A 1,153,433-nucleotide genomic window follows, 5' to 3' on the forward strand; every position below is an offset into this window, starting at 1 on the left:
ATTTGGACACCTCCCGAGCACTCACAGTCCCTGTGTTTCTCTTTTCCAGCAGTAGACAGTCACTCTCATGCAGTTTAAGTGATTTATTGATGTCTCAGCTAAACTTGCTATTGTTTCAGGACATTTCAGTCACCAAGGTTTTTAAAGAAGAGCATTCTGTACCAGAGGAGCCGTGCTGCTTCCTTGTGTCTGCTAATGTGTGCTTAGCCAGCCTCATTCTTCTTCAGCTTTTCCACTTTGGCAACATAGATCCTCATGGTGTCCATCTTAAACATCCCTTTGTTCACATTCCATGCCTCCTACTTGGCCTTGGCTTTCACATCTGAGGCTGAAGGGGCAGGAATGTTGCAGTCGCTCTGGGTGGGCTGTTTGTAGAAGCTATACACCAGCAGTTTTCTCCTGATGGCACACAGTACCCTTCAGCTGCTTGAGGGCGGTGCAGGCCAGCTCAAACTCCACTTGGCACATTGTGGGAGGGAAGGCCAGGCCCCTCTGTCCTTTCTAGGTGAAACCTGGTGCTAGAAGGTTCATCAGGTTTCTTCATCGATAGAGTGGGGATGATGATGATGATATATCTTCCTCACTGAATTTTGGGGGACTTTTCATTGAGAATCCCTATGTACAGTGTCTGGTACAGGGCTATGTGTGTTGTAGCACTGATCAAACTCTCAGTAGAGAGTGGTATAATTTAACTCCTTAACAAACATTTCAAAATAGTAAGAAGAAAGTATAATACCAAGTTTTGGTTACATAGCCTTTTAACGAAGCAAAAACTTTTAGACATTAGCATTCCAAACAAAGTTTATTCTAGCAATAAGACACAATGTGATAGTGAATATAAATTACTGTGGAAATTACTTCAGATCTGAGAAATGTGGAAAATAGTTGAAAGAGCTCATGGGTCTCTTCCTGAAGGACAACCTGTGAACCTGTCAGTGCTAGGAGAGATACTACCTAGCTGTTCCTGCCTATACCACTCTTTTTACTTTATAGCTATGGTAGCCCCTTCATAATCCTTTCAGGTTCTGGCAAAGCAGGAATATCAATTTACTGTAATGTTTAATAAACATTCTCAGATTTACAACATCTGGGAAATAACAACACTTATAAATCATGGACATTATCAAAGATCATTCATAATATATTCTTACTATCTAAACTTGGTTTTCTGTACATTTAATTTTTCTAGAGGTATGTGAAGTGGGGAAAATGGGTACTTTAAGAACTATGATTTGTTTAATTTTCACCTAGATAATTGACAAACATTTATTAATATTATGTAGAACAACATAGATGTATCAGTATCCATATTTTACCTTTAATATCTCACAGGCATGGTATTTTGGGTTAATGACTATTTACCCAGAAAATCTGGAGAAAATTTTGCAATCTCGATAACACCCTATATTTTTAAATACAATTTTTTCTCTAAAAACTAGTTAACTTTTGATTATCTGTGTGATAAAGAAGGTTGGGAATAGGAGAATGAAAATTTGCTGGTAACTCAGTTTGGCTTACATGTTATACATTATTAAAATTTTTTCAGCGCAATAACAAAATGAAAAATCTAATTTGAGTTTCACCTTTTTTTGTCATATCCTCTGGAAGATGTACAGATAAATGGGGAGTAGAAAGAGAAATTTGAAGTATAAAAGCCTTAAGTCTGATTAACTTTGAACTTTAAGATTTAATTATATAATGTAATTATTGTTTAATGTTAAACAATGTTGATTATTATAGATATCTATAATTTTTTTTTTTTTTTTGAGACTAAGTCTCACTGTGTCGCCCAGACTGGAGTGTAGTGGCATGATCTCGGCTCACTGCAACCTCTGCCCTCCGGGTTCATGCCATTCTCCTGCCTCAACCTCCCAAGTAGTTGGGACTACAGGTGCATGCCGCCACGCCTGGCAAATTTTTTTATTTTTTATTTTTATAGAGATGGGGTTTTACCGTGTTGTCTAGGATAGTCTCGATCTCCTGACCTCGTGATCAGCCCACCTCGGCCTCCCAAAGTGCTGGGATTACAGGCATAAGCCACCGCGCCTGGCCTACAGATGTCCGTAATTGTGAAATATCAGTGATCTGCTAAAGAATGGGTGTCGATAACTGTGAAGGGTATGAGATTTTACCCTACTTACTAGCTAACAAGTTACCACACTATAGTTTCATGGATGCTGTTAGAAGACATGAGACTCCTAAGTCAGAGACAAATGATAGTAACTGGGGTATAGGCATTTTTTTCTTTTCTTTTTTTTCATGGATTCTCTGAGCCCTATTCCTATAGAGCAATGTTAAGAGGGCTAGATGACACCTGCACACTCAATGGGCAGTGTAAAGGAGAGGCATTCTGAGCTTAAAGAACTCAAATTTCATATAATAGTTGATTAGCATGCCTGCCCCTTTCTCCAGAGGGAAACGGTATCTGTGTTCTAAGGGGCAGTCAGGGCAAATTACTCATAGCAGTAATTTGAGAGAACCATGGAGAATTGTCTTCTAACAATGGGTCTGGGCTGAAAATTTGCATAATAAGTACTATATTTGTAATGTAAATTAATAATGTAAACAAGAGCAGAAGAGGACTTTCTTTCTTTCTTTCTTTTTTTTTTGGAGACAGGGTCACTCTCTGTTGCCCAGGTTAGTGTAGTGGCGTGATCACGGCTCACTGTAGCCTTGAACTCCTGGGCTCAAGCAGTTCTCCTGCCTCAGCTCCACAAGCATGTACCACCATGCCTGGCTAATTTTTAAAATATTTTCTAGAGACAGCGTTTCACTATGTTGCACAGGCTATTCTTGAACTCCTGGCTCAAGCAGTTCTCCTGCCTCAGCTCCACAAGCATGTACCACCATGCCTGGCTAATTTTTAAAATATTTTCTAGAGACAGCGTTTCACTATGTTGCACAGGCTATTCTTGAACTCCTGGGCTCAAGTGATCCTTCAGCCTTGGCCTCCTAAAGCACTGGGACTACAGACGTGAGCACTATGCCTGCCCCCTACTGCCCCTTTTTTAAAGTACCTGGGAGAACAAAGTTTAAATATTCTACTTTTGTAGCACCTAATTAATGTACAATTTAAGACACTTTCAAAATTTTACATTATTGAAAATAAGTAGGTTAAGGACTTTTACTTAGGATCACTTTGCTGTTATGCTGCATGTTTTTGAAATAATAAAACTTTATTTTGAAAACACTCAAAACTCTTAACTAATTTATACAATTCATACTGTCTCTTATTAAAAATCCACATGGGGGATTTTAAGTCTGTATCAGGCCATGAAAAAGTTTAGGTATGAAGAAGGCAGGTTTCTTTTTTTCTTAATGTTTACACCAGACCAAAGTGAATCATTCTTAGAGAACCACCATCTCTGATTTCCTGCAAATAAACAAATAAAAATAATTAAAATAATGTTTAAGCAGAGTAAGAAGTAATTGACTTAACATTTGTATCTTTATTATTTTTAAGTACTTAAAAAGAGTGAAACAAAATAGTTTAAAATGTACTGCACATAGATACATAAGAGAACTGTATCTCACCTGACTTGATCATCAAAATTTTGATATGATATTCATAAAAACTAATCAAGCAATAATAAGCATTAAGAGGCAAAGAAAGGACAGGATAGTAATTGAAATTTAGAAGCATCTGAGGATTCCTCCAATGAAAAATTGCAAACTGTGGGTCATCATTTGGATTCTACAGTGTGATTTTAAAATACTGTGTATTCTAAAAGGTATTATATAACATATTTCCTAATTTTGGGTGTTTTACTGAGTATTTGATAGTGGCTCTTGAGGTAATGGCTTATAAAATAGAAAAGACTGTGGTTTTATAAGACTTTCATAAAATTTTATGAAGCTTCAAAGAAATATTGACAACAACTTCATCTATTTCCCATTTATTATTCTTTCTTTTGCACTTTCCGCCCAACCCTATCAGTTACAGAAAAACAGAAGATTTTATGGGCTTCTGAAGTTGGATGATGTGTGAAGATAAGACTAAAGATGAGTAATATTATGTGAAAAATAATACAGTGGGGACATTTTTTAAAATTTGAAGATAACCTACTTAGAGTTGAAATGGTAAAAGTAAAAGGTAAAGAGAGTAGGGATAATAGCACTTACACTATCATGTCATAATTGGAGACATTTTACTTAAAGTATAGGTGAAAATAATTTTTAAAAATAAATTTATTCTGTAAGTTATATCTTAAAAGTTATTTTTACTAAGAGAAGCCTTTCAGAAAGTCTGCATTTATACTATTTTAAGTAGTCACATCTCAAAGGAAACAGATATGGGGCTAAAAAATAAGGGCAACACATGTATGTAGGTATGTGCCTGTAGATCTTGAATGTACACAAAATTGAAAAAAAAAAAAAAAACCTGGAAAAACAGGTAGCAAGAAGAATGCGTAATTTAATAGTGCCTGGGGCTTGAGTGTGTGCTGGCAAGTTTCAGGCTTTTAGGTAGCTTTCAATTTAAAAAGAAAACTAAGCACTGTCATTTTAAAAACATAAGCTTCAACTCTTGGCTTATAAACTACCATATCAAAGTCTAGTTTCTATACCATGAGAATGGTCATTGAGAAAATGAGTTAAGTTTTGGCCTTGTTCATCAACTGACAGAGATCCCAGGTAAATTATTTTATTTTCCTAATATCTAAATATACTTGTTGCTAGAAGTATCATGTCGTTCAGCCATGTTGTTGATGTTATGTAGTGTCTTCTATCCATGATTTAATCCTCTTTTACCTTAGGAATTTAATTACATTTTAAAAAGTAAGAATCATAGAATTAACTTCTCAAGATCCTCCAGGATTTAAAAAAACAAAAAATATTCCTTTGGAGGATTTCCTTTAAAATCTATTGCATTTTAAAAAGACTTCAGGGCATTTCCAAGGTTTCCAATGCTATATAACCTTGACTTATACTCTGTGTACCTTAGAGGGATATTTTGAAGATTTATAAAAGAATTTATTTTACATTCAATTTTTTAAACATTATTTGAAGTAAAACATAATCATTAAATAAAATTTGGAAAACAGAAAAGTATGAAACTTTACCCATAGTCCTACCAGTTATACAAAACTAAAGTTAACATGAATTTACTTCTAGTCTCTTTTTCTCCACGTTTTATTTATTTTAAACACAGCTCGAATTATATTGTATATGTAATTCTGTATCTTTTTTCTTTTTTTGGCCTCACAACACTTCAAAACTTCAATGTTCCTACATAGTCTGTTTTTAATAGCTGAATTTTATTATTCCATTAAATACTATAGCTTTATTTAACCACTCCTTTTTTGGTTAAATTTATATTGTTTCCAATTTCTTCTTTTTCATAAATAACCCTATGATAGATTTTCTTAGGCATGAAGTTTTTTTTTTTCCTGTTTGTAGGATTATTTCCTTGGTATAGAACTGTAGAAATAGAATTATTGGACCAAAAGCTTATGAAATTTTAAGCTTCTGGATAAACACTGTAGAATTGGTAGCTTTGCTTTGTTTGTTTCCTAGTTTGGGAGGAGGTGATTTTGTTCAATAATAGAAAGTTGTGGTTCCAAGGAAGACTGATCTTCATTTTCTTGTTAATGTGTTGAAATTGTGCTCAGCCTTGACTGAATGAAACTACATGTTAATTCTTGTAGTAATTTTACAGCAACAAAAGGGTTTTCCCCAGTCCCTCATTGCTTTCTACATATGGTTAAGTGCATTTTCTGAGCCACACCCTTTTGCTGTTACCTAATGTTGGGTGATATCAGGTCACTTTCCTTTAAATGTGCACAGACTTTTGTAAGTAAATTCAGCAGACAGGTTAAGCTTTGCTTTGCTATAAACTGGATTTTGACATGTTGCTCACTTAATACAAATTTTTAAATTTTAATACAGGAAGTGATCATCTCACAGTTTATTATGTTCGGTTTCCTCTCTGTTACTAATGGTCTCTCTTGAAGTTTCTGATTTGGTTTAATAATGATTAAATCCCAGAAGTGTAATATTTTAGAGATGGAAGAAATCTTAAAACTCCCTAATCTGAAATTCTTCTATTTTATAGATGAACAAGTTGAGGCTCATATGGGTTAAGTGTTTCATCCAAAGTTAGTTCGTGGCAGAGTTGGGATTATAATTTTGTTCTTATTTCTCTGTGAAGTGTTTTTTTTTTTTTTCCACTATAGTTTTTTAATGTACTAACAATACTAGTTCCACAGGCTGCTTTATGATTAACTCCTCTGATTCTCTATTCCTATCATTTAAGGCTTTTGCTTGTAAGCATGCTAGCTAGTGGTCCACCCTATGTGGCAGGAGATGCTTTTCTGAGTAAGCTGACCAGCTATTCAAGTTTCACTACTGAACATTGTGAAATTGAACTCTGCTTCTTGCATATTTGGTATCGTATATAGGCTTCTTTTTCGTCAACATTGCAGTTTGGTACTTGACATTTTTGTAGAAAATGCAGTCTCCAACTGACTACAGTCTAGCACTTGCCAAAGGTTGGCTTGAGGCTTCTGGTACGTAAGAGAGACAAGTTGATAGATAAGCTAACTAACTTTCTAACTTCTGTGTTAAGTAAGCCATCAGAAAGGAATGTACTTAGAACTTGTCATTTCACCTTTCCACAGGAATGCCTTTAGTGAATTATGCTTTAATATAAGTATTTCACCTTGTAAAGAGGAGTTATAAGAAACATCTATGTGACTAGAATGTCTATCCTTTTCAAAACTCCAAGACATGTTTAGTTTGTTTTTCAGTTAAAAATTTAGAGATTGGGTCTTGCTAGGTTCTCAGTGCTGGCCTAAAACTCCTGGGCTCAAGCAGTTCCCCGACCTCAGCCTCCAGAGGAGTTGGGACTATAAAGATACACTACCACACCCAGCTTGCTTTTCAGTTTTTAATTTTTGTTTTTTTATACATACACACACACACATATATACGTATATATGTATATATACGCACATACACATACATGATATTTACATGTTGACAATTACATTAATAGAGCATCTTGAAGTATAAGTGTGTAACTTCTAAAAATGATAAAGTAGCACAATTTACTACTCTGGAGGCTGCGGCAGGAGAATCACTTGAACCCAGGAGACAGAGGTTGCAGTAAGCTGAGATCACACCTCTGCACTCCAGCCTGGGTGACAGAATGATACTCCACCTCAAAAAAAAAAAAAAAAAAATAAGATTTCTTTCAGACAATATGCCAATGAGTAGTACAAACAAGACAACATAGGTATGTAACTATATGATTTATTACCCTTGACTAAGAGCAAAGTCAGTGGGAGGAAACAAGAGGTATGCCCCATACCTAGAAACTCACTCAAACGTGTAGCCCCAAGATAACCTCTAAATTTACCTATTAAAGTTTAAAGGAGAATTAAAACTTTTTCCTTCCGTTTCTGTCGTTAGCACAAATTTTTTCCAGAATGTTCCCAAGAGGTAACTAGACCACTAGTGGTTTCATTTCTTTCTTTTCCCTTTCCTTTGTTTTGTATTGTGGTAAAATATATGCAACATAAAATTTACTACTTTATTTTTTAAGTGTATACTTTAGTGGGATTAGGCACATTCACGTCATCGTGTAACCATCACCACTCTCCATCTCCAGAACTTTGTAATCATTCCAAGCTGAAATTCTGTACTCATTAAATAACAGTTTCCCATTTTGTACTTCCTTAAGCCTCTGATAACCACTGTTCTACTTTTTTGAGATGGAATTTCACTCTTGTTGCCCAAGCTGGAGTACAGTGGCACAATCTCAGCTCACCGCAACCTCCGCCTTCTGGGTTCAAATGATTATCCTGCCTCAACCTCCTGAGTAGTTGGGATTACAGGCATGTGCCACCATGCCCTGCTAAATTTGTATTTTTATTAGAGATGGGGTTTCTCCATGTTGGTCAGGCTGGTCTCGAACTCCTGACCTCAGGTGATCCACCCACGTTGGCCTCTGAAAGTGCTGGGATTATAGGCATGAGCCACTGTGCCTGGTATTCTACATTATGTCTCTAAGAATTTGACTATTCCAGGTGCTTCATATAAGTGGAGTAATACAATATTTGTCCTTTTGAGCCTTTACTTATTTCAGGTCTTTACTTATTTCGCTTAGCGTAATGTCTGCAAAGTTCATCCATGCCGTAGCGGGTATCAGAATTTCATTCTCTTTTTAGGGCTGAATAATATTTCATTATATGTATATACCACCTTTTGTTTGTTCATTCATCTGTCAGTGACCATTTTGGTTGTTTTCACCTTTTGGGTATTGCGACTAATGTTGCTATGAACGTGGGTGTAAAAATATCTGTTCTTGTCCCTGCTTTCAATTCTTTGGGTGTATACCAGAAGTAAAATTGCTGGATCATATAATGGTTTTATGTTTATTTTTTTTAGGAACTACCATACTGTTTTCCACGGCAGTACCATTTTATATTCCCACTGGCAATGTACAAATGTTCTAGTTTCTCCACATCCTTATCAACATTTTTTGCTTTCTGTTTTTTGATAATGGCCATCTTACTGCTTCTCAGCCTTTTGACTAAAATCAAATAATGGCCTTCCCAATGTATGTAAAGTAGTTTCTCATTGTGGTTTGATCTGCATTTTCCTAACAATTAGTGATGTTGAACATCATTTCATGTACTTTTTGTCCATTTGTTTATCTTGGAAGTTCTTTGTACATTAAATTTTTTTACTGGGTTATAGTTCTTTCTATATTCTGGTTATTTGTCACTTATTATATATGTGATTTGCAAATATAGTTGTCCCTCAGTATTTGTGGGGGTTGGTTCCAGGACCCCCTACAGATACTAAAATCTGCAGATGCTTATGTCCCTGTTATTAAATGCGTAGTAGTTGCATATAATCTATACACATCCTCACATATACTTTAATCTCTGCATTACTTATAATACCTAATACAATGTAATTATGATGTAAATCACTATTATACTGTATTATTTACAGAATAATTTACAAGAAAAAGTCTGTACGTGTTCAGTACAGACAGTTTTTTCCCAAATGTTTTCAATCTGTTGTTGGTGGAATCCACAGATGAGAAGCCCATGGATACAGAGGGCCAACTGTATTTTCTCCTGTTGTGTGGGTTGCCTTTTTACTCTGTTGATAGTATCCTTTGATGGACAAACAATAATTTTAATGAAGTCTAATTCATCTGTTTTTTTGTTGTTGTTTTTATTGCCTGTACTTTTGGTGCCTTACCTGTGAAATCATTGCCAAATTCAATGTTACAACGTTTTCTCCTATGTTTTCTACCAAGAGAATTATAGTTTTAGGCCTGTGTGTAGATCTTTGATACATTTTGAGTTGATTTTTGTATACGGTGTAAGGTAAGAGTCTAACTTCATACTTTTGCATATGGACATCCTGTTTTTCCAGCAACATTTGATGAAAAGAATGTCTTTTCCCCCATTAAATGGTCTTGGCACCCTTGTCAGAAATCATTTATCCACATATACAAAGGTTTTATTTAGGTTCTCAATTCTGTTCCATGGTTCTATATGTCTGTCTTTATGCTAGTACTATATTTTGATTCCTGTAGCTTTGTAGTAAATTTTGAAGTCAGAAAGTGTGAGTTCTTCAACTTTATTGTTTGTTTTCAAGATTGATTTGGCTTTTCAAGGTCCCTTGATTTTCTGTATTAATTTAAGGATGAGTGGTTTTTTTTTTTTTTCTGTTTCTGCAAAGATATATTGAGATTTTGATAGGAATTGAGTGGAGAGTTCTGTATGTGTCTTTTCCATCTAATTGGTCTGTAGTGTTATTCAGGTCTTCTGTTGTCCTTATTGATCTTCTGTCTGGTTGTCCTATTGATTATTGAAAGCAGATTATTGAAGTCTCCTAATATTACTGCACTGCTATTTCTTCAATTGTTAATGTTTGCTTTGTATATTTAAGAGTTCTGATGTTTGGTGCATACATATTTATAATCATCATATCTTGGTGAATTGACTCTTTAATCATTATATATTATCCTTCCTAGTCTCTTGTGATGATTTTTCATTGAAAGTCTATTTTATCTGATACCATTATAGGTACCCCTGCTCTCTTGTGGTTACTATTTACATGAAATATTTTTTCCATCCTTTCCATTTCAGCTTATGTGTTGGATCTAAAATGAGTCTCTTGTGTGCAGCAGAGTGTTAGATTTTTTTAAAAAATTCATTCAGTCAATATGTCTTTTGACTAGTGAGTTGGATTATTCATATTTAAAGTAATTATTGATATGGAAGGATGTACTATTGCTGATTTGTCATCTGTTTTCTGTATGTCTTGTGGCTTTTTGGTCCCTCATTTCTTTTCTTACAGCCCTCCCTTTGTAATCCATTGATTATTTTTTTATAGTGACATACTTTGATTCCCTTTTCATTTCCTTTTGTGTGCACTATATAGATATTTTTCTTGGTGGCTAACATTGTGATTACATAACAGATTTCAAATTTATGCAATTTATGTTACACTGATAACAACTAATCTTCATTAGCATACAAAAATTCTCCTTTACAGTTCCTCCTTTTGTTATTGTTAAAACTTACATTTATATATTGTGTACCCATTAACTTAGATTTATAGTTTTTTGTGTAATTTTATAGATTATATACAAGAATTAAAAGTGGATTTATGCACCAGAATTACAATAATACAGGATTCTATAGTTGCCCATATGTTTACCTTTAATGGAGAACATTATAATTTTATGTGACTTTGTATAGCTGTCTAGTATCTTTTTGTTTCAATTTGAAGGACTCTCTTTAGCATTTCTTGTAGGGAACATCTAGTGGTGTTGACGATACATCTTTTATTAGGAATGTCATAATTTCTTCACATTTGAAGGACAGTTTTGCTAGATACAGTATTATTATTATTATTATTTTTTGAGATGGGGTCTTGCTCTGTCTCCCAGGTTGGAGTACAGTGGTGCGATCTTGGCTCACTGCAACCTCCACCTCCCAGGTTCCAGCGATTCTCCTGTCTCAGCCTCCCAAGTAGCTGGGATTACAGGTGTGTGCCACCATGCCCAGCTAATATTTTGTATTTTTAGTAGACATGGAGTTTCACCATGTTGGCCAGGCTTGAACTCCTTATCTCAAGTGGTATGCCTGCCTCGGCCTCCCAAAGTGCTGGAATTACAAGCGTGAGCCACCATGCCCAGCCCGGTTGATGTTTTTGAATATACTTTCCCATCCTTTTTAGCCTGCAAGATTCATACTAAGAAATTAGCTGATAATCTTATTAGGCTCCCTTGTATGTGATGAGTCATTTTTCTCTTCTAACTCTCAAGATTATCTCTTTGTCTTTGACTTTCAGCAGTTTGATTGTAATGTGTCTTGTTGTGTGTCTCTTTGGGTTTATTATACTTAGAGTTTGTTGAGCTTCTTGAGTTTATATGTCTCTGTCCTCAGATTGGGTAAGTTTTTGGCCATTATATTTCAAATAAGTTCCCTACATTTTTCTTATTGTGTTCCCCTTCTGGGATCTTCATAATGGATATATTGTCTTGCTCGATAGTGTCTTTTAAGCTCTATTCACTTTTTTATTCTTTTGTTCTTTTTGTACCTCATATTAGATCATTTCAAATAAGTTATCTTTAAGCTTGTTTAGTCTTTCTTCTGTCCAAGCCTGCTGTTGAATCCCTCTAGTGAATTTTTAAGTTTGACTATCCCCAATGTGCCCATTATATTTTTTATTTCCAGAATTTCTGGTTGGTTCTTGTAATAATGTCTATCTCTGTTGAAATTCCCCTTTGTTCATATAGTTCACCTGATTTCCTTTAGGTCTCTGTATATGTTGTTCTTTACTGTTTGGATGTGTTTAAAACAATTGTTTGAAAATCTTTTTCTAGTAAGTCTGATACTTCTATTTTTTCAGGGATAGTTTCTGCCAATTTATTATTATTATTATTGAATGGTCCGTGTTTCCCTGTTTCTTTTTATGCATTGTGATTTTGGGATTTTAAATTCACAATAATTATGTTGGGGATTTGAGAACAAAAACAAAACCAAAAACAGCTACTTCTCCCATTCTCTGTAGACTGGCTCTTTGCCGTGGAAGTCCTTTCCTAATTATCTTGGCCTTACTTCTGAATTTTGAGATCACATCAAAGAGAAAACTAAAGGTCTTCTCAGGTCTTTACTGAGCATGCATCTTGCCTGGACCTGTTTGTAGTTTTTTGAATCTCTGTATAGATGGCTGCTTTTAATTGTCTTAAATTTCCCAAGAGATCTTTGTGGGGTCTTGATGGTCTGTCATATGTCTCCACCTATAATCTTGTGCCCCAGGCATCTGTAGGTTCAGTCTCTCTGCAGCTTTCCTGAGCCATGACTACTGCTTCTCCTCATCTGAGATTAAGGCCATGCTTGTCTCCTAGCAGAGATCTGAGTTAGGTGAATCAGGGATCAGTTCTTCAGGCAGCCTGTAGACAAGTTAGAATTTTGCAAATAAGGCCAGCTTTGTTCCTTTTGATTCAAGGGATGGTGATATGATTTGGCTCTGTGTCCCCACTCAAATCTCACGTTGAATTATAATAATCCTCGTGTGTCAAGGGTGGGACCAAGTGGAGGTAATTGAATCATGGGGGCAGTTTTTTCCATGCCATTCTCATGATAGTGATGAGTTCTCACAAGATTTGATGGTTTTATAAGCATCTGGCATTTCCCCTGCTGACATTCACTCTGTCCTGCTGCCCTGTATAGAAGGTGTCTGCTTCTCCTTTGCCTTTTGCCATGATTATAAGGTTCCTGAGGTCTCCCCAGCTATGCAGAACTGAAAGTCAACTAAACCTCTTTCCTTTATAAATTACCCAGTCTTGGATATTTATTCATAGCAGCATGAGAATGGACTAATACAGGTGGAATTGGGAACTGCCATCTCCTCCAAACCAAGACAATGGCTGGGAAGGGGTGGAACAAGGGTGAGCAAAAATGCCATGATGTGTCCTACTGTTCGGAATGTAGCTTGTTCTTGATTGTTTGTTTACTTGGTTTCTGTAGACCTTTGACTGTTTTCCAGGGTTCCTATAAAGTTATTTAGCCACTGTATAGTTGTTTCTCTAATGTTTATTAAGGAGAATGAGGGTCTGAAGCTTCTTAATCACATTTTGCTGATGTCATTCTTCCTAGGAGTTTTCTAATCATTGTTTCCTCTGGTTGTATGTGGTTTCCTTACTGCATGGGAAGGGGACTCCATTGTGAATGCAACCCTGAATAATATATGCAGTGTGAGAACTTCAGTGAAATTCTAATCCCACCTGGTCAAATCCTTGTTATTTTGCCCACCCCACTTCTGTAGTTATAGAATATAATTTCCCTGTAGTATCTCTCTTCCCCAGTTTTATTTTGTCTTCCTCCAAAATTCATATTTTATTTCTATGATTTAACTCATATCCTTTCCTGCTCCAATATAATAGATCACAATTATGATCAATAATACCCACTTGACATGTAAATAAAGAAAATAAAAATTAAATTCTGGCTAAGTTTTACAGAATGCAAGAAAAGTATTTAGTAAATTTATATATATGCATATACACACACCCACACACATACATGTACACATATTGTTTTCATAGAATGCTGTGTTTTCAAAGGTTTTAGATACTTGGCTTATAATATGAACACTTTGAACACTGGTGTTTTAAATGTGAAATTCTGAGAACCTTTTGTTCTTGGTATAAAATATGAAACTTGTGAAATTCACATATGCAAATTGCTTCATTTATTAGTGACCTCTGACGGCTTCTGATTAAATCAGTATTGTGTCCATCTTTGAAGTATATATTTAAAAAATTATGAACTTCCTAATTTTTTCTTCGTTGTGGCTGACTATAGGGGGATTGCTGTGTATCTAAGTTAAGGTCCATTTAAATGTGTTTTTCAAAGCTCAAGATGGGGAGGGGGACTGTGGCTCACACCTGTAACCCCAGCACTTTGGGAGGCCAATGCAGGTGGATTGCTTGAGCTCAAGAGTTTGAGACTAGCCTGAGCAAGAAAGTGAAACCCTATCTCTACAAAAAATACAAAAATTACAGGCGCAGTGGCACGAGCCTGTAGTCCTAGCTACCTGGGAGGCTCAGGTGGGAGGATCACTTAAAGCCATGAGGTAGAAGTTGCAGTGCACTGAGATTGCACCACTGCACTCCAGCCTGGGTAACAGAGCCAGACCCTGTCTCAAAACAAAACAAAAAACTCTGGATAAAGTGTGCAAAAATCTTAAAATGGACCCCATCCATCAGAGAATAGTCTACTAAATTCAGGGCACGTGATATTTTTAAGATCTCTGAACGTGTTCATAAACTTAAAGGAGGAATTAGCCAAGCACTGTCAGAACATTTTTTTGTTTTCACAAAGGCTAATTTAATCGTTCTTCAAATGTCATTATTTCTTTTGTTTTGAGATGGAGTCTTGCTCTGTTGTCCTGGCTGGAGTACAGTGGCGTGATCTTGGCTCACTGCCCTCGGCCTCCCGGATTCAAGAGATTCTCCTGCCTCAGCCTTTCGAGTAGCTGGGATTACAGGTGTGTGTCACTGTGTCCAGCTAATTATTTGTATTTTTAGTAGAGACAGGGTTTCACCACGTTGGCCAGGCTGGTCTTGAACTCCTGACCTCAGGTGATCCACCCACCTCAGCCTCCCAAAGTGTTATGATTATAGGTGTGAGCCACTGTGCCCAGCGAAATGTTGTTATTTCAAGTTAATAAAATTCTCATAATTATGGCAACAAAATCCTCTCTTTATGTTTTTCCACAAAAGAGAATATGAACAAGGAAATTAAGTTTTTTTGTTTGTTTGTTTTGAGACAGGGTCTCACTCTGTCATCCAGGCTGGAGGGCAGAGGTGTGATTATGGCTCACTGCAGCCTCTAACTCCTGGACTCAGGCAATGCTCCTGCCTCAGCCTTCTGAGTAGCTGGGACTACAGGCACGTGTACCATGTCTGGCTAATTAAAAAAAAATTTTTTTAGAGATGGGCTCCAACTATGTTGCCCAAGCTGGTTCAAACACCAGGCCTTAAGTGATCCATCCACCTTGGCCTCCCTAAGTGCTAGGATTACAGGTGTGAGCCACTGCACTGAACTAGGAAATTTGAGGGACATACTTTTTCTTGAGAAGTAAACAGGCAGTAATGTATTCTATTAAAGATGTAGCCATTGTAGCATCAAAGGTTTAGTAAACTAATTCAAAGTGTCAGAGAACTTTATACTTGAATTACTATTATATATATATTCCCCAGAGGACTTTTACCCAAACGGTTTTCTTGGAATTAAAGTTTATAGTCATGGTTAAAATAAGTAGTGATTTAAAAATAGTTCACTGCTTACTTTAACCATAAACTAACTTCAGGTCTGAGGAGAATGTAAAATTTAAGAAAATTGTTCGGGAAAAAAGTTGTGCAGGGATTGATGGAGAGAGTGAGAGAGAGAGAGAGAGGAAGAGAAAAAGACAATCTATTATAATATGGGTATAATAAAATATATATTATGTATTATATTCAGACACATAATGGAACACTTAAGATGCATGCATTTCACTTACGTGCATTTTATGGGGGAGGGGAAGAAGTATAAACAAATATATTTTTAACTTTTCGGTTCAGGAATACACATGTAGGTTTGTTACATAGGTATACTTGTGTTATGGGGATTTGAGGTTTTTGTACATATTATTTCATCATCCAGGTATTAAGCCTAGTACCCATTAGTTATTTTTACTGATCCTCTCCTTTCTCCCACCCTCTAATACCCTCCAATAGGCCTCATGGTCTGTTGTTTTCCCTCTATGTGTCCATGTGTTCTCATCATTTAGCTCCCACTTGTAAGTGAGAACATGCAAAATTTGGTTTTCTGTTCCTGTATTAGTTTGCTAAGGGTAATGGCCTCCAGCTCCATCCATGTCCCTGCATGGCACATGATCTTGTTCTTTTTCATGGCTGCATAGTATTCCATGTTATATGTGTACCACATTTTCTTTATCCAGTCTATTATTGATGGGCATTTAGGTTGACTCCATGTCTTTGCTATTGTGAATAGTGCTGCAATGAACATACGCATGCATGTCTTTATAACAGAATGATCTATATGTCTTAGAGTATATACTCAGTAATGGGATTGCTGGGTCAAATGGCATTTCTGTCTTTAGGACTCTGAGGAATCACCACACTGTCTTCCACAATGGTTGAACTAATTTACACACCCACCAACAATGTATAAACATTCCTTTTTCTCCACAAACTGCCAACATCTGTTTTTTGTTTGTTTGTTTGTTTGTTTGTTTACTTTTTAATAGTCACCCTGACTGGTGTGAGGTGGTATCTCATTGTGGTTTTGATTTGCATTTCTCTGATGATCAAAGATGTTGAGCATTTTTTCATGATTGTTGGGTGTATGTATGATTCTCTTGAAAAGTATATGCTTGTGTCTGCTGCCTACTTTTAATAGATTTTTTTTCTTCTTGTATATTTGTTTAAGTTCCTTATAGATGCTGGACATTTGTCAGATGCATAGTTTACAAACATTTTCTCCCCTTCTGCAGGTTATCTGTTTACTCTGTTGATAGCTTCTTTTGCTGTGCAGAAGCTCTTTAGTTTAATTGGATCCCATTAGTCAATTTTGCTTTTGTTGCAATTATTTTTGGCATCTTCATCATGAAATCTGTGCCTGTGCCTGTGTCCTGAATGGTATTACCTAGGTTTTCTTCTAGGGTTTTTATAGTTTTGGGTTTTACATTTAAGTCTTTAATCCTTCTTGAGTTAATTTTTGTATATGATCTAATGAAGGGGTCCAGTTTCAATTTTCTACATCCAGCTAGTTAATTATCCCAGCACCATTTATTGAATAGGGATTCATTTCTCCATTGCTTGTTTTTGCCAGGTTTTTTGAAGATCAGATAGTTGTAGGTGTGCAGTCTTATTTCTGCATTCTCTATTCTGTTCCATTGGTCCATGTGTCTGTTTTTGTATAGGTACCATGCTGTTTTGGTTACTGTAGTTCTGTAGTATAGTTTGAAATTGGGTAGCATTGATGCCTCCAGCTTTTTTTTTGCTAGGATTTCCTTGGCCTCTTGGACTCTTTTTTGGTTCCATATGATTTTTTTTTTTTTTTTTTTTTTGGTGCACATAGTTTATTTAACACTCCTCTGTTTGGTGATTTAGATTATTTCCACCTTTTATTTGTAATAAAATATTGTGCTGCAGTGAGCATCCTTATGATTAAATTTTTGAACTCATCCTTAATTATCTTTTTATGATGAATTTCCAGAGGGTGAATTACAGTTCACATTTAACTCTTTCAATGCATAGTGTCAAGCTACCCTGTGGAGAGGTTGTGCTGATGTGTGCACGCTCAGCAGTGTATTCCAATGCCCATTTCCTTGCAACCTTGGCAACACCAGATATTGCTATTTTATTTTTTATTTTAATTAATTAATTTTTCCATAAGTTATTGGGTACAGGTGGTATTTGGTTACATGAGTTAAGTTCTTTAGTGATGATTTGGGAAATTTTGGTGCACCCATCAAATATGGGTATACACTGTGCCATATTAGTACTCTTTTATCCCTCACCCCCTTCCCACTCTTCCCCGCAAGTCCCCAAAGTCCTCTGTATCATTCTTATACCTTTGTGTCCTCATAGCTTAGCTCCCACATATTAGTGAGAACATACGATGTTTGGTTTCCATTCCTGAGTTACTTCACATAGAATAATGGTCTCTAATCTCATCCAGGTCACTACAAATGCTATTAATTCACTCCTTTTTATGGCTGCATAGTATTCCACTGTGTATGCATGTATATGTGTGTGTGTATAGACACATATACATGTATATAAACGTATATACACGTGTATATATACATATATATGTAGGTATATACACACCACAGTTTCTTTAGCCACTCGTTGATTGATGGGAATTTGGGTTGGTTCCATGATTTTGCAATTGTGAATTGCTCCACTATAAAAATGCATGTACAAGTATCTTTTCTGAGTAATCACTTCTTTTCCTCTGTGTAGACACCCAACAGTGGGGATTGCTGGATCAAATGGTAGTTCTACTTTTAGTTCTTTAAGGACTCTCCACACTGTTTTCCATAGTGGCTGTACGAGTTTACATTCCCACCAGCAGTATAGAAGTGTTCCCTGTTCACCACATCCATGCCAGCATCTACTGTTTGATTTTTTTATTATAGCCATTCTTGCAGGAGTAAGGTGGTAGCACATTGTGGTTTTGATTTGCATTTTCCTGATCATTAGTGATGTTGAGCATTTTTTCATGTTTGTTGGCCATTTGTATATGTTCTTTTGAGACTTGTCCATTCATGTCCTTAGCCTACTTTTTTATGGGGTTGTTTGTTTTTTTTCTTGCTGATTTGAGTTCTTTGTAGATTCTGGATATTAGTCTTTTGTTAGATGTATAGGTTGTGAAGATTTTCTCCCACTCTGTGGGCTGTCTGTTTACTCTGCTGACTGTTTCTTTTGCTGTGAAAAAGCTCTTTAGTTTAATTAGGTCCCAGATATTTATCTTTGTTTTTATTGCATTCGCTTTTGGGTTCTTGGTAATGAAATCTTTGCCTAAGCCAATGTCTACAAGGGTTTTTCCAATGTTATCTTCTAAAATTTTTATAGTTTCACGTCTTAGGTTTAAGTACTTAATCCATCTTGAGTTGATTTTTGTATAAAGTGAGAGATGAGGATCCAGTTTCATTCTCCTACATGTGGCTAGCCAATTATCCCAGCACCATTTGTTGAAAAGGGTGTCCTTTCCCTACTTTATGTTTTTGTTTGCTTTGTCGAAGCTGTAAGTATTTGCATTTATTTCTGGGTTCTCTATTCTGTTCCATTGATCTGTGTGCCTATTTTTATATCAGTACCATGCTGTTTTGGTGTCTATGGCCTTATAGTTTGAAATCAGATAGTGTGATTCCTCTAGATTTGTTCTTTTTGCTTAGTCTTGCTTTGGCTATTTGGCTCTTTTTTGGTTCCATGTGAATTTTAGAATTGTTTTTTCTAATTCTGTGAAGAATGATGGTGGTATTTTGATGGGGACTACAATGAATATGTAGATTGCTTTTGGCAGTATGGTCATTTTTACAATATTGATTCTACCCATTCATGAGCATGGGATGTGTTTCCATTTGTTTGTGTCATCTGTGATTTCTTTCAGCAGTGTTTTGTAGTTTTCCTTGTAGAGGTCTTTCAACTCCTTGGTTAGGTATATTCCTAAGTATTTTATTTTATTTTTTGCAGCTATTATAAAAGGGTTTGAGTTCTTGATCTGATTCTCCACTTGGTTGTTGTTGGTGTATAGAAGAGCTACTGATTTGTGTATATTAATTTTGTATCCAGAAACTTTGCTGAATTCTTTTATCAGTTCTAGGAGCTTTCTGGAGGAGTCCTTAGGGTTTTCAAGGTAAACAATTGTATCATCAGCAAATAGTGACAGTTTGACTTTCTCTTTACCAATTTGGATGCCCTTTATTTCTCTCTTGTCTTATTGCTCTGGCTAGGACTTCCAGTACTATGTTGAAGAGGAGTGGTGAGAGTAGACATTCTTGTCTTGTTCCAGTTCTCAGAGGGAATGCTTTCAACTTTTCCCCATTCAGTATCATGTTTGCTGTGGGTTTGTCGTAGATGGAGTTTATTACATTAAGTTATGTCCTTTGTATGCTGATTTTGCTGAGAGTTTTAATCATAAAGGGATGCTGGATTTTGTCGAATGCTTTTTCTGCATCTATTGAGATGATCATGTGATTTTTACTTTTTTCTTTTTTTTTTGAGAGTTTCACTCTGTTGCCCAGGCTGGAGTGCAATGGCACAATCTCAGCTCCTGCAGCCTCCACCTCCTGGGTTAAGTGATTCTCCTGTCTCAGCCTCCCGAGTAGCTGGGATTACAGGCATGCGCCACCAGGCCTGGCTAATTTTTGTGTTTTTAGTAGAGACGGGGTTTCACCATGTTGGTCAGGCTGGTCTCGAACTCCTGACCTTGTGATCTGCCCACCTCAGCCTCCCAAAGTCCTGGGATTACAGACGTGAGCCGCCGTGCCTGGCTGATTTTTACTTTTGTTTATGTGGTGTATCACATTTATTGACTTGCATATGTTAAACCATCCCTACATCCCTGGTATGAAACCCACTTGATCATGGTGGATCTTTTTGCTATGTTGTTGGATTCAGTTAGCTTGTACTTTGTTAAGGAGTTTAGCATCAGTGTTCATCAAGGATATCAGTCTGTAGTTTTCTTTTTTGGTTATGTCCTTTCCTGGTTTTGGTATTAGGGTGATGCTGGCTTCATAAAATGAATTACGGAGGGTTCCTTCTTTCTCTATCTTGTGGAATAGTATCAAAAGGATTGGTATGAATTCTTCTTTGCATGTCTGATAGAAATCTGCTGTGAATCCATCTGGCCTGGACTTTTTTTGTTGTTGGTAATTTTGAAAATTACCATTTCAATCTTACTACTTGTTATTGGTCTGTTCAGGGTATCTAATTTAAGCTAGAAGGGCTGTACTTTTCCAGGAATTTATCCATCTCTTCTAGGTTTTCTAGTTTATGTGCATAAAGGTGTTCATAGTAGCCTTGAATGATCTTTTGTATTTCAGTGATATCAGTTGTAATATCTCCTGTTTTGTTTCTTAGTGAGGTTATTTGGCTTTTCTCTCTTCTTCTCTTGGTTAATCTTGCTAATGGTCTATCAATTTTATTTATCTTTTCAAAGAACCAGCTTTTTGTCTCATTTATCTTTTGTATTTTTTGTTTGTTTCAATTTCATTTAGTTCTGCTCAGACCTTGGCAGTTTTCTTATTTCTGCTGGGTATGGGTTTGGTTTCGTCTTGTTTCTGTAGTTCCTTGAGGTATGACCTTAGAATGTCAGTTTGTGCCCTTTCAGTCTTTTTGATGTAGGTGCTTAGGGCTACGAACTTTCATCTTAGCACCACCTTTGCTGTATCCCACAGGTTTTGATAGGTTGTGTCATTATTGTCATTCAGTTCAAAGAATTTTTTAATTTCCATCTTGATTTCATTTTTGACTCAGTGCTCATTCAGGAGCATGTTATTTAATTTCCATGTATTTACATGATTCTGAAGGTTCCTTTTGGAGTTGATTTCCAGTTTTATTCCACTGTGGTCTGAGAGAGTGCTTGATATCATTTCATTTTTAAAAAATTTATTGAGGCTCGTTTTATGGGCTATTACATGGTCTATGGAGAAGGTTGGAGAACCTTGGAGAAGGTTCCATGTGCTGTGTGTTCTGTGGTTGTTGGATGAAATGTTCTGTTTATATCTGTTAAGTCTGTTTGTTCTAAAGTATAGTTTAAATCCATTGTTTCTTTGTTGAGTTTCTGTCTTGATGACCTGTCTAGTGCTGTCAGTGGAGTAGTGTAGGTCTTAGGTCTATTCTTAGGTCTATTAGTAAGTAATTGTTTCTTAGGTCTATTAGTAATTGTTTTATAAATTTGGGAGGTGCAGTGTTAGGGGTGTGTGTGTGTGTGTGTGTGTGTATACACACGTGCATCTATATATATTTTTTGAGACAGAGTTTTGCTGTCACCCAGGCTGGAGTGCAGTGGTGTGATCTTGGCTCACTACAACTTCTGCCTCCTGAGTTCAAGCGATTCTCCTGCCCCAGCCTCCTGGAGTAGCTAGGACTACAGGCACATGCCACCGCAGGTGCCTCTGTTTTTAGGATTGTAATATTTCCTGTTGGACAAGGTTTTTACCATTATATAATGTCCTTCTTGGTCTCTTTTAACTGCTGTTACTTTAAAATTTGTTTTGTCTGATATAAGAATAGCTGCCCCTGCTTGCTTTTGGTGTCCATTTGCATGAAATGCCTTTTTCTGCCCTTTTAAGTTTGTGTGAGTCCTTATGTGTTAGGTGAGTCTTCTGAAGGCAGCAGAGAGTTGGTTGGTGAGTTCTTATCCATTCTGCGGTTCTGTATCTTTTAAGAGGAGCTAGGCCATTTACATTCAGTGTTAGTATCGAAATGCGAGGTGCCGTTGCATTCATTGTGCTTTCTGTTGCCTTGTACTTTGGTTTTTTTGTTGTTTTTGCTTTTTAGCATGTAGTTTTGTTTTATAGGTCCTGTGTGATTTATGCTTTAAAGAGGTATCTGTTCTGATGTGTTTCCAGAATTTGTTTCAAGATTTAGAGCTCCTTCTAGCAGTTCTTATAGTGGTAGCTTGGTAATGGCAAATTCTCTCAGCATTTGTTTGTCTGAAAGTGACTATCTTTGCTTCATATATGATGCTTACTTTTGCTGGATACTAAATTATTGGCTGATAATTGTTTTGCTTGAGGAGGCTGAAGATTGGGCACCAATCTCTTCTAGCTTGTAGGGTTTCTGCTGAGATATCTGCTGTTAATCTGATAGGTTTTCCTTTATAGGTTACCTGGTGCTTCTGTCTTACAGGTCTTAAGCTTCTTTCTTTTGTCTTAACTTTGGATAACCTGATGACAATGTGCCTAGGTGAAGATCTTTTTGCAATGAATTTTCCAGGTGTTCTTTGTGCTTCTTGTATTTGGATGTCTAGGTCTCTAGCAAGGCTGGGGAAATTTTCCTTGATTATTCCCCTGAATATGTTTTCCAAGCTTTTAGAATTCTCTTCTTCCTCAGGAACACCAATTATTTTTAAGTTTGGTCATTTAACATAATCCCAGACTTCTTGATGACTTTGTTCATATTTTCTTATTCTTTTTTCTTTGACCTTGTTGGATTGGGTTAGTTCAGAGACCTTGTTTTTGAGCTCTGAATTTCTTTCTTCTACTTGTTCAATTCTATTAGTGAGACTTTCCAGAGCATTCACCCATTTTATTTTATTTTATTTTATTTTGAGACAGAGTCTCGCCCTGTCACCCGTGGCACAGCTCAATGCAACTTCCGCCTCCTGGGTTCGAGTGATTCCCTGGCTAATTTGTCCAGCTAGTTTTTGTATTTTTACTAGAGATGGGTTTCGCTATGTTGGCTAGACTGGTCTCAAAATCTTGGCCTTATGATCTGCCTGCCTCACCCTCCCAAAGTACTGGGATTAGAGATGTGAGCCACCATGCCCGGGTGGCATTTCACATTTCTAAAAGTGTGTCCAAAGTTTCCTGAGTTTTTGGTTGTTTTTTCTTTAAGCTATCTATTTCCTTGAACATTTCTCCCTTCACTTCTTGCATCATTTTTTGGATTTCCTCACGTTAAAATTGGGCTTCACCTTTCTCTGGTTCATCCCTCTTTAGTTTAATAACTAACCTCCTAAATTCTTTTTCAGGTAAATCAGGGATTTCTTCTTCGTTTGGATCCACTGCTGGTGAACTAGTGTGATTTTTTGGGGGTGTTGAAGAGCCTTGTTTTGTCATATTACCAGGGTTTGTTTTCTGGTTCCTTCTCATTTGGGTAGGCTCTATCAGAGGGAAGGTTTAGGGCTGAAGGCTGCTGTTTAGGTTCTTTTGTCCCACAGGGTGCTCCTTTGATGTAGTGCTCTCCCCCTTTTCCTATGGATGTGGCTTCCTGTAAGCCGTACTACAGTGATTGTTGTTTCTCTTCTGGGTCTAGCCGCCCAGCAAGTTTATCCGGCTCCAGGCTGGTACTGGGGGTTGTCTGCAGAGTCCTGTGATATGAAGCATCTATGGGTCTCTCAGTTGTAAATACCAGTGTCTGTTTCAGTGGAGGTGGCAGGGCTGTGCAATGGATTCCGTGAGGGTTCTTGGCTTTGGTGGTTTAATGCTTTATTTTTGGGCTGGTTGAGCTCCTGTCAGGAGGTGCGCTTTCCAGAAAGCATCAGCTGTAGTAATATAGAGAGGGACCGGTGGTGGGCGGGGCCCCGGCACTCCCAAGATTATATGCCGTTTGTCTTCTGCTCCAGGGTGGATAGGGAAGGACCATCAGGTCGGGGTGGGGCTATGCACGTCTGAGCTCAGACTCTCTTTGGGCAGGTCTTGCTGTGACTGCTGTGGGGGATGGGAGTGAGATTCCCAGGTCACTGGAGTTGGGTACCTAGGAGGATTATGGCTGCCTCTGCAGAGAAATGTAGCTTGTCAGGGAAGTGGGGGAAAGCTGGAAGTCACTGGCCTCACCCAGCTTCCATGCAAACTGAAGGGCCTGTCTCACTCCCACCATGACCCCCAACAACAGCCCTGAGTCTCTTTCCAGGCAGAGGGCATGATGGGCTTGAAAACTTGTCCTGGGCTACCTGCCTTCCAGCTGCAAAAGAAAAGGGCCTGAATTTTAAAATAGTTTTTATCTAGTTTTGTGAAGAATCTCAATAGTAGTTGAATAGGAATAGCATTGAATCTATACATTGCTTTGGGTAGTATGGCCATTTTAACAATATTGATTCTTCCTATTCATGAGCATGGAATGTTTTTCCATTTGTGTCATCTCTGATTTCTTGGAGCAGTGTTTTGTAGTTCTCATTGTAGAGATCTTTCACCTCTTGGATTAGCTGCATTCTTAGGTATTTTATTCTTTTTGTAACAATTGTGAATGGGATTGTGTTCCTGATTTGGCTCTTGGCTTGGCTATTGTTGGTGTATAGGAATGCTGGTGATTTTTGTACATTGATTTTGTATCCTGAAACTTTGCTGAAGTTGTTTATCAGCTGAAGGAGCTTCTGGGCTGAGACTATGGGGTTCTCTAGATATAGGACCATATTGTCTATAAACAGGGATAGTTTGACTTCCTCTCATCCTATTTGGATGCCCTTGATTTCCTTCTCTTGTCTGATTGCTCTGGCTGTAACTTCCAATACTCTGTTGAATAGGAGTGGTGAGAGAGGGCATCCTTGTTTTGTGTCAGTTTTCTAGGGGAATGTTTCCAGCTTTTGCCCATTCAGTATGATTTTGGTTATGGTTTGTCATATATGGCTCTTATTATTTTGAGGTATGTTCCTTCGGAACCTAGTTTATTGAGAGCTGTTTTGTTTTGTTTTGTTTTTGAGACAGAGTCTTGCTATATTGCCCAGGCTGGAGTGCAGTCGTGCAATCTTAGCTCACTGCAATCTCTGCCTCCGCCTCCTGATTAGCTGGGACTATAGGCACACACCACCATGCCCAGCTAATTTTTGTATTTTTAGTAGAGATGGGGTTTCACCATGTTGGCCACTATGGCCTTGATCTCCTGACCTTGTGATCCACCCGCCTCAGCCTCCCAAAGTGCTGGGATTATAGGCATGAGCCACCGCTCCCAGCTGAGAGTTTTTAACATGTTAATGATATGTATGCTAAAGTGGCTAAAGAGGCTCAGTGTATAGATATCTGCAACTTACTTTGAAATGTATAAAAAATAAGATGTTTCAATATAATAAAAGTTGAAAAAAATAAGATGGATTGATAAAGGGACAGGTTAATGGACAGTTATGTGATAACACAATTATTGTAAGACATTAATGGTCAAATCCAAATAGTGGGCATATGGATGTTTACTGTACATTCTTAGAACTTTTCTGTATATTTAAAACTTTTCATAATAAAATTTTGGTAAAACGTGTTACTGAGAAGGTACATAAGTCTACATAGGTCTAGTTTGGTTCGGTCAACATTTATTGACACCTGTAGTGTTCAAAGTGATATAATAAGTATTAGGGATATAAGAATGAAGTAACTTAGATTCTTTGAGGTAGAAAGTGGCAGGAAATAAAACTGGAAAGCACAGGTTAGTTAATGGAGAGTCCATGATAAAGAGCTTGGACTTTATCCTGTGGGGTTTTAGGGAGGGGAATGGTACTTAGGTAGATTACTTTAGTAGCATTGTGGAGGCTAGATTTCAGGAGGTGGTGGTAGTGGTAGTGGGTATAGACTAAAGACAAGATAATAATTAGGAAGCAGTACTCCAAATGAAGATGATTGATTAACCTAAATTCCAGTGGTTATAGGGCTAGATTCTAGAAATATGTAGGAGCAATAATCAATTGAATTTGATTGGTTGAATTAATTGTAAGTGGGTTATAGAGAATCAAGAATGACAAAGACCACACATGAAGGAGCAAGTTTGGAGTGTGAGGGGAAAATGATGAGTTTGGTTTAAGATATCTTATGTTTTGGATATCATCTAGTCAAGGACTTCTTTATTCATACATTTTTTGCCTATATTATTTTATAAACATTCCCTATAGAATTCCATGTCTGTTGCTAACAGTAAGATGTTGAGCAAAATGCATGCAGATACTGCCTTTCAGAAAGTTACAGCCTAATAGGCTGGGTGCAGTGGCTCATGTCTGTAATCCGAGCACTTTGGGGGACCAAGGTGGGCAGATCAGTTGAGCTCAGTAGTTCGAGACCAACATGGGTAACATGGTGAAACCTCATCTGTACTAAAAATGCAAAAATTAGCTGGGAGTGGTGGCACATGCCTGTAATCTCAGCTGCTTGGGAGGCTGAGGCAGGAGAAGTGCTTGAACCCGGAGGCGGAGGTTGCAGTGAGCCAAGATCGTGCCACTGCACTGCAATCTGGGTGACAGAGTAAGACTCTGTCTCAAAAAAAAAAAAAAAAAAAAAGTTACAGCCTAGTGAAGGAGATAATTAAACCAGAGTTAGAATAAAAAGTGATATTTATGGTGATAGGAAAAGTACAAGATGGTATGGAACTTCATAGAAGGGACAGTTATCTTAACAATGGCTTGTAGGTATTATCAGTTTGAAGCCTGGGATGAAGCCTGGACTGGGGATACCAATTAATGTCTTTCTGCTGCTGATTCCTGAGAGTTGATAAAAATGTCCCAGCAACTCAGGAGGCTGAGGTGGGAGGATGGCTTGAGATTGGGAGGTCAAGGCTGCAGTAAGCTGTGATCACGCCACTGCACTCCAGTGTGGGTGACGGAGCGAGACACTGCATCTAGAAAAAAAAGTTGTTAATTTTTTCTTTTGAAACAGAGTCTCACTCTGTCGCCCAGGCTGGAGTGTGGTGGCATGACCTTGGCTCACTGCAACCACTGCCTCCTGTGTTCAAATGATTCTTGTGTCTCAGCCTGCCGAGTAGCTGGGATTACAGGCGTTTACCACCACGCCAGCTAATATTTGTTATTTTTTTATTTTTATTTTTTTTAAGTAGAGACGGGTTTTCACCATGTTGACCAGGCTGGTCTTGAATTTCTGGCCTCACGTGATCCACCCACCCCCCAGAGTGCTGGGATTACAGGTATGAACCACTAGTCCTGGCTGACAGAAAAAAAAAAAAAAGCAATTTCTTATCTGTCCACTAAAAAAGTCTAAAAGCCAAGATAAATCCAGAGAAAACAAAAGAAATGGAGAAATAGTAGATTCTAGGTGTAAGACAGGGAATTTACAAGATGAGTCTGGGACATCTCATGCCATAAAAGTTAAGCTGCTGCCAAAGACTAATAGGGTTAAAAGGACACAGGAGCCAACACATACACACAACACACACACACACACACACACACACACACACACCCCCCAAACCCCAATGGATTAAAGACAAATGTGAAAGGTAAAAACTTTAATAAAAGGAGATTATCTGTATGAGATTGGAAATAAAGAAGGACATCTTAAACAAGATATAAAAGCACACCATAAAGGTATAATGGTGCATTCTTGTCTTTAATATAGTCAAAAATTTTTTTCATCAGCCACAAAGACAGGAAAGAGATAAGCAACAACCTAGGAGGAGTTATTTGTAATACTGACAAAGGATTAGTTTCTAAAATATATAAAGACTACTGCAAATCAGTGAGAGAAAGGCAAAGAACTCAGTGGAAAATGAGTAAAACATAGGAATAGGCATTTCAAGGAAGAAGAAACAAGATCACAAGAAACATATGAAAAGATGTTCAACCTCATTATTAATCAGGCAGATACAAATTAAAACCTCAATAAGAAACCAATACACAGCTACTAGGGATGATAAACATTTAAAAACCTGAGTGTTTAAGTATTAGCAAGATGTGGAGAAATGGAAACTCTTATACTTGTTTAGTGGAAATATAAATTGGCAAAACTACTATGGGAAATATTTGAATTATTTATTAAAATTAAAGGTGTGTATTGCCTGTGACCAGAAATTTCACTCCTAAGTACATACCCTAGGAATATATAGAAGAATGTTTATAGTTGCCCTGTTCATAATAGAGAAAGCTAGAATCAACATAAATGTCCATTCCCAGAAGAATGAATAAACTGAGTAGTGGATGAATAAGTTGTATTCAGTTGGTGAAATACTATAGGCAGTGAAAATGAATATACTTACATCTATACATGTCAGCATGGCTATATTCAAAAATAATATTTAGTGAAAAAAGTGAGTAACAGGAAGAATGCACTATGTTTCCACTTCTATAAAGTTCAGAAAGAAGTAAAACTAAACAAGTTGTTAAATGAGTTTGAGACCAACAATATAGCAAGACGCTGTCTCTACAAAAAGCCCAAAATTAACTAGGTATGGTGGCATGCACCCATGGTTCTAGCTACTTAGGGGGCTGAGGTAGGATGATTGCTTATGCACAGGAGTTTGAGGTTACAGTGAGCTGTGTTCATGCCACTGCACTCCAGCCTGGGTGACAGAGTGAGACTCTTTCTCTTAAAAAAAAAAAAAAAGATTTTATTTATGGAACTTGCCTCATATGGGAAAACCATAAAGACAAGCAAAGGAATGGTTAAGACAAAATTTAAGACTGAGAGTAGATGGAAGAAGAAATGTAATTGAGGAGGGGCACCCCGGGGACTTCAAAGGTACTGCTAATGTTAATGATTTTTCTCTCAATGGTGGGATGAAGGTGATTTTTATTTTGTTTTCTGGCTTTCCATATTTCTGTATATGTGGCTTTCAGAGAGGTGATGTCATGTAGGGGTTTCTCTAGGGTTGTGGTTCTTAACCAGGGATAACTTTTTACTATCTTCCTCCTCCAAGGAGACATTTGGCAATGTCTGGAGAGTTATTTGGTTGTCGTGACTGGGGTGGGGAAACTACTGGCATTCAGTAGACAGAGGCCAGGGATTGCTGCTAAACATCTTACAATGCACAGGACAGCCCAACAGCAAATAATTATTTGGCCCAAAATGTCAACAGCACCAAGGTTCAGAAACCCTGGTCTAAGGGCCAGACTCTTTGGGTATGAATTCCAGCTCTGCACTTTACAAGCTGGGAGACAATGGGGAATTACTTAATCTCTGTGTCTCAGTATCATTGTTTATATGAGGCTAATAGTAGTATCTGTCTCATAAGTTTGTTGTGAGAATTAACTGAAATAAAACAGAAGGTATTGAGTCCAGAACCAGACAAATAATAAGTACTTGATAAATACTAACAATAATGTTTTGTTATTATTTTTGTTGAATATATTCAATTGGTTGAGAAAAAAAGAGTTGATTAAGATAAATATGTTGAAAAATATTTATTATAGCAATAGAAAATTATGCAAAGACACACATATGCACAAACCCTACTTTAAAATGTAGCATGTGGAAATTTCACATGAGAAGACCTTTGCAACCAATAATGACAGCCTGTTATAATCTATATCTTATCTGTACATAATAGCAATTTCTAAATAAGAAACCAGAGCCCTGAACATAAAGTGTGTATGAGTTAGTGCTAATCTGAATTTAAGCTATATTAGCAACTGACCTCAAAGTCTTCTGACAGATTACATTACAAAAACCATCCTGTACTTTAGTACACAAACTGATATTTCCCTTGTTCTCTGTAAAAACCCTTCCAGAAAGATCCTTGGGAAGTCAGTTTCTTGACTGGATTTCATGTACACTTGTTTATCCAAGTGGATGTGTCTGTAAAGTTGTGACAGGATGCTGTTTGCTTGTTTGTTTGCTTATTTCAAGACAGGGTCTCACTCAGTTGTTGCTCAGGGTGGAGTGCAGTGGTGTGATCTCAGCTCACTACAATCTCCAGCTTCTGGGCTCAAGTGATCTTCCCACCTTAGCCTCCTGAGTAGCTGTGACTACAGGTACACACTACTGTGCCCGGCTACTTTTTGTATTTTTAGTAGATATGGGGTTTTGCCATGTTGCCCAAGCTGGTCTCGAACTCCTGGGCTTATGCAATCCACCTTCCTTAGCTTTGCAAAGTACTTGGGTGTGAGCCACTGCACCTGGCCAGGATGTTGTTGTTGTTGTTTTAAAACAAGTATTCTAAAAGAATAAGCTATTTAAAATATATACAATTTATGGTAAAGTTTCTTGAAGCTTTAGCTAATTACACAAATTTTTAGGCATGTATATTCATCTGGCCAGGATGTTGTTGTTGTTGTTGTTGTTTTAAAACAAGTATTCTAAAAAAATAAGCTATTTAAAATATATACAATTTATGGTAAAGTTTCTTGAAGCTGTAGCGAATTAAACAAATTTTTAGGCATGTATATTCAACCGTAATATGGCGTAGTTCCCTCCAAGCAAATGAAGATTATTATTTTTATTTTTAATGCAGGTGTGTCCAGAAAGAAGTATATCGAAGCAATGATATTGATCATTACTATATATTGATCAATACTATCATACTATATAGTTCCATATAATTAGCAAAGTCCTACCACATTTGTGTTCACATTTTATGAATCACGGGATTCATAAAAATCCCGTGGAGTGTGTGGCATTATTTCTATTTTAGGAATGAAGAAGTTGAGGCTTAGAGAGATGAAATGACTTGCCCAAAGTATTAATGCTAGAAATTGTGTGACTATCATTCAGACTCAAGTTTCACAATACATCCTAGCCTTACTGAAATTGGTATAACAGGGAATTGCTATTTCCTCTCAAAACGAACTGAGATGTGGTATCAGGGACAGACATGGAGAGGGGCTCAGAACTACTTGTTAGATGTGCTATTTTACATGCATTATTTATAAAAATTATATGTAATAAAATATTTTGAATAATTTAATCATTATTATACACCTTTTATTTTTAAACTTTTTACTTTGGATAATTTCAAACATATAACAAAGAGAGAATGACATTTGCAAGCTGCTATATTACCCGCTACCCAGTTTCATCAGTTATCAACTCCTGGCTATTCTTTTTTTTTTTTCTGTGACACAGAGTCTTGCTCTGTCACCCAGGCTGGAGTGCACTGGCATGATCTTGGCTCACTGCAATTTCTGCCTCCCAGGTTCAAGTAATTCTCATGCCTCAGCCTCCCAAGCAGCTGAGATTACAGGTGCAGCCATGACACCTGGCTAATTTTTGTATTTTTAGTAGAGACGGGGTTTTGCCATGTTGGCCAGGCTAGTCTCAAACTCCTGACCTCAAGGCCAACTCCTGGTTACTCTTAATTCACCTATATCCCTTCTACTTTCTCCCTACTGAATTATTCTGAGTCAACTTGAAGATGTGTAATTTCATTTGTACATATTCTGTTATGCACAATTTTATTTTAAAATAGCTTTTAAATAATAATTACAACTTGGGAATACTGAAAAGCTGAATAGTTTTTTAGAAGCTGTTAGTATAGTTAATATAGACCAGTTAATGCAGTTAATGTAGTCCAGTTAATGTAGACCAATAGATAGCATTTCTTGAGTTCAAAATGATCATATACATTATGCTTTTCTCTTAGAATTTAAATGTCTAGTAATAAAAGGGGAAAGTGTTTTACCTGTTCTCTGCAGTCTTCTCTCAGTTCTCTGTCTAAAGTAAAAGATTAAAACATTAATTATATTAAAAATCTAATAAAGGACCTTAAGAAAAATTTTTTACAACATTAAAAACAGAAATGCTTAAAACAATAACAAGTTAAAATGCTGAAAACTCTAGAGAAATAAAAAAGCAAACCTTAACATAGTATGAAAGTACCAATCATTTTCATACATATGTGTATGGCTACCTTGGGTTACAGTATTTACTATGTATAGTATATACTATAGTATATACTAGCAGCATATCACTTGAGAGCTTATTAGAAATGCAGAGCCATAGGCTCCAGCCCAGATCTACTGAATCAGAATCAACTTTTTAACAAGATCTCCAAATTTATATATATTTATTTGTATGACCATTGAAATTTCACCTTTGTAATAATCAGGCAACTTGGTATTTTATATCAGTCACAAGCAGTCTTATACCGACTAGAAATGCTCAGAGTTTTCTTATTTTTATTAATTTACTGAAAGTTCTTACAAGCTATAACATAGTTTTTCTGTTATACTTTGAATACTTGGGTGTCTTGAATACCATTACCTTCTGCATTACAGGTATTAGTCATCAAAAATCCAGAACAGATGTCTTTTTCAAGTTCATTCCTTCTGTCAATTATTTGTCTGCAGTATATGGGTGTTTTTAATTGGGAAAAGAATTAAAAAAGAAAATTTTAAGATTAAGTATAAGTTATAGATTTTAAAGTATTAAAATATTGTAAAATTTCTGGGTTAAAAAATGTAATTAAAAAATTTCTTTGGAAACTTTCAACAATATAGTAATCATTTAAATACCATTATATTTAAAAACATAGAAAGCCACTTTTAATTTTTCCACCATTAAATATTTTACAGGACATCGAGCAGTTAAATTAAACTTTAACATACAAATAATGTATTTTACATATGAAGTTTTAAGAGAAACAATCATGGAAACCAAATGTGATGCTCTGAACTCATGGTTATTAGAAAATTAAAATGAATGATAAAGTTTTATAAACTTGTAAAAGTAATTCACTTTTGATGTAGAAACTCCCCCGCCAAAACATAGAAAAAGAATAATATAAATATCCAGAACTGTTCTCTGGATATTTAGCTCCACTACTTATTATTATGTATCTTTTAAAAAATAAAACTGAGATAATGTGGTCTTGTGAAATTTCATGTCATCTTTCACTTATTATATATTTTTGTTTTAAAATTTTTACTGTTTATATGTTACAATTGACTTTCTTAAGGTATAGAGTTTTGTGAATGTTAACAGATGTTTAGATTCTTATTACCATTACAAACAATATAGAACAGTTTCATCATGCCAAAAAAACCTCCCTTATATACTTTATAGTCACACCCCCCTCAACCTATACATCCTGGCAACCACAGAAATGTTCTTCATAACTATAGTTTTGACTTTACGAATGTCATATAATTGGAATTATACCATATAAACTTTTGTGACTGGCTTCTGTCATTCAGTATAATGCCCTGATATTCATCCAAGTTGTTAAATATGTATCAGTGGTTCACTGCTTTTTATTGCTGAGCCGTATTCCATTACAGATGCGTGTACCAGTTTATTTATTCACCTGTTGAAGGGCGTTTTTCTCAGTTTTTGAAAATTATGAATAAAACTGCCACAAGCATTCATGTACAGATTGTTGCGTGAACCTGATTTTAGTTTTCTAGTGTAAATACTTAATGGGATTGTTGAATCATATGGTAAATACATGTTTAACTTTATAAGAAACTGCAAAACTGTTTCCCAGAAGAGTTGTACCATTTTATATTACATCTCATGCAACAATGAATGAGAGTTCAGTTACTTTGCATCATCCTCACCAGCACTTGAAATTGTCAGTATTTTAAAAAATTATTCAGATTCTAATAGGTATACAGAGGTATCTCATCATAGTTTTAATTTCAGTTTCCCAAATAGCTAATGATATTAAATTTGTTTGCTATTCATGTATTTCCTTATTGAAATGTTCATCCAAGTCTTTTGACCACTGTAATTGGGCTGTTTTCTTACTGTTGAGCTTTGAGAGTTCTTTATATATTCTGGATACAACACCTTTGCTGGATATGTGACTTGCAAATATTTGCTCCCATCATACAGCTTGTCTTTTCAGGGTCCTAATAGTGCCTTCTGAGGAACAACAGTTGATGAAGTTACCAAGTTTTAAAAAATGGATCATGCTTTTAGTGTGTAGTTGGAGAATTCTTTGTTAATCCAGGTCACAAATATTTCCTCCTATGCTTTCTTCTAAAAGTTTGATAAAAGTTTTACATTTTATATTTAGATCTATGATTTATTTTTAGTTAATTTTTGAGAGTAATGTATGAGGTTTAGTTTGAGATTCTTTGTGTGTCTGTGTGTTCATAGATGTCCATTGTGCCAATACCATTTGTTGAAAAACTATCCTTTCTCCATTGAATTACCTTTGTACTTTTGTCAAAAATCAGCTGGGCATATTTATATGGGTCTATTTCTGGGTTATATGTTCTGTTTCATTAATCTGTGTGTCTGTCCTTTTACTAATACCATAATTTCTTGATTAGTTATAGCTTTGGGGATGGCAAACCACAGTCCCTAGGCCAAATCCAGTTCATACATATTTTATTAAATAAAGTTTTATTGGAATACATTCATTTTATATTATCTATGGCTGCTTCCTTGCTATGATGACAGAGTTAAGTAGTTGTGACACACTATGTGACCTGCAAAATCAAAAATCTTTACTAAATGACCCTTTACAGAAAATGTTTGTCAGCTCCTGCTTTAGCAGAAGTCCTAAGATCATGTTTGATTCTTCCAACATTATTTCCCTTTTTCAAAATGTTTTTTGTTATTCTAGCTTCTTTGTCTCTTTGTATAAATTTTAGAATCAGCTTGTTGATATCTTTAAAAAATTCTTCTGGGATTTTGATCAGAATTTTATCAAATCTTTAGATTAATCAGAAATCTTTAGATTAGTCAGGAGACAGCTGACATCTTTACTATATTGAGTCTTCAAACCATAAACACGTCTCTCCATTTATTTATTTATTTATTTGACAGAGTCTCACTCTGTCGCTCAGGCTGGAGTGCAGTGGCAGGATCTTGCCTCACTGCAACCTCTGCCCCCTGGATTCCAGGGATTCTCCTGCCTCAGCCTCCTGAGTAGCTGGGACTACAGGCACGTGCCACCGCACCTGGCTAATTTTTTTTATTTTGTATTTTTAATAGAGACAGGGTTTCATCATGTTGCCCAGGCTGGTCTCAAACTCCTGACCTCAGGTGATCCGCCCGCCTTGGCCTCCTAAAGTGCTGGGATTACAGGCATGAGCCACCATGCCCGGCCCATTTATTTTAATCTTCTTAAGTTTTTAGCATACAGATGGAATGTTTTCTTAGATTTATAATATTTCATTTATTTTGGAGCTACTGTAATTTAAAAAGCTTTTTTGGTTTTCAATTGTACATTACTAGTATATAGAAATACAACTGGGCCGGGGCGGTGGCTCATGCCTGTAATCCCAGCACTTTGGGCGGCTGAGGCAGGCAGATTGCCTGAGGTCAGGAGTTCGAGACCAGTCTGGCCAACATGGTAAAACCCCATCTCTATTAAAAATACAAAAAAAATAAGACGGGTGTGGTGGCATGCACCTGTAATCCCATCTACTAGGGAGGCTGAGGCAGGGGAATTGCTTGAACCAGGGAGGTGGAGGTTGCAGTGAGCCAAGGTCATGCCATTGCACTCTAGCTGGGCGACAGAGTGAGATTCTGTCTCAAAAAAAAAAAAAAAAAAAAGAAATACAATTGATTTTTATGTGTTGACCATATATCTTGTGACCTTGCTAAATGCACTTACTTGTTGTAGGAACCTTTTTGTCTGCAAAAAGGGATGGTTTCATTTCTTGTTTAGTGCAGTGTTGCATAAGAGTGGTAAAAGTGGACATTTTTACCATGTTTCCAATCTTACAAGGAAAACATTCAATCTTTCTCTATCAAGTAGGATAATAGCTCTAGTATTCTTTTTTTCCTTCTTGGTAGAAACTCTCTATAGTTTGAGGAAGCCCCCTTCTACTCCTAGTTTTCTGTTTTTTTTTTTTTTTAAATCATGAATGGGTATGGAATTTTGTCAGACATGCTTTTTATACTAGTTGATTTGATCAGTTGATTTTTCTGATTTATACTTTTAAAATTGTGGATTCCATTAATTTTTGAATATTGAATAAGCTGTGCATTCCCAAGATAAATCCCACTTAATTCTGGTATATTATTATTTTTATATATTGCTAAATTCTTAATTCTTGTTGAGGATTTTTACTTCTATATTTATGAGAGACAGTAGTCTATAGTTTTTTTGTACTGTCTTTTTTTTTTTCTCTTTTTAAAAAAATTCCATGGGACTGCTTGATATCTTTTTTTGTACTGTCTTTGGGTAGTAGCCTCAAAATGAGCTGGGGTGTGTTGAGTCATCATCTTATATTTTCTGAAAGAAATGTGCACAATTGATAGTATATTTTTCTCAACGAATTCACCAGTGAAACCATAGGGACCTGGAGATATCTTTTACAGAGTTTTTTGTTTTGTTTTAAACTACAAATTTAATTCCTTTAATAGCCATAGGATTCAGATGATCTCTTTCATTTTCTGCCAGTTTGGCAGTTTGTGGCTTTCAAGGAATTATTCCATTCAAACTATGTTGTTAAGCTTATTTGCATACAGTAGTTCATGACATTATGTTTTATCTACTTAATGTCGGTAAAGTTTAAGATAATATACCGTCTTTCATTCCTGATATCAATAATCTATGTCTTCTTTTTCTCTTTGTCTGACTAGAGTTTTATCAATGTTGTTGATCTTTTCAAACAGGCTTTTGACTTCATTAATTTTTCTGTTTTCAACTTCAATAATATATGCTCTTTATTATTTACTTTCTTCTGCTTCCGTTGAGTTTACTTTGCTTTTCTTCCTCCAGTCCCTTTATATGGAAGTTTAGATTGTTGACTGAGGCATTTCTTCTTTTCTAATATAAGCATTTAATTGAATAAAATTCTTATTTTAAGCTGTGATTTTTTTTTTCCAGTTTATAATCTTTTCTGATTTCATTAAGACCACCTCTTTGACCTAGGGATTATTTAGAAGTGTGTTAATTTCTAAGTGTTTGGAGAATTTTCTCTATTTCTGTTATTTATTTCTAATCTATTCCCATTATGGTCAGAGGACATACTTTGTGTATTCTTTTAGGTTTGTTTTATGACCCAGGATATGGTTCGTCTTGGTAAATGTTCACATACACTGCAAAAGGATGTGTGTTCTACTGTTGTTGGGTGGAATGATTTTCTGTCACTAGTTCTATCAGTTGTTGAGAAAGGACTGATGCAGTCTACAAATGCAAATGTAGATTTGTCTGTTCCCATTGTGATCTCTATCATTTTTTCTTATATATTATGTCATTCTCTTGTCAGATGCAAACACATTTAGAATTGTTATGCTTTCTTGATAAATTGACTTTTATTATCTTTTCCTTCTTTCCTAGTGTCCCAAGTTTCCCTCTGGTACAATTTACCTTATGTCTCAAGAACTTCCTTTAGTAATTCTTTAATAACAAATCTACTGGAAACATATTTGCTTAGTTTTCCTTCACCAAATTTGAAGTTTTCAGGTATTCTTTGTATATCTATTTTTTCAGCATTGCGTTCTTTATCCTCTCCTTCTAGGGCTCTGATGTCATGAATGTTAGACCTTTTGGCATTGCCTCACAGGTCCCTCGGTTCATTTAAAAAAAAAAAATGTTTTCTTTGTCATTCAGTGGATGCTTTTGATTGATCTGTCTTCAAGTTCATTGACTTTCCTGTGTTACCTCTATTCTGCTATTAACAAATCTATCAATGAGTTAAAAAATTTTGTGGGGGCTAGGCATGGTGGCTCATGCCTGTAATCCCAGCACTCTGGCAGGCTGAGGTGGTTGGATCATTTGAGTTCAGGAGTTCGAGACCAAACATGGTAAAACCTCATCTCTACAAAAAAAAAAAAAAAAAAGCAAAAATTAGCAGGGCATGGTGGCATGCACCTGTAGTCCCAGCTCCTTGGGTGGCTGAGGCGGGAGGGTTGCTTGAGCCCAGGAGGTTAAGACTGCAGTGAGCTGTGATTGCTCCATTGCAATCTAGCTTGTGAGAGAGAATGAGACCCTGTCTCAAAAAAAAACTTTTTTTTTTTTGGTTAATTTACTTTTGAATTCTTTGTTTCTTCTTTGTACCTTCTATTTCTTTTCGATACTTGTTTTTTTGTTGTTGTTGTTGGTGGTGGTGGTGGTTGTTTTCTTTTAAAGAGATGAGGTCTCACTAGTTGCCTAGGCTACCCTCCAACTCCTGGGCTGAAGTGATCTTCCTGCCTCAGTCTCCCAAGTAGCTGGGACTACAGGTGCATGCCACCATGCCTGGCTGGTTTCAGTAATTTTAATGATTGTTGGAGCTCCTTAAAGTTTGTCAGATAATTCCAACATTTGTCATCTCAGCGTTACTGTCTTTTGATAGTCTTTTCTCATGTGAGTTGAGATTTTCTTGCCGCTTTATATATCAAGTAATTTTTGGTATCCTGGACATTTTGAATATTTTAAGACTTGGTCTTGTTAAAATTCTGTGATGAATGTTATTTTTGTTTTAGCAAGCACTTATTATGTTTAGCTTCAAGTTACAGTGTTCCTTTGTGAGCTATGGTATGTCAGTTTACTTTTCAAAGCCTCTTTGCAGGGCTGTTTGTTGTGCTATTTGGTGATATTTGCAGTGCTCTCAGTGTGTGTACCATCCAGCAGCAAACATATAACCTGGGTGATAGTTTATCTATCAGTTTAGATCTCAAAGTCTTTTATATACTGGTTAGAATCAGATCCACACATGCATACCTTGGGGTAAGCCCCGGAGTTTATAAACAATTTAATGGGGTTGTTTTCACAAGCTTTCATGTCTGCAATCTCCTTTGGTGCTTTCTGGATCCAGGAAGCTGCATCTTTCGTTACCTTATGCTTCCATGTATACCTCCATGGTTGCACTTGACTCTAGGCCCAACTGGTGGTGAACTAAAGGAAAAGACACTAGTAAACTCGCCACAGGTTCAGAGGCACCTCAAGTTCTTTTCTTCTTCCTCATTTCTTCTGTGTTATTTACTTTTCAGAGTCCCCAAATAGCTGCTCCAATATATTCTACCTAGGATTTTTAGCTGCATTTCAATGGGTGAGACAGGAGGAATGTGCTTACTCCATCTTACCTGGAACCAGAACCTGATAATCATGATTTTAAGTGAGTATACAGTATCTGTTATTTAGATATACTGTAATTTAGTCATTAATTCGCCATATATATCTTTAGGTCATTCACTCATATAATAACAATGCGATTAACATTTTTATGTTTGTATTACAAAAATGAAATTTAAAGTTATAGCATTTTTAGGCTTTTGTTATATGTTGCTAAAATTAGTTTCTGAAAGATTGATGGTGATTTACAAATTTGACCATCAAAAAGAATATTAACCACAATTGATTAAAACACATCAAATGATATTTAAAAATCCATATGAACTTCCCCTCCCCTACTACCCAAAATAGTGGCCACTACTGGGGGTTACTGGGTTAATTTATTATCTTAAAAACTGATAAATCTAGGGAGGTTATCAAGCATTTACTCTGCCTTTCGAGGTAATTGAATCGTTGATAAGGAAACTTTTATTATGTATAGAAGTACTCAAACTTACAAATGCAGAAGGAGTCACAAAATTAGAAAATCATCATTTCACAACCCCTAATAAAATAATCTAGGCAATGTTTATCAGTGATTTCAAAAACATCAGGTGAAAGGTTGATGGGGAAGTTTATAATGGAGAATTCCATTAATCAGTCTTTGTTTCCCTAAAAGACATTATATACCTCATGTTGTGATGTAATAAGAAGCCCACAGCTCCATCTACTATATATTACTTGGGACACAAAGCAACAATTTCCCCAAATTTGCTTATAGAACCATAAGTAAGAAAACAAAATAATAAAAATGTATAAATATAGGGGATTTGCAGATGACATGTTCTCTTCTTCCTTGTTCCAGATATGCAGTGTATCTCTGGGAGGAAGCATACAAAGCTTGATGTACTTTGAACCATAGTTAATAGATATGGTCTGTAAGGAAAGTATTACATGATGGTGTGAAAGTGTGTCAGGGCATACTTAAGGAATTTTCTGGGGCTCTATCATATCTGCAGAAGGCATTTCAGTACCCTTGTCTAGCTCTATTTTCAGTTGTGCATGAAACAGCAAGACAAAAGCATCTATTATTTACTTATAATTTTTGCATGTATATATACATGACACCATATTCCTTATGTTGCTTTTCACTTTCCATAATTCCCTCTCTGAAAGTTTTAATTTCTTAACCTTTTTGTAACTCCTCCTTGACACAGAAAGGTATATGAACCTAGATTCAAAGAATATGGCACAGAGATAATAAATAGACTCAAAGAAATAGTGAAAAATAGTAAAAGCAGATAGACATTTCTGGCTGTTCTGCAATAGCAGTATTTCATGATTTTGAAACACGTATTTCAGTATTTCATTATTCACTAGCAAAGCTGCAGGAGGTCCATATCTGAGGATAACTGCTTTCAGAAAGTAAAATTAAAAAAAGTCCCTTAAAGTGAATCAATTTAAAATGGGGTTGAAAACCACAGTAAATGGTGACAATGTAATTTGACTAAAAATAACAGGTAAAAATATATAGATAAGCTTATTTTATCTTGTATTAATAAAATATTATGTTACAATTTCAACTGTTCATAAATTCATTTTTTTTTCTTTTTTTTTGGACATGGAGTCTTGCACTGTTGTCCAGGCTGGAGTGCAATGGCATGATCTTGATTCACTGCAACCTCCACCTCCTGTGTTCAAGCGGTTCTCCTGCCTCAGCCTCCTGAGTAGCTAGGACTACAGGCGTGTGTCACCACACTCAGCTAAGTTTTGTATTTTTATTTTTAGTAGAGATGGGGTTTCACCATGTTGGCCAGGCTGGTCTTGAACTCCTGACCTCAAGTGATCTGCCTGCCTCAGCCTCCCAAAATGCTGGGATTATAGGCGTGAGCTGCTGTGCCCAGCCATCTGTGCATAAATTCTTAGATGGAACAAAGAGTCAGTTTGATTTGGAGAGTGGGGAATGGTTCTACTTTTTCAGACCAAATTGTCTTACAGTATGATATGGCATGTTTGACTTCATATTCAACTTGCAACAGCATACAAGTTCAGAAAGAGGGCCATTTTTTTTCAAAAAATATTTGAGGACTTAATTTTTCTGAGGGATTCTATTAATACTTTGATAAATTCATCTGCAGTTTTATTATTATTGTTGAATTTCTCTTTTTAAGTTAATTGGTCTCAGTGCCTTTTCCTGATTTACCAATAGTTTTACACGAGATCTGAACATTTAACATCTCTTTCATTGACTTCATGAATTTTAACATCTCTTTCATTGACTTCATGAAATACTGTTTTTGCAAGAATTTTAGTAGTTTTAAAATATGTTTGTATTGCTGTGTTGGGTATTTAAAGAGCTGACAGTCAGTGAAAATACTGATAAACTAATATTTCATAGGTGGAGATAAATGCTAGTCTTCACTGGGGAGGGATATTTGAATGGGGAGAGGACTGAGTTTACAAGTAGTTAACTTATTATTAAATATTTCATGTTATAAGGACTATTGTTCTATGTAAATTCATAACTACAGGGTCTCAGATAATGAATATTTGGGTAAATACGAACCCCTATAGCTAAAAAATTATATCTTTGAATGCAGCTTATGAAGTTTGAATGCTCTGAGCTTTGTGGGATAAAAGTACTATGCAAATAGTAAATGTCACATGAAGTCCACTAAAAAAGGTTAAGGATTTCAAAACATGTAATATAGATAAGGCTTTATACATGAAATTATACCTCATTTGACTTAGTTACTAAAAATAAAATGAAACATTCCAAGTGAAAACACTTCTTAAAATACATAAAATTTGGTGCTTTAGATTTTCTAAGGTTTTCATTTGTCTAGTTCTGGTGCTGGAGAACTAACTGCAGTTCCATAAAAGAGCTGTACATCTATAAAGCAGCTCATTTCCTTCCAGCTTTTCTTCAGACATATTAAAGCCACAATAAAATATAACTTCTCCTTCTCAATAAGCTTTAGTGGATCAGAAAAAGAAACTAAGAAAATAGGCCAGATTAAGCTGGAGAGAAAATGGAAATCTTTTTGTTCTTCAACTCCCATTGTCTTTCTCACATTATCAGTTTTCTTAAAAATAGCTATAGAGTCATTGAAAACGTGTAAACATCTTTAGATTGCCAAATTGATTATACCCTTTCATTTTTACGTTTTAAAAGAGCTTAAGATTATCTTCTTTGAAAAGATGTTTAAAATTAGACACATTTAATCATATACCAAGGCTTAGAAAAGGATATCTCTAGTGAGTTTCTGGTTTTATAGGCAGTAAACATAAAGCACCTGATGGGCACAATATGAACTTACAGTTTTATGTAATATACATTAAAGCTACCTTAAGAGCTCAACACACTGGAAATGCTTAGTATATTCTACATTTATTTCAGTTTAAGATACAGAAATGGACTTCCTAGACATACGCCATATGTTCTCCTCTCATGCCAAGTTAACAAGAATTAAAAGACTGAGATGAATAAACAAGGTCAACTTAGGCTGAGCCAAATTAGACAACAGAAGAATTGTCAGATTTACTGTTGGCAGAGACAGTTTGTTTTGAGCCAATCTTCATGAATTATAGGCTGTAATTTTTTTTTTTTTCTGGTAAATCTACTGCCAGGCATTCTGTTGACAATTTCTTTGTTTTGTAAACACTGAAAATTTTCATCCATTATATTGTTTATAGGCACACACCAGGATTCTGAATAGATGAGTATTTTTGGTTTGTTCCAACTTAAAGGAAAACTGCTTAGACATGAATCAAATAAAATCACACCAAAATTTAACAACTTTTAACAAGATAGTATTTCATTTGGAGTTTCTTATGTATGAATTCAATACTGGTTCATTATAATAGCAGGAAACCAACCAATATTGTAGTTAATTTCTAACTGTAAATATCAAAGTAGATATATTTACTACAATACAAGGTTTATTTGTTCTACAATAAATAACTTTAGACCTTGGAAAGGATAATGTAATACAAATGAGAAAATTGAGGCAACCAGAGAAGTTGACTTATTTGAAATGTAAGAACTAGTTTAGGGCTGTACCTAATCTAATTATTTTTAATTTAGTCCTAGGATCATCCATTTTGTTTATACACTGTCTGACATGGTTTAGATCTGTGTCCTCACCAAATCAAATTTGACATATGTCAAATTGTAATCCCCAGAGTTGGAGGTGGGACCTAGTGGGAGGTGATTGGATCCTAGGAGTGGTTTCTCATGAATGGCCTAGCACTGTCCCCTTGGTGCTGTTCTTGTGATAGCAAGTAAGTTCTCATGAGATCTGGTGGTTTACAAGTGTGTGGCACCTCCTCCCAAACCCCTCTATTCCTCCTGCTCTGACCATGTGAAGTACTGGCTCCCCCTTTGCCTTCTGCCATGATTGTAAATTTCCTGAGGCCTCCCCAGAAACCGAGTAGATGCTACTATCATGCCTCCTGTACAGTCTGAGGAACAATGAGCCAATTAAACCTCTTTTCTTTATAAATTACCCAGTCTCAGGTATTTCTTTATAAGAATGCGAGGTCAGACCAATATAATGTTTAAGATTTTAATTTGTTACACACAAATGTGTATGTATAAAGATATAATTTATAACAAAGGATCTAGAGAGAGGAATGGAGCAATACAGGAGCAAAGGTTTTGTATACTATTTTTGTTAAATTGATATTAAAACAAACTCAATGGTTATAAATTAAGATTTATAATCATCAAGTAAACCACAAAGAAAAAGCCTCCAAAGAAACTACAAGGATATTAAAATACCTACTTAACACAAGAGAAGGCAGTAAGTGAGGAATAAAGGAATAAAAAGCTACAAGAAATGTAGAAAATGACAGCAAAATGACTGATGTGAATCCTGACTTATTAGTAATTACATTAATAATAAATGGATTAAATCCTCCAATTAAAAGGCAGAGATTGGAACAATGAATTTAAAAATAATCACTTTTGAATCTTTTAAGATATGTGACAGTATGTAAGAGACAAAGTGGGAAACTTTAAAAGAGAATTAAAAAAATATTGTTTTTCTTATGTAAAGTAAGTGTCCCTCAATTCCTGTTGTGTTTTAGTCAGGAATGGGAGCTGAATTTTGTCAAAGGCTTTTTCAACATCTATATAAATAATTGTATGATTTTTATCAACCTTAGATCTATTTATATGGTATATGATATTTCATGGATTTGGTAACACTAAAACAACCTTGTATTTTCAGGGTGGATCCAAGTGTTGGATTTTTTTCACTAATATTTTACTTAGTATTTTTTACATGGATGATATTGGCTTGTCATTTTTCTGTGGAAAAGTTTTATTTTCAGTGCTTTGGAATAATTTATACAGCATTGGGAATATCTGATTTTTGAAGGTTTGGTAGAATTCTAGCCGGTCATCTGGGCCTTTTGCTCTTTTACAGGGTAATTTCTTAATAACCTTGTCTATTTCTTTTGTGAAAACTGGTGTGCTTCAGATTTCTAAATTGAATGGCGGACACTTCTGGCAATCTGTATTTAACTAGTATATTATCTATTGTTTTCTAAGTTTTCAAATTCATTTGCACAGAAATTTGCAAAGTAGTCTGTTATGATTAGAAAGAAAAAACCCTCTCGTTTAAATAGTTAATTTCTCCCTCCTTCCTTCTGCCATTTCTTATTTTGTATGTTTGTGTTTTCTCTCTCTTTTTTTGATCAAGCTGTTCTATTTTGTTGTTTCAAAAACATTTGGATTTGATATCTTAATTACATCTATGGTTTTTTGTTTGTTTTGTTTTTTGTCTTCTACCTGAGGTGTCAGTAATCTATGGCTTATGGACTGGTTGCCTGTTTTTGTAAATAAAGTTTTTTGTTTTGCTTTGGAAATTTCTTTTTTTATTTTAATTTTAACTTTTTTATTTTGAGACAGAGTCTTGCTCTGTCACCCAGGCTGGAGTACAATGGAGCAGTCTAGGCTCAGTGCAACCTCTGCCTCTTGGGTCCAAGCAATTTTCCTGCCTCAGCCTCCCAAAGTAGCTGGGATGACAGGTGTGCGCCACCACACCCGGCTAATTTTTGTATTTTTAGTAGAGATGGGGTTTCACTACGTTGGCCAGGCTGGTCTCAAACTTGACCCTGACCTCGTGATTCGCCTGCCTCAGCCTCCCAAAGTGCTGGGATTACAGGAATGAGCCACCGCGCCTGGCTAATTTTTAATTTGTTGGATACGTAGTAGGTGTATACATTTATGGGGTACATGAAATTTTGAGACAGGGTCTTGCTTTGTCACCCAGGCTGGATTGCAGGGGCGCAATCAGCTCACTGAAACTTCTGCCTCCCGGGTTTCAGTGTGTCATGCCTCAGCCTTCCTGAGGTGTGTGTCACCACGACTGGCTAAATTTTTTGCATTTTTAGTAGAGATAGGGTTTTGCCGTGTTTGCCGACTTGGTTTCGAACTCCTGGCCTCAAGTGATCCACCTGCCTCAGTCTCCCTAAATGCTGGGATTACAGGCGTTAGCCACCGTGCCTGGCTGTACATGAGATATTTTGATATAGGTATACAATGTGCAATAAGCACATCAGGGCAAATGAGGTGTCCATCACCTAAAGCATTTATCATTTCCTTGTGTTACAAACATTCCAGTTATACTCATTTATTTATTTTTATTAAAATATACAATAAATTACTGTTGACTGTAATTACCCTGTTGTGCTATCAAATACTAGATCTCACTCATTCTATCTGACTGCATTTTTGTACCCATTAACCATCCCCGCCACCGTCAATTACCTTTCACAGCCTCTGGTAACCACTATTATATTCACTATCTCTATGAGATCAAGTGTTTTAATTTTTAGCTTCCCACAGATGAGTGAGAACATGTGAAGTTTGTCATTTTGTGCCTGGCTTATTTCACTTAACATAATGTTTTCCAGTTCCATGTAAATAAAGTTTTATTGGACCACAGCCATATCCATTCATTTATGTATTGTCTATGACTGTTTTTGTGCTACAACAGAGTTAAATAGTTGCAGCAGAGAACATATGGTCCATCAGCCTAAAATATTTACACTGAAGCCATTTAGGAAAAAAGTTTGCCAATCGCTTCTCTGCCTCATTAATTTCTGGTTTTATCTTTATTATTTCTTTCCTTGTGCTTTATTTTGGTTTAGTTTCTTGTTATTTTTTAAAGCTTTTGAGTTAGAATTGTTCTCTTTTTTCATTTTTTTTCCTTGTAAAAGTGCTTAGTGGTATCAATTTTCCTCTGATTATTATTTAAATACATCCCATATATTCTGATATGTAGTGTTTTATTATAATTACTTCTTAGAAATTTCATGTTGTATTTCTTCTTTAATCCAAAAGTTGTTTAATAAAAAGTCTTAAAATTTCTACAAGGAAGGGCATGTTGGTTCTTGTTAAACATTGCTGGTTTTATTACACTGTGGATGGAGAGTGTTTGTAATATTTAGTGAAATTTAATGATATATTTTGGCAAGTAACATACTTTTTTTGTAAATAGTCCATGAATTCTTAGGAAGAAAACTTATTCTCTTATCAAGGAATAGAATTTGATGAATATTCATAATATCTACATTATTATGTTTAGGTATTATTTCTTGTTACTTTTTGCCTACTTGATCTATTCTGTAGTAAGCATAGTGAGTTAGGCTGGGTGTGGTGGCTCACGCCTGTAATCCCAGCACTTTGGGAGGCCAAGGCAGGTGGATCACTTGAACCCAGAAGTTCAAGACTAGCCTCGGCAACATGGCAAAACCCCATCTCTGCAAAAAATACAAAAAATTAGCTGCATGTGGTGACACATGCCTGTAGTCCCAGCCACCCAGGAGGCTGAGATGGATCACCTCAGCCCAGGAGGTCAAGACTGTGGTGAGCCATGATCACGCCACTGTACTTGAGGCTGGGCAAGAGTGAGACCCTGCCAAAAAAAAAAAAAAAAAGTAAGTTAAAATCTCCTATTATTCATATCTCTCTATATCTCCTTGCATCTTTTATAGATTTTCCTTTATAAAGGTGGCTTCTATATTATTTGTTGTACAAATATTCTTAAGTGTTTTATCTCTGTAAAATTTGCATTAATTTATTTGTTGGATTTTATGCTTTTGGCCTTGAATTCTGTAATTGGTATGGTTACTATTGGTTTATTATTTTCATTTGCCTGAATATCTTTTCCCATTCCTTTATTTTTACCCTTTCTGAATCATTTTATTTAGATGTATGTCTTTCTTGTAGTACATAGCTGGATCTTGCTTTATGAGCACATTGAAAATCTTTTTTTTTTAAATAGGTGAGGTGAGTCCGTTTACATTAATTGATATGACTGATATGCTAGGTTTCAACTCTTTTACTAATATTTTATAATTTTGTGAATTTTGATATATTTGCTATGTTTCTTTCTGACGTGTGTGTTTCCTTTCTTCTCACTTATTTATCACTTAAGCCCACGAGTTCTGGGCTGCAGAATGCCCATTGGGTGCCACACTAAGTTTGGCATCAACATGGTGACCTCCTGGGAGCAGAGGACCACCAGGTTGCCTAACGTGGGGTCAACTGGGCCAGGCTGGAAATGGAGTGGGTCAATCAGTAGTGGGATTGTGTCTGTGAATAACCATTGTACTCTAGCCTGGGCAATACAGTGAGACTCCATCTCTTAAAAAATATAAATAAAAGTAAATGGTAGGTAGTAAAGTTTGTGGTTTTGTTTTAGTGGTTACCTTTGTACTTGTATCTTTTCTAATGCCCTTAGTCTCTTCTTTTCTTAGTTAACTTTTATTATGTGACATATGAGTTTTTATTGTATCTTTTAACTCCCACCTATTGGCTACACAACAATCAGTGAGCTTATTCTATCTTACTCTTTCACTCTCTGTTCCACTCCCATTTTCTAAAGCTGTATTACTTCTACTTGGTCACAACATACAGTATTTGTATATGGGTCTTCCACCCCTTTTATCTTCTGTCTACATTTATATTTATTAAAATACAGTCAGTCCTTGTACTGACACTTTCTTACTCATCTTATGGTTAGATGAAACTCTTCCTCTAGTATTCCTCAAGAAAGGTTCATGGGTACAGAATTCCCTATATTGAAAACTGTTTCTTTTAGCGTTCATACTTGAAGGAGATCGTGGATGACTATACTATCCTTGGTTCACGCTTTCAGTCACTGAGTTTTTGAAAACTGTAGTTCTGCTTTTGCCTTGCCTTATATTTTATTTTTTTTGAGAAGTTTGATACTTGTTTGAAAAGTTCAATACTTTTTTCCTGAAAGTGCACTTTGGGTGTCTGAGAAAAATTAGAACCATCAGCTCCAAGAAATATCCTAGCTATACTCTTATATTTCAATGATTAAATGTTTAAGGCCTTCTGGTAAAAAGATCAAATAACTTACATAAGCAAAAGTACATGAATACATTTTGCAACATTCTCTTGGATTTTTAGTATCGGGTATTCTGTTACATTGTTTTATTTTTTCATTTTCATGGAATCCAATTATACAAGTGCTGTTGCTTCTTTGTCTTATCTCCCATTCCATTACTTTGTCTTTTTACTTCTCATTTTCTTTTGTTTTCTGCCATTTTCAATGTTTTTAATTAAGTTTTATAATGAGTTTATTCTCATTTGGGTACCCTGTAACTTATTTTTCATTTTTGGATAATATTATGCTTTTTTTTTTTCATTTATTTGTTTCAGTGGACTTTTTTGTTTTTGTTTTTGTTTGAGACAGGATATCACTCTGCAACCCAGGCTGGAGTGCACTGGCATAATCAGGACTCATTGAAGCCTTAATGTTCAGGGCCCGAAGCGATCCTCCCACCTCAGTCTCCCAAGTAGCTGGGACTGCAGGCATGGACCACCATGCCAGGCTAATTTTTTTTTTCTTTTTTTAGTAGAGATGAGGTCTCGCTATGTTGCCCAGGCTGGTCTTGAGCCCTTGGGCTCGAGGGATCCTCTCACCTTGGCCTCCCAAAGTGTTGGGATTACAGGTGCAAGCCACCACACCCGGCCAATTTTCTTGGTGTCTTTTTTCATCCCTCCCTCCTTCTCTCCTGTCCATTTCTATTTTTCATTTTTGCCTTTTTCTTTTTTTCTTTTTCTTTTCTTTTTTTTCTGAGATGGAGTCTCACTCTGTCACCCAGGCTGGAGTGCAATGATGCGACCTCAGTTCACTGCAACCTCTGCCTCCCGGGTTCAAGCGATTCCCCTGCCTCAGCCTCCCAAGGAGCTGGGATTACAGACATGTGCCATCACGCCAGGCTAATTTTTGTATTTTTAGTAGAGATGGGGTTTCACCATGTTGGCCAGGCTAGTCTTGAACTCCTGACCTCAGGTGATCCACCTCAGCCTCCCAAAGTGCTGGAATTACAGGCGTGAACCACCATGCCTGGCCTCATTTTGTTTTTATAATTCAGAGTGGGTTTCAGTATACCCAGTTGCTTATTCCAATGTATCTAATTCTGCCTGGTGTGTTGTTGTACAGTTTTCTTTGACATCATGATTGTTTTGGGGGAAGATAATTTTCCTTAATTGATGTGTGTAGTTTTCATTTTCTGTTACTTTGACGTAAATTTGTATGAAACTGTTCATCTTTATCTTGTTTATTTTTGTGGTATTGGCTATGTTTTGTGAGATCCTAGTTCAGTATGGTCCTCAGTAGAGCAAAGTCTAGGCACTTGTTACTGTATGAATAGACATATAGATGAATGGAGCAGAATGACAAATCCAGAAATAAACACTTAACACCTATAGTCAGTTGATTTTTGATGAAGGGGCAAAGGCAATTCAGTGGGTAAAATGAGTTTTTTTCCCTCAAAAAAAAGTACTGGGAAAATGTGTATTTCTATGTTCTAAATAATGAACTTAGACCCTTATTCACATCCTACATAAAAATTAACTTGAAATGGACTTAAATTTAAGAGCAGAAGCTATAAAACTTCTAGAAGAAAACATGATAAAATATCCTCATTCTCAGATTAGAAAGAAATTTAAGTACAACACATAAAAGACAATCAAAAAAAGAAAAAATTGCACTCCTGGGCTTCACCAACATTTGGGAACGTTTGCACTTCAAAAGACACTACTGGAAAATGAAAAGGCAAGCCACAGACAAGGAGAAAATACTTGCATATCACGTATTTAATAAGGACCCTGTATTCAGAATATATAAAAGTATCTTACAATTCAATAACAAGACAACTCAACTAAAGAATGGACAACAAATTTGAATAGTTATAACAACAAAGAATGGTAATGAGCAAATAAGAAATGTTCAACATCATTAGTTGTTAGGGAAATGCAAATTAAAGCTACAATTAGATATCATTCTTCACCCACCAGAATAGTTGTAATAAAAAAAGATCAACAATATTAAATGTTGGTGAGGATACTGAGAAACTGGAACCCTTATATATTGCTGGTGAGTATGTAAAATGTTACAGGCATTTTGGAAAACAATTTGGCAGTTTCTTAAAACTAGCAAATTAAATACAAACTTAGACCCAGCAATTCAATTCCTAGATACCTGCCCAAGGGAAATGAAAATATATGTCCACTTAGAAACTTCAATGTGAATGTTTACAGCAACATTATTCATAATAACCCCAAAATGGAAATAACCCAGATATCCATCAGCTGGTGAGTGAATAAGCAAAATGTGGCACATCCATGTAATAGAACACTATTCAGCAATTAAGAAGGAATAAACTATATATTACAACATGAGCCTCAGTAACATAATGCTAAGTGAAAGACGCCAGATACAAAAGACAATATATTGTATGACTGTATTTATATGAAATGTCCAGATTATATGATTTCATTTATATAAAATTTCTCTAGAGACAGAAAGCAGAGCAATGTTTGCCTCAGGCTGGGTTAGGAGAGTGGAAATTAGGTATAATGGAACTATTTGGGGGTGATGGAAATGCTCTAAACCTGAACTGTGGTGGTGGTCATACAGCTTTATAAATTTACCAAATATCATTGTCTTGTATACTTACAATGGGTGAATTTTATGGTATATGTAAGTTATATCTCAGTAAAATTGTTTTTAAAGAAGTATCCAGACATGGTGGCTCACGCCTGTAATCCCAGCACTTTGAAAGGCCGAGGCAAAAGGATCACTTGAGCCCAGGAGTCTGAGACCTGCCTGGGCAACATGGTGAAACCTTGTTTCTACAAAAAATACAAAAATTAGCCCGGCATGGTGGCACGTGCCTGTAGTTGCAGTTGCTCGGGACACTGAGGTGGGAGAATCACCTGAGCCTGGGAGGTCGAGGCTGCAGTAAGCCATGATCACACCACTGCACTCCAGCTTGGGTGACAGAGTGAGACCCTGGCCCCAAAATAAAAAAATAAAGAGGTAGGACTTCTAGGTAGCTGAAGATAATAGCAGTCTCCTATGTTCTATCTCCCAATACTTCTTTTATAAACAATACAGAACATTATAGAAGGAAAAATGAAACTACATGACAATCATGTTCTTAGCATAACTTGAAGACAGAGAATGTTCAAACTTCAAAATAATTGTAAATAAAATGGAAAAAAACACCAAATGCTAATGCATGATCTCCCTAGCGCCTGATATTCTGGTACATTGGAGCATGAACTACAAGGAAGATGCTATAAAGTACCATGCAATCTGAAGAGGCAGTTTTCAAAAAGGATAGCTTCTCAGGGAAAAGGCAGAAAGAGAGGGGCACTTTTGGCATTTGGGTGTGAAGGAAGAAAGAAGCATAAGGTGGAAAATACCAGACAAGAGAAAGCCAAAAAATGAGAGGTCATACAATCCCATCAAGAATTTGTGGGCTGGGCATGGTGGCTCGTGCCTGTAATCCTAGCACTTTAGGAGGCCAAGGCGGGTGGATCACCTGAGGTCAGGAGTTTGAGACCAGTCTGGCCAACATGGTGAAACCCTGTCACTACTAAAAATACAAATAAATAAATAAATTAGCAGGGCACAGTGGTGGGCACCTGTAATCCCAGCTACTATGGAGGGTGAAGCAAGAGAGTCGTGTGAACCAGGGAGGTGGGGGGTTGCAGTGAGCTGAGGTCGTGCCATTGCACTCCAGCCTGGGCAACTAGAGCGAAACTCTGTCTCAAAAAAAAAAAAAAACAACAAAAAAAGAATTGGTGGAGAGTTTAATTAGCACCTCTTTGGTTTTCTCATTTCCAGGATCTCCCTGTTGAATTTTTGGCTAGTTTCCCATTCAGTCACTTGCCCTAATCAGACGAGCAGAACTGGCATTTGCTATCAAGTTTGTCACTTTTACTGACAATAGTTTGCTACTTTTATTAGACAATGCTGCTAGGTAGAGTTTTTCCACCCTCAGCTCCAAATCAAGTCAGCTGTTGGTTTTTAAAGCCAGCCCTACCCTGGTAGAACTAGTCTGGGGATGGGCAGGATGATGGAAGCAGCTTCAGGCAAGAAAATAAAAGACTTCTACTTTATTACTAGAAGTTCAGCAATTTTTCATCAATAAATGCTTCTCAATTTGTTGTTTGCCTTTGTTTGATTTCCAACGCCCAGAAATGATGGTTTTTGTCTAGTTTTATATTAGTTTATTGGGGAGAGGATTTGCCAATATCCAAATAAACTTTCATACTTGGAAATCCTCCCCCTCTTTATTTGCTATTAATGTGTATAGTTTGAGGCATTTTTCTTGAGGGTATTGTAGGTGGGTATATATAATTGATATATACATATTTTTTTTAAATTTGGCCTCTTTACAATTACTGAAAATAGTCAGGATCCTCAAAAGCAGAATGTTATGCATAAACCAGGGACCAAATCTGACCCACTGCCTATTTTTATAAATAACGTTTTATTGTAACACCCCCATTCTGATTCATTTATATATTGTCTGTAGCCACTTTTTTACTGTAACAGCAGGACTGAGTAGTTGCAAAAGTTTGTGTGACCTGCAAAGCCTAAAATATTTGCTGTCTGGCCCTTTACACAAAAAGCTTGCTGACCCTTGCTTGAGAGAATCTTTATCATCATAATTAATATTATCATTATCACTGTAAATAACATTATTACTTTTTTAAAATTTCATATTCTTTATCTTCTCAATAACCCCATGCAGCAAACTAGACAGATATCAGATATTTAAACTATCATTTATCAGATTTCAAGAACTAATGGTAAACTTGCATTAAAAGAAATATTATATAAATTATAATTCAAACTACATATTCTAAAAGTTAATATTTATTAAAGGCAGTCCAACAATCCTAGAATTTAACAGCAGAATGCAGACAATATGTTATAGTAATTTCATTTTGGCCTAGAATAACATTTATTGTAGCAATATTATTTTTACATTCACTTCTGCCATTCATTATGCCTGCTCTGAATAACCAAACTCCTGCAAAGTCTGAGCCACGAGAAATGCAAATTTTTCTCCTTGACATTTTGAAATATTCTTGCTTTGCTATTAGTTCGCATTTGAACAGGTAATACTAAATACTTTATGGAGCAATTTCGTCAGTCAACATTTCTTACCTGTTAGAAGAGCCATTCAGTATTCTTTGTTGTACAATATGTCTGTGGGTTGGGCCAGAGGGAGGGCGGTTATCTGGAAATGAGTCTTCCCCTTGAGGTGCTAAAGACAGGCCAATAAAAGCTTCATTTAGCATATCCCCTCTGTCCAAGGGCCCCAGGAATTCTGTTAAAAATGATTAATATATGAGTGAAATACTAAGTACAATTTCTGCTAACTCCCTCATAAGTAAGATTATAGAACAACTTTCACGTATCCCAGTGGAACTTTTTTCTTTATTTTGTCAATTTGAAAATCTTGTTGTCCTAGTTCCCTATGACTTCTGTCATTCTTATACTTACTTCGGCAGTTTGATAACAGAATAGTGAATATTTTCAAATACTGATTTTTAAAAATTCATTTATATCTTTCTTATATATAGTGTTTTTAACCAGCATATTATTTATATATTTTTTGTTTTTGTTAGCCAATTACTGGAATATTTTATCTTGGAATATTGCAAGAAGTGATTTTACTCTTTCACGTATAGCACGTAATTTGAAAAGAAAAGGAAAATAACTTACCTAATATTTGCTTTCAATTAGCATTTTAAACATTATAGGGAGATATATACCCCCATATCTTAGAGCTGTACAGAGGTGTATAGAGAGATATTGGCAACTTTGACAGGGCATTGTTTAAAAATATTGTTTGAAACATAATGAAGCTGTGTAAACTAGTTCAACCATTATGGAAAACAGTATGGCGATTCCTCAAGGATCTAGAACTAGATGTACCATATGACCCAGCCATCCCACTACTGGGTATATACCCAAAGGATTATAAATTACTCTACTACAAAGACACATGCACACGTATGTTTATTGCGGCACTATTCACAATAGCAAAGACTTGGAATCAACCCAAATGTCCATCTGTGACAGACTGGATTAAGAAAATGTGGCACATATACACCATGGAATACTATGCAGCCATAAAAAAGGATGAGTTTGCGTCCTTTGTCGGGACATGGATGCAGCTGGAAACCATCATTCTTAGCAAACTATCACAAGAACAGAAAACCAAACACCGCATGTTCTCACTCATAGGTGGGAACTGAACAATGAGATCACCTGGACTCGGGAAGGGGAACATCACACACTGGGGCCTATCAGGGGGAGGGGGGAGGAGGGAGGGATTGCACTGGGGAGTTATACATGATATAAACGTTATGCACATGTACCCTAGAACTTAAAGTATAATAAAAAAAAAATTAATAAAAAAAAGAAGCCACTCCATAAAAAAAAAAAAGAAAAATATATTTTTTGTAAGAAACATAAACCTTATTAAAAACCAAAAAAAAAAAAAAAAAACAACCTCTTAGGACCACCGTGTATGGCAAAACGTAATTTTTACCATCTTAAACATTTTAAAGCATACAGTTCAATAGTGTTAAGTATCTTCACATTGTTGTGAAGCAAATCTCCAGAACTTTTTTGTCTTGTAAAACTGAAACTGCACCCATTGTACAATTCCCCATTTGCCCCTCTCCCAGTTCGATAACCAACATTTTATTTTCTGTTTATATGAATTTGATAACTTTAGATCTTATAAAAGTGGTATCATACAGTATTTGTGTTTTTGTCACTGGCTTATTTCACTTAGCATAATGTCCTTAAGGTTTATGCGTGTTGTAGTATGTGACACAATTTCTTCCTTTTTAAGACTGAGTAGTAAGCTATTGTATGTATATACCATGCGTTGTTTTTCCATTTTCTATTTATTGACATTTGGGTTGCTTCCACCTCCTGGCTATTGTGAATAATGCTGCTATGAACATGGATGTGCAGATATCTCCAAAACCCTGCTATCAGTGCTTTTGGACATATACTCAGAAGGAGGATTGCCATATCATACAGTGAATCAATTTTTAAATTTTTGAGGAAACACCATACTGTTTTCATTGTGGTTCACCATTTTACAATCCTACCAACAGTGCACAAAGATTCTAATTTCTCCAAATCCTTGACAAACTTGTTATTTTCTGTTTTTTTTTTTTTTTTTAAACTAGTCATCCTAATGAATGTGACGTGCTACCTTATGGTTTTGATTTGCGTTTGTCTAATAAGTGATACTGAGCATCTTTTTATATGCTTGTTGGTCATTTGTATACCTTCATTGAAGAAATGTAGATTCAAGTCACTTGTCCTTTTTTTCTTTGAGACAGAGTCTCACTCTGTTGCCCAGGCTGGAGTGCAGTATCACAATCATGGCTCACTAAAGTCTTGACCTCTCAGGCTCAAGTGATCCTCCCACCTCAGCCCTTTGAGTAGCTGGAACTACAGGTGTGTGCCACAATGCATGACTCATTTTTAAAAAACATTATTGTAGAGAGGGGCTTTCACTAGGTTGCCTAGGCTGGTCTTGAACTCCTGGGCTCAGGCAATCTTCCTGCTTCCTGTGGTGGCTCATGACTCTCAAAGTGCTAGGATTACAGGCATGAGCCATGGCACCCAGCCCCCTTGCCCATTTTTAATTAGGTTGTTTTTGTTCTTAAGTTGTAGGAGCTTTTATGTAGTCTAGATATTAAGGATTTGTCAGATCTGCAAATATTTTCTCCCATTCCTTAGGCTGTCTGTTCACTTTATTGGTACTATAATGTGTCCTTTAATGCATAAAAGTTTTTGAGTTGGATTAAACCCCATTTGTAGTACCATTTGTCTATTTTGCTTTTGTTGCTTTTGCTTTTGGTGTCATACACAAGAAATCATTGTCATATCCAATATCATGAAGCTTTTCTCTAATGTTTTCTTCTAGTAGTTTTATACTTTTGTTTCTTATGTTTAGGTCTTTAATTCATTTTGAGTTAATTTCTGTTTATGGTGTAACAAAAGGGCCCAACTTGCTCTTTTGCATGGGGATATTCAGTTTCCCAGCAACGTTTGTTGAAGAGATAGTTCCTGTTGCATTGAATGGTGTCGACATCTGTCAAAAATTGTTTGACCATATGGTTAATGGTTTATATCTGGGCTCTCAATTCTGTTCATTTTTGTTGGTCTGTATGTCTGCGTTTATGCCAGTCCTAACGTTTAGATTACTGTAGCCTTGTAATATGTTTTGAAATCAGAAAGACCTCTTTTTCCTTTTTCAAGATTGTTCTGGCTATTCAGCATCCCTTGTGATTCCATATGAATCTTTAAATGGATTTTTCTATATTTCCAAAGATCCCATTGGGATTTTGATAGGGATTGCACTGAATTGGTAGATTACCTTGGGCAATACTGACATTTTAACAACATAAGTCTTCCAGTACATGAATATTGGATGTCTTTCAATTTATTTGTGTCTTTAATACCTATCAGCAGTGTTTTCTAGTTTTAAGTCTTTTACCTCCTTGGTTAGGTTTATTCCAAAGTATTTTATTCTTTTTGATGCTATTGTAAATGAAATTGTTTTCTTACTGTCCTTTGCAGATTGCTCATTTTTAGTGTATAGAAATGCAATGGATTTTTGTATGTTGACTTGTATCTTGCAACTTTGCTGAATTAAATTATTCTAAAGTTTTTAAATGGGATCTTTAGGGCTTTCTGCATAGGAGATTAAGACATCTGTAACCAGAGACAATTTCACTTCCTTTCTGATTTTGGTGCCTTTTATTTCACTTGCATAATTGCTTTGACTAGGACATTCCACTACTATGTTAAATAGAAGGGGTGCAGGCATCTTTGTCTTGATCTTGATCCTAGAGTAAGGGCTTTCCGTTTTTCACCATTGAGATTGATGTTAGCTGTGGTCTTTTCATGTATAGCCTTTATTATATTGCGGTATTAATAGTTTCCTTACATCCTAGTTTGTTGAGCATTTTTAGCATGAAAGAACATCAAATTTTGTCAAATGCTATTTTTGTGTGTATCAATTGAGATGATTATGTAGTTCTCATCTTTCATTCTGTTAATGTGATTAAAATGATTTTTTTATGTTGAACCATCCTTACTTTACATCAATAAATTTTACTTGATCATGGTATATTATCTTTTTACTATGCCTAAGAATTTGGTTGGCTAGTATTTTGTTAATGACTTTTGCTCCAATATCTATCAAGAATGTTGGTCTGTAGTTTTCTTTGTCTTCATCTGGCTTTATTATTAGGGTAATGCTGGCCTTATATAATGAATTTGGGACTTTACCTTCTTTTAATTTTTTTGAAGAGTTTGAGGAGAATGGGTGTTCATTCTTCTTTAAATATTTGCTGAAATATTCTAATGAAGGAATGAGGTCTTGGGCTTTTCTTTGTGTGGAGTGTTGGTTACTGATGCAATCTCTTTAATAGTTGTAAGTCTGTCCAGATTATGTAATTCTTCATTATCCATCTTGGTTGGCTGTGTGTTTAAAATATTTTGTCCATTTATGTAAGTTTTCCAGTTTGTTGGCATATGACTGTTTGTATATTCTCTTACAACCCTCTTTATTTTATGTCGTACTGGCTGTAATATCCCCTCTTTCACTCTTGATTTTAGTTACTTGAGTCTTCTCTTTTTTTAAATTAGTATACCTAATAATTGGCCAGTTTTGCAGGTATTTTGGAAAAACCACCTCAAGTTTTGTTGATGATTTTTTTTCTATTGCTTTTGTATTCTCTATTTCATTGATCTTTGCTCTAAACTTTATTTTCTTCTGTTAGCTTTGGGTTTAGTTTGTTTTTCTTTTTTCAGTTTCTTAAGGTACAAAGTTAGATTGTTAGTTTTCAATCTTTCTTCTTTTTTAATGTAAACATAGCCATAAACTTCTCTATTAGTACTGTTTTCACTGCATCTCACAAGTTTGGGCACTGATATGGCTTGAATGTTCCCTCCAAATCTCATGTTGAGATGTAATACCCAGTGTAGGAGGTGGGACCTTGTATTAGGCTGTTCTTGCATCACTATAAAGAAATATCACACAACCTGAGCAACATGTCAAAACCGCATTTCTACAAAAAGTACAAAAATTACCTAGGCATGGTAGCTCATGCCTATTATTGCAGTTACTCAAGAATTTGAGGCTGGAGAATCGCTTGACCAAGGAAACGGAGGTTGCAGTGAGCTGAGACTGCACCACTGCACTCCAGCCTGGGTGACAGAGTGAGACCCTGTCTCTGGAGGGAAAAAAAAAAAGAAATATCAGAGACTGGGTAATTTATAAAGAAAAGGGGTTTAATTGACTCATTGTTCTGCAGGCTGTACATGCATGGTGCTGGCATCTGCTCAGCTTCTGGGGAGGACTCAGGGTGCCTTTCCTCATGGAGGAAGGTGAAATGGAAGGTGACTGGATCATGGGAGCAGATTTCTCATGAATGGTTTGGCACCATCCCCTTGGTGATGTCTTTGCAGTAGTGAGTTCTCATGAGATCTGGCTATTTAAAAGTGTGTGGCACCTCCCCCTTCTCTTTCTCCTTCTCCAGACTTCCCTTGCTCTTCCCATTTCACCTTCTGCCATCAGGAAAAGCTCCCTGAGGCCTCCTCAGAAGCTGAGTAGATGCCAGCACTGTGCTTGTAGAGCCTGCAGAACTGTCAATAAAACTTCTTTTCTTTAAAAATTACCCAGTCTTGAGTATTCCTTTATAGCAATCCAAGAATGGCCTAACACAGGAACACTGTGTTTTCATTTTCATTTGTCTCAAGAGGTTTTCCAATTTCCCTTGTGATTTCTTCTTTGACCTGTTGTTTAAGAGTGCATTGCTTAATTTTCATGTATTTGTGGATTTTCCAGTTTTCCTTCTGTTGTTGATGTCTAGTGTCATTTCACTGTAACCAGAGAATATATTTTCTGTGATTGCTGTCTTTTAAAATTTGTTAAGATTTGTTTTGTGGCCTTCATGTGGTGTATTTTGGAGAATGTTCCATGTGCACTTGAAAAGAATGTTCTTTTTTTTGCAGTTGATGGGTGAGTGTTCTGTATATGTTCTGTTCATTATATAGACCTGGAGGTCATTATCTTAAGTGAAATAACTCAGAAAACAGAAAGTCAAATACCATACGTTCTCATTTATAAATAGGAGCTAAATACTGTGAACACATGGAAATAGAGTGTAGAATGATAGACACTGGAGCCTCAGAACAGTGGGAGGGTGGCAATTGTTGTTGAAGACCTCTATTACTTTCTTTTGGTATGCATTTAAGGGGTGCAAGTGCAGTTTTGTTACATGGCTGTACCATGTAGTGGTAAAGTCTGGCTATTTAGTGTATCCACCACCTGAATAATGTACATAGTACCCATTTATTTATTTCTCATCCTTTACCCACCTCCTATAGTACTGAATCTCCAGTGTCTATTATTCCATACTTTATGTCCATGTATACACAATATTTAGCTCTCACTCGTAAGTGAGAACATGTGGTGTTCGACTTTCTGTTTCTGGGTTATTTAAGAATATAGCCTCCAGTTCTATCAATGTTACTGCAAAAGATAATTTTGGCTGAGTGGTATTCTACTGCACATATACACTGCATTTTCTGTATCCAGTCGTTCACTGATGTAAACATAGGTGATTCCATCTCTTTGCTGTTGTGAATAGTGCAGTGATAAACACATGAGTGTGGGTATCTTTTAGATCTAATTATTTATTTTCCTTTGGGTAGATAGCCAGTAGCGGGATTGCTACCTCAAATGGCAGTTCTATTTTCAGTTCTATGAGAAATCTCCATATGAATTTTCATACAGGTTATACTAATTTACATTCCCACTAACAGCGTGTAAGTGTTCCATTTTCTCTGCATCCTTACCAACATCTGTTTTTTATTTATTTATTTATTTATTTATTTATTTTTGAGACGGAGTCTTGCTGTGTCGCCCAGGCTGGAGTGCAGTGGCCGGGTCTCAGCTCACTGCAAGCTCCGCCTCCCTTTACGCCATTCTCCTGCCTCAGCCTCCCGAGTAGCTGGGACTACAGGCGCCCGCCACCTCGCCCAGCTAGTTTTTTTGTATTTTTTAGTAGAGACGGAGTTTCACCGAACATCTGTTATTTTTTGAATTTTTAGTAATAGCCATTATGACTTCTGTGAAATATGTCATTGTGGTTTTAATTTGCATTTCTCTGATGGTTAGTGATGTTAAGCGTTTTTTCATATGCAGGTTAGATATTTGTATGTTTTCTTTTGAAAAAATGTTCATGTTCTTTGCCCATTCGGTAGTGTAGGAGGTGGGTAAAGGATGAGGAGATATTTATGTTCTTTGATTTGTTTATGTCGTTGTTGAGTTGTTTGAGTTCGTTGTATATTAGTCCCTTGTTGTATCCATAGTTTGTAAATGTTTTCTTCCATTCTGCACGTTGTCTGTTGTCTTACTTCTTTTGCTTTGCAGAAGCTCTTTGGTTTAATTAAGTCCCATTTGTCTATTTGTGTTTTTGTTGCATTTGCTTTTGAGGCCTTAGTCATAAATTGTTCATCTAGGCCAATGTCCAGAGGAGTTTTCCCTAGGTTTTCTTCTAATATTTTTATAGTTTCAGGTCTTACATTTAAGCCTTTAATTGATCTTGAGTTGGCTTATAGATGGTAAGAGACAGAAGTCCAGTTTCATTCTTCCACACAGGTAATCCAGTTTTCCCGGCACCACTTATTGTAAAGGATGTCCTTCCTTCAGGGTATGTTTGTGTTGATATTGTCAAAGATCAGTTGTCTATAGGTATGTGGCTTTATTTCTGAGTTCTCTATTGTGTTACATTGATCTATGTGTCTGTTTTTATACAAGTACCATGCTGTTTTGGTTACTATAGCCTCGTAGTATAATTTGAAGTCAGGTAATGTGATGCCTCCAGCTTTGTTCTTTCTGCTTACAATTGCTTTGGATATTCAGGCTCTTTTTTCATTCCATATGAATTTGAGGATTATTTTTTCTAATTCTGTGAAAAATTACATTTTAAAAATAGGAATTATATTCAATCTGCACATCTGTATGGTTGTTTTAATGATATTGATTTTTCTGATCCATGAACATGGGAGGTTTTTCCATTTGTGTCATGTATGATTTCTATCATCAGTGTTTTGTAGTTTTCCTTGTAAAGATCTTTTAACCCCTTGTTTAAAATATATTCCTAAATATTTTACTTTTTTTGTAGCTATTGTACTTCTTGATTTGGTTCTCAGTTTGTTGTTCATGTATAGAAATGACACTGATTTTTGTACACTCATTTCATTCTGAAACTTTACAGAATTTATGAAATCTAGGAGTCTTTGGGATTTTCTAGGTATAAGATCATATCATGAGCAAAGAGATAAGCTGACTTCATCTTTTCCAAATTTGGGTGCCTTTTATTTCTTCTCTTGCCTGATTGCTCTGGCTTGGGCTTCTAGTATGTTGAACAGGAGTGGTGAAAGTGGTCATCAATGTCTTGTTCCAGTTCTTCGGGAGACTGCTTTCAAATTTTCCCTGTTTAGTATAATGTTTTCTGTGGTCTTATCATATATTGCTTTTATTACTTTGCAGTATGTTCCTTTTATGCCTAGTTTGTTGAGGATTTTATCACAAAAGGATCCCTAATTTTATCAAATGCTTTTTCTATATCTATTGAGATATTTATATAGTTTGTTTTTAATTCTCCTTATATAATGAATCAAATTTATTTACTTGAGTATGTTGAACTACACTTGCATCTTTGGAATAAAACCATTTGATTGTGGTGTATTACATTTTTGTTGTGCTGTTGTATTGGGTTTGTACTTTGTTGCAAATTTTTGCATCTGTGTTCATCAGAGATTTTGGTCTATAGTTTTCATTTTTTGTTGTGTGCTAGTCTGGCTTTAGTATCAGAATAATACTGGTTCTGGGCCGGGCGCGGTGGCTCAAGCCTGTAATCCCAGCACTTTGGGAGGGCGAGACGGACGGATCACGAGGTCAGGAGATGGAGACCATCCTGGCTAACACGGTGAAACCCCATCTGTACTAAAAATACAAAAAAACTAGCTGGGCGAGGTGGTGGGCGCCTGTAGTCCCAGCTACTCGGGAGGCTGAGGCAGGAGAATGGCGTAAACCCGGGAGGCGGAGCTTGCAGTGAGATCTGGCCACTGCACTCCAGTCCGGGCAGCAGAGCGAGACTCCGCCTCAAAAAAAAAAAAAAAAAAAAAACAGAATAATACTGGTTCTGTACAATGAGTCAGGGAGGCTTCCCTCATTGAAGTTTTGGAAGCGTTTCAGGGGGCATTGGCACCAGTTCTTTGTAGATTTGGTAGAATTTGGCTGTGAATCCATTTGCCCCTGGACTTTTTTTTTTTTTTTCCCTTAGGAGACTTTTTTTTATTACTGATTAAGTGTCACTACTTGTTACTGGTTTGCTTAGGATTTCTATGTGTTCAATCTCGGGTGGTTTTCTGTTTCCAGGAATTTATATGTCTTCTAGATTTTCTAGTTTGTGAGTGCAGAGATGTTCATTGTAGTCTCTGATGATCACTTGTATTTCTGTAGTATCAGTTCTAATGTCTCCTTTTAAATTTCTGATTGTTTATTGGATCTTCTGTCTTTTCTTGATTAGCTAGCAGTTTGTCAACTTCATTTTATCAAAGAACAAACTTTCTGTTTATTTGATCCTTTATAATGTTCTTTTGTTCACAATTTGATTTAGTTCTTCCCTGATTTGTTGTTTTCTGTTAGCTTTGGGTTTTCTTTGTTCTTTTTTTTTCTACTTTCTTGAGGTGTGACGTTAGGTTGTTAATTGATTTTTCTATTCTTTGGATGTAAGCATTTAATGTTATAAACTTCCCTCTTAGCACTGCTTTTGCTGTATCCCAGAGGTTTTGGTATGTTGTTTCCATTTTCATTCATTTCTAAAAATTTTTAAATTTCCATCTTAATTTTGTCATTTACCCAAAGACTATTCAGGAATATGTTGTCCAATTTCCATGTGTTTATGTAGTTTCAGCAGTTCCTCCTGGTATTGATTTATAGTTTTATTTTTCTATGGGCTGAGAAAATACTTGGTATAATTTCAATTTTTAAATATTTATTGAGATTTGTTTTGTGACCTAATGTATGGTCTATGTTTGAGAATGCTGCATGCACTAATGAGAAGAATCTATATTCTGCTGTTGTTGGGTAGAATGTTCTGTAAATGTCTGTTAGGTATATTTGGTCTCAAGATCAATTTAAGCCCAGTGTTTCCTTGTTGTTTTTCTGTCTCAATGATCTGTGAACTGCTGTGAGTGCAGTGTTGAAGTCTCCCACCATTATTATATTGCTGTCTATCTCTTTATGTCCAGTAATATTTGTTTTGTGACTCTGACTGCTGAAAGAGACCAAATGAAATCTACAGGCAGGCAGCCCGGGCGGCGCCTTGAGCCTAGTTAGAAGTTGACCCTACAGGCAGACAGCCCGGGCGGCGCCTTGAGCCTAGTTAAAAGTTGACGCCGGACCTAACCGATAATGTTATCTATAGATTTCAGATGTTGTATAGACAAGCAATGTGAAAGTCCCTGTCTTGTTCTTTTTCTGTTCTAATTACTAGTGCTTGCCATATATCTCTCAACTTCCTGAGCCCAGTATAAACATATCCCACCATATGTCTCCCCTCCATATATCCCTCAACTTCCTGGGCTCATCCCACCATATGTCTCCCTACCATATATCTTTCAATTCAAAGACTACCATATATCTCAACTTTAGAAGGACACCACCTGGAAAATCCCCGATAAGAACACAGCCGTTTGTGAGAGCGCGGGAACCAATAAAAAAACTGCTAAATGTATAAACTTAAAATGTTAACCAATTGTAATGCTGTAACCTAGAGAATTCCCTCGTTCCTCTGCAACTTTACAAGTCCTGTTTACATTAGGCTATAAAAGGCAAGCACACGCATTGTTCAGGGCCCTCCTGTATGTTGTGGAACAGAGGGACCAAGTTCGAACTTGCATTAAAGATCCTTGCCGCTTGGCTTTGACTCTGGACTCTGGTGGTCTTTTTCGGGGAACAAACGGTCTGGGCATAACACTGCTCCAGTGTTTTGTGTGTATATGTTCAGGATTTTTATATCCCCTCATTGAATTGATTCCTTTGACATTATATAATGACTGACTTTGTCTTTTTTTTTTACTTTTGTTGATTCAAAGTCTGTTTTATCTGATATAAGCATAGATACTCCTGCTCACTTTTAGTTTCTGTTTGTGTGGGAGATCTGTTTCTAGCCCTTTACCTTCAAGCTATAAGAATGTTTAACAATATGGGGAGTTTCTTATAGTTCTTATGAAAATATGGTTCATATTTTAAAAAACCTATCTGCCAATCTATACCTTTAAATGAAGGATTTTATCTGTTTATGTACAGTGTTCATAGTTATATGTGAGGTTTGTTTCTGTCATAATGTTATCAAATTGCTTTGTACATTATATGCATCTTCCCCACCCCCCCCGCTTTGTTTGTCTTTGTGGTTTGGCGGAGTTCTGTCCTGTTGTAATTTGATTTCTTTCTCTTCCTCCTTTGTATAACTGTTTTCATAAGACCTGTGAGTTTTATACTTTTGTGTATTTTTATGATGGCAAACATTGACCATTTTGTTCCATGTTTAGAACTCCTTTGAATATTTTTATAGGGTTCGTCTAGTGGTGATACATTCCCTCAGTGTTTGGAAAATACCTTATTTCTCCTTTAGTTATGAAACTTATTTTAGCAGAATACAAAATTTGTGGTTGATAATTTTTTTTTCCTTTAAGCACATTGAAAATAGAATCCCAATCTCTTACTGGCTTATAAAGTTTCCACTGAGAAGTCCACTGTTAGTCTGATGGAGTTTCCTTTACAGGTGACTAGATTATTTCCTCTTGCTGATTTTAGGATTTCTTCCTTTATATTGATTTTAGACAATTTAATGACTATATGTTGTGGTGAAATCCATCTGGCAGTGTGTTCTCTTAGTATTCATTTGGCCCCTAGTATTTGCATGTCCAAATCTCTTATAAAACTAGGGAAATTTTCATCCATTGTTTCCTTAAATGATTTTCAAAACTATGTTTTTCCTTCTCCCTCAGGAACACCAATGATTCATAAGTTTAGATTCTTTATATAATTCCATGCTTTTCAAAATGTTCATTCTACTTTATTCTTTTTTCTTTATCTTTGTCTAACTAGATTAATTCAAAGCACTTGTCTTCAAACTTTGAGATTCTGTCTTCTGCTTTATCTAGTCAGTTATTGACCCTTTCAGCTGTATTTTGTAATTCCTTCAGTGAATTTTTCATTTCCAGAAGTTATGTTTGTTCATTTTTAGATAAGAAAAAATTGGTAAAGTTCTCTGTGATAAATTTCTCATTTATATCCAGAATTAATTTTCTGATTTCTTTCTATTGGTGTTCAGATTTCTTTTGGATCTCATTGAGCTTCTATAAAATCAATATTTTGAATTCTTTTTCTGGCATTTCAGAAATTTCCTTTTGGTCAGCATCCATTGCTAGAGAGTTAGTGTAATCCTTTGAGGGGTGTCATAACCCCCTGACTTTTCATGCTTCCAGTATTATGCAGATTTTTTTTCTCATTTGGAGAAATAGTCACTTCTTATTGAATTACCAGGGTTTGGACAGGACGTCCCCCCCCCACCACTAAGTCCTTGAGGATGTGACTGTAATATATGTTGTGCAGGGCTGTTTGGCTTTGCTACCAGGTGCATTCAGTGGCAAAGACTATGTATGAATTCCTTGGTTGTAAATTACCACCATGTGGTGGCTTTTTCAAATGCTGGTTGTAGTAGTGGTATACCAGGCAGGTGAGTATGCTCATGACCTCCTGTGAAGCAAGGGTTATAGGTCACAAGGAGCTTATCTCATTCCTAAGTGCTGTGGGCTTGTGCTACCAGATTTTGTCCTGTGTTGTGCAGGTTGACCTCCAGGCCAGTCAGTGGCACTTGTAGGTAAGAGCTGGCTGTGGTGGTAGTAAAGTTCATGCTTGATCTTTGTTTACCAAGAGAAACTCTCCAATGTTCCAGGCAATGGGCTGGATTGTGGAATGCTCAGTGGTTTGGGTTTTATCCTCAGCCTCAGAGAGTGTGTGAAGCTGGGCAGAGCTGGACCAGGCAACCCTGTACTTGCACTGGTCCCGCCCACGGCCCACCACCCCCGCCCCCCACCTCCCGAACAGTGAATGCAAGCACTATCTCTGAGGAGAGTTTAGGGAGCAGTCACCAAATGCCTGGATATACGCCCAATAAAGGGTAGAAACACTGCTGCTGCACCAAGTTCCTCACATGTGAAGACCAGGGCAGCCAAAGCTCCTAGACCAGGTAAGCTGGTGTGGGAATCTGCCTCCCTCTCACTCCTCAGAACCAATGGAGTTCCCACCCTGGCATGAGCTACAGCACTTAGGAAAGTCAATGCAGATTGGCTTTAGATCGCAGTCCCATCCCTGTCCACAAATCTTGTCACTTGGGGAAAACCATGGCTGTCTAACAAATCTTCTCCCCCTCTGGTTCCACAAAGGGGAAAAGCCCAATTTCAGAACCCATGGCTTGAATGCACTCCACAATCACCACTCAGTTCTGGATGTGGGAGGCCTTCCCCAACTCCAGTCCCAGCACTCCATTCTCCAGCCCAAGAATCTCTGATGCCCATGGATACTGCTGCTAAGTTACTGAATCCTGCCCAGTGAGCCAGAATTGAGAAGGGCATCTTCCTGTTAGATCCCAGGTCTGGGAAAATGTCTGGAGCATTTCCCAGTATTTTTCTTTCTCACTCTCCTGGCCGCTCACCATGTTAGCCCCAGGGCTTAGAAGGGCCGAAGTAGTTTCCCATGGCGTGGGGGGCATGGTTTCTCAGAGGAAAGGTAGATCACAGAGGTACACTCTTGGCTCCTCTACCATATCGGGGGCTTCACTCACAGTTCTCAGCCAGATGCTGCTACTCAGGGTGCTTTCTCACCTTTTCTTTTCTGGGATTTGAATTTCTGTGCTCGTTCTTGAATAAAAGAGCACTATGTGACTATACACTGTTTTTTTTTTTTTTTTTTTTGCTTCCAAATAGGTGAAGCATGCTGGAAAAGTCTCTGATCTGCCACCTTGGGGAAAAAAAAGAGAAGTCCTTTATTTCTTTATTGATCTTATATCTGGTGGTCCTATCCATTACTGAAATCTCCTACTATTACTGTGTTGATATGTATTTATCCCTTCAATTCTGTCAATGTTTGCCTCACATATTTAAGAGCTCTGATATTTAGTGCATAAATATTTATAATTACTATATCATCCTGGTGAATTGACCCTTTAATCATTATATAGTATCCTTCTTAGTCTCTTGTGACAGTTTTTGACTTAAAGTCTATTTTGCCTCATATTAGTACAGATATCCCTGCTCTCTTTTGGTTACTGTCTGCATTGAATATCTTTTTTCATCCTTCACGTTTAGCCTTTATGTGTTATTAGATCTAAATGGCATCTATGCAGCATATCACTGGATCCTATTTTTATTTTTTTTATCCACTTGGCCAATATCTCTTTGGCAGAGGAGTTTAATTTCCTCACTTTAAAGTAATTACTGATATGGAAAGATTTTCTATTGCCATTTTGTTACCTGTTTCCTGTATATCTTGTGGCTTTTTGGACCCTCATTGTTCTCTTACTGTCTGTCTTTGACTCCCTTCTCATTTCCTTTTGTGTGCATTGTATGAATATTTTCTTGTGGTTACCACTGCAATTGCAGAAAGTATCTTAAAGTTATAACAAATCTATTTTAGGCTAATAAGAACTTAATTTCAATTGCGTACACAAATTCTCCTTTACAGCCATCATTTCCCCCCTTATGTTATTGTCATAAATTACCTATTGTATATATTGTGTATCAATTAACATAGATTTATAATTTTGTGTGTCTGATTTACTTGGTTAGACTTGTATACACAAGAATTAAAAGTGGATTTATGCACCAGAATTACAATATAGGATTCCATATTTATTTAAATGTTTATCATTAGTGGAGAACTTTATAATTTCATATTACTATGTTGGTGTTTACCATCCTTTGTTTAATTTGAAGGACTCTCTTTAGTGTTTATTGTCTAGTAATATTGACTAAACAGCTTTTGTTTATCTGGAAAGGTCTTAATTTCTTTTTTATTTCTGAAGGACGGTTTTGCTGGATACAGTATTCTTGATTTTTTTTTTTTCTTTTAGCACTTTAATCATTCCATTTGTTTTTAGCCTTCAAGGTTTCTATTGAGAAATCTGCTGATAAATCTTAGTTGGCTCACTTATACGTGATGAGTTGTTTTTCTCTGGCTGCTTTCAAGATTCTTTGACTCATAACAATTTGATTATAACATGTCTTGGTATGGGTCTCTTCAGGTGTATCACAGTTGGAGTTCATTGAGTTCTTGAGTTTGTAGGTCCATTTCTTTTATCAGCCTTGGGAAGTTTGTCACCACTTTTTGTTCAAATAAGCTCTTTGTCCCTTTTTCTTTCTCTCCTCCTTTTGAGACTCCCATACTACATGTATTATTCTGCTCAGGTTCTGTTAATTTATCTTCATTTTTTTTTTTCTCCTCAGTCTCAATAATTTCAAATGTGTTGACTTCAAGAACACTGATTCTTCTGCTTGCTTAAGTCTGCTGTTGAACCCCTCTAGTGAATTATTTAGTTCACTTGTATTTTTCAGGTCCATAGTTTGTTTTTGTTTTTTCAAGGGACAGGGTCTTGCTATGTTGCCCAGGCTAGTCTTGAACTCCTGGACTCAAGCAATCCTCCCTCCTCAGCCTCCCAAAGTGTTAGGATTAGAGGCTTGAGGCATCATGCCTGGCTTTATAATTTTTTGAAAATAGTTTCTCTTTGTTGATATTCTTACTTTGTTCATGCGCTGTTTTCCTGATTTCTGTGTAGTTCTGTGTTCTCTTGAAGGTCTTGATCATCTTTATGAGAGTTATTATAAATTGTTTTTTAGGAAGCGTATAGATCTGCATTTCTTTAAGGCAAATTTCTGGAGCTTAATTTTGTTCCTTTGTTCCGGCCATGGTCCCATTTCTTTGTATGCCTTGTGGTCTTTTGTTGGGATTTGAGCATTTGAAGAAATAGCCAACTTTCTCAATCTTTATGAACTACCTTTATTTGGGGGAAAACTGTGACCAGTCAATCTGGCTAGAGGTTCTGAGACCTCTCAGATTTTTCCTGGGGATGCATTTTCTTTGGGGTTGTATGTTTACTTTTAATATATCTGGGTGCTTCTGTCTTCCTTTCTTGTGTCTTCGCGGGAGCTGTTTCTGTTTTAGTCCTCTGCCCTTAATCTCCTGCTCCCCTCTAGAGCCTGTCTGCAGAACTGCAGAGTCTCTGCTGTCTAACATGCTAAGGCATTAACCTGTTTTCAGTGGCTTCTAATCTTGTATCCACGCTATGGAACTGCCATTCTCATCTGTTCCCTGAGCAAAGTAATGCAGCCCGCAAGGAAGTTAGCATGCTGGACTTAAGTTTCACTCTATTTCTTCTGTTCCACGGGAGGGGTCAGGCAAGCAAAATACAATGAACTCTCTTACCCTCTCAGGTACCATCCATTCTCTTGTTTTTGCACTTGCCTGAGTCCTGTAGTTCATTAACTAATTTCTAGGTTTATCACAAAGCTATTTTTATGTATATGTTGCGGATAATTTGTCTCCATAGAAAAACGAGGGCCTGGAGCTTCCTAATCTACCATCTTGCTAATGTCATTTCTGTATATTATTTCCACAGTGTGTATATAGATCTACATAGATATATAGATTTGAAAACTGTAGCAGATAAGGACTAAATGCTTTTTCCTTGACAGACAAACATTATATTTATTCTCACCTTGAGTCCTTTTCCCAATCCTTACTGTTATTGAATTTCTTTTTATATTCCATTAGAAAATACATATAGCATATGGACTGTCTCCTCCCAAAACTTTCTGTAATACATTCTGCTTGGATATGCTAGTACTATTTTAAGGATGAAAAGTGTAGTAGGTCCTTCTATTAACATACTTATTTTCCAGAATATCATTACATGGACCAGTTGTACTCTTTGCTATTCATTAAGATAAAATGAAAATGTATCTCTACCAGTAAATGGAGTTCTTAGATGGTTTCATTTTCAAATGTGAAAATTAGGTTTGATTGTTCATTCTTAAAAGCAAACATTTATTGAAGGTCTATTCTGCGCAGATATCTTTACTGATTGGGGGATATAAAGACGAAGCGGACATAATCCCATCCTTAATGAGCTTACAGTGTGATTGCAGGGTGGGGAGGGGGGCAGAAAAAAATAAACAGTAGTGACAACATAGAAGTAGAGAAGAGTCCGGGTGCTGTGGCTCATGCCGTAATCCCAGCAATTTGGGAGGCTGAGGCAGGCAGATTGCTTGAGCCAAGCAGTTCAAGACCAGCCTGGGCAACATGGCAAAACTCCATCTCTTAAAAAAAAAAAAAAAAAAAAAAAAAGAAATACAAAAATTAGCCAGGCATGGTGGCACACACATGTACTCCCAGCTACTTGGGAGGCTGAGTGGGAGAAGCACCTGACCTGGGGAGGTTGAGGCTGTTGAGGCTGCAGTGAGCCGTGATCATTGCCACTGCACTCCAGCCTGGGTGACAGAGTGAGACCTTATCTCAAAAAAAAAAAAAAAAAAAAAAAAAAACGTAGAGGAGAAAAGTTTTTGGAGGATGCTAACGGACATATTTTGGGTCCTTTATATTTGTAAACATGTTTAAATTGTATTTTCCTGAATATAAAATGAAAGTAAGATCCATAGTGGCAGCAATTTAATATGGTTATAACTTTGAGAAAGGACAAGAGTTAGAAAAAAAATTTATATTCACTATTTTAAGTCTGATAGTCTTAGATTATAGTTATAATATGTGATTATATTTTTGAAATATAATATTGAGTGTACTCAATTCCAGGAAAGGTTCTAGATGTGACTAGTACTTTGCCACCACCTACTAAACAAAGCTTAATGTCTTAAAGTAATAAACTACAAAGAGGCAGAATTTTGATGGGGGTGGGATACAGGATGGTATAGGGAGTGGTTATAGCCCGAGTGACCTATTACTTTATAATCACTGTGTTCAGTTTGTGGAAAGGTTAAAGGTTTGGTCTGAAAGACCCTGAATTGGGTAAATTTGAATTATTGCTAGGAAGCATGAATTACCTAGAATTTTGCTTTGACTTCCTAGAACACAGATTTTTAAACTGGGAGTCCATGTGCCAAATTCACTTTACAGATGTTTGATCTACAGTATTTAACAACTATTTTGAATTATCTACCACCACTTAAAAGTTGGCACATTTAGGTGAGCTTTCATTCTGTTTTGTGCAATGGAAGCTACCCTAATTCATAAAAAAAAATGGAGAGATTTAGCATAAAAATCCAGCGTTCCGGCTTTTTGAAAAGTCAGAAGATTTTGCAGTGTTTGGCCTCCATTTCCTAAGAGCTACAGTCTGCTTAATCAGAATGGTTAATGGCCACTTTCGTGGGGGCAGGCACAGTCCACTTCATCCCAGTCCCCATTAAACTCTATTATTTCTGTGACATCAAGGCTGAATATCTGTTCTACTTATCAGGCTTATACTTCTAAAGACATCAAACTACAGATCACAAGGGCCAAATGCAGCCCTACATCTATTTTTTTATGGCCCACAATCTAAGAATGGTTTTTATATTTTCAAATGGTTGAAAAAAGATAAGAAAGATATATTTTTAGGTGTGAAAATTATATGAAATTAAAATTTCAGTGTCCAAATAAAGTTTTATTGGAGCATAGCCATGCTTGTTTGTTTACATATTGTCTAAGGCCGCTTTTGTGCTATAGTGTTGGAGTTGGGTAGTTGAGATAGAGGCCATATGACTGGAGAAGCCTAAACTATTTACTATCTGGCCCTTTAAAAAATTTGCTGAGCCTTGATGCAGAACAAAAGGAAAAGCTCTCCTTACCCCCCTTTTAATTTTTTCCTTTTCTTGTCTCTTTCACTGTTTTTTTGCTATCCTATCTTAACATGTTCCTTTAGATCCACGCTAGAATTACCTTATCAAATTCCATTTCACAGCAAGAATGAAAACAGTGAAAAACTCAGGAGACCAGGGTTCTGATCTCTGTGTTTAACTATCTGTGATCTTAGACAAGTCATTTAATCTCTCAGAGCTTCTATTTCCTCATTTGTTCAACAAAAGTGCTAAATTAGATCATCTCTAAAGTATTTCTTATTTTCAATTCCATGAAGTAGACAAAAAAGAAAGAAGAGATAAGCTGGGTGAATAAAAATGTAAAGGACAAAGACTAAAGAATGATTGGGAGACTCCTGGTTGCTAGGTAGGTAGGATAGAATAATAATTGCCACCTTTATTCAGTTAGCCCATTTACATATATTATCTTGAATTCTCATAATGACCCTTTAAGGTAGGTATCATTACCCCATTTGCAGATGCAGAAACTGAGGGTCAAAGAGGTTAAATTGGCTTGCTCTAAACCAATATCTATTAAGTGGCAAAAGAATCAAGGTTCATACCTGAAATGTCTGGCACAAAGCCAGTGCTCTTCCATTTCAACAGACTGCTAAAGTCAAAAGAAGAGAAGTGAGCTAAGAGAACTTATTGCTGTTATACATTTGTCTTCTGAAATAAATGGCACTGTTTCTCTGGTGATCTTATACATTATTCTTTAAACCTATCTATTCTTTTGTTGGTTTTGTGCCTTCAAAGGAGATACCCTTTCCAGTCTAAAATCTCCAAAGGATTTTCAAGGTAAAACACTTTTCAAGATGTTCAATCACATGGAAGAATGAAAATCTTTTATAATATTGTTTGTTAAACTGACAGCTCTACTTAACAGAAACCATTAAAATATTTACAAAGTAGCAGCTGCCCTTGTAAAAAAGTACAGCTTTTTGGAGGCATAAAAATGAACAAGTTGATAAGTGTAAGATAAGCCATTTGGTGACTTCTTTATGTACATTGCACAATATGTGGAAAATTCCGATATTTACACAGCAATTATACTACAAAGCCTTTTAAGTTAAAAGGACACAGACTGAGTAAGAACTGAACTGTTTACAAGAATTTTCCATACTGATCTTGGAAACAATTTAGGGAACCCCCAAACATAATCCTTTAATAAGCTTTAGGTTTTTTAGGTGTTTTTTTTTTTCCCCCAAAAAAGCTTTGTTCTTAGAAGATAGTTATATATGAATGAATCTCTATTGAACTCACTTGTGTTTTATATTCTACTACAATTACAGCCAAGTTTCTTATATAAATAATTAGAAGTTGTGGGAAAGAGATCAAGAGAGCAAACCAATATATGTTAGCAAAAATGTTTAAAAGTAACTGAACATTTGCATTTTATGCCTTCATCTGTTGATATGACATTATTTCTTTATTTAGAAACAAGGCCTTGCTCTGTTGTCCAGGCTAGAGTGCAGTGGCATGATCATAGCTCACTGCAGCCTCTAACTGCTAGGCTTAAGCAATCCTCCCTAGCTCAGCCTCCTAGGTACAAGCATGAACCATCATGCCTGGCTAATTTTTAAATTACTTTTGTAGAGATGGGGTCTAACTATGTTGCCTAGGCCTGTAATTTGACATTTTATATATAAGCTAAGTGATTTTTTTTAAAGTAAACAATTATTAAAATTTTGCATTGTTGGGTAAAATTAATTTTATCAAAATACAGCAGTCATATGTAACTTTTACAACCCAAGGTTATTTATAAGGAAAAAAATGTATATGTATGTGAAGATGGCTTTTTGCAAAATTTGAGATAATGGAAGAATGTTACTGGTCATGATCCTGTGATAACATGAGCCTGCTGATTTCTTTAATGACTTCTACTTACTGGTAAGAACATTAGATTGAAAAGAAAGAAAACCTTCTGGTAGTGATTTATAAATCTGCGATATACTAATAGCTTGAGAAAACCACATACTTTCATTTTTAAATATCCCTATAAATTATGGAATTATTACAAACCTTTAAAAATGTTTTGATATTATTCTTTTTCTACCTTCAAGTTCACTTAGTTCACACTTTGTTGTCCTTCCAAATACAATATTTTCCATGCTGTTCTTAAGGAAAATAATATTTTTCCATTTTTTAAAACTAGAAAAAGGCAGGAGACTAAGATGATGATGGAGGAAGTGTTAGGATATTCACTAAGTGTCAGCAGCTTATCAAAAGAAAGAAAGAAAGAAAAAAATAGTGTTACCTTGACCCAAAAGGGTGATAACAGGCAACTTATCTTTTAGGGTAAATGTTATGAAGTCCCACACTGTTCGCCTTAGTTACTTCAAAATGTTGATGTGATCTCTATGGAAGTTATGCTTTCCTGTTTAAGAAATACCTGCATGGTCAGGAGATCGAGACCATCCTGGCTAACACGGTGAAACCCTGTCTCTACTAAAAAATACAAAAACTAGCCAGGCGAGGTGGCGGGCGCCTGTAGTCCCAGCTACTCGGGAGGCTGAGGCAGGAGAATGGCGTAAACCCGGGAGGCGGAGCTTGCAGTGAGCTGAGATCAGGCCATTGCACTCCAGCCTGGGCGACAGAGCGAGACTCCGCCTCAAAAAAAAAAAAAAAAAAAAAGAAATACCTGCATATATATTGTTGACAGTTCTTTTCATTAGAAAAATAAGTAAGCAAAACAGGAAAAATATGCAATTAATGACAATGTGTTATATTATGTATAAAAGTTTGTTTTTAACATTGAGTTTTCCCTTCTCATCTTAGAAATCTTTGATATGAGTTGATGTGCCTATATGGAAATAAGCAGTCATTCTTTGGGGAGATATAAATATATTGAGACCAAAGTACTTTCTAAAAATTTCATTTTCAATTATCATTTTTATGTGTTGATCAATACATTGAGTTTCAGTGTCTATATATTATCAAAGCATATACAGGAAAAAGCAGATATTTGAACCAGTTTATTCCAGCATAACTTGGTAGGAAAAGAAATTTTATTAAACAAGATCAGATTTCAGTTTTCATTGCTTGTTGCAGGTAGAAAATATAATAAATATCAGGAATCACAAAATCTGTTTATTGTATTTCAATAGTAGTCAGTTGGTTTTCTATGAGTAAAATGTACTGGTAGGATACTAGTTATTACTGTTTTATTTTTATATATTTTCTCAAAAATGTATGGTAATTTTATTGTTAAATATAGGGCTAGGAAATATATAAACGACTGACTAGTCTTAATTAAATGACTTAATAGTCTTTACATTTCAAAAATCTTTTAGAGTTAGTATTTAATTTATTTTGTATTTATTCTTTACATTTTTATTGACTCAAAACTAAGATGACATTTTTATAATTGGTAGAGGAGTTAAAGGCCGATGAGCCTTTTTATTCAGTGTTTCATAGACGCAAATTTACAGACTGTTCAAATAAACTGTACTGAGTCAGGCAACAATAATTACTGATAATTATGAGATTTATTCTAGATTCTGCCATGTGATCTTAAGCAGGTCACGTAATCTCTCAGATTGTTGCAAGTGGCATTTAGAAGTGGGCATCTTACATATTATTGGTAAATCAATACAGTTTACCCTTGACAACATGGGTTTGAACTGCATGGGTCCACTTATACATGGATTTTTTTTTCTTTTTACTTTTTTTTGATTTGATTTTTTTTGAGACAGGACCTCATTCTGGCATCCAGGCTAGAGTGCAGTGATCACAGATCACTGCAGCCTCAAACTCCTGGGCTTAAGTGATCCTCCTGCCTCAGCCTCCCAAAGGGTTACAGGCGTGAGCCACCATGCCAGGACAGACATAGATTTTTTTCAACAAATATATCAAAAAAAAGTTTTTGGAGGTTTGTGACAATTTGAAAAACTCACAAGATGAACCACATAGGCTAAAAATATCCAACAAAATTAAGAAAAAGGTATTTCATGAATTCAAAAAAGAAAAGTAGATACTAGTCTAAGATAAATACAAATCTATTATAAAAAAGTTAAAATTTATCAAAATGTATACACACACTTATAGACTATACATGGAACCATTCAATCAAAAGAAATGTTAACAAACATAAAGATTGAATATTAAATCATAATCACATAAAATTAATTGTAGTACACATGCTATACTACTGTAATAATTATATAGCCACCTCCTCTTGCTGTTGTTGTGGATTTGAGGTTTTTGAGTCTCTGCTTAAAATGCTTCATGATGCTAATCATCTATCCACGAGTAGTCTGTCTCTTAAGTAAATTGTGTATCATAGTAAAAAGTGATCATTTGTGATTCTTGTGTATTTTTCATTATTTTTAGTGCAATACCAGAAACCTTGAGTAACACTATCAATCCCCTATGAAGTGCCACTAGTGATGCTGGAAGTTCTGCCAAGAAGTAGAGAAAAGTCCTGACATTACAAGAAAATGGTGAATTGCTTGATATGTACGATAGATTGGGGACCTGCAGCTGTGGTTGCTCACCATTTCAAGATAAATGAATCCAGCATAAGGACCATTTGCCAGCAAGTGCTAAAATCTTGCACTTTTTGCAAAATATCCTTTTATCTTGTTTTGAAAATACAGCTTTCATGTGGGTACAGGATTCCTATGACAAAGACATATCTATAGACTATAATGATTTGAGAAAAAGTGAAGTCATTATATGACAACTTAAAGCAAAAGGAAGGTGAAGGATCTAAAGCTGGAGAATTTAATGCCAGCAAAGGATGGTCTGATAATTTTAGAAAGGTGTTTGGCTTGAAAAATATCAAGATAACAGGAGAAGCAGCTTCTGCTGACCAAGAAGCAGCAGAGAAGTTCTCAGGCACCATTAAGAAAATCATTGAGGAGAAAGGATATCAACCTGAGGTGTTTAATGCAGATAAAAGTGCTTGATTCTTGGGGAAAAAAATGCTACAAAGGACATTTATTAGTAAGGAAGACATGAGTGCCTCTGCATATGAGTAGTCAGACCATGAGGAAGAAGACACAGAAGAACCAGTGCCAGAAAACAAATTGACAGACAATCTGGCAGAAGGGTTCTGACTGTTCAAGACTGCTTTTGACTACTTCTGACACAGACTCTTCTATGAAACAGGCACTGAAACTAAAGCAAACAATGGAGGAAGGATTGGTACAATATAGAAACATCTTCAGAGAAATGAAAAAGAAACAGAAATTATGGTGTATTTCCATAAAGTTACACCAAGTATGCCTACCTCTCTTGCCTCTCCTTCAACCTCCTTCACGTATTCTGCCTCTGCCACCCCAAGATAGCAATACCCACCCCTCCTCTTCCTCCTTCTCAGCCTACTCAACACGAAGACAACACGGATGAAGACCTTTATAATTCACTTCCATTTAATGGTAAATATATTTTTCCTTCCTTATGATTTTTGTAATAAAATTTTCTTTCTTCTAGCTTACTTTATTGTAAGAAGATAGTATATGATATAACATATAAAACATATGTTAATTGATTGTTTACGCTATTGGTAAGGCTTCCAATCAACAGTTGGCTACTAGTAGTTAAGTTCTGGGAAAGTCAAAAGTTATACATGGATTTTCTACTTCATAGGGGTGCCCCTAAGCCCCCACCTTGTTCAAGGGTTACTTGTACTTTTAAAAGGGCAATTTGGCAGTATTAATAAAAATATTCATATTATTTGGCCTAGAAAGCCTACCTATTGAAATATATCCTGTAAAAAATATCAATAGAATGAGCATGAAGATATGTATAAGGGTACTTATGCAAGCTTGTGATTAAACGTACATAATTTATTAAGGAAATTTCAACATGTCTGAAACCAGTCATTATTTAGCTCCCACTTATAAGTGAGAACATGCCATATTTGTCGTTCTGTGTTTGACTTGTTTCACTTAATGGCCTCCAGTTCTATCCATGTTGCTGCAAGACCTCCTTTTCTGACTAGCCAAAGACAGTTCTCTGGTTCTTTTCGTTAGATTGGGCCCACATGGATAATACAGAATAATTTCTCTGTAATCTTAGTTAAATCTGCAAAGTCCCTTTTGCCATGTAATGTTGCATATTCACAAGTTCTAGGGAGTAGAATGTGAACATCTCTCAGGGGAGATATTTTGTCTACTATTCATTTTTAGGAAGGGTTCTCCCATTTACGCTTTATACCAGATTTCACCCATGTTTTCTTCTAGTACTTACATGGTTTCATTTGTTTACATTTAAATCCCTCATCCTTCTGGAATTTATCATAGTGTGAGGAGTGAATCCAATTTTATCATTAAAAAATCTAATATACTTACAGAAATTCCATTTATTAAAAAGCTGAAGTTCATCTTTTCTTCACTGATTTGAACTGCCTTTATTTTACACTAAATTTCCATATGGATTTTCTGCTCATTTCCATTGGGATAACAATATACTTGGTAATTTTAATTAAATAGTTTTTACAGTATGTTTAAATGTCCATAGGGCTAGGTTCTTGTTACTATTCTTTTGTAGGATATTCCCAGATTTTTTTTTAATTGGCTTTCCAAATAAATTTTACAATTAACTTGTGGACCCCAGGGAAAAATAGTCTGATGGTATTTTTATATGCATAATGTTAAATTTGTAAGTTAACTTAGGGAGGGGTGATCTGCTGTGTCGAAGGAAGAGCCTGGTGGGAGGTGATTGTATCATGGAGGCAGATTTCCCTCCCTTGCTGTTCTACTAATAGTGAGTGAGTTCTCATGAGATCGGGTTGTTTAAAAGTGTGTGGCACCTTCACCTTCAATCTCTTCCTCCTGCTCGCCCTTCGCCTTTTGCCATGACTATAAGTTTCCTGAGGCCTCTTATCTTTGTAAATTACCCAGTCTCAGTTCTTTATAGCAATGTGAGAAAGGACTAACACAGAAAAGTGGTACTGGGAGAGGGGCATTGATATAAAGGTACCTGAAAATGTGGAAGCAACTTTGGAACTGGGTAGTGAGCAGAAGTTGGAACAGTTTGGAGGGCTCAGAAAAGACAGGAAGATGAGGGAAAGTTTGGAGCTTCTTAGAGACTGGTTAAATTATTGAAGTCCAGGCTAAGGTGGTCTCAGATGGAGATGAGAAACTTACTGGGAACTGGAGTAAAGTCACTCTTGCTATGCTTTAGCAGAGACTGACAGCATTGTGCCCCTGCTCTGGGGATCTGTGGAACTTTCAACTTGAGAGTCATGATTTAGGGTACATGGTGGAAGAATTTCTAAGCAGCACACCATTCAAGGTTTGGCCCAGCTGTTTCTAACAACGTGTGGTCATATGAGTGAGTAGAGATGATCTGAAACTGGAACTTATATTTAAAGGGGAAGCAAAGTGTAAAAGTATGGAAAATTTGCAGCCTGACCATGTGGTAGAAAATAAAAATCTACTTTCTGGGGAGGAATTCAAGGTGGCTGCAGAAATTTGCATAAGAGGAGCTGAATGTTAGTAAAGACAATAAGGAAAATGCCTCCAAGGCATTTCAGAGACCTTTGCAGCAGCCCCTCCTATCACAAGCCTGGAGGCCTAGGAGGAAAGAATAGTTTTGTGGGCAAAGCCTGGGGCCCTACTGCTCTGTGCAGCCTCCAGACATGGCACCCTTCATCGGGGCTGCCGCAACTCCAGCCATGGCTAAAATGAGCCAAGGTATAGCTTGCGCCATTGCTTCAGAGGGTGCAAGCCCTAAGCCTTGGTGGGTTGCATGTAGTATTAAGGCGGCAGGTGCACAGTGTAAAAGTTGAGGCTTGGGAACTTCAGCCTAGATATCAGAGGATGTATGGACACACCTGGATGTCCAGGCAGAAGTCTGCTGCAGGGGCAGGACCCTCATCGAGAACTTCTACTACAGCAGTGCAGACGGGAACTGTGGGGTTGGAGGACCCCCTTTCCCCCTCCAGAGTCCCCATGGGGCACTGCCTAGTGGAGCTGTGAGAAGAGGGCCACCATCCCCCAGACCCCAGAATGGTAGATACACCAACAGCTTGTACTATGCACCTGGAAAAACCAGAGGCACTCAACAGCAGCTCATGAAAGCAGCCACGGGAGCAGAGCCCTGCAGAGCCAAAGGGGCAGAACTATCCAGGGCCTTGGGAGCCCACTGCTTGTATCAGCATGTGCTTGATGTGAGACATGGAGTGAAGGGAGATTATTTTGGAGCTTTAAAACCTAATGACTGCTCTGGTGGGTTTCAGACTTGCATGGGGCCTGTAGTCCCTTTATTTTGGCTGATTTATCCCTTTTGGAATGGGTGTATTTATCCAATACCTGTACCCACATTGTATCTTGAAAGTAACTAACTTGTTTTTGATTTTACAGGTTCATAGGTGGAAAGGACTTGCCTTTTTTAAGATGCGAAAAGGGAAAACTCATACACTGTTGGTGGGAATGTAATTTAGTACAACCACTATGGAGAATAGGTTGGAGGTTCCTCAAAAAACTAAAACTAGAGCTATCATATGATTCAACAATCCCACTGCTGGATATCTACTCAAAAGAAGGTAAATTAGTCTATCAAAGAGATATCTGCACTCCCATGTTTGTTGCAGTGTGGTTCACAGTAACCAAGACTTGGAAGCAACCTAAGTGTCCATCAGCAGATAAATGGATAAAGAAAATGTATATACACACAGTGGCGTACTATTCAGCTATAAAAAAGAATGAGATCCTGTTATCTGCAACAACGCGGATGGAACTGGATGAAATAAGCCAGGCACAGAAAGACAAACTTATCATGTTCTCACTTATTTATAAGAGCTAAAAATTAAAATAACTGAACTCAGACTAGAAGGATGGTTACCAGAGGCTGGGAAGGGTAGTGGGGGAGAGTGAGGAAGGTTATTGGGTACAACAAAATGGAAAGAATGACTAAGACCTAGTATTTGCTAGCACAACAGAGTGTCTACAGTAAAAAATAATTGTACATTTAAAAATAACTAAAGGAGTATAATTGGATTGTTTGTAAGATAGAGAGTAGAAGGATGGTTACCAGAGCTGGGAAGGGTTATGGGGAGGTGGGGATGAGTTAAGACTTTGGGGGACTATTAGGAAGGCATGATTGTGTTTTGAAATGTGAGAAGGACATACGATATGGGAGGGACCAGGGGTTAAATGATATGGTTTGAGTCTTTGTCCTCACCCAAATCTAATGTCAAACTGTATTTCCCAATGTTAGAGGAGGAGCCTGGTGGGAGGTAATTGGATCATGGGGGAAGATTTCCCCCTTGCTGTTCTCATAATAGAGAGTGAATTCTCATGAGATCTGGTTGTTTAAAAGTGTGTGGCACCTTCACCTTCACTCTCTTCCTCCTGCTCCAGACATGTAGGACATGCCTGCTTCCTCTTTGCCTTCCACCATGATTTAAGTTTCCTGAGGGCTCTCCAGCCATGCTTCCTGTACAGCCTGCAGAACTGTGAGTCAATTAAACCTATTTTCTTTATAAATTACCCAGTCTCAGAAGGTAGTGCCTTATAGCAATGTGAGAATGGACTAATACAAAAATCATACTTGCAAACTGGAATAACCCCTCTTGGTCATGATATAGTATTTTAAAAATATGCTTTGGATTCCACATGCTAATACTTAAAAAGTTTTTACACTGATACTCAGAGTGAGAATGATCTGCAGTACAACAGGTTTTAAGGTTTTAGATCAATGTTATACTTTATTTATAACATCAGTTTTGACAATTTCCTCTCTTTTAATGCTCTAGTAAAGTTTAAGAATGATTGGGTAATCTGATTTTTACAGGTTGGTATAATTTCGTCACTAAACTTTTTGAGCCAGGACTGTTACTGTGGAGGGAGCACTTGAAGTTTCCTATTCTCTTCTAAGGTAAATTGTCATTTAAGACTTAATATTAGTCAGGTAAACTGTAATTTTCTGAGAAATTATCCATCCAATGTAACTCTTCAAATTTATTTGCATAGAGTTGTATGAAATATTCTCTTATAATACTTAAAATTTTCTGTTTGGTAATTATTTATCATTTCTATTTTGTATATTTGTGCCTTTTCCCTTCCTCCAACAGCTGATTATTTTTGTGATTTATTTTTCAAGTGGCCAGATTTGGGATTTGTTAGTTCTGTTGTCTATTTTCTAGATTTAATTTGTAAAAATTCTAGCATTAATTTCTGCTTTTTAAATTCAGTCCTTCCTTCTGCCATTTTTTTGAGGAGGGGACTGCTCTATTTCACAGCTTCTAAGGTTTTCTGATTTTCTTAAATTTCATTTTTATTGATATAAACATTAAGTACTATACATTTTACCCTAATAACTCAATCATTTTTTATATATATAGGATTTTCTTTAGTTTTATTTTCAAGAAATTCTGCAATTTAAGAATTACTCAACAGTATGTTTTTAAGATGCCAAATAGCAGGCCTTTTGATTATATTTTATTAATCATTTCTCATTTTATTGCTTCCAGATCAGAGTGCATTTTTCTCTATTGTTCCTGTTCTTTGAAACTGACTTATGATTGAAGTTTCGTTTGTTGCCTAAGATATGGCCAACTTTTCCTGAATGTTCCCATAAGCACTTAAAAAAAGGCATATCCTCCATTATGAGAATTCAGAGTTTACGACAGATCTAAAAGATCTACCTCATTGATTATGTTGTTTAGATTTTCTATTTCCTCCTTTTTTGTGCACTTGATTTTTCTTAAATTGAGAGAGGTATGTTAAAGTTTCCTTTTATAGTGCAGTTCTTTCTGTCTCTACTTGCAGCCCTGTAACTTCTGCTTAATGAAACCTGTTGCTGTGTTATTAGGAGATTCCATAAAGCGTTACATCTTCATTGCGAATTGTAGTATTTAGCATTATGAAAGCCCTCCTTCTGTCTGTTTTTGATCTGAATTATATACCTTTCTCAGATACCAAGACTAGGTGTCACATTTCATTTGTCTGCATCTTTGTTTATCCTTTATTTTCAACCATTCTAAATCAATCTCTCATTCTTCCTCTTCCTCCTTCCTTCCCTTGTCTGTGTATCTATCTGTGTATCTGATATTCAGCATAGTTTTAGATTTTGCTTTGCTACTAATCTGAACTTTTTATAAGTGAGTTCAGCCCATTTACATTCATTGATAAGATCTTTATATCTGGTCTCAAATTTGTCATATTGTTTCACTGTACACACATACAGAGTCTGTACTGTCTGCCTTATTTGGGGTGCATGCGTGTGTGTGTGTATAAACTTTTAATATTTAGTAAAGTTTGTATTTATTCCAATAATTGCATTTATATCGATATCTTTATTACTGTTGGCACCTGTCATTTTTTTTATTAATTTGTTTTTAATTTTTGTGAGTATATAGTATGTATAGATCTTTATGGAGTATATGAGCTATTCTGAAACAGGCATGCAATGTATAATAATCACATTGTGGAAATGGGTATCCATCAACTCAGGCATTTATCCTTTCTGTTACAAACAATCTAGTTATACCCTTTTAGTCATTTTAAAGTGTACAATTAAATTATTGACTAAAGTCACCCTGTTGTGCTATCAAATACTATGTCTTATTCATTATTTCTAACTATCTTTTTTTGGTATCTGTTAACCATCTCCACCTCCCCAGCTCTGGTAACCATCCTTCTACTCTCTATTTTACAAACAGTCCAATTATACTCTTTTAGTTATTTTAAAATGTACAACTTTTTTTTTTTTTTACCATAGACACCCTGTTGTGCTAGCAAATACTAGGTCTTATTCATTCTATGTTGTTGTACCCAGCAACCGCCCTCACTTCCCCGCTACCTCCCCCATTACTCTTCCCAGCTTCTGGTAGCCATCCTTCTATGCTGAGTTCAATTATTTTAATTTTTAGCTCTTATAAATGAGAACATGAGAAGTTTGTCTTTCTGTGCCTGGCTTATTTCATCCAGTTTCATCTGTGTTGTTGCAGATAACAGGATCTCATTCTTTTTTATGGCTGAATAGTACGCCACTGGGTGTATATACATTTTCTTTATCCATTTATCTGCTGATGGACACTTAGGTTACTTCCAAGTCTTGGCTACTGTGAACCACACTGCAACAAACATGGGAGTGCAGATATCTCTTTGATAGACTAATTTACCTTCTTTTGAGTAGATACCCAGCAGCGGGATTGTTGAATCAGATGGTAGCTCTAGTTTTTTGAGGAACCTCCAACCTGTTCTCCACAGTGGTTGTATTAAATTACATTCCCACCAACAGTGTATGAGTTTTCCCTTTTCTCCACATCCTCACCAGCTTTTCTTATTACCTGTCTTTTGGATAATAGCCATTTTAATTGGGGTGAGATGATATCCCATTGTAGTTTTCATTTGTATTTCTCTGGTGATCAGTGATGTTGAGCACATTTTTATATGCCTGTTTGCGATTTGTATATATATTTTTTTTCTCAGACAGAGTCTCGCTCTTGTCACCCAGGCTGGAGTGCAATGGCACAGTCTCGGCTCACTGCAACCTCCACCTCCCAGGTTCAAGCAATTTTCTTGTCTCAGCCTCCCGAGTAGCTGGGATTACAGGCACCTGCCACCATGCCTGGCTAATTTTTGTGTTTTTAGTTGACACAGGGTTTCACCATGTTGGCCAGGCTGGTATCAAACTCCTGACCTCAGGTAATCTGCCCACCTCAGCCTCCCAAAGTGTTGGGATTAAAGGCATGAGCCACTGCGCCTGGCTTCTATGTCTTCTTTTGAGAAATGTCTATTTAAGTCTTCAGCTCATTTTAAAATAGGATTATTACATGTTTTATCCCTACAGATTTGTTTAAATTCCTTATATATTCTGGTTATTAATCTCTTGTCAGGTGGCTAGTTTGCGGTATTTCCCCCATTCTCTGGCTTGTCTCTTCACTTTGTGGATTGTTTCCTTTGCTGTGTAGAAGCTTTTAAACCTGATATGATCCCATTTGTCCATTTTTGCTTTAGTTACCTGTGCTTGTGGGGTATTACTTAAGAAGTTTCTACCCAGACCAATGCCCTGGAGCATTTCCCCAATATTTTCTTGTATTAGTTTGAGGTTGTAGATTTAAGTCTTTAGTCATTTCAATTTGATTTTTGTATATGGCAAGAGATATGGGTGTAGTTTCATTCTTCTACATATGGATATCCAGTTTTCCCAGTACCGTTTATTGAAGAGATTATCTTTTCCCCAGTGTTATGTTCTTGTCACTTTTGTTGAAAATGAGTTCACTGGAGGTGTGTGGATTTGTTTCTGGTTAGCTATTTTGTTCCATTGGTCTGCATGTCTATTTTTATGCCGGTACCATGTTGTTTTGGTTACTACTGCTCTGTAGTATAATTTTAAGTAAGGTAATATGATACTTTTTGCTTAGGATTGCTTTGGCTACTCTATGTCTTTTGTGGTTCCATGTAAATTTTAGGGTGTTTTTTTCTATTTCTTTTTTTTTTTTTTGAGACGGAGTCTTGCTCTGTCGCCCGGGCTGGAGTGCAGTGGCGAGATCTCAGCTCACTGCAAGCTCCGCCTCCCGGGTTTACGCCATTCTCCTGCCTCAGCCTCCCGAGTAGCTGGGACTACAGATGCCCGCCACCTCGCCCGGCTAGTTTTTTGTATTTTTTTTTAGTAGAGACGGGGTTTCACCGTGTTAGCCAGGATGGTCTCGATCTCCTGACCTCGTGATCCACCCGTCTCGGCCTCCCAAAGTGCTGGGATTACAGGCTAGAGCCACCGCGCCCGGCCTGTTTTTTTCTATTTCTATGAAGAATGTCAGTGGTATTTTGATATGGATTGCATTGAATATGTAGATTGTTTTGGTAGTATGGACATTTTATCAATATTGATTCTTCCAATCCATGAACATGGAATATCTTTCCACTTTTTGGTGTTCTCTTCAGTTTCTTTCATCAGCGTTTTATAGTTTTCATTATACAGAATTTTCACTTCTTTGGTTAAGTTAATTCCTAGGTATTTTATTTTATTTGTGGCTATTGTAAATGGGATTACTTTTAAAATTTCTTCTTCACATTGTTCACTGTTGGTATATAGAAATGCTACTGATTTTTGTAGGTTGATTTTGTAACCCACAGCCCCACTGAATTTATCAGTTCTCACAGTTCTTTTGTGTGGATTCTTAACATTTTTTCAAGTATAAGATTATAGTATCTGCAAACCAGGACAGTTTGACTTCTTCCTTTCCAATATGGATGCCCTTTCTTTCTTTCTTTTGTCTAATTGCTCTTGCTAAGACCTCCAGTACTATGTTAAATAACAGTGGTGAAAGTGGGCATCCTTACTGTGTCCCTATTCTTAGAGGAAATGCTTTCAGTTTTTTCTCATTCAGTATGTTACCAGCTGTGGGTCTGTCATATATGGCTTTTATTAAGCTGAGGTATATTCTTTCTACACCATTTTTGATGGTTTTTAATCCTGAAGTGATGTTGAATTTTATCAAATGCTTTCTTAGCATCAAATGAAAATGATCATATGGTTTTTGTCTTTCATTCTGTTGCTATGATATATCACATTCATTGATCTGCATATTTTGAACCATCCTTTCCTCCCAGGAATAAATTTCACTAGGTCATGATGAATGCTATTTTTAATGTATTGTTGAATTCGGTTTGCTAGTATTTTGTTGAGGATTTTTGCATCAACATTCATCAGAGATATTTACCAGTCATTTTCTTTTTTTCCTGTCATTTTTAGAGGAGTACTGTCTGTTGGTTCTCTACTGTGAGCATTACAGGAATTAGTAACCAATTTGCCCCTTTATCCTTCTTCTCTCCCAGTGTCAGATATGAATATACTTTTCATTTCTAGCCAGCACCTGTAAGACAGTCCTTTATTTATTTTATTTTTTTCCTTTTCTTGGAGACAGGGTCACACTCTGTCATCCAGACTGGAGCACAGTGGCTCATGGTTCACTGCAGCCTTGACCTTCTGGACTCAAGCAATCCTCCCACATCAGCCTCCTGAGAAGCTAGGAGTATAGGAGTGTGCCACCATGCCTGGCTAATTTTTGTACTTTCTGTAGAGGTGGAGTTTTGCCATGTTACCCAGGCTGGGCTCAAGTGATCCTCCTGTCTTAGCATCCCAGTTACTATATTTTTATTCTACTCTTCTTCTTCTCCCTATATTTTTATTTGTTTTGGGTTGTGTCATTATCTCACTTTAACTATCATTTAGGGTTTTTTTAAAACTTACTTACAAGCTAATAGTTTTTTATTTATTGTGGTAAAAAACACATAAGAAAACTTACTATCTTAACCATTTTTAAGTGAATATTTCAGTAGTGCTGAGTATACTCACGTTAATGGGCAACAGATTGCTTGAACTTTTCAATCTTCCAAAACTGAAACCCATTAAACACTAATTCTCCTCTTCCCTTTTCTCCAGCTCTTGACAACCACCACTTTGTTTGTATGTGTTATGACCACTTTAGCTACTTCATATGAGTGGAATCATATAGTATTTACCCTTTTGTGACTGGCTTCATCAGTTAGTTTTAAATGTAGATATATTTATTATGCTTATCACTAGTCCTTACATAGAAGTCTCAAGTCATGTTGGCTGTTCAAATCTCATTATCCAATAGATTTCCTACTAGTGGCTCATGGAAATAATAGTGATATGGTTTGGCTCTGTGTCCTCACCCAAATCTCATGTCAAACTCATGACAGTGAGTTCTCACAAGATTTGGTTGTTTCTGTAGCACCTCCCCCTTCACTCTCTTTCTCCCTCTCCACCATGTGAAGACGGTGCTTGCCTCCCTTTCACCCTTCCACCCTGATGTAAGTTTCCTGAGGCCTCCCCGGCAGTGCCTCCTGTACAGCCTGCAGAACTATGATTCAATTAAACCTCTTTTCTTAATAAATTACCCAGTCTCCAATAGTTCTTTATAGCAATGTGAGAATGGACCTAATGCAAATAGGTCGTTTTGGCTCACCTTTTTCTTGAGTATCTTAAATATATATTGTGTTCTGACATAAAGTGTTGCTGAGAAAAAGTGATCATAATCGATTTTCATTCATTTATGAGAACCTGGTATTTTCATCTAAATGCTCAACGGATTTCATTAGAACATGTCTTGATGTTGACCAGCTTGGGCTGGTGTTTCCAGGTCATGATGTGCTCTTTGATTACTACTATAAAGTATTTTTCTATTTCAGGAAATTTTTCTTAAGAGTTTTTCAGGACGCTGCTGTATTGCATTGGTTTTTCTTCTCTAGGAATTCTTATTTTATGTATGTTGGATCTTCTTTGCCTATGATCTTTCTCTAGCACTTCTTCTTGAGTCAATTTTCATTTATCTTTGATTTTTAAGTATTTCCTCTTTTAAATTCTCTAGTTATCATAAACAATTGTGTTTAGTCTTGTGATCCTTCGAAGTTAATGTTCATTTCTAAAATGATTTTTTCTTTTGTTTCTTATTCTTTCATTCTCTAAAAAATCTTCTTTAATCACCTCTGAGTTTATTATCCTTATTTACATTATTCTTTCATAACTTATATCACTGTATTTAAGATTATTTTAAAATATTGGGGTCAATTCTCATCTATTTGTGGGCATGTCTTTCTAGAGTGCTTTCACTGTTGATAGGGAAATTATTCTGTTTTTCAAATGCTGCTTTGTATGGGATGTGATTGCAACCCTTTGTTCTTGTTCATTTTTATGGAAAACTGGCTTTTCTGTAGTTTTAAGGGGGTGAGTGTGCCAAGAAAGCTTTCTTATCTGCATAGGTCTGGAGCTTCTGAGTTTGTTGTGTTCATCACGTAGACAAAAATATGGTCTTCTATTTTACCCTTTTAATTTCTACATTCTTTTTCCTATGCCCCCATTGTGCCTGGTGTGCTCAATTTGGGCTCTACTCTCAACTGTTTCTCCTAAGTTTTGGGATTTATCTAGAAAGATTATTTTGATTTGTTAGTCTTATGCATTTATAGGATCCAGAATCTAGATCATCCCATCACCACCATACCTTCTACAGTTTTCTTGTATCCACAAATTGGAATCTATAGAATCATCTCTGTTTTCTGCTGCGGTTCTGAGAGTGACTTCAAAAATCTTCCAATTAGTAGTTGAATTTTTCATCTGTCTGGACCATTAGAAGTCCCCCTACCTTCCATGTGTTTCTCCCATGAAAGTGGTGGTGGTGTTATTTTTGTTTGTGTGAGGCTCTGCTTTCATGGTCTATATTTATACTGAAAATCAAGATCAAGTCAGCTTTTCCCTTCTGCTCCATAGGAGGTTTATACCCTACCTGAGCTTGCCATGGGACACCTACATTATTCTTTCATAGGTATACCCACCCCCACGATCCCCCCAAGTTTAACTCCCAATTTGGCTATGGCAAGGGTTGCGTCTGGCTAGTGTGACTGGGTGCTTACAGCTGGAAGTAACAGCCCATTAGAGCTCACTTTCTACTCTCCCCATACTGGGCCAGTAAAAAACAAAAACAAAAACAGTAAGAATAGTGATATATTTCACAGGCAGCCCACAAGGCTGCCTGCATCCCACTCCCTCACAGGGGTGCCTCTAATTATTTTACTTTTTGTGATTGTAGAATTGCCTAACACTTTATTCCATAAAATATAATAGAATAAGTGCTCCCCCGCCTACTTATTGTTCACCTTTCATAGCTGCTTCTGCCATACTTATTCCCTTGGCTGGGGTTTCACTAGATAGTAGGTAGGGACAGTGGGGATCTTGGTCATCCATTCATGTGTGTCACTAATTAAATGACCAAGCTTTTGAGTTCCTTAAGAGATTTATAGTTGTTACTGCCACTTACCTGAGCCTCACTGAATATTTTCATATTGACCTTCAGAGGACTGCAAAGAAATCACATTGCCTCAACATCCACTGTGGACCCTCTAGACCTCATGAAGTTTTTAGTGGATCCTGTAGCTGTTGGTGATTTATCCCTATCCACTTATGTTTTGGGGTTTATAAGAATATGTTGTCACTAAAGTTTGCTGTAGATGCTGTCCATGGATATTGGCATTCATTATTGTAGTTGCTCTTTCTGTTAAGAGAGGTTCCAGGGGATTAAAATACTTCAATGACAGCATTTTCTTAGAATTATCTAGCAGCACTGATTTTACTAAAAACAGGGAATAACTCAAACACCCACTAATTGGGTACTGATAAAATTGTAATATATTCATACAATTGAATAATATAGCTATAAAAAAGAGAAGGGGGTCAGTCCACATATACTGATATATAGCTTTCCAAAATGTTTGTTAAATATTTTAAAAGTCATGTTGCAAAACTGGAAGCCTGATTATATTTTGTTAAAAATATGTGAAAGGGGAAAAGCTAGAAAACACGTACTATGTTAAGATTTCTTTTCTGGTTGGTGGCATGATACAGATCTCTTAATTTCTAAATGTTTCAGTTTTATGTAATGTGAATGTATTAACATGTCATTAGAAAGAAGAGTACATTTTGAAAACAATGGCTGGCCGGGCGCGGTGGCTCAAGCCTGTAATCCCAGCACTTTGGGAGGCCGAGACGGGCGGATCACGAGGTCAGGAGATCGAGACCATCCTGGCTAATACGGTGAAACCCCGTCTCTACTAAAAAATACAAAAAACTAGCCGGGCGACGAGGCGGGCGCCTGTAGTCCCAGCTACTCGGGAGGCTGAGACAGGAGAATGGTGTGAACCCGGGAGGCGGAGCTTGCAGTGAGCTGAGAGCCGGCCACTGCACTCCAGCCTGGGTGGCAGAGCAAGACTCCGTCTCAAAAAAAAAAAAAAAAAAAAAAAAAAAGAAAACAATGGCTATGCTATAAAATTAAGATAAAAGTAATACACATATAAAATTATAAATGTTATATATTTACAGAATATACATAAGTAATTGCAACCATCATTCTCAGCAAACTATTGCAAGGCAGAAAACCAAACACCGCATGTTCTCACTCATAGGTGGGAATTGAACAGTGAGAACACTTGGATACAGGAAGGGGAACATCATACACCGGGACCTGTCATGGGGTGGGAGGAGGTGAGAGGAATAGCATTAGGAGACATACCTTATGTAAATGACGAGTCAATGGGTGCAGCACATCAACATGGCACATGCATACATATGTAACAAACCTGCACGTTGTGCACATGTACCCTAGAACTTAAAGTATAATAAAAAAAAAAAAACTGAAAAAAAATAGTTAATGTAGAACATGGCCAAAGTTAATTTGTTTTCCTAGAAATTTATTAGGATAGGAAATTTTTAAATGAAGTCAATGGAACAAAAGATTTTTTTACTGAAAACTGATGTTTTCTACTAAGGAGTATTATAATGAGAATATGGTCTATAGACACTGAATTGGGTTCACCTGAGGGAAATATTTTAAATGGCATTACTTCCAATAATTATTCTGGCAATTGGAGGTTTCTTGAACCTATCAAATACTTTAAACAAAATTTAAAAAAATACTTCAGTGACATGTTTTTCCTTTGAAGCATAGGTACAGTCTATAAAACAAGAACCAAAACAATCTTTTAGAACAGGGGTCACCAAACTATGTTCAGGCAAAATCCAGGCTGATGCCTGTTATTCTGTAACCTATAAGCTAAGAATGGTTTTTACTTTTTTATGGTCGGACAAACATCAAAAGAATAATCTGAGACCTGTCAACATTATATAGAATATTTATGTCCATAAATTCAGTTTTATTGAATTCAGCCTTGATTATTCATTTACATATCATCTGTGGCTGCTTTTGGACTACAAGGGCAGTATCAAGTAGTTGTGACAGAAACTGTGTGACCCACAAAACCTAAAATACTTACTATCTGGTCCTTTACAGAAAAAAAATCGCTGATCTCTGCTTTAAAATATTTAATTAATCTGGAAAAGCCGGGTCTATTAGAATCATGAGTTTTAAATCCTTGCGCTTAATATTATTTAGGTTCTAACAGAGTGATCAAAGAAATAATTGGTTTGATCCTCAATAGGAAAATTTTTCATTTTCATTCATGATTTAGGTACATTCTTGAGACCAACAAATAAAGTATTTCAAATAGCTTCCTTTCTCCTGAACTAAAACCTTACCTCTCAGCTGTCATCTTAGAGTAAAAGGGAAGACTAACATATCATTTTGTGCTGAGCCACATAATTAATGGACCAGTGCACACATTGATGGGTTTAGATGAAAAGCGACTGAAATTTGAACTATTAGCTTTCTCTTTCTTGTTACTTCAAAACTAGTTTGGGCTTTAAACATCAACTTACAGGTGTTTATCTTTTCTTAGTTGTCACTCAGACATCATTTTGCAGTTTGGTCTACCTCAAAAAGAAAAACCCAAGAATCCCACAGTTGAAATCTTTGATAAAGATTAGACTACCTAATGTCCCTTAGGTATCTCTGTGGAGATATCCTTCAGAAGTGAAAAATTAGAAGTATCATTATTGAGTACTAATTTACTGAGCAGTTACACAGAATGCTCTTTACCTTCAAGTTTGAGTACTAATGAGAATTGAATTTTATAATTTATGGTAAATGGACTAAAACCTTTAATACTTATCTAAAAGCTACATTTGAATTACTACCCTTATTGAAATTTAGACCACAAAAATTAATTTGTTCTAAATAAAGTTTTTGGTCAGTGAAGGAGGGGATTATGGGGCATTTTTATTGAATATATTATACTTTCCTATTCTGTATGAATTTTACAAATGAATATATATTACTTTTATTAGAAATAGGATAGAGTTATCTTATATTCAGGAAGGGATAGTAGCACTATTAATAAAAGTCAAATTGTAATTTTTTTTCATGCCTTAGTTCAGAACTGTACAGTTGTAAGAAAAGTATGATGGGAACATATATTTGTTTCTGTTTAGTATCTTAAAGTTAAATTGGATGTTTCTCATAAAATACAGTATGCTTTAAAATACAGATTGCTTATTTATTTATTTATTTATTTTTATTTTATTTTATTTTATTGTATTGTATTATTTTTTTGAGACAAAGCCTCGCTCTGTCATCCTGGCTGGAGTGCAGTGACCCTATCTTGGCTCACTGCAGCCTCTGCCTCCTGGGTTCAAGTGATTCTCCTGCCTCAGCCTCCCAAGTAGCTGGGACTACAGGGATGCACCACTACACCCAGCTAATTTTTGTATTTTTTTTAGTAGAGACGGGGTTTCACCATGTTGGTGAAGCATGGTCTTTTATCTCTTGACCTCATGATCCACCCGCCTCAGCCTTCCAAAGTGCTGGGATTACAGGCGTGAGCCACCGCACTCGGCCAAGAAGCAGATTGTTCTATAGTTCTTTTTAGATAGTAAAAATCTCCAATAAAGTTTTTGTTATTAATTGCAATTTTAATGCAGTATATATGGTTAATAGTATGTTTTAAAATATGGCTTAAAACCTGACACAAGGCTGGGCGCGGTGGCTCAAGCCTGTAATCCCAGCACTTTGGGAGGCCGAGACGGGCAGATCACGAGGTCAGGAGATCAAGACCATCCTGGCTAATACGGTGAAACCCCGTCTCTAATAAAAAATATAAAAAACTAGCCGGGCGAGGTGGCGGGCGCTTGTAGTCCCAGCTACTCGGGAGGCTGAGGCAGGAGAATGGCGTAAACCCAGGAGGCGGAGCTTGCAGTGAGCTGAGATCTCGCCACTGCACTCCAGCCTGGGCGACAGAGCGAGACTCTGTCTCAAAAAAAAAAAAAAAAAAAAAACCTGACACAAAACAATAGAATGATTTTCTTTGTCCTCAATCTGAAATACGTTATGAAGTATAATGAAGGCCGAGTTAGCTAATTGTGATGGTTAAATATACCATTTACATGTATGCATAGTGTCATAAATCTTTGCATTGCTCTTTACTATTAGGGTTTGTTATTTAGTATTTTCCAGATGGATGCTTTTATGAGCCAAAACATAGGAACATTTTCTGAATTCACCTCTGGGCATTAGACAAAAGAAGTAGAGGTATTATAACCTGACTTGTTTGAAACATCACTATGCTACTCTGAATGACAGTTTACAATTTACAAGTAGGGTGTGGCTAAAAAAGTCACTGAAGCAGACATAAGCATAGGTTTTCCCTCATACATACTTCTGGCCTGTCAGTCATGCCTCTCTAATGCTTTGTTGCACAGGCATGCCAATAAGTAAAACCACATTTTATCAGTTTGGTGCCCAAAGGCTTTTAAAAGGCCATGCAACCATATCAGTGTTTGAAAACCCCAGATTAAAGTTGAAGTCCTCAAGCAGGGACTTTTCTTCCATTTAAAAGAGTAGTCTTGTATTTTCTTAAAGTGATTGATGTAAGAATGATAAAAATTTAATATTTTAACAAAATTGTTAAAACTTTGGTTATTTTATCTTGCTTCCAACATTTTCTATATAATAATTTTTACACATCTAAAAAATTCTATCAATTAAAATATATATCATTTTCAGGGATTGTATGTGTATTAAGATATAGTAAAAACAGGCCGGACATGATGGTTCATGCCTGTAATCCCAGCACTTTGGGAGGCTAAGGTGGGCAGATCATGAGGTCAGCAGAGTTCGAGAGCAGCCTGGCTAACCAATATGATGAAACCCCGTCTCTACTAAAAATACAAAAATTGGCCGGGTGTGGTGGTGGCACCTATAGTCCCAGCTACTCAGGAGGCTGAGGCAGAAAAATCTCATGAACCCAGGAGGTAGAGGTTGCAGTGAGCCAAGGTCGGGCCACTGCACTCCGGCCTGGGTGACAGAGTGAGACTCTGTCTCCCAACAAAAGGAAAAAAAGAAAAAAAAGACACAGTAAAAACAAACAACAAAAGCCTTTGGCTACACTGACCACACCTCCTTCTTCTGCTACCTGAAATATGTCATCCTTAAGTTTTAACTTAAAGGCATAGATTTGGGTAGCTGAAGCCAGAGTTTAAGCCAATAAAAATTGCACATGTATTTATCACTTTCTGGTTTTAGAAAGCTGATTCCCATTATCATCAATTTCAGAGCTGGCCATGGAGCTGTTGAGTATTTGTTAGCTTCTGGGATTGGAGAATGGGGAGAGAACTTAATGAGAGAAGTAGGGATCAGCAGAAAAAGAGAAGTAGGGTAAATCTGACTGAACATAAACAACTCTAGGCTGAATATTAGATGGTTGGTTAAATCTGTGACCCTGAATGGCTCTAGGAAATGTTTAGCTAAAATTGGTAGTATGGATATGTTCTGAAGGAAAATGGTATCTCCAACTTGGATTATGTCTTCTGATAACTACTGTTTAAGCTTGGCGTATTAGAAGGTTTACTGTGAGTCTTTTTAGTGTTTTTTTTTTTTTGTCTGAAGTTCTTTCTAGCTGTTGATTGGCAAGGGTTGGTGAAATTACCCAGTAGTACAGACAAAATGCAGGTAAGGAAGTTAAAGTTACTATACAGTGATCTGTAAATGAATGTAGTACCTTATTATATGCATATTTTTCTTTTTTAAAATTTAAAGTTCCAGGATACACGTGCAGGATGTGCAGGTTTGTTACATAGGTAAACATGTGCCATGGTGGTTTGCCTATCACCATCACCTAGGTACTAAGCCCTGCACGCATTAGCTATATTTATCCTGATGCTCTCCCTCCCCCTGCCCACCAACAGGCCCCAGTGTGTGTTGCTCCCCTCCTTGTGTCCATGTGTTCTCACTGTGCAGCTCCCACTTATAAGTGATAACATGCAGTATTTGGTTTTCTGTTCCTGCATTAGTTTGCTAAGGATAATGGCTTTCAGCTCCATCCCTGTCCCACAAAGGACATGATCTCATTCTTTTTATGGCTATATAGTATTCCATGGTGTGTATGTACCACATTTTCTTTATCCAGTCTATCACTGATGGGCATTTGGGTTGATTCCATGTCTTTGCTATTGTGAATAGTATATGCCTATTTTTCAACAATGAGATAAGAGAACCAGGAGTGTTGTCTATATCACATGTAGCTGTAGAACTATTTTTCCAGGATTCATGTAGTATTAGTTTTCTCTTCCCTTCATTTGAATGGTGAATAGAAGAGTATGAATTGTTTCAGCTAAAGCAGCTGTTTCGTAATGCTTTCCACAGTCGCATATGTAAACTGTGGGATAAGGAAATAGGCTGTGGGGAAGTTAACAGTGGTAGAAAACTTTGATGAATGACATACTAATAGAACAGAGGAGCCAATAGGCCCAAAGAAGGTAATAGAGCCCTTCTTGGACATTCTGGGTCTTTGCTGGAGGTATATATATCACAAAAGTAAAGCTTTGCTGGAGCTTTTAAAAGATACATAGAACCAGGTGTATTGGTAGATAACTTCCCCTCCATTTCCTGGCCTGCATTCCTTATCTTCAGGGGCTTGACTCTAAAAGGTTCTCGATTAGGTCAGGCATTGCTATATGTAGGTGTCCACTTGTTGTTTCCTCCTAATTATCTCAGTTAATTAAAATTATGTTGAGAATTTATGACCAGAACTCAAGCAAAACCTTGTATTTTTTTGAGAAGGTTCATTAGGTAGGGCAATGACATTAGAAAAATGGGTGATGAAATAACCTGCACATCCTAGTAACATTTAAATATCTTTGATGAGAGGTGCAGGCTGTCCCATTCTGGGTTGGATCCTTTCCCATAGTTGGATAGAACATTGCTTAGAAAAGTCACCATCAGGCTCTCAAAGATACAACTTTAGGGATTGGTCCAGTGGTAGTACTCTTGCAGGCAATTCACCTTTGCCTTGACAGAGACTCATATGCAGTTGAAGCAAGAGAGAAAGCAAAGTTTCATCTATATATATATGTTTACTCCTAATATTACAGACCAACTTTTGTAATGTGCCTATAGTATTTTATGGACTTAAGAACATCACCAGTTACTTTAAGTAACAGACACTTTTAACAGTGTCTGGAAGGCTTCCTCACTTATAATTCTACTGTTTAAGGTCAGCTCTTTAAGACTTCTACCATCAGACTTGTGGGGATTTAGCACAACAGGATTCCCTCAACTCCCAACTTTTGAAAAACAAGACACTGGCATGGACATAGATCAGGAATGTGGGAGCAAGGGCCTTTGGCTTAGATAATAAATACACTGTTTATCATGTCAAGCACCAAGTCTTTCACCTGCAGTTCTGATGACAATGTAAATCCTTTGTCTCCTCATCTGAGAAGACCTATGAGAAGCAGTACATTTGGTCAGAATTTTAGGAGTAGATAGAGCAGATGGCACATCTAGGTAGGTAGTTTGCAGACTATGCTTAAGGCAGTGCCTGGAGGTGAAGCTTATAATCATTTAAGTCAGCACTACAACATGGCTGTATCAGCTGCATTTGTAGCTGTAACATTTACTGTGATTTTATGTACAGGTATAAGCAACTAAATAATTATGTCTTTTAGTACCGAATTGTTACATGAATCTATTTTTTAACTTATAAATTATTTTCCATTTATTTCTTCTCTATAAAGTTATAACATGGTATTGTCATTATAATATGTGTATATGTACATGTATTCATTATGAGTTTGAGTAAAGTAAAATTGATCTTCTTTGAAATATGTTTTAAAAGGGGGAAAAGGTCTAAGAGGGTTAAGAACACCTGATTGATACAAAACATAAGAAAAAATAGGAAAATGATCCTAACAAACCAATTATCTATAACCAGATAAAATGGGTATAATCTTTTAGTCCTTAATTAAACAAAATATTACTATATCAGTACTAAATAAATATAAATATGTCCATATGTAGGATGTCTTAAATTTTAATTGAGAAAGCTAGCAATTCCTATTTGACGAAAATAACTCATCTGCTATTGAATATGCTTATGAATTCTATTCATACCTGAATGTTGGGTGAGTTTTTACTAAATTGGGCAATGCATTTGCAACTATTCAGATAACTTCTGATAGACAGATGGCAATCAGCAAAGACCTAGATTCTTCATTAACCTAATGATATTATCAGAGAATGTTTTACCACCCTCACATGTGAGAATCCCTACATAGCATATTGTTTGGTTGAGAAAATCCGATTGGCACTCACAAACTAGCCATTATAAAGGCAATATTCCTACAGTTAGGAATATTGTAGGAATTTCTCTTTTCCAGGGGAGCCTTTAAGGCTCCCCTGGAAAAAGAGAAACTAAATTGTAATAATCCAATCTGTGCTTTTCTGTGGAGCTTACAAGAGGCCTTATTCCAGGGCAGTAAGCGGGCAAGGATTGAGTGAATTCTGCGAAACATAAGACGCACTACAATTGTGGCATATGGTGGCAGGGCCAGGTAAATACCTAGCAGCAGTATGTTTCAGGAGATTGGCCCTCTGCTTTTAAACTATTTAATCCATAAGGAATTGCTTTGCGTGTATACTATTAGGCAGGGTTTAAAAAACTTACATTTTAATCACATATTTAATCTAAATAACCTAGCACCATTTATTTAAAAGATTATCCTTTCTCTTCTGCACTACAGTGTCACCTTTGTCATAAAACATATGGCCATACTATATATGGGGTGTGTTTCTGGCTTATTTGCTTCCATTGGTCTGTTTGTCTATTCTTCCATCAGTATCACTACTCAGTTACTATAGACTTGTAAAAGTTCTTGATTTCTAGCACTGTGTAAGTCTTCCAGCTTTGTTGTTCTTCAGAATTGCCTTTGTTATTCTTGGTCCTTTGCATTTCCATTTTCATCTTATAATCAGTTGTCAGTTTACACCAAAAATACTGTTATAGACCTAAAGAGACATCTTACCAAAGAAGATATACATATGGCAAATAAGCATAGGAAAAGATACACCACATCATATGTCATTAAGGAAATGCAATTTTAAAAAAGCAGATATGACTACACACCTATGAGGATGGCCAAAATCTAGCGCACTCACGACATAAAATGCTGATGGAACAACAAGGGTTCTTATTCATCAATGGCGGGAATGGAAAATGGTACAGTCACTTTGGAGGAAAGTTTGGTGCTTTCTTACAAAACTTAACATACTCATACTGTATGACCCAATACTTGCACTCCTTGATATTTACCCAAGGGAACTGAAAACTTACGTCCACACAAAATCCTGCACACAGATATATAGCTTTATTCATAACTACCACAATTCAGAAGTAACCAAGTTGTCCTTCAGTCGATGACTAGATAAACTGTGGTACATTTAGATAATGGAGTATTATTCAACACTAAAAGTAAATGAGCTATCAAGCGATGAAGAAACATGAGGAAACCTTAAATGCATATCACCAAGTGAAAGAAACCAATCCGAAAAGGCTGTATGATTCCAACTATGTGACATTCTAGAAAAGAGAAAACTATAGAAGCATCAGTGGTTACCAGGGACTAGGGAGGAGAGAGGGGTGAACACGCAGAATACAGAGGATTCTCAGGACAGTGAAACTAGTCTATATGATATTATATGGTGGATGTATGTCATTGTACATTTATTTGTCTAAACCTATAGAATATGCAACAAAAACAGTAAACACTAATGTAAATTATTATTCTGGGGGACAATGATGTGTTAATACAGGCTCACCAACTGTAACAGATGTACCATTCTAGAAAGGGATGTTGATATAGGGGAACACTGTAACATGTGTGGGAGCTGAGGGTATAGGGGAAATTTCTGTACCTTCAGCTTAATTTGCTGCGAACCTACAATGACTGAAAAAAAACCTATTAAAATAATTTTTATAAAGATAGGAATGAAAAAATACTTTTCAGACTTTGGGCTTGTTTTGCAGTACATATATCTAACAAAAGATTTGGATAAGGAATATATGAAGAACTCCCGGAAAGTGTTAAGAATAGGGATGATAACTATATAGAACAATAGGCAGAAGGCAAAAGTCTTGAAAGCGCACCTCACAAAAGATATATCCCAATTCCCAATAAACATAAAAAAGAAACTTTATGAATCATCAGAAAAATGCAAATTAAGTAAAATGCTAGTGGCTGTTGGGGGTTGGTGATACCAAGTGTTAGCAAGGATGGGAATGTAAGAGAATTCTCACCTATTGGCAGTGAGAACATAAATTGCTACAGTTACTCTGGAATAATCCTAAGAGGTATCTAGTAAAGCTGAAAAAACACATGCCCTAAGACCCAACAACTCAAGTCCCAGATATTATACCCAAAAGAAATGGGTATATACATTCACAAAAGGCATGCAGAATAATATTTATAATAGCCTCAAACTGGAGACAACCCAAATATTTCCTTTTTTTTATTATACTGTAAGTTCTAGGGTACATGTGCACAACGTGCAGGTTTGTTACATATGTATGCATGTGCCATGTTGATGTGCTGCACCCATTGACTCATCATTTACATAAGGTATGTCTCCTAATGCTATTCCTCTCACCTCCTCCCACCCCATGACAGGCCCCGGTGTATGATGTTCCCCTTCCTGTATCCAAGTGTTCTCACTGTTCAATTCCCACCTATGAGTGAGAACATGCGGTGTTTGGTTTTCTGTCCTTGCAATAGTTTGCTGAGAATGATGGTTTCCAGCTTCATTAGTGTCCCTACTGAGGACATGAACTTATCCTTTTTTTATGGCTGCATAGTATTCCATGGTGTATATGTGCCACATTTTCTTAATACAGTCTATCACTGATGGACATTTGGGTTGTTTCCAAGTCTTTGCTATTGTGAATAGTGCCACAATACACATAGGTGTGCATGTGTCTTTATAGCAGCATGATTTATAATCCTTTGGGTATATACCCAGTAATGGGATGGCTGGGTCAAATGGTACTTCTAGTTCTAGATCCTTGAGGAATCGCCACACTGTCTTCCACAATGGTTGAACTAGTTTACAATCCCACCAACAGTGTAAAAGTGTTCCTATTTCTCCACATCCTCTCCAGCACGTGTTGTTTCCTGACTTTTTAATGATCGCCATTCTAACTGGTGTGAGATGGTATCCCATTGTGGTTTTGTATGCATTTCTCTGATGGCCAGTGACGATGAGCATTTTTTCATGTGTCTGTTGGCTGCATAAACGTCTTCTTTTGAGAAATGTCTGTTCATATCCTTTGCCCACTTTTTGATGGGGTTGTTTTTTTCTTGTAAATTTGTTTAAGTTCTTTGTAGATTCTGGATATTAGCCCTTTGTCAGATAAGTAGATTGCAAAACTTTTCTCCCATTCTGTAGGTTGCCTGTTCACTCTGATGGTAGTTTCTTTTGCTGTGCAGAAGCTCTTTAGTTTAATTAGATCCCATTTGTCAATTTTGGCTTTTGTTGCTGTTGCTTTTGGTGTTTTAGACATGAAGTCCTTGCCCATGCCTATGTCCTGAATGGTATTGCCTAGGTTTTCTTCTAGGGTTTTTATGGTTTAAGGTCTAACATTTAAGTCTCTAATCCATCTTGAATTAATTTTTGTATAAGGTGTAAGGAAGGGATCCAGTTTCAGCTTTCTACATATGGCTAGCCAGTTTTCCCAGCACCACTTATTAAATAGCGAATCCTGTCCCCATTTCTTGTTTTTGTCAGGCTTGTCAAAGATCAGGTGGTTGTAGATGTGTGGTATTATTTCCGGGGGCTCTGTTCTGTTCCATTGGTCTATATCTGTGTTTTGGTACCAGTACCATGCTGTTTTGGTTACTGTAGCATCGTAGTATAGTTTGAAGTCAGGTAGCATGACGCCTCCAGCTTTGTTCTTTTGGCTTAGGTTGTCTTGGCAATGCGGGGTCTTTTTTGTTTCCATGTGAACTTAAAAGTAGTTTTTTCCAATTCTGTGAAGAAAGTCATTGGTAGCTTAATGGGGATGGCACTGAATCAATAAATTACCTTGGGCAGTATGGCCATTTTCATGATATTGATTCTTCCTATCCATGAGCATGGAATGTTCTCTTCCATTTGTTTGCGTCCTCTTTTATTTTGTTGAGCAGTGGTTTGTCATTCTCCTTGAAGAGGTCCTTCACATCCCTTGTAAGCTGGATTCCTACGTCTTTTATTCTCCTTGAAGCAATTGTGAATGGGAGTTCACTCATGATTTGGCTCTCTGTTAGTCTGTTATTGGTGTATAAGAATGCTTGTGATTTTTGCACACTGATTTTGTATCCTGAGACTTTGCTGAAGTTGCTTATCAGCTGAAGGAGATTTGGGGCTGAGACGATGGGGTTTTCTAAATATACAATCATGTCATCTGCAAACAGGGACAATTTGACTTCCTCTTTTCCTAAGTGAATACCCTTAATTTCTTTCTCCTGCCTGATTGCCCTGGCAAGAACTTCCAGCACTATGTTGAATAGGAGTGGTGGGAGAGGGCATCCCTGTCTTGTGCCAGTTTTCAAAGGGAATGCTTCCAGTTTTTGCCCATTCAGGATGTGGGTTTGTCATAAATAGCTCTTATTATTTTGAGATACGTCCCATCACTACCTAGTTTACTGAGAGTTTTTAGCATGAAGCGCTGTTGAATTTTGTCAAAGGCCTTTTCTGCATCTATTGAGATAATCATGTGGTTTTTGTCTTTGGTTCTGTTTATACGATGGATTACATTTATTGATTTGCGTATGTTGAACCAGCCTTGCATCCCAGGGACGAAGCCCAGTTGATCATGGTGGATAAGCTTTTTGATGTGCTGCTGGATTCGGTTTGCCAGTATTTTATTGAGGATTTTTGCATGAATGTTCATCTGGGATATTGGTCTAAAATTCTTTTGTGTGTGTGTGTGTCTCTGCCAGGCTTTGGTATCAGGATGATGCTGGACTCACAAAACGAGTTAGGGAGGATTCCCTCTTTTTCTATTGATTGGAATAGTTTCAGAAGGAATGGTACCAGCTCCTCTTTGTACCTCTGGTAGAATTCGGCTGTGAATCCATCTGGTCCTGGACTTTTTTTGGTTGGTAGGCTATTAATTATTTCCTCAATTTAAGATCCTGTTATTGGTCTATTCAGGGATTCAACTTCTTCCTGGTTTAATCTTGGGAGGGTGTATGTGTCCATGAATTTATCCATTTCTTCTAGATTTTCTAGTTTATTTGTGTAGAGGTGTTTATAGTATTCTCTGACGGTAGTTTGTATCTCTGTGGGATCGGTGGTGATATCCCCTTTATCATTTTTTATTGTGTCTATTTGATTCTTCTCTCTTTTCCTCCTTATTAGTCTTGCTAGCGGTCTATCAATTTTGTTGATCTTTTCAAAAAACCAGCTCCTGGATTCATGGATTTTTTGAAGGGTTGTTTTGTGTCTCTATCTCCTTCAGTTCTGCTCTGATCTTAGTTGATTCTTGCCTTCTGCTAGCTTTTGAATGTGTTTGCTCTTGCTTCTCTAGTTCTTTTAATTGTGATGTTAGGGTGTGAATTTTAGATCTTTCCTGCCTTCTCTTGTGGGCATTTAGTGCTGTAAGTTTCCCTCTACACACTGCTTTAAATGTGTCCCAGAGATTCTGGTATGTTTTGTCTTTGTCCTCATTGGTTCCAAAGAACATCTTTATTTCTGCCTTCATTTCGTTATGTACCCAGTAGTCATTCAGGAGCAGGTTGTTCAGTTTCCATGTAGCTGAGCGGTTTTGAGTGATTTTCTTAATCCTGAGTTCTAGTCGGATTGCACTGTGGTCTGAGAGACAGTTTGTTATAATTTCTGTTCTTTTACATTTGCTGAGGAGTGCTTTACCTCCAAGTATGTGGTCAATTTTGGAATAAGTGCGATGTGGTGCTGAGAAGAATGTATATTCTGTTGATTTGGGGTGGAGAGTTCTGTAGATGCCTATTAGGTCCGCTTGGTGCAGAGCTGAGTTCAATTCCTGGATATCCTTGTTAACTTTCTGTCTCGTGGCTCTGTCTAATGTTGACAGTGGGGTGTTAAAATCTCCCATTATTATTGTATGGGAGTCTAAGTCTCTTTGTAGGTCTCTAAGGACTTCCTTTATGAATCTGGGTGCTCCTGTGTCGGGTGCATATATATTTAGGATAGTTAGCTCTTCTTGTTGCATTGATCCATTTACCATTATGTAATGGCCTTCTTTGTCTCTTCTGATCTTTGTTGGTTTAAAGTCTGTTTTATCAGAGAGTAGGATTGCAACCCCTGCTTTTTGTTTGTTTTCCATTTGCTTGGTAGATCTTCCTCCATCCCTTTATTTTGAGCCTATGTATGTCTCTGCATGTGAGATGGGTCTCCCTGAATACAGCACACTGATGGGTCTTGACTGTATCCAATTTGCCAGTCTGTGTCTTTTAATTGGACCATTTAGCCCATTTACATTTAAGGTTAATATTGTTATGTGTGAATTTGATCCTGTCATTATGATGTTATCTGGTTATTTTGCTCGTTAGTTGATGCAGTTTCTTCCTAGTATCGAAGGTCTTTACAATTTGGCATGTTTTTGCAATGGCTGGTACTGGTTGTTCCTTTCCACGTTTAGTGCTTCCTTCAGGAGCTCTTGTCAGGCAGACAAAATCTCTCAGCATTTGCTTGTCTGTAAAGGATTTTATTTCTCCTTCACTTATTAGGAAGCTTAGTTTGGCTGGATATGAAATTCTGGGTTGAAAATTCTTTTCTTTAAGAATGTTGAATATGGGCCCCCAGTCTCTTCTGACTTGTAGGGTTTCTGCTGAGAGATCTGCTGTTAGTCTGATGGGCTTCCCTTTGTGAGTAACCCGACCTTTCTCTCTGGCTGCCCTTAACATTTTTTCCTTCGTTTCAACTTTGGTGAATCTGACAAGTATGTGTCTTGGAGTTGTTCTTCTCGAGGAGTATCTTTGTGGTGTTCTGTGTATTTCCTGAATTTGAATGTTGGCCTGCCTTGCTAGCTTGGGGAAGTTCTCCTGGATAATATCCTGAAGGGCGTTTTCCAACTTGGTTCCATTCTCCCCGTCACTTTCAGGTACACCAATCAGATGTAGGTTTAGTCTTTTCACACAGTGCCGTATTTCTTGGAGGCTTTGTTCATTTCTTTTTACTCTTTTTTCTCTAAACTTCTCTTCTTGCTTCATTTCATCCATTTGATCTTCAGTCACTGATACCCTTTCTTCCAGTTGATCAAATCAGCTACTGAAGCTCGTGCATGCGTCACGTAGTTCTCGTGCCATGGTTTTCAGCTCCATCAGGTCATTTAAGGTCTTCTCCATGCTGTTTATTCTAGTTAGCCATTCCTACAATGTTCTTTCAAGGTTTTTAGTTTCTTTGCAATGGGTTCAAACATCCTCCTTTAGCTTGGGGAAGTTTGTTATTACCAATCGTCTGAAGCCTTCTTCTCTCAACTCGTCAAAGTCATTCTCTGTCCAGCTTTGTTCCATTGCTGGCAAGGAGCTGCCTTCCCATGGAGGGGGAGAGGCACTCTGATTTTTAGAATTTTCAGCTTTTCTGGTCTGAAATTTTCTGGTCTGAAACCCCATCTTTGTGGTTTTATTTACCTTTGGTCTTTGATGATGGTGACGTACAGATGGGGTTTTGGTGTGGATGTCCTTTCTGTTTGTCAGTTTTCCTTCTAACAGTCAGGACCCTCAGCTGCAGGTCTGCTGGAGTTTGCTGGAGGTCCACTCCAGACCCTGTTTGCCTGGGTATCACCAGTGGAGGCTGCAGAACAGCACATATTGCTGAACAGCAAATGCTGCTGCCTGATCGTTCCTCTGGAAGCTTCGTCTCAGAGGGGTACCCGGCCGTGTGAGGTGTCAGTCGGCCCCTACTGGAGGGTGCTTCCCAGTTAGGCTACTCGGGGGTCAGGGACCCACTTGAGGAGGCAGTCTGTCCGTTTTCAGATCTCAAACTCCTTGCTGGGAGAACCACTACTCTCTTCAAAGCTGTCAGACATGGACATTGAAGTCTGCAGAAGTTTCTGCTGCCATTTGTTCAGTTATGCCCTTCCCCCAGAGGTGGAGTCTACAGAGGCAGGCAGGCCTCCTCGAGTGGCGGTGGGCTCCATCCAGTTCGAGCTTCCTAGTGGCTTTGTTTACCTACTCAAGCCTCAACAATGGTGGGCACCCCTCCCCCAGCCTCATTGCCACCTTGCAGTTTGATCTCAGACTGCTGTGCTAGCAGTGAGCGAGGCTCCGTGGACGAGGGACCCTCCGGGCCAGGCGCTGGATATAGTCTCCTCATGTGCCATTTGCTAAGACTGTTAGAAAAGCGCAGTATTAGGGTGGGAGTGATCTGATATTCCAGGTACCATCTGTGACAGCTTCCCTTGGCTAGGAAAGGGATTTCCCCGATCCCTTGCGCTTCCAGGGTGAGGCGATGCCTCGCCCTGCTTCAGCTCACGGTCGGTCGGCTGCACCCACTGTCGTGCCCCCACTGTCTGACAAGCCCCCGTGAGATGAACCCGGTACCTCAGTTGGAAATGCAGAAATCACCCGTCTTGTGCGTCGCTCACGCTGAGAGCTGTAGACTGGAGCTGTTCCTATTCGGTCATCTTGGACGTGAAGCTCAACCCAAATGTTTCTTAATGGTGAAATGAATAAACAAATTGTTCTATACAGTGGGATAACATACATAACAATATGGGTACATTTCACAAACATAATAGTAGTAAAATTATATTTTCCTCATCTATCTCCGCCAACACACAAAAAGACGCAAATAGTCATCTCTGTATATTACTGCAGTATATATATTTACAAATGCACTTGTTTCTGGATAAGGATGTGTAATTCTCTTCCAAAACCAGGTGAAACTGATTTATAGTATTAGAAGGCAGGAAATTTAATCCTTTGCAGTATAAGAAGATTGCACAAAGGAACCTTTCGGAGTGCTGGTAAAATTTAGTGTTGTGGTCTAGATGCCAATTATATGTGTGTGTTCACTTAGTCAAAATTCTTTGAGTTGAACACTTACAATATGTATATTCACTATGATAGAATCAAAATTTGGCTCTTTCAAAGCAAATCTTGTGATCAACTCATCTACCCATTCTCTATGTTGAAATCCTGTGCTTTGGAACAGGAGTTTGTGATGACAGCTAAATATACTGCAGAAGCTTTAGAAAAAGGCAGATGAGGAAAACATAATTTTATTACTAGAATGGTTTGGTCAACAGTGGAATGTGTAAACTCTAACTAAATACCTGTGTCTGCTGGAAGAGACTCTAACCCAGAGAAACCCAGGGATTTCCTGCCTTACCTCAACTGCCATATAGTTTCCTTTTTTTTGAGTAAAAGACTTTCCTAAACATTTGAACTAAATTATTTGATAGACAGGAAAAAAATACTATATATTCTGTATAACCTTAAAATATTATTTATTTAAATCATTTTAAGATACGGTTTTCAAGATTTCTTGAAATTCCTGACCTGAGTCATCTTTGTGATGTGTCACACCCTGTCACATTAAGTTACCTTATGTCGAATAAACAGAAGAAAGGTTATAAAAACCTAGCATGCATACCACCTGACATGAAAATATTTGCCAGCTATTCCTTCCGCTTAAATGAATTCATCCCAAATATCTAGATTATTAGCATGGAAAAATTATACACTTTATAAAATAATGAAAAAGTAATCTCTCTACATTACTATAGTACATATATTTATGAGTATATTTAATTCTAGATAAGGGTAGAGTTTTACTAGAAATATTATGTTTCTCTTTCACATTTTGTCTTTTCATAGGAATGTACATGTACAAACTTGTTTTACTTCTTTCTTGGAAGCAGTCTTATGCACAACATGGTAACTATCTAGTACAAGTGGAATTTAGCCAGAAAATAAAGAAGAAAGAACTAATTGAAAGTTAACAGAAAATTTGGCCAGGAAGTGTTTATGGAACTTAACATACCATTTGTTATGGAAAACATTATTATGAACATCTAAGTAACCTAGAATAGCTCCAAACACTTTTATTTTTGATTAATAAGGCAAAATAAAGTGAGGCTCTCAGAAGGATATTCAGGTAATGTAGAAAAAAAAATTTTCCTAAGGAAAAGGAATCACTCTATGCACATAATCAACAGTCAGTCCCCATTAATATAAATTATTTAGCTATGATAAGCAATGTTTTATCCTCTATCTCATATTTTATTATAAATATAGTTTTAAAATACCCATTGAATGAACAACTTCCTTTAGTTCTAGAGGAATTGTGGAAGTTTCCGTTTCATAAATGAAGGACCTACTTAGCTCAAGCTAAAAGCTCTAAGGTAAAAACCTCCAGTTCCACAGTAGTATTATAACCTGTCAGTATAATACCATGCAAAGGTGTTATAGAGATTGTATGATTCAATGCTCAAAGCTACTTTCCTGCACTGTGCTATGTAAGTGGCATAAGCACTTGCTTGTAGCACTGTTAATATAATATGGTAAACAAAGAAGACAAAGAAAACCTTTCTTGCTATCTTTTCGATGCCAAAATTAAAAAAAGAACCACACAACTAATCTTTAACATGCAACACTGTGGTGGTAAAAAATATGGGAAATGGCAGTGGACTTAAAAAGCAGAACAGCAAAGTGATTTAGAGTATGAGATTTGTAGTCAAATAGGCATGGTTTCAAAATCTGCCACTGACAGGCTGAGTCTCTGTGTCCTTATTTGTAAATAGGGAAAGTAATATTTAACTCTGTAGTTGTAAATATGAAATAGGATAGTAATTACAGAGCTTAGCATTATGGCTTACAAATAGCATGTGCGAATACATAGTAGTTATATTTAATGAAGATTGGTTCCTTTATTCTCAAACCTTGATAATATTTCATTTTTATTTATTTCAAGTTCAAAAGGTACATTTATTTTGCACTCAGTTTAACAAAGGAACAGAGTATAAATATAACAGGGAACAAAGGAAACAAAAATGACAGGCATACATATTTACTACCAAGTATAGCAATATTTGTTGAGAAGAGTCTTGAAATATTACTAGTTGAAGCATTTAATAGTCGAAATCAGTTGCTAAGAATAATTTATCATCTCAGGAAGAAATTTTAGAAGGCTCAACATGTATGACTCCAACTCTGACTTTCTTAATGAAAAAAGTTTACTTTTATCTTCTGAAAATCTCCCAAGTTGCTGGAGGTCATGTACACGAGATCACTGCCAATTTTTAAAAGATTCAAAAGCTCTTAAATTAGCAAGTCACAATTGCTTAGGAAAACTATTTGAAGTGTATATCAACTTTCAGTAATATTAACACATGAAAAAAATCCATAAACCTATCATCAGTAAAATGTTGCTGGATCTTCCAAAACCAGAAACAAGGTATTCTTTTTGTTTTGTTTTATTTTTTAAATTATACTTTAAGTTCTAGGGTACATGTGCACAATGTGCAGGTTTGTTACATATGTATACATGTGCCATGTTGGTGTGCTGCACCCGTTAACTCGTCATTTACATTAGGTATATCTCCTAATGCTATCCCTCCTCCCTCCCCCCCACCCCATGAAAGGCCCCAGTGCATGATATTCCGCACCCTGTGTCCAAGTATTCTCATTGTTCAATTCCCACCTATGAGTGAGAACATGCGGTGTTTGGTTCTTCTGTCCTTGCGGTAGTTTGCTCAGAATGATGGTTTCCAGCTGCATCCATGTCCCTACAAAGGACATGAACTCATCGTTTTTTATGGTTGCATAGTATTCCTTATAGTATATATGCTCTTAATCTTTTCTTAATCCAGTCTATCATTGATGAACATTTGGGTTGGTTCCAAGTCTTTGCTATTGTGAATAGTGCCGCAATAAACATACATGTTTATGTGTCTTTATAGCAGCATGATTTATAATCCTTTGGGTATATGCCCAGTAATGGGATGGCTGGGTCAAATGGTATTTCTAGTTCTAGATCCTTGAGGAATCGCCACACTGTCTTCCACAATGGTTGCACTAGTTTACAGTACCACCAACAGTGTTGTGTTGGTACTCTGATGGTAGTTTATTTTGCTCTGCAGAAACTTTAGTTTAATTAGATCCCACTTGTCAGTTTTGGCTTTTGTTGCCATTGCTTTTGGTGTTTTAATCCTCAATAAAATACCGGCAAACTGAATCCAGCAGCACATCAAAAAGCTTATACATCAAGTTGACTTCATCCCTGGGATGCAATGCTGGTTCAATATATGCACATCAATAAATGTAATCCATCATATAAACAGAACTAAAGACAAAAACCACATAATTATCTCAATAAATGCAGCAAAGGCCTTCAACAAAATTCAACAGACTAGGTATTCATGGGACGTATCTCAAAATAAGAACTATTTATGACAAACCCACAGCCAATATCATACTGAATGGGCAAAAGCTGGAAGCATTCCCTTTGAAACCTGGCACAAGACAGGGATGCCCTCTCCCACCACTGCTATTCAACATAGTATTGGAAGTTCTTGCCAGGGCAATCAGGCAGGAGAAAGAAATAAAGGGTATTCAATTAGGAAAAGAGGAAGTCAAATTGTACCTGTTTGCAGATGACTTGATTGTATATTTAGAAAACCCCATCGTCTCAGCCTCAAATCTCCTTCAGCTGATAAGCAACTTCGGCAAAGTCTCAGGATACAAAATCAGTGTGCAAAAATCACAAGCATTCTTAAACACCAGTAACAGACTAATAGAGAGCCAAATAATGAGTGAACTCCCATTCACAATTGCTTCAAAGAGAATAAAATATGTAAGAATCCAGCTTACAAGGGATGTGAAGGACCTCTTCAAGGAGAACTACAAACCACTGCTCAAGGAAATAAGAGGACACAAACAAATGTAAGAACATTCCGTGCTCAGGGATAGGAAGAATCAATATTGTGAAAATGGCCATATTGTCCAAGGTAATTTATAGATTCAATGCCATCCGCATCAAACGACAAATGACTTTCTTCACAGAGTAGGAAAAAACTACTTTGAAGTTCATATGGAACCAAAAAAGATCCCACATCGCCAAGACAATCCTAAGCCAAAAGAACAAAGCTGGAGGCGTCATGCTACCTGACTTCAAACTATACTATGAGGCTACAGTAATCAAAACAGCATGGTACTGGTACCAACACAAAGATATAGACCAATGAAACAGAATAGAGCCCCCGGAAATAATACCACAGATCTGCAGCCATCTGATCTTTGACAAACCTGACAAAAACAAGAAATGGGGCAAAGATTCCCTATTTAATAAATAGTGCTGGGAAAACTGGCTAGCCATATGTAGAAAGCTGAAACTGGATCCCTTCCTTATATCTTAAACAAAAATTAATTCAAGATGGATTAAAGACTTAAATGTTAGACCTTAAACCATAAAAACCCTAGAAGAAAACCTTGGCAGTATCATTCAAGCCATAGGCATGGCCAAGGATTTCAAGACAAGTATTCTTAAGGGTCCAGACTTTTTAGACCTCTACACTAGCATATTCCAGCATACAGACTTTATTTGACTTTATTTAACAGAAGAGAAGATCCTGTAAAACGTAGTGAAAGACAGGCTGGTGTATTTTTGTAATCTTTCCTTCTAAGTTTAGACACACATTTCGTTGCTGATACCTTGGCCAGCAGCTGCTGTGTTTATCAGTTTTGCTTAAGATCACTGTCCTTACTGTGAAATGTGATGTCCAAACCTTGACGTTATTGGACTAGAAAATGCGGACTCTCAAGATGTATTTGCTTTCTCAAAAGAATCTTGAAATGCAGATTTCTGCATAAGTGCATGAGATATTAAAGACATTGGGTCCTATTATGAATTTTGTATTTTCCTTTTATGAATGGGTTTACTTCCAGGTGACCATTAATTACATTAAGCTTAACCTTTTTCATATCCTTTAGAACATCAAATATGTTTGGAATATATTTCTCTGGCTTTTTGAATGATAATTATAATTGGTCTTACTAGCACTTGCATGTTGTTCGTTCATTTCAGTAGCTGGATTATCTGAGTTACAAATATTAGATCCTGGTTGTACAGGAGGAATATGGAGGCTGGAGAGAAGAAAACTGAGGAGGAGGTGGTGGTGGAGGAGAAGGAAGCAAGGAGGAGAAGAAAGCATTGAATTTGGAAACTGATCTGACTCCAAGTTGGAACCTCATCTGAGTAGCCCCCAATGCTGGCATTTGTCTCAAACTAATAGGCCTGTCGTTCAAGCCAAAGGAGCTAGAATTTGTACTCCTTTTAAATTCCTGCATTTCCACAATTGCAGCAATCCAACAGCAAAAACAAAACAAAACAAAACTTCAAGGACAACTACTTTTTAAAATTGCAGCTTCATTTGCAGGCAGATCTTTTTTTGCTGGTTTGTTATATCTTAGGGCAGGTGACAATGGATCCCAAATTAGTTGCAAAATACGGAATAATTCAATTTTGTTGTTTTCTTTTTTCTGTATACTATTAAAAAATCAGAGCTAGCTGGCTTCTACATCATTTGCCACACAGAAAATATCAGCAAAAGGCCGGGTGCGGTGGCTCAAGCCTGTAATCCCAGCACTTTGGGAGGCCGAGACGGGCGGATCATGAGGTCAGGAGATCGAGACCATCCTGGCTAACCTGGTGAAACCCCATCTCTACTAAAAAAAATACAAAAACAGTAGCCGGGCGAGGTGGCGGCGCCTGTAGTCCCAGCTACTCGAGAGGCTGAGGCAGGAGAATGGCGGGAGCCCGGGAGGCGGAGCTTGCAGTGAGCCGAGATCCGGCCACTGCACTGCAGCCTGGGCGACAGAGCGAGACTCCGTCTCAAAAAAAAAAAAAAAAAAAAAAAAAGAAAATATCAGCAAAAGATGGAACCATAAATCCACAGTCTACACAGTTCAAGAGTGGGAACAACTCAAAATTAAGTCCTCTATAAAGTTCTAATGGAAGCATTTTCCCGATAATACAAATGATATTCCTACTTGATCCACATTCTTTATTTTCTCAAACCAGTAAAACTTTGTCTACAGGAATGTCAAAATATTCCAGCATCTCTTAAGATGTTCACTATGACAGACATCGACGAAGCAAATACAAAAGCCAATTTAGGGAAAGTATCAGTTTGTTGGTACCTTCCTCTGAATGTGAAGCCAAGCCTCCCGGCAACCACCAGCACATCAAGCAGAGGGCATTAGGAATCCCTGTCTTAGAATCCTCAATTCAAGAATTCTGGAATGCCCTGGTTCTGGTCCAGGAGTGCTCAGATGTTGACCCAGTGATTGCCTGCATACCTCGACTTGCAGGCCACAGACATTAATGATGCCCTCACTTAGGGGTATGTGGTCGATCTGGTGTCCAACCCTGAAGCCCCTTGCTCAGCCAAGGTTAACTCTGCAGGAGGTGCAGCCACCTCCTCCTGTGCCCAAACAGCCTACCCAGTATTCCATTTAAAGATTCAGCATAGTATTATAAAAGTTAAGAACATATGCTTAGGGTAAAAAGGACCTATATGTAACAATCTCTCGGCATCATAATTTTTACTCATGGGTAAAATAGATATGTTGTGAGGTGGTTGTGACCATAAAATGAGATAATGTATGAACAGTGTTCAACACATTCTCCAACATATAGTAAATACTAGATAAGGTTGGCTAAAATCACAAGACCTAGATTCTGGCTCTAGTTCTTGCACCAATCAGTATGTTAACTTTGAGCAAGTCACTTAGCCTGAGTTTCATCAAAAAGAGTAAATGGGTATAACAGCACCTGTTACCATCTATCTTTTAGTGTTGTTGAGGTAACAATATTAAATGAGGTGGGCACTGTGGCTTGCACCTGTAATCCCAGCTACTTGGGAAAATAAGGTAGGATGATTGCTTAAGCCTACGAGTTTGAGGCTGCAGTGAGCTATGACCATGCCATTGCACTCCAGCCTGGGTGACAGAGCAAGATTTCATCTCTTAAAAAAATGATGCAAGTAATCCCTTTGAAAGCTGGAATGCCTATAAAATGGATGATACAACAATTTGGATGGCAGTTGAGAGGATAAATAACATAAAAATGGCATTTTAAAGTCTATATAATCAAGAAAGCTGTGGCTAGCTTTTGTTAATTTTGTAGACAATACACAGGTGATAAACATTAAAGAAGAATCATTTTTCTCTGTGATTAGTTTATTGTACTTAGAATCAGAAAACTTAGTTAATATGAATATTTTGTCTTATTCAGGAATAAGGTATTAACACAAGTTTATGTACATTGTAATACAGAATGTATGACAAGCATACTGGTTTTTGTTGAGACGAAATGCCTTCTTTGGCCCTATAATTCACTTCTAACAGAAATCATATATTATTATGTTATCAGATTAGTAACTATTTGTAAAGCCCTTCAAAGATGAAAAGCACTCCATAAATGCTTAGCATTTATTACCACTAACATAAACATCATTAAGCTCTTCTCCAAAATGCTGTGAAAACAGAAGATAAATAACTAAAATTAGAGCAGAACTAAAGAAACTGACACCAAAAATAATATAAAGGATAAATGAAAAGTTGGTTCTCTGAAAGGACAAACAGGATTAATAGACCACTAGCTACATTAACAAAGAAAAAGAGAAGATCCAAATAAGCACAATCAGAAGGGACAAAGGAGACATTACAACAGATCCCACTGATATACATAAGATCCTCAGAAACTAATACAAACACCTCAATGTACACGAAGTAGAAAATATAGAGGAAACAGATAAACTCCTGGAAATACACAGCCACCCAAGATTGAGCCAGATAGAAGGTGAAACCCTGAACAGAAAAGTAAACAAGAAGTTATGAAAGTGAATCAGTAATAAAAAGGCTACCAATCAAAAACAGCCCTGGCCCAGATGGATTCACAGGTGAATTAAACCAGATGTACAAAGAACTTGTACCAATCCTACTGAAACTATCCCAGAAATTGAGTAGAAGGGAACGCCTTCTTAACTCATTCTATGAAGCCAGAACCACCCTGATACCAAAACCTGGCAAAGGTGCAATGAAAATAGAAAACCACAGGCCAGTATCCCTGATGAACATATATGCAAAACTCTGCAACAAAATTCTAACACATCAAATCCAGCAGCAAATTAAAAAGGTAATTCACCATGATCAAGCAGGCTTTATTCCTAGGATGCAAGTTTGGTTCAACATACACAATTGAATAAATGTGATTCACCACATAAACAGAATTAAAAAACCCATATGATCATTTCAATAGACACAGAAAAAGCCTTTGATAAAATCCAACATCCTTCTTGATAAAAACCCTCAACAAACTAGGCATAGAAAGAACAAACCTCAAAATAATAAGAGCCATCTATGACAAACCCACAGCCAACATCGTACTGCATGGGCAAAAGCTGGAAGCATTCCCCGTAAGAACAGGAACAACACAAAGATGCCCACACTCCCATTCAAAAAAGTATTGGAAGTTCTAGCCAGAGAAGTCAGGAGAAGAGAAAGACATGAAAGGCATCCAAATAGGAAAAGAGAAAGTCAAATTATCTCTCTTTGCTGATGATATGATTCTGTACATAGGAAACCCTAAATATTTCACCAGGAGACTCCTAGACCTGATAAATGACTTCTGTAAGGTTTTGGATACAAAATCAACATAGAAAAATCAGTGCCTTTTCTATATACCAATAACGTTCAAGCTGAGAGCCAAGTCAAGAACATAATCCCACTTACAGTAGCCACACACAAAATAAAATACTTAAGAATACACCTAACCAAGAAAGTGCAAGATCTCCACAAGAACTACAAAACACTGCTGAAAGAAATCATAGATGACACAAACAAATGGAAAAACTTCCACGTGCATGGATTGGAAGAATTATTAATATCATTAAAATGTCCATACTGCCCAAAGCAATCTACAGATTACATGCTATACCTAGCCAGTTACCAAGGTCATTTTTCACAGAATTAGAAAAACCTTAACTAAAATTCATATAGAATTTAAAAAAGAGCCTGAATAGCCAAAGCAATCCTAAGCAAAAAGAATAAAGTTGGAGGCATCAGACTATCCGACTTCAAACTATATAACAAGACTGCAGTAACCAAAACAGCATGGTATTGGTACAAAAACAGACATACAGAAAAGAGTGGAACAGAATAGAGAATGCTGAAATAAAGCTGTACGCCTATAACCAACTGATCTTCAACAAATTCAACAAAAATAAGCAATGGGGAAAGGACTCCCTATACAATAAATGATGCTGGGAAAATAGGCTAGCCATATGCAGAAGAATGAAGCTGGACCCCTACCTCTCAACATATACAGAAATTAAGTCAAGATGGATAAGACTTAAATGTTAAACCCCAAAATATAAAAATCCTAGAATAAAACCTAAGAAATACTCTTGTGGAAATCGACATAGTCAAAGAATTTATGACTTGATAGACATCCTCAAAAGCAATTGCAACAATACAAAAATGGAAAATTGGGACCTGCTTAAACTAAAGAGCTTCTGCACAGCAAAAGAAACTATCAACAGAATAAACAGATAATCTACAGAATGGTAGAAAATATTTGCAAACTACACACCTCCAACAAAGGACTAATATCCGGAATCTAGAAGGAACTTAAATCATTAAGAGAAAAAAAAAAAACCATTAAAATGTGGGTAAAGGACGTGAAAAGACACTTCTCAAAAGAAGACATACAAGTGGCCAAACATTAAAAAAATGCTCAGTATCATTAATCGTCAGAGGAATGCAAATCAAAACCACAATGAGATACCATCTCACACCAATCAGATTGACTTTTGTTAAAAAATTAAAAAACAACAGATGCTGGCAAGGCTACAGAGAAAAGGGAATGCTTATACAGTGGGAATGTAAAAATTAGTTCAGCCCCAGTAGAAAGCAGTTTGGAGATTTCTAAAAAAAAAAACAAAAAACAAAAACAAAAAACAAAAAAACTGAGTTGAACTACAATTACATCCAGTAATCCCACTGCTGCGTTTATACCCAAAGGAAAACAGTGCTACCAAAGATACCTGGACTTGTAAGCTTGTTGTAGCACTACTCACAAGTGCAAAGATATGGAAACAACCTTAGTGCTCATCAGTGGTGAACTGGATAATGAAAATGTGGTACACATACACCATGGAATACTATGTAGCCATAAAAAATCATGTCCTGTGCAGCAACATGGATGCAACTGTGGAGGCATTATCATAAGTGAAATAATGCAGAAACAGAAAATGAAATATCCTATATTTTCTTATAAAGTAGGAGCAGCTAAACCCTGGGTACACACAGATGTAAATATGGGAACAACACACACTGGTGGCTCCAAAAGGAGAGAGGGAAAGAGAGGGGCAAGGGCTGAGAAACTTGTTAGGTACTATATTCACTCTCTGGGTGATAGGGTCAATAGAAGCTGAAACCTCAGCATTAGGCAATATACCCTTGTAACAAACCTGCACATGCATTCCCCTAATCTCAAATAAAAATTAAATATTTTCTAAAAAAAACAAAAAAAACAAAATGCAGCTACAGCTTCATGAGTTGTTAAATAAGATGATATGCCCAAAATGGCAGGTGGTATATCACGTGAATCTTGTCATGATTATAGCAATAATACAAATTTCTTTTGTTAAACAGCTATTAATAACTATTAGCACCTCATTCTTCAAAGGTTATTTTTGTCTCAGGTAATTACGGCACTGAAAAGTGAAATAATTCATTTTTGATTCTACAATTTAAGCTAGCACAGAAAAAGGCCTAAGCTTCTGGGAAATTCCTGAATTATTGATGTAAAGCTGCAGTTTCCAATATGGTAGACACTACTGCATGTGACTACTGAATCTTGAAACATGGCTCATGTGACTGGGGAACTACATTTTAAGATTTTATTTAATTTCAATTAAATTTAAAAATTGATATTCCATTCAGTAATTATGACATTTTAAATAATGTGTACAACAACTTGGGTAACAAACTACTTCAACTGTAAATTTTATAAAATTTGAATATAGATAATGTATTTCCAATGAAAATTTAACATCTGATTTGAGATGTACCCTAAGATGTAGTAGATAATTTAAAATTCTGTCTGTGGCTTGCATTATACTTCTATTGGACATCATTGCTACATAGGTTTAAAGACACATGACAAATCATATATGATATGGACCTTACTCCCCTTTTTATCCTTCTAGTTCAAACCTAGGAAGTTGGAAGAGTATATGCGAAAGTAGAACATTTCAGTTCTTGTATTTGTAGAATAGGGGAGTAATAGGTCTTTTCTGTTATAGGTGAAGACATGGCCTTCAGGAACTATGACCTGGCATTACTTCAGTTATGCACTATTAAATGATTAACAACTAGCTCTCCACAAACCAAACCAGAACCCAAACCAAAAACCAACCAATTTGTAGAGTTTACCAATTTCCATGACATAAATATTCCTACCAGGGTTAATTTTGAGCTACCAGCATGGTCACTGAACATGCAGTTGGGAAGAGATGCACATAATTGGCACCCATGAGGCCGTAGAGTCCAGCCTCAGTGCACCACTGGAATACTTTGAGTTGCTGACATCTATATTCTTGAAGGATGTGTGTGTATATGTGTATGTATGTGGGAGCTGAAATAGATCAGCTTTAAATTAAATTCTGCCCTATAGCAAAAAGTATTATAGGATTATTATTTCTAGGAAAGTAGGGCATTTTATTTTCTTTAAGCCTTTGGAAACTAAATGACTATAAAAACTCTGATTCTTTCCAAATTCCCCTAGAGAATATAGATTTATGGTTATATGAAGCCATTTTGTAAACTGTAAAATGGTAAAAACAGGTGAAGACATTTAATTTTGATAAAACAAGATACATGATTGTAACTTAGAAACTTAGTAGGCCAACTACATAACAAAGATTTGTGAACAGAGATTTCCTAGGGACATAATAAGGGCATAGAAAGATTACCTTCAGAATTGATATAAATTCTGACATATTGAGAATTTTATACATGTAAAATATCTGTAAGAGGTCCAAATTTTAGCTCTAAAGTTCGATAATTTTATGAGTTTTGTTAGCTAATATATGTTAAATCATTCTGTTTATTTAGAAATTCTTGTTTCTATAATAGCTCCTCTGCTTGGGCACCTTAATGTTATGCTTTTTGCTACACTTTTAAATTTAGTATAACGTCTTTTAAAGGCAGTATCTAAGAGGATTTAATTTAAAAGTATCTTTTGAATAAAGCAATTTCCCCTCTAAGGAAATCCTCTAAGAGAATATTCAAGCTTATTATTTTAGTATGGGTTTGTTTGTACTATTAAATGTATATGAATAAATGATTTTTTCACAGAGTTATATATTGGCTAGAATTTTATAGTGCCTGAGTTTGGATTCCATTTTGTCATATCTAATCACACGCATAAAATCTTACTGCTGGAAAAGACAGACTCTTCTATATCCTTATTTTACAATAGAGCAAACTGAGACCCCAAAAGGGGACTGTATAAGTGTTATTTGGCTAGTCTTTACTAGTTTAGCCAAGACTAGACCTCAGCTTTCCTATCACTCTTTTTTTTTTTGAGACGGAGTCTTGCTCTGCCACCCAGGCTGGAGTGCAGTGGCCGGATCTCAGCTCACTGCAAGCTCCGCCTCCCGGGTTTACGCCATTCTCCTGCCTCAGCCTCCCAAGTAGCCGGGACTACAGGCGCCCGCCTCGTCGCCCGGCTAGTTTTTTGTATTTTTTAAGTAGAGACAGGGTTTCACCGTATTAGCCAGGATGGTCTCGATCTCCTGACCTCGTGATCCGCCCGTCTCGGCCTCCCAAAGTGCTGGGATTACAGGCTTGAGCCACCGTGCCCGGCCTCCTATCACTCTTAGTATTCTTTGTTTTTTAGAGACAGGGTCTCTCTCTGTTGCCCACGCTGGAGTACAGTGGCATGATCACAACTCACTGTAACCTCAAACTCTTGGTCCAACTGATCCTCCTACCTCAGCCTCTCAAGTAGCTAGGGCTGCAGATGTGCGCCACCACCTCGAGCTAGCTTTAAAATTTTTGGTAGAGTTGAGGTCTTGATATATTGCCCAAGCTGGTCTCAAACTCCTGGCCTCAAGCTATCCTCCCACCTTGGCCTCTTGAGTTTTTGGGATTACAGGCATGAACCACCATGACTCGCCCATCCTTAGTATTTAGTTTGTACCATATAACTGCATAAATCTACTTGTCCATCCACATTTGGGATTATTGATAGAAGATATTTTTGTTATACTCCACACTAGCTACACTGGGCATGTATTGTGCTTATTCTTTAACTACATAGTTTCATTAGTTACCCTTAATGTTATATACCAATCCTTGAGCAAAAATTCTTTCATTATTTTCTTATAGAAAATGTGAATATGGGTTATTGTGCCCCAGATTGGCATAATTTGCTAGTCTAATAAGTAAAGCAGAGAAAGAGGTTTGAGACATTCAACTTCTGTCTCAGAAAGAAAAATGGAAGGGCTAAAGCATAACAGTTTAACATTTGTACCTTTCTCCACAGGGAAAGACCACTACCTTTTGCTTAGTAACTGTCAATTTATGACTAGGTAAGTTCTGAAGAGTTGACAGCTTGTTTTGGAATATAGTAATGTCGTATTTCAGAATTCAAAAATATGTTAAATAACATTTAAATTATGGAAAGTTTCCATCTGAAAATAACTAATTTAGAGAAAATCCATACTTATTCAATAACACCAATTCTTAATTACCATATGTCACATTCTGTGATTGACAACATTATGTCACCACAAAGAAAGGAACAAAGGTTTGATAATCATAGCATACTTAAGTTTACTCAAAACTGTACATCTCTTAAGATATACAAGTAATACAGTCTTGTATAGACCTCTGCAGCCAACCAAGAGTTAGTCTTTGATGTGCTCATAATTATGAAATATTTAGGATGTCTTTAGGGAAAGATACCTATAGGTAGAAAGGTTTAGATCAAAACTGACATCATTACATAATAAAGGAGGAAGGGTGAAGTGAAGCCAAAAGTAGATTGGCAGGAATATACCTAAGTCAAACAAAGAATATAATGCACCCTGTAATGCACAGTATATAGGAATTTAAGCAGTTGGCCACAGTTTCAGTTGGTTATAGAATGAAAAACTACTTTTGTGCTTCATTTTAGAAGAATTTTGTATTTATAATAAGATATTTAAAGTATAAGAGCAAATCTTTACCTTCATCCATGTATCACCTCTTGGATAGAATTTTTATATATGTTTACAATGGTACCATGATTTTTAAATTTTAAAGTATTTTTAGAGACAGTCTTGCTCTGTGGTCGAGGCTAGTGTATAGTGGCCTGATCATAACTCCCTGTGACCTCAAACTCCTGGGCTCAAATGACATTCTCACCTAAGCTGTTAAAGTAGCTAGATTACAGGTGTTTGCCACCATGCCCAGCTAAATTTTTAATTTTTTGTAGACACGAGGTCTCACTGTGATGTCCAGAGTGGTCTCAAACTTCTGGGCTCAAGTAATTCAATCCTCCAGCCTCTGCCTCTGCAAGTGCTAGGATGACATGCGTGAGTCACTGCACCTAGGCTCATGACTTTAATGCCATTTTAGGAAGAAGATAACATAAAAAACCAAGCTTTTGAGTGATTTTTTAAATGACATGGTAATGTGGTGATGACATATCTCTGGTAACAAAAAGGAAGATAAATAATGATTCCAATTTTGTTAAATATATGCATAGAAAAAAGGGAATTAAATACACTAAAATAACTCTTTTTATCAGTTATCCCCAGGTAATAATATGAGTGATCTTTTTTTTACATTCTCTATATTACATTCTCTAAAGTTACCCATTTAAGCATGAATAAGCTTTTATATCAGAATTTTTAAATACATTTTAAAAGGAGATGGCAACTTATAATGCTACAGCTTTTTTATAGCATAGTATCTGCAAGATCATATATGATAAATGTATTTGGAAATATAATGCATTTGGAAGGATTTCATAATATGCAAATTTGTAGACAGCCACATTAAGTACAGCTGGGATGTCTTTGAATAGGATTTATTTTATATTTTCATTTCTCTGCATATGAGGATTATATAAAAGAAGTTGTTTCTCCATGTTTTTCTTTTTCTAAATAACATTCTTCAAATAAGAAGTTAACCAGGCATAGTGTTGCATTCCTATAGTCCCAGCTACACAGGAAGCTGAGGCAGGAGGATTATTTATACCCAGAAGTTTGAGGCTGCAGTGAGCTATGATTGCACCACTGCACTCTAGCCATGGCAACAGAGTGAGACATTGTCTCTAAACAATAAATAAATGCTATTCTTCAAATCTCGGTGTAACAGATGAACTGCTAGCTGTCCCCAAACGACTTTTGCTTTTATAGTAACTGGTGTTTTGCTGGGTGCATAATCACCCCACTAAAAATGCTTTCCAGACTTTCTTACAGTTAGTGTATCCTTATGAACAGGTTCTGTCCAATGGGATATATGGGATATCGACCATAGATATGTCCAGAAGTGATAACAACTCCTGGCTTGTAGCCTGAACAAGATAGGACTATGCCTGCCTCCTTTTTCCTCCTTTTGTAGACTGGGATGCAAATCTTCAGTGATGTAGAACTAGGCTTTACCCTAGAGATGACAAAGTAACATAATAGATAAGGCCTGGTACTATAATACTAGCATGCCTTACCAGTCCTGGAACATGTCCCAGGATTGTTATACAAGAAGGTAAGAAAATCCTCTTCCTGAAGTTACTGGGTTTCATGGTCTCTTGTTTTACAGTAGCTTAGACTATTTCACTTCATAACTGTATTGTACTATAGACAGATGTCAATCTGACTTCTCAGGCTTATGCTAGAAATGACACAATATAAAAATACAGTCTTATTTAAGAGAAAACTTTACTGAATGGCCATCTCTATTACTTTCCTCACACAAATGGCTGGTGTGAGAGAGTATTTCATTGTGGTTTTGATTTGCATCTCTCTGATGATTAGTGATGATTAGCAGTTTTTTCATGTTTCTTGGGGACTTGTATGTCTTCTTTTGCATAGTTCGTGTCCATTGCCCACTTTTAATTGGGTTATTTTTTTCTTGTTATTTATTTAATTTTCTTATAGATTCTGGATATTAGGCCTTTGTTGTATGTATAGTTTGTGAACATCTTCTCCCATTTCGTAGACTGCCTGTTTACTTCATTGATAGTTTCTATTGCTGTGCTGAAGCTCTTTCATGAAAACAGAAAACAAAAAAGAGCAGGAGTTGCTATTCTTAGATCAGAGAAAACAGACTTTAAACCAGCAAGCATCAGAAAGGACAAAGAAGGGTATCACATAATGATAAAGTGTCAAATTTATCAAGAAGACTTAACTATCCTAAATGTATATACACTCAACATTGGAGCTCCCAAATTCATAAAACGAGTACTTCTAGACCTATGAAAAGACTAAGACAGCCATACAATGATAATGGGGGACATCAACAGCACACTGACGGCATTAGATGGGTCATCAAAGCAGAAAAGTAACAAAGAACTTCTAGACTTCAACTCGACACTTGGCCAATTAGACCTAATAAACATCTACAGAATGCTCCATGCAACAACCAAAGAATATACATTCTTCTCGTCTGCCCACAGAACATATTCTAGGATTGACCACATGCTTGGCCATAAAGCAAGTCTCAATAAATGAAAAAAAAAAAAATTAAAATCATACCAAACAACACTCTTAGAAATCAGTATCAAAGGTCTCTCAAAACCACACAATTACATGGAAATTAAAAAATTTACTCTTGAATTACTTTGGGCATTAAGGCAGAAATCAAATAATTTCTTGAAATTAATGAAAACAGAGACACAACTTACTGAAATCTCTGGGTGCAGTAAAAACAGTATTAAGAGGAAAGTTTATAGTTAGACACCTACATCAAGAAGGTAGAAAAAGTTTAAATTAACAATCTAACATCACACATAAAGGAACAAACAAAACAACCCCAAAGACAGCAGAAGAAAAGAAATAATATCAGAGCAAAACTGAACAAAATTGAGAAGCAAAAATCCATACAAAAGATCAATGAAACCAAAAAGTTGGTTCTTTTAAAGGATAAACAATATTAGTGGACTGCTAGCTTAGCTAGATTAACAATGAAAAAAAGAGATCCAAATAATCACAATCTGAAATAACAAACATGACATTACAACTGATCCCATAAAAATATAAAATATCCTTAGAGATTGTGATGAACACCTCTATGCACACAAACTGGAAAATCTAGAGGAAATGGATAAATTCCTGTAAACACACAACCTCCCACTGCTGAGCCAGGAAGAAATTAAAACCCTAAACAGACCAATAACAAATTCCAAAATCAAATACGTAATTCTTAATAAGTCCAGCTATTTCTGAGATACAGCCACATTTCTACTCTTTGTTGCTAGTATATATCCCATGATTGCAGTGACATATTCCCATTTTCATTTATTTTGAGATGGGTGTCTGTAAGTTGTCCTTTTTCACATAACTCACAGGCCAAGTCCTATCTGCAACTTTTATCAGTGTGAAGTTGACTGGAGAATTTAATCCATTACATTTAAAGCATAGGTTGAGCACCCTCAATCCAAAAATCCAAAATCTGAAATGCTCCAAAATCTGAAATTTTTTGAGTGCCTATATTGATGGCATAAGTGGAAATTCTACATCTGACCGCCTGTGACAAATGGCAATAAAAATGCATGTGCACACAGTTTATTAAATGTTCCCAAGGAAGAAAGACCTTCCCCCACCCCCTCAGCTGTCATATCTTTTCCAGACACAGTTAGATGCCCTCACACAAGCACACCCACAAAGGTTAATAAAATGGCACAAGTGCAAGCCAGGTGTGCCAATGTCAGGTTCCCCATGATGCCCTGCATGAGGCTAAGACCTATGTGTATTACTGTGTTGTTTTGCATAATCTCTGCTCTTTGTAAAGATATTCATGAAATGTCCAAACAGTCTATATTAAATAATTGTATGAGTAACAGTGATAAGAAAAAGAAGAAGCATTTATATTTATTGCACAGAAAGTCGACCTTTTTGAGAAACAGGACAGTGGTGTAAGTATAAAACATCTTAGAGAGCAGAAGGGTGTTGGAATGACCACCATAAATGACTTGTATAAACAGGAGGACAAACTATTGTTTTATGCTAAAAGTGATTAAGTTAATGAAAAACAGAAAAACAATGCATGCCATAAAGCTAAAAATGAAGATTTTGATCATGTATTGACTGGATTCATCAGTATTGCAGTGAACACATGCCACTTAATGGTATACTGATCATGAAACACACAAAGATCATGATGAACTAAAAATTGAAGGGAACTGTGGATATTCAATAAGCTGGTTGCAGAAATTTAAGAAAAGATATGGCATTAAATTTTTATTATTTTCAATTATGGACACATAATAGTTTTATGTATTTATGGGTATATGTGATGTTCGATATAGGGATAAAATGTATAATAAATCAGGATAACTGGGGTATCCATCACCTTAGCACTTACTATTTTCATGTTAGAAACATTACAATTCTACTCTCTTAGTTGTTTTAAACATGTGTGGTGGTAAAGCATCTTCTGATTATAAAGCAGTGGTCAAATTCACTGACGAGTTCACTAAGGTCATCAGAAATAAAAATCTGACACCAGAACAAGTCTATAATATTGATGAAACATCACTGTTTTTGATGTTACTGCCCCAGATGAGACAGCCCCTATATGATTAAGGATGCTAATGACGGAAGAACTCTGCTGAGATATGTTAATACAGCACGCCTGCATAATTATGAACTTGCTATGATAGGCAAAAGTTTGCATCCTTGCTATTTTCCAGGAGTGAATCTCTCACCAGTCCATTATTATGCTAACAAAAAGGCACGGATCACCAGGGACATCTTTCCTGGTTGGTTTCTCAAACATTTTATACCAGTAGCTTGTGCTCACTGCAGGAAAGCTGGCCTGGGTGATGACTGCAAGATTTTGTTATTCCTTAATAACTTCTGCTCATCTTCCAGCTGAAATTCTCATTAAAAAATGTTTATGCCATGTATTTTCCCCCAAGTGTGACTTCATTAATTCAGCCATGTGACCAGGGTGGGTATCCTTAGATCATTGAAGAGTAAATATAAAAACACTTTCTTAAAGAGTATCCTATCAGCAGTGAGCTGAGGCATGGGTGCACAAGGTTTTAAAAGGATGTTTAGCATGAAGGATGCCACATATGCTTTTGCCAGCACTTTGAACACATGACTGAAGACACAGTTGTGCATGACTGGCACAATCTCTGGCCTGTGATTATGTTCACCGATGATGACAAACAAGGTGATGACTTTAAGGATCTGTATATCAAGTGAGAGAAAAATGTCTGACCTCCTTACATATGCAACAAATATACCTTCAGAGTCTATCAGTAAGCTGGAAGAGGTGGATATTGAAGAGGTTTTTAACATCAATAATGAACCTCCAGTTGTTCATTCATTGACCAATGGTGGAATAGCCAAAACAGTTCTGAATCAAGGTGATTACGATAATAGTGATGCTGAAACTGTTAACACTGCAGAAAAACTGCCTGGAAGTGACATTGTGAAAATGTGTGATGGGTTTATTGAAAGACTAGAGCAGCACGAACAAGAAATCATGTCAGTTTATAAAACCAAAAAGAAATCTGTAAGACAAAAACCTTTGTTATGAGGCAGATAACTCTAAAGGAAACACTTTAAAATGCCATCGAACAGGATTCCTTCTTATCCCTATAGGACCCACTTCCGGACTCTTTAACTGCTGCTGATGTTTTTCTTACCCAGAAAAATAAAATGCCCTATGCAGTAATCTTTTACTCAAAACACAGCATTGTAAGTAGAGGCAGAAAGCTTGCCATTGTTTGTTGTTGCTGTTGTGTAACTGCTGATAACAGGTATCCTGATGATGCTACTGTACTACTTAGTTATCCTGAACACATTGTTTTACTGTATTAATGGTATGTCATATGTTTACTCTTAAGTACTTACGAATGAATGTGTAAGAAAATGACTGCTTATTGGTAGCATACAAATTCAGTCAGGAATGATGGTGATACCAAACAATCACAGCTTGTCCACATGGGTGGCTGAGACAGTGACACCTTTGCATTCTAATGGTTCAAAGTAGACAGCTTTGTTGCATGCACAAAATTATCAAAAATATTATATAAAATTGCCTTCAGGCTATGTGTGTAAGGTGTATATAAAACGTAAGTGAATTTTGTTTTTAGACCTGGGTACCATCCTCAAGATATCTCAGTATGTACCTGCAAATATTCCAAAATTGAAAAAAAAAAAAAAACACCAAACCAACCCCAAATCCAAAACACTTCTGGTCACAAGCATTTCAGACAGTGAACACTTAGCCTGTAATTAATTACTGATAGAGAAGGACTTGTGTCTTAGGGCTGTTCTTTATTTGTTTGGTTTTGTTTTTCACATATAGGCTTTTTGTTACTCATTTCCTCCATTGCTGCCTTCTTTTGTTTTTAGTTGTGACATGTTTTGATTCCCTTCTCATTTCCTTTTGTACATATTCGATAGTTATTTTCTTTGTGGTTATCATGGGAATTATGTATAACATTCTAAAGTTACAATCAATTTAAATTGATACCAAGTTAACCTCAAGCGTATACAAAAACTCTTATAAAGCATTGTCACTGTTCCCCTACTTTGTTATTGATGTCACAAATTACATCTTTATATATTGTGTACCTACTAAAGAGATTTATAACTATTTTTATGCCTTTGTGTTTTAATTCAGGTTGATAATAAGAAGTAGAGTTACAAATTAAAATTATAATAATACTGGTTTTTATATTTGACTGCCCAGTCCTGGACATATAATTCTTGGTTAATCTTTATTTTTCTTCTAGCACTTTAATTATACCTTCTGGCCGCCAAAGCTTCTACTGAGAAGTCAGAATCACCTATTATTGAGAATCAATTGTATATGATGAGTTTATTCTCTCTTGCTGCTTGCAGATTTTCTTTCAACAATTTGATTATAAGGTATCCTTTGGGTTGATTCTACTTGAAGTTCACTGAGCATCTTAGATTTGTGGATCCATGTATTTCCTCAAATTTGGGAGGGTTTTGGTCATTATTTCTTCAAATCATCTTTCTGATCCTTTCTCTGTTCACTGAGCATCTTGGATTTGTGGATCCCTGTATTTCCTCAAATTTAGGAGGGTTTTGGTCATTATTTCTTCATAATCTTTCTGATCCTTTCTCTCTTCCCCTTCTGGGATTCCTGTAATGTATATATTGGTATATTTGATGATGTCCCATAAATCTCGTAGGTTTAGTTCACTTTTCTTAATTCTTCTGGGTCCTTAGAATTGATAATTTCAAATATTGTATCATGAAGTTGGCTGATTTTTTTTCTTCTGCCTACTCAAACCTTGAACTTCTTTAGTAAATTTTTAAACTCAGTTATAAGGACTTTTCAGTTGCTTCAGAATTTGGTTCCTTTTTTTTTTTTTTTTGAGACGAAGTCTCGCTCTGTCACCCAGGCTGGAGTGCTGTGGCTGGATCTCAGCTCACTGCAAGCTCTGCCTCACGGGTTCATGCCATTCTCCTGCCTCAGCCTCCCAAGTAGCTGGGACTACAGGCGGCTGCCACCTTGCCCGGCTAGTTTTTTGTAGCTTTTAGTAGAGACGGGGTTTCACCGTGTTAGCCAGGATGGTCTCGATCTCCTGACCTCGTGATCCGCCCGTCTCGGCCTCCCAAAGTGCTGGGATTACAGGCTTGAGCCGCTGCGCCCGGCTGGTTCCTTTTTATAATTTCTCTTTTTTGATATTTTCATTTTGTTCTTATGTTTTTTTAAAATACTCTTTAGTTCTTTGTATGGTTTCCTTTTGCTCTTTGAACATATTTAAGGCAGTTGTTTTAAAGACTTTGCCTAGTTAGCAAGATGTCTGTGCTTTCTCAGGTTTAATTTCTACCAATTAATTTTGCTCCTTTGAATAGGCCATGTTTTCCTGTTTCTTTGTATGCCTTGTGGGTTGTGTGTGTGTGAAACTGGGCATTTGAAAAAGCCATCTCTCCCAGTCTTTGCAGACTAGCTGTGTGCTGGGACAGTCTCACTAATTAGCTAGGTTTGCTCTGAGCACTGGAATTGGCCTGAGGTAAAAGCTTATGGTGTTCTCAGGTCTTTTCTGAAATGTGTGTTGACTGGGCCTGTGTGTGGCTTTCCCAATTCCCCTGTATACATGGCTGCTTTTGAATGCCTTAATTTCTGTAAGAAAATAGCCTGTTGCATGGCAACAGTGATGTCATCTTGAAGCAAAACTGACATGATGACAGATGTTTGACTCCTACATACCAAGGTGTTCTGCAGCAAGTTCTTTAGACAATGCCTGTAGCATAGCTAATCCCTAATAAAGATGTTTTATCCAGCCTCTACAGTGATCATGAGTTTTGGCAATATAACCCCTCATGAAAACGCTCTCTCCAGTTTTGTCAAGAAAGTCTGAGACATTACCAGCTGCACATGTCTTTACCTCTGATTTTTTTATGTAACTGTGGGGTAACAAGGACAAAGAACTTCCTATTCTGAAATTTTGCTGTATGTCACTCAGAGTGTGGAAGTGAAAGGAGGAAGAAGCTGAGGGGAGAGGAATTTTCCAGGTATGGTAGTCTTCCTTTATCCATGGGGTATATGTTCAAAGACCCCCAGTGGATGCTTGAAATAGCAGATACTATCGAATCTGATGGCTGTCAATTCGAACACCTGTTTGTGTCTTTCACCTGCAAATTTAATGACTTTTCCATTATAACTAAGCACTTACCACACACTGTGGCTGAAACTTTTGCAGTTTGAGGTGCAGCAGCACAACTCATGAATTTGTTTCCTTCTTCACAATTTCATGGATAGAGGATTCATATGTACCATAGATCTTAGCAAGCTCTGCATATGATATCTTTCCTTATTAAGTTGAGAACTTTCACCTTTTTACTCACTGAGAGCACCATAAAGTGCATCTCTTTGGTATATCTGAATTGCCAACATCACTACTCTTGTGCTTTGGAGTCATTATTAAGTAAAATACAGGTTGCTTCAATACAAGCACTGCTACACCATTATGGTCCATCTGATAACCAGGATGGCTGCTACGTGACTTATGGGCAGGTGGCATATACAGTATGGGTACACTGGACAAAGGGATTCACATTCTGGACAAAACAAAACAGGACAGTATGAGATTTCATCACACTACTCAACAGTGCACGATTTAAAAATTATGAATTATTTATTTCTGGAATTTTCCATATAATATTTTTGGGCTGTGGTTGACTGCAGGTAATTCACCCACAGAAAGGAAATTAGCAGATAAGGGAGGACTACTATAATAACAGTATAAATGTTTGAGTTCTTTACCTCTATGAATGATGATTACTATTTTAATAGCTAGTACCTCATGCTAAGCCTGTTAGCAAGGATAAAGATTTACAGCTGTGCAATTAATCTGTAAGTTTCCCCAAGTGAATTATAAAAATCTCAAGTTCAATGAATTTATAGCTCTTGCCTGGAACGAGGACAAAGATGAGGGCTGTATGGTCAAAATTTTTGGAAATGTTCAGATAAACAAATAAATTTGTGATTCTGAGAACATTTCATGTACCCCAGGAAATTTTTAAAGAAATCAGTTTGTCTTAATACATCTTTTAAGTATTTAGCCATATATATTTTATTTTACTGAGTGTTTTATGGCACTATTGTATTAGGGAGTTCAATCCAGGAACTATATCCATAGAAAACTGATTAGAATTGCTATAGAACAGTGGCTCTCAAGTTTTTTGCAATTTACGGAGCACTTCCACTGTAACCTCATTTCACTGCCTATACAAAAAAGATCTCTCCAAAGTTTATAGAACTAAAGGCCTACAACAAAAAGTTAGCAAGATCTCAAATTAACAATCTAACATCACACCTAGAAGAACTAGAAAAACAAGAATAAACTAACCCCAAAGATAGCAGGAGAACTGAAGTAACTAATATCAGAGCAGAATTAAATGAACTTGAGATCCAAAAATCCATACAAAGAATGAACAAAACCAAAAGTTTATACTTTGAAAGGATAAACAGGTATGAAGGACCACTAGTTCAATAACAAAGGAAAAAAGGATGATCTAAATAAGCACAATCAGAAATGACAAAGATAACATTATCAGTGATCCCACAGGTATACTAAAGATCCTCAGAAACTAATACAAACATCTCAGTGCACACAAACTAGAAAATGTAGAGGAAATAGATAAATTCCTGGAAACACACAACCTCCCAAGACTGAGACAGAAGGAAAGTGAAACCCTGAACAGAACAATAAACAGTAAGTTATGAAATTCAATCAATAAAAAGCCTACCCATTTTTTTTTTTTTGAGACAGAGTCTCGCTCTGTCGTCGAGGCTGGAGTGCAGTGGCATGATCTCGGCTCACGGCCAGCTCCACCTCCTGGGTTCACGCTATTCTCCTGCCTCAGCCTCCCAAGTAGCTGGGACTACAGGTGCTCGCCATCATGCCTGGCTAATTTTTTGTATTTTTAGTAGAGACGAGGTTTCACCATGTTAGCCAGGATGGTCTCAATCTCCCGACCTCATGATCCACCCACCTCGGCCTCCCAAAGTGCTGGGATTACAGGCGTGAGCCACCGTGCCTGGCCAAAAAGTCTACCAATTTAAAAAAAGCCCCGGACCAGATGGATTTGCAGCTGAATTATAGTAGATGTACAAAGAAGAAGTTGTACCAATCCTGCTGAAACTATTCAAAAAATCAGGCAGGTAGGAACTCCTTCCGTAACTCATTCTGTGAAGCCAGAACCACCCTGATACCAAAACCTGGCAAAAACACAATGAAAATAGAAAACCACAGGCCAATAAGCCTGATGAACATATATGCAAAAATGCTCAACAAAATTCCAACACATCAAATCCAGCAGCAAATCAAAAAGTTAATTCACCATGATCGAGCAGGCTTTAATCCTGGGATGCATGGTTGGTTCAACATATGCAGATCAACAAGCATGATTCACCACATAAACAGAAATAGAAACAAAAACCATATGATCATCTCAATAGACATGGAAAAAGCCTTTGATAAAATCCAACATCCTTCTTGATAAAAAACCCTCAACAAACTAGGTGTAGAAGGAACAGAGCTCAAAGTAAGAGTCATCTATGACAAACCCATAGCCAACATCATACTGAATGGGCAAAAGCTGGAAGCATTCCCCTTAAGAACAGGAACAAGACAAAGATGCCCACACTCATCATTCCCGTTCAAAGTAGTACCGGAAGTCCTAGCCAGAGAAATGAGGAGAAGAGAAAGAAATGAAAGGCATCCAAATAGGAAAAGAGGAAATCAAATTATCTCTCTTTGCTAATGATATGATTCTGTAAATAGAAAACCCTAAAGACTTCACCAGAAGACTCCTAGACCTGATAAATGACTTCTGTAAAGTTTTGGATACAAAATCAACATAGAAAAATCAGTGCCATTTCTATATAACAATAACATTCAAGCTGAGAGCCAAGTCAAGAACATAATCCCACTTACAATATCCATACACAAAATAAAGTATGTAGGAATACATCTAACCAAGGAAGTGAATGAACTACAAATACTGCTGAAAGAAATCACATATGACACAAACAAATGGAAAAACTTCCACGTGCATGGACTGGAAGAATCAGTATCATTAAAATGTCCATATTGCCCAAAGCAATCTATGGATTCAACTCTGTATCTATCAAACTACCAAGGTCATTTTTCATAGAAATACAACAAAAACCATTCTAAAATTCATATGGAACCAAAAAAGAGCCCAGATAACCAAAGCAATCCTAAGCATAAAGAACAAAGCTTGAGGGATCACCATTACCTAACTTCAAACTATACTACAAGTCTTCAGTAACCAAAACAACATGGTACTAGTACAGAAACAGATGCAGAGACCAATGTAACAAAATAGAGGACACTGAAATAAAGCCACACACCTACAGGCATCTGATCTTTGACAGTCAAGAAAAGAAACTGGGAAAGGATTCCCTATCCAATAAATGGTGCTGGAATAGCTTGCTAGCCATATGTGGAAGAATGAAATTAGATCCCTACCTTTTACCATATACAAAAATTAACTTAAGACTGATTAAATAATTAAATGTATGACCTCATACCATATAAGAATCCTAGAAGAAAACCTAGGAAATGTCCTTCTGGACATTGGCCTTGATAAAAAATTTATGATTAAGTCCTCAAAAATAAATGCAGCAATAACAAAAATTGACAAGTGGGGCCTAATTAAACCAAAGAGCTTCTGCACAGCAAAAAAAAAAACAAAAAACTATGAACAAAGTAAACAGACAGCCTACAGAATGGGAGAAAATATTTGCAAACTATGCTATGCATTTAACAAAGAACTAATAAGCAGAATCTATGAAGAACTTAAAATCAAGATAAAAACAAGTCCATTAAAAAGCATGCAAATAACATGAAGAATCATTTCTCAAAAGCAGACATATAAGCAGTCAACAAACATGAAAAAATGCTCAATGTCACTAATCAAAGAGATGCAGATCAAAACCACAATGAGATACCATCTCACACCAGTCAGAATGGCTTTTGTTAAAAAGTCAGAAAATAACACATGCTGTGAGGTTGTGGAGAAAAGGGAATGCTTATATACTGCTGGTGGGAATGCAAATTAATTCAACCACTGTGGAAAACAGGAGATTTCTCAAAAACTGAGAACTATCATTCATTTATGGGTATATACCCAAAGGAAAATAAATTGTTTTGCCAAAAAGACACATGCACTTGTATGTTCATCACAGCACTACTCACAATAGCAAAGACATGGAATCAACCTAGGAACCCATCAGTGATGGATTGAATAAAGAAAATGTAGTATATATACACCATGGAAAACTATATAGCCATAAAAAAGACTGAAATCACATCTTTTGCAGCAACATAGTTGTAGCTGGAAGACATTACTGTAAGTGAATTAACTCATGAATAGAAAACCAAATACCACATATTCTCATATGTAAGTGGGAGTAAAGCATTAGGTACACATGGACATAAAGAGGGGAATAATAAACACTGGGGACTAATAGAAGGGCAAGGAGCAAGGGCTGAAAAACTACCTCTTGTGTACTGTTGCTTACCACCTGGGTGATGGGGATCATTCATACCCCAAATCTTGGCATCATGCAATATACCCATGTAACAAACCTGCACATATGCCCCCTGAATCTAAAATAAAAGTTGAAATTATTAAAGAAAAAAGCTTCTAAAAAAATTCACCAAGAGTAGTTTATCCTTTAGAGATAATTTGGGAGGACCAAATAAGGTAATGTTTATTACAGTACTTAACATAGGACACTATATTAATATAAACTTTAAAAATTAAACATTTAAAGATAATTGTATATTAATATGCAGTTGTAAGAAATAATGGAGAGGTCCCATGTCTCTTTTACCCAGTTTCCTCCAATGATAGTATTTCACAAAAATTTAATACAATGTTACAACCAAAATGTTCACATCAATACAGTCAAGATTAATGTAAAATTTTTAAGTTGTAGGACGTGTTACATAAGCCATATATAAATAACTGGACATAAAGTACTACTACATGTTCAAATGTATCCTTTCTAGAATGCTTGACATTTAGGCATTAGGTCAAAATAATCTAGCTATCAAAACTAGGCAGAGATACTGAAGTAAAACCATTTACAGACTGATCCCTCATGAATGTAAATGCCAACATTTAAAAATAGTAAATGAAATCCAGGAATATGTAAAAATACATCATCACAATTAAGAAGTATTTATTCTGGAATGTAAGATTAGTTTGCCATTTGAAAATCAATGCAATTCACTATATTAATAGAACAAAGGAGAAAGATCATGATAATCTTGATAAGCACAGGAAAAGTATTTGATAAAATTTAATACCTATTCATGATAGAAACTCTTAGCAAACTAGTTTATTGAAGGGAACTTTATTAATATGTATGAAAGTTTTATTAAAAACCTGGGGAAAATTTTATGCTAACTGGTGAATTACTGAAAGCTTTCCCTAAGAATCAAGAAACAGAAAATAATGCCGGTCACAACTTCTACTTATCTTTACACTAGAGCTTCTACTCAGTACAGTAACAAGGAAAGAGAAGTAAAAGGCATAAGAACTAGAAAGGAAGGAATTAAAATGTCCTTGTTTGCTGATATGGTTTGGATGTTTGTCCCCTCCAACTCTCATATTGAAATGTAATCCCCATGTTGGAGGTGGGGCCTAGTGGGAGGTGTTTGGGTCATGGAAGCAGATCCCTCTTACATGGCTTGGTGCCCTCCCCATAGTAAGAAGTGAGTTCTTGCTCTGTTAGTTCACATGAGAGCTAGTTGTTTAAAGGAGCCTGAGTCCTCCTCTCTCTCTTTCTCCCTCTCTCACCATGTGATACGGCATCTCCCCCTTTACCTTCTGCCATGATTTGAAGCTTCCTGAGGCCTCACCAGGTGCAGATGTCAGCACTATACTTCTCACATAGCCTGAAGAACCTTGGGCCAAAATAAACCTTTTTTCTTTATAAATTACTCAGTCTCAGGTATTCCTTTATAGCAATGCAAAGAGACTAACATATTTCCAGATGACATGATTGGGATGTAGAAAATTCAAAAGAATTTACAAACTGTTGGCATTAATAAGTGAATTTAGCACTTATTGCTGGATATAAGGTCAATATATATAATAGTCAATCATATATATACCAGAAATAAAACAGAAAATGAAATTTTAAAATAAGATTACCACATACAAAGGAGAAAAAGAAATACTTAAATCTAAAGGAAGATGTGGAAGACCACTACTATGAAAACTACAAAACATTTTTCATAAGAAATAGAGAAGACCTAAATAAATGGAGGGATAGATCGTATTAATGGATTGGAAAACAATATTATAAAGAAATACATTCAGCCTAAATATATCTATGAGTTAAATGAGATTCTAACTAGAATTTCAGCCCCCACTTTTTTTTTTTTTTTCCCTTGAGTCAGGGTATAAGCTGATTTTGCAATTTATATGGAAAGATAGACAAGTCCATCTTAAAGAACAAAGCTGGGCAATCTGCACTACTAAATAATAATATTGACAGCCAGAGTTGCTTAAAGCAGTGAGATATCTGTGCAAGTACAGACAAACAGTAATAAAATAGAACATGGTCCAGAAACAGCCTATATATTATACTGTCACATATACAAAATTACAATACCTTTTCCACCGGAATGGCTAAAATGAAAAAGAGAGACAGTATCAAGCATCAGTGAGGATGGCCAAAACTGGAACTCTGACGCACTACTGGTGAGAAGGGAAATTGTTAACAACTACTTTGGAATACTGGAAGTAGGTACTAAGGCTGCATATCCTATGTCACAGGAATTCCACTTCTAAGCACAGTTGAACAGATCTGCGTACCTATGTCCATTAAAAGACATACACAAGAATGTTCATAGCAGCACTATTCACATTAGCCCCAAACTTGAAACAACCCAAATATCCATCTAAAGCAGAATAAATTGAAGTACATTCATGCATTGGAATACTGTTATACAGCAGTAAGAGTGGAAGAATTATAACTATATGCAACAATATGAAATATTCTCAGATTTGTAATGTTGAATAAAAGGAGCCAAATACAAAAGAATATAGGTTTGAATCCATTTAAAGTTTGAAAAAAGGCAAAACTAGTCGATAATGTTACAAATCTGGACAGTTGGGCTGAGATTATAGCATCTTGAAGTGGGTATAGGAAGGCTTCTGGGGTCCTGGTAACATATATTACTTGGTCGGGATACTCTTTACAAGGATGTGTTCCCTTTGTGAAATTCATTGAGTCACATGCTTATGTTTTGTGCACTTTTCTGTATGCATGTTAGACTTAAATAAAAAGTTTAAAAAATTACCAAATTGTTCAGATTATCATCATCCAGCTTTTCCTTTGGCAACTCTTGCTTTTAACTATGGTGACAGTATTTATGTCTGATGCTTTTTTACAGACTCTCCCATGTAAATGGAACTACTCTTTCGCTGTCTTACATAATTTGGCTCCTTGCTTGCATCAAAGAACCACTTTGAAAGCCAAAAATTTAATAACTTTCAGCTTTGGGATAAGTTTAAGAGAATAATTGAATTAAATTGAGGGAATTTGAGAGAAAATTAGCTTTCCCCAGCATGATGTGGGCTGCAAAAAAGAACTAGGCAGAGACCATGATGAGGAAACCAGAAATTCTTTGCTAATTCCATTTGGAATTATGAGTGAGAATCACCCAGTTTTCTGCAGCAAAACTAGAGTAGAACATTCATGTAATAGGGCAACGTCTTGAAAGTTACTAATGTTATTTAATAGTATCTTTGTCAAAACATAGTAATCTAGGTCAAAGTCTGAGGCCTGAGACAAGACTGAGAAAAGACAAGTCACAGGGTATCACTGAAAATATATTTGCTAGAAATGACGCAGGGCTCAAAGTGGGTACACTAAGCTTTCTGGCTAGGAATTATCCGCTGGCCACAGTAACCTCATCAGAGAATATACAGGAAATGAGATGCATTTTGGTGAATCGGGGAGTTTCTTTGTTTTGCTGAAATGTTGTGATAATCTCTTCACATTCTCTTTCACTGTTACTGTTTTTAGATAGCTTTAAAATGCAAAGATGGCCTTCATGATATCTGATATACTGGAAGAAAAGGCAGGGTACAGGACAGCTAAGGAAACTTCCCAGAAAACTGGCTATGACTTAACTTCCTACTGTGTTTTCCTAAATGGCTAGAGGGATGGGGATGGAGGATATTTCCCCATCATATAACATCATCATTTCTATAAACATGGTGTGCTTTCATCATTTAGTTAGAAGTGACTTCTCATAGCAAATATAAATTGTACTTACTTCACAGAGTTGTGGTGAAAATTAGTTATCTGTAACTTAGCATTCAATAAATATTAGGTGCTATTAGTAGTAGTAGTACACACATTAATATCCCTCCCTAGCAAGTAACAAGATATAGTGATAGGTCAATTACAGTTATTCTTATCCAATACTGCATTAATAGTGAGTATTCCTTATCCATTAGAAACAGAGATATGAAAGTGGTCTAATCAATTTGGAACTCTTTCAGGATGGGGGAAGGAGAATGGAATTATCTTGCTAGTACCTGTTGGCCCTGGTATTCAGGTTTAGAGCTACCCTGCTGGAATGGCTTTGAGTCCTTCAGTACCACCTTGAAGATTAGATCTATGTGGTGGTGTCAGAAAGAAGCTGACAATTGGTCCCTTTGGCTGCAAACAGCATTACAAAAACAATGCACAAGATCTGTCAATGGAGAGGCTTGTATAAGATTTTTTCAAGCATTTACAAAATGGAAATCTTTTTAAAACTTGTTTCAGAGGAGTTCCACAGAAGAATGAATTCTAGTACAATCCTGAGGGTTCTTTGCCTAATTTAAGAATAATAAATACTCAGGAAGAAAAGGAATTGGATTTCTAAGTATCAATATTGCTCAATTTAGTGGCATTAGATAAACTGAGGTGAAAAAAAGATGTTAGTGTTAATATTACAATACTTTTTATAAACTTTCATTTTTTATGTTATAAAATTTAAAGGAACTTTTAAATTCATTCTAAGGCTTCTGATCTGTCTTCTTTAGAATACTACAGTTTAAAATGATTCTAGCAGCTTCTAAACAAAAACAGATCACCCATCAAACCCAAAATCCCATATGAAATACTTTGCCTGATATAGAGAGAATTCTTTTGAGAAATGACATGTCTGTGTATAAAGGATTATATAAATTTCTGTGTTGGGAAATTTTAATAACAACAGTATGATAATACTCACAAAATCTTATGAAAATAATATCCTTTTGACTTTTTGCTAAATGACTAGAAATTTTCACATAAACACAATTCCAACTTGTGTATCAATACTGTGCTGTTTGTCAAGGCTTAATTCTTCTATTTATAAGGCACTGTCTTTATAAACAAAGTAATTCAAATTAACCAACCATGTCCTCCAAACATAAATAGAAATGATACTAACTATTGATTAAAATAAAAAGCACTTAAAAATAGCATTCGTTCTTACCAACTCCAGAGGTTATTGATTCTGCATCAATGTCACTAGCTCTTTTTCTTGCCACTTCAGCTAGTGCCAATTCACCTTTATCTAGTGCAAGGTAATGAATATCCTGAGGAAAAAAAGCAAAATAAAAGATTGATTCAAAATGAATCTTGCTCAAATTACAAAGAGGATTTTGAAAGAAACTTATTGTTCAGATTACAAAAGAGAAAGTTTGTAAATATTCTTTTCTGTATTTTAAGTTTCTTAGTTTTCTAGTATAAGCAAATTTTTCTGAATTGGAGATCACAGCTATAACTAAAGGCAAGTATTTAAATAAATTATTTTAAGCTGTGAGGGAAAATACAAGTTTTTAATAAAGTCTATGACATACTCAGTTTTGTCAGGGGATAAAAAATGTTAATTGCTATTTTTCTTTTGTAAGACATTAATATTCGAGGGTGTGTCTTCAGATTTTAATTGTATATTATGCTAAGCACAATACAAGGGATACTAAATAGATTGGTTGCTGTGTCTGACATATATTTGTTATTATTAATATTACTAGTATTTTGAAATAAAGTAATTAGTACCGACTAAGTGCTGGGCACTGTTTTGGAGTATGGCGGTCAATTATAATACCATATCTCAAAAAGCTGTATGCCCAGTGGGGAGAGAGACCACTGTAAACCAATAGTTAATTACAAAAAAGTATGATAGATTTTATAGCAGGTACGTGCAGGGTGCTGTGGAACCAAAGAGGAGGAACTGATCTCTGATGGTAGTCTTGAAGAGTGAATAAGAGTTACTATAAGAGGGGGAAAATGGAGAAAAGGTGACGGAATGAATGACGTCTGGTGCAGATATGCAGAGAAGCCTGAGAAAACACAACTCTCAGACAATGGCAGATCTTTAGATATGGAAGGAGTGTTGGATGTGTAGGAGAAAGCAGTGAAAAGTAATACTGAACAAGTGGAGTCACGAAAAAGGATTTAGATCTCTTTTTGCTATGCAGAATGATTGTTGGAATGAAAATTTTACTGAAATAAACTTGGGGAAAGAATATGAACAACCACTTACAGTGAAGAAATAAATATAAATGGCTTATAATCATTAAAAGATATGTGACCTTATGTAAATAAATGCAAGCTGAAAAATGTAATTTCAAATTGGATAAATCTTTAAAAGTAAATAATAATTACAGGTTGCAAAGTTTTGGGAAAACAGGCATGTAACACTTACTGGGAATATAATTAGTTAAGATTTTATTTACTTTTTGAGACAGAGCCTCACTCTGTTGCCAGGCTGGAGTGCAGTGGCATGATCTCGGCTCACTGAAACCTCTGCCTTCCCAGTTCAAGTGATTCTCTTGCCTCTGTCTCTTGAGTAACCAGGATTACAGGCATGCACCACCATGCCTGGCTAGCTTTTGTATTTTTAGTAGAGACAGGGTTTCACCATGTTGATCAGGCTGGTCTTGAACTCCTGACCTTGTGATCTGCCCACCTCGGCCTCCGAAAGTGCTGGGATTACAGGTGTGAGCCACTGCACTAGCCAACGGTCAGTAAGCTATGGCCCATGGGCCAAATCTAGCCTGCTTTTGATGCAGTCCTCAAGAATGGTTTTTACATTTTTAACGGTTGGAAGAACTGTGCTCAATCACTGCTATTGAACACTGAGTGGCTTTGAAATTAGCTTTTGCTGCAAATTTGAAAAGGTTTCAAGCTAAAGTTACAAAGTAAAACAGTGCTTATATGTCAAACTTATATGTGAAACATAATGTGATAAAGTCATTTCAATGAGAACATTGTTTGAATTGCAAGTAATGTCAGGCTGCACCACATACTTCCTGCACTGTCGAAAGGTTTTTTTTTTTTTTTTTTTTAAATCATCTCCATTCCTACACAAATTTTCAGCAATATATTTTCTGATTTCAAATTACAGCAGTGTTTTTCAGACCTTGGTGCAAGTGCAAAGGAAATTTACATATTCCAAAATCTATTTAACTGTGCAATTGAGGAACTTTAATTGGAAGTGATTTGCAATGTAATGACATGCTAAAAGGCATTCTAGCCTTTTAGCTAATAGAATTCTAAAAATGCCTGCCAGTCTGTTGAATATACTCAATTAAAAGCATATACTCATGGATTGATATCAGTATTTGGCAGTACTTATATATGTGGAAAGACATTTTCAAAGGTGAAATATGTAAAATCTCATTGTAGATAAGCATTAACAGATGAACGTTAGCTAAAGATTTTGATAGGAAACACCAGCTTTCAAACCCAATTAAGTGAAATGTTACCTCCTCTGAAAAGGATTCCATTCTTCACATATGTAGAGCTATATCACAAAAATTGTACTCTTTTAATTTCATCAATAAAGATTTATGGAAATTTTCTGTCTTGTTATATAAGTACCTACATAATAACTTCAGTTTTGCCTCTTGGCTCACAAATCTCTAATATTTGCTATCTGGCCCTTTGTAAAAAAGTTTGCTGGACCTGTATTTTAACAATGTATCATAATTTAAAATATACTTTTGGTAAATCTTCCTAAGGAAATGATGGGACAGTATCCAAGATTGGTAATTAAAGCATTGTTTATAACAGTGAAAAACTGGAGGCAACTTAAATGTACAATCAAAATATTATGTGATTTTTAATTTTTAATCCAAGAATAGCATGATACTTTAATAATTCTTACATTCAGAGAAGAATTTGGTAAGTTGAAAATATATACTTTTTTCAACTTTGCTAATATTTAAGATTTTTACATCTACGCTCTTAAGAATAGTCTGTGACTTTGTTTACTTGAACTGCCCTTGACTGGTATCAAGATTACACTGGCCTTATAAAATGAGCTAGGTGGCTTTCCCTGTTTTCTGTTCTTTGATAAAATTTTTATTTATTATTGAAAGCAAAAAATATGCAATACATTTGAGAAGACATTACCAACCATTACTAAAGAACATAAATGAACATCTGAGTAAAATACAGACATACACGTGCTTATATCTAGGAAGACCATACATTTATAAAGATTTCAATTCTGACCCCATATATTCTGTAAAACTCAGTGGAGTTCTAATCAAAATCCCCTCAACTTGATAAATTGATCTTAAAATTAATATGTCAAAACAAATGGTGAAGAATATCTAAAACTTATTCTAGTTAATTTTAAAACTATAGAACACTGATATACAGCCATATAAACAAACAAAAAAACATACTCATATATAGATGGTTCTATTTGTGATACCATTATGAGTACTTTATGTTTAGAAGTAAGTGTGGGCTATAAGATCTGTGGTCAACAAATTATTTCTGGAACATTTTCTGTTTCTCATTTATGCATTCTTCCTTAATTCTCTGATTTCTCCCCTGTATTAAAAAAAATAGTTCTAGGGAATTGGGGTCATCGATTTGAAGAAGGCAAATTAAAACATAAAAATAAAAGAGATCGTGTTTTACTTTGCCCAGGCTAGATTCAAACTCCTGGGCTCAAGTGAACCTTCTGCTTCAGTCTCCTGAGTAGGTGGGACTACAGGTGCTGGCTAAGAGGGCAAACATTAATAGTTCTTAAATTGATATTATATCTCTCCCATGAAAGTTTTAATTTCATAATCTGTTTGGAAACATGCTATGCAGTCCATTTATTTGCTCATTCACCTGTGGACCTCCTCATTATTCATGTATTTGAATGTGGACTTAAGCAAAATGCATTCAAGAGTATATCTCTATAATTCCATGCCCCTTAGTCTGACAGAGTTAATTAAGCTTTAGGATCTGGTGAAAGACATATCTAGTATCTATATCACCTCTCAAGTGGCTATCTTCTGACTTTGTTTAATAATTTTTGACAGATTTAGCCTAGGAATTTAATTTAAATGTTGGATTTACACAATTAAATGCTATCGTATGAATGTCCCACCAAAACACATGTTGAAACTTAATTGCCAGTGCAATGGTATTGGAAGGTGGGGCCCTTAAGAGAGGATTAGGTCATGAGGGCTCTGCCATCATGAATAGATTAATGCTGTTATCACAGGAGTGGGTTAGTTATCAAAAGAATGGGTTTGTTGTAAAAGTGAGTTTGGCCCAATTTCCTTTCTCTGTCTCATGTGTTTACTCTGACTTCCACCCTTCACCATGGGATCACTCTTACCAGATCCCAGCACCAAGCTCTTGGACTTCCCAGCCTCTAGAGCTGTTAACTGAATAAATCTGTTTTCTTTATAAGTTACCCAGGCTGTGGTATGCTGTTGTAGCAGCAGAAAATGGATTAAGACAACAAATATCTGGGAAATGGTTATAGTCTAAATGAATCAATAAAATAAAACCCATTTGGCTGTATATTTCATTTTTATGTCCTTTACCTGGGTAGGCTAGCACATACAGGAATAATGGACATGGAGTAAGCTCATTGAGACTAATGCTAAGGTACTGTTAAGTCTAAATATACTGAAGAAATTGCAAGCAAGTGGCCCACAAGCAGGGTAGTCATACTCATTGTAACATTAGTTTTAATCAACAGATATTAGCTAATCAAAAATCATTCCGCAAATAACTATGCAACATGTACTGTGTGCCAGATACAGAGATGAATTTTCCATGAAGCTAATGAAGCTTAAGCTTCATTACCTCTTACTTGTAGAAGTCCTTTGTGGTATCTAATTTTGTATCTGAAAATTTAAATTCTTTTTCTTAAAAAAAAATTCCTCAAATTATATCAGCTTCAGGCCCTGTAAAAAACATGGATGTACCCCTGGCCAGATGCCTAGCTATCATGGTTCTAACAGACTAGTGGACTATGTTGCTATATGTTACTTGTTTAGAATCACTTGTCTGGAAGACCCAACTATATGCTGTGCATACGAGGCTCACTTCACCTCTGAGGACACACAGACTCAAAGTAAATGGATGGAAAAAGATATTCCATTCAAATAGAAACGGAAAGATTGGAGATAGGTATACTTCCATCAGACAGGATATACTTTTAGTAAAAAGGCTGGGTACGGTGGCTCACACCTGTAATCCCAGCACTTTGGGAGGCCGAGGTGGGTGGATCACGAGGTCAGGAGATCGAGACCATCCTGGCTAACATGGTGAAACCCCACTATGAAAAGAGAAAAAGAGGCCGGGCGCGGTGGCTCAAGCCTGTAATCCCAGCACTTTGGGAGGCCGAGACGGGCGGATCACGAGGTCAGGAGATCGAGACCATCCTGGCTAGCATGGTGAAACCCCGTCTCTACTAAAAATACAAAAACTAGCCGGGCGAGGTGGCGGGCGCCTGTAGTCCCAGCTACTTGGGAGGCTGAGGCAGGAGAATGGCGTAAACCCGGGAGGTGGAGCTTGCAGTGAGCTGAGATCCGGCCACTGCACTCCAGTCCGGGCGACAAAGCGAGACTCCGCCTCAAAAAAAAAAAAAAAAAAAAAAAAGAAAAGAGAAAAAGAAGGTCATCTTGTAGTGATAAAGGGTTCAGTTCATCAAGAAGTTATAACAATGGTAAATATATTTGCAGTAAACATTGGAGCCCATGAATATATGAAGCAAATATTAATAAGTCTGAAGGGAGAGAGAGATTGCAATACAATAATAGTAGACTTCATTAACCCCACTTTCAACACTGGATCATCTAAAGAAGAGAAAATCAATGAGGAGACATCAATTTAAACTACAATTAAAAAAAGGGACCTAACAGATATTTTACAGCATTAGCATCCAACAGAAATAGAATATAAATTCTTTTCCAGTGTACATTGAACATTCTTCAGAACATATTATATGCTGGGCCACAAAACAAGTCTTAACAAATTTAGGAAGACTGAAATCATGTATTTTCTGACCACAATGGCATGAAACTATAAATTGGTAATAGGAACAATCTTGGAAAACTCACAAATAGGTATAAATGAAGCATCTTTCTGAACAACCAATTGGCCAAAGATGAAATTTAAAAATACCTTGTGACAAACAAAAATGAAAACACAATATACCAAAACGTATAAGATGCAGCAAAAGTAGTCCTAAGAGAGTGAGTATATGGTAAAAAGTGCCTACTTCAGAAAAGAACATCTCAAATAAACAATCTAACATTACACCTCAAGGAACTAGAAAAAGAAGAATAAGCCCAAACTTGGAAGGAAATAATAAAGAGAAAAAAGAAACAAAATAGATACTAGAAAAATAATAGAAGAGATCAAGAAAACTAAAAGTTGGTTTTTGAAAAGATAAACAAAACTGACTAACCTTTCAGTAGACTAACAAAGAGAAAAAGAGAAGATTCAAATAAAATCAGAAATGAAAGAGGAGACATTATAAGTGTATGCCACAGAAATACAAATAATCACAACATACTACTAGTACTATGAACAACTATACACCAACAACTTGGATAACCTAGAAGAAATGAATGAGCTCAAAGAAACATGCAGTCTACTAAGAATAAGTCAGGAAAAAAAGAAATAGAAAATCCGAACGGACCAATAATGAGTAAGGAGACTGAATAAATAAACAGATACGCCTAGGATCTGATGGTTTCACTGCTGAATTATATCAAACACTGAAAGAAAAAGTAAAAGCAATCCTTTTCAAGCCCTTCCAACAAACCAAAGAGGACGTACTTCCAAACTCACTGTGAGGCCAGCATTACACTGATACCAGCCAGACAGAGACACTACAATAAAAGAAAATTACAGCCCGATGTCCCTGATGAACACAGATGCAAAAATACTCAACAAAATACTATCAAACCAAATTCAATGGCACATTAAAAAAGATCATTCACCATGATGAAGTGGTATTCATCCCAGAAATGCAAGTATGGTTCAACATATATAAATCAATGTGTGATACATGTATTAACAAGATAAAGGACTAAAACTGCATGACCATCTCAATAGATACAGAAAAAGCATCTGACAAAATTCAACATCTGGTCACGATAAAAACTAAAAAAAATATGGAAGGAATATACCTCAACACAATAAAGGCCATATATGATAAGCCCACAGCTAACATCATACTCATTTGTTAAAAGTTGAAAATTTTTCCTCTAAGATCAGGAATAAGACAAGGATATCTACTCTTATCACTTGTATTCAACACAGTACTGGAAATCCTAGCCAGTGCAATTGTACATGGAAAAGAAATTAAAAGTATCCTTATAGGAAAGGAAAATGTGAAATTCTGTTTGCTGATGACACAGTCTTACAGAAAAAACAAAAAATTGGCCGGGTGCAGTGGCTCACGCCTGTAATCCCAGCACTTTGGGAGGCCGAGGTGGGTGGATCACAAGGTCAGGAGCTCGAGACCATCCTGGCTAACACGGTGAAACCCCGTCTCTACTAAAAACGGAAAAAATTAGCCGGACCTGGTGGCGGGCGCCTGTAGTCCCAGCTACTCGGGAGGCTGAGGCAGGAGAATGGCGTGAACCCGGGAGGTGGAGCTTGCAGTGAGCCGAAATCGCGGCCACTGCACTCCAGCCTGGGCGACAGAGGGAGACTCGGTCTCAAAAAAACAAAAACAAAAACAAAAACAAAAAATTGTTCGAACTGATAAATTTGCAGGTTGCAAAACCAACATGTGGTTGATTTTGCAGCTTATAAAATCAGTAAAGTTGCAGGTTATAAAATCAACATACAAAAATCAGTACTCGTTCAATAGACTAACAATGAATTATCCAAAAAATAAATTAAGAAAACAATTCCATTTGTACTAGCACCAAAAAAGAAAACACGTAGGAGCAAATTTAACCAAACAGATGAAAAACCTATACACTGAAAACTATAAAACACTGATGAAAGAAATTAAAGAAGACACAAATAAATGGAAAGATATTGACTGGGCGCAGTGGCTCACACGTGTAATCCCAGCACTTTGGGACACTGAGGCAGGTGGATCACGAGGTCAGGAGTTCAAGACCAGCCTGGCCAAGATGGTGAAACCCCGTCTCTACTAAAAATACAAAAATTAGCTGGGTGCGGTGGCAGGCGCCTGTAATCCCAGTACTCAGGAGGATGAGGCAGGAAAATCATTTGATCAGTGGGTGGAGGTTGCAGTGAGCCCGAGATCACTCCACTGCACTCCAGCCTGGGCAACAGAGTGAGACTCTGTCTCAATACACACACACACACACACATATACACACATACATAAATTTAAAAATAAATAAATGGAAAGATATCCCATATTCATGGATTAGTAGAAACAATAGTGTTAAAATGTTCATACTACCCAAAGTAATTTACTAATTAAATGCAATTCCTATCAAAATTCCAGTCTTTTTTTTTTAAGCAAAAGAGAAAAAACAGTCCTAAAATTAATATGGAACCAGATAATACCCTAGAGAGCCAACAATCTTGCATAAAAGGAACAAAGCTGGAGGCAACACAATAACTTCAAAATATATTATAAAGCTGTTGAAACAAAGCAGCATGGTACTGGTATAAAAACAGACACTCTGAAGAATGGTACAGGATAGAAAGCCCAGATATAAATCCAAGTATTTATGGTCAGTTGATTTTCAACAAAGTGGCCAAGAACATGCAATGTTGGGAAAGAACAATTTATTGTCCTTTCCAATGTATTTAATAAATGGTGTTGGGAAAACTGGATATTCATGTGCAGAATAATAAAATTGGACCCTTACATCAAACCACATATAAAAATCAACTCAAGGTCAGTCCCTTCTGTGGCCCCTCTGCCAGCAGCTCCGGCGCCACCTCGCGCCAGCGTCTCAGGCCGGCGGGAGCCAGGCGCTGACGGGCGCGACGGGGGCGGCGGAGCGCTCCTGTGGCTGCGGCTCAGACTCCAGCGTCTGCGCTTCCCCATGGGGCTGGCCCGCGGCGCCCGGGCGCTCCGAGATTGTCACTACTGCTCCAAGGGCACACGCAGAGGGATTTGGAATTCCTGGAGAGTTGCCTTTGTGAGAAGCTGGAAATATTTCTTTCAATTCCATCTCTTAGTTTTCCATAGGAACATCAAGAAATCATGAACAACTTTGGTAATGAAGAATTTAACTGCCACTTCCTCGATGAAGATTTTACTGCCAAGGACATTCTGGATCAAAAAATTAATGAAGTTTGTTTTTCTGATGATAAGGATGCCTTCTATGTGGCAGACCTGGGAGACATTCTAAAGAAACATCTGAGGTGGTTAAAAGCTCTCCCTCATGTCACCCCCTTTTATGCAGTCAAATGTAATGATAGCAAAGCCATCGTGAAGACCCTTGCTGCTGTGGGGACAGGATTTGACTGTGCTAGCAAGACTGAAATACAGTTGGTGCAGAGTCTGAGGGTGCCTCCAGAGAGGATTATCTATGCAAATCCATGTAAACAAGTATCTCAAACTAAGTATGCTGCTAATAATGGAGTCCAGATGATGACTTTTGATAGTGAATTTGAGTTGATGAAAGTTGCCAGAGCACATCCAAAAGCAAAGTTGGTTTTGTGGATTGCCACTGATGATTCCAAAGCAGTCTGTCGTCTCAGTGTTAAATTCGGTGCCACACTCAGAAATAGCAGGCTCCTTTTGGAATGGGCAAAAGAGCTGAATATCGATGTTGTTGGTGTCAGCTTCCACGTAGGAAGCGGCTGTACCGATACTGAGACCTTGGTGCAGGCAATCCCTGATGCCCGCTGTGTTTTTGACATGGGGGCTAAGGTTGGTTTCAGCATGTATCCGCTTGATATCGGCGGTGGCTTTCCTGGATCTGAGGATTGAAGCTTAAATTTGAAGAGATCACCAGCATAATCAACCCAGACTCTGGAGTGAGAATCATAGCTGAGCCTGGCAGATACTATGTTGCATCAGCTTTCACACTTGCGGTTAATATCTCCAAGAAAATTGTATTAAAGGAACAGACTGGCTCTGATGATGAAGATGAGTCGAGTGAACAGACCTTTATGTATTATGTGAATGATGGCGTCTATGGATCATTTAATTGCATACTATATGATCACGCACATGTAAAGCCCCTTCTGCAAGAGAGACCTAAACCAGATGAGAAGTATTATTTATCCAGCATATGGGGACCAACATGTGATGGCCTTGATCAGATTGTGGAGCGCTGTGACCTGCCCGAAATGCATGTGGGTGATTGGATGCTCTTTGAAAACATGGGCGCTTACACTGTTGCTGCTGCCTCTACGTTCAATGGGTTCCAGAGGTCGGTGATCTACTATGTGATGTCAGGGCCTGCGTGGCAACTCATGCAGCAATTCCAGAACCCTGACTTCCCACCTGAAGTAGAGGAATAGGACACCAGCACCCTGCCTGTGTCTTGTGCCTGGGAGAGTGGGAAGAAACGCCACCCAGCAGCCTGTGCTTCAGCTGGTATTAATGTGTAGATATCACTCTGGTAGCTGTTAACTACAAGTTTAGCTTGAATTAAGGGATTTGTGGGGACCACGTAACTTAATTACTGCTAGTTTTGAAACGTCTTTGTAAGAGCAGGGCCGGCACGATGCAGCCATATGGAAGACTAGGATATGGGTCACACTTATCTGTGTTCCTATGGAAACTATTTGAATATTTGTTTTATATGGATTTTTATTCACTCTTTAGACACGCTACTCAAGAGTGCCCCTCAGCTGCTGAACAAGTGTTTGTAGCTTGTACAATGGCAGAATGGGCCAAAAGCTTAGTGTTGTGACCTGTTTTTAAAATAAAATATCTTGAAATAATTAGGCAAAAAAAAAAAAAAAAAACCTCAAAATTGATAAAATTTCCATTTTGAAATTTAAGCACAAGGTGTGAAACTTGTGGAGGAGGGAAAAGCTCTTCGACATTTGCCTGGGCAATGATTTATTGGCTAGGACTCCAAAAGGACAAGCAGTAAAAGCAAAAATAGATAAATGAGACTGCAATGAATGAAAAAGATTATGGACAGCAAAAGAAAGAAATAACAGTGAAGAGATAAACCATGTGTTAGGAGAAGGTATTTACAAACCATACATCTGATAAGGGGCCAATATCCAAAATATATAAAGAATTCAAACAACTCAATAGTAAGAAAACTCGAAGTATCTGAGCAGACATTTCTCAAAGTAAGAGAGATAGATGGTATGAGATAGAGATAGATGATAGATAGATGGTAAAAGTATCTGAGCAGACCTTTCTCAAAATAAGAGAGATAGATGCCAAAGATATATGAAAAACACTCAACATCTTTAGTCACCAAGGAAATGAAAATTTAAACCACAGTGAGATATCACCTCATGCCTGTTAGAATAGCTACTAATGTCAAAAAAGAGAAAAAGAGTAAGTGTTGGTGAGGATATGAAGAGAAGGGAACCTGTGTATACTGCTGGTGGGAATGCAAATTAGTATAGCCATTTTGGAAAATAGCATGGAGGTTTCTTAAAAAAACTAAAAATACTATATGATCTAGCAACCGCACTTCTGGGTATATATTCAAAGGAATTGAAATTGATACGTCAAGCAGACGTTGGTACTCCCATATATTTCAAGATTTTTCACAATAGCCAAGTTATGGAGCAACCTAAGTGTCCATCAGTGGATGAATCGATAAAGGCAATGTGGTATATCTGCACAATGAGATATTATATACAGCCTTTAAAAATAAAAGTTTTTCATTTGTGACAATATGGATGGAACTAGAGGACATTATGCTAAGTGAAAGAAGCCAGGTACAGAAAGACGGATACTGTATGATCTCACTTGTTATATATAGAATTTTTAAAAAGTTGACTTCAGAAAAACAGGAAGGTGATGACAGAGGCTGGAGGTAATGGTGGCGGGGAAAGGGAAGATGCTGATCAAAACATACAAAGTTTCAGCTAGACTGTAGGAATAAGTTTAGTGATCTTTAACACTATATGATGACCACCGTTAATAACAATGAATTGTATATTTCAAAATAGATTTTTATTTTTTATCTTTTTATTTTGTGAAACAGGATCTCACTCTGTCACCCAGGCTGCAGTACAGTGGCACGACCATGGCTCACTGCAACCTCGACCACAGGGCTCAAGGTGATCCTCCCATCTCAGCCTCCCAAGCAGTAGGACTACAGGCACATGCCACCCCACTTGGCTAGTTTTGTATGTATGTATGTATGTATTTATTTATTTATTTATTTTTTGTAGAGACAAATTTGTCATGCTGCCCAGGCTGGTTTCAAACTCCTGGGTTCAAGTAATCCTCCCACCTCAGCCTCCCAAAGTGATGGGATTACAGATATAAGTCACTGCTCCTGGCCTTCAAAAAAGATTTCTAATGTTATGATCACAAAAAATAAATTGGTAAGGTAACAATATGTTAATTAGCTCAAGGGAATCTTTCTGCAATGTATACATAGATCAGAATGTCACATTGTACCCCACAAATATACACACATCACATTGTACCCCATAAATATACACAATTGTTATCTGTCAATTAAAAATGTAAAAGAATCAGCCGGGCGAGGTGGCGGGCGCCTGTAGTCCCAGCTACTCGGGAGGCTGAGGCAGGAGAATGGCGTGAACCCGGGAGGCGGAGCTTGCAGTGAGCTGAGATCCGGCCACTGCACTCCAGCCCGGGCGACAGAGAGAGACTCCGTCTCAAAAAAAAAAAAAAAAAAAAAAAAAAAAAAAAAGTAAAAGAATCATGCATCTTGGAGAAAGGCACAATAAAACATTGTAAGATGTTTAGTGTATTTTTTTTTTATTTGTTGGCCCTTTTTTGGAGTCACTGTATAAAATTAAAATGTCATATCACAAGTCTAAATGGACAATATACATAATTGATTTGAAAAGTGTCATATTGACAATTTTCAACTTTTACCTCAACCCAACCAGTGTTACTTAGTTGATAGATGGTTAAGTTATAAAAGTGTTACTAACTTGGAATCAAGTTTTCAGAAAGATATTCAGAAGAATGAACACTACTTAGTTTCTGTCATTCTCAATGACAATTTTATAATTTATCATTTGCCAATTTGACTTATATTAGCATCATCATTTAGCACTATTAAATGAAATTGGCTTCCAGTCAACAAAAGATGACAAACTGACAGTCTCTGGACATGATCCAGATTTCAAAATTTACACATATTCTGCCTATACATGTAAGATCTAAAATAAAAAACTTGCTGTTCCTGGGACTTCATTACCTTTCACAGAAGACTTTTGAATGTGCTACCAGAATGAATATGCAAATTTACAGCAAAAAAGTTTTAAAACTAAAAAAATATTGAATGGAGTTTCATCTTAAATCATACTTTGGATCAGTTATTGACAGATAATTATAAGTACTATAATATATTGATGTTGTTATAACCTTTTCTAATTTGTGAAATGTTCCTAAGATTGATAGGTTTCTATGAGATATGGAAGCACTAACAAAGACATGCAACAGCTTATACATATTTATAATTACTGTGTTCTTGTCCTGTATGATGCTTTGATTAGTTCAAATCCATTGATAATTGAACATTTTTATTCATATTCTACAGTTTTACAGGTTTAAACCTTGGTCAAAGTTGCCTTCAACACATTCAAATTCATGCTATTTCACCTAAACATAAATGTGTAAAATATTGATACAATCCTCTTTGTGCTTATTTTAAAATAACGTTACCCTTTGGACAAATCTGATCAACAAGCAGCTTTAAGAACTGGGGGAAAATATTGTTTCTAATACTGTGTTTATATTTTAGAAGCATCATATTTTGTAGCTTTGAGGAGAATGAATGTAACTTTCAAGATAAGGAAGTATGTTAAATAACTTATCTCAGAGTTACATTAATAGAAATAAAAATTTTAGTAATCAATTGTTAACGTCCATATAAATGTTCCACAGTCTTTTTTATATTAGGTCAGAACAATGAATTATCACTTTAAAAGTGAAAATATATGGAAAGAATCGATATTTTATTTTACCAAATTAAGAATTTACTTGTCGGCCAGGCGCGGTGGCTCAAGCCTGTTAATCCCAGCACTTTGGGAGGCCGAGACGGGCGGATCACAAGGTCAGGAGATCGAGACCATCCTGGCTAATACGGTGAAACCCTGTCTCTACTTAAAAATACAAAAAACTAGCTGGGCGACGAGGCAGGCGCCTGTAGTCCCAGCTACTCAGGAGGCTGAGGCAGGAGAATGGCGTAAAAAACCCAGGAGGCGGAGCTTGCAGTGAGCTGAGATCTGGCCACTGCACTCCAGCCTGGGTGGCAGAGCAAGACTCCGTCTCAAAAAAAAAAAAAAAAAAAAAAAAGAATTTACTTGTCATATATTCTCATGTTAGAATAAGCTTGTAGGAATTACAAGTTTTTGAAGGTTTTGTAGAACTCATAAATAAAACCAAGTGCTTCCTTTCAGGAGTTCTATTTTTGACTACTTTTTGAATTTTCTCTGTGGGGTTACTGAACTAATTTTTTTTTATTATTTCTTATGTCAATTTCAGCCATTTATATTTTTCTGGAAATTATTCAGTGGGAAGGAGGCTTTCAAGATGGCTAACCAGAGGTACCAGCACTCACCTCCTCCACAAAGAATGACCAGAATATCAAGTAGATAATCACATACTGAATACAGGATTTAAGAGAGAACACTAGAATTCAGAGGGAAGTGACAGGGAACCTCTGAGTCACAGAAGGAGAGGGAAGAAAAGTTGCCAGCCAGCCAGGATTGGCACAGAGCCAGGAGAAACTCCCCAGTGAAGGGAAAAGGTTAAAGTGAGAGGTCCATAGCAGTCTACTCTCCCAGGATGGACTCCTACAGTCTTAGCCACAGGAGAGCTCCTCAGTCCTTATGGACCCTGAGACTAGTATAGGGACTTCTTGAAGTCCATGCAGTGGCATTGTTCCAGACAGGTAGTTTGCACTGCAAACCACATCTCCCAAGACTCAAGCAGCTGTAGCATGACATCATTTTGAGAGCCCAGTCACAATAAATGATATCCTTCCCTGGGGCACAAGAGCTCCTGAATGTCCACATCACTGGAGCCTTGCTGACATTTCCCCTAACATCAGCCCAGAGGGCTGTAGCATTGAGGCACTGGCTAGACTCAGTGGTATGCCCAGGTTTGCAGCACTCTAGCCCACATACTGTCCTGCACCTGGGAAATGGGCAGTGATGTGTAATGGGGAGGCTGCCTCTGGGACAATGGGAGCCAGAACCAAAGTGTGTGCTCACCAGAGCCAACTTCCTGGGTCCATTGTCACTGATAGCAGCCCTTCCTTGCTCCCAGCAGCAAAGCCAATGTGCACTTGCACATACCTTTGAGCAGCCCAGAAACCAGCCAACCTGGGCACCATCCTAAGGCCTAAGGACAGGCCCACCCTACCCACTGCTGCAATGAGTGCACTGTCCAGGGTCCTGAGGATTGATCTGCTTGTCTGCCACAGCCTGTGGTTGAGTGAAATATTAAGGAGCTTCAGGACAGACCTATCTGGCCACCACTGGTGGTGCCCACATGTACCACTGAGGGGCCTCTGAATAGGTCTCCCCTGGTCACTGGCATCTGAGTATACTATCTGGGGTCCTGGGGACTGACTCATCCCATCACCGTCACTGGTGCCTACATGCACCATTGTGGTGGGGGGAAAGGGGGACTTGGAAACAGGCCTGCCCTGCCCACTGCCAGTGACTGCATGTACCATAAAGAAACCTGAAGATAAGGTCTACTCTGCCCACTGCCACTGCTTCCACTGCCCAAGCACACCATTTGGGGACGTGGGGATCAACTCATCCCACCCACCAACACTAGCACCTGCACATGCCTTTTGAGAGCATGACATCAGGCCCACTCAGCCTGCTGCCACTACTGCTGCCAACATCAGCGTACATGTGCCACCTGGGAGACAGCAAACTGGCTTGCCAAGACTGCCACAACCACTGGTGCCAGAATGTACTGCTTAGGGGCCTTTAGGTTGTCCCAACACTGCTACCGTCATTGCTAACATCATACATGCTGCCCAAGGACCCACCCACCCACCAACCACTGCCACTGCTGGTCCCTGAACAAGCAACTGGGAGGTCCAAGGGTCAGCCTGCATGCACTTACCACCAGTGCCTGCATATGTGGTGCACATCCAGCCCACTACCACCACTATTGCTGCCTGAAGACCAGCCCTCCTGACATTCCCATCCTCAGCAAAGCCTCACTATAGCTTTCGCTAACAACTGCAGCCCAAGCAACTGTGGAATTAACAAGCACCACTAATTCTGATGACAGCCAATGAAATCAAATGATGACTACATGAGTGTGCCCAACCAGAATCAAAGCCAAATCAACCTACCCAACCAACACTATAGATACATCTTTAGGAAAAAGTCTTACCCTATGAAAACCAATCTATAAAACTGGAAGAAACAACTGTTACACAGGTGTCAACAGAAAGACACAAGAAACATGAAAAGGAAAGGAAACACGATACTGCCAAAAGAACATAATAGTTCTCCAGCAACAGATTCCAATGAAAAAGAAATCTGTAAAATGCCTAAAAAAGGATTCAAAATAATAATATTAAAGAAGCTAAATGGGATACAGATAAAAATCTTAAAACAATCAGAAACACAATTCATGATCTGAATGAGAAATTCAACAGAGACATCATTTTAAAAATTCTGAAACTGAAGAATTCAATGAATGAAATAAAAAATACAACTGAGGGTTTAAACAACAGATTAGATCAAATACAAGAAATAATCTAAGAACTGGAAGACAGGTTTTGACACCATAAATCTACCAAATATTTGAATTTTCAGAGTCCCAGAAGGAGACAATATGGGCAAAGGTATAGAAAACCGATTTAACAAAATAATACCTGAATACTTCCCAAATCTTTTTTTTTTTTTTGAGACGGAGTCTCGCTCTGTCACCCAGGCTGGAGTGCCGGGGAGGGATCTCAGCTCACTGCAAGCTCCGCCTCCTGGGTTTACACCATTCTCCTGCCTCAGCCTCCCAAGTAGCTGGGACTACAGGCGCCCACCACCTCGCCCAGCTAATTTTTTGTATTTTTAGTAGAGATGGGGTTTCACCGGGTTAGCCAGGATAGTCTCGATTTCCTGACCTCGTGATCCGCCCATCTTGGCCTCCCAAAGTGCTGGGATTACAGGCTTGAGCCACCGCGCCCAGCCAATACTTCCCAAATCTTACAAGAGACATGGACATTCAGATACAGGAATCTCAAAAGGTTCTTAAATAGATACAATCCAAAAAGGTTTTCAAGCCACGTTATAGTCACTGTTAAGAGTCAAAGAAAGAATTCTAAAAACAGCAAAAGTGTCAAGTCACATATAAGGGAATCCCATCAGACTAACACTGGATTTCTCTTTTTACAAGATGGGAGAGAATGGGATGATACATTCAAACTACTGAAAGAAAAAAAACACTGTCCGCCAAGAGTACTGTACCCAGAAAAGCTTCTTTACAAAAATGAAGGCAAAATAAAGAAATAAAGTGCTTCCCAGATAAGCAAAAACCGAGGGAATTCATCACCACTAGATTGGTCCTACAAGAAATATTTAAGGAAGTCCTAGATCTGGAAGCAAAAGGATGATATCTACCATCATGAAAACACATAAAGTGTAAAACTCATTGGTAGAGCAGACACACAGTAAGAGAAAGAGAAAGGAGTCAAATGTTACTACTATAGAAACCCAACAAACTACAATGATAAACAGGAAGAGAGGAAGAAAAGAATAAAGGATATACAAAACAAATTTAAAACATGTAACAAAAAAAAAAAAAAAAAAAACCGAAATAAGTCCTCATCTAACAATAACCGTGAATGTAAATGGATTAAATTCCCCATTTAAAAGATACAGACAGCTTGAATGTATTAAAAAGACATGACCCAACTATATGCTTCCTATAAGACTGACTTCACCTGTAAAGGTACAATAAACAAAGTAAAGGGATAGAAAAATATTTGCTGCACAAATGGAAACCAACAGTGAATAGGAGTAACTATATTTATATCAGGTAAAATAGAATTTAAATACAAAACTAAAAAGATACAAGGAAGGTAATTATATAATGATGAAGGGATCAGTTCAGCAAGAGGGTCTAACAGCTCTAAATATGTATGCACCCAACACTGAAACACACACACACACACACAGAGCAAATATTATTATATATAAATGGAGAGACAGACTTAAATACAGTAATAGTTGGAGACTTCAACACTTTTCATTCTCAGCATTGGACAGATAATCTAGATAGAAAATCAACAAAGAAACATTGGATTTAAACTGCACTGCAGACCAAATGGACCTAACAGCCATTTACAGAACATTTTATTCAACAGTTACAAAATATGTACTCTTCTCATCAGCACATGGAATATTCTCCAGGATTGACCATATGCATTAGGCCACAAAACAACTCTCAACAAATTTTTTAAAAATCATATCAAGTATCTTCTCAGACCACAAAGGAAGAAAACTAGAAGTTAATACCAAGAGGTACTATGGATAATGTACACATACAGGGAAATTAAACAATATGTTCCTCAATGACCCCTGAATCAAAGAAGAAATTAAGAAGGAAATAAAAAAATAGAAACAAATGAAAATGGAAATAAAACATACTAAAACCAATGGGATACAGCCAAAGCAGTGCTAAGAAGTACTTTTTTGTACATCAGAAAAGTAAGAAGATTTCAAATAAACAACAATGCACCTGAAGGAACTAGAAAAGCAACAAACAAAACCCAAAATTAGTAGAAAAAGAAAAATAATAAAGATCAGAGCAGAACTAAACAAGATAGAGACTAATAAATAACACAAGAAAATTGGTTCACTGGAAAGATAAAAATCTATAGATAAAGATAAAACATAGATAAAAACATATTGTTTAATTTCTAGTTAGACTAACAAGAAAAAAGGAGAAAAACTGAAATAAGATCAGAAAGGTAAAGGAGACATTACAACTGATATCAAAGAAACAAAGGATCATCTGAGACTTTTATGAACAACTATACATCAACAAATTGGAAAACCTACAGGAAATGCATAAGTTCCTGGACATATACAACCTACCAAGATTATACCAGGAAGAAATAGAAAACCTGAAGAGAACAAGCCAACTGCTTTATTATTGAATTCTACCAAACTTAGAAATGAATACCAATTCCTCTCAAACTATTTCAGAAGATTGAAGAGCAAAAATTCTCCTAACTCATTCTATGAGGTCAGCATTACCTCAATACCAAAACCAGACAAGGATATGACAAAGAAAAAAAAAACCTATAGGCCAAAAACCTATGGGCCAATACGCCTGATAAACACAGTTGCAAAAATCCTCAACAAAATACTAGCAAACTGAATCCAACAAGACATCAATAAGACAATACACCATGATCAAATGGGATTTATCCCAGGGATGCAAGGATGCTTCAACATATGCAAATTGATAAAAGAACAGAATGAAGGACAAAAACCATTTGATCATCAAATAGATGCAGAACAAATGTGATAAAATTCAACATCCATTCCTGGTAAAAACAAAACAAAACAAAAAAACAAAACTCTCAAGTTAGGCCAAAAAGGAACCTACCTCAATATAATAAAGGCCATATATGAAAAACTGACAGTTAGCATCATACTGAATAGGTAATAGCTGAAAGCATTTCTTCTAAGACCTGAAACAAGAAAAGGATACCCACTTTCACCACTCCTGATCAATACAGTACTGTAAGTCCTAGCCAGAACAATCAAGCAAGAGAAAGAAAGCTGGAAAAGACAAAGTCAGATTTGCAGACAGCATGATCTTATACCTAGAAAGTTATTAGAAATGACAAATGAACTCAGTAAAATTTCAGTTTACAAAATTAACATATAAAAATCAGCAGAGTTTCTATATATCAATAAGGAACTAGCTGAAAAATAAATCAAGAAAGAAATCCCATTTGCAATGGCTACAAAAAAATACATAAGAAGTGTTTAACCAAGAAGGTGAAAGACCTGTATGAGGAAAATGAAATAACACCAGTAAAAAAAACCAAAGAGGACACAAACAAATGGAAAGACATCCCATGCTCATGGATCAGAAGACTTAGTCTCATTAAAATGAATTAGGGAGAACCAGGAAGATGGTGCATAGGAGGCAGGACTAGCTTGCAGCTCCTGCTTGGACAGACGAAAGAGTGTATAGAAACTCACATCATGAACTTTTGTTTCAAAAAGTACTGCAGGAACATATCAAGAAAGCTGAGAGAATCCATAGACTCTCTGAAGGAACTTGATCACCGTGCAGGCTCCCTCACACACTGAAAAACTGTGCGGAATACTGGCTGAAAGATATGAAGACAAATCACATCAAAGGATTCTTTGCAGACATTCCCCAGTACCAGCCCAGAGCCCAGCAGCTCCACTGGGTGGCTCAACCCAGAAGAGCAAAAACAATCACTGCAGTTCCGCTCTCAGGAAACCCCATCCCTAGGGGGTAGGGGGAGAACACCACATCAAGGGAGCACTCCATGGGACAAAAGAATCTGAATAGCAGTCCTTGAGTTCCAGATCTTCCCTCTGATATAGTCCACCAAATGAGAAGGAACCAGAACAATTCTGGTAATATGATAAAACAAGGTTCTTTAACACCCTCAAAAGATCATACTAGCTCACCAGCAATGGAGCCAAACCAAGATTAAATCTTTGAATTGCCAGAAAAAGAATTCAGAAGGTTAATTATTAAGCTAATCAAGCAGGCATCAGAAAAAGGTGAAGTCCAACTTAAAGAAATAAAAAACATGATACAGGATATGAAAGGAAAAATCTTCATTGAAATAGTTAGCATAAATAAAAACAATCACAACTTCCGAAAATCAAGGACACACTTAGAGAAATGCAAAATGCACTGGAAAGTCTCAGCAATAGAATTGAACAAAGAGAAGAAAGAACTTCAGAGCTTGAGGACAAGGCTTTCAAATTAACCCAATCCATCAAAGACAAAGAAAAAATAATATATAAAAGTGAAGAAAGCCTATAAGAAGTTTGGGATTATGTTAAGTGTTCAAACCTAAGAATAATTGGTGTACCCAAGGAAGAAGAGAAATCTAAAAGTCTGGAAAACATATTTGAGGGAAAAATCGAGGAAAACTTCCTTAGCCTTGCTAGAGATCTAGACATGCAAATACAAGAAGCTCAAAGAACACCTGGGAAATTTATCACAAAAAGATCATTGTTTAGGCACATAGTCATCAAGTTATCTAAAGTTAAGATGAAGGAAAGAACCTTAAGAGCTGTGAGGCAAAGGCATCAGGTAACTTACAAAGGAAAACCTACCAGAGTAACAGCAGATTTCTCAGCAGAAACCCTACAAGCTAAAAGGAATTAGGGTCCTATTTTTAGCCTCCTTAAACAAATCAATTATCAGCCAAGAATTTTGTATCCACTATGCTTCATAAATGAAGAAAAGATACAGTCTTTTCCAGACATACAAATACTGAGAGAATTCGCCACTACTATGCCAGTACTACAGGAACTGCTAAAAAGAGCTAAATCTTGAAACAAATCCTCAAAACACACCAAAATCGAACTTCCTTAAAGCATGATTGTCACAGGGCCTACATAACAATAACACAAAGAAGAAAAAAAAAAAAACACCACAAGGTATTCAGGCTACAAATAGCAGGATGAATAGAATAGGACCTCACACCTCAGTACTAATGTTGAATGTAAATGGCCTAAATGCTTCACTTAAAAGATACAGAATGGCAGAATGCATAAGAATTCACCAACCAAGTTTCTCTTGTCTTCAGGAAACTCAGCCTATAAGAACTCCCATAAATTTAAGGTAAAGGGGTGGAAAAAGATATTCCATGCAAATGGACAACAAAAGTGAGCAGGAGTAGCTATTTATATATCAGATAAAACAAACTTTAAGACAACAACAGTTTAAAAAGAGAGACATTACATAATGATAAAAGAGCTAGTCCAAGAGGGAAATATCACAGTCTTAAATATATATGTACCTAACACTGGAGCTCCCAGATTTATAAAACAATTACTACTAGACCTAAGAAATGAGATAGATGGCAACACAACAATAGTGGGGGCCTTTAATACTTTACTGACAGTACTAAACAGGTCATCAAGACAGAAAGTCAACAAAGAAACCATAGACTTAAACTATACTCCAGAGCAAATGAACATAACAGATATTTACAGAACATTCTACCCAACAACTGCAGAATATACATTCTGTTCATCAGCCATGGAACATTCTCCAAGACAGAGCATACGAAGACCATATGACAGGCCAGAAAACAAATCTCAGTAAATTTAAGAAAAACCTAAATTGTATCAAGTACTTTCAGACAACAGTGGAATAAAATTGGAAATCAACTCCAAAAGGAATCCTCAAAACCATGTAAATACATGGAAATTAAATAACCTGTTCCTGTGAGAATAGTAACACAACCTATCAAAACCTCTGGGATACAGCAAAAGTGGTGCTAAGAGGAAAGTTCATAGCCTTAAATACCTACATCAAAAAGTCTGAAAGAGCACAAAGAGACAACCTAAGGTCATACCTCATGGAACTGTACAAACAAGGACAATCCAAACTCAAACCCAGTAGAAGAAAAGAAATACTGAAGATCAGAGCAGAACTAAATGAAATTGATTGAAACAACACACCAAAAAAATACAAAAGTGAAACAAAAAGCTCGTTCTTTGAAAAAATAAAATTGATAGACTTTAGTGAGATTAACCAAGCAAAGGAGAAGATCTAAATAAGCTCAATTAGAAACAAAATGGGAGATATTACTACAGATACCATAGAAATACAAAAGATTATTCAAGGCTGCTATGAACACCTTTTTGTGTGTAAACTAGAAAACCTAGAGGAGATGGATAAATTCCTAGAAATATACAACCCTCCTAGATTAAACCAGGGAGATACATAAACTCTGAACAGACCAATAACAAGCAGTGAGATTGAAATGGTTATAAGACTGCCAACAAAAAAAAAAGTCCAGGTACCAGATGGATTCACAGCTGAATTCTATCAGACATTCAAGGAAGAACTGGTACTATTCCTACTGACATTCTTCCAGAGGAGAAAGAGGGAATCCTCCTTAAATCATTCTATGAAACCAGTATCACCATAATACCAAAACCAGAGAAGGGCATAACAAAAAAAGAAAACTACAGACAAATATCCTTGATGAACATAGATGCAAAAATCCTCAATAAAATACTAACTAATTGAATCCAACAGCCTATCAAAAAGATAATCCACCATGATCAAGTGGGTTTCATACCAGGGATGCAGAGATGGTTTAATATACCACATAAACACAAAAACAAAAATCACATGATCATCTCAATAGATGCAGAAAAAGGATTAGACAAAATTCGGCATCCCAGTAGGATTAAACCTTCAATAAAGTCAGCATAGAAGGGACAGACCTTAATATAATGAAAGCCATCTATGACAAACCCACATACAACATATTACTGAATGGGGAAAAGTTGAAAGCATTCCCCCTGAGAACTAGAACAAGACAAGAATGCTCACTTTCACCACTTCTCTTCAACACAGTACTGGAAGTCCTAGTCAGAGCAATCAGACAAGAGAAAGAAATCAAGAGCATCCAAATTGGTAAAGAGGAAGTCAGACTGTTGCTGTTTGCTGATGTTATGATCATATATCTAGAAAACCTTAAAGACTCTCCAGAAAGCTCCTAGAACTGGTAAATGAATTCAGCAAGGTTTCAGGATACAAAATTAATGCACACAAATCAGTGGCTCTGCTATACACCAAGAGCGACCAAGCTGAGAATGCAATCAACAACTCAACCCCTTTTACGATAGCTGCAAAAAAAGAAAAAAAGAAAGAAAAAAAAAGAAAAGAAAGTAAAATACTTAGGAATATATCTAACCAAGGAGGTGAAAGACCTCCACAAGGAAAACTACAAAATACTGCTGAAAGAAATCATACACAACACAAATAAATGGAAACACATCCCATGCTCATGGATGGGTAGAATCAATATTGTGGAAATGGCCATACTGCCAAAAGCAATTTACAAATACCACCATCATTCTTCACAAAACTAGAAGAAACAATCCTAGAATTCACATGGAACCAAAAAAGAGTCCTATATTAGTTCATTTGCATGTTGCTGATAAAGACATAACCAAAAGTGGGAAGAAAAAGAAGTTTAATTAGACTTACAATTCCATATGGCCAGGGAGGCCTCAGAATCATGACGGGAGGTGAAAGGCACTTCTTACATGGCTGAGGCAAGAGAAAAAAATGAGGATGAAGCAAAAACAGAAACCCCTGATAAACCTATCAGATCTCATGAGACTTATTCACTATCACAAGAATAGCATGAGAAAGACCGACCCCCATGATTCAATTACCTCCCCATGGGTCCCTCCCACAATATGTGGGAATTCTGGGAGATACAATTCAAGTTGAGATTTGGGTGGGGACACAGCCAAACCATATCAAGCCCACAGAGCCAAAGCAAGACTAAGAACAAATCTGGAAGCATCACATTACCCAACTTCAAACCATACCCTAAGAACACAGTCACCAAAACAGCATGGTACTGGTATAAAAATAGGCACATAGGACCAATGGAACAGAATATATAACCCAGAAATAAGGCAAATGTTTACAGCCAACTGATCTTTGACAAAGCAAACAAAAACATAAAGTGAGGAAAGGACACCCTTTTCAATAAATGGTGCTAGGATAATTGGCTAGCCACATGTAGAAAATGAAACTGGATTATCATCTCTTACTTTATACAAAAATCAGCTCAAGATGGATCAAAGTCTTAAATCTAAGACCTGAAACCATAAAACTTCTAGAAGATAACATCAGAGAAACCCTTCTAGACATATGTCTTAGGCAAAGACTTCATGACCAAAAAACTAAAAGCAAATGCAACAAAAACAAAGATAAGTAGATGGTATTTAAACTTAAAAAGTTTTTCTGCACTGGAAATGAAATAATCAGCAGAGTTAACAGACAACCCACAGAATAGGAGAAGATCTTCACAATCTATACATCTAATGAAGGACTAATATTCAGAATCTACAAATAAATCAGCAAGAAAAAAAGCCAACAATCCCATAAAAAAGTAGGCTAAGGACATGAATAGATAATTCTCAAAAGAAGATAAACAAATGGTCAACAAGCATATGGGAAAATGCTCAACATCACTAATTATCAGGGCAATGCAAATCAAAACCACAATGTGATACCACCTTACTCCTACAAGATTGGCCATAATAAAAGAATTAAAAAAAATAATGTTGGTGCAGATGTGTTGAAAAGGGAACACTTTTACACTTGGTGGGAATGTAAACTAGTACAACCACTGTGGAAAACAGTGTGGAGATTCCGTGAAGAACTAAAAGTAGCATTACCATTTGATCCAGCAATCCAACTACTGGGATCTACCCAGAGGAAAAAAGTCATTATACAAAAAAGATACTTGCACGTGCATGTTTATGGTAGCAAAATTTGCAATTGCAAAAATACGGAACCAGTCCAAATACCCATCAATCAACGAGCTGATAAAGAAAATGTGGTACATAAATGTACTATGGAATACTATTCAGCCATAAAAAGGAATTGAATAATGGCATTTGCAGCAACCTGGATGGAATTGGAGACTATTATTGTAAGTGAAGTAACTCAGGAATGGAAAATTAAACATCGTATGTTCTCACAAGTGGGAGCTAAGCTATGAGGATGCAATATTGTAAGAATGCTACAATGGACTTTGGAGACTCAGAGAAAATGGTAGGGGTGGGGTGAAAGATAAAAGACTTTAAATTGGGTATACTGGACACTACTTGAGTGATGGGTGCACCAAAATCTCAGAAATCACCACTAAAGAACTCATTCATGTAACCAAACACAACTTGTTTCCCTAAAACCTATTGAAATAAAAAATAAAATGAACCATACCACCCAAAGCAATCTACAGATTCACTGCAATCCTTACAAAAATATTAATAACATTCTTCACAGAAAAAGAAAAAATAATCCTAAAAGTATTATGGAACCACAAATAACTCTAAACAGCCAAAGCAATGTGAGCAAAAAGAGTAAAGCAGAAGACACTCTATTAAAATATAATACAAAGTTATGGTAACCCAAAAAGCATGGAACTGGTATGAAAACAGACACAGGTGCCTGGGCGCAGTGGCTCACGCCAGCAATCCCAGCACTTTGGGAGGTTGAGGCAGATGGATCATGAGGATAGGAGTTCAAGACCAGCCTGGCCAACATGGTGAAACCCCATCTCTACTAAAAATACAAAAATTAGCCAGGCGTGGTGATGCGCACCTGTATTCCCAGCTACTCAGGAGGCTGAAGCAAGGCAATTGCTTGAACCTGGGAGACAGAGGTTGCAGTGAGCAGAGATCGTGCCACTGCACTCCAGCCTGGGAGACAGAGCGAGACTCTGTCTCATAAATAAATAAACAGACAGACACATAGACCAATGGAACAGAATAGAGAACCCAGAAAGAAATCTACATATTTACAGCCAACTGATGTATAAAACATGGATTTAAATTGGATCTCTCTGAATGTATTTTTTTGATGATGTTACTTTACAGCCATATACATTTTTACATAATTATAAAATAAATAAGAGTGAAAGGCAGTTCTCAAGAATCAAAAGCAAAATTAACTAAATGAACTTAGTAGTATAGTGGTCCCTCAGTATTAATGAGGGATTTGTCTCATGACTCCCCCCACCCCCAAGTATACCAAAATCTACAGATATTCATGTCCTTTATATAAAATAGCCTGGTATCTCCACATAACCTACATACATATTCCCAAAACACTTTAAATCATCTCTTGATTACTTATAATAGTTACTATAATTCCTACACATTATTAATGTGGACTCAAAATAGTGTTTGGCTTGGGCAAAATTGAAGTTTTGCTTTTTGGAATTTTTTTTTTCTGAATGTTTTTGATCCATGGTTGGTGGAATCCATGGATGGGGAACTAACAGATATGGTGGGCTGACTTTATATCAAATTCGTGGCATAACTTCATGAAGAAAATGATTTCAAGTCACTTTAAAATATAAATGTCTTTTATCCCTTGTGGGATGTATTTACAAAGAAAGGAACTGCAAAGAAATCTTAGAATTTTTTTTTAAGTGGTCTTGCTATATTGCCCAGGCTGGCCTCAAAGGCTCAAGCAATCCGCCTGCCTCAACCCCCTTGAGTCACTAGGATTACAGGTGCATGGCACCACACTCAACTTTTGGAATGTTTTTATAATTTTACAAGTAGGATTAATATTTGTATAATTATTCAAAAACCATTTTCTATAAACATTGTATATATGTTGATAAAGCATAGTATATATGTACTGTGAGCCAAATACAGCCTATTACAAGTTCTTGTAAATAAAGTTTTATTAGAACATAGCCATACTTATTTGTTTACATATTGCCTATGGCTGTTTCTGAGCTGCAGTGGCAGAGTTTAATAGTTGTGATAGAGACTGTGTGGCCTGCAAAGACTGAAGTATTTACTATCTTGGCCTTTACAAAAAAAGTTTGCCATCCCCTATTCTAGCTCTCTCTCCAATACAATTACACACTTAGGACAAGCAGAACATCCCAAATCTAAAAATCCGAAGTGCTTCAAAATCTGTAACATTTTGAGTACTTTGGAATTAGGGGTTGTGACTTTTTGTCTCTAATTCCTTATACCCAGCACTATTTAGAACCTTATACCCAAGAAAATATATCGGATACTTGGAATGATATAAAGGAATGAAGAGTACCAAAATGGTAAATACATGGGTACACATAAGACTTTTTTTTTTTACATTAAAAACTAGGAGCAAAAACAGTTTCAATGTATTATGGCATGTATTATATATAAAAGTGAAATGAGTAACAATAGCACAGAAGATAGAAGGAATGAATATATACTGTTGTCATGTTCTTACACTATCCATTAAGTGGTATATTATTTGAAAGCAGATGGTTATAACTTAAACATGTATACAGTAGTCCCCCCTTACCTGTTCCCAGTGGATGCCTGAATGCATGGATAATACTGAATCCTATATATACTGTGCATGGTTTTATTTTTCTTTCTTCACCATTTCATGGACAGAAAATGTTCTAAACATATATCTTAGCAACCTCAGCATATGATTTTTAATCTTTCCTTATTATGTTGAGAACTTGCGCACTTTCATTTAAATGAAGCACTTTAAAAAGGTTTCTCTTTGGTATATCTGAATTGTCAGAATTGTTACTTTTGTGCTTTGGGGCCATAATTTGGTAAAGTAAAGGTAACCTGAACACAAGTACTATAATAGTTTAACAGTTGATATAGTAACCATGATGGCTACTAAGTGACAAATGGGCAGGTAGCTGTATAAAGTATGAATACGCTAGAGAAGGGGATGATTTTTATCCTGGGCAGGATGGGGCAGGACAACACAAGATTTCATCATGCTACTCAAAATGGCACACAATTTAAAATGAATTGTTGATTTTTGGAATTTTCTTTTCCATTTAGTATTTTTGGACTGCAGTTGACTGTGGGTAACTGAAACCATGGAAGGTGAAGCTGCTGGTAATAAGAGGGGACCACTATATTTTAAGCCCTAGAACAAGCATTTGCACATGGACATACACAAACATAAAAATTTTAAAATGAAGTATAGCTAATAAAACAAACTAGAAGGTAAATTGGAATACCCCCCCCAAAAAAAATTAATTCAAAAGTACCAAAAAAGGAAAAAAGAGGAAAAGGCAAAGAACAGGTATGACAAAAAAACGAGATGACAGGTTTAAATCAAAATACATAATAACATTAAATGAAAATGGCCTACAGAGTCCAAAAATAAGGCCGGGCACAGTGGCTCATGCCTGTAATCCCAGAATTTTGGGAGGCCGAGGTGGGCGGATCACGAGGTAAGGAGATCGAGACCATCTCCTTAGCCACCATGGCTAACATGCTGAAACCCCATCTCTACTAAAAATGCAAAAACAAAATTAGCCGGGCATGGTGGCGGGTGCCTGTAGTCCCAGCTACTCAGGAGGCTGATATGGGAAAATGGTGTGAACCCGGGAGGTGGAGCTTGCAGTGAGCTGAGATCGTGCAACTGCACTCCAGCCTCAGTGACAGAGCGAGACTCCGTCTCAAAAACAAAAAAGTCCAAAAATAAAACCCCAGAGAGTATTGTACTAGATGAAAAAGCAGGAATCAACTACATTTTGTCTATGGGAGACCTACTCTAAAGACAAAGATAGGTTAGAAATAATAGAATGAAAAAAGATATATAATGCAAACACCAATCAAAATAATGCTGAAATGCCTATATTAATAAAGGACCAGTAAACTTCAGAACAATAACTATTATTAGGGGAAAAAGTCATTTCATGAAAAAGAAGGTCAATGGCTTTAGAATATTTGATGCAAACTCTGAAAGAACTGAAAGTAGAAGTAGTGAAATCCACAATTCTAAGATAAAGTGCATTTAAACACTCCTCTCTAAGTAGTTGAGGGAACAAACAGAAAGTCAGTGGATATAAAGACTTAACACTGTTAACAAATTGACCTAATTATCATTTAAAGAGCAACACCCAGCAAGAGCAAAATACACATTCTTTTCAGTACACATGGAACATTCAATAATAACACAAGGTCATAAAACAAGTTTCTCTTTCTCTTTCTCTCTTTGTTTTTTTTTAGATAGGATCTTTCTGTCACCCAAGCTGAGGGGCAGTGACAATCATCGCTCACCCAATCATCGCTCACTGCAGCCCCAAACTCTTCAGCTCGAGCAATCCTCCCACCTCAGCCACCCAAGTAGCTAGGATTACAGGCGCACGCCACCACACTCAGCTAATTTTTAAATTTTTTAAATGTAATATATATCTGGATTGTCAGGCCTCTGAGCCCAAGCTAAGCCATCATATTCCTTGTGACCTGCACGTATACATCCAGATGGATTGCAGCAACTGAAGATCCACAAAAGTGAAAATAGCCTTAACTGATGACATTCCACCATTGTGATTTGTTTCTTCCCCACCCTAACTGATCAATGTACTTTATAATCTCCCCCAACCTTAAGCAGGTTCTTTGTAATTCTCCCCACCCTTGAGAATGTACTTTGTGAGATCCACTCCCTGCCGGCAAAACATTGCTCCTAACTCTACCGCTTATCCCAAAACTTATAAGAACTAATGATAATCCCACCACCCTTTGCGGACTCTCTCTTTGTACTCAGCCCACCTGCACCCAGGTGAAATAGGAACAGCCCTGTTGCTCACACAAAGCCTGTTGGGTGGTCTCTTCACACGGACACGTGTGACATGGATATTTTAAAAATCTAATCTTGTGGTCACTGATTTTCAACAAGTGAATTTAATTCATTTACATTTATTATAATTAATGATGTTTAGACATTCTAGCAAGCTTATTCTGTGGTTTCTTACCATACCTTTAACTATTTCCTTTTGATTATTTTCTATTTGCTTCTACATTTTTTATCAAATTTTCTTTGTTGTGTTTTTCCTATTTACTAGTTATAAAGTTATACCATGTATGTAGTTGGCTAAGGCTGTCATAACAAAATACTACAGAGTGGGTGGCCTAAACAACATAAATTTATTTTCTCACAGTTCCAGAAGCTGGAAATTCATTGTCAAACTGGCAGATTTGGTTTCTCCCTGAACCTCTCTCCTTGGCTTGCAGATGGCCACCTTCTTGCTGTGTCCTCACATGGTCTTACCTCTGTGCACACACATTGCTGGTGTCTCTTCTACTTCTTGTAAGGGCACCAGTCATACTGGATGAGGGGCCCATCCTCATGGCCTCATTTAACCTTAATTACCTCCTTTAAAGGTTTTGTCTCCAAATATAGTCACACTGAAGGTCAGGGCTTCAACATATGAACTGAGGAAGGGTGAATATAATTAGTCCATGACACCATCCATTCTTTTTTTTTTTTTTTGGCTGAATATCCTTAAGTTTTCAACATACTCATATCAACTTGTTTTTCTAAAAATACCTAGGGTTTAATCAGTATCCACTTATTCTGACTTGTCTCCACTCACTCACCCTACTCTTCCTGTTGTAACACCCTAATTATTCATCCTTGCTTGCCCAGGAACACTTTCCTATTCCTAATATCCCTTTCCTCAGGGCATGAAGAACTTTTTGGTGCTCCTCCCAATTTTGGTAGCAGTCTTCACCTCTTGACATTTTGGTTTATGCTTTGTTCTTCTATTTCATTCCGTTTTACAGTTTTCAATAGATTCCTCAGAAACTGTGGTCCATAGAATTTCTTGTCTTGGATTCCAGTTATAAATTTTTAAAAACACACACACATACACATGCATCTTCCATCATTTCCGGAGATTTGGCACAGAAGTAGAAGAGATTTATGTGTACACTCAATCTAATATCTTAAAACAGAAGTACATTTCATTTAGTAGTTAATTCTTCTGAAGGGAGAGTTCCAATTGGGAGAATTTAAACTTGAAAGTCCAAGCTAGGTTTGAGTCAACAGAGGCAAAAACGAGTTTATAATCATAATATTTAAAATTGCAATTATAAGGTATGTAATAAATGGTAAGTCTTGTTTCAGAAGTTAGCAGGTACAAAACTCCTCTATATAAAAACAGTGCCAACAAAGCAATTCTATGTCAACTTGATCACCAAGCAAGTGCCTAGGAGTGGCAGATGTAAGCCATCCTACAAAAATCATGCCAATGAAAGACAAACTACCCAACAGTATCATGCCAAGGGAAGGCACAGATGGCTGGAGAGCAGCAGCTATAGGTCTTTTTATAGCATTATCAGATGGCACAGTTGACATTCCAACTGGACCTGCGCCAATGGCCAAGGTAATTAGGGATGCCAACATAAGAATGTTCAGAAGGCATACTCATCCTCATGCCATCCAACAAGAAGCCAGAGAGGCAATCTTGGGTGGCTTTTATGCCACAATGAGTAAGTAAAATGAGTAGCTTTTATGGCACAGTAATAATGAGTTTGGAGAGGTTACCTGAATTTTCAAAAGCAGAATAATGTCCTAAAGACAAAGAATTAAAAGCAGCATTTCTGTGGCCAAATCGACTTCCAAACCACACAGCATCTATTGAGAGAACGCATGTAATAGTAGAGTCTAGATCTGTGATAAGTGAAAATTTATATTTTTAAAGTAATCTCAAAGATACAGAAAAGTTTCAAGTACAGTACAAAGATCACTTTTTCTCTGAACCATTTCAGAGTAAGTTGCCAACACATTCTTGAATACTTCAGTGTTTATTTTCCACAAATTAGGACATTTGCTTATATAACCACAATCAAACCAATAAAATCATGAAATTAACACTGATATAATTACTCAAACTTAATCACTGAAGTTTCAACAGTTGTTCGAATAATGTCCTTCCTATCACAAAGATCCATTTCTTGATGCATTTAGTTGTAATGTTTCTTTAGTCTCCTTTAATCCAGAATACTTCTTTGATCTTACTTTCTCTTATATGAACTTAGCATTTTTGAAGACTATAGGCGGGTTATTAGAATGTCTCTCAATTTAGGTTCAATCGATATTCCCCATGACCAGATTCAGGTTATGCCTTTTTTTTTTTTTTTTTTTTTTCAAGAATACCATGGAAAGGATGTTGTGTTCTTATTGCAATATATGAGGTGACAAATTACTTTTATTTCTTCCATTATTGGTGATATAAATATAAATTTTGATTACTTGATTCACAGGGCATCTGCCAGCCTTCTCCACTGCAAAGTTATTCCTTTTCCCTTTGTAAATCATAGATATTTCATGAGAAAATATTTTGAGGCTATGTAAATATCCTGTTTTTCATGAAACTTTTTCTCACCAGTTATAGCATCCATTATGGATTCTTGTCTTAGAAAATTATCACTATGATGTTTGCCAAATTGTCATTTTCTAATTCTATCTTTACTTTTATATTTATTAGTTGGATTTATTTACTTGTATCATTATGAAGTCATGGTGCCTTATTTTATGCTACATGTTATAATCATCCTACACATTTTGATATATTATGTTCTCATTTTAAAATTCAATTCAAAATATTTCCCATTTTCTCTTGTGATTCCTTCTTTAATCCGTGATCTTTTTAGAGAAGTATTATTTACTTTGTATTTGGGAACTTCATATATATTTGGATGTAATTGACTTGTAATTTAATTCCTTTGTTGTCATATTTCAATCTCCCAGAATTTATTGAGCTTTATTTTATGAACCAGGATACAGTTTATATTTAGGGAATATGCCATGTAGATTTGAAAAGAATGTGTATTCTGCAGTTGTTGGATACAGGTTCAAAAAATGTCAGATCAAGTTGGTTCACATATTTTATATATTCATGATTTTTTGACATGTTCTATGAATTATTATATTTATCTATTTCTTTTTTGGTTTGTCGGCTTTTGCTTCATGCATTTGAAGCTCAGTTATCTTCTTTAGGATTGTCATGTCTGCCTAATTAAACTTTTGTCATTATAATGTCTCTCTTTATTTCTGGTGATACTTTCTTTCTTTTTGAAGTCACTTTGTCTTATATTTACTGTGTGCAGTATATGTATTTTTCACATTTTTACTTTCAATGTATTTGTGTCATAATAATTAAAGTGTTTCCCTTATACACTGAACATAATTAGGTCTTGCTTTTTATCCAGTCTGACAAACTCCAACTTTAAGAAAAACTTCGTGTCTGCTTTTTGAGTATCCATCCAGTTTGAACTTAAAGTCGTTATTTATTAATATATTTGGGGTTAAGTGTAACATCTTATTATTTGTTTTCTATTTGTCCTCCTTTTCTGTCTTCTTTTGGATTGAATATTTTAAAAGTATTTTAAAATTTCCTCTTTTGACTTTTTAAAACAACATACCTATTTACATTTTTTAAAAAATCCTCTAGGCACCATAATATGCAATTTTAACTTATCACAGTCTACCTAGAATTAATACTGTACTACTTCAGTTAAAAGGCACAAGTCTTACAATAATATAATTCCATTTACCCCCTCCTCTGATGTTGCTGTTATTCATTTCATGTAGACATAATTATCACAATGTATTACTTTTGCTTTAAATAATTATATTCTGAAGAAATTTTAAAATAAGGAGGAAAGACTTAATATTAGTCCACATGCTTATGATTTTTAGGACTCTTCATTCTTTCATGTAGAGCCAAGTTTTCACCTGGTATCATTTTTGTCCTATCTGAAAAACTTCCTTCAGCTTTTCTGGTAGTGCTGCTGCTAATTTCAATTTAATTTCAATAATTTAAAAGTATCTTTATTTCACCCTCACTTAAGGATGATTTTTACTGGATATAACATTTTGAGTTGAGAGTTTTAGTTTTGTTTATCATGTTGATGATGCTGTTCCATTATCTTTTGGCATCACTGTTTCTGATTTGAAGTCAGTCATAATTCATATTAGCAGTTGCTCTTTGTTGTTTCCTGGGCATTTTAAAGATATAACTTTTTGTTTCCTGGGTATTTTAAAGATTTATCCCTCATCACTAGTTTTAAGTAATTTGTCTATGCTGTGCCAAGATATGGTATGCTTAGGTATTGATTTCTTATATTTGGAATTCACTGAGATTTTTGCATCTGTAGGCCAATGCTTTTCACCAAGCTCCAATTACATGTATTTTAGACGATTTGATTTTGTTCCATAAGTCACTGAGACTCTGCTCACTTTCTGAAATATTTTTGTTTTCTTTAGATTGGATACTTTCTACTGATCTATCTTTAAGTTCACTGACCCTTAATTATGTCCAATCTTCTACGAAATAAATGTTTCATTGCAGATTTTATATTTCTTACTTCTAGAATTTCTATTTTGCTTTTAAAAAAACGTACAGTTTCTATGTTTCTCCTGAGAAACCCTATCTTTTCAGTCATTATGTTGATCATTCCTTGAAAATCCTTGAACATTTCTGATGACTTATTACCCAGAACACATTAAAAGGAAGGCTAATGTAATTTCTTATGAGAAAGACCCAATGGCAGCTGCACAAGAGTGTCAATTACAGTTTTATGTGTGCTACACAGACTTATTTTTCATTGTCAAACAGAAGGAAGAATAAAGCAAATTAATGTCTCCATAGTGATGGTGTTTTTGTGTCTCTGACTTTTGGATTACAAATCTAGGGAAATGAAAAGCAAAGAGGAGTCTGGGCATGGTCATTCACACCTGTAATTCAAGCACTTTGGGAGGCTAAGGTGGGCAGATCTCTTAAGGCCTGGAGTTTGAGACAAGCCTGGCTGACATGGTGAAACCCCATCTCTACTAAAAATACAAAAATTAGCTGGGCATGGTGTCTCATGCCTGTAATCCCAGGTAATTGGGAGGGAGAGGTAGGAGAATCACTTGAACCCAGGAGGCAGAGGTTGCAGCGAGCTGAGATTGCGCCATTGCACTCCATCCTGGGCAACAGAGTGAGATTCTGTTAAGAAAGAAAGAGAGAGAGAGAGAAAGAGAGAAAGAAAGAAAGAAAGAGAGAGAGAGAGAGAGAGAGAGAAAGAGAGAGGGAGGGAGGGAGGGAAGGAAGGAAGAAAGGAAGGAAGGAAGGAAGGAAGGAAGGAAGGAAGGAAGGAAGGGGAAGGGAAGGGAAGGGAAGGGAAGGAAAGGGAAGGGAAGGGAAAGGAAAGAAAGAGAGAGAGAGAGGAGACAGAAAGAGAGAGAGAGGGAGGGAGGGAAGAGAAGGAGAGAGGAGGGGAGGGGAGGGGAAGGGAGGGGAGGGGAGGGAAGGGACCAAAGAGGAAATGGAAAGATCTTGTTAGCAATTTGAAAGTTGGCTCTTTTAGTTTCCATAATGAATTTATGAGAAGGTTTAAAAAGACCACAAAATAACCCTGTAATAGAATTATCAGGATGAGGATTATGGAGAAGGATATCAACATTATCATCATTTAATGCAGCTGGATTTTCTGTCGTAACAGTTTTATTTTTTTAAAAACTCTCACAACAGAACAATAAATTGCTGAATTTGTTGTTTTTAGTCAATATAAGACATGTTGAATGTGGGATTTTATATAAATGCCCAGTGAGGTTGCTTAAGTTTGGATGAGTCAGAATTCCAGTGTTTCTCAGAACTGTGAAAACTCTAGCATCTCCATTTAGCCCTTAATCTCACAGCAGTGACTTTTTGCTATGCCTTGTCTACCTGTAGTCTAGCTCTCCATTAAGGACCCAAAGGGGACAACAATAAAGACTTCTGGGTCTCACCTCTTCACACAGATTCCCCCTTTCTGATATATCACAAATTTTAGATCCCTTATCATCCCTGAATTCTGAACACTGATCTCTGGGAAGATGACAGAGTAGGAAGCACGAGGAATCTGGAACCTAAATAATAATTACATTGGCAGAATCTGTCTGATGTAATTGTTTTGGAACTATGGGGTCTATTGAGGCTTGCAACATTTAGGGAAAGGCTTGGATGGTAAATTGCAGTTAATTTTCATCAATTTCAGCTCTTAGCACAGTATCTGTCACCCATCCACCTCCCCAGCTGTATGGTGGGCAACTGTGCACACCTTCCAGAGCAGCTGGCAGTCAGCTGGCTGGAACGAGCGGGGGGCAAAATATAGGGGTTCTGTGCTCTGTGAATTGATGCTTTTGACTGCAGAGGTGCAGACAGGGAGACAGGGTACCTCACCCCTCATTGCACCTCACTCCTCATTGTTGCAAACCCTTCCTCCTTGCCTGAAGTGACTTAGAGATTTAAAGAGCTGTACTCTCATTACCCCCTTCATTTTTCTTTGTTGCCCTTTTGGGAACCAAACATTAAAGACTAGGACACTTAAATGCAACTGCATATATGGGGAAAATTACAAAGTTACCACACATTCCAAGTGCAGGAAAAGTATAGTTTTGGACAAGGCCTGAGAAGACCTTAACATTCACCTTAGTATAATCTTTGGCCCACAGTCAGCCTAAAACAATTATAAAAACCCTAAAACAATAATAAAAAACAGCAAACTCTGGAGAAGGATGTGAATCTGATTCTCAGTTACCATGTTATTAGATTCCAATGTCCAGTTTTCAGCAACAAAAAATCATGAGGCATATAATGAAATAGGAAAGTATGGTCTATTTTAAGAGGAAAAAATAAACAGAAACTGTCCCTCAAAAAAAAAAAAAAAAAAAAAAGACCTGATGGCAGACCTACTAGACTGCAAAACAACTGTCTAAAATATGCTTAAAGACTTAAAGGAAGATATGGGGAAAGTCAAAATTGTGAATGAACAAAATGAAAACATCAATAAAAAGAAAAGCTAAAAGCAAACCAAAAAGAAATTCTTGAGCTGGAAAATATAATGACAAGATGATTTGAAAGCCAGATTTGAGCAGACAGAAACAGAATCAGGAACTTTGAAGACAGGACAATAAACATTATCAACCGAAGGAACAAAAAGAAAAAAGATTGAAGAAAAGTGAATAGACAAGGGACCTGAGGGTTACCATCAAGCTGATCAACATATGCATTGTGGGAGTTCCAGAAGGAAAAGAGAAAGTGCCAGAGAAAATATTAAAAGAAATAATGGCTAAAAACTCCCCAAATTTGATGAGAGATATGAATACAAACATCCAAGAAGCTCAATGAACTCCAAGTAAGATGAACTCAAATAAACCCACTGTGAGACACACTATAATTAAATGTTCAAAAGACAAAGACAAAGGGAATGTTGAAAGCAGAAAGAGAGAAGTGATCTTTCACATAAAAGGGCCCCTAAGTAATACTACTAGAAGATTTCACATCAAAAGCTTTGGAGGTAAGAAAGCACCAGGCTGATAAAAGTGCCAAAAGAGGTCAGGTGTGGTGGCTCATGCCTGTAATCTCTGCACTTTGGGAGGCCGAGGCAGGCGGACCACTTGGGGTCAGGAGTTCAGGACTAGTCTGGCCAACAGGGGGAAACCCCTTCTCTACTAAAAACACACACACACAATTCGCTGGGCATGATGGCAGGCCCCTGTGATCCCAGCTACCTGGGAAACTGAGGGAGGAGAATCACTTGAACCTGGGAGGTGGAGGTTGCAGTGAGCTGAAATCACACCACTCCACTCCAGCCTGGGCGACAGAGCAAGACTGTCTCAAAAAAAAAAAAAAAAAAAAAAAAAGTGCTGAAAGAAAAAAAATGTCAACCAAGAATCCCATATGTGGCAAACTGTCCTTCAAAAGTGAAGAAGAAATTGAGAAATTCTCAGATAAACCTAAGCTGAGGGAGTTCATTACCACTAGACCTTGCCTGCAAGAAATGTGCAAGGGAGTCCTGTAGGGTGAAACAAAAGGGCACTAGACAGCTACTCAAAGCCATATAAAGAAAAAAAAATCTCAATAAAAGTAACTACCAGGTATATTATAAAAGCTAGCATTATTGTAACAGTGGTTCAAAATTCCACTTTTTGCTCTCTATACAAATTAAGATACTAATACATTTAAAAAATTATTAGTCTAAAAGCTAGCATTACTGTAACTTTGGTTGGTAATACCACATTTTATATTTTATATGATACAGACACATTTAAAAGAATTATTAGTTTATATTATAGAGTAAACAACTTGTAACAAAGTAGTTTTGTGACATTAAAAACCGAAAAGGGCATAGAGGAGCAGAGTTTTTGCGTGTTACTAAAAATTAAGCAAGCGTAAATCCAAATTATAGCCTTATAATTTTAGGATATTTAAATGTAATCCCCATGATAACCACAAAGAAAACAGCTATAGAATATACACAAATTGAAGAGAGAAAAAAAATATTTCACTACAAAAACAATCAACCAAACATGAAAAAGACAGTAATCCAAGAAATGAGGGACAAAAAAAGCTGTATGGTATGAAAAACGACAGGCAAAATAACAGAAGGCCCTCTGTATTAGTAATTTTAATGCAAATGGATCAAACTTCCAATGAAAAGACATATTAACAGAATAGATAACAACTGACTCAACCATATGCTGTCTGTACGACATTTACTATAGATCCAAAGACTTTAATAGATTACAAATGAAAAGACGAAAAAAAAGATATTCCATGCAAATAGTAACCAAAATTACAGGTATGGTAATACTAATATTCAGAAAAAAAAACAGACTTTAAATTTAAAAAGGTTACAAGAGATCAAAATAAGAATGTTATATAAGTACAATCAGAAATGATAACAGTGAAATTGCAACTGATAATAAAGAAATATAAAAGGTCATCAGAGATTACTATGAACATATATACACACATAAACCAGAAAACCTTGAGGAAATATATTAATTCCTATACATCCTCCCAAGACTGAACCAGGAAGAAATAGAAATCCTGAACAGATCAATAATGAGTACTGAAATTGAATCAGTAATAAAAAAATCATCCAACAGCAACAGCAACAACAACAAAGAAGTCCAGGACCAGATGAACTCATGGACTACTTTTATCAGATATACAAAGGAGAGCTGGTACCAATCTTACTGAAATTATCTCAAAAAAAAAAAAAAAATCAAGTTGGAAGGATTCTTCCCTAATTCATTCTACAAAACCAGTATCATCCTGATACCAAAATCATACAAAGACACAACAAATATTCCTAATAATACAAGCCAGTATTCCTAATAAATACAGATGTAAATATCATCAACAAAATATTAGCAAACCAAATCCAACAGCATATTAAAAAGGTAATTCACAATTAAGTGGGCTTTATTCCAGGGATACAAGGATGGTTCAACATTCACAAATCAATAAATATGATTCACCACATAAACAGAATTAAAAACAAAAACCATATGATCATCTAATAGATGCAAAAATAAAAATAAAAAAGCATTTGATAAAATCCAGCATCCTTTCATGATAAAAACCCTTGGCAAACTATGCATTGAGGGAACATACCTGAAAATAATAACGGCCATCTATGACAAGCTCACAGCAAACATCATACTGAATGGAGAAGCCTTGCAAGCATTCCCTGTTAAAACAGGAACAAGACAAGGATTTCCACTCTCAGCACTACTATTCAACATAATACTGGAAGTCCTAGCTGGAGCAATCAAGCCAGAGAAAGAAATAAAATGTATCCAGCTAGGAAAAGAGGAGTCAAACTATCTCTATTCACTGATTACATGATCTTATACCAAGAAAATCCTAAAGACTCCTCCAACAGACTTCTAGACTTGAAAAATGACTTCAGTAAATTTCCGAATACAAAATCAACATACAGAAATCAGGAGCACTTCTATAAACCAATAACATTCAGGCTAAGAGTCAAATCAGGAAATCAATCCCATTTACAATAGCCATAAAAATTAAAATGCCTGGTAATATATTTAACCAAGGATGTGAAAGAACTCTACAAAGAGAGCTAGAAATGCTGATAAAAGAAATCACAGATGATAAAAAAAAAAAAAGGAAACCATTCCATGCTCATGGATTTGAAAAATCAATACTGTTAAAATGACCATAAAGCCCAAAGCAATCTACAGATTCAATGGAATTCCTATCAAAGTACCAATGTCATTTCACAAAATTAGAAAAAACAATCCTAAAGTTCATATCGAATAAAAAACGAGCCCAAATAGCCAAAGCAATCCTAAGGAAAAAGAACAAAGCTGAAGGCATCACATTATCTGACTGCTGTTGTTCTGGATGCCTACTGACTCCACTAAGGATGGCACCATGTCTGAGAGGCTGAAGAAGAGATCCAGAGTCAGCAAACGAGGCATAGCATTTAGTGAGGGAACTTACATAAAAGGATGGTCCAGAGGTGGTGAGTTGGACAGGAGAACTATTACCGTTTGTAAAAAGCATGTGGTTTATATAGCATTTTCACTTAGCAGCCTCCAATTGGCCAAAACAAAGGGCATTAATTCCCTGTATGGCCTGCATTCCAAGGGATGGGCTGGGGGTTCAGATGTCCTCCGTAAATATGGAATAGATCCTCAAGTTGTTCACTCTTGGATTCCTTAGCTTAGGACTCCAGACACACATTCTCGTAAGACAATAGGATCATTCTCAGGGTATGCTTAAATTATTGCTGTCAGGTGTGTGTGCCATACACTCCACCCTAACATACTCTTGAATGGCCCTCACATTCTTATCATGCCATTTCTTCTATCATTCTCCTAGGGTCAGGTATGTGGAGGAGCATTTCAGCCAGATGCTACGGCAGCAATACAAACAACAACAACAAAAAATAGTAACAAATATAATAACAATCTCACTGGATACAAAGTTCTACTAAGTTCTTGGAAGTTGATTTAACCATGTTGTTATAGGGGTGTAAGACAGAGATTCTATAGTGTTATTATAATATACACTATATAATATAATGCACAGGGTAGACCTAAATACTGGTATTTAGGACCCACAGGGCCTAGTTACATTGTGAGAGTAATCAGGGATATATACACAACATTCAGTTTTTAACTAATGCACAGGTTCTACCCTCAGCAGCAGTTAAGATGTCCAGGGCCATGCCATTTTGCAAAGTAATGTGTCTGATTTGGGTGGTCTCTTCAGTAAGAAGAAGAATAGCATGGTTGGTATCATTAATGGCTGCAGCCATATGTTTAGCCTCAACTTGTGGCTCTATCTATATCTATTGTTGCCACTTGGGGAGAAAAAATGGCCAAAGGGTAAAACCGCCAGGATGCATGCTCCTGGCAGTACCTGAAGTTTACACTCTTCCAGTGAATAGGAATGCATGTATCTAAACGGGACACAATGCATACGGACAAGGATGCCACCAGGTGCATATACCCATCCAATAAGAGCATAAGTAAGGCCAGCTGTGGGTACCATGACCCATAACAATCCCCAAGGGGAGGAGTAGGCCCCCATGTGGAGAGAGTTATACTGCCACCCAGCCATATATCTTTGGTTATTTGAAGGGATCAGTTACATTGCTGTGGGGATAGCCATCTGTGATGGTTAATATTGACAACTTGATTGGATTGAAGTATGCAAAGTATTGTTTCTGGGTGTTGCCAGAAGAGATTATTATTTGAATTAGTGGACTGGGAGAGGAAGAACCACCTTCAGGAAGACCCACCCACAATGTGGGTGGGCACCATCCCATTGGCTCCCAGCATGGCTAGAGAAAGCAAGCAGACGAAGGTGGAAGAAGCTGACTTGCTGAGTCTTCTTGCCTTTATCTTTCTCCCATGCTGGATGCTTCCCACTCTCAAGACTCCAAGTTCTTCGGCTTTTGGACTCTTGGACTTACATCAGTGGTTTGCCAGGGGCTCTTGGGCCTTCAGCCACAGATGGGAGGCTACACTCTTGGCTTCCTTACTTTTGAGGTTTTGGGATTTGGGCTGAGCCATTACTGGCTTCCTTGGCAGCCATTACATAGAGGCAAAGGTCCTATGTAGTCTACCTGCCACCGTTGCACTTGGGTCCAGCCCTGGCCTATCTGTTCAGTATTGTGTGGAAAGGGCCTGGGGTGTTTCTGTGCACAGGTAGGACATTGCTTATAGATGAGTACCATATCTTTATATCATAGTGGTAGTCCTCAATTTTCACTATGGCCCAAAAGGTATGTTGTCCCCAGTGTCCTGTCTTTTTATGTACCCAGTAAGCCACATCTTCTTGTGGGTACTTCCTTGAGGAAGTGAATATAGGGTAGGCTTGTCTGCCTGTTGATTTCCAGGTGGTGTAGATGAAATGTGGGCATCCACATGGTAGACTGTTACATGCATCCTCTGGATGCGTGGAGAACGCCATTCCACATGTCAGCATCTGAAAGGGCGCAGGCTGCTATTGACCAATCCTGTGTTTTGCACTATAGTAGCCACATTGTGAGTCCCTTAAAGACAGCCCAGCTGTCAGTGCATAGGACTGCTGGATCCAGCTTATGAAGGAGGACCATCCAAGCTGCCCACAGCTCAACGCATTGGCTACTATGTCCTTCACCTGTATCAAACCAGATACTATCAGTGGATGGCTGAGTGGCCACAACTGTCCAGGTGCAAGGCCTGCATCATGATGAGCCATCTGTGTACCAGGCCTGGTTAGGAATTGGACCTTGGCCCTACTGTATAAAGGAAGGGATTTGTGGAGGCCCAGCATTCTCCACTGAAGACTGTTTTCAGCTGTAACATAGGTGACAGGTCCAAGCATCACATGGAGCTCTGCAACCAAGGGGCAATTAGTTCATGGTGCTCCTCTGTTGCAGGTAGGCCTGCCATTTGGCCAGTCTGTGTCTGGGCATTCCTAGACTTTGGTTTCTGGAAGGTACCCTTCAGCCAACCTGCTGTGAGGTACGGGGTGTATACTAGCATTGAGACCCTCTTTGTAATGTCCTCAACTCACAAGGCGTAATATGTAGCACAGAGTTGTTGCTCTGTGACATTACATTTAACTCCAGTTCCCTTCCATAGTGACACAGGAGTTCAAAAGAAATCACTTAGGCAGATAGCAAGGACATGGGAATCCTTGGAAAGGCTTTTCTGTTTAATAAAAAGCAGCCTCAAATCATTTTCTAACAAAGAACAGCCTGCAAAGCTGGGAGCTTACATGGATGAATGCCGGCAGGAACTAAGGACTAGACATTTTCAAGATGGCGGCTCCATCTTCCCTTCTCTACCAGGCACGTGTGCTGTTAAGGAACAGATAAGATGGCACGGATCAACTGGAAAGCCCTGGGAGGACCAGCCTTCCCAGCTTGCTATGTAAACATCATACCTGATGGAACCAATCTATAAGCCCTTTATAAATCAGACACCACCTCCTCAAACTGGACTATAAAACTTGGTGCATTGACCACCAGCTGGCCCTTTCCACTTGGAGACCTCTTCCTCTATGGAGGTAGCTGTTTCTCTCTTCTGTTCTACCTATTAAACCTCCATTCCTAAACTCCTCATGTATGTCTGTGTCCTAAATTTTCCTGGCGCATGACAATGAGCCCCAGGGTTTATAACGCAGACAACGTAGCCACTTCATAATGGGCACCTTGTCTGGGATACCAAGTACAACATTCAACAAAATGGTGAGTAGAGGGGAGCGAACTCCAACTCTGTCCTTTCATTCTGAGACTCTCAGCCTCCATTTTAGACCTTTCATGGAGGACTTAGTTGTCACATGGGACTGGGAGAAGTCCTGGGGCAACTGAAGATTTCTGGCCAGGGCTGCCACCCGGTATTACCCAAAGGCTTCTGGACTGACCTCAGCCTCTAACTGCCCTGTGATGGGGTATCAGCAACAGGATCCCCAACTTTCCTATCATAATTTCCTCCTTTCCTGTTTGCAACCCTTATATCTCTTATCCTGTGTATGAAATATGCGAGAAGTTTTACAGTTCAGGGAAGTAATCTTGTTTGGCAAGATCAGAGAATGTCTAGTAACTGGGGATGTAGCTTCAAGGGAAGATGTCTTTGTGATTTTCTAGGAACAGAGGGTTTCCCCCACCACAGTGAATGTCTCTCTCTTAGCCTTTGGTCTGGAGAGCACATGTCATTTCCAGGTCTCTGCCCTTGGTCTGGAGAGTACATGGCATTTCCAGGTCTCTCTCTGCCCTTGGTCTGGAGAGTACATGGCATTTCCAGGTCTCTCTCTGCCCTTGGTCTGGAGAGTACATGGCATTTCCAGGTCTCTCTCTGCCCTTGGTCTGGAGAGCATGTGGCATTTCCAGGTCTCTCTCTGTCCTTGGTCTGAAGAGCACATGGCATGTAAAGGTCACTCTGCCCTTGGTCTAGAGAGCAAATGGTGTTTCAAGGTCAACAGTGCCACCTAGTGGAACAAGGATCCATGAGTCACATTGTCAGTCCTTCACCAAAATATCCTAGCCTCCCAATTATCTTCCCTTTTTGAGCCTCTCTACTAGAAACCAGGCTTTATGCCACTTTGCTAATTGGGAAAATTCTGCCTTCAACAATTGGGTTAAAATATCCTCCAAAGCCAAATTTTAGTATTGATCCTGTCCCATCGGCAGGAAAATGGCCATTCGGTCCCTACGTTCTTTTAAGGCACCTATTCTGCCTCCAATTAGAGTGGTACTTAATTAGTAAGGGGATTTTAAGTTTAGAAGTTAACAGGAACCATTCAGTATGGGTAAACGCTTCAGCATGGGCCATAATAGCAGGATACGAAGTTCAATCTAGCAGACCGCCTCCATTAAAGTGGCCTTGCCCAACTATTATGTAGTTTTTCTGGAGATCAATTTTTCAGGGAGCCAGGCAGGTCACACAAATCTAGGAAGTCAAAGGGAAATCACAGGCAGAGAACTAGAGCCACCTGGGTGAGCATGACTAATCCCAATCTCTTAGTTCCTCCGGTCCCATGGCTGGGGGTCACACCTGCAACCATGGGCAGCATGTTCAACAAGGTGTCAGGACCCAGGAACCATAGAGGGAAAACAGCAGGGGGGGACGCCCCCACTGTCTTCCTCTCTATCCTGAGTAACACCAAAAGGAAGGAGACAAAGGGATACCTTTTTTTTTTCTTTCACTTTTCTTTCTAGATGGGTACTATCTTAAGCCTGCACTCCCTTGGAGTGAATTCTGAAGCACTGGGGCTTCTTTCACCCTGAGATTTTAAAGAAAAAGCAGCTTATTTTCTTTTGCACAAGGGCATGGCCTTTTTACTAGATCTTTGCAAGTATTACAAAATCAACCTAGTGCTTTTAGCAATCATATCAGGCAGGCCCAAAGAGAATAATTCTCCAAAATCAGAGAAGCAACTTCCAAGGGAACCACCTGATGATCCCCCTCATTTGGGGCCCCTTCAAGTTCCCTTGTCATTACAGGACCTTAGGCAAATAAAGGGAGACTTAGGTCAATTTTCTGACGACTCTGATAGGTATATAGAAGCTTTCCAAAATTTTAACTCAGGTATTTGACCTCTCATAGAAGGATGTTATGCAGCTCCTAAGCCAAACTCTAACCACAGCTGAGAAGCAGGCAGCTCTGCAAGCATCAGAGAATATCAAAGATGAGCAGTATGTCACTTATAGTAGGCCAAAAGAGAAAATAGGAAAGGGGAAGAAATAGGGAAACACCATTTCCCGTAGGAATAGAAAATAACTGTTCACAACCCTAATTGAAACTACCAAACTTTTCTATGGTGTTTTTCCTTCTTTCATGGTTTAAAATGGCTTCTCTTTTATAATGTTCTTCCAACTTGGGAAAAATTAATTTGCCAACCGTTAATATGCTTGGTTTAGACTTAAGCTAGAAGGAAGGGAACCCAGAAGCCTGATATGCCAACAAAAGGGTAAAAATTTCTTACCAGTTGGGCTTTTGGCGTCTTTCTCCATGTGCAAACTGGTAAAAGGGATAAATAAGGATAGTTGCTAATATTCTCTGTAAAGTTTTAATGAAAAAGGATTTGTGAGGTTGGTCTCAAGTTGTAGACAATCTGGTGTGCTTTGTGTGTCTTTCTGTATGGTTCTGTCAGAAGAAAGGGTACCTTAGGTTAGGATGCAGACCTAGGACCCCATAAGACTGCTGTTCAAGCCAGCCCAACAAAATGATCAGTAACAAACTTGGCTACAGGCCTCCATCTTGTTTCATGTCCTTGGGAACATGACCTGTAAACATATGGCAATATTTTGTTTTAGTCTCCGCCATTTTACAACGGTGGCTGTCTTCTTGTTCTAAGTCAGTTCCTGGGTGAGGGCCACAAAATCAGAAGCCAGTTTTCTGAGTGGGGTCAGGGTATACACCCCAAAGTAGTCACTTCAATAGATGGGACCAGAATCCTAGAGGCACATGTATATGTCCGTGTGTTTCCCACAGGCCCTACCCAAGCCCCTCAGAGTAACTGGCTACCTCCAATTCACAAGTCTATCCCTGCACTAGAACTTCCAAGGCCTGCATTTATTTCACTGCGATTTTAGCTTGTTCAAGGCCACATCCTCTCTTGTGGACCAGTTCCAGTGTTCCTCCTTCTTGATTAAGCCATCTAGGGGCCTAAGGAATTGTACCAAATGCGGAAATAAAAGGAAACCAATACCCTAGAAGGCCTAAGAAGGTTTGCTACTGCTCTGGTGTGGTAGGATATGGGTTGGCCTGTACCTTATTCTATAATAGTAGACTGAATAAATTTAGTCTCACCCCACTAGATGACACCCAGGCATTTGATACACCCGGACCCTGGACTTTGTATTGACCACCCACTGTCCCTCTGTAGGTCAAGTGAGACAGCAAGGTGGGGGCGGCAGTTTCTAAGCTACAAAAAGACTCAGAAGTTAGCATGTTATCATCAGTATAATGGAAAATACATACCCCTCTGGAGTGGTCCACTGACTGAGGCTGGAGGGCCTTTGGCCACAGCAGACAGTGGGGCTAAGAAAACACTGTGGGCAAGACAGTAAAGATGCATTGTTGTCTTTTCCCAGATGAATGCAAATTGATCTTGACTCTCTGGGGCAATGGGGATGCTAAAGAAGGCCTTGGTAAACAACCCCGCAAGAGAAAAGAACAAACAATCCCATTAAAAGTGGGCAAAAGACATAGACATTTCTCAAAAGAAGACATATAAGCAGTCAACAAACATATGAAAAAATGCTCAACATCACTAATTATCAGAGAAATTCAAATTAAAACAACACATTTCATCTTACATGACTCAGAATGGCTATTAGTAAAAAGTCAAAAACAAACAAACAAAAAAACAAAACCAGATACAGGCAAGGATATGGAGTAAAGGGAGCCCTTGTACACTGTTGGTGGGAATGTGAATTAGTACCACCTCTATAAAAAACACTATAGATGTTTTACAAAGAAATAAAAATGAAACTACCATTCAACCCAGCAATCCCGCAACTGGGGATGTACCCAAAGGAAAAGAAATTATTATATAAAAAAGACACTTGCACTCATATGTTTATTGCAGTATTATTCACAATAGTAAAGTCATGGAATCAACCTAAGTCTTCATCAGTGGTCGACTGTATTTAAAAAATGTGATATATGGTTGGCTGGCAAGATGGCTGAATAGGAACAGCTCCAGCCTGCAGCTCCCAGTGAGATCAACACAGAAGGCGGGTGATTTCTGCATTTCTAACTGAGGTAGCTGGCTCATCAAATTGAGACTGGTTAGATGGTGGGTGAAGCCCACGGAAGGCGAGCAGAAGCAGGGTGGGGCATCACCTCACCCAGGAAGCACAAGGGGTTGGGGAACTCCCTCCCCTAGCCAAGGGAAGTCGTGAGGGACTGTGCTATGAGGGACTATACTGTGAGGAAGGGTGCATTTCGGCCCAGATACTACGCTTTTCCCATGGTTTTCGCAACCTGCAGATCAGGAGATTCCCTTGGGTGCCTACACCACCAGGGCCCTGGGTTTCAAGTACAAAACCGGGCGGTTGTTTGGGAAGACACCAAGCTAGCTGCAGGAGTTTTTTTTTTTTTTTCATACTGCAGTGGCGCCTGGAATGCCATGAGACACAACCGTTTACTTCCCTGGAAAGGGGGCTGAAGTCAAGGAGCCAGGCGGTCTAGCTCAGCGGATCCCACCGCCATGGAGCCTAGCAAGCTAAGATCCACTAGCTTGAAATTCTTGCTGCCAGCACAGCAGTTTGAAGTCCACCTGGTACACTCGATCCTGGTGGGAGGAGCGGCATCCACAATTACTAAGGCTTGATTAGGCAGTTTTCCCCTCACAGTGTAAACAAAGCTGCCTGGAAGTTCAAAATGGGCAGAGCCCACCGCAGCTCAGCAAAGCTGCTGTAGCGAGACTGCCTCCCTAGATTTCTCCTCTCTGGGCAGGGCGTCTCTGAAAGAAAGGCAGCAGCCACAGTCAGGGGCTTATAGATAAAATTCCCATCTCCCTGGGACAGAGCACCTGGGGGAAAGGGTGGCTTTGGGCACAGCTTCAGCAGACTTAAACATTTCTTCCTGCCAACTCTGAAGAGAGCAGTGGAGCTCCCAGCATAGCGCTTGAGCTCTAAGGGACAGACTGCCTCCTCAAGTGCGTCCCTGACCCCCGTGCCTCCTGACAGGGAGATACCTCCCAACAGGGGTTAATAGCCACCTCATACAAGAGAGCTCCGGCTGGCATCTGATGGATGCCCCTCTGGGACGAAGTATCCAGAGGAAGGAACAGGCAATAATCTTTGCTGTTCTGCAGCCTCTGCTGGTGACACTCAGGCAAACTCCAGCAGACCTGCAGTAGGACCTATTAGAAAGAAAACTAACAGAAAGGAATAGCATCAACATCAACAAAAAAGATGTCCACACAAAAACCCCATCCGAAGGTCACCAGCATCCAAGACCAAAGGTAGATAAATCCACAAAGATGAGGAAAAACCAGAGCAAAAAGGCTGAACATTCCAAAAACCAGAATGCCTCTTCTCCTCCAAAGGATCACAACTCACCAGCAAGGGGAACAAAGTGGATGGAGAATGAGTGTGACGAATTGACAGAAGTAGGCTTCAGAAGGTGGGTAATAACAAACTCCACTGCACTAAAGGAGCATGTTCTCACCCAATGCAAGGAAGCTAAGAACCTTGAAAAAAAGGTTAGAGGAATTGCTAACTAGAATAACCAGTTTTGAGAAGAACATAAATGACCTGATAGAGATGAAAAACATAGCACAAGAACTTCATAAAGCATACTGAAGGAGATAGACACACAAACGACCCTTCAAAAATCAATGAATTCAGGAACTGGATTTTTTTTGAAAAGATTAACAAAATAGATATACTGCTAGCCAGACTAATAAAGAAAAGAGAGAAGAATCAAATAGATATAATAAAAAATGATAAAGGAGATATCTTCACTAATCCCACAGAAATACAAACTACCATCAGAGAATACTATAAACACCTCTACTCAAATAAACTAGAAAATCTAGAAGAAATGGATAAATTCCTGGATACACCCTCCCAAGACTAAACCAGGAAGAAGTCAAATCCCTGAATAGACCAATAACAAGTTCTGAAATTGAGGCAATACTTAATAGCCTACCAACCAAAAAAGGCCCAGGACCAGACAGATTCACAGCTGAATTCTACCAGAGGTACAAAGAGGAGCTGGTACCATTCCTTCTGAAATGATTCCAAACAATAGAAAAAGAGGGACTCCCCCCTAACTCATTTTATGAGGCAGGCCAGCATCAACCTGATTCCAAAACCTGGCAGAGTCACAACAAAAAAAGAAAATTTCAGTCCAATATCCTTTGATGAATATCAGTGTAAAAATCCTCAATAAAATACTGGCAAACCGAATCCAGCAGCACATCAAAAAGCTTATCCACCATGATCAAGTCAGCTTTATCCCTGGGATGAAAGGCTGGTTCCACATATGCAAACCAGTAAACGTAATGCATCAGATAAACAGAACCAATGAAAAAACCCACATGATTATCTCAATAGATGCAGAAAAGGCCTTCCATAGAATTCAACATCACTTCATGCTAAAAACTTTCAGTGAACTAGGTATTACTGTAACATATCTCAAAATAAAAAGACCTATTTGTGACAAACCCACAGCCAGTACCATACTAAATGGGCAAAAGCTGGAAGCATTCCCTTTGAAACCCAGCACAAGACAAGGATGCCCTCTCTCACCACTCCTATTCAACATAGTGTTAGAAGTTCTGGTGAGGGCAATCAGACAAGAGAGAAAGAAAGGACAATCGAATAGGAAGAGAGGAAGTCAAATTGTCCATGTTTGCAGATGACATGATTGTATATTTAGAAAACCCCATCATCTCAACCCAAAATCTCCTTAAGCTGATAAGCAACTTCAGCAAAGTCTTGGGATACAAAACAAATGTGTAAAAATCACAAGCATTCCCATACACCAATAATAGACAGAGAGCTAAATCATGAGTGAACTCCCATTCACAATTGCTACAAAGAGAATAAAATACCTAGCAGTACAACTTACAAGGAATGTGAAGGACCTCTTCAAGGAGAACTACAAACCACTGCTCAAGGAAATAAGAGAGGACACAAAGGGAAAACATTCAATGCTCATGGATAGGAAGAATCAGTATCAAGAAAATGGCCATAATGCCCAAGGGAATTTATAGATTCAATGCTATCCCCATCAAGCTACCAATGACTTTTGTCACAGAATTAGAAAAAAACTACTTTAAATTTTACGTGGAATCAAAAAAGAGCCCTCATTGCCAAGACAATCCTAAGCAAAAAGAACAAAGTTGGAGGCATCATGCTACCTGACTTCAAACTATACTACAAGGTTACAGTAACCAAAACAGCATGGTACTGGTACCAACACAAAGATATAGACCAATGACAAAGAATAGAGACCCCGGAAATAATACCACAGATCTACAGCCATCTGATCTTTGACAAATCTGACAAAAACAAGCAGTGGAGAAAGGATCCCCTGTTTAATAAATGGTGTTGGGAAAATTGGCTAGCCATATGCGAAAAACTGAAACTGGACCCCTTCCTTATACAAAAATTAACTCAAGATGGATTAACGATTTAAATGTAAGACCTAAAACCATAAAACCCTAGAAGAAAACCTAGGCAATACCATTCAGGACATAGGCATGGGCAAAGACTTCATGACTGAAACACCAAAAGCAACAGCAACAGAAGCCAAAATTGACAAATGGGATCTAACTGAACTAAAGAGCTTCTCCACAGCAAAAGCTACTATCATCAGAGTAAACAGGTAAGCTACAGAATGGGAGAAAATTTTTGCAATCTATCCATCTGACAAAGGGCTAATATCCAGAATCTACAAAGAACTTAAATAAATTTACCAGAAAAAAAAAACAACCCCATCAAAAAGTGGGCAAAGGATATGAACAGACACTTCTCAAAAGAAGACATTTATGCAGCCAACAATATGAAAAAAAGCTCATCATCACTGGGTCATTAGAGAAATGCAAATCAAACCCACAATGAGATACCATCTCACACCATTTAGAATGGTGATCATTAAAAACTCAGGAAACAACAGATGCTGGAGAGGATATGGAGAAAAAGAAATGTTTTAACACTGTTGGTGAGAGCATAAATTAGTTCAACCATTGTGGAAGACAGTGTGGCACTTCCTCAAGGATCTAGAACTCGAAGTAACATGTGATCCAGCAATCCCATTACTGGGTATATATCCCATTTGGATATAACCCAAAGGATTATAAATCATTCTACTATAAAGACATATGCACATGTATGTTTACTGTAACACTATTCACAATAGCAAAGACTTGGAACCAACCCAAATGCCTATCAGTGATAGACTGGATAAAGAAACTGTGGCATATATACTCCATGGAATACTATGCAGCCATAAAAAAGGATGAGTTTATGTCCTTTGCAGGGACATGGATGAAGCTGGAAACCATCATTCTCAGCAAGCTAACACAGGAACAAAAAACCAAACAGCACATGTTCTCACTCATAAGTGAGAGCTGAACAGTCAGAACATATGGACACAGGGAGTGGAACATCATACACTGGGGCCTGTCGGGGGGTGAGGGACGAGAGGAGAGATAGCATTAGGAGAAATAACTAATGTAGATGACGGGTTGATGGGTGCAGAAAACCAACATGGCACGTGTATACCTATGTAACAAACCTGCATGTTCTGCACTTGTATCCAAGAACTTAAAGTATAATCAAACAAAATGTGGTATATATACACCATGAAATACTGTTCATCTATAAAAAGGAATGACATCATGTCCTTTGTAGCAACATGGATGAAGTTTGAGAACATTATCCTACGTGTAATAACTGAGGTAATCAAACACCACATGTTCTCTAAGTGTGAGCTAACTATTGGGTACACATGGACATAAAGATGGAAATAACAGACACTGGGGACTCCAAAGTTGGTAGAGGAGTAAGGGTTAGAAATTTACCTATTGGATACAATGTTTATTATTTGGATAATGGGTACACCACAAGCCCAATCCTCACCGTTACTCAGTGTATCCATGTAACAAACCTGCCCATGTACTTCTGAATGTAAAATTTAAAAACATTAAAAAATGGCATATATTAATGCAAATTTAAATATGGCAAGAAAAATGACAATAATTAATATTTATGTACGTAATACCATATCATCAAATATATGAAGCAAAAACTGACAGGTGGGGTACGGTGGTGGATGCCTGTAATCCCAGCTACTTGGGAGGCTGATGTGGCAGGATTGCACAAAACCAGGGGTTCAAGTCCAGTCTGAGCAACATAGTGAGACCCTGTCTCTTAAAATAAGCCAAACAGAATTGAAGTGAGAAATACTCTTCAATAGTAGTTGAAGACTTCAATACCCATTCTTAATAATTGCAAGAAAACCAGACAGAAGGAAATGGAAGACTTAATAAATCAACTACTTGTACAAATACAAGTAGTACAAATATTCTTCTTCAAAACATACACATTATTCTCATGTCTATATAAGACATTTTCTAGGATAAACTAAGTTTCAATAGATTTAAAAAGATAGATATCAAAGTATCTTCTCCCATCACAATGGGATGAAGTTACAAATCAATAACACAAGTAAAACTTAAAAACCCCCAAATTTCTGGAAATTATGTAAATAACACTCTCAGACAACTAACACATTTAAAAAGAAACCACAAGAGAAATTAGAAAATGCTGAGACAAATAAAAATAAAAACACAACATATCAAAACTTATCTGACACAGTGAAAGTAATGGTAAAGAGATATTTATACTTATAAAGGATTACATTAAAAAGCAAGATCTGAAACCAACTACCTAGGATTACAATTTAAGGAACTAGAAAAAGGAAAAAAAAACTACACCCAAAGCTAGAAAAGGAAATAATAAATATTGGAGCAGAGATCAACAAAATAGACAGTAGAAAAACAGTAGAAAAAAATTAGTAAACCAAAAATTATTTGAAAAGTGTCAACAAAATTGACAAACCTGTATCTAATTACCTAAAAAACAAACAAACAAACAAACAAAAAACTAGAAAAATCTCAAATTACTAAAATCAAAACTGAAAGTAGGGACATTATTACTGATTCTATAGAAATAAAAAGGATAAGATAGTACAATGAACAATTTTATGCCAACAAATTGGCTAACTAGGTGAAATGGACAAATTACTAAAAACAGAAAGCCTATTAGAAATAAATCAGAAAGTAGTAGACAATCTAAATAGACTGAGAAATAATGAGATTGAGTCAGTAATCAAACATGTCCTGACAAAGAAAAGCCCTACCCCTGATACCTTCACTGGTAAATTCTACCAAACACTTACAGAGAAAATAATACTAATTCCTAACTCATTCCAGAAGGCAAGTATTACCATACTACAAAAGTTGAACAAAAACAATACAAAAAAAAAAATAACAAAACCATAGACCAATATCCCTCATCAACATTAATGCACAAATCTTCAACAAAATACTAGCAAACTGAACTCAGTAGCATATTAATAGGATTATACATTATGACCAAGTAAGATTTATTCTTGGAAGGCAAGAATGGTTCAACATATGAAAATTAATTTATGTGATATAACATGAATAAAGGTAGAAAAACCCACATAACCATCTCAATTGAGGTAGAAAAAGCATTTGACAAAAATTCAACATCCTTTCATGATAAAAACACTCAACAAACTAGGGTAGAAGAAAACTAACTCAACAATAAAATCTATATACGAAAAACCCACCATTCATCATACTCAGTGGTGAAATACTCAAAACTTTTCCTCTAAGATCAGCAACAAGACAAATATACCCACTTTTACCACATCTATTCAACATAGTACTGAAGTTGGATTGGAGGATTTAATATTGTTAGGATGTCAATATTACCCAAAGTGACCAACAGACTCAATGCAATTATATCAAAATTCCAGTATCTGTTTTTGCAGAAATAGAAAACCATCCTAAAATTTACATGGGTCCGAAGGGACCCCAGATATCCAAAATAGTCTGGAAAAAGAAGAACAGTGTTGGAGGACTCATACTTTCTGATTTCAAAACTTAATATAAAGGTACTGTAAACAAAACAATGTGTGGCACAAAGACAGACATGTAGACCACTGGAATAAAACAGAAAGTCCACAAATAAACGCTCCTATATATGGTCACATGATTTTTGATAAGGCTATCAAGAAAAGCTTACCAATGTACCCTCCTATGAACTGCTTAAGACTGCCTGTTTCTGGATACCTTAGCCCAAACTATTCTTTCACTCACAGAGAAAGAGATTAACATTTTTCTGTGTGTTTAATTGTCATCTGTATTTCTTATTTTGTAACTTGCCTGATTGTGAATTTGCTAGCTTTTTTTTTTTTTTTTTCCCCCTGAGATGGAGTCGTGCTCTGTCGCCCAGGCTGGAGTACAGTGGCTCGATCTCGGCTCACTGCAACCTACGCCTCCTGGGTTCAAGTGATTCTCCTGCCTCAGTCTCCCAAGTAGCTGGGATTACAGCCTGCCACCACGCCCAGCTAATTTTTTGTGTGTGTGTGTCTATATATATATATATATATATAATATAAAAAAATATATATTTTTTTTAGTAGAGATGGGGGTTTCACCATGTTGGCCAGGCTGGTCTCGAACTCCTGACCTCAGGTGATCCGCCCACCGAGGCCACCCAAAGTTCTGGGATTACAGGTATGAGCCACTGCACCTGGCCTGACTTTTGCTAGCTTTTCACTGGGGTGTTTTACTTTTTACCAATTATTGGTTTTGTATATTAGGTGTATTAACCCTTTGTATGGCATATGTTGAGTCTGTTGGACCAATGCAACTTATTGAAGCTTTCCCCCACTGATATGAAATGCTACCTCTACTGTATACTAAATTAATATATATGCATATGAATCTATTTCTAGGCTATATACCACAGTGATTGAGTATGTAGTCTGAAATAGGCTGCCTTGATTCAATTCCAATCTCTCAGGTAGAGACTACTTAGTTTTAAACACCTAAATATCAATAGTTACCTAAATTCCAGCATTGTTAATCTGACAAATGTATAAATAATGTAAAATGTAGTACTACCTAAATATCTGAAAAGTGAGTAATATAAAATATATACTAGAACTGTAGTTCTTAAGTCATTACAATATGCCAGGCACTTCATATATATATATATATATATTTTTTTTTATTATTATACTTTAAGTTCTAGGGTACATGTGCATAACGTTTATATCATGTATAACTCCCGAATGCAATCCCTCCCTCCTCCCCCCTCCCCATGATAGGCCCCAGTGTGTGATGTTCCCCTTCCCGAGTCCAAGTGATCTCATTGTTCAGTTCCCACCTATGAGTGAGAACATGCGGTGTTTGGTTTTCTCTTCTTGTGATAGTTTGCTAAGAATGATGGTTTCCAGCTGCATCCATGTCCCTACAAAGGACGCAAACTCATCCTTTTTTATGGCTGCATAGTATTCCATGGTGTATATGTGCCACATTTTCTTAATCCAGTCTGTCACTGATGGACATTTGGGTTGATTCCAAGTCTTTGCTATTGTGAATAGTGCCGCAATAAACATACGTGTGCATGTGTCTTTGTAGTAGAGTAATTTATAATCCTTTGGGTATATACCCAGTAGTGGGATGGCTGGGTCATATGGTACATCTAGTTCTAGATCCTTGAGGAATCGCCATACTGTTTTCCATAATGGTTGAACTAGTTTACAATCCCACCAACAGTGTAAAAGTGTTCCTATTTCTCCACATCCTCTCCAACATCTGTTGTTTCCTGACTTCTTAATGATTGCCATTCTAACTGGTGTGAGATGGTATCTCATTGTGGTTTTGATTTGCATTTCTCTGATGGCGAGTGATGATGAGCATTTTTTCATGTGTCTGTTGGCTGTATGGATGTCTTCGAGAAATGTCTGTTCATATCCTTTCCCCACTTTTTGATGGGGTTGTTTGTTTTTTTCTTGTATATTTGTTTGAATTCTTTGTAGATTCTGGATATTAGCCCTTTGTCAGATGAGTAGGTTGCAAAAATTTTCTCCCATTCTGTAGGTTGCCTGTTCACTCTGATGGTAGTTTCTTTTGCTGTGCACAAGCTCTTTAGTTTAATTAGATCCCATTTGTCAATTTTGGCTTTTGCTGTCGTTGCTTTTGGTGTTTTAGACATGAACTCCTTGCCCATGCCTATGTCCTGAATGGTATTACCTAGATTTTCTTCTAGGGTTTTTATGGTATTAGATCTAACATTTAAGTCTCTAATTCATCTTGAATTAATTTTCGTATAAGGGGTAAGGAAAGGATTCAGTTTCAGCTTTCTACTTATGGCTAGCCAATTTTCCCAGCACCATTTATTAAATAGGGAATCCTTTCCCCATTTCTTGTTTCTCTCAGGTTTGTCAAAGATCAGATGGCTGTAGATGTGTGGTATTATTTCTGAGGACTGTGTTCTGCTCCATTGGTCGATTTCTCTGTTGTGGTACCAGTACCATGCTGTTTTGGTTACTGTAGCCTTGTAGTATAGTTTGAAGTCAGGTAGCGTGATGCCTCCAGCTTTGTCCTTTTGACCTAGGATTGTCTTGGCAATGCGGGCTCTTTTTTGGTTCCATATGAACTTTAAAGCAGTTTTTTCCAATTCTGTGAAGAAAGTCATTGGTAGCTTGATGGGGATGGCATTGAATCTATAAATAACCTTGGGCAGTATGGCCATTTTCACGATATTGATTCTTCCTATCCATGAGCATGGTATGTTCTTCCATTTGTTTGTGTCCTCTTTGATTTCACTGAGCAGTGGTTTGTAGTTCTCCTTGAAGAGGTCCTTTACATCCTTGTAAGTTGGATTCCTAGGTATTTTATTCTCTTTGAAGCAATTGTGAATGGAAGTTCATTCATGATTTGGCTCTCTGCTTGTCTGTTACTGGTGTATAAGAATGCTTGGGATTTTTGCACATTAATTTTGTATCCTGAGACTTTGCTGAAGTTGCTTATCAGCTTAAGGAGATTTGGGGCTGAGACAATGGGGTTTTCTAAATATACAATCATGTCATCTGCAAACAGGGACAATTGACTTCTTCTTTTCCTAACTGGATACCCTTGATTTCTTTCTCTTGCCTGATTGCCCTAGCCAGAACTTCCAACACTATGTTGAATAGGAGTGGTGAGAGAGGGCATCCCTGTCTTGTGCCAGTTTTCAAAGGGAATTTTTCCAGTTTTTGCCCATTCAGTATGATATTAGCTGTGGGTTTGTCGTAAATAGCTCTTATTATTTTGAGGTACGTTCCATCAATACCGAATTTATTGAGCGTTTTTAGCATAAAGGGCTGTTGAATTTTGTCAAAAGCCTTTTCTGCATCTATTGAGATAATGATGTGGTTCTTATCTTTGGTTCTGTTTATATGCTGGATTACGTTTATTGATTTGCCTATGTTGAACCAGCCTTGCATCCCAGGGATGAAGCCCACTTGATCATGGTGGATAAGATTTTTGATGTGCTGCTGAATCTGATTTGCCAGTATTTTATTGAGGATTTTTGCATCGATGTTCATCAGGGATATTGGTCTAAAATTCTCTTTTTTTGTTGTGTCTCTGCCAGGCTTTGGTATCAGGATGATGTTGGCCTCATAAAATGAGTTAGGGAGGATTCCCTCTTTTTCTATTGATTGGAATAGTTTCAGAAGGAATGGTACCAGCTCCTCCTTGTACCTCTGGTAGAATTCAGCTGTGAATCCATCTGGTCCTGGACTTTTTTTCGTGGGTAGGCTATTAATTGTTGCCTCAATTTCAGAGCCTGCTATTGGTCTATTCAGGGATTCAACTTCTTCCCGGTTCAGTCTTGGGAGAGTGTAAGTGTCCAGGAAATTATCCATTTCTTCTAGATTTTCTAGTTGATTTGCGTAGAGGCATTTATAGTATTCTCTGATGGTTGTTTGTATTTCTGTGGGGTCGGTGGTGATATCCCCTTTATCATTTTTATTGCGTCTATTTGATTCCTCTCTCTTTTCTTCTTTATTAGTCTTGCTAGCGGTCTGTCAATTTTGTTGATCTTTTCAAAAAACCAACTCCTGGATTCATTGATTTTTGGAGGGTTTTTTGTGTCTCTATCTCCTTCAGTTCTGCTCTGATCTTAGTTATTTCTTGGCTTCTGCTAGCTTTTGAATGTGTTTGCTCTTGCCTCTCTAGTTCTTTTAACTGTGATGTTAGAGTGTCAATTTTAGATCTTTCCTGCTTTCTCTTGTGGGCATTTAGTGCTATAAATTTCCCTCTACACACTGCTTTAAATGTGTCCCAGAGATTCTGGTATGTTGTATCTTTGTTCTCATTGGTTTCAAAGAACATCTTTATTTCTGCTTTCATTTCGTTATGTACCCAGTAGTCATTCAGGAGCAGGTTGTTCAGTTTCCATGTAGTTGAGCGGTTTTGATTGAGTTTCTTAGTCCTGAGTTCTAGTTTGATTGCACTGTGGTCTGAGAGACAGTTTGTTATAATTTCTGTTCTTGTACATTTCCTGAGGAGTGCTTTACTTCCAATTATGTGGTCAATTTTGGAATAAGTGCAATGTGGTGCTGAGAAGAATGTATATTCTGTTGATTTGGGGTGGAGAGTTCTACAGATGTCTATTAGGTCCGCTTGGTGCAGAGATGACTTCAATTCCTGGATATCCTTGTTAACTTTCTGTCTCGTTCATCTGTCTAATGTTGACAGTGGAGTGTTGAAGTCTCCCATTATTATTGTATGGGAGTCTAAGTCTCTTTGTAGGTCTCTAAGGACTTGCTTTATGAATCTGGGTGCTCCTGTATTGGGTGCATATATATTTAGGATAGTTAGCTCTTCCTGTTGAATTGATCCCTTTACCATTATGTAATGGCCTTCTTTGTCTCTTTTGATCTTTGAGTGTTTAAAATCTGTTTTATCAGAGACTAGGATTTCAACCCCTGCTTTTTTTTGTTCTCCATTTGCTTGGTAGATCTTCCTCCATCCCTTTATTTTGAGCCTATGTATGTCTCTGCATGTGAGATGGGTCTCCTCAATACAGCAGACTGATGGGTCTTGACTCTTTATCCAGTTTGCCAGTCTGTGTCTTTTAATTGGAGCATTTAGTCCATTTACATTTAAGGTTAATATTGTTATGTGTGAATTTGATCCTGTCATTATGATATTAACTGGTTATTTTGCTCGTTAGTTGATGCAGATTCTTCCTAGCCTCGATGGTCTTTACATTTTGGCATGTTTTTGCAATGGCTGGTACCGGTTGTTCCTTTCCATGTTTAGGGCTTCCTTCAGGGTCTCTTGTAAGGCAGGCCTGGTGGTGACAAAATCTCTAAGCATTTGCTTATCTGTAAAGGATTTTATTTCTCCTTCACTGATGAAACTTAGTTTGGCTGGATATGAAATTCTGGGTTGAAAATTCTTTTCTTTAAGAACGTTGAATATTGGCCCCCACGCTCTTCTGGCTTGTAGAGTTTCTGCCGAGAGATCTGCTGTTAGTCTGATGGGCTTCCCTTTGTGGGTAACCCGACCTTTCTCTCTGGCTGCCCTTAAGATTTTTTCCTTCATTTCAACTTTGGTGAATCTGGCAATTATGTGTCTTGGAGTTGCTCTTCTGGAGGAGTATCTTTGTGGCGTTCTCTGTATTTCCTGAATTTGAATGTTGGCCTGCCCTACTAGGTTGGGGAAGTTCTCCTGGATGATATCCTGAAGAGTGTTTTCCAACTTGGTTCCATTTTCCCCCTCACTTTCAGGGACCCCAATCAGACGTAGATTTGGTCTTTTTACATAATCCCATACTTCTTGCAGGCTTTGTTCATTTCTTTTTCTTCTTTTTTCTTTTGGTTTCTCTTCTTGCTTCATTTCATTCATTTGATCCTCAATCGCTGATACTCTTTCTTCCAGTTGATCGAGTCGGTTACTGAAGCTTGTGCATTTGTCACGTATTTCTCGTGTCATGGTTTTCATCTCTGTCATTTCGTTTATGATCTTCTCTGCATTAATTAGTCTAGCTGTCAATTCTTCCACTCTTTTTTCAAGATTTTTAGTTTCTTTGCGCTGGGTACGTAATTCCTCCTTTAGCTCTGAGAAGTTTGATGGACTGAAGCCTTCTTCTCTCATCTCATCAAAGTCATTCTCTGACCAGCTTTGATCCGTTGCTGGCGATGGGCTGCGCTCCTTTGCAGGGGGAGATGCGCTCTTATTTTTTGTATTTCCAGCTTTTCTGCCCTGCTTCTTCCCCATCTTTGTGGTTTTATCTGTCTCTGGTCTTTGATGACGGTGATGTACTGATGGGGTTTTGGTATAGGTGTCCTTCCTGTTTGATAGTTTTCCGTCTGACAGTCAGAAGGACTGTCTGTTGGTCTATTGTAGATTGCTTGAGGTCCACTCCAGACCCTGTTTGCCTGGGTATCAGCAGCAGAGGTTGCCGCAGATAGAATATTGCTGAACAGCGAGTGTACCTGTCTGATTCTTCCTTTGGAAGTTTCCTGTCAGGGATGACTCCACCCTGTGAGGTGTGGGGTGTCAGACTGCCCCTAGTGGGGGATGTCTCCCAGCTAGGCTACTCAGGGGTCAGGGACCCACCTGAGCAGGCAGTCTGTCCGTTCTCAGATCTCAACCTCCGCATTGGGAGATCCACGGCTCTCCCCAAAGCTGTCAGACAGAGTCCTTCGCGTCTGCACCGGCCCCCGCTGCTTCCCCTATTGGACCTCTGCTGTGGGCTGTCCCCAGAGGTGGAGTCTACAGAGACAGGCAGGCTTCCTTGAGCTGCTGTGAGCTCCACCCAGTTCGAGCTTCCCAGCGGCTTTGTTTACCTACTTAAGCCTCAGCAATGGCGGGCGCCCCTCCCCCAGCCTCGCTGCTGCCTTGCAGATAGATCGCTGCAGACTGCTGTGTTAGCAGTGAGGGAGGCTCAGTGGGCGTGGGACCCTCCCAGCCAGGTGTGGGATATATTCTCCTGGTGTGCCTGTTTCCTTAAAGTGCAGTATTGGGGTGGGAGTTACCCGATTTTCCAGGTGTTGTGTGTCTCAGTTCCCCTGGCTAGGAAAACAGATTTCCTTCCCCCTTGCGCTTCCAGGTGAGGCGATGCCTCGCCCTGCTTCAGCTCACGCTGGTCAGGCTGCAGCAGCTGACCCGCACCGATTGTCCGGCACTCCCTAGAGAGATGACCCCAGTACCTCAGTTGAAAATGCAGAAATCACCGGTCTTCTGTGTCACTCGCGCTGGGAGTTGGAGACTGGAGCTGTTCCTATTCGGCCATCTTGCTCCGCCCTATATTATTAATTCATTTGGTACTTAAAGCACACTAGGGATTTATGCATTATCATCACCACAGGTAAGAAAATGAAAGCAAACAGTTAGGTAAATTATACAAAATTATGCAGCTAATAACTGAGAGAGCTTGGAGTTGAATCAACAGGACTTAAATATAAGAAAATTACTATGAGGGTGCTGGACCTGAGGAAATGGATCTGAAAGAACCCACCTCTTTGTTTACTTCACACTTGTACCTAGAAGCCTTGTCTCTTTTCAGTTCATTTTCTACAGTGCAGACTTACATGATCATACTCTAAACAAGGAATCAGCAAACTGTGACCCGCCATCCAAGTCTAACCCAAACTAAGAATGGTTTTTGGAAACAAAAAAATCACAGGAACAGTTTTATGTGACATCAAATTTCAGTGTCCATATATGAACTTTTTTTGGAACACAGCCAAACTTATTTGTGTATGTATTGACTGTGCCTGCTTTTGCTCTATAATGGCAGAGTTAAGTAGATGCAACAGAGCCCATATGGCTTGTAAAAAGCTAAAATATTTACAAAACGTAACCAAGCATGGTGGCACATGCCTATAGTCTTAGCTCCTTCGGAGGCTAAGAGAGGAGGATTGCTTGAGCCCAGGAGTTCAAGGTTATACTGAGCTATGATCACACCACTGCATTCCAACCTAGGTGAAAAACCAAGACCCTGACTCAATCAATCAGTCAGTCAGTCAGTCAGTCAGTCAGTCAATAAAGCCTGCAAGAAACAAGCCTAAACTATTTGCTAACTGGCCCTTTATAGGAAAAGTTTCCTAGCCAAAATACTGATAATATCATTCTTCTGTTTAAAATGATTTAGTAACTTCTTATTGCTTTTGAGATAAATTCTAACTCCTTTATATGGAATGTAAGTCCCTTTAGTCTCTCTGCTTTCCAGCCATATCAACTTTCTTATGTTGTATGTCTTGTAACGTTTTACCACTGATAATATGCTAATGCAAAAGGACTATTTTCAGGTTAACTGATACACTTTTGTGTGATCGCATTGTGATTCACGTGTTATTATTTTTAGTCTTTTACCAAGAGATAACTCAAGGGTAGAAAATCATGTATAAGTAGGAATAATCCTGTTTATTTTACAAGCTTTTAATTTCAAAAGAGGTAACATTTTTCAGTCTATAGGCTACAGACCTCTGGCTAGATGAAATTTAGATAGTAAGAATCAATCTATTAAAAAAATAAATTCTTTTAGGCAATTTCTACATGGAACTTTAAATGTATATAGTAGATTCATGAGCTTAAATAGAACTTTGAGGCTTTAATGCCCTTAATATTTTGAGCTTCTTTAAAGCAGACCATAGGCTATAAATAAAGTTATGCATGAAGAGTAACAATGCAGCATTCTGAATAATGACTGTTTGCTTTTGCAAATAAAAGACAGTAAAACGACTTCTATACTTTCCTTATTTTATATTTTCATCTTTTTTGTGTAAAAATCCTCATAGGTTAGGGTTAGCCTATCAGTAGAAAGGCTATTGGATGAAGGTGATTTGAACTAACCTGGATACTTCATATTGTCATTGGCTAAACTGAGACTGAAAGCTGAAACAGGTATGATTTGAGAAAAGTTTAGAAGGTGCCTTTCATAATGTATGTAATTATTACAATATTAGAAATTACAGAACATAATACCTTGAGAGAGAAATTTTACCAGGCACCAAACATTTAAATATACATCTCTTTAGTTCTTATCGTGGCTAGAAAAAAGACTGAAACTATAGACATAAAAAATAAAGAAATATGGGGAAAATCTACCATTATTGAGGTAAGTGGCAAAGGTAAAAAGGTGGAGATAAGGAAAAAAGTCAATGGGGCTGAAAAATCTAAAAGGTGTAATTACTTTTCTGACACTGTGATCTCTGCATGTACAGATTTTGATGAAAATAATAAAACCTTCCCTCAATGTAATATGCCTGCTCAGTTAGACATCACAAAATGCAGATGACGAATAAAAGAATGTTCACACTTTTGAAATTAGATTTTTAATGATCAATAAAAGTATAATTAATTGAATGACATACAACTAGAATTTAAATATCAAACTCAATCCAAAGAGGATTGATTTAATGTGATGAATCCATAATATTATCTAAAACATCAAAGCTTAATTTAAACTACAGAATGACTTCACTGTGCAAAAGATTCTGGAAAAGCACCTTCTAGAAATATTTCTTGCTTTCAAGAGGCTTTTGCTCTATTGTTTCTGTGACAGCAATGTAATTGCTATATAACAGAATATCTGAAACATCAAAGCTTAAACTATAAAATGTCTTAATTCTGCAAAAGATTCAGGCAAAAGCACCTTCTAGAACTATTTCTTCTTTCAAGAACCTTTTGCTCTGTTGTTTCTGTGAAAACAATGAAATTGCTGTCTAACAGAATATGCTGGGAAACCAGGAAAGGACTTTTCCTTTGTTCATTTGATCTCAATGTGGCACTGTGGTGCAAGATCTTATAAAACAGAGACCTGATACAGAGTATAAGGATTTGTAAGAAACTGGTCAGTTTTACTGTTCTGTAGCTAACAAATGGGAGAGCCAGAGTATATGTGAATTTAACCTCTTGGATCCACTTTGTACTATAGTTGCTTAAAACATACATGTGAGAACATTCCTACTTTGTTACTCTACACTAAAATCTAAGGGACAAACTGAGCACATTCAAGATCTGTGGGATATGTTTTGCCCTATGTCCTGGATTCTATAGCTTTTCTTCAGAGAATGGATTAGAAAGACATTTAAGATTATTAGATAGATAGGTGTCATCTCCTTGCATCAAGATACATGAGGAGAAAAGTTCAAGAATTATAAATTCTTAGAAAACATAAAAGATCCATTGGAGCCAGCAAAGAAAATGTCAACAAATCAAAAGATACTAGATGGCTAATGACCAGTTTCACGAAAGCAAACCTGCAAGTCAAGATGGAATAATGCTTTCCTGCCATGTGTCTAAGCCTGCAAAATGACACTAATCCTTTTTAATGGTCACAAAAGCTGACAACTTACTCAGCCTTAGAACTGAAGGTACAAAATCATCTCCGAAAATGACTCACCATAAAGAGGTCACGAGCACCAATGTCAACAGCTAGGAGAAATGCCTTTTCAAATCTCTGGTACCTACAAGGCAGAAAAAAATGTTATGTTAGTTGTGAACAAGAATATATAAATGAAAAGAGCTGTTTATTTAACATATTTACATGATACTGTTTTTGTCCTTTTAATTGGAAAAATATTTTCAGACAGAAGGGATCTGGCCTACTAGGATCTTCCATATATGAAAAGTTACTACATTTAGGAGGGGCTGAGGCTCAGAGCCTGGGGAGGCCTTAAGTATAACATTTAAGAATAAACATAAACCCAAGTAGACACTGCTGACTATGATAGCTTAGAAAATATGTTGCCTCTTCTTGTTAGTACCTCCTGTATTTGCCTGAATCCCTCTGAGATATAGAAATAAAAAGGCAATTGTGTTTATTTTTGTGAATGAAGACTGTCTTTTACTAGGAAGCTTATTGATTCATTATATATTCAGTGGAGGTGAGATATACTAAGGAAGAGGTCAGAAGATTAGCAAATTGTACTATTTGTCCATGCATTCACTACAATTTTGCATTTGTCCCCATTCCATTGTAACTATTTGGCAATACTAATTATCCATATATATAAAAATATATATATATATATATATTTATATTTTGAGACAGAGTCTCGCTCTCTCGCCAGGCTGGAGTGCAGTGGCGTGATCTCGGCTCACTGCATCCTCCACCTCACTGGTTCAAGCGATTCTCCTGCCTCAGCCTCCTGAGTAGCTGGGAGTAGGTGTGCACCACCATGCCCAGATAATTTTTGTATTTTTAGTAGAGATGGGGTTTCACCATGTTGGCCAGGATGGTCTCGATCTCTTGACCTCGTGATCTGCCTGCCTCAGCCACCCAAAATGCTGGGACTACAGGTGTGAGCCACTGTGCTCAGTCAATTTGACACATTTGAAGAAAGAATTGGTGAAATAAAAGTGCATAAATTATGTATAAGTCAGGAATTACACAGAATGTTGCAGACTAAAAAGAAATTAAAAATATAAAGAGAGGCTAAGCAAATTAGAAAATATGAAAAGTCTAATATGACTACACAGAGAATTAAGTTAATGGTTAAGAATTTCCAGAGATGAGACACGATACGAGACAATCAACACAAAAGAAACAAGGTATACCAGCCAGGAGATATAAAAAGGTAATTTAAAATATTCACATTTGTAATGGAAATGCAGAACTGAACAAAAAAAGAAAATTAGGCTGGGTGCGGTAGCTCACGCCTGTAATCCCAGCACTGTGGGAGGCTGAGATGGTTTTACCACTTGAGGCCAAAAGTTCAAGACCAGGCTAGGCAACACAGTGAAACCCCAACTCTACTAAAAACACAAAAATGAGCCAGGTGTAGTGGTGGATGCCTGTATTCCCAGCTACTCAGGAGGCTGAGGCACAAGAATTGCTTGAACTCACGAGGCAGAGGTTGCAGTGAGCTGAGATCGTGCCACTGCATTCCAGCCTGGGCAACAGAGTGAGACTGCCAAAAAAAAAAAAAAAAAGAAAGAAAATTAAAAGCTTCCAGACAAGAAAGAAATAAAAGGCATCTATTAATAAATAGGAAGAGAGGAAGTCAAACTATCTCCCTTCTCAGATGATATGATTCTATACCTACAAAATCCCGTAGTCTCTGCCCAAAGCCTCCTAGATCTGATAAACAGCTTTGGCAAAGTTGCAGGATACAAAATTAGTGCAAAAATGAGTTGCATTTCTGTGCACCAATAATGTCCAAGCTGAGAGTCAAATCAAGAATACAATTCCATTCACAATAGCCACAAAAAGAATAAAATACTCAGGAATACTTTGGGAGGCTGAGGTGGGTGGATCACCTTAGGTCAAGAGTTCGAGACCAGCCTGGCCAACATGGTGAAACCCCATCTCTACTTAAAAAAAAAACAAAACAAAACATTAGCTGGGCATGGTGGCAGGTGCCTGTAATCCCAGCTACCTGGGAAGCTGAGGCAGAAGAATCGCTTGAATATGGGAGGCAGAGGTTGCAGTGAGCCGAGATCGCATCATTGCACTCCAGCCTGGGCAACAAAAGTGAAACTGCAACTCAAAATTAAAAAAAAAAAAAAGAAAGAAAGAAAAATAAAAAGAAAACTTATATGGAACCCAAAAAAAACCTGAATACCCAAAGCAATTCTAAACAAAAAGAACAAAGTTGGAGGCATCAGGTTATGCACTTCAAATTCCTACAAAGCTACAGTAAACAAAACAGCATGGTACTGGTACAAAAACAGACACATAAACCAATGGAACAGATTAGAGAATATTGGGGGAAAACCCCACCCCGGATATTTATTGTGGGCTCTTTTCTATTCCCTAAGCATCACGGCTGGTTTGATAAATAAAGGGAAAGAGTACAAGAGAGAGAAATTTTAAAGCTGGGTGTCCAGGAGAGACATCACACATCAGCAGGTTCCATGATGCTTCCTGAGCCGAAAAACCAGCAAGTTTTTATTAGCGATTTTCAAAAGGGGAGGGAGTGCACAAATAGGGTGTGGGTCACAGAGATCACATACTTCACAAGGTAATAAAATATCACAAAGCAGGGCGAGATCCCAGGACCACCAGATGGGGCGAAATTAAAATTGCTAATGAAGTTTCAGGCACGCATTGTCATTGATAACATCTTATCACGAAACAGGGTTTGAGAGCAGACAACCTAACTGACCAAAATTTATTAGGTGGGAATTTCCTCGTCCTAATAAGCCTGGAAGCGCTACGGGAGACCGGGACTTATTTCATCCCTTTGGCTTTGACCGTAAAAGGCGGCTGCCTTAAGGGGGCCATCTATAGACCTACCTTCAGGGTGCATTCTCTTTCTCAGGGATGATCCTTGCTGAGAAAAAGAATTCAGTGATATTTCTATTTGCCTTTGAAACAAGAGAAATATGGCTCTGTTCCGTCCAGCTCACTGGTAGTCAGAAGTCTTATCTCTCTTGTTCCCTGAACATTGCTGTTATCCTGTTCTTTTTTCAAGATGCCCAGATTTCATATCATTCAAACACACATGCTTTACAACTTGTGCACTTAACACAATCATCACAGGGTCCTGAGGTGACATATATCCTCCTCAGCTTACAAAGACTACGGGATTAAGAGATTAAAGTAAAGACAGGCACAGGAAATCACAAGGGTATTGACTGGCGAAGTGATAAGTGTCCATGAAATGTTCACAATTTATGTTCAGAGATTGCAGTAAAGACAGGCGTCAGAAATTATAAAAGTATTCATTTGGGGAACTAATAAATGTGCATGAAATCTTCACAATTTAAGTTCTTCTGCTGCAGCTTTAGCCGGTCCCTCCATTCGGAGTCCCTGACTTCCTACAACAAGAGAACTTAGAAATAAAGCCAAACACCTGCAACCAACCATCTGATCTTTGACAAGATAGACAATAGCAGTAATGGGGAAATGACTTCCTATTTAATAAATGATACTGGAATAACTGGACAGTCATATACAGATGATTTAAACTAGACCCCTTCCTTTCACTGTATACAAAAATCAACTCAAGATGAATTACAGACTTAAATGTAAAATCTAAAACTATAAAAACCTTAGAAGAAAACCTAGGAAATATCATTATGGACATCGGCCCTGGCAAAGATGTCATGACACAGACTCCACAAGCAATTGCAACAAAAACAAAAAATTGACAAATAGGAAGACCAATTAAACTAAAGAGTTTCTGCATAGCAAAAGAAACTATCAAAAAAGTAAACAGATAACCTACAGAATATAAGAAAATATTGAAACTGTGCATTTGGCAAAGGTCTAATATCCAGAATCTATAAAGAATCTAAACAAATTAACAGGCAAAAAACTTAAAATCCCACTAAAAAAATGGGGAAAGGATATGAACAGACACTTCTCAAAATAAGACAAACACTCAGCGAACAAGCATATCGAAAAATCCTCAGCTTCACTAATCGTTAGGGAAATGTGAATCAAAACCACAATGAGATACCATCTCATACCAGTCAGAATGGCTATTATTAAAAAGTCAAAAAACAAAAGATGCTGGCAAGGGTGCAGAGAAAAGGGAACACTTATACACTGCTGGTGGCAATGTAAATTAGTTCAGCCACTGTGGAAGGAAGTTTGGAAATTTCTCAAAGAACTTAAAACAGTACTACTATTCAACCCAGCAATCCCATTACTGGATACATACCAAAAGGAATATAAATTGTTCTAACATAAAGATATGTGATGTGTATGTTCATCACAGCAGTATTCACAATAGAAAAGACACGGAATCAACCTAGATGCCCACCAATGGTTGACAGGATAAAGAAAATGTGGCATATATACACCATGGAATACTATGCAGTCATATAAAAGAAAGAGATTAAGTCCTTTGCAGCAACATGGATGGAGTTGGTGGCCACTATCCTAAGAGAATTAATGCAGGAACAAACGTCCAAATACCACATGTTGTCTCTTATAAGTGGGAGCTAAACACTCAGTACACAGGGACACAAAGAAGGGAACAGTAGATACCAGGGCCTAATTAAGGCTGGAGTGTGGGAGGAGGGTGAATTAAAAAAGTACCTATCGTATACTGTGCTCATCTGTAGCACAGTTATCGTGGGTGATGAAATAAGCTGTACACCAGACCCCCATGACATGCAATTTACCCTTGTAACAAACCAGCTGATGTACCCTTGAACATAAAAGTGCAAAAAAATAAATAAAATAATAATAATAATATATACATAAAGTTTAAAAAAAGAAAAAGTTTAAAAAAAAAACAGAGAGAAGACATATCATCTATAAAGGAACTACAGATACTGACCCTAGACTTCTCATTGGCAACAATGGGAGGTAGAAGACAGTGAGAAAATGTCTTCAAATTATGGAGGAAAAATGAGCATCAAATCTCTGAGCAGAGACTCCTCCAATTTGTCAATTTTTGTTTCTGTTGCAATTGCTTGTGGAGGCTTTGTCATGACGTCTTTGCCAGAGCCTATGTCGAGAACAATATTTCCTAGGTTTTCTTCTGAGAGATTTATAGTTTTAGGTTTTACATTTAAGTCTCTAATTCATCTTCAGTTAATTTTTGTATACAGTGAAAGGAAGGGGCCTAGTTTCAATCTTCAGTGCATACAAAAATTCTAAACTTGAATGTACTTAATAAAATACACTCGAAAATCTATAAAGCAAAACATGAATAGAATTAAAACAAATGATCAGCCTACCATCACTGTGTGAGACTTTAAGGGTTATCTCTAAATTTTTGCTAGTCTAAGCAGTGAAAAAATTAGAAAGAAATAGGAGACTTAACATAATTACAAAGTTATATTTATTGAATACACAGGACTTAAATCAGAGAACCTTACATCTTTTTTTTCTTTTTTTTTTTTTTGAGATGGCGTCTTGCTCTGTTGCCCAGGCTGGACTGCAGTGGCATGATCTCAGCTCACTGCAAACTCTGCCTCCCGTGATCACGCCATTCTCCTGCCTCAGCTTCCCGAATAGCTGGGACTATAGGCACCCGCCACCACACCTGGCTAATATTTTGTATTTTTAGTAGAGACGGGGTTTCACCATGTTAGCCAGGATGGTCTTGATCTCTTGACCTCATGATTCACCCGCCTCAGCCTTGCAAAGTCCTGGGATTACAGGTGTGAGCCACCACGCTAAGCCCAGAGAACCTTAAATCAGAGAATACACATTCTTCTCAAGCCCAAATGGGATATCTACAAGATTATATTATGTAGTAAGTAAAGAAGCACATGTCTCAATATATTTTAAAGATTATAATTAATCCATCAACAATGTACTTAAGTTTGACAAAAAGGCAATATATTCATATGTACTTAGAAATGAAGTCATTAGTCAAAGAAATTATAATACAGGGGGCGGAGCAAGATGGCCGAATAGGAACAGCTCCAGTCTCCAACTCCCAGCGCGAGCGACACAGAAGACCGGTGATTTCTGCATTTTCAACTGAGGTACTGGGGTCATCTCACTAGGGAGTGCCGGACAATCGGTGCTGGTCAGCTGCTGCAGCCCGACCAGCGAGAGCTGAAGCAGGGTGAGGCATCGCCTTACCTGGGAAGCGCAAGGGGGAAGGGAATCCCTTTTCCTAGCCAGGGGAACTGAGACACACAACACCTGGAAAATCGGGTGACTCCCACCCCAATACTGCACTTTAAGCAAACGGGCACACCAGAAGAATATATCCCACACCTGGTCAGGAGGGTCCCATGCCCATGGAGCCTCCCTCATTGCTAACATAGCAGTCTGCGATCTAACTGCAAGGCAGTAGCGAGGCTGGGGGAGGGGTGCCTGCCATTGCTGAGACTTAAGTAGGTAAACAAAGCCGCTGGGAAGCTCGAACTGGGTGGAGCTCACAGCAGCTCAAGGAAACCTGCCTGTCTCTGTAGACTCCACTTCTGGGGACAGGGCACAGTTAAGAACAACAACAACAGAAACAGCAGGAACCTCTGCAGACGCAAACGACTCTGTCTGACGGCTTTGAAGAGAGCAGTGGATCTCCCAACGCGGAGGTTGAGATCCGAGAACGGAAAGACTGCCTGCTCAAGTGGGTCCCTGACCCCTGAGTAGCCTAACTGGGAGACATCCCCCACTAGGGGCAGTCTGACACCCCACACCTCACAGGGTGGAGTACACCCTTGAGAGGAAGCTTCCAAAGGAAGAATCAGACAGGTACACTCGCTGTTCAGCAATATTCTATCTTCTGCAACCTCTGCTGCTGATACCCAGGCAAACAGGGTCGGGAGTGGATCTCAAGAAATCTCCAACAGACCTACAGCTGAGGGTCCTGACTGTTAGAAGGAAAACTATCAAACAGGAAGGACACCTATACCAAAACCCCATCAGTACGTCACCATCATCAAAGACCAGAGACAGATAAAAACAAAGATGGGGAAAAAGCAGGGCAGAAAAGCTGGAAATTCAAAAAATAAGAGCGCATCTCCCCCTGCAAAGGAGCGCAGCCCATCGCGCAGCAACGGATCAAAGCTGGTCAGAGAATGACTTTGACGACATGAGAGAAGGCTTCAGTCCATCAAACTTCTCAGAGCTAAAGGAGGAATTACGTACCCAGCGCAAAGAAACTAAAAATCTTGAAAAAAGAGTGGAAGATTGACAGCTAGACTAATTAATGCAGAGAAGGTCATAAACGAAATGACAGAGATGAAAACCATGACACGAGAAATACGTGACAAATGCACAAGCTTCAGTAACCGACTCGATCAACTGGAAGAAAGAGTATCAGCGATTGAGGATCAAATGAATGAATGAAGCGAGAAGAGAAACCAAAAGAAAAAAGAAGAAAAAGAAATGAACAAAGCCTGCAAGAAGTATGGGATTATGTAAAAAGACCAAATCTATGTCTGATTGGGGTGCCGGAAAGTGAGGGAGAAAATGGAACCAAGTTGGAAAACACTCTTCAGGATATCATCCAGGAGAACTTCCCCAACCTACCAGGGCAGGCCAACATTCAAATTCAGGAAATACAGAGAACGCCACAAAGATACTCCTCCAGAAGAGCAACTCCAAGACACATAATTGCCAGATTCACCAAAGTTGAAATGAAGGAAAGAATCTTAAGGGCAGCCAGAGAGAAACGTCGGGTTACCCACAAAGGGAAGCCCATCAGACTAACAGCAGATCTCTCGGCAGAAACTCTACAAGCCAGAAGAGAGGGGGCCAATATTCAACGTTCTTAAGAAAAGAATTTTCAACCCAGAATTTCATATCCAGCCAAACTAAGTTTCATAAGTGAAGGAGAAATAAACTCCTTTACAGATAAGGAAATGCTTAGAGATTTTGTCACTACCAGGCCTGCCTTACAAGAGACCCTGAAGGAAGCCCTAAACATGGAAAGAAACAACCGGTAGCAGCCATTGCAAAAACATGCCAAAATGTAAAGACCATCGAGGCTAGAAAGAAACTGCATCAACTAACGAGCAAAATAACCAGTTAATATCATAATGGCAGGATCAAGTTCACACATAATAATATTACCCTTAAATGTAAATAGACTAAATGCTCCAATTAAAAGACACAGACTGGCAAACTGGATAAAGAGTCAAGACCCATCAGTCTGCTGTATTCAGGAGACCCATCTCACATGCAGAGGCATATATAGTCTCAAAATAAAGGGATGGAGGAAGATCTACCAAGCAAATGGAGAACAAAAAAAAGCAGGGGTAGCAATACTAGTCTCTGATAAAACAGACTTTAAACCCTCAAAGATCAAAAGAGACAAAGAAGGCCATTACATAATGGTAAAGGGATCAATTCAACAGGAAGAGCTAACTCTCCTAAATATATATGCACCCAATACAGGAGCACCCAGATTCATAAAGCAAGTCCTTAGAGACTTACAAAGAGACTTAGACTCCCATACAATAATAATGGGAGACTTCAACACTCCACTGTCAACATTAGACAGATCAATGAGACAGAAAGTTAACAAGGATATCCAGGAATTGAAGTCATCTCTGCACCAAGCGAACCTAATAGACATCTATAGGACTCTCCACCCCAAATCAACAGAATATACATTCTTCTCAGCACCACATCGCATTTATTCCAAAACTGACCACATAATTGGAAGTAAAGCAGTCCTCAGCAAATGTACAAGAACAGAAATTATAACAAACTGTCTCTCAGACCACAGTGCCATCAGACTAGAACTCAGGATTAAGAAAATCACTCAAAACCACTCAACTACATGGAAACTGAACAACCTGCTCCTGAATGACTACTGGGTACATAACGAAATGAAGGCAGAACTAAAGATGTTCTTTGAAGCCAGTGAGAACAAAGATACAACATACCAGAATCTCTGGGACACATTTGAAGCAGTGTGTAGAGGGAAATTTATAGCACTAAATGCCCACAAGAGAAAGCAGGAAAGATCTAAAATTGACACTCTAACATCAGAATTAAAAGAACTACAGAGGCAAGAGCAAACACATTCAAAAGCTGGCAGAAGGCAAGAAATAACTAAGATCAGAGCAGAACTGAAGGAGATAGAGACACAAAAAACCCTCCAAAAAATCAATGAATCCAGGAGTTGGTTTTTTGAAAAGATCAACAAAATTGACAGCCGCTAGCAAGACTAATAAAGAAGAAAAGAGAGAGGAATCAAATAGACGCAATAAAAAATGATAAAGGGGATATCACCACCGACCCCGCAGAAATACAAACTACCATCAGAGAATACTATAAACACCTCTACGCAAATCAACTAGAAAATCTAGAAGAAATGGATAATTTCCTGGACATTTACACTCTTCCAAGACTAAACCGGGAAGAAGATAAATCCCTGAAGAGACCAATAGCAGGCTCTGAAATTGAGGCAATAATTAATAGCCTACCAACCAAAAAAAGTCCAGGACCAGATGGATTCACAACCGAATTCTACCAGAGGTACAAGGAGGAGCTGGTACCATTCCTTCTGAAACTATTCCAATCAATAGAAAAAGAGGGAATCCTCCCTAACTCATTTTATGAGGCCAACATCATCCTGATACCAAAGCCTGGCAGAGACACAACAAAAAAAGAGAATTTTAGACCAATATCCCTGATGAACATCAATGCAAAAATCCTCAATAAAATACTGGCAAATCGGATTCAGCAGCACATCAAAAAGCTTATCCACCATGATCAAGTGGGCTTCATCCCTGGGATGCAAGGCTGGTTCAACATAGGCAAATCAATAAACGTAATCCAGCATATAAACAGAACCAAAGACAAGAACCACATGATTATTTCAATAGATGCAAAAAAGGCTTTTGACAAAATTCAACAGCCCTTTATGCTAAAAACGCTCAATAAATTCGGTATTGATGGAACATACCTCAAAATAATAAGAGCTATTTATGACAAACCCAAGGCCAATATCATACTGAATGGGCAAAAACTGGAAAAATTCCCTTTGAAAACTGGCACAAGACAGGGATGCCCTCTCTCACCACTCCTATTCAACATAGTGTTGGAAGTTCTGGCTAGGGCAATCAGGCAAGAGAAAGAAATCAAGGGTATTCAGTTAGGAAAAGAAGAAGTCAAATTGTTCCTGTTTGCAGATGACATGATTGTATATTTAGAAAACCCCATTGTCTCAGCCCCAAATCTCCTTAAGCTGATAAGCAACTTCAGCAAAGTCTCAGGATACAAAATCAATGTGCAAAAATCCCAAGCATTCTTATACACCAGTAACAGACAAACAGAGCCAAATCAAGAATGAACTTCCATTCACAATTGCTTCAAAGAGAATAAAATACCTAGGAATCCAACTTACAAGGGATGTAAAGGACCTCTTCAAGGAGAACTACAAACCACTGCTCAGTGAAATCAAAGAGGACACAAACAAATGGAAGAACATACCATGCTCATAGATAGGAAGAATCAATATCGTGAAAATGGCAATACTGCCCAAGGTTATTTATAGATTCAGTGCCGTCCCCATCAAGCTACCAATGAGTTTCTTCACAGAATAGGAAAAAACTGCTTTAAAGTTCATATGGAACCAAAAAAGAGCCTGCATTGCCACGACAATCCTAAGTCAAAAGGACAAAGCTGGAGGTGTCACGCTACCTGACTTCAAACTATACTAAAAGGGTACCGTAACCAAAACAGCATGGTACTGGTACCAAAACAGAGCTATAGACCAATGGAACAGAACAGAGTCCTCAGAAATAATACCACACATCTACAGCCATCTGATCTTTGACAAACCTGAGAGAAACAAGAAATGGGGAAAGGATTCCCTATTTAATAAATGGTGCTGGGAAAATTGGCTAGCCGTAGTAGAAAGCTGAAACTGGATCCTTTCCTTACTCCTTATACGAAGATTAATTGAAGATGGATTAGAGACTTAAATGTTCGACCTAATACCATAAAAACCCTAGAAGAAAACCTAGGTAATACCATTCAGGACATGGGCATGGGCAAGGACTTCATGTCTAAAACACCAAAAGCAACGGCAGCAAAAGCAAAAATTGACAAATGGGATCTAATTAAACTAAGGAGCTTCTGCACAGCAAAAGAACCTACCATCAGAGTGAACAGGCAACCTACAGAATGGGAGAAAATTTTTGCAATCTACTCATCTGAAAAAGGGCTAATATCCAGAATCTACAAAGAACTCAAACAAATATACAAGAAAAAAACAAACAACCCCATCAAAAAGTGGGGAAAGGATATGAACAGACATTTCTCAAAAGAAGACATTCATATAGCCAACAGACACCTGAAAAAATGCTCATCATCACTCACCATCAGAGAAATGCAAATCAAAACCACAATGAGATACCATCTCACACCAGTTAGAATGGCAATCATTAAAAAGTCAGGAAACAACAGGTGCTGGAGAGGATGTGGAGAAATAGGAACATTTTTACACTGTTGGTGGGATTGTAAACTAGTTCAACCATTATGGAAAACAGTATGGCGATTCCTCAAGGATCTAGAACTAGATGTTCCATATGACCCAGCCATCCCACGACTGGGTATATACCCAAAGGATTATAAATCATGCTGCTATAAAGACACATGCACACGTATGTTTATTGCGGCACTATTCACAATAGCAAAGACTTGGAATCAACCCAAATGTCCATCTGTGACAGACTGGATTAAGAAAATGTGGCACATATACACCATGGGATACTATGCAGCCATAAAAAAGGATGAGTTCATGTCCTTTGTAGGGACATGGATGCAGCTGGAAACCATCATTCTTAGCAAACTATCAGAAGAACAGAAAACCAAACACCGCATGTTCTCACTCATAGGTGGGAACTGAACAATGAGATCACTTGGACTCGGGAAGGGGAACATCACACACCAGGGCCTATCATGGGGAGGGGGGAGTGGGGAGGGATTGCATTGGGAGTTATACCTGATATAAATGATGAATTGATGGGTGCTGACGAGTTGATGGGTGCAGCACACCAACATGGCACAAGTATACATATGTAACAAACCTGCACGTTATGCACATGTACCCTAGAACTTGAAGTATAATAATAAAAAAAAAAATAAAAAAAAAAAATAGAGCATACATTTCAATTTATCACCACAATATACTTAAGGAAAAAAGTGTGCTGTTTTGCAATTAACAGCACCCCCACACAATTCCATGTATGTTAATATCTTGTAAATCTCAATATAATTTAAAAATGTAACTGAGATAGATTAATTACTATAAAAATAAACTATATTCAAAAATTAAAAAAAGAAATCATAATAGAAATTTTAAAATACTTAAATAAACGCTAATACTATAAAAAACACTTGAACAAATGAGGCATTTGAAGGGAAATCTATAGCCTTAAGTGCTTGTGTTGAGAATAAATTTAAACATTGATAATCTAAATATCCAACTTAATAATTTAGAAAAATAGCAGAATAATCTCAAGAAGGCAGTGGAATAACATGTTTGAAGTACTGAAAGGAAGAAACACACACAAAATTTTGTATGCAGCAAAGACTTACAAATGAAGGTATAATAAAGATATTTTCAGGAAGAAACTAAGAAAATTTATCACAAGTAGAATTACACCATAAGAAAGACTAGAAGAAGTTCTTTAGGCTAAATTAAATGCTAGATGGAAATGCAGATCTCCAAGAAAGAATGAAAAGTAGGAGAAATGGCATTTATTTAATATACACTTGTCTGTTGAAAGCAAAAATTATAACATTTTGTGAGGGTTATAACATGTAGGTAATGTATATGGCAACAGTAGCATAAAGGATGGGGTAAGGTGGGTAAATGAACCGATTCAGTTCATTTCAAGATTTCTACATTTTACATGAAGTGGACTATGTGAAGATTTCTACCTTTTAATTCTAAGTGGACTGTAGAACAGTAAGGATATAAATGTAACCCTTACAGCAACCATTAAAAAAAAGTACAAGTAGGTATGACTAAAAAAGCAAATAAATAAAAAATCTGGAAAATATTCAAATAATCCAAAGGAGAAAGAAAAGGATGAGTGAAGAAACAAAAATTAGTAAAAATTAGTACAAACAGAAAGCAAAATGGCAGACTGAATTCCAGCTACATCCATAATTACATTAAATGTTAATGAACTTAACATTCCAATCAAGAGACAAAGACTTTCACAAAAGAGCAAGCATCAAATATATGCTGCTTGTAAGAAATCCACTATAAATGTACAAACACAGATAGTTTGAAAGTACATAAATAGAAAAGTATAAATATGAAAAGGCTAGAATGGCTATAACTATGACATAATATAATTTAAAAAACAGTATTAAAGGAGAGACATTTCATAATGATAAAAACACCAGTTCATCAGGAAGACCTAACAATCATGAGTGTGAATGTCTCAAATATATGAAACAAAAAAAGGTAACAGAATTAAAGAAGACAATTATATTAACAGTTGCTTTGGCCGGGCGCGGTGGCTCAAGCCTGTAATCCCAGCACTTTGGGAGGCCGAGACGGGTGGATCACGAGGTCAGGAGATCGAGACCATCCTGGCTAACACGGTGAAACCCCGTCTCTACTAAAAAAATACAAAAAACTAGCCGGGCGAGGTGGTGGGCGCCTGTAGTCCCAGCTACTCGGGAGGCTGAGGCAGGAGAATGGCGTAAACCCAGGAGGCTGAGCTTGCAGTGAGCTGAGATCCGGCCACTGCACTCCAGCCTGGGCAGCAGAGCGAGACTCCATCTCAAAAAAAAAAAAAAAAGTTGCTTTAGCACTCCTCAATCAGCAAGTTAAACAAATGGAAAGTAAAACAAATAAAGAAATAGATGATCTCTATCTTCATGTAACTGATATTATAGAACACTATCAGTCTGAAGTACCGAAAAGCGTGTCTCTATTATTAGAGTGTATATATAGGTATATATATATACTTTGTGTGTGTATAAACTCAGTGTGTGTGTGTGTGTGTGTGTATCCATCTACATGAGAGCTCCTTATCGATTCTGCTACTTTGCTCATTTATTTCTTCATTTTGGTCTCTTTGACCAGTCTTAGACTGAAAGTGTTATGTGCAAATTAACTACTGGTTTGCTTTTGTCTGTTTCTTCTGATATCTCCTACAATTTCTGCTTTATGAAGATTCCTATCATTTTATTTGGTACACAGATATAACTTTTATTATTATGAAAGGTAGTCCACAGTCCGGGTGCGGTGGCTGAAGCCTGTAATCTCAGCACTTTGGGAGGCCCAGACGGGAGGTCAGGAGATCAAGACCATTCTGGCTAATACGGTGAAACCCCGTCTCTACTAAAAAATACAAAAAACTAGCCGGGCGACATGGCGGGCACCTGTAGTCCCGGCTGCTCAGGACGCTGAGGCAGGAGAATGGCGTAAACCTGGGAGGCAGAGCTTGCAGTGAGCTGAGATCCGGCCACTGCACTCCAGCCTGGGCGACAGAACAAGACTCCGTCTCAAAAAAAAAAAAAAAGAAAGGTAGCCCACAGCATTGTAGAGTGACTTCTTTGTTCTGTTTAATAACCTGTGGCATAATTCTGTCTTGTTATTCAGTATATAACAATCCCTGCTTAGTTTGTATTTTTTACCACGTGGCAACTTTGCTTTACTTTGTAAAAAATTGTTTTGGTGTCGTATTTGTTTTGTATTTAGGAATGTTTACATTTTTATAAACTCAAATATGTGTAATTATTGTAATTCTCTTGAGCTCCCTTTTCTTTTTGTCTTCTTTTTACATATCACTTAGACATTATTGACACAAAAAGCTGTACATATTTAATGTATACAATTTGATTCATTTGGAGGGAAGTAGACACCAGTAAAGCTATTACTGAGAGGTTAAGCCAGCTGGGCTTCTGGGTCGGGTGGGGACTTGGAGAACTTTCCTGTCTAGCTAAAGGACTGGAAATGCACCAATCAGCGCTCTAGGACCAGCTAATCGGGTAGGGCTAAAGGTTTGTAAACACACCAATCAGCACTCTGCCAAAACGGACCAATCAGTTCTCTGTAGGATGGACCAATCAGCAGGATGTGGGTGGGGCCAGATGAGGGAATAAAAGCAGGCCACCGGACCCAGCACCAGCAACTCCCACTGGACCCCTTCAGTGGTGTGGAAGCTTTGTTCTTTTGCTCTTGGCAATAAATCCTGCTGCTGCTGCTCACTCTTTGGGCCCCGTCGCCTTTATGAGCTGTAACACTCACCACAAAGGTCTGCGGCTTCACTCCTCAAGTCAGCAAGACCATGAACCCAGCAGGAGGAATGAACAACTCCGGATGCCTCGCCTTTAAGAGCTGTAATACTCACCGCAAAGGTCTGCGGCTTCACAGCTGAAGTCAGCGAGACCACAAACGCACTAGAAGGAACAAAGTCCAGACACATCCAAACATCACAAGGAACAAACTCTGGACACACCATCTTTAAGAACTGTAACACTTACTGCGGGGGTCCGCAGCTTCATTCTTGAAGTCAATGAGAACAAGAAACCACCAATTCTGGACACATTACTACACTCAATGCCATAAACATATCTTATCACTTTCAAAAATTTCCTCTTACTCTGTTTTTAAATTTTTACTTTTTCTTTTTGACACAGGGTCTCACTCTGTAACCCAGGCAGGAGTACAGTGGTGCAATCATGGCTCACTACAGCCTGAACTCACTCCCAGGCTCAGGTGATTTTCCCACCTCAGCCTCATAAGTAGACTGGGGCTACAGGTACGTACCACCATGCCTGGCCGAATTTTTGTATGTTTTGTAGAGAGGGGGTTTCGACAGGTTTCCAGGCTGGTCTCAAACTCCTGCGTCAAGCCATCTGCTGGTCTCGGCCTCCCAAACTGCTACAGGCATGAGCTATCATGCCCGGCCCCCTCAACGTGTTTCCTTTTGTGATAAGAACACTTAAGATGTACCCTGTTAGCAAATTTTTAGGTATACAGTACAGTATATGTTCCTGGCTTATTTTACTCAGCAAAATGTGCTCTGGGTTCATTCATGTTGTAATTTTCTTTACTTTATAAGGCAAAATGATATTGTATTTATGTAAATACCACACTTTTTTTTGCAAGTAAATAGCTTTTATTGATTGTACTGCAATACAAGTGAATGATATAGATGATATTAATAGAATTTTGTAAGTATTTGAATTCTATTTAATTCTGCTAAGAATTCGAGATTGACTGATCCTCACAGAACTTCCCAATTTGCCTTGTAAATGAAGTTGATACTGTGAATTTTATTATTCTGGTTTTGGATATCAATGTTTCTCAATTTTTTTCATTATTACCCTTCAACCAAAGGTCTTTTCCTTTTTAAAAATGTTAAACGTGAAATATCCAAATTTTTCCAGGGCTGACTGAATTTTCTTTGTATCCTTTGCCTGACAACTCTCCTTTTCCAGAATGCCTAATTTCCCTAACTTTCTGGTAACCACCATCCTATTCTGTATCACTGTGAGTGCAACTTTTTTTCATTACACATATAAGTAAAATCATGCAGTTTTTTGTGTCTGGCTTAGTCACTTAAAAATGTCCTCCAGGTTCATTCACATTGTTGTAAAGAGCAGGATTTCCCTCTTTTTAAAGGCTGAATAATATTCCATGATATAGATATTTATCTCATTTCTTTATCCATTCAACTTTTGAGGGAAAACTAGGTTGTTTCCATATCTCGACTGCTGTGAATAATGCTGCAATAAGCATGAGAGTATAGATTTCTCTTCAAGACAGTGATTTCATTTCCTTTAGACATATACCTAGAAGTAGGATTTCTGGAACATATGATAGTTTTAGTTTTATTTTTTATTAAAATTTATGTTCTAGGGTACATGTGCACAACGTGCAGGTATCTTACATACATATACATGTGCCATGTAGGTGTGCTCCACCCATTAACTCATCATTTACATTAGGTATATCTCCTAATGCTAACCCTCCCCTCTCCCCCCACCCAACAACAGGCCCCGGTGTGTGACGTTCCCCATCCTGTGGCAAGTGTTCTCACTGTTCAATTCCCACCTATGAATGAGAGCATGTGGTGTTTGGTTTTCTGTTCTTGTGATAGTTTGCTGAGAATGATGGTTTCCAGCTGCATCCATGTCCCTAAAAAGGACACAAACTCATCCTTTTTAATGGCTGCATAGTATTCCATGGTGTATATGTGCCACATTTTCTTAATCCAGTCTGTCATTGATGGGCATTTGGGTTGGTTCCAAGTCTTTGCCATTGTGAATAGTGCCACAGTAAACATTCGTGTTTGTGTGTCTTTATAGCAGCATGATTTATAATCCTTTAGGTATATACCCAGTAGTGGGATGGCTGGGTCAAATGGTATTTCTAGTTCTAGATCCTTGAGGAATCGCCACACTGTCTTCCACAATGGTTGAACTAGTTTACAGTCTCACCAATAATGAAAAAGTGTTCCTATTTCTCCACATCCTCTCCAGTACCTGTTGTTTCCTGACTTTTTAATGACTGCCATTCTAACTAGTGTGAGATGGTAACTCATTCTGGTTTTGATTTGCATTTCTCTGATCGCGAGTGATCATGAGCATTTTTTCATGTGTCTGTTGGCTGCATAATTGTCTTCTTTTGAGAAGTGTCTGTTCATAACCTTTGCACACTTTTTCATGGGGTTGTTTTTTTCTTGTAAATTTGTTTGAGTTCTTTGTAGGTTCTGGATATTAGCCCTTTGTCAGATGAGAAGATTGCAAACATTTTCTCTCATTGTGTCGGTTGCCTGTTCACTCTGATGGTAGTTTCTTTTGCTGTGCAGAAGCTCTTTAGTTTAATTAGATCCCATTTGTCAATTTTGGATTTTGTTGCCATTGCTTTTGGTGTTTCAGACATGAAGCCCTTGCCCATGCCTATGTCCTGAATGGTATTGCCTAAGTTTTCTTCTAGGGTTTTTATGGTTTTAGGTCTAACATTTAAGTCTCTAATCCAGCTTGAAATAATTTTTATATAAGGTCTAAGGAAGGGATCCAGTTTCAGCTTTCTACTTATGGCTAGCCAGTTTTCCCAGAACCATTTCTTAAATAGGGAATCCTTTCCCCATTTCTTGTTTTTGTCAGGTTTGTCAAAGATCAGATGGTTGTAGATGTGTGGTATTATTTCTGAGGGCTCTGTTCTGTTCCATTGGTCTGTATCTCTGTTTTGGTACCAGCACCATGCTGTTTTGGTTACTGTAGCCTTGTAGTATAGCTTGAAGTCAGGTAGCATGATGCCTCTAGCTTTGTACTTTTGGCATAGGACTGTCTTGGCAATGCAGGCTCTTTTTTGGTTCCATATGTACTTTAAAGTAGTTTCTTCCAATTCTGTGAAAATAGTCATTGGTAGCTTGATGGGGATGGCACTGAATCTATAAATAACCTTGGGCAGTATGGCCATTTTCACGATATTGATTCTTCCTATCCATGAGCGTGGAATATTCTTCCATTTGTTTGTGTTCTCTTTCATTTCACTGAGCAGTGGTTTGTACTTCTCCTTGAAGAGGTCCTTCACATCCCTTATAAGTTGTATTCCTAGATATTTTATTCTCTTTGAACCAACTATGAATGGGAGTTCATTCATGATTTGGCTCTCTGTTTGTCTGTTATTGGTGTATAAGAATGCTTGTGATTTTCACACATTGATTTTGTATCCTGAGACATTGCAGAAGTTGCTTATCAGCTTAAGGAGATTTGGGGCTGAGACAGTGGGGTTTTCTAAACATACAATCATGTCATCTGCAAACAGGGACAATTTGACTTCCTCGTTTCCTAATTGAATACCCTTTATTTCTTTCTCTTGCCTGACTGCCATGGCAAGAACTTCCAACACTATGTTCAATAGGAGTGGTCAGAGAAGGCATCCCTGTCTTGTGCCAGTTTTCAAGGGGAATGCTTCCAGTTTTTGCCCATTTAGTATGATATTTGCTGTGGGTTTGTCATAAATAGCTCTTATTATTTTGAGATACGTTCCATCAATACCAAATTTATTGAGAGTTTTTAGCATGAAGGGCTGCTGAATTTTGTCAAAGGCCTTTTCTGCATCTATTAAGATAACATGTGGCTTTTGTCTTTGGTTCTGTTTATATGCTGGATTATGTTTATTGATTTGCGAATGTTGAACCAGCCTTGCATCCCAGGGATGAAGCCCACTTGATCGTGGTGGATAAGCTTTTTGATGTGCTGCTGGATTCAGATTGCCAGTATTTTATTGAGGATTTTTGCATCGATGTTCATAAGGGATATTTGTCTAAAATTCTCTTTTTTTGTTGTGTCTCTGCCAGGCTTTGGTATCAGGATGATGTTGGCCTCATCAAATGAGTTAGGGAAGATTCCTTGTTTTTCTATTAATTGGAATAGTTTCAGAAGGAATGGTACCAGCTCCTCTTTGTACCTCTGGTAGAATTCGGTTGTGAATCCATGTGGTCCTGGACTTTTTTGGTTGGTAGGGTATTAATTATTGCCTCAATTTCAGAACCTGTTATTGGTCTATTCAGGGATTCAACATCTTCCTTGTTTAGTCTTGAGAGAGTGTATGTGTCCAGGAATTTATCCATTTCTTCTAGGTTTTCTAGTTTATTTGCGTAGAGGTGTTTATAGTACTCTCTGATGGTAGCTTGTGTTTCTGTGGGGTCAGTGGTGATATCCCCTTTATGATTTTTTATTGCATCTATTTGATTCTTCTCTGTTTTCTTATTAGTCTTGCTAGTGGTCTATCAATTTTGTCGATCTTCTCAAAAAACCAGCTCCTGGATTCATGGATTTTTTTGAAGGGATTTTGTGTCTGTATCTCCTTCAGTCCTGCTCTGATCTTAGTTATTTCTTGCCTTCTGCTAGCTTTTGAATGTGTTTGCTCTTGCTTGTCTAGTTCTTTTAATCGTGATGTTAGGGTGTCAATTTTAGATCTTTCCTGCTTTCTCTTGTGGGCATTTAGTGCTATAAATTTCCCTCTACACACTGCTTTAAATGTGTCCCAGAGATTCTGGTATGTTGTATCTTTGTTCTCACTGGCTTCAAAGAACATCTTTAGTTCTGCCTTCATTTCGTTATGTACCCAGTAGTCATTCAGGAGCAGGTTGTTCAGTTTCCATGTAGTTGAATGGTTTTGAGTGATTTTCTTAATCCTGAGTTCTAGTCTGATGGCACTGTGGTCTGAGAGACAGTTTGTTATAATTTCTGTTCTTGTACATTTGCTGAGGAATGCTTTACTTCCAATTATGTGGTCAATTTTGGAATAAGTGCGATGTGGTGCTGAGAAGAATGTATATTCTGTTCATTTGGGATGGAGAGTTCTGTAGATGTGTATTAGGTCCACTTGGTGCAGAGTTGAGTTCAATTCCTGGATATCCTTGTTAACTTTCTGTCTCATGGCTCTGTCTAATGTTGACAGTGGGGTGTTAAAGTCTCCCATTATTATTGTGTGGGAGACTAAGTCTCTTTGTAGGTCTCTAAGGACTTGCTTTATGAATCTGGGTGCTCCTGTATTGGGTGCATATATATGTAGGATAGTTAGCTCTTCTTGTTGCATTGATCCCTTTACCATTATGTAATGGCCTTCTTTGTCTCTTTTGATCTTTGTTGGTTTAAAGTCTGTTTTATCGGAGACTAGGATTGCAACCCCTGCCTCTTTTTGTTTTCCATTTGCTTGTTAGATCTGCCTCCATCCCTTTATTTTGAGCCTATGTGTGTCTCTTCACGTGAGATGGGTCTCCTGAATACAGCAAACTGATAGGTCTTGACTCTATCCAATTTTCCAGTCTGTGTCTTTTAATTAGAGCATTTAGCCCGTTTACATTTAAGGTTAATATTGTTATGTATGAACTTGATCGTGTCATTATGATGTTAGCTGGTTATTTTGCTCGTTAGCTGATGCAGTTTCTTCCTAGTATCAAAGGTCTTTACATTTTGGCATGTTTTTTCATTGGCTGGTACCGGTTTTCCTTTCCATGTTTAGTGCTTCCTTCAGGAGCCTGTGTAGGGCAGGTCTGGTGGTGACAAAATCTCTCAGCATTTGTTTGTATAGGATTTTGTTTCTCCTTCACTTATGAAACTTAGTTTGGTTGGATATGAAATTCTGGGTTGAAAATTCTTTTCTTTAAGAATGTTGAATATTGGCGTCCACTCTTCTGGCTTGTAGAGTTTCTGCAGGGAGATCTGCTGTTAGTCTGATGGGCTTCCCTTTGTGGGTAACCCGCCTTTTCTCTCTGGCTGCCCGTAACATTTTTTACTTTGTTTCAACTTTGGTGAATCTGACAATTACGTGTCTTGGAGTTGCTCTTCTCAAGGAGTATCTTTGTGGCATTCTCTGTATTTCCTGAATTTGAATGTTGGCCTGCCTTGCTAGGCTGGGGAAGTCCTCCCGGATAATATCCTGCAGAGTGTTTTCCAACTTGGTTCCATTCTCCCTGTCACTTTCAGGTACACCAATTAGACATAGATTTGGTCTTTTCACATAGTCCCAAATTTCCTGGAGGCTTTGTTCATTTCTTTTTACTCTTTTTTCTCTAAACTTCTCTTCCCACTTCATTTCATTCATTTGATCTTCAGTCACTGATATCCTTTCTTCCAGTTGATCGAGTTGGTTACTGAAGCTTGTGCATTTGTCACGTAGTTCTCGTGTCATGGTTTTCAGCTCTATCATGTCATTTAAGGACTTCTCTACATTGGTTATTCTATTTAGCCATTCATCCAGTCTTTTCTCAAGGTTTTTAGCTTCTTTGTGATGGGTTCGAACTTCCTCCTTTAGCTCGGAGAAGTTTGATCGTCTGAAACCTTCTCTCAACTTGTCGAAGTCATTCTCCATCCAGCCTTGTCCCATTGCTGGCAAGGTGCTGCATTCCTTTGGAGCGGGAGAGGCACTCTGATTTTTAGAATTTTCAGCTTTTCTGCACTGCTTTTTCCCCACCTTTGTGGTTTTATCTACCTTTTGTCTTTGATGATGGTAACGTACTGATGGGGTTTCGGTGTGGGTGTCCTTTCTGTTTGTTAGTTTTCCTTCTAACAGTCAGGACCCTCAGCTGCAGGTCTGTTGGAGTTTGCTCGAGGTCCACTCCAGACCCTGTCTGCCTTGGTATCAGCAGTGGAGGCTCCAGAAGAGTGGATACTGCTCAACAGCAAATGTTGCTCCCTCATTGTTCCTCTGGAAGCTTCGTCTCAGAGGGGTACCCGGCTGTGTGAGGTGTCAGTCTGCCTGTAGTGGGGGATGTCTCCCAGTTAGGCTACTCGGGAGTCAGGGACCCAGTTAAGCAGGCAGTCTGTCTGTTCTTAGATCTCAAACTCCATGCTGGGAGAACCACTACTCTCTTCAAAGCTGTCTGACAGGGACATTTAAATCTGCAGAGGTTTCTGCTGCCTTTTGTTTGGGTATGCCTTGTCCCCAGAAGTGGAGTCTACAGAGAGAGGCAGGCCTCCTTGAGCTGCAGTGAGCTCCACCCAGTTTGAGCTTCCTGGCTGCTTTGTTTACCTACTCAAGCCTCAGCAATGGCAGGCACCTTTCCCTCAGCCTCGCTGCCGCCTTGCCGTCAGATCTCAGACTGCTGTGCTTACTAATGAGGGAGGCTCCGTAGGCGTGGGACCCTCTGAGCCAGACACGGGATATAATCTCCTGGTGTGCCATTTGCTAAGACCTTTGGTAAAGCACAGTATTGGGGTGGGAATGACCTGATTTTCCAGGTGTTGTGTGTCGCAGCTTCCCTTGGCTAGGAAAGGGAATTCCCTTCCTCCTTGTGCTTCCTGGGTGAGGCGATGCCTCACCCTGCTTCAGCTGTCACCAGGTGGGCTGCATCCACTGTCCTGCACCCACTGTCTGACATGTCCCAGTGAGATGAACCCAGTACCTCAGTTGGAAATGCAGAAATCACCCATCTTCTGTGTTGCTGAGGCTGGGAGCTGGAGGCTGGAGCTGTTCCTATTCAGCCATCTTGGTGCCGCTCGATAGTTTTATTTTTAATATTTTGAGAAACCTTTATACTCTTTTCCACAGGGGTATACCAGCTTACATTCTCATCAAGTGATGTCCTTTTATGTACATTCTTGCCAGCCAGTTGTTACCTTTTGACTTTTTGGTTAGGAGGTACCATAACAGATATAAGGTGTTATCTCTTTGTACTTTGATTTTCTTTTCCCTGATGATTAGGAATGTCAAGTATCTTTTCACATACCTTTTGGACATCTGTGTATCTTCTTTGGAAAGATGTTTATTCAGGTCCCTTGCCCATTTTAAAATTTGGTGGTTTATTTGCTATGGAGTTGTATGAGTTCCTTATATATTTTGGATATTGACCCCCTTCCCGACTATATGGTTTGCAAATATTTTCTCTCATTCAGTTGGTTGCCTTTCATTTTGCTGATTTTTTTTCTTTGCAGTACAGAAACTTTTTAGTTTCATGTGGTTTCATTTCTTTATTTTTCCTTTTGTTGCCTATGATTCTGATATCAAATCTAAAAACTCATTGCCAAGACCAATGGCAAGGAACTTTACCTCTTTGTTTTCTTCTAGCAGTTTTAATTTCAAGGTTTTATGTTTAAGTCTTTAATCCATTTTAAGTTAACTTGCTTGTATGGTGTAAGAGAAGCATGCCTCTTAGAACTGTTTTGCTGCATCTAGTTACGTTTTGGTATATTGTGTGTTTCATCCTTAGGAAGCATATGTTCACTGTTCCCCAAGGCCTTTTTTTTTGAGACAAGGTCTTGCTCTGACCCGAGGTGGGAATGCAGAGGCACTATCATGGCTCACTGCAGCCTCGACCTTCCAGGTTCAAGGATCCTCCCACCTCAGTCTCCCAAGTAACTAGGACTACAGGTATGTACCACCACATCAAGCTAGTTTTTCTGTTTTTAGTAGAGGCAGGGTTTTGCTCTGTTGCCCAAGCTGATCTTGAGCTCAAGCAATTCACCCGCCTTGGCCTCCCAAAGTGTTGGGATTACAGGCATAAGCCATCATGCCTAATTTTTTTAAAGCCATCGGCCATATTTTTTTAAAGACAGATTTGACACCATGTAGATTAGGTTGGGAAGATATAAAATCCTTGGCCCATCCCCTTTTTCCTTGAGTATTTTGTAGTCACTGCACCAGTGTTCTCTTGTTGGTACAAAATCCCATGTTAACTTGATTATTTTTACCCTTTCAAAATGATTTAATGTTTGGCCTGCAGACTGGGAGGATATATTATCTTTAAAGTCTGTTTTACTAAGATATTTCATGGAACAGTCTGACTGTTTGGATTAATTTTCCAGGTACACGGTGAGTTCTTTCAGTATGTACATTCAAGTCATCTGTTTCAGGAAAGATATCTCGAATGTTTTAAATCACCTACTGAAGTATGATTCATTTGTAATAAAATTCACCAATTTAAGTAAATAGTGCAAGGGGTTTAGATGAATGTATAGTTATGTTATAATAACTACAATCAAGATAAATATTTTTTAAATCATCTCAAAATTAAGTTTCCATGTGCTATTTTGCAGCAAATGCCCTTAGTCCAACCACGTCAGGCTTTGAGAAACAATTCATCCATCTTGTTTCTGTCACTATACCTCTGCTTTTTTCCCTAGCATGTCATATGTGTGATATCAAACAGAAGAAAGTCTAAATTGTATCAGGCTTTGCTTTTCTTTTTCAAGAATATCATAAATGAAATAATGCAGAATGTATTGATTTTAACTTTCTTTTCATAAATCTTTAGAGATTCATCCATCTTGTTCAGGCAGCTAGTTTTTAAAAATTGAGTAGCATTAATCAACATTTTTTTTTTATACATTTACCAATTGGTAGTCATTTGAGATGTTCCCATTTGGGCCTGTTATGAATAATGGTGATTTAAGTATTCATGTACAAGTTCTTGTGTGGAGACGTATTTTTAGTTCTCTTAGAGGGGAGATATATATATATATATATGTGTGTGTGTATATATACACACACACACACACACACGTTTACTTATATTTGTACATTCTTACCATTCTAATCATATTCTAATAATTCTATTCATATGATTAGAATGGTTAGAATGTATAAATATATCTCCTCCCTAAGAGAAATACGTATATATGTATGACTAGAATGGTTAGAATTATTGGGTAATATGGTAAATGTATTCTTAAAAGGAACTGCTGAACAATGCTCCAGTATGGTTATAACATCTTATATATCCAAGAGCAACACAGAAAATTTCCAGTATATCCACATCCTCCCCAATACTTGGTATTATTTGTCTTCTAAATTTTATCCTTCTAATGGTTCCTGACGTACTGGCTTCTTATTTTTATGTAAAACTTATATTTCTCTGATGACTAATGATGTTGAACATTGTTCATGTGCTACCTAGACATCCACATTTTTTCTTTGGTAATGTGTCGCTTCAAATCTTCTGTCCATTTTTTACTGAGCTATCTTACTGTTAAGTGTAAGAATTCTTTATATACGCTGGATACAATAATCAGATACTGTTTTATCAAACACATATACTGAGAATATTCTCAGTTTGTGGCTTGCGTTTTCATTTTCTTAATGGTGTCTTTTGAAGAGCAGAAGCTTCCAATTTTGATGAAGATCTGTCTATTTTATTCTTTATTTTTTCCTCATTTGATTTTGTAGAGACGGGATCTCACTATGCTGCCCAGACTGATCTGGAACTCCTGGCCTCCCGCTTAGCTTCCCAAAGCACTGAGATTACAGGTACAACCACACTCGACCTATTTTTCCCACGTTATATCTAAGAAATCTGTACACCAAAATCATTAATGTTTATCTTCTATCCACTTTTCCTGAAGGTGTACAGTTTTACCTCTTGTATTTAGGCTTTACTCATTTCAAGTATATTTTGTATTGGCATGAGAACCGATTTTTTTTTTTCTGGCCCACAAAGATATCCAATTGTTTTAGCACCATTTATTGAAAAGATTATTCATTTGATGATTAAGCTCTGATTTTTTTTTTTATCTTGCCCAAATTCCTATAAAAGGGGTCTGGGGAGTCCTGCCCTACAAACCAAAAATTCTCATCAGATGGGTTTTACTTAACCCTGTATATCATGACTTACTTTCCAATCTGACTCTGGCATAACGAGGAAGAAAATCAAAATGTTTTACTCCAAAATATATTTCCTTGCCATACCTTGAAACTGCCATGTGAAGTCTCTTGTAGGAAAAATCCACATTCTGTAGAGAATCCCCTTTCCCCTTTGTTTTCCTTCCTTCCTTTTCAGATCCAGGAGATAATCAACTAAGAGCTAGGAACACTTTTAAGTCCACTAAGAAACATTTTACAACCTGCTCTCTCTGAGGTCCGCTGAGAACTTCCGCTACGCAATAAAACTTGGTCACCACAATTCTTTATCTTAACCTGAACGTTTCCTTTCTGTTGATCCCAGGTCTTCAGATAAACTCAACCAATTGCCAACTATAAAATGTTTAAATTTACCTATAGCCTGGAAGCCCCTGCTTTGAGTTGTTCCGCCTTTCTGAACCAAACCCATGTGTTTCTTAAATGTATTTGATTAATTCTCATGCCTCCCTAAAATATATAAAACCAAGCTGCACTCTGACCACTTTGGGCACATGTCCGCAGGACCTCCCGAGGGGTGTGTCATGGGCCATGTTCACTCATATTTGGCTGAGAATAAATCTCTTAAAATATTTTACAGAGTTTGACTCTTTTCGACAACACATTCCACATAGAATTATCTTGACAAGTTAATAAAAACCCACTTGTAATAAGTTTTGAAATCAGGGAGGGTAAATATACAAACGTTGTTCTTTTTCAGGATTGTTGGGGGCACTTTGTAATTTCATATGAATTCATAGATTGGCTTTCCCTATTTCTGAGAAAACAAAAAACATATCCGTTGGAATTCTGGGAGGGGTACCATAGAATTTGTACATTACTTTGTTCACAATTGCCGGCTTAACAATACCAAGTCTTTTAATCCATGAACATGGGGTGTCTTTACATTTATTTAAGTCTTAATTTCAGGAATGTTTTATAGCTTTCAGTGTTTATTTCTTTCACCTTGCGAACCCCGAATATCTAACTGAGACAGGTCTCAGTTAATTTACAAAGTTTATTCTGCCGAAGTTGAGGATGCGCGCCTGTGACACAGCATCAGGGGGTCCTGATATGTGCCCAAGGTGGTCAGAGCACAGTTTGGTTTCATACATTTTAGGGAGACACGAGACATCAATCAACATATGCAAGATGAACATTGGTTCAGTCCAGAAAGGCAGGACAACTTGAAGGAAAGGTGGGACAACTGGAGATGAGAGCCGACATTCAGGTCATAGGTAGACAAGAGACAAATGGTTGCATTCTTTTGAGCCTCTGATTGGCCTCACCAAAGGAGGCAATCAGATATGCATTTATCTTAGTGAGTAGAGGGAGCAGTAGGAGGCTGGTTTGCCCTAAGCAGTTCCCAGCTTAACTTTTCCCTTTAGCTTAGTGAGTTTGGGGCCCCAAGATTTATTTTCCTTTCAAAATCTCCTTGGTTATAGTTATTGCTAGTGTGAAATGAAAGTAAATCTTGGGACCCAAACTCACTAAGGCAAAGGGAAAAGTCAAGTTGGAAATTGAGTCACACGAACCTGCCTCCAATTTTATTCCTAAATAGGACAGCTACAAAGATTTTTAAAAGTGATAGACCTCCTTCACCATTTGCCCTCGAGGAAATTTCTTGTGGGCCTCAAGATCTTTACCCTAAAACAGTACTGTTGAGTTTCACCCTGACAATGTAAATTGATAGCTTATCTTCACAGGTAAGGGACAAAGGACAGAACTCAAAAGTCATCCCTCTGCCCACCTGAGACAAATGCATATCTGATTGCTTCCTCTGCTCTATGTTTATCTTATATAAAAAATGCACATGTAATGAGCTGGATGCATAAGTGACTATTCTTCTACCGCTTTCACATGTATATGAGTAATCAAAGACTCAAAAGAATGCAACCCCTTGCCTCTTATCTACCCATGCCCTTTCAAAATTTATTCTTTCACCAATACCTGCCCTTTTCCCTTTAAATACTGAAGTCCCCAGACCCTCTTTGGAAAAAGCGTGGACCACAATTTTTCCTGTGAATCTCTGTTCTTTCCTGGGCATGTCCTTAACTGTGGCAAATAAACCTCCTAAAATGATTGAGACTCTCCTTGCTCATTTGATTTACACTAGGTATTTTATTCTTTTGGATGCTATTGTAAATAGAATGAAGTTTTGGTTTTTTTGTTTTGTTTTGTTTTGTTTTTGAAACAGGGTCTAGCTCTGTCACCCAGGCTGGAGCGCAGTGGCACGATCTCAGATCAGTTCAGCCTCTGCCTCCCGGGTTCAAGAGATCTTCCCACATCAGCCTCCCAAATAGCCGTGATTACAATCATGTACTACACCTGGCCAGGATTTCTTAATTTCCTTTTTAAACTGTTCATTGCTGGTGTAGAAAAATGCTACTGTTTTTGTATGTTGATCTTGTGTCCTGCAACCTTGATGAATTCATTTATTATGTCTAATTGTCAGAGGCGTGTGAACCGGAGCAACTCCATCTTAAATAGGAGCTGGGTAAAAATGAGGCTGAAACCTACTGGGCTGCATCCCAGAAAGTTGAGACATTCTAAATCACAAGATGAGATAGGAGGTTAGCACAAAATACAGGTCATAAAGACCTTGCTGATCAACAGGTTGCAGTAAAGGAGTCAGACAAAACCCACCAAAACCAAAATGGCAATGAGAGTGACCTCTGGTCGTCCTCACTGTTACACTCCCACCAGAGCCATGACAGTTTACACATGCCATGGCAACATCAGGAAGCTTACCCTATAAGCTCTAAAAAGGGGAGGCATGAATAATCCACCCCTTGTTTAGCATTTCATCAAGAAATAACCATAAAAATGGGCAATCAGCAGCACTCAAGGCTGCTCTATGGAGTAGCCATTCTTTTATTCCTTTACTTTTTTAATAAACTTGCTTTTACTTTGCATTGCAGACTCACCCTGAATTCTTTCTTGCACAAGATCCAAGAACCCTCTCTTGGGGTCTGGATTGGGACCCCTTTCCTGTAACATAACATGGTTTTTATGTGGACCCTCTGGAATTTTCAAAATAGAATCATGTCATTTGCAAATATTGTTTTTCTTCTCTTTTTCCAATTTAGGTGCTATTTATTTCTTTTGTTTTACCTAATTGCTCTGACTAGCAATTCTAGAACAATATTGACTAGTAGTGGTGAAAGCGAACATCCTTATTTTGTTCCCCATCTTAGGCGGAAAGCACTCAGCCATTGAATATAGGGTTAGCTGTGTGTTTTCCATAATGTGTTTTCCATAAATGGCCTTTATCACGTTGAGGCAGTTCACCTCTATTCTTAGTTTTCTGAGTGTTTTTTAACATGAATGGGTATTGAATGTGGTCACTCTTCCTGCATCAATTAAGATTATTGTATGGCTTTCCCTCTTGCTTCCACTTATGATTGACAGATTTTCTTATGTTGAAATGCCCTTGTATTCCTGTGGTAAATCTACCCATTAGGTTACTGATTTCAGATCTCTTTTTTAATTCTTATTGAGGTAAAATATACACATAAAGTTACCACCTTTACTATTTTTACATGTACAGTTCACTGCTAATAAATATATTTATATATATTTCTTCCCCTTTTATCCTCCTCCTTACCCTTCCTGGCCTCTGGTAACCACCAGTCTATGCTCTATCTTCATGAGTCACTTTTTTTTTTGAGCTACAGTCTCGCTCTGTCACCAGGCTGGAGTGCAGTGGCACGATCTCAGCTCACTGCAACCTCCGCCTCCCAGGTTCAAGTGATTCTCCTGCCTCAGCCTCCCAAGTGGCTGAGATTACAGTCCTGCGCCACAATGCCCAGCTAATTTTTGTAGTTTTAGTAGAGATGGGGTTTCACCATGTTGGCCAGGATGGGCTCGATCTCTTGACTTCGTGATCCACCCACCTCGGCCTCCCAAAGTGCTGGGATTTACAGGCGTGAGCCACCACGCACGACCCATGAGAGTCACTTTTTAAGATTCCACTTATGAGTGAGAATATACAAAATTTGTCTTTCTGTGCTTGGGGTCACTTAACATAATGACCTTCATTTCCATCTATGTTGTAGCAAATGACATGATTTCATTTTTTGATGGCTGAATAACATTCCATTGTGTATATATACCACATTTTCTTTATCCGTTCATCCATTAATGGGCACTTAGGTTGCTTCTATATTTTGGCTATTGTGAATAGTTCTGTAATAAACCTGGGCAGGCAAAAATCTGTTGGGTATAGTGATTTCATTTCTTTTGGATATATATGCAGTAGTATATACTTAAAGCAGTAATAAAATGGCTGAATTATATAGTTCTGTTTTTAGTTTTTTGAGGAACCTCCATGCTGTTCTTCATGGTGGCTGTACTTGAAAGAGATCAAATGAAGAGACTAAGAGGCAGAAATGAAGTCCACAGGCAAACAGCCCGGGTGGCGCCCTGACAGCCCGGGCGGCGCCCTGAGCCTAGTTAAAGATCGACCCAGGACCTAACCGATTAAGGTTATCCATAGACTCCAGACATTGTAAGGACAAACGTTGTGAAAGTCTCTGTCCTGCTCTAATTACCAGTGTCTGCCACATATCTTAGTCCTGGGCCCAGTACAAACAATCCTCTATTTTGTCCCAACTTCCTGAGCCCCATATGCCTGCCCGACACAAACACATGAAGAAAAACAACACCTGGGGAAGCTCCAATAAGGTTACAACCGTTTGTAAAAGCGCAGGAACCGATAAGAAGGCTGCTAAAAGCATAACTTAACATTAACATGTAAACCAATTGTAATGCTGTAGCCTAGAGAAATGCCTTGTTCCTCTGTAACCTGACAAGTCCTGTTTACCTCGAGCTATAAATAGCAAGCGCACGCATTGTTTGGGGCCCTCTTGTATGTTGTAGAACGGAGGGACCAAGTTCGAACTTGCATTAAAGATCCTTGCCGCTTGGCTTTGACTCTGGACTCTGGTGGTCTTCTTCGGGGAACAAATGGTCTGGGCATAACATACTAATTTACATTCTCACCAACAGTGTATAAGAACTCTCCTTTATCCACATTCTCACCAGCATCTGTTATTGTTTATCTTTTGGATACAAGTCGTTTTAAGATAAGATGATAGGTAATTGTGGTTTTGATTTGCATTTCTCTGATTAGTGATGTTGAACAGTTTTTCCATATATGTGTTGGCCATTCTGAAAAATGTCTATTCAGATCTTTTGCCCATTTAAAAAAATAGGATTTTTTTTTTTTTTTGCTATTGAGTTATTTGAGCTCCTTATATATTCTGATTATTAATCTCTTGTCAAATGAATAATTTGCAGATATTTTCTCCCATTCTGTGGTTTGGCTATTCACTTTGTTGATAATCTATTTTGCTGTGCAGAAACTTTTTTGCTTGAGGTAATCTCATTTGTCTATTTTTGTTTTGGTTACCTGTGCTTTTCAGGTCTTACACAAAATGTCTTCTCAAAAACCAGTATCCCAGAGTCTTTCCCTAATGATACCTTCTAGTAGTTTCATACTTTCAGGTCTTGGGTTTAAGTATTTAATCCATTTTAATTTAATTTTTGTGTATGGTGAGATATGGGGTCTACCTTCATTGTTCTTCAAAGAGTAATCCAGTCTTCCCAGCATCATTTATTGAAAAGACTTTCCTAGGGCCAGGCACAGTGGCTCATGCCCATAATCCCAGCATTTTGGGAGGCCAAGGCAGGCGGATCGCCTGAGGTCAGGAGTTTGAGACCAGCCTGGCCAACATGGTGAAGCCCTGTCTCTACTAAAAATACAAAAATTAGCCAAGCATGATGGCGGGCGCCTGTAATTCCAGCTACTCAGGAGGCTGAGGCAGGAGAACTGCTTGAACCCAGGAGGTGAGGTTGCAGTGAGCCTGGAAAACAAGAGCAAAACTCCATCTCCAAAAAAAAAAAGAAACTATACATATATATGTATGTGGATTAGAAAAGACCGTCCTTTCCCCATTGTATGTCCTTGGTGTCCGTATCGCAAATGAATTGTCTATAAATGTATGAATTTATATCAGCGTTCTCTATTCTGTTCCATTGGTTTATGTGTCTGTTTTTATACCAGTGCTATGCTGTTTCAGTTACTATGACTTTGTAGTAAATTTTGAAGTCAGTAGTGTAATGCCTCCAGCTTTGTTCTTTTTGTTCAGGATTGCTTTGGCTATTCAGGGTCTTGTGTGGTTCCATATAAATTTTATAGTTTTTTTCTATTTTTGTGAAAAATGTCATTGGTATTTTGATAGGGATAATTTTGATAGGGTAGTATTGTGATTTTAACTATATTAATTCTTCCAATTTACAAGCATGGAATATCCATTTTGTATGTGTGTCTCTTCAATCTCTTTCATCAGAGTTTTATAGTTCTCCTTGTACAGAACTTTCACTTCTTTGGTTATATTGACTCCTAGGTACTTAATATTTTTTGTAGCTATTATAAATGGGATTGCCTTCCTGATTTCTTATTTTTTTAATTTTTATTTTTTGAGATGGAGTCTCACTCTGTTGCCCAGGCTAGAGGGCTGTGGTGCAATCTCAGCTCACTTCAACCTCTGCTTCCCCGGTTCAAGCAATTCTTTTGCCTCAGCTTCCCGAATAGCTGGACTACAGGCACATGCCACCACGCCCAGCTAATTTTTGTATTTTTAGTAGAGACAGGGTTTCACTGTGTTGGCCAGGCTGGTCTCAAACTCCTGACCTCAAGTGATCCGCCCACCTCTGTCTCCCAGAGTGTTGGGATTACAGGCGTGAGCCACTGTGAACAGTCTGATTTATTTTTTAGATTGTTTGCTGTTGGTATATGTAAGTGCTGCTGATTTTTGTATGTTAATTTTATGTTCTGCAACTTACTGAATTCGTTTATCAGTTCTAACAGCTTTTTGGTGGGGTCTTTAGGTTCTTCTACATATCGGACCATGTCATCTGCAAAACAGGGCTAATTTGACTTCTCCTTTTCCAGTTTGGATGCCTTTTATTTCTTTTTTTCTCTTGCCTAATTGCTCTCACCAGGAGTTTCCATATAATGTTGAATAAAAGTGGTGAAAAGTGGGTATCCTTGTCTTGTCCAATCCTTAGAGGAAAAGTCTTCAATTCTTCCCCATTCAGTATGATTTTAGCTGTGGGTTTGTCATAGATGGCCTTTATTATTTTGAGGTATGTTTCTTCTATACTTATTTTGATGAGGGTTTTCAATCATAAAGGTATATTGAATTTCATCAAATGCTTTTTTTTTTGCCATCTATTGAAATAATCATATGGTTTTTGTTCTTTATTCTGTTAATGTGATATACCATGTTTAGCGTCAGTCACTGGATTTTTACTTAGTCCTTTTGGGAAGCTTATCGTTCTCTTTGTTGGTGTTTCTTACGGGTATACATCTACGTCTTTGCATTGAAGAATTATTCATTCCAGTTTTCTCTGTCCAGCTTTTTCATTTTTTATTGAATATATATTTCCTAAGCCTATCTTTACTGTAGGTCACTGCCTCCTTTTTGGCTCAAGGTAGCTCTTTAAGCGCAGGTTCTCCTCAGCTATAGTAAATGATCAGAGTTCTGCCTGTCCCAAATGGTACAGTCCTAAAGGGATTATCCCAGTAGTATGTGAAGGCTGGCTAGAAGTTCCTGTCCAAGGGACCTGTGAAACATACCTCCTAAAGTGTGGTGCTGCTGAACAAACACTGTGATTTGGCATCTCCTTTGGCCAAGTTACAGAGCAGAGTTTCCAGGGTGGAGGATAGTAGTCCTGCCTACCTACTCTTTGTCTCTGCCTCTCCTAAGAGATATTTCTTCACTCAGGCAGTCATGATGCTTCCTGTGGATTAACACAAGAGCAAGTCTCCTGCCAGGGACCCCAATGTAGTGTGACTGCTGGTCGACCACCTCAATCTCACTTTTTCCAGTATAGAAACTGTGAACTGAAGGGAAGATTTTCCATTCACTTGTTGCGAGGCAGAATGGGAGTGACAGGTATGATGGATGGGAAAGTCCAATTCTCCTACCATCTGCTCAGAATTTTTTCACTTCTCTGTGGCCCTGGGATCTGTATTATCCTCATATGTGAGTTCTGGGTGGTTGTTGTAGAAATCTCAGTGTTGTATATTTATTTCTGGTTTTCAGTGGGAGGGGGAATTAATTTAAGCCAGCTTGCATTTACACTGCCATTTTAAAACCAGAAGTTCCTCCTTTTTAAAAATGTAGGCATTTACCACTATAAATTTCCCTGTGCGCGTGAATTTTGCTGTACCCCATACGTTTCATTATGTTTTCATTTTTTATTTCTGTCAAGTTTGACGATGTGATTTCTTCTGGGATCTCTTGGTTAAGAGTCTTTTGTTTAATTTCAACATATTTTTGAATTTTTTGGTTTTCCTTCATTAATTTCTAGGTTCATTCTACTCTGATAGAAACTGTTTTGTATGATTTGTCAATTTAAATTTATTCAGACTTTTTTTAAAAAATTTTTTTAAGATACTCTGTTGCTCAGACTGGAGTGCAGTGGCATGATCTCGGCTCACTGCAACCTCTGCCTCCTGGGTTCAAGTAATTCTGCTGCCTCAGCCTCCTGAGTAGCTGGGACTACAGGTGCGCGCCACCATGCCCGGCTAATTTTTGTATTTTTAGTTGAGACAGGGTTTCGCCATGTTGGCCAGGCTGGTCTCGAACTCCTGACCTCAGGTGATCCACCCACCTGGCCTCCCAAAGTGCTGGGATTACAGGCGTGAGCCACCATGCCCAGCCCCAGACTTGTTTTGTGACCTAACATAGGATCTATCCTGCAGAATGCCCTTGAGAAAAATGTATATTCTGCTGGTGTGGGTAGTGGGTAGTGTATTCTATTTATGTATCTATTGGGTGTCATTAGTTTATAGTATTGTTCAAACTCTCAATTTCCTTACTGATTTTCTCTCTAGATGTGCTATCCATTATTGGGACAGGGCTATTGAAGTCATCAACTATTAGTATACAACTTTCTATTCCTTTCAATTCCATCAATGTTTGCTTCATATATCTTGGGTCTCTGCTGTTTGGTGCACACACGTTAAATATGTAGTATCTTCTTGATGCATTTTCTCTTTCATTAAATGTATGATGTTCTTCTTTGACTCATGTAATAATTTTTGTCTTAGCACCTATTTTATTTGTTATTAGCCACCCCACATCTCTTTTGGTTACCGTTACATAGAATATATTTTTTCATCCCTTCACTTTTAACCTGTTTGTGCCTTTGGATATTGAGTCTCTTCAAGAACACATATGGTTGGATCATGTTATTTAATCCAGCGGTTCCCAACCTTTTTGACAATTTTTCCATGGACAGGGTGGGGAGGGGGTGATAGTTTTGGAATGAAACCATTCCACCTGAGATCATCAGGAATTAGATTCTCATAAGGAACATGCAACCTAGATCCCTCACATGTACAGTTCACAATAAGGTTCATTGTCTTATGAGAATCTAATGCTGCCACTGATCTGACTGGAGATAGAGCTCAGGTTGTAATGCTCGATTTCCCACCACTCACTTCCTGCTGTGTGGCCTGGTTCCTAACAGGTCATGGTAACCTGGGGATTGGGGACCCTAACCAGGTCCATGGCCTGGGGATTGGGGACCCCTGATTTAATCCATTGTTTCAATCTTTGCCTTTTAAGTATCAAATTTAATCTATTTACATTTAAATTGATTACTGATAAGAAAGTACATCTACCATTTGCTATTCTGCTATGTTTTCCATAACTCATGTGTTTTGTTATATAATTCTTCCAATACTGCCTTCTTTTGCACATTTTTTTCCAGTGTACCATTTTAATCTTCATTTCCTTTTCTGTATATATTTTTGGTTATTTTCTTAGCGGTTACCCTAAGGATTATAATTAATTTACTAAATTTGTAACAATCTAATTTCAATTCACACCATCGTGGCTTCAATAACATACAAATAATTTGCTTTTCTATAGCTCTATCTACCCTATGTTATTATTGTCACAAATTACATGTATATATATATATATAGTATCCCCATTTACATAGGTTTTAATTATTGTTTCATGTATTAATTTTTAAATCATGAAGAAAAGTTACAATCTAAAAATACAGTAGTATTGTCTTTTATATTTACCTATGTAGTTAGCTTTACAGGTTCTTTATTTCTTTCTATGGCTTTGAGTTATTGTCCAGTGTCTTTTCATTTTAGTCTGAAGAACTCCTTTTAGCGTTTCTTGTAAGAGAGGTATACTAGCAAAAACTCCCTCATCTTTTATCTACAATGTCTTAATTCTCCCTCATTTTTAAGAGATAATTTTGCTAGACATAAACATCTTCGTTGTTAGTTTTTTTCTTTGAGACAGAGTCTTGCTCTGTCACCCAGGCTGGAGTGCAGCCGTGCCATCTCAGCTCACTGAAGCCTCTGCCTCCCAGGTTCAATTCTCCTGCCTCAGCCTTCCAAATAGCTGGGATTACAGGCTTGTGCCACCACATCTGGCTTTTTTTCTTTTCTTCTTTTTTCGCATTTTTAGTAGAGACGGGGTTTTGCCATGTTGGCCAGGCTAGTCTCAAACTCCTGACCTCAAGTGATCTGCCCACCTTGGCCTCCCAAAGCACTGGGATTACAGGCGATTTTTTTTTTTCTTTAAACAGTTTGCATATGTCTTCTCACTGCCTTCTGGCCTCAATGATTACTAATGAGAAAAGTATCTGTTAATATACTGAGGATCCCTTCTACATGGATTACTAATGAGAAAATTATCTGTTAATATATTGAGGATCCTTTCTACATGACAAAATACTTCTTGCTTTCTGTTTAAGATTCTCTCTTTGTCATTTGGTTTTGATTATAATATGTTTTGATATTGATCTTTGAGTTGATTCTACTTGAATTTTGTTGAGCTTCTTGCATGTACAGATGCATGTCTTCAATCAAATTTGGGATTTTTCTACCATAATTTCTTCTGACAGTCTTTCTTCTTTTTCTAGGGCTTCCATAATATATATGCTGCTATGCTGCATATACAGATTCTGTTCATTTTTCTTCATTTTAAAATTTTTGTTCCTCAGAGTTTATCATTTCAATTGTCCTATTTTCATGTCCCATTTTAATGCTTCTTCTGCCAGGTCAAACTCGATGAATGTCTAGCAAATTCATCATTTTGGTTCTTATATTTTCCAGCTCCAACTTTTCTATTTGGTTTGTTTTTATAATTTCTATCTCTTCATTGATATTCGCTATTTGGTAAGGCATCATTCTCCTGGTTTCCCTTAGTTTGTTGTCCATGGTTTCCTTTAGCTTTCTGAGTTTAAAGGAAGACAGTTGATTTTAAGTCTTTGTCTAGTAATTTCAGTGTCTGGGCTTCCCTAGGGGTACTTTCTATTTTTTTTTCTTTTTCATGTGAATGGGCCATACTTTCCTGCTTTTAAACTTTTGTTGACTAAATTTCAAATATTTTAATGTTATAACTCTGGAAATCAGATTATTTCCCTCTCCATGGTTTGCTATTGTTAGTGCTGAGGGCTGCAGTCATCCATTTTATTAGTGACATTCCCAAACTAATCTTGCAAAGCCTGTATTCCTTGCCATTTGTGGTCAGTGAAGTCTCTGTTTCATTATCTCTGTCATTAGCCAGTGACCTAACCCAGAGCCTTTAAATCCTGAAGCTCAACAAATGAACAAAAACAAAAATTTTCCGAGAACTAGGGCACTGTCTTCACTGCTTAGCCAGACTGCCTGACGTTCTACCTTACCATTTCTTTCTTACTTGTGCAGACTCTGAAAGTCCTCCAGAGGTGTAAACCCGGGGTGCATCTCATTATTTCTGAGCCTGTGTCCAGCTCTGGGCATGTGTGTTGTACACAATTCACTGACATATGCAAGTAGTCATTCATGGCTCCTATTCACCCAAATATCTTTCTCCTCATCCTTTTCTTTCCCAGGTTTTTTTGGTCTGTCTGCTGCTTTCCCCATTTGCCATTCCTTGACTGAGAAAGCTAGGTATTTTCTCAGACATAAAGGTATTACATGTCTTTACATGCTTTAGACAGACACTGCCAGAAATGCTATTCCAGCCTGAGGGAGGTGAAAAAACCGAGCCTCTGTATCAGTTCCTCTGGAAACCACCAGACTGGTCAAAATACACAACCACAATTTTTGAGAACAAGGTTTGTAATGGCCCTCTGGCACCAACTAACCATACCAGAAATGTCCTCATGGCCACTATCACACTGGGAAATGGGGGTGATAGACAGATAATCAAATACCACCATGCTTTCTAACCAAAATTTAGCAGCTTCTATCTTCATTAAGCACTCACGTGATTGCTCTATTAGATTCTTTATAATCTAATTTTCAAAAAATCGATTCTGTCAGTTTTTGCCTCCTTAATAGTTGCTTCAGTGGAGGCATTAATTCTTGGAGCTTCTTACTCTGCTGTGTTTAATGATATCACTCCTGCTTCTATTTATAAACCCCAATGTGGCATCTACTAACATATATCTCTCCAATTTCCTATTACACAGAAAATAATTTACTACAGCACCAGTTGCTGCATTCTGAAGTTTATCATTGTATTTTCATGTTAAGACTGCACTTTCCATAAGCTGCTCCTAGGCAATGGGTGATTATTCAGAAACAGCAATACTAAGGCAGTCTGTTTCTAGGTGACATAAGGCACTTTAGTTGGGCAACTTTGGCTTGAAGACTTCCAGTGCCCGAAAGAACTGCTCTGCAGTACATGCGGTTGGCAGGGCACAGATTGGCAAGGCTCACTAAGTCAGTGGAATTTGCTGATTACTACTAAGCTGTATAGCTTTCAGGAAGGCTAATGAAAGACTGAGTGCTATTTACAGGTAATGATTAAATGTAACAGAGAATCTCTCTGGTAGCTCACAGACGTTCTTATCTTCTTAATTTGAAGGGCAGACATAGTAGACAGGTAAAAGATCTAATTGTTGATCAGAACTCCAGAGATGTTAAGATGCAACATTAAGGCAGGTCTGCTTTACTAAGTCAGGGCACTGCTTAATAACACTTGGAATCCTGAAATATGAAATGGGTACCTCTGAATAGATGCCCTTGAGGATTCTGATACTGCAGAACTCTTGAATCTGAGCCAGCACTCCACTGTACTAGAAGAAGCTCAGAGACCTCTCCCCACAATGTAGTACATACTCCCCGCTCTCAGGAAATGCCTCTACCTTTGTCCTGGCTGCCAGGATGGTAACTATGGTTAAATCTCAGCACAATCCAGCTGGGGACATGATGAACCTGATAAGGTAAGAGACTATAGAACTAAAGAGTTGCAAGAATTCCACACTATGTGCCAGCAAAAATAGAGGAGCACACCTCGGATTGGATTAAGACGACGCTTAAACATGGGAGCTGGAATGGAAAACTGGGTAAGAGTCTATTGATGTGGAGGTACTTTTTCAGGACACAAGATTTAACATCTTATTGAGGAGCCCAAGAGATGGAGCAAATTGCTGCTGGAATGGCTCTAAGATGCCTGGAAAAGGTAATGCCCAATACTCAATGAAGTGTAAATACCCCGATTGTTATGGCCCAAGAAAAAATGGAACAGCATAGGAGGGAGAGTAAGAATCACTGGAAGTCATGAGATGAGCTGCAGTGACAGTGGGTTCAGTTTATGTTATGAACCTCCCATTTCACCTCCCTTCAGTTACTATGGAATAGTTGAGTCTATGTGGAAAAGTAGACCTATTCAGCCAAAAGGTGGATAGTGGAGATCTTGAGAATGCACCTCTCAGATTTCTGACTTCAGGCAACAAAATAGACCAGCAGCCCAGGCTGCTATGGTCTGAAATCCATTAGTGCATCTGCACTGAGGATATAATTCCCACACGCTGCTACCAGCCAATCCCCAGCAGGGATTCTAGGGCAGCTCCCTTCCTGAGAGACATGGAACTGTCCTGTCATTGTTCTTTGCCCAGCCTCATGTCATCTCACTCTATGAATGCATAGCTTAGAGTTCAGCCAACGACTCAAGGTGACTCTTATGTAGATTTACGGAGTTCTTTCTCCACATAGCACCTGCCTCTCCAGTACACAAACCTGCAAATTCAAGCTGCCTCAGCTTCCCTGAACTCCAACTAACTAAAAAAACTGCCATGCTCTGCTTGCATTCCCTCTCTTTGCTCTCTGGTCTAGAAAGTGCCTCTCATTATAAAACCAGAGGATCATAAGGTTGACCTCATTTGTTTTTAATTCTCAGGGATCAGAGTCCTAAACTGTCAATCATTTAATATCTAAAGACAAATTTTCAATGAATTTTATCCAGTTTAATAATTGCCTACGGCTTAGGCATGGGCAAGGACTTCATGTCTAAAACACCAAAAGCAATGGTAACAAAAGCCAAAATTGACAAATGGGATCTAATTAAACTAAAGAGCTTCTGCACAGCAAAAGAATCTACCATCAGAGTGAACAGGCAACCTACAGAATGGGAGAAAATTTTTGCAATTTACTCATCTGACAAAGGGCTAATATCCAGAACCTACAAAGAACTCAAATTTACAAGAAAAAAACAACCCCATCAAAAAGTGGGCAAAGGATATAACAGACATTTCTCAAAAGAAGACATGCATATAGCCAACAGACACATGAAAAAATGCTCATCATCACTGGCCATCAGAGAAATGCAAATCAAAACCACAATGAGATACCATCTCACACCAGTTAGAATGGCAGTCATTAAAAAGTCAGGAAACAACAGGTGCTAGAGAGGATGTGGAGAAATAGGAACACTTTTACACTGTTGGTGGGACTGTAAACTAGTTCAACCATTATGGAAAACAGTATGGCGATTCCTCAAGGATCTAGAACTAGAAATACCATATGACCCACCCATCCCATTACTGGGTATATACCCAAAGGATTATAACTCATGCTGCTGTAAAGACACATGCACACGTATGTTCATTGCGGCACTATTCACAATAGCAGAGACTTGGAATCAACCCAAATGTCCATCAGTGACAGACTGGATTAAGAAAATGTGGCACATATACACCATGGAATACTATGCAGCCATAAAAAAGGATGAGTTTGTGTCCTTTGTAGGGACATGGATGCGGCTGGAAACCATCATTCTCAGCAAACTATCACAAGAACAGAAAACCAAACAAACACCGCATGTTCTCACTCATAGGTGGGAACTGAAAAATGAGATCACTTGGACTCAGGAAGGGGAACATCACACACCGGGGCCTATTATGGGGAGGGGGTAGGGGGGAGGGTTTGCATTGGGAGTTATACCTGATATAAATGACAAGTTGATGGGTGCTGACGAGTTGATGGGTGCAGCACACCAACATGGCACAAGTATACATATGTAACAAACTGCACGTTGTGCACATGTACCCTAGAACTTAAAAAGTATAATAATAATAATAATAATTGCCTATGGCAATAGGATCAGTCTGTTTCCAAATAATTATCATTGCTGACACAGGGAACTCTCAAATAATATTTTCATTAAATATTACAACCCTAACAACAATAGCCACAGTAACAACAGGTAATATTTATTAGGATGTTCTGTGTACTAGTTACTATTTTAAGTACCTTAGATATATTAATTCATTTAATCTTCACAACAGCCCTATTAAGTTGGAAGTACTATTATCCCCATTCAACTGATGAGAAAAGGCAAGTACAGAGATGTTAAATAACAGTTGCCAGGTGAAACAAAAGACACCTAGTTAAATTTGAACTTCAGATGAATAATAATTTCCGATTATCAGTATATCTGATACAGTATTTGGGACATAACTTATATGAAACAATTATTTATTATCTGAAATTCAAACTTAACTGGGCATTCTGTATTTTTGCTAAATCTGGCAACCCTTAACTTGTCCAAGCTCCCATAGCTACTCAATTGCATAGTAGGACATGAAGCCTGGCAGTCTGGCTCTAAAACTCACTCTTTACCATAGTGCTGCTCTACTGTCATTGGAAAAGAATTAACTATTTGCCCCAGGCTTATAGATCCTTCTTCAGATCTGGTTCTTTGGTTTTCAGAATTCAAGATTAGAAATGCCATGTTGTAGTCATTGAAAAGGAATGATCAAGTAGCTCCCATGTTGGGCTGTTTTGGGGGGGTCACTGGGTGTTGGAGAAATAACTTCTGAGAGGGGGAGTTGCCCCCGACACTGGGTATTCGTCTCAGCTTTATTCAGTCCCAGCCATGGCCCTGACTTTTTATTGTGCCCCTCCCTAATGCCAGCCCCCTCTTTGACTTATATGTTAGGGACCTAAAATTCTGTCATTTTGGACCTTGCAAGTTTTAAAATTAGTATTATTCAAAAGTTATCATCAGCTAGATGTCAGCTATAACTACATTTGCCTTTATGAGGTATTTTCAAAATCCTCTAATGCTTGATGTCCTGTGGTAGGACTAAAAAGGTTAGAAAAACTAATGACATTAGTCTTTCTCACCTTAAGAAACTCAGTCTAGTAGGTGAGATAGCCACAAACACAATGATAATAGCTATCACTTACAAAGTACTTAATACATGCTAGTCACTTTATCATTTATTATTTATAATCTTGGCATTTAAAGTTTGGTAAGTTCTTCATCTATAAAAATGAAAATAATAGGCCGGGCGCGGTGGCTCAAGCCTGTAATCCCAGCACTTTGGGAGGCCGAGATGGGTGGATCACGAGGTCAGGAGATCGAGACCATCCTGGCTAACACGGTGAAACCCCGTCTCTACTAAAAATACAAAAGACTAGCCGGGCGAGGTGGCGGGCGCCTGTAGTCCCAGCTACTCGAGGCTGAGGCAGGAGAATGGCGTAAACCCGGGAGGCGGAGCTTGCAGTGAGCTGAGATCCGGCCACTGCACTCCAGCCTGGAGACAGAGCAAGACTCCGTCTCAAAAAAAAAAAAAAGGAAATAAGTAACTCACCCAAAATTACCCATCCAATAAATTAGAAAGCTGGGATTCAAACTTAGTTGTGTTTGACTCCAAGGCTTGAACTGTTCAAAAATTACTGCATGCTATCTCTACAAATGACTTAACCCTCAGAGTATAAGTGCTGTAGCAAAGCTGTCAATGAAGAATTAGGGAAGCATTCATAACTAGTGCATCCTCCTCAATACCAAGTAGAGGGGCTATTCATAATTATAATTGCTGTTGATTATTGAGATGACATGTACTAATTAATCTTATTGTTGGTGTTATATTTATAAAGACATTATTTCTAAGACTTTTTTTCTGACAGCAATGATGAGTAAACTGATAACAGACTAACCCTATTACCATATAATAATGGTAGAAGATATCATGTATATTTATTGTGCTTATATGTGTATTGATGATATGTTACAAAATGACTAGACATTATAATTACATGAAAAATAATACTAAGCTGAAGAATAATTCCATTACAGTAAATCAGTCTAAAATAAAATAGAAAACTCCAAATTAATAGCAAGTATATTTAAAAAATAAGAATATGAGTAAAAAGATAAGACCTGACAAAGGAGAGTTTCAGCACTACTGTTTAACCAATGATATGCCTCTGGAGAAAACTGTTAAGGATTTCTGAGGAATAACAAGTGTGAACATATTCTGGCTCTTCAGACATCAAGGATATTTAGAAAAGCCGAGTCAATAAAAATAGCAGTATAAATTGTGGACCCGAAAACATGTTGAGACAGTGAGATGTCCACAGAAGTTTTCAGAAATGTTTCTCATGGCCACTTCATGGAAACTACAACTGAGTTCTCCTGTTGAAGTAGGAGAGGTCTGTGCCTGTATGTTGAGTATAGGGATGGAAATTTGTGATTAATAAATCTGTAAAAAATTTACTGGATTGGTTGTTCATGTTAAATTCTGTCTGTTGAAGTATGAATAGAAGTAACGATTTAGCCAAAGTTCTTGTTTTTTTTTTTTCTAGAAATATGAGGTTGTTGAAAGTACCTGTTTCTTTACTAGAAATGTTAACTCATTGTTTTTATATGTATAGGGTATAAATTTCAAAAATAAAATAATTCAGATCTTAGCTTAAATATATAGAAGTGCAATTTTATTATTCTAAGTCATAAAGTACTAAACATTTATTTTAATTTTATTTTAGTTAATTTAAAACCCATCCAAAATTTCCCTCTATTCTAAGCTATATGAAATTAACCACTACTCATGACTATTTTGTACCTCTAGACTATCTCTTTCTATATGAATTACTTTCAAAGATAAATCATTTCTGATTAAATTATAACATTATACAAAAATTAAAGGTTTATTAGCATTTTCATTAATCAATTAATAATGAATGCTAGTCAGAATCCTCTGGGGAAAAAAAACCCAAGTTGGTTTCTTTCCTTTTAGCCTCCATATAAAAAAGGTATATAAACCTACATTAAAATGACACATTTGAAGTTGAAGTCATTTGGCTTAGGAACAGTCTTATTTTCATCCTTTGAAGAGGAAAGTACCTTTAGGAAGAGGGAAGCTTATAAAAACTAACTTACTAGACTGCCTCGACCCCCTGGTTTCTTATAGCACTGCTCATCTCTGCTGAATAAAAAAATAGCAGGATTATTCCAATTTAGTTGCAGGCTCTCTCAGATCACATTCAGGGAATAGGCTAGATTCCAGCCCTCCTTTTCCAAAAGACTGAAATGGAAGAAATCATGGGGTATAGGATTTCCTCTCCTTGATACTGTGTGCTTCTCCGTATGTTTACTGTGGCACTATTCACAATAGCAAAGACTTGGAACCAACACAAATGTCCATCAATGATAGATGGATTAAGAAAATGTGGCACATATACACCATGGAATACTATGCAGCCATAAAAAAAGGTGAGTTCATGTCCTTTGCAGGGACATGGATGAAGTTGGAAACCATCATTATTAGCAAACTATCACAAGATCAGAAAACCAAACACCACATATTCTCTCTCACTCATAGGTGGGAATCGAACAATGGGAACACTTGGACACAGGGCAGGGAACATCGCACACCAGGGCCTGTCAAGGGGTGGGGGACTGGGGGAGGGATAGCATTAGGAGAAATACCTAATGTAAATGAGTTGATGGGTGCAGCAAACCAACATGGCACATGTATACCTATATATCAAACCTGCACATTGTGAACATGTATCCTAGAACTTAGAGTATAAAAAAAAAAAATAGGAAATAGAGAAAATCAACAAAACAAAAATATTGTTTTGTTGTGCTTCTCTTTTGCACACACCCTCCTCTCTCTTACAGGCATATCTGAGCTAACCCATTGTGAGTCCCTGGAAGTTGTGGGTTTAAGGCTTACTACTGTCCGTTTGATCTGAGGTCTAAGCCCTTTCTTTGCAGGGCACAGTACAGGGTATGCTGAAAGAGGAAAGACTGTAATAGAATGGCTATTAACTCTTCCTTCCCACTCCATTCTGGCTCCAAATTGTATTCTTGCTTAGTGTAGGGATTATGTAAAGCTTTGGGTGTCTACTAGCAATTTGCAAGCATTTATGTGGCACAGCAAGGCAAATTATAAGCTTCTATGATGCTTTGTTTACCTACTAAATGCAAATAGCCAATTTATATACTTTTTAGACCTTTCCTCCCTCCCTTGCTTTCTATCCTGAAATCTGATTGAATAATAAACTATTTTGAAACAATGAAAATTTCTAAATATTTGTCTCTAATTTTATTATTTTAAATATCAACATTTATTATTATTATTATTATTATTATTGAGATGGAGTCCCACTCTGTTGCCCAGGCTAGAGTGCAATGGCTCGATTTCAGCTCACTGCAACCTCCACCTCCTGGGTTCAAGTGATTCTCGTGCCTCAGCCTCTCAAGTAGCTGGGATTACAGGTGTGTGCCAGCACATCTGGCTAATTTTTGTATGTTTAGAAGAAATGGGGTTTTATCAGGTTGTCAGGCTGGTCTTGAACTCCTGATCTCAAGTGGTCCATCCACCTCGGCCTCCCAAAATGCTGGGATTACAGGTGTGAGCTACTGTGCTCGGCTCAACTTTTATTTTAGATAAAGGACGTACATGTGCAGGTTTGCTACATGGGAATATTGTGTGATGCTAAGATTTGGGGTATGGATCCCATTACCCATGTAATGTACCTAATACCTGATATGTAGTTTTTCAACCAATGACCCTGTCCTTTCCTCCCCCATCTAGTAGTCCGCAGTGTCTATTGTTCCCATATTTATGTCCATGTATGCTCAATGTTTAGCTCTAATTTATAAATCAGAATATGTGGCACTTGGTTTTTGTTCCTGTGTTAATTCACTTAGGATTATGGCCTTCAGCTGCATCCACGTTGCTACAAAGAATATGATTTCTTTATTTACAGATGCATAGTATTCCATGGTATATATGTACCACATTTGTCTTTATCGAATCCACCACTGATAGGCACATGAGTGGATTCCATGTCACTGCTGTTGTGAATAGTGCAGCGATGAACATAGGAGTGCATGTGTCTTTTTGGTAGAATGATTTATATTCTTTTGGGTATATACCCAGTAATGGGATTGCTGGGTTGAAGGGTGACTCCATTTTCAGTTCTTTGAGAAGTCTCCAGACTGCTTTCCACAGTGGCTGGACTAATTTACATTCCCACCAACAGTGTAAAAGCATAACGTTTTCTCTGCAGCCTCACCAGCGTCTGTTGTTTTCTGGCTTTTTAATGCCAGCCATTCTGATTGGTGTGAGATGGTATCTTACAATAGTTCTGATTTGCATTTCTCTAATGATTAGCGATGTTGAACTTTTTTTCATGTTTGTTGACTGCTTGTATGTCTTCCTTCTTTTGAGAAGTGTCTGTTCATGTTCTTTGCCCACTTTTTAATGGAGTTGTTTTTTCTTGTTGATTTGTTTAATTTCCTTATAGATTCTGGGTGGACCTCTGTTGGATGCATAGTCTGTAAATATTGTCTCCCATTCTGTAGATTGTCTGTTTACTCTGTTGATAGTTTCTTTTGCTGTGCAGAAGCTCTTTCATGTTATCAAGATCTACTTGTTTATTTTTGTTTTTTTAAAAGTTGAAAATGTTTTTAAAAAGTGTTAAGTTGCAATACTTTCCTGCGCTTCATATTCTTATCTAAAAGGCAAGAATGATATAATTTCTGCTCCCAACAAACTCAAGAGATTACAGTGATAAATTAATGGCATAAATATGCTTCAGAAATCAATGTGAAATCATTCTCAATGTTTAATGCTGATACTTTATAACTAGTAGTATGACAAAATGTAAACTGAATGGATATTTAACTGAATCATGGGATGAATACATTCAGGGAATCATAGAAAGTTGTACTTGAAAAGACAACATCCAGAAGCCTGAATACAGTTCAAAATTCTTAATTCAATCTGGGTTCAAAAGCAAAGAGGAGAAGAACGTGGAGCTAGTGTCTCTTACAGTGTAAGGGCAGCTGTTGAGCATATGATCTTGGTGCCAGACACCTTCCCTGGCCTCCATTAAGGCTACGAACATACATAAAGGGATGACACATTCTCTAGCTTGAGGGTGCAAGCTCTGTGCCTTGGATGCTGGTATTCATTCTTCACAAATAATGTGAATATGACATGAATTTACTGACTCCTGCTATGTCCTATTGGTGTGTAATGATAGTTATGCTAATAAAAAAAACTAGTAAGGTAGTAGCCCATTCTAATGAAAATTAGTAAAGTCCTTTTTAAAAAAAAAATCATGGTTGTGTACTCACATTGGGACTAATCAGGGAAACAACCTGACCCACAGAGAACAAAGAAAAGCACAACAGGATGACGGCCCACCCAGAAGCAACCCAGAGCTAGGGAAGCAGTAAATCAATGTGTGACCCCAGGGAACCACGATTCTCCTACAGATCTTTGCAACCCTCGGGTCAAGAGATCTCTTTGCGAACCTACTCCACCGGGGCCTTCAGTCTGACAGACAGAGCTACCTGGAGTCTCTGTAGAATAGTCCCTAAAGCACACGTAGAGACCATGGAAGCTTAGATACTCGGGCTTTCTGGAAAAGTAGCTGTGGCTCCAGCAAAGTGGGAGGTTAGACATCCGAACATACCCCTAAGAAAGAGACTGAATCCAAGGGACTGAGCAAAAACAGCCTGCAAGCCCCACTTCCACAGCACCTCAAAAGATAAGACCCACTGGCTTGGAATTCCTGCCAGTCCCTGGTAGTAGCATTGCACCTCTCTGAGAAGGAGCTCCTGGTGGGAGGGGCAGGCCACAGTCTTTGCTGTTTGGGTGCCTTAGCTGCTCCAGTCAGGCTTCGGAGAGTCTGAGCTGACCGGGGTGGAACGGATCCCCAGCACAGCACAGCTGCTCTACCAAAACGTGGCCAGGCTGCTTTTTAAAGCAGTTTCCCAATCCTGTTCCTTCTCACTGGGGCAGGACCTCCCAAATGGGCAGGTCACTCCCAAGTGACAAGGGACTGGAGCAGGCCACCAGAACACCGCAGCAGCCCTATAGAAAAGTGGCCAGACTTATGTGGTTGCCCATTCCCATATCTCCTCACTGAGCAGGTCCTCCAGCTCTGAGCCTCCAGCAATCGCCTGCCAGAGCTACCAAGCCAGTAGCAAGTCAGCAAGTCCCTGAACAGAGCCTGCAGAGGCAACTGAAAGCCTCTCTGCCATTGCCTCTACTGTGAAACCGCCCTTGCCACCTTCAGACTAACAAAGGGGCAAAGACCCTAAATGCCTTATCCACACCTCTTACAAACTGCAGTAGACCCAAGAAGAGGCCATTCCATCTCCCATCAATCCCACACATCCCCCACTGCTTGTCACCAGACAAGGAACCCCTGGCTTAGGCCCACAGCACAGACTTTCCATCCTGGGCTGATTGCACTGAGTGATTGCTGACCCATATCTCTGGAGAAGAGCCTCCAGGAGACAAGCAAACAACACTTGGCCGTAACTGCTACTGAGGTCCCTTCCTCTGCTGCCTCCAAGTTGGGGAAGGAACATAAACACTGAGATCTCTCCAGAGCTTAAGTAGGCATCCCAGGAGTGCCAAGTCATGATCTACAGCCAGCACTCAAGGGGAAAAGGAACCCACATATTCAGAGCACTGAGAGGGAAAATGGCTGCAACTGGGAGCAAACATAGGGGAGTCACACTCATTAAGCAAGAGTCTACCAACTGACCAATAAGTCTAAGTGCCATCAGCTGGATCACATCCCAAAGCTGCAACATCAAAAATATATATACACACACACATACATACATATATACATACGTGTGTGTGTGTATGTATAACCTAACAGGTCTGACAGAGCTGAATAATACAAGAATTTCACAATGCAATTACAAGTATTAATAGCAGAAGAAACTAAGCTTAGGAAAGAATCTCAGAACTTGAAGACAGATTATCTGAAATGACAGACAAAAATAAAAAGAATAAATAGGAATGAACAAAACCTTGAAGAAGTATGGGATTATGCAAAGAGGCCAAATATATAAATCACTAACATCCCTGAAAGAGAGGGGGAGAAAGCAAACAACGTGGAAAACATATTTCAGGATATCGTGCATGAAAACCTCCCCATCCTTGCTAGAGGGGCCAACAGTTGAACTCAGGAAATACAGAGAACTCCTCCAAGATTCCACACAAGAAGAACATCCACACAATCATCAGATTTTCCAAGGTCAAAATGAAGGAAAAAATGTTAAAGACAGCTAAAGAGAAAGGGTAGGTCATCTTCAAAGCAAATCCCATCAGGCTGAGTGGACCTCTCAGCTGAAACCTCAGAAGAGACTGGGCACCTATATTCAACATTCTTAAAGAAAAAAAATATTCAACCAAGAATTTCATATTGAGCCAAGCTAAGCTTCCAAAGTGAACGAGAAATCTTTCCTTTTCAGATAGGCAAATGTTGAGGTAGTTTATTACCACCAGGCCTGCCTTACAAGAGATCTTGAAAGGAGCATTAAATATAGAAAGAAAAGGCTGCTACCAGCTAATACAAAAACACACTTAAACACACAGACCAGTGTCACTATCAAGCAACCACACAAACAAGCCAACATAATAACCAGCTAACAGCACAATGACAGGATCAAACCCACCTATCAGCCAGTCATGGTGGCTCATGCCTATAATCCTAGCACTTTGGGAGTCTGAGGCAGGTGCATCACTTGAGGTCAGGAGTTCAAGACCAGCCTGGCCAACATGGTGAGACCCCCCCCCCCATCTCTACTGAAATACAAAAGTTAGCTGGGCATGGTGGTGGACACCTATAATCTCAGCTACCTGGGAGGCTGAGGCAGGAGAATTGCTTGAACCCAGGAGGTAGAGGTAGCAGTGAGCTGAGATTGTGCCACTACACTCCAGCCTGGGTGACAAAGTGAGACTCTGTCTCAAAACAAAAAAACAAACAAACAAACAAAAAAACCCCACATATATCAATACTAACTTTGAATGTAACCAAGCCAAATGCCCCACTTAAAAGGTACAGCGTGGCAAGCTGGATTAAAAAAGCAAGACCCAATGGTATGCTGTCTTCAAGTGACCCAACTCACAGGTAATAACACTCATAGACTCAAAATAAAGGGATGGAGGAAAATCTACCAAACAAATAGAAAACAGAAAGAAGCAGGGGTTGCAATCCTAATTTCAGATAAAACAGATTTCAAACCAACAATGATCAAAAAAGATAAAGAAGGACACTACATAATGGTAAAGGATTCAATTCCACAAGGAGACCTAACTATCCTAGATATATATGACCCCAACACCAGGAGCCTTCAGATTCATAAAGCAAGCTCTTAGATACCTACAAAGAGAAATAGACTCCCACACAATAATAATGGGACACTTCAGTACTCCACTAACAGTATTAGATAGATCATCAAGGCAGAAGATTAACAAAGATATTCAGGACCTGAACTCAGCATTGAACCAAATGGATGTGATAGACCTTTAAAGAACTCTCCACCCAAAAACAATAGGAATATACATTATTCTCATTGCCACATGGCACATATTCTAAAATCAACCACATAATTGGACATAACCCTCAAAAAATGTAAAAAAACTGAAAGCATACCAAACACACTCTTGGACCACAGCACAATAAAAATAGAAGTCAAAATTATGAGTATTGCTCAAAACCATGCAATTACATGGAAATTAAAAAACATGCTCCTGAATGACTTTTGGATAGATAATGAAATTAAGGCAGAAATCTAGAAGTTCTTTGAAAATAATGAGAACAAAGATACAGCACACCAGAATCTCTGGGACATAGCTAAGGCAGTGTTAAGAAGGAATTTCATAGCACTAAATGCCCACATTGAAAGGCAACCCTAAGTAAAAAGAACAAAGCTGGAGACATCATGTTATCCAACTTCAAAGTATACTACAAGGCTATAGTAACTAAAACAGCATGGTACTGGTACAAAAACAGGCACATAGACCAATGAAACAGAAGAGAGAGCCCAGAAATAAGGCCACACATCCACAACCATCTGACCTTTAACAAAGGATAAATACAAGCAATGGGGAAGAGAGTCTCTATTCAATAAATGGTGCTGGAATAGATAACTGGCTAGCCATATGCAGAAGATTGAAGCTGGAGGTCTTCTTTACATCATACAAAAATCAACTCAAGATAGACTAAAGACTTAAATGTAAAACCCAAAACTATAAAAACCATGGAAGACAGCCTAGGCAATACCATTCTAGACATAAGAACAGGCAAAGATTTCATGACAAAGACATCGAAAGCAACTGCAACAAAAGCAAAAATTGACAAATAGGATCTAATTAAACTTAGGAGCTTCTAAACAGCAAAAGAAACCGTCAGCAGAGTAAACAGACAACCCACACAATAGGAGAAAATATTTGCAAACTATGCATCTGACAAAGGTCTAATATCCAGCATCTATAAGGAACTTAAATTTACAAGAGAAAAACAACCTCATTAAAAAGTGGGCAAAGGACATCAACAGACACTCCTCAAAAGAAGACATACATGCAGCCAAGAAGCATATGGAAAAAAGCTCAGTATCACTGACCAGAGAAATGGAAATCAAAAGGACAGTGAGATCATCTCACAGTCAGAATGGCTATTATTAAAAAGTCAAGAAACGGCCGGGTGCGGTGGCTCACGCCTATAATTCCAGTACTTTGGGAGGCCAAGGCGGGCAGATCACAGGGTCAGGAGATCGAGACCATCCTGGCTAACATGGTGAAACCCCATCTCTACTAAAAATACAAAAAATTAGCTAGGCGTGGTGGCGGGCAACTTTAGTCCCAGCTACTTGGGAGGCTGAGGCAGGAGAATGGCATGAACCCAGGAGATGGAGCTTGCAGTGAGCCGAGATCACACCACTGCACTCCAACCTGGGCAACAGAGCGAGACTCCGTCTCAAAAAAAAAAAAGTCAAGAAACAACAGATGCTGGCAAGGTTGCAGAGAAAAGAGAATGCTTATACACTGTGAGAGGAAGTGTAACTTAGTCAACCACTGTGGAAAGCAGTTTGGCAATTCCTCCAAGAGTTAAAAGCAGAACTACCATTTGACGACCCAGCAATCTCATTACTGGGTATATACTCAGAGGAATATAAATCATTCTACCATAAAGACACATGCCTGCAAATGTTCACTGCATCACTATTCATAGCAGCAAAGACATAGAAACAACCTAAATGCCAGTCAGTGACAGACTGGATAAAGAAAATGTGGTACATATACACCATGGAATACTATGCAGCCATAAAAAAGAACGAGATCATGTCTTTTGCAGTGATATGGATGGAGCTGGAGTCTATTATCCTTAGCAAACTAACATAGTAACAGAAAATCAAATACTGCATGTTCTCACCTGTAAGTGAGAGCTAAATGATACAAATATATGAACTGGGGTCTACTTGAAGGTGGAGGTGGCAGGAAGGAGAGGAGCAGAAAAGCTAATTATTCAGTACTAGACCGAATACCTGGGCAATGAAATAATCTGTACAACAAACCTCATGACACGTGTTTATGTACGTAACAAACCTTCACATGTATCCTGAACCTAATTTAAAAAAAAAAAAAAATCATGGTTGTATTTGCATTCTTATAATATTTCAGTCCTGTTACTATATTCCTTTTTTTTTTTTTTTAAACTAGCACTCACGGCTTTTATTTACAGTACACCTTACAGATTTAAAAATGTTTTCTAGTAATTGTCTTATTGGATAAAACACTCCAGAAATATAGGAGATTCAGATGATTTGATTTCCCAGTATATCGATAAGTAGCTTGTCAAAGATCTCTTACTCTTTGATAGAGACAGGGTCTTGCTCTGTTACCCAAGCTGCAGTGCAGATGCAGTCACAGCTCAGTGCAGCCTCATACTCAAGCAACCCTCCCACCTCAGCCTCCTGAGCAGCTGGGACTGCAGGTGTGTACCATCACACCTGGCTAATTATTTTATTTTTTGTAGAGACGGGGTCTCACTTTGTTGCATCAGCTGGTCTTGAACGAGTTGCCTCAAGCAATCTTCCCACCTTGGCTTCCAAAGTTCTGGGATTGCAGGTGTGAGCCACCAGGATGGCCTCTAATGCTCACTTAACTCTACCATTAACAATCAGCATAGATGCAATTTAAGGGAAGTCAAATTCTTTTCCACTATCACAGGTTATAACTCATTTTTTAAATCCCCAAAATTTCTATACAGTCTACCCAGTCTCACTGCCCATTAGTCCCATATTTTCTAGTCCCTGACAAAAACCTTTGTTTCTAGGTTATACTTAGACTTGACATATTTCATTTTTTTCCCTAGAGCCACTCTCTCCCTTACTTATCCCCTTTCTTATTTCTATGTATACCTATCTCTTCTCCCTGTTCTTGTACTCTCTCTTTCCTTCCCTCCCTTCCTTCCTCTTTCCACTTTCCCTCATTCCCTTCCCTTCTTTTTCCTTCTCCCTCCCTTGTATGTTCGAATGTCAATACTACTTTGCCAATATTTGAGTCTTACCATAATCCAATCACAACATTTTGGTTCCTACATCTACACTTAGACATCTATAATATCATCAAATTGTCTTGCAATATTTCTCTCATGCTTAAGACATGCAACCTTGCATTTCCGAAGAAAAATCCATAAATCTTTTTAGAAGCATATGTTCAAACAATTAGAAAATAGCTAATGGACATCAAAAGGTATTTCACTAGAGCATAAAGATAGAACATAAGTACGTGAAAAGATATACAATATCATCAGCCATCAGGAAAAAGCAAATGAAAACCCCAATGAGATATCATTACACATCTATTATAATAGCTAAAATAAAAAATAATGGCAATGCAAGGAGAAACCAGATCTCTCACACATTGTTGGCAGGAATGCAAAATAACACAGACATTCTGGAAAACAGTATGGCAGTTTCCTATAGAACTAACCATACATGGCCTAGCACCAAACTTAGAAATCACCCTCTTAGGTATTTACTCCAGAGAAATGAAGTCACATCCATACAAAAACCTGTACCTAAATGTTCACAAAAGTTTTTTTATTTTTGTAATAGCCCCAAACTGGCCACAACCATAATACCCCTTGACAAATGAATTCCATGATTTTTAAAAATTGTACTTTATGGCTGGGCACGGTGGCTCACGCTTGTAATCCCAGCACTTTGGGGGGCAGAGGTGGGTGGATCACAAGGTCAGGAGTTCAACACCAGCCTGGCCAACATGGTGAAATCCCGTCTCTACTAAAAACTACAAAAATTAGCCACACCTGTGGTCCTGGCTACTCGGGAGGCTGAGGCAGAAGAATTGCTTGAACCCAGGAGGTGGAGGTGGCCGTGAGCTGCCATCATGTCACTGCACTCCAGCCTGGGCGACAAGGTGAGACTCTGTCTCAAAAAAAAAAAATTGTACTTTATAAAATAACATTTCTTAGGAGAGCCAGACTAGCAGCTTTATATATACGTTAAAAAGAAGTATCTATGAAAACATTTCTAAGAATTATTTTTCCTCAAAACAGTACAAACCAAACCAAACCTTAGCTTTGAATTAGATTTTAGGCTGAATAATGGAAGTCTGTGTCTTGTTATAACTTCAGTTATGCAGTGGTTATGCAAAGAAACTTAAGCACCAATATTGTACAGTTAGCCTCAACTAGTACATAATTCTCTATCTGACAAAACCTAATGAAGAAGACTACTTTGACTCCTTTCCACAAACACTTGTTGGCTTTTTCAATTCTCTAGATTCTTTCAACTGTCAAAACATGAAAAAATTCTTAAACTGCTACCATACCTTATGCCAAACATAGGTTTAACAGAGATTTGCCTTAGACATCTATATCCAGTGAGTAATCTCCATTATTCTTTCCTCCCAAGGAAAATCTTTATATTTTACTAACCCCTTACTACTTAGCTGTGTCTCAGGAGTCAGTGTTTAGCTCTTAATAAAGGCACGTGGTGCATTCAATGCAAATTGCTTTCAGCTAAAAAGAGATGTTAATTTAAAAACGTAGATAACATCCCATGGCACCTGTTGTTTCACACTTCTTTTGCTCAAGCCCCAGTGGTCAAAATCCCATCTTTTATTTCAATAATTTTCTGCAGCTTTTCTTCCATTCCAGCTGTAGGTCTTTCACTGTGATGATCATTTAAACTTAACAGAAAAGCCATGTTTTACTGAGCAAAACTATCAGGATGACTACACAGAATCAATGCAGGCAGCCCTAAGTCACTGCTCTAATTTAAGAATGAAATATGTTCTAGCCAAAATTGACAAATGGGATCTAATTAAACTAAAGAGCTTCTGCACAGCAAAAGAAACTACCATCACAGTGAACAGACAACCTACAGAATGGGAGAAAATTGTTGCAATCTACTCATCTGACAAAGGGCTAATATCCAGAATCTACAAATAAACAAATTTACAAGAAAAAAAACAAATAACCCCATCAAAAAGTAGGTGAAGGATATGAACAGACAATTCTCAAAGAAGACATTTATGCAGCCAACAGACACATGAAAAAAATGCTCATCATCACTGGCCATCAGAGAAATACAAATCAAAACCACAATGCGATACCATCTCACACCAGTTAGAATGGCAATCATTAAAAAGTCAGGAAACAACAGGTGCTGGAGAGGATGTGGAAAAATAGGAACACTTTTACACTGTTGGTGGGACTGTAAACTAGTTCAACCATTGTGCAAGACAGTGTGGCGATTCCTCAAGGATCTGGAACTAGAAAACCATTTGACCCAGCCATCCCATTACTGGGTATATACCCAAAGGATTATAAATCATGCTGCTATAAAGACACATGCACATGTATGTTTACTGCATCACTATTCACAATAGCAAGGACTTGGAACCAACACAAATATCCATCAGTGACAGACTGGATTAAGAAAATGTGGCACATATACACCTTGGAATACTATGCAGCCATAAAAAAGGATGAGTTCATGTCCTATGTAGGGACATGGATGAAGTTGGAAACCATCATTCTCAGCAAACTATCGCAAGGACAAAAAAACAAACACTGCATGTTCTCACTCATAGGTGGGAATTGAACAATGAGAGCACTTGGACACGGGGCAGGGAACATCACACACCAGGGCCTGTCGTGGGGTGGGGGGAATGGGGAGGGATAGCATTAGGAGATATACCTAATGTAAATGACGAGTTAATGGGTGCAGCACACCAACATGGCACATATATACATATGTAACAAACCTGCATGTTGTGCACATGTACCCTAGAACTTACAGTATAATAATAATAAAAAAAGAAAACCAAGAGAGCAAATGGACTCTCTTTGAATATATAACCTAAAATTTGAAACTGTAAAATTTAATCTATTATACAGAATTTTTTTTCATAGTTGTTTAAATTTTATTGTTTGCAATTCTAGAAAAATATCATGTTGGAAAAGTAAGCAGTAACTTAAGTAACCTTTTATTTTGAAAAATGTAGAAAAATGACAGGAATTCTAAATTTTTGTGAATATTTTACCCAAGAAGTGTGTTTTAGAATCTTTTGAGATTTGAATTCAAAAATATTGTTGGTCAAATTCTTTCACTGTTTAAAGCCAACAATAAAAGAATAGGAAAAGAAAGTAGTTATTTCCAACTCTGTGCTATATATATTAATATATAGCATTATATATATCTTACTGTTATATATAACAGTAAGATAACATCTAGAAATTATATCTTAAAACCTTCAGAGTAAATTAATAAAAATTCAACATACTTCAACAACAACAAAAAAGAATGAAATATGTTCTAATGATAAATGTCAGTTATCTGGATGCAGTGTCTGAATAATTTTAACTACAAGAACAGGAACTTGGGAAATTAACTAAATGTATGTCTGTCTTCCAGCTGTGTTGCAGATCTTAGTAGAGTGTTTTCATGACAGGACAAGATGGAAGAAAAGAGAAGGACCAGGTCAGAATTCATAGTGACCTTAATCACCTAGTACATGTAGTCAGAAAAGATTAAAGTTCTTTAATAGTAACTGTGAGTCACTGGAAATAAAATTCATAAAATTGATAAGATGGTGAGGGACTAGATGAGAATATTCAGAAACATTTACAGAGTGGATCATACAAAGAAATCAAGACTAAACAGTGTAATATTGTGGCCAAAATAGCTACTGAGATAATACATGTGTAAATTGGACTATCCTGATACTGATCACAGGCTCCTAATCCTAAATTACACCAAGCATGGGGTTACAGCCTCAATAACTACAACAAAGTAGACTTTTGAGCTCTATTCTTCACTCTTGGCATAGTGCAAGGCATATGGTAGACAAGTACTTATTGAGTTAATGATGTTTGCAAAATCTAAAGAAAAATTTGTAGAAGATTATGAGGAAAGAAACAATAAAGTGGGGAACATGAAAATAAAGCCAGTTAAATCTAGTGCCATTTAAACTATGCACATGTGTCACCATTTAGGGTAGAACACTCTCCCTACTTAATTTTATGTTGGTAGCACATGACCTGCTCCAAGCACTAGCCTGATTCTTTAATTTATTTGTTGTTGTTGTTGTTGTTGTTGTTTTGTTTGGTTTTTGCAAACGGTGCAAGTGAGGGGGTGAAAAGAGATAGGAGCAGTGAGGACAAGGCTGACAAAGGTTAAAGCTGTGCTTCTCAGAGCGAGAGTGGTGAGGCATTCAAGCTCCAAGATTCACAGTATCTCAGGGCATAGAAGCGTCACCTAAAAATGTGGGCTTGGGGAGGAAGGTTTTGAGCTTTTCCTTTTTTCCCATGTTTTAAAAATTGATATATCATACTTGCATCTATTTTGGAGGTACATGTGATATTTTGACACCTGTGTACAATGTGTAAGGATCAAATTAGGGTAACTGGGATATCTGTCACCTCATTTATCTTTTCTTTGTGTTGGAAATGTTACACTTCTCTTCTAGCTATTAATTATTTTGAAATATACAAGTTACTGCTGACTATAATTTTCTTACTGTACTATTGAATAAGATAACTTATTTTTGAGGGATTGCATTGGGGAGTTATACATGATATAAACGTTATGCACATGTACCCTAGAACTTAAAGTATAATAAAAAAAATAAAAAATTAAAAAAATTTTAAAAAAAGATAACTTATTTTTTCCATCTAACTATTTTTTGCAACCAATTTTTTCCTCTTTAATGAGGTATTGTTACATGCATATCCTGGTAAAATCAGTAGAATCCCTCCCCCACCCCCCTTTTTTTTTGGTCAGGTGTATGTGTGGGTGTGTAGAAAAGAAGTCGGGGGTGAGGGGAGGGGAAGGGAGAGACAGAGAGAGAGATTATCTGGAAATAGAAAGTAAAACAATATTCTGCTCAGAGTGACTAGAAAAAGTGTTATTCTTCTTTGGGTCATCAGTGGTGTTTATTAATACTGTAGTCACCAAGACTATGAATAGTACCGAGTACTGCCAGGAGAACAAATTGTGCTAATAATACTGATCTTCTTAGCTCTGCTTGTCCCCTGTGGTCTGAGTGAGCCCAATGTATGAAACTCTAAGGTGATCCCATAGATTTGAAAAATGAGCTGGCTCCCTCAGAAATTAATTTACTTTACATGAACGTGAAACTTTTTGCTTCTATAAATTAAATCAATTTTCTTTTCTTTTTTTTCAGAGATGAGGTCTCGCTCTGTCACCCAGGCTGGAGGGCAGTGGTGCAATCATAGCTCACTGCAGCCTCAAACTCCTAGGGTCAAGTGATCCTCCTACTTCAGCCCCCTAAGTAGCTGGAACTACAGGTGTGAACTACCATACCCTGCTAAAAATTGGTTTTCTTAACAAGTATGATAAAATGTTTTATTTACAAACTAGATTACTCTTAGGCATACTTACTGCTTCAGTTTCCCTATAACATGAAAGTCCTTAAGACTATAGTTCAGGTACAATTTTAGTACTATTATTCATTTGTAATTAAACAACTTAAGAATTTTGAAAATAAGAAAATAAAAGAACTTAATTACCACTGTTCACATCTGGATAGATATACTTCCACCTATTTAGTTAGTTTTTTTTAATATGGACAAAATAATCACTCTTGTTTTCGTTAAATGTATCTGTGTTCATAAAAATAATTCAAACAATACAAGAAGCACAAAGATGGAAATATATATCACTTGCACTTTGCAATACCCAGAAATTAACATGGTTCACATTAGATATGCATCACCCTCCATATCTTTTATGAGTATATAACAAATAGATGGAGGGATACGAAGGGATTCTTCTATGTTAATAGGTTTATGTTATACGTCCTATTATTAATAAAGAGTATTATGGCTGGGTGCAGTGGATCACACCTGTAATCCCAGCACTTTGGGAGGCTGAGTTAGGCAGAATGCTTGAGCCCAGGAGTTTGAGACCAGCCTGGGCAACATGGTAAAACCCTATCTCTACAAAAAATTTAAAAATTAGCCAAGTGTGGTGGAGTGAGCCTGTAGTCCCAGCTACTCGGCAGGCTGAAGTGGAAGGACTGATTGAGCCTCAGAGGTTGAGGCTGCAGTGAGTCGTGAACAGGCCACTGCACTCCAGAGTGGGCAACAGAGACCCTGTCTCAAAAAAAAAAAATAAAGAAAATAAAGAGTATTAAATTTAATTTTACTTAAAAAAGAAAAGCAAAATTTTATAGGAATTATTAACCTTCAAATACATGTTTCCTGATCATACATTATTTTCTAAAAGATCATACATGTTTCCTGATCATACATTATTTTCTAAAGTTAAGAAATTATGAAGAATTTTTTTTTAACTACTCATATGACTTTTAAACAGTATTCTGGACTCTTTGTTTTGAAAGTGATAACTGATATTTTCTCCATTTCTCTTTTCTCCAAATTCCAATTTTTATCATATAGTTGTATTTTTACATTAACCAAGATAATACCCAATTTTTGCCAGGCACAGTGTCCTGTGCCTTAGTCCCAGCTGCTCTGGAGGCAGAGCAAGGAGGATTGCTTGAGGCCAGGAGTTCAAGGCAGACATGCACTATGATCATGCCTGTGAACAGCAACTGCACTCCACCTCCAGCAACACAGCAAGTGCCTGTCTTTAAAAACAATACTCAATTTCTTTTCTAATCATAATATCTATGGTTGTTTAGCATTAGTTACTCATAAGTGGATTGCTCGCCACCATGACTCTTTGTTTTTTCATTCAGATTCTCCATTTCTGATAAGTCTTCTATTAACATTTGTTGTTAAGCAGTTTTTTCATGAAGGACTCACAGATGCTATTATTCTCTGAAGACTTACATGATTGAGAATATTTGCCTGTTGCCTCTAAACGTGACAAAAATCTCAACTGGGTATAATATTCTTGGGTCATACTTCTAGATTTCTTTTTTCATTTCAGAGACTTTTTATTGCATTATATATTTGAGTAATCTTCTATTCCTATTAGTTTAATGCTGAGTCATCTGTCTTCTATATCAAATACATATTTCTAATTGCCTTAATCTCTTTGTGTTTCATGTGCATTCACTGTGATCATTTCAAGTCTGTCTTGATTTTCATGGTTGTTTGTCTTTTTTTTTTTTTTTTTTTTTTGAGACGGAGTCTCGCTCTGCCACCCAGGCTGGAGTGCAATGGCCGGATCTCAGCTCACTGCAAGCTCCGCCTCCCGGGTTTACGCTATTCTCCTGCCTCAGCCTCCCGAGTAGCTGGGACTACAGGCGCCCGCTACCTCGCCCGGCTAGTTTTTTTGTATTCTTTTAGTAGAGACGAGGTTTCACCGTGTTAGCCAGGATGGTCTCGATCTCCTGACCTCGTGATCCGCCCGTCTCGGCCTCCCAAAGTGCTGGGATTACAGGCTTGAGCCACCGCGCCCGGCCGGTTGTTTGTCTTTATTCCCTGCCTGTCACCTGTCCTACCTCTTCCCCAACTGACACATAGCTCAATGCTACTATATGTGGACCCAAACCCACCACTGCGATAGCACACCTAGGTTGGTCCATGTCTGTAGTGTTTCGTGTGTCAAAATTACCTCTTAATCTATTCTCACAATAAAACTCTCCACTAAGTGCTAGGACCTATGAAATCATTTATTCAATAACCTCTTGCTTATGAAAAAATTAACACAATATTACAAATGGAACTCTTCTTACATCTTCCTTCTCTTTCCTTTCGTATTCAGACTGCATGTTCCAAAAAACTATCTCTTGCTGTTTAGTTTATAACAGGTTGGCAAACTTTTTATGTAAAGGGACAAACAGTAATACACTTTGAGGGATATATGAACCCTGTCACAAGTAAACCCTGCCACTATAGTGTGAAAGCAGCCATTGGCAATATGCAAACAAATGGGCTTGGCTGTGTTCCAATAGAACTGTATTTACAAAGATGAGAGGCAGGTTGTAATTTGCTGACTCTTGTTTTATACAATCAACTTTGGCAACTGCAGTCAAAGTAAAGGTCCCTGGCCATGTACTGACTTGGAATGGGTGGACTGAAATAGCATTGCTGTAAGGATTATATTAATAGCCAACTAGCACAAATTTGAACTCAGCACCTCATGGCCCATGTGGAAGAATGAGTCAGTGTAGGTAATGTGCTGACCTAGCAAGGTCTCTTCAGTGCCAGCATTCTAACCAGTGGTATGCTCTACTAAAGCGATTCAGAAGGCTTTTCTGCTGTATGTAACCCCAAAGAATGGCAGGAATTTACTACAGCTATAACAAAAACGGTAATAATATTCAGTTACCTTTTGTTAAGAACTTTCAAATATTTCATTTGAGCTCAATAACTACTGTAGAAGTATGCATGGTAGGTGTTCTCTCCATGACAAAGTTAAGAAAAGTGGTAACTACAAAAAAATTTAAATTCCCATTCTTTTTTTTTTTTTTTTTGAGGCGGAGTCTCGCTCTGTTGCCCGGACTGGAGTGCAGTGGCCGGATCTCAGCTCACTGCAAGCTCCGCCTCCCGGGTTTACGCCATTCTCCTGCCTCAGCCTCCCGAGTAGCTGGGACTACAGGCGCTCGCCATCTCGCCCGGCTAGTTTTTGTATTTTTAGTAGAGACGGGGTTTCACTGTGTTAGCCAGGATGGTCTCGATCTCCTGACCTCGCGATCCGCCCGTCTCGGCCTCCCAAAGTGCTGGGATTACAGGCTTGAGCCACCGCGCCCGGCCTAAATTCCCATTCTTATAGCAGATTAGAAGTAGACTATGACCTCTAAAACCATTGATCTCTTAGGACTGGCATTTTTGGGGTAGCCCTTCTTTTTTCCTAATGGTAAGACTAATCAGAGCACCAGTATTTTTTGAAAGCTCCTCATTACAGCTTCGCTCAGCCCGAAGTAAGAGAAAATGGCTCTATGCAGACATTAGACAACTGCACAATGGCTCAATGCAGAGCAGCACCCTCAACTGACATCACATGGTCCCATTTGCCTAACCACTCCCAGAACTAAGTTTCATTGTAAAAAATGTAAGCTCATTTAGTAGCATGTAGCCAAGCTATGGTTGTAAATATTACTGGACGTCTCAGATAAACACTCGTAAATTTATTTGAACCTACAGTAAACTATTTGTGTGGCATTCTTCATGACTTATTACAGATATTCCTTAATTGTTCACTGAGAACTTGGAAAATTTTGAACCCACTAGATAGGAGAAGCTTAGCTTAGGACACTGAGACTTGACTTTTGTACTCAAAGGAGCCTGATAAATAGGATCACAGAATCTCATGTTGGAAAGAACCTTAAAAGTATGAGGAAATCTCACATACCTCCACTAATTCTCCCAAATCCAGGATGACTCTCCTACTAGTTTGATGGTGTGGGGTTCTGTTTAATTTTTAAAAGGAGGCATTTTGTTTCAAAATATATACTGTCAATGAAGGGCAGCATCACCTTCAAGGGGGCAAAAGTTGGTGCTTAAGGACTGAAAAAACTCTTAGCTAATAACAGTGATTTGTGTCCCTCCAAAGCTCAGCCCTACATGAAAAGTCTTATTCCTTAGCATTTAATTGATCTTGTTAGAAAGAAATTAAAATCACTTATTTTAAATTTAACTTAAATATATTTTTCCTCCTTTAGGGGGCAATAATGAAAAAAGGTTGAGAAATGCTGTTCTAAAGATCATTTAGTCTATCTTTATCTAATTCATATATCTCTAGAACACTGTCATCAATAATAGTTAGCATTCATTGTGCCCTTATTATCTGCCAGATTATACCCTAAATTCTTGTTACATGAATTATTATATTAGTTCTCACAACACCCCAGTGTGACAAGTACCATGATTGTCCTTACAAATTAAGAAACTGAAGCTAAGATATATTAAGAATGTCCTCATATTCAAACTTTCGTGTTGTTATCCTCTATACCATACTGCCCTCTACACCAATATGTATCTCCCTTTTTATCAAATACCTCTAGAAGAAAATTCGTTGTATCCTGAAGTGGTTTATTTCATAGTATGAAGGTGAAAGGTATAGACTCTGAGGTCACACAAAACATACACACATCACACACATGGACTGAAGTTCTAATTCTAGTCTATCACATATTGTGGTTATTGAGCAAGTTATTTAATCTGTGTACTAATCTATAAAATAGGAATAATATATGGTTACCTAGTGGAATGTGAGGTTTAAATGAGATCATGTTTATAAAGCCCTTAGCTTTGACCAGCACACATTAAATAGTAGTCATTCAATCCATATATTTATATGAATATATATATTCATTTATATATATGAAATGTATGCAATCATCATTCGTAAAAAAAATAAAGTTAAAGCAGGTGGTAACAGGGAGTACATGGGAATTATCTGTTCTTTCTGGTTAATACTGCTGTGAAACTAAAGTTACTCTAAAAATAAAGTTTATAATTATTTAAAAATCAATAAAAAAGAATTTCATACATAAAAAAATAAAACAACAAGATGCCAAAGTGTTGCCAAATGTCAACACTTTAAAATACTGATTATTTCAACTGTGGGTGTAGTAAGTAAACTTCACAAAAAAATAGTGACAGGAATATATGACAATATGTATCAAGATTCCTTAAAATGTATACACACTTCTGACTCAGTAATTCCATTTATAGAAATTTATTTTCAGGAAATAATCAGATAAATGTACAGAGAAATGTGTGATGTGTGTATGTTTTATACACACACAAATAATGTGTGTGACTTTTCTACTCAAAGGAGCCTGATAAATAGGATCACAAAATCTCATGTTGGAAAGAATCTTAAAAGTATGAGGAAATCTCACATACCTCCACTAATTCTCCCAAATCCAGGATGACTCTCCTACTAGTTTGATGATGTGGGGTTGTTTAATTTTCAAAAGGAGGCATTTTGTTTCAAAATATATATTGTCAATGAAGGGCAGCATCACCTTCAAGGGGGCAAAAGTTGGTGCTTATTTTTGTTTATTGCAGCACTGTTTATAGTAGCAAAACACTGGAAATTGTTCATGTCTATATATAGCAGGATGGTTGAATAAATTATGGTAGTCTATCCTTAATAATGTGTGATGTAGATCTATGTTTATTAACATAAATAGAAGGCCATAATATTTATGTCTTGAAAAAAAAATCATGTGTTATTCCTGTAATCAGAAAGCTATTTTTGCTTTAGAAAAAACATAAGTGTTCCAAAGAACTATAGTGGCTGGGCAGTCTATGGATCAGGAAAACCTGAATTAATGGGAGGGCTTTAGTTTTAAACAACTTTTATTTATTAAACCTATGAACCAAAAGACAAATACATACCCTTCCATAGCAATAACCACATGTGATCAGAGTGTTCATTAAAGATTTCACAAAAGTGGCCGGGCACGGTGGCTCAAGCCTGTAATCCCAGCACTTTGGGAGGCCGAGATGGGCAGATCACAAGGTCAGGAGATCAAGACCATCCTGGCTAACACGGTGAAACCCCGTCTCTACTAAAAAAATACAAAAAACTAGCTGGGCAAGGTGGCGGCGCCTGTAGTCCCAGCTACTCGGGAGGCTGAGGCAGGAGAATGGCCTAAAACTCGGGAGGCGGAGCTTGCAGTGAGCTGAGATCCAGCCACTGCACTCCAACCTGGGTGACAGAGCGAGACTCCATCTCAAAAAAAAAAAAAAAAAAAGATTTCACAAAAGTGATGTATTTTTTCAACTAATTCAACACTGCTGAGGCCCATAAACATGTGATCTTTGAGGAATGCTAATATTTGTTACCTCATTATAATTTAGACAGGTGACCTTCAGTTTCCAGGTATTGACAAAACTTAAATACCTTTTTTAATAAAATGTAATGAGATAGAGAATAAGGACAAGAATCTATAGCAAGCTGAATATTTTATTAGTTAAACATGCATATCTATGGAGAAGGAAAATGAAAGGGGGAGAATTCAAAACAAAAGAAATGAGTTGTACTTATCCTTGTCTCCTCTAGGAGACAGATGCTTGAGAGCACTTACTAGAAATAAAAAAAGATTATATCACCTGTCCATAGTTTTTTGAGTTCTACTAAGTTTATTTTTATTTTATTTTATTTTATCTCTTTCTTTATTTTTTTATTTTTATTTTTTGAGGCAGTGTCTCACTCTGTCGCCCAGGCTAGAGTGCAGTGGCGCAATTTCGGCTCACTGCAGCTTCTACCTCCCAGGTTCAAGTGATTCTCCTGCCTCAACCTCCTGAGTAGCTGGGATTACAAGTGCCTGCCACCACGCCTGGCTAATTTTTCTATTTTTAGTAGAGATGGGGTTTCACCATGTTGGCCAGGCTGCTCTTGAACTCCCAACCTCAGGTGATCCACTCACCTCGGCCTCTCAAAATGCTGGGATTATAGGTGTGAGCCACCATGCCCAGCCTTTTTTTTTTTTTAATTAAAAAATAAAACGGACTCGAGCAATCCTCTTGCCTCAGCCTCCCAAGTAGCTGGAACCACAGGCATACACCCGGCAAGTTCAGTTAAGTTTAAATATGTAATAATAGTGTAGAGGATTATTAAGGTTGTGTCTACATTGTATTAAACAGAAAGGAAATACAAATATATTTCACATCCAGTGACACATTCTGAACATTTACTGATGTTCATATTTTAAGTGTTACGGCCTTTCCTAGAGCTATGAGCTCTGCAGATGTTATAAATCTGCCAAATAAATTCTTGATTATATTTTCTCTGCATGTTTCTTTTCAGACTTCAATAGAGTAGAATATCTAACTATAAAATTCTAGATTGTATAAAGTATTCATGAATGTAAACAGCCAAAAATCATCGTATCTCTCTTAATAGCTGCAGTTTGCACATACTATGTATGCCTTTCACTACACAGTAAAAAAAAAAAAAAAAAAAAAGTTTTTGATTTTGACCATGTTGGTAAAGGCTGTCCTCATCCCACAGCTTTAATACAACTGTAGCTTTGTAATAGAAGTGTCTGTAGCCATCTCTAGTATATACTAATTTCTGCTGGTGCTATAATCAAATGTCCTTAAAGGCCAGTTACTTAATAGAGTGAATGTAGGCACTGTATGTCTTTTAATCCTCACCAAACTAAAGAGAGCCAAGCTTGCTGACAAGAAGCATGATGAGGTCATCAGCAGGGGACAGTCTGGAGTTTGAGGTCAACAACTGTCTTCATCAAGAGTATGGTGGGTCTGCAGATGCAGTTCACTCACTTATAAAAGTGGTCTTCTACCCAGGCCCTCACTCACTGAATAAAAGTACCAGAGAAGACAGCAAGGAGTTACAAGCAAAACAAAATGAGAGCAATAAACAGTTCTGAACAGATACCTCAACTAGAATTTGAGCAGAAAATACATTTTGTACATCCCAAATGCAAAAAATAACTAATGTCTAGAATGAAGAAAAGTCTTAAGATTCATTCATTCAACGTCACGCCTAGTAAGTAGACTATCTGCACTCTTACCTCTATCTGTACAATGAATCCAGTCTATTTCTCTCACACCAGAAAAAAGAGTTGTTAAAGTTATCACAGCAATGCAAATGGAACAGAGTGGGTATTAGGGTAGCTTCTTACATAATCATGATATTCCCTTTTTAACACTGCAGTTTTTACCCATTTGATTTTTAGACAAAATATCATTCATAATTTAGAACATGAACAACATAAGCAAAATGTAAGGACTTCTTTTACTGCTATTGCTACATATAGGAGGCAATGCTGTTAAAGGAAACCAGACTGCCAGATGAAAAACAGCATGGTTGCTTTGGGCCACACCCCTCACTCACACACCCAATTAGCTATGAAAGGGGAGCTTTAAGGAAGAAAAGCAAGGTATACAAAATTTGTTCATGTAATGACCATCCAGTTATTTATACCTATATTATGTCAATTTTGTTTGGTATCCTAATTTACTGATTAGTATAATAACTTTTCTTCGTATTGCCATTATGGTAAAAGAACCCTCATCCCTTGGCAGGAATCTAAAGAGCCCTTATACCCATGGTATTCCTTCCTAAATGGCCCTAACTGTGCCCACATAAAAACCAGCTCCTTCATCTATAAAATCACATTTTTTAGGTGCTTTCAGTTAAAAGACTTGAGGTTTTGCTGTTGTTCCCTCCTGCTTATTTCTCCTTTTGCCTTTTCATCCTTTCCCTAACCAAGAGTCTGTTCAGATGTGTGCAGACCACTCTAGGCTTAAACAACCTTTAAATCCAACTACCATACCGTACAAAGTCTCCTGGAATGCCATCATAATGAATCAAACTTCTTAGAATTTTTTAAAAATGTTAAAATTTCACGTTATTCAATGATTACAACTATGTAAAAAAAGCATTTGATAAAAAGGACTGAAAAAAACAACAACAACATAGAAAAGAGTTGTGTGAATATAGCAACGGAACCTCACTTGCCAAAAACATCTTGGGACTGTGGTTTATTTTATAGGAGAAACATTAATTAACAATTTATTTCATGTGTATAGGACTATTTAGATCTTCTGTTTCTTTTTTGGTCAGTTTTGGTTTTTATGTACCTAGGAAATTTTCAGTTTTCCCCATTTTTCAAGTTTGCTGTCATAAATTGTTCATGGTATTCCCTTTACTTTTTTTTCTGTTTGACTAATCTTGAGTCAAAGAAGAAATTTTTAGCTTTATTAATCCTATTTTATAATTTTGGTTTTTGTTACTTTATTTCTAAACATATCTTTATTTCCTTCCTTCTTTCTTCAGATTTATTTTACTGGTATTTTTTGCAAGTTTTAAAAATTTCATGGCTCATTAATTTTGAGTCTTTCTTCTTTTCCAAGAAAAACATTTTAAATATATATATTTCCCTTCATAGCCCTGTCTGAGAACTCACTTCTGAATTTCTCACTCAAACTCAACATTTCCAAAACCAAACTACTACTCTTTCCCCACATACCTGTTCTTTCTGGAGCCTTATCAATCTTGTCAAAAACAATTCCCAGGTCAAAACACTTGAAGTCATGCTTCACTTCTCTATTATATTCTTTATCCAATCTGTTAGAAAATCCTGTTGTCAAAACCTTTAATATGTTCAAAATCCAACACTCTATCTTCATTCCCTTTGCTACCAATCTGTAATTGGCCACTATTGCTTACTCAATTACTGCAGTAGCCTCCCAATAGGTCTCCTTCTCCTTGACCTTCTAAGGACAATTCTCAACACAGGATCTGAGTTATCCATTCAATAGATAGTTTCAAATCATCTACTGAGATCCCCTATTATTCAAGAGAATACTCTCAATTCCTTACAATAATCTACAAAGTCCTGTATGACCTGGCCACTTGCTGCTCTCTGACCCATTGTCTGATTCCTCTCCTTCTCATTCACTGCTCCAGCCACACTGCTGGGATTTAACTAATATTTTAACTTGTTAGTGAGGCCTTCCCTGGCAATCTTTTTTTTTTTAATAGTATGATTCTTTATTTTGTAAAACAAGCCTCCACTCCCCCAAAAAAGCCTTTTTCATAACAATTTGTATTTTCCAGGGCCAAGGCTAAGGCTAAGGTGAGATGAATGAGGGAGAACAAGATAATTTACCTCAGGAGTAAAATTTAAGAAATCTGGCAATCTTATTTAAAACTGCAGTCCACTCACCCATTATCCAGTACTTCCTAGCCCTGTCCCTGCATGTTCGCTTTCATGGCATATATCATTACCTGACATATTATGTATTTTACCCACTTACTTATTGTATTAGGCCATTCTTGCATTGCTATAAATACCTGACGCTGGGAAATTTATAAAGAAAAGAGATTTAACTGGCTCATGGTTCTGCAGCCTGTATAGGTAGCATGGTGCTAGCATCTGCTCAGCTTCTGGTGAGGCCTCAGGAAGCTTTCCCTCGTGGCGGAAGGCAAACGGGGAGCCAGCATCTCACATGGCAAGAACGGGAGCAAGAGGAGGGAGAGCCACCCATGTTTAATCAACCAAATATGGTCATTTGGGTCATGAGAGTAGAACCCTTATGGTTTGGTGCTGTCCTTGTGAACTCACTATCACAGGGAGCACCAAGCCATAAATAATCCACCCCCATGATCCAAATACCTCCTACCAAGCCCCACCTCCAACACTGGGGATTACATTTCAACTTGAGATTTAGGCAGGGGCAAATATACAAACTTTTTTCTTTTTTTGATCTGTTTTGCCCTTTGCCATATTCTTAGCTAAGTGCCTGGCATGTGGTACTCAGTAATTAATTGTGGAGTAAATAAAAATTAATCCTTGAAATTTTCATATATTGCCGGGCGCGGTGGCTTACACCTGTAATCCCAGCACTTTGGGAGGCTGAGGCAGGTGGATCACCTGAGGTTGGGAGTTCAAGACCAGCCTGACCAACATGGAGAAACCCCGTCTCTACTAAAAATACAAAATTAGCCGGGGTGGTGGCACATGCCTGTAATCCCAGCTACTCGGGAGGCTGAGGCAGGAGAATCGCCTGAACCCGGGAGGCGGACGTTGCAGTGAGCCGAGGTTTGCACTCCAGCCTGGGCAAAAAGAGCGAAACTCTGTCTCAAAAAAAAAAAAAAAAGAAAGAAAGAAAGAAAGAAATTTATGACCTAGAATATGATCAACTTATATGAATGTTTATTCATGGGAAAAAAGCATAGTCTTCACTTGTTGGACTCTACACATGTCCATTAAGTCAAGATTTCAATTATACAGTATTGTTCAAATCACCTATTTCCTGACACTTTGTTTGCTTAATCTATCAATTACTAAATGAAAGGAGTTAAAATTCTTTAACTATTGACAGTGGACTTTTGTGTACACTGAAGCTATGTTACACACATTTAGAATTGTTATATCTTCCTGGTGAATTGATTTTTCTGTCAATATTGATCTCTAGTAATCTCTACTAAAGATTTTGCTTTAAAGACTATTTGTATAACATTACCACTATAGGCTGGGCACTGTAGCTCATGCCTATAATCCCAGCACTTTGGGAGGCCGAGGCGGGTGGATCACCTGATGTTGGGAGTTTGAGACCAGCCTGACCAACATGGAGAAACCCCGTCTCTACTAAAAATACAAAATTAGCTGGGCGTGGTGGCACATTCCTGTAATCCTAGCTACCTGGGAGGCTGAGGCAGGAGAACTGCTTGAACCCAGAAGGCGGAGGTTGCAGGGGTCCATGATCACTCCATTGTACTACAGCCTGGACAACAAGAGTGAAACGCCATCTCAAAACAAACAAACAAACAAACCAACCCATTACTACTATATTAGTTCTCTTTGGAGTATTTATCTGGTATAAATTTTTTTACATTCTCTGACATTTAAACTTTCTTTGTTTGAGGAGTTTTTTTTTTTGTTTGTATTTGGTGTTTACTTAAATGACATATGGTCTTGCTCTGTCACCCAATGCAGTTGCAAGAACAAGGCTCACTGCAGATGTGAACACCCAGACTCAAGCGATCCTCCCATCTCAGACTTCCAAGTAGCTGGGACTACAGGCATGCACCACCATGCGCCTGGCTAATTTTTTTAAAAATGTTTTGTAGAGACAGCACTGCTCGTGCTGGTCTCAAACTCCTGGGCTCAAGCGATTCTCCTGCTTTGGCCTCCCATAAATGCTGGGATTACAGGTGTGAGGCACAGCACCCAGCTACCTTCTCTGTTTTAGATGTCTTTTTAAAAAAAAAAAAAAAACTGAGGAAAAAAGTCTGTTTTACATTAACAATGATTATTGATTTTTTGATTCATTGCTAGTATCTCATCGTGAGTTTTCTATTTTCCATCTTTTTTCCCATGTTTCTTCCCCGGCATGCTGCACTTTCTCCTAATTCTTGCCATCTTTGGGGTTTTTTTCTTTATCCAACATTTTTCCTCTCCCTGCTTGAAAATTATATACTCTATTTCTTTCCTTTTAGTGATTACCCTAGAAATTCTGTATTTCACTTACTAAAATCTAGAATTAATAAATATCTTTATCTTCCTCTTGAAAAGTATAAGGACCTTAGAATGCTTTAACTGTCTTCACTCCTCTTCTGATTTATATGTAGTTTTTGTCCAAGATTTTAATTTTTAACCCCCTGAATTAGACATTGGTGTATATGCTTTATAGGATCCATTTTTGTCAGGTTTCCACAAGTTTATGACTTTTTTTTTTTTTTTGACTACCATTCCTTTTGCATCTCATGACTTCCTTCATTCTAGTTCTCTCAGGAAGGATGTTGTCCCATTCAAGGGTTCTAGATTTATGTATGGACGTCTGATGCAACCTCCCATTCTGCATGAGCTCTCAGTTATGTCTCCTATCCTCTGAGTACCCAACCTTTGTAAACCAAGCACCTATCTTACTGAGAGCCAGAAGATGCCCTCCAGGAGAACGTTGAGTTTGCTTACTCTTGTGGAATCAAGCATCCTTGTCATTTCAGTCTATTTCCCTTACTTTACTGCCAGCTCAACTATGCTTTCAATAAATATTTTGAATATACTATTTAGCATTTTTTGGATGATCTAACTAGGAGCTTTTCTCTAAAAATCATTCTATCTTGTTGCCTTGAATGTTCTTAGGTTAACTTTTTTAGTATTCATGTTCTTTAAAATGATTTCATACAGATGTTGTATTTACTATATATGTTCCATCAGTGAAAAGTATAACTGAAAAAGCCATGTATACATGGAATTGCTTAAGAACTGTTTTAGTCACAAAATGATTTTTGTTTTGCCTATCATATATATTTTTATATAAGCTAAAAGCCATTTCCAAAAGATGGTCCTTTTTTTCTGAATTCTAAGTGTAAATATTGACTCCAATATATTATCCCCAACATCTTATAAAAATTTCCAACACAGAGCAATGTTAAAAGATTACCTACCATGTGTATTCTGACTTTATCATTTTATAATATTGCTTATCACATATCTACCTATCTATCCCTCTATTTATCCATCAATTCATATTACTTTTTGTTGTTACATTACAAAGGTAAATGCTGACATCAATACATTTCCCCACCAATATTTCATAAACAAAAAAAATTTATTTCTAGGCAATAAATCTCACATTCCCCAAATTTTGCTTATCAGTTTTATAAGCATTCAAAAAGCACAACTCTTTGTGCCACAATCACATAACAACATTTGAGTCAGAAAACAACAGTCTCACAGTTAACAAGGGGGAAAAGTTAAAAATAAATTATTAACTTTTTATAATACATTATATTTCCATGTTAGTAATAAGCCTCATATGTGGCACATTCATTTGAAATGTTTGCCCTTTCATTTCATCAATATTTACGGGTCCCTATTATAGTTTCTATTTGTTTATGATGAAAAGCTCTCACTTGCCATCACTTCCCTGTTCAGTACTTGTGGAAGACTACTCAATTTCATGGAGGCAGCTGACTAATTACCTTTTAAACTTAGTTTAGGCAAAGTTGCATTTACCTTCTGTAGGTAAGTGTCTTCCAGTTTAATGATTTTAGAAATTAGATTCTATCATCTCTTTAAAAATTTATGTGTTATAATAAACACTTTATTAGCTACCATATTAAGACTGTGCTTCTACTGTTTTCTCTTCCTATCTTTAACATTAGGAGCATAATTTACATTTCTAGGGAGCATTTCTTTATGAAAATTGATCACTTTGAATGCATACAAAAAGACAAGAAGTGAGTTTTCAAGTTTAGATTTGTTTCAATTTGGAAAAAGGCTTTCAGGTAGTTTTTTATATTTGTTAAAGACAAAAAAGACCAAAAAGTGTAAAGCAATGTCTATAGAATTCCTCTCCTCTCAAGAGAAAAACAAAATTCTATATAAAATATTTATTTTAATAATCTACATGGTATACTTGTGTATTATCACAAATTCGTACTATGACCTTACCCTTCATATGCTGGATTAAATTAAAACCAATTTAGTATTTTACTCTTTATCAAAATAATCCAATCCAGATACAGGCAATCTGAGTCCCATGTGAGTAATTTTAGGCACGCCCCTAATCTCTGTGGGGCTACTTTTCCTCATCTTTAATTTAAAATTCCCTATGATGGTCTTTTGTTTAGAGTTTATTCCATTATCTAATAAGGTTTCTTTTTTCAGAGTACTAAAATATTGACTAACCAAAGGACAGGGAGTAATGTAATTCTAGCACTTCACAAATACGAAAAGGTATCTGGCCTGTTTCTCTTCCCCTAAGCATGAGAACTTCTTGGTAGCACATTAAACAAAAGAATGGTTCCAACTTAAGCTATCTCATTTAATTTCTTCAAAACTTTTGTTTCTTTTTTCATAATACTGTATAGCCTACTATCAAAAGAAGAACTAATAAAACACTCATTATAATTGAAATAGTAGCAAAGTATGCAAAGGAAGAAACATGAAAAAGCTAGTATACCCCAAGGGAAAACATCCAGTTCCAGATGTAACCACATAGAAAAGCTAGAGAATAATAATAATAACAATAATAGTGACCTTATCAAAGTATGTCCAAAAAATAATTAGAAAACCATTTGAGAAAAACCAATGAACAAAAAATTGCACATTAGTAGAATAGAGCATCCTAGAGCCAGCAGGATGGTTACAAATATGATGCTTATGCAAAAACTAAATCACTATATATAGTCTCAGAGGCCAGAGACAGTGAGGACACAAAGAATATGCTTCCAAAACTTCTGTTTTATTCACTTTCATCTTTTTGGGCTCTTTAGGCAGGAAGATAATTAATTAATTTTCCCCAGACACAGAGAAACAAATATTAGCAATGAGAGCAAAGAACAAAGCTCTAAGTCCAAATAAATGTGACGTTAACCCCAGCACTTTCACCATATGTTCATTCATAGAAGACAGCCTCATTTATATGAAGAGTCTTGGAATATGCTAACGTCATTCAGATGAAAAGGCAAGATTCAATTACATATCATAACCCTTGCAATATTTTAACATTTCTCAGTTTCTAAAACTGCTATTTTCCAGACGCTTCACTGCTTGGTAGACTTCAAAATGCCGCTTTATATATAAAAATCTAATTATAGAACATGAATATCTACACAACAATGCAACTTCTCAAATCTTGACCAATCTGAAGTATCCCCCTTCTTTTTGGGCAGTCAAAAATAGTTATCAGTCTACTCTTAGGTGAATAAAAATTTCCAGTTATTTTATAAGCTAGGATCTAAAAAATACACAACCAATAATAGATAAATGGTTTTAAGGGAAGAGTAAGGAACAGGGAATCAAAATCAGTTCAAAGATCTGGCACCACCAAAAACTTGTTATTCGATCTAAGCAAGCCACTTATCTATGCCTCAGTTTACTCATTTGTCAAATGATACTACTGCTTTAACAGGGATTTCTGAGAACAAAATAAGAGAATATACATCAAAGCCCTTGAAAGAGTGAAAACACTATAACAGATTATATTTTAGTAAAATTAAAAGTCTAAAATCAACTCCGTGATGTAATCCTCCTTTTTGGTACAAAGTTGAAAACTCTGTTACTTTCCATTATACAACATATCATATACAAAAGTATACTATACATATATGTATACATACATGCAAAAATACACAGACATACCTATATGTATGTGTATATATACACATAGTTAAAAAATAATTTTTAATATACCCTGATATTTACCACTCATCTTAAGAAATACAACATTAACTAATACCTTGGAGACTATTATATGCTTATTTTATCATATTTCTTTTCCTTCACTCCAGACTGCTTTAAATTGTGTGCTAATTGCTTGCTTGCTTTTACTTACAGTATTGCCACATTTATGTATGTATCCCTAAATTATCCATGCATTCATCTTCCTTCTTTCCATCCATTAGTCCTGATTTCTGAACTTCATATATATATATATATATACTATATTTTTCCTTCAACTTCTGTAATACTTAGAGAAATTTCTTGACATTACTTTTCACATTATTTTCTAAGGTTAACAAAATTTGTTATACCCATTTGAAGCAGAGAAAATGGGGTACAGTGAAGCTAGAAACTTGCCACATTATGAGCAGGCAACGGACAAGTTTTTCTACAGTAATTCTGAAAGAAAAACAAACCAATGACGGTCTCAGAGCTTTACAGAACATTCATATCATTAGCTTCAATTAAAAAGAAAATATTTACTTAGTGCTAGTAGCACAATTCCAGTTAATATTTCTACATTGACTTTACATAGCTGATATTTGTTCTTTCATATTAAAGGGGAAGGTATATTAAAAAGTACTGATGATATAAAACCCCCAAATAATATTCAACTATTTCCTTAAAATGAAAACAATAACAAATTAAATAAGATCAAAAGAAGATGTATATTTCTTTGAAGAGATGGACTGTTAGGAAACATGTAGCCTTACTATGGAGTATTTTAATTAAAGAGGGTGTCTCCTGAAATAAGTAATTAGTCTGACACTAATCAATCCAAACATATCATTCACCTGAGCAAGTGGTGGAAGAATCTCCTTGCATATTTGCTGATTTGGTCTCTATATTCCAATATAGTGGTATCCAGAAGTGGTCTTGTTGGAGCATAGAAGGTTCCAAGGCTTGCCTCAAGCTGTGCTGTGGAATTCAAACATAGCAGCACTAAAACAAGTGAAACTCCATCAATTACAACAAAATACTCATGTTTGCAGTCAGTCAGGTTTTGCAAACTTGGATGAAACGTGAGCTTGCAGGAAAGATGAAATTAAAATATGACAGATGGTACAAAAACAAACCTGTGTATAAACTTTCACTTGAGGCAAAGCTGACAATGACTCTGAGCAACAAAAAGCTGTCAAAACTGAAGAAATCCATAATGAACCAACCTCTCACCACAAATGGGTAATTAAAACAGTGACTCATCAAAGTAACACAGTTTGAACTAGTACTTCCAGTAAAATCAACTCACAGTGTGCTAAACATTTACTCTCTTTGGCTAAAAGGAGAAAACTGACCTTTCTTCATTGGGAATTGGAATCGATATAGCAGAAATGTTTTTTAAAATAATACAAATAAACAGCCATATTGGAGTAGAAATATGTCTCTATTGCAATTTTAAGACAACCGTGAATGTCCCTATATCTTCCCTAAGTTCTGCCCTAAACAGCAAAAGTCTTGGTTTTATCCAAGTGTGAAAGCTAAGACCTCTGGGAGAGGAAAGAAGGACTGGAGAGGCAGGTTTTAATAAACTAGAGGGCTAATATTGGGGGAAAGGGCACATTTTGCCTGTTTCACAATTTTACAAAGACATGCTCATGGGACTAGGTTTTTTTCCCAGAAATATCTGGAAGTTAAATAATTACCATAATGGTGAGAGTAAGAGTATGTATGAGAACACGACAGTTCACAGTAAGACTCCTCTGATTTTTATGCTACTAGCACTGAGTTGAATAAACAATTCCTTATTTAGCAAAACTCTTTAGTTTTAGGCATATTTGGGTTTGAAAGTATTAAATGCCTCATCAGAATAATTACTATGGACTTGGCTAAGCTGTTAGTAATTTCTTTTTTTAATCTCAAATCTAGACAGTAAAGTAAGATGAACTTTAGGGGTATTTTCTTTCAAAGCAGCAGTCAATTTAGATTAAAATTGAATACAGCAATGCTATTGTAAAAACAAGCCAGATTCTCTTCCCATTGCTTGTTTTCTTGACAGCATGTTTTGTACATCTGAAATGTTCGAACCTACACGGAATACTCATAACTCCCAGCACAGTTATAGATTCATTAGCTAGCCCAGCTTGATGTTTAAGGCAGAAATGAAGATCTCAAAGATAACTACAATACGGCTACAAATAAAAGAGCTCACTGGGTTCCGCTAATAAAAGGAAACATATTACCATGTCAAATTTGTTAGATTCAGATAGAATAAGTCTCAAGAGAGAAAAAAAATTCTGAATGTTTTAGAAATATGTTTTACAGTTACTTGGGGGAAAATGCACATACCTACTTAAAATGTACATATTCTGATAACCCAGCATCATGCAAAAATTTTATTTTAATAGCCTAGTATCATACAAGCTTTTTATTTCCCTATCTCCCCAATATGGTTCCTTGAAAATATCAAGAATCTGATAATGCCCATTTGTATATTCCCTAATAATCTTTCCTATAACACAGTAATCTTACAAGACAAATTCGCTAAGGTGCTAGCAATTTTTCAGTGTGCTGAGAGTCAATATTTTATCTTTTCCATATTTCTTCTTGAACTGTAAATTTATGATCTCTTATACAGATTGTGTATAACATAAGCATTCTTTAGGGACCTTGCTTTTTAAAATTTTTTCTTTCTTTTTTTTTAAGTATACACTCAGTCATTACAGTATATCAATACTAAGAAATAATTAGTTAAGATAACTCTGCAGGCCGAGCGCGGTGGCTCAAGCCTGTAATCCCAGCACTTTGGGAGGCCGAGACGGGTGGATCACGAGGTCAGGAGATCGAGACCATCCTGGCTAATACGGTGAAACCCCGTCTCTACTAAAAAATACAAAAAACTAGCCGGGCGAGGTGGCGGCCGCCTGTAATCCCAGCTACTCGGGAGCCTGAGGCAGGAGAATGGCGTGAACCTGAGAGGCAGAGTTTGCAGTGAGCTGAGATCCGGCCACTGCGCTCCAGCCTGGGCAACAGAGCCAGACTCTGTCTCAAAAAAAAAAAAAAAAAAAAAAAGATAACTCTGCAGGCAGCAATATTATAGAGTACCTTGTACCCTAAAATTATGGAGTTATACTCTTCTTTTTATTTTTAGCTAATACTCATTGAATACCTAAGTAGTGGGCCATACACTAGGCATTTTCTCATTGTAAAAATAATGCAATTTCTTGGCCAGGCGCAGTACGGGCTCATGCCTGTAATCCCAGCACTTTGGGAGGCTGAGGCAGGAAGATCACTTGAGGCCAACCTGGGCAACATAGTGAAACCCCTCTACTAAAAACAGAAAAATTAGCCAGGCATGGTGGTGCACATCTGTAATCCCAGCTACTCAGGAGGCTAAGGCAGGAGAATTGCTTGAACCCAGGAGGCAGGCATTGCAGTGAGACGAGATCATGCCACGGCATGCCAGCCTAAGCAACAGAGTGATACTCTGTCTCTAAATATATAAGGAAAAATATTGGAATTTCCCTAGATAAATTTTGACTACCTCCAAAAAGAACATTCAATTAATATTAAATAAATATTTATTGTGGGCCATGTGTGACTTGGGCCAAGACCCATGATATAGATTTCCTGGAAGAGCATGTGCTTACTAATTATTCTTCTCTAAAATTAATAAAATGAAGGTTACCTACAAAATTCTCTCCAAACAACTTGTTTATTTTGGCAATGTAATAAGGTGGGATAAGAAAAATCTATAAAAATGCAAAGAAATAGAAAAGAAAAGCTCTCCAAGTAAAGACCTTTTGACATATTTCCTGTTCCTCCTATCTTGTAAATTACCTAGGGACAGTTTCTCATTGGCCGTGATTTTCCGCCATTAATGTCAGTGCTTACTACAAAGATATGAAAGATGCAAATGTTAGAATGTTTAGGTGCACTGTACATTAAGTAAATAACTTACAAGAAAAATAATACTGGATAATTGGCAAATATAAAGATTTATTTCATTATTGTATGTGTCACAGCATTCCCCACTGCCCAACCCCTGACCTTAGCTTTTTTAACTTCTCTTTTAAAATTAAACATCTTAGATCCTGATCGACAAAATTACTTATTGGGCAAAGGTAAGGAAATTCAAGCAGGCAGAAGAGAGTGTCACAACTAGAAGTCAGAAGGAAAACAAGAAGAAGCAGCCTGGGCTACAATTCAGATATACAAAAAAGTAAGTGTTAAGGACTATTGTCTGGACAGAGGACTTGGGTGTGAGAAAAAAATATTGATGTCTAATGTGAGGGAGGAATAAAGACCTTTGTTTGGTGCTCTTTGTCTAGCAGACCCCACGGAGTACATGAAATTTTTGATCAAAGTTTGAAATCTGAGCACGTTCCATCTGTGAGCTTAGACTGAGTTGTACAATTACTGCAGTATAAGTTCCAACATAAGCATATACAGAAAAGTTGTTCTTTATGTTGACAAATACTATACAGTAAGTACCACATGGGAGCAATTATTTGATATCTGATCCTTTCAGTTTTAATAGAGCACTAACATTTTTATCATTTATTCTCCAATGCCATGACTCAAAAACAACCTCAAAAAATAACTCAATAAAATAGATTTCATGTATATACAAAACCCATCTATGAAAAATATTTCAAGTCTGACCTTCTCTCTCTGGAGTGAGCTTCTGTCTAAGAAGATGGTTTACAATGGCGCTCATGCTGATAAAGCACTGATGGCCTAGAGTGTCCCAGTTCATGCTGCTCAGGATGTTTATTGCCTCACAGATCTCATCACAGTGAATGTACTGGAAGATGATGTCTACCAGGCCCAGCTGTCCTTGAGTGAAGACACCTATCACAAAACGTGGAAAACCAGGTGAATCTTTTAAAATAAAAGTAGAATAACAAAAAGAGTTAACTTTTCCATAAAGAAAAAAACCTATATTGCTTGCATAAGTACTAGAAAGGTGGGACTGATCTCCTTCTCAACTAATATTTGCTGTAAGACACACTGGTACAACAAAAACACATCTGTTGATCCTTTTAAAATGAAAGAAAACTCACTTTTACTCTTAGGACCAAGAGCATAAAACAAAGACCGGGGGGTGGTATTCTGTTGTGGTTTTATTGTCTTTTAAATATGGCTGACCTCATTTGAAATTAATAATTTCTGTGTATTAAATGACAATAAGTACTAGAGCTGTTAAACAAGATTTTTTGCTTGTTTGTTTTATGTAACTTTTTTAATCTTTTCAAAATGGTAGGTTACAAAATCTTTTTTTCTTCAATGTTTACTGATTAAAGTCTAAAAAACTTCCTCTCAGTACAAATAATCATGAAAGAAAATGAAAAAACATGTGAAATTACTTTCTAAGCCACAAAGTATTATAAAATATTACTGTAATTCTTTTTATTACTATCATCGTCATTTAACTAGAGTAGTTATAGGCTTCAGGATTTTAAAAAATGTATTAGGACGAGAAAGATGCTAAAATTCTTCATACTAACTTCAAATCACATCAAAATGAAAACTTGTGCTATTAACAGGACTCAACTTGATAGGGAATCTAGGGAATTGCCCTGACTATACTAAGCAGTAAAACTTTACTATTCCTTTTGTGTTGGTAAAATCAAAGAATGTGACTGTCCAAAAGCCTTCATGAGCCTGCAGTCAAGCATTGGAAGTCCTCATAAATCAAGGTGATTCCTCAGCAGTAGATATTAATCCATAGGAACTTTGCAGGAAACCAAAAATATCTGAAGTCTGTTAACTCCACCTATACCCTATTAATACTTCTACTAGTAACAAGAGAAAGAACTCATCTATTGAGAAGAAAAGCTAACATATAATCATAATAAAATCATTGAAAAGTGATAAAGAGAAAACTTCAAAAGGCAACCATAGGAAAAACAAATACACTGGATATACAAAAAAGCAAAGATATGAATGATTACAGACTTTGCATCTAAAATTATGTAATCTAGAAAACAATAACAAGACATTTTAAAAGTACTGAGAGGTAAAAAGTAAATTAATCTAGAATTCTACACCTTTACAAAAACGATCCAAAATTCATGAAGATAACAATCCTTAAATTCACCTAATAACAGAGCTGTGAAATAATAAAGCAAAAATGGACAGAACTAAAAGGAGAAAAACTCAGATCTAAAATCATAATTGGTGCCTAGGGGTGGTGGCTCATGCCAGTAATCTGAGCACTTTGGGAGGCCAAGGCAGGCAGATCACTTGAGGTCAGGAGTTCAAGACAGGCATGGCAAACATGGCAAAAAAGTCTTTACAAAAAAACACAAAAATTAGCCAGGTGTGGTGGCAAGGGCCAGTAATCACAGCTACTCAGGAGGCTGCAGCAGGAGAACCGCTTGCATCTGGGAGGTGGAGGTTGCGTTGAACCGAGATCACACCACTGCACTCCAGCCTGGGTGACAGAGTGAGACTCTGTCTCAGTTAATCAATCAATCAATCAATCATCAATCAATCAAATTATAATTGGAGATTTCAGCACTTTTACTAATCAAGAGAATATATAAGCAAAAAATTCATAAGTATAGGAAATACTTGAAAAACACTATCAATGAATTTGACCTAACTGACATTTATAAAATACTGCACCCAACCACAGTAAAATACATTCTTTTTAAGTGCACAGAGAACATTGAACAAGATAGAACATATTCTGGGTAATATAATGAAGCTAAATACATTTAAAAGTTTTAAAATCACAAGAGCATTTTCTCTGACCACAACAGAATTAAATATCAGTAAGAAAAATTATCTGGAAAATCTCCAAATATTTAGAAGTTAAGCAACATCCTTCTAAATAACCTATGGGTCAAAGAAAAAAATGTCACAAAGTATATGAGAAAATATTTTAATTGAATTAAAGTAAGACCCAAAGTAAACAGAAGGAAATAATAAAGACAATAGGAAATAACAAATACAGAAAAATCAATGAATTCAATAGCTTGTTCTTTCAAAAGATCAGTAAAATTGACAAACTTCTGTCTCAGCTGAGAAGAAAAGAGAGATGATACAATTACCAAAATAAGAATGATCACTACAGAACTACTGACATTTAAAATCAGTGAATAATTAGTTTTTATATGAATAAATATAACCTAAATGAAATGGATTCCTTGAAAGACCCAAACTATCAAAGTTCACTCAAGAAGGAATAAACTTGAATGGCTCTATATTATTTAAATTTGAAGTCACTGTTAAAAAAAAACCTTTACACATACACACACACACACACACGTGCACCAATGCACACACATAATTAAACACGACCTGCATATTAAGATGTCTTCACTGGTGAATTCCCTCAAACATTAATGGAAGAAATAATAAAGCCAGGAACAGTGGCGCACACCTATTGTTCCAGCCTCACAGGAGGCGAAGGCGGAAGGACTGCTTGAGCCCAAGAGTTTTAAGTCCAACCTGGGCAAGATAGCAAGACTGTGTCTCTAAAAAAATAGTAATACGTAAAAAAAAAAAAAAAAAAAATTAACAAAAGAAGAAATAACATAAATTCAATACAACTCAAATTATAAGAGAGAATACTTCCCAACTCATTTCATGTGGTTAGAATTACACTGACACCGAAAATGAAGATATTACAATAAAAAGAAAACTATAGACCAATATTTCCCATAAACAAACACAAAAACCCTTAACATAATATTAGCAAATCCAGCAATATATTAAAAAGATAATATATCATGAACAAGCAAGATTACTCCCACAAATGCAAGGTTGCTTAAACATGTGAAAGCCAATCAATATAATTTACCTTATGATGAGAAGAAAGAGAAAAAAACCTATAATCATTTCAATTGCTGCAGAAAAAGCACTTGAAAAAAATTCAACATCCACTCAAGATAATATATATCAGCAGACTGGGAATGGAAAGGGACTTCCTCAATGTAATACCATCATACTTATAGTGAAAGATTGAACGTTTTCCAACAAAGACTGGAAACAAAGCAAGGATGTCCTCTCTTACCATGTCTATTTAATATTGTACCAGATGTCCTAGCTGTAAGAAGTAAAGAGAATAAATAAAAAGCACACAGTTTAGATAAGATGATGTAAAACTTCTAAATCCAGTTGTCATGATCATCTATGTAGAAAATCCTAAGGATTCCAAGTCACTTCAGCTAAGAATGAGTTTAACAGGATTGCAGGATATATGGTCAATATTTTAAAATTTTATTTCTACATAATCCCAATGAACAATAAAAATTGTAATTAAAAATATTTACAATATAATCCAAAAACATGAAATACTTAGGGATAAATATGACAAAGCATGTACAAGACCTTTACACTTAAAATTATAAAACTATGCGGAGAAAACTAATGAAAACCTAAATAATGGAGAGAGGTACTACTTTTATGGATTAGGATACTCAATATTGTTAAGAATCATTCCTCCCTAAAATGATCTATAGATCCAACACAATCTCAGTCAAAATCCCATCAGGTGAAACAAGCCAGTTTCAAAACTATATAGAAATGGAAGGGATCTAGAATAGTCAAAATAATAGGAAAAAGAAGAATTAAGTTGAAGGACTAACAGTACCTGATTTCAAGACTTACTGTAAAACCACTTACTGTAAAGCCACGGGAATTAAGTCAGAATGGTACTTGCTTAAGTACAGACATTTAATTCACTAAAAGACAATACAGTTATTGATAGGTCAAAGTAATTCAATGGGAGAAAGAATACTCTTTCTGACAATTGGTGCTGGAACAATAAATATTCATATTAAAAATTAATCTCAACCCATACCTCATACCATATGCAAAAAATTAACATGAAATAGACCATAAACCTAAATGTAAGAGCTAAACCCACAAAACTTCTAGAAGAAAATCCTTGTGACCCTACATTAAACAGTTTTCTTAGGACATGAAAAGCAAAAGCCATAAAACAAAGAACATTATGAATTGAATTTCATTAAAATTAAAAACTTCTGCTACTTTATACACAATGGTAAAATAATGAAAGGGTAAACTACAGGCTGAAAGAAGATATTCACAATACAAGTATCTTACAAAGGCCTTGTATTCATAAAATATACATTAAAAACCTCTTACAACTCAAGAATAAGTAAACAAAAAATTCAATTAAATTTGGGCAAAAGATTTGAAGACACTTCATCAGACAAGACATACAACAAATAAGCACATGAAAAGATGCTCAATTCCAACAGTCACCACAGAAATGCAAATTAATACCATGACACACTTACTAGAATGGGTAAAATTAAAATGACCATTAATTTCAAGTGTTAGAACTTGGAGCAACTAGAGTTCCCATAAATTGCTGATATGCTAAATGACACAATCATTTTAGAAAACAGTTTCTTCTAAAGTTAAACAAACACTTAGCATATGGCCCAGTCATTTTAAACTTGTAGGTTTTTGACAAATGAAAATATATGTTCATACAAAGATTTATAGATGAAAGTACATAGTATTTTTAATCTGTTAGCAAAAACCTGGAAACAAACCAAATGTCCATCAATATGTGAAAGGATTAAAAAACTGTGGTACAGAAATACAAAAAAACCCTTAGAGGATATTAGAAACACCTCTATGCACTCAAGCTAGAAGACCTAGAAGATATGAATAAATTTCTGGGAATGTACACCCTGTCAAGATTGAATCAGGAAGAAACTGAATCCCTGAACAGACCAATAACAAGCTCCAAAACTGAATCACTAATAAAAAGGCTACCACCAGAAAAAGCTTACGACCAAACAATTCACAGCCAAATTCTACCACGTGTATAAAGAAGAGCTGGTACCATTCCTACTGAAACTATTCCAAAAAAATGAAGAGGAAGGACTCCCTAACTCATTCTATGAGGCCAGCATCATCTTGATACCAAACTCTAGCAGAGAGACAACAAAGAAAGGAAACTTATGACCAATATCCTTGATAAACATAGATGTAAAAATCCTCAACAAATACTAGCAAACCAAATCCAGCAGCACATCAAAATGAAAATCTACCACGAATAAGTAGGTTTTATCCTTAGATATAAGGTTAGGTCAACATACGCAAATCACTAAATGTGATTCATTATATAAACAGAATGAAAAACGAAAACCACATGATCATCTCAATAGACACAGAAAAGGCTTTCAATAAAATCCAACATCCCTTCATGTTTAAAAAAAAAAAAAAAACCTCAACAAACTAGGCATTGAAGGAATATACGTAAGAATAATAATCTATGACAGATCCACAGTCAACATCATACTGAATGGGCAAAAGCTGGAAAACTGGAACAAGCCAATCCTGTTCAATATAGAACTGGAAGTCCTAGCCAGAGCAATCAAGTGAGAGAAAGAAATAAAATACATCCAAATAGAAGACAGGAAGTCAAACTATCTCTGTTTGTAGAAAATATGATTCTATACCTGGAAACCCCATAGTCTCTACCCAGAAGCTCCTAGATCTGAGAAACAATTTCAGCAAAATTTCACGATACAAAACTAAAGTATACAAATCAGTAATATTTCCATACACCAACGACATCCAAGCTGAGCGCCAAATAAGCAACACAATCCCATTCACAATAGCAACAGAATAAAACACCTGGAAATACAGCTAACCAGAGAGGTAAAAGATCTCTACAACAGGAATTACAAAACACTGCTCAAAGAAATCAGAGATGACACAAACAAATAGAAAAACATTCAAAGCTCATGGATAGGTAGAACTGATATCATTAAAATGGCTTTACTGCCCAAAGCAATTTACAGATCCAATGCTATTCCTATCAAACTACCAATGACATTCTTCACAAAATTAGAAAAAAAAAAACTAATTTGAGATCCGTTCCCAGATGGCCGAATACAAACAGCTCTGGTCTGCAGCTCCCAGAGTGACTGACACAGAAGACGGGTGATTTCTGCACACGTATGTTTATTGCGGCACTATTCACAATAGCAAAGACTTGGAACCAACCCAAATGTCCACGAGTGATAGACTGGATTAAGAAAATGTGGCACATATACACCATGGAATACTATGCAGCCATAAAAAAGGATGAGTTCATGTCCTTTGCAAGGACATGGATGAAGTTGGAAACCATCATTCTCAGCAAACTATCACAGGGACAGAAAACCAAACTCTCACTCATAGGTGGGAATCGAACAATGAGAACACTTGGACACAGGGTGGGGAACATCATACACTGTGGCCTGTAGGGGGTGGGGGTCTGGGGAAGGGATAGCATTAGGAGAAATACCTAATGTAAATGACTAGCTGATGGGTGCAGCAAACCAACATATCACATGTATACCTATTTATCAAACCTGCACATTGTGCACATGTACCCTAGAACTTAAAGTATAATAAAAATAAATAAATAAATAAATAAATAAATAAGGGAAAAAAGATAAACTAATTTAAAATTCATATGGAACCAAAAAAAGAGCCTGAATAGCTAATGCAATCCTAAACAAAAAGAACAAATCTGGAGGCAAAACAACATACCCGACTTCAAACTATACCACAATGCTACAGTGACCAAAACACCATGGCACTGGTACAAAAACAGACACAGAGACCAGTGAAACAGAATAGAGAGCCCAGAAATAATGCTACACACCTACAACCATCTGATCTTTGACAAAGTCAACAAAAACAAGTAGCAAAAGGACTTCTTTTTCAATATATTGTACTGGGATAACTGGCTAGCCATATATAGAAGATTGAAACTGAACCCTATCTTTACACCATATACAAAAATCAAATCAAGATAGATTAAAGACTTAAATGTAAAATCTAACACTATGAAAACCCTGAAAGGTAACCTAGGAAATACCATTTGGGCACAGGCCCTGGCAAAGATTTCATGACAAAGGCGCCACAAACAATTGCAACAAAACCAAAAATTGACAAATGAGACCTAATTAAACTAAAGAGCTTCTGCACAGCAAAAGAAACAATCAACAGAGTAAACAGACAACCTACAGAATGGGAGAAGATATTTGCAAATTATGCATCTGACAAAGGTTTAGTATCCAGGATCTATAAGGAACTGAAACAAATGAACAACCAAAACACAAACAACCCCATTAACAAGTAGGCAAAGAACATAGTTCAAAAGAAGACACACATGCAGACTACAACCATGTGAAAAAATGCTCAACATCACTAATTATCAGAGAAATGCAAATCAAAACCACAATGAGATACCATCTCATATCAGTCAGAATGGCTATTATTAAGTTAAAAAAAAAAAAAAACAGATGCTGGTGAGGGTGCAGAGAAAAGAGAACGCTTATACACTGCTAGTGGGAATGCAAATTAGTTCAAACATCGTGGAAACCAGTTTGGTCATTTCTCAAAGAACTTGAAACAGAGTTGCCATTCAATCCAACAATCTCATTACTGGGTATATACTCAAAGAAATATAAATTGTTCTACTATAAAGACACATGCACACGTATGTTTGTCACAGCACTATTCACAATAGCAAAAACTTGGAATCAAACCAAATACCCATCAACAGTAGACTGGATAAAGAAAATGTGGTACATATACACCATGTAATACTACATAGCCATAAAACAGAATGAGATCATATGCTTTGCAGCAAGATGGATGCAGCTGGAGGCCATTATCCTGAATGAAATAACACAGGAATAGAAAACCAAATACCACATTTCTCACTTATAAGTGGGAACTAAACCTTGAGCACTTACAGACACTAAGAAGGGAACAATAGACAACAGGGCCTAGTTGAGGGTGGAGGGTGGGAGGATGGTAAGTATCGAAAAACTGCCTATCGAATACTGTACTTATTACTTGGGTGATGAAATAATCAAAACACCAAACCCCCAAGACACGAAATGTACCTATAAAACAAACCTGTACATGTACCTCTGAACCTAAAAATAAAAGTTAAAAAAATTGTGGTGTATTGACATAATGAACTACTGCTCAGTAAGATAACAAACAAACAAACAAAATACAAAAATACTAACATCGAAGATTCTCACAGAATAATGCCGAGTGAAAGTACCAAGGCACAAGAGTACCTACTACATGATCCCATTTCTATGAAACTCTAGAAAAGGCAAATCTAATCTATTTTTTAATCTAAAAAAATGTTTTTTATAGATTTAGGGATACAAGTGCAGTTGTGTTACATAGATATACTGCATTGATGAAGTTGAGGCTTTTACTGTACCGATCACCCAAATAGTGAACATTGTACTCAATAGGCAGTATTTCATCCCCCACCCCTCTCCCACCCTCCCACCTTTTGGAGTCTCCAGTGTCTATTATGCTACTCTGTATGTCCATGTGTACCCACTGTTTAGCTCCCACCTATAAATGAGAATGTGTAGTTTTTGACTTTGTTTTACAGGCCATTTCACTTAGGATAATGGCCTCTAGATCCATCCATGTTGCTGCAAAGGACATGAGCAAATATAATCTATAATAATGGAAAGCATATCAATGCTCATCAGCTTCCAGAGAGGTGGGAATTAACTGAAAAGGGCCTTGAGAGAATTTTTTGGGATAATGGAAATGTTCTATATTATGATTGGGGTGGTAATCATGAGGGTATATACATTTGCCGAAACTCATTGAACTGTAGTTTTTTTTTTTTTTTTTTTTTTTTTTTTGGAGAAGGAGTTTCACTCTTACTGCCCAGGCTGGAGGGGCAATGGTGCAATTTTGGCTCACTGCATCCTCTGCTTCCTGGGTTCAAACGGTTCTCCTGTCTCAGCCTTCTGAGTAGCTGGGATTACAGGCATGTGCCACCGTACCCAGGTAATTTTTTTTGTATTTTTAGTAGAGACGGGGTTTCACCATGTTGGTAAGTCTGGTCTCGAACTCCTGACCTCAGGTGATCCACCCACCTCGGCCTCCTAAAGTGCTGGGATTACAGGTGTAAGCCACCGCGCCTGGCCTTCACTGTACATTTTAAATGTTTGCATTTTATTTATGTAAATTATACCTCAATGAACTTGATTTAAAAATTCATCATCACTCTAGTTTGAAGAAAGTAGAATGTTGTCTAGAATACAAGTTCATTTTAAATGATACGAGATCCAATTTTAAGATGACTAGGCATCTAACAAAGTGTCTAGCATTTTCAGCAATAAATTACCTAATACCACTTGGGTAAAGTATAATGTTAAAATAACTATTTGAAAATAACTCTTGAGGAAAATTGCTTTGTACAAAATGTCTAAGAGAAAAATCATACTGTTTATTTTTTAGAAAGAGAGACAGACAGACATACACACACATACACAGGTTGCCTGTAATTTTCAAAATTCTATGAGAGTGAAGATGTTAGCTTTACCTCTTGTTTAACATCATCACTTGAACATTTAACCTTTTCCCAACTTTGCAGACTCTATGAGGGCATCATGGGGATACTCCAAGCAAATGGAATACTATCATCACAACATGGAAGGAGTGAGTGTGAGAGCACACAATATAGCTGGGACGCTACACCAGTGCAACTCAGCTGGGGACATAAAGACCAAGTGGCAGGAAAGGGCTTATCAACCACTGAAGTATTTCTTTCTTTCTTTTTTTTTTTTTTTTAACTTTTATTTTAGCTTTGGGGATACATGTGAAGGTTTGTTACATAGGTAAACTCATATCATAGGGGCTTGTTGGACAGACTATTTCATCACCCAGGTATTAGGTTCAGTACCCAGTAGTTACCTTTTCTGCTTCTCTCCCTCCTCCCAAACTCCACTCTCAAGTAGACCCCAGTGTTTGCTGTTCATTTGTTTGTGCTCATCAGTTATCAGCATTTAGCTCCTACTTATAAGTAAGAACATGCAGTATTTGGTTTTCTGTTCCTGCATTTGTTTGCTAAGTATAACAGCTTCCAGCTCCATCCATGTTCCCACAAAAGACATTAAGTATTTCAAACTGGAGAATCCATGACCAAATCTGTACTATTAGAAGGATCACTAGGAGAGCACTCAGGGGATTAACTGGGGAGTAGGATGAGAAGACTGGAAGGCAGAAGAATATAGATACAGGGCCTCTGCTTGATCATGGTAAAACAGAGAAGGTCTAGATTAAAGCAATGACAGTGAGGCTGAATTGAATGAGATATTTCGGCTGTATTTAGAAGGCCAAATTGATAGGATTTGGTCACTAATTGGATGTGGCATTAGGAGTGAGGGAGGATTCTAGAACGACTTTTGACTTGGATGTTCCATCTGAATAATTATACCATTCACCAAAAACAAGAATACAAGAGGAAAAGCAGGTCTGGAGAGAAAAAGGATGACTTCATGTCTGCACATAATGATTCTGAGGCACACATGTACATCCAAGAGAAGGTGTTCAGCAAGCCAGATGAATATGTGGATGTGGAGTCAGGAATGGTCTAGGCTGGAGTCAGAGATCAGATAACAAAACTGAAACTAAAGTCTCAACCTGCACAAAGTGAAGGCTAAAAATGGAACCCTGGATGGCCCCAACATTTTCTTAAGTAAGCAGAAGAGTATAAAAAAGTCATAGAAAGTTGCATTTGGGATCATAGAAGGCTGTTTGATGAGGGTTCTGTGATAGTGGAAGTGGTTAGCAACCATCAAATGCTGCAAAGTCATCAAACAACGTAAGACAAATGTATTTATCAAGTATGAAGTCACTGGGGACTTTTCCAAGAGCAGTTCCAAGAGACTGCTGAAGATACAGCCAGAGCACAGTGTTCTGAGGAGAAGTGAAGAAGCAGAAAAAAGGCAATGTTCAGTATTATTTCAGTGAGTTTGGCTATGAAACAAAGGTGAAGATTAGATCAGTAACAGAGGGGAAACCATTTTAAGGAAGAGTTTTGTCAGTCTGTTTTTATGGTGTAGCTTGGGCCTGTTTATCTGCTGCTGTTCCAAGATACATGGGGCCGGGGAGGGTGACAAAGTAAAGGTGTCAAAGGGAATGTTATGGGATCCACAGAGAAAATAGTGGTGGCACTAGTCTTGGACAAGAGGAAGGGATCCTTTTTCACTGAACTGAGAGGGAAAGATTCATGTGCATATTGATAAATGGTTGGATGGGTACATGGTAAGAAGCAGATAAACTTAATGAACTGACAAAATTTTGGTGAGATGCTCTGTTGAGAGGAATAGGGAGCTGATAATGTGAGTTTAAGGAGAGCAGTGAAGCTTGGAAAAGGTACCAATGAGAATGGAAAAGCTTTAATATCTTAATAGTATAATTAGGGCCTCCACTTTTTAAAATTAATCTCAGTCTATATATGAAGAAATATGTTATAATTATTGTCACATAAAGAGATTCTGAATACATATTCTTTCTATAAAACATTTCTTGGCTTCCATGTAATGACACTTCTAATTACCTCCTAAGGATGACATAATCTTTGAATTCTTCTAATAACAAGAATGATGGACTTTCAATGCCCAACACATTTGTGTGATCATTGTAAGGATTAAGAAATGGAAGCTCTAGCCTTCGAGCAGTGTTCCTTCAACATTACACTAACTGACCTAATCTAAGAGTCTAACTCCAAATATCTTAGCATATTGGCATTAGGCACTGTCACGTTTACATATGAAAGCATTCTATTTTAAACTACGATCCATGATCTATCTTTACAATTTTAAATTGTAAGCTACACCTTTCATGTCAAATTTTCCAAAGGCTTGCATAACAAGCATCTGAAAAAAAATCTCATAAATGCTCCCTAGTGGGGAAACTGCACATGCAACTACCTGTTTATATATGCAGTAACTTGAATTATACATGAAAACTCCACATGGATGCCCAGAATCAGCACTGACAAATTCAAGAAGTATATTAATTTTTTTGGATGTATTTAGTAGCAGATCATAAGAAAAATCTGTTCTTTATACTGGGTTTTCTTTAAAAAATCTGCTAGTTGGAATCTTCTATTTCAAGGAATCTACTCTTCCCAGGAAAAATAATTTGTAATAAATATTAATCTTATAAATTAAAAATGAGAAACAAAACTTTTAAAAATCCTTGGAAATTCCACATTTCGATCTTTTAAAGAGCCTACAAGACTCTACAATTTCCCTATTCTATAAAACTTAAGAATCATATTGAAAGTAAAATTTAAATGATAAATGTCAGTTGCAAAAGTTATCACCTTTTCATTTGAATGCTTGACTTCTATTGGATAATTCTCTTCCAAGAGACCTTCTTGGGAAAAAGAGGTGACAGCCAACTCATTGCCTAATTGATTTAGGAACAGTGCCCAGGGAGACAGTCCAATTAAGTTTACAAGCTGGCAATTAGCAGGAAGCCCTCTAAATCCCTACACTGAGAGCCTGTTTACTTTAGTAAGAAGGCAAATGTGCTAGAGATAGGAAGAGAAAGCTGTGCTTTTTGCAAAGCTGTTGTGAGTAGGCCCACAAGGGAGGGCTGAAGAAAAGCTAGGTGTACATGGGCAGAAAGCCTTCTGTTTGACAGGTAACTGGGTAATTTAGAGGGTGAAAGGAGAGATTGAGAGAGAGAGAGGAAGAAGGGCGGGGGGCAGGAAGAGAGAGAGAGTGCGTGAGAAAGAGAGAGCATGAGTGCATGCGTGTGTGTGTGTTTTAACAGACACGCAAAACATCAAACATCCACTTTAATTAGTGTTGTGTATGGAGACATACAACTGTTAAACATGTAGTTGGGCAAAGTATAACTGGATTATCTCATAATAAATGAGACTCCAAACATTTTTTTCTTGAACAATATTAACATTATGAATAGATTTAGCTGCATTTTTATTATGTGAAAAGAACATAGGTCTCACATTATATGCATTATATCTTTCAGGTTAATCAAATCATGTTCACTAGATTTATTTCATGTATTGAATTTCAGAGACAAGCAGATTCATGAAAAAACAAAGTAAATTGAAAGCTATTTAACAAACACTACAATGTCTTTAAAAACCTAACTTTGTACCACAGAGCCAAATTCCATAAAAGATTTTAAAATGTATTTACCTTTCTATGTTTTCAAGTAGCCATAATGTATATTAATTAAAATTTTTTTTTTTACACCTAAGTGCGGTTCTCTCAAGAATGTTAAATTGTAGAAATCTACCTAAAGTATATCATATATTTCAGGGCTTAGCTAGTAACGCAAAGCTACAATAGGCAAGTGAATCATCATAATAAAATTTTATTTTAAAGTCTCTTGGTTGATACATAAAAATCAACTTGAAATGGATTAAAGACTTAAATGTAAAACCCAAAAGTATAGAAACCCTGGAAGACAGCTAGGCAATACCATCCTGGACAACAGGCAAAGATTTCATGACAAGAATGCCAAAAGTAATTGCAACAAAATAAACTATGAAGAGAGTAAACAGACAACCTACAGAACGTGAGAAAATATTTGCAAACTGTGTATCTGACAAAGGTCTAATATCCAGCATCAATAAGGAACTTAAACAAATTTACAAGAGAAAAACAAACAAACCCATTAAAAAGTGGGCAAAGCCAAAGTAATTTATAGAGTTAATGCTATTCCCATAAAACTACCATTGACATTCTTCACAGAATTAGAAAACATTACTTTAAATTTCATATGGAACCCAAAAGGAACCCAGCAAAAAGAACACACTGTAGGCATCACACTACCTGACTTCAAACTTTACTACAAGGCTACAGTAACCATAACAACATGGTACTGGTACCAAAACAGAGATATAGACCAATGGAACAGAAAGAACAGACACCTCAGAAATAACACCACACGTCTACAACCATCTGACCTTCAACAAACCTGAGACAAAAACAAGCAATGGGGAAAGGATCCCCTATTTAATAAATGGTGCTGGGAAAACTGGCTAGCCGTATGCAGAAAACTGAAACTGACCCCTTCCTTACACCTTACACAAAAATTAACTCAAGATGGATAAAGGACTTAAATGTAAAACCCAAAATCATAAAAATCCAAGAAGAAAACCTACGTAATACCATTCAGGACACAGGCATCAGCAAAGACTTCATGATGAAAACACCAAAAGCAATTGCAACAAAAGCCAAATTTGACAAGTGGGATCTAATTAAACTCAACGGCCTTTGCACAGCAAAAAAAACTACCATCAGAGTGAACAGGCAACCTACAGAATGGGAGAAAATTTTTGAAATCTACCCATCTGACAAAGGGCTAATATCCAGAATCTACAAGGAACTTAAACAAATTTACAAGAACAAGACAAACAACCCCATCAAAAAGTGGGCAAAGGATAAGAACAGACATTTCTCAAAAGAAGACATTTATGCGGCCAACAAACATATGAAAAAAAGCTCATCATCACTGATCATTAGAGAAATGCAAATCAAAACCACAATGAGATACATCTCACACCAGTCAGAATGGCGATTATTTAGAAAGTCAAGAGGCCAGATGCGGTGGCTCACACCTATAATCCCAGTACTTTGGGAGACTGAGGCAGGCAGATCACTTGAGGTCAGGATTTGAGACTAGCTCAAGACCACTTGAGGCTGGTTTGAGACCAGCCTGGGCAACATGGTGAAACTCTGTCTCTGCTAAAAATACAAAAATTAGCCAGGCATGGTGGCACATGCCTGTAAAACCAGCTACTCAGGGGGCTGAGGCAGGAGAATCGCTTGAACCCAGGAGGTGGAGATTGCCATGAGCTGAGATGATGCCACTGCACTCCAGCCTGGGTGACAGAGTGAGACTCCGCCTTAAAAAAAAAAAAAAGTCAAGAAACAATAGATTCTGGCTAGGCTGTGGAGAAATAGGAACTCCTTTACACTGTTGGTGGGCATGTAAATTAATTCAACCATTGTGGAAGACAGTGTGGCCATTCCTCAAGGATCTAGAACCAGAAATACCATTTTACCCAGCAATCCCATTACTGAGTATATACCCAGAGGAATATAAATCATTCTACTATAAAGACACATGTACATGTATGTTTATTAGAGAACTATTTATGATAGCAAAGACATGGAACCAACAAAATGCCCATCAATAATAGACTGAATAAAGAAAATGTGGTACATATACACCATGGAATACTATGCAGCCATAAAAAAGAATGAGATCGTGTCCTTTGCCAGGACATGGATGAAGCTGGAGGCCATCATCCTCAGCAAACTAACACAGGAACACAAAACCAAACATCACATTTTCTCATTCATAAGTGCGAGTTGAACAATGAGAATACATGGACACAGGGAGGGGAACAACACACACAAGGGCCTGCTAGGGGTGGGGGGCAAGGAGAGGGAGAGCATTAGGACAAATACCTAATGCACACAGGGCTTACAACCTAGATGACAGGTTGATAGGTGTAGCAGACCGCCATGGCACATATATACCTACGTAACAAACTTGCACGTTCTGCACATGTATCCTGAAACTTAAAGTAAAATAAAAATAAAAATAAAAGTGGGCAAAGGACATGAACAGACACTTCTCAAAAGAAGACATATATGCACCCAAGAAGCATATGAAAAAAAGTTAAGTATCACTGATTATTAGAGAAATGCAAACCAAAACCACAATGAGATACCATCTCACACCAGTCAGAATGGCTATTACTCAAGAGTAAAAAAAATAACAGATGCTGGCAAGATTGTGGAGAAAAGGGAACGCTTATGCACTGTGAAGGGGGAGTGTAAATTAGTTCAATCATTGTGGAAAACAATATAGCAATTCCTCAAAGAGCTAAAAGCAGAATTACTACTTGACCTAGGAATCCCATTATTGGATATATACCCAGAGGAATATAAATCGTTCTGCCATAAAGATACATGCGAGGGGGGCGGAGCAAGATGGCCGAATAGGAGCAGCTCCAGTCTCCAACTCCCAGCGCGAGTGACACAGAAGACCGGTGATTTCTGCGTTTTCAACTGAGGTACTGGGGTCATCTCGCTAGGGAGTGCCGGACAATCGGTGCTGGTCAGCTGCTGCAGCCTGACCAGCGTGAGCTGAAGCAGGGCGAGGCATCGCCTCACCTGGAAGCGCAAGGGGGAAAGGAATCCCTTTTTCCTAGCCAGGGGAACTGAGACACACAACACCTGGAAAATCGGGTAACTCCCACCCCAATACTGCGCTTTAAGGAAACAGGCACACCAGGAGAATATATCCCACACCTGGCCGGGAGGGTCCCACGCCCACGGAGCCTCCCTCACTGCTAACACATCCGTCTGCGGCGATCTATCCGCAAGGCAGCAGCGAGGCTGGGGGAGGGGCGCCCGCCATTGCTGAGGCTTAAGTAGGTAAACAAAGCCGCTGGGAAGCTCGAACTGGGTGGAGCTCACAGCAGCTCAAGGAAGCCTGCCTGTCTCTGTAGACTCTACCTCTGCGGACAGCGCACAGCTGCAGTCCATTAGGGGAAAGAGCGGGGGCGGGGCAGACGCGAACGACTCTGTCTGACAGCTTTGGGGAGAGCCATGGATCTCCTAAGCAGGAGGTTGAGATCCGAGAACGGACAGACTGCCTGCTCAGGTGGGTCCCTGACCCCTGAGTAGCCTAGCTGGGAGACATCCCCCACTAGGGGCAGTCTGACACCCCACACCTCACAGGGTGGCTTCACCCCTGAGAGGAAACTTCCAAAGAAAGAATCAGACAGGTACACTCGCTGTTCAGCAATATTCTATCTTCGGCAACCTCTGCTGCTGATACCCAGGCAAACAGGGTCTGGAGTGGACCTCAAGCAATCTCCAACAGACCAACAGACAGTCCTTCTGACTGTCAGACGGAAAACTATCAAACAGGAAGGACACCTATACCAAAACCCCATCCGTACGTCACCATCATCAAAGTCCAGAGACAGATAAAACCACAAAGATGGGGAAGAAGCAGGGCAGAAAAGCTGGAAATACAAAAATAAGAGCGCATCTCCCCCTGCAAAGGAGCGCAGCCCATCGCCAGCAACGGATCAAAGCTGGTCAGAGAATGACTTTGACGAGATGAGAGAAGAAGGCTTCAGTCCATCAAACCTCTCAGAGCTAAAGGAGGAATTACGTACCCAGCGCAAAGAAACTAAAAATCTTGAAAAAAAAGTGGAAGAATTGACAGCTAGATTAATTAATGCAGAGAAGATCATAAACGAAATGACAGAGATGAAAACCATGACACGAGAAATACGTGACAAATGCACAAGCTTCAGTAACCGACTCGATCAACTGGAAGAAAGAGTATCAGCGATTGAGGATCAAATGAATGAAATGAAGCGAGAAGAGAAACCAAAAGAAAAAAGAAGAAAAAGAAATGAACAAAGCCTGCAAGAAGTATGGGATTATGTAAAAAGACCAAATCTACGTCTGATTGGGTGCCGGAAAGTGAGGGGGAAAATGGAACCAAGTTGGAAAACACTCTTCAGGATATCATCCAGGAGAACTTCCCCAACCTAGTAGGGCAGGCCAACATTCAAATTCAGGAAATACAGAGAACGCCACAAAGATACTCCTCCAGAAGAGCAACTCCAAGACACATAATTGCCAGATTCACCAAAGTTGAAATGAAGGAAAAAATCTTAAGGGCAGCCAGAGAGAAAGGTCGGGTTACCCACAAAGGGAAGCCCATCAGAATAACAGCAGACCTCTCGGCAGAAACTCTACAAGCCAGAAGAGAGTGGGGGCCAATATTCAACGTTCTTAAAGAAAAGAATTTTAAACCAGAATTTCATATCCAGCCAAACTAAGCTTCATCAGTGAAGGAGAAATAAAATCCTTTACAGATAAGCAAATGCTTAGAGATTTTGTCACCACCAGGCCTGCCTTACAAGAGACCCTGAAGGAAGCCCTAAACATGGAAAAGAACAACCGGTATCAGCCATTGCAAAAACATGCCAAAATGTAAAGACCATCGAGGCTAGGAATAAACTGCATCAACTAACGAGCAAAATAACCAGTTAATATCATAATGACAGGATCAAGTTCACACATAACAATATTAACCTTAAATGTCAATGGACTAAATGCTCCAATTAAAAGACACAGACTGGCAAACTGGATCAAGAGTCAAGACCCATCAGTCTGCTGTATTCAGGAGACCCATCTCACATGCAGAGACATACATAGGCTCAAAATAAAGGGATGGAGGAAGATCTACCAAGCAAATGGAGAACAAAAAAAAGCAGGGGTTGCAATCCTAGTCTCTGATAAAACAGACTTTAAACCATCAAAGATCAAAAGAGACAAAGAAGGCCATTACATCATGGTAAAGGGATCAATTCAACAGGAAGAGCTAACTCTCCTAAATATATATGCACCCAATACAGGAGCACCCAGATTCATAAAGCAAGTCCTTAGAGACCTACAAAGAGACTTAGACTCCCATACAATAATAATGGGAGACTTCAACACTCCACTGTCAACATTAGACAGATCAACGAGACAGAAAGTTAACAAGGATATCCAGGAATTGAACTCATCTCTGCACCAAGCGGACCTAATAGACATCTATAGAACTCTCCACCCCAAATCAACAGAATATACATTCTTCTCAGCACCACATCGCACTTATTCCAAATTGACCACATAATTGGAAGTAAAGCACTCCTCAGCAAATGTACAAGAACAGAAATTATAACAAACTGTCTCTCAGACCACAGTGCAATCAAACTAGAACTCAGGACTAAGAAACTCAATCAAAACCGCTCAACTATGGAAACTGAACAACCTGCTCCTGAATGACTACTGGGTACATAACGAAATGAAAGCAGAAATAAAGATGTTCTTTGAAACCAATGAGAACAAAGATACAACATACCAGAATCTCTGGGACACATTTAAAGCAGTGTGTAGAGGGAAATTTATAGCACTAAATGCCCACAAGAGAAAGCAGGAGAGATCTAAAATTGACACTCTAACATCACAATTAAAAGAACTAGAGAGGCAAGAGCAAACACATTCAAAAGCTAGCAGAAGGCAAGAAATAACTAAGATCAGAGCAGAACTGAAGGAGATAGAGACACAAAAACCCTCCAAAAAATCAATGAATCCAGGAGTTGGTTTTTTGAAAAGATCAACAAAATGACAGACCGCTAGCTAGACTAATAAAGAAGAAAAGAGAGAGGAATCAAATAGACGCAATAAAAAATGATAAAGGGGATATCACCACCGACCCCACAGAAATACAAACAACCATCAGAGAATACTATAAATGCCTCTACGCAAATCAACTAGAAAATCTAGAAGAAATGGATAATTTCCTGGACACTTACACTCTCCCAAGACTAAACCAGGAAGAAGTTGAATCCCTGAATAGACCAATAGCAGGCTCTGAAATTGAGGCAACAATTAATAGCCTACCCACCAAAAAAAGTCCAGGACCAGATGGATTCACAGCTGAATTCTACCAGAGGTACAAGGAGGAGCTGGTACCATTCCTTCTGAAACTATTTCAATCAATAGAAAAAGAGGGAATCCTCCCTAACTCTTTTTATGAGGCCAACATCATCCTGATACCAAAGCCTGGCAGAGACACAACAAAAAAAGAGAATTTTAGACCAATATCCCTGATGAACATCGATGCAAAAATCCTCAAAAATACTGGCAAACCGGATTCAGCAGCACATCAAAAAGCTTATCCCCATGATCAAGTGGGCTTCATCCCTGGGATGCAAGGCTGGTTCAACATTCGCAAATCAATAAATGTAATCCAGCATAAACAGAACCAAAGACAAGAACCACATGATTATCTCAATAGATGCAGAAAAGGCTTTTGACAAAATTCAACAGCCCTTTATGCTAAAAACGCTCAATAAATTCGGTATTGATGGAACGTACCTCAAAATAATAAGAGCTATTTATGACAAACCCACAGCTAATATCATACTGAATGGGCAAAAACTGGAAAAATTCCCTTTGAAAACTGGCACAAGACAGGGATGCCCCCTCTCACCACTCCTATTCAACATAGTGTTGGAAGTTCTGGCTAGGGCAATCAGGCAAGAGAAAGAAATCAAGGGTATCCAGTTAGGAAAAGAAGAAGTCAAATTGTCCCTGTTTGCAGATGACATGATTGTATATTTAGAAAACCCCATTGTCTCAGCCCAAAATCTCCTTAAGCTGATAAGCAACTTCAGCAAAGTCTCAGGATACAAAATTAATGTGCAAAAATCACAAGCATTCTTATACACCAGTAACAGACAAGCAGAGAGCCAAATCAGGAATCAACTTCCATTCACAATTGCTTCAAAGAGAATCAAATACCTAGGAATCCAGCTTACAAGGGATGTAAAGGACCTCTTCAAGGAGAACTACAAACCACTGCTCAGTGAAATCAAAGAGGACACAAACAAATGGAAGAACATACCATGCTCATGGATAGGAAGAATCAATATCGTGAAAATGGCCATACTGCCCAAGGTGATTTATAGATTCAATGCCATCCCCATCAAGCTACCAATGACTTTCTTCACAGAATTGGAAAAAACGGCTTTAAAGTTCATATGGAACCAAAAAGAGCCCGCATTGCCAAGACAATCCTAAGTCAAAAGGACAAAGCTGGAGGCGTCACGCTACCTGACTTCAAACTATACTACAAGGCTACAGTAACCAAAACAGCATGGTACTGGTACCACAACAGAGATATAGACCAATGGAACAGAACAGAGTCCTCAGAAATAATACCACACATCTACAGCCATCTGATCTTTGACAAACCTGAGAGAAACAAGAAATGGGGAAAAGATTCCCTATTTAATAAATGGTGCTGGGAAAATTGGCTAGCCATAAGTAGAAAGCTGAAACTGGATCCTTTCCTTACCCCTTATACGAAGATTAATTCAAGATGGATTAGAGACTTAAATGTTAGACCTAATACCATAAAAACCCTAGAAGAAAATCTAGGTAGTACCATTCAGGACATAGGCATGGGCAAGGACTTCATGTCTAAAACACCAAAAGCAACGGCAGCAAAAGCAAAAATTGACACATGGGATCTAATTAAACTAAAGAGCTTTTGCACAGCTAAAGAAACTACCATCAGAGTGAACAGGCAACCTACAGAATGGGAAAAAATTTTTGCAACCTACTCATCTGACAAAGGGCTAATATCCAGAATCTACCAAGAACTCAAACAAATATACAAGAAAAAAACAAACAACCCCATCAAAAAGTGGGGAAAGTACATGAACAGACATTTCTCAAAAGAAGACATCCATACAGCCAACAGACACATGAAAAAATGCTCATCATCACTGGCCATCAGAGAAATGCAAATCAAAACCACAATGAGATACCATCTCACACCAGTTAGAATGGCAATCATTAAGAAGTCAGGAAACAACAGGTGTTGGAGAGGATGTGGAGAAATAGGAACACTTTTACACTGTTGGTGGGATTGTAAACTAGTTCAACCATTATGGAAAACAGTATGGCGATTCCTCAAGGATCTAGAACTAGATGTACCATATGACCCAGCCATCCCACTACTGGGTATATACCCAAAGGATTATAAATTACTCTACTACAAAGATACATGCACACGTATGTTTATTGCGGCACTATTCACAATAGCAAAGACTTGGAATCAACCCAAATGTCCATCTGTGACAGACTGGATTAAGAAAATGTGGCACATATACACCATGGAATACTATGCAGCCATCAAAAAGGATGAGTTTGCGTCCTTTGTAGGGACATGGATGCAGCTGGAAACCATCATTCTTAGCAAACTATCACAAGAAGAGAAAACCAAACACCGCATGTTCTCACTCATAGGTGGGAACTGAACAATGAGATCACTTGGACTCGGGAAGGGGAACATCACACACTGGGGCCTATCATGGGGAGGGGGGAGGAGGGAGGGATTGCATTGGGGAGTTATACATGATATAAACGTCATGCACATGTACCCTAGAACTTAAAGTATAATAAAAAAAAAAAAGAAATTCCAGAAGCAAATTTTAAAGCAGTTTCTCTGCCAAAACATTTTAATCCTCCCTATTGCCCACTGAGCCCTGGCTTCTCTCTATCCTAATGCAGACAACATATCACATATATTAAAACAACCTTAAATTGGACACTTATCAGTGTTTCTCATAAATACTATTATTTTACTTTGAAGAGTTTTTCTGGGGAAAGGGGATTACAGACTCTAAGACTTAGAAGTGTCTGCAGAAACTACTATTGTCCACTTTCCAATATTAATTCTTGTTAAAATGTATATTATATATCATACTAAGTATGGTATGCATAAACCCTTATCTTAACATAACGTGATGTTAAATGTTGGATCTTTAATGTCTCCAAAAAGGAAATGCTAAAAATTCTTTAGATTTATCCTTTATAAATAAAATTTTTTGATAACAATTAAAAAAAAAAAAAAGATGCAGATGACATGATTGTATATTTAGAAAACCCCATTGACATGCACACAAATGTCTGTTGCAGCACCATTCACAATAGTAAAGACATGGAATCAACCTAAATGCTCATCAATCACAGATTGGATAAGAAAATGTGGTACACTGTGGAATACTATGCAGTCATTAAAAAGAATGAGATAATGTCTTTTGCAGGAACATGGACGGTGCTGAAGGCCATTATCCTTAGCAAACTAACGCAGAAACAGAAAACCAAATACCGCATGTTCTCACTTATAAGTGGGAGCTAAATGATAAGAACTTATGAACACAAGGAAGAAAAAAAACAGACACTGGGGTCTACTTGAGGGAGGAGGATGAGAGGAGGGAGAGGAGCAGAAAAGATAACTATTGGGTACTGGGCTTAATACCTGTGTGATGAAATAATATGTACAACAAACCCCCATGACACGTTTACCTATATAACAAACTTGCATGTGTACCCACAAACCTAAATAAAAGTTTTAAAAAAAGTTTCTTGGTTGAAACGGGCTACATTAATATATAATTTTATAGATATTAACTTAACATCTATAAAAATATCTATCCTTCTGAATATTTTTATCCAAAAGAGAAACTAAAACAAAGTTATAGAGGTATCTTCCGCAAATTCTAACTAAATATCTGCTTTCTTTTCTTTTAAAACACTTGCTTCACACAATTCCAGTCTGGGAAGCAACAGACACCAATAATCTAAAATAATTTTTATAGAAAAATTATTCCATTCCTACAAACACAGAATTTTTCAATGGACAAAGTAAGTCCTTTAAAAATATTCACATGTCTGTTTCTTAAGGAATTATTTAGTAGTGTAGTTTATTTGAGAGAGTATCAAATGTAAAAGTTAGGGCTTTTGAAGCATCATGATGGACAATTAGTGCAATTTCCAAATTATTCAATATCCATTGTTCCTTTGGCAGTTAGAAAGTCATCCACAAAAGGAAACTATATGGATATTTGAAACGCAACCATATTTATGGGATGACAAATAGAAAAATCTACGTTCTAAGAATAGTTTTATTGCCTTAATTATGTCACTATCATAAACACTTTAATTTACTTACTCATCACTTTCCTTGACTTACCTAATTTAAACAACAGCACACCCAAAGGTCCTCTTTCAAACCTGAGGAAGAGGAGATCATAGATATCACTACCTTCACCCTTCTGAGAAACAACCTGAGGAGCTATCCATTGCATTTGAACAAGACTGCTGGAGGCATCAAATAATTTATTGAATTGCAGAGTCTCCCTGGGTAAGCGGTCTTCAGCCAGTAGTTGGATGTTAATAGGTGATAGAGCCATATCAAAAATTTGCAACTCCCCTTGGTTGCTGCCAGCTAGTAGAATGGCACCACTTGGGTGGCAGCTTATTAATGAAGGCAAAAGTTCAGTCTGTGCTAAGAGAGTCACTCTACGGTGAGTTTCATACAGAATTAGTGAAGAATCTTCACAGCCCAGAATCAGTTTGTCTTCAGTAACATTCCTGCAGCAGCTGATGGCCTTTGATTTCAGTGGTATTCTGGTGACTGACACACACTGGATTTTATTCCGAATGCATTCATAGATGCAGCTGTCAGCCATTGGCTCTTTGTCTACACTAATGGAGTGCTCCACTGTGAACACCTGATAAGGCTGTTTGGTGCCAAAGCAAACATCCAGTGGGTCCCATTCTGTGCGGACAGAACTCAGAACCTGTTAAGAAATATATGAAGTACATTCAGATAGACTTTGATTTTTCTTCAACTTCACACCTAGGCCTGCATATTTATTCAGAAACCTATAAAGAACATAAATTACTATCTTAAACATCAGCAACATATAAATATATAAAGTATATATAGCACGTCTATCTCATATGCAGCATGTATATATAGTGACACAGTGAGATGCTGTCTTAAAAAAATAAAAATATACATATAGCACAGTTGCAAGAATTAAACTATAAGATTTTAACTTTAACAATTTGTTTTGGAAGGCCTGCAAATCACTTTAAATATGTCCCACAGTATATAAAAACTAAGAAAGTCAGCTTTTAGTAAAATAATATGGTTAGCAGAATATCTTAAAAAGAATGAACAAGAACTTACCCACACAAAGTTGGACTTTAAAATTATTAATCTCCTTCAACCTACCACCCTTGTCAATTCTGAAATTATTGGTAAATTACTAATAAGAAATATATTTCTAATTAGTAGGGCTGAGTAGACAAAGGAAAAAACTTTAGAACCCTGTTAACAATCTTGTAGAAATATTTTACTATCAGAAAGGATATAAAGGAATTCTAAGTAGACAAGTGACCAATAGAAAGAAATACTGTAATGTACTAGTTTTAAAATAAACATTAAAAAATTAAGACCTAGAATATATAGTCGGTCCTTGAACAACATGAGTTTGAACTGTAGGGTCCACTTACAAGTGGATGTTTTACAAACAATGCAGATTTTGGTATAGTGTGTGTGTGTGTGTATGTGTGTGTGTGTTGGGGGTTGGTCCTGGAAAACCAATCATCCACATATATCAAGAGACAACTGCAATATGATTTGTCAGTCCTGGTGGAGTAAAATTTTAAAAGCATCTTTGGTGTAGAAAGGAAAGGCTATCTACCAACATGGAACACAATGCAGAAGAACATCAAAGAAAACAATAGGCCGTTCACTTTATTCATATGTAAATGATGGGAGTGCAAGAACCAGGAGAGTGGTATTAAAGAAGGTCAGACCCAGAAATATTAAATAACATATATCTACACATGTTAAAATTTTATAGAACTGTACATCCCCCAAAAAAGGTGCACTAAAATCTGATGAAATCTGTCTAAGGTCTGCACCTGAATTAACAGAATAGTAACAAGGTCATTTTCCTGTATTTGACAGTGTATTGCAGTAATATAAATGTCACTGGGGAAACTGCAGGGAAAGAACGGAAAGAGCATTTACTGTACTGTTTAGAAATTTCATGTGAGTCAAACTATTTCAAGATTAAAAATCATTTCTTAAAAAAGCACATACAGCTGTGTGGCAGAGTGCTGGATTGGGGAGGGGTGGGGAGTTGACGTGACTTAAAAAAAAATCCATCCTACACCTTATCACCAAATTAATCTTCCTAAACGAAATGCTTTTGCCTTCACTCCCATCCTTCAATGGCTACCCACTGACTAGTATGTTAAATTTGTTTTCCTTTGCCTGGAACTAAACCACCATAGGATCCATATCCAACTCCTTCCCTCCCTCACTCTCTTTCTGCTGCAGTCATTTTCTTTTTTGTCCAATAAATATTTGAATACGAGCCATGTGCCAGGCACTGGTTCTGGGGGCTAGGGATGTGGCAGTACATAAAATCCCCTCAATCAGGAGCATACACTTGTAAGGGAGAAAAAGTAATATATTTTCCTCCTGTCACAAGGTTCATAGCTGACACCCCATATCTAAAGACAGATTAATAAAAGAAAAGCTTAACAATTTTATGTAACCAAAGTTTTACACAACACAGGTGCCTTCAGAAATGAAGACCCAAAGAACCAGGGAAAACTATTTTATGCTTAGGTTTGATGAAGAATGGATAGTCATATAGAAGTATGAGTGGACAAAAAGCAGGTATGACCTAATGTACTGAGGGGAACTTAGCAAGTTCTATTTGTTCGGATTTTTCTCTGGATCTCTGTGTACTCATTCCTTTCCACCAGGTATAGGGGAGACACTTACCACATGAGGGTCTTATGATCTACTTTTAGGTCAGAGAATTATTTTCATGGCTTCAGGGAAGAAAGGTGGAAGGAGGTCAGAGAAAGAGAATGACAAAGACAAAGGGACCTTTCTGCCTCTGTGGTTTTCTCAATTTCCTTCAGCTTTAAATATTCAGCATGCCAAAAATGCCGTATTTGGGGGTAGCACTTTCCACATACCATTATACCCTAATAGCAGAAACAAAGGCAATAATAATAAAAGCATATAGATATCCTAAACACTACGAAATAAAATAAAGCAAAGTACAGGGAATAGGGAGTGGCAGGAGTGGGGCTCAGGGTGTGATACAGAGAGATCAAGAAAGACCTCTCTGATAAAGGTGACCTGAAAGAGACGTGAGCCATGCAGCCATGTGGGAAAGGAGAGCTTCAAGCAGAGGAAACAAGCCCTGAGGTGGAATCTCTATTGGCCAGATCAAGGAGACTAATACAGCTAGAGAAGGAGAAGTAAGGAAGAAAGTCATGGGAAATGGGAATTGAGGCACAGGGAGGATATTGTGTGGTAGCTTGTAGGCCACTAGGGACTTTGACTTTTTCTCTAAATAAGATGAGAAGCTGTACGTTTTGAACAAAGGAGGGACATGATCTGCTTTGCAAATTCCAATATTATCTCCTACGGTCTCCCCTCCGGGACTCCTACTCCAAGTTCAAACTAAAACCTGTCCCAATTTTCCCTGCTATATAACTTCATTCATGTCTTTTGCCTGAATTCCACAATCTTCACCTACACACTCTGTTTGTCCTACCAACCATACTTAACTAACCATACTTACATATATGCTACACCAAAAGTATCCTCGTTTCTTGGATTCCTTCTAGCTTGATGGCATCTTTAAAAAAAAAAAATCTGTCTTATATATTTTATACTTTTTTGTACCTGCGTAGCAGCTAGCCAAAAACTGGGCTGGTAGGAAGTTTCTTAAACTATGAATTAAAAGAAAATTGTAATGCTGGTTGGAATACAATACTTCCAGAAAGCTTAAAGATTTGCAAAGAAAGCCTTAGGGCAGATGATTGAGAGGCCAGGTGATGTTGAGTAGAGCCTGTACTCACAAAGGGGCAGCCTAAAAGAAGGGGCCCAAACAGATGGCGGTCTTGGACTTGAACAAGTTATGTTCATGATCCAGAAAAAAGGGTCCTAGGCCTCCTTGTTTCCAGTTTGTGTGAAGTTCTCTAATAGGCTCTGTAATTTCACCAAGAAAAAAGGTAAAAAGTGGAGGTGGATGGGAGGCAGGTCTAGAGTGCAGCTCCAGACAGAGCAGTGTGTGGAGGCTCGCACTGTGAATTTTAGCACAGATAGACTGCAAGAACAAACCAGTAATCCCAAGAAGAGCCATAGACTCTCTGAAGGAAGCAGACTGTTCCTGCAGGACCCAGGAGACACCCCAAATACTGTGAGTGCCCCAGCTGCGGAAGTGGGAAAGGGAGAGCCTCCTCTCCTGAACACACCCGCCAAATGGAGAAACTGAAGGTTTGCAGGAGAGGTTTCTGACCTTAACTGGAGCTGAGACAATTTAGAGAGCAGAGCAAAATACAGGGGTAGTGGAAACAGCAGAAAGGCCCTGGGAGCTCACTGTGTCCCCAAGCAGACCATTCCTACCTGGCACCACAGGGATCCATTGAGGCGGTGGCCAGAAGAAAGGGGGGTAAAACTCCACAGGGAGAAGGAAATCTGTAGCTGGACTGTGTAACAATTTGAATGGGACAAGAAGCTTCCTGGACAGAACTTGGGGGAGGGTGCAAATCCAGGATGCAAACTCCACGGGCAAGGGAAAGGCACAAGCCCTTTTCTTTCGCAGCTAGGAGGCAGGTAGCCTAGGGCAAGTTTTCAAGCCCTGCTCGCCCACTGCCTGGACACAGACTTGGGACTGTTGTGTGGGGCACAGTGAGAGTGAGACGGGCCCTTTGGTTTGTGTGGGTACTGGGTAAGGCCTGTGATTGCCCGGTCTCCCCCACTTCCCTGACAACCTGTATGACTCAGCAGAAGCAGTCATAATCCTAGGTACACAAATCCAGTGACCTGGGAATCTTACCCCCATCCCCCACAGCAGCCACAGCAACACCCACCCAAGGAGAGTCTGAGCTCAGACACACCTAGCCCTGCTCCCACCTGATGGTCCATCCCTACCCACCCTGGTAGTGGAAGACAAAGGGCATATAATCTTGGGAGTTCTAGGGCCCTGCTCACCGCCAGTCCCTCTCTATACTACCACAGCTGATGCTCTCTGGAAAGCGCCACCTCCCCGCAGGAGGCCAATGACCACAAAAATAAAGCATTAAACCACCAAAGCTAAGAACTCTCACAAAGTCCACTGCATCCCCCATCACCTCCACCAGAACAGGCACTGGTATTCACAGCTGAGAGACCCACAGATAGTTCACATCATAGGACTCTATGCAGACAACCCCCAGTACCAGACTGGAGCCAGGTAGACTTCCTGGGTGGCTAGACCCAGAAGAGAGACAACAATCACTGCAGTGTGGCTCACAGGAAGCCACATCCATAGGAAAAGGGGAAGAGTTCTACATCAAGAGAACACCCAGAGGGACAAAAGAATCTGAACAACAGGCTTCAACCCTAGACCTTCCCTCTGACAGAGCCTACCTAAATGAGAAGAAACCAGAAAACGAACTCTGATAACAGGACAAAACAAGGCTCTTTAATACCCCCAAAAGATCACACTAGTTCACCAGCAATGGATCCAAACCAAGAAGAAATCCCCGATTTACCTGAAAAAGAATTCAGGAAGTTAGTTATTCAGCTAATCAGGGAGGGACCAGAGAAAGGTGAATCCCAATGCAAGGAAATATAAAAAATGATAGAAGTGAAAGCAGAAATACTCCAGGAAATAGATAGCTTAAAGAAAAAAAAACAATGAAAAATTCAGGAAACATTGGAAACACTGACAGAAATGCCGAATGCTCTGGAAAGTCTCAGCAATAGCATTGAACAAGTAGACGAAAGAAATTCAGAGCTCGAAGACAAGGTCTTCCAACAAAGAGAAAGAAAAAAGAATAAGAAAATATGAACAAAGCCTCCAAGAAGTCTGGGATCGTGTTAAACGACCAAACCTAAGAATAATTGGTGTTCCTGAAGAAGAAGAGAATTCGAAAAGTTTGGAAAACATAATTGGGGGAATAATCAAGGAAAACTTCCCCAGTCTTGCTAGAGACCTAGACATTCAAATACAAGAAGCACAGAAAACACCTTGGAAATTCATCGCAAAAAGATCATTGCCTGGGCACATTGTCATCAGGTTATCCAAAGTTAAGAAAAAGGAAAGAATTTTAAGAGCTGTGAGACAGAAGCACCAGGTAACCTAAAAAGGAAAACTTACCAGATTAACAGCAGATTTCTCAGCAGAAACCCTATAAGCTAGAAGGGACTGGGGTCCTATCTTCAGCCTCCTTGAACAAAACAATTATCAGTCAAGAATTTTGTATCCATTGAAACTAAGCATCATATACGAACGAAAGATACAGTGTTTTTCAGACTGCTTTCAAACAAATGCTTAAGAGAATTTGCCACTACCAAGCAACCACTACAAGAACTGCTAAAAGGAGCTCTACATCTTGAAACAAATCCTAGAAACACATCAAAACAGAACACCTTTAAACCATAAATGACACAGGACCTATAAAACAAAAATACAACTTATAAAGCAAAACAATAAGCAAAAAACCAAAAGTACACAGGCAACAAATAGCACTATGAATGCAAGGGCACCTCACATTTCAGTACTAACATTGACTGTAAACGGACTAAATGCTCCACTTAAAAGATACAGAACTACAAAATGGGTAAGAACTTACCTACCAACTACCTGCTGCCTTCAGGAGACTCACTTAACACATAAGGACTCACATAAACTTAAAGTAAAGGGTGGAAAAAGGCATTTCAAGCAAATGTACACCAAAAGCGAGTAGGGGTAGCTATTCTTATATTAAACAAAACAAACTTTAAAGCAACAGCAGTTAAAAAAGACAAAGAGGGACATTATATAAAGGTAAAAGGCCTTGTGCAACAGGAAAATATCACAATCCTAAACATATATGCACCTAACACTGGAGCTCTCAAATTTATAAAACAATTACTAACAGACCTAAGAAATGAGATAGATAGCAACACAATAATGGGAGGGACTTCAATACTCCACTGACAGCACTAGACAGGTCATCAAGACAGAAAGTCAACGAAGAAAAAATGGATTTAAACTATACCTTGGAACAAATGGACTTAACATACAGAACATTTCATCCAACAACCGCATAATACACATTCTATTCAACAGCACATGGAACCTTCTCCAAGGTAAACCATATGATAGTCCATAAAATTAACCTCAATAAATTGAAGAAAATTAAAATGGTATCAAACACTCTCTCAGACAAGGAATACTACACAGCCATAAAAAGGAATGAATTAACAGCATTTGCAGTGACCTGGATGAGACTGGAGACTATTATTCTAAGTGAAGCAACTCAGGAATGGAAAACCAAAAATCATATGTTCTCACTGATATGTGGGAACTAAGCTATAAAGATGCAAAGGCCTAAGAATGATACAAAGGACTTTGGGGACTTGGGGGAAAGAGTGGGAAGGGGGTAAGGGGTAAAAGACTATAAATATGGTGAAGTGTATACTGCTTGGGTGATGTGTGCACCAAAATCTCCCAAATCATCACTAAAGAACTTACTGATATAACCAAATATCACCTTTACCCCAATAAGTTACGGGAAAATAATAAAAAGGGGAGTAAGGCCATGGACTTATAGCCCCCCTTTCCCCAGCTGCCAATCCCAGATTACCCTTAAAAACCAGTGAAGGCTAGAGGATCACTTGCTGTCTTCTCAACTAACTGTCCACGTAATGATAGATGGGTAACACTCATTTAAGGGTGGAAAATGTCTTGCACAGCATAAAGATACCATAAAAGTTTGAGGATTAAAAAAGTACTTTAGTATAATCCCAGTGCTTAGTAACACCAAGGCGGGAGGATTACTTGAGCCCAAGGGTTTGAGACCCACCTGGGCAACTTAGCAAGACCTCGTCTCTACAAAAAAATTTAAAAAATTAGCCAGACATGGTGGCATGTGCCTATAATCCTAGTACTCAGGAGGCTGAGGTGGGAGGATCACTTGAGCACAGGAGTTTGAGGCTACAGTGAGCTAGTATCATGGCACTGCACTCCAGGCTGGGTGACAGAGCAAGACTGTCTATAACAAAACAAAGCAAAATACTTGAGTGTGCATGAGTTTCCATAAAGAGTAATCTCATCAATAATAGTAGTAAGCAAGACAATAGGACACTGTGTGACTTTTCATGCATTGTCTTATTTAATATTTTCAATACACCAAAGTTAGGTATTGTAATCTGCATTCTAAAGATAAGGAAAGTGAGGGTCAGAAAGATGGTATAAATTGCACCTGGTCCCCACTAATAAGTGATAGAGTTGCAGTTTGAATCCAGGTCTGTCTGACTCTAAAAAACAAGATCTCTGCAAGACATGCTGCATGTTGTCAAGCATAGGTAATTAGTAAGCTTACATGACTATATCAGTTTTTCCTTTATACAATCAGAAAGAGGAAATGGGAAACACAGGGCACTGGGAACCTTAATTGAGGTTGAGGGAGACCCACAGAAGAAAGAAGAGTGAGAAAAAGGTGAAGGACTGAGGAGAGGGCAAATGACAGTACAGCCTGTTAACTTTGGAGTGAAAAAGAAAAAAGCTGGTGCTTTTTGTCAAGTAGCTAATAATATAGGTAACTTTGCTCTGAATGGTTGAAAAAGTTTGGAAGGGGAAGTTCTTAATAAGCTGACTTCTCATAAAGATACTTCATTCTTTCATGATTGATTTGCACTAAAAATAAAGATAATGCTTTGTAAATGTAAATGAAAAAAATTTCTAAAATGAACCAAATAAAAACTAAATTATCTCCTCAAAACAAAAATTATACAAATACAAAACATTATTGCTAGTTTTGCATCTGTTTATATAGAAGATAAAAAGGAAAACCAAGTTTCTCCTATGCTGTTGCGTGGAACCTTTTCTTCCTTTTTTTCTTTCTTTTTTTTTTTATTTTGAGACAGAGTCTTGCTGTGTCGCCAGGCTGGAGTGCAGTGGTACAATCTCGATTCACTGCAACCTCCGCCTCCCGGGTTCAAGTGATTCTCCTGCCTCAGCCTCCCGAGCAGATGGGATTACAGGTGCACACCACCACACCCAGCTAATTTTTGTATTTTTAATAGAGACAGGTTTTTGCCATGTTGACCCAGCTGGTCTCGAACTCCCGACCTCAAGTGATCCACCTGCCTCGGCCTCCCAAAGTGCTGGGATTACAGGCACAAGCCACCACACTTGGCTGGAATCTTTTAAAGGTAGTAGAATGTCAAGAACAAACAGGGTCAAGTTCATATGACCCTTATAATGATATGACATTAGCATTAACACCCAAAATACTTTTTTTTTTGAGACGGAGTTTCACCGTCACCTAGGCTGGAGTGCAATGGTACAATCTCGGCTCACTGCAACCTCTGCCTCCCGGGTTCAAACGATTCTCATGTCTCAGCCTCCCAAGTAGCTGGGATTCCAGGCCCCTGCTACCACGTCCAGCTAATTTTTGTATTTTTAGTAGAGACGGATTTTCACCATGTTAGCCAGGCTGGTCTCGAACTCCTGACCTCGTGATCCAACCACCTTGGCCTCCCAAAGTGCTGGGATTACAGGTGTGGGCCACTGTGCCTGGCCCAAAATACTTTTATGTTTAAAGTAGTTTAAATACCTGGGTTCAGAATATAATTCTGAGTTGGACCTGACCCTCTCTAATAGCCACAGACAACACTGTACAGTTAAAAAGGCAAATAACAGGGCCTGATCCCTTGTTTTGACAATAGAGAATGCTGGGCTCTTGAGCAAGATCACCTCTTAGAACTGCAGTTTTCTCATCTGAAAATAAGGATTTATTCACTTGTGTTACAGGATTACTGCACAAATTAAAAATAATGTAACTAAATGCAGGGGACAGAGGAGCACTCAGTAAATAGCGGCTGTTATTGTAGTTTCTAATGAGAAAGCCCAGGATTATGTGGCAAGAATAGCAGAATGAAACAACAAAAATAATGAAAAACATGGACACTATATAAAATCCATATTTGGTTGTTTAGAATTTATGGCTGATGTTTATATAGTGCAAACTGTTTTAAACATAGTGAGGATGTCACCTGAAAGTCAATATTAAACTCATGTAATTGATTTATGAAATTTAACCCTGTAGTTGGCATATGGTAGTGGCTCAATAAACACTATTGGTGGAATACGTTTCAAATAAAATATACATTTCATATTTAATTTCATAATTTTAAATTACTTTTATTCATACCTACGTGATTTTTAAGGATAACCAATATTATTAGAATGAAACATTTCTGTTTCTATGTCTATGAAATAATGAAAATAATGTCTATGAAAATAATAAATTTGTATACTGCTATGATAAAAGTATCATGTACTATGATAAACAAGAAACAAGAATAAGCATGTAGAGACAACAAATCTGCACAGGGAAATGTTTATAAGTAATTTGATTCACACGGCACAGACCCTTACTGCAGAAGTTTAAGTCGATCAAGAAGAGTGAAACAACATTAAATGTTATATTAATATTTTTAATTGAAAGAAAAAGTAGATTGGAATTTCAATTAGAATTTTGAAGTAAGACATTTTGTATTTAAAAAGTAGGGAGAAATGGACAATCATTAATAAAAATGGGCTCAGATAAAATAAGGCAATCAGTAGAAGAAAATTTCATTCAGTTCTTCTAGGAAAATGCTAATGTGATAGACCAAGATGATGAAGTGCAAATACCTGCATTTTAGCAGCTTTAAAGTTATTAGAGTGTACTCTGTTGACTAAAGAACTATATAAAGACAAAAATATGTTAATGTATTTTCTACCTATAAGATGTTCTGTTCGCAGATCCGTGCAAATAAGAAGGTGCAAACACCAAATAGAATTATGTAGTTATTGAAAATACCTAGAAAAAAAACAGACTTTTAAAAATCCAAACTTGTCCATACTAAGACATCTCTCATCCTATATTCATGCAGCTGGTTTCTCTCCCAAAATCAGCTTAGGTTGAATTACTAGTCAAGAGATGACCAAGTCCAAGATATGATGCTAAGAAAAAAGAACAAAATATATGGCATGTAATGAAGGGAGAAATGTTAAATGACAATGCCCTGAAGAAAAGTACAAAGGAGACAGAAGAATCCAAAAAGACAGGATAGTGGTTAGTGACATTAGTGTAATCTATCAAGATTAATTTGAAGTCTACTCCCATCTTCCATGAGGCATGCTTATTGTTATCAACAAACTTCATGATCAAGAATTTCTTCACTTACTGGGTTCTTGGTCTTAATCCTGTCTTCAGGTACTTCCTAGACGTGGTGAATTCTGAAATCTAATAACTAAAGATTCTTAAAATACATGTCAGAGATTTCAGGAACTGGTCATTAGAATTCAAAAGGGAATGCCTGTGATAACAAACAGGATAAAAGTTCTAACAAAGGCATGGTGAAAAGGCAAACAATGAGAAGGGGAAAAACAGTACAGATAATTAGGGGATGAAGAAAAAACTTTTATGAGGTGAAAAGTCTGATGAAAGTCTAAAAATCTAAAGAAAAATATCTCTGCTTTAATTCTAAGGCAATAGGGTAGTACAAAGAAGAAAAGCACAGAAACACAGGCAGTATGTTAGCTAAACCACAGGCTATGCAGTGTTAAAAATGGCCAGGGAGGGAAGACTGTTACAGAAGAAATGGATGGCCAATGTCCAGTGTATTGTTTTTCTTGTTCTTTTTGCTTTTAAAGAAAACTGTGTGGTAAAGAAAGAAATGATAAGAACTGAAAAATTCCAACTAAGAAAGAGTAGAAAAGATAAAGAGTCCCTAAAAGTCCTGGGATTTCCCAGTTTCAAAGATGAACAAGGTAGTAGTTTATTCGTTAGTGTATCTTTTGTTTTTTTGTTTTTGTTTTTTGAGATGGAGTCTCACTCTGTCATCCAGGCTGGGGTGCAGTGGTGCAATCTTGGCTCACTGCAACCTCCACCTCCCAGGTTCAAGCAATTCTCTGTCTCAGCCTCCTGAGTAGCTGGGATTACAGGAACCTGCCAGCATGCCCGGCTAATTTTTGTATTTTTAGTAGAGATGGGGTTTCACCATCTTGGCCAGGCTGGTCTTGAACTCCTGACCTCGTGATCCACCCGCCTTGGCCTCCCAAAGTGCTGGGATTACAGGCTTGAGCCACTGCGCCCAGCCCCTTTAGTGTATCTTAAAGTGATTGTTTTAGCCAGCTATCAATCAGTCATACATTGTCTTATTTAAGGTTGAAACCTGCTGAAAAATACCTCACTGAAATGATTCATTTTAATTTTTAAAAAGCTACATTTGAAAAATGTAGATAGAATTGATCCAAATGCCATCAAAGATGGAAGAAAAATAATCAGTCAATATGATTAATGCCAATCTCTGCAAGATATTTAAAATCACAAAAACACAAACAGCAGAAAAACAATAGTCAGAGATAGGCTTAAGATCCTCATGTTTCATGTTTCAGGTATGGAACATATCTATTATAATCCTTTTAAGGTCACCCGATACATAAATCAGGAAAAAAATTACTTAGAGTGGCCTTTTCTGGAACTGAAAACTTTCACCGGTAAGCGCCATCAAGTAACCTAGATGTTTCATTTTCCTGTAGGTAAACATTTAATGTTTCAATTATTTTTTGCTATTACAATCATTTACAATATTATGCAGCAACCAAAAGTTCTTAGCTTATCAGCAGAATTTTTTTCTGAAATCTTTACTTCCCTCCTTACTTTGTAGAAATCTTTAGAAACAGGAGATCAAAGGCACACTTTATTTTTACTTTTTAAAAATGTACACTTTATTTTTACTTTTTTACCATGACGGATTCAAAAAACACACAAAATTAGAATAATATGATAAATGTGAAAACCAGTTTCATGAAATACTATCCTTTTGCTTCATTTCTTTTAAAGAAATAAATATTGGCCAGGTGCGGTGGCTCACACCTGTAATCCCAACACTTTGGGAGGCCAAGATGGGCGGATCACCTGAGGTCAGGAGTTCGAGACCAGCCTGACCAACATAGAGACACCCTGTCTTTACTAAAACAAACAAACAAAAAACAACAAAAACAGAAAAATTAGCCGGCTCTGGTGGCACATGCCTGCAATCCCAGCTATTCAGGAGGCTGAGGCAGTAGAATCGCTTAAACCCAGGAGGCGGAGGTTGTGGTGAGCCAACATGGCACCATTGCATTCCAGCCTGGGCAACAGGAGTGAAACTCCATCTCAAAAAAAAAAAAAAGAAAGAAAGAATGTCATAGATAAATTTAAGGCCTGCCAAATCCCATTCCCTTGCCTCCTTCCCCAGATGCAACACTATTATGAATTTGATATTTAATCCTATGTATACTACTACTTCATCATCAATCAAGAACAATGTGTTATAGCATTATCCTGAATGTTTTAAAATTTTATGCAAATGTTACTGTATTTTGTCATACTGTAATTTCTTTTTGCTCAACTTATTCTTTTCAGATTTCATATGATCACATAGCCCTAGTTCAGTCATTTAAACTCCGTAGAGCATTCCACCCTCTGAATTCACCACAAGATGTTTTCATTTTCCTGTTGGTAGACATTTAAGTTGTTTCTAATGTATTTTTACTATTACAATGATGCTATGAACACTATTGTACATGCCTCTTTGTGCACATGGGCCAGTTTTTCTTAGTGTAGGATACTCACCTTCAATTATATTACCTATTGCTAAATTGCTCGCCTTAGAGTTTACTAATTTACTCTACAATAATAGTGAATGAGACTTCCCTATTGCTCTACATCTTTACTTATTCAAATTATCAATTAAAAACAAAATAATAGCAATTGTTTTCAAATGGATGCCCCTCTTATTTGTAATAGTTTTCAATGAAATCTGTCATCTGTATACAGGATAAATATATAAATGTCTTACAAGCATAAAAAGAAAAGTTTAGAAAAACATACATATTTACTAGTAAGTAAAAGCATTTCTTTATGCATATTTTTGGGTATGTGAAAGTTACAAATTATGTTTATGTTAATAAAATCCTCCAATCCACAGAACTACTTGTTATAACAGTCAACACAATATATTAAAAACTTTATTTCATTTTAAAAACAGGCAAATAGATCAATGGGACAGAATAGAAAGACCAGAAATAGACCCACACAAATATAATCAACTGATATTTGACAAAGTAGCAAAGGCAATTCAATGGAGAAAGGATAGTCTTTTAAAGAAATAGTGCTGGAACAACTGGACATCTACATGCAAAAATGTGAATCTAAACACAGGCCTTAAGCTTTCACAAAAAGTTGGTTCAAACTAAAGGTGTTCATCATTATCATGAACATGGCATCTGTAATCCTGGAGAGCTGTCACGGGGAGTACCACAGATTTTTAATTTCTGTAAGTCCCCACATAAAACAGACAGTTAAACTAAAGGGCAAAACCCAAAACCCACGGACAACTAGATGAAGATTAAAAGAAAGAGAACATTATATGTAGTGGTAGTATTAACATGATTATCCTGAGACTGTTAAGTGTGTACTGTGAGTCAAAGTAAGTGAGAAATTATAGGACATTCTTATTCATCCTGTGTCCCTACAAACTAGGACTTTTGATACAGAAAGAAGGAGATATAAATGTAATACAGAAGAGGTTAAACTAAAAACTCTGTAGTCCTGAATCTGAGTTGTAAGTATTGGCATGGACTCATTACGAATATGTATATATATAAAATCTCCAACTCTTTCTACTGAAGAAACATAGAAACAACGATCAACCCAAAAACAACAGCCTAATATCCCTAACACCCTGACTTGGGCGTAAAATACCATTTTCCATTAAAAAGGAAACCACATTATCTTGGAGAAATGACTAATTCCAGGTGTGGGGCAGAAAATATACAAGATAAACAAGGAATATACTGTCATACCAGATAGAAAGAAGCTACTCAAGACTGCTGAGGCCCTACAAAAAGAACAGTCAACCTGAAGAGCCTCCCACTGGCCTAAGATGGGACAATCTGAGCTTCCAAAGGATAACAGTTATAATTTAGGACCCCATGAAATCAAATCTATTAAAATTCATGAATTAATAATGCTACTTTAAAAACAAATGCTAACAGGGCACATTCAGAGAGTACTAGCGAATCAATTCATTATCTCAAAAACTGGTAAACAGAAAATAACCAGACATTTGTTCTGTTTATCCTATATAAGTACAACCATTGGGAAACATATAGGAGTTGAGTAGAAGTGTGTCTTTATAAAAGTATCCCAAGTAATCAATGAAAAATAAATAATATAATTACAATATTACCATTTTGCAACCCTAATGAATTAATGGATCTAGGCATTGAACATCGAATAGCTGCTAACATCAAAAAAGAGAAAGAACTGAGAAAATATGAAATTATGTGCCTCCTGACGAAAAACACACTATCTCATATAGTCTTGCCAAAACTGACTACTAACTTGAGGAATTTTCAAATAACAGAGAAACATTGAACCAAACATGAATATGCAAGCAACAAAATCCAGACTGTGGGACACTACAGTTTCAACACACAAATTTTACAGAAAAAGAAAGGATGGATGGGGGACTTGTACATTAAAAGAGATTTAAGATATACATTAAAATGTCTTAAATGGCTAATACTAAACTATGGTTTCTGGGGATGCACACTCGGTGATAAAAGCTATATGGGTATACAAAAAAGTGACAAAAAGTCATGATAGTAGTTACTTTGGGGGACAGGGAAGAGGTTAAGATCACAACAGAGCACATAGAGGTACTTCTGGGTGCCTGCACTGTTCTATTTCCTCGCTTGGATGGTGGTTTCAGGAGTGTTTCCTTTGTAATAGCTCATTAAACTATGCATTTATTTTGTGTGGTTTTACGTGTGCTTTATTTTTATAATAAAGAGGTTTCTTTAAAAATTGCCATCCCTAAAGCAGAATATCTTTGTCACTGGTTGAAAGCTAACACAGTATATGCATTTTGGGGGAAGATAGGCGTCTTAAGTATTTTGTCTTTTCAATTGGATGCATTTAAAATGCCTTTGGAATGCCTACTGTATCAAATTACATTAATAGTTGGTTACATTATTACTTTCCCATCAGTTACTGCTCCTGAAAATCCTCGGAAAAATAGTTTTTTCTCCTTATGGGAAAATTGTTTCCATGATGTTATGTTTTACCATATTTAAAATATGTTTATGACAACATATTTTAAGGTTTAATAGCTCTGCTTATACATTTTTGGTTAATTTGGTAAACAAATTCAAGGACCTGTTCTGAGTAAGAGATCATGAAATTACCAACATACTCAGAAAGCATTATCAAGTCTATACATCTGAAAAGTTAAAGGACTTGCTTAGATACTAAAGTAAGGGCAGAATAGATTGTCATCACATGATTGATACTGGTTCACATTACTGATAAAAGTTGGTTCAAGCTAAAGGTATTTGTTGACAAATGAATTATGTGACAAAGCAAATGAATACAATGCTAGTTCTAGGAGGATGGTAATAACTTTCCAAAAAGAAATATTAAAAGTATGTGGAGATTAATGAGGGACAAGATGGCCAACTAGACACAGCCAGGACGTACCTCTGCCACTAAGAGAGACCAAAATATTGAGTAAGCCAAGGTACTTGGAACAGATCTTCAGAGAAAAAACACTGACATTCAATAGAGAGGGATACAGACACGAAGCTAAAGATGGAGGAAGCTAGGAACCCTGCATGGGATTGCTGAGCACCAGGACTAGATCCTGGCCCTGAACATCTCCTCAGGAAAGGGTGTGTGAAGTGATGGCAGGGGAACGGCTCTCTTGCCGCTTACCTCTGGGATCCTAGCTACAAGAGATCCCACAACCCCCATACACCTTTGAATTGGCAGGGGTATCTGCCCAGAGTGTAAGCAGAGACAGAGATTCAGCCAGCATGGAGCCCAGGGAGGCGCGCAGTGTATGTGGGGGTGCAGGGGTCGGGGGGGCGTGTGTCTAAGTGGGGCAGCTGCAGCAAAATGTGGTCATAGGTTCTCCATTTTCCTCCAAGTAGTCCTATTCCCAATTGACCACTGAGCCAGGAGAGAAGAGGACTGTCTTTCTCATAGCACTGAGGCATGACTGTTCTTCACACCCTCTCTGTCCACCAGCCCCTCCCAAAGCCCCTGCTTGGCCACTCTTGCAAGAGTGTGTACATAGCACAGCTTCCACTGCCCAGCCTGAGTGTTTTGCTGGTGGCCTTAGAGCACTTTGACTGCCCCAGCAGGGCCGGCACCCAAACCAGGGGCCAGAGAGCAAAGCTGCAGGCCCAGTCCCAATCCCCCAGGGTTACAGCACACAGATCAGGGGAGCCAAGCTGAGATCTGTGGCCAGCATGTAAGCGGGGGAAGAGTTCCCACTTTCAGAACACTCAGAAGAATGAAACATGGGTATTCGTGGGCTGGTGGGGGCCTGGGGCATGCCTCCCTCCACAGGATTATCTGGGAAGGGTATAGCCTGCCAGCCACAGCCCCTATCTAAGAAAGTCTGAGGCCTAGAACACCTAACAAAGGTATTGAGCGCGGTGGGAGTGATCAGAGGGGGATCCCCTAAGGCCCGGGAATGGATCTGGAGAGAGGGTTATCTTTCCCCCTACACCACAGAGAGATGCTGCGAATGTGCTGAAACACAGGAGCCACGTGGCTAAGAACTTATCTGCCAGTCATTACTCTTAAGCGCCATCTACTGGATTGCAGCCTAAATTACAACACCAAAAATACTCTTCCAGTATGCATAGCTTGTGAAACCGAGGACAAGAATCTAGCCACAAATGAAGATCCTGTGCAGACGCTTGGCCTTCTGAAAGTATCCAGAAACAAAGCCTATTGACTATACTCAACTTGGACCACAGTTAAAAGCTCAAGGGAAACAAATTATAAAACAAAAAGCCCCGTTCAACGACAGCAAATCCAAAAACACAAAAGAATACCAGCCCACTCAGATGAGAAAGGATCCGCATAAGAACTTTGGTGATTCAAAAGTCTGAGTGTCCCCTTACCTCCAAACAAGTGCACTAGCTCCCTAGCAATGGTTCTTTACCAGATTGAAGCGACAGAAATGGCAGACATAGAATTCAGAATCTGGGTGGCAATGAAGCTCATCAAGATTCAGCAGAAAGCTGAAACCCAACAGAACGCAGTGAATCCAGTAAAATGATTCAAGAGTAGAAAGATGAAATAGCCATTTTAAAAAACAACCAAACTCAACTTCTGAAACTGAAAAATTCACTACAAGAATTTCAAAATACAGTTGGAAGCATTAACAACATAATAGACTAAACTAGGAAAGGAATCTCAGAACTCAAAGACCAGTTCTTCAAATCAACTCAGTAAGACAACAATTTTTTAAAGAATTTTTAAAAATGAGTAAAACCTCTGCAAAATATGGGATTACGTAAAGAAACCAAACCTATGACTCACTGGCATTTCTGAAAGGGAAGAAGAGAGAGTAAGCAACTTGGAAAACATATTTAAGAATACAGTCCAAGAAAACATTCCCAATCTTCCTAGAGAGACTGATATGCAAATTCAAGAAATACAGAGAACCCATGCAAGATACTATAAAAGACAACCATTCCCAAGGCACATACTCTTCAGATTGCCCAAAGTCAACCTCAAGAAAAAATCTTAAAGGGAGCTACACAGAAGGGTCAGGTCACTTACAAAGGGAACTACATCAGGCTAGCAGCAGACCTCTCAGCAGAAACTTAAAAGGCAAAAAAGGTGGCCGGACACGGTGGCTCATGCCTGTAATCTCAGCACTCTTGGGAGGCCAAGGCAGGCGGATCATGAGGTCAGGGGTTCGAGACTAGCCTGGCCAATATGATGAAACCCCGTTTCTACTAAAAAATACAAAAAATAGCTGGGCATGGTGGTGCACACCTGTAGTCCCAGCTACTCAGGAGGCTGAGGCAGGGGAATCACTTGAACCCGGAGGCGGAGGTTGCAGTGAGCCGAGATCACACCACTGCCCTCCAACCTGGGTGACAGAGTGAGACTCTGTCTCAAAAAAAAGGAGGGGGGCACCTATTTTCAGTATCTTTAAAGAAAAGAAATTCCAACAAAGAATTTCATATCTTGCCAAACTAAGCTTCATAAGTGAAGAAGAAATAAAATCCTTTTCAAACAGGCAATGCTAAAGGAATTCATTACCAGTACACCAGTCTTACAAGTGGTCCTTAAGAGAGTGCTAAACCTGGAAACAAAAGAACAATACCTGCTACCACAAAAACACAAGTAAGCACATAGCCCACAAATACTATAAAGCAACTACACATCAAAAGCAACTACACATCATCTACAAAACAACCAGCTAGTAGCACAATGACAGCATCAAAATCTCACATATCAGTATTAACTCTGAATGTAAATGGTCCTGACATCCCACTTAAAAGTCATGGAGTTGCAAGTTGAATAAGACAAGGTCCAAGTGTCTATTGTCTTTAAGAGAGCCAATTCACATTTAACAACATCCAGAAGCTCAAACTGAGGGATGCAGAAAGATCTATCATGCAGATAGAAATCAAAAAAGAGCGGGGGCCACTATTCTCATCATCAGATAAAACAGACTTTAACAATAGTCGAGGATAAAGAAGGGTATTACATAATAAAAAAAGATTCAATTCAACAAGAAGATCTAACTATCCTAAATATATATGCACCCAACACTGGAGCACCGACATTCATAAAACAAGTTCTTCTTGACCTATGTGAAAGACTTAGCCACACAATAATAGAGAGAGACTTCAACAACCCACTGATAGCATGTGACAGATCATCAAGGCAGAAAACTGAAAATGAAGTTCTGGACTAAATTGCGACACTTGACCAATTGGACCTGATAGACACGTAAGAGAATACTCCACCCAATAACCACAGAATATACATTCTTCTCATCTGCACAAGGGACACACTCAAAAACTGACAACCTCCTTGGCCATAGAGCAAGTCTCAATAAATTTAAAAACATCAAAATCATACCAACTGTACTATTGGACGACATTGCAATAAAAATAGAAATCAATACCAAAAGTTCTCCCAAAACCACAAAATTACATGGAAATTAAACAACTTATTCCTGAATGACTGTTGAGTAAACAATGAAATTAAGGCAGAAATTTTAAAATTCTTAAAATTAATGAAAACAGAGACAAGACATACAAAATCTCTGGGTGAAAGGAGTGTTAAGAGGAAAATTTACCACAGTAAATGCCTACATCAAGAAGTTAGAAAGCTCTCAAATTAACAATCTAACATTGCACCTAGAGGAACTAGGAAAAAAATAACAAATGAACCCCAAAGGTAGCAGTAGAAAAGAAATAGCCAAAATCAGAGAACCAAACAAAATTGAAACACAAAAATCCATACAAAAGATCAATGAGACCAAAAGTTGTTTTCTGAGAGAATAAACAAGATTAATAGAGTGCTAGCTAGATTAACAAAGACAGAAAGAAGATCCAAATAAGCACAATCAGAAATGACGAAGATGACATTACAACTGATTCCACAGGAATGCAAAAGATCCTTAGAGACTATTATGAACATCACCATGCACAAAACTTAGAAAATCTATAGGAAATAGATACATTCCTGGAAACACACAACCCCCACCCCCGCCAAGATTGAACCGGGAAGAAAGCGAAAACCTGAACAGACCAATAATGAATTCCGAAATTGAATCAGTAATAAAAATCCTACCAACCAAAAAGAGCCCTGGACCAGATGGATTCACAGCCGAATTCTACCAGACGTAAAAAGAAGAACTGCTACCAATCCTACTGAAACTATTCAAAAAAAAAAAAATCGAGGAGGAGGGACTCCTCCCTAACTCATTCCATGAAGCCAGCATCATCCCGATACCAAAATCTGGCAGAGACACAACAAAAAAAGAAAACTTCAGGCCAATATCCCTAATGAACATAGATGTAAAAATCTTCAACAAAACCCTAGCAAACCAAATCCAGCAGCACATCAAAAAGTTAATTCACCACAATCAAGTAGGTTTTATCCATGGGATGCAAGGTTGGTTCAACATACACAAATCAATAAATGTGATTTATCACATAAATAGAACTAAAGACAAAAACCACACGATTATATCAATAGATGCAGAAAAGGCTTCCGGTAAAATCCAACATCCTTTAACAACCCCCAACAAAATAGGTGTCGAAGGAACATACGTCAACATAATAAAAGCCATCTATTTCAAACCCACAGCCAACATCATACTGAATGAGCGAAAGTTGGGAGCATTCTCCATGAAAACTGGGACAAGACAAGGATGCCCACTCTCACCATTCCTATTCAATATAGTACTGGAAGTCCTTGCCAGGGTAATCATGCAAGATTTTTCTACACCAATAATGTCCAAATCAAGAATGCAATCCCATTCACAATAGCCACAAAAAGAATAAAATGCCTAGGAAGACAGCTAACTAGGGAGGTAAAAGATATCTGCAATAAGAACTACAAAATACTGTTGAAAGAAATCAGAGACAACACAAATAAATGGAAAAACATTCCATGCTCAGAAATTGGAAGAATCATTCTTGTTAAAATGGCCATAATTCCCAAAGCAACGTAGAGATGGAACAGAATAGAGAACCCAGAAAAAAAGTCACACACCTACAACCATCTTGATCTTCAACAAACTTGAAAAAAATAAGCAATGGGGAAAATACTCTCTATTCAATAAATAGTGTTAGGATAGCTGGCTATTCATGTGCAGAAGAATGAAACTGGAACCCTACCTATCAGCATAAATAAAAATTAATTCATGATTAAATTAAATTAAACAAAAATTAATTCATTTAAAAACTTAAATGTAAGACCTCAAACTATAAATATACGACAAGGAAACCTAGGAAAATACCCTTCTCAATATCAGTCTTAGCAAAGAATTTATGGTAAAGTCCTCAAAAGCAAATGCAAGAAAAACACAAATTAAGTGGGGCCTAATTAAACTAAAGAGCTTCTACACAGCAAGAGAAACTATAAAAAGAGTAAACAGACAACCTACAGAATGAGAGAAAATATTTGTAAACTGTGCATCCAACAAAGGTCTAATACATACTATCTATAAGGAACATAAACAAATCAAAAAGCAAAAAACCACCTCTATAAAAAGTAGGCATAGGAGATGAATTTCTCAAAAGACATACAAATCACCAATAAACATATGAAAGAATGCTCATAATCACTAATCATCAGAGAAATGGAAATCAAAACCAAAATGAGATACCATCTAACACCAGTTAGAATGGCTTTCATTAAAAAGTCAAAAAATACCAGAAATTGGTGACGCTGCAGAAAAAAGGGGATACTTACACACTGTTGGTGGGTATGTAAATTAGTCCAGCCACTGTGGAGTGCAGTCTGGAAATTTCTCAAAGAACTAAGAGCTGAACTACCATTCGACCCAGCCATCCTATTACTGGGTATACACCGAAAAGAAACTAAATCATTCTACCAAAAGGACATATGCACCTGTAAATTCATTGCAGTGCTATTCACAATAGCAAAATCATGGAATCCACCCAGGTGCCCATCGAATGGTGGACTGTCTAAAGAAAATGTGATACACACACACACACACACACACACACACACACACACACACACACCATGAAATACAATGCAGCCATAAAAAAGAACGAAAGTCTGTCCTTTGCAGCAACAGGGATACAGCTGGAGGCCATTATCCTAAGTGAATTAATGCAGGGACAGAAAAGTAAATACAACAGTTCTCACTTATAAGTGGGAGCTAAACACTGGTTATACACGGACATAAAGAGGGGAACAATACACAGTGGGGACTAATAGAGCAGGGAGAGAGGGAGGAGAACAAGGACTAAAAACTACCTACTGGGTACTATGCTCAGTACCTGGGTGATGGTTTCAATCATACCCCAAACCACAGCCACCTGCACTATACCTTTGTAACAAGCCTGCACAAGTACCTCCCAATTCTAAAATAAGTTGAAAAATAAAACAAAAAGAGTATGTGGAAATTCAAATGAAAACAACTACCATGTTATATGTGATAATCTACATATAGAACATTAAGATATATTAATATTTTAAATGAATTTACTGATAAAATTTTTTTCTGTACTATTTACTGTATATTTTTCAAAAGAAGTTTTTCTTAAACTACGTAATTCTCTCTGTTGTGTTCTTCTAATTAAGATACGGACTGTTGGGCTGGGCACAGTGGCTCACACCTGTAATCCCAGCACTTTGGGAGGCCGAGGCAGGCAGATCACGAGGTCAAGAGATCGAGACCATCCTGGCCAACATGTTGAAACCCTGCCTCTACTAAAAATACAAAAATTAGCTGGGCGTGGTGGTGCATGCCTGTAGTCTCAGCTACTTGGGAGGCTGAGGCAGGATAATCACTTGAACCTGGGAGGCAGAGATTGCAGCGAGCCAAGATCTTGAGATCCAGCCTGGAGACAAAGCGAGACTCATCTTAAAAAAAAAAAAAAAAAAGATATGGACTGTTGCTTAGAGTTCTGTGGTGTGAAATTAGACCAGCAGTTTTTTAATATCCATAAAATAATTTTAAAATGTTTCTCCTCTGAAAGTCACATAATTCAGTCACAGAGAGTGTATTTCTGTGTTTCCTTTGTTTGTTTTGTTTTGTTTTGTTTTTAGCTGCTTGGTAAGCCAATTTTCTACTTAGAATCTACTGTTAAAACTCTCATTTGGTTCAGTATATGGGCTTTATCCTTTTCATGGTCTGTTATGTAAAAAAGATGGCTTAGAAACATTTTTTAAGTTTGCTGTTTAGCAGTGTTTCTCAACTTGGATGCACATGAGAATCGCCTAGCGAACCCATAAAAGATACTGATACTCCCTCCCCTCCAGAGATTCTGATGTAACTGGTCTGGGTGGGCCTCTTTTAAAAGCCCCGTAGGTGATTTTAATGTGTTGTCAAAGCTAGAAACTACTGCTCGAGGATCCTGCCATTGTCCAAATAAAAGCTATTATCTTTTCTGATTGAACCTAGATGATAAATGCTTTTTAAAAATTCTATAGTTCAATAGATCCAATGATTAAATTTCTTCTCTACAAGGCTGCTAATTTTTTAGTTTGAATTTTAGGATTTAAGAGCATATTCTATTTTTATTCTGATGATTAGTCCAAGAAGTCCCTTGGCTGCTACTGAAAAAAAAAAATTAAAGGAATATGCCTGAATACTACTTTAATAAACTGGTACTTTCGGTTCCTGATATTCTAAAAAAAATTCTCTACTTCATATTTAAAGATTATGGCTTCACACACACAGAAGAAAAACAATTAGTGCCCTAGACATTTCTTCTACAAGATTATACTTTTTGCATAATGAATTTCACATGAAGCTCTAAAAAAGAAATCTTTACAAATTTTACCAGTAGATAGAATAACTGAAAGGGCCAATTCCTAAAACAAAAGCTCTTGACAAAAAATGAATTATATATCTTAATAAGATCAAAAGGGAGGAAATTATACAATCAGTGGTGAATAAAGAATCATGTACAAATTTGCATACAACTTTATGAAAAAATATTCAAATACATAAAATGAATAATTTTCTAGAAACACCAATTATGGAAACAAAAGGAAAAAAACCCTTTAAAAATGGAATCAATAACAAAAAAAATCTACCCTCCTTGAAAGATATCACACCCAGGAAGTTTTACAGGTAAGTTTTACCAAACTTTCAAGTATCAATTCCTTTTGATACTGTTACAGAGACGAGAAAAGGAAAAAGCTAGCCAGATTGTTCCACAGAGCTAGTAAAACTTTGATATCAACTCTAGAAAGGTTAGATAATAAAGGATAATAAAAAAAGTAAAACTGTGTGCCAAGCTCATATTGAAGCACATTGGGAAGCCTCTTCAATTTTCCCTACTTAACATCTAAGTAGAATCGATCACCACTTTTCATTGGGTCCCACTATAGCTTACACATACTCTACCCACAGCACCATTAACACTTTAATGCACTTATACATTTTCATATTTGTCTCTTACTGGCAGACACTAAGATCCTTGAAGGCAGGGACAGTTTCTTATTCATATCCCCTAGTATGAAATACAGTGCTTACCCCATGGTCATGTTCAGTAATTGCTAAATGATATGGCTATTTCAAGTAGAAATACCATTAATGTGCACATGCAGAGGTAGGAAATAATGAGTCAGCAAGTAAATTCATTTGACTAAGACATGGAAGGAAACAACACTGGAAAGGCAGGCCAAGCTCAATCAGGGTAGGTTTTTTTAGTACTGAGGCTGAGTTTGGTTTTAGCATCTACAGAAGAATTTTGGGCAGGCAATGTCTAAATCAGATCTGTGCTTCAGGATCCATAGAAGCACTTTTTAGAGCTGTAAAAGACCTAGAGGTGACCTATCTGAATTAAATCTATTGTTTTAAAAGTAAGAAAACTAAAGTCAGACAGGGTAGGTGATCTACTCAGCCACAGAACACAGAATTAGCTAGAAGCAGGCAGAAGTTTAGAGGCAGTAAACTTGATTAAGGTGACATAGTTAGTATATGGTGCAACCAACAGGCAACCCCAAGTTTGTTCAACTCCAAAGTCCATGATCTAGATGACACCAGGCAATGAGGTATGTAGACTATGTATATCCTTTTAGGACAGTCCTAATTTCATATAAGGACTCATTTCAAAGAAAAGTAATTTGTAAAATATATAACTAAAAGCTAATTTAATTATTTTTACTTTTATTGTAAGACACCCATTTAATTGAATTCTAATTATCTTAATTACATTAAGTCATTTTAACAAAGTCTTTTACTCAATGAACTTCTGAACTCAAGATCAAGAAAATACTGATCATGAACAGGAAGTGAGTAGGAATAGAGCACTTATTTAGCCTCATAAAATCCACACCTTTATCACTACAAGTGATTTTAGTCACTGTAACAGAATTAGAAAAGTTCTAGAAAAAGGAAACTAAAAAATCTATAGGTGATTAAGAGGAATTTTACAGAAGACATATATACATACATACATATATATTACACATCAAATTTTAGGACTCTTCGGTCTTAAAAAGACAGCCTGAAAGTTTATAAAACCAGGAGAGGTAGGTAGGGATAGAGAAAACTTAAACTTACTCATCTTATCTCAAATGCTGACTCTGGGAAATACTCCCTAAAAGTCTAAAAGATAATTGATTTAGAGGCAAATACAGGAACATACTATTTTACCTACATAAGAAGAGTGGGGGAGAGGGAGCTTGTTTTTTTACAGTTATAATACAACAAAAACAGAGAATTTTGTAACCAAAGTACTAGTACAAACTGAAAATACACATAGGTTCACATATATGAATGAATGATCAAACCATTATCATGAATTGATAGAGGATACTGTCCTCACCTTATAATCTATAGCTCTCCTTACATATCCTTGCCCCAAATGTGGTCTGGCACGACAGGGACTTACACAGTATAGACATTTAACTAATGTTTGTTAACTGACAGAGGTTTGAAGAGAGTAAGTGGTAATAAAAGCTTTCACAGGCATGATATCATGAGTAAACAGTAACAATAGAACTAATAATGATAATAACAAGAGTCATAATAGTGAACAGTGAATCAGGGCTTACTATATATTGATATTGCTCTAAATGCATGTATTAACTCATTTATCATCACTAACCATATTTTTCAAATAATGAAACTATAGCACATACAAATTAGTAACTTGGTCAAGGACAGGAAGTTACATAGTGGCAGAGCTAGCATTTGAACCTGGAAGCCTAGATTCTTAATTACTATACTATTCTAGCCAGCCCTCGAATTGTCTGGGTATCTTCTAGATACGATACTTTTTAGGATCTCATTTCATATGTAATTTCCTTTTTTGAATATTTGAAAAAACAAATTATAGGTAAAAAATAATTCACATTTATTTCAGAATAGAAAATCTAATAATCCTATTTTATTTACACTTTATTACAATGTACATATTTGTTTTAGATTTACCTCTAGTCTTCCTTGAGCATAACCCAGGAGGAGTAGATTGGCTCTGTCCTTCTCAGAAGAAATGGGGGCCCAAGGCCAAGCATCATCATTGACCAGTGGCCACCAGCAAACAACTCTGTCATGAACACAGTTGATAGCTAGATGTCGCTCTGTTGTCTTGTTTATTGGGCCAGGTATTTCATAATAGAAAATCTAATGATTAAAAAAAAAAAAGCATACATGAAACATTTCTTTAAAAGATGCAAAATCCTCAAGTATTACAAAAATTAAAGCATCTGGAAATGTAGTTACATGCAAGTAAATATGCATGTTAAACATGTGCTTAAGAAGGTGTCAGAATTTACCAAATTCTTCTGACACATATATAAAAAAGACATATGTTCAAAATTCTCCCCATTTTTAGCAAAGGAAGGAAAAGAAGAAATGTGAGTTAGGAAGGAATTGAATGTAGCAATTTCAATCAATACCAAAATGTACAGTCATGGTTGCTTGACAGCATCGACCTACACATAAGATTTAGGACCAGCTGTATAAAATGACAAGTTCAGTACTGCTGACCAAGAGTGTCTCACTACTGTTTAAGACATAATATGTTAACAATGACTGACAACAAAAAAAGGAAAAACAACTTGAGGCAAATATCTCTTTAAAGAATATATGCGACGTATACACATATATTCTGCATAAAAGGGATAAGCCATAGCATCATGCATAAAAGTTTATGCAGCTTCTGAGAATTATGCTTCTCTTTCTTAGGCAGGATTTGTATAATTTATTATTCAAACTATGTTATTTTGGAACATGGTTATTTGAAAACATAAGCACGGCACCATCTGTGTGACACATGCCAAGGAAATATAGATTGCACCGTATTTCTGCTTAAGGAATTAATGGAAGGTTGATAGCTTGGAAGAAAAAAAAAAAACTATCTTGCCATTGCTGGTCAGCAATAATCGAACCACTTTCTGGGGATTAAGCGCATGGCTAAGCCTACTGGACCAGACACTAGCAAAGGGCAGGGGGTCTTCTTATCAGAGAAATGCTTCTGGAGCCAGTCTCACTACATGACAGATTGCTTTCATATTCCTGTCTGCAAGGCAACAAAGGATGGCAGTAATGCGATAATGCCAGAGTGCAATGGGTGTTAAGAACCCGTTGCATTTATGTATTGTATTTAGTAAATAATCAGGCTCATCCAAATTGTGATCTCACCACTCAACCAAGGCCATTAAAACCAAGGTTAATGCTTTAATAATCCTCTGCTATTTTTTTTCAAGATGGTCAAAAGGAACCCTTTTCTATTTGCATGGCCATAATATTATTGACCTCTTCATCCTCTGAATGCACATCAAAAGGAACCGAAATCAAAGTAATTACCAGTGTTGTTCTCTCATGGTAAACATTTAACTCCTCGCAGTGTCCCTTCACTGTTAAATAAATTGAATCGGATTTTTCAGATGTAGACAGGAAAACTTGTTAAAGGTCAATAGTTTAAGGATGTTTACCCTGCAATTTTCTTTGCCAAAATTATGTCAATCTGAAAGAATTAAACTATGGTACAGCTGTAAAGAAAAGCAAAAGTACAATACTCTATACCACTTCCTTGTTTTAAAATCCAAATGGGCAATGACAGACAACACAGATGTACTTTATGCTATTAAGTATAATTTCTTATATTTAAGCTCTCAATATCATTGTTTTAAGTCTTCTTATTTGAGAGAAATACCACAATGAAATTGCTAAGTACTTAAAAATACATATACATTATTTTGACATCTGATTTGCCGCATAAGTATGTTACCTATGAATTTCTAGATGACGAAATTGAGTTACAATGAGTGACTGACATTTTCAGTTGTCACATAATGCAAATCACTTACGTTATGAAATGTTAGGAAATTTCATGTTTCCTATGAGTTTAATATTATCAGTACTCTGTCACGATGACCAAGAGGGAATGTAAAATAAACAAATTTCTTAAAATATCCTTCCAATGGACAAATAGCAGATTTGACTAAATATTAAAAATATACTTTTAAAATATTAAACCAGGAAATGAAATTAATGAGCTTTCCAAAGGGAAACAGATTACTTCTCTAATGTATAGAAATGACATGGAGTGCCAGTGTTCCTATTTTCCTAAATCCAAAGGCATATTCAAATAAGCAAGTAAGTAATTCCCTTACTTAAGGTTTAAGGACCCAAATGCTAGATCTGTTTTCCACATCTTTTCATAAGAAAATATGACATCTTTACACTTTCTCTCTGTTCTCAGGTAGCTACTACTCTTCAGTTGAGAAGATTTTATCAAGCTATCACACCTAAGATAAAGAAACTAGTCATCCAAAATTTTATATACAGTTACTTTAAATGGTTTGAGTTAATGCACACTAGTGCATTTTAAAGACCAATCGATTTTAGTAAGTAAACAGTATTTCAAGTAAATCTGGAGTTAGCCGTTCTAGAACTAACATCCTTTTAAGAATGCTAATACTATTTTTGTTTTGGCTAACCACATATAATAAGTAGCACTAATTGCCAGTTTTTAAAAATCTATATTAAGGTTTTACAGAAGTTTCACAAAGCTGGCAAACAAAACTAGATGGTAGTTTATTACCACAATGAAAAACTCATTTATTTTATTCTACATTAAAAATCTTTTTTTCAGAATAAATGTTTCTACTAAATAAAACTAAATCCTCCCACACTACCACCATCTCATTCATAAGTAATAATCCCAAAAGGCAAAGGGTTAGGTTAAATACTAGTTTGCCAAAAACACACACACATCTCAAGCTACAGAGCTAGCTTCTCAAACTCTTTGCTCTTGCTGTAGATGCTCCAGGTATGGCATAAGTGTGCATCTTTTTTAAGGAAGCTGTGTATCAGCTCTGTTCCCAGTGAACAGTGAACTGTCTCAAATCCACATCACAGAGGTTGGATCAATCTTGCAAACACAAGTCACTGCTGAAAAGAGGCCTTGAACTGAAACAGCCTGGAAAATGTATTAGATACTCATCCTAGCAGAGAATATGCCTTCCCGGCAGTTAAAATGTAATGTGGCAAAACTTAAACACATCACTTAAAATAAGAATTCTGCCTTAACAGATGTAAAGCCCCTGATACAGGAAGGAAACAAATTACCTGGAGTTAGTGAAGGGAGAGATACTAACACATGAAGGAGATTTCTTTTTGCATTTGTCCAGTTATAGTTGGAAGGGGAGGGTTCTTCCCCCTCCTTATTTATTACACTTTTCTATTAACCTTTGAAAGTGCCTTCTTCTTTCTTTCTTTTCTTGTGAAGTGGAAACCGGAGCAGCTATCCTACCCTAGAAAGATGATATGGGGTCTTAGGGGAAAATGAGAATGGTATATATACTACCACTAGCACGAAAACCATTTTCAAAGTGTAACTTGCCTCTATTATCTGTCTTTGACGTCTATAAATACTATATAAATTGCTCCAAACATGCCATTGTTAGACATCCCCCCATAGTGAGAGTATAAAAGAAAACTTAGAATGGCCACTGTTTGCAGTTAATTAAGCTTAATCCTGTAATATTTCCAGTGTTTCTGAAATCCAGAATGTTTAAGAATAATGAGCAGCATACCAACTTATGAGATACTTTCATATACCTTAATAATTAATAATATGACTACATAAATCAAAATATCTACCTTATAATCCAAGGCTGAGAGTTTTTCCAGTCTTTTGTTTACATCAGAAGAATCCATCTTCTTGGTAAACTGAATAAAACATAGCTTGTTTTGTGCCAAAAATGATAAGATGATAAAACTGTCTGTGAGGAGAGCTAAAAACCATAATTAGATAATACCAAGTTAGAATAAAATAATGGATAGATTTTTTCCACTGAAATGTTACAAAAAGCTATTTTCAAACATACATATTAATTGAAATCACTAAAGTCTCCTGATTATAGCATTTTATAAAAATATTAAAGATATTAGGAATAAACAATAATTATCAATCTAATCATGTATGATTTTTTTTCCTATGACTATTTCAATATACACTGATGTTTGGGGACCACCACCGGATGAGATGTATTTAGAACCAGGGCTATAAAGGTATTTTTAAAAAACTATTTCACACCTGAATGTAGAGATGAAAACATTCCATTTTATTCGTGCTAAGACTTTAATCCTATGTTTATATGATAGAAACCATCTGAGGATAAAGTGGATTTATTAGGGGATACTGATCAGTGTTCTCAACCAGTCTCTTTAAAAAATTTTCATCAATGAATCTTCTTTTAGGGGTATACAAGCTGGATGAAATAAAGCACATTATACCCAATATGTACATTACATAAATTAATATTTAATAATGAAAATTAGCAATTTCTACAGCTTTGTCATTAAGCACACAAGTAGGTAAATAACTAACATTTGTGGATTATATAAAGGGCTATTGATGTTACATAAAATTATTGATAAAAACATGTTACAGGAATTTGAGAAATGCTTTGCATTGTTCCTAGCATAAAGAAATTATTAAATGTTTTATACATTTTCCTTTACTTTCACACCCCTGACCATGCAAACAGTGACCAACAGTGGATCTACACAATTACAAGAGAATCTGGAGAACTGCCAACAAATCACATTGTTACCATGTTCCCATGAGAGTGTATTATTTTGGGTACAAATAAAAGAAATATGTGAAAAGGGATAACTCAGAGACACAAATTATGCTGAAAAGTCTCCTTTTATTTCTCATTGAGGAGCATCAATATAACAAAATCATCACAGCCAGCATTTTATTTGCAGTACCAACGAAGGGGTCAATAATTAGACATATGAAAATGGAACCTCTTCTACAGGGAAGCTTCCTCAGCACCTTACTCCTGTAAGGAAGGGGAAATGGCATGCTTACAATCCTACCCCCAGCTTATTACTATCAGTAATGTTGCTAATTATGGCCATCCTGCAGAGTTCTTTTCCTCAAGATGACATGATTGTGTCTGATTTATTCAGAGGTAGCTAGTGAGAGAACACAGCAGACGGACGATTTCTTTATTCTCACCTCTGTCCTTTCCACTAGGACATACTTCCTTTGATTACTAAATTTAAGATACTGACCATTTTCAATCTATTATGATAATACAATGTTTCTCAACCTTTTTACCTTGGAAAAAAAGAATATAATTTTTAAAAATTCAGGAGTCAGCACAGTATAGTGAAAAGAAAATGGGCTTCGCAGCCAGAACCTGTATTCAAATCTCATCTCAGTCACTTTCTAGTTATATGACTCTGGACATGTTCCTTAGTAGCTCAGCTTCAGTTTCCTTATGTGTAAAAATGGAAACAACTATACCTTATACAATTGTTTTCTTGTATTAAATAGGTAGGTTAGGAACCCAGCATACAGAGCCTTTTGGCTCAGTAAATATCAGTATCCTTCCTATTCAATAACTGGCTTAATATCTTTTTCTTATGTGCTTTGTACCAATTACAGACTGATTGTGATGTCACTTAATAGGACCTGATTATCCAGTATATTAGGCATTGATCTTTACTATTTAGAAAATATAGCCCAAAATCTCTCAAAAGTTAGTGTTCATAAGATTTTAGTAACAAAGAATCTTCCTATGAGAGCCAAAGCATCAACTGCTTACTGGTGGCTGTGTTGGTATATTTGTGTTATTTATTCAAAATTCATTTGGAAATGAAATATATATTTGAAGTACCAGTTCTAGAGAACTAACTTTGAAAGAATGAAAACAAAACCCTATTCTGAAAACAATCCTCACTCCTTTTAAGGAAAAAGTAAAAAACAACTCAGAACATAAGCTTAACACTTGACAAGAAGAAAAAAAACTTGGATATTAAATATTAGTCAAAACTTGTATTGGTCCCAGGGGGTGTAAGTATGCTATTACAAGCAATTACTTATTTTGTTTGCAAGTCCCCGGTGGTAATAATTAGTCTACCTGTTGACACACTATTTCTCCTGCCCCACTGTTAATGTAGGCAATTGATTTGCACATGGGGGTAATTACCATCACTGATGGTGTCTGAGATGAGCTTCCCCACCAGGCTTCTGTCAATCACCACTTTCTCCAGCTGCAGCCCAGAAAGGCTTAGAGACACCAGCACACCTGAACCAAAGAGGAGCTAAAACCAGGTAAGCGGGGGAGATGGGAAGGAAGACATGCTGTGATTTAGAATCTTTAAAAAACCTCTCTCCAAATGTACAACTTATACAGATATTTTACACATGCATCTACACTATGAAATTATAAAGAATTTTCTTCACTGAAAAACAATTATTGACATTGTGGTAAAAAGAGAAAGGTGGCTAAAAGATGCAACACAATAAGTGCACTGATTAAAGCTACATGAAGAAACCTAATTTAGTCCATGTTTATTAGAAATCTAATCTGCTAAATACTTAGAAAGCACATAAGCTGAAATAACTGCTTTGTTTTGGATTCAGAAAATGTAATGTATTCTATTGAGATATTTTGAAAAATTACTATTATAAAACATTTCTTGAGGTTTGAATAGTCACTGCTACACATTAAATATAGAAGATATGCCACTATTACAATATAAACAGCTAATGTTATGCATTTATTTGGAAGTTAAACACTACTTCTAAAAATAAAGATCTTGTCAGTCTAAAATATTAAAATACATGTAAATCAAAGCAATTAAGTAAAATGTTAAATTTTTAAAATCATAAACAAATACATATCAGAAACAATTTCACAAGGAGAGATAAAGGAATATAGTAGAGCATCCAGGCTTTATCAATATCAGTGTTCACAAAACCACACAACAAAAGATGACTGGATATCACCATTATAATTTTATACTGCTCCTTTCCATTTGTGGCAGCATAATTCATTCATCTCCAAATGTTTAAAACTTCTGAAAGGACTATGCATATGCGTATGCTTGTTATCTATGAGATTATGAAATATCAACATTGGAAGAAATTGTTTCACCTTCAAGGCAACAGACTCAAAGCTGATGAATCATGGAATAACATATGGTATAAGAAGAAAAAAACCAATTGTCAGTAAACTAATCACAAACATGCTAGCCAAATTCAAAGACAACTTTGATTTTAAACAAAACAGGGGAATCCCCCACCCACCTAGGCATCATGTCCCAGCTAGAGAGGATGATTCTGTGTTGAGACATATTTGGACATGTGTGAAAGATAAGCAGCATGAGGGACCAGGGTAATATAAAGACAGACCACCATTCCTCACTGCCTAACAGATTCCAGGCACATGATTCAGAAAAGAAACTGAAGAATCACTTTGCATTTCTGTTAGAACTCTTGTCCTAGTCACCAGAAAGCTAACCTTTATTTGACTTAACAGATTATTCCATTTTGCATTAATACCTCTACAGGGGCAGAAAGTGAGGGGAAGGGACTTAATCATCTTTGTGGGTCTTGGAGACTACTAAGAGAAGGCACATTTGTTTTAAGAAATTTACAATGCTTCACAAATTAATATCTACTGAATTACACCCAGCCCTACCACATACCTTAATGGCAAATAGTGATATTTCCCTTTTGAAGAATCCCCCCATAACAACACAACATGTGGTCTTAACTCCCCAAATTCATTCTCAGACAGGCAATTTTAGGCACATCTTTCATATCTACTTCTCCCCTTCCACCTTTATTCAAAACATCTCTAAAATCTATCCTTTTCTATTTATTTTTATCTACTAAAGCTTTACACCTATACTCTTAAGCACTTCTTTTCCTAATTACTCATTGACTACCAGCTCCTTATGTATGTTGGCTTGGCCACATTTATCTTTGTAGTGTCAGAAATACAGCAGGTACTCAACAAATGTTTGGAGAAAGAATCACAACTAACTCAATGGAACATCAGATAATTCAGAGTTACAAAAAAAAAAAATCTTGGTCTAATTTTCCATTTCCATATGACATGGATGTTCCTTCTGCAGCATCCCTTCAAGCATCTAGCCCATGCTTGAATATTGCCAGTGATCAGGAGCTCACTACTTCACAGGAAAACTGTTCTACCATGGGTCAGTTGTAATCAACTAAAAGAACCTTCATTCATTTTTTTAATTCAGCAAAAACTGAATATTCATTATATGGCAAGCATTAAATTAAATTTAAGGGCTCAAAAAGAAATCAAATATAATTCTTAAAGTAGGTTAAATAAAGTAGGTTAACAGAAAAAGATCGAGATCAAAGCAAATAACTAATAAAGTGCCAGTTTACCAGACCTATGATAGAGATATATAGTGGGTAGACTCAGAGAACTGAAAAGGAGGTGGTGACTCTTGAGATTGAGGGTAAGGATACAACTGACTCCCTACAACTTTGACAGTCACCCCAATTATTTTCAGTAGCACCCACCTCAAATATTCAAGGATAGTAATACAGTGGTTAAGAACACAGACTCTGAAATCAGAATAAAGCCAGTATTGGCTACTTGTTACTAGCTGTGTGACATTGACAGTGTAATTTAACCTCTCTGTCCTTTTATTTCCTCATCTGAAAATAAACATGATAGTATCTACTTCATAGGATGAAGATTAAATAGCTTTTTACAAAAAAAATTTAGAATAATGCCTAGCACATAGTATTTGCAATTATTATTATTATTCAACCATTAATTGTAGGATGCTGTCTATAGTCTCCAAATCACTGCTCCTGCCTCCAGGCATAGAGTAGTTATCTAACCAACGTATGCATGCTCTTGGCTCCATGACACTCACCCCTTTGAATCCCATATCAAATAACAAATATCCTCACCACATTGTTAACCAACTCTGTCTTTTTTTTTTTTTTTTTTTTGAGACGGAGTCTCGCTCTGCTGCCCAGGCTGGAGTGCAGTGGCTGGATCTCAGCTCACTGCAAGCTCCGCCTCCTGGGTTTACACCATTCTCCTGCCTCAGCCTCCCGAGTAGCTGGGACTACAGGTGCCCGCCACCTCACCCGGCTAGTTTTTTGTATTTTTTAGTAGAGACGGGGTTTCACCATGTTAGCCAGGATGGTCTCGATCTCCTGACCTCGTGATCCGCCCGTCTCGGCCTCCCAAAGTGCTGGGATTACAGGTTTGAGCCACCGCGCCTGGCCTACTAACTCTGTCCTTTTAAAGACATTTTGTCTTTTTAAAAACCTTGTAACTCAGGTTGGACTGAATGTTAGACGTGTGACACTCAGGTGAGTTATAACTAGTAAAAAATGCAATCTTTTATTGCCTTTTCCATTTGTTATGATTTCACAAAGATATTCTCTCCAAAATATTTGCAAGTTCCTTCAGAACTCTGGAAATTTTTCCAAGTGTCTAATTTCTTTTATCTTGTTTTCTGTTCTCACCACTGCTGTCATGAAATAACTCTCATATCCTAACAAAAACTGCTTTTTCTATGTATGAGCATTTGTTATAAAATTCTTTTAAAAACCCACTTTTATGGGATGAAGAAGGAAAGTACAGCCTGTGAGATGAAGTAAATGAGGGACCTGATGCCAGAAAAGATTCAGAGGAGTGAATGTCATGGAGCCAAAAGCATGCATACATTGGTTAGATAACTGATCTATGCATGGAGGCAGGAGCAGTGATTTGGAGACTATGGATCCACTGTTGAGGTTGGACATTCCTTCACAATCCTTCTCAAAGAATAAGTGCAGCCACTTTTTCATAAATTCACTCATTTACCACTATATATATATATAGTATATCATATGAGTCAGGCACTATTCCAAGTGCTGAGAATATAGCAGTGAACAAAGCAGACAATGCCCTTGCCCTGCCTGGCCTCATGGAGACTGCATTCAAGTGTGGACACAGATAATAAAACAAATAGTTTTAATATAATGTACAACAGCAATAAAAACTATAGAGCAAATTTAGGAGGGTGCTACTTGAAGCAAGATGACTAATAAAGAAATAAGCCTCTCTGAGGAAATAACATTTGAATACAGACCCAAATGAAGTAAAAGAACAAGCCACATAAATATCTGGAGAAAAGGAGTTCGAGGCAGACAGAAGAGCAAATGCAGAAACTCTGAGGTGGGAATGTTCCTAGGCTGATTGAAGAAAGCTAGGCCAGTGTGGCTGGAGGGGAGTGAGTGAAAGGGATATTCATAGAGGATGAAGAGAGAGAGGCAGTCAAGAGCCAGGTTAGGTTAGACCTTGTTGATGGGAAGTCACTGAGTTTTAAGCAGCACAGAACTATAATATAATTTATGTTTTAAAGCGGGGGGTCAGGGCAAGTGAAGCAAGGAGACCATTATGAGCTTATTGCAGTGGTCAAGGTGAGAGAAGATGATGGCTTGGAACTAGAATGGTAATGCTGAAGGAAATGGTAAGTGGGCAGACTTGAGATATATTTTAAAAAGTATCTATTAGCACTTGCTGAAAAATTGAATGTGGCATATGAGAGAAAGACTCAAAGGTTTTTGACCTGAGCAACAGTTTACTGTGATTGGGAATGCTACAGGAAAAGCAAATGCAGATTATGGAGAATAAAGAGTTTGATTTTGACACGTTAAGTTTAAAGTATTTATGGACATACCAGTGGAGAGATCTAGTACATAATCAGAAATGAGTCTGAACTTCATGGGGGACTACAGATGTATATTTGGGAGTCATCAACAATACAAAGGTAGTATTTAAAGCCATGGTACTGGACATGCTCTCCTTTAAAAAATGAGTGGAAAGACAGAAAGAGATCTAAGGTCTGAGCTCTGGGACATTCTAACCCAAAAGATCAGTTTAGCCCTCTATTGAACCAAGTTTGGATACTTGAAAGATCAAGTATGTCCACCATTTCATATCTCCAAATGCCCTATGGACTAGAGGCATCCCTGACACCAGATTTTGGAATAAGAAGGTATAAATCAATTAATCAGCTAATTAATGCATTTTTATAAAACAGCCTATGGGGAAGCATAGAGTTGCCAAGTACTGGTGCCAAAGATACTGCTGGATATTGTAAAGGAGATAACTAGAGTTAGAAAAATATAGTCAAGGAAAGAATATTCCAGCCCAGACAGGAAAGTGCTGTTCTTACCTCTGCCTGTTTCCCCAAAGTGGTTAGTCCTTAAGACCTCCAAAATGGAAAGGGTCTATGTAAGATTTGGTAGTACAAAAAGGAAAAAGAGCACCAAGACAGTGTCCTATTCCATTGCAAGGGGTTGGAGGGAGGATTCTGGTAGCTCAGAAAATAAAAAAGAGCAGGCAGTAGTAACGGGAGGCATCTGTGAAGCAGATCTGAACTGAAAAGGCCCGCAGGATGAAGCAATGAGAAGGCCAGTGGCATCTCCCAACATTGTCCCAATTTGAATGTTGTTTAAATGTTGTGCAGGAGATAACTGAGGCAAACAGAAACCGAAACTCTTCTTTTTCTCTAACACCCCTCCCGACAAAAAGTACCTTCCTTATTATTCCTGCTCCGACCATGTCTCTTTATGTTGCCTTTCTCATTTTCTCCTTTTCATTTTCTTCAATAAGCTCATACTGGAAAGGTAAGCTTTCTCTTTAAGAAACTCAGAAATGATTTCCACAATCTCCAGATGGCTCTTCAAATTGGCTTCTCTTAACCCTAAAGTCTACAGTACTTAGATTGAGGATTAAATTGGAAGTGAAATGGTACTTTGAGGAGAATGAGAAAATTGTATCAGATGACATCCTTAATTGAAACAAAACATAAATAACATCTGAGTTTTGCTCATTCAGTAGATTAAAAAAAGAAAAACATGTGAGTGCCTCCTACATGTCAGGAGACTAAAGTGAATATAGTTAAGGATAAAAAAATTAGTTGATTTACTACAGAGAATTGACTTAAGGAGGAAAAACAAAAGAACAAGAAATAAACAGGTATTTTCCTGGATAGAGAAGTGAGGTTCCTCACTGGGGTCTCCCAGCGAGATTTCCCAAAAATTTGTATGGTGTTATTCAATATATGGAATACATACATACCTAGAAATCTGCCTGCAAAGTCTATTTCAATTTAATAAATCTAATTTTCTCACTTATTCTTATTACAAAACAAATGATGCCATATTTTAATCCCTAATGTAACTTTAAAATCCTGCTAACTATATTTGCATAAAAGAAAAGTGATCATTCCTAGAAAGTATTTATAACCATGGTCAAATTTGGTAGAACAAAAAGGAAAAAGAGCAACAAGATAGTGTCCTTTCCATTGCAAGGGGTTGGAGGGAGGCTTCTGGTAGCTCAGAAAATAAAGAGCAGGCAAGGTGGTAAAGGGAGGCATATCAAAATAAAACAAGGTCTGAAAGTAGATTTTGTATTTGTCAGTAGTTTTAAAGATCTAAAGAGTTAAAAGCAGTGGTGAGAAGTAAAGAGAAAGGCAAATCAGATAACACTTTTTTTATAGTATTTTATAATTTATAGAAGACTTTTACATACACCATAATGCATGTAAAATGCCAGTATAACTGATACAAAATAAGTATGCAAGTTTTAAAAACAATAGTAATATGGTTAATCTCATCCTCATACTAATTCCCAATCAGAAAGGTAAGGCAATAAATCAAAGGTCTCATAATTAGTGGGAAAGTAGAGACCAAGACCGGTCGATTAATGACAAATCCTATATGCTCCTTCACCACTGTTGAGGAACTAATATCCTTAACTCTCACTTCTCAGTTGACTTCCATGCAATATCCCATCTGGTTTTCCTCTCTCCAGCTCTTTTCTTCATTCAAACCAGTCTCTCTCTAAACCAGGGGTCCCCAACGCCCAGGCCACTGACCAGTACCCATTTGTGGCCTGTTAGGAACCGGGCCACACAGCAGGAAGTAAGTCGTGGGTGGGCAAGCATTACCGCCTGAGCTCCACCTCCTGTTAGATCAGCTGCAGCACTACATTCTCATAGGAGGCAAACCCTCCTGGGAACTGTGCATGTGAGGGATTTAGGTTGTGTGCTCCTTATGAGAATCTAATGCCTGATGATCTGAGATCTGTGAAAAAAATTGTCTTCCATGAAACCACTCCCTGGTGCCACCAGAGGACCACTGTTCTAAACTGCTGCTCCCCAGTTCTCAACTGGGGATGATTTTGGCCACCAGGAGAGATGACATCTAGCAACATGTATGGAGACACTGTACTTGTCACCACCTTTATATATTAGCCATCTTCACAGAGCCTCTCTTTAAAAGAGTGCTTGTAAATGAGTTGCTGTGGAAACAAAGATGTTTTCCATGTCTTCATTAGGCAGATTTGGAAACTTCTCAAATTTCAATCAACCCTCTTCTCACATAAAGAAAGGGTAATGTGATAAGCTACCCTCTCTCATGTATTATAGCCTGGTCAGCTATCTCAAATGGAGTGGTGGGCAATGCACAGTTCAGGTCAGGAGTCCACAGGAAACCCACCCTGTGAGTCTCTAACCATGTTCAGGGCTATCAGTTTGATGACTAATGCTACTTTTCAAGACTGAAAGTGCCCCACAGCAAGTAATCGAGCTACCTTAGCTTGAAAGAAATATCTTGTTAGAACACCTCCTTGCCGTTGTTCTCATTCTCTTCTTACCAATCAGCCTTCTTATCTATACTTCAGTCTCTTGAATAACTCATCCATGAGGTAATGCCCCAAGGAAATGAGCAATGTCTATGATGCCAAATATATCTCACATAGTAAGGCATTCCACGTGATAAATCACTCACTTCTGAATTTGGCTATTGTTAATGTTGTTAGTACAAGAAAAGAAATGGAGATAACATAAAAGATAGATAAGTTTAATTAATCAGAAATTTTTTTCCCAACAGCATGATACCTTCTTGAAGGTAGGGGGAGGCATTTTTAAAAGTTACAGACCTACACAAGTAGCACCATTCCGTTTTACCAGGAAAAAAACAAGAGTAGTATGGGTATACATATACACATAAAGAAACTGTAGGGGAGGTTCCAAGATGGCCAAATAGGAACACCTGGAGTCTGCCACGCCCAGTGTGAGCAACGCAGAAGACAGGTGATTTCTGCATTTCAAACTGAGGTATCAGGTTCACCTCACTGGGACTTGTCAGACAGTGGGTGCAGCTCATACAGCAGGGAGGGGCATCGCCAAATCCAGGAAGTGCAAGGGGTCAGGGAATTCCCTTTCCTAGCAAAGGGAAGCCTTGACAGACAATACCTGGAAAATCGGGACGCTCCCACCGTAATACTGCGCTTTTCCAACGACTTTAGCAAATGGCACACCAGGAGATTATATCCTGGGGGTGGCTCGGAGGCTCCCACGCCCATGGAGCCTCCCTCACTGCAAGCACAGCAGTCTGAGATGGAACTGCAAGGCGGCAGCGAGGCTGGGGGAGGGAAATCCATCATTGCTGAGGCTTGAGTAGGTAAAAAAAAAAAAAAAAAAAGCGGCCAGGAAGCTCAAACTGGGTGGAGCCCACCACAGCTCAAGGAGGCCTGCCCGCCTCTGTAGACTCCACTTCTGGGGGCAGGGCATAGCTGAACAAAAGGCAGCAGAAACTTCTGCAGACTTAAACGTCCCTGTCTGACAACTTTTAAGAGAGTAGTGGTTTTCCCAGCACAGAGTTTAAGATCTGAGAACAGACAGACTGCCTCCTCAAGTGGGTCCCTGACGTCTGAGTAGCCTAACTGGGAGACACCTCCCAGTAGGGGCTGACTGGCACCTCATACAGCCGGGTGCCCCTCTGAGACAAAGCTTCCAGAGGAACGATCAGACAGCAACATCTGCCATTGTGCAATATTTGCTGTTCTGCAGCCTCTGCTGCTGATACCCAGACAAATAGGGTCTGGAGTGGACCTCCAGCAAACTCCATCAGACCTGCAGCTGAGGGTCCTGACTGTTAGAAGGAAAACTAACAAACAGAAAGGACATCCACACCAAAACCCCATCTGTACGTCACCATCGTCAAAGACCAAAGGTAGATAAAACCACAAAGATGGAGAGAAACCAGAGCAGAAAAGCTGAAAATTCTAAAACTCGGAGTTCCTCCTCTTCTCCAAAAGAACACAGCTCCTTGCCAGCAACAGAACAAAGCTGGACGGAGAATGACTTTGATGAGTTGAGAGAAGAAAGCTTCAGACAACTGCCAATAACAAACATCTCCGAGCTAGAGGATGTTTGAACCCATAGTAAAGAAGCTAAAAACCTTAAAAAAAGATTAGATGAATGGCTAACTAGAATAAACAGTCTAAAGAAGTCCATAAATGACCTGAGGGAGCTGAAAACCATGGTACGAGAACTATGTGATGCATGCACAAGCTTCACTAGCCGATTCGATCAAGTGTAAGAAAGGGGATCAGTGATTGAAGATCAAATGAATGAAATGAAGCAAGAAGTTTAGAGAAAAAAGAATAAAAAGAAATGAACAAACCCTCCAAGAAATATGGGACTATGTGAAAAGACCAAATCTATGTTGGATTGGTATACCTGAGAGTGATGGGGAGAATGAAACCCAGTTGGAAAACACTCTTCAGGATATTATCCAGGAGAACTTCCCCAACCTAGCAAGGCAGGTCAACATTCAAATTCAGGAAATACAGAGAATGCCACAAAGATACTCCTCGAGAAGAGCAACTCCAAGACACATAATTGTCAGATTCACCAAAGTTAAAATAAAGGAAAAAATGTTAAGGGCAGCCAGAGAGAAAGGCTGGGTTACCCACAAAGGGAACAGCAGATCTCCCTGCAGAAACTCTACAAGCCAGAAGAGAGTGGGCACCAATATTCAACATTCTTAAGGAAAATAATTTTCAACCCACAATTTGATATCCAGCCAAACTAAGCTTCATAAGTCAAGGAGAAATAAAATCCTTTACAGACAAACAAATGCAGAGAGACTTTGTCACCACCAGGCCTGACTTACAAGAGCTCCTGAAGGAAGCACTAAACATGCAAAGGAACAACTGGTACCAACCACTGCAAAAACATGCCAGATTGTAAAGACCATCGATGGTAGGAAGAAACTGCATCAACTACCAAGCAAAACAGCCAGCTAACATCATAATGACAGGATCAAATTCACACATTACAATATAAACCTTAAATGTAAATGGGCTAAATGCTCCAATTAAAAGACACAGACTGGCAAATTGGATAAAGAGTCAAGACCCATCAGTGTGCTGTATTCAGGAGACCCATCTCAAACACAGAGACAAACACAGGCTAAAAATAAAGAGATGGAGGAAGATCTGCCAAGCAAATGGAAAACAACAAAAAAAAGCAGAGATTGCAATCCTAGTCTCTGATAAAACAGACTTTAAACCAACAAAGATAAAAAGATACAAAGAAGGCTATTACATAATGGTAAAGGGATCAATTCAACAAGAAGAGCTAACTATGCTAAATATATATGCACCCAATACAGCAGCACTTAGACTCATAAAGCAAGTCTGTAGAGACGTACAAAGAGACTTAGACTCCCACAGAATAATAATGGGAGACTTTAACACCCCACTGTCAACGTGAGACAGATCAACAAGACAGAAAGTTAACAAGGATATCCAGGAACTGAACTAAGCTCTGCACCAAGCAGACCTAATAGACATCTACAGAACACTCCACCCAAAATCAACAAAATACACATTCTTCTCAGCACCACATCGCACTTATTCCAAAATTACCACATAGTTGGAAGTAAAGCACTCCTCAGCAAATATAAAAGAACAGAAATTATAACCAACTGTCTCTCAGACCACAGTGCAATCAAACTAGAACTCAGGATTAAGAAACTCACTCAAAACCACTCAACTACATGGAAACTGAACAACCTGCTCCTGAATGACTACTGGGCAAATAATGAAATGAAGACAGAAATAAAGATGTTCTTTGAAACCAATGAGAACAAAGATACAACATACCAGAAACTCTGGGACACATTTAAAGCAGTGTGTAGAGGGAAATTAATAGCACTAAATGCCCACAAGAGAAAGCAGGAAAGATCTAAAATCAACACCCTAACATCACAATAAAAAGAACTAGAGAAGCAAGAGCAAACACATTCAAAAGCTAGCAGAAGGCAATAAATAATTAAGATCAGAGCACAACTGAAGGAGACAGACACACAAAAAAAACCCTTAAAAAAATCAATGAATCCAGGAGATGGTTTTTTGAAAAGATCAACAAAATTGACAGACCGCTAGCAAGACTAATAAAGAAGAAAAGAGAGAAGAATCAGACACAATAAAAAATGATAAAGGGGATATCACCACCAATCCCACAGAAATACAAACTACCCTCAGAGAATACTATAAACACCTCTACGCAAATAAACTAGAAAATCTAGAAGAAATGGATAAATTCCTGGACACATACACTCTCCCAAGACTAAACCAGGAAGAAGCTGAATCCCTGAACAGACCAATAACAGGTTCTGAAATTGAGGCAATAATTAATAGCCTACCAACTAAAAGAAGTCCAGGACCAGATGTATTCAAACCGAATTCTACCAGAGGTACAAAGAGGAGCCGGTACCATTCTTTCTGAGACTATTCCAATCAATAGAAAAAGAGGGAATCCTCCCTAATTCATTTTATGAGGCCAACATCATCTTGATACCAAAGCCTGGCAGAGACACAACCAAAAAAGAGAACTTTAGACCAATATCCCTGATGAACATCGATGCAAAAATCCTCAATAAAATATTGGCAAACCGAATCTAGCAGCACATCAAAAAGCTTATCCACCACGATCAAGTTGGCTTTATCCCTGGGACGCAAGGCTGGTTCAAACGCATATGCAAATCAATAAAAACAATCCATCAATATAAACAGAACCAAAGACAAAAACCACATGATTAGCGCAATAGATGCAGAAAAGGCCTTCAATAAAATTCAACAGCCCTTCATGCTAAAAACTCTCAATAAACTAGGTACTGACGGGACGCATCTCAAAATAATAACAGCTATTTATAACAAACTCACTGCCAATATCATACTGAATGGGCAAAAACTGGAAGCATTCCCTTTGAAACCCGGCACAAGACAGGGATGCCCTCTCTTATCACACCTATTCAACATAGTGTTGGAAGTTCTCGCCAGGGCAATCAGGCAAGAGAAATAAATAAAGCGTATTCAGTTAGGAAAAGAGGAAGTCAAATTCCCTGTTTGCAGATGACCTGATTGTATATTTAGAAAATCCCATCGTCTCAGCCCCAAATCTCCTTAAGCTGATAAGCAACTTCAGCAAAGTCTCAGGATACAAAATCAATGTGCAAAAATCACAAGCATTCTTATACAACAATAACAGACAAACAGAGAGCCAAATCATGAGTGAACTCCCATTCACAATTGCTTCAAAGAGAATAAAATACCTAGGAATCCAACTTACAAGGGATGTGAAGGACCTCTTCAAGGAGAACTACAAATCACTGATCAATGAAATAAAAGAGGACACAAAAAAATGGAAGAACAGACCATGCGCATGGATAAGAAGAATCAATATTGTGAAAATGACCATACTGCCCAAGGTAATTTATAGATTCAATGCCATCCCCATCAAACTACAAATTACTTTCTTCACAGAATTGGAAGAAACTACTTTAAAGTTCATATGGAACCAAAAAAGAGCCTGCATTGGCAAGACAATCCTAAGCCAAAAGAACAAAGCTGGAAGCATCACGCTATCTGACTTCAAACTATACTACAAGGCTACAGTAATCAAAACAGCATGGTACTGGTACCAAAACAAAGATATAGACCAATGGAACAGAACAGAGCCCTCAGAAATAATACCACACATCTACAACCATCTGATCTTTGACAAACCTGACAAAAACAAGAAATGGGGAAAGGATTCCCTATTTAATAAATGAGGCTGGGAAAACTGGCTCGCCATCTGTAGAAAGCTGAAACTGGATCGCTTCCTTACAGCTTATACAAAAATTAATTCAAGATGGATTAAAGACTTAAATGTAAGACCTAAAACCATAAAAACCCTAGAAGAAAACCTAGGCAATACCATTCAGGACATAGGCATGGGCAAGGACTTCATGACTAAAACACCAAAAGCAATGGCAACAAAAGCCAAAACTGACAAATGGGCTCTAATTAAACTAAAAAGCTTCTGCACAGCAAAAAAACTACCATCAGAGTGAACAGACAACCTACAGAATGGGAGAAAATTTTTGCAATCTACTCATCTGACAAAGGGCTAATATCCAGAATCTACAAAGACCTTAAACAAATTTACAAAAAAAAATCAAACTCCCCTTCAAAAAGTGAGCAAAGGATATGCACAGACACTTCTCAAAAGAAGACATTTATGGCCGGGCGCGGTGGCTCAAGCCTGTAATCCCAGCACTTTGGGAGGCCGAGACGGGCGGATCACGAGGTCAGGAGATCGAGACCATCCTGGCTAACACGGTGAAACCCCGTCTCTACTAAAATATACAAAAAATTAGCCGGGCGAGATGGCGGACGCCTGTAGTCCCAGCTACTCGGGAGGCTGAGGCGAGAGAATGGCGTAAACCCGGGAGGCGGAGCTTGCAGTGAGCTGAGATCCGGCCACTGCACTCCAGCCTGGGCGACAGAGCGAGACTCCGTCTCAAAAAAAAAAAGAAGACATTTATGCAGCCAACAGACACTTGAAAAAATGCTCATCATCACTCGCCATCAGAGAAATGCAAATCAAAACCACATGAGATACCATCTCACACCAGTTAGAATGGTGATCATTAAAAAGTTAGGAAACAACAGGTCCTGGAGAGGATGTGGAGAAATAGGAGCACTTTTATACTGTTGGTGGGACTGTAAACTAGTTCAGCCTTTGTGGAAGACAGTGTGGTGATTCCTCAAGGATCTAGAACTAGAAATACCATTTGACCCAGCCATCCCATTACTGGGCATATACCTAAAGGATCAGAAATCATGCTGCTATAAAGACACATGCACACGTATGTTTATAGCGGCACTATTCACAATAGCAAAGACTTGGAACCAACCCAAATGTCCATCAATGATAGGCTGGATTAAGAAAATGTGGCACACATACACCATGGAATACTATGCAGCCATAAAAAAGGATGAGTTCATGTCCTTTGTAGGGACATGGATGAAGCTAGATACCATCATTCTGAGCAAACTGTCGCAAGGACAGAAAACCAAACACCACACGTTTTCACTCATAGGTAGGAAATGAACAATGAGAACACTTGGACACAGGGCGGGGAACATCACACACAGGGGTCTGTCATGGGGTGGGGGGAGTGGGGAGGGATAGCATTAGGAGATATATCTAATGTAAATGACGAGTTAACAGGTGCAGCACACCAACATGGCACATGCATACATATGTAACAAACCTGCACATTGTGCACATGTACCCTAGAACTTAAAGTATAATAATAATAATAATAATTTAAAAAAAGAAGAAATTGTAGAAACACAAGAAAATGTCAGAAAAAATAAAACCAAAGCTGTTGATAGCAGGCATCTCACAGAGATAAAATTGGTACCCAGAGGGCACAAACTTCAACTTCTTGCCTTATAAAATTTTTTTAAAATGATATTAGGGATGATTTTTTAAACCTTTTATGTGTTATTCAGTATTTTTCTATAAAAATTTTCAAAAGAAGGAAACGCTTAAAATATCTGGCCACAAATATATTTCTTATGGTTTTAAGGAGATGCTAGAAATGTGTTTCTCAAAAGCCAGAATACTGAAAATGCACTAAGAGTTGTTCCTCACTAGAAGAATCAAATAGGAACCTGAAAGGAGTCCCTTGTCTGATTGTAAGCTATTTAACTTATTAAAAATTTTTAAGACCATTTTGTTCTTATTACATTGCCTTGATTACTCATCTATGTCCAATTTCCATATTTACTAAAATGATTTTGACATTAATAATTGTAAAGTATGTTATATCCAAATTATGGATTACTGTGTATCTAGTAAAAATAGGGAGGTAGATATAGATCAATGACAGATGTGTCATATATTGTTATGTAAAGAAAGTTAGAGAAAAATATGTATACAGTGATTCCATTTTTTTAATGTGTGTACACATACACATACACAGGTGAGTGTTTGAAAAACTATATAAGCTAAATTGCTGAACACAGTTACTACTGGAGTAGGGAATGAGTTTGGGGTAGGCATATAGTTTTTATTATGTATCTATTTGTATACTATGCCATTTTATGATTACCAGAAATCATTTTATTATTTTAAATTTAAAAACATTAAAAGAAGGAATAAAGATCTCCACTAAATCTCTTTTTAGTTCATTTGGTATGAGATCGCCCTTTTTAATCTCTCACCTTTAGCTAACAAACTTCAAATTGACCAGTAAATTCTGCTGATTCTCTTTGTTCCATTTATCTCAGATCTACCACTTTTAATATATCTCCTTGTCCATTCTCTTTTACTAGGACCAAACTCAATGGTTGCCTTTTACAACTTCCAGTTCTTCTCCATAATCCACACTAATGTAGCATAAATGAAAAAAGACCATTTCTCAAAGCAGAGTCCATGAAATAATAATCTTTGAATAATGTTTCAAGAAAGTAAGCTTGGCAACTTTTCATATAATAGGCTCCTCTCAAAGACTTACAACCTTGCTTCCTGAGTTAATTTAAATATACACACACAACACACACAAACACAACCCCTTAATATGCAATGAGATATGCTTCCTAATTTATCAGCAAAGAGTATTATGGTGAGTTTAAGCACAGCAGAAATCTCTTAGGGTAAGTATTGTTAAATTGTTACCATTATGTTTTGTTTAGTTAGAAATATGAAACCCCAAAATCTTTGAGAATAAAATGATCACTGAAAGAAAATGTGGTGTATATACTCAAGGGAATACTATTCAGCCTTAAAAAATGGAAATTCTGTCATTTGTGACAACATGGATGAACCTGTGGGACATTATGCTAAGGGAAATAAGCTAGGCACAGAAAGACAAATACTGCATGTTCAATACTGCATGATCTCACTTATACGTGGAATTCAAAAAAGTCAAACCCATAGCAGTAGAGAGTATGATGGCAGTTACCATGCTAGGGGTAGGGGAAATGGGGAGATACTGGTCAAAAGTACAAAGTTTTTGTTAGACAGGAGAAATACATTTTAAAGATCTATAGTACAACATAGTGGCTAAAGTTAATGTGTCCTATATTTCAAAATTGCTATTAGATTTTAAATGTTCTCACCACAGAAAAAAATGGTATGTGAGATGACGGGTATGTTAACTAGTTTGATTTAATTATACCACTATGTATACATACAGCAAAATATCACATTGTACCCCATAAATATATGCAATTATTATTTATCAATTAAAAACTTGAATAAAAGTGAAAAAATCCATCGCAAAATATTTGCAGGGAGTTTTACAACTTCTCCTCCCAAATATTTGAAAACCTCTCTTCTGCCAGGTGCGGTGGCTCACACCTGTAATCCCAGCACTTTGAGAGGCCGAGGCGGGCGGATCACAAGGTCAGGAGATCGAGACCACGGTGAAACCTCGTCTCTACTAAAAATACAAAAAAAATTAGCCGGGCGCGGTGGCAGGCGCCTGTAGTCCCAGCTACTCAGGAGGCTGAGGCAGGAGAATGGCATGATCCCGGGAGGCGGAGCTTGCAGTGAGCCGAGATCACGCCACTGCACTCCAGCCTGGGGAACAGAGGGAGACTCCGTCACAAAAAAAAAAAACCTCTCTTCTGAAACTTTCAGTCAAGTCTGTGAGGTAGTTAGTAATTAGATGGTCACACAATAAATGTCCAGCTGGAACTGCAATAAGTGTCAAGAAGTACATAGTGAAATGCAGTTCAATATGGCTGATTAGTGACATCAGACACCACCTTTCCAGAAAGAAGGACCAAAATTATGAATAGATAATTACACCTAGGATAGAAAATCTAGGAGAGAACTAAAGTCTAACAGAGAAGTCATGGGAAACACCTGAGGTACAGAAGAAAAAGAAAGCAAGTGCCCACCTCATCCAAGATTGACTGGGAGCCCCGAGGGGCTTGGTATTGCCAGTAAAGAGTAAATCACAGAACTTCAGTCCACATCCCCACCACGGACTGCTGCAATCTAAACCACAAGAGACCTCCTCTACCCACACAAACCCCAACACTAGCATGGGTGTGATTTGGAGACCCTGAGAGGGCAATACACCAGATAGAAAACTTGTACTGGGTCATGGACCCTACCCCTGAGACCTAAGTGGCTACAGCTGGGCACCATTGCACAGCTGTCACAGGACTGCATCCTGCCCTGAAAACCACAACCCCCATGTCTCCACATCCTAAGAGCTTCCACTGACATCCCAGTGTCCACCCAGAAGGCTACAGCAGTACAGCATTTATTGGCCCCAAAGGTGCTATGGGGTCTCCAGTACTTTAGCCTATAGAGAGTAGTGATCCTCGGGGAAAAGAACGGTGCAGTGCACCAAAAAGGGAGCCTCTAGGACAAAGGAAAGCAAAGTGCATGCTTTCCAGAGCCTCAGAGCTCCCTCTCTAGGGATGTGACAAGTGAACCTGCCTCGAGCAGTAGCACAAACTCTGTGCTCCTGGGCTCGCACACGGAGACCAGGACTCCTTCTTCTTTTCCACACACCACTGCAGGCATAGCCACTGCTGCTGCCCCTGGAGGCTAGGGCAAGTGAGTTGGAGGGCTGCCTGTCTGGGGCTATGAGTGGTGACTGAGCCCCAACTAATGGCATGGCCTCCATGCCTAGGCTTACATGTGAGAAGCAGGGTTCCTCCTCCAATGCTGAGCAGCGCTGTGGTGCTGCTGCCTGTCTGGGGCTTTGGGTGGCAACCCTGCACTGCAGTCACAGTCAACAACAGTATGCACCACCCAGGACCAAAAGAGTCATCACACCACTGCTACTGGCATCACCCATACCATGTCAGCTGCCCAGGGACTCACGAACCCACTCACACACCTGGCCCACCACTGCCACTACTAACATTTCAACAAGCCACCTGAAGGTCCAGTAACTGGCCTGCCTGGTACTGCTAACACCAGTGCCACTGCACACAGCCCCAGGAACTAAGACCAGGAACACTCAGCCCACCACTGCTACCACTGAGGCCTGAAGACTGGCCCAACTGGCACCCCTTTCCTCAGGAAAACTTCACCATAGTCTCCATAAATAACCACACTCTAAACCACTGAGGAAATCACAGATACCACTGATGCTGTTTACAGATGAAGAAATTATACAGAGACTACACTACTGAACACACTCAGAATCAAAGCCAAAAGACCCCATCCAACAGAATTGATATATCTTCAGGAAAGAGTCATCCCCTACAAAAACAAATTGAAAAAACTGGAAGAAACAACTATTATACCAGATGTGCAGATATCAGTGTAAGAGCACAGGAAGTATGAAAAATCAAGGAAATATAAAACCTCCGAAGAAATACAATAATCCCCCAACACCGGATTCTGATCAAAAAGAATTCACAAGAATTTCCAGAAAAAGATTTCAAAAGTATGATACTATATGATACTAAAGAAGCTCAGTAAGATACAAGAGAATCCTGAAAAATAATACAAGGAAATAAGAAAAAGAATTCAGGATATGAATGAGAAATTTACCAGAGAGAGAAATATCATAGAAAAGAACCAAAGAGAAATTCTGAAACTGAAGAATTCCTTCTATGAAATACAAAATACAGTCAAAAGCATCAGTAATGAACTAGACCAAGCAGAAGAGACAATCTCAGAACTTGAAGACGGGACTTTTAAAACACCCCAGTCACACAAAAATAAAGAAAAACGAATAAAAAAGAATGAGCAAAGTCTCTGTGATAAATAGGATACCATAAAGCAACCAAATACAGGAGTTACTGGTATTTCTGAAGGTGTGGAGATAATGAAAAAGTTCAAAAAGTTACTTAAAAAAAAAGATGAAAACTTCCCAAGTCTAGCAAGAGATTTAGACATCCAGACACTGGCGATCCAGTGACCCCAGTCAGATACAATGCAAAAAGGCCTTAGGCAAACTTAGGCAAACTGTCTAAAGTCAATAACAAAGAGAAAATTCTAAAAACAGTAACAGAAAATCATCTAGTCGTAAAGGAGCCCCTATCAGACTAACAGCAAACTTCTCAGCAGAAACCTTACAGGCCAGGAGAGAATGAAAAAATATAGTCAAGTTGCTGAAAGAAAAATATCACCACCCAAAGATACTATTAAAATTACCCTTCATAAATGAGAAAGAAATACTTTCCCAGACAAGCAAATGCTGAGGCAATTCATCACTACAAGACCTGCCTTACAAGAAAGGCTCAAGGGAGTCCTAAACATGGAAGTGAAAGAATGATAATTCCCATCATCAAAACACATGAAAATATAAAAATCACTGGTAATACAAATACACAAATGAGAAAGGAAAGACTCAAATGGTATCACCACAGAAAATCAGCAATCCAAAAAGACAGTCAGTAAGGAAAAAAACAAAGGAACGAGTATTATACAAAGCAACCAAAAGACAATTAACAATATTCTCTTTTGTGACAATATTGATATGTGAGGAACAAAACCTCACATATCAGCAATAAACCTGAATGTAAACAGATTAGATTCTCCACTTAAAAAGATATAGACTGTTTGAATGGATTTTTTAAAACCGTGATCCAACAATATTCTGCCTATAAGAAATGCACTTTACTTATAAAGATATATATATGTCTGTGTGTGTGTCTATATATATATATCCAGAAAGTAAATGGATGGAAAAAGATATTCCACACAAATGGAAAACAAAACACACCAGGAATAGTTACACTTATATCAGATAAAACAGACTTTAATTCAAAAACTGTAAAAAAATAAAATAAAAACAAAGGTCATTATACAATGATAAAGGGATCAATCCAGCAAGAGGATATAGCAATTCTAAATATATATGCAACCAACACTAGTGCACCCAGATTCATAAAGCAAATATTGCCAGATCTAAAGAAAGAGACAGACCCCAACACAATAATAGTAGGAGGCCTCAACAGTCCACTCTCAGCATTAGCCAGATCATCTAGACAGAAAACCAACAAAGAAACACTGGACTTAAACCAGACTTTAGACCAAATGAACCTAACAGACATTTACAGAACATTTTATACAAAAACTACAGAATACACATTCTTCTCTTCCCGTACATGGAACAGTCTCCAGGATTAGACATTTTAGGTCACAAAAAAAGTCTCAACAAAATTTTAAAAATGGAAATCGTATCACATATCTTCGCAGACAGTGAAATAAAATGAGGAATCATTACCAAGAGAAACTTTAAAAAGTATACAAATACATGGAAATTAAATAACATACTCCTAAATAACCATTGGATCAATGAAGAAATTAAGATGGAAGTTGAAAAATATATCAAATGCAAATGGAGGCAAGGCGAGGTGGCTCATGCCTGTAATCTCAGCACTTTGGGAGGGCAAGGCAGGTAGATCACTTGAGGTCAGGAATTCAAGACCAGACTGACCAACACGGTAAAACCCCACCTCTACTAAAAATAAAAAAATTAGCCAGGCATGGTGGTGCATGCTTGTAATCCCAGCTACTTGGGAGGCTGAGGTGGGAGGATCACTTGAACCCGGGAGGCAGTGGTTGCAGTGAACCAAGATCGCGCCACTGCACTCCAGCCTGGGCAACAGAGTGAGTGAGATTCCATCTAAAATAAATAATAAATAAATAAATAAATGCAAATAGAAACACAATATACCCAAACCTGTGCTGTGTTTTTGGGACACAGTGAAAGCAGTGCTAAGAGGGAAATTTATAGCAATAAACACCTGCATTAAAAAAACAGAAATATTTCAAAGAAACAATCTAATGATACACCTCAAGGAACAAGAAAAGCAAGAATAAATCAAACCCCAAATTAGCAGAAAGAAGAAAATAATAAAGATCAGAGCAAAACCAAAGAAAATAGACTAAAAAAAATTATAAAGGATCAATAAAATGAAAAGTTGGTTCTTCAGGCCAGGCACGGTGGCTCACTATTGTAATCCCAGCACTTGGGGAGGCTGAGGCAGGAGGATCACTTGATGTCAGGAGTTTGAGACCAGCGTGGGCAACATGGCAAAAGCCCGTCTCTACTATAAATACAAAAACTTGCCAGGCATGGTGGCATATGCCTGTAATCCCAGCTACTAGGGAGGTTGAGGCATGAGAATCACTTAAACCTGGGAGGTGGAGGTTGCAGTGAGCCAAGGTTGCTCCACTGTATTCCAACCTGGATGACAGAGCAAGACTCTGTCTCAAAAAAAAAAGAAAAGAAAAGTTGGTTCTTCAAAAGACAAACAAAATGGAGAAACTACTAGCTAGAATAACCAAGAACAAAAGAGAACACCCAAATAAATAAAATTATAAGTGAAAAAGGAAACATTACAACTGATGCCACAGAAATATAAAAGATCATCAGGGACTAATAGGTACAATTATATGCTAACGAACTAGAAAGTATAGAGGAAATGGATAAAGTGCTGAATGCATACAACCCACCAAGACTGAATCAGGAAGAAATAGAAAACCTGAGCATACCAATAACAAGACTGAATCAATATAAAAAGTCTCCCTACAAAGAAAAGCCAAGGACCAGCTGGATTCCCTGCAGAATTCTACCACATGTATAAAGAACTAACCCTTCTCAAACTATTGAAGAGGAGTGAATTCTCCCTAACTCATTCTATGAGTCCAGCATTACCATGATACCGAAACCAGAAAAGGATACAACAAAAAAATAAAACTGCAGGCCAATATCCCTAAATAAAAATAGATGCAAAAATCATCAACAAAATACTAGCAAACCAAATCCAACAGCACATCAAATGATAATATAACATGATCAAGAAGAATGTATCCCAGGGGTGCAAGGATGGTTCAGCCTGTGCACATCAATAAACATGATACATCACATTAACAGAATGAAAGACAAAAATTATATGATCATCTCAAAAGATGCATAAAAAGCATGTAATAAAATTCAACACTCCTTCATGATAAAAACTCTCAACAAACTAGGCATAGGAAGACAATCCATCATACTGAATAAGGAAAGGTTGAAAGCTTTTACTCTAAAAACTGGAATACGGTGGCTCACGCCTGTAACCCCAGCACTTTGGGAGGCCAAGGCAGGCAGATCATGAGGTCAAGAGATGGAGACCATCCTGGCCAACATGGTGAAACCCCATCTCTACTAAAAATACAAAAATTAGCTGGGTGTGGCGGTGTGCACCTGTAGTCCCAGTTACTCAGGAAGCTGAGGCAGGAGAATCTCTTGAACGCAGGAGGCCAAAGTTGCAGTAAGCCGAGATCGCACCACCGCACTCCAGCCTGGCAACAGTGCGAGACTCCGTCTCAAAAAAAAAAAAAAAAACACAAAAAACTGTAATAAGACAAAAATGCCTATTTTCACCATTCCTAATTGACATAGTACTAGAAGTCCTAGATAGAGCAGTCAGGCAAGGGAAAAAAAAAAAAAAATCAAAGGCATTAGAATTGGAAAACAGAATTTCAAACTGTCCCTCTTTGCAGATGACATAATTTTATATCTAGAAAAACCAAAACACTCCACCAGAAAACTCTTAGAACTGATAAGCAAATTCAGTTGCAGTATACAAAAATCAGCATATAAAAATCAATAGTACACTGATCAGCATACAAGTAAAAATCAGTATACAACAATAATGAATTAGCTGAGAAAGAAATCAGGAAGACAATCTCATTTACAGTAACTACAAAAATTAAAATAGGAATAAATTTAACCAATTTAGTGAAAGATCTCTACCAAAAAAAACTGTAAAACATTGATGAAAGAAATTGAAGAGGACACAAACAAGTGAAAAGAAAATACCATGCTCATGGATTAAAAGAATTAACATAGTTAAAATGACCATACTATCCAAAGCAATCTAGAGATTGAATGTAATACCTATCAAAATACCAATGCCACTTTTCACAGACATAGAAAAAATAATCCTAAAATTTGTATGGAGCCAAAAAAGAATCCAAACAGCTGAAGCAATCCTGACCAAAAAGAACAAAACTGAAAGCATCACACTACCTGACTTCAAAACATATTACAAGGATATAGAAATCAAAACAGCATGATATTCGTATAAAAACAGACACACAGATCAATGAAACATACTAGAGACATAGAGATAAATCCACATATTTACAGCCAACTGATCTTCTCCAAAGCCCTCAAGAACATACACTGGGGAAAGAAAACCCTCTTCAATAAATGATAACCACTTATTCTTCTAGAAGAATGAAACTGGACCCCTATCTCTCACAATATACAGAAGTCAACTCAAGATGGATTAAACCCAAAAGTGTAAAACTACTAGAAGTAGTAGTAGTTCTAGGGAAAACTCTTCAGGACATTGGTTTAGGCAAAGATATTATGGCTAAGACCTCAAAAGCACAGAAAACAAAAACAAAAATAGACAAATGAGAGTATATTACATTTAAATGCTTCTGCACAGCAAAAGAAACAATCAACAGAGTGAAGAAACAACCTCTTACACGGGAAAAAATGTTTGCAAATTATTCATCCAATAGGGGACTAATACCTACCATATACAAGGAATTCAGACATCTCAACAGTAAAAAAAGAAAAAAAAAAATCTCATTTAAAAAAATGAGCAAAGTCCATGAACAGACATTTCTCAAAAGACACACATATAGCCAACAGGTATATGACTAAAACACTGTGATTTCATCTCACCCCAGTTAGAATGGCTATTATTTAAAAGAAAAAAAAAAATAACATGCTGGCAAGAAAGCAAAGGAAACTCTTACATACTGTTGGTTGGAATGTAAATTAGTACAACCACTATGGAAAATAGTATAGAGATTTATCAAAAACCTAAAGGAGGCCTGGCATGGTGGCTCACACCTGTAATCCCAGCACTTTGGGAGGCTGAGGAGGGCAGATCACTGGGGGTCAGGAGTTTGAGAACAGCTTGGCCAACATGGTGAAACACTGTGTCTACAAAAAGACAAAAAATTAGCCAGAAGTGGTGCCATGCACCTGTAGTCCCAGCTACTCAGGAGGCTGAGGCAAGAGAATGGCTCGAACTCGGGAGAGGGGGGTTCCAGTGAGGTGAGATTGCACCACTGTACTCCAGCCTGAGCAATAGAGCAAGATTCTGTTGCAAAAAAAAGAAGAAAAACAAAACAAAAGGAGATCTACCATACAATCCAGAAATCCTACTACTTGGTATCTATCCAAAGGAAAAGAAATATATTTATATCAAAGGGATATCTGCACTCACATGTTTATCATAGCACTATTCATAACAGCAAAGATATGGAATCAGTCAATCTAAATGCCTATCAACAGATCAATGAATAAAGAAAATGTGGTGTAAAAAACCAATGGAATATTATTCAGCCATAAAAAAGAATGAAATCATCCATTTTGTAGCAACATGAATGGAACTGGAGGTCAATATGTTAAAAAGATTTTTATTTCATTCCTAAATAACTACAATTACTTACTAACAAGTTGTATGTACTAACAGAAGACAGGCACCACAAAACTTGTCAAATTTTGAAATCAAATTAGACATCCTCACCCTAATGCCTGTTCTATGCTAATTATTGTGTAGTAGTTGCTTTTTATCACAGCAAGCCCTGAAAGCCCAGCTTCAAATAGCTATGACAACCTGAAAAGGAATGTAACATAAACTAACATTGAAACTCTGAACTATCTGGAGCTAATAGTTTGTATCTTCGACAGTAGTCTCTGTGTTTTCCTTGAGACTTTAAAAAATATCCTGCAGCATGCCTGTGAATTCACTGTAGTATCCAGGGTGCCTCGGTGCATAGTTTTGGAACTTTAGGTCTAGGTGGAAGACTTGGCATCAGATAAAACAAGGGACTGTTCTATTATGGGAGAATGATGAACACAAAACTAGAGCAATTTATATGCTTAGTGGGGCCTCACAATTCAACCTAGGATTCCACTAAGACCAATGGGACTACCAAAGGACAGGTACTTCTTCACTGTGGACAGCCACTGTGAACATTTTATATACAATACTATTTTATGAGTAGTTATAACTGCTTTTCATTTCACAGTCACTTGTTAAGTAGCTTATCTGCTAAGTTAATATTTTTATTTTAAAACAACACTTTATTAAAAAAACTAAGGGACATACATACAAGTAACAATTTAGCAAAAGTACCTAATGTGTTTTCTCTATTAGTTACATTGACATATATGTAACGTAATATTCTCAAATATCATGAATATAAATTTGCTGTGTTTTCCCACTTAACCTTAGATGCTTAGTTTATACATACACTTATATCACATTCTAACTTGTACATTTAATACAAAGTTATAAATTTAAAATAAGTCACTTTTTAAGTTTCTACAAAAGTGATAAAACCTGATTAAAAAATCAGTACCAGTATTTAAATATAATATATTTAAAGTCTTCTCATTAGCTAACTATGGAAGTACAACTTTACCCTCCCTTTAAAAACTAGATAAATATTTGGTATGTGTTTGTAAAAGACATGTGAAAAACAACAAGAGAGGAGTTAGATTATTCAGATTTTGAACTCATTTAGCTTGACAAATATGATTAACTATAACTGAATAAATATGAGAAAAAGTAATAGTCCTGAACTGGCTTCCTTTGTAGCAAAATACGTGGAAGCTTCCGAGACATTATTAGTCATGAATGCCAATAGTGGAACCAGGAAAGTAAGAGTTTCTTTAAAGAAATATTTTAAAATGAAAACAATTAATAAAAGCAAAGAAAGAACCATTTATGAAGAGAACAGGAAGGAAATGTTGGTTGATGATACAAAGATATATTATTAAAAAGAAGACCAAGAGTTTCTTTGTATCATAACCATGTTGCAAAATCGGGTAAATATTCTACTGTATTCTTAAGCATAAACAATGTATCAGTCAATTATCATAGGTCATTGAATTTTGGATTGAAGTAGTCAAGATACAATGTAAATTTCCTGTTTTTCTTGGGAAGGAATAAAATTTTTGCCCAAGGCCCAGCGGTGGCTCACACCCGTAATCCCAGCACTTTGGGAGGCAGAGGAGGACAGATCACCCGAGGTCAGGAGTTCGAGACCAGCCTGGCCAGCATGATGAAACCCTGTCTCTACTAAAAATACACAAATAAGTCGGGCGTGGTGGCACACACTGATAATCCCAGCTGCTCAGGAGACTGAGGCAGGAGAATAACTTGAACCTGGGAGGCAGAGGTTGCAGTGAGCTGAGATTGCACTCCATCCTGGGCAACAGAGGGAGACCCCATCTCAAACAAACAAACAAACAAACAAAAGAAAATACCAGGCATGGTGGCTCAGGCCTGTAATCCCAGCACTTTGGGAGGCCAAGGCAGGTGGATCATGAGGTCAGGAGTTCAAGACCACCCTGGCCAACATGGAGAAACCCCGTCTCTAGTAAAAATAAAAAATTAGATGTGGTGGTGCATGCCTGTAGTCCCAGCTACTCGGGAGGCTGAGGCAAGAGAACTGCTTGAACCCAGGAGACAGAGGTTGCATTGAGCAGAGATTGCGCCACTGCACTCCAGCCTGGGTGACAGAGCGAGAATCCATCTCCAAAAAAAAAAAAAAAATTTTGCCCAAGACAGACTAATTATCAAGGGTATGATATTAAACTCACTAGCTGAACATTTAAGATTCCTCGGGTACAATGTTGTGTGTATACACAAACATACACACATCCTTTATTTTAATGTAAATCTTCATGAGTATAATGGCTATGGCTGCGTACCACTCAGAACTCCTTCAAGAGGAACTGAGGCTGGCAGTATAGTTGACAGAGAGAAGCCACACTTTCCCTGGGTGGCTACCAGCCAACGACTGAGCATCACGGGGTACTAGGGACAGCCCAATCCTGTCCAACAGGGGATTCCTCTAATGAGTAACATTTGGCCTGGCTGAAACTTTCTCAGCACCATGCTTCAGCCTGCACCTCTTTCTATCCAACCCTCCTTCCTTCTCTCTCCTTTCACATGTTTCAGACTAGCATCATAGTCTAAAAGCTCTCCCCACCTACTCCTGCTCCCTTCTTCATCATCTTTCACATCTCCCCCACAAATCTCTCACATGGCTAGTACTATCTTGCCATCTGCTTCTTAGAAGACCTAAACTGACACTGAGCATGATTGAAAAGGATTTCAATTAAAGGAATGCATGTATAAACTGTTAAAATGTCAGAGAATACTTGGAATTAAAACAGCTGTTTACTGTCTTACCTCTACCCCACAGCCTGTCATCCCAGTCTCAAAGATAATCAGTTTCAATTCTCTTAGCAGCTTCTTCTGTTGCTACCTCACACTTCTAAATAACATGATACGTTAGTTAGAAATGCATTCTTGCATATGTAACACAAACCTGAAAACTCATTAGTTAACCAAATGGGGGTTGTTCTCACTTAGGAAGAAATATGAAGTTGAGTAGTCTAGGACTATAAAGCATCTCCACGATGTCATCAGATACCAGGCACCTACTTTCTATTCTCTTCCCCCTTAGCAGGTATGTTTTTCTTTCTTTCTGTCTCTCTCCTTCTTTCTTGCTAACAGCTCCAGCAATTAATGCTACCCTTTCTCTGCACTGATTTCCCCCTTTCCATTGGATTATTCCCATTAGCATACCAACATCTGTTATTTCTCTCATCTAAAAAAGAAAGAAAAAATTAAAACCTCTTTTGACTCCATTTCTCTGTCAAGCTCCTACCCTATTTCTCCATTTTCCTTTACAACATTAACCCTTTGTTATAAGCCCCTAATTTCTCTCCTCCCATTTTCTCTTAAATATAACAAAAAAAAAAAATCCCCATTAAAAAGTCGGCAAAGGACATGAGCTGACACTTTTCAAAAAAAAAAAAAAAAAAAAGATATACATGCAGCCAACAACCATATGAGAAAAAGCTCAGTATCACTGAGCTCTAGAGAAATGCAAATCAAAACCACAATGAGATATCATCCCACACCAGTCAGAATGGCGATTACTAAAAAGTCAAAACGTAACAGATGCTGGTGAGGTTGCAGAGAAAAGGAATGCTTATACACTGTTGGTGGGAGTATAAATTAGTTCAACCACTGGGAAATCAGCATGGAGATTCCTCAAAGTCCTAAAGACAGAAATACCATTTGACCCAGCAATCCCATTACTGGGATATACCCAAAGGAATATAAATAGTTCCATCATAAAGACACATGCATGCATATATTCATTGCAGCACTATTCATAATAGCAAAGACATGGAATCAACCTAGATGCCCATCAGTGGGAGACCGGATAAAGAAAAAATGGTACATACACATCATGGAATACTATGCAGCCATAAAAAGTAATAAGACCATGTTCTTTCCAGGAACATGGATGGTGCTGGAGGCCATTATCCTTAGCAAACCAATGCAGGAACAGAAAACCAAATACCACATGTTCTCACTTGTAAGTGGGAGCTAAATGATGAGAACACATGGACACAAAGAGGGGAACAATAGACACTGGGGCCTACCTGAGGATGGAGTGTGAGACGTGGGAGAGGAGCAAAAGAAATCACTACTGGGTACTCAGCTTAGTACCAGGATGACAAAATAATCTGTACAACAAACCCCCATGACACATGTTTACCTATATAACAAATCTGCACATGTACTCTTAAACCTAAAATTAAAGTTTTTTAAAAAATACTTTCCAATCAGGCATCTACCATCACCTTCCATTGAAACTGCTTTTATCCAGATCATGAATGACCTGTATGCTCCTCCCATGCAGTGGCCAATGACCAGCATCTTGTTACAGGTATCTTGGCATTCTAGTAACACTCCACTTTATTCTTGAAACTTGGTTTCCAGGACACCACACTCCCTTCATTGTGCTCTACTTCTCTAGCTACTCCATTCTGTCTCCTTTCTTCATCTTCCCTTTTCTCCATCTCTCCAATCTTAAAATGTTGGTAGAATCCAGGGCTCAGCTCTTCAGTCTCCTCTGTTTCTCTGTCTACACCCACTCCTTTGGTGATCTTCACCAGTCTTTTGGCTTTTAATGCTATCTGTGTTGCTGCCACTCAAATTTATACATCTGGGCCAAATCTTTCCCTGAACTACAAATTCCAATAATCAACAATCTATTTTACTTCTCCAATTGGCTATCTAATGGGCATTTCAAACATATCATGTCCAAAATTGGATATGTCCCTCAAAAATATCTCTTCCCAATCTTCCCCACATCAGTAAATGACAACTCCATTCTTCCAGTTCCTCAGAAATTTCCTCTATACTCCACATTTGACTCATCGGCAAATTCTGATGCCTCAACACTCAAAATATAGTCAGAATCTGGCCATTTCTCACCACTCCACTGCTATCATCCAGTCAAAGCCACCATCACACCTTACCTTGGACTATGGCAACAGTCTTCTAAGTCATCTCCCTGCTTTCTCACTCTCTTCAATCTATTCCCATCAATAGCTACAGTGATCCAATTAAAAAATAAATTGAATCATACTTCTCCACTCGAAGGTCTTCAAGAGCTTCTCTTCTCATTTACAGTAAAAGCCAAGCCCTCTGGATGGCCTAGAAGACATATAACTAGTGTCATATTTCCTTTCTGACCTCAGTTCCTACTACTCTTCTTGCTCATTTCACCCCACTCATATCAACTCCATGTTCTTCAAACATGCCAGGTATACATACTCCCATCGCAGGGCCTTTGTACCTGTTGTTCCCTGTACCTGGAACGCTCTTCCCCAGTATCTTCCATGGCTTACTCCCTCACTTCCTTCATATCTTAATCTCAATTTGGGGATACTTCATTAAGGCCTTTCCTGGCCACCAAATATGAGGCCCATCCTGCCCTACCATCCCCCATCACGCTTTCTTTCTTGCTTTTATTTTTCTCTAGCAGTTTCACTCTCTTACATACTATTTATTTCCCTTATTCATCTTTTCTTGACTCTCTCCTCTTTTAGAACATAAGCTACATGAGAACAGGGATATTGGTCACTTTTGTCCCTTCTGTTCACTGCTATCCCCAGCACCTAGAATACTATCTGGCATATTGTTGGTACTAAAAAAACACGCATTAGCAAAGCAAGAAGTGCTTTCATATCAAATTTCATAAAATTTTCTTTTATTATTTCTTTGATTCTTCCCTTCTGTTTTCTATTATTAGTTAGATATTAAATCTTCTGGCCTAATACTCTAATTTCTTTTTTTATCTCCTATCACCTTTGTCATTCTGTTCCACATTATAGGGATATTTCAACTTTATCTTTCAAATTTATTAATTTTTCTATTTATGCTGTCATGTTCTTAACTTGGCAAGAATTCCTTTCCCTTTTTCCTGATTATTACTTTTTTTTTTTTTTTTTTTTGAGAGGTAGTCTCGCTCTGTCTCCCAGGCTGGAGTACAGTGGTGGGATCTTGGCTTACTACAACCTTCGCCTCCTGGATTCAAGCAATTCTCCTACCTCAGCCTCCCAAATAGCTGGGATTACAGGTGCGTGCCACCACACCTGGCTGATTTTTGCATTTTCAGTAGAGACAGGGTTTTGCCATGTTGGCCAGACTGGTCTGGAACTCCTGACCTCAGGTGATCCAACCGCCTCGGCCCCTCAAAGTGCTAGGATTACAGGCATGAGCCGCTGTGCCAGGCCAATTATTCCTTGTTAAAAACAGCATACCATTCTTCTTTATAGGATGCAACATCTTCTCTTATTTTTTTGTGGATATGCATTTTAATTCTCTGAATTTAGTTCCGTTTACGGCACTGTCCCTGATTCTATTTTCTGAAGCCTTAGACTTATAGATCTGAGATTACAGATGGAGAATTTCCACAAAAGTATGGTGATCTCTGGCTCTCTGGTTATATTTAAAAGTGGTTAGGAAGTTGGTTTACGTGGGTAGGCTTGTTAACTTGGGCCTCACTGTAAGGAGGTTAGTTGGCACAGCTACCTTTTCAGAGAGAACTGCCACGTACCACTATGTCTACGTTTTACTCTGGGAAGCATAATCTATTTTTCCAGAGGAGGATCCTCTAAGCAAGTAACATGGAGACATAAGCCCAGCTTCTGGAGCAGGAAAGGAGGTGGGAAAAACCTCACTATTCTGGTACAGAATCAATTAATCACCTTATTTTCAGTCTAGCCACCTCATGTTTACTTTTGAATGTGCTTAGTGTTTTCAAGTCCAGAAACCATGTGGGTTGGTGTCTCCCAAAAATTATTCCATCTCATTTTCTCTTTATACAAACTTTCAACATATCCCCTTATTTTAAGTTCTACCTCCTAATGCACCTGGTCATCCCAGTATTTGTGCCTTTCTGGGGTTCTATAGTACAAAGCTTTTACTCCCCATTGGTGTCTTTTGCTGCAACCACTGATATTTCAGGAAAGCCTGTGGTCTGCAAAGTCAGGTACCACATAGCCATCTGGTTTGCAACTTCCAAATACTGATATCTCCTATTTTCACAGCCTTTTTATTCTCTTTGTCCTCATGACTTTATATCTTTTTTCCCATTCCATTACTATAATTTAGTGAAGTTATAAGAGGATGTGAGAATAATCATATAGCTTTAATTACCCACGTTTAATGGGAAGACCTATGTGTGTTCCATATCTCACTGTGATTGAGGGTATTTTTATTTGAATATTTTTTCTATAATTATGTTTGCTGAAAAACAGTATGATATACAGTCACTAAGGGCATGAACTTTGAAGCCACCTTGTTTAAGTTTGAATCCTGGTATGACTTACTAGTTGTGTAATTAATCTGTATTTCTGTTTTCTCATCTATTAAATGGAGATATAATAACTATCTCATAGGGCTGTGAGGAGTACAATGAGTTAATATTTGTTCTATGAGAAATGAAAACGAGTTAATATTTATAAAATACTTAAAGATTGCCTGGCACATGGAAAATGCTATATAAATTTTAAATAAAAAATGTATATTCAGGTAATATAGAACTTAAATAAATACATACAGAATTGAAGAATATCCAATCACAAGATATCAGAGGTAACTAGAATTCCAGTGCATTTTTGAATAATTTCACACACATAAATACATATCCATGGCAAATTAGAAAATGTATGTTACATAAATGGAATCACAGTATACATAAAAGGTTCTGCACTAATTGGCAGACATAAGATAGTTCTCAATTGTAAACATTTACTTTAATTGGACATTTATGTGAATGTTTCTCTAGTATACATATCTAACAATAGAATTGCCCTCCAATTGGCAATTGTACACTCTAACCAGTGATTTATGAAAATACTCATTTTCCTATAAACTTACCACTAATATCTGAGGCTGTTAAATATTTGCTTATCTGTTGAGTGGAAAAAATAGTATCTCACTGCTATTTTAATTTGCACATTTTAATGCTTGGTAGGAAAAGCTCTTTAAAACCATCTGTATCTGAGAGGGATGGGGGAACTGGGTGGAGGAAGAATAATAAGCAGATCAACAATATTGGTAATAATCTAATTCATTAGTTCAGTGTTGGGTTCATGTGTTTATTTTATGACACATGAAAAAGAATATATGTAATGTAGAAATGTAAGTTCAAATACTATGTATTAAAATAATTAGGCCATATGTACATTATATGTATATCAAGTATATAATCTTTTAAGCAAATACTTGTAAGTAAATGTCTGCACAGTAAAAGGATAAATATCAAATGGTGAATAGTGGGTAATACTGAGTGGCTGAATTAGATGATTTATGTCCCTTTGGGCTTTTCTGTGTTTTCAAAATTTTCTGCCTTAAGCATGTCTGTTATTTTTGTAATTTTAAAGAAAACCAGTAAATACTTTTTTTTTTTAAGTGGGAAAATATAAAGTGCTAAGCTGCCACATACTGGCTAAGTTCAGTAGCCCCAAGACAGTATTATTTATTTGTTTATCATAATAGTGAACCTAGCCCAACCCTGCAACAAAACAGTTTTAGAGTACGTCAAAAGAGGAAATCAAATACACATCTGTGGAGCAATCTTTTCAGACTACCTTTCTAGCCCTTAATTTGTACTTATTGAAAGACAGTTTTTCTTTGATGGTACATTTCCCCTGACTAGGAGAGTTGTCCTTTCCCTTTCTACTTGCCTGAAGTATGTCCTTCCTTCAAAGTCCAGCTATGTCCAGTCTCCTTTATGAAATCTTAATCAACTACTTTAATCAGCAACAATCTCTGAACTTAAGATACTGTACTTTAGATATTAAACTTTAGATACTGTATCAACAAATATAACATTTAATATCTAATTATCCTTTAATATTTTATACATTAGTTTCATTTCCCAAATATATTTCAAATTTCCATCTAATATTTTCACTAGTCCCTAACATAAAGATGGGTTTCTTGTTGAGCCTCAACAAATGCCTGTTGATAGACAGCTTAATAATAACAACATTGAGACTTGTAAGTAGTTAAATATTAAAACAGGAATCAAAATATAAGTTAAGCCTTTTTTCAAGCCCTCTGACTTCTAAACCCTCTAATTTTTAGGGAAATAAACTTCTCCACAGTTCCTCATTACTCTAATTGCTCTTTCTGTTTCTTCTGTTGGCTTAATTTTCCTCTCTTGTTCTCCAAATGAGAAGATCCTTGGCTCTAGCTCTTCTCCCAAGATATTCACCTCCTCCTTCTTGAGGGCACCCTCTTAGATGATTTTAATATCACCTCCTCTTAGGTGATTTGGGAGGTTGTCTCCTCCCAAATTTTCAACTCCAACCTTTCACTCCAGTTCAATACTTCCAATAATACCATCATTTGATTATCTCTGGTCACTTCACATGTAACAGAGTCAAAACTAGCTTTTTTACCTGTCATTCTAAATGTTTCTGGCTTTCAAAACCCTCTGCACCTTAACGTCACTGTACTTATCATTTGAAATGATTTCAGGGCCTCTGGTTCTCATGTGTTACCCTACATCCCACTGCCAGTCTAATCCTTCTATAAGTCTAAATCCTTCTATAAGTCTAATCCTTCTATAAGTCCTTCTATAAGTGAAAGTATTTATACTGTTACAGGACAATGTGTCAATTCCTTAATATAACATTCAAAGTCCCCGACAAGGAAGTTCCAAGGTGCCTTTCTAGCTCTTTCATTCTTCAATATGAACCACGTATTTCTAAATGGGCTCACCTCCTCACTACTATGTACACACCCTATTTAAGTCTCAGTTAATATAATTCCCTTTTTCTGGAATACTTTTCCTTTTGGCTTAACCAACTTTTACACAGCTTTTCAGGTCTAAATTCTCCACAACTTTTTTCTTATTTTATGCTATACTTTCTCTAAACTTCTATCGTCTTTTTACTCAGTGTCATACAATTTAGCACTCATTAGTGTCCTAGTGATTTCATGTGTCTATTTTCCTTGACTAGGTTATGCTGTGGACCCAGCCCATGACTTACATTTCTTTAGTGACTCCCACAGTTCTTCCCACAATGCTTGAAATCAATAAATACTGTGTGATGAGTTCTGTATAAATAATATGCTACTATTAATAGTTATAACTTGAAAACATGGTTTGTCTATTATTATTTTATGAGAAAAGTAAATTGAGTTTCGCATAATTTGACAAAAAGAAAAATCAAGTTCTACAATTAAGGGAGTTGTGATCAAATGAGTTTCATAAGGTCACAATTTATCTGTGATAAGCTTGGAAAATAATTCATACTTTTACATAGCCTGTCAAATAATTTACCACAGGCATTTAAAAAGGAAACAATCTTTTGTTGGCCTTTTAAGATTGTGCCTGAAAATGCAGAATTGTTATGGATGGAAACCATGGTACAGCTGATTATGTTATATACTTTTATAGCTAAATTTACATGCACAATTCAAATAATTTAATCCAAAATGAGCATATATGAAGTTACATCTACAGTTAATAATACTGTTTTAAACTAATTGCATAATAATCTACAAACATGAATGTGACTTAAACCATAATACTTTATTAAATTCAAAAATTCCACCAGACTGATGAACAATTTAATAGTATATTACTGTTAAAACTATTATTCTCTAGGAACAGATTTATAATGGTTTAAGAAATTCAAAGCAGAAAATTATTAAACACTTTTAGTGAAATGATTTTAGGAGACCAAAAAAATAAAAGTGAGAAATACATTGAATAGCTGGTAAAACTAAAACTGTATATCTCATACCTTTTAATTTATCCCAAACTAGAGATAGGCATTGTCTGAAAAAAACTTTAAAAGACAATCTTTATCCTAAACATATGTATAGATTAAGTCTTGATTTGAAAATCATTCTGGGAGGTAGAAGGAAAATGGTGGATAGGAGGCAGGACTAAACTAAAGCTCCCACTCAGACAGACAGAGCAGCACGTGGGGACACACATCATGAACTTTTGCTCCAAGAACTACCACAGGAACTTAACAGAAAAGCCAAAAGAATCCACAGACCCTCTGAATGAAGCAGATTGCTCCTGCAGGCCCTGGGAAACAGCCCCAAAACTGTGAGTGCCCAAAGTGTGAAAGTGGGAAAGGGGGATCATCCACCCCTGAACACACACCCTCAATGGGGAACCTGAATGTCCAGATCACAGGAGAAGGACCTCACCTTACCTGGAGCTGAGAAAATTTTAGAGAGCCAGGTGAAACACAAGGGTAGAAGAAGCAGTGGGAAGAGAACTATGGGCTCTCAGTCCCCATGGAAGCCATTTCTGACTTTTGTCTTGCAGAGGTCCTTGGGAAGGGTTCCCTGGGAAAAGACAACAGGGAGAAAGAAACTTCCAGCTCAACTTTGTAACAATTTCAACCGAATCTGAATGTGAAGTTTGCTGGACAGAACTCAAGGGAAGGGGTGAATTGGGAGTGCAGACACAGCACAGAAGAGACAAAGAGTGACATTATATAATGATAAAATGACTTGTCCAAGAGGAAAATATCACAATCCTAAACATATATGCACCTAACACTGGAGCTCCCAAATTTATAAAACAACTACTATTAGACGTAAGAAATGAGATAGACAGCAACAGAGTAATAGCAGGGGACTTCAATACTCCACTGACAGCACTAGACAGGTCATCAAGACCAAGTCAACAAAGAAACAATGGATTTAAGCTACACCCTAGAAAAAATGGATTTAACAGATATTTACAAAACATTCCATCCAACAACTGCAGTATATACATTCTATTCATCAGCATATGGAACTTTCTCCAAGACAGACCATAGGATAGTCCACAAAACATGTCTCAGTAAATTTAAGAAAACTGAAATTATATCAAGTACTCTCTCAGACCACAGTAGAATAAAACTCCAAAAGGAACCCTCAGAACCACGCAAATACATGGAAATTAAATAACCTGCTCCTGAATGATTGTTGGGTCAACAATGAAATCAAGATGGAAATGTAAAAATTATTTGAACTGAACCATAATAGTGACACAGCCTATCAAAACCTCTGGGATACAGCAAAGATGGTGCTAAGAGGAAAGTTCACAGCCTTAAATGCATACATCAAAATGTCTGAAAGAGCACAGACAGTCTAAGGTCACACCTCAAGGAACTAGAGAAACAAGAACAAACCAAACCCAAACCCAGCAGAAGAAAAGAAATAACAAAGATCAGAGCAGAACTAAATGAAATTGAAACAAACCACAACAACAAAAACACACAAGATAAATGAAACAAAAAGCCAGTTCTTTGAAAAGTTAAATAAAATTGACAGACCGTTAGCAAGATTAACCAAGAAGAGAGATGATCAAAATAAGTTCAAAATGGGAGATATTACAACCAATACCACAGAAATAACAAAAAAAAAAAAAAATCATTCAAGCTACTGTGAACACCTTTATGCCCATAAACTAGAAAACCTAGAAGAGATGGATAAATTCCTGGAAATACACAACCTTCCTAGATAAAACCAGGAAGAAACAGAAACTCTGAACAGACCAGTAACAGGCAGCAAGATTGAAATGATAATATAAAAAGTTGCCAACAAAAAAAGTCCAGGACCAGACAAACTCACAGCTGAATTCTATCAGATATTCAAAGAGAATTGGTACCAATCCTATTGACACTATTTCACAAGATAAAGAGGAAATCCTCCCTAAATCATTCTATGAAGCCAGTATCACCCTAATACCAAAACCAGGTAAGGACATAACAAAAAAAAGAAAACTACCGACCAATATCCCTGATGAATATAGATGCAAAAATGTTTAACAAAATACTAGCTAACTGAATCCAACAACATATAACAAGATAATCCACCATGATCAAGTGGGTTTCATACCAGGCATGCAGGAATAATTTAACATTCTAAATTCAATAAATGTGATACACCGCATAAACAGAATTAAAAACAAAAATCACATGATCATCTCAATAGATGCAGAAAAAGCATTTGACAAAACCCTCAGCAAAATTGGCATAGAAGGAACACACCTTAATGTAATAAAAGCCATCTATGACAAACCCACAGCCAACATAATACTGAATGGGGAAAGGTTGAAAGCATTTCCCCTAAGAAGTGGAACAAGACAAGGATGCTGACCCTCAACACTTTTATTGAACATAGTACTGGAAGTCCCAGTCAGAACTGGAACAAGACAAGGATGCTGACTCTCAACACTTCTATTCAACATAGTACTGGAAGTCCCAGTCAGAGCAATCAGACAAGAGCAATATATCAAGGGCATCCAAATGGGTAAAGAGGAAGTCAAGGTGTCACTGTTTGCTGACAATACAATCGTTTACCTTGAAAACCCTAAAGACTCCTCCAAAAAGCTCCTAGAACTGATAAACTAATTCAGCAAAGCTTCAGGATACAAAATTAATGTACACAAATCAGTAGCCCTGCCATTATCAGTAGCCTAACAGCTACCAAGCTGAGAATAAAATCAAGAACTCAACCCCTTTTACAATAGCTGCAAAAGAAAAAAAAAAATACTTAGAAATATACCTAACCAAGGAGGTGACAGATCTCTACAAGGAAAACTACAAAACACTGCTTAAAGAAATCAAAGATCACACAAACAAATGGAAACACATCCTATGCTTATGGATGAGTAGAATCAATATTGTGAAAATGGCCACACTGCCAAAAGCAGTCTACAAATTCAATGTAATTCCCATCAAATACCATCATCATTCTTCATAGAACTAGAAAAAACAATCCTAAAATTCATATGGAACCAAAAAAGAGCTCACATAGCCAAAGCAAGACTAAGCAAAAAGAACAAATCTGGGGGCATCACATTTCCCAACTTCAAATTATAGTACAAGGCCATAGTTACCAAAACAGCATAGTGCTGGTATAAAAATAGGCACATAGGCCAATGGAACAGAATAGAGAGCCTAGAAATAAACCCAAATACTTACAGCCCACCGATCTCTGACAAAGCAAACAAAAACATACAGTGGAGAAAGGACACCCTATTCAACAAATGGTGCTGGGATAATTGGCAAGCCACATGTAGAATGAAACTGGATCCTCATATCTCACCTTATACAAAAATCAACTTAAGATGGATTAAGGACTTATACCTAAGATCTGAAACTATAAAAATTCTAGAAGACAACATTGGAAAAATCCCTCTAGACACTGGCTTAGGCAAGGATTTCATGACTAAGAACCCAAAAGCAAATGCAATAAAAACAGATAAATACCTGGGACCTAATTAAACTAAAGAGCGTTTGCACAGCAAAAGGAACAGTCAGCAGAGTAAACAGACAACCCACAGAGTGAGAGAAAATCTTCACAATCTATACATGTGACAAAGGACTAATATCCAGAATCAACAATGAACTCAAACAAATCAGTAAGAAAAAAACAAACAATCCCATAAAAAAAGTGGGCTAAGGACATGAAGGGACAATTTTCAAAAGAAGATATACAAATGGCCAACAAACATGAAAAAATGCTCAACCTCACTAATGATCAGGGAAATGCAAATCAAAACCACAATGTGATACCACCTTACTCCTGCAAGAATGGCCATAATCAAAAAATTTAAAAAATAATAGATTTGGCCAGGGATGTGGTGAAAAGGCAACACTTTTACACTGCTGGTGAGAATGTAAACTAGTATAACTACTATGGAAAGCAGTGTGGAGATTCCTTAAAGAACTAAAAGTAGAACTACCATTTGATCCAGCAATCCCACTACTGGGTATCTACCCAGATGAAAAGAAGTCATTATACGAAAAAAAATACTTGCTCATGCATGTTTGCAGCAGCACAGTTCGCAATTGCAAAAATATGGAACCAGCCCAAATGCCCATCAATCAACAAGTGAATAAAGAAACTGTGGTAAATATATACCATAGAACACTACTCAGCCATAAAAAAGGAATGAAATAATGGCATTCACAGCAATTTGGATGAATTGCAGACCATTATTCTAAGTGAAGTAACTCAGGAATGGAAAACCAGACACTGTATGTTCTCACTCATAAGTGGGAGTTTGCTGTGAGGATGCAAAGGCATAAGAATGATACAATGGACTTTGGGGACTCAGAGGAAAGGGTGGGAGGTGGGTGAGGGATAAAAGACTACAAATAGGATACAGTGAATACTGCTCGGGTGATGAGTGCACCAAAATCTCAGAAATCACCACTAAAGAACTTATTCATGTAACCAACCACCACCTGTTCCCCCAAAAACCTATGGAAATAAAAAAACAAAAATAAAATTAAAAAATAAAAACAGGAGAAAAAATAAGTAAAGATCTTGAAAAATAAAATAAACTACTATCCTCCAAAGTAAGAAAGAAAATTATTCTGAATTTATAGGTGGGGGGAATTAGTTTCTAAATGGTACAATGTGCAGATCATTGGACTGACAACATCAACTAAGCTTCAGTAAATGATGAAAACCTACAAATCCTCATTGTTTGACACATAGAAAGATCCAACCTCAGATTGCATCCTCTGAAATCTTACGTTGCTGTGGTTGCCTGGCTCATTTTTAAACAACTGCACTTTCTAAAGCAGTAAGGGATGACAACTAAAATAAATTCGCAAATCCTAAATTTACCATTTCTTGGGAGGAAATAATATACATTAGCAGAAGAGTAGCCAAATTAAAAGACTGAGAGTCCAAATGTGTTAGCATGAAGATGTTGATGAACTTTTTCACTCCTTTTCTAAGAGTTATAGAGCATTATGTTGCGGTCAGCTGACACGTTATCTCTGGAACCACCATACTGGATATGTGCACAAAAGGAGGTCCCTTGGGGAGCCTGTTGAAGTGGTTTACTTACTTTATAACTAAGAAAAATTTAACAAAAAATTAACTGAAAGGGCTAAGGGGGTCATTTCCTTATGCTAATAATGTAGCTTGAACATCAACATTTTAATTTATTGTTATAACAGAGATCTTTTGAAATAGAACACACACAGATTTTTAGAAGAACTAGCTAACAGTCTTAACTAGAAACTGAAGAAGTAGAGGGATAATGTTAGGTGGTCTCTCAAAGACTTTAAATATGTGAAGACTAACCTAGACCTGTGGGCAGTGTGGAGGTGAAGTTATCTTGTGAAAATATATCACATCAAGAATGTGCTGAGAGTATAAGGTCTATTTTAGAAATATCTTTATAATCATAGAAATGAAGCACAGAATATAATAGAACAACCAAAAAAGATAAGTCCTGTTAGAAATGTTAAAAGCAGACTCGGGCCGGGCGCAGTGGCTCACGCCTGTAATCCCAGCCCTTTGGGAGGCCAAAGTGGGCAGATCACGAGGTCAGGAGTTCGAGACCAGCCTGACCAACAAGGTGAAACTCCGTCTCTACTGAAAATACAAAAATTAGCCAGGTGTGGTGACGTGCACTTGTGATCCCAGCTCCTTGGGAGGCTGAGGCACGAGAATTGCTTCAACCCAGGAGGCGGAGGTTGCAGTGAGCAGAGATCGCGCCATTGCACTCCAGCCTGGGTGACAGAGCAAGACTCCATCTCAAAAAAAAAAAAAAAAGCAGACTCATTAGTACACCAGCCTAATTAACCAATTAGATTACTGTAAATTACAAAAGTAATTTTACATATATTTTATCATGAAAACTCCCTTTCTGAGTTGAATTAATATAATAGTGAGGGACATTCTTCTCCAGACATCCCTTCATCAGACACACACACACAAAATTACTATTAAATTAGGCCAGGTGCGGTGGCTCAAGCCTGTAATCCCAGCACTTTGGGAGGCCGAGACGGGCGGATCACGAGGTCAGGAGATCAAGACCATCCTGGCTAACATGGTGAAACCCCGTCTCTACTAAAAAAATACAAAAATCTAGCCGGGCGAGGTGGCGGGCGAGTAGTCCCAGCTACTTGGGAGGCTGAGGCAGGAGAATGGCGGGAACCCGGGAGGCGGAGCTTGCAGTGAGCTGAGATCCGGCCACTGCACTCCAGCCTGGGTGACAGAGCGAGACTCTGTCTCAAAAAAAAAAAAAAAAAAAAAATTACTATTAAAATGATTAAACCCTATCTAAAAAGGATTGTCTATTGGGATGCTCCACTGCATATTTTAAGATGCCCAGCATGTTGCAATTTACCCTGTGTGATGGGTAAGGGTGGAGGCCACGAGACATGCCTCTTACTATAGGTGGCAGGCTTGCCCTCCAGTCAAATAATTCTGAGCCTGTTTTTAACGTGAGTAATGGCATTGAAAACTACAAGTTTGAGTTGTAGTAAGTCTGAAACTTTCTGGAGCGTATTTTGCATTCAAGTTTTAAAATCTGATTGAAATGTACTATTATGCAAATAAGCTAATTTTGTAAAATTCCATCCTTTTTAATAGTATCCTAAGGCAAATTTAAGAAGTACTATGATTCTAAAAATGCTAATTCACCCTTGTAAAAGATCTCTGAAAAATAAAAATTTATGCCAGTTGAGAAGGTAACTAGTTGCATCCATGAGTAAAGGTAGACTAGTTTAGACAAAAAACGAGGAAAAACTAGAATCCACAAAAATGATAGTATATATTCAAGTAGTAGATTAAGATCTGTTTATAATTGCTACAAATTTGATGTTGTAGCTTTATGAATAGAACTATGGGCCTAAACTACAAACAAGAATGATTACACAAAATAAATCACATTGTAAAAAATAATTTAAATTAATATAGGAATATTTGATTCAATATATCAGTTACAATTATTATTAGAGCTAATGCAACTTCAATTCCACAGATGACTAATAATTATTCTTTTTATCACAAGTATATTAAATTTTTCTAGACATATAGTACTTTTCAAGCCTATCAGAAAAGCTAAAGCATTTGTCATTATCTTGTAATCAGTGTACACCAATTATTATGTTCTGAATCTGCCCATTCAATACTTAGATCATTTGTCCAGGCCTTAACACTACTGTCCAATAGAACTGTCTGAGATGGAAATGTTCTGTATCTGTACTGTCCAATATGGTAACATGTGGCTATTGAACACTTAAATGTGGGTAGTGCAACTGAAGAACTGATTTTTTTATTTTATTTAATTATTCAGTCACATATGACTAGTGGCTACCATAGTAAACAGCACAGCTTAGAGGGTTCAAAAAGTAGGACCAAATGTCTTGTTATCATAGGTCTAACTGTGTGTAGTTGGGTTGCTGATTTGCATAAGCAATGATATTCACAAATGCTTACAAGAATAGTATGCCAAAAAGTCTTTTGCCCTGTGGTTTCATCTTCACTCAAAAATATATTAAATCTATGCCAGCAAACATCTACTACAACATTCAGACAACTTCAAACAAAAAAATACAATATGAAAAGTTTTTTATTAGTGTTTGTATGTCAGTACAACTATACTGATTAATACTGATTAATGGGCCTGGTGGCCTGTGTCAATCTGTCTAATGTTAGCTCTAGAACAAGTAGAACTCAAACTATGAAATAACCACTGCTAAAAAAGTTTTTGTCCATTACCTAACATAACACAAGAATACCAATTACTACATAGTTTTCAGCTCCATTGGTTAAACACTGCAAAGGCTTGTCAAACCATTTTACCTGACAGACATATTTGTTCTTCCATTTGCTCAGCACACAGTGACTGTTTTGCATCAGCTCCTGAAGTACAACAGAAAAAGAGAGAGCATAGTTGGCTATACACATTGTCATTATCAGTTAAAGTGCCTCCGATTTGCAAGCAAAAAAAGATCAACATGCCACACAAAGATGCAACTGTTTTGGAACTCATCACTGGACAAAAGCAAAGCTATCATCACCATGAGAGTTGATCCTTTATGAAAATTAAAGCTGTTGAAAGATGTTTTAAAAACAGATTTGTTTGTTGCCATTTTTGAAACTTTTTGAAAGATACCTCCAACTCTTTGAGTGAGTCTCGGAGTTTTTCTGGGCGTCTGTTTTTGAGCGTCCAAGGATAATCTCGTGCTGGCAAATAAAACATGTACTACAGTTAGTTAAACAAGATTTAAAAAGGAAATTCTGCTTAGCAGTGTGCCTTAGGAAGATTAAAATAAAACACCTCTATAATTGAGAGGAAGTGGGCTTCATTTCCATCATCAAATGACAAGCCTTTTGAAAGGCTTTGTCATAGGAACAGGATTTTTACCACAAAACAATCTCCCTAATCATAATTTTACGATGACAACCAACAAGGCTTGGAGAATCCCAGGGAAAGTTTGCTAGGCTTGTGAATCAAGTAATTCATGGTAAATGATGTACTCTTTACTAACTTTTTCATGTAAATAATTAAATGTTGAATCCAAAAGAAATTCTAAATTCTACAAGTAACCTACTCAGACCTAAAAACAAACAAAAAAAAATTATCATGAGTAAATGAATATGAGCAAAGAAATAAAATAAAATGAAAAGAAATAAAAAATAAAACTGTACATAAAAATATATGAAGTTAGGCATTAAAGCTTCACCTTTTAAAACTATGGAAAAATCTGAGGGAAATCCAAGTTTTAACAAATTAGGCCCTAATAGTGCTCTTTTTAATTTAAAACAGTTCTCTTTAAAGTATACACCACAATCGAATAATGATAAGCCTTTGTTTTGCTTTAAATAAATTTAATTGAAAGATAAAATTATTTAGTAGTCATCATGTTAGCCTAACATAAATTAAAAATAGTTCTGTTTAAAATAATTTAAAAATGTTAAACTCATATCTATTTTATCAGAAAAATGAATTCATCTTTGGATTCTCCTCATTAATAATTCCAAACAAGAGTTACATGTATATTTGTGCTTATGTGTGTGTTGCATGTACATATACATATGTAGTATACATAGATACTTAAATTTGAGAGTAGAATTGCTATATTTCTTATTTCAGCAAATGAATTTGGGCCTCTAAACAATTTTGATGTAGAACGTATGTGCAAATTTTTAAATCTGTGTTGCAGCTACTAATACATTATTTTTTTAAATTAAATGTCAGTTCAACCATTTAAAAAACAAGAGAACAAATGGGATTTTCAGCTCTAGCTATAATCCAAAAAAATCTTAATGTATGTTTAATTTATGTCATTGAAACCATATTACATTGTCACCATAATATATATAACATATACTGGAGATCAGAAAAGACTAGAGTGAATAAAATGCTAATACTGATATTACAAATATTATTTTCTTAAAATGGGTAAGACATGTTAACAATTTAGGCAAAGTATGAATAATTAAATGTTACTATCAGAATTTAAGCTTGGTATAATTATCTTAAATATACTAATATATAGTTCATTATGAAAGTTTATGTTTATATAAACATACATTTTATCAAAACTGAATAGAGATTTCAATGGTCTAAATTAGAAAGGCCTGACAAATACAATTGTTACTCATATGTTTATATTCCTAACTAATGGGAATTTAAGAAATTTGGAGGGAATAATGTTTCCTCTTTGTTCCAGATGAATATTTTATAATACTGAACTTTCCAGTTTTATAATAATTCCAAAAAATATAAAGTAAGCTTACACTCTGCCAGCTTCTGCTTTTCTTCTAAGTTACCATGCTCTGTCGCTGATATTGTAGCAGAAGGGATAGAAAGAAAAAAACAAAAGTAGAATTTATTTTTACTATAATGCCTTACATTTTAATATGTACACGTATAATGTATTATTAACATTACATGCATTATTGAGATTAATAAATTATGCTTAGATTCTAAAAAGACAGTTGAAAAAAAGGCTATAATTTGGATGTTTTCATTTCATAGAGATATTTCCTAAATTTGCAGTGAAAGGGCACAATAGCTGGACCAATATCCTGAGCTTCCAATCTCATCAGATAGGAAAGAGAACTGCAACAGAGCCCAGAACAGAAGCTGCTTCAGTCTGTCATCAGAACCATGAAGTCAGCCTATTAACCACTAAGCTAAGCACACAGGATGCTCACACAAGCCCACTTCAACGGAGACCAAAACAGGAAGTAACTCTAGCTAGAAAGACCTTTTGGCCCATCATAAAACTTCTGGGATTAACAGGATTAATCAGATAAAGAAAATTGATCATTCACTCAGAAATGCCTATTTCAGATATCAGGTGAGGATCCAGGAGGCCAGCATCAGTAGGACCCATGCATTAACAATGCCCTCTACTGGGACACTGATAAATAAACGTGAATAGACTGCCCTGTTATCAGCCTGATCAGCCGGAAAATGAAAATTTTCATGTCCTTCTACAGCATTTTTTCGATACTACTTTATTTTATATAGAACAGATAGATATCAACCTCAGCATTTTTCTAAAGAACTGACGGGACTTTTCTTAAAATTCTAGAATTTATCTAAAGCTCATAAGAAGAGCGTTTTTAATGGTCAGTATTTCATGGTTTAGAATATTTAGTTAATAAAAATTAATTGCACAGAATGGGTATTTTACCTGGTGGATCTTTCTTGTCATAATACTGGTAAATCCCAATGTTTCTATCTATAGAAAGGAAGAAATAACATTAAATTATGATTAAAAAGTCCCCAAGAATAAGAAGCCAAGCCATACTATATTAGGGGAAGGGTAGGGAGAAAAGCAGCAACAGTCTCCTTATGTTACTAGAAATAAAATGGCTCAAAAGCATCTGGAGATGAGTTCATGTATTCTAGGGATATGCAGAAACTGGAAAGTTTATCAATCTAATGAGAAAAGATTTACACAAAACTAGAATGGCATGAGAAAAAGATTAGTAAAGAACTGAAATCAAGAAAGACCAAGTTTTCTCTTTCACACATCCTCTGATATTTTTCACAGGGCGCTACCAAAAGGAACTGCCACTAAGCAATGCCAAATGAAATCAGTGGATGGAAGAAAATGCCCTGTTGGATTCTGAGCTGTGGTTTTCTTTTCTCTAATTTAGCTCAAGAGTCTAGTTCTTATCCTATGGCATTTGGGAGAAATCCGCAGAGGAGAAAGGGAAGATTAGAGGAAGGTTTGGATAAATTATTATCTGAAACTTGTTTAGGCAGGGAAAATCCCTTCTAAACCTAAATTCGGACACTTTGCTGGGGCTACCTAAGAAGCAAAGTTGGGCTTCCCAGATGTCAAGATTCATTTAACCAAGGAATTATTCCAATTTAAATATAAGATAACAAAATAATTTTGTCCATTTTCTTCATATCTATGAATAATAAAATATTTCTTTCATTGAAGGAACGTTTGTTTTCTTCCATACAAAATAATTCTCAGTTACTAACATAAGGATAAAGAGTATAGGTGGAAGCAGTACAGGCTGCCCTCTAGTGACTGACTGCTCCAGACTTTCTGAAACTGAATAAGACTTCAAAAAAAAAAGTATTACTGCTATAATTAACTTTTCAAATATAGTCTTTCAAAATAGTCAATTGCATGTACTTGTTAAAGCTCTATTTTATTCATCATGCCATTAGTAGAGGCATACAATTTTAAAGAATGCAGTTTATGTCTACTATTAGACTGAATATATCTAATAAGGATTTATTGTGAAAAATCATGAGTAGGACTTCTTGGATACTGATATTTTAACTGTTGTCCTGGATGGTGATTTTATGGGTGTTTTCACATTCTGATGGTTCACAACATAATCTTATGATCTTTACACTTTTCAGTACATACATTATACTTCAATAAAAAGGCTTTTTTAAAATCTAAGAACCATAGGCACTATATATGCAGACAATATCTCTATTAAAATATTCCACCCTATAATTATACCCATCATTCCATACATCCAAATATATGCCACAACTCTAGAACAGAACTATGAAGATCATAAAGAATCCTGAATTATTTGCACAAGTCTGACCTACTGCATCTGGCCCAGAGTGGGATTGTCAAAACGCAAGCAGAATAAAGAGAGCATCCAGTTAAGAAAACCTGCCCTACAATGGGTGCCAGAGCTGGATGAGGAAGGTGTCCATTCAGAGAGTCAGCCTGACACGGTGTGTTGGAACTCCAGCAGGGTAAGAACATTCTCATGAAGCAACGGCCTGGTGTGGGTATTAGAGGCTAAACAAGGTAAGGAGAACATTTACATATGGGGGCAGCCCAACATGGTATATCAAATCCACATGGGGTGAGAAGGGTATCCATACAGGGGAGGGAGCAGCCACAGAGATAGTGGATTGACTGCAAATAGGGTGACTGATTAAGTAAATAAATAAAAAATAAGGGAGCTCCAGGTTTCCCATTGTCTGAGAAGAAAAATACAAATATAGAAAGGGAGAAAATTAGAATGAACCCTATGGTGGTAGATAGGAATGAGATGTACCAGTGTGAACTCATGGTTTCAACATAGAGAGATAGACAGATATAGAAATAAATGTGGATGTAAATATGTGTGTATACATACACACATACATTCTGCAAGCTCTGTCCACCGAGAGGGCCTGGGAGCAGCAATACTCCAATAATGAGTGCACCTAAAGCAGAACTTGGCTTCTAGACACCCTTACCCTCTAAAAGGAATAAAGCTCCTTAGAGAAGTGACTGATTCCTAGGCTAGGAAGAAGAAATTACAACATGAGTCTGGAACATTTGTTGTACCAGAAAGAATTAAAGTGCTCAGATTTTGACAGGGACATGTCAAAAAGACACAGAAGCCAGTCTGAAGAGGGTCCCTCTGGCCACATCAGGGACAATTTAAACATCAAAATAAATAATGAAATAAAATAAAATAATGATATGACTATATTATTACAACTGCATAAAGTGGAAAACTTGAATCCACAGAGATAAAATAAATTGATCATATATAATAATATATTTAAAGTGTGATGAGGAACAGAATATTTACATAATTTCAAGGTGCTTCCCTATGAAATACTTACCACAAAGAAAAAACTAACTTTGCAGTGGAGAAGCCTAGCAGACACTATCTTATCAGGTAATCATGAATATCATCAGGAAAGGGACAAATTGAAATTATGCACCACCTGATAGGATGCACTGAAATGTATAACCTGAATCTAATTGTGAGGAAATTTCAAATACAACCAAATTTAGGATCATCCTACACAATAACTGGCCTAACATCTTCAAAAATGTTAAGGTCATGAAAGTTTAAATAAAAAAAAAAAAAAGAAGGATGAAGGATAACCCAGAATGAAGGATACTAAAGAAACATGGTAACAATGCAATGTGTTACTGTAACAAAAATCCTTTTCCTAACAAAAGAACAATGATGGGACAACTGGTGAACTGGTTCATTTAGACTGAAGTACATCATTATTAATTTCCTGATTTCAGTGGCTATACAGTAATGCAGGACAAAATCCTTTTTGTAGGACATACACATGAATGTATTTGGGGTGATAAAGCATCAGGCTACAACTCTCAAATGGTTCAAGAAAAAAAATTCTCTGTACTGACAATTTTTCTGTAAGTTTGTGATTATTTCAAACATTTTAAAAATAAACATCGAGCATAATGACAGCACATTAACAGGGTTACTAATTTAGTCTAGATAGCAGGAAAGGCTTCTCTAAGTGACTTAATAAACCTGAGCCCTAAAGAAGTAGGATTCACAAAAGGTTAAATAGAAGAATGTCCCAATAGAGAGAATGGGTAGGTCCTGCAAAAATGCAGTTGGGGTTGAAGACTATTCCCATGGGGCTACTGTGCACCACTGTGTGATTCTTCTCTAAAAACCATTCACTGACTCAGAATAGAAGGAACAGGGATAGAAAACTTGAGGACACACGGAGGGGTAGGGAAGGCATTTGCTGGGCATGAACAGAAGACGAGGGGTAAAAGGGGATCAAGATGGAATAGCTCAGACTTCCAACTATGGCGTCCAAGATGGGTAGGAAGATATGTGAAGAAGTCCCAATGGACTAGAAGAATGTCAAGCAATTAAAAGACTGACCATCTCGAAGAAGCATAAAACCTAGATATATGAGAATAAGGGAATAAGATGAAAAATGGGGAATTATGATTAGAAAAGAAAACATTTCAATTAAAGATTTCCGCCAGCAGTAAAATAAGTTCACTTTGGGATTTCTTTTTTCTGTTTTCTGAGATTTCTTTACACTTTTGAATTTTGAATTTTTTCTGCAACACATTTTTAATTTCCAAGAGATTTGTATAATTTCAAATGTTTTCTGAAGCTTCTGTTTTTGTTTCTTGCTTCACGGATTTAGTATTTTTCCTTAGGTCCCTGTTGTACTTTTTTCCCCCTTCCTACATTATCTCTGTTTCTTCAGAGATCCATTCACCTATTCATTTTGTTTTCTTTCCTGTTGAAGATATTCCTCAAATATCTGGTGATCCTTAGTTCTCTGTTTGTATTTACAAGTGAGGCACTAAAAAACTGATTGGAAGCCCTGTGTAGACAAATAGAGCTTGCCAACTGGTGAGCTTCACCGATCAGGCAAGGACCCGGGTATTTCACCAAAGAATTCCCTCAAACATCTATGTACAAAGGTCTTCTTTCTAGGGTCATTCAGTCATTCCAGAGAGGAATACCTCAAGCCCCTTCTTTCTTGGAAAGTATACAAACAGGTATGACATTCTCAGAACCAACTGTGATTAAGAAGACCTCACCCATCAGTATGTAGGCTTCCTTCCATTTCATGCCTGTTTTCTGTTCAGCAGGTCTTCCACTGCCCCTGGTGTTCCCAACTTTAGAGCCTCCTTAATTAAGTATTTCCACAGCATGAAAGGTATCTCACAAGTTCTTCTGCAAACTTTCACGTCCCTTTACTGTCACTCTCATGATACATACCATCTTCTACAATATCTGGCTCCTCAAATTCCTGTATCTTTCCAGAATTTTGAGTCCTAAATTGGCTGTCACCGGAACTCTCCTCTGCAGGCAATTTATATTCAGGTTTTACAGCTCTGCTAATTCCTCTTTCCCTCCCATCTTCCAAAATTTATCCAATTTCAGTTGTCCCCTCTCTCGAAAGGGTTTATGCCTTCTTTATTTTTATTCCTTTATTGGCATTTTAGAAGAGTTTTAGGAGGAAGCAAACGAATGTTAAATCTACTTTAACTGAAATTTCAATCTATTTACATTTTAAAGCAGATAAACTTGATGAAACTATCACAATCATCCTTAATTCTATATTTGATATGAAGGAACAAGACTTTGTAAGGTAAACCATTTTCTTAATAATGATGCTTAAGTGATATAAATAATATTCTTCTCCTAAATACAAGTGTTACTTTGTATAATTAAAGATTTTTAAAAGATATTTCTTATAAAGTATACTACATCCTATGTTAATAAGCATTGTTAAAACATACATATTATTCTCCCCCCAAAAAATGTGAAAAACAAAGAACATGAAAATAATTGTACATCTTAGCTATAAGTTTGAAATGTTATTTTAATATCAAATAGAAATGCCTTTACCATTAGCTATCCTGTACATATTTATAAATATAAATGTTATTATGAAGAATCCCAGAAAAAAAATTGAACATGTGTATATCTTAAGAGAGAACAAACATTAAGCCAATAAGATTAATTTTCAAAACTGAAAAACTAACTCAAGCTGTAAATATTAAGTTAGTAAGAGTAATTAAAAGGAATTATTTTCCATTAACCAGTTTTTCATTAAGCATAAAGAATGCAACTCCAGCTGGAGAATTCAGGCTCTAACCTTTGCTAGTACTTATTTATAATGGTGTAACATATTTGAAAAATATTGAAATTAATCCAGAGCTCATTTACCCGCAATGTGTAAGGTATTCTTCAAAGACCACAGGTGCAGTTCAGTCAAGCAGAAAGACATCTGATGGCAGAAGGAATCTCTGTCCTGTTTAAAAAATAATTAAAAAGAAGTGCCAATTAATTATCTTCTATTGCCAATAAAACCAAGATACCTTAAAAAACAGTAAAAAGAATCATTCGCCACAACTGTTATTTGAAATATGGTCCATTAGAATAAACATGCTCTAGTGTATCCTTGGTTAACCATCCAGAAATAAACTCTAGAAAGAGGAAAAATACACTCCTTTTCCTGGATTTAGTATGTCATCACATTGAGAAATGTGGTAAGAAGAATATATATAGTATTTGGGTTTTCAATAGCATATGTTTGGTTAAGGCTCTGAGTATATTTAGAATTATTTAGTATTTAAGCATTTTTTTTAAGTTTATTTTTAAGGAAAGGAAACATCTGTTGGTAGTTATTAAGTACAAGCACATTTTGTGGTGCATCTTTGGTATATAAAGCAAGTATTTACAATATCCTACATACAAACAGGCTAATTAAAGTGAAATTTGCAAGGTAAATGGTATATAGTTACTATTATAAGAAACATAATTACTTAAACGTAAACTCTGAAACCACATTAGCATTCAGCTTAGTATGTTAATCTGCATGTCATGATGGATCCAGATATTTTATTCTGTGGGTTTTTTTAAAAAAAACAAGATGGTAATAATATACATCTTGTATTCCCCCTAGCAGGGGCTAGGGATGGACACTATCAATACTTTTCTTTTTAATCAAATACTACCTCATCGATTTGGACTGATTGGGAGAGGGCTAGTCTGCATTAGAAAAAAGGTCAACATTTTACAAATGTTTGAAAGGAATTTATGTAATTTTCAAATGTTTGCTTGGAAATCCATATAGTACTAGACTGTATTTATGTTATACTACATATTAGAAATACATACAATAATTTAAACTATAGACATTTTATTTATAGAATCATGAAAGAAATGTTCTTTCTAGTAAACTTCTGAATGATGAAGTTTGAAAAATATTTTAAGACATTTTAATGGAGGAAAAATCTTTTGGCTTCTTTAACATTAGGAGTGACTAAAAATATTTCCCATAGTATCCATATGGGTGATAATCCAAAATAATTTCAGACATAGTACAAACTTCCTTGGCCTGCCCTTCCTCCTTACATTTATGTGACCTCAGTGCACTTACAATCAAGAAACAGATGCATGTTGAACTAATGCGATACAGTATGCTACGGACTGAAACGGCAGAATGAAAAATGTGGCAGCACAGAAGAGGGGCCCAATCTTGACTGAACAGCTGGGCTGTGAGAAAGCTCAGAGAAGTTGTGAAATGTTAGTGGGTCCTCAAAGAAGGATAGGATTTCACCAGATGATGATGATGATGATGATGATGATGATGATGATGGAGAAAAAGATGAGGAAGAAAATGATGGTGATAACAACAGACAACACTTGTTTCGAACATTTTACATGTATTAACTCTCTTAATCCTCATAGCTACTCTTTGAGGTAGTACCATCAGTATTCCTATAATGAGGAAACTGAGGCACAGAGTGGTCACATAACAAGCAGGTGGTGGAGGCTTTGGATCTACCATAACAAGCAGGTGGTGGAGGCTTTGGATCTACACAGACTAGCTCCAGAGTCTGTTTGCAACCACAGTATTCTACTGTATTGGGGTAGACAGAGTTATGGGAGGGAGTATATATAGTATATACAGCATGACCCGGTCAGGTGCCGTGGCTCATGCCTGTAATCCCAGCACTTTGGGAGGCCGAGGTGGATGGGTCACGAGGTCAGGAGATCAAGACCATCGTGGCTAACACGGTGAAACCCCGTCTCTACTAAAAATACAAAAAGTTAGCCGGGCATGGTGGCGGGCGCCTGTAATTCCAGCTACTGGGGAGGCTGAGGCAGGAGAATGGCGTGAACCCGGGAGGCAGAGCTTGCTGTGAGACGAGATCGCGCCACTGCACTCTAGCCTGGGCAACAGAGAAAGACTCCATTTCCAAAAAAAAAAAAAAGAGAGAGATGGCATGACCCAAGGATGACAGTAGATTAAGGTGCACCGTGGATAGTGATAGAAAGGTGAAGTTAGAAAGCGTAAAGAGGAAACAGGCTACAATAGTAAAATTTGGGTTGATCTGAATTTACTTTCTTCCATGCATTAAATGCCTTTAAAGGTAAGAGATGAAATAAGGAATCCCTCAATCCCCAGATCTGCTGTGCCTAGATGCTGGCTGCCATTGTATACAGGTATGGAGTTGGAAAGCTAGTGGACTGCATTACTAACTGAAAGAATGCAGTTCATTATCAGCAAGCAGTAGAGAAAAAGGGATACTAAGCTAGTTACTAATTTTTCAGTTAAACTGAGTATTATCTTTCAGAGTTGTCACTTTGGAAGTGACTCTAGTGAGCTTACTATTACTGAAAATGTTTCCAATGCAGTGTTCTTTGGAATTGCTTTCAGTTCGTTTTATGAGGCTAATTTTAGAATTGTCATCTTACAGTTAAGCTTTCTTCTTAACTAAAATACTTACTGTATTAGAATATGTAAACTGCAGCCTTTTCATTTGGAAATGTGAGGTCTGGAATGTTTGTTTTAAAATATCAGCTAATGAATTAAATATTTATTTTTCATCTATTTAGCTTAATGTGTGGATTCTAGAATCTGCCTGCCTGTTTTCTTATTCTAATTTCTCAGCTTAGTAGCTAACTTGGACAAATTACCTAACTTCTCTATTTCTAAGAGTCCCTAGCTATAAAATGGGTATAATAAAGTACCTACATCAGGACTGCTTTCAGGATACACTTACTCAATTACCTTAACACTGCAGTTGCTGCTTTCTGTTACTCAGTATATCTATCACTACGCAAATTTGTATGGAAAAAAATAAAACAATAAATATGATCTCTGACCTTATGTGGTAATCTCACAGTATGAAATAAATAACTACTAAGCACAATAGGCGGTTTATGAAGGAAAAACATCCAGATGTGGAGAATTACGATACAAGAGAAGGTATTTGAATTAGGACATGCAAATGGGTTAATATTCCATTGCAAGTAAGAAAGAAAAAAGATGGTAAAACAGGTGTATACTTCCTCTGACATTCAGCATCAAAAGTCACCAACTTCTATACTATACTAGAAAAATAAAAGTTATATTCCTCAATTTAGTTTTTATTCAGATACCAGTAATACTAATTTATGACAACTTGCATAAGACAAGGCTGAAGTTTAGCTGTTTGTTGCTATATAAAAAGTCTTATCATGTAAATTAAATACAGATAAAATTTTATAGATAAAACCAAAAGACTGCACCTTTACTTACATATCAAAAGAAGATAACACTTGAAATTTTGTATTTCAGTTTAAATCAATTGAGTAATAATTTGTCAAAACTTTCTCCTTATGACAGAAATGGAGAATGTAGTGTAGTTTTCATTATAATCTACACTGGCTATTTCTAAGAGGCAGAAAAACACCTTTTACTTGAAAAACTGATAGGTCCACTCCCCATATCTTCATTAAGTTTGAAAGTCCTAAATTAATAAAAAATTATACTGTTTCATGGAGAATAAGCAAAATGAGATCTGTGAAGAGCTTCAAAGCCAAGAGTCAAGCCATTAATTCTCTACATTTGAACACGGGAAATCCTGAGCATAGTACAGTACAGAGTATGACCTGGACTTGTCTTCCAGCTCAGCACCCACGATCCATATCTAGGTCCAATGCTGGTGGGAAGACTGAGAAAAATATACAAGATATTTCTCAAAATGCTCTGATGTACAAACAACGCTGCTCTAGTTTCCCATTAAAAAGCACAGGACAAAAGAAGGAGAGAGACATTCTCCTCCTACTTAATAAAGGATCCCTTTGTGGCCCCACAAGGGACCTATCATATAAGGATGGAGAAGCTGGCCAGGCGCAGTGGCTCACACCTGCAGTCCCAGCACTTTGGGAGGCCGAGGCAGACGGATCACTTGAGGCCAAAAGTTTGAGACCAGCCCGGCCAACATGGCAAAACCCAATCTCTACTAAAAATACAAAAATTAGCTGGGCATGGTGGCACACACCTGTAATCCCAGCTACTTGGGAGGCTGAGGCAGGAGAATCTCTGGAACCCGGGAGGCGAAGGTTGCAGTGAGTCAAGATCATGCTGTAATGCCCAGACCCGCGATGACCCAAAAGCAACCACCAGAGTCCAGAGACAAAGCCAAGCGGCAGGGATCGCTTTATTTCGAGTTCGAACTCGGTTCCCTCCAGCTAGGTATCAGATCCTAGGGAGAGACCCCGAGCTCGGTGTTCAGCCGTCTTTTATAGTCAGACACAAACGAGTTACAGCAAGTTACAGAGTCACTGGGGATTTTTACAGTTGTAGGTTACAATTGGCTAACATTTAAACATTAGTCATTTGTTCATTGGTTCCCGCCCTTTGACCAAACCACAAACGGCCGCTTGCCCTGCTAGGGTCTTTCCAGATAACCTTGTTGTTTTAGCATTAAGGGGAGTTTCCTGACTTTTCTGGCCTCTGATATTCAGTATTTTTCCACTCCTCATTCCAACCTTGTTGTTTTAGCATTAAGGGGAGTTTCCTGACTTTTCTGACCTCTGATATTCAGTATTTTTCCACTCCTCAATGCCACTGCACTCCAGCCTAGGCGACAGAGTGAGACTCCATCTCAAAAAAAAAAAAAAGAATGGAGAAGTGGCTGCAGGAAGTGGTGCGCAGCAGAAAGTAAGCAGGAATGGTGAATGTGGTGGTATCTAGACAAAGCAGAATCTGTATCCAGCAAAAGCAGACATGGGTGGTCAAGGAGTGGCCTGTATCATCTGAAGAAATAGCAGCAATAATTAGCAAGTAGTGGGTACATGGATGAGAAGAAAATGGCCAATGTCCATTAGTAGATGACTGGACTGGTTTAAGAACAAAATGTCACAACTCGTGTGGATTCCCCAAGATCTGTGTCATTAAGGAGGGAGCTTTGCAAGTGGTCATGCATTAGCGGGGGAGCGGGGGGAAGACAGTCAAATGTGGGTTATTCATCCTCCTTTTTTCCTTAACTTCAAATATCTCCCAAGAAGATCAGGTAAAACTAAAGAAAATTAATGGAGTAAATAAAACAAGTTTGTAAAAATCTATAATAAGTAGATGAGCAAGGTGGGAGGACCAAATCAATATCCTTTTTAGTCTTCAAGCTTTGTATGTCCTGCAGGTTTTTTAAAGGACTCAAGTTTTTTAAAGACCTCTAAACATCTTGAATCTTACTCAAGTGTGCCACCAGTTAAAAACAATGCTGGTAATTTCCTGGTTTGAAAAATCTGCCTGGAGGAAGTAGTCAAGACTAAGCTTGTATTATTCAAATATTGTATTTGTGTATAAATAGTTGTTTTGAAGGAGAGAAGAAAAGAATTTCAGAAGAATGCCGGGTTCTGCATTTTCAGAAGGGGGTGTGGGCAGGGATTAAAAAGGTAGTGAAATAGTCGGGGCATCTACCAAAGTAAGCTGAGCAATGCTGTCCCACTTAGTGCCCTTGTACATTTCTCTGATCAATAAAACCCAATGTACATGGCATAGAACTGTAATAGAAGTAGCTGTATTGGGAGAAATGAATGAAAGAATGAATGAATAAAATATATAGCAAGTTGTCCAACTATTTAATATTGAATAGGAAAAAAGAATTATCCAAATGAAAACAGTAGAATGAAAAACCCAAACAAAAAAATCACCCATAATGTAACTTCATTTATTTTTAAACACCTTTTTAACTTTTACAGTTTGCTCTTTAATTATATAAGGCGGTTGATGACAGTCTCAGAAGGCCACTTTGAATCCAAGCTTCCTACATGAGACAATAAATAGCATGATTTAAATTAAGCCTCACATACGTTTAGGACGGCTGCTCTTTTTTATATAGGGGGCAATCTATGATTGCCCAAATTTTGAGGACAGAAATGTGAGAATCCTAGAAAGCCCCTTTTCACTTTCTACTTACAACCTGAAAACTTTTCAGTGTTTAATACCTTCACTCCAATTTGGGTTACATTAGAGTAAATTAATGTTTATTTGTTTTAAGAATAATTTTACCATACAGACTAAATTTTGAGAAAGTAATATGCAAAATAGAAATAGTTTCACTACTATACTGTTGATAATCTCCTTTTGAAAAATAAAATATACGTTTTAGAAGTAGAGATTACTTGCCACTGAATAAATCTGCAAAATACCTGTACTCTCCCCAGGGTAAAGTATGTTATGCAGTTCCCCAGTTTAAGTCAGCTATTTTGGTAGACATGGGAAGGACAGGAAGCTTGAGGGCAAAGAAAATCCAAATGTGAAACATGATAGCAAAGAAAGAATTAAGAAATAGAAGACATTGCTGTAGTTATAACAAGGACAAATGATAGCATGGCATCAATAAGACATTTAACATGGATGTATATTAGCAGAAGACTGCAAAGAACCTAAGGTAAATAAGGAGACCTCAAGCTCAGACTAACCTATTGTACCCAAAGAACGGAGTACTAGAAACAATGGCTCATTTGTACCTCACAGGACCTTATGAGATTTAAATACCAATTAAATATCACAAACACTTTGAGCACTTTATGTATATGTCTACTGAGTCACAGATACAAAGTTTTACAGAATGGGCCTCTACTATCAAACACCATATAATCAGGGTAGCAGATAAAATAATCACAAAAACAATATGAAGTGTGTGGTAAGTGCTAATTTGGTAACATAAACAAAGGGCTAGGGGGGTTCAAAGGGCATTTGAGGATTGTCAGATTTTGCTAGAGGGAGACAGATAAAAAGGAGGGAATAATACCCAAAAGTATAAATTAGAAAGATGCAAGGCTTATTTGAGGAATAATAAACAATCTGATTTGGTGCACAGGTAGAAGAGATAAATCAGGGCCATCATAAGGAAGTGTTTGCCCACCTCAGGAATTAGGACTTTATATTTGCTAGGTAGCTAACTAGGAGTAAGGAAGTTTCTGATCTGGGAAGGTATTTTTAAAAAGAATAATCAATAGATCAGAAATGTTGTTGGAAGATTAACTGGTAGGTAAAATATTGGAGGAGTGAAGGAAAGTTTGATACAAGTGACCTGTTAGAAAGGTATTAAAGGAACAGATAACACTAATATTCAGTAACAAAGACCTGAATTGGGATGGTGGCAGCTGGAATATAACGAAAGAAAGGGATGTAAGTGATCTTTTGAAGAAAGAATCAACAGCATATGGGCACCGATGATTTGTAAGAGACAGTGTAAGGGAGTAAGAGAGAAGAATTTGGAGTGACCATCAATAGATGGGGATCTGGTGACTGCCCATATAGTGCCCCTCGTGTTGACCATGCCTTCACTGAACAGGCATGCCTGCATCATCATGTGCCCAGTAAATGGGTGCCAGTGCATTCCATCTGTTCACAATGACTGCCTCAACTACTCAAACCACACACCTCAATGTTCCTAGCTACTAACCTGGCTACGTGGTCTCCTGTTTTACTTCTACCTTGCCCCTCAGTTTGTAACTCTGGCTCTTCTTCTTAAACTGTGATTCAACTTCTTCATCCTGTCAAAGAACCCATGAACACTATTCTTCTTTGTCATACCTAGTTCCCAGGAACCCCTTACCCAGACTTGTTCCCACCTAGTTGATCCTAGTTTCAAGGGCAGGACTTGGATTGAAAAACACATAGAAACAGGTTAGTCTAGAAGAAGAGCAAGTTTTGTTAATAAGTTGAATTTTAGACTCAGTGGGAGATTAAGGTACAAGGAAGTGCTCTGCGTAGATATGTCTAGCTGGTAGCTAGAAATACAGAAGAGAGGCCTGGACTACATAAAAACTACTTTGGAATTTTCTAAATAGAGAGTAAAGCCATTGAGTAAGATCACAGAAGAAACATAAAGTCAAAGATAGATAGTCTGGTAATTCTCCAATAAAGAGTCAATTTAAAAGGCAGACTAAGATAATACAGTGTCAAGAAAGCCTCGAAAGAGAAAATGGTGTGTGTGTGAAGTGATCAAACTTGTTGGTTCTGAATTTTAATGTAGAGATGACCTCAATATGATTTAATGAGAAGTAATGTTTTATCAAGTACATAGAAATTAAGTCTGCTAAAGGTGTGGTTCTACTGTTCTGAATGCTGGGCTCTAAGCCAAAAATGCCTTCATTCTAATCCTGCTATGACAAACTGACTCCAAATCATTTAACCTCTACCTCAATTTCCCCACCTGCAAAAATAGGGATAATGATATTGACCTACATTTGTAAGGGTGTTGTAAGGATTAACTAGTATTGTATAATGCTTTGAAGATGAAAAGTGCTCAGCATTATTAGTGAGTATTACATAACTACTTGTCTATAATACCAAAAATGTTATCCTTTAATTTTAGGCAAATAGCAGTTATCAAATAAATGTTCTAACTCCCTTAGTGATATTTACCTTCTAATGTTATTATTAAATTTATTATTAAATGTGTATCTAGATCTCTTTTACAAGTGTCATCTCATGGTAAGCCTAGGACACTTTTTCAACCTAAATATTAAGTCTAAGTATTCAGTACATATTTATTTGAAAATGAGCACCCACTGCAAGTATTCAATAAATACCAAAGGTAATATTTTTAATTATAAAATTTCAGATTTCACAAATAACACTAAGCAACTAAACAGAAGCAAAATGCAAAAGCACAAAGCATTCTGTTAAAAATACTATGTAAGTCCCTATTTTTAAAACAAGCTTTATAACCTCAAAGTGTGCAAAAAATGAAGAGAGAAAGCCGTGCAGAGGCTCACATCTATAATCCAAGGACTTCAGGAGGCCAAGGTAGAAGGATTGCTCTAAGTCAGGAGTTCAAGATCAGCCTGAGCAACATAGTAAGACCCTGTCTCTACAAAAAATAAATAAAAATTAGGCAGGTATGGTGGCACTTGCCTGTACACCTAGCTACTCAGGAGGTTGAGAGAGGAGAATGGCTCAAGCCTAGGAGATGGAGACTGCAATGAGCTATGGTTCTGCCACTGCACTCCAGCCTAGGTGACAGAGCAAGACCAAGTCTCAAAAATAAATAAATAAATAAATAAATAAACTTTTACATGCATTAGGCCTCTGTGTGGTCTTTTGTTTGTTTCTTTCTTTTTTGGAGATGGAGTTTCACTCTTGTCAGCCAGGCAGGAGTGTAGTGGCGCGATCTCAGCTCACTGCAACTTCCACCTCCCAGTTTCAAGTGATGCTCCTGCCTCAGTCTCCCAAGTAGCTGGGATTACAGGTGTGAGCCACCACATCAGGTTAATTTTGTATTTTTAATACAGACAGCATTTCACCATGTTGGCCAGGCTAGTCTCAAACTCCTGACCTCAGGTAATCTGCCAGCCTCAGCTTCCCAAAGTGCTGGAATTACAGGTGTGAGCCACCAGGCCCAACGGGTCTTTTGTTTCTTCTCAGGTTTTAAAATTACAATAGTAACACATACTTATTGTTTTTTAAAAAATGCAAACATACAGAAGTATTTGATGTAAAAATTAATGTGTTCTCCTCCAAGCTGCCCTCCTCACTCTGAAGGAAGCCACTGCACAGTGTGGCATGTGGCCTTCCAGACTTTCTAAATGTACTTACAACACGTGCATACCCATACTGACTTGTTTGTTTTGTGTTTTCATAAAGATAAAATTTTTTTTAGAAATGCAATTTGCTTTGTTCACTGAACACCACATCATGGATACTCAGTTAGCATAAACAGATAGATCTACCTAAGTTTTTAATAGCCACAATATGTTCAATTGAATAGTGACCATAATTGACTTATCCATTCTCTTAATAAACAATCTGTTTCTAATTTTTGCCTTATAAATAATATAACCATGAAAATATACATGCACACTTTACATTTTGATAGGTATTGCCAAATTAGCCTCCAAAATGATTGGTAAATTTACATTTCCACCCATAACATGACTGTACTTTTTCCTATATCCTCAACAGCATGCAGCATTATCCAAGTTTTAAGTTGTTGCCAACCTGGTAGGTGAAAATTTATCTTGTAATTTTAAGTTTCATTTCTCCATTCATTAATGAAACCAAATATCTTTTTATGGATTTTTAAAACAATTTGTTCCCTCTATAAATTACCTGTTCCTATATTTTGCTCATCTTTCTATTAAGTTCTTTATCCCTATGTGTGTATGAATAATATTAATTCTTTGTTATGAAGTTTGTGCATGTTTAGTCATTTAAAATTTTTTTCACTAACATTATATATGAAGAAAATAAGAGAATGTAGAAACTGATATAAAAAAAAAAAAAACTGAGCATAACATAAAAAGCGCTTTAAACTCAATTAAGCTAGTGCTGTGCAAAGTGCCAAAGAGATTTAGACCCCAGCCAGACTGTGGTTCTTCACAGCTGCTAACCACTGGTCAGACGATGCTATTTCAACATGAAGCAAAAGGTGACAGATTTCTATGTTCCAAGATAATCTGTGCATCGTTCTTACTAAAAGAGGTTAGAACAAATTCTATGCCTAGAAAGAAAAGTAGGAATCCCTTCACTTTCCTCAAAGAAATTGTGGCAAAAATCTTTAAAAATCTTCTGTTATAGTTAAATTTGGAAAATATTTCTCTAGGGCATTGTTCAAACAGTTTAATTCACTTAGTTAAATAGATCTTGTCAATTTAACATTTTCCGTATTATAAGCAGTTTTGACATTTAGACAATTTATCAATGGCTTCTTCATTGTGGTCTGCTTCCTCTTCTTTCTACTCATTACATGCAACAAATTAAATTTCACTAATATTTAAAGATCGGTGCTGACCTTTGCATAGTCATTTTCTAGGTTCCTATTAATACAAACATCTTGTTTGCTAACGCTCATTTTAAATATTTTGCTGCACACAATTTTCCATTATCCCAAAGAGACTTGTATCTAGTTGAAGTGCATTTTTTCCATGACCTCAAAAAATAATTGCAATAGTTTATATCAGGCATTGGGGGGAAGTATGCCTGCATAAGCAAATAACAATAATCATCATCATCATCTCTCACCACCTCCACTCAACACAGATACCTACTTTTCTGATCTTCAAAAATACGAACGTCATTCTTTTTAGGATGTACCTCAACCACAACAATATAAGGACAAAGAAAACATAACTGTTAGCAATGTAACAATGATAATTAATTCTAGATTAAAACTCTGTAAGTATAATTTTATGCTACACTTGAATAAATAGAAAAAAATGTAACTTTGAAGAGAAAATAAACTGAATTTCAGGAATAACTCCTAAGTGGCTAAAATAAAGGCAAGAGAATACTGAAATGCCCTTATCTAAACCAATGCTTAAATATCAAAATAATTTGTCAATTCAGGGTTATTGTTTTGAAAAGCATAGAAATAAAAGACTGTTATGAAGTGAGCTAGAATGAAAAAAATAAAAGAAATCCTTTGTCTACACATAGAAAAGATAGTGGAAAATTTTGGAGTGGCCCGCAGCTATACCACCTCTACCTTGTCAGATTTCACTTGTCAACACTTTGATGACAGATTGCTACCCACTCCTCTGAAAAACAAACTCTAGTAAGTGCTGAAAGAAATGGCTTCTTATAAAAAGTGAAATATCTCATGCAACTTGATAGTTGTATACTTTTAAATATTTCTTTTCCAAAAGAGACCTGAAAAACTGTTTTCTATGGCTTCTAGAAAAACTTAGAAGCTAAAGAACCCTCCTAACATGGGGAAGAGAAAGGTGGATAACATTTTAAACTACCTACTAAATGCACTTTATATTCATTACTTCATTTAATCCTCACAAGAGTCTTCTGAAATTATGTACCAAATTTTCTGTGTGTGTGTGTGTTTGTGTGTGTTACGTATTTTTTCATGTATTCTTAAAACCATTTTTCTGGGCAGGGAATAGCAGTTTCTCCAAAGAGTCCATGTGCCTCCTCTCCCATAAATCAACTCTGACAGACCCTAAACCCCTTAATTTACAAATATGGAAACTGAAATCTATGAGGGTAATTTGCACAAATTCAATCATCTTGTTAGAGAAACAATTAGGACTAAAATTTCTGTCCACAGATTATCTGTGCAGTGCTCTTTAAACTCTCTCTCCCTCTGCCTAAGTGCTATGCTAAATGGAGCCTTTTGACCCCTAAGACAAATGTCAGTTTAGACTTGTATAATTAATCCATGGAAAGGGATATCTATGGAAACTATCTTCTGACAAACTTTTATTTTAATTTACTTTGCTTAGAAAGCTCTTGAAGAAAGTTAACTGAATGACTAAAGAGTATTTTAAATTAGTATATCAATAGTTTATAAGTAAATTGATGTATCTAAATATTGGATTAAATTTGATGTTTATTATGCCCTAAAGAATCTTCCCACTATTGCCTAGCAAACTTCACAGATGATATAAAAGTAAGTTCCGATATGAATCATTAATATTTATGGCTGATTGGTAAATAAAGTCTTCCTGTTAAGTTACTGTGTTATATCGCAGAAGATTTATTTCTATTTTGACTACCCTTATTTGGTAGTGGCACCCATTAAGTTCTCAGCCCCTTAGTCTTTATGGCAAGTTCTTAATGAAATGTAAACAAGCCCTAAATAGTCACAATTTATAAGAATTCTTCAGTGAATTCTTTAATATTGTAACTGGATCTTCCTTCACTTTCTTCCCTGATTGTTTGCTTTCAACTTTACTAACAGTTTGTCACAGTGTTCTCAGTTATATAAAATTTTTAGTATTTTGTTTCAATGGCTGAATAGAGAACCAAAGTAGATAACTTAGGAAAGAACAGCCTTTTCTTATTGAAATGAAAGCCTGTGAATAAACCACCAAGGTCCCCTGAGAATGGATCAACTTCACCATAATATATTTAACACAGGCATACATCATCACAGCTTAAAATGTTAATGCACTAATATAGTAGGAAATTATTACCTGATATTTAAAAATCAGTAGAATAAAATAAGGAAGATTCTAGATTATGATCATGTTTTGCCCTAAAGCCCAAACAAGTTACAGGTTAATAAAAATGTTTCCTATGCTTTTTTAGTTCTATATTAAGACATAGAAGAGTACATGGAAAAACATATTTGAAAATTTGTAGCAAATAATTGTTCAATAAATGTGTTTCTCTTTCATGAATATTCAATATCCTTAAAATAATGAGTCTGATCTCAAAAATACCTATGTGAAAAAAAAGAAGTTTCACTGGATATCATTTTATCTTCTAATTATTTTTAGTGTGGTTCAACCTACATTTCCAAAGCATCTACTAAGTGCAACCACTGAGCGGCACCATGCTAGGCATTCACAATATGAAGTTAACAAGCCAAAGAACTTGTTCTTGAGGAGATCAAAACTTAGTGCGGAGCTCAGGGATGGAGGAGAAAAATAATGAATACAATTACATCAGAGTATGGCAAATAAAATAGAACCATGTCCAGGAATTTAGTACAAAGAAGAGAGTTATAATTTCTAGCATCTAACAAAATCTCTATCGCAATAAAAGTAGAAATCATATATTCATTTTCAGAACCTGAAACTTCTTTAAAGAAAATAAATATCAAGCATGTGATCCACACAAATTTACTAATTCTAAAGTCACTGTAATTCACACTTGACAGTTCCTGAAATTTTATGTATCTTATAATCAATGTGTACATTTAATATAGTGTTGTTTTCATCAAACTTGCACCTAAATGAACAGTACCTTACAACCAATGGTAAATTAGAAACAAGGAAACACAGTATATATGCCAGTGCTTGATTTCCTTTGGCAGCAAGACCAGCTCCAAATGACTTGGCAACATATACAAAGTCCTACATAGAGGACCATCCAAACAAAGATGGGGGATTGAGCACATGTAGTTATTTGCATGCCCTTCCAAATTCTCACAAAAATGACAAAGGAGAGAAAAAAAAAACCTTACAAGGCAAAGGAATTAGTGGCAAGGTAACCACAAAACAGATGTCATCAAAATTTTGGAAGGTAAAAGGCAGTTGGGCAAGAGATAACTGACAATAAATCTGAGAAAGCAGAAAGCAAGTACCAATGGCAGGGTGGATGAAGTCAAAAAGCACATGTACTGGAACCCTAGAGAAGCTCAGAAACTGGAAGCACCAAGTACTTCTGAAGAAATGGCTGTGCTTAGAACTGAAAACAAGAGAACTGTTTGAAACTCTATGGATATAATACTTAGAATTCTAAGTGCTCTTCCCTGCCATCACAGTTGGCTAATGATCTCTCCCTACCGCAGAATAAAATTGAAAATGGACTCTTGAGAGGTTATATCAAAGCAACATCTTAAGAAGTAAAACATTGCTGAGAGTGGGAAGGCTATGCTGAAAACAGGGAGAAAAGGAACTCCTGGAAATAAAAATATGAGAGTCAAAACAAAATCAAACAAAAGAAGACTTGAAAGATACTTTTGAGGAAGTAGAAAAAAAAGAAAGAAAAAAAGAAACACACAGAGAAAGAAAGAGAAAAGGAGTTGGGGTGATCAGTCACAGTGATTCTTAGACATCAGACTAGTACAAAAAACAGACACAATGGAAGAAAAGAAATTATGAAGAAATAATGCAAGAAAATTCCCCAGAACTGAAGTACATGACCTTCTCTGTTGAAAGAAATCGCTAAGTACCTAATACAATGAATTACAAAAGATACAATCCCTATGCATATAATTGTGAAATCTCAAAACACTGGAGATAAATCAAATATACTAAAAGTTTGCAGAGAAGGAAAAAAAATAGGTCACATAAAAAGGATCAGGGCAACAGACTTTCTCAATCGCAACACTGGCAGTTGTTAGAAGACAAAGCAGTTGCACTTTCAATTTCTGAAAGAAAATTATTTCCTACCTATAATTCTATATCTAGCCAAATTGTCACTTGAGTGTGAGGTTAGAAAAAAACATTCAGAGGGCCAAAGTCTCAAAAATTAACAATCATGTATTATTTTTAAGGAAGTTACTGGAGGATGTGTCTCGCCAAAGGATGAAATAAATCCAAGAAGGAGGATGATATAGAATCCAGGAAGGGAACAAAACTGGATGGAGAATGGGTTTGACGAATTGACAGAAGTAGGCTTCAGAAGGTGGGTACTAACAAACTCCACCGAGCTAAAGGAGCATGTTCTAACACAATGCAAGGAAGCTGAGAACCTTGAAAACAGATTAGAGGAATTGCTAACTAGAATAACCAGTTTAGAGAAGACCATAAATGACCTAATGGAGCTGAAAAACACAGCACAAGAACTTCATGAAGCATACACAAGTATAAATAGCCGAATTGATCAAGCGGAAGAAAGGATTTCAGAGACTGAAGATCAACTTAATGAAATAAAGTGTGAAGACAAGACTTCAGAAAAAAAAATGAAAAGGAACAAACAAAGCCTGCAAGAAATATGGGACTATGTGAAAAGACCAAGCCTACATTTGATTGGTGTACCTGAAAGTGACGGGGAAAATGGGACCGAGTTGGAAAACACTCTTCAGGGTATTATCCAGGAGAATTTCCCTAACCTAGACAGGCCAACATTCAAATTCAGGAAATACAGAGAACACCATAAAGATGCTCCTCAAGAAAAGCAACCCCAAGACAACTGATCATCAGATTCACCAAGGTTGAAATGAGGGAAAAAATGTTAAGGGAAGCCAGAGAGAAAGGTCAGGTTACCCACAAAGGAAAGCCCATCAGGCTAACAGCGGATCTCTCCGCAGAAATCCTACAAGCCAGAAGAGATTGGGGGCTAATAATCAACTTTCTTAAAGAAAAGAATTTTCAACCTGGAATTTCATATGCAACCAAACTAAGCGTCATAAGCGAAGGAGAAATAAAGTCCTTTACAGACAAGCAAATGCTGAGGGATTGTGTCACCACCAGGCCCACCTTATAAGAGGCCTGAAGGAAGCACTAAATATGGAAAGGAAAAACCAGTACCAGCCACTGCAAAAACAAAGCAAAATCTAGAAACCATCAACACTATCAAGAAACTGCATCAACTAATAGGTAAAATAACCAGCTAACATCATAATGACAGGATCAAATTCACACATAACAATATTACCCTTAAATGTAAACTGGCGAAATGCCCCAACTAAAGGGCACAGACGGACAAACAGAATAGAGACAAGACGCATCGGTGTGCTGTGTTCAGGAGACCCATCTCACATGCAAAGACACACACATAGGCTCAAAATAAAGGGATACAGGAATATTTATCAAGCAAATGGAAAGGAAAAAAAGCAGGGATTGCAATCCTAGTCTCTGACAAAACAGACTTTAAACCAACAAAGATCAAAAAAGACAAAGAAGGACATTACATAATGGTAAAGGGTTGAATTCAACAAGAAGAGCTAACTATCCTAAATATATATGCACCCAATACAGGAGCACTTTGATTCATAAAGCAAGTTCTTAAAGACCTACAAAGAGACTTAGACTCCCACACAATCATAGTGGGAGACTTTAACATCCCACTGTCAATATTAGGCATATCAACAAGACAGAAAATTAACAAGGATATACAGGACTTGAACACAGTTCTGGACCAAGCAGACCTAATAGACGTCTATGGAACTCTCCACTCCAAGTCGACAGAATACACATTCTTCTCAGCATCACAAAGCACTTATTCTAAAATCAACCACATAATTGGAAGTAAAACACTCCTCAGCAAATGTAAAACAATGGAAATCAAAACAGTTTCTTACACCACAGTGCAATCAAATTAGAACTCAAGATTAAGAAACTCACTTAAAACCGCACAACTACATGGAAACTGAACAACCTGCTCCTGAATGACTGCTGGGTAAATAACAAAATTAAGGCAGAAATAAGTAAGTTCTTTGAAACCAATAAGAACAAAGACACAATGTACCAGAATCTCTGGGACACAGCTAAAGCAGTGTTTAGAGGAAAAGTTATAGCACTAAATGCCCACAGGAGAAAGCAGGAAATATCTAAAATTGACACCCTACCATCACAATTAAAATAATTAGAGAAGAGCAAACAAATTCAAAAGCTAGCACAAGACAAGAAATAACTAAGATCAGAGCAGAACTGAAGTAGATAGAGACACAAAAACCCCTACAAAAATCAGTGAATCCAGGAGCCGGTTTTTTTTTTGAAAGAATTAACAAAATAGATAGACCACTAGAGAGAATAATAAAGAAGAAAAGAGAGATGAATCAAATAGACACAATAAAAAAAGATAAAGGGAGATCACCACTGATCCCACAGAAATACAAACTACCATCAGAGAATACTATAAATACCTCTACACAAATAAACTAGAAAATCTAGAAGAAATGGATAAGTTCCTGGACACATATACCCTCCCAAGACTAAACCAGGAAGAAGTTGAACCCTGAATAGACCAAAAACAAGTTCTGAAATTGAGGCAGTAATTAATAGCCTACTAACCAAGAAAAGTCCAGGACCAGACGGATTCACAGCCGAATTCTACCAGAGGTACAAAGAGGAGCTGGCACCATTCCTTCTGAAACTATTCCAAACGACAGAAAAAAAAGCAACTCCTCCCTAACTCATTTCATGAGGCCAGCATCATCCTCATACCAAAACCTGGCAAAGACACAACAAAAAAAGAAAATTTCAGGCCAATATCCCTGATGAACATCAATGCGAAAATCCTTATACAAATACTGGCAAACCAAACCCAGCAGCACATTAAAAAGATTAAAAGATTATACCACGATCAAGTCGGCTTCCTCCCTGGGATGCAAGGCTGGTTCAACATACACAAATCAATAAGCATAATTCATCACATAAACAAAACCAATGACAACAACCACACGATTATCTCAATAGATACAGAAAAGGCCTTTGATAAAATTCAACACTCCTCCATGCTAAAAACACTCAGTAAACTAGGTATTGGTGGAACATATCTCAAAATAACAAGAGCTATTTATGACAGATCCACAGCCAGTACATCCTGAATGGCCAAAAGCTGGATGCATTCCCTTTGAAAACCGGCGCAAGACAAGGATGCCCTCTCTCACCACTCCTACTCAACACTGTATTGGAAGTTCTGGCCAGGGCAATCAGGAAAGAGAAAGAAATAAAGGGTATTCCATTAGGAAGAGAGGAAGTCAATTATCTCTGTTGGTAGATGACATGATTGTATATTTAGAAAACTCCATCATCTGGCTTGGCGTGGTGGCGCACGCCTGTACTCCCAACACTTTGGGAGGCCAAAGCAGGTGGATCACGAGTTCAGGCATTCAAGACCAGCCTGACCAACGTGGCAAACCCTGTCTCTACTAAAAAATACCAAAAAAAATTTCACCAGGTGTGGTGGTGGTGCCTGTAGTCCCAGCTACTCAGGAGGCTGAGGCAGGAGAATCGCTTGAACCTGGGAGGCGGAGGTTACAGTGAGCTGAGATCATGCCACTGCACTCCATCCTGGAGACAGAGTAAGACTCCGTCTGAAAAAATAAATAAATAAATAAAACCCCATCGTCTCAGCCCAAAATCTCCTTAAGCTGATAAGCAACCTCAGCAAAGTCTCAGGATACAAAATCAATGTGCAAAAGTCACAAGCATTCCTAAACAGCAATAGACAAACAGCCAAATCATGAGCAAAACCCCATTCACAATTGCTACAAAGAGAATAAAATACCTAGGAATACAACTTACAAGGAATGCGAAGGACCTCCTCAAGGACAACTACAAATCACTGCTCAAGGAAATCAGAGAGGACACAAACAAATTGAAAAACATTCCATGCTCATGGATAGAAAGAATCAATATCATGAAAATGGCCATACTTCCCAAAGTAATTTATAGATTCAATGCTATTCCCATCAAGCTTCCACAGACTTTCTTCACAGAATCAGAAAAAAGTACTTTAAATTTCATATGGAACCAAAAAAGAGCCCGTACACCCAAGACAATCCTAAGTAAAAAGAACAAAGCTGGAGGCATCATGCTACCTGACTTCAAACTATACTACAAGGCTACAGTAACCAAAACAGCATGGTACTAGTACCAAAGCAGATATATAGACCTATGCAACAGAACAGAGGCCTCAGAAAAAACACCACACATCTACAACTATCTGGTCTTTGACAAGCCTGACAAAAACAAGCAACGAGGAAAGGATTCCCTATTTAATAAATGGTGTTGGGAAAACTGGCTAGCCACATGCAGAAAACTGAAACTGGACCCCTTCCTTACATCTTATACAAAAATTAACTCATGATGGATTAAAGATTCAAATGTAAGACCTAAAACTATAAAAACCCTAGAAGAAAACCTAGGTAATACCATTCAGGACATAGGCATGGGCAAAGACTTCATGACTAAAACACTACAAGCAATTGCAACAAAAGTCAAAATTGACAAATGGCATCTAATTAAACTAAAGAGTTTCTGCACAGCAAAAGAAACTATCATCAGAGTGAACAGGCAACCTACAGAATGGGGGGAAAATTTTGCAATGTATCCATCTGACAAAGGGCTAATATCCAGAATCTACAAAGAACTTAAATTTACAAGAAAAAAACAACCCCATCAAAAAGAGGGCAAATGATATAAACAGACACTTTTCAAAAGAAGACATTTATGCAGCCAACAAACATATGAAAAAAAAGCTCATCATCACTGGTCATTAGAGAAACGCAAATCAAAACCACAATGAGATACCATCTCACGCCAGTTAGGATAGTGATCATTAAAAAGTCAGGAAACAACAGATGCTGGAGAGGATGTGGAGAAACAAGAACGCTTTTACACTGCTGGTGGGAGTATAAATTAATTCAGCCATTGTGTCAGACAATGTGGCGATCCCTCAAGGATCTAGAACTAGAAATACCATGTGATCCAGCAATCCCATTACTGGATATATAACCAAAGGATTATAAATCATTCTACTATAAAGACATATGCACATGTATGTTTGTTGCAGCACTATTCACAATAGCAAAGACTTAGAACCAATCCAAATGCCCATCAGTGTTAGACTGGATAAAGAAAATGTGGCACATATACACCATGGAATACTACGCAGTCATAAAAAATGAATGAGTTTATATCCTTTGCAGGGGCATGGATGAAACTGGAAACCATCGTTCTCAGCAAACTAACACAGCAACAGAAAACCAAACACCTCATGTTCCCACTCGTCAGTGGGAGTTGAACAATGAGAACATATGGGCACAAGGAGGGGAATGTCACATACTGGGGCCTGTTGGGAGTTGGGGGGAAAGGGGAGGGATAGCATTAGGAGAAACACCTAATGTAGATGTTGGGTTGATGGGTTCAGCAAACCACCATGGCACATGTATACCTATGTAACAACCCGCACATTCTGCACATGTATCCCAGAACTTAAAATATAATTTTTTAAAATTTGAAAAAAAAAGAATCCAGGAAATAAGGGATTCAACACAAGAACAAAGAAAAAAGAATTTCCAGAATAATGATGAAAGGAAATCCTACAAGGATATCTGTGTCTCATGAGGAAGACAGTAAATTCAGGTTTAAGCAGGAGAACAAAGAAGTTTCAGAGGGATAGCTTCAACAAAAAATAAAATTTATAGAGTAATAGAGGCCTGAGCCTTCTGAACTTACTTAAAGAAGACTTATACTTCTGGGGAAGTTGGGAATGAAGAATAATAGGTCTATTTTAAAAAAGCATATTTAAAAAGTAAAGGCAATTATTTACTGCAGAGAAAAAAGTTGTACAAAATACATTGTATGCTACATAATTATATGGGCTTTGCTTTGAATACATCATTAGAAAAATGTAAACATACAATATTGATTAACCAAAAATGGTGGTAGAACCATGTTGGATGGGAGAAAGGAAGTATGTTGGGGAGAGGATGAGTGCTGAAGTAGGGTTGTTGAGTCTCAGATCACTAGACCTCAGAGTATGGCACTCTGGCATGCAGAGCACTTTAAAGGGGATTTGAAGGCCTCTGAAGCAAGGTATCTCAGATGTTCTACTGCTCTCCTGTCTCCCTCCTCTTTTTCCCCCAAAAGTGATTCACAGAAACCACAATTTCTCTTCCTCAAGTGTCACAGACACTAGAACTCCTCTCCCTCAAAGCAAGCCATAAAACCTAGCGAGGTTACTCTCTCCTTTCTCTCTTGAAGACCCTCATTCCACAGGGGTCCTGCCCCATACTTCTGAGGAAGGAATGCTACACAGAGAGGCCAAGATGAATCTGGACAAGCCCTGCTGGGTTTCCCCTCTCAGTCTATTACCATTATTCCCCACTATGTCCAGTCACATTTCTACACAACTGTCCATTCTTCATTGAACCTAAGCATGAAAATAGACAGTTTTCCCTGAATCTTTGGGTCTTCATTTCTGAAAGCTTTTGTGTCACATAAGACTTTTGGTTAAATAAATTTACTATGCTTTTATCTTGTTAACCTGTCCTTTGTTAAAGGAGTGTTGGCTGTAACTCTTACAATGGGTGAGGAAAAGTATCACCCCTTGCTACCCCTCCAGAGTTAAGTTCTCTTCTTTCAAAGTAAGAAGGTAATAGGTTAAAAATTAAAATTTTTAAAATGATGAAATAAGTACATGCATGTTGTTTATAAACATGGAAGCAAATACCAGAAGAAATAACTAAAGAATTGAAATTGGTTGCCTCTGGAGAGAGCTGGGAAAGATGAATGCTGTTGCTAGTAATGAGCCTTGTAGAATTCTTTGGCCTTGTATACTAATATCTGGGCTATTTATACTATATATATGGGCTACATTGATTTTTTTAAGTGCCCCATCTCCTACCAAGTTCACTCAGAACACATTTGAAGATGGGAATAACAGTGAACACTGAGTAAATGCATCATCCCAGGTGCTTTGCTCTCTCCTGTGCTAATGCCTTTAATGTCTTGGTGAGCATCCTTTATTCTTCCTTCAAATTGATGGTCCGTTTAACTACATGGGTTGCACCATTGATACAGCTAATCATATTACCTTGACAGGCACTTTCCATGAAAGAATATTCTCTATTAGAAGTGCAACTAGGATTTTTTCCAGGATAATTCAGCACTTTGGCTTTGCAACATTCCATGATGTCACCTGGCATTTAAAAATAGGTACAAAACTGCTGGGCTGCCCACAGTTAGCATTTATTATTTAGGAGTTACATGCTCTGTAAAACGGCAGGATAAGTTATAGCGCTAGATAGACGTTAAACACCTAAATACAGATATAGAGCTCAGGAGTTAGATCTGGAATGAAAATACAAGTTTAGGAGCCAACCCTGCAATTGAAGCCACAGATGTGGATAGAGAGAGAGTGGTAGCTAGAGGATTCTCAAGACAAAGAGAGGGTTTATATTTTAAGACAGAATAGATATGAACTATCAATTATTCTTACCACTCACTCCTGTATTTGCAACCTCTCTTCCCATACCCTGCTTTCAAGAGAAATTAGCCAGGGCCAGGGCTGCAAATAACACAGCATCAGTAATTGGTTTTGGTGCCAATTCAGGCTGCAGCTGTGTGTCTGTAAATCAACACAGTCAGTTCCAGCCAACGAGAAGATGCCTAGGTATTCAAAGGACGGTCTGCCATTTTTTCAATAGGTAATAAATACTGTGTGTCAGTTATTTTCTAATGAAAATTAGATGATATACATATTTTAACTGTAAAATATTTTAACATATTTATAAATTAAAAGCTTTATAGTAAGCTATACCAGAGGAGTATTAATTTCTTCTGGTACAGCTTAATACACATGAGTGTGTGGTAGATTTGGCATAAGCACTGATAACTATATATTCTCTTTTGATGAACATTCCAATTCATACTTATGTAAAGTACCTAATTTACAAAATTGTTATCTGAACATGATTTAGGTATCTCAAATATAAACTTCACAGTGTGGCTTGCAGGTTATCCAATATGTGGCACACTCAAAAGTACTTTCCATTAAAGATGCTCAATAAAAGGTTTAATGCTGTTACAAAGAAATGATCAATTCCTAAAAACTGCATTTGTGTGAGGTGTTGTTAACCTCTCACTTATAATTTAAATAACTTATTATGCTAGGAAAAGTGCAGTTTGCCTTTAGTGGTTGCATTTATTTGTTTCTAAATCTTGGCAAATTTGGAAAATCGCCAAAAGTTTTAATGTTACTCATTTTATGTTTGATCAAGAAGAAAGTTCTCTTCTCAGTTATTTATAGAGTGCCTACTATGTGCTGAATGCTTTATGTGCATTTTCTCATTTAGACTTTATAATCACTCCTGGGCGCAGTGGCTCAATAATCCCAGCACTTTGGGACACCGAGGCAGGCAGATCACGTGAGGCCAGGAGTTAGAGACCAGCCTGGTCAACATGGTGAAACCTCATCTCTACTAAAAATACAAAAATTAGCTGGGCGTGGTGGTGCACGCCTGTAATCCCAGCTACTTGGGAGGCTGAGGCAGGAGAAGCACTTGAACCCAGGATGTGGAGGTTGCAGTGAGCCAAGATCACGCTACTGCACTCCAGCCTGTGCGACAGAGCCAGACTCCATCTCAAAAAAAAAAAGATTTTCTAATCACCATATAAGGTAGTATTTCCCTACTTTATATAGTGGAAAAGTGATGTAGTTATAGTTTTAACACAAATCTGTCTAACTCCAAAGCCCATCATTTTGTCACTATATGCTTCCTTCATTGTAAGGTATTTAGAACAATTTTTTGATATATAACAGACATGTTTGGGGTACATGTGATATTTCAATACATTCATTAATGTGTAATAATCAAGTCAGGGTTAATGGGATACCCATCACCCTCAAAATTTATCTTTTCTTTATGCTGAGACCATTCAAATTATTCTCTACTAGCTATTTTGAAACATACAATAGATTATTGTTTAGTCACTCTACTGATTTATTAAACACTAGTCTTATTTCTTCTACCTACTTTTATTTTTAAAGTTCTGACTACTTTGCCTCATGATGGGGCTGCTACAGCCCTCGGTGAGGCTCAGAGCCTTCATTCACAGACATCTCTCACCTCTGACCAGAGTGAGAGGGGTAGCCAGACACTGTGTTGTGAAAACACTCAAAGAGCCTGTGGAGAAGCCCATGTGAAGAGGAGGGGACGCTGGACACTTGCCAATGACCAGCACATCTTTGTCAGCCATGTGAATGAACCACCTTGGATGGAAATCCACCAGCTCCAGGTCAGCGTTCAGATGACTGCCACCTCATGGGAAATCATGAGCCAGAGTGGCCTATCAGGTCCATTCTCAAGTATCTGATGCACAGAAACTATGAGGATAATCGTTTTTTTTTTTTTTAAGTTCTGATATTCTTTTTTAAAATATGAGCAATGCATTTTAAATGTGAGCAACCTTCCCACTCTTAATACAAACTCTTTTTCCTTTCCCAGCAACATAGTGGCTACATAAAATTGCTCACTCTTTTATTAAGGGGGATGAGAAACAGGGAGGTGGGGAAGAAGACGGGAGAAAGAAGTGAAAGAGAAAAAAAGAAAAAGAAAAACCCAGCCTTTGAGTCTATCTCACTCTCTATCACCACTTCATGTCCTCTTTTCCCTTCTTGGCTCATCTTCTTCTAAACTACATCCTCATCTTTCTATTTCTTCATCTCTACTATTACCACTGCAGTTTATGCTCTCATCTTATCTTGCTTAGAGCACCTCAATAGCTTTCTGACTAGACTCCCATTTTGACTTTTGAGTCCCTATAACCCATTTCCTATAAAGATATGACACTATTTTACATGTTCATATAGTATATATAATATTAATAAAAAGTGTATTTTAAATATATGAATTAGATCATTTTGTTTGTCTAATGCCCTTCAAAAGATTTTCATTGCCTATGTTTCAAAGTTCTTATACTGGCTTATACACACATGTGAGATTGCCTCTGCCTGTCTCTTCTACATAATCTCCCTTTATTACCCTAAAAAAGACAAATTGGGGTGAAATTATAAAGAATCTAGGATAAAATGCAACAAGTCTAAATGTATCCCATAGATGAATAGTTTTCAAACATTTTTTCTGGCAGAACACTTTTTCTTACAATAAAACATTATATAAGACTCCAATATATAAAACTTGTACAAGTAGAGTCTGGTTGAAGCAAGGTCCAGGGCCCCATTCCAATCACTAATATGAATAGTTCCCTAAGGCCAGAGGTTAGATGCAGGGAGCCATCCTTTATTTCTTAATTTCTAGTTGTATTGCATTTACAGGATGGCCCTTCTATGTCTCAACTTCCCTGTCACATTTTGTCTTTTAGCTTTAAATCTGTAAATCTTTCTTTGTTTTATATGTCATATTACTATTTCAATCTGTAGTTAGACTTGTAACATTGCTTTGCTCTCTATGTACACACACATACACACATACACACAGCGCATTATTTTTCCTTTCTTTCCTTTCTTTCTCTCTTTCTTCTCTTTCTTTCTCTCTCTCTCTCTCTCTCTTTCTTTTTTAGATGAGTCTCACTCTATCTTGCCCAGGCTGGAGTGCAGTGGTGCGATCTCAGCTCACTATAACCTCCGCCTCCCGAGTTCAAGCGATTCTCCTGTCTCAGCCTCCCAAGTAGCTGGGACTACAGGCATATGCCACCACACCCAGCTAATTTTGTACTTTTAGTAGAGATGGGGTTTCACCACATTGGCCAGGCTGGTCTGAAACTCCTGACCTCAAGTGATCCACAAACCTCGGCCTCCCAAAGTGCTGGGATTATGAGTATGAGCCACCACGCCTGGCCTAGTTTCATATTTTTAAAAATTACATTTTTAATTTCAAAGACCTCTTTCTGATCTTCAGAGGGAAGGCATTGGGTGGATGAAGGGAAAGCACTGGGAATGGACAGAGGGAAGACACAAATCCTGACCTGAAGGGGAAGGAAGCTGGGAACACTGCACATGGCTACAAACATCAGGACTTGTTCCCAGTCCCCAGTGACTCCTAGAGACAGGGTGAGTTGAGCAGGTGGAATGGCCATCTGCTCTCACCAGGAACCTCTGGAATTCTGGTAGCAGGGAGATTCCATAACCCCTACAGACACTTGAGCTGGCAGGGAGAGCTGCTTAGAGGAGTGGTAGGGGCAGAACTAAAGCCAGTGGGGAGCCCAGAGGGTTTGGTGTGGGAGCATCTGTAGTGGAGGATGGCCATGGATGCCCATACCCGACAAAGCTCACCAGGCACCCCTAGGAGACTTTGGCCTTAGGGGAACTGTCAGACCTGAACAGTGCAGGACAATCTTGCCCATGAGACAGGGCCAGTCCAACCTGAGCACCCCCTTCACCTGGCCTCTCCTGGGGCCCCAGCCTGACCATGCCTGCTTACAGTGTAGCCTTGGATACCCAACTAGGGTACCACATAGGGTCGCATCATAGTTCTTGCAGGGACAAGCTGGATCTGACCATAAGAGCATTCTAGCAGAGTGGCCCCCACAAATGCACACGAACCTGCTCATGCCCACCTCCCACCACAGACTCCCCTTTGCCCATGGCCACCCGCATATCACTTTGCTGGTGCACGTGCACCTGGGCATACCTCACTTCCCATTCACTGCCAGTGCACAGTACGCATGCACCCCACTGTGCCACCGCTGTCAGCATATGCACATCCTGCCACTCCCCCTCCATGCTGTTATTCCCAACCTGAAGGCACACAAGGAGACCAGTTGCCCCGGCCCCCAAACTGCACCATCATTGATCCCAGCACGTTCATGCACAAAGAGATCACCAGCCTCTTTTTCACTAGCGCCCCACCCCATACCAACCATTACTGTAAACCTACACAGAGACCAGTAGTCCTGCCCTCTGCCCTGCAGAGCCACTGCCACCCACATGAACATGGGCATAGAGAATGCCAACCCGACACCTGCCAGTGCCCCACCCCCATGCCAAACCACCACTGTTGCAAATGCCCACAGAGAGGCTGGCACTCCTGCACCCACCAGTGCCCTGCCACAGCCTATGAGAGTACACTCTGCCATGTGGCCGGCAAATGCAAACGGGCATGGAGCCCACTGCCCAATGAAGAGGTTTGGCCGGCACCACCATTAGTGACCAGTAGTCTGGAACACCTCAGTCCCTCCAGCATAGAAGTTTCCTAACCTCAAGAGGTGAGAGAACAAATCTGGGGACCTGATATCAGCTCCCCAGAGTCAGAGCATGCAGCCCAGGCATCATGAGCGGAGCCTTGGGCCCCTAAAATTATCCAGAAGTCAACTGAACCTACCTTACACCACAAGACAAACCCCCAAGGACATCAAGGAGGATAAAAGAAAAAAAATATATCAAAAGGCAGGAGCTTCAAAGACTGAAGGAACATCAGCCCACAAAGATGAGAAAGAATCAGCACAAAAACTCTGGCAACTCAAAAAAAACAGTCCCTTCTCACCTCCAATTCACCGTACTAGTTCCCCAGCAACGGTTCTTAACCAAGCTGAACTAGCTGAAATGACAGATACAGAATTCAGAATATGGATAGGAATAAAGATCATTAACATTCAGGAGAAAGTAAAAACCCAATCCAAGGAATATAAAGATTACAATAAAACAATACAGGAGCTGATGGGTGAAATGGCCATTGGAAGAAAGACCAAACTGATCTCCAGAGCTAAAAAACACACTACAGGAATTGCATAATTAAATCACAAATATTAACAGAAGAATCTACCAAGCTGAGGAAAGAATCTCAGGGCTTGAAGACTGGTTCTCCAAAATAACTCAGGCAGACAAAAATAAAGAAAAAACCAATAAAAAAGAATGAACAAAACCTCCAAGAAATATGAGATTATGTAAAGAGACCAAATCTACAACTCACTGATATCTCTGAAAGGGAGGAAGAGAAACCTAGCAACTTGGAAAACATATTTCAAGATATCCTCCAAGAAAATTTCCCCAACCTCACTAGAGAGGCCAACATTCAAATTCAGGAAATGCACAGAACTCCTGCAAAATACTACCCAAGAAGATCATCCCAAAGACAAATAGTCATCAGATTCTCCAAGGTCAAAATGAAAGAAAAAATGCTAAAGGTAGCTAGAGAGAAGGAGCAGGTCACTTAGAAAGGGAACCCATTCAGGCTAACTGCAGATCTGTCAGCAAAGGCCCTACAAGCCAGAAGAGATTGCATGCCTACATTAAGCATTTTTTAAAAAAAAGAATTTTCATCCAGGCGTGGTGGCTCACACCTGTAATCCCAGCACTTTGGGAGGCCAAGATGGATGGATCGCTTTAGCCCAGGAGTTTGAGATCAGCCTGGGCAACATGGCGAAATCCCATCTCTATTTTAAAAAATACAAAAATTAGCCAGGTATATGGTGGGGTGCACCTGTGGGTCCCAGCTACTTGGAAGGCTGAGGTGGGAGGATCACGTGAGCCTGGGGAGGTTGAGGCTGCAGTGAGCCATGATTGTGCCACTGCACATCAGCCTGGGCAATAGAGTGAGAACCTATCTCAAAAAAAAAAAAAAAAGAATTTTCAACCAAGACTTTTATATCCAGCCAAAGTAAGTTTCATACTCAAAAGACAAATAAGAACCTCTTCAGACAAGCAAACACCAAGGGAATTTGGAATTCGTTACCCCTAGACCTGCCTTACAAGAGGTCCTGAAGGGAGCACTAAAAATGGAAAGGAAAGACTGTCACCGGCCACTACAAAACCACATTTAAACACTTAGACCAGTGATACCATAAGGCAACCACACAAACAAATCTGCATAATAACCAGCTAACAACATGACAGAATCAAATCCACACATATCTATACCAACCTTGAACGTAAACATGCTAAATGCCCTAATTAAAAGGCACGGAGTGGCAGCTTGGATAAGAAGCAAAACCCAATGATATGCTGTCTTCAAGAAACTCATCTCACATGCAAAGAGACCCATAGGCTCAAAGTAAAGGAATGGAGAAAAATCTATCAAGCAAATGGAAAACAGAAGAAAGCAGGGGGTTGCTATTCTAATTTCAGACAAAACAAACTTTAAACCAACAAAAATCAAAAAAGACAAAGAAGGGCATTACATAATGGTAAAAGGCTCAATACACACCCCATACAGGAGCACCCAGATTCATAAAGTAAAGTTCTTAGAAATCTACAAAGAGACTTAGATAACCACACAATAATACTGAGAGACTTCAACACCCCATTGACAGTATTAGACAGATCATCAAGGCAGAAAACTAACAAAGATATTTGGGACCTGAACTCAACACTGGACCAAATGGACCTAATAGACATCTACAGAACTCTCCACCCAAAACGGATAGAATGAATATACATTCCTCTCCTCTGGACATAGCACACACTCTAAAACTGACCACCCAATTGGGCATAAAACAACTCTCAGCAAATTAAAAAAAATCAAAATTATAGCAACCACACTCTCGGGCCACAGTGCAATAAAAATAGACATTATTGCTAAGAAAATCACTCAAAACCATACAATTATATGGAAATTAACCTATTCCTGAATGACTTCTTGGCAAACAGTGAAATTAAGGCAGAAATCAGGGGAAGTCTTTGAAACTAATGCGAACAAAGATATAACATACCAAAAATCTCTGGGATACAGCCAAAGCAATGTTTTTTGTTTGTTTGTTTGTTTTTTTAGTACTTTAAGTTTTGGGATTCATGTACAGAATGTGCAGGCTTGTTACATAGGTACACACATGCCATGGCGGTTTGCTGCACCCATCAACCTGTCATCTACATTAGATATTTCTCTGAATGCTATCCCTCCTCTAGCCTCCTATGCCCCGGCCGGCCCCGGTGTGTGATGTTCCTCTCCCTGTGTCCATGTGTTCTCATTGTTCAACTTCCACTTATGAGTGAGAACACACTAAATGAGAAGTTTATAAGACTAAACACCCACATCAAAAAGTTAAAAAGATCTCAAATTAACAACCTAACATTACACCTAGAGGAACTAGAGAAACAAGAGCAAACAAACCCCAAAGCTAGCAGAAGACAACAAATAACCAAAATCAGAGCTGAACTAAAGGAAATACACACACAGACACACACACACACACACACACACACACACACACACACACACAAAAAACATACAAAAGATCAATCAATCCAGGAGCTGGTTCCTTGAAAGAATTAATAAGATAGACCACTAGCTAGACTAATAAAGAAAAAGAGAGAAGATCTAAATAAACACAACCACGAATGACAAAGAGGATGTTACCACTTGCCCCACAGAAATACCAAAAACCCTCAGAGACTATTATGAACACCTCTATAAACACAGCTAGGAAATCTACAAGAAATGAGTAAATTCTTGAGAATATGCAACCTCCGAAGGCTGAACCAGGAAGTAACTAAATCCCTGGAAAGACCAATAAGTAGTTCCAAAATTGAATCAGTAATAAAAAAAACCTACCCACCAGAAAAGACCCTAGACCAGACAGATTCACTGCTAAATTCTACTAAATGTACAAAAAAGGGCTAGTACCATTCCTACTGAAATTTCTCCAAAAACTGAGAAGGGATTCTTCTTTAAGTCATTCTATGAGGCCAGCATCATCCTGATACCAACACCTGGCAGAGACACACACAAAAAAGAAAACTTCAGGCCAATATCCTCGATGAACACAGACACAAAAATCCTCAACAAAATACCAGCACACAAAATCCAGCAGTACATTATAAAGCTAATCCACCACAATCAAGTAGGCATTATCCCTAGGATGCAAGATTGGTTCAACATATGTAAATTCACTAAACGTGATTAATCACATTAACAGCTAACAACAAAAACCACACGATCATCTCAATAAATGCAGAAAAGGCTCTCCATAAAATTCAACATACCTTCATGTTAAAAACCCTCAACAAACTAGGCATCAAAAGAATGTATCTCACAATAATAAGGGCCATTTATGACAAACCCACAGCCAGCATCATACTGAATGGGCAAAAGCTGGAAGCATTCTCCTTGAAAACCAGAAGGAGACAAGGATGTCATCTGTCACCACTCCTATTAAACACAGTAATGGAAGTCATAGCCAGAGCAATCAGACAAGAGAAAGAAATAAAATGCATCCAAATAGGAAGAGAGGAAGTCAAACTATTCCTGTTGGCAGATGATATGATTCTATACCTAGAAAACTCTGTGGTCCCTGCCCAAAAGCTCCTTGATCTGATAAACAACTTGGGCAAGTTTCAGGATACAAAGGCAATGAACAGGCCGTGCATGGTGACTCACACCTGCAATCCCAGCACTTTGAAAGGCCGAGGCGGGCAGATCACCTGAGGTCAACAGTTAAAGACCAGCTTGGCCAACATAGCAAAACGCCATCTCTACTGAAAATACAAAATTCGCTGGGCACGGTGGGACAGGTCTGTAATCTCAGCTACTCAGGAGGTTGAGGCAGGAGAATTGCTTGAACCCAGGAGGTGGAGGTTGTGGTGAGCCAAGATCACACTACTGCACTCCAGTCTGGGCAACAAGAGCGAAACTCCATCTCAAAAAAAAAAAAAAGCAACGTACAAAAATCAGTAGCATTTCTATACAGCAACAACATCCAACCTGAGAGCCAAATCAAAAATGCAATCCCATTCACAATAGCCACAAAAAGAATAAAATACCTAGTAATAAAGCTAAACAGAGAGGTGGAACACCTCCACAATGAGAATTGCAAAACACTTCTCAAATAAATCAGAGATGACACAAACAAATGAAAAAATATTCCATGCTCATGGATAGGAAATATTGTTAAAATGGCCATATTGCCCATAAGCAATGTACAGATTCAGTGCTATTCCTATCAAACTACCAATGACAATTTTTTACAGAACTAGGAAAAGCTATTCTAAAATTCATATGGAACCAAAAAAGAATAGCCAAAGCAATCCTAAGCAAAAAGAACAAAGGCAGAAGCATCACAGTACCTGACCTCCAACTACAATACAAGGCTACAGTAACCAAAACAGCACGGTACTAACACAAAAACAGAGAGACCGATGGAACAGAACAGAGAACCCAGAAATAAAGCCATACACCCACAACTCTCTGATCTTCAGCAAGGTCAACAAAAACAAGCAATGGGGAAAGGACTCCCTATTGAATAAATGGTGTTGGGATAACTGGCTAGCCATACGCAGAAGATTGAAACTTGGCCCCTTCCTTTTACCACATACAAAAATCAACTCAAGATGGATTAAAGATTTAAATGTAAAACTTAAAACTATGAAAATCACAGAAGATAATCTAGGAAATACCATTCTAGACATAGGACTTCGCAAAGATTTCATGATAAAGATGCCAAAAGCAATGCAATAAAAGCAAAAATTAACAAATGGGATCCAATTAAACTAAAGAACTTCTGCACAGCAACATAAACTATCAACAGAGTAAATGGACAACCTACACAATGGGAGATAATGATTTCTCAAAGAACTTAAAACAGAATTACCATTCAACCTAGCAATCCCACAATTGGGTATATACCCAAAGGAATATTAAGTTATTCTACCACCACAAAGACACATGCATGCTTATCTTCATCACAGCATTATTCACAATAGTAAAGACAGAGAATCAACCTAAAAGTTCATGAACGGTAGACTGGATAAAGAAAATGTGGTATAGATACACAAAGTAATACTACTCAGACCAAAAAAAGAATAAGGTTGTGTCCTTTGCAGCAATGTGGATGAAGCTGGAGGTCATTACCTTAAGCAAACTAACAAAGGGACAGAAAACCAAATACCACATATTCTTGCTTATAAGTGGGAGCTAAACACTGACTACATATGGACACAAAGAAGGGAACAACAGACCCAAGGCCTACCTAAGGGTGGAGGGTGGAAAGAGGGTGAGGACAGAAAAACTACCTGTTGGGTACTACACTTATTTCCTAGGTGACAAAATAATCTATACACCAAACCCCTGTGACATACAATTTACCTATATAACAAACCTGCACATGTACTCCTGAACCTAAAATAAAATTTTAAAAACTAAAAAAAAAAAAAAAAAAAAAAAAGGCTCTTTCTCTCATTGCTTCTTTTGGATAGTGATCTGTTCTTATTTTATTAACTTCTGGAATCACTGATTAAAATACATTTTAATTAATAAGGATACTCTTCTATTCTTTAAATTCTATGTTTCATCCAAATCTATTGTCTGTTCATCTTGGTTCTTCCTTTTCCGGCCATTGGTTTTCTTAAGTGTCTGATGAGCCTGAACTATCATTCATATTTATAAATGAAGATCTAAGTTGATGAGTGCACACAGCTCAGCTTCCTCCACCTGGTGTCTTTCCTAGAGAGAAGGGCTGACTGCCGTTATGTTAGTGGCCGTGGCCACATTAACATGTGTGGGCCCAGGGAGGCAAGTTGAGGGCACCCTAACCGCAAAAAAGAAGAGCTTTACACTGGTAAGGTACACTGGAGTACTTTAATGTATTTTCCTCCTGGGCAAGGCTGCCTTTCCTTTTCATTTTTTCCTCCCGTCCGTGTCTGTAACATAGGTAAGTCCCAAGTCACTTCAGGTTCTGTTCTTTCCTCAGGCTGCAACAGCCACACTGGAAGCCTTTCGCAGATAAGTGGCTTACCTTATGTATGCACGGCTTTTGAATTTCAGGAAAGGGCAAGTACTACTGTTGGTTGCTGTTGCTACTGTGTGTATGCGTGTATGTATGTGTGTATACATGTGCTCTCCCACGCATGCACATATCTTGAGAAGAGATGAGGAATGGGGAAAAAAGACATACCAGCCCTTCTAGTTAAGGCACAGATCCCTACAACCAAGTCTTGAAGTTTTTGAGGCTCTACTTTCACACACAGTTGTTTTTTCTCGTGTGCCATTTTGAGTACTTGTTTTCCAGCCTTCTGCTTCTGTCTCTCAGGAATTCCTTACAATTTTTGATGGCACTATTTCTTGTTGTCCACTACTGTTATGTTTATATTTTTATTCTCCTCTATTTTAAAATATTTGAGGGAAAAAGGAGAAGCACTGGCAACTGTTTGAAAAGGAATTTTTTAAAGGGAAAATGCCTAAAATATTTGTAAGTTAAGAAGAAAGATACAGGGAAGTAACAAAGGTTAAAGATACCAGAATAAATTTCAAACCTCTTGCCATGACTTACCTTTCCAAATTCATCTTCTACCATTTTCCTCCATACCTGACTATCCTCCAGAAACCTGTGCTTTCTATTCCTCAAAAAATACCAAGCTCATTCCTGCTTCAGAGCCTTTGTATCTGATGTTCTTTTAGGTAGAAATCTCTTCCCTGTGTTTTTTACAAGATTGGCTGCTTCTCGTGATTCAGATCTCCATGCAAACGTTATTTCTTCCTAAAAGTCTTCTCCAATAACTCCCATACTTCAATCCCAGTTTTTTATCACTTTCTGTTTTGGTTTTAACTTTATTGAGCTTATCCTAGTCCAGGATTATCTGATTATTTCTTTGCTTACTCATTTGAGTACCTGAACCAGAATGAATGCCACATAAATTTGCTCTATAATATTCCCCAATGTATCAAAGTATTCAAAAAATATTCGATGAATGCAGATTAGGGAAGACAACACACAGCTCATGAAACAAGGTTTCCTCATAAACTTGGAGTGTCAGCCATGAAAAGAAATAACTGTTATTTTTAGAATATGAGTGAAATAAGGATAAAAATTATGTTTTCAGGTGCTGGACAATAATTCTCTAGAGGTCTCTCACATTTCTGCCAGCAAGGCACTGCTTTGTTGTTGACTATTTTTTCAAAGATAGCAAGCAGCCTTAGAAAATCAAGCTAGTTTCTCTAATGGAGCAAAAGGCAGGCATGCTTTATGTCCAGTATAAAAGAATTGGGTTTCTTAAGCTTGGAGTTCCTCTCCTATAATGCAACAACACACTGTATGTACATGTGTCATCTGGCCCTCTTCATGTCACCCTAAGGTAATTAAGGTTCAGAGAGCCAGTGCAAAAATGTTGATACCTCAGCAACTCTGTTACCATGAGTAATAAACTGTCCATCTCTGACCCAAGGTCATATTTTCTAACAGGATCCATGCAACTGGCAGTCCAACTTGTTATTTTGAAAACATGGTCAGTTACGGTTCCAAGATGGCCAAATAGGAACAGATCCACTCTACGGCTCCCAGTGTGAGCGACGCAGAAGACAGGTGATTCCTGCATTTCCAACTGATGTACTGGGTTCATCTCACTGGGACTTATTGGACAGTGGGTGCAGCCCACAGAGTGTGAGCCAAAGCAAGGTGATGCATCACCTCACCCAGGAAGTACAAGGGGTCGGGGAATTCCCTTTCCTAGCCAAGCAAAGCCGTGACAGACGGTACCTGGAAAATCGGGACAATCCTGCCCTCATACTGTGCTTTTCCAACAGTCTTGGCAAACCGCACACCTGGAGATTATATCCCGTGCCTAGCTCACCAGGTCCCACGCCCATGGAGCCTTGCTCACTGCTAGCACAGCAGTCTGACAACTTCGAGGTGGCAGCGAAGCTGGGGGGGGGCGTCCGCAATTGCTGAGGCTTGACTAGGTAAACGAAGTAGCTGGGAAGCTCAAACTGGGTGAAGCCCACCACAGTTCAATGAGGCCTGCCCGCCTCTATAGACTCCACATTGGGGGCAGGGTGTAGCTGAACAAAAGGCAGCAGAAACTTCTGCAGACTTAAACATCCCTGTCTGACAGATTTGAAGGGAGCAGTGGTTCTCCCAGCAGGGAGTTTGAGATCTGAGAACAAACAGACTGCCTCCTCAAGTGGGTCCCTGACCTCCAAGTAGCCTAACTGGGAGACACCGCCCAGTAGGGGCCGACTGACACCTCATACAGCCGAGTGCCCCTCTGAGACGAAGCTTCCAGAGGAAGGTTCAGGCAGCACCATTTGCTGTTCTGCAATATTTGCTGTTCTGCAGCCACCGCTGGTCATACCCAGGCAAACAGGGTCTGGAGTGGACCTCCAGCAAACTCCAACAGACCTGCAGCTCAGGGTCCTGAGTGGTAGAAGGAAAACTATCAAACAAACAAGAATAACATCAACGAAAAGGACATCCACACCAAAACCCCATCTGTATGTCACCATCGTCAAAGACCACAGGTAGATAAAACCACAAAGATGGGGAGAAGCCAGAGAAGAAAAGCTAAAAATTCTAAAAATCAGAGTGCCTCTTCTCCACCAAAGGATCGCAGCTCGTTGTCAGCAACAGAACAAAGCTGGATGGAGAATGACTTTCATGAGTTGACAGAAGTAGGCTTCAGAAGATCGGTAATAACAAACTTCTCCGAGCTAAAGGAGGATGTTCAAACCCATTGCAAGGAAGCTAAAAACCATGAAAAAAGATTCGACAAATGGCTAACTAGAATAAACAGTGTAGACAAGACCTTAAATGACCTGATGGAGCTGAAAACCATGGCATAAGAACTACATGACGCATGCACCAGTTTCAGTAGCCAATTCAATTAAGTGGAAGAAAGCAGATCAGTAACTGAAAATTGAATAAATGAAATGAAGCCAGAAGAGAAGTTGAGAGAAAAAGGAGTAAAAAGAAACAAACAAAGCCTCCAAGAAATATGGGACTATGTGAAAAAAACAAACCTACATTTGATTGATGTACCTGAAAGTGAAGGGGAGAATGAAATCCAGTTGGACAACACTCTTCAGGATATTCCAGGAGAACATTCCCAACCTAACAAGGCAGGCCAACATTCAAATTCAGGAAATACAGAGAATGCTACAAAGATACTCGTAGAGAAGAGCAACCCCAAGACACATAATTATCAGATTCACCAAGGTTGAAACGAAGGAAAAAATGTTAAGGGCAGTCAGAGAGAAAGGTGGGGTTACCTACAAAGGGAAGCCCATCAGACTAACAGCAGATCTCTCTGCAGAAACTCTACAAGCCAGAGGAGAGTGGGGGCCAATATTGAAGATTCTCAAAGAAAAGAACTTTCAACCCAGAATTTTATATCCAGCCAAACTAAGCTTCATAAGTGAAGGAGGAATAAAAGCCTTTACAGACAAGAAAATGCTGAGAGATTATGTCACCACCAGGCTTGCCTACAAGAGCTCCTATAGGAAGCACTAAACATGGAAAGGAACAAAGGGTAACAGCAACTGCAAAAACATGCCAAATTGTAAAGACCATCAATGTTAGGAAGAAACTACATCAACTAATGAGCACAATAACCAGCTAATATCATAAGGACAGGATCGAATTCACACATAAAAATATTAACGTTAAATGTAAATGGGCTAAATGCTCTAACTAAAAGACACAGACTGGCAAATTAGATAAAGAGTCAAGACTCATCAGTGTGCTGTACTCAGGAAACCCATCTCATGTGCAGAGACACACACAGGGTCAAAATAAAGGGATGGAGGAAGAGCTATCAAGCAAATGGAAAACAAACAAACAAAAAAGCAGAGGTTGCAATCTCAGTCTCTGATAAAACAGACTTTAAACTAACAAAGATCAAAAGAGACAAAGAAGGCCATTACATAATGGTAAAGGGATCAATTCAACAAGAAGAGCTAAATATCTTAAATTTTTATGTACCCAATGCAGGAGCACCTAGATTCATAAAGCAAATCCTTACAGACCTACAAAGAGACTTAGACCCCCACACAATAATAATGGGAGACTTTAACACCCCACTGACAGCATTAGACATATGAACGAGACAGAAAGTTAACAAGGATATCCAGGACTTGAACTCAGCTCTGCACCAAGCAAACCTAATAGACATCTACAGAACTCTCCCAAGACTAAACCAGGAAGAAGTTGAATCCTTGAATAGACCAATAACAGGTTCTGAAATTGAGGCAATAATTAATAGCCTACCAACCAAAAAGGTCCAGGACCAGATGGATTTACAGCCAAATTGTACCAGAGGTACAAAGAGGAGCTGGTACCATACCTTCTGAAACTATTCCAATCAATAGAAAAAGAGGGAATCCTCTCTAACTCACTTTATGAGGCCAGCATCATCCTGATACCAAAGCCTGGCAGAGACACAACAGAAAAAAGAGAATTTTTAGCCCAATATCCGTGATGAACATTGATGCAAAATCCTCAATAAAATACTGGCAAACCGAATCCATCAGCACGTCAAAAAGCTCATCCACCACAATCAAGCTGGCTTCATCCCTGGGATGAAAGGCTGGTTCGACATATGGAAATCAATAAACGTAATCCAGCGTATAAACAGAACCAAAGATAAAAACCACGTGATTATCTCAATAGATGCAGAAAAGGCCTTCAACAAAATTCAACAGCCCTTCATGCTAAAAACACTGAATACACTAGGTATTGATGGGATGTATCTCAAAATAATAAAAGCCGTTTATGATAAACCCACAGCCAATATCATACTGAATGGGCAAAAACTGGAAGCATTCCCTTTGAAAACCGGCACAAGACAGGGATACCCTCTCGTACCACTCTTATTCAACATAGTGTTGGAAGTTCTGGCCTGGGAAATCAGGCAGGAGAAAGAAATAAAAGGTATTCAATTAGGAAAAGAGGAAGTCAGATTGTCCCTGTTTGCAGATGACATGATTGTATATTTAGAAAACCCATCGTCTCAGCCCCAAATCTCCTTCAGCTGATAAGCAACTTCAGCAAAGTCTCAGGATACAAAATCAATGTGCAAAAATCACAAGCATTCTTATACACCAATAACAGACAAACAGGGAGCCAAGTCATGAGTGAACTCCCATTCATAATTGCTTCAGAGAGAATAAAATACCTAGGAATCCAACTTACAAGGGATGTGAAGGACCTCAAGGAGAATGACAAACCACTGCTCAACAAAATAAAAGAGGACACAAAAAAATGGAAGAATATTCCAAGCTCATGGATAGGAAGAATCAATACTGTGAAAATGGCCATACTGCCCAAGGTAATTTATAGATTCAATGCCAACCCCATCAAGCTATCAATGATTTTCTTCACAAAATTGGAAAAAACTACTTTAAAGTTCATATGGAACCAAAAAAGAGCCTGCATTGCCAAGACAATCCTAAGTCAAAAGAACAAAGCTGGAGGCATCATGCTACCTGACTTCAAACTATACTACAAGGCTACAGTAATCAAAACAGCATGGTACTGGTACCAAAACAAAGATATAGACCAATGGAACAGAACAGAGACCTCAAAAATAATACCGCACATCTACAACCATCTGATCTTTGACAAATTTGACAAAAACAAGAAATGGGGGCCGGGCGCGGTGGCTCAAGCCTGTAATCCCAGCACTTTGGGAGGCCGAGGCGGGCGGATCACGAGGTCAGGAGATCAAGACCATCCTGGCTAACACTGTGAAACCCCGTCTCTACTAAAAAATACAAAAAACTAGCCGGGCAAGGTGGCTGACGCCTGTAGTCCCAGCTACTCGGAGGCTGAGGCAAGAGAATGGTGGTAAACCCGGGAGGTGGAGCTTGCCGTGAGCTGAGATCCGGCCACTGCACTCCAGCCCGGCGACAGAGCGAGACTCTGTCTCCAAAAAAAAAAAAAAAAAAACAAGAAATGGGGAAAGGATTCCCTATTTAATAATGGTGCTGGGAAAATTGGCAAGCCTTAAGTAGAAAGCTGAAACTGGATCCCTTCCTTACAGCTTATACAAAAATTAATTCAAGACAGACTAAAGACTTAAATGTTAGGCCTAAAACCATGAACAGTCTAGAAGAAAACCTAGGCAATATCATTCAGGACATAGCCATGGGCAAGGACTTCATGACTAAAACACCAAAAGCAATGGCAACAAAAGCCAAAATTGACAAATGGGATCTAATTAAACTAAAGAGCTTCTGCACAGCAAAAGAAACTACCATCAGAGTGAACAGGCAACCTACAGAATGAGAGAAAATTTTTGCAATCTACCCATCTGACAAAGGGCTAATATCCAGAATCTACAAGCCTAAATAAATTTACAAGAAAAAGTCAAACAACCCCATCAAAAAGTGGGCAAAGGATATGAACAGACACTTCTCAAAAGAAGACATCTATGCAGCCAACAGACACATGAAAAAATACTCATCATCACTCGCCATCAGAGAAATGCAAATCAAAACCACAATGAGATACCATCTCACACCAGTTAGAATGGCAATCATTAAAAAGTCAGGAAACAACTGGAGAGGATGTGGAGAAATAGGAACGCTTTTACACTAGTTTATGCTGTAAACTAGTTCAACCATTGTGAAAGATGGTGTGGCGATTCCTCAAGGATCTAAAACTAGAAACATCATTTGACCCATTAGCCATCCCATTACCATTACCCATTACTGGGTACATAGCCAAAGGATTATAAATCATGCTGCTATAAAGACACATAAACACGTATGTTTACAGTGGCACTATTCACAATAGCAAAGACTTGGAACCAATCTAAATGTCCATCAATGACAGACTGGATTAAGAAAATGTGGCACATATACACCATGGAATACTATGCAGCCATAAAAAAGAATGAGTTCATGTCCTTTGTAGGGACATGGATGAAGCTGGAAACCATCATTCTCAGCAAACTATCGCAAGGACAGAAATAGAAATCCAAACACCGCATGCTCTCACTCATAGGTGGGAAATGAACAATGAGAACACTTGGACATAGAGCGGGGAACATCACACAACAGGACCTGGTGTGGGGTGGGGGTAGGGGGAGGGATAGCATGAGGAAATATACCTAATGTAAATGATGAGTTAATGGGTGCAGCACACAAACATGGCCCATATGTTTGTTACATACGTTGTGCACATGTACCCTAGAACTTAACGTATAATTTTTTTAAAAAAGCAAAGGTAAATTATCCGTAACATACTCTGAAGTGCATCAGAAAATAAGATGGATTAATGGATAGGTGGAAGATAAATGGAAAGATAAAAAAACAAACAAACAAAAAACATGGTAATAATCTCAGATTCTTCATGATTTTTTTTTTTTTTTTAAGATGGAATCTCTCTGTTATCCAGGCTAGAGTGCAGTGGCGCAATCTTGGCTCACTGCAACCTTCACCTCCCAAGTTCAAACGACTCTTGTGCCTCACCCTCCCAAGTAGCTGGGACTACAGGCGTGCACCACCACACCTAGCCAATCTTTTTGTATTTTTAAGAAAGACGAGGTTTTGCCATATTGGCCAGGCTGGCCTCAAACTCTGGGCCTCAAGTGATCTGCCCACCTCAGCCTCCCATTGTGCTGGAATTAGGAGCCTGAGCCATGGAGCCCAGCTCACCATTTCTAAAGCTGAATTCACATTTTTTGCTTTCAGACTCCTTCCATGGTTCCAATCACATTGAATGGAAGCACCAATCACGTAGTTATCTTTGCCAAAAACTTGTGCCACCTTTACTACTGTTTCTTCCACAAACCTCCACATGTAGTAAATCAACTCTGTTGTTGTTACTAGTTCAATATTTCACAAATTCATCTAGTTTTTTTCATCGCTACTGCTACCATCATAGTTTATGCTGCTAATAATGCCTCTCAAGTAATTGCTCAGAAAGTCCTCGCTTTGTATCCCTGCCTCTAATTTGACTCCTTCCAATCCATTCTCCACATTGTTGCCAGGGCAATTTTTCCAAAAAACAATTATGTCACTTTTCTGAAAAGCCTTAATGAATACTCATTGCACCAAGGATGAAATTGGGATGATACACAAGACCATGCATGAAATGATCCTTACTCACAGCTCTGGCCTCACCTCTGAACACTAAAGTCTTAGGGTCCTATGAGTCATACCATGTTCCCTAGACTCTTTGCCTTTATACATATCATTTCATCTGAAATGCACTTACCTATCAGTGCTTTCCTCTCTCTTCCAACCCTTCACCTGACTAATGCTTATACATGCTAGGCCTCAGATTAGCCAAAACTTTCTCCAGGGAGCTTTCCCCAACATCAGGCCCCACTAGGATTCAGTTAGATGGGCAAACCCAGTTTCACCATAGGTACTTTCAGAGTTCCTTGTGCTTTCCTCAATCATAACTCATCTTACACACTTAGATTTTAACTACCTATTTACTTGTCTCCTCCACAAAACTGTACAACTTGAGCCATACCAGGTAACTTACTATTTTATACCCAGGTTCTTAAACATAGTAAATGTTCTACAAATATTTGCTGTCAGATAAATTAATCAATGAATGAATAAACGAATGCCATCTCTGCTGAACAAGAACATAAGTCCCACATGACAAAATCTGAATCTGATAAATTTGCAATCATCATATAATATGCTCTAAAAAATGAGGTTTTGGAGGTTTTTTAAAATTTCAGATAGGTCAAAATAAACCTTAAACTTCAAAGAACATTATGTATAATAGAAAAGTATATTTATAAGGTTGAGAAAGGGATCTCAAGAATAACACAATTCAAGCCCCTGCCTTTAAACAAATAAAAGATAATCAATCCCTCAGCTTTGTTTTTTGTTGTTTTTTTTTTTTTGAGACTGAGTCTCGCTCTGTCGCCCAGGCTGGAGTGCAGTGGCTGGATCTCAGCTCACTGCAAGCTCCACCTCCTGGGTTTAGGCCATTCTCCTGCCTCAGCCTCCCAAGTAGCTGGGACTACAGGTGCCCGCCACCTCATCTGGCTAGTTTTTTGTATTTTTTTTAGTACAGACGGGGTTTCACCGTGTTAGCCAGGATGGTCTCGATCTGCTGACCTTGTGATCTGCCTGTCTCGGCCTCCCAAACTGCTGGGATTACAGGCTTGAGCCACCGCGCCTGGCCAATCCCTCAGCTTTAATCAAGTATTTATAAATTACTGTCAGCAATATTATTAAAAATAACATGTAAAATTACAAAATTAGATGTACAGAATCCCAAATGATATTAAAATAAAAATGAACTTACTATATATGAATTCAATAATATGCTAGCATAGAAAAAGAAGAAACACTGAGAAACGTGAATATCCCACTGAATTAGAATGCTGAAATCTACTTGAGTTTAGAGCTTTCATAATTTTAAAATATTTGAAGCCATCACTTTATAATAAAAAAATTGCCTTTGACAAATTGTTTTGCGCATTCTATGGGAGAGAAATTCATACAAGCAAGGTTGCCCAGCTATAAAGATGATTTCCATATCCTAACAATTTTAGCATATACTAACATAAATCTGCTTTAAATATACTGCATCACTCTGTATATTTTCTTTATAGCTTAATATCAACCATCAAAATCACTAGTGTCAACACCTCCTTTAAAAACATTCATGCATCATTCAAGGAAAATATTTTTAAAGCATATATATTTTGACATGTATTTTCAAACTGACAAGAACTCAGCAGTTATAAGGATTTATATTTTTCAGAGTAATAAAGTAGCAGAAAAGATAAAACTAGCCTGATAGAATTTCATTGTATAATAGCTCTGAGAGTCAGTATCCTATCAACAGAAATCAGTCACTTTTATTCTTTTCTGAAAAATTATGTAAGGTGACTTGCAAAATAACTGTGGTTAGTAAAAATATTTTCAAAACAATATAATGCCAGTCATTAAAATTCACAGCTAGTATCTATTTCTCAGACTTTTCTCAATTTTCTCCTTTGCAATTCTTGAACCCAAGTCTCCTAGACCTTTAACATACCATTAAAGAATATTGTTTAAATGTTTGTTGCTCAAATATTTATAGGAAACATATTTTATCAAAAATAGTATTTGATAAAAAGTGAAACTTTCCCCAATATGCAATTAGATTAGTTTTTTAAAATTTCTATTTTCTACTAAGACAGCTAACCCATAATTTACATTTATGTGAAAAACCGCATTATCTTATCGTAATCTGGCTTTTGATAGCTGAAGCCCCTGTTTCATTTGAAGGAGAAATTGTACAGATATTACAAGGTGAAAGTAGACAGAAATTATTTTGCATTGCCAATGCTTCTGTAACATGTAGTAAAACTAAACCGAATTCACTGAATAAGATCTGTCCCACAAATGATGGTTTAAAAAATATTCAGCTCGGCCGGGCGCGGTGGCTCAAGCCTGTAATCCCAGCACTTTGGGAGGCCGAGACGGGCGGATCACGAGGTCAGGAGATCGAGACCATCCTGGCTAACACGGTGAAACCCCGTCTCTACTAAAAATCCAAAAAATGAGCCGGGCGAGATGGCGGGTGCCTGTAATCCCAGCTACTTGGGAGGCTGAGGCAGGAGAATGGCGGGAACCCGGGAGGCGGAGCTTGCAGTGAGCTGAGATCCGGCCACTGTGCTCCAGCCTGGGCGACAGAGCGAGACTCCGTCTCAAAAAAATAAATAAATAAATAAATAAATAAATAAATAAATAAAAAATAAATAAATAAATAAAAAATATTCAGCTCACAACTGTAATCCCAGAACTTTGGGAGGCCAAGGAGGGTGGATCACTTGAGGCCAGGAGTTTGAAACCAGCCTGGTCAATGTGGTGAAACCCTGTCTCTAGTAAAAATACAAAAATTAGCCAGGTGTGGTGGTGCATGCCTGTAATCCCAGCTACTCGGGAAGCTAATTCTTGAGAAACATTTCAACTTGGGAGGAGGAGGTTGTAGTGAGCTCAGATCACACCACTGCACTCCAGCCTGGGCGACACAGCAAGACTCTGTCTAAAAAAAAAATTAAAAAATAAAACTCAGGTAAAACTTTGATCATGTATCAAATTAAGTTTTTAGTACTATATTTCTTTCCAGTAAACTATTCTATCATCTATAGATAATTAGAGAATGTTAACCAATAATTCCATTGAGTATTGCCATTTATTTATAGATAGATGGATGAGTAGATAAATAATAATTAGTCATCTCTTGAGTTATTCAGGACATGTTTTGCATTCTTTAGTACTTAATTTAATAATTTCACCATTCTCATTGGAATGTTAAATAAAAGCAGGATATTCTATGAAAAGGTTATGTTCCAAGAGCTATCTAACGAATAGTCTCTTGAGAATTAAATTTTAAAAACAATTACTTTTGTTAACTACATACAAACTTTTTGGTATCACTATTTAAAGGTGACTTAAAGATGGTATGTATAAGTACATTCAAGACAAAAACAAGTTTTCTACATTAGAAATAGTATCTAATTTACTAATTATTTTTATAAACAATAGACAAATATTGATTTGGCCTCAGCATTCTAAAACATCAAAATATATCTGTTTTATGACTAGGTTATTTAAACTCATATAAAGTCAGAGTATAAACAATTAGTACAAACACAATTATTCTAATGAATTAAGAGTTATGGAATTCTGAAAATTCATTACACAAAATGTTCACCTTCAGAGTAGATAATTATGTACAAACTGTTCAAATAGAGCAGCTTGTTGGTATAAAGACCTCCTTTCATGGTGGGATAAGGAGAGTAATGAGAGCAACTTGTTGACATAAAAGATCTCCCTTATGGTTGTCTAAGGAAAGGACTCAGTGTTCACCAAGAAGCATCCCTAAACCTTAAGACATGAGGAGATACTAATGATGTGCCAGAAAATACATGAGACTGTTTCATACGTGCTTATAATCGTGTCTCTGTATGTAACTGCTTATGTTAAATATGAAATGCAAAAAGTAGCAAACTAGAACTATGCTATACATTTTCATAATTAAAACATGATTAAATTCTGTATTTCAGTTTTTAATTGGACCCATTTTGGTATAGTGGTTTGTTTGTTTGGTTGGTTGGTTGGTGTTTTGTTTTTTTTTTGAGAGTCTCACTTTGTTGCCCAGGCTGGAGTGCAGTGGGGTAATCTCGGTTCACTGCAGCCACAACGTCTCAGGCTCAAGTGATCCTCCCTCCTCAGCCTCCCAAGAAGCTGGGACTACACATGCACACCACCATACCTGGCTAATTTTTGTGTTTTCTTTTTGGTTTTGTAGAGATGGGGTTTTACCATGTTCCCCAGGCTGGTTGTTTGTTTGTTTTCTGGTAGACTCTCCCTCTGTGGCCCAAGCTAGAGTGCAGTAGCATGATCTCGGCTCATTGCAACCTTGTCTCCCAGGTTCAAGTGATTCTTCTCCCTCAGCCTCTCGAGTGGCTGGGACTATAGGCATGTGCCATCACATCTGGCTAATTTTGTGTTTTTAGTAGAGATGGGGTTTTGCCGTGTTGGTCAGGCTAGTCTCGAACTCCTGGCCTCAAGTGATCCACCCACCTTGGTCTCCCAAAGTGCTGGTATTACAGACATGAGCCACCATGCCCAGCCTAATAAGCATTTTAGCCCAAATGGGCTTCAGTAGTACTTTTTTTTTCCCAAAACTGCATGCAAACAAATGGTTTGTTACTATCAAGATTTATAATGCAATACAGTGTATAATAAAATAAGTTAAAATTACACATTTTTTCATTTCACATTATTCTTAATTGTGTAATGTTGAAAAAGAAGTGTACTTCAGATTACTGTCATAAATACTGTTTTTTCCACCATAACATCCTTTCGTGTTTTTTCAAAACCATTTATCAAAATGAAAAGTAGAATAACAAATATTAAAATATATAGCAAATGTTTCGATTTTCCCCCATTTGTTATTAAACCAGCAAATGCTGGGTTTCTGTCCTTATTTCCCTCTTCTCTGATCAATAAATGCATTATTTAATGTTAAAGGTAAGGGGATAAGAGTCACATAAAAGCCAGTGCCATACCAACTAGTTAATAACGTCAAACTAGTAAGACCACAGACCAACTTGCTTTTTTGACAACACTTCCAAATCTCTTTGGGCTAAATTTTCGGTCAGCATGTGAGAATTATTCACAGTAATCCCATTACATTAATGAGTATTCTATGTGTAACTCTCTATGCACCCAACTAAAGCCTTCACAGTTTATACATAGTTTATCTTTCAAATCTCTAAATAATTTTTACAAGTATTAAAAAAATCCAAATTCTTTATAAAGCCTAAACATATTTACCTAATGTATATATACACATATACATATTTATATATTAATTCATACATACACACATACACACACACACCACACACTCTCTCTCTCTACCAGTTCCTTACATAGCTAAGAAGTTAAGTTATAGTCATTAAAAGGATTATCCAAAATAAGTGACTGCATAGCAATATCTTGGATGGGGTTTGAATGAACTATGTATATTTAACAGAGCGTGTCAAATGTGAGGACTCCCATTCTTGAGACTATATGTATTACCTAAATGAAACTATTTGAAGCCTGAATACTGCATTCAATAATACAGGCCTGGGAAGGAAGCATTTTTTTTTTCTTCCTGAAGTGAATTTGATGCTTCTGAAAGACTGACAGATTTGGAAGAGAAAGTATAGCTCTAAACTAAATTAAGTATTCACAGAACAAACACTGCAGCTGCAAGAGCAATTCAAATTTCCTATCACCAATGTTTCAATCCTCTTTTAAAAGAACAATTTCTGAGGTCAGAGGTTACTCCCATTTTCATGGCTATTCAGCCCCCTGGGTAATGTAGCTACTATGGGTGCCATTAAATAGTGGCAATTGCGATAATGGATATATCTGTAAAGCAGCAAGTCACTTTATAAAGGCTCCCAACAATTATAAAAAATAGTGATTTTTCAATTCCACAAATTATTTCTATAATATTTCGTCTAAAACTGGCTTGCATTACTCAAATACTAAATATGTATTTTTAAAATATTAATTACATGTTTCATTCCAAAAGTTTCAAAGGAGACTTAAAATAAATTTAAAATGAAAATATGTATCATCAAAAAAGCCATGAGCAATGGCCCAGCCACCTGGACTTACAGTAATCCCAAGCAGTCTCTGATGCATATGTGTATCCGTGAGTCTGTGCACATATACATCTGTTTCACAAACAGAAGGTAAACAACTCTTCCCTTCAAACCTCCTCTGCTAATTACTAGTAAAAAATCAAATTATTCTTATATATAAGGAAACTTGAACATATTCTGAAATAAATGTGTAATAATTTATTCATAAGCAATGAAACATTACCTCAAAATAAAAATATCAAATATTCAAAAGAAAAATACTAAAGGTGGTAATCTTGAAGAGAAGTAGTATAACATTATAGGGAAAGAATTTCATAAAACATAAATCTAGATTTCCAAAAATGCTATAATTTTTGTACAGTTGTTTGTTAATAGAAAATAAGTTTTAAAAGAAAATCATTTATATCCTATATTGTTTCACTACATTAGTGAAGTATAAAAATCAGTTTTGTATGACTCTGTATCTGAGAGAGCATTATCTTATTCACAGGAAAATAACATATACAAATACACATATAGTTTGTGTAATTCTGTCTGTTATAAATAGCCTACTGAAGTACTTAAATTGATCCTGATTTTCTGTGATTACCAACAAATGCTTTGAAATGGTAACACAGCCTAATTTTGTGCTTCAAAAATATTGAAAAATATTTAAATACAAATGTAACAAAAACATTACTCACAAAATCACTGGAAAACACAGATGGCTTTTCTTTTTAATTCCCAAAAAGTATTGTATCTCAAATTGGAAAAGAACTTAAAAGGAAAATAAAACCTCTCCGAATTAAGACTTAAGGCTTTAAATTATTCTCCATATAAAACTTTTTTACTTTATTTCAACATATAAATAAAACAATAATAATTATTTTTCATTTCAGAAACTAATAATTTAACAACTTGAGCTTACATAGGAATGCAAGGGTTTTTTCAGTGAATAAAAGAAGACACATATGCCAAAAGGAAAGCTACTTTTCAAGTTTTAACTGATCAACAATTACTTGATGAGATATATTACAGAAAATTACTCAAATCCTAGGGCATTTTAGAATAATTTGAAATAGTAGAAGGTAAGCCTCTTTAATTGCAGTCAGAGAGCAATTTAATATTTAAATTTTACAGAAAACCAAATTGGATCAGTTTTTTCTCGTCATATTTTCTTTTATATTTTATGTACTTTATTTGTACATTGGGGAGGGTGGTATGGTTAGTTGAGCTTAAAATGCAATACAAACTATATACCAATAGCTTGAGACCTATAATGTAAATCACAAGATAGGTCCCCATTTAAATCCCAGACCAATTAATAGCAAAGCAAGATTCACTCAATTTTAATATTTTGAGAATTCTTATTTCCAAAGAGTTTCTTCAAACCATAATTTTAATTTCATCCTGACACTTTTCAAAAAATGCATACTTCATTATATAGTCCTTGCACAATTGCACCACCTAGTGTTTACTCAATAATTCCACAAATCTATAAAGTTTTCTCAGCATTTAAAACAAAACAAAAACCCCTACCATCACCACCATGATACCACCATACTACATCAACCATATAAACTTTGTTATCTTTAACTTATAAAAGTTTAACTTTGTTTGACTCATTAAAGACTTATAAACTATTAAGTTTGGGACATATTAAAATTTTAGATTTTAATTATAATCTATTTAAAATATTCTAACTATACACTGAAATACATATTTCAAATGTGTTCAAACTGATTATTATTTCAAAAAGACTCACTTTAAAAAATCTAGAATGTATTTCAATGTCAAAATTAATAGACAAAAACGAGAATAGTAGGTGGCCTCTTCATGGGCAAAAGCGATAATGGTGTACATCTCCTCTTCTCTCTACTCATTTGGCTTCCTGAGGACAACAGAGTAGTAGGCAGAGTAGGCTCCTTTTCCTGTTCTTCACTCAGAATCATATTTTAAAAGCTGTATATAAGGAAAAGTATGCTACTATAGTTTCATCAAGTTATTAGATTTTTTAAAATTAATGTTCCTGTTACAGTGTTACACAATAACTTATTCAAATGTGCATCTGTGAATGATAAATTACCATATTATATCAAATTTAAAATATTAACCTGACAGTTATTTAATAACGTACCTGATGATTACAAATCATTATTACAGTTGTACATGTTAATCAGGCATAAGTGATGAACTATTCATGTGAATTACTAGAATCAACATTGACTTTACATAGTTAAAACCAAGAATTCATAAAGTAAGCTGGAAGGAGAAAAAGAGGAACTCAGGCAGAACAGAAAGGTACTCTAAGGCCTTTCCAAAGACTTTATAATCCATTATCTACACTTGGGAGAGCCAATCCTATTCCTTTTCTAGCAGCAGGGTGCCACGGCCATGGATTACAGAATTCCCTGGCTGGTAAGTATACCAGTTCTCCAACTTGCCAACCTCCAGTGTTGAAAGCCAGGAGAGAGCCAAATACAATTTGGCTTAGAGTAGTAGTCCTAAGTGTTAAAGTGTGTGAGTAGAATGTGTGTGTGTATGTGTGTGTGTGTGTGTGTGTGTGTGAGAGAGAGAGAGAGAGAGAGAGGAGAGAGAGAGAAAGAGAAAGAAAAAAAGAGAGAGAGAAATGAAAATGGAGGGCTTCAATCCAAATTGAAAACTAGTCCAGGCTCCTCATTTAAACTGCAAAGGTATGCAATCAAATCTTCTTTGGATAGTGTCTATTATCCTTTGTTCTCTAGCATCAGGCTTCTATAATGATACATTTTCTTATCCACTCTGTGATAAGCTACCTGAACATTTTATTTTTCACCTTCTGTCTACTCGAGGTATGATTTATATAATTTGTTTCTCTAAAGCAGGATATAAAAAAATCCAAGTGATTTCCTTGGTGCCACGATGTCAAGTAGAGCTCAGATCCACCTAGAAACATTCAAGTGATCATGGACCACGGTGTATTCTCTAGAGGCTGAAGGTACACAAGAATATGATACCTCCTTAGCAAAAAACGGAACAATGGTCTACAAAGGCTTGCTCTTCCAGCCCCTCCAGTTTCTTCTGACAGGTTCTTATTAGTCATCCTGAGAACCAAGTTTTATAGTGATATGAGGAGTTCAGATTAAAAAAAAAAAAAAAAAAAGTACTGTGAAATGTGCCTGTGGATTGAAGGCTTTTCCTGACTTACATAAAACTTACCAAAAACTTTCCCTTTGCTAGACTGATGCAGGGTCTTGCTCCCATGATCCTAGAGGCCAAATGTAACAAATACAGTCTCCTAAGATCTCACAGTCATGCCTCTCAGGATCCTAAATCTAACCCAGCACACCAAGGAACTATACCTACGAAAATGTTGCGGGATACTGTATTCACTGAAGCAGAAAAATGAGACCCATGCTTGGGAGGGCCTTAGCCTGTGTGGGGAAAAGAAAGAAAGATCAGCCTGTTACTGTGTCTATATAGAAAGAAGTAGACCTAAGAGACTCCATTTTGTTCTGTATTTGAGATGCTGTTAATCTGTGACTCTACCCCCAACCTCCTCCTTGCAAGATACATGTGCTGTGGTGAATCAAGGTTTAATGGATTTTGGGCTGTGCAGGATGCACTTTGTTAAACAAGTGCCTGAAGGTAGTATGCTGGTTAAAAGTCATCACCATTCTCTTAATCTCAAGTACCCAGGGACACGTACACTGCCAAAGGTCTCCCAGGTACCTCTGCCTAGAAAGCTAGGTATTGTCCAAGGTTTCTCCCCATGTGATAGTCTGAAATATGGCCTCGTGGGAAGGGAAAAACCTGATTGTCCACCAGTCTGACACCCACAAAGGGTCTGTGCTGAGGAGGACTAGTACAAGAGGAAAGAAGGCTTCTTGGTGGTTGTTGGCAGTTCAGATAGAGAAAAGCATCTGTCTCCTGCCCGTCCCTGGGCAATGGAACATCTCATGTAAAACTGAGTGTATGTCTGTTTACTGAGAAAAGACAAAACCGCCTCAGGGCGAAAGGTGGGACTTGCTAGTGAAATGCTGCTCTTTCAGCACTAAGAAGGTTTATGAAGATGTTTGCATATGCATATGAAGGCACAGCACTTTTCCTTAAACTTATTCATGTCACAGAGATCTTTATTCATATGTCTTACTGCTGACCTTCTCCCTACGATGATCCTATTATCCTGTCACTTCTCTTTTTCTAAGATGGTAAAGATAATTATCAATAAATACTAAGGGAACTCAGAGACCCGGCCGGTATGGGTCCTCTATATGCTGAGCACCAGTACCCTGGTGGGCCCACTTTTTCTTTCTCTATACTTTGTCTCTGTGTCTCATTTCTTTTCTCAAGTCTCTCTTTCCACCTAATGGGAAACACCCACAGGTGTGGAGGGGCAGGCCACCACTTCAGCCTCTAATTAGCTCCTCTGATCAGCAAAATGGAGAAATGGAGAAATTAGCTCCTCAGATCAGCAAAATGGAGAAATGGAGAAATGTTCCTCCTAAAGAATAAAATGGGCTGGGCACAGTGGCTCACGCCTGTAATTCCAGGACTTTGGGAGGCCAAGGCGGACAGACCACGAGGTCAGGAGATCAAGACCATCCTGGCTAACATGGTGAAACCTCGTCTCTACTAAAAATATAAAAAATTAGCCAGGCATAGTGGTGGGCGCCTGTAGTCCCAGCTACTCAGGAGGCTGAGGCAGGAAATGGTGTGAACCTGGGAGGCGGAGCTTGCAGTGAGCCAAGATCACGCCATTGCACTCCAGCCTGGGAGACAGAGTGAGACTCCGTCTCAAAAAAAAAAAAAAAAAGAATAAAATGAAGTGAAAATGGTAAAAGGAGATTAGATAACTCAGAGACTTTAATATGAACTCAGAGCAAAACAGTAATGTAGCTTTTAAATTCAAGAGGAAAGAAGACAGAGTCCAGGCCTGCCCAAGATAGGGGATCTAATAGACAATCCAACTCTAACAACGAGTTTGAATTCTCAACATAAAAGAGAAAGAAAAGTAAACTCACCCAATCTTTCCTACCTCTAGAGAACGCCAACGAAATTTAACTTGGCACTGAAAGGAGGCCAAGGGATTCTGTACCTGAGACACTATAGCCTGAAGCAAGCCACTGCATAGAGTTACAGTCCAAATTCTCTTGACTGGTGTATTCAAAGCATTTTAAATCTTGATTTAGCCCAAACTGGTGCCAGGCTTGTAAGTGACCTCAAATGCACAGCATAAGCAAACAAAGTTCCTCTTGGGAGAATAATTATATTATCATTAAAGAGACCAAACCCTTATTTAATTTTTCAAATTTAAAAAATGACATTAAAACAAGCTATCATGAAAAAGAACCAGTAAAAGCATTAGAAAGCAGAAACAAACTCAAAAACTTAATATATTGGAATCAGGCACAGATAATAAACAAACTCTATTTATATCTACAGACATAAAAAACAAGGTTCAAAATACTGCAGAAAAAAGAAAATATTTTTAAAAAAAAGACAAAAGAGGGGGCGCGCCCAAGGTAGCCGAATAGGAACAGCTCCAGCCTCCAGCTCCCAGCGTGAGTGACACAGAAGACAGGTGATTTCTGCACTTTCAGCTGAGGTATCGGGTTCATCTCACTAGGGAGTGCTGGACAATCGGTGCTGGTCAGCTGCTGCAGCCCGACCAGCGAGAGCTGAAGCAGGGCGAGGCATCGCCTCACCTGGGAAGCGAAAGGGGGAAGGGAATCCCTTTTCATAGCTAAGGGAAACTGAGACACACAACACCTGGAAAATCGGGTAACTCCCACCCTAATACTGCACTTTACCAAGGGTCTTAGCAAATGGCACACTAGGAGATTATATCCCACACCTGGCCTGGAGGGTCCGACGCCCACAGAGCCTCCCTCATTGCTAGCACAGCAGTCTGAGATCTAACTGCAAGGTGGCAGCGAGGCTTGGGGAGGGGCGCCCGCCATTGCAGAGGCTTAAGTGGGTAAACAAAGCCACCGGGAAGCTCGAATTGGGTGGTGCCCACCACAACTCAAGGAGGCTGGCCTGCCTCTGTAGACTCGTCCTCTGTGGACAGGGCATAGTTAAACAAAAAGCAGAAGAAACCTCGGCAGAGGTAAATGCCCCTGTCTGATAGCTTTGAAGAGAGCAGTGGATCTTCCAGCACAGAGGTTGAGATCTGAGAATGGACAGACTGCCTGCTCAAGTGGGTCCCTGACCCCTGAGTAGCCTAACTGGGAGACAGCCCCCACTAGGTATAGACCAACAACTCACACCTCACATGGAGGGGACCCTGAGACGAAGCTTCCAGAGCAAGAATCAGACAGCAACACTCACTGTGCAGCAATATTCTATCTTCTGCAGCCTCTGCTGCTGATACCCAGGCAAACAGGGTCTGGAGTGGACCTCAAGCAAACTCTAACAGACCTACACCTGAGGGTCCTGACTGTTAGAAGGAAAACTAACAAACAGAAAGGACACCCACACCAAAACCCCATCAGTACGTGACCATCATCAAAGACCAAAGGCACATAAAACCACAAAGATGGGGGAAAAGCAGTGCAGAAAAGCTGGAAATTCAAAAAATCAGAGCACATCTCCCACTCCAAAGGAACGCAGCTCATCGCCAGCAACAGAACAAAGGTGGATGGAGAATGACTTTGACAAGCTGAGAGAAGGCTTCAGTCAATCAAACTTCTCAGAGCTAAAGTAGGAACTACGTAACCAGTGCAAAGAAACTAAAAACCTTGAAAAAAGAATGGATCAATCGATAACTAGAATAATCAATGCAGAGAAGACCTTAAAAGAACTGATAGAGAGGAAAACCATAACACGAGAACTACATAACAAATGCACAAGCTTCAGTAACTGACTCGATCAACTGGAAGAAGCAGTATCAGCCATTGAAGATCAAATGAATGAAATGAAGCAAGAAGAGAAGTGTGGAGAAAAAAGAGTAAAAAGAAATGAACAAAACCTCCAAGAAGTATGGGAATATGTGAAAAGACCAAATCTACGTCTGATTGGTGTGCCTGAAAGTGACGGGGAAAATGGAACCAAGTTGGAAAACACTCTTCAGGATATCATCCAGGAGAACTTCCCCAACCTAGTAAGGCAGGCCAACATTCAAATTCAGGAAATACAGAGAACGCCACAAAGATACTCCTCCAGAAGAGCAACTCCAAGACACATAATTGTCAGATTCACCAAAGTTGAAATGAAGGAAAAAATGTTAAGGGCAGCCAGAGAGAAAGGTCGGGTTACCCACAAAGGGAAGCCCATCAGACTAACAGCAGATCTCTCGGCAGATACTCTCCAAGCCAGAAGAGAGTGGGGGCCAATATTCAACATTCTTAAAGAAAATAATTTTCAACCCAGAATTTCATATCCAGCCAAACTAAGTTTCATAAGTGAAGGAGAAATAAAATCCTTTACAGATAAGCAAATACTTAGAGATTTTGTCACCACCAGGCCTGCCCTACAAGAGATCCTGAAGGAAGCCCTAAACATGGAAAGGAACGTCAGGTACCAGCCACTGCAAAAACATGTCAAAATGTAAAGTTGATGTATGCTAAGAAGAAACTGCATCAACTAGCAAGCAAAATAACCAGCTAATATCACAATGACAGGATCAAGTTCACACATAACAATATTAACCTTAAATGTAAATGGACTAAATGGTCCAATTAAAAGACACAGACAGACAAATCGGATAGAGTCAAGACCCATCAGTTTGCTGTATTCAGGAGACCCATCTCACATGCAGAGACACATATAAAGGGATGGAGGAATATCTACCAAGCTAATGGAAAACAAAAAAAGCAGGGGTTGCAATCCTAGTCCCTGATAAAACAGATTTTAAAACATCAAAGATCAAAAGAGACAAAGAAAAAGAAGCAGGGGTTGCAATCCTAGTCCCTGATAAAACAGATTTTAAACCAACAAAGATCAAAAGAGACAAAGAAGGTCATTACATAATGGTGAAGGGATCAATTCATCAGGAAGAGCTAAGTATCCTAAATATATATGCACCCAATACAGGAGCACCGAGATTCATAAAGCAAGTCCTTAGAGACTTAGACTCCCATAGGATAATAATGGGAGACTTTAACACCCCACTCTCAACATTAGACACATCAACGAGACAGAAAGTTAACAAGAATATCCAGGAATTGAACTCAACTCTGCACCAAGCGGACCTAATAGACATCTATAGAACTCTCCACCCCAAATCAACAGAATATACATTCTTCTCAGCACTACATCGTACTTATTCCAAAATTGACCACATACTTGGAGGTAAAGCAGTCCTCAACAAATGTAAAAGAACAGAAATTATAACAAAGTAGTGTGCCCGCTGAAAACTGGCACAAGACAGGGATGCCCTCTCTCACCACTCCTATTCAACATAGTGTTGGAAGTTCTGGCTAGGGCAATCAGGCAAGAGAAAGAAATCAAGGGTATTCAGTTAGGAAAAGAAGAAGTCAAATTGTCCCTGTTTGCAGATGACATGATTGTATATTTAGAAAACCCCATTGTCTCAGCCCAAAATCTCCTTAAGCTGATAAGCAACTTCAGCAAAGTCTCAGGATACAAAATCAATGGGCAAAAATCACAAGCATTCATATACACCAGTAACAAACAGAGAGCCAAATCATGAATGAACTCTCATTCACAATAGCTTCAAAGAGAATAAAATACCTAGGAATCCAACTTACAAGAGACATAAAGGACCTCTTCAAAGAGAACTACAAACCACTGCTCAGTGAAATAAAAGAAGACACAAACAAATGGAAGAACATACCATGCTCATGGATAGGAAGAATCAATATTGTAAAAATGGCCATACTGCCTAAGGTAATTTATAGATTCAATGCCATCCCCATTGAGCTACCAATGACTTTCTTCACAGAATTGGAAAAAACTGCTTTAAAGTTCATATGGAACCAAAAAAGACCCCACATTGCCAATACAATCCTAAGCCAAAAGAACAAAGCTGGAGGCATCATGCTACCTGACTTCAAACTATACTACAAGGCTACAGTAAAGAAAACAGCATGGTACTGGTACCAAAACAGAGATATAGACCAGTGGAACAGAATAAAGCCCACATCTACAGCCATCTGATCTTTGATAAACCTGACAAAAACAAGAAATGGGGAAAGGATTCCCTATTTAATAAATGGTGCTGGGGAAATTGGCTAGCCGTAAGTAGAAAGCTGAAACTGGATCCTTTCCTTACTCCTTATATGAAAATTAATTCAAGATGGATTCAAGACTTAAATGTTAGACCTAAAACCATAAAAACCCTAGAAGAAAACCTAGGCAATACCATTCAGGACATAGGCATGGGCAAGGACTTCATGACTAAAACACCAAAAGCTACGGCAACAAAAGCCAAAATTGACAAATGGGATCTAATTAAACTAAAGAGCTTCTGCACAGCAAAAGAAACTACCATCAGAGTGAACAGGCAACCTACAGAATGGGACAAAATTTTTGCAATCTACTCATCAGACAAAGGGCTAATATCCAGAACCTACAAAGAACTCAATCAAATTTATAAGAAAAAAACAAACAACCCCATCAAAAAGTGGGCAAAGGATATGAACAGACACTTCTCAAAAAAAGACATTCATACAGCCAACAGACACATGAAAAAATGCTCATCATCACTCGCCATCAGAGAAATGCAAATCAAAACCACAATGAGATACCATCTCACACCAGTTAGAATGGCAATCATTAAAAAATCAGGAAACAACAGGTGCTGGAGAGGATGTGGAGAAATAGGAACACTTTTACACTGTTGGTGGCACTGTAAATTAGTTCAACCATTGTGAAAGATGGTGTGGCAATTCCTCAAGTATCTAGAACTAGAAATACCATTTGACCCAGCTATCCCATTACTAGGGATATACCCAAAGGATTGTAAGTCATGCTGCTGTAAAGACACATACACGCGTATGTTTATTGTGGCACTATTCACAATAGCAAAGACTTGGAATCAACCCAAATGTCCATCAGTGACAGACTGGATTAAGAAAATGTGGTACACATACACCGTGGAATACTATGCAGCCATAAAAAAGGATGAGTCCGTGTCCTTTGTAGGGACATGGATGAAGCTGGAAACCATCATTCTCAGCAAACTATCGCAAGAACAGAAAACCAAATGCCGCATGTTCTCACTCATAGGTGGGAATTGAACAATGCGATCACTTGGACACAGGAAGGGGAGCATCACACGCAGGGTGCTATTGTGGGGAGGGGGTAGCGGGGAGGGATAGCGTTATGAGATATACCTAATGTAAATGACAAGTTAATGGGCGCAGCACACCAACATGGCACATGTATACATATGTAACAAATCTGCACGTTGTGCACATGTACCCTAGAACTTAAAGTATAATAAAAAAGAAAAAGACAAAAGATTTCTGAGAAAGTAAATAAACTAGAAATGAAAAATATAATACTTGAAATTAGAAACTCAATAGAAATAATTAATTTCAGATTAGAGATCTGGGAAACATGAAAGAGTGACCTAGTTTAAAAGACAGTTTAACAAATCATTCTATTAAAAAGCAGGCAAATGATGAAAAGACATATCTCAAAAAAGACATACAAATGATCAAGAAATATATTTAAAATGCTCAACATCACTCATTATCAATAAAATGTAAATCAAAACCACAGAGACATCATCTTATCCCAGTTAGAATGGCTATTATCAAGAAGACCAAAAAAAAAAAATAGATGCTGACACAGATGTAGAGAAAAAGGAGAGTAAGCTCAACTATTAAACACTATTGGTGGGAACATAAATCAATACAGCCATTATGTAAAACAGTATGGAGATTTCTCAAAAACTAAAAGTAGAACTACCATATGATCCAGCAATTCCACTACTGCGCATATATCCAAAAGAAAGGAAATCAATATATCAAAGAGATATTTGCACTCCCATTTTATTGCAGCACTATTCAAAATTTGCTGAAGTATGGAATAAACCCAAGTGCCCAACAATGGATAAACAGATAAAGAAAATGTGGTGTGTATACACCCATACACACACACACATTGAAATATTATTCAGCCATTGTAAAGAATGAAATTCTGTCATTTGCAGCAACATAGATGGAACTGGAGGTCATCATGTTAAGTAAGCCAAGCAGAGAAAGACAAATATCACAGGTTCTCATTCATATGTAGAAGGTAGAAAAAGAGAGAAAAGAAAAGGTGGCTCTCATGAAGACAGAGAGCAGACTGGTGGGTACCAGAGGCTGGGAAGGTGGAGTGGGGGATGATGAAGAGCAGTTTATTAAAAGATACAAATGGTGTTTCACAGACCAGTAGAATGACTATACTTAACAGTAATCTATTATAAATTTCAAAATAGCTAGAAGAGAATAATTCAAATCTTTCTACCATAAAGATAAATATTTAAGGTGAGAGATTCTACATACCCTGATTTGATGACTGTATCAAAATTATCACATAGGCCGGGCGCGGTGGCTCAAGCCTGTAATCCCAGCACTTTGGGAGGCCGAGACAGGTGGATCACAAGGTCAGGAGATCGAGACCATCCTGGCTAATACAGTGAAACCCCGTCTCTACTAAAAAATACAAAAAACTAGCCGGGCGACGAGGCAGGCGCCTGTAGTCCCAGATACTCGGGAGGCTGAGGCAGGAGAATGGCATGAACCCAGGAGGCGGAGCTTGCAGTGAGCTGAGATCCGGCCACTGCACTCCAGCCTGGGCGATAGAGCAAGACTCCGTCTCAAAAAAAAAAAAAAAAAATTATCACATATACTCTGAAAATACGTACATCTATTATGTATCAACAAAAAATATTAATTAAAAACTTAAGACATATAATTCAAAAGAAACATAATACTAGAAGCAATCCCAATTTTTTTTAAAAAAGCAAACATAGGCCAGGCGCGGTGGCTCAAGCCTGTAATCTCAGCACTTTGGGAGGCTGAGACGGGCGGATCACGAGGTCAGGAGATCGAGACCATCCTGGCTAACACGGTGAAACCCCATCTCTACTAAAAAAAAAAAAATACCAAAAACTAGCCAGGCGAGGTGGCGGGCGCCTGTAGTCCCAGCTACTCGGGAGACTGAGGCAGGAGAATGGCGTAAACCCAGGAGGCGGAGCTTGCAGTGAGTTGAGATCCAGCCACTGCACTCCAGCCTGGGTGACAGAGCGAGACTCTGTCGCAACAAAAATAAAAGCAAACATAATTATTACATAATACTTATAAGAGACACATCTAAAATATAAGGAAACACAAAGATGGAAAGTAAGAAGAAAGAAAAATGATTTTTCATGAAAATACTAACAAAAAGATAACTGGTACAGTTATATTAATATAAAGCAAAAAAAGCTTTTAAAATTATTTCTAAAGATAAAGAGAGTCAGTTTATAATGACAGAGGTTCAACTCACCATGAAAAAACAATTTATAATTAATATGCATCCAATAACGTATCTTCAAAATACATAAAACAAAAACTAACATTAGTAAATCTTCTCTTAGTTTCCTGAATGGCAATCAGAAAAAAAAAAAAAATCAGAACAGATACAGATTTTAGAACAGCATTAACCAATCTGTCACAATTCGCATGTAGAGAATACTACACTCAAAAGCTACAGAATACGTACTCTTTTAAAACTCAATTTGGACATTAAAAAATCAAATGGACCATATCTTGACAAATGTTAGGTACTTTGATCATAAAGAATACATTTTCTTTCCGTTTTTTTTTTTTGAGACTGGGGTCTCGCCACGTTGCCTAGGCTGATCTCAAACTCCTGGCCTCAAACAATCTTCCAGCCTCAGTCTCTCGAGTAGCAAGGATTACAGGCATGAGCCATCATGCCCAGTAAAACACATTTTCTAACTAATTCAGCTAGAACTCAACAAAAAAAGAATAAAAATAAATGTCCATATATTAAGAATCAGGAAACACACTTCTAAACAACCATGGGTGAAAGAAACGTATCAGCAGAAAAAGTTTTAAGTATGTATGTTAAACAGTGATGAAAATACCATTTGTTGGCCGGGCATGGTGGCTCACACCTGTAATCCCAGCATTTTGGGAGGCAGAGGTGGGTGAATCACCTGAGGTCAGGAGTTCGAGATCAGCCTGGCCAACATGGTGAAACCCAGTCTCTACTAAAAAAAAATTAGCTGGGCATGGTGGTGGATGCCTGTAATCCCAGCTACTCAGGAGGCTGAGGCAGGGAGAATCGCTTGAATCTGGGAGGCAGAGGTTGCAGTGAACCAGGATCCTGCCATTGTACTTCAACCTGGACAACAGAGCAAGACTCTGTCTCAAAAAAAAAAAAATCATTTGTGCTAAGCATCCACCTAAAGGAATTAAAAATAAAAAGAGCCTCAATGGAAATTTGAATTAAAGGGAAAGAATAAAATTAGCAGAATTAATGATTCAGAAACAAAAACACCATAGTCAAGAAAGTGTTTTATACTTTAATGGAAACCAGAAAAAAAAGTTACCAGGTCATTAGCATAAAAGATATTTTAAAACTATTCTCAGCAAATCGCGGTGGCTCACGCCTGTAATCCCAACACTTTGGGAGGCCGAGGCAGGTAGATCACAAGGTCAGGAGTTCAAGACCAGCTTGGCCAAGATGGTAAAACCCCATCTCTACTAAAAATACAAAAATTAGCCGGGCATGGTGGCAGAAGCCTGTAATCCCAGCTACTCGAGAGGCTGAGGCAGGAAAATCGCTTGAACCAGGGCGACAGAGGTTGCAGTTACCTGAGATCGAGCCACTGCAACTCCAACCTGGATGAGAGTGAGACTCCATCTCAAAAAACAAAAAAAAAACTATTCTCATAAACAGGAATTAGGAAGATGGACATAAGAACACACCTACATCAGTGGCTACTTCCACTCAAGGTTCTGATCTTGTTGCTCCAAATAGTAAGAAAGGGAGATCTGAAATTTAGTTGTTTACACAATAAAAATGTGCTCACTCCCTGTCTTTCCTATGCCATCTCCCACTGCTTCCCTCCAGGCCAGACCTGTCTGCAGTACCCTCTGAACTTCCTTCCATTCTGTCTTAAACATCTTCAAATGCATCATCCAATGCTTTCTCTCTCCTTATCTTCTGTAAAACTTGGTTCTGCCATAATTATACTGGCTTCTCCTATGTTCTCATGCGTAGATTCTTTATCTCACAGATTCCCAACAGTATTAACTATATTTAAGTGTCTCCCATCTTAAGAAACACACACACCCCTTCCTCTAATTCCAATGACCACCATTCTCCTTGGTTTAAAAACCAACTCTTGAAAGAGTTTTCTTCATGTATTCACAATCCCTGCACTATGGTTTCTATTTTCACCACAAAAGGAAACTGTTTTCGCTAAGATCACCAATGATTTCCTTGTTCCTAAAGCTAATGGACCTTTCTCAGGCCTTATCTCACTTGAGGTTTCTCCTATTATTTGACACTGTTAACATCTCCTCTTTCTAGTAATATTTTCTTCTCTTTGCTCCCAAACTAGTTTACTTCCTATCTTTCTGCCCACTTTTCCTTAAGTATCATTTTTCTGCTTGTGTCTAATATTTCTCAAAATTCTGTCCTAGGTCCTCTTCTATCTGCTATCCTTGGGTGATCATATCTGCTTCCACAGCTTCAATTTCCATCTACAAAATTAATCTCAAGCATACATATATAATATATATAACAAAAACTAACATGGGTGTGTGCGTGTATATATATATACACACACACACAAACACACCCATAGAAAGGTATGCTGTTTCCCTTTCACCTACCCCCAACTCCTGAAATAAGAATTCCTTATAATGTTACTTACCAAGGACCAAATTGAACTTCTCTTCACCAGGCAAATCTATTTTCCTGTGATTCCAGTTTTAGTAAATAATACTATCATTCATTCAATTGCTCAAGGTAGAAACATATATATATGTCTTTTCTCCTCCTTTTCCCTTGCTACTCACATCCAGTCAACCACTATCCACTAAAGCCTACTTTATAAATCTTTCAAAATGATCTAAATCTCTTCTCTGAAACATCAGCATTTATTCTAAGATTTCAAAAACTAAGACCCTCAAATTCATCATTTCTTATGTACAATATAAACTTTCCTAATCCACAAGAAAAATTAGCTTTCATTTATAAATAAATACAAAAAAATCCACTAGTAAAAAATATGACTGTAATATAGTTTGAATGTGTGTCCCCTCCAAATCTCACGTTGAAATGTAACCCCTAGTGTTAGAGATGGGGCCTGGTGGGAGTTGTCTGGGTCATGGGGGCAGGTCTCTCATGAATGGCTTGGTGCCCTCCTCCAGATAGTGAGTTCTCACTCTAAGTTCAAGTGAGATCTGGTTATTTAAAGTCTGGAATCTCCCCCTCTTACGATACAATGACAATGACTCCTTTGCCTTCTACCATGATTGAAAGCTTCCTGAGGCCTCACCAGGAGCAGATGCCAGTGTCATGCTTTCTGTACAGCCTGCAGAACCATGAACCAAAATAACACTCTTTTCTTTATAAATTACCTGGCCTCAGATATTTCTTTATAGCAATGTAAATGGACTAATATAGACCTCTTATCATGACAAGGACGTGTTGGACACACTGATCTTAGATAATATTAAGGCAATTAAGACTCAAAATATGTTAAAAGCAAAATGCTGGTATAAATGCTTTTGTTTTCTAAAACCAAAGACACACGTGAATTATTTGTTATATAAAAGGCACCCATTTGAAAAGGATGATATTTTTATAATGTGTTAAGATTTCTCATTGCCTTTTTTTAACCTATCCCCATCAGTCTTTCCTTCTTATATCTTCTTATCCTAGTATAGACCTAAATATGTATATTCTGTTTTGCTTTTGTTTACTTTTTCTTTTTTTTTTTTTTTTTTTTTTAAAGACAAGGTCTCGCTATGTTGCCCAGGCTCGTCTCAACTCCTAGGCTCAAGTGATCTTCCCACCTCAGCTTCCTAAGGTGCTGGGTTTACAGGTGTGAGCCACCACACATGGCCATGCTTTCTTTAAAACAATATTTTATATTCTATATTCTATTTAAAATCCAAGTATTCTATTATTGTAACCCAAAAAAGTTGTGAAAAGTTATTTCACTAATATCAACATTTAATCTGTATTTAGGCACTGTTAAATTGAGCAGAATGAAGACTTATAAAAAATAAATTTTCTCTTTCTCTTTTATATTGTTTATTCCAGTTATTCCCAGAGATGTATATACCTACTCTAATGCATAAAAAATTATTTTAAATAGATTCCAGAAAGCAATAATAAAATGCCAATTTTTAAAGATTTATTCTCATATTAAGTAAAAAGTGTTTAAAAGATATCTGCATTTTAAAAAGTAATAAAGAAGTAATTCAATTTAAAAAAATAGCTAGACAGTGTCAGGAAGATCATAAGGTATAAACATAGTATCTCCTCTGTTTTTATTTCAACTTTCAAATGCGGGGGTACATGTGTGGGTGTTATATGGGTACATTGCATGATGCTGGGTATCCCTTTTTTTAGAGTTTACAAATTAGTTGAGACGACAAAGGACACAGACACAAACAGCAAAACAAAAATACAGAATATTTAATAGGAAATATGTGACTATATGCCAAATAAAAAGCACTAACAAGAAAGCTATAAATTACTTAATACAGAGAAATCACTATGGACCAACAGTGATTAGATACAGCTTCTTGGAAGAAATAGAACCTGTGCTTTGTCAGATGAGTAGCAAACATTTAGAAAATAACAGAGGTAAGAGAATCACACATAATAAAAACCAAAGATTGTTTTCAGCATAAAATAAATACAAGTGTGTCTGCAGGTGATTTCTACTAAGCAGTAAAGTTAAGAAAAGTTAGTTAGGTTACCACTAAACTACAGAAGGCCTTGCATGCCAAACTAAGAATTATGAAATGAAATTTAACCTCTCTAGGCCTGATGGCACTGAAAGAAAAGCATCCAACAGACTCACTGACACTTGGGTAAAGCAACAGTATTTTTTAAGTGTTTAGTTCTCCCCACACCACTGTAAGGGGGAGAAAGGAAGAATTGATATAAAAATAAGCTTGATTTAATTTTACAAGCATTTGCCAAGTAATAATAAAATTACAAATGAGTGATGCGAACTCTTCAACAGTTAAATTCCATTTATGAAATACGATACAACTTTTTATTTTATTCTCCTTAAGAACTAATCATTTATTTCAAGGTTGTGGGAAGTATTTCCCGCCCATCCTCCCAATCTTGGTACATGTCAGAGCCAGTTATTTTTGCAGCTTTGAAGCTGCTTCAAGATCTGTCATTTGGTTAGGTCAGGGGATGAATGCCTGAGGTGTTTTGTCCTTCAGGATGCTATTTTTCCTAAATTCATTTCTGTTTGGAAATGACTTATGCATTTTGGAGTGTAGGGTATTTTTTTTAAAGATTTAAAATATCAACATGTCTCACATTGACCTCGACATATTCAAGACGTAATTTTCCATTCTTCTATTTTGTATAAATATTTAAGCCCACCTTTACATCAATCTGATCCTTTCAAAAAAAAAAAAAAAAAAGTTTTTCTTGGTAAGTAGAGCATTCAATGTGAATTGGGTCATAGGAATATTCAATTTTAGAAGAAAAGAGGATTGTTTTTCTAGCTTTGCTGTGAAATAATTTCAAGTTAATGGAAAGGTTGCAAAAATAATTTTTTTTAAAAAACTCCTACATACCCTTGACCCAGATTCCCCAATTAACGTTTTTCCTCATTAAATTTAGCGTTCTCCTATACACACAAACACACACAAATTTCTTTCAAGACATTTGAAGTTAAGCTGCAGACACAATGCTCCATTACCCCTTGGTATGTCAGTGTGTATTTCCTAAAACCAGGGACACTCTTTCACATAACCACAGTACAACCATCAAAATTAATAATTTACTATCAACACAATTTTACCATTTAAACCAGAGACCAAATTCCAGTTTCAGCCATTGTTCCAATAACGTTTAGATCCAATCCAGGATTATGCTTTGCATTTCACTGCTATGTCTCTTTGGTTCACTTCAATTTGGAACACTTTCTGCTGTCTCTTGATTTTGACATTTCTGATGCATAAAGGCTGGTTACTTCATAGAAGGTTCTTCACTTTGTATTTTTCTTATGTTTCCTTGGAATTACATGTGGCTTATGTATTTTTGGCGAGAATACTGCAGAACTGATGCCATGCTCTTCTAGGTTCATTATATCAGGAGGCACACAATGTCAATTTGTCCCATTATTGGGGTTGGCAACTTACGTCACTTGATTAATTGGTGTCTACCATGATTTCCCCCAGTTAATAAATATTTTGTACTGGATCACCTGAGGTCAGGAGTTCGAGACCAGCCTGGCCAACGTGGTGAAATCTCGTCTATACTAAAAATACAAAAAATTAGCTGGGCGTGATGGCAGGCACCTGTAATACTGGCTACTCTGGAGGCTGAGGCAGGAAAATCGCTTGAACCCAGGAGGCAGAGGTTGCAGTGGGCCAAGATCGCACCATCGCTCTCCAGCCTGGGTAACAAGAGCGAAACTCCATCTCAAAAAAAAAAAAAGATTTGTAATACATATTTTTTGAGCAAATACTATGAAATTATGCGAGTATCCTCCTCATAAAAATTTCACCTACTACTGAGAAGAATAACAACGGTGATTGAATCCCAAAACAACAACTGTGGTATCCAGGTTGTCTCACTGGGACTGAGTAGGCGGTTGGTGAGACCCATGGAGAGTGAGGAAAAGCAGGGTGGTGTGACAGCCCACCTGGGAGCCACATGGGGGAAAGGACGCTCCCACCCTCAGCCAAGGGAGGGGGTCAGAAATTGTGCTACTCTGCCCAAGAAACCACACTTTTTCCACAGATCTGAACAGCCCACAGATTAGGAACCACACTTTTTCCACAGATCTGAGCAGCCCACAGATTAGGAGATCCCCTCATGAGCCCATGCCAGCAGGGCCTTAGTCTAAAGCACAGAGCTGTGCAGATTCTCTACAGCCACTTGGCTGGAGACTGCCTAAGTCTACCAAGTTCCCAGGGAGACACGCGACAGCCATCATTGCAGCTCCAGTCTGTTATTTTTCCCCTGCCAGTGCCAAGGAGACTGGGCGGTTTGGACACAGGAGGAATTCCTCACAGCGTAGCACAGTAGCTGTGGCAGACTGTGGCCAGACTGCCTCTTTAGGCCGGACCCTGACCCATCCCTCCTCACCAGTTGGGGGGACCTCCCTGAGGGAATTTCAGCAACTGTAGCCAGGGGTTTATGGACAGAACTCTGGTCTCCCTGGGACTGTGTCCCTGAGGGAAGGCGCAGCAGTGATCTCTGTAGATCAGCAGACTTAGTCTTTCCCCCTGCTGGCTCTAGGGAATCCAGGCGGTCCAGGCCAGTGGGATTCCCCGCAGTACAGCACACCCCCTCTGCCAAGGGGCAGCCAGAGTGCTTCGTTAAGCAGGTCCCGGATGCCGAGCCTCCTGACTGGGTGAGACACTCCCAACAGGTGTTGCAGGACACCTTATACAGGAGCATTCCCACTGGATCAGGCCGGTGCCCCTCTGGGATGGAAATCCCAGAGGATGGAGCAGGCAGCCATCTTTGTTGTTCTGCAGCCTCCACTGGTGACATCTCCAGTGTGGGAGGGACCCAGGTGAATAGAGTCTGGAGTGGACCCCCAGCAATCTGCAGCAGCCCTACAGAAGAGGGGTCTGACTATTAAAAGAAAAAACAGAAAGGAACAACAACAGCATCAACAAAAAAGTCCCCAAAAAAGCCCCATGCAAAGGTCAGCAGCCTCAAAGATTGAAGCTAGACAAACTCACAAAGATGAGAAAGAATCAATGAAAAAAACGCGGAAAACTAAAAAAGCCAGAGTGCCTCGCTCATCTCCAAATAATCATCTCCAGCAAGGGTACAGAACTGGGTGGAGGCTGAGATGAATGAATGGACAGAAGTAAGCTTCAGAAGGTGGGTAATAACAAACTTCTCAGAGCTGGCCGGGCGCGGTGGCTCAAGCCTGTAATCCCAGCACTTTGGGAGGCCGAGACTGGCGGATCACGAGGTCAGGAGATCGAGACCATCCTGGCTAACACGGTGAAACCCCGTCTCTACTAAAAAAATACAAAAAACTAGCCGGGCGCAGTGGCGGGCGCCTGTAGTCCCAGCTACCCGGAGGCTGAGGCAGGAGAATGGCGTAAACCCGGGAGGCGGAGCTTGCAGTGAGCTGAGATCCGGCCACTGCATTCCAGCCTGGGCGACAGAGCGAGACTCTGTCTCAAGGAAAAAAAAAAAAAAACTTCTCAGAGCTAAAGGAGCATGTTCTAAACCACTGCAAAGAAGCTAAGAGCCATGAGAAAACATCACAGCAGTTGTTAACCAGAATAACCAGTTTAGAGAGGAAGATCAATGACCTGATGAAGCTGAAAAACATAACACAAGAACTTCACAAATCAACCACAAGTATTAACAACCAAACAGACCAAGTGGAGGAAAGAATATCAGAGCTTGAAGACTATCTTGGTAAAATAAGAAAGGCAGACAAGATTAGAGATAAAAGAATGAAAAGGAATGAACAAAACCTCTAAGAACCATGGGACTATGTAAAAAGACCGAATCTGCGATTGGGGTACCTGAAACAGATAAGGAGAATGGAACCAAGTTGGAAAACATACGTCAGGATATCATCCAGGAGAACGTCCCCAGATTAACAAAACAGGCCAACATTCAAATTTAGTTTCTTTGCATTGGGTTGGAACATGCTCCTTTAGCTCAGCGAGGTTTGTTATTACCCACCTTCTGAAGTCTATTTCTGTCAATTCATTCATCTCAGCCTCCATCCAGTTCTGTGCCCTTGCTGAAGAGGTGTTGAAATCATCTGGAAGAGAAGAGGCACTCTGGCTTTTTTAGTTTTCAGAATACCAGTAAGATACTCCATGAAAAGATCAACTGCAAGACACATAAGCATCAGATTCTCCAAGGTCAAAATGAAGGAAAAAATGTTAAGGACAACCAGAGAGAAAGGTCAGGTCAACTACAAAGGGAAGCCCATTGGACTAAGAGCAGACCTCTCAGCATAAAACTCTACAAGCCAGAAGAGAGTGGGGACCAATATTCAACATTCTTAAAGAAAAGAATTTCCAACCCAGAATTTTATATCCAGCCAAACTAAGCTTCATAAGTGAAGGGGAAATAAAATCCTTTTTGGACAAGCAAATGCTGAGGGAATTCATCACCACCAGGCCTTCCTTGCAAGAGCTCCTAAAGGAAGCACTAACTATGGAAAGGAAAAAATGTTATCGGCCACTACAAAAACAAACTGAAGTACAAAGACCAATGACACTATGAAGCAACTACAACAAGTCTGCAAAATAACTAGCTAGCATCACAATGGCAGAATCAAATGCAATCATTTAATCTTAAATGTAAATGGGCTAAATGCCCCCAATTAAAAGACACAGAATGACAAGCTAGATAAAGAATCAAGACCCCATCAGTGTGTTATATTCAAGAGACCCATCTCACGCGCAAACACACACAAAGGTTAAAAATAAAAGGATGAAGGAAAATTTACCAAGTAAATGGAAAGCCAAAAAAGCAGAGGTTGCAATTCTAGTTTCTGACAAAACAGACTTTAAACCAACAAAGATAAAAAAAGACAAAGAAGGGCATTACATAATGGTAAAGGGTTGAATTCAACAAGAAAAGTTAACTATCCTAAATATATATGTACCCAATACAGGAGCACCCAGATTCATAAAACAAGCTCTTAGAAACCTACAAAGAGACTTAGATTCCCATACAATAATAGCAGGAGACTTTAACACTCCACTGTCAATATTAGACAGAAAATTAACACGGATATTCAGGACTTGAACTCAGCTCTGGATCAAGTGGACTTGACAAACATCTACAGAACACCCCACCCAAAAACAACAGAATATACATTCTTCTCAGCGCCACACGTCACTTACTCTAAAATCTATCACATAATTGAAAGTAAAACACTTCTCAGCAAATGCAAAAGAACGGAAATTATAAAAAGTCTCTAAGACCACAGTGCAATCAAATCAGAACTCAAGATTAAGAAACTCACTCAAAACCATACAACTACATGGAAATTGTACAACCTCCTCCTGAAAGACTCCTGGGTAAATAATGAAATTAAGACAGAAATCAAGAAGTTCTTTGAAACCCAAGAGAACAAAGAGAAAACATAACAGAATCTCTGGGGCGCAGCTAAAGCAGTGTCATAAGGGAAATTTATAGTACTAAGTGCCCACATCAAAAAGCTAGAAAGATCTCAAATCAACACCATAACATCACAACTAAAAGAGCCAGAGAATCAAAGCTAGCAGAAGACAAGAAATAATCAAGTTCAGAACAGAACTGAAGGAGATGAGAGACATAAAAACCTCTTCAAAAAAAAAAAAAAAAAATGAATGAATCCAGTAGCTAGTTTTTGAAAATTAACAAAATAGACTGCTAGCTAAACCAATAAAGAAGAAAAGAGGGCCGGGCGCGGTGGCTCAAGCCTGTAATCCCAGCACTTTGGGAGGCCGAGACGGGCGGATCACGAGGTCAGGAGATCGAGACCATCCTGGCTAACACGGTTAAACCCCGTCTCTACTAAAAATACAAAAAACTAGCCGGGCGAGGTGGCGGCGCCTGTAGTCCCAGCTACTCGGGAGGCTGAGGCAGGAGAATGGCGTGAACCCGGGAGGCGGAGCTTGCAGTGAGCTGAGATCTGGCCACTGCACTCCAGCCTGGGTGACAGAGCGAGACTCCGTCTCAAAAAAAAAAAAAGAAGAAGAAAAGAGGCTGGGAGCGGTGGCTCATGCCTGTAATCCCAGCACTTTGGGAGGCTGAGGCAGGCGGATCACGAGGTCAGGAGTTTGAGACCAGCCTGGCCAACATAGTGAAACCTTGTCTCTACTAAAAATACAAAAATTAGCCAGGCATGGTGGTGCATGCCTGTAATCACAGCTACTTGGGAGCCTTGAGGCAGGAGAACTGCTTGAACCAGGGAGTCGGAGGTTGCAGTGAGCCAAGACCGGGCCACTGCACTCCAGCCTGGCAACAGAGTGAGACTCCGTGTCAAAAAAAAGAAAGAAAGAAAAGAGGGAATAATCAAATAGAATTAAAAAATGATAAAGGGGAGATCACCACTGACCCCACAAAAATACAAACAACATCAGAGAATACTATAAACACCTCTATGCAAATAAATTAGAAAATCTAGAAGAGGCCGGGCGCGGTGGCTCAAGCCTGTAATCCCAGCACTTTGGGAGGCCGAGACGGGCGGATCACGAGGTCAGGAGATCGAGACCATCCTGGCTAACACGGTGAAACCCCGTCTCTACTAAAAATACAAAAAAAAAAAACTAGCCGGGCGAGGTGGTGGGCGCCTGTAGTCCCAGCTACTCGGGAGGCTGAGGCAGGAGAATGGCGTAAACCCAGGAGGCGGAGCTTGCAGTGAGCTGAGATCCGGCCACTGCACTCCAGTCCGGGCGACAGAGCGAGACTCCGCCTCAAAAAAAAAAAAAAAGAAAATCTAGAAGAAATTGATAAATTCCTGGACACATACACCCTTCCAAGACTGAACCAGGAAGAAGTTGAATCCCTAAATGGACCAATAACAAGTTCTGAAATTAAGGCAGCAATAAATGGCCTACCAACTAAGAAAAGGCCAGGACCAAATGAATTTACAGCTGAATTCTTCCACAAGTACAAAGAGGAACTAGTACCATTTCTTTTAAAACTATTCCAAACAACTGAAAAGGAGGGACTCCTCCCTAACTCATTTTATAAGGCCAGCATCATCCTGATAACCAAAACCTGGCAGAGATACAACAAAAAAAGAAAATTTCAGGCCAATATCCCTGATGAACCTCAATGCAAAAATCCTCAATAAAATACTGGCAAATAAAATCCAGCAGCACATCAAAAAGCTTATCCACCATGATTAAGTTGGTTTCATTCCTGGGATGCAAGCCTGGTTCAACATACGCAAATCAGTAAGTATAATTCATCACATAAACAGAACTAAAGACAAAAACCACATGATTATCTCAATAGATGCAGAAAAGGCCTTTGATAAAATTCAACATCGCTTCATGTTAAAAACTCTCAATAAACTAGGTATTGATGGAATCTATCTCAAAATAGTAAGAGCCATTTATGACAAACCCACAGCCAGCATCACACTGAATGGGCAAAAGCTGGATGCATTCCCTTTGAAAACCAGCACAAGACAAGGATGCGGTCTCTCATTATTCCTATTCAACACAGTATTGGAAGTTCTGGTCAGGGCAATCAGGCAAGAGAAAGAAATAAAGGGTATTCAATAGGAAGAGAGGAAGTCAAACTGTCTCTGTTTGCAGATGACATGATCCTATATCTAGAAAATCCCATCACCTCAGCCCAAAAGTGTCTTAGGCTGATAAGTAACTTCTGCAAAGTTTCAAGATACAAAATCAATGTGCAAAAATCACAACCATTCCTATACATTAACAATAGACAAGCAGAGAGCCAAATCATGAGTGAACTCCCATTCACAATTGCTATAAAGGGAGTAAAATATCTAGGAATACAGTTAACAAGGGAAGAGAAGGACCTCTTCAAGAACTACAACTCACTGCCTAAGGAAATCAGAGAGGACACAAACAAATGGAAAAACATTCCATGCTCATGGATAGTAAGAATCAACATCGTGAAAATGATCATAATGCCTAATTTATAGATTCGATGTTATTCCCATTAAACTGCCATTGACATTCTTCACAGAACTAGAAAAAACGACTTTAAAATTCATATGGGGCCAGGCATGGTGGCTCATACCTGTAATCCCAGCACTTTGGGAGGCCGAGGCAGGTGGATCACCTGAGGCCAGGTGTTCGAGACCAACCTGACCAACAAGGTGAAACCCTATCTCTTAAAAGTACAAAAAAAAAATTAGCCAGGCATGGTATTGCATGCCTGTAATCCCAGCTATTTGGGAGGCTGAGGCAAGAGCATTGCTTGAAGCTGGGAGGTGGAAGTTGCAGTGAGCCAAGATCGCACCATTTAATTCCAGCCTGGGTGACAAGAGCAAAAATCTGTCACAAAAAAATAAAATAAAATAAAATTCATATGGAACCAAAAAAGTGTGTATAGCCAAGACAATTCTTTTATTATTATTATTATTATACTTTAAGTTCTAGGGTACATGTGCACAACGTGCAGGTTTGTTACATATGTATACTTGTGCCGTGTTGGTGTGCTGCACCCATCAACTCGTCAGCACCCATCACCTCGTCATTTACATCAGGTATAACTCCCAATGCCACACCTCCCCCCTCCCCACTCCCCATAATAGGCCCCGGTGTGTGATGTTCCCCTTCCCGTGTACAAGTGATCTCATTATTCAGTTCCCACCTGTGAGTGAGAACGTGAGGTGTTTTAGCCAAGACAATTCTAAGCAAAAAGAACAAAGCTGGAGGTATCATGCTACCCAACCTCAAACTATACTACAAGGCTACAATAACCAAAACAGCATTGTACTGGTACAAAAACAGACACAAAGACCAATGGAACAGAATAGAGATCTCAGAAATAAGACCACATATCTACAACCATCTGATCTTCAACAAACCTGACAAAAATAAGCAATGGGAAAAGGTTCCCTATTTAATAAACAGTGTTGACGTGCACACATATGTTTATCGCGGCACTATTCACAATAGCAAAGACTTGGAACCAACCCAAATGTCCATCAATGATAGACTGGATTAAGAAAATGTGGCACATATACACCATGGAATACAATGCAGCCATAAAAAGGGATGAGTTCATGTCCTTTGCAGGGACGTGGATGGAGCTGGAAACCATCATTCTCAGCAAACTATCACAAGATCAGAAAACCAAACACTACATGTTCTCACTCATAAGTGGGAGTTGAACAATGAGAACACATGGACACAGGGAGGGGAACATCACACACTGGGGCCTGTTGGGAGGTGGGGGCCTGGGGGAGGAATAGCATTAGGAGAAATACCTAATGTAAATGACGAGCTGATGGGTGCAGCAAACCAACATGGCACATGTATACCTATGTAACAAACCTGAACGTTGTGCACATGTACCCTAGAACTTAAAGTACAATAAAATAAATGGTGCTGACAGAACTGACTAACCACATGCAGAAAAACTGAAACTGGACCCCTTCCTTACTCCTTATGCAAAATTTAACTCAAGATGGATTAAAAACTTAAATGTAAAACCCAAAACTACAGAAACCCTAGAAGAAAATCTAGGCAAAACCATTCAGGACATAGGCATGGACAAAGATTTCACAATGAAGAAGTTGTTGCAGGCTGGGCACAGTGGCTCACGCCTGTAATCCCAGCACTTTGGGAGGCTAAGGCAGGCAGATCACGAGGTCAGGAGATCGAGACCATTCTGGCTAACACGGTGAAACACTGTCTCTACTAAAAATACAAAAAAACCCAGCTGGATGTGGTGGCATGCACCTGTAGTCCCAGCTACTCGGGAGGCTGAGGCAGGAGAATCGCTTGAATCCGGGAGGCGGAGGTTACAGTGAGCCGAGATCATGCCACTGCACTCCAACCTGGGCAACAGAGCCAGACTCTGTCTCAAATAATAATTAAAAAAAAAAAAAGCAATTGCAATAAAAGCAAAAATTGACAAATGGGATCTAATTAAACCAAAGAGCTTCTGCATAGCAAAAGAAACTATCATCTGAGTGAACAAACAACCTACAGAATGGGTGAAAATTTTTGCAATCTATCCATCTGACAAAGGTCTAATATGTAGAATTTACAAGGAATGTAAATTTACAAGAAAACAAACAAACAACCCCATTAAGAAGTGGGCAAAAGACATGAGCAGACACTTCTCAAAAGAAGACATTTATGCAGCCAACAAACAAGTGAAAAAAAAAGCTAGACTCACTAATCATTGAGAAATGCAAATCAAAACCACAATGAGACACCATCTCATGCCACTCAGAATGGCAGTTATTAAAAAGTCAAGAAACAACAGATGCTGGCAAGGCTGTGGAGAAACAGGAACGCTTTTCCATTGTTGGTCGAAATGTACATTGGTTCAACCATTGCGAAAAACAGTGTGATGATTCCTCTAAGATCTAGAACCAGAAATACCATATGACCTAGCAATCCCATTATTGGGTACATACCCAAAGGAATATAAATCATTCTGTTATAAAGATACATGCAGGCCAGGCGCGGTGGCTCAAGCCTGTAATCCCAGCACTTTGGGAGGCCGAGACGGGCAGATCACAAGGTCAGGAGATCGAGACCATCCTGGCTAACATGGTGAAACCCCATCTCTACTAAAAAATACCAAAAAACTAGCCGGGCGAGGTGGCAGGCGCCTGTAGTCCCAGCTTACTCGGGAGGCTGAGGCAGGAGAATGGCGTAAACCCGGGAGGTGGAGCAAGTGAGCTGAGATCCGGCCACTACACTCCAGCCTGGGCGACAGAGTGAGACTCCGTCTCAAGAAAAAAAAAAAAAAAAAGGATACATGCAAATATATTTCCACTGCAGCACTATTCACAATAGCAAAAACATGGAATTAGTCCAAATGCCCATCAATAATAGACTGGATAAGGCCGGGCGCGGTGGCTCAAGCCTGTAATCCCAGCACTTTGGGAGGCCGAGATGGGCGGATCACGAGGTCAGGAGATCGAGACCATCCTGGCTAACATGGTGAAACCCCGTCTCTACTAAAAAATACAAAAAACTAGCCGGGTGAGGTGGCGGGCACCTGTAGTCCCAGCTACTCGGGAGGCTGAGGCAGGAGAATGGCGTAAACCTGGGAGGTGGAGCTTGCAGTGAGCTGAGATCTGGCCACTGCACTCCAGCCTGGGTGACAGAGCGAGACTCCGTCTCAAAAAAAAAAAAAAATAGACTGGATAAAGAAAATGTGGCACATATATGCTGTGGAATAGTATGAAGCCATAAAAAGAAACGAGATCATGTTCTTTGCAGGGACAGGGATGGAGCTGGAAGCCATTATCCTCAGCAAACTAACACAGGAACAGAAAACCAAACACCACATATTCTCACTTAAAAGTGGGAACTGAACAATGAGAACACAGGGACACAGGGAACATTACACACTGGGTAGAGCCTGTCAGAGGTTGTGGCAGGAGGGAGTGCACCAGGATAAATAACTAATGCATGTGGGGCTTAATACCTAGGTGATGGGTTCATAGGTGCAACCATGGCACACGTTTGTAACAAAGCTGCACATCCTGCATATGTATCCTGGAACTTAAAATAAAACTTTAAAAAGAATAAAATTTTTAAAAATAAAAAATTTCCACAAAAAATTTCACCTACCAGTTATAGAATCCACTGATGATTTTGTCCAAATAAATTATTACTATGAGAATTACCAAAGATGATTTTCTAATTCCAACATTTTTCTACATAAGTTGGTATTATACTGTAAAGTAGAGCTTTCCGTTTGACACTTACTGATTTCATGTATATACTTGTGAATTTCAACTTACTCAGTGAGTTAAATATATCATTATTTATTCTGACATTCAAAATGTCCCAGATTTGGCCAGTGGAGTTCCTTCAAGCTTCCTCCTGTGTGCTTTTGACATGGTTTAATTGTTCTTTCAACATTTCATTGTTTTCTGGCACAGCAAGCTATTTCTCTAAGAGGCCCTGAACCCTTTTAGTAGAAAATGATAGTTAAAAATAGAGATGTGGACACTAGTGTGCTCACTCCTACTAGGTAATCATTGCTTCATAAGTCCTCTCAGAGATCAGAGGTAGGAAATATATGTAGGTATACACACAAATACACACATACATACATACAGCCCACTGCTGGTGCAATGATTGAAAGGATTGCATTTCTAATTCTAGTCTTAAGATCATCCAAAGAACAAGGTTTTGATGCATATATGACATTTGTAACGTAACTCCATCAAAAAAGTATAATGTTAATAGAACAAGTGAGACAGAGAACAGCAAGCAAGATGATCTCTTCTACTACTAATCCACTAGTCTGAAAAAGTGTCATCCAAAATATGCCACATATGCAATGTATAACGAGTCCTCTGATTGTTGAAAAATATCATCATTTAATGGAATAACCACTGTAGTATGGAAATGAAAAAATACTGAAGCACTGCCAAGTAAAATTTGTCATTGATTATAGGTTCTTCAAAAAGAAGAAGCCAATAGACACATAAAGCCACATATTGTATAATTTCATATATATAAAATGTGTAGATGGGGCAAATCCATACAGACACAAAGTAGACTACTTGCCGGGGCTGGAGGGAGGAAGAAATGGGGAATGACTTCTAATGTATATAGGATTGCTTTTTGTGTTGATAAAAATGTTCTCAATTAGATAGTGGTTGCTATGATTTCAATGTATCCCTTAAGACAGGTTATTAGGAGCCAATTAAGGTTAAATTGAGTTCATAAGGGTAGATCCCATGTGCAAAAGGACTGTGGCCTTATAAAAAGAGAAAGATGAAGAGCCCTCTAACACACTCCTCTCTCTCACCATCTGATGCCTTCTGCCACACAGCAAGAAGGACTTCATCCCATGCAGCCCCTCGAAATTGGACTTGTCAGCCTCCAAAACTGTAAGGAACAAATTTCTTCGCTTTATAAATTACCCACTCTCAGGTATTCTGTTATAGCAACAGAAAATGGGCTAAGACAGCGGCGATGGTGGCAGACTTTTGAGTATACTAAAAACCATTAAATTGTATACTTTAAAAGGGTGGATTTTAGGGTATGTGAATTATATCTCAATAAAAATGGAGGGCTGGTAATGCAAGACTCCCTAATGGCTCACCAAACATTAACTTTTGGGGATTCTCATGTTGCCAAACTTTGGTGGCTTCTCTGTACATGGAACAAAGCAATTTTGACAGACAACATTGTCACTTAGGTGGAAAGGTGCTTCATTGTATGGGTCAACTTGTCAAGAATATTTTTTGGAAATTTCATTAGATGACAGAAGCCAAGTTCAGCCTGGTTAACTTGTAGCATTTATACATTTAGGTATGCTTTGGAACTTCACTGTTAGAATTCTGTAACCTGTGGTTTTGGAATATTCAATTCAGCAAATGTGCAGTGCATGCTTTTGGGACTCTGCTAACAATGCCTCAATTTCAGCCACAGTTTTTCTGCTTGCTGGCATCTCCCAGATCTAGGCTTGTTGTGAACTATAAACCCAGTTTCCTTGAAGTTTTCATCCAGTTGTTAATTCAGTGTCTGTGGGGAGCCTCCTCCTTACGACAGGAAGTGAGTTTTCTTCTTTCTGTCATGGTTAGCTTGAGTTCAGCTAACCAGATAGCACAATTAACTTTTTCAATGTTTGCTGATCTTCAATCAACTGAAATGAAAAAATCAAAGTTAAAATTTTGTTATTCAAAATTAACAAAGATAAACGACTATAAAACAAATGTAAATAAAGTTTCAAATGACGTTCTTTCTAAATCTATGGTACTTATACTTGTGATGTTATTAAAGCTTAAAACTGCACTTTTTTTTTTTTTTTTTCTGAGACAGAGTCTCACTCTGTTACCCAGGCTGAAGTGCAGTGGCACGATCTCTTGGCTCACTGCAACCTCCACCTCCCAGGTTCAAGTGATTCTCCTGCCTCAGCCTCCCAAGTAGCCAGTATTACAGGTGCGTGCCACCATGCCCAGATAATTTTTTATATTTTTAGTAGAGACCAGATTTCACTGTGTTAGCCAGGATAGTCTCGATCTCCTGACCTCATGATCCGCCCACCTTGGCCTCCCAAAGTGCTGGGATTACAGGTGTGAGCCACTGTGCCCGGCCAAAACTGCACTTTTTAAAAAGACCAGACTACTGTCCAGAATGACAAAAGCAAAACGAGATTTATCCTAAAGCATGAAGGTCATGAAAAGGTTGAACACAGAATGATTATCAAATCCCAGATTATTAGGCTTAAAATTTTCAACCTTCAAAGTTTGCAGGATATTGTTTTAAGACCAAAAAAAGTAATGTGTTATTTTTTATAAAACTTATGAATTTGTTATGAATACATAGGCTGAAAATTCAATTCGCTTCAATAAGAGTTTGAATCAATGTATGCATGACTGTTGGTCAGAACCAACAGAGAATAAACTGGAGATATACACCTTGAAAATACACAGTTAAATATGTATTTTAAATAACCTTAGAAAATTAAAGAAATACTTAAACTCTATAGGATATGAATTATAGTATAATAAAACATCAAGGAGTCACTGAGAAAAATAAGGTGTCATTGGCTTAGCATTGTGCTTGCACTCAATTCACTTCTGAATCACTGTATCTTACCAATGCCTTCCTAAATGTAAATTCTCAAGGAATTAATAAATAAATTACTATACTGAAAGATAATCTAAAAAGCAAGCAGGAAATCAGTATATATAACCTGGAATCCCACATTAGTTAAGACTCTATTTTTGAAAAAATACTGAATTCTACTATAGGTTATATAACTAAAGAGAAAAGTTGTAAACCTGAGCAGATTGAATAAAAAAATCACAAACACAATTTAAAACTTTGCAAAGGAGATTGATTAGCCAAAACTCTTATCCTTAACATCTCCCTCTCTCTTACCATCTGCAGGTACATACACAGCCATCGCCCAGTCCTGTCTATTCTATATCCTAAATATTTCTGAATGTCTAGTTTTATATCCACTCCCACCATCATCTTCTACCTCAACAATCTATTACAGTCTCCTAACTCATCTATATTCGGTACTTTCTCTATGCTACAGACAGATCCTTTAAGATATAAAAATGGATCCTTCTCCTCTCCAACCTCAAATTCTTCAAGAATTCCCATCCGTTTCCCTTTACTTGGTTTGCACGACCCTGAATGTACCACTCTGATCTGTTTTTACTCACAATACGTCTATGAAAAGAAAATATCTTGGGCCCCCAAAATCACTAAAGAAAACTGAAGCTGGAAACTGTTTAAGGCAAACCTGCCTCTCATTCTATTCAAAGTCACTCCTCTGCTCACTGAGATAGATGGATATCTGACTGCCTCCTTTGGAAAGGCTAATTAGAAACTCAAAAGAATGCCGGGTGCGGTGGCTCAAGCCTGTAATCCCAGCACTTTGGGAGGCCGAGACAGGCGGATCACGAGGTCAGGAGATCGAGACCATCCTGGCTAACACGGTGAAACCCCGTCTCTACTAAAAAATACAAAAAAAAACTAGCTGGGCGAGGTGGTGGGCGCCTGTAGTCCCAGCTATTGGGAGGCTGAGGCAGGAGAATGGCGTAAACCCGGGAGGCGGAGCTTGCAGTGAGCTGAGATCCGGCCACTGCACTCCAGCCCGGGCGACAGAGCGAGACTCCGTCTCAAAAAAGAAAGAAACTCAAAAGAATGTAACCATTTGTGTCTTACCTATCTGTGACCTGGAAGCTCTCCCGGCTTCTAGTCTTCCTGCCTTAGATTCAAATTGTCCTGCCTTTCCAGACTGAGCCAATGTACTTCTTACTTGTATTGATTGATGTGTCATGTCTCCCTAAATGTGTAAAACCAAGCTGTGCTGTGACCACCTTGGGCACATGTCGTCAGGACTTCCTGAGGCTGTGTCACAGGCACATCCTCAACCTTGGCAAAATAAACTTTCTAAATTAACTGAGACCTGTCTCAGATTTTCTGGGTTCACACTTCTGACACCAAAGGTGTGGAAGTTTTCCACACCAAGCAATTCTGCAACTCTCTGGACACCAACTGGATGTCTTACAATTCAGTTCAATCATGACAATATCCAGAATTAGCAACAGACTCTACAGGCTTAAGAGCTCAGTCCCACAAGATTGTCCTCACTTCAGATATTGGTTGCAGGTCCCATGTTGTTGCTGATACTTATGACTGACTAGCTATATATTCATGGGTTCCCATGACCCCCTCCTCAGGTTCTGGAATTTGCTAGAATGGCTCATAGAACTCAGAAAGGAACCTTACTTACTGTTACCAGTTTGTCATAAAGAATACAATCTAGCAACAGCCAAATGCAAGAGATGCATAGAGCAAATGGCAGCAGGGGTCGGGTGGAGTTGGGGTCGGGGGTGGTGTGGTTATGGGGAGAATGGTTATGACGGGGCTTCCATGCCTTCTACTGGCTTGCCACCCTCCCAGCACCTCAATGTGTTTACCAACCCAGAAGCTCTGAACTCTGTTATTTAGTGGCGTTAAAGGTTCCATTAATACGTGTGATTAATTAAAACTCTGGACATTGCTTACTGAACTCAACTTCTAGCCCCTCTCCCCTCCCCTAGAGGTCACGGTGTGGGCTGAAAATTCAAACCCTATACTTCCCGGGGATCTTTCTGGCTACCAGCCCCTATTCTGAAACTATCTAAGGACCCTCAGCCAGCAGTCATCTTAGCATACAAAAGACATTCTTATCAACTCCAGAGATTCCAAGGGTTTTAGAAGCTGTGTGCTAAAAACCAGGAACAAAGACCAAGTATATATTTCATTTTCCATTATACACACTCTCCAATTTAACTTCATGCAGCTCCCACTTTGTTCACTAAGCTCTGGCCTCTCTGGCTTCTTCTGAGCACCCAATACACCAGGCTCTTTCCCACCTGAGGAGCTGGGCATATGCTGATCCTTCTGTAGGTCTATAAGAAGCATTTTTCCCCCTACTCAGCTACAGTTACAGCTTAAATATCAGTTGCTAAAATAGGCTTTCCCCAGTCCTTCCCTCTAAAGTAGCCATCCCTTGTTTTTTTTCCCCTTCATAGTCCATATTGTTTATTTTCATAGCGCTAACAACAGTTTGAAATTCAGTATTTGTGTATTTTTTTCTCTTTGTTCTCTATTAGACTCTGATGTTTCCTAAGGGCAGAAACCATGTCAATTTAGTTGATCATTGTTTGCCCCCTGCCTTGCACAATGCCACGCATCCAGTAGATGTTAAACTCATTGAATAAATAATTTTTATATACCTCATTTTGACATAATTTGAATTAAAATCTGATAAGTATGCCTTTGAATTTAGAACAGGGTTGAGGAGTACTGAATTTAAGTGTATCAATGGGTATCCCATAAAAGATAATGACAGCTTTCTCCACTTCCATTATGGGTAGATTAAGAATAATAAGAGCTAACATTTGCTGAATGTTTGCCATGTTTCAGGCACTTTACATGTATTAATTCAATGATCCTTATGACAGCCATATGAGGTTGTTTGCAGGTGAAGACACAAAGTCAGAGAGATTAATTAGCTTGCCCTAGACTAAACAAACATGAGAGAGGTGGGAATTTTTAACCCAAGCAATCTAGTTCAACTACTATGCCTTCTAGGATAAAAGGAAACAAGTTTAAGTGTAATACAACTACTTTAGGTTAGAAAGAAGGAAGAAGTCTCTGACTATAAACGTTGAATAAATTCTTAAAATTAAAAAAAAACCATTTCTCTAAAGAGCTCTAAAAATTCCATGACAGCCTCTCATTTGTAATGACAGACATTTACAAAAGTTCACATAGTACTATTTGAAATGCTTGTTTGCCGGTGCCATAAAGAAATAGCACTTGAACATAAATTTAATTTACTCAGCAAGGCCATTTTTACTTCCTGCAGAAAGGGTACTGTCGCCAGCAGTTTTGCCATGAGAGTACACCAAACAAAGGAGACTGGGTCATTTATAACTTGAGGCGTCCACCCTACTGCTGTGTCCGCTTTCCACCGGCTGGAATGGGACCTCACATTTTGTATTTGTCCCAACTGGCTAGCAACTTAGAACTTTTTAAAAGAGGCAAAGGCAGAGGAGAACAAAGGAAGGAGGAAGTGACTTGTGGAATGCTGAGAAAGGTAAAAACACCTTCAAATAAGGAAGAGGAGCAGGCTATGACCTAATGCTTGCTTGGACCAGTAGAAGCACGCCAGGGCAAATATCGCGGCTAAATTGTGAGACGTAAGAACATAAAGTACACTGATGTCTTTATCATGGCTAGCAGATATTTAATAATGTTAGCACAGGTCTTTGAATAAATTTTGCTTCTAAGAGAAGTTACTGTTCATTTCTAATTAAATGGGGAGGGAGGAAAGTCTTTGAAGAGGAATCTCTACTTTTTATAGTACCAATGTTAGAAATAGTTAAAAACTGGAAACAACCTAAATGTCATTAAATGGAAAATGGAGAACAAATAAAGTATAAGGTAGAAAACAACATAGATGACTCTCAAAACGATGTTGAACAAAGAAACAAGTTGCAGAAAAATGCTAATTTCTATAAAATTCAAAAATGATCAAAATGAAACCTACTTTTTAGAATATAAATGAAAAGTCTATAAAGAAAACCAAAAGAATAATTAACTAAAAGCTTGAGACAATGGTTATCACTGGTGAGGAAAAAGAAGAATGCAATTGGGAAGGGATCTGTAGGTGACTTCAAAAGCACTGTTAATGTTCTATTTCTTAAGCTGGAGAGCAGGTACACACATTAATTTATTTTTCCTTTGGCCTCATATATGTTATGTGTTGTTTCACATATATGTAGCTAAAGCTATACTATGTTACCAATGCAGAAAGAAAGATCCAGCAGAATGGGAAAGCCCAAGGAAGCAATGTCATGTCTAAAAAAAGATGGGAAGGTCCAAAGATTATAAGCGCCATCCTACCTGATATTGAACACCTGGCTTTCTTCCTTCTATAGCTTTAGTGCTAGGAGCCTGTACTCAATTTCTTCACAAACATTTGCTAACTCACGTGGTCAAGGGCTCAGTGGGTCAGAGCTATCACTGACATGCAGAAGCAAGTAGCCAGTTAATAACGTGTTGATGACTACTTCCCCCCAAATTCCCCACCTACATGAAATTTGCTGTATCCTGGCAAATGGGGCTAGCAAGCATATTTTCAGTTTACTTAGAAGCCCTCACATTTCACAAAAAAGGCTATCTGACTATATATAGCAGTACCTCCAATGGGTAGTTTTAAAACACCTTCGGACTCTCTCATATGCTTTGAACCCCGAGTACCTATATATAGTTATAATCACAAAAGATAGCGCAAGGAAAGGGGTTAAGGATGTGGTTGAATGACTGGCTCCCTGCTCCTCTGTTAGTAGGGCCATTTTCACCACTTATCTCAATACTTTTTCACTGAAACTACAGAAATAACTGGGTACTGAGACTAAGATCACAACTGTCATCCACAACTCTCATTTTCAAATTTTGCCTTTTTCAGAAAATGATTAATCCCATTAACTTGATGCAAATATTTATAAATGTAAAAGTACAAAAGCATCTGTGTAAATATTTGTTTTATACACTGCAATAAAATGAAATATTTAACTTGGAAAAAGGGTTCTTTGCTACTTAAAAAAGGTCTGAAAACATATGCGTATCATGTATTCTCAAACTGGACAAAATGTGGAGAATTTTTATGAACTTGATGGATGTTTATGTCCTTCCCCACTGAAGAATAGCCTGATTTTTCTATCCTCCCCTTACCCTTCACCTCATCAACTTTTCCCTTAGCTTTCCTACTCTAGGCTGTCAGCTCTTGTTTTCCAGTCAAATATATTAAAATAGGGGTTGTAAGAGCAAAGGAAGGGCTAAGTGACAAAATAAAGCCAAGGGATGATGAACTTGGGATAGGTATTAACTGCCCTAGGGGTTAACCATGGGATACATCTAGGTAGATGATCATTATCATGTTTACAGGGGAGAAAGTGAAGTGTATATATTATATGTGGGAAAAACAGAATGCCAATCCCACTAGAAATGGGAATTAAAGGTTTCTCATATTTCATATTTTTGACAAATACTTTAATTTAGTTTATTCATATATTGTATTTTATTTGCAATATGCTAGTCATGAAGTTTAATTCAGTTTTCATTTTCTGAGGTGGTATAATATAGCAGCTTGGAGCATAAACTGTGAAGTTAGACACGCTGTGTTCAAATCCTTGCTCTGCCACTTACACTTCATGAAACTCTGGGTAAAATTTTATTTTATTTTATTTTTTTGAGACAGAGTCTCACCCTGTCACCCAGGATGGAGTGCAGTGGCACGATCTCGGCTCACTGCAACCTCTGGTTCAAGCAATTCTCCTGCCTCAGCCTCCTGAATAGCTGGGCCTATAGGTGTGTGCCACCACATCCAGCTAATTTTTTGTATTTTGTTAGTAGAGACGGGGTTTCACCATGTTAGCCAGGATGGTCTCGATTTCCTGACCTCGTGATTCGCCTACCTTGGCCTCCCAAAGTGCTGGGATTACAGGCGTGAGCCACTGCGCCCGGTCTGGGTAAATTATTTAACATTACCATGTGTCACTTTCCTCATGTGTAAAATAAATCAGTGTACTATATTTACATATGCCACAAACTTCACAGAACAATGTTATAATTTTTAACCTTAGTCATTTTTTTAATTGAGAGAAATAAATATATTTACCTATATACTTACCATTTCTGGAGTTCTCCATTCCTCAGATCCAAATTTCCATCTGGTATCATTTCCTTTCAGCCTGAAGAATTTCCTTTAGCATTTCTTGTAGTGAAGGTCTGCTGGCAACAAAACCTCATTTTTGTTTATTCAGTGATACTCCCTCTTTCCAAGTATAGACTCCCTTTCAGTTTATGCCTGCTATGGTCACTCTCCAGTGCCTTCAGAGAGTTGTGGGTTTTCTGTATTTTGTCCGGAATTTATCATGGTTTTCTGCAAAAGACTAGTTCAATATGACCCACTCCACCATTACTAGAAGTGGCTCATATTTTAAGATGCCAGAAAAGTTTTAAATATTCAAACATTATTCTTGGACATGTGACCATCGGTTGAAAGATGAACTACAATGCTTCAACATGATATATTCATAGTTATTGGCATCATACCATAAATTAATTCATGCAGTCTATTGAGTTACAATTCAGCAACCTAATTATTTCACCATTGTTTCCATTTCTTCCACATATAAAATAAAACATTTTACTATCTCTCATGTAAACTTGATAATGATCATCTACCCAGACACATAATCATGTACTTGGTTGTTTCTTCTTCTAGCTTTGTTTGATAAACAACAGAAACCAACTCCAGTAAACTTTAACTCCAGTAAACTTTAACAGAAAAGAAAATTATTGCAAAGAAATCAGGCAAATCACAGAAGCAGTGGACGTGTAGACAATCAGGCTCTAGAGGAAACCAAAGGAGGCAAGGAATGGCAAAATCCTATATCGTGTATTCCAGTCCCACATCCCTTAACCCACTTATCGGGGGAAAACCCCACCCCCGATATTTATCGTGGCTTCTTTTCTATTTCCTAAGCATCTCGGCTGGTTTGAGAAATAAAGGAAAAGAGGACAAGAGAGAGAAATGTTAAAGCTGGGTGCCCAGGAGAGACATCACACATCGGCAGGTTCCGTGATGCTCGCCGAGCTATAAAACCAGCAAGTTTTTATTTGCGATTTTCAAAAGGAGAGGGAGTGTACGAATAGGATGTGGGTCACAGAGATCACATACTTCACAAGGTAATAAAATATCACAAAGCAAGTGGAGGCAGGGCAAGATCACAGGACCACCGGATGGGGCGAAATTAAAATTGCTAATGAAGTTTTGGGCACACATTGTCATTGATAACATCTTATCAGGAAACAGGGTTTGAGAGCAGACAACCTGTCTGACCAAAATTTATTAGGCGGAAATTTCCTCGTCCTAATAAGCCTGGGAGGAGCTACAGGCGACTGGGGCTTATTTCATCCCTTCGGCTTCGACCATAAAACGCGGCCACCTTAAGGGGGGCGTGTAGAGTTCTACCCTCAGGGTGCATTCTCTTTCTCAGGGATGTTCCTTGCTGAGAAAAAGAATTCAGCCATATTTCTCGTATTTGCCTTTGAAACAAGAGAAATATGGCTCTGTTCCATTCGGCTCACCAGTGGCCAGAAGTCTTATCTCTCTTATTCCCTGAACATTGCTGTTATCCTGTTCCTTTTTCAACATGCCCAGATTTCATACTGTTCAAACACACATGCTCTACAAACACTTTGTACAGTTAACGCAATCATCACAGGGTCCTGAGGCGACACATCTTCTTCTCAGCTTACAAAGAAGATGACGGGGCTGGGCCCGGTGGCTCAAGCCTGTAATCCCAGCACTTTGGGAGGCCGAGACGGGCGGATCACGAGGTCAGGAGATCGAGACCATCCTGGCTAACACAGTGAAACCCCGTCTCTACTAAAAAATACAAAAAAACTAGCCGGGCGAGGTGGCGGGCGCCTGTAGTCCCAGCTACTTGGGAGGCTGAGGCAGGAGAATGGTGTAAACCCGGGGGGCGGAGCTTGCAGTGAGCTGAGATCCGGCCATTGCACTCCAGCCTGGGCGACAGAGCGAGACTCCGTCTCAAAAAAAAAAAAAAAAAAAGAAGATGACAGGATTAAGAGATTAAAGACAGGCATAGGAAATCACAAGGGTATTGATTAGGGAAGTGATAAGTGTCCATGAAACCTTCACAATTTATGTTCAGAGACTGCAGTAAAGATAAGCGTAAGAAATTATAAAAGTATTAATTTGGGGAACTAATAAATGTCCATATAATCTTCACAATTTATGTACTTCTGCCATGGCTTCAGCCGGTCCCTCCATTTGGGGTTCCTGACTTCCCACAACACCCACTGAATACTTTTCTTCACTCCCTACCCCCATACTGCTAGATTCATCTCAAATATTCCACAGCTACTTCATCTAATCTAACTAATCTAACACCAATAGTTTCCCTAAGAGTAAGCGCCTTGGGCAGGACTATCTGATTGGCTCAGTCTAACTGCCAGGAGGAGATAGGTAGAACCTACTTTATCATGTGTAGTATTTGCCCCAAATAAAAAGGGTATTCCAGCTGTAAGTTATTTCTAATATGTTACTATTAATTATAAATTGGACAGTAGGCTGGGCATGGTGGCTCAGGCCTATAATCCCAGCACTTTGGGAGGCCGAGGTGGGCAGATCACCTGAAATCAGGAGCTTGAGACCAGCCTGGCCAACATTGCAAAACCCCATCTCTACTAAAAATAGAAAAATTAGCCAGGCGTGGTGGCGGGCACCTGTAATCCCAGCTACTTGGGAGGCCGAGGCAGAAGAATCACTTGAACCTGGGAGGTGGAGGTTGCAGTGAACCGAGATAGCACCACTGTACTCCAGCTGGGCAACAGAGTGAGACTCTGTCTCAATTAAAAAAAAAAAAAAAAAAAAAAAACTTGGACAGCATAAATCACTAGCAAGAGAGTAAAGAGGGCAAAATCATACAATATGAGAAATTTGTAAAAATAACTTGTCATGCTTGCTTTTTCCTTGGTTCAGTGCTTCTAATTATTTTGGAGTTAAAAGTTACGCCCAACTTAGTGGATCACAAGGTCAGGAGATAGAGACCATGCTGGCTAACATTGTGAAACCCCGTCTCTACTAAAAATAGAAAATAAATTAGCCGGGCGTGGTGGCGGGCACCTGTAATGCCAGCTACTCAGGAGGCTGAAGCAGGAGAATGGCGTGAACCCAGGAGGCGGAGCTTGCAGTGAGCCGAGATCCACACCACTGCACTCCAGCCTGGGCGAACACTCCGTCTCAAAATAAAACAAATAAAGGTATGCCTAACTTAAGAGCTGATATACAAAGCTCTCATTTTTTAAACACATAAAGCAAGAAATAACTTCAGTTAGAAGAGGATTTCTGCTCTTCAAAAGTATTCATTGGCCAGGCATGGTGGCTCACACCTAAAATCCCAGCACTTTTGGAGGCCAAGGCAGGTGGACTGACTGGGACCAAGAGTCTGAGACCAGCCAGGGCAAAATAGCAAGACCCCTTCTCTACAAAAAAAAAAAAAAAATTTTTAACTGGCTGGTGGCATGGGCCTGTACTCCTAGCTACTCAAGAGACTGAGGCCAGGATCACCTGTGCCCAGGAAGTGGAGGCAGCAGTGAGCCATGATCGTGCCACTGAACTTCAGCCTGAGCGACAGAGCAAGACTTGTCTCAAAAAAAAAAAAAGGATTCATTGCTGGATTCCTTTATATAACTGGCTCCCTCATTACAACTGAAATAAAACTTAGAAAAACCCTATTTTCTTCTCCTTTCTGAATCAGGACACAGGTTTTAACCGATCAATTTCTGCTTTTATATCAAGAACATCATTTTATTCATTTATAGATTCATGCATTTTAAGGTGCCTACCCTCACAGAATTTCCATCTTGGGTAGACACGAATAAATTTAAAACATGGGTAGACATGAATCAATTATTCTACTGAAGCTACTAAAATCAAGCTAATATGAAGTCCCGGGGTAACAGTATTGAACAATAAGAAAAAAAATGTAAAAGACTGAACTTCAGTGAGTGTTTTGGCTAGCTTGTCCATTTGACTGTCATTGACTAGGCCATGCTACAACTCTGTGGAGAGAAAAGTTGTAGAAAACTGATAATAATACAAATAATTCCCATCTATAGAAATGCAAATTATATCCTGTAGAATGGTACTGATTATTGCTCAGTGGATATTCTTCAGTTTTGCCAGTTTTGCATTCAATATGTGGTACTTCAACTGGCAATAGTATCATTATTTAGTTAAATATAATCTTTGACAAATTATCATTTTATATTTTTTTGAGAATCATGATAACATTCACTTTTTAACTTCATCCTTTAAAAACGGTCTGCTTGGTAGAGGGTTAAAACAGAAAGATAAACCTACAGATCTGTCATCAATAATTCTGTAATGCAACCTTGAAAAATACGGCAAAGGAGGGCTGCCTAGGGGACAACTGCTATAACTAAACAGACTTGGGATCAATACAAAGATTATTTCTCTATATTACATAATAGAAATACTCTAGAAATGTATTGTTCTCTACTATAAATAGTATGTCTACATATAAAACATATATATTATATACACATATATATATGTACATATATACATACACAGTATATATGGTATATATGGTATATACTGTATACATTGTATATACAGTATATATACTGTATAACTAAAGATATCTTATTTACTATACTATATATAGTATACTACTAAAGATATTTCCTATACTATATATACTGTATACTACTAAATATATCTTATTTACTATACAATATAGAGACTTACACATATAAAGTATACAGCATTCAGTATATACAAACACACGTGTGCATGTATGTATATGATAGACAATACAGAAAATAACTGTGCCAATATTTAAATGGGAGACAATTTATATTATTTAGAATAGGAATCCAGTAAATAACATGAATCCTAGACTAACTCTGGCATTTTAACTCTTCATCCAGTTGTACACTATTTTAATACAATAAGAGCACAATTCATAATTTGGCATCAAGAGTTTATTTCCTTTTTACAGGCACACAGTTAAGTAATTTTATCTTTTCAATTAGATACAGTATAGAGACAGGACAAACCAAAGTGTTTTTCCTATCCTCACACACCACTCAACACATTTCTCATACCAGATGTATGTGTGTTTCTCTGCACACTACAAACAATTCTCTAATAGATACCAAATGCGTTGTCCTATAATTTAAATCAATTCTGACATTATCTACCTGGAGATAGCATCGGATCCCACAGGTAAGGACTCAGTCCCACAAGATTGTCCCCCACCCCCCACTTCTGATGCCAATCACAAACCCCATGTTGTGACCTGTGCTTCTGACCAACTGGCTATATATCAGGGTTCCCATGAACCCCTTTTTGGGTTCAATTAATTTGCTAGAGTGGCTCCCAGAACTCAGAGAAACACTTTACTTATACTTATCCATTTATCATAAAAGTTACTACAAAGGATACAGATGAACAGGCAGATGGAAGAGATGCATAAGACAAGACACGTGGGAAGGGGCAGAGAATGCCATGTCCTCTTTGGGCATGCCACTCTGCAGGCACCGCCAGCTGTTCAACTATCCAGAAGCTCTCTGAACCCTGTCCTTTTGGGTTTTTATGGAGGTTTCTTTATGTAGGCATGACTGATTAGATCAATAGTCAAAGGGGAATCTATCCAACCTTCAGCTTCTAGAGGATGTGGGGTTCAGCTGAAAGAGGCAACCCTCTAATCACAAAGTTGGTTCCTCTGGCAATCAGCCCCCGGCTATCCAGGAGCCTCCAGCTACCAGTCATCTCATTAGCATACAAAAAACACTTATCACTTTAGAGATTCCAAGGGTTTGGGTTGTTGTGTGCCAGGAACCAGGGGCAGAGACCAAACATACACTTCTAATTATATCATAAATCATATCTAAATATCCATCATTAATAGCTTTCTCATAGGTAACTTAATAATAAAATCAGATTTTCCTAGCCAGAAAAGACCATGTTCTTTTGAAGTCTTCACTATAAGGTAGTTCCACAACGCAGTTTCAAACATTCTGAATGTAATTTCAAATAACAGTAACAAAAATGCTTTTTAAAAATCCCTTTGCAATCAAGAAGTTCTAGTCAATATGGTAACTTAATTCATTTTAGATGCATATTTCAACTTTTTATATTTAATCCGACCTAAAGTGTAATTTCCAAAGTGATATTTCCTGAAGCCAAAAACCCAGACTTCGTGTCTCTAGAGTAATCTTGCCTTATATTAGTAAGTCTATATCCCCCTTCTCAAAGTAGTTCTGGCTGGCCTGGGCTTGTTGTAAATAATTGGTTCAGTCAGACAGTTTTTTAACTGTCAACACCCTTAACAATTCACACAATGTACACAGAAAGTATTGTACCTTAAATTAAACATATGTTTCCTCTAAATAAAGTTTATTGTTTGGGAGAGTCTGCTGAACGGAAATGCAGTTTTATGTTCTCTAGAAAAGAAGTGAAAAGGCATCTCATCTCACTTTTCCCTTCCTTTATCCCATTTCAAGCATGACCCAGAAATTAAATATTTTATGTAGACAGAAAAAGTAACATATCTTTAAAGGATGCAAACCTGCAAAATCTAATAGTCATGTAAGCCTGTGAGATTGCCAAAAACTATTCTACATTTTTAATATCTGAAAATAATCAAATAATTTTATGTCAAATACAAATTTTCCAAGCTCCCTGGTCTATCCCCTTTAAAATTTTAAACAAATATACTTGATATGAAAAATAGCAGTTTATCCAAATATCAAATATTATACTGAGTATTTGAACAGCAAACACAAACAGTCCTAATCCCAATCATAGACTATGTTGTGAAATGTTAATGTATTTAAATTTTTTAATTATACATGGAATTAACTTAAATACTACACTTTAAATAATTAATTATTAATATTTTATTCATATTAAATAACAAGAACACACGAACAAGTGATATCCAACACAGGAAATCTTCAAAGGTAAATTAGACATTGTGAGAAGTCTAGTTTTGGCTTCTGGAAAATATTAACTGCAAATAATATACACAGATGTTCACAGAAATACTGAATAGCTCTTTTAAGGAAATACTAAATGACGTGGTAATAACAGAAAAGTTTTTAAAAAATACACTGTGTTATATTTATAACTCTTAATCAGGTCAAATTAATAAGGCAGACTCAATTAACAGTTATGGTTTCACAGTAATTTTAGTGAATAATACAAGGTATCAAATTACTGGAAATTCTTGTCCCAGTTTTATACCAATTTTCAGCATTATTATTTAAAATAAATTTAAGGCTGGGCACGGTGGCTCAAACCTGTAATCCCAGCACTTTGGGAGGCTGAGACGGGCGGATCACGAGGTCAGGAGATCGAGACCATCCTGGCTAACACGGTGAAACCCCGTCTCTACTAAAAAATACAAAAAACTCTGTAATCCCAGCACTTTGGGAGGCCGAGACGGGCGGATCACGAGGTCAGAGATCGAGACCATCCTGGCTACATGGTGAAACCCCGTCTCTACTAAAAATACAAAAAACTAGCCGGGCGAGGTGGCGGGCGCCTGTAGTCCCAGCTACTTGGGAGGCTGAGGCAGAGAATGGCGTAAACCCGGGAGGTGGAGCTTGCAGTGAGCTGAGATCCGGCCACTGCACTCCAGTCCGGGCGACAAAGCGAGACTCCGCCTCAAAAAAAAAAAAAAAAAAAAAAAAAAAAAAAAAAAAAAAAAATACAAAAAACTAGCCGGGCGAGGTGGCGGGCGCCTGTAGTTCCAGCTACTCGGGAGGCTGAGGCAGGAGAATGGCGTAAACCCAGGAGGCGGAGCTTGCAGTGAGCTGAGATCTGGCCACTGCACCCCAGCCTGGGCGACAGAGCCAGACTCCGTCTCAAAAAAAATAATAATAAAATAAAATAAAATAAATTTAAATAAATCTCACCATATCAGTATTCTGAAAATAACTCAAAAAGTAAACCACTTAGCTTATATTACCTACAGGCAGAGTAGAGCTCTGAGTAGGACTCTGTCTCTAGGATGAAGAACAGGATGCAAATCCATATTGCCAATTAATATCTATAATTGCAACTTACGAAAACTGCCCTTTCCACCAACCCTACCACAAGGGGAGCCACAAGATATTCCATGAAAAGAAATATGTGTTCTAAACATCATGATTCCTCTCCAACCACGCCCACACCTGAGTGGACTGGGAATGGGCACCTGACATAGCCTGGAGGTTGGTAAGTAAAACATGAGAAACTTAAGAGGGGAAGCTCTGCCAAAACAACAGCAGCGATGAACTCCTAGGCCAATCCATCCTTGTCTCTCTAAGGAACTATGGACACCCAGACAAGAGCAAGAAGAAAAGCAGAAAGATTTTAAAAGTTAAGTTAGGTTATTGATAAAACACTAGAATTAAGATCTGTGGACTGCTGAAGCTAGGACAGGTAACACAGAACCCATAACTTTTGGAGATTCTAGAATGGCATATCGATTCTATTCTCCATGAGATTCACTTATTCTTAATGAGGCTCAAATAACGGCCCTATTTGTTCCTATGTAGGAGAGGAGAGAATAGGATTGGAATCTCACAGTTTGGCTTTCCCTGGGTTCCCCTGAGGTCTTCCTAAGTGGTCAAGATTTGTCTCTTCTTATTATCATGCATATCCTTACACTATAGCATCCTATGACAAAGCATCTGAGGTGGTCTCTGTTCCTTATGTTCTCCAGAAAATAACTGAAAGCGCATCTTATATCACTTTTCACTAAAAGTGCTAAATAGAAGATCATGTGTGCTGTAAACATAATTCTTCTCCAACTGTGCCCCACACATAAACCTGAGTGGACTAGGAATGGGCACCTCACACAGTCTGGAGGCTGGTAAATAAGTGTTAAATAAAAGATGCTAAATCAAAGATCATCTGTGTTGATGTTTAGTTCATTTCTTGTTATTAAGTCATGCCAAATTAGAAAAAAGTCATCAACTGGTTGGACGCAGTGGTTCATGCCTGTAATCCCAGCACTTTGGGAGACCAAGGTGGGTGGATGACTGGAGGTCAGGAGTTCGAGACCAGCCTGGCCAACATGGTGAAACCCTATCTCTACTAAAAGTACAAAACATAGGTGGGTGTGGTGGCACACACCTGTAAACCCAGCTACTCAGGAGGCTGAGGCAGGAGAATCACTTGAACCCAGGAGGCAGAGGTTGTGGTGAGTCAAGATCACTCCACTGCACTCCAGCCTGGGCAACAGAGCTAGACTCCATCTCAAAAAAAAAAAAATCAACAATCACTTAAAGAAAAACAAAGCCTTTAGTACTGATGCAATCCACTAAATAAAATGAGAAGTCATGAATCCAAACGGAGTAGATAGATCAGATAGGTAGGTAGGTAGATACACAGATAGACAGACAGACAGACAGAAAAGATAGATAATGCTAGTTTGGATGTCTCCACCAAATATCAAGTTGAAATTTGACTGCTATTGTAATAGTATTAAAAGGTGGGGACTTTAAGAGGCGATTAGGCCATGAGGGCTCTGTCCTCATAAACTGGTTAATGTTGTTATCATGAGGATGGGTTAATTACTGTGGGAGTGGGCTCCCAATATGTTCAGCCCCCTCCCTCTCTCTGTCTCTCACATTTGCTTGCCATGTGATGCCTTCTGCCATGAGATGACCCTCACCAGAAGCCAATGCCACACTCTTGGACTTCCTAGCCTCCAGAACTACGAGCCAAATAAACTTCTATTCTTTATAAATCACTCAGTCTGTGGTATTTGTTATAGGAGCAGCAAACAAAGGCAGATGAGAAGGAAAAACCCAAACTTACGGTAGAATGCCATTTATTAAGTGGTGAAAAAATGACAGACTTTGAAAACCTTTTTACAACCATAGTAATAACTGATCCAGGCAAAAATCATCAATGAGTGCTAAAACTATGAGTAAAAGTTTGGTGAGAAACAGGATATTAATGTGTCTCAACGTTTGTCCCCACTGATTATTAATTACAAGGGGAAGAAATGGTAATTCTATAGTAAAGAAAACTGTGGAATACCTTAACCAAATGATTAAAATCAACATCATAAATAATAACACATACTGATTTAATGCCCTGATAAGGCCACAACATAACCTACGTAATCTTACTCCCAAAAATACAAACCTGAATTTAATCACAAAAAAAAATCAAACAAACACAAATTGAGGGACAGTCTCCAAAAAACTAGCCTATACTCTTCAGAAATGTTAATGTCATGAAAGACAAAGAGGGCTGTTAAACTGTTCCAGATTACAGGAGATTAAAGAGATATGACATCTAAATCAAATGCACAATCCTGTATGAGGGGAAAAACATTATGGGACATTACTGAGACAACTGGCAGCGGGTCAACAGGAGAGTATATTAGATAACTGTATACATCAAAGTTAAGTTTCCTAACTGTATAGTGGTTAAGCAAAAGAATGCCCTTGTCCTTGGAATATATTCACTGAAGAATATAGGAATATAAAAGGACACATTGTCTGCAACTTACTCTCGAATGATTCAGAAAAAATCATTTGAAAGTAATGTGTGGCAAGGGGATAGTGTGGTGGGAACATGTGATAAAGCAAATGTGACAACATGTTTAAAATGGTAAATCTAGCTGAGGGGGCCTTAGAAGTTCTTTTTACTATTCTTACAACTCTTCAGTAAATTTGAAATTATTTCAAAATAAAAGACTAAAAAAAATAGCTGAGTTTGTAAGAGAGAGCACTTCTCTTCACCAAAAAGTAGGAACTGAAAACCAACGTGGTAGGCATACAAAGCTGTGTTAGAGCTTAGTTCCTTACGACATATTTCCATATGTCTTTGTGTGAGAGAATGTACAGTGCAAGGAAGGGGAAACCAGGAGTAGCCCAGCAACAACTTGAGTTGAGGAGACAGAACTGAAAAACTGGAGAAGACAAGGTAGGTAGTTCCCTGGAGAGGGAGAATCATACAGAGAGAACTCCAGAGATTTTCAGAGGGATCCCCTTGAGAATTCAGCTGAGTACTGACAGCACATGCATATGATAAAACCATGAGGCTGGAGAAAGAGCAACTAGAAATGATTACAGATAACAGTGCTTGGCACTCATATCGGGCTGGGAATAGTGCCTGTTCTCACCAGCCCGACAGAAAAACTTTGTGATTCACAGTCATTGGGTAGAGTATATAGAAAAGTCTTGGCTCAGGAGTAGGAAATTATTAGCCCTAGTAGCTAAGCACTACTCAGATCCTGACTAATATTTAATAAATCTTAAAAGCAAGTTTTGAAAAAATTAAACTAATTTCAAATATTTAACTGCATCACAGAATAAAGCTCAAAGCTATTTATAGAAAGATAAAATCATTCAGGCTGGGCATGGTGGCTCAGGCCTGTAATCCCAGCACTTTGGCAGGCTGAAACGGGTGGATCGTGTGAGTCCTGGAGTTCGAGACCAGCCTTGGAAACACGGCAAAACCTTCTATCTGCAAAAAACTACAAGAAATTAGCCAGGCATGGTGGTGCACACCTGAAGTCCCAGCTATTTGGGAGCTGAGGCTGGAGGATTGCTTGTGCCTGGGAGGTTGAGGCTGCACTGGCCACGCACTCTAGCTTGGGCAACTGAGCAAAACCCTATCATTAAAAAAGAAAAAGAAAAAGAAATGTAAGATTCGCAATCTGACATTTAATTTTAAAAATTATCAAACTTCCAAAGAAGTATAAAAATACGGCCCATAGCTGGGCGCGGTGGCTCAAGTCTGTAATCCCAGCACTTTGGGAGGCCGAGACAGGCGGATCACGAGGTCAGGAGATTTGAGACCATCCTGGCTAACCCGGTGTAACCCCATCTCTACTAAAAAATACAAAAAACTAGCCGGGCGAGGTGGCGGGCGCCTGTAGTCCCAGTTGCTCGGGAGGCTGAGGCAGGAGAATGGCGTAAACTCGGGAGGCGGAGCTTGCAGTGAGCTAAGATCCGGCCACTGCACTCTAGCCTGGGCGACAGAGGGAGACACCGTCTCAAAAAAAAAAAAAAAAAAATGGCCCATAATAGAAATAAAAATTAATTAAAACCAAACCAGGACTGGCAGACATTTATAATCCGGAGACTAGAATATTAAAACAATGATTATAACTGTATTCCACATGTTAAACAAACGTAGTAGACATGAAAGATATTTTTTAAAAGACCCAAATCCAACTTCTACACAAAAGTGTGTGAAATGAAAAATATATATGAAAAATATATTGAATAGAATGCACAGCATTATTAGACATTGCAAAATAAAAAATTGGTGTCCTTGAAGACCTAGCAACAGAAACTTTACAAAATGAAACCTGGAAAGAAAAGAGAATTTTAAAAATAAACAGAGCACCAATGAGCTGTGACAACTTCAGTCAGCTCACAATACTTTTAACTGTCATCCCCAAAACAGTGCAAGAATCAAAGGGCAGACAGAAAAAAATAGAAAAAAATATTTCAAGAAACAAGGTCAAAATTTCCCCAAATTCATTGAAAACTACAAACCTTTGGATCCAAGAAGCTCCATAAACCCCAACCATAAGAAACACGAAAAAGACTACACTTGCAAGGCACATCATAATGAAATTACTCAAAACCAGTAATAAAGAGAAAAATGTTAAAACAGCCAGAGAAAAACAGAAACGTAAGTACAAATACAGAAAGATAAAGATAGCAGATTTTTCATCAGAAACAAGGCAAATGAAAAAAAACAGTGGATCAAGATCTTCAAAGTACTGAAAGAAAAAACTGTCAACCTAGAACTCTATACCCGGTGAAAACATCTTTCAAACAAACATTTTTCCATACAAAAGCTGACAGAATTTTTCAGTAGCCAATCCTAACCTCAAGAAATACTTTTAAAAAGGAACTAGATTAGACAGAAGAAAAATCATACTATATTAGAAATATAGATCTATAAAAAGATATTAAAGGACTGAAAATAGTAACTATTGATGAATATTTAAGATATTGTTCTCATTATTTAAATCTCTAAAAAATAACTGACTAAGCAAAAATAACAATGATGTTGTATGGGGCTCATAACATGTAAAAGTAAAGCAGTCAGAAAGAGAGAAATGGAAGTAAATTATTGAAAGGTTTTTATACATGAAGTGGTATAATATTACTTGAAAATACACTATGATAAAAGGATGTATGCTATAAAACCTACAGCAGTCACTAAAATAAAGTTACTATCAATAAGCCAACAAAGGAGATAAAATGGAATTGTAAAAAATTTCAATTAATCAAAAAGAAGAGAAAAGAAGAGAGAACAAAGAACAAATGGGACAAATGGAAGACTATAAATAGCAAGACGACATTTAAATTTAACCTCGAAATTTTGAAAACCTGGCAGGGCGCAGTGGCTCATGCTTGTAATCCCAGCACTTTGCGAGGCAGAGGCGGGTGGATCACGAAGTCAAGAGATGGAGATCATCTAACATGGTGAAAACCCATCTCTACTAAAAATACAAAAATTAGCTACGCATGGTGGCACATGCCTGTAGTCCCAGCTACTCGGGAGGCTGAGGCAGAATTGCTTGAACCCGGGAGGTGGAGCTTGCAGTGAGCCCAGATTGCACCACAGCACTCCAGCCTGGCGACAGAGCAAGACTCCATCTCAAAAAAAAAAAAAAAAAATTTTTTTTTGAAAAACGTAAATAGTTATTTTAGGGTACGAGTTTCATGACTGACTTTATTCTTTCTCAAATGTGCTGTTCAATAATAAAAGATAAAGTTCTAAGTCACCATGTTTTATATAAAATCGAATACATATGAGTGGTCAGTGCCTGTAGTCCCAGCTACCTGGGAGGCTGAGGCAGGAGGATCATTCAAGCCCAGGTGTTAGACCAGCCTCAGCAACCTAGCGAGACCACATCTCAAAGCAGAAGAAGAAGAAAAAAGAGTGGTCAGAGGTATATCTGTAACTTAAATTAAAAGAAACAATAAAACCAGACTATATGCAGTGGCTCATGCCTATAATACCAGCACTTTGGGTGGCCAAGGCAGGAGAATCACTTGATCCCAGGAATTCAAGGCTACAGTGATATGATCATACCACTGCACTCCAGCCTGGGAAAGAGAGTGAGACGACCTCAAAATAAATGAATGAATAAATATCCACATACTAACACAGCTTAAAAAGAAGTAGATTACCAACATTTTGAAGACACCAGTACCCCATCTCCTACTCTCCTCCCCAAGCAACCACTATCCTGAATTCTGAATTAATCATTCCTCTGCTCTTATTTATGGTTTTACCAGATATGTGTGAAATCCTGAATGGTATTTGTTGCTAATTTTTAATTTTTATAAAAATTAAATCATACTGTATATATTCTTATATGGTTTGCTTTTTTCAATCAACACTGTATTTTTGATGCTCATCCATGTTGGTGTGTAGCTCTGTTCTATTCATTTTCAATAGATTTTTACATTTTCCTATTGATGGCCATATGGGTAATTTCTAGAGCTGTGCTCTTAGAAACAGTGCTTATGAACATCTTGTACATCTCTTGATTTAAGTGGGTATGTAAAGGAATGGAATTGCTATATTATGTTTCCAGATATAATGATCACTCTGTGTTATTAGCCTCATTTTATTAATAAATGAAGGCTTATAGAGACCAGGAAACTTGTTCAAGGTCACACAGCTAGGTAGTAAAGTTAAGACCAATAAATTCTGCTCCTTCCACTTGAAAAAAACTCAAGGTTAGGTAGCTCATACTTCTGGAAACATGTAACTATCAAACAGAATCCTGATGTTTTATCTTGTTTTACCTAAAGTTAAAAGAGGAAGTCCTAGCAAATTATTCCACTCAATTCTACCACTTGACCACTCGAAGCAACTTGACTACATAATGATCATGACTAAAACTTTTATTCTATTAAAATATCCCATATTTCACCATTCCTGAAAATTCTAGTCAAATGTTATAGTTTAAAACGTGTACAAATTGTGTAAGTATAAAATTATAAGACACAGTAATAAAGTGGTTCTCATTGTGACTAGTTTTAAATTAAATTACAAGCACTTTTATTTTTGCCATAACTAAATTTGGAATTACTACGTTTAAGATTCACTGAAGTGAATGTAATAATTATTTTTTAAATACTACATATTCATTTTAGAAATTACTTGAGAATACTTTCAAAAATGTCCTGCATGTCATTTAAGCCAACCAAATAATTTCCAAGATACCTAGCATTAAATTTTTTTTTTTTTTTTTTTGAGGCAGAGTCTCGCTCTGTCGCCCAGGCTGGAGTGCAGTGGCCAGATCTCAGCTCACTGCAAGCTCCGCCTCCCGGGTTTATTACGCCATTCTCCTGCCTCAGCCTCCCGAGTAGCTGGGACTACAGGCGCCCGCCATCACGCCCGGCTAGTTTTTTGTATTTTTTAGTAGAGACGGGGTTTCACCGTGTTAGCCAGGATGGTCTCGATCTCCTGACCTCGTGATCCACCCGTCTCGGCCTCCCAAAGTGCTGGGATTACAGGCTTGAGCCACCGCACCCGGCCCTAACTGAAATTTTAAAAAGCGTAAAAAGTCAACTTTTTTTTTCAGCTAAGGTCAACTATTTAGCTCTGCAATCTTTCCTTTAAAAAATATTTGTAATAATTTGGTCTCTGATTTATTTCATAAGTCTTAATCTTGCTTTATAAATAATCCTATTTTCAATCACACTTTATTATCTAACATGGCTGTTTATTAATTACATGATCCTATGGTAAAGCACATATTTCTAAAAATGTAACTACTGAGACCTACAGCAGTGTAAAGGCATCTTCACATTATAGTACTCTGTAAATATTACATTGTTACTTTTAACAAAAAGGAACCAGATTATAATAAAATTGTTATAAAATAGCTTAAAACTGTAATAGAACTTCATTAAGGAAAACATTAAAATGAATGAGTTTTAACTAGATCTATAACAATTTTATATATGCTAGAGATAAAATTAATATGAGGTTACATAATTTTTTTTTTTTTTTTTGAGACAGGATCTCACCTTGTCACCCAGGCTGGGGTGCAAGTGGTGCCAGTGCAACCTCTGTTTCCTGGGCTCAAGCAACCCTCCCACCTCAGGCTCCTGAGGAGCTGGGACTATAGGTGCAGGACACCATACTCAGCTAATTTTTAAAAAATGTTTTGTAGAGATAAGGTCTCAGTATATTGCCCAGGCTGGTCTCAAACTCTTGGACTCAAGCAATCCTCTGGCCTTAGCCTCTCAAAGAGCTGAGATTACAAGTGTGAGCCACCACACCTACCTGAGGTTAAATAATTTTATAATATAAAAAAGCGTAAGATCTTGTGAGTTCCAAAGTGCCTTGGGTATCATTGTGAGTTCCAAAGTCCCTTCGGTATCAGGAGCCAACATTCTATTTCAGGGATTTTAACTTAATGCTCCTTTAATATCTTTGCTGGATGTTGTTAGAATAGTATTGAACATTTTCTACAATTTGAATTAAATATTACCTTACTAGGCCGGGCGCGGTGGCTCAAGCCTGTAATCCCAGCATTTTGGGAGGCCGAGACGGGCGGATCACGAGGTCGGGAGATCAAGACCATCCTGGCTAACACGATGAAACCCTGTCTCTACTAAAAAATACAAAAAACTAGCCGGGCGAGGTGGCGGGCGCCTGTAGTCCCAGCTACTCGGGAGGCTGAGGCAGGAGAATGGCGTAAACCCGGGAGGCGGAGCTTGCAGTGAGCTGAGATCCGCCCACTGTACTCCAGCCTGGGCGACTGAGCGAGACCCCATCTCAAAAAAAAAAAAAAAAAATTTACCTTACTAAATAATGAGAGGCTGGGCAAAAAAAAAAAAAATGTTAAGTATATCTCCAAATATAGCACAACAGTTTAATGCTCTGTTTGTTGCCTTAACAAAATATGAAAGTCTGCAACACATTCACAAACCACCTGGAGATTCAAACTCACAAGGAACATGCAATGACATATTGTGCTACTTGACATTAGCTATTACCAAAGACAGTTCAAAAGGAAGAGAACACAGACAATCTTATTAGTATAATTGGAAATGTGCTGACATATCCACCTGACCAAACATCTTCTCTTGCAGTGTATTACATTACCTGAGAAAGGTAACTTATAATCAGTGCTAATATGCTCCTTAACCTGATTTACAAGGTCAACTAGCTATAAACAGAACAAGGCCCATGAGCTACCATACAGGTGACTTCAATTCTGTATGTCTGGACTGGATAGGAATACGGGGGCTTACATGTTTGTGGTCTTGTTGGAGTATGGGAATTGGAATGCAGTGAGAATTCTGATTATAAAAACTCTCCCTTGTAAAATTCACTGTAAATCAAGGACAAAAATCACGGGATTGTTTGTTTTATTATACTTTAAGTTCTAAGGTACATATGCACAACGTGCAAGTTTGTTACATATGTATACCTGACATGTTGGTGTGCTGCACCCATTAACTCGTCATTTACATTAGGTAAAATCATGAGAGCTTTAAGGACAACAACATGGAAAAATCTTTCTGTTAGCAGCTAGTGGAATACTTCATTTAGGAGGAAAATGGGAGAAATTTTTCGTAACTGCTCAGAGTAAAAACTCGGAGAACCTAGGCTTGAGAATAATGTACATCTACTAATTCAGGACTAGACACATAAATTAGAGAGCTTTTGACATAAAAGTAGCATTTGAAGTGATGCAACGCATGAAATCAGCTCACTGAGGGATTGAGTATAGACAGAGAATACAGGCACCCCAATGTTAAGAGACCACAACTAAAAAAAATTTTTAAAACTCGAAAGGACTGAGAACCAGTAATAAAAAAGGAAAACCAGTAAAGTATGTTGGCTGAGAGCCAAATTAATAAACAGATACAAGGAGAGTCATTCAGGTATATTAATAAATGCTAAAAGTAAAGCATTACATTCCTTTCCAAAAACAGCAAATCCTCAAACTGAAATAGAGAAAAATTGAAAGATATTACTTGGCATTCATTTATCAGTGACAGAGAAAAAACGGAAGTTCTAACAATGTTATCTAATCGAGATGTTTTATTCATTTTCATTACGTATATGCTGTGTATGGTACTGCCGAGCATCATATCTTCCTTTTAACATCCACATGAAACAAGCTTTTAAAGAGCACAGCAATTCTCTTGGAAGCATTAATTTTAAAGAGAACCTCTTAAGTTGTTTTACCAGATGAGACTGAATGACTAAACAACCAGCGTCTCCCATTCAGCTGCCAGTCTTTCCTCAGAAATGCCGGTTTGGCATAACTTTAAGAATCAAGATGGTATAAGGCGCATCCTGTTTCTTCCAAAAGAGAATGGGCAAAACTCAACATTCACGGAGGGCTTAGAGCAAACTAGATCCGTATACTGTGACGTCCTGGAAGGAAGACGCTCACCTCCTACAAAGTAGATACTCAATAAATATTTTTGATGTAATTCTGGAAGAGCTCCATTTGGGATCGGGAGTGTACCTACTCCAGGGCACCACCCCCTGCAGAACAGTTGCATTCCCACGCCCCTCGTACTCCGCTCAGTAAAGAGACCCGCGAGCTAGCAGGAATCCGCCCAGTGGATAAAAGCAAAGTGGGACGGCGCACCACCGCATTCCGGACTCTTAAGGTTAAAAGAAAACCCCTTGCCCTCGGGCCAGGGCTCACCTGCCTCGGGAGGGGGAAGCGCGACTCCCAGCCGCTTCGGAGTAGGCGTCCCGGCAAAACTCTCGCCTCATCACCAGACACTACCCTGGCAGAAGGTTCCTGGGCTAGGTCCTTGGACTCGAGAGGGAGCGACAAGCTCACTTGGTCTCGTGGGTCTCCAGGCCGCCGCCGCCACCACAGTTCCCTCAGGTGCTATAAAGCGTCCTGGGTGTGCGCGCGCTCCCGCATCGTCGCTTAGCAACCTGAGAAGCTGTCCGGTAGTCCCAACTTATCAATTCCCCCGCCCTTCCAGAGTGTGAATCGTTTTTTAAACGATTTTGTTTCCGGGTCGATCCAGCTTTACGCAGCGGAAGGTCTCTTTACCTCCCACGTTTATCCTCACGGAAGGACGAAGTCTCAGTCACGCGCGTGGGGGTGATGTCGCTAAGGGGTCATTCTCTCCTCCCTAGAATTACAAACGAAATCTCTCCCGCCAAATGCCGGGCGCCTTCAGGCAGGTCCCTTCCTCCTGAGCCCAAACCATCCGCTTGTCGTCGTCCTCCAATCACAGCGGCTCATCCTCAGGGACTACTTTGCAATCGGAGCAGAGCGCAGTGAGAAGGAAGTGAGAGTACCCTCTCGGGTCCGGAAGTGTAGTTCAACACTTGAAGGAAACGCTTTGGAGATTGCGCCAGAAGCAGGACAGCATAAACTACAGTTCCCAGAGAGCGCCGCGTCGGGAGCGGAGCGTTTTCTCGCTAACACCGCTCGCCCTCTCCGAGTCAGTTCCGCCGTAGAGGTGACCTGACTCTCTGAGGCTCATTTTGCAGTTGTTGAAATTGTCCCCGCAGTTTTCAGTCATGGTGAGTGTGGGCCCCGGGTTCCTGCCTACCTCCGGCCCTCGCGCCCTTCTGTGGGGTTTCTTGCACTTTAGGGATTTTTGGGAGGCAGCTGTGCAAGGTGCTGTCCTTCGCGCCCTTTGACAAGCTCGGACTCATCTTCTTGGGATTGTCGCAGTGACCCAGTAATTGGGAAGGGATTGATTCCCACCTTGCGGGGCATAGGGCGCTCTTAGGAGGACTCTGGAGAAGTAGTTGTCCTGGGAGAGGCGCGATCTTAATCCTGCTGCTTAGCAGGAGGACAGAATACGACGCTGCAGCTATTTTCCAAAGGATGTTTGTTTGTTTGATAAGGACAATAAGGTTTGCGATGGGAGGGAAAGGTTGGGTGCTAACCCCTTTTTCTCCTCATTAGCCCACAGTGTTTATAAGAGCTTTTGTCACAGGGCCCTTGAAAGCAAAAAGCTGGAAAGGTAGTATTTACCTGGTGGTCCAGATTACGATCTGCGTTTGCAGGATACGTGTTTCCGCCATGTCTGATTTCTCAAAATGTTATTTGGAACCCGTTCATTGACCTGTTTTGTAATGCCAGGACATGTTGAAGTGACGGCATCACTAGCCAGATAACTACTGCGGATAGTCTTTGTTGAACTGTATGTTATGAATTCCAGAAGCACCTCTTTTAAATGTAACAGAGTAACCATTTTGTCATGGAATACCTGGATAACCTAGATCTCCATCGCTTGTCTCTGCAGAAGGAGAGGGGGAGGGGGAAGGTTGGTGAAGGAACTCTGACGTAGGAATACTCTGCGTACTGCTTGAAGGTGACATTTGTCATCAAACTCAGAGAAATCGCTTCCTACTATCAATACAATGGCTTGTATTTATAGTTGCGACTGTTTTTCCTACTTTATGTCCAAAATACTAAAATGGCTGGAGAATGTGGAGAAATGTTTGAATGAATTGGAAATTTCCCAGAACCTGAAAAGACAACGTTTTCAAGGCAAGGGCATTACTCTCTCTGCCTGTGTAACGGGCCAGTGGAGACAGCTACTAATGTCCAGTAGGTGTTAAACCTGGGTTTCCTATATATTTTGTCACATAATTAGTCATTTAAATTGTGGTTTCAGTGGTTTCTGTCCTAATAATCTTAGCTAGAAAGCAGCGGTACTTATTATGTGAGAACCTTGGACTTTTTGCTTTTAGAACTGAATGGGATCTTTTAAAGGTAATCTTGACGAATCTCCCCCGACTTCACATCTTAAAATTGAGTTTATCGAGACCCAGAGAGAATGTGATTTGCCCCAAGAGTCTCACACTCTTGCCATTTTTCTATATTGTGTCTTACACTTATCAAGCCTTTCTGAATTTTTATTTTTATAGGGACCACCGCAGTGAGGTCTTGCAGCGGGGGAGAGACGTGTACTTAACTCCCTGAAAACTTAATTTTTACTAACTGAGATTCTGGATGAAGTTACCAGTTCATACTGCATATACAAACTCAACTATGTTATCAGCATGTAGATTACTTGATAGCTTTATTCCTTGCAATTCAAAATATTGGAATTAAAGAATTAAAAGAGGATTTGGAGATTATATTATCTACTCTTATAATGTAGTCTGGTGAGGTCAGATAATTTTCTCAAGGTCACAGAGAGATTTTGGGCCACAGATTCTTAGCTGGTTTTCCCTAGTAAGGCCCCACCGCTGGAAGGTCACTGGGGTGCCAGATAACACAGAGACAGAACATGAGGAAGAATTTGTCTGGCAGTTTGCTGGAACTGACAGCAAACTCACACATGACTCAATTTCCCTGCCCCCCTCAGGGGAGTGTGTGAATGGACAGAGTTAGAAAAGAGCCTTCTTTTGTAAGCTTATTCAAAGGGGAATGAGCTTGTTGTCTATAGGGAGTGACAGCAAAATAAACTGTATGAAGGAATCTAAACGGTACTGCTTAGTTTTTTGTGTTATAGAAATGCATGTAATTTAGAAATATATATAAATTTGAAAGTGAAAAAGGAATATGTGGATCTGTCTGTGGAATAACAGAGACACTTAAATTCAATCTTCACAGCTGAGAAGTTAGCACAGAGCCTGCATCTGCAGGAAAGTCATTGGTGCCCTGCTAAGAGCAAAGACATTCCTTCTTTGGATCTTGGCAGACTGCCCAGATATCTGAGCAAAGAATAGTAACCTATGTTCACACTGTAACATAGTGAAAGTCAGCAGGACTCTCCCACCCTCCTGCTTTTCAGCTGCAGTGTTGCAGAGGAGCAGAAAGAACCATACGTGGACTTTTCTTTCTCTGTTTCATCTTCAAACATTCAAACACTAACTAAGCCTCATACTACCATTAATAAGATGGAATTACCTACCTGTGAAAGTAATTTCCCCAAAAATACAGAAGAAAACTGCTGAGGTGGAATTAACTGTTCATTAGATGGCCACAACCCCTTCACTAAGGACTGTGATACTGTGAACATGTTTTTAAGTAACTACTAAAATTGACTGCATTATTCTAACCATATAGGTGACCTTATGGGAGGTTAAACTTTATAGATAGTGATCTTCCATCTCTCCAGCCCCCCTTTTCTTATCCTAGTTTGCTATACATTGAAGTAGTATGTGTTGGTACTTTATACCCTAACCCTCCTTCATTCAACAAATACTGGTTGAACACTATATGGAAATGCAAATCCGTATCAAAGGCAGACTGTTCTTAAGGGGGCTTCATGGCCTAATACAGAGCAACAGAAATGCAAATAGAAAACCACAGGCTATTAAAGTCTTTAGAGGAAAATTCTCCGATGATAATTGTAAATACTTAAAACTACTGTGTTCGTTAGGTAATTGCTATTATTATCTCCATATTACTATGGGGAAATAATACAGAGAGGTTAAGTAACTTGTCCTAGAGCATGCAGTTAATGAGTTGTGGAGCCAGGACTTGAACCCAGAAAGTCTGGCTCCAGAGTCCATCTCTTTAATTACGACTCTCTACTGCCTCTCTAGCCCCCTGTTTTAGAAAATTGGTGTATCCTTTTGTTTCCTTAACGTAATTCACCAATGGATTCCCTGGCCCAAAATAGTACCAACTACATGATAGGAACTTAATGCTGTTTTGTTTAATGAATGAATTAAATGAGACAACAGCTCATCAGTGGATTTATAAGGTAATATCATTAGTACTAATGACATAAATAATTTTGTTAACTATAGTTGAAACTATTGTGGTCACTAAGTTTCTAGCCTTCTCAATACATAGTATATATGAATAAAATACCTTTTGTTTTCATGGTACATATGAATAAGTTTTTGTTTGAGTCAGGATCTCACTCTGTCACCAAGGCTGAAGTGCACTGACACAGTAATGGCTCACTGTAGCCTTAACTTCCAAGGCTCAAGTGATTCTCCTGCCTCAGCCTCCTGAGTGGCTGGAACTACAGCATGTGCCACCATACCCAGCTAAATTGTTTTTTTAAGAGACAGGGTCTCACCGTTTTGCCCAAGCTGGTCTCGAACTCCTGGGCTCAAGTGATCCAGCCACCCCGGCCCCCGGCGCAGTGTGCCGGGATCATAGGCGTGAGCCACTGCACTCAGCCTGAAATATCTTAAATAAAGAAAATACCTTTTAAAAAATGTTAAAGCATACTACATATGTTCCCAAACAGTTCTTTTACATTTCCATCTTTTTGGTAGTTTTATAGGATCCAGCTATTCCTTCAAGCAAATATCGGAGTTCCAACTACAGGCCAGGTGTTGTTCTAGGCAATTGAGATACAGCAGTAAATAAAATAGACAAAGTCCATGTTCTTAAGGATCTTGCATTCTAAAGGAAAAGGGAGTAATAATTTCTTCCTGTATTCCCTTTTCCTCACCTACTCTACTTGACTTCAAGGAAAGAAGGGAAAATGACAGAATGAAACATGTGTAGGCCATTAAAGATTTTTCTATAAATAGCAATAAATTGGAAAACAAATATTGTGTAGTATATAGCTGTTATGATCAAATTCATTTCTCTACACCAGTTGACATTTATTTATTATTTATTTATTTATTTATTTATTTATTTTTGAGATGGAGTTTCGCTCTTGTTGCCCAGGCTGGAATGTAATGGCACTATCTTGGCTCACTGCAACCTCTGCCTCCCAGGTTCAAGCCATTCACCTGCCTCAGCCTTCCAAATAGCTGGGAGGCACCTGCCACCACACCCAGCTAATTTTGTATTTTTAGTAGAGACGGGGGTTTCTCCATGTTGGTCAGGCTGGTCTCAAACTCCCAACCTCAGGTGATCTGCCTGCCTCGGCCTCCCAGAGTGCTGGGATTACAGGCATGAGCCACCGTGCCTGGCCTGACACTTCTTTTTTGAATTTTATTTTTTCTTTGACTTCTGTGAGTGAGTACCAAATTGCTGAGTTCTGCTGACCTTCAGAGCTTAGAGTTAGAAGCTTAAAAGAAGCCTTCGAGACTATCCATCCATGTTTCGTCTCAGAGCCATGACTCTCATCTGGAGGAAGGATCTTAAAAAGAAACCAAATACTTCTAGGCTTAGTCACATCAGTGGACCATTTCTCCATGCAGGTAGGGGTAAAGGTAACAGTGAAAGTACATTTACCCAGCATTGTCAGGGAAAGGAATGGTTCACCTTAATTGAATTTTTCTGTCTAATTAAACTTACCCATTATGTTTCTAAACATTGTTTTGTTCTTAATAGAAATATTTCTATTTTTTAAAATTCTGTCAGCTTAGTCTTTTTTTTACTCAGTCATCACCTTGAATATCAGTTATCTTTGTTTCTTTTTTTTTTTTTTTTTTGAGGCGGAGTCTCGCTCTGTCGCCCGGACTAGAGTGCAGTGGCCGGATCTCAGCTCACTGCAAGCTCCGTCTCCCAGGTTTACGCCATTCTCCTGCCTCAGCCTCCCGAGTAGCTGGGACTACAGGCGCCCGCCACCTCGCCCGGCTAGTTTTTGTATTTTTAGTAGAGACGGGGTTTCACCGTGTTCGCCAGGATGGTCTCGATCTCCTGACCTCGTGATCCGCCCGTCTCGGCCTCCCAAAGTGCTGGGATTACAGGCTTGAGCCACCGCGCCCGGCCCATCTTTGTTTCTATGTCTGTAGTTTGTTCAGGATCTGTTGAAATTTCTGTTTGTATGTCTTCCCTCCTTGCTTTTAAAAATAATTTTCCCTTGGAATCAGGTTGTCAGCTGTCTGTCACTACATGTTACTGTTGTTTCTCCTGAAATAAAAAATCTTGTTTTTCCTCCTCCAGACAATAAAGTTGAATAGCAATTAATTGTCCTTTTTTTTTTTTTTGAGACAGAGTCTTGCTCTGTTGCCAGGCTGGAGTGCAGTGGCACAGTCTCAGCTCACTGCAACTTCCACCTCCTGGGTTCAAGCGATTCTCCAGCCTCAGCCTCCCAAGTAGCTGGGATTACAGGCACGCACCACCACACCCGGCTAATTTTTGTATTTTTAGTAGAGATGGGGTTTCACCATGTTAGCCAGGCTGGTCTTGAACTCCTCCTGACCGCGTGATCCACCCGCCTCAGCCTCCCAATATGCTGGGATTACAGGCATGAGCCACCACGCCCTGCCGATTAATTGTCTTATTTAAATGTATTGGCTCAATGTAAATGGAAAGTTTTAGCCTCGTTTACTCCTTTTCTTGGTTTGAAGATTCTATTGAGCAGATGGGAGTGGGGGCTTTGCATAATAAGGATTTGTGTGGCTCTAGTGGCTGCCAGGGTTTGGATCACCACATACTGAACACATCAACATTGTTGAGCCTATTTTAGTGGTAAAATACCCCAAAAAAGTTGATAAGATTATGTAAGTAAATCCAGGATAACACTTTTAGCTCCCTATATGGTGAGAGTTAAATAACACCATGTAAATATGCAGCACATTCATTTTCTACTAAGCCAGATGCAAAAGGACTTTAAAATTTTACATTCACTTTTAAAGTATGTGGATTTCTTACTATAGATAAAAATCCTGGATATTTTTAAGGTACAGTAGTACTTAAAGATGTTAATGGGTCTTTTTCATTACAGTCTGAACCAATCAGAGTCCTTGTGACTGGAGCAGCTGGTCAAATTGCATATTCACTGCTGTATAGTATTGGAAATGGATCTGTCTTTGGTAAAGATCAGGTAGGAACAGGTGTCTATAAATCTTGTTATTAGAGTAAGAATATGGTTAGTAAAATTCTGTATTTGTACACAAATTGTAAAACAATGAAGGAATGTGTAATCTCAGTAAATGTAATAGGCACATTGCTATAATTGGAAGCAAGTAAATTTGTATGTATGCCTCCAGGCACTGAAAACACTTTGGAAATGAGAACTCTTCCATATATTGTACTTAGTTGACTTGGTGCAACCAGCAGGTGTCAGTCAATGGGAGATATCACTAATGACAGTAACTTACAGTCATGTGGGAGAGTTACTCAATAAGCACTCCCTTGTTAATAAATGGCCTTTAGAACCAAAAGAGTCAGGAAATCTGCTTCCCAGTTGAAGCAGGCACTCTGACTTTCAGCAAGCCTGATTAATATACACTAAAATCCTTTTCTAAGGTATTCATTTATTCAGTTTCTTGACCCATGGATACTGAATTATTCTTTCATGAACTGAAATCAAACATACAGCTATTAACAATAAGAGCAAACTATGGCATGTCACTCAGTTTAATGTTTTTTTTCATGTACTCTTAAAAAACTGAGTAGTGGTGATTCCTCTCACTGTGTTTGTTAGCAAACCAATGCTGGTTTTATAGCATCCTTCTTTCTGAAAGTGGCATAGTGCCACATACCTGACCTCCTGAAATAATGATCATGACTAATTAATGGGAATTACATGCATGTACATACCAAATAAAAAGTATGTGAAAAAACTTTCTTGTGTCTAAGTGAAATAGCCTACACTAACAGATGCTGTCCTTGCTTTTTGGTAGCCTATAATTCTTGTGCTGTTGGATATCACCCCCATGATGGGTGTCCTTGACGGTGTCCTAATGGAACTGCAAGACTGTGCCCTTCCCCTCCTGAAAGGTGAGTTGGGGAGTAGAGAAGGGATTTTATAGTATTTGATTTCTTACAAAATACAGGTTTTTAGGGCCAGGCGCGGTGGTTTACACCTGTAATCTCAACACTTTGGGAGGCCGAGGCAGGCGGATCACAAGGTCAGGAGATCAAGACCAACCTGGCTAACACGATGCAACCCCATCTCTACTAAAAATACAAAAAAATTAGCCGGGTGTGGTGGCAGGCGCCTATAGTCTCAGCTGCTGGGGAGACTGAGGCAGGAGAATGGCGTGAACCCGGGAGGCGGAGCTTGCAGTGAGCCGAGATTGCGCCACTGCACTCCAGCCTGGGAAGCAGAGCGAGACTCTGTCTAGAAAAAAAAAAAAAAAAAACACAGGTTTTAGGTTTTTGTTAAAGGCTCTTAATTAGAAATTATTCATAAGAGGATTTTTTTATTTTGAACTACCACTACTTATTAACTACTTATGTATACCAAGGATAAATAAGGGTAAAAAATGAGAAACAATCAATGTCAGGTAAAGGACTATCATTTTTTCCCCCAATGTGTGTGTGTGTATATAATTTATTATACCAGTTAAGTGTAATATTGCACAAGGGTTATACACCTGACATTGTCTACACACACATATTATAGACAACGTAGGAATTGTCTATGTTGTGTTGTTATGGAGTCTCCTTAAATGGTAATAGTAGCATCCTGTAATGGAAAACTTGTCTCAGTTTTGAAGGATGTCCTTCATAGCTATACATTGCTCTGGAAGTTGATTGGTTCCTTATATGGTCCCCATCCCATCTACCAATCATCAGGTTGAGACATAGTATAAATTGTCCTTACCATATGCTCTATAGTTTGAAAAAACCCAGAAGAGCTCAGCTAAGGGCCTTTGCAGATCGTTGAACTATAACATGAATATAATAAGGAAGCCTTAAATTTGATTGAAAATTTATTAAAATATTCTAAATTAATTTGAATATATTTCTTCAGCTATATCTTCATCATAGTCTTTCTTTTGGTAAGGATTAATTAATGAAACTCTCCTAGAAGTTTGCACAAAGCAAAATAATATATACCTTCCAAGAAAAACTTTCCTTAAAATTCTTCATCTGTTGAATAAACATTTGCTAGAAGGGATAATCTGCCATCTAAGTCTTTTGGTTACAAAGTTCTGTAGAAGAATACGTGACTGCCCACACTATTTTGTTGGTTCCCTTTTCTCACCCACAGCTCCTTCCAAATCAACTTTGCTGCTTTTTCCCATTTGTATTCCTTTCTTTGCTGAATTCCCTGTGCTTTCTCTAAAGGCCCAGATTGCACTTGGTTTGTCCTCTGCCAGATGTGAATATGAGAGGGAAGGGAAAGTTCAGCAAATAAGGATGTGTTTTTTTTAAGGAAGATAATTTTTTTTTCCTCCAACTGGTGTTCCTGTCTATGCCCATTTTCAGACTTATGGCAGCCTTGACTATGATGCAACTAGCCAATATTCCAGTGAAAATGCTGAATGTTGGTCATAGCTTTTTTAATACAATCAACAAAGAAGTGTGCCCGGCCGGGCGCGGTGGCTCAAGCCTGTAATCCCAGCACTTTGGGAGGCCGAGACGGGCGGATCACGAGGTCAGGAGATCGAGACCATCCTGGCTAACATGGTGAAACCCCGTCTCTACTAAAAAATACAAAAAAAACTAGCCGGGCGACATGGCGGGCGCCTGTAGTCCCAGCTGCTTGGGAGGCTGAGGCAGGAGAATGGCGTAAACCCAGGAGGCGGAGCTTGCAGTGAGCTGAGACCCGGCCACTGCACTCCAGCCTGGGCGGCAGAGCAAGACTCCGTCTCAAAAAAAAAAAAAAAAAAAAAAAAAAAGAAGTGTGATGACGTATGTTCTTCAAAAAGCAAGTGATGTTTGCTTATTGTACTAACACTGGAGCATAGTGGCTGAACTCTGGAGCAACCTAGGCTGGAATTACAACTCCATTATCCTTTGATGGTGGCGAGTTAAACTCTAAATCTCAGTGTCTCCATCTATAAAATAGGAAGATTAAATTTGATAATAATATAAATCTCAGCATTATCCCTGGCACAAAACTCCTCAATAAACATTTATTATTTTTAAATTTGTGATTGGTGTCTTAGACCTTAAAGTAATTGTAATTTAAAGGTTGGGTGAATTAGTTGCTCTTTTGTGTTGTGTGGTAATTAGTGTGAATAACAAGTGTTGCTTCAAAAGTCATCATTATACCTTGCATCATATATGATTATAAAAGATAAAAGCTATGGAGTTTTTGACATTTAAGATAATTACTGAAATAGGAAAAGCAAAATAAATATATTGACATTTCTGATGTTATGATTGTTAAATTAATATATTATCTTTCTTTTGTTAGGCTCCTGAAATGCATATCATTGTGATATATAAACACTTGCAACAAGTGAAAGAATTAATGGGTAGATTCAATATGAAAAAGAAAACTTCAAAACTTTGGTGTTTAAGTAGCTCTGCATATTTATTGCCATGTCCACAGATGTCATCGCAACAGATAAAGAAGAGGTTGCCTTCAAAGACCTGGATGTGGCCATTCTCGTGGGCTCCATGCCAAGAAGGGAAGGCATGGAGAGAAAAGATTTACTGAAAGCAAATGTGAAAATCTTCAAATCCCAGGGTGCAGCCTTAGACAAATACGCCAAGAAGTCAGTTAAGGTGACCAACACTGTATTTTAGGGATTTTTCATTATTAGCATTTGAAACGTACGCTTTTAACATGTAAGCAAAACCAAAATTATTTGTCCTTTTTTCTAGTTCTGTGCAATCATCAGTAAATATGGCTATAGAGTTTTGCTTCATAAGCTCTCCCTTTCTGGGTTTTTTGTTACAGTGTAGAAATCTATATTGAGAGTGTTCAAAAATACTTTTCCTATTAGTATAACGTGAAAATTTAATATTAGTTCTTTTTTTTTTTTTTTTTTTTTTTTTTTTGAGACGGAGTCTTGCTCTGTCACCCAGGCTGGAGTGCAGTGGCCAGATCTCAGCTCACTGCAAGCTCTGCCTCCCGGGTTCACGCCATTCTCCTATCTCAGCCTCCCGAGTAGCTGGGACTACAGGCGCCGCCACCTCGCCCGGCTAGTTTTTTGTATTTTTAGTAGAGACGGGGTTTCACCGTGTTAGCCAGGATGGTCTCGATCTCCTGACCTCGTGATCCGCCCGTCTCGGCCTCCCAAAGTGCTGGGATTACAGGCTTGAGCCACCGCGCCCGGCCTTAATATTAGTTCTTAAACCTATAGAGAAGGCATAGGACCTTCTGGTGCATTTTTGCTGAGTGGGAATATTTATTTAGACATTAAAATTTGTGTGTGATTGTGAAAAGAGCTAGCTGTAAGGTAAGTTTATTCTCAGGAGTAGAAGATAGTGGTTTCTGAATGCTCAGATTTTCTGAATGCAGAGGAATTTTCATATGCTTGTCTCTTGAAGAATTGAGTCAGTATGACTTATAGTTCTGTCTCTTTGGGTTAAAACTATTTAGATTCTAAATATGTCTTAATAATGCAATAAGCCCTTTTATTTATTTATTTATTTATTTTTATTTTTTTTGAGATGGAGTCTTGCTCTGTCACCCAGGCTGGAGTGCAGTGGTGCAATCTTGGCTCACTGCAACCTCCACCTCCCGGGTTCAAGCATTTCTCCTGTCTCAGCCTCCTGAGTAGCTGGGACTACAGGCGCGCGCCACCACACCTGGCTAATTTTTGTATTTTTAGTAGAGATGGGGTTTCACCATGTTGGCCAAGGCTGGTCTCGAACTTGTGACCTCAGGTGATCCACCTGCCTTTGCCTCCCAAAGTGCTGGGATTACAGGTGTGAGCCACGACACCCAGCCAAACCTTCTTTTATTTGTGAACTATCAATTAACTAGAACTTAATTGTCATACAGCAAATAGGCTTGCCGGTTAAAGGTTTAACTGATTTCCGTATACTTTCCTATTTTAAAAAAAAAAAAAGTGAAAGAAAATTTTTATAAAATTTTTTAAGTTGCCCATTATAATGTTCTATCAGTAACATTTCATAGATGTCTGCATTTTTTGCTTTCTGTGGACTTCATTTTCAATAGTTAACTTACTTTCTGTCATCACAGAAAATAATATAAATGAGTTGAATAGAAATCCACAAGTGCCAGTAAAAGATTAGAAGGTTGTTCAAACTGCTAAATTGCAGGCTGTTTGGAGGTAAAGTACTCCTTGCGCAGTAATTCCACCTCTGCAAAGCGTCCTTGTTTGTGAGAAATATTTGCCAGCACTGCAGTACTTAGAGACAATGAAGTATCTTGTCTGCAGCTTGTCAAAAGAGGTACCAAAAAAAAAAAAAACAAAGACTAAAGATATATGGGAGTCAGTCTCTGTAATATGATTGTAACTTTTCTATAAATCTGATATTATTTCAAAAATTTTATTACCATTTTATTAAAGATTTTTATAACTTAAAATGTATTTTCCTATGCTATATTGTATTTGGTGTTTCCCAAGCCTCCCCTGTACCGCTACCTGTTAGACATTTTCAGTCAAATTTTAACATGGTTAGTAAGTATATAGTCTGTAAGTCTTCAGTGCTTTCCATTCCTCCCAGGTTATTGTTGTGGGTAACCCAGCCAATACCAACTGCCTGACTGCGTCCAAGTCAGCTCCATCCATCCCCAAGGAGAACTTCAGTTGCTTGACTCGTTTGGATCACAACCGAGCTAAAGCTCAAGTAAGAAAAATGTCCTTTAAATCTTGTGATTGTTCAACTTTAAAACATTTTTCTCTCACTTTTAAAATAACTGAATCTGAGTTTGTGCTTTTTTCTTGTTTTTGTTTAGTAGGAACCTATTACTTTTATTAAATTAAAAGTAAATTATTATTAATTTGTTAGGGAGTCTTTAAATGTATTCTCGTAAAGGACCAGAGGCTTTACTTCCTACTTGATTTTGTCTTTAACTATATTTCAGTTGCTAACTATAATGAAATGCAGTTACTAATGTTCTCTTGTTACAGTGGTTAAAAATTAGTATACATGATGGTACATAATTTAGTTTTAATTTTTTCAGATACATAGGAGATTATATAAACAAAGACTTGAGCTTTGCGTGATTGTGTGGTTCTGCTTCTGTTTTACCTGCAGCTAAGCAATCAAATTCAGATTTTGCAATTTTATATTTAATTTTCAGTTTATGTCTTTTTAATATTCTATGTGTATCTGTGAAATTTGCTACTTTCACTACTTAGGAGCTAAACTCTGTTGCTAATTTTCTTTACCCTTGGAGCCATAGATAAGTATTCCAAGGAGCCAGTGACCAAGGAATTAACAATAGCTTTTCAAAAAATTAGAAGCCAAGCAACTGATCTGAGCTAGTTTCCTAGGCTTTTTCAGATCTAACTGGTCCTGGTGCCCGTTCCTGGACAGAACCTCTGTCCGTTGCCCTAATGCTTTTCTGGCCATCCCTTCTTGTCTGTAGGTCATCACTGCTAGATAGGTCTATGAGTTCAGTGCTTTCTCTTCTAGAGAAAGATAACTTTAGTTTCTTTTTTTTTTTTTTTTTTTTTTTTTTATTTTGAGACAGAGTCTCGCTCTGTCGCCCAGGCTGGAGTGCAGTGGCCGGATCTCAGCTCACTGCATGCTTCGCCTCCCGGGTTTACGCCATTCTCTCGCCTCAGCCTCCCGAGTAGCTGGGACTACAGGCGCCCGCCATCTCGCCCGGCTAATTTTTTGTATATTTTAGTAGAGACGGGGTTTCACCGTGTTAGCCAGGATGGTCTCGATCTCCTGACCTCGTGATCCGCCCGTCTCGGCCTCCCAAAGTGCTGGGATTACAGGCTTGAGCCACCGCGCCCGGCCGAGAAAGATAACTTTAGTTTCAAAAAAAATTGTTAACCGGAAGATGCTGTGAGGTCTAAGTTGAAGCACTGCTGCCCTAACCTAAGAATTAATAATCCTTCAGCACTGGAATGCCTAGTGAAAGAGAAAAGAATATACATTTGTTAAGCATCTACTGTAGATTGAATGCTATACATGTAATTTTCCATTTAATTTTTATAGTAACTATATGAAGTATCTCATATTATCCCTGCTTTAGGTAAGAAACCTGAGGCCCAGGGAAGTCAGAGAACCTGCTCAGAGTCATACAGCTCATAAATTATGGAGCCACTTGATTTGCCTGACTCGAAACCCTTATGTATGGTCTTACCTAATGGTATCAACTGACCTTAGTCCACTTACTAGCTCTGTGAATTTGAGAAAGTACATTCAATGATTAAAATGTAATATATCTGTGGGGAAAAGAAAGAGAGATCAGCCCGTTACTGTGTCTATATAGAAGGAAGCAGACATAAGAGACTCCATTTTGTTCTGTATTTGAGATGCTATTAATCTGTGACCCTACCCCCAACTTTGTCCTTGCAAGAGACATGTGCTGTGGTAACTCAAGGTTTAAGGGATTTTGGGCTGTGCAGGGTGTGCTTTGTTAAACAAGTGCCTGAAGGCAGCTTGCTGGTTAAAGGTCATCACCATTCTCTTAATCTCAAGTAAGAGAAAAGCATCTGTCTCCTGCCGGTCCCTGGGCAATGGTCCCTGGGCAATGGAACATCTCCGTGTAGATTGTATGCTCTGTTTACTGAGATAGGAGAAAACCGCCTTACGGCAAAAGGTGGGACTTGCTGAAACAATGCTGCTAAAAGGTTTATGGAGATGTTTGCATATGCATATCAAGGCACAGCATTTTTCTTTAAACTTATTCATGTCACAGAGATCTTTCGTGGGGCACGGTGGCTCATGCCTGTAATCCCAGCTCTCAGGGAGGCAGAGGCGGGAGGATAGCTTGAGCCCAGGAGTTCGAGACCTGCCTGGGTAATACAGCGAGACCCCGTTCTCCACAAAAAGGAAAAAAAAAAAAGAGAGAGATCTTTGTTCATATGTCTTACTGCTGATTTTCTCCCTACAATGATCCTATTATCCTGCCACTCCCTTATCTTTAGGATGGTAAAGATAATTATCAGTAAATACTAAGGGAACTCAGAGACCTGTGCGGGCCAATATCTAACTCAGAGAGTTCTTATGAGGATTAAATAAGATCCATTTTAAGCCCTTAGCATGGTGCCTGCACATAGTAAATGCAAGAAAGGTTGGCTGCTATTATTATTAGTTGATTTCTTCTTTCTAAGAAGCATACAGCCTAAACATTCCTAACTTAAAGGGTTGTTGGGTAACAACCCTTAAATTTTTAGCTTAAAGCGCAGATATGCTGGGTGCGGTGGCTCAAGCCTGTAATCCCAGCACTTTGGGAGGCCGAGACGGGCGGATCACGAGGTCAGGAGATCGAGACCATCCTGGCTAATACGGTGAAACCCTGTCTCTACTTAAAAATACAAAAAACTAGCCGGGCGACGAGGCGGGCGCCTGTAGTCCCAGCTACTCGGGAGGCTGAGGCAGGAGAATGGCATAAACCCGGGAGGCGGAGCTTGCAGTGAGCTGAGATCCAGCCACTGCACTCCAGCCTGGGTGGCAGAGCAAGACTCCGTCTCAAAAAAAAAAAAAAAAAAAAAAGCGCAGATATTCCCTGAGAGGCTTTAAGCTATGGGCTGGGTCTGATGGTAGCTGAGAACAAATAGGAGTTTGTTTGAATGACTGGAGGCAGGCAGTTTGAGTACTGTGGGACAGTTGTAAAGGAAGAGATATTATACGCCTTACAGTTGTAAACTCTGGATTGCCAGAAATTGACTTATTTAGTTCCTGCAACAAGAAAGAGGTAACACGATGACACTAACAACCACTTGTTGTTGTTTCACCTGAGGCTTTGGTGGAGACAGGCATTGGAATATTCTCCTTCCAAAGGTACTGCTAAGAGATACTTTGTCCTAATGCCCAAAACAGTTTTCACTGCAGGGCTAAAGTCTGAGCAAAGAGGAAAGAAAGTGCTCTCCTCAGACTTTAACCTGCACTTTGGGACATGTTCTTTGTTACTCCTGCGACCTTGGCTTGGCACTGTTTCAGCATGTCAATCTGGCATAGTGAGAGCTTTTAAGGAGTCATTGAAGAAGCACTTTCTTCCTCTAAAAGAAGTTGTTTATCCAGTGAGAAAAATAACAAACCCAAAGATAAGTTTTTCTTACAGGAATGGTTGCTAGATATTTTGTCTTGGAATTCAGAGGCCTTAGCTACTTAGGGACTGTTTAACATCTGCAGAACTTCCCTGTGTATTTGCAAACCAGTGCTATATTTACGTCTGCTGACAAGGTAATTTGACAGTGATACCAGATAAGGTAATTTGACAGTAATACCAGTTAGCTGGTGAGAAAATTACTAGGGCTGGAGAATTAATCAAAAACTTTTCACAGACCTCTATGACAGACATGAGTGTCTAGGGGAGTAAAGAACTGTTATCCCGGGTACGTATAAATTTAGACTAATTGTGACTTGAATCATATTAAGAAATTATATCTGCTGGGTACAAAGTACCTGGCCTTTGCTGTCCAGACAGAACTGGATTAGCTCAAGAGATCAAAGGAGCAAGAGGAGGAGGGCAACAAGAACAAAGGAAGGCAGGGGAGCCCAGGAAGACTGAGGGCAGAGAGGCCTAGAGGCATTTTTTCTTCACTGTACTTGGGAGCATTGAAGCTGACATTCAGGGAAGGTACAGGCTCTAACTTCCTGGTGATATATATCTTGAGTTAATTGTTCAAGGTATAAATCTTTTTCTATACCATACCAGCTAAATTTAAGTATAAATATAAGTAAGAGCAGTTTTTTTCCCAGTTCTTTCAGGTCATGGCACCCATAAAAAATGGTACTCATTGAACAGCGTGCCACTCTACCCTACCCCACAGGCTAAGCAGATCAATAGCTGGGTACCCCAGAAACCAACCATCAACGAATTTGTGGAGACTAATGCAAATATTGTAGATAATAGCCCTGATACTTGCAAGACTTGCAGGGATTCGATCGGTCAAAAGTGATTTACAATATCACAAACAAATTTTTAAGTAAACTTTTAACTATTTTAGGATTTCAGAAAGCAGTCTCAACTAGTTTAAGAGTGAGAGTGAAAGTAAAGACGGTTTACTTCTTACTTAACTGAATAAATTAGTGTGAAGACCAGTCAAGTCATTGCAGACATTTTAGATAATGGCCTTTTTTTTCATCTTTATCCTTTTTGGTTGGTTGGTTGGTTGGTTTTTTTTGTTTTGTTTTGTTTTTTTACTTTTTATTTTGAAATAATTTTAGACTCAGAAGTCGCAAAAAAAAAATAGTACAGAGAAGTCCCTTGTACCCATCACTCATTGATAGTATCTTACATAACTACAGAGTATTATGAAAACCAAGAAGTTGATGAACTGCACACAATACTATTAACTAGACTTACTGAAGTTTCACTAGTTTTATATTCATTTTTTTATGTGTCTTTATGAATGATTCTATGACATTTGATTACAAGTGTAGATTCCTATAACTGCCCCCATAGTCATGGTACAGAATTTCTTCATCACTCACAAAAGAACTCCTTCATACTCTCCCTTATGGTCACACCTCCCTCTGTCTCTGACATCATTTATCTGTACTCCACGTCTATAATTTTGTCATTTTGAAAATTTACAAAAATGGAATCATGCAGTAAGGAACCTTTTGAAACTGTCTCTTTTTCATTCAGTTTAATGCCTTTAAGATCCATCCAGGTTGTTGCTTGTTCCTTTTTGTTGTTTTTCCACTTACCCTTTTTTTTTTTTTTTTTTTGAGACGGAGTCTCGCTTTGCTGCCCTGGAGTGCAGTGGAGTGCAGGCTCCACCTCCTGGGTTCATGCCATTCTCCTGCCTCAGCCTCCGAGTAGCTGGGACTACAGGCACGCACCACCACGCCCGGCTAATTTTTTATATTTTTAGTAGAGACGAGGTTTCACCGTGTTAGCCAGGGTGGTCTCAATCTCCTGACCTCGTGATCCGCCTGCCTCGGCCTCCCAAAGTGCTGGGATTACAGGCGTGGGCCACCGCGCCCGGCAAGTTTTTTGTATTTTTTAGTAGAGACAGAGTGCACCGTGTTAGCCAGGATGGTCTCGATCTCCTGACCTCGTGATCCACCCGTCTTGGCCTCCCAAAGTGCTGGGATTACAGGCCTGAGCCACCGCGCCGGGCCCCACTTAGCCTTTTTATTTATTCTATTGCATATGTAAGACATAATACAGTTTATTTAACCATTCTTTTTTTCTTTTTTTTTTTGAGACGGAGTCTCACTCTGTCGCAGGGGCTGGAGTGCAGTGGCCGGATCTCAGATCACTGCAAGCTCCGCCTCCCGGGTTCACGCCATTCTCCTGCCTCAGCCTCCCGAGTAGCTGGGACTACAGGCGCCCGCCACCTCGCCCAGCTAGTTTTTTGTATTTTTTAGTAGAGACGGGGTTTCACCGTGTTAGCCAGGATGGTCTCGATCTCCTGACCTCGTGATCCGCCCGTCTCGCCTCCCAAAGTGCTGGGATTACAGGCTTGAGCCACCGTGCCCGGCTATTTAACCATTCCTGAAGGACATTTGAGTTGTTTCAGTTTGGAGTTGTTATTACCCTTGTTTTAAAATTTTCCTTAAAATATCAAAGTGTATTCCTTTTATTACATGGAAATACTCAAATGTTTTATTTATGTGCTAAAGCTACAGACTCTGGCACAACTAATTTTCTCTCCCATTCTTACTGGGACACAGAGGAAGGAAGAATTGCCCACCATGTCACCAAAACAGATCTGCTTCTTAAAATATTTTTCCACATTCCCTTCTGCTTCATCATAAATTCTGTTGTCTAGTTAGGAACAAATTATACATACACCTGATCACAATTTATTTTCTGCACATAAACTTATCAGACAAATAACAAACAGGCTGATTTTATTTAAATCTACCAAGACATGTCTTTTTTTTTTTTTTTTTTTTTTTGAGACAGTCTCACTCTGTCGCCCAGGCTGAAGTGCAGTTGTGCAATGTCGGCTCATCACAACCTCCACCTCCCAGGTTCAAGCGATTTTCCTGCCTCAGCCTCCCGAGTAGCTGGGATTACAGACATGCACCACAAAGCCGGCTAACTTTGTATTTTTAGTAGAGATAGGGTTTCTCCACGTTGGTCAGGCTGGTCTCAAACTGCCAATCTTAGGTGATCTGCCCGCCTTGGCCTCCCAAAGTGCTGGGATTATAGGCGTGAGCCACCATGCCCAGCTCAAGACATAACTTTTTAACCCTTTTTGTGGCTATTATACTATATGTGATTGCAAGGCATTGCAGGACCCTAAAGTGCTTTCTGGAGTTATAGCTAGAGATTGTTACATATGTTAGAATTTTAGTGGGTATATATGTGTATACACACACACACACACACACACACACACACACACACAGACACAGACACATATAAAATCTCTTTCCTTCAGTTTCCTGATATATAAAATGAGGACAGTCGGCCGGGCGCGGTGGCTCAAGCCTGTAATCCCAGCACTTTGGGAGGCCGAGACGGGCGGATCGCGAGGTCAGGAGATCGAGACCATCCTGGCTAACACGGTGAAACCCCGTCTCTACTAAAAACTACAAAAAACTAGCTGGGCGAGGTGGCGGTGCCTGTAGTCCCAGCTACCTGGGAGGCTGAGGCAGGAGAATGGCGTGAGCCCGGGAGGCGGAGCTTGCAGTGAGCTGAGATCCGGCCACTGCACTCCAGCCTGGGTGACAGAGTGAGACTCCGTCTCAAAAAATAAAATAAAATAAAATGAGGACAGTCATATCTTGGTAATTTCAGTCCTATCCAACTCTAAAATTTCATATTTAGGGTTATTTGAAAATTAATTTGTATATGGTATATAATAAAAATTTTACCTAAAGTGCCTAAATACCTGATTACTCAGAAGCACTGAGAAGACATCTCCAGGTAAACATTAAAAGTGAAACAAAAGATCACATTTACATATTCAAGAAACAGTAAATTGATTAATAAATAATAGTTACTTGATTAATGGTTTTTGTTTGATACACCTACTGTACTAATAACCACAAACTATGGGATGCTTCACACCCTTAAACATTGTACTCCATAAGCTTCAAGTCCACAGTTGTTACCACTGTTAATCTGTTGTAGGAAATTGCCAAGCAATAAATTTACATTTTTTACAAGTCAATATAACTCTTGTGTTCTCTTGACATTTCAGAAGGTTTTTATTTAAGGGCGTTTGTCAAAACAGGTCCCAACTGGAAATAAAAAGCATTTGCCTCAGTAATATATTTGTTTTCAATTTAACTAGATTGCTCTTAAACTTGGTGTGACTGCTAATGATGTAAAGAATGTCATTATCTGGGGAAACCATTCCTCGACTCAGTATCCAGATGTCAACCATGCCAAGGTGAAACTGCAAGGAAAGGAAGTTGGTGTTTACGAAGCTCTGAAAGATGACAGCTGGCTCAAGGGAGAATTTGTCACGGTGAGAAAAATCTGTGAGCCTTCTTAACGCTGAGCATAAAGAACTCTTGAGAGACTCTTAGGACAGGAAACCTTCAAGGAGGGCAAGTCTTTCACAGTTGCTCTGATGACTGCATACTGTTGGGATCTTAGTAAGCCAGTCATGATCCAGTCTGATCTGATGTGATCTGTAGCACAGCAGTTGCGACTTATACCAAGACCCATGTCTTTGACATATGATAAACTTTGTATGGGAAGATACAGTTTTCTTTTTCCAGAAGGATTGGTAAGGCTAACATCAGGTTGTTGCATGATTTTGGAGGGGACACATTAAACTCTGGTCATAGCCTTTCACCCCAAGTTTGACTTGGAATCAATGAAAATGTTGCTTTCATGACCAAGTAACACTGCTGCTTTCGCCTGCCCCTTTCCCAGACTGTGCAGCAGCGTGGCGCTGCTGTCATCAAGGCTCGAAAACTATCCAGTGCAATGTCTGCTGCAAAAGCCATCTGTGACCACGTCAGGGACATCTGGTTTGGAACCCCAGAGGTAAGGATTTAGTGATTTGCACAGGTCACTCTGTTTTATTTTTGTTGCCTGGTGATATAATATAAAAAGGATATAGCCTTTAGGTTATCGTCAGGTTAGGTTGATTTCTCAGCTCAGCTGCCTATTAACTAATTAAACTTTGGAGTTTCTTAGCCTTGACCTTTCTGAGCTGTTTTGTCATCTTTTACATGACATTACTATTATACACAGGGTTGCGAGGGTTAAAGGAGATTGTATATGGAAAACACGTAGCACAATGCCTGATACATAGTAGGGGTGAAATTTTTTCTTCTAGGCCACAGCTTCCTCATCTGTGAGGATTAGGAAATGAGGATTAGGTTTCCCTGGCCTACTTCACATATGATACGGAAGCATGAAATGAAATAACATCCATGAAAGTTATCTTGTCGTGGAAGTACCTGGTGCTGATGATAGTTCCTTACACAGTAATGATGTTATGAACATACTAAGAAAGGGTCACCTGGTTTAATTTTATTAGTTCATGTGTCAGTTGTGTAAATTAATCACCATGAGTATGTGAAACATTGTTATGTCCAGGGAGAGTTCGTGTCCATGGGTGTTATCTCTGATGGCAACTCGTATGGTGTTCCTGATGATCTGCTCTACTCATTCCCTGTTGTAATCAAGGTAAGGTATTTTGGAGCTATTTCCCTTCTTTGAGAAAGTAGTTATATGTTTCCCTTAAGAATGGTATTATTGGCCAGGCACAGTGGCTCATGCCTATAATCCCAACACTTTGGAAGGCCAAGGTGGCAAGATTGCTTGAGCCCAGGAGTTCAAGACCAGCCCGGGCAACATACTGAGACCCCCATCTCTGCAAAAATAAAATAATTAGCCGGGCATGGTGGCACACACCTGTGGTCCCACATCCTCGGCAACAGAGCAGGACCCTGTCCCCCCAAAAATAAAACAGAATGGTATAACTTCATCTAGAAAATTGTTCCTTTACTAAAATAGACATGTTTCTCAGCTTTAAAACTATATGGGGGGGGGGATTGCATTGGGAGTTATACCTGATGTAAATGACGAGTTGATGGGTGCTGACGAGTTGACGGGTGCAGCACACCAACATGGCACAGGTATACATATGTAACAAACCTGCACATTATGCACATGTACCCTAGAACTTGAAGTATAATAATAATTTTTTTAAAAAACTCTAAAAAAATTAAAAAAATAAAACTATGTATTTCAACTTCAGGTCATTAAAAATTTTTGTGATTGAAATTAATCTGGAAAGGAAAATTAATCTCTTCCTACTAGACACAGTATGTTATTATGCCTCTAGTATTAGAGACCTACAAATAGTATATTTCTAAATGAAGCAATGGTTTTCAGTGTTGTTGCTGTTTATTATAAACGTGCTAAAGTCAATCTTTTTTTTTTTTTTTTTTTTTTTTTTTTTTGAGGCGGAGTCTCGCTCTGTCGCCCGGACTGGAGTGCAGTGGCCGGATCTCAGCTCACTGCAAGCTCCGCCTCCCGGGTTTACGCCATTCTCCTGCCTCAGCCTCCCGAGTAGCTGGGACTACAGGCACCCGCCACCTCGCCCGGCTAGTTTTTGTATTTTTTAGTAGAGACGGGGTTTCACTGTGTTAGCCAGGATGGTCTCGATCTCCTGACCTCGTGATCCGCCCGTCTCGGCCTCCCAAAGTGCTGGGATTACAGGCTTGAGCCACCATGCCCGGCCAAGTCAATCATTTTAAAGATTTTTTTTTTTTTAGATTCAAGAGGTTTAAAATTCAAGTGTTGAGTTTTTATTAGAATTATCTATTAATTAAAATCTGGATTTTGATTTACTTCTTTAGAATCAGACTTTAAAACAGATATACCTCTAAATATAAGTTCAAACTAGGTTGTTGCTTATTAAAAGATCAGTTCCACTTTAAATCTCTTATTTGCATTATTTTCAAACAGAATAAGACCTGGAAGTTTGTTGAAGGTCTCCCTATTAATGATTTCTCACGTGAGAAGATGGATCTTACTGCAAAGGAACTGACAGAAGAAAAAGAAACTGCTTTTGAATTTCTTTCCTCTGCCTGACTAAACAAGGATGTTACTAAATGCTTCAAAGCTGAAGAATCTAAATGTCGTCTTTGACTCAAGTACCAAATAATAGTAATGCTCACTTAAATTACTTGTGAAAAACAACACATTTTAAAGATTATGTGCTTCTTGGTACAGGTTTGTGAATGACAGTTTATCATCATGCTGTTAGTATGCATTCTAAATAAATATATACCCAAATGAAAGTGACTCAGACTCTGTTTCTAGCTAATATTTAGTGTCTATTCAGGAAACAAACTTGCGGCCAGGCACAGTGGCTGACACCTGTAATCCCAGGACTTTGGGAGGCCGAGGTGGGTGGATCACTAGGTCAGGAGATCGAGACCATCCTTGATAACACAGTGAAACCCCGTTTCTACTAAAAATACAAAAAATTAGACAGGCGTGGTGGTAGGCGCCTGTAGTCCCAACTACTGGGGAAGCTGAGGCAGGAGAATGGTGTGAACCCGGGAGGCGGAGCTTCCGGTGAGCAGATGGCGCCACTGCACTTCAGCCTGGGTGAGAGAGCGAGACTCTGTCTCAAAAAAAAGAAAAGAAAACAAACTTGGATGTTTCCCAGCTTGCCTAAAGAATTTATATATATATATATATATATATTTTTTTTTTCTAACCAGAGGAAGGCAGTAAGGCTAGAAAGATAAAGCATAAAACTCACCTTGTGATGATGAATCAGTCTATTTCAGTATATATTTGTAAACATTACCTACATTGAACACATACCGTATTTTTAAAATCTTAAAGGTTCACGCATTGTAGATAATTCAATTTTAAGTCTCGCTACTAATATTAAATAAGTTGCAGATAATATTGTTTTTTGGTTTTTTTGTTTTTTTTGAGACGGATTCTTGCTCTGTCGCCCGGGCTGGAGTGCAGTGGCCGGATCTCAGCTCACTGTAAGCTCCGCCTCCCGGGTTTACGCCATTCTCCTGCCTCAGCCTCCCGAGTAGCTGGGACTACAAGCGCCTGCCACCTCGCCCGGCTAGTTTTTGTTTTTGTATTTTTTAGTAGAGACAGGGTTTCACCGTGTTAGCCAGGATGGTCTTGATCTCCTGACCTCGTGATCCGCCCGTCTCGGCCTCCCAAAGTGCTGGGATTACAGGCTTGAGCCACTGGGCCCGGCCCACAGATAATATTGTTAACAGTGTTATGCCATTGGATGAAATTAGAACATTTTCATTATATTAAAAAAAGGATAATAGGTTTTCACTGGAAGTGTTAACTTTTTTAGCTGATAAGGAATCATTTATATTTCAAAACCACTAAATGCCACAGAAGTTTATGCTAATGTTAGGAGTTTTCAATCTAAGCTTATTACTAGAAAAATAGTGGAGTTTTTTTAATAGTCTTGCTTTTTCCCCAAACCTATCATGGCAGAAGGCATTTTCTATCTTTTCGTCCTCATGCTTAACACACTGTCCACATGTAATAGACAATATTGTATTAATAAGTATCTCCAGGCCTAATGTAGTACTCTTCATGGATACTCAAATATGTGTTGGTTGGATGTATTTAAAATTACAACTTTGGGAGGCCAAGGCAGGAGGATTGCTTGAAGCCAGGAGTTAAAGGCTAGCCTGGGCAACCAAACGACCCCATCTCTACAAAAAATTTTAAAAATTAGCTGAGTGCAGTGGTGGATTCCTGTAATCCCAGCTACTCAGGAAAGTAAGGCAAGAGGATCACCTAGGCACAAGAATTCAAGGCTGCAGTGAGCTAGGATTGCACCACTGCACTCCAGCCTGGGCAACAGAGCGAGACGATCTCCTTTTTAAAAAATTAAAAATCACCTAGATCATTATCTCATATGATGTAGAAAAGAAAAAGCAAGTGAGTAAAACTACGTTTGGTACTACTATTAATTGGAAGCAAAAAAACAGAATTTCCTATAGAAGGAACAAAATTTTGTATAAAGTAAGTATGAATTGGACCAGTTGTTATTTTCTTTCGGTTCCAAACACTCCATTCTATATTCTTGTGATATTAGGACTGGAACTTGGCAAGCCACATTTCTTTACCTGCTGCTCCTTGTTAAAAATGTACTGGCTGGGCGCGGTGGCTCAAGCCTGTAATCCCAGCGCTTTGGGAGGCCGAGACGGGTGGATCACAAGGTCAGGAGATCGAGACCATCCTGGCTAACATGGTGAAACTCCGTCGCTACTAAAAAATAAAAAAAAAACTAGCCGGGCGAGGTAGCGGGTACCTGTAGTTCCAGCTACTTGGGAGGCTGAGGCGAGAGAATGGCGTGAACCCGGGAGGCAGCGGAGCTTGCAGTGAGCTGAGATCTGGCCACTACACTCCAGCCCAGGCGACACAGCAGGACTCCGTCTCAAAAAAAAAAAAAAAATGTACTAATAGGCCAGGCGTGGTGCCTCATGCCTGTAATCCCAGTACTTTGGGAGGCTGAGAAAGGCGGATCATTTGAGGTCAGGAGTTCGATACTAGCCTGGCCAACATGGTGAAACCCCGTCATTACTAAAAATACAAAAATTAGTCGGACACGGTGGTGCATGCCTGTAATCCAAGCTACACGGGAGGCTGAGGCAGGAGAATCGCTTGAACCTGGGAGGTTGCATTGAGCTGAGATCATGCCACTGTATTCCAGCCTGGGTGACAGCAAGACTCCATTTCAAAAAAAAAAATTAATATATATATGTATATATATACACACACACATAAAAGTAAATATATATACACATACACTAATAATATGTATACACACACACACTGATAAAGAAAACATGCTCTTACTCCTTCCTGTTGATTTTCTCTATCATTACCTTCTATCCACTTTATATAAGCCAGAAAAGAAGAAAACAAACGAATCAAACATATCTTTAGAAGAGCAATTACTTGGAAGCATGAAAACTCATTTCATGTAGAATTAAAAAGAAAATCTTGGCTGGGTGCAGTGACTCATGCCTGTAATCCCAACACTTTGGGAAGCTAAATGGGAGGATCGCAGACCAGCCTGAGCAACGTAGTGAGACGCCATCTCTACTAAAAATAAAAAATTAGCCAGGCATGGTGGGAGGGTCGCTTGAGCCCAGGATGTCAAGGTTGCAGTGAGCCATGATCATGCCACTGCACTTTAGTCTGGGTGACAGAGCAAGACTGTCTTTAAAGGCCGGGCGCGGTGGCTCAAGCCTGTAATCCCAGCACTTTGGGAGGCCGAGACGGGCGGATCACGAGGTCAGGAGATCGATACCATCCTGGCTAATACGGTGAAACCCCGTCTCTACTTAAAAATACAAAAAACTAGCCGGGCGACGAGGCGGGCGCCTGTAGTCCCAGCTACTCGGGAGGCTGAGGCAGGAGAATGGCGTAAACCCGGGAGGCGGAGCTTGCAGTGAGCTGAGATCCGGCCACTGCACTCCAGCCTGGGTGGCAGAGCAAGACTCCGTCTCAAAAAAAAAAAAAAAAAAAAAAAAAAAAAAAAAAAAAAAAAAAAAAAGACTGTCTTTAAAAAAAAAAAGAAAGAAAATGTTACATGAAGAAGTATGGGCCGGGCGCGGTGGCTCAAGCCTGTAATCCCAGCACTTTGGGAGGCCGAGACGCGCGGATCACGAGGTCAGGAGATCGAGACCATCCTGGCGAACACGGTGAAACCCTGTCTCTACTAAAAAGTACAAAGAACTAGCCGGGCGAGGTGGCGGGCACCTGTAGTCCCAGCTACTCGGAGGCTGAGGCAGGAGAATGGCATAAACCCGGGAGGCGGAGCTTGCAGTGAGCTGAGAACCGGCCACTGCACTCCAGCCCGGCGACAGAGCGAGACTCCGTCTCAAAAAAAAAAAAAAAAAAAAAAGTATGTATATATGAAAGTTATTGGAGAGATCTAGATTACTTGTAGAGACAAGTAATTTTTCACTAACTGTGCCTTTGAAGCATGGATTTCAGTTTGAATATTCACATTGTGAAACTGATTACCACTTTATGCCATTTTTTTTAATGCTCTTCACTTTCGTCACCTTCACCAAGAGAACGAAGCATTTTGTTGCCCCGTCTCTTAATGGAGTCCAGGCCCAGGAAAATTGTCTTTAAGCAGCATGATAATATGTGAAAAGTCTATGTCTTTCCTAAGCATTTTTACTAGTATTTGAAGAAATGATACATGGGTGCATTACAGGGCAAAAGACATTACATTTTAAGCCAATAAAGTTAGATTAAGAAGCTTTCCAAAAGAGGTACAATCTGTATAAACCTAAACCTTAAGGGAATATTGACCTCTGCAGATCATGACCCTGGTAATGTTTCCTGAACAACAGAAGTGGACGGCCAGTGCAGCTTTATTTAATTCTAATAAAGCATAAAGAAGGAGAGGGGGAAAAACCCTATAATTCCACTGCCAGTTAATCATAATTTAAATAAAAGTTATAAATACATTAGAAAATCAATAAAATGATGTTAAATGAAACCAAGTTTTTGTTTATCCTTACAGGAAAAAAAATACACATATTTATTTTGAGAGTTAAAAAAAAAAAACAAAGGAATAGTGAAAAGAAATGTTCTTTGCTCACCCGACTCCCACCCATTTAAGCCTCGTTTTTGTCCCATGGCCTATAGCTCGGAAATATTCAATGCATAACCAAAGTATGTATGTAAATATATGTGTGTGCATGTAACCATCGCCTTTTGTACATAAATTATAACACACTGTTCTGCACTCTGTGTTTTTCCTTTAGTAATACATCTTAAAACTATATAGATACTTAGCGTCAGGCACGGTGGCTCATGCCTGTAATCCCAGCACTTTCGGAGGCCAAGGTAGGCAGATCACTTTGAGCTCGGGAGTTCGAGACCAACCTGGGCAACATGGCAAGACCCCATCTTACAAAAACAAAACAAAACAGCCTAGTGTGGTGGCTCACACCTATGGTTCCAGCTACTTGGGAGGCTGAGGTGGGAGGATTGCTTGAGCCCCAGAAGCAGAGGTTGCAGAGAACTGAGATCATGCCACAGCACTTCAGCTTGGGTGACAGTGCGAGACCCTGTCTCAAAAAAAAACAAAAGCTATATAGATACCTGCAGAGCCACCCCATTCATTTTTAAAGCTATATTGTACTCCATTGAATGGATATACCAAACTTTATTTAGCCAGTCTCCTATTGATGGACTTTTAGATTCTTGTCAATCTTCTACTACTATAAAGATGCTGGACCATTTTTGTAAGTTGGTTATTTCATACATGTGCAAGTGTATCTGCAGGATAAATTCCTAAAACACAACAGATTTTTTTTTTAAACACTGTTGAATCTAGTTTGTTATGAAAGCAGCAGCGGCCGGGCGCGGTGGCTCAAGCTTGTAATCCCAGCACTTTGGGAGGCCGAGACGGGCGGATCACAAGGTCAGGAGATCGAGACCATCCTGGCTAACACGGTGAAACCCCATCTCTACTAAAAATACAAAAACTAGCCGGGCGAGGTGGCGGGCGCCTGTAGTCCCAGCTACTCAGGAGGCTGAGGCAGGAGAATGGCGTAAACCCGGGAGGTGGAGCTTGCAGTGAGCTGAGATCTGGCCACTGCACTCCAGCCTGGGAGACAGAGCCAGACTCCGTCTGAAAAAAAAAAAAAAAAAAGAAAGCAGCAGCCTCTGGATTCGATATTATATGTACATTTAATATCATTTTAACTGTCCTTTCTAACCCCCCACTTTTTTTTTTAAACAATACCTTGATTAAACCAGCCATAATATTTCTCAAGAAACGTTGACCAGGGGAAAAATCTATTAGAAAGTACCTTTTTGGCATGTAAGCTTAAGAATTTGACTATGAAAAACAAAAAGCAACAAAAATAGGTTCCTAGTTGTCCCTGTGAAATTGGTATGAGAACTCATTATCTTTATGATCGTTATGGCTTTAAACAAAACTCAAAACAATAAACATATCTGTTTTGATTTCTGAATATTGATGGGTTCTTAGACAACCTAAAATGGTTATTGACTCATTAGAAACATATAAGCTTTTGGCCGGGCACGGTGGCTCAAGCCTGTAATCCCAGCACTTTGGGAGGCCGAGACGGGCAGATCACTAGGTCAGGAGATCGAGACCATCCTGGCTAACACGGTGAAACCCCATCTCTACCAAGAAATAAAGAAAACTAGCCGGGCGAGTGGCGGGCACCTATGGCCCCAGCTACTCGGGAGGCTGAGGCAGGAGAATGGCGTGAATCCGGGAGGCGGAGCTTGCAGTGAGCTGAGATCTGGCCACTGCACTCCAGGCTGGGCGACAGAGCGAGACTCCATCTCAGAAAAAAAAAAAAAAAACATATAAGCTTTCATTCTAGTAATGTCACCATTGGCATCACCCAGCACAATACAGTGAGAGTTCAATACACAATGTTGAATAAATGGGTCCTTGTCAATTTGCCCTCTAACTCTGCTGGGAATAGACATGTATTCTAAATCAAACTCATAGCCTGACCTGGGTAGCACAATTCAGTAAAGCACTTTTAAGCAGAATAGACATCTCTAAATCCGTCCAGTTTTCTCATGTCCTTACCACCATCACCCTGGTCCAAGCCATCATTATTTCTTCATAAAAGACGTCTGCAATAACAATGGGAAGGGGAGCTCAGTTTGGAGTCTATGCCTCCCCTCTCTCCCTAGTCCAATCCAGACTTGCACCAGAGTTACTGATTAGCGATGATATTTTGCTTCACATTTTTTGAAGAATAGACCAACTCATGGGCTTGGAAGTCAGACAAGCTTGGATTCCAGCTCTGACTCTTTTTAGGTGTCCTTAAACAACCTTTCTATGTTTTGATTCCCTCAGATACAAAATGGGGATATTAATAGTATCTCCTTTATAATGTTTTTATGAGGATTATTTAAATGGAAAGCACATGGTAAGGGCTCAATTTCCTTATTGGGTTTTTAGGGGATCAAAATACGCCACCCCAAAATATGCCACGTTAGCATAAGAAGTAGTTTGAGCTGAAGTTATTTCAGATTCAACAGATACAGAAGCAGCCCTCCCAGTGCCTCCCTTGTCTGACTAAAAGCAGAAACTTCTGAAAGTGAGGACTGCCATAAATCCTCTCTCGTAGGGAAGTTTCATGACCATGAAGAAGACAGAAAGTTGGCACTGACATGGACACAAGAAAACAAACCTTATTCCTTTAGTTTCCCCCATACACTTACCTTTCCACAGTTTACCACCCTTGAAAGCTTGAAGCCTTTTCCTTTGTCTTGTCACATCTAAGTGGGCTGGTTTTTTGTGAAGATGCTATATAAACTCAAATTCTAACCATTGTTTTTAGTTACTCATCACTGAGTTTCTCCCACATGTATGTGTACTACATGTGTTAGTAAATTCTGTTTTTCTTTTGTTAATCTGTCTTTTGTCAGTTAGATTTCCAGGGCCCAAGATGGAGGCTAGGACCTAGGCAGGTAGGGGGAAAATGTTATTTTTTCTCCCCATAGGTTTTTGGCTTTTCTTTTCCTTTTTTTTAAAAAAAAAAAAAAAAAACTTCTTAGCATCACTTCAAAGTCTATTCCAATGTGGCCTCAAGTGACACCTTCCAGCCCCGTCTTTGACTATTATTCTCTGTACCTTACATACCGTCCACGCTGGCCATGTTAAAGTACTTGGACAGTTAGTCATGTGCATGGCTCCATGCCTTTGTTTGGCTATTCTCTTTGCTTAGAATGCTCTTCTCTGCTTCTCTAGACTGCCTTACACATAGGTAGTCAATCTGTGCATATTGATTAAGGGGGGAAAAAATCCCAAGAACTTTTGTCCCACTGTCTTAAGACTAGTCCTCTACTAGTAGACCCTAAAATTAGGTTTTTGAGGATTCAAGTGCATGTGATTTACTAAGGCAGTGCTCCCAGGAGAAATCTCTAAGGAAGAAGAGCAGTATCAGGGAAAAGGAGGAAGCCAAGCAATGGTGAATCTAGCCAAGGATGGCTCCAGCCTGATGAAATCAGGGAACTTCTGTTCTGAGGCAAGGAGCCTAGGGCTTTTATTTCATGCTCCCAATCCTCCTAATCATGGAATGGGGGTGGATAATGTAATTCCCAGCCATTGCCTGCTCTCTATGCTGCCAGCAAAGCAGGCTGTAGCAGTACAGGCACAGTCCTCCAAAAAGAACCCCAGATGCTAGCTGTTAGAAGCAAAGGAAAGTCCAAGGGAACGGCAGCATGGGTGCTAAAAGGGATCTGGGCAGAAGCGTCAACATTATTCACCATTTCCACTGTTGGAGTGCAGAGAACAATACCCCAAACTGTGATGCTTTGTCATGCTGAACACTTCTGAATTGAAGGAACTTGGAAAGCCTTAGAACCTGCCTAGCCTTCTCTTATTTCTACCCCAAACTCCAAGCACAAGGAGAGGTTGTCTCTGGAATTTCCCTTGTCTGACTGAGGAAAACTTCTTTCAAAAGAAATGCAATTGTCTTAAGACCCCCTCCCTAGGAATCTCATCAAACAACTAGGCAAGTTTAACCACTGGAGAAAAGACTACACATCATCACCATGCTTGGACAGACTTTTTATTCATTTTTCTGAGAGCAGCTCCAAGAGATTACCTGGGAGACTTTATTTACATAATATAGGAACTTTCATTCACAGGGAAGTTCTGCCCCTCACTATCCCACCACCTCCCCTAGTGCTCAGAATGAAGTTTTGTTCCAGGCCAATGTCTGTTCTTTGGGCTCATTCAATTATCCTGAAAATCATTTACTATCCCTCAAAATTGCCTACATCCCCCATTCCCTCTCCCCTATGAAGAAGATTTTTAAACCTTAACCATCTGACCCTTCTTTGAGTTTCATATTTTGTATGGCTTCTGTACACACTTGCATGTTAATAAATTTGTATGCCTCTTTTTCCTGTTAATGTCTCTACTGTCAGTTCATTTCAGCAAACCTTCAGAAGGCAAATGGCAAACTTTCCCTCCACTCCTATGTCTACCCACTCAGTCTTACTCCTAATGAAGCCTAGATGAACTCTACCATTTTATACATAAAGGGAGATGGCACTGTTAGGGCTCAGAACACAATAGTCCAAAGTATGATGTCTTTGGCACGCTGAGTACTTTGAAATGAAAGAGACTGCAAGAACCACAGAAGCAAAGTCTCTCTCTGACCTTCTCTCATCCTCTTGTCTCCCATCCCTTTTCCTCCCCAAAAGCAGGCCTATATACTAGTATTTCTCTTCCCCAAGGTGAGTCATAGCAACTAAAACTCCTGTTCCCCAAAATAAGTAATAAAACCTAGAAAGACCACTTTCTCCCTTTCACTTGAAGAACCTCGTTCCATAGGGATTCTGCCCCATATCTTGGAGGATGAAATGCTTCCCACAGAGGCGTTTCAAGAATCTGAACAGACAGGCCTTGCTGGGTTTCTCCCCTCAGTTGATTACCATTAGATCATACCCTGTATACAATCACATTTCTACACAACTGTCTATTCTTCCTTGAACCTAAGTATAAAAACAGACAATTTTCCCTAGGTCTTGGGATTTTCATTCTGAAGCCTCCCGTATCACACCAAACTTTGATAAAATAAGTTTGTTATGCTTTTCTCTTGTTAATCTGTTTTTGTTATAGTGAAAGAGGAGGTAGAAAGAAACTAGCAGCCGGGCGCGGTGGCTCAAGCCTGTAATCCCAGCACTTTGGGAGGCTGAGATGGGCGGATCACGAGGTCAGGAGATCGAGACCATCCTGGCGAACACGGTGAAACCCCGTCTCTACTAAAAAAAATACAAAAACTAGCCGGGCGAGGTGGCGGGCGCCTGTAGTCCCAGCTACTCGGGAGGCTGAGGCAGGAGAATGGCGTGAACCCGGGAGGCGGAGCTTGCAGTGAGCTGAGATCCGGCCACTGCACTCCAGTCCGGGCGACAGAGCGAGACTCCGCCTCAAAAAAAAAAAAAAAAAAAAGAAACTAGCTAGGCAGACAGTTAGGGCAAAGAGTTCTCAGCAGAACTTCCCTTCTAACAAAAAGCAGCCCAAGAAATCACTTCTCTTTTAACAAAGAGCAGCCTGGAAGATCAGGCTGCAAAAATAGATAAGGAAGCAGCTATGACACAGAGGTGGAGTTTCCTGGGTAATCAGCAAGTTTCACATACATACAGTGGGTCCCAGTAAACACAATGGGCCTTAGTGAGCATATTCCTTTCCTTTTTTAGACATACTCATGGGGGGATGCCTGCAGCTGCACCAACGGAAAGGAGTACCTGGGGCCAGGCTTGTCTACCATGCAGGCTCCACCTCCCCTTTTTTAGCACATGCACAGTAGGAAAGAAATAAGCAAGGCAAAGAAGCTCAGGCCAAGAAGCCATCTGCATAATAAAAGGAAGGGGTGGGGGCTGCCAGAGATTCGTGCTCTATGCAGATGGCACACCTGGTTCTAACCTGTTTTTCACGCCCTAGGTAAATAAGATACCCCCTCCCCACTAACTCATTTATAAAAACCCTTGCATTTCCCTGCAGAATGGCAACCCTTTTGGGGACCCCACTCTGCAGCAGAGAGCTGTTTCTTTTGCCTATTAAACTTCTGCTCTAACCTCATCCTTGGTGTGATTGTGTCCTTGATTTCTTGGCTACGAGACCAAGAACTTCAGGTGGCACCCCAGGCAATGAGGCCATTTCAAGAGGGGTGTCAGCCACAACCCTTAGGATTACACCTGGGTTCTGCACATGATTTATGTCTGCGTGATTTTCTTCTCATGCTGCTTCTCTTACTTTGTGGCCCTGAGAATAAGCTTTCTTGTTTCACCATAGAGCTAAATTCATAGCACTACTTATTCTGGCTGGAAGTTACCTTGATAGTAATAATATTATCAGGCTTGAGCTGGGGCATTTCCAGAATAAACTTGCTCAGAGTTAATGCTCTCCTGTTCATTTATTTTTTCAATAGAGAGATTACTCTGTGCATGACACTGTGCTAATTCCAGGTACATTGATGAATTCTATCTTTATGGAACATACTATAAATAACATACATATGTTACAATAAGTTCTTTGCAGGAAATAGTACAATGTTAAGAAACGTACAGAGGTGAGAATCTACTTAGATTGGGATGGTTCTCTAAATCTTTCTGAGGCATTGATATTTAAGGCCAAGATCTGAAGAATAAGAAGGGAGAGGGGGAGTTCCTTCCTTACCTCACAAAGGGAATTATAAATGGAAAAGCCTTGAACCTGGAAAAAACTCCTCCTGTTTTAGGAAAGAAAAGGTCTGTTTAGGCCTAAAACAAACTGGGAGGAATTAAGGCAGGGAGGGTAAAGGGGCTCAAAAGGGAATGGAGAGGTAAGTAGGAGCCAATCCATGCTAGACCCTCACCTTAGCCTAATAGGCTAGATTTCTTTTTAACATGCAAAAGTAAGTCTAATGTACACATTTGAGTCTTTTATGTATCCTTTATAGCATATAATAAGAACTATAAAACAAAAATAGAAATAATTTTAAGATTCTAGTGGCTTTAGTATTGCCAATAATGTTGATTAGTGGACAACTTTGCTTATATGGAAAGAGACCTTATTACTCTCCTCCCTTCCTCCTATATTAGAATGCACATAAGTAGCATTTTTAAACACAGCAACCCACATGGAGAAGAAAAAAAGTATATGCAAATAAGGATATTAGTGATAATGTGGAAAGGACTAAATGAAATTACAATCCATAGAAGGATTTTAAAACTGGAAGAAACCTTTGAGATTATCCAGCAAAATATTTTTTTTTTAATTGAAGTAATGACAAGAATATTTAAGGTTTAAGGACTTTTTGTTTGTAAAAACAAAATGCCTTTCTCTAACATCCCCAAAAATAAAAATAGAGCTGGAGTAAGTGGAAAAACAAATTTAGAAGTGGATGCAAACCAGGAGCTTTTGCCTTGTCTCTGATCTAGCAGTAGGTCTTCTGGGGCAGAACTGAGCACTTGTAATTAGCACCTCACCACAGGAGAAATTTGTAATAACTATCAAGAAAGCCATTCAAGACCCAGAATAAATTCTGCATTTGCCATGCTCTTGCAACCATAAGAGATAATTAATCATATTTTAATGTATTTGTTGGAGTGATAATGTAGACCAGCTGCCTTTCAATTCAGCTATGAAATTCAAAATGAAAATTATCAGAATTATCTTGAACTTAGAGATGGGTTGAAAGTAAGATTAAAATGATTACATTGTACTTTCAAATGAAATTGTAACCTCATATCTTCCTTATTTCATTTGTGTTTAGTAGGAAAAATTGCTTTCTTATACCCTTCTAGGTTCTGTGGCTGGTCTAAGAATTAAACTAACATAGATTAATAGGAGAAAAATAATTACATATGGACACATAGGAGTCCCACAGAAATATGAAACTAAGCAGCCAGATGATTGAGACTTTCATATCATCCGGAGTTACAGAAAGGAATAGGGGTTTAGGGCTGCTCAGGGGTGGTGGAGGCAAATTGTGGGAAGGCTAGAGGAGGAAATGTATAGTGAATAAAGGTTGCCTGCCTTGTTATACAGATAAGAGTCTCTCAGGTGATAAAAGTTGTCATCAGGGATGGCTGTCTTCCTGGAACAAATACCTTGACTAATGAAAATTTCCTTTATAAAAGAGGAAATTTATACTTCATTTTAGGCAGTTGAGATAAAGAGTTAGTTCTCAATTTCTTCTTTAGCTCAAAATAATCAGCATGCCAAAGCAACATATTTTGGAGTGGCATGTTCTGAACCCCTTCATATGCATATATGTACACATTTGTTTTCAACCCAGATCAGGAAAATACAAACAATTATCTTGAAACCACACTGCTTTTAGGCAAGACAACATGAAAATAAAAATGAAAATGGTTTTTAAAAATTCTTCATCTGTACTGTTTGTTTTCTCTTATGGTTTTTTTTCATTGACAAAAAATGCATTTTGCATTTCAATTACTAAATCCTTGAGGATTAAGACAGATTTAAATGAAAGAGGGGCTTATGTAAATATACCACCTTTGAGTCAGAAATGAGAACAATTTTCTTTTCTGCTCAAATATCAGCACCCTGTTGAGAAGAAGATTCCCCAAAATGCTCAGGCAAGTGCTTAGAATGAAAACTCAGCCAGCACAGAGTGGAATGAAGAACTTGGAAAGCTTTATCTGGAAGGCTGTATTTCCCGGAGGGAAACTGCACCTTTGAACCTAATAGCTCCAGGGGAAGTACAATCAGCAACTAAGGTAGAAATGGACTTCATTGTTGTCCTTCAACACACAGAGTACATTTGAGTCTGATCACCAATTTATTATTAAGAATTTAATTGCCCAGGTGTTAAGCATTTTCTCTTTTTTTCCTGAATTAATTGACTGCAATTGTGAAATGATCAGTGATTATCCCCTATGTTCCTCCTTTAGATATGATAGCACCACACTGGAACAATTTCTTATTCAACACTCTTGGGCTCTAGGTGACAATTCTGCATGCCCTTGCTTCACTTCTTGAAGCATGGGTACTGTGGGCCTTTTAAAATGTGTTAACTTTTGATAGAAGGATAGAAGTGGGATAGTAATTTTTTTCTTTTCTTTTTTTTTTTTTTTTTGAGATGGAGTTTCGCACTTGTTGCCCAGGCTGGAGTGCAATGGTGCAATCTCGGCTCACCGCAACCTCTGCCTCCCAGGTTCAAGCAATTCTCCTGCCTCAGCCTCCTGAGTAGCTGGGATTACAGGCATGAGCCACCACGCCTGGCTAATTTAGTATTTTTAGTAGAGACGGGGTTTCTCCATATTGGTCAGGCTGGTCTCAAACTGCTGACCTCAGGTGATCCACCCACCTCACCCTCCCAAAGTGCTGGGATTACAGGTGTGAGCCACAGCACCCGGCCTGGATAATCATTTTTTGTTTTAAATGGGTTGTAAATTGCATGGTGTGAAAAGGATGTATTTCATCCTGATTCATGTTAAAACGTAAAATTAAACACAACCACTATCAGGTCTCCCAGGAGGACTTTATTCTCTCATCTTCTTTGTTTCTTGACCACCACTCCCTTCCTCCAATCCCTGTTAGTTGGCTGGCCATTTAGGGAGCATGAAAAAATAGTGAAGGGCAGAGAAGAGTTTTAAACTGGTATCAGTATGTTGGGTCATGGGTAACAGATCATCAGAGAAAATTTTAACGGAAGAGATTTCAAGACTTGGAATACCCAACCTTCTTTACCTTCATATATCCACATCCTTCTGAAAGAAATCAGGCACATTCCTCAGTCCTGGGCCCAGTACAAATAACATATATCTCTCAATTTCCTGGGCCCAGTACAAACAACATATATCTCTCAATTTCCTGGGCCCAGTACAAACAACATATATCTCTCATACCTCTCAACTTCCTGAGCCCAGTACAAACACGTCCCACCATATATCTCAACTTTAGAAAAACACCACCTGGAAACATCCTGATAACGACACAGCTGTTTGTAGTTTTACTGAAAGCACAGGAACCAACAGATCACCGCTAAATGTATAACTTAATATGTTAACCAATGTAATGCTGTAACCTAAAGAATTCCCTTGTTCCTCTGTAACCTTACAAGTCCTATTTACATCGGGCTATAAAAAGCGAGCGCACGCATTGTTCGGGGCCCTCTTGTATGTTGTGGAACGGAGGGACCAAGTTCGAACTTGCAGTAAAGATCCTTGCCGCTTGGCTTTGACTCTGGACTCTGGTGGTCTTCTTCGGGGAATAAACGGTCTGGGCATAACACTTCCTACCCTTGATGACTTGATTCAATTGTCATCTTCTCTATGTTTGGGTGAGGGAGAAAGGACAAGATGGAGGAAGGTGAACAAGATGGAGCAGTCTTTGTTGTTTCTAGGTTCTTCATCACAGATTTTCTTGCGCCTGGGAAAAATTCTTGTGCCTGGGAAAAGAACTAAATCAACTGAGCATGCGCAGAGTGACGTCAAGCCGGGGACACCGAAATTCAAGAAGCCACTCCTACACACACGCCTTAAACTCCTCTTTTTCTAGCTCTTAGGCATAAAAGTCCGCCACCGGTAAGCGCGGGTGTGACTTCTTCGGCCTCTCTTACTTGTGGACTGGAGAACTTCACCTGAGAGCGCTGGCGCGACTTCCTTGGCCTCCTACACCTGAGGACTAGAGAACTTCGCCTGAGAGTGTGCGCATATTTGCAATAAAAGACTGCCACTTTCTTATGTACTTTGGCCTCATGTTTAATTATTTAGCTCTTTTAAATTAAATTAAACAAAACAGTTGGTGCCGAAACCCGACACCGGAGGAGACCCTTCCTCAACATCCCCTAGGGGTCTGAAGAACCTCCTCCCCAGCACACTGGCTCCCAACCCAACCAGCCGCCAACACCGAACAAGTGTTCCAGCTTTCCACTAGTGCCACTCTGAGAATTTCTTCTTCAGTGAGTACTCCCCTTTGTTAACCATCTCCGTCCGTTTCCGTGTCCTTGGCCTAGAGTCCTATGTATGCCCAAGGACGTAGCCACCCTGTGGCGCAGTGAGGTCTTCAACCCGGAGACGTCTGTCTTGAAGTTCCTCAATTCTCCGTTAGTGGCTCCAGGAGCCCCCAGTCTCCAGTAGCGGCAAAGTACGCTTTGCCACTGCGTGAAGTCTTTCCATTTCTGGTGGTTAAACAATAAGAACCTCACAATCGAAAATCCCTAAGAACACCCCCTTAGGGTGTCTCCTCCAAAACTTGGAAGCCTTCCTCTCCACTGTGGCATGGCCGCAGTATAAATTAGACAACCAATCTCAATGGCCACCAGACGGCACACTTGACTATAACATTCTATTAGATCTCTCTAATTTCTGTCCAAGGCTTAGAAAGTGGTCAGAAATTATCTATGTCCAAGGCTTTTCAGACTTGCACTCTCACCCAGACCTGTGCGCCCAATGTTCAATGGCCCAGGTCTTGTTAGCCAAAACCGGGCCCTCGGCCCCTACCTCAACATCAGAGGAGGACTCCACCTCCATTTCAGATAAGGCCTACTGGCAAGGCACCTCCCTCCCGATCTACCAACCCCCCTCCCTATGCTCCTCCTACCGCCCCTCCCTTAGCCACTCCTCTTACCTCTCCCATTTCCACCCACACTCGCTCCAAGACCGCGGTAGCGGCCCCCACTAGTCAGCCCTCTACCAGTCAGCCTGCCCCAACGCCCCCTACCGGTCAGCCAGTCTCAACCTACCCGACTGGTCAGTCTGTTTCAACCTCCCCTGTTAGTTTGTTGGCCCCCCTCCGAGAGGTCGCTGGAGCCGAAGGACTAGTTAGAGTCCATGTCCCTTTTTCCTTGGCAGACCTTTCCAAGATTAAAAAACGGCTCGGCGATTTCTCTGCTAACCCCACCCTATATTCGATACCTATGTCAGGCATATGATCTAACCTGGCATGACTCAGAGTCTCACCCCCCCCATCTAACGGAGAAAAATTCCTATCTTTCTTAAGTCTTGTAGGATTCTTCCGACACTGGATCCCAAATTTTGGAGTCTTGGCCAAACCCCTCTACCAAGCTGCCAAGGAATCCCCAACAGGACCCCTATCAGACCCAAAATTAATAGCTACTTCACACGCCTTAAATTATGTCTCCTGTCCGCCCCTACTCTCTCCTTACCCAACCCCCTGTACCCATTCTACCTCTTCACTGATGAACGTCACAAGATAGCTACAGGTCTCCTGGCCCAGCCAATAGGCACAACCTTCAGACCGGTCGCTTATCTCTCCAAACAACTAGACACCACAGTACAGGGATGGCAGCTCTGCCTACGCCCTCTTGCTGCAGCGGCAGAACTAACCAAAGAAGCTTTAAAACTTACCTTAGGAGGCCCCCTTACGGTCCACTCCACACATCATCTTCAAGACTTAATTTCCCACAAATGCATCAGTCATCTCAATCCTTCCCGCATACAGTTATTCCATGTCCTATTTTTAGAAAATCCTGACATTAAAATAGCCATCTGTTCTTCTCTCAATCCTGCTACTCTCCTGCCTACCCCAAATACCTCACACACCCCAGAACACTCATGCCCAGAGATTATCCAGTTAGCTCTCCCAACCCATCTCCACTTACGGGATCAACCCCTCCCAGACCCACAACTGACATTCTTTGTGGACAGGAGTTCATTCGTTGACCCCCATGGAAACAGACACGCGGGATATGCAGTAGTCACTAACACACAGGTAATAGAAGCCAAGCCTCTACCATTAAGCACAACCTCACAAAAGGCAGAACTCACTGCCTTAACCTGGGCACTCCATCTCTCTGAAGGAAAAACAGTTAATATATATACTGATTCCAAGTATGCATACATGATAGCACACACACACTCCGTCCTCTGGCAAGAACGTGGGTTTTTAACCACCAAAGGAATCCCTATCATAAATGGGAAACATATCCAACCGTTGCTAGAAGCTCTAACCTCCCCTAAAGAGGTAGCTATAGTTCACTGTAGAGGACATCAAAAACCTACCAACCCCATTGCCCAAGGCAACAACTTGGCCGATGCCACTGCAAAATCCATAGCACTATCTACAGAAAACCCTCGATCCCTATGTTTCTTAACTCCTCAATACACCCCTTTTTATTCCTCAGAAGAAAAAAACAAGCTTTTACAGAACCCACATGCAACTATTACCCCCGACCAATGGATCTTTATCCATAACCGTGTCGTCCTCCCTGAAGCTCAAACACAACACATCTTAAGAGATATTCACAACTCTTTACACATCAGACACCAGGCCCTATACAACTTTTTAAACCCCATCATTGAGTGTCCATCCCTTCTTTCTCACCTCAAGAGAATTAGCCAACAGTGTTTAATCTGCCTAAAGGCAAATGCTCAAGGGGGAATACACAACGCCCATCCAAGTCATCAGCTTAGAGGACATCAACCCGGAGAGGATTGGCAGATTGATTTCACCCACATGCCTAGGCACAAAAAGCTTCGTTACCTACTCACCCTGGTAGATAACTTTTCAGGATGGATAGAAGCCTACCCCACCACAGGAGAAAGTGCATCCATTGTAGCCTCCATTCTCATAGAACAAATCATTCCTCGTTTTGGGCTTCCCCAGCCCATCCAATCTGATAACGGCCCAGCTTTTATTTCCAGAGTGATCCAGCTAGTGACAGATTCTCTCAACATTACTTGGAAGCTACATATTCCATACCATCCCCAGTCATCTGGAAAGGTTGAACGGGCAAATGGACTCATCAAGCAACAACTAACCAAACTTTCCATAGAGACACGTCACTCGTGGGTAACCTTGCTTCCCCTTGCACTTACCGGGCTACGAGCTACACCTAGAGGCCCCACAGGCCTCAGTCCTTTTGAATTAGTATACGGACGCCCCCTCGCACTACAAGAACTCTCTACCCTCCCCACGCCATTAGCACCCTACCTTCCATACCTTTCTCTCTTAAGACAATTACTTAGAGAACACGCTGAGAGGTCACTTCCCCACCCTACACAAAGAAATTCGGAAGCCCCCTCAGCCCTTTCTCTAGGCGACCAGGTTTTACTCAAGGACCTGCACGCAAAAGGCCTTACCCCTAAGTGGAAAGGTCCATACACAGTAATTCTTACCACTTCCACAGCAGCCAAACTCTTAGGCCACAGTTCTTAGGTCCACCTTACTCAACTGAAAAAAGCCCCGCCCCCTGAGGCTCAGTGGCAGTCCACTGAACTGTCACCCACCCGTCTGAGAATAACCAGACTAAATACAAACTGCAGGTGCTGCTCTGGGATGAAGCTTCCAGAGGTAGGAAAAGGCAGCAATCTTTGCTGTCCTGCAGCCTCTGACAGTGATACTCAGGCAAATAGAGTCTGCAGTGGACCTCCAGCAAACTCCAGCAGACCTGCAGCAGAGGGGCCTGACTGTTAGAGGGAAAACTAACAAACAGAAAACAATAGCATCAACATCAACAAAAAGGACACCTACACAAAAACCCCATCCAAAGGTCACCAAAATCAAAGACCAAAGGTAGATAAATCCACGAAGATGAGGAAAAACCAGCACAGAAAGGCTGAAAATACCAGAAACCAGAACACCTCTTTTCCTCCAAAGGACCACAACTCCTCACCAGCAAGGGAAGAAAACTGGATGAAAAATGAGTTTGATGAATTAACTGAAGTAGGCTTCAGAAAGGTGGGTAATAACAAACTCCTCTGAGCTAGAGGGAGCATGTTCTAACCCAATGCAAGAAAGCTAAGAACATTGAAAAAATGTTAGAGGAATTGCTAACTAGAATAACCAGTTTAGAGAAGAACATAAATGACCTGATGGAGCTGAAAAACACAGCACAAGAACTTCATGAAGCATACACAAGTATCAATAGCTGAACTGATCAAGTGGAAGAAAGGATATCAGAGATTGAAGATCAACTTAATGAAATAAAATGTGAAGATAAGATTAGAGAAAAAAGGATGAAAAGGAACAAACAAAGCCTCCAAGAAATATGGGACTATGCAAAACGACCAAACTTACGTTTGACTGGTGTACCTGAAAGTGAAGGAGAGAATGGAACCAAGTTGGAAAATACTCTTCAGGATATTATCCAGGAGAACTTCCCCAACCTAGGAAGACAGGCCAACATTCAAATTCAGGAAATACAGAGCACACCACGAAGATACTCCTCAAGAAGAGCAACCCCAAGACACATAATCATCAGATTCACCAAGGTTGAAATGAAGGAAAAAATGTTAAGCGCAGGCAGAAAGAAAGGTCGGGTTACCCACAAAGGGAAGCCTATCAGACTACCAGTGGATCTGCTTGCAGAAACTCTACAAGCCAGAAGAGGTTGGGGGCCAATATTCAACATTCTTAAAGAAAATAATTTTCAACCCAGAATCTCATATCCAGCCAAACTAAGCTTCATAAGTGGAAAAGAAAGAAAATCTTTTTTTTTTTTTTTTTTTTGAGGCGGAGTCTCGCTCTGTCGCCCAGGCTGGAGTGCAGTGGCTGGATCTCAGCTCACTGCAAGCTCCGCCTCCCGGGTTTACGCCATTCTCCTGCCTCAGCCTCCCGAGTAGCTGGGACTACAGGCGCCCGCCACCTCGCCCGGCTAGTTTTTGTATTTTTAGTAGAGACGGGGTTTCACCGTGTTCGCCAGGATGGTCTCGATCTCCTGAACTCGTGATCCGCCCGTCTCGGCCTCCCAAAGTGCTGGGATTACAGGCTTGAGCCACCGCGCCCGGCCAAGAAAATCTTTTATAGACAAACAAATGCTGAGAGATTTTGTTAGCACCAGGCCTGCCTTACAAGAGCTCCTGAAGGAAGCACTAAATATAGAAAGGGAAAACTGGTACCTGCCACTGCAAAAACATACCAAATTGTAAAGACCATCGACACTATGAAGAAATTGCATCAACTAATGGGCAAAATAACCAGCTAGCATCATAATGACAGGATCAATTTCACACATAACAATATTAAACTTAAAAGTAAATAGTCTAAAAGCCCCAATTAAAAGACACAGACTGACAAATTGGAGACAGTCAAGACCTGTCAGTGTGCGGTATTCAGGAGATGACCTCACGTGCAACGACACATACAGTCTCAAAATAAAGGGATGGAGGAATATTTACCAAGCAAATGGAAAGCAGAAAAAACACAGCAGGAGTTGCAATCCTAGACTCTGTAAAACAGACTTTAAACCAACAAAGATAAAAAAAGACAAGAACATTATGTTATTGTAAAGGGATCAATGCAACAAGAAGAGCTAACTATCCTAAATATATATGCACCCAATACAGGAGCACCGAGATTCATAAAGCAAGTTCTTAGAGACCTACAAAGAGACTTAGACTCCCACAAAATAATAATGGGAGTCTTTAACACCCTACTGTCAATATTAGACAGATCAACGAGACAGAAAATTAACAAGGATATTCAGGACTTGAACTCAGCTCTGGACCAAGCAGACCCAATAGACATGTACAGAACTCTCCACCCCAGATTAACAGAATATACATTCTTCTCAGCACCACATCACACTTACTCCAAAATTGACCACATAATTGGAAGTAAAACATTCCTCAGCAAATGCAAAAGAACGGAAATCATAACAAACCGTCTCTCAGACCACAGTGCAATCAAATTAGACCTCAGGAATAAGAAACTCACTCAAAACTGCACAACTACATGGACACTGAACAACCTGCTCCTGAATGACTACTGGGTAAATAATGAAATTAAGGCAGAAATAAATAAATTCTCTGAAACCAAAGAGAACAAAGACACAATATGCCAGAATCTCTGGGGCACTGCTAAAGTAGTGCTTAGAGGGAAATTTATAGCACTAAATGCCCACAGGAGAAAGTGGGAAAGATCTAAAATTGACACCCTAACATCACAATTAAAAGAACTAGAGAAGCAAGAGCAAACAAATTCAAAAGCTAGCAGAAGACAAGAAATAAACTAAGATTAGGGCAGAACTAAAGGAGATAGAGACACGAAAAACCCTTCAAGGAATCAATGAATCCAGGAGCTGGTTTTTTTAAAAGATTAACAAAATAGATAGACCTCTAGCCAGACTAATATAGAAGAAAAGAGAGAAGAATCAAATAGACACAATAAAAAAAGATAAAGGGGATATCACCGCTTATCCCACAGAAATACAAACTACCATCAGAGAATACTATAAACATCTCTGTGCAAATAAACTAGAAAATCTAGAAGAAATGGATACATTCCTGCACATATACACCGTCCCAAGACTAAACCAGGAAGAAGTCGAACCCTGAATAGACCAATAATAAATTCTGAAATTGAGGCAGTAATTAATAGCCTACCAACCAAAAAAAGCCCAGGACCAGATGGATTCATAGCCGAATTCTACCAGAGGTACAAAGAGGAACTGATACCATTCCTTCTGAAACTATTCCAAACAATAGAAAAAGAGGGAATCCTCCCTAACTCATTTTATGAGGCCAGCATCATCCTGATACCAAAACCTGGCAGAGACAGAACAAAAAAAGAAAATTTCATGCCAATATCCCTGATGAACACTGATGTGAAAAATCCTTAAAAAAATACTAGCAAACCAAATCCAGCAGCACATCAAAAAGCTTATCCACCACAATCAAGTGAGCTTCATCTCTGGGACACATGGCTGGCTCAACATATGCAAATCAATAAACGTAATCCATCACATAAACAGAACCAATGACAAAAACCACATGAATATCTCAATAGATGCAAAAAAGGCCTTTGATAAAATTCAACACCCCTTCATGCTAAAAACTCTCAATAATCTAGGTATTGATGGAATGTATCTCAAAATAGTAAGTGCTATTTATGACAAACCCAGTCAGTATTATACTGAATGGGCAAAAGCCGGAAGCATTCGCTTTGAAAACCGGCACAAGAGAAGGATGCCGTCTCTCACCATGTAGGAATTCAACATAGTATTGGAAGTTCTGGTCAGGGCAATCAGGCAAGAGAAAGAAATAAAGCGTATTCAAATAGGAAGAGAGTAAGTCAAATTGTCTCTGTTTGAAGATAACATCATTGTGTATTTAGAAAACCCCATCATCTGAGCCCGAAAGCTCCTTAAGCTGATAAGCAACTTCAGCAAAGTCTCAGGATACAAAATCAATGTGCAAAAATCGCAAGCATTCTTATACACCGATAATAGACAAACAGAGAGCCAAATCATGAGTGAACTCCCATTCACAATTGCTACAAAGAGAATAAAATGTCTAGGAATACAACTTACAAGGGATGTGATGAGGGATGTGGAGGACCTCTTCAAGCAGAACTACAAACCATGCTCAAGGAAATAAGGGAGGACACAAACAAATGGAAAAGCATTCCATGCTCACAAATAGGAAGAATCAATATCGTGAAAATGGCCATACTGCCTGAAGTAATTTATAGATTCAATGCTATCCCCATCAAGCTACCATTGACTTTCTTCACAGAATTAGAAAAAAGTACTTTAAATTTCATATGGAACCAAAAAAGAGTCCATATAGCCAAGGCAATCCTAAGCAAAAAGAACAAAGCTGAAGGCATCATGCTACCTGACTTCAAACTATACTACAAGGCTACAGTAACCAAAACAGCATGGTACTGGTACTAAAACAGATATATACACCTACAGAACAGAACAGAGGCCTCAGAAATAAGGCCACACATCTACAACTATCTGATCTTTGACAAACCTGAAAAAAACAAGCAAAGGGGAAAGGATTCCCTATTTAATAAATGGTGCTGGGAAAATTGGCTAGCCATATGCAGAAGACTGAAACTGGACCCCTTCCTTACACTTTATACAAAAATTAATTCAAGATGTATTAAAGACTTAAATGTAAGACCTAAAACCATAAAAACCCTGGAAGAAAACCTAGGCAATACCATTCAGGACATAGGCATGGGCAAAGACTTCATGACCAAAACACCAAAAGCAATGGCAACAAAAGCTAAAATTGACAAATGTGATCTAATGAAACTAAAGAGCCTCTGCACAGCAAAAGAAACTATCATTAGAGTGAACAGGCAATCTACAGAATGGGAGAAAATGTTTGCAATCTATCCATCTGACGGAGGGCTAATACTCAGAATCTACAAAGAACTTAAACAAATTTACAAGAAAAAATAAACAACCCCATCAAAAAATGATATGAACAGACACTTCTCAAAAGAAGACATTTATGAGGCCAATAAACATACCAAAAAAAAACTCATCATCACTGGTCATTAGAGAAATGCAAATCAAAACCACGTTGAGATACCATCTCATGACAGTTAGAATGGCAGTCATTAAACAGTCAGGAAACAACAGATACTGGAGAGGATGTGGAGAAATAGGAATGATTTTACACTGTTGTTGGGAGTGTAAATTAGTTCAACCATTATAGCAGACTGTGTGGCAATTCCTCAAGGATCTAGAACCAGAAATACAATACATCACATGCTGGGGTCTGCCATGGGGTGCAAGGATAGGGGAGGGATAGCATTAGGAAAAATATCTAATGTAGATGACGGGTTGATGGGTGCAGCAAACCACCATGGCACATGTCATGCCATGTAACAAACCTGCATGTTCTGCACATGTATCCCAGAACTTAAAGTATAATTAAAAAAAAAAAAGATAAACCCCAAGAGAATAAAATATATAAACAAAAAAAAAAAATCCAAGGATTAAATGACACATTTGGTGACTACTTTCATTAAAAAGTAATTTTTCTACTTTGACCTTAGTTATTTTGTTATCTAAAACATTAATCTCTTTTTTTTTTTTTGAGACTAGAGTCTTGCTCTGTCGCCCAGGTTAGAGTGCAGTGGCACATTCTCAGCTCACTGCAACCTCCGCCTCCCTGGTTCAAGCGATTCTCCTGTCTCAGCCTCCCGAGTAGCTGGGATTACAGGCACCTGCCACCGTGCCCAGATACTTTTTGTATTTTTAGTAGAGACAGGGTTTCACCATCTTGGCCTGGCTGGCCTCGAACTCCTGACCTCATGATCCACCCACCTCAGCCTCCCACTGCTGGGATTACAGGCATGAGCCACGGTGCCCAGCCTGACATTAATCTCAAATGCTATAATTTTTGTTCTCAGTTTTCCAATAACAGGATTACTAGAAGACAACATTTAGTTGAAAAGACAAAGCTCATGTATTGTCAACCTCCCCCCACAAGATTGTCATGATCTGGAGTTATAATATTCAAGGAGTATTTAACTGACAATTTTTACACCCTAGTCAATTTTTACACTCTCTAGTGACTAGACTAGAGAGACACAGAGATTAGAGAGACATAGAGAAACTTATTTTCGTTCTTTAAAAATATTGAAAATCGCCGGGCGCGGTGGCTCAAGCCTGTAATCCCAGCACTTTGGGAGGCCGAGACGGGCGGATCACGAGGTCAGGAGATCAAGACCATCCTGGCTAACACGGTGAAACCCCGTCTCTACTAAAAAATACAAAAAAAAAAAAAAAAAACTAGCCGGGCGAGGTGGCGGGCGCCTGTAGTCCCAGCTACTCGGAGGCTGAGGCAGGAGAATGGCATAAACCCAGGAGGCGGAGTTTGCAGTGAGCTGAGATCCGGCCACTGCACTCCAGCCTGGGCGACAGAGCGAGACTCTGTCTCAAAAAAAAAAAAAAAATATTGAAAATCGTATCTGTAATGATAGAGACAGGAGGCAGAGAAATTCTAGGCAGAAAAGGGTGGGTTCCCTTGCGAGGCTTCACTTTCAAGCCTGGAACCACAGCCCAAAGTGAGAACATGCATTCCCATTTTCCCACTCCAACATTGCCTTTTCCAAAACCACCCATGGCCCGACCTGCCCCCCATCTTGTAACCCATAAAAACCCCAGGCTCCACTGAAAGATAGCAGAGAAGGGGAAAAGAGAAGGAGTAGTTGAACATTGGAGAGAAGCAGCTTAACTTCAACGGGATGGCTTGACAGCGGAACTTTGGAGCAGAGTCCCTCCAGAGACTGCCAGACTTCAGGGGAAGAATACCTTCGCGTTCCACTCCTTTTCCAGCTGAGCACCACTTCCATCGGCAATAAAATCCTCTGCATTCACCACCCTTCAATTTGTTCCTGGGACCTGATTTTTCCTGGACACCGAACAAGAGCTTGGGTGCCATGGCTGCAAATGATAAAGGCTGTCACACTGACCCTCTGCCCTCCTGGTGGAGAGCAACTGCCTCATGCAAAAACGCAGAGGGCCCATTGAGCTGTTTAACACTTGAGCTGTCCTCGGATAGCAAAGCTAAAAGAGCGTACTGTAACGCACACCCTCTGGGGCTTTAGGGGTCATGGGTACCCCCGGACTAGATCCTGCTGCCAGGACTCCTGGCACCCACTCACCTGCGTGCTCCCCTTCCTGCTAGGGGTTGAGAGCTGTGGGTTGAGTAAGCGAGGCACCCTTGTCGCTGAGGCCCACAAAGGGGTCAGGAAAATCTCTTGTTTCAGTAATGTTATACATAGTCTATATACCAGCTTTCTGCTCTGCAAAATAGGATGATGGTAACTACTATTTTTCTATTTTATAACGATAAAAATTGTTGTTTTTTCAATTAAAAAACATGCTATTTCCCCCTTTTTAACTTTCAAAACAAAATGAATATCATAAAGATAATTACATTCACTCAGTGAGAGAGGAAAATAATATATACAGATATCATCTTCTTTGTATAATATCAAATATAATATAAAATATTTTGCTAATGAACATACCTTCTGACAATTCTATTTGTGACTTTATAAACAGAAACCACGACAGAGCTTATCTTAAAATAATCTATCTAAAAAGCATAAGTTTTAACTGAGGAAAAACTAAGACAGAGTGATCTTAAAATAGAGAGGGTTCAGTTTAAGATTCAAAACAGACAATTTTGTAAGCTTCTGTTCTATGAGGAAATTCACAGTTGTGAGTTTAGATACCATCTGGTTTAGGAGGCCTCAGTTTTTCCATACAGAGGACCAGCTCCCAATTTGACATCCTGGTATGTGGCCTAAGGGAGTTGGTAACAATATCCTTTACAGCAGCTGCTCAGCTTTTTAATAGAAAATCACAGGGGTCTGAGAGAAGGGTACATCCTATGGCAACTGGCTTAGCAACCAGTTGACCTAATGCCTGCAAGGTGCCTCCTAAAGAACCCAGATCCAGGCCGGGTGCGATGGCTCAAGCCTGTAATCCCAGCACTTTGGGAGGCCGAGACGGGCGGATCACGAGGTCAGGAGATCAAGACCATCCTGGCTAACACGGTGAAACCCCATCTCTACTAAAAATACAAAAACTAGCCGGGCGAGGTGGCGGGCGCCTGTAGTCCCAGCTACTCAGGAGGCTGAGGCAGGAGAATGGTGTAAACCCGGGAGGCGGAGCTTGCAGTGAGCTGAGATCTGGCCACTGCACTCCAGTCCGGGCGACAGAGCGAGACTCCGCCTCAAAAAAAAAAAAAAAAAAAAAAAAAGAACCCAGATCCAGGACCACAATACAGAAAACCAACTTGGAGCTGGAATGGGCTTCACAGTTACCTAGTCTAGTGGTCCCACACTTGGACTGAACAATGAGTTTCCAAAACAAAACAACAACAACCCAACAAAACAAAAAGTTTCACAGGGCTTTAGCTTCTAGAAAGGTAGAGTAGATATTCTTTCATCTATTCTTTCCTCTAAGTATAACTAAAGGAATAAGATGGCGGTGAGTTCTCTGGGCTTTATTTTTACTTTGTATAGATCCCAGAAGCCAGCAAACTGGAAACACCAACAGGCATAGACAAACAAAGAAAAAAGCCCATGATAAGCCTGCTCTCTCTAGCCAAAGGACCAAGAAAGGGGGTAGTTTTGCAAGAGAAAAAACTTCTAGGCAATAATTTGCTCTACTCCACCACAGAAAAGAACTGTAACCCCACCCTACCTATGCTAGCAAATGTCAGATGGGGAGCCCAAAGTTCCCTTCAGGCCATGCTGTATAAGGGCATCCTAACCCCACCACTGGGGAAGCATCAGAGAAGGCCAAGTAGAATTCTATGACTTTCATCCCACTGGGAAATTTGAGAAATTTTATGGTATCAGTGGAGACTACATGGGAAGTCTGGATTTCCACCATACTCAGTATTAATGAGGCACTCCTCTCCTACCTACATGCTATGTGGTGTCAGAGGAGAGCCAGTGGACAGTAAGGACTTATATCAGCAAAGAAGGCCACCTCCCTCCTGGTGGCAGTAGAGGCCATGTGGGAAGCAATGATGACACACTCCTACTCCTCTCAGTCAGGCAGTATCAGTAAAGGCTTAGCGGAGAGTTGGAACTTCCACTCCCACCTGGCAGTAACAAGGAGGCCTCAACTCCACTTGGGTATCAGTGGAGATTGAGTGAGGGACCTAAATGTCTACCCTCAGCTGGCAATAAAGAGGTGGTACCCAACCCCCCTCCTGCCATAGTAGTGTCAGAGAAAGGCATGTAAAACAAAACATGTAACTAAGATCTGGAGTTTCATAATGTAATACTCAAAATGTCCAGATTTCCATTGAAAATTACTTGTCACACCATGAACTAAAAAATTTCAAACTGAATGAAAATAGACAATGAATAGATGCCAATACTGAGATGACAGCAACATTAGGATTTAAATCCAACAAAAATTTAAAGGCAGTTATTATATATGCTTCAATGAGAAATTACGAACATGCTTGGAACAAATGAAAAATCATAAAATCTAAGCATAAGTGATGTGCAAAATCATAGCAACCATGAAAAAATTATAACGAAAAGATATACTCAAAAAACCATATCTAAATAAATAGAATTCACAAACATATTCGAGTAACCCACAAGAAGTAAGGAAAAAGAAAATGGAAACAAAACTCAGAGGAAACAAATAGAAAGCAAAAATGAAGTGACAAATATAAACTCTAATACATCAATAATTACTTTAAAGGCAAATGGCCTGAAGGCATCCGTTAAAAGACAGATAGACAGAAGGGATTTAAAAAGATGACCTAATTGCATACTGTCTAAAAGAAACTTACTTCGGCAGGGTGCCGTGGCTCAAGCCTGTAATCCCAGCACTTTGGGAGGCCGAGACGGGCAGATCACGAGGTCAGGAGATCGAGACCATCCTGGCTAACATGGTGAAACCCCATCTCTACTAAAAAAAAAAAAAAAAAACTAGCCGGGCAAGGTGGCAGGCACCTGTAGTCCCGAGGCTGAGGCAGGAGAATGGCGTAAACCCGGGAGGCGGAGCTTGCAGTGAGCTGAGATCCGGCCACTGCACTCCAGCCTGGGCAACAGAGCGAGACTCCGTCTCAAAATAAATAAATAAATAAATAAACTTACTTCAAGTATAATGATAGAAACAGGGTTGAAAGTAAAAGAATGAAAAAAGATATGATGCAAACATTAATCAAAAAGAAAGCAAGTGTGTCTATATTAATACTGGATAAAGAGAAAAAAACTACCAGGGACAGAGAGGGCCTTTAACATAATGACAAAATGATCATTCCACCAAGAAGACATAGCAATCCCACATATGTACGCACCAAACAACAGAGATGGAAAATATGTGAAGCAAAAACTGACAGGATTAATGACATAGACAAATACACAATTATAGTCGGAGATGTCAGCACCTCTCTCTCAACAATGGATAGATCAATGAGACAGAAAGATCTACAAGCTATAGAAGAACTCAACAACATCAAACAACAGAATTCTACCCCCAAACAGCAGAGTAGGTATTCTTTTCAAGTTTTCCTGAATATGTACTAAGATAGACCTTATTCTAGGCAATAAAACAAACCTCAACAAATGTAAAAGAACTGAAATAATATAGAGTAAGTTCTCTGATCACAATGAAATCAAATTAGAAATCAACAATAGAAAGACAATAGGAAAATCACTAAACACTTGGAAAGTAAACAAGTAATGAAAATATAATATATCAAAAATTGTGGGCTGGGCATAGTGGCTCACACCTATAATCTCAGCACTTTGGGAGGCCTAGGCAGATGGAACACCTGAGGTCAGGAGTTCGAGACCAGCCTGGCCAAATGGTGAAACCCCATCTCTACTAAAAATACAAAAAATTAGCTGGGTGTGGCAGTGCACACCTGTAATCCCAGCTACTAAGGAGGCTGAGGCAAGAGAATCACTTGAACCCAAGAGGCAGAGGTTGCAGTGAGTGATATTGCGCCACTGCACTCCAGTCTGGGCAACAGAGTGAGACTCCATCTCAAATAAATTAAAGAAAAATTGTGAGACACAGCTGAAGCAGTGCTGAGAAAATAATTCATATCACTAAATGCATACAGTAGAAAAGAAGAGTTTCAAATTAATGATCTAAGTTTTCACCTAAGGAAGCTAGAAAAAGAAGAGAGAAAAAAGCAAGCAGAAGGGAAAAATGAACATAAAAGTGGAACCAATAAAATTGAAAATAGGAAAACAATAGGGAGAGGAGTGATGTCAGCAAGATGGAGGAGTAAGAGATAGCAGCCTTCCTCTTCTAACAAAAAATAATAATTAAACAGCTATCCAAGGATAAAAATAGCCCTGAGAGGACTCAAATGTCCATTTAAAAACTACAGCAACACAGTGGAGCAAAAAAAGATAATAACCATACAGAAAAGATTGCTAAGGAGATTGGCTAATTAGAGACATCTGGAGATAGCTGGGAGTAAAGGCAAGGCATGGGGGCTACCTTTATCAGCCATGCAGCAGGTGCCATTGTAACTCCAAGTGGCCTGCTCAATGGAGGACTCTAGCAACCTTCTTCTTTGCTGCTCAGGACCTCAATAGCCCTGATGACAGCCACAGACTATGGAGCTTTCACTGTGGAGAACCCTGTAGTGTTCATTGGTGCCAGCCCCAGAATCCTGCTCTGCAGAGGACACTGGCTTCTTTCATTACTGAGATAATGAACAGTCATTGCTGCCACAGACTCCCCAGAAAGAGAGATACTGCTGAGCATCCCCAGAAAAGGATAGGCTGTTGTGCGTGTTGAGGACCCCTGCAATCCTTACTGATGATGACCTCAGCTGACGGAGCTGCACAGATATTACAACACTATTCCTTCTATAGAGCTGAAACTATCACCCAATTCTTCCAGTTCCCTTGCACCAGCCCAGCACCACCTTGCTGAAAGTCTTTCCCCACAAAAATCAGTTTGTAAAATCTGGAAGAAAGGCTTGCTCCATAAAATACACAGACATCAACATGGGAACAAAAAAAAAATAGAGGAAACATACACAGACATCAACATGAGAACAAAAAAAAAATAGAGGAAACACAATACCACCAGAGGAACACAATAATTTTATAATAACCAACCCCAAGGAAATAAAGATCTCTAAACTGCTGAACAAAGAATACAAAATACTTGTTTAAAAGAAGTTCAGTAAGCTATAACAGAAGAAAAGAATACAAAATACTTGCTTAAAAGAAGTTCAGTAAGCTATAACAGAACACAGATAGACAACTCAATGCAATCAGGAAAACAATGCAAGAGCAAAACGAGAAGCTCAACAGACAGATAGGAATTATAAAAAAGAAACAAATACTGGAGTTGAAGATTACAATGAATAAAATGCAAAATGAAATAGAGAGCATCAACAGCAGACTTGAACAAGTGAAGGGGAAAAACTATAAACTCAACAATAGGTCATTTGAAATTATCCAGTTAGGGAAATAGAAAAAGGAAATTTTTTAAAGTGAAGAAAATATATGTGAATTATAGGACACCAAAAAGCAGCCCAATGTGTACATTATGGGAGTTTCAGAAGAAGAGAGAGAGTAAAGCAGGCAGAAAGCTTATTGAAAGAAACAATGTCAGAAAACTTCCCAAATCTGGGGATATGTATGGATATCTAGGAATATGAAGCTCACAGATCCCCATACAGATTCAATCCAAAGAGGACTTCACCAAAACAAATTGTAATAAAACTGTCAAAAATCAAAGACAAAATTTTCAAAGTAGCACAAGAAAAGAAAAGAAAAGAAACTCATCTCATACAAGGGAGTCTTCATAAGGCTACCAGCAGACTTCTCAGCAGAAACCCTATAGGCCAGGAGAGAGTAAGATATATTCAAAATCCTGAAAAAAAAAATATGCCAACCAAAAATATTTTACCCAGCAAAGCTGTCCTTCAGCAATGAATGAGAAAGACATTCCCAGACAAACAAAAGCTGAGAGAGTTCATTACCACTAGAACTTCCATATAAGAAATACAGAAGGGAGTTATTCAAATGAGAAGACACTAATAGAAACATGAAAACATATGAAAGTATGAAATTCACTGGTAAAGGTAAATATATAATCAAATTCAGAATGCACTAATTACTGTAATAGTATAAAAGTTTAAAGACAAAAGCATTCAAAATAACTATAGCTACAATAATTTGTTCATTGATACATAATATAAAAAGAAAAAATGTAAATTATGACATCAAAATATAAAATGGAATAAAATAAAATGGAGGTGAGTAAAAGAGTAGAGTTTTGTATGCAGTTGAAGTTCAGTTAATATCAACTTAAAATAGATTGTTATAATTATAAAATATTTTATGGAGGCCTAATGGTAACAACAAAGTACAAACTATAGTAGATACACAAAAGATAAACAGAAAAAAATCAAAGCATACCACTGTGGAAAACCATCACATCACAAAAGAAGACAGGAAAGAAGGAAGAAAGGAACAAAGGAACTAAAAACAGCCAGGAAACAATTAACAAGATGGTAATAGTAAGTCTTTACCTATAAACAATTATTATTATTATTATTATTATTTATTTATTTTTTTTGAGACGGAGTCTTGCTCTGTCTCCCGGGCTGGAGTGCAGTGGCCAGATCTCAGCTCACTGCAAGCTCCGCCTCCCGGGTTTTACGCCATTCTCCTGCCTCAGCCTCCCGAGTAGCTGGGACTACAGGCGCCCGCCACCTCGCCCGGCTAGTTTTTTTTTTTTGTATTTTTTAGTAGAGACGGGGTTTCACCATGTTAGCCAGGATGGTCTTGATCTCCTGACCTCGTGATCCGCCCATCTCGGCCTCCCAAAGTGCTGGGATTACAGGCTTGAGCCACCGCGCCCGGCCTAAACAATTATTTTTTATTTAAATGGGTTAAATTCAGTTAGATGCAGTGGCTCATGCCTGAAATCCTAGCATTTTGGGAGGCCAAGGCAGGTGGATCACTTGTGTTAAGGAGTTCCAGACCAGCCTGGCCAACATGGTGAAACCCTGTCTCTACCAAAAATACAAAAATTAGCCGGATGTGGTGGTTCATGCCTGTAATCCCAGCTACTCGGGAGGCTGAGGCAGGGGAATTGCTTGAACCTGGGGGGTGGAGGTTGCAGTGAGCCGAGATCACACCACTGCACTCCGGCAAAAAAGTGAGATTCCATCTCAAAAAAAGGGGGAGTTAAATCCCCCAATCAGCAAACAAACATAGAGTGCCTGAATAGACAAAAACAAAAACAAAAAAGATACAACTATATGCTACCTACAAGAGCCTCACTTCAACTTTAAGAAAACACATAGGCTGAAAGTGAAGGAATTGAAAAAGATAGTCCATGCAAATGGAAACCAAAAGAGAGCAGGGATAGCTATACTTACATCAAACAAAATAAACTATAAGTCAAAATAATGATAAAGGGGTCAATTCATCAAGAGGATATAGCAATTGTAAATATGCACCCAGTATTGGAACCCACAAATACATTAAGCCAATATTAAAGGACTTAAGGGAGAAATCTATAGCAATACAATAATAGTAGAAACTTTAACATCTCATTTTCAAAATGGACAGTCATCCAAGCAGAAAATCCATAAGGAAATATTGTACTTGAACTACAATTTAGATCAAATGGACCTAACAGACATATCCAGAACATTTAATCCAATGGCAGCAGAATATACATTCATCTCAAGCACACATGGAACATTATCCAGGATAGATCATAGGTTAGGCTACAAAACAAGTCTTAACAAATTTAAGAAGCTGGAAAATTTACAAATATGTTAAAATTAAACCACACACTCCAGAACAATCAATGGATGAAGGAAGAAATCAAAAGGGAAATTTAACAATATCTTGAGAAAAATAAAACTGAAAACACAACATACCAAAACTTATGGAATGTAACAAAATAAATAACCTAATGTTATACCTTAAGGAACCAAAAAAGGGTAACTAAGTGCAAAGTTATCAGAAGAAAGGAAACAACAAGATCAGAGCAGAAACAAGTGAAATAGAGAGTAGAAAAACAGCAGAAAAGATCAGTGAAACTAAGAGCTGGTTTCTTGAGAAGATAAAACTGACACACATTTAGCCAAATTAAGTAAGAAAAACAGAGAAGACTTGAATAAAGAAAATCATAAACAGGGGACATTACAACTGCAACTCCATAAATACAAAGGATCATAGGCAACTACTATACATAATTATATACCAGTAAATTAGATAACCTAGAAGAAATGTATACATTCCTAGAAACATACAACCTACCAAGACTGAAACATGAAGAAACAGAAAATCTGAATAGACTTATAACTAATAAGAAGTAATAAGAACATTGAATCAGATCAAAAATCTCCCAAAAAAGAAAAGACCAGGAACATAAGGCTTTACTGGCAAATTCTACCAAATGTTGAAAGAAGAATTAATGCCAATCTTTCTCAAACTCTTCCAGAAAATTGAAGAGGGGAGAACACTTCCAACCCCATTTTATGAAGCCAGCATTACCTTGATACCTAAACCAGATGAGGATACTGTAAGAAAAGAAAATCACCCCGTCTCTACTAAAAATACAAAAACTAGCCGGGCGAGGTGGCGGGCGCCTGTAGTCCCAGCTACTCGGGAGGCTGAGGCAGGAGAATGGCGTAAACCCGGGAGGCGGAGCTTGCAGTGAGCTGAGATCCGGCCACTGCACTCCAGTCCGGGCGACAGAGCGAGACTCCGCCTCAAAAAAAAAAAAAAAAAAAAAAAAGAAATTTAGAGGTCAATATCCCTGATGAACATAGATGCAAAAATTCTCAGCAAAATACTAGCAAATTGAATTCAATAGCACATTAAAAGAAACACCATAATCAAGTGAGATGCAAGGATGGTTCAACAGACACAAAACAATAAAGATGATACACCAGATTAACAGAATAAAGGATAAAAATTATATGATCATTTCAATAGATGCAGAAAAAGCATTTTAAAAAATCAACGTTTCATGATAAAAATTCTTTTTTTTTTTTTTTTTTGAGGTGGAGTCTCGCTCTGTCGCCGGGACTGGAGTGCAGTGGCCAGATCTCAGCTCACTGCAAGCTCCGCCTCCCGGGTTCACGCCATTCTCCTGCCTCAGCCTCCCAAGTAGCTGAGACTACAGGTGCCCACCACCTCGCCCGGCTAGTTTTTGTATTTTTAGTAGAGACGGGGTTTCACCGTGTTAGCCAGGATGGTCTCGATCTCCTGACCTCGTGATCCGCCCGTCTCGGCCTCCCAAAGTGCTGGGATTACAGGCTTGAGCCACCGCGCCCGGCCAAAAATTCTTAACAAATTAGGCATAGAAGTAATGTATTTCAACATAATAAAGCCGTATATGACAAGCTCCAAACCAACAACATATCAATGGTGAAAAGCTGAAAGGTTTTCCTCTAAGAAGCAGAACAAGACAGACAAGGATGTCCTCTCTTGCCTCTTCTATTTAACATTGCTCTGGAAGTCCTAGCCAGAGCAATTAGGGAAGAAAAAGAGATAAAAGGAATCTACATTGAAAAGGAAGAAGTGGGCCAGGCGCGGTGGCTCAAGCCTGTAATCCCAGCACTTTGGGAGGCCGAGACGGGCGGATCACGAGGTCAGGAGATCGAGACCCTCCTGGCTAATACAGTGAAACCCCGTCTCTAGTAAAAATACAAAAACTAGCCAGGCGAGGTGGCGGGCGCCTGTAGTCCCAGCTACTCGGTAGGCTGAGGCAGGAGAATGGCGTAAACCCGGGAGGCGGAGCTTCCAGTGAGCTGAGATCCGGCCACTGCACTCCAGCCTGGGCGACAGAGCGAGACTCCGCCTCAAAAAAAAAAAAAAGAAAAGAAAAGGAAGAAGTAAAATTGCTGTTTGCAGATGATATGGTCTTGTACATATAAAATCCTAAAGACTTCACCTAAAATTGATTAGAAGTAATCAACAAATTAAATATAATACCAGGATAGAAAATCAACATATTAATATCAGTTGTATCAGTTTCTACATTTCAACAAGGAACTATCCAAAAAACAAATCAAGAGAACAATCTCATTTAAAATAGCATGAAAAATATTAATGTATTTGGGAATAAATTAAACTATGGAGGTAAAAGGGGTCTGTATACTGAAAACTACAAAGCGTTGATGATGAAATTGAATACATAAACAAATGGAAAGATATCACATGTTCATGGATTGGAAGAGTATTGTTAAAATGTCCATACTATCCAAAGTGATCAATAGATTCAACATAATCTTTGTCAAAATTGTATCATCATTTTTCATAGAAATAGTAAAAACAATACTAAAATTTGGACGGAATCACAAAGGATCCCAAACACCCAAAGCAATCATGAGAAAAAACAAAGCTGGTGGCATCACCCTTCCTTCATTTTTTTGAGACAGATTCTCATTCTGTCACCTAGGCTGGAGTGCAATGTGCAATGGTGCAATCATGGCTCACTGCAGCCTCAATCTCTGTGCTCAAGACATCCTCCTATCTCAGCCTCCCATGTATCTGGGACTACAGGTACATACTACACCCCTGGCTAATCTTTTTTCACTTTTTATAGGGATAGGGTCTCAATACGTCATCCAGGCTGGCATCACACTTCTTTTTTTTTTTTTTTTTTTTTTTTGAGACAGAGTCTTGCTCTGTTGCCCAGGCTGGAGTGCAGTGGCCGGATCTCAGCTCACTGCAAGCTCCGCCTCCCGGGTTCACGCCATTCTGCTGCCTCAGCCTCCCAAGTAGCTGGGACTACAGGCACCCGCCACCTCGCCCGGCTAGGTTTTTGTATGTTTTTAGTAGAGATGGGGTTTCACCGTGTTAGCCAGGATGGTCTCGATCTCCTGACCTCGTGATCCACCCGTCTCGGCCTCCCAAAGTGCTGGGATTACAGGCTTGAGCCACCGCGCCCGGCCAGCATCACACTTCTTAATTTCAAATTACATTGCAAATAAATAGTAATAAAACAGTATGACACTGGCCTAAAAACAGACACACTAAGCAATTGAACAGAATACAGAGCCCAGAAATAAACCCACACATGCACAGTCAACCAGTCTTTGACAAGGGCTTCAAGAATACACAATGAAGAAGGGTGATATCTTCAAAAAAACAGTGTTGGGAAACTGGATATTCACATGCAAGGAAATGAAACTGTATCCCCACTTTACATCACATCCAAAAAGTAACCCAAATTGAATTTAAGATGTAAGTGTAAAACTCGAAATTGTAAAACTCCTAGAAGAAAGAGAAAAGCTCCTTGACATTAGTCGTGGCAGTGATATTTTGGCTATGACACGAAAGGCACAGGCAATAAAAGCAAAAACAAACAAGAGTGGTGGCTGGGTGCGGTGGCACACGCCTGTAATCCCAGCACTTTGGGAGGTTGAGGAGGGTGGATCATGAGGTCAGGAGTTCAAGACCAGTCTGGCCAAGATGGTGAAACCCCATCTCTACTAAAAATACAAAAAATTAGCTGGGTATGGTGGCACATGCCCGTAATCCCAGCTACTCAGGAGACTGAGGCAGAGAATTGCTTAAACCTGGGAGATGGAGGTTGCAGTGAACCGAGATCATGCCACTGCACTCCAGCCTGGGTGACAGAGCAAGACTCTGTCTCAAAAAAAAAAAAGAAAAAGAAAAAACAAAAACAAAGAAACAAACAAACAAAAAAAAGGGCTACATTGGAAAAAAAAAAAAAGCTTTTGCACAGCAAACTAAACAATCAACAAAGTAGAAAGGCAACCTACAGAATGGGAGAAAATATATCTGATGTAAGGGGCTAACAACTAGAATGTATAAGGAACTAATACAGTTCAATAGCAAAACAAACAAACAAACAAAAAACAACAACAAAACACAAATAATCTGGTTTCAAAATGGGTGAAAGACTTGAATGGATACTTTTCCAAAGAAGATACACAAATGGCCAGCAGATACAGGAAAGGGTACTATACATCACTAACCATCCTGGAAATGCAAATCAAAACCACAATCAGAGATAATCTCACATCTGTTAGGATGTCTGTAATAAAAAATGTCATGGCCAGGCGCGGTGGCTCAAGCCTGTAATCCCAGCACTTTGGGAGGCCGAGACGGGCGGATCACGAGGTCAGGAGATCGAGACCATCCTGGCTAATACGGTGAAACCCCGTCTCTACTAAAAAAATACAAAAAACTAGCCGGGCGCGTTGGCGGGCGCCTGTAGTCCCAGCTACTTGGGAGGCTGAGGCAGGAGAATGGCGTCAAACCAGGAGGCGGAGCTTGCAGTGAGCTGAGATCCGGCCATTGCACTCCAGCCTGGGAGACAAAGCGAGACTCCGTCTCAACAACAACAACAAAAAATGTCAAAAGATACCAAATGTTGGCAATAATGTGGATAAATGAAAACCATCTCAAACTTTTGGTGGGAATGTAAATTGGTATAGCTACTATAGAAAACAGTATGGAAGTTCCTTACAAAATTAAAAATAAAACTTTTTTATAATCCAGCAATCCCAAGTCTGGGTATATCTCTGAAGTCACAGAAATCAGTATCTTAAAGAGATATCTACACTCCCATGTTCATTGGATGGATGAACATTGGATTGGATTTTATCAGTGGATAAAAAATATGTTATGTATGTATAATAGAATATTATTGAGCCTTAAAATGAAGGAAATACTACCATTGTGATCTCACAGAGAGTACAATGGTGGTTGCCACGGACTGGGGCTGTGGGAAAATGAAGAGATGGTGGGCAAAGGATACAAGCCTTCAGCAGTAAGATGAATAAAATTTGAGGTTCTAATGTACAGTGTGAGAATTATACTTAAAAATATTGTTCTGGGCCGGGCGCGGTGGCTCAAGCCTGTAATCCCAGCACTTTGGGAGGCCGAGACGGGCGGATCACGAGGTCAGGAGATCGAGACCATCCTGGCTAACACTGTGAAACCCCGTCTCTACTAAAAAATAGAAAAAAATAGGCCGGGCGCGGTGGCTCAAGCCTGTAATCCCAGCACTTTGGGAGGCCGAGACGGGCGGATCACGAGGTCAGGAGATGGAGACCATCCTGGCTAACATGGTGAAACCCCGTCTCTACTAAAAATACAAAAAAAAAACTAGCCGGGCGAGGTGGCGGGCGCCTGTAGTCCCAGCTACTCCGGAGGCTGAGGCAGGAGAATGGCGTAAACCCGGGAGGCGGAGCTTGCAGTGAGCTGAGATCCGGCCACTGCACTCCAGCCTGGGCGACAGAGCGAGACTCCGTCTCAACAAAAAAAAAAAAAAAAAAAAAAGAAAAAAATAGCCGGGCGAGGTGGCGGGCGCCTGTAGTCCCAGCTACTCGGGAGGTTGAGGCAGGAGAATGGCGGTAAACCCGGGAGGCGGAGCTTGCAGTGAGCTGAGATCCGGCCACTGCACTCCAGGCCGGGCGACAGAGCGAGACTCCGTCTCAAAAAAAAAAAAAAAATATTGTTCTGTATACTTGAAATTTGCTCTGAGAGTACATCTTAAGCATTCTCTCTCTCTCATTCTCTCTCTCTCACATACACACACACACACACACATTAGCTGGCCAAGGTATCTGTATGAAGTGATGATTATGTTAATTAACTTGATTGTGGTAATCAGTTCACAATGTATACATATATCAAATCATCATCTTGTACACTTTAAATATATACAATTTTATCAATTATACCTCAATAAAGCTTTTAGAAAATGAAAAAATGGGTTGGGTGCAGTGACTCTCAGTTGTAATCCCAATACTTTGGAAGGCAGAGGCAGGAGGATTGCTTGAGGCCAGGATTATGAGACTAGTCTGGGCAACATAGTGAGACTCTATCTCTATAAAATTTTAAAAAATTGACTAGGTATGGTTGTACATGCCTGTAGTCCTAGCCACTCAGGAGGTTGAGGTGGGAGAATCACTTGAGCCCAGGAGTTTGAGGTTACAGTGAGCTGTGATTATACCATTACACTCCAGCCAGGGTGACAGAGGGAGCTTCTGTCTCGAAAAAAAAAAAAAAAGGAAAAAATCAATGAAACAAAGAACTGTTTCCTTGAAAACATCAATAATGTTGACAAACCTCTAGCGTGGCTGAAAAGCAAAAACAGAGAGAAGACACAAATTACTAATATCAAGAAGAAAACAGGGATATCATTATAGAACCTGCATATGCTAAAATAATAATAAGGGAATATGAAGAACAATTCTATGTTCAGAAATTCGGCAACTTAGGTGAAATGAATCAAGTTCTTTTTTTTTTTTTTGAGGCGGAGTCTCGCTCTGTCGCCCAGGCTGGAGTGCAGTGGCCAGATCTCGGCTCACTGCAAACTCCACCTCCCGGGTTCACGCCATTCTCCTGCCTCAGCCTCCCGAGTAGCTGGGACTACAGGTGCCCACCACCTCGTCCGGCTAGTTTTTTGTATTTTTTAGTAGAGACGGGGTTTCACTGTGTTAGCCAGGATGGTCTCGATCTCCTGACCTCGTGATCCGCCCGTCTCGGCCTCCCAAAGTGCTGGGATTACAGGCTTGAGCCACCGCGCCCGGCCGAATCAAGTTCTTAAAAAGCACAATTCATCCAATATGAAATAAAGAATTTGAAACATTGTATAGGTACTAAGTAAACTGAATTCATAATTCAAAATCCTCTTTTGCCCAGGCTGGAGTGCAGTGGAGTGAACCTAGGAGGCGGAGGTTGCACTGAGCTGAGATTGCACCACTGCACTCCAGCTTGGGTGACAGAATGAGACTCCATCTCAAAAAAAAAGAGATCCTCCTGCTTCAGCCTTTCAAGTAGCTATGATTACAAACATGCGCCATCATGCTTGGCTAATTTAAAAAATAATTTTGTAGACAGGGTCTACTATGTTGCCCAGTCTGATCTATCAAACTCCTGACCTCAAGCAACTCTCCTGCCTCAGCCTCCCAAAGTGCCGGAATAATAGGTGTGAGCAACCTAACCTGGCCTAGAAATTTATTTATTATAGTTCTAGAGGCTGGAGAGTCTAAGATCAAGGTGAGAGGGGCACACTGAGAGTCAAACTGGTTTTTATAACAGACCCATTCTTATGTTAACTAACCCACTACCATGGTAACTCATTAATCCTTGGAAAGTCCTCACTTCTTTATTATTATTATTATTATTATTATTACACTTTAAGTTCTAGGGTACATGTGCATAACGTGCAGGTTTGTGACATATGTATACTTGTGCCATGTTGGTGTGCTGCACCCATCAACTCGTCAGCACCCATCAATTCGTCATTTATATCAGGTATAACTCCCAATGCAATCCCTCCCCCCTCCTCCCTCCCTATGAAGTCCTCACTTCTTAATACTGTTACATTGGGGATTAAATTTCAACATGAGTTTCACAGGACAAAAGCATTTAAATCATAGCAGAAGACATGCAGGTGTCAAGTAAGAACATATCAAGAAATTTAACATCATTAGCCATTAGAGATACAAATTAAAACCATGATGAGCTATTACTACAAATGTAACAAAACAGCTTAAATAAAAAATAGTGACAAAACCAGATGCTGTCAAAAATGTGGAGAAACTAGATCACTCACACATTGCTGGGAGGAAAGTAAAATGGTACAGTTATTATGGAAAACATTATGGAAACAATATTGCAGTTTCTTGAAAAATTAAACATGCAACTACCATATCACCCTGAAGTTGCATTCTTGGGTGCTTATTCCAGAGAGATCAAGATTTAATGTTAATATACAAACTTGCACATGAAAAATTAGCTGCATGTAGCAATGTTTCCCTGTACTCCCAGCTATTCAGGCAGCAGTGGCAGAAGGATTGCTTAAGCCTGGCGGGTTGAAGCAGCAGTGAGCTGTGATCACATCACTGCACTCCACCCTGGGCAAAAGAGTGAGACTCTCTGAAAAACACAAAACAAAACCAAACAAAACCCTGCAAATGAGTGTTTATATATTTTTATTTATAATGATCTAAAACTTGAACAAACTTAGATGTCCTTCACCAGGTGAATAATTGGTTAAACATATTGTAGCACATCCATGCCATGGAATACTACTTGACAATAAAAAGAAATAAAATATTTCTTTTTTTGTGTGTGTGTGGGTACATAGTAAGTGTATATATTCATAAGGACCATGAGATGTTTTGATACAGGAATGCAATGTGTAATAATCACATCATGGAAAGTAGGGTATCCATCCCCTCAAGGATTCATTCTTTGTGTTACAAACAATCCAATTATACTTTTTCAGTTATTTTTAGATGTACAATTAAATTATTATTGACTTGTCAACCTGCTGTGCAATCAAATGCTAGGTCTTATTCATGCTTTCGAACTATTTTTTGTACCCATTAACCATCCCCATCTTCCTCCTAACCTCCCACTAACCTTCCCAGCCCCTAGTAACCATCTTTCTACTCTATCTCCATGAATTCAGTTGATTTGATTTTTAGATCCCACAAATAAATGAGAGCACGGGATGGTTGTCTTTCCATGCCTGCCTTTTTCCGCTTAGCATAATGATCTTTGGTTCCATCCATGTTGTTACAAATGACAGGATTTCATTTTTTATAGCTAAATAGTACTCCATTGTGTATATGTACCACATTTTATTTATCCATTCATCTGTTGAGGGACACTCGGGTTGCTTCCAAATCTTGGCTATTGTGAACAGTGCTACAATAAACATGAGAGTGCAGATATCTCTTCAATATGCTGATTTCCTTTCTTTTGAGTATATACCCAGCTCTATATTTAGATTTTTAAGGAACCTCCAAATTGTTCTCCATAGTGGTTGTACTAATTTCATTTTCATCAATGGTGTATGAGGGTTCCATTTTCTCTACATCCTTGGCAGCATTTCTTATTGCCTGTCTTTTGGATATAAACCATTTTAACTGGGGTGAGATGATATCTCATTATAGTTTTGATTTGCATTTTGATCAATGATATTGGGCACTTTTTCATATGCCTGTTTGTTGTTTGCATGTCTTCTTTTGAGAAATGTCTGCACATCTTTTGCCCATTTTTTGGATTGGATTATTAGATTTTTCCCTATAGAGTTGTTTGAGCTGCTTACATATTCTGGTTATTAATCCCTTGTCAGATGGGCAGCTTGCAAATATTTTCTCCCATTCTGGTAGTTGTCTCTTCACTTTGTTGACTGTTTCCATTTCTGTGCAAAGTCTTTTTAACTTGACGTGATTTCCCTCTCAGTAATGCTTTTGCTGTATCACAAAGGTTTTGGTATGTTGTGTTGCCATTATAACTTGTCTCAAGAAATGTTTTATTTTATTCCTAATTTCTTCATTCACACACTCATCACTCAGGAGCATATTGTTTAATTTCCATGTATTTGCATAGTTTCCAAAATTCCTCATTATTAGTTTTTAGTTGTATTCCACTGTGATCAGAAAAAATGCTGGATAGTATTTCAATTTTTTTTGCATGTTTTCAGGCTTGTTTTATGACCTAACATATGGTCTACCCTTGAGAATGATCCAAGTGCTGAAAAAAAGAATGCGTATTCTGCAGTCATTGGATGAAATGTTCTGAAAATATCTATTCGGTCCATTTGGTTTATAATGCAGATTAAGTCTGGTGTAACTTTGTTAATTTTCTCTCCGGAAGATCTGTCCAATGTTGAAAGTGGAGAGTTGAAGTCTCCAGCTATTATTATATTGGAGTCTATCTCTCTCTTTAGCTCTAATAATGTTTGCTTTATATATCTGGGTGCTCCAGTGTTGGGCACATATATATTTACAATTGTTATATTCTCTTGCTGAATTAACTCCTTTATCATTATTTAGTGACCTTTGTCTCGTCTTTTAGTTTTTGTCTTAAAATTTATTTTGTCTGATATAAGTATAGCTACTCCTGCTCTTTTTTGGTTTCCACTAGCATGGACTATCATTTTCCATCCCTTTACATTCAGTCTATGTGTGTCTTTATAGGTGACGTGTGTTTCTTGTAGGCAAGAGATCACTGGTTCTTGTTTTTTATCCATTCAGCCATGTCTTTTGATTGGAGAGTTTAGTTCACTTACATTCATTGTTATTACTGATAAGAACTTACTCCTACCATTTTGTTATTTGTTTTCTGGATGTTTAGCAGTTTTCTCTTCCTTCTTTCTTTCCTTCCTGTCTTCCTGTTAGTGAAGATAATTTTCTCTGATGATATGATCTAGTTTCTTGCTTTTTATATTTTGTGTATTCATTGTATGGTTTATGGTTTGCATTTACCATGAAGTTTGCAAATACTATCTTATAATTTATTATTTTAAGGTGATAACAACTCTGCATAAACAAACAAATGAGCAAAAAGAAAACTAATAAAATTTCTATGCCTTAACTTCACCTTTCCTCCCATGCTTTTTAACGTTTTGTTGTTTCCATTTGTATCTTACTGTACTCTCTGTCTTGAAAAGTTGTCCCAGGCCGGGCGCGGTGGCTCAAGCCTGTAATCCCAGCACTTTGGGAGGCCGAGACGGGCGGATCGCGAGGTCAGGAGATCGAGACCATCCTGGCTAACACGGTGAAACCCCGTCCTCTACTAAAAACTACAAAAAACTAGCCGGGCGAGGTGGCGGCGCCTGTAGTCCCAGCTACCTGGGAGGCTGAGGTAGGAGAATGGCCTGAACCCGGGAGGCGGAGCTTGCAGTGAGCTGAGAGATGGCCACAGCACTCCAGCCTGGGTGACAGAGCGAGACTCTGTCTCAAAAAAAAAAAAAGAAAAGTTGTCCTAGTTATTATTTTTTATTGATTTATCATTTAATGTTTTTACTTAAGAGTAGTTTACACACCACAGTTACATTATTATAATATTCTGTGTTTTTCTGTGTACTTACTATTACCAGCAAGTTTGTACCTTGAGGTGATTACCTACTGCTTGTTCACATCTTTGTTCTTTCTGATTTAAGTCCTTCCATTAGCATTTCTTGTAGGACAGGTCTGATGTTAATGAAATCCCTCAGCTTTTGTTTGCTTGGTAACGTTTTTATTTCTCCTTCATGTTTGAAGGATGTTTTCACCAGATATACTATTCCAAAGTAAAACTTTGTTTTTCCTTCAGCATTTTAAATATATCAAGCCTCTCTCTCCTGCCTGTAAGGTTTCCACTGAAAAGTCTGCTTCCAGACATATTGGAGCTCTGTTGCATGCTATTTGTTTCTTTTCTTTTGCTGCTTTTAGGATCCTTTCTTTATTCTTGATTTTTGGGAGTTTGATTATTAAATGCCTTGAGGTAGTCTTCGTTGGGTTAAATCTGCTTGGTGTTCTATAATCTTCTTGTACTTGGATATTGATATCTTTCTCTAGGTTTGGGAACTTCTCTTATTATACCTTTGAATAAACTTTCTACTCCTATCTCTTCCTCTACCCCCTCTTTAAGGCCATTAATTCTGAGATTTGCCCTTTTGAGACTATCTTCTATATCCTGTAAGTGTGCTTCATTGTTTTTTCTTCTTTTTTCTTTCATCTCCTCTGACCATGCATTTTGTTGTTGTTGTTGTTGTTGTTGTTGTTATTGTTGTTTTGAGATGGAGTCTCACCCTGTCACCCAGGCTGGAGTGCAATGGCCTACTGAAACCTCCACCTTCTGGGTTCAAATGATTCTCCTGCCTCAGCCTCCTGAGTAGCTGGGATTACAGGTGCCCGCTAGGACTCATGATGTTTTGGGCCCAAGTACAATATTTAACACAACTTTTTTTTCTTTTATAGCATTTTAAAATTGAGATATATACTTCATATAACATAGAATTCACCATTTTGTATGTACACTTCAGTATATTGACTATGGTGAGCAATTATCATAACTACCTACTTCTAGAACATTCCCATCACCCCAGAAAGAAACCCCATACCTATTAGCACCTAGTCCCTATTCTCCCCTTCCCCATCCCTTGGTAACTACTAAACTACTTTCTGTATCTATTTGTGTATTCTGGACATTTCATTTAAATGGAATCATACAATATGTGGTCTTTTGTGTCTGGTTTCTTTCTTTTTTTTTTTTTTTTTTGAGACGGAGTCTTGCTCTGTCACCCAGGCTGGAGTGCAGTGGCCGGATCTCAGCTCACTGCAAGCTCCGCCTCCCGGGTTCACGCCATTCTCCTGCCTCAGCCTCCTGAGTAGCTGGGACTACAGGCGCCCACCACCACGCCCGGCTAGTTTTTTGTATCTTTTAGTAGAGACGGGGTTTCACCGTATTAGCCAGAGATGGTCTCGATCTCCTGACCTCATGATCCGCCCGTCTCGGCCTCCCAAAGTGCTGGGATTACAGGCTTGAGCCACCGCGCCCGGCCTTGTGTCTGGTTTCTTTCACTTAGCATGCTTTCAAGGTTCATTATATGGTAACATGTAACAACTGCACTTCTTTTATAACTGAATAATATTTCGTTGTATGTATATGCCATATTTTGTTTACTCATTCATTAGGTGATAGTCACTTAGATTTTTTCCCCACCTTTTGGTTATTTTGAATAGTGATGCTATAAACACATTTGTGTACAAGATTTTGTGGGAATATGTTTTCAAACACCTTGGGTATATATAGCTATGGCAAAATTATTAGGTCATAAGATAACTGTTTAATTTTCTAAGGAACTGAATAACTGTTTTCCATAGAAATACCTAATATTTGTCCTTCTTACATTTTATCATTCAACAAATATCATTACCCTGCTCAGCCAGCCTATTGTTTTGTTTTTTTAAAGGAAAAAATTAATTTGGTACTCTGACTCCTTTTCCCAGAAAGAGGGACTTGCGGGGAGGGGTCTGGAGTAAAGCAGAAATGATCGATGGCTACAGGACTTGGAGTAAAAGGGAAACAGATACAGGATCCAAGGGAAAGGTTTGTTCAGAAACCAAAGAGAGAGACCAGATAAAGCAACAGATACAGTATTTGGCCAGAGAGGCTTAAACCAAGTCTGACAGACAACCTCTGGGATCGGGAATGAGAACCAAAGGCAGTAAGAGAAGACCGGTTGATGTGTTACAGAGAGATCCCCTGAGACAGTGTTGTGTACAGCCAAGAATCCAGCAGAGGCTATGCCTTCTTCTCTGGGTCTGGAATGAGATAATGGCATAACCAGTTTGGATGTTACGTCCAAGAAATCTGCTCAAGATGGAATGACATGAAGTTTCCCAAGATTTGTTCAGTAGAGTAGTTTTCAAACTTTAGCTTAAGTCAGTCACCTGGAGGGCTTATTAAAACACAGATTGCTGGACCCCACTCCCTGAGTTTATGACTCAAACTCAGGACACTGTTGGGGCCTGAGAATTGGTATTTCTAGCAAGTTCCCCAATGATGCCTATGCTGCTGGTCTAGGGACCACGCATACTTTGAGAACTTCTGCCTTAGTGAATTACTTTATCCCACTGAAAAACATTTTGAAGGGAGGTGGTCCCTACTATCACTCCTTCAGGACTTGCCCCGCCCAGTGACGTGAGTACCGGAGTTTGCCATGGCTTCTTTACTTGTCTTTTATGACCCATATGTTCACCCTACTTAAGTTTCTTTTAGGGAGATAACTGGGATAAAGAAGAAAAAATATGTTCTTAGTATGACTCAGGAAGCTGCGAGTAAAAATTGGATGAAGGTAAGTGAAGTGAAAAGGATCCTGAATTGATGCTGTTACTTCTTATAGTGATCCTTGGGCAATCTGAGGTTTCCTGGAGGTCCTTCTTGGTAACCATCAGGTAGTTTTCTTAGTAACTGACCAGCTGGCATGGACTTCGTGGTGTTGGAAGGTGAGAGAATAGAACAGGAGCCATCATTCACACGCAATGAGAGGTGCAATGCATTGGGGTTGGCAAAGTCTGTGGTGGAAAGACATGATTACAATTGTAGTATTGTTAGTAGGAGGTAAAACAACATAAGTACTTTTCAAACACTTTGCCAGATGCCTTGCCAAGAAGGCTGAAAGATGGAGTGTGGGGAGCTGGCAGTAGCCCAGTGGACTTGGATGTACAGAGCTTTGGAAATTTGTCTCCCTCAAATACAAAGAGACAAACTTGAGACCATTATCAAATAAAGACAACACCCGTGGAGGTAACAGAACAACAATATTGTTCCTAGGTTACTTTCTGCCCATGTAGAGCAGAGCCACCCTGTCAGCCTGGACTGCTCATCCTCTGGAATGTTTAGAGAAGAAAATTCTATTTTTTTAAAAGCCACTATACTTTTGAATTTAATTATAGCAGTTTAGTCTGTCCTTTAACAAGTATGGGTATATTATAAATACACACCATAAATATTTGGGGATAGAAGACATGAAATTATAAAAATAAAGGTAGTGTACAGTTAGGTGCTAAGTCAGAAGAAGGGGAAATCACTCTGGTCTAGAGATGTCAGAAAAGGCTTCTGTTTCAATTAGGGTTTTCCAGAGAAACAAACTCTATTTTATATGTGTGTACAACACACACACACACACACACACACACACACACACATACGAGTCAGAGACTTATTTTAAGAAATAAGAAATTGGCTCATGCAATGCGCAATGTGGGGGCTGGCAAGTCTGAAATCCATTGGGTAGGCAGGCAGGCTGGAAACTCAGGAGGAGTTAATATTGCAGGTTTGAGACAGAATTTCTTCTTGGGTAAACCTCAGTTTTTGCTCTTAAGGCCTTCAACTGATTTGATGAGGTCTACGGCCTAACTGAGGGTAATCTTTACTTAAAGTCAACTGATTGCAGATGTTAACCACATCTACAAAATACCTTCACAGCAACATCTAGATTAGTGTTCAATCTAGTAACTCAGTACTATAGCCTAACTCAGCTGACATGCAAAACTACCCATCACAACTTCTCATAAAGAGTGGTATTTGAGCTTAACCCTGAAGAATGAATAAAATTTCAATAAGCACATGACTTATATCAGGCTGATTTTTGCATGCTTCTTATCTGGCCATGTGTTCCTGGAGCTATAATAACTTTCCTCAAGGATATAAACAGCCTAATTTAAGCCGTGGCTCCATATGGAGAAAAAGATTAATTTAAACCCACAGTCTGGTTCAATCAGTGAGTTAAATGCTGCAATTGTGAAGGGCCATTTGTTCAGATAATGCAATATTGAATGATGCAAGTGGCCCTGATGGTTCCACACATGGACACTGGCATGATGCATTTGCAGAAGGCTTCTGTGAAGCTCTGGCAAGAACAGAACATTAGCCCAGTATAAGTTCCCTGGCCACCCACACAGACACAGACACAATGTCCAGTTAACTTTGGAGGCTTGCATATGGTTTCCAGCAACTTGGATAGCACAACCTGTAGGTGAAGGTGGGTCACAACACTCACAAATTTTTGTGAAATTCAAGTACTTGAACTTATTGCTGAGAAACAGGAAAGCCCTCAGCTGAAGCAGATCTCAACACAAGCAAAGGTGTGCTTTTATTTGAGAAGAGAAAGAAAGAATTCACTTGCTTGAAATCAGGACTGCCACTGGGTCTACAAGGAGGCAACTGTGTGGAAGGATCCCACCAGATGGCTTCCTTGCCTGCCACAAAGTCTCTACCATCTGCTGCAATGTATCAGCACTGGAGCTTCATTTTCTTCTGCTAAGGCTTGATCACTTCTAAAATGTTTTGGGCTTTCTGAGGAGAGATTTGATCAAAAGAATAGAGACCACAGGAACCTGAGGATAAAAGGATTCAGAAATGAAATGCAGTTGGCTCTGAAGATAAAATTTGCCAAATTTACTACAAGTTAAACTGCTCTTAGTACCTGGTTGGAAAACTTAAGTCCAACTCAGTGTGGGCTATTGATCTTGGTCCTATTTGTTCTCAGCAAAAGTGTAAAGCATATAGATGGATATAATCCCTGATAAGGGAGTTTAAATGTAAGACTGTGGCCTTTAAGGGGTAACAACTAAAAGTTTGCACTCTTCCCCAACTGCCAGTAAAAAACCTAGATAACTAGACAAAAAAGAAATAACCAGGCCGGGCGCGGTGGCTCAAGCCTGTAATCCCAGCACTTTGGGAGGCCGAGACGGGCGGATCACGAGGTCAGGAGATCGAGACCATCCTGGCTAATACGGTGAAACCCCGTCTCTACTTAAAAATACAAAAAACTAGCCGGGCGACGAGGCGGGCGCCTGTAGTCCCAGCTACTCGGAGGCTGAGGCAGGAGAATGGCGTGAACCCGGGAGGCGGAGCTTGCAGTGAGCTGAGATCCGGCCACTGCACTCCAGCCTGGGTGGCAGAGCAAGACTCCGTCTCAAAAAAAAAAAAAAAAAAAAAAGAAATAACCATTCTCGGATATTGGATAATAGGCAGGGCAGCACTATAATGGTCAAGAGAAAATAGTAAAATAAGACAAATCCTTCAGTTGCTCTGGCTTTCTTCCTGGAAGCAATTTCCTGGCAGTAGCTCAGGAAGAGGGAATCCAAATAGAGCCTGGTGATCTTGCTGAGTGGAGACAGAGATCATAAATAGTGGACAGAAGAGAGCTTTACAGTGAAAAGGGATCCAGAAATCTATATAGAGGTCTTTTTGAGACTTTGACTGACTATCAATTTGTACATGCAAAGGATGAAACTTTATGAGGTGGAACAAAGAGCTGGGAAAGGGTAATTATTGGGACACTGTAAGCCAAATAACTCTCAAAGCTTGCACTGGATTGGGACTGAATCAGGTTCCCACAAACCAGAGTAAAGAGACTTTGCTGAATACATGGAAAATTCAGTAGACACCTCAGATAGGTCAAACTTTAATAGGGAGACTAAACTAGATCTAGAGTAAGGCTACTCCAGATATACTCCCTGACAAAAAACCTTAAAAGCAAGTCTGGAAAATATTAGCTAATCTGCAAAAAACTTTCTGCTAGAGTAAAGATAATCTTTAAAGGAATACAATAATATTTGGCACTCAGCAATGTAAAATTTAAGTCCAATATCCAATAAAAATTACTAGAGGCCAGGTACATTGGCTCATGCCTGTAATCCCAGCACTTTGGGAAGCTGAGGCAGGCAGATCATTTGAAGTCAGGAGTTTTGGACCAGCCTAGCACATGGCAAAACCCCGTCTCTACTAAAAATACAGCACTTTGGGAGGCCGAGGCGGGCGGATCACAAGGTCAGGAGATCGAGACCATCCTGGCTAATACGGTGAAACCCCGTCTCTACTAAAAAAATACAAAAAACTAGCCGGGCGAGGTGGCGGGCACCTGTAGTCCCAGCTACTCGGGAGGCTGAGGCAGGAGAATGGCGTGAACTCTAGTCGGGAGGCGGAGCTTGCAGTGAGCTGAGATCTGGCCAGTGCACTCCAGCTTGGGTGACAGAGTGAGACTCCGTCTCAAAAAAAAAAAAAAAAAATACAAAAATTAGCCACGTGTTAATGGCGGGTGCCTGTAATCCCAGTTATTCGGGAGGCTGAGGCACGATAATCACTTGAAGCTGGAAGACAAAGGTTGCAGTGAGCTGAGATCGTGCCACTGCACTCCAGACTGTGCAACAGAGCAAGACTCCATCTCAAAAAAAAAAAAAATTACTAGACATGCAAAGACACAAGCAAGTGTGGCTCATAACCCAGAGAAAAATCAGTTGATAGACCCAGAAATGACAGATGATGAAATTATTTAGACAAGAACTTTAAAAGACTTATCAGAAATAATATAAATAAGCTCAAGGATTTAAAAGAATACATGAGCACAATAAAGAGATAAATGGAAGACATAGAAACCTTGGGGTAAAAAAACCCAGAAATTTTTAGAGATGAAAAATAAAATATCTGAAGTGAAAATTTTACTTGACAGAATTAAATAGCCAGGTTATATATTGCAAAAGAATAAACCATGAAGCTAAAGAGAAGACAATAAAAATAATCTAAAACGAGGCACAGAGAGAGAAAAGATTGTAAGATTATGGTACAAGCAGTGGCAGAATAGAGGTTCTTGGGGCTAGAATAGTTAAAATTATGTCTCTCCCCTTAAAAAATGACTGTAGGTCTAGATGGGCAAGGCATTTGTCACTAATTGGAAGATGAAAATGTGGACAATCAGGCTGAGATGTCCACTGATCAGAGGATGTATTTTTTCATGTTGCTGAATATTTGGATGCCTTCTTCCTTCCTCACTCTCTTGTCTGTTCCTTTCAGAGGAAAAGCTTGATGTGAAAGGACAAACTTTTCACAATAAGGAACATCTTCTTTAGCCACATATGCACAGTTGTCCCTCAGTATCTGTGGGAGATTGGTTCCAGGACCCCCCAGGGATAGCAGAATCTACGGATGGGTTAGGTCCTTATATAAAATGTTGTAATACTTACATATAACTTATGCAAATTCCCCTACATACTTTAAATCATCTCTGGATTACCTATAACACTTAGTACAAGGTAAATGCCATGCAAATAATTGTTATACTGTATTGGTCTTACATTTTATATATCTGCATTTTCTTTTTCAAATATTTTCAATCCATGGTTGGTTGAATCTATGAATGTGGAACAACAGACACGGAGGACTGACTATACTGGGATTAGGCTTTGCCTTTTGCTCTCAGCTCCTCCTGCCTGAGCCCACTCATCTTCCATAGAATATTCAGCCCCTTTCTAGTAACCAGAACAGGCCAGAGGTTAGAGATTAGAGAATCACTCATAGACTTTCACCATCTCAGCTCAGAAATGGCACATATCATTTGTACTCATGTTTCATTGGCCAAAACCATGCACGTGGGTCTGCCCAATTGCAAAAGGGCCAGGAAATGTTAAGAAGCAAATGGGGGATACAAAGAAAATGTGTCTCATAACCCACAGAAAGTGTGACTCATAACTCATACTTTCACACGTTTTGGCTCATCACCAAATGAGAACTTGGTGAGCATTGCTGTCTCTTCATATTATCCCTTCCCTTTCTCCAGCCGTCTGGTTTACTTTTCCAGAGGGAAGCCCATTAACAGTGTCTTCTGCCACAGACATTCTAGTATTACAAACACATATATACATGCTACATATGTGTATATACATGTGTGTATATATACACACATATGTATACATATTTAAATAACACCTTGCTATACACTCTTCTACACTTTTTTCACTTAATCTTATGTCTTAGAGATCTTTCCATATCAGTACATGATAATTTTCTTATTTTTCATTTTTAAGAGGGGTTAATTTTTATATTTTAATACATTCACATGATTCAAAAGAGAAACTACTTCTGTCCTCTATCTGTTCACATACCTCCCTCTTAGGTGATCACTGTTATTAGGTTTTGTGCATTCTTCCAGAGGTTCTTGATGCACATAGAAGCAAAATCTATATATGTCCTTGTTTACTACCTTTTTACACAAAAGGTATCATACTATATATGCTGTTCTAAACCATTTTTAAAGTTTAACAATATATCTTGAAGATATTTCCCCATTAATACATGGAGAACTTTCTCATTCTTTCTTTACAGTTATATAGTATTCCATTGTATGTATGTACCATATTATTTATTTCCCCAGTTTCTTATGAACTACAATGTGTAACCTTGTATATACACCAATTCACATGGTGCAAATGACTCTGTAGGATGTATTCTCAGAAACAGGATTTCCTACCCATTAATATAAATTAATCTCATGAAGGAGGGGGGATTATTGTGCTGGTTCTGCTGAAAAGAACCTCTTTGCAAGTCCTGTGGGGAACTGGCTGGCATCACAGCTCCTATTTCTCTGAACTTAGAATGGGGATGCTTGGTGCCTTTTTTTCTCAACTGTGAGTTCCAGTTGCCAGTTCTGGGAAAACATGAAGATCCCAAGTAGCACTTTTGACTATTGTGTATCAGTATCTTAAGATCTTGCTCCAACAACCTGTCTACTTCCCCAACTCCAGTGAAGAGGGAGACCACACCCTGCTTGCCTCTCTGCCTCAGACCTGGAGCCCTACAGTGGGTCAGGCTTGGTTGGCCCCAGATGCAGACTGGATTGGTGGCTTGGAAGTCACAGAGATTCACAATTCTTGAGATTCATGGAGAATGACTGGCATTAGCATCAGGAAGTGCCAAAGCCAAATACCTGGGCAACAAGAGGGTTGAGAGGGCCATGGAACCTGACTGGAAGCCAGAAATGGGCCAAAGCCAAGGAGACACACAAACATTGGGATATAGTTCACAAGCTAAGAGCAGCTAGCCAGAAATTACTCAGGAGCCATGTATAGAATGGACACTGAGAAAACATAGTCAAGATTAAAAGCCGACTTGAGGCCAGGCGCGGTGGCTCAAGCCTGTAATCCCAGCACTTTGGGAGGCCGAGACGGGCGGATCATGAGGTCAGGAGATCGAGACCATCCTGGCTAACACAGTGAAACCCCGTCTCTACTAAAAGTACAAAAACTAGCTGGGCGAGGTGGCGGGCGCCTGTAGTCCCAGCTACTCGGGAGGCTGAGGCAGGAGAATGGCGTAAATCCGGGAGGCGGAGCTTGCAGTGAGCTGAGATCTGGCCACTGCACTCCAGTCCGGGTGACAGAGCGAGACTCCACCTCAAAAAAAAAAAAAAAAAAAAAAGCCGACTTGAACAACTAAAACAACAACCTCAAAAACAACGTCCTGAGTACCTACTATAGCGCCAAGCACTATTCAAGGTGCTGAAGATAGAGCAATAAATGAAATAGACTGTGACTGTCCTCATGGGCTTACACTCAATGTAGGGACAGACAATAAAATAATAAACAAAGGCTATCAAGGTAGTAAAGTTCAATGAAGGAAAGTGAAGCATAGTAAGGGGGCTGAGGAATGAAAGGTGTCCGCTTTTTAAGACAGAGAAGTCAGGAAAGCCTTCTACAAGATGGCATTTGGTGAAATGAACAAAGTTGGGGAAACAACCATGAGGCTATTTAGGGAAGGGAATTTCAAGTAAGTGCCAAAGACCTGATGTTGAAGCATGCTTCACAAAGTAAAGGAAAAGCTTGAAGTCCTGGATGGCTGGAGTGGAGTTAGTGACAGAGTGCTAAGAGCTGAAGCTGGGGAGGTTGGCAAGGGCCAGGTTGTGTGGGACTTTCAAGCCATGGTAAGGGCTACTTTATTTTAATTATGGCTGTGAATTATTGGGGAGGGTTTTGAGTACAGATGAGACTGGTTCTGAGTGATATTTTTAAAAAGTCACTCTGGTTGTTCTGTGAAGAGACTGGGGCAGAGGAATATTTAAAGGCAACTGCAATCATCTAGGCAAGAAATTATGACAGACTAAAATGTAGGTGGTGCAGGTGGTGATAAGCGGGCGGATTTGAGATATACTGACATTTCCCACTTACTGTCATTAATTTGTTCCTGAAAACATTCTGCACAAAAACACTTAGTGTATTTCTCATTGTTTGTAAATAGAAAAAAGTTATAAAAGTATTGTGAAGATAGCTACTTTCAGAACTCACAGGCCCATCCTTACAGTAGAGTCCCTCAGTCTGTCTAGCTGGCCTCTGCTTGGCAGGGACCTGTCCACCCCTCACCACCTACAACACCCAGGCATCTCTAGGTTTGTGGAGCACAAACCTTGCTTTGCATCTGCTTAATTAAAAAGGTTCCATCAGAGTTGCCTTCCTAACTGGTTTTCCTCCAAGACAAATTCTAGTTTCCTTCTAGAAGATACAAGGACAATCTATAATTTTTTTTTTTTTTTTTTTTTTTTTTTGAGATGGAGTCTCGCTCTGTCGCCCAGGCTGGAGTGCTGTGGCCGGATCTCAGCTCACTGCAAGCTCCGCCTCCCGGGTTTAGGCCATTCTCCTGCCTCAGCCTCCCGAGTAGCTGGGACTACAGGCGCCCGCCACCTCACCCGGCTAATTTTTTTTTTTGTATTTTTAGTAGAGACGGGGTTTCACCCTGTTAGCCAGGATGGTCTCGATCTCCTGACCTCATGATCCGCCCGTCTCGGCCTCCCAAAGTGCTGGGATTACAGGCTTGAGCCACCGCGCCCGGCTATAACTTTTTTTTAATGGCATCTTTTTAGCTTCAAAAAACTGAAGTTCCGCCCTCTATGGACATCACATTGTTCCCTATGGGTCTGAGTAGTGTTCTACAACTCCATTGCCCTAATCTTGCCTCACATTATGACTTTGATTCTGATTCTTGGTTTTAAGAAAAGTCCCAGTGTGGGCCGGGGGCGGTGGCTCAAACCTGTAATCCCAGCACTTTGGGAGGCCGAGATGGGCGGATCACGAGGTCAAGAGATCCAGACCATCCTGGCTAACACGGTGAAACCCCGTCTCTACTAAAAAAAATACAAAAAACCGGGCGAGGTGGCGGGCGCCTGTAGTCCCAGCTGCTCGGGAGGCTGAGGCAGGAGAATGGCGTAAACCTGGGAGGCGGAGCTTGCAGTGAGCTGAGATCCGGCCACTGCGCTCCAGCCTGGGCCGCGATAGAGCGAGACTCCGTCTCAAAAAAAAAAAAGAAAAGTCCCAGTGTGTGTTTTATATGGCTTGAATAGAGTTGCTTCATATATACCCTGACACAGTGAAAGGAGAGTATACAAGGTCCAGATAATCTCTGCCCTGGGTGATCTCCGTCTAATGTCAAAATGCATCCCTGGAAAAAGAGTAAAATGGTTTCAGAAAGTCCTTATGGGGATGTGATAGCTGTTTTTCAGTCAGGTGCTTTTCCTCTCCATTTCTGTGATGGGGTAATCAGACCTATGTACCAACTATGCAGAAAGGTCAGTAGTTAGTGAAAATAGCTGTATAGGACAAACAGCAGAGAATACCAAAGAAGAAACCACTCAAAAAAGCACTGAGTGTGGTATTTCGATCAAACAAGACCCTCAAATTTATATTTATTCTTATTTATCAGAAAATCAAAACATTATGAAAAATGTAGGAAATACATATAACTTAGCAATTCCCAAAGTCAGGAGCTACCCTGGCCTTTAATGCTCAAATAACAATAGTTTGCACCCCCATCCTGTGTAATGGCAGGAAGTCCTGTGATTTATTGGGTTGCTGGATCCAAGTGTTTCTGGGAATTCCTGAGAAATGCTGACATGTTCCACAAACATGAGCCACTTTTTGTTGATCATCTCAGCTGGCCAATAGGCTCTGATCCACTGCTTTTGTTTCCTCAGGTCTCCGCTCACTAACTTGACCTTGACCTTGAATCCTAACTTAGAGCTATAGCTGTCATCATATTGCTGGAGATAAAAGGTTATATTCACCTTTGGAAACCAGAACTTGTGTTTTGTAAATAATGCTTTAGTGGATCTTTGGCTGTGAAAAAGTAAATCTAACAAAAGGTAGGGGTAAATATAGTGTATCTGTGACAGACTGGATTAAGAAAATGTGGCACATATACACCATGGAATACTATGCAGCCATAAAAAAGGATGAGTTTGCGTCCTTTGTAGGGACATGGATGCAGCTGGAAACCATCATTCTTAGCAAACTATCACAAGAAGAGAAAACCAAACACAGCATGTTCTCACTCATAGGTGGGAACTGAACAATGAGATCACTTGGACTCGGGAAGGGGAACATCACACACTGGGGCCTATCATGGGGAGGGGGGAGGAGGGAGGGATTGCATTGGGGAGTTATACATGATATAAACGTCATGCACATGTACCCTAGAACTTAAAGTATAATAAAAAAAAAAAAAAGCTAAATTGTGGCTAGAAATGAGCTAAAAGAGTTAAGTGAGCTCTTCTGTCAAAATAAGACTAGGTCTAACCACGTTTAACTGGAAGTTTCAGGATGTCAGAAATACTTTATAATAATGGTGGAGAGAAAAACATTAAAACTAGATATTGTGAGCTGCACAGTGGTCCCCTAAATGACACATCCTAATCCCTGAAACTTGTGATGCTACCTTATTTGGAAAACAGGACTTTATAGATGTGATTTTAAGTTAAGGATCTTAAAAGGAGAAGTTTACCCTGGATTAGCCAGGTGGGCCCTAAATGCAATTGTGTGTATCCTTATAAAAAAGAGGGATATTATATCAAAAAAGCACAGGAGACAGACACACAAATAAGAGGAGGAGGCAATGTGACCATGAAGGCAGAGGTTAGAGTATTGCAGCCACAAGCCAAAGAAGGCCTATACCCACTAGAAGCTGGAAGAGGCAAGCTATGGATTCTCCTCTAGAGCCTTGGGAGGGAGGACACCTTGATTTTGGACTTCCGGCCTCCAGACTGTGAGAGAATGCATTTCTGTTGTTTTAAGTCATCTAATGTGTGGCAATTTGTTAGAGTAGCCCTAGAGGAACTAATACAGCAGCTACAACTATATATGAGGCCGTGAGCTTCCACAGAGTATCCTCTAATGGCCACCTCCATCCTTAGCCCCTGGTCTGTGGCAAGGTTGTAGGACCAGCTTGTTCTGTCATGTTCTAGGATCCCAACTTGTCTTTTACTCTGAAGAACAGAGAAAAATTTTCATTTTAATAATCTAATCATTTTAATAATCTTTGCAAAGATGCAACTCTGGCCACAGTTTGGCTTTTAAATAATATGCTGTATATTATATTTATCCTTATCTCTTTTTAGATTATTTTTTCACAGTCAAAGATCCACTAAAGTATTTTTCACAAAACCAAGAGTTCTGGTTCCCAAAGGTAAATATAGCCTTTTATCTTTGGCAATATAATGATAAGCTGTAACTTAGATATTTTGGAGTTGATTTGTTTACTTTTCTTTTTTTTTAATTCATTATTAATTAATTTACCAGGACTACAAGCCCTAGATCAATTTCTAAGTTGGGACTCAAGGTCAAAGTCCCTGGGATGCCCCTACTTCCACACTGGTAAATCTAAGCTCCACCCTTAAAATTCACAAACCAAGGAGAAAGAAAAAATTCCTTTCCCAGTTTCAAGGCAAAGAATTCCAGGGAAGAACTCTGATAAGCCTTGCTTGAATTGTAATTGGTAGTTGCAGCAAAATTACAGGGAGTAGGAGAAGAGTAGTTGTCCTAAGAACGTGGATGTAAGAAAGGGATGGGCTACAGGCCGATGAAAACAAGAGTCCATTCCAACAGGCTTCCTGCTTCCCAGTCCAATTTCTCTCCTCTGCTCTATATCGTTATTCTGTTACCTCAAAACTAAAGCTCCATGTCACAAACCTGTGCATGTACCCCCACCCCGTATCTAAAATAAAAGTTGAAATATAGGTCGGGCGCGGTGGCTCAAGCCTGTAATCCCAGCACTTTGGGAGGCCGAGGCGGGCGGATCACGAGGTCAGGAGATCGAGACCATCCTGACTAACCTGGTAAAACTCCGTCTCTACTAAAAAAATGCAAAAAACTAGCCGGGCGAGGTGGCAGGCGCCTGTAGTCCCAGCTACTTGGGAGGCTGAGCCAGGAGAACAGCGTGAACCCGGGAGGCGGAGCTTGCAGTGAGCTGAGATCCGGCCACTGCACTCCAGCCCGGGCGACAGAGCGAGACTCCGTCTCAAAAAAAAAAAAAAAAAAGTTGAAATATAAAAAAACTACAGCTTCTTGAATAGTCCCAAAATGAAATATCGAATTCTAAACTATCCTTAATTTTTGTGTTTAAGTAACATGTTTGTATTATTAGACAATGAAAATTTCAGGGACACAGAAGTATGGTTAATTTTGAATAACATTTCCGTAACACAGTATTATTTTCAAAAGATTTAGTAGTGGAGTTTAGTGAGAACTCTTCATGTAAGAGTTAAAGTATAAATTATTATTGCAAATATTTTTTCCATATCACTAAACACGACCATTTAATGACATTATTTGATAAAGTTTAACTCCCTTTAGTGGAGATCTAAACCTAAATTTAAGTTAGGAAATCCTGGTATAATCTCTCATTCCATTCTTCACTTTTGTTTCATAGCACTTACTTAACATCATCTGTGGTTCCTTTGTGTGAATGTTTGAGTTATCTATTGCTGTGCAACAAATCTCCCCAAAACTTAGTGACTTAAAACAACACACAATTATAATCTCACAGTTTCTACAGGTTCTGTGAGTACAGCTTAGCTGGGTCTTTTGCTTTAGGATCTCTCACAAGGCTGCAATGAAAGTGTCATCTGGGAACATCTCATTTAAAGACTCAACTAGGGAGGATTTACTTCTAAGCCTACTCAAATAGTTGTTGGTAGTATTCACTTCCTCTCAGACTACAGAATTGAGGCTTCAATTCCTTATAAGCTATTGGGTTCTTGCCACATGCTGTTTCCTTAGTGAGTATTAAGTTAATGTCTGTCCTCCATACCCTACTCATTAGACTGTAAACTTTTTGAAGGCTAGGACCACATCTATTTTTCAGGACAACGTTCTTATCACCTAGTACAATGCATGGCAAAAAGTGGGACTTGATACATGCTTGTCAAAATAATGGTAGAATGAACATACTTGCTATAATTATTGATGCTTGAACAAGATAAAAGGATATTTAAGTATCATTCATGACATGTATTGCTTGAATCATCTTTGATACACACACAATTTCTGTTACAATGTTCTGTTGTCAATCTATGGAGAAATAGCTATACACTGAGGTTGCGTTTTGAAGTTATCTATGAAACAAATAAAATAGTAGGTGACATAACAGATGCTAAATACAATACAAGGCAAATGAATATTGCAGACAGTGGCTGCTATAGGGAGAGCCATCACCAAGGCTGTCTCAATGATTCCTGTCCCTTGATTGATGAACAGAACCTTGATGAGTGGAAGTCAGAAAGGGGAGATTCCGGATGGCAAAAATCACTGGGACAAAGATGTGAAGGCAGAGGTGTATATGTTGTGCACAGGGATCCATAATAGAATGGCTGGCAAGAAAGAAATTGCCTCTAGGGAGAACTTAGAGACAAGGTAAGAGGGGAAGCATAAAATCTTAAAATGATGAAATTGGAATGGATTACGATGGTCACATAATCTAATCTTTTCATGTTAAATACAGGGAATATGAGGCACAAAGAGGTCAAATGACTTGCCCTATGTGCCGCAACAAGCCAGTACAGAGTAGAAAGTACTAGAGTATAAACAGCACATACTTTGGTGGTAAATAGCTGGATTTGAAACATAGCTCTGCCACCTATCAGATTGACCTTAGGCAAACAGCTACCTCCCTGAACTTTGGTTTCCTCATCTGTAAATGGTAATAATAGTTTACACCACTTGCAGGGTTTTTTGAGGATTAAATTAGATAGTACTAGGTTTGCCACATGGTCTGTTTGTGTATGTATGTATATGTATGTATGCATACACACACAAATTCATATTTCTGACAGAAAACATGAGATCTCTGGATCAGAGAACATATCATTCATTTTTCACACAGTATCTTAGCACTGGTTCCCCAAGCCCTGCAGAGCAACATGGTAAGAGCTTACCATGTTAAGCCCATGATAAAAGCCAGGATTGCAGCACAGGAGAGGAACACCAAAGTCATGAGACTTGGAGCTTATATACGGGCTGCTGATGTATCTGCCCATCATCTCTTCCAGAGAGAGAGAGAGAGAGAGAGAGAGTTTATCTTTGCTCTGGAATTTAAGCAAATGTCTCCTGGACAGAGGGGTAGGTGGCTCCAGGAAAGACAAGCGTCTAAATCTCTCCAGAACAGTACTATATCTCTGATTTCCTAGGTATGTTAAATCTCTCCAGAACAGTACTATATCTCTGATTTCCTAGGTATGTTTGCCATTCATTCTTTAACCGAGTTTGCCATTATTCTTTGTTCAGAAAGCCCAAACGGTGCAGAAATGTGAAAATATTCATGGAGAATTGCATCCCAACAGTAGGTAGTCAGTAAATGTTATCTCCTTTCATGAGTCTGAAAACAGTGCTCTTTACTTTCAAACCTTTCCCCACAGATGCCACTGTTGTTGAGAGACCAAAAGCTCACCAGCCATGAGATATCTCAAGGTGAACAGCCTGACCATATTAGGTCATACCTGCTTCCAATTGGTCATTTCCGGCCTTACAACTCAACAATCTGTTGGCTTTTTTGGGCTTCTTTCACACATACAATTTCTGTGGACTAGAGATTCTGGAGAGTATCTTGTGTTTGGAGGGCTAACCATTTTAACTACTAATTGGTAGCTTCCCTGTACCCTGCCCCTTGTCCTCTGCTACTATTGGCAGCTACAATGCAGGATGACTATTATTTTGGGAAATTTTATTATAAGGGAACTGGAGAACAAAGAGGCCAACTTCTTCAAGATCTCTGGTTCACACTTGAAGCACATATTTGGAACTTTATAAAACCAGTTGCATAATGTACTCCTTCTCTATCTTAGGACTAGATACAGATAAATAGAAGGAAACACGAGAGAGGACAGCAATTGTGAACGTGGGTGTGGGTTGGCTCCCAGCCTGGCTCAGTCTGAGTAGAGAGAGAGGAAGCAGAGATGGAAACTCCTATAAAGTGGCAATTGCAGATTATAGATGAGATATGATCATTTGAACCCTGGCAATAGAAATGGAGAAAGGACACAGGAGGATTTAAGATTTTGTAGGTGTGATTTATGAAACTTGGTGACTGAATACAGTTTGAGAAACAGGGCAGAGTTCACGGTGAATTCAGTTTCTAAGCTGAGTATTGTGTGACTAAAACATTTGGACGGAATTATAGATTAATTGGATGTTGTAATATTGCGCTTTCACTATTTAGATAAAAATATTTGATCATGCTGTCATGGAACAACTAGAATGGGAATTTTAAAATTTGATAATTGATGTTCATTTCATGTATTTGTGGATTTTTAAAAAATGTTTTCAATAGAAACATACGTCACAGTTTGAGAAGTCAAGAGGACATTTTTCCTCATATATCAACAACCACCCCACCTTTGTTTTTTTTTTTTTTTTTTTTGAGACAGAGTCTCGCTGTGTCACCCAGGCTGGAGGGCAGTGGCCGGATCTCAGCTCACTGCAAGCTCCACCTCCTGGGTTCACGCCATTCTCCTGCCTCAGCCTCCCAAGTAGCTGGGACTACAGGCGCCCGCCATCACACCCAGCTAATTTTTTTGTATTTTTTTTAGTAGAGACGGGGTTTCACCGCGTTAGTCAGGATGGTATTTTTTTTAGTAGAGACGGGGTTTCACCGCGTTGGTCAGGATGGTCTCGATCTCCTGACCTCGTGATCTGCCCATCTCGGCCTCCCAAAGTGCTGGGATTACAGGCTTGAGCCACCGCGCCCGGCCAACAACCACCCCACCTTTAACCCAGGCAGTACTGAAGGGCATTTGAGCATCTAGCAATTTCATTAAATTGAGAAAATACAGTTTAGGGAAATTTGAGATAATTAAATAATTTCTTTTGGTTATGCACATGTTTGTCTCAAGGTCATTTTTAGAACATGCAGATAGAGAGGCCCAGATGGAATTCCAAGTGGGAAGTAGAAGCTGACAATCTCAGTTTAGGCATTATTTGTACATAAGTGGTCATTAAAACCAAAGTTGTGACCATCAGAGTTCTTGGTTTCAAACAACAGAAACCAACCCTGGTTAGTTTAAGTAGGCAAATAATTTTTTTTTTTTTTTTTTTTTGAGATGGAGTCTGGCTCTGTTGCCCAGGCTGGAGTGCAGTGGCCCGATCTCAGCTCACTGCAAGCTCCACCTCCCGAGTTTACGCCATTCTCCTGCCTCAGCCTCCCAAGTAGCTGGGACTACAGGCGCCCACCACCTCGCCCGGCTAGTTTTTTGTGTTTTTTTTAGTAGAGACAGGGTTTCACCGTGTTAGCCTGACCTCGTGATCCGCCCGTCTCGGCCTCCCAAAGTGCTGGGATTATAGGCTTGAGCCACCGCGCCCGGCAAGTAGGAAAATTATTTATTAGTGAAAATGGGTGGCTGGAAGAATGTCCAGGAAAATAGAGAACCAAGATTAGACTATATGACACGAAACAATTCTCAAATCACATTGCAGGGCTGGGCTCTGTCTCTGCAGCTGGTGCCATCGACACTGCCAATATGTGCGATTGGACACTACCATCAGCTCTGCTGCAACTGCCCCTAGGTACTGGAGGTGCTGTTTCCATCCCTGGCAAAAGAGCTCCATGAGGGACTCCTTCTTTCTGCACAGGCTCCCAACTCAGTTTATTGTGGGTACAACTGAAATGCTTGCATCATAGCTGTAAGTGAGGCTGGAAACATGACTAGCAATCTGTCCTCTATTATAGGAGGCAGAAGCTGTTAATGCAGGGAAAGGGGTGAAATGTGCAGTGTAGCCAAAAGATATAACAAATGTCCACTACCAGAATAGAAGCCAAGATTATGAGAGAGAAAATGTGAAAATAAGAAGAGAAGATAATAATTATAGCAAGTTCGCTAAGCACTTATATGTTCAGCACTTTATTATATATATTATATATATATATATATAATAGTTTATTTCTTAGAATAACCCTTTCAATTAGGAATTATTCGTTTGCATGTAGGGAAACTGAATCAACAGAGTGATCAAACACATCGCCCAAGGTCACCCAACAAGATGTGATGCCAGAACTTACACTCTTACCACAACACTACACTGCCTCTGCATGGAGAGGATGAAAATGGCATTCTAGGAAATATACATTTAGGGAGCAGATAGAGAAAATGAGATGCACTGAGAAGAAATAAATGATTGTAGAGCTGGATGGAATCTCTTAATGGAATCTCTTAGGAGAGTGCTCTCTCTATCAGAAGCCTAGCATAAGAGAGTTTAAAGGAATGATGGTTCTATTAGCTCACTAGGGCTGCTGTAACCAACTATCACAAACTGGGTGGCTTAAACACCACAAATGTGTTGTCTCATGGTTCTCAAGGTTAGAAGTCCAAGGTCAAGGTGTTAGTAGGGTTGGTTCCTTCTGAGGGCTGCGAGGGAAGAATCTGTTCTAGGCTTCTTTCCTAGCTTCTGGTCATTTGTTGGCAATCTGATGTTCCTTGGCCTGTAAATGCATCATCCCAAACTCTGCCTTCACAAGGCATCCTCCCTGTGCCTCTTCACACGATCTTCACTCTGTGTATGTCTGTCTCAAAATTTCTCCTTTTTATAAGGACGCCAGTCATATTGAATTGGGGGTCCACCATATTCCAGTATGACCTCATCATAACTAATTACATCTATTATACAATGATCCTGCTTCCAAATAAGATCACACACTGAAATACTAGGAGTCAGGACTTCAACATATGAATTTTGGGGGACCCAATTCAACCCACAGCAGTGGTCAACTACACAAATGTGACAGAAAGGTCAAGAAGGATATTGGCTGCAAATTAACTACTGAATTTGACAACTAGGAGGTGGCTAGAGATTTGGCAAGAACAATTTCAGTAGCATGGTGCTGGTACATATATATTATAGAAGTTGACATGGAGGAAGGGCTTGGGGAGGACATGAGGGAATAAACATAGACAATTCTCTATAGGAGTTTGATGTGTCAAGAAAGGTTGACTTTCTCTACACGGGAAGGCAGATCCCTGCATAGCCTTTACCAAGATACTTGATACTATAAACAGAAATTTTATGGTTTGGTGGTGTCATTTCCTATGTGTGAATCCAAATTTTTAGGAATTGTGATTTAAGTCAACAACTGATTTTGGGCAGACATCTGTACAACATGTGGTGGTGTTGCCATAGTGATTCATAGTGAGGAATTCAGGGTAGGATATTTACACTGAAGCTTCTGTGTTCCAAAATGAAGACATAATTTTAGATACTAAGGACCTTTACATATATTCCTCCTGAATGCTAATGTTATTTAAATGAGTAATAGAGCACTTCAGACATTTTTTCATTCCTTGAAAATGAAATGCCTTTCATTTCCTGAAAATGAAACAGGTCCTCTACCTGGAGATACTCTTCTGAAATGCAAGAGCTCAAATAGAGCAAATCCAAATAGTTTTTGAGCTGTACTGCTAGCAGGAAGGAGTTAGGATTTAGAAGCCTGATTTCAGTGCTTGCTGTGTGTTTCCATTTCTCTTTGCTAGGGCCAGTTGCTGTATTTCAGAAACAGAGAATCTCTGAAAGCAAAGATGTGTGACTGAGAATTTTGGTTCTCCATGTATGTTTAAAACTCCAGTTTGAAAGAAACACTTTATTCCTTTTCAAACGTCCCTACTGTTTTGGTGAATTCATTTTGCACATGATCCTGCTGAACTGAATTTTGTGCAGCGGCCTTCGGGCTGGAAACAGTTTAGTACTGTTTGCTAATGACTGATTCTCCCAGAGTGTGACTACCTGGCTGCCAGGATCTTTTGAAGTTCCTGCTATGGCCAAGATTTCTCAGTGCTGGGCATTTTTCACTTCCTTCTCTTTCTACCCTACCATTTTCATCTGCTTAACATGGGGAGCTGCAATCCTGAACGTGTCGGAACCTCACCACGAATCCCACCCCATGTCAGTATGTCCACACCACACTCTCAATTCCACAGACATTTTTTGCTGGAGAATCAAGGAAATCAACATTGGAACCTTGTCAAATTTCCCACCAATATAGCCCAACAGACCCATAAAAAGAGCAGCTTAGGTAATCACAATGCAGATGCTTTTTGTTAAATATTTTTGGGGAAGTTTATTTCACCTAATGAGATACTTGGCTAAATAGAACCATCTTCTGGAAACACCCATAAACGTTTTTTAAAGTGGTGGGCCCCTATCTTGGTTGTAGTGATGATTTCAGGGATGCATACATTAAAACTTAAATTGTATGCATTCAATAAGTGCAGTTTATGTCAAGTGTACGCCAAGAAAAGTGTTATGAAAATGTGTGGGCCCCTGAACAAACTTGTCTGTTGTTTTTGTGTGTGGTCTCTCACTGACATGGTTGTATTTCAGAATTTGGCAAGTGATGTTCACACACCCATTTATTCACCATGGGGTGAGGCTGGCATGGGCTTGGGCTTGTCCTTTTGGGCAGAACAGGGCTGGCAGAGATCTTGGGGATAGGTATGAACTTCACACCACACGCAAAGTCATTACAAAAACCTGAACAAGTAATCCAGTGACTTCTGGATGGAACTCTAAAATGATGTTTTGCTAGCATTTTAACAGTAATAGCTAATTGCTTGTGGATTTAGTTGTCTTCTTGTTGCCAGTTTTTGTTTGTTCAGTTTTTTTTGGCTACTTTTCAAGGTGGAGTTATGTTATACACATTCAAAAGCAGTTCAAAACATTTCTGGTGTTTTTCTCCCTGTTATCATGTTTTCTTCTCCTCTTTCCTTCTTCTTCTAGAGCTACATTAAACTCTAGAGAGCCTCTGTGGGTCTCTTTTGCAGGGTAGGTTGGAGAATGCAGAGGAACAGGGAACATATGGGGATAGGGTCCCACAATAACCCAGGAAGAAGAGCTGCTGGCTTTAGCTAATATTTGCTGCACCCTCTGGATTCGGGCTAGGGAAACCCAAGTAGTCTTCATGTTATCCAGGTTTCCTTCCTTTAATATTCAAATAAAGTAACTCAAGCCCCACGCTCCAGTCCCTTCTCATATGTTTCCTAGGGCTGCCAGGGAATGTTCACACACTCTGGACTCCTTCCTACTCCCCACTTTTCTCTATCTGATTAGTGCTTCTCCAGGATGCTGGGCCCTTTCTCCAGTTCTCTTTGTTCTAAAACTTGAATTCCCTAAGGCAATGTTAATCCAAATCTCATACTAAATTGTGATGATTAACAAAAGCCTTTTAAAGGGTTTTGGTGGGTGGAATGGCAACAGATAGGTAGATAGGTGGCCACTATACGGCAGAACAGGACACAAAGTGCGATGTCAGATATCTCTGTTCCTAGAGCCCACTGGCTACCCTCCTTTGTAGGAGTCCCTGGCTGTCCCTGGCCATCTCTCCCTGGCTGGCGTCATCTCTCACTCTCTCCTGCATCCCCTCTCCCACCACTCCCCAAGCCTCAAAACTGTAACTTCAATGTTCCCAGAAAACTGGAGAAGACAACACAAAAAGATTCCACCAAAATAAACCAATTGTTTTACAATAACCAGCAGGAAAGTTTTAGCTCACATTGTTCTATACCTGTTTTTTCTGGATTAGGTTTTAGCATAACTAAAGAACCATTCAGAGTATTCCTAACCCAACCCCAATAGAACTGTCTATCCCAAAAGAAAATCCAGATCTGTACTTTTAGTAAAACAGGGTACTGACCAAAACTGTGAAATTATACTTTTTATTTATAATGTAAATATATATTCATGGGCAGGACACAAGACCAAGGTCTGTGCTTCCCTCCCATGCTGGCAATCCCACAAATGCGGTGAGAATAGGATGGTAGATTTATCACCCACCCTACTCTCTGCCCCCACTTTCCAGGGTAAACTGAAGACTTTGGTTCTTTCCTCTTCTGTTTCTACATGTCTTTCTCCCTCTCTCCCCTCCTCCTTTCTGTACACTCCTGTTTCTCTTCTAGGTTTATATCTTTTCTTATTTTATGGCAGATTCTAATAGGCAGGAATTAGATCTAAATCTGATTTTGGCATATCACCCATAAATTAGTGCTTGGTGTAATTTTAGGGACACTAAATTGCTTTCTAGAATAACCCTCCTTTCCCAGGAGAGAAAGCACAGGCTTTGGGAACTGCTGCCAGCATGCTTTTGGCTAGACCCTGGTCAAAAGCACCAAGTTACACAAAACACTCCAAACTTGGCATTGCTAGGTAAACTTCTGCTGAATGCTTAGGTCAGTAACACATCTGTTCTTTTCTGATATGAAGTAGATAGTGATGTCCCAAGATCCATACTCAGGCAAAACATTAGGGAGAAAGAGTCGTCATTAGCTTCTCTGAACTCTACCCATTTTCTTTAGAAATCCAGAAGGTAAAACTATGAAATCTGGCAGGATATAAATAGCAGCTAAAGTCTGCAGAGTACAAAGTAGTAAAATGTCTAAGCACGACATGGATATGTGCTTAAATGCAATCTAAGCAACCTGATTCTTCTACAATGTCTAATTTTTAGTTTAATTTAATTTAATTTAATTTTTTTGAGACAAAGTCTCGCTCTGTCACCTAGGATGGAGTGCAGTGGTACAATTTTGGCTCACTGCAACCTCCGCCTCCTGGGTTCAAGCGATTCTTGTGCCTCAGCCTCCCAAGCAGATGAAACTACAGGCACACGCCACCATGCCCAGCTAATTTTTATATTTTTAGTAGAGATGGGGTTTTGCCATGATGGCCAGGCTGGTCTTGAACTCCTGACCTCAGGTGATCCACCTGCCTCAGCCTCCCAAAGTGCTAGGATTACAAGTGTGAGCAACCGTGCCCAGCCTAATTTTTAATTTAAAGAGTATGTCTCTTGTTAGACACATTTAAAAAGCTCTTCTCTTGTTACATGCATTTTCTCAAAACCCCAGTGTTGTGCTTAAGCATTCTTGCTTGGTCAGGGCTGCTGCACTATACAACTCCAAGAGGCACCATTCACATCATGGTCTGTGACTAGCAACCTCAGGAGTTGTCCAGTGCAAGCCTGCAGGACAGTACATGGAGCTCCTGGTTTGAGTCCTGGTCTGCTACTTACCAGCTGTGTGAACTCGGGGACGTTCTTTATTTTCTATAAGCCTCATATTCTTCAACTGTAGAAAGGGTGTGATGATGGTATCTACCCCTTAGGATTGCTGTGAGGATTAAATGAGGTAGTTAAGAATATGGTAATAATTGTTAGGTATTATTGACAAAAATAACAAATAAGCTTCCCATTTCTCTGATATCTCAGCCACATAGAGCACAATTTGTAATGTTGATAAAATGGAACATTTGCATAGGGCAGGAAAGCTTTTCAAAGGCTCTAACATGATATAATTTTATGAATCTTGACTTCCAAAGAGCTCTTTCAAGGTGCCAGGCTTTTATATTACCAGGTCTTCCCTCAGTTCTGCTGCAGTCCTGGCATTGCTACATAGCCAGTGCTGTCTGGTATACTTTGGCTCTGGCTACACGGCCCCTTTTCCTCTGTTCTCCCAGCCCAGTGACTGCCCACCCTAGAGAATTTATATGCATCTTGAACAGAGTTAGAACCTAAGGAAAGTGTGATCCTGGGATCTAATGTAGGGAGCTACAAGTATCAGGACTAAGTACACTGGGAAAGGTGGCTTCTGGATTTTTAAATTTCTTGCCCTTGAATGCCAGGTCTGGGACCATGAGGGAAAATTATAGAGAGAGCAAAATAGCAATGCAGCAGGAAGATTATAGGAATGTGAGTGCCCAAGGGTGAGTGTGTGTAGAGGTAGAGTGGATATGGTATAAAAAACAGGGAAGAAGAGAGAAAATGAGATGGAGGAAAGTGGTGATGAGAGCCTAACAGTTACTGGAGACCATGTTCCCATCTGCCCTTTGTCAACTTGCCTCAAGGTCTGGGACCTGGTCAGAAATGGCATCTGAGGTTATTAATCACACTCACTTTTGGACCAAGTTAACATCGTAAATAACAAGGGTAGCAATCTCTTGTTACCTTGGGGTAGTGGGAGCACATCTAAGGCACAAATATGAAATGAAAGAGAGGCATAAAGAAGTAGAAAAAAAATTAGAGAAAAGGAAAGGGAAAAGGGAAGGCTAAATAAAAAGTTCGGCTTTTGGAGAACCAGTAACATGCACAGTTGCCACTGCTACACATAAAGTATTGTGCAGAGAAAAGAATGAAAGAGGGGAATCCCACTGCACAGTTCAAACCTTTAATTCTGACCCTACTCAGCTTCAGTTTTGAGATTTTTAGAGAGACTAGAGTAATTCCTAGACTGCCCAGGAGGGTAGCTGGGGCCCTCTTTCTTCTGCTCTCATGATTCTCTCCTATCCCAGTGACTGCCATGAGTATGTGCCTACTAGACCTCCAACTACATAGAGTGTAATTGATTAAGGGTCCAGCTCCTGACTCTGAAATTCATCATCACATTTGTTCCCAGGCCATGCTTCCCATAGGCTGCTCCTAGCCGATGACAAAGTGCAGGAGGGATACTAACAGTCCCATATCTCAGAGGCACAGGAGTCTTCTGATGGCTACTTTGGCTTAGGGACTCCCAAACAGCCTAACTGAAGTTTTCTTAGACTCCAGCAGTGTAGGATGCTTCTACTCAACCTACCTTCTCTCTCTCCTTCACCTAGTGTCAGACTTCCTTCATTAGCTGATGCTAACCCAGCCTTGTCTGGCTCCCTCTTCATTTTCTTTCACAAATGGTGAAAGAAATATAATCTTTGCATTTTTTTTGAGACAGAGTCCCACTCTGTCACCCAGGCTCTGGAGTGCAGTGGCGCAATCTCAGCTCACTGCAACCTCTGCCTCCCAGGTTCAAGCAATTCTCGTGCCTCAGCTTCCCTAGTAGCTGGGACTACAGGTGCACGCCACCATACCCCACCAATCTTTGCATATTTAATCCCAAATTGGCACCTGCTTTTCAGACTAACATAATATCCAAGAACTAGCAGAAACATAAAATCCCAGCTCTCAATACACGTCATATACAATGCAAGGCCCTAAATCAGTGCTTGCTCAATTATACTAAGAGACCCTTACCATGCTCTGAGTGTGACGTAAACACTTCAGTGACTTGGCTAGTCACTCCCATGCTCAAATAAACCCATTTTTCTGGCTTTGTCAGTGGGCACTCTCTCAGTCCATCTCTGTGGGGAGGCGGGATATCCATTTTTCCAGGTAAAAGGCTTGATTTTACTCCTCAAACCCCACTAGAAAGAAGTCAACTGTGGCATTAACATGTATGCTCTCTACATTATCGGGGGTCTAACCTAAGTAAGACATAGAGTACTCGCCCTCTAGTACTTTTTAGAGACCTTGACATTGAACTGCCCCATTAGAGAGGAAGCCTATTTAGAATGACACATGGGAGTCTTGTTTGTCCAGCCAATCCTGCAGATTCTAAAATTTATCATTAGATCTATCAGAAAGCTGAATACTTGTGCAGCTCATCTTGGATCAAAAAGAAAGAACTGAGTTTAGTCTAAGGCTATATCCTCAGTTTTGTTTTGTTTTCCTGAGAAGCATTACTTTAATGAGCTTATAATTACTATATGAATCAGAGGATGTGAACACAATAAACACACATTTGGGGAAATTGTCATAGAAATATTTGCATAGAAAACATGCAAACTATAGCATTTTCTCTTTTTTAAAGAAAATTTCCAACAATATAAACGTCTAAATAAGAAGACATTTTATTTTCTTGAGACACCAAGATTTTCTACTTTTTAAAATTGTGATAAAATATGTATAACCTAAAATTTGCCATTTTAACTGCTTTTTTATTTTATTTTTATTTTTTATTTTGAGATAGAGTCTCACTCCGTTGTCCAGGCTGGAGGGCATTAGCATGATCCTGGCTCACTGAAGCCTTTATTCTATTTTATTTTATTTTTTGAGATAGGGTCTCACTCTGTTGTCCAGGCTGAGGGCAGTAGCATGATCCTGGCTGACTGAAGCCTTCTGGATTCAAGTGATCCTCCTACCTCTGCCTCCTGAGTAGTTGGAACCATAGGCATGCGCTGCCATGCCAGGCTAATTTAAAACATTTTTTTGTAGGTACAGGGTGGGGGTCTCCCTATGTTGCCCAGGTTGGTCTCTAACTCCTGGGCTCGAGTAATCCTTCTGCCTCAGTCTCCCGAGGTGCTGGGATTACAGGTGTGAGCCATTGCTCTTGGCCTATTTTAACCATTTTAAACTGTGCACTTCTTTACAAGGATTAAATACAATAATAAATATGTGTTAATCAGCATAATACCTTAAGTGCATAAGGTAGCTAAGTGCTTGATAAATGTACAGGTATGCAGATGTGTGTGGGTAGGAGTAGATTACAGAGGAGATACTAAACCACTTAGACAATTGTGTCAAATTGACTCCTCTAAACAGAGGCCAAGGTGGGATTAGATATACAGGAGACTTATTGGGAAAATGCCTGTGAAGGATAAAGTGTAGGGAGCTGAAGTAGGAATCATTTTCAGACCACAATATCAGCTTGACATATGTGAAAGCAGAGAGAGAAGGAAAGAAGATTGGGTAGGAAGAGTCTCAAATACTGCAATTCTGAGCAAGTTTTGTCCAGGCTGATGGGAGTCCCTGAGCCAGAGCGGCCCATTAAAGGAATCCCCATCAGGCAGGAATGGCCTGATTTGAGTATCCCCACTGTGCCACCAGTCATTGGTGGGAAAGGCTGGAGACTATTGGTCAGCTACACTCTCCACAACAGGTTCTTCTAACAGGACACCTGAAAAGCACATCTCCATGCCCCTTCCCCATAATGACCTATCAAAAACCCATTACTCATTTACTGCATTTGCTGTGAGGATAAGAAACATTTCCATCATATGTCTGTACAATCTATAAAAAGTCTTATTTGAGAAAGTCTTCCTGAGCATCTCAACAAACTTGGTCCCTATAACAACTTCTTCCCCAAGTACAGGCAAAATTTCATAAGGGCTTGGCACTCTGCATGCCCATCTGAGGCGATCTTACCAATGTCTTTCTTTTTTTTTTTTTTTTTTTTTTTTTTTTGAGACGGAGTCTCGCTCTGCCGCCAGGCTGGAGTGCAGTGGCCGGTCTCAGCTCACTGCAAGCTCCGCCTCCCGGGTTTACGCCATTCTCCTGCCTCAGCCTCCCGAGCAGCTGGGACTACAGGCGCCCGCCATGTCGCCCGGCTAGTTTTTTTTGTATTTTTTAGTAGAGACGGGGTTTCACCGTGTTAGCCAGGATGGTCTCGATCTCCTGACCTCGTGATCCGCCCGTCTCGGCCTCCCAAAGTGCTGGGATTACAGGCTTGAGCCACCGCGCCCGGCCCCAAATGTCTTTCTAATTGTCCTTAGGAACCTGTTCCATTTTTCCAGTTCCAGTTGCTATGGAATTTGCCTTTCTACCTAGTTCCTGCTGGATGTGAAGCTGGGTATGCTTTATTGGTTCCCAGTTCTGACTTTTCTGCATAATACTGCCATTGCTTCTGTATTTGTCTCATGTTTCCAAAGCCTCAGGCCAGCCCTGCCCTGTTCTTGATCCCAACTCTGGTTTCCAGGAACCAAACCCACATCAGAGTCCCAAGGCCACACTGGGCTTGGGAAAACAAATATTTTCTCCTCATGTATAAAAACAAAAATGCAATTGATTTTACATATTTCCTCTTTCCTTTGGCTGCAACTTTAACAGGTTAAACTTTTTTTTTTTAATTTAAATAATTCCCAAAATTACTGTATAGACCTATGTAGAGTAATCAAAGCTTGCCACGGGTTTTTGGAAAATTTAACAAAGTGATTCAAAGTTTATCAGGTAGAATGAAAAAGGAACAAGAGTCAAAACATTCCTGAAAAAGAAAAGCTACAGAGGGGTAAAGCTAGAGGATATTATGCTAAGTGAAATAAGCCAGTCACAGCAGGATAAATACTGCATGATTCCACTTATATTAGGTATCTAAAATAGTCAGACGCATAAGAAGCAGAGAGTAGAATGATAATTTTGTTTGGGGGCAGGGAGAAATAGGGAGTTGCTGTTCAATATGTATAAAGTTTCAGTTATGCAGGATGAATAAGTTCCAGAGATCTGCTGTGTAATATCGAGCCTATAGTTAACAATACTGTATTCTATGTACCCTTAGGAACTTGTTAAGGGGTAGATCTCATGTTAAGTGTTCTTGACACTAAAAAAAAAAAAAAGAAAAGCAGTCAGTGGTTTAAAATTTGTACAACATATGTGTTATAAACGAATTCAATTTTTGACTCTCATTTTCTTTGATGCTGGAAAATACTAAATGTTCCCTCATATTTTAACTCAGTAAGTTTGGTTTAAAATGTAGTTCCTTGTAAGTAAATATCTAGTCCACCCTAAGATCTGAGAATACCCACCTTCTTGACAGGTATGTATGTGTGTGTGTGATCTAAGTTACCCTGGGGACATAGCAGATGTCCTGGCATGGGGCAGCAGCCTCTTGTTCTCATGCCAGCCTATGTCTACATGAGAGTATAACTGGTTCTCACCTGCCCTGGTCTTGGGGATCCTTTTGAACCCCATCCCAAACTTCCTTTTGTCATCTGGTTCTCTTATCACTTTTTTTTAACCTCCACTGGGAGCTCAGGAATTTTCAGCGCCTTCTGGAACTACCCAGGATTGTGAGACTCTGCCAAGTGCCTCTTAGGCCCATCTGCCTACACGTCTCCTTCAGTGGGGCTCTTCTACCACCCAGGCAGTGAGTTTCTCAGAATCCTGGCTGAACTCACTTAACTCTAGGCTTCCCTATGAGTTCTGCAGTCTCCTTGGCTGGGATTCCCTCAAAGCTCTCTAGATGTTTCTATGATACTCTCTCCATCTGGGCTTTATTTAACTCCAGGTGGGTGGCATGTATATAATGGAGCAGGTAAGGGGAATGGTTCTAAGGTAAAAAGTCTATGCTTTATTTGGTTCCCTCCAAAATATCCTCTAACTGCTGTTCAAGCTCTCTCATTTCCTTTCTTCAGGGGGTGCGGGGGTGGCAAGGGCAGAAAAATCTCCATTATATGTTGTCATGCACTCCTTTCAACTCCAGTTTTATATAAATTATGCTTAGTCCTCCAAATTTGGCATTTTCTATTTAAATCTAGTGTGGAATGATAAGAAAATTGTTTTCTCTTTTAACAAATACTAAGTTTTGCAAATAAAAATGTTTTCAGCCTATTGTTTCAATCTGTTTAATAATTTGTTTGGGAATTCAGTTGCCATTTTGTCTTAAGAGATAGCCGTCTTCCCCTTGAAGACCAAATATATGAAATAATATCGTTTATTTAAGTGTAATGTAGTAATAAAATGAATAGAAACGATAATATCAAAGCATTGCCAAATACAACACAGACAAATTTATGGTTTAGTTATACCGAGTATTAAAACCTTATGATCAGATACTCTATGACCAATTCTTCCTCATAGTTTACGATTACCTTCCCTTTAGTCTATACATTTTCTCTAGGACTAATCTTTTTTACTTTTACTTAGATATTATTCGATAGAGTTCTACCTTTGACAATAGCTGGCTAGGTTATTTTGGAGTAATCCTGGCATTGATAAGAATCACATAAAATGGACATAATATAAAATAAACATCTGTTCAAAGACATCAGAAAGCCACTGAGAGAGTGAGAATTTACAGGGCCAAGAATCCAAAAGAAGAAGGCGGTTTACAGAGGGGAGCTGGGCATTTGGTCTCCATTTCTTTTTTTTTTTTTTTTTTGAGGTGGAGTCTCACTCTGTCGCCCAGGCTGGAGTGCAGTGGCCAGATCTCAGCTCACTGCAAGCTCTGCTTCCCGGGTTCACACCATTCTCCTGCCTCAGCCTCCCGAGTAGCTGGGACTACAGGCGCCCGCCACCTCGCCCGGCTAGTTTTTTTTGTATTTTTTAGTGGAGATGGGGTTTCACCATGTTAGCCAGGATGGTATCGATCTGCTGACCTAGTGATCCGCCCATCTCGGCCTCCCAAAGTGCTGGGATTACAGGCTTGAGCCACCACGCCCGGCCCTGGTCTCCATTTCTTTCAAGGCAATTGCTAATTCTGAGAGTGAAAGGTATCTAAGTGCACGAGAAGTTGAGCAGAACTTTTGGCAAGATTCTTGAGCTAGGAAAAGCCCACAAAGGAGGAGTGACCCTGGAAAACACCTCAGCCTTTTCTTTGGGACTTCTAAAGGCTATGCTCTAAGAGTATAACAGTGAACCGGAAACAGACCAACCCTTATAGCAGTGGTTCTCAATCATGAATAAACATGAGAATTACCTACAAAGATTAAAAAATTTATCAATGTCCCATAGTTCAAAAAATCTCTACAAAATTATGCTGAGTGAAAAGAACCAAAATCAAAGGATACATATTACATGATTCCTTTTGTCTAACAATCATGGAACAATTACAGGAATGGAGAACAGATCAGTGGTTGCTAGGGGTTAGAAAAGAGAGAGGATGGGTGTGGCTATAAAGGAATAACACAGGGAGTGATGGTACAGTTGAGTATCTCATTTGTGGTAGTTTTTAGGGAGGCTACAGATGTGAAAAAATTGCATAGAGCTACACACACACACACACACGTACACAAGTCCATGTATAACTGGTAAAATCTGAATAGGCTCTATGGACTGTGCCAATGTTAGTTTTTTGGTGTTGACACTGTACTACAGTTGTATGAAATGTTTGCATTCAATGGGGTAAGCTTTAGGGAAGGGCTGGCTACATGAGCTTTTCAGTGCATTTTTTGTAACCTCCTGTGAATCCATAATTATTTCAAAAAATGTTTTTAAAAACTACTCTCCCCCAAAAAATCAATGCCTCATTCCAGATCAGTTGAGTCAGATCTCTGAAGTGGAGTCCAGGCACATGCATATTTTTTAAGCTTCCTGTGTAGTTCTAATGTGCATCCAGCATTGAGAATCACTGACTTACAGGGACTGAAGCCACTTTTAATAATTTCAATACTTGAATAGATTAAGTGTAGCACTAGGCCCATTCCCTCCAGAGCAAAAGTAAATCCTCTATGAAATAAGATAACATCATTCAGGATCACAAATTATCTCTTTGGTTTTTCATACTCAGTATACATCAAGACAAGACTTCGTCCAAAACTAAGAATAAAAACAGATAATAGAGACCGATCCACAGAAGATCCAGATATTGAAGTTATCAGCCAATGATTTAAAATATAACCATGCTTAAAATAGCTATACAAACAGAAAAGCCACAAAGAAAAAAGTTCAAAGCAGAGAAAAGTACAAAGAAAACCATGCCTATGCACGCGACGACAAAAATACTAAAAATCAATGACAAAAAGTCTTAAAAGCAGCCACAGAATAAAAATATAAAGGAACAGTCCTAAGATTAAACTTACAGCTGAATTCCTAACAGAAATAGGAAAGTCAGAATAAATGCAGTGATATCTTCAAAATGCTAAAAGAAAATTACTACCGACCTAGAATTCTATGCCCAATGAAGATATCCCTCAAAAATGAAGTAAAATAAGAGCATTTTCAGACTACTATACATTGACAGAATTTGTCACTAAAGGAAATACGGAAGAGTGTTCTCCGGCAGAAGGAAGACAATCCCAGATGAAACTTGGGAAAAGCAATGGATACAGTAAATATGTGGCTAAATCTACATGAATATTGCCTGTATATATTCTATTAAATATATTTTTGGTAGATGCTTCAAAATATTTGTTTATGTAACAACACTTCAAAAAAGTAGTCTCCTATAAGATATATCATCTTCATAATCTTTCTATGACAGGAAAGTCTGTGTATCATTTAGGAATGTAGGTTGCAAGTATTTGAAAACTAAATAAAGCTTGAAAATAGGGGTTCACTTTTCTAATATAACAAGAAATTAATGCAAATGCCAATCTATGGTATTTGCAGTTGCTGAATGTAATCAAGGACTCAGGCTTTTTCTTTTTGCTCCACTGTTCTCAGTTTGTTGGCTTTCAGTATTATGGTCAACAGATGGTTGTACATCCAGGCATCACAGTCTCATCCTAGGCAGGAAGAAAAGGGAAGAGCAAAAGCCTGCATCAGGTAGTTTGTTCTCCATTTAGGGAAGAAACAATACTTTCCCAAAACCACATATCAAACTTCTGCTCGCATCCTCTTGGTCAGACTGTTTCACAGGGCACCTCCAGTTGCAAAAGAGGTGGGAGAATTGATTAAGAATTGATTGATTTATCTTTTCAGCCTCTAATGTACAGGAAGGCAAAAGGGAATGGGGCAGGGAATTAATTTGAAGTAAGCCAGCCTACAGTACATGCATGGGGGATAAGGTCAACTAGCTCACTAAACATTGACTCTACCCTCCTTTTAGTGTACCTTTTTGTACTGCAGAGGCTAAGGAGCTAAAAATTACTTTTCCCAACTAGGTTCCTGTGTGATTTAGCTTTTGCTAATCAGATGCACTTGTGCAAGATTTGGGACCTGGAAGTGATGGGATGAAAGCAATTCTGCTATTTCTTTCGATTCTTTCTTCTGGCAGGCACAGTCAGGCAGAGAAGCACTGGCTTTTTCTGTGCCAGCATTTCAGTGGCAACTCGCTAGCTTCATGGGTAAGGATGTGCCTGATGTAGAGCATGCACATCTAAGAGAGTCAGCATAGTTCTAGAGCTAGCAGTAGTGGCAGTGGTGGCAGCAGCTACCTGATCCCTGGTACATGCTTCTGAAGCCAACAGTTCCAATTATGGTGGCAGAAATGATATCTCTGGTGGTTACTTCTGCAGAGTCATTCTGGGAGTTATTTTTGAAGACCTAGCCTGGAGCTTGCCCCTACCTAAAATGTTGTACATTTCTAATCCCATGCATTAAATAAATACCTTTGCTTAAAATAGCTAGTTTATGTTTCTGCAGTTGACTCTGGCTTTTATCATCTGCCTCAATTCATCTCTTTAGGTTCCCAGTACCCCTACTCAATCAAATATATACTTGGTTTAGACGAAGTTATTCCTTCCCTCAGGTTAAACTCAATTCTTGCAATCAGCTTGAGTGATTTTTATTCCTGTCAAGTTCCTATATGGGGTCCCCATGGAGTCATGGAATTAATCTGCCTTCTACATTCTTGGTGTACAGTGTGTGGAGAAGTAGAATGACTACACTATGAACATGACACACAGAGCTGTCAGTGGTCATGGCACATGCAGAATCCTGTTGGGCAGGAGTGGTGAGTACTCTATGCTGACAGTGGAGTCACTTCCTTGGTTGAGCCATCTGTCTGTCAGTCCTGGTTCTGCCCTATAGGAGAATCTTCTCATTATCCCCCAAAGCCACATCTTATGAATATTTGGTCAGTGGAGAGCATGCCATTCCTATACAGATTTTATAAACTATCTCCTTTTGAGGTGGATTAAGGAGCCTGAAGGCTGAGAAGTTAGCAACTGGCTGACAGCAAGCGAGGCCAGCATGTGTTTGCAGCTTCCACGAACCTCCTTAGTAGGTTTCTAGTTAGTTGGATTCTTGTAGATCCCAGATATGAGTAGCCATAGTCAGAAGCTTATTTTTAAATAGACTTTAAGCCTGAAGTTTTTCTTTTTTTTTTTTTTCCTGCAGGCCTGAGTTCTCTGTTCTCTCTGTCCCTAAGCTTCACGGCCACTGCATGGGGCACTTTGAATCAATAGCCCTCTATGGAAAGATATCACCTTTAATCAATTTTTTCCCCTAGGGACTAGCATCTCTTTCTGCTCACTGCTAGAGAGCTTTTAAGGGAAAACACTTGAGAAAGGCCTAAAGCCCCTGCTACAAGGTTCTAAACGGTAACATTTGCAGGCAATTTAGAGTGTAGGCAACAGGCAGAGATCACTTCTCTCAGCAAAACTATGTTTTCATTCATCTTTTCTACACTGGCTACTTCCAGGCCAAGTTCATCCCTTGCTAGAGTCTGAATATCCCCATCAGAACTCATAGTGAGAGAGGGTGGAGAAAGCTGGTAAAATAGAAGCCTTCACTGACCATCTCCCACAGAGGAACACCAAATTGAACAACTATCTATACAAAAAAGCATTTTCGTAAGAACCAAAAATCAGGTGAGAAATCACAGTACCTGGTTTTAACTTAACATAACTGAAAGTTAACTTTACATAGCTGAAAGAGGCACTTAAGAGGGTAGGAAAGATAGTCTTGAATAGCTGATGCCACCCCCTCCCCCATTTAGCAGCGGCTGCACAGCATGGAGAATCTGTGTGCTTAGGGGAGACTCAGCACAACAACTGTGGGACCCTGCATTGAACTCAGTGCTGCCCTGTCACAGTGGAAAGCAAAACCAGGCTGAGGTCAGCCAACACTCATCCACAGAGGGAGCATTTGGACCAGCCCTAGCCGGAAGGGAATCACCCATCCCAGAGGTCAGAATTTGAGTTTCCACAAGCCTTGCCACCACAGGCTGAATTCTCTGGGGTCCTAAATAAACATGAAAGGCTATCTAGGCCACAAGGACTGCAATTCCCAGTGCTGTTCTGGGACTTGGGGGACCTGTGACCCAATGAGACACCACCCAGGGTGGCTAAGAAAGGGCTTGCGCCACCTCTCCCCAACCCTAGGCAGCAAAGCTCACAGCAACAAAAGCAACTCCTTCTTCTTTCTACTTGAGAAGAGGAGAGGGAATAGTCAAGAGGACTCTTGTCTTGAATCTTGGATATCAGCTCAGCCACAGTATAGCACACTGGGCAGAGTTGTGAGGCATCCATTCCAGGCCCTAGCTCCTGGACAACATATCTAGACACACCCTGGGCCAGCAGGGAACCTACTGCCTTGAAAGGAAGGACCCAGTCCTAGCAGGATTCATCACCTGCTGACCAAAGAAACCTTGGGTACCCTGAAACCAGCAGTGATACTCTGGTAGTACAGCATGGGCCTTGGGTGAGACTGAGATGTGCTGGCTTCAGGTGAGACCCAGCACATTCCCAGTTGCATTCGCTATGGTGAGAGACTCCTTCTGCTTGAGAAAAGCAGAAGGAAAACTGAGAGGGACTTTGTCTTGCACTTTAACTACAGCTCAGCCACAGGGACATACAGCCCTTAGCTACCAGCTCAGCCACAGGGACGTATAGCACCAAGAGGGTTCTTAGAGTCCCCAATTCCAGGACTTGTCTCTTGGATGGCATTTCTGGATCTGCTGTGGACCAGAGGGGAGCCCACTGCTCTGAAGGGTGAGTCACAGGCCTGTCAGCATTCACCACAAGCTGACTGAAGAGCTCTTGGGCTTTAAGGAAATACCAGTGATAGTCTGGTAGTACTCCCCATGGGCCTATGGTAGTGGTGGTCATGGAGTAGGGCTCCTCTTCCTTTGGAAAGGGGTAGGAAGAGTGGGAAGGACTGCATCTTGTGGTTTGAGTACCAGTTCAGCTGCAAACAATAGAACACCAACAGATTTCTAAGGTTTTTGTCTCTAGTCCCTGACACCTCTACGGTACCTATGGATTTCCCTGGGGCAACTCACCACCTTGAAGGGAAGGACACAGGCCTGGCTGGTTTTGCCATCTGCTGATTGTAGAGCCCCAAGGCCTTGAGTGAACACAGGCGGTAGTGAGGCAGTAGCTACAGAGGGCCTTGGACAAGATTCAATACTATGCTGGCTTCTCGTCTGACCAAGCACAGTCCCAGCAGTGGTGGCCACAGTGGTGCTTGTATCACTGCACCATCAGCTCCAGGTGGCTTTCCACAGAGAGAGACCCTCCCTTTGTTTGGGAGAAAGTAAGGGAAGAAAGCAAGAGTCCCTGCCTGGTAATCCAGAGAATTCTTCCAGATCTTACCCAAGACCACAAAGGTGATATCTCCACAAGTCTGCATGAACCACAGTGTTACTGGGTTTGGGGTGACCCCAATGCAGATACCACATAGATCACAACATTTAAGTCCTTTTGAATACATGGAAAGCCTTCCCAAGAAGGACAGGTACAAACAAGCCCAGACTGCGAAGACGAAACAAATACCTAACTCTTCAAAACACACTGACAGATATCCACAAGCATCAAGATCATCCAGGAAAATATGACCTCACCAAATGAACTAAATAAGGTACCAAGGACCAATCATGGAGAAAGAGGGATATGTGATTTTTCAGACAGAGAATTCAAAATAACTATTTTGGGGAAACTCAAAGAAATTAATTTAACAAAGAGATTGAAATAATTAAAAAGAATCAAACAAATTTTGGAGCTAAAAAATGCACTGAAGAATACATCAGAATCTTTTAATAGCAGAATCTGATGAAGAATACATCAGAATCTTTTAATTGATCAGGAAGAAGAAAGAATTAGTGAGCTTGAAGACAGGTTATTCAGAGGAGACAGGTCAGTCAGAGGAGACAAAAGAAAAGAGAATAAAAAACAATGAAGCATGCCTACAGGATATAGTAAATAGTCTCAAAAGGGAAAATCTAAGAGTTATTGGCCTTAGAGAGGAGGCAGAGAAAGAGATACAGATAGAAAGTTTATTCAAAGGGACAATAACAGAGAACTTTCTTTTTTTTTTTTTTTGAGACGGAGTCTCGCTCTGTCGCCCAGGCTGGAGTACAGTGGCGCGATCTCGGCTCACTGCAAGTACCGCCTCCCAGGTTTATGCCATTCTCCTGCCTCAACCTCCCGAGTAACTGGGACTACAGGCGCCCGCCACATTGCCTGGCTAGTTTTTTTTGTATTTTTTTAGTAGAGACGGGGTTTCACCGTGTTAGCCAGGATGGTCTTGATCTCCTGACCTCGCAGAACTTTCTAAACCTAGAGAAAGATATAAATATCCAAGTACAAGAAGCTTATAGAACACCAAGCAAATTTAAGAACCTCAAGGCACCCAAAGATCAAAGATCAAAGACCCAAAGATCAAAGGGATCCCAAACGCAGCAAGAGAAAAGAAACAAAAAACATACAGAATATTATAACACTGTAATTGTGTTGGGTAAATTATTCATATTATGAGTAGAAAGACGAAAAGATGAACCAATCAAAAACAATAACTATAACAACTCTTCAAGACATAGATGCTGCACTAAGCTATAAATAGAAACAACAAAAGTTAAAAAGCAGAGAAATGAATGCCCAATCTTTTGGGTTTCCCGGGCCACATCAGAAGAATTGTCTTGGACCACACATAAAATACACTAACACTAATGATAGCTGATGAGCTAAAAAAAAAAAAATTGCACAAATACTCATAATTTTTAACAAAGTTTACAAATTTCTTTTGGGCCATATTCAAAGCCATCTTGGGCTTCATGCAGCCCAAGGCCATGGGTTGGACAAGCTTGACTTAAATGTAAGACCTCAAATTACAAAACTACTAAAAGAAAACATTGAGGAAACTCTTCAAGACATGGGAGTGGGCAAAGATTTCTCGAATAATATCCCACAAGCACAGGCAACCAAAGCAAAAATGGACAAATGAGATTACATCAAGTTAAAAAGCTTTCTGCCCAGCAATGGGAACAAGCAACAAAGTGAAGAGACAACTAGCGGAATGGGAGAAAATATTTGCAAGCTGCCCATCTGACAAGGGATTAATAACCAGAATAATCAACAAAGTGAAGAGACAACTAGCGGAATGGGAGAAAATATTTGCAAGCTGCCCATCTGACAAGGGATTAATAACCAGAATATGTAAGGAGTTAAAATATCTCAATAGGAAAAAATCTAATAATCCCACCAAAGAAAATGGGCAAAAGATGTGCATACACATTTCTCAAAAGAAGACATACAAACAACAAACCAGGCATATGAAAATGTGCTCAATATCACTGATCATCAGCAAAATGCAAATCAAAACTACAATGAGATATCATCTCACCCCAGTTAAAAGGACTTTTATCCAAAAGACAAGCAATAAGAAATGCTGATGAGAATGTGGAGAAAAAAGAACTCCCGTGCACTGTTGGTGAGAATGTAAATTAGTACAACCACTATGGAAAACAGTTTGGAGGTTCCTCAAAAAAAAAAAAAATAAAGCTACTCTATGATCCAGCAATCCCACCACTCGGTATATACCTAAATGAAAGGAAATCATAATATTGAAGATGTATCTGTGCTCCCATGTTGATTGCAGCACTGCTCAAAATAGCCGAGATTTTGGAAGCATCCCAAGTGTCCATCAACAAATGAATGGTAAAGAAAATGTGGTACTTAGATATAATTACTATTCAGCCATAAAAAGGATGAGATCCTGTCATTTGCAACGACATGGATGGAACTGGAGGTCATTATAGCTAAGTGCAAGGAAAGTCAGGCAAAGAAACACAAGCATCACATGCTCTCATTTATTTGTGGGAGCTGAAAGTTAAAACGATTGGCCTGGCGCGGTGGCTCATGCCTGTAATCCCAGCACTTTGGGTGGCCTAGGCGGGCGGATCATGAGGTCAGGAGATCAAGACCATCCTGGCTAACACGATGAAACCCTGTCTCTACTAAAAATACAAAAAAAATTAGCCAGGTATGGTGGCGGGCACCTGTAGTTCCAGTTACTCGGGAGGCTGAGTCAGGAGAATGGCATGAACCCAGGAGGCGGAACTTGCAGTGAGCCAAGATCAGGCCACTGCACTCCAGCTTGGGTGACAGCAAGACTCCACCTCAAAAAAAAAAAAAAAAAGTTAAAACTATTGAACTCATGGAGATAGAGAGTAGAAGGACAGTTACTAGAGGCTGGAAAGGGTTATTGCGGGGGTGGGGAGAGTGGGGATGATTAATGGGTGCAAAAAATAGAAAGAATGAATAAGAACTAGTATTTGCTAGCATTACAGGGTGACTATAGTAAAAAATAAATTTAATTGTACATTTAAAATAACTAAAAGAGTGTAATTGGATTGTTTGTAACACAAAGGATAAATGCTTGAGGTGATGGATACCCACATTACCCTGATAGGATTATTATGTATTGCATGCCTGAGATATCAAAATATCTCACATACCCCATAAATATATATACCTACTATGTACTCACAAAAATTAAAAATAAAAAAAAATTCATGTTGAAATTTGATTGCCAGTGTAATGATGTTGGGAGGTGGGGCCTTTAAAAGGTGATTAGGTCATGAGGGGTCTGTCCTCATGAATGGATTAATGCCATTATTGTGGGAGTGGATTAGCTATCTCAGGAGTTGGGCCCTCTTTTTTCTGTCTCATGAACTCTTGCCCTCTCTCTCTTGCCCTCTTTCACTATATGATGCCTTCTGCCATGGGATGAAGGCTATGTTCTCGAACTTCCCGGCCTCCAGAACTGTAAGCCAACTACACTTCTCTTCTTTATAAATTATCCAATCTGTGGTATTCTGTTTTAACAACAGAAAATGAGCTAAGACATCCCTCTTGCAGGACTTTGGGGAAAGTGGCAAAGGATTATTACTAAGGTCTGCGTTGGGATGGCGAGGGGAAATATAATTTTAATAGATCAAATTGTTTTTTTAAAAAAAATGGGCCGGGCGCGGTGGCTCAAGCCTGTAATCCCAGCACTTTGGGAGGCCGAGACGGGCGGATCACAAGGTCAGGAGATCGAGACCATCCTGGCGAACACGGTGAAACCCCGTTTCTACTAAAAAAATACAAAAAACTAGCCGGGCGAGGTGGCGGGCGCCTGTAGTCCCAGCCACTCGGGAGGCTGTGGCAGGAGAATGGCGTAAACCCAGGAGGCGGAGCTTGCAGTGAGCTGAGATCCGGCCACTGCACTCCAGCCTGGGCGACAGAGCAAGACTCCGTCTCAAAAAAAAAAAAAAAAAAAAAAAAAAAAATGGTCCAGGGTATTCTCAGCAACTAGTTTATTCTCCTCTATAAATTTTTCTTCAAAGAGCAGAAGAATTCACAAATTTAGATAATCAGGTCAAACCCTCTAACTTCAGAAAAGAAACTAGGCATCAGAATCAATGATACCGTTTTCTCCACTGAAAAGCTTTTCAGTGGAGTAAAGGGGGCCTTGAAATATTCTGAGATTTGTAGGAGGGTGAAGTAAATACCTAAGGTAATTGTGATGGATAGTTCTTGAATTAATTGCTTTCGACTAACTACTGTCAGGCTGTGGTGAACCCAAGTAACTGAAACTCCTGATGCAAGTAATACAGATGTATTCAGGAGGGATACTTCTAAGGGGTTGAAGGGAAAAATGCCTGTTGGGGGTTAACCTTACTCAGTGGAGAAAACAGCATCATCGATTCTGATGCCTAGTTTCTTACTTTCAAAGTAGGCCTGATCCAACATTTTCTCAGCATTCTCTCTTATTTCTTCAGATATAAGATTTCTGAAATAGAAATGAATTTTATTCTTATTTATACAGAGTGAATAATTCAGGTGCTCAATATCATATGAAATAAAGACCTCCAGAAACTTCCAGGGCCTATTCAACCTTCCTTGCCAAGGACTCAACTTGATGTTATTAGCACAGTGTACTGCACAGAAGCAATAATAAAAGCCATAAAACATCATTGCAAAGTGACTAGCACAGACTTCAAAGAGGAGCTAAGAAAGATGTAAGCAATACCCTATAATGTATGTACTTATCACCTTTATATTCAGATGGTGGTGGATACCCCTGAATGAGTGTTTAAAGAGGTCAAGAATGAGGGCATGAGGAGAAACCAAGCAGCTATGGCTAAGTGGACCCATGCACAAAGGACAGTCATGAGGTGAACCATCTGTCTCTTCCAGTCTATTCTACCCTGTTCAAAGCACTTCTAACAGGTTATTTTAATTAACCTGTAAAACAATTTCCTGTGAAGTAGATTGAAGAGAAATTATTGTAAACCCTTATTTAAAACTGTTAAATTCAACTGGAAAGTCTAATTATCATTATCATACTTTTACAAATGAGGAAACTGAGACACAATGAAGTTAAGTGATTTATGTAGAGCTAGATATTTAATCCCTATTTAACTCCTGATTCTGTGCTTTTTTCACACCATCCCAGCAAGTCCCACTTAGGAACATCCTGGCCTTCTGTAGTTCAGCAGTAACATCAAAAACTTGCCTTCTTGTATAGATCAGGAGCAGGCCAGGAGCTGTGACCCATGCCTCTAATCCCAGCACTTTGGGAGGCTGAAATGGGCAGATTGCTTGAGCCTAGGAGTTTGAGACCAGCCTGGGCAACATGGCAAGATCTCCTCTCTATGAAAAATGCAAAAACAAGGCAGGTGTGGCGGGGGCATGCTTATAGGAGGCTGAGGTGGGAGGATCATTTGAGCCCAGGAGGCAGAGGCTGCAGTGAACCATGATCGTGCCACTTCACTCCAGCCTGGGTGACAGAGTGAGATCCTGTCTCAAAAAAACAAAACAAAACAAACAAACAAAAATCCACAAAAAACTTCAAGCAGATTCCTCTGAGGTAATAATTATGAATATGTGTAAAGTTTACCTGTAATGATTCCATTGCATAGTTGTTAAAAGCAAAAGATTGGAATTAATATAAATATCTACCAAAGGTGGCACATTAAATTACATAGCAGAATGCCATGGTGATAGGAAAAAATCCCACATAATTCAAGAAAAGTAGGATAGGGAAATGTAATACAAATGTATATCAGTGGGAAAAAAATCAATGTACATGCATAACCTTAAAACATATATTTATCTAGCTCTGTTATAAGCAACAATAACATCAATGATAGCATTTTTGCTCTCAACTAAATCTCATGTGGGCACCTTAGCATCCAGCTTTTAGTCTCTAATACTATTATCCACTAATATGAACCAGGAAATTTGGAGGATGGTTTACTCCATAGTTTGAGGGCAGGAAAAAATTATGTTGGATCTGACACATCAGGATGTTTGGATAGGATACAAGGATAGAAGTGCTTGGAGGACAGAAGGCACTATATAAGGGGGCCTCCCCTGAACAGGTTATGAACATTTGTGTATCAGAAAAGAAGTAGTAGGCTGGGCGCAGTGGCTCATGCCTATAATCCCAACACTTGGGAGGCTGAGGCGGGCAGATCACTTGAGGTCAGGAGTTGGAGACCAGCCTGGCCAACAAGTTGAAACCCCATCTCCACTAAAAACACAAAAATTAGCCGGGCATGGTGGTGGGCACCTGTAATTCCAGCTACTCAGGAGGCTGAGGTGAAAGAATCGCTTGAATCTGGGGGGCAGAGGTTGCAGTGAGCCAAGATTGTGCCACTGCATTCCAGCCTGGGCAACAAAAGCGAAACTCCATCTCAAAAAAAGAAAAAATGAAAAAGAAGTAGTAATATCAATAATAATGAGTAATTGAAACCAGCTGAAACTGTAAAAGGCTGTATGTTCATACTGATGCTGAAGGAGGAATGCTAAATATTAAGTGATAAAAATTTAATTGCCATATGAAAGGAGAATAAAAATGTTTTGGTTTATTTTATTAACTTTAATAAGTAGAAAGGTATGATCTATACAAGATTTTAAAAAATTATATACCACAAAGTGTGTGTGTGTGTATTTTTCTATTCTATTAGCAAGAAGAAGCTTACAAATATTTACTGAATGAGTGAAACAATTATCCAAAATCTAGGACCTACTCATTGTCTATAAATGATTATTTTCTCCATTATACTATTACAAGTTACTCTCAATATTTATTCCGGGAAGGACACTTTCTTCAAGTTTTGTTTGAGCCACAGATTTCTAGCTCTACTCTTACTGGGAGTGCATGATTTTGTTAGAGCCTTACATTACACAGAGAAAACTTAAATATAAGTATATAAAACACATCATTGACCAGCAGATGGCTCTACAGAGCAACAACAAAAAAATCACGACATCATTTAAAGTTGATGTATGTGTAAATCATTATTACAGGAAATCTTTTTTACATTCTCTGTGTGTATGTGTGTGTATGAGAGAAATTGGAATGGTAAAAATGAAAACATTTAACTTGTTAAATTAACTTAGGCAAGCTAAATGTTTTGGTAAAATTTTAGAAGAAAATAGTTTTCAAGAAGTTCATCATGAAATTATTACTGTCAACTTCTACATCAAAATTTACCCATAATATATGCAAAAGTAGTTCAACACAGATACCAAGAGCAAATTGTCCGGAATTAATTGCTGCTTTTAAGTGTCATCTTCTAAATAGTGTAAACCAAGGTCAAGAATATTCAGCAATCATTATTTATTCAGATCTAAAAGTAATGTGATGTTTAGAAAAGTGACTGTACTAAAATCTCTTTTAGATACACCTGAAATGATTTTTGAAATTTAAAAAGTACAAATTAGGTAAATACAGAATATAAACTTCCTTCTGAAAAATATCTCTAGGAATAAATATATACGTAATGGCTTATACCTCAAACAGAAATACTGATTTCCTTTGATATTCTTTTTTTTTTTTTTTTTTTTTGAGACGGAGTCTCGCTCTGTCGCCCAGGCTGCAGTGCAGTGGCGCGATCTCAGCTCAGTGTAAGCTCCGCCTCCCGAGTTTAGGCCATTCTCCTGCCTCAGCCTCCTGAGTAGCTGGGACTACAGGCGCCCACCACCTCACCTGGCTAGTTTTTTGTATTTTTTTAGTAGAGACGGGGTTTCACCGGGTTAGCCAGGAAGGTCTCGATCTCCTGACCTCGTGATCCGCCTGTCTTGGCCTCCCAAAGTGCTGGGATTACAGCCTTGAGCCACCGCGCCCGGCCTTAGGATGGAATATTCTTATGTATTATGTGTTATTTTATAATCACTGTTCCAGGATAATAAAATAAAACATTGCTGTTTCTAGATTTTAATTGAAATGCATTCTGTCTCATTCATTCATTCAACCAACATTTATAGAGCACTGGCTATGTGCTAAGCAAGCTGTTTTAGGCACTTAAAATGTATAAATTCATTTAATTCTCAACTTTATGAGGTAGATACCATTATTATCCCCATTCTACAGAAAAAAAACTGAGGTATGGAGATTAAATAACTAGATCAAAGTCAGAGAGGGGACAAGTGGCAAATGCAAACGCTGGTTGGTTTAGCTCCAATTCCAGTGGTCTTCCATGCATTCACTCATCAGAAAATATTAATTGGAGTATACTCTGCTCTCCTAGATGTCATATAAAAATGTATGCACAAGGGGACTATAATCTATGGAATAAACTTTACATTGGTAGGATGTTTTATAGTTACAAAAGTATGTTCATATACCCATGAATATTAAGTAACTTCAAGAAAACAGTGCAGAAGATGGTATAAGCTGGTATGTATAATAAAATACCATATTAGTGGTACAGACAGTAATTTAATAATATAACCAACCAAAAGAAAAGATGGCTATAGACTACAGTAAGCAGATATAATTTAATGGAGGTGGTGGGAGTTAAATGGAGCTAGGCCTGAACAGTGGGGAGGATTTGAGGGCACAGGGAGGACGTAGGAAAGGTACTATTCTGGCAGCCCCAGGAGTACAGAGATTAGAAACCAATAAGACCTGATCAGAACAGACCCCCAAGGCGGGTTGTGGAAAATAAGGTTGGACAAGTAGGAGGGAGCAGATTTTGGAGATCTTTGAATATTAGGAATGCTAGAGACTACAAGGGCAAGTAATTGATAAGTCATTGCTAACAACCCAGCACATTCCTGGGAGCTCATTTAGCTGCTAAAGTCATTATTGCATTTGCTGTAGAATATTAGAGTTGAAAATACTGTTAGAGTTGTTAAGGATTCTGCAATTGTATACATCATTTATTGATTAACGGACCATTCACTAATGCTTATGGAGTGTTCTGAAAAATCCAGAGCTACTTGATTTAAGTATTTCTGCTAATACTGTTTCATGAAAATTAATGTTGTTTTTCTACCTTATTTATATGCTTTCATACTAATTTGTCTTTGTATATTTTTTTTTTTTTTTTTTTTTTGAGGCGGAGTCTCGCTGTGTCCCCGGGCTGGAGTGCAGTGGCATCTCAGCTCACTGCAAGCTCCGCCTCCCGGGTTCACGCCATTCTCCTGCCTCAGCCTCCCGAGTAGCTGGGACTACAGGCCCCGCCACCTCGCCCGGTAGTTTTTGTATTTTTAGTAGAGACGGGGTTTCACCGTGTTAGCCAGGATGGTCTCGATCTCCTGACCTCGTGATCCGCCGTCTCGGCCTCCCAAAGTGCTGGATTACAGGCTTGAGCCACCGCGCCCGGCCGTCTTTGTATATTTTTAAATTCTTCTCTGCACATATTAAACCTTTATCATTCTTCCCTCCTCTTCTCTACTGTATTCTCTTTTTTTTTTTTTTTTTTGAGGCGGAGTCTCGCTCTGTCCCAGGCTGGAGTGCAGTGGCCGGATCTCAGCTCACTGCAAGCTCCGCCTCCCGGGTTACGCCATTCTCCTGCCTCAGCCTCCCGAGTAGCTGGGACTACAGGCGCCCGCCACCTCGCCCGGCTAGTTTTTGTATTTTTAGTAGAGACGGGTTTCACTGTATTAGCCAGGAGGTCTCGATCTCCTGACCTCGTGATCCGCCCGTCTCGGCCTCCCAAAGTGCTGGGATTACAGGCTTGAGCCACCGCGCCCGGCCTCTACTGTATTCTCACAGCAAAACTTATGAACACAGGGTTTAAGGTTAAATATGTCTCTTTTATGGTATAGAAAAAGAGTTGTCTCCATGGCAAGATAATCAGTTGATTTAATCAATTGTGTCTAAGATAATAAAGGAAAAATATTGTCTGAAGTCATTTAGAGTAGATCAATGATTGGTGAAGTAACTCAACCAAAAAATATACTTTTAGCTGACAATATTGCAGAAAACTACTAACTTGAAAAGACTAGGATGGTCAGCCTTTAAATGGTTAGGATTCCAAATATGCGTTGTTGAGAGGCACCTTATAACATTTCTTTGATGTTGATGCAGCTTCCCTCTTTTCCCCTTCCTCATCTCCTCAAGTATTGTAGGACATGTATTTATTGTTTAAATGAAAAAAAAAATAATTATTGAGTATTTTACTCTGAATAAAGTGGATGACACTCTTGGTGACAAAGTCACAATGTAGGAGCCTTTTCAAGCAGGAAATAATTTTATTTTATTACCACCCATCAATATATACTGAAAATGTATCAAAGCACAAAATCTTGGGGACTCAATTCCATGTACTGATAGAGCCTAGTTGTACCAAATAATTTGTACCAGAATTTCTTCATCTTTGAGAGTAGGAAGCATACAAAAGGAAATGAAATGGAATTCTGACTTCAGTTCATATTTGTTTAAGAAACACAGTTGAAATGTAGCAGGTGTGTATAAGTTAACATTGTTGGAGAGGAAAACGTGGCCTTTCTGAGATCAATAACAAATAGACTTTTCACATTTAGCCTATGAAACCTAAAGATAAAAAACACTGATTAGACTGAGAAGGGTTCAACTTCCATCTGGTCAAAGGTTGCAGGCCAAGTTCTGAAAGACAGTGAAATAGGGAGGAAATAGTTCAGTCAAAAATAAGAAACAAAAACACAGACAAATACAGGAACAATATTTTCAGAAACATTGACCAACGGAGTTGTGAATTCAAACTTACTAAATGAAAGTGTGAAGTATGTGGCGTTATCTTATTTCTTTTACTTATCTTATTTCCCTTATTTTCATTGACATGAATGTGGGAATGAGAAAACAAGGAACAACAGAAGAGAAATATGAAATGAATAAGGAATGGATAAAACAGAAAATTAAAACATTTATTTTCTCATTTCTTTGTCTCCTATATTTTATTTACAGATTTTAGTATGCCCTTCCAAGGCTATATATCCTTCATATATATCATTCAATAGACATCCTTTTTTTACTTTGTTATATTGATGATGAGACATATTTAGAAGATGTAAGATTAGAGTTGCGAGATCAAATCCTGCCATGCAGGACAACCAGTTAAATTTGAATTTCAGGTAAGCAATGAATACTTTTTTAGCATAAACATGTCCCATATATTGCATGGAACATAGTTAAACTAAAAATTATTCATTGTTTAACTGAAATTCAAATTTAACTGCCTGTCTTGTATTTTTATTTGCTAAATCTGGTAGCCCTACTAGGAAACAGCCACTAGTCTTAAGAGAGGTGGATCTCCTTGGGCTCTTTATTTTAATGCATTTACTCTGGTTTATCAATATCTCCTACTTAAAATTTTTTAATTGAAAAAAGTATACTTATCATGAGTGTACAGTTCATTGAACTTTCACAAACTGAACACACCCATGTAACCAGCATCCAAGTCAAAACCCAAAATGTTATCTACCCCCTAGAAGCCTCCCTTGTACCCTCTTCCAGCAACATGGTTTCCCAGAGCTTGACCTTTCCACTAAGGGTAACCATTATACTGATTTCTAAAAGTATAGACTAGTTTTGCTTATTTCACAATTGTTTTTATCTAGTGTCAGTGGCCTCATCCTTGTAATCTAAAAGAATATCCACTCACTTGGTAGATACAAAGACCCCCTGGCACAACGTTAAATGACCAGTTGACTGGAGATGGTTGAGGTTGGGGGACAGCTCTCCCACCTCCATGTATTAAGGGAATTCTCTAGGGAGTGGTATTTATCTAGAACTCCACAGTGGGTAGCACGTGGGTAGATCCTTCCAGTGGACCTAAGAGATAATAAAGGCAGAAATCTAGAAGTTGTGGGTCTTCCAGGATGTGGTCAGGTTATGAATTTTGGCTGGGAGGGGCTGAGAACCAAGCTGGTGGTTTGGTCGATGACACCTGAGAGACTGTAAGAACTAGGCATTTGACACACTCCCCCATGCACATCTTCATGGAAGTGATCTGTTCAGTTGCTGATCCCCCAGCAAGGTTTCTTCTTGGCGGTGTTTGTCTGCAATGGCACAGCTTTGTTGTATAAAGTTGTTTCATGAAACCACGAAATTTTTCTATCATTTCCTCAGTTTGTAGACAGATAACTGCACCCATTCTACAAGAATGCATCACAACCATTCCCATAACTAAGGACAGAAACCAGAAGGGGTCCAGAAACCAGAAGGGGTCCCTTCCCCTTCTCTCCAGTAGTATTGAGGGGGAGGACCACAGAAATAGAGCTCCAAGAGAAGGCAGAGCAGGACCTTCATCTCCACCAGCTTGGAAAAGGAGGCTCCAGGGGCCCACTACAGTTCACTGGGTACCCACCAATGCTTCCTTGGAGCAGAGCCCACATGGCTGAGACACCATGGCAGCAACTGAGTAATTGGGTAAAGAGCCGGAGTATATGACGTGGGTGGTTAAGGATGCTTTTCTGACCAGAATCTTACGTTAGGAATCCTGGTGATTCAATTTGCAAGGACCACCAAATATTTGACTGGCTGGTGCCAGAAAGTCTGAATGGTTTCTCTGTAGCAGCCTTCCAGGCAAAAGTGAGACATCAAAATATTTGCCTCTCCACCAAGTTCAAAACAAAGAAGGCAAAACATAGTTCTTCCATCTCCCATCACTGCATTCCTCCCCTACCTGATACATAGTCTGTCCTGTTACAGAAGAGGATATTTGTTGCAGTATTGTTCATAATACCAAAAAAGCAGAACACTCTATTCAAGAATGGAACTTTGACCAAATACATTACGCTACAACCAAACAATGTAATCCTATTCAGTCTTAAAATGATGTTGTAGAAGAAAATGTAGTAGTAGTAGTAGTAGTTATAGTAGTTGTAGTAGTGTGGGCCCCATAAAGCCCACACTACCTGCCAGCATTGTTCTAAGTACTGGACAAATGTTGACTCACTTAAATATTCACAACACTTTGTGAAGCAGGAACCATTATTATCCCCATTTTACAGATGAGGAATTTGCAGAAACTATTTCAGTTAAAGGACACACCCAAGGGTCACAGAGTAAGTGACAGAGCCAAGATTCAAATTCAGATAGGCTAGATCCAGAGTCCAGTCTATGAACTGTTGCATAATAACAAATGAAATGTTAATCATTTATAATTACAGGAGAAAAGCAGGCTAAAAAATAGTTTGAAAAGTGTGATTCCAGTTCTGTATCAAACACTAAAAAATCATATGATTATATACACACAGAAAAATTGTTGTGTTGCCTGCCATAGTGTTAATAGTATTACCTCTGAGAAGCTGCATTTAAGTGATTCTTATTTCCTTTTTAATGATTTTCTATAATGTCTATATTTTCTATAATAAACCTTTATGATTCCTTCTTTTGAAACAGGGTCTCACTCTGTCACCCAGGCTGGAGTGCAGTGGCGTGATCTTGGCTCACTGCAGCCTAGACTTCCTGGACTGAGGTGATTCTCCCACCTCAGCCTCTGGAGTAGCGGGGACTACAGGGGTGTACCACCATGCCAGGCTAATTTTTGTATTTTTTGTAGAGATGGGGTTTTGCCATGTTGCCCAGGCTGGTCTTGAACTCCTGAGTTCAAAAGTGATCCTCCTGCCTTGGCCTCCCAAAGTTCTGGGACTACAGGTGTGAGTCACCATGCCCAGCCTATGACTTTTTTTTTTAGATAGAGTCTCGCTCTGTCACCTGTCGCCCAGTCTGGAGTACAGTGGCGCGATCTTGGTTCACTGCAACCTCCACTTCCTGGATTCAAGCAATTCTCGTGCCTCAGCCTCCTGAGTAGCTGGGATTACGGACGTGCAGCACCATGCCTGGCTAACTTTTGTATTTTTAATAGAGATGAGGTTTCACCATGTTGGCCAGGCTGGTCTCAAACTCCTGACCTCAGGTGATCTGCCACCTTGGTCTCCCAAAGTGCTTGACTTTTTTAATGAGGAAAAAATTCTAAGACAACATGATTTCTTGTGGTTAAATCAGCTCAACAATTGTGACCTTAAGGCAGAGTCTTCTGGTGTGAAGATGTGGAGAGAAGTCACATCCTATGGAAAGCTTTCAAAGGACATCCACAGATCACATCATGCCAACCAATTTGCCTCAGAGGAAAATGAGCTTCAAACTCATTAATGCATAAACTCAGTGCCTGGAAGGCAAGCTATATTGAGCATCAAGCAGGTATTAGAATATTGAAGCTGGCAGGGACCTGGAGCCTCTAGAGTCTAATCCCTCTGTTGGCAGAGACTGAGGCTGGAGGGGATGCCTATAGAAAGTCAAGTCAGGTAACAAGGGAGGCCCTTACAGAAAATGGAACTTGCCCTAGGAAGCAGAACTAAGCAGAAAATTTCACAAGTCATTTAAAATTTAGTCACAGAATATCCTGGCTAGCAAGACAGCACCTGAGATGACTTTTATCTTCTCGTGGCCACAGAAGTTTACTGAGAAAAAGAGGGAGAGGGGAATAAAATTTTGTGAATGTATTGCAGTAAAGATGTATGCTTGGGAGAGTTTAACATTAGCTGTGATGGAGAAGAATCCTGTTGCAGACAATGACGTGGACATGTAGCCCTTTTTTCCCAGATTACACCCTCTGACAGGATGGGGTTATGCTCAATATCTCCCTGGAAAAACGACCCAGAGTTCCTGGACTTCCAGCCCAGTCTGGATTTCCTGAGGGATTACTTAGTCAGGCCCCACCCTTCCAAGACATCACAGTGACTCATCTGAGCAAAGTGGAGAGGGCTGGCAATCTCCAAGCAACACTGTTTCCCAGAGCTTGACCTTTCCAACAGCTCCTCCCACAAACAGGGCCAATTAGGGAGTCCTGCTGATGAAGAAACACTCTCAGCAGCTCCCCTTCTCAGCTGGTTAGCAGCCGTTCTTTCACCCATCCGTGGTTGTAGGTCTCTCTCTGGCTCACTGATAATGTACTACCCCTAGAGGGCAGTTAAAGCAGGATTCTCACTGAGTTCTGGAATGGTAGTACTTCACAGATTGTAATGAAATTATTCAAAATGTCCTCGTGAAACAAACCCATGTTCTTTCATAGAATGTCACAATTTTAGCTGTCCTCTCAAGCAATTTGCAGGACTGAATCTGGATGCAAGTGTTTAACTAAAAAGAACTATGTGATACCAGATGCTAGACTTAGAAAGAAGGGACTGAGAGGATTCAGAGGGATGGTTGTTCCCACTAGGGTGGTGGATAAAGTATTCTTTGAGGCGGTGGCCTTTGAGCTGGGCCTTATTAAAGATGAGCTGATTTTTACAGGGAGATATGTTAATGGAGGCAGAGGAAGAGGGATACCCAGACAGAGGGAGATGTCTACATAAAAGTTTGGAGCTATAAAAGAATGAGTCATGGCATAACAAAGAGAGAAGTCTTGTTTTCTAGCACAGAGGTATCCTGTAGCCAAGGCAAACTGGGAAAAGAACCATTGAATCTAAGACACCATGATTGCCATCGACTATAACATGCACTCTGATTTCAGAGATGTTTCAAAGGTCTTTTTAAAAAAATGCGTCTAAGAATTGACAAAACACAGCGAAATGGGATCATCTTATACAAGGTCTCAAAAACCAGCTAAGAGGGTAGATGGTGAGAAATAAGGAGCTCCTGAAGGCTTCTGAGCAGGGGTGTGAGGTTATGTTTTATGAATATTGCTCATTGCTGTGGGTAAGGCCGAGGCAGAATATGCTGTGGGCTGGGAATGGTGGCTCACACTTGTAATCCTAGCATGGTGAGAGGCTGAGGCATGTAGATAGGTTGAGCCCAGGAGTTCGAGACCAGCCTGGGCAACATGACCAAACCTCATACAAAAAAATGCAAAAATTAGCCAGGCATGGTGGTGCACACCTGTAGTACCAGCTACTTGAGAGGCCGAAGTGGGAGGATCACCTGAGCCTGGGGAGGTCAAGGCTGCAGTGAGCCATGATCGTGCCACTGTACTGCAGCCTGGGCGACAAGAGTGAGACCCTGCCTCAAAAAAAAAAAAAAAAAAAAAAGAAAGAAAAGAAAAACAACCACTGTGCTAGAGCTACTTAATTAGCACAGGCTCCAGGGAACTAGAGGAGTGGTAGTGGGAATGGAAAGGGTCAGACACAGCCTTTTCCAAGGAAAAATCAAGTGAGTCAACTGCACAGACATGGTGAGTGACAGAGGAGTCAAAAATGAATTGTAGGCCGGGCGCGGTGGCTCAAGCCTGTAATCCCAGCACTTTGGGAGGCCGTAGGCGGGCGGATCACGAGGTCAGGAGATCGAGACCATCCTGGCTAACATGGTGAAACCCCGTCTCTACTAAAAAATACAAAAAACTAGCCGGGCGAGGTGGCGGGCGCCTGTAGTCCCAGCTACTCGGGAGGCTGAGGCAGGAGAATGGCATGAACCCGGGAGGCGGAGCTTGCAGTGAGCTGAGATCTGGCCACTGCACTCCAGCTTGGGTGACAGAGCGAGACTCCGTCTCAAAAAAAAAAGAATTGTAGATATATAACAAAGACAAATGTGGTATGCCTGTCATTGTAATTTATGTTTCCTACTCATTATGCTTTCTCGTTGGACATTTTTTCCGTTACTGATTTTTTTCTAAATGGTAAAATTTTGTTATTCTTTTTCTCCCACATACAGTGTTTAAAAGTTTTGATACCCAGCAAGGTACTCACATAAAAACAGACACACAGACCAATGGAACAGAATAGAAAACCCTGATATAAATCCACGTATTTACAGCCAACTCATTTCAACACAGACACCAAGCACATACAATGGGGAAAGAATAGTCTCTTCAATAAAAGGTGCTGAAAAACCTGGATAACCATATGCAGAAGACTGAAACTAGACCCCTATCTCTCACTATATGCAAAAATCAAGTAAAATAGACTGATGACTTAAATTTAAGACTTGAAACTATGAAACTACTAGAAGAAAACATTGGGGAAATGCTCCAGGACATTGGTCTTGGCAAAGAATTCTTGGTGTAAGACCTCAAAATCACAGGCAACCAAAACAAAAGACAAATGAGATTACATCAACCTTCTGCACAGCAAAGGAGGCAACAAGGTAAACAGACAAGCCACAGAATAGAAGAAAATATTTGCAAACTGCTCATCTGCCAAAGGATTAATAACCAGGATATATAAGGAACTCAAATAACTCAATAGCAAAACAACAAATAATCCAATTTAAAAATGGGCAAAAGATCTGAATAGACTTTCTCAAAAGAAGACATATAAATGACCAATAATAATATGAAAAAAAGGCTCAACATTGCTAGTCACCAGAGAAATGCAAATCAAAATCACAACGAGATATCTCACCCTAATTAAAATTGGTTTTTGTCAAAAAGACAGGCAATAACAGATGCTGACAAGGATGTGAAGAAAGGAGAACCTTCACACACTGTTGGTGGGAATGTAAATTAGTACAACAACTATGGAAAACTGTATAGAAGTTCCTCAAAAATCTAAAAATAGAGCTATCATATGATTCAGCAATTTTTCTACTTATATATATATCCAAAAGAAATGAAATCAACGTGTCAAAGAGACTTCTGCGCTTCCAAGTTGATTGTAGCACTATTCATAATAGCCAAAATATGGAACCAACCTAAGTGTCCATTAATGTATGAATGGATAAAGAAAATGTGTTATATATACACAACAGGACATTATTCAGCCACAAGAAAGAATGAATTCCTGTTACATGCAGCAATATGGATGGAACTGGAGGTCATTATATTAAGTGAAACAAGGCACGCACAGAAAGACAAATATCACTTGTTCTCACTCGTATGTGGGAGCTTAAAAAGTGACTATCAAGAAGATAGAGAATAGATTGGTGGTTACCACGGGCACCAGAAAGCATGGGGTGAGGGGGTGAAGAGAGGTAGACTAATGGGTACAAATATACAGTATGATAGAGGAAATAAAACCTAGTGTTTGATAGATCAATAGGATGATCATATTTTACAATATCTATAGTATATTTCAAAATCATTAGACGAGAATAATTCAATTGTTTCCAGCATAAAGAAAAGATGATTTTTTTTTTTTTTTTTTGTGAGATGGAGTTTTGCTCTTGTTACCCAGGTTGGAGTGCCATGGCACGATCTCAGCTCACTGCAACCTCTGCCTCCTGAGTTCAAGCGATTCTCCTGCCTCAGCCTCCCGAGTAACTGGGATTACAGGCGCATACCACCACACCCAGGTAATTTTTGTATTTTTAGTAGAGATGGGTTTCACCATGTTTGCCAGGCTGGTCTTGAACTCCTGACCTCAGGTGATCCGCCCGCCTCGGCCTCCCAAAGTGCTGGGATTACAGGAGTGAGCCACTGCGCCTGGCCAAAGACTAATATTTAAGGTGATGGATCTTCTAATTACGCTGATTTGATCTTTACAAATTATATGTACCCTGAAAATATGTACACCTACTATATATCAATAAAAAGTAAAATTTAAAACAGTTTTAATTCCCATCTTTACAGTGCTAATGGTTGCCCTGACATATTTAAGCCTACATTTTTACATCAACATCAAAAATTAATAGCTACCCATTCTTAAACAGAATTGGAAATTTGGCCGGGCGCTCACGCCTGTAATGCCAGCACTTTGGGAGGCCGAGGGGGGCGGATCATTTGAGGTCAGGAGTTCAAGACCAGCCTGGCCAACATGGTGAAACCCTGTCTGTACAAAAAAAAAAAAAAAAAGAGCCAGACGTGGTGATGTATGCTTGTAATCCCAGATACTAGGTAGGCTGAGGCCAGAGAATCACTTGAACCCTGGAGGCGGAGGTTGCAGTGAGCCAAGATTGTGCCCCTGCACTCTAGCCTGGGTAACAGACTAAAACTCCATCTCGAAAAAAAAAGAATGGAAAATTTAACCACTTTTTCCCTCCCCCGTTCTTACCTTTAGTCCCATCCCCTTCAGGCTTTGGTGCTATTATCACATTTGACATTTTATTTGGGGGCTAGATTTATGCACATTTTGTATATAGTCATGGGTGGTATTGGATTATGCTATGCAAAATATTCTCAATAAACAGAATCAATTTCAAGCCACCAGAAATACATTAAACTTATGGAAACTTCTACCCCAAGGCCTGCTATGAATTTAAGTCTATGGTCTATGTGGTGCTAATTCCTAATCATTCCTGACTGCCTCTAAATTGTTTCAATTCTTAACACTGTTATCGTTTCTTATTTCCTTAAATTTTATTTTAATTTTTATTGTTCTGAAAGTTATGATTTAATTAGCATATTTTCCATTCTTACCTTGGGATGTATGCTTCTAGAATAACGCATGCAGTTTTAGTTGCTGAACCTTAAGGAAATTATTGAAGATATTCAGGAGCAGAGAGTTACAATAAAATGTTAGACGATAGCCAGGCGCGGTGGCTCAAGCCTGTAATCCCAGCACTTTGGGAGGCCGAGACGGGCGGATCATGAGGTCAGGAGATCGAGACCATCCTGGCTAATATGGTGAAATACGGTGAAATCCCGTCTCTACTAAAAAATACAAAAAAACTAGCCGGGCGGGGTGGCGGGCGCCTGTAGTCCCAGCTACTCGGGAGGCTGAGGCAGGAGAATGGCGTAAACCCGGAAGGCGGAGCTTGCAGTGAGCCAAGATCAGGCCACCGCACTCCAGCCTGGGCGACAGAGCAAGACTCCGTCTCAAAAAAAAAAAAAAAAAAGTTTGACGATGAAGGGCTACTGCTGAGTAGGGAACAACAAAAACGATTAGAGCTCTTGGGTTTGTGAAAGCAATGATTTAGAGGGCACATGGTGAAAGCTTTTAAAATCAAGAGGCAAAAATGAGGTGAATCTAATTGTAGAATCCCTACACTAACACTAGAAGATTTCTTGCAACTTTTAAGAAATAAATTGAGAAAAAAAGGTTGAGTTTCCCAATAGTAAATTTCATCAGGTAACTTCTTTTGCCCCTCCGGAGCTACTTTCTGTCCTTTTCTACCCTGCTAAGGCCCTAGGAGGCTGATCTACACTGACCACATCAACAAGCACCTTTACATTCTGGCTTAGTGATGAGCTTGGTGAGTGGGGTGGCACTGTGGTGATGAGCAGCACTGTGGCAGAAGAGTGGAAAATGGAGGAAAGTGAGGTCGGGGTATTTATTCCCCAGCTTCCACCCCACCAGGGTGCCCAAGGTTGGCTGAGTTTGTCTACTGAAAGCTAGCACTTGCGTCACACGGTTCTCTCCATATGCTTTGTGAGTTCTGGCAAACACATATTCCCCTTTCCATTTCAGAATTACGAGCAGTAATAGCCCCTCATTGTTGCAAACTCCAGATACTATGTGCTATTGCTGATTTCTGCAAACCCTGCTCAGGCCTTGTAAATAGTGCCTTGACTACTCTCAATTGCCCACATGGAGTATGCCCTCTCTTTCCAGACCCATACCAAACCCTGACTGATGTACTAATTAATGGACCAAGAGATCTCTGTAACTAAGAAATAGTAAGGGTAGAAAATACAAATGTTTAAAAAGTGACCATGGATAAGACACTAGTCCTGACTTTGGGAAACAGGTGAATATTAGACCATTTTTAGATTGTATTGTTGGGGCCAAGGAGCACCTGTTGGGCTGAATGGCTGGGTGGAAGTAGGCTTTTTCTTTTGAGAGAATGAATGTTCCCACTATCAGTCATCCTTGGAAGTGGATAATCCCCATGTGGGAAATAAACAAAAACTATGGACTGTAGAAGGAGGGACCTCTACCTGTCTCTGAATTAGGGATCTATTTGGTCCTGGACTTTGAGGTATGAAAAGGTAGGCTCATGCTGAGAGTAAGCTGTGCCCAGGGAAGCTACAACATCAAGCTTCTATTTTTGTCAGAGTGGCAACAGGGACAACAGCAGTTCAGAGAAGGAAACAACCAGTATATTTTGATAAGAAGATCCAGGTAAATAACCCCTAGGCCCAAAAGGTATTACATCTTCATCCTAGCCCCCACCAAAAAGCAGGAATCATTATCAGGATGTTTTCTTTGGACCAAAGGAAAAAGTTTATCTTTCCTGAGGCTGAAGTCAGGATAACAGTGGGCATCAGTGGGTAGATATGAAAACATGACAGCAGAGCTCTCCTGAAGGTCAAAACAATGAGTTGAAAAAGTGAGAGAGGAAGCATGGGAGAGCTCTGCTTTAGAGCAAATATAAGGTAGCACCAGTAAAGTTTCACATATAGTTGAAACCACTTTGAGAGAGGTGAATTTCCAGCAAGTGGGTTCGTAGGAGAGAATACTGTAATATTTTTGGTATGAAATGGAAGTATACTTTCCATTGTAGTCATAGACTGGGAATCTGGGAATAAATGGGTTACAGAAATAGCTTCTAGGCCAAGCACAGTGGCTCATGCCTATTATTCCAGAACTTTGGGAGGCCAAAGTTGGAGGACTGCTTCAGCCCAGGAGTTCAAGATCAGCCAGGACAACATAGTGAGACCCCATCTATCTAAAAAACAAAACAAAACAAAATTAGTTGGGTCTGGTGGTGTGCAACTGTCCTAGCTTCTTGGGAGGCTAAAGTGGGAAGATCCCTTGAGCTCAGAAGGTTGAGGCTGCAGTGAGCTGTGATGGTGCCATTGTGCTCCAGCCTGGGTGACAGAGCAAGATACATTTCTTTCTTTTTTTTTTTTTTTTTTGAGGCGGAGTCTTGCTCTGTCACCCTGGCTGGAGTGCAGTGGCTGGATCTCGGCTCACTGCAAGCTCCGCCTCCTGGGTTTACGCCATTCTCCTGACTCAGCCTCCCGAGTAGCTGGGACTACAGGCGCCCACCACCTCGCCCGGCTAGTTTTTTGTATTTTTTAGTAGAGACAGGGTTTCACCGTGTTAGCCAGGATGGTCTCGATCTCCTGACCTCATGATCCGCCCGTCTCGGCCTCCCAAAGTGCTGGGATTACAGGCTTGAGCCACCGCGCCCGGCGACACATTTCTTAAAATGAACAAACAAACAACACAGAGATAGCTTCTAAGGGGTTAGGTAAACCTTATGTGTGATAAATTGATAGTACTTTCCTGAGGGCAGCTGAAACACATTCCTGACCTTTTGGGTTGATACTGGAGAAACTGAGCCCTCCCACAAACTCCCTTGCTACTGCTGCTGGGATCAGAATGCAGGATTTGGTGAGTATGGAAACATTTAAGGATTTTTTAAAAATTGAGGTTGTGCAATTCATTCTCCCTGTATTAGAGACGGGAATAGTTCTTGGGGCTTTCACAAGGTTGATGTGATGCTCTGAAGGTTGATGTGATGCTCTGATTTCTATTTTGGTGTAATGGGACTTAGAATCTCATTAGGGCCAAACCAAGTCTCATTAGTCATATGAGCCTTCACGTTTACCAAAAACTTGTTCTCTGCTCTGGTGAGAAAAGGAAGGGCCTGGTGTGCCAGCTGAAAGGATATCGCCTGACAACCTCCACAATATAATGTGGAGCTTGGGCTCAGCTCATGTGGGCAGTGAACCCAGGTATCATCCAAAAATACTGCTGTGAGTTACCAATTTGCATCAGATGCATTTTCCAAGATTTTTTGAAAATATCAAAAGTAACAATATATTCAGTGTTTTGTAATAGCTCAAGGAGATAAATTACTGAAAGAGGAATATCAACTCCCATACCAAGAATAATTTCTCCTGTCCTTGGAAAATGTTAATCAAACTTTAGAGATCTAACTAGCCTAATATTTTAAAGTGACAACCTGGGATAAGGAGAGATTGAGACTTAAGGTTTTAACATGAACTGTTCTATGAACTACATCTTCCTGAATATGTTTGAAGCCTGCAGTGTCAGACTTTCTCCTGTCTGCCACGACCAATTATATATAAGTGGGTTCAAAAATTCCACTTCAGGGACATTTTGTTTCTCCATAGGCATAATCATTACTCTCAGGAATTTGTGAGCCCTCCTCAAGGAGAAGTCATTTTCTGTGTGAAGACAGTGAGATCCCCTGTAGTGTGTTCACCTTAATCTGTTTCTAAGACATCTGATTGAGGGTTCATCTGCCTAGCACCAACTTGCCCTGCCTCCCTGTCCTCTTTTGACCTTTCTACTTAAACCTGATGTCATCTTCTCCAAGAGCATGTGACTCAGGCAGCATAATGTCAGGGAACTATTATAGACACAGTGGATTAGCAGCCAAGGAGTGGTTCCTCTGACTTGGGCTAGCCAGGGTTCTCTGAGGATTCATTCTCTGGCAACCTTGCCACTCAGACTGTAACAGCTTTGTAATTTTGAGGAGTAATTCTGAATTATAACACGGCAGGATCCACAACGGATGAGCTCATTTTCTGGGTGCATTATGTGGCCATTTATCTCAATTATACTGACTTGAACAAAACCTCCAAGAAAGGGAGGCCTTTGTTTCTAATGTTTCTATTTTGACCCTGTTATAGTTTTCATCCAATCACACACCTCCATTCCATACACACCCCTTTGGGTCCTTTTATTCTTCAGAAAATCCTCCTCAGGTTCTGAGGGCTGTACCTCCCTTACCAAGACAAGTTCATTTTATGACCAGCACAGCTTTATCAAGCATAGAGGGATAGGAATGGTGAATTGTCTCCTGCAGCCTTTCACTGGCACTGTAGGATGGGTATCATTCAGGCCTCTACTACATCTTCAATAGCAATGTCATAAAAGGCAATGTCTATGGGAACATTCTGAAAACTGAACATAAGGCATGAATTTTTTAAAGTCCAGCCTATTTCTACAACAGGCAAATTAGATTAATCTTCATACCAATTTACCTATAACAGAGTAGCAGCTTCTGGAAAATAGGTAGATGTCTTTCTACATCATAATTAAATGGTAATTAATTTGCTAACATTAGTCAAACACTCAAAGGGTAGATACGTAAGCTGATAAGAAGAAAGGGGCACAAACCTGACTTCTGCCAACCTTAGAATGTTTTTCGGGTTTTCCTTAGAATATACCTCATCAGAATTGACTTCTTCATTTAAACCAATTCTCATCATTAGGTTTGAGGTTAATTATAGTAGGAACATAGCCAAAGGGCAATCGATTGTACTGATTGAAGCATCTCAGAGAAACAACATGGCAAAAATGTAACTGGGTTCTGGGGCTAATTTGAGATTCCTTCCCCTGCTATTTACAGAGATTGTGGGTCATTGCTGTTGTTCCAAGTATATTTTGGTCCTGTCTGTCCAGGAGCAGAGGACAGTCAGCTAAAATATCTTTGCTGCCAACAAGTATGTATCTTTTTATTCTTTTTTTTTTTTTTTAAGACGGAGTTTCGCTCTTGTTGCCCAGGCTAGAGTGCAGTGGTGCCATCTCGGCTCACTGCAACCTCTGCCTCCCAGGTTCAAGTGATTCTCCTGCCTAAGCCTCCCAAGTAGCTGGGATTACAGGTGCCCACAGCCATGCCTGGCTAACTTTTAAAAATATTTTTAGTAGAGATGGGGTTTCACCATCTTGGTCAGCTGGCCAGGCTGGTCTCGAAATCCTGACCTCAGGTGATTCACCCACCTTGTCCTCCCAAAGTGCTGGGATTACAGGCTTGAGCCACTGCAACTGGCCTTCCTTTTATTCTTCAGAAAATCCTCCTCAGGTTCAGGGAACTATACCTCAAGTTCATTTCATTAATGCTGTGGGTTTTCTCTTTCAAAAATAAATATAGAAAAGTAATTTGTCAATTCCTAAAAGGGTAAAACATAAAATTACCATACAACCCAGCAATTCCAGTCATAAGAACTGAAAACAGGTATTCAAATAAATACCAGCACTTTGGGAGGCTGAGGCAGGAGGATTACGAGGTCAGGAGATCAAGACCATCCTGGGTAATATAGTGAAACCCCACCTCTACTAAAAATACAAAAAATTAGCTGGGTGTGGTGGCACGCCTCCCGGGAGGCGGAGGTTGCAGTGAGCCGAGATTGCACCACTGCACTCCAGCCTGGGTGACAGAGTGAGACTCTGTCTCGAAACAAACAAACTAACTAACAAACAACAAATAAATAATAGTACACAAATGTTCATAGCAGCACAATTCATAATAGTCAAAGGTGGCAACAACCCAGGTGTCCATCAATAGATGAATGAATAAACCACTTGTGGTATATGCATACAATTTAATATTTTTCAGTCATAAAAAGAGAATGCTGTGACATGGATGAACTTGAAAACGTTAGGCTAAGTGGAAAGAGGCCAGACACAAAGGTCACATATGGGATGATTCCATTTACATGAAATATCCCGAATGGGTAAATTCATAGAGATAGAAAGCAGATAGATGGTTTCTAGGGCCTTGTGGTAAGTGGGTACGGATTTTCTTCATGGGGTGATAAAATATTTTGGAATTTAATATACATGGTACTTGCAAAATATTGTGAATATACTAAATGCCTCTGAGTTTTTCACCTTAAAGTGGTTAATTTTATGTTATGCAAATTTTGCCTCAATAAAATAATTTGAAAATAAATGCAAAACAGCATTTTGTTCAATTCTCTGCATTAAGTATGATGCAACTCAGAATACCCTTCAGCCTTAGGCAAGAGGACTATAAGCCATGGGTAGAGAAACAACTGCTTGTACCAATTCCTGACAATGAGAAGCTACTTTAGCTACCTGTAACATGCCAGCTTCATAAAGAGAAGCCTGACAGTTCACCAAAAAGAAACATTACCCAGTCCTCGTATGTGTTGACAGCCATTTCAAAATAGAAGAGCCATTCATTTCTCTGACAGCTACAGAGCTTGAGATTAAGTTTTTCATGATTCACAAAAAAATGTACTTCCAATAGAAAAATGATACACTTGTTTTTATGAAAAGAATCTTGCAACTGGTGATCTGCAGAAGAAAAAGAGCCTATTTCTGCTCATATATTCCATTGCATTTAAATTTTTAATACAAAGATAAAGTCAAGAATTCTCTACTTCTCAGTGTCAGGAGGTGTCAGGATTGCCATTCATCATAAAATCAGAGAGATAAGAACAATAATTAAGGTTTTGGGACCTAGATCCAGTGACGACTAGGGAAATATAAAGGAAGAAAAGAATGACATGGTAGAGGAATTTAGTGAGGGATGTCACATGCAGTGGAGGCTGGTGATCTTCTGTTCTTCCTTCCCAGAGGAAAGAGGAAATGTGCTTAACTGCAGAGGGGTTTCTATTTGGCATTAATGTGTTCTTGCTGCAAGAATTAAAAGACATCAAAATAAGACACTAAAGGAGAGTATAATGTTTCTTCAGGAGACGTTTTTAAGACTCAGGTTATGCCGGGCGCGGTGGCTCAAGCCTGTAATCCCAGCACTTTGGGAGGCCGAGACGGGCGGATCACGAGGTCAGGAGATCGAGACCATCCTGGCTAATACGGTGAAACCCCGTCTCTACTAAAAAAATACAAAAAACTAGCCGGGAGAGGTGGCGGGTGCCTGTAGTCCCAGCTACTCCGGAGGCTGAGGCAGGAGAATGGCGTGAACCCGGGAGACGGAGCTTGCAGTGAGCTGAGATCTGGCCACTGCACTCCAGCCTGGGCGGCAGAGCGAGACTCGTTCTCAAAAAAAAAAAAAAAAAAAAGACTCAGGTTAGTAAGTGTTTCTCTGGGAAGCTGGTGGACTTGATGAGCTCTGAAGGGATAGTCCGCTTCTCTGATTCTGGGAAAGCTGTAACAGATCAGGACAGAAAGGACAACTTTCTTTCTAATATCTTAATAGACCTCTCTGCCTGTATCTAATATAATTAATTCCTTCATGATTACTTTATAATTAATTCCTTCATGATTACTTTCTTATTGTCCTGACCTTAGTGAGGGCAAGGATCAAAGTCACTATTGCAGTAAGCTCTTCCCTACCCCATATAAGTTTTTCATTCTCTGGCTTAATTCTTAACTTTTTTCTCACAAATCTATTTAATCATCTTTGTGGCATTTTTGTCATTATTTTACACCTCTTTATTGCCCTCGGAAGTAATCTCTATGATGGGGGAGCCCAACTTTTGAAAAGAAGTGTAAGTGCTCTTAAATAAATATGCAAAAATAATAGAATGCATGAGTTGTCCACCCATTTTGTTTCTAGTTGCTATCGTTTTATATAGGGTCACAGAAAAACCTTGTTTGGAAGAGGCTGGGGTGTGCAGTGTGGGGCCGACGGGAGGACAGGGAGGAAGGAGGAGATGGTATTGATGCACTGCCCCATGAGGACTTCATTAGAAAATAAAAACTGGCCCTGGAGCCAGGAATTCCTCAAATTAAATATTAAAGACTCATCTGACCAGAACTCTTGTGCTACATTTATATTTTACTAGTTAAAGGCCAAAGGATTGAGGGAGGCAAAGAAACAACAAATAGTTTACTTACTACTACACAGCCAATCAGTAGCAGAACTGATGTTAGGAGTACTTTATTAGGAATTCAGTGCTACATGTACTGCACTAGGCTGCCCACATTTGGAAGCTCAGTTAATATAAAATAAGTATATTGTGAAGTGCCTCCTTTCAACCTTGTCCACTTCATTGGTATGACCTCTGGAGAGGTGGTGGTGGTTCCTATTCCTGAGGCAGCTCCTTTACCTCCTGTCTCCACCATATCCTGCAGTTCACCTGCAATGTCATTACTCACTGTTGCCACCTTGCTCTTGGGAATGAAGAATGCATTTTTTTTGTATTCTTGCTGTCCAGCATGCCACTGCTTCCTCCATGAATTTGAAAGATATACTGGCTGACCTGATGCGTAAGAAGCAGGCCAGAATTAAAACCTTCAGGCAGCAACATGGCAAGATGGTGTCAGGCCAAATCACTGTGAACATGAAAAATGATGGCATGAGAAGCATCAAGGATTGCTATATGAAATGTCAGTTCTTGATCCTGATTATAGTATCTGTTTTTTTAAGGCCATGGTATCCCTGAATGCCAGCGACTGCTGCCAAAAACTAAAGGTGGAAAAGAATTAAGGGTGGCAAAGTTGTGTCAGATGAGCATTTAAGAGAATACATCTGGAACAAACTCAGGACAGGTTGTCCCAGGCTCTGGTCATGCAGTCTTCTAAGGAAGACTGATTCATGGTATACCTGTCAGTGAGAGTTTGCTCTGAAACACCTGCCTAGTGATTCCATGTTAAGCTGACTGCTCAACTGTACAAGATTCTGTCCAATATCCTCTTAGAGCAGGGCAAGGCCAAGAATCCTTGGCCCAAGTTGATGCTCACAGTGGGTGTTGCTTCAGGACTATGGTATGATGGCGACGAATTACTACACAGTCCTATTTGGGGTGTCACAAGCAGTGGGTATACTGGCACAGCGCATCTGGAGGCGAGCCCGAAGTTTCCCTCTGGAGAGGTCCAAGTCCATGAGCACAGATGGTCTGATGAAGTTTGTGAATTCTAAGGGTAAAACTGAAGACTGTGGGGGGAAACTGACTACCAGAAAGTAAAAAAGCTTAAAAAGAAAGTGTACTTCTTTTTTTTATTTCAGGAGGCCTTTGAAGACTTAAGATTAAATTGTATCTGAAGCACTGAAAATACGTTTGAGGTAAAAATATATATTAAAACATTAAATGATGAATAGTTATCCCATATATATGATATATGTATGATATGATATATATGATATATATATCTCACATATTCTTTCTCCAATCATCCACTGATGGACACTATTTAGGTTGATTCCATATCTTATTGTAAATATTGCTGCAATAAACATAAGGGTGCAAATATCTTTTTTATATAATGATTTCTTTTCTTTTGGGTAGATAGCCAGTAATGAGATTGCTGGATCAAGGGGTAGTTTTATCCTTAGTTATTTGAGAAATCTCCATACTATTTTCCTTAGGGGTTTTACTAATTTATGTTCTTACCAACAATGTATAAGTGTTCCCTTTTTTCCACATCCTTGCCAACATCTGCTGCTTTTCAACTTTTTATTAATAGCCATTCTGACTGGTGTACGACGGTATTCATGGTGGTGTTAATTTGCATTTCTCTGATGATTAGTGATGCAGAGCATTTTTTTCCTGTTTGTTGGCTACTTGTATGTGTTCTTTTGAGAAATGTCTGTTCATGTTCTTTGCCCACTTTTTAATGGGGTTGTTTTTTCCTTGTTGAGTTATTTGAGTTCCTTGTAGATTCTATATATTAGCCATTTGTTGAATGCATTCTTTGCAAATATTTTCTCCCATTCTGTAGGTTGCCTGTTTACTTTATTGATCATTTCTTTTGCTATGTAGAAGTCTGTAAACTTTCTAAAAGATGCTTCAAAAAAATACTTCAAAAAAATACAGAAAGGTTGAAAAACAAAAGATGAAAAAAACTCAACTATGTTGGGTAAATACAAACCAAAAGAAGACTGGCTTATCAGTTACTATTAGATAAAATAATATTTAAAAAACAATTAATATATAAAAGGAGAAATCCACAAAGGAGATGCATTAATCATAATTATATGGGTACTTGCCAATATAGCCTTGAAATTTACAAACAAAAATGAACAGACTTAAAAGAAGATCTGGAAAATTTAGTCAGAGTCTTGACAAGGAAACAGTTACCAAGCTTAAGAGATTTTAACTGAATATAATGTAATGAACGGACTATTTACAGAGGGGTATAGGTTGAAGGAACAAGAGGGACTATGAGGGACCAAACAACTAGCAAGAGTGGCATGACATTACTCCCTCAGGCATGAGAGTACAAGAGGTGGGGACAGTATTACTGGAGCCAGAGAGAACTGGGAATGTGGAGGAGGGGCTACTCAGAATGAGTTACAGCCATAGAGGATGGCAGCCAGAACCTGGGTGGTGCAGGGAGGGAATGTGGGACAGGGCAAGTGACAGTAGTGAGAGGTTAAATCCCCTGACTTATTTTTCTGTCTGCTCTCTGATTTGATGGTACCAAGCCCACCAACAAAACCTAGCTGAAAATCAGATGGCAAAAGAGGTGGGTAGAGAAAGGCTGAGAATGGATTTGATGTAGAAACGTAGAATAACTGGCATGACAATCATAGTGAGAAATTTTAACATCACTTTGTCAGAAAGTGATAGACAAAGTGACCAAAAATTAGGCAGATACAGAATATTTGTTCAACACAATTAACAAGTTTGATTTAATAAATGCGTGGCAGGTGGGCTGTGTGGAGACAGTGAGAGACAACTTGTTTGCAAGAATGTATGTTCCCATACGTTCTTTCTGAGTGTATGAAGTATTTCGGAGCATAATGAAATATTTATAAAAGTTTATAAATCACAAGGCTTATAATTTATAAAAGTTTATAAGTTATAAAAATTTATAAAAGTTTACCATATACTAGGCTATAAGAAAATCAAATGCAGAAATTAACCTTAATTAGCCTTAGAAATTAGCCTTCCTGAGCGAAAAAAACAAGATGTGGAATGTTACCTATATTACACTAGTATTTATATAGCAATCATCTATCTCTACTTATATATGCACAGAAAGTACCTGGATACCCAAGAAACTATGAACAGTGGTTGCCTCTGGGGTAGATGGGTAATTTACCTTTTTCTTCTTTTTGGTATTCTGAATCTTTTATAATATTTGTATCATTACTAAAGAACAAAAAATCCCCAGAAAACAACAAATAAAGCCCTAGTTTAAAAATTGCTAAATAGGCCTGGCACGATGGCTCACGCCTGTAATCCTAGCACTTTGGGAGGCTGAGGCGGGTGGATTGCCTGAGCTCAGAAGTTCGAGACCAGCCTGGATACACGGCAAAACCCCACCTCTACTAAAATACAAAAATTTTAGCCAGGGATGGCAGTATGCGCCTGTAGTCCCAGCTACTCGGGAGGCTGAGGCAGAAGAATTGCTCGATCCTGGGAGGCAGAGGTTGCGGTGAGCCGAGATTGCACCATTGCACTCCAGCCTAGGCGACAGAGTGAGACTCCATCTCAAAAAGACAAACAAACAGACAAACAAACAAAAAACAAAACAAAAAGCTAAATAGAATTGAGATATACTATCCTCAATTTAAAATAATCAATTATCAAGGCAGACGCCTTAGCTAGTTTTGTAGCATGATTAAGAGCTGCCATGGCTTACCTGGTGCTCTGCCAAATTTCCACTTACCCTCCCTATTGATTTTTTTTCCTACATAGAAAATAACATTATAAGTCTAATATGTCTCTTTCCATTGACCCCTAGGTTGAGGTGATATCTGAAAAAATAAAAGCTGAACTTCTGAACACAAACAATATTCCTGTGATCTCTGCATATACATATTGTCTTGTTCTTTGGGAATTCCTGCCAGGGATGGCAGTCACTCATATGGCAGTTAAACAGAAACAACACAGCCCACTGAAATGAATGTCAAGAATGGAGCATCTAAATTACCTTATACATTTTTAAGCCAAATTCCCCCAGTCAGAAACAGCTAGCAGCTCTCTGAGTATGTTGCCACACCTGACAGATAGTCATTAACCTGGAGCCTGAAATGTCAATAGCAAAGTAATACCTCATCTGATATTTCAAGTGTTAATAGGAACATTTGAATAGAAAACTCTGAAGCAAGAAACAGTTCTTTAACAGGCTTCCTTATACAAGGCAGAACCTACATTGACAACTTTTATTTTCACAATTCAAACACTGATTTATTTATTTATTTATTTATTTTTTTTATTTAATTAATTTATATATATTATTATTATTATACTTTAAATTCTAGGGTACATATGCATAACGTGCAGGTTTGTTACACATGTATACTTGTGCCATTTTGGTGTGCTGCACCCATCAACACGTCAGAACCCATCCACTCATCATTTATATCAGGTATAACTCCCAATGCAATCCCTCCCCCCTTCCCCCTCCCCATGATAGGCCCTGGTGTGTGATGTTCCCCTTCCCAAGTCCAAGTGATCTCATTGTTCAGTTCCCACCTATGAGTGAGAACATGCGGTGTTTGGTTTTCTGTTCTTGTGATAGTTTGCTAAGAATGATGGTTTCCAGCTGCATCCATGTCCCTACAAAGGACACAAACTCATCCTTTTTGATGGCTGCATAGTATTCCATGGTGTATATGTGCCACATTTTCTTAATCCAGTCTGTCACTGATGGACATTTGGGTTGATTCCAAGTCTTGCTATTGTGAATAGTGCCACAATAAACATACGTGTGCATGTGTCTTTATAGCAGCATGATTATAATCCTTTGGGTATATACTCAGTAATGGGATGGCTGGGTCATATGGTACTTCTAGTTCTAGATCCTTGAGGAATCGCCATACTGTTTTCCATAATGGTTGAACTAGTTTACAATCCCACCAACAGTGTAAAAGTGTTCCTGTTTCTCCACATCCTCTCCAGCACCTGTTGTTTCCTGATTTTTTAATGATTGCCATTCTAACTGGTGTGAGATGGTATCTCACTGTGGTTTTGATTTGCATTTCTCTGATGGCCAGTGATGATGAGCATTTTTTCATGTGTCTGTTGGCTGTATGAATGTCTTCTTTTGAGAAATGTCTGTTCATATCCTTTGCCCACTTTTTGATGAGGTTGTTTGTTTCTTTCTTGTAAATTTGTTTGAGTTCTTTGTAGGTTCTGGATATAGCCCTTTGATGAGTAGATTGCAAAAATGTTCTCTCATTCTGTAGGTTGCCTGTTCACTCTGATGGTAGTTTCTTTTGCTGTGCAGAAGCTCTTTAGTTTAATTAGATCCCATTTGTCAATTTTGGCTTTTGTTGCCATAGCTTTTGGTATTTTAGACATGAAGTCCTTGCCCATGCCTATGTCCTGAATGGTATTACCTAGGTTTTCTTCTAGGATTTTTATGGTATTAGGCCTAACATTTAAGTCTCTAATCCATCTTGAATTAATTTTCGTATAAGGAGTAAGGAAAGGATCTAGTTTCAGCTTTCTACTTATGGCTAGCCAATTTTCCCAGCACCATTTATTAAATAGGGAATCCTTTCCCCATTTCTTGTTTTTCTCAGGTTTGTCAAAGATCAGATGGCTGTAGATGTGTGGTATTATTTCTGAGGACTCTGTTCTGTTCCACTGGTCTATATCTCTGTTTTGGTACCAGTATCATGCTGTTTTGGTTACTGTAGCCTTGTAGTATAGTGTGAAGTCAGGTAGCGTGATGCCTCCAGCTTTGTTCTTTTGACTTAGGATTGTCTTGGCAATGCAGGCTCTTTTTTGGTTTCATATGAACTTTAAAGCAGTTTTTTCCAATTCTGTGAAGAAACTCATTGGTAGCTTAATGGGGATGGCATTGAATCTATAGATTACCTTGGGCAGTATGGCCATTTTCACGATATTGATTCTTCCTATCCATGAGCATGGTATGTTCTTCCATTTGTTTGTGTCCTCTTTTATTTCACTGAGCAGTGGTTTGTAGTTCTCCTTGGAGAGGTCCTTTACATCTCTTGTAAGTTGGATTCCTAGGTATTTTATTCTCTTTGAAGCAATTGTGAATGGAAGTTCCAAACACTGATTTAGATACACAAGTCAAGGAGAATTGGCATGACTGTATAAATGGGGCTACCACTCAATTGTTTGATTTATTTGTTTGCAAATCTACAAAATGACAGTGAGTGTTCTTGATCTGTCCACTTCAGAGGGGTGTCATGAGGGGAGGTGCTGTGACTGTTGTATATGCCAGCTGATGGAAGTCATTCTTGACAACTTCCCATAAGCAACCACGCAGCAATTCTTGTCAACTCTATCTCCTGTGTTATCTCTGGAACTTGTCTATTATGCCCCAAGCCTGATGCCCCAACTGCCACATAGACCACCATCTTTCCCACTTGGACCACTGTAATAGCCTCCTCCTCCCTGTACCCCTCTTACCCTTCTAGTCTCACTCCATAGAGCAGTCAGAGAGTCTTTTTAAAAAACACATAAATAAATTTTTAAAATCTCATAACCAGTAACTTTCTCATTCTGCTGGCTCCAGCCATAATGGCCTTTCAATTTTTTGGCCTTGACACTCTTTTTCCTATTTCTGGGCCTTCCCACAAGCCATTCCCTCTACTTAGAATGGTCCCTTTTTCTTACCCTCATATTTGGCTAATTTCTGCTTACTCTTCAGATTTCAAAGTACATGTCACTTCTTCACCGTCACCATCCAGTGTCTCTCTGCCCTTTTCCCTGGTCAGATTCTGCTATTACAAGCTCTTTTAGAATCTTCTAATTTCTTTGTAGAAATTATCATAATGTCATCTAAAGAATTCTCCCAGAACAGAATCTCCATATTGGAGCTCATCAGTGGCTGCCTAACCCCTCACATGATGCTTTGCACATAGTTGGCGTTCTACAAATAGTTGTTGAATTATGGACAACTAAATATATATTAATGCCAGTTTGGACAGTACTCAAGTTTACCTTTTCCCCAACAACTGAAACTACTGATGCGTGACACCTCTGGCACCACCCAATGCTGGTTTGCAGCACCACTGAGATCTTAGCACACCTCCAACAAAGCTGAGGCAACATGCATTACAAATCCTTATTAAATGACATTCTTATTTTGAAAATTTGGCAAAGTTAAAAAAAAAAGGAGAAGAAAAATATCCTGTAACTTTCATATCCAGGACATTGTCCATTTTAAACCTCTGATAAATTTGTGTGGTATTACACAACTCTTGAAAAATCTGTACAGAGAGGCAACTCATTGTGAACTCTGGCTCTGGGCCTGGAAGAACTGCTTTCATACCCATTTCAGCAGATTTGCTACCTAAGTTTCAATTTGAAATTTTTTCATCTTTAACTAACAACCTACACATCTAGCATATAGCTATGTCCTGCCCAATTTGAGCAGTTTGTATGAGAGATAATTTATAAACCAAAACATACAGAATGCTGAGTAGTAAAGGAAAATGCCGGAATGATAAATATTTAGTTTGATGTAGATACATACTTGCTCATTGCTATGCTGCAATTCTTACCCATATATATATCTACCTTTAACAACAGAACAAAAATGGGCTAAAAGTACCACATTTCATCTATGTCCTAAGTTTCCATTAAACTAATAGACTTAAAAAATGGTCTGCAGCCTTTTTTTTCCATCTTCTAAACTACTGAAGGGCAAAAAATGCAGTCTTTGAAAGAATTTCGTCAATACTTACACTGTTGATCACATTTTCTGAGGAACCTACTTGCCCGTTCTCCTGCTTCTACGGATTTTGCTAGTCATTGAGCCTGCCCTAAATAGTCATATCTTTAAAAAAATCACAATTCATCTCTGACAGATTTAGTTTCAAAATATCACTAATAAAATCACACCAATGCTTATGGGAGCATCAGAGACAAATATAAAATTTCAGGATATAAAACCTGGGTATCTGCAAAGATTTAAAAGACAAGTATGGGGCATCATAAAGCAAAATTTAAGAGTGAGTCAAACCTTTTAACAGCAGCATGAGGAAACCCAAATGGAAAAGTGGGCAACAAAGTTTAAAACTCTACTAGCAAGCAATTTAGAAAGCTCTGAAACTGTAACTAGTAACACTAGCCTCTCTTGTTTAAATAATTCATTGAGAGGTTTGTCACTGAACTGTTACCCTGAAAAGCCCACCTCCGCCAGCGCATGTGGGCATGTGAACAACTCTTGAAAAATCTGTTTGTACAGAGGGGCAACTCATATTTGTTTCTTGAACTCTGGCTCTGAGCCTGGAAGAACTGCTTTCATATCCATTATCCTCTGGGATTTTTAAAAATGATAACCTGTGACATCTTTTTACTTGGCAAGTAAATGGCTTCTACCTTGAAAGCAGGCAGTTTTTTTTTTCTTTCCAACTTTTATTTTAGGTTCAGAGCGGACATGTGCAGGTTTGTTACCTGGGGAAATTGTGTGTCACAAGGTTTTGGTGTATAGATTATTTCATCACTCAGGTAATGAGTACAGTACCCGATAGGTAGTTATTTGATCTTCAGCCTCCTCCCACCCTTTCACCGTCAAGTAGGCCCCCATGTCTGTTGTTCCCTTAGTGTCCATGTGTACTCAATATAGCTCCCACTTACAAGTATGAACATGTGGTATTTGGTTTTCTGTTTCTGCATTAATTTGCTTAGGATAATGGCCTACAGCTGCATCCATGTTGCTGCAAAGGGCATAATTTCATTCTTTTTTATGGCTGCATAGTATTCCATGGTGTATATGTGCCACATTTTCTTTATCCAGTCCACCATTGATGGGCATTTAGGTTGATTCCATGTCTTTGCTATTGTGAATAGTACTGCAATGAATATATACATGCATGTGTCTTCGCGGCAGAACGATTTATTCCTTTGGGTATATACCTAGTAGTGGGATTGCAGAGTCAAATGGTAGCTCTGTTTTAAGTTCTTTGAGAAATCTCCAAACTGCTTTCCACAGTGGCTGAACTAATTTACACTCCCACCAACAGTGTGTAGGTGTTAACTTTTCTCTACAACCTAACCAGCATCTGTTATTTTTTGACTTTTTAATAATAAACATTCTGACTGGTATGAGATGGTATCTCATTGTGGTTTTGATTGAAATTTCTCTGATGATTGGTGATGTTGAGCATTTTTTCATGTGGTTGTTGGCTGCGTGTATGCCTTCTTTTGAGAAGTGGCCATTCATGTCATTTGCTAATTTTATGGGTTTTCTTTTTGTTTGTTAATTTTTTTAACTTTCTTATAGAGTCTGGATATTAGACCTTTACTGGATGCATAGTTTGCAAATATTTTCTCCCATTCTGTAAACTATCTGCTTACTCCAGTGATAGTTTCTCTTGCTGTGCAGAAGCTCTTTAGCTTAATTAAGTCCCAGTTGTCAATTTTTGTTTTTGTTGCAATTGCTTTTGGAGGCTTCATCATGAAATCTTTGCGAGGGTATATGTCCAGCATAGTGTTAATATTTCGTAGGTTTTCTTTTAGGGTTTTTATAGTTTTAGGTTTTACGTTTAAGTCTTTGATACATCTTGAGTTGATTTTTGTATATGGTGAAAGGAAGTGGTCCAGTTTCAGTCTTCCACATACGGCTAGCCAGTTATGCCAGTACCATTTATTGAATAGGCAGTCCTTTTCCCGTTGCGTTTTTGTTGAACTTGTTGAAGATTAGACAGTTGTAGGTGTGTGGCTTTATTTCTGGGTTCTCTAACCTGTTCCATTGGTCTATATGACTGTTTCTGTACCAATATTATGCTGTTTGGGTTACTGTAGCCCTGTAGTGCAGTTTGAGGTCGGGTAGTGTGATGCTTCTGGCTTTGTTCTTTTTGCTTAGGATTGCCTTTGTCTAGTCTTTTTTCTTTCCATATGAATTTTAGCATAGTTTTTCCGAGTTCTGTAAAAAGTGTCATTGGTAGTTTGATAGGAATAGCATTGCATCTGTAAATTGCTTTGGGCAGTGTGGCCATTTTAACACTATTGATTCTTCCTATCCATGAGAATGGAATGTTCTTCCATTTCTTTGTGTTGTCTCTAATTTCTTTCATCAGTGTTTTGTAATTCTCATTGTAGAGATCTTTCATTTCCCTGGTTAGCTATATGTATTCCTAGGCATTTTATTCCTTTTGCATGGCCATGGTGAATGGGATTGAGTTCTTGATTTGGCTCTCAGCTTGAATGTTATTGATGCAGAGAAATACTACTGATTTTTGTATATTTATCTTATGTCCTAAAACAGCTGAAGTTGTTGATCAGATCTAGGAGAGTCTGGGCAGAAACTATGGCATTTTCTAGGTACAGAAGCATACTGTCTACAAAGAGATAAGTTTGACTTCTTCTCTTCCTGTTTTGATGTCTTTTATTTCTTTCTATTGCCTGACTGCTCTAGCTAACACTTCCAGTAAGTACTATGTTGAATAGGAGTGGTGAGAATGGGCATCCTTGTTTTGTTCTGGCTCTCAAGGAGGATGTTTTCAGCTTTCGCCCATTCAGTATGATATGGGCTATGGCTTTGTCATAGATGGTTCTTATTATTTTGAGGTATGTTCCTTTGATGCCTAGTTTGTTGAGGGTTTTTAACATAAAGGAACATTGAATTTTATTGAAAGCCTTTTCTGAGTCTATTGAGATAATTGTGTAGTTTTTGTTTTTAGTTCTGTTCATGTATTGAATCACATTTAGCGATTTGCATGTGTTGAAACAACCTTGCATCCCAGGAATAAAGCCTACTTGATCGTAGTGGATTAGCATTTTAATGTCCTCCTGGATTCAGTTTGCTAGTATTTTGTTGAGGATTTTTGCATCTATGCTCATCAGGGATATTGGCCTGAATTTTTCTTTATCTGTTATGTCTCTGCCAGGCTTTGGTATCAGCATGATGTTGGCCTCATAGAATGAGTTAGACAGGAGTCCCTTCTCCTCTATTTTTCTGAATAGTTTCAGTAGTATTTGTACCAACTCTTCTTTCTATGTCTGGTAGAATTCAGCTGTGAATCTGTCTGACCATGGCTTTTTCTGGTTGGTAGGCTTTTCATTACTGATTCAATTTCAGAACTCATTGTTGGTCTGTTCAGAGTTTCAATTTTTTCCTGGTTCAATCTTGGGAAGTTGTATATTTCCAGGAAATTATGCATTTCTTCTAGGTTTTCTAGTTTCTGTGCATAGAGGTGCTCATAATAGTGACAGTGTCCCCTCTGTCATTGCTGATTGTGCTTTTTGGATCTTCTTTCTTTTTTCCTTTATTAGTCTAGCTAGCAGTCTATCAATCTTATTTTTTGAAAGCAAGCAATTTAAAGAAACTAAAGTTAAAAGATCTTCCCCCTCACTACTACAAATTTCAGAAAATAATAATGCAGACATGGTATTGTTTAGCAATATGTCATAATGAAATACTACCTTCAGGAGAATATCTGAAGACAAAATTAATGTATCTTGTAACATCTAACTATACACAGAGATATAAGAAGCATAATAAGGGAATTGAAAGAAAAAAGAAGTTAGAGGAAGATTGTTTCATACAAGCAGCAGCTGTTTGGACCAACGGAGGCAAGATGGCGCACTTCCCGTTTCTTCATCACCAACTTTTCCGGCGCGTGCGAAAATGCAGCCGGCGCCCAGGAAGGTGCAGACCAACCTGGCATGCGCCAGGTGATGTCAATTCAAAGAGACCAAGATTCACCTGGTCGCACCTACGGAATGCCCCCGACACGCCTGTGCTCCGCCTATTGCCCTTCCACTCCTAGAAAAGCCGCTGCCGGCGAGCGTGCCGCGTGGGCTTCCTCAGCCCCCACTCTTGTCGGGACTGCATCAGGAACTCCGCCCGAGAGCTCCACCAGACGACTCCCTTGGCCTCCTTTGCCGGAGGCCGACAGACCTCACCCTACACACCTTCTTCCCTGAAGCTAGGTGATCAAAGAATAAATTTGCAGTTTTGCTCCTAGCCTTGCCTACTCGCTGGTTCTTTTGTGCTCACTCTGGTGGTCTTAGAAAAACAAATCAGCAGCATTATATTTTTTGGAAACTGTTAGGAAAAGTTGCTCCTGACCTACTAAGTGTATGTGAACAAAAATGGTCTTTCAGAAACTGGACCCACATCTGAAGCTGTATGGCTCCTATTCAAAGGCGCTTACTTGGCCAAACACCAGGGCCTGGACGAGAGTGAGAGAACTGAGGAGCCTGAGTTCAAACTTTGAGTAGGTGCTCACTTTCAAGGCTGACTTTGCACTTGTATGATCCTGAGAGTGAAGGGGGTCTCCTTAAATTCTGACCGCTAGGCTGGTTGGTATCTTAATCACCTCACCCTTGTCCTGTCAAAATGCTTTTTGACAAATGTGATACTTTTTAAAAGTAATGCCATATACTAAACTTTATTTACATCTTATAATAACCCTAGGAAGTAAATATATAATTATCCTCATTGTACAGATGAGGCAACTGAAGCTCAAGGTTAAGTGAGTTGCCCAGTTATCCCACTGCAAGTTGAATAGCATGATTTGAACATGGGCCTTGTGACTTTAGCACTGGCATCCTTCCACTCAGTGCTCCATTCCCATGCCATCACAGACTGCTTCTCTCTGAGTTCCACAGGGATTCCTTCCAGCAGGCATCAAGGACATTTTCAATACACAATCTCATGAACATGAACTGAAAATATTTGGGAAGTTAAAATAAACTCATTCTTCATCTAACTATCATCCAATCGCTATTTAGGACCAGCACTAAAAAGTTATGTATTTCTAACAAAAAGAATCTTTGATTCATATTTTCTAAGAACACACACTGACACTTTCAATGGCTTTTGACCAAGAGTTAATTATACCCCTCAAAGAGACCACTCCATGTTATCCACACTCATGATATTTTCTTCAGTATGAACGTCCAAGTAAGTATCAATCATAGTGCCATATGTCACTAAACAAAATTATTCTTAAAAAAAAATTTTACATAAAACACTGACTTGGAGATAATATGATTCAGTAATTTTTAACCCAGTGTTGTCACAAAAGGAAATATAGGATTCTGATTATACATTAATGATTGTATTAAAATTATGTTAATAGATGCTGTATTAAATCGATCTAAAAAATTTTTAACCTAAAACCATTTTGTAATACACCACAAAAAATGATTAAAAAAAAAAAATATTTTTTTTTTTAATTCCTAAGAAGTGGAGTTGTTCTGTGGAAAGGAATTTTGGAGTAAAAATAAATAACAGAATAGGTGGTGGTGGGGGATGCAGATTCAGTTTGTATTTTTCAGGAAACACACAGCCCCAGTTAGAAGAAGTAGCCTGTTGAAGGTCATCCAGTTAGTGGCAGGGCCAGGACCCACATCTCCTAATCCCCAATTCAAAGCTCTTCCTCTGAACCCTGCTGCCTCCTGATAGCACATCAGGTGATTTCACTTTCATGCCAAAATGAAACAAAACAAAAAACCCCCAGAAATATTGCACAACTCAATTTTCTATTTTCTTATTTAACATGTGGAATAACTTTCATCTATAGTTTAAGGCTACTCTCTCCCCCAGACTAAAGGGATACAGCAGTTTTAACCAAATTTCTGCACACTAGTTATGTCTCCTATGCTACTTTATGTAGTGAAAAAAAAATACAGTCAAAAGTAAGGATCACAAAGAGAAATTAGGTTGTTTGTTTTTCCTGTGCCTGACACATGCTCCTGTATTATTTTCTTATAATGCTGAAATTCATCAAATACAGTCCTTGCTCATTTTTCTACTTGGTGCTTCCTTGGCTGGCATTTATTTATGCATAGTGAGAATGGGAGAAAGAGTCATTCCCCAGGCAGGGGCATAAGTAGCTCAGTGTTTGTTGTAAGGAAGGCAAAGAGTAGTTTCAGATACTAGGAGACAAGTAGAAAAAGAATAAGTGTGAACATGGACACTGATACACAGGCAAGTGTGTAATTCCAAGGGACATTTATATGCATTATCTCATGCAACCCTCGCAAGGACCTTAGGAGGTAGGTACTATTGTTCTTCTCATTTTTTTTAATATGAGGAATCTGACTTACGAAGTGACTGACCCAAGATCACACAGCCACTATGTGACAGAGCCAGGATCTGAACTGGGGCTATCTGACTCCAAAAACCCACAGGGAGTGACAGAACCAGGATCTGAACTGGGGCTATCTGACTCCAAAAACCCACAGGGAGGAACATTTTCTCCCTTCGGTTTCTGGAGGTTGATTTGCTACCCCTCGCCATCAAAATAGAAAGGAGTGAAAATGGTCAGGCCTTTATCAGGAACAAGTAATCTCTTAATGACTGAAGTTCTCTAGTAATACTGTCTTCTTCTTTTTTTTTTTTTTTTTTTGGAGACTGAGTCTTGCTCTGTTGCCCAGGCTGGAGTGCAGTGGCGTGATCTCGCCTCACTGCAACCTCTGACTCCTGAGTTCAAGTGATTCTCCTGCCTCAGCCTCCCAAGTAGCTGGGATTACAGGTGTCCGCCACCATGCCTGGCTAATTGTTTTATTTTACTGTCTTCTTTATGACATCCCCAGGAGATATGACATGACCACTGTTGTAAGGCAAAGTTAAATTCAAGAGCAAGAAAAGGTACTGAGAAAAGAGAAAAGAAAGAATGGGCACTAATAGGAAAGTATCATTAAAAGAGTGAAAAGATAATGATTTACTAGTAGGAATTACAGCCAAAAAATAAGCAGTGATTAAATGTTGATGTCCTCACTGCTGAGTTCCAACCTTTAGAAAGTTGGCTGGACTCACCTTTTGCTGTTATTTTCAATGATATATGGGAGAAAGGTAAAATAGCCAAGTACACACACACACAAAAAAATACAAGCACTATCTTAAAAGACAAGAATGAGGCCGGGTACAGTGGCTCACACCTATAATCTCAGCACTTTGGGAGGCCGAGGTGGGCAGATCACGAGGTCAGGAGATCGAGACCATCCTGGCCAACATGGTGAAACCCTGTCTCTACTAAAAATACAAAAGTTAGCTGAGCATGGTGGCATGTGCCTGTAGTCCCAGCTACTCGGGAGGCTGAGCAGGAGAATCACTTGAACCCAGGAGGCGGAGGTTGCAGGGAGCCGAGATTGTGACACTGTACTCCAGCCTGGTAACAGAGTGAGACTCCATCTCAAAAAAAAAAAAGACAAGAATGAGACTGGTTATAAACTGTTTTTTGGATTTTTGTTTTTTGTTTTTTTGTATTATTAACTCATAGTAGTGCAGTTTTAAAAATTGAGGTAAAATTCACATAACCCTAATTAACCTATTAACCATAATGTATAATTCAGTGGCACTTGGTATATATTCATTATATTGTGCAACTTATCACCTCTAACTACTCCCAAGAAATTTTCATCATCCCACAAGGCAGCCCTGTACCCATAATAATGCGGTTTGCAGAAATACTATTAGGAAAGTTGGCAAAATGGAGGAAAGTAAGATACTAAGTTCCAGTGGTGTGGCAATAAGTGAGAAGTGGCTTAAGGATGAACATAAAATAAATAAATATTTAAAAAATAGTATTTACCAAATTTTTGCTGGAACATTATAATGTACAATGTATTGTGCAGACTGTTGGATACTGTGGTTGGAAGGAGGATAGGGAAGGTAGCAAATATGAATGCAATCTTATTTTAGTCTACAAAAGAGCTTGTAATCTCAAGACGAATTCAGACATGTCATCAATGGTACAAGGCAAGCAAGAGACAAGGGACTGGATAGAAAAAGGATAAGATACCAAAGGAAGGTGATAAGAAGTATATTTGTTCTGTTTAGATTAAGCAAAGTCTAGTGCTTGAGCCAATGACGATTTTCTCTTTAAGACTATGAAGAGAGGATAAATGCCAGACAAACTGCTAAAATCAAGGCAAATGTTACATGGGCACATGACGTGAATCCCCACTCCCTAGGAATAAATTAGGAAAGAGGGGAGATAGTTAAGGCTCCATGTGACTATTGGTCTTTATGGTGTTATGGTACGTAGACACTCTTACAATAAAGTACAAGCCAAATCCAAGACACAGATGGGGGAAAATGAAAAGAGGGTGCTATGCAATTATAGCTTTCAAGGCATCATTTGTGCATTTAGGACATATCAAGAATGAGCAACATGAGCTGCCATGGATGCCAACAAAATAAAAATGGAACATAAAGAGGAATACCATAGCATTGAAGCTATAAAGACTAGGCTTATGCTCCAAGATGGAAGAAAATGTAACTGCTGGAGACTAAGCTTCAAATTCCACCCTGACCAAGATGAAATGGCAAATCATGCTATAAAGAAAGGTGATTTGTAAATAGAGAAGAGGGGTATATTTCCATAAGATAAAATGAAGAAGATCATCAATGGAATGTAAATATTGAGGACCTGAAAACTATGATAAGAAATTATCAAAGTACTCTTAAAGGAGATATACACTTATTAAAGAATAAATAATAAACCAGAGTACTACATTGAAATAACATATAGGAGTCTACAGGAAATAAAGGAATAAGTATAACCAGTTAATAGTAAATATAAAACAGAAACATCTTACAAAATGTTTTATTTAATTAAAAAATGACAGTTCTACAATAAAAATATTCGTTAGGGGCAGCAAATACCATTGCATGAGATATGACATTATTTTTGGAGTCACTCAGCCAAGATTAAGGGAAGGAAAGAAGTGAATTATAGTTTCGAAGAAAAAGCTTATTGGTCTTATTCTTGGGAAGGGAGAATGATGAAGAGTAAATCACCAACTTGAAAATAAAGACTCAGAAGGCAGAAACATGAAGAACTACAGATATGTAAAAAGTCAGGAGAATTGGACATATATGCACAGTACTGGAGAACTGAGCAAAATATATTAGAAGAAAGAGGAGAGTGAAACAAAAGTATCAGCAAAGACAGACAAGAGAAATCCATTACACTGCTAAGAAATAAAGCTTTTCTGTTTTGGTGGATGAACAACTATAAATGGGTATAAAATATAAGTATGTTTGGAAAGAAAACATTTGAGAACCAAATGAGTTAGTGAGGGTGAAAGTACTTTAAAAATTACAAGCTAATATACAAATAAATGATTTTATCTCACTGGAGCATAGCAGTGATGGGCTTTCACACAGCCCAGGCAAAGAGGGCAGAAGCATTTAGCTGGTCCTGTTCAGTTACCATAAAACACAGTGACCAGCAAGGGCAAGTGTGTTGAAGACTGGGATTGCCAATGACTGTCATCTCTGTACTCTTCAGTGCTGGCTGGAAAAAAACCCTCCGGAAAATCTTCTTGTGCAGAATCTTCAATTTGTATTTTTTTAAATTGGGATATAATTCACCTACCATAATATTCACCCCTTTAAAGTGTACAATTATATTCACAAAGTTGTGAAACCATCACCACTATCTCATGCTAAACATTTTCATCACCATAAAAAAAAAAAACCTGTGAACCCATAAGTAGCCACTCATTTCCCTCTCTTCCCAGCCTCTAGAAACCAAGAATCTACTTTGTTTCTATGAATGTGCTTATTTTAGAAATATCACAGGAATAGAATCATACAATAGGTAACCTTTTGTGTTTGGCTTTTTTCACTTAGTGTTTTTAATGTTCATCCATGTTGTAGCAGGTATGAATAGTCAGTCCATTTTATGGCAAAACAATATTCCATTGTATAGATAAACTACGTTTTGTTATCCATTCACCAGTTGATGGACATTTTCATTTTTTTTTTCCTTTAATTTTTTCCTAGTGTGCACATATTTGGGAATTGCTCTTACATTCAATTAGATATATTCCAAGTATGTGATAAAAGGTTCTTAAGATTAATTTTAAGATAATTTGTACAAAAATTGGCAAACATCACAAATGGTCTAGAAATGAATAAAGTGGCTTTTTGTATGTATTTACATATATAACCAATTTATTATACATGTAATGCATATAACGCCTATCTAATGAGCCCTCTCTAACATCTAACTTTCCCTATTTAGGTACACATTTTCCATTGAATGGCTGCTCTTTGTCAAAAAATTAATTAATTAATTAAAAGGCCATGACTTTTCTCAGTGCTCCACGTGAAACAATATCTCAAGTAAATCTTCACTTCACTGGATTAAAACTTGTATGTTCCATCTACAGAGTTAGTGTTGATCTTTCTCACAGAGTTGCATCAGCTTTAACAAACATTTGAACATCAGTATGCAAACAAATGTGAACCTAAACCATTGTTGAAAGCTGACCACGGCAAAATGCATGAAAGAAAGGAGCTGGATATAAATTACTTGCTAAACCTGCAATTTAAGTTATTGCACCTTTTTATTTATTTTTCTTTTTCTTTTTTTTTTTTTTTTTTGAGACGGAGTCTGGCTCTGTCGCCTGGGCTGGAGTGCGGTGGTCGGATCTCAGCTCACTGCAAGCTCCGCCTCCCAGGTTCACGCCATTCTCCTGCCTCCGCCTCCCAAGTAGCTGGGACTACAGGCGCCCGCCTCGTCGCCCGGCTAGTTTTTTGTATTCTTTAGTAGAGACGGGGTTTCACCGTATTAGCCAGGATGGTCTCGATCTCCTGACCTTGTGATCCGCCCGTCTCGGCCTCCCAAAGTGTTATTTATTTTTCTTAATTTTCCTCACTGAAACCAAACATAGGCTGAGAAATTTTAAGTTGCAGAAGGATAGATAGATGGAGATAGATGATAGATAGATAGATAGATAGATAGATAGATAGATAGATAGATGAAATTTCCCACTTAAAAAATATGCCCTGTGAGTGGTTCTAATTTAGTTGAAGGAGTTTGGGTAAGTTCAGATTTCCATGGTAACTCTGATATTTATTCATTAAGCAAACATTTGTAGAATAACTACTTACTCTGTGCTAGGTATCTTGAGGGCTACAAATACAGAACAATATTGCTTCTGACCTCATGAAAATGAGTATCTAGTGAAAAAAAAAATATGAATACAAATATAGAGTGGAAGTGATAGCTCCCATGATAGAGATGTAAATAAATTGTCACAGGAGTTCAGAAAAATTATAGGTCCCTTGCAGTTAAGAAAGACCAAGAAAAGCTGGGCAGGCAGAGAAGGTGATATCAGAACGATGGCCTTAAACTGTAAGGAGAGGTAGAATCTGAACAGGCAGAAACAGGAAGCAAGAACCAGTGGGACAAAGGGACAAAATCAGAGCATTTCTGGGCATGTGCAGGAAGAACAGGAAGCTCAGAAGGCTGTGCGACAAGGAGCAATGGGCCACAGGATGGGAAGCAGGGTTGGGTCAGACAGCGCAAGGCCTTGGATGCCATGAGAGAGAGTTCCTATTTTATATTGTAGCCAACAGAGAGCTATTAAGGTATTTGAGCAGGAAAGTAATAGGGAAGAGCTGTATATGGGAAACATTAACTTGTAATCCAAGTATAAAATCAGGTAAAAAGGGTTGGAGGAAGGGGTCCAAGGTGGGAAAACCAGTTAGGAGTCTATTACAATGGTCCACAAGAGAGAGACACCATCAGACTAGGGGCATGGAAGAAAGAAATATTATGAAATCAGAATCGAATAAATGTTTCATATTCTTGTTGTTAACTGTGTTCCAGAAAGCTAAATTCTATTAAGTTAAAATAGAAACAAGCTTTGATTGACTGGTGACAATATCAAGCACCTGTAAGCAAAGATACACAGAAAATAACCCTAGTTCTCTGTTAAAAAAAGAAACTTATAACACCAGTGGTTTCAAGAGTCCTTTCCAGTTAAATTTTTCTTTTTCAAATACTTAATCCATCATTAGGATTCTCCAGGGAGAGTTCTCATAATCCAGAAGTTAAGGAATGCGAATTCTAGACACTGAGCTCTAGGCCAGTTTGCCCCACCTCCAGTTTTACTGACAGTGAAACTGAGCACCATAGAGGAACTGACTTGCTGGTTAGAATGCAAATCTCCTGATCTCTGACCCTCATCTCATTAATGCATATTCTGCTATGGATAGTCTATGTTGGCTAGAACTGAGGTATCAAAATAAAGTAACTCTTTTAGTTCACATGGGGTTAAAAAATTGGTTTCAAATAAATAGCAAACAAAAAATATGACTCCACCAGAAAATTGGAAATCTGCAAGGCATTGCTGTCTGGATGGAATACTGATGTACCACATGCCTTACTTATCAGGCATCATAAAATACTGGCTTAAATGCAATGTAGCAACCACTTGACTCTGTGGAAAACTCTGATTACTTAGGGGAATTCCTTAGGTCTTACAGAGAACTTGTGATCTCCAAAATATAATACCAAACATTTTTTATTGAGAACACCAAATATGTTTTTAATAGAATTCAATTTAGGATTTCAGGAAGTAACTGAAAATCTGCAGCCTATAGGCATTGCAGAAATGAAGGAAAAGGGCATCAATCTCTCAAAATTCTGGCAGGAAAGGAGTGGCTATTTCCAAAGTTCTTTTTCCTTTGGAATAAGCTGCTTGCTGGTGCCAAAGAACAGCTCATCAGCAATGTTGTTTGATTTTACAGGGATGTTTTGAAAGAGAAAAAAAAAAAAAGGAATGAATGCTGTGATTTTTTTAAACCTCATATCCCAACATCTATAATAGTTTTGCTGCTTTTTATTTTTAAAAAACAAAACCAAATGCTTGAGATTTGATTTTGAGTCCACCATGTTCACTGCAGGCACATTACATCAATCTTTTTATTTATTTATTTTTTTTATTATTTTTTATTTTATTATACTTTAAGTTCTAGGGTACATGTGCATAACGTGCAGGTTTGTTACATATGTATACTTGTGCCATGTTGGTGTGCTGCACCCATCAACTCGTCAGCACCCCTCAGTTCATCATTTATATCAGGTATAACTCCCAATGCAATCCCTCCCCCTCCCCCCTCCCCATGATAGGCCCTGGTGTGTGATGTTCCCCTTCCCTAGTCCAAGTGATCTCATTGTTCAGTTCCCACCTATGAGTGAGAACATGTTTGGTTTTCTGTTCTTGTGATAGTTTGCTAAGAATGATGGTTTCCAGCTGCATCCATGTCCCTACAAAGGACGCAAACTCATCCTTTTTTATGGCTGCATAATATTCCATGGTGTATATGTGCCACATTACATCAATCTTATTACAAGATGCAGCATGTAATTTCTTTAAATGCTGCCAAAGACAGTCAAAAAAAAAAAAAAAAGCCACAGATTACCTTATAGACTCAAATTTAAGAAATCCTTGTTTTTCTTAAAAAAAAAAAAAAAAAGTTCTTCTATATGCAACTCATAAGACAGTAAAAAACCACAGCTATAAACTAGCATTTCTCTACCTCCCCTGGAGGGCTCTCATCCTCCAAAAATGCACAGGGATGTCTCATGTGTGCTCCCAAAACAGTTCTCTTGGCTGCCATGTGGTTCACAATTCTCCTTGCCTGATATAAGCAGCCGCTGCCAATCCTTCAAGCCATATCTGACTGCCCATCAAAAGCACTACCACCACTGTTGCAGTTGCTAATGTGTGCGAGCAGGCCTCCAAGGCTCAAAGTTCAACTTCAAGGGCATCAAAGATGTTGATGGTCCTGGAGCCAAGGCTGCTGCCGCTGGCACCAATATTCATGCCACAAACAAGCTGCACTCTCTGTGTCCTGAGAAGATTAGCAATCACCAACTCCTTTAGTTTCTACTAGGTCTTATATTACAGACACTCTGGGGTCACAGAACTCAGAGACAGATGAGGTAGGTGTTCAATAGCTATTTGTTGAAAGAATGAATTAGTCCTCCTGGCTGGGCTAGAAGCAACCTGAGTGGCAGACATCATGTGTACTCAGACATGTTCAACCCCATCTGCTGTCTTAATACAACCTCTGTACTTGGTTCTTCCTTCCACTGGGATGAGTTCTTTCCTGGAGGCTACTTGAGTTGTCTTATAAGTAGAATTCCAGAAGGCCCATCCCACTAGATACCAGGCAAGTTCAGATATGCCTGAATCCTGGGGAAGATAAAACTTAGGCTCAAACTTTACCACATGCTATCTCTCTTCATCTTAAAAAAAGGAAAATACAGAACTGACATAATTATACAAATAATTCAAGTTTTTGTTTTTCATTTGAATTTACAAATTGGCAGCCTGTAGGCTGAATCTGGCGAGATGACTTTTTTTAAGCACACATGATTTTAAAAATTTTTGTTTGAGTTAGTATACATCTAGATCAGTGGTTCTCATACTTGAATGTGCTTCAGAATCAAGCTTGTTACAACTCGAGGGCTTGTTAAAACTTAGATTGGGCTGGGCGCGGTGGCTCACGCCTGTAATCCCAGCACTTTGGGAGGCTGAGGCGGGTGGATCACGAGGTCAGGAGATCGAGACCATCCTGGCTAACACGGTGAAACCCCGTCTCTACTAAAAATACAAAAAAATTAGCCGGGTGTGGTGGCAGGCGCCTGTAGTCCCAGCTACTCTGGAGGCCCAGGCAGGAGAATGGTGTGAACCTGGGAGGCGGAGCTTGCAGTGAGCCGAGATTGCGCCACTGCACTCCAGCCTGGGTGACTGAGCGAGACTCTGTCTCAAAAAAAAACAAAAACTTAGATTGCTGGGCCCCACCCCCAGCATTTCTAATTCCATGGCTCTGGGTTGGGGGCCAGATAACTTGAATGTCTACCTAATTCCTAATTAGGTAGGATCTGGAGACATATTCTGAGGACCAGTGCTTAGGTGCTCTGTAGTTTTCCCACACCCCCACCAGTCCCCATTGCATTTCATCTGACCCGTTTTATTCACTTCCATTACTAACTGCTTGGCCTGTGAGTCTGAAAAGCCTGCGAGTCTCAATATCTCAGGTGAAATCCCTTTTACAGTGTGACTCATGGAGATGATTGTGTTAATATTATCCACTTTATTTCACTTGTAATACATGGTTTATCTATGACCTCACAACAGAATGTTCAGCAAATGGAGTCTTATTTTTTATCAGGTCCACTATTGACATTTGCTTGTTCCAGAGACCACCCCCACTCCTTCTCCTGTACGCATAGATCTGCTTGATATCAGCTCAATCCAGAAGTGGAAAATGAGAAAGGCCAGAATGCTTATGACAAATGAGAAAGCAATTTCATTTTTGTCTGTGTTTGATCATGTCACTTTTAGAATTAAATGGTGATTTTTCAAGCATATCTGTATTTGAAATTTTAATCTATACCTTGGTCAAAGACCAAACATTGCCTGAAAACCAAATGCTGATTATATTCATAGCTATAGGCATAGTAATATGTGATTTACTGTAAATATGTATTTTTATCTGTAAATATGTATTTACAGATAATTTAAATCTGTTATAAAGGGTACTTATGTTTTTTAAACTTTTTATTGAAGTATAGCAGATAGGATTGTACACACATCATAAATGTACAGATCATTGAATTTTCACAGCTGAACACACTCATGTAATCACCACCCAGAGCAAGAAAGAGACCATTACCAGCCCCCCAAAATCTCCCCCAACAACCCTTTCAAATATTAACTCCCAAGGTTACTACTATGCTGATTTCTAACATCATAGATCAGTTTTGCCTATTTTTTAATTTGTACAAATGAACTTATACAATATGTACTCCATATGTCTGGCTTTTTTGGACCACCATTATGTTTATTAACTTTTTTTTAACTTTTATTTTCGGTTTGGGGGGTACATGTGAAGGTTTGTTATATAGGTAAACACGTGTCACAGGGGTTGTTGTACACATTATTCCATCACCCCGGTATTAAGCCCAGTACCCAATAGCTATATTTTCTTTCTTTTTTTCTTTCTTTTTTTTTTTTTATTATACTTTAAGTTCTAGGGTACATGTGCACAATGTGCAGGTTTGTTACATATGTGTACTTGTGCCATGTTGGTGTGCTGCACCCATCAACTCGTCAGCACCCATCAACTCGTCATTTACATCAGGTATAACTCCCAATGCCATCCCTCCCCCCTCCCCCCTCCCCATAATAGGCCCTGGTGTGTGATGTTCGCCTTCTGGAGTCCAAGTGATCTCATTGTTCAATTCCCACCTATGAGTGAGAACATGCGGTGTTTGGTTTTCTGTTCTTGTGATAGTTTGCTGAGAATGATGGTTTCCAGCTGCATCCATGTCCCTACAAAGGACATAAACTCATCCTTTTTTATGGCTGCATAGTTTTCCATGGTGTATATGTGCCACATTTTCTTAATCCAGTCTGTCACTGATGGATATTTGGGTTGATTCCAAATCTTTGCTCCCAATAGCTATATTTTCTGCTCATCTCCTTCCTCCCACCCTCCTAACCTCAAGTAGACCCCAGTATCTGTTGTTTCCTTCTTTGCATTGGTAAGTTCTTATCATTTAGCTCCCACTTATAAGTGAGAACATGTGGTGTTTGGTTTTCTGTTCCTGCATTAGTTTGCTGAGGATAACAGCCTTCAGCTCCATCCATGTTTCCATAAAAGACATGATCTCATTCTTTTTTATGGCTGCATAGTATTCCATGGTGTATATGTACCACATTTTCTTTATCCAATCTGTCACTGATGGGCATTTAGGTTGATTCCATGTCTTTGCTATTGGGAATAGTGCTGCAATGAACGTTTGGATGCATGTGTCTTCATGGTATAATGATTTATATTTCTCTGGGTACACACCCAGTAATGGGATTGCTGGGTTGAATGGTAGTTCTTCTTTTAGCTCTTTGAGGAATCACCACACTGCTCTTGTGGAAAGCAGCAATCTAACTTTTGTGGAAAGCAGTGTGGTGATTCCTCAAAGAGGAATGATTGAACAAATTTACACTTCTATCAACAGTGTATGTGTTTCCTGTTCTTCACAACCTTGCCAGCATCTGTTATTTTTTTACTTGTATTAATAATAGCCATTTTGACTGGTGTGAAATGGTATCTCACTCTGGCTTTGATTTGCATTTCTCTAATAATCAGTGATATTGAGCTTTTTTTTCATATGCTTGTTGGCCTCATGTATGTCTTTTTTGGAGAAGTGTCTCTTCATGTCCTTTGCCCACTATTTAATGAGGTTGTTTTTCTCTTGTAAATTTAACATTGCTAATAAACATTAACATCATTAATGAACATTATGTTCATTAACATTGTTATATATAATCATAGTTTGTTCACTGTCGTTGCTGTATAGTATTCCATTATGTGATTATACTACAATTTAGCCACTCTACTATTTTTTTTGGGGGGGGGACGGGAGTCTCGCTCTGTCGCCCGGGCTGGAGTGCAGTGGTGCGATCTCAGCTCACTGCAAGCTCCGCCTCCCGGGTTTACGCCATTCTCCTGCCTCAGCCTCCGGAGTAGCTGGGACTACAGGAGCCTGCCACCTCGCCCAGCTAGTTTTTTGTATTTTTTTAGTAGAGACGGGGTTTCACCGGGTTAGCCAGGATGGTCTCGATCTCCTGACCTCGTGATCCGCCCGTCTCGGCCTCCCAAAGTGCTGGGATTACAGGCTTGAGCCACCGCACCCGGCCAAGCCACTCTACTATTGATGAGCATTTGGATTATTTACATTTTGGTAGGGCTAGAAAAAGTGCTGCTGCAAACATTCTCACATATGTCTTTTGCTGCACATATATGTGTATTTCTATTAAGTATATAGCTAGGGGTAGAATTGCTGAGTCATAGGATATATGTATATTCAGCTGTAGGAGATTCTGCCCAAAAGTTTTCCAAAGTGGTTGTGCCAATTTATACTTCCGTTAGAAGTGTATCAAAGTTCCAGTTTCTCCACATTGCTTCCAACACTTTGGATTTTACTTATGACTCTAAAGAGAGTTCTGACTAGATCTAAGTTATCAGTGTCTTTATCTAATTTTCATACATCTTCTTTTTTTTCTTTTTTCTTTTTTTTTTTTTTTTTTTGAGACGGAGTCTCGCTCTGTCGCCCAGGCTGGTGCAGTGGCCGGATCTCAGCTCACCGCAAGCTCCGCCTCCCGGGTTTACGCCATTCTCCTGCCTCAGCCTCCCGAGTGGCTGGGACTATAAGGGCCCGCCATCTCGCCCGGCTAGTTTTTTTTTTTTTTGTATTTTTTAGTAGAGACGGGGTTTCACCGGGTTAGCCAGGATGGTCTCCATCTCCTGACCTTGTGATCCACCCGTCTCGGCCTCCCAAAGTGCTGGGATTACAGGCTTGAGCCACCGCGCCCGGCCTAATTTTCATACATCTTAAGTTCACTGCACAACTTCTATCACTCTCAAGCAATAAAGGCACACATCTTTCTTTAATAAATGATTGGGCTTTGCAATCAATTTGTAAATAGATACATTAATTAGTGAATTTGCTGTCTAAGTGAATATTCCTCCTGCCATAAATTATCTGTTTGTTTTTAAGCCACAGAGTATATTCTGAATAGGAAGATATGATTATTCTCTGTGTTTGCAGCTGTAATCTAAATGTGTAACCAACATTACTTTGCATTTGGTAACAGGCAGTTGTTATTTGTAGCAACTCTTCCTGCAGGTGACACTCTTCTTCAAATCACAATTTCCATAATACAGCAAGAAGTTTAAGACTTCACTCTAGTCTTACTGTACAAGGTAATTTGTCCATTTGCTGCTCCTAGTTCCTACGGCCCAGAGCCATGCCAAACATATGAGCAGTTAATTGTCTTTTGGTATAAAAACATAGTTCTTTCTCCTGTCCATGAGGGAATGAGGAATATATAATTGCTTTACTTCTCGTTCCTTCTGCTTATGCATTCTTGGCACATCTATTTTGTGAAATTCTGTTCTGATGATTTTGGTATTAACCAGTTTTGGTATTAACCAAAATTGTGGTATGTGGAAAGCTATTGCTGAGAAATTTTATATTCTTAATGGGATATCTGGGAAGTCAGATGTTTCTGGATAATGTCTGTCCTTAGGGAAGAAAGCTGGAATTTTCTGGACAAAGGTTGAATGTAATGATCAGTAACATATTTTTGATGTTGTGCAATGTCTCTTACTTTGCTGAAAGCTGATCCTTCAAAAATACGGAGACAGAGCACTTAATAAAGACATCTTTTGTGGCATCATCAAGCACTAGCTAGGGAGTCACTCTCAGGCCCCTCAGACCTTCTTTGATTTATTTATTTTTTTTTCAGGCTCATTTATCTGCTGTACACCCTGAGTTAAGGCACTTGCACAGAGTTGGGTTTCTCGTGGGCATCTCTGGTAGCCAGCTGTTATAAATAAATGCTTTATTTAATTGTTTAATTGAGTGGAAAATGGGTTAAGTAGAGTTGGTCTCTTGTATTTCACTATGCTTAATGTTTACTTTCTCTGCTTGCCTACTTTGAATGATTTCTGGCTTTGATAAATTGCATCTTAAATTTTTTTGGTTCACCTGCATGATTACAGTATTTGCATTTTTTTTCAAATTTAATGGCTTAACAATGTAACTTCATTCCTCATTTGCCACTTTTAATCAGAAACTGGGTAAGTGAAAAATCAGTGTTGTGGATTATTTTATTTAAAAAACCCTCTGATTTATTTAAATAAATCTTTAAAAAATTCAAGTAATTCATAAAAGCACATCAAATAAAGCCCCCTCTTACTACTCAGAAAATGACTATTGCTAACGTTAGGTGAATATTATTCCAGACTTCTCTATGCCTATATACAGATAAAAGATTAGACAAACGAAAAGCAAGATAAATAAAAGAAAAAGAAAACTGAATGATATGGATTAGCTGAACTCCAGATAAATGTTTTCTCACATGCCAGGCATATTTTAGAAATCTCAATCATGTGCGCTTGGGCTTGACTCAGTCTAATGTCTGTCTCTTGGCATAAACCCAGAGGAATTTCTTGACTGTACGTCCAGGAATATTAGTCTCCTCTATCTCTAATAGTTCATCTTATTACAGTATGTGTGTTTTTGTCAGTAGCCTGTTGTTCTTTCTGTAAAAAGATAAAATGGAAAGAAAGAAACAGGAAGAGGAGAAAAGGAAGGAAGGAAGGGAGGAGGAAGGAAGGGAGGAGGAAGGAAGGAAAGTTTCTATTTCAACGTCTATATTCTAGCTTATAATTTTAGTGGTCCTCTTAATTAAAGTGCCATGTAACTTGTGGATGATACTACGCCCAGCATTATAGGGAGACCTAGTGTTTTGTAAGATACGTCTGGCCTTCCTACTTCATTCCAGAATAGGTCCCAAGGATCATTTTGGGATGGTCATCAGAATTTATCATGCCCTGCCTGATCCCTGTCCTCTCACTAATGAGGTAGATTGCATTAAAAGCCTCGTCTTGTTCAATCTATTTTATGCAGTCTGCCATGTTAACGAGGGTTCTTTTTTCTTATAAATTCTAATGAGATTAACTGTAGATTATCAACACAAAACTTGAGAGCAGTGATAACTAACAAAAACAAAAGACCCATACGAGATGACATAAAAACGTTGGTGGATTGTTTATTGTATGTTCCACACAATGCCACAGACCATGACCTTGTAGGACGTCTGGGTAATGTGCCAAGCAGCACCAGGGAAACTCTATACCCAGTCCTTGCCTCAGTAACACAGAGCCCAATGTTATCAGTTGCATCTCATTACTAGCCTGTAAAGAATTTAAGGGTGCTATAATTGAAAATGAACTGAAAATTTAATAAGAAAGGCCAGCATGACACATGACACAGGCAAACGGAAAGAAGGGAACTAACATTTCTTGAGCCTCTATTTTATCCCAAAAGGGATGTTTACATCTTTTTAATCCCCAAACAACCACATGGAATTGATATTTTTTGTATTTTCATGTTACAGATGAGTAAACAAGGCTTGGAGGGGTTGATGTTGTAAGTGGTGAGCTGGAATTTGAATCCAGATATGTCCCATTCCAGAGCTCTTTTTCCTGAGCTGTTCTTCCTACCTGCAAGTTGTTATTCCAGCAAAATTTCAAACTATATTCTAAATGAGCTCTGTGATAAGGTGGTATGTGCAGCCTGCTACGTGGCTTCCCTACTTAATCATTCTTCAGAACATCAGACCCAACTGTTTCAGTAAGGTCATCAATGTTAGAGTCACACTTAACACTAAATGGATTTGGTTACTGCCTGTCCTTGCCACCTGATGCTGCCAGGGAAAATGGAAGAAGAGCTGCTGGAAAGATTTGCTAATTCCTTTGAATAGTTTGTGACATTATCTAAACTTTAGATTCCCAAGGGATGTGTTGATCCTATAGTTTTTTAAAAAAAATACATCAAGATATACCTGGAAATAAGATAATGAGGTTTTTAGAAAATTATTTTGTTGGCATTATCTAGACTTCTCAAATAATGTATATGAAATTTAATCCCAAGTTATGAATGCCTGCATGACAGTCCACAGCATTAAGAGATTCTATTTTAAAGGCCATGTGCACAGTTGAGCAACTTGGTATCAAGTGATCTTATTAGGGAGATTACATTGTAGATCTTGTGATACTAAAAGCTTTTTAAAATCATGAGCTGCTTAAAAGTAACAACTGATTGTGATATATTTATTGTAACTTTAATAACATGGAAAATTAAGTTTAAAAATTTATTCACTGCTTATCACTCTTTGTGACTTTAAGAACTCTCAACAAAACACTTGAGTAGAAATCACATAACAATGTACAAAACAGAAAGCAGTACTAATTAAAGTGTAATAAGCCCCTTAATGGCAGGGACAGCTTATACGCATCATGTTCTAAAAAGATAGTATTGATTTCTCTAATCTGTCATAATATGTTCCAGATGTATGAACAGTGGGGGTGTGGAGGGATAGTAGACAGAGGGAGTTATTTCTCATTTTGTTTTATAATTGGATAAACTAAAATAGAGAAGTGATCTGTTGAGGTCATAGTGTTCTTGGACGCACAACACACTTTTAGCTGCATTGCACTTTCTCTCGAGCAGAACACTCATACTTTATAGCTTCAGTTTAAGGAAATAGTGCCTTCTTCTTTGTTTCCAATATACTCCAATCTGAAAGCTGCAACAGCAATGCAGCCCTCTGCTCTTGCTCCCTGACTTCTTTTATGCTGGCCTTTGGTTCAGAATGGCACATCATTCCTCGTTTTTATCTTCAGTAAATAAGATAAAAGTCTGAGAAGAGAACCACCTTAATGTTGCTGCCGTCAAAGGAACTGGATATGCCAGTTAATGGATAAGCTTCTTCCATAGTTAACACTGTCCATACTTCTCTCAATGTTGAAATCAAACAAATTAGTCAGACCAAGGACACAGAACTCAGACTCTGGAAAACAGCCTCTCTCCTATATTGTAGTAAATCACTAAGTTGCAATTGCTTTAAACATAGATAAATAAAAGAAACAAAAGAAAAGCAGCTTACATCCTAAAGGGAAATTAACTTACAATCACATTTTTCTAATTATAGTCCTTTCAGTTCTTTTTTCCCCTTTGAGAAGTCTTCTGTATGAGTCTGCCTTTTGGCTCCACAGTCGGCACAACCCAGAGAAAACCCTCTGATTATAGAAACTTCCATGTGGTGAGATTCTAGGTCCCCCTTTCCCCTACCCACCCCACCTCCTGCACAAATAGTTTCACCATCTGTCTATAACACTGCCTGAAATTCCATCATTAAATATATTCCTTCAGATTAAATATATACCCACTTATTTTAAAAATAATAATCACGTCATTGAACATTCCCATAAGCTGAACACAACTATTTATATTACTTTAAATTTCTCTGATATTTTCAGTGCTTCTGCAGATCTTTTTAATCATACAAACAACATGTGAATTTATGATTAGTCTGGTTGTTCATTTGGTGTTAATATATCCATATACCAACACAAGGTATATATTTATAATGTTATTTTTGTAAGTAATGTACTCTACTTTGAGGATTTATAAAGAGTAAGGAATTTGAATTGTTTTAAGTTTTGTCTTTATAAATATTTCTGCCTTAAACATTATTTTACACATTGGTTTGTTCTGCCCTTTAAAAATTATTTTCTTAAGTAACCTTACATTTCCCAAAGTAGAAACTTGAGTCAAAGAATGGCAATGTTTTAATATCTCATTTCATATTTCTAATATGGTTAAAACTATTCCACTGAATGATCATATCAACTGGCAATGCTGCCAGCAACTATGAGTACCAGTTTCTCCACACTGTTGGTTGATTACTCTCATTATTAAATTTAAACACATATATATAGTATCTACATGCATAGCTAGAACTCACAGTTGTTAGTTTTATATATTTTTAATTAGACAAGGTAATGACTTTTCAACTGTTGTTTGATTACAGCCCTTTCATCTGGAAGGCCTAGAGTCTGGGTATTGGTCTTATAGCTCTGCATTATGATTAAAATCATATGCGCATGTATGCACTTACACACACACACACACTTGTACTCCATCTTATTTGTTCCTTTTCTCTGGAGAATCTTGACTAATATAGGGGCTATTATTAACAGTGTTTCCATGAATGTTCTGTATGTCTCCTGATGAGTATGAGGGAGTTAATGGAGTTACTAGGGTAAAAAGTATGCCTGTTTTCTTCTTTATGAAGTATTGCCAAACTGTTTTTGTGCCCATTTACATTCCCACCAGCACAGCTGAGTTTCCATTAAGACAAATGCTGATCAACACATGGCATTGGCTATTTTAAAATTTTTGTCAATGTGATAGATAGGAAATATCTCATTGCATTTGCATTTTCTTAATCACTAATGAAGTTGAGCATGTTTTCATATGTTTATGGGCCATTTGAGTTTCTTCTTTTGTGAAATGTCTGGTCAAGTGTCTCGTGCAATTATCTACTATTTTGTCATTTTCCCACTGATTTGTAGCAGCTCTTATATACTATAGAGGTTAGATCTTAGTAACATATGCTACAAATATTTTCTACTAATCTGTAACTTGTCTTTGCACTTTTTATGTTGTCTTTTGATGATCTGAAAATTATCTAAAATTCTTAATTTTAATTTAGTTTAAATTTTCAATCTTTCGCCTGTCTTTTCGTACTTTGTTCAAGAAATCCTTCTGTACTCTGTTGCCATGAGGATATTTTCCTATATTATCTTTTAAATGTTTTGGTTTTGCCTCTTACTTTTAGTCTTTATTCTCCCAAAATTTTATTTTGTTTATAGTGTGAGGTAGAGACTCAATATAATTTTTTCCTATACAGATATCTTTATCTAGTACCATTTATTGAAAAATTCGTCATTTTCCTGTCATCTGCAATACCACTTCTGCCACATATCTAGTATCTATATATGTCAGTATCTGTTTCGGGACTTTAATTCTGTTTCATAGATCTATTTGTCTATCCAGCACTAATACTATACTACCTTAAGAACCACAGCTTTATTAATGTCTTGAAAGCTGGTAGGCCAACCCCCCCAAACTCATTTGTCCTCTTCAAGAGTGTTTTGGCTATTTTTGGTCCTTTGTTATTCCATATACATTTTAGAATATGATGGTAATGTTTGACTTTTTAAACAAAATCTATCAGAGATTTGATTGAGATTGCATTGATTCTGTACATCAAATTGGGGACAACAGATATCTTTATAATATAGACTCTTCTAGTTCTATTGTTTCTTAAAAGTTTTGTATATTTTGTTAGATTAATTCATAGGTATTTTCCATTAAAAATACATAAGGATGGAATGAATATATATAGAGAGAGGGAGGGAGAGAGAAAGAGAAAAAGAAAGAGAGAGAGTGTATGTGTTATTTGCTAACTCTAGCTGCTATACAGAAATGAAATAGAGTTTTATATTCAGTTGGTATCTGGCAACTTTTATTACATTTACATTCATTTAAAAAATTTATTGGTAGTTCATTTTGAATTTTTTTACATATTAACAGTATATTTGAAAGCAATGAGGGTATTATCCCTCTTTCAATCCTTATTCTTTTGATATGTTTTCTTGCTTTTCTTCAGTGACTAGTACATACAGTGTAATGTTAAATAGAAATGGGAATTCTTGTTTTGTTCCTAATCTTAGATAAAATTATTTGAATAAGTAACCACAAGATATATTTTCCTTAGTTTTATTTATTTTTAAATTAGACTGAGGAAGCTCCTTCTATTCCTAGTTAACTAGATGTTTTTATTATACATGAATGTTACATTTTTTTTTTTTTCTTTGAGGTGGAGTCTCACTCTGTCGCCCAGGCTGGAGTGCAGTGGTGCGATCTTGGCTCACGGCAAGCTCTGCCTCCCGGGTTCACGCCATTCTCCTGCCTCAGCCTCCTGAGTAGCTGGGACTACAGGCGCCGCCACCTCGCCCAGCTAATTTTTTCTATTTTTTAGTAGAGATGGGGTTTCACCGTATTAGCCAGGATGGTCTCGATCTCCTGACCCCGTGATCCGCCCGCCTCGGCCTCCCAAAGTGCTGGGATTACAGGCGTGAGCCACCGCACCCGGCCATGTTACATTTTATCAAATACCTTTTCTGCATTTATTGATTGAGATGATCGTTTAAATTTTCTCCTTTAACATGTTAACGTGGTGAATGACATTACTAATTTTTTAGTATAAACCAATCCCGAATTATTAGGATAAACCTAATTTGATATATTATTTCATACCCATTGCTGGGTATGTTTTTGGTAATATTTTATTACTGGCATATACTTTGAAGCTTATCCCTTATTTCTTTAAGCGTAGTAAACATTTTAATTTTATAGCTGGTAGTGAAATACATATGGACATATTCCTTGTAGCTCTTGCTTCTGCTGTTTATCACTCATGGTGCTTTTGTTCACTGGTATATTTTGTTGTTTTTTTCTTATGAGTTGTTCATTTTACTTAGTTTTATTTCTTTGAAGTCTTTGAAAACTGAGATGATGGTGGGATACTACAGATTAATTTGCATTTGTTTCTGACCAGCCATATGAAGGCACTACAAGTCTGGGATGCTCTAATTTAAATTCTTAACTTGCGGTTTTTGGTAACACACAGTTTCTGTGAATTTGTGCTACAAATTTGTGTGAGGATCATCTTGTGATTCCAAATTTTCAGCAACTATTTTTACCTCCTGTACTCTTTGCTGAAGGTCAAGGATATTTTCTTTTTAGACCTCAGGGACAGGAAAGGGATGGACTTATTTCCAGGTCATGCTTACACTGACTATTTAGAACTTGGACATCTCAGTTCTTTTGAAGTAGGGGATGAGCTACCTTGTCTTTGTTTCCTGCTCTGTGGGCTCTGAAGATTCAGGATAACCAAGGCTCAAATTTATACAAGTTCGCAAATAGACTCAGAAAGAAAACTGGCTAAAATGCTACACTTCTCCAAGTTCCCTTCCTCTTTTTGTCCCTGGTCTGAGGCTTCCTTACTTTCTTGAACAGACGGTCCCCAATTTACAATAGTTTGCTTATAATTTTTGACTTCATAGTGGTGCAAAGGTGATGTGCATTCAGTAGAAACCATTTGAGTACCCATACAACCATTCTGTTTTTCATATTTGGTACACGAGTTAATAAATTACATAAAATATTCAACACTTTATTATAAAATAGGCTTTGTCTTAGGTGATTTTGCCCAACTGTAGGCTAATGTAGGTGTTTTAGCACCCACCTAGCTGTTTAAGGTAGGCTAGGCTAAGCCATGATGTTTGGTAGGTTAGGTGTATTAAACGCATTTTTGACTTACCATATTTTCAACTTTCAAAGGGTGTATCAGGGAATAACCCCATTATAAGAAGCATCTGTAGTTCACTGATGCTTTTAAGATTTCTTGAACACATAATCTAGAATTTCTTGTTTTTCTCTTAAAAAAGTACAAACTAGGTGCCTAGTCATCCATATCATGTGAAATTACTATATTAAATGTTTATATCTCCATCCTATACTCTTGCTGTTATTTTCATTTTGCTATTACTGTTTATAAATATGCTCTTCCAATGCAAATATGCTTCGGAGGGACAACACATTAACTGTGAACTTAGTTTTTGTTTGAAATAGTTTTTGAGATGTATTCCTCTGACAACTGTGACTAGAACTCTGAAACAGTGGGAGAATATATATATTTGTGATAAAAATAGGTAAGAAAAGAGAAGTGATTTTGAAGAATGAGATATTATTGAAGAAAAATAGACTGAAACGGTATATTACCTCTGGGCAATAGATGTTTGGGAGACACAGGGAGGCATCAGAATGGATGAGAGATATACTTAAAACTCCCAAAGATAGGAAGGCACTAAAATAAATTTCTCTTGCCTCACAATTTTGCCTAGGTTTAGTTATATAAGCATAATTAGAATAACTTACAACAGAATTCCTATGAAATTAAAAACTCTAACTCAGAAGGCAAGCCTATCTAAACTCAAGGTTTCCTGAAATATTTTGGTTTATTTCACGCACAACCTTGGTAAAATAAACAGGAAAGCATATACTTTTTTAAAAAACCTGAATATAGAGATAGTTTTACTTCAAATTTGTATTCTCCCCACTGCTGCCTGTTTTTTGTCTTATTGCAATAGCTAGGACCTTCGTTACACTGCTGAGTACAAGTTGTAAGGGTGGGCCTTCACTCTTTGTTACTGATCTTAGGGGAAAAACATTCAATGTATGATCATTAAGTGTTAGGTTAGCTCTGGGTTTTTGTAACTGCCTTTTATGAAATTGAAGAAGTTCCCTTCTATTCCTAATTTGCTAAAAATGTTTTTATAATTGGGTGATGTATTTTGAAAAATGCTATTTTTGCATCTATGGAAATAATCTTTTTTTTTCTTCATTATTCTGTTAAGGTGGTTATAGTGATAAATTTGTGGGTGTTAAACCAATCTTACATTTTTGTGATATGCCCTTCTTGGTCACTGTATATTATTACTGATATATATTGCTGCAATCAATGCATTAAGTTTTCAAAGATTTTTATGTCTATGTTCATGGAAAATATTGGTAGGCAAATTTTTTCTGGTAATTTCTTTGTTAGGTTTTAGTATCAGAGTTATGGTGACCTCACGAACAAGTAGGAAAGTGTTCTCTCCTTCTGTTTTTTATAAGAGTTTGTGTAAGATCAGTGTTATTTCTTCAGTGAATGTTCATCAGTGAAACCATCTGAATCTAGACTTACACTGTGGAATATTTTAATTTCAAAAATGGATACAGGACTATTCATATTTTTGTTTAATCTGTATTGACTTTGGTAAATTGCATTTTTCAAAGAACTTATCCATTTTATTTAAGTTGCCATATTTTTAGCATAAAATAGTAATAATGGTATCTTATTATCCTTTTCATGCCTGTAGAATTTATAGTGATAACCTCTCTTTTATTTCTGATACTGGTGATTTATGTTCTATTCTTTTTTTAAAAAACACATTTATTCTGCGTCATGATCAGACTATTACATTTAGCAATCAACAGCACGGGTGCAAAAAAAAAAAAATCTACATTAAAACCCATTGTTGGAATGCTGTACATTTTCCACAGAATAAAAACTAAAATAACTTGTTATACAGTTAGTCACAAATACAGTCCTCAAGTTTTTTGCCCATACACGAGTATTTATCTAAAACGCTTCTTTTTTTTTTTGTAGCAGCTAGGCCCTGCCAGCACTGTGCTTGGTTGAGTTCACAAACCTGTTGTAATCTGTAGCTTCTGTGTCCCTTCTCTGGCTTTCTTCTCCTGTTCAGCTTTGTTTCCTGGTAGTAACTAAAATCTTCTCCCACCGTCGTAGCTACTGCTGCTACTGAAATGGACATAGCCACCTTGGTTTTGTGGTTTGGCAAAGTATTGGCCTCCACCACAATAGGGGTCAGTGCTTCTGCTTCCAAAGTTCTTCCTTTCATGGGTCCAGAATTTGAAGACTAATTGTTGTAATTGCCAAAATCATTGTAGCTTCCACCATCTTCAAAATTGCTTATCAGTCACCAAATCCATTATAGCCATCCCCACTGCCACCATATCCACCATGACCACAGCATTGACGTTTCCTCCACAATCAAAGTTGTCATTTCCACTGAAGCCACCTCCACAACCACCACCAAAGTTTCCAGAACCACTTCATCCTCTTTGGTTGGGTGAAGCACTATCCACCTCTTGTTTTGGCAGGGCTTTCCTAACTTCACAGTTGTGGCCATTCACACAATGGTATTTCTGAATGACAATTTTATCCACGGAGTCATGGTCATCAAAGGTTATAAAGGCAAAGCTCCTTTTTTTGCCACTGCCTCAATCAGTCATAACTTCAATCACTTCAATTTTTCCATACTGTTCAAAATAATCTCTCAGGTAATGTTCTTCAATGTCTTCTTCAATGCCAGCAACAAATACCTTTTTCACAGTTAGGTGGGCACCTGGTCTTTGAGAACCTTCTCTTGAGACAGCCCTCTTTGGTTCCACAGCTCTCCCATCCACCTTGTGTGGCCTTGTATTCATGGCTGCATCCACCTCCTCCACAGTGGCACAGGTGACAAACCCAAAGTCCCTGGAGCTCTTGGTGTTGGGATCTCTCATGACCACACAGCCTGTGAGCATTCCCCATTGCTCAGAAGGGTTCCTCAGCCTCTCATCAATCATATGAAAGCTCAACACTCCAGTGAAGAGCTGCTCAGGCTCTTTAGGAGACTGATTTAGACATGACGGTGGCGGTGGGAAGAGAGACTTTAGCAATTCTTCCTTGGTGGCGACCACAGGCAGAAAGAAGTAAGCTAATGAATGTATCCTTATGTTATATTCTTAATCCACTTTAGGATTTATCAATTTTGTTGATAACTTCAGATAGTCAACTTTTGGATTTCTTTCTTGCTTTTTTTTTTTTTTGACACAGTCTCACTCAGCCAGCCACACAGGTTGGAGTGCAGTGGTGCGATCTCAGCTCACTGCAACCTCTGCCTCCCAGGTTCAAGTGACTCTCCTGTCTCAGTCTTCTGAGTAGCTGGGATTACAGGTGCCCACCACCAGCCCGCTAATTTTTGTAATTTTTTTTTTTTTTTTTGAGACGGAGTCTGGCTCTGTGGCCCAGGCGGAGTGCAGTGGCCGGATCTCAGCTCACTGCAAGCTCCGCCTCCCGGGTTTATGCCATTCTCCTGCCTCAGCCTCCCGAGTAGCTGGGACTACAGGTGCCCGCTACCTCGCCCAGCTAGTTTTTTGTATTTTTTTTTTAGTAGAAACGGGGTTTCACCGTGTTAGCCAGGCTGGTCTCGATCTCCTGACCTCGTGATCCGCCCGTCTCAGCCTCCTAAAGTGCTGGGATTACAGGCTTGAGCCACTGCGCCCGGCCAATTTTTGTAATTTTTAAGTAGAGATTGGGTTTCACCATGTTGGTCAGGCTGGTCTTGAACTCCTGATCTCAAGTGATCTATCCACTTCAGCCTCCCAAAGTGCCAGGATTACAAGTATGAGCCCTCGCACCCGGCCAACTTTTGGATTTCTGAATATTCTTTATTGTTTTTCTGTTTTTAAGTCTTTTTCAAAGTTTTGAACTGAATATATATTCTTCCTATCATGCATAAAATATATTAATATTGTGTTCGTCCGTTCTTGCACTGCTACGAAGAAATACCTGAGACTAGGGGCTGGGCGCAGTGGCTCACGCCTGTAATCCCAACATTTTAGGAGGCTGAGGCGGGCGGATCATTGAGGTCAGTAGTGCAAGACCAGCCTGGCCAACATGATGAAACCCCCTCTTTACAAAATTACAACTAGCCGTGCATGATGGCAGGTGCCTGTAATCCCAGTTACTCAGGAGGCTGAGGTGGAAGAATCGCTTGAACCCAGGAGGCAGAGGTTGCAGTGAGCCAAGATCGCGCCATTGCAGTCCAGCCTGGGTGACAATACAAGACTCCATCTCAAACAACAACAACAAACGACATACCTGAGACTGGGTAACTTAGAAAGAAAAGAAGTTCAATTGGCTCTTTGTTTCACAGGCTGTACAGGAAGCATAGGGGCTTCCAGGGAGGCCTCAGGAAATTTACAATCATGGCAGAAGGCAAAGGGGGAACTAGCACTTCACATGGCCATAGCAGGAGGAAGAGTGAGAGGTGGGAGGTGCTACATACTTTTAAATAAGCAGATCTTGCAATATCTCACTCTCGCTATGATAACACCAAGGGGGATGGTGTTAAACCATGAGAAACTACCCCCATGATCCAATCACCTCCCACCAGACCCCACCTCCAACATTAGAAATTACAATTCGACATGAGATTTGGGTCGGGACACAGATCCAAACCATACAAGTAATGTAAGTACCTGAGAAGAGGATCTCACCTCTTGTGTTCAGTATTATGGAAGTAGGTAGCCTTAGATAAAATTCCCGGAAGCAGAATCTGAGACAGAGATTTGGGTGGATGTGGTTTATTGAGGGACTCCTTGGGAACAACCTGTAAGTGAGGGAGAGGAGCATGATAGGGAAGGGAAAAGAGCTGCCAAGCAAGGATCTGGTCTTAGGTAAAGTCTAGTCCTGGCCCAGTCCTCAGAAGGGAGGGATCTGAAATACAAACAGGGCAGCAGAGTTGTCATCCCTGGTGGCAAGGGCTGGACTTCTATGCCATCATGTCAGTTGGCCACTGTTGTGGGTCATCTACGGAGGGAGCATAACTTCCCTAGTGAGTTGGCTCCCATCAGTTGATGGCAATTCTCTGGAGAAGAGGACTAGCTGTAAGCTATGACCAGCCACCACTCACAAGACCTCGGGGATAGAAGCTTTAACCAAGTGAACAGGATCTGGGCAAGGCACCATAGTATCAACCATAACTCTGATAGTAAACATAGAGTCCTAGGCAAATAAAATAGAATTTGCAGGTGGGGGAAGTACTTTGAATATATAATATAATACCTTGTAGCCAATATATTTTTGATAGTGTTTGAAGAACTATGCCAACAATAATCCTTGTTCAGGGGAATAATACCCTCACAGATGAATAAGACTTGATATAAGGAAGAAATAGAATACAAAGTTGGTATATTTGTTAGGGCTGGCTATATTGTTATAAATTTTAGACCCCAAACATGTAATAGCTCTAAAGTTTACTTCTCTCTCAACAGTCCAGGTTGATGTAGGGAGTGGAGAAACTAGAGGAAAGGGCCCTCCTTTACACAATCATTCATGCACCTGAGCTGACTGCAGCTCTGCAATCTTCAACACATGATTTCTAAGACTCTCATGAATATTGCCATCCAGCTGGCTGGGTGTATTAATTATCCGCTGCTGCATAACAAACTTAGCAGCTTAAAATAACAATTAATATTTATTATCTCATTGTAATTTTGGGTCAGAAATTTGGAAGTGGCTTAGCTGAACGGTTCTGGCTCAAGGTCATTCATGACTTTGCCATCAGGTGTGTTTTGTGGTAAAGTCATAAGAGGGCTTGACTAGGGCTGAAGTATCTGCTTCCAATGTGGCTTCCTTAGTCCTGGCTATAGGCAGCTGGCTTTCGTTTCTTGACACTCAGGCCTCTTTATAAGGGCTGTTGGAATGTCCTCATGACACAGCAGCTGACTTCCCTCAGGAAAGTAATTTAAGAGACCAAGATGAAAGCCTAAACGTCCTTTATGACCTTGACTTGGAAATCAAATTCCATTATTTCTGCACTATCTTGTTCGTTACACAGGTCTGCTATATTCAGTGGAGGAGGGAATTATACAGGGACATAAATACCATGAGCCAAGAATCACTGAGAGCCATCTTGGAGGTGGGCTATCATCTTAGAGGAGCACGTGTGGGAGGTTTTTAAGGACAAATCCTATTTGCATTCCATTGGAGTACACTTACTCACATGGCTACATCTAATAGCAGGAGAAGCAAGGATATGTTGTATAGTTGGTTAGTCATGTGCCTTTTATTACAGTGGAAGGAGGAGGGAAATATTTAAATGCACATCTGGCAGCTTCTGCTACAATTGGAAAAATGAAACAGGAAGAAAAAATCTTCAAGACATGAATAACTAAAATAACAACAACAAAAGTTGACGTTAGTGAGCAAATTTCTGTATGTACCCAAACCTCCATAATGCTTAAATTTTTTTTTTTCTGATTTTATAAAATTGTTTTTGTCTATAGAATCTCACAGGCAAAAGCTCTTAAATTCTGATAGATTGTTTTTAAAAATCCAACATCTTAGTCATGCATGGCCTTAACAAATGTTTTCAATTTACTTTAAGTAACTGACTTTTTAAAATAGTGCAAAAAAATACTAATGTCCATTAGTGAAATCCCAGACACATATACAACAGGGAAAATAAAATTTGTCTACACACTCGCTGCCTGGAAAATTAGTAATCAAGGTGCAAAATATTCTACCCCTTCTTTGAGAATCTCCCCTGCAGAAATGTTTCCTATGCACTGACATAGGTCAGAGACCAGGTAATTCTCATTGCATTTCCTATTAAAACAGTAAAATCTGAGATAGAAGATTAAATATTGAACCAAAAGATTTTTTAAATTAGTTTTGCTTAATGAGAAAGAGATAATCTCAGTTGTAACAAGAACCTCAAGTGAAAAATATTTTTCTTCCTAATTTGTCCCAAACATTCTACTTTGGCTTTAAGTCAGATTCTGCGTCAATGAACTAGAATTCAGAATGTCATTGATTTTTCCTAAACATTTAACAACTCAGAGCTAGTCTTGCCCACATTTCCACTGAAGGTAGTATATATTCATTCTTTTTAAAGTAAGTTTGCTTGACTACATTTGATTGGAATGATAGAAGTAGCACATTGTAAAAAATTCTGTATCCTCTGAATTGCTGCGTCCTTAAGAAAGCAATAGCCTTATTTCAGGGTCTATTAGTTTTTTGTAATGGAGACATGTGTAAATCAGGTGGTAAAATTCTTGTCAATGATTATGATCACTCTGTGACATTTTGACTCATGATAAAAAGCCAAATATTCATTATGTATTTTCTATAGAATTTAGTAACATTTACCTCAAAACAAGGAGCAGCTGTGAGGGAGTAGAATGTACACAAGATATCGAGTTGGGAATCTTGACTCTATCATTTATTAGCTTTATTGTATCACTTATTATATGGGCAAGCCATATAATTGGTTTTTTGGGGGGGGTTGGGGGGACAGAGTCTCATTCTATCATCCAGGCTGGAGTGCAGTGGCGCGATCTCGGCTCACTGCAAGCTCCGCCACCCGGGTTCAGGTCATTCTCCTGCCTCCGCCTCCCGAGTAGCTGGGACTACAGGCGCCCGCCACCAGGCCCAGCTAATTTTTTGTATTAGTAGAGACAGGGTTTCACCGTGTTAACCAGGATGGTCTCGATCTCCTGACCTCGTGCTCCACCCACCTCGGCCTCCCAAAGTGCTGGGATTACAGGCGTGAGCCACCACGCCTGGCCTGTAATTTCTTTTTTTTTTTTTTTTTTGAAACGGAGTCTCACTCTGTCACCCAGGCTGGAGTGCTGTGGCCGGATCTCAGCTCACTGCAAGCTCCGCCTCCCGGGTTCAGGCCATTCTCCTGCCTCAGCCTCCCGGATAGCTGGGACTACAGGTGCCGCCACCTCGCCCGGCTAGTTTTCGTAGTTTTTAGTAGAGACGGGGTTTCACCGTGTTAGTCAGGATGGTCTCCATCTTCTGACCTCGTGATCCGCCCGTCTCGGTCTCCCAAAGTGCTAGGATTACAGGCTTGAACCACCGCGCCCGGCTTGGCCTGTAATTTCTTACATGGGCAAGTCATCTAGTCTGTTTGAGTTCCAGTTTCCTCATATAAAGACAAATACTAATAACCCTCTAAGACTGTGTATGGATTAAAAGAGGGAAAAATGTGAAAGAACTTAGCCAACATTGATATGGTACATAAAGGTTTTGTTTATTGGTCCTTTAATCCTGTTAATCTAAAAATAGAATTTCATAGATGGGAAAATTCAGACAGAGAAGTCAAGTAACCTGTTTAAGATCATATATCCAAGCAATGTTCTAGTGCACTTATTACTACACTGTGCTCATATCAAAGTCTCTTGCAGGGGACAGATGAACCAATTAATTGCAAGAGAATGTGTATGGGACCTAACTGGTTGGTTATACATGTGTAGTGGGAGTTGGGGGTACTACAATGTGGAGTATTTTAGCACCCTGAGGAAAAGCTTAGTCCAAATTGGTTATATATGAGAAATTTGCTCAGTCCTGAAAGTAGGTATATTTCCCAATGTCCACTTTAGATTCAGCCAAAGAGGAAAATGAAAAAGGACAAAACTTTCAGAAGGCAGATCCAGGGGCTACAGAGACCAATGAGTAAAAGGAGCATCTCAAAATCAGAATTAATCAGGTAACACTCCTCAAACACAGGTAGGGGGCCCTCAAAAGTTGTTCCCAACAGGATTTCAGAATTCTATAGACATGTATTTGCTGTGTGTTTTCCATTTTCCCCAAGGAGAATATTACAATTATCCTGTTCATTTATCAGCCCTTATGTATCAGGTGAGAGAAGGCAGAAAATTTGTCTTTTTTATTTCACGGGTGTAAGTAGAATCTAGAGAAGCAGATCATGATTAGAAACTACCATACCTCACCCAGATGTCACAGATTATGACCTTGATGCTGTGCTTGCCTAGGACTTTGGGGCTTTCTCCCTTAGGGAGTGGGTGGGTATATTTTGCATCTGAGAAATAGAGCAAATCAAACATTTGGTGACCAAAAGGCATGTAGCCATTAGAGCTGTTTTAAATATTCTAGTTCTTCTTCCAGGGATATGATGAAACTGTACTTTCCTGCCCCTTGAAGTTAGACATAGACAGGTAATTTACTTTGGCCAATGAAATGTGAGTGGAAATGATATGTGTCACTTTCAGGCAAAATTCATTTATTCACATGTTTCTCTTCTCTCCTGCCATAGTGATCACAGAAACACATGTATAGATGGAAACTCTTTCAGCCTGGGTCCTTGAGTCACTAAGATGAACAGAGACTTCCTTGCTGACCTGAGTTCTCCATGTAGAGTGAGCAAGAAATAAATATTTATTGTGATCAAGTCTCTGTGATATGAAAGTTGTTTGTTACTGCAGTAAAAGGCAGTAGACTTTTATTAATACAAGCACACATTTTATTAATTCATTGAAATTATTTCCTCCACAAAGACAAATAGGATCAATGTCAATCAACCTGAGATAAAGTGTTATTGGTTTTTTTTTTTCTATAACCAACCTAATACATTGTATTTCCCAGTACTAGGTAAAACTGTTGACCAAAAATTTAATAAAGTCAACTATCTCACCTCAGCAGCCCAGCACCACTGAATTGGAAAGAGTTTCATAGAGAAGTCTAGGGTTGGTTCAGCAGAAGAGGCACTTTGAGGAGGCCACAAGTAACTCCTCTGTGGCAGCAAAGAAGAGTGAAAGACAGAAGAGAAAAACACTGAAATTATGAGGGCCTCAAAGAAAGTTCACCCTGTCCTTTATTAAAAAAAAAAAAAATGACTGCTTAGCTTTTAATTTGTGGGTTTCAGGGTAACCAGGAGAGGTTCTGGAATATATTTGTTTTGTTTTGTTTTTGCTTTTTGGGACAGCGTCTGGCTCTGTCACTCCGGCTGAAGTGCAATGGCACGATCTCGGCTCACTGCAGCCTTGACCTCCTGGGCTCAAGTGATCCTCCCACTTTAGCTTCCCAAGTAGCTGGGACTACAGGCACATGCCAGCATGGCGGGGTAATTTTTGTATCTTTTTGTAGAGACAGGGTTTCAGCATGTTGCCCAGGCTGGTCTCAAACTCCTGGGCTCAAGTGATCTGCCTGCCTCGGCCTCCCAAAGGGCTGGGATTATAGGCATGAGCCCAGTTCTGGAATCTTTTTTAAAAAGCTCCAGATTCTTTTTTTTTTTTTTGAGACAGAGTCTCACTCTACCACCCAGGCTGGAGTGCAGTGGCGCAGTCTCAGCTCACTGCAAACTCAGACTCCCGGGTTCAAGTGATTCTCCTGCCTCAGCCTCCCGAGTAGCTGGGACTACAGGTGCGTGCCACCAAGCCCGGCTAATTTTTTGTATTTTTTCAGTAGAGACAGGGTTTCACCATGTTGACAAGGCTAATCTTGAACTCCTGACCTGAGGTGATCCACCCGCTTTGGCTTCCCAAAGTGCTGGGATTACAGTTGTGAGGCACCACGCCCGGCCAATAAAAAAAGCTCCAGATTCTTAAAGTGAACCCAGGAGTGAATAGAAGGCATTCTGGGAAGGCAGGGGTGGAGTTACCATGAAGCTCATAAGGCATAAACTTTAGGACCCCTCACTTGCACAGGTCCTGTGAGGGGACCTAGCAATTTTGTAATTGTAATTTTTTAAAGGACTGCCCCCTAAATTATATGAGCTTCAGGTCCATGCAACCTGTGTCGCCTCTGTATAGAGGCAGTAAGCTGGCATGGAAAGTCTTGTCACAGCTTCAGGCACTGGGAGACCAGTAGAGGACACTCCATATTAGGAAATTAATCCTTCCCTGGGGAAAGGGGGCTTGAGCACAGGACCAGCTATACAATTGCAAGGCTTGGTACAAAACGAAAATGTGAGGCTTTTTGTCCAGGAAGCAGGAAACATGTATTGTTACAGGAACTAATACATAAATCTTTTTCCTTTCTTCCACTTTCTCTCTCTCAACCTGTCATGGTATTTTCAATTTGCCATTTAATGTTATGTTCCTGCAGGCTTGGTGCGAATGGAGATCTTCTCAAGCAGCCAGGGGGACCCTGCCCCAACAGGATACACCAACTACTGGGTTTGTCCTCCCACCAACCACTAAACCAATGCTTTGCCCACAGTCAGGGTGAGAAATTTAAGTCAAGCATTTCTCCTTCTCACCAGCCTGCTGCCACAATCCACAGTGAACAGAACCTCCAGATATACCAGATACCTGGATGAGGGTGAGGCTAGAGGCTCATTCGGCCAAGTTCTTGCCTAATATACTGTGGCACTGTCAGTACAGGATGAAGATGGCACTGCCCATGCCCAACTGGTCCCAACCCTCCCCATGCCTACACCCAGGGGGTGATGGGTGATAGCTGTCACTGGGTGGGGACAGTAAGAGGGAGGCTGGATGAGTCTCTGGGCATCCAGGGGGAATAGGGAGTGGGCAGTGAAAAAGCTGTTTGGGAAGGTGGTGGGAGGCAGGACTGGGCATGAGCCCAGGCTCCAAGCCCCAGGTACATGCTCCATTGTCAGACTTCACTTACCAAACATAAATTTGAAGATTAAAGTATTAAGAACTTTAAGATGGTGACAACAGAACATTAAACCCCAAGCATAAAGCCCCCTTCTGAGCCTGAGGCCTTATGAGACTGTGCCCATGAAGGAAGCCTTGCTTGAGAGTTTAGTACTCTCAAGTATTAAACACATCTTTTGGGCTGGGGGTCTAGTTGCTAATTCCTGGACAATAATACTTACATTTAAAAAAATATGTGCATCAGATAAATAGAGATGTTAGTAAAAGTCTTAGCGTGGTTCTTCAAGACCATCGCAAGATTGCCATCTCTTTCTGGCCAAGGTTCAGGACAGGACTGAGATACTAAAAGTTGCCTTTAGTGGGGGCATTATGGCCCAAATCAGTGCAAATAGCCCCAAACCAAACCACTAAGTCCAACTGGTCGGGCAGAGAGAAGAGGTTAATGTGGGAGTCTGAATCATTGGGGAAAAGAGAGGAGTTGGTGGCTGAGGGGACCAATGAGGCTGCAGAGGAGGATGGATGCCTTTTTCTATAAGGGTTTTTTCTGTGGCCCTTTGATCATTATGTGAGCAAGCTAAATGAATTAAAATCAGACAATCTGAAAATCTAAAATGAAATGACATTTGTACACTGAGGAGGGTAAGAAAAAATACACTCATTACCCCTTTCAGATTATGTCAATAAACTGGGCATTTTTGGTTTGAGTTAATGTGGGACAATGTAGGGTCTTTAGTCCCATTTTCTGTTGCCTATAACAGAATACCTGAAACTGGGTAATTTATAAGAATATATTAATTTCTTACAATTCTGGAGGCTGAGAAATCCCAGGTTGAAAGGCCATATCCAGTGAGAGGCTTCTTGCTGGTGGGAACTCTCTGAAGGGTCCCAAGGTAAAGGAGGTTATCACCTGGTAAGGAAGCTGAGTGTGCTAACACACTGGCTCAGATCTTTTTCTCTTCTTATAAAGCCACTGGTTCTCTTTTCATGATAACACATTAATCCATGAATACATTAAGCCATTCATGAGGGCAGAACGTTCATGATCCAATCACTTCTTAAGGGCTCCACCCCATCTCTCAATACTGCTACATTGGGGGTTAAATTTCAACATGAATTTTGGAGGGGCTATTCAAACCATAGCAATAAGAACTATGTAAAATAATAAAGGTGGTATATAATTGTGGAAAGCTGCATCCATTTATAAAAAAAATTTGCTGATTTCCTCCAGTATACCAGACCTGTTGTATATGTTGGGGATGCAGCAGTGACCATGAAAAACAGAGTCTTGATATCTTGAAGCTCACCTTCATCTTCTGATACAGCTCTCTCTATATTTGAAACATGATCATCTATATATTTAAGGTGATTATCAAAACCATACGTATTTGAGTTGGGGGTATGCTTTATTGTTCTCAGTTTTCCTAGCACCTAATACCCTGACTGACACACAGAAAGTACAAAAAGGTATTTGTTGATGGTCCGGGCACGGTGGCTCATGCCTGTGATCCCAGCACTTTGGGAGGCTGAGGTGGGTGAATCACTTGAGGCCAGGAGTTTGAGACCAGTCTGGCCAATACACTGAAACCCCGTCTCTACTAAAAATACAAAAAATTAGCTGGGCGTGGTGGCACACCTGTAAGGGCGTGGTGGCACACCTGTAATCCCAGTTACTCAGGAGGCTGAGGCACAAGAATCACCTGAACCTGAAAGGCAGAGGTTGCAGTGAGCCGAGATTGCGCCACTGCATTCCAGCCTGAGTGATAGAACAAGACTCTGTCTCAAAAAAAAAAAAGAAAAAAAAATTATTGATGGAATAAATGAATTCATTTGCAGTAAGAATAACATAACTCATAAAATGCATCCAAAATACACATGTTGTTAATTTAGTATGACTAAAACTTCATGAAACCAAAATTCTTCTCATATATTCTGAAATGTAGCACCAAAAAAGTACTTTGATTAATGAAATTATGTAGAAAAATATACCTAAAAAGGATATATTCAGAGATTTGTCAGGAGTTATTTTCATTTTCTTCCATTATGGCTATTTCTTTGTGCCAAAAATTTGCTGTTAGAAGTTGTTTTTAAAAATGGAATCTTTAAGTGGTAGATTCAATCCAGCTGGCTTCAAACGGTACAGGGTGGTGGTATTGGGGGAAGGGTCACAGATGGCCAGATCTCTAGGGAATTCTATGACCTCAGTGATGACTGACTAAAATTCCTGGATTTTTCTTGTGAGAGGAATTCTACAATTAATAATTATTGATAATATCAATTATTATTCCCTGATAATTATTATTACTTTTTATTGAGGTAAAATTCACATAAGATAAAATTATTTTGAAGCGTGCAATTCAGTGGCTTTGAGTACATTCACAATGTTGTACAACTATCACCTCTCTCTAGTTTCAAACATTTTCATCGCCCCAAAAGAAAACCTCATACCCATTAAGCAGTCACCCTGAGAATTATTTAATCTCTGGCTCCACATAATAAGCACCAGTCCTATCAGCTCTATAATAGAAAAATAACAGGAAAAGTATTTTCCTCCAAAAAGTATAAATATTGTAAATTTAATAATAGAGTTCGCAAGACCAGTCAAGGGCTAGCCTGTGATCCTTCGAGTGGTGCCCTGGTGACCTCTGATGCTGAACATATGGACACGGTCTGACCTCCAGAGGGGCAGCAGGTATATCTCTGCATAGGCCTCTGAGAAAGCTACCTGGGATGATCCTGGAAGGCCAAAATGTCAAGTGAGTTTTTAAGTGTATTTAAGGTTTTCAGACTTATGTGATTTTTGAATTGTCAAACACCAGGCAAAGAGTAGATATGGTAAGTGATGAAAAAAGCAGATTAAATATAAATGGACTGGAATGTGAAAAAAGCCACAAACACTACACACTGACAGACTCTAGGAAATTCCTCTTCACAACCTTGACTTTCTTGATGAGGAATGTGTGCTGGTAAAAGGGCTTACGTTTATTTAGGGGATGGACCGAGAGGCTTCCTGAGGAAAAAATCTATTTTAAAGTAAGACCATGAAGGAAGAGTTTGGGCTGGAAACAAAGGCTAAGTCACCAAAGGGGTGTGATCTTTCTGATTCCAGGGTTATATTATCATTCAGATTACTTTCCTAGCCCAGATTCTCTTTGAGGTCATGTTTGAATGGGGTAGAGTAGGAACATGGTAAATAAAAAATTGAAAACGGAAAGAGCTACTTATCTAAGAAGGAGTCCTGAACTAGGCTAAGGTAGCTTATCCACTCAGCAAAGATGTGTGGAAAGCACTGTGTGCTGGGAATTTGTTAAACATGGAAGATACAATAGTAAACAGGACAGATACACTCCCTGTCTCCAAGAATTTTACAGTCTAAAGGTAGATATTTAAAATAGGACTACATAAATATTGATTACAATAAAGACTACAAAGGAATAGTTCACTAGGCAATGGCAGTGTTTAATGGTGGAAATCTAACCCGGTCTGGAAGGACAGCAAAGACTTCCCTGAGGAGACACTTCAGCTGAGATCTGAAGAATAAAGAGTGGGGAAGGCAAGAGGGTGGGGACAGTAGGCACAGTGTGTGTAAATGTTTTGAGGTGGGAGGGGCTTGAGTTTGAGGCCAGTAGGCTTAAGCATAGGGGCCAAGAAGAAAAGCAGCAGAACAGTTTATGAAGGGCCTGGCTACTTCCCTACACTTGTGGAGTGTCCTGCCAGCAAGCAAACCAGCTACAGGTAGGGCAGAGAGACCTTCACTGTTGTAAGGTTGTGGGGTATGAACTGAACTGGGGCCTTGAGGGGCTTGGTAAATGGATTAGGCAGGTGTCTCGTTACCCCTCTAGCTAGATGCACTGGGCCTTCTGTGTGGCCATGTCACATGCCTCTAGTTTCTATGCAACATTGTCCCAAAGACATGGATTCAATCCCTTCCAGAAACTCCAAAATTATTCTAGACTCTGGATCAAGTCTCAGACCAGGAACCACAGCTAAGGCATGTGGTGCTGACAGGGTTGGCGTACTGCCTGGTTAACAATTTTGGCTCAATTCAGGGGCACATGTGTTTGTTCATCTGCATGGGAAACCCCTCACAACATTGACTCTTCTGTTGTAGGAAGGATGCAGCCATGCTTGTGCTTTACCTAGCAGAAACATTTTACCAGGAATGAGCTGCATAAAGAGCCATAAATATCTCAGTCACATCAGGGCCAGGCTTCCTATCAGATATTTGGGTAGAACTACTATGGGTAGGGACAGCACCTCCAACAATCCATAGCTCCAGGGAGCCTCAAAAGTTGTCCATCTTGTTTAGAGCACTAGCACCTAGCACAGGTGCATTTTAGGAAATCAAGAAATATCATTGTAACAGATGAGTGGAGGCAGAGCACAGAGCAGGCAGTTCTACTAAAGCAGTTCCCAGCTAACCCAAAAGATTAGCATTCTTTGCTCGCAGAGATATGAAAACCCAGCAGCTAAATCAGTGAGTCTCATCCCTCCTTGTACATATACATTACATACATATACAGTTTTATTTAAGATATGTTTTAAAACTATATTTATAAAGAAATTAGGCTGGAAGTAAATATGCCTAAATATTAACTTTTTTGGGGTGGGGGATCAGGATCTTGTGCTAGCTATCACCCAGGCTAGAGTGCAGTGGCACGATCATAGCTTACTGAAGCCTTGAATTCCTGGGTTCAAACGATTCTCCCACCTCAGCTTTCCATTTAGCTAGAACTATAGGCATGTACTACCATGCCTAGCCAATATTAATTTTTTGACAATAGGATTAAGTATAGTTATCTTACTCTGTTGGATTTCTGTATTCCAAGGTAGGAATGTTACTTAAGAAAAAAGCAGCTTTACTGAAGTATAACTGGCATACAATAAAATGCAGATGTTTAAAGTCTCACTATGAAAAAAGTTAACACATTAATACACCTGTGAAAACATCACCACAATCAAGATAGTGAATATATGGATCACTCTCAAAAGACTCTTCTTGTCAAAATACACATAGCCATAAAATTTACCATCCAAACCATTTTAAGTATACAGTTCAGTGTTATTAAATATATTCATAAAGTTATGCACCATCACCACCATATAACTCCACAACTCTTTTCATTTTGTAAAACTGAAACTCCATACCCATTAAATAATAACTCCCATTCCCTTCTACCCCCAGCCCATGGAAACCACTATTCTACTTTCTATGATTTTGACTACCTAAGTTCATCTTGTCCTTTTCTAATGCTACCTTCTTGCCCCACCCTCACCCCATCTGCCAGACAACCACTGATCTGTTTTATATCACTATAGATTAGTTTTTGTTCCTAGAATTTTATATAAGTGGAGTTATAAAGTATGTACACTTTCTGTCAAGTCTGGCTTCTTTCATACAATAGAATTACTTTGAGATTCCTCCATGTTGTTGTTTGTATCAATAATTATTACTTTTTATTGCTGAGTAATATTGCATTGTATATATACTTAATTTGCTTATTCAATCATTGTACATGGACATTTGAGTTGTTTCTAGTTTTGAGCTATTACAAATAAAGCTGCTGTGAATATTCATGTATAAGTCTTTGTGTGGATGTAAGTTTTCATTTATCTTAGGCAAATACCTAGGAGTTGAATGGGTCATTTGGTGGATGTACGGCTTAACTTTTTAAAAAGCTGCTGAGCCATTTTCCAAAACAATAATAACATTGACATTTTCATCAGCATTGTATGAGAGTTCCTGTTGTTCCATAACCTCTCCAAAACTTAGTATGATTAGTCTTTTTAATTTTAGACATTCTAGTGGGTATAGGTATATAATTGTGGTCTTAATTTGCATTCTGTAATGACCAATGATGATGAACATCTTTTTATGTGCTTATTTGCCATCTGAATATCTTCTTTGGCAAAAAGTCTGTTCAAATATCTTATCTATAGGTTTATTTGTGTATGTGTGTTCTTATTGTTGAGTTTCAAGAATTCTTTATGTATTCTAGATAGAAGTCCTTTATTTGAGATGTGATATGCAAATATTTTATCTTGGTCTGTGTGGCTTTTCACTCTCTTTGATGTCTCTATGAGCAAAATGTCTCAATTTTGATAAAAGCTTAATTCATCAAAATTTTTAAATGTATCATCTCTTTCATGTGGTATCAAAGGAAGCTTTGTTTAGCCCAAGGTTACCAAGATTTTCTCCTAATTTTTCCTTACAGAAGTTTTATAGTTTTAGTTCAGTTGAGGTTGATGTCTAGGAAAATAACAAAAAAATAAAAAAAGAAAAAATTTAAAATCAACAAAAACGAAGTTTTATATTTTAGGTTTTATATTTAGTTCTATGATCAATTTTGAGTTGATTTTATTTACCTTCCATGGTATGGACCAAAGTTCATTTATTTGCATATAAATGTCCCATTGTTCTAGTACCTTTTGTTGAAAACAACTATGCTTTTTTCCTGAATTGACTTTGTACTTTTGTTAAAAATCAATGGACCATACATGTGTAGGCCTATTTCTGAAGTCTCTATTTTATACCATTGAACTATTTGACTATTTTTTTTTTTTTTTTTTTTTTTGAGACGGAGTCTCACTCTGTCGCCCAGGCTGGAGTGCAGTGGCCGGATCTCAGCTCACTATAAGCTCTGCCTCCCGGGTTTATGCTATTCTCCTGCCTCAGCCTCCCGAGTAGCTGGGACTACAGGCGCCCGCCACCTCGCCCTGCTAGTTTTTTGTATTTTTTAGTAAAGACGGGGTTTCACCATGTTAGCCAGGATGGTCTCGATCTCCTGACTTCGTGATCTGCCTGTCTCGGCCTCCCAAAGTGCTGGGATTACAGGCTTGAGCCACTGTGCCCGGCCCTATTTGACTATTTTTATGCCACTATCTTTAAGTCTTTAAGTCTTTAAGTCAGACAGTATAAGTGCGCCATTTTTGTTCCTTTTTTTCTTTTTTTCCAAATTGTTTTGGCTATTCCAGGTCCTCTGCATTTTTATGAGTGTTAGAGTCAATCTGTCAACTTTTTAAAACTCTGCTGAAATTTTGATAGCGGTTGCATTGAATTTATAGATGAATTTGGGGATAATTGATGTCTTAAAAATATTAAGTCTTCAATCACTTGGGTATTGGTTACTCCAAGCCAATTGAATCAGAATCTCTGGGGATGAGACAAGCCATCACATTTTCTAAGAAATTCTCCTGGTGCTTTTAATGTGCAGCCAGAGTTGTGAACCCTGAGCTCTGGCATCTGTCTTGTAGGGATCTCTGCCTGCTTAATGCTCCCAAAGGAAATGAATTATATTGAATAACACAAGGAATAATTGAAGGAAATAGTGACACTGAGCTTAGAGAAAAACTTTCAAGGAGACATGGACTTGAAAGGTTATCATATAGGAGAGGAATTAGATTCTTGCAAACCCAACAGACAGAAACTTCAGGGAATCAGACATCTTAGCCCAAGGAGGTACTTTCAACAGTCAATGATGTCCTCAGAAACAATGGGTTTTCTAGGAGGGGAGATCTCTTTGGTTCTAGAGATTAGTGGGATTCATTCACTGTACATTCACCAACTCCCTACAATGTACTGATAAGAAAGTTGCAGAGGCTTTTCAGTATCAGAAGAGTTCTTGGAGGAACTACTCTGAGTTTGATAACTACTCTGAGTTTCTGATTCCATAAAATACTTTTTGAAAATTCTTCATAAAATTCTCATGAAATGGCTACTTTGTACTGTTGGGCCACAACTGTAGGTTTTATTATTATTCATAGCTCAAGGTTGTTGGGGAAAAAAAAATGAATGCATTGCCAGTAGGTAACTAATTCTGTGTGAGGGATAAGAACACACAGGGGCATACAGCATTATGTAGGAGAGAGAACAGAAATAGTAATAATGAGACAGTCTCACTGGAAAAAGAAGCTCAGAACCATGAAACTTCTGTGGGTAGGAAATTCCAGTAACATAAAATATGTGGGGTGAAGCTACTGTATTGATCACATGACCAGGATAATGTAAAGTTTATATGGAGTATAGTTTATACGGAGTTAAAGTAGCAGTTAAAATATTTGACAGATTTAGAAATATAATTAGTTTTTTCAAGGGCATATGGAACCTTGACCAAAATGGACCATATTCTGAACCACAGAAGAGATTGGCCTGTGTTTCTTTCTTGTATTGGGCTCGTGAGGTTTTGGTACCAGGTTATGTGGTCTCATTAAACAAGTTGTCTATTAGACCTCCATATACAGAATCTATACAGAATAATTCAACAAGCAAGAACTACTCTTGAGTTTGGTAACTACTCTGTGTTTCTGATTCCATGAAATACTTCGTTAAAATTTTTCATGAAACTTTCATGAAATGGCTACATTATACTGTTGGGTCACAACTGTAGGTTTATTATAATTCATATTTCAAGGTTGATGGGGAAAAAATGAATACATTGCTGGCGGGTAACTAATTCTGTGTGAGGGATACAGAATTATGTTAGTTTTTCTTTAAGTTTCTCTCAGTTTTTCTCTAAGTTCAGAGTCACTATTTCCTTCAATCATTCCTTGTGTTATTCAACATGGCTCATTCCTTTTGGGAGCATTAAGCGGGTAGAATCGCCCCACCCCCACCCCACGACAAATGCCACGTGTGAGTCCGAACAAATTTCAAATGATTGAAATTATACAAAGCATTTTCTCAATCTACAGTTGAATTAAGCTAGAAATTAATAATAAAGGATAATTTTAAAATTGCTAAGTCATTGGAAATTACACATACACTTTTAGATAACCTAGGTTCTGAGGAAACTTCAACAAACATTGGGAACTTTTTGAGCTGAAAATAATACTTCAGTCTACCACCATACCACACTGAACATGCCCAATCTCATCTGAAAATAATATTTTGTTTCAGATTAGGAAAATACAACATATTCAAACTGGAGTGCAACTTAAGTTATACTCAGAGGAATGTTTGTATCCTTAAATGAATATATTCAAAAAGAAGGTGAAAACCATTTGAAAACGTCATGAAAAGAGTACCAAATTAAACCTAAAGGAAGTGTTAAAGTGAAGCATATTAAATTATCTGTATTCAACTATTTTTTACCCACAAAAACAGCAATTTCATTTTGTTAAATTTAATAGAAAGAAATAAATAACAAATCACAGAACTTAACAAGCTATAATGAAACAAAAAAAAAGTTATAGTGGTGTGAATCAAAACTAAAAGTTGCTTCTTTATGAAGTCTAATACAATGGTTCTCAAAGTGTGGTCTGAGGACTTTTGGATGTCTCTGAGGTACTTTCAAGGAGTCTAGAGGGTCAAATTTATTTTTATAACAATAATAATATGCTCGTTTTCATCCTTATTCCCTCACAAGTATACAACAGAGTTTTCCAGTGGATGCATGACAGCGAATATTGCAAGAGATTGACAGCAAAAATAGGTAAAAGACTCCAACTGCCGGCCGGGCGCGGTGGCTCAAGCCTGTAATCCCAGCACTTTGGGAGGCCGAGACGGGCGGATCACGAGGTCAGGAGATCGAGACCATCCTGGCTAACACGGTGAAACCCCGTCTCTACTAAAAAATACAAAAAAACTAGCCGGGCGAGGTGGCGGGCGCCTGTAGTCCCAGCTACTCGGGAGGCTGAGGCAGGAGAATGGCGTGAACCCGGGAGGCGGAGCTTGCAGTGAGCTGAGATCCGGCCACTGCACTCCAGCCTGGGCGGCAGAGCCAGACTCCGTCTCAAAAAAAAAAAAAAAAAAAGACTCCAACTGCCTATTAAGCCTGACATTAAAAGAGATTTAAAATGCAAAACGATGTCACTCTTCCCAATTTCTTGTTTTAAAAAAAATTACTACCTTCATTAGAGATAAACATTTTATCTCTATTTAATCTTTATTATGTTAAAAACATAAAATATGTTATGCTAAAGTATAATGAGTTTTAAGTAAATTAAAAAATAAATATTTAAAAATTTTCACATTTTTAATCTATAACATAAATATGTATCAAAATATCTTTAGGGTCCTCAATAATTTTTAAAAGTGTAGAGTCCTGAGAATCGCTGAGCTAATAAAATTGATTTATCAGTGGTGATGGTGATCAAGAAAAAAATAGAAATTAAGGCATGAATCTCTAATACTGAGAATAAAAGAGAGATATCACTATATAGTCTATGGACATTAAAAAGATAATAAGATATTATAAACACCTTTATGTTAATTGATTTGAAATTTTAATAAATTGATAAATACCTAACAATATAAAACTTAGTCAAGCGCCACACAAAAAAATAGAAAATACAAATAGTTTTATGTCTATTTAAACATTTAATCTACAATTTAAAACCTTTCTCTGGCATACACAAAACCTCTAGGCCCAGATGACTTTGCCAGTGAATTCTACTAAACAATTAAAGAATAAATAACACCAATCTTACACAAACTCTTCAAGAGAATAGACTAAAAGTGAAAACTTGTCAACTTGTCTTTTTTTAAATTTCAACTTCTATTTTAGATTCAGAGAGTACATGTGCAGGTCTGGGTTAATGGTTATATTGCATGATACTGAGATTTGGGATACTATTGATCCTGTCACCCAGGTAGTGAGCATAATTCCTGATAGGTAGTTTTTCCTTGCCCCTCACTCTTCCTGCCCTCTTTTGGAGCCCCTGATGTCTACTGTGCCTATCTTTGTGTCTGTGGGTACCCAATGTTTAGCTTCCACTTGTAAATGAGAACATGTATTTACTTTTCTTTTCCTGTATTAATTCACTTAGGATAATGGCCTCCAGCTGTATCCATGTTGCTGCAAAGGACTTACTTTTGATATTTTTTAATGGCTGCATAGTATTCCATGGTGTATATGTACCACATTTTCTTTATCCAGTCCACCGCTGACGGCACCTGACTTGATTCCATATATTTGCTATTGTGAATAGTGGTGTGATGTTTGTTTATGTCCTCTGCTCACTCTTTAATAGGGTTATTTGGTTTTTGCTTGCTGAATTATTCCTTATAGATACTAATAACAGCCATTCTGACTGATGTGAGATGGCATCCCATTGTGGTTTTGATTTGCACTTCTCTGATGCTTACTGATGTTGAGTATTTTTTCATGTTTATTGGTCGCTTGTATGTCTTCTTTGGAGAAGTGTTTGTTTATGTCCTTTGCTCACTCTTTAATGGGGTTATTTGGTTTTTGCTTGCTGAATTATTCAGATGCAAAAATCCTAAACAAAAGATTAGCAAACTTAATCCAAGGATGCATAGTAGAATAATACACTAAAACCAAATTGGGTTTATTCTACGACTGCAATATTGCTTTAATATTTGAAAATCAATCAATGTAATTCATGACATTAATAGAAAAAAAGATATCAATTAAAGCCTCAATTCAGTAGATGCAGAAAAGGCATCAACAATAAAAAAGTTCAACAATTACTCATGACATAAAATAAAACAACAGCAACCTCAATAATAAATGAAGTATTAAAAAACTTCATTAACCTGATAAAGAGTAGTTACAAAATACCTACAGCAAATGTCTTATTACTTTGAAAGTTTTCCTCCTGACACTGGGATCAAGTCAAGGATGCCTATTGTCACCACTGTGACTCACTATTTTTCTGAATGGCCTAGCCACTACAATAAGTCAAGAAGAACATAAAATAGGTATAAATATTAGAATGAAAGAAAAACAATAAAACAGTTATTACTCACAGACGATATGATCATATATGTACAAAATCCAAAAGAATCTTTAGAGAAACCATTAGCATTGCATTTCTTTATATAATTTCATTCACATATATATATCCAACAAAATATGTACATATGTATGCCAAAAGACATTTACAGCAGCATTAATTATAATAGCCAGAAAACTGGGAATAATCCAAATGCCCACAACAGTATAATGGAAAAATAAATTGAGATATACTCATGTAATGGTATGCTATGTAGCAACAAAAAGGAACAAACTAATGATAGATGCAAGAATATGGAGAATCTCATAAGCAATATGTTGAATGAAAAAAGCCAGACATAAGAAGTAAATGTTGTATAATAACATTTATATGACACTTAGAAACAGACAAAACTAATTTATGAGAAGTCAGAAGACCAATTACCATTTAGAAAGCAGGGAAGGGTGACAGGGAAGGGCACAAGAAGGGATTTCTGAGGTTCCAGTAGTGCCTTATTTCTTCATCTAAGTGGGTATTACATGGATATATTCATTGTATAAAAATTTATTAAGCTGGCCAGGCGCGGTGGCTCAAGCCTGTAATCCCAGCACTTTGGGAGGCCGAGACGGACGGATCATGAGGTCAGGAGATCGAGACCATCCTGGATAACACTGTGAAACCCCGTCTCTACTAAAAAATACAAAAAACTAGCCGGGCGACGTGGCGGGCGCCTGTAGTCCCAGTTACTCGGGAAGCTGAGGCAGGAGAATGGCGTGAACCCGGGAGGCGGAGCTTGCAGTGAGCTGAGATCCGGCCACTGCACTCCAGCCTGGGCGACAGAGCAAGACTCCGTCTCAAAAAAAAAAAAAAAAAAAAAAAAATTTATTAAGCTGAGTACTTATGAATTCTGTACTTTTCTGTATATATACTTCAATAAAATAATTCATAAAGATACTTGCACAAGATACTTAAAGAAGAAAGCTTTTTTGCTTGTACCTGCAATGAATGGCTGTTTAATAAGAAGTCTTTGAGAAATAACCAGGTTCAATGCAAAAATATTTTTGAGATAAATCAAACTTTGCCAAAAGAGCTATATAATTTAATGAATGTAATTCAGTCCAACATCATTCTGAAAGATAAAAAAAATTTTAAATCTCATCATGTTGTTTTACTGTTTGAAACTTTGATAAAAACGCGAGTATTAGCTGACTCTGGGCACACTGGCTATGGATTAGCCCTGCTCCGTAAGGAGCAGCAAAAAATAAGATTTTTTTTAAAAGTATGAGCATTATTAGGAAACAATGGTATACAGACTTCAAAATACAGTAAGTCACTGTATATCCTAGGGATTATATAAAATATTTTAGAAGTTTGGGAAAAATTGAACCTCAGATTAAAAAACCTCTTACTCTAATAAAAATATGCCATGGCTAGATGCAAAGTAAAACAGGTATAATTTTAAATGAGATCAGTAAAGCCTAGGAAATGGTAGGTCAGAAATTACACAGTGCAAAACAATTATGGAAATATCTTTCCAGGGCCATACAATCCAATAACAAAAGTGTATGACAGAAAATATTCAAAATCAGACTGAAAATTAGTGGAATCAGGTCAGCATTATGGGGCAAATGTAAAATGAAGGAATAGCTGCAGATAGAACCTTTTTTGCTTTCATCTTTACTGAAAAATATTTTAGAAAATATCTTATATCTAAACTCCCTAGTATCAATTTTCTCACTTCAGTTCTCTTCTGTTCCCTCTCTACAAAATCTTTCCAGGAAATCTCAATTCTTCCCAAGATTTTGATCCACCACCTATGTGTGTATATTTGTCCTCAAATCTTTATATCCAGCCACCTCTCTTTTCTGAGCTCCAGACATTTATTTTTAATGTTCTACTGCTATTTTCACTTGAATAACTCAAAGACATAACCTCCAAATGTGAAAAGCTAAACTCATGATCATTTCTGGCATACCCAGTTCTTCATCCATTGTTCTAAATTGTAGTGAGTTGGCCAACAGTCCTCCTAGTTGGCCAGCCTAGAATAATCTTGGAGTTGTTTTCAAGTTCTTCTTCAACTTCTTCAAATCATTCTTGAATCCCACCTCTAAGTTTCCACTACAATGGTCTCAGAGCAGGCCCCTCATTTTCATTTTCCTAGACTATTTCAATAGTCACCCATCTCCCTAACTTCTCTGCGCCTTTCACTATGTTCTTCACACTGCTACCAAACTCATCTTTCTGAAATATAAGTCACATCAATCTTACGCTTTAAGACCTCCAATGGTTCTCATCCCTAACTATAAGATTTCCTTGATATCCTGGGAGAGGTGGAATGACTCTGTTAGGCAACAGCCTTTGCAAAGAGATGCTAATCCCAAATTCAACTGTCTCCCTTAAGATATAAAGTATATATTCAACAAGCAGCATAGAAAAGCAGGGACTTGGGCTCAACCTCACAGACCCCAACTGATATTTTCAAAAACTTGTTTAAGAGAAAATGTGGATCATTGTCTGAAATGAAGATTATTTACCCTTCCTTATAGTCCAGATAGTCTTAAGTACACTCTTGCATCAATTTAGATCAGCAGTGAGCTGGATACCTATTCTTCATTGTATTGGCTCTCTGAAAGAATGGCTTTTATTGAATTGCACCCAATTGTGATGTGGTCAGCCCATACTGAACATTGTTACAACAAACTGCCCTTTGAAACTTACTGTTGCTGTCTGCAACACTGCTCCTCCCTCTTTATGAAGTTCTTTGGAGGAAATTCATATATAGTTTTAGTACTAGTATGTCTCCTAAGCAGTTGGCTTGTTTGTGTCTTATAAGCATTGAATTGTTGGAAATGTTAAAGGCAAATTTGTGTCCTGCTCAGAGTCCATATATACATCATTAAAGTATGCATCTTTAGCTTCATTAGTAGCTTCAGTCCCACTTTGCTTTTATTTCTTCTATTTACTTTCAAATTATGCTATCTTGGATCCTTATAAACTATCTTAGAGTCTTTCTGGAACAAGGTGAAATAAAAGGAGATAACTAAATAAATACACAAACATTCAAATAAATAAATACAAAATCCTACTACCTTCTGTTTTTTTATGCAGTATTCTCAACAGTAGCTGATATCAAAATAATTTCTGAAGTTTTATACATACCCAGATGCCCAGGCTTATTTCAAGACTTATTGAATGAGGATCTTAAGGGAAGATGCCCAGGCATTAGTATTAAAAAATGAAAACAGGCCAGGTGCAGTGGCTCGTACCTGTAATCCCAGCACTTTGGGAGGCTGGGATGGGAGAAATGCTTGAGGCCAAGAGTCTGAGGCTGTAGTGAGCTATGATTGCACCACTGCACTCCAGCCTCAGCAACAGAGTGAGACTCTGTCTATAAATACATACATGCATACATACATACACACACACATACATACACAAGTTGCTCCACAGATGAAACAACTGATAAACTGAATTTCAAAAAAAAAAAAGAACTTTTGAAAGAAACTGTTAAGAAAATGAAAAGATAAGCCACAGACAGGAAGAAAATATTTGCAAATCACACCTCAGATAAAGGAATTGTATCCAGAATACATGAAGAACTATTGAAATTCAATAATAAGAACACACACAACCCAATATAAAACATGGAAAGATCTGAATTGCCATTTCACCAACGAAGTTATAAAGATAGGCTGGGTGCAGTGGCTCACGTCTGTAATCCCAATACTTTGGGAGGCTAAGGTGGGCAGGTTGTTTGAGCCCAGGAGTTTGGGACCAGCCTAGGCAACATGGTGAAACCTCATATCTACAAAAAACACAAAAAATTACCTGGGTGTGGTGGCGCATACCTATAATCCCAGCTACTAGGAAGGCTGAGATAAGAGGATCACCTGAGCCTGGGAGGTCAAGGCTGCAGTGAGCCATGATTGTGTCACTACGCTCCAGCCTGAGCAACAGAGTGAGGCCCTGTCTCAAAAAAAAAAAAAAAAAAAAAAGATATACAGATAGAAAACAAGCACATGAAAGATGTTCAACATCATTAGTTGTTAGGGAATGTAAATTAAAACCACTGTGCCATGGAATACTATTTAGCCATAAAAAATGAAATCCTGTCATTTGTGACAACATGGATGAATCTGAAGAACATTATGTTAAGTGAAATAAGCCAGACCCAGAAAGACAAATACCACATGATCTCACTCACACATAAAAAAAGTTGATCTCATAGAAGTAGTGCATAGAAGAGAATGGGAAGAGGTTGGTCAATAAGTACAAAGTTACAGTTAGAAAGATTGAATAAATTTTGGTGTCCTATTGTACAGCAGGATAACCACAGTCACCAATATGGTATTGTATACCTCAAAATAGCTAGAAGTGAGGATTTTGAATGTTCCCACCACAAAGAAATGACAAATGTTTGAGGTGATGAATATCCTAAGTATCCTCATTTGACCATTATACAATGTATACATGTATTGACATATATTGTACTCCATAAATAGGTATAATTATTATATGTCCATTAAAACTTTTAAAAAAATTATGTGTCAATTACAACTTCTAAAAAACCAAAATGCAAATTAAAACCATACCTACTAGAATGTCTAAAGTTCAAAAACTGAACATGCCAACAATTGGTGAGGATGTGGAACAGCTGGAACTCTCTGCAGCTGATAAGAGTGTAAAATGTCATAGCTATTTTGGAAGACAGTTTGGCAGTTTCTTAAACAGTTAAACATACAGCTACCAAATTGAAAGCATATATCCAAAGACTTGTAGTTGAATGTTCACAGCAGCTCCATTTGTAATAGCCCTAAACTGGAAACCCAAATGTCTATCTGCAGGTGAATGAATAAACAAATTGGGATATATCCATACAATGAAATATCACTTATTAATAAAAGGAATAAACTACTGATACATGCAATAATATGAATGAATCTCAAAATAATTATGCTGAGTGAAAGAAGCCAGACAAAAAAGAATATATGGTGTGTGAGTCTATCTATATAAAATTCTAATGAATATAAACTGATCTATAGTGACAAAAGGCAGATCAGTGGTTTTGCCATTTTGGCCAGGCTGGTCTTGAACTCCTGACCTCATGATCCACCCACCTCAGTCTCCCAAAGTGCTGGAATTACAGGCATGAGCCACTGCACCCGGCCTCCCTTGTCCACTTGTCGAACTTCTGCCCATGCTACCAGAGCCAACTAAAATGTCTCGACCTCTAAGATGGCCTCCTAACTTCCTACTGAAAGTTCCTGTGTCTTATGTTCCTTCTGTTATGGTTTGCATACACACATTTTTGAACTTACAACACACTGATTCTATGTTCTTTTTATATCTCAAACTCTACCACTGGCCAGAGCAGCACTTTTCAGCTTTTAAAAACTCTATGCTCTCTTTTGATAAACATACGTATCTTAACCCTTAGTCTCACTGTTGGTTCTGAGAATCTCTGCATCCTCTATACAATATTGCCAGTCCAAAATTTTTGTTCAAGCTTTACTTTTGTCATTTGTATTATAAAATAACATATTTTTGTTTTCCAAATAAAAGACAATATTTTATCATTGAATATACTTTTTTCAAGTTATATGTGTTTCTCCCTCCCTTCTGCTGCCTAGGAGATTTTGGCATACATCCGTCTCTCTCCCAATTGAGAAACACCTCACTAAAGAAGGGGAATGTACTTTTCCTTCTTTGAATCCCAATGTTGGACACACAGTAAACTCTCAATGAAGGTTTACAAAATCTAATTGAATTGCAACTATATTTTGAGGAGGACAGGCTCAATAGGAAAATAACAGTACCTCACAAGAAGGTTCAAAATTAAGTGATAAAATACTTTTAGATAAATCACTGCGATAAGCAGGCATCCTCTCAAGAATTTGAAAGACCTGGCAGGAACTGTGAAAATGCTGGAACTGTTTTCCAAAATGTGTAACCTATTGTATAAATAGAACACACACAACCCAATATAAAACATGGGTTTTATACCTACTTTATGGTAGGATGTATTGCTATGGCCTCCAACCATAAGACATACTTTCAGCAGAGACTCAGGGAACAACAGATGTTGGAATCTCACTTTCATTCCCACCGTAACAGGAAGGATGTTAGAGTACTTGGGGTAATTGTATTAAGTTGGGAAGAGCCAAAATAAAATTTCAGAGAAATAAGGCATTGCTTGTCCTGTCTTATTCTGATTCCACTTGAGCCTGAGAGGCAACACAGTGCTTCTATGGTTGAGCAAGGCTGTTCAACCCTGTTTGGTGGGGAGGGGTGCCTACACCTCCCTCCTGAGGTTAAATCACCATCTATCTCTAGGTGTGTATATCCTTGGGGCAAAGAAGAGGGCTCGATGTTGATTAAGCCCCTTGTGAGGAATAAATAGTCGATGCTTTCCATTCTTGAGTGCAAAGAGAGGAGGCTGTTTCACCAAAATTTTTCAAATCACTTTCTCCGAGGGGCTGAAAATACTGTTGAAAAAAACCCTTAAACCTCACTCAGCCTCGATTTCTAATCCACTGTGTGAGCAAAGGATTTTAAAGCTTAATCTAGTTTTGTGATACATAAGATCTAAATTATACTTTCATTTCTTTTTCCAAAAAGATTCCAAAAACTAGTTCTTAGAGTCAAGATACCATCCTCATCTTTGACATATTTATTAATAATTCATCATCAGGGTTCTTGGTATGCAAAGGTGAATAAACACATAATTCCTGTTCTCAGGTTTTTCCCAATCTTTCCCCTGCCTACCTATAACCCCCCATGGCTGTTTTGTAAACTCCAAACAATCTAGGAATGTTGTCTTTTATTTTTATTTCCAGTTCTGTGCCCTGCACTCACATTTTCAGCTTTGCACAGCTGTTTGTTTCTATCTTGCAGAAGTCACAAACGTATGGTGCCAAAAGTGATTGGCAGTAGATGATCGTTTGAGTCCTGGGTACAGTACCTGGACCAGAGAAGGCTTGGTTCAACACATTTTAGTTTAATGAATGCATATTGTTTATATCACTCTACCCTGAGAGAAACTCCCAGCCACCAAAAGAAGCTAGTGGAAAGGGTTCTCGTGCGGGTCTTCGAGGACTGTGACTGCCAGAATACAATCTGGAAGAAAGAGATAGAAGGATTATTCTGCTCTTCACCAGAAGGATACCCTGTTAATGAACCAAGCTGAACACTATTATCCTCAATTATAGAGAAGTAGATATTTTTCCTGTTACATGTTTTTCCTTCTAAGCACGTAACTCCCAAGGACATACTTGGTCTAATCAGAAGTAGGAGCTGAAGTGTAAGAAATGAAAGGCAAAGTCAGGACGAGAATCACAATGTTTTAATCAGCCTGCATGGTCTGATTCAAGACACCTGCTGCTTTGTTTAACAACAGCAGTCTTCTCAGGAAAACACATCTTTCTCTGTTTCCTAGCACTGATGGATAATACATGCACAGCTTGGAGAACAACATTTATTATGGTAACTAACTTCAGGCAGAATGGAAGCAGTAAAGAAAATAAAGAGGTAGTTAGATTCCAGTGTAATGAAGCCCTTTTAGACTCTTTAAAGTAAAATCCAAAATAAAACAAAACAAAAACCAAACAACACGTGGGACCCGAAACCCCGGCCAAGTAGTCATTTTGTATTTCTCCCTCACCAAATAAAACCACTTCAGAAGTGGATGGAATCTTGACACAGTTAGAATTGAGCCAACAATAGAAAATTGAAGAACCAGGTCTGTTACAGAATTGGTTTGAGAAAGGGTATTGCTCTTTGAGCCATTCAGCTTAATTAGTGCTCTTTTCCCGCACCCTGTATTATTACTTCAAATCTGCACCACTGGTGGGCACCATAAGATCTTGCTGTTTGTTTCCTATAGTATTTCCATACTCAATTCCAGTCCAAATGCCAGGACTTGGGCTGGCTCTAAAATGCCATGTAGGTATTTGCTGAGCATGGGCATTCCATGGTATATATTTGCCATCACACTTGCCTGTCCATATAGCATGTGTCACATGTGCCAAATATGTGTGCCAGAAATGTTGAATGGGACACATATTTGTGGGGTGACTTGGGAAGAGAAAGAGAAGGAAGGGATAGAGTGCTTACTCTCCTGTTCTTTATTTCATTCATTTTTGAGAAGTACTCCAGTGGTAGTTTGTCAGTTCATTCATTAATTCAGCATCATTTATTGAGTGCTTACTCAAGGCACTGTACAGTCACTATGCTAGGTTCTAGGAAAACAGACGTACGTAAGACGTATTTTCTGTCCTCAAGAAATACAGCCTACTTGGGAGGCAGATAGTCATGTTAACAACAGAAACGAAACAATCTGTGGGATATGTGCAACCAACAGAAGCAGGTATAAGATACAAGAGAAAAAAAGAGAAGGGAGCAATCACTTTGCCTGGGGAAACTAGGGAAGCTTATTGGAGGCAGCAGCATGTCCCCAAAATGCATTATTACAGCCATAGTTCTAGTAAGTGAAGTTGTCACTAGCTGAGATCTTGTTAAGGAGCCCAGGACCCAGGAGCTCTCCCTCACCCAGCCACAGCTCTCTGGGCCAAAGGTGGGCACCTAATCTGAAGCAGTCAGTCCACAGACAACCTATGTGTGTGTGTATATAAAAGGAGAACTTAGAGCAATCACATTCCCTCAGGACTGGGAAATGCAGAGAGAATTGGGTAGCCCAGAAAGCCTTTCTTTCCTTCCCCTCTTTTCAGTGTTCATCTTTCAAACTGTTTCATCCTTCAAACTGCAGCTAAGTATCACTTTCTTATTAAGAAGTCTGGCTTGCATATACAAAATAATGAAACTGGACCTGTATCTCACACCATATTAAAAAATCAACTCAAGATGGATTAAAGACTTAAATGTAAGACTTGAAACTATAAAAATACTAGAAGAAAACCCAGGGAAAACACTTCTGGACATTTGAATAGCCAAAGAATTCATGACTAAGACTTCAAAACACAAGCAACAAAACCAGAAATAGACAAATGGGATTTAATTAAACTAAAAAGCTTCTACACAGCAAAAGAAATAATCAACAGAGTGAATATACAACCTATAGAATGGGAGAAAAGATTTGCAAACTATGTATCCAACAGGGGACTAATATCAGAATCTAGAAGGAACTCCACAACAGCAGCAAAACAACTCAATTAAAAACTGGGCAAAGTGGGCAAAGGTCAAGAATAGACGTTTTTCAAGAGAAGACATCCAAATGGCCAAGCAGCATATGAAAAAATGCTCAACATCACTAATCATTAGAGAAACGCAAATTAAAACCACAATGAGATATTGTCTTACATCAGTCAGAATTTTAAAATTCTTTTATAGTATTTAAAAGACAAAAAATAATGAATGTTGGCAAAGGTGGGTCAAAGTTGGCCACCTAATCTGAAGCTGTCAGTCCACAGGCAATGTGTGTGTGTGTGTGTGTGTGTATGTGTGTGTGTGTGTGTGTGTGTGTGTGTGTAATATATAAAAGGACAACCTGGAGCCATCACATTCCCTCAGGCCTGGAAAATGCAGAGAGAAATGGGTAGTTATTCCAGAAACTCCTTCCTTCCCCTTTCCGGTGTTAATTTATCCTTCAAACTGCAGCTAAGTGTCACTTACTTATTAAGAAGGAGCAAAGAAAATACTTATACACTCTTAATAGGAATGTAAATTCGTACAACCTCTATGGAAAACAGTATGGGGATTTCTCAAAGAGCTAAAGATAGAACTACTATGTGATCCAGAAATCCCACTCCTGGGTATCTACTCAAAGAAAAAGAAATAATTATATAAAAAAGATACCTGGCCAGGCACAGTGGCTCATGTAAACTCAGTGCTTTGGGAGGCAAGGCAGGAAAATCACTTGAGGCCAGGAATTCAGGACCAGCATGGACAATACGGCAAGACCCTGTCTCTAAAAATAAAATAAAATAAAATAAAATAAAATAAAATAAAATAAAAAGGAAATTAGCCAGGTGTCATGGTACACACTATAGTCCTAGCTACTTGGGAGGCTAAGGTGGGAAGATTACTTGAGCCCAGGAGTTCAAGGCTGCAGTGAGACATGATCGCACCACTGCACCACAGTCTGGGCAACAGAGGAAGACTCTGTCTCTAAAAAAAATTTTTAATAAATAAATAATCTTTTAAAAGATAGCTGTAGTCATATGTTTATTGCAGCAATATTCGCAACAGCAAAGAAGTGGAATCAACCTAAGTATCCATTAGCAGACGACTGGATAAAAATAGTGTGTGTGTATATATATATATATATATATATACACACACAATGGAATACTATTCAGCCATAAAAAAGAATGAAATAATGTCTTTTGCAGCTATATAGATAGAACTGGAGGCCATTATCTTACGTGAAGTGACTCAGAAAGAGACAAATACCATATGTTCTCACTTAGAAGTCTGAGTTAAATAATGTGTACACCTTGGCATAAAGTGTAGAATGACAGACATTGGTGGCTTGTAAGGTTTGGCAGGTTTGGGTGCTGGATGATGGGAAATTACTTAATGGGTACAATGACCATTACTCAAGTGATGGTGACACTAAAAGTCCCGACTTCACCACTATGCAATATATCTATGTAACAAAATTGCCCTTGTACCCCTTGAATTTATAGAAATTAAAAGAAAAAAAGAAGTCTGGCCTGATTTCCCTGACTTAGCCAAATCCCAGTACCAAATATCCAGCACCATTTCACGTTTGCAGTGTTGCTTTTGTTTGTGCAATCTTTATTCATTGGATTAGCACCTAATTCCTTTTTACATCATTAATTCCATGAAGGCAATGAACATGTCTCTTCTCTCATCACTGTATATCTAGCATCTGGCACTGTACTTGAGACATATGGTCAATAAATATTTGTCGTGTGAATGAACAAAAGTGTATCAATGAGGGCAAGCAGGAAAAAGTCAAGGAAGGGTGGGGTACTCTGAGTAGCCAGCGTCATCAAGAAGGTCCCAGAAAAGGACCTCTGAAGCAGTTAGAAGGGCATTCAAAGGACGATAGAAGGGGTCCCAAAGACAAATTTTGGCCCAAGACTAAAATAATGTTGTCTTAGGTCAGCTAGCATATGAAATTCCTTTTGAAAATAATGAAACGTGCCTGCACTTAATAGCAGAATTTGGGCATAAGAGAATGTGGGTCCAAAAAAGCTCTTATTCTTTCTATAATGTTAATAATAGAGATTACAAATGCGAGTCACCAACATGTGAAAGACAACTCTTCAAAGATGATTTTAAAATTCTGAACTTTTGAAAAAATATCTCTAGCTGGTGTGTGTGTGTGTGTGTGTGTGAATATGAAACTTCTAGAGGGAAATTCTAACAAAGATCTTGGTGTAATAGGGAAAGACAGTGAAGAAACAAGACAAAATTTAGGCCCAATTACTCAATACAAATTTAGCAATCTGAGATGTTTTAAGATTATTATATTCTCATAAATTTAAAATCACAACCCATGTATACAATTGTATTGTAGTACTTGAATCTCAGTATTGAAACTGTATGAGGAACCAATGTTATGTTTGGGACACAGGCTTTAAAATTGGCAAATCCTGGGTATAAATCTTAATGCTTTAGGTTGGTTTCATCTCTGAAAACTTCAGTTTCTTAATATGGACCATGAAAATAATCATGCTACCTCATAAAGTTGTAAAGATTAAATGAAACAATATACATAGCGCTTGGCTACGCTTACCCTGTGAGAGTTCAATAAATGACAATTACTGTTAAATAAATGAAACTATCTCCTTCAAACATTTAAAAATATTTCTTAAAAGTCTTTCTCCATTGGTTTTGCTCTTTAATTACACTGAGTCGGTTTTTTCCTTCAACCAGAAGAAGAATATTTAAACATACTCTTATTCTCCCAAGTCAAGGCTAGTGAAAATATGTTCCGTAGGCACAGGGGAGAGAAAATGTCTTTTTTTGTTCCCAGGTTCTTTTCACACCAGAGGAGTTACTCCTCCTTCCTCCCTTCTCCCTCTGCTTCTTTTGTACACACCTAGACTGGCTACTTAGCATGCGTTCACATTCACTGCTTTTCCCTCTATCCGGTGTGGAGAGCTGAACTCATTCATTATTGAAGAAGGGTAGTGTCATTTTTTTTAGTAGCTACTTTGAAAAGATACTACATTGGCATTTATAAATTAAGAACCCATAAATATTATATTATATACATTTACTTTTCTGCTTTAATATTTATAAAATTCTCATGTAACACTCCAGCAGATAATTTGTTCCCTAGAGTGCCATATTTTAGGAGAGGTTTAGGAAATATGATAAACCCTCTCTGTTCTTCTCCTTATTATATTCTATATTTTATTGTTGTTGGTGAGCTGAAAATCAGGCATCTTATAAATGTATGCAGTCTTCAACTTAACTGAAGCAAAACAACCACGACAATTTTCTTAGATTCATTTTCTGTCCCCAAATTGGAGCCTTACGAGTTTTAAATTAGGTCATCTGGAGAAACCTGATTTAACATCTAGTTTTTATGTGACTGTGTAGCAAGACAAAGATATTTTTAAAAAGACTATATTGAGACAGAACGATCACAATAACAATTGATACATTTTTACTACGAAAAAGAGAGTACACATTTGGTAGCATAGCTTCATGTATTGCAAACAAGATTAACCACATTGACCTGGCTTAGCTAAACTTTTAAAAAAGAGTTATGTGTTTTCCACAGATAAATTCCTCATTCAAAATATTTATGCTTCCCTTTTGTTTTTTCTTCTTTTTTTCTGAGACAAGGTCTCTCTCCGTTGCCTAGGCTGGAGTGCAGTGGCACAATCACAGATCACTGCAACCTCTAACTCCCAGACTCAAGCAATCCTCTTACCTCAGCCTCCACCACATCTGGCTAATTTTTAAATTATTTTGTAGAGACGAGGTCTCACTATATTGCCCAGGCTGGTCTCAAACTCCTGGGCTCAAGCAATCCTCCTACCTCAGCCTCCCAAAGTGTTGGAATTACAGGTGTGAGCCACCACACTCGGCCTCATTTTGTTTTTGTTTTTTTTTTTTTTATGTGATATTCAACTAAGCAGAAAGTGAAACATTTGAATTTTTTAAAAAGTCCCATTATGGAATGTCTTTAGGAGAATGGCTCTATGCAATTTGGAAGAGAGCATCTAAGTAACCATTTTAGTCCAAAGTTATAGGAGTCCTGGAAAAATTTTAATGTCTAGGATTTGTTCACGATACTGCCAGTGCCATATGTGTGTTGAGCACAGCCTCTCGCTAAATTCTGATCTATATTCTTACCTCCATGAAAATGGTGACCTTTAAGTGTCAGCCTCTCACTTTGTTTTCAATATGGTGAGAAGCAAGTATGTCACTTGGCCACTTACATGGCCACATCTGAGACACTAAATTGTGTTTCATCAAGTAATACAGACATACGTAAAGCATGATCCACAGAAACAGACTGCAAAAAATCCAAATTGCATGCACTGAAGTAACAACTTACAAAATGAAAAAGAATGATTCATACTCTCAAGAGAGATAAAATTGCACAAATGTGATCACATAGAAAAAAATCACAAAATTATTGTTATATGAAAAACAAACACAGGGAATTTTATGTTTTGTTATTTGATGTATTCCAAGTGCCTCGAATATTTCTGGCACACAATAGGCATTCTATAAATATATGTCAAATGAATGAATGATTGAGACAATACGAATGAGGAAAGGGTACTATTTCTAGAAGATTCTTACATTCCTTGATCATGACGATTCTAACCCTCTCCTATGAGTAAATCTGCCTTGACATTTAAAAAAATCATATAAACTAGGATATCCTTGGATCCTAAGAAAATAAACACAGAATAACTAAACCTTAAATGGAGAAAGAAATTATGGTATTCGTGATTTCACAGAATAAGGTATTAGGAACTGAAGGGAAGAATCTAGAAGGACAGAGTGCTGGAGATGGGCCCCTGTGGGGAAGTGTGCCTCTAGGAAAGAAGAGACAGGCATCCAAGACAAATGTTTCTTCTTTGTAATTTTGCCAGGGTCAACCAGATTCCTACACCACAAGCAAAGTGTGCTTAAGCAAGTAGAGTGGAAAAAATAGAGAAGTTTCTCTGCTTATACCTACTGGTAAAACTACTGGACAAAAAGATGAAATATGCAGTCTTGGGGGAGGGTTTGTCTTATCTTAGACCAAAGTAATTTTGACTTAAAAAAATGTAAGGGCCCCATTAATTAAGGACACTAAAACTATGAAGAATCAAATGTGACTAATTTTTATTGGCTGTTCCAGAACACATTACATTAAAAAGATACACTTAAAACATACATCATGGAACAGCATTGTCTAAAATTATAGGTAAGTTTGAGCACCGACAATAATCTACTTTCTGTCAATTAAAATTATAGTAAATATAAGTAATTACTAAACTATGGAACCAAAATACTACATAAATTTGATTGGTAAAATTGAGTCCAGGCCAGGCACAGTGGCTCATGCCTCTAATCCCAGCACCTTGGGAGGCTGAGGCAGGCAGATAACCTGAGGTCAGTAGTTCAAGACCAGCCTGGCTAACATAGTGAAACTCCATCTCTACTAAAAATACAAAAAGGAGCCAGGCGTGGTAGCGCTCACCTGTAATCCCAGCTACTTGGGAGGCTGAAGCAGGAGAATGGCTCGAACTGGGAGGTGGAGGTTGCAGTGAGCCGAGATCGTGTGCCATTGCACTCCAGCCTGGGCAACAGAACAAGACTCTGTCTCAATAAAATAAAATAAAATAAAATAAAATAAAGTAAAATAAAATAAAATGAGTCCAATACCATATTATCTCTTTTTATTTTAATCTTGTAAAGAACTCAGGATATCTAGCACATTTGTAGTTGTATGTTGCAACATTTTGTAGCTATAATGACTACACAGCTCTTCAAGACACATGTACAAACAAGTAGTATAATTTTCCAGACCATGATGTTCCAGTACAGTCAAGTACCATAAAAAAACAAAATGAGCAATATGTCATTGGTGGGTATGACTCGCAGGGCATTAGCTAATGCAATTTTCCAATAGGGAGTCTACTCAACAGATATAACGATAAACAGAATTTTTCTTAGTAAAATTTACAACTTCATATTTTTATACTTGAGAGAAACATATGGTTCAGTACTTACAGACTTAGCAGTAGTGGGAGGCCTGTGAAAACTGTTTGCAGCTACAACTTGGAGCACATCTTTAAGACTTCTCTCAGAACTCTTTTAAGGACTTTTTCTTTTTCTAATGCTAAATACAGACTTAGTTCTATTTTACTTACTTGTATCATTCATTATAATCAACATGAATATTATCTAAAGGACATTTTTATTTTTACCAAGAGAAACAAACTGCCAAAGTTCCTTGTGCTACTGATTTAAAAAAAGAAATAAATCAAAGAAAAATCTTGTCTTAATTTTTTTGCACCAATTCTGCAAATGGTTTTCAAAAACTATGATTAGGCGCGCATAAATTCTATCTGCCTTGGTTGACCTCACATTTTCAAATCCCTTTTCTTTCTTTACCTATCCACTGATATCACCTTATGCTCCTGGCATTGCCAGACTTCAGTATCACACACATCTATCTGTAGAGTATGCCTATAATTCTGAGCATTCGAACCCTAAACATAGATCTTCACTATGCTGCCCAGGTTGGTCTTGAATTCCTGGGCTCAAGCAATACTCCCACCTCAGTCTCTTTAGTAGCTGGAACCATAGGTAAACACCACTGTACCTGGCTTAACATTGTCATTCTTACAACTATTCTTATTTCTACAAAAAAATTCACATAATTATTGTTATATGAAAAGATGGTTAAAGAATATGCAGACAAAAATATAGAAAAATGTAACAGAGATGTGCCAGATAATAAGTTAATAAAAACATTATATCATTTTTCTGGATATTGTAATTTTTAGTGGTATTTGTCAGTTTTTGAAAAATTAAATTTGTCACAATTTTTTTTCTCCTATTCATTTTCATACCAATTTTGGTCTGCAATTAAGTGTTTTTTTTCTTAGTAAGGGCCTCCAAATTACATGATTTCAGGCCACACAAAACCTGGATCTGCCTTTGCCCAGTGCCTGGCTCAGAACCTGGCACATTAGGTGTTTGTTGAAAGGAACACTCTGTTTCTATCAACCCAAGGGTAGTGACTTGATACTCAGCTTAGTGAAGGTAGAGTCAGCCTGTGCTGAGAGCTCTTTAGCATATCCAGCCTCCAGGCTGGACCAGTTTGGGGAGAGTGGTAGTACTACACCTGCCAGCAGAGATCCTGAACTCAGCTAGTGGGAAGCCGAGATAGCAGAGGCAGAGAAAATGAGGCTGAAGACTGTCATGTTGTTTTACAGTGAAGAAACAATATTTTTCCTTATGCTTTCATTTTTGAAGGGTACTGGAATTAATGAAAAGAAACTCTTTCTGTCTCCAAAGAGTATGCAAATTAATTTTCATGTGCTTGGAAATTTATTCTTTTGAGTTATGTTTCTCATTTGAAGAAAATGGTTACTCGCCCTTCCCTTTACACTGTATAATGTGAAACATATGTGAGTAGGATTACATCAAGTCCCAAGATATCAGTGTTTGGAAGTGACTGAAGTCTTCCACATAGAGTTCCAAGTTAAAATACTTTACTTAAATTAGCATGTGAATTGTGAATTGTGATATTGTTATTCTATTTATGTTTGTACTATTTCTACCCTAAAATAATGTTTAACCTCAAATTTTCTAGATTGCTTCATCAAGTGCTAGAAGTTCAGGAAGCTCCCTTAACTAAAGATAAAGTCAAATCTAGATAAGGGGCTGGGTTAACTGCGTCATGATGGAGCTGCTTCTGAGGCACCAGCACTTAGAACTAGAGCCACCCATCAGACCAGGTGGGATCACCCAGAGCCTGCTGGGAGAGATGGGGTAGGCAATCCTCACTCAAGGTGCTGGGGGAAATTATAGGGCAGCATGATACCTAAGAGTATAACAATCGATAAGTTCACACAGTTGATGCTATGGGTTCTGATACTCAGAGTGGGGTGCCCCAAATGGGAGAAAATATGAATCTGAGAGGAAACCAAACCAATAACAGAGTCAGTACCAGCCACAGGGAAGAAAGGCAGAAACTCCATTAACTAAACTGAAGCACAAGCAGGTACACAAGTGGGTCTTGGAGGATGAGACAGAGACCTGTAATCAGAACTTCAGCAGGTAGTCAGAGTTGGCCTGGCAACATGAGTGACTTGATGCTGAATCCCATAGTATTGGGCTACAACCCCTTAAATCTCTTCCGTTCAAGTTGTGTATTAGACAGTAGGATAAGTTCAGCTCATGGTTAGGACCATGAAGCCTTTGCTGAGGGAAGAAGGGAATTGCAGAAACTTGGAGCCAAGGAAGAACTAACTGATGATGAAGTAAAGGAAAGTCCTATTTCTGTACAGGACTTTTGAAATAAAACATCAAAAGAGAACACATAAATAAAACTTAATGACATAAGGAAAATAACTTGAATCTTCTTTGCTACTTCTAAGAAAGAGAAGACCTCTTAGTGAGGGGAAATATTTTTAGTGGGAGAAAGAAATAATCAGATTTTTAAAACACACATTCTTTAGTTTTCCTTTACATATCATAAGGCAAGAAAATAAGTGTCAATATAGAATGTAATTAAGGACTGTTTTCTAAAAATTCAGGAAGGATTAAGTTAGGATAAAGAAAGCTGCTTTCTCTTTCTAATACTGATTTAGCAACTGTTTGACATGAATTCCTCACCTAGGAAGCTGCTCAGCATATTTTTTCTCTTGACTCATTGCCTGACTCACCAGGGAGATAGGCTGTTTCCAATTTTGGACGTCACTGGGGTCTGTCATTTACCCCCACATATAATTGCTCAATTCCTGGGTCTAGGGTAGGGAATACTTTAGAGAATTCAATATATTATAAGTAGAATTTAGAATTTGCCTTGTTGGCATAGACTTGCTGACAAGTTCAGGATGACCACATATTAGTCCCTAACGCTGCCATGTTGGCTAAGTTTCTATCACTGTGCTCCAACCTCAGTTCCTTACTGAGTATTCCAACTCTTTATGGGATGGAGACTTATTCTAAGACCTAGTCTTCCTAGTTGGGCATCTGATGCATTGTTAGCTCTGGATCTTGTCTCCTAAAAGACTGAATCCTGCATCTTACACCCATAGCCTCCACCTAGCATTCTTCTTGGAAGGTAAATGATAACCCTAAAGCCATGGAAATGGTGCCTACTCATCTTAGAGCACTGCTTATTGCTTGAATATTTGCCTAGAATAACACTGAGATTAGCACCATCCCACCCTTGGACACTGAATGGAGTCCACTGAATATTGATCCTGGAGGCCATTAGACCAGAGTTTCCAGTCCCTTTCTTCACCTAGGGTATCAGGAAGGATCTCCATAATGTGTTGCACGGAGGATAAAAGCAAAGATTTGGAATCTAACAGATGTAGGGTTGATCCTAGCTCTGTCACTTAATTTTAGATAAATTACTGAATGTTTCTAGACCTATTATCTCATCTGCAAAAATGACGATAGTGATTCCTATTCACATAACGATTATGAAATTAAATGAGATAAATAATATAAAGCATTTACTATGGTGCCTGCATGTAAAAGTTGCTTAACAAATCATTGCTATTTAGTTATTAGCAAATGTAAGAAAAAAACTATATTCATTCAACCAATAAATGTTTAGTTGCCTTTTTGCTGCCAATTTTTGTATTGCGCTCTGGAGATATAAAGGCAAGGACATGAAAAAGAATCAGTAAATAGACATCTTCAAAACAGTGTGCTGTGAGTAGTGCAATGACATGTGTATTAGTCCATTTACATACTGTTATAAAGAACTGCCCAAGACTGGGTCATTTATAAAGAAGAGAGGTTTAATAGAGTCACAGTTCCACATGGCTGGGGAGGCCTCAGGAAACTTACAACATGGCAGAAAAGAAGGCAGGCATGTCTTACATGGTAGCAGGTGAGAGGGCATGTGAAGGAGGAACTGTCAAACACGTATGAAACCATCAGATCTCATGAGAACTCACTCACTATCATGAGACCAGCATGGGGGAAACTGCCCCCATGATCCAATCACCTCCCACCAGGTCCCTCCCTCCACACATGGGATTATGGGGATTATAATTTGGGATCAGATTTGGGTGGGGACACAGCCAAACCATATCAACACATCAGCCCTGAGTGATATGGCTATACATATGAGGGGTGTCTAAACCAGGAGAGACAATCCTGTAAGAGTATCCTAAAGAAAAGAGATGATTAGGAGAAAAGAGGGATAAAAGGTGCTCCTGGGAGAGCATGAAAGAGCTTGACTCATTTGAGAAACTGCAAGTAATCTATCAACGTGGCTGGAATACAGAGAGAGAGCAGGTAGGTGAGTCAGAGCAGGGAGTGGAAATTAAGTAGGGGTTTCTCACCATGGCCCTTGTGGCTGGGCAAAGGAATGTGGGATCAAACCTGAGGGCTATGAGTGGCAGGTGATGAGTTTTAAGCAAAGGAACAAGATGATCAGATTTGTGTTTTAGAAAAAAAATCACTCCAAAGCCCTCATGAACAACATCATAGATTCAAATAACACTGAAAAAAAAAAGGCAGAACTACCATGGTAGAAGCCCAGAAGTGTTTGACAGTTTCTCCTTCTTGTGCTACTCAAGAGGTATGTTCTCCTCCTCTTAATTTTGAAATGTAAATGTCATCACAGAATACTTTCAAAGACAATAGGATAATGAAAATAAAACATTTTTAGAATAAAAAGTCTTTCAGTTTGAGCTTCTTGATTTTTTTTAGAGACAGGGTCTTCTTACATTGCCCAGACCACAGTACAGTGCCTATTTGCAGGCACATTTATAGCACACTATTGCCACAAACTCCTGGGCTCAAGTAAGCCTCTTTCCTCAGCCTTCTGAGTAGCTGGGACCACAGGCTGAGTTTCTTGATTCTTTTTAAGAACAAAACTATACATTTTCCAAAATGATTGAAATGAGGCTAGGCATGGTGGCTCACACCTGTAATCGCAACCCTTTGGGAAGCTGAGGTGGGAGGACTGCTTGAGGTCAGGAGTTCAAGACCAGCGTGAGCAAAATAGCAAGATCCCATCTCTATTAAAAACAAATTTTTTAATTAGCCAGGTGTGGTGGCTCATACCTGTAATCCCATCACTCTGGGAGGCCCAGGTGGGAAGACTGCTTGTGCCCAGGAGTTCGAGATTATAGTGAGCTATGATTGTGCCATTGCACCAAAGTCCAGGTGATAGAGCAAGACTCTGTCTCAAAAAAAAAAAAGTTAAAATAATAAAATAATAAAATGAAATATCAGGATCCCTACATGTGCTCCCAAATCTATGAACTTAATAGCTGTACATGCATCCCTGATAGTCACAGGTCTGACTGAAAATTACTATGAATGGAAATTAATGTGAAATGTTTATTCTTTCAGGGACCAGGGTAAACCTATGTCTACACTGAACTCTCTATAAATATTACTGACAATTTGTATTAAGACATTTAAATTAAGAAATCTTAATTTTGTAAAATACTTAGTACTTGCATAGTGTGTGTGTGAGTATAATACTGCCGTTTTTAGAATGCTGGCAGGAAATTTAATTTTTAAGAAGTGATTATAAAAGCACTTACAGAAACTGAATTATAATTAAAGACAACTGTTGAATCATATATACAGATAAAATATTAGGTGAAAGATGTTAGATACTGGTTGTTGAAACCTCTATTTTGCATGGGGTCAACCCGGCTATGTCATGCAAAAAAAGGCATATTCCAGCCAAAGCCGCACTCTGAATGCTCTCTTTCATGTTTGTACTTTGCCATTTCTCCTTTTTTCCTTAATGTTGGCTTCTATTTGTGTAGTAGACACTGAGGTCATCTCTTCAACATATATTCCACCCCTCCAACATTGTACAGTAGCCATATGTTTTAAGGAATTGACCCCAGCAACTGAGACAGCCTCAGATAAGTCTGATTCAATCAAGAAAATCTTCTTTGCCTGTAAATGGTCTAGGAACCCATGCTTAAACCAAGTAGCACATGGCATTCCCTTAGAAAAAAAGTTAACTGACTTAGGAACAGATATGTAATAGTATCTAGGCCAGTGAGCCATGTCAAAAAGACTGCTAAGGAAAAAGTTTCCTCACTCTTAAAAAGAGATGGAATTTTTTCCCTGCTGGCATGAGCAAAGCACATAGCTGTATTTGTTACTATCATCCTATGACCAGTAGGAAACTACCTTAGGATAAGCCTGATATTATCTTGGGTTCTTGATGACCTTCTTGAACTGCATTTCAGCCAAACCCGAGGCCTATTCTACCTCTAGAATTCCAGTTGTGTGCACCACTACATTTCCTTACTGTTTAAGCCACCACTTTGAGTTGGGTTTTCTGTTACTTGCAGCTGAAAGCATTCTAAGTGATGCAATTTCCTACCACTTTTGACAACCATCTTTGCTTCCAATCAGGTGCACCATTTTTAGCTCTAATCACCAGCACTCTTCTATCTAGTCATTTGTAGTAAACACTGTTTGTTGTCTACCCAATATTTGTTCATAGCTTCTTCCACTAGACATTATCATGTAGGACAGGTTATTTGAACCTTGTGTAGCCAAGAGAGAAGCTTGCCTGAGGACAAAGTCAATACGCTGAAAATGACAACACAGAAAAGTGGAAAAAGTTCTGAGTCATTTAACTGCTGGAATACTCTACTTCCAGCCTTCTTGTTATCTGATTAACAAAAATTCTCATTGTTTAAGACAATTTGAGTTAGGGCATTCTGTTGTTTGTATTTGAAAATAACCTAAATGATAAAGAATTTGCTACCAGAATGTGGAATTCTGCAAATAACAAACCTAAAATTGTGGAATTGGATGAGCGGAACAACAACGAGGATCCCACTGTTTCACGCTGAGGGGATGGTCACTCTTGTTCTGTGGGTGAACAACATTTCACTTTGTACCTGAGCACAGCCTTCTGAGACTCTAGTATTAGGGAAAATGGTAGAATAAGAATGTTGAGCCAGGTGCAGTGGTGCACATCTATAATCCCAGTTACTGGAGAGGCTGAGGCAGGAGGATCACATGAGCCAAGGAGTTTGAGACCAAGCTGGACAACATAGTAAGACCCTGTCGAGAGAGAGAGAGAGAGAGAGAGAGAGAGAGAGAAAACATTGGTATGTACTGGCTATTTCTTAGGGCTTTCACTAAAAACCCATAGTAAAGAAGGAAAGAAGGTCAAGAATTCTTGGCCTCCCAAAGTGCTGAGATTACAGGCATGAGCCACTGTGCCTGGCTGGGCATTTTTAAAGACAGTATGTGTGGCAGGATAGTGTGTGTGGAATGAAACTTTACTAACCATATATGATACTACTGGCTATCTACTTCACATCCATCCCCCATTATTCCTTATTTAAGGAATCTTACTTTTGTTCAGGTACCCACTCCCTTCTATGTGTCCATGTGCAGCAGGAGAGATTGGTTTCTCCAAAGAGGTAAATCCTGACTGGTCTAGACCAATCATGATTCTCCCATTCCCCTTGCTAGTAATTATTTTAGACATGGTTGTGCTGAGCAAGGAGACATGAGAAGTCTGCTAGAAGACTTCTGATAAAGGTTTCTCTACTTTTTAAAAAAGATACAAGAGAGTTATAGCTTCTCTCTGTGTGCTGTAATTTATCATGTCAGGTTGTGATACATGGACCTGCTGCAGCTATCTGGTGACCATGAGGAGACCCTTATACTAAGTACAAAGCTGACATGCTAAGAAGAGGAAAACAAAGGAAAGAAACAGTGTTCTTCAGACATTGAATCGAGCAGTCTTGGAGCAGGAGGAGGTAGAGCAAGATGGTCAAATAGAAGCCTCCACCAGTTGTCCTCTCTGCAGGAACAACAGATTGAACAACTATCCACATAAAAAGGCATCATCATAAGAACCAAAAATCAGGTGAGCAATCACAGTATCTGGCTTTAACTTAATATCATTGAAAGGGGCATTGAAGAGTGTAAGACAGTCTTGAATTGCTGGTGCTATTCCCACCCCATCCCCTGGCAATGGCCATGTGGCACAGATAATGTGTGTGCTTGGGAGGAGGCCACAATGACTGTGAAACATTGCACTGGAACTCAGTGCTGCCCTGTCATGGTGGAAAGCAACATGGGGCAGAACTCAGCCAGCCCACAGAGGGAGCAGCCCCAGCCAGAGGACAGCAGCCCTAGCCAGAGGAGAATTAACTGACTGAGTTCTTACCATCACAGGATAAAGTGCTCTGTGGTCCTAAATAAACTTGAAAGGCAGTCTAGGCCACAAGAACTCCAATTCCTGGGCAAGTCCTGGTGTTATGCTGGGCTTGAAGCCAGTGGACTTGGGGGGCACAAGATCTAGTAAGACACCAGCTGGGGTGGCCAAAGGAGCATTTGCACCACCCCTCTCCCAACCCCAGGAAGTGCAGCTTGCAGCTCCAGGAAAGATTCCTTCCTTCTGCTTGAGAAAAGGAAAGGCAAGATTAAAGAGGACTTTGTCCTGCTGCTTGGATACCAGCTCAGCCACAGAAGGATAGGGCACTAGGCAGAGGCCTGAGGCTCCCTTCCAGGCCCTAGCTCCTGGACATGCCTTGGGCCAGAAGGGAACATGCTGCCTTGAAGCGAAGAAGCCAGACTTGCCAGGATTCATCACCTGTTGACTAAGCAGACCTTGGACCCTGAATAATCAGCAGCAATACCTAGGTAGTACTTGCCACGGGCCTTGGGTGAGACTCAGAGCTGTGCTGGCTTCAGGTGTAACCCAGAATATTCCCAGCTGCAGTGGCTATGAGGAGGACTCTTTCTGCTTGAGAAAGGGAGAGGGAAGAGTAAAGAGGACATTGTCTTGCAGCTTACGTATCAGCTCAGCCACAGTAGGACAGAGCACCAAGTGGCTCTTGGGGTTCCTGATTCTAGACCATGGCCCCTGGATGGCATTTCTGGACATACCCTAGGCCAGAGGGGAGCACACTACCCTGAAGGAAGAGTCCCAGGCCTGGCAGCATTCACCACAAACTGACTGAAGAGCTATTGGGCCTTGATTGAACATTGACAATAGCCAGAGAATATGTGCCACAGGCTTGCAGCAGTGGTGGCCATGAGGAGAGACTCCTCTGGTTGTGGAATGGGGAGGGAAGAATGGGAAGGGCTTTGTTTTGTGGCTTGGGTGTCAGCTCAGCTATAGTAACATAGAGCACTAGGTAGATTCCTAAGGTTTCCAACTCTAGGTTCTAGTTCCCAGATGTCATCTCTGGACCTGCCTGGGACTGAGGGGGAATTGCCACCCTGAAGAGAAGAACAGGAGCCTGGCTGGCTGGCTTCACCATCTGCTGACTGTAGTGCTCCATAGCCCTGAGTGAACATAGGTGGTAGCCAGACAGTGATTACTGCGGGCTTTGGGTGAAACCCAGTGCTGTGTTGGCTTCAGATCTGGTGGTGACCACAGAGGTATTTATGTCATCCCTCTCCCAGCTTCAGGCAGCTCAGGATAGAGATGGGGGGAGGGGGGGAGAGAGAGAGACTTTGTTTGTTTTGAATAAAGTAAGGGAAGAGAACAAGAGTATCTGCCTGGTAATACAAAGAATTATTCCAGATCTTATCCAAGATGACCAAGGTAGTACCTCTACAAGTCTGCAAGAACCACAGCATTACGGGACTTGGGGTACACCCTAAAGCAGATACAGCTTCAATTACAACACCCAAATCCTTTCAAATATCTGGAAAGCTTTCCCAAGAAGGATGGGTACAAACAAGACCAGACTGAAGAAAAGCACAATGAACACCTAACTTGTTAATACCCAGATACCGACGAATACCCACAAGCAGCAAGACCATCCAGGAAAGCATGATCTTACCAAATGAACTAAATAAGGCACCAGGGACCAATCCTGGAGAAACAGAGATATGTAACCTTTAGATAAAGAATTCAAAATATCTGTTTTGAGGAAACTCAAAGAAATTCGAGATAACACAGAGAAGGGATTCTGAATCCTATCAGATAAATTTAACAAAGAGATTGAAATAATTAAGAAGAATCAAGCAGAAATTCTGGAGATGAAAAATGCAACTGACATACTGAAGAATGCATCAGATTCTATTAATAGCAGAATTGATCAAGCAGAAGAAAGGATTAGTGAGCTTCAAGACAGGATGTTCAAAAATACATATTCAGGGCTGGGCACAGTGGCTCACACCTGTAATCCCAGCACTTTGGGAGGCCGAGGCAGGTGAATCACCTGAGGTCAGGAGTTCAAGACCATCGTGGCCAACATGGTGAAACCCTATCTCTAGTAAAAATACAAAAATTAGCCAGGTGTGGTAGTGCACACCTGTAGTACCAGCTACTCAGAAGGCTGAGGGAGGAGAACTGCTTGTACCCAGGAGGCAGAGATTGCAGTGAGCTGAGATTGTACCACTGCACTCCAGCCTGGGCAACGGAGTGAGACTCAGTCTCAATAAAATTAAAAAAAGAAAAAAGAAAAGAAAAGAAAATACATATTCAGAGGAGACTAAAGAAAAACAATAAAGCACACCCAGAAAATCTAGAAAATGGGCTCAAAAGAACAAGTCTAAGAGTTACTGGCCTTAAAGAAGAAATACAGAGAGAGACGGGGGTAGGTTTACTCAAAGGAATAACAGAGACTAACCCATACCTAGAGAAAGATATCAATACCAAGTACAAGAAGGTTATAGAACACCAAGCAGATTTAACCCAAAGAAGACTAGCTCAAGGCATTTAATACTCAAACTCCCAAAGGTCAGGGGCAAAGAAAGGATCCTAAAAGCATCAAGAGAAAAGAAACAATTAACATACAATGGAGCTCCAATATGTCTGGCAGAGACTTTTCAGTGGAAACCTTACAGGCCAGGAGAGAGTGGCATGACATATTTAAAGTGCTGAAGGAAAAAAAAAAAAAAACTTTTACCCTAGAATAATATACCTGGTGAAATTATACTTTCAAACATGAAGAAGAAATAGACTTTCCTGGACCAACAAAAGCTGAGGGATTTCATCAACACAAGGCCTGTCTACAACAAATGTTAAACTTCAGTTGGAAAGAAAACAATGTTAATGAGTAATAAGAAATCTTCTGAAGATACAAAACTCAATGGCAATTAAGTACACAGACAAACGCAAACTATTGTAACACTGTAACTGTGGTGTGTAAACTACTCCTAAGTAGAAAGACTAAAAAATGAACCAACCAAAAATAACTACAACAACTTTTCAAGACATAGTACAATAAAATATAAATAGAAACAACAGTTAAAATGTTAAAAAGCAGAGGGAAGAAGTTAAGGCATAGTCTTCATTAGTTTTCTTTTTGCTTGTTTGTTGGTTTGCTTATGCAAACAGTGTTATCAGCTTAAAATAATGAATTGTAAGATAGTATTTTCAGGCCTCATGGTAACCTCAAGCCAAAACACATATAATGGATACACAAAAAATAAAAAGCAAGAAACGAAATCATACCATGAGAGAAAAACACCTTTACTAATAGGAAGACAGGAAGGAAAGAAAAAAAGACCACAAAAGAAAAAAAAAACACAAAAAAAACCCCAGAAAATAAATACAAAATGGCAGGAGTAGGTCTTTACTTATTAATAGTAACACTGAATGTAAATAGACTAAACTCTCCAATCAAAAGACAGAGAATGGTTGAATGGATTAAAAATCAAGGCCCAGGCCAGGTGTGGTGGCTCACACCTGTAATCCCAGCACTCTGGGAGGCCGAGGCGGGAGGATCACAAGGTCAGGAGATTGAGACCATCCTGGCTAACACGACGAAACCCTGTCTCTACTAAAAATATAAAAAATTAGCCAGGTGTGGTGGTGGGCCCCTGTAGCCCCAGCTACTTGGGAGGCTGAGGCAGGAGAATTGCTTGAACTGGGGAGTCGGAGGTTGCAGTGAGCTGAGATTGCACCACTGCACTCCAGCCTGGGCAACAGAGTGAGACTCTGTCTCAAATAAACAACAACAACAACAAAAATCAAGACCCAATAATCTGTTGCCTACAAGAAACACACTTCATCTAAAATGACACACACAGACTGAAAATAAAGGAATGGAAAAATATACTCCATGCCAATTAAAACAAACAAACAGATCAGAAGTAGCTATACTTATATCAAACAAAATAGATTTCAAGAAATACTTACTTTGAATTTTGGTAAGTTATCAGTGTTCCTACATCTAAGATTTATTCATGATCTGAAATACTTTAGAAGTGAATAAATGTGTGTTTCTTACCTTTGCTTAATTACCATACCTACTAAGAATGTTTCATACTTTAGAGTCTGCCAATACCACTAATAGTTTTCTGTTCCTGGAATTTTCGGTATTACGTAAATCAACTACATTTCTGAAAAGCTATGTTGTTCAAAGTGAACAGTAAAGTCCAAGAAATCTAGCCTATGAGGAAATTAAGAGGGACACCAATATCTTGTTAGTTGTTGAATTCAGGGGGAAAAACTGAATATAAAGGAGAGTGAACCATAGAAGATAACTAGTATTCTAGAAACAGACTTTTAGATTTGGAAGTGACCTCAACTATTATCAACTTATAAATGAGATAACTGAAGCTTACTGAGATTCAGTGATTTGCCCAAGATCTCAGAGTTAGTGGCACTTTTTGGAATATACCAAAGTAGCCTTGACTTCAGTCTTTCCTTAACACTAGCCCTGATGGTGACAACCACTCAGTAGTAGCCTCAGTGGTTTGTACCAACATCAGAGTCTTTTCTCAAGGGATATAATTCTAGGGTGACGTAGGCAAGACATTCGCAAACATTTCTGTAAAGGCTTGTAAATATTTTACACAAAAAGTCTTTGTCTCATACTCCTTTTTTAAAAAATTTGTAACCCTTTGCAAATATAAAAACCATTCTTAGCTTGAGTTCTAGTTTAAAAAAAGGCTGAAAGCCAGATTTATCCCTAGGCTAGTAGTTTTTCAATACCTGTTATATGTCAGAGAGTGTTGGTCAGTAAAGTTTTAATTAGCCCAGCAAAATGAAAAAAGTAAGGGTAATGTAGTGAACTAAATTCATTCAGTATAAAGGACTATCCTCTGTTCTGAAATCATGCCCTTCCTCCATTTTGGGGGATGGAGAAGCATTAAAATGTTCTCTCCTGTATGCAATAGTGATGATATAGATAGTAAGATTTTGCTTGTCCTGTTTTTTATGTTCTTCCTTGGTTAAAAAAAATTATTGGTCTACATACCTAATTGGAAATTACATATATATAATTATTCCCTGAAATCTCAACATCTAAGAGTCTTTGTGAATATTCACTGATTCCAAATAAGGCATCTTAGGCTTTTAGAATGTATCCAAATGGGATTCACAACTGAATGGCAACATATAACTTAATTCTAAAAAACCCCAATGGAAGTCTGGCAATTATTTCAGAACCACTGAGAAACTTTTGAATTCCTTTTATTGTGTGATAAAATGTTACTTTGTACAGTGAGTAATGGAGCTCAGTCCAGCTGCATTCCTGGTTCTTGCATAGTGGAAATAGCCTTTCTTCAGGACCTGTCTCTTATTATGGCGTCACATAAGAAAAGTGATTGTAAATTATTTAAAGACACAGACCATATTTTTTCCATGTTTCCATATTCCCACAGCATCAAGCATAGGAGACTTGTATTTTTTTCTAATTAAATAAATAAATGAACAAAATAAAACAATCAAAAGTTCAGAAGTATGTTGGAAAGATTACTGCCCATAGCAGATATGAACCTGGAGAAATCTGGGGAATACTCCAGGGTTAAATATGTGGGTCCCCTAGGCAGAGTAATAATTTGGCATTTTTTAAAGCAATATCTAAAAAATAAATGCTCAACATTTATTTATAGGTAACACTAAATGCTTCATGGAAAAGAGTGCACCTATTGCCACATAGCAAATTACCCCCAAATTCAGCAATTTAAAACAACAAACAGGCCAGGCACCGTGGCTCACGCCTGTAATCCAAGCACTTTGGGAGGGCTGAGGTGGGAGGACTGCTTGAGACCAGGAATTCAAGGCCAACCTGGGCAACAGAGAGAAACCCCATCTCTACAAAAAAAAAAACAACTTAAAAATTAGCCAGGCATGGTGGTGTGCGCCTCTAGTCCCACCTACTCCAGAGGCTGAGGTGGGAGGATCACTTGAGTCCGGCAGGTCAAGGATGCAGAGAGCAGGGATTGTACCATTTTATACTCAGCCTGGACTATAGGGTATGGCCATGTTTCAAAATAAATAAATACATAAAAATAAAGCAACAAACATTTATTCTTTAACAATTTCTGTAGGTCAAGAATTGATGAGCATCTTAGCTGGGTGGTTGGTTCCAGCTCAGGATCTCTCATAACTTTGCAGTCAGTCTGTCAGCCGGGGCAGGAATCATATGAAGGTTTGCCTCAGGTTAAAAATTCCATTTCCAAGATGGCTCACTCAGAGAAATCGGTTCCTCACCCATGTGAGCCCCTCCATAGTGCTCCTTAGGTGTCTCATGGTGTGTCCAGAGTGGGTTCTTGCTGATGGGTCCGTGGTCTGGCTGACTTCAAGAATGAAGCCACGGACCTTCGTGGTGAGTGTTACAGCTCTTAAAGGTGGTATGGACGCAAAGAGCGAGCAGCAGCAAGATTCATTATGAAGAGCAAAAGAACAAAGCTTCCACAGGTTGGAAGGGGGCCCTAGCGGGTTGCTGCTGCTGGGATGGCCAGCTTTTATTCCCCTATTTGTCCCCGCCCATGTTCCACTTCTGTCCTATCAGAATGCCCTTTTTTCAATCCTCCTTGCAATTGGCTACTTTTAGACTCCAGCTGATTGGTGCATTTTACAGAACACTGATTGGTGCATTTTACAGAGCACTGATTGGTGCATTTTACAAACCTCTTGTAAGACAGGAAAGTTCCCCAAGTTCCCACTCTACCCAGGAAGTCCAGTTGGCTTCACTTCTCAATGACATGGTTGCTAGCTTCACCCAACGCAAGTGATCCAAGAGAAAGAGCAAAGAGGAAGTCACATTGTCTTTTAGGACTTAGTCTTAGAAGTCATACATCGTCACTTATGCCCTATTTTATCTGTAAGAAGCAAATCATGCAGTCCATAAAGTCAAGCAGGGGAAGCAAGTCCATAAAGTCAAGAGGAAAGTCAGTAAGCACCACCTCTTCAAGAAAGGTGTATCAAAGAATTTGTGGACACATCTTAACCACAACAAATAGCAAAGAACGTGCACATTGCCTCTCCTCTATTTTTTCTGAATGATTTAGCTTTAACCTCAAACTTGCATATTCTAACATCATCATTAAAGGCAGGCTGGGCGTGGTGGCTCACGCCTGTAGTCCCAGCACTTTGGAAGGCCAACGTGGGCAGATCACTTGAATACAGGAGTTCGAGACCAGCCTGGGCAACATTATGATACCCTGTCTCTTAAAAAAAAAAAAAAAAAAATTTATTATTCTCAGCATGCCCTATGGGAAGGAGGTCCCACTCACCAGCCTCAAGTAGTTTTACCAAAATATTTCTTTTAACCCATATATACCAAATATCATTTACAGAATTTTCTCCATATAACAATATTTCCAGTGATATTTCAGTCTCATGATAAGGTTTACAGATGTCATAAGGTACAGTACTGGCCTAAAGAACTATCTTGCTGGATTTTTTCTAGCTGTGACTGAAGATAAAAAAAATTGTGAAGAATTTTGGACTGAATTTCTTAAAGGAACATTTCCTACAGATGATGATTTTTTTTAATTGCATAGAATTCACAACATCTCACCTAAGAATTTTACTGCATTGTACCTAGCCCGGAAAATGTATTAGGAAATTGTCTATATTACTGTTAGTCTATATAGTAGAGCTTTAAAAAAAAAAGACACACGGAGATGTATTATGTTTCTTCCACCAGAAGAGAAACAGCAAGAGTTGTGAAGAATTCTGATTCTTAGATTTCCTTAGGACATTTTAAACCAATTATTGGAAGTAACTTGGGACATTACTGTACACATATAGCTTGGGGCATTATTCAAAGTCTACCCATCTGAAACACTGCACCTGTTCAAGGAGTGAACCTTTTTTACATTGTAATAACACAAAAAGTTCAAGGTTTTCATTTTGTAGTTAGTTCATTTATGGCATTTCTAGAGACCCTGACATTTCACAGGCCCAAACCTTGAAAACTATATACAGAGTAACACAGACACCTCAAACGGGTGATCAGAGGAACACATGCCTGCCCACAAGCATTTGTTTTCAATCTATAGGTATTTATCATGAATAATCATTAAGCTGTTATGAAACTGACTCATGAGATTTCAGACATTTTCACTTTGACATCCATACTCTGGCAGAGATACCAACCCTAAAGGCAGACAATGCTGTTAAGTATGACCTGTGTATTTTAAACATACAAGGAAAAATCTATTTTGATACTGAAAAAAAATTTGATTATTGGATTTATTTCTTGCAATAAATATATGGAATACCCACTAAAACTGGTATGGTATTTCTTTTTGGCAGAATTTGTATAATGTAAACCCAAAAAGCACCATTTTACCATATTATATTGTTAAATAATATGAAACTAGCATACTCCAAATGTAGAAAATTTTGGCTCTCTACCTAAGTAACTTTGAGTAGTGAGTTACATAATTGGCCAGCATTTACCATCTGCTGTAACACTTACCTCTTTATTTTTCTGGCTTTTTGGGGTACTTTTTAATGGCTGTTAATATAGAAATTATATAAAAATATAGAAAGCTATTAAATATCACATTTATTTATTGTTTCATTATTTTTACAAAACAGACACACACAACAGTATGTTATTTCCTATTAACTTACCTATTTATTATTACTAAGGAGGCTATAACTAGGGCTGGCTCTCCTCAGTTTTACTCACCATGTATGAAATTCAGTGTTCTACTACGTTAGGCATTTTCAGATATGTTTTGGGAATTTAAGTTATGGAACATGAAAACACACAATTTCAGTGTTTAGTTTTAGATATGTACTTAACATTACTGACAATTAAATGCCACGCTTTTATATTTAGTTTCACATTGTTCTTTCAATTATCTATTTCCATATTTCTTCCATTACCAGAAAACTACATGTGATAGACTGAGAAAAAATGGCATTGAATTGAAATAGTTGCCTCTAGCGGGAACTTTTAATTTAAAACCAGGTTTATCCTAGATGACACTTCACTTGGTAATGTGCTTGTGACTATGAAATTTTATCAGGCTGAATTATTCCCTTCAGATCTAGAGCAGGGGTGGCATCATACTTTACCCAGTACATTAAGGAGAAGTGTTTTTCTCAGTTCCTATCCTAGGCTTTTTGAGGCATAAAAATGTCCTGAAGAACAAGTCAGAGACTCTTTTTTTTTTTTTTTGAGACAGAGTCTTGCTCTGTTGCCCAGGCTGGAGTGCAGTGGTGCGATATCTGCTCACTGCAAGCTCCGCCTCCCAGGTTCCCGCCATTCTCCTGCCTCATCCTCCTGAGTAGCTGGGACTACAGGCGCCCGCCACCACTCCAGGCTAATTTTTTTTTTGTATTTTTTAGTAGAGACGGGGTTTCACCATGTTAGCCAAGATGGTCTGGATCTCCTGACCTTGTGATCAGCTCGCCTTGGCCTCCCAAAATGTTGGGATTACAGGCGTGAGCCACCTCGCCCAACCCAAGCCAGACACTTTTATCCTAACTCCATGTATTTGTCCTTCTCCTAGCTGCAAGTTGGCCAGATCCCACCTTTGCAAGATAATGTTGGTGAACAACTAGAATAACTCAGAAGGAATCAAGATCTCTCTTTCTACAACTTCCTCTCCCTCAGGCCTATCTCCTGATGGTCTGGATTTGTCATATTAAGAGTCCATGTTGGGTTGGGCGCCGTGGCTCACAACTGTAATCCCAGCACTTTGGGAGGCTAAGGCGAGCAGATCATGAGGTTAAGAGTTCAAGACCAGCCTGGCCAACATGGTGAAACCCCGTCTCTACTAAAAATATAAAAATTAGCCTGGCATGGTGGCGGGCGCCTGTGATCCCAGTTACTCAGGAGGCTGAGGCAGGAGAATCGCTTGAAACCGGAAGGCGGAGGTTGCAATGAGCCGAGACGGCGCCACTGCACTCCAGACTGGGTGAAAGAGCAAAACTCCATCTCAAAAAAAAAAGAGAGAAAGAAAAAGAAAAGAAAAGGAAAGAAAAAGAATCCATGCCAGGTTGTCTCTGGCTGAAGACAGGAACAAAACAAAACTACTCATTTCATGTCAAATTTATTAAGTTTTATTCTCCCTTAAGAGAAAGAAAAGTGTCAGGGACAATTTACAATTTAAATCAAGAAGTAGATGTACTTTTGATAAGCCTATTGCTTTCTACTGGGTTTTGAACCCATCTGCTCAGTGAGTGTACCCACCCACTTAATTTCATTTAAGATCATGGAATTTCAGAACTGGAAGGAATCTTAGTGACTCCAACTAGGAAGTTAGAGGTCAAATTATCACTTTTATTATTGATAAAACTGTTTGTGGAATGAGGGTTAGGGCTGAGGGCTAAATGAGCTAGCTAATGTTTCCTAACATATTCTGCCCTATCCCACTCACATTCTGTCCCCAAATCAGACCCCAGAACAGAAATTGAAACTGACTCAGTTTGGTCCAGAACTGAACGTTTATGTGCATATGATTTTTTTGATAGATTCACTCCACGCGGTTATGATCTGTAGATTAATGGCTGTCAGCCACCAACCAGGTGGAATAAGAGGTCAGAGTGCTACTACTCTGGGGAAGTCCCTCCATATGAAAACAGAAGAGTAGGGAGAAGCACACCACCTCCCAACATTAGGAGGGGCAATGCCACAGGAATTCTGATGAATAAAATCCTCCATTTCATTTCAAAATAATTTGAGAGCAGTATAACAGGAATGTATCACAAATTATTAATACAGAACTTAGTATGAGATTTGGATGTTTGTTCCCTCCAAATCTCATGTTAAAATGTAATCCCCGGCTGGGTGCAGTGGCTCACATCTGTAATCCCAGCATTTTGAAAGGCTGAGGCAAGCAGATTGCTTGAGTTCAGGCGTTTGAGACCAACCGGGGCAACATGGCAAAACCCCATCTCTACAAAAGTTACAAAAATTAGGCGTGGTGGTGAGCACCTGTAGTCCCAGGGCAGCCTGAGGTGAGAGAATCACTTGCACCCAGGAGGCGTAGGTGGCAGTGATTCAGGATTGCGCCACTGCACTCCAGCCTGGGCAACAGAGTGAGAGCCTGTCTCAAAAAAAGAGAAAAAGAAAAGAAAAATAAATGTAATCCCCATTGTTGGAGGAGGGGCCTAGAGGAAGGTGTTGGACCATAAGAGGGGATCCCTCATGAATGGCTTAGCGCCATTCTAAGCCATTGAGTGAGTTCCAGCTCTGAATTCACATGAGATCTGGTTGTTTAAAAGAGTGTGACACCTCCCCTGTCTCTCTCTGTTGCTCCCACTCTTGCCATGTGATGTGCTTGCTCTCTCTTTGCCTTACACCATGATTGGAAGCTTCTGGCCCTCACCAGAAGCAGATACTGGCACCATGCTTCTTGTACATCCTGCAGAACCATGAGCCAATCACACCTCTTTTCTTCATAAGTTACCCAGCCTCAGGTATTTCTTTATGGCAATGCAAGTGGAATAACATAAAACTCTATTCTTAATAAATAAATATAAAAGGCTTTTACTAATCTCTCACAAACATATTAGCAAAAAAAGTTAATAAATTTAAAACCATTATGTTTTCCTCTCTCAAAATCTTATCACAACAATTTGTCTCACTTCTCAAATTGTGAATAATTTCAGCAATAAACTTATTTTGAAGGAAGGAATACTAAATATAAGACTGTTCTGTACGAAAGAACTTGAAGATTAAAACTGAGTTTTGCTTGCAATTTAATTCTAATTTATAGTATTTTTAAAACCAAAAATTAAATTTGAGGAAGTGACATTATACTAGGTTGACGAAGTTTACAAATATCTTATGGAAGCCATCTGTCAGAAAACAATCAAACCAACAAAGGCAATAACAGATTCATATGATAGATATTCAATGTACTTACTGAATTATTACAAAGAATGACTACATAAAATCTGGAGAAATTGAGCTCTTATCTCTGAACATTAAGACCTTTAATTCACTCAGGGCTCATCATTTCAAGAAAATAACTGAAGCCACAAGGTTGTAAGTTTGTATGTTATGGTGTGTAATAGAAATGCTATTTAGGACAGGAATTTACTGAAATTAAACTGGCAGGAGACTGAAAAATTATTTAAGTTGCTCAAATTATAAAATATAGAGAGTAGTTTATCTGAGGTTCCTTAAAATTAATTCCTTCATGAGGAATATTTTTTCCTTAAATGAAAATTCTCATCGTATACCTTATTTAGACTATTGTCAGAATCCACACTACTCTACAACATTTGACTAATCTATTTAGTGTAGACAAAAAGTAATTCAAAAAACAAGCAATATACAAATAGTGCCTAAAGACCTGGTGAACTGTAAACAGAAGTTGGTTTTATACTTCACTGGGCATCCTAATTACAGGTTCTATACTGCTTTGTTCTGCCCTCTTCTATTTTCCTCTGGATGATCTCGTCTACTCCATGACTTCAAATACCATCTTTTATGTTAATTACTTTCAGATATATACTCCAGCTATCCCCTCTGTCCTGCTGTGACCTGTATTTATCTTTGTGATAGGACAACCTCTTCAAGTTTTCTAAAAAGATACAGGCATATAAACAAGTTTATAAAAGTGTTATAGATACTAGTATCAGTTCATACAAGGTTCTGTGAGTTTACAAAATAAGAAGACAGGAAAAGCTTCCTAGAGGAAATAATACTACAGTAGATGTCTAGAGGAGGGAGTGACAGAAAGGGAGACAGACGACTGGCATTGGAGGGAAAAAGAACAGTGGGAGTCAAGTTTCTGAACCAGGAAGCAAGCTATAAAATAATTCCCTAAAATCTGGGCCTTATAGTACAGGGTGGGGGTAACCAGAAATCAGGCAAGTACCAAATCAGGGAAGGTCTCACACGTCATACTTGGGAATTCAAATTTATTCCGTAATTTTTATACCTATTATGTAGCAATAGGGAAGCAAGCATTAAAGGGCTTTTTAAGCAAAGGAGAAACAGGATCAAATTTGGATATAATGTGGGGAAAAGCTTTTCTATTTTAATCCCTACTGCTTTCTAAACAATATGGACTAAATTTGTTGTACTGAGCCCTGAAGCAATTTGACTGTATATATTTGTGAGTGGAAGCCTAGAAAAGCTGGACTGCTGTGCTTTCCAGAGGGAGAAGGAATTTCCTAGGACAATTGTAGGAAAATGGGAGAAAAGTGAGAAAAACCAGCAAAATTGCCAAATGCAGAGGGCCCCTATATCTTCTATAAAATACTAACTCATAAACACTTTGAGTGGTTGTTTTTTTTTTTTTTCGGTTTGTTCGTTGGCAGAAACCAGGCTTCACTTCAAGATCAATCCCAGAGACGGTATTTGTGAAGCAGACCCCAAGGACAAAGAAGACTCTGAAAATATGACAAACACACCATAAGATGGCTCCCCATGATCTTTGCCTCTTGGTGTTCACATCTCTGGTGTTCATACCTCTCTGAGTGTGGGCAGGACCTGTAACTTGTTTATAACTAATAAAATATGGCAAAGGTGATGCGATGTCACTCCCATAATTATATTGCTTAGTCTTGCTCACAGACTCACTCTAGTCTGATGAAGTAAGCAGCCAGGTTGGTCTGATGAAGTAAGCAGCCAAGTTGGTCTGATGAAATAAGCAGCCAAGTTGGAAAAGGCCACACGTAAGTAGCCTCTAGGAACTACAGGTGGTCTCTAGGTGCTAAAGGCATCCTCCAGCCAATAGCCAGAAAGAAGCTGGGGCTCTCAGCCTTACCAACACAAGGAAATGAAGTTTGCCAACAACCTGAGTGAACCTGGAAGCAGATTCTTTCCCAGTCAAGTTGCCAAATGAGAACACAGCCCTGTCCACACATTTTTTTTTTTTTTCAAATTGTATTTTAGAGTCAGGGAGTACATGTGCAGGTATGTTACCTGGGTATATTGCTTGACGCTGAGGTTTGGGGTACGAAAGACCTTGTCACCCGGGTACCGAACATAGTACCCAATAGGCAGTTTTTCATTGCTTGTCCCCCACTCTCCCTCCCCTTTTGGAATTCTCAGTGTCTACTGTTTTCATCTTTGTGTTCATGTGTACCCAATGTTTAGCTCCCACTTATAAGAACAAGTAGTATTTGATTTTCTTTTTGTTTTTGAGACAGGGTCTCACTCTGTCACCCAGGCTAGAGTGCAGTGGCCTAATCAAGGCTCATTGCAGCCTCGACCTCCCTGGGCTCAGGTGATCCTCCCACCTCAGTCTCCCGAGTAGCTGGAACTACAGGAGTACACCACCATGCCCAGCTAATTGTATTTTTTTTGTAGAGGCGGGGTTTTGTCATGTTGCCCAAGCTGGTCTCAAACTCCTGGGCTCAAAAGATCCTCCTGCCTCGGTGTCCCAAAGTGTTGGGATTACAGGCATGAGCCACCATGCCAGGCTGGTATTTGGCTGTCTCTTCCTGTGTTAATTTGCTTAGGATAATGGCCTCCAGCTCCATCCATGTTGCTGCAAGGGACGTGATTTTGTTCTTTTTTTATGGCACCGTTCTATAGTGTATATATACCACATTTTCTTTATCCAGCCAGCTATTGATGGGCACCTAGATTGATTCCATGTCTTTGCTATTATGAATAGTGCTGTGATGAACATGTAGTGCCGTGTCTTTTTGGTAGAACGATTTGTTTTCTTTTGAGTATATACCCACTAACGGAATTGCTGGGTCATATGGTAGTTCTGTTTTAAGTTCTTTGAGAAATCTCCAGACTGCTTTCCACAGTAGCTGAACTAATTTACATTCCCACCAACAGTGTATAAGCATTCCCTTTTCTCCACAGCCTCACCAACATCGGTTAGTTTTTTCAATTTTTTAATAATAGCCATTCTGCCTGTCCATACTTTGCAGCCTTGTGAGACCTTAAGCAGAAGACCCAGCTAAACTGTGCCTGTGACTCCTGACCCACAGAAACTGTGGAATAATAAATGGGTATTGTTTTAAACCTCTCTAAATTTGTGGTAATTTGTTACATGGTAATAGAGAACTAATACAAATATTTGCTCCCTCTGCAGTACCCCATCCCTCAAATTTACAGATATTCCATAATCTATGTCCCCTATCTAACTTCTGGGTTATGTAAGTTTTAGAAAAAAAATCACTTTAATTTTTTTTAGACAGAGTCTCATTCTGGTGCCCAAGCTGGAGTGCTGGAGTGCAGTGGTGCAGTGGGCTCAAGTGATTCTCCCACATCAGCCTCCTGATTAGCTGGGACTACAGGCACACAACACCACCCTTGGCTAATTAAAAAAAAAAAAAATTGTAGATATGAGGTCTTACTATATTGCCCAGGTTGGTCTTGAACTCCTGGGCTTAAGTGATCCTCCCACCTTAGCCTCCCAAGGTGCTGGGATTACAAGCATGAGTCACCATGCCCAGCCAAAAATCACTTGGCAGTTTGAGAGAGAATGGATTCAAAAGGCAGGAAATAATGGCAATAACCCAGGTGAGAAATGGTGAAGGCCTAAACCAGAAAAACAGCAGTACCATTTAACAAGTTAGGAAATAAAGGAGAAGCACAGGTTTCATGAGAAGTATTAATATACCAAGTCTATTTGAGACACGATAATTTGAAGTGTCTATAGGTCCTCCAGGTGAAGATGTCTACTAAGCTTCAGTACTAACTTTGTAAGATGCTAGTTCTGATCTGGAAAAACTCACATTTCCCTGCTCACAATCTGACAGTGAGCTGCCCTTTCAGTCCTCATCATGTGTTCTACACTTCACGGAGCTACTTGGTGCTCCACAAACAGGGCATGCCTATGCACAAGTCCATATCTTGGCTCATGCTGTTCACTTTGAATGAAATGCAATCCCCTCTCATCAAATTTATAAAAATCCCACTCACCTTTTAAAAATGTCGATATGCTCTGTTAGAATGTGGGCTCTCTTGAGGGCAGGGCACTTTGTTTTCCCCACAGATGTCTCAAAAACCTGGAATATAATAGGTACTCGATAAATATTTATTGAGTGAATGGATAAATGTCTTATATAAAGCCATTCCTTATTCTCTCTCCAGTCACAGAATAAATACTAATGTATTCCATATAAATATAAATGTTTGCTGATATAAATAGATATATATATAGATATAAATGTTTGCTGATAACTAGTAGTACAACTAAGAACTTCTGTTTCTGAACAAATGAGGAAAAGAAAATACAAATTTGATAGGAAAGATAATGAAGGGGTGGATGTATACCTGAACATTAGCTCTGTTTAAGAGTATGGATCACTTAACATATAGTTACCCAACACCTAGTATATACAATATGTGACTGGTTACGCAAAAGTCATTCCCAACCCCTTCTTCCTTGCCTCCCTCTAATTAAGAGGTGAAAGTAAACAATTATTTTCCCAGCCTCCTTTATAGCTAGAGATAGTCATGTGACACATTCTGGTCAATGAAATGCAAGGGAAAATCTACTCAATGGATGATTTGAAAAAAGAAAAATGTCTTCCCTGGTCTGGAAAAAAAAAAAAAAGGAGAAAGATCTGTCTAGTCATATCTCCTGCTTCCTACGTTTGAAAATTTTGGTGCTTGGAGCTTTTGCATCCATCTTGTGACTATGAAGAGAAGGCAAAGGAAATCACAGAGATACCAATCCAGAGTCCTCACATTAAGCCACTAAACCGATGCCAGAAGGCACCTAACTCTTGTTGTTAGACAAACTTCTCTAGTTTAAGATCTATTAGTCTGTTATTCTGTTACTTACAGTTGAAAATATTCCTGAACTAGTGGAAGATATCTTAGAAATCCTGGCTAATAATATTATCTGGTTAATAATGCCACACACGAAATGACTTTAAAATGCCTATTTGATTTTAAATTGTGTTTTTGAAAATAGCACTATGTGCCTTTAAATATACTTATCATAAGTTACACTATCTAGCATGTGGCTGTGTTGTCATAGTCTTCACTGTCTTTTCTGTTACACCTCATCCTGTGAATAATTGTCAAAAATGAAGAAAATATGGTTTCAATAGGATATGTTTGTCAACTCTGATTTCAGAGGTAAAACTATTACAACCAAAAGGGAAATAAAAGGAACAGAATAAAGTAAAATGGAAATCAGGATTAGTTGAAACTTCCAAATTTATTTACCCAAAAGTTTCAAAGTAATTCTATTCCAAATAATGAAGCTGTATCTATACTTTCCTAAAACAGTTAAATAAGATTTTTGATTTATAGACATTGCAAAAGATTGGAGTGGTAATGACAAAGCACATTACATAATTCTGTGCCCATTAAAAAAAAACTCCAAATCATTTACAGGACCACGTTTTAAAGCTGTCTAAAAAGTATAATGAGAACTCTACTTTTCTCTGTTAGATTTGCCAAGTGTCAACAGGGACTGAGAAGTGTTTTAAATTGCTTTTATAAATGAGTAGTGAAGCCACTCACCAGTTCCTAGAATTTTAAACAAAGGGAACAAATATTCAATAAGAAACCACCAGCATAATAAATAATAATCATAGAGACTTTCTAGTGGATTAAAAAAAGGAATCATTCATTAAACCTATTTCTAAAAATTTCATTAGCTGGAATTGTTCTACATTAGTGGAATTACTCTACTATGAAATAAGATACTCTCTTCCTTAATTTTTATTAACAGGTACTATTTAGTCAGGAAACACCTGTAAGATTAAGAAAGCACTGAGCTGGGCCTAGAGTTGTGAGATACACAAATAAATGAGACCGAGTTCCTGCTCTCTAAGAAGATTTCATTGCAAAGTGAGATTCAGACACACACTCTTAAATATAGTTGGAAAGCCTCTAAACCACATACCAGTAGTATTTAGGTCTATCAGAATCTAAGGGTGGGAGGGCAGCCCAGATGAATGGCTTTATTTGGTTGTTTATTAAGGAGCTGCATTTAAATTCCAAAACAGTGGAAGGTCAGTATTAGTCATTCCCATATGAGATAAATGTATCAAATTTAGCCTAGGTCATAGCTGCAAGCACTAATAAAGTATCATAACAAAACAGAAGACACAATGGAGTCAAATTGTCTTTGTTTTTTGTTGCTGTTGTTGTTTTTGCTTTTTTTTTTCGCTTTAATCAGGTACTCCTGATATTTTAAGGAGTTAAAGCCACGGCCTCATGGAACTTGTTCATTTCTTGATGGTATCTTGAGAAACAAAAATGAAGATAGTAGAATTCCATATCTTATATCTTGGCATTATTATGTTTTCAGTTGTACAAAATATCTAAATCAGATGTATACAGGTTGAACAATTCTTACAGAAATTCCTGCCAAAATTAAAAATATTATGGGTAATTATCACTAAAAAGAAAATTAATCACATTTTATATTAAGATAATTAAAACTGGAATTCAAAAACTGTGAGCCTGAAAACAAATCTACGAAAAGCCTGGTATGGTATGACTCATAGCAGCTTTATTCATAATAACAACAAAAAAGAAATACTTCAGATGTATATTATTAGGTGACTTGACAAACTGTGATATTATAGTAGGTTAAATAGTGACCCCCTAAAAGAGTCCACCCAGAAACTGTGAATGTGCTCTTATTTGGGAAAAGGATTTTTGCAGATGTAATTAAGGATCTTGAGATGAGATCAATGACAGTGTCCATATAAGAGATAGAAGATAAGAAAGACATAGACACACAGGGAGGAAGGCCATATGAAGACAGAGGCAGAGATTGGAGTTATGCTGCCACAAACCAAGGCATATCTGGAGCCACCAGAAGCTGGAAGAAGCAAGGCAGGATTATCCCCTAGAGTCTTTACAGGGAGCACAGCCCTGCCAATACCCTGATTTTGGGCTTCTGGCCTCCAGAGCTATGAGAGAATAACCTTTTGTTGTTTTAAGCCACCACGTTTGTAGTCATTTGTTAAGGCAGCCCTAGGAAACTAATACAAGGATATTCATAAAACCGTGGTATATTCATAAAATGGAATGCTATTCAGTAATAAAAGGAATGAACTACTGACACCCTCAACAACATGGATGACTCTCACAAATAAGTTGAGTGAAAGAAGCCATACACTCAGACATGCACTGTGTAATTTTATTTATATGAAGTTCAAGAACAGGCTAAATTATTCTATGAGAATAGAAATCAGAACAGTGGTTAACGGGGGCAGGGGTAAGGACTGATGGGAAAGGGGCACGAAGGAAATTTCTGGGGCAACGGAAATACTCTATATCTTGATTAGGACAGTGGGATTACACAGGTGAATAGTTTGTCAAAAACTCATCAGATACTGCACTCAAGAGCTGTTATTTTTTATTTATTTATTTTTGAGTCAGAGTCTCTCTCTGTCACCCAGGCTAAAGTGCAATGGTACAATCTTGGCTCACTGCAACCTCCGCTTCCTAGGTTCAAGCAATTCTCCTGCCTCAGCCTCCTGAGTAGCTGGGATTACAGGCACCCACCACCACACCCAGCTAATTGTTGTCTTTTTAGTAGAGACGGAGTTTTGCCATGTTGACCAGGCTGGTTTCGAACTCCTGACCTCGTGATTCGCCCACCTTGGCCTCCCAAAGTGCTGGGATTACAGGAGTGAGCCACCGCACCCGGCCAAGCTATTACATTTTATTGAGTGTAAATTAGATCTTAATTTTTAAAAACTAAGGAATAAACCAAAACAACAAAAAAACAGCAATGAGGACTGAAATTATACATTAAGGCAGGGGTTGGCAAACTACAGTCCAGAGGTTAAATCTTGCCTGCCACCAATAAAATTTTATTGGAACACAGCCAGACCCAATCATTTACATATTGTCTATGGCTGCTTTCACCCTACAAAGGCAGAGTTCAGTAGCTGTGACAGAGACCATACAGTCCGCAAAGCTGAAAATATTTAGTATCTGTCCCTTTACAAAGAAGTTTGCCAACCTCTCTACTAAAGTTAGAGTCTGTAAGATGACAGCAAGAGGGGGGAAAATTATAGTCTGTAACTACATTTATAACTATGGAAGCCTCTTCTTGCTCTAACATTCTGTGATTCTCATTATATTTAATGGTATGAATCAGAGATGTCTGTTAAGACACTTGAAATGTCTTTACCCTAGGGCACTTAGGTGAGATTTTGAGATTTTGAGCTAAATCTTACAATTCTTAGTTATTCCATTTATTTTTCTTTCACTTGCCATTTTTAGCAAAATTAATAGTTCACTATTGTACTATCAAAAGTCGCCACATTTTATCCACAAATGCATTAACTTATATGGCCTCATCTGTGAGATATGCTAGGCACATAATAGTTCACTACAGAGTAATGAAAGAGAATTGGCAACCAATGGGGCCAGGGCTGACAGAACCAACTAGCAGCCTAAGCAATCCCAAGGCACTATGCAGAGCATAGTAAGGGCCTAGCACACTTGATTGTATTCTTGCAGACATAATTATCAAAAGGGTCTAAGCTGATGGTCTAGGGACTCTGGTGTAGGAGTAACTGAACTTAGAAAGTCAAAGCTATCAGCCAGAAAGGGCTTTCCATTGCCTTTAGAATAAAAACCACAATCCTTAAAATGGTCACCAATGCCTTGAATAATATGGTCACTGTCTACCACCAGCCTTTCTTCTTCCTCTTTTGACAACAACTTTTAACGGGAGGCACATGATCAGTGTTGACCTCCAGAAAAATTACTCTGCCAACCATCAGAGAGAGCCCGGAGATGAGGAGACAGTTAGGGGTCACTGGGATAATTTAATTAATAAGAAAACATATACTGAATGCTTGAATTAGGAGAGTGACAGTGGGAATGAAGAAATGAATTCCAGGATAAAGAAAATGTTTATGACCCCCTGAATGCAACACAACATAGCAATGAAAATTATCTATGGCTACATACAACACAGATGCATTCACAAACATTATATTGAGCAAAAGAAGCAGGATACAAAAGAATATAAACAGTATGATTCCTTTCAAAAGTGCAAAACGGGGAAAAAACCACCAAACTATATTGTTTGAGAATCCTTATAGAAGTTGATTTAGTAAGAAAAAGTGATTAAACAATTATCATAAGGGTCAAATTAATGGTTACTTCCAGGAGGAAGAGAAAGGCATACAGGAGCTTCTGGGGCTGCAATGTTCTATTTTGCCCTAAATGGTGGCAATTATATGGGTGCTGGCTGTGTAACAATAACAAATACAAATATATATAAACAAAAAGTCTCGATATATATTTACCATAAATAGATGTATACACACATATATAATATACACACACAGATATATGCACTCTTATGTATGTTTTCTCTGTTATCACAGTTTAAATCAAGGTTTTAAAAAGGATTATACGGCAACAGCTGAGGTACACTTAATTACAACTTAATTAGGTATGGAGGGCAAAGCCAAGGATTTGGAATCAGCTCTGGGTTCAAATCTTTATTATTTATCAGCAGTGTGACTTTGAACAAGTTATTTAACCTCTCCAAGCCTCAATTTTTATCAGGGGAACTAACAGGGCTGTTACTAGGATTAAAATTTTGACCTGTCTTTGATTATTTTTCTGTGACCTTTTCTGATTGATCAGCTGAGGGATCTCCCTCAATTTACTAAAGTTATTACCTACATTGTAATTTCCTGTGCTTTATTAATGGCTGTGAGCTCCTCAGCACCTTTACAGGTCAGGTGGCTTGGGTTAGTCTAATATTCATAAACCAGCAGGTGGAGGATATTAAGCTTTCTGCTCTGCAAGCCCAGTAGTTCTCAAACATGAGTGTTTATCACAGTCTCCTGGATGACTTGTATTAAAATACAGCTTGCTGGGCCCCACTTTTGGAGTTTCTAATTCATAGACCTGCAGTAAGACATGAGAATTAGAATTTATTTAACAAGTTCTAGTAAGTTCCCGGGTGATACTGTTGCTTCTGGTCCAGGCACAGTATTTCTAGAATCTCTATTCTAGTCCAATATCAGAAAAGTTGGTAAACTGGTCCCCTTCACTTAAAAGAGAGAGGAAGGAGCTTCTTTGCTCTTAGGCTCTCCAACTACAAAGAAGACAGTTTTCACAGACAGTTGGAAAGAGAGTGAGTGACTCCATCTACCTATGCAGGCCCCCTTTTCCTCTTAGACAGGGGTCAGCCTTCCTGAGCTACAGACTTCATATGTCCCCCATTTACCCTCTCCTATGAGAGCTCACAGATGTCCTCAGAAGCATGGATTACTTCCAAGGGACTCTGGTGGTTGCTTTTAGTCCCTGAGTTGCTCCAGTAAGGAATTGTGGAAAGAGAGAGATCAGGAACATGTGTTCATTTTCTTCCCAGAAACTACTTCTGTGAGAATTAAGGGAGATAAAAACATAACGTCTGGGACATTAAGAGTGCTTAATAAATGTTAGCCATCATTGTTATGACTTCAACTTTTTTGAAGTGGCTGTTTGCATCGTAACAGAAACAGTATGTGAGATGAACAGGTTTGTCAGGAAAATGAATAGTTAGGAACATTTTAATATTTACAAATTTTATATTTATTTTCATATTTATGAATTTTTATATCATGGCTCTAAGGTTAAACTTGGGGGATTTTATAAAACAGACTTGATTAGTAATCTGAGAGACACAGGAGACAACAGAAAGCTTGTGGAGCTTCTCTTGGGAAATAGTGATGCAACCCAGTTTGAGACCTAACTAGCTAGAGGGTAACACAAATGCTAGCAGCTGGCTGGCTCATAGAGACGCGTTTTTGAGAGCAGGCAGTAAGCACATATTAAGCTTGTGATGTGCTTTGGCAGAAAGCCTTGACAAACCTATCTCATTCTTTAAACACATGGTTCCAAAGTTGCTAAGCGAAGTTCAGTCTGAACCTTGACTTTGTCTCCCTTAGAAGTGGGGGCTTGTATATTTTGCAATGCCTCATTAAATATTTTAGCATTTTGGTCTCTGCAAAAAACGTGTGTTGTTTGCAGGCAACAGTTGGTGGGTTTTTGCGGGACAATCTTAATATTCGTAACTTAGTTATCCATTCCAATATTATTTCTATGCTTTATACACTTTCAAATTACTCTGAGGCATTTACATAGGTTCTAGGAATTACACAAACCTTAAAGTAAAAAAGAAAAAGCCAAACAAAAATCCCATATAAATTTAACTTAAATTTATTAAAAACTATAGTATGTACACTTATTTATATAACTTCAGCAACCACTTTGTGGTTTGTTTTTTAAAGCCAAATTATGAGCCTACAGCTTCAGAAAATCTACATAGCCAATATTCTTAGAAGTGAAAATGCAATTATAAATTCATTCTACATGATTCAGTTACATTTAAATCAACAAGTGAGTAGTAGGTACTGGAGACACAGACATGAATAAATGATGATGTCCTTGTCCTTGAGGAGTTCACAGTTCTTCTGACCATGTGTTTGATTATTTGTTTCCATGTCTCTCTCACCCACTAGACTATGTATGATTGGTCTGGTCTCTAGAGGAGGAGGTGACTGACTCTGCCAGGGAGTCTGAACTTGGAGGTGTCATTGAGAAGGTGAACTCTGGGTTGGCTCTTAAAGGATGTTAAGATTTGGGGTGAGGAGGTAGGGAGAGAAGGGCAGGACAATCTAAATGGAAATAACAGAATACGTACACAAGCATTGACATGGAAAATAATTGTTAAGATTTACAAGTATCTCTGCATGGCTACAGCTCCTGTGTTTCTTTGAGAGCAGTACAAACAAGGAAGGTAGAGTTAGGTGAGACCAGATGGTGAAAGGTTCTTTTTCTCTTCTAAGGAGTTTTGATTTTACCTGTAGGTGGCTGGGAGACGTGGAAGCTTTGTAAGCAGCAGAGTGACAAGATCAGATTTGTGTTTTGACAACAACTTCAGTGTCAACAGTACAGAGAGTGGACCATGGTAAACTACCTCAGACAAAAAGTCTAGTTAGGATGTGGTCACAACAGGCGGTCTATTGCTGTTTCCAATGCTGACATATTTCAATATTAGTCTCAAATTATATTTTAAAATTGTTACATAAAATGAAAACAGCCAGTGAAAATGAGCTAAAACTATAGGCCCAACTCAAAGGCTTAAAGCTCAAAATTGAGGATATCAAAGGATTTCAGAAAAAAATACACACACAAACACACACTTAAGGTATGAAGTTAAGTAGTAAGGACAGGTTTTCAGCACCTTTTCAGTCACTCAACTAATTAACATAAGACTAAAATATGAGCCACCTTTGTGTGAGGGAAGAGGAATTATGATTGCTGAGATAAACTGTGAAACAACTCAATATTTTATTAAAGAAAGTAGAAAAGAGATGGGGTTTGTGAATCAATCAATCTGAACTTCAAAGGGAAAATATGGGGAACAATACTAATAGTTATTCCCTGTTTTTTAAAATTATCCCGTTTTTTATTCTCTGTTTTAAAAAATTATTATATAAAATGACTGTTTTTGTTTTATGTACCAATTTTAAAATAGAATTTGAGAGTAATATTGAGTCAAACATTGGAAACAGCAATAGACCGCCTGTTGTGACCACATCCTAACTAGACTTTTTGTCTGAGGTAGTTCACCATGGTCCACTCTCTGTACTGTTGACACTGAAGTTGTCAAAACACAAAGCACTGGCCAATATGCTACTTATTTATTATGACATAATTAAAAGAAATTAAGAGTTTGTAGAATTTTTATATTAAAATTCAGCTTTGGAGATTTATTTTAAAATTTTCAAAGTATCAGTTTGCACACACTAAATTTGGATTTTACTTTATTATATTAATAACATATAACTCACAGATTTGAAAAAGTCAAATAATAATTAAAAGTAGCTCTTATTTTTTACACAGATCCCAAAATACGAGTGATAGAGAAAATTATTCAGTCAGCTGGGCACAGTGGCTCACACCTGTAATCCCAGCACTTTAGGAGTCCAAGGTGGGAGGACTGCTTGTGGCCAGGAGTTTGTGAGCAACCTGGGCAACATAGCAAGACCCTGTCTCTAAAAGAACATTTTTAATTAGCTGGGTGTGGTGGCATGCAGCGGTAGTCTTAGCTACTCAGGAGACTGAAGTGAGAGGATTGCTTGAGCCAATTCATTTCAGCTTGGGCAAAAAATGAGACCCTGTCTCTAAATATATATATATTTAGAATATATACATTTATTTGATATATATATTTAGAATATATATTTATTTGATATGTATATTTAGAATATATATTTATTTGATATGTATATTTAGAATATATATATTTATTTGATATGTATATTTAGAATATATATATTTATTTGATATATATATTCAGTATATATATTCATTTATTTGATCAGATCTGCTTCTGTTATCATTAACCTATCTTGGCATCTGTAAAAACACAAAACAACCATTGACAAATTTAATTAAATCTTTGAAAAAATGGCACAACAAATAACTCATCAGAAAAACTCTGATACCAAGTTTTTCGTTTTAAACATTGAACCAAATCCCAAATCTCATTTAAAATGTATTGTTTTTATTTTTTTTCTCATTTTCATTTTGTAAAATTTCAAAACTACTTTACTGTTTGTAAATTATACCTCAATTTAAAAAATTTCATTTAGGAACAAAAAGTTTCACCCTAAAAAACAACAACAACAATAACAACTTTGGCCAGGCGCAGTGGCTCACACCTGTAATCCCAGCACTTTGGGAGGCCAAGGTGGGCAGATCATGAGGTCAGGTGTTCGAGACCAGCCTGGTCAATATAGTGAAACCCCCGTCTCTACTAAAAATACAAAAATTAGCCAAGCGTGGTTGCGTCACGCCTGTATTCCTAGCTACTCAGGAGGCTGAGGCAGAAGAATTGCTTGAACCCGAGAGGCGCAGGCTGTAGTGAGCCGAGATTGCGCCACTGTACTCCAGCCTGGATAACAGAGCAAGACTCCGTCTCAAAAACGAAAATAAACAAACAAAAAAACTTTTCCAACCTACATAAAAGATAGAGGATAGTACAATGAACACTACAATCACTAGAGTAACATTTTATCATTTGTTTTCTCTCTCTCTTTTTCCAGAACCAACTGAAATTAAGTTGCAAACATCATAGACATCCTCACACTTTCCCCCTAAATACACCAGTAACCTTTAAGGGATATTTTGATAACCAAATTTTGTTATACTCAATTGAATCTTTCAAGAGCCACCATGAAACAAAGAAACAGATAAATGTGAACTGTAGAACGGATAAAGTGAAATAAAGACTTCATTATATTTGGTCAAAAATGATGCTGGAAAAAGCACAACAAAATAGTGGGAAATGGGCTGGGCATGGTGGTACATGCCTGGTAATATCAGCACTTTGGGAGGCTAAGGCAGGAGGTTGCTTGAGCCCAGGGGTTTGAGACCAGCCTGAGCATCACAGGGAGATCCCCGTTGATATTGTTTGGCTCTGTATCCCCGGTCAAATCTCTTCCTGAATTGTAATCCCCATAATTCTCACATGTCAAGGGAGAGAACTGGTGAAAGGTGACTGGATCACAGGGATAGTTTCCCCCATGCTGTTCTCATTATAGTGAGTTTTCATGAGATCTGATGGTTTTACAAGCGTTTGACAGTTCTTCCTTCACATCTTCTCTCCTGCCACCATGTAAGACATGCCTGCTTCCTCTTCTACCATGATTGTAAGTTTCCTGAGGACTCCCCAGCCATGTGGAACTATGAATCAATTAAACTTCTTTTCTTTATAAATTACCCAATCTCAGGCAGTTCTTTATAGTAGCATAAAAATGCACTAATGCACCTAACTCTACAAAAAAATAATTAGCCAGGCATGGTGGCCCATACCCACGGTCCCAGCTACTTGGGAGGCTGAAGTGGGCTGCTGTAAGCTGTGATCACGCCACTGCACTCCAGCCTGGACAACATAGTGACCATGTCTCAAAAAAAAAAGGGCAGGAAAAGGACGCGTTGTTCAATAAAATGCCAGGATAATTAGCCATTTTTTAAAAGAATCAATCAAACCTTTATCTTATACTGTATGCCAAATTAAAATAGATTATAAATTATAGGTCAAAAAAATCTTAAATCTTACCATTAAAAGAGAAAATAATAGTTTGGTCATTTGTGTATTTGTTTTTGTATTTATAGTTTTCTTCAATTGATATAAATGTTTTTGTACAATATAAATGAGAATCAAATAGATGAGAAAAAGAGAGTAAAGGGAAAATAAGTGAACAAATAATCTTTGGTTGGATAAAACTCTTAGTCTTAGACACAATGGTGAACTAGTAAAGGAAAATACATATTTTACAATATAACAGTTAATAACTGACATTTTCACATAATAAAAATGTGAAAGCTGAAAGCAAATTGGGCAAATATTTGTGAAAGGTATTATAATACAAAAACTCATATAAATATTTAAGAAATCTTTAAGACCTTAATAAATGTGTGCACAAGATAAATTTTTAAAATTACAAAGGAAAGGGTGAATGACTTAGAAACATTTCAAAAATTTCAGTCTCACTAATAAATACCGATGAAGAGTTTTTTTCTTTTTTGCCTACTAGGAAAGTTTTTGCTTTTTTTTTTTTTTTTTTGCTTTGCTTAATTTTTTTTTTAATAAATATCCTCAGAATCAGGAGTTAAGAGTACTGTGAAAAGGCCACTCTGCCTTGCTAGTGGGTGCTATTTGGCAATACATATTAAAAGGCTCTTATCTTCTGACTCAGCAAAATTCTCAATATTCCTTATGGTGACATCTTGCTGAGTGGAAATAATGTTATATAGGTTTTTTGTTGTTGCTATTGTTCAAGGATTGGGAGCCCTATTCAAGCTTCATAGGATAATGTGAGGGTTACTGTTAGAACCCATGGGCTTGGCAAGCACCTCGAACCAAAAGAGTTCTAGGGATCAGCTGCTCTCTCTTATCTTTCTCTGATGGCATCTCCAATTCTCTCTGCAAGTCTGTCCTACTCTCTTTTCTCTGCTAACTACATTCTTCTGCTTGTACATGGTTTCTGATTTTACACATCCAGTTCTGTTCATCATCACCTAGGAATTGAGGCTGATGGAGACTCCATCTCAAAAGTGAACTTTAATCATGTGGCAGGGAAAAGGAAACAGAGAATTGCGCACTGGCACTTACTCTTAAAATGTCTGCCCCACAGTGATACATATTACTGTTGCTCACATTTCACTGGCCAAAACAAGGCACATAGCTACAACTAACTCCAAAGAAGACAAGGAAGAGCAATCTTATCAAATATCCAGGGGAGAATTGGAATATTTGTGAACAGTCCTTATGATTTCCTTATCTATATCCTTGTGTGCTCATTTAAACTTCTTGTAAATGAGGATTAAATGGAAAGTTACAGTCCTGCATTATCTTTTTTTTTAAATTAAAACACATCAGCAAATATTTCCTGACACAAAATTATAAAAATGAGCAAAAAGTCAATATACACATGTATCTTGCTCAGTTCAATGCCATTACAAGTTCAGATGCATCAGTTTGCCAAATTCTCTGTTGAGGAAAAATAGTCACTTATGAACCAAAAATAACACATTAACAAGTAAGTATGGTGTCTTACTTGCTATAATAGAATACAGTATTCTGTATCCTATTACAGGTATTTTAAGCAGTCCTTGTAACTTTTAGTTCTTTTTTCTCTAACTTTTATATTTATGATAATTAATTCCACTAACAGACACACTAGTGGTGTAACTTTGAAATAAAATTTTTAAAAAGTCTGCTACTTCTTTCTTAGGCTTCTAAGTTAGTTTAATCGAGAAGTATCCTGAAATTACCATTTGCAAATATTTACCTTACTCTTGCATAACCAAAATAGAGAAATAAATTAAATGATAATGCAGACAAGAGTGGAACTGTCATCCATAACTCCTGATTTTAAATATTTTGCATGTTCACCAAATAGCATCTTTCTTCTACTCTTTAAAAAATAAATGCTATACAGTTAAACTTAAAAAATAAATCTGTACTAACAAATATATCATTTTTCTACCTTTGAAGTTCTCTGTAAGATTTAATTTGGAAAAATGGTCCAAAGCTAAAATTAATTTTGAGAACTACTTCTGTAGACCATTTTCTTCATCACAAATTCATTTGGTGTTTATTTGACTTTTAGGTCTCTCATATTTTGAAAAATCTTCTGAAAATGCAAATGTAATCTCTTGTGTCTCCAGACTTTTAGACTACCTTGAATCTTTCCTCCTTGTAAGTCATCCTAGTAAGACTCCCTAGTGAACAAAACGTGCATATTTTAAAAGCAGCTTATATTGCATATTTGTAAAAATTCCTTCAATAAACCCAAAAAATGAGGCAAGAGTTTATTTTCTATTATACAATCCCCTGTTACCCTATTACTTGGCTAACAAAATTAAGCCCTCCTTCTGACCCTATGTCATTGTATTCTTCTCAATCCTTCAGCTTTGTTTTATTAAACAAAATATGCTCAATATTTTTCTTGTTTCTTTTCTCTGTTTTTCTGAGAATTCTCAAAAGATGTAATATTACTATGATTCAAACAGTTCAATCAAACCAGTGCACAGGCTTTATGGTCTCCTATATATGCTGATTGCACATTGGCCTTATTACTCACAGCCATCTTTATAGCCAGCAACATTTTAAGAAATTCACTGATCATGGATTCTATAATTTATTTAAGAAAGTGAGCTGAGTCTACCATCTCTAACACGATCATTTCATTTGCATAAGACAGACAATCCAACTTAAAATGGCCTAAACAAATAAAAAAATTATTGGCTTACATAATTTAAAAGTCCATGGATAGCCTGCAGAGGTGGGTCTCAGTTAAAGGGTTCAAACCTTGTAATCAAAACTCTGTCTCTTCATTCTCCACTATGTTGGCTTCATTTTCAGGCATCATGGAATTTCTAACAAGAGGGATTTTAAAATTTCTAGGTAACGTCACTAAGCAGCAAGGTGAGGAATCTGTAGGTCAGATAGCTCTGAAGGGCAGCAGCAGTTTGTGGTCTTTTACAGTGACAGTTTGTCTTATCTATGGCTAGAAGATGTTGGGTGCAGTTTCGTGGGAGTATGCTAAGCAGGTATGATCTAATGGCTAAAATATGCTCATTTGAGCTATATTTAAGGCAACTAGACATGCAAGAATTTGAGTCTGGCACTGGAGGCTTTGATCTAATGGTCCGAGCCTGCTGCAAAGAAGTAAACATGGGCTAATACACAGGGGCCATCTTGAACCCATTTATGTAACAATTGAGAAATCTGTCTTTTCTCCCTGGATGCTTTTAAGATCTCTTCTTTATCTTTATTTAGGTCTGGATTTACTTTTCTTTTCTTTTTCATTCATCTTGCCATTATGTCTCCTGAATTTCCCAAGAATGCTCCCAACTCAAAGTCTTTAACTGTCCTAGCACTGCAGCTTGAAAGTGTTTCTTCCAGATATATTTTTGGCTTGCTTTCTCAACTAGCTCAAGCCTCTGCTCCAACTATTTCCTCGGAGAGGACTTCCATGAACCCAACTTCTTCAAACTTTCTATCCCTCACCCTGCTTTATAAATAGAGCTTAGTACTACTTGATATTATATGAAATATTTGTTCATCATTCTCCTTCCCCCAAGAACATATATTTACACAGGGAGAGACTGTTTTACTCATTGCTATATACTTAGTACCTAGAACAGTGCCTAATGCTCAAACATTTGTTGACTTAATGAAAAAGTAACTCTTCTCTATGCTTCACTTTCTCCTTTCTAGGCAGAGGAGGTTTCCTGTGTAACTATGCAGAAGGCCCAAATATTTTCACTGTCAGATGGAACACTACTACATACAATCAATAAGGTTGTATTCAAGATCATCCTTAGCATTGGTTTTATTTGTGACAATGATACCTAAGACTTTTTATTTCTTTTGCTTTGTCTTCTTCCTACTCAATCCATTGCCTGGATTCTAATGTTTTAAACTCCTGCCCCTGCCCTAGCCTTCCCTCTTGTGAGCCTTAAGTAATCTTTAAAAATTATTAAGTTTAACTTTTTATTTTTGCTAAGCAATGGTAAGATTGCCTGTCATTTTTTTTACTCCAGAAAATTGTCTAATAGTTGCTTTTGTTAGAAAATACGTATACCACTTTGTGTTACAAAGGCTTATAAACTTGTATTTTTTATGTATTTAAAACAGAAACATTTAAAATTATGATAAAAGTAATACACGAGTTTAAAAATTCAAACACTACAGATAAGCAGAAAAATAAAACATAAAAATGCAGCCAAACAACTGTCTTACAACCAAGTTCTACTTCCTACAGTACTTTGTTGACCAAAACCCAAGTAGGAAAGACATTTTACAGGTATGCAGAAAGCTGAAAAACGTTTCACACATTTTACTTGTCTTTACTGTCTTTACTAGTGCAATGCAACCTGATATTTTTTTTTCTTCTTGTCCCCTAATGTAGGGTGCAACCTACTAAATTGTTTCCTTCCCACAGCTTGAAAACACTGCCCAAAAGGTACCAACAAACTGTTTTTAGCACTCCTGATAGTTACTCCATAATTTAAAATAATATGCATATACTGCACTGCCACTTTTTGGTTCAACTCCTGGCTTTTTTAACAAATTGACTCTACACTTTGAGAATGAACAATGAGAATTTAGCTCAGTTCCAGTACTCTCCATTTTTCTTCCCCTAGTCTTCTCTTTGCAATTTTTAAAATGAAATTACATTACATTCTATTTGCTACTTTATTCTTTTAAAGAATATGTAAACTTATTTCTTGATGTACTTAATTTAGAAAGTGTCTCCTGACTCTTCCATTGTGTAAGATTAAAAAACTTTATCCTGGAGAAGAGGGCATGCCCAAGATGGCCGAATAGGAACAGCTCCAGCCTCCAGCTCCCAGCGTGAGTGACACAGAAGACGAGTGATTTCTGCATTTTCAACTGAGGTACCGGGTTCATCTCACTGGGGCATGTCAGACAGTTGGCATTGGTCTGTGGGTGCAGCCTGACCAGCAAGAGCCGAAGCAGGGCTAGGCATCGCCTTACCGGGGAAGCGCAAGGGGGAAGGGAATTCCTTTTCCTAGCCAAAGGAAATTGAGACACACAACACCTGGAAAATGGGTAACTCCCACCCTAATACTGCACTTTACTAAGGGTCTTAGCAAATAGCACACCAGGAGATTATATCCCACACCTGGCCCAGAGGGTCCCACGCCCACGGAGCCTCCCTCATTGCTAGCACAGCAGTTTGAGATCTAACTGCAAGGCGGCAGCGAGGCTGGGGGAGGGGCGCCCGCTATTGCTGAGGCTTAAATAGGTAAACAAAGCTGCCAAGAACCTCGATTTGGGTGGAGCCCACCACAGCTCAAGGAGGCCGGCCTGCCTCTGTAGACTCCTCCTCTGGGGACAGGGCATAGCTAAACAAAAAGCAGCAGAAACTTCAGCAGAGGTAAATGCCCCTGTCTGACAGCTTTGAAGACAGCAGTGGATCTCCCAGCACAGAGGTTCGGAAGTTGAGATCTGAGAAAGGACAGACTGCCTGCTCAAGTGGGTCCCTGACCCCTGAGTAGCCTAACTGGGAGACATCCCCCACTAGGTGCAGACTGATACCTCACACCTCACATAGTGGGGTACACCCCTGAGATGAAGCTTCTAGAACAAGAATCAGACAGCAACACTCGCTTTTCAGCAATATTCTATCTTCTGCAGCCTCCGCTGCTGATACCCAGGCAAACAGGATCTGGAGTGGACCTCAAGCAAACTCCACAGACCTACAGCTGAGGGTCCTGACTGTTAGAAGGAAAACTAACAAACAGAAAGGACACCCACACCAAAACCCCATCAGTACGTCACCATCATCAAAGACCAAAGGCAGATAAAACCACAAAGATGGGGAAAAAGCAGTGCAGAAAACTGGAAATTCAAAAAATCAGAGCACATCTCCCCCTCCAAAGGAACGCAGCCCATCGCCAGCAACAGAACAAAGCTGGATGGAGAATGACTTTGACAAGTTGAGAGAAGAAGGCTTCAGTCGATCAAACTTCTCAGAGCTAAAGGAGGAACTATGTAACCAGCACAAAGAAACTAAAAACCTTGAAAAAAGAATGGATGAATGGATAACTAGAACAATCAATGCAGAGAAGACCTTAAAAGAACTGATAGAGATGAAAACCGTAACACGAGAACTACGTGACAAATGCACAAGCTTCAGTAACCGACTCGATCAACTGGAAGAAAGAGTATCAGCGATTGAAGATCAAATGAAGGAAATGAAGTGAGAAGAGAAGTGTAGAGAAAAAAAGAGTAAAAAGAAGTGAACAAAGTCTCCAAGAAATATGGGATTATGTGAAAAGACCAAATCTACGTCTGATTGGTGTGCCTGAAAGTGATGGGGAAGATGGAACCAAGTTGGAAAACACTCTTCAGGATATCACCCAGGAGAACTTCTCCAATCTAGTAAGGCAGGCCAACATTCAAATTCAGGAAATACACAGAATGCCACAAAGATACTCCTCGAGAAGAGCAACTCCAAGACACATAATTGTCAGATTCACCAAGGTTGAAATGAAGGAAAAAACGTTAAGGGCAGCCAGAGAGAAAGGTCAGGTTACCCACAAAGGGAAGCCCATCAGACTAACAGGATATCTCTCGGCAGAAACTCTCCAAGCCAGAAGAGAGTGGGGGCCAATATTCAACATTCTTGAAGAAAAGAATTTTCAACCCAGAATTTCATATCCAGCCAAATTAAGTTTCATAAGTGAAGGAGAAATAAAATCCTTTACAGACAAGCAAATGCTGAGAGATTTTGTCACCACCAGGCCTGCCCTACAAGAGATCCTGAAGGAAGCCCTAAACATGGAAAGGAACAACCGGTACCAGCCATTGCAAAAACATGTCAAAATGTAAAGTCCATTGATGCTAGGAAGAAACTGCATCAACTAGCGAGCAAAATAATCAGCGAATATTATAACGACAGGATCAAGTTCACATATAACAATATTAACCTTAAATATAAATGGACTAAATGGTCCAATTAAAAGACACAGACTGGCAAATTGGATAAAGAGTCAAGACCCATCAGTTTGCTGTATTCAGGAGACCCATCTCACATGCAGAGACACACATAGGCTTAAAATAAAGGGATGGAGGAAGATCTACCAAGCAAATGGAAAACAAAAAAAAGCAGGGGTTGCAATCCTAGTCTCTGATAAAACAGACTTTAAACCATCAAAGATCAAAAGAGACAAGGAAGGGCATTACATAATGGTAAAGGGATCAATTCATCAGGAAGACCTAACTATCCTAAATATATATGCACCCAATACAGGAGCACCCAGATTCACAAAGCAAGTCCTAAGAGACTTACAAAGAGACTTAGACACCCATACAATAATAATGGGAGACTTTAACACCCCATTGTCAACATTAGACAGATCAAGGAGAAAGAAAGTTAACAAGGATATCCAGGAACTGAACTCAACTCTGCACCAAGCGAACCTAATACACATCTACAGAACTCTCCACCCCAAATCAACAGAATACACATTCTTCTCAGCACCACATCACACTTATTCCAAAATTGACCACATAGTTGGAAGTAAAGCACTCCTCAGCAAATGTAAAAGAACAGAAATTATAACAAACTGTCTCTCAGACCACAGTGCAATCAAACTAGAACTCAGAACTAAGAAAGTCAAACAAAATCGCTCAACTACATGGAAACTGAACAACCTGCTCCTGAATGACTACTGGGTACATAACAAAATGAAGACAGAAATAAAGATGTTCTCTGAAACCAATGAGAATAAAGATACAACATACCAGAATCTCTGGGACACATTTAAAGCAGTGTGTAGAGGGAAATTTACAGCACTAAATGACCACGAGACAAAGCAGGAAAGATCTAAAATCGACACCCTAACATCACAATTAAAAGAACTAGAGAAGCAAGAGCAAACACATTCAAAAGCTAGCAGAAGGCAAGAAATAACTAAGATCAGAGCAGAACTGAAGAAGATAGAGACACAAGAAACCCTCCAAAAAATCAATGAATCCAGGAACTGGTGTTTTGAAAAGATCAACAAAATTGATAGACTGCTAGCAAGACTAATAAAGAAGAAAAGAGAGAAGAATCAAATAGACGCAATAAAAAATGATAAAGGGGATATCACCACCGACCCCACAGAAATACAAATTACCATCAGAGAATACTATAAACACCTCTATGCAAATAAACTAGAAAACCTAGAAGAAATGGATAATTTCCTGGACACTTACACTCTCCCAAGACTAAACCAGGAAGAAGTTGAATCCCTGAATAGACCAATAGCAGGCTCTGAAATTGAGGCAATAATTAATAGCCTACCAACCAAAAAAGTCCAGGACCAGACGGATTCACAGTCAAATTCTACCAGAGGCACAAGGAGGAGTTGGTACCATTCCTTCTGAAACTATTCCAATCAATAGAAAAAGAGGGAATCCTCCCTAACTCATTTTATGAGGCCAACATCATCCTGATACTAAAGCCTGACAGAGATACAACAAAAAAAGAGAACTTTAGACCAGTATCCCTGATGAACATCAATGCAAAAATCCTCAATAAAATACTGGCAAACCGAATCCAGCAGCACATCAAAAACCTTATCCACCATGATCAAGTGGGCTTCATCCCTGGGATGCAAGACTGGTACAATATATGCAAATCAATAAATGTAATTCAGCATATAAACAGAACCAAAGACAAAAACCACATGATTATCTCAATAGATGCAGAAAAGGCCTTTGACAAAATTCAACAGCCCTTCACGCTAAAAACTCTCAATAAATTCGGTATTGATGGAACGTATCTCAAAATAATAAGAGCTATTTATGACAAACCCACAGCCAATATCATACTGAATGGGCAAAAACTGGAAGCATTCCCTTTGAAAACTGGCACAAGACAGGGATGCCCTCTCTCACCACTCCTGTTCAACACAGTGTTGGAAGTTCTGGCTAGGGCAATCAGGCAGGAAAAAGAAATCAAGGGTATTCAGTTAGGAAAAGAAGAAGTCAAATTGTCCCTGTTTGCAGATGACTGACATGATTGTACACTTAGAAAACCCCATTGTCTCAGCCCCAAATCTCCTTAAGCTAATAAGCAACTTCAGCAAAGCCTCAGGATACAAAATCAATGTGCAAAAATCACAAGCATTCTTATACACCAGTAACAGACAAACAGAGAGACAAATCATGAATGAACTCTCATTCACAATTGCTTCAAAGAGAATAAAATACCTAGGAATCCAACTTATAAGGGATGTAAAGGACCTCTTCAAGGAGAACTACAAACCACTGCTCAATGAAATAAAAGAGGACACAAACAAATGGAAGAACATACCATGGTCATGGATAGGAAGAATCAATATTGTAAAAATGGCCATACTGCCCAAGGTAATTTATAGATTCAATGCCATCCCCATCAAACTACAAATGACTTTCTTCACAGAATTGGAAAAAACTGCTTTAAAGTTCATATGAAACCAAAAAAGAGCTTGCATTGCCAAGGCAATCCTAAGTCATAAGAACAAAGCTGGAGGCATCATGCTACCTGACTTCAAACTATATTACAAGGCTACAGTAACCATAACAGCATGGTACTGGCACCAAAACAGAGATACAGACCAATGGAACAGAACAGAGGCCTCAGAAATAATACCACACATCTGCAGCCATCTGATCTTTGACAAACCTGACAAAAACAAGAAATGGGGAAAGGATTCCCTATTTAATAAATGGTGCTGGGAAAATTGGTTAGCCGTAAGTAGAAAGCTGAAACTGGATCCTTTCCTTACTCCTTTTTTTTTTTTTTTTTGAGACGGAGTCTCGCTCTGTCGCCCAGGCTGGAGTGCAGTGGCCGGATCTCAGCTCACTGCAAGCTCCGCCTCCCGGGTTTATGCCATTCTCTCGCCTCAGCCTCCCGAGTAGCTGGGACTACAGGCGCCCGCCATCTCGCCCGGCTAATTTTTTGTATTTTTTTTTTTTTAGTAGAGACGGGGTTTCACAGTGTTAGCCAGGATGGTCTCGATCTCCTGACCTTGTGATCCACCCGTCTCGGCCTCCCAAAGTGCTGGGATTACAGGCTTGAGCCACCGCGCCAGGCCTCCTTACTCCTTATACGAAAATTAATTCAAGATGGATTAGAGACTTAAATGTTAGACCTAAAACCATAAAAACCCTAGAAGAAAACCTAGGTAATACCATTCAGGACATAGGCATGGGCAAGGACTTCATGTCTAAAACACCACAAGCAACAGCAACAAAAGCCAAAATTGACAAATGGGATCTAATTAAACTAAAGAGCTTCTGCACAGCAAAAGAAACTACCATCAGAGTGAACAGGCAACCTATAGAATGGGAGAAAATTTTTGCAATCTACTCATCTGACAAACGGCTATTATCCAGAACCTATAAAGAACTCAATCAAATTTACAAGAAAAAAACAAACAACCCCATCAAAAAGTGGGCAAAGGATATGAACAGACACTTCTCAAAAGAAGACATTCATACAGCCAACAGACACATGAAAAAATGCTCATCACTGGCCATCAGAGAAATGCAAATCAAAACCACAATGAGATACCATCTCACATCAGTTAGAATGGCAATCATTAAAAAATCAGGAAACAACAGGTGCTGGAGAGGATGTGGAGAAACAGGAACACTTTTACACTGTTGGTGGAACTGTAAACTAGTTCAATCATTGTGCAAGACAGTGTGGCGATTCCTCAAGGATCTAGAACTAGAAATACCATTGAACCTAGCCATCCCATTATGGGGGATATACCCAAAGGATTATAAGTCATGCTGCTATAAAGGCACATACACACATATGTTTATTGCAGCACTATTCACAATAGCAAACAGTTGGAATCAACCCAAATGTCCATCAGTGACAGACTGGATTAAGAAAATGTGGCACATATACACCATGGAATACTATACAGCCATGAAAAAGGATGAGTTCTTGTCCTTTTCCTTTGTAGGGACATGGATGAAGTTGGAAACCACCATTCTCACAAACTATCAGAAGAACAGAAAACCAAATACCGTATGTTCTTACTCATAGGTGGGAATTGAACAATGAGATCACTTGGACACAGAAAGGGGATCATCACACACCGGGTCCTGTTTCGGGGGGGTGGGGAGGGATAGCATTAGGAGATATACCTAATGTAAATGATGAGTTGATGGGTGCAGCACACTAACATGGCACATGTATACATACGTGACAAACCTGCACATTGTGCACATGTACCCTAGAACTTAAAGTATATATATAAAAAAATTATCCTTTCACTTCCTTCCATTTCCCAAATACCATGTGCTACACCAGTACTTTTACATTGTTGATATTTGTATACTTTGCTCTGTTAGAATAATTGTCTTGTGCAGTTTGTCTTAAATTTTGTCTTTTATTTTGAAAATTAAAGATTTTTTCAGCATTATAATTTTGTAAATCTTATTCACTGCAGAATCAAGTGGTATGAATGGACGTGTGAGAAGAGGAATGTAAACTGTGTTATTTAATCTGCTTCTATTGAAGGAGAATGTTCTAGGTGTCAATGTCAAATGGATTTTCTTTTCTTATTATGTCCATTGATTACTCATAATAATGACACATTTTAGTTCATTTCATCTTCGACCCATGGCTCATATAATTTTTTTGCCTTTACTAAAGATTTTAATTGTATTTCTTCTGTCTTGACGGCGAGAAGCATCATCAGCATATCATAAAGATGATTACGGTTTTAATAATGCTATTTCATAAAGTAAATGTACTTTTTTCTTAAAGCCATTCTCTGAAATCTTCCAGCTTCTTGTCCTATTATTATCAATTATCTTAATGGCCTAAATATTTGTGGTCCTTAAATACCTTTTTATTGTACACCTACAACAGATTTTTACTGGAACCCCATTACTGAGATCTCCTAACTGGGATCTCATGTTCTCTCTTCAGTTCTCTTCTTATTTTGCTAGAACAATTCCTTAAGCAATTTTTTCCCCCTGAAATGGGTAAAAAGTCAAAAAAAGGTGAGAACATCTTTAATTTATCCTCATCCCTAAATGTTTTGTCTATAGAATTCTAGGTTTCGAATAATTTTTTCTCAGAACTATAAAGATATTGCTGCTTGAATAATCTAATAATAGTCATCTAATAATTGATGTTGCCAATAAATGACAAAATTCAATCTACTTTAATCTTCCTATCACTCTACTGCTCTTATAAGGGTAACTGACAACTTTTGTTTGGCTGACTCTTTTTTCTCTCCACAGTTAACTGAACCTTCATAACTGGCCATATCTGATACCCTCCTCTCCGGGCTCTATAGCACACATTATCCTGGTTTTCTTAAATAATTGGCTATTCTTCCTCATTCTCAGTTTTTCTTTCTCTATGTGAGCTCTAAATGATGGAGTTTATACCCACTTTTCTACTCTGTGTCTTCTCCCTATATGCTCTCATCCATTCTCATTGTTTAAAAACTATATGCTGACAATTCCTAAATTTGTATCAGTTGGCTAGATTTTTTTTCTGAGTTTCAGACTCACATCTTTAAATATCTTCTTGACCTCTGTCTTGTCCGTCTCCTAGGCATTTCAAAATTAAAATGGCCAAAATGAATCTCTTTCTCTAAATCTGGATCTCCTTCACCCTTTATCACTCAAAAAATGGTCCTATGGTTAACTGTTCCCCTTGACTCTTCCTTTTCATTCCCTCCTCCTAACAACTCCCTCCTCATCTAAGCCATCAGTAATTCCTGTTATTTCCACTTTCAAAATATATCTCTAAACTCTTAAAAATGTAAATCAGGTCATGTCAGTTCTCTGCTTAAAAGGATTAGATTGCTTTATACTGCATTTAGGATAAATTTAAAACATATACAGCCAGCCCTCCAAACTCATTTCTTGCCTCTCCAAACTAATTTCTTGCCTCTTGCCATTCTGCACTTATTCATTTCCTCACTCCAGTCTCCTTTCTCCTAGAATACACAATGATCTGTTTCAGAGCCTTGGTTCTTGACTTTCTATATGGCATACTTGCTCCACAGGTCATTATATGGCTGATCTTTTTTCCACTTGAGACATTAAGAATATCTTTGTCAATATACACACTGCCACCACATCTCTTAAAGAGTGACACTATCCTTTTATATTGATGCTAAATGTATTTAACATAATTTAAATCCCCATATTAGTGATATTTTAATTATATCCTCGTTTTTAAACATTTAAATAGTTTTTAAATGTTTAAAATGTTTTTAAACTATTAAAACACTGCATGGAATATTTGTGTATATACAGCGAATATCCAAAGCAATATATTTAAATCATGTGTAAAAACAGATTTGAACATCAATCTTTTTCCATTTAAAGAATCTTCAGAACTGTAGAGGAAAAGCAGATCTCTGAGTTTGGGGGCATTGCTTTGACAAGGAAAGTGATAAAAGGAGATCTCTTTCTCAGAAGGATTTGGAGAATACAGTTTAGAGGTGAAAAATGTGTGGGCTGAAAAACATAGTCCCATTGTGGAAAGATGTAGAGCAGTTCTGGGACTAAGCAAAGAGCCACTCATTTAAGTGTGGTTTGAGTTTTCTTTGATACTACAATTACGATATCAATTAACTTTTACAATGTATCAATACACTGCACTGGATATAGCTTATCTGGGTGATCCTTCTACTACTCTTACCCAGTTCACTCATGTGGCCAGTTTGACTCATTAGGCAGTTTAACAAAGGCTGGATAGCCTAAGATGGGCTACAACGCGTCTGGCAGTCTATTTGTCTGTACTGTTTGGTCTGGGGGGCCTCAACTGGAAAAACTCATCTTTACTTCATGTAGCTTGTCATTTTCCAGCAGGTAATAATGGCTTTCCTCATGCAGCAGTCTCAGGTCAGTATTCCAAGGCATGAAGTTGAAAACTGAAAAGCTTCTTGCGGTCAAGGCTTAGAAGTCACATAACATTACTTCTGCTGTATTCTATTGGTCAAAGAAAATCACCAGGCCAACAGAGACTCCAGGTGTCGGAGGGGAAAACATTCCACCTCCTAATGGGAGGAGTGACAAAGTCACATTGCAAAAGAGCAAGGGGCACAGGGATGGGAAGACTTGTGGCCATCTCTGCAAACAATCTATTACTGCAGGACTTGCTTAGAAGTGATCACTTTTGTGTTACAAAAGTACATTTATAAGTTGATTATTTGCCATTCAAAACATGTTTCCAATAGAAATAATGGGAAAACTCTAATATACACCTATACAGTACTCTACAGTTTTTAAATTCATTCATAAATATCTCATTTGATAAATCATTGAACAAATTTCTTTTGAGTGCCTATTATGTGTCAAGCACTATGATACACTCTGGGGATACAAGAGAGACATGGTCCTTGCTCTTAAAGAGCTTATAGTCTATGGAGGGGAAATAAATATTTAATAAGTAATAATAGTAAATCAAGTAATAACAATAACTTGAGATTAATGTTATGACAGGGCAATACAGGGAATAATCATTAGTTGAACTTATACTCTGTGCTAACAGAGCGAGAAGATCTTTATAATAACTCAGGCTAGGCACAGTGGCTCACACCTGTGATCCCAGCACTTTGGGACGCTGAGGTGGGAGGATCACTTGAGGTCAGGAGTTCAAGACCAGCCTGGCCAACATAGTGAAACCCCGTCTCTACTAAAAATATAAAAACTAGCCGGGCATGGTGACAGGCGTCTGTAATCCCAGCTACTCGAGAGGCTGAGGCAGGAGAATCGCTTAAACCCGGGAGATGGAGGTTGCAGTGAGCTGAGGCTGTGCCACTGCATGCCAGCCTGGGTGACAGAGCGAGACTCCATCTCAAAAAAAAAAAAAAACCTCTGTATTATATTATATAATAATTCTGTCTCTGTCTCTGTCTGGCGAGACAAGCTATTAGTTGTCATTCTCATCTTTAAGTGAGGAAATTAAGGTTCATAAGGTTATCCAAGTAATTTATCCAAGGTTACTCAGGTTCTAAGTAACAAAATTTGAAATTAAAAAACAAGACCTATTTTCCAAACTCTGCTTTTTCCAATGTACTCCTCTGCTTCCCTAGACACCAATATGTGAAAACAGAAAAAACACCAATAAATTAAAACCAACCAACCCTTACGTGATGGTACATACTTTGTGGAGATTCTTTTGAAGAGACTTCAGTGTTTACAGTTTCAGAGACTGACCATGTAATATACAGCATACCTAGAATATCTAGGAATACCTAGAATAATCTAGAATATCACCCATAATGTTGAGGAATTTTGCTTACTTCCTAACTCTTTCCAGACCCAGAATCTAGAGTGTTATCACTTGGGTTCACTGGGTTGAGAAAAAGCCATTTAAAAAATAATATAAGAAAAGGTTCTTTAACATGACAATCTAAAGATAAGAAAAATAATTTTAGATGAGAATGACTAAAGTGAATTTCCACTATAGAATGAACTACAGTATGGTCAGTTTACTAAGCAATGAACTTAATCAGGAATATATACACCTTTCTTGGCCTCAAATTCTTTTTAGAATAAGAAAGAATGTAAATTATAAACAAATATGTGAACATGTGTAAGTGTATGCCAACCTATATATATACACACACATACCCCACACACAAATTTCAAATAAATATCAATGTGGTTTAGCACTGTTTTATTCCTTCTCACTAGGAAACTGGTAAAACCTTCAGCCTAACATGGCTTAAGCAAAGGTCTATCTGTATGCTTTTTTCTTTCATTATCCTATTACTCCATTTGTGACTTTATCTGGTCTCCATCCCATGCTGGTCTGTGTTAGAAAGGCTTACATATCAAACAGCTGAAAGTCTCTCAGTCTGTCTGTGATGCTCCAAATTCAGACAGTAGTCTTCAATAAATTTATTTCTATTACTCAAATAGTCCTGTGTTTAATTTGTTGCTATACAGATCCATGCAAAGCTAGAACTTCAGTAAGTTGCTAACCTCTAACATTTTCTTTGCAAACTCTTGTAAGTCACTGAAAATTGAGAATGGCCTCTTTCTTCCAGTACTGCTCTCTGCTCCAAATTCTCTGTTTTTTTTTAATATGCTGCTCAGCAGTTGTGAGAGAGGTAATATAGACCAGAATTTTCTAATTATATGTTTTGAATGACTTAAAGCTGTGAAGCATGATATTGATCCTTTCAGGCCTGAGGCATGCAAGTTGGGAGCCCCTGGCCTGGTTGCATTCCAGCTGCTAGCAGCATTTACCAGAGCTTCCTGGAAGGTGGCCAAGAGGAACAGCCTCCACAGGGAGAGTGGATGATGAAAAACATCTAATAATTCCAAAGGCCTCTTATCTAAGCTGAACAGTGGTATGTTCAGCAGCTGCTTCCTGAAGTAGATGTCCAGATAATGGAATACCTACCTCCTTGGCTGTGCGCAGCACATTGCAGCCAACATGGAGCTCCTGGATGGTGCAGCTCTGCTGGCTCTGAAACTCTGATTTCATAGACATCGAATATTTTTTGTCAGCAGCTGAAGTGCCCTTTTTGTGGCATCCAAAGTAGTTTTGGTCTGACTGATCCAACAATGCATGCATGTTTTACAAATTAAAGCTTCACCATTATTTTAAAGTACTTTATAGAAAAAAGTACGGCTATTCATTATTGGCATTTTGGTACTATCTGGATTTTTTTTTTAAGCTGTGTATTCTTACTGAAACTAAAAAAAAAAAAAAAAAACTGAAGTGCAATTTAAAATGGCACCAGAAGTCAGGTGTGGTGGCTCACACTTGTAATTCCAGCACTTTGGGAGGCCGAGGTGGGCAGATCACTTGAGGTCAGGAGTTTGAGACAAGCCTGGCCAACATAGTGAAACCCTGTCTCTACCAAAAAAATACAGAAATTAGCCAGGTGAGGTGGCAGGCCCCTGTAATCCCAACTACTTGGGAGACTGAGGCAGGAGAATTGCTTGAACCTAGGAGGCGGAGGTTGCAGTGAGCCAAGATTGCACCACCTCACTCCAGCCTGGGCGACAGAGTAAGACTCCATCTTGAAAAAAAAAAAAAAAAAAAAAAAGAAGAAGAAGACAGTATTACCAGGGAATGTCAGTCATTAAGAGATTACTTGTCCCTGTCCCTGACAAAGGCCTGACCATTGCACTCCTCCTGTTTTGATGGAGAGGGGCAACAAATCAACCTCCAGAAACCAAAGGGAGAAAATTTTCCTCCCTGTGGGTTTTTGGAGTCAGATAGCCTCAGTTCAGATCCTGGTTCTGTCACACAGTAGCTGTGTGATCTAAAAAAAAAAAAAAAAAAAAAAATTAACTTAAATTAAATTAAAAAAAATAAAATGGCACCAAAAGTTAACATTAACATTCCATATTTTTCCTGTAGTTTTTTTCTCTAAATATGACATTCCTCCTCTTTTTCATTCTAGAGAGAAAAAAGTTACCTTTTATTCTCTAATCATATTATCCATTTAATGACATAGAATTATTCAATTATTTAATCTTCACCCAAAGAGCAAAGAGCGGTCCTGAGAATCTTCTCTGTATTTTATTTTTATTTTTTGAGACAAAGTCTTGTTCTGTAGCCCAGGCTGGAGTGCAGTGGCACGACCTCGGCTCACTGCAACCTCTGCTTCCTAGGTTCAAGTGATTTTTGTGCCTTAGCCTCCCAAGTAGCTAGGATTACAGGCGCCTGCCACCAAGCCCGGCTAATTTTTGTGTTTTAGTAGAGACTGGGTTTCAGCATGTTGGCTAGGCTGCTCTCAAACTCCTGACCTTAGATGATCCACCAGCCTTGGCCTCCCAAAGTGCTGGGATTACAGGTGTGAGCCATTGCACCCGGCTGAGAATATTCTTTTTAATATTTAGTTAGGTTGGTGGGTGGGTGTGAAATGCTTAAAACAAATTCCCTGAGACTAAGTTAGGAAACAGAAGTTCTTTATCCTTCCCTTCCCAGTGGTGGCACTGGCAGGAAATTTAATAAACTAGACCAGAGGCAGAGATGTTCAGAAAACCATCAAAAGCCGTTTGATGGAATGCACAACAGGGAATCTTTAATATAGTTGAAAGAGGGAGAAAAAATAGAATTAAACTGAATGCTTTTCTCTTTCACAGCTCTTCTCTATGAGGATTTCAAAGTCAGTAAGTAACCTGATCATCTATACATATATCACTACAGTAAACCAAAATAGTATTTATTCTATCTATGAGTTTGGTAAAAGATGGTTTATTTCTTATTAGTTTTTTTATCTTTTCAAATTATAATCACATTACAATCTATGCTTGTTAAAAACCCTGAGACAATATAGGATATTCATTTATGTTTATTCCTAGGCCTAGTCACTAAAGGGAATGGCTCTACTGCCTCTATAATCAAAGGGGCAGGCACGATTTGGAGATACAGTTTTGCACATGACAGAAATACAACAACCTCATGGGTGTCACCATTTCTCACCAACACTCTCCTCTGGGGAACATGCAGAACAGACTAAACAGAAAACAAAATAGTAAGGACCTGCTTCCTTCAACTTTCAAAGGAGAATCTAGAGGGGAATTATCGATAAACATGAACAACATAATGCATGTTTTGATTAAACATGCTTGGGAGCCTAATGACTTTTAAAACCACTTAGATTGGTTTATGAACCATTAATTCACAATCCATAATGTGAACTAACTTCATTTTCTTAAAAGCATCTCAGTTATTTGAAATAACTGCTACTGTTCTGATGTAAAAGTTATATAACTCTCAAATATAACTTAAAAATCATACTGTGAACAAACGGAAGGATATTTCATAATTTAAATTCACAACTTGTTTCAGCAAACTTCCTGGTTCATTAGCAACAGGGTGTTGGCAACAGGAAAGAACGAAGTCTTTCTCTTCCTCAAGTATTTGGAAACCCATTCATTTTTAGACAACTCATTCATTAGTAGTCCACCTCATAGATATAATTTGATATCTTTTTCCAGTTAAGCCTGTTTGGTTACCTTTTTACTCAAGTGAAATGCCCTATTGTTAGATGTAGTCAGTAACTGGCAACTGCTGACTAAGTAACAGTAGCCCCTTTTTCCTCTCTCATGTGGGTGGCCTGGGATTTAGATGGGTACAGACGGGAGCCAATATTGAGTATGGGCAACAGTCCAGTGGATAACTGTTGCCTGGTCTCTTGGCTAAACACGTTGGGCATGACACAGAAATTTTTATGCCTGTTACATGTTCACTCAAACTACACTGCTTTATTTTCTTGAATGTAGAGGATAGGGCAGGACAGGCAAGAAAAAAATAAAAGACCACACATTGATAATCTGTATACTTATTTCATACTTTAACAATTCCTAAACCACTCCTTATTAGATAATGCTCATGGGTAGTTAGCACAGCTTATTGTAAAGTCATCAGGACATCTGCTGCTATCATTCTTATACTTTGGCCCAGGTTCACCTTCCAGGTGGAAATAACTGAAACTTAAAAAACCTTATCTCTAAACATAAACTTTTTATGTTTTATATGGCTCTCACAGAGTAGAGAGTAGGCACAAACCTGTGGCTTAAGACCGTAATCCCACACTTTGGGAGGCCGAGGCGGGAGGATCACCTGAGGTCAGGAGTTCAAGACCAGCCTAGCCAACACGCCGAAACCCTGTCTCTACTAAAAATACAAAAATTAGCCAGGTGGGCACCTGTAATCCTGGCTACTTGGGAGGCTGAGGCAGGAGAATCCAGCTACTCAGAAGGCAGAGGCTGCATTGAGCTGAGATCGCGCCACTGCACTCCAGCCTAGGTGACAGAGTGAAACTCTATCTCAAAGAAAAAAAAAAAAAAAAAAGAGTGGAGAGTAGAATACAACATTGTGAGTTAAAATGATTTAGTGGCACTAAACTGGTCATTCAATATACACTTATGGAATCTTCGCTATGTACCAGACACCGTGCCAAGCACTAAATCTAAAAAGGCACCAAAAAAGATGCTTAGAAATAGGACCGCAGACATGGTTTCCTTGTTGTTGATAGGAAGTTCCTGTCTAAAGCAAAGGAAAAAGATATGGTGAAGTTGTTATACATCTCAGGATATGGGACTGGGTAAACCAAACTGAGTTTCCTCAAGCTTCTATGGGAAAGTAGAAAGAAGGAAGAAATTATAGGCAGAATTTGTATCATCCTTGGATGGTTGCATATGGAACCCGACAAAAACTGGCTTCCAGGCTTTCTTTTTAATTCACAATCCGTTTCACTCCAGCTCCTTAACCCTGCACACACTCTTATCAGCCCCCATCTTCATTCTTTGGATCCCCCCACCCCAAGTTTCTGCAAAGGTAAAATCTGTAAATCTACCGATGTTACAGATTTCTAATGATACAGATTATCAACATCATGCACCTCCAAGGGATATTCCAGAGTAGTATCTTATGACAAAAAGGATTAAAGATACACACACTTGCCCAGAGAAAGCAATTTTTCAATGACTGAAATACATAAAGGGAAATAGGTAACTGCTTTCTAAGCATGCCTTTGCTCCATGGCCATCAAGAACTCCACCTCTTTCTTTCCCATCTCCACATGATTTGTCAAGTGAGGTTGTTCTTAGTGGCTCTGAGAGAGTGGGAAGCTCGTTTACAAAGTGTTTGTGGGTTCGAAATTTAAACTTATACCGATGTATAAAGAAATTTCATTTTATAAGGTACTGTTTAGAAATATTTGGAAATTTGGCTTCCAGAGTGCTACTTCCCTAAGAACTAGTGACTGAGTAGTTATAGGTGTAACCACTGAAGATGGGTAGTTACTTACTTTTTGGAGCGTTCTTGAGGCAGCAAGTGTACAACCACCTTTGGTACTACATCTCAAATTTTAATCACTCATAAATCAAGATGCCATTCTTAGGTATTAACAAATGCTCTTGCTGCAATTAAAGCCTATTTCTTCTTTAATCTTCTGTGAAGGCCGAAAATACAGTAACTGATCATTATTTCTTATAATAAACCTTGCATAATTAAAAACTCGCCAGGCGTGGTGGCTAATGCCTGTAATCCCAGCACTTTGGGAGGCCGAGGCAGGAGGATCACAAGGTGGGGGGGGTGGTTTTCAGACCAGCCTGGCCAACATGGCAAAACCCTGTCTCTACTAAAAATACAAAAATTAGCCAGGTGGTAGTCAGGTGTGGTGGCACGAGCCTGCGGTCCCAGCTACTCCGGAGGCTGAGGCAGGAGAATCACTTGAACCCAGGAGGCGGAGGCTGCAGTGAGCCTAGACTGTGCCATTGCACTGCAGCCTGGGCAACAGAGCAAGACTCTATCTCAAAACAAAAACAAAAACAAAACAAACAACAACAAATAAATCTCTTCATTGTCCTTTATCTTTTGCAGGCTAGGTAACCCTATGTGGCCCAAATCTTTTGGTAGTATTTTATTTTGGTACTAATGCTTATTGGTAAAGACTGCTTTTTCAGTGCTAGAACAATTTTTGTACTGTACACAAAGAATGCAGAGATTTTGTTAAGATCTTCAGTCTCCAAATGCTGTTATTAAACTGTAGACATCTGGATTTTAGACACTTCTTTGGTTTTGTTTGGGGAAAATTCGTTTTATGGCCGAGAGGTTTTCGAGTGTAATGTTTTTGGATTTCATGTTAAGAAACACAGTACCAACGGTTGTCATTTTCTAGTATAACAAAATTTCACTAGCCTTTTCCGTGTTGTTCTAGTAACATTTCCATATGAAGACGTGGAACCAAAAAATCAAAGTTCCTTTGTTTAGACAACGAGTCATTAAAAAATTCTCACTTTACCTTGGTTGATTAGTGTTGCCCAAAGCCTCAAACTCTTCTGTAATTACTGTACTGGTTTATTGGAGGCACTTAAGAGAAGGCCTGGCAATTCATCGGTCCTGGTGCCTGCTATTTGAGTCTTAAAGTGGAAATGTAAAGTCTGAAATGCACTCGTTGCCAGGCGCACTGAGTCTTAGGTGCAGGTGGGGTTGGCGATACCAGGTGTGATTTGACAAGCCATGGGCTGGCCCTGTAACAGTCCCCAGGCTGGTGTCAAGTTCCGTGTAACATCCTCTTTCCTTGAGGACTTCAAGAATCTACCAAAAGAAAAGCATCTCTTGAGGAGTAACTTAAGCCAGTTCCATGTTGAACAGAAAAGTAAATGCCTATTACAGCAGAAATCTCTACAGGATTAGGAACCCGGGCAATGGGGATGGTGGTGGTTCCGGTGAGGGAGCCTTCACTTGTCACTTTCTTCAATGCCTAAACCCTCCTTTTGTTAGCTGGCCCCACACAGGCCACTGCCTACTCCCTAACGCATCCTCACCCTCCCCCAACCAGATGTGATGAAGGGAGCAAGCGTCCCCTGAGAAGCGTCTGGGCTCCCTCGGGACAGCTGCGGTGGGGAGGTCCGGCTCTATCCGCAGAGCTTTCTTCAGTTCCTAGTCAGCGGGAACATTTTTACCGATTGGAAAAAATAACCAGTCGTGCTCAGGTGCTCTCCCTTACTGCGATATACCGGCGAGGCTTCCCTGGCCGCAACGCCGCCGTAGGTGCCGCTCCCACGCGCGGGATCCCAGAGTACTGCTCATTGCCCAACTCCGACCGGCTCCCAGGTGCCGCAACGCCCCGCCCCTTGCCACCTCCGCACATCTCATTGGCCAGAGCCTGCTTCCGCCTCTGCTCCTGACTGGTGGCTGCGCCTGTCGGTCTGTGCGGCAGGGACATTTCCGCATTGAAGGGGCTGCTCCTGATGGAGGGGGAGGGGAGGTGTTTAGGCGAAAGTGGGGGCTTTGGGTGTCGGGAGCCGGCTGACGGGTGGACAAGGGGGGCTTAGCAGCTGGGCTGCGACCGTTAGGGAGGGGCTCAAGGTGTGCATGTGTGAGGGAAGAGGGAGAGAGAGAAGGGCGCCTCAGAGGTGACTTTCTCTCAGCCTGCGAGCCTTCTTCCCGGGGCGCCATAAACGCCCCCAATTCCCCAGCTGCTAAAGGAAGAGGAAGGTGGGTCTCGCTGGCGGCTTGAGGAGGGGCGGGGTTGGGCTTCCGGCGACCCCCTGGATGGGTGTGTTTCTCCCCTCTCGCTGGCCCGCTGTGTGGTCTCAGAGGCGGAATTTGGGATTCTGAGGAGCGCAGGACAGGCGGGGCGAGAATATGTGGGAAGGGTCAGGGCCCTTCCTTGGGACTCCCGCGCCGGTGCACGGATCTACCCCTAGCCAGTTACCCCTTAGTGTCCGCTGCGGGGGAGGGGCAACGTAGCCTTCGGCCCCACCCGAGATAAAGCTGCGGCCGGTTTCACTGCTCGAGGCGGGAAGGCGGGGAGCTGAGGCCCCGACAGGTCGGCCCGCCAGAGCGTGGAATTGGTAGCGCCTCCTAGTCCCAGGATACTTATGGCTGGTGAAAATGGTTGCACTGCCCCCGCTTGCCGGCCTCGCCCGCCTCCCCGACCCCTGCTTGGGCGGGAGCCGCTGTTAACCGGGGTTTTCGGGGGAAGCGGCTTGGGGCTGGACGGCGACGCGGGGAGGGGGCAGCTAGGGGCGCGGCCTGCCAGTGCCTCCTGCAGTCCAGCCCCGAAGGGCGTGGGGACTGGGGGGCGGTGAAATAGCCACTGTAGGTCCGCCTCTTTCATTGATGAAATTTAAGTTCGTGTGGTTTTACCTTTTCCGGGAGTCTCCAGCTGGCCCTCATTTGTGTCAGTAGCTTAGGAGTTCCCAAGTCGACTCAGTCGCACCAAGTTTCCATCTTTTGGAATTGGAGAAGGAATTCTTTCTTTTCTTTTCTTTCTTTTCTTTTTTTTTTTTTTTTTTTTTTTTTTTTTTTTTTGAGCCAGTTTTAATGGCTTTGAATAAATACTCCCTTAAGTAGTTAAATATAGGAGGAGAAAGAATACGTCGGTTGTTAAAGCGGGAGAGGAGGAGAGACCTGCCCTATAGCGTGACTCCTCTAGAAAAAAAAACAAACCGGAGTATTTTACTAAACCCCTAAAATGTCGAGATTTGTACAAGGTAAGAAATGCTGCTGCTTATATCCCGGGTTGCTTCAGCGGAATTTCGGTACTGACAGTGGAGAGGTTGGTGGGTGGTTTGGAAGTGGAAATGTTCATTTGAGATTGATAACATTTGCGAAATCCTTTTCGTTGAATTGTCATCTGAGCTGCCTTGAGCTGCTGGGTTGACGTTCCAGACACGTATAATTTATGCTCCTGTACCCTGCTGGGTTTAGTTTTGCCTCCCTGAAATCAGGTTAGTAGTACTGTCGCTCTTCTGGATAGTGGCTGTAAGTGATAAAACAGGATTTTGGCTGCTGATTAATCTTGTTCTCTTTTCCTGGTCTGTGTCAAGGTACCTGTGCGTGCACGCAGACGGGAAGGGCTGGGGAAGCGGGAGGATTGGGAAAGGCCAGGTGGGTTTTGCTGGGACTGTTGGGGAAGCTTTAGTGTTCCCTTTTACTTCGTTTGTGTGTACGTGGTTTGCGTCTCAGATTCACTTATTGCGAAACCGGGAGTAGCCCGAAGAAGCTGGAGGTCATTTCAGCTGGAGAAATGACTTTGCTGCATTGCTGTGTTTATTTTTTTCCTTTTTTGAACTATGAAAAGATTAAGGTTTCTTTGAAATTTGAAAACTGTCCTCTAAATTCCACATGTGTATTAAAAAAGGGTTAGGGAATGCCACAACTGAGATTATCAATGACATTGTGTGTATGAATGCATGTGTGTACGGTGTACTCATTGAAATTGGTGCTGCCATAAACCTTTGACACCAGTTTGTAGCATGAGATTTGCCTTCTGGTATGCAAGTAAACTCTTGACTTGTAGACTCCAGTGTGTGAAAGCTTCAGCCATCTTGATGAACACACAGCTAATAAAGTTCACAAACACTTGCTGTGCTTCCTGATAAATGTAGGTGTACTTTTGGGAAAAAAAAAAAGTTGTGTCAGTAATGGCCATCATTTGACCCTGGGAATAAAAATGCCTTACTGAGTTCTACATCACTTTATTGACTCTTCTTTAAATTTTGTGTGGTAGATTAAAGAGAATTCGACTGCATGTGTTATTACCGAAACAGATCGAACACTATGCTTGTCTTTAGCACTAAGCTCAGAAATGTCACTTGTTATTAGACTTCCAAATTCATGTTATACCTTACATGTGGTAAGAGATGCTTATGTTCTGATTGAGTAAATGTCTTAAGAATAGAAAGGCAGAACTGTTAGAAACGTGCTGGTTTTGTAATAACAATATTCAGTTACCATAAAGGCGGTATTTTGCAAGAATATGCTAGGTAAAAGTGGACAAGTTACTTCTCTTTAAAAGTTAGAAGTATTATTAAACCCAAGGTGTTCTATGTAGAGTTATGCTTTAGAATAGATTACAGAATTGGCAAGCATTGACTGATTTCACAGCCTTTGCTTTGTAAGACCAGCTGTCCTCAGGAGATTCAAAATCAAGTGGTAAGAATTGCTGTGTATGTTTGTCATTACTTTGTCATCCACTTTTTTTTTTAACTTTTTATATTTTGGAATACTTCTGGATTTATAGAAAAGTTGCACATTTGTCAAAACTTAGAAATTAACATAGGTACATTACTGTTAACTAAAGACTTTGTTCAGATTACCGTTGCCATGATTCAATCCTAGATACCAGATTGCATTTAGTTGCCAGCCACTTTTTTTCTTTCCTTTTTTTCTTTTTTTTCTTTTTCTTTCTTTCTTTTCTTTCTTTTCTTTTTTTTTTTTTTTTTTTTTTTTGTCAAGGTCTTACTGTGTTGTCCACACTGGAGTACAGTGGGTATTCACAGGAGCAATCATAGTGCACTACAGCTTCAAGCCCCTGGGCTCAAGCTGTCCTCTTGCGTTAGCCTCCTGAGTAAATGGGATTTAGGCATGTGCCATAGCCTATGGTTGCCATACATTTTTGCTTTAAATGGTAGTTTTCCTTTTAAGATGGGCAGTTTTGCACAAAAATATGACACCTCCTCAAAATCTTTTGACATGAATGTGCTCCTGTTTGTTTAAATTTTGTACAGTGTGAGCCCTCTTTATGTTTAACTCTGCTGCTGTTATAAATGATAAACCTAATTGACAAATGACACAGCTATCTCCACAAAAGAGCTTTCAAGTATAAGGGTTGGAAATTTTGGTTTTGATTTTTTTTTTTAAGCAAATCAAATTCTTTGATCTTTGCTGCAGAAAATATTGATATTTCCAATCACTGACACTTAGTAGTTCATGCTCCTTCACAGGGGAAAGAGTTAACAAATGTTAGGTTTCTAACTATTTTTTTCATGAATTTTCTCATTAAGCTTTATTAAGAGTCCTGAGATGTAGATTTTTAGCCTGCCCTTACTGGTGAGGAAAATTGAGTATCTTGTCCAAAGTTCGCAGCTTGTATAAATCACTGAATTTTTTTTTTTTTTTTTTTTTGAGGCAGGGTCTCACTTTGTTGCCCAGGCTGGAGTGCAGTGGTGCGATCACAGCTCACTGCAGCCTTGATCTCCCCCACCTCAGCCCCCTGAGTAGTTGGGACTACAGGTGCACACCACCATGCCTGGCTACTTTTCTCCTTTTTTAAAGAGACGGGCTTTGCTTATGTTTCTCAGACTGGTCTCAAACTGGCCTTAAGTGATCTTCCAGTCTCAGCCTCCCAAAGTGCTGGGATTACAGGTGTGAGCTGCTAGCGCCCAGCACAAATTCTTATGTGAATGTGTCTAAAACCCTTGTCCTTCCTGACATCTTTTGTTGCTTCTGACATTAACAACTGTGGAAATGGCCTGTTTCTCCAGCTAGACTGTCAGTTCCCATTGGCCAAAGATAATATTATATCCTTGGGAGAAATACAGTGTTTTGTAAGTGGTGGATACTCTAAATGAATTTGTCATGGTTGACGAATGAGAAGCCCACAGCTTAGCACTTTCCATGTACTATTTAGTAGGTTATCTTACATTTTTGGTTGTAGTTTTTATAACACTTCTTAGATTACATGAATGTTGGGAAAGATGGAAGGATACAGACTTAGATTTGAATACTGTTACTAGTAGGTGATCTTAGACACATAACTTTCAAACCTCAGTTTCTTCTTAGATAAAAATTGGGCAGTAATGCTTATGCCTTAGGGTTATTGAGAAGCTGAAATGAGATGAACTCTGTGGATGTGCTGGGCACATATTAGGTGGCCAATTTTACTTTTCTTTCCTGAAATAATGGTGGCCTTTTAGATAGCATTGCCACCTGAAATATAACCACATGTCATCTACAGAACTGAAGAAAGGCAGGTATGACAGTTCTTTATTTTCTTATTCCAGATTTCATGTTCAGGCCTAGGTGTTACTGTGTTAAAAAAACAAATGTGCAGGGGTGGGGCAAGGTAAAGTTTGGACAATGTGAATTTGGTTTTAGTTTTTATAACCTCTTAACTTGAATACAAGTTGGTAACAGTTTTCTTTTGAATACAGTGAACACATTTTTTTTTGAGCTCTTACTATGTATAATATACTGTATTAGGATTTCTGGCGTATCCCTTATGGTAGGCACTGAAGTTGAGCAGATCTGGGCATTACACCTAAGTGTTGTGTACACCTGTTTTGAATGTGATAGAATGGTTGCTTTACTTGGCTTGTATCTCCTTCTCCAAATCTAGGCATTGTGCCTTACAGGAAAGCCGCATATCTCCATCCTCAAGCGCATTGACCATAGACTATTAGTGGAAATGTTCAGTTAATAAAAATATTTAGGTAGGCAGGAGAGTTCTTAGTATATATTTCTTAGCCAAAAAAAGGTTCAGGTTTCTTTGGCCACATCCCCAGGTCTCTGTCCCTCAGGCACTTAAGATTCGTTCTGTTAGGAAGACCTTTCCTTACTGGATCTGCAACAGAATTTCTAGCTATTCTGCTGTTGAGTCACCTTCTGCTGGTTTGTGACATTTCTTCTGCTTCTGGTTTTCCTTACCCCAGGGATTGTTCCAGGGCCCCCAGTTATTTTAAATGAATCTCTTCCCTAGCTGAGTGAGAAAGGGGGCTCCCTGTCATAGTTGAAGGTACCAGGGGTGGGGGTCATCAGCAGCTGTGGGTTTTTGTCAGGTTTGTCAGTGGGTGCCATTTGGAATTTTGCTTCTAAAAAGTTCTGAGAGTTTTGGGGTAATCACTCTAAACGTTTTGAAACTTAATTAATAGTGAAGAGACTAATGTTGTCTAGCCAGCTAAAGCCATAATGGATGCTTATGCTCTAATATTAGAGGCACTTTTTTTTTTAAAAAAATGGTTTTAAATATGCCATTATCTATCTAAATTATGTAAAAATGCCCCTAATGTTCTTAAATTAAGGTACGTACTTACATTTCAGGGAAAGCCATTTAAGTACCTCTGTCACTCAAAAAATGCTTGAGGCCTATCAGCTTTCCCATTTGTTAAAAATCTTTTCGTAACTTTTTTGGTGACTCCTATTTGGTAGATGGCAACTAGCCAGGGAAGATTACTGAGCTAATTATAACTGGGTGGGGGGGCGGGGGGGGTCTCCGAGGAATACAGAGATGAGAAGCATTCTGAGGCCTGGTTCCTCCCAAATCCTTAAACCAAATTTAGCCTGTTGCTGATTGTTTAGATGATGAGGACACTTTTAGCACAGGGATAGTGGCATGGATTTGAGTGAGGACAAGAGGCATGAAAATAATGACCAGGGCATACCCCTCATTTTTTAAAGATCTGATTTAAGATTTACTATGTTGTTTGAAAAGAAGGGTTTAGTTAAATTTGGTCACAGTTATAAATGTAAAAAAAAAAAAAATTCTAAAGAAATCTAAAATGAAGAATTGAGCTGATGAAAAGTGTTGACTGTCTTCCAACATGGACCTTGTAATCTCTATGGTTAAATTGTCCCTGTTCTTGCTAACTCAGCCTTTCTTCTAATAAGATGGATGATTTTCATTTGTGAAAGTCTATTGAGGAAAAAAAATCGATGAGGGACATTTGAGAAATTAGAAATATTAACTGGTATACTTTTGGGGAGTACCATTTTAATATTCTGAATAAATTGAAAAATGACCTTAAAAGGAAATTACTCTAAGGTGTTATTTTACTCCATAGGTATTTTCTTGTAATATTGCTTCACAGAGACCGTTCCCGTTGTCGGTATGTATTATTTTTCCCTTCATAAATGAATTGTAGCAAGTTTAATTAAAGTAATGGGATACTTAGATTGTGTAGGGAACATCAGTTGGCTTAATAATGAAAGTGTTTCAAATAAAAGAAAATATACTGTAGTTTCCTAGTTCCCACCAATTTTTTTTCAGAAGTGTAGGCATTATGAGTTCTCAGAAAGTTAGCCATATTAATTACTGAAAAGTTAAACAGATGTTTGAAAGTCAACCTGGATTATCTGTGAAAATGAAGAAGAGTATGTTAACTTTCTGTAATACCATTCATCCTGATGTCCAGCATTTATACTGTTGGAGAAAATTCCAGCAATATGAATAAATTAGTAGGGCAATTTCTCTGGCTTGGGAGTTAATGGATGAGAAAATATGATTCAGTTACTACCTTTTTGGTTGGATAGAATCTCTTTAGAAGACAGAGTTTTTCTAAAGACTGTTGCCTTTTTGACATAGCCTACAATTTCTTTTCCAAATATCATATTTTGAATTTGGAATAATAGTGTTTGAAATTGTGGCCATCTTGGCCTTGGTAATTGAATGGATTGTCCCATGCACAATATTAATTGAAACCATACTTCTTAGATATTTATTTATTTATTTATTGAGACGGAGTCTCGCTCTGTTGCCCAGGCTGGAATGCAGTGGTGTGATCTCGGCTCACCACAACCTCCGCCTCCCAAGTTCAAGTGATTCTCCTGCCTCAGCCTCCCAAGTAGCTGGAATTAATAGGTGCACACCACTATGCCCAGCTAATTTTTGTGTTTTTAGTAGAGACAGGGTTTCACCATGTTGGCCAGGCTGGTCTTGAACTCCTGACCTTGTGATCCTCCTGCCTTGGCCTCCCAAAGTACTGGAATTACAGGTGTGAGCCACTGCGCCCAGCCACTTCTTAGATATATAAAATTCCACTACCAGGCATATATCCTTCTATTAATAACACATTCTTCAAAAGTTGGCTTTATGAAGCTATCAAAGAAAATTAAACTGTGTGTTTTTTGATTGGGTGACTTAAGTGTGAGAAAAGAGATAACACTCTGTTTGAAAGCTGTTTCCCAGTTTTCTTGATTAGTGATGCAGGCATCTCCTTTAATTTGTTGCACAGTAATTGTCTAAGATTCAAATTTTGCCTCTGCCAACAGTACCATTGTTTATTTTTCTCAGTCATTAACAAATGAAATCGATTGTGCCCCCAATCCATTTTGACAATTAGGATTGTTTTTGAGAAACATGGAGAAATTGGCTATGTTATCTCAGTTAATGTACATAAACAATAAAATGTTTCATTTCCCTATACATTTTTAGATATTTCCGTTAGTTTTTTTCTGTGTAAATCAAGAGAATTCCCTGTTTCTTTGTGATTTTGCTTGTGTCCTAAAAAAAAAAAGCCATTCATTGTCTTCGTGGACCAGAAATTAATTGTATTATGCTTAGTCTCCTTTTTACTTGCTAGTCAACATATTGTAAAAATACTATTTTAGGGGATCCTTTCTTTGCCAGTAGCTCTTCTTGCTCCTTGGCCACAATAACAATGTGATTGGAGTTTGTATTGTAGTTGCTGCTCTGGCAGAGGCTGATGTGATATTTCATTTGTGTTATATGCCTGCCTAGAATTTTAAAACTTCCAAAGAGCACAGGAAAACAGAACAACATAGTTATATCCACTGTTTTGCGTTTATTTGTGCCAATGGCAAAATGCTTAGCCTTGGTAATAAAATATTTATGGAACGCATAAAAGCATTCTTCGATTTTTTTCATTGCTTAGACAACACAGTGTATAAGGAAGTTGAAGAGCATGAGATGCAGTAAGAAAGTATTATTCTAATTGTAGTTTTAACCTCACATAGCAGACATAGTTGAGCTGCCGGTTTTCATTCAGATTTGATGGCAAACACCTGGATGTGGTAAACCACGTAAATGCACTGTAACTGAGAAAGGAGAGACCTTGCTCCAGAAGAAGGAGAAACAGGGCACCAGGCAACAGGGTTTGAGTTCCAGCTTGGCATTGTGTCCTTAGGCAAGTCAGCATCTCTGGGCCCCTGTTTCTTTATCTCCAAAATAAGGAATTGGACTCACTGACCTTAAAACCCTTCTGAGCATAAAAGTTTCTCTAAATGCACACATTATCAAGTTACAGGGCAGGACTACCTGATCATTTTTTGGCTTTTCATCGTGGTTTTATGTCATACCTCTTTTCTTCTCAACAAAGGAGTGTTTTATGTTATTAAACATAAAACAAAGTGGTATTTTTTAACAAATCTCCTCTGAATATTCTGTTTTCCATAAGTAGTGTTTTCTTTTTCCTCTGAGATTTTAAGAGCTACTCTATTGTGTAAGAGTAGGATTAATTTTAATTGTTAATGAGAAGTCTGGTTTATATATAAATTGTAGCAGTTTTTTTTAAGTAAATCATTGCATGATTACCAAAAATCTTATTTAGCAACCTGCTCTGCATATTTGTTGCTGCCACAGTTCTTGAAAGCCTGATATCCTTTTATTTTTGTTATCAAAAAGCATTTATTAAGCATTCATATGAATGTAAAGCTGAGTCATCTAAAAATATCTCAGTGTAGTCATATTATAGTTGACAGTCTAATAATTTTAGTAAGAAAAGATCACATAAAATCATGTAAGATACAATTTAATTGAATTTACTTTTCCTAATATATCATTGAATGACTTGGAATATTTTTTCTATATTATTTTCCCTAGATTAAACTAAATATAAACATAAATTGCCCAGTTTTGTTTAATCTCTAAAGTTACTAAAAACATTACATTGGCATTTATATTGGTTAATAAAATTGAAAAGAAATTTAGTAGTCATTTATCTAGACTACCTACTTGTGTGAAACTTCTTTGACCATATGCCTGATACTTGACTAATAAATCAGCCTCTGCTTGAGAAACCTTAGGGACTGGAACTTCAAGTACTTATGACAGTCTGTACTTATCTTAATTCTGCCTTTCTGTGACCAGACATCATGGCTCTTACACACTTTCACTGTAGTCTTATTAGGCACTACCTACACTAGACTAGATTTTGCCTTCTGTATACCCGGCGCATAGCTGGATCATAATAGGCTCTTACTCAATAAATGTTACGTGAGTATCTACTGTATCTCAGGCTCTGTGTTTGGCAGTGGGAATACAGCTGTGAACATTACAGACATATACTTTTGCAGAATTTACAGTCTATTGGATAAGATAAACATTGGATAAATTTTTAAAAGTATGATGTTATAAAGGAGAGGTACAAGGATCTAGCATATGAGCATGTAATAGGTAACTTAGTTTAGAAAGATTTCTAGGAGGATAATCTCAGGTAATATCTAAACTGAACTCTGACAAATGAATAGGAGCTATTCAAACTACTATTATATGAGTATTTAAGTCGTGATCTACAGTTTCGTTACATACCATTATTAGGCACCTATACTGTACAAGGTGCTAAGGTAGGTTTTGGGAAAACAAAGTTGCAAGACATAATATAGTTTTTTCCCCCTCAAGAGAATATGTTCTAGGATTGCAGACAGACATTTAAAGAATTGGGATTTTGAGGAGTGTTTGATATAATACAGAGACAGGAATGATTAAAACTCCCAAATCAATTGTGATAGAAAGAAAGGCCTCTTTGAATGTTCAGAAGCCACTGCTTAGAGCACTAGGAATACCACCATCAAAATGACAGAAGCTAATCAAGTAAAACAGTTTGAGTCTTTGGGTACTGAGAGATCAGGGCGGTTTCCCAGAGATTGGGATGATGCTCAGTATTCTGGAACTCATACTGGACCATTCTTATTTTTCTATTTTTTTTTTTTCTCATTTCTGCCTCCCCTTTTCTAAAAGTGTTGAGTGGTATTTGAAGTGCATGTTTTAGAACAATCTTATAGTTAGGATGCTTTTAACTTCATGGAGCAGAAAAATACCAATTCACTTGGCTTTCAAAAATGAGGGTCTTTTTATCTCATAAATCCTGAAGTAGGATATGCAGGGTTGGTTAATTCGGTACAAAAGTTTATCAGACCTTCCTTCTGCTGTGCTATCTTTGGCATATCTGCCTCATTCTTGGGTCAGCTTCCTTCAAGGGCACTAATGGCAGAAGAAATGTGGGGTGATGGGTGGACACATACTCATTATGTGAGTAGAAAAAATACTATCTTTTTTGATGTATGTCTTTTTTCAGTGAGGAACACCTTTCTCCAAAGTTCTTTGACAGATTATACCCTTATGGCTCACTGACCAGAATTGTATTACGTTTTATGCTTAAACCAAATCACTAGGAAGGCTTTGGACCAATCTGGGCCTGGTGCCAGCTCTGAAACACAGGGCATTGGGGCAGGGGGTTGGTGACAGAATAGCATTGGAGTAGCAAGAAGGATGAAGAATATGGCTGTTATAAATATGTTAAGATAAATGGAGTGTAACCTACCAGAGCTACTCAAAGCCATACTGGCAATGTTTGGTTATTAGATATGCATATCCTCCCCACCCCAAACCTACTGAGTCAGAATCTCTCTGGGAGCTTACCCAGGAATCTGTTTTAACCAGCCTCCAAGTGATTTGTGTGTACATTAAAGTTTTAGAAGCACTATTCTAGATGTCCCAAATGGAATAGGAAATTGCAGCCTTTAGGCAGTCTGCTTTCACACTTTCATTAGCTTTGTCTACTCAGATACTTCAGCTTGACTTTTGAGACATGCCTGGATAAGGAATTTGTATTTATTTCTGTAGGCAATGAGAATTTTATCAAACAAGGAAGAGAAGTGATATGATGGGGGTTGCAACTTAAGATCAATCCATCCTCCTTGGCACCATTAGAGTGATGGGCAGACTAGTTAGAAAGCGGTTGTCATGACTAGGAGAGTAAAAATGCTAGGGGAGTTAAGGTAGCAGTAATGAAAATGGAAAACAGTGAATGGAATTATGGCGATCATTTAAGAAGTTTTGATATTGGATTGTGCAATGCGAGGGGAAAGGTGGGGAGAGCCAGCTGTGACTATGAGGTTTAAACCTTAGTTTCTGTGAAAATGTTAATGCCGTGGGGAACAGGGAGGGCAAAAAGAGTAATTTAGTTTGGATGATCAGTCATGTTTTGGACATGCTGAGTTTGAGGTACCCAGCTGGGTATCCAGGTGTCAGAAGTCTTTAAGGCAGTAAAGAATGTGATCCTGGAGCTCAGGAAAAAAGTTTAGGATGAGAGACAGCTTTATCTTGATTATTTTTTGCTTATATCTTGAAATAATAAAGATAGCTTTATCTTGATTATTTCCAGTTGCCATTAAATTATTGGGGTTTTATGGTTATTTGGATCACACATCATTTCCTGGTTTAAGATTAAGCGGGCTCTCCAGTTTTCTGACTTTGAGTATCTCTCATTGTGGGTTTTCCAGGAAGGTTGGGACTGATCAGATAGCGGTGGCCTGGGGATGGCTCTTCAACTTCTTTGTTGCTCTTGGTGCCTTCCCTGTGGTTTTTCCATGGCCTGTGCATTCTGAAACTAGCTTGTGTACTTATTTTGTTTGTGCCAGTGTCGGGGTGTCAGGGAGGGATATTTTGTATACCTCTTACTTGCTGAAATACATGAAATGAGATCCATGAATTAAGAAACAAAAACATTCACTTGTCAGATTGACTGTATCCCTCTCTCTTTTTTGGCTCCAGTTGGATAAAAAAGCCCATGATGTTGAAATTTTAGTTCTTGTGAACAGGAAGAATTAGGAAATTGGTGGAAAGGAGGAACTTGTGAAAAAAGTTACTGCCTGTTCTATCTGAAATTGACTTAAAGTGTCTAGTAAGTCTAGTTTTATGTGGTGGGAAATTATCTTGTCTGTTGATTGAACATAAGAAGAGGTTCTGATATAAATGTTTTTGGAGGAGAGTGTGGTATTTAGGGCTTTTACGTCAAGGTTAAAGAGAGCCAGGCCAGGAAAAAAACATTAGCAAGGTATGTCTGCCTCACTGTGGTAGAATGCAGCTAAAAAAACATGGCTTTGCTTCTGGGCTCCAACACTGGCCTGCTTTGTGACCTTGAGTAAGTCATTTAACTATTTTCAACCTGTTTCCTCATCTGTAAAATGATGAGAGTAGGTTAAATGCTCCCACCCATCTATAAAAATGTTTATGACTAAGGTAGTGCAATGTTTGATTCCCAATCCACTCTATGTCTGAAGTCGTGGGGAAATCAATTTTACATTGCTAGGAAATAGGGAAAAAACACTTTATGAGGTTAGAAATCTTGCATTATTCAGAGCATTTTAGTTGACCTTCCTTTAAAAACTCAGCTGTCCTTGTCAGAAGTGTAACCTGAGAATGTTAAATCCAAGAAAGCTTCTAACATCTGTACTACTTTTCCTACCAGAAATTTCAGACCTTTCTTAAAAAATTCAGGATGGATGAGGAAGTCACCACTAAGGGAAATGGTTCCCTGCTCTGTGCCTCTGGTCTGTGCCCAGATGCTTAAGATAGCTACTCTTCTTGTCTAAGCACTCTTCCTTGTTCTTTATTCTTGAATATTTTTTATTCGTTACAAGCCCTTACTGATTCTTTAATCACTAAAAACAGAGCTTTTAGAGGGGTAGAAGAGGTGACAGGCTTGTTGTAATGTTCTTTTGTTTAAGCCGATTGTATGTGTAAAGAGGGTGGAAGAAAACAAATTATTCTTCGTGTGCATTGGTGCTGTATCAAACAAAAGGAAGAAACAAAGATTACAGACATTTCTCAAGTTTGAACCTCTGTCTGGGATTTTTTCAAATCTGCCTCTGAAACTTAGACCTGTGTTGACAGAGAGCACATGCAATATTAAATATGAGTCTTTCAGCCAGCCTTTCTTAGCTTGGCTTGATAGGATAGTGACTTGGGTTCTGTGTGTTTTGGCCTTAAATCATGTAAATTAATAAGTTATTGCTCTGCAGAGGGAGCTTCTAAAATGTTTTGTTTTTGTTTTCAAATGGTTCTCATTTAGGCAAATCTGAAACAGCTATTTTAGTTACCTCTAAACTTTGTAGTTACATTTAGTTTTATCTCATTTTGGCATTTTTCCAGTGTGTAACTTAAATGTTTCCCTCATGATTTTTTAGGAATGTGCCTGTGAATGCTGAGTTTCAGGATCTAACTTCAGCAACAAAGTAACAAGTCTATAGATGTGTTTGAGTCTAACAAAATAACTTATTTTAAAAAATTATTGTATAGTTGCTTCTTGATGTATTTTAATTGATCAGAATCAGACTATTCAAACCAGGCATGGTAGCTCATGCCTATAGTCCTAGCACTTTGGGAAGCTGAGGTGGGCAGGTTGTTTGAGCCTAGGAGTTTGAGACCAGCCTGGACAACATGGGGAAACCCTGTCTCTGCAAAAACACAAAACAAAACAAAACCAGAAGTTAGCCATGACTGTAGTCCCAGCTCCTTGGGAGGCTGAGGTGGGCTTGAGCCTGGGAGGTGGAAGTTGCAGTGAGCTTTGATGATGCCACTGCACTCCGACCTGGGTGACAGAGCAAGACCTTATCTCAAAAAAAAATAAAATAAAAAATAAAGAATCAATTCATATGTTCTTTAATATAGAGGTTTTTCTTCCTCTGTATTTAGTAGATTTTTATTTCAAATTATTTCCCAAACATTGAATGAGAATTGGCTTAAAGTTTAGGGAAAGAGGCATCCCAGATACACATGGGGTGTTGGAGTAGGATACTTAACCAGGGACAAATTTTAAATTACAGCTAAATCTGTCAAGGGATGAACATATATGGATGATGTAATGTTAACTTGAGTTTGAACTGTTCTGCAGTAACTTTTAATTACCTCTCATAGTTTAGGCAAATGTGCTCATCCATTGTCATGGGTTGTTACAGATTATAATCAGATTGCTACTTACTAGCCACAATTTACCTTTAGGTGGTTTATGAAGCACACATGGTGTATGGTGCTTCTTGGCTCACAGAGGGTCTCTTTGGTTCCCAGGCTAGATAGAGTACAGTGGCGTGATCGTAGTTCACTGCAGCCTGGAATTCCTGGGCTCAAATGATCTTGCCACCCCAGTCTCCCTAGTTGCTAGGACTACAGGTGTGTGCCACTACGCTCTGCTAATTTTTGTATTTTTCATTGAGACTGGGTCTTGCTGTATTGCCCAGGCTGGTCTTGAACTCCTGGCCTCAAGCCATCTTCCCCCCACCAGCCTCCTAAAGTGCTGGGATTACAGGTGTGGACCACCCAATCCCTGTCCACTTTGATAGTATTACTGGAGAGTATTAACTTAATTGTGTTAGGGTTTACAACTGTAAAAAGACCATGGTTGGAAATTGGGTATTTTTAGAGTTCAATTTCAGCAAATTTCCTTGGATTTTTTTCTCATGGATTTAGATGTGATGGAACATATATATGAAAAGATTTTTGAAGAGCTATGTTAAATACCTCATTTGTTAACACTTTTAGTTATTTGCAGGAGGTAGAGGCTATTTATATTAAATAAATTACTCCAAGAGTTACATAGTTTACTATTTTCTGTTCTCAAAAGTATCTTTAAAATATGTTGGCTTTAATTCTATCTGTATAAATGTCTTCTCCTTTGGGAGGCCGAGACGGGCGGATCACGAGGTCAGGAGATCGAGACCATCCTGGCTAACACGGTGAAACCTCGTCTCTACTAAAAAATACAAAAAACTAGCCGGACGATGTGGCGGGCGCCTATAGTCCCAGCTACTCGGGAGGCTGAGGCAGGAGAATGGCGTGAACCCGGAAGGCGGAGCTTGCAGTGAGCTGAGATCCGGCCACTGCACTCCAGCCCGGGCGACAGAGCAAGACTCCGTCTCAAAAAATAAAAAATAAAAAAAAATGTCTTCTCCTGTTCAAATAATAAGTGAAAGAATTTATAGTAGGTGGAGTATATAAGAGGAAAGAGTTTTTAGCCTTAATGAAATGTGATTCTGCTAAATTAACAGACATTTGTAAAAATAACTAGTTATCAAACAAAATATTTGTTTTTTGAAGTAGGATATGCAGGGTTGGTTAATTCAGTACAAAAGTTTATCAGACCTTCCTTCTGCTGTGCTATCTTTGACATATCTGCCTCATTCTTGGGTCAGCTTTACAAATACATTTTAAAAATAAGATTGAATCAAGTACTGAGGATAGAAGGGGAGGGGTGGACAATAATCCAGTTGTCCCTATCTTATGAGAAGTAAATAAGATGATTACTTTCTAGATAAAGTGTAAAACAGCCGCTTGTGTTGGTGTTTTTCTCCCAAGGCATTTGGGTCTGGGGTGTTTCTTTTTGTGTTTTTGTTTTGTTTTGTTTTTTGTTTTTTTCCTTTTCTTTTTGAGACAGGATCTGGCTCTGTCACCCAGGCTGGAGTGCCGTGGCACGATCTTGCCTCACTGCAGCCTCTGCCTCCTCGGCTCAAGGTATCCTCCTGCTTCAGCCTTCCAAGTAGCTGGGAATACAGACAAGTGCCACCACACCTGGCTAATTTTTGTATTTTTTGTAGAGATGAGGTTTTGCCATGTTGCCCAGCCTGGTCTCAAACTCCTGGGCTCCAGGGTCCACCCACCTCAGCCTCCCGCAGTGTTGGGATTACAGGCCTGAGCCACCGTTGCCCAGCCTTTTTCTGTGGTTTTCTATTTTTTTGTTTGTATTTATTTAAAAGGGATTTCTGTCACCTTTAGTGAGATCCATCTGTCACAGAAGTGCCCAGCTGTGCCAAAAGCATTAAAAGTCTAGTCTGACACACGTAAGTCTTAGCTGAAATTGGGAATCAGAAGATGGCAGGCAGCCCTATGCCCTTCTCCTTTTAAAATGAAAACGTTGATACAGGAAAGTAGAGGCACCTTGGAATTGCCAATACCTTTCAAGGGGTTCTTGTTTAGTGGAGAATATGAAACTGGAGTGAAACAAGTCCTAACTAGTTGACACCACTGAATTACTGCCACAGGATTAGGGGACCATGAGACTGAGCCCTTTTCATTTGCTGAATACCAGAAATAGATCAGTTATAGCTTACCAGCTGTTTGAGTGGCTTCCTGGAGTTTTCAGTTGATGGTTTTATATTTTTGTTTTAAGATCTTAGCAAAGCAATGTCTCAAGATGGCGCTTCTCAGTTCCAAGAAGTCATTCGGCAAGAGCTAGAATTATCTGTGAAGAAGGAACTAGAAAAAATACTCACCACAGCATCATCACATGAGTTTGAGGTAAGGAGGTCTCTACAGTGGTTTTTCTTTTTCTTTTTTTTTCCTGCTTCATCTGTCTTTATGCTGAGTTATTGCCAGTGATGATCATCATCATCCAGCCTCAAATCAGCACAAGATGTACGATAACATCAAAAACAACAACAAAAAAATAGAATTGCTTAACAATTAAGGGCTTTTAACATTTGCCCTTTGTAAATCCATCATCTTTTTTTCATTTAAGCCTAGGAAGTTTTTAAAGTCATTAAAATAATCAGAACCAAATTATACTTTGTTCTGTGTTTTGATGTCATTGGGTGGAGGAATGCATACCTGTGTTCAGTTGGAATTGAGAGAGGTTAGCTTCATATGTCCTGCATGCTGTTTCCAAAGAGTCAATTCTGATAGAACCATGCTACTTTGACAATTGTAATAGAAGTTTCCCAGAACTGGGAGGCATTCACTTTTTTACTTATAAAGCAATGGGTTAGTATTTTCATTTTTATATTTCAATTTATACTTAATGTTTTGAAGCCAGCTGTGTTTTATTTCTCTTTGTTCTTTTAGTGAAGATTAATTTTCATTTAGAAGTAGAGAAAGATATTGGTAAGTAAGTGTAGTGGCCAGGCGCAGTGGTTCTACCTGTAATCCCAGCACTTTGGGAGACCAAGGCAGGAGGATTGCTTGAGCTCAGGAGTTTGAGACTGGCCTGGACAACATGGTGAAACCCTGTCTCTGCCAAAAAATACAAAAAGTAGCCAGGCATAGTGGTGTGCGCCTGTGGTCCCAGCTACTGGGGAGGCTGAGGTAGGAGGGTGGTTTAAGCCTGAGAGGCGAAGGTTGCAGTGAGCCGACATTGCGCCACTACACTCTAGTCTGGACAACAGAGCAAGACTGTGTCTCAAAAAAAAAATACAGAGCCAGTTGGAATTCCCATTAAACAAATGGTGTTTGTTTGTTTTTGTTTTTTTTGAAACAGGGTCTTACTCTGTCACCCAGGCTGGAGTGCAGTGGTGCAATCTCTGCTCACTGCAGCCTCAACTTCTGGGCTCAAGTGATTCTCCCATCTCAGCCCCCGAGTAGGTGTGACTACAGGCACACACCACCACATCTGGCTGATTTTTGTATTTTTTTTTTTGTAGACACCAGGTTTTGCAATATTGCCCAGGCTGGTCTCAAACTCCTGACCTCAAGTGATCAACCGGTCTGAGCCTCCCAAAGTGCTGGGATTACAGGTGTGCACCAACCATGCCCAGCCTCTATTAGCTTTTAGGATGTGAAAAAATCTCTGCTCCCTCCATGTCCTAATGGTATAAGAATTTCATTCAAAGATATTTTAAATGTGTAACTTGTATCTGTCTTTATGTTTTTATTAAATATTTAGCATTCTGCTGGTTGTAACAATGACTTCTATTTTCACAGCACACTAAAAAAGACCTGGATGGATTTCGGAAGCTATTTCATAGATTTTTGCAAGAAAAGGGGCCTTCTGTGGATTGGGGAAAAATCCAGAGACCCCCTGAAGATTCGGTAAGTTTTAGATTAAATGTAGGAAAATCTGGGGTAATTTTGGATGTTGGTTTAACTTAGGAGGATAGGGTAGTGTAGGGGACCTGTAACAATCATCATGTGAGACAAGACAGGACTTTCTTTAAATTCTCTGACCCCTCATCCTGAAACTATGGAGACAGGCTTCAGCTCCTTTCTCTTCTTTTAGACCTCTCAGAGTCTTGCTGAGGTCCTCTAACAGTCTAATCTCCCTGTGGCAGTACCCAATATCCCTGGATATGAAACGACTGTTTTGCAAAGTACTAAATATACCATAAGAGCTTCGTTTACTTTGTTTCTTCCTTCTGTCTTCCAAAACATTTGATTTCTCATTGCCCATAGGGTCATGGATTCTTTGCCAGACCTTAAAGCTCTCTTCTGGCTTTCAACTCATCTTTATAGCCTTATTTCCCATCTGCCTTATGTGAACTAGCCTAGCATTACCTTTGCGCACATTGTATTCCCTTGCTTCTGGACTTCTGTATGTGCTTTTTCTCGGAATGCCAGGGTCTCTTCTATCAAAATACTGCCCATTCTTGGAGGTTCTATTCAAATGCCTGTACATCTGTCAGCCTCTAGCAGAAAGCTGCACTGTGGAGGTATGGAGTAGTAGTATTGGAGGTTCAAATCCTAGCTCTTCTGCTTATGAGTTTTGTGTAAAATGAGAATAATACCAAGTACTTTATGTACTTTACAGGGTTATTTTGAAGCTTTTTTAATTTCTGTGGAAATATGTTAAACCTTGAAGCATTTTGCAAATGTTAGTGGTTATTTCTACCATCATGGGGCACTTAGCCTAATTAGTCGTGTTTGTAACTGTGTTGTCTTTCATATTAGATCCCGAAGCCAGGGGTTCGTGTGTCTTGAGCAAATACTTGTTGAATGGATGATCTAAATGAAGTGATTGTTGAAGGATTTGGTTAACACATTGGCTTTCTGCCCTGTCCTTTCAGCACTTTGGAACCATGCTTCTTTTGGCACATTTCACTGCAGGTAGAAAAGACTTGATAACTGGAATAATTAAATATAGATAGTTCATTTTTTTATATGTCTATAATCTTACATAATCTAATATTGGTTTAAAAATTGGGCTGTTTATACAGCAGGGGTATGGCAAACTATTGCTTGAAAGCCACCTGTGTTTGTAAAGTATTATTAGAATACAGCTTCACTCATTAATTTATATACTATCTATCATAGCTCAAGCTAATGGAATTCCTCTTATTTTTTCCTAATGAGAAAATTAAATATATAGTGCCTAGTTAGAAGTATGTTTATTTGCACATGTGGAAAATGTCTTTCAGTTCTTAAACTGTTAAAAATTATGCATGACATTCTTAGTATAAAAAAAAGAAGCCAAAAAATAAAAATCTCACGTAATGTTCACTCTAAAGAGTCTCTTATTTTTGATGTTAAAGCTAAAATTCCTCTTGGCTGCAATGCTTAATAATTACAATATGCATTTTTAGTGTCTGCTATTTTGGTCTTTGATTTCCTTGGCCCTTGTGAATGAAGTGATTTATTTTTCTACTTTTAAGTAGTAGATTTAATAGTATTTTCTTTCAAGAAAGAGTTAGAAGAGAATTCTTCTGGATAGGTATGTTGTTTAAGAAAATAAGTAGGTATAAATTCAGTCAGATTTTTAAAAATGTTTGGGAACAGCCTAAACTTATAATAAATTTAGGCACTATTTATTTCCCCCCTCCTTGAAACACTTATACCTTTTGCTTAGGAATTATCCTAATTTAAGTAACCTCCCTTATATAGTTTATGATGGACCTGGACCTGGGTATAGAAGTATAGTTTCTTTTTTTTTTAGACAGTCTCACTCTGTCACCCAAGCTGGAGTACAGTGGCATGATTAAGGCTCATTGCAGCCTCTATTTCCCTGGGCTTGTGTTTTCCCACCTCAGCCTCCTCGGTAGCTGGGACCACAGGTGTTTACCAACATGTCTGGCTAATTTTTTTGGTTTTTTTTTGTAGAGATGGGGTTTTGCCATGTTGCCCAGGCTGTTCTCAAACTTCTGGGCTCAAGCAATTTGCCTCCCTTGGCCTCCCAAAATGCTGGGATTACAGACATGAACCACTGTTCCTGACAGTGGTTTTGGTCTTAATTCTTGCTTGCAGACCTGGGAATTTTTTGTTTTCTACTATACAAACTTAACTTTTTGGAGATAGAGCCTACTTGAAGGAAGGCACACAGATTTATTATGTTCAGTATATTTTAAGGTTCAAGAATTTTTTTTTTTCAGTGGAGAAATCTATCTTTTGTACTTTGAGAGATCATGATATATAGTAGAGATCCTTGAAGTGGGGTTCAGAGGGTGGAGAAGGAAGGAGAAGAGGAATCAGAATCACCTTGGGATTTTTTCAATTCAGTACTACCCTACCCCATTCCCAAGAAAGTTCTGATAAATTCTTTCAGGAGGCTATGCCCATGTAGTGAGCCATAGTTACTGATAGTAATACAGAATTGATGTAGGACAAAAGAATAGAAATATAAAACAAATTCTGGATGTAATATGATTTTATGCGGTCTTTTTCTGTTTATAAAAGTATAAGTCTTCATTAAAAGTGTCTTTATTTTGAAGCCTAAGTTTTAAGCTTCTTCAAAAAATGTATTTTGCAATCCTGTATGCCCTTAATGTTGAAAATTTTGGAATGTAGAGGCAAAAAATAAGTTTGCTCTTCAACTATGTCATGAGTTTCTTGAGGGCACGAATGTGTTTTATATACAGTATGCATGTTACCAGCTTTTGTAGATAGCTCTGAGAATACAAATTGTGGGTTAATGTTTGTTCACCTTGGTTCTATTGGATGCCTCCTTCCAGCCTCCTCTTCCCACTCTTCTCTTTCCCATAGGTTTCCTTTCTCAGGCCTTAGAGATTATATAGAGGTCAATTTTCCTTTCAAAACGTAATTTTTAAAAGTGAACATAGGTCTTTTTTTAAAAAAATACAAATAATATTTTATATTCCTAAGTGAAAAGAAATTACTGTGGAAGAACAGCCATTTAGAGTAACATTTCTCATGTCAATGAGAAATGTATCAAAGGTGTGACATAAACATTGTATGTCTTGTATCAAAGGTGTGACATAAACATTGTCATACCAATGAATCTATGTTTTTGTGTATGGGTTGACAATTAGCAGAGTCAGCCACCTGGTTTGTAAGTAAAGTTTTATTGGAACACACACACACACACACATTCATTTACGTATTGTCCATAACTGCTGTTTTGCAACAATGGCAGAGTTGAATAGTTGGAGTGGAGACAGTGTGACTTGTAAAACCTGAAATACTTATTATCTGGCCCGTTTACTGACCCCATTTTAGCGTATGTATTTTCAGAACATCTTTAGTAGCTTTCTTTATTTCTTTGGCTCTCAGAAAACTGACCTCATATGCCTTTGTCATTTCAGATGATCACTTTTAGAATTTTTATCTTTATTTTTTATTTTCTTTTAGATATGAGGTCTTGTTCTGTCACTCAGGCTGGAGTGCAGTGGCACAACCACAGCTCACTACAGCCTCGAACTCCTGGGCTCAAGGGATCCTCTTGCCTCAGCCTCCTGAGTAGCCAGGACTATAGGCATGTGCCACCAGGCTGGGCCAATTTTTTTTTTTTGTAGTGACAGGGTCTCACTATGTTGCCTAGGCTGGTCTTAAACTCCTGGCCTCAAGTGATCCTCCTGCCTTAACCACTTTTTAGATAAAAATTGTTTTTCATAAATACTAGATTGAAGGACATACTTTATAGATAGACATTGAAATTTGATATTGTGAGGTTTTATTCATTCTTACCTTTTGTGTTGAATGCTTCGTTTTAGCTCTTGGTGAGTACATAGATGTTTTGTGAGAAGTCTTTTGAGTTCATGTTTTATTGAATTATGGCTAACAAGAACCCAGTTTATAGAGTTATGGATAGTGCTCTGCTCCTTCTTTGTAAATGTTAACTAAATGTAATAATCAAGATTATACAAATATATATATATATATTAAGGTTAATGTTTTAAAATTAGGGCAAGGAAGGACAAGCCAGCATGTGTAGCTTCATTGGACCATTTCATTGTTTTCCAGAGAGGTTATGCGAGTGTCTTGGTCCTTGCCAAGCTTACATGTTGGGCATGGAGAGGAATGGGAAATAGATCAGAGTTATGAGAAAGTATGGGGCCTGTTCAAGAAGGTATTGGAGCTGACAGGTTCTGTTGAACGCTAATTTAAAATCTGTTAGTTACATGGCTGGCACTGACCCCTGGTGATGATGTATTTTCATTTCTATACAAAATATTCTCTAAAGGAGGCTTTTTTGCCAGCACAGGCAACATAGATCTCGCCTCTACAAATTTTTTTTTTTAGTTAGCTGTACCTGGTGGCATGTGCCTGTAGTCCCAGCTACTTGGAAGGCTGAGGTAGGAAGATCACTTGAGCCCAGGAGTTTGAGGCTGAAGTAAGCTGTGATCTCGCCACTGCACTCCAGCCTGGGTAACAAAGCGAGATCCTGTGTCAAAAAAAAAAAAAAAACCCCATGACTTTTCATTTCAATATTAAATATGATCAAAAGAGTGAAGGTATATTTGCGAATGGGGAGGAGTCACATGGGGTCAAGGGTAGAGAATTAGCATGAAGAGAATAGCATGCATCAATGTGGTATTTAGCTCCAATGGAGTTTTTGTTTTGTTCCATAAAATTGCTGAGAGTTTTTCTTAGTCTATCAGTACAAAAGCATTAAAAGCTATTGTTTGTTTATAAGGAAGTCTGAGCAACTTATAGTTTATGTGTACAGATACATAGCATTTTTTTTTTCCTGAAGGTGAACCATAGTACACTGTGCATTTAAAGTTTGCACATTAAAAAAAAACTCTTGGCCGGGCGCGGTGGCTCAAGCCTGTAATCCCAGCACTTTGGGAGGCCGAGACGGGCGGATCACGAGGTCAGGAGATCGAGACCATCCTGGCTAATACGGTGAAACCCCGTCTCTACTAAAAATACAAAAACTAGCCGGGCGAGGTGGCGGGCGCCTGTAGTCCCAGCTACTCCGGAGGCTGAGGCAGGAGAATGGCGTAAACCCGGGAGGCGGAGCTTGCAGTGATCTGAGATCCGGCCACTGCACTCCAGTCCGGGCGACAGAGCGAGACTCCGCCTCAAAAAAAAAAAAAAAAAAAAAAAAAACTCTTGAGGCAGTCTGGCCAAGCATCTGACACAGTATGCCATATAGGATGATTTGCTTTGAGCATGTAAAGATTTCCCAGCTGCAACTAGCCAGTAATAAAGCCATTAGAGACTTGTTTTGTGTGTATGTAGAGATACACACACAAATGAGATTCTAAAAAGTATTCCACAGAAAAGAATTAGTGGCATTTAAAGAAATGGCTCTGAGGATATGGCTGAATACCAAAGAGTCCCATCGTTTCTTTGACATAAAGTTTTAAAACAGTAATGTATAGAAATACTGATACTAAGCGAACATACTAATACTGATTTAGCAAATATTGCCAAAGCTTCAGCTTTTGATTTCATGATGAATTAAACAGTTTTTGAATTTCCCTCAGGATTACCTTCCTTCACATTCCTTTGTGTACAGGACTTTCAGAAATGGGGACCTGATAAAGGAACTGACAACAAGCCCATAATTATTCATTCCATTCTGGCTACATGTCTATAATTTCACTTTAGAAATAGCAATAGTAAATACATGGAACTTTAATGGCAGTTACATATTTGATTTGATAGACTCCAGGTTATTATTGTTGGACCAGGGTCTCTAACTACTGCCTTTGTGTCCAAAGTAGAGGACAGTTCAGTTCCACAGAATTGAATTCATTAGGAAAATCAGAGTGTGAGTTTAGGTGGTAATACTATTTGAACATTGCCAGTCACTCCAATTCCAATTTCTACCCCACAGACAGTCTTCTTAGACCTCAACTCATGTGTCACAGGGCTAGTGATAACTAATAAAGATAAGTTTGGTATTCTACTCCCTAAATGTATCATATGTCTTACAATGGAATGAAAACACATATATACATTTTTGGAGACAATGTCTTCTTCTGTCGCCCAAGCTGTAGTGCAGCAGTGGCATGATTTTATCACTGTGGCCTCAAACTCCTGGGCTCAAACAACACTCCTGCCGCAGCCTCCTGAGTAGCTGGAACCACAGGCATGTGTCACTATGGCTGGCTAACTATAAAAATCTTTTTTTTTTTGGTAGAAAACTGGGTCTTACTGTGTTATCCAGGCTGGTTTCAAACTCCTGGCCCCCTCAAAGTGCTGAGAGTACAGGCATGAGCCACCATGCCAGGCCCCATTATCTTTATTTAATACAGATACTGGGGGAATCTTTGTATAAAATGGGATGGGCGGCCCATGTCTACTTCTTTTCTTCCCTGACATCTCTTACTTGGGGGATCGCCTACTAATTCATTTTTTTGTTCTAGATCAGACTTAAACAGCTGACACTTCACTTGTTGCATTGTATAGCTCAGATGACACTAGAATGTTTAACCAGACATCTCAATTTGGGAGGTCTTTGTAGGAATTGCAGTCCCTTCATAGATTTCTTAAAATTATATGTGAAACTATGTGTAAATGTACATTTTTAGAGTAGATTACCTGACTTTGATTAGATTTTCAAAGGGGGGTTCATGACCTGTAAAGATAAGAAACACTGTCCTAGAATCTCATTCAAGATACATTTCTCGGGTACCTTCTCTCTGTGAGGCACTAGTTGGTTGCTGGTGCTACAAAAATAAGTCTTGATCTCTTTTCAGAATTTTGGCCCCATGTTTGTGGAGGAAATGGGTCCAGAAACAGCTAACTACAGAACAAGCAAGGAACAGTCCATAGGGTGCCGTGGAAGGATCTTACTGGCTTGAGGCTCAGCAAAGACTTTCTGGCATTAGGCTAGACTCCTGGGGTAACCTTGAGGCAAGATTTCCCTGAGGATAGAGGGATGATCAAAGAGAAAAAAGCTTTGAGAGTAGTAGGTGTCTAAAAATAATAAACTTAATAGCATGTAGCTGTTCTCTGGTGGTGGAGCATATGGTAGATGGGTCTGCTGCTCCATGTCTGGAGCCAGAAGAAAGCCCCTGAGAGCCACATGCTGAGTCTGTCTGCCTGCCACTGCAGCCCCTGTTCCAGACTGAGATCCTCCCTCTTCTCTTGGTAGGTTGCACTGGGGAGATATCAGAAACTTCAATTTCCATTTGAGGGAGAGAAGATTGAAACAAAATCGTAAAACCATGCTTCATTATAAAACTCAAACAGTTGGTTTCAGTTTTTCAATATTATAAAACATCAACCCAATTAGTTAAAGATGCTTGTTTTTGTTTTTCATTGTGATAAGCAAACCTCATAAGGTTGATCAGAGTTTTAGCTGTTAATAGCTTTGGGATTTTCCCCCCCGCTTAGTGCACATTTTTATGAGTTTTGGCAGGTGCTCATAGTCATGTAACTGCCACCACAATCAATATACAGAACTTTTCCATCATCTCCAACCTTTTTCTTGTGCCCCTTTGAAATGGGCTTCTTTATAGATTTTCCCTTAAACATGCAAGCTAAGCAGATCTTGCCTTTTTCTTCATTTATACATCCAAAAAAGAGGTCAGCCTTGCCTCCTCGCTGTTTTATGTCATCTTGTCTTGCGTCTAACACACCCATACCAGCCCTTTAACCTTTTATAGAACTTTGTTTTTAATAAAGCCTCTGGCCTTTTCCCCATTCCCACCTTCATTTCTCTGGAGCTGTTCCAACAATGTGAATTACATAATTAAACTACCATTGTAGGCCGGGCACTGTGGCAGATGCCTGTAGTCCTAGCACTTTGGGAGGCCAAGGCAGGTGTATCAGCTGAGGTCAGGAGTTTGAGACCAGCCTAGACAACATGGAGAAACCCCATCTCTACTAAAAATACAAAAAATTAGCCGGGTGTGGTGGCAGGTGCCTATAATCCCAGCTACTCAGGAGGCTGAAGCAGGAGAATCACTTGAACCTGGGGGGCAAAGTTTGCAGTGAGCCAAGATTGCCTCACTTCACTCCAGCCTGGGTGAAAGAGCGAAACTCTGCCTCAAATAAAAAAACAACTATCATTGTATTTTACACTGCTTTAATCACAGGCTATTCAATACCTCAGAGTTTAAGGCTAGTATACAGCATAAGCAGGATGATGTAAGAGGCTGTGGGTTTTTTTTTTTTTTTGGCATTTAGGATTATTAGTTATTCTGAAACTTCTTTTGCCCACAGGTAGGCTAACAAGAAGGGAGATACAAGATGATTTTAGTAAAGAGCTAGTCCTTTACTAAGGACTTTACTGGAACAGATTGTGTCGTAAGCAGGTTGGTGTTTGAAACTCCATTTCTGTTAGCATTCCTTTCCAGCTCCCTGAGTCATCTACCTTTGTCCTTTCTAATCCATACTAAAGTGGAATGTTCTTTTAAAACTATCTTCTTAGCTGATAAGGATATGGGTCAGATGTTCCACAAGGTTGACTAATTTTATGACATCAGCTGATTTCTACAAAAAGGTGATGAATATACATATCTGTTTGTAGTGTTAGAATTTTTTTAAACCATCTGTATATCACTTTTACCTTTTACACTTAGAAAATACTCAGAAGTCTTTGAACTTCTTAAAATGTCTAAATTTATTTATTTATTTTTTTTGAGACGGAGTCTCGCTCTGTCTCCCAGGCTGGAGTGTGGTGGTGCAATCTCGGCTCACCGCAAGCTCCGCCTCCTGGGTTCACGCCATTCTCCTGAGTCAGCCTCCCAAGTAGCTGGAACTACAGATGCCCGCCACCATGCCTGGCTAAGTTTTTGTTTTTTAGTAGAGACGGGGTTTCACCGTGTTTGCCAGGATGGTCTCAATCTCCTGACCTCATGATCCACCCACCTCGGCCTCCCAAAGTGCTGGGATTATAGGCATGAGTTACCACACCCGGCCACTTCTTAAAATTTCTATAAAAATTCTAGATTATAATAAGGTTTAGGGAGCAATTGGTACCTTTTCTTCATAGGTACTATCTACTTTGTAGGATTGTTTGCCATCTGTAACCACAGTGTTTTACTTACTTCTTTTTTTTTCATCTGAGTTTTCTGCCAATTCTTTTATTGTCATCTCTTCTCTAGTTTTCCAGGTTTAAAGTGTACAGTTGGGAGCATTATAGTTTTATATCTCTTTAGCATTTTGGAAATTCCTACAATTTTTATTGAAAGGGCAGTAGTTACAGGAGTTTGAGAGGCAAGTACATCAAGAGGAAGAAATACAAATGTATAAGTAGGTTAACACATGAGCATTGAATAAGTGAGAAGCAACTTACAATATGTGTTTTAAAATCAACTTTTAATTTTAGAATAGTTTGATTTACAAAAAGTTGCAAAGATACACTATTTTTAACTAGAAACATTATAAAGCTATCCAAGCTAATTTGTTACCTGTATCTCATTTTTAAAATTCCCGCTGAGTCAAACAAAGCACAAGGTAATTACTAAGAGTACTGATGGAATTTTTCTTTCAAGGTCAAAAGTGAAAATATATAAAAGATAGCTGAGAAGAAACATGGATGTACAAGGAGAATACCTATGACTGGACTAAATATGGAAAGAAGTAGAAGTGGGCCATTAAATACAGATTTCTATTTATAGACAGGCTTGTTTAAGACAGGTGTCTTCATTGTACATATAGTCCTAATGCCAAAAGCAGATTGAAAAATATTCTCTTATTTCAAAAGAACATGAAACACCATTTCAAAGGGTTTTTTTGGTTTTTAATGAAGCAAAGCTTTAAGCATTTTTCCTTTTTAAAAACTTTGTAAAAAGTTACGTATGCAAAGCTGTATATCCTGTAGTTAATGATTATTGCTAATGTTTGGGTACTCATATGTCAGGCATTGTGCTGAATCCTTTATGTTTGTGATTTCATTTAATATTCATAACAGACCTGGAAGATAGGTACTATTATGTCATTTTACAAAAGAGGAGACTGAAGTTCAGAGTAAGTTGCCTAAGAGAAGGGGCCCTGATGAACCAGGTACATAGGCCCCAAGACCCGGTTCTTTGGTATCCTGTAGTAACAATAAGGAGTACATCCCTGTCTTTATCTCTAGTGCACAGAATGTGGCATACTTTATGTGCTTATCAACAACAGTATTAATAACAATAGCAACAAACATTTATTCAGCACTAATGTGCTAAGCATTGTTCTCAACTCTTCTACATGTATTTCTTACATGTTACTCAGATAACTCTAGGAGCTCACTATTATCCTTTTTTCATAATGGAAGACACAGTGGAGGCTGAGAGGGATTGAGTTATCCACACAAGTTTCCTTAGCTAATACGGCAGAATTTAGGCCCAGGTCTACCTCAGCCCACATTCCTAATCACTGTGATGTATTGTAGAACACTCACCAGTTGCCATCGATGTTCGAAAGAAACTTGAAAGTCTTTAAAGTATGGCCTTTCCATCAGTTCTCTGTCTTTCCTTGAGTAGAGTAGAGCAGGTTCCATTCCTTCCTTTAGAGCCTGAAATACCCTCACTTCTCTTTGAAGTTCTTCCCGTGATACATTTAACAAATATTTATTGAATAGCTACTGTGTGATAGGCATTGGGCACTGAGATACAAGCGAACAAGATAGTCAAGGGCCTAATACTCATAGAGCTCTATATTAGTGGGAGAGATAAAACATAAATTCATAAATAAAATAATTTAGAAGACTAATTTCCCATCACTGCTCTTCTGGCCCAGTCTTACCCCTAACAGTCACATCTCTCTGTCTGAAGTCCTTTTTTCTGGTTTAGCTGGGGCTACAGGCATGTGTCAGCATGCCCATCTAATTTTCCAAGTTTTTGTAGTCACTATGTGAGGCTATCGAAGTTTCCTTTATTCATTACGTTTATTCTACAAACCTATCAAATACCCACTATTTTAATTATTGGAAATGCAAAAATAAAGGCAGTCACTCCCCTTAAAGAACTTAAAATTTTGTATAACACAGTGTTTCCCAAATTTTCCCATGTTAAACTTACATAGAAAATGAGTAGGGTAAATATAAGAGACCATTTAGTTGGGAAGGAGACTGTGGCTGCCTCCAGCCCTGCCCAGCTGCCTAGAGGGCTGAAGGAATCAATAACACAGGCATGCAATAGCAAGCCAGTTCTGAATTTTTGGTTTAGTGAGATGTTTGCACAAAAATATGTTTATTGTGCAACTGGGCAATAGCTATGAATGTGGTTCAGGAGATCTTTCACTAACTGGCTTCTACCTACAAAGAATAACTGGTGTTCTCCATTCTCAGAATGCTTGGGTCTACTTTTTTTTTTTTTTTTTTAAAGAGGCAGGGTCTCACTCTGTTGCCCAGGCTGAAGTGCAGTGGTGTGACCATAGCTCACTGTTACCTTGAACTTGTAGGCTCAAGGGATCCTCCTGCCTCCGCCTCTTGAGTAGCTGGGGCTACAGGCATGTGTCAGCATGCCCATCTAATTTTCCAAGTTTTTGTAGAGACAAGTTCTCACTATGTTACCCAGGCTGGTAACTCCTGGGCTCAAGCGATTCTCCTGCCTAGGTCTCCCAAAGTGCTGGGATTATAGGTGTGAGTGACCTCACTTGGCCTTGGGTCTACTTTTTATTATGCGTATGTTCTCCCACCAAAGTGAGTGGCTTGCTCACCAAAGTTAATTGTGCTTGTTCTCAAATGTGTTCATGCTAGTTATCTTGGTTATAATGACATAATATAATTAAATTTTATATAAACTAGTGAAATGGGTTTTAAAAAACTCTTACTATGAAAACTGAGTTGAATGCTTTGGGAAACTTGGATAAAGATGAATAGCAAAAAAAAAAAAAAAACATGTTGAGTAGGTGTGACAACTATGAAAGACTGGGAAAATTGCATAAATCTAGAATGATTCTTCTGCATGCAGATTGTTTCACAAATGTCTAAGCTCTTGGTCCACTTGGAAGAAACTGAAACTGAAAATCGCAGAATGTATATTATTGATGTGGCTTATATAAGAAATATGACACATAGCTCTGGTCAACAGATTCGTGCTATAACTAAGCAAAAGACCTTGGTGAATGAGTGTAGGCTTATTTGTAAAGAGTTAAAATAGTTAATATATCTAAAACTTTTTCATGATTCGATGCTTGCACTTATTTTTAAAATTAACTACTTGTTCAGATGTTTTAAATAATTAAATAAGTGCGTTTCTGGTATATGTGCTCAGTGTAGCAGGAGAAGGAGCAGCTGGTGAGTTGGTGAAGTCCTAATCAAGTTAAGGATAAGAGGTAATGTTAGAGCTGAGACTTGAAGTATGAGTAAAAGTTTGCCCAAAAAATCAGGGGTAGATAACTCCAGGTTGAAGAGAATGTGGTATGCAAAGGCCCACAGGCATGAGAGAACAGAAGGTGCTCTAAGAACTGTAATTTTTATAGTACTCCTAGAGAATAAGAATGCAAATAAGTGGGAAATGAAGGTAGGCAAGGTAAGTAGGGGCCACGCTGCAAGCTCATTGTCAATTGGGGGATCGTTGTGGCTGAAATAAGAAGATGCTGGAAAACACAGGGGATGGAAGGTCGGTCCTGTGCCTTATAGCAGGCTAAGCGAAATGTATTTTTTAGGAAGCAAATAGGGAGTAGCTGTGCTTTAAATTCCTCAATCTGAAACCCCAAATTACATAGGAAATACAGATTTCTCATGGTTTTTGGTCACTGTTATTGAAGTGGCTACTTTGAAATTTCCCTGGTTTTTTATTTTTTTATTTTTAACACCCTTTATCAGGGATAGCTGACCTTGTAGTTTAATTTCTGTATATTTATGACGTTTATTGTGTGAATTTTTATAGTTTTAAAATCCCTAATTTTATGATAGAGAACTATAATCTTAACCAAGTGCACAGTGAACAGGTATCTGAGAAATTACTTCAAGCTCTATGTAAATCACTGAAATATCCTACAAAGACCACCTACGTATACATTTTGAATTCATTCTGCCTTCAGTGTATTTAACACTTTTTTTCAATTTGTTAGTAATGGCAGTGAGATAAAAAAACAGGCTTAAGAGATTTGTCCTAGCCTCATTGCTCCTTAGCCATGTAACACTGGGCAAGTTATTTAACTGCTTTAAGTTTGGTTTCCTGACTCATAAAAAGTAGAAATAATCAAAGAACCTACTTCATAGGATTTTAGTGAGGATTATTGATAAAATTCATAAAAGCATTTGCTGTGTGCCAGGCATTCTGGCAAAGGCTCCACCATAGCAAAGATTGCTATCGTTACACATTCAACAAATATTTATGAAGTGCCTCCTATATGTCAGGTATTATGCTGGGCATAGTAAAAACAATGGAATTAAGAGTCTAGATTGTGCTTCTTTTTAAAATTCTATAACTTTTGTATTTATTCTTCACCTTTGGTTTTAAATATATGTTTATATATTTGTTATCAGTGTACTTAATTTGATGTACATTTCGTTTATGATTCATGAATAATTTAATACTTTGTTTTTATTTTTAGCAAAATATTCTATAAAGTAGAAGAACCATATTTACATTCTTATAATTTTCTTTATCAAACATGTTAGTCTGCAGTTTTCATTGTATTAAATAACCTCATCTATCCTAACAAATTTTTGTTATTGCAAAGATACGCTTTAGCTAATTCTTTAACCTTCAGGATTGCAGGAGGCCTCTACTCTGTCAAGTTGATGAGACTAAACAACATTATGAACATGCTTAGGTGACTATTTTGTTTGATGAGTTTTATTGAAGGATATCTAGATTCACATACTGCAAGCGCTAGGTTATATGTAGAATTACCTTTAACCAGCAACTTCAACCATGTTTATAGGTTTTGTGTCTACCAAACTCAAGATAAATGTAAGAGGCCTTGTCTTAGAGGACTGTTGTAGCTATTAAAATAATTAAGTACCTGTTTTCATATTGTGTGGAGGTGGAGATGTTTAAAGAATTGGTGTGTGTTCATTATGTGGTGTTTAGTGGGCCGAGGAGGCTTTGCACAGTGTCCTTGGCATTAAGTTGTCAAAGTTTAGGTGAAATTTTAGGAAGGATGGTTAACGGCCATCATAGGATCAGTTCTTTGATCATCTATCATTAAGCATGGCAAAACCTTGGAAATGAAATGTCTTTTCTTAATTTCTTGATGGTGGAAAATAAGACAATGGATTCAGTTAATCACTTGAAGGAAATATTGTAGTTGATGGTAGTGTGAGCGTATCAGCGTGTGTTACTTCTGGGGATTCTTTTATAGTTGGGTAGGTTGGTTCCGATTTTTTGCTATTATAAAAACCGTGTAATAAATGTAAAACTTTACATTTCTGAATTTTCTAAGAATAAATGTTCAGAAATGGTGTTTTCTTCAGAGGATATGAACTTTTTGAAGGTTTTGTTATGTATTTCGAATTGCTTTCCAAAAAGAGTATATCAGGCTGGGCGCACTGGCTCACACCTATAATCCCAGCACTTTGGGAAGCTGAGGTGGGCACATCACCTGAGGTCAGGAGTTCGAGACTAGCCAACATGGTGGAACCCCATCTTTACTAAAAATAGAAAAATTAGCCGGGTGTGGTGGCATGTGCCTGTAATCCCAGCTGCTTGGGAGGCTGAGGCAGGAGAATCACTTGAACCTGAGAGGCAATGAGCTGAGATCGTGCCATTGCACTGTAGCCTGGGCAACAAGAGTGAAACTCCGTCTCAAAAAAAAAAAGAGTATATCAATTTGCACTCTCATTCATATTAATTTGTTGGTCTAACAGCTATTTTTTGAGCACCAACTGTATGTATATTAGTAGAGAACCATAATGATAAAACCCTCCACTCATCTAGTTTCTAGTTTACAATCTAGTAAAGAAGTGGACAATGAAAAATATGTAATGTGATTTCAAGTAGTGATAAGTGAAATAAAGAAAAAGAAAGATAAAGGAACAGAGAATGAAGGGGTAGAGGTAATATTTTAGATAGGCTGGGTAGAGAAGTTCTCTCTAAGTTGACGTTTGAGTAGAGACCTACAGTCTCTTTTATTGCCAATCTCACTGTATTTATTAAAGCATTTAATATTATCACTTTAAAACATATTTGCCAGTTGAGATGAAAAATATTTTTAAATTTCTAAATTTTTCTTTAGATTTTTATTTATTAGCAAGTTGATCATTTTTCCATTGGCTGTTGTATTAACTGCTGTTTGACACATTTAATACAGAACTAACCTTTTATTTGTAGTAATCGGTCATTGGATTTTGAATTGCTCTGATGCTTTAATATAACAAAAAGGCACACTATTCAAATTTGGCTTCCTAGAGAATACAGTGCAAAATTTAGACTGAAAATAAGTGAGTTTTATAATTCTGGCTCCCAAATATATAGTTTTTGCTTAGAATTTTACTAAGGCTGACTTCAGTAACTGCTGAAGTAGCAGATTATATTGAAGGATATTGAGCATGAATGATTGGGTTAGTACTGGTGTATGTAATTGTTTGGAGGACAGTGTTGGTGCCACGATTTCTAACTAGCTCTTTGAAAAGACCTGTTTACTTACATGTAAAAATGTTACAAATTTTTGCCTTTGGACTGTGAGGATTATGAATATGTCAACTGATTCAATCCACCACTGGAAAAATTGCCTTCACATTTTCCTTTCCATAGGTTAGTAACGTTTATTTTAGAATAATTAAAATTACTATTTTTGTTTTGAGACGGAGTCTTGCTCTGTTGCTCAGGCTGGAGTGCAATGGCGCGATCTCGGCTCACTGCAAGCTCCGCCTCCCGAGTTCACGCCATTCTCCTGCCTCAGCCTCCCGAGTAGCTGGGAGTACAGGCGCCTGCCACTACACCCAGCTAATTTTTTGTATTTTTAGTAGAGACGGGGTTTCACCGTGTTAGCAGGATGGTCTCGATCTCCTGACCTCATGATCCACCTGCCTTGGCCTCCCAAAGTGCTGGGGTTACAGGTGTTAGCCACCACGCATGGCCTTAAAATTAATTTTTAAAAACCCCAAATATATGGGAGTTAATAGCTGGTAAAATAAAAATATGTACTTGATTTGATAATTTGCTTATAAATTATAAGTGGTAGAAGACAAAAAACTTTCTTAGGAAATTTACTTTTCCAGGCTTGTAATATGTGATTGTTCATTCTATTTGTTTATTACAGAGGGATTGCTTTGTACTTCCTGTACTAGTTTTGTGACCTATAAAATTTCTTATGCAAAGCAAAGTTTTCTATTTAGGTTTTCTTTCATCAAACTTGTATATAATATCTGTTTTTTTTTTTTTTTTTTTTTTTTTTTTTTTGCAACAATTCGTCTTTATTTCTCATTTTCCTCTGGGCGTGCGGAATCTGGTATATTTCACCCCAGGTACATTCGGGATAGTTGGCTCTTCGCTGGGTCAGGACGGCTGGGTGCCTTCTCCCCTGGCATGGTTCTCTTCTCTGCAGGGCGAGGGGCAGGGAGCTAGTAGAACCTCGCAATGCCAGCCGCAATGGCAGACCCAGTGGAGCCCAGGATGAATTTGGTCAACCCGGAGAGTCCAGTTGCTCCCAGTGACTGCAGAGTGGCCACAAGGCTGCCCGGGGCAACTCCACCCCCATTGGCAATGGCCGCTGCGGACATCATCTTGGCTGCTATGGAGGACGAGGCGATTCTCGTCGCAGTGAAGCCCAAGGCACTGAGCACCACGGGCACAGCCTCCACGGCCACAACTCCTCCAATCACAACTGTAGCAATCCTCGCCAGGGGCAAGACACAGGTGGCACAGCCAGAGGCCACCCTGGCCACTTTGGCCACACCGGTCACTGCTGATGAGGTGAAAGCGGAGGCCACCATGCCCGCTCGGGTTAATTCCGTGGCCCAGAGAAGGAGAGTTCCTGAGAATGTGAAGCTGACCCCACCGTCTTAAGCTTGGATGTGTTCCTATAATATCTGTTGATCCAGTATTTTATTTTTTGAATTAAAGTAGTAGGTGGTTGTAATCTGGTTTCTAATCAGTGATCAAACCACTTTTGTTTTAAACTAAAGATTTAAAAGTAGGACAAGGAATAATTTTCAGAGAACAGATTTCATTAATTAATAGCTGTTTGTTTCATTCATTTATTCACTTATTCACAAATGTTTGAGTGCTGCCAACACTGGGGAGCTAACCCGTTAGTTAAAGGTGATGAATATGGTAGGGAGTATCAAGTGGCAGTTACTACCCTTATGGAGTTTAAGGTCGTATAACAGAGTCAGAGAACTTAGCAGACAGTTTGGAGACTGTAAGAATTGCTGTGATAGGAGGCGGTAGCGCCTGAAGCCAGGAGCTGCACCAGATTCACTACTAGGGTTGAGGGTCACAAATGGCTTCTAAAGGAAGTGATACTTTTGCCTTTTGGTCCTTGATGGGGCATACATGTGTGACTGCACATACACACTTACACAAAATATTTTTTAATTAAATTTTAAATTGTAAGATACATATAACATAAAATTTACTATCTTAATTATTTTAAAATGTATCCTTCAGTGTTGTTAAGTATATTTGTATTATTTTGCAACCAATCTTCAGAACTTTTTCATCTTGTAAAACTGCGACTCTGAAGCATTAAAGAATGAACAGTTCCCCATTCCCTTCTACTCCCCCTCCCCTAATCCCCTGGCAAGTGCTATTCTGGTTTCTGTCTCTATGAATTTGATTACTTTAGATGACTCACAAGTGGACAAAAGCCTTTTTTTTTTCCTCCTTGCTTTTACCGCCCAGGCTAAAGTGCAGTGGCGCGATCTCGGCTCACTGTAACCTCCGCCTCCCGGGTTCAAGCAATTTTCCTGCCTCAGCCTCCTGAGTAGCTGGGATTACAGGCGGCTGCCACCATGCCCGACTAATTTTTGTACTTTTAGTAGAGACAGGTTTTCGCTATGTTGGCCAGGCTGGTCTTGAACTCCTGACCTTAGGTGATCCGCCCACCTTCGCCTCCCAATGTGCTGGGATTACAGGCGTGAGCCACTGTGCACAGCCACAAAAACCTTTTTAAATCTCAAGTTTTCTTTCTGCTGTTTTGAAAATTGCCTGATTTCTGTTACCAATTACATATTACTGGTTTTGCTCTCCTGGGGAAATCTGAGAACATACAAAAGCCCTAGGGGGTTGTTTATATGGCAGTGTTCTTGCCAGGGGAAGCATGAAGCCAACATATAGCCTTAGAGAGACCCTCTTTTCTCTGGCCATCCTGAGGCATCTCAGGCAGTATGGTGCTATTTTAGGAGAAGCAGCATGGTTTGAAAAGGGAGAAATACTATCAAAACTTGGGTTTTTCCCAGAAGACTTTCTTAAACCAGGGGTTGGCAAACCTTTTCTGTAAGGGGCAGATAGTAAATATTTTAGGTTTTATAGGCCATACAATCTGGGGATGATTACTCAATTCAGCCATAGTAGCATGAAAATAGCCGTAGACTATATGTAAACTATGTTCCAATAAAACTTTATGAAAACAAGTGGCAGCTCTCACAGACCCATAGTTCGTTGACCTCTGTCTTAATATCCTCAGGTTACACATGACTGGAGAGAAACTTTGGCTGAAGCCCATGGCTGGGAGATCATTCAGCTAGTTCATGACTTGAAACCTAGAAATTCAATATGGTATTTCATCAAATTTGGGCCATTGTTTTTAAGTTACACCTTTTGTGTACCACTAAAAAAGAAAATAAGTCAACCAACTAATTGTAAGAACCTATTGGTTATATGGTGGATCCTGTTTTCAGAAATGTTAAAATGTTGGGTAGGGGTGAAGGGAGTGTGTCTGAATCAGTGAAGCAATAATAATACCAGCCAACATTTGCGTACTTACTATGGGGCCAGACACTTTGCTAATCACTTTATATGCATTATCTCATTTATCTTCATAGCAAATTAATGAAGTAAATGAAAAAGACTTAGAGTGGTTAAATAATTTGCCAGAATAAGTGGTGGATTCTAAGAAACCCAGGTAGCCTGGCATTAAAGCCTGTGTTCTCTCTCAGTTACTATACTTTAATGCCTCATTCAGTTTTAAAGGAGGCTTTTTGTCAAATGATATAATTCATGTTGGAATTGATGTAGTTTATTGAATCGGGTCATGGAGGAAACAGCAACTACATAATTTCCCTTCAGCATGTCCTTGCAATTTCAGACATTTCTCAGTATAGCCAGCTATTGTGTGCCAGTGCCCTCAAAAAAAAAAAAAAAAAAGATTTATGAAACTGTTTTTTAAATGATAACATGCAAAACTTGCTGGACAAGGTGTTGATGCTCTGTATGCCAGTAGAGTGTCCATGATGCTAGCCAGCACTTCTGGTCCTGCTGCAGAGGAGAGTGAGCTCCACATATTACTGCAATTTCACCTTCTGCATCTGTGGGCCTTACATCCAGGATGGTGCAATCCTGCATGAATGATGCAGACTTCTGCAAAGATGACCTTATTGACTTTCAAAGATATAGGACACACATGAATCACTCAGTTCTCAGAGTCTTAGAGAATTCTGGTGTTTGTAGCACAGGCTGCATACAACTAACAGAACAAAAGTTGTGGGAACTTGCTTTTGAGCGCATTAGGGTTTTCAGCACTTGTGACCATCAAAAAGAAAAGTCAAAATGAAATGGCAGTTAAAGATGGTATGCATGTAATAATCTCAAACCACATCACAGCATCAACTTCTTATTCAAGCCAAACAGAAGCCTTCTCATTGAAACTTAGTTTGAAGAGAGGTAAAGTTTATTTTTTACTCTATTTGCAAATTAATTTTCACTGGGAAATAAATGACTTCTCTTACTAAGATTAATTTTATATTCTGTGAATGAAATTTCCAATGTAGTGAAGTAAATTGTAAGCAAACATTTTATTTTTTGGGGGGTGGTGAACTAGTCTGAAAGAGGGTCCATTTTTTTATCTTCACAAGTACCTGTTGACTCATAAAACCTGTAAATTGCCAGTCTTAGCTGAGATGTGGAGGAGAAAGATAAAGTAGTTGGTGAAGTTGTGTGAGGGGAAAAAGTGCAAGGCCTTACAAGCAAGAGATGTGGTATGTTAGAGAACCCAATGCTCCATGTTCCTGGAGCAGCATGTTAGGGGTAGTAGGAGAAGAAAGAGTGGAAGGTAAAAAAGGTCAAATCAGTAAGGACCTTGCCAACTCTGTCTTCTAGTTAGGATTAGATTCAGCTACATAGAATAGAGAAACCCAGAATAATACAATAGATCTGGAGAGAGGCAATCCACAGTTGGTAGGACAATTATGTGGTCATCAGAAACTTGGGCTTCTCTGTCTGGCTGCTCTGCCATCCTTAGAGTATCTCCTCTTGGTCCAGATGGCCACCAGAATGAACACTATTCATCATGCCTCTAGTCCAAACAGCAGGAAGAAGGAAGATGGCACAGACCCTGCCCTTTCACAGAGACTTCCTGAAAATCTTTTAATTCACTTCTAGTTAATTATGTTGACCAGAACTTTGGCACAAATAGCTGCAAGGGAGACTGGAAATTGAGTCTTTTATTTTGGATGGCAGTGTGCCCAGCTGAAAGTCAGGGTTCTAAAGTGAAAGGGAAAAAAATGATGTTGGGGTAGGCAGCTAATAATCTCTGCCATGCCGTACTAGTGCTTTATTTTGTGAATGATGCAATAAGAAGGGAAACATGCCAAATTCTTTTTTTAAAAGATTGCCACTTGAGAGATGGAGGGTGGGTTGGAAAGAAGTAAAGGATCATAGAGACCACTGCAGTAACACAGGTCATGAGACTGACAGGACTTGGTCATTGATCACATATGAGCAGGCTTCTGTCTTTGCAGCCGAGTATGTTATGTTGCCATAGAGACAGGAGTAATTGAAGCTGATTGTGTAGAAGAGGAGGTCTACTTAGAATGAGATTTTCAAGGAGCAGGCAGAAAGAGGAGGAAAATAGAGTATGGTGTTTCATAGGTCAAGGGGAATAGAGCACTTCAAGGTTTAGAGAGTGGTCTGTTGTGTCACATGTATCTGCGAGTGCAGATAAGAAGTACTGATGTTATTGATAGGATTTAGCAACTTAGCAAAGTGAGAGGTGTTTGGGTCATGGGAACGGATCCCTCATGCATGGCTTGGTGCTGTCCTTGTGGTGATGAATGAGTTCTCCATTAGTTATAGTAAGAGCTGATTGTTTAAAAAAAAAAAAAAGAAAAACACCTGGCATCTCCCTCCCTTTTATCTTGCTTCCCACCATGTGATCTCTACAAAGCAGCTCCCCTCTGCTTTCCACTATGAGTGGAAGATTCTGGAGGTGCACACCAGAAGCAGATGCTGACTGACACCAGGCTTCTTTCTTGTACAGCTTGCAGAACTGTGCACCAAATAAACCTCTTTTTTTATAAACCGCCCAGCCTCAGGGATTCCTTTATGGCAACACAACCGGACAAAAACAATATTCTAGGTATGACTTTTCTGTTATAAAGTAAATTTGTAGGATCTTGCAAATGATCTAGATTTTGATTATTACCTTTAGAAATGTGAAATAGTACATGAAAGTGACTAGCACAGAATTTGGCACACAAACCCTGTGCAGTAAGGGTTTAGTGAATAAGCCAGTGTTCTTGGAACATTTTCTGTACATATGGAGTGGCATTCCTAATTTGTTAACTGTTTACACAGCTCATTTCCCTTCAAGCAAACTTGCTTTTGTTGAAAAAAAATTCTTTCAGATTGCAATAATCATACCCTTGTGAAGCATACAGGGCAGGTACTGTTAGCTTGCTTTGGGTGTTTGGCAGTGTCTCCAGAAATAGCACAAATATGCTACCAAGAACTGGGTTATCCTGTTACTAATGGGAACAGTGTGTCTATGACTGTGTGATGAATTTGGCTTTTCTTCTAACTGGAAACTAAGTTGTGAACAAACTTGGCAAGGTACAGATCATGGTAGATAGTTTTAAAAAGATCTTTTTAAAATTCTCATTCCACTTTCTGCAGAAAAACTACATTGACATCCTAGAGGGCTGAATGTCGTTGAGAGCATGTTCTTCAGTAGATTGCCAATTACTTTCTTTCACTTATTCCCCAGAGGATGTTAGCTATTTGGCCAATTCTTTTCCACCAGTGAGAGGAGAACATGAGTGGCCTGGCCTCCTCTGGACCTTTTGCCAGGAGCTTTATGCAGTTTGCCCCACCTCACCTGTGGAGTTTTCCCTCCTGTCTGTTTAGTTGCAGTAGAGGTCTTAGAACACTGAATTTTATTCATGTTTTGGGAAAGAGAGAAACAGGGTGATTAGGATTGAGAGCACAAAGATTGCACTAGTGACTGACTAAAGTGATTCAGTCAGAGTAACATTGAGGCTGTATCCAGCAATATGTGATGCTCCCTGATTGTCTCTGAATACTAGCCATCTTTGCTTGAGTAAATGTCTTTGTGCATTCTCCTGGGGGAGCTAAGTAGGGAAAGTGGAAGGCAGGCCTAAAACTTGTCTCTGTGACTAGGTGTGTCCTCTGTGACTTCAGCTGTTGCTAAGCAATTTTCTAACACATAGCCCCTTGGGTTGTTGAACTGAACAAAGCTCTGTGGGACTGCTTGGTTAGGTGCCTGGTAGAGAGTGTGGACAGTGTCACCAAGAAAGAGCACCTCTGCTGATATAGGGTGATTTGTGTGATGGAAAGCTGTGCTTACCACCAAATTTAACATGTAATAAGCTTTAGACAAAAAGTGTCCTGGCTTCCTGGAATTGAATGACTAGTGCCTTTGTGCACACCTCTGTGTCTGTTGAGGGGTGGTGGTGGGTAGGGGCTGGGTATGTCAGGGAACATCAGTGAAAGACCTCCCCTGGAGGCTTCCAACAGTAACATTATCTTGACCACTTTAAATATTTCTCCTGTCTTCATACCCTGTTACTTCTTTCCTTTCCACAGTTATTCTGAGAGTCCTCTGTGGTTAACATTCCTCAGCAGGACCTACATTTAATTAGCTGCTTTTAAGGGTTGGATATAGCAAGACAAGAAGGTATTATTGAAAGCACCACATAAAGAACCATGGTTCCTTGACATTTTGAGAGGTGGGGTGACTTTCTGCCCCCTTAACTTAGCATGCAAGGTTATAAATACAACACATCACAGAGAAATCTGGCACTTACTTGAATGGTAAATAAGTCTTTATATGGTGAGTTGCCAGGACCTGTTCCCAAAAGTCTTTATTAACTTGGTTTTTGAATTCTGAATGTTGTCCGTGGATCAGCTCGTTTTATTTTATACCAAATATTTGAACAGTATTCAGAATCACATTTTAAATTCAAACTCAGTTTCTTAAGATGCCAACCTTGGGGATATCTGAGTTAAAACTAGAAGTATATTTAGTATACCTTTTGGCTGAAGGCCAAATGTCCTAGTGTTAAAATCAATATGAGGCTGAGAATCTAGATCACCATCATAGAGTAAGTTTTTGGGATAACAAAGAAATTGCAGTTGTTACAGTTCTATTTAGAAATTTAGTAACCAAGCTTTAACATGTTGATGTTACAGTGCAAGAACAATAGTTCATCAGCATGGTTATCTGGTAGATTGTGTTTGCGGTCACCATAATGCACATCTGTAACAGTAAATGGACTTACTTTGATCAACGGAGGTTGTTGGAGGAGCAAGATATTTTCCAACTATTTTTGCTAGTAGTGAATGTGCTGATTATGATATAGATGCCATGATGTTAAGTTTTCCTTCCTCTCTAATAGTAACTGACTGAAGTGAAGCTCTGTCCTCTCAGTATCCTGAGCTTGTAAATTTCATTAATTTATGGCAATGATGCCATTTCCTTGAAGTTATCTCACAAACTGAAGTTTTGTGCATGTTGACAGATAATTTCTGAATACTTTCTCATTTATATTACCTTATTTTGTGTGCGTTTTCAAAAATATTTCAGCATGCACTTGTTCCTCCCCACAATCACTTGAGATCTTAGATTTTGGATCTAGAAATTTGGCGATGGAGTCATGGCTGTCTTGACAAGTGTGTCTCTGAATATCAGTTTTCATTGCATAAACATACATTTTTACATTTTCTCTAAAACAGAATGAGTGGAAGATCTTCACAGCGTATCTTGTAAGAAGTCTGCATGCTTAGGACACATAAGTTGGTTACTTCTTAGCAGGTTCTGGTAATTGAACTGTTGTTAGTAAGTCCTGCTGTGTTGGTTTTGTTACTTCCAAAGCATAATTTTGGGACTATTTTTTTTGTGCAGACAGCCTATATAAAATGTAATAACTGCCGATCCATCTTGTGTGAACATCTCATATAAGCAAATGTTCTCTGATAGCCTTTCTTTGAAGCAGAATGATGAGAGCTCATAGCCAGCAGGTGAAAAGTGTGGGTGAAACACTGAATGTTGGTGATTCTTAAATCATTCTCTCACCCTATTTGTCACTGATAATTGCATAACACTTTTATCTTTAATAGTTCTTCAATCAGATATGTTTTTAGCATTGTTGAATTGATCATCGTATTGTGCTTTCACACTTAAAACAGACTCTGATTATGTCTCCATGACTAAGTACAGGAAAGAAAAGCAGCACATTTAATTTCATTAACTAAAATTTATAATAAAACTTTCCAGTAACATGTTTCTATAAGGAGCTTTGTACCTAGGACTCAGAACTTGGGCAAATATTTGTTTTCTCCTACTTAAAAGGGTTGGCAGTCTATATAAATCATTTTTATGTGCTTTTAATATATTTGTATAGCCTCTCAGGCCCAAGCAGTCCTCCCACTCCAGCCTCCCGAGTACCTGGGACTATAGGCATGCACCACCATGCTCAGGTAATTAAAAATTGTTTTTTGTAGAGGCAAGGTCTCACCATAGTGCCCAAGCTGTTCTCAAACTCCTGGGCTTTAAGTGATCCTCCTGCCTCAGACTCCCAAAGTGCGGGGATTACAGATGTGAGTCCTTGCACCCAGCCAGAACTTTCTGTTATTATGGTGTGTGGATCAAAGCTGATTTAGCATGAATACATATGATTTTGGAGTTCTATTTTCTCCTGGTGAAATTTTAAGGCAGCAAGGTTGACATTTGGTTTTTAATTCATTTTCACTGGAGGTAAAAAAAAGTTCCTGTTAGTACTTTTTCTTGATGACTTATGTCCTAAATCAAATTAAATAGCTAAAAATTAAACATGGTTCCTAAAGCTCACTTTGTTTAATGCTATGAATGTTAGTATTCCAAATATTTCTGTAAAGATTCGAATTAAGATGTAATCTAGAGTTTTCTGCCTCATGTTATTATTTAAATTTGTATAAATATTTGTTCCCTCAAAAAGGGAAGAATCTTTTCCTAAAGATACCTATCTGATGTACTGAGTTTTATGTTTATTGTCATTCTGTTTTCCAACTTATTGAATTATTTGAAAACATTAATTGTTATATATAAAATTAATAGCTTTCAGAATTATTGTAGCATTTTTACTTTTATAATAAGCATTTATACTTTGATAAAATATTGATGTTACATGAAAATTTTCACTCCAAGTTACATCTAGATAATGTTTACCCCTATTTGAAATAGAATATTCAAATATCAACAACAAACCCAGTGATATGTATGCCTTGTTGAAATTCCTGATATTGTAATGACAAGATGGGTCTTACTTTATAGTATGATTCAATTTATTTTAAAGGTTGGAGACAAATAAAATGGCGTAAAATATTGTTACACACATAAGTGGTAAAACTATAGAATAGAAGTCCAGATGATGGTTACCATAGGGGTAGAAGAGGAATGTGATTAGGGACAGATGCATGGCAGTGTTCCTTTTTAAAAATGTTATTCTTTCAACTGTATATGTATATTTTATATCTTTTATAAACTTTTATGCATGTGATGTATCACAATTAAAAATTTTAGGTAAAATTGGAAGACAGGCCTTTCCTACCATGTGGAAAATAGCTTCTACGTACTCTTATTTTTTTTTTTAAGTGTAGTCAAAACATAAATAGGTAACACTATCTCTGAACTAACAATTTAACCTAAAATGAATACAAGAACTAGGAGTTTTTGGTGATTTTCAACTGATTTCCACATCCTTGTGAGACCTGTGTAAATATTAGGTTCTTGCTAGGAAGTGAAAAATAACTGATAAATGGAAATTCTTGGCTTTTACAAAATAATGGGAAAACATTTGGCCTGGTCCCATTTGCTGACTCTTCTAAACTATTAATCGACTACTTACAGCCATTGCATCATAGTGGTCTTTCCTTCCCCTCCCCTCCCTTCCTCTCCTGTCTCCTCTCCTCTCCTCTGACCAAGCATAAAGAGATTTTTGCTTCCATATGCTTAGATCACTAGAGTGTGAGCCTGTCAAGTTCTTTCCCAGTCACACCTACACGTTTCTCTCTCTCTCGCTCTCATACACGTTCCTACAGTAGCAGAACAAATAACAGCTAATGTCCACAAAGCACTTATGGGGTAGTTTTACTTTTTTCAGTCCATTATGTGTTAGCTGTCCTACACCATGATGTAAATGAAGAGTCAGTTTGAGGACCTATTCCATTAAAACAAAATAACAGCAAACATGTCACATAAATGGATAGAAAATACATTGTGATCTTTCTGAAAGGTTTCCTTCTTACTGTAAGATGTTTAGACTTGCTTGTGCCTCTGCTTTGAATAAAAGAATCTGGGCCTCCACTGTAAGTTGTCCCTGTTCCTTTCCTATAAGGGAGAAGTTATAGATTAAGGCCCTCTGCTCACAGAAACAGATGAGGATGCTAGGGAGGAGATTGAGTTGGGGTTTTCTTCAGCCCCATCTCTTGCTCTTTCCCTCCCTTCCAGGGCATTTCTTAGAACAGTGACAACACTTAATTTTCCAGTATTGGCTTTTATATGGTGACACCTGAAAGTTAAATTCTTGAGGAAGGAATTCTGTCCTTGTGCATACTTGACAAAAAGTCTATGCCACCTTCCTTTGAAAGGCAAACTTATGACTGAATAGAGGAGAATGGCAAGGAACAAGTGTGTTTTGGTATTTGCCTCCTATGGTAAAAGGAATAATGTGTAATTTTTTATCTGGTTCTCCAGAATTGAAGTAGAGCCATAATACACCAGAAATATTTAGACTTGATGAGTCTAAATAAATGACTTGATCATTTGCTATGTTGATGCAAATTGGGAATTCTGAGTATTTGAAGATACTCCAAGAGATCTGGATGTTCTTACCAGCCAGACAATATATGGGGCCTACAACTTTTTCCCCCTTCTTGTACTCCTTTGTAAAGTAAATGATCCACTGAACTACTGTGTGCAAGGGAAGTTGCCTGTTAAAGTACTTGATTTTGAGCCACAAGGGCCTATGACATTAAAGAAAAGTTGATTAAAATTTTCCACAGAGAAACCAAAACTCTTTATGGAAGCATGGAAATAATCCTGGGATTGATATGTTTTAATGTCCCTTAAAGCTGTTTGAATTACTCCTACAATGTTATTTTTCTTTCAGATTCAACCCTATGAAAAGATAAAGGCCAGGGGCTTGCCTGATAATATATCTTCTGTGTTGAACAAACTAGTGGTGGTGAAACTCAATGGTGGTTTGGGAACCAGCATGGGCTGCAAAGGCCCTAAAAGTCTGATTGGTGTGAGGAATGAGAATACTTTTCTGGATCTGACTGTTCAGCAAATTGAAGTGAGTAACATTTAGCATTTCTCATGAGATACTGAACTAGTTTTTAGTTTTTAAGTTATCATAAATGTTATATTATAAAATGTAGCAGATGTGAATTTGAGCTAACCAAAGAGCTTGCTATCTTTAGTCTCTATTGGTGGAAAAAAGGTTTAGTGTTCTTAAGGGCAAATCCTTAAGGTTATGTAAAGGCTTTTGATCTTAAATAGCACCTGTGGTTGTTGAAATCTCTGGGTCTGTTGAGATTCTCTTTTGATATCCCACCCTTCTACCCACTTTCTTTCTGGGGGCAGCCTTCATCAAGGCTGGGATGATCTTGCTTTATTAACCCTTTTGGGAGGATGGAGAAGATGTTATGTATTTGGCTGCAGGCCCTGCATGCTAAGAACTGTACTTGGCTTCTCTCTTACGACAAAGTCATTAATCGTATACCATAAGCTCTTCTGGGGCAGTGGCCTTATTTTTTCCATCTCCTTATCCTATTGCCTAGTATGGTGCTGGCAACTATAATCCTAACGGCTAGTTGTAGCAGTGGCTAACATGTATTCAGCACTTATTGTCCACCAAGTATTATTCTGAGCTCTTGATATGAATTTACTCATTTGTTCCTCTCAACAACTCTGTGAGGTAAGTACTGTGATCCCCATTTTACCAGTGAGGAAACCAAAGCACAAGGAGGTTGGTTACTTGTCCGAGGTTCCCAAGCTAGTTAGTAAGTGCAGAATTAAAATTTTAACATAGGGCAGTCTGGCTTCTAAGACCTTGTTTTCTTCACACTCTGTGTTGCCTCTTAGCTCTTCTGAGGTTGAAAAGATTTCAGTTGGGGTGTGATTCAAAATTTTTCATCATTAATTTTGAGAGTAGGGAGCCATGTCTTTGTCACATTTGTACTTTCATTCCTACAGAGATGTTAACATAGAGTAAATGCTTAATCAGCACTTGCCTACCCAGTAAGGCCACAGAGCACTGTAGCTGTACACAAGCTCCAGACTCAAACTGCCTGGGGTGGGGAGGTGGGGGTCCTGCCTCTGCCATTGCCAGACCCACCACCTATCTGGGCCTTAGTTTAGTCATCCATAAAATACAGACAGTAGTTTCTATCTCAGAGGGTAGTGATTTAATGAGCAAGTGCATGGTGAATTGCTTAGCAAAATGTCTGGCTCGTGCTGAGCAGTTTTATGTCAAATCTGTATATTTGGATACGTACAGATGATGTTTTGGACATTTTGTGATGTAACCCTTAAGAATTAATTTTGCATATTTGAGCAAAAGAAAAGTGAGTCTGGGTAATCTAATTGTCATTTTCCTCCCTAGCATTTGAATAAAACCTACAATACAGATGTTCCTCTTGTTTTAATGAACTCTTTTAACACGGATGAAGATACCAAAAAAATACTACAGAAGTACAATCATTGTCGTGTGAAAATCTACACTTTCAATCAAAGCAGGTACAATGAGTAAAAAATTAACTCTGGGTGTGTTACTCCTGGGAAAGGACTTCTTTATCTTGTTTATAACAGAGCAGTCTCAAGATGTAAAGGCACCAAATATTGATGTTCACAAGTGTTTGATGCCCATAAAAGCTAAGCATTTGTTGATACGTGATTGTTATAATCACTCTGGTTCTCTAACTTCCAGTTCTTAAAATTCAATCTGCTTGAGACTCTGTTCCATGTCCAGAATATTTGGGGATAGCTTAAGCATTTGCTTTCTGAGAGCATATTTGGTCTCCAGGTGGGTCTGTGAAAATCTTTTTATATTCCTACATTATTGATAACTTTTCCTATGGAAAGGAATTTCTTCAACATCTTTTATGGGCTTGGGGTAATTTAATAAATTCTGGAGAAAATTTTTGAGGAATAGTGAGTAAAAAGTAAATTCAGATGATGAGTTGTGACTGAAGGCCAGGAAACTGGAGAAATAAGACTTCCATTTAAGGGATGGACATCAGTCCACATGAACTTGTACAGAAGGGATATTTCGAGGCTGGGTGTGCTGGCTTATGCCTGTAATTCCAACACTTTGGAAAGCCAAAGCAGGAGGATTGCTTGAGCCTAGGAGTTTGAGACTAGCCTAGGCAACATAATGAGACCTCGTCTCTACAAAAAAAATTTAAAAATTAGCATTGATGGTGTGCCCTTGTAGCCCCAGCTACTTGGGAGGCTGAGGTGGGAGTATCACTTGAGCCCAAGGAGGTCGAGGCTGTAGTGAGACATGTTTATGCTACTGTACTCCAGCCCAGGCAACAGAGCAAGACCCTATCTCAAAAATAAAATAAAAATTAAAAAGGGACATTTCTACAGTTGTACCATTAGTTTGTTTGGTTGTTTTTAAGATCTATTTCCCATGGTTACTTTTTTTTTTTTTACTTCGCAGATGTTTTGCCTTTATTTTCTGGTCTTCAGTCTGTTGCAGTGCTAGCTCCTGTTTTCCTCTTGCCCCATCACCAGCTTTACCTTTCTCACTAGTGGTGGGAAGCAGACAGACATCTTGGAATGCTAACCTGGTGCTTATTTTCTGGGAAAGAAAGAGATCCACCCCTCAATATAGCCATTTGTAAGAATGGGCAGTTTTTCCCAGATAGATTTTCAGGGAAAAGAACAATCCTACAACTATATAGGTTTGAGAAAATTTATTTGATATATCCCTCCTCTTGGAGAGTCATAAAACATTAATATTTTTAAAATATAATGGGTCCTCCCATCTTTATAACCATAGAGACATGTTTTTGCAGCAGCTATCACCATCTAGAAAACAGATTTTGGACAACACAGATACTGAGAGATTTTCTTAAATGGATCCACCTATAATTATTGATAAGACTCTGAAAAGAAGTGAAATTTTATTTAACTTTCATGCATTATTTTATTTAAAGGTCTGAAATGCTCTACAGGGTCAATATTGAAAAATAACTTTTTTTTTTTTTAAGGTACCCGAGGATTAATAAAGAATCTTTACTTCCTGTAGCAAAGGACGTGTCTTACTCAGGGGAAAATACAGAAGCTTGGTACCCTCCAGGTCATGGTGATATTTACGCCAGTTTCTACAACTCTGGTTTGCTTGATACCTTTATAGGAGAAGGCAAAGAGTATATTTTTGTGTCTAACATAGATAATCTGGGTGCCACAGTGGATCTGTATATTCTTAATCATCTAATGAACCCACCCAATGGAAAACGCTGTGAATTTGTCATGGAAGTCACAAATAAAACACGTGCAGATGTAAAGGTAAATACTGAGAGGAAGCAGTTTAGGGCTTCATGTTTTCACATTTCATAAGTTATGAAGTTAAAGTCTTTTTTATTTGAAAGTTTCTATGTTAAACAACACATTTAACCACTTGGTATCATAAGAAAGGGTGAGATGATATGTGGAATACTTTCAGTTCTGTTTGACATAATAATATGTATCATAAATCCATAATAAATAGTATCAAAATCATCTCTTTTTTTTTGGATAAGCTACATCAGTAATTTTAACTAAAATAGTTTCTTATGTATTTATGGCAAAAATCTGAAACATGAAACTTTCAATAAAGTTGTCCAGACCTTTAATACTCTTGTTTGGCGTTTAAATGTTATTCCATTGTCCCTTTTATGAAAATGTACTGTTTCTACATAATGTATTTATATATTTTTTATATTATCACTATCTTTGTACTTACAAAAAAATGCACTTGGGACAGATGTGGAGGCACTCACTATTTTCTGCCTTTCTAGGGTGGGACACTCACTCAATATGAAGGCAAACTGAGACTGGTGGAAATTGCTCAAGTGCCAAAAGCACATGTTGATGAGTTCAAGTCTGTATCAAAGTTCAAAATATTTAACACAAACAACCTATGGATTTCTCTTGGAGCAGTTAAAAGACTGCAGGAGCAGAATGCCATTGACATGGAAATCATTGTGAATCCAAAGGTAAGCCAAGGTTGTGGCCCATTGAGCTTCCTGGTTCCTAAGGTCATAGGCTACACACAGACCCCACCGCCCACTCCCTCTGCCCCATCGATTCCATTGGTCACTCCCTTTTGCCTTTTCAGACTCTAGTTCCTAGCCCTGTCTTCCAGAATCTGCTGTCACCCCTCTAGTATGCCAAGTTATGGTGCCCTATACTTGACCCTGGATTGTGGTAGTGGCAAAAGCATCGGGCTTCAAAAGTAGAGAACCTACTTCAGTCTTAGTTGTTGCTGACACTCATAAGTCATTTGGCCATCGGTACTTTGCGTGAGTTTTCTGAGCCTGTGGTTGTTTATCATAAAATGGAAATGATATTACTGAACAGAAGAGTTTTAAGACTGAAAAAAGATTACATGTATAAGAGGTTGGCATATGATAGGTGCTTAATAAATGTCAGTTCTCAAAATTATTTTTCTGGCCAGGCTTAGTGGCTCATACCTGTAATCCCAACACTTTGGGAGGCTGAGGCCGGCAGATCACTTGAGGCCGGGACCAACCTGGCCAACATAGTGAAACCCCATCTCTACTAAATACAAAAAATTAGCTGGGCATGGTGGCACATGCCTGTAATCCCAGCTACTCGGGAAGCTGAGGCATAAGAATTGCTTGAACCCAGGAGGCGGAGGCTGCAGTGAGCCAAGATCGCGCCATTGCACTCCATCCAGCCTGGGTGACGGAGCAAGACTCCGTCTCAAAAAGAAAATTTTTTTTTTTTTCCATCAATGGATCTCTGAAGTCACTTCCCAAATATTAACTAACCTACATGGAACTAAGTTGTAGGTGCTTAAAACCTGTTCTCTATTCCCCACCCCTAATTTCTTACAGACTTTGGATGGAGGCCTGAATGTCATTCAGTTAGAAACTGCAGTAGGGGCTGCCATCAAAAGTTTTGAGAATTCTCTAGGTATTAATGTGCCAAGGAGCCGTTTTCTGCCTGTCAAAACCACATCAGATCTCTTGCTGGTGATGTCAAACCTCTATAGTCTTAATGCAGGATCTCTGACAATGAGTGAAAAGCGGGAATTTCCTACAGTGCCCTTGGTTAAATTAGGCAGTTCTTTTACAAAGGTATGTAACTATAAAGATATGTGAGTTCATATTTCTTAAATGTGTAATTATGAAAATATGATATACATGTGAATTGGAGACTAATTACAGTCTCTACCCCTGACCTGTTGTATTCCTCTGTCTTTGATATCTTTTAAAGGGAATTGTTCATAGAAGATAAAGATTTTACTTCACATTTGAAACATGATTGCCATATGGGGAGTAGAAAATAATCTTTAAATTTTGGGGCATTTTATCTTCTGTCTCTTCCAAGACAAGTACTGCTTTCATCAGTGGGAAAAGGTTAATTCTGGCTTAACAAATACTTATTGAGCCCCTATCATGTACTGGGCAGTGTTCTAGGTTCTAGGGATTTAGTAGTAAACAAAACAGACTAAATCTTTGTCTTCACAGAATTGACATTCTAGTGGGGAAAGGATGATAAGTAAATGTATGATATGCCAAGTGGTGGAAAATGCTATGGAGAAACAAAGCAAGGATAGAGAAAAGGGAATGCCTCGGGGGGCGGGGATTGAGGGGGGTGGTGATGGTGTAATTTTACCAACGTTGAGTAGCCACAGGCAGCCTCATTGAGAAGTTGATTGGGTCTGACAAATGGGTATCTAGTGCAGAAAGTGTTCTAGATAGGTGGAATAGCAAGTACAGTTAAGTCCTAAGTGTCATCAGTATGTTCTTGGAAACCGCCACAGTAAGCAAAACAATGTATAACACATTTTACCATAGGCTAATTTATATAAACAAGAGTTCATTTCCTATAGTTTATTTCTGGTCACAAAAATATCACCAAATTTTAAAACAAAAACAAAACACTTATAATATTAAACTCTGAAATAAATGTGAGCTGTACATACATTGACTAATAAAAACAAGATAATTCTTGACTCACTTATTCCAGTTCAGGTTCATGGGTGACCAGACGGCAGCTCAGGGCACAAGGCAGGAGTCAACCCTGGACAGGCCGCCCCCATCTCAGGGCACACTCACACCTACCCACAGTCATACTGGGACCATGTAGACACACTAGTTCACCTAACATGCACATCTTTGGGATGTGGGAAGAAACCAGAATAGTTGGAGAAAACCCACACAAATGTGGGGAGAATGTACAAACTCCACACAGGACAGTAGTCCTGGCTGGGAATCTTTTTTTTTTTTTTCCTCATCAATGTGATAACAAAATAACATTGAACAAAACAGCACTATCTGTGGACCTGCTGTAAAACTCCACCTTAGCCTGATGAGTGAAATCTAAAAAATGTAATCAATGAAATATGACACTGTGAGCCTTTGTGGTTGGCCTATGGGGTCCTGCTCTGCCATCCCAGTCTATTTTAGTCCTGGGTGTGGTTTGGTGCCACCTGCTGTGGATGTGTAGAATGCAGATGGGGAATTAGAAAACTATGAATGCATGTGTCCTCAGAGTCAAATGAAGAAAATATTTCAAGACAGTGGGAATGATCATCTGTCAAATGCTCCTGCTGACTCAAGAAAGATGGGAATTAGATGTATCAGTATGGAGGTTTGGGAGCCTCACAGGCGTGGATTTAAAAGAGAATGAAAAAGGAGGAATTGGAGATATGAATGTAGAAAACTCAAAAGAGTTTTGCCTTAAAGAGAAAAAGAAATGGGGGTATAGGTAGAAAGAAATATGGGATTTGAGTTTTTTTTTAATGGGAGGATGTTTATACATTAATGGAAATTCATGCAGTCAGGAGGGGAAAAAACATTGAAGAGGGAGAACTGCTGAAATAACACTCAATAGGCCATAAGAAGGGATCTGATGCACAAGTGGAGAGGTTGGCTTTAGGAATAGAAACAGTCCAATTCCAGTACTAGTAAGACAGAGTAATGGGCAATGCAGGCAAGGTGGTGGTGGTGGATGGAAACAAGTGGAAGTTTTCTGATTGCTCCCATTTTCCCAGAAAAATAGGAAACGGGTTCACGTAGGACAATCTCTAGTGCTTGTAAAATCTGAGAAAATAAAAAGACAAAGATGGTGATAACTTATAAATTTGTGCTGTTGCTCTTCTTAAAATGTGCTCTAATTGTTCAGAATCCTACCTATCCACTAAAGTCCAGCTCCAGTCTAGCCTGCTTCAAAGCATGATCTCTTTTTTTCCAGTTAAATTCAGATTATGTGAACTACTCATCTGGCTCTTGGCATGTTGATTATCTTAAAAAAAAAAAAAAAAGTTAGATCTGCTCAACTCTCTTGTAAATTGCTTGGTATAGAAACAGTGTTCGTAGTTCCTGGTCTTTTCTGCACGACATTTAGCATATCATGAGTGCTTAATAAATAGGTGCTTTCCCATTAGAGAGGACCTGAGCTTTGCCATAAAATATTTTTACAGTTCAGTTAAACTTTAATATTTTTCCTTTCTGTGAATCCATTTGAGACAAATTTTTATATGTCTACTTTTCTGTAAGGTTCAAGATTATCTAAGAAGATTTGAAAGTATACCAGATATGCTTGAATTGGATCACCTCACAGTTTCAGGAGATGTGACATTTGGAAAAATGTTTCATTAAAGGTATGTTGTTACAGTGAAAATCATTTCTTACAGCTTTACAATATAGGTCTTATTTTCTAGTCATAAATTTACATTTACTTTAAGGAATACTTGTTAGTCTTACACTAGTAATTAAGTTGGTACTATTTTACTGAAATGAGAATCTTTAAAATAGGATCACTATTAGCGTTAGCTTACGAAAGATGAATATTTGAATAAAAGTAGAAAAAGATGACAATTTGTACTGAATATATTAAAGGAATGTTATCTCTGTAAGAATATTCATTTACATTATTGTAATGTAACTCAGGTACTCTGAGTGTCATTCCAGCCTCACGTAAGAAATAGGAGGGAAATGGGGGTATAAAAGTATTAAAGCTCACCAAAGATACAATAGCTTTTTCCAAATCATGTAATTTTTAAAAAATCTCCTAACTAGATTTCATGTACTCCTCCCATTAAAGCTTACTTAAATGAAGATCTTGAAAAAACAAATACATATATTGAATTTTATTGCTGAGACTGCCTAAAGACTTAAGACATGAAAAATGTTATCAGTAAACCATTATAAAAACAACAACAAAAGCCCTATATGTAAATATAAACCAAGCACCTTTTAATTTCTCTATGAAGGTTGGATAATCCTGGTGGCCTTGCAAGTAGGCCTTCAAAAGGGGGCTGGCCATGCTGTGGTACCGGGTCCACCTCCCACTCTTAGTTCTACCTCTAACAAGGAGACAGAGAATCTAGAACTACTGCCAGGATTGTTACAGAAGGACACATTACAATTTTCCTTAACTGTTACTTGTTTTTCATGTTTAATATTGTTTATAAATACAGTTACTCCACTGTAAAAAAGTGTTGTACATAAACTTGATTACTGTAAGATAATCAAATTGCATTGCAGTTGCAAGTACACTCTTTTGTTTTCCCTGTCACGTAGGGAACGGTTATCATCATTGCAAATCATGGTGACAGAATTGACATCCCACCTGGAGCAGTATTAGAGAACAAGATTGTATCTGGAAACCTTCGCATCTTGGACCACTGAAATGAAAAATACTGTGGACGCTTTGATAATGGGCTAGTTTCTTACAATGAAATGTTCTCTAGGATTCTAAAATAGGCAGGTACTTTACTATGTTACTGTACCCTGCAGTGTTGATTTTTAGAGTTTTCTGCAGTACGCTTTTAGTCTAAGAAAAGCACAGATGGAGCAATACTTTCCTTCTTTGAAGAGGATCCCAAAAGTTAGTTCATCTTAAAGTGCAATATTGTTTAATCTTAAAACTGGGGCAACTCTGGAAGATCTTTTAACAGAAGCCTCAATGATGGTCACATTGAATTGCTTGTCATTTCAAAAATAAAGCAGTGAAGCAATACTTGTGTACACTTGTACTTTATAATGCTAACTATGAAATGGTAAAATAAAATGGTTTATTCTTGCTAGACAGTTACTATATTAGTTGGAAGATTTGCCCTTGGAATATTGAAGTACACACTGGTTAGTTACCTAACAAGTCCAGTTTTTGGCATTTCTAAGAATCTTAATCATACCATTATTTCCATAGGAATTAAACTGAAGGTATTTAGTACCTTTCATCTAGTTCTAAAACTGGGATGCCTGCCATGCTTTCCACAGACTCTCCATTTATTGAAACAAAGTGGCATTTATTTTCCCAGCTGACGGGGTGGGCAAAGGGAAGGCATTTCTTTCACATCCTTGTACTCTTCTATAGTGAAGTGTAGGGGGTAGAGCTTCATAAAAAGTTCCCTTTCCCTGAAGCTTCATTTCCTGAAGCTTGTTTATTATCACTGAAAAATGATCATTAATAATCTTTCCAATCAGGTCTGCTAGTAGTTCAGTTTATGCCTTTTTAAAAAATTCATCCATACTTGTTTTGAGTAGGCTGCTTGTTTAACTTAAAGTTCACTGTATACCATTTTTAAAAAAGTTGCCTTTTAAAGTCTGTTAATTTTTTACAGCTTTATTTTAGACAGATAGTTTAAGAACCAATGACATACCTCTGTAATGATAAAGGAAAGAAAACAAGCTTTCCTTTTAAGAAACCAAAGAGCACAAAATAAGACTGTTTCATTGTACATAATCACCACAGGATATTAGGCACTCTGACAGGGTTAGGCAAGATTCTTGGTGTGAGGTGAGGCACAGGCACTTTCATCTGTAGAGTGCTGCTGATTCTCATTTTGAAGGTAGGTATTATAAAAGTCTTTACTTGTCACCTTATTTCTGGCCCCAACACAGCAGCCGATATTTTTAAAAGTTCTGTTTCTCCCTGGTCTTTGTTCATATACACATCGAAAGTAACTTAAAAACAAGGATCCAAGGGGGCCATACTTCATTATGTTATCTAAATGTTAAAATGAGAACTCAAAAGTAGGCAGATTATATGAATACGTATTCTTACCTCTGCTACAAATAAAAACACCCCAAACCCTTCATACTTTTATAAAAATACAGATATTAAACTGTAGCCTTTTATATACCATTTCTGAAAAGTAGTTGCATAAATATGTATCTTTTTTTTTAAGTATTACTTAAAAAAAGACTTAAGTCTTTTCTTTCAGATATTTAGCTCTGGAAGGCTTTACCCAGTTGACATACGGTGGTAGTAGAAATATTAAATATGCAACACACAAAGCCTGCAACTTGACATTGGTCACTGAAACAAAAATTGAATTCCTAAATCCAAGCAATCAAAAGATGTTTATTTTTTATAGAAAGATCTGTAAAAAAATAATTTTTCAAACAGCTTTACTTTCATAGAGAAAACTTTCTACAGAGGTTGACTAAGATTTTAAGATTTTAAATTGTACCATCATTAAATAAGGTGGGACACCATATGAATTTCATTGCACTGGAAGAAATGCAAAGCATTTTTTAATATAAAGTATACAGAGCATTCTAGTCAACTACAGCTGTGTTACAGCTATGTGTTCTTTTGGATTTGGTCCAAAGAACCTGAGTCTGTTTCCAGAGAGAATGAAAAATGTTATAGACACCTGATCAGTTACTCCTCACTGTAGGATGCACAAAAATGACATTCCTTGTAGATCCCACTGAATCCAGTTTCCCAACACTGATACTTTCCTTTTTCCCTTACCCGACCCCAGTTCACTTTGGGTTTCAGGTTCAATTCTCGAATCACAGGCATCCAGATTTTCTTCATAACAAACAATCCCATGGTCAGATGAACTACCCAGTTTTCCAGTATGACATCACCTCTTCTCCCAAATTTCGGCCATATTTAGGTCCAAATCTTTAAGGCCTTTTAAGGCTTGAAGATTTCCAGTGTAAAAAGCTACATCCGCTGTGACCAACCTAAATAATGGAGAGAAAATTATTTTTAAATCTCAAGCTTTCTATTCAGATAATTAAAGTAACAGTGCTCACCAAGTCAGAGTCCTATCCTGGCTGCTACAGTATTATCTAAAATTCAGATTTCTTAGCACCCAAGTGTCAACATATTATCTTAGCAGGATTCCTGTTATCAACAAGTAGGCCATTTAATGCTGTATTTCAATAATAAATATTTGGAAAATGAATACACCAATGCATGTTGGAGTCAGTTTCATGATAAATTCAGCCCAAGAAAATCATCTGTCTTAAAACAGCATGAATTAATATACAGAGAAAATAACAGGTTAAAATAAAATGTTTTTGATTGGTTAGCACTAGAGTATAGGTGTGTTGACTAAAATAGTAAACTCAAGGGAAAAGCAGGCCAGGTTTTCTAAGTGTCATCTAAGCGATTAAATACAGACTAGTATTCATGTATATAAGCCCTACTAGATATTTCTTTAAAAACCCGAGAAAAATAGGAAAGAACATGAACAAGAAGTCACAGATGAAAACACCTGAACAACCAATAAACTGAAAAAATGGTAAATGTCAGGAAAATGCCAATCAAAACAAGGTACTATTATCCCCCATCAGACTGGCAACAATTAAGAAATCTAATAGCAAATGTTGGCAAGATGTGGGAAACAAATTCTCACAAACTACTCCACTAATGGAGTATTAACAGCCACTGTCAATACCTAACAATGTGAAAATGTGTATTAGCTCCAATTCACTTATATTCAGGTATATGCCCTGAAGAAATGGTATAAGGATCTTCAGTATGGCATGGTTATAATGGAAAAAAGTAATGACTTAGCAATTTATCACTAGGGGAAATGTCTAATTTACCTATGGTTGATTCATGGAGTGGTGGCTCACGCCTGTAATCCCAACACTTGGGGAGGCTGAGGGAGGAGGATCACCTGAGCTCAGGAGTTCCAAGACCAGCCTGGGCAACATAGCGAGACCTCATCTCTAAAAAAAACTAAAAAAATTAGCTGGGTGTGGTACCACACACCTGTAGTTGCAGCTACTGGGGAGTCTGTGGTGGGAGGATTGCTTGAGCCAACGGAGGTTGAGGCTGCAGTGAGCCATGATCACACCACTGCCCTCCAGCCTGTGTGACCATGAGACCCTGTCTCCAAAAAAAAAAAAAAAAAAAAGTTGTTTGATGTGATGGAACACTATACAGCAGTCAAAAACAGACTACTTCCACAGATCAACAGAGATAAATCAATAAAAATGCCAAGTAGAAAGCAAGCTGCATATATGCAATATACCATATAAGTAAATTTATAAAACATCACTACCTATTTTTCATAAATCTAGGTATAATAAATGAGAAAGACTAAAAGAATGTAGACTAAACTCACTGGAAATGTTACCTAAAGGCTAGGAGAAAAAGGGAAAGGAACTGTAGATGAGGTGTAAAGGTGTACTTCAGCTTCATCTGGAATGCAATTTTTTGAATACCATTTAAAAAATACAATAAATATTTTTTTCAAGTGAAAATGACAAATGTTAATGATCAATTCTGGGTAGTAGAAATATAAATATTTTATTATTCTCTGTATGTCTCTATTTTTAAAATATTTTAAAATAGAGGGAAAAAATTACATTAAAAAGTACAAAGCTGGGCTGGGCATCGTGGCTCATGCCTGTAATCCCAGCACTTTGGGAGGCCGAGGCAGGCAGATCACCTGAGGTCAGGAGTTTGAGACCAGCCTGGCCAACATGATAAAACCCTGTCTCTACTAAAAATACAAAAATTAGCCAGGTGTGGTAGCACGTGCCTGTAATCCCAGCTACTCAGGAGGCGGAGGCAGGAGAATCGCTTGAACCTGGGAGGTGGAGGTTGCAGTGAGCTGAGATCACACCACTGCACTCCAGCCTGTGTGACAGAGCGATACTCCATCTCAAAAAATAAAAATAAAAGTACAAGGCTGGGGAGAGGGAGAAATAGGAAGTAACTGCCTAATGGGTACAGGATTTTCTTTTGGAGTAGTGAAAATGTTTGGAACTAGATAGAAGTGGTGGTTACGCACCATTGTGAAGACACTAAATGCCACTGAATTGTTCACTTTAAAATGGTTAATTTTTACTACAAAGATACATGCACACGTATGTTTATTGCGGCACTATTCACAATAGCAAAGACTTGGAATCAACCCAAATGTCCATCTGTGACAGGCTGGATTAAGAAAATGTGGCACATATACACCATGGAATACTATGCAGCCATCAAAAAGGATGAGTTTGCGTCCTTTGTAGGGACATGGATGCAGCTGGAAACCATCATTCTTAGCAAACTATCACAAGAAGAGAAAACCAAACACCGCATGTTCTCACTCATAGGTGGGAACTGAACAATGAGATCCCTTGGACTCGGGAAGGGGAACATCACACACTGGGGCCTATCATGGGGAGGGGGAGGAGGGAGGGATTGCATTGGGGAGTTATACATGATATAAACGTCATGCACATGTACCCTAGAACTTAAAGTATAATAAAAAAAAAATAAATAAAAAAATAAAAAAAACAAACAAAAAAAAAAAAGGTTAATTTTATGTTTACATCAAAAAAGTCAAAAGCTACATTTTTAGTGCAATTTCAGAAACAAAAATTCCTTTTACGCAGATAGTTTATGTCCTTGGCTAGAGGATAGAGGTTAATCTTCAGGCATCTTTCAAAGACATGAATTGACTTACAAAGAATGAGTTTCTGTTAGTATGTGACAGTGAGGATCTTTAAGGTCAGACTGACTTCCAAATAGCTATATTAAAAAAGAAAAATAATAGCTAACGAGTTAGCTTGGATGCTTCAGATCAGAACTACTCGTCTGCAAAAACCCAACTAACCAACCCAGATTTAGTTATGGGAATAAAAGTAAAAGGGTATGAGCGGGGTAGGCCTTAAAAATATTATTAGCTTTTTTTGAACAGCCTCTTTAGGGTACACAGTATACATCTCTACCAAGAGTCTCTAAGTTTCTCATATGCTATTATTTTTCAGGAGCAGGTCTCTTATGTATGTATGATTTGTATCATTTGACATCAAGAGAGAGATATACACAGTGTCACCCATGTGACGTTCTTGCTGAAAATACCTGACTCTATGTTGGTTTAACATTATTAATGTTGATTTTCTTAGGTGGGATTCAGGTATTATGATTGTATAAAAATGTCCTTGTTTTTAGAGACACATGCCAAAGTATTTAAGGATTAAATTTTATGACTGCAGCCTACTTTTTTGGATGTTTGGCAAAAGGGAGGTATGGGGGTGGGAGGGAGAAGGAGCAAAAGTGGCAGGGAGAATGTGGCAAAATTTTAACAGTTGATAAATCTAGGTAAAAGGTATTCAGTGTTCATCATCATCCTTTAAATGTTCAATGGCTTTGAAATTTTTGAAAACAAATGATTCTTTAAAAAGAAGAATCAGGTAATAAGAGAGAGTATCATTCTTGCATAAAACTCTTAAATTCGCCGGGCGCGGTGGCTCAAGCCTGTAATCCCAGCACTTTGGGAGGCCGAGACGGGCGGATCACGAGGTCAGGAGATCAAGATCATCCTGGCTAGGCCGGGCGCGGTGGCTCAAGCCTGTAATCCCAGCACTTTGGGAGGCCGAGACGGGCGGATCACGAGGTCAGGAGATCGAGACCATCCTGGCTAACACGGTGAAACCCCGTCTCTACTAAAGATACAAAAACTAGCCGGGCGAGGTGGCAGGCGCCTGTAGTCCCAGCTACTCGGGAGGCTGAGGCAGGAGAATGGCGTAAACCCGGGAGGCGGAGCTTGCAGTGAGCTGAGATCCGGCCACTGCACTCCAGTCTGGGCGACAGAGCGAGACTCCGCCTCAAAAAAAAAAAAAAAAAAAGATCATCCTGGCTAATACGGTGAAACCCCGTCTCTACTAAAAAATACAAAAACTAGCCGGGCGAGGTGGCGGGCGCCTGTAGTCCCAGCTATTCCGGAGGCTGAGGCAGGAGAATGGCATAAACCCGGGAGGCGGAGCTTGCAGTGAGCTGAGATCCGGCCACTGCACTCCAGCCTGGGCGACAGAGCGAGACTCCATCTCAAAAAAAAAAAAAAAGACTCTTAAATTCAGCCTAACAGATTCAACAGAACAAAGCTTTCACATAGCTTTTTGCAAAATTCTTTTTAAATGGCAAGGCCAACTTCTAACCCCAACATAGGTTTTTTCATTTTCCATTTGTTCTTTATGAGTTTGAAATTTGAACCTGAAATTCCTTTAACAGGGAATAAAATTTTATTCCTAAAAACCCTAGCACACTAAAGAATTGATACTAAGATATAACTAAATGATCACTGCTTTAAATTTTATAAAATCTCTTCCCCATATCTTTATCTACATAACTCTTCACAAAAATCCTGTTAAGGAAACTTTTATCATCATCCCTATTTTCAAATCTAAAAAACCTAAACTGAGGGGGAGTAAGTGATTTGCCCAAAGTTACAACAGCTAGTGACAGAACTATAGAACTTAACCCAAATTTTCAGATTCTAAATCCTATCCTATGCTTTCTATGTACTATGCTATTTTAACAGCAATATATACAATTTTTTCAATAGCTTACAATAAAATATACACATATACACACATATATTATTTTTCATAACCCTGTGAAGGAATTAAGACATATTTCATCCTTGTTATTTTATAAATGTGGCACAGAGGTTAAGTGACATTCACATGGTCATACAGTAGGACTTCTGAATCCTGTTTGAATTGGGGAAAGCTATTGGGTATCTAAGGAAGCACTACTAACTCACGCTGCCTCAAAACAGATACACAAGGTCAGGTAAGTGATTGTCCATGTATAAACCACTTTTAGATAGTTAGATAGAAACAGGTATTTCCACGGGGGAAAAAAAAGCACAAAAGCTTGCTGATTTTACAACGTTGGTCTTCGGTGTGTTTATAGCAGAAAGGGATGGCATAAATAATCAAAACTGATCATTAAAACAATTCAATATGGGAGTATATGGTGAAAATGTTAAAAAAAAAAAAAAACATACCCATTTTGAGGTCCTCCATCATTTATCACATTTAAGTGAGATAACTGCTTTTTCAAGTGGAGTTTATAACTTGCATTAATTCTTAAAAATAACATCTGAAAAAGAAAATAAAACTAAGTTTCTTAAAGTTCTACTGAAATAGAATATGTAAATATCTGAGTTATCAATATTAAAGAAAGTATTTTTAAAAACCAAAACCTTTGCTTTGGCATATACTTTTAAAATCCTCCCCTGAAAGTATTCTATTGCTATTTCACTACATTTTTTCTCCTTAGTTGGATAAAAGCTTTCTAATCTCCTTAGTACTCCTTTTTGGAAAGAAAGCCCGTAAGTGGGATCAACTGTGACAGGTAAAAATAATAAAAAGTAGTGGGGAATTCTGTAATATATTAAGTAGGAAGTTGATAGGGGAAAGAATGTCATAATGATAGAGGCAAAGGTACCTTCGTGCTTCTATTCTAGTGAAATCACTTCAAAGTATTTTATTGTTCTCGCAAGCAATGACCCAATATTTCTTTGGGAAATACCTAACCTAAAATTATATACAATGAATTTATAAAATGATTTTGTGAAATAACATTGTGGGGAAAATATATACAATAATCTATGGAAGTTTTGTGGAATTACTAGTATTCAAGTGGCAATAGTGACATAAAATAACATTTGCCCAGCTTTGACAAGAGTACCCTTTATGCCACAGATAAAAACACATGAAGTACCTGTATGCCCAGCTCTCTGATCTGGCTAAGTCCTGCTCTAGAATTAGAACTCAGATGGCAAATCCAGAAGGTCAGAATGTCAGAGGTGGAGGATCTTACATGTGGAATGGAAAGGATGGCTTGGCTAAGAAGAAATTAGAAGGAAAAAGGAGACAACCCTAGTGGGTCTGCCATATTTTATGGCTCCCCTTCAGTCCTCAGTGAGTCCCAAAGGAGTTCCATGATATTTATTCATGAGTTTGGTATGATTTATGAAAACCTAGGGAAATATGAAGAAAATGTTACTAGCTAGTATAGGATGAAGTTTGAGGTGGCACAGGAAAGGAGACCAGCAGGAGCAACAGCAGGCAAGAGATACTAAGAAAGCCACCCTCTGCTCCCAAATGCCATTTCCATGCACTCAACCAAGTAAGAGAGACAAACTGAAATAAACAAACTTGTCTGAATAGCAAAAATCCGAGTGAAAGTTAAATTCCTTAGTCATACAGCAACTAGACTTTAATATGACAGCATTTATTCTACAAACTAGGCACACTTAGTATGGAGGAAATAAGCTAACATTAATTAAAAAAAAAAAAAAAAACTGGTAAAAAAGAGAATACTGGAAACTTCAAAGTTCCAGGAGAGGGGAGCAGGGGTGTAGGGGGTAGAGTTGTTACTGAAGAGTGAAGCGAACTCTGTGATAATACTTTTGTAGGGGAACACAGTAGAGATAGAAGGGTGGATACTTCATAGCTGAGAGGTGCCAAAGGCTCCCCGACCCTGCATTTTGCTCTTTTTCCTAGTTTGTCTTTACTACAGATCACTTATGCTGATCTAACAATAAAGCAGATTGAGTTAATTACATGTGTTAATCTTATTAACTTTATCACTAATTCTTCCCATAGCCAATTTGAATTACAATCACCATAACATATTTTGCTACTAATTGATAAGAGTCAACTCTAATTTTCCAAGGAACAGCATAATAAATGACGTAAGTAGAATCTGGGACTACTGATCATGGACAAACAGAAAACCTACTTTTTAGAATTGTTTATCATATAGTAAAGCTATAGCTCTGGTCTGTCACTGCAAGGAGCACTTAGAAATTAGAAATTTTTATCCATGTTCTACCAGTCAATATAACGATGTAAAAAAATGATAATCATATTGGAACATGAACAGCTTAACTGTGCCAAAAGCATGTAAAACCACCCCAATTCTGCAGATATTGTATGTTATATATACATGAATAGTTTTAGGAATTACTACTCACCTGTGTTTGTTCTTCTGGAAGGAGATCAAATATAGCTTCGTGCATTTTTGTCATTTGCTTACAAATATTCCTGAAACAGGCAGAAGGAACGGGAGCCTTCACCTCATACTGGTAGGGAAAAATAATGGTAATTATGGTCATGTCCTCTGAATTGCATAATGTCTCCACCATTCCCTGAGACATATATTTACTGTCCCTCCACATATCCAATTCTGGCATAGTACTCAAGCTTACACTTTTCAACTGTGATCTGCACTACGCATACAAATCTTGAGAACCTTTCATTCAATATCTTAATCCACTTTAAAGGAGCTAAAATAGCTCAGTGACTAAGAACAAAGGCTGCTTCCAATCTTAAAACAGACTGCTGGGTTCAGATCCCAGCTCCTCCCATTCTAAGCTATGTGATGTTGGGCAAGTTACTTAATTTATCTATCTCAAAGGGCTGCTGTGAGAATTAAAAAAGAGGACTCATAAGAATGCAAAACAGTACTTGATACAAAGTAAGTACTCAAAAAAATGTTAGCTACTAATCTGGCTCAATATACAATGTAGCCCCTCCAAATAAACAGATTATGTTTTAAACAATTTAAAAACTAGCCAGGGCATGGTGGCAGGCACCTGTAATTCCAGCTACTCGGGAGGCTGAGACAGGAGAATTGCTTGGACCTAGGAGCTGGAGGCTGCAGTGAGCCAAGATAGCACCACTGCACTCCAACCTGGGCGACAAGAGTGAAACTCTGTCTCAAAAAAAAAAAAGAATGTGTGAACATGATCATACCTGAAATCAACAGAAAAATATGGCAGAATTAAGATGTTTTTTATTTTGTAGGTGGGTCAATATAGTAATCATATTCTACCCTAACACTAAAAGGAGGATTTTTTTTTCAGCAATGTTCTATGCTAAAAATTTAAACTTAAATTCATTTTACTATTCCTACATATGAAACAATATGGTAGTATGAATTTAAAAACCATCTCTTAGCTTATATTTTAGAATTCACACAGCTGAAATTATATACCATTTTATTTATAAGACAAATTTAGGCTAAATACTATATTTTAAATGTACTAATTTTATATTAGTATGCTTCATTAGAATGTACTAATATACACTAGTTTATTAAAATGTGATGAGTTCCAATAAACTGCTGTAAAAGAACTGTGTATAGATCACTATATAACTGAATTAAGCAAAGTTGTGACCACCCAAACCCAAGGGTTTGTCTCTCTTCACCCTAGAAAGATATCAAACATCCTCTTATCTTTTTATCTTTTTTTATTAATAACAGCTTTGAGATATAATTCACATACCATAAAATTCATTCTTTCAAAATATAAAATTCACTGGGTTTTAGTAAATTCATAGTTACACAGCTATTACTGCTAATTTATAAACATTTTCATTACCTCCAAAAGAAATTCCAAACCCAAAAGTTGTCCTTCTGGACTCTCCCTTTTCCCCAGCCCCTGGCAACCACTAATCTACTTTCTGTCTCTGAATTTGCTTATTCTGGACATTTCATAGAAATGGAATCATACAATATGTGGCTTTTTGTGACTGGCTTCTTTCCCTAAACATAATGCTTTTGTTTATGAATGAATCAGTACTTCATTTCTTTTTTATTGTTATTTATTTATTTTTAGAGACAGTGTCTCACTCTGTCACCCAGGCTAGAGTGCAGTGGTGTGATCATAGCCCACTGTAACCTGGAACTCCTGTGCTCAAGCAATCCTTCCACTTCAGCCTTCTGAGTAGCTAGGACTACAGGTACACACTACCACACCCAGCTTAAGCATTTCATTTCTTTTTACAATGTTTTCAATGTTTTCAGTACACTTGGGTATATACCTAGTGGTGGAATTACTGGGTCTTATGGTAACTCCAGGTTTAATCTTTCGAGGAAATGCTAAACTGTTTTCCCAAGTGGATGCATCATTTTACAATATCACTAGCAGTGTATGCAGGCTCTAATTTATTCTCCACATCCTTACCAACACTTGCTATTTTTTTTTTTTTTTAATTTTAGTCATCCTAGTAAGTATAATTTATGGTAACATCCTCTTAACTACCAGGGCCCCTGTACTGGGTTGAATAGTGTCCCCTCAAAATTCATGTCCACCTGGTACCTCATGAGGTCATAATGGATTAGAGTGGGACCTAAATCCACTGACCGGGGTCTTTATACAAGAAAGAAGAGAGAAATTCAGACACAGAGTCACACACAGAGGGAAGACAACCATGTGAAGACCAGGCAGAGAGACCAGCATGAGGCAACTACAAGCCAAGGAATGCCAAGGACTGACAGCCACCACCTGAAGCTGGAAAGAAGCAGGGAAGAATTCTTCCCAGGAGTCTTCAAAGGGAGCAGAGCCTGGCCCACACCTTCATTTCAGACTTCTAGGCTCCAGAACGGGGAAAGAACAAACTTCTATTAAGTCATCCAATTTGTGGTAATTTATTATGGGGGCCCTAAAAACCTAAGATACTCCCCCAAACCTTCCTTCACCCTTGCTTTTCCTAAAGGTACTATTCTTTCCATATTACCTTTACAGATTTCTTTAGTCACCTAAACTTGAGATTGTACTTCTTTACTCTCAATTTATAAAATTTGGTTCCTACCACTAGCCAACTACCTTCCTCTACTACCTGTATAACACTCTTCTGAAAGTGTGTATATATGTACGTGTGTGTGTGTATGCTTGAATGAATGTATCAGATTCACTGCTGTCTGGAGTGTACAAAGATGAATCAAAGTCCCTTTGGGGAGATAACTGTCTAAAAGCTGGTTGGTGTTCCAAAAAGTGGACAATGAATGCTATAGGAACTCAAGTGAAGGACATTTACACAATGATGTCTAATGGCTTCCCAAGCTGCCCCCCTGAGGTGTTCAGTCTTCAAAGGGGAAAAAAACCAGGTATTCCAAATAGAGGACACACCATATCATCTCAAATCTGTTTTGTTTGTTTTTTTGTTTCCTTGAGATGGAGTCTCACTCTGACGCCAGGCTGGAGTGCAGTGGCACAATCTCAGCTCACTGCAACCTCTGCCTCCCGGGTTCAAGTGGTTCTCCTGCCTCAGCCACCCGAGTAGCAGGGACTACATACAGGAGCTCGCCACCCCGCTCAGGTACTTTTTTGTTTTTAGCAGAGATGGGGTTTCACTATGTTGGCCAGGATGGTCTCGATCTCCTGACCTCGTGATTCACCAGCCTCGGCCTCCCAAAGTGCTGGGATTACAGGCATGCGCCACCACACCCGGCCTCAAGTCCGTTTTATATACTTTCTGATTAATACTTCTAAAGTACATTCTAATCATATGATTCATTGATTAAAAAACTTTTATTTAAAATTTAGAAAGCTGCAATAGAACATTGCTACTACCTTAACAATATAAAAAACTAAGATAATCTATAAAATCATAATTTTTCTTGACATCAGAGAACAGAGATCAGGGGAACCAAGGGAACTAATTCCAAAGACTGAAAAGGCCCTCTGAGGAGAGGTGATACACAGGAACTGTCTCACTTTTGGCAGAGCATAAAAACAAGAGGTAACCACAAGAGAAGCAAGTAAGAAGAAAATAACTAAAATTTTAACAGATTCCTAAAGTCCAAACGTGGGCTAGGATAGATTTACGATAAGTGAAAACCCTAGCCATAATGAGAGTCTGCACTCATGCACATTTTACTTCACGGCCTCCAGGAGGTACTCAGAAGAAACAGGAGGATCAAAGGGAGACGACCATATAAATCCACTCTCAGTAGCACAGGTATTCAGGAGGTGATTAGTTGCCACAAGGGAATAGAAACAAATGCCATCCATTTCCCCCAAACCCTATTCTCATACAAAGTAAAAGGCCTAAGTCACTGAGAAGGGCACCAAACTTTCACCACTGGGGTCACTGTGTGAAGGCAGGAACAAAACATGCCTGCTCCTGGGCTGGGCATGGTGGCTCATGTCTGTAATCCCAGCACTTTGGGAGGCCAAGGAGGGTGGATCACCTGAGGTGAGGAGTTTGAGAGCAGCCTGGCCAACATGGTGAAACCCTGTCTCTACTAAAAATACAAAATTAGCTGGCCATGATGGTGCATGCCTGTAATCCTAGCTACTCGGAAGGTTGAGGCAGGAGAATCACTTGAATCCGGGAGGCAAAGGTTACAGTGAGCTGAGATTACGCCATTGCACTCCAGCCTGGGAGACGAGAGCAAAACTCCGTCTCAAAACGAAACGAAAAAACATGCCTGCTGCTGAAGGAAGGGACAAAAACACCTGAAGCCCAGGATCTTGCACCAATCAAAGCGGAGGGTGTGAGCAGAAGTATGGGCTCCACATTCAAGGCCAGGTATATAGACTCTACCTAAGATGGAGACCAGACAAGAAGAACAGATATTTCCCCTATTACCCTTAAGAGCCCAGCACTGAGAGTCTAGAGAAAGACTCCTGCTCTATAGTGCAGATGTACAGAGATGACTAAAAGATGAGGGTGAAACAAACACTGAGAAAAACCCTCTAACAACACCTCAGGCCCTACATTAAACACAAGGGAGTAGCAGCCTACTACTGAAGGAGGTGGAAGCCTCTGGCATACTAAGGATAACAGCAGCAACAACAAAACAGAAACCCAGCTTGATTATTGAATAATTTGATTCAAACCATAACAAAAATAGCCTGACAGAAGAGGCAAGTCCATTTCCATGCATAAACACTATTTACCTCACAGTCTCTACTGTTCTTCTACATACAAGGTTCAGCATTTAATTAAAAATTACAAAATATACAAAAAAGAAAACAATATCCCACTGTCAAGAAATAAAGCAACCAACAGAATCAGACTCGGAGATAATCCCGATGTTGAAATGATTAGAGAGAGATATAAAAATAACTGATTAGACCAGGTGCAGTGGCTCATGCCTGTACTCCCAGCACTTTGGGAGGCTGAAGCGGGTGGATCACCTGAAGTCAGGAGTTGAGACCAGTCTGGCCAACATGGCAAAACCCCATCTCTACTAAAAATACAAAAATTAGCTCGGTGTGGTGATGCATGCCAGCTACCCAGAGCTGAGACATGAGAATTGCTTAAACCCAGGAGGTGGAGGTCGTAGTGAGCTGAGATCATGCAACCGTGCTCCAGCCTGGGCAAGAGTGGGACTGTCTCAAAAATAACATAACATAACATAACATAACATAACATAACATAACTAAAATAAATAAAATAACTGATTAACGTGTTAAAGGATCTAATGAAACTGAAATCTCAAGGGAGAAATTGAAACTATAAAAAAGGAAACACACAACAGGTTCAAGAAGTGCAGAAGAAACTCAAGCATGATCAAAAACACACAAAACTTAGACACATCATAGTGAAACTGCTGAAAATCAAAGACAATATTTTGAAGGCAAATACAGCAAAAAACAAAGAATTACAGCAGACTTCTTGTTGAAAACTGTGCAAGCCAGAAAACAATTGAACTGAATTCTACATCTAGCAAAACTATCTTTGAAAAATGAAGAGGAAATACAGGCTTTTTCAAACAAAAACTGAGGTGATTCATTGCTGGCAGTATATACACAAGAAATATGAATGGAATGTTTTCAGGCAGAAGAGTATGGTATTGGACAGATCCAAGCAAAGTAATGAAGAGCTCCAAAAATTTACCCTCATTTTTTCATAAAAATGAGGATAAATATAAAAGGCATTGTTTTCGTCATTTTTATCACTTTAAAAGATAACTGATAATCTAAAGCAAAAACAGTGGCAAGGTATCATGGGTTTTATAAAATACGTAGAAGTAAAATGTATAACAACAATAGCACACAGTAGGAGAGACAGAAAACAGGTATCCTATCATAAAGTTCTTATACAATCAGGGAAGTAATGTCACCATATTATTTAAAGGTAAACTTAAAGATGTATGTTATAATCCCTAGAGCAGCCACTAGAAACAAACAGAAATATAGCTAGTACACCGACTTTAACGATTAAACAAAATGAAACTATAAAAGACATTTAATCTGAAAAAAGAGGGGAAAATCAGTCAAAAAAAGAAGGAACAAACAGAAGACAACTAGCAAGATGATAGATTTAAATCTAACTATATAAAAAAATTTAAATGGTTTAATAGGTCATTAAAAGACAGCAATTGTCAGACTAAGGCAAAAAAGCAAGATCCAGCTTCATTCTGGGTATAAGAAACTAACTTTAAATATTAAGGCATAGATATGTTAAAAACAAAAGGATAGTAAGAGAAACACTATAAAAACAGTATTCAAAAAAACTGGAATGGTTACATTCGTATTAGATAATGTGCACTTCAAAAAAAGGAATATAACCAGCCGTAAAAAGGATATCACAGGCTGGATGCAGTGGCTCATGCCTGTAATCCCAGCATTTTGGAAGAGAGAGGTGGGTGGATCACCTGAGGTCAGGAGTTCAAGACCAGCATGGCCAACATGGTGAAACCTTGTCTCTACTAAAAATACAAAAATTAGCTAGGTGTGGTGGTGGGCACCTGTAATCCTAGCTACTTGGGAGGCTGAGGCAGGAGAATCACTTGACCCTGGGAGGCAGACGTTGCAGTGAGCCGAGATTGTACCACTGCACTCCAGCCCAGGCAACAAAGCAAGCCTCTGTCTCAAAAAATAAAAATAAAAAAATAAAAAATAAAAAAGACATCACATAACAAATATTAATAAAACACAGTAATCCTAAATGTGCATGTATGCAGCAATAGAACTTCAAGATACATATAACAAAAACTTGCAAAGATCTGAACACAAAAACAGACAAATTTACAATTATAGTAAAAAACTTCAGTGCTCATCTCTCAGTAATTGATATAACAAGTAGACAGAAAATCAGTAAGGACAGAAAAGACTTAAATAACACTACCAACCAACACCACCTAGTTGATATACACAGGACACTCTACCCAACAACAGCAAAATACACATTCTTTTCATTTGCATGTGGAACATTAGCCAAGATATTCTTCGGCCACATTCTGGGCCACAAAAGAAATCTTAGACATAAAATAACTGGAGTCATACAAAGTTTGTTTGCAGACCAAAAGAGAATGAGACTTGAGATCAAAACAAAGATTGCTGGAAAAGCCTAAAATATTTAGAAATTAAGTAACAGACTTCCAAATAACCCAAGGCCAAAGAAGAATCACAAGAGCAATTAGAAAATATTTTGAATCAAATAAAAATAAAAGCACAGAGTATCAAAATTTACAGGACACAGCAAAAGCAGTACACAAAGGAAAATACAGAGCATCAAACGCTTACATTCAAAAAAGGAAAGAAAGGTCTCAAATCAAAAATCTGGGCTTCTACCTTCAGAAATTAGAAAACAGTAAATTAAATTCAAAGCAAGGTTAAAAGAAAACAGAAAATAAATAATACAGACTGGAGTAGGAAAATAAAAAGCAGAAAAAGAGCAGGAAATATTTACTTTTACTAAAAGTAAAAGATCAAAACATGTGATAAACTTCTAGCCAGAAAGGGGGAGGTGAGGAAGACTTTATAAATTAATACCATTACCAATATCAAGAAAGAGCAGATAACACAGATCCTCACTGACATTAAAAGAGTAAAGGAATATTATATACAAGTTAATGCTTCCAAGTTAATAATAGATGAAATGGATAAATCCATTCAAAGAAACAAACTTCCAAAGTGTACTCAAGTAGATTACCCACATAGAACTATATGTATTTTTTTAAATGAACTTATTAAAAATGTGCCTATAAAGCAAGAACAAAGACCAAATGGCTTTACTGAAAAATTCTAACCTAAAACTTGGGGAAAAAATAATACCAATTCCCCACAAATTCTTCTTACAGGAAACATAGGAGGAAGAATACTTTCCAACTCATTTTATGAGTCCAGTATTACTCTGATACCAAAATCAAATAGGCACTTCAAAACAAAACAAAGAACCCTATAGACTAATATCCTTCATAATCCCACCCACCACACAAAAAAATCCTTAAGTAGGTTTATCCCATGAATGCAAGATTGGCTCAACAGTAAAAAATCAATTAAGGTAATTCACCTTGGCAATCCTAAAGGCAATCCTAAAATATTTAGAAATAAAGAAATTAATTTCTTGAGACTAAGAAAGGCAGACCATATATGATCATCTCAACAGATGCACAAAAAGTATTTGACAAAATTCAACATCTGATCATCATACAAACCTCTCAGCAAACTTGAACAGAAATAATCTTCCTTAACCTGATAAAGGCCTCTAAAAAAAAACTACAGCTAACATCATACTTAATGGTTCAAGACTGAACATTTTGTCCCAAGACTGGAGAAACCAAGCATATCTGCTTTCACCAATTTTATTCAACGTTGTGCTGAAAGTCCTAGCCAGTGCCATAAAGCAACGAAAAGAAATAAAAGGCATACAGATTCAAAAAGATGCAAGATTCTATTTGTAGACAACATGACTGTGCATGTAGAAAAATCCCAAAGAATCTACAAAATTGGCATTATAACTAATATGTGAGTTTAGCAAGGATGTAGGACATAAAGTTAATACAGAAAAATTCAAGGTGTTTTAATATGCTAGCATTGAATAACTGGAAATGTAAATCTTTAAAAAAATACCATTTACAATAGCATCAAAAATCAAGAAATACTTAGGGGTAAATCTAATAAAATGTGTGCATTATCTGTTTACCGAAAACTACAAAATTTTGCTCAAAGACATTAAAGATGTAAGGAGTAAAGAGATAGGCCCAGTGGTGTGTGGTAAACATTTAATGGGCTCGCTGGGGGAAAAGCACTGGTTTGTAGTATTTGTTCATTTCTGTGGTGTAAATATTCACACCATGCGCAAAGTTACCAGTGTGCTGTTACTGAATGTAGTATTGGGAAGAGATACACAACATAAGTTCTGGCTAGAAAGTGCAATCTGGCTCTAGTACAAAACTGGATATACCCTGTTAGTGGATCAGAAGACTCAACGTCAATTCTACCCCAAGTGATCTATAAGTTCAATGCAATTTCAATCAAAATCTGAGCAGCCTTTTTGGTAGTATTTGATAAGCTGATTTAACATTTATAGGGAAAAGCTAAGGACCTAGAATAGCCAAAACAATTTTGAAAAAGAACAATATTAGTGAGTTCACATTATCTTATTTCAAGATTTACAATAATGCTAGAGTAGCTAAGACAGTGTGGTACTGGAACAGAATATAATCTCAAAATAAAATCAAATGAAAACAGTTGATTTTTAACAAAGGTGCCAATGGAGAAATGATAGTCTTTTTAACAAAAGGTGCTGGAACTATGAAAAATGAACACTGACTTACACTTTGCATTATATATAAATATCAACTAGAAATGAATCATAGACTTAAATATAAAACCTAAAACAATAACATTCTAGAAAAAAATTTGGAGAATATCTTTGTAACTTGCATTATACAAAGATTTCTTGGCTGGGCACAGTGGCTCACGCCTGTAATCCCAGCACTTTGGGAAGCCGAGGCAGGCAGATCACCTGAGGTCGGGAGTTCGAGACCAGCCTGATCAACATGGAGAAACCTCGTCTCTACTAAAAACATAAAATTAGCTGGGTGTGGTGGTGCATGCCTGTAATCCCAGTTACTCAGGAGGCTGAGGCAGGAGAATCGCTTGAACCCAGGAGGCGGAGGTTGTGGTGAGCTGAGATTGTGCCATTGCACTCCAGCCTGGGCAACAAGAGCAAAACTCTGTCTCAAAAAAAAAAAAAAAAAAAAAAAAAAAAAAAAAAAAAAGATTTCTCAGGATAGGACACAAGCAGCATGAACAATAAAAAATAAATAAATTTAATTTCATCAAAATCAAAAATTGCTCTAAGACACTGTTAATGAAATGAAAAGACAAGCCACAAACTGGGAGAAAACACTTAGAAACCACATACCCGATAAAGAACTTATCCAAGATATATAAGGAACTCTTATAAGAAGACGAACAACCTAATATTTTTAAACGAGCAAGAAATCTGAACCAACACTTTACCAAAGAAAAGATATGAATGGAAAACAAGCACATGAAAAGATGCTTAACATATCTGTCATTATGCAACTTAAAACCACAATGAGATATCACTCTATACACACCTACAAGAGGACTAACATTAAAAAATAAAGTGATGGTGAAGAGCACCTGGAACTCTTCTACATGGCAAGTAAAAAGGCAATATGATGCGCTTCAGAAAATTTTAGAAAAATTTTGCAGTTTCTTATAAAGTTACCATAAAGTTTTATATTTCCATAATCCACAATTGCCCATCTTAGTCCAAGGTATTTATACTAAAGAAATGTAAACACATACCTACACAAAGCCTATACATGTATGCTTATATAATAGCTTTCTTCATAACAGCCAAAAACTGGAGAAAACTCAAATGTCTATCAATTGGTGAATGGATAAACAAATAGTAGTGAATCCATACAATGAATACTACTCTACAATAAAACAGAACAAACCACTGACACATGCTGTAACATCCATGAACTCCAAAAACATGTGAAATGAAGTGTGGGATAGTAGACTACGTTCTGTATAATTCTACTTAGAAGATATTCTGGAAAAGGCAAAACTACATGGATAAACATCTGATCAGTAGCTTTCAGAGGCCGAGTATGGGGAGTGAACTGACTACAAAAGTGCCCAAGAGAATGTTTACCAATGATGTTCTATAACTTGCAGTTCTACTATCTGTATTTGCTAATTAAACCATACACTTAGAGAAGGTGAATTTTACTGAGTATAAATTACACCTCAATAGACCTGATATAAATTGCTTAGTTTTCTACTGGTAGTCACAGCTCTCTACTATCTTTCCACCATATCTCCCACTCATGTGTGCCCACTCTGATGCATTAGCCAAATAGAACTATTACCTTTATTATTAATAACAATAACAGCAAAAGCATTAGCAGTTAATATTTACTAGAACTTGCTATAGTCAGATACATGATAAAAGGAAAGCAGTCCACATATATTATCTCATTAATACAACCTTATGAAGTAGGCTCCACTATTATCCTCATTTAGAGACAGAAACAGAGGCTTAAGGAGATTAATAATTTGCCCAATGTCCTTCAACAGCTAGTATGTGACAGACAAGACATTTGAATTTAGGTCTACCTGACTCCAAAACTCTGATAATGAATTGCCTTAAGATTTCTATCAACATGTTTGCTTATGCTGTTACCTCAGAGATCTCTTCACCTCAACTTCATCTGCCTTCATCTTATCTATCCTTAAAAGCAAAATTTATATGCATGCCTCATTGATAAAGCTTTCCCAGATCTTCTTCACCAGCTGACAACCATCTCTTTCAAAGCCTTAAAAGCTCCAGCACTAAATTAGTTCCTTATTTATAACACTTTACATATATCCTACATCCTGTCATAGTTATTGATCTACTTCCCCAACTAAATATTTTGCTATTGGAGGACAAGGTCAAAGGCTTATTCACCCTTGTGTATCCCTGATACTGAACAAAACAGTGTATATTTATATTAATACATAACTTACAGAATGAATGACTAAATGAATGGTGATTGGAACATTAGTCTACCTTTTAGTACAGTTAGATATTGTTTCATTCTACCCAGGCAATGGTACCCTTACTTATTAGCTGCTTCCTTTTTTTGAGACGGAGTCTTGCTCTGTCACCCAGGCTGGAGTGCAGTGGCGCGATCTTGGCTCACTGCAAACTCCACCTCGCGGGTTCAAGCAATTCTCTGCCATAGCCTCCGAGTAGCTGGGACTACAAGCACCTGCTACCATGCCCGGCTAATTTTTGTATTTTTAGTAGAGACGGGGTTTCACCATCTTGACCAGGCTGGTCTTGAACTCCTGATCTCATGATCCACCCACCTCGGCCTCCCAAAGCGCTGGTATTACAGGCGTGAGTGACCATGCTGGCCGCTTTTTTTTTTTTTTTTTGAGACAGAGTTTCGCTCTTGTTGCCCAGGCTGGAGTGCAATGGTGCCATCTCGGCCCACTGCAACCTCCGCTCCTGGGTTCAAGCAACTCTCCTGCCTCAGCCTCCTGAGTAGCTGGGATTACAGGTGCCCACCACCACGCCTGGCTAATTTTTTTTGTATTTTTGGTAGAGACAGGGTTTCACCATATTGGCCAAGCTGGTCTCGAACTTCTGACCTCAGGTGATCCACGTGCCTCAGTCTCCCAAAGTGCTAGGATTACAGGCTTGAGCCACCATGCATGGCCACTTATTAGCTTCTTAGAATCAACCCATATGTTACTGTGTCATCCTTCTTCCCTAAAATTATATTTTCAGATAAGAACATGATAGGTTAAAAACTGAAAGGCAAACCCAAACCAAACACTGTCTGCTATTTTGATATTAATTAAAAACAGGGTCAAACTCCTGAGCAACACACGAAAGCAAACAGAACACGGAGTGGCAAACAGAGACTTGTTAACACAGGAAGAATGTAATATGCCAGAGTAATAGGAAAAATCATCAATGGAGAAGATACTAGAGAGAACATTATGTTATAAAAGCCTGTCCATATTCTTCAACAGGTCAATGATATATATATTTTTAAATGACTTAAAAGACTTAAGAGACATAATCACCAAATGCGATCTATGAACTGTGCAGAAGCCTTCGTCCAAACAAATTATTATAAAAAGACATTTTTGGGACAATTAATAAGTTTCAAATAGGAAAATAAATATTAGATGATTTTGAGGAATTGTCAATTTTGTTAGGTGTGATAATAGTGTGGTTATGTAAAAATGTTCTTAGTTTTTAAAAATGCATACTTAGGTATTTAGGGATAAAATACCATAATGCCTGAATTTATTATAAAATATTTTCTCAGAAAAGGCAAATTGCTAATAACAAATATAGGTGATGCATACATGGGGAAGTTCATTAAACAATTCTTTCTTTTTTTTTTTTTTGAGACGGAGTCTCGCTCTGCCGCCCAGGCAGGAGTGCAGTGGCCAGATCTCAGCTCACTGCAAGCTCCGCCTCCCGGGTTTACGCCATTCTCCTGCCTCAGCCTCCGGAGTAGCTGGGACTACAGGCGCCCGCCACCTCGCCCGGCTAGTTTTTGTATTTTTTTAGTAGAGACGGGGTTTCACCGTATTAGCCAGGATGGTCTCGATCTCCTGACCTCGTGATCCGCCCGCCTCGGCCTCCCAAAGTGCTGGGATTACAGGCTTGAGCCACCACGCCCGGCCCAATTCTCTTTTCTTTACAGAAAAAAGACTAAGTTGCCATAGGAAAAAGTCTAGTCACTGTGACAATTCTTACTCAAAAACTCTGTGGATGACCAAAGTGACAGACTAAAGTCAGAGTTTTAAGAGTACTAGCACATTTTTGGTTTTTCTTCATTACATTCCACAGCCTATTAATAGTTCCACTAATTTTTTTGTTTGTTTTAGAGACAGGGTCTTGCTCTGTCACCTAGACTGGAGTGCAGTGGGATGATCACAGCTCACTGCAGGCTGGAACTCCTGGACTCAAGCCTAGTTCCACTATTCCCAGCCTAGTTCCACTATTTAACATATGTTTTATTCTCCACTGTTAGCTGTTTACAGTCTTCTACCTTGTTAGATGGTAAGCTTCTTGAGAACTGACACAGTATGTTACTGACTTTTGGTACACAGAAGAATGCTGTATATCGAAAAGGAAACTGGTAGAATTGCTTTTGAATGTAGCTTGTACTTAGCACCCATGAAGAAAATAAAGCATCTCTAAACAGTAATTTTTCTCCCTTCACAACTAGAAACTAATTTAATAGGCATAACATAGTATAGGTATGTCTGTATATAACTACGAATTCCTTAAACTTCTTAAAAGTGAAGCATAAAACATCTGTATTATCAACTACACCAGAGGTTGGGGTAGTCTGGGGATTCCTGGGAGTCAGAGACCATTTCAAGGAATCTGGGAAGTAAAAGTCACTTTCATAATAATATTATTAATAAGATGCTATTTATTTTAATCTCATTCTCTCATGATTGAACAGTGGGGATTTTTAGACGACTTGTGATATAATTCTTCTGAAGGCTAATAGAGTATGTGTTTGGGTAGTCTTGTGTGAGTGAACGGGCACCACTTTATCTTGCCCTTTTGATTCTTACGTACCTGCTGTTCTGTCATTTTGGAATCTGAAGGATGCAAGTAGGATAAAAAGCAAATCAAAGTTCCTTGCTATTAAGGTTACTCCAAATATGATCTTGGACAGAAAGTATACAGTGAGTAAACTTTCAGACTCAAGTTATGAAATTTTGGCCTTTCCCCTAAGACATGAATTGAAAAACTTAGGGAAAGGAAAGAGTGAAAGACAGATCAAGAGTGATTGGGGCTGACTAAATGACATTTTTCTGAAGATACTCTCCCAGTATAATTGCGAATTCTTTGGGGAACACTGCTTCATTTAATGACATATTGGGAATGAAAAACAAACAAGAAATGAATGTTGAAATGAATTAACACAAAAATACTTGTGCTTAGGGTTTCTACCATCCTTAGAATCATCTCTCCTACTCTCGCCAGCCCCCTGGAATAAGAATATCAACTGTTTTGGAAATCTGAAAATTTTGTTGAGTTGTTTTCTAAACCCTGAATAATTTGTTAGATAACTGCAGGTTAGACCACTATGGGTGGTCTTGGCCACAGCACATCGTCACATTATCCTGAAAAAAAATTTAAAATTCTACTAATTGGTAAATATCCTATGAAAGTTTAGATTATTTTTTCACATCTTAATTTATAAAGTACTCCTTATAAAATAGACAATCATAATGCCTTTGAACAAAGTCTAATAATTTCTATAAATCATTACCTTAGATAACAGCTTGTCAAATAAGCTATCCATTATCGCTACAAGCTTAGCTGATATTTCAGCTATGTGATCATGGTAGTCCTGCAATGAGAAATGATATTGTATTTTTAAGTCCCTGGGACACATTTAAAAAATACTTAACAATTAAGGATCTAAACTTATGGAACTCCAATAGAAAATATATGAAAAAGTACCTTAGTGATATGATCAAAATGCCTAAGCATGCTATATTGCTTAGGTGGTAGTCGAGCTTCAAAATGAGCCCGGATCACAGGAATGTAGTGCACAATTAACTGCAAACATCGTGAAGAAAGAGCTGAAGGTCCAGGGAGTGGATATATAATGGAGAGATTTTTTAAAAAGATATTAGTTGATTTTAATTACAAATCAAATCAAATAAAAAACATCACTTATAAAGATCCAGTTTATTTCATAAATGAAGAGTACTATGGCAGAAGGCAACATATTTCATTTTAATAAGTTGATACTGAATAATGTAATGAACATGCTGCTTTCACAAAGGACTCAAGTTGTATTATCAGTATCACAATAACAAGACAACTGATTCTCTTCTGACATTCAGATACCTTTCACCCCCAAATACTTTATACACATTATATCTTAATATTTTCTAGAGTGGTGTAACGTCCAAGTAACTTACACTTGGAGGGGAAATGCATCGTAACCTTTTCCCCATGGTTAGTGTTTTCAGTGATGAGTATACATAAAAGAGTAAGTAGCATTTATTTTTAGAGTAATGCCACTTTGGTTAGAGCCATGAAAACATCAGGTATAAAAAAACTTGATGAGTACAGTGACATCACTGTCAACACTTCAGCAAGTGAATTAAATGCAAGAATCCATACCCAAATTTTTTGTAGTTATCGTTTTTAGTCCAACAACTTGCAGTGCACCAGCTCCAAGAACTAACTGGCAACTTCTTGAATTGAAGTACTAACAAAAGAAGGAGAAAAAAACCCCAAATGTATTAAAAACTATTCTTTATATCCTGGCAATGTGCCGTTATAAAAATACATTCTCTTTTCCTCTCATTCAATGGCCAAACGAATTATCTAGTAGAAGCAATTAGTATCTATTTATTTAATGAAAAAGAAATGAGAAGGGGAAATTCTAAATTATAATATTTACTCATAAGAAAAAAGTTGAAAAATTCTAAAAATCAGTTCGCAGAAATTAAACTTCACTTTGCATTTAAAAAAAAAATTTGGTTTCAGTCATTCTTGTTGGGAAGTTCCATTTTCAAAAGTTATAAAAATCTTTCTCCACTAAAACATGACAACTCAAGTCAGAACAGAATTAACAGATTAGAGGCTTGAAAAAATAATAATAAAGCCTTTCCTCTGTACTGGTAGTTTAAAATATTTCAATATAAAATGGCTGAATAAAATCATTACATTTTCATTTTATATCAATGGTTCTGAAAGAATGATGCAAGAAAAATCTCTAACCTTAGTGAGGTGAATTTTGTAAAGTTCAGTGAATTCCTTCCATGCACACTTGAAGCCAGTCCAGGTTTTTTGACCTAAGTGGCCTCAGTCATATTCAGCACCTAATGAACAAATCATCTCCTGTCTCCAATGTCATTAACAACTCTATGGGTGAATGAGGATCACTAACTGTGGAGTAAGAAGGAAGCAGGCAGCCTGTTTCCAACAACATGTTGTGATTCAACCACAATCAAATGTTACAAAACTAACGTCTTAAAGATAACTTGACCTTGAAATGTCTTTGAGTTAAAAGATTAGTCACACCCTAATGTATTAATTCTTCAAACAATTTTTCCATAATGAAGTCATACACACCTTCAATAAATCTGACAGACGAGTAAGCATGTCAGTAGTAACAGATGGGATGTTATCCACACACTGGCAATATTCAAGGATAATTCTTATTAACAGCAATACGGTTCTACAAGAAAAGAAAAATGGCCCAATAGGAAATAAAAACAAGAAAAATCAAAAGGATTTGGCATATAAAAATCAAATTACTCAATGGCACAAAGGATCTCTGAGAATATAACGATCTTGGTAACTGTTAAAGTATGCGTTTTACCTACTAGTACAGCAGGTTCTTGACTAACACAAGACAAGAGAGGTGTCTAGAATGCAAAATTTAAAGAGGCACTTACTCTGTGCAATTGCAGGATCAGCTTGTACAACACTGAGAATGAGTGGCTCCTTAAATTCTGCACAACAGGCATAACACTCTCTGTATGGCATTCTTATTAAGGGAGTCACTTCAATAAGACAGGTATTGCATTCCTTAGCCAATTCAGAAACACTGACAAAAAGCCTATTCAGTGTTTCTGATTACCAACATAGTAGGTCCTCCATCATAACTAATGAATTGATGAAGAAAACCAAATCCAGATTTTCTTAGCGAGATGAAAAAAAAAAAAAAAACAACTATAATGCTTCTAAGGAAAACATATCTCCTAAGAATTTTATTGGTAGGTCACAAAAGGTTCTCTGGCCGGGTGCGGTGGCTCACACCTGTAATCCCAGCACTTTGGGAGGCCAAGGTGGACAGATCACTGGAGGTCGGGAGTTTGAGACCAGCCTGACAATGAGAAACCCCGTCTCTATTAAAAATTCCAAATTAGCCTGGCGTGGTGCCGCACACCTATAATCCCAGCTACTCAGAAGGCTGAAGCAGGAAAATCGCTTGAACCTGGGAGGCGGAGGTTGCAGTGAGCTGAGATCACGCCATGGCACTCTAGCCTGGGCAACAAGAGCGAAGCTCCATCTCAAAAAAAAAAAAAAAAAAAAAGTTCTCCAAAGAGGATAAAGTTAAAGTTATCACTTCCATAGTAGGACAAATCACACATTGAAAAGACACACTACTGGGAGGTTAAATAAGATTGAAATTAAGGAGAAAGCCATTCATCATAGGATATCTAAGTTCTATGAGATGCTCAGAAATGAGATCTATGTAAAATAAGGATTTATAAAAGCCTGAAGGATATCAGCAACTAATGAGTCAAGAAAGATGGTGTCTAGCCTTTATTACAGCTTGTCAGACCATATATGCATACTGGTCTCTATGCTTATTTCTCCTAGAGTCTGCCTCACTGAGCATGAGTCCCTTGCTTATCTTTTATAATTGTCTCTCAGAAATTATAATAGTTCTCCTTTAGCCAGGGAATTCAGTTTCTTGGCAACTGACTCTTTGCCTAAAAAACCAAAAGCAAGATGGTCAGAGGGGACCATTTCCATCAAGCAAGTGAAGAGCAACCAGATAACCAGTAGTTAAGGAGGGAAATCATAATTAGATTGAAGGGATGGGATTACAGGAGGAATGAAGAAAGCTTTCTCTACCAGAAATAGGGAAGGACTCTAGAAGAGAAAAGAATGGAGGCTTTAGTTTAGAATGTGTGGACTTCAGGTATTTGAATACAGATTCAGAAAAAGGATTAATTCTATAAATACTCTTTGAGTGCTTATTATCGTGCCAAGAAAAATAAAAATGGTAAGACCTGATCTCCACCTTTGAGGAATTCAGAACCAAATTAGAAGACATATACATAAATAAATAATTCAATTATACTATGGTAAGTGCCATAATTGAGGGACATATAATTACATTCTTCCTGGAGGGGGTGGCCATTTCAAAAAACACTTACACAGTGACAAGAACTAAAGAAGAAAAGTGAAAAAGAATGTTGGTGTAGATACTGGGAGTTAGACCTAGATTCTAATTCTGACTCCATTTGGGTCACCTGAACCACTTAATCTTCTAAGCTTCTTCTCATAGTGTAGAAAGGAAATAATAATCCCCAATATCTTTATTTTACAATGTAGTTGTAAAGATCAAATGAGATCACATATATATGAAAACACTTAAGCTGTGAAATACTGTTAAAAGAATATTAAGATATATTTTAATTACCAATTTAATAAAAGACATAGTACTTGACAAAAAATGATGGAATTTGTATGCTTCTTAGTTAACTTGAATTTGAGATACTTTTATTGGTAAAAGATCTAGTGAATCAAATGATGCCAATGAAAATAACTACCAACAACTATCAACTTATTAGGTGCTAGACCTGTGCTAAATGCTTTACATGAATTACTTAATTTTCACAATAATTCTGTGTATAGTACTATTTTCCACATTGTGTGGATTCCAGAGTCCACAACTTAAACTACTATGTTATGGTACACTCTAAGAAAGCAATGGAAGAAAAGAAAGAAAGAGCCTGGGATAGTAATAATATCAGGGATCCACTACAATTACTCTTGGGTTGTCTAGATTTCTTGTTATATGAGAAAAATCAAGCCTTTTGTGTCAAGCCAGTGTAGTCCTTAATAATGCATGCTACAGAATAGAGAAGATAAACAAATCCATAAAGTTTCCTTTAAGTTCGTTGTAGGATTTAAAATTGTTAATTGAAATTTAACGTTGTTAAAATCGTGAATCCAAAATTTCCAATTCACTTCAAGGGAGAACTAGAAGACTTGTATTTTAAATAGTTGACTCAACAGCTAAAGAAAAATGTGTCACTCACCCAACAACTGCATACTGTTGTCCCTCAACAATAAGAACTTCAGCTGGTTTCCTTTCTTCTGTGGCTAGAGAGTAAAGCAAATAAACAAGAGAGACATGAGTACCAGATGAAATAAAATAATGGAGAAAAAGCTGAAGAAGATAGTTCCTGTTTAAGGCCTAAAACTATCTCATTTCTGAAAATAAACATCTACTTCCTGGGAAACTATCTGGCACATAGCAAATAAAGTATACTGGAAGTTGGAGAGATTTGGATTTGAGTACCAGTACTACCAATTACTGGATACATAACTTCGGGGCAATTATTTAACCTCTTTTGAGTATCACTACCTGAATCTATTAAATGTGGACAACAGTGTCTTTCAGGGTTGTTGTTAATAGTAGAAATAATTATTATGAATTGCCTGTCCCTTAGGACTGGCACAAGGTAAATGATCAGCAAATAGTTTTTTTAAAAAGTTGCTAGGTTTGGAAAGGCAGAACTAGCATTTAAATTGGTTGTCTTTACTATTGTCATTATTGAATACAAGTTAATTTCTAAATTTGATGGAAATATATATATTTAGTTTTTAATACTTCAACCCAGAAGTTATTTTCAGCATGTGATATTTCTTTAAACAAAATTCAAGATATTGAGGTGAAAAGAACAGTGGACTGGATTGTATCCTGGATAAGCCAAATTGATTAGATCACCATAGGCAACTCATTATGCTTCCCTAAGCTTCAAGGCCCTCTGGGATTTGTATATACATTTGAATATTTGAGAGCTATATATATTCCAATCACAATTTACTACATATGTCAGACGTATATTTTTTGAGGGTAAGGACTGTGTCTTCACCACTTCTCTATATTACAGAGAAGTGGCATAGCATAGTAGAAAAGAGAAGTGGCCCTAAAGTCAGTCTGCCCAGACTGGAATCCCAGCTCTACCACTTCCTAGCTATGTAAACTTAGGCAAGTTGCTGAACCTCTTTATGCCTTAGTTTCTAAATTTGTAAAATAGGAATACTAATAATGTCTAGCTCATGGACCTGTAAATGAGATAACACCTGTAAAATACTTAGAACAAAACAGTGTAAGTAAATATTCAAATAATATTAGCTGCTATCCATTAACCTTCATTTCTCCAATGCCTAGATGAATGGCTAGTAACCCAATTAATATATCATGGATAAATGGATAACAATCCAGGATCCTTAACTTGAAAAGAACTAGTAAAATGTTAATGGACTTCTAATACCATACACCTATGCTATTCAGAGAGGAAAAAAAAGACTGAGAAGAAAGGTATGTAAGAGAAACCTCCTACCATCAATATCCTCCAAAGAAGTGAAAATAAATAGTTCATGTTTCAAACAAAATACACAATTAATTCAATTATTCCACATTTATGATTTTAATTCAGAAATCACTCTGTTTGCATAACAGTGGAATCAAAAGACCATGAGCTGTTCAGGGACAGAAAATATATCCTAGCCATCTAGCATACCACCTCACATAGAGAGAAGTCAATTAAATATAGATTGAAAGACTAGATGAGTGATAAGTCTTATAATTTTAAACTAGTGATTTAGAATGGTCAGAGTGTTTTATTTTTCCATCAGCTCTTGCTAGTTGAATGCTTTAGTTGTGCCAATATCATACAGTTAGAAAACTCTACCACCCAACGCTATTACCTATTAAAAACTGTCATATGACAAAACTTTACCTAATTTCTTCAATTCTTCTCTCTGCCCTATATCAACTAATCTATTTTATACTTGTCCTTAACCCTCTTCTCCTTGTCACAGGGGCAGAAGTAGTAGCCTTTCTCTCAAACTCTGGATTTGATTCCATGCACCTTGCCCCATAAATCACCTTCCCTCTCTAGCCTTTCTCTTAAACTCTGGATTCGATTCCATGCACCTTGCCCCATAAATCACCTTCCCTCTCTAACTTCTTTAGCTATTATTTCATCACTCACTTTTCCTTCACAACCAAATCTGTTGAAAAAGTAGTCTACACTTGTCTACCCTTCCTCACTTTTCCAGTTACTAAGCACTGAACTGCAAATTGACTATCACTCCACTGAATTACTGAGATTGCAAATGATCTATGTGTCAAACTAATGGTTACTGTTTGTATTTTACTCAAGTCTTTCTCTTGTAGTCTAGCTGCATTTTGTGCGAATGTGAAGTATAAATTTAAAAATATTTCTGTGTAGAAATGTAAAACTTTGATTAAATGCATAAAATTTGAAATAGTGCAACTACCTCCTCTATTAGAAATACTCAATTTCATAATTGTAAATCTTATAGGATTATTGTAAATAAATTTACACTATTATCACATGATGACTCTACCTGAACTAGTGTACAAAAGTATTTCCCAGCCATCTCTTCCACATGAAAACTCAACTGGTATTCGATACCAGTGACAACGCTCTCATCATTTTACGTCTCTGCTCTAGATTTCTCCCTACCTCTGTGGCTCTTCCTTTTTTGTCCCCTTCATGGTTTTCTTTCTTTACGTTTGGATTTTCGCTATCGTGTAACTACATTACTTAGGACTGCTTATACATGTTTTGGTTCTGTACATTAGACTTAGCCTCTTTAAAGCAGAATTACAGCTGTTATCTCTGTCTCAATTCTGTCTCAATATAGGACACAAAGGAGAAGCTAACCAGTGCTTACTCAATACACGTATGTAAACAATATGGTACAGTAGCTAAGAACATAGCTATGAAATTACATAAAGCTGGTTTCAAATCCCAACTCATCATTTGTATAAAAATTCCTTAACCCTTCTGAGCCTCAAGGCTCCTCACTGTTACACAAAGTAACAATAGTGCCTGTATAACAGATCGTTGTGAGAATGAACTGGAGTAATGCATGTAAAGAACATGGTCCAGTGTCTGGCATACGGTTATAACACACAATAAATATTTGAAATCATTATTATAAATTACCACAGGTTTCCTGTCAAGTATTTACTAAGCTGGAAATATTGGTTCTAGCTTTGAAATAGGCATTGTCAATTAAAGAAATATTAAGCATTAATACAAAATGAATAAACAATATAAAATTGAAAGAGAATGTGTGAAGGAAATACACATACTTCCTGATTTTTTTTCAGGTAAAGCAATCTTCCCATCTGATATAGAATCAACAAGATCCTGAAATTCTGCAGGAACATCTGCTTGCTTCCAGCGCTCATTGTCTAAGAGGAGGCTAGTCCACAGTAAAGAGAAAAGAAGGTAAACTTTAACATTTCAATACCATCTTCCTTGGTTTAAAAGAAAAGGAAGAAGAGCTGAGTGAGAACATAAGACTTAAAAAGTGCTGAACACTTTAATAAACTGGAATCATTCATAAGCAGGACCAATACTTAGAAAATAGTTCTCTTTTTATATCTCAGCCTAAACAAAAAGAATGATGAAACAATTTACTTAACTTTGAGTGGCAAAAAAAGTCAACTTACTGAGGATCTTCCTGATAAGTATTTTAACAGAAGTAAGCATTCTAACTCAGCTTTGAAAAGCCAAGAAATGTGATTTTAATTCCACAATCTAACTTTAATTTAAAAAAAACCTTTATCAGGCATTTTCACTGGCCAATTAAATTTACTCTTTTAAATAGAACTGTGTTTCACAAAGAAAAATGAAAAAATCAAAGAACAGAACAGACATGGTGATGATACCTGAGCTTGGTTTTTCTCTCTTCATGAAACCTATTTACAAACTTATTAGCTTGGCTCTGAAGTGCTCCAAGTAACGACATGCTTTTTCTTCCACAGATCTGTTCGGTGTCTAAAATGAATGTTTCCATTAATCTAGAAAGTGTTATGAATTCCATGGAATTTAGCTTCTCAAGAAAACCATCCTAAATTTTAACACAAAAATCATGAGAGTTAGTGTAACACCAAACTGAGTTATGAAACCAAGTTAGTTTAACAATAATTATAATATATTTTTATTTTAATAATATTTCCCAATACTTCAGACTCAGAAATTGAGCATGAAATGCTTAAGAGGTCCAAATTTGATTCTGATCCCTTTATAACTAATATAGTAGTTCAAATGAACTTAGATCATACTATAAAATTTTCACAATGTTGGAGTTTTATTATAAACTTGTTTAACTACATATATTTAGGTATACATACATACATATACATATATATGTAAAACAACATTAATTTCAAATTAGTTATTAACATATATTTCAAGTCATTTAATCATTTATCTGAAAATACTGCTTTAATAATTCCTATTTCTTTTATTTAGATTATTTTATATCTCAACATCTCCCTAGTAGACCACATTAGTGGTAACACTGACTAGGTCATTACATTACATTAAATGTTAAAAATATAATATACATTATGGGGAACACAGGAAGCAAAGACATAATTCCAGATCCTCAAAATTATTATGTATAAAATATAAAATATAGAAAGCTTTATGAAAATAACTACCTTTGCTCTTGACATCAGAAATTTGACAGCTCGATCATGGCATATATCTGAGGCACTATATAATAATTCCTGGATATTATTTGCCAGCTTTCCTAGCTCTGAGTCAGTTAATTTCATGTCTTCACTAACCCTGAAAATGATAAAATAAGATTTAGTCCGGGAAAGTTGTAAACATAGTATTCTCCATAGGTGACCTATCAATAAAAAGGATGAAAAAGCTATAAAATTCACATTTGAAGAAAATTTCTATGATGTACCAAATATCTTATAGTTTTTATAGTGAAATATTACTTAAACATACTCAGATAATACAACTATATCTAGCTATTGTTTGTTTTGAGACATGGTCTTGCTCTGTCACCCAGGCTGGAGTGCAGTGGCACATTCAGAGCTTACTGAAACCTCAAACTCCTAGTCTCAAGTGAACCCCCTACCTCAGCCTCCCAAGTAGCTAGGACTACAGGTATGCACTACCACACCTGGCTAATCTTTTTTGAAAATTTTGTAGAGACAGAGTATTGCTACAATGCCCAGGGTGGTCTCAAATATCCCTGGCCTCAAGCAATCCTCGGCCTCCCAAAGTGCTAGGCTTACAAGTGTGAGCCACTGTGCCCAACCACAAATGTATTTTATCATAACCTTAAATAAGAATTTTCATTCTCCACTGTAGTATTTTTAACACTTAGTTCAGACTCCGATTGGAAAGTCTGCAGAAACCATAGCAAAATTAAATTTTTAGATTAGGTACAAGATAGTAGCTATGTCAGGGGACAGTTGTGCATAGGCACTTAGGATGATACAGTGGCAGCAAAAGAGGGAAGGAATGTTATTTCATGAAAAACAGACTCTCTTTTTACTTATAATTATGAATGAGTATAAATATTCAGTTCAACTGAACTAATATTTACCAAGCATTTACTGTGCTTAAGTGCTAGGCACTAGAGGGAATATAACAGGTTGCTGCTTTCAAGGAACGTAAACTCAAAGAGGAGTATTTGTAAGACATAATGTACTTTTTTTCAATTTTGAGGGGAAATGTAAAACTTTGTTTTTAAACATTTTCCCCCAGGGGCATATATAAAGACCAATGATTCCATGCCATCAGTTCGGTTTAGTGTTACCATGAGCCAAGTTAAGTACCTTAACATCATTATTCTCTCAGTTGAATAAAAATACTTTTCAAAGATACTACAAAGAGACTCTGGTGTATATTGCTTTGAGGTAAACTACCATTCTAATTGGTTATGGCATTAAAGAAGGTTATTACCTGCTATCCTTCAAAATTATACTATCACCAAATCTGTTTACTAATGCTTCAAAATAACAGAAGAATTAATATTCTTAAAGTACTCTCAGAAACATTATCTTGTTTGGTTCTCACACTCTGAGGTAGGTAAATAAATAACTACCTATGGAGGAGAACACTGAATCTTAGAAAGTTGAAGTGACCTAGAGAGTAGAACTAGAACCCAGAATTAGTCTACTTCTAATCAAGTGAGCTTCCTCTGCTCTGACATTTATTTCTACATAAACAGTCTAGTGGTATTTCAAAACAGAATACCTGCAAAATTCTTGCTTAAATTTCAAAATCAACTTTACTATTGAAGTAAATTTTTAATTCCTGAAAGATTGCTTACAATTTCCCCCATGTAACAGAATGATTAATGAATTTGAAACTCTTGACAATATGCTACCAATTCACAAAAATATAAACAGGAAATAGCAAATAAAAACAACTCAAGTCCTTAAAAAAAAATAGACTGAATTAATCCAAAAAGCCACAAAGTTAGTTTTTAAAAATCATTTCATTCATTGTAATTCTGCTTTTAAAAAGATTTTTTGGGGCCCGGGCACAGTGGCTCACATCTGTAATCCCAGCACTTTGGAAGACCGAGACCATCCTGGCTAACACATGGTGAAACCCCATCTCTACTAAAAATACAAAAAAATAAGCCGGGCATGGTGGGCGCCTGTAGCCCCAGCTACTTGGGAGGCTGAGGCAGGAGAATGGCATGAACCCGGGAGGCAGAGCTTGCAGTGAGCCGAGATCGCGCCACTGCACTCCAGCCTGGGCGAAGGAGCGAGAAAAAAAGGCCGGGCGCGGTGGCTCAAGCCTGTAATCCCAGCACTTTGGGAGGCCGAGACGGGCGGATCATGAGGTCAGGAGATCAAGACCATCCTGGCTAACCTGGTGAAACCCCGTCTCTACTAAAAATACAAAAAACTAGCCGGGCGAGGTGGCGGGCGCCTGTAGTCCCAGCTACTCCGGAGGCTGAGGCAGGAGAATGGTGTGAACCCGGGAGGCGGAGCTTGCAGTGAGCTGAGATCCGGCCACTGCACTCCAGCCCGGGTGACAGAGCAAGACTCCGTCTCAAAAAAAATAAAAAATAAAAAAATAAAAAAATAAAAAAAAAGATTTTTTATTTTTTAACTTCAGTTAGATCTCTAACTTTCACGTTAATAGGAAAAAAGCAAACAAACTCAAACATAATCCTGCAATTCTACTTCTGGGTATACATCCAAAATAACTGAAAGTAAGATCTCTAGGATTTATATGTACACTCAGGTTCATAACAGCACTATTCAAAATAGCCAGGACGTGGAAGCAACCCAAGTGTCAACTAATGGATGAAGAGATAAACAAAATGTGATATACACATACACATCTTGTATGTATGTATCACATACATGTGAACGGAATATTATTCAGCCTTAAAAGGGAAGGAAATTTTGATATATGCTACAACATGGATGAAACTTGAGGACATTATGTTCTGCAACTCTAATTTTTTCCATTGTTTTTCTTTTCCTATTTCCTGCCTAGAAAAGTATTTCCTATTTTGTGCCCATATTTGCATTGCAATAAACTTACAAAATTGCAGGTTATTTTGAAGTAAGAAAATAGGGAAAATCTACCACTAACAAAGTTAAAACGTCAGATGTATTTTTGCATGTTGTATATCAGTGATTCAATTATATACTGCAAACACACTTGCTACAGGAATAGTCAGAGCCCTTGTATGAAAGAACTAGTTAGACTCACACATATAAATATACTCAATTCATTGCCCCTTTGGGTTGGGTAGTTCCCAGACATTTATGTGCCTACTGAACATAGAAAGAACCATTTGTAGAACCTATGCTTCATGCTGTAGGCAGATGTGATTGGGGAAAGCCAGAGAAGGTTCAATGTATAAAGTAAGCCACAATGGAGGTAGGAGGGGAAGAATCAAAACTGTGAGACTGCATCCAGTTTAAAAGGATCTCAAATGGTGTGGCAGAAAGCTAACTATCTTTCAGTATCTGTACTCTCTTTTGCCACAATGACAGCTCTAGCTGGGCAAATAGTCCACAAGCTAAAGACTTATTTCTCAAGATTCCCTTATAGCTAGACATAGTCACGTAATTATGCTGGCCACTAGGATGTGAGTGGAAGTAATAAGTACGAATTCTGGATTGTGCTTGTTTTTAAAAAGAAAGAAAAAAATATAAACATATATGTGAAGGTAACAGAGAACTAACAGATCTAAAATGTATATGGATTTGTAAAAGACCAAGAAGAGTTGAGGCAATCCTAAAGAAGAAAAAGTAGGAGAAATTACTCTCCCAGATATTAATATGGATTAAAAATCTACAGTTGCTGGGCATGTGATTCATGTCCAGCACTCTGGGAGGTTGACACAGGAGGATCACTTGAGGCCAGGAGTGACCAGCCTGGGCAACATAGTAAGACCCAATCTGTGCAAACAAATTATTTAAGAAAACAAAAGCTATAGTAACTACAGTAACTATGATAATTTTACTTAATGGTACTGGTGTAAAGACAGAAAAATGAACGAAATCGAGTGCAGAAACAGATATACCTATCTGAATATTTGATTTACGACAAGAGTGACATTATAGAGCAGTAGGAAAGACAACCTTTTCAATAAATGGTGCAAGGTCAAAAACATATCCATATGGGAAAAAATCTTAACCCTCATACTAAACATAAAAATCAGTTCTAGATGGACTGTAGGTCTTAATGTGAAAAAGACAGTAACAAAGTTTCTAGACAGTAACCAAAAAATATCTTCAAGTCTTTAAAGTAGGGAAAGATTTCTTAAATAGGACATAAAGAAGCATAAATCATAAAGGAAAGTAATGAATCATAGAATTATATTAAGAACTTCTGTTCACCAAAAAACCCAGTAAGAATGAAAAGTCAATACAGAAAGTGGGAGAAGATATCTGCAATATGGACAACTGGCAAAAGGTTTGTGCTGACATAACATAAAGAACCTTCATAAATCAATACAAACCAACAGAAAAATGGGTAAAGACCTTGAATAGGCACTTCATAGAAGAGGATATCCCAGCAGCCAATGAATGTATGAAAAGGTGCTCTCCTATCAATCACCAGGGAAATACAATGACTACACTTGCGACATACCCAACAAAATGGCTAACATGTAAAAGACTGATAATATCAAGAGTGAAGGAAGATGTGGAGTGACACAAACTGTTCCACACTTCTGAGGGGAGCGTAAGTGAGTACAATCACTTTGAGAAATTGTAGGCGTTAGCTAAATTAACCATTCACATACTGTGTTTCCAGGTATATACTCAACAGAAATGCTTGTAACATGTGCATCAAAGGTATCTAGAAGAATGTTTATGACAATCCAAAATGAAAACCCAAATCTTATCAAAAGTAAAATACATACATACATTGTAGTGTATCATAAAATGGATTATTTGTACAGAAAAAATAAAATCACTGCTACATGCAACAACCTGGATAGATATCACAACTGTAATGCTGAACGAAAGAAATCAGAGACAAAAGAGCAAATATATGATTCCATTAAGTTTAAAAACTGGAAAAACCAATTGTTTTAATGGTTTCCTATGGGAAGGAGTAGCATAGTATTACAGTGGCAAGAGGGGCTTCTGAAGAGCTGGTAAAGTTATATTTCTTGAGGTGGGTGACAATTACACCAACAAATTCACCTTGTGCTAGTTAATTGAGCTGAGCACTTTATAATTGCTACATCTTCCCATATGTGCCTTCTGTTCCAAACGGATCATGAAAGGGCTGAGAGGAAGATGAATACAAATGATACTTGAAGCTGGAAGGTGGGCTTAGTTCTACCCAAATTACATGGCTGTTGTTAAAATGTTTAAAAAGCAAAACAAAGTAAGCAAGGTATCAGCCCTTTGTCCTCTCCTTCCTGCTGCTAGGGATGAAAATGAAATGCTAAAAGCTAGAACAGCCACCTTAGACACAGATGGAAACTACACACTGAGAATGGTAGAACTGTCTTCTCAGCTGACGATCTCTTACCTCTGAAATGTTACATGAAATATAAATATAAATATAAAAATATATAAATATAAAAATAAATTTTACGTTGTTTAAGCTACAGAGTTTCTACATCTCTTTTTATAGCAGTTTTAGACTGCACCCTAACTAGTAAATGTGAAAATACTAGCCTGCACACAGGAGAAACTTTATTAAGTTTCTTATATTAAGTAAACTTTATTAAGTAAGCTCAGGGTTTGGTTTGTTTGTACTGAAGAGCAGTGTTATAGCTGACTTTATGTTGTAACTGTGACCTTTATAAGCTCCAGGACCATAAGTTGATTTATATAAAGTACTGAATTGACCGGTCGCTTCCAAGATGGCTGAACAGGAACAGCTCTGGTCTATAGCTCTCAGTGAGATTGATGCAGAAGATGGGTGATTTCTGCATTTCCAACTGAGGTACCTGGTTCATCTCATTGGGACTGGTTGGACAGTGGGTGCAGCCCACAGAGGTTGAGCTGAAGCAAGGCGGGGCATTGCTTCACCTGAGAAGTGCAAGGGGTCGGGGGATTTCCCTTTCCTAGTCAAGAGAAGACGTGAGTGACTGTACCTGTAAAAGTGGGACACTCCTTCCCAAATACTGTGCTTTTCCCATGGTCTTTGCAACCAGCAGACCTGGAGATCCCCTCCCGTGCCTGGCTCGGTGGGTCCCACACCCACGGAGTCTTGCTCACTGGTAGCACAGGAGTTTGAGATTGACTAGGGACGCAGGAGCTTGGTGGGGGAAGGGGCGTCTGCCATTGCTGAGGCTTGAGTAGGCAGTTCTATGCTCACAGTGTAAACAAAGCAGCAGGGAAGCTCGAACTGGGTGGAGCCCACCGCACCTCAGCAACACCTACTGCCTCTCTGGATTCCACCCCTCTGGGGAGGGCATAGCTGAACAAAAGGCAGCAGCTTCTCCAGACTTCAACGTCCCTGCCTGAGAGCTCTGAAGAGAGCAGTGCTTCTCCCACAACAGCATTCAAGCTCTGAGAACGGACAGACTGCTTCCTCAAGTGGATCCCTGGCCCCCGTGTAGCCTGACTGGGAAACACCTCCCAGTAGGGGCCAACAGACACCTCAAACAGGCAGGTGCCCCTCTGAGACGAAGTTTCCAAAGGAAGGATCAGGCAGCAATATTTGCTGTTCTGCAGTCTCTGTTGGTGATACCCAGGCAAACAGGGCCTGGAGTGGACCTCAAGCAAACCCCAACAGACCTGCAGCTGAGGGACGTGACTGCTAGAAAGAAAATTAACAAAAGAATAGCATCAACATCAACAAAAAGGACATCCACACCAAAATCCCTTCGATAGGTCACCAACATCAAAGACCAAAGGTAGATAAAACCAAAAAGATGAGGAGAAACCAGAGCAGAAAAGCTGAAAACTCCAAGCGCCAAAATACCTCTTCTCCTCCAAAGGAATACAATTCCTCGCCAGCAAGGGAACAAAACTGGATGGAGAATGAGTTTGACGAGCTGAGAAGTAGGTTTCAGAAGGTCAGTAATAACAAACTTCTCCAAGCTAGAGGAGCATGTTCTAGCCCATTGCGAGAAAGCTAAAAATCTTGAAAAAAGATTAGATGAATGGCTAACTAGAATAACCAGTCTAGAGAAGACCTTAAATGACCTGATGGAGCTGAAAACCACAGTATGAAAACTTTGTGAAGCATACACAGCTTCAATAGCCGAATCGATCAAGCAGAACAAGTGACTGAAGACCAAATTAGTGAAATAAAGCCAGAAGACAAGACTAGAGAAAAAAGAGTGAAAAGAAATGAACAAAGCCTCCAAGAAATATGGGACTATGTGAAAAGACCAAATCTATGCTTGACTGGTGTACCTGAAAGTGACAGGGAGAGTGGAACCAAGTTAGAAAACACTCTTTAGAATATTATCCAGGAGAACTTCCCCAACCTAACAAGGCAGGCCAACATTCACATTCAGGAAATAGAGAACACCACAAAGATACTTCTTGAGAAGAGACACTCCAAGACACATAACTGTCAGATTAACCAAGGTTGAAAGGAAGGAAAAAATGTTAAGGGCAGCCAGAGAAAAAGATCAGGTTACCCACGAAGGGAAGCCCATCAGACTAACAGCAGATCTCTCTGCAGAAATCCTACAAACCAGAAGAGAGTGGGGGCCAAGATACATCATTCCTAAAGAATTTTCAATCCAGAATTTCATATCCAGCCAAACTAAGCTTCATAAGTGAAGGAGAAATAAAATCCTTTACATATAAGCAAATGCTGAGAGATTTTGTCACCACCAGGCCTGCCTTACAACAGCTCCTGAAGGAAGCATTAAACATGGATAGGAACAACTGGTACCAGCCACTGCAAAAACATGCCAAATTATAAAGACCTTCGATGCTAGGAAGAAACTGCATCAACCAACGGGCGAAATAACCAGCTAGCATCATAATGACAGGATCAAATTCACACATAACAATATTAACCTTAAATGTAAATGGGCTAAATGCCCCAAATAAAAGACACAGACAGGCAAATTGGATAAAGAGTCAAGACCCATTGATGTGCTACATTCAGGAGACTCATCTCACATGCCAAGATGCACATAGGCTCAAAATAAAAGGATGGAGGAAGATCTACCAAGCAAATGGAAAGCAAACAAACAAACAAAAAAACAGCAGGGGGGTTGCAATCCTGGTCTCTGATAAAACAGACTTTAAACCAACAAAAATCAAAAGAGACAAAGAAAGCCATTACATAATGGTAAAGGGATCAATTCAACAAGAAGAACTAACTATCCTAAATATATATGCATCCAATACAGGAACATCCAGATTCATAAAGTAAGTCCTTAGAGACCTACAAAGATACTTAGACTCCCATACAATAATAATGGGAGACGTTAACACCCCACTGTCAACATCAGACAGATCAACACGACAGAAAATTAACAAGGATATCCAGGAATTGAACTCAGCTCTGGACCAAACGGACCTAACACACATCTACAGAACTCTCCACCCAAACTCAACAGAATACACATTTTTCTCAGCACCACATCGCACTTATTCCAAAATTGACCACATAGTTGGAAGTAAAGCACTCCTCAGCAAATGTAAAAGAACAGAAATTATAATAAACCGTCTATCAGACCACAGTGCAATCAAACTAGAATTCAGGATTAAGAAACTCAATCAAAACCACTCAACTACATGGAAACTGAACAACCTCCTCCTGAATGACTACTGGGTACATAACAAAATGAAGGCAGAAATAAAGATGTTCTTTGAAACCAATGAGAACAAAGACAAAACATAACAGAATCTCTGGGACACATTTAAAGCAGTGTGTAGAGGGAAATTTATAGCACTAAATGCCCACAAGAGAAAGGAGGAAAGATCTAAAATTGACACCTTAACATCACAATTAAAAGAACTAGACAAGCAAGAGCAAACACATTCAAAAGCTAGCAGAAGGCAAGAAATAACTAAGATCAGAGCAGAACTGAAGGAGATAGAGACACAAAAAAACCCTTCAAAAAATCCATGAATCCAGGAGCTGGTTTTTTGAAAAGATCAACAAAATTGATAGACCGCTAGCAAGATTAATAAAGAAGGAAAGAGAAAAGAATCAAATAAATGCAATAAAAAATGATAAAGGGGATATCACCACTGACCCCACAGAAATACAAACTACCATCAGAGAATACTATAAACACTTCTATGCAAATAAACAAGAAAACCTAGAAGAAACTGATAAATTCCTGGACACATACACTCTCCCAAGACTAAATCAGGAAGAAGTTGAATCCCTGATTAGACCAATAACAGGCTCTGAAAAAGAGGCAATAATTAATAGCCTACCAACCAAAAAAAGGCCAGGACCAGATGGATTCACAGCTGAATTCTACCAGACGTACAAGGAAGAGCTGGTACCATTCCTTTTGAAACTATTCTAATCAATAGAAAAAGAAGGAATCCTCCCTAACTCATTTGATGAAGCCAGCATCATCCTGATACCAAAGCCTGGCAGAGACACAACAACAAAAAAAGAGAATTTGAAACCACTATCCCTGGCAAACCAAATCCAGCAGCACATCAAAAAGCTTATCCACTATGATCAAGTGGGCTTCATCCCTGGGATGCAAGGCTGGTTCAACATACACAAATCAATAAATGTAATCCAGCATATAAACAGAACCAGAGACAAAAACCACATGATTATCTCAATAGAAGCAGAAAAGGCCTTTGACAAAATTCAACAGCTCTTCATGCTAAAAACTCTCAATAAATTCGGTATTGATGGAATGTATCTCAAAATAATAAGAGCTATTTATGACAAACCCACAGCCAATATCATAATGAATGGGTAAAAACTGGAAGCATCCCCTTTGAAAACTGGCACAAGACAGGGATGCCCTCTCTCACCACTCCTATTCAACATAGTGTTGGAAGTTCTGGCCAGGGCAATTAGGCAGGAGAAAGAAATAAAGGGTATTCAATTAGGAAAAGAGGAAGTCAAATTGTCCCTGTTTGCAGATGACATGATTGTATATTTAGAAAACCCCATTGTCTCAGCCCAAAATCTCCTTAAGCTGATAAGCACCTTCAGCAAAGTCTCAGGATACAAAATCAATGTGCAAAAATCACAAGCATTCTTATACACCAATAACAGAGAGCCAAATCATGAGTGAACTCACATTCACAACTGCTTCAAAGAGAATAAAATACCTAGGAATCCAACTGAGAAGGGATGTAAAGGACCTCTTCAAGGAGAACTACAAACCACTGCTCAATGAAATGAAAGAGGACACAAACAAATGGGAGAACATTCCATGCTCATGCATAGGAAGAATCAATATCGTGAAAATGGCCATACTGCCCAAGGTAATCTATAGATTCAATGCCATCCCCATTAAGCTACCAATGATTTTCTTCATAGAATTGGAAAAAACTACTTTGAAGTTCATATGGAACCAAAAAAGAGCCTGCATTGCCAAGACAATCCTAAGCCAAAAGAACAAAGTTGGAGGCATCACACTACCTGACTTCAAACTACACTACAAGGCTACAGTAACCAAAACAGCATGGTACTGATACCAAAACAGAGACATAGACCAATGTAACAGAACAGAGCTCTCAGAAACAATACCACACATCTACAACCATATGATCTTTGACAAACCTGACAAAAACTAGAAATGGGGAAAGGACTCCCTATTTAATAAATGGTGCCGGGAAAACTGGCTAGCCACAAGTAGAAAGCTGAAACTGGATCCCTTCCTTACACCTTATGTAAAAATTAATTCAAGATGGAACAGAGATTTAAATGTTAGACCTAAAACCATAAAAATCCTAGAAGAAAACCTAGGCAATACCATTCAGGACATAGGCATGGGCAAGGACTTTATGACTAAAACACCAAAAGCAATGGCAACAAAAGCCAAAATTGACAAATGAGATCTCATTAAACTAAAGAGCTTCTGCACAGTGAAAGAAACTACCATCGGCCGGGCGCGGTGGCTCAAGCCTGTAATCCCAGCACTTTGGGAGGCCGAGACGGGCGGATCACGAGGTCAGGAGATCGAGACCATCCTGGCTAACACTGTGAAACCCCGTCTCTACTAAAAAATACAAAAAACTAGCCAGGCGAGGTGGCGGGCGCCTGTAGTCCAGCTACTCGAGAGGCTGAGGCAGGAGAATGGCGTGAACCCGGGAGGCAGAGCTTGCAGTGAGCTGAGATCCGGCCACGGCACTCCAGCCCTGGCAACAGAGTGAGACTCTGTCTCAAAAAAAAAAAAAAAAAAAAAGAAACTACCATCAGAGTGAACAGGCAACCTACAGAATGGGAGAAAATTTTTGCAATCTACCCATGTGACAAAGGGCTGATATCCAGAACCTACAAAGAACTCAAACAAATTTACAAGAAAAAAAAACCCCATTAAAAAGTGGGCAAAGGATATGAACTGACACTTCTCAAAAGAAGACGTTTATGCAGCCAACAAATACATGAAAAAATGCTCATCATTACTGGCCATCAGAGAAATACAAATCAAAACCACAATGAGATACCATCTCACACCAGTTAGAATGGCAATCATTAAAAAGTCAGGAAACAACAGGTGCTGGAGAGGATGTGGAGAAATAGGAACACTTTTACACTGTTGGTGGGATTGTAAACTAGTTCAACCATTACGGAAAACAGTATGGCAATTCCTCAAGGATCTAGAACTAGATGTACCATATGACCCAGCCATCCCACTACTGGGTATATATATATCCAAAGGATTATAAATCATGCTGCTATAAAGACACATGCACACGTATGTTTATTGCGGCACTATTCACAATAGCAAAGACTGGGAACCAACCCAAATGTCAATCAATGACAGACTGGATTAAGAAAATGTGGCACATATACACCATGAAATACTATGCAGCCATAAAAAAGGATGAGTTCATGTCCTTTGTAGGGACATGGATGCAGCTGGAAACCATCTCAGCAAACTATTGCAAGAACAGAAAACCAAACACTGCATGTTCCCACTCATAGGTGGGAATTGAACAATGAGAACTCTTGGACACAGGAAGGGGAACATTATACACCGGGGCCTGCTGTGGGGTGGGGGGAGGGGGTAGGGACAGCATTAGGAGATATACCTAATGTAAATGATGAGTTGATGGGTGCAGCACACCAACATGGCACATGTATACATATGTAACAAATCTGCACGTTGTGCACATGTACCCTAGAACATAAAGTATAATAAAAAAAATAAAAATTTGCAAAAAAATTTTTTAAAAAACAGCATGATACTGGTACCAAAACATACATAGACCAATGGAACAGAACAGAGGCCTCAGAAATAATACCACATATCTACAACCATCTGATCTTTGACAAACCTGACACATACAAGCAATGGAGAAAAGATTCCCTATTTGATAAATGGTGTTGGGAAAACTGGCTAGCCATATGCAGAAAACTGAAACTGGATCCCTTCCTTACACCTTATACAAAAATCAACTCAAGATAGATCAAAGACTTAAACGTAAGACCTAGGACCATAAAACTCCTAGAAGAAAACATGGGCAGTACCATTCAGGACATAGGCATTGGCAAAGACTTCATGTCTAAAACACCAAAAGCAATGGCAACAAAAGCCAAAATTGACAAATGGGATCTAATTAAACTAAAGAGCTTCTGCACAGCAAAATAAACTATCATCAGAGTGAACAGGCAACCTACAGAATGGGAGAACATTTTTGCAATTTACCCATCTGACGAAGGGCTAATACCAGAATCTACAAATAACTTACACAAATTTACAAGAAAAAAACAACCCCATTAAAAAGTGGGCAAAGGATATGAACAGACACTTCCCAAAAGAAGACATTTATGCAGCCAACAGACATATAAAAAAATGCTCATCATCACTGGTCATTAGAGAAATGCAAATCAGAATGTCAGTGAGATACCATCTCACTCCAGTTAGAATGGCAATCATTACAAAATCAGGAAACAACAGATGCTGGAGAGGATGTGGAGCAATAGGAATGCTTTTACACTGTTGGTGGGAGTGTTACTTAGTTCAACCATTGTGGAAGACAGTGTGGCGATTCCTCAAGGATCTAGAATGAGCAATACCATTTGACCCAGCCATCCCATTACTGGACATATACCTAAAGGATTATAAATGATTCTTCAATGAAGACACATGCACACGTACATTCATTGCGGCACTATTCAAAACAGCAAAGACTCGGAACCAACCCAAATGTCCATCAATGATAGACTGGATTAAGAAAACGTGGCACATATACACTATGGAATACCATGCAGCCATAAAAAAGGATGAGTTCATGTCCTTTGCAGGGACATGGATGAAGCTGGAAACCATAATTCTCAGCAAACTATCACAAGATCAGAAAACCAAACACTGCATGTTCTCACTCATAAGTGGGAGTTAAACAATGAGAACACATGGACACAGGGAGGGGAACATCACACACCGGGGCCTGTAGGGGGTGGGGGGTTGGGGAGGGATAACATTAGGAGAAATACCTAATGTAGGTGACAGGTTGATGGGTGCAGCAAACCACCATGGCACCTATCTACCTATGTAACAAAACTGCACGTTCTGCACATGTATCCCAGAGCTTAAAGTATAATTAAAAAAAAAAACAACAAATAAAGTACTGAGTTGATTTATATAAAGATAATACAACTGTTGTTATTCTGAACAATAACTAAATCCAAACTATATTCTTGGACCAGAAATATTTTATTGGTTCTATTTTTTTAATAGCAGAGATTAGTGGGTCAATTGGTAAACTTTGTTTAAATGGGATCTGTGGATTAGATGGTAATATTAATAATTTATTGTATCAATGTTTTATTGTATTTAATCAGTATACTAAGGTTATATAGGAGTGTTCTTGTGTTTAGGAAATACACACCAGGTGCCCAGGGATAATAGTGCATCATGTCTGTAACCTACTGTCAAAGGATTCAGAAAAAATATTAGCATAAGAAATAAAGACGAAAGGAGACAGAAAGAGGAAAAGAGAGGGAGGGAGGCAGAGGGCAATGTGGTAAACTATTAACACCTGGGGAATCTGGATGAAGGTTATATGAGAGTTTTTTATTCTATTCTGGTAACTTTTCTGTAAATGTGAAATTATTTCAAAATAAATTTTTTGTTTTTGTTTTTGTTTTTTGTATTTTTAGGAGAGACAGGGTTTCAAAATAAGAAGTTTTTAAAAATAAGGTTTAGGCCGGGCGCGGTGGCTCAAGCCTGTAGTCCCAGCACTTTGGGAGGCCGAGACGGGCGGATCACGAGGTCAGGAGATCGAGACCATCCTGGCTAACACGGTGAAACCCCGTCTCTACTAAAAAATACAAAAAAAAACTAGCCGGGCGACGTGGCGGGTGCCTGTAGTCCCAGCTACTCGGGAGGCTGAGGCAGGAGAATGGCGTAAACCCGGGAGACGGAGTTGCAGTGAACTGAGATCCAGCCACTGCACTCCAGCCTGGGCGACAGAGCGAGACTCCGTCTCAAAAAAAAAAAAAAAAAAAATAAAAATAAAAATAAAAAAATAAAAAAATAAAAAAAAAATAAAAATAAGGTTTAAGAATCCTGGCTAACATGGTGAAACCCCGTCTCTACTAAAAATACAAAAAATTAGCCGGGTGTGCTGGCAGGCGCCTGTAGTCCCAGCTACTCGGGAGGCTGAGGCAGGAGAATGGCGTGAAGCCAGGAAGCGGAGCTTGCAGTGAGCCGAGATCATGCCACTGCACTCCAGTCTGGGTGACAGAGCTAGACTCCATCTCAAAATAATAATAATAATAATAAGGTTTAAGAAAAGATGTGATCCATTTGGAAATTCATGTCTTTGAAAAACCAAAAGTTATAAATCAAACAGATCCTCACAACATATAAATTACAAAGGTGACACAGAAAAATGACCAAAGCAAAAACTGACCTGGGTTCCAGTATATGTTCTGCCACTAGTCACTTTAAGTAAGTCATCTAAGCTCTCTGGGCATCAATTACCTTATCACTGAAATGAGGGCATTTAATAAAATGGTCTTTAAAGTTCTTTTCCAGTCTTAAAACTCTATAATTTTCAGTTACTTCTAATGCTCACCTCCTTACTTCTCATACATTTTTTATAGAGATACGTTTCAGAAAATTAATTTTTGTTAAATTCTAAAATTTACATGTTTTTTTCAATAAACTGAATAATCAGTCTTACTGAAGCCATTAATAAGATGACTCAAAATCTTGTCAACTTGGCAGTAGCCACTATACTCACATAATATCCACACCTCCTGGAATAGCAGATGATGATGTGTGCTCTTTGCTGGATGAAGAATCAGTAGTACATTCTGGCTCGGATACAGAATCACTGCTGCAGGGCTCACTATTTGGAGATGCATTTCTTTGAGAGGTAGTGTCAACTGCTATAGGTGTTAGCTCACCCTCACTGAATGCATCACTTATAAACATGCCTTCATGGATTAAATAAGCCACCTCTGTGTCCAGTGAATTATCTTTTGCAGCATTCTTCTGTTGTGAAATCTCTTCCAATTCTCTAGTCCTTTGGTTTTTGTCAAGAACTGAGAGAACAACACTGTGAATGATATTTAATGTTGCCTACAAGAAAATAGGACACACTTTTAAGGGACATAAAATATCTCTTACCCGAAGTTCCCAAAAGAGAATTCTGTGCATGTAACTTTGGACATCTATAATCATAAATGAGTCAAAGTCATGTATATCAGAATTTCTACCATCTTTTATTACATAGGAAAAGTGATGTGAAAAAGAACTGCCCAGGAGAAATGGGTTCACTAAAGCTTAGAAATAAAGTTCCTATATTTTAACTAATTTTTAAAATGGAAATCTCCCTAAAATATGTTGCATATTTCTCTGACCTCTTAAAAAGGTTACACTATGACCTCTTAAAAAGGTAACACTAAACATAACTTGCCCATCACAGAATCATATACATTGATATGCCTGCCTAAAAGAAAAGGAATCTGTGTTACTTACCATGCCTAGCCCCCACCTCTCTCTCTCCTTTTCTCATATCTTCTCTCACTTATTCACTACTCTCCAGACATTCTAGTTCTCTCTCTACTGTTCCCTCATTCCAGGATTGTTCCCACCTCAGTGCCTCTTTGGTTTCCACTATCCGGAATGCTCTTCACCTTGATCTAAGCACATATTTCCTTCTCATCACTGAGGTTCTGGCACCAGTGGTCACTTCCTCAAAGAGGCCTTCCCTGACTCTTCACCCAGCAACCCTATCCCATTATCCAGTTTAAAAAAAAAAAAAAAAATCATTATCTACAATTATCTTTGTTTATTCTAGGTCTCCTACTAGAATGTTAGCTCCATTCCATGACACTATAATCCTAATGCCTAGAATAGTGCCTGGCAAATAGAAGGTGCTCAGTAAATATTGAAAGCTAGGCAAATGAAGAGTAAATTTATGTAAACTAATGTCTTTATGGACAATTAGGAAATAAAGGACTGCTTGCCTATTTTAATATTCACAGTTGCAATCTTAAAATTTGTTTCTCCCTTTCTCAAAACGCTTACTTTTTTTGGAATCTCCACGGTTCTAGTGAAGCAGACTCCAACTTCGGGTCTCCAAAATCAAGAAAAGGATCTAAGCTAGTCCAGTTAGTACATGGAACCACCACAATCTGAGCTTAATGATTAGGAAGGTACACAGAAGAGAGAATAGCCAAGAAATAAAGCCAAGGCTTGATGACATCAACAACCTCTCTATGAAGCACCTAAAGGCTGACCTACCTCTGTGTATTTTTTTTAGTTATATGAGTTAATAAATCCCCTTAACTGTCTGAGACACTCTGAGTTGTGTTTCCTTAAACTGAAAGCATTTTAAACGAGCCAATAGCGCATACAGTATATCGGAAATAGAGCCTTCAAGAGCTTTAGGACCAAAGTGTCTACTATGGATACTGCATTTTTTTTTTCTTTCTTCATTGCTCACTAACTTCTTCTGTATTGTCACAAACTAGCTGCTCCACTACTGCTGCTTTAATCCTCACTGCTGTCCAATCTTTGATATACTTAGTTCCCCCATCTTGTTTTGCCTCTTTTTCCTTACCTCTTCTGTCTTGCTAATTTTCTTTCTTTTTTTTTTTTTTTTTTTTTTTTGAGACGGAGTCTCGCTCTGTCGCCCGGACTGGAGTGCAGTGGCCGGATCTCAGCTCACTGCAAGCTCTGCCTCCTGGGTTTACGCCATTCTCCTGCCTCAGCCTCCCGAGTAGCTGGGACTACAGGCGCCAGCCACCTCGCCCGGCTAGTTTTTGTATTTTTAGTAGAGACGGGGTTTCAGCGTATTAGCCAGGATGGTCTCGATCTCCTGACCTCGTGATTCGCCCGTCTCGGCCTCCCAAAGTGCTGGGATTACAGGCTTGAGCCACCGCGCCCGGCCTCTTTCTTAACTTTTTAAAATAAAAAGACATGATAGACCTATCCAACATCTATTCTACATCACTTTTCCCACGGTACAACAGCCATGTAATTTGGGTAGAAATAAGCCCACCTTCCAGCTTCAAGTATCAGTTCTAAATAGCCCACTCAGTGTACTCCCAACCTCCTTGCCTCTTGATTAGCTTAGAGATGAGAAGAAAATCCAGATTTAAACTAATAATCAGTGCACAGTATTTTCCTGATCACAGTGACTGAACATGTGACCTAAACTGGTTCAATCAATTAAAGCCAAGGACTTTCATTTGATGACTGAAGAAGAAAAACTCCAGGTGAAAAATTCTAAATTTGGCTTAATCAATAAAGGAATTTCATTTGGTGACTGAAGAAGAAAAACTCTAAGTAAAAAATAGAAAACTTCTAGGTGGTATAGAATTGTGGCAAATGTGGCAGACCCAGAACTGATGAAGCCAAGAGGAAAGAGAAAGGCAAAGCTGAATTGCAAACAGAGAAACTAAGCTGGAGAACCAAGACAAAACCATGCATGAAGCCCTTCCTAGTCTTGGACTTTTTTTAATTCCCAGAGCCAATACATTCCTTGTATTGCTTAAACTAGTTTGATTTGAATACTTCATTCCTTTTAATAATATCTTGGCTTATATACAGTTATTAAAAATTTCCACATAAAGTATATCAGATATTCTCTTAGGGATTCTTCTTTGCTGTTTTCACCATATTTACACTTCTAAAGATTTGCTAATTATTTTTTCCAAGTCTAAAGCCATTCTTAAGAATGCCAGAAGACTGGTATCCAAAAAATAAGATTTAAAAATATATAATAGGTTCAACAGTAGATACATCGTTTACTTTCTGAACTATTACATAGTCTGTAGACAAGTTCATGTTTCAAAAACACCAGGACAGCTAAGCCAAATATAATTTTCCAATCTTGAGAATGGAGTTAATGAAATATCTGATAGTCATATTGATAATCATAATGACAACTGATATTGTCATTCTGAAATGACAGACTAGGATTATTTATCCACACAACGAAATGAAATTTAAAACTAAGAATTTCTTGAAAAGAAGGTAAGCTGCATTTAAAGCCTATTATCTTTCTTACCTATAAAAATTAGCCTAATCGATAGGGTGCAAACAATAAACAAGAATTTAATAAAAAGTCAAAATACAAAAGTAAAGAATGAAGTATGGAGGTCTTATAATCCCGATTTCAAACCTTACAAGACTATGGTAATCATAACAGTATGGTACTGGCATAAAGAGTGACATATGGAATACACAGAGTCCAAAAATGAACTCTCACATATATAGTAAAATGTTTTTTGACAAGGGTGGCAAGACCACTCAATGCAGAAAGGTCAGTCTTTTCAACAAATGGTACTGGGAAAACTGAATATCCACATGCTAAAGAATGAAAGTAGACCTCTACCTTATACCACATATAAAAACTAACTAAAATCAATTAAAGGCCTAAATATAAGCTCTAAAAATATAAAACTCTTAGAAGACAATACAGGGAAAAAGCTTCATGACATTGGATTTGGCACTGATTTCTTGGATATGAAATGAAAAACACAGGTAACAACAAAAAAACAGACACATTGGACTACATCAAAATAGAAAAACTTCTATGCATCAAAAGACACCATTAACAGAGTAAAAAGGCAACCTACGGAATGGGAGAAAATATTTGCAAATCACATATCTGATAAAAAGTTAATATCCAGAATATGTAAAGAACCTCTACAACTCAACAACAAAAAAACCAAACCACCCCATTAAATAATAGGCAAATAAAACATTTTTCCAAAAAAAGACATAAAAATGCCCAGTAAGCACATAAAAAAGATGCTCAACATCACTCATCATTAGAAAAATGTAAGTTAAACCTACAGGGAAATACCACCTCATACCCATTAGGATGGCTAGTCTCACAAAATCCAGAAAATACATTTTGGTAAGGATGTAGAAACACTGAAACCCTTGCGCACTATTGGTGGAAATGTAAAATGGTTCAGCTGCTATGGAGAGCAGTGCGAAGATTCCTCAAAAAATTACAAATAGAATTACCATATGATCCAGAAGTTCCAATTCTGGGGTTGACAAAAATAAGAACTAAAATGGGGCCTCAGAGAGGTATCTGCATATGCATGCAAATATACAGAGGTATATGCATATGCTCCTAAAACCCTTGGAATCTCCAGAGTGGCAAATGCATGTTCATTCTCAACAGCCAAAAGGTGAAGGCAACACAAAAGTCCACTGACAAATGAATGGATAAGCAAAATGTAGTGTATACACATATAATGGAATATTATTCATATTACTCAGCCTTAAAAAGGAAGGAAATTCTAACATGCTACAACACAGATGGCACCTTGAGGACATTAAGCTACATTAAATAAGCCAGTCACAAAAGGATAAATATTGTATGATTCCACTTACATGAAATACCTGATAATCAGTGCACAGTATGAGTGCTCTATGAGTCAAACTCACAGAGATAGAAAGTAGAATAGTGGCTGCCAGGGGATGGGAGAAAGTGGAAAAGTGTGTGTGTGTGTGTGGTGTGGTGTGTGTGTGTGTCTAGACAGGATCTTGCTAGGTTTGCCCAGGACTTGTGTGTGTGTGTTCGTGGCTGTGTGTGTGTACAGACAGGATCTTCCTAGGTTGCCCAGGCTGGTCTCAAACTGCTGGTCTCAAGTGATCCTCCTGCCTCAGCCTCTCAACGTGTTGGAATTACAGGCATGAGCTACTATGTCAGGCCTATATTTGGTCTTTGTCCCCATTCCCTGGCATACAGCTCCTAAAAACCTTGGAATCTCCAGAGTGGTAAAAACGTCTTCATATGCTAAAGAGATGACAAACAGTCGAGGGCCCCTACATAGCCACAGGAGGAAGGCTGGTCACCTGAAAGACTAAGGCAGGATTAGAGGGTTGGGACTTTCAGCTCCACCTTGGCCAGAGTTGTTGTTGTTGTTGTTATTATTATTATAACTATTATTATTATTATTATTACTTTGAGACAAAGTTTTGCTCTTGTCACCCAAGGTGGAGTGCAATGGCACGATATTTGGCTCACTGCAAACTCCACCTCCTGGGTTCAAGTGATTTTCCTGCCTCAGCCTCCCGAATAGCTGGGATTACAGGCATGAGCCACCACGCCCAGCTGATTTTTGTATTATTAGTAGAGACGGGGTTTCACCATGTTGGCCGTGTTGGTCTAAATTCCTGACCTCAGGTGATCCACCCACCTCAGCCTCCCAAAGTGCTGGGATTACAGGCGTGAGTCACCATGGCAGGCCCAGAGTTATTATGTAATAGGTACAGAGTTTCAGCTTTGCAAGATAAAGAGTTCTGTGGATGGATGTTTGTAATGGTAGCACAATAGTGCATATGAACTTAATGCCACTGAATTGTGCACTTAAAAACAGTTAAGATGGTAAGTTTTGTATGTTTATTTTTACCATGACCAAAAAGAAAGAAAAAACACATACTAAAAAAATACAAATAACAGCAACAGATCCTCAAGTTGTTAACAATTACTCAAATATGAAATTTATACATCCCAATAGTTTATTATTTATCCATTCAAAATAAAAATACTATTAAAATATTCTGGCTGAAAATGTACACTTTAATTTCTTTTAAAAAGTATAATACTAAATCCCTGCACTTTGGGAGGCCAAGGCAGGTGAATCTCGAGGTCAGGAGATTGAGATTATCCTGGCCAACATGGTGAAACCCCATCTGTACTAAAAATACAAAAATTAGCTGGACATGGTGGCATGCACCTGTAATCCCAGCTACTCAAGAGGCTGAGGCAAGATAATCACTTGAATCTGGAAGGCGAGACTGAAGTGAGCTGAGATTGTGCCACTGCACTCCAGCCTGGCAACAGAGTGAAACTCCTTCTCAAAAAAAAAAAAAAAAAATATATATATATATATATATAATACTAAAGTGACATATAGGATAGGATATCCTTTGTCTTTGAGAAATAAATGCAAAATGTAGGAAAGTAAATTATTAACCCTGGTTAATCAAACAAGAAATTCAAATAGTCTATTCTTGTAATGTAGTACTATTAAAAAACAAAACAACTTTTTCTGATTATAAAAGTAATGCTTCTCTTTGTAGAAAATTCAGGGAAAATGCAAAGAATAAAATTTTTAAATGACATCTAATCTGACCAGCTAAAGAAAACTACCAAAAAAAACAAGGTTTCTCCTTGTTCTAGGAAGATAAAAAGGTTTAAAAAAATTTTTTTTGACATAGCTGATATCACACTATATAAGTACATCTATATCTTGCATTTTTTTTTTTTTTTTTTTAAGACGGAATCTTGTTCTGTTGCCAGGCTGGAGTACAGTGGCATGATCTTGGCTCACTGCAACCTCCACCTCCCAGGTTCAAGCAATTCTCTTGCCTTAGCCTCCCAAGTAGCTGGGACAAACATGTACCACCACGCCCAGCTAATTTTTGTATTTTTAGTAGAGATAGGATTTCACCATATTGGCCAGGATGGTCTCGATCTCGCGACCTCGTGATCTGCCTGCCTCAGCCTCCCAAAGTGCTGGAATTACAGGCGTGAGCCACGGCACCTGGCCCTGTATCTTGCATTTTTAACTGAATATCATAATGTATGTATTTTCTCCTACCATTAAAAATCCTTGGCTGTATATAATATTCCATGGTAAAGAATGTGTAAAGCATAATTTATTTTACCATTTCTCTATTGTTAGACATCTGGGTTCTTTCCAATTTGTAGCTATTTTTAAATTCTTCAATAAAAATGAACAGCTTGTAATTAACATTATTTTTCAGTGAAATAGTACTTGATAGAATCACAAACTTTTTTCACAGAAAAAAGTACCGTATTCCATGTCATCTGCAAAGATGTACATAAGTACTAGTTTAAGTGGTCCAAATGTAAAAATGAGAAATTACAACTATAATAAATCAGTTTCCATACTGTACATACATAAAATAACTCTACTTAGTTTAACTGACATAGAGCCTTAAAGTGGCATAACGACAGTAAATCATCACTTAATATGGGTGATAGGTTCTGGGAGACTGTAACTTTAAGTGAAACAACATACAGCAGGTTTTTGAATAACACTGTTTCCTTCAATGTTATTGAAAAAAATATTGAGGGAAATGTTTCACTATAATGATGAGTGAAAAAAAAAATAGCTTTGGTACAAGTTGCTTCACTTAAAGTCACAGTTTCCAAGACCTATTCATCATATTGAGGACTTACTGTACTTTAAAAAATTACTGACAAAAAGTTGGCCAGTTCTACACTATGCAATGTAAGAGTTCTATATATCTAGACATGCAATAATTGAGGTGTGTGATAATGAGGTCATGGTCAGAATATAAGAAGTGAAAACATGGTTTAGTTATTGAACACCTATAGATACAAGTTTGTGTCTATCACTATCAATAGGTAGGACCAACATTTTAGAAGCAGTCTAAATAAAGCACAGTGAATCCCATTCTATAAAACTTTTGTGAACCTGATTGGAGAGCTTACACATGTGACTTAGCATTGCTCCAATGTGAATAAATGAAAATTCATGTCATACACAAGTAGCAAAGTCCCCCGCACTATTCAACATGGTACTCAGGAGATGCTGGGGATGTTAACTAGCACATAAAACACAATGCTAACACTTGATAACTCAAAGACTATCTAATTTCACAAATGGCCCCTTCTAACTGTTACACATGGTAATTCCTAATGATTCTATTCTTTTTTTCTTTTTTTCATTTTTTGAGACAGAGTCTTGCTCTGTTGGCCAGGCTGGAGTGCAGTGGCACAATCATGCCTCACTGCAGCCTTGACCCGCTGGGGTTAGGTGAACATCCTACCTCAGCCATCCAAGTAGCTGGGACTACAGGTGTGCATCACTATGCTTGGTTAATTTAAAAAAATATTTTGTAGAGATGAGGTCTCATTATGTTGCCCAAGCTGGTCTCAAACTCCTGAGCTCAAGTGATCCTCTTGCCTTGGCCTCCCAAAGTGATAGGATTACAGGTGTAATCCACTGTGCCCAGCCTGTATTCTTCTTAAAACAAGGCTATGACCTGTTGGTGATTCAAACTAATATATGAGTCTGACATCTTCTGTAAAATGATATGTGACCTGTTCTTTTTGTTATACTAAGTGGTTTAAAATTAAGTGGCTTGACTAAAGAGACAAAATAATTAAATGTAACACATGATGCTTGATTGGATTCGTGCCCAAAAAGTGAAATAAAAATCTAAATAAATATTAGCAGCCGGGCGCAGTGGCTCACACCTATAATCTCAGCACTTTGGGAGGCAGAGGTAGGCAGATCACTTGAGGTCAGGAGTTCAAGACCAGCCTGGCCAACATGGTGAAATCCCATCTCTACTAAAAATACAAAAATTAGCCAGGCGTGGTGGCACACGCCTGTAATCCTAGCCACTCGGGAAGCTGAGGCAGGAGAATCACTTGAACCCAGGAGGCAGAAGTTGTGGTGAGCCAAGATTGCACCACTGCACTCCAGCCTGGGTAACAGCAAGACTCCATCTCAAAAAAAGTAAATTAGCAAGGTAATTTGAATATGAACAATGTATTTTAAAATACCATTATATCAACATTGACTTTACAGAAAAGTTAGTAGTCTGGGGTGATTTTGGGGTGTTTAACAATATTGTACCTCTAGATAACCTAGGAGAACAAAAAAATCACCAGAGGAAATATTACTGTGTAATATTTAATGTCAAGTAAGCATATTTCAAGTTATAAAATTATAATTTATTAAATTCTTAAAATTGTCAAACTCTGAGGTACCTAAATTTTTATTTAAAACCAAGCCTCTTGAGAAAAATTACAAAAACAAAGAAACTGTTTTATTCTAGTTTGATTCTTTATTTACATATTATGTACCTAGAAAGTTGACTTAATTTTAGGGATATTCTGGACAAACTAACATATAAGCTTACCTTAACTCTCTGTAGGAAAATTGTAAACTTAGAGAAAATATCCTTGAGCAGATCAAACCACTGGGGAAAATTCAACATTCTCATCTGATCTGCAAGCCTAGAAAAAAATAATTCAAACAAAAATAATGATTGTCTCTGGGCCAATATAGCATCTACAAACTGGAAGAAATGATACTAAATACTATCTAGTGATAAAATGCAAATTTATCCAGATACCTAAAATGTTGAAGAGGCAGATTACCAAAGAGTTATGGCTTATTTAAATATTTTTAAGATGGTAAGTTAAGTATATCATACATCAATTTCATATGAACAAGCTTTATGACCACTGAATGAATAAACCATAGAGAAGTAAGTGTGAAGATATACTCTGGAATAAAAATGGAAACACATCTCTGCCCAAAATTTCATAATCTGCTTTTCTAACTACAACTTTAAAAATATCATATGAGAGGTAATATGGCATGGTAGTTAAGAGCACTGCCACAACACAATGCCTTGGTTTAAAATAGCAGCAGCTTATTGGAATTGCTAGCTATGTGGCTCTGGCAAGTGACTTAACCCCTCCATGCTCCAATTTTCTCATCTAACATGAGGAAACTGATAGAACCGACCTTATGTGGTTGTTGTAAATATTATATGAGTTAATAAAAAATACTTAGAACAATGCATGACACATTTTTAAAAGTACCATGTAAGCAGCAGCTAATACTATTTTGATAGTTGACACAAATCATTAACTTCAAGGTGAAAAAAAGTAATACAAAATATAATTCATTCCCTAAAGATATTTTATAGTACCAAAATGACTTATTACTCTAAATTTTTAATAAATGCAGCTTCAGCTAAGAGTTTATTCTAAAAAGATACTACAACACTTGATATACAGGAAGTTCTCTACTTATATGGATAAAATTCCCTAGGAAAGAAGAAAAACTGACTCTCCACATCCATGGAGCTTCTAACAGTGTCCCAATGACTTAATGTTTTCCAACCACTAACAATTCTCTCATTATTATAGTTGCTTCAACTAATTCTGAAATTGAATTTTCCCTAGGTAATAGTGTGGAAATTAATACTGCATTCTGTGAGTTTGGCCCAGGAAAGTTTCACAGTTGTACATATTGCTATTCATATCTAAGCCAGTTAAAAACATTTAAATATCCATATGAACAAGAAATTCAGTCATAAAATATTATCACTATTCTTCTTAAAATAATAGAATAGGAATTTTTCTTTTTTCTTTTCTTTTTTTTTGAGACAGGATCTTACTTTGTTGCCCAGGCTAGAATGCAGTGGCACAATCACAGGTCACTGAAGTCTGGACCTCCCAGACTCAATCCATCTCCTACCCTGGCCTCCTGAGTAGCTAGGACTACAGGCATGTGCCACCACACCCAACTTATTTTTTTAATGTTTATTTTTAGTAGAGATGGGGTCTCACTTTATTGCCCAGGGTGGTCTCAAACTCTTGGGCTCAAGCAATTCTCCCACCTCGGCCTCCCAAAGTGCTGGGATTACAGGTGTGAGTCAATGCACCTGGCCAAGAATAGGAATTTCTAGGGTGAAAACAAACAAACAAATACAAACATGGGCAATTCAAAATCATAAACTCAAACTTCTCAAAGCCAATTAAAAGTTGAATTTTAATTATATAGCTAAAAATTTAAACATAATACTTGCTATGCCCCGTAATGAATTATCTTCAATTTCACCTCTCCATATCTATGTTCTGCCCCTCTCCATCCTGCTCTCTGCTCTGGGAAGCTAATCTGTGGGCTTGGCCCATGAGGAGCTCTTACGAAGACTGGAAGAAGTAAAGGTATCTACTCCTCTAGCTTTCTAGTAAAGGTACCTAATTCTCCTGTGTCTCTCAAGGGTTGCCTCAGGGTGACTGCTTCCCTGTACTCAAGGTCACAGCTTTTTATCAACTACCTTCTCCTCAATTCTGTTAACCACTGTCTTTGTTCTGCACTGTCACTTGTGATTTTCCTACACTCTGCTCACACCTTAGTAAATAATTCCTTTACAAAATCTACTTCAAATTATTCTAATTTGCATGTATCATCTTTTCTGACTGATAACCACCAACCTATATATTTATACTTACTTCACAATAACATCTGTGTCTATTTCTTCTGTTTGTGAAACTTTATTAATCACACACTGCAAAATTCAAGAAAAAACAAAAACAATTTGATTAATTGTCTTTCAAATCCTAAGTAGTCCATGTTCCATTTGTATATTAAAAAGGCCCTTACTATATGAACACTTTTCAAAAGAGGACATGCATGTGGCCAACATAACTGATCATTAGAGAAATGCAAATCAAAATCACAAAGAGATACCATCTCACACAAGTAAGAATGGCTATTACTAAAAAGTCAAAAATAACAGGTGTTGGCAAGGTTGTAGAGAAAAGGGAACACTTGTTATACACTGTTGATGGGAGTGTAAATTAGTTCAACCATTGTGGAAGACAGTGTAGCCATTCCTCAAAGACCTAAAGACAGAAATACCATTCAATCCAGCAATCCCATTACTGGTTACATACCCAGAGGAATATAAATTGTTCTATTAATAAAGACACATGCACACGTATGCTCACTGTAGCACTATTTACAATAGCAAATACATGGAATCAACCTAAATGCCCATCAATGATCCACTGGATAAAGAAAATGTGGTACATGTACACCATGGAATACTATACAGCCATAAAAAAGAATGAGATCATGTCCTTTGCAGGGACATGGATGGAGTTGGAGGTCATTATCCTTAGAAACTAATGCAGAAACTGAAAACTAAATACTGCATGTTCTCACTTATAAGTGGAAGCTAAATGATGAGAACACACAGACACACAAAGGGGAACAATACACAGTGGAGACTATTGGAGGGTGGAGGGTGGGAGAAGGGAAAGGATCAGAAAAATAACTAATGGGTACTAGGCTTAATACCTGGGTGATGATATAATCTATACCAAAAAAACCCATGTCACACGTTTACTTATGTAACAGACTTGCACATGTATCCGTGAAATTAAGATTTAAAAAAATTTAAAAGGCTCTTACTTACTATAATAATTACTTTACCAGATTTTTATATCTTACGCATCTCTCATAGTGTTTGAAAAGCTGATTACAATTAGCCAATTAAATAATTATTTCAGAGTATGTTTGAATTGTAATAATATCACCTACTATTCAAAACTGTTCAAAATCATACACCAGAAAAGTAGAACTGTAATACTTAGGAACAAGGTGTAAGCCCCATATTAAAATCCCAAAAGAAATTCATATTGAAAGTTACATTTCCTTGTGATATATGCAACAGTTTAAAATAAAAAAATAAATGCTTAGATTTGAAGTCTGGGAATTGAAACATATCAGTTTTTAGAAATTGCTTAAAATATATATACAGAAAATTGTACAAATTATGTTTACAGCTCAATACTTTTGTACAAATGAAGTACATTTGTGTAATCAGAACTCAGCTCATGAAACAACCTTGCTGATACCCAGAGCTCCTCCCCTATTCCCTATCAGTTACTACTTCCTCCCAAAATATACTATTGTCCTGATTTTTAAACCATAGAATAATTTTGCCTGCATTTGAGTTTTACATAAGTGGAATCATATACTGTATACTTTCTGTGTTTGGTTTCTTTGGCTCCACATTATGTCTATAATACTCATTTGTTATTCTGTGTAATCTATTCATTCTCATTAATGTATAGTATTCCATTGTATAAATACATCAAAATTCTATTTATCTTTTCTACTGGTGATAGAATTTGGGCTGTTTCCAGTTTTTAAAATTACAAATAGTACTGCCATGAACATTCTGCTGTGTTTTGGTGAACTTATATACGTATTTCTGTTGGTGCATACCTAGGAATAGAAATGCTGGGTCCCAACATGTATGCAAAGTTGGCATTACTATGTATTGCCAACAATTTTTCAAAGTGGTTGTACCAATTTAAAAATACAGTGTTTTAATCAGTGCTTGAAAGGGGATGATTATAATTTTTTTGCTTATTTTATTTAACTTTTAAACTTATTTTAAACTTTAAAAACTCATATATGTACATTCAACCTTAATGATAATAATCAATTAAGCCTAATAAATACATTTAAAATTATGTTATCTTTTTCATATATTTAAAAACCGAAGTTCAGTGGATAAGATTTATCTGAGTAAAAAAAGTCAAAACAAAGATCAGGGAATACTGAAAAACACATGGATTTTAGTTTATAATTTCTTAGAGATTAGGATAAAAAGGAAATGAACATTTGTCTACTGCTAGTGGCAGTATAAATTGGTAAATCTTTTTAAATAGGAATTAAATTCTATACATCAAATAACTTAAAAATGCTTTTCACTCTCTAACCAATACTTCTAGGAATCAGTCTAAGAACAAATATTCTTAAGTACGAAAAAAATAACTTTATACCACAGACATCTGTCACAGTGCTATTTATCATATCAAATTAAAAACAATCTAAATATTAAATACAGAGGAAAAGTTAAGTAGATTTAACATAATGTTAATGGGACTTTACACAATCATTAAAAATGATGTTTCTGAAAGCTTTTATAATGAGAAAATGCTTATGATTCTAACAAATATATGTATAAAATCATAAACACATAATGACAACATAAGAAAATCAGTAACAGTCTACACATAGAAATATTCCTATAGCAATAATCTTTTGGCTGGTAGGACTATGTTTTACTTTCATTTTTCTATATTTTCAGTTTTTAGATAAATTAGCTATATTACTATTACACTATATATATTATTACTAGGATACATAAAAGTAAACTTCGCAAAGGTTCCAGACCAAAATATATCAGATTTTATGCACGATTACCTGTTTAATGATATTCTTTGCTGTAATAATCATTTTTTCACCATAGATTTCTAAAAAATTAAGTTTTCTTTGTTTTAAAAGTCCAAATACAAGAGATACCAGTCTCTCCTGTTAAAATAAAATAAAAGTATGTAATCTGACATTTTAAATAGGAAGTAATTTTACTTAGAGGTAGAAATATTCAGCATTAGGAGTTCTGTTTGATCCTCAGATTGCTATCCTACACAAAGTATTTTCTAGCAGCCTGAAAAACTCCCTTCCACAGCAATCTTATCATGAGATTTTTGGAGTCAGCACTCTAAAACAGATAAATCCTACCCCACCACAGTGAACCAATGAAGCTGGTTTTGGGGTAAAACAATACAAGGGTATTTTTTGTTCTAGTTTCAACAAGTAAAAAATACCCTTCTCACACCCTGATGACCAATAAATACTCCATGGGCCCTGTGGTTTGTTTTGGGTTTTGCTTGTTTGTTTTGAGACAGGGTTCCACTCTGTTGCCAAGGCTGGAGTGTAGTGGGGTGATGACAGCTCACTGTAGCCTTGATCTCCCAGGCTCAAGTGATCCTCCCACCTCAGCCTCCCGAGTAGCTGGAACTACAGGCATGCACCGCCACACCTGGCTAATTTTTAAATTTGTTTTGTAGACTCACTGTGTTGCCCAGGCTGGTCTCAGATTCCTGGGCTCAAACCACCCCCTAGCTTCAGTCTCTTACAGTGCTTGGATTACAGGCCTGAGCCACTGCGCCTTGCCCCTGTGCTTTTTAATGCATGGTCTAGAAGACTGAAATAATGACCTAGACTCTCTGTGGGAGGTCAACTGCTAACATGTACAAAAGTTTCTTTACTTAGGCAGTTATCAGGGTTTCTGGGATTCTTTACTAGTTGTTGTCAGTGATTAACACTGAGAAGTTACCAGCTAAGTGAAGCCTGGATATTATGTATTTGTATATACATATATATAAAACATGTTCATAATAGGTACTCAGTAAATTTGAGTGACAGGTAATTACCATATGATAATGATCACTTTTTTGGTTTTGTTTTTTTTTGAGACAGGGTCTTGCTGTGTTACGATCATGGCTCACTACAGCCTCCAACTCCTGAACTCAAGTGATCCTCTCGCCTTAGCCACCCAAGTAGCTGGGACCACAGGTGTGCATGCACCACTACACCCAGCTAATTTTTTATTTTTTGTAGAGATGGAGTCTCCCTATGTTGCCGAGGCTGGTCTCAAACTCCTGGGCTCAAGCAATCTTCCCACCTCAACCTCTCAAACTGCTGGGATTATAACATGAGCCAATGCAGCCAACTATGATCACTTTTTATAAAAGACAAGCTCCAACACTCGCACGCATGCACACAGAATATAAATTAATTCATCCTATGTCTGCATTTTTAACTCGGTCTGTAAGCTCATTCTAACTCTAATTTCTAATTAAGCTATACAATTATATTATTCTCTAATTCCATAGGATAGTGAACAATTATGGTGCTTGCTAAAGTCACATAGCTGGTGAAGGACTTCATAGGTCTGATAGCCCTTGAAATTTAAGATAATTTTGTTTCCTATAATCTGAAGAAAATGTATTCTAAACCAAGACTGTTAAGCAATGGCATCAACTTCATTCCACAGTTAAAACACATACCTCTTCTAAAACTTGACAGTCATCTTCCAGTGGTCTATTTAAGTCAGTGTGAGAATAAGTAGAAAATTCTGCAATCATCATTTTATCTATCAGCTTTTCTAATTCACAAAGCTGTGATCCCAAATGCCTAAAAAGGAAGAGGAAAATGTTATATTTATATTCACTAAAAACTACAAATTCGCTCCACACAATCAAGGGAACTAGTAGGTAAAACTTTTCCAGCTGACAGTACCTGTGCAATAATGCAATGTTTTCAAAAAATGAAGTCCTTTAACTTACCAAAATAACTGCAAATATTTCATCTTCTAAATTCCATTTTTCTCTTTATAGTTGACCCTTGAACAACATGGGGGTTAGAGGCACCAAACACCAGTGCAATAAAAAATCTGTGTATAACTTCTGACTCCCCCAAAATTTAACTACTAATAGCTTATGTTGACCAGAAGCCTTACCAATAACATAAACAGTCAATAACACATTTTTTTCTATACTGTGCGTACCATATACTATATTCTTACAATAAAGCTAGAGAAAATATGTTACTAAGGAAATCCTAAGGAAAAGAAAATATATTTACTATTAAGTGGAATCAGATCATCATAAAGGTCATCTTCACACTGAGTAGGCTGAGGAGGAGCAGGGAGAGGAGTGGTTGGTCTTGCTATCTTAAGGGTGGCAGAGGAGATGGAAGTGGAGGCAGAAGAGGCAGACACACTCAGTATAACTTTACAGAAATGCATTGTAATTTCTGACTTTACTTTTTCATTTATCTAAAAATGTTTGTTTCTATATGGTACCAAACCTTCTTCTACCATTTGCTTTACTTTCAGTGCCCATATCATAGAAGAGTCCATGTCATAAAAGAAGTCAAAGGCAGTCTTGAATAACGCAAACTCTGCTGCCAGACTGTCTAATGTCATCTTGTTTTCTGGCACTGCTGCTTCTGTATCTTTTTCCTCATTGTCTGGCATTGGTTTGAGAACACCCATCTCCATCAAGTCATCTTCTGTTAATTCCTCTGGTGTGGTATCTATTAGCTGTTGAATTTCTCCAAGATTCTTATCTTGAAATCCTTCGTTCCTCACCCATTTTTGTCACATCCACAATCTCTTTCATGATCTCCCTGATCGTCTCACAGCATCTGCACACAGTTTTCTCTAACAGGAATTTATTGTTTCGGGCTTTATGGTCTTCACAATTTTTTTCTGTAACAATGATGGCATCTTCAATGGTGTAACCCTTCCAGACTTTCGTGATGTTCTATCGGGGTTCTCTTCCAAGGCACTGATAATCCTTCCTGCAGAGTAGTATGTGTAATGAGCTGTAAAGGTACTTATGACTCTCTGATCTAGAAGCTAGATTAGAGATGTTGTGTTTGGGGCAAGGAGGCCATTTTAATGCCTCTGGTGTTGAATTCATGGGGTTCTGGGTGGACAGGGCCATTGTTCAACACCAAAAGAACTTTAAAAGGCAGTCACTTTTTGGCAAGGTACTTATTGACTTCAGAGACAAAGCATCAATGGCACCAATCCAGAAAAAGCGTTATCCAGGTCTTTTGTTATATAAGCAAAATACTGGCAGCTGTTATTTATCTTTTCCCTTTGAAGCTTGTGGGTTAGCAGCTTTATAGATAAGGGCAGTCCTGATCACAAACCTGACTTCATTTGCACAAAACAGTAAGAAATAGCCTATCCCTTCCTGTCTTAAATCCTGGTTCTCACTTGTCTTCCTTACTAATAAATGTTCTTTGTGGCTTTTTTTTCCCAGAGTAGGGCACTTTTGTCTGCATTAAAACCTTTCAGGTAGATATTCTTTATCCTCCATTATTTTCTAAATGGCATCCAGGAACTCATTTGCTGTCTCTTTGTCAGCAGAAGCTGCTTCTCCTATTATCATGACTTTTCTGTAAGCCAAACCTCTAAAATTATCAAACCATCCTTTGCTAGCATTAAGTTCTCCAGCTTTAGATCCTTCACTTTCCTTTTGCCTTAAATTATCATTTGATATCTTAGCTTTTTCTCAAATAATATTAGAGTCTATAGGTATGCCTTTCTCATAGTAAGCCTGCACCTACATAAAATCTGCATTTTCAATACTGGATAAAAAGGTACTTGCAAAAAGTACAAGGCTTTTGTAAATGCTGTTGTAGCTAGAGTGAGGACTTGACAACTTTTTTCTTTTTTTTTAAAACAATTGTGGGCAACCACAACTGCAGACCTCAATCTACTATACACATCAAGGAATTAAACTTTTTATTGTAAATGTCATCACTTCTCTCTGCTTCTTGGGAGTACTTCCAGCATCACCAGTGAACTTAGTTTGGGTTCCATGATGTTATTCAAGGTGTACAGCATGTATTAAAAACAATAAAAACATGCAAAAACTGTAAGAGATCACCTTTTACTGTGATACTCCATTTACTGGAGAGAGGAACTACTCAAACATAGATGACTAGCATCACTTGAGCTCATCACAGTAGCAACTGGAGGTGGCTATGAAATTATTACAGGGGTATAATATGTACCAAAGTTTTTTGCAGGTATGATTTAATACTGCATGAATGGGGCCATGTACAGTCTGTAAGTTTTGATAAATTTTAACTTTTTTGACAAGTAATTATGATATAGTTTATTGTTTTCTAGTATATGCTAGCTATTTCAAGATAACATGGCTTTAAATCAAATGATGAACATTTAAAAAGTTTGAACTCCTAAGGACATATATTGTTTTGAAGAATTTCAGAAATTAAAACAAAAATCTTCCTTTGTCTTCTAAATAAATATAAAATCCATTCTTCTAAATAAATATAAAATTCAGTTGTTCAGGGTACTATTTTGAGACACTTCAGACCTAATGTTTTTAAAAAATTACAAAAAAGCCTTTTTCTCTTTCTAGGTAGAGCAATGGTAGATATAATACTATTGCCTTTTGACAAAGCTCTTCCGAAATTGAAAGACTGTTTACCTACTGTAGGAGCATTAAAACATTTGAGAGAACGGTATTCAGCAAAGATCACTATAGCAGGAAATCATTGTGAAATGTAAGCTTCTTTGTTCATATTTGATTATTGTCTGTATTGTCTGTTTTCATAATTAACATACTATTGTGTTTTCAGACTCAGCATTCGAAAATTATTTTAATGTGACAAGATAAAATTTTATGTTATATCATGATTGCAAATTTGTCTATTGATAAGAATTTAGATGTTCTGTATTTTATATTTATGTTTCTGAGATATTTAAGTTTTTAGTAAATATTGATGTTTTAATTTTTTTTATTAAGTTCTAGGGTACATGTGCACAACATGCAGGTTTGTTACATAGGTATACCTGTGCCATATTGGTTTGCTACACCCATCAACTTGTCACTTACATTAGGTAGTTCTCCTAATGCTATCCTTCCCCCAGCCCACCACCCCCGACAGGCCCCAGTGAGTGATGTTCCCCTCCCTGTGTGCGGGCTCTTTTTTGGTTCCATATAAAGATTAGTTTTTTCCAATTCTGTGAAGAAAGTCAGTGGTAGCTTGATGGGGATGGCATTGAATCTATAAATTACTTTGGGCACTATGGCCACTTTCACGATATTGATTCTTCCTATCCATGAGCATGGACTGTTTTTCCATTTGTTTGTGTCCTCTCTTATTTCCTTGAGCAGTGGTTTGTAGTTCTCCTTGAAGAGGTCCTTCACATCCCTTGTAAGTTGGATTCCTAGGTATTTTATTCTCTTTGTAGCAATTGTGAATGGGAGTTCACTCATGATTTGCCTCTCTGTTTGTCTATTATTGGTATACAGGAATGTTTGTGATTTTTGCATATTGATTTTGTATCCTGAGACTTTGCTGAAGTTGCTTATCAGCTTAAGGAGATTTTGGGCTGAGATGATGGGGTTTTCTAAATATACAATCATGTCATCTGCAAACAGAGACAATTTGACTTCCTCTTTTCCTAACTGAATACCTTTTATTTCTTTCTTTTGCCTAACTGTCCTGGCCAGAACTTCCAATTCAACTATGTTGAATAGGAGTGGTGAGAGACGGCATCCTTGTCTTGTGCTGGTTTTCAAAGGGAATGCTTCCAGTTTTTGCTCATTCAGTATGATATTGGCTGTGGGTTTGTCATAAATAGCTCTTATTATTTTGAGATACATTCCATCAATACCTAGTTTATTGAGAGTTTTTAGTACGAAAGGCTGTTGATTTTTTTCAAAGGCCTTTTCTGCATCTATTGAGATAATCACGTCATTTTTGTCATTGGTTCTGTTTATGTGATGGATTACATTTATTGATTTGTGTATGTTGAACCAGCCTTGCATCCCAGGGATGAAGCCAAATTGACGGTGGTGGATAAGCTTTTTGATGTGCTGCTGGATTCGGTTTGCCAGTATTTTATTGAGGATTTTCTCATCGATGTTCATCAGGGATATTGGCCTAAAATTCTCTTTTTTTGTTGTGTCTCTACCAGGCTTTGGTATCAGGATGATGTTAGCCTCATAAAATGAGTTATGGAGGATTCCCTCTTTATCTATTCGTTGAAACAGTTTCAGAAGGAATGGTACCAGCTCCTCTTTGGTGTTATTTAAGGTGTATAGTATGTATTAAAAACAATAAAAAACAAAAATATGCAAAAACTGTAAGAGATCACTTGTTACTGTAATAATTTACTGGAGAGAGAAACTGGTCAAATACAGATGACTAGCATCACTTGAACTCACCACAGTAGCAACCGGAGGTGGCTATGAAATTATTACAGTGGTACAGTATGTACCACAGCTAGTTTTTTGGAGTTATGATTTAATACTGCATGAATGGGGCCATGTACAGTCTATGTGTAAGCTTTGATAAATTTTAACTTTTTAAATAAATTTTATGGTAGTAAACGATAAAGTAGACTGGTACCTACATATATTTTATGCATTCATGGCATATATATTTCTAGGCTATGTGGAAAGTTTTTTCAAACTTTCACAAATCTCCAAAAACGTTTCCAATATATTTACTGAAAAAAAATCTGTGTATAAATGGACCCACAAGTCCAAACCCATGTTGTTCAAGGTCAAAGGTATATCTTTAGCCTCCAAATAAATGTGTTCTAGAAAACCTGGTTACTGGGCATGATTGTTTCCACAGACAAAATATTGACATTCTAAGTCCTTTCCTTATTAACCATTTACTAAATGTCAGTGGTGGTAGCTCCCCAGTCATTCATTTATTCAACAAACATTTGTGCCTATCCTGCACTAGGCCCTGTCCTGGGTGCAAATAAATATCTGAAGGACTATATGTACAGACGGACTCAATTCAATCTTTCCCATAATCAGTTTGAATTACTGTGTAACATCCCTTAAGTCATTAAGCTGAAAGTCATTGAAACACAAGACTGAAAAATGTAAGGATGAAGTACTTTCATACAAAGGGATTTTTGCCATACTTTCAAATAGCTGTATAAAAGCAATGAGCTAAAGAAGCCTAGTTGGTCCAAAGAATTTCAAAACTTAAGTGAAAGAGTCCAATGGAACATGTTTACATCTCAGTGGAAAAAAATGTTTTAAGCTCTATTTTGAGGGGCAGTTTTAAAACATTTAAATATTACATTAAAATTTTTAAAAAAACATTTAAAATATATCTACACTACATTTACTTGAAAAAGAAATCCTTAATATTGACAACTATATCTACTAAGAAAGATGAGATATAACACAATTTTTAAAAAGTTAGTTAAAACCATTTGACCTTTTGGGTAGATGCATTATTCTTCTTTTATAAACAACATATGGTAAGTAGGAGTAGTGATAATTATGAAACAAATCTGATAAATGAAATAACATAAAAGTTTGCATTTTTCTACGTGAAAATTGTATTTCTTATAGTTAATAGACTAAAAAGGTTCTCATAAATGGCATCAATATCTTACAGTAGACTAATTTAGAATAGATCCACCAGTACAAACTAAAACATTGTCACAAGAGGAATTTGGCAGTATCTAGCAAAATTACAGAGGAATTTTGACCTAGGAATCTCACTTCTTAGAATCTGTCTCAAAGATGCATGAGCAAAAATACCAAAGAACATACATTAACTGCCCTTCTATTGGTAACTGTAACGGAATAGAAACAACCCAAATGCTGACCAATGGGGAATGGTTGAATAAATCACAATGCATTTATTTTAAATAGATATTACTTTTAAAAGAATTGATAAATACCTATACATACTGCTACAGAGCAGTTTTTTTTCATTATTTCCCCTCCAGAAGCCTTTTCTAATCTTACACACACACAATCCCATGAAATTTTTAATTTTTTTTTTTTTTTTTTCTCCACAGAGTCTCCCTCTGTTGCCTAGGCGGGAGTATAGTGGCGCAATCTCAGCTCACTGCAACCTCCACCTCCCAGGTTCAAGCAATTCTCATGCCTCACCCTCCCAAGTAGCTAGGAATAAAGGTATGTGCCATCATACCCAGCTAATTTTTGTATTTTTAGTAAAAGACAGGGTTTTACCATGTTGGCCAGGCTGGTTTCAAGCTCCTGACCTCAAGTGGTCCACCCTCCTTGGCCTCCAAAAGTGCTGGAATTAGAGGCATGAGCCACCGTACTCAGTCACCCCTATGAAATTTTAATACCACAAATATATTATATATCTGTTTATGTACTATGGCCCTTTGAAGGGTCACAAACCATTGTTATATTCAAGATTTTTTTTCACCTTTCAAGAGCCAATGTTTGCCCTCTTGAGGTAGTATCTCCCATTGAGAATGCATGCTGTAGAGCATGTACAATATCCAGAGTATATTGTAAGGTAAAAACAGCAAGGTGGAGAACAGTATCTACAGTGGGCTAATGCTTATCTAAGATGAGAGACAGACAGATAGATGGATGGATGGACAGATATAAACTAAAACTTTTAAATGGCGACTTATCGTAGGGGTTGTGGGGGAGAAAAATGGGGTCATACTGATACTTCCTATTTAAATTCAAGACTATATGATTTTTACTTCTTCAGTCTTACATATGTATTTCCGTTTAATCAGGCTGAAAATTGTGATTACTAATGACACTAACACAATTCATTATTTGTTTTATCCCACAACATACACAGATTGTCTCAGAACAATATTATTAATACAAACAATATAGGACTTTTTCCTCTTTTCCTTAAGATATATCCCATATAAGATGAACAGTTAAATTACTGTTTTAAAGTCACTTAAAAAAGAAAATTATTTCCCAGTTCTGTCCACTACAAAAGCCTAGAAATAATGGCCAATCCAGTAGCAAGAACACGCCTACTACCCAGATGGATTTCTAAATACTATTTCCTACTAAAAGAAAGTAGGGCTCCTTAGACAAATGGCAGATTACAGGTCTGGGGTAGGAAATGTATAATATAAACATCCTGTCATAACACAAAGTAAGAAAACTGTCAATAACTACTTAGGAAGTCATGTCAAAAGACTCAAGAATGAACTTGAGGAGGTTCCTACAAATGATAATTCAATTTGAACATTGATAAAAATTAAAAAGCAAAGAAGTTAAAACACTTTGAAAGCATATAAATCCATGTATTTATAATATCTTTAAAAATTCATCAGTTATCTTTGGAGGATGCTAGATTTCCAATTCATTATTTTGAAAACAGCCAAATAAAGGAAAAGAATCTAGCATTTAACCTGTCTAATCTTGTAAGAACTGTCCTTCAAAGGGTGACCAAATAATTGTTATGGGGAAACATCAACTCATAGAAATGTTCCAGTGAATAAGTAAAGAAAGTGGGACAGAATTAACGTATCATAATTTGTAGCCCATAATTAATGATAAATCTAGACGATTGTTAAATGGCTGCTAATCATCAAAAAAGATTTTTATGCTTCTTGACTGAAATACACACCACTGTCTATTAGGTGCTCTTGTCAAAAAGTAAAACTTAAAGCTAATCAAGCTTTTAAATCTAACTATCAATTACAGAGAATATAGGTGAAAAAATAACATGCTAAACATGGAAACACAGTTTACAAAATCCAAACTATGAGAAGCACTATAAGACAATCCAGTTTCTTCGATTAATATTTTGAAAGAAAATTAGAATGGATAACTATGGATCAAAAACCACTTGAGACATATCAACCAACTGCAATATATAGATATTATTTGGACCCTGATTACAATAAACACACTGTAAGCAAGAATTTTGAGACAAACGGGAAAATCTGAACACTTGACTAGCTATAATTGAAAATATAAATGACATTAGAGTTACATTTTTAAAAAATACTTACCTTTCAAAGATACCTAATGAAATATTTATGAATGAAACAAAATGTTCGGGGTTTGTTTCAAAATAATAAAGGATATAGATAACACAAACTCGGCTTTGCATTGACAACTTAAAGATGATAAACAATTTATCTAGCTTCCTATAACTCTTTTCATATAATTTCCTTTAGTTTTGTGTATGTTTGAGTCTCTATAAGTTTTTTTTAAAAAAAAAAAACAGTGATAGTGTAGGATCTAAATTTAGACCTAATATTGCTTGGCTCTCAATTATTTTTGTATTTTTTTTTTTTTTTTTGTATTTTTTAGTAGAGACGGGGTTTCACTGTGTTAGCCAGGATGGTCTTCATCTCCTGACCTCGTGATCCGCCCGTCTCGGCCTCCCAAAGTGCTGGGATTACAGGCTTGAGCCACCGCGCCCGGCCGGCTCTCAATTATTTTTATGAAGACCATTGATTCTTTTTTAATGCAGACTAGAGGTTAGCACTCAGGTATGTGTTACCTTCAAGTGTAAATACTCTTCAACAAATCACTATAAAGAATTATGGTGAGAGGTCCATATGACTATACCTACTGATATTTGGGCACCAAAATAACAAAACTTTCTGTCATTTTGGCATAACTTAAATGCAGTGTTCTATTTGACCTTAGATATTATTTTAAATAACTTGAGTAGCTTCATTTTTATACATCCTTAAAGTAATTTTAAAGTTTAATTATCTAATACAGATTATATAATTAATTTAATAAAGAACCTCAATACTAACACCAAATAGTATTTATTTTATAATCACAGGTATTTTATATATGCAAGAATTTGTCTAAACAAATCCTTAAATGCAACTTTCAGAACTGTAATATTTTTTACCTGTTCATCCTCAATCTAATTGTTCTTTTATATTCTCGGCTACTTTGACAATAGATGTAATAATAATGACATATGCATTATTATTAATCTTAACAAAAATATTTAAGATAAATCTGCTAACACCTTGTTTTAAAAGTATGTATCCTAATAATCACACACAGTAATTTAGAGTGGTGAGAGAATCTACTGAAATGACAACTAAAATACCACTTTCTGAAAAATATATCCAGCTAAGTAAACTGAAACAATCCCAATACTTTCTACTTAGATATGCCTCAATTTGCACATTAATTCAGACCTTCTGCTAAGTTGTATGTTCAATACAGTGACCTCTGTGCTGTTCTTATCAGAAAACCTTGTATATCAATAAACTCTGTAGCAATTCTAGTTTCATCAAATAGCAAGAAGTCTGATTTCTTCATCACAAAACATACAATGTGGATGTTTTCTTACTACAATATTTTAAAATCTAAATTATAGGAGATTTAAGGTCAAATAATATGTTAAATACCTTTTGATAGATCTAATAATAAAGATCTCTTAAATGGAATCTCAAGGTGGCCACTAATCAATGAAATCATAATAAACTGGAACCTATAATAAACTGAGTGTTTTGCATCTTTTCTTTCAAAAAAGAAAAAAAAAGGCTTACAAGTAGAAAACAAGCTAGCTGCAGTCATTTTTATGCCAAAATCCATTAATATGGTAGTTCGTGGCTGCTGAGCAAACCTATAGTTCAATTGCCCACAGTTTGTACAATTAAATTAGTATTGATGTTCAGAGTGATCTCTCTGAGGTCCTATAAGATTCTCAAACAAATATATTAAAAAGCATAGCTCTCAAGTCCAGAGGGACCCAAGTTGAATCTCTACTGTACTGTTACTTAACTTGCTATATGACCTTAGTTTTCCTATCTGTAAAGTGTGGGTAACATTCCCTATCTCCTAGTTTTTTGGGGAGTGGGCGATGTCCATATACTTAGCACAGTATCTGGTACAGAACACTTAAGTATTCAATATATGTCCTCTGTTGTAGAATGGTGGTGGTAGTAATCATGGTATGAAGCAATAGGAAAAGAATGTTAACAACAATGATGAAAACTAAGAGTTTCTACACAAAGCTTTACAATAAGAAAGAACAAATAACAACACTATAGCACTAAGTTTCAAGGTAACTAAAGATTTTCTGTATCAAAATCTGCAAGATATCAACATTCAAATGCATTCTTGTGGGTTCATAATGAGACTTTTGTACTACATGTGCTTAAGCATTTGAATGCCATTAGCCTCGGCAATACTTTTAGCTAAATTAGTATATAAATGATATATATTGTTTCAATGATTATCATTTTTATTGGTAATAGATAGCAAAATTTCATTGCATATGTAATGGTTAAAAATATTTATATCCCGGCCAGGCACAGTAGCTCACGCCTGTAATCCCAGCACTTTGGGAGGCCGAGGCGGGCGGATCACGAGGTCAGGAGATGGAGACCATCCTGGCTAACACGGTGAAACCCTGTCTCTACTAAAAATACAAAAAATTAGCCGGATGTGGTGGCAGGCGCCTGTAGTCCCAGCTACTCGGGAGGCTGAGGCAGGAGACTGGCATGAACCCAGGAGGTGGAGCTTGCAAGTGAGCCGAGATCACGCCACTGCACTTCAGTCTGGGCAACAGAGCGAGACTCCGTCTCAAAAAAAAAAAAAAAAAAATTTATGTCCTAATAATTAAAATCACCTAATTCTGCAACAATTCAGGCAGTAAAATCATTCAAAATTTTTTAAATTTATAAATTCAACAAATGTACAAAAGAATTATAATTATGAATTATGCAGTGAGTCAATATTACCCTTCAAGTTCTGAAGAGGGGAAATCAAACTTTGGAACTTACACAGATACATCATACCCCCAAATCCATTAGTAGAAACCTCTTTGAATAGAGACAGGAAGATGTGTTAGTTGAAAATTTTGTTTTAGAAAGAACAAATTTATATAGGAAGATGCTACCACTTTAATTACAAATCATGAAAAAGTTGAGAACCCAACAGTAGTTATAAATCAGGCTTCTCAATTATGGTGCACATTAGTATTTCCCAGAGAGCTTTCAAAAAAATACAGATGCTCAAGCCTTAACCTCTAGAAAGTCTGACTTAATTGGCTGGGTGGGGTGTGGCACACTTTTTTAAAAGCTCTTCTGGAGATGTTATTATGCAGCCAGAATTAAGAACCACAGTCATATAGACTATAAATGGGAAATTAGGGACAAAGATTATAGATGGGAAAAAAAAAAAAAAGAGTGGAATAAAGGGTCAAGATACATTTGGTAATATACTGAATAATTCATAGATTTTACAAATAAGTATTAAGATGTGTACAACATAGCTCTTAACCAAGACATTTAAATTCAAAGCCCAATAGAAAGATCTAAAATAAAAACACAAACCATAACAAAACATGGTAGGAGACTGTAAAATTTCGTTAGAGAATATAAACAAGGTGCTCTGGGAGTTCAGAAGTCACCAAAAAGGTTTACATAAAAAATAATTTCAAAGTCAAAAAATACAGAAGGAATGAGAAAAAAGAACACATACATAAGCATTATTTGCTACTAATGACTAGAAAAAATGTGATGTTAGGTTAATAGTACACAGAAAAATGGTAGACAAATAAAACTATTAAAATTCCTTTTGGAAAACAGATTTGCATTTGTGGTAGTTCAACTACTAGAAAATTTTGGTATGAAAATTTCCTTTAAAAGCAATAGAACCAGCCTGGGCAATATAGCAAGATCTTATCTCTACAAAAAAAATTTAAAAAATTAGCCTGGCATGGTGGCACAGGTCTATAGTCCTAGCTACCCAGGAGGCTGGGGCAGGAAGATCACTTGAACCCAGGAGTTCAAGGCTATAGTTGAGCTATGATCGCACAATTGCGCTCCAGCCTGGGTAACAGGGCAAGACTGCATATATATGTATTAAATAGAGCATTTTTAAAAAGCAATAGAAAGAACATTATAGCCAAAAGCAAAACCTGGACTAAGATCCATAAAATGGAAAGACTATTAACAAATAAATTCAAAAGAATCCTTTGCTTGTCCTACTGAAAGATTTCTTATTTCAAGTAAGACCCTATGCTTAGTATATGGACCACAAAATGACTAAAATGTGGCCTCTGATATAAAAAAGACAAAAGTGTGTGAAATTCAAGTAGAATATTTCTTCTTTCCTAATGGGAGAGTATAATTATCTCTTATGCTTATGTTACCATAAGAGACCTCCAATACATATTTTCCTGGATAAAAATCAATCTATAAAGCATCCAAAACTAATTCTTATGCTTCTAAATAAAGTTAAACAGCCTTAAAAATATCTGTGAAGCTATACAAGAAAGTAACTAATGTTGATATTTAACAACCTTTAGCAAAAGGAAAGATAAAGTCAAGAAAGTAAATCATCATACAGGATTTGATAGAAATTTAAAACAAAACACAAACAAAAGAATGGGGTTATAATAACAAGTCTTAAACTACTTCAAGTATGATTCAGTATTCTTCCTTGATTATAAAAACATTTTCTTTTAGACTACTTTTGTTTTTGAAAATAATTTGCTATATGTTTATCAGAAGTTAGAGACTCAAGTTCTGATACCAAACTTTTAAACAGTTATAAACATACTGGAACTGACATTTGATCGGAAACTTTACAGAAATGTTTTACATGAAGAAATAACATTCTTTACACATGTGGTTCTAAAAAAAAAATAGATATTGAGCAAAATGTAGAAAATCAGAACATCTGAAAGTCTTTTTAAAAGTCATAGACATTTTTGGCCGAGCATGGCAGCTAAGGCCTGTAATCACAGCACTCTGCGGGTCCAAGGAAGGCAGATGGTTTGAGCTCAGGAGTTTGAGACCAGCCTGGGTAACATGGCAAGACTCCGTCTACTAAAAATAAAAATCAGGCCAGGCATGGTAGCTCACACTTGTAATCCCAGCACTTTGGGAGGCTGAGATGGGCAGATCACCTAGGTCAGGAGTTCGAGACCAGCCTGGCTAATATGGTGAAACCCTCTCTCTACTAAAAATACAAAAATTAGCTGGGCATGGTGGCGGTCACCTGTAATCCCAGCTACCCGGGAGCTGAGGCAGGAGAATCGCTTGAACCCGGGAGGTGGAGGTTGCAGTGAACCAAGATCGTGCCACTGTACTCCAGCGTGGGCAACAGAGCTAGACTCCATCTCAAAAATATAAAAAATAAATTAATAAAAATTAGCTGGGCATGGTGGTATGTGTTTTTTAATCCCATCTACTCAGGAGGCTGAGGTGAGAGAATGGCTAGAGCCGGTGGTGGGTAGGGGGACTGAAGGTGGGAGCAGAGGTTGCAGTAAGCTGAGAGCGCACCATTGCACTCTAGCCTGGGCAACAGAGCAAGACCCTGTCTCGAAATAAAAAAATAAATAATAGACATTTTTAAATGAAGAATATTTTATACTTTGAGTTAAGTTACAAAAAAAAGTAAAGTTGAAAACAAAGGTAAGCTCTTCCTTGAGCTCATAATAAATACAAGATTATAAAATTTTTACTCTGTAGCCCAATAAATCATAAACTACTGAGAATAAATAAATATCCAACCCGCTTCTTAAAATCACTTTTCATGAGTATTGACCATAAAATCTAAATCAAGGAAAAAAAAGTAAACTGCATGAACTTTGAGGTAAAAATTAGAATAGTTTGAGAATTTGTGTTTGCCAAGGCAGCATTCAATCTTTGATTCTACTTCTCAGCCCTGCACTATCTACAGGATATTGGCTCCCAATATTCATCAACACTCATGATATTATACAGTAAGTGATAAGTTAAAAACATACCTTCTGCCATTATAGAAATTCATTTTTCTAAGGCAATGACAACACTGACATTTATTGAAAAAATATATACCACATACAAATTCAAAAAAGATAAATCCTTATAATTTCAGAGGTGAAAGAAAAATTAAAAATAATGTAGTTTCCCTGGGTTCCATGCTGGGGAATTCAAAGTAGACTTCAAAAAAGCATGAATCACCCAAAATTGATTGCAAAATTTTATGTACAGGTATATTTTTGTGGAAAGATGGTGCAACAGTAGCTTTCAATGGATTCTCAAAGAGGTTTGTGACTCAGAACATTTTCTATAACCATGCATGTCTGGATTAGGTTCCACCCCTAAGGTCAGAGCTCCACAGCAATCTTTCCATTCATCACACTGTATTACACTATATCATAACTATGCAGTAATTTGTGTTTCCTTCCCCATGCCAAATAAATTGTAGAGACTTTTAGATCAATGAACATCTCTACTTTATTCCTGACTATATTCCCAGTATTCATTCTGTCCGGTACTTGACATGTAATAGGTGCTCAACAGCCATACCTTAACTGAATGAATCAATCAATTGTTCATCTAATTAAATTTTGTTCAAGCTTTAAAAATGCATCCTAAACATTCCAATTACTTACCTTCAGTCAATAAGAATTTATAATTCAATTAAAATAAAATTTTTTGAGGCCAACTTTTCCATAATGGATTAAGTTACAGAGCACATCTTCCATAAAACTTTACAGTCACTTACTAGTATGTGGTTTGGATGGTTTTCCCAGTAGACAGGAACTTCTACAAGGATACTGCAAGCCTGCTTAATGGAATGAAATTTTGATGGCTTGCAATTAGTCTATAAAATAAACACTTTGGAATTATTTCATATAAAATATCTAAAACCTAAGGTATTTTCAAAATAATAGGAGAAATTGGGTCTTTTTTATCACTATGTTATATTTTTTTTCTTTTGCAATTTGATAAACAGACTGCGAATCAGAAATGAATTTTAATAATTATTCAATTATAAATCTATTAAATGCTTTTAACACAAACTTAATTTTAAATATACTGGTATTCTCTCCACCTTGACCTACCACTGTGACACAAAGCTATTTCAACATTTTCAAAATGTTATTTTTAATGTGACTGGCCTTGCATTTATCTCATCTCCTAGAAATTTTAATTTTGCTTCTCCATCCAAATGTCTCTGTAAATATTATTCCTTATGGTTTCTGTTTTGCTAATACTATAATATCAGATAACATCATCAAACAAATGATCAATCTGGAAGAAAAAATATCCATTTAACTTTAAATACATTCACATTTTTAACATTACATGCTAAATTTTATCCTTTAAAAATTTCTAACATTATTTCTAGTGGCTTACTTAATGGACATACCGGAAACTGTGAATGCCCTGAAGTTCCTGCTGTAGAACCTCTTGTGTTGTTGCTATTAAGTCCAATGCTCCAACAAATTCAGAAGTAGATAGTAACACCTGTACTGTAGGCTGAGTCTGGTGTACAGTGGCCATTAACTTCAGCTTATTGTATACTTTAACACAATTATTTCTGGTAAGTGCCAGTCTTAAAATGTGGAGTGATCCTTCACACATTACTTTATCAATCTGTGCAATTTTATCTCGAAGCATTTTTACAGCCTGGGAAGTTTTCTTGAGGTAGTCCTGCAACTCGTGTTGAGAGGTCATTGCATGAAAAAATGCTTCGGAACGTAGAGAGATCTGGTGAGCAATGTTTACTTCCACAATATCCAGATAATGGCTCAGCTTAAAAGAGAAGGAAAAAAATATGAAGTATTATGAGCATACCTTCCTTGATTATCTAAATACTTTATGACAATGATAAAAGATTTCTACATATACTTTAAATTCCATTGTGTGAATTGTTTGATTGTGAGATTCTTGAAATTGGGCACAACAAAATGGAAGGAAGATAAAGAGTACAGCCCAAAGATATAAATGTAAGACAAAAGAGTACAAGATGATTTACTTTCCTCCTCTGTTCCTGTCATTACCACCTTCCAAACACCAACTGCTTTCTAAAAGAGTACCCCACAGACATCTCAAATTACAATTCCAGTTTCATATGTTCTAAGATCTGAGAGAAAGAGAATGATCTCCTTAGCCCCCAAAATCATCACATATCATTTATCTGACTAAATAGATGATTATACCTTCCATTTATTGACCACCTCCTATGGATTAGACACAGGTATTTTATACACATCTAATTTTTCTAATTTTAAGAATCTTGAAATATAGATATTATTATTATTTTACAGATGAGGAAACACAGAGAGTCATGTAGTCACTAAGTAGCAAAAGTAAAATGTTGGTATATCTCTGACTGAAAAACTGAAGCTGTTTCTATTATACCATTCTGCCTCAAAGAGCTGAATAATCCAAGATAGGCTGATGGTTCAGTCACAAATTATAGATAAGGTACTGTAATTCATTTGGATTTTTTCAGGCTGCTTATTTTACATTTCAAAAGTGATTCTTTTATCAATTTGTAAAACTCAGTTTATTTCCAATGTATTTTCCTCTTAAAAGTTCCACAAATGCCTTAAACAATTAGCTTATGTTATTAGTAGTACTACCAAGATTAATTCTTATATATTTAAAATGCTTTCTAAATTTCAAATATAGACTTCTAAAACTTGTTTTTTCTTCCTTTCTAACTGCATATGCCTTTTTTGGCTATAATATCTTTCCATTTTTCACTCAATTTTTACTTTGAGATTTTTTTAACCCACAGCTCAGACTTCAGGCATTATCTCTGAATGTCTCGGGATAATTCATAGTTTCAAAGGGTTAATGAACTTTCAACATTTAAGTCTCATAAGATTAGAAGAGACTATTTGGTCATCAAATCTGTTTCCTTAAGGAAACACAGAGTATCATTCAAATTTTCAATAATGCTCCTTCAATAATCTTACAATATCTAAATAGGTTACAAACACATTTTTCCATAGTTTATATCTTGAGTTTATGCCCTTTTGCTCTTTCATCTTCAATATGGCTGTTCATTTATCCACTAAAAAAGCAAAATGGGCACAAATGTACTAGGGTAAATTGCAAGGTAACATGGACACAATTCCCAGAACAGTAAATGGAGAACAGATAACTTTAGGACAGTGCTACCCAGAATGTGATTTATATGCTGCTACCAATCTGTGGACTGTTTAACATGGCCATAATAAAATAAAGAATTTTGCTAGAAAGTAAATCAACGATATCATTAAGCACACTGTATTTTTTTCACACTTTTTAAATGAGGTAAGCAGTGCAGTGATTTGCATTCCAGTGCAAACTCCTTATTTTACTGCAGACCAGCACTTTGCAGAGCACAATAGAATACAAATTTCGTTAATTCTAGTTATAGCATCCTTGTTCTTTAAAGCGAACACGATAAACCAGCTGTTGTCCTCATAAAAGGAGTTTAAAAGTGCTCTCTTGGAATCCTGTCTTCTATTCCTATTCTAAGAACAGAGCAGAATGAAAAGGAGTCAGAATGTAAATATAGCAAATCTGATTCTGCAATTTACAAATAAAAAAAATTTCCATTACTTTAGTCACTTTAAACATTCAGCATAAGAAAAACATTTGAGTCTTAAAGATTTTTTGAATTTTCAATAATCCATTGATATACTCTTTTCAAGGCATAACATTTTTATAGTTTATTTCCTATTAAAATGTTATACAGGAAATAATTTTTAAATTACCTGTATTAAAAGTATCTGTATAGATTGATGAGACTACTGGCTTTTGCTGTTTTTCTCTTTTTAAGGTATTATTCTATCAGGGCATATACTTAGAATATGAAAGCCTGTGTCTTGAGCAAGCCTGTGTCTCTAAACCCATGGTTTTTGTCAGATTTATGAATTTGTTCTTATGTATGGAAAAACTTTTCTATAGGTGAAAATGTTGCCAAAGGAAAAAGCTCATTTTCATATTCAATTGTGAGAAAAGGAATACTCATGATTCCTTCCCCACATTTCTTCTTCTCTCCTCCCCAAGCTAGTCTTTTCTTCAGTTTCAGAAGAGGACTGAACCTAATTTATTGATGTCTTCCTGAGACAAGCTTTCAGATTGCCAGGGCATACCAAACAAGTAAAACAAAATCACTACTTCTCATTTAAGAACTACCATCAGTTTCAGAAGAGCTCTAAACTGAATGCTAAGAAAGAACAGAGATGAAATGTCTTTAGAAGATTCTTGATAAGTAAATTATATTTAAAGGTCTAAATATTAAATGACTTTCAAGGTGTTGATTTCTGGACTATATAGAACATTGTAAAATGTAAAGAATTGCTGACTAGTAACATGTAAAAGACTAGGCTTTGCAAAGCTACAAAAACAACAGGAATATTGTATTTCTTTAACTAAGATATTTTTGTTTCAAAATAATCATCCCTATGAGAAAATGAAGAAAAACAGTACCTCGGAAAACATTGGTTTTCTGTGCTTTAAATCATTCTTCTAAAATTAAACCATATGGGGCTGGGCACGGTGGCTCACACCTGCAATCTCAGCACTTTGGGAGGCCAAGGTGGGCAAATCATGAGGTCAGGAGTTCAAGACCAGCCTAGCCAACATGGTGAAGCCCCATCTCTACTAAAATACAAAAAATCAGCCAAGCAGGGTGGGGCACACCTGTAGTCCCAGCTACTAGGGAGGCTAAGGAAGGAAAATCGCTTGAACCCAAGAGGTGGAGGTTGTATTAAGTGGAGATCGCGCCACTGCACTCCAGCCTGGGCAATAGAGACAGACTCCGTCTCAAAAATAAAAATAAAAATAAATAAATAAAATTAGCCAATATGTAAATAAAATATCTGGGATAAATGCAAAGCAATTTATTGTGTTAGCTAATATATCCTTTCAATTAAAATTCCATCAACTGCTCTTTCAGGTAAGAAGTACTCAAATAGTAAGTTTTGCCTTATTCATCTGCACAACTTGTGTTGCACTAAGCCAAAATGCTGTTAGTTTATTAGTTAAGATTGGGAGGCTTATAGTTACCAGTAACAACAAAAATGAATTTAAAAGTACAGCTTACTAAATAACTAAATCTGAACCCATGCAAACAGTACCGCTTAACTAGAATAGTTTCCTACATGGATAAAGTCAAAAAGAAATTACCTTTTCTTGAAGCAACTTTGAGGAAGCTGCATCACGATTTCCTTTTCCACCAGCAGTATTAAAATGAGACCATGGTAAAACTGAATTAAAAGTTAAGGAATCATCCAAGGCAAAATCTGGTTTCATAAAAATCTATTAAAAAAATGCATTTCCCTCAATTAGATAAGTATTTTCCTTATACGCATTATCTCTTCTAACATCATGATCATTAAACAAAATTAACGTGGATCTTGACTATGAATAGCAAAAGCAAGTAATAACGGTTATTTACACAAATATCCGTAAGAAAAATGTGTACATTTCTCACCAAGCTTAAAATACTCATAAAAGATAGAAAATGCTTTTTGCCTTTACCAATGGAGATGGTCATTCTATTACTACATGATCATACTCACTAATGCAGTCCTACAGGTACATACCAGAGGCAGATATAATACTTATCCTAAAATTTCCACATTATTTCCCACTGATAGTGTTTTAAAATGCCAAATATCAATTTCTCTAACCTATATTTCTATTTTCTCCTGCTCAAAATTGTTTTAAAATTAGTTTAGATTAAGCATACAATAAATATTAAAACCAAAACAAATTCAATTTTATGAATAGACTAATTTTCCCTTACATATCACGACCAGCTAGGCAATAAGACCTATCCATTATATTTTGTAAATATCCCTTGAATCTCTGCTTTCCTGTATCTCCACAGCATTCAGTAGTTCAGCTCTTCAATATCTCTGGATTACAGTAAATATCTACTTACTGATATCCTTCCCTAATCCATCCCCTATACTACTGTTAGAGATACTCCTCTAAAATGTTGAGTATAACTGTATTAACTTCCCTGTTTAAAACTCTCAATAGATTCCCATGACCCACAGACCTCTTTGTATCTGGACCCACTTACCTCTTTGTATCTTGTCACTCCCACTATTTACCCATTACACTCTAGCAATATTCAATTCTCTTCCATACTCTTATTCTTTTTATAATGCATGTATTAATATATAAAGTATGGGCTGGGTGTGGTGCCTAACGCCTGTAATCCCAGCACTTTGGGAGGTCAAGGCGAGCAGATCATGAGGCCAGGAGATCGAGACCACGGTGAAACTCTGTCTCTACTAAAAATACAAAAAATTAGCCAGGCGTGGTGGCGGGCACCTGTAGTCCCAGCTACTCAGGAGGCTGAGGCAGGAGAATGGCGTGAACCCGGGAGGCGGAGCTTGCAGTGAGCTGAGATCACGCCACTGCACTCCAGCCTGGGCGACAGAGCAAGACTCCATCTCAAAAAAAAAATATATATATATATATAATATATAAAATATGTATATCTTTATATACATACATCTGGCCTAGAATGCCTTTTCTTATACATCTTCCTGAAAAACATGACGCAATCAAAAGGGCAAATGTGTCCTTCCTTATGCATGACATAATGACTCCCATCTCTGAACACAAATATATCATGCATACTTAATTATTTACCTCATACTTTATAGAAATTATTTATTTAGTATGCATATCTCCCCCTGGAGGCCATATGTTCTTGCAGGGTTAGATTTATAGCTTATTTTTGTATCTCTAGTACGAAGCATAGAGCCTAAAACGTGGTTTAATCAATTTATGTATTTATTTATATGCTATATTTTATTTGCTGATTTTAACTATATACAAAAATTAGAATGAATATGGTAGAAAAAATCTAACTAGAGACATGAGTAAATTTTCTAATCCCCGCTTTGGTATTGTAACTAAAAGTATTGATTAATTCAATAAATATTTACTGACTGTTTCCAATGCTAGGCACTGAGGGAGAAACAAAGATAATTTAATAAAGAGACCCTCATCTCATGGAGCTTCAATCCAAGGGATGTGATATAATAAGTATATAAAATCTTATAAGGAGACTGGGCCCGGTGGTTCACGCCTGTAATCCCAGTACTTTCAGAGGCCAGGTGGGCAGATCACTTGAAGTCAGAAGTTCGAGATCAGCCTACCCTGGCCAACGTGGCAAAATTCCGTCTCTTCTAAAAATACAAAAATTAGCCAGGCCTGGTAGCAGGCGCCTATAATCCCAGCTACTCAGGAGGATGAGGTAAGAGAATTGCTTGAACCTGGGAGGTGGAGGTTGCAGTGAGCCGAGATTGTGCCACTGCACTCCAACCTGGGCAACAGAGAGCAACTCTGCCTCAAAAAAAAAAAAAAAAATCTTTTAAGGAGAAGAGGGACAAATCCTTAAAGAGGTAGCAGAGGGATGAGGGAAGAGTCCCAGATAAAATGTTATGGGAATTTGGCAAAGGGGCCAATTATCTTTTGTTGGAAAGAAAAAGAAAGTACCCATGTAAAGGTGCCATTTTAAGCAAAAGATTATAGAGAATTAGATATGGGAAGATGACGGAAAAGTCTTCCAGGCTCAAGAAACAGTGCAAATAAAGCACAGAGCCATCAAAAAAAAGTTTGGCTGAAGTAAAGAATGTGTAAAGATTACATCAAAGTGAATAATGAGCCTTAAATGACAAACTTTGAATATTATTTTGTAGGATCAAATAAATGATAAAAATGATATCCTTCTCCCATTTTTGTGTCTTTCATCTTCTCTTTCTTACTCTAAAGAACAACTGTCGGGAGGCCGAGACGGGCGGATCACGAGGTCAGGAGATCGAGACCATCCTGGCTAACATGGTGAAACCCCGTCTCTACTAAAAAATACAAAAAACTAGCCCGGTGAGGTGGCGGGCGCCTGTAGTCCCAGCTACTCGGGAGGCTGAGGCAGGAGAATGGCGTAAACCCGGGAGGTGGAGCTTGCAGTGAGCTGAGATCCGGCCACTGCACTCCAGCCTGGGCGACGGACCAAGACTCCATCTCAAAAAAAAGAGAACAACTGTCACAGACCTATTTGAGAATCTGATGAAAGTAATCAACTCTTCCCAGAAAAAAAAATGGATCTATTATACATCTCAACAAAATTTGTTATACAGAGTAAGTATCTCTTAATAATTTGAAGAAGTTGAATGATCAGCAAAATTTTTTTAAGGGAAAGACAAAAATATTTGTAGGTTTCAGTGATGAGAAAGAGACTGATGATGCAAAAGAGAAAAAACACCATAAATATACATCATTTTAATTTGTCAATTAAAAACATTTTTTCATTTAAAAAAAGGCTAGGCACGGTGACTCACACCTGTAATCCCAGGCCAAGGTGGACGGATCACTTGAAGTCAGGAGTTGGGGACCAGCCTGGCCAACACAGTGAAACCCTGTCTCTACTAAAGACACAAAACAAAAAAAGTAGCTGTGCGTGTTGGCATGCACCTGTAATCCCATCTACTCAGGATGCTGAGGCAGGAGAATCACCGGAACCCAGGAGAGGGAGGTTACAGTGAGCCGAGATCACAGACCTGCACTCCAGCCTGTGAGACTGTGCAAGACTCTGTCTCAAGTAAGAGAAAGAAAAGCAAAAAGAAAGACAAAGAAAGAAGGAAAGAAAAAAAACAAAGAACGAGAAACAAGAAAAGTGATGCAACACAGCCCAGAAGAGACAAAGTAGCCAGTGTCAAAAAAAAAAAAAAAAAAAAAGCCAAATGAAATCTCCTTGTAAGGCAAAATTAAAGATCAAATATTAAAAAGCAATTTTCTCTATTACAAAGTAATAAGCTTTGTTACCTTAGGTACTTGCTCCAGATCTGTCCTGGATTTATCTATTTAAAAAAGAAGGGAAAATATTATTTTTAAAACTTGTTTTCATTTTAACTCCATAAAGTGCATTTTGACAGATTCAGTATTGTACTGGGTCACATCCAAATAGCTACTTAAGTTTATTCCTTCAACAAATATCTATCAAGCACCTATCATATGCCTAGTAGTAGGCAAAGCACTGAACAAAACAATGTTTCACGTAATTGTAATCTATTACATAGCAGCAATAAAACAACTAAATACATCTCAAATCTTTTTAATCAGACATACAAGGCTTTATGCTATCTCAGTTGTCCTCAACCCCCAGGCCACGAACGGGTAGTGATCCATGGCCTGTTAGGAACCAGATCACACAGCAGGAGGTGAGCAGTGGCCACAAGAAAAGCTTCATCGGTATTTACAGCCACTCCCCATTGCTCACATTACCGTCTGAGCTCCACCTTCTGTCAGATCAGTGGTGGCACTAGGTTCTCATAGGAGCATAAACCCTACTGTGAACTGCACATGTCAGAGATCTAGGTTGTGCCCTCCTTATAAGAATCTAATACCTGACTATCTATCACTGTCTCCCATGTCCCCCAGATGGGACCATCTAGTTCCAGGAAAATAAGTTCAGGGCTCCCACTGACTCTACATTATGATGAGTTGTATAATTATTTCATTATATTTTACAATGTAATTGTAGAAATAAAGTGCACAATAAAGGTAATGCACTTGAATCATCCCAAAACTATCTCCCCACAAACCGCTTGGTCTGTGGAAAAATTGTTTACCACGAAACCAGTCCCTGGTGCCAAAAAGATTGAGGACTGCTGTGCTATCTTTTTAAATTTTGGTAAGATTGGATATGGCATGCTATGTAGATTTTTTTTAATGAATTAAATTCTAAAGTAGGAATTTTGTTTTTATTGTTTAAAAGATCTATCATCCCATCCAGAATTTCTTATGATCAAAGGTTACTTTTTTATACTATATTAATTTTCTTCTCAGTCATCTTAAGGCTGAGATACACACATCTTCAAATGAACCTACTTTACTTTCATCCTGCCAATCCAAACTTAGATAAGGTACTACTCTTCTCTTCAAAACCAACCTTTCTGCACTTAGACTCCATTCCCTCCTGCCTCTGCCGTCAGGTTAATCAGTTTATTCTGTCTCGGTATCTTCAGCCTCTTCCCTTGTACTAGCTCTCTTACCTCTGTATATAAACATGCTCAGTTCTTTCCCATTAAAATGTGTATATATATACACACATACACACATATATATTTTATATATATATGTAAAGAAAAAGATAAAACGGTGCCAGGACCAGGTTGAGGCAAGGGTGGGACCTCAGATGCAAAAGTACTCACTCTCAGGGATAGTCAAATGCCTCTCTTACCTGATCTAGTCCTGGCCATGAAAAAATATTCTTCCACTCTGTTCCCTGTAGTCAATAATCTATCTCAAATCTTCTAGTGACATAATACTGGTAGTCTACATTTCTTTCTCTTGTACTCACTCCTTAATATATAGTATTGAGGTTTCTGGACCTGCCATAAATGCTCTCCCTGAGATGTCCTAATTGCCAAAACAAAGGAGACTTCTCAGTGTACAAATCGATCTATCCCTGAAGTATTCTGACATTATAGACCAACTAACTGTTCTTACTTTCTGAAATCTTTGCTAGCTTTAACTTTTACGGTGCAATTCTCTCTTGGTTGACTTTCCTATCTCTCTGACCACTTTCTGTCTCCTTCACAGGTATCTCACCTTCTGTCTGCCCCTTAAATGCGACAGCTTAATTAGTGCTCCATCGCCAGTCGTTTTCTTCTCACTATTCACATCTTCCCTGGGCAATCTCACCCAATGTCCTTGGATTCAACCACCATGCTATTGTCCAGCATACCTGTCTATGATGGTATCTACCATACCTACATCTTCAGCCTAAATCTTCAACCTGAGCTCCACATTGCCAAAAAGGCATGTCCTTCACTGCAAATCTGCAACTAAACTTGCCTCCATCTCTCTCAAAATTCCTCCTCCTATATTGCCTCTCTCATTGAATTGCACTGTCACCCACCCAGTTGTCCAAGCAAGAAACCTGGGAATTGTCCTTGAATCATCTTGCTCCATTACCAATAACTGGCCACCAAAACCTGTGTCTCAATCTCTGAGTTACTTCCCAAAGGCCTAATTTCCTTTCCATCTCCATTGTAACTGTTACTGGAATATCATTTTTCATTTGTATTACTGCAGTAGCCTCCACTGTCTCCTTGCCTCTAGTCTAATCATCATCCCATAATTCACTATCCACAACTATTTTCACAGAAAAGTATAATCATAAATCCGATCATGCCTAGTTAAAAATATTATGTAGCTTTACAGTGTCTTCGGAAAAAGTAAAATTCCTTATCATAGCATATAAGTTTCTTCATGATCTGACCCCTGCATATGCTTCAGTCTCATCTCTTGCTCCCAGTAGAACCAACATATTAAACTCTTACAGTTTCTTGAACATTCTGTTCTCTCTTCATTCTATGGCTTTGTATAAACTATTCCCTTTTCTTGGAATGTCTTCTCCCATGTAAATGTTTCAAACTAACGACTTTAAAACACACGCAATCACTGTCAACTCTAGGAATGCTTCTAAAGCTAAGTTAGGCATGTTATACAACTTTACCACACTGAACTTACTCTTTAATATACAATGATACAATTATTGGTTTATTTCTTTAAACTTATTCAGGAGAACATCAGTTCTTTGAGGACCAAAGCTACTTTTTACTCATCTATAGGTTTACTTTAGGGTCTGACTACATTACTCTTCTCAAACTCACAGGCTCAAGCAATCCTCCCACCTCAGCCTCCCAAGTAGTTGGGAATATACACATGTGCCATCATGTCTAGCTTACTAATCTATTTTTAAGCAACAAGGAACATACCAAGCACAAAGATATTCAATCAATATTTGTTGAACTGAAGGATTATACTACTGTCAGATCTATTTTTCTCTTAGAAGTTCTCAGAAAATATTATAATCATAGGTTATAAAAATTTTACTAGAAATAAAAATTATAGATATAATAGGCAATAAGGTCTCAAAATAAAGATCTTGTTCACTAATATTTATGCTATGCTTTTATTATCCATAAATAACACATATTCATACCATGAGTATGTAAAAGAGTCCTTTCAAAGGTATCTTTAGGAGGACAAATATTCTTGCATCTCTCATGAATCTTCTCTCTCTAATAAAAAGACAAATAACATGATCAATGTATGTGTAAACATGAGTATTCAAAGCATGAAAATGTTTTCCAACAGAATATCAGAATATGCCAAATTAGTCCTACAACTTTGAATATGAAATCAGTAGCCCCCTGAACTTAAATACAAGTAACAAGTGTGCTTAATACACCAAATACCTCTGAGATCTACACACATCTATATACCTATATCCATTCCATCTTATATATAGTAAATTCCCCATATTTAGAATAAAGTGGGAAAGCAAATGGAAAATATTTATATAACAAATCAATTAAGAGAATAATTTGAATCAAGAAAGAAAATTCAAAAACCTATGTATTTAAGATAGAAAGATAGAAATTAGGCCAGGTGCTGTGGCTCACAGCTGTAATCTCAGCATTTTCGGAGGCCAAGGTGGGCAGATCACCTGAAGTCAAGAGTTTGAGACTAGCCTGGCCAACATGGTGAAACCCCATCTCTACGAAAAATACAAAAATTAGCCAGGAGTAGTGATGCACACCTGTAATCCCAGCTACTGCGGAGGCTGAGGCACAAGAATCACTTAAACCCAGGAGGCGGAGGCTGCAGGGAGCCGAGATCGTGCCAATCAATGCACTCCAGCCTGGGTGGCAAAGTGAGACTCCAAGGAGGGAGGGAAGGAGGGAAGGAGGGAAGGAGGGGAGGAGGGGAGGAAGGAGGAGAGGAAGGAAGGAAGGAAGGAAGGAAGGAAGGAAGGAAGGAGGGGAGGAGGGAGGGAGGGAGGGAGGGAGGGAGGGGAGGAGGGGAGGAGGGAGGGAGGGAGGGATTATTGACATGTTCTGAGTCAAAAAACAAAAAAAATCTCACTCTGATTTAGAATTAGATGAACACTAACAACATTATTTTATTTTCAGAGATATCACCGAAAGGATACCTGAGAAAGTGAAGTGTGGTAATAAGAAAAGCAGCAGGCCAGCAGTGTTCAAAGTTCTGGTAGCAATTCTATCAGTTACCACAGGACTGTTTTCCAAAGTGGCCATACCACTTTGCATGCCCACCAGCAATAAATAAGAGTTCCTGTTGTTCTATATCCTTGTCAACATTTGGTATTGTCAGTGTTTTAGATTTTTGCTATTCTAATAGATATGTAATGGCATCTCATTTTAACTAGGAATTCCTTAATGACATTTGATATTGAGCATCATTTTATATGCTTATTTGCCATCTGCATTATCTTCTTTGGTGAGGTATTTAGATCTTTTGCTCTTATTTTTGAAGGTAAAATATATATAACATAAAATTTATCATGTAAAATTATTTGCTATGTTGACTATCTTTTCATGTGCTAATTGCACACTTCTATACCTTTTTTGGGAAAAGGTCTATTAAGTCCTTTACTTATTTTTTAATTTGGCTGTTTTATTGTTGTTGAGTTTTAACTCTTTCGTTTATTTTTGCTACCAGTCCCTTTTTATTTTTTGAGACAGGGTCTAGTTCTGTTGCCCAGGCTGAAGTTGCTCACTGTAACATCAAATTTCAGGGCTCAAGCAATCCTCCTGCCTCAGCCTCCAGAGCAGCTAGGACTACAGATGCACACCACCATGCCTAATTTTTTAAATTTTTTCTTGTAGAGATGGGTTCTTACTATGTTGCCCAGACTGGTCCTGAACTCCTGGTCTCAAGTGATTCTCCCACCTCCACCTCCTAAAGTGCTGGGATTACAAGGAATAAGCCACCACACCCGACCATCAATCCTGCAACAGATACATGTTTGGTAAATATTTTCTCCCAGTTTTTGGCTTGTCTTTTCATTCTCTTAACAGTGTCTTTCACAGAGTAGAACTTTTTAATTTTAATGAAGTTCAACTTTTCAATTTTTTCTTTCATGGATTGTGCTTTTCTTTCATATCTAAAAAGTCATTACCAAACCCAAGGTTACCTAGATTTTCTCCTATGTTATTATCTAGAAGTTTTATAGTTTTGCATTTTACATTAAGGCCTAGCATCAACTTCGAGCTAATTTCCATGAATAGTGCAAGGTGGTGTGTCTATATTCTTTCTCTTTGGTATGTGGATGTCTAGTTGTTTCAGTACCATTTGCTCAAACAACTATCCTTTCTCTATTGAATTACCTTTGCCCCTTTGTTAAAAATCAGTTGATTGTATTTGTGTGGGTCTATTTATGGGTTCTCTGTTCCACTGATCCGTATGTCTATTCTTTCACCAATACGACATTGTCTTGATTACTGCAGCTTTATAGCAAAACTTCAAATTGGGAGGTATCAGTCCTCCAGCTTTGTTCCTCTTTTAATACTGTGTTAGCTATTCTGAGTCTTCTTCTATATAAGCTTTAGAGTCAGTTTTCAATATCCACGAAACCAACTGCTAGGATTTTAATCAGGATTATGTTGACTCTATTGATCAAGTTGGGAAAAAGACATGCCTTGACAATATTGAGTCTTCCTATTCACATATATGAACTACCTCTCCATTTATTTATTTAATTTCTTTCATCAGAGTCTTGTAGTTTTCCTCAGATAGATCTTATATATATTTAGATTTATACATGTCGCCCAGTCTGGAGTGCAGTGGTGTGATCTTGGTTCACTGCAACCTCCATCTCCTGGGTCCAAGTGATTCTCATGTCTCAGCCTCCCAAGTAGCTGAAATCACCATTGCAAAATTATAACTGAGACAGTGAAAGAGATCTGACCTAACCAACTCCATCTTGCTTCTAACCTCCAAGGTGTTCTTGTCCATTCTTGGGCACAGGGTGAACTAACTTTGGGAGGAATTTAGTTTATAGTTTAAAACAAAGATGATAACAGTCCTTTTCCAAAACAAAACCACCTTCTTGCCGGGGGGCTAGACTGCCTTTGTTCGACTAACAAATTAGCCACAAGATTAGAAATTACGGCTTAGGGGTCAAGTCATGCAGCTGGAGACTACAAGATTCTGACCCTCCCCCTAAACTGCTCCTAAGATCCATGCTTGAGATATTTTGCAGACCCTGTACTTGATGGATCAGCTGGTACCACCCAGATCAATAAACTGGCTCATTTGACCTTGTGGGCCCCACCCAGGAACTGACTCAGCACATGGAGATGGCTTCTCCCTATGATATCATCACTGACCTGACCAATCAGCACAGCCAGCTCACTGGATTCCTCTCACCCACCAAGTTGTCCTTAAAAACTCTGATCCTCAAATGCTCGGGGAGACTGATTTGAGTAATAATAAAACTCTAGTCTCCCACACAGCCAGCTCTGCATGGATTCCTCATTCTCTATTGCAATTCCCCTGTCTCAGTAAATCAGCTGTCTAGGCAGCAGGCAAGGTGAACCCATTGGTGGTTACATAGCTAGGATTACAGGCGTGTGCCACCATGCCCAGCTAAATTTTGTGTTTTTAGTAGAGATGAGTTTCACCATGTTGGCTAGGCTGGTCTCAAGTCCTGGCCTCAAGCATCCTGCCAAAGTGCTGGGATTACAGGCGTGAGCCAACACGCCCAGTACATTCTTTATCAAGTTAAAGAAATTCCTTCCTGTTCCTAGTTTGCTGAGAGTTCTTTTTTTAAAAAAATAATGAATGGCCAACACAGGCAGACTGCTTACTGTTTGATCTCAGGAGTTTGAGACCAGCCTGGACAACATGGCAAAACCCTGTCACTACAAAATATACAAAAATTAGCCAGGTGTGGTGTTGTGGTGGTGCTCACCTGTAGTCCCAGCTACTTGGGGGGTGCTGAGATGGGAGGATTGCTTGAGCGGGGAGGTTGAGGCTGCAGTGAGCTGTGATTCTGCCACTGCACTCCAGCCTGGGCAACAGAGCGTGACCTTGTCTCAAAAAAAAAAAAAAAAAAAAAAGGCCTAAAGTTTTCTTTACTTATAATGTCTTTGTCTGATTTTAGTACTAGCTTCATGATGGCCTCACCAAATGCATTACAAAGTATGTCCTTAGCTTCTATTTCCTGAAATAGATTATAAATAATTGAGGTAATTTCTTATCGAAACGTTTGGTAGAATTCACCAGGGAACGCATCTGGGCCTGGTGATTTCTGTTTTGAGCAGTATGATTGATTCAATTTCTTTAATAAATACAGGCCTATTCAAAATATTTATTTCTTGTTGTGTAAGCTTTGGTAAATTGTGTCTTTCAAAATAAATCGGTCCATTTCACCTAGGATATCAAATTTCTGGGCATAGAATTGTTCACAATATTCTCTTATTATCCTTTTAATGTCTGCGGGATCAGTAGAAACAGCCCCTCTTTCATTTTTGATACTAATAGCTTATATCTTCTCTTCTTCTTCTTCTTTTTTTTTTTTTTGAAACAGTCTTGCCCTGTCACCCAGGCTAGAGTGCAATGGCGCAAGCTCAGCTCACCGCAACTTCCGCCTCCCAGGTTCAAGTGATTCTCCTGCCTCAGCCCCCAAGTAGCTGGGATTACAGGCGCCCACCACCATACCCAGCTAATTTTTGTATTTTTAATAGAGATGGGGTTTCACCATATTAGCCAGGCTGGTCTTGAACTCCTGGCCTCAGGTGACCCACCCACCTCAGCCTCCCAAAGTGCTGGGATTACAGGCGTGAGCTACTGCACACAGCCTTCTCTTTTGTCTTAATGTAGCTAAATGATTATCAGTTTTACTGATTTCATAAAGAACCAGCTTTTGCTTTTGCTGATTTTCTCTACTGATTTGCTATTGTCAATTTCCCTGATTTCTGCTCTAAGTTTTATTACTGCTTTTCTTCTGCTTACTTTGGATTAAATTTGCTCTTCTTTTGATAATTTCCTAAGGTAGAAGCTTAGATTAATTTTAAATTTTCTTAAGCATTCAATGAAGCCTTGAGTGCTTATTTAAGCAAGACTTCCTTGAAGCCTTACTTCCCTTGCATCCCACACATTTTTATAAGTTTGTATCAGCATTTCTTTAAGCTCACTGATTTCTTCCCCTGCCACTTCAAGTCTATTGATGAACTCATCAAAAGCATTCTTCATTTCTGTTATACTATCTTTGATTTGTAGCATTTCCTTTTGATTCTTAGTTTCCATCTCTCTGCTTACATCTGTTCTTGCATGTTGTCCATGTTTTCCACTACAGCTCTTAGTATATTAAACATAGTTACTCTGAGTTCCCAGTTTGATCATTCCAACATCACAACGGCATCTCAGTCTGATTCTGATACTTGATCTGTCTCTTGAAACAGTGTTTTCTGTCTGGTATGCACTGTAATGTTTTGCTAAAAGCCAGATATGATATACCAAAGTTAAAAAGAACTGAGGTAAATAGGACTTTAGTATGAAGTTTTGTTTATCTGGCTAAGAATTAGGCCTTATTTACTCATTGTTATAGCTGCAGGTGTCAGAGGCTAAAATTTCCACTGGTATCCTTGTTTTTCATCTCTCCTGCTATATTCAGGTTTCCCTGCAGACCTCTTAAATAAGGTCTGAGATATGTAGTCATTTCAGTTGTATTCTCATTATTCAAGCACCCCACTGATGTGGAGGTAATGTGTGAAGGGAGGGGAAGCATTCTATGATCTTATGATTAGGTTTCAGTCTTAGCCTGTGTCCCTGGGTTGTGACCTTCACAGGTACTTCTCAGTTGTTGATTTTCAGTTTGTTCAGATTTTTTGTTGTGAGAACAGGAGTGACAACTTCCAAGCTCCTTACATGACAGATCAGAAGTCTGTTTAACTTTTTAAGAAACTGTCAAACTTTTTTCCAAAGGGGTTGTAGCACTTTAAATTTCCACCAACAGTATATGAGAGTTCCAGTTACTCCATGAAGGCTGGCAGTAGGATGAAGCAAGCAAGAAGCATATGGTACAATATTTAAGGAGGTACCCACTCTCAGATTCCAGTGCCTCTCACGTTTTGCTCACCTGCCTCACCTTATCCTAGAACCAGCTCTGTCTTCCACATCTTTACCAAAATTTGAAATAATGTGTGTAGATTTGGAATTACTGTTTCTGTAAATGTTTGGTAGAATTCTCCAGTGAAGCCATGTTTACCTGAGCTTTCTTAGTGGAAAGGTATTTAACTATACATCAATGTAACAAATATAAAGCTATTTCAGATTTCAGATTTTCTATTTCTTTTTGTTTTGTTTTTTGAGATGGAGTCTTGCTATCGCCCAGGCTGGAGTGCAATGGCACGATCTCAGCTCACTGCAACCTCCACCTCCCAGGTTCATGCGATTCTTTTGCCTCAGCCTCCCGAGTAGCTGGGACTACAGGTGTGCACCACCACGCCCAGCTAATTTTTGTACTTTTAGTAGAGACAGAGTTTCACAATGTTGGCCAGGCTGGTCTCGAACTCCTGACCTCAGGTGATGTGCCCACCATGGCCTCCCAAAGTGCGGGGATTATAGGCATGAGCCACCATGCCCAGCCAGATTATCTATTTTTTCTCGAAAGATATTTGGTATTTTGTGTCATTCAAGAACTCTGTAAATTCATTTAAGCTGTTGAATTTATTGGCACAAAGTTATTCAAAATATTTCATTATTAGGCTTTTAATCTCTGTAGAATCTGTAGTGATATCACCTTTCTTATTCTTGTTATTGGTGACTTGTATCTTTTCTTTTTTTCCTAATCAGTATTGCCAAAGGCTTATCAAGTTTATCTACTCAAAGAATCAGCTTTTGGTTTCACTAATTTTCTCTGTTGTTCTCCGATTTTGACTTTGATGTTTATTCTTTCTTTTATCTGTTTAATTTTTTTGTTTGTTTTTGGAGACAGTGTCTTGCTCTGTCACCCAGGCTGGAATGCAATGGTGCAATCTCGGCTCACTGCAACCTCCACCACCCAGTTTCAAGCGATTCTCCCACTTCAGCCTCCCGAGTAGCTAGGATTACAGGCACTTGCCATCATGCCTGGCTAATTTTTTTGTATTTTTATAGAGATGGGGTTTCACCATGTTGGCGAGGCTGGTCTTGAACTCCTGACCTCAGGTGATCCGCCCACCTTGTCCTCCCAAAGTGCTAGGATTACAGGCGTGAGCCACTGTGCCTGGCCATTTTTCCAGCTTCTTAAGGTGTAAGCTGAGGTCACTGACTTGAAATCATTATTCTTTCAATAATATATGCATTCAGTGCTACAAATTTCTCCGTAAGTGCTAACTGAGCATCACCCCACAAATCCTGATATGTTGTGTTTTCATTTCCATTCAGTTCAAACTACTTTCTGATTTTTCTTTCTTCTTTGACTCACATTTTATTTAGAAGTATAAAGTTCTGGTTTCCAAATATCTGTGGATTTTCCACCAACCTTTCCATTATTAATTTCTATTTTAATTATACTGTGTTCAGAGAGCATACTGTGTATGAGGTGAAGTCTTCTAAATGTATTAAAATTTGTTTTCAAACCTAGAATATAGTCTATGTCCATAAATGTTTCATGAACACTTGGAAAAAAAAGTATATTCTTCTATGTTATATGGAGCGCTCTTTCAAGTCAGGCCAGGTTGGTTAATGGTTCAAGTCTATTATAATCTCGCTGATACGCTGCTTGTCCCATCATTTATTGAAAGAGTATTTGAAATCTCCACAATTATGAATAGCTACTTTGCCATAAAACTCTCAGCTTCTGCTTCACATGTTTTGAAGCATATTAGGGGCAAAAATGTTTAAAACTATTATGTCTTCTTGATTAACCGACCCTTTTATCATTATAAAATAACATTCTTTATACATATTAATAGTTTTGGCTCTGAAATCTACTTTGTTATTAATATAGCCATTTCTGCTTTCTTTCGACTACTGTTTTTTTTTTTTTTTTTTTTTTTGAGAGCGGAGTCTCGCTGTGTCACCCGGGCTGGAGTGCAGTGGCGCGATCTCCGCTCACTACAAGCTCCGCCTCCCGGGTTCCCGCCATTCTCCCGCCTCAGCCTCCGAGTAGCTGGGACTACAGGTGCCCGCCACCGCGCCCGGCTAGTTTTTTGTATTTTTAGTAGAGACGGGGTTTCACCGTGTTAGCCAGGAGGGTCTCGATCTCCTGACCTCGTGATCCACCCGCCTCGGCCTCCCAAAGTGCTGGGATTACAGGCTTGAGCCACCGCGCCCGGCTCGACTACTGTTAAGCATGGTATATATTTTTTCATCCTTTTAAATGTTTTTTTCTTTCTATTGAAGGTATGTTTCTTATATATAGCATATACTTGGGTCATCAAATCTCATAATCTCTATCTTTTAATTGGGATGCTTAAACCATTTGGATTTCATGTAATTACTGATATAATTAGGCTTGATTATCATCTTGAAATTTATTTTATGTCCTATCCATTCTTTCTTTTTTTCTTTTTATGACTTTGTTTGGATTGAGAATTTTTAAAATTCCATTTCTCTCTTCCATTAGTAGCTGTAATTCTTTGTTTTGCTATTTTAGTAGTTGCTTTAGGGTTTATTGTTAAATCCCTTGCTAGAAACATAAGCTTTGTAAGAGAGGGAATTGATGTCAGTTTTGTTCTCTGCTGTATCCTCATGTTTAGAAGACTACCTGACACATGGAAGACATTCATTAAATATTTGATAAATACACAAATAGAAAAACCAAATTATAGGTTACAAAGGCATAGTAATGTTTATCCACTTAACGATCACTAAGATCTGATCACTGAAAACAGTTTTTGTGTTCTGTTTTCAATGATCAGATCTAAGTGATTGTTAATATGGCAAAATATACATACAAAGGCAAACAAAATATACAGGTTCTGTATAAAAATATTTGATAGTAATAAAAATGAACCAGATGCTATATAGTATGAATGTTAATACAGCCATATTCAAAAAAGTGCAAAGTAAGTAAAATAAAACCAGCTAAATTCAAATTAGGCTTGCTAATGAAAAAAGTATAAAAAGGAATGGTTATAAAAATGTAATATCCCTTGTACCACTTTAATGATTTTAATTATATTGATAACAGGCATTTACTAATAATCTAAAAATGAATTGATAGACCATCTAAAACTCTGTACTATACTCAGTTCTTGCTCTCAGACTGGGTTTAAAGTAATATATTAAGTTATAATTATGTCTAGAGATATTATAATTATCTGCTAGAGCTAGGGTGCTCTATAGAATTGTATGCAGTGAATCAGACAAAGAAACAGTAATATTCTGCCAATTTCTCAAACCTCACAAATCATCTGGACTTCACAGGCCTAACAGAATCATTCTCCTTAGTAAGTAGGGTAGGTTTCATGTTGAATCTTAGCATTATTTGGAATGTGTAATTCCGAAAAATCACTACTGTAAGAGAAATGTATTAAAATATATTTAAGCAAAGAATTAAGTGCAAGCCCAGGACAGTATAATTTGTATGAACAAAAAGAATACTATAGGTTCATCAAACATTACTGGTCAAAAATCTATAATAAAGCATACTAAAAATATTTCTATTACTTTTGACCTGACGATAACTAGCCAAGATTAGATATTACCTGAGAGATTTCCTGTTGATATACTGTAAAATGTTCCTTGCTGATCTGTGGGAGGTAGAATGAAGGTATGACTTCAGTATCCACAAAGTTCAATCCCCATGTTTTTGTGAAGAAGTCAGATTCTCTTTTTGCTAATCTAGGATCATTTAATGCTGCTGGGAGATTTACTTTGGAATGATATACAGTCCATCTATGTTGATCTGTAACTAGAGATGGGGCAACATATAAACTATGTGAATCACCTGCAAAAAGTAAACAAGAGAACTCTGTAAATGCTGTAAAGTTGGTTCTATGTTTGAAAGTACACACTAGAAAACTAAAAATGCATAGATTTCATCTTACACAAACCAACTAATCTTCCACAGTAAATGATTTAATAAAAATCAATCTGATTGAATAATCTTCAGCCGCCAGCATCAATTACTAAGGCTTTGAAAAACATGCACAAGATAAAAGATATGCAAAATTTGAGAGTTATAGTTGCAGGGTGGAGTGAATACTCAAAGTCTTTCATGAATTCTTTTCCTTAATGTACAATTACTCTATCTTTTTTTTTAACATCAGAACTATGCTACCTTCTATTATAAATTTTCTATCCTTTAATAACCCACTGTTTTTTAGAGGTAGGCTTCTTTTCTATTATATCATGGCAGGTTCTCCTGGATAAAATATCCTTTGGCTTATAATTAGGTGACATAAATGTTGCTGTGGCATTAATCATACAAGAAGGAAAAATATATACTCTATTCTCATTATCAGTAGTATTTTGGTTCCATAAAGTTATTGTGAATATGGAATTAGCAAACATTGAACCATTGCTTGTAGGGAAACTGAAGAGTTAGGTTCCTGTGAGCCTTTGGTCACAATAGTTTCATCAACCGATCAATACATAACCTTGTTTTGTTTGTTTAAAGATGCCTTATTCAGTATACATCATTGATTCACTAACACTGAACTTGTGGCTAACAGCACTGTAATTTATGCCTGAATGAAGCTCACACAACACATGTATATTCTCCATAAGGGACATCATAGCCTTCTTGCACTTAGGAACTCCAGATAGCATTTCAGCACCACGCTTAGGGGCAATTTAAATAGCAAAATCACCAAGCTCCGAACATGTGGCACCAAGTAAAAACAGACCACAAAAAGAACATTAGTTTATAGTATGAGAGCTGAAACAAGAAGGCATAGCTTTGCCTTGTTCAGCTTCAGCTGGGAATGCATGTGTCAGGTATTTCAAATCTTTCACTTCTCTGTACATGACTGCAAATTACCACAAATGTGCCACAAGTAGTGATTTGGGGATTGTGAATAAATTTTAAGGAGTCAGGAGAATCTGCAAATACATAATATGCAAATGATGAGGGCTGACTGTACCATGTTTTAACTAAGCAGTTTTCAATCTGTACCTTCATTTTCAACACTTCTTCAGTTTATATAAGTAATGCATGACATACATGAAAAAAACTATATTTCAATTTCCCAATCATTTCCAAAAGATTTTTTTTTTTTTTGAGACAGAGTCTCGCTCTGTCACCCAAGCTGAAGTGTACTGCAACCTCCACTTCCCAGGTTCAAGTGATTCTCCTGCCTCAGCCTCCTAAGTAGCTGGGATTACAGGCACGTGCCACCATATCCAACTAATTTTTTATGTTTTTGGTAGAGATGGGGTTTCACCATGTTGGCCAGGCTGGTGGTGAACTCCTGACCTCAAGTGATCTGCGTGCCTTGGCCTCCCAAAGTGCTGGGATTACAGGCGTGAGCCACCATGCCTGGCCCCAAAAGATTTTTTTTTTTTTGAGATGGAGTCTGGTTCTGTTGTCCAGGTTGGAGTGCAGTGGCGCGATCTCAGCTCACTGCATGCTCCGCCTCCCAGGTTCACACCATTCTCCTGCCTCAGCCTCCCAAGTAGCTGGGACTACAGGCGCCCGCCACCACGCCCGGCTAATTTTTTGTATTTTCAGTAGAGACGGGGTTTAACCATGTTAGCCAGGATGGTCTCGATCTCCTGACCTCGTGATCCGTCTGCCTAGGCCTCCCAAAGTGCTGGGATTACAGGTGTGAGCCACTGCGCCCAGCCCCATCAAATGATTTTTAACATCATAAAATTTACTCTTCTAACATAGGTATATAAAACCTGACTACTCATTTAAAGATAATAGAAATCATCAGTAAAACTCCTACAAAAAAAAGCATTACCTGTGGGTTCCTTGGGACATACATCTGGCAGTGACGGTACAGGTCGAATGTGTTTTGACGAATCTACCTCTATTTTAAAGAAAACATCACTGCTGCTTCCTTGAGGCACTGGTGAAGAACTGTGGCTTGAAGCCATTGCATAAAATCACCACTCAACTGAAAACGAGTAAGAAATAATAATTAAGACACTTACTGCAAATCAAAATCCAACTCTAAGTATTACATATGTCACAAACTTTCTTTCAAAAACAGAAGAATTTTTCAAAATACCTCAAAGTACGCAATTTGAATATTTGCTCTTAACTGGGAAAATTGATCACAATATTTATTTACTAAGACAGTTATTTGTCCCTATTTTTTAAAAAGTGAAACATCCTTAATCTTTTATTCAAAGTACAAAAAATACCAAGGTTGTACCCAACACATATTAAAGATTAAAAACACTCTAGTAATTCAACAAGTATACAATAGTTTTATGCATTATAGCAAAACAGGTAAGTGCATGGGCCTGCTTAGGTCCATATCCTATGTTTACTCACTAGTGGTGAGGAAATTTACTTAACCTTTATGTATGCATCTTTTCTCATCAGTAAAATGGAGATGAAACAAGATGTTATCTCATAAACATCCCAGTATGAATTATGAGAATGGACATAAGTAAAGCATGTAAAATAATGTCTGCCTCAAAGTTAGTATTCAGAGAGGTTACTGTCATTGTAATTATTACTATGATGTGACTGCTACATAGTAATATAATGATTAAAAAATTAACAGTAATTAAATTCTTTAAAAAGGAAGTGTCATTCTTCTAAGAGCTTGCAATTAATTAAAACAAATATATGTAAGCAAAACACAAGTTAACCTATGTCTACATTTTAAAGTAAGTACTGAAAGAATTTGTAGGGCAAGACAACATAATAGGCTACAGTGTCAGGTAAGATTTTATAAATGAAGCAATATTGAAACTGGATACTAAAGAACATGCATTAGTTTATTATTGAAATGTTTAGAGATCACCTAGTCTAAGTTCTCTCAAAACAGAGATAAGAAAAGAAAGGCCCAGAAAGAATATGAGGTTTAACAATTCCAAAAAAACAAAACAAAACAAAACAAAAAGCCAAATTAGAAAATCTGGTGAATAGATAAACAAGAGTAGGAAATGAGGAGCAGAGGCTGGGCACAGTGGCTCATGCCTGTAAATCTTAGCACTTTGGGAGGCCAAAGCAGGTGGATTGCTTGAGTCCTGAAGTTCAAGATCAGCCTGAACGACATGATGAAACCTCGTATCTACAAAAATCAGCTGGACATTGTGGTGCATGCCTGCAGTCCAGTTACTCAGAAGGCTGAGGTGAGAGGATCGCTTGAGCCCAGGAGGCAGAGGTTACAGTGAGCCAAGCTCACGCCACTATACTCCAACCTGGGCAACAGGGTGAGACCTCGTCTCAAACAAACAAACAATAAATAAAAAATAAGGAGCAGAGATATGAGGCAAGAACCCGTGACAAATAGTTCGTCTGTTCTAACTTCTCTCTAGTTTGCTGGAAAACTAAAAATATGTATCTGTCTCAGTACTTTCAATGCAAAGGAAACATAACCAAATATACCATTCACTGAAACTGTAAGAAACAAGCTGCTTTAAAAATACACAAAGATAAACAACTTCCTCAAGGTGCTTCAACAGAAAGCCTACGATAACATGAACAAAAGTTAATGAACACTGAATAATCAATCATAAGACTAAGGAAGTGACTATAGTGGAAATTGACCTGACTAAAGTGAAATGTTTACACTGGGAAGAAGTGACAAATAAATTATATTTACACACACGCACACAGCATAGCTAGATTGTAGTTGATTCTCTAAGCAATAAGGAGACATCAGAGGTTTGGTGGCAAACGTTCTGTGAAGAAAATGGTATTTGGGAAAATTAAGAGTCTTTGAAAGACCTCTTTAATTTACATCCACACACATTAAGTGTATGGTTGTTTCTGTATAAAGGTTTACACATATTTAAGAGAGATAAACATACATATTTATCTAAAGGATAATATACATACTTATTTAAAAGGTAAGATACACTGTACAACACAGAAACACTGTGTATGAAGTGATCAAGACAATTCTACATTTAAGATCAACCATGTTAACTTTCTCATTAATCAAACAAAATGGCTAAAAACATTTTTGAAATTTTTTTAATTTTTGTGAGTACACAGTAGGTATTTATCCTTTGTGTAACTATCTAATTATACTTTGTTATTTTAAAATGTACAATTAAAATCGCTTTTTACTCTAGTCACCCTGTTATGCTGGCAAATACTAAGTCTTATTCATTCTATTTTTCTGTACCTATTAACCACCACTACTTCTCCTCCAGGCCCCCTTCCTCAACACTTATCCTTCCAGGGCTCTGGTAACTATTGCCCTAGTTTCAATTATTTTCATTTTTAGCTCCCACAAATAAGGGAGAACATGTGAAGTTTCTCATTCTGTGCCTGGCTTACATAGTGACCTCCACTTCCATCCATCTGTTGCTAATGACAAGATCTCATCCTTTTCTATGGCTGAATAGTTCTCTATTGTGTATATGTACCACATTTTCTTTACTCATTCATCTGTTGATGGACACTTCAGCTGTTTCCAATTCCTATTGTGAATACTGCTGCAATAAACATGGATATCTCTTCAATATACTGATTTCCTTTATTGCACATTCTTAGGAGTGGGATTGCTGGATGATACAGCTCCATTTTTAGTTTTTCGAGGAACCTCCAAACTGCTCTCCATGGTAATTGTACTAATTTACATTACCACTAACCATATGAGGGTTCCCTTTTCTCCACATCTTCACAAGCACTTCTTAATGCTTGTCTTTTGGATAAATGCCATTTTAACTGGGGTAAGATATCTCATTGTACTTCTGATTTGCATTTCTCTGATGGTAAATACCCCCATTTGCCATTTGCATGTTTTCTCTTGAGTAATACCTATTCAGATATTTTGCCCATCTTTCAATCAACGTATTAGATTTTTATCTATAAGGTTGCTTGAGCTCTCTATATATTCTTTTTTTTTTTTTTTTTTTTTTTTTTGAGACGGAGTCTTGCTCTTTCGCCCGGGCTGGAGTGCAGTGACCGGATCTCAGCTCACTGCAAGCTCCGCCTCCCGGGTTTTACGCCATTCTCCTGCCTCAGCCTCCGGAGTAGCTGGGACTACAGGCGCCCGCCACCTCGCCCGGCTAGTTTTTTGTATTTTTAGTAGAGACGGGGTTTCACCGTGTTAGCCAGGATGGTCTCGATCTCCTGACCTCGTGATCCGCCCGTCTCGAGCTCTCTATATATTCTTGTTATTAATCCCTTGTCAGATGGGTAGTTTGCAGACATTTTCCTCCCATTCTGTGGGATGTCTCCTCACTTTGTTGTTTCCTTTGCTGTGCAGAAGCTTTGTAACTTGATGTGATTCCCTTTGTTCATTTTTGCTTTGGTTGCCTGTGCTTGTGGGGTATTTATTCAAGAAATCCTTGCCCACTTCAATGACCTGGACAGTTTCCCCGAGGCTTTCTTTTCGATGTTTCATAGTTTGATGTCTTAGATTTAAGTCTTGCATCCATTTTGATTTTATTTTCGTATATGGTGAGACAGAGGTCCGGTTTCATTGTTCTAACCATGGGTATCAAGTTTTCCCAGCACCATTTATTGAAGAGACTGTCCTTTTCCCCAAGACTGTCCTTTGTTAAGAATGAGATCACTGTTCATGAATGGATTTATTTCTGGATTCTCTACTCAGTTCCACTGTTCTATGTGTATAGTTATAGGCCAATACATTGTATAATTTGAAATCACATAATGTGGTTCTTCCAATTTTCTTTTTTTTTTTGCATAGGATAACTTTGGCTATTCCAAGTCTTTTGTGGTTCTATGCAAATTTCAAGATTGTTTTTTCTGTTTCTCTGAAGAACGTAATTTGTATTTTGATAGGGAACACATTGAATCTGTAGATTGCTTTGGTTAGTATGAACATTTTAACAATATTGATTCTTCCAATCCATGAACATAGAACATCTTTCCTTTGTGTATTTGTTTTCAATTTCTTGCACCAACATTTTATAGCTTTCACTGTAGATATTTTTCACTTCTTTGGTTAACGCCTAGGATTTTATCTCTAGCTATCATAAATGGGGTGACTTTCTTGATTTCTTTTTCACATTGTTCAGTGTTGGCATATGGAAATGCTACTTGATTTTTGTATGCTGATTTTGTATCCTGCAACTTTACTGAATTTATAACTTCTAATCATTTTTGATGAATTCTTTAGGTTTATCCGAACATGAGATCATATCATCTACAAACAAGGACAATTTGACTTCTTCCATTCCAATTTGGATGCCCTTTGTCTCTCCTGTCTGACTGCTCCAGCTAGGACTTCCAGTACTATACTGAATAACTGTAGTGAAAGTGGGCATCCTTGCTGTGTTTCAGATCTTAGAAGAAGGGTTTTCAGTTTTTCCTCATTAGGTGTGATAACAGCTATGGGTCTGTCATATATGGCTTCTACTGTTTTGAGGAATGTTCCTTCTATACCCAGTTTTGAGGGTTTTTATTATGAAAGGATGTTTTATTTTATGATATGCTTTTTCAGAATCAATTGATGTTTTTTGTCCTTCATCCCCTTGATATGATGTACCACATTTGCAAATGTTGAACTATCTGCATTCCTAAAATAAATCCCACTTGGTCATGATGAATAATATTTTCAATTGCTGTTGAATTTGGTTTGCTAGTATTTTTGTTGAAGATTTTTTGCATCAATAGTCAGAGATATGTGTTGGGGGAAGCCAAGGACCCCAAACAGAGGGACCAGCTGAAGCCATGGCAGAAGAACATAAATTGTGAAGATTTCATGGATATTCGTTAGTTCTCCAAATTAATACTTTTATAATTTCTTACACCTGTCTTTACTGCAATCTCTGAACATAAATTGTGAAGATTTCATGGACATTTATCACTTCCCCAATCAATACTCTTACAATTTCCTATGCCTGTCTTTAATCTCTTAATCCCGTCATCTTCGTAAGCCAAGAATGTATGTCACCTCAGGACCCTGTGATGATTGCGTTAACTGCACAAATTGTTCGTAAAGCATGTGTGTTTGAACAATATGAAATCTAGCACCTTGAAAAAAGAACAGGGTAACAGGGAACAAGGGAGATAACCATTAGATCTGACTACCTGGGAGCCAGGCAGGACACAGCCATATTTCTCTTATTGCAGAAAATGGGTAAGAGAAATATTGCTGAAATCTTTCCCCAGTAAGGAATATTCATAATTAACAGCCTTGGGAAAAGAACGCGTTTCCAAGGGAGCCTCTAAAATGGCCTGCTCTGGGAGTGTCTGCCTTACGCAGTTGTAGATAGGGATGTAACATGCCGTAGTCTCCTGCAGCGCCCCAGGCTTATTAGGATTAGGAAATTCCTGCCTAGTAAATTTTAGTCAGAGTGGTTGTCTGCTCTCAACCCGGTTCTTGATGTTTATCAATGACAATGTGTGCACAGCGGGACCAGGAACCTCATTAGTAATTCTAGTTTCACCCTGGCCTCGTGACCTTGCCCTGCCCATTTGCCTTGTGATATTTTGTTGCCCTTGAAGCATGTGATCTCTGTGACCCACACCCTATTCGTACACTCCCTCCCCTTCGAAAACTGCTAATAAAAACTTGCTGGTTTTATGGCTCAAGGGGCATCACGGAACCTGCTGACATGTGATGTCTCCCCCGGAAACCCAGCTTTAAAATTTCTCTTTTGTACTCTTTCCCTTTATTTCTCAGACTGGCCAACACTTAGGGAAAATAGAAAAGAACCTACGTTGAAACATCGGGGGCTTGTTCCTCCAGTAGATATGGGCCTGCAGTTTCATTTTCTGATGCGTCTTTGTTTGGTTTTGGTATCAGGGTAATACTGCCCTCATAGAATGAGTTTAAAAGTATTCCATCCTCCTATTATTCAGGCTAATTTGACTACGATTGGTATTAGACCCTCATTAAATGCTTGGTAGAATTCAGCAGTGAAGCCATTCAGGTCCTGTACTTTTTACTGGGAGACTTTTCATCAAAACTATTATCTTATTACTTGTTATTGATCTGTTCACACCCTGGATTTCTTTATGGTTCAGTCCTGGAAGATTGTATGTATATAGGAATTTATCCATTTCTTCTAGATTTTAGTTTATTGGCATGCAGTTGCTCACAGTAGCCACTAATAATCCTTTGAATTTTGTGGTATCGGTTTTAACATCTCCTTTTTCATACCTGATCTGAGGTCGTCTCTCTTTCCTTAGTCTGGCAAAAGATTTGTCAGTTGTTTTTTTGTTTTTTCTTTTTCATCTTTTCAAAAACCCAATGTTTTGTTGATCTTTTGTACTGTTCCTTCATTTCAATTTCATTTATCTCTGCTCTGAGCTTTGTTATCTCTTTTTTTCCCCACTAATTTTGGGTTTGGCTTGCTCTCGCGTTTCCATTTCTTTAAAATCCATCATTAGGTTTTTATTTAGTTTTTCTTCTTTTTTGATGTAGGCACTTATAGCTATAAACTTTCCTCTTAGTATTGTTTTTGTTGTATCCCCATAGATTTCGGTATGTCGTGTTTCCATTATTGTTTAATTTTTCAATTTCTTTATTAATTTCTTCACTGACTCACTGGTCATTCAGGAGCATATTAGGTAATTTCCATGTGTTTGTATAGTTTCCAAAATTCATAATGTTGATTTCTGGTTTTATTCCATTGTGGTCAGAGAAGATGACTGATATTATTTCAATTTTTTCTTTCTTTCCAATCTGTTTCTTTAGCTCTAATATTTGCTTTATATATGAGTGCTCCAATAGTTAGGTGCATATATATTTACAATTGTTATATCCTATGCTAAAGTGACCCCTTTATCACTATATGATGACCTTCATTGTCTCTTCTTATAGTTTGTGTCTTGAAATCTACTTTGTCTGATATAACTACTCTGGAGTATCTTTTTCCATCCCTTTATTTTCAGTCTACACGTGTCTTTATAGGTGCAGTGTGTTTCTTGTGGGCAACAGATCACTGGGTCCTGTTTTTCTACCCATTCAGCCTCTTTATGTCTTGTTATTGGAGAGTTTAGTCAACTTTCATTCAATGCTACTACTGATAAGGACTTACTCCTGCCATTTATTTATTTGTTTTCTGGTTGTTTCGTAGTCTTCTCTTCCTTCCTGTCTTTCTTTTAGTAAAGGTGATATTTTTCTGGTGGTATGACGTAATTTCTTGGTTTTTTAATTTTTTGTGTATCTGTTCCATGGTTTTTGATTTGAGGTTACCATGAGGCTTGCAAATACTATCTTATAACCCATTGTTTTATGCAGATAACAATTAACACTGCTTGCATAAATAGGCAAAAAGAAAACTAACAAAACTCTACACTTTATGTCCCCCCACTTTATAGCTTTTTGTTGTTTCTATTTATATTTTACTGTCCTTATGTCTTGAAATAATTGTAGTTATAATTTTTTATTGGTCCATCTTTTAGTTTCTCTAATTAAGACTAGTTTACACACCAGTTATCACGCTATAATATTCTATGATTTTCTGTGTACTTATATTGCCAGTTAGTTTTACATCTTCAGATGGTATCTTTTTGCTTATTAACCTCTTTTTCTTTTTTTATTGAAGTACATACCCTTTAGCATTTCTTTTTTTAAGTCAGAGTCTCACTCTGTCACCCAGGCTGGAGTGCAGTGGCACCATCTTGGCTCACTGCAACTTCCACCTCCCAGGTTCAAGTGATTCTCCTGCCTTAGCCTTCTGAGTAGCTGGTATTACAGGCATGGACTATCATGTCTGGCTAATTTTTACATTTTTAGTAGAGACAAGGTTTCATCATGTTGGCCAAGCTAGTCTTCAACTCCTGACCTCAGATGATCCACCCATCTCAGCCTCCCAAAGTGCTAAGATTACCGGTGTGAGCCACTGCACTTGGCCAGCCCTTTAGCATTTCTTGTAGGACAGGTCTGGAGCTGATGAAATCCCTCAGCTTTTGTTTTTCTGGGAGTCTATTTCTCCTTCATGTCTGAAGGATATTTTCATTGGATATACTATTCTAGGGTAAAATATTTTTTTTCCTTCAGCATTTGAAACATGTCATGCCACTCTCTCTTGGCCTGTAAGGTTTCTACTGAAAAGTCTGCTGCCAGCCATATTGAAGCTCCATTGTATGTTGTTTCTTTTCTCTTGCTGTTTTTAGTATGCTTGCTTTATCCTTGACCTTTGGGAATTTTATTATTAGATGTCTCGAGTTAGTCCTCTCTGGGTGAAATTTGCTTAGTGTCCTATAACCTTCTTGTACTTGGATATTAATATCTTTCTCTAGGTTTGAGAAGTTCTCTGTTATTATCCCTTTGAATAAACTTTTTACCCCATCTCTTTCTCTACCTCCTCTTTACAGCCAATAACTCTTATATTTGCCTCTTCAAGGCTACTTTCTAAATCCTGTAAGGGGTACTTATTGGTTTTTGTTCTTTTTTCTTTTGTCTTCTCTGATTTGTATTTTCAAAAAGCCTGTCTTCAAGCTCACTAACTCTTTCTTCTGCCTGATCAACTGCCTTTTCTTTTGTTTTGTTTTTTTTGAGACAGAGTCTCGCCCTGTCACCCAGACTGGGGTGCAATAGCACAATCTCATCTCACTGCAACCTCTACCTCCCAGATTCAAGCGACTCTCCTGCCTCAGCCTCCTAAGTGGCTGGGATTACAGGGATGTGCTACCACGCCCAGCTAATTTTTTGTATCTTTAGTAGACACAGGGTTTCACCATGTTGGCCGGACTGGTCTCGAAATCCTGACCTCATGGTCCACCCTCCTCTGCCTCCCAAAGTGCTGGGATTACAGACATAAGCCACCACACCTGGCCGATCAACTGCTTTTAAGCCATTCTGATGCATTCTTCAGCAAGTCAATTGCATTTTTCAACTCCAGAATACCTGTTTAACTCTTTTTAATTACTTCAATCTGTTAAATTTATCGGATAGGATTCTAAATTCCTTCTCTGTGTTACCTGAATTTCTCTGAGTTTCCTCAACACAGCTGTTTTGATTTCTCTGTCTGAAAGGTCACACAACTCTGTTTCTCCAGGATTAGTCTCTGGTGCCTTATTTAGTTCATTTGGAGAGGTCATATTTTCCTGGATGATGTAGATGGGTGTAGATGTTCTTCAGTGTCTGGATGTTGAAGAGTGAAGTATTTATTGTAGTCTTCACTGTCTGGGCTTATTTGTACCTGTCCTTCCTGGGAAGGCTTTCCAGATACTCTAATGGACTTGGGTGTTATGATTTAAGCTGTATCTGCTTTAGGGGGCACCCCAAGCCCAGTAATGCTGTGGTTCTTGAAGACTTGCAGAGGTACCACCTTGGTAGTCTTGAATAAAATCTGGAAGAATTCTCTGGATTACCAGGCAGAGATTCTTGTTCTCTTCCCTTACTTTCTCCCAAACAAACAAAGTCTCTTTCTGCTGAGCTGCCTGGGGCTTGCAGCAGGGCCAACACAAGCACCCTGTGGTCATCAATACTGGCACTGCACTGGGTCAGACCTGAAGCCAGCACAGCACTGAGTTTCACCCAAGGCCCGCCATAACCACTACCTGGCTACTGCCTATGTTTGCTCAAGGATGTAGGGCTCTACCATCAGCAGGTGGCAAAGCCAGCCCAGCTTCTGTCCTTTCCTTCAGGACAGCAAGTTCCCCCAAGTCCTCAGGTAAGTCCAGAGGTTCTCTCCAGGAGTTAGGGATCAGTCAAAAACCTTAGAAGTCTACCTGGTATTCTATTATACTGCAGCCGAGCTAGCCCTCAAATCATAAGACACAGTCATTCCCACTTCTCTCTCCCCTTTCCACAGGCAGAGGAGCCTTACCCTGTGGCCACCACCACCAAAGGCCCATAGGGAGTACTGCCAGGCTACTGTCAATGTTCACGTAAGGTCCAAGGGCTCTTAGTCAGCATGTGGCAAATGCTGCCAGGCCTGGGACTCACCCTTCAGTGGGCTCCCCTCTGGCCCAGGGCAGGTCCAGAAATGCTGTCCAAGAGCCAAGGCCTAGAATCAGGGACCCCAAGAGCCCACTTGGTGTTTGAACCCACTATGTCCAAGCTGATATCTAAGATACAAAACAAAGTCCCCTTTATTTTTCCCTCTCCTTTTCTCAAGCAGAGTCTCCCACTGTAGCCACTACAGCTGGGAATGTGCTAGGTCTCACCTGAAGCCAGCATGTCTGAGTCTCAAGCCAAGGCCCATGGCGTACTATGTGGTTATCACTGCTAGTTATTCAGGGCCCAAAGGGCCCTTTAGTCAGGACAGGATGGATCCTGCCAAGACTGGGTCCCTCCCTTCAAGGCAACAGGTTCCCTTCTAGCCCAGGCGTGTGTCTAGAAATGTTATCCAGGAGCTAGGGCTGGGAATGGGGGCCTGACCAGTACCCTATCCTACTGTGGTTGAGCTGGTATCCAAGATGTAAGACAAAAGTCCTCTTTATTCTTCCTTCTCCTCTCCCCCAGCAGAAGGTAGGGGGTCTCTTTTGGAGCTGCGAGCTGGGCTTCCTGGGCTTGGAGGAGAGGTGGCACAAGCAACTCCCTTAGGTGTTCCAGTTGATGTCTTAGTAAGTCATGTACCCCCAATTCCACTGGTGCCAAGCCCAGCTCAGCCCTAGGACTTGCAGTCCTTTTGGCCTACCCTGCCTTTTAAGTTTATTTAGGACCCTGGCATACCTTAGCCCACAGTGGCAAGGCTTGCCAGAACTCAAGTTCCAACCGCTGAGATGGGCAATTCCCCTCTGGCTAGGGATGGTCTGAATGCTCCCTCCACGTGTGGGCGTCAGCTGAGTTCAGCCTGGTTTTGCTTTTTGCTGTTACAGTGCATTCAATGAGAAGTCTCACAATTGCTGCACTCCTCCTATCCCAAGCATACAAATTTCTCCACACCACACAGTCACTGCATGGGGGATGGGGGAGAGGTGGTATCAGCAATTCAAGGCTGTCTTTCCTATCCTGTTCAGTGCTTCTTTGGGCAATATGAAGTTAAAACCAGGTTCTGTGAGTGCTCACCTGATTTTTGTTTCTTATGAAAGTGCTTTTTGTGTGTAGTTGTTAAATTTGGTGTTCCTGTGGAGGGGGACATCCAGTGGAGCCTTCTAGTTCACCATCTTGCTCTGTACCCCAAGATCTAAAATAAATACATTTTGACACAAAGTGTTATGCCACAGATATGTGGAAAATGTATTTATGTGAAACATCCATTGCTTAATCTCAGATAAATTAGATATTCATTCTGACAATACTATGCTGATATCTTGATTTATTCTATTTACCATGCGGTTTTTACAGAAAAAAAGAAACCCTAAGTGGCATTTTAGAAACCTAGAAATATGTAGGCAGATAACAGGAAAAAATACTTCTAGATTCTTTTAAGTTATTTCTGTATCTGGGGAGAAAAACACATGGTTTACTCTTCAAAGATTTTGAATTGGAAAACATATGCACATTCTCTTTTTTCCTACACCACTCTTAAGTCTTATAACAAGAGGGAAGAGCTCTAGTAAAAGGGGATTACAAAAACCTAGGGGACAGCCTATAAAGGTGAGTCCCAATTTCCAAACATTTGACTCTCCACTGCCTTCACCATCCACAGCTTATTATTAAGAAGATCTCCCTACAGTAAGAACCAAACTTTGTACTGATTATCGCATAATTATAAAAGTACAGTCACTGGTAAGAAAACATGATAGATTTATTCATAAGACATAGATGTACAAACAAATATAACAAATGTACATGACATCTGAATCACAAAATTTTGGCAAATAAATAATCTGTCATTGAAAGGCTAAAGAACAAAAAATGATGAGACACCTTAAGAAAGTTTCAGGATAAGCAATGCATAGTTTGTCTACTCAGAAAAAAAATCAGTTCGAAAAAACAAACAAGCAAACAAAATACACAGAATACAGGAAAATGGAAAGCTCTAAGCACTAAACGCAGGGAACTACTGATTTCTGATAGTTCAAGTTAACTACCATCTAGAAACAAATCTGGCATTTTAACAACTGTAATGAGAATCTATGAACAGCTCTACCTTTTTCACATGGTAATCTCCTTGTAATTGTATCAATATTATGTTTGAATAGTATTTTCTCTTGAAGCTTTCTTTGGTTTCTCACACTTAGTCACTCTATGTATTTCAATTTTTGCATCAATCATACTGAGGTTTTGGTTTTCATATAGTTCCTTCCCTATCAGACTTTGAATTTCTTGATGTTTCTGTTTTCCTGTGCATTCTATTTGCTTATCACAGTTACTGTCACACACATAATAAAAATTGTATAGATGAATGAAACGGATGGTATGTAGAACATATCAGAACAGACAGACAAAACAGATAGCTGCCAGTAATACTTAAGGAATAACAGAATGGGTCTGGGCTAATAAGGAAAAGAAAAAACAGAATCATTCACTCCAAAAAAAAAAAGGGATTTCTAAGGATGAGTAAAGATTTGATTTTCTTTCTTATAGCTCAAAATATCTTTTTATGTTCAGCTAAAAACTTCTTTTGAAAGGCACTAGAAGCATTACCTCCCCCAACCCCAACCACCAGCCAGAACCCCACCAAGCAATGAACACACCTGGTGCCCAGACCTCTGTTTCTAAATACTGCCTCCAACTAAAATAAACCAGGACTCTTTGAAGAAATATGTAACTCCAGACATGGAATACAGAAAGAACAAGTCTATCCTGAGCACTCCTGCGTCAGAAAGCAAGACATGCTCAAAGACCAGTAGGACCTATCAAGAGGACAAAGGGCCAAGTTAAAAGGGGGTTCCCACGGGCCACATTTGGGACAACTTAAGCATATTTTTTAAAAGTAATAGAGTATAACATATGGAATAAGTGAAACTTAATGGATATATAGAGATACTTAAGGGAGGAAAAAGAGATAAGGAAAGGGGGTGGGGAAAGAAAATCTCCGCTGAAGAATTCCAGTAATAAATACAGAAGGAATGACCAAATTAGAAAATCACCAATTTGCAACCTCCAATGTAAAAGCTAATTCAGGCAAAAATCACCAATGTATGCTAAGGCCATTAGGTGAAAAGTTGTTAAAAACAGAATATTCTCATGGTGCCTAAGTATTACCTCACAGATTACTTAGCAACACAAAGGGGAAAATGTATCTTTAAAATGGAAACCTGGCTGTCACCACTGTAAGTCATTAAACTTAATGTTACTGATAATAGGAGGACAACCTGATATTATGTAATTCATGAAATGACAAAATAGGAAACAAACATCATTACCTATGAAATATTCTCTCCAAAAATGTTTAATCCAACTCCATCAAATCTCTAGATCAGGAGTTAAGCTTTATTGTCCTGTGGATTTCTTTTACAGTCTGGTAAAGCTTATGGATGCCTTCTTAGAATAATGTTTCTAAATGCATAAAACACACAAGACTACAATGGACAATTATACTGAAATACAGTTACCATAATAATTGTTTAAATTATAACAGTAATATTATTTCTTCTTTTTCAGACAGGGTCTCACTCTGTCACCCAGGCTGGAGTGCAGTGGCACAATCACAGCTCACTGCAATCTCAACCTACTGGGTGTAAGCAATCCTCCCACCTCAGCTCCTGAGTAGCTGGGACCACAGGTGCACGCCACTACATCTGGCTAATTTTTGTATTTTTATAGAGAGGAAGTCTTGCTATATTGTCCAGGCTGGTCCTGAACTCGTGGGTTCAGGCAGTCCTCCCGCATCAGCCTCCCAAAGTGCTGGTATCACAGGCATGAGCTACCATGCATGCCCAGTCTATTATTGCTTAATACAAATCTAGCAACTACCTTAATTTATAGACAACAAATGAGCATAAATTAAATCTTAAGATATCTGCAGCAATTGAATGTGATATGAGAATACCTAAGATTTCTATTGGTGACAAAGCTACAGGTACTGTAAATGTACTGCCCATACTGTATCTATGAAGGGTTTCTTATATTTATAATTAAAGGAAATGCTAAAATTCAGTTAGAGCAGAGTTTCTCAACCTTGACACTACTGACATTTTGAATGGGATAATTCTGTTATCAGGCACTCTCTCGTACCCACCCAGCTGTGACAATCAAAAACGTCTCCAGACATTGCCAAATGTCCAAGGGTTGGGGAAGGAGAAGACGAACTCACCCCAGTTGAGAACCATTGAGTTAGAGATAAGTTACAATAAAGATGTCATTTTTTCCCCATCTAAAGTTCACAGATTCCCCGAATTCTACAGACCCTACAGAGTCTGTGAACTCAAGGTTCAGTTCCGTTGGCTCTAGACCTACCTTTGAGTTTACAGTAAACAGAAGGAAGTAGGATAGTAAGGTTTAAACCGCCATATATGAGGAAACAATGAGACAAATTAAGAGTATGAGATATTCTATTAAGAAATTGGCTTGGATACTCAGTCATTTTAAAAAGGTGGGAAAACTTTAGACTAAAATAAATAAATTACGTGATTATTTACCTACTTGTTTCCTATCTCTGCCACTATACTGTAAACTTACATTTGTTTCATTCACTTTCCTATACCACACCCAATACAAAGTCTAAGCATTCAATAAACCGCATGACTATTCAATGAATGAATGACCAAATGAATGAATATCACAGAGAGTGGGTAAAGACACATAAACCACTAATACAATACCTCAAAATGTTCACATACATTTTAAATAATCTAAAAATATAAATCCAAAATATATTTTCTTGTTTGTATAACATTACTTGACTTTCTGAAATTTGATTCTAGATCTCCACCTTCCTTATAAAACGATATACTAGTTAAGAGTATTGGCCATACAATGAGTAAGATCTCTGTCATTTATTAGTTGTGTGACAACTGTCTTACCTTCCTAAGTCTCAGTGTCCTCATTTGTAAAATGGGACAGCAGCAGTATCTTCCTCATAGGAATGTCGTAAGATTTAAATAACTTACATAAGTTCATAGCATAATACTTGGTACACAGTGGACATTCAATAAATAATTGCAACAACATTATAAACATTTTGGTTTTTTGTTTTTTTTTTTAAGACAGAGTCTCACTCTGTCGCCAGGCTAGAGTGCAGTGGCGCAATCTCAGCTCACTGCAACCTCTGCCTCCCAGATTCAAGCCATTCTCCTGCCTCAGCCTCCTGATTAGCTGGGACTACAGGCACACCACCATGCCCAGCTAATTTTTGTAATTTTAGTAGAGACAGGGTTTCACCATATTGGTCAGGCTGGTCTCGAACTCCTGACCTCAGGTGATCCACCCACCTTGGTCTCCCAAAGTGCTGGGATTACAGGTGTGAGCCACCATGCCCGGCAAACATTTTACTTTTTAAACGGTCAGCAAATACTAACATTTCAACTATGCCATAGAAAATTTAAAAATAACTACAAACTTTAGGATACTGATCCTCCTCTTCTGGTGTCTTTTTCTGTGCTTGAGCATTCCTAATCCTGGAGAGAGAGGTAGTGGGTGGGGGAAATAGAGGGGAAAGAGCAAGAATAAACAAACCAATATGGGCAGACATAATTTACTTTCAGAAAAGTCACCAAAGCAAGAAAAATGATCCTCACTGCCATGACACTGAAGGGGGTAAAAAGAATACTGGAAAGTGATAATGAAGCCAGAAAACATGGTGGCCTAGAACAAAAGCAACTTTGATGACAAAAACAGTGCCTGTGGGAGAGAGAGATGAGGAGGTGGTAGGGGAGTGACTGGAAATAATGGTTTGGAAGACATCTGAGTATAGGTCAAAGTTAAGTCCATGGAAGTAGAGTAGACGAGATAAAAATTACAATGTCTGAGTTGGACAAGACTTTAAAAGAATATCTGCCTCAACTTTCTACTTCATATATAAATCCTTTCTACAAGGGGTCTATCTGCCTCTACTTGAAAACTTGAATAATGAAGAATTAACTACTTCAAAAGCAGAGTACTACTGTAAAACAACCATAATTACTTTGGAGAAAAAAAATTCTTGTAGTGAACAGAATCCTGCCTCCCTGAATTTTCCATTACTGCTTCTAGTTCAATTACATTATAGGAATGAATTAGTAGATAACTACAGATAGTCACAGGAAAGTGATGTTACAAGTGGAGAAAGTGCCGAAGAAGAGAGCTAATGGAAGCTCTGAGCAAGGAGTAGGGCAAATCTGTTTAGAGGAAAAGACAACAGCAATCAGAAATACCATTCTTACACAGGGAAGATGTATCAGGAAGTAAAGTGCAAACAGTAAGTAGCATCAACATGCTGCAAAGAGGTCAAGGAGATTACTAACTTTAGAAAGGATACTGGATTAAGAACAGTTTCAGGACAGTGGTTAGGGAAGAAGCCATCCCACTGAGGTTAAGAAGTAAGTGATGAAGTAATAAAGGCGACAGTATCAACATCTCTTTCATGGTAAAAAAAAAAAGAAAAAAGAAAAAAGAAAAGAACAAGGGTTGAGCAAGAATCTTTTAGGCAAACGGAGACCTGGGCATATTTGTAGGCAAACAGCAAGAAGCCAACTGAAGGGTGAGATTAAAGAGGAACAAGAGGCTGGGCACGGTGGCTCATGTCTGTAATTCCAGCACTTTGGGAGGCTGAGGCGGGTGGATCACCTGAGGTCAGGAGTTCATGATCAGCCTAGCCAACGTGGTGAAACCCCGTCTCTACAAAAAATATGAAAAATTAGCCGGGCGTGGTGGCAGGCACCTGTAATCTCAGCTACTCTGGAGGCTGAGGCACAAGAATCGCTTGAACCTGGGAGGCAGAGGTTGCAATGAGCCGAGATTACGCCATTGCACCTCAGCCTGGGTGACAGAGCAAGACTCTGTCTCAAAAAAAAAAAAAAAAGGAACAAGTAAATGGTGGCGAAAGGAGATGGTCAGAGTTACGTACACACAGGAATGGGGTGAGAGGGGATGGGAAAAGGAAAGGCAAAGTGAGAAAGAAAGAAGATCAAGCCCAGGGACTATAAGGTACCTCAGGTTTATGCCACACCTTGAGAAAGACAGGACTTTGTCAAGCAACAGTGAGAAAATAAGCAGGCTGACCTAGAAAAGTTGCCTCACACCCTATTCCTGTGCCCAATGTGTGAGTAGGAGGAGTGGAAATCAGCTGGGACTGCAGGTTCTGAAGGTTCTGTGAAGTGTTAGATCAAGAGCGCAGTAAAAATACGTTATCAATGAAAGAAGGAAGGATGACAGGGAAGAACGAAATGGAAAGACAAGAAGAATTGCATCATCACTAATATATGACTCTACAGTAAAATACAGTGAACACTATACAGTTCATACTTGCTTACTTTCAGATTTTTGTTCATCTTCAAATTAACCTAGTAAGAAAAACAGTTCTGAATCAATGAATCAATGATCTCTATTATATGAATGAAGAAACAAGTTCAAGAGTAACTTGATTTCAGACCATTTAGTGAGTTAACTGTGAAGAGGGAATCTGAATTCAGATTTTCTGATTCTAAGTTCCATGCCTCTGTCTCTGCACCAATAAAAAAATTTTAAATTATTTCACTACTCCTTCCCACCCATTTCAAGCACCTGGTGCTTTCTTTATCTGTCTGTCTCCTTATCAGATCCATGACTGAACCAATAATTATTTACTCTAACTATTACTTATGTCCATCTTCTATTGAATGATACAATTAACATCTAATTGTGATAATTTTATAAGACTAGGATTATTCCAAAAGGAAAAAGATACTATACAATTTTTTTTTTTTTTTGAGATGGAGTCTCGCTGTGTTGCCCAGGCTGGAGTACAGTGGCAAGATCTCAGTTCACAACAACCTCTGCCTCCCAGGTTCAAGCGATTCTCCTGCCTCAGCCTCCTTAGTAGCTGTGACTACAGGCACCCAGCACCACGCCCAGCTAATTTTTGTATTTTTAGTACAGATGGGATTTCACCACGTTGCCCAGGCTGGTCTCAAACTCCTAACCTCAGGTGATCCGCCTGACTCAGCCTCCCAAAGTGCTGGGATTACAGGCGTGAGCCACCACGCCCAGCCTACACTTTCATCAGTGTAATCTACTGCATTTTTCTTACCAAAGGAATTAATTCGGCATCTGTAATGGGAGATAAATACACTACTTTGGCCCATCATTTTAGCACTTTCAAGAAAGTTTGAGCCCAAGAAGTTAAGGCTGCAGTGAGCTGTGATGGCGTCACTGCACTCTGACCAAGGCAATGGAGAGAGGCCTTTTCAACAACTTCTGAATTCCATATAATCGACCCTTTTATTTATTTATTTTTTTGAGACAGTCTCGCTCTGTCACTCAGGCTGGAGTACAGTGGCGCAATCTCGGCTCACTGCAACCTCCCGCTTCTGGATTCAACTGATTCTCCTGCCTCAGCCTCCCAAGAAAGTAGGACTACAAGCGCCTGTCACCTTGCCTGGCTAAATTTTCGTATTTTCAGTGGAGACGAAGTTTCACCATGTCGGCCAGGCTGGTCTCAAACTCCTGACCTCAGGTGATCCGCCCACCTCTGCCTCCCAAAGTGCTGGCATTACAGGCATAAGCCACCGCGCCTGGCCCCATATAATTGACTTATAAATTAACTTTTTTAAAAAAAATGTCTAATTTGAGAAAACATGGATAAAGTGGAATTTCTTTTTAACACTGGAGCTGGACAGAGCTTTTTTGACATAATTTTGATACAATTTTGGACCTAATTTTTTTTAAAGTCCATACTTGACTGCTATTTTTTTAAAAGCAACAAAAAAAAATATTAAATTTCATTTCCCCAAATTTAGAAGTACTGATAATATGCAAGAAAAACTTAACCATACTGTAATGTCCTACCAAAGATCAGTTTGATAGAACTCAGGAGTCTGTTACCATAGTAAAAACTCTGCCCCCTCCTTTCTCCACCACCTTATCTTATTCCTCTTTAATCTCATCCTTCAGTTGGTTTCTTGCTGTTTGCCTACAAAATACATCAAATATCTCACATTCTAAGAAGTACTTTCCACAACATTTTTGAAATGTAAGAGTCAATTTCTGGTAAATAGTATAGTTAAGTTTTTCACACTACCTATACACAAATAGCAATATACTTCTACCCTATACTTAAGATTTATCATTTGACAAAATCTAGTTTAATCATAATTTTTAAAAATCCTTAAATTTCTTTAAAATGCATATCACATATATTATTGCTCACAAAAATCTCAATATTGAAGGTACAATCTAAACATACTCTCAAGAAATACTAACATTGGGGCTGTCACATAAATAAGAACTTCTATAGTCCTCTTGAGCATTAAAGAAGTATGGAAGAGGCTTAAGGAACCCAGAAAATAAGAACAAAGTCGTAGTAATCTAATTTGCTTTTTCTTTACATCCTCATATAGCATTTACGAGACCCTGTGCTTTGCAGGAAACTCTGAATGCATGCGTTTCCTAAAGTTACTTATTTACTTTTTATTTAGTGACAAGGAAAAATAAGAAATAATAGTGACTAGAAGGATAAAAATTATAACAATTTGTAACCTTAGATTTAAATATTTTTAAACAGCTTATAAAGCAAATGCTATTTCATGTGACATCTTTATCAGGAATAAAAATCATAAATATCCTCATAAAATAATATATAATTTTTAAGTCTAAATAATATTCCAAATAAAAGCAATGTCTTTTTTTCCCCAGCACTCATCAGAGAATTATAACATTATAGCAGCCATTAAAATTAAGGGGAGGCCCAGGCGCGGTGGCTCATGCCTGTAATCCCAACACTTTGGGAGGCTGAGGCGGGCAGGTCACAAGGACAGGAGATCCAGACCATCATGGCCAACATGGTGAAACCCTGTCTCTACTAAAATATAAAAAGTTAGCGGGGCGTGGTGGTGCATGCCTGTAGTCCCAGTTACTCGGAAGGCTAAAGATAGGGGAATCACTTGAACATGGGAGGGGAAGGTGGCAGTGAGCCGTGATTACCCCACTGCACTCCAGACTGGCGACATAGCCAGGCTCCGTCTCAAAAGAAAACAAAAAAAAATTGATTAAGGGTCACAGGCCTGGAATATGAATAAACTATACTAAGATAAAATCTGTCTCTAGCATGTAAAAATTCCAACAACAACAACAAAAAACTTGGATGGTTTCTTACTCCTTTGGGCCATTGATATGACTGTATAACTAGTGAAATTTTTGTCAGTCAAAATGAACCACATTAGACACTTGTATTCTCTTCTTGGTGTCCCAGCCAAATATTAGCAAGATAATCTTAAAATCACTCATTCAGAGTTATTGAATAAATATCTCAAATATATAAACTATTAGACACTTATTAAGTAACAAAGATGATACTTTCAAGGAATTTTCATTTTAGGGAAAATAAAGCAAAATAGCTAAGAGACATCTGCATTAAGTCAGTAAATAGTTCACAAATAAAAATATTAAATGTTAGTTTAAGGGAAAAGTAAATACAGGGTTTATGATTACTATAACCTCAAACGAACAATAAATTAGTATTTTAATTAATCACTGCTTGGCATCACCCTTACATCCCTCCCCACTGGTTGGGTATCGTAGCCCTGTTCTACTTTACTAACTTCATTACTTAGCCTATATCCCCATTACTTCGTCTCCCTTGCATCTCTCCTCCCTCATCCACCTTCAGTAAAATCTGTCTTTGCTTTTCTCCTGGTTGCAGAACACTGCCAGAAAAAACAGTAAAATATGCTGATTACAAATTAATGAGTTCCAGTCTCCAATGAGCCTCTGATGCTGCTCAGCAATTCTTTCACTTATTTATCTTGAAACACTTCTCTTCTCCATTCCCCACAATATGTGTAACACTTTCAACACTCTCCTCAAGTCCCCTAGCCTGCCTACTTTCAACAACCCAAGGCTCAAAAAGTAACTGTTTAAAAAAAAAAAAAAAAGGCCCCAGATGTAGTTTTTTCCCTCCATATCCAAATGTATCTAATTCTCATCCATACACAACTCCTAACTTTCTGAGATAGAGTATAGATGTCTACTCTTTTCCACAGTTAATCCCCTAACAGCTGTTCTTGATCTTACCTCTTCCTGCTTCATCTGGGACCTTTTTCTATTAGTTATTCCCCAATTCTATCTTTGATCTCTTCATCGGCCCATCAAAAAAAAAAAAAAAGTTCAAGCACCAAATGAAGGCCCTTTCCCTCCTCCCTGCCTCCTCCAGCTACTACTTCTTACCTCCCCTTCACTGGCAAACCTCTATTCTCTTTTTGGTCTACCTCCTTAGCTGTCTTCCATCTTCACCACTTACTTGGCTCCAGGAAAGGTTAGGAATGACCTGATTTCTACATTCAGTGGCCTACATTCAGAATTTATCTAACCTGACCTCAATGCCCTGAAAAGGTCAAAGGAGGTAATAAAAGCAGAAGGAATGAAAAAAAAGTCACCATTTGTAATCCTCCAACATAATGACTGATGCAAGCAAGGATCATCAATGGATACCAAAATCACTGGTTAAAGGGTTGTCAGGGAATAGGATATTTACATGGCTATTAAGTATCCTCTATAAATTATTTATTAAATAGTAGAGAGATCTGTCAGTCCAACCTTTACCAAGTGATCAAACTTGCATTACCAATAGAGTGACAGCCTGAAATCACGTGCCTCCTGATGTAATACAGCAGTAGAAATACACATCATCTGTGTGGTGGTCTCACCAGAAATGTCTGACTAGAATCTAATCATGAGGAGCAGACCAATTCAGAATGTGGAACATGCTCCAGGACATACAGTCTCTACTTCTCAACAGATAAACCTAAAGAAGAGAGGAAGGCGGTAGGACTAGTCCAGACTGGGGGAGACTTAAAGAGACATACCAGCCAAATGCAATGCATTAACCTTGCATGAATCCTGCATTTGAAGGGGGAAAAAGCTATAAGGATTTTTGGGATAACTGGGAAGATTTCAGTATAGCGTATACCTCAAATAATGTTATTAAGTAAATACTGATATATATATAACATATATAATACCTATCAATACATTACTTATTCTGAATATTATCTGTAACTATTCTACCCTCAAATTACCCCATAAAAATCTTACTGAATAGCTGGGCCTTTGACCACCTCTACCCTTATTTTTATATGATTGTGAAAGAGAGGTGACCAGTTAACAAAACTGTAAGAAATTGGCCGGGCGTGGTGGCTCACATCTGTAATTCCAGCACTTTGGGAGGCTGAGGTAGGCGGATCACAAGGTCAGGAGTTTGAGACCAGTCTGACCAACATGGCGTAACCCTGTCCCCACTTAAAATACAAAAATTAGCCAGGCGCAGTGACGTGCACCTGTAATCCCAGCTACTCAGGAGGGTAAGGCAGGAGATCGCTTGAACCCAGGATGCAAAGGTTGCAGTAAGCTGAGATTGTGCCATTGCACTCCAGGGTTGGCAACAGAGTGAGACTTTATTTTTTTAAATAATAATAAAATTGTAAGAAATTATATTTTTGCCCATTCATTTCATGCATTTTAATTAATTCAACTCTAAACGCTACAGCATAACTGTGGACTACTGGACATATAGAAAAATCAAAGTGACTTTTTTGCATAGAAAGATTAAAAGTAATTTAAAAAGAAATCTAGAAGGAAATGAGATTTTACAAATGGTGAGTAGGCGTAAAACCCCTATTTCTTCAGTTAAATCCTCACATCTGAAGAACAATTACCACTGGTAGAAAAACTCTTCAAATACACAGGAAGGCAGGCATAGTAAATGAAGACAAAAGGATTACTCCCAAAAACGGAATTAATCCAAATAACTATAGCATACTCTTAAAAAGACTAAAACTATTTGTATAAGTCACTTACAAAAATTTTTAACTCTGAAATAAAATATATATTTTCAAGTCTTCTCAAATAGCATATTTGAAAACAAGGTAATATTTTCTTAGTAACTTAATTTCACCATTTTAATAATCAGTTATTTTACTGTGCTATAACGGTGATACTCTCGGGTGCTACAGAAGGAAGTCAGTTTGCCCCTATATTAAGGAGTTTCAAATATTGATACACTAGTTATTTTACTAGTTATCAATATTTGTATTTAGTGCTTCTCTCCTCCCTAGAGAGGCTGTCAGCCATCACTATTCTCCGCCTTACTATCTATATTCCTGCCTTTGACAACCCCTATATTCCCTTCCTAGTTTGATTCTTCTGAAGCGAATAACTCTTCTACAGTATGTTATAGTTGACATAGCATCTTAATACATATTACCTTATTTAATAATTCTTACAATAGCCTTGTAATACATGGATTATCACTACCCCTATTTTATAGATGAGAAAACTGAGGCTCAGAAAGAATAACTTGAGTAACTTATCCATAAGGTATGGATGATAAATAGCAAAAGTGATCTCAACTGTCAATTACCTTCTTTCATCAACAAATTAAGCTTGTTAAAAACATTAAATAGTCAAAAGTGGAGCTCATGGGGAAAAAAAGAGATTCATTATAAGCTTTGAATTTTTCTGGACATTCACAACATACATACATTAAGTTAAACACTGAGCTTACTTCTCCTTTCTTGGTAGTTGAAGCTGTCAGGAAAAAAAAAAATCACTTCTGGATAAAAGATATGAATATATTCTATTTACAATTTCAAAAACATATGCAAAAATAACCAACAATGCAAAACAATATCCAAATTTGCAGTAAATTTAAGTCTATTTTTAGGAAAAAAGGGTTTCTTTTTTCAGATTTGAAGACAACCTAAATATACAAAAGAATATCTACATTGTGTCATAAATAGATTTCATTTTTCCCTCAATTCCTCCTCTTTCAAAGAAACAGAGTTAGTTGCTAGAGGATCTAAGGTGTTAATCTAATTCACCAAACAATGCCCACTGAGACTATTTTCCCACCTGGTAGGAATCAAAAACACTAGGTTCTTACCAGAAATCACGCAACCCCTAGGTTTACAATGGTACCAATGACATTTTGAACCGGATAATTTCTTGCAGAGGTGGATGCGATATGTCCTGTGCATTGTAGGGTATTTAGCAACATCCCTAGCCAATAGCATTTCCTTCAGCTATGACAACCAAAAATGTCTCTAGACACTGCCAAATTTCCCTTGGAGGTCAAAACCATCCTTGCAGAGCCATTGTTTTAGATGTTAGGGCACTGGATATTTGAAAAAGGAAACCTCCAACTGGCCCTGTTAATTATAATTTTTAAAAATTTTTTTTTTTAAAAATAAGACATTAATAGTACAAGATACCTAAATAATACATCTGCTATCCTTCCTTAGGTTAAAGCATTTTTAGAGGATTTTGTAATATGGGTTTCATCAATGTAGCTACATATAGTCACTCACTTTTCCCCCAAAGTTGGGGGAATGTCCAGTTCTTTCTCAGCTGTGCTAGCAAAATGTCAAATACATACATATATACAAGAATCTAAACAATTCTAACTTCCAAAGTCCCATTTCTTGCTTTACATGGCCACGCTGTGGTTCTTGAGCCACGCATCCTAGAGATTCAAGCTTCTAATCTCCAGATTTCCTCATCTGGTTGCTGCCAACTAATAGTGAGGTAAGTAGGAAGTAAGCTGATGACCTTTAAGATCTTTTCCAACCCTGATATTCTAACATTCAATGACAAAAATGCCCACTTTTACTTATTGATTCCGACCTGACCAAACCACCTCTTGAGGTTACTGAAGACATTCATGCCTTCTTTCTCCAACTTTATGCTGAATACAACCAAAAAGTGTAACTGTTATTTACAACATCACTTTTAATATTGGTGATCAGTTGCTTATTCCCTAGCTCAAATAAAAAATTTTAACATGCACACTGATTTTAAAGGAAAAGCTTTTCAAAAAGCTATGAGCCCACAGCTTTATATGAAAGGCCCACATTGGGCCAATATTGAGACAGAAAGTAGACTGACTACTGGTTGCCTAAAGATGGGGCTGGGGTGAAGAGAATGGGGAGTAACTGTTAATGGATACAAGGTTTTTTGAGGGAATGATGAAAATGTTCTAAAATTAGATTATGGTGATGTTTGCACAATTACTTAAACTAAAAACCACTGAATTGCACTTTTTTTTTTTTTTTGAGACAGAGTCTCACTCTGTCACCCAGGCTGGACTGCAGTGGTGCGATCTCCGCTCACTGCAACCTCCACCTCCCAGGTTCAAACGATTCTCCAGCCTCGGCCTCCCCAGTAGCTGGGATGACAGGCACTCGCCACCACGCCCGGCTAATTTCCCGGCTAATTTTTATATTTTTAATAGAGACGGGGTTTCACCATGTTGGCTAGACTGGTCTCAAACTCTGGACCTCAGGTGATCTACCTGCCTAGACTTCTCAAAGTGCTGGGATTACAGGTATGAGCCACCAAACCCGGCCAAGTTGTACACCTTAAATGGACATATTTTATGGTATGTTAATTTTATCTCGATAAAGCAGTTTTTAAAAAGTTAAGAGCAGGAAAAAGGAATTGTAATTAACTTTTGTTGATTAAAACAAAGAGTGTGATGGGTTGGGGCTGTGGCTCACACCTCTAATCCCAGCACTTTGGGAGGCCGAGGCGGGTGGATCACAAGGTCAGGAGTTTGAGACCAGTCTGGCTAATATGATGAAACCCCGTCTCTACTAAAAATACAAAAATTAGCCAGGCGTAGGCACGCCTGTGGTCCCAGCTACTCGGGAGGCTGAGGCAGGAGAATCACCTGAACTGGGTAGACGGAGGTTGTGGCAAGCCGAGATCACGCCACTGCACTCCAGTATGGGCGACAGAGCAAGATCATGTCTCAAAAAAAAAAAAATAGTATGATGAACAAATTCTACAAAATTTACCGTTTCATGGGCTATATAGGAATTGACTTTAATTCTGACACAAAAAATTACCTTATCCAGAAATAAACTTTCCAGAAAATATAAACATATGCAAAAGTAATCACCTTTTCCTTGTAAACTTTTAGTATTAAGTTCTAATTTCAAAAACACTTCAGAAAGCCAAATGCCGTAGCAACAATAGTTCTACAAGAATAAAATATATGAATATTAACAACAACAAAACAGTGTTTACGATTTGGTTGTGATGCATTCTTTATTTTAAAAGCCCATTAAAACATTTTTCATTTATTTAAAAAGTGATCCTCAGACTGCCTCTTAGATTGGTAGTGTAATAATTCTTAAGTTATCAGAACATAATTTTAAAATAGCCAAATTACAATAAAATTGCAAACTCTACTGTCCCAAACATCAATTACACATACTGATCATTTTTACCCAAACCTATCATGAGCAACGATGATCACTACGAACCATCAACATCCATTTCTAGGAAATCCGATTCTGACTACACTACAAATACAGTCAAACAAACAAATCCCATCATGCCCTCTGTTCCATCATTTAACTGCTTAGAAATCATTTAGGCTCTGAAGGTGCTTTTTCCAATTAGAACTCTCCTTCGGATTTATAAAAGTGAATGTACATCAAAATCTGCAGTTTAGGTTATCGCAATAACATTTCTCAGTTTACTACAAGTAATTTATCATGGTATTACTTAAAGTCGTTTACTATTAAGACTGCCCTGGATTTGACAAATCAGAAGTACAGCCAATTAAAAACAAAAACAGTATAATTTAATTCTTCGAAAGTAAGAGCCTCAATAAAGACCAAAAAATAAAGCTGATTAGAAGGAAAAAAATTTTTTTTCGCAATCCCGGTCAGTCAAAATGCTAAAAATACCATCTTGAACTCAACACATGAACAGACCAAATGGCTAATTATAATTGGCAAGCCAAAGTTCCCAAGTCAACGACGGGAGAGCAGAGACGGCAGGGAGGGCCTGCCCTTTCTATCTGTGCAGAGATGGAAGGAGGCAGAACTGAAGAAAATTAATTATTGAACAAATTATTTCAAGCTACATTGTCAAAATGCAAAAGACTGAGTAACTCTTTGGGTTAGCCTTCCCCGGAGAGAAAAACAAACAAATGTTTAAACGATTCCAATAGAATCCAATAGGACTAGGGGCCTGGCTGGAAAAAGAAAAGGGAAAGTTTGGGGGCAGCGTCTAAGGGGGTGATGGAAGTTCCAAAGCTGGGATCCCGGAAAGAGAGGGGCTAGAGCGGCGTTTGCGGTCGCCGACAGGAGGTAGGGAACACAGCTGCCAGCCCGGATCCCGGAGAGAGTGAAAAGGAAAAAAAAAAAAGGAGGTGGCGGCGAGGAGAATGGAAGCTTCAGCGCCGGTCAGTTGTGACCGAAACTCCGTCCGCTTCGGGCTAGGGAGGAGAGCCGAGGGGGTGGGGTCTCGGTCCCTCTCTCCGCAGTAGGTCGGGGTGAGAGTGGGCCGCGACGCGCGGGGGCCGCGGGGCACACCTACCTGCGGGTCCCGGGGCAGCCGCCCTGAGCGAGGCCTAGTGCATCGCCGCCGCCTCCAGCCCTCCACGTCGCACCGAGGCTGCTGCTCCACGGCCGCCGCCGCCCGGCGCCCGGCCGGGCCCGAGCCCGGCTTCCCGCCCCCGCCCCGCGCCCGCTGGCCAGTCGGCCCGGGGAGCACAGGGCCGCCCTCTCGAGCCCAGCTCCACTCGGGGGTGAGAGGCGGCAGCGGCGGCTACCTCACGTCTCTCCCGGGTGTCCTGTCAGCCAGCAGTCTCCCCCGGGTCCGCAGCGCCGCCTCCGCCGCTGCTGCCGCCGCCTCTCCCACATCCCCGGCCTCCAGGGGAGCCGCCGCCGCCGCGCCACGACCACTGCCTCTAGTGCTTCTACTCCCGGCTCCACTGCTTTCCCTCACCCCGCCGGCCCAGCCGGCTTGGCCCGGTCGGGTGCGGGGAGACAGCACCGGAGGCCGCCGCAGCCCCCAGCCCACAATCCACCGCGCGGCTCCGCCGGGGCGGGAGGGCCGCGGCCCGGGCCGGGGGGAGCGCCCGCCGCCTGGGGAAAGCGGTTTTGGCGCAGGCCGGCGTGCCCGTCGCAGGCGCAGCCAGAGTTCTCTCGGGGCGGGGAGTACACCGCGTGGCTCCCCTGCGCCTCCTCTAATAGTCCTACACGCAGGCAGAAATCCACGCTGAATTCCACTTTCCCCACCACCCTTCCCCCCAAGTCCCAGTTTTCAGGAACACCCAGATGCCTCCTGCCGCCTTCCCGGAGACTGGGACGCGACCCCTCCAGCGTAGCCCTCGCCACCCACAAGACCAACCGACTCGAAAGATCCCTAAATCACCCGGGACCTATTAAAGCAAATACTTCCACGAGATTCCACCTCTCTCCCACCCCCCTCGAAGTAAATGCTTTTCAGCTGTTCCCAAATAAATGCCCTTCCAAAGGTTAAAGGTCACCCCTCCGCAACAACCCAATTGTCTCTATTGAGGACTTTTTCCCATCCAGTCCTCTGCTCCAAGTCTTTCCCAAGTTCCAGGCCTTCCTCCCAGGCACTGAAATCAGTTATTCCTGTTACTTGACTGAGATACTTGGAGTGTGTATGATAATTAATACCTTCTAATTCTGATTTCAGCCTGGTTTCACAGGACTTGCAACTTTAAACCAATAAAATACAGTCCACAAGAAAGGGAAGGTCTTAGTATATAAATACAAGCACACACACACACAGACACATATATATATATATATGGATGTGGAAGAAAAAGGTCCTCAATCATTTGAGTGCTTGTGGCTTAATTTTGGGAAGATTTTTTTCAATTTTGAAATTCTTGCCTAAAAATACATTTCAAGCATTTATAAGACATAGTATGTTTTAACAAATCAAAAGTGAAAATACTCTTATAGCTGGGGGGTTGAAAAAAAAGTTGATCCAAGTTTCACTTCTAAGAAGTCACTTTGAAAACTGCAAACATAACTTTTATGAAATAATATTTTACCCACCAAAGGGGGAAAATTGGGGGAAGAGGACAAAAAGTAAGGAAGCATCAAAAATAGTTAAGAGAAAACTCTTACATTATATCTTTCTAAATTCAATCCTCTACAATTATGTAATAAGGTGAGAAAATCATTCTCCAGTATGAAATAAATTTAACTATAAAATAGTAAAGTCCTCTTAAATCCCTGATGGCTTATAAAACCAGTTGAGTTTGCATAGAAGCAGAGTAGAATGGTAGTTACCAAAGACTGGGGGGCAAAGGGTGATGAGGAAAGGGGAAATGTGGGTCAAAGGGTATAAAGTTTTAGGTAGGAGGAATAAATTTTAGTGCTCTATTGCACAGCATGATGACCACAGTTAATAACAATGTATTTAATATTCCAGAATAGCTAAAAGAGTATTTTGTTTTGTTTTGTTGAGACTGAGTCTGGCTCTGTCGCCCAGGCCGGAGAGCAGTGGCACAATCTCAGCTCACTGCAACATCAGCCTCCCAGGTTTAAGCAATTCTCCTGCCTCAGCCTCCCGAGCATCTGGGACTACAGGTGCGCACCACCACGCCCAGCTAATTTTTGTGTGTTTAGTAGAGATAGGGTTTCACCATATTTGCCAGGCTGGTCTCCAACTCCTGACCTCGTGATTCACCTGCCTCGGCCTCCCGAAGTGCTGGGATTACAGGCGTGAGCCACCACGCCCGGCCAAGAGTACATTTTAAATGTTCTCACCATAAAAAAAATAAGCTGGGTACAGTGGCCCACACTTGTAGTCTCAGCTGAACTGGAAGGATGCCTTGAAACTAGCAGTTTGAGTCCAGCCTGGACAACATAACTAGACACCATCTCTTAAAAAAAAAAGTAGGTGAGGTGAAGGATGTGTTAATTAGCTTGGTTTAGTTATTTGATATATAGTGTATACATATATCAAAACATCACATTGGATCCTATATATATAATTATTATTTGTCAATTTAAAAATTTTTTATTAAAAAAGATGTGTTTATACTGGGAAAATATTAAGAAGAGGATTAACCAAGTTTTGTCTAAGGCCAGAAAGGAAAATAATTTTTCTTTATGTCTAGAATCAGCTCATAGATTATACTAACAATTGGATTTAGCAAATTCCTATAATTTGACCCGCCTCAGGAAGTCAACAACAGTTCAAAAACTTCCTTAAGCCTGGCTAGTTTGGCCTTTAACAAAATATTTGTGTTTATACCCCACCTTGTTCCAGAAAAGATTCCAAGCTGGCACTTGGACTACATGATAGCCATCAGCTGTCTCCCAGACACTGGAACAAGACTGTCTGGTTTGCTTCTTAATTATCCATCTGTTGATAACATACCATAGGAAGAAAATACACATTGAGTGTTGTGCTTATTTCTTTCAGGGATCCAGCTCAATGTTTACTTTTACTTTTACTTTTCCACAGAACAGTTCATAATCTTGAATCTAAACAGAAAAGCAAATGCTGATGATCAAGTTTGCAAAATTTTTTTAAAGAGTGTAAACGGGGCAAGCAATTTCATTTAAAGCTAGATAAATTTCAAATTAATTAGTATGTTCACTTGCTATCACTTGAATCATTTCAGTATGAGAACTAAAAGCCAAATCACAAATAAGTAGGTATAGATATATTATTAGTTTACGTTTCCAGAAAGCACAGGTGATGGAAAATTAATAAATTAATAAAAAATTAAGAAATTGATAGGAGTTAAGATTCCATCGTTGCCCTCAAAAAAAGTAATCAGGAAAAAAATATTTAGCTACCATGTCACTAACACTGTATTTGGCATATTTATTATATCTGTTATTATATTTGTTAACCACCAATCACATGAAAGGTGATAGTCCATCCAGGTTATATGTTCTAATTAGAGGGAGAATGGCAAATTTTCTAATGCCATAACACCTATAAAAGGCCTATGTTTATGTTTACTGTGTATTCTGTGCATATTTGTGTGGGTGGCAGTAGTGAGGTTAACATATCTAGTCTATCACTGAACACTGGCTTTGTTTTTTTTTTTATTAGTATACTTTAAGTTCTAGGGTACATGTGCATAACGTGCAGGTTTGTTACATATGTATACTTGTGCCATGTTGGTGTGCTGCACCCATCAACTCGTCAGCACCCATCAATTCGTCATTTATATCAGGTATAACTCCCAATGCAATCCCTCCCCCCTCCCCCCTCCCCATGATAGGCCCTGATGTGTGATGTTCCCCTTCCTGAGTCCAAGTGATCTCTCATTGTTCAGTTCCCACCTATGAGTGAGAACATGCGGTGTTTGGTTTTCTGTTCTTGTGATAGTTTGCTAAGAATGATGGTTTCCAGCTGCATCCATGTCCCTACAAAGGACGCAAACTCATCCTTTTTTATGGCTGCATAATATTCCATGGTGTATATGTGCCACATTTTCTTAATCCAGTCTGTCACTGATGGACATTTGGGTTGATTCCAAGTCTTTGCTATTGTGAATAGTGCCGCAATAAACATACGTGTGCATGTGTCTTTATAGCAGCATGATTTATAATCCTTTGGGTATATACCCAGTAGTGGGATGGCTGGGTCGTATGGTACATCTAGTTCTAGATCCTTGAGGAATTGCCATACTGTTTTCCAGAATGGTTGAACTAGTTTACAATCCCACCAACAGTGTAAAAGTGTTCCTATTTCTCCACATCCTCTCCAGCACCTGTTGTTTTCTGACTTTTTAATGACTGCCGTTCTAACTGGTGTGAGATGGTATCTCATTGTGGTTTTGATTTGCATTTCTCTGATGGTGAGTCATGATGAGCATTTTTTCAGGTGTCTGTTGGCTGTATGAATGTCTTCTTTTGAGAAATGTCTGTTCATATCCTTTGCCCACTTTTTGATGGGGTTGTTTGTTTTTTTCTTGTAAATTTGTTTGAGTTCTTTGTAGGTTCTGGATATCAGCCCTTTGTCAGATGAGTAGATTGCAAAAATGTTCTCCCATTCTGTAGGTTGCCTGTTCACTCTGATGGTAGTTTCTTTTGCTGTGCAGAAGCTCTTTAGTTTAATTAAATCCCATTTGTCAATTTTGGCTTTTGCTGCCGTTGCTTTTGGTGTTTTGGACATGAAGTCCTTGCCCATGCCTATGTCCTGAATGGTACTACCTAGGTTTTCTTCTAGGTTTTTATGGTATTAGGTCTAACATTTAAGTCTCTAATCCATCTTGAATTAATTTTCGTATAAGGAGTAAGGAAAGGATCCAGTTTCAGCTTTCTACTTATGGCTAGCCAATTTTCCCAGCACCATTTATTAAATAGGGAATCTTTTCCCCATTTCTTGTTTCTCTCAGGTTTGTCAAAGATCAGATGGCTGTAGATGTGTGGTATTATTTCTGAGGACTCTGTTCTGTTCCATTGGTCTATAGCTCTGTTTTGGTACCAGTACCATGCTGTTTTGGTTACTGTAGCCTTGTAGTATAGTTTGAAGTCAGGTAGCATGATGCCTCCAGCTTTGTTCTTTTGACTTAGGATTGTCTTGGCAATGCGGGGTCTTTTTTGGTTCCATATGAACTTTATTTATGTATTTATTTTTTGGTTCCATATGAACCATATGAACTTTAAAGCAGTTTTTTCCAATTCTGTGAAGAAACTCATTGGTAGCTTGATGGGGATGGCATTGAATCTATAAATAACCTTGGGCAGTATGGCCATTTTCACGATATTGATTCTTCCTATCCATGAGCATGGTATGTTCTTCCATTTGTTTGTGTCCTCTTTTATTTCACTGAGCAGTGGTTTGTGGTTTTTTTTTTTTTTTTTGAGACGGAGTCTTGCTCTGTGGCCCAGGCTGGAGTACAGTGGCGCAATCTTGGCTCACTGCAAGCTCCACCTCCCGGGTTCACAATACCATTCTCCTGCCTCAGCCTCCCAATGCAGCTAAGACTACAGGTGCCCACCACCACGCATGGCTAATTTTTTATATTTTTAGTAGAGACGGGATTTCACCATGTTAGCCAGGATGGTCTTGATCTCCTGACCTCGTAATCCACCTGCCTCAGCCTCCCAAAGTGCTGGGATTACAGGCATGAACCACTGTGCCAAGCCTGAACATTGCCTTTCTAATGATTTATTTGATGGAAACTATACATTCACGTGCAATATAAATACAGAGGGGAAAGCGGGCACTGATAGAATGAACAATTAGAAAAATCATTTTGCAATTTAATAAGATAGAAGCACTAGCTTCTTTTTTCTGTGATAGAAAACCTTGAATCTATCAAATGGAAACCCATCCAAATTCTTAACCTACTCTTCAGCTAAATATATGTAATTATATTGTGTGTTTAGTATAAATAAGTTATCTGTGATAAGCAAAATTTATATGCACTCATGAACTGAAGGTATCAAGCTGGTAATTGTTTCATTAGGGTTTGGGTTTTCTATCCAATGTCCTGAATTATTTTATGCATCATATTTGAGCTATTCTTAAATGTTATATATATAAAGATTTAATTATATGTGTTTTTATAATTTAAATTTTTTTATAATTTTTGATATAGCCAATGTATAGTATATAAAAATATAAATGATAATTTATAACAATATGACTCTAACCTGAAACTGTGTTTTGATATTTCTTCATAGGTAATATGGGACTATCTTAATGTAGGAAAATTTCCAGTTTACTTTGAGTATGGTGTAAGATATTAAAGCTAAATGTAGATATAAACATCACTAGAAAATTTATAATATTTTCTGTGATAATGTACTCAATGCTTGTTGGGAGTAATATACAAGTTTTCAACATATCTTTTTGTCTTCTACATCAGCCGCTTGGTTACTTTGGAAGCAATTATTTAACTCTGTTAAATTTCTCTGTTAACTTTTTTCTTGACCTTGATATTTCAGATTTCCATTTTGATTATTATACTAACAGCAGCTGTAATCTACTAAGAATTTACTGCACCCCAAGCATAGGGAAAAACCAAGATACTATGGTATATTAGTTTTCTATTGGCGTATACAAATTATCACCAATTTAGCAATTTAAAGCAACACACATTTATTATGTCATGGTTTCTGTGAGTCAGGAGTCTGAGCACAACTTAACTTGTCTTTGCTTAAGGTCTCACAAGGCTGCAATCAAAGCATCCATCAGTCTGTATTCTCATCTGAAAGCTTGACTGAGGAGGAATCTGCTTCCAATCTCCCTCAGGTTGTTGGCAGCATTCATTTACTTGCATTTACAGACTGAGAGCCCTGGCTCCTTGCTGGCTCAAGGCTGCCCTCAGATTTTAGAGGCCACCTACAGTTCCTCACCTTGTGGGTTTCCCTAACACAGCTGTTTACTTCATCAGCCAGTGAGGAGTGTCTTTAAAGTCTCTAAAGTGAGTCTGCTAGCCAAATGGAGTGATATCCTAGCATATTTTCTTTTCTTTTTTTTTTTTTGAAACGGAGTCTTGCTCTGCCGCCCAGGCTGGAGTGCAGTGGCCAGCTCTCAGCTCACTGCAAGCTCCGCCTCCCGGGTTCACGCCATTCTCCTGTCTCAGCCTCCCGAGTAGCTGGGACTACAGGCGCCCGCCTCGTCGCCCGGCTAGTTTTTTGTATTTTTTAGTAGAGACGGGGTTTCACCGTATTAGCCAGGATGGTCTCGATCTCCTGACCTCGTGATCCGCCCTTCTCGGCCTCCCAAAGTGCTGGGATTACAGGCTTGAGCCACCGCGCCCGGCCATCCTAGCATATTTTCTATAGTCTGTGGTTTACAAGCAGGTCACAAGTTTCACTCACACACAAAAAGTGTGAACAATCATGATTGCCTTTGATGGTACCAATCATGAAGGGCTACCCTCGAGCCTGTAATTAAAATACCACAGGCTTTGAAGTTTGGCCAACCTTGGGCTTTAAACCTGGCTGTGACACTTTAGCTATGTGACTGTATTATCAGTCCCTCTAATTCATAGTTTGTTCATCTGCAAAGAGAAAAATAATCTCTTTACACTTTATTTTTCTCCCATGTAAAATGAGGCTAATAATACAGCTGTAAGGATTAAATGAGCATTTTAACACAGTAACTGGTAACATGAAATACTCAATAAACACTTGTTAGTTTTCTCCCTTTGTTACCCCTCTTTCATCTCTTCTTATTTTGAACCTGGTCTGTTAGAAGTCCCAGTTGGCATTTCTACCCTTTCAACTGCTACGTATTTATTATCCTGGGTCCAGAGTTCATGTATGTGTGTGCATCTGTATCTAGGGCCGTTCAAAACCAACTCTAGTATCAACACCTTAAAAAACAGGATGGATAGTATTGCAAATGTTATCTCCAACTTGAGCTTGGAAAAATTAATAAAATGATAAATGCATAACATTAGAAAGATCATTATTAGACATAGAGGCTTTGAGAGTTTAGAGAACTTTGCTGGGGTTGGCTTCAGTTCTCCCTCTGAATCATGTTCAATAGGTACAAGGCACAAAAGGACGTGTTCTGGCATAATAGTGTTCATGGGCTCTGAGTTTGTATTCCAGCTTTGCCACTTTCTAAGTAACCTTGGGGATATTATTTAAGCTCTGTAAAGCTCAGTTCATTGTGGGGTAATGATAGTACTTAGACTTCATAGATGTGCTGTGAGAATTACATTTAAAGTGCACAGTTAGCCCTCCATATCTGCAGATTCCACATCCATATATTCAACCAACTGTGTATTGAATATATATATTTAAAAATGATAAAAAACCAATAAAAACAATATAGTATAACAACTATTTACATTGCATTAAGTATTATAAGTAATCTAGAGATGATTTAAAGTATCTGGGAGGATGTGCGTAGGTTACATGCAAGTACTTAGCCATTTAATATAAAAGACTTGCTCAAATCCCTGATTTTGGTAACTGCAGAGGGGGTAGTCCTTGAACCAATCATCCTCAGATACTGAGGGACGATTGTACTTAAATAGCATAATTTAATGCTTAGTTCATGGTTGGTACTTTAAAATGTTAACTATCATAATTATTATTATAATCTTCACTATATCATTATTATTAGGAAAGCTATATTAATGAAACCCACAGAACAGGAAGGGGCAAAATTTGACTGTGAATGAGGTGGCTGAGGTGAGGCATGAGAAGCCAGAAGATCTCAAAAGTCCTTATAAGCCCATGGGCTGCAAGTAAGATCAGTGGTCAGAAGGTATAAAAATTGGCAAGTCAGAGCCAGGTATAGCGGCTCATGCCTGTAATGCTAGCACTTTGGGAGGCCAAGGTGGGAGGATCACAGGAGCCCAGGAGTTTGAGACCAGCCTGGGCCATATAGTGGGACCTCATCTCTTAAAAGAATTTTTAAAAGTTATATATATATACATATATATATAGAGAGAGAGAGAGAACATTGACAGGTCAGAAACTGGACAAATAGGAACTGGGGGCCAAGGCAAAATTATGAATTCTCAACCAAACTGAAAAACGCAACCCAAGACACAACAGAAGAGCACATGAAACAAATAATTCCTGCTTCAAACGTGAATCCTTTTATATACTTCCTGCTGGAGCAGGAGTCAACCACAGAGCATATCTGGTACGTGTCTGTACCATGCCTGATACAAGGTAAGAGTTCAATAACTATTTTGAATGGAAAACACAAGAGTCATATTCCTATAGGAAAACAGTGACTACGTTGTTGAGTAGAATAGAGGAGCATGACAATCAGAGATACGGGCATATCTTGTCAAATATAAGATTACTTTCAAATTGGACCATTTCCCTAGAAAAGTAGTTATATATACCATTTTGTTAGTCCTGCTATCATATTTTTGCTTTATGTTGCTTTATACAGTATTTGGTTCTTTATTCTATGGAGAATTTGTCTAATGAACTAAACTGTAAATATTTCCAGGGCAGGATTTTCTGTTGTTGTTGCAGCGTGCTTTTAAAAAATTTCCCTACAGAATCTGGAACAGTATACTACATAGTAGACTTTCAGTAGATGCTTGTTGAACTAAAATAATTATGAATTACCCCTCCTTAGTAAATGGTATTTGGCATAATGAATATTAATAATGTATAAAACTAGTGGGCAACCTTGAAATCATTCTTGACTTTCATGTACCACATCTAATTTGTCAGCAAATTCTATTATTTCTACCTTTGAAATATATCTAGACTAAAGACTTCTCACCATTTACACTGCATCCAGTCTGATCCAAGCCATCTTGCCTGCAGGGCCCTTGACTGTGGCTGTTGAACTGTAATATACTGCTCATTACCGAAGACACCGTTCATACAGACAGCAGGGTGAATAATGCTTCTTGGAGTTGTGCGGTGCAATGATCCTACTTGCCTGGATTGTTGCAAAAGTCTTCTAGCCCATCTCCCCATATCTGCCTTCTCCCCCGTGACCCCACCAGTCTATTCTCAAAACAATAGTCAGCTTGCTCCTTTTGAAACTTAAGTCAGATCAGGTCATTCTTCCAGAAGCTCCCATCTCATTCAGAGAAAAGTTAACGTTCTTGCAAGGCCCTAGGTGATCTCATCCCACTGTTACCTATCTGACTTTATCTGCTCCTGCTCCCCCTATTTCTCACAACTGAGCTCCTCATGATTCCTGGGAAACACCAGACATGGCCCTGCCCCAGAGCATTTGCACTTACCCCTCTCTCTGCCTGGAATTTCCCCGGATGTCCACATAGCTAACTCCCTTACTTCCTTCAGGTCTTCATTCAAATGTCACCTTCTCAGTGAGGTGTTTCTTGACATGCATATTGCTCATTACAACACTATGCTTTAACTGCTTTTCCACTTTCTCCTTTTAGCCTTTATTATTATCTAACCCTCCATATGTTTTACTTATTTATTGTTTATCTGTCCCTGACATGAACACAAGCTCTTTGAGGGCAAGGATTTTTTTTCTGTTTTGCTTACCACTTTGCCACCCAACACCTGGAACAGTGCCTGTTCAAAGTAAGAGTTCAATAAATACTTGAAATAATGAATGAACGACTAAAAAAAAACTGGCTCTTACAAGTATACACCACTTTCTTTCATACACTAAGCAGAATAAATAACCAGTTAGTCTAATATCTTGAAAACAACTTGCCATTGATATGTTATAGGGCTCAAGATTTTTGTAAGCCACTATTAATTTATTGTATTTATGATCAAGATGATAGTCTTGGCTTATTTTGCATTTGGAGTAATTTAAGTAATAATGATTTGAAAAATGTTTTAAATATGCAATTCTATAATGAAGTAGAACTATAAGGATAGAACAGTCAAACATTTATTAGGAAAAAGTTTGTTTTTTTGTTTTTTTTTTTGAGACAAAAAGTCTCACTCTGTTGCCCAGGCTGGAGTGCAGTGGCGCAATCTCAGCTCACTGCGACCTCCACCTTCTGGGTTCAAGCGATTGTCCTGCCTAGGCCTCCTGAGCAGCTGGGACCACAGGCATGCACCACCATGCCCGGCTAATTTTTTGTATTTTTAATGGAGATGAGGTTTCGCCATGTTGGCCAGGCTGGTCTCAAACTCCTGACCTCAGGTGATCTGCCCACCTCGGCCTCCCAAAGTGCTGGGATTACAGACATGAGCCACTGCGCCCAGCCAGGAAAAAAATTTCTCATTTAAAACTTCTTTAGGGAAAGGAGGAATTTTGTTTAAACTTCTCAAGGAAAATTGTGGGCAATTTTCAAGCCATACATTGCCAGAAAAATAGAAGCCAGGGTTGGCCTCACAAAGGATTTTCTCAGGAACCACCTTATACATCAACAGGGTATGTGACAACACCAGTCATTGCTCAGGAAGAACCCCCTAAGCGGTAGGAATACAAGGGATACAAATTCTTACCCCACTATATAATAGTTTTAAATGAAAAAAAAAATCAAGCAGTGAGGAAAATTTTACAAGGCAAATAGAGACAAAACAACCCTGAGCATCACAAAACTAGGAAAATTTAACAACATAATCCAAAGAGATTAATATAACAATGGATTGCAATTATGTAATGGATTTTCCTGGATACCAAAATGCATTATGAAGATCATTTAATTCTCATGCCACTGTCTGGTCATTTGGTTCCCGTTACACCAGGCAGTAAAACATCTGTATTTTTTTACTCTCTTTACTGCTATGAATTCCTGAGCTCTAATAAAAAGTTCTCAATCAGAATCTGGTTTCAATTTAGAAGCCTTACTTCCAAAAATCTAACTTTATATTTAGAACAGCATTTTTTCCCTTCCATGCTTTTATTTAATAGCTTTTAAGCCAATAAATAAAATAGAATTCATAAACTCAAAAGAAAGAAAACATCACTGAAATCAGACTTTTAGAATAGCAGATATCTCTCATTTGACAGACGAGGGCTGAGACAGATCATGTTTTAGTGGTGGCAGCTGATTTCCAATCAGAAACCAGGTTTAAGGACATTAAGACTAGGTGATCTTTGCCTCACACTATGCTGAGGGAGTGCTATAACACCAAATAGCTGAAAAAGTAAGAATTACCTTAAATGAAATTACTTATTAGTTGAATTTTAAAAAAAGGTATTCTCCTCTCACTGTCCCCAAAGGAAAAGTTAGAACTTTCACTAAAATATGAAATATGAAGTTTTTCATTAATTGTAAGAAAAAAACATCTTGTAGGAAAGATTTTGCTTGGTAACAGATATTTAATAACTTAGGAAATAATCAATATACATTAATTTATTATTTTAAATACCCTTTACCAGTTCTTAAGTCCAAAGATAGATCTCATGTTTGGTTGCAAGAATCCAGTATTTTAGAAAATGTATAGCCTATTTTTGTGTATTCTTCCTTCATAAATATGCAAAAGCCTATTTCTATTCTTCTAAGTTTGTCCCAACTTTACTTTGCAGATCAGTATGCATAGCAAAAGAAATGGTAAAATGAGCATAAAGGACACATTTACAAAGCATACGTATTTCCATGTCTATTACAAATTGAAAGTCAGACTACTGACAGTTTTTCCCCCTACAGATCTCTACAACAAGCATATATCAAATCAATGAGTAAACAAAAAGCTTGTATAAATGGCTTTGTCTTTATGATTAAACTGGCTCACTCAATGCATGCCAGTGGAGTGCTGCTCTGATTCCAGGTGGTCAGCATCTCTCTTAGGTTAATGGCATCCAAGAAGGAAATTGCTTATTCTTTACTGCCTGCTTGACCCACCTATATTTTGCTCTAGTATATTGGAGGCTACTGCAGTTACTCACTACTTGCCCCCAGAATGAGGTTAAATTTTATCAAAATTATGATTCCTCTTAATGATGGAACCAATATTGTGATCCTCATTCTAAGTCTTTTATTGTAATGAAGTGGTAGGAAAAATATTTCTATCCAAGTACTCCTTAACCCCAGCACACATCCTCATTCCCAAATAAACATCCAGATATTTATCGCGGGCATTCTCGGTCCTATATGCTAGCAGCAAGCAAGACTGGTTCAGTTCATGCTGTCATAGAACTTACAATCTGGAGTGAGAAGACAGACATTAAACAATTATAGGAAGTGTTAGACAATAGTTAGGATGTATATCATGAGAAGGCAGAAGTTAGGAGAGCTTGTCAAGGTGAGTATAATTTAACATAGATAAATAGAGAATCCTTGCCCAAGAAAGCAACATTTAAACTGAAAAATTAATAGGAGTTGGTCAGGGAAGAGGAGTACTGGTGGTGAAGAGGAAACAGCCAGCAGAAAGAGGCTCTGAGGCATGAAGAACTAGTAGGTGAGTAGAGGAAACAAAGGACCAATGTGGCTGGCGTTAAATGAGACAATTAGGCCAAAGCCAGAGCATACAAGAAGGTGTAGGTCTTGGTGGAGTTTGAGCCTTATTATAAACTATAATAGGGCTTTGGGCAATGAGATGACGTAAGCATGTTTTTAAAAGATCAGTTTGACCCGCTATGTGGAACATGAATTAGTGAAGATGACCAAGAGAAGGTGTGGCACCTGCAGTTAGAAGGGTATCCAAGGGGTCCAGGTGTCAGGTAAAGACTAAGAGCAGTTAGACAGATGTCTTTGTTGGCTTGGGGTGCCATAACAAAATACCATAGACTAGTTGGCTTAAACACCAGAAATTTATTTCTCACAGTTCCAGAGGCTGAACTCAGGGTGCGCGTATGGTCAAGTTTCTGGTGAGGGTTCTCTTCCTGGCTTGTAGATGACTGCCTTCTACCTATGTCCTCACATGGTAGAGAGTGAGAGAGAAACTTCAGTCTCCTCCTCTTCTTATAAAGACACTAATCCCTTCAGGGAAGCCCCACCACCTGACCCTTTCTAAACCTAATTACCTTCCAAAGTCTAATTACCTCCAAATACCATTACATTGAGGGTTAGGGCTTCAACATATGAATTTGTGGGGGGACACAGTCAGTCCATAACAACAGATCGAAGAGGTATCCTTGGAGACAGACTTGATGGTACTGGGTGATTGGTTGGACAAAGAAGCTAAGAAATGGGTAGCTATTAAAAATGATTCCAGTTGGGCATGGTGGCTCTCGCCTGTAATCCCAGCACTTTGGGAGGCCGAGGCTGGCAGATCACGAGGTCAAGAGACTGAGACCGTCCTGGCTAACATGGTGAAAAACAACATAAAAAGGGAGAACAAATTTATTGCTTCTTGTCATTAAAAAGTCCAAGGTTAGGGATGACTTAAGACATGGTGGGATCTAGCAGCTTAAATGATCGAGCAGGAACCAGTCTTTCCCCATCTCTCAGTCGTGCTGTCATTCATTTAAAAATATTTATTGAAAAGCTGCTGTGTCTCATACTCCATTTTAGGCACTAGAGATGCAATGGTACAACAGACAAGCAAGCCCACTATCACTGCTTCTTTTCAGCATTGTACTGGAGGTTCTAGTCAGTGCAATAATTCAAGAAAAAGACATTTTTAACAATATAAGAATGAAGAAGAAGGCTGGGCGCTGTGGCGCATGCCTGTAATCTCAACACTTTGGGAGGCTGAGGTGGGTGGATCATGAGATCAAGAGATTGAGACCATCTTAGTAAACATGGTGAAACTCCATCTCTACTAAAAATACAAAAATTAGCTGGGCGTGGTGGTGCACACCTGAGTCCCAGCTACTCGGGAGGCTGAGGCAGGAGAATCGTTTGAATCTGGGAGGTGGAGGTTGCAGTGAGCCAAGATTGCACCACTGCACTCCAGCCTGGCGACAGAGCATGACTCTATCTCAAAAAAAAAAAAAAAAAAAGAATTGAGAAGAAATAAAAGTGTTATTATATTTAGATAATATGAATGCATTTTTAAAAATTCCAATGACTCCATAAATATATTACTAGAATTAATAAATTGCTAGAAACAAGGTGTAGTGGGTAGAATTCCAAGTTGTCCCCAAAGATGCCAGTACAATAGATGTACAATCTATGTGAACACCTCCCCTTAAGTGTGGTAGACATGTGATATTGTGAGATTTCACTTCCACGGTTAGGTTATGCTGTATGGCAAAGGTGAAGGAATTTTGTGCATGTAATTAAGGTTCTCAGTCAGTTGAACTTGAATTAGTCAAAAAGGGAGATTATCATGGTGGCCCTTATATAATTAGGTAAGCCCTTTTAGAAGACAGTCTAGATGTCAGAGACATTAGAAGTCAGAGATATTTGAAGCAAGAGAGATGCTCTCCTGTTGACCTTCAAGAGGTGAAATGCCATGTTTTGGAGAGGACCACATGGCAGGAAATTGTAGTGGCCTCTAGAAGCTGAGAATGGCTGCCGGATGACAACCAATATGAAAAGAGGAAGCTCAGCTCTACCCTGCAAGGAACTGAGTTGTGCCAATAACCTGTGTGTTTGGTAGAGGATCCTGAGCCTCAGGTGAGATATTAGCCCTGGCTGATAACTTGATTTCAGCCTACTGAGACCCTAAGCAGATCTTTTGACATAGCCAATCTGTATGTAAACTACTAACTCATGGAAACTGCAAGGTAATAAATTTGTGTTTTAAGACGCAAAATGTGCAACAATTTGTCTTGCAGCCATAGGGACCTAATAGATAAAGTCAATATACAAAATTCAATTATTTTTCTATATGCCAGTAACAAACAGAAAAAAATTTTTTTAATTTTAGTTAATATTTACAATTGCACAAAATATCAAATACCTATGAACAAAAGTAATGAAAGACTACAAGACCTCTTTATACAGAATACTACAGAATTTTATTAAGAGAAATTAAAGTTAACCTAAATAAATAGAAATATATGTCATGTTCATGGATTGGAAATTTTAATGTTGTAAATATGTCAGTCTCCCCAAACTGGTTTACAGATCCATTGCAGTCCCAACGAAAATCTCAACAGGTTTATTTGTAGAAAACAGAAACATGCTTCTAAAATGTGTATGGAAATACAAAGGGCAAAGAATGGCCAAAACACTCTGAAGAAGAGGAACAAGGTGAAAGGACTTACTCTACTGTTTATAAAGGTTTATTATAAAACAATAATATAATATGGTATTAGTATAGTAAAGCAATATTAATATCAGGATAGACAGACTCATCAAAGAGAATGGATAGTCCAGAAACAAACCCTTACATACATAGACACTTGACTTATGAAAAATGTTACATTGCAGAGCATTAAGAAATGATGTCTTCAAATTAATAGGGCTGCGTCAATTGGAGAGCCGTATGTTTTAAAAAACAAACAAATCTTGATTCCTACTTTATGTCCCACACAAAAAATTAATTCCATGTGGATTATAGATCCAAATGTTAAATGGAAAAATAATTAAGCTTATAGAAGATAATATTGAAGAATATTTTACTCTAGGACACAAAAAGAATCACCATAAGGGAAAAGGTGGGTAAATTTGAGCACATTAAAATTAGGAACAGTGGCTCATGCCTGTAATCCTAGCACTTTGGGAGGCCGAGGCGGGTGGATCACGAGCTCAGAAGATCGAGACCATTCTGGCTAACACGGTGAAACACCATCTCTACTAAAAATACAAAAAATTAGCCGGGCATGGTGGTGGGCGCCTGTAGTCCCAGCTACTCAGAAGGCTGAGGCAAGAGACTGGTGTGAACCCAGTAGACGGAGCTTGCAGTGAGCCGAGACTGAGCCACTGCACTCCAGCCTGGCCGACAGAGTGAGACTCTGTCTCAAAAAAAAAAAATTAGGAACATTTGTTTGTCCAATGGCAGCATTAAGAGAATAAAAAGGCAAGCCCAGTGGGAGAAGGTATTTGCAACACCTGTAGCTAAAAAGGCCTTATATTCAGGCTATTTTAAAAGATAAAAATTTTAACATCTCCTACAAATCAAAAAAGAAAAAAAAATGGGTAACTCAATAGACACTTGAATAGGTACTCCACAAAAAAGGACATACAAATAGCCAATAAACATAGGAAATGGTATTCAGCCTCATTAGTAATTAGTAAAGTGCAATATGATATACCGTACATTCATGTTTAAAGACTCATAATACCAAATGTTGCCTAGGATATGCAATAACAGGTACACACTAGGGTAGGAGAGTAAGTGATACAATCACTTCAGAAGATAATTTGGCAATAATCTTCTAAAGCGGAATATTTGTGTACTCCATGATCCAGCAATTCTATTCTCAGCAATATATTCAATAGAAATGAAGGCATATATGTACCAAAGACATTTACAATGTTGAGTGACAAAAGCCAGATAACAAGTATATATTCCATTCATCTATATAACTTTAAAAACTGTCAAACGATGATGTTATTAGTTAGGAGGAAAGAAGGTATAGTGATTGGGAGAAGCATGAGGGGGTAAAGTACTATTTCTTCATCTAGGTGGTAGATAAATGGGTATATTCGTTTTGTAATAATTTTTGACTCAAACATTTGTTTTGTACATTTTTTTCTGTATGTGAATGATGTGTCAATAAAAAAAGATTTAAAAATAAAGCCAAGCTTCCTGCCCCCATGGACTTTACATTCTACTGTGAGGATCCCTGCTCTCCTCCCTGTTGACTGACTTCAATCTAAGGCTGCAAGTGGTGGCAAGTGGTGGAAATATGGCGACCAGTACCTCATAGTCTACAACTTGCCACGTTCAGACAAGTAGAAGCCAAGGCATACTTGTCTTAGGAGTTCCGCAAAAGTCCCACATAGACTCTGACTGGCTCTAATTGGATCATGCCTTCATCTCTGATCCAATCACCTTGACCAATGTGAGACTCTAATTGGCCAAGCCTGAATCACAGCCAACTTGAGAAGCATGAAGTCAGAGTCAAATAGTCAGCTTCACCAGAACACATATAATACAAATAGGTAAAGATTCAAACAAAACAAAATGGTGGCCCTGTTTCAAAAGAAGAAATAAATGTGGGTTGAAAACCCAACAAATGTCTGTAACAGATCTCCTGCAAATGAGAGCCCAGATTTCCTACTTCATGTTAGGCTAACTTCCCTTTAATTCTTTCATTTTATCACATGTCTCAGGGATTTGGCTCTTCCACTGCTATCATGATTGCAAATGGACTCTTTTCTTCTTCCTTTTGGTCACCTGAGAAATAGGGTACTCTTTCCTACTCCATCTCTATTTTTCTGACTTTGAAATAAGACAAAAACAATCAACCAGACAAATGAAAGTGAATAACAATAACAACAAAAATTTACTTAGAGTTTTAAATGTTTGTGTCTGCTAGAAACTACATGTTAACATAAAGGCTAATAAAAATAGTCAGACCTTAGAAAGTAAGTTCTATTTCTATCTCTCTTCAAAGAATCCTTTGAGGTGCCTCAGGGAGTACCTCCTCAGGTCAGTCTTCTTTACCACCCCCACCCCTGATCTGAGTTATTGAACACCTCTGCCCCTGTGCTCACTCATACTATATTGTAGCTTTCTGTTTACTTATCTGCCTTAAGCATTGGCTCATATGTTCCTTGAAGGAAGGGTTTCTACCCTTATCTCTGTATTATCAGTACAAAGCTCAGTGTCTGGGACATATACAGTGAAGGGTCGGTAAATATTTTCAGAATGAGTGAGTGTTTCATATCCCAGTTAAACTTAAACCTGATAGCAGCCAGGTGAGATAGAGGTGATCAACCTGAGGCTTAGAGCGGTAAGGTAGATGACTTGCTCAATATCAGAAATAGTAAGTAGAATCAGGATTGGAACTCAAATCTATCTGATAAAAAGTCTGAGCCCTTGACCAGGGCTTTGGTCAAAGGTGTTCATTTATTTGGATTAAGGTTCAAAATCTAGCTGGGAGTAGTTTTCCCTGATTGAATCCTACCTGCCTTTCTAACCCTTTTTGTCATTTTTCTCATTCATGCATCTTTCCTCACAGACCCTGAACAGACTTGGGCTTTCCTGCCTCTTTGTTTTCACCGGACTCTGTCAACTCTGCCTACTAAAATCTTACGACTTCTTCAAGGATCAGCTCAGGCATCATCTCTTTTACAGAATTTTCCTTTATCACATACCCAGAAGTGACATCCTCCTCCTTTGAATTGCTGTATTATTTCCTGAACCATGAACATGGCGTGTATGACATACTAGCTCTGCTCAAACTATTAGTCTCCATATTAAACTACTAGACCATGCCTTGTCCTCTTTATGGCCCTTAGTATAGTGATTTGCACATGGTAGACTTTTTAAAAATTTGCTGAATAAATTAATGGTGGTAGTGGTGACTTTTTGGTATGCCAACCATTTCCCCCACTGTCTAGGGCTTAGGACTGTGCAAATCATTGTTAGATCTGCCCTATTTCTTCATACCTTATAGGCTGTGATATGGTTTGGCTGTGTCCCCACTCAAATCTCATCTTGAATTGTAGTTCCCATAATCCCCACATGTCGTGGGAGGGACCCGGTAGGAGGTAATTGAATCATGGGGGCAGTTTCCCCCATGCTATTCTCGTGATAGTAAGTTCTCGTGAGATCTGATGATTTTTTTAAGAGGCTTCCCCCTTCTCTTGGCTCTCATTCTTCTCTTTCCTGCTGCCATGTTAAGAAGGACGTGTTTGCTTCCCCTTTCACCATGACTGTAAGTTTTCTGAGGCCTCCCCAGCCCTGTGGAACTGTGAGTCAGTTAAACCTCTTTCCTTTATAAATTACCCAATCTCTGGCATTTCTTCATAGCAGCATGAGAACAAACTAATATAGGCTGTATCCTCTCTTGATAACCAAAGGGGTTTTATATATTCAGAACTACCAAATATCAACTTGGCAAATTGAAGTATAAATGGGCTTTTCATAGCTGTTAACAATGGGTTTTCACAAGTAGTTGGGAGACATAGCTTTGTGAATAAGTTTTGTTTTGTTTTAATTAAGAAGAAATAGTGACTGGGAGAAAAAAAAAGAAGGGAATATATTCCAGGTGTTTCTAGGGGTGAGGTAATTTGGCCTGCTAATAGTAAAACCCCAAGTTAATCAGAACCCAATTAACTGGCATTAATTGGCACCTCAGTTACACACACATACACATACACATAAAGCAGACAGAGAAAAAGAGAGAGAGAGAAGAGACAGAAGAGAGAAGACGGAAGGGGAAAGGATCTGCCCTTAGTAGAGACAAATGACGACAACAAATGACAACAGCAGCAAAATAACATCAAAACAGCATCTAGCAGCATAGGTTCTGCTCTCAGTAACAGCATCATTTTCAGAAACGAAGCAACTCAAAATCCTGAATCATGAGACAAGATTGAAAGATAAAAGGGCTTAACCAGAAAATTCATTTAACCAGCACATGTCATTTCCCACAAATTATGCTTAAGCCGTGTTATATATCACATCACTATAGTCTTATAAGATTATAGTTACATCATACATCATCACTATATCATATATCACTATACAGTTATATATCACATCACTATGATCTTATAAGATTATAGTGAGCCACTTAGAACTTGTGGGTAGGTATGAATATATAATATTCTTTAAAAAACAACTTTGCAAAGTTATTTAAGGCTTGAATTATGTTATAGCAACAAAACTAACTAGAAATATAAGGGTATTTTTAAAGAGACTCGATCTTCAATATGCAGCTGGAGCAGCAGAGCCTGGTGTGACTTGTTTTCTGCTAAATTGCAGGCTTCTTCAATGATCAGGTTTCAAGTTTCACTGCAGCAACTGACTCAAAGTGATTATTTAGCCTGCAAAAGAGAAAAGAGTATAAAGGGACATGGTTGAAGTACTGAAAATTGCAATTACAGAGGGCACATGAAAATTGATCTGTTCCTCCTTTTTATCTGGTTGAATAATACAGGGACAAGAGAATTTAAAATACATTTTAATATTAACGAGAATACCAGAGATGTATGATTTTATGTGGCATTTTTAAGAGGATATTATTCACAATGGCTAAGGAGGCATGGGGAAAAAGAGTGACAGAAGAGATATATTTTTTACTGAATAATCACACATTTTAACGTTTAATGGCAGAGTCAACAAAATCATGTTTCAGGTGATTAGACCCCAAGAACTTTTGGGCTAACACTGAAGATTCTGCTGGAAGAACACAATGGCTATTACGATAAGTAAGGTTGGAAGCAAATTAGCATGATAGGCAAAGTAGTCCATGTGTCACATAGTGTTCACATAATGATGATGACGATAAGGGTAATAGCTAGTGTTTTTACAGCTACTTCCCCACCATATGTAAGAAAAATTATATGAGTTTCATTTCGTTTTGTTTTCTTTTTTACTTGAATTGCCTTCCCTGGGCTCCTTCCCAGCTCCCACATGCCCAATTCTGCATTTCAAATTTGACCTCTTCTTCAAATACCCTTTTAAAAATGCAGTGTAGTCCAAACAGCCATCTCTGACCTCACTACTAAGAAAGAGTAATCTTCTACTCTGAATCCCTCCTCCATACCGCTCATGCAGCACTAGTCATTTCCTGCCTGGTAATGTGGCTATGTGACATACTCTGTGGTTAGTTTCCCTTACTAGATCTTTGCATATGATTCATGATTTATCTCTGTATTCTCTGCGTTGTCATAAGCTTTTATATAATAAGCAACTAACAAATACTTACAAATAATTATAAATATGTGTTTAATGAATGGAATAGTAGGAATGGAGTTGTATTAATTTCACTGTGTCACATCAGGTTCTCTTTGACCAATGTCTCATCTTTTCCGAGGATAAAGATGCAGTTCTTATGACTTCACGGGCTCAGCATTGCCAGTGTTCAGACAATGTGCAATAGATATGTGCCAGAATCTTTATGTGTGAGTTAATTTTATACATTTTATAAATTTTATAAATTTCATGTATATATGAAATATATATACATGAAGATATATAGATGGAGTCTCGCTCTGTTGCCCAGGCTGGAGTGCAGTGGCATGATCTCGGCTCACCATAACCTCCGTGTCCCAGGTTCAAGTGATTCTCCTGCCTCAGCCTCCTGGGTAGCTGGGACTACTTTGCCTATCATGCTAATTTGCTTCCAACCTTATGTGGTAGCATGCCACCACACCTAGCTAATTTTTGTATTTTTAGTAGAGACGGGGTTTCCACTATATTGGCCAGGTTGGTATCAAAGTCCTGACCTCATGATCCTCCTGACTCAGCCCCCAAAGTGCTGAGATTACAGGTGTGAGCCACCATGCCCGGCCAAATTTCATTATATTTTAATGCCACAGAGGTCTTGCTATTTAGAGGAACCATACATAGGATCCTTCTGAAATATTTAGCTTTTAATTTAAGAGTTTTGTAAGTTGTAATTTTAATACACAGTGTTTTTTATATTTGTATTTTTTAAATTTATTTTTCTTTTCTTTTTTTTTTTTTTAAGATGGAGCCTCACTCTGTCACCAGGCTGGAGTGCAGCGGTGTGATCTCGGCTCACTGCAACTTCTGCCTGTCAGGTTCAAGCAATTCTCCTTGCCTCAGCATCCCAAGTAGCTGGGATTACAGGCGCCCACCACCATGCCCAGCTAATTTTTGGATTTTTTAGTAGAGACGGGGTTTCACCATGTTGGCCAGGCTGGTCTTGAACACCTGACCTCAGATGATCCGCCCACCTCAGCTTCCCAAAATGCTGGGATTACGGGTGCAAGCTACCTCGCCTGGCCCGAAAAATTTCTATACACTAAAAGTCACTCATTTTAGCACATGATACCATGCGTTTTGACAAATGCATAGAGTCATATAATCAAGAAACAGAAAGTGCCATCACTCAAAAAATTATCTCATACTGTCCTTTTGTTAGCTTGTCCTTTGCCCCGACCCCTGGCAACCACCTATCTGCCCTATGTCCCTATAGTTTTGCTTTTTCAGAATGTCATATAAATGAAATTAGAAAGCATATAGCCTTTGAGTCTGGCTTCTTTCACTTAATATAATGCATTTGAGATTTGTTCATATTGTTGTAATATGTATCAATAGTTCATTTATTTTCATTGTTGAGTAGTATTCCATAGTATGGAGGTATTCATACTATGAAATATCAAAGGAATATCCTACAGTTGAAGGATATTTGGATTGTTTCCAGGTTCTGGCTATTATGAATAAATCTACTGTAAATATTCATGTACAGATTTTTGTATGAACATATACTTTCATTTTTCTTTGGTAAATATCTAGGAGTAGGATTATTGGCCATGTGGTATGTGTTTAACTTCATGAAAACTGTCAACTGTTTTCCAAAGTGGCTGTACCATTTTGCATTCCCATCAACAATGTATGAAAATTGCTGTACACCATTACCAGCACTTGGTAGTATATGTGTTGTTTTATAAAAGCCATTCAATGAGTATATAGTAGTATCTCGTTGTGGTTTTAATTTGTTTTTCTCTAATTACAAAAAGTATTGTACATCTTTTCATGTACTTATTTTGCTATCTATATATCTTCTTTGATGAAATATCTGTTGAAATATTTTGTCCATTTAAGAAATTGGGTGTTTTTTATGGTTTGATTTTATTTACATACTTTAAAAAATCAAATAGTTAATTTTGTAGAAAAATTAGAAAATTTACATAAGAAAAAAAGAGAATTTAAATAACGCATGAATCCACAACTAAGAGATAACTAGTTTAACATTTTGGTATATGTACTTTCAGACTACTTTTTGATGCAGATGTACATGTTACAGACATCTAACCTGAATTTCCTTGGCTGCATCAGCCTAAATGTTCTGGCTGAACAGTGGACGGTCAGACTTATTTCTATACCTTGCTCACAAAATGCAACTTAAGATGGGAGAATTTAGTTTCTTCTATGGAGAAACTAAGTTCCTTTCCTTTCTCGTACTGACATTTGGTAGTTGGCCAATGAAAAGACTGATGTACCAACCGATCCCCATAAGTGAAACCCACCATTTGAGCTGTCCTCCTCACTCCAGCAAGGCCTTCCAATATATCTTTTTAGTTTATTTCTGTCATGTAAACACACATGCAAAAAGAACAAAAACCCAAGAATCACCAGATAATTGGGAAAAGCTCACAATAGCAAAGGTAACAAACCAACCAAAAAGGAACTCAGAGGAAACCATGATGCAGGGAACTAAAGAAAATTATTTTTAAAAAGCATTTGGGAATTTAAAATACAATCACTGAATTTCAAAGCAGAAAAGAAGAGCATGAGAACATTGATGACGTCTCCCAGAAAGTCAAACAAGGAGACAAAGAGATGGAACACTGGAGAAAAAAGGTAAGAGACTTAAAGAATCAACCAGAAATTCTATTGTTTAGCCAGTAAGAGATCCAGAGAGTATCAAACAACAATGAAGAAGAAAAAAACTACAGCACTGGGAATAAAACCATCAAAGCTTCCAAAGAGAGGAAAAAGGATCAGATCAAAAGAAAGGAGAAACAATAACTTCATGCTTCTCAACATTGTCACTGAATTCTAGAAAGCAAAGGGCTATTATCTTCAATATGCTGAAGAGAAATTAGGTTTAGCTAAGAATTTTAGATCCAACCAAACCACCAATAAAGTATGAGGATAGAGTAAAGACATTTTGGCCGGGTGTGGTGGCTCATGTCTGTAATCCCAGGACTTTGGAAGGCCAAGGCAGGTGAATGGCTTGAGCTCAGCATTTCGAGACCAACCTGGGCAACATGACAAAACCATGTCTTTACAAATACAAAAAAAAAAAAAAAATTAGCTAGGCATGGAGGGTCACGCACCTGAAGTCCCAGCTACACTGGAGACTGAGGTGGGAGGATCACCTGAGCCTGGGAGATGGGCGCTGCAATGAGCCACAATCATGCCACTGCACTCCAGTCTGGCAACAGCATAAGACCCTGTCTCAAAAAAAGACATTTTCAGAGATTCAAGGACTCAGAATTTTACCTATATGTACCTTTTCTTAGGAAATTCTATTTCAGGAATACTGGAGAGAGAGTAAACTGAGAAAGAAAAAGTAGTCCAGGAAATGAGAGAGCTAACACAGGATAGTGAGGAGAAGTCCAAGAATGACAACTATGCCCCAAGTCTATGGAGCAGTCAGTCCTGATTAGATGAGGAGTTAGAGGGATATGAGAGGAAGGTCTTGAGAAAAAAATGGAACTGCTAGGTTGTTGGATGTTTTTATGTTTGGAGATTTGGAGAAAAATATTGCTATCCCTTTGATATTTAGAAATCTTTACATAGTCATAATTATGTAAATACTTATTACCAAATTAATCAAAACACTTTTGCCCTATGAAAACAAGGTTTTGTTTTTACCAAAAAGTCCTGCCTTATGACATTTAAAGATTATGAAAAAGCTATAGTGAGAGGAAGTGGGGAAAGGAAGTGGAGACTGAGTAAGAGAGTGAAATCCTCAACTACTTTAACAGGATATCTGTAGACAATGTCTTAAGTTGATAAATCAAGAAAAAGCCTGAATGAGCAAATTATTTAAACACGAGTAAGTAGTAGATGAAATGACTAAAACGTTCTTGAAAGTGGTAGATTGGAGAGCAGTATGGGTAAGAAATGGAGCCGAGGTACACTGCTTTCCCATCTAAATCTTCTAGAGTATTAATTTTAAAAATACCATGTGCACACAGGACACGATGGTGCATGCCTGTTTTCCCAGCTGCTGGAGAGGCTGGAGCTAGTTGGGAGGATTTCTTGAGCCCAGGAGTTTGAAGCTAGCCTGAGCAACTTAGCCAGACCTTGTCTCTAAAAACAATAGCAACAAAACAGAACAAAAAACCCAACCATGTGCATATATTACTTTGATTAAAAAATTATTTTAAGCATATCTGCATATACTTTTCAGACAGAGTTGGAATTGCTGGATCACAAGACCTAACGCTTTTTAAAAGTTTTTGCTATCTACTGTAAAATTGTCTTCTAAAAGTTGTAATCCCTTGCACTCCCACCAGCAGTATATGACAGTACCCATTTCTCTGCATCTTTGCTAATCTAGGTTATTTTTTAAAATCTTTGGCCAGGCACGGTGGCTCACGCCTGTAATCCCAGCATTTTCGGAGGCTGAGGTGGGCGGATCACAAGGTCAGGAATTTGAGACCACCCTGGCCAATATGCTGAAACCTCGTCTCTACTAAAAGTACAAAATTAGCTAGGTGTGGTGACGGGTGCCCATAGTTCCAGCTACTCAGGAGGCTGAGGCAGGAGAATCACTTGAAACGGGGAGGCAGAGATTGCAGTGAGCCGAGATCATGCCACTGTACCCCAGCCTGGGTGACAGAGCAAGACTCCGTCTCAAAAAAAAAAAAAAAAAAAAAAAAAAAAAAAAATCGGCCGGGCGCGGTGGCTCAAACCTGTAATCCCAGCACTTTGGGAGGCCGAGACGGGCGGATCACGAGGTCAGGAGATCGAGACCATCCTGGCTAACATGGTGAAACCCCGTCTCTACTAAAAAATACAAAAAACTAGCTGGGCGAGGTGGCGGGCGCCTGTAGTCCCAGCTACTCGGGAGGCTGAGCCAGGAGAATGGCGTGAACCCGGGAGGCGGAGCTTGCAGTGAGCTGAGATCCGGCCACTGCACTCCAGCCCCGGCGACAGAGTGAGACTCCGTCCGAGACGGGTGGATCACGAGGTCAGGAGATCGAGACCATCCTGGCTAACACCGTGAAACCCCGTCTCTACTAAAAAACACAAAAAACTAGCCGGGCGAGGTGGCGGGCGCCTGTAGTCCCAGCTACTCGGGAGGCTGAGGCAGGAGAACGGCCTAAAACCCAGGAGGCGGAGCTTGCAGTGAGCTGAGATCCGGCCACTGCACTCCAGCCTGGGCGGCAGAGCGAGACTCCGTCTCAAAAAAAAATAAATAAATAAAATAAAAATCTTTGCCAGTTGGTCAGGCAAAAAAAGTCTCTCACCACTATTTGAAGTGTGTTTTCTTTATGAGTAGGTCCTACTTGTAGCTAAGGCTAAGTGGCATTCTGTTTCCTTCCTTTTGAGTTCCTGGATTAATACTTCATGAAATTATAAATCTTCTATATAAATATATGTATTAACATCTAGATTCTGGACCTAGAGGGAATTAAAAAATTGTCTTCATTGCGCAGTAACAGAAAAACTGAATTATTAACTGCTTGCCCGAACAAGTGTGTATGACTTCCTTATTTCTATTAATGCCCTAGTAACGTTTGACCCTTTCATCCATATTCAGTCAACAAATTAATTAGACTCTACTTAGGCTTTCATATCTGTTGTTTCCTTTCTATTCTTACTCTTACCATTAAAATGTGGCTGTTGCTTTCAGGAGAATTTCGATAGATATTTCCAAAGTACTTTTCCAAGGGGTTTTATATGAACTTATATTTCCACCAATAGTGTAGAAGAATATGTCTTCGAACTATCAACAACAGTTGGGAGTAACAAATTTTTTATCATTATCAATCTAATAGGTGAAAATGGATAGCACTTCATTGTTATTTTGATTTGTATTGCTTATGTATGTAGGTAGAATACATTTCTGCCTAAAGCTCATTAGTTAGCATTAAGGGTCATATGGACAAGCTCAGTGCCAGGGGGTTAGCAATGCCGACATTTCACTTTGTAGCCTTTACAACGGAAGACAGGGAGGAAGGGAACTGGAATGGATGCTAAAGCCATCAACATTTTTTTCATTTATGATTTTTGGGTTTTATGTCCTTCTCTACACTGACTAAAATTGTACCTGTTGTTTTTTTGTAGCTTTTTATTATAAAAACATTCTTCTAATACACAAAAGTAGAGAGAATAGAACAGTGAACTTTCATGTAACTATCACACAGCTTAAAAAAGTATTAGCAGTCTATATTTTTGTTTCATCTATCCCATGCCTAATTATTTTTCTGAAGTTTTCTAAGAAAATCTAAAGTATCATACCATTTTATTCATTAATACTTTAATATGTTTCTCTAACAGGCAAGGACATTTTATTGATGTGTAATATATACATTAAAATATATGGCTCAGCCAGATGCATGTAATCCTAGCACTTTGGGAGGCCTAGGTGGGAGGATCCCTTGAGTTCCAGGAGTTTGAGGCTACAGTGAGCCATGATTGCATCACTGCACTCCAGCCTGGGTAACAGAGTAAGACCCTGTCTAAAAATATATCTATATTGCTCAAATAATTTTCTTTCTTTTTTTTTTTTTTGAGACAGAGTCTTGCTCTGTCACCCAGGCTGGAGTGCAGTGGCCGGATCTCAGCTCACTGCAAGCTCCGCCTCCCGGGTTTATGCCATTCTCCTGCCTCAGCCTCCCGAGTAGCTGGGACTACAGGCGCCTGCCACCTTGCCCGGCTAGTTTTTTGTATTTTTTTTAGTAGAGACGGGTTTTCACCGTGTTAGCCAGGATGGTCTCGATCTCCTGACCTCGTGATCCGCCCATCTCGGCCTCCCAAAGCGCAGGGATTACAGGCTTGAGCCACCGCACCCGGCCTCAAATAATTTTCACAAAATGAAAACACTCATATAACCACATCCCATATTAAGAAATAGAATATTTCCACACTCTAGCAGCCCCCTTTTCATCTTTTCGCAGTCACTACTCAAAGTTAAGCACTGTCTTGACTTCTATCAGCTTGAATCAGTTTTTCCTATTTTTGAACTTTATATACATAGAATTGCATTACAAACTTTACATATATAAATGGTATCACATTGTTTGGTGTTTGGCTCACTTTACTCAACACTATGTTTGTCAGACTTAGCTGTGTTGTCATGTGTAGCAGTAGTTTGTTCATACATACCGTATTTACTATACTCTAGTATGTAGATTATCTACATGCTATGAAGACTTTCTAGAGTATTTCATTGTATGAATATACCATAGATTTTAACTCTACTGTTGATTTTAACTCTACTGTTGATTTCATTGTATGAATATACCATAGATTTTAACTCTACTGTTGATATGTATTTGGGTTGTTTTCTATTTTGGGCCATTGAAAATAGTGCTGCAGCCAGGCACGGTGGCTCACACCTGTAATCCCAACACTTTGGGAGGCCAAGGCGGGAGGATCACGAGGTCAGTAGTCCGCGACCAGCTTGACCAACATGGTGAAACCCCATCTCTACTAATTAGCAGGGTGTGGTGGTGCATGCCTGTAATCCCAGCTACTCAGGAGGCTAAGACAGGAGAATGACTTGAACCTGGGAGGCGGAGGAGATTGAGCCATTGCACTCCAGCCTGGGCATCTCAAGAAAAAAAAAAAAAGAAAATAATACTGCTGTGATCATTCTTAAACAAGTATTTTGCTGCACATATGTCTGCATTTCTGTCACAGGAGTTGCACCACCGGATCATGGGTATTCCTATAGTCAGCGTTAGTAGATTCTTTCAGTTTTCTAAAATGGTTATACGAAGTTACATTCCCACAAACAGTGTATGTGAGTTAACAGTTGTTAACAATTGTACCGCATCATTATTAACACTTGGCATTGTCAGTTGAGAGATAGACTCCGAGGAGATTATCATGTAGAAAACGTATTAGGGGTTGCTCTTGGGATTAACGCCTGTGGATGGAGCAGAGGCAAAGTTGGACAGAGGCAGAAGTTGGGCTGTGGTGCAGTTTCAACTAATGCTTCAGCTGACCCCATAGAGAGCCCTTTTTTTTGTTTGTTTTTTGAGACAGGGTCTCACTCTGTCATCCAGGCTGCAGTGCAGTGGTGCAATCACGGCTCACTGCAGCCTCGACTTCCCAAGAGCCCATGCTTTTAAGACCTTTCATAGCCTACTCTCTGCCACGATGGTACACTGTTTATTTTTATTTATTATTATTATTATTGAAAGGGAGTCTTGCTCTGTGACCCAGGCTGAAGTGCGGTGGCATGATCTTAGCTCACTGCAACCTCTGTCACCTGGGTTCAATCAATTCTCCTGCCTCAGCCTCCCAAGCAGTTGAGATTACAAGTGCCTGCCACCACACCTGGCTAATTTTTGTATTCCAGTAGAGACGGGGTTTCACCATGTTGGTCAGGCTGGTCTCGAAATCCTGACCTCAAATGATCTGCCTGCCTTGGCCTCCCAAAGTGCTGGGATTACAGATGTGAGCCACCATGCCCAGCCATGGTACACTGTATCTAACATATTAGCACTAGATGCTGATGAAGAAAGCTGGCTGAAGTCAACCAGCTGAGTCATTTTGACTTCTAGTTGTTTAGTACCTCCTTGGTGGTAGATGGTGCTTGCTGGTAGGCATTACCATGTAAACTTCATGCCCACTTTGGGCCTATTCACATATACTCATCCTTCCCCAGACTTTCTTGTTCCTGATCTGCCAAGCTTTCTCTTCCAGGTCCTGAAGAGCTTTGTTTTAGAAATCAGATAGTCCATTATTTGCTAGGATGGTTTAAATAAAAGAAGCTTGTTTTATTTAACAAATATATTCTATATATTTGTTATATAGAATATATATTATATATTTGTTATATATTCTCTATATATTATATATAGAGAATATATATAGAATATATTCTCCAGAATATATTTGACTTTTTTTTTTTTTTTTGAGACAGAGTTTCACTCTTGTTGCCCAAGCTGGTGTGCAATGGTGCGATCTCAGTTCACTGCAACCTCCGCCTCCTGGGTTCCAGCGATTCTCCTGCCTCAGCTTCCCAAAGTGCTGGGATTACAGGCATGAGCTCTTTAGTAATCTGTATCAAGACGTTGTTTTTTTACACCCGAATTGTTTTAATGTTTGTTTTACCCCCTATTTACGCCCAGCCGATATTTCACTTTTTTAAAGCTGGGCTCTACTATAAAGAATGTTTTCAAAAGAACCAGCCAAATTAAAATTATTGAAGGTTTTTTGCTATCTTTGGATAGCATGTTTTAATATTCACAGTGAACTATCTTTTCTACTAAAGCCCTTAGACAACTGGCAGTAGCAATTTTCACTGTCTAGAAGGCAGCTTCTCCAACCTGATGTGCATAAGAAGCACCTGGAGCACTTGTTGAAATGCAGATTAAGATTCAGTTGCTCTGGGCTGAAGCCTAAGACTGTGCATTTCGGTTAGACTGGTGCAAAAGTAATTGAGGTTTTTGCCATTACTTTTGGTGGCAAAAACCACAATAGCTTTTGCATCAACCTAATAACAAGCTCCCAGGTGATGCTGGCGCAGCTGGTCTGTGGACCGCACTTTGAATGGCCAAGTTCTGTGGCTTCTTGTCCTTCCCTGCTAGCTGGAAATTCACCTTATAACAAATTCTAACCCACTTTGGTCCTTTGGGCTAAAACTGATCCAAACCTTAAGATGTTCAAATTGGAGTGGTTAACTGATCCCATTACATGTTCTGCCCTGCAAGTTAGAATGCAGACTTAAATGAAAAATTAAACTATAGTCAAGTTTAGATTTTAAAAACAATTGAGGCTGGGCATGATGGCTCACGCCTGTAATCCCAGCACTTTGGGAGGCCAAGGCGAGTGGATCACCTGAGGTCAGGAGTTCAAGACCAGCCTGGCCAATATGGTGAAACCTGTCTCTACTAAAAATACAAAAATTAGCCGGGCATGGTGGCAGTCGCCTGTAATCCCAGCTACTTGGGAGACTGAGGCAGGACAATCGCTTGACTATGGGAGGTAGAGGTTGCAGTGAGCCGAGATCGCGCCACTGCACTCTAGCCTGGGAGACAAGAGCGAAACTCTGTCTCAAAAAAAAAAAAAAATTGAAAATGTGACCCACACTCTCCATATTCGTTCAAACTCTCTATGTCCTTTGATTTAAGCAGTATTCTTGTCATACCTTAATCTCTTCTTAATAAATAAGATTTAAAAAGATATATCAATGGAAATGACGTGTTAAACAACTTATCTGTTGACATAGCAAATAAGTAGTATTCTTTTAGAAAGCTATTTAGTAATCTGTATCAAGACATTGTTTTTTTACACCAGAATTGTTTTAATGTTTGTTTTACCCCATATTCTCATTATTATACAAAATTATAATATTTGCTGAGCATTGCCACATGCTCTTCACTGTAATGGATTGTAGATCAACTTGCAGTAAGGAGAAAAGCACTTTCCAGAAAGATATTTATTTCAGTATGAGCTAAAATGAAAAACATAGGAAACTAAATCTTCAACAATTGGGTAAATTTTTGTATAACAACTCAAAGGAATAATTCAAGACATTAAAAATGTGTAAATTATAAAACTGTGTGTTAAATGAACGTGAATAAAAAACCGTAGAAGCAAAAAAATGAAATAAAAGTTAAAGAGGTAGAATTTTAAATAAAATATTGCCTTAAAAGTTATTTGAGGCTGGGCACAGTGCTCACGCCTGTAATCCCAACACTTTGGGAGGCTGAGGCGGGCGGATCACGAGGTCAGGAGTTTGAGACCAGCCTGGCTAACACAGTGAAACCCTGTCTCTAATAAAAATACAAAAATTAGCCATGTGTAGTGGTGGGCAGCTGTAATCCCAGCTACTCGGAGGCTGAGGCAGGAGAATAGCTTGAAACTGGAAGGCAGAGGTTGCAGTGAGCCGCAATCACACCATTGCACTCCAGCCTGGGCGACAGGAGGGAGATTCCATCTCAAAAAAAAAAAAAAAAAAGTTACTTGAAACACTATACACACACACACAAATGTGTAGAAGGATCAGATAATGCAAGACTTCATTTCATTTCTTTGGCTATTGAGGCAATTTTTAAAAAGACTTCTCTTCCACCAACAAAAATATTCTTGTCCTTTCCTGCTTTCATAGCCTACCTCTTCCTGTCTGTGAATACAGGTAGGAGATGTTGGAGTGGCAATCTGGGGCTCTCCTGTGGTTTACAGTGAAGAAAATAACTCAGTTTCATCAAGAGGCTGGCAAGCGTTTTGCAGATATTTTACAATTGCATCAACCATAACAATGCCATAGATTCTACAAGGCTAAAAATCAGGCAGCAAGGCATTTGTGTTTCAGCTATTTTTGCTTAGAAGTTATTAGTGTTTGGTCTTATTTTTCTTATATTGTAAACTTTTTGGATATGGGATATTTAGTTATAAATGTCAGGTTGTTTATATTTGAGCTTACTCAACATTGGAATCCCTAAGGAATTCTTGAAGTTTGGTAAATTCCCAGATACAAAGGCACAATTTAGGGAGAGAGGTTTAGTACTCTTAAAAATTGGGGGGCGGGGGGAGGCACGGTGGCTCACACCTGTAATCCCAGCACTTTGGGAGGCCAAGGCAGGTGGATCACGAGGTCAGGAGATCGAGACCATCCTGGCTAACACGGTGAAACCCTATCTCTACTAAAAACAAAAAAATTAGCCGGGTGTGGTGGTGGGCGCCTGTAGTCCCACTACTTGGGAGGCTGAGGCAGGAGAATGGTGTGAATCTGGGAGGCAGAGCTTGCAGTGAGTTAAGATTGTGCCACTGCACTCCAGCCTGGGCAACAAAGCGAGACTCTGTCTCAAAAAAAAAAAAAAAAAGTTGTCGGGGGGACAGGAGACTACAGTAGCTCATGGGTGGTGAATGGTCTCAGGATGGGAATGGAGAATGGAGACAGGGAGGAGGAGGCTCTGGGGCATAAAATGATGGGCCCTACATAGCACCTCATTCTTGCTTTTAGAGGGGAGCGAAAGCCTTTTCCTCCACACTCCTAGGTTTAAAATTTGAGTCTGTGAAACAAACTGACAATACGCAGATTAACAGGAGAAAAGGTATACAAACTTATTGCATGGATGGGGCATCACAAGAAAAAAAAATGAATACTCAAAAAAGTGGTGAGGTTTGGGAGCTCATGCCGTCTTCCTAGGGGAAAGAAGAAGAGGGGTATGGATGACTTAGGGGAGAGTAAATAATTTGGGGGAAAGAATGAGCCCTTAGGGAGATGGAATCGTCTGTAGCAAACTATTACATTCTGTTACAGATGTAATAGAAGTGGTGTCCACTTCTAGTCTTCTGTCCTGTTTTAATAGTCAATCTTCCCTGGTTGATTAACCTACCAGGGAGGGGAATTAATGACGACTGAGTTCCTTTTGGAGGATCTGTCTTTAGGCAGGTAAGCGAGAGTTCAGAGAAAGCCTCTCCCTGCATTTGCTGTCTTTCAAGTGTCTTCAGCTTAAAATAATTAGTATACCAAAGTAGCATATTTTGGGGTGGCATGTCCCAAATGCCTTTGCTTTCGTTTTTCTGAGTTTGGGAAATGTTCTTCCTTTTCTTGGGCACACTGTCCCCACCAAGAAGACAGAACAAACAAACAATTCAAGCTTTTATGCAATGGGATAGACACTGTGCTAGGCCTGCCCCCATCTTTGGCCTCCTGCAAAAATCCCAAGGAGCAACCTGGGATTTTTTCTTTTTTTTTTTTTTTTAACACGGAGTTTCACTCTTGTTGCCCAGACTGGAGTGTGCAATGGCAGGATCTCACCTCACTACAACCTCCACCTCCCGGGTTCAAGCGATTCTCCTGCCTCAGCCTCCCAAGTAGCTGGGACTACAGGTGTGCACCACCACATCTGGCTAATTTTCGTATTTTTAGTAGAGATGGGTTTCTCCATGTTAGCCAAGGTGGTCTCGAATTCCTGACCTCAGATGATCCGCCTGCCTTGGCTTCCCAAAGTGCTGGGATTATAGGCGTGAGCCACTGTGCCCGGCCACAACCTGGGATTTTTGCAGGAAATCAGGAACAAGGCTCAGGAATGCTGTCCCGAAAATGATCAGTTTTTATTCTTCTGAAATCCTTTCACCTCCCTAAGTCTTGCTAGGGGCATGGAGAATACGTAAAGATACACAGAACTAGAAGGATGGAGGAAATAATGAGCCTGTCTTGGGAGATTTCCTAAAGGTTACTATGAATTAGCTAATTTGTGATACCTTGTTGCTAATTGCTGAAGAGAGGCTGCTCTTGTATTCAGAGTTATGGCTATGCCAGTTCCTTCTGGGCACCATTCATATGGATGAGTTTGCCTCTTGTTCTATGTCAGTACCTCCTGGTTTGCCCTCCTCTTTACACTCCTGATACGCAGAGGTGAACGCAAGTGGGGTTGTGCTTTCGTTAATTTTGTATGGGAGGAAGTGGTTGTTCAGTGACCTTGGAAAAGCCCAATGCTGATGTTTTACAGCAGGTGGCAGCCTTTCCCTGGGAGAGAAGACAGAGCTAGTCTGATCTAATGCAAAATTGGTTAGGGTTTTATTGCTTTTCCTTGATAGACGTTTCAAGTGATTATCTGACCCTGAAGTTGAAAATGGCTTTATCACAGAGGGAAGAGAAGCAGAGACCCTAAACCCTGGAAAAGGGAGTGTAACTCACTTCTGGGGCTCAATCCTACAGCTGCTCCCTCTGAGGAAACTGGTGGCTGCCCTCAGGGCATCTGGTCAAGTTCAGACACCACATGGCACCTCTGAGCAAGGGCCCATAGGAAGACACGGGTTGGAGCAGATCAAGAATTACCCTGCTGTATTTTGTGAAGGATGGCATTTGATAGCAGAAGTACCCCCTTTCCATTCCAGATGTGTAAAGCAGCCTTTTAAACTCATCTGCCACCAAATGGTTTTCTTAAGGTTATTAAGTTATTTGCATTCAAATTTGCTAAGTGCTTAATAGAAGGAAAGGCAGACTTGGTGGAGAAGCTTGATGCTGGAAATATATCCAGTTTGTTTCTGAATTCTTTTTTGTTTTTATTTATTTATTTTTTATTTTTTTTGAGACAAGATCTCACTCTGTCACCCAGGCTGCAGTGCAGTGGGATGATCTTGGTTCATTGAAACCTCCGCCCCCTAGGTTCAAGCAATTCTCATGCCTCAGCCTCCCAAGTAACTGGGACTACAGGGGCTCACCACCAAGTCCATGGGAGTTTTTTGTATTTTTATTAGAGATGGGGTTTCACCATGTTGGCCAGGCTGGTCTCAAACTTCTGACCTCAAATAATCCACCCACCTCAGCCTCCCAAAGTGCTGGGATTACAAGTATGAGTCACTGCACCAGGTCTGTTTTGGATTTCTTAATGGTAGGATTGTATGTATCATTTATCAACAAAGTGCTATGTAGAAAACATTATTCAAAACTTAGTGTAAATGAGTAGAGACTGACCAAAGTCCCTATAGATGAATCAACTTTATGCCTAAAGGAAATAGGGGTGTTTAGACAAGGATAGGAGCAGACAGAAATCAAGGAACTAAGTGGAATATTGAAATTAATTAAAATTGAAACTAAAAATTAAGTTCCTAATTTGCGCTAGCCACATTTCAAGAGCTCAATAGCTACATGTGACTCGTGGCTACCATGGTGAACAGCACAGATAATTGACCATTTTTATCACAGAAACTTCTACCAGATAGCAGTGGACTAGAAGAAAAAAACGGAGTATGGCCAAGTGAAAAGGTGAGTAGTTAAGAACAAACCCTCCCTGTAATGCTAATTATTGAAATACTAATTCCTAAGTGTAGCAGGAGTTTCAAATAGAGTATCTCATATAATCCTCATACTAATCCACAATCACAATAACGCTGCTGACATTTGTTGAAACCTTTTTACTACTGCAGGCCAGACACTAAAAACTCTTTTGTAATAACTGTTGGGGCTCAGAAAACAATACCCTAAAACAAAGGCCTCAGAAAGCAACCTCAGAAACAGAAGTTTTTCTTTGACCTTCTCCTGCCTTCCTGTCTTTCAATCCATTCTCCACTGAGGCCAGCCGCAGAAACTAGAATCCCTCTTCCCCAAGGCAGGTCATAGAAACCAGAACCCCTTGCCCCAAAGCTAGTCATAAAACCTACAATTTTACTCTAACTTTCCCTCCACCTTTCTGTATAAAAACTGGCCATGAAGAAATTATCTGACCTCCCTTATTTGACTGGAGGACATAAGACCCTGGTTCCAGAGAGGGTCCTGTCCCACACCCAGAAGGAAGGAATGCATGCTTAGAGAAGCCAAGAAGAATCTAGACAGACAGGCCTTGCTGGGTTTCCCCACTCAGGCCATTAGCATTAGATCTTACCCTTTTTGTCCAGTCGTATTCCTACACAGCTGGCCATACTTTGTTGAACCTAAGCATAGAAATGACAATTTCCCTTGTGTGTTTGGGTCTTCATTCTGAAGGCTCCTGTGTATTCCCATTAAATAAATTTGAATATCTTTTCTCCAATTAATCTACCTTTTTTGAGTTGGTTTTTCAACAAACCTTCTGAGGGCCATGGGGAAAGCTCTCCCTTGGCCCCTGCGTAACTTGCTTGTCTTTTCAAGAACTCAGTCAGGTCGGTACTATTATTGTTCCTATTTAACAAATGAGGAAACTGTAACAGAGAGGGAGTTTAGTAACTTATCCAAGGTTACCTGGCTTGTAAGGAATAACTGGGACTCAAACCCATGTCTTTCTGGGTTGTAATAGAAGGCAAGCAAGGAAAATGCCTAGGATTCTCTATATGTGAGTCAAATTTGCTTTTAAGCCACTTTCCCCTAAGGCAGGCCCACCTCTTAGATTTTCTGTCACATAATTGTCTTTCTGGCTGAAGAAGAAGGCATTATGCCAGTTCTGAGAGAGTAACAATGACCCCCTGTTAGTCAGGATGTGAGCCACTTCCTTCCCCCTAGAGCAGAGTCTGCTGCTGCACAAGGGAAATTGGTTTCTCAGAAGCTCACCTTTGTAGGCACAAGTGTGTTTGGGTGACATTTTTGAAGTAAAATATTCTTGTTTAAGATGAAAATGGGCCGGGCGCGGTGGCTCAAGCCTGTAATCCCAGCACTTTGGGAGGCCGAGACGGGCGGATCACGAGGTCAGGAGATCGAGACCATCCTGGCTAATACGGTGAAACCCTGTCTCTACTTAAAAATACAAAAAACTAGCCGGGCGACGAGGCGGGCGCCTGTAGTCCCAGCTACTCGGGAGGCTGAGGCAGGAGAATGGCGTAAACCCGGGAGGCGGAGCTTGCAGTGAGCTGAGATCCGGCCACTGTACTCCAGCTGGGTGGCAGAGCAAGACTCCGTCTCAAAAAAAAAAAAAAAAAAAAAAAAAAAAAAAAAAAAAAAAAAAAAAAAAGATGAAAATGAAGACTAGAAGTGTACATGGGAGATGCTGTTTTCTCTAGGTGGTGAGATTAAGAAAAACTGTTTTTCTGTTCATCTGTATTCTGTAACTTTTCTACACGACTATGTCTAAAAAATAAAAAATAAAAAATCAAAGCCAGAGACTGCATGGGAAAAATTGTGCCTTGGCTTTTGTTAATAGGCTTTTGATAAGATAGTAACTACTTTAGTACTAGTAGCCAATAAAAATACATTTGGTTGAGTGCTAAATACTTTAAATAATAGCAGGGGGAGTGTGGAATTTAATTATAAGGTTAAAAAGGACACTAAACAGTGTCCAGGTACTCAGTGTTTCTCTGCAGATGGGGACACAGTTGTTTTGTGTTCATGGCCCTTTTAATTAATTAATTTATTTATTTTTTGAGATGGAGTCTCGCTCTGTCGCCCAGGCTGGCGTGCAATGGCTCAATCTCGGCCCACTGCAACCTCCGCCTCCTGGGTTCAAGCGATTCTCCTGCCTCAGCCTCCTGAGTAGCTAGAATTACAGGCGCCCACCACCACGCCTGGCTAATTTTGTATTTTTAGTAGAGATGGGGTTTCTCTATGTTGGTAAGGCTGGTCTTGAACTCCCTACCTCAGGTGATCTGCCTGCCTTGGCCTCCCGAAGTGCTGGGATTATAGGCGTGAGCCACCGTGCCCAGCCATGGTCCTGTCTTACGTCACAAAGTTCAAAGTGAGGCACAGGCTGGTAGATAAAAAACAGGGTAAGTCTGTGAATCACAATATTACTTTTATCATCAATTAGCAACAAATGGTCTCTGAAAACTAACAAACTTGGCATGGGGAGAGAGGTGATGTTTCCAAGCTACAGTACATGTTTGTTCTTCCCAGGTGAGACTCATTAAGTAGAAGCCATGTTACTGAGAATTTGCAAACGTAAACAGTATGGAGGCAGAGAAAAAACAAAAAGAGGCTGAGAACTGGTCAGTGCTTGCTAAGGTTCTTTTCTCCTACAAAATTCTAAGATTTTGTGATTGTTTTAGTTTAGTGTTATGTCTTTATATACTTTTAAAGTTATGTACTCTTAAGTTTCTATACATTTTAAAGCTGGCTTTCCCTAAACTGATGTGCTGCTAAAGGATATCTTAGACATTTAGTTAAAGCTGTAGGTGAGTCCAATATAAAATGCTAGCCAAATGAAATGGTAGCCAAAATCATTTTCAAATACCTAAGTATCCAGAGAGAGTACAGTTTATAGGTTCATTCACTTTAATGGCCAAATAAAGGAATTTTAAGTACAAAAGATAACTCAGAGGAAGAATCCGTGATAATACAGCACCAAGGAATCAAGAAGTCATCCCTCACCTTCCTCACTTCCCCATCTCTTAGGGTTCCATTAAAACCAATTCCTGCTTACCTTGGAGTGTAATTTAAGTGGGGTGGCTATCATATTGAAGCTAAGGAGAACGAAAAACATGTGAATTCCCCGCAGTCATCTGTCTAGGCAGACAGTTGGAGATAAGAAAGAACAAACTGAAAAAGGGCAACAGACTCATGCCACAGGTGGTGCATGCAGCTGCAAGGACTTGGGTCAGACAAGCCCTTCTCAGAAACACAGAGAAATATTCAGCCTTGTTCACTCTCATTCCCTGCAAAAGGACAGACCTGGCAGCCTTAAAAAGGAGGCGTTCTGGAATCAAACCAGGCTCTTTTGTGTTTCCTGTTTGGCTGAAACCAATTTGAAGCGAACAAAATCCTAAGATTGACTCACTTTAAAAATTGTATATATACACGTACATATATACATTTTATATTGCCTGATTATGCCAAATAATCTGCCTTTACCAACTACATTGTCTTTGCAGATGACGCGGAGCTACCTGTTTGTTTTCTCTTTTCTGTGCTTCATTGTTAGATAACTCCCTGTTTTGTCTGATGGAAATAACCACGCCAGGGTCACTGATCTGACACTGCAATCTCTTTATTCTTTATTCTTGGTCTTACACTGCACTTCTAGTTTCATAAATAAGGCCGTATTTAGGCTTTGGTTTATGGAATTGAGTATACAAGGGTATCCTTTACTCTGTTTTATTTCTACCCTCTGGCTTCTCATGGATGTGTGCTTTGCTCAAGTGTCCCCAGAGACCGGGAAGAACCAGCTAGATGGATGATCCTTGAGTTGCTAGTTGCACAGACGTTTACATGGATTATCTCAAAAATCAGATGTCGCATCTCATTTATGGGATGAAAAAGCTTCAAGAAAGGAAGACGGGATTTAGATCTTTCCTTTTTTCTTCTTTTGGACTTAAAGTGCAAAGATCTGCGTTAATTGCCCTCCTCAGATCACTGTATGTGATCATCCATGAGAGCCCTTTCCTTGTTTCATTTTACTTCATTGTTTTCCTCCTTGATTGCCAGCATTGGCAGTCACTCTGATGTATTTAATAAGTGTTTGGACATGAGTGTATCTCCAGGTTGTTTTTTCTATAATGCTGCTCTATGAATATATGTGTTAAATCTGTACTGTTCAGTGGCTCTCATTCTGTTTCTTTCTTTTTGATGCAATACTGTTTTACAGCTCTATTCATGTTGCTTTATGCACAGCTAGTGCATTTCTTCTAACTGCTGTATAAGGTTCCATATTATGTGTCATGATCATGTCATGATCATCTGATCCTCTTAAAATACCTGTGGCCCTAGTGATGGACTCCCAGACTGCCCCGAACTCTCTTGTCCACAAGCAATCCTGTGACAGACATCTTTGTGTGTATTTCTTCATGAACCTGTGTGGAGAGGGATTCTTGGATCATAGGTTGTCAATGAGCATGCACGTGCGTGAGCACACACACACACACATACAATGAGATACTGCCACAGTGCACTCTAGGATACCTACATCTGTGTACACTCCCGGCAGCAGCACATGAGGGTTTCTGTTTCCCACACTTTTGCCAAGATTATCAAGATTTCCCAACTTTCTAGTTTTTATAAATCTATTGGGTGTAATGTAAGTATCACTATTTGGGTATCTCAAATAGTTTTAATTTCCATTCTTTTGTTAACTAGTGACACTGAACTTCTCTTCAATCCTTCTTAGGCATTTGGGTTTCCACTTCTGAGAGTTGGCTATTCATACTTTTTGTCAATGTCTCTCTTGGGTACTTTATCTGACTTATAGGAGTTCTTTATACAGTCGTCCCCACTTATCTGAGGTTTTGCTTTCTGAGTTTTGTTACCCACCGTCTTTAGTCCAAAAATATTAAGTGGAAAATTCCAGAAATAAACAATTCATAAGTTTTAAACTGCATGCCATTTTGACTAGTGTGATGAAAACTTGTGTCATCTCGCTCCATCCTGCCCAAGGCCTGTATCATTCCTTTGTGCAGCACATATCCACCCGCTGCCCATCCCTTAGACACTTAGTAGACCTCCCGGTTCTCAGAATAATTTGTGGTATCTCCATGCTGTGTTCAAGTCACTCTTATTTTATTTAATAATGACCACAAACTGCAAGAGTAGTAATGCTATTATAATTATAATTGTTGTAATGTATTATTGGTTATTGTTGTTAATCTCTTACTGTGCTTAATTTATAAATTAAACTTTATCATAGGTATGTATGTAAAAGAAAGAAACATAGTATATATAAGGTTTGGTGCTATCCAGTTTCAGGCATATACTTAGCGAGGTTTGGAATGTATCCCCTGCAGATAAGGAAGACTATTGTATATTCTGGGTTTGAATTCCTTGTTGGTGTGAAATATCTTCCAGCCGGGCGCGGTGGCTCAAGCCTGTAATCCCAGCACTTTGGGAGGCCGAGGCGGGTGGATCACGAGGTCAGGAGATCGAGACCCTCCTGGCTAACACGGTGAAACCCCGTCTCTACTAAAAAATACAAAAAACTAGCCGGGCGCAGTGGCGGGCGCCTGTAGTCCCAGCTACTCGGAGGCTGAGGCGGGAGAACGGCGGGAACCCGGAGGCGGAGCTTGCAGTGAGCCGAGATCGCGCCACTGCACTCCAGCCTGGGCGACACAGCGAGACTCCGTCTCAAAAAAAAAAAAAAAAAAAAAAAAAAAAGAAATATCTTCCAAATGTTTTCTTTCTGTCTATCCTCTGTCTGTGTAAGTTTGTTATGATGGGCTTCACTGAACAGAAATCTGTAATTTTAGTGCAGTCAAAATTTCATGTCTTGTGCTTTTTAGGTCTGATTTACAAAATTCTTTCCCATTCCAAAGTCTCAAATATATTCTATATATTCTTCTATTCGCTTTATCATTTTATAGCTGTATAACAGGTCATAAGGTACTCATAAATATATGATTATTGTTGGCTACCCCTAACATTGTGTAACACAGTACTGGCCATGTTGTAGGAACTTAACAAATAAATTATGTTTCTTTCTCTAGCCTTGTTTCTCTGGTAAGTGGATTGAATGACGCCTCTGCTACAGACTGTTTTGTAGCTAAAGAGGGTGGAGAGCTCTTTCTGCTCTGGGCCTTACTAAGCCAACAGCATGCTATCTCCGTGCTATCACCCTAGTCCAAGCCACTGTCATCTCATGCCTGGACTTTTACAGCAACCTCCTAACTGGCTTCCTGGCTTATATTTTCAGCTTTTTCCTATTCATTTGCAGCCGTGTTACCAGAGTGATAGAGCTTAGATTAGTGCTGGCACATAGTAAGTGCCCAATAAATGTTAGTTATGATGATGATGATGATGATGATTATTGTTATTATGCAGCTTGGCATTTATAAGCACTTAATAAAATAGTTATAAATGAAAAATGTGTTCTGTATCTATATAGAATGCATTGTACTGGTGAAAGGCTAGTACAGACTAGCAACCTATCTTTGGCCATCCTTCATCTGTCGTGGTCCCAATGTCATCATTCCAAACATATATTCCCACTGTGCAAGATGTAAGTAGCTGGGGATGTAAGTAGCTGGGGATTCAGCTCTACAGGCTATAGAAAATGTCCTAGAGGGCTAAGTGTGGTGGCTCACACCCGTAATCCTAGCACTTTGGGAGGGTGAGGTGGGCAGATCACGAGGTCAAGAGATCGAGACCATCCTGGCCAACATGGTGAAACCCTGTCTCTACTATAAAAATACAAAAATAGCTGGGTGTGGTGGCAAGTGCCTGTAGTCCCAGCTACTCGAGAGGCTGAGGCAGGAGAATCGCTTGAACCCAGGAGGCAGAGGTTGCAGTGAGCCAAGATCACGCCACTGCACTCCAGCCTGGGCAGGAGAGCACCACTCCATCTCAAAAAAAAAAAAAAAGACAATGTCCTAGAATTTTAAAAACTCAAGCCTTTGATTTTAGCATATTTTCAATTATTATTTGCCTTTTTTCCATAAAAGTCAAGTGCACTGTATCAGTCAAGGTCTAGCCAGAAAACAATCACACAATAAGTCCAATAGGGGAAATTTAAAGTATATTAACTAGAAATGGGATTAACTACTAAGGGGTAAACATAACTCTTAAGAATGCAAGAATGGTGGATATAAAGAGCTGCTGCTACTTTCTAGACCAGAGTTTCTCAACTTATATAAAAAAAATTTGCCCCTCTAAGGAGACATTTTTAGATATTTTTTGCCCCTTATCACCACCTGTCCCCTCATCCCCATGAAACCTTAATTCTATAGGTATACTGTATATCTGTGTGTGTACTGTGGCCCTTTGGAGGAATAACCTAAGATTATTTCACACATACTCCCCACCCCCGCAAAGAACCAATTTTCACCCCCACTGAGAATGCTTGCCCCAGGGCAAATGCTGAGTACCCAAGGAAGGAACAAATTTGGAAGAGCCCTCTCTCCAAGGCTGACTTCACTGGAGTCACTTCACTCGGATGTAGCTATCACCTCCTGGATGGTAAAGAAGTCCACCCAGGTTCTGCAAGTCAGTGTCGGGAAGCAAGAAACCACCTTCTGGATTGCCTGTGAGACTCCCTGGGCAATTGAGCACTTTTGGGATTCCTGTACCCACTGGCTGTCAAGTTACCCCAAAAGAAGGAAAATCACATGGGAACAAAGAAGAGAGAAGCACTTTCCTCTTGCAGTGGCCCCCCAGCCCTGCAGACAAAGCTTAACATTCTGCCAGCTGCAAAGGAGAAATGTTTACAGGGCCTAGCTCCAGCATCACAGAGCAGAGCAGTGCAGGGTAGATTTGGAGCTGAGAGGAAAGAAGTTGATGCATCAGAAAAAATTATTTTAAATGAAGTGTTCTAATTAATTTCTGTCTAACCAAAGTTTTATGATGCTAAGGTTTTACCACACTATGGAGGATGCACATCAAAACACCAAGGAATTTGTAAAAATGCAGGGCATGGCTGGGCGCTGTGGCTCACGCCTGTAATCCCAGAACTTTGGGAGGCTGAGGCAGGCAGATCACCTGAGGTCGGGAGTTCGAAACAAGCCTGACCAACATGGAGAAGCCCTGTCTCTACTAAAAACACAAAATTAGCTGGGCATGGTGGCACATGCCTGCAGTCCCAGCTACTAAGGAGGCTGAGGCAGGAGAATCGCTTGAACCTGGGAGGCTGAGGTGGGCGGATCATGAGGTCAGGAGAGCAAGACCATCCTGGCTAACACAGTGAAACCCCGTCTCTACTAAAAATACAAAAAAAATTAGCCGGGCGTGGTGGCAGGCACTTGTAGTTCCAGCTACTCAGGAGGCTGAGGCAGGAGAATGGTGTTAACCCAGGAGGCGGAGCTTGCAGTGAGCCGAGATTGCGCCACTGCACTCCAGTCTGGGCGACAGAGCGAGACTCTGTCTCAAGAAAAAAAAAAAAACAAAAAAAACCGGACATATGCTTAGTAAAGTAAATTGTTATTATATGTTGTCATTTATGTGTGAAGTTTATGCCTTTGACCCACTGACAGTGGGATTTACACTTGGAGTTATTTTCTTGAGAATGAAAATGAATGTCTGATTTATCTATATTCTCCCGCCAAACAATTCAGCCAGAGAATATGCTGACTAGCTGATACCAGTCTTATTTCTTTGACAGTAACATTTCTCAGCATAATTGAATGCACATTTTTATTTACCAGTAACTCTGTTTGTGAGGTTGACAAGTACATCAATTCATCGGAACTTGATTATTCTTGGGTGAAAAAATGAAATTGAATTTCTGAATCACAGAACTAAGGTCTAAACCTCAGAGGAGAGGTATAAGTCACTGTAACAAGGAAGCCTAGCTTGGCCATTGAGACTTCTCCAACTACCTGATACCACACTACCTAAGGGTAATGTCTGCTGCCAAGCGATACAGCAAAGATAGCTCATAGACCTTGTTTAAAATTTTGCCTTAGACCTTGTTTGAAATTTGTAACAGTGCTAACTTCTTTTGTAAGCCCACAGTGGCATGTCCTGTAAATGCCTCAATTTATGCTTCTAGTTTGGATTTTGGTGTGAAGTGGCTTGCTGAGATGGGGTATGTGAATCAAGCTCTCTCAGATTCAGTTTCATTGTCTGTAAAGTGAGAAATTAGAAAACATTATGTTGAATAAGCACAATTCTCTGATGTAATAAAAAAGCAACTTTAGGCTGGGCACAGTGGTTCACACCTGTAATTGTAGCACTTTGGGAGGCCAAAGTGGGTGGATCACTTGAGCCTAGGAGTTTGAGACTAGCCTGGGTAACATGGTGAAACCTTGTCTCTATAAAAAAATGCAAAACTTAGCAGGTGTGGTGGCGTATGCCCATAGTCCCATCTACTCAGGAAGCGGAGGTGGGAGGATCACTTGAGCCCAGAGGTCAAGGCTGTGAGCCAAGTGAGCTGAGATCATGCCACTGTACTCCAGCCTGGATGACAGAGCAAAACCCTGTCTCAATTTAAAAAGAAAAAAAGCAACTTTATTTTTGTCCCTATTGTCCCTTTACATATATAAAGTCTATCCATCTATCTATCTAGACGTCTACATATCTATTTATCTATAGATATGTTCTAGTATGAAAATTCTGGCAAGTCCTTACATTTTCTGGCTTATAATGATCGCTATCACTATAGATTATCACTTTCAGTTACAAACACAGTCTTGATGCAGAGATTAGGATGTCCAGTGTAAGATATTAATCAGGCCGAGTGTGGTGGCTCATGCCTGTAATCCCATCACTTTGGGAGGCAAAGGTGGGTGGATCACAAGGTCAGGAGTTTGAGACCAACCTGACCAACATGGTGAAACCCCGTCTCTACTAAAAATACAAAAATTAGCTGGGCGTGGAGGCACTTGCCTGTAATCCCAGCTACTCAGGAGGCTGAGGCAGGAGAATCGCTTGAACCTGGGAGGTGGAGGTTGCAGTGAGCCAAGATCACGCCACTGCACCCCAGCCTGGGCAACAGAGTAAGACTCCAACTAAAAAAAAAAAAAAAATATATATATATATATATATATGTGTGTGTGTGTGTGTGTGTGTATATATATATATGTGTGTGTGTGTGGTATATATATATATATATATATAAACACTCCAAATCTGGTAAGATATTAATCAACACTCCAAATCTGATTTTAAGGACACATCCTCTCCACTCTTCCAGCCCAAGACTGCTTTACTCTGAAAGCTTGAAAGCATACAGTGGGAAAGGAAGAGATGTGGATGGCTCTTCCTCAGTGCTTCTTGTGGAGTGAATGGGGGTGTCATTATGCTCCTCCAGATTCCTCTCGACCCTTTTCTACCTCCCCCTCTGCCTGACCCATGTGTATACGCTCCATTTCCCTTTGGCTTCCAGTTGGTTTTGGCTAATGGGGAGCTCTGGCAGAAAAGGAAGAAGTGCAAGATCAAAGTTTTTATTCCCTTGGCTTTTTCCTAGAGAGGTTGACTCTGGCTGTATGTGTCCCTTGAGTAAAGGTCACTGCTCCTCTCAAGGTGGTCTCCTCCAAATGCTACTCCCTTTCCAGGTTCTGATCATCACTCCCTTAGGGCCTATGGGCATAAGCCATTCTGAGGCTTCTAACCACTGGTTTCTAGACTAGCCTTATGTTTCCATTACACCCCACCAGCTCTCCTGTAAATAGTCCCTTTAAAAATAAAATCTCCCCCACTGCACTCCAGCCTGGGTGACCGGGCAAGACTCTGTCTCGAAAAAAAATTAAAAAAAAAAAAAATAATAAACTCTCCTCAAATTATCCTAATTCAAGTGTGTCATCTGTTGCCTGTTGGGACCCTCACTAGAAAAAAATCCATCAAAATTTATATTGCATAGCAACATTTGAACTTGAAAAAATCCATTTTCTTTTTTTTTTTTAGACAGAGTGGTGTTCTGTCAGCCAGGCTGGAGTGCAGTGGTGTGATCGCAGCTCACTGCAACCTCAGCCTCCCAAGTAGCTGGGACTACAGGTATGTGCCACCACACCTGGCTAATATTATATATATATATATATATATATATATATATATAGTATTTTTAGTAGAGACAAGATTTCAACATGTTAACCAGGCTGGTCTTGAACTCCTGACCTCGTAATCCACCCGCCTCAGCCTCCCAAAGTGCTGGGATTACAGGCATGAGCCACTGCACCCAGCCAAAAAAATCTATTTTCTTAGATTAAGTAACTTACATCGCAAAACTTATAATTTGCTTTACAATATCATTATTCAAAGGCTCAACAACTACTGTACTATACTGTACTGTACTGGATCCATTCTAGGTTCAGCAAAGTCAGAGTTGGTACATCTAGCCTCCCCTGATGCATCTCTCTCTTCCTCTTTCAGGGCTCATAGGGAGGAACATGGATCTAAGTGGTTTCAGTATCTTCATGAATTGGTCTAACATATTGTCAGGAATATACGCATTTTAAAAAAGGACTCCAGGATAAAAATATAGAGCTCTAATGGTAGAAATTGTGGACACTATGAACCAGGGATGGAGAAGGATGTTTGATCTTGTTTATTCTGATCAAGATAAGGCTTAATTTTTCTGCACCTTTATTCAAAACATGTAACTCAAAGCAGATGTTTTTTTTTTTGTTTTTGTTTTTTGTTTTTTTTTTTGAGACAGGGCCTCACTCTGTCACCTAGGCTGGAATGCAGTGATGCTATGATCTCAGTTCACTGCAGCCTCAACTTCCTGGGCTCAAGCAATCCTCCCACCTCAGCCTCCCAGAGAGCTGGGACTACAAATGTGTGCCATCACACCTAGCTAATTTTTTGTATGTTGCTCAGGTTGGTCTTGAACTCCTGGGCTTAAGCAATCTTCCTGTCTTGCCTTCCAAAAGTGCTGGGATGACAGGTGTAAGCCACCACGGTCAGTACCCAGGGCAGAATGTTAAAGTCCTTGCTTCAGTGTTTGTACAGCTGTTCAGGACTTTCCAATGTTATCAGTCATTCAAAAATTTAAAGCACCTATCAAAGAGAGCTTAGTTTTCAGTCTCGAAAGTCCAAGAAATACCTAAAGATTGTTGGTGGTTATTTTATAGCACACCCAAAAAGATCTTTCACATTGTCTCTCTTTTTACCACTTGCCTCTGATCAGGCCTGCCTCCTCAGCCACACTTCAAATGAAAGAAATCAAGTAAACAACTTTTAGCAATCAGGGACCCTAAAATAGCAGGCGATCTGCCGCGGGTTAAGCACACACCAACACACGTGCAAACCAGTCAAATTTTGTACCCGGCAAATAAGGCTAACAATTGATATTTTGACCGACTTGATTATTTGAAAAAACTGCTTTTCTGTGACATAAATATAGATGTTAGTTCTGTTTTGCAGCTAAGTATCTCACGAGAAAGCCACATTAATCTGAATGATTTCCTGACCTAGAAATTAATATTCCCTAGCAAAGAAATAAAATGGTATCCACTGGTGCTTGTGGAGTTAAAAAATACTGTCTTCCTCCTTCCCTCCCCTGGTTGACATTAGTTGGTTTCAGTCCACAAATATTTACTGAGTGTTTATGATGTGCCAGGCAACTGTTTAATGCTAGAAACACAGTGCTGAAAAAAGACAAAGCAAGTCCCTGTTTAAGGCAGTTGTACTCTAAGAGAAGGGGGATGTGCAATAAACATGTAAACAAACGAATACATAATACAATTTCAGGAACTAAGGACTATGAAGAAAATAAAGCGGAGTACTATGGTAGATGGTACCTGGGGTGTGGTGTGGCTGCTCCGTGACATCTGAGTTGAGACCTGAAGGCTGGGAAGGGGGCAGCAGTGGGAGAATCTGGGGAAGAACTCTGCTAGCAAAGAAACAGTAAGTGCAAAGGACCTGGGGTAGAAACGATCCTTGTGTACTGTGTACTTGAGGGCAACAAGATGGGCAGTGTGGCTAGAGGGAAGTAGTTAAGGAGAAAGCTTGGAAAGAGATAAGGCTGAACAAGAGCCAGGATGAAAGCAGCAGAGCCATGTCAGAGTGATGACAAGCTGGAGGAGGATTTAAAGCAAGGAAGCTGGGAAGGGGTGTGATCTCATTTGTATTTAATCTGGCTGCTTTGTGGAGAATGGATTATAGGAGGTCAAACACAGAAGTGGGGAGACCTGGGAGGAGCCTATGGCAGAAGTCCAGGTGACAGACACTGGCAGCTTGGCCTAGGGTTTCAGCAACAGACCACTACCGGCTCATACGGTGCCTTTGTGAAAATTAGAAAAAGGCTCCTCTTTCCCATTAGATGCTCTGATTGCAGATGGATTAAACATGAGGTGTGAAGAAAAGAGAGGAATCCAGAATAACTCAAGTTTGCACCTCAATAATTGGCTGGAGAGTTATGGAATCAGTAGTTCAATTTTGATCATGTTCACTTTCAGGACCGTTAAATTTTCCCCATGCAGTGGGTGCACCCCTGTTACAATGTGAAAACTCAGTAGCATTTGCCACACTGACGCTGGTTTCCTTTTAGCTGGTTCTGGGAAGCTTATGCTGATGTAATGGAGATAACCTTTGTGAGACGTTAAATCAGTGTATTTGCCTGCCCAGTAAGTCTTTGTCTCCGTGGCTTCCCCTGCCCTTGAGTCAATGGCATGCATTGAGTCACAGGGAGAAAAAAAACCCAGCCAAGATCTGATAAGTCATCTCTTAGCTTAGAATTTCAAAATAGGATTAATTCATAGGAAGACAATAGTTTGAAATCAAGTGCTTTTGAGTGGCAAAAACCAGACTTTGTTGGAAGAAAAAAATGTATTTGTATACACTAGTGAGGCAGAACTTGGAAAAGTGCCCCTGAACAGATCATAGATACAGCCGAGAAGAACACAGGATATGATGTCAGAGCCACTTTCTCATGACTGGAAGCGAAGATAAAAGCAGCAGGCAGAGGCCGGGCGCAATGGGTGGCTCATGTCTGTAATCCCAGCACTTGGGGAGGCCGAGGTGGGCGAATCATGAGGTCAGGAGATCGAGACCATCCTGGCTAACATGGTGAAACCCCGTCTGTACTAAAAATACAAAAAATCAGCTGGGCGTGGTAGCGGGCGCCTGTAATCACAGCTACTCAGGGGGCTGAGGCAGGTGAATCGCTTGAATCTGGGTGGCAGAGGTTGCAGTGAGCCGAGATCGCATCACTGCACTCCAGCCTGGGCAACAAGCGAGACTCTGTCTCAAAAAAAAAAAAAAAAAAAAAAAAAAAGGCAGCAAGCAGAAAGTTGGGACATCAGAGAGTATGAGCACAGGGTTGCCCCAGATGAGTGAAGGGTGCAGTAAAGCAGAGGAGGCATGTACCCTGCTTTCTGTTTGGAACCGGGGTAACTACAGAGAAGTGGAAATGCTATGATTAGGCACAACAGGCTTGAGATAGTGATTTCTGTTCTTTGGGGTCATGCATGATCTTTAGGAGATCCAGTGGCAGAACGACAAAGGCTAAAACGGGATGAATGGGCTGGAAGAGGCCTGGCCCTTGGGCCAAAAAGGTGTGAGGCTTATGGTCCTTGCCACTGGGAGCCATGGCAGCAGGGGCTGTGGTTGTCAGCAGTGGAAATGGTTCTAGGCCCAAAAGCCGGAGATAATTTCCTCATCAAGGGAGGCCAGGAGAGCCTGGAGGATGGCAGATAGACTTGCTCTGCCAGTTTTTCAGGACCCGAATGACATCTTAAGAAACAGAAGTGGGAGAGGAGAACTGTTGGATCAGGAAGAAACCTTGAACGATTGACTGATTTTCCAAGGGAAACTGTTTTAAACCTAAAGAGACTGCATTACCTTTAATTGGCAAGACCAAGTGTTCCCACCTACGCCAGGAATGGGGGGTTTCCAGCAAGAAATCATTATTGACAATGAAGTTACTTCTTTTTGTAAATCTGTTTTTTAGTGGGTACATTTAAACCCTGCTGCATTAGTAAGGTCTGTATTGTTATCAAATAAAGAGAACTCAGCTTGACATACCCCTGCCTCTAATGGAGAGAGGGGGAGGAAGGAGAGGGAGGGGGAAGATGGAGTCAGTCAACAGTGGTTACCTCCAGGGAAGAAAACCGAGGGATAGAGAAGGAAGAAAAACCTATTTCCCATGGAACGTTTTCTGTACCTTTTGCATTTTTTCCATATGTGTGCATTAACTATTCAAAAATAAATTAAAATGGGAAAAATAAGTTTCTGAAATGAGAAAAATGCAGATGCACAGAATGTGATATTCAGTGTTTGGCAATTACCCTTAAATAGTTTTCATCTCACCAGAATCTCTGAGCCGCTTCTCCTCATTGTACCTTGTGGTTATTCTCTTCGTTTGTGTAGGTGTTGGGTAAGCTGTCTGTCTTGCCTCTCCAGCCAGCCCATGGCCCATTTGCGATTAGTACTCCAAACACTGCACCACTGACCCTATTGGTGGCCCGCCCCTTTCACAGGGGAAAACAATCCCACTGACCCATTTGGTCTTGCCTTTCATCCTGGACTGAGGTGTGGGAAGGATAAATAAGGGTTTTTTGTTCTCACCCTGGTTATTTCCACCCCATTGGCATCACATAGCAATGGGGAAGCAGTGGAAAGATCTTAGGTGCTGGAATCCAATTTGCTAGGGATTACCTCTGCCAGCTACTAGCTTTAGGTACTTGGGTGGGTCTCAAGTTTCTTCTGCTATACACTGGAGTAATACAAACCTCACTGGGTTAGCACAACACAATGCTAAACTGTTCTGATTACTCCAACCCCCAGTCTAAGAGACCAGACTAATTTTTGTAAAATCTTGCATCCAGCCAAACTCAGCATATCTATTGTCCCTGTATTCCTCAGTTTCTACCCAAGACATAAGCCTCTTCATTCATCTGTTGTATCCCTTACTGTCATTTATATCCTTCCCTGTATTTCACTCCCTTGACTCAACCTCCCTCTGCTTCCCTCTTTTAAGTAGCCCCATTCTGTTTTCATTTGCAGGCTACAGGAAACTCAAGTCTGACTGGTTTAAACATTAATGGGATTTACTGACTCAAGTAACTGAGAATTCAGCAGAGGCAAAGGCCTTGGGTTAGCTGCCAGACAGACACACCAAGGGCCTTGTTTCTTCTCTTTCTCCACTCTACTACCCTTAACGTGAGCTTCATTCTGGGATTGGCTCCCCTCGTGGTTATACAGCCTGGAGGTCAGTAGCCACTGAGCCTGCATGCTTCTGCATTAAGTCCAGACGAACTGAGGAGTGAGTGAGTCTTTAACCATCAAACAAAAATCCTGGCCTTTCATTAATTACAACGACCTGAACCAATCATGGTGACTAGGGGAATGCCATGTGCTGATTTGCTTAGCTCTGAACTAAGTGATCCATTTTTGAGCCAATTACAGTGACAAGGGAGTTGAGATCATGATGATTAATTTAGATCAGAGGTTCTTGACTGGGAGCAGCACTGCCTCCTTCAGAGTATTTGGAAATGTTGCTATGACTGGCAGTGCCACTGGCATTTACTGGAGGAGGGATGGGGGAGGGGGGGACTAGGAGCCTCAAAGTTCCTGGAATGCACAGGACAGTTATGTGGAATGAAAAACTGGCCTGCCCAAAATGCCAGTAGTGCCCCTATGAAGAAACACTGACTTAAACCATCAGGGCACACTTCTGAAACAGGAGGTTGTTTTCTGTTAGGTACATAAGCCATACTGGGGCATGAGGGACACCTAAACAAAAATGACTAGACTACTCAGGCTCTTTCCTAATCTTTGTTGACTCCCTTCTATCTTTACTTAGATCCCTACTCAGGCTATTATGTATTACTTTTAACTAACCTCTTGACAATGTCATTTATTTCCTAGCCCCATTCTGTTCTACCTACCCAGATAAATCCTATAGTGGCACTGACTTGAGAAAGAAGACACTTTTAAACCTTTTAAAAATCAAAGCGATAGGCCAGGCGTGGTGGCTCATGACTATAATCCCAATACTTTGGGAGGCCGAGGAGGGTGGGGGCGGGTCACCTGAGGTCAGGAGTTTGAGACCAGCCTGGTCAACATGGTGAAACCTTGTCTCTACTAAAAGTACAAAAATAAGCTGAGTGTCGTGTTGGGCGCCTATAATCCCAGCTACTCAGGAGGCATAGGCAGGATAATTGCTTGAATTCGGGAAATGGAGGTTGCAGTGAGCCAAGATCGCGCCACTGCACTCCAGCCTGGGCGACAAGAACAAAACTCCATCTCAAAAAAAAAAAAAAAAATCTGGGTGCAGTGGCTCACGCCTGTAATTTCAGCACTTTGGGAGGCCGAGCTGGGCAGATCATGAGGTCAGGAGATCGAGAGCATCCTGGCCAACATGGTGAAACCCCATCTCTACTAAAAACACAAAAATTAGCCAGGTTTTGTGGCGCACACCTGTAGTCCCAGCTACTCGGGAGGATAAGGCAGGAGAATTGCTTGAACCTGGGAGGCAGAGCTTGCAGTGAGCTGAGATCTCACCACTGCACTCCAGCCTGGTGACAGAGTGAGATTCCGTCAAAAAAAAAAAAAAAATCTATATAAAGTTTTAAAAACTTTTTTGTTTTGTTTTGTTTTGTTTTTTTGAGATGGAGTCTCGCTCTGTTGCCCAGGCTGGAGTACAGTGGAGCAATCTCGGCTCACTGCAAGCTCCGCCTCCCGGGTTCACACCATTCTCCTGCCTCAGCCTCCCAAGTAGCTGGGACTACAGGCGCCCGCTACCACGCCTGGCTAATTTTTTGTGTTTTTAGTAGAGACGGGGTTTCACCGTGTCAGCCAGTATGGTCTCGATCTCCTGATCTTGTGATCCACCCACCTCGGCTTCCCAAAGTGCCGGGATTACAGGCGTGAGCCACCGCGCCCGGCCTTTTAAAATTTTTTATACAGAGTCCTTCTCTGTCACCCAGGCTAAAGTGCAGTGGTGAGATCTCAGCTCACTGTAACCTTCGTCTCCTGGGCTCAAGCGGTCCTCCCACCTTGGCCTCCCAAAGTTCTGGGACTGGAGATGTGAGCCACTGCACCTGGCCCTTTGTCTGTATTCCATGTATACCTGTGCACATCCATGTGTTTGTATATTGTTTACATGATACCAAATGCACTTATACATAAATGAGCACTCATAAATTAGCCCAAATAAATGCTTTCCAAAGTTCACACTGACTTGAGTAACTCTTTTGGTAAATAAGGTTAGTTTAACAGTGTTGGTTTAATAAAAACAACTATGTCTTCTGAGTTATCAACAAAATAGATACGTATTTAAGATTCTTGCCCAATCATAAAACTGGTGAATAGAAAATTTAACTTGAGATGATGGATAGATTCGTCCAGTGTCTTGTAAAATTTTCCAAACATTATTGTTAAAAATAAATAAATAAAATAGATGTAAATGAGGTAGACATTTATAAATGAACTTTTTTTTTTTTTTTTGAGACGGAGTCTTGCTCTTTCGCCCAGGCTGGAGCCGGATCTCAGCCTACTGCAAGCTCCGCCTCCCGGGTTTACGCCATTCTCCTGCCTCAGCCTCCAGAGTAGCTGGGACTACAGGCGCCTGCCACCTCGCCCGGCTAGTTTTTTGTATTTTTAGTAGAGACGGGGTTTCACCGTGTTAGCCAGGATGGTCTCGATCTCCTGACCTCGTGATCCGCCCGTCTGGGCCTCCCAAAGTGCTGGGATTACAGGCTTGAGCCACCGCGGCCGGCATAAATGAACTTTTAATAATTATTATGTTTTATAAAATGTTTACTTAAAGGGGTTTTCAAATCTTTTTGGGCTATAGCCTTAGAATTTTTCTAAACTAGGCCAGGCGTGGTGGCTCATGCCTGTAATCCCAGCACTTCGGGAGGCGGTGGTGGGCAGACCACGAGGTCAGGGGTTTGAGACCAGCGTGACCAACATGGTGAAACCCCATCTCTGCTAAAAATACGAAAATTAGCTGGGTGTGGTGGTGCGCACCTGTAATCCCAGCTACTCAGGAGGCTGAGGCAGGAGAATTGCTTGAACTGGGGAGGCGGAGGTTGCAGTGGGCTGAGGCTGCTCCATTGCACTCCAGCCTGGGCAAGAGAGTGAGACTCCATCTTAAAAAAAAAAAAAAAAAAAGGATTTTGCTAAACTAAATAATAGGTATTAATTGCAGATGATAATCTAAATCATCTGCAAATAAGATATAATGCTAAGATTTTAATTACTAATCATGAGTTTAAACTTACATGCTTTTAACTTACTTCAGAAAACAAAAGGTATTTAGATATACTAAAAATGTTCTGTTCCACATTAAAAAGTTGTTCGATTAGAAAGCCTATGTCTCAGGCTTGGCGGGATGGCTCACACCTGTAATCCTAGCACTTTGGGAGGCTGAGGCGGGTGGATTGCCTGAGCTCAGGAGTTCGAGCTCCTGGGCAACACAGTGAAACCCCGTCTCTACTAAAATACAAAAAATTAGCTGGGCATAGTGGCACACACCTGCAGTCCCAGCTACTCGGGAGGCTGAGGCAGGAGAATTGCTTGAACCCAGGAGGCAGAGGTTGCAGTGAGCTGAAATTGCACCCCTGCACTCCAGCCTGGGCGACACAGCCAAATATTCATAAATTCAAGTTGGTGCTTGACTGACAGTTAAAAATTGCTTACTTTTTAGATTTTCACCATAAATACAAAGAGTTAAAATGCTAACTAACATGTGGTAACTAAAACTAAAGGAAAACAATTCTACATACAGAATATAGCAGAAAAGTAAGAGGTGTTTTTAATAAGGAAGATTCTAAGAAAGACATGAGACTGGGAGCGGTGGCTCATACCTGTAATCCCAGCACTTTGGGAGGCTGAGGCAGGCAGATTACCTGAGGTCAGGAGTTCGAGACCAGCCTGGCCAACATGGTGAAACCCCGTCTCCACTAAAAATACAAAAATTAGCTGGGTGTGATGGTAGGCGCCTGTAATCCCAGCTACTCAGGAGGCTGAGGCAGGAAAATCGCTTGAACCTGGGAGGCTAAGGTTGCAGTGAGCTGAGATCGTGCCATTGCACTCCAGCCTGGGGGGCAAGAGTGAGACTTCGTCTCAAAAAAAAAAAAGAAAAAGAAAAAGACATGAGGATATAGTTTTTGTTAAGGAAAAGTGATTTTGCCTAGTTAAGAGGTTACTTATATGTTGTATTAAATTGGAGGAATAAAAGAAGGAAAGAATGAGACAGATAAACTGAATAGATATAGAAAATTAGGAAAAGAAAGAGAATGGAAAAGTTGAAGAGGTTGTAAAAGTTTTATGGAGATATTATTATCTTGTATGGTCAAAGCTGATTGAGATTGGATGGATCTATTTACAAGGTTTGTTTGTTTGTTTTGGAGACAGGGTCTCTGTTGCCTGCTGGAGTGCAGTGGTGCGACCATGGCTCACTGCAGCCTCAACCTCACTGGACTCAGGTAATCCTGTCACCTCAGCCTCTTGAGTAGCTGGGATCCCAGGTGTGCACCACCACACCCAGTTAATTTTTCCATATTTTGCAGAGATGGGGTTTCACCATGTTTCCCAAGCTGGTCTCAAACACCTGGGCTCAAGTGATCCACCCACCTCAGCCTCCTAAAATGTGAGCATTAGGTGGGGCTGGGTAGGGGGCAGGCACTGTGTCCAGCTTGTTTACAAGATTTTATTAAAATTAGCTTCAACTTTAATACATTGATGCAAAGGTAGAATTTAGTTTTCTCTTTTAAACTAGATTTTACATAGTATTAATAACAGATGGTAAAATATTTTTTGTTTGCCTTTTAAGTAAACTGCAAAAAAAAAAAAAAGGAGTTGGAAAGAGGGAGAGAGACAAATTCTGTTTGTCTCGTACTGTCTTTAGTAGGTCTTTTGATCATTTGAAAAACTGAGTCTCCTTTTCTATCAAAGAATAGAGGTCGTTGTTTTTTGAAATCTTTGAATTATCACGTTGGCTAAATGAATGATTTGTACAGTGACCTGTGATCCTATTTTGATCAAGTATTTTAAACCTTTCTTATTTTCATATCAACTGTTTTAAACCTTTGATATTTGACATACTTCCCAAAATCAAAGTTCAAATTCTAAATTAAGTATTTTTGCCTTCCAACTAACTTTTGGACGCTGAACAAAGGACACTTGGAAGTCCAAGAGAAACACACTAAGCTTATTTGGTATTTTAAAATCATATGGGAAGCATTGTCAAACAACAAATAGTATTTTTTTTTTCTTTGAGATGGAGTTTCACTCTTGTTGCCCAGGCTGGAGTACAGTGGGGCGATCTCAGCTCACTGCAGTCTCCGCCTTCTGGTTTCAAGTGATTCTCCTGCCTCAGCCTCCCGAGTAGCTGGGATTACAGGCACCCACCACCATGCCTGGCTAATTTTTGTATTTTTAGTAGAGATGGGGTTTCACCATGTTGGCCAGGCTGGTCTCGAACTTCTGACCTCATGATCTGCCTTCCTTGGCCTCCCACAGTGCTGGGATTACAGGCATGAGCCACTATGCCCAGCCAATAGTATTTAATTTTCTTTCAATTATATTTATGTAAATGTATTATTAATAAGTGTTCCAAAATTGTATGAAATTTCCCCCCAAAAAATATGTATTGGTATATGTTATCAGTCATAATTCTGAATATTATGTTAAATTGTTGCCACAGAAATAACCAAATTTCTTGTCAACTTTGGCTTTAACTTTGGCTTTAACTGTCTTGTCATTCACGAGCAGTTATTGGTTTACTTTAATTCTTCTCAAAAGCATTTTACAATCAGCAACAGTCAAAAATTTGCTGCTTTCTTAAGGAAATTCATGGAAAGGACCATGACAAGTACTCTTAAATACAGGTATCTGATAATTTTGGAAGTCATACCATTGGACTAAGTAAAAACTTCCAGAACTCGCCGGATGCGGTGGCTCACGCCTGTTATCCAACACTTTAGGAGGCTGAGAAGGGTGGATCACTGGAGGTCAGGAGTTCCAGACAAGCTTGGCCAACATGGTGAAATCCCCGTCTCTACTAAAAATACAAAAACTAGCCGGGTGTGGTGGCGGGCACCTGTAATCCCAGCTACTTGGTAAGCTGAGGCAGGAGAATTGCTTGAACCCGGGAGGCGGAGCTTGCCGTGAGCCGAGATCATGCCATTACACTCCAGCCTGGGCGACAATAGCGAGACTCCGTCTCAAAAAACAAAAAACAAAAAAACTTCCAGAACTCTAAACCTGACAGGTTCATGAAGATTGCTAACCTAACGTTAAGCAGAACAAGACTTAATTTCATGGGACTGAATTGATGGAGTAGTGAAATTATTTTCATGTCTTCTTGTGTAAAACATTGCTGATTATGTCTGGACACGGTGGCTCTTGCCTGTAATCCCAGCACTTTGGGAGGCCGAGGCAGGGGGATCACCTGAGGTCAGTAGTTTGAAACTAGCCTGGCCAACATGGTAAAACTCTATCTCTATGAAAAATTCAAAAATTATCTGGGCATGGTGGCAGGCGCCTGAAATCCCAGCTACTGGGGAGGCTGAGGCAAGGAGAATCGCCTGAACCTGGGAGGCAGAGGCTGCAGTGAGCCGAGATCGAGCCACTGCACTCCATCCTAGGCGACAAGAACAAAACTTCGTCTCAAAAAAAAAAAAAAAAAAGCCCAGGTGAGGTGGGAGGCTGAGGCAGGTGGATCACAAGGCCAGGAGATTTAGACCGCCTGGCTAACATGGTGAAACTCTGTCTCTACTAAAAATACGAAAAATTAAACAGGCGTGGTGGCACGCTCCAGTAATCTCATCTACTCGGGAGGCTGAGGCAGGAGAATCGCTTGAACCCAGGAGGCGGAGTTTGCAGTGAGCCAAGATCATGCCACTGCACTCCAGCCTGGGAGAGAGAGCGAGACTCCATGTCAAAAAAAAAACCCTGCTGATTCTTTTTGTGTTTTGTTTTCCAGAGTCAAGATATAATAGCTTTTGAGTTATTTATGGCCAACAGCAATTGGGTAAAGTATCCTTTTTTTTTTTTTGACATGGGGTCTTGCTGTATCACCCAGGCTGGAGTGCAGTGGCGCAATCTTGGCTCACTGCAACCTCTGCCTCCCAGGTTCAAGCGATTCTTCTGCCTCAGCCTCCCGAGTAGCTGGGATTAGCTCACCACAAGGCCTGGCTAATATTTGTATTTTTAGTAGAAATGGGGTTTCAGCATGTGTTCCGGCTGGTCTCGAACTCCTGATCTCAGGTGGTCCACTGACTTTGGCCTCCCAAAGTGCTGGGATTACAGGTGTGAGCCAGCATGCCCAGCCAGGTAAAGTATACTTTTATGAACAAATAGAGACATTTACCTTTCTCTCTGTCTTCTCCAGAATTCAGAAACTATTCAAGAGTACATGAGTATCCTTGTTTTCTAGCAATATAGTAATTTGCATAAGTTCAATAAGAATTTGGGTTTTCTTTGTAACAGGACACAGTTGGAGACACTGGTAATTTTACCAAGGCATTGAGCGGAATAATGTATTTTAGATTATCACCGGTCTTTGAGGGATTGAAATTGATGTTAGAAAGCCAACAGACTTAGAAAAAGACTGACTCGGTACCTTGTCTATACAGTTTTCTTACAAGATTCCTGACCTTGTGGTGAGTAAAGAATGTCACTTTCTGACAGGCCCAGGAACTTCAAGATATTTCGAGACTTTGAGAAGAGAGGAACTCACCTGATTTCTTGGCTTGGCTTCGTAGCCTCAAGAGGCTTTTAAAAGTGTAATCTGAAATTCTTTATGAAAATGTTCCAGCAAAACTAATTTAAAAGGAGACTATGCACTTTGGGAGGCCGAGACGGGCGGATCACGAGGTCAGGAGATCGAGACCATCCTGGCTAACACAGTGAAACCCCGTCTCTACTAAAAAAATAGAAAAAAAAAAAAACTAGCCGTGCAAGGTGGCGGGCGCCTGTAGTCCCAGCTACTCTGGAGGCTGAGGCAGGAGAATGGCGTGAACCCAGGAGGCGGAGCTTGCAGTGAGCTGAGATTGTGCCACTGCACTCCAGCCTGGGCGACAGAGCGAGACTCCGTCTCAAAAAAAAAAAAAAAAAAAAAAAGGAGACTATATGGCCAATCAGTATTCTTGCTGCACTTTATGTAAATAATCAGGCAAAGTATAGTAAGACTAAAACTTATTTTACAAGTAAATTGGTCTTACTATGATTTATCTTTGATACAATGGGGGAAGTGGAGAGAGAAAAATGTTATTTTAGTAGTATGCCTACTGTCAGATTTTAGCCCTGACCATTGTTTTTGACTTTTTATTGTTTACCTAATATTTGGATTGAATTTGGAATTATTTTCTGGCTACAACAAGATGCTTAAAAAAACACCTGGATTTAATTTCCTTTTTTTTTTTTTTTTGAGACGGAGTCTCGCTCTGTCACCCAGGCTGGAGTGCAGTGGCCGGATCTCAGCTCACTGCAAGCTCCGCCTCCCGGGTTCACGCCATTCTCCTGCCTCAGCCTCCCGAGTAGCTGGGACTACAGGCGCCGCCACCTCACCTGACTAGTTTTTTTTTTTTTTTGTATTTTTAGTAGAGACGGGGTTTCACCGTGTTAGCCAGGATGGTCTCGATCTCCTGACGTTGTGATCCCCCCTCTCGGCCTCCCAAAGTGCTGGGATTACAGGCTTGAGCCACCGCGCCCGGCTAATTTTCTTCTTGATGTTTTTAGGTGGCTCCCTAATGGAATAGTTTCTTTTTGTTATTGTTCTGTCATCCAAATTCTCTTTTTGATTATAATCCTTCTGCGTATTATATTTCTAGTATTCAAATTATTAATGCTATATATCTCTCATTGTTTTACTTCTGAGAAAATTAAAATCATGGCATTCCAAAAGACTACAGATCATTCGACAAGTGATAACAGCTATATAAATCAGTGATTTGACTGAGGTCTCTTGCCAGTCTGTGATTCCATCACAATTCAGCTTTTGGGTGTCTTAAGATTTCTTCCCTGAGATGTGTCCTCCTTTTTTTTTTTTTTTTTTTTTTTTTTTTTTTTTTTTTTTTTTTTTGAGACGGAGTCTTGCTCTGTCACCCAAGCTGGAGTGCAGTGGCCGGATCTCAGCTCACTGCAAGCTCGCCTCCCGGGTTCACGCCATTCTCCTGCTCAGCCTCCGAGTAGCTGGGACTACTGGCGCCCGCCACCTCGCCCGGCTAATTTTTTGTATTTTTAGTAGAGACGGGGTTTCACCGTGTTAGCCAGGATGGTCTCGATCTCCTGACTCGTGATCCGCCCGTCTCGGCCTCCCAAAGTGCTGGGATTACAGGCTTGAGCCACCGCGCCCGGCCGAGATGTGTCCTCCTTACCTCTGATTAAGACAGGACTATACGGGAATGAGTCTTCCCAGTGATGAGGAACACTTTGACACTCAGACTTTGATCATCAATGCTTTCAAGAAGAAAGATTTTTGATCAAAAGTGGGAAATGATAAAGAAAAGAAACTTAATCTGAGGAATGCAAGCCTCCTTTAAATGATCAGGACCACAGAGGCATTGAAATATGATGATGGTTACATCCCATCTCCCCTCCACTGTGCCCTTGAGTTTAGTAATCATTTCATAGCTGCCTGCTGTATGGGCTCTAGATGGAGTGTTTCCAGCAATAGCTATAAATTAATCTTGTAATGCCACATACTGGACACTGTAACTTATACCCTATTGCACAACAATGTATAGCCAATCACGTATCAGTGTTATTTCTGTAAACCAATGAGAATTCCTGACCAAAAACTTTTGTAATTGCCCCCTCTCCTGATTCATCGTTTTTTCTTTAAGACCTTGAGCCTCTCCTTTTCCTCTGGAGCACTTCCTAGCATTTCCCAGGCTGCAGTCCTCAACTTTGGGCCAAACTCTCAGCCTATATTAATTTTGCCTCAGTTTCTTTCTTTAGGTTGACAGACTCTTAGTGTCTCCCAGGGGCTCTCCTTCTCTTGCCTTTGAAAAATAGGACCTCATAAATTTAACTGGGCACATGGTCATTCATGATAAAGACTACATCTATCAGCTTCCCTTGTGGCTAGATGTGCTATGGGACTAAGCTATAGTCAATGGATTTAAGTAGAAGTGGCATATGTAACCACCTGATAGATTCATCTTGCACACTGCCCAGATAGAGCCAATTATAAGGGGAATTGCAACAGAGAAAGAGTTTAATTCACAGTGGTGGCTGAACAGGAGACCAGAGTTTTATTATTATTCAAATCAGCCTCCCTGAAAATTCCAAGGCTAGAATTTTTCAAGGATACTTTGGAGGGCCAGGGAAGGGGTGCTGCTGATTAGATGGGAGTGCAATCATAGGGATGTGGAAAATAGTTTGCTTTCAGGTGAGACCACAAGACTGCTTGATGGGTCTGCATGGAGCCATTGTGGTCAGAAATGCAAACCTGAAAAGACATCTCAAAAGGCCAATCTTAGGTTCTACAATAATGATGTTTTCTGCAGGAATAATTGAGGAAGTTGTAAATCTTGTGACCTCCGGAATAATGGCTGGAAATCGTTTACATAGACAGCTTAGCAGAATTGATGCTCCTCTTATCCTCCTAACCTGGTGGTCTTTTATTTTTTCATTTTTTTTTTTTTGAGACGGAGTCTCGCTCTGTCGCCCAGGCTGGAGTGCAGTGGCCAGATCTCAGCTCACTGCAAGCTCCGCCTCCCGGGTTCACGCCATTCTCCTGCCTCAGCCTCCCGAGTAGCTGGGACTACAGGTGCCCGCCACCTCGCCCGGCTAGTTTTTTGTATTTTTTAGTAGAGACGGGGTTTCACTATGTTAACCAGGATGGTCTCGATCTCCTGACCTTGTGATCCGCCCGTCTTGGCCTCCCAAAGTGCTGGGATTACAGGCTTGAGCCACCGCGCCCGGCCCCCCTGGTGGTCTTTTATTAGCTCACAGTTTAGATTTGGGGAGGGGCTATTATCATTTAAGCTATAAACTAAATGTCTCCCAAAGTTAGGTTGGCCCAAACCCAGGAGTGATTAAGGGCAGTTTGCAGATTAAAGGAAAAATGGGGATTGGTTAGATTAGATCTCTTTTACTGTCGTTAATTTTTTCACTGTTACAATTTTTGCAAAGATGGTTTCATTATCATCTTTATTTCAAAGTTAAACTATAAACTAAATTTCTCCCAAAGTTAGTTTGGTCTGTGCCCAGGAATGAACAAGGGCAGCTTGGAGGTTAAAGGCAAGATGGAGTTGGGTTAGGTCAGATCTCTTTCACTGTCATATTTTCTCACTGTTATAATTTTTGCAAAGACAGTTTCATATATGCCCCTCTTCTGATACTTCCTCCTGTTGGCTGAATGCAAACAAAATGAATAGAGCTGGAGAAATTGTACTGAACCACAACATGGAAGCCAAACACCAAGGATGGCAAAGAAAGGAGCTAGAAAGAATCTGGATTCCTGACATCATAGACCTCCATTGTAGCCTTATTCAACTACCTGGAATTTTATATAAGACAGCAATTAACCTCTTTCCTGTTTAAGCAATTCTTACTTGGACTTTTCTGTCATTTGTAGCCAAACACAACTAATATGATAATATTGGGCCAATATAACTGTCTCACGCCCCAATATGGGGAGTTCTGAATGCTGATGATCAAATCATATGACTAAGCAGATCAATTCCAATATCAGGTATGTTCACCAACCTCAACTGGGCCTTCAGTGCTGCATAGCAGTCTCTCCAATTCTCTCTGGTAGCCACTTCAGGCATTTATGTTCCTCAAACTTTTCACTCCTCCTTCTCCCACTTCTCAGCAGTTGACCTCTGCTTATTTCAGAGGGAAGATATAAGAAGCCATTAGATAAGAACTTACCCTTTCAGGCCGGGCGCAGTGGCTCACGGCTGTAATCCCAGCTTTTTGGGACGCCGAGGCGGGCAGATCACGAGGTCAGGAGATCGAGACCATCCTGGCTAACGTGGTGAAAACCCGTCTCTACTAAACAATACAAAAAATTAGCTGGGCGAGGTGGCACGCGCCTGTAGTCCCAGCTACTTGGGGGAAAATCACTTGAACCCAGGAGGTGGAAGCTGCACTGAGCCCTCTCTCTCTCCTTTTCTTCCCGACCATAGCCAAACTACTTGACTTTTCTGGGTCCACTTCTTCATCCTTAAGGATCTTCTCAAAACCTCTGAAGTATGGCTTCAGCTTCCGCCACTCCATGAAAATGCTGTCAAGGTTGCCAACTTCCCTTGTAGTTAAATCTACTGGACATTTCTCAGTCCTCAGTTTACTTTGCTCCTCAGTAATGTGACATCGCACACCATCTCTCCTTAAATGATTCTTGTCTCTTGGCTTCTGTGCCATTGATCTCTTCTGGTTTTCTATCTCTTTTTTTTCTGACAGCTCTTACCCTTGGTCTTTGTTATGGGTTTCTTTTCTTTCATCCTACCCCTTAAATGTTAATCTCAGTCTAATCCTAATCACCCCACCCTAGTCCTCTTATTATGCAAATGAAGTTTGTACTTGGCCGACGCCATGTTGTCTGCTCCTTACTGTACATGTGGTCGGCAGGGAAAAGGGAAGATGGAGCCACCATGTTGAACATGCCAACCCACAGGTAGCCTTTCCCTACTGGCACAGCTGCCGGCATTCACCCGTGCAAGCTTCCAGTTTGCCTTTGTATGTCTGCAGCTTTATTTCACAGGCTGTACTCTGTTAGAAAAGAAAATGATGTGGGGGCTACTTTTCATTAAAAGCAAAACCTTATCGAGGACTTTCTTACCCTCACTCTCTGCCTAAATAATTTCTTTTTAACTCCTATATCAAAACTACCATCCATCTAATTGCCCAAGCCAGTCATGGCTCCACTTTCATCTAATCCATCATAAAGCCCTGCCAAGTTTATTTTTACATATGTTATATATGTTTCAGGCCGGGCGCGGTGGCTCAAGCCTGTAATCCCAGCACTTTGGGAGGCCGAGACGGGTGGATCACGAGGTCAGCAGATCGAGACCATCCTGGCTAACATGGTGAAACCCCGTCTCTACTAAAAAATACAAAAAACTAGCTGGGCGAGATGGCGGGCGCCTGTCGTCCCAGCTACTTGGGAGGCTGAGGCAGGAGAATGGCGTGAACCCGGGAGGCGGAGCTTGCAGTGAGCTGAGATCCGGCCACTGCACTCCAGCCTGGGCGGCAGAGCGAGACTCCGCCTCAAAAAAAAAAAAAAAAAAAAAAAAAAAAAAAATATATATATATGTTTCAGACTCATTTATCTCTCTCCATTCCTACTGCTACTTCCCTTATTCCAGTTCCCCATCATCTCTCACTTGGGCTATTCTATAACTTTCTCTCTCTCTGCCTGCAGTCTTCCACACCCATTCTCCACAGTACAGCCACAGTGATCTTTCAAATGTGGAAATTTATTTATCTGAGACAGTTTCACTTTTGTCACCCAGGCTGGAGTGCAGTGGCATGATCTCCGCTCACTGCAACCTCCGTCTCCCAGGTTCAAGTGATTCTCCTACCTCAGACTCCTGAGTAGCTGGGATTACAGGTGCCCACCACCACGCCTGGATAATTTTTGTATTTTTAGTAGAGACAGGGTTTCACCATCTTGGCCAGGCTGGTCTTGAACTCCTGACCTTAGGTGATCCACCCGCCTTGGCTTCCCAAAGTGCTGGGATTACAGATGTGAGCCACCGCGCCTGCCTGAAGCACTGAGATTTAATCACACCATTCTGTGATTCCTTATGGCCCATGGGATAAAGCTCAACATCTAGACTTGGCTTACAAAAGCCTGTTGATGTGTCTTCTGCCTGTGTCTTTGGCCTCTTCTTGCCACTCACCTCCTTTTACTCTCCATTTACCCACATTCAATTCCATTTTCTCAAGTATGCACTACTCTCTATTGGTGCTGAGTCACTGCAAAAACTGAGCCATTCCTTCTGCTGGGAATCCTCTTCCCACTTTCCCCACCTGCTACTCTGCCCCCATCTTTAGCTATCTCCCTTTTCCTTCAAGTCCCTGATTCCTATAATTTCCTTCTACAGCATCTTCTCTGATTTCCAGAGTCTGGTTCAGCACCCCTTCTATGTGCTCCCAAAGGTCTTCTTCCTCTTTTTTAAAATTAATTTTTAATTTTTGTGGGTACAAAAAAGGTGTATGGATTTATGGGGTACATGATATACTTTGATACAGGCATGTTAATACGTAATAATCGCATCAGGGTAAATGGAGTATCCATCATCTCAAGCATTTATTCTTTGTGTTACAATCCAATTTTGCTCTTTTAGTTATTTTTAAATGTACAATTATTTTTTACTATAGTCACCATGTTGTGCTAGCAAATACTAGGTCTTATTCATTCTTTCTATTTTTTGTACACATTAACCATCCTCCTCACTTCTCTCCCATATCCCCACTATCCTTCCCAGCCTCTGGTAACCATGCTTCTACTATTTCCATGAGTTCAGCTGTTTTAATTTTTAGTTCCCACAGATAAGTGAGAACATGCAAACTTTGTCTTTCTGTGCCTGGCTTATTTCACTTAACATAATGACCTCCAGTTCCATCCATGTTGTTGCAAATGAAAGGAGCTCATTCTTTTTTTGTGGCAGATTAGTACTCCATTGTGTATGGGTACCACATTTTCTTTATCCATTAATCTGTTGGTGGACATGTAGATTGTTTCCAGATCTTGGATATTGTGAACAGTGCTGCAATAAACATGGGAGTGCAGATATCCCTTCAGTATACTGATTTCCTTTCTTTTGGGTATATACCCAGCAGTGGGATTACTGGATCGTCTGGTTGTCCAATTTTTGTTTTTTGAGGAACTTCCAAATTGTTCTCCAAAGATCTTTCCTTCTGCTATAGCACTTACACCATATTGTAATTGCTTATTTACCTTCTGCAAGACTGCAGCATTGTAAGGGTAGGGACCATGTCTATTTTATTCATCTTTGTATTTCCAGAGCCTCTCAGCTCAACATATTTTTACTGAATAAATGAACCCAAAGTAGGTATTCAGTTTTTAATACGTGCTTCACTTTCCTAGTGGATAAACATGTCTGTGTAGTCAGGCAATTAAGAGATATTCTGTGTAACAACCACTCTCATGGTGAGTGAAAAGAAAGAATTCCCCTCTAGACATCTTTAATGTTCTTTTAAAAAATCACTAATTTTAACAGAGCATTGTAAATTGTGATACTCAAGCAGAAAAAAAGATCAAATTAAAATCAGCTCTTGCTTTCCAATTTAAGTTGTCAATAGGTCTCCATGTTTGAGGTTTCCCCAGGAGTCCCACAGGACAAGGAGAGAGAAAAAGGCTTATCACAACTGTCAGTCCAGACTCTTCCTACTTTCCTTCTCCACTCAAGAGTGAAGTTCCTCTCCTATCCAGTGATCTTAAGGTTGCTAGAAATTAAAGATAGTTCTTCAACACATGCAGGATGAAGGCTCCAGTTCTAATCTGCTCAAATATTCAATGAATATTTAACTGCAGGCTGACTGTATGCAAGACATCATATTTTTCATAATCTCCTCAGGTCTCCTGGAAGTATTTTATTCTCTTGGAAAGACCTCCATTTAAGAGGAGACTCGTACTTTATTGACAAAGCCCCCCTAGCCTTTAGGAAGCAGAATAACATCTGATAGTTTAACTTCCAATCATACAAGTACCAATCACACTACTAATTTAAAATATCAAAAAAGAGATTTTGGTAACAGCTAATGGAAAGGTGTCTTGGGTCAACATATAATTAAATTCCAATACAAATACAAAAAAAAAAAAAAAAAAGAATTCTGGTATCTTAAATTATCAGATAATTTTGCTCTGAGCTGTTTTTCTAATCAGATTGATTATGATGTATTGCATTATTCATACTCTTTTATCCATTCATTCCAGTATATATTAGTCCCAATATATGTCTGCAAGATTGCTGGTCATAGGATAGTTTTTCTTCAGGAGAAAATAATTGGTCAACAAAGGGGATCACATTTTAGATTTATTAACATAATAACTACTTCAAACCCCACTTCAAAAAGAACTGATGATCTGGCATTCCATTAAAAACACAGCATTATCTTCTTGGCACCCATATTAGTTTGCTTAGACACAACACCAGAAAACAAAAAGCAAATGCTGGCATTTCAGAAATGCTGTGTTAGCTGGAAATGAACCATGCAAACAGAAGCACATAAAGAACCTCAAGAGTCAATGTGTTTTTTCCAGCCAGGAAAATAGTGTCACTACCTAAGATTCCCTTTTGTTTAATTATACCTAGTTCTCTAAATAAAGCCTTTCCACCTTTCCACATAAAGGGAAACTTTAAAGAAACAAAGTAACAAAATAGATGTTTTTGAAGTATTTTCACTCAATGAGGTATGAGCTTCTTATTGCAGACCCTCTCTAGCAGACACTTGGTCCTGTGGTTACAGATGTACTTACAAATCAGGCCAAGGATATCTGGAAATCCAGGTTAATCAGTAGTCCAAAATGTCAGTCATAACAACAATAATGACAAAGTCAAATTAATGTAATATTCTCAGAGTAAAAGTGTGTATTTCTCCTTGGTATGTCAATTATTTTGCTCATGTTCCTCCCATTTTGTAAGACATTTCGTTGGTCAGCAGGCTTAACTCATCATAATGAAGGAATAAATGAAAAAAGGTGAAGATCAGCTTTCTATTTTAATTCCCATTATGACAAAACATTTTTGCAGATCAAAAAGATGTTTGAACTAGCGTCACAGATCAACACAGAATTACATTCCAATACAAGCTAATAGGAACAAATTCCTTGGAATTCGTTGTTAGAGAATTTGATATGTTGGATCATTGCTCTGTACTCTGTCCTCCAAACTATATACCCTTTCAAAAGTGTTTCAGCTACAAATAATTTGGATTATCCTTTCCATTAGCCATTGAATGATTAAAAAGCTCCTTAGACTGAAGATAACTTTAGGATTCATTTAAGATGCTCCAGCTGGGTGCGGTGGCTCACGCCTGTAATCCCAGTACTTTGGGAGGCCAAGGCAGGTGGATCACCTGAGGTCAGGAGTTCGAGACAAGCCTGACCAACATGGAGAATCCCTGGCTCTACTAAAAATACAAAATTAGCCGGGCATGGTGGTGCATGCCTGTAATCCCAGCTACTTGGGAGGCTGAGGCAGGAGAATCGTTTGAACCTGGGAGGTGGAGATTGTGGTGAGCTGAGATTGTGCCACTGCACTCCAGCCCAGGCAACAAGAGCAAAACTTCGTCTCAAAAAAAAAAAAAAAAAAAAAGCTCCAGTTTTGTTTTATTTCAAAGAGCCTACTGAGCTCCCAAAATAAACAGGCTGTAAATTTGTTAGTCTGAGACCATCTGCTGTTACAAGTCTAATTCCATACACAGGGCCAGCACCAAAGACCCAAGGAACTAAAATAGGGTAGAAGAAGTATTAATTCATTGATGCCAAAGGGTTGAATTACTTTGTTCCCATAGAATGGCCAGGTAATGAGATTCATGACCACAGAGCCAAGGAGTTAAAAATAAAAGTATGTTATAAAAAATAGGAAATGCTGGCTTCAGTACAACCAAATCCTCTCCGAAGGACAAACTGCTTCTCTTGATATTTCTAACTCCCCTCACTCGGTCCCTAGTTTATTTACAATGAATAACTGCCCATTGTTACCTACTTTGATAAAGGAACATTTAAGGACTGGTATCTGAGGCCAGACTGGATTAAGGCTTGGACCCATGCCTTATCTGAAGAATTCCTTGTATTTGTGAAATTCCACCCAGACAACATTTTCAATGGTCCTTTTGTATTTAAAGAAGAATTAAAACACTTTGGTAAATAAATATGGCTATATTTGAAGTCAGTAGCAATAATGAAACCATAAAAGCAGCTGCAAAGAAACTCTTGATTGTTAACTCTCAAACTTTAAAAATCCTATAGCATATTCCAAAGCAGAAAAACATTCTTTTAATGCTTCTCTGCAAAAGGTTACATCCCAAGAGTCGTATCTTTGACTTTAATTTCATCATGACAAGTATCACTTCATAGTTATATTAGCTCTGCAACAAGATACCAACTTTGCATAGTATACTTGATTCAGGGATTCCTGTCACAGTTGAGTTCTTTGAATAAAATCAATGAAAAATAGAATCAACATTTGCATTCATGCAGTATGACTAATACAGAAATGACACTAAGAAACGTGTTAGAATTCACACACTCAAGTGAACACTGTTTCTTTCAATCTGGTCACCTTGAGAAGCTATACTTACTCCAAAATTTGGAGGGTTTCTTTGGTGGGTGTGTTTATGAGAGAGGAGAGGGAGACAGAGAAAAAGAGGGAGATGGGGCTTGGGGAGAGAGACCAATCTCCAAAAAACTGCTTGTTCTCTCTTCCCCAACCCCTATGCAAAACAACTTTGGAAGACTCACAGTGGGGGATTCCTCCCACTACCCCTCCGCAGCTGCCACCTGAGCCCATACTACTTTGGGAGCTCCTAGCTGTAGATATCAGACAGCCTGTGTGAACCTGTCATTCTCTTGTCCCTATATACCTGGTCCAATTCACCTCCTGCCCCTCACGATTCCAGATTTTGACAAGTTTTTTTGGTTTTTTGTTTTGAGACGGAGTTGCTCTCTTCACCCAGGCTGGAGTGCAGTGGCGTGATCTTGGCTCACTGCAACCTCCGCCTCCCGGGTTCAAGCGATTCTCCTGCCTCAGCCTCCCAAGTAGCTGGGATTGCAGGCGCCTGCCACCATGCCTCGCTAACTCTCGTATTTTTTTGAGACGGTATCACCATGTTGGCCAGGCTGGTCTTGAACTCCTGACCTTAGGTGACCCCCCCCACCCGTCTTGGCCTCCCAAAGTGCTGGGATTACAGGCGTGAGTCACCGCACCAGGCCCCAAATTTAGACAACTTTATGGTCACTATGGTTCAGGTTACTATTGTTCAACTACTTTGTGAATTGAGATTTTTTGAATTGCTTGATAGTATAGTAATTTTAACATTTTAATGAGACATTACCATCTCCATTTCAAATAACTAATTTCCCAAAGGTCATTTGACAAAGAAGTCAATTGAAAGTGAACAGTATCTGAATGCATTGCATTACTGCAGAGGTATGGTATGTAAAACAACTGTCCTAACTCCAAGACAAATAGAAGAGTAAAGTAAGATCCTTGTCCCTGAATGAGCACTCATATATTAGCTGAATGATTTATAATGATTTATATAGCGTACCAAAGGACTGTAAGTGAGTCTACTGCACAACTCTTGATTCTCTTTCCCTGCTTTTGTCTTTCATTTCCAAACTAGGCAGCCTTTAGTTAAATGAAATCTGAAGCAGATCATTCCTTACATTTGGGGGAATAATTATTTATATGACAACAAGAGTTGATAGTTTTACTCTGCAGACACTTATAATTTAAAAACAAAAACTTAAAATGCAATGTTCTTACCTCTGGTTCAACAAACAAAACATGGAAATATAACTGAGTCTTGGTGACTCAAGTTTATGCTAATCAAAGTACGAGGACAGACATAGGCATGGAAGTTCTAATACCAGATCTGTCAATCAGTAATCAGTTCATCTTGGCCTTCATTTCCTCATCTGTAACTTGATGTCCAATATCCTCTCTAGTTTATATTTTATAATTTTTATTAATAGTTATGCAGTAATACGATACAATACAACTCCAGGAAATCTTAATTTTCCCTTTAAATATTGGCTGCTTGTTGTGCCTTTCCTCATCAAAATAGGTTCTTAAAAATTTGAATGTCTGGATGACGTCCTTTTTGGCTATCATTGATATTTCTTCTCTTTTTTCCAGGGTAATCCTTTTGTTCTATCCTGGCACCATCGATTTTCTTCTTGTTGCCTTGTCAACTTTCCAGTTAGTGCCACTTTTTCTAGTATCTTCACCTTTTTCCTTCCTATTTTTCAGCCGATGAAAGCATATTTTCTGATCAAATAAAGAGCTTGTACATAACCTTTATTCTTCTATTTTTGTTAATGCTTCTACTCAGTATTAAGTAGCTTAAAGGACCAGAGTTCTCATTTTCTCCAATCATCCAAGAAATAGTTTTTGAACATGTATCATGTGCCAGAAATCATACTTATTTACCAACTCGCAAAAGAATTCCTTCAATGTGTTCCATCATTGAAATGGGGAAGCAGCAAAATGCGGTGGTTGTGTGTCCGGAGCCATGTGTACACACAAATTGGGTGAGACTTCCAAAGTTCAAATTCCAAGTTCCCCATTTAAAAGACACGTGAATCTTGGGCAAGTTACTTTGCTATGGCTGGTTTCCATTGTAAAATGGATGTAACAGTTCCTTCCTCACAGGGATGTTTTGATTTTTAAAATAGCAGTAATATTCCTAGGAGGGCGCATTTAGAATAGTACTCGACACACAGCAAACACGCACGTTAGCTGTGAGGAATGCTTGTATGCTGTGGCTTACTATTCACACACATAGCTGAGTTGACAATTTAATGTTAACCTAAAGAACCCAGCATTCCTATTGCATCATCTAACACAATGTATGGACATGGTATGTTACGGTGATTATTAGGAAAACGTTTGACCTTATTAATGTTTTTTGTTGATAATTATCAAATACAGGCCTATTTTCTTCAGGGAAATTGGACACTAAAATCTGGACTTACAGGTTTAAGAATTCTGTTTTCCATAAGCACTCAAATATTTTTTCAAAAACTTTAAAAGCAAAGCACAACCTGTGCTCTGCCACTGCCAAAAAAGATTTGAAGCAGCAAAATATTAATATTCAAGAAAATTGAAGACTTTTTTTTTTTTTTTAAAAGGCAAGAACCAAGGAAAAAGGTGTATATGGTGAGGAGGAAGAAAAACTTTATCAGAATACTTTGGCTAAATGAAAGGATTATAGTTGAAAACAAAACTTCATTTCCTTAGAAGGAAGCCAAAGCAAAGACAGAAACATGAGAGGTGTCCCAACTCTCTTCAATGAAAGGAAACTCAGCATTAATCAGTTTCTAAGCTAGCGTGGGGTATATAGAGAACACTGATCATAATGGTTGAGAACTTTGATAGTAGTTAATAGTGGAGATGTCCTTCCTTTGGCAAATGTCTTGTCTAACAGCTGACTCAGTCTAATACTCAGGACTGCGTTCCTGATTCCTCCATCAGTGCGCCTCATCCCCTAAAAGGTTCTTCCTATAATCTCTACTTCAACAAATGGTAGTTCCATCCTTCTAGTTGCTGAGGCTGATTGAGTCATCCTTGATCCTTCTTTTGTCTTTCAAACCCTGTAGCTGATCTGCTAGCAAATGCTGTCAGGTCTGCCTTTAAAACACATTCAGAATCTGATCACTTTTCAAACCACCTCCACTGCCACCACTTTATCCAAACCATGGTTTATCTCCAGGATTACTGCAATGCTTTCCCTGATCCTACCTTCAGTGTACTCAGATCCTATTAAAATATGTCACATCAAGTCACTCACCTGCTCAAAACCCTCCTGTCCCAATCTCATTCAGAATTAAAGCCATAAATCCCAGGGGGCTCTCCAAAATCTATTGTCATCCCTATCTCTCACTTAAATTCTGTCATTTTACTTCTTTAACCTTACCTGCTATTCTTCCTTGATTCATACCACTTGGCATCACATGCTTCTTTGCTATTGTAGAAATATCCCAGACATGCTATTTCAGGGCCCTTTTAAGGGCCTTGTAGAGCTCTCTGCCTAAATGCCCCTCTAAGTGCCACTCCCTTCTCTCTTCAGCTCTTTTAGAGCTTTATTCAAATACCACCATCCCAGTGGGGCTTTCCCTGGCCTTCCTGTTTGATATTACAAACACTACTCCTCCTGCCCCAGCATATGACATTTTGCATCTGCATCTCCTCTTTCTACTTTATTTGCCCCCTCAGCACAGTTCACTATCTATCATATTGTACATATATACATATTTACTTTTTCTTGCTCATTTCTATCTTGTCCACTAAAATACAAACATGATAAAGGCAGGGATCTTTTTTTTCCCTGCTGTATCACCTAGTTTAGGACAGGGCTTCGTGCATAGTGGGTATACAAAAATCTGTTTTAAGAAAGGAGAGGCAAGGCGCAGTGGCTCATGCTTGTAATTCCAGCACTTTAGGAGGCTGAGGTGGGCGGATCACTTTAGTCCAGGAGTTTAAGACCAGCCTGACCAACATGGCAAAACCCCGTCTCTACCAAAAATACAAAAATTAGCCAGGTGTGGTGGTGGTCACCTGTAATCCTAGCTACTTGGGGAGGCTGAGGCAGGAAGAACTGCTTGAACCCAGGAGGTGGACGTTGCAGTGAGCCGAGATGACACCACTGCACTCCAGCCTGGGCGACAGAATGAAATTCCATCTCAAAAAAAATAAAAAAATAAAAAAGAGTAGAAAAAATTTGAGGACAAAACATTAAAGAATACTTATATAAGAGTAATTCTGAAAGTGAGGGTGACATAGAGTAACAGAGTTCAGTGATGTAGAGTTTTGCTGTTCTGATTTGCTATAGGTGCTTAGAGAAAAAAAGAGAATAGAATGGAACATAGGTTTATTAACCAGTGGTCTCTAAAGTGCGGTAACACAGCAGGGTGTGGTGGCTCACACCTGTAATCCCAGCACTTTGGGAGGCTGAGGCAGGAGGATTGCTTAAGAGCAGGAGTTTGAGACCAGCCTGGGAAATCTAGTGAGACCACGTCTCTAAAGATGAAAAAAATTAGCCAGGAATGGTGGTGTGTATCTGTAGTCCCAGCTACTCAGGAGGTAGAGGTGGAAGAATTGCTTGAGCCTGGGAGGTTGAGGCTGTGGTGAGCTGTGATCGCACCACTGCAGTCCAGCCTGGGCAAGAGAACAAGACCCTGTCTTAAACAACAAAAAAAAGTGGTAGCACAAGACGATCCACTGCAATGAAGGGCCAAAGTATTAGAATTATGTTGATCTTATAACCTTAGAGACATAACAAGTGGACTTTCACCGGTGCCCTCAGTCTGGGTCAGAAGGGAAGAGTGAAGTGGGACACTCAAATGTTAGAAGTAATCCCAGCACTTTGGGAGACCAAGGTGGGTGGATCACAAGGTCAGGAAATTGAAAGCATCCTGGACAACATGGTGAATCCTCGTCTGTACTAAAAATACAAAAATTAGCTGAGCATGGTGGTGTGCCTGTAGTCCCAGCTACTTGGGAGGCTCAGGCAGGAGAATGGCTTGAACCCGGGAGGCAGAGGTTGCAGTGAGCCGAGATGGCGCCACTGCACTCCAGCCTGGCGACATAGTGAGACTCTGTCTCAAAAAAAAAAAAAAAAAAAAAGAAGTAATTACATACTTTATTTATTCCTACCCTGCTTTACATGTACTGGAAGACTTTTACATGAGGGAAGAGAGTAAAGAAGGCTGCAAGAGGATAACCCAGCAAAAGAACTCCGATGTCCGAACGGCTGCCCCTCATGCCTTGCTTCATGACCCTACCATGTTAGATAAAGGGACATTTAATTCCTTGAACAAATTAAGTAGTATTTAAATATGAAGATTACTTTGATAAAAGAGTTAAGCCATAAAGATTATCTTTCTTGAGAGTGATTTCTTGGGGAGACCTAAATACAACTTTTTCTCCTCCTTGGCCAGAATACTGACATTCCCTTAACACAACTGAGTACTTACAAGTAAAAGTGTGCTATTAGGCCATGGCAAAATAACAGATCCAGTATTCAAAATGCTTGAACAGCAAACACCCAACTGATCATTTACATTGCCTGAGTTTTCAAAACTTGAATGTGATAGAAAATGAGCCAGGTTTTTTCCTGTTAGAAGAAACTGTCTTTACCTGTTAGAAGAAAATGCAGGCAACTTTAGGAAGGGCGTGAAACTTTTATGGTTATGAAGGCACTATTTAAATAGTCTAACATGCAACTTACAGGTGCCAACTCCCTAGCAAGGCTTAACTTAGACAAGTCCTCAATTATTCAACCACTAACAAAGTTTCTTTATTAATAAGAGATGCTTTTCAAAAAGAACCAGAGACTTTAAAGTGTTACATTAAATGCAAACTCTTCATCTGTTTCAACTGAGTATTTTTGGAGTGTGGAATAGAGTTGTCCACAGTTTTCACTTCTCATTAATCATTCTCGATTATGCAAAAATGAACTCACAGAGACAAATTCAAATATCTATTTTGAAAAGTATTTACTTAGTTTAAATAAATTAATGGCAAATAAAAATTAAGCTACAATATATAGCCTGAATAGAACTGACTAGAACAAATACAACACAAGACTTGCTTTCTTGCATTAGTCACAAAGCATGTGACAATCTAGAAAACTTCAAAATCAATTATATTTCTTTGAAAAAGGGGTAACAGCAGTTACTGATACATCACAACTAATAAACTTATAATACAAGTTCCTGACATGCATTTCCTGAGTGAACCCAAATGATCATTTTTAAAAACAAGGAAGTTTTGACAGTTGAAGTAAAATAAAACAGTTCATGGCTTCTAAGCAACAAGTTTTGTTTTTTAAAAACCAAAAGAAAAATCAGAACAGTTTTGTAAGAGGATAAATTAAAGCTATGCTAACATATATAAAACTTTGCTACAGTCAATTAAGTATTATACAACTTTTCAAACTAAAGGAAAACAAATCAAAATATTAAAAAAAGATACTGTCTAATCTAAAAGTGTACTGGTTTCTACAAGTGTCAAAAACAGATTTGATGTAGTGCAACTGTCTATACTTGTGGTGCCTTTGAAAAAAGGGTGGGAAGGAAGGGAGAGAAGAAACTCGTTCTTGCTTTTGGAAGCAAAAGACATATTGGAATTAGAGAATAAACAGACCATGCAGTGCATCACTCCACGCTGCAGTCATTGGTGCTCATCTGCCAACCAAACATTTACTTAAGTCTCACTGTGGCAATCTCCTTAGGATTCAAACCCAGAGTTAAGGCTGGTCTGCTAGAAAGGGGGGCACTATTGTCATTCAACCCTTTAGATCTCTAGATTTCCTTATGCCTGAATAAGGCCAAATACAGAATAATTAATTAAGCATTTCTTTTTCCTTTTTTTTTTTTTTTTTTTTTTTTTTGAGACGGAGTCTTGCTCTGTCGCCCAGGCTGGAGTGCAGTGGCCGGATCTCAGCTCACTGCAAGCTCTGCCTCCCGGGTTTATGCCATTCTCCTGCCTCAGCCTCCCGAGTAGCTGGGACTACAGGCGCCCGCCACCTCGCCCGGCTAGTTTTTTGTATTTTTTAGTAGAGACGGGGTTTCACCATGTTAGCCAGGATGGTCTCGATCTCCTGACCTCGTGATCCGCCCATCTCGGCCTCCCAAAGTGCTGGGATTACAGGCTTGAGCCACCGCGCCCGGCCTAAGCATTTCTTTTTCCAAAAGCAAATCAAGTCACTCTCCTTTCTTGCTAATTTATACTTTTTCTTATGGGAATGATTTTTTTCTAGGAACAGTGAACAGATGAACCACAGTTTATATCCAAAAAAATAAACTTGCCAAATGCTGCTGCTACTAAAAACAGATTAGTTATCATGGGAGAAAAATAGATAATCTAGATTAAATTGCATATTCAAAGGAGCATATAAAATGTTTCTTAGCATTAAGTTTTTGTTATAGTACTACGCTCGAGAGAAACATTAAGAAAAAATCTTTCCTGATTATCTTTAATGTGGTTAAAAACAAACACCTTTCACACAATGGTAATTAATATGAATTTGGTCTTACAAATTACAAAGTATTCTAATTTACCAAATTCCATATTTAGATTGGGGTGGTTCTCTTGTCCTTCTTCCTAACTTTGCAAATCCTTGAGCTAGGTGTGCTCACTAAGCTACCATTCACACCAAGGGTGTGACACCATCGTTACCATGCTACTCTATCAAGAACATTCTAACGTAAAATAGAAAAAAGTTAATATACATGTTGCTGTATTTTACAACGTTTGCAACAAACTGTAAACTAACATAGTTTGAACCAACAGTACCCTCAGTTATACAAAACAATTTCAGCACTGAGGATGGGTGATTCAAAAACACTAAAAGGAAGGCATCAAATTAGACTATGTCTTTTTCTCCTCAAAATATATTTTCAAAACTCAGAATTCAGAACACTGATACTTTCAGTAATTCCTTTGCTTGAGTTTCCCAGATTTTTGCTCAGAAATTGCTATTTATTATAAATGTTTTAAAAAATTCTTCATCTTAATGCAAATGACCAGAGCAGAAAAACTGACGTGGACAACAGGTTCGAAAACCCAACTCACTTAGCTTATAAATTTATAATGTAGTCCTGGAGGACAATGGTCTGTTAGTCTAGAGGTCCTTGAAAAATAAGTCTGATGTAGCCTTGTTCACCAGCCAACTGATGTGCACAAAAGGGACAGGCTGCATGAAAAGTATGAGTACCATGAGGAAGCGGGATCTGGGACCAATAGGCAGTTGTCTTTTCTGAACACACATGCCCACACGGGCTAAACGCATGGGTTGGAGGGCCGGCGTCCACATAAAATCCAGCTTCACATCCAAGCCACAGAGGAACATAGGGACCGACAGACCTACACATAGGACATTCACGATCTTTTCCATCACGTTCTTCTTTGTTTCCCCAGTTATGATAGCCATGTACATGGCCGCAGTTTAGATATACCCATGGTTGTTTTTCATCTACAACATCTTTCCTCTTCATACTAGGAAATGCTAGTGTGTTGAACCCTACAGGGCACTGAGGTCGTGCTGCATTGATTTCCTGTCTTAAAGCCTCCAAATGCTTCACGGTAGGAGTGTGGGAAAGGCCTTCTGCAGTACGCCATAGCAATGTTGCACCACAGAGGTCAATTAACGAGCCATCTTGTAACTGATTGGTTTCAATTTCCACCTAGAGAAGACAGGAGTTGAAAAACATATTCACCACTCTGTTTTGAATTTTTACATAAGCGTTTTGGTTTTAAGTACTCCTTACTCAGGAAATGAGATTTCCTAGGATTTTCACTAAATATTCAAGAAATGGACAGTAGTTATCAAAAATGTAAGTTTGAAAATCAAGGATAAAATATCAAACATTAACGTATTTCTTTTTAGCCTTATGGTAAAGACAACTTATGATTAAAACACCTGGCTAATCAATAAGTCTAATATTTTTAATGAGGTAAATATGGTCAAAGATATACAGATGGCTGAAAAGATCAGAGTGCTGTTTAGTTTAAGAAAGCTTAGGTTTTAAAGGATATTAACATGATATGACAGAAGAATAAACTTTCAGAGTTTACCAATTTTTTTTTTTTTTTTTTTTGAGACAGAGTTTTGCTCTTATTGCCAGGCTGGAGTGCAATGGCGTGATCTCGGCTCACCACAACCTCCACCTCCTGGGTTCAAGTGATTCTCCTGCCTCAGCCTCCCGAGTAGCTGGGATTACAGGCATGCGCCACCATGTCTGGCTTATTTTGCATTTTCAGTAGACAGGGTTTCTCCATGTGGGTCAGGCTGGTTTCAAACTCCTGACCTCAGGTGATCTGTCCGCCTTGGCCTCCCAAAGTGCTGGGATTACAGGTGTGAGCCACCATGCCTGGCTACTAAATGAAATATTAACATACTGACCTCTAATATAGAATTTGGTAGTCAGTGTTTGATAGCCTTAGTATTCTGTATTGGCAATAGATTTAAGAGTTTTCTGGAATGTATGTAATGCATTCAGTTCAACTCATCCTATGTGTTTATTGTAGCTAATTAAGAAAATACCATTCAGTATTTACCATTTTTCCTCTCTGCTGAGCTGATCTGGTTTCACGCAGGCTAAATACATTTCCACATACTGATATTTCTCTCCATATTCCAGGCTTGGAGTCTTCTGTGAACCCATTGCGTGGATGCATCACAAGAACACCATTAGTGGTCAAACCATCCATCTGCCCATCTGATGTCTTCCATTTGGCAGCCTTCTCCTAGTAGAAATAATAGAAGTGAGCTTCCAATTACTTGTAATTTGGAATGAAAGCTAGTATAAAAGAAAGCATCATTTAGAAAAAAAGCTTTTTACCCCAAGAAAGATGTTTTTTGATGAGTCAAATCCTGCGGCATAAATCCGTGCTGTAAAGGGAGGATTCCGTTCACATATGATTCTACAGGCAAATCTTGATATAGTACTTTGTACTGACTGTGTATCAGAATTACTTTGACTTCCAGGAACTGTGTCAGTTACTACAAAATCAATGGGGCTTTCAGTCGACCGGCCAATCTGAGGGAAAAAAAATATCTATAAACCCATTCAAAGAACACAGTGGAAAATTCATTCAAGAAAGGCACAATAAGGAGAAAACATTAGGCCTCTGAAATTTCTAAAGTTGAAGCTTACCATACTTAACGTTGGGGGCATCTATTCTCTTGAAAACTAATCAGACTGTCTCTGACGAAGTAATCACGTAGAGCGTGGAATTAAATGAGAACTTACAACAATATACGAAACCCTCAGGAAATGAAGAGTTCAGGAACGGCTGAAATTTCTAGATGGCTGCAGATTTTAATTTTAACCCTTTTGGATGGAAATATGTGTATCATGTAGATTTCTTCTCTTTAGAGATATTTAAAGAGATATTCTATTTATTTAACAGAATATAGTGAACATATATAAGTAAATATTTTAGGATGACTGCAGAACATTACACTATAAATACCATTTACATTAAGCTGAAATGCAGTGCTGTCTTCAGGTGCTATAAGAGGTATACAAGACTGCTGATCCTTATGTCAAGGGCTTACATAGCCTTGCTTTGAGGTCTTATGTATACTTCATATATTTTCCTGTTTCTTTTCTGCCAGGTTGTCAGCTATCACTCCTTGTTTTTGGTCAAGCCTGTATCCAGAAACAAGCCCCTCTTTTAACTGGCTACTCTTACTCTGTTATGGTTTGAGAAATCAAATAACCTACTTCAGAGAAAAGTATTTCAAAAGGTTCTGGTGAGAGCCTAAGGGATTTTCTAGGGAGCATAGAAAAGGAATTTCACTGCATCAACTTTGTGGCATTTATTTTATATATATACACTCTTCCTGATTCTTGGGGATATTTCAGAGAGACAAGGCTCCCAAATAAGAGTTCTGGATGGGTGAGGTGTCAGAGATTTCAAAACATCTTCAGAGGTACTAGCTAGTTAATAAGTTAATTGCATTTTCAAAGCTGAAAAGAAAAAAGGAAAATCAATGGGTAGATGACAATAGTCACAAGTGTCACAGGACTTTAAAGCAAACATTTGGAAATTATCAGTTCATGAATGTATCTGTTATAAAGTAGTATCATAAAATTGAAGAATGTGGGTACTGAGAAAAAATACTGACCCTCTACAAAGATAAAGACTCTTACTCGTTACATATTTTAGCCTTAAGTTCCTCATATCAGCACACTTTCAGATAAACCTCTTTAGAGTTTTTGTCCAATTGTCAAGTATAAATAAAGTCTTTATATTTAGATTGGATAGTTTTAGAGGGAAACTAGTTAACAAATACAAGATTGGATATTCCTTTTCTTTATTCTTAAAAATAAACATATCTTAAATGGCCTCAGATCTTTGAAACTAAAAATATTTCCCCAAACACAAAGGCTCTTTAAAGGCTAAAAGATATAGGCCAAGGATTGAACTAATACTCCGAATCAACAGAAGTAGCACTTATTTGGAAAGAGACTGTTCCAGAGAGCTAACATTTCAACTTGGTCTTGGAAGAGACTATTTAAGACACTGAAGCAATATTTGTAATGACAATGAGAAGGAAGAAACTTAAGTATCTATAAAGGGAAAAAAAACACCATGAATGTGATCAGATGCCAAAATCTGATTGTTACTAATTCTTCCCCTTTCTAACTGCTATTATTAGCATTAAAAATACAGCTCTTTTGTTACTCTCCCTCACCCTCATGAGAAAACTCAATGGTTCCTTATAGCTTATCCAAAATTTGTAGTTTATTATTTCTGATAATAGTTAGAAACTGACTCAAGATTTGCCTCCCATCTACCAATCCAGCCAAATTTCCTGCTATTTGTGTATACTAGCTACAAGTAGCTCATTCATCAATCTTTTACCACACTGTGTACTTCTTTGCCATCTCTTTTGCCAGAATGCTTTTTTCTACTGGTTGCTGGCAAAAATCGTACTTAACCTGATAAAAAGATCTACATGAAAAGACACCAGTATAAAGTCTCTTCTCCATCTTTCTTCAACACAATCAATGTGCTTAAAATTTAGAGGGTCAGTACAGCACCTAGGCATGTAATCAGCTGTAATGTCTCCCTTACTTCATAGTGCCAAACAATACATAAGAGTTGGAGTTGGAACATCTGATGACTTGAACAACAAATGTTCCTGTTCAGTTTACAGGGTAGACAATCCTAGAATGTTTCTAATACAATTCCTCAAAGACTGGCTAGTTTATCAAGGTCGTTTCTGATACATCACAGTCTTTTTGATGCAGAAATGTTTGGATTTTCCAAAGGTATAATACCTGTAGAAAGGACATAATCAGTTTATGATACTGGGAAAAATTCTCTACTTTATGAAAAAGACAAAACTCAAAATGTTAAAACTTATTTAAGGGCCTTCATTAGACGGTGAAGACATTGTTTCAGAATTCAGGATGCCTGGTTTAATTTCAGTTTTGCCCCCAAGTAACTTTATCATCATTAACTCACAAGACTTCAGTTAACTTCATCTACAAAAGATAAGGGGTAAACAAATAAATATAAGGTACTTTCTGAAGCTAAAATTCTAGCCTGTGACCAAATATCTGGGAGATACACACACACACACACACACACACACACACACACACACATTTATCTATATTTTATTAAAGAGACAAAGTCTCACTATGTTGCCCAGGCTGGCCTCAAGCTATCCTCCCACCTCAGCCTCCTGAGTAACTGGGACTACAGGCCTAGTAGCAACTCGATTTTTAAAAAAGCTAAGCTCATTCATTTTCACTGCTTGTCAGTGAAACAAAATGTGAAAAATCATCCTAAAGCTTTGTGTTAGGTTTTTCTTGGATCTAAACATTAATCTTCATTAAAGATGTAATTTATTTTTGGTAAAAGAGAGGAAAACCCAAATGCCCACATTCTAATATTAACTAGAGAAAAGAAATTCAGTATCTCATCTCATTAAAAGGGTTGAGCAGAGGGACTGACTTCAAAGAAATATTTCACTATTGACTGAAATTAAATATATTTCCAGGCCTTTTCACTTTTATTTGCCTTGTAAAATAAAGAAAAATGGAAAAGTCCATGTGACAATAATTATAAAAGCAACATTATCAGATAATTTATGTTCTACTTAAGTTTGTTTTTAAAAAGCCTAAGCTTTGGAGAGCTCAATATTAAGGGAGAAGATCAAGGATTCTATTTACATCTTTGGAATTGACTGTCCTAAAATCTACCAGTTTACAAAAATATCAGCGCTGGATTGGTACAAAAAGTAAGAGAAAAATACTTTTATTGCATGAGTAGCATTGACCAAATATGTGCTGAGAAAAAGGTTTGATTTCACATAGATAATAGTTAGCAAGTGCCTGGATTGTTTATTGCCTAGAGAGGAAGGTGGGAGGTAGTGGTAGAAAAAGTCATAAATGTGTGCAGAATGTTTATTGTTTTCTTTTTTGGATAATAGCTACTATTCACTAAGTGTCTTTACTAAGCACCTGGCACAGTGCTGAGTACGTGTACTAGATCATTTAAGCCTCTTAACAGTCATAGGGGAGAGTCTATTATCTGCACTTTACAGAGAAGGAAACTGAAGCATATAATGGCTATGTAATATTTACCAGTAATTCTTATTCTGGAGCCTATCTCAACTGTGCTAAACTGGCTTCTATTTATGAGGGTTAGCAATCAATCTATATTTTAATAAAATATAATATAAATATATGATAATCCTTTATCTGATCTCAGCAAAACACACCAATAGATTTTTAACTTTTTTGTTTTTTAAGAAAAAAAATTTTAGATGTTATAATACCTGAAACATATCGGTGTTGCTGTCATGAGTATATTCAACCACCACAGTCTGGGCCCGAGATAAAGTATATGATATGCTATGCTGGTCCTTGTTGCTTATTGCCTAAGAATGAAAAAGTTAATAGCAAAAATTAGTAGGCAGGTCAATCCAATCAGATAATCTTTTCATTAAAAAAAGGGAAAACTATTTATCAAATACATGACCTACTTATATATTTTCCCCCTGAAATTTAGAGAGGCTAATAACTCCTGTCAGTTGTGACAGTAGTTTCTTGGGTTGAATGGGGTATTGAAGAATATTTAGAAGCAGTTACAGAGTAAAAACATAATTTTCTTTCTTTCTTTTTTTTTTTAAAGATGGAGTCTTGTTCTGTTGCTTAGGCTGGACTGCAGTGGTGCGATCTCGGTTCACTGCAACCTCTGCCTCCCGGGTTCAAGCGATTCTCCTGCCTCAGCCTCCCAAGCAGCTGGGACTACAGGTGCATGCTGCCATCCTGCCTAATTTTTTTTGTATTTTTAGTAGAGACGGCATTTCACCATGTTGCCCAGGCTGGTCTTGAACTCCTGAGCTAAGGCAATCCACCCGCCTCAGCCTCCCAAAGTGCTAGGATTACAGGCGTGAGCCACCACGCCTGGCCCATAATTTTCTTTTATCAAACCACTACACTCCCTTATTAAGTATTTTAAATTATAAAACAATCAAAACCAAATCCCACATAAAAACAGAAAACAACAGTACTGCTCTGATAAGAAGAAAATGCAAATTTTTGAAGTCATTCAGAGAGCTATAAAGTTCACTCATAAGCCAAGTTAACTGGTTTTCTAACCATTTTGTGACTCTACAGATGACAAATGTTTGCCATATGCTGGGTAAGATACAGAAAAATGCATTTGGGATTTGGTCCCAGGAGATAAAAGAAAAAATTCTTTAAAAAACAAAAGAAACATTCATAGAATGATTAAACATTACCAAAGGAAAGGGATGTAATGCTTATGACTGTATTTCTGACTTTCTCTCAAACTAAAAACATTGCTAAAAAGAACTTTTCAGTTTTGTTTTCAAGTGTTTTCTATGTATATGAGTTGAAGATAATATCAAAGAAGGGGAAAAATCTAGTCATCACACAAAGGAAGTAGAAATGGGCTGCATAAAAAGAAAACAGACAAAAAGACAGAAGAGATTAATTATATACAGCAAAGAAGCTGAATGAAAAAATCCTTCTTAATTAGAAGTTTGGCATCATAAGCTTTTACTTGGTTTCAATTTGCAGCTAATCTGTAATAGATAAAGCCTTAAAACAACAGCTTTAAGATTGTCAAATTTCCAAATATCTACAAACAGAATACAGAAATACCCTATTTCCAAATACAGAGACTATACTAACGACTCAGCTTTATCAAAGCTTAATACTGCCACTTTTGCTTCTGATTTTTTTTTTTTGCGACAGAGTCTCGCTCTGTTGCCTAGGCTGGAGTGCAGTGGCGCTAACTCAACTCACTGAAACCTCCGCCTCCCAGGTTCAAGTGATTCTCCTGCCTCAGCCTCCTGAGTAGCTGGGATTAAAGGTGCATGCCACCATGCCCGGCTAATTTTTGTATTTTTAGTAGAGACGGAGTTTTGCCATGTTGGCCATGCTGGTCTTGAACTCCTGACCTCGTGATCCGCCCGCCTCGGCCTCCCAAAGTGCTGGGACTACAGGCGTGAGCCACTGTGCCTGGCCTGCTTCTGATTTTTTTAAGGAATTAAACTACAGATACGATCGAGGCTGCCTACATGTCCCTCCCAATTCCCTTTTCTCCACAGAGGTATCCAACCTCAAGAATGCAGTGTAGATCATTTACATGCATGTTTTACATATTTCTTTCTACACATTTAGATATTCATAAATACTATATAATTGTTTTACAGGTTTTAAACACACACACACACACACACACACACACACACACGTTTTAAGAGACCAGGTTTCGCTATGTTGCAGAGGCTAAAGTGCAGTGGCTATTTACAGGCAGGAAAACGGCACACTACAGCTTTACCCTGTGCTCAAGTGATCTTCCTGCCTCTGCCTCCCAAGGAGCTGGGACTAACAGGCATGTGCCACTGGTTAAACAGCTGACTTTTCAATGAAATAATTACTCAGTATTTTGAAAATTAATTCTTAGTGGCTAAAGAGATTTTAAAACATTGGTTTTTTTGTGCTTTGAGATTGTAATCTTTGTTTGTTAGTTATTAAACCTACTCTTAGACTGAGAATAAAAACTATGTCTAGGCCGGGCGCGGTGGCTCAACCCTGTAATCCCAGCACTTTGGGAGGCCGAGACGGGTGGATCACGAGGTCAGAAGATCGAGACCATCCTGGCTAACACGGTGAAACCCTGTCTCTACTAAAAAATACAAAAAAAAAAAAACTAGCCGGGCGAGGTGGTGGGCGCCTGTAGTCCCAGCTACTCGGGAGGCTGAGGCAGGAGAATGGCGTAAACCCGGGAGGTGGAGCTTGCAGTGAGCTGAGATCTGGCCACTGCACTCCAGCCCGGGTGACAGAAATATTACTCTTTGTAATTTTTCTTATTTTTCTTTTTTTGAGACTCTGTCTCAAAAAAAAAAAAAAAAAACTATGTCTAGTTAAGTTTGGTTCTCACTGGTCTAGAACTCAGGGTTTTACCTACTCATCCCAGATGACTGCCAGACTAAATGCTTAATTTTCATCATGACCTCACAAATACATTCCTCCAAAATTTAAAGAGGAAGAAGTCAATCTTTTTTCTGTTTTTTTTTTTTTTTTTTTTTTTTAAATAGAGACAGGGTCCCACGCTGTCACTCAGGCTACAGTGCGGTGGCATGATCTCAGCTCACTGCAGCCTCTGCCTCCCCAGCTCAAGTGGTCCTCCCACTTCAGCCTGCCAAGGAGCTGGGACTTCAGGGCATGCCACCATGCTTGGCTAATTTTTTGTGTGTTTGGTGAAGATGGAGTTTCACCATGTTGCCCAGGCTGGTCTCGAACTCCTGAGCTCCAGTTATCCGCCCACCTTGGCCTCTCAAGTGCTGGGAATACAGGTGTGAGCTACTGCATCCAGCCAAGGGTCAATCTGTGATCCCTAAGATTCTTATTGCCTAGTAAAGATGAAAGATGAAAAGGAGGTAAAAATGAAAACATGAGGGCATGGCAGAGTAAAACAGGAAGAAAAGTACAGAATATGGTATTATAGAGGTAGGGATTAGAAATATTTTCCCTGATAGTGCTTTTCAACCAGAGGTAGTATTAGTTGTCTAAGGGGCATCTGAAAATATTTTGTGCATTTTTTGGCTGTTACGAGGATTTGCAGGCTCAAATGGCATTTTGTGGGTGAAGGACCCTTAAATGTCCTGTAGTATGTGGGAAAGTCCTGAACAATGAAAAAGTGGCACACCCAAAATGTCAAGAGCACTCCTGGGGGAGATACTGTAAGAAGCTCTTCAGATTGAATCAATTTGAGGTTTACTTCCACCACCTGCTTAGCATATTCCTTCTCTCCAACGGAGCAAAAAGAAACTGTCCCCTTTCTGCACTAACTGGTTCCCAAATAGTAACAGAGGAGTCCTAGTCAAGGCCTAAGGATTCTTTCACAAATCAAACTGGATATAAAACAAAGCTGAGAAGCCAGTTACCTTCAGACACTGAAGCTATGACCTAAAACCACATCATATGCCAATTTTTCTGTCTCTTGTTTATTTAACTTATAAAGATATGCTTCAGATGGTATAATATTAATGTACATTCTAGGGCTACTTAGCTAAAGATACAGGTACTTCCAGGAGTCAAAGAACTCTTTGTAATTTTTCTTACTTGCTCATTACAATATCAAATTCTTTATAACATAAAGTCTGTGTTATAAAATTGGAAGCAGACAAATTCACAGAAAATATAAAGATGTGAAATTCCCCCTCCTTGTCTGTCACTCTAGGAAAAGGGCCCAAGTATCCTGAAATGGTGGTCCAGCTTCTGGAAATTTTGTTAGAAGACGATGATGTGGCTAGAAGCATGAAATAGGCTGGGGGTGGGGAAGTTATATTGTAGATGCAGTTGGACATTGCTTTCATAACTTTGATTCAATTTAATAATTATTGAGGTCTACTTTGTGCAAGGTACTATGCTATAATATATGAAGTTATAAACCAAAAATGAATACAACCAACACACAGAATCTTAGGTAAAAGACTCTTAGTTTAAAAATTATCTTACCCAAACATGCTTCTCATACCTGAATACACATATTACACATCACATTCTTCATCCAGCCCAGGGAGGCTCCTCTAGTAACAGAGTGGGAACTTTCCACTTCTCAGGGCAGACAGCTGCCTAATTCTAGGTACTAGATAAAGCCCTGTCCCCCACCCCACCTCTTTTAATAAGGAAAGAGAATATTTCCTTCTAATTTCCACCCACTGATCCTGGTTGTCTTTTTTTTTTTTTTTTTAAGTCCAATTCCCTTTCCATATGGCGGCTTTTCAAATACCATGTCTCCAAAGTCTCTTCTCCAATCCAAACAAAAGGAAATTTCTGAAATAGAAATGTGAGGGGAATGCTAGAGAATATAAACAACACATAAAAGTCTTTCAATTTCTCCAAGTTAATTTATGTAGCTTTTTTTTTTTTTTTTTTTTACCTTTGCAGCCTGAGGAGTACAAGCAATATGCACAGTGCTGGGCTTCACCCCATTTGCCTTAGGTCTTTTAAACAAAGCAAATCTACTTTTCCTCCTTCCTCTATCGCCATTTGGGAGAGACCCATTATACCTGATAGGGGGAAAAAAAGTATAGGTGATCTCTTGCAAGAACTGCACAATTATAAAACAAATGTTTGACTTTGCCTTGCAGAATCAATTCCCAATTAATTATCTATTAACACATTATAATTATTTAAAATTCCTTTGAGCAATTGTTGATCTTCATACCAGGTGCCAGTGTGTGAAACAAAATGAGATTCTTTTTCTGGCTTCATTCCAAGTCACAGAGAACCTTTTGGATTATACACAGATTCAAGTTATCTTTAATTTTTTTCCTTCCCTCTTTTATGGAAGATAATTAAGAGCTGATTAATGGCATGTCTGACTCCTTATGACTCATTCTGTTTTTTTTAAGGTGAATTGTTTGCATGTGCTAATACAACCTTTAAAAAGTATAGTATGTATTGTTTAAAACACAACCTCCTTCATTTGTGAACCAAACACTTTAAACAGCTGAACTTTTGAAGTAAGGAATTTTTAGACTTGTTAAGTCTTAGCTACCTGAATGTACAAATGCACTCTCATTATATTAGCAGAACCTGTCCAATAGACATGTTTGCTAAGTAGTAAACATACTTTTGTTTTTCAGATCTTATGAACATTTCTCCATAACATGTACACATACACACACACACACGTACATCCTAAAGGTAAGCAAGTACTAAACCAATGGAAAAAAGTTAAAAACAAAATAAAAATATTTGGGTGTTTACTATATACCAGGCACTACTGAATGTTATCCCACACACATTACCTAACTAAATCTACCCTTGCAAAAATTCTACCAGACTGAAATCACTGTCCCCATTTTTACACGTTAGGAAACAGACTCAGAAGAATTATATTCTGAAGTGACACAGGCAAAGCCAGAATTTGAATTTAAGTATGTTTGTCATGTGGTTATGTCATTCTTTACTGCTTCATTGAGGCATAAGCAGTAGCTTAATAATAATCTTTCCTCATTCACTGTCCACCTCCCCTGCCCCCACCCCCTGATAAATCTTTGGTTTGATGATCTACCATATGTCAATCTAGGGGGAAATGAAGCAGGGAATAGGGACAGTTTTGAGGCTGGAGGAGGAGTGATTATAAAATGGCCTGTAGTTGTGGCTGGCAAGGAAGAATGTTTTAAAGCTGAGAAGAGAGTTTACTCAATGCCTGCCATATATAGAAACTACACTGACCCTTTACAAAAAAAAAAAAACACTTCGTATTGGAGAAAGCCCTTGGTAATGTTGCTAGCCTTGCTGTAAGTCCAAAGTACAGCCCCTTAGCTAATAATTATTTTAGCTATTCTAGGCTTTATGTTGCCACCAGCCCTACTGTCAATTCCTCACGGCCCCTTAACTACTGTCCCCTGAGTTGCATGACTCATCCCACTTCTGGATCTCACTCTTTAGTCCCACATTGCGTTCCTGTAGTTCAAAGCTCTTTTCTAAGTAGCAATAGCATGAAACCTTGTCTAGCTTCACTTCTAGAGGGTTGAGAAGAAAAAGTATTTGCATTTTAAGACACCAAGTACCAGACACAGAGACAATTACTGTTGCTAATGATTAACTGAGGAACCTATAGGCTAAGATTGGCAGTTTAAAACCATAAGCTAAATTTTAAACTATTCTTCAAATGACTCTCAAATTTCCTGCTAGAAGAATTTAATCTGGAAAAGTTTTTGGTAGTTAAGAGCTGTTTGTCACCGATACCATTAAAATCTATGTGATTTGAAGTTCTAATACTGAAATTACTATGTTAAATTTATCATCTTTTAAAGTTTTGTTTCTGAGAAAAGAATTTTAAGTCTCAAAGGGCCTTAGAAGATCTTGTCTAATTGTCATTTTTACAGAGGAGGAAACTAAAGTCCAGGATGGGTCAGTGACGTGCCCAAGGTCACACAGCTAGCAGTGCTGGAACAAGCACTGGATTCTAAGATTCCTAACATCTAGTCAAGCTCAGTAACTCCGTATGATTTCCCCAGTTTCTTTAACTCTCTCATCTGAAACAACACATTCTCACTTTAACCCAACTCTCAAACATACGGCAATATCTCGAGTTGCTTTTTAGGCAAAAGCAGAGCAACAGCAGGGGGAAAATAAAATTAGCAATTTTCTTTTTTCTTATTTTTTTCGAGACGGAGTCTCGCTCTGTTGCCCAGTTTGGAGTGCTCGGCTCACTGCAACGTCCTCTTCCTGGGTTCAAGTGATTCTCCTGCCTCAGCCTCCCAAGTAGCTGGGATTACAGAAATGCACTACCACGCCCAGTTAATTGTTGTATTTTTAGTAAAGATGGGGTTTCACCATGTTGGCCAGGCTGGTCTCGAACTCCTGACCTCAGGTGATCCACCCACCTTGGCCTCCCAAAGTGCTGGGATTACAGGTATGAACCACTGCACCCGGCCTAAAATGAGCAATTTTCTAGTTTCTGAGATCTCTAGTTAAGAAAGGCTAATACTGTGTCTCCACTTTGATAGTTACGACAAGTTTAAGTGGAACAAATTGAAATAATTTGGAATAACAGAATCATCTATTCCTCAATCTTCAGGTTCTATTTCTGTGAGTTACATGGATGAAATTACTTTAGGAGCTAACAAGTAGCTAGGTCCTGGGCTTCAGAGGCATTATGCTGTCACCATACATATATACAACTCCTTTAACCAAAATGTACAGCACAAACCAGTAACTACCTTAGATGGGCAAAAGAATAAATGAAGACTAACCTACATGAAATGATTTAAAGCAGGCAAGGGAAAGGGAATTTTTGGTAAAGTCAGCTGAGACAAAACATGGGATAGGGAAGACAAATGGAATGACTGTGACAGTGGACAAATACACTTTTCATTTCATTTCATTTTTATCTTTTTTTTTTTTTTCCTGAGACAGAGTCTCACTCTGTTGCTCAGGCTGGAGTAGAGTGGCGCAATCTCAGCTCACTGCAACCTCTGCCTCCAGGGTTCAAGCAATTCCCCTGCCTCAGCCTCCCAGGTAGCTGGGATTACAGGCATGTGCCACCACGCCCGGCTAATGTTTGTGTTTTGCGTAGAGACGGGGTTTCACCATGTTGGCCAGGCTGGTCCTAGCCTCAGGTGATCTGCCTGCCTTGGCCTCCCAAAGTGCTGGGATTACAGGCGTGAGCCACCACGCCCAGACTTTCCGTTTCATCTTTAACAAACTTTGCTCTCTTTGCAGGTAAGGGTGAGAAAAAGTTTATGTCATATTTGAGTGGTTTTAAACAATAGCATGAATATGAGAATTAAAAGAGTTTCTTGATTTGGTAACACTACCAATTCCAAAAAAAAGTACTTATAGCCTAGATGCCAAAGTTAGCATATATTATTAAACTGTGTGTCTTATCAAATGGAGAAACCTTACCCTAAGACAATGAGTTCACCATATTTTACTGGTGCTTTAGATGGATGATTTTCTTGATCAGGAGAAAACATGAGCTTGGCTGTCTTTCTCAAATCTTTGTTCACTGGTCAGGAGCCTTGGGACACCTTTTGCATTATTTCCTAGAGGGGGAAAGTTTTCATTAATAATGTGAACAATTCATTTCAGTTTAAATAAAGATGTTATTTTCCAGCAGTCCTCTTGAACACAATATTATGCAAAGCATCACATGGTATATACATTTTATGGGACACTTTGCCCAATAATGATTATACATTTTACAAAACTGTTTAAATGAGTCAAAAAGGCAAATTTGAAGACTTCCACTTACAGAAGCATACAGCAGATAATACTTTTGCCTAATATATCCCAGACTCGGAGCTAAAGAAGGTAGCAACCTGGAAATGCCAACTGGCACAGACAAAGCCACAACAAAAGCTTGCTCTCCCTAGCCAAAGAAACAAGAAAGAGACAGCCTGGCAAGACGGAAAACTTTTGACAGTAACTGCTCCACTCCAGCCAAACCCAGTAAACAGTTTTGCCCCCCCACCACCACCCACACCAACGAAAGCTAAGTGAGGAGCCTTGACTTCCAGCTCATAAACCATAGTGAGGAGCTCCAATGCCCTACTGGGGCAATGTCAAAGTAGGCCAAGTAGGGAGCCAGTGGTGTCAAGCTAGACTTCTAGACCAAGCTAGACCGGGCATGCCCCAACACCTATCCCAGTGGTGTCAGCTAGACTTCTACCCCCCACCCACCAAAAACAAGAAGGATCCTTTTCCTGATGCGTCAGTAGAGGCTGAGTAGGGACCCTTGACTTCTACATCCACCTGGAAGTAATGAGGCACCCCCTATGACCTTGCCAAAGCAATGTCAATAAAAGCCAGTGGAAACAGAAGGTTTAGATAATATCCAGAGTCTAGGAACATAATATGAAAATATCTAGTTTTAACAGAAAATCACTCATCCTAGCAAGAACAATATTTAAAACAATACAAAACACAGGCTGGGCGCAGTGGTTCACGCCTGTAATCCCAGCACTTTGGGAGGTCGAGGCAGACGGATCACGTGAGGTTGGGAGTTTCAGACCAGCCTGACCAACATTTAGAAACCTTGTCTCTACTAAAAACACAAAATTAGGGGGAGGCACGCCCAAGATGGCCAAATAGAAATAGCTCCAGCCTCCAGCTCCCAGCGTGAGCGACACAGAAGACAGGTGATTTCCACATTTTCAACTGAGGTACCGGGTTCATCTCACTGGGGCGTATCGGACACTTGGCGCTGGTCTGCGGATGCAGCCTGACCAGCAAGAGCTGAAGCAGGACGAGGCATTGCCTCACCTGGGAAGCGCAAGGGGGAAGGGAATTCCTTTTCATAGCCAAGGGAAATTGAGACACACAACACCTGGAAAATCGGATAACTCCCACCCTAATACTGTGCATTACCAAGGGTCTTAGGAGATGGCACACCAGGAGATTATATCCCACACCTGGCCCAGAGGGTCCCACGCCCATGGAGCCTCCCTTATTGCTAGCACAGCAGTCTTGAGATCTAACTGCAAGGCGGCAGCCAGGCTGGGGGAGGGGCGCCACCATTGCTGAGGTTTAAGTTGGTAAACAAAGCTGCTGGGAAGCTCGAATTGGGTGGAGTCCATCACAGCTCAAGGAGGCCGGCCTGCCTCTGTATACTCCTCCTCTGGGGACAGGGCATAGCTAAACAAAAATCAGCAGAAACCTCGGCAGAGGTAAATGCCCGTCTGACAGCTTTGAAGAGAGCATTGGATCTCCCAGCACGGAGGTTGAGATCTGAGAACGGACAGACTGCCTGCTCAAGTGGGTCCCTGACCCCTGAGTAGCCTAACTGGGAGACATACCCCACTAGGTGCAGACCGACACCTCACACCTCACACCTCACACAGCGGGGTACACCCCTGAGACGAAGCTTCCAGAGCAAGAATCAGACAGCAACACTCGTGGTTCAGCAATATTCTATCTTCTGCAGCCTCCGCTGCTGATACCCAGGCAAACAGGGTCTGAAGTGGACCTCAAGCAAACTCCAACAGACCTACAGCTGAGAGTCCTGACTGTTAGAAGGAAAACTAACAAACAGAAAGGACACCCACACCAAAACCCCATCAGTACGTCACCATCATCAAAGACCAAAGGCAGATAAAACCACAAAGATGGGGGAAAAGCAGTGCAGAAAAGCTGGAAATTCAAAAAATCAGAGCACATCTCCCCCTCCAAAGGAACGCAGCTCATCGCCAGCAACGGAACAAAGCTGGATGGAGAATGACTTTTGACGAGTTGAGAGAAGAAGGCTTCAGTCGATCAAACTTCTCAGAGCTAAAGGAGGAACTACGTAACCAGTGCAAAGAAACTAAAAACCTTGAAAAAAGATTTGACGAATGGCTAACTAGAATAACCAAAGTAGAGAAGTCCTTAAAAGTGACAGAGATGAAAACCATAACACGAGAATTACGTGACAAATGCACAAGCTTCAGTAACCGACTCAATCAACTGGAAGAAAGAGTATCAGCAATTGAAGATCAAATGAATGAAATGAAGCGAGAAGAGAAGTGTACAGAAAAAAGAGTAAAAAGAAATGAACAAAGCCTCCAAGAAGTATGGGAATATGTGAAAAGACCAAATCTACATCTGATTGGAGTGCCTGAAAGTGACGGGGAAAATGGAACCAAGCTGGAAAACACTCTGCAGAATATCATCCAGGAGAACTTCCCCAACCTAGTAAGGCAGGCCAACATTCAAATTCAGGAAAAAAAGAGTATGTCACAAAGATACTCCTCGAGAAGAGCAACTCCAAGACACGTAATTGTCAGATTCACCAAAGTTGAAACGAAGGAAAAAATGTTAAGGGCAGCCAGAGAGAAAGGTCGGGTTACACACAAAGGGAAGCCCATGAGACTAACGGCAGATCTCTCTGCAGAAACTCTCCAAGCCAGAAGAGAGTGGGGGCCAATATTCAACATTCTTAAAGAAAAGAATTTTCAACCCAGAATTTCATATCCAGCCAAACTAAGTTTCATAAGTGAAGGAGAAATAAAATCCTTTACAGACAAGCAAATGCTTAGAGATTTTGTCACCACCAGGCCTGCCCTACAAGAGATCCTGAAGGAAGCACTAAACATGGAAAGGAACAACAGGTACTAGCCATTGCAAAAACATGTCAAAATGTAAAGTCTATCCATGCTAGGAAGAAACTGCATCAACTAGCGAGCAAAATAACCAGCTAATATCATAATGACAGGATCAAGTTCACATATAACAATATTAACCTTAAATGTAAATGGACTAAATGGTCCAATTAAAAGACACAGACTGGCAAACTGGATAATCAAGACCCATCAGTCTGCTGTATTCAGGAGACCCATTTCACATGCAGAGACACACACAGGCTCAAAATAAAGGGATGGAGGAAGATCTACCAAGCAAATGGAAAACAAAAAAAGCAGGGGTTGCAATCCTAGTCTCTGATAAAACAGACTTTAAACCATCAAAGATCAAAAGAGACAAAGGAGGCCATTACATAATGGTAAAGGGATCAATTCATCAGGAAGAACTAACTATCCTAAATATATATGCACCCAATACAGGAACACCCAGATTCATAAAGAAAGTCCTTAGAGACTTACAAAGAGACTTAGACTCCCATACAATAATAATGGGAGACAGCAACACCCCACTGTCAACATTAGACAGAGCCATGAGACAGAAAGTTAACAAGGATATCCAGGAATTGAACTCAACTCTGCACCAAGTGGACCTAATAGACATCTACAGAACTCTCCACCCCAAATCAACAGAATATACAGTCTTCTCAGCACCACATCGCACTTATTCCAAAATTGACCACATAGTTGGAAGTAAAGCACTCCTCAGCAAATAAAAAAGAACAGAAATCATAACAAACTGTCTCAGACCACAGTGCAATCAAACTAGAACTCAGGATTAAGAAACTCAATCAAAACCGCTCAACTACATGGAAACTGAACAACCTGCTCCTGAATGACTACTGGGTACATAACAAAATGAAGGCAGAAATAAAGATGTTCTTTGAAACCAATGAGAACAAAGATACAACATACCAGAATCTCTGGGACACATTTAAAGCAGTGTGTAGAGGGAAATTTATAGCACTAAATGCCCACAAGAGAAAGCAGGAAAGATCTAAAATTGACACCCTAACATTACAATTAAAAGAACTAGAGAAGCAAAAGCAAACACATTCAAAAGCTAGCAGAAGGCAAGAAATAACTAAGATCAGAGCAGAACTGAAGGAGATAGAGACACAAAAAACCCTCCAAAAAAAATCAATGAATCTAGGAGGTGGTGTTTTGAAAAGATCAACAAAATTGATAGACCGCTAGCAAGACTAATAAAGAAGAAAAGAGAGAAGAATCAAATAGATGCAATAAAAAATGATAAAGGGGATATCACCACCGACCCCACAGAAATACAAACTACCATCAGAGAATACTATAAACACCTCTACGCAAATAAACTAGAAAACCTAGAATAAACAGATAATTTCCTGGACACTTACACTCTTCCAAGACTAATCCAGGAAGAAATTGAATCCCTAAATAGACCAAAAGCAGGCTCTGAAACTGAGGCAATAAGTAATAGCCTACCAACCAAAAAAAGTCCAGGACCAGACGAATTCACAGCCGAATCCTACCAGAGGTACAAGGAGGAGTTGGTATCATTCCTTCTGAAACTATTCCAATAAATAGAAAAAGAGAGAATCCTCTCTAACTCATTTTACAAGGCCAACATCATCCCGATACCAAAGCCTGACAGAGATACAACAAAAAAAGAGAATTTTAGACCAATATCCCTGATGAACATCGATGCAAAAATCCTCAATAAAATACTGGCAAACCGAAGCCGGCAGCACAACAAAAAGCTTATCCACCATGATTAAGTGGGCTTCATCACTGGGATGCAAGGCTCGTTCAACATATGCAAATCAATAAACGTAATCCAGCATATAAACAGAACCAAAGACAAAAACCACATGATTATCTCAATAGATGTAGAAAAGGCCTTTGACAAAATTCAACAGCCCTTCATGCTAAAAACTCTCAATAAACTCGGTATTGAAGGAACGTATCTCAAAATAATAAGAGCTATTTATGACAAACCCACAGCCAATATCATACTGAATGGGCAAAAAACTGCAAGCATTCCCTTTGAAATGGCACAAGACAGGGATGCCCTCTCCCACCACTCCTATTCAACATAGTGTTGGAAGTTCTGCTAGGGCAATCAGGCAAGAGAAAGAAATAAAGGGTATTCAGTTAGGAAAAGACGAAGTCAAATTGTCCCTGTTTGCAGATGACATGATTGTATATTTAGAAAACCCCATCGTCTCAGCCCAAAATCTCCTTAAGCTGATAAGCAACTTCAGCAAAGTCTCAGGATACAAAATCAATGTGCAAAAATCACAAGCATTCTTATACACCAATAACAGACAGAGAGCCAAATCATGAAAGAACTCCCATTCACAAGAGCTTCAAAGAGAACAAAATACTAGGAATCCAACTTACAAGGGAAGTAAAGGACCTCTTCAAGGAGAACTACAAACCACTGCTCAGTGAAATAAAAGAAGACACAAACAAATGGAAGAACATACCATGCTCATGGATAGGAAGAATCAATATCGTGAAAATGGCCATACTGCCCAAGGTTATTTATAGATTCAATGCCATCTCCATTAAGCTACCAATGACTTTCTTCACAGAATTGGAAAAAACTGCTTTAAAGTTCATATGGAACCAAAAAAGAGCCCGCATTGCCAAGACAATCCTAAGCCAAAAGAACAAAGCTGGAGGCATCACGCTACCTGACTTCAAACTATACTACAAGGCTACAGTAACCAAAACAGCATGGTACTGGTACCAAAACAGAGATATAGACCAATGTAACAGAACAGAGTCCTCAGAAATAATACCACACATCTACAGCCATCTGATCTTTGACAAACCTGAGAGAAACAAGAAATGGGGAAAGGATTCCCTATTTAATAAATGGTGCTGGGAAAATTGGCTTGCCATCTGTAGAAAGCTGAAACTGGATCCTTTCCTTACTCCTTATACGAAAATTAATTCACGATGGATTAGAGACTTAAATGGTAGACCTAAAACCATAAAAACCCTAGAAGAAAACCTAGGTAATACCATTCAGGACATAGGCATGGGCAAGGACTTCATGTCTAAAACACCAAAAGCAACAGCAACAAAAGTCAAAATTGACAAATGGGATCTAATTAAACTAAAGAGCTTCTGCACAGCAAAAGAATCTACCATCAGAGTGAACAGGCAACCTACAGAATGGGAGAAAATTTTTGCAATCTACTCATCTGACAAAGGGCTAATATCCAGAACCTATAAAGAATTCAAATTTACAGAAAAAACCGACCCCATCAAAAAGTGGGCAAAGGATATGAACAGGCACTTCTCAAAAGAAGACATTCATACAGCCAACAGACACATGAAAAAATGCTCATCATCACTCGCCATCAGAGAAATGCAAATCAAAACCACAATGAGATACCATCTCACACCAGTTAGAATGGCAATCATTAAAAAATCAGGAAACAACAGGTGCTGGAGAGGACGTGGAGAAATAGGAACACTTTTACACTGTTGGTGGGATTGTAAACTAGTTCAACCATTGTGGAAAACAGTGTGGCAATTCCTCAAGGATCCAGAACTATAAATACCATTTGACCCAGCCATCCCATTACTGGGGATATACCCAAAGGATTATAAGTCATGCTGCTATAAAGACACACGCACACGTATGTTTATTGCGGCACTATTCACAATAGCAAAGACTTGGAATCAACCCAAATGTCCATCAGTGACAGACTGGATTAAGAAAATGTGGCACATATACACCATGGAATACCATGCAGCCATAAAAAAGGATGAGTTCGTGTCCTTTGTAGGGACATATATGAAGCTGGAAATGATCATTCTCAGCAAACTATTGCAAGAACAGACAACCAAATACCGCATGTTCTCACTCATAGGTGGGAACTGAATAATGAGATCACTTGGACACAGGAAGGGGATCATCACACACTGGGTCCTATTGTGGTGGTGGCGGGGGAGGGATAGCATTAGGAGATATACCTAATGTAAATGACGAGTTAATGGGTGCAGCACACCAACATGGCACATGTATACATATGTAACAAACCTGCATGTTGTGCACAGGTACCCTAGAACTTAAAGTATAAAAAAATAAAAAGTAGAAATTCTGATTTTATCAACATAGTGATTTTGTTGAAATGAAGACAATAAAAATAAATTTTATGAAACAAAAACAAATAAAAAATAAATAAAATATAAAAATACAAAATTAGCCGGGCGTGGTGGCACATGCCTGTAATCCCAGCTACTCAGGAGGCTGAGGCAGGAGAAGCACTTGAACCTGGGAGGCGGAGGTTGCAGTGAACCGAGATCATGCCACTGCACTCCAGCTTGGGCAAATAGAGCGAGACTCCGTCTCAAAACAAAAACAGAAACAAAAACAAAAACAATGCAAAAGATAATCAACAGGTGCTGAAACTTAGATGACAGCATTACCTGACAAAGATTTAAATGCAACTATGATAAAACTGAACAGTGGAAATTACTTGATCTGAACAATAGAGAGAAAATAGGAAAAACAAAATGAAACAAAAAACAAAGCCTTATGGACCCATGAGACTATAGCAAAATCTAACCTGTGTGTCACTGGACACACATGTCAAAAAAAGAGAAGAAAGAGTCAAGCTGAAAAAGCACTCAAAGAGGCTGGGTGCAGTGGCTCACGCCTGTAATTCCAGCACTCTGGGAGGCTGAGGCAGGTGGATCACTTGAGGTCAGGAGTTCGAGACCACCCTGGGCAACATGGTGAAACCCTGTCTCTACTAAAAATACAAAAATGAGCCAGGTGTCATGGTGTGCCTTGTAGTCCCAGCTACTTGGAAGGTTAAAGCGGGAGTAACCGCTTGAACCCGGGAGAAGGAGGTTGCAGTGAGCCAAAACTGTGCCACTGTACTCCAGCCTGGGCGACAGAGTGAGACTCCGTCTCAAGAAAAAAAAAAAAAAAGAAAAGAAAATATCCTGGAAGCAGAGAGGGAGAACACTGCATTTATAGGAGAAAAACAATTAGATTGACAGTGGAGTTCTCACCAGAAACCATAGAACCCAGAAGATAGTGGCATAATATTTTTCAGGTGCTCACAAAAATGAAAGGGAAGTCAAGACATTCTCTGAAGAGGAAAAATTGAGAGAATTTGTTACCAGCCGACCCACTACAAAGAATGGCTAGAGGAAATTAACTAAACAGAAAATAAATAAAAGAACCTTAAAATATGAGAAGATGTAAAAACATGGTAGCAAAAATATGAGTAAATACAATAAACTTTCCTTGTCTTGAATTTTCTAAATTTTGTCTGATGGTGAAAGTGAAAACTATAATACAGTTAGATGTGGTTCTAAATGTACGTAAAGAAAATAGTTCAGAAAGGCTAAGGTGGGAAGAGCACTTGAGGTCAGGAGTTGAAGACCAGCCTGACCAACATGGTGAAACCCCATCTCCACTAAGACAAAAATTAGCAGGGCATGGTGGTGCGTGCCTGTAGTCCCAGCTACTCGGGAGGCTGAGGCAGGAGGATCACTTGAACCTGGGAGGCAGAGGCTGCAGTGAGCCCAGATCACACCACTGCACTCCAGCCTGGGTGACAGAGCAAGACTCCATTTCAAAAAAAAAAAAAAAAAAATATATATATATATATATGAAAATTTGACACAAGTATGACAAACAAAAAACTAACTTCTGATAAGCCAGAAAAATCACTACAATAAATGATCCCCAAAATATTATCATGTCTATTTCATCCTGTTTAATGGGATCAAGTATTTCCTGTATTTATTTCTCTCCCTAGTTCCTGATAGACCTGTTACAAAGGTTTCACAGCAAAACTCCTACTAGCTAGCCCATAAAAGTCTCCTCATTTTATACCTCCACCAACAGGTTTCATAGGAATCTCATGAATGAAAAAGGTCTACCTGTCTTTTTCTACAGTACAGTGAAATACAGCCTGTGCAGTGGTACTTCTGGTGAGAAGGCAACAGGGAATGTATGTAGCCCAATGAATAAGAATACATCAAAGGAAAAGTCAATGAATAAAACAAATCATTCTGACCCCTACTAATCCCTTGGAAATGACATACACATTTAGACCAGTCATCCACACTAACACACAACTTCCGTCATCAATAAATTCAAAAAATTAAATTATTTTTAAAAAATGCTTCAGAAATATTTTAAGAACATTTCCATCATTCAAATACACTAAAAACACCTCTCGTCTCCCTAGATATCTTTGCTTTTGCTGAAGAGATTTTAATTCATCACAGTATTTAAAAGGTTACAGAAACCAGTATATTGCTATTTCACCATAATTGTGATACATTTGAGTTGTGAGGCAATCAAATTCCTTATTTAGAAAAATAAACTTATGCTAAGCTAACTAAAACCTTCAATGTAAAAACTGAAGTTTCAAGAACAATTACATCAACCAAAGAACAATTTTGGTTCCATATAATAAGATCTTCTGACATACATGAAATCATACTTTAGTATATAAACATGTATTCATGCCCTCTCATTTCCCCTCTAAGAAGCATTTCATTTTAAAAAGTTATACAGAAGCTTAACTAGAGGCATTAGCTGTGCTTTTTCTGTTTAGACAATTAAGGAACTGCCATCAAACATGAAACCAATGCTTTGACACATTTCTGACCAAGAACAGCAATAATTAAAAATTTAATAACAATTAAATTTAAATTAATTTTAAATTAAATTTTAATAACGTTGCTTTGTTTTGATTTGAATTCCTATTTAGAGTTACTATTTAAAGGATATGATGGTTTTCTATTTATAGTAGCAAAAATTTCCTTTAAAATAAGCTTACTTATTTAAAGGAGTCAATTTAAATTGTATTAAATAGAATTAGTAAGTGCACAAATATCGCAAACATCTGAAAGTGTAAATGCCTGTATTTGGCTGACATTAGTATATCGCATGGCTAGCAAGTATTAGCCTGTGTTCTAGTTCTTGCTGTCTCTGAACAAAGCAATCTGTTTCCTCATCTCTGAAAACGAAGGGACTAAAGTAGAATAAAGGGAATTTGGGAGCTGGAAAAAATATAAGCGACCATCTGGTCCTGACATAAGAATTTACAAGTAACGTGCATAACACTATAGATTTAGTTCTATTGCCTCTATAGCAAAAGGAACAATTTTTTTTTGCTTAGACAAGAAACTAAAAAACAAGAGGAGGGCTGGCATGGCACCCTCCATATACTTTCTAGAGCCCTTGGTCATATTAGCCAAGAAAAGCAATGTATTTCCAATCAGACACATTCTTACTCTGCTTAGATCCGTTAGAAGGTCTTATCTGGGGTTATTTTCTCAGTGACATCGAAGTTTCAATCACAGGAACACATTCAATCTTGGCTTCTACTTCTGTATTTGATAATCTAAAATCCAAAATAAAACACTTTTGTAGTACCAGTTATTTATATACATACATGACCCAAGATAAAGTTTTTAAAATTTACAAATGGCATATAATCAATCAATCATACAACTGGCATTATTAAACTGCAAATAAAATGTGCTGTGACAGCTATTCCTCCTGGAACCCTTTTTTTTTTACATGTTCTATGAAGAAAGATTCATGATCTTTCCAAAGGTTTATAGTCTTTAACAAAGTCCAGTACCTAGACAGTGCTTTCCTACTCACTCTCTTTATATATTCTCTCTATATTTCAAAATCTGAGTAAAAGATTTCTTCAAAATGAATTCCTAGGCTGGGCATGGTGGCTCATGCCCGTAATCCCAGCACTTTAGGAGGCCAAGGTGAGAGGATCACTTGAAGCCAGGAGTTCGAGACCAGCCTGCACAACATAGTAAGACTCCCGTCTCTACAAAAGAAAAAAAAAAAAGTAAAAACAGAAAAAATTAGCTAAATGTAATGGCATGCACCTATATCGCCAGCTAGTCAGAAAGCTGAGGTGGGAGGGTCACTTGTGCCCAGGAGTTTGAGGCTGCAGTGAGCTCTGATCCTCCAGCCTGGGTGATGGAGAGAAACTCTGTCTCAAAAAAAATCTTGAAGTCATGTACTTGAGAACTTTAAATGAGTATGTAGATAAAACACATCCAAATATTTCAATTACTGGCTCCATTTGTTGGTCTTCAATTAAGTTAGTTTGACCTCATGTATTCAGCCCTATCCCAATGTTATCTAGCACCAAGAACATGAAATAGCACCATTAATTCTACTCAAGACTAGAAGAAATGCTAGAGAAAATCTTCCTAACAAAACTGTCTTCTATTTCGTCTATTACTTTGAAACTCTGCTTGATACTTGAAAGCATGTTGCTCTCATTAGCAGAAACTAAACTTCCAGAGTTAAAAACTTTTTTTAAATAAATATATTCTGGAATAGTGTTATTTTCTTTGTGGGTGGGGAGAACATGAAAAATTAGTCATAAAATATATAGTTATTAGGAATAGTATTATTAATTTGACTGTTAAACATTCTACTCATTTCTTCTTTAAGGGCCAGTGAAATACAATTATTTTCATATCAAGTTTTCCCAAAGGAAAGACTTTCTATAATATCTTGCACTTTCACTTATAAGAAGAAAAACTGAGAAATCAATCTTTGTCCCTTAACGTAACAAATGTTTTCTTTCATTATTTACATCACACACAGCCTTCTGCTTACTACCTACTAAACACAAGTACAAAATTCCTGCCCTAAAAAAAAAAAAAAAAAAGCAAAACAAATACTAAGCAAGGGACAAAACAATCTTATGCAGATTGTTTACACAATCTTCTGAGCACTTCTATTTTGGTGGGCAAGTGGGTAGGCATAATGGGGTACTGAGAAAAAAAGGAAAGGAAAATGTTTTAAAACATGAAAATGTTATAACATTTCTTTATGATGAAAAACAATGTGGACTGCATATATTATCTCAGATAAAACAGATTTCCATCTATACTAGAGTTTCCTTGTGGCTGATTTCAAAAACATGACTCAAAACAGAAGGAACTGCTTTAGTATGTTTGTGGTGGAACCATTTTATGAAACCAATTCAGCTGATGACTGGAGTTTAATTCACAGCAGTTTCTTGATAAGAGTGAAAATTTAATCACCTTCTTCCTTCTTTTGCAACCAGCAGGAGTAACACACAGCATTTTTACATAAAAGGAAAAATAATGGTGTGCAGTAGTAGTTGGAGGTTACTACTTTCTGCTAGTGTCTTTTAGCTTCTCAATACAGCGGTGGAGGAAGTGAAGTCTATGTTCCCCTTCCCAAGATACAGGACACCACCTGTGCAAATTCCCAGTCTCCTCTCTTAGAGAAGCCAAATAACATGCTGGTAGTCTATCACCTACAGGGATAACTATTTTCATCCGGATGGAAAAGCAATTAACATCTTTCCTAGGGACAGTATGTGTTCCTTTAAACTGGGGTTTCTCAACTTAGGCTTTACTGACATTTTTATATTGTGGGGTACTGGCCTGTGCACTGTAGGGGGTTCAGCAGTATCTCTGGCCTTTCTGTTCTACCTAGATGCCGGTAGAACATTCTAATTGTGACTTTAAAAATGTCTCAACTTCCTATCTCCCCACTACTCGCTCCTCCACCTTGTGAGAACCACTGCTCCAATCTTGAAGACAACATACTTTGTTCTTGGGATGGAAATTTCCCCTTTTTCTGGCATACTCCTTGGCACATAGTAAGGTACTTAATGTTTGCTTACTAACATTATACTGATACTGATAATAAAAGGTTATTTTATACTAAGACTTGCCTTAGTAAAGGCCATGGCTTTGAAGGTGGGTGTAGTTTCAGTATTTTACTAGAATTGATAAGGGGCTGAGAGTGAGAATGAGAATCTTGCCTTGATGGCAATTAATTATTAATGTTTCCATGCATTTAAAATATTTTAATATTGTGGCTACCTCTCTCAAATGGTGGAGGAAAGCGACTAGAGCTGGAGTGGCCAAGGAAGTAGCTATAAGGCTAGTGCTGGGTAGCCTGCTGTTTAGAGAAAGGCAAATATTTGGAGGCTAGATAAGTATCTTCTGGACTAAGGGACCCATATTTAGAAAAATTAAAAGCAGGTTTTGGCAAGCATGGGAGAATTCTTTTAGGTCAAAAGAGGGTGTCAATTTGAATCAACCTTGGGGTAAGGTCTATCTTGCACTTGCATAGAATGGTAATTAGCAAAATGCTTTCACAAAAGATTATTTTATTTGACCCTCATAATAACCCTGTGAATTGGGTAGGAAAGCCTTAACTCTATTTTCCAGATAAGGGAACTGAGTAGGTCAGAAAAGCCAAGTGACTGTTTGAAGGTCAAAGAACTCTGGCAGAGCTAGGACTGAGATCCACATGTTAACTCAACATGTACATTAACCCATTTAATTTCTATTACAACTATAAAGTACAATCGTTTGTCCCCATTTTATAAATGGAGAAACTGAAGCTACCAGAGATAAAGTGTTCCAGGTTTTCTGATGTCATTACTCCACACCCCAGACAAGGTAGAATGGGGCTAATTCCTAAACAGACTAAAAGACCCTATTATAGGACCATTTAGAGGACTAGAACGTATTCACATGTAAAGTAAACCCTAAAAAAGTTATACTTCAGCATAGATTAGTAACAACTATTCAACTATGACTAGTGCTTTTTGAGACTATCTGAACCTTTGTCACTTCCTCAATGTTCACTGTATTTGTCAACCATTTCCTGATAGTGGCCAACAACAAATATTTCAGTAAATAAAGTGGACTTTGTGTGCTTATTTTTAAAATGAGGACAGAAAGGAACCACCCAAGGGGGGAAAATCAGGGTATTTCACAAAGGTAAATTCCTGGTACCACCAGGAAGAAAAACATACACATTAGAAGTGAGTCCAGACAGCTTAGGAACAGACAGGGTCAAGTGCTCCCTGATTGTGGAAGGAGAGCTGTTTACATCGACTTGCAACCTTACCCACAAATAATCACTTAATTCCCCACACCTAGAAAATATATTTTTAAAGACACAACTAAGAACCCAAACAGTTTGCTTGCCCATTCTTAGCTTGTATTCAACAATTTTAGATTACCAAAGTTCCTAAAATGATAAAATGCTCCTCAGAAAGCAAGATTAGAAAGTCCTCTAGGTTTAACCATTAAAGTCGCAAATAAAATTCTGCAAAAAGCAGCAAATTCAGTGGGATTTGACAGTTATTTGGAACAAAAACATGGGATAAAAGGATATTCGTGGGAAATCCTATCATTTTCTAAAGTCAGCATCCCACACTGGTAGTTCCTTTTCATAATGGCAAACACTGAATTCTGTCTCTGTGCCAAGCACTGTTCTAAGCACTTTACATGTATTAAGTGATTTAATCTCTGGGACAACCTTATGAGATAGGAACTATTATAACCCACATTTTACAGATAACAAAACTAAGGTTACAAATTAGCACTCCGGAATTGCTGAAACAATTGAGTTTTAAAGTACAGGTACATCTGGTTTTATTGCACTTTGCTTTGTTTTATTGTGTTTCACAGATACACTGTTTTTTACAAATTCAAAGTTTGTGGCAACCATGCATTGGCAAGACTATTGGTGCCAATTTTCTGACAGCATGTGCTCACTTCATGTCTGTGTCACATTCTGGTAATTCTCACAGTATTTCAAACTTTTTTCATTATTATTATTATTGTATCTGTTATGGTGGTCTTGGTCTATGATCAGTGATCTTTGATGTTACTGTTGTAACTGGGGGTGTCCTGAATTGTGTCCATATAAGGTGGTAAACTTAATTGATAAATGCTGAGTGGGTTCTGACTGCTCTATTGACTTTCTCCCATCTCGCTCACTCTCCTTAAACCTCCCTATTTCCTGAGACACAATATTGAAATTATGCCAATTTAATAATCCTACAGTGGCCTCTAACTGTTTAAGTGAAAGGAAAAGTTGCAAGTCTCTCCCCTTAAATCAAAAGCTAGAAATGATGCTTACTGAGGAAGGCACATTGAAAGTTGAGACAGGCTGAAAGCTAGGCCTCTTCTGCCAGTTAGCCAAGCTGTGAATGCAAAGGAAAAGTTCTTGAAGGAAATTAAAAGTGCTACTCCAGTGAACACATGAACGATAAGGAAATGAAACAGGCTTATAACTGATATGGGGAAAGTCTGAGTGGTCTGGATAGAAGATCAAACCAGCCACAACATTCCCTTAAGCCAAAGCTTAATCCAGCGCAAGGCCCTAACTCTCTTCCATTCTATGAAGGCTGAGAGAGGTGAGAAAGCTGCAGAAGAAGAGACGAAGCTAGCAAAGGTTGGTTCATGAAGTTTAAGGAAAGAAGTCACATCTCCACAACACAAAAGTGCAAGGTGAAGGAGCAAGTGCTGATGGAGAAGCTGAAGCAAGTTATTCAGAAGATCTACTAGCTAAGGTCATTGATAAAGATGGCTACACTAAATAAGATATTTTTAATGTTGACAAAATAGCCTTCCTTCTATTGAAGAAGATGCCATCTAGGATGGTAGATAGCATTTCATAGCTAGAGAGAAGTCAATTCCTGGTTTCAAACTTCCAAAGGACAGGCTGACTCTCTTGTTATGAGTTAATGTAGCTGGTGACTTTAAGTTGAAGCCAATGCTTATTTACCATTCTGAAAGTCCTAGGTCCCTAAGAATGATGCTAAATCTACTCTGCCTGTCCTCTATAAAGGAAACAACAAAACTGTAAGACAGCACATCTGTTTACAACATGGTTTACTAAATATTTTAAGCACACTGTTGAGACTACTGCTCAGGAGAACATTCCTTTTAAAATACTACTGCTCATTGGCAATGCACCTAGTCATCCAAAAACTCTAATGGAAATGTACAAGGAGATGAATGCTTCCTTATATGTAATCTATTCCTGATGAAGATGCTGTGAACAATTTTGAAATGACAACAAAGGATTTAGAATATTACATAAACTTAGTTGATAAAGCGGTAGCAGGGTTTGAGAGGATTGATTCCAATTTTGAAAGAAGTTCTACTGTGGGTAAAATGCTATGAAACAGCACTGCATGCTACAGAGAATCTTTTGTGAAAGGAAGAAATCAATGTGGGAAACTTCATTGTTGTCTTATTTTAAGAAACTGCCATGGGCATCCCAACCTTTGGCAACCACCACCCTGATCAGTTGGCAGCCAGGAAAGATCACAATTTGCTGAAAGCTCAGATGATTGTCAAGCTTTTTTTTTTTTTTTTTTTTTTAAGCAATCAAGTATTTTTAACTAAGGTATGTACTTTTTTTTTTTTTTTTGAGACAGAATCTCACTCTGTTGCCCAGACTGGAGTGCAGTCAGCCTTCTCCCAACTTAAAGGTGTGAGAGTTCCATGTTGTACTGGCCCTCCCAAGTCACAGTGCTTGCTAGGTCTCATGTCCTTTTTCTGATGTGAAACTGTCAGGGACAGCTGGTACTACACAAGTGTGACCACTCACTGGACTGAGTGATACCTAACCAAAGTGACCTAGCCACACACTGGCAAGAATTTGGCAGAACAATACTTCACGGTGTTTTCTTAAAAATAAAAACAAGGCCGGGCGCGGTGGCTCAAGCCTGTAATCCCAGCACTTTGGGAGGCTGAGACGGGCGGATCACGAGGTCAGGAGATCGAGACCATCCTGGCTAACACGGTGAAACCCCGTCTCTACTAAAAAATACAAAAAACTAGCCGGGCGAAGTGGCGGGCGCCTGTAGTCCCAGCTACTTGGGAGGCTGAGGCAGGAGAATGGCGTAAACTCGGGAGGCGGAGCTTGCAGTGAGCTGAGGTCCGGCCACTGCACTCCAGCCTGGGCGACAGAGCGAGACTCCGTCTCAAAAAAAAAATAAAAATAAAAATAAAAAATAAATAAAAACAAAAAACACTTGTGACATATAAAGGGCAATTTTACTACTGAATGCTCCTGGTGGTTTTATTAGAAAACACTTTATATATGCAATTATATTACAGCTTCTAAGTTAATACTATATACCAAAATCTTTAAGAAGATTTGAACTTATTTCAGTTCTGCCACCTACCCACATCAATCGTACTCTTAAGAGTTTATGAAGGGAAAAGGAATGAGGGCTTGGAGGAGGAAGAATAAAGAACAAGCAGCAGCCCTGGGTAATTTTGACACATTTCATTTAAAAAGCTTTAAGAAAAATATAAATCTTGAAAAGCCAGAAAGTGATTTTATTGAATTATCACTAATTATTTCATTACGATTATGTTTTCTTTAAACTAGAAGAGACACTCATGAAGGACTAAGCCATGACTGTACTTAGGGCCAACTGAGAACTTGGGCCCTTGATAATCAGGAGGGTCCTTCACAAATTCTCAGATTTACAAACCAGCTCTGTAGCACATGATTTTCTCATCCTATAAAATGATGACAATGCTTCCCACACCTCATAGGATTTGTTTTGAGGACTGAATGAAATTCAGTTTGCTTCACTCACTAAATACACTCTTTTTTTTAATAAACCAACCTCATAGCACAGGACTCAACTTGTGCCTCAGCAAAATTTCAAATGACTACAAGTCAAAGACTTTTGGGTATCTTAAAATTATTCTCAAAAAAAAAAAAAAAGCATTTATTAAATACCTACTACGTATTTAGTTGGGCATACGAAGTTGGTCTTAATAAATACTTGGTTGATTTATGGTGATGCTGCCCCATCACTTAATATTTAATTATTTTCTTAGAGATTCATATTTCTCAGTATCTTAAAAAAAGTTTATAATCTGTTCTTTGTAGATAACTTTTGATACCATGCAGAAAGTTCTATTTTTTTTTTTTAACCACTCTTAATATATAATAGACCTGGAAATACAATCAAAGACCTCAAAAAACATTGCACTTAGTTTCAAGGTTGAAAGCTGTATGAACGTTTGATTCTCCATGGGGGGGAACTACATCTAAATCAAACATCTAAATACAGCATATATTCTCTGCTCTTTTAGAGAAGCTAACTTTAAGTCTTAGTTTCGAAATTCCATTATAAGCTTCATTCAAAAGGAATGAAAACAGAAAAATGTAGTTGAAAATTCAAATTACATATAAGTCTCCAATACTGTAGTAAAGTCGACTACTAAGAGAGAGAAATCATTATTAAAAGATGACAATTATTACTACTCTAATGAACAAAAGTTTCATCTTAAGAGAGTTCTAATTTTCTCTTTGGGTCACGAAAAGTTTTCAAAAGTAGCATCTAATCTTTCCTTAACCAAATCACAATGTTTTCCCAATAATTTTTTTTGGTACGGAGTGTCGCTCTGTCGCTCAGGCTGGAGTGGAATGGCACGATCTCAGCTCACTGCAACCTCTGCCTCCAGGGTTCAAGTGATTCTCCTGCCTCAGCCTCCTGAGTAGCTGGGTCTACAGGTACGTGCCACCACACCCAGCTAATTTTTTGTATTTTTAGTATAGAAGGGGTTTCACTCTGTTAGCCAGGAAGGTCTCAATCTCCTGACCTCGTGATCTGCCTACCTTGGCCTCCCAAAGTGCTGGGATTACAGGTATGAGCCACCGTGCCCAGCCCCTTTGTTTGTTTAAACAGAGTGAATATTTTAAATCACTCAATATGGTATTCCTATTTAGCCCTTTTCATTAGCAAAACAATAAATACATACAGCTGGGATATTTCTATGAATTCCCTCTTTATCCACTCTTGATTATTGTTATGCTAGCACATTAAAAATACCCCAATTAGGTAAATTATTATGATCAACTTTCTTTCCAAAATTACAACTTTTCTCTTGTCACTAACTTAACATCCATTTTATACCTACACAAGAGAATGAATACTGCCTCCTCACAAACAGATTAGAAAACTGGATCCAAAACAATCATACATTACTGAGCAGCACATCTCTTTTCTAGAAATCAGATTAAGCTGTTCATGAATTTCCTATAGAAAGAAAAACATTTTCAATTATACTTTTTCTTCTGGTGAAAATAAAATGTTTGAAAAAAGAACACTGGCCGGGCGCGGTGGCTCAAGCCTGTAATCCCAGCACTTTGGGAGGCTGAGACGGGCGGATCACGAGGTCAGGAGATCGAGACCATCCTGGCTAACACGGTGAAACCCCGTCTCTACTAAAAAATACAAAAAACTAGCCGGGCGAGGTGGCGGGCGCCCGTAGTCCCAGCTACTCGGGAGACTGAGGCAGGAGAATGGCGTAAACCCGGGAGGCGGAGCTTGCAGTGAGCCGAGATCCGGCCACTGCACTTCCAGCCTGGGCGGCAGAGGGAGACTCCGTCTCAAAAAAAAAAAAAAAAAAAAAAAAAGAACACTGCTGGGAAACTAATAAGTATTCATTTTTTAGTGGAAAGAGTCCCCCTCATCAATCATTAGACCTAAAATTATTAAATCTCTTCCAACCACATCAGAGGAAGAACAAACAGAATATTCAGGTAGAAACATTACTTAAAATCTCTATAAAGCATGACTGTCAATATTTTTAACAAATTCTTCATAATTTTTCCCACCTTATAATATTTAAATATTAAATTGTAGTTGTCCCAAAGGTCCAGATCTCTTTTTTGAGAAGATTTTGGGAAAAGATTTATGGCTGAAAAACTATGCTTCTGAATAAGTTGTCTACAGCTAATTAAAGTACAATGACAGCATCACCATTCTGGCTACGAAACAACATAATTCTCAAACTTGTAACAATGAACAACATTAAGTTCTAAAACATGTTTTTGTTTTTTTTTTAAACCCTAAGTACTGTAGCTTGGATTGCAAAAATATTAAAAATGAACAGCTTTCAGTTCTCTGTTGACCAATAATCAACAGGCAATAGACACCTGTAGTGATATTTCTTAGGCTTTCTTTAAGACTGATGAGAGATGAGATTCATAGTGTAAATATTCTCTAAGAACACAAAAGCCTTGGAGCTTGAGATTTACTTAACTCCTTCCCTAAGATGGAAGGAAATTTAATCCATACAACATACTTCCTAAAACTGAATATGAAAAAATAAATGTGAAAAGTTAAATAGAAAAGATCTGATGAATTATGCTTCAAATCATTCCTTTTGCAAGCTTACTTTTAACCTGAAGCATTGACAATGTGATACTTAAAATGAAGCCACAGAACACCTATCTCTATTTCATCGTTATCACCACAAGCTATAAAGGCAACCTTCTCACGGAAAAATAAAATCCAGATAGCATTAAAGCATCTGCCAGTTACAGTTGGAACCACACACCGAATAGCTGGCTGTCTGCTCATGGTTTTTCACTTAAGCACCTCATAATGTGTGTGGGTGGGCCTACGTTACGCAAAATAGGTAAACACTACAAAATTCTAGATTCCACTGACCGAAGTGACACTTCACTTCTCCCTCACCTCCTCCCTAAGGAAGTCTGTGGCCCAAAAGGGAAGAAATGGAAGAGGAAGCACAGAGCAATTTTTAACACAGGCTTAATATCAAGTTATAGAGTAAGGTACTTCCAGAAAGAGTATTGATATTCCATTTCTTAAAAAGCAGCCTGAATTAACTATATATTCTATAAATGTCAGAAGTATAACTATAATACTGAAGTGCCTTTTCATATTAGTAAACCTATTTTTATAGATTTAGCATAGTACTCAATTCGTTAAGCGACACTACATTTAAAAAAACACAAAAATCAATACAATTCACATGTAAAGAAGGTAGCCCCTTTAGCACTATTAAGTGAAACTGATTTTTGTGGTCTGGTTACAAAATACTATATTATCTCAGGCATAAAAACAGGTGAACATTCAATCACATTTTCAATTGATCACACTTGTTTATTTACAGCTTTATTCTTTACAACTTTAAAATAAATTCGATACATTTGATGCTTATGAATATGGAGAAACTATAGCAGTACCCAGAGATAAGCTGGGATTGGATAAGCTTAATCAAATTGCTATGGAAAGCACCAACTTACTGACATGTGCTATTCTCAGATTATCCCACTTGTAAATTCCATTCTAGAAAGTACTGCCTGCCACTCCAAATTTCCCCACATGCTGTCTCAGGAAAAGAACTGTGTTTTCTTATGGTGAACGGTTACACACAGAGCTTTGTCTAATCCTCCAAACAGCCAAAGGCGAACCTGATTAATTACATTTAGGATTATTTAAAAGAATACTAAAATTAAGTCACAATAGTAAATGCTTTTCATACTTGTTCAATAATTTGCCCATGCAAATCACTGATAATCTCCACCCATTAAAGTTCAACTTGAGTCTAGATGCTTGACATTCTTTTATTAAAGTTCTTTAGCAGCCCTCAAGTGTTCAACCCTTTTGTAAAAAGTTACTAGTTATTACAGCAGAGCCCTAAAATTAGTATTGATACCCACAGTTTTGAGCCACCTAAGTAAATGGCTATCTAGACACTTTTAGCCTTAATTCAATTACGCTACACTGAATAATACATTGCTAATAAAACCTGACTGGAGACTCAGTAAGTGTCCTTGGTGACCTTAATTGGAATCATTCAAAGTCCCACCTATAAATACATTGTATCTTTTTTTAAAAAAGTAGTATAAAAATACTTTTGGTGGCCCTAAGTTTATCTGCAAAGCCTTCTTACAATGTGTCCACAGGACAACAGTTCTGGTTCACAGTAGGGCTATCATTTTTAAGAGAACATCACTAGTAACTTAATGCCTTGGCACAAAATGAACTACCCTCTATCACACAGCTACAAGTTTACTTCTGTTGCTTCCCAGCATTCTGTAGCTGTCACATCCCCTGAAGCAGTTCTGTAAATCTGTTTAATGTTTCTTTTGCTCCTTGTGCTGGCAGCAGGCCCACTTAGGTTACAGCGAAATAAATCTGCACAGATAGGCTGCTTATATCCAATGTTGATACCTGTTCAGTCCAGGAAACTCCAAAAATGATTGGGGCATATTCTAGGGTTTGTTATTTGATGATCCTGCCTTGTCATGTGATTCTGGGCTGATGAGATCGCTCAAGAAGCCGGACACGACAGATTTAATACTCATACTAAATAGAATGTAGTTGTAGCTGACTCTCAATGCCTTATACTTGATTCCATAACAAAACCTGAGGTCCTGTCATTCTTTGAACCAACATACCAACTCTCTTAACTTTGGAAGCATATCTCCTGTTTAACCCTAGGGAAACCAAGATATCAATAGTTCTTATATCATCATTACTATCTTGATGATTAAAAACAGAGCACTGAGAGTATAAAAATTCCTTGTGTCTTTAAAGATCTGTGTTTATATCAAATAATCTCTTGAGGAAATATATTTTTTCTTAAAAAGTTCTAAGAAGACATTAAAGATAAAATTTCCATATTTTCTAAGTATCATAATGAGCTGATCAGGTGCCGTGGCCCGCGCCTGTAATCCCAGCACTTTGGGAGGCCAAGGCGGGTGGATCACCTGAGGTCAGGAGTTCGAGACTAGCCTGGCCAACATGGAGAAACCCTGTCTCTACTAAAAATACAAAATTTGCCAGGCGTGGTGGCACATGCCTGTAATTCCAGCTACTCAGGAGGCTAAAGCAGAACAGCTTGAACCTGGGAGGCGGAGGTTGCAGTGAGCTGAGATTGCGCCACGGCACTCCAGCCTGGGCAATAAGAGTAAAATTCTATCTCAAAAAAAAAAAAAAAAAAAAAAGTATTATAATGAGCTACTTTTATAATGGGATAATCAAAGAAAAAAGGGTTAGAATTAAATTTCCAAACTTTTCTTTTCAAAACTACATTTTTTTAAAAGAGAACTTTCTTTTTGCTTCTCATATACGCTTTATTTACAATGATGTTTAATTAATAACATCATGGAGGCCAATTGAATACAAAAACAAAACATAACCAAAACCTGAAGTAGTGTTCTTGGTTGGAATCAAAGTTACCAAACTTTGGCAAATGAACCTGAATCTCAATGACCTTTACCCTACTCTTCCACATCCTGCTTGGCTTATAAAAGTTTTAAACTTCCTTATTTTCCTCTACAATGTCTGAACCTCTAGCAATTATCTCAGTTGAGCTCAGGAAAATGATAAACTTTGGTACTCTGAAACTTAAAAAAAAAAACTCCAGAAAAAAAAACAAACAAAACAAAGTGTACTTACCTCACAATTTCTAGGCCTTTTCAGAGGTTTCTTTTCTTATTAGGTTTGTTTCACCCTGGGATACAATGATCTCTGAGAACGTCCTTCTTCTTTAATGATCTCTTAATACTTCCAAGAAGGCAATCAAGGAAGGACTCATTCCTCACAGTCCCTTTACCTCTAGCCACACCCTCAGCAGGTGCATAAATTATTTCTTCCTTTAGTTCCACTCCACAGGTGACTCTTAGGTCACGTTCCTCCACCCCATAGTGCAAATTCACACAGATGGCATTTGCTATTCTACAGTACATTTGTACTGAATATCAACACATGCCCAGTTTTTTACTTGTCAAATCCATCTAACTCCAATCCTTTTGTGAAAATGTACATTAGGCCTAAGGTTTTTCAACAAGGTTTAAGAAGAAAAATAATCATGGTGTGACTGCATTATATAATTACATTTTAAAGCTGGAAAGAACCTTAAAGAATATACTGTGCAATTTGTTCAGTTTTCCTTCCAATTTCATTTTATAATAGATGAGAAAAATCTGTATTCAGAGAGGGTAAGTTATTTAATGACAGTCATAGGGCTAAGTAGTGCAGCTAGCTAACTGATCTTGGGACTCCTATGTTAGAGTCTGTTTCATTAATTTTGGAGGCAATACCACAAGCACTACAGAACAGAGCAGTCAGCCAATAAGTAACTCCTACCTTGTACTGTGTATTATTACAGGAGATGGCCAAGTGTTCAACTTTAGCTCCACTCTTTTCTATATGTTGTTATAATTGTACACCACAAAGAAAAAGCCGAAAATTAGATACAAATTTAACGACAGGCATACCATGAAGATTTGTTTCTTTTTGCTCACCAGATAGAGCACTGCCTCCCTAAATTGGATGTTCATACTCTGGCTTTGTGGGCTTTGTTTACCTGGCAGTCTCCTTAAACAAACAAAAGAAAACTAGCTATCAAAAGTATTGTCATAGGTAACCCACATAATGAGAAAAATTATTTGCAAATCACTTATCTGATAAGGTACTTGTATCTAGAATATCTAAAGTGGTCTCATAGCTCGACAAAATATAAATGAAATTAAAAATTGGTAAAGGATCCACTTATTTCTCCAAAGAAGATATACAAATAGCCAATATGTACATAAAAAGATGCTCATTAGCCATGAGGGAAATACAAATCAAACCCACAATGACCACTTCAAACCCATGGCTATTATCAAAAAGTCAGATAATGACAAATATTGGTAAGGATGTGGAAAAGCTGGAGTCCTCAATCACGGCTAGTGGGAAAGTAAAATGGTGTTGTTACTTTGGAAAACAGTCTGGCAGTTCCTCCAGATTAAACATTAAGTTATCATGTGACTCAGGAATTCAATTCCTAGGTATATACCCAGGAGAAATGAAGACCTATGGCCACAGACTGTGCATTAATGTTCATAGCAGCATTATTCATAATAGCCCCAAAGTAGAAACAACCCAAATGTCCATTAATGGTTGGATAAACAAAATGCGGTATATCCAAACAATGGAATATTATTTTGCAGTAAAAGGGAATGAACTACTGATATATACTACAACATGGATGAATCTGGAAAACATTCTGCTAAGTCAAAGAAGTCAGTCACAAAGGATCACATATTGTATGATTCCATTTATATGAAATGTGCAGAACAGGCAAATCCAGAGACAGAAAGAAAGTAGATTAGTGGTTGCCTGGGAGGGGAAAGGAAGGGGACAGAATATGAAATTGGGGAATGATAGCTAAAGGCTATGAGATCTGTTTTTCGGGTGATGAAAAATGTTCTAAAATTGATTGTGCTGCACAACTCTGAGACTATACTATAAACCACTAAAGTGTACCCTTTAAGTGTTTTACATGAATGGTATGAAAATTATACCTCAATAAAGTGGTTACAAGAAATAAGCAAATAAAGCTCTAGCACATTAAAAACAAAACCCTGCTATAGACTCAAGGTTCACTGGATGCTAGCACATACCTCTGAAATTCAAATATATTACTGATCTTATGCAACTTTATAACCTACATAAATTTTAAAAATTCTAAATACTGTTAACTTCTACTTCTTGGCCAGAGAAACTGAGGGAAACTAATCATTTGAACATTCTACAAGATAAGTTTTCACAAGCAAAACTGAAAACTTTCCCAAATGAACTGCTTTTGTACCAGAAATTCTGAAACTGACACTTGTTTGGAATTTTAAATCTCATAATCTGTTTCAGACTAGCTTTAATCATAAACATGTGCTTTTTTATGTTTTTGCTGATAATCTTGCATCATGTTCAATGACTGTTCTCTCTGACATCAACCACCAACTCTCCAATTCTGACACTGACTGGGCATCCAACAAATCAACTCAATTCTGACATTATTATCTACCTGGAGTTAGTGTCAGATCTCACAACTTAAAAAGCTCATGCCACAAGACTCCCCTAAGTTCAGATGGCAATCAAAGTCCCAAACCACCTGACTTCTAACCAACTAGCTATAAATTGAGGGTTCCCACAACCCCCTCCTCAGGTTCCATAATTTACTGGTACAGCTCACAGAAGAACAAGAAAACACTTCTTTTATGTTTACTGGTTTATTACAAAGAACGCAACCCAGGAACAGCCAAATGGAAGAGATGCACAGGGCAAGGGCAATGTATGTGGGGGGAGGGTGGGTAGGGTGGGGCAGTGAAGCTTCCATGCCCTCTCCAGGAATGCCACCCTCCCAGCAACTTGATGTGTTCACCAATTGAAAAACTCAATCTCCAGGCCTCTGTCCCTTTCCCAGAGGTCACTGGGTGAGGACAAAAGTCCCAACCCTCTTAATTTCTTGGTCCTTCTGGTGACCAGCCCCATCCTGAGGCCATCTCAGGGTCCCACCCTAAGTTACCTTTCTATTATGATCAGAAAGGGGGTTGTTATAAATAATAAAAGACATCTTATCACTCAAAAAATTCTAAGCGTTATAGGAACTCTGTGCCAGGAAGACCACATGGTAGAAAGACCAAATAGATTTTTGTATTATACCACAGCAACAGCATCAAAGAAAGCTGAATATTCAAACGCACTGCTCAATATAATCCCATGACCAATATAGTTTCACTTGATTCCTCTGAGGACAAAGACATTACCAAACCAACAGATCTGGTATTTAATACAATGCCTGGCATTTAATATAAATACCTAATGTTTTAATTAATTACCTAGCCTGTCCCTCTAGTTAGCTAACAGTCCTATTTGGTTAAATAGCTAAAAGTCAAAATTTTCTAATAACTAATACGTCTAGGTTACCAGACGATGATATCCCTCTACCACAGAAGTACCTAGGTTAGTACAGGTTGAACAACCCTAATCTGAAACTGCAAAATGCTCCAAAATCTGAAATTTTTGAGCAACACATGACATCATAAGTGGAAAATTCCACATGTAAGTACTTAACACAAACTTTCACGCACAAAATTAATAAAAATATTGTATAAAACTGTCTTCAAGCTATTTATATAAGGTGTATATGAAACATAAATGAATTTTATGGGTCCCATCCCCAAGATATCTCATAATATATATGCAAATATTCCAAAATACAAAACACTTATGGTCCCAAGGATCTGGTTAAGGGATATTAAACCTATACTCTCCATAAAATGCTCATTAATGATTTCTTCTATTAATAACCATTGTGAGCTTTCTTTGCAGTTTAATTAGCTTTGATGTTGGAGCAGTTTTTAAACCAAGGGCTGTGGTTCCCCCTTTTTTTTTTTTTTTGAGATGGAGTCTCACTCTGTTGCTAGGCTGGAGTACAGTCGCGCAATCTCAGATCACTGCAACCTCCACCTCCCAGGTTCAAGTGATTCTCCTGCCTCAGCCTCCCAAGTAGCTGGGACTACAGGCATGTGCCACCACGTCCAGCCAATTTTTTATGTTTAGTAGAGACGGGGTTTCACCATGTTGGCCAGGATGGTCACGATCTCTTGACCTTGTGATCTGCCTGCCTTGGCCTCCCAAAGTGCTGGAATTACAGGTGTGAGCCACCACGCCCAGTGGGTCTCCCTACTTTTAATTTAGTGCATCTAGAGTCACCAACAATACAATTACTAAGCCAACAAATATTACTGAGCATTCAGTATAAGGTCAGAAGTTATGGGAGTATTCAAACTAATGCAAAAGGTATGGCTCCCTATACCAAACATTTGTTTACTTATGTTTACTAAAAAAGGGTGTAAATCAAATCAGTATAGAAAAGATACCATATTAACGCAAAAGACTATAAATACCGTAAGACTTCAAAGTGTTACTACTTAGGAGGAAGAAGAACAAGAGGAAGCTTCATAGAAGGAGAGGTATTTGATTTGGACCTTGAGAGACAGACCACACTTTGGTAAGTGGAAAGAAAACCAGTTTAGGTGGAAGAAACAATCACATGAAGATAAAAAAGACAAGGGGGAGAAAGTATATTGTGTTCTCAGGAAAGAGTAAGTCAGGTTCAATGGAGTTTGCTTAGGAAACAAATGAAAAGTAAGTTTGTAGAAATCATGAACCATGGCTTTGTAAGCTCAGTGACTGTCAGGAAGTGCTGAATCAATGTTTAATAGCTGAGTGAGATGCATCTGGAAAGGTAAAGAAGTGCCTGTAACAGTGGGCCTTAAGAATCAGGATAGAGACTGAACTTTATCCTAGAGTTAATGAAAACCCTTTAAACTTAGGTTTCAGAACGGAGAAGAAAACACCCATGTATACAGTAGGTACTAGGAACTGTCACATGTTAATCTTTACAATTTTCCTATGACAAATGAGGAAATTAGACTAAATAATTTGTTCAAGGTCATTTAGAAACTAAATGGCTAGAGCTGAGATCTACATTTAAGCATGTGTTCTTTCTACCATTCCATACTGCATAAATAAATAACCAACCAACCAGTGGCAGAAGTCTGGAAACAATGTTTACGACAAAAATAATGTACTATGACAAATTTAAATTTTTAGTCTGTTTATTATTACATTATGGTAACTTACTTTTTTTTGACAAATTTGAGTGGAATATTGAAATAGTGTGACCCAAAACATAGGCTGTGTAACCCACATAAAATTCACTTTTGCAACTCTTGGGAAGTCATCTCAAATAGAGTTACCTTTCAGAACAGATTAACTGATAGATGAGAGGTCAATCTAAAGGTGGAGAGAGAAAGATGTGCCATATATATTAAGACAAGACAGATGAGGAAAGCTATAAATTGGAAGCCACAAAAGACACCCACAGCCTGGTTGTCTTTCCAGTTACTGATTCTCATTTGTCTTTGTACTTTTTTATTGTTTATTTGTGAAAATCTATGTTGATCAATACAGGAGGCTCATGTGGGCTCCCTCAGTATTTGCATATATTGGGTTTAATTTCTCCCAGGAGAAAGGCTCTTTCCCAAAGGAAGGCAGGAGATCCTTGGAATCACCACACAGAGATGAGTCTGCACCCTTCCTTTTTCTCTGGGTAAATGGATCAAGAACAGATCAGTAATGTGGCTCTTTCCTCAAGTAAAATGGGTTGCATGAAAATGTCTGGAATGCAATTATGTTAAAGAAGAAACTGTATATAAAGCTGGAGGATGCTTATTAAACTATGTAAAACTAGCCCGGACAGAATTAATCAGAAGGAATCTCTGTAGATGTTAGATATGGTCTTCCTATTTTTAGATATTGAGAACAAGGACAAATTAGAGCAAGTATGAGTTTACTTAGAGATGGGGGGGAGAAGGGGAAGGTGGATTGAAACAAACTCGAAAAAATTATTCAATTATGATTTTTAATATCTGTACAACAAAATATAAAACCTTATTTGAAAAAATTCAGTTTGGTGTAAACAAAAAGTATGACAATTATTAACTCCTCTTTACGTCTGTAAAGGAAAATCTCTTTATACTCTTAGAAAGATGGATAGACTACCAAGACCAGAAAAAACATTCCCTTAACGCATATTAATTTGCAAAAGTCCAGGTTGTTATATAACACTTTTGCTGATATTTATTAAACAACAACAAAATAAAGGAGAATGAAGGCACAAGACCTATTAAATTCCAAGCCATTAAGAGTTTATTTGAGGCCGAGTAAGGTGGCTCATACCTGTAATCCCAGCACTTTGGGAGGCCTAGGCAGGAGGATTGCTTGAGCACAGGAGTTTGAGACCAGCCTGGCCAACAAAGTGAGTCCTTGTCTCTACAAAAAATTTAAAATTTCAGACAGGTATGATTCCGTATGAAACGTGTCGGGCTACCATGCTTTAGTAGATCATAACATCACAGTTATGTTTTTCAAACAATGTTGAGTGAGGTTTTCTTATTTTTTAAGTTTATTTTCTTTTTCCTCACACTATCAGGGAGAAGAGTAAGAAGAGTCAAGTTTTTAACGTTGATGAATATGGCTTGAATTTGAAGTGGGTATCTTCTGGGAACTTTTGTTATGTTAAAAATATATTCATTTAATGCTGTTTTACCTTTTCCCCAGCCCTCTATTACCAACAAAACCTTGACTGTGATAACTGCAATTTTGCTAACTCTAGTTCTTTTCTTTGTTGTCAAAGGATTACTGTACTCGAAATTGGAACTAACTTGGAAAATCTAGGTGGTTGTCTCAACTGACCCCTGAAAGTTGAAATTTAGCTCCCCTTTAACCACACTGTTAGGACTGGCCACTAGACAGGACTATCTTTTCCTTTTTTCAAATCAGCTCTCCACCTTAGTTATCTACTCTTTTTCCAATCAGCCATCTCAGATGAAAACAGACTCCCTCCCATTCATAATTTAGTCTAAGTCCTTCTTTCTGAAAAGAAGGAATTCTGCTAAATCAAGTTCCCTTTCAGGCAATTTCAGCTCAGGCCAACATTTAGTAGATTAAAAAATTTATCAATTGGGTTTCTTCACACCCAAAACTGAGAACCTATTTGTATCAAAACTGAGATTCAAAGGTGTGTACAAGCGGAAGGAGGAGTGGTATAGTTTTAAAGCCTGGAAAAATAATTCTGCTTTACACCCTGATATTTCTAAAATTCAGGTTAGTTCAGTAAACATTTATGGAGTGCCTACTATGGTTCAGATTCTGTGCTAGGAGACTAATAAGAAACGTTCCTATCTTAAAAGGAGCTAATAGAGTTAGAAATAACACTTTTACCCTCTAGAATTTTCCAAGATTTTCTATTTTTAATCATGTAATAATAGTATTAAAAATATTACATATGATATAGTTCTCTGCTTTTGAACTAAGTGATTAGAATTGCAAATGTACTTCTTAAATATACTATATACATTTTAATTGCCACAAACATTTCTTTCTCCCCACATCCCACCCCAAAGTAGATTCTTTTCTTCCTTATAGTACCTTGAAAATCCCTAGAATTTTACATTACTCACCAGAGTTACAGACTGAGTCAGACTAATGTGACAACCACTAGGTTTTAAAAAAATTCTTATTTTGCTTCTACTGTTATCTTTGTCCTAATTATGCCACCTGCCTTTACTGGAGTTTACTGTGGAGTATATGATACTAAGTTTAAATTTCTACACGTATCTATGAATTTCATGCAGCTTTAAATTCTCAGCAAGGATCTCCTCTATTAATATTTTCACATAGTAACATTTGTCAAAACTCTTGGGTTTTATGTAAGTTAACATGATTATTTTTTCACAACAGAAATTCAAATGAGATCCTAATCAACATATTGCTTCTTCTCTGAAGACCTTGACACAGACATAAAATTGCTGACATTTGGACCTATTAAGTTTGGTGGGTTTTTTGTTGCTGTTTTGTTTTACCTTTCACCATGGAAAATTTGGTCTATCACCATCACAATGTTTACTGAGCCAACTATCTACAAGGACAAATAGCAAAGCTTCTTATTCATTCCAGCTAAATCAATTAGGCTATTCATACACTTATTGAACATTTGCCAAAGTGCCACCCTTTTTTAGTATCAACAAAAAGCAATCTTATAATAAAGGTTTATTTTGTTTTGAAAAAAAGCCAGGGTTCTCAAATTCACTGTATTACTTTGCAACTCTTGCTTCCCTTGCCTTCAACATTGTGTGGGCGGAAGAAAGAAACCAAGATATTCAGAACAAAATGTGAAGTCAAGAGAAATTTTTAGACAGCAGTAAGTTGTGAAAATCACTTAAACTTACTGTCAGAATAATCTTTTGTACAGAAACATAAATGGAGGCATTTTAATATACCCCTGACATTCAATGAAAAAATACGAGGCTCAGAATACCATAAACCCAGATATTCTATTTGTTTAAACTAACTGGGCTCTTTTATATATAACTCAAACTGCAATTACAACCATATTCAAACAAGTTTTGTCTAATTCCTCTTAATACCTTTTCAAAAAGAGGACTTTATTTAAAGACAGATTCTTAATAATTCATGAAATATATTATTCCTTTTCTGTGATTATGAAATGTTCTTCAGTACATATTTAGACTATTAAGTTTTCTAAGACCATTCATTTAAAGTTACACTGTATCTTCAAAAGCCCACTTTAAACAAACCATCCTATTGTTTATAAAACACACTAAGACTTATGTAAACACCAGACAAATACATACACTGCTGATTCTAGAATATGTATAATAGAATATAGTCTACAATTGCTTGTATTGCTGATCCACATAAAGTCACAGGAATTTCTTAAACGACAGAAGATTAAAGTAACACTTTTTAAGGCAATGCACGTACTATTAAGTTTTCATGCAAATCACTGATTACCCCTCCAGAGACACAACGTAATTTTTGTTAGAAATTATTCTCAACTCTAGTGTATACTACAAAAAATTATTGTGGTGGCTGTAGTAGAAAGCTTCTCACTTGATGTGTCCCAATAAGCAAAGTGACTTTTGATTTTGAAATTTCTAATCATGTGTCTTTTGAATTCACCAAAATTCCAGATTCTTCCCAACTTCCCTCCCGCAATTTAAAGTGACATGGTTATTCCTCTCTCTATCACATATATCAAAAAAAGAATTTCTTTTGAGATAGGGTCTGGCTATATTGCCCGGGCTAGTCTGAAACTCCTGGGTTACTCCCGTTTTTGCCACTGGACTACAGGCACATGCCACTATGCTACGCTCACAATCAGACATTTTTGACAAAAATGAAACTAAATATGTAATAAATACTCAGCAAACAAGTATTGTTAACGTTATCACTATTCATTTGTAAAAAATTCTAATATTTCAAGGCCCATTTGATGTTCTTTTCCCAGTCTGAAAGTTTTTCCTTATACCCTAAACTGGGTATAATCTTATTTGAGCTCCCATAGTTTATCTGCAATTCCTTTATGGGCCTTACTCAGTTTTCTATTATAGTTACATATGACCTTGTGCTATCTTCTAATAAAGCTGAACACTCCTCCAAGGGAGAAACTGTCTTGCTCATTTTGCAGCACTTAATATTGAAGAAATAAAGGAAAAGACATTAAAAATAGTTTGCTAAAGTAGATCTTATGAAGTCTTCATTTTAATTTGGTGCATAAAAAGGCATAAATATTTCTATAAAATTTATTCAAGAAATTTAGAAGAAAAAAATAAAATTTCCTCGAGACTATAGAATGTTAAAGCCTTTGGGGAATAGATGTGCTTATTCATATACACAGTAATAGAGGAAATAGAAGAAGCTACATAAATGATATTAGAGGCCATAATATATTATTTTTTATTTCATTTCATACTTTGGATATTAAAAAGGAAGAGTAAAACACAATGGGCAACTTATATTCCTTTTTGGTAAGAACTGGGTTTTCATTTTCAGACTAAAATCAGTTCTAGAAATCAACATGTAAAGACCCTGTTAGTGTCCTTCATAACCCTTTACTCCTCTCTCTCCTTGAGGCACTGAGTATCTAGGAGAGAACCTTTGTTTTCATGGTTCTTTATGAATTTCTTGGCCCAAAAGCATGGTCTGCTTAAGACATTAACAAACTAGCTATCAACAAATTTCATTACTAACGCTAACAGGAAAATTAATAATAAGATGTTATATTAAACTTGTTAAAGTAGTGCCAAATTTTTAAATTTTGATACATTTTTAAAGCTCTCAGGGTCAAAAAGTTCTAGTAATTCATATATATATATATATATATATATAGCTTTAAAACAGCAATGTAGAAGGAAATTCATATAAATCCCAAATTAGTACTAAATACTAAATAAGAAGAAAAAAGGGAAAGAAAAACATGAACGTGTCTTTCCTAGTTGAGTGCTACCCCTTGAAATAGAAAAGGCACTATCAAGCATTATGGGCATCTGTTTCCTGCTGCCCAACAAATATTCCTCCTTTCTCTCATATAACGGTATCTTCATTTCCTTTTTGGAGGAAACCCCTCTTTTATTCTCAGTTTCTATATATCTGGAGCTGACTATACCCTCAAACTTGATGGTTGGACATATGGCTCAGTCTCAAAAATCAGAGCTTCACAGTCTCCTGGCCACAAGGGAGTGGGCCAGTCAGAGCCAATGAAATGCACTGAGACTTTTGCTGGGACTTTTAAGAAAGATGGTCACTCTTTCCAGCTACACATGACACTGGGTGGATTTAGGAGCTAAGGGAACTGAAGCTATCTTATGCTCATGTACAGATGGATCAGAAAGCCAACACCAAGAAAGCAGCACTAAGAAATGTACAGAAATTAAGTCTTGATGACATCATGAGAGCCTTGGATGGAGCCATTCTTTAAGCCACACCTATCCTGAACCAATGTACACAAATCAATACATTTCCCTTTTCCCTTTCAAGTCTGTTTGAGTTGTTTCTGTCACAATAGAGTGTCTTAACTGACACAACAACTATTTCAAGTATGTTTGTTTCCCCAAAAGTAAATACACTGGGTCACAGAATCCAGTTTCAAAACCAAGGTAAAAACAGACTTTTCTTCATAGATGATTCTGGTTTTTCAAATCTGCCCTCTTCTCAAAGACTATTAGATATTTGTATCTTTTGTCTTTATACAGTCTTAATACAAAGGAAATTCTTTTGCCACAAACGAATAAAACATTAACAATGGAAAAAAGAAATTAGTAAGTAATGGGGAATGAGGTGGGGGAGACAGCAAATCATCTACAGAAACTTTAAATAGTGATCAGATGTGCTTTTTATTTTTACTAAAGGCCTAAATGAGTGTCACAGTCTAAAGCTTGTAAAATTAAGCAGATTCAACTATATACAGCATCTAATACAAAGACATCAAAATACTAAAATCAAAGTTTCTATTCAAAAAGCAGCTGATAAAAATTAAAATTCACAGAAAAACTAAAAACAGGCAAATCACTACATAATTTCAAAAGAGGTACCAGTTAATCATATTCATAAAAATTCTTGATTTTAAGAACACTATGTAGTTACAACATGGTAATGAGCGCCAGTCATTCTGAAAATGTTTAGCAAAAGAAGATTTAACAGACCAAGTAAATTACAACAACTGAAGTCACTATATAGTAATATAAAATTAGTACTTCCACTTTCTAGGGATTTTGGTGACTGTTAACAAGAAATGGAGAAAAACAAACATGAAATAAAATAGAACTAAATATATATTCTTATATTTATCAGATCGTATTAAAGTGAGCTTTTACCTGCATATTTTAGAAATTCTACATTTTAAGTACCACATGTGACTGCTAGAATGAATTTTATTACTCCTATGATCACAATGAGACCATTAATATGGAGGCTGTACGCAAGAGGGTAAGATAAATTATTATTACTTGAGATGAAGTAAAACAGAATGGTTAAGGGAGTTCTGGAGTCAGACTGTCTATGTCCAACTCCTGGCACTGTCTTTTAATAACTGTGAAACTTGGACCAACTTCACTGAGTCTCAGTTTCCTAACCTGTAAGACTAAGATAATAAATAACAGTAACTAACACATATGCAGTGCTTATTATAATAAATGACAGGCATTTTTCAAAGAGCTTTTTAAAAATTATTTAATTCCTAAAAATGTTCTTAGGAGATAAGTTATATTATCATCTATTTCATATAGGAGGAAACTGAGGCTTAGACCAGTTCAGTAAATTGCCTGTGGTCAAACAACTAGTAAGGGCTGACATCTGGGATTGAAACCTCAGAAATTCTGGTTAATACTTGCAATCATTATACCCTATTACCTTTTAATATAATATTATCTACCTCAAAGGATTGTTATGGGACATTAAACAAATGTCTAGTACACAGTAGTAGGTCAATAAAGGTTTCCTGTTAGTTTTTCTGACAGTAAATTCCTACTGAATTACCTGAATATTTCTATTATCAATTATTTAGAAATGATTACTTCAGTACAGAAACTATTTTCTGCTAAAGAGAATTTTTTTGGGAAAGGGACAATGATGGAAATTAATTTCTATTAAGGGTAATAAATCACTTTGAAGACTTCTATAGTGTGGTATTCTTGAGGCTCCCATAGGTTTGACCTGGGGCATGGGAATGGGAGGTACTTTTGAGGCATCCATGGGGAGAGTTGTTAGAAACAAATATAGAGTTATCCCTTGGTATCTGCAGACTTTTCTCCAATACCCAAATCTGCAGATTTCCAAGACTTTCTCCAATACCCAAATCTGCAGATGCTCAAATCCCTTATATAAAATGGCATAGTATTTGCATACATCCTCTGGTATACTTTAAATTATCTCTGGATTACTTATAACAGCAGTCCCAATCTTTATGGCACCAGGGACCAGTTTCATGGAAGACAATTTTTCCACCGATGGGGGTTAGGAGTGAGTGGTTGCGGGGGAATGGTTTCAGGATGAAACTGTTCCACCTTAGATCACCAGGCATTAGTTAGATTCTCATAAGGAGCGCCCAACCTAGATCCCTCGCATGTGCATTTCCCAACAGGGTTCATGCTCCTGTGAAATCTAATGCCCTGCTGATCTAACAGGAGGTGGAGCTCAGGCAGTAATGCTTGCTCATCCACCACTCGCCTCCTCTGTGCGGCCTGGTTCCTAATACGCCACAGACAGGTACAGGTCAATGCCCTGGGGATGGGGACCCCTGACTTATAATACCTAATAAAATGTAAGTGCTATGAAAATAGTTATACTGTACTTTTTATTTGTATTATTTTATTGTTATAGTGGTATTTTTTATTGTATTTGTTTTCCAATTTTTGGCCCATGGTTGGTTCAATCCTCAGATGCAGACCCCATGGATATGGAAGGCCAAAGGCAGAAATGACAGGATCCTAACCGGCATGTAGTGATTGAAACAGTAATCTCTCTCCTTTTTGTTTTTTTTTTTACATTGAGACGGAGTCTCACTCCATTACCCAGACTGGAGTGCAGTGGTACCATCTTGGCTCACTGCAACCTCCATCTCCTGGGTTCAAGTAATTCTCTTGCCTCAGCCTCCCAAGTAGCTGGGATTACAGGCACACACCATCACGCTCAACTAATGTTTGTATTTTTAGTAGAGATGGGGTTTCACCATGTTGGCCAGGCTGGTCTCAAACTTCTGACCTCAAATAATCCACCCACCTCGGCCTCCCAAAGTGCTGGGATTACAGGTGTGAGCCACTGTGCCCAAGCAGAAACAGTAATCTCTACCAGTATTTGAAGGAGGCAGAACAGATATGGAAAGAAAACAGAGGTCTTTTTCACTATGGAAAGTTTGAAGAATTTTAGTTAATATGTCTAATAAGCAGTTGAAAATTTAAGTTGGCACACAGAGAAAGGCCCTGAATTGGCGACAGATCTTTCCCTCCTTTTTGTCTTTCTACTAGACCAAGTCAGGATGCCAGTAGGAATAAAAAAAAAATAGCTTCCAATTCTTGAGTACCTACTTTATGCTTGACATTGTGCTGACAACTTTATATATTATCTCTATTCCTTTCAACAACCTTACCAGGAAGACACAGATTGAGCATCCCTAATCTAAAAATCTGAAATCCAAAATGCTACAACACCTGAAACTTTTCAAGTGCTAACACGATTCTCAAAGGAAATGCTCTTCCAAGTATGATGCAAATATTCCACAATCTGAAAAAATCTGAAATCCAAAACACTTTTTTGCCCCAAGAATTTTGGATAAGGAATTTAGTAAGTCCTGGTGAGGCTTGTACTCAGAACTTTGAGATTAAGTAAACTGAGTCAACTGTCCAAGGCAACAGAGCTACCAATTAGTTGGGGAGGCATCTGAATAAAGTTTTCTTCTTATTAAAGCCTCTTTCTATTATACTACCTTAGCTTTAACTTGAATGACCACCTATGTCAAGTTCATTCTGGAAAGGCAAAAACAACAAAACTAATGGAGCTCTCAGACTGAGAAAATAGGGAATGAGTCTAGGAATATGTGGCTTCAAAAAGTACAAGTTTAATAGTGATACAAAAGAGCTGGAGAAAAAGAAGTGGACTTATAATTTAAAGACCCTTTAAACCAGAAGGAGCCTTGGAAATGGCCTAGTACTTTTGTAAGTGAAGTGTGGTCCATGGCCTATAGCAGCAGCACACCCAGAAGCCTGCTAAAAATGAAGAATCTCAAGCCCCAGCCATACTTACTGAATTAGTATATGCATTATAATATGATCCTTAGGTAATTTATATAATACATTAATGAAAAACACTGGCCTGATACCATTACCATAGATGAAGACACTAACCAGGTTAAAAAAATAGTTTGCAAAGCTAGAACTCAGGCCTCTTTACTTCTCAGTCTAGGATTCCTATGTCTTCATTATGTGCCCTCCAGACAAATACATCACTTCAAATTTCACTAACCTGAGGTCTGTGCCACAAACATTTAGAACTTAAAATGAGTTTCCATCAAATTAGCACTAAAAATTTTTAGTTGTTACCATTTCATTTGGAATTTTAAGTACCCTCGTGAGTTTTCTTCAATCATTTGTTTTTAACATCACTAAATGAAACATAAACATGCTATCCCTAACTACAAAGAATTCTTAAGCTCATACAGTAAGTTTCACTTAACTTCACTGAACACTCAACGTGAAAAGACAGTATAGAAGACAGAGACTTTCCATAGGCAAATTATTTAAAGTCATAGAATCCTGGAGCTGGAAGAGACCCAATATAACTGAGACGATAAAGAGATTTCATCAGAATGGCAATTATATATATAGTTTCTGACAGTGCTGTACCAAAAAGTTATCTGAAGCTGGTTTGGGATACAGATAAAGATACAGCTAGCAGCTGTATCTGCCATGGGTTGGTTCCAAAGAGGGTGTGAGTTTTGGAGTTACTGATCTTATAAAGATAAGGAAACTCAGGTTCAAAGAGGTTAAATGAAATATATAAAGTCACATATTGAGAAGATGAACCAGAACTCCAGGTCCCCTAACTTCTGATACAGTGGTTTTTATCCTGTATCATATTGCCTCTCCTATTTATTCAATAAAAAATATAAAATCCTTTTCATGTAATAGATAATAAAAACCAAACCAATTAGAAATGAAAAGGAAATAAACACCTCAGATGGTTTTATGGGCATTATAGGATTTACAATCCTATAATAAGGACATACATGGAAGTACATTAAAAGATTTAAAATGAAGCCCACAACCTATAGATTGTATCATTGTGATCAATGAATGATCTCTGACTCAGACTGCTGACATTCTCCCTTCATGGAGAGTTTTCCATATGACAATTCTTCTTTAGAGTTTATCCATGATGACTCAGGGTACCTAGATGGTATGAAGGAGCCTTCAATTTAAGGAGTAGGAGGAAAATGAGGGGGCCTACTGAATCATTAGCAGCCTACTCAGTTCTGAAACTCAGCAAATCCTTTTGGAAGCCATTTTAAAGTCAGCTTTAGGAGACAAATTCTGGCTAAAGCCTTAAAAGACTGGTCCTTAAGAGCTGAACTATATGCAAATAAATAACATTATTTCTAAAAGAAACACAACCAAAAGGCTTTAGCAAAATCTGATCTTCTTTTTGTTGAATAAAATGTCAGTGATGAATTTTTAAAAATGTCTGCTCTCAATGAAGTTACAGATCTGCTCAATGTTAAACAGTTTAAGAGTCCCTGCTCAAAATTCATCCTAGTTCCTTTGAGGAACGGACAGGGCTAGCTCAGAGACTGAATCATCCTATTTTAAATGAAAATAACAGTAAAGCAGTAAGTATATTTAAAAAGCTTTTTGATACATAAGGTATGTCTATAGGACTGGTTTCTAATTAGAAGCAGCCACTACTTTACAAAAGATACATATTTAACACATTTTCTCATGAATGATGAACTTAACTAGTTTTGTAATTTGGATGTTTTGATCCTTTAATGGTAAATTTAAAGAATGACAGTGAGAAACAATTCAAAGAAAAATCCATCATGTTAACTGTAGTCTAAAATTAAAGCCAATCAGCTTTTAGTGCTTCCAGTACATGCAGTTCATTAAATCTGAAATAAACCCAGAGGAACATGAAGTACTATGGATAGTAACTGCCAAGAACCAGGAATTCAACATTAAGGTTTTGAAGAATCAACAAAGCACTTTCAATTGTTTTCACCTATTGTTAAAGAATAAAATTAGGCCGGGCGCGGTGGCTCAAGCCTGTAATCCCAGCACTTTGGGAGGCCGAGACGGGCGGATCACGAGGTCAGGAGATCGAGACCATCCTGGCTAACACGGTGAAACCCCGTCTCTACTAAAAAATACAAAAAAAAAAAAACTAGCCGGGCGAGGTGGCGGGCGCCTATAGTCCCAGCTAGTCGGCAGGCTGAGGCAGGAGAATGGAGTAAACCTGGGAGGCGGAGCTTGCAGTGAGCTGAGATCCGGCCACTGCACTCCAGCCTGGGTGACAGAGCAAGACTCCGTCTCAAAAAAAAAAAAAAAAAAAAGAATAAAATTAAACTGTGCCTTCTAAAGATTAAGCCAAATGATATGTTGAACACTACAATGAGTTACTAGAAAAATATCAGGGCCAGTCACTTCATACTTCATTCTTGTGGAAGGAAGAAGTTATAACTTTCTTTACCACATTACTTATCTTTTTATCTGTTCCTCTTGACTGTCAAATAGAAGCTCAACAGAAGTACAGTTTCCCTCTAAGGTCATATACGATTATTATTACAGTAATGATGAAGTCCCCAATTGTTTGACATTTTTGGAAAAGACAACAAACATCAAGAGCTGAAAATAGCTTTTGAAATTCCACTATTACTATCAAACTTTGCTAATTTAGGTATGTAGGTTCTGGATGGATGCAGGATTAACTCAATGAGTATGAGTTTAAACTCACTGTTTCCTACTGTTTCCTACATTACTGAGTTTAAAAAGTTTTGCATCCTACAGTTCACGTAGTTATCTCTTAGTGTCCGATGAGAGATCTTCACAATGGCACACAACAGAAATAGACAAGGAAAGTTTAAAAAGATTAAATATGGCACAAATAGGAAAAGTATTGTACTTGCCATCCACAGGTTTCTACTTTATATCCCTAATTCATTCCAAGTCTACTTTATAAGTATAAAAATGGCAGACAAACATAGAAAACGCTGCTGAAGAGCAACAGGCATGACTAAAGCTGGCAAAGGATGATAGAGAGAGCTATTGGCAGAGTAATGAATAGATGAAAGCGAGACAGGCAGGAAATGAGAAGTATCTTGCAATGCACAAGCTGAGAAGAATAACCTTGAACCTGTTGCTGCAAAAATCTACAAAGCTTAAGTAATAGATTGAATTTTCAAATAATTTCTCAATTATTATTACTCATTACTATTTCTAAAATTAAGTATAGATTTTATCGTGGTCATAAGGTTTAAGTCAACATGAAATGTAAGATGTCCTTTAGCAAAGCAACTTCTCTTCAAATGAAAGTTGTATTATTACTTCTATTCTCTACTTAATTTACACATTTGAGCCTCAGGCTCATTAGGTCACAAACACCTAAGCACATCCAACTTAAGAGAATTATCCATAGTCATATTTACTATTTTGTGAGATCCAATTTTTTCCTTTCCTTCCTTCTCTTCCTCACTTCCCTCTCTTTCTCTTCCATCATAAGTTACTCATTTATTCCACAAAAATGGAAATGAAAAACAGATTCATGATCCTACCAGTAAATCAACAGCCTGAATGAAAGCTATTTCTAAAATAAGTCACACTTCAGTATGGTCATCATCACAGAACCTCAAAGATCGTTATGCAAAACCACTGCCACTTGTTTTTTTTTTTTAGATTAATCAAAGGTTTTAAAGGACTTTCAGAGTTAATGGAAAGCCCAGGAATTAAATATGGGCTCAGTTGTTCCATGTTAACAGACTAGTGTTTAAAATACATTAAATAATCTAGTCCAGCAGCTCAGTCCTGATAGTATGTGCAGTATACAGTAAGAGAGTCTGGCTGTCTATCTATACATACACATGCATATATACATCTACACACACTACAGGGACAAAAACTCTGAGTGAATTAAAGAACTAGATTTCTAACAATTTACTGAAAAATGTTTAAAATAGGAAGTTTTGTTAAAGTATTCCTTATACAGTTATATACTTGTATTCTTAGTGGTCACTATGTAATTTACTACATAGTAAAAGTTCATAAATTCTACTTCATGGCATTAAATTTTAAATATGACTGGTTAAAAATACAAATGAGGATGGGCGCAGTGGCTCACGCCTATAATTCCAGCACTCTGGGAGGCCGAGGCGGTGGATCACGAGGTCAGGAGATCGAGCCCATCCTGGCCAACGTGGTGAAACCCCGTCTCTACTAAAATACAAAAAATCAGCTGGGCGTAGTGGTGCGCGCCTATAATTCCAGCTACTTGGGAGGCTGAGGCACGGGAATCACTTGAACTCGGGAGGTGGAGGTTGCAGTGAGCCGAGATTGTGCCACTGCACTCCAGCCTGGTGACAGAGCAAGGCTCTGTCTCAAAAACAAAACAAAACAAAACAAAACAAAAAAAACAAATGAAAACGTTGTGCTCCCCCACCACTGGACATAAATAACAAGAAAAAGAATGGCTTTCTTGACTCAGTATTATCAGGAGAGTAAAAATCACTGAACTGTTTAGTTTCTCAGGTTGGAAAAACTGTACTTCTAAAGAATGAACTAGTATAGTAATTGTTCAAAAGTAGTAATCCTACATGTATATTGTCCTGAGAGATTTTTACAATCCATATTTATTGAGGTTTTTGGGGGCATTTAAATATTTAAATGAGATCCAATTTTTTCTATGCCTTTATTATTAAAGATTAAAAATGGTTCTTTATGGTAAATTAGAATGTTCTCAAAACAACTACTAATCTGAGAAATGAAGCATGAATATAAGAAGACTTAAGAGCCAGATTCATCTCTTAACACTAACATGTGTTAGTCTTTTAGTTTCCCAAGTATATGCCATAGCGACAAGTTAAACAATTTCACTGTGTTTTAAATACCATCCCTTTAGTCTTGAATGCAGAAATGAAACTTACCTGAAATGACTGTTTTGAATACTTAGTATTAAGAATGGTATATGATCTTGTATGTGTGTATATGTGTGTGTGTGTGCATTTTGTGAGATCTTAAATAATCAAATGAGTATGGTGCCTTCCATACCAGTCATTCTCAGAAGTTATATACCCTTATTCCAAATGATACTACAATTGTCCACAACATTATTAAAATTCCTTTTTGGTCTACAGGTGGATCTGACTTTTACAAACAATAACTGCCTTCTCAGACTGGATCTGATTTTTAGAAATAACCTCAAGTTACTTCCCATTTTCTTTCTGTCAAGATCCTCTGTGAGTCATTATCTGATAAATAACATGAAATATCACATGGCCAATCACCCCATTTTTCCTTAAAAACAAGGAGCAAATACAAAGTAATGAGCTATTTTCACGTGTGGCTCTTAAGTTGGCTTAGACAACAACAACAAAAATTTCTAAAAGTCTTGAGTAATGCTAGTATTGTTAAGTGTACAGCTTCCACGGTAACTATTCTAAAGTAGAAGACTTATTTTAGATAAGTGTATAAAATATTTTTACTTTAGGCCGGGCGCGGTGGCTCAAGCCTGTAATCCCAGCACTTTGGGAGGCCAAGACGGGCGGATCATGAGGTCAGGAGATCGGGACCATCCTGGCTAACACGGTGAAACCCCGTCTCTACTAAAAAAAAAAAAATACAAAAAACTAGCCGGGCGAGGTGGCGGGCGCCTATAGTCCCAGCTACTCGGGAGGCTGAGGCAGGAGAATGGCGTAAACCCGGGAGGCGGAGCTTGCAGCGAGCTGAGATCCGGCCACTGCACTCCATCCTGGGCGACAGAGCGAGACTCCATCTCAAAAAAAAAAAAAATTTTTTTTTACTTTAAAGCAAGATGGACAACCAGCCCTACACAATGTAAGTCTTCTCTACCCTTCCTTTCCCATGCTGATGCTGATTTTATGTATTCATGCTCACCCTGATCTAGTGATCTAGTTACACTAGTTTTTTTGTTGTTGTTGTTGTTTGAGATGGAGTCTCGCTCATCGCCCAGGCTGGAGTGCAGTGGCACCATCTCGGCTCACTGCAAGCTCTGCCTCCCGGGTTCATGCCATTCTCCTGCCTCAGTCTCCAGAGTAGCTGAGACTACAGGCGCCCGCCACCACACCTGGCTAATTTTTTGTATTTTTGGTAGAGATGGGGTTTCACTGTGTTAGCCAGGATGGTCTCGATCTCCTGACCTTGTGATCCGCCTGCTTCGGCCTCCCAAAGTGCTGGGATTACAGGCGTGAGCCACTGTGCCCGGCCGTTTTTTTTTTTTTTTTTTAGACAGGATCAGGTTATGTTGCTCAGGCTGGTCTGGAACTCCTGGGCTCAAGTGATCCTCCCACCTCAGCCTCTTGAGTAGCTGGGACTACACGTGCAAGTCACTATGCCTGGCTCACCCTTGTCTTCTTGTAGTTTCTTGCAGTTGTAGGCATGCTGCCATCTCAGGGCTACTGTACTTACTATTCCCTCTGTGTATAATGTCTTGCTCCAAAAAGTGACGTGCAAGGCTTGCTCTGCTACCTCCTTCAGGTCATTACTCACTTTCTCAACTATTTATCATCTTCTCAATGAAGTCTTTTCTGACTACCCTTTAAAACTGCATCTTGGCCGGGAATGGTAGCTCACGCCTGTAGTCCCAGCACTTTGGGAGGCTGAGGTGCGTGATCAGCTGAGGTCAGGAGTTTGAGACCAGTCTGGTCAACATGGTGAAAACCCGTCTCTACTAAAAATATGAAACTCTGCTGGGTGTGGTGGCGTACGCCTGTAATCCCAGCTACTCAGGAGGCTGAGGTAGGAGAATCACTTGAACTCAGGAAACGGAGGTTGCAGTGAGCTGAAATCACACCACTGCACTCCAGCCTGGGCGACAAGAGCAAAACTCCATCTCAGAAACAAAAAACAAGAAACTGCATCCCCCTGCCAACCACATACTCATATCCCATGTATTCTCCCTTCCCCTTCCCTGCTTTATTTTCCTGTTTGTGTGTAAACCTGTTTATTAGGGGAAATTTCAAACATACACAAAACTAAAGAGGAAGTAAGAAACCTCATGTATCCATAGAGCATCTACCTTCAGCAATTTTCAATATATGGCCAATCTTGTTTCATCTATGTTCCTCTCCCTTTCAATATTTTGAAGTAAAAACCCAAACATCACATTTTAACTTGTAAACACTTTATTATATATCTCTAAAAGAACACTTAAAAAAAAATACATTCTCACACCTGAAAAAATGGACAAATCCTTTTCATTAAATATCCAGAGTCTAAATCTCCCCAATTTTGAATAAACGTCTTTTTACAGTTAAGTTTGCTCAAAGCGGGATATAACTAAGGTTCATACATTGCATTTGGTGGATAAGCCTCTTAAGTCTCTTTTAATCTTATAGTTCTCCCTCCCTCTCTTATTTCTTGCTATTAATTTTCTGAAGAAACCAGATCATTTTTCTTTTTTTTTTTAATTTTTATTTTTTTGAGGCAGGGTCTCGCTCTGTTGCCTAGGCTGGAGTGCAGTGGTGCAATCACGGTTCATGGCAGCCTCAACCTCCCCGGTTTAAGTGATCTTCCCACCTCAGCTTCCTGAGTAGTTGGGACAGTGTACAGTTCATTTTTTAAAAAATTTCTTTGTAGAGACAGAGTCTCACCATGTTGCCCAGGCTGATCTTGAACTCCTGGACAAGAGGGATCTTCCCACCTCAGCCTCTCAAAGTGCTAGGATTACAGGTGTGACCCAGTGCACCCAGCCATTTTTCTTAAAACGCAATGTATTTTACTTATTTTATGGTTTGTGTCTTGTTATTAGAATGTAAACACCATGAAGGCAGAGATTTTAGTCTGTGAGGTATCAGCGTCTAGACCTGTGACATGTAAAAGGCATCAATAAATATTGAATGTATTTGGCATCCATGCCAAAAGTCCACTGCTCACCAACAGCAGAAATTGCTAATCACAGTACTCTTTTCTGCTAAGTTTGAACAAGGACTCCCAGTTTTCTAAACATGGCATTCTAGGCAGCCACCACTAAACAATCAGATTTGGTACCCCAAATGAAATTTATTTGCTGTACCTGCTTTACCCCCTTCAAAAGTGTACTGTCTCTAAAACAGATTTCATTGCACTTTGTATGTTGAAATTTTAGCATGATAAATTACTGTGTTTCTTGTCAACTACATTTGAACATTTCTTAGCTTATTTTAGACAGTTTAGGGGAAAAAGAAAACTCTAGCCAAAAAAATAATAGAAAAAGAAACTGTAGAAGATGGTGGGAAACCGGGGGTATTACATATTTTTAGAATTAGCAACATCCCAAGAGACTCATAAAATAAAAATTAGCAACAAATTTTCTAAAAAGGAAGTAAATTACATGTGTGTTGAATTAATTTTTTAAAAAACTACATGAACAGTCAAGATTAACTGGAGGATGAAGACAGATGTCAGGATTTTCCCATTTATAGGCATCAGCAACACATTCTATTTTTCTGCAACTGGTATTTTGAGTTGTAAATGTATTACAGGGGTGATACTAGAGTACTATGTAGAACCTCAATTCTCTGAAGCGGAGCTTATGTGGCAAAAAGAATCTAAAACATCTGGTACAACATTCTGAAAAAATTGTCAATTCTTCTCGGAGTCATTTACAGTTCATTTCTGTTAAACTACCAGATGAAGCTCTCTTTTTCTAGGCTTATTTCTGAAGGTAACTATGCTAATTGAAAGACTCCAATGAGATGTTTATGTTTTGATTACTTTTTTCTATCAAAAAAGAAAAAAATTAGAAATTCCCTGACATCCATTCAAGAAACACTGTGCTTTCTCTTTATTACCTGTAAATTCATTAAACAACAAAAAGTATTTAGGACCTACTAAACACAGTATGTTAGGCAGTTATTTTCAACCTTTGAAGGAAAAATAGAAGTGATCTATTCGAGACAATTTGAAAAAAAAAAAAAAAAAAAACGCTAGTGGCAGAACTTGAAATCATATCCAGATATTTCAATGGCCAATATTTCTTGTCTTGAGGTTCCCACACATTAGTCTAGGGAAATATTCTATGGCACAGGTCACACTTAAACTAAGAAAATATAATAAGCACTCCCCTCCCCCACTACCACAAGTGTAAAAAAACTCCATGAACCCAAATCCCTTGAAAGAATGACTTCTATTTACTTTGCTTGTGTAATATATTCAGAGGGAATCTGGAAAAGATGGCTAGAAATCTATAAACAGAAAGTGCTAAGTGGAATTCACTGTTTATAGACTTCAACTAGAATTTTGTCCCTTATATATGAAAGCTGCCAGGAAAACTTTATTGTATTATTTAAAAACATCTTCATCAGGTTTTTTTCACTTTGTTGATTTTCTTCCTTTTTTCACTGGCTTTTAAATCTGCTTTACTCTCCTCAAAGACATAAATGTAACTTTTAGAATAACAGGACTTTTTTTCCCCCCCAAAGGAGCTCCTAAAGCCACCTCAGTGCCATCATATATTAATCATTAAGAAATTTTAATATATACAGTTAAATATATTTGTATAATAAAATCATCCATAAAAGCCTTTCTAACCTAATAATACTAGGATAGCTCTACATTGGTGTATTATGGTAAAATGTACACGTATATGTTAGTTTTCAATATAAGTCTTTGGCTTAAAATCTTTATCAGCTATAGAAGCTTCTGCCTAAAAACTTTAGTTGTCCATGAAGCATAATGACTATCTACAGTCCTTATCACCTGACCTACTAGAAAACCATAACGAATCATATTCTGAAATGATAGAACTCTTAAAATACAAAAGTGACATTCTGACAACCCAGAAGAGTCTGAAGCTAAATCAAATGGAAACATCCTTTGGCTTCCTCTTTGAAACTTGCCTCAATGGCATCTGGCAGTACTAGACTAGCTTCCTACCCCGTACTTTTCAGTCATTTCCTTTAAGGGGTCTCAAAGAAATTATAAAACCTGCAAAGCCAGACTTCGCCAGTCAACACTAACTTCTGCCTGGGGACTCCAGTGACTGAGCCAAGACGGTGTTAGTAGCTTCCTTAAAGTACAAATGTCCCTGGTAAATCTAGCTTGAAAATACCACAGAAAAAGTTCAACATAACCAACTGCAAGAACATTTAAATGTCAATCTTAAGTAAAGGATGGATTCTCTCCCCCTACAAACTCCACTGAGGCAAATTTCCAGCTTGCTTTTTAGAAGTAAATAAATACCACTACTACTACATTACAGCACTTCTACCATGCTAATAAAAAGCTAGGTGATAGTTTCCTCTTTAAAACCTGTAAATTCACTAGATGAGACATTATAACCACTTCACTACATGCAACTTTCCATACATATAACTGTTCTACTTTCCAATTATTTATTTTAAACTCAAGATCTCTTCTAACATACTATAGAAAGGGAACAGGTTAGAAGGCTCTGGAAAAAAAATAAAATAACGAACATCTCACTTTCATTTTCTGATGCAACCACCAAAATCTAAAATGTAAGGACAACCACACAATACAAAATTAAATTAAAGAGAATTTAGAGTAAGTGAAACTATTCACTGTTACTACAGTTCTGATCATTATTTACCTGAGGAAAGAGCTAGTAGAAGTGATGCTTGATTTAAATTTTTGGTACTTTCCAGTTTGGTACCTAAGAAATAAAAACTCACAAAATAAATAAGGTCCTCAGAGTTAAAGATTTTTCTCCAGAAGAGGTTGTTGATATAAATAAAGGAATTCATATGCTGTATTTGCACAATAAGAACAATGTTTTGAGACATGTAAATATGATCACTCAGAGAATATTTTCTGTTGGCTATAAAGAAGATGCATCGTGAACTAAACAGAACTGAATAAAGTGAACCTTTTCCACAATTAAAAAATTTTAAATTCACCCTATTAAGCAAACTGAATAAAAAATTCATTTCTCCTTAAGTGTGAGAGTAATACATATTCAACACAGTAAAGGACAATGCGATTTCTGAAACAAAAGATCATGTGCAATGAAAACAAAGTAACATTTTGCAGAGTAAGAAAAAGCAAAGAGCCTGTGAACCGAAACAGATGACCTTTTCTTAGCTATAAAGTATAAAGCTTCAGTTTTTAGCACAACCAGCATCTTACGAATAAAGTTCTCAATAATATTTGTTGATATACTGTTTGATGACTAAACGACAGGAATATTGTTGGTGCTGTTAAAACCAAGGCACATTTCCTTGTGTGTAGTGATTAAAATCTGTTAAATGTACATTTTTAAAAAACCTATGCCCTCTGTCCCATTCTTGCTCTCTTGCCTCTAAGAGACCTACACGTACAAAAATAAAAGTAGATGGTGACGTGAGTTTATGATTTACATTAATTTCCTTACTCGAAGCATTTTTCAGTAAGTCTTTAAAGGTTTTAAGATTCAAACACTATGTAAGAAGAATTATGGTTTGAACTACGTAAGAATTACCTAGACATCTTTTGGACTTCAGTTAACCTGTAAGTAAAATGAGCATCTTTAACTTTTCCACAGGGCATTGGAGAACGGGTTCTTCCTCATAAACGCTTTCATATCCTCAGATACCAGGCGCGGTAAAAGATCAAGCGTATCCATCAGAGAGCTTTTCACGACCTCAGTTTACCCACTTGGGGAAACGGGCGTATTAACTTGTTTCCTAGGGGACCCAGGGGTGAAATTAATTAGCGTGTTTAAAATGCTCTGAGATCCGAAGATGAAAGGAAATGTGAAAGACAGGCAGAGATGATGACAACAATCATAACAATAAAAAGAATGACTAACTTGGAAGTCTGCGTTATGTAAGGGAGGAAAAGAAGTTATCAGATTCGCACAAACAAAAGGGAAACCCACCGCCCCTTTTGTTTCTCCCATTTCCCTCTCCTACCCGCCACCCGCAGAGCTCCCCTCTCGCAGCCCGAGCGCGCGGCCAGCCAGGCGCGGGGCTCGGAGTTGGCCGCCGCGCGCCCCGCTCCCAGGCGGAGGGGGAGGCCGCACAGGGCCGGTTCCCGACAAAGGCGCTTCCTCCTGCCAGGGCGCGGGATGGAGGCGCCGCAAACTCCGCTCCCCGCCGCCGCGGTGGCGCGCAGGCAGGCGGGGAGAGCCGGCTGGCTGGCCGCGGGGGAAGCAGCCGAGGAAGTTGCGCGCCCGCCCTCCCCGCTCCACTCGGCGGCCCCGCCGCCATCCTTCCCGCGGCGCCCCGCGGCCACACTTACCGGACAATTGCTGGTGGCCGGGATCCCAGCGCCGCCCCTGAGACCCGAGGCGAGAGGGTGAAGTGTTGTGCGCGGGGAGCACTAGCAGACAGCCCGCCGTTCCGCCGCTGCCTTCCGCGCCAGCCAGCCGAGCCCAGCGAGGGGAAGTTGACCACGGAGTCGAGCGCTGAGGAGCCGCGGAAGCAGGGAGAGGCGTTGGGGAGCCGCGGAAGCAGGGAGAGGCGTTGGGGCTGCTTTGTGGTGCACTCCCGGACGGCTGGGGACCAATTCGACCGCGCCGCGGGGCTGGCGCTGCTGCTGCTGCTGCTGCTGCTGCTGCTTGTGGTGCTAGTGGAGGCGGCGGCGCCCCCCGACGGTCCCTCCGCCTCACACTGCCTCTGGTTCACTGACATACACTCGCAGGGAGGGGAGGGGTCTAACCGGAGGGCGGGGCCTGAGGGAGAAGACGGGGCAGGGCCACAGCGGATGGCGGTGTCGTCGCGCCGAGAAGGCTCTTGGGAATTGTAGTTCTCCGGCTGAAGAAAAAAGGGATTCATTGTTGTCCAGCACCTGACCAGGCTCGCTCTGCACTGAGCATGCTCGAGGGCGAGGTTTGGACCGCCCCCTCCCACCGTTACCATGGTCACCGACACACTTAGCGAACGTGTTCAGTGCCGCTGTTGGCTGAACAAGGGCGGTCTTGTATTCTGGTGTTGGGGATCCACCCCTTAGCCGGTCCTTCCTACTTCGCTCCACCCCGAACTCCTAGCCTCACCAGTCGTAAGTGTCCAGTGAGACCTGACTTCCTCCCGATATTTCGGTCTTCCCTGCTGCCCAATTTATCTTCCACAAACCCTAAATCACTAATACCACTGTCCCTCATTTCCCTCAATTGAGTCTTCTCTGTCTAAATTCAATTTTCTTTACCTAAGGCTTGTTGAAATGTAGTTGTTTCCAGTAATTCAACAATTAGGTTATAAAACTTAGGAATATCACCACTATCAAAATCCCGTAATTAATTACTTTGCTCAGTTAATCACATCTAACTTTAAGATTAGCAAAGTACAGGATTAAGATCCCTATATTTTACTTGATTACTATAAAAGAATCCGGGTTCGTTCATTTTAAGGCCTACAATTTTTAAGATATACAGATTTCATAAAGTATACTTTCAAAAGACAAGTTGAAAATTGTTTATGTGTATTGGCCAACTTTAGTTTGGTAATAAGAGAAATCTGAACAAAGGTATGAGTATGTTGTTGGGCTGGTCAGCTAAGTCTACACCCATCTTGGGCACCCAGGTGTGGATAGGTGGTAGGGAGGAGGGTGGAGAAAGGCAGGACACATTACTGGCTCTCCAGAGAGCTAAAGGCAACGCGTCTTGAGCTCTTTTGTTTTCCTTCTCCGCCTAGCTAGAACCCCACACCCTGGAAGAAAAAGATTAATGCTTAGGAATCAGACGAACTTTTGGAGCAGGTTTTCAAACAGAGAGTCTCAAGATCAGAAATCCTTATATCTACAGACTACATAATTATATACTCATTCAAAAAATGCTTGTTGAGTGTCTACTTGTGCTAGGCACTGTATTGAGCCCCAGAAATAGAGATTCAAAAATGTAAAAGAAACATTCTTATTTTCAAAGTGCTTACTATGCAAAGGAGGAGACAGGTAAATAGACTTAATATGAGAAATACTACAATAGGAAAGTGCACAGCTACCCCTAGATGTGGGCAAAATCAGGAAATGCTTCAAAGATCACTTAAGATAACTAGGAATTAGCATGTTTGTGTATTTTGGTAAGGGAGGAGGAGAAGAGAGGTGGGTGAGAGCATTGGGGGTGGTGTTGGGAAGAGCAGCAAGTGCAAAGACCTAGAGGTGTGAGACCCAAATGTATTTTGGTTCAGCAAATAGTTGCATTGCTGGCAGTAGAATGGAGTTGGAGTGGCAAGAGGAGACACTGAAAAAGGTAAGGGGAGACGGCTTAGGTAATGAAGAATCTTGCACAATATGCTAAGAAACATGGACCTTTTCGTGGAAACAATGGGAAGCCACACAAGGATTGTAAGCAGACGAAATTTTGATAAGATATGCATTTTAGAAAGATCATTCTATGGAGTGTGGCATGTATGGGACCTGTTACAGTATTACAGGGGAAAAAACCATGAGAGACTGAGCTAAGGCAAGGCAGTGGCAGAAGAGAAAATTGAGGATAATCAGACACTATTCAGGAGATAGAATATAGAACATAGTGACTAATTGCCTATGTGTGGGGTGAAGGGAAAAGGAAAGTTATGAATTATCATGCTTGTGGTTGAAAGCAGCAGAAAACCCAGCTCTAACTGGCTTAACCAATAAAGGAGATTCAGTGAACCATCTAGCTAGAAAGTTCAGGAAAAAGCCAGGCTGTAGGGAGGACTGATTCAACAACTCAGAGATAGCATTAAAGGCACTTTTTTGCCTCATTTTAATTGCTTTTTCTTCTTTAGTATTAGCTTTATTGTCAAATGATGGTTGCCAACAACTCGTATAGTTTTAAGTTTTGCTATTTAGGGCCAAGAAGAAATAAGAAAAAGAATCACTTTTGGAAGCTCTTTTGTAAAGGAAAGAAAACTCCTTTCCCAGAAACCTCAACGATTTAGTCACATGTACCTACATAAACCAAAAATGGCTGCCAGGAAATGGCACAAGGATAATTATCTTAGGATGAAGACAAGTGCGTACCCTTAGAGCCACAGAAGTCAACTTCTACCAAAGCTGTGGTGACGAGGTGCAAATATCCCAGTGAAAATTGAGCTGATTACCCAGAAAAAGAAGCACGGAGCCTGAGAAGTGGACCACAGTGTCTGCTACAAGGAAGTAGCCAAGGATGGATCCCAGATTTTTGGATTGTGTGCTTATGGTCTAGTGGTCAGTTATGTACATGACTCTTGTGCTCTGGAGACAGATATGGGCAGCAGAAGATATACTTGGAATATACCATCATATAAATGGCTGTTGAAATTATGGCAACGGATGAGATCACCCATGGAGAGTAGTATGCACAGCAGAAAAAGTGGAGTCAATATTAGAGAACAGTGCTTAGAGAACATCAGCACTTAAGGTGTAGGCAGGAAGATCATGAAAATGCCTGGGAAGTAGCAAGACAACTAGGACATACAAAGAAGCAGGAAAGTAATCTACCACCAGGAGGAGAGTCAGTCAACATAAAGCCGCAAATGACAGAGATCATAGAATTAGCAGTCAACAGTGTTAAAACAATTATGATAAGTATGCTCAGTATGCTGAAAGAGAGAAATCAAAGATATAAAAAATGGAATTTCTAGAAATTAAAATGACAACTTCTGAAATAATTTCACTGGATGGGATTAAGACTCAGAGGCAGATTAGGCACAGAGCAAATTAGACACTCAGAAGAAAAGATTAGTGTACTTGAGGACATAGCAGTAGAATCTAGCCAAAAGAAAGCACACAAAGAAAAAAAAATGAAAAAATAACCCCCAAAAGAAAGTCTCAGTGATCTATGGGATAATACCAAGTGCTCTAATATTGGAGTTCCAGATGAGAGATGGGTCAGAGGGGTGACAGAAAAATTATTTGAAGTAATATAGCTGAAAATATTTTCATGTTTGATGAAAATTATAAACCCACAGATTCAAGAAGCTCAATGACCCCTAAGCAGAGTAAACACACACTCCCAAAAACCACTGTAAAACACTTCACTGTTAAATTGTTGAAAACCAACAATAAGAAAATATTAAAAGCAGCTGGAGAAAAAAGGCAGATTATGGATAGAGGAATAAACACAAAACATCAGTAGACTTCTAATCAGAAGCTGTGCAAGTCAGAAGACCATGAAGAGGCATTTCCAAAGTGCTGTAAAAAAAACCTGCCTGGCGTGGTGGCTCATGCCTACCATCCCTGAACTTTGGGAGGCCGAGGCGGGTGGATCCCTTGAGCTCAGGAGTTTGAGACCAGCCTGGCCAACATGGCAAAACTCCGTCTCTACAAAAAAATACAAAAATTAGCTGGGCGTGGTGGCGTAAGCCAGTAGTCCCAGCTACTTCAGAGGCTGAAGTGGGAGGATTGCTTGAGCCCAGAAGGTCGAGGTTGCAGTGAGCTGTGAACGCGCCACTGCACTCCAGCCTAGGTGACAAAGCAAGACCTTGTCTCAAAACAAGCAAACAAAACACCGTGACACAGAGAATCCTATAGTTAGAGAAAATAATCTTTCAAAAATGAAGTTTAAGACAACAAAAGCTGTGAGGATGTCACCAGCAGAACTGCACTGCAAGAAATGTTAAAGCCGCTTCTTGGAAACTTGGATTTATATTAAAGAATGAAGAGTGCTAGAAATGGTAAATATATGAGTAATTATAAAAAACTTCTCCCCCTGACTGAATTTTTTTTAAAAAAGATAACTGACTTTAAAATAAAAATGACAAGACTGTATTATCAGATTCATAATTAAAGATTTCTGTCAGCATTTATATATAAGGGACAAAATTCTAGCGGAAGTCTTCAAACATGTAAAGTTTGATAACAATAGCTTAAAGGATGGAAGGAGGAAGTGGAATTGTACAGAAAGATCTTATATTACACACGAAGTATTGTACTATTATTTGAAGGTAAATTGTGGTGAGTAAAAAATGCATAATCTAAACCTTAGAGCAGTCATTAAAAATGCAAAAAAACAGATATAGCTAATAAGTGAATAGTGGAGATAACATGAAATCTTAAAAATAAAAAGCTTGAATGGAGAAGCAGAAATATGGAAGAAATCTGTGTCCCTAATGACCATGGAGCTGACATATCAGCTCTGGACTCTACCTCCTGACTTCTTTTAAGTGAGAAAAAAGCTTGTTTTATTTTTTAAATTTTTTTATATTAAAAAAATAGAGATAGGGTCTTGCTATATTGCCCAGGCCGGTCTTGAACTCCTGGGCCCAAGCAATCCTCCCACTTTAGCCTCCCAAAGTTCTGGGATTACAGGCGTGAGCCACCATACCCAGCCAAGAAACAAACTTCTATCTTGTATACGGACATTGCTATTTTGTACTGTGTTATGTATAGCTGAATCTAATCAGATTCACAAGCCTATAGAAGTTTCATGAAATAGAGCATATTTCGCAGAATCAAGTAATACACGTGTGGCCAGCAATTTCAACATAGTTCTGAGGTTCCTATATTTGTCACTAAAATTCCAGGCATATAGCATCTTTGTATGGATATCATTTACTATTAGTTTAATTAGTTTTTCTTGAAGGAGAAAACACATGTAAAGTGCTTAGCCCAGCCTTGGAATGCAGCATATTCTCAGTCAATATGTAGTACTTTGAAACCAAACCACGGTAATAAGGTAGATGGCCCACAGGTTAGACATATGTTCGGGTTTGTTCTCCAAAGTCAGGTGTAGAAAATCATGGTGACATTCACATATATCAAAATCTGTAGATTCCTTTGTGAAATTGTGACTTTACCTCCACCATACTTTCCGTACATTTCTTCAGAATCTACAGTCTTTTGAATTCAGGACACTTGAGTCATGGAAAATGAGTGCACCTCCAATTACCATATGCTCAGTCTACCTATCTAGTTAAACACCTAAATTTCTTTCACCAGAGGGGCTATCCTTTTGTTGCTTATCTGCAGTTTCCAATTTGGTATATTCAGATATCTAGTCATTTCAGTAAGAAAGTGAATCCTGGGAGACTAAGGTTTTTTGGATCTCTTAAATTCTAAAAAGTTTTTGATCTGTGGACATTGCTCAGTAAACTTCAAGTTTCCTGTACCATCTGACTATATCAAAATCAACTAAAACTGTGTTTCTACTCTTTCCTCAAACAAACATGAAAACAGTGTTTGGGATATGAACATAAGGAAAAATCACAATATTGATGTCATTTCTAAAACAACATGAAATAAATATAATTTGCTAGTAAATGAGGAAGAGGAAATTAGATACACGTCTTTTCTTATAACTTGAAGAAACTGCTGCAAACTTATTTTTCTCCTTTCACTGCAAATATTTCATACACTTCAAATGAACATATCTTCCCATGTTTAGTCCAAATTTCTCATAGTTTATACTAACCCTAGACTGCCTATTGGACTCTTACTGACATTCTTGGGATTTGAGAGTGATAACGTTGTGTGTGTGTGTGTGTGTGTGTGTGTGTGTGTGATATTCAGATTATAAGTAGGCTATGTCTCAGAATTCTTACCTCCAATATTTCTCCCAAAAATCAAATTATTCTCTCCTAATGTCCTCAAAGTCTCCAAATAGCTCATAGTCAACATAGAACATGTTCCTATTTTAAACCTGTGAATGGCACATAATTTGAAGGCCTGGGCTTTCACTCAAAAGATTTGTAGGCCCCAAATGTTGGCTCTGACATTTTAGATATATTTGGAAAATGTCAAAGACAAGCCAGTTAAAATTTCAATGTTTTAAAGGACTCTGCTTGTACACCAAAGAATGCAGCCTATGAATTCTCATTATTAGTACAATCAACATATACACAAGCAGTTATTTTGGATTTTAAATAATACTGTGGATTGAGAGAAGTGGAAAACCCGTAAGAGAAGATTTAGATTGTGTTTTCATCCCTAAAATAGATATATTTGCTGATAGACTAATTACTTAAATTTTTATATCTCAAATTTCATGTATTCTTTCATGGAATACTTACTGAGCACAGACTATGGTGCCAGACTATGGATACAAAGATTAATTAGTCTTGGTCCTAAGCTTTTTATTTATTTTTTATTTTTCTCCCGAGATGGAGTCTTGCTCTGTCACCCAGGCTGGAGTGCAGTAGCGCAATCTCACTCACTGCAAACTCCTCCTCCCGGGTTCAAGCAATTCTCCTGCCTCAGCCTCCCAAGTAGCTGGAATTACAGGCACCCGGCTCTGAGCCCAGCTAATTTTTGTATGTTTGGTAGAGATGGAGTTTCACCATGTTGGCCGGTCTGGTCTCAAACTCCTGACCTCGTGATCCACCTGCCTCAGCCTCCCAAAGTGCTGGGATTACAGGCGTGAGCCACCACGCCCAGCTGGTCCTAAGCCTTTTGATGTTTAGGAAAGGGGAAATGCAGAGAAGGGAATAATCAATTTTACATGAGAATAAAGTCAGAAAAACATTTCACAGAGGAGGTGGCAACTGAGCTAAATCCTAAAAAATGAGTAGGTGCTCACAAGCTGAACAAAGACATTTCAGCAGAGCTTGCGATGTTAAAAAAGACATGGGAAGAACGAAGTAACAGCCCATTTAAAGAACTACAAGCAGTTCAGTATGGCCAGATCACAGGGTGTGACATGGGCCAGGTCAGGAAGTTTCTGAGACCAGATCATAAAAGTCTTATATGCCATGTCATGGCAAAGAGTCTGGCAGTGAAAAACTGTTGAAAGATTTTAAGCAGAGGAGAGATATAAAATCATACTAGTATTTGACAGAGTGACTAGCTAAGAGAATATGCAGTAATACAGGTGAGAGATGATGGACAAACCAAGTAAGTGTGGGAAATCAAAAGAAGGGGGAGATACCAATGATGTTTCAAGAGACAAAATGAATAGGGCTTGATATGTTGATTGGGTGTAAGAGGTGAAAGAGAAAGGAAGGATCATGTGGAGGTTTCTGGTCATGTAGCTGGGCATTATATATTATAGTTATTCATTAGTATAGAGTAGAAGCAACTTTTGATCGCTTTTTGCAGTCAATACTTATTTATATTCATGCATTTACAGTCTTACCAACATTTTATTTTCTGTTGGCTTCATTTTAGTAAGTATGCAGTGTCTCATTTTAGTTTTATTTATTTATTTTTTGGAAACAGGGTCCTGCTCTGTGCCCAGGCTGGAGTGAAGTGGCTTCCCAAGCTCAAGCAATCCTCTCACTTCAGCCTCCTGAGTAGCTGGGACCACAGGCTTGTGCTACTATGCATAGATAAGATTTTTTAATTTTTTGTGGAGACAAGGTCTCCCTATGTTACCCAGCCTGGTCTCAAACTCCTGGGCTCAACCGATCCTCCCACCTTGGCCTCCCAAAATGTAGGGATGAGCTACTGTGCCCATCCCCAACATTGTAGTTTTAATTTACATTTCCTCGATGGTGCATGCAACTGAGTAACTTTTTATAAGAATATTGGCCATTTGGAAATCCTGTCTTCGAAGAGGCTGTTTAAGTTAAATTTTGCCCGTTTTAAAGTTATGTAGTCTTTCTTTTATTTCTTATTGATTTACAGGTGTTCTTTATATATATTAGTTACCAGTCATCATTCATCAAATATGTGTATGTGTATGCGTGTGTGTGTGTGTGTGTATATATATATATATGTAATATTTTCTCCTACCTGGACTAGTTTTTATGTAAGTTTCTCAACTTCGGATTCTCTTACCACAAAGGCAATGGGAATTTAGACCCTACACTCATCAGTTATGCAACTTCGGGTTTAGATTTCTCCCAGGAGAATATTTTTTCTTCTAGAGCTCAGGGCAGACAACAAACTGCTTGGTACTTGTCCAGTCTGATAGACTAAATTTTCTGGCTCCTTTTCACTGACCATATAACTTTTATAGGACTTTATGTCCTGGAATTAGCAGAAATCCCAGTGGTAGCCCCTGCACTGCAGATGCAAGAGCACATGTCTTGTCCCTATGTGGGCATTAAAACCCCGGCTACTAGCTGCCAGGGCATATATTCAGCCTTCTGACTTTGAGTCTCTGCCTACCCCCCACTATACCATCCCCAGCTTTTTTTTTTTTTTTTTTCTGACAACAGGAATTTTTCTTTCTCTCAAGCTTGGTTATGTATTTCACTGTTGTTTTAGTGGTTATATTTACCCAATATTTCTACACATTCTTATCAGAAAAGGTGGCTTCCATTAGCTCAGTCTGCCACGATGTAGGAACCTATTTTCCATTCATTTTTGAAAATTATTTCAGACACTTTGCCATAACTACCTACATTACTCTTTTTCTAAAAGTATTTCAGGGATACTTGTAAGAACACATCTGACTTTCTAAAATTCTACTTTATTTGTGTTTAAATAGAAAAGAAACATACTGTTGATTAGGCATCCCCGTCTCCAGATTTGTAATGTAGAATCTTATTACATTGTTAGAGAATCCTGGAGATCTGGAACAGGGTCAAGAGATAGCTTAGGGTAACAACTGTATTTAAATTTGGTAAATTAAAAGAATAATAAACTCATTAAAAGAATATAAACTCATAAAGCTCAGTTTAATTCTCCCTATTTCGTCCCTCCAGCTGGGTGCCCACATAACCCAATCCTTTCTTGTAAGTTTCCTCTAGTTCTCCAAGTTACTTTAGAAACTAAAGTAGCAAGTTATGCCCTAAACACCTCAGTTTTTGTTTTAAATCTCTTTATAGACCTGAGTACAGGAATCCTGGATTTTGCTAATTAAACTGTCCTCTTTGAGTTCTGCCTTTTTGGAGACTGATTCCTCAGAACTAGCTTTCCCGAGTGGTACTGCTTTTAATATTTTGTCACATAATCCCCCCCAAGCAGTTTCATGCTTTGCCTTAATTATCCTGTGTCTCCTCCTGCTCCTCCAGCCTCCACAGTTACCTCTCAGGGATATTTCTTCACGACTTCACCCGACTGCATCAACGTACAAAGCACCCAGGCTCCAGCCTCCCGTCCTGAGTCACCCCATGCCCCCTTCTAGTGTTACCAGCTCAGGCTCCTGCCCTGCGTCTTGTCTCTTCTCAGATAAAATCAGTATCATGTAGTATTAGCGTAAGTGCAGTTCCATCCATTTGGCTAGACTTAGCCAGCCTGGAGATTTTCAGTTGATGGGAGGTTTTTTTTTTAATGCACAATTTAAAAATATTTTTGTTATAGAAACTTTCAAAACACACAGAAGGAGAAAGAATAATCTAATGAACCCCATGTACTCATCATCCAACTGCAATAGTTTCAATTCTTTGTCAATCTTGTTTTATCTCTACCTCCACCACACCCACTGGTTTATTTTGATACAAATCCCAGATGCCCTAAAATTTATTTTGTATTTCCATATGTGATTCTAAAAAGGGGGATATCTTTTTTTAAAAGCATAAGCACAATAACTCCATCACACCTAAAAGTAAAAACCCCAAATATTTTCTCAATATTCTCAAATACCCAGTTTTTAAAAATTGAGATCCAAATAAAGAATATGCATGACATTGGTTGATGTATCTCTTATGTCTCTCCTTTTTAAAAAACCTTTGCAATGTGGAAACTTTCAAACATATACAAGGCAAACAGAATAATATATGTACTCTATATCTAGCTTCAACAATGATCAGTTGTCTATAACTCTTATATCATCTATACTTTCACCTACTCCCCAACTCAATTGTTATTTTTAACAGTTCTTTTGAGGTAACATGTATTAGTTGTACAGCTTTGACAAATGGATATACCAGTGTAACCCGCAACGCCATCATGAACACAGGACATTTTCATCTCTCCAGAAGGTTGTCTTGTGTCTCTTACTCTTTCAGAGGCAACCAGTGTTTTGATTTTGTTTAACCTTAGATTAGTGACTGTTCCACAACTTTATACTCTTTTACATTCAGCTTCTTCTCACTGTAATATCTGTGAGATTTATTCATGTTGTTGGATTAGTTTGTTTCTTTTCATTGCTATCACTACTACAATATATTTATTCTGTTGAGCTTATTTAACACATGTATTTTCTCTATAAAGCACATCGCAGCCTTTTTGGGATTAGGGACCTTAGGCAGCACTTTATCACTATGCTTGAGGGTCATTTTAAACAGTGAAATCACCAAGAAAAAGCAAAAAATATGGCACTAGACTGCAAAAAATATGTTTATTTATAGTATGAGAGCTGAAACAAGTGGGTAGAGAGCACAACCTCGTCTGAGAACATATGCATCAGGTGACTCAATATTTGGCCACTGTGTGAGTGTTCATGAAAGACCACACCAGTATTGATTTTGAGGTTATGAATACCTTTTAGCGATCAGGCAAATTCATGAATACTGAATTCATTAATGATGAGCAGCAACTGTACATATGTGTATCAGCATATGTACAGATGGTCCCTGACTTACGATGGCTTAACACATGATTTTTTAACGTTATGGTGGTGTGAAAGCTATACACATTCAGTAGAGGCCGTTCTTTGAATTTAATGTCAACAAGTGTCTCTGCCCCAGTGCCTTCTACCAATGATTCTCCAGCCTCATTAGAAGAGAGAGAAATTGATGACCCTGTTGATGTAGCATCCTCTTCATCCAGCAACTAATTTTAGTTCAATACTTCAAACATTCTTGAGGCCCAGTGTTCTTTCAGCTGTGTGTGTTAATGGTGAGTATTCATACAACTATTCTGTTTTTTACTTTCAGTATAGTATTCAATAAATCACATGAGATAGTCAACACTTCATTACAAAACAGACTTTGTGTTAGATGATTTTGCCCCACTGTAGGCTAATGTAAGTGTTGTGGGCACAATTAAAGTAGGCTAGCCTAAGCTATGATGTTTAGTTCGTTAGGTGTATTAAATGCATTTTTGACCTATATTTTCAAATTACAATGGGTTTATCAGGATATAACCCCATTGTAAGTCAAGAAGCATCTGTACATATGTATAGTTATAAAACAAGGTTATCATCTATTTCTATTGTCTTGAACTTTGGAAACTAAAAAGAAGAATAAGCTTCCTACCTTCAGAAAACTTGATGGGACTAGATTTCAGGGGACTTGAGCTTGATGGGGTATCCTGCCCCAAAATATGTGTGGATGTAAGGGTAACCATAACTCATTGTGAGATGAGAAAATATAAATAAATTGGGTTTTAGATATGCTAACATTTTTACTAACAAAGATTCCTGCCAAAGTGAGAAAAAAATATATAGAGGTAGGAATGACATGTGTTCTAGAAAGAGAAATATAAAAGTGTTTAAAAACCTGATTTGAAAGAAAGAGGAGACTGATAGTTGTATACTCAATAAAGATAAAGGATGCAATTCTAAGGTATTTCAATGAATGGAAAATGAGAGACATGCCTAATGCAGATGTCAGGTGACTGCAAGAATCAGTTTTACCCGGGAGCTGAGAGGTAGAGGTGGGGCACAAACAGAAATAACTTTGCCTCACCAATAAAAGGGAAAATAGTCCTGACCGGGACTTGAAGGTATATGCATGGGAAGCCCTAGTAAGAACAGACCAAGTAATTCCAGAATATGGGTAAAGGAAATTGTCTCAACCTGGTTGTGTACCTTAGAGAACAATTTATTAAGAATCTGAAGAATTAATTTATCAACATCAAATTTGTATTAAAAAACCTAATTATCCGTGATTTACATTTGAAAATAGATTTTATGCCCCCCAAGATCTTTATAAATTGTAGTTATGTATTTTTGCTCTGTATTTGACTTACTAAGCAAGAGATGGACTGAAGAACATTATCAGGGATACTACAAGAAATGCATAAGATGAAGGTCATATTCTCCAAATATTAGCATCACAATTACCTTTTCCAATCTCTAACCTTTACTACTATTCTCTTTGACGATGACAACAGAAAATGTCACCTGACTTTTGTTCCACTCTCACCCTTAACATTTCCCTGTAGCTCAGATATCCAACCTAAGATACTTCTTGGAGTCAAGTCATAGAGCTATTCTAGCACTATCTTAGGATCCTTGACCACAATACTTACATCTCTATGCTGACAGATTCCAGTCTCCTTCCCAACCTCAAACCATAATTCCTATAAAGCTCTCCTATCATCCCCACTCCTAAGACGCTCTTACACTCCTAAGATGCTTTTATAACAGCATGCCCTAAGCCATAGCTTGGGTCTTCCTTTGTTTATTGGATATTTTGCTTGCACTCACTGGTTTCTATCTGGATATAAGAATTTCAAAGACTGTACAAAGACAGTTTAAAAAGTCCCTTGATATGGAGGGAGAAAAGGTATTGAAAAACCCACCAGTATATATTTTTAAAGAAAGCAACTTGGCTAATCAGATTATCATCACTATGATATATACCTACATTTTAGTTTCTCACTGATCAGACTTAATATTTAGGAAATTTGTGAGAAGTAATTTTTTTATCTTAGAAGACTAGACATCCAAGAAAGCCCTGTCATTCAGAAGTAGTTTTACTGATTGATAAGAATAAAACAGAATTCAGTGAAAAACTTGTTTTGTTCATAAAAGTAGTAGGATTGATATAAAATAAGAAAAACTAAGCCCTTTCATAATTTCAGGTTTAGCTTGAAGTTTTGTTTATTCAATTTCTAAATTTCATTCTTCTATTACAATCATATATTACCATTTGTGACATTTATTTTACTATCTTGAGCAATTTGTTGCTATTTATTCCTTAACAGTAACTACCTACCCTCATCTTTTACTCTCCATTTCCAAATTCCTACAGATTATTCAACTGGAGTATTAGACTGGGCTAGCGGTCGCAGACCATTGTTAGTTGATACTTAATAATAAAATCAGAACATGTCAAAGTACTCTGAAGACAGGTCCCCATGTACAGCTTTGAGAGGTAACAAAGGGCCAGATTAGTGATTGTGTATAATGTTAAGATTTGGGAATGGTGTTTAGCTGGCAGTCATTATTGCATCTCACCTTTCCCCTTGGAAAAGTGTCTGCTATGTTGCAATCACTGAGCAAATGCCAAATGCCTTCTGGGAAGGTCTGATACTGCCAAGAATTCCCTCACCCCCAAGCTGTCTTCCATTGTGTGGGAAAGTTTTATAATTTCTAGTCTCTAGCATGCTACACCTAAATCCTGGCCAACCAGCCCTAACTAATGTGTGGTTCAAGCAGTCCCTTAGATTGCTTGGGTAAATAAAAATGTCCAGGGAACAGAAGAGAATGACAGCACAGATACATATGCTTATGTGTGACTTTTGACACAACAGAGAGAAAAAAATGCCATTAGAATTCTACTAATGTTGGAATCAGTAGTCATATTATGTCTTGATAAATAAGCATAAAAAGGAACTGTAGAAATCTTGTTCTATAGATATAGAGCAGTTAAACTGATACAAAATAAGAAAATAAGCCCTTTTGTAATTTGAGGTTCAGTTAAAACATTTATTTATTCAATTTCTAGATTTCATTGTTCAATTAGAACCATGAATATATAACATTTATGAAATAATTTTGCTATCCTAAACAAGTTGTTGCTATTCATTACTCAACAATAGCTATTTACCCTCATCTTTTAGTCTCCATTTCCAAATTCCAACAGATTATTCAGCTAGAGGATTAGACTAGGCCAGTAGTTGAAGATAAATAGGTGATAATTGACACAAGGAAATGGAATATATAATGTAAATATTTGACATTTTATTGGATTATAAAATGAGTTAGGTGTTAAGATTTATAAATATCACGGCTTTACTGATAACATGGTGAACTGTGGACTTGGCTATTGATATAGTTGGCTATCCGTGAATAAAAGGCAAACATTTGTACATGGGAACACAGGCAAATTGGTTGGCTTAGAATAAAACTGCAAATCTATCTTTATAAGTGGAACAGAAAAAAATGGAGTCCAATCATATAGTAAGAAAAAAGGAAAAGCAGCCAGGAATGGTGGCTCACGCCTGTAATCCCAGCACTTTGGGAGGCCAAGGTGGGAGGATTGTTTGAGCCTAGGAGTTCCAGATCAGCCTGGGCAATGTGGTGAGACTCTGCCTCTAAAAAAAAGAAAAAAAAAAATTAACTGGGTGTGGTGGCGAATGCCCATAGTCCCAGCTAGTTGGGAGTCTGAGGTGGGGGGATTGCTGGAGCCTGGGAGGTCAAGGCTGCAGTGAGCCATGATCACACCACTGTACTCCCACTTGGGCAACAGAGGGAAACTGTCTCAAAACAAAACAAAACAAAAAGGAAAAGAAAGAAAAAAAGGCTATCTCGCAGTTGTATGTGGTAAAAATCCCAATTACCTTGAGATCTTTATCCAGCGATCACAATAGGACTCACTAATCCAGAAGTCAAAGTAAAACCTCTGAGCTGCTTTAAAAAAAAAAAAAAAGGAAAGAAAAGATTTAAAAAGCTATATACTGAAGCTCAGAAACGTGATTAATAGAAAAATTTATTATGTTTAAATTCATTTAAATAAACCTGATTATTTCATTCCTCAGGCCATAGAAGATTAGAAACAACAAAAATTTTCCATTCATTATAGATTCTAACATCTATTGTGTGTTAACTACGTGTGAGGGATAATTCCACAAGCAACTGATTTAATCCTCTGAGGTAAGTATTATGACTCGCCACATTTTACAAATGAGAAAACTGAGGTGGAGAGAGGTTGATTAATTTGGCCAAGATCATACAGTAGAAAGTAGTAGAGTCAGGATTCAAACACAAGTTTTCTACTGGTGTCTACACTTTCAGGTACTACTGACAAACAGCAGGGGCTATGGACACAGCAATGAACAGAGCAGCGGAGGTTCCTGTTTTCACAGTCGAGAAGCAACAGGGAACAGTACGAGAACCATGGCTGGGCGCAGTGGCTCACGCCTACAATCACAACACTTTGGGAGGCCAAGGCAGGTGGATCACAAGGTCAGGAGTTCGAGACCAGCCTGGCCAGAATGGTGACGCCTGTAGTCCCAGCTACTCGGGGAGGCTGAGGCAGGAGAATTGCTTGAACCTGGCAGGCAGTGAGCCGAGATTGCGCCACTGCACTCCAGCCTGGGCGACAGAGTGAGACACCGTCTCAAAAAAAAAAAAAAAAAAAGAACTGTGAACTGGCAGGAGCGAGAACTGTGACAAGCAGAACAATAGGGATGGGAGCTGAAGATTGGGGAGCACTGGACTCTCTTTTTTGAGACGAAGTCTTGCTCTGTCGCCCAGGCTGGAGCGCAGTGGCCGGATCTCAGCTCACTGCAAGCTCCGCCTTCCGGGTTCACGCCATTCTCCCGCCTCAGCCTCCTGAGTAGCTGGGACTACAGGCGCCCGCCACCTCGCCCGGCTAGTTTTTTGTATTTTTTAGTAGAGACGGGGTTTCACCGTGTCAGCCAGGATGGTCTGGATCTCCTGACCTCGTGATCCGCCCGTCTCGGCCTCCCAAAGTGCTGGGATTACAGGCTTGAGCCACCGCGCCCGGCTGGACTCTTTACAGTTATTATACTGTTTACCCTTTACAACCATTCTGCAAGTTACCATCATCATTGTTTAGATGAAGAAATTGAGGCTTTAAAAAGTCAAATACATTTCCCCAAATTGCACAATTAGTAAACAGTGGACGTGGAGTTTGAATCCAGGTCTGTTTGACACCAAAGCTTAATTTTTTCTCACTATATCTCACTGCTGTAACAAAAAACTACCAGCACAGGGGCTTAAAAAACATTTTAGTCCCGGCCACTCTGTACAGAAGGAAACAGTCCTGAACATACTATGCTAGTCATTGAGGGCTTTGTTGAATGCATAAATGGTTGAATATAAAAATGGCACTGTAATGAATGTGTAAAATTAAGACTCTAGTAATTGAGAAACAACTGCATTCTGTTGATTAGTGTCTGTTTAAGAAAACAGGGTAATGTATGGTATATTTTTAAAGTCTAAAAATAGATATGGTTAAAATAAAACTAATTTGTGGTTTTAAAGGAATGAGTTTCAAATACCTAGAAAATTCTTCTATGTGGAATATCTATTTTCTAATGATACCAAATAAAGTTTTCAATACAGGGAAATAGTACAAACAGACATATTAAATAAAAGTTTATGCTATTTTGTGTTAACCTTTATTTAATAAAATACGTGAAGGGCCCACTGAAAACCAAAGGGCCAAATAACCTTTATTTAATAAAATAAATAAGGGCCCAATAAAAAATAGTCCCTCCTCGTTTCATGTTTTCCTAGAAAAAATAAAAAATAAAACAACGGTAGTCCCAACCCTTTAATACCAACTTAGATTATGTGTTAATGATGAATCGTATAGTATTTTTAAATGTTTCTACAAATTATAAGAAATTGTAATTTGTCAGGAATTCAAACTATTAGAATGGTGAAATAATTGGATTTTCCCCTGCAGTATACTTTGGTGAGAAAAAAAGGACATGAGATGTTCTTCAGAAAACCTCTAAACTTAAAATTCAGGTATTCAGCCAAGTAAACAAATCATTTACTTAAAAGAACAATGTATATTTTACATCTTTAATGCATGTTTAACTCTGTTTCCTACACTTTCCCCATCTGTATTACTGTATTGATGATCGGTCCCATAATGATAATCATGATATACATTCTGTCCTCTAAGCTATAAAAGAACAAAAAGATAAACTACATTCATTGCAATTGGGGAATAACATATTTGATTTATATATATACACACACACACATATATATACACACATATATATATACGTATTTTTGGGACGGAGTCTCACTCTGTCACCAGGCTCGAGTGCAGGGGCACCATCTCCGCTCACTGCAACTTCCAACTTCCTGGTTCAAGCAATTCTCCTGCCTCAGCCTCCGGAGTAGCTGGCATACAGGCACGCGCCACCACACCCAGCTAATTTTTGTATTTTTCGTAGAGACGGGGTTTCACCATGTTGGCCAGAATGGTCTCGATCTCCTGACCTCGTGATCTGCCCACCTCTGCCTCCTAAAGTGCTAGGATTACTGGTGTGAGTCACAGCACCCGACCTTGGTTTCTATATTTAAAAATTAGTCAATTATTTCTTATCTGGTAGCTTTCAGATAACTCAAATATTAATTATTAATTCTTTAGATTTTTTTTTTTTTTTGAGTTGGAGTCTCGCTCTGTCACCCAGGCTGGAGTGCAGTGGTGCGATCTTGGCTCATTGCAACCTCTGCCTCCCAGGTTCAAGTGATTATCCTGCCTCAGCCTCCCGAATACCTGGGATTACAGACATGTGCCACCACTCCTGGCTAATTTTTAAAATATTTTTAGTAGAGATGGGATCTCACCATGTTAGCCAGGATGGTCTTGATCTCCTGACCTTGTCATCCACCCACCTCGGCCTCCCAGAGTGCTGGAATTAAAAAAAAATTTTGGAAAGTTTTCCTAGAAATATAAGAAAATCATGTTTTCATTGATTGCATAGTTACTTGTATTGACTTCCATTGACTTTAAAGTCCTATGTCTTGCTTAGGAATTTGACATATTTTTAATGAAAAAAAAATTTTTTTTTTCTTTTTGAAACGGAGTCTCATTCTGTCACCCAGGCTGGAGTGCAGTGGACTGATATTGGCTCACTGCAACCTCCACCTCCTCGGTTCAAGCAATCTCTCACCTCAGCCTCTCCAGTAGCTGGGGATACAGGTGGGAGCCATCACGCCTGGCTAATTTTTATATTTTTAGTAGAGATGGGATTTCACCACATTGACCAGACTGGTCCTGAACTCCTGACCTCAGGTGATCCACCTGCCTCAGTATCCCAAAGTGTTGAGATTACAGGTGTGAGCGCCACTGTGTATGGCCAAAAAGTTTTAACGATTTAAAAATAGTAAGAATTTTTCAATTGGTTAATGATCATAGACAGACAACATTCAAACAAACAAAATACCATTTGATACTGAATAGTTTTAACATTTTAATTGTATTGCAAGAAAACTTTGTGTTGGAGATAATTACTTAATTTAGATCTGAATATATGTGCACTGGAAAGTGGCATTTTATGTTGATTACAAAAATGTATTTAGGCAATAGGCTTAGTTTTGACCAAGCCTATTTGCTAATTTTGGGAAGTTTTTTTATAAAAAATCAAAGAAGTGAGTGTAGTTTAAAGTACAAGAGAAAGAAAAACATTTTCTTCCTAGGCACTTTTCTGGTGGATGGATGGAGGATACATAGCTACAACTACTACTTCTAGATTTTTCAAGACAGTTCAAATTTTAATATTGCATTTTGAAACCATATTAAACCGTTCACTTTCATTTTTATTTCAAAATGTTTGGACACCACGGGGGGTAACAGTCTGACAATTTTAGGAAAATCTTACTTTTACTTTGATTCCAAATGTATTATCAGAGAGTTTCCAAAGGTGGCTTCCAAAAAATTTAGAATATTTAAGTAACAAAGAGTAATTGACTTTGGATAGGGCTTCTGATTGGCTTCAGAAATTTTATGAGATATGGTCGGGGTTTATAAAACCACAGAGAGACCTATTTTTGAAGCTTCATTGTGCCAGAACTACTTTGAAAATTCTTTCTTCCAACTTAAGACTTCATATAGCACATATATACTGATTAATTTGTAAATTAAAAAAGTTTATCACCTATTACTAGGACAGTATTTCACAATGTAGAATATACTTCTCCTTTTAAAAACATTTACTATACTCCTTTCTTCCTCCCTCCTCCCTCCCTCCCTCCCTCCCTTCCTCCCCCCTCCCTCCCTCCCTCCCTTCTTCCTTCCTTCCTTCCTTCCTTCCTTCCTTCCTTCCTCCTTCCTTCCTTCTTTCTCTCTCTCTTTCTCTTTCTTTCTTTCTTTCTCTTTCTTTCTTTTCTTTCCTTTCTTCCTTTCTCTTTCTTTCTTTCCTTCTTTCTCTTTCTTTCTTTCTTTCTTTCTTTCTTTCTTTCTTCTTTCTTTCTCTCTCTCTTTCTCCCTTTCTCCCTTTCTCTCTTTCTCTTCCTTCCTTCCTCCTTCCTTCCTTCCTTCCTTCTTTCTCTCTCTCTTTCTCTTTCTTTTTCTTTCTTTCTTTTAACAGTCTCACTCTGTCACCCAGTCTGGAGTGCAGTGGCGCAATCTCGGCTCACTGCAACCTCTGCTTCCTGTTTTCAAGCTATTCTCCAGCCTCAGCCTCCTGAGTAGCTGGGATTACAAGCATGTGCCACCGCAACCAGCTAATTTTTGTATTTATAGTAGAGATGGGGTTTCACCATGTTGGCCAGGCTGATCTCGAACTACTGATCTCAGATGATTCACCCACCTCGGCCTCCCAAAGTGCTGAGATTGCAGGCGTAGGTCACTGCACACAGCCTATATTTATATTTTCTAAGAAATTATTTAGGCCAGGCATGGTGGCTCATACCTGTAACCCCAGCACTTTGGGAGGCTGAGGCGGGCAGAGTGGTTGAGCCTAGGAGTTCGAGACCAGCCTGGGCAACTTGGCAAAACCTCATCTCTACAATAAATGAATAAATAAATAAATGAAACAAAAGTGAGCTTGGTGTGGTGGCATGTGCTTGTAGTCCCAGCTACTTGGGAGGCTACGGTGGGAGGATTGCTTGAGCTCAGGAGGTGAAGGATGGAGTGAGCTGAGACCATGCCACTGCACACCAGCCTGGGTGACAGAATGAGGTCCTGTCTCAAAAAAAAAAAAAAAAAGAAAGAAAGAAAAAGAAAATATTTAAAAATTGAATCAGTATGACAGGGCTTGTCAAAGCAACAATTAAGCAATTGGCCTAGAATATTACTTTGCACACCTTGATGAAGTTCAGATAGTAGACTCATTAAAATAACATAATGTTTTGTTTTCTACTCCTTTAAAGAAAAGGAAGCATTTTAGCAGTAATGGTGTAAATACAGGACATCCCTATTTCTTGCTTATTAAAGAAAATGTTGAAAGGAGACCTTATCTTCACTTGTTTGACATCCTTTTAGAAAAGACGAGTTTTTTAATTTCCTTTCTTTTTGTTCTTACAACTTTTAATTGGTTCATATGTTTTAGACCTCAGAGGACAATGCCATCTTTCATTTTTAATGTGGCACATTCCTAATATCCTAATGCCTATTCTTTGGGTACAATATAGGTAGCTCCTAAAACATGCTTGCTTTTGTGTAATACTTGGGTTGCACACATTTTGTGGCGGTTGTGACATACTTCTTATATATAAAATCAGGATTTTAAAATTTGTTCTCTGGGATTAATGTATATAGTTGTGCAGATTATGTGTATATTAGTATCATTATTATGGACTCATATTATGACTCTGAAGGTTTCTTTTAATGATGAGATCATACATGTATCTGAGATGGGATTCTAAAGGTTGCCACAGAAAACCCAACACTCAATTCATGTAAGGGCTCTGAAATCGAGAGCATTTCTGTTTGTATCTGATTTCCTGGTCTTGTATCTTTATATAACTAAGAAATTATGCAAATTCATTTAACCATAACCAACAGCCAAATCTTCCACAGGCACTTTGAGTGTATGTGCATGTTCATGAATAGATATGTTAAGGATTCCTATATTTGTAATTTCTAAACTTTTATGTCTAGACAGAAGAAAATACAGTGCAGTATTTGAGCATTATTTTTCATATGTGTGATGATAATTTGCAGGGACCATTTAGACAGACCTAAAATATGTGAATTAGATGTGGCACTTCTAAAGAAACTCCTTCCCACTTTTCTCACTCTGGAAAAAATAATTTACTCCTTTGTTTAACTATTTTTTTCTTTGACTCAAAGGATTCCATGATTTGTATATATTTTTCTTGTAGGTATTTTAAATAATATACCATGAAAATAATTAGATTCAAATTTAATTAGAAAGATATTTAACTAAGAATGCCACGTTTTGTCCAGGTGCAGTGGCTCATGCCTGTAATCCCAGCACTTTGGGAGGCCGAGGTCAGCAGATCACGAGGTCAGGAGATCCACACCATCCTGGTCAACATGGAGAAACCCCGTGTCTGCTAAAAATACAAAAATTAGCCGGGTGTGGTGGCAGGCGCCTGTAGTCCCAGTTACTCAGGAAGCTGAGGCAGGAGAATCGCTTGAACCTGGGAGGCGGAGGTTGCAGCGAGCTGAGATCGTGCCATTGCACTCCAGCCTAGGAGACAGAGTGAGACTCCATTAAAAAAAAAAAAAAAAAAAAAAAAAAGGCCAGGCGCGGTGGCTCAAGCCTGTAATCCTAGCACTTTGGGAGGCCGAGGCGGGCGGATCACAAGGTCAGGAGATCGAGACCATCCTGGCTAACACGGTGAAACCCCGTCTCTACTAAAAAATACAAAAAAAAAACTAGCCGGGCGAGGTGGCGGGAGCCTGTAGTCCCAGCTACTCGGGAGGCTGAGGCAGGAGAATGGCGTGAACCCAGGAGGCGGAGCTTGCAGTGAGCTGAGATCCAGCCACTGCACTCCAGCCCGGGCCACAGAGCGAGACTCCGTCTCAAAAAAAAAAAAATGCCATGTTTACACAGTATTCTTCTCTGATAGTGAGCTTCAAAATTCATAAATCTCTTTTCCTTTTCTTGAATAAAACATCATCTAAAATGTAATTGGAAAATAAAAACTTACCTATTGCAATGGAAGCAATGATAATATTGTTCATTGTATTCATTGTACATGAAGCACTACATTATGTGATTGATCAATTTGATCTTTAAATGACTTGTGTGGGCCATTATCGGGATTGAAAAGTCACAATGAACTGGATATTGTTTTTAAACTTAAAGAGAGCATTAGTGGTTTCCTAAATATTCCCAATTTAAGTTCATCTAGGCAGAGCAAGACCTTTTGCCAGTGTTTACGATCATGCTTCTATTATGTCATCCTACCTCCCTCAGTGTTCACTAGAAAGGGATTCAGAGGCAGCTCTCAAGGCCCTGTTTCAACATCATTTCGTCTTGCTCAGCCCACAGTACTGCATCTCTCTTTGCTGTACCTTTAATATCTCCCTCTCCACTGGCTGTCTCCCAAAAATGCACCCCTCGACCCTACCCCCTTCTCTAGCTATTAGTCTGTTTCTCCTTCTCTTCTTATTCAAGTTTCTTGAGAGGGGGCTACATTCAGTCCTTGCATTTTCTTATCTCTCTTTCATTTCTTTAGTATCTCTCTCTTATTGTACTAAAATATACATAAAACTTTCCATTGTAACTGTTTTTAAGTGTACAGTTATGTGGCGTTAAGTACATTCACACTATTCTGCAACCATCACCACAATCCATTTCCAGAACTTTTTCATCTTCCCAAATGGAAACCCTCTACTCATTAAACAATAACTTTCTATTCTGCCTCTACCTAACCTCTGGCAGCCACCATTCTACTTTCTGTCTCTATGAGTTTGAAAAGTTTCAGTGCCTCTTGTAAGTGGAATCGTATAGTTTGTCGTTTTGTGACTGGCTTATTTCACTTAGCAGAATGTCTTCAAGGTTCATCTGTGTTTTCTGTGTTCTCTATTATGACCCGTCTTCTCCATGTCATTGAAACATTCCTTGCCAAGGTCACTCATGACCCTCTACTTCCTCAATATTCTGGAAGATTGTCTTCCTTTTTCTTTTAGTGGCATTTAACTGCACTTGGTACTTTTTGATACTCTCTCTTCTTTTCACTTTTTATTTTCCTCTTTTGATTTTCTACCTACATTTCTAGCAATTTTTTGTACATTTCTAGCACTTTTGTGGACTCCTCTCTATCTTAAACATTGTTTTTCTCCTATGTCTCTGTACACTCAAAAGTATATGTTCCTTCAGTGATCTCATGTATTCCCGTGGCTTCCACCTACCACTTATGTATTGACTCTGACTTTTTATCCAACTCTTATTTCTCTCCTGAGCTTTAGAAAAAGGGTTGCTGGAGATCTTTACATTAAAGTTCCACAGACAAGGTGTTCAAAACTGAACTTACCGTCTTTCCCTCCAGATTTGTATCAACAAATAGTTGGAATCAACCTGAGTCATTCTTAAGTCTAAGTTTTCCTACCCATAACATGCAGTTGATTTCTTAAGTTTTCTTGGTTTTACCCACTTAATATCCCTGGAATCTGTGTTCTTCTATCCATCCATTCTTACCATTACTGCTACTTGTCAGCTCAAGTATTATTCTTTTTTTCTGGGATTACCACGTCACAGCCTCCTAATGAGTCTGCTTCTCTTCCTTCAGTTTTATCCCCATCGAACGAAATCCCCACTTGCTGCCAGAATGATCTTTCTACAAAGCAAATCCAATTATGTCACTTTCTGAATAGTTTTCAAATGCCTCCCCTTTGCCATCAGGAAAAAATCCAAATCTCTTAGCAGAACATGCCATGGTTCTGCAGGACCTAGCCTCCACTCACCTCTTCAACCTCAGCATTTGCTACTTTCCTTTATGCATTATGTGCTTCCACACACGTGATAAACCTCCCGGGACACACTCCCTTCAGACCCACCATAGCTTTGTATGTGGCATTCTCCTGGACAACTCCTACCAGTTCTTTAGGACTCAGCTCCAAGGCTGTCTTCTCCAGGAAATCTTCCCTGGAGGTGGGTATATGGATGCCATGGTGTGCTGCTTGCATTTCTCTATCTCCTCGGGACTGAAGCACAGATATCACTAACTGCTGGGAGTGTTGGTAATGGATAGATCTTGGCAACACTTAGTTCTAGAGATTGCCCTTGTTTGAAGAGAGCTTAAGGTCATGCTTTCCTTCCTAGAGCCAGCCCAGGAAAGACTACAATGATTAGTTGATTCAGAAATTTATACTTTTATAAGCCTGGTCCCATTGCTCCAGTGGGGACAACTCTGTAGGCCATTGTAGCTCCATAATTCTCCCACAGAAAGGCTGAGGACTTTGTGGCAACTACATCATAATCCCACTTCTCCTTTTGCCCAGTTCAGCTGTTTTCACTTCACCCTATAGGTGCTAATTCTGAAAGCAAGCCTCCTGCACACAAACATATCTCTGAGTCTTTTTCCCAGGGAACTGAAGAGCAGCACTGGGTTAGGACTCTTTTTTTTTTTTTTTTTTGAGACGGAGTCTCACTCTGTCGCCCAGGCTGGAGTGCAGTGGCTCAGTCTCGGCTCACTGCAAGCTCCGCCTCCCGGGTTTACGCCATTCTCCTGCCTCAGCCTCCCGTGTAGCTGGGACTACAGGCGCCCACCACCTCGCCCGGCTAGTTTTTTGTATTTTTTAGTAGAGACGGGGTTTCACCGTGTAGGCCAGGATGGGCTCGATCTCCTGACCTCGTGATCCACCCGTCTCGGCCTCCCAAAGTGCTGGGATTACAGGTTTGAGCCACCGCGCCCGGCCGGGTTAGGACTCTTAATACCACTTGCCTACTCTTATCACAGCTCTTAACCCCCACCCCTATCATAATTGTCTGTCTGTTTCTCTTCTCACAGCTCTTACCCCCCACCCGTATAATAATTGTCTGTCTGTTTACTTATTGGTCTATGCCTAAATATAGTGAGCAAACTAGAGAACAGGGATTTCAATCTTGTCTTTTTATCCTTATTTCCTTTTTACCCTGACTCATTAAATTTGTTTGAATAAATGAAAGCATAAATGAATGCATGAGAGATTTCTATCTTCAAAAGCGTTGGGGGCTTTCCTAAAATCAGCTCAGCCCTTCCTGAACATTATTTCTTTTTGGAATAGCCCCAGAAAATCTGGGTCATCTCTCCTAGGGTGTATTTTAGGTTTGTTGCTTTTCATGCTTCATGAAATTATGAGAAGCATGGATTTGGAGGTCTGGATTTAGAAACCTGGGTTGAATTCTTGGAGCACCATGTACTAACTGTGTGATTTTGGCCAAATCATATAACTTCTTCATGTCTCAGTTTAATTACCTGAAAAGCAGCACTATCTAGCCCACAGATACTGCTTGGTGGTAAATAAATGAGATAATATCTGTGTGAAGTGATGGCATATAGTAGATACTCGGTAAATTTTAGCTTCCTTCCTCTTTTTCTTCTTTTTAGATTGAATTTACCCAACTATAATAACTTGCAAATAAATAAATTATAGTAGTTTGGTCCTACTGAGATGATCTCAATAGCTCTCATAATCTTTCTTTTCCCCCACATGGCAGAAATCCATCATTCTCTGCTACTATTCTTATTTTAGAAGGAAAAAAATACCAGCTGAAATCATCTACTCAACAATGCAAGTCCCTGCTTGCTATAAATTTTATTTATCATGAGGCATCAAATTTGCTAGTGGCAAGAGGTGTGTGTCTAGGTGTGCCTCAGAGTGAATCAAAGGCAAGTAAATCACATGAATGTAATACTACCTGACAGGTTTCACTGATGTGTAGGAGGAGCTAAAATGATTAACATAAGGTCACAATGAAGGGTTAAAGGGATGGTAGCAAGGTATCCCACTGATTCACCCATATATCCAGTTTTCTTCTTCTCAGTACTTGGAAAATCACATTTCTTAGTTCCTTTGCAATTGGGTGAACCCTATGATGAGCTCCAGGCAATTGGTTGGGAGTAGAAGTAATATATCACATGTAGGAAGAAGTTTTTAAGAGCCAGTGATCAGTTCCCAGCTAGAAATGGTCTGTGATATTGAAGGATATAAATCCTAGACACTGTCCCAGACTTGGGGCAGATTTTTCTGCAAAAAGGAACTAACCTTTTGTTGTGTTAAACTCTGAAATATTCATGTTACTTATTACCACCACAAAGTTAGGCACTTCTAACTCATGCATTGGGTTCAGGAGAACTCAGGAAAATCTGAATAAATCATATATCTCAGGAAAAACAGGAAACACAGCCAGCTGTCTCAGAAAATAGAGCTGGAAGGTTATTTAGGATTATTGTTGATTTACTGCTCCACCACTAAAGTAACTTATCTTCTCCCTTTAGATCATCTCCTTTCTGTGTCTACTTCTGCTTCCACTTCCAATTGCCAGTTGTCTTTTTTTGCATCATTATATTTTACATATCTTGCAAATAGATACAACCCAGTAAGTACAATTTGGATACTGAATCAGAAAGTGCTCTTGAACCAGACTACTTCATAGGCTACTGGGGAGCCTAAAATGCACTTTCAGGTACCTTCCTCTGGTCCAATTAGCAACATCCATGGAGTTGGGTCCTGAAATACAAAACATGGCCATGTATCCTTGAGGAAATCTTGGGGCCTCTTCCTCCTAACAGGAGCTGTGGGTTGGAGTCCTGTTAGACAGGAGCTGTCACTATGGTAGGCACCATATTGGCCTGTTCAGTAAACTGGGATACAGACTTTTCAGGTCAGCGAAAGAGAGGCTATTATTCTGTCACTGTGACTGCTGGGTCTAGAACTGGTTATACAAATGTCTCGGTATTGACCTGGAAATTGGCCAGTGGCTTCTGGGTTGGGACAAAATTTTTGTTGAACTGAGAAGTCTTCCTAGATGAGACAGGAACTGGACCCTAGGTCAAATGCAGATTTCTTGCCTTTTGGATACTTCTTGGTCATGAACTAAATAGTCAAATTTGAGAAATGTTTTTGGTGGATAACACATACAACAGGCAATAATTTTTTCTTAGGACAATGTAATAATCAGTGACTTAACATTGTTTTGATGTTAAAATATAATTTATGGACTATTTCACTTTACCTTGGCATTTGGTTAACTCATAAATGTGAAATTAGAGCTTCCCTTTGTTCTTAATGTCACCATCCTAGTGGCTATTGTCTCTTTATGAATACTTTTTTTTTTAATGTAAGGTAGTCTGTGTTTGGTGTATATTTATTTATTTACCTTCTTAAAATGCTTACTACCATTTTAAACTCCACTCCTCAACCCCATCCTTTCTTGTTTAACCTTCTTTTGAGGCACCTTTTTTATTTTCCAAAGTACTCCATTGTCCTCTCAAATGGCTTCAGTGCCCCGATTGATCTGCATCTAACTCTCAGTCAAAACTGTTGCTGCCTCTGAAGTTATCTCCATTAGGGGATTAACAGCAAATAAGCCAATTAAGTGACTATACACTGAGTTACAGGTTTCGGGAGTTATCTGAAAAAATATATATATATAGATAGATAGATAGATAGACAGATTTTTTAAAAATCAGAGATATCTTCCTAATAGTCTTTAAATTATAACAGGTCATTCCTGATTCCTTTTAACAGTACAAACAGGATGGTGGTCTCCAACACTAACTCTTGGTTAGAGGTAGTGGTACAGAATAGGGATGGTGGACTTAATATGTTTTGGGAAACCATGACCATAATTCATATACTTTAAGAGACTATTATTTATAAAACTCATCTCTATTGCAGGGCTGCTAAGCTGTGAAAAATATGTGTCAAAAATTCTATTGGAATATGATACAGTTATACACCACATAACAGTATTTTGGTCAACAACAGGCTGCATATATGATGGTGGTCCCATAAGATTATAATATCATATTTTTACTGTATCATTTTTATGTTTAGATACACAAATACTTACCATGGTATTACAGTTGCCTCCAGTATTCAGTAGGCTGTAGCATGCTGTACAGGTTTGTAGCCTAGGAGCAATAGGCTATCCCATACGGCCTAGGTGCATAGTAAGCTATACCATCTAGTTTTGTGTAAGCACACTCTATGATGTTCACACAATGACAAAATTGCCTGACGATGTATTTCTCAGAAGGTATTCAGGTTGTTAAACAACATATGACTGTACATGGGTTGATGCACTATGGGGATGGAGTGGTGCAGGAGTAGAATGAGGGCTGAGCTTTCACTGAGACCAGGTTTGACTTCCAACCCTGCCCTTAATTAGCTGTGTAACCTTGGGCAAAGCATTTAACCTCTCTGAGCCCAAGGGTTTTCATCTGAAAAGTGGAGATAATAATGGCTATGAGCTTATTCGATGTTTCACCTAAGATATTGTAGATGAAAAGCTCCTGACACACAGCAGATGCCCAGTGGGTGTTAGCTGAATTTGAACCTACCTCCTTTTAAGTACCCTTTACACTTCAGGAAAGAGACTCCTGTCCTATTAAGGAGATTGATAGAGGACTAGAAAGAACTCTGTGGTTGGGAGAGAAAAAATCTTAGCCTTGACTGCCCAACCTCCTTTATACTATTAGTGCCTTGATAACAATTTGCTTGTTATTCCTTCCTCCCTTCACTAAATCATTAAATTCTGAGTTCCTACATTTTGTCAGGTACTAGGGATAAAAAGATGAATAAGATATATGGTCTCCATGGATCACAGAGTCAAGTAGGGAAAGAAAAAACGTAAGAAAATAAGAAGTGTTAAACTGTTACTCTGAAAAAATGTGCAAACCTTTTCATTAAACAATTTTTTAAAGGTAGATTCCCAATAGCAGCTATGATTTGTAAAATGTTGTAGAAACATGAACAATTTAAAGTAAATGCTATCACAAAGCAAACTGCCTTCAACTTTTCTCTCTTGTTAGAGTTAATTTTGACTTTGGCATGAGGACACATTTTGTTTTTCTTCTGCTCGCACAGTGCATCTGCTACCTTCTCTGTCAGGCAAGTATAGAAAGTAAATCGTCAGGCAAGAAACAGTAAGCACACATCTAAAATCTGAAGCAAAATTGGTAGGGATAATTTTAGCTCTACCTGCATATGGAATAATGTAACTATAGAACTCTTTGTTTTTCTGATGAGGCAGCATGGTACAGTCGGGAAAATACAGGCTGAGGAATCAGAATATAATCTAAATTTTGGCTTTACTAGTTTTGTGGGCAAATCACTTAACCTCACTGAGCCTCAGTTTCCTCATTTGTAAAAATGAGTGATAATACTTATGACATTATAGTAACAATTATAATATGTCTATACATAATAGGCCTTTAATAAATATTTTTATTCAAACCCTAGAACACACACAAAAAAATAATTTCTCAACCCTTAGGTAATTGCGCAAAGTACTCAAATGCCTCATTATAAATTAAGTGTATATTGGAGGCAGAATTTGACCTGATCATTTTAAGCAGGAACTAAAATAGTCTTAACCTGGGATGCCTGTGCCTGCTGGGACAAAGTCATTACAAGCTATAAACGTCTAGCTGGAGTAGTAAACCCTGAAAACCAGGATGGGAACAGGTTGGAGGTTCATGGAATGTGGAATGCCCAAACCTGGTCCATAACATAAAATCGGAGTCTGCAGTCTTCTGGGGCTAAATATTGGGCCAAAATAGAATGTCTGAGTACAGGTGTATAATAATTTTGTCTTTGTTGAACCCCTTTCTTAATTGGTAGCTATAGGGTCCACTTTCCATCACTAAAGTGCAAGGCCAGTGACTCAATTTCCATATTTGTGGCAATAAGAGCATGCCATGTGATCTAGACCACTAATAACTCTAGACTGGAGAAGGAAGGCCTAGAAATAACTCATTTTGGCAGAAGTGACAGTGGCAGCAGCATCCAGTGTCTAGTGACAACAGTGTCCACGGGGCTTCCAGTGTCATTTCTATGTCTTGTGGAGGTAGGGGAGAGGTTGTCAGTGGTAGCAGTCCAATGTACCCTGACCAGACATGTAGATTTGACTGTCTGATCTCTTAATCTCTCTTGGTTCTGGCTCATTTCTTGCAGCTGGTTCTTCAGGCTTCTCATCAATTCTAGGAACTACCTATCAGTCTGCCAATAGATTGCTTATCTGCTTAAGATAAAGTTCATTTCAGTTGTCTGCATCCAAGAATCTTGACTACTGTAGGGCAAATGGAAGAATCACAGTGTGGGGCAAATCTGAGGTCAAAGCTGTCAGAGACTTGAAGAGGAAGTAAAGGAGGGGAGCACAGTAAATATGTTGACGGTCCAGAAGAAAATGTGTAGATAATATACATTTGAGATTGAGGCCTTGCCTTGACAAACCACTTCTTGTCTTGAAGACACACTCTTCAACCCAGCTTCTCACAGAAACCAAAATCTCAGCTGATGGCAGAAGGCTGGAACCAGAGTGAGAAGGTTGGTTGCAACAAAGAGTAAAATGCTTCGTTAGGGGATAACCTAAGGCAGCTAAAATACCCAGACCCATTGCTATGGTAATCTACCCACATAATAATTGCAGGTTATTTGCATATCTGGATTCCCTTTCATAGCCAGGGGATGGTGTGAAGTCAGTGCTAAAGCAGTAGCAAGTGGCTGTCATGTGTCATCTCTGCCCCAAGTGGTTCTGAAATTGGTTTAAAGCTTGAGGAGCCTTCATTCTTTTTGGGATAGAGGATAAGAATCCTAACAGAATTCGGGGCTGGAACTCGAACGCTGACGTCGACTCCTGAGCCGGGCGCTGCCTCTCGCCTGAATGGCGGGTCCTCGGGCCGCCCTCCTCAGCGCACCACCCCTGGGTTCCCTCCTGGGTCCGCAGTGGAAACACTGACCTCTCCCTTCTTGACCCCTAGCCCGCCCTTCCCTGCCTCCTTCCCTCCTGTCGCCCTCTCTTCTGGCGCCGCTGCTCCCGGAGGAGCTCCCGGCACGGCGATGGGTTCTCGGGCCTCCACGTTACTGCGGGACGAAGAGCTCGAGGAGATCAAGAAGGAGACCGGCTTTTCCCACAGTCAAATCACTCGCCTCCACAGCCGGTTCACCAGCCTGGACAAAGGAGAGAACGGGACGCTCAGCCGGGAAGATTTCCAGAGGATTCCAGAACTTGCCATCAACCCATTGGGGGACCGGATCATCAATGCCTTCTTTCCAGAGGGAGAGGACCAGGTAAACTTCCGTGGATTCATGCGAACTTTGGCTCATTTCCGCCCCGTTGAGGATAATGAAAAGAGCAAAGATGTGAATGGACCCGAACCTCTCAACAGCCGAAGCAACAAACTGCACTTTGCTTTTCGACTGTATGATTTGGATAAAGATGAAAAGATCTCCCGTGATTAGCTGTTACAGGTGCTACGCATGATGGTCGGAGTAAATATCTCAGATGAGCAGCTGGGCAGCATCGCAGACAGGACCATTCAGGAGGCTGATCAGGATGGGGACAGTGCCATATCTTTCACAGAATTTGTTAAGGTTTTGGAGAAGGTGGATGTAGAACAGAAAATGAGCATCCGATTTCTTCACTAAAGGAGACCAAACTGTTCCTTGCGGTCTAGTATTTAAGAACTGGAACTTGAAAGTCCTCCTTCCACCAACTCCACCTCCACCCCCTCATTCCCCTTCTCCCAAAGTACTACTGCTGTTGCATGACAACCCCAAATATGTTCTGTCAACACAAACCTGCCTTTGGTGTATAAACAGGGCATTACAGAATGGTACACCCTATCTGTTTCTGTTCAGTATCCATTCACTAGTTCTTCATTTATAAATACTTCCCTATTCTGCCGCTGAATGCCACACATCCATCCAGTCTGAGAAAGTGAGAGAGGCAATCATGCCAAGAACAAGCCAGCAAAGCTCTTTCACCGGGTGTAGAATGTAGCCCTGCTGCTTTCCCTCCAGCGAGTCTGCCAGCATGCCTTATCCTTTTTATATGTTCTTTGCTTCCTACTTCTGTGTCATCCAACATACTGTTCACTTACTCTGGCAGTCTTTCTGCCTTTCATTAAGCCTCAAAATCTCCTCTGTTCTACTTAGCACCACAAGCTATGCCCTATATATGTATTTCTGACTTGGCAGGATAGTTCAGGGGTCTGGCAGTTTTTATTTACCTTCATTATTAAATGGGCCTCTGGGATGTTGCCTCTCCAGGAGCTTTTTGGTAACCAACATTTCTCTCAAAGTATGAGACCATCCTCTGCACTCTGCTCTGTCATCAAAGGCTGCTAAGTGGAGATACCCTTTTTGAAAGGTGGCCTTGGTGAGAGGTATGGAGTCAAGTCTTCTAGGCTGCTTGCCCACATCACTCTACCTCTGGCCTCTGATTCTCAACTTTGTACCTATGTGGCTCCTCTTGTTAGTGCAATGTTGACTGTTAAAAAAAAAAAAAAAAAAAACAGCAGTATGCTTACAGGTTTGCTTAGTTTGGGGACACTGTAACTACCAGAATGGCTGCTCTGACAATATGCCTAGGGACTTTCTCATGGCTTTTATTAACAAGGAGGCTGGGCACCCTATAAAGCCTCATGCATTCACACCTTTGCAGCATGGTTTATGCCTCAGTGTTATGTGCACTGGAATGTTTTCCACTTCACATTTCCAAGTAGAAAGATTAGTGTTATGGAAGTGCCTAATATCCCAGTCCAAATTTATTTATTTATTTATTTATTTTTTGAGACAGAGTCTTGGTCTGTCGCCCAGGCTGGAGTGCAATGGTGTGATCTCCGCTCACTGCAACCTCATGTGAGCCACCGCGCCTGGCCCCAGTCCAAAATATTTAAAGATTGCTTCCTTAGTGTCTTGAAGTTTTGCACAAAAATTTTTTTTTTGAGACAGAGTCTCACTCTGTCGCCCAGGCTGGAGTGCAGTGGTGTGATCTTGGCTCACTGCAACCTCTGCCTCCTGGGTTCAAGCAATTCTCCCACCTCAGCCTCCCAAGTAGCTGGGTTTACAGACGTGGCCACCATTCCTGGGTAATTTTTGCATTTTTAGTAGAGACGGAGTTTCACCATGTTGACCACGTTGGTCTTGAACTCCAGATCTCAGGTGATCCTCCGACCTCGGCCTCCCAAAGTGCTGGAATTACAGGCATGAGCCACCACGTTCAGTCACAAAATTCTTTATGAAATTTACACTTGGCAAATATTAATAATGGAAGCCATAGTCTGCTCCTAATACATGTCCAAAGCATTGATTATTGTATCATTAGCTGCCTGGTTACATTAGCTCCCTAGCTTCTTGTATAGACCACTGCTAATCCCTTAAAAACAAGAGGTCTGGCACTAGTAGCACAACCTAAGGTGGCATTACAGGTCTTTGAGCAAGCCACAGCAACTTTTCTGCCAAAGTCAGTAGACTTCAGTGAATCAGGCTGTTGCTATCCTAATGTATGTGTCTATGAGTCTATTTATCCACACATCTGCCCTTGGCTGACTTTCTCTGACTCATTGCTTGCTTGCTTGTTTCCTTGCTTTGGAAAACTATTGAAGATGTGTAGGTAATTCTTTAGGAAGGGGATTGCTACAAAAATACCACTGCAAAAGGGTGGAAAAGGGTGGAGAACAGGGGAGTAGCCTGGCTGGATGGCTCAAATATAAATAAATGAGGAATTCTTTATGAGTATCAGTCACACTTTGTGATCAAGTGATGTAAAAGGGAAGAATGTCTGATACTGATCTATTAGAGAGGTACTTTAGAGGCTTCTTGATTGGCATAAAGTTCCTAAGGTTATAGCTTTTCCCTCCTTTTGGCTGTATAGCAAAGTGTTTTAATCCAAGGTTGTGCCTTACTGTTCCATTAAAATTGTATCTTTGATCCATCAATAAATACTTGTGGTTGAAACAAAAAAAAAAAAAAAAAGAATCCTAACAGAACTCACCCCCAGCCATCACTAGTCAGAGAGTGAGCCTTCTGGCAGAGTAGGGTAGTGAAAGGCATGGGCTCCAGCAGCAGTAACCTGAGTCATGTCCGAGGTGACAGAGAAGAAAATAAACCAGAAGGCCAGAATCTGGGAGGACTGAGAACCGGTAGGAAAAGGAGGGTGGGAAGGTGTTTATGAAGTAAGACAAAGGCTGGAGGTATTAGTGCTCTATGGGCACAGTTCCATGTGATGATGGCTGAGGGAGTGGGCTTGAGGGTGATTCTCCAGGCCCAGCCCCAGACATCTCAGGGAACTAACATTGCCTCTTTTGATTCACAGTGATAATAAATAATTAACAATTGTTTGTTATAATTTATATAATATAATGATATGTTACATATATCACTTTATTATAAAAATATATTTATATATTATAAAAATATATAGCTATAGATAATAGTATATATTACTATTATAGTTATAGATAGTAGTATATATTATCTATAACTATATATTTAGTTATATATGTTGCATATATAATATAATAATCCTAATTTGTCACTATATTATTTATAATAAAAATTTAAAAATCCAATTTTTGCCTTCTGATACCATTCTGAACCTGGAGTAGCCTCTTAAGGGGCAAAACTCGCTGCCATTTAGTGAAGTAAATTTAGATGAGAGTCTTTTAAGATATATATTGAGCCAGGCCTGCCCTACCCAACCCTTTTAAATAATATATTGAGCCAGGCCTGCCCTACCCAACCCCATCTTGGGACAGGAAGAAGGTAACCCACTGTAAGAGCAAGTTTGGTGTCCCCTTCTCCCTCTACAGCTTGATCCCTTGGTCAGGGACTGTGGCATCTTGGAGCTTCAAGGAGAGACAAGGCCTTAAGGAGAGAAGGGGCATTTTGGGATAAGATTGTCATACCTTCTATCACTGTCCTCTCATAAAACCTGCTCTAGCATGCTCTTGCCAAAAGCAAACTGACCAGTGCTTAAAATGCAAGTCAGGAACAGTGCATGAGCAGTCATGCAGGATGACAGTGGGTGAGGTGATCTGTCCTTAAATCAGGCATAATGTCCTCTTGCCTCCATACATATCAGGACATCTGAGGAGCACTTCCTGTACCCTGGGCAGGATATTTTAAGTTAGCTGCCTCAAAGTAGAAAATAAAACTCAACAAGATTTTATCTTGTTTTTAATTTCTATGTCTCCCTGGCAGCTGTAACATTATACATAGTAAATATCTAGGTTAAACCAAATAGTCACATGGGAAAATGATGTTTCACACCTCTATTTTGGAATTATGTGCAAAATTTGCCACATCTCTCTTGTTGAATAATAGAGTTAAATTGATAACTACCCCAGCTGAACATGATGATCTATAATTAAGTTATTAGCCATTGTTCTGTTGCATAAAAACATTTTATTTCTCAACGGGGGTAAAATCTATAGTAAAGATTGTGCTTTGCAAGTCGTTATTTATCACTGGCTTATGTAAGGTTGTAAAAAACAGATTAAAAATGGCTAAAAAAAGAGTGAATACTTAGAGAAATTATTAGGTCTTCTGTTAAAAAAAAAAACTTTTATGAAAAGTTAGATTTAGTTCCTAATAGAAGAGTAAAACCAAAAGAAACTTGCTTCCTCCACACCTGAGCTCTGCAGTCCTGTGGCATATATTATCCATGCTTAAAATTCCCCCCTTTGTGCTAAAGCATTGTCAGAGCAAGTAGAGCTGGCAATGTACTATCCTACCTCCCTTTATTTTTTATTCCTCTTCACTTTTCTCCAACTCCCCATTGCTTATCATCTAGTTCTCCCTCCTGCCTTCTCTATCCTCTTTGCCTTTTTGTTTTCTGCTTCCTTCCTCTTTCTCTATAGGCTTTGGGCTTTCTCTCTTTTCTTTCTTCCTTATCTCCTTCTTACTCCTCTCTCCTTCAGACAATGCTGCCTTGTGATTATGAAGAGCATGGGCTCTGGAAGCGGATTAAGGCTTCCAATGTTGGTTCTGCCATTCAAACTGGGGTAAGCTACTTCATCTTAAACATGTGTATCAATCAGGTTTCAACCAGAGAAATAGAGATGCTACTATGGGAGGCACTGGGGAGGAGAGGGTCTGAAGGGGGAGCTAGAAGATCAGAGGGGCCACCCATCAGTTCACCTGAGAAGGCAGACATGCCCAGCTGCTGAAATAGGACTGTGAATAGGGAGCTGGTGGAGAAATCTATGGGGGGCTGTTGCCGCAGAAGGTTCACATTCAAGTATAAGGCGGCACTGCAATTAATCAGCGGTGCCAGAGGCCCCCCAAAGTGGCAGGATGTAGAGTGGAGGAGAGCAGACAACTGGAGCCCACTGGCACCTCTATGTCCACCCACTGCTGTATCGAACGATGACGATCTTCAGAGAGTAATGGCTGCTGCTTTACTTCTGTCTTCCAAATCTCCTGCAAATTCTACTTTTGGCAAAATCAACCCCAGAATCATATGGGGGAGAGGATTCTGGAGAACCTAGGTCTAGCTTAACTGATTGGAGGAGTAAAAATCACCACGTGAATCATTAAAAAATTTAGTTATTCAGAGTTCATAGCTCTTGGGGATGTTGTGGAAAATAAATGAAATTTAATACATGCAAAGAAAGCACTAATCACAGTCTGACACATAGTAAGCACCCAATAAATGTTGTCATTTATGCTTTGCTTTCAATCCATTTCCTCTCATTATACTCTTCTACCTAAGCACAATTATCAAATTTATCAATGTCCATTGCCAAATTTATCAGATACATTGGTATGTATCATCAATGTTCAGGATAATTAGTGAATGATTGTGGGATGTGTAACAATAAAATAGGTATTTATTGAACACTTAGTAGGTAACATACAATATACTTTTACATGCTTTAGCACACATGATATTTATAGCAATCTTGTGACCATCATCATTCACATTAAAACATGAGGAAACTGAGGTAGAGAGATTATTTACTTGCCCCCAAGTTACACAGGATTAAACACAGTGCCAGTTTACACTGGAGTAATGTAAACCCACCATTCCAAATACTCTGTTCCCATTAAGAATAGGAATACCTCCTGTAGGAAGATTATCTTCAGAAACACAGCACCTTCAAAACTTACAACAGATCTTTTTTATTGTTATAGTTCCTTTTTTGTTGTTATAGTTTCACACAAAATTTGGGCAAATTATAAATCTGCCCTGTATGGTTTGAAATAAGACCAGTGGTCAGAAAGAACTTGGTATGAGGCAGTGTTTGACAAAGTAGCCTTGCTCATGCCAACAAAAAGAAGTAGTTGGGAAGAGAGATGGAGAAAAGCTGAAGAAAGGTTAAAGTTGGCTTATAATCAGATACAATTTTACAACCTAAAACATTAAAAACTTGCTCCAAATAGACTCCTAGTCCTCTTTAAAGCATGGCCTGTGACTTTTACTGGAATAAAAAGTTCCTTAAATTAATTACAGCCAGTAGTTCTCTTACCCTAGCCCTAAGCTCGAGTTGTCTCCTAAAGCAGAAACTCCAAATTGGCAGCTCTACAGATTGTACAGAGTGGGCTTGCGCAATCTTTTAAAACTTAGAAAAAAAAAGGAAATCTAAATGTTTTCAGATGGGGCTTATCACAGTTTCTAATCATCTCTCCTTATCTCTCTCTGAGCCTTCCTTCGCTTATTGATGCTACATGCCGCAATCTAGAAGGCATGTGAGCTTCCAACTCCTGCAGAGTCATGATTTCTAGGACAGATTTCAAAGGGATTGGCTGGTCCTGAATTTCCACATGGAAATCAACAGAGACAAGGGGCATGAACCTTCCCAATTCTATTTCTACTCATCTGACCCCTTCCTTCCCAGCTCATTCCTAAAAGTTCTTTATGGATAAACTTGTTGTGTGGCATTCTGACAACTGCTAGGTTTACCTTCAGTTGGTATGAGGCAGTGTTTGACAAAGTAGCCTTGCTCAAGCCAACAAAAAGTAGAAGTAGTTGGAAGCAAGACCTGAATTGCTCAAAAAACCAAGTGATGAAACCATACAATTTCACCTTTGTCAAATGTTACATACATTTTGTAAGTGAAAACTCCTGAGACATAAAGGCTAAGCACTGACAGAGTGAAACAGAAAACTTAAGATTTGTTCATAAGTAGGCACAGGTGCAATCTCTGCAAATACACTTGGAAAAGGGTTAATTGTGTACTTATCAATTTGTAGGGCTTGAAGTTTTAAAGTGTGGTATTAGGGAAATATTTGATTTCCTAGAGTTTCGAACACATGTGGTATGAAAACTTGAAGGTACTATATGATAAATCATAATGTTTTAGCTATGTTGACAAGCAAAAGCTGGATTTGGTATTTTATGATAAAGATTGACAAAAATTTGTGGCATAATTTAAAACACCTGGGTGTAGTTAAGGTATCCATAGATTTATTGAATAGAATCTTCCTTTTTTATAAAGATATGGAGATAAATGGGATTATAGAGTCTAGATCGCTAAAAGGAGACATAAAATCTTGCTCTTTATAACAGAAACCTCGTAGGAATTTACATTTGTAAATTTCTTCTAGTGTGCTCAGTTTCCTGGTATGTGTACCTGAATCTGAGCATCTGCCCCATTCCTTTATATCTTCACCATTCTCTTATGCTTTTTCTGAAACTTATATAATTAAAGATGCTTTTGCTTGTATGGGTATTTAAATCAAATTATTGCTTTAAATTAAGTATAAATGTTATAATTTTGTTTTCCTAACTCCTGGCAATATTCTGATTTTTGCTTTCACAAACAAAATACTTGTTTACAGTTTACAGAATGAGATGACTGTAAATAGAGTCTTCAATTTAAAAAAAAGCTTAATTGTTGAAATTAAAGAATCTCACCAAACATATTGAATATTATTCATTTGGAAAACTATATCAATTTACACACAATTACAATTCCAGAATGTGTGCAATCATGCACTTAACATAATTATGGAAATTAATACAAATCCCAATTCCTCATACACTAATGATGGCTTCTAGAGCACATTATATCTTTCCCATTTTTATCCAAGGGATAGTGCATAGAGGCCTGGCCTGTGTAAAAAATGCACTTTTAGAAAAGTATATATTCCCAATTTCAAGGATTCTTTTGAGTACTCAGGAAAGCATATAAAACTATATATAGACCCTTACAAATCAAAGCAGACAAATTATTTTGTTATTTATTTTAAAAGAAAAAGAGGTGAAATATTTGGCTTAAGCTCAGTCATCAAGGGGGAATAGTTTTAGAGGAAAGAGGTTTAAGTTGCACAATTAATATTATCAAAGGCACCAATAATAATGATCTGACTCATTTTGGAAAAATAATGCTGTCTTTGGGCTAGAATTTTAGAATTGCTTGAGTTGTGCTAGTAGAATTTTCTACAATGATGGAAATGCTGCATATTGTGCACTGTCAAATATAGTAGTGAACAGCAATGTGTGACTATTGAGCATCTGAAATGTGGCTAGTGCAACTGAGGAAGTGGATTTTTAGTTTTACTAATTTTAATTAATTTAAGGGTAAATTTAAATACATATGGCTAGTGGCTACTGTATTGAACAGTGGAGTTCTAAACTGTTATTGATAAAACTCTGCAAAATTTCTGTAATTTACTCACTTATTCATGGACGTATTTATACATATTTTTACATTTGTTTATTAATTCTACAAATATTTATTGATTGCCTTCTTTGTTCCAGGCACGGAGAATATAATGGTGAGCAAAACTGACCAAGGCCCTACTCTCATGGGATTTATATAGTCTCATGGAATACATGGATACCAATCAAATAATCACACAGCTGGTAGAAATTAGAAGAACTGAAGGTTGTAAGATTATCCTGTGTGGTGATTTCTGTGAGGAAGTCCAGGCTTTGTAACCTCTTTAAAGTCTTCTGATTGTCCACCAGGAAATGACCTCTGACCTGAGATCTAAAAGATGTTTGGCTGTACCAAATGGATGGATTTTATCAGTTGACACTACAGAGATCAAACAAGGTTGGTAGGAACAAATTTAGATAATTATCATACTGACTACATATGTAAGCAAAACAACTGTTTCTCTGTAGAAAGAAGAATATCAGGAGCATCGTGGCTTAGAATTACTAAAGCTGTCAAAACGGAAAGTTGAACTGATCACAGTACAGCCAGGGAGTTTCCAAGTCATTTTGACTCACAGTGTGTAAGGCAGAGGTGCCCTTAAGAGCTTCCTTCTCTGTTATTGAAATAAGGTATAGAAAACTCATATATGCACACACACATCACACACATACACACCCACACACAGCTGGGTGTAATTAAGAGGAAAGTAGTCAGATGAATTACATTTTCTTAAAGAAATATTTTGAGATGTTCTTGGAAAAATATATCCCTACCGAATAGCTAGGTTTCTGACATAGACAAAATATGTCTTTTGCAAACATACCATAAAAAAACAGCACTGATCTCTTCCATTTGGATATTTCCCAGTGCCTTAAGGTTACCCAGGGAAGTAGTTGCTCTGAGGGTTTAGGAAACAAAGTTGTCCAAAATGATCATAAATAGGGATTGAAATCTAGTTTGCATGTAGAATTCCAATCCCGCTGGAAGTTCTAGCTGATAATCTAATTTAACCATGAAATGATATATGATAATTTGAAAATAATTATGCACTTTCAGATGAGGAGCCACTGAAGTACCGCAATACAGAATTAAAGTAGCATGTGACACTCCAATTTTGCCTGCTGTAATTTTAATTTGGGGTTGGAGTCAGAGTGGCACTGCCTCTTCAAAACATCCTGATGCTAGTAACATATCTGGGCAGAATATCTAAGACAGATATACTCTCTCATCTTCAAAAGTGTGCAAAACTATTTTGAGTACCTCCCCCACTGTAACATTTCATGAATCGGCCCAGTTTTTATGGAATGCTGCCAGGTGGCTGAACTGTATCCTTCACCCTTTCTTCTCCCTTCTTGATAGGCCTGAGAGTATGTGAATTAAGTGACATGCATAATAACTATAACAAAATTATATCGCATTCAATAGAAATCACTACATAACACACCTGAATATTCTGGGGGTTTGTGCTACATAGAGCCAGTGAGAACTCTTGGGTCGATGCCGTATTGAATGCTTTTGCCTCACCTACATGAGACAGATTGATACCATGTCGTTCCCTGGGCCTATGTGTAAAATCTCCATCCCATCACAGAGTGTATTCACACACACTCCAATGCTCCATGAGTCCACGTCTGCAGATCCCCTGAAGCCTCTGAACGTTATCAATTGTACTGAATTCAATTTTCTTTCAAACATACACGAATTGTTTTCATGAGGATATGTGCCCAGTCCTTGCCCAGAGGTAGGCATTGCTACTAGGCAAGTCCCTGGGTTATTACCCTGTGTTCACCCTTTCTGACTTGTGGCTTTACATTAAAGAGATCTTGTTGAGTAGGCTTGTGTGTATGGAGGGGGAGACAGGGAGAGTCAGTTCATTTCACTCTGGTGGTCACTAATGTCCCTCCAGGCCCAAACCATTATCATACATTCTGTAGCCACTTACATGTGTACGTGTAAATGACTTGTGGAAGTCCTACAGGTAAGTTAGCTTGTGCAACATTTTAACTTTTTATAATGCAAAATTTCAAACATATCCTAAAGCAGACGCACTAGTGTAATGAAGTTCTATGTACTGCCATCACTTAGCTTTCACACGATCAACTTATGGTCAGTCCTATTTCATTTACAGCCAGCCCCACCTATTCACCCCTTTATTACACAGCAAGTCTTCACTTAACTTCATCCATAGGTTCTTGGAAACTGAGAAACAATGTGTAAGAAAACCAATTTTGCCATAGGGTAATTGATATATAAACAAGAGTTACATCCCTAAAAATAGAATTACCATTCCAGTCAGCAATTCCACTACTGGGTATATTCCCAAAGGGAATAAATCATTACATCAAAAAGATACCGGCATTCACATGTTTATTGTAGCACTATTCACAGTAGCAAACATACGGAATCAACAATGGAGGACCGGAGAAAGATGAGGTGTATATACACCATGGAATACTCAGTTATAAAGAAAGAATGAAATCATGTCTTTTGCAGCAACATGGATAGAACTGGAGGCCATTATCCTCAGTGAAATAACTCAGAAATAGAAGGTCATATACCCCCTGTTCTCATTTGCATGTGGAAGCTAAACAGTGGGTGCACATGAACACACAGAGTGGAATAACAAACACTGGAGACCCCAAAATGTCAGAGGGTGGGAGAGGGGTGAGGGTTGAAAATGTACTAGGAGCCTAGACTTCACCACTATCCAATATATACATGTAAGAAATCTGCACCTGTACCCCCTAAATGTATAAAAATAACATTTTTTAAAAGAGTTAAGTTTCTATGGCATATTTCTGGTCACAGAAACATCACCAGATTTATAAATAAAGACCCTAAACACTTCTAATATTAAACACTGAAATAAACGTGAGCCATCCCTACATTTAAGGAAGATTAATAGAAACAAAGTAACTACCCAATTTTGGTGAATCACTGAGTGATGGTAGTCACAGAGGTAGTGGGTTAAATCAAAGAATAAATGTTTGCAAAGCACAAATCGTAAGGAGCATCTTCTCCCACCAATACAGTTCAAAATCAAACAAGGACAAATCTGGTGGGCTTGCTAAGTGCTTTTGTGCTGCATCATTTGTTGCTGTGCATTTGTGTGATTATTGAACACTTTTCAGATTTTTATTTTATAATAACTTGTATTCATTTATTCATTTTCCAACCTGCATATTCCAGTTCAGGGTCACAGGTGGTTGGAGCCTATGTCAGCACCTCAGAGCACAGAGATGGAAACCAGCCCTGGACAGGACACCATCCCATCGCAGAGTGCATTCACACACACTCCAATACTCATTCACATGGGGACCATTTAGATGCACCCGTTCACCTGATGTGCACATCTTGGGATGTGGGAGGAAACTGAAGTAGGAGTACCCAGAGAAAACCCATGCAGACATGGGGAGAACACGCAAATGCCACACAGACAGGGGCCCTGGCACGGAGTCCATTTTGTTTCTCATCAACGTTGTAACAATGTTGAACGAAACGACATTATCCGGGGACCTGCTGCATTTTAAAACAAATTCATGAATAGTTTGCACTTGGATGGAGCAGTTAATAGAGGAGGCCATTTTCCCCCAAAGCCTTCTTTGATCCTTTGCTCCTCAGTAGGAAGTAATGGCCACCCTTGAGACTCCCCAGCATTTTCTCCCTATTTTTCTTCTGGCACCTACTGTTTCTTGCCTGGAATTATAGGTCTTTTTGTATATCTCTCTTTCCTATTGAACCCTAAGCTCCTTGAAGGCAGGCTCCATGACTAACTCATACAGCATTCAATAAATATTTATTGAATGAAGGAAGGAATGTATAAAGATGGGTTACAATGATTGAAATCCAAATTTAGATCAAGACAGATCCATACCCAGCACTGGGAATCTCTTTATTCTGTGATTTGATCTGGCTTCTGTTTATAGATCTTAATTAAGTACAGACTTTGAGTTTCTTGCAAATGCCAATAAAACCTCTAGGCAAAATATGTTTATCTCGAATTGAATGAAGAAAGAACTAAATATGACAGAAGATATATTTGTTATTTATGATAATATAAAAGAAGCAGTTTCATGTAGCTATGTATTAAAGGACACAAACTTGAAAATGGAAATCTATATTTTTGCATGAAATATTGAAAGAAATTTGGAAAGGATGAACTTCCATGTGAAAATAAACTTTAGGGTCAGGTAGACCTGGCTGCAAATTCCAGCCCTGTCACTTTGCTATACGACCTTGAGTAAGTTACTCAGCCTCTCTGATCCTTACTTTCCTAATCCATAAAAATGGGAAGAATTTTTCCTTGCTTCTCAGGATTGCGAAGAATTAAATGAGGTAGCATATGTGAGATCTCCCAGCACTGTCTCTCATGGAAAATTGGACCTCCCATGTGTTGGTAATAATTCTAACCACCACTTATTCAGAGCTTACTATGTGCTGGCACTGGATTAAGCAGGATACAAGTATTGTTTTAATTAGTCCTCACAGTAACTTTGAGGATGGTGTTAGTATTTTCATTTTGCTCATGAGGAAACTGAGGTCTAGAAAATTAAGTAACTTGCTCAAGGTCACACAGCTAGTTAGAGCTAGGGCTCTAACTAGAAGATTTGGTCCCGAGTCTTTATGACATGGAAGTGGAATTCTTTGCTCCTACTGTGCTGCCTAACTTTCTTTCATTATAATTTCTTTGAAACTGGCCAGCAGGGTGGCTCTCACATCTGTAATCCCAGCACTTGGGAGGCTGAGAAGAGTGGATTGCCTGAGCTCAGGAGTTTGAGACTAGCCTGGGCAACATGGCAAGACCCTGTCTCTATTTAAAAAAAATTTTTTTGTTGTTGAAACTTTGCATAGAAAAGGACTTAAAACTTTAGGGAAAATGTCTTTCAATCACTCACTGCTGTTGCAATCATTTAAAATAGAATCTGAGAAATATACAACTTTGAGTAATTGGGAGCTTTTGAAAGTGGGAGAGTAAATAGTAGAGGAATGAACATTTGAAGACCATATTCATTTTTATTTTGAACACTTATAGGAATAGTGATCTGGTAGAAAATTAATACATTTAATCAAGGCATGCAGAATGTACAGAGACTTTTTTGGTAACACTTATTCCAGTGATGTAGTAGGAAAATATTCCTAAAGGCACAACTCAACTTCCAGCAGACATCTATAGAAATAGCAGCATCAAAAATGTATACAATTTATAAAATTTGGAACATTTTCTGAAGATCTTAAGTAAAAAATTTAATATTAGTAAAGTTTTAGAAAGTATTTAGAAAATTTAGTATTAGTAAAGTTTTTTAGAATAAATATAGAATAGGTGTTTGTTGGATTACATGAAGGATGAGGCATAAAATGCCCAATATATCCAGTCATTCAGAATCTGAGGCAGTATCCAGGGCTTAATTAGGAGTTCTGGCATTTCCTAAATCTATTCGTTCCATTAGTTATCCCAGCACAAACGTCTAGAAAAGCTTCTACTAAAATATTCAGGTTGATTATTGGAAGCTGTCATTACTGTTCTCTTTGAATGAAAATATTTAAAGGATTTGTTCCAGAAAATGCAATCTAGCCAGGAACTCTGTCTTTAAGGTGGGACAGGCATGGCTAGTCCCTACAAGCTTCCGTGATCCAAGTACAGATTTACTGTAGTAAAGAAAAATCTGAGTCAAATGTCTGAAAAACAGGGTGTGATTTAGCTAAAAGTGCCAATTTTGTTACAGCATGTTTGGAAAAGTTGCCCCCGAACCGGCTGTCATGAGTATTTCTTACATTAAAATAATTCCCACTGAACTTTTTGAAAGTAAATAGCTGGTATCCAAGAATCTCCCAAAATAAGCCATTGGAAAGTCTCATGAGGACAGGAATCTTTGTCTCTGGCTCTCACCATAAACCCGTGTTGAGTGTGAAATGAGAGGGAAATTATCTCTGCCACAGTTCAGCCATACCAGGAGTCTGGCTTTGTGTTTGTTCTTACATTTGAAAGCTTTCCCTTAACAAACTCTCAAATTCCTGGATGGTATATGAAACATTCTTCAAATAAGTTTTGGATAATAACCTTGATATGATCCAAGTTGCATGCAGCAAATATAAACCTGCTCCAATATTATTACTGCATCTCCTAAAACTCCCCATAGATTTGAACTCTAGCAGAGATAAAGGAGACCCCAAGATGGTTTCAACTAGACAAATGTTGAATAGAACAATCGCTGCCTCCAGTTGCTCTTGACACAAGTATTTGGTGGGGTGGGGAGGAGGACAGGTTGTTGTTTGCTATTCATGGACAGGCTCTTTTCTTTTTTATTCTGCAGACAATGATAACTAATTAATACTGCAGGGTCCTCAAGGTAGGGCACATGGGTCAGGTCCTCCGTACCTGGACTTCTAATCATCTCAGATAAGGAGAAAGAGGAAGGAGCAGTAGCCACCTGCCTTTAATAGATTTGTTGCTTGGTTTTCTGGCAGGGCTCTGCCAGTCCACTTTGGCTTGGGTGTGGGGTGGGCAACTTCTCACCAAGACGTCCTCAGGAAGAGAAAGTCTTGGGAGGAGGGGCAGCATGATAGATGAACCATTGGGTTGAAAAATCCAAATATGTTCATCCTTGGTCTCATCTTTAATGTAAGCAGTTGAGAAATTAAGTTGCTCCCTCTGTGTTAGAGTGCCTCAGTTACCCCAAATTTAACCATCAGCAGAGAGCACACGTACATCCCAGGGGCTGCTGCTAGCAGCAGAAGATAATGCTTTTGCATACATTTCTAAGCACAGTGTGAAATGAGTCCCTAGTGGGAGGAAGCATGACCAATGAATATCAGATGTTCAGGCTTTCTGTGTGACTCCAGCCAGGGGCAGGGCTGCGGGTAGGTTAAGACAGGGTTTAGGGAAAGAAAGGAATTTGAAGGCAACCAGAGCTCCTGCTTAACCAACCCCACAGTATAAAATGCATAAAGAGGCAAGTGGGAAGGAGGATGAGTGGGAGGCAGTGGGATAAAAGAGTGGGGGTTGGAGGGTGGGGAAGATCTTTCCAAGCCATATATGAGAGCTCTTGTTAACTGGCCTGACCACTCACCAGCAGGGTGACCTTGGGCATGTTACTTAACTTTTCTGGGCCTCACTTTCCTCATTTGTAAAATGAGGATGATAAGTGTACCTAGGTCATCAGATTCTTAATGAAGTCCAAATGAATACACGTAAAACATTCAGGTCTGTGCCTGGCAAATGGTACGTGCTCAATAAACATTAGCCCTTAGTATCTGTGGCTCAGGCTTGCTTTTATGATGTGATTTCATTAGTTTACCTACAGTTTGTACTAAGAGAGGGCTCTTTTGGAACATGCAGAGAGTGTTTTGGAATACCCAGAGAGGCTCTAGTGGGTATTACTTCATAGTTTGAATAAAATGTATGCTTGTTCAGGGAAAACTTGGAGATCCTTAAGAAATGTCTTTAAGAAGGATTACACCTGCCACTAAGTGTGAATTATTTAATTTAGTGTTTCAAATAAATAAATAAATAAATAAATAGAAAAAAGACTCTCCTTACATATGTACTCACTTAATAATATAATAGGACACTTAGGGTCTCCCTCTCTGGTTTGCTCAAAAATAAAAAGGCAATTAAAGAACTTCACAAAACATTCAGTTTCAAAAAAAAAAAAAAAAACACTGAGGCTGTGCATATCTTGAGAGCATTTCCCTTCTTCTGCAGGAATGCCTTCTCATTAGATCTCAGTTCAGCCTGCATCTGGGGGTTGGGAGGGTGCTGGTTTGAAACAGACCTCTCTGTACAAATCTACAAAGAGATATGATTTTAAAACCCACCAGAGGGAGAAAGATGGTATGAACTTCCAAATAACTACATGGTCAAGAACTCATAGGACCTGAAATTTGACATGTGATCAAGGCCAGCACAGGCTTTTGAGAAACACAGACAAAAGTTATTGTAAAGGTGATACATTAACTGGTTCAGTAAGAGAAGGAGGGCAATAATGTTTAAAAAAATTTTTTTGGATTATTTAAATCATAAGGGAGTGAGGACTTACTCCCTTATGAGATAGCTAAGAGTAACCTTAAATGTTAAACATTTAAGGCTAATTGAGATAGCTAAGCTTAACCTGTTTAGGGCTAATCTCAGGTATCTCCTTGCCAGAGCAGTCAAAACAGTTGGTACAAGGTCATTTTAGATATAAACCAGAAATAGCATGGAGGCATAATTATTATATCAAAAATACAAATCACAGCAAACACATTTTTCTAGAGACTCAGTTATGGTTTTGGTCAGGAAAAGAATCTTTGGTGTATTTTCACTAGAGTGGGGTAACCTAGGGGCGGGACTAGTACTGAAGTTACTGGAAAGTCACTATTATTTGGTGTTTCTTCCAAAGTCTATCATTAATATGTCTCTGACAGAAATTAACTCTGCAAAAAGCACTGTGGGTAATCTGGGTTTTAATCTAGGGTTTTGCAAGTTCCTACACCTGGCAGTGGCCTAAGGCACAGAAGGACCAAACTGAAGTGGGTTGTTACTAAATTGTTTGCTTTCAACTTTAGTTTTCTTCTTATTAAAAATGTTTTCAGGGCAAATAATTGCTAATGCTTCATAAATAGAAAAAAAATAAAGTTACACATCAAATTGCTGTAGTTCATAAGGAAGGAGAGAATTAAAAAGAAAAAGAAGTTGAACTCTATCATCTGAAAGTTTAAGGTCAGAACCTGGGAGCTCGGATCTTGCGCATCAGTGACAGTATGATCCTGAATAGATAAGTTAGCTTCCCTATGTAGGAAGATGAATAAGTAACGATCTTTCTGTTACACATTAGGAATCCTTTGTGAACATTTCTACTGTGTTACACAACACAAAATAAAGTGATTGCTGATTATTTGGTTTAGGTGATCAGTGAAGTTGGCCGAATCAGCCAAGATAAGCCTGAGACTCATTGTCCTTGACTTGTCTGCCTTGATTACTTACATGAGTCTTAATTAGCCAGTGGATTGCAGATTTCCTTTCACTTTGTGCTCAGCAAATTTGATGGCAGAGTTGTTTTCCTCCTTGGTGGAAATGAGCAATATTTATATTGCTAACATCTAAAAGACAATTTTAAAAGATGATTAAAAAACTAGAGAGTGGGAAATTTTAGTTTACTGAACCTCTGCTTTCTTTTTCCTTTCTCCCAAAAGGTGGCTCCTCATTTCCTTTGGTCACCTGTTTCACCTCTAAACCAATGACTCTCAAATTTAAGGGAGAATCAGGCTCACCTGGAGGCTGTGCCACACTCCTAGAGTTTCTGATTCAGCGGGTCTGGGGTGGGACCTGAGAATTTGCATTTCTGACAAGCTCCCAGTGATGCTGCTGTTGCTGCTGGTCCAGGCACCACAGTTTAAGACCCACAGAGGGAACTGGCCTCCTGTCAGTTTCTGAATCACCCCCGTGGCTGGGGATCCACCCACAGCCTTCGTCTCTGCCTTGGGCTCTTTCTTCCTTCACTGCCTGTCTCCACTTGGATCCCAGGCTTCTCTGGGAGCTCCCAGCTGGGAGCTAATGTGCAGGAGGCCCAATTCCCCCCACCCCCTCAAACACATAACTTACATGTTTTTAAATGAAAGGATAGAGAACAAGAGAGAATTACAAGCAGGAGTGAATAATGTGAAACTGAAGCTAAATATAATTGCTCTGAAACACTGTTCCTCAACCTTTTTTTTTTCCTTATCACCCTTCCCCCAAAGAAGACCTTTAGACATTTTTTTTTCCCTAATTGCACTCCACTCCAACCTTTACTCCGCTCATGAAATTTAAACTCCACAGATACACTGTATATTTGCTTATTTACTCTGGCCATTTGGAGGGCCACAGTCCATTATAATATCTAAGATTTTGTTCATCCACCGAGAACCAGTATTTGCCCCCTTGGAGATGATAACATTCCTACTGACAAATGCATTTTCTAGTCAAGCAAGGTAAAGTCAGTAAACAATGGAAAGTGTTCATGAGTTCCTCTGTAGGCACACTGCCCTTCTCAACCTTGCTCCAGCGTTACCAAGGCTTCTCTTGTCTCCTCTGAGAATGGCTTATTCTTCAATTTTCTTAGTGCTGCTTCTCTGCAGCTCTCCTTTTCAGAAAAACCCCATCCCATTCTTTTACCCTCAGGCCTAGAAAGTGATAGAAAGGGGAACAATAAAGCCACTTAAGAGATCTACAGCTCTCCGTTTTCCTTCTTAGTTCCTTACCAACTGATTTCAGGGGTGAAGCTCTGCCAAAGGGAGATATTATATTAAAATTGGTACCAGATGCTTCCCTCCTTTTGTCTGACCAGGTAGTCTCATGATACCACAACAGCATTTCCCAAGGTCTGAGTTATTCAATCAATAATAACCCCACGGGGACTTTGTCAAGATAGTCAGTGGGAAGCTCCAACCCTACAGGAAAGGTCCCCTTAAGATTTCTTCACTGCTGAGATGTGCAGAAGTTTCTCATTCTCCCTGCAAGCTTTGGATGGGTGAATATGAGAACATCTCCTTCACCTCCCTCTCCCTACCCACCCCTTCCTCTCCACACACAGACACCACAAACACACACATGCAAGCATGCACAAAGAAAACGGAATAATTCTCAGAGACTGAATAGTCTAAATTCAGGGCAAGAAACCTTTTTTTTTTCTAAATACAACTGGTAATATTTGTCCAAATTCCTGTGCCCACAAGGGAGATAGACTTTTACATTTTTTATGCAGAACACTTTCAGTTCCTTTCTCCTGTTGCCAGATAATACCCTAACTCCTGCTGTGAGAAGCCCATTAGAACATCCTGCCAAACAACAGAACTCTCTACCCCAACTAGAACTAGAGCTGGAAATTAGAGCTTTTTTCTTCACTTGGCGTCATTATTTCCTTTATTGAGCTCTAAAGTAGAAGAGGAAGCTTAGGCCTTGTCAGCCTCCTGCCCACAGTAAACACCTGGAGAGATAATGGCTGGTGGTGTGCTAGGAAAGTATTGTGCTGCCAGTCACATTTTTTAAAAATGGAAGTCTGTTTCATTGGGATGGGATATGTACTTTTGTGCCTCTTCTAAATGGAAAAATGGAATAAATATCACTTAATTTACTGAATAAGATCTTATATCTAGCACAGTTGATGGATTACCAGCCAAGACTCAAAAGAGGCAGATGGCAAATGCTCGGGCCGAAAACCATATCTCTAGCAGATCGGAAACGGTGGTTCTATTACAATAGCATCAGCCTTGTTAGTGACTCCTACTTCCAGGCCTGGGAAAGATGTTAGAGGTATCCTAATTGAGGCTGCTCATCTATACTGAGGAGTGACCCAGAGGGGCACAACCTGGTTTGTCTAGGGTCAGCCAGGTGAAACGGAAAAGAGCCAGAGCTCAAAACTAAGACCTTCCGATTCCTACCTGGATTCCTTCCTTCCTTCCTTCCTTCCTTCCTTCCTTCCTTCCTTCCTTCTTCCTTCCTTCCTCTCTCTCTCTCACAGGGTCTTGCTTGCTCTGTTGCTCGGGCTGGAGTGCAGTGGTGAGATCTCAGCCCTCTGCAACCTCTGCCTCTTGGGCTCAAGCGATCCTCCCACCTCAGCCTCCCAAGTAGTTGGGACTACAGGCGCACACCACTATGCTTGGCTAATTTTTTCTTTATTTTTTGTAGAGATGGGTTGCCCAGGCTGCTGGATGGTTCTTTTTACCATACCAGGACACTTCCTGCATTTCCTTCTTCCTTTGTTTTAAAGTCAGGATTATGGTTTCTTCACAGATATTACTGATATGTGTTAAATCTACAACAGAAAACCTGAAAGGTCTGTCTGGGTTTAGGCTCCAATTTCCTGAAGAATTAAAAGGAGCAGGATGACCTTTTTGGCTTATGAATCAGAGTGGAGATAGGAAAGACCAAAAAGGAGACCCAGAAGTTTAGGACAGCTTTCCTATGTTTTCAAGAGCCTCAGAGCAAGAACCCCAAAACATCTTCCTAGGCTGCCGCATGACCAACGTGGAAACTAAGTAAGGAAAAAAGGAAACCGGGGTGAGGGCAGGACAGATTTCCCTTTCCTTCTCGAGTTCCTCATCTAGCATGTGAAACTCTGCAAGCAAGATTCAATGACATCAGCATCTTTGGTGAAAAAGTAGACAGAAGTGGAGGGTTTATGAGAGAGGAATTAGAGACCTTGACTTGCCTGACTAATGCAACATGGGCATCCCACAGCTTACTTAGTGGAAGCAGCAACTGAAGATGGCCTCAAGTATAGGATTGGAGCCCAGATTAAGCTGTAACTTGACCTAATTCAAATTTTAAAAATAGTAAGCTTTGATTATGTGCCAGGTAAGTGTTGTAGGAAATAGACAAATATGACATGGATTCTGATTTCAAGAGGTTTATTATTATCTAGGAGAGAGAGAGAGCTGTACACAAACTACTAAGATGCAAAACAGAATGTGACTGTGCTATTAAAAAAGTTAAAAACAAAGTTCTCTGGGAGCCTGAGGCTATGGTTGCAAATGAGCTTTCAGCCAGTATCCTGTGCATCTGGGCCACCGTCAGATGTTAGAGAAGGCAGAAGTGAAGGGCCCATGCTAGGGAGTAGGTGGAAGTAGTTGGGGGATTTGGTGATAGAGAGGTTTTCTGTTGACTGAAGAAGCAACTACTTCTAACTAGTTATTTGTGATCATTGAGGTCAATTTTCAATTTTAGTTTATGTATTTGCATTCCTAATTTTGGTGAAATCCCTCTTCCTACTCACAAATTTGTGCTTGTAAATGACCAGTTGCTCTTTTCACTTGGGCAGTTAAGCAACAAAAGGATTGCATGTGCAAATTCAGGGGTTTAGAGACAAACACACTGGTGTTAGTGGTTGCGTAACCCCAAATTGGGAAATGGAAAAACTAAGAGACAACTGTGAAAATCATTACTAATGTTTTCTGTCTGAACTATCAAGAATAGATGGGGTAGAAAATTTCCTTAGACAAAGGACATGGTGATTTTCTTTTCTTCTCTTTTTTGAGATGGAGTTTTGCTCTTGTTGCCCAGGCTGGAGTGCAATGGCACAATCTCAGCTCACCGCAACCTCTGCCTCCTGGGTTCAAGAGATTCTCCTGCCTCAGCCTCCCAAGTAGCTGGGATTATAGGCGTGCACCACCATGCCTGGCTAATTTTGTATTTTTAGTAGAGACAGGGTTTCTCCATGTTGGTTAGGCTGGTCTCAAACTCCTGACTTCCGGTGATCCTCCAGCCTCGGCCTCCAAAAGTGCTGGGATTACAGGCGTGAGCCACTGTGCCTGGCCAGGACATGGTGATTTTCTAAGTCACTTATGCCTTGTTATTTGAGTCAGTAGAGTCAACATTAAAAATGAAAGAATACAACAACAACAAAAACCCAAATCACAAGATCTGGAATATTTTTGGTCATTCCATTTCAGTATAAATGCGTCTAGAAATAAAGCCTAGGCACACCCCAGATAGCGAGTTTGAGGTTTTGCGTGGCAGAAATGGCCAGTGATTCACCAAAACTTTGCCCTCCTCTTTCCATAGCGCAGTTGTTGCTGGGAGGTGGCTTCTAAGATGGAGGCTACATTTTTTAGCATGTCGTACCTTCCTGACTCCTTGCATCCAGGTGGTCATTGATAAAATGTGACAGAAGATGTCTTTTAAGAAGTGGGTGGGGACATCTTCATTTTCTTTTCCCCATCTGCTGGCTGGATGCAGATGGGTGGAACCACAAGATGGAAATAGCCTGGGTTTTTTTGTTTTTTTTGCTTTGTTTTTTATTTTTTGTTTTTTGTTTTGAGACGGAGTCTTGCTCTGTCGCCCAGGCTGGAGTGCAGTGGCGCCATCTCGGCTCACTGCAAGCTCCGCCTCCCGGGTTCCCGCCATTCTCCAGCCTCAGCCTCCGGAGTAGGTGGGACTACAGGCGCCCGCCACCACGCCCAGCTGATTTTTTGTATTTTTAGTAGAGACGGGGTTTCACCGTGTTAGCCAGGATGCTCTCGATCTCCTGACCTCGTGATCCGCCCGTCTCGGCCTTAGCCGGGGTTTTTAAATAATCACAAGGAGGAAAGGTGCCTACAAACCAGGCACACTTGCATTGAAGTATTACATGAGTGAGACACAAAATTCTATTTTTAAGTAAATTGTATCTGCTACCTGTAGAGCTACAGGGGTCTTCTGTGGTGAGCTTCTCCGGAGGAAGAGCGTCCTTCCTGTCCACTGATGTTGGGCCTGGCCATCTGACGTGCTTTGGCTAGTGTACTGTGAGCAGACCTGATGTAGACCACATTCCAGCAGAAGCTTCAAGAGCTATTGCATGACTCCGCGATGATTCTTTCTCCTGTTCTCAGAACAGCATTTAGCCTGGATCCCAGATACAGAAGGGGCATTTAGGCTGGATCCCAGATAAAGAAGACAAGTGGAACAGAGGGGCAACTGACACGTAGCCAACATATTCCATAGGGAAACATAAACCTTTGCGGTTGATATAGGGATTGCTTGTCACTGGAGAATAACTTAGCAAAAGCTGACCAACAGATTGTGCTAAACCACTGACATTTTAAATAGTTATCTAGGCTAGCATTTGGTGTTATCCTACCACACTGGAAGGATTAAGTGTGTGGTAAACTGGGGAGTGGGTAACATTGAACAAGATACCATAAAACATTTTTATTTTAAAGTAAAATTAAATGCAAAATACTCTAATGGAATTAAAAGTCATAGTAAACCAGCCTAAGCAACATGGCGAGACCCTGTCTCTAAAAAAAATACAAAAAAATTAGCCAAGTGTGGTGGCATGCACCTGTAGGTACTCAGGAGGTACTCAGGAGGATGAGGTGGGAGGATCACTTGAGTCCAGGAGGTTGAGGCTACAGTGAGCCCTGATTGTGCTACTGCACTCCAGCCTGGGTGATAAAGTGTGACCCTGTCTCAAAAAAATTATTAAATATTAATTGACAAATCACAACCTGCTAAAACTGCAGACCAATAAATTCATTTTCAAACACAAATTGAATAACGCATCATTAAGGTAGTGGACCACTCTCTGGCTCCACGGAGCTATCTGACTTCTGCCAATTGAAAGTTCTTGGCAGAATCTGAAGAGGTGGGTGGATTGATGGCTAAAGATAGAGATGATCCTATAAAGATTCCTCGGTTTCTGCAACCCCAGTACAACCTGACTCTGCCCATAACCCCCTTCATGGAATGTCACAGGAGAAGCATACCAGAAGGTTGCAGATAGGCTGACGCAACGAAGTAGTCTTTAAACTTGTCATTTTTGCAAGAGACTGAACCCTTCACAGGGATTAACTACTGAAGAAAAGGGCAGGGTCATTTTGGAGCTCAGGACACTTGGAGATGGCATACCTTGTGAATGTCTGGAGATGGGATGTGGGAAGGGGTAGAAAGAAAAACTTGTGATGGAACCAAAGTGATACAACTGCCCAGAGGCCCTAATCAGCTAATACCTGGAGATCTTGGGCAGGTTACTCTTATCCCTCACTTGATCAACAGGATAGTTATGAATAAGAGATGAGTAATTAAAAAAAAATGTAAAAATGTTGTCATAAGAAAAAAAATGAAAATATGCTCCAGTAGATTGAAAAAAAGTCTGTCGTATTTTTTTTCTTTATTTCATTATGATCAGGGAATTTATTTCCACAAACAATAAGTTTATAAAAAATAGTGAAGACATAAAAACAGTTATTCATAAGGTAGAGAATAATAAGGTCCTTAGTGATGTCTGATTGAATTGCAGAAGGCATGAGGTTGCCACCAAAAGCTCAGTCACCTCCATGCTCTCCACCACAGGAATGTGGGATGAGGGGGTCTTGTCATACGCGGTGCTACCCAGCTCTTTTAAAAATTGGGTTGGCTCTGTCACGTCATACTCTGGCTGTGGTTTCACTTGAGTGACACTGTCACTTCATTCAACATATTCCATTTGGCAAATATCTTCCATTTTTTCCCCAGTGACAATCTTCTACAATTACTTAACATGGAAGCCTCTTTGTGATGTTAATGGATATTTTCTAGACAGGAAAGGTGGATAGTGACAAGGACCTGGCTTAGCTCCTCACTGCACATCATATCACATCCCATTTTGGCTGATCATCAAAAACACTCCCAAACCACGCCATCAGCTCCAAACTTTATTTGAAGCAATTTATGTGGAAAGTTAACTATATTATTATAAGACTAGTCTTAATTTCTTCCTTGTTTCATTAAGAAATTAAATGTGTGAAAATTAGGAGGTTAGTGTATCATGGGAGTTGAAACCGTGCCAGCAGTATGTAAAGTCTATGTCTGGGAATGGTTGAGGCCAAGAGTCAGACCGTGCAATGATTAGTATGGCGGACTTCAGGGAATAAAACGAATGTAAAGAGAACTAGGCCACCAGGCACAGTGGCTGACTCCTATAATCCCAGCACTTTGGGAGGCCAAGGCAGGTAGATACTTGAGGTCAGGAGTTCGAGACCAGCCTGGCCAACATGGTGAAACCCTGTTTCTTCTAAAGAAAACCACAAAAATTAGCCAGGCGAGGTGGCAGGTATCTGTAATTACAACTACTCAGGAGGCTGAGGCACAAAAATCATTTGAGGCTGAGGCATGAAAATTGCTTGAACTTGGGACGTGGAGGTTGCAGTGAGCCTAGATTGCCACTGCACTCCAACCTGGGCAATAGAGCGAGACTCTGTCTAAAAAAAGAGAAAAAAGATAACTAGGCAATAACTTTTGCCCCTTTCTTTCAGTTCTTTCACTTGTAAGGCAGTTAATAAAGTCCATTTAGTTACTACCAAACATGCATTTAAAAGTGTTGAACTACAGTCAAAGATTTTATTCTTTTAAAATGCATTGAAATGTTTTAAAATACAGCAAAAGATTTATTTTTTTAAATACCAAATATTGGTGTCAACATAGCACAATTATTGTAATTCAAACTTTGTATTTTGTTGGAAATGTTTTTGCATTTATATTACTACTATGTACTTCCAGACTGACCTTTCTCTTTTCCTAGAAGAGCAAATTGGAGTTGGAGGTGAGGTAAGTGGCAGAACAGGATGCTATAAAATTGATGAACAGCCTGTAGGGACACAAGAAACTAAATATTGATCTTTGTTCTTTCAGTGAGGACTCTTGCGTTTCTAAGGATGTCATTACAGCCATGGTGGTATTGGTTCATCTGATCTGCTGTTCAGCTGCGGTTGCTCTCAGCATTGAAAGGACGCTTTGTTCATGGGGTCAGCTGACAACCAGGAGTTTTCTAAAGTGAGACCTACAATGAGAAAATTCCTCTCTATGTGTTATGTGAGATATTTGGGGTATGTAGGACTGTGAGGTAAGGAATACAGTTTGCTTTTTAAAATGACACAACTAAAAAAGATGGCATAGCTTATGCATTCAAACTAGTGTTATTCTTCCAGGAATCATATTGGGAGACATGAACTTATCCTAGTAAAGACACCATTTTGCAAGGCATTTTGGAACTCTTTATCTTAGAGTTGCCTTCAGAACCAAGGTTAGGGTCTGTAGACCACTTGGGACTAAATACTTAGTGTTTTACTTCAATTTTTATTCACAACACAGAAGATTGATTACTTATTTTTCTCCCTTCTAGATTTAACTCCAAATAACTTGGGATATTTTAAAAAATTAAATCTATTCATTTACTCATTCATCCATTGATTCATTTTTTTCAATAAGTACTCATTGAATGCCCCTGCATGTCAGGCTCTGTGTTAGAAGTTGGGGATTCAGTGATGCATGACAGAAACAGTTCCTGCTCTCTTGGAGCTGATACAATAGGAAAGACAGACCAAAACCACCCCCACCACAACAGCTAACAAACAAATTAATAAAACACTTCAGAGCTGGAATAAGAGCTATGAAGGAACAGATAAGGGACTGAGCTAGAAAAATAACAAGAAGAGAAAGATAGGCTGGGTTGGAGTGGGAATGGTGACATTTAAGCACAAATTCAGTCTTAAAGGAGGTATCTTTGCCACCACTGGGAGCATTTACATGAATAAACTTTAATTTTGAAGGACAAATTTCTCCACTGTGTATATGTCTTTCTTTCTTTGCAATTAAGAAGTTCTCTGTGGGGTGACTTTTTTTTTTTTTTTTTTTTTTTTTTTAAGATGGAGTCTCTCTCTGTTGCCCTGGCTGGAGTGCAGTGGCATTATGTTGGCTCACTGCAAGCGCCGCCTCCCGGGTTCATGCCAGTCTCCTGCCTCAGCCTCCTGAGTAGCTGGGACTACAGGTGCCTGCCACCGCGCCCGGCTAATTTTTTGTATTTTTAGTAGAGATGGGGTTTCACTGTGTTAGCCAGGATGGTCTTGATCTGACCTCGTGATCCACCCGCCTTGGCCTCCCAAAGTGCTGGGATTACAGGTGTGAGCCATTGCGCCCAACCTGGGGTGACATTTTGAGGCTATGTGAATCTCCTGTTTTCTGACAACATGTTAATGCCAAAAGATTCACCCAGTTTCATAACTACTAAGTCGCAGAACCATGACTGTGATAGGAAGCTATATCTCCTATTCTCCGTCTCATATACTTCCACCTGGCCACACTTGTCCCATTCGTGGTACATGGACATTTCAGGAGAGGTTTGGAGAAGTCAGGGTGCTAAGAAAATCTAGGTGCTATTTAGACCTTTATAGTTGATTAAATGAATTGAATAAGAAAAGTTTCGTTAGAAGTTCTCATTTTGTGGGAAATAATTAGATTTCCCTTGATGTGGCTAAGGAATAATTGGCAATACTACTAGATAAGTAAATTATTGCTATTGTTACTCAAAAGAAACAGATGTATGACTAAGTTTCCTACCCCCAAATATTCTTAAACAAGCTTGGATCCTGTTTCCTTTGCCCTTTGTCACTTTGAATGCCAGTGTAGATTTACTGGATAGAGACTCTATGCTGGGCATGAGTAAAAATACCTTTCTGTAGAATCATTAACCATAACTTTATATCAGGTGGATTAATGTTCACTTTTTTTTAAACCAGGCTGGACATGGTGGCTCAAGCTTGTAATCCCAGAACTTTGGGAGGCCGAGGTGGGTGGATCACTTGAGATCAGATCAAGACCAGCCTGACCAACTTGGTGAAACCCTGTCTCTAATAAAAATAAAAAAAATTAGTTGGGCGTGGTGGTGTGCGCCTGTAGTCCCAGCTTCTCAGGAGGCTGAGGCACGAGAATTGCTTGAACCTGGGAGATGGAGGTTGCAGTGAGCCGAGAGCATGCCATTGCACTCCAGCCTGGGTGACAGAGCAAGACCTCGTCAAAAAAAGAAAAAAAAAACCACACACACACAGTGGTGGCTTTTATGTGAATCAAATTCCTTTTACCGAGTCTTTCTGACCCTTAGGAGCTGTCCCAAAGACTTCCTGTGGCAATGTAGTCTGTGGGGTAATTGTATTAGGATAATAGGGTTGAAACATTTCATAATTTAATGAGTTTGTGGATTTCTTATTCCCAGAATTAAAAAGAACCTCTATGAATGGCAAATTTAGTAATTATCAAACTGAACAGAATTTGACTCTATTTAACCAACTGGCACATACTCTGTAGACAACAGCATGATCTGGTATTTATGAAGAGCCTATTCCCCCTGTTCCTACCATTAGACCCCAGAAATTAAATGTAAAGCCTTACATAATTCTGTAAATAAACTCACTTATCTGGAATGTTCCTAGCTTCTAAATTAGGTATTAAAGAAGAGATATCATTCTTTTGGGACAAGCCTTTGGCTTTCCCTAAAATGTAGTGGCTAGGTATGGCCCAGAACACAAAGTGGCTACAGTTTGATGGAATGTAATGAACAACAACAACAACAATAATAAAACGCCAAATCCCCTTGGTGTGAGAGCAATAAACAATTAAATTCTTGGGAGAGAGACAAAAATGGGATCTAGTCCTTAAGTGGCCTACGGCCTAGCAGGTTCCTTCTGGCCTTAGGTTACATACATTTGGGTTGATTTGGATTAGAAACATGAAAGTACACATTTTGCCTTTAATTGCAAATTTTTTTTCAGTAGTACTCTTGCTAAATGTCCAAAGAAATATAGAGCTAGACAATAATAATAGCTTACATTCATGTCTCAAGTGTTTTACATGGATATCTTTTAACCCTCACAAGTAATCCTAGAAGGGATACTATTATTATTTTTCCCTTTGAAAGATGAAGAAACTGGGATCCAGATATGCTAGGCAATGTCCTGTGGAATAATCTGGCTGTAAACTCAAACAAACAGAATGACTGCAGAGTCTGAGATGATAAGGACAGGTGATACCATCTCCCAAACTCTGCTGCCTCTCCACTAAGGGATAGCAGATTGATAGCAAGACTTTTTCATAGGAGGATCACTAAGTGTTTTGCTTGAATGTAATGATAACTTTCCCCAGCAATCCTTTTGTGTGGTTTACAGTTTTGTTTTGTTTTTGAGACAGAATCTCACTCTGTCACCCAGGCTGGAGTGTAGCGGCGTGATCTTGGCTCACTGCAACCTCCACCTCCCATGTTCAAGCGATTCTCCTGCCTCAGCCTCCCAAGTAGCTGGGATTAAAGGCATGCTCCACCATGCCCAGCTATTTTTTTGTATTTTTAGTAGAGATGGACAACCTCTGTGTCCCAAGTTCAAGGGATTCTTATACCTCAGCCTCCCAAGTAGCTGGGATTACAGGTGTGAGCCACTGCACCCTGCCTGGTGTGATTTAAAAACCAAGAACTGGGCTGGATGCAGTGGCTCATGCCTATAATCCCAGCACTTTGGGAAGCCAAGGTGTGTGGATCACTTGAGGTCAGGAGTTTGAGACCAGCCTAGCCAACATGACGAAATCTCACCTTTACAAAAATACAAAAAAAAAAAAAAAAAAAAAAAATTAGCTGGGCATGGTGGTGAGCACCTGTAATCCCAGCTTCTTGGGAGGCTGAGGCAGGATAGTTGCTTGAACACAGGAGGCGGAGGTAGTGAGCCAAGATCGTGCCACTGCCCTCCAGCCTGGGTAACAAAGTGAGACTCCGTCTAAAAACAAAACAAAACAAACCAACAGAAAACAAAACCAAGAACTGACTAGAGGTCCATCAAATGGAAAAATGATTTGTGTTAAGGCACTCCTTGCAAAACTGGCAGATAGGGGCAGAAAGAGAAGAGTCTCCTACCTTCACTTCTGGGACTTCGCCAATGGCCAGTGCTCTTCTGAACTCCACATAGTGAAAGACAAATAGCATTCTTTCCAGTCAGTGTGCTCATTTGCTACTCCTTCTGTATTTCTCCCTAGGGGCTAACATTCCTGGCAAAAAAATTAAACCAGGATCATAGCCATAGAAACCAGATTATAAAATTGCTTCCTATCTGAATTCATATTCTAGCATTTCTTTAGTACTTTCATAAACCATCCCAGACTGATAGAATGATCTTTTTTATGACTCATGGATATATTTTACTTTGCCATTTTTATCCTCTTTACTTTGAGGCAGAAGATCAGATGATGAAGAAGATTCACCCTGTAGTGCTACATAAGATTTTATTTTACCCTAACATGTGGACTATGGACCTAAAAAAAGAAATATGTTCAGCTTAGTATTATGTATAAGAAATACTTTTTAAAGTTTTATGAAAACATAATCCAATGATAAAGTATATTCATTTAAAAAGCATTTGTTGAATTCTTTCTAGGTGTCAAGCACTGCAGTAGATTCTGAAGATACAAAAATAAATAAAACATCATTCCTGCCCTTAAGACACTTCCACTCTTATGTGTAACATTGTGTGACCATCTGTCTGGGCCTTCCTAAGACAGTCTTAGTTTACACCTGTTTTCCCAATATAAGTATAAATAGCACCCTCTTTCACTTTCAAGTGTTCCTTTTTAGATGATAAATTATATATACCCTAGTAATAATATTTCCCACTAGATGATGTCTTTAAAATACTTGTAATTCTTGGATATAAATAAAAAGTACAAACAGCAAAGGACCAAAAATGTACTTGACACTCTGTCTTCATTTTGAAATCACTATTTCTGTCACTGACTGTCAGTTTAAGTCAGTTCATTGGGAAAATGTGAACTTAGTTCACATTATTTTTGTTGTGGTTTTACATTATTTTACAAAATGCAACTGCTGTCCAATCTCTGTAGGAAGGAAGAAATGAATGTCTAGAAAACTTAAGAAGATGAGAGAATACTGCAATAAGTGGAGATCATAGTATGTATCATGTCATATACTCAACTCCAGTTTCGGTACAGGCCAAAGGTGAATAGGGCACAGAGGTCTTTAAAGGCAAGAGCAGTGTCAGGTAGAGCAGCCAAAGCAATGATTGAAGGCAGTTGTTGTCAAGGACCTCTGATCTTAAAATTCAACGTGCCATGTGGCTTTCTCTCAGACTCTGGTTTCTACTCCATTTCTAAAGACACTCAACTCAATGGTTTTTAAAACTATCCGTGATGTTCTTTTGTGAAAAGTTGGTGTTTGCAGAACTTCTCATTACACATCATTCTGTGTACTGTTGTCTGAATATGTATACGTATGTATTTTGATATTGAAGACAGACTATTTTTAGTTTCCTTTGGGTATGTTTGGAGAAACTCCTAACTGTTGCTATGCTGCTATGGAAACGGTATCCACGTATACTGACATGTTTACAATGATTAAAACACTATAAACTTTCCAGGGCAAAGGCAAACAGCTTACTTCTATCAAAGTTGCTCCACGCTTTCCTTTTTTAAAAACAGTTTATTTATTACTCTCAGCCCCATGTTGGAATCTGTTTCATCTGTGCCTGCATTAAATAGATTTTTTTTTTTTTTTTTTTGCTGACGTGCATATTCATTTAATTGATTTCACATTCACAACTATAGTGGCGCTGAAAGCCAGTGAAAAATTTTCCCCGAAATAAAAAATATTCCTTGTTAGGAGTTAAGAATTGAATACCTGCTAGTTTTCCAGATGAAAAATGGAAAGACTACTTCTTGAGAGTATGTTGACAATCTATCTAGAATTTTCAAGTGTAGGAGACTTTGAAAGTAGCTTAAATGTAATGATTGTAATTATTATTTGTGTATACAAAATGAATTTAAGGAGTATTCTAATTGCTAAGAAATATGCAAACCTAAAAAGGAGGTTTATTGCTTTTCTTCAAGCATAGGAAAAATTAGGTGGCTGAGAATCTTTACAATTTTTGGAGAAGAGAATCTTAACAAAGCCACAGGAATGAAAGTGAATAAGAACCTGTTTGTTTGAAGACATCAGAAAAGTGGTTTTTGTCAGGGCTGTTTTCTAGGAGTCAAAAAATATTTGAAAGTAGAATCTATAATTGTGACTCATACAGCAGTGGGTCCTGATTACATAAAAAGTCACACATGCTCTAGTAGAGCATATTTTTTAATAGAATTTTAAACCCAGAGTACTTTCTCCTTTAAAATGTCTTTTCCAAAATTTGATACCTATTTTACATAAGTATACAGTAAAACAAATTTAGGCTGTCATGATGGAGTCTACTTTCCTCTCTCTTCTACTGAAATCTCCTTTTTGTCATCTTCTTGAAATGATCATTTTAAGTCACACATAAAAAACAAAACAAAACACCACATAGAAGTTCTATGGGAATGGAAATGATTCACGGAGAGCTGGTTGCAGCAGGGAACTGGGCCTCGCTTGCATCTGGAGATCAGGGCTCTGTACAGCCAGTACTTCCCCCTGACCCAGGCCCCTTTCCAGCAGTGTTTATATGCTTTCTCTGCTTCAGCTGATCAGATGATATTCCATTCTAAGCCTTTCATGGGACAATGTTTATGTGCTTTTTTTACTTCTTCTACTCTGTGGAGAGGATTCCTCCCTGCCTCTTGGAGCTTAGCAGCACTAAGAAATGTCATCCTAAGGTCACATTTAGATGAAAACCCAATAAAACCTGATGGACTTGCTACAGCAAGTGACTGTGAGGGACACTCACAGTATGATGACTGTGGCTTGCTAGTCTAACGTGGGGACAGGAGTGAGGGTGTGTCACAGGAGGTCCTAACGGGGAGGCAAATCTGCTTTAGCAGCAGCTCATGTCAAGAGGCTGGGTGTTGCGGCATTAATTCTCCTGGGTTGGGAGCCTGGCGGGGAGGGGGGGTGTCAAGTGGCTCTGGCAACTGGACCCCTTCGGGATTACCTTCAGGATCAGGATGAAAAGGGGGAAGTCAGGCAGGAGCAGCAGCACGGTTTATGCAGAGAGCACCCCAGGCAGCCACGGACTGGCTTGCTCCGTTCAGATTTCTCTTACACAGCAGTTTTCCGTTTCTGTTCTGTGGCCTCTGAGGGAATTTCCCAAATTAACCTTCACTAAGCTTTCCTGAGGGACTGTTTTTCAGGGCTGGTGGGGGAATTTCCCCCTTTTGACCACACTGTTGCCGGGAGACTTACTGCGCTCTTCATCTGGGGATTTTCTCACTGGCATTTTGCTACTTCCTGTTTCCCAAGAGTCTCTGCTCTCTGGGAACTGAAGAGTTATCAAGAGAAGGGGACAAACAGCCTTTGGGAAAAAGGGGAGGGGGGTGTATTTAATACAGTGTTGCTTTTCTTCCCCTCCTTTAGTTCTTTGCTATAGTAACATTGGATTTGAAAATCAGGCCCAGGGAGCTTGCTGAGAGCTTTGGATTGATTACTCTAAAAGTTCCACAGGAACTTGAGTTTTACGGTGTAATCACAAATCACATAAGTGATTGGTTTATTAGAATATCCTTCCTCTATTTGGGATGGATAGAAACTCCTGTGTTAAACCACCAAAGAAATCATTACTCCTTTTACTTAGTGAAAATGCACTACCACTTGTTGAATGCTTCCTGTGTGTCAGCCATGGCACTGGGGCTTTGCATACATTTCTTATTTGATAGAGGCAACAACCTGGAGGAGTAGGGCTTATTCAGACTCATTTAATAGATGAGCAAACCAAGCCTCGAAGAGGCTCTGAGAGGTTAACTGACAACCACATTTTCCTGGCTGGTATTAAGCAAAGCTCCAATTCTGAGGGTTCCCAAAGCCTATGCTCATATTTACTCAGCTATAAATTTGCATTGAATTGGGGATTTGTTTCATGGATCTTTTAGGTGCTATTACCAGGAAAGCAGTGAGAAAGACCCCAAGAAGAAGCAGATCCCCAAAACCAGGGGTGAAAATATTTTAGGGAGCAGTATTGATAGTCCTTGGCTTAACGCTGTGCACCTGCCAGGCCCTTTTGCCATGTCACCTGGAAAAAGCTGCTGAATTGAAAGGTGACAGGAATAAATATATAAAAGAAGCTTCAATTGAACCAATTCATTAGTTCTTTCTCTTAGAGAACCTTTCCACTTAACCACTGCTGTCACCTTGCTACTTCCTACCTTAGCTTTGTACATTTTATCAAGGGTATTAGAAATAATTCCCCTGGGGACAGGTCCCAGAATCCCTCTGACACTGCTCTATGGAAGTTGACATCTAGAGAAAACAATGTTCTGAAATTGCCCTATCTCCTCAACTCTTGATGCTCTTAAGCCAGATGAGTGTCTGTGCATGCATGTGTGCACATGTATCTGTGTTCTTGTGGTATGAGGTTCTTAGGGGGATGAATTATTAGCCACAGTAGACCTTTGCAAAGTTCTCCAAGTATTAAATATTTTCACTTCCACTGGAGGAGTGACCAGCATACACGAGGGTGTTGGAAGCAGCATGGGGAGTGACGTGGAAGTTCCTGGGAGTTCCTGAGGAAAGAGGGTGCAAAACACGCATTGGTTCCCCTTGCTTCCTGCACACTTTGCAACAGCTCTTCCTCTCCAGGGTCTGTCTAGGAGGGCTCCTAGCTGTATCGTCTTCATCCACATAGTGAACTCTGATAAGCACCAAATGTTGAGTGTTTACTAGTTGCCTAATAGTTTGCCTGCATTGACTTAACTTGATCCTCACCCATGAAGACAGGCAAAATGATTCCCTTTAAAACAAAACAAAACAAAACAAAAACAGTGAGAAGACCAAGGCCCTGGAGGGTTAAAATGGCCCAAACCTACCTAACTAGGAAGTCAAGGGGTTGAGATTCAAATATTTGTCGGTCTGATTCATAGTTGTAGCTTTATTAGGGCCAGGGGTAGGTGAATGGAGTAAATCTTATTTATTTTTTAATCACTAGGAAACTATATCATAGCCTTGAAGTTGCAAATATACGGGCTATGTTATCATTTCAAATAATCAGGTGGTAGAAAGAGAGCAAGATCCTAATCAGCACAATGGCCAGGCCAGGGAAGGAACGTGGCGTGACCTAGAGGCCCCTGGCTTGACCAAAAGTGGTATTTGGAAAAAGGGGTGCTGACCCTCTTTTGTACTAAAGGGGACATGGTTTTCTTATCTTTACTGTTTCCAAGGCATCTTCTTAGTGGTGGCTCTGCAACTAGAGAGGGCTAAGCAAGCAATGCCAGGTTTAGGCTTTCATCCCATGCTGTTTGAGAAAAAAACAAGTCTTCCCAAATCTAGTACTTTACAACACTTTGTAATTAAGCAGCCAAGAATCTGTCTTTCAGTGTTTATGCCCAGTCACTGGTACACATTATAATCAAAATCCCTTTTCCCTTCAAAGCAGAGTGTCACTGCCTTTTCCACTATTCTCCTGCAGAAGAGCAGGGGAAGGAAGCACCAGGGTCCATCATGGAGGTGGGAGAAAAGTTCTGCTTCCCATGCCCAGTGTGATGTGTGCCACTCATGTACCACACGGGGTCCAGCTGAAAGATGTAATGTGCAAGAACCTTGAGAAAAACACAGCTGTGTCTTGGTGGCAAGAAAGGCACTTCCATCAGGAGTCTGTCCAAGTTCTAATCCTTACCCTTCTCTCCAAGTGCCACATCTTAATCAATTTCAGTCCCTTGAATGTTGTCCCTGCTCATTTTGTGCTGCTATAACAGAATACCTGAGACTGGGTAATTTATAAAGAACAGGTTTCTTTCAGTTCTGGAGGCTGAGAAGTACAAAGTCAGGGGCCTGCACCTGGCAAGAGCCTGTGTGCCGTGTTATCCTATGGCAGAAGGCAGAAGAGCAGGACAGTATGAGAAGGAGAGAGGGTGAGGAAGGGGGCCTGTCTCACTCCTCAATGCTGTTGGGTAGGGGATTAAGTTTCCAGCACATGAACTTTATGGGACACGTTCAAACCATAACAAACATAAAAATCAAACCAAGCCATGCAAAAATACCCCGAAAATATGTTTTCTTTTCAAATTAGAAATGACATCATGTAGGTTTCTTCATGGCCTGTGGAAAATGGTGTGGTGGCACCTCCTGGTACGTGGGAGTTTGGCAACAAACAGAATTACCCTCTTCAAATTCTATCAGACCACAGGCAGATGAGGGGGATTTTCTAGTCCATTGCTACCTGTGTACCAAGAACAACTGGTTCAGAGGGCTCTGGCTTGGTATGATAAGGCAATCCATACGGTTGAAACAAGCTCTTACTGCATGAAATCTGGGCTCTAGAAGAATCTTGCACTACTATTGACTCGAAATTTACTTATTTATTTATTTGAGACAGACTTTCACTCTGTCACCCAGGCTGCAGTGCAGTGGCACCCTCTTGGCTCACTTCAACCTCCGCTTCCTGAGTTCAAGCAAGTCTCCTGCCTCAGCCTCCCGAGTAGCTGGGATGACAGACACCTGCCACCATGCCCAGCTAATTTTAGTATTTTTAGTAGGGTCGGGGTTTCACCATGTTGTCCAGGCTGGTCTCGAACTGCAGACCTCAAGTGATCTGCCTGCCTGGGCCTCCCAAAGTGCTGGAATTACAGGTGTGAGCCACCGTGCCCGGCCTCTAACCCAAAATTTATCATCACTTTCTTCCATTTCTATTCCTATGGATTAAAATGTGAAATGGAGCCAAATGTCCAGTGGCAAGTTAACATATTATTTGAACTTAACACAATTCTTGATTTCTTCATTCCTTAATTTTTCTTAAAAGACAAAATATTTCATTCTTTTAAATAGTTATTGTTCTTACCCCTAATGGTCATGGGCAAAGATTCTTATTTCCCAGCAGATGAGAGGGAACCCTTTATATTTTTGGTCATGGATATGGTTTATGTGCTCACCCACACTCTTACTCCCTGTATCCATCAACTCTTTGACTTTGTTGTTGCAGGTGCATTGGGTTGTCTGGTCCTGGAACTTCTCCAACTTGCAGGTCACCAGGGCCTGAGGATGCAGCTCTCCCTGCACTACTTTTTCTGCTGCATGGAGGCATTGTTGCCCCCACAGTAGCTGGCGCTGCGTGGGAGCAGGAGGCCCTGCATCCTCCTCATGTTCTGTCTTTCTGCCACTTCCTAGACCCAACCCTGTGCAGTGTCCACCTCTCCAGTGCCCAGATGAACTCAGGAGAGCACGCCTCCCCCTTCGTCAGCACTTCCTGGGCCATCACTGTCATTGCAATCTCAAAACTAGTATTCTTAACCATTCTGCTATATTACAATTGGAACGTTGCTAACACAGACATTAGTTTTCCTCACAGTACTTTAATCGTAGGGATAATTATAATTCTGAAAATTGGTAGATATTAGTAGTTTTAAAAATGTCATTAGCAATACATTCTTTTCCAGAGTATATTAAACATAATTTCGACATTTATTCTTGCACAGTGAAACTACTTATACAGCTAGGCGAGGAATGATCTGTGTCGGTGAAAGGCATAAGATAGAACATGTTCTTTTTACTTAGAGATTATCTTCACTATGATTGTGGGTGCAATAAATGTTATCTCTTTTGGAGGATATTTTCAGAGCTATTTAAATTAAATCAGATTTTTAAAATGCAAGTTTTGGAACATTACCAGTGATTTAGATACCATGATATGGCTTAGGTATAATTTGAATAGGGAGCAGAATAGCAAAAAATTCCTGCTGTTGTCACATCTCCAAAACAGAAAAGTCTTAAAAACAAACAAACACATGTGCACCTTTGGGTTTGAAGTTAGCCTTTGTTATTAGCACAAAACACTAAAATTACAGTCAAAATTACTCACTGGAGTTATATCTGACTTTTAAGACATGCTTCCTCCTCTCTATCTTCCTCACACCCACAGCACCCACATACCAACTCACTACCTTTCCCCATTGTACAGTACTGTTGGAAGTAAGACATTGGATGCTAAGAACTGCAAGGTCTTGGGTATAAGTGGCAAAGTTTGCATGCTTATGCTTCACAAGGTACTCCTCCTGAGATAAATGGTAGCATTTTGAGAAGGATGGGAGTGAAGATCCTAAAACATATATCAATTTGAGAAGGCCTCTTTTGCTCTTTCTTTCTTACTTTCTTGCTTTCTCTCTCTCTCTCTCTCTTCTTTTCTTTCTTCTTTCTTTTTTTCTGAGATGAAATCTTGATCTGTCACCCAGGCTGGAGTCCAGTGGCATTCTCAGCTCACTGCAGTCTCTGCCTCCCAGGTTCAAGCGAGTCTCCTGTCTCAGCCTCCCGAGTAGCTGGGATTACAGGCGCATGCCAAGACGCCTGGCTAATTTTTGTATTTTTAGTAGAGACAAGGTTTCACCATGTTAGCCAAGCTGGTCTCAAACTCCTGACCTCAAGTGATCTGTCCGCCTCAGCCTCCCAAAGTGTTGGGATTACAGGCGTGAGCCACTGTGCCTGGCCTGCACAGTTTCTTCTATAATGGAGGTGATATTATATCTCTAAAAAGATCTTGTACAGAAAAGAGAATTCATAGTTTATTAATTCCATTGTAAATTGTTAATTTTCCAGTAATTTTCTAGTAATTATATAGTATTTAGTAGACACTTATTAGACGTTTGCCTGTCTGAAAAAATAGGACATTCATTTAGCAATTATTAATTTTACCTGCTAATGCATAGGAAGAACACTTAAGAAAAATGGGGCTACAGCCCCATTTCTTTGCATCTGCTTTTGAAAGCAGAATTTTTCTAAATGGTTATCACTATTTGCTGCCTCTAATTTCTCTCTTTTTATCTCCTCTTAATCTTTCTCCAAACAGGTTTTTCTCCCATGAATCCTCTACTGAGACTTGTCTTTTCAAAGTCACCAATGACTTACACTTTCCTTCTGTTTTTTTTGAGACAGATTCTCATTCTGTCACCCAGGCTGGACTGCAGTGGCACGATCTCGGCTCATTGCAACTTC

The 1,153,433-nt window shown here is 38.5% G+C and overlaps 9 protein-coding genes and 4 long non-coding RNA genes across 27 annotated transcripts; 8 read left to right on the forward strand and 5 right to left on the reverse strand.

Annotated features, from left to right (window-relative positions):
* Positions 1-3,154: 3,154 nt before the first annotated feature.
* Positions 3,155-496,467, reverse strand: WDPCP (WD repeat containing planar cell polarity effector). 6 transcript variants are annotated; one of them, XM_033239210.1, is made up of 18 exons: positions 495,828-496,467; positions 392,047-392,131; positions 386,781-386,828; positions 385,876-385,920; positions 384,248-384,318; positions 383,935-383,994; positions 340,990-341,104; positions 338,645-338,778; positions 334,967-335,158; positions 308,129-308,738; positions 284,351-284,539; positions 280,543-280,666; positions 204,241-204,304; positions 139,076-139,178; positions 53,320-53,482; positions 32,128-32,207; positions 31,547-31,578; positions 3,155-3,373 (listed from the first exon to the last, which is right to left on the reverse strand). In XM_033239210.1, the coding sequence occupies exons 2-18, from the start codon at positions 392,105-392,107 to the stop codon at positions 3,323-3,325; spliced, it is 2,142 nt and encodes a 713-aa protein (XP_033095101.1). In that variant the 5' UTR covers positions 392,108-392,131; positions 495,828-496,467; the 3' UTR covers positions 3,155-3,322. The 6 variants fall into 6 exon arrangements, 5 of the variants coding, with proteins under 5 accessions (XP_033095101.1, XP_033095102.1, XP_033095100.1 ...); XM_033239211.1 differs by lacking the exon at positions 3,155-3,373 and adding an exon at positions 6,906-7,159 and having other exon boundaries at positions 53,320-53,419; XM_033239209.1 differs by lacking the exon at positions 3,155-3,373 and adding an exon at positions 6,907-7,159.
* LOC117099721 lies at positions 74,969-79,221 on the forward strand. The gene is made up of 3 exons (XR_004443970.1): positions 74,969-74,979; positions 76,719-76,721; positions 79,003-79,221. It is a non-coding gene; the product is annotated as an uncharacterized LOC117099721 (long non-coding RNA).
* LOC117099719 (ornithine decarboxylase-like) lies at positions 147,753-149,737 on the forward strand. Its single transcript, XM_033239214.1, is given in 2 exon segments — positions 147,753-148,769; positions 148,772-149,737. Coding segments are annotated over 2 exon segments (1,266 nt in total). The 5' UTR covers positions 147,753-148,042; the 3' UTR covers positions 149,311-149,737.
* An 89-nt stretch (positions 496,468-496,556) lies between the features above and the next one.
* MDH1 (malate dehydrogenase 1) lies at positions 496,557-518,930 on the forward strand. The gene is made up of 9 exons (XM_033239215.1): positions 496,557-496,669; positions 502,699-502,797; positions 503,600-503,696; positions 506,206-506,381; positions 508,296-508,418; positions 515,957-516,133; positions 516,547-516,660; positions 517,219-517,308; positions 518,596-518,930. The coding sequence occupies exons 1-9, from the start codon at positions 496,667-496,669 to the stop codon at positions 518,719-518,721; spliced, it is 1,005 nt and encodes a 334-aa protein (XP_033095106.1). The 5' UTR covers positions 496,557-496,666; the 3' UTR covers positions 518,722-518,930.
* A 107,951-nt stretch (positions 518,931-626,881) lies between these two features.
* LOC117099724 lies at positions 626,882-759,242 on the reverse strand. Of its 3 annotated transcripts, XR_004443972.1 has the most exons (4): positions 758,011-758,502; positions 757,303-757,598; positions 756,307-756,450; positions 726,640-726,727 (listed from the first exon to the last, which is right to left on the reverse strand). XR_004443972.1 is itself a non-coding variant. In XM_033239223.1 (3 exons), exons 2-3 carry the CDS (start codon positions 758,227-758,229, stop codon positions 757,422-757,424), a joined length of 396 nt encoding a protein of 131 aa, XP_033095114.1. In that variant the 5' UTR covers positions 758,230-758,251; positions 759,156-759,242; the 3' UTR covers positions 756,785-757,421. The 3 variants fall into 3 exon arrangements, 1 of the variants encoding a protein (XP_033095114.1); XR_004443973.1 differs by lacking the exons at positions 726,640-726,727; positions 757,303-757,598; positions 758,011-758,502 and adding exons at positions 626,882-628,077; positions 724,444-724,529 and having other exon boundaries at positions 756,307-756,608; XM_033239223.1 differs by lacking the exons at positions 726,640-726,727; positions 756,307-756,450 and adding an exon at positions 759,156-759,242 and having other exon boundaries at positions 756,785-757,598; positions 758,011-758,251.
* Positions 758,642-812,886, forward strand: UGP2 (UDP-glucose pyrophosphorylase 2). The gene is made up of 10 exons (XM_033176837.1): positions 758,642-759,502; positions 774,692-774,819; positions 776,218-776,325; positions 803,789-803,974; positions 805,286-805,419; positions 806,901-807,198; positions 807,690-807,887; positions 808,752-808,994; positions 811,422-811,520; positions 812,448-812,886. The coding sequence occupies exons 1-10, from the start codon at positions 759,484-759,486 to the stop codon at positions 812,553-812,555; spliced, it is 1,521 nt and encodes a 506-aa protein (XP_033032728.1). The 5' UTR covers positions 758,642-759,483; the 3' UTR covers positions 812,556-812,886.
* Positions 792,642-793,281, reverse strand: LOC117099725 (interferon alpha-inducible protein 27, mitochondrial-like). The gene has a single exon (XM_033239224.1). It carries the CDS (start codon positions 793,175-793,177, stop codon positions 792,806-792,808), a length of 372 nt encoding a protein of 123 aa, XP_033095115.1. The 5' UTR covers positions 793,178-793,281; the 3' UTR covers positions 792,642-792,805.
* Positions 812,887-813,475: 589 nt separating the features above from the next.
* VPS54 (VPS54 subunit of GARP complex) lies at positions 813,476-942,132 on the reverse strand. Of its 7 annotated transcripts, XM_033239217.1 has the most exons (24): positions 941,639-942,128; positions 925,319-925,436; positions 914,213-914,368; positions 912,011-912,252; positions 902,509-902,587; positions 899,322-899,356; positions 895,662-895,793; positions 891,901-892,286; positions 876,511-876,637; positions 874,862-874,969; positions 872,092-872,147; positions 869,982-870,078; positions 860,824-861,164; positions 845,707-845,836; positions 844,930-845,111; positions 844,348-844,460; positions 841,250-841,313; positions 838,542-838,647; positions 837,585-837,672; positions 836,913-837,034; positions 836,719-836,799; positions 821,882-821,989; positions 819,905-819,999; positions 813,489-814,847 (listed from the first exon to the last, which is right to left on the reverse strand). In XM_033239217.1, exons 3-24 carry the CDS (start codon positions 914,346-914,348, stop codon positions 814,745-814,747), a joined length of 2,931 nt encoding a protein of 976 aa, XP_033095108.1. In that variant the 5' UTR covers positions 914,349-914,368; positions 925,319-925,436; positions 941,639-942,128; the 3' UTR covers positions 813,489-814,744. The 7 variants fall into 7 exon arrangements, 6 of the variants coding, with proteins under 6 accessions (XP_033095107.1, XP_033095108.1, XP_033095110.1 ...); XM_033239216.1 differs by lacking the exon at positions 925,319-925,436 and having other exon boundaries at positions 813,476-814,847; positions 941,639-942,129; XM_033239219.1 differs by lacking the exon at positions 925,319-925,436 and having other exon boundaries at positions 912,011-912,216; positions 941,639-942,129.
* LOC117099726 lies at positions 816,723-817,804 on the forward strand. The gene is made up of 2 exons (XR_004443974.1): positions 816,723-816,958; positions 817,426-817,804. It is a non-coding gene; the product is annotated as an uncharacterized LOC117099726 (long non-coding RNA).
* Positions 942,133-961,056: 18,924 nt separating the features above from the next.
* On the forward strand, positions 961,057-979,088 carry LOC117099727. Its single transcript, XR_004443975.1, has 3 exons — positions 961,057-961,096; positions 965,637-965,718; positions 977,711-979,088. It is a non-coding gene; the product is annotated as an uncharacterized LOC117099727 (long non-coding RNA).
* A 6-nt stretch (positions 979,089-979,094) lies between these two features.
* Positions 979,095-991,790, forward strand: LOC117099728. Its single transcript, XR_004443976.1, has 2 exons — positions 979,095-979,161; positions 991,740-991,790. It is a non-coding gene; the product is annotated as an uncharacterized LOC117099728 (long non-coding RNA).
* A 27,260-nt stretch (positions 991,791-1,019,050) lies between these two features.
* On the reverse strand, positions 1,019,051-1,083,917 carry PELI1 (pellino E3 ubiquitin protein ligase 1). 2 transcript variants are annotated; one of them, XM_033239225.1, is made up of 8 exons: positions 1,082,956-1,083,091; positions 1,044,266-1,044,375; positions 1,033,797-1,033,936; positions 1,030,315-1,030,444; positions 1,025,672-1,025,773; positions 1,021,713-1,021,910; positions 1,021,429-1,021,617; positions 1,019,051-1,020,554 (listed from the first exon to the last, which is right to left on the reverse strand). In XM_033239225.1, exons 3-8 carry the CDS (start codon positions 1,033,865-1,033,867, stop codon positions 1,019,988-1,019,990), a joined length of 1,257 nt encoding a protein of 418 aa, XP_033095116.1. In that variant the 5' UTR covers positions 1,033,868-1,033,936; positions 1,044,266-1,044,375; positions 1,082,956-1,083,091; the 3' UTR covers positions 1,019,051-1,019,987. The 2 variants fall into 2 exon arrangements, with proteins under 2 accessions (XP_033095116.1, XP_033095117.1); XM_033239226.1 differs by lacking the exons at positions 1,044,266-1,044,375; positions 1,082,956-1,083,091 and adding an exon at positions 1,083,717-1,083,917.
* Positions 1,083,918-1,114,635: 30,718 nt separating this feature from the next.
* Positions 1,114,636-1,116,260, forward strand: LOC117099730 (calcineurin B homologous protein 1-like). Its single transcript, XM_033239228.1, has one exon. The coding sequence runs from the start codon at positions 1,114,766-1,114,768 to the stop codon at positions 1,115,165-1,115,167; it is 402 nt and encodes a 133-aa protein (XP_033095119.1). The 5' UTR covers positions 1,114,636-1,114,765; the 3' UTR covers positions 1,115,168-1,116,260.
* Positions 1,116,261-1,153,433: the final 37,173 nt, after the last annotated feature.

The sequence above is a fragment of the Trachypithecus francoisi genome, unplaced genomic scaffold (genome assembly GCF_009764315.1).
Source record: "Trachypithecus francoisi isolate TF-2019V2 unplaced genomic scaffold, Tfra_2.0 Lachesis_group17, whole genome shotgun sequence".
Classification (NCBI taxonomy): Eukaryota; Metazoa; Chordata; class Mammalia; order Primates; family Cercopithecidae; genus Trachypithecus; species Trachypithecus francoisi.

Excerpts from the sequence above, each read along its gene's own strand:
- WDPCP (XM_033239209.1), bottom strand. The coding sequence starts at position 392,107 with ATGTCTTTCTGCTTGACTGAACTGCACCTGTGGTCTTTGAAGAATACC. Across the intron at positions 53,483-139,075 it reads ATCAATAACCTCTGGAGTTG|AATTCCTGGGGCCCTTGGAC; the intron begins GTAAGAACGAAT and ends CATTTTTAACAG. Across the intron at positions 7,160-31,546 it reads GAGAAGACTGCAGAGAACAG|GTGGAGTATCATTCTGTCAC; the intron begins GTAAAACACTTT and ends TTTTTTTTTGAG.
- MDH1 (XM_033239215.1), top strand. Across the intron at positions 508,419-515,956 it reads ACAACCGAGCTAAAGCTCAA|ATTGCTCTTAAACTTGGTGT; the intron begins GTAAGAAAAATG and ends CAATTTAACTAG. Across the intron at positions 516,661-517,218 it reads TCTGGTTTGGAACCCCAGAG|GGAGAGTTCGTGTCCATGGG; the intron begins GTAAGGATTTAG and ends TGTTATGTCCAG.
- LOC117099724 (XM_033239223.1), bottom strand. The coding sequence starts at position 758,229 with ATGTCCCTGCCGCACAGACCGACAGGCGCAGCCACCAGTCAGGAGCAG. Across the intron at positions 757,599-758,010 it reads AGCCTCGCCGGTATATCGCA|ATTCTTGAAGTCCTCAAGGA; the intron begins GTAAGGGAGAGC and ends TTCTTTTGGTAG.
- UGP2 (XM_033176837.1), top strand. Across the intron at positions 807,199-807,689 it reads AAACACGTGCAGATGTAAAG|GGTGGGACACTCACTCAATA; the intron begins GTAAATACTGAG and ends CTGCCTTTCTAG. Across the intron at positions 807,888-808,751 it reads AAATCATTGTGAATCCAAAG|ACTTTGGATGGAGGCCTGAA; the intron begins GTAAGCCAAGGT and ends AATTTCTTACAG.
- LOC117099725 (XM_033239224.1), bottom strand. The coding sequence starts at position 793,177 with ATGGTGGCCTCCGCTTTCACCTCATCAGCAGTGACCGGTGTGGCCAAA.
- VPS54 (XM_033239216.1), bottom strand. The coding sequence starts at position 914,348 with ATGGCTTCAAGCCACAGTTCTTCACCAGTGCCTCAAGGAAGCAGCAGT. Across the intron at positions 892,287-895,661 it reads CAAAGTTGCTTCAAGAAAAG|CTGAGCCATTATCTGGATAT; the intron begins GTAATTTCTTTT and ends TTCTCTTTTAAG. Across the intron at positions 821,990-836,718 it reads TTGACAAGCTGTTATCTAAG|TATGAGGTGAAGGCTCCCGT; the intron begins GTAATGATTTAT and ends TTTCCCTACCAG.
- PELI1 (XM_033239226.1), bottom strand. The coding sequence starts at position 1,033,867 with ATGTTTTCTCCTGATCAAGAAAATCATCCATCTAAAGCACCAGTAAAA. Across the intron at positions 1,021,911-1,025,671 it reads GCAACACCGATATGTTTCAG|ATTGGCCGGTCGACTGAAAG; the intron begins GTATTATAACAT and ends TTTTTCCCTCAG. Across the intron at positions 1,020,555-1,021,428 it reads CTCAGCAGAGAGGAAAAATG|GTGGAAATTGAAACCAATCA; the intron begins GTAAATACTGAA and ends TGTCTTCTCTAG.
- LOC117099730 (XM_033239228.1), top strand. The coding sequence starts at position 1,114,766 with ATGGGTTCTCGGGCCTCCACGTTACTGCGGGACGAAGAGCTCGAGGAG.